The sequence below is a fragment of the Nycticebus coucang genome, chromosome 18 (assembly GCF_027406575.1).
Source record: "Nycticebus coucang isolate mNycCou1 chromosome 18, mNycCou1.pri, whole genome shotgun sequence".
NCBI lineage: Eukaryota > Metazoa > Chordata > Mammalia > Primates > Lorisidae > Nycticebus > Nycticebus coucang.
This window is the reverse complement of record NC_069797.1, coordinates 49,620,385-50,716,475: the sequence shown is the minus strand read 5'-3', so window position 1 is coordinate 50,716,475 and position 1,096,091 is coordinate 49,620,385. Positions and strand designations below refer to the sequence as shown.

Here is a 1,096,091-nt window from a genome sequence, read left to right as displayed (position 1 = left end):
GGGGAATCCGCCACTTCCCAGGCTCATAAATACCCTCAATTTGGTGTTTACAAGTTCAAGTTCTTCCCACCAAGCATGAACTAGTCCCCCAAAGTCTCCCACGAATGACCCACCTGGAGATCTACAAAAACAGCATAGAGGTTGAGAGAGCAAATGTATAAACTCAGAAGGACAAAGATGAAAGTTCTAAGTGTCACACAGGGTTGAATTTGCTGGTTGTGCTGTCTCCTTTTCTCAACTACACTTACTTAACATCTATTCAAATTGTTTGTGTAATGTGGGGGTTATAGGAATGCTGACCAGCTGGTTAAGTACGAGCCCCAAGTGCCCTCTCTCTTCTTAACCTCACATTTGAAAAGCAGAAAAAAATCTTTATCTAAACTTCTGTTCTCTTTTCTCTTCCTGAGGGCTGTCACTCAGGTAATCTATATATGTGCCTCTATTTTCCTGGGAGTTAGAACAGCAGGAAAACATAGGGCAAGGCTTTGCTTTGTCTTTTGTCAATGTTATCACACACATCAGAGAATTAAGAGGGAAAAAAATTGATTCTCATCATCAAAAATGTTGATTCTTAAGTATGCTGCTTTTTTCATAGTAAACATGCTGCTTTTTTTTTCCTTTTGAGACAGAGTCTCACTCTGTTGCCCAAGTTAGAGCAAAACCTCAAACTCCTGGGTTCAAGTGTGCCTTAATCTCTTGAGTAGCTGGGACTATAGGCACCTACCACAACACCTATCTAATTTTTTTTTTTCAGTAGAGATGGGAAGTCTCATTCTTGCTCAGGCTGGTCTCAAACTCCTGAGTTCAAATGATCCTCCTGTCTCAGCCTTCCAGAGTACTAGGATTATAGGCGTGAGCCACCATGCCCAGCCAGGTATGTTTCTTTAGGTATAAATTTAACATCAAAAGCTATGAGACATAATTATTCTTGAATTTAAGCTTCTGGTAGATATCAGAGATCACATTTACTTGTTTAAAATAAAATACAGGGTCAGGCGTGGTGGCTCATGCTGTAATCCTAGCACTCTGGGAGGCAGAGGTGGGTAGACTGCTTGAACTCACAAGTTTCAGACCTGCCTGAGCAAGAGTGAGACCTTGTCTCTAAAAGATAGCCAGGTGTTGTTGCAGGCTTCTATAGTCCCAGCTACTCGGGAGGCTGAGGCAAGAAGATCGCTTGAAACCAAGAGTTGGAGGTTGCTGTGAGCCCTTATGACATAGTAGTCTACCCAGGGTGACAGAGTGAGATCCTGTCTCAAAAAAAAGAAAAAAAAAGTCAGGATGGCGCTTGTGGCTCAGTGAGTAGGGCACCGGCCCCATGTACCAAGGGTGGAGGGTTTGAACCCGGTGGAGGGTTCGAACCTGGCTTCGGCCAAACTGCAACCAAAAAATAGCTGGGCATTGTGGCGAGGACCTGTAGTCCCAGCTACTCAGGAAACTGAGGCAAGAGAATCGCCTAAGCCCAAGAGCTGGAGGTTGCTTTGAGCTGTGACACCACAGCACTGTACCAAGGCTGACAAAGTGAGATTCTGTCTCTAAAAAAAAAAAAAATTCAGTTAAATATCCAAAAACTGATGAATTACTAAATAAAGTGTGTCATATGCATGGAATGTACTATATTTTGACAATAGAAAGTACATACTACAACATAGGTGACCCTCAAAAACATTACGCTAAGTGAAAGAAGTCAGTTGCAAAGGACAACATATTGTACGATTCTATTCATAGGAAATGTGGAGAACCAAATCTGTAGCGATAGAAAGTAAATTAATGGTGAATCCAACCTCCCATTTGATCCTGCAATCCCATTACTAGACATCTACCCAGAAGAAAAAGAAAACATTTTATCATAAGGACATTCATCACAGCTCAACTTACAATCGCCAAAATGTGAAAACAACCTAAATGGTCACTAACCCAGGAATGGATTAACAAGTTGTGGTATATGTATATATCATGAACTACTATTCAGCCATTAAAAAAGATGGAGACTTTATGGAGACTTTTGTATAAACCTGGATAGAGTTGGAACACATTCTTCTTAGTAAAGCATCAAAAGAAGGGAGAAGCAAGAATCTAATGTACTCAATTATAATATGAAGGCAGCAGATGATCTAATACAAGGTGGGGGTTAGGGGAATGAAGGAGAAGGGAGGAGGATGGGGGTCATGGTGTATGGCACACCTCTTGGGGGCAGGACACAATTACAAGAGAGATTTCACTTAATAAATGCAATCAGTGTAACCTAAGTCTTTGTACCCTCTATGAATCCCAAACAATAAAAAAAAGAAAGTAGGCACCAGTAGTAAAATCCCATGGGGTTTTACTATGTTGCTTAAGCTTATCTTGAACTTTCGGCCTCAAGGGATGCTCTGGCCTCTGCCTCCTGAGTGCTAGGATTGCGCATGTAAGTCACTGCACCTGGCCTTCTTTTAGTATATTTAGTGTATATTACACATTACAATCAATTTTAGAAAATTTTCATTACTCTGAAGAGAAACCCCTAACCCTCTGGCAGTCCCATTTCTTCTCATCCCATCCTCTCATGCCCCCCAGCTATAGGCAACAACTAATTTACTTTTACTTTCTTTCTTTTTGTTTGTTTAGCAGGCCCAGGCCAAGTTGAACCCACAAGCCCCGGTGCATGGGGCCAGTGCTCTATTGAGTTATGGGTGCCCAGCCTACTTTCTTTCTCTTTTTTTGTATCGAGACAGTCTCACTTTGTCACCCTTCATAGGGTGCCGTGGTGTCATAGCTCATAGCAACCTCAAATTCTTGGGCTCAAGTGATTCACTTGCCTCAGCCTCCCTAAGTAGCTGGGACTACAGGTGCCCACCACAACACCCGCCTATTTTTGTTTTAGCAGACCTGGGCCAGGTTTGAATCCACCAGCCCCAGTGCATGTGGCCAGCATCCTAACCACTGAGCAATAAGCATCAAGCCTCCATAAAGCTTTTTAAAAATAAATGAAATAATATTTATGTCTACAATGACTTTATAATGGACCCAATGGAAGCACATAATGAAGTATGATAATGTGGGAAGAAAATGGTGTTGAAATTGGGAATTTTGTATTCTAATATGGCCTGGTCATTTTTAACAAGTTAAGCAAGAAAAAAAGAGCAAATAGTGCCTGCTGGCTGCCAGTCACTGCAATAGGGACTATGAGCCTCAGCTTCTTTGTACAATGAAGAAATTTATCAGAGAATCTGTAAAGTTTTCCTACAATTCTAAAGTCCTATGATTTCCTTGTAAGTAGGAATGACAGGCAGAAGACAGGGCCCTGAAATTTTAGTCCAGTTAGTGAATTCCTAATTATATAGGTGGTAATACCACCTCTTATACTCAACTGGCTGGAAAGATTTCCAACACCCACCTCTAACCTCGAAGGACTGAGATTATCATTAAAGACTAAAAGGTTTTTTTTGTTGTCTTTTTTTTTCTTTAGACAGTGTTTTGCTCTGCTACCCTGTTACCTGGGCTAGAGTGCAGTGGTATCATCACTGCTCATTGTACGTCAAACTCCTGGGCTCTGCCTCTTGAGTAGCTGGGACTACAGTCACATGCTGCCACGCTCAGCTAATTTTTCTACTTTTCAATTTTGTGTAGAGACAGTCTTTCACTGTGTTGATCGGATTGGTCTTGAATTCCTAGCTTCTAGGGACTCTTCCTCCTTGGCCTCCCAAAGTTCTGGGAGTATAGGTATGCAGTGAGCCACTGTACCAGGCCACCAGGCTAAGAGTTGGTAAGAGAAATCTAGGCACCTTGTGGACATTAAAGTAAGTGTTTACTTTGATCCCTAAAGGGAAGGAAATTCCATTTCAAGAGATTCTTTGACTTTGCAAAAATAGTTAGGACAGTCATTGGGGCAGCAGGGTGAGAAATTAATGCGGGCAGGAAGGGAGGAGTCTCTTCCTATGCACAATAACTATAATCATTGGAAGGCTGAAATTACTAGTCTTATTGTTAGTCCAGCCTTCTGGAACTTTTACAGTTGTTTCTATGTAAATCAATTTCTCTGGTTTCACACACTACATTTTCCCACCTGCAGACAGAGAGCCAATGAAAAAGGAGAAGGGTTCTCAGGGCACAGGGCCCTCTGGTCATGGCAATGTGAAATCATAAGTGATTCATTACTTCAACAAATAGAACACACTTAGTGAGGCAGTCTAGTGATGGAATTCCAGGCTCTTGAAAAGTGCCTGAATATTTTTCTGAGTCCTCAGTTTTTCCTTTGAAAGCTTTTTTTTTTTTTTTTGCAGTTTTTGGCCACAGCTGGGTTTGAACCCACTACCTCCAGCATATGGGGCCAGTGCCCTACTCCTTTGAGTCACAAGCACCACCCTAGCTTTTTTTTTTTAAGACAGAGTCTCATTCTGTCACCCTGAGTACTGTGGCATCATAGCTCACAGCAACCTCGAAGTATTGGTCTCAAGAGTTCCTCTTGCCTCAGACTCCCAAGTACCTGAGACTACAGGTGCCTGCCACAATGCCTGGCTATTTTTTTTTTCTTCCTAGTCTTAGTAGAGACTGGATCTCCCTCTTGCTCAGGCTGGTTTCAAACTCCTGAGCTCAAGCACTCCATCTGCGTTGGCCTCCCAGAGTGCTAGATATGAGCTACCCTGCCCTGCTGCTTTGAAAGTTTTATTTATATATCTATTTATTTATTTACTTATTTATTTTTGAGACAAAGTTTCAATGTGTTGAAACTTTGAGCTATGATGCCAAGGCCTCACTGAGGCCCTCAGTAGAGTGCCTTGGCATCATAGCTCACAGCAACTTCAAACTCTTGGGCTCAAGCAACCTTCTTGTCTCAGTCACCCAAGTAGCTGGAACTACAGGCGTCCACCACAATGCCCGGCTATTTTTAGAGATGGGGGTCTCACTCTAGCTCAGGATAGTCTTGAACTTGTGAGCTCAAGCGATCTGCCTGCCTTGGCCTTCCAGAGTGCTAGGATTACAGGTGAGAACCACAACACCAGGCCTGCTTTGAAAGTTTTTTAATGTGCCAAGACAGGAGGGATAAAGGTATCTAAGTTGAAAGAAGGCCTCTAGACAAGAACTATTCTAGTTTACTCCGAACCACCCCTCAACTCTCTGGATTAGCAGAAATTGCATTTAAAAAGAGGAGGCTGAACATATGGGCTGCAGTAGGAATCCTGCTGAGGCTATTTTGTTTTTTGTTTGTTTTTTTTTTTTTTGTAGAGACAGAGTCTCACTTTATGGCCCTCGGTAGAGTGCCGTGGCCTCACACAGCTCACAGCAACCTCCAACTCCTGGGCTTAAGCGATTCTCTTGCCTCAGCCTCCCGAGTAGCTGGGACTACAGGCGCCCACCACAACACCCGGCTATTTTTTGGTTGCAGTTCAGCCGGGGCCGGGTTTGAACCCGTCACCCTCGGTATATGGGGCCGGCGTCTTACCGACTGAGCCATAGGCGCCGCCCTTGTTTTTGTTTTTTAGAGATAGGGTCTCACTCTGTTGCCCAGGCTGGAGTGCAGGGGCCTAATCATAGCTCACAGGAACCTCAAACTCCTGGGCTTAAGCGATCCTCCCATCTCAGCCTCCTGAGTAGCTGAGTCTATAGGTGTACCACCATACCTGATAATTTAAAAAATGTTTTTTAGGCACAGGTGTAACTATGTTGCCCAGGCTGGTCTTGAACCTCTTAGCCTCCCAAAGTGCTGGGGTTACAGAACTAAGCCACTGTACCTGCCTAAGGCTATTTTTGATAGGGCCAAATTTGGTGGTGGGGTTGTGTTCAGGTCTATTTTCTCTCCACATTTCCTTCTGACTTGGGTTGAGTGGATAAAGAGGTGGCCCATTGCCACCTCTCAGCAACTTTTTACACATAAAGCTGAAGTTCACACCAAGAATAAAAGCCATGTTTTCAGGCCAGGCACAGTAGCTCACGCCTGGGAATCCTATCACTCTGGAAGGCTAATGTGGGAGGATTACTTGAGGCCAAGAGTTTCAGACCAGTCTGAGCAAGGGTGAGACCCCCATCTCTACTAAAAATAGAAAAATTGACTCGCCCATGACACAGTGGTTAGAGAGCCATCCACATACACTGAGAGTGGCGGGTTTGAACCAGCTAAACAAGTGCAACAACAACAAAAAGTAGCTGGGCATTGTGGCAGGCACCTGTAGTCCCAGCTACTTGGGAGGCTGAAGCAAGAGAACTGCTTAAGCCCAAGAGTTTGAGGTTGCTGTGAGCTGTGACGCCAGAGCACTCTACCGAGGGTGACATAGTGAAACTCTGTCTCAAAAAAAATATATATATAAAAAAATTAACTAGATGTGTGTGGTATGCAACTCAGGAGGCTGAGGCAGGAGAATTGCATAAGCCCAAGAGTTTGAGATTGCAGTGAGCTATGATGACACCACTGTACTCTAGCCAGGGGACAGAGTGAGGCTCTGTCAAAAAAAAAAAAAAAAGGCCGATGAGGTGGCTCACACCTGTAATCCTAACACTCTGGGAGGGCATCGTGGTTGGATGGCTTGAGCTCAGGTATTTGAGACCAGCCTGAGTAACAGTGAGACTCAGTCTCTACTAAAAATAGAAAAACTAGCCAGGCATTCTGGTGGGTGCCTGTAGTCCTAGCTACTTGGGAGGCTGAGGCAAGAGGATATGTGTAGCCCAACAGTTTGAGGCTGCTGTGAGCTATGGTGCCATGGCATTCTACCCAGGGCAAGAGAGTGAGACTCTGTCTCCAAAAAAAAGACATGTTTACATAGAAATAACAAATATTAACTCTAGGGAAAATGCCAATAAGTGTAAAAATAGCAGCCAACATATGCATATTAGTATCTGCATATGCTAATTAATACACATACATGGAGGCTGCTACCCAAGACTGGCAAACAAATCCAAAGTGGTTCCCTTTTGGGATGTGCGTTATGAGTTTAGGGAGCTATGGAATGCTCTTTCTATAGCAAGCCTTGTGCTATGTTGGACTGTTAAACTGTGTTCTTATATATATAACTTCAGTGAACACTACAAATTAAAAACTATTTAAAATGCGACAAGATAGTCTTTAAAGTTTTATTTGCTATAAAATTCCTTTGGTGGAGAGTAGTGAAGGGATACAAAGGGGAGGCCAATGACCTGTTTTCTTGATTGCTGTGCTTATGACTTGAGTGTGTTCCTTTTGTGAAAATTCATCAAGCTGTACACACATGATTTTAAAGCTTTTATGTATGGATTTTTTTTTTTTTGCTTCAATTAAAAGTTTAAAGGGGCGGCAGCTGTGGCTCAAAGGAGTAGGGCGCCAGCCCCACATACCGGAGGTGGCAGGTTCAAACCCAGCCCCAGCCAAAAACTGCAAAAAAAAAAAAACATGTTTTTAAAATGTTGGTTGGGCCGGGCGTAGTGGCTCACACATGTAATCCTAGCACTCTGGGAGGCCAAAGCAGGTGGATTGGTTGAGCTCAGGAGTTTGAGACCAGCCTGAGCAAGAGTGAGACCCTGTCTCTACTAAAAATAGAAAAATTAGCCAGGTGTTGTGGCAGATGCCTGTAGTCCCAGCTACTTGGGAGGCTGAGGCAATAGGATCTTTTGAGCACAAGAGTTTGAGGTTTCTGTGAGCTATGATGCCACAGCACTCTAGCCTGGGCGACAAAGTAAGACTCTGTCTCAGAAGCCAAACAAACAAAAAAAGTGCAATGATGGTAAAGGGGGAAAAACAGTTAACTCTGGGGTGAGGCACACTGAAATGATGACCTTGGATTTTGCCAAGGAGAAGGTAATGTAGGCAGGGACTTGGCTTGGAGGGTTAACTCATATGGAGAAAATACAATTTATTGGTTTTGTATAAGCCTAATCTGGTCTACTTTCCGAGTTCTCACTCACTGAACAGACCTAGTTGAAAGGAAAACTTAGTCTAAACCAATTAAACACTCCCCTTAGGTTTTTTTTTTTTTTTTTGAGACAGAGTCTCACTTTGTCTAGAGTGCCATCACACCTCACAGCAACCTCAAACTCTTGGGCTCAAGTGATTCTCTTGCCTCAGCCTCCCTACTAGCTGGGACTACAGGCACCCACCATAATGCCCAGCTTTTTTTTTTTTTTTTTTTTAAGCAGGCCCAGGCTGGGTTCGAACCTACCAGTCCTGGAGCATGTGGCTGGCGCCCTAACCACTGAGCTATGGGCACCCTTAACCTCTCTCTCTCTCTCCTCTTTTTCCTCTTAAGAGTATTTAGAATATGAACCCAGATGACCGAACTTTGTTGGGAGAAGTACATGGACGAGCCTGGGCCAAAGTTGGGCAGTCAGGCTGAGGCCTGTTTTGTGAACTGCGTTGAGTGCTTCATTGTACAAGCAATTCATCCTGAACCAACTGGAACAGACCCAGAAATCCAAGCCAGTCTTATCAGAAAGCCTTTCTGACTGATCTCAGCTTTACCTCTTTGGAAGAGGAAGGTAGTTCAAGAAATGAAGAGCTGTGGGCGGTGCCTGTGGCTCAAGGAGTAGGGCGCCGGTCCCATATGCCAGAGGTGGCGGGTTCAAACCTAGCCCCAGCCAAAAACCACACAGACACACACAAAAAAAGAAATGAAGAGCTGTGTATGAGGTGATTTAAGAAATGGCTATGGGGAGATTGGCTCCCACCTTCTGTCACTCTTGGGACATCACATCAGCTGAGAATGAACAAAGACCAATTTTTGTGTGTGGGGGGGGCTTGCGGATTATACATGTATTTGGTTGTGTTTTTTAATGCCGATCTTGTGAAAATAATTGACAGACAAATGGAGAACTATTAGATGTGTATTACTGTGTGTGGGACCATGCTTTTCTTAAAGTCCAATCAGTAATTTTGGTAGTAGAACTGCTTTCTGTAATTCGAGAGTGGGACTACATAGGTAAAATCTCTCACTTATGTTGATTCATTTCAAATTTCTGGGGAGAGCATTGTGTCTTTCAGGCAGTGGGGGAAGGATAATTTGGCACTTAACTATAGGCCTCCTTATCTAGTGTTCGATTATCATTGTTGGAAAAAAGATCCATAGAGTGTTCATACAGTGCACTTCAGCTTTCTAGATTATTTCCCTCCCTATACTGTGATTTATATTAAATTATGGTCTCAAGGTGTTATAGGAAGTCAGAATCTAGAGGCCTTTAACTGCAAAGGAATCTATCTTGTGAACATAATTCTCATTACTGACAGCCACAAGGAAGGAGTTAACTTTACCCTGTATATCAGGGCACAGATAATTTAAAGATGTGCCTAAATAAGTTGTAAAGATTTAGGCCAGTCAAAAATTAATAGGAGTTTCAGATAGAGGTGCATGTCTAATGTTAAATCAGTATAGATTCTAATTTACTGCATTATTTTGATCACTGAAATAAAGCCTACTATGAGATTCAAAAAAAAAACAAAAGAGTATTTAGAATATGGGGGGAAAAGTCTGGCTTTTGCCACTCGAGATGGATAAGGATGTATGGAGAGTTCGGACCTATGCGGTAACCGTGACCTTTGCTCTCTGCTCTGTCTTCTTGTCCCTAAGCCATGTGCCTTGTTCTCTTGGTCTCTGGATATCCAGCTGGCCTCCAGAGCTGAAATTTTGAGCTACTGAAACTCAGAATCTCTTCTTTTGGCATTTCTCCCTGTCTAACTGGTCTCTTTTGACTCTAATGCTACATGAGACAGCTCTGAAGTCTGGCTGTGACAGTAGCCATCCCTGCAGCCACCACCTGCTGCCTGCCACCCATTCCCATCCCAGATTCCCAGGTAAGGCCTGGGAAAACTAAACCTATGAGCCTTCCAAGGCCTGATCCCACAGCACAATTTGGTGTGCTTGTTCCCTAGGTTGGTATGGAGTAGCCTTCAAGGCAGCATCTTTCAGAGCCCCGGATGAGAAGAGGGTAGTGCTTTCAGCATTACTTTCATTTATCCAACGCACCTCCTATTCTCTGGAACAAAGCCTGGACTTCCAAAAATGTGGACACTTTTCCAGAAGTTTTATTCTCTTCGTTCTTGTTCTTGCTTCCATCTTACCAGTCTTTCGGGCTGAAAAGTAAGGCCCTTTTCCCATGTGTTCTTCCTCCATCCCAACTTCTATATCTTCATTAGATCTTATAGTGAAATATTTTTCTATCTTGGGAACTCTGCAGGCCAAGCTACTGGTATGCTAAAAGTGGTGGTTAAGATGGAATGTTGTGAATAGAGATCAAAAACTTTGGCCAGGTTAACTGTCTTGGTGCACACTTTTAAACTGATCTACTTAGATCTTTGTCTCTGCATTCCATCTGTATCTGTGTATCTCCCTAGATAACTTCCCATTGCTAAGGTAATGGCAATGGTATGGGTGTGAGAAACATTTGAGAGATCTATGCAGAATTCAGTATTTTTAAAGGGTGACAGAGAAAGGGCGGCGCCTGTGGCGCAAGGAGTAGGGTGCTGGCCCCATATGCCAAGGTTGGTGGGTTTGAGCCCAGCTCCGGCCAAAAACTGCAACAACAACAACAAAAAGGTAAAGAAAATGGTGAACAAATACCTTTGGGCAGTGCCTGTGGCTCAGTGGGTAGGGCGCCGGCCCCATATACCGAGGGTGACAGGTTCGAACCCAGCCCTAGCCAAATTGCAACAACAAAAAAAATAACCTGGCGTTGTGGTGGGCACCTGTAGTCCCAGCTACTCGGGAGTCTGAGGGAAGAGAATCGCTTAAGCCCAGGATTTGGAGGTTGCTGTGAGCTGTGTGATGCCACGGCACCCTACCGAGGGCCATAAAGTGAGACTCTGTCTCTACAAAATAAATAAATAAATAAATAAAAAGGGTGACAGAACTCATAGACTTCTGATTGGGTAATAAATGGCAGTACTACCAATAGAGATAGCTAAATCACGAGGAAAGCAGCTTTTTAAAATAAAATAAAGTTTATTTTGAACACTTTTGGTTTAAAATGCTCTGAACTGGATCTCAAAGAAAGATGGTAACTGAAGCCGGGCCTAGTGGCTCATGTCTGTAATCCTAGCACTCTAGGAGGCTGAGGTGGGTGGATTGCCTGAGCTTACAGGTTCGAACCCAGCCTGAGCCAGAGCGAGACCTCATCTCTAAAAACAGCTGGCTTCGTGGCAGGCACCTGTAGTCCCAGCTACTTGGGAGGCTGAGACAAGAGAGTCACTTAAGTCCAGGAGTTTGAGGTTGCTGTGAGCTGTGATACTACAGCACTCTACCAAGGGTGACAACGTGAGACTCTGTCTCCAAAATAAAGGAGAGAAAGAAAGATGGTAACTGGACAAACCTTTGATGTCATTAATTTATGAATGTATTTAAGTCTTGTTTTGTCTAATACTCAGGAAGAATTATTTTATGAAAGACATGATCTGATATTTGCCCTTTATGTTTTTAGTCAACTCTTTTCTACCAAATAGCTAGTTGAAATCAGTTGCCCTAAGGGAATGAGAATTTTACTGGGTAAGGGAAAGAAGCCTGAGCTAATTTTAGAGTTTATGAAGAAGATAATTTGGGGAAAAATGTTGAATTAAGAAAGAACTTTAGTGTTTCCTGCCTCAACTTTCCTCTCATGTTATAGCTAAGGAGACTGAGGCCCAAAGAGTGACAGCCTTTGAGGATAGTCGCAGAGCCTCATGCCTGTAATCCCAGCACTTTGGGAGGCTGAGGCAGGAGATTCACTTGAGCACAGGATTTTGAGATTAGCATGGACAACATAGCAAAAACCTGTTTCTACAAAAAGTTTTAACATTTGCCCATGCATGGTACCACACTCCTGAAGTCCCAGCTACTCAGGAGGCTGAGGCAAAAGGATCCCTTGAGTCCAGGAGTTTGAGGCTCCAGTCAGTCATAATCATACCATTGTACTCCAGCCTCAGTGACAGAGTAAGTCCCTCCCAAAGAACGAGAGGCTTTGGGCAGAAAACAAAATGAGGGCAGTGGCCCTGGAGATGGGGGAGTGTAAAATGGAGATTCCAGAATGTGGGAAAGAATCTGCAGAAAATGAATAGAAAGACTAACTTAAAACAAGGCAAAATCACTTTACAATATTGCTGGGTTGGGTCCTGTCCAATAAGACTTTACTACTGCAAGAGAATGCAGGAACATATCCTCAGGTAACTGGGTCACCAGGGGGAAGACTTAACGTTCAAAAGAAACCGTGTACGTGGAATCAGTTTGCAAAGTGTAAAGTCTAGTTACAAAGATTGTTAACATCAACTTCTTACTTTTCCTGAGAAAAGTAAAAAGCCAGATCTAAGAACAAGTCCAATTCACAAGCAGAGAACAGGATATGAACAAATTAAAACACAATAACATGCTGTTGAGTATGTTTTCTATTTAAGGTGTATCGCTTATCTGAAATAAAACAGAAAAAGAGGGGCTGGTTGGGAACAAGGGGTGGTGTCTGGTCAGAAGGGAAATAATCCACAGAGCCTGTATGACCTTTGTCACTTTTTTCCTCCACATATTCATGTATGAAAATGACTCAGCCCTGACACTGGTGGCTTATTTTTAGTAGGGGCAACAGAGCCAGTTGAAAACCTAAGCACAGTAACCATTGCCAATCAACAGTCTCACCCATCAAAAGCAAAGAACAAATACTCATTTATTCATTTCAGTGCAATATGTTACTCAAAGGGCACCAGAGAATCTGCTTCTTTCAAGATATATATTTGCTCTTTCCTTCTGCCACCGTGCTGGAACCTCCCAGGGACAGAGTTGCTCCTCCCCGTTGGACATGAGATTTCAGTATTAGAAGGTCCCTTAGCCAGCTCCTAGTGGAGTCCTTTTCTCTCATTTCACAAGTGAGCAATCATCCAGAGTCAGGTGTAAGCTTAAGACTGTGCTGGACTCTCAGTTCAGAGCTGCTTTGCCCCTCCATTGTTCCAAATTCCTAAGTCAAAAGCCTAATAATACATGTATCAGATGTTTGACATGAGACCCTAGATCTGGAAGAAGAAAGGATGTATCCTGGGCTTATGTCCCATTCTAATGTAATATAAATGGTGCATATAAGGGGATCACATTGTTGTTCACTATCACATTAGTATAAATCACAATCTTCTTTGCTGCTTTGTAAAAATGTTAAAATTCGAAATGTTAGCTAAGCATGAAGCAACAAACGAGAGCAAATAAGAGAGTTAAAGTGGTCCGGCATCAGTGCTGCTGCCACCTACTAGCTGGAAGTCTTAGGCAGGTCACTCTCTGTGCCTGTTTTCTCATCTATAGGATGAGGTTGAGGTCAAGAGTACCTATTTCATAGGGTTTCTGTGAAGGTTAAATGAGATAATACACACGGAGCATTTAGAATAGTGCCCGGTGTTTATGTTCAATACATGTAAGTTGAGATTCTTTCTTTTTTTTTTTCTGAGATGGAGTCTGGCCCTGTTGCCCAGGCTGGAGTACAGGGGCACAATCATAGCTTACTGCAGCCTTGAACTCCTTGGCTTACAGGATCCTCCTGCCTCAGCCTTTTGAGTAGCTAGGACTATAGGTATGAGCCACTCTCAACTTTTTTTCCCCCTTTTTTCAACTTTTTTTTTAATGTGGACACGATTTTTAAAAATTGATGCTTATTTTCCTTCAACCTTATTTCCATCTTGTTTAAGAGCTTATGGAGAACAGCTAAAGACCACTCAGTGGTTGTTCCTACCCATTCAGCAGTCTGAGCAGTGGGAGCTGCAGACCAGGCTTCTGTGGCAGGCTGGGCACGCCAGTCTTCCGTGGGAACCTGCTCTCTAGGCACAGAGGGCATCCACAGCCTTCTGACCAGTCTGCAACCTCGGGTTGAATAGCAGCAAACTCAGGAGCTTGACCTGTCCATTTGGCCTGAAATTCCTCCTCAGTCACGGCTTTCTCAGCGGCAGTCTGCTCTTCCTTTTTAGTCTCTTGAGGATCTCTGTAGCAGCAGAGATCAGGCATGATCATGGGAGTTGGTGCCACACATGCAGAGAATTTCCTGGGCCAGCATCTACCATGTCACACTCAATGAGGGAGCTCTCTTGATATTGTATGGGACAGTGATGACCACATAATGCAGGGAAGAATCTGAGTTACACAGAACAGTGGTAAGTAGGTTGGCATGAGACGCCTCAGTAAGTGACTGGTGGTCAGCTCTGGGATCAGTAACCACCAGAAGATGCAACTCTGAGAAGGCTGTCTGGATCTGGTTAGTGAAGATTCTGAGAATGAAGTGGTGAGTGATAGGAGTGGCTACAGTGGCAGCAGCAAACTTCAGCATAGCTTGATAGGCCAGTATTCCCTGACAACAGCAGGGGTTTCAAGGGCAAAAACAGCACAAGTTGCCAGTAGAAGTTTTCCCAGGTCCTCTTCAGATTTAGGATGTAGACACCATCACTTTTCTTTCTTTCTTTTTTTTTTTTGAGAGAGTCTCACCATGTTGCCCTGGTAGAGAGCTGTGGTGTCACAGCTCACAGCAACCTCAAACTCTTGGGCTTAAGCCATTCTCTTGCCTCAGCCTCCCCAGCAGCTGGGACTACAGGCGCCCCCCACAACGCCCGGCTATTTTTTTTGTTGCAGTTTGGCCGGGGCTGGGTTTGAACCCGCCACCCTTGGTACATGGGGCTGGAGCCCTACTCCCTGAGCCACAGGTACCACCCCACTTTTCCTTTTGTAAATGTACTGCTTCATTTGAAAGTCAAGGATTCCTGGCTCGGCACCCGTAGCACAGTGGTTACAGCGCCAGCCACATGCACCAAGGGTGGCAGGTTCGAACCTGGTCTGGGCCTGCTAAACAACAATGATAACTGCAACCAAAAAAAAAAAAAAAATAGCCAGACGTTGTGGCAGGCACCTGTAATTCTAGCTACTTGGGAGGCTGAGGCAAGAGAACTGCTTAAGCCCAGGAGTTTGAGGTTGCTGTGAGCTGTGATGCCATTGTACTCTACCAAGGGTGACAAAGTGAGACTCTGTCTCAAAAAAAAAAAAAAAAATGTGGCTCAGTGAGTAGGGCGCCGGCCCCATATGCCAAGGGTGGCAGGTTCAAACCCAGCCCCGGCCAAACTGCAACTAAAAAATAGCCGGGCATTGTGGTGGGCACCTGTAGTCCCAGCTGCTCGGTAGGCTGAGGCAAGAGAATCGCGTAAGCCCAGAAGTTGGAGGTTGCTGTGAGCCGTGTGACCTCATGGTACTCTACCCGAGGGCGGTACAGTGAGACTCTGCCTCTACAAAAAAAGAAAGAAAGAAACTTAGGTGGCACCTGTAGCTCGGTGGGTAGGGCGCTGGCCCCATATACTGAGCATGGTGGGTTCAAACCCGGCCCCGGCCAAACTGCAACAAAAAAATAGCCAGGCATTGTGGTGGGCACCTGTAGTCCCAGCTACTCGGGAGGCTGAGGCAAGAGAATCGCTTAAGCCCAGGAGTTGGAGGTTGCTGTGAGCTGTGTGACGCCACATCACTCTACCGAGGGCGATAAAGTGAGACTCTGTCTCTAAAAAAAAAAAAGAAAAGAAAAGAAGAGAAAGTCAAGGGTTCCTTCTGCAAGGACTTTGAGGACGTAACTCCTCCTTTGTTTGCAGGACGTCTAGAGCTCTAGGCATTGTGGAAGTTTCCTTTTAAGTTACTGTGGGAATCCAGAACAACGCCATGCAGACCCCTCTCTTGGTAGCACAGGAAGGCAACATCCAAGTTTTTATTAATGTGAGTTTTTATTCTTTTTTTATTTTTTGAGACAGAATCTCACTATGTTGCCCTCAGTAGAGTGCTGTAGCATTACCGCTCACAGCAACCTCAAATTGCTTAAGCAATTCTCTTGCCTCAGTCTCCCAAGTACCTGAGACTATAGGCACCTGCCACAATGCCTGGCTATTTTTTTATTGCAGTTGTCATTGTTTAGCTGGCCTGGCTTGGGTTCAAACCTGCGAGCCTCGATGTATGTGGCTGGCACCATAACCACTGTGCTAAGGGCACCGAGCCTAATGTGAGTTTTTAAAAACAAGCATCCATACCAGGTGGGAGGTGAGGAATGGAGAAGAGGGTAAGAAAGGGGGAAAGAATTCTGCCCTATTGCTAATAAACCTTCAAGTTCATCCCAGGTTTATCCCATCATGGATTTTATAGCCCCCAAGAGACACATGGTCCTTAAAAACCATGTACTGACTTGGTGCCTGTGGCTCAAGTAGCTAAAGCGCCAGCCACATACACCTGAGCTGGTGGGTTCAAATCCAGCCCAGGCCCGTCAAACAACAATGACTGTAACCAAAAAAATAGCTGGGAGTTGTGGCAGCTATTAATAGTTGGGAGGCAGAGGTAGGAGAATTGTTGGAGTTGGAGGTTGCTGTAAGCTGTGACCAAACAGCACTCTACCCAGGGTGACAGCTTGAGGCTCTGTCTCAAAAAAAAAAAAAACAAAACAAAACCATGTATCACTTCTTCAGGACAGTCTTGTTTCAAAGGGTGCCAGTTTGGGCTTCAAACAGTTTCTTAAGGTCCCCAGTGGTGTCACTGGTGTTATATTTAACATGGACCTCTGCCCCAGTCATTGCAAATAACCTTGATAATCCTGGCTGGAGGTCAAATCACCTTGAACTTGTAGAAGCAACAACCTCTTCTCTCAAGCACTGAACGCTGGCCTTAAATTTTCAATTTTTTGTAGAAACAAGGTCTTGCTATGGTTTTGAACTCCTAGGCTCCAGCAATCCTTGTACCTTGGCCTCCCAGAGTACTGGGATTTCATTCTCAAGCCTCTGCTGCTGGCCAAGAACCTCTTTCTCTAAATCAATGGGAGTTGTACAAAAATGGTTAGGGGAATCTTGGTAAATAGTGGAAGTAGAGTCTCTACCACTGGAGTTTTTAAGCTCAGCTTGGGGAGCACATGGCAAGGATGTACTCAAGGGAAACTCAAGGTAGGAACTGGAATAGGTGAGTTCCTGTTCACCAACTCTGTGATGTAAAACTTTAGGCTGGTGGCCAGTGCCGTGGCTCATGCCTATAATCCTAGCACTCTGGAAGGCCAAGGAGGATGGGTTGCTTGAGCTCACAAATTTGAGGCCAGCTTGAGTATGAGCAAAAACCTAGTCTCTACTAAAAATAGAAAAACTAGCTGGATTTTGTGGTGGGCACCTGTAGTCCCAACTACTTGGGAGGCTGAAGCAAGAGAATCACTTGAGCCTAAGAGTTTGAGGTTGCTGTGAGCTATGACACCATATCACTCTAGCCAGGGCAACAGAGTGAGACTGTGTCTCAAAAAAAAAAAAATACTATAGGCTGGCAAAATTTTCTTTTGAAGCCAACCATTTCTCTTTTTTGCTACTTTTCCTAATTCTGATATTCCACTCCCCACTGGCCCTCCATTTCCCATGACCTAATGGCTGCTCAGTGCCACGAGCTAACCACCCACAGTCTCATATGCAGTATTTCCCCCTGGCTTACCATCTCCCTGTCCCCTGCTGCAACTTCTATACCCAACCTTTAGCTCACTGATCTCAACCAGTTGTTAAAGAAGGAAAATAGCTCCATAAGCTATTTCTTACTAAGATGTAAATGACTAAGCCACTAACTTTATCTATTTTCTTCTTAGGGATACATACCTTTAAAAGGAATTATTTATTTGCTAGTTGTATGTTTGGTATAATAATAAATATATAAAAATAAATACTGGAAAGAAGTATGTAAACAATGATAGCTTTTAGGTTGGGAGGATACATTTTCCTTTTTTTTTGAGACAGAGCATCCAGCTGTCACCCTGGGTAGAGTGCTGTTTGGTCACAGCTCACAGCAACCTCCAACTCCAACAATTCTCCTACCTCTGCCTCCCAAGTAGCTGGGACTACAGGCGCCCACCACAACACCCGGCTATTTTTTGGTTGCCGCCATCATTGTTGTTTGGCGGGCCTGGGCTGGATTCGAACCTGCCAGCTCAGGTGTATGTGGCTGGCACCTTAGCCGTTTGAGCTACAGTCGCCGAGCCAATTTTCCTTTCTTTTAAGTTTCCTCAAATACTGATCTTATAGTGTATTTAATTAAAAACAAAATCATGGAAGTAAGTATAGGGAAAACACTTGAAGATATCACCCTGGGGAAAGACTTTATGAAGAAGACTTCTCTGGCAATTGCAACAACAACAAAAATAAACAAATGGGACTTAATTAAAATGAAAAGTTTCTGTACAGCTAAGGAAGCAACAACCAAAGCAAACAGACAATTTTCAGAATGGGAGAAGATATTTGCATATTATGAATCGGACAAAAGCTTGATAGCTAGGATCTACAGAAACTCAAGTTAATCAACAAAAAAAGACCCAACAATCCCATATATCGCTGGGCAAGAGATATGAATAGAACCTTCTCTAAAGAAGATAGACAAATGGCTAACAAATATGAAAAAATTCTTATTGTACCTAATCATCAGAGAAATCACTTAACCCCAGTGAGACTGGCCGACATCACAAAGTCTCAAAGCTGCAGATGCTGGTGTGGATGTGGAGAGAAGAGAACACTTTTATGCTCCTGGGACTGAAAACTAATACCTTTTTGGAGGCAGTATGAAGAATCCTCAAAGAACTCAAATTAGACCTCCCATTTGATCCTGCAATCCATTATTAAGCATCAACCCAGAAGAAAAGAAAACCCTCTTATCATAAGGACATTTGCACTAGACTGTTTATCACAGCTCAATTTACAATCGCCAAAACATAGAAACAACATAAATGCCCACTAACCCAGGAATGGATTAATAAGCTGTGGTATATGTATATCATGGGATACTATTCAGCCATTTAAAAATATGAAGACTTTACAGCTTTAGTATTAACCTGGATGGAAGTGGAACACATTCTTCTTAGCATCACAAGAATGGAGAAGCAAGAATCTAATGTACTAAATTCTAATATGAAGACAGTAGATGAGCTAAAGCAAGGGGTAGGGTAGGGAAATGAGGGAGTGGCCTGGTATATGGCACACCTCTGGGGGTCCCCACAATTACAAGAGGGACTTAATCTAACAAATGAAATCAGTGTATCCTAATTCTTTGTACCCTCAATGAATCTAAATAAAGTAAAATAGCAAAGCAGGCCAGGTGCAGTGGCTCATGCCTGTAATCCTAGCATGTGGGAGGCTGAGGTAGATGGATTGCCTGAGCTCCCAAGTCTGAGCAAGAGTGAGACCCCATCTCTAAAAAAAAAAAAATAGCCAGGCATGGCTCAGCACCCATAGCTCAGTGAGTAGGGAACCAACCACATACACTGAGGCTAGCAGGTTCAAGCCTGGCCCGGGTCTACTAAACAACAATGACAACTGCAACCAAAAAAAAACAAACAAAAACAAAAAAAAAGCTGGGCATTGTGATGGGTGCCTGTAGTCTCAGCTACTTGGGAGGCTAAGGCAAGAGAATCACTTGAGCCCAAGAGTTTGAGGTTTCTGTGAGCTATGATGCCACAGCACTCAAGAGTCTAAAGTTAGACTCTTTCTCAAAAACAAAACAAAACAAAAAAGCATAGTAAAGTAAAACAAAACAAAAGCATGACATTAATGCTTATTCTGACTAGGATGTGCATAACTAAAGAAGAGGAAGATGATTTCTGCTGGACATTTGGGGGCCCTTTCTGAGAGGTCTTTGCATCTGATCTGTATTAACTGTCCTTGGAAGATAGTGGACCAGGAATGGTTCCTGGACTTGGTTTCCAGAGGATTTGTTCAACTTGCTTTTATTGTTTTAGTGTTTCCCTTGTCTTCCTTTCTTCACTGAATTCTAAAAAAAGTGTTTTTTTTTTCTCTTAATAATGTCAATTACAGAAAGTATAAGGGATATTTACAGACCATTTTCAGCTGGGCAGCTCCTGGAAAATGGCTGGATTCAAAACTAGGCCTGGGGAAGAGAGAAAAAACATTATAACTGTAAGGCATACAAGTAAGAGAAAAGAGGCAGGGTCATCCGGCTGGAGGTTAAAACACTCCAAAGAACAAGAATTGGATTAAACAATAATAGGTGATTTAGAGATAGCAGATTAAAGTCCAAAGTACCAGTGGATCGGCTTCACCTAGACTGGGAAAGAAAGAGTCAGGACTACAGTATGTGACAGATACATTAATGAAAATGAAGCAAAGATATCTCCAGCTCACAGAATGTGTTTCCCCATATTTCCTAACTCCCTTAGAGTTAGGTAGAGCCATTTGAGTAGTTCTGGGCAATGGGCTGGAAGAAGTGATAGGTGTCACTTCTAGGCCAAACCAACCATTCAAGAGCTATTGTATGACCTTCCAGCTCTCTCTGCTGGGCTGTGGTGCACTCAAGCCTCATACTGAGATAACAGACCCACAGTTGGAAAGAGCCAGGCTTGCCAGGCGTGAAGGCTCACATCTGTAATCCTTGCACTCTGGGAGGCCAAGGTGGGTGGACTGCTTGAACTCAGAAGTTTGAGACCAGTTGAGCAAGAGCAAGACCCTCATCTCTACTAAAAATAGAAAAACTAGCCAGGTGTTGTGGCAGGTGCCTGGAGTTACTCAGAAAGCTTAGGTAAGAGGATTGCTTAAGTCCAAGAGTTTGAGGTTGCTGTGAGCTATGATGACACCAGGGCACTCTACCCAGGGTGACAAAGAGAGACTCTGTCAAAAAAAAAAAAGATAGGAAAGAACTAGGCTCTTAGAAGTCATTGTAAGGGACAGACAGCTACCTGAAGAGGTACTGGTCCTGCAGATCTTAGCTGAAGGAGAAAGTTTGGTTCTGTTAAACCATTGAAACTTGGGATTTCTTTTTTGCTGCATCATAACCTAACTGAGGACCAATACAAAGGTCACTACAACAATAGTATTCTAGAAATTATAGATTACATGACATTCAGCTCCAAGCTGGAGAGGTTGAAGGAAGAAGGAAGTGCTGAACATGTGGAGAATTGCCTTTGGTAAAGACAGAAGGTAACAGGCCTATGTCAAAGACACTCAGTAGGGGCCCTGGAGAATCAAACCACATCAAAACACAAAGCATATTGAGATCAGTGCTGAAGCCTACTCTGAATGCTAAGCCTCTTCATCTACCTAATCCTTTCCCCCAGAGAAGTTTATTTTAAAAGACTATACCAGGTTCAATGTAAGAGGCTTTCTTGTACTTAAGTTCAGAAAGTGGAAACAAGAAGGTTGTAAGAGAATGTAAAAGTAAATAAGGGAGATGGTTGAGAAACATAAAAAAGATCAATAGGGAGTGGTGCCTGTGGCTCAGTGGATAGGGTGCAACCTGATATACCGAGGGTGGTGGGTTCGAACCTGGCCCCAGCCAAACCACAACAAAAAAATCGCCAGGTGTTCTGGCAGGTGCCTGTAGTCCCAGCTACTCGGGAGGCTGAAGCAAGAGAATCACCTAAGCCCAGGAGCTGGAGGCTGCTGTGAGCTGTGACGGGGCACTCTACCGAGGGTGATAAAGTGAGACTGTCTAAAAAAAAAAAAAAAAAGATCAATGGTATTAAAATCAGTGTTCATAGGTAAGAGCAGAAAATGCAAGGGTGTCAAAAGAAGGCAATATAGTTAAAGAGCAAGAAAAAAAGATGAGTGATGTAATTTGGGTTGGATTTTGAACATTAAAGTCTTATTCTGTCTTTGATTCTGAGAATATTATAGCTTATCATGCACAGTATGGTGGTTACAAATGTGAGCTCTAGAGCAAGAATAAGATGGCTTCAAAGCCAGGCTGTGTCACTTATTAGTTTTGTGGCCTTGGCAAGTTGTTTAACCTTCTTGTGCCTCAGTTTTCTCATCTGTAAAATAGGAACAAGAGCAGTACTCACCTTGTGTGGTTGTTGGCCAGACTATGTGAGCACTCCCTCAGGACTTCTTTCCCCAATCGGCAAGTAATGCACATTTCCCAGAAAGCACTCTTCCTCCCCTCCTCAGGAATCAGAGCCTCAAAAGAACTGAGGAGGTAGTCCTCTCTGTGTGTTGTACAGCCAGAAGCAGACTGATGACCCGTGTGTGGGTTTTGTGAAGCACAGGCAATTACCTTCATGAAATGATCCAGCTGTTTGATTTATTGTTTGACTCTGGAGTCAAAGGTGGGAGAGTTCATATTTCATTCTCGATTATGGGCAGTGAAGATTCCCGGAGGGCTCATTCTCAATTAGTGTTAGAATGTTCTCTTTGCCCTGCATCCCAAGATGCCTTTCTGTTTTTCACACAGAGGTATAATGCATTAGTTGCTCTGATTCCTTAAATCATTAGTAACAGGACAGTCATGTCCTGAATCAATTCCATTCTTTCCACAGTATTAGAGCTAGCTGTCTTGCTGGTCTCAAGTTGCATTTAAAAGCAATTATGTCATTTCCTTGTTTCTCACTATGATTTCTTTGCACCCTGCAGTGATCCCCTCCTGGAAATGAGACCCAGGACTAAATCTCCCATATTATAATGAGGCATACTCATGGTTAAGGGCCCAGCATTAGAGCTGCAGACTGGGTTTAAATTCAGTTTCTACATCTTCTAGCTCAGTGGTCCTCAACCTTCCTAATGCCTCCTAATACTGAGACCCTTTAATACAGTTCCTCATGTTGTGGTGACCCCCAACCATAAAATTATTTTCGTTGCTACTTCATACCTGTAATTTTGCTACTGTTATGAATCATAATAAATATCTGATATGCAGGATGTATTTTCATTGTTACAAAGGGGTCCCGACCCACAGGTTGAGAACTGCTGTTCTAGATGAACTTGGGCAGGTTATTCTCTCTCCATGCATCTGCTTCCTCACCTGAAAATGAAGATGATAGTAGTATTTACTCATAAAGTAGTCATGCAGATTAAAAAGTTACTGTAAATAGGATACTTTGTTCCAGGCACAGAGCAATCTTTCAATAAATGTTGGCTATTATTAATTTTTGAGTAACAAATGAATGGTACTCATACTTTTCAGACCTACAGATCACCTTAATGCATGTATTTCCTCAGGCCTAGCATCTCTTCTGAACCCCAGAGAAATGTCTTTAGTTGATTACTATATACTTTCTGTCTGTATCAGCCTCTGTCATTCACATGACACCAAATGCATAGTCCTCTGGCTGACTCACCCTGGTCTTATTTCTGTTATTATTACTATTATTTTTGGTGACAGACTCATTTTGTTTCCCTCTGTACAGTGTCATGGTATCATAGCTCACATCAACCTCAAATTCTTTGGCTCAAAAGAGGCCTCTTGTCTCAGCCTCCCAAGTAGCTGGAACTATAGGTGCCTGATGCAACACCCTACTGGTTGTTCTATTTTTAGTTAGAGACAGGGTCTTGCTCTTGCTCAGGCTGGTCTCAAACTCCTGAGCTCAAGCAATCTACCCTCCTCAGCCTCCCAGAGTGCTAGGATTACAAGTATGAGCAACCATGCTGGCCCTGTTAATATTAACAGTTTCTTAGGTGTAAAATTTTGTCACCCAAAGCTATTATAAAAAATCACTAAATACCTGACATTTATTATTTACTGTGTGCCAGACACTGTGTTAACATTTTATTGGATTACCTAACATATAATCTTCATAGTTTTATGATGGAGGGACTATCATTACCCCTGTTTAGCAACTTTAGAAACTGACGCTTAAAGATGGTTGAATAACATGTCCAAGGTCATACAACCAAGAAGTGGGTGAGCCAAGAATCACACCCACGTTTTGAAAACAGATCCATGCTCTTAAGCACTATCATTCCTTTGAGTAGTGCCTCCCTATTACTTGTTATTCATAGCGAATGCATTCTCAAATCTTCTCAGTTTATCTAGGAATTCTGTCATAAACATTATTTCTTTGGCCACTTTAATCCAGAGGACCGTGATACCCGCATAGCTTAATTATTGATGATCTCAGCAGTTCCCTATTGGGTCCTTTTGCTTCTGGCCTCCCCTTGTCTGATCTACTGTAGCAATTATAGATCCTTCATGGTCTGAAACACAGATCTCTCCATGTACCAAGGGAGAGCTTTAATCTTGAATAAATTGGGTCATCTTTTTTGGTCTGTTTCTCTGTAAACTGAGTGAAAAAAGAATTTTTTTTTTTTGAGCTCTAGAATGTTAAGGTGTTTCTCATGTCACTATCCTAGTCCAATACTTCCATGCCTTTCCTATTAACTACAGCTCAAGTTTTAAACTTCTTAGATTAATATCCAAGGATTGTCATGCATCTGGTAGTGTTATGACCCACTCTTCCAAGGACTCTAGTGTGGTGTCTAATCAGTTTTTCAGACGTTTCCTACTTTTTCCTGCATGCAACCTTTGCTCTTGGGTATTTTCCTGATCCTTCAATACCTGCACACTTATTTGCCATTTTCTTTTTTTGTGTCCAAATCCTACTTCCTTTATAAAATATTCTCTTTGGGCCGAGTGCAATGGCTCATGCCAGTAATCCTGGCACTCTGGGAGGCAGAGGCTGGTAGATCCCCTGAGCTCAGGAGTTTTGAGACCAGCCTGAACAAGAGTGAGACCTTCGTCTCTACAAAAAATAGAAAAACTAGCCGGGCATTTCGGCAGGTGCCTATAGTCCCAGCTACTCAGGAGGCTGAGGCAAGGGATCACTTGAGCCCAAGAGTTTGAGGTGTGAGCTGTGACACCATGGCACTCTACCAAGGGTGACATAGTGAGACTGCCTCAAAAAAAAAAAAAAAAAAAAGAAAGAAAAGAAAATTACAAAAAAAAAAAAGAAAAACAAAAAAGAAAAGAAAATTACTTTTAGCTTTAAATTCTTAAGCTTTCTGCTTTGATCTGCAGAAACCTTCACCGGTGGAACCTTGGAGGGTTGTATGTAGGGTTAGGGTGGAATGATATAATTAGGATGGCTTCCAGGAAGAGATGAGACCTTCCTAGTGCTCATCCCCTAATAAATGCTTAAATAATCAATTTAAAAGAAGCTGTCTCTAGACTTAGTCTTACAGAGTTTACCAATTAACAGCAATGGAATCAACAAACTCAGACTCCATTACGGACATACTGAATCAAAACCTGCATTTTAACAAATCCCCAGGTGATTCATTTATACATAGAGTTTTCAGAAGCACTAGTACAGTGGACCCCATGCTGTATAAAAAGGTGTTTTTTTGAATAACTCTACTGAATTGACATTTAATGGATTCCCTCAGGAAAAAAAAAAAAGAGAGAGAAGAAAACTGGGAGTCTTGTCTAGTCTTCTTTTTCTCATGTTCCACACCCATCAGCAAACATGTGGGCTGTATGTATGTCCTGTAAGTCACCGCTTCTTTCTCTACATCTCTTTTATTGCCACCTATTCAAAAACCACCATCTCTCACTTGGATTTCACTGTAGTTTCAACCAGTTTTTCTAATTCTGCTTACATTTTTTAAATTTAATCTCCGTAGACACTGTCAAAAATTACCAATGCCAGGGAGGAGCATGGTGGCTTATGTCTGTAATCCTCACACTTTGGGAGGCTGAGATAGGAGGATCCCTTGAGCTCAGGAGTTTGAGACCAGTGTGAAAAAGAGCTAGATCCCATGTCTAAATATTAGAAAAGAAAAATGGTCATTGTGATGGGTGCCTGTAGTCTCAGCTACTCGAGAGACTGAGGCAGGAGGATTGCTTAAACCTAGGAGTTTGAGGTTGCTATCAGGTAGGCTGATGCCAGGGCATTCTAGCCCAGGGCAACACAATGGGACTCCATGTCAAAAAAAAAAAAAAATGTGCCAATGCTGACTATATTGCAAGTCATCACAGTGTGGTATTGGAAAAGTTTTCAATTAATAACAATCACACCTTGTAGTTGTAGACTTTGTGGTTTATTTTTAAAAAAGAAAAAATAATTACACCTTGGATAAACCTTGTTTATCAAATACTACAATGTTGCCATACATTGCCTACAATACTGTCACTGTATAAAGTTCTGTTTAAATTAAAAAAAAAAAATGTTGCTGGGTGGGACAGCGCCTGTGGCTCAGTGGGTAGGGTGCTAGCCCCATATACCGAGGGTGGCAGGTTCGAACCAGCCTTGGCCAGTTAAAACACAACGAGAATTCCAACAAAATATAGCCAGGTGTTGTGGCGAATTGCAACAAAATATAGCCAGGTGTTGTGGCGGGTGCCTGTAGTCCCAGCTACTTGGGAGACTGAGGCAAGAGAATTGCTTAAGCCCAAGTGTTGGAGGTTCCTATGAGCAGTGACGTCACAGCTCTCTACTGAGGGTGACAAAATGAGGCTCTGTCTCAAAAAAAAAAAAAAAAAAAGTTGCTGGAGACAGAGGCTCACACCTGTAATCCTAGCACTTTGGGAGACTGCGGTGGATGGATCACCTGAGGTCAGAAGTTCGAGACCAGCCTGAGCAAGATCAAGATCCCATCAAGATCAGCTAAAAAAAAATAGCTGAGCAGGGGCAGCACCTGTGGCTCAGTGAGCAGGGCGCTGGCCCCATATACCGAAGGTGGCGGGTTCAAACCCAGCCCCTGCCAAACTGCAACAACAACAACAAAAAAAAGGCTGAGCATTGTGCTGGGTGCCTATAGTCTCAGCTACTTGGGAGGCTGAGGCAATCCTCTTGCTATGAGTTTGAGTCTGCTGTGACTCAGTTTCTTTACATTATGGCACTCTACCGAGGGTGACAAACTAAGACTGTCTCAAAAAAAAAAAAAAAGTTGAATAATTGTACATTCATAGGAAGTTGCAAAAGATAAATGTGTATGTATGAATAAGGACATCTGGTGTATCTTTCACCTAATGTCCCTATTAAAATCAGGAAATTAGCCTTTCTTGCTCCCCAGCCATCTTGGTGGCTGGTCTTGGTTGGGGGCTGTCCCGCATCTAGGGCAGGAAGATGGTGGCCGCAAAGAAGATGAAAAAGTAGCTGGAGTCGATCAACTAGAGGCTCCAGCTCCTTATGAAAAGTGGAAAGTATGTGCTGGGGTACAAGCAGACTTTGAAGATGATCAGACAAGCCAAAGCGAAATTGGTCATCCTCGCCAACAACTGCCCAGCTTTGAGGAAATCTGAAATAGAGTATTATGCCATGTTAGCCAAAACTAGTGTTCATCACTACAGTGGCAATAATATTGAATTGGGCACAGCATGTGGAAAATACTACAGAGTGTGCACACTGGCCATCATTTATCCAGGTGACTCTGATATTATTAGAAGCATGCCAGAACAGACTGGTGAAAAGTAAATCATGTACATTTTTTCTTTAATAAAACTTGCTAGAGCTTGTTTAAAAAAAAAATCAGGAAATTACTAGGTGCAGTGGCTCGAGTATAATCCTAGCGCTTTGGGAGGCTGAGGTAGGTGGATTGCTTGAGCTCAGAAGTTTGAGACCAGCCTGAGCAAGAGCAAATACCTGTGTCTCTAAAATAGCCAGATGCTGTGGCAGGTGCCTGTAGGGCTAGCTACTTGGAAGGCTGAGGCAAGAGGGCTGTTTGAGCCCAAGAGTTTGAGGTTTTTGTGAGCTATGACACCACAGCACTCTGTCCAGGGCAACAAAGTGAGACTCTATCTCAAAAAAAAAAAAAAAGAAAAGAAAAGAAAAGAAACAAAACAACCTCCCCCCCCCCCCGCAACAAACAAAACAAAACAACCCACAAACAAACCCAAGATACAGAACTGAACTGTTGGACTAACACGAGATTCCTTTGAGCTACACCTTTATGAACATACCATGTCTCTCCCCATCTCCTAGAAACCATTAGTGTAATCTCTGTCTCTATAACTTTGTTTTTTCAAGAATATTACATAAATGCAATAATACGGTATGTAACTTTTCGCATTTTTTTTCTTTTTTAGAGACAGAGTCTCACTTTGTTGCCCTCAGTAGAGTGCTGTGCTGTCATAGCTCACAGCAACCTCCAGCTCTTGGGCGTAGGTGATTCTCTTGCCTCAGCCTGCGGAGTAGCTGGGACTACAGGCACCAGCCACAACATTTGGGTATTTTTTTTTGTTGCAGTTTGGCCAGGGCTGGGTTCAAACCCCCCACCCTCAGTATATGGGGCTGGCGCCCTACTCACTGAGCCACAGGTAGGCCAAGTTGTGCAGTATTAATAGTTTGTTCTTTTTTCTTATGTTGAGTAGTGTTCCATGATATGGATGTAGCATAGTCTGTTTAACCATTCACTTGATGAAAGACATTGGGTTGTTTCCAGTTTTTAGTCATTACAAATAAAGCTGCTATGAATATTTGTGCAAAAGTTCCTGTGTGAACAGAACATCAGTTTTCCTATCTGTTGGATAAATGCCCAAGAGTACAACTGCTGGGTCATATGAGAAGCACATGCTTAGTTTTACAAGAAACTGTCAAACTTGTCTAGAATGGCTGTACAATTTTGCATTCCCTCCAGTAATGTAGATCCAGTTTCTTTACCTCCTGGACAGCATTTGGTATATCACTGTTTTTCTTCTTTTTATTTAATGGCTCAACATTTTTTTCATGTTAAAATGTACAGAGTTCTTTTGAAAGTACTCACTAGAAAGGGGGGAAAAGGTATTACATACAAGTAGAGGAAGGGATTTTAACATTTGGGTAGATGTGATAGATTTGTAAACTCATTAATAATTAATATCTCATTGTTGTGTATTTGTTTTTAAAGACAGAGTCTCATTCTATTGTCCAGGCTAGAGTGTAATGGTGTCATCATAGCTCCCAGCAATCTCAAACTCCTGGGCTCAAGTGACGCTCCTGCTTCAGCCCCCAAGTAGCTGGGACTACAGGGACAGCCACTGTGCCCAGCTAATTTTTCTATTTTTAGTAGAGATGGGGTTTTGGGTCTTGCTCAGACTAGTCTCCAACTCCTGAGCTCAAGCAATCCTACCTCGGCCTTCCAGAGTACTAGGATTACAGGCATGAGCCATTGTGGTTTTAATTTCCCTAATGACTAACAGTGTTGAACATCCTTTCATATGCTTTCTTGTCAACTGTATATCCTCATCAGGGAAATGTCTGTTTTCTTGTCTTTTGCCCATTTTTTTAAACTGGGTTTTTTTAACTGTTGAGTTTTGCAAGTTCTTCATATGTTCTAATATTTATTTACTTCTTTATTTTATTATTTAAGACAGAGTCTCACTATATTGCCCTGGGGAGAGTGCCCTGGCATCACAGCTCATGGCAATGTCAAACTCTTGGGCTCTTGCCTCTGTTTTCAGAGCAGCTGGGACTATAGGTGTCCACCACAAGGCTGGGCTAATTTTTCTAATTTTAGTAGAGAGGGAGTCTTGCTCTTGCTCTGGTCTCAAACTCCCGACCTCAAGCAATCCACCCTCCTAAAGCCACCACACCCCAGCTATTTATTTATTAAAAAAATTTTTTTTTTGTAGAGACAGAGTCTCACTTTATGGCCCTTGGTAGAGGGCCGTGGCCTCACACAGCTCACAGCAACCTCCAGCTCCTGGGCTTAAGCGATTCTCCTGCCTCAGCCTCCCGAGTAGCTGGGACTACAGGCACCTGCCACAACGCCCGGCTATTTTTTGGTTGCAGTCTGGCCGGGCTGGGTTTGAACCCACCACCCTCGGTATATGGGGCCGGCGCCTTACCGACTGAGCCACAGGCGCTGCCCCACTATTAAAAAAAAAATTTTTTTTTTCTCAACTATTCAAGCATGGTAGTGGGGGGGAGGAGTATGCATATTTTTGGTTGGATATGTGGTTTGCAAACATTCTCTTCCATTCTAGCTTATTATTATTATTATTTGCACTGTTTGGCTGGGGCTGGGCTTGAACCCGCCACCTCTGGCATATGGGGCCGGCGCCCTACTCCTTTGAGCCACATGAGCCGCCCTTTAGCTTATTTTTTCATACCCTTCAAGGGTCTTTTACATAGTAAAAGTTGATAATTTCAGTAAGTTCAATTTATCAACTTTTTTCTTTTATAGATTGTACTTTTGGTGTTTAGTCTAAGTACTACGTCCCGAGCATATTTTTACTGTTTCCCCCCCTGAAGCTTTTGATCGTTTTGCATTTTACATTTAAATCAATGATTCATTTTGAGTGAATTTTGCACATATAAGGTGTGAGGGCTGGGCGCAGCGGCTCACACCTGTAATCCTAGCCCTCTGGGAGGCACAGGTGGGTGGATTGCTTGAGCTCAAGAGTTCAAAACCAGTCTGAGGAAGAGCAAGACCCCGTCTCTACTAAAAATAGCTGGGCGTTGTGGCAGGCGCCGGTAGTCCCAGCTACTCAGGAGGTGAGGCAAGAGGATGGCTTGAGCCTGAGCGTTTGAGGTTGCTGTGAGCTGTGACTCTACAGCGCTCTACCCAGGGAGACAGAGTAAGACTCTGTCTCAAAAAAAAGGATGTGAGGTTCATTTTTTGGTCCGTATTTGTCCAACTGCTCCAGCATCGCTTGTAGAACAGGCTCCTGATTCCACTTTCATACTTCCCCATCTATTCCCCATCCAACAGTTAGAATAATAAACCCCCCCACATATCAGATGATCTTATGCCTTGTTCAAAATCTCTTACTGACGTCCCACCACAATATAATCTGGTCCCATTCCAACCGTATTTTCTACCCCTTTGTGCCCAAGGTAACACTTGGCTCTCGGATAATCACCCGTTTGCTTCCTCACTCCATAAAGGGCTATTTTCACTTGCTCAGAAAGATTCCCCTGACCAATCTTATTTCCCCTCCCCTGCTTTTTCTTCACAACACGTAACATAAAGTGACATATTGCAGAATAACATAATGTGATATAGTACAGATTAGTTATGTTTATTGTTTGCTTCTACTCCCAACCCTATCAGAAGCTCCCGGAGAGCGTATTATCATTTTCCCGGGACCTAGAATAGCACCTGACACATAGTAGGTACTCATTAAATAACGGATCACTTGAGAAGCTAGGACTGAATAAACAAAACCGGGGCGACAAACCCACCTCTAGGCCAGACGCTAGCTTGGAGTTCCTGCAACACGTCAGCGCCACCTGTCGGGAAGCCAATTCGCTCGCGGACGAAGAAAAGTGAGCCACATTATCTCAGGGGGCGGGAAGAAAGGGAGCAGCGAGCCGGAAGAGCCTGAAAAAAGAAAACGAACGCCGGAAGCTAAACCTTAACAGGTTGCTCCCTAGAATGATTCCCTACCCACAAGGAGGAAGCGGGGGCGAGCGGTGTTGCACAAAATGGGCTCTCCCGCAGCAGATCTGCGCAGAAGTGTTCCGTGCGTGCGGGTGCCGCGAACCACGTGGGGCTGGGGACCTTTTCTGGTTTGAGCGGCGGCGGATGTTGAAAGGTAAGGGGGTGAAAGGGGTTCAGGACCCTGAGAAGAAAGGGAAAGGAGTACAGGTAAGGGGAGGGGGAGAGGCGGGGAGGCTTAATGAAGAGGTGAGTTCCGCTCTGAGAGATGGCGAGGGGGATCGAATGAGAAGGGCTGGGGTGTGCCTGTTGGCAGGTGCAGACCTGTCAGCACACGTCCCGCGCCACGCGGACTCGCCTTGATCAGTGCCTGCCTTTCCCTTAAGGCCGCGACGATGTTGAGGCAGTTCAAGGCAGCGTAGCCTCAGCATGTGCTTGCCGAATGAATGACGAGTGTATGAGGGATCGGTGTGGAGGGTCATTTCCAAGGACTATTACTGGCGCTTTAGTCCCGTTTTGTCCTGCAGAATTCTTGCTTTCCCTGCGTTCCGTCGGAGAGCCAGTCTTTTGACTTTGTCACTTTTTTCTCGGACGAGCAAAGTGATTATCATTTAAACTATTTTCTTTGCTCTTATTGACTGGTAGACTTTGCGACTAGGTACCACAGACAGAAACAGTAGTAAACCAGGCTTGCACGCAGACCACAGACCAGAGGGGAGGTGGACACGCAAAAGGATAATTGGACTACACAATATTAAGTGGCTGTAATCAGAGGTTAACTAAAGTACGGGAAGGCAGAGCCAGGAGGTGGTGCGGCTGTTCGCACTAGGGATTGTCTTTCAACGGGAACGGCCCCTCCTTTCTCAGACTGTGAGACAGGGCAGGTGATGGGCCCAGTCTTCTCTGAAATCAGGGATGATGCTCTCTGGGCTTCCTTTCACCCTGATGTAGTAATGACTCTAGTTCTCCCCCTATCCACTGTTTTTTTGCTAGTCAGAATATTCGTTACATATTGAGATGTAGCATACATTGGGTTGGGAAATCTGGATTTTGGTCCTCTTCCTGCTGCTTGGGTCCTATTTCCTTGTTTGTAAAATGAAGGGGGTCATAATGATGTATTCTCCAAACCCCCTTCCAGTTTTAATACCATGGCTATGGCAAGAGGCCAAACTATTTCATACTGCCTTATACCAGATGTCTCTTAGATATTAGTAAAACTACACATCAGGTTGTTTCCCCCAACCTGTACCAATGAGAAAGACAGTGTCTCGTTTTTATATACCTGTCTTGGTTCCAGCACAGTATTTAGGTATGCAGTTGATGCTTAATAGAAGTCTGTTAAATCAAACGGGATAGAAATTACAGCTCCGCCTTTTGGACCATTCTCCTTTTTAGGATATTAGTTAATAGATGAGAGAGCTGGGGAGGAATGCTTTTTACCAGAGGGAGACATGAAGTTGACATGACAGATTTAAGCAGCTTTGTCAGGTAATCTGCTTGAGAAGGATAATGATGTAGCAAGAGATTCATTGCTGTTTTATTCCCCTACCTGCCTATCCCCAGGACCATGGCCACCCGTGAGCGCACCTTCATTGCCATCAAGCCCGATGGGGTCCAGCGGGGTCTTGTAGGAGAGATCATCAAACGTTTTGAGCAGAAGGGATTCCACCTTGTTGGTCTGAAATTTATGCAGGTAAGGGGACTTCATTCTTTTTTTTTTTTTTTTGGTTTTTGGCTGGGGTTGGGTTTGAACCCACCACCTCCGGCATATGGGACCGGCGGCCTACTCCTTGAGCCACAGGCGCCGCCCCGGGACTTCATTCTTACTATTTTGATTCCTCTGTATGAGGGAACAGTATAAGGGAATGCTGTAGATCAACCTGTTTCTCTCCTCCATCCTTTTTTAAAGAAATGGGGTGTCTAGCTGGGTGTGATGGCTCATGCCTATAATCCTAGCACTTTGGGAGGCTGAGGAGGGTAGATTGCTTGAGCTCAGGAGTTCAAGACCAGCCTGAGCAAGAGTGAGACCCCCATTTCTACTAAAAATAGAAAAACTAGCTAGGCATTGTGGAGGGTGCCTGTAGTTCCAGCTATTCAAGAGGATTGCTTGAACCCAAGAGTTTGAGTTTGCTGTGAACTATGACTGTGACACCATGGCAATCTACCCAAGGCGGTGAGTAAGACTCTGTCTCACAAAAAAAAAAAAAAAAGAAAAATGAGGCCTTAATATGTTGGCCAGCCTGTAGTACAGTGGCTATTCACAGGTGCCACCAGGGCACACTATAGCCTCAAACTCCTGGCCTCAGCCTCTTCAGTAGCAGGAACCACTGGCATGTACCATGGCCCCTGTCCTCCCCTCTTCCTAGACTTCTTCATAGTAGGTAAATGAACACAGATGTCTTGAAACCTGGACACTTTTTTTTTTTTTTTTTTTTTAGAGACAGAGTCTCACTTTATCTTCCTCAGTAGAGTTCTATGTCATCACAGCTCACAGCAACCTCCAGCTCTTGGGCTTAGGTGATTCTCTTGCCTCAGCCTCCCAAGCAGCTGGAACTATAAGTGCCTGCCAAAATGCCCAGCGATTTTTTGTTGCAGTTTGACCAAGGACAGGTTTGAACTCGCCACCCTCAGGATATGGGGCTGGTGCCCTACTCACTGAGTCACAGGTACCACCCGAAACCTGGAAACTCTTTAGTGGCTTAGCATCTTGGCTAAATCATGGAACAAAGCAAGTTATTTGGGACTTTCGAAAACTGTCTTATCCTTTTGCAATACAAAGCCACATATTACATACCACTGTAATTTCTGACTCAGAGATCTAGGCTTTTTTGAGCTCCTCATCTTGAGCTTTCAGAGCAAGTAATTCTAGAGAGTTTTTTTCCTCCTCTGAGTCAGGTTGTTTTCAGCAAGAAAATCTTCCATCGGCAATTACTGCCCACTTAGTGTCTAGCATACATTAGATACCATAGGAGCTTGTGGGAGAGTTTTATCTTTGGGGAGGCTCTCATGAAATAGCAGAAAGAGGCCATACTTATAAAACAATCTTTCTTTCTTCCTTTGTTTTTTTTTGAGACAGAGTCTCACACAGTTGTCCAAGCTAGAGTACTATGGCCTCAGCCTAGCTCACAGCAACCTCAAATTCCTAGGTTCAAGGGATCCTCCTGCGTCAGCCTCCCATGTAGCTGAGACTACAAGCACCCACCAAAACCTCAGGCTAATTTTTCTACTTTTAGTAGAGAGAGGATCTCACTCCTGCTCAGGCTGGTCTCAAACTCCTGAGCTCGAGGGATCCTCCTACCTTGGCCTCCCAGAGTGCTTGGATTACAGGCGTGAGGCACCATGATGAGCCTTGAATTTTCATCTCTTGAATTTGTTTGAAGAAGGATTCTTGGTCAATCAGTCCTTTGCTTTTTTTTTTTTTTTTGGTTTTTTGGCCAGGGCTAGGTTTGAACCCACCACCTCCGGCATAGTCCTTTGCATTTTTTTTTTTTGCTTTGTGCTAGGTACAGTAGCTCATACCTGTAATCCTTGTAGTCTAGGAGGCTGAGGTGGGAGGATAGCTTGAGCTCCAGAGTTTAAGACCATCCTGAGCAAGAGTGAGCCCCCATCTCTACTCAAAACAGAAAAACTAGTCAGGGCGGTACCTGTGGCTCAGAAAGTAGGGCGCCAGCTCCATATACTGAGGTGGTGGGTTCGAACTTGGCCCTGGCCAAACTGCAACAAAAAAATAGCTGGGCGTTATGGCGGGCACCTGTAGTCTCAGCTACACAGGAGGCCGAGGCAAGAGAATCACCTAAGCCCAAGAGCTGGAGGTTGCTGTGAGCTGTGATACCATGGCACCCTACTGAGAGCGACAAAGTGAGACTCTGTCTCTAAAAAAAAAAAAAAACTAGTCAGGTGTTGTGGTGGGCACCTATAGTCCCAGCTACTTGAGCTCAGGAGTTTGAAGTTGCTTTGAGGTAGACTGAGGCCACAGCACTCCAGTCTAGGTGACAGAGCAAGTCTCTGTCTTAAGAAAAAAAGATATTAATCCATTCACGAGGATAGAGCTCTTAAGACCTGAACACCTGCAAGTGGGCCCTACCTCCCAACATAGTTGCACTGGGGATTAAGATTTCCATTTCCAGCAGGTAGACTTTGGGGAGCACATTCAAACATAGCAGAAGGTAAAATAAAATGAACACATTTACCATGTACGTGCTAGGTAGTTGGATTAGGCATTTACCACGTGCTGGGCACATTATGTTTTCTCATCTAGCCTTCATACCAACTTTGAGAAGTACTTATTCCTGTTTTCATGGTTGTTAGTGATAAGGGACCTAGGCTTGGAATGGTTAATAATCCTGATAGCATATAGTCAGTGATGCAGCTGGATTTTAATTTGGATCTCTCTGACCTCTGAGTACAGACATTTTCTCCTTTATACCGAATTTTCTTTTCTTTTTCTTTCTTTCTTTTTTTTTTTTTTTTTGAGACAGAGTTTTACCCTATTACCCTGGATAGAGTACTGTGACGTCATCGTAGCTCACATCAACCTCAAACTCTTGGGCACAAGTGATTCTCTTCTGTCAGCCTCCCAAGTAGCTGGGGCTACAGGCAGCCACCACAGTGCCCAGCTATTTTCTTTTTCTTTAATTGTCCCCATATTAGAATTGAAGCCCAGCTATTTTTAAACTTTTTTTTTTTTTGAGACAGAGTCTCACTTTGTCACCCTCGGTAGAGTACCATGGCGTCATAGCTCACAGCAACATCCAACTCTTGGGCCAAATCTTGGGATCAAGTGATTCTTTTGCCTTAGCCTCCTAGGTAGCTGGAACTATAGGCACCCGCCACAGCACTCCCGGCTATTTTTATTTATTTATTTATTTATGATTTATTTTTTTTTGAGACAGTCTCACTTTGTCGCCTCGATAGAGTGCCGTGGCATTGTAGCAACCTCAAACTCTAGGGCTCAAGCAATTCTTTTGCCTCAGCCTCCCTAGTAGCTAGGACGACAGACATCACCACAATGCCCAGCTATTTTTAGAGGTGGGGTCTCACTCTGGCTCAGCCTGGTCTGGAACCGTGAACTCAGGCAATCCACCGCCTTGGCCTCTCAGAATGCTGGGATTATAGGCGTGAGCCACCGTGCCCGGCCCCAGCTATTTTTTTTGGAGACAGGGTCTTGCTCTTGCTCAGGCTGGTCTCGAACTCTGTAGCTCAGCAGATCCACCTGAGCAGATCCATCTCTGCTTCCCAGAGTGCTGGGATTATAGGTGTGAGCATATAAACCATACCCCACCAAATCATCTTTTTCTTCTTGTTGTTATTGTTAAGCAGGCCTGGATGAGGTTTGAACCTCCTGCCCATAGTGTGCAGGGCCAGCACTCTAATACTGAACTATTATGCCCAGCCATTATACCGAATTTTCAAGGATATGGGTTTGAGGAGGAATAGAAGAAGGGTTAGCTACTGTGGTTTTATAGGGTTATTTAAATCTGGCATGGAGGTGGGAAGCAAAGGAAAACTTGTGGTTCTCTATACCCCCATAGGCCCAGAAAGCCTGTAATTGATCTGTTTTATAGACTAAAGATAATCAGAACCAATTAATAGGATTAACCAATAGGAGTTCCAATTAATGGGAGTATCTGGATAAGGGAGAGTAAAGTCAGTGTGTGTTAGGATACCACCCACTACCAAAATCTTCCATCTGGAGAGGAAGGGACAGGGTCAGGGGTGGATCCCTATCATGGAGCAAACACATGGCCATGTAATTTTACTTTGGCAAATGGAGATCAACCAGTGGTTGAATGATAGGATGCTCTGGATGTGCTTTTCAGCAACAAATCTCTACATTTGTGTTTATCATTAAAGTATGTAACATGGGTGGCACCTGTAGCGCAGTGAGTAGGACACCGGCCCTATATACTGAGGGTGGTGGGTTTGAACCCAGCCCCGGCCAAACTGCTACAAAAAAATAGCCGAGTGTTGTGGTGGGCGCCTATAGTCCCAGCTACTCGGGAGGCTGAGGCAAGAGAATCACCTAAGCCCAAGAGCTGGAGGTTGCTTGAGCTGTGACACCATGGCATTCTACCGAGGGTGACAGAGTGAGACTCTGTCTCTACAAAAAGCAAAAAAAAACCAAAAAAAGGTATGCAATAGGGCAGTGCCTGTGGCTCAAAGGAGTAGGGCACCAGCCCCATATGCCAGAGGTGGTGGGTTCAAACCCAGCCCCGGCCAAAAACTGCAAAAAAAAAAAAAAAAACAAAAAAAAGGTATGCAATATGCTTCATATGATCCAGTCCCATGGAAAAACTAAGAGACCCTGTTAGACCCTTCAGAAGTACATATGCTGTGGCAAAGAGAGAACACAGCCAAGTTGAGTTGAAAGTGCTAAGTAGATGGTTTGTTCTCTAGCTAGCTTGATTTGTTCCCACATAACTGCCTTGCAGTGTAAGAGATTCTAATTCATTTTTCAGCAAAATTATTTATTGCTAGATGTCATGTATTTGGGGTGGTTTGTAAATACCTGTAGGAAGTGCAGAGTCACCATGGTGGGCCTTTATCCTCTGAATAAATGTGCAATATCTCTGGGAAATGGCCTGGTTCAGTTTGCTGGTCATTGAATGGTCAGACTGTCTTCCTCACATCTGTTTAACATTTTAGGTGGGATTTCCTCTGGGAATGGAAATTCACTGCATTTTATTATCCTGTCTAAACTGAGTTGGCTGGATTTGATTCTAATAATTTATGGTTTTATTCTTACCTGTCAAGGCCAATAGGGGGACAGTTGGTACAAAAACTGTAGAAGCTCTTCTGTTCCCTGTAACTGCTCCCCTCTGGTACCATGGAGAATGAATTGGGTTATAATAAAATCAGTGAGCTTTGAAATAGGTGGGTGAGCAAGAATTCATTAGATTGCTGGTTTTTAGATAGTTTTGAGTCCAGTCTCATTCTTTGTCCTGCTTTGTCCTGTGGAATAGGCTTCTGAAGAGCTTCTCAGGGAACACTACACTGACTTGAAGGACCGTCCGTTCTTTGCTGGCCTGGTGAAATACATGCGCTCAGGGCCCGTGGTTGCCATGGTGAGTGTGCCTGTGTGGGATGTTGATATGTATGACTCAGTGGGCAGTGGGGACAGTGAGTGTTTTGGCTCCTGCTTTTGGTGGCAGGTCCTTGCAGGGAGAAGGACAGTTGGCTTTTTGAGCCACCAAATACAAGATACTTGTGCTTGCTGAGCTGAAGACCCATGGCTAGGAGAGATCAGCAGAGGCCTACAGGGAGGTTGGCTCTTGTTTATCATGGTACTGCTTCTCCAAGTGGGTATTACTTGTCATCTGTGTGCCAGGCTCTCTTCTAGACACTAGGGATGCAGTCATGAATGACCCAAAATAGGTATCTATTTTCATAGTTTTCTTTGCCTACACTTCTTGAAGGGAGAGGGGGTGGAGGTAGGCAGACAATAAATTGAAAAATACATATATCAGCTAACAGTTAATGATATACACAGAAAGGACATAGGATATAATGTGATAGCAAGTGACCACTTTAGATTGGATGGTCAAGGGATGTATTTCTCAAGCTGAGATATCAATGACATGGAGTCAGCCATGTACAAAATCAGTGAAGAGCATTGCCAGGCAAAAACAAAACAAACAAACAAAAAAAACCCCAGCATGTGCAAAGGACCTGGGGCGGTGACAAGATTGGCTTTTTGAAATACAGAAAGGAAGTCCCAAATGCCTGAAGCTTGATAGGTGAGAGAGAAGTTAGGATGAGAAGAGTTTGGGAAAAGGAAGGGTAGGGGCCACATCATGTAGGGCTGTGTTGGCCATATACTTCCTGAGTGCTGGGAAGCGATGGGAGGTTTTACTCTTGGCATTTTAAGAAGGCCACTCTGGCTGCCGTATCAAGAATGGATTATAGGGCCAAGAACTCACACCTGTAATCCCAGCAATCTAGGAGGCCGAGGCAGGTGGATTGCTCGAGCTCAGGAGTTTGAGAGTAGCCTGAGCAAGAGTGAGAACCCATCTTTACTAAAAATAGAAAAACTAGCCAGGCATTGTGGCAGGCTCCTGTAGTCCCAGCTACTCAGGAGGCTGAGGCAAGAAGATCACTTGAGCCCAAGAGACTGAGGTTGCTGTGAGCTATGCTGCCACAGCACTTTACCCAGGGTGACAGAGTGCAACTGTGTCTCAAAAAAAAAAGAAAAAAAGAATGGATTGTAGGCAGGCAAGTGTGAAGGCAGGGAATCTATTATCCCTAGTCCTGGGACAAGTAGATACTCTAAAAAATAGTTGTTCAGTGAATAAATGTTATCTTAAGGGGACTTTTTATTTTTCTTTTTCTGAGTCAATAGTTGCTAGATTTTCTGCTGAGATTCATTTTCCTGGACCATATCTTCTTCTGTCTTTGGAGGTCTGGGAGGGGCTGAATGTGGTGAAGACAGGCAGGGTCATGCTCGGAGAGACCAACCCTGCAGACTCCAAGCCTGGAACCATCCGTGGGGACTTTTGCATCCAAGTTGGCAGGTGGGATTTTGATATTTTTTACCCTTTTCCAAACTCTGAGTTAGTTGCCACAAGAATTTGGGTTTCTACACCTATAGTCCCAGCACTTGAGAGGCTGAGGCATATGTATTGCTTGAGCTCACAAGTTTGAGACCAACCTGAGCAAGAGCAAGATCTTGTCTCTAAAAAAATAGCTAGGTGCTGTGGCGGGTGCCTGTAGTCTCAACTATCTTGGAGGCTGAGGCAAGAGAATCGCTTGAACCCGAGAGTTTGAGGTTGCTGTGAGCTGTGATGTCACAGCACTCTACTAAGGGTGACCAAGCGAGACTATATCTCAAAAAAAAAAAAAAAGAAACCACAAAGAATTTGGGTTTCTGATGCTAAAGATGGACATGATGCCACATGTGGGTTGATTTGATCAGAGTTTATTATTTTTATCCATTGTAAGTTGGTGTTTGGCTTTGAGGTCTCTTTGCCTTTGATCACTGTGGTTGTGCCTTTGCTACAGAGGGTAGAACCCGGTACAACACCCACTGGTGGCCAGTCTTCCCAAACCCTGCTTTCAATCTGACATTGACATTGCTGGGAGAGCTGAATGTAGGGAGTGCAGTTTTCATGTTTACATTAATGGCAGCCATGGGTTCTTTTTCTTTTGGTGTGGTCTAATGTACGTGGAGCTTTGGCCTTTTTCTGTAGGGGGTGTAGGATTTCTGGTAGCAGTGCAGTACAGTGGGTGTCTGTCCATTTTAAGCCTTCTCATCTTGGTAATGTGGCTGTCTCTTTACCCATCCAGGAATGTTATTCATGGCAGCGATTCTGTGGAGAGTGCAGAGAAGGAGATCCGCTTATGGTTTCGCCCCGAGGAACTGGTGGATTACAAGAGCTGCGCTAAGGACTGGATCTATGAATGACAGGAGGGCGTACCACAATGCTTCTTTCATCCACGTCCCCTCATTCCCATGGACACAGGACTAGGCTGTAGCAAACCCAGTATTTACCCAGTTATTTATGGACACTTCCTTATAATTTGGAAGGAAATTATTGGAGCTGTGAGTGCTCCAGGTACAGTGTTATGTGGTACTGTCAGATTAAAATGTTTCATCATCCCAATGTACGATTGTGCAGTTGCTTAGTATGTATTGCTGTATTGCTTTGTGTTCTTTTTCTTCTTCATGTACTCAGGATAACGTGAGTTAATGGAGACTATGAATACCATATAAATTACAGGTGGTTTCTGGGTTACAGATGAAATAATGGAAAGTCTTTAGTTTACATTTATATGTAACTTGGATTCCTGATGAACAGCGCATATATGGTAATAATGAGCAATACTATAATGGCTTAAAATAATACATTCTAATGCTGTGATAGTAATAATAATAATATCCCGGTACTGTAATAAGTTACGGAAAGTATTGTGCTCTTTCTTTTAATTCAGTCAAACAACATAAATTCATAAAAAATTTAGATAGGAGTTAGAAGAAATTTTAAAAAAGAATATTAAAGGTTGATACTCATCTAATGTTGCATCAATGTCTTGCTTACCAGAAGGGGCATTTTTGAGGCAAGAAGGTATGCTGGTGGTGCCTTTGGCTCGGTGAGTAGGGTGCCGGCCCCATATACCGAGGGTGGTGGGTTCAAACCCGGCCCCGGTCAAACTGCAACAACAAAAAAAAATAGCCAGGCGTTGTGGCGGGCGCTTGTACTGCCTGCTACTCCGGAGCCTGAGGCGAGAGAATCGCCTAAGCCCAAGAGCTGGAGGTTGCTGTGAGCTGTGTGAGGCCACGGCACTGTACGGAGGGCCATAAAGTGAGACTCTGTCTCTACAAGAAAAAAAAAAGGTGTGCTGACATTAATGAGGAGATGATGATGGAGATGGTGCTGGAGAGGACAGAGTGGGTGGTGGAGAATCAGGTGGTGGAGAACCAGAGGAGAGCTTACTACTGAAGTTAGTTTTTTGAAAAAGGTATCTAGGGTTGTTTGCACAGACTTGTCATAGCTGATGTTCTAGCCACACAGTAAACCTTTGTAAACCGCTCAATGTTAGGATCTTAGCAAATACTGCTTCAATGCAATGAAAGGCTTCAGGTAATTCTTTGTCTTAAACTTTATTGGCTCTGATCTACCGATCCTTCCTGTCTTGTGTTTCCATCAGCTGCTTCTTTATCTATGAAAGGAAACTCTAGAGTAAAAGTGCTGCATCAATGAACTGCTTAGGCTATGCAGGTTTGTTTGCATGTGTGAAAGAAACTAGTTCCCAAATTATTAAATTAATTAATTATAAATTATCTTTATGTGGAGCCTTGGGAGCCCATTCCTAGTATGGAATGCTGTGAGTTGGGAGACCCATACGCTAGGGCCTGCATTTCTGTTGGCCCGAGGGATCTTGCGTATGCACATTCTCTGCCTACTGCTCGCCTTGCCCCCTGCAGCCTATCCACTCTTGGTCCTGAGCCAGTCAATAAGCATCTCTGGGGCATCTGCTAGGGGCCAACCCTACTGGAAACAGAGGATTTATCAGGAATAAAAGATACCTATCCTGTTCTTGAGAAATTCTTAGGGAATCAGTGAATAGGGAGTGTGAGAAGTTCTAACTCCTTCAAAAATCAGAAGAGCTATGTGGACAGTAGGCCTGGGTCCCTGGGGTGGCCTCAAAGTGGGAGAAATGTTGTAAGTAGCTTTGTTGTTAGGATATTGATTTGGTTGCTTTAATAGAGACAAGATAGAAGATTACTTGTCTTTCATGTAAAAGTTCAGGCTTGCTGGATGTGGTGGCATGCACCTATAGTACAAGCTATTCCTACATAGGAGGCTGAAGCAGAATTACTTGAGCCCAGGAATTCAAGTCTAGCCTGGGCAACACAGACCCTGTCTCTAAAAAAATAAAAATAGAAGTCCAAGCAGGTCAGCAGGAGTGGTGATGGTGGTAAGGCTTTGATCCTTGAAATTGTCTTTGGATCCAGTTCCTTCTAATCCAGAGGTTCTCAACCTTCCTAATGCCTTTAATACAGTTCCTCATGTTGTGGGAACGAAAATAATTTTATGGTTGTGGGTCACCACAACATGATGAACTGTATTAAAGGGTCACAGCATTAGGAAGGTTGAAAACCACTGTCTAATCAATCTAAGATGGATTGCAACCCTTATGCCTGCCTTTTACCAAGTTGGGAGGGAGATATCCCTTACTTTTAAAAGGGCAACTCTGACTTACAGCTTTCACTTGCTCTCACATCCTGCTGGCCAGAACTTAGCCACATGTCTGTATTTAGCTACAAGAAAAACTGGAAAATGTTATCTTTAGTTGGACAACCTTGAGCTCAGGTGAAACTCATGAATTATACTATAAGAAAGGAGGATGTGAGATTGGCTGTTGGGAGACAACTATGATTTTTTGCCACAAATTGTAGTGGTTTTTTTCTTGGTATCTTCTCTGTTCACTTGGCATTGATTGGGGCAACAGAGAGGAAAGGATTTGTCAGGAGGAGGGGAGGAAGACAGTTGGGTTGGGCTTCTTTAGGGGCAGTTGAGGGCTAGATGCATTTTTGTTTCACTCAAAGCATAGCCTGTTTGTTTTGGGGGGTGAGATGACAGTACCAGGACTTTAGGAGGATGAATATATGTGTAGTGAGTCTGGGGGCTTAGTCTTTCCAGGAAGGAAAGGAGAGGTGAAAGCAGATGGCTGATATTCACTGTACCCTAAGTAGGTATTAGTGATACTACCAAGAGCTAGACAGCTCTCAACTGAACAGAGAAATACCCATGACATCTTCAGACTCTTTCTCATATTTGACATTTGGTCAACCCAAATAAGAGTGTACTTTAGATTGAGGACAAAGGACACACTGCCCCAGAATGAAAACAAGTGACAGCCAATGCCAATCTATTGTGGGCTAATGCTCTGTAACCAGAAGTTTGGAAAGCAGATGCAGTGTAATAGAGACCTGGGTTGTCATCTGTCTACAGCACCAGGACAGCACTGGGGTAATGGTGTGATGGAGGTGGTCAGCTCACAGCACACCGGCTCCCATCAAACCAGGGCAGCACTGTGGAGTCAGTAAGTGCTGCTAACACCCAGGGAAGCTGCCCATCACCAATGGGGACTTGCTTGCCAGGCACATGGGTAGTAGAAATTGTCTACAAGTCTAGGACAGGCCAGATATCTATGAGAGAATCTAGGTTGAGCTGGATGACCTGATCGCATGGTAGTGCTGGGTGGGCAGGGAAATCTCTGTTTCAGGGTGGGAACAGGCTGCTGATTTGGGCTGGAAATGTGGGTGGGGAGACAGGCATCAGGCATACTCCAAAAAGGGTATCTTGTCATGATGTAGGTGGTGTAGGGGTGAGAGTTATCGCAGCAGGGAACAGACAGAGCAGACTGCCCTTTGAGGGTCCTGAGTCAGGCTCCGTGCGTGATGGGAGAAGGGAAGTTGAGGCCCCCTGGGAGGCTGCCAGTAAGTTTGCACTAGGAAAGCCGAGGGCTTAACCAGGGATCCAGTTAAGAGGAGGAAAAGGGAAGGCTGGATTCAGACGTAGGAAGCATGAGGACTGGGTGGAGGAAGGGGGAAGGTGCTCGGGCGGGGTCGGTGGGAGCAGACGGTATTCACCCGGCTGAAGCACTTAAGACAGGGGCAGGTTCACGCATGTGTGTGTGAGAGAGTGCCTACGTGGGGGTCGCGGGCAGTACTGAGAGGTGCGGACCTGGATTTGGGACATGTGTAGTTTTACTCGTGGGACAACCAGATGTAGCACAAATCACTTCCTGCCTCTGGATCCCTCTGGCTTCTTTCCCCGGTGAGGGCGGCACCCGGCAAGCCACTGGGCGTAGACAGAGTCCTGCGGCTCTGTCCGGCCGGCGCGCGGAACGTCCCCGCGGGTTGGACAGCAAGGCCCTCCGGGGTGTGGCCGCCCCGCGCCCCGCCCCGGGTCCCTCCTTCGCCGGCGCTCCCGGGGCGGGTGGTCGCTCCAGATCTCGGCTTCCGCCGCCCAGTCGACACCGCCGCCGCCCGGCCCCGCCAGCCTCCCGGTAAGGCGGGAGTGGGGTGTTCTTTTTTGGCAGCCACCTCTCTGGCGTGTGCCGCGTGGGCTGACCCGGGTTTCAGGCGTCCTCCGGCCTCTACCCCGTGTCCCGGCGCCGGGTCTGAGCTGGGCCTCTGCAGCATCGGCTCCGCAGACCTCGGGGCGCTGCGCAGGGGGCGCCGGCCCTGGGCCAGGCGGAAGGTCCGGGAAGCCACGTGTCCCCACAGCCGCGCGTGGTGGGGGAGGCGGGCGGGGAGCCCACGTGGCCTCGCTGGCGGGGGACCCGGGTCCTGATCGCTTCTGTCGCCCCGCAGGACCATGGCCAACCTCGAGCGCACCTTCATCGCCATCAAGCCGGACGGCGTGCAACGCGGCCTGGTGGGCGAGATCATCAAGCGCTTCGAGCAGAAGGGATTCCGTCTTGTGGCCATGAAGTTCCTTCGGGTAACGCGACCCCCGGCTCCCGCAACAGCCGGGTCGTGCGGTTTCCCCAACCCGGCAGCGGTTTATCCGCGGCTACTTGCCGAGTCAGAGCCCTCCTTGGTCACTTCCACACCCGCAGAAACCCCCTCGCCTTCTGCCCCACCGACCCCTACCTGAGCCTCGGGAGGACTCTGCCCTTGGGAAGGTTAAAGGGAGGTAACGTGACTCCTGTCCGGGGCTGGCTTCCTTCCCGCGGGCGCGCCCGGTCGTGGGCCGCCACCCTGCCCACCCGCCGCCTGGGGGCAGCAGACCCCCTCCCCTGCCCACGCAGGTCTACATATACACAGAATGAGGCTTGGAATCTTTTGTACCTGTAGCCTGAAACTTCGAGTTGTTTGGGGTTTTAGGTGACGTGTCCCTTCCTTTGGGCAGACGGTAATAACTACTAGGGTAAATTGGGGCGCAGATCTGATCCCTATACTTACTCAAGGGATAAGTGTCTGAAATTAAACCCAGCTCATCAGTGAAGAGAATCTTCTCAATTATCATCTGAAATATTTAAAAGGGGATGTGAGTAGGCCAGAGGAGTTTAATATGACTTCAACCTGCCATATTAACTGGCGTGTTTCATTCATTTGTGGGCGTTATTTAATTCCCTAAATCTAGATTCTCAAACTTCTTAGAATAACATCTGCAACATTGACATTATGAGGGCTTATTTCTGATTTAAACGGGGCTTATTTCTGATTTCTGCCAAAATGGTATCAATTTTATAGTTTAGATGGGATTTTTTTTTTTTTTTTTTTAGACTCTCACTTTGTCACCCCTTGTAGAGTGCCATGGCATCATAGCTCACAATCACCTCAGACTCTTGGGCTCAAGCAATTTTCTTTTCTCAGCCTCCCTAGTAGCTGGGACTACAGGTGCCGACCACAACGCCTGGCTATTTTTAGGGATGAGGTCTTGTTCTTGCTCAGGCCGGTCTCAAACCTGTGAGCTTAGGCAGTCCATCCACCTGGGCCTCCCAGAGTGCTAGGATTACAGGTGTGAGCTACTACGCCTGGCCCTAGATGGGATTTTTAAAAATTATATATACACACCTTATAAATGTGGGCTGAAATATCAAACTTGACTTTTATTTATTTTTGAGTCTTGCTCGTTGTCCAGGCTATAGTGCAGTGGCATCATCATAGCTCACTGTAATCTCAAACTACTGAGCTCAAGCAATCCTCCTGCCTCAGCCTATCAGGTAGCTAAGTAATCCTCCTGCCTCAGCCTATCAGGTAGCTGGAATTACAGGTGTGTGATACCATGCCAGCTAATTTTTATGTTTTTTGTAGAGATAGGGTCTGCCTGTGTTGCCCAAGCTGATCTCGTACTCTTGGCCTCCAGCTATGGCCTCCCAAAGTGCTAGAATTATAGGCATGAGCCACTAAACTTAGCCCAACATTAGAGATCCTACCGTGTTCATGGGGGATTCAGAGGATGGGGTGGAGCTGTATTTGATGCTTTCCAGCTTACTTCCTGACTGGTACCTCTTGAATGCCAGGCCTCTGAAGAACACCTGAAGCAGCACTATGCTGACCTGAAAGACCGCCCATTCTTCCCTGGACTGGTGAAGTACATGAACTCAGGCCCTGTTGTGGCCATGGTGAGTGCTTGTGGGGCTGATGGGAAACCAGAGAAAATGGCTTAATGTTCTTTTTTAGACATCTTTCCCAGGTACTCTCAATTCTTTGTTTTACACATGAAGCCTGCTGCAGTTTCTTAGTGAACTGAACTACTAGGAGCTTGGGAAGAGAAAGGAAAGGGGGAATGAGTCCTTAGAAAAAAGAACACCTGGGCGGCACCTGTGGCTCAAAGGAGTAGGGCTCCGGCCCCATATGCCGGAGGTGGGTGGCGGGTTCAAACCCAGCCCCGGCCAAAAACTGTAAAAAAAAAGAAAGAAAGAAAAGAAAAGGACACCTATGGGAAGAGGGGAATAACAAGAAAAAAGGATGCTTTCACATGAGTCTCACTGTGTACAAAAAAAATTCTCCATTTCTTCTGTTTGATAGATGTTTGTCCTTAAATGGTTTTTTAGATTTAAAAGAACACTTTAAAAAACTTTTCATGAAAAATTCAAACACAATTATTTATTAAATGAAGCAAAAGCTGTCTAATCCTAGGCTAGAAATGAAGCATTTTCTTCTGGATGGTGTTTACGTCTAGCAGGAATGAAGAGTATAAGGAGAAAAGGTGTAACCAGGTGCTGAAAATGTTGGGGGAGTAGACCTACCTCCTGTTCCCTGAATGTGGCTTTTTCTTCCTTCTGCTTTTTTTCCTGGAATACTTTCCCCATTTGTGTCAGTCTTCCCACTGACTTTTCCCTACCTTTTCTTCACTGTTCCTTAGTGTTTGTGGCTTTATAAGGACTTTTCCCTTTCTTGTTTTATCTCTGTTTCAGTTAGACTGAGAAGTCCCCACACTGTAGGCTTTTCTCTGTATCTTCACATTGTATTTGGAACAGTTTTTTAGCGTAGGTTCCAACTATCTTCTGGGATTAACTGATAAAAGTCACATCACTGATTGCTGTTAGGTAGGAGTAGATGTTTGTCCCTGCTGGTCCTGACTGGCACATGTGCTGCAATTCCTTTTCCTTACTGTCAAGGTCTGGGAGGGGCTGAATGTGGTGAAGACAGGCCGAGTGATGCTTGGGGAGACCAATCCAGCGGATTCTAAACCAGGCACCATTCGTGGGGACTTCTGCATTCAAGTTGGCAGGTAAGTCTGTGGGGCTTGATGATTTTTACTCAACAGCATTTTTAAAATTTTTTTATTTTTTGGCACTAGGATGTCTTTATTACAGCAGGACAGGATTTTTTTGGGAGGAGCAACACCATTTATTGTATGGAGTATAAAGCAAACATTTGGGGCAAATCCTAATTTAGGAAAATTTGAACTTATAAATTAGGTGGCGATTATCATTGTATAAAACCTTTCACAAATAGCTACTTCCCTAGTTTACTTTTGACCAAGACACTCCAGGAGGGAGTTGCATGGAGCAATTCTGTGTGGCACAGCAGAAAGTGCTAAAGGTGGAAGGAGGAAGGGTTCTATCCTTGCCTCTGCTTTTTGGATACTATATCCTTGGGTGTGGCACTTAACTTTTTGGTTCCTTCACCTAATCTGTACAAACACTTCACAGAATAAACTTAAAGTGGAATAATGGGATTATTATTAATAAGCACGTTAATGTAAGGGTCATGCTTTGCAAATCCATCTTATAAGAAAATGCAGCCAAAATGGCCCTTGGCAATGAATACATCACATCTAGTTATTAGACTTTTGGTTTACAGTGAGTTTGACTATTCATGGATTTTTCAAAAATATGAAGCACTTTTATAGTTTATTTGTAATTAGTCTGCTGTGTCAATTTGGCCAGAAAGGTCAGCAGTGGCTTTCCTTTGCTATACCTAACCTATTAAGCAGTGTTTTGCACTTTAAAACATGGCAACTAATAACGATTGTCTTTTTTTAGGAACATCATTCATGGCAGCGACTCAGTAAAAAGTGCTGAAAAAGAAATCAGCTTGTGGTTTAAGCCTGAAGAATTGGTTGACTACAAGTCCTGTACTTATGACTGGGTCTATGAATAAGAGGTGGACAAAGCAGCAGTCCCCTTCAACACTGCTTGGTGTGTCCCTGGACACAGATCTTCATTCCACTGACTTGGAAGCAATAGGGTTGATTTTTCTTTTCTAAAGCATATTTACCAATAAAGCCGTTGGGAACTGGGGAATTTCCTTGTGCTTATTTGATATTAAACTGAAAGAAGTGGCTTGGTTCCCTGGCTTATTGTAGCATTAACTCAATCCTGTTTATGATAGAAGAATGATTTGATCCTTCTCAGAACCTGGGTATGCCTCAAGACACTGAAAAGAAGCACGACACTGATTGCCTAACAAGGAAATAACGTTAAGTATCCCAGCTGCTTTAGCTAACTTAGAAATGTTTTTGTATTACAAGGATTTGTTGAAACTTGATGGAGTGAAACAGACTAGTCAGAGGTTCCAGATTTACATCTTTGTTGAATATAGACTGGCAACTTATAAGCCATCTGTAAAATGGGGATAGTACCTACCAGTGTCATGCAAAATTAACTGAAATTATGTATATGAAGCAGTTAATAACAACTCAGTTCTTGGCCCATAGCTGGTACATAAATACTAGCCCTCAGTAAGGACTAGTGACAACCTGCTCAAAGAAACTAACACCTTTCTTAGCTTCTTCCCTAGGATGATTTACTTATGCTTCTTTCCTGGGCTAGATAACAATGGTTACCAGAGTCGTAACCTCTTCTTTTAAGGCTAATTTTGCCAGATGATGCTCAATAGCACCTATCAATACAAATCTGTAGCAGTTACCTAGAATCTAGCTTAACAATAATGAACTTATATGGATTTATGAAGTGGTTTCCTGTTAAGACTGGTGAAAGCTAAGTGCTGCTATATGTGACTTGGTACTGTTTTATGCATAGTTATACTAAATATATAATGACTGATAAGATATAAATGTTATTTGGTCCCTACCACTGGTTCCTGGCACACAGCTCCTAAAACCCTTGGAATCTCTGAAGTGATAATTTCTTTGCATACTAATGAGATATGCCTAGAAGCTTCTGGGTAGTCACCCCCAACCTCCAGGCAGGAGAGGCTCACAAATGGCCATTTACACAATCATGCCTATGTAAGTGAGAGTATCTGTAAAACCCCAAAAGGATAGGGCTTGGGGACCCCTGGCTGAAATGCTTGGAGGATGCTGTGCCTGGAGGCATAGGAGCTCCATGTCCCCGTAGACATACCTCACCTTATGCATTTCTTTCCTCTCCTCTGGATCCTTTTTCATTTAAATTTTTGTTTATTTTGAGATAAGAGTCTCACTTTGTTGACCTCAGTAGAGTGCTATGGCATCAGAGCTCCCAGCAACCTCAAACTCCTGGGCTTAGGCGATCCTCTTGCCTCAGCCTCTGGAGTAGTGGGGACTATGCGTGCTGGCCACAATGCCCAGCTATTTTTTTTTTTTTGTGAGCTGGGGTCTCGCCCTTGTTCAGGCTGGTCTCAAGGCAATTCACCCACTCGGCCTTCCAGAATGCTGGGATTACAGGCGTGAGCCACTGCGCCCTGCCTGTTTTTCATTTTTTAGAGACAGTATCTCACTGGGTTGCCCAGGTTGGACTCAAACTTATCTATGCACCTCAGCCTCCTGGGTAGCTGGGACTACAAATATGTGCCACCGTATTTGTATCCTTTATAAATAAACCAGTAAGTGTAAGTAAAGTGTTCTCTTGAGTTTTGGAGCCTCTCTGGCAAATTAATTGAATTCAAGGAGGGGTCACGGGGACCCTGATTTTTTAAGTTTTAAATTTTTACTTTTTTTGAGACAGATTCTCATTTTGTCGCTCTTGGTAAGAGTGCCAGAGCATCATAGCTCATAGCAACCTCAAACTCTTGGGCTCGTTATTCTCTTGCCTCAGCCTCTCAAGTAGCTGGGACTAAGCTCAGGCTGGTCTCAAAGTCGTGAGCTCAGGCAATCCACTGGGAACCACTGTGCCTAGCAGGGGACCCTGGTTTGTAGCTCCTCTGTAAGGACTCGTGACAACCTGGGGCTTGTGGAGCCTGCAGTGGGGCGCAGTCTTGAAGGACTTTTTTTTTTTTCCAGACAGTGTCTTTCTCCATCACCCTGGGTATACAGCTGTGGTGCTATAGCTCATAGCAACCGTAAACTCTTGGGCTCAAACGATTCTCTTGCCTCAGCCTCTTGAGTAGCCCACAAAGCCAGCTAATTTGTCTTTTTTTTGAGACAGAGCCTCAAGTTGTCACACTGGGTGGAGCGCTATGGCATCACAGCTCACAGCAACCTCCAACTCTTGGGCTTAAGCAATTTTCTTGCCTCAGCCTCCCAAGTAACTAGGATTACAGGCGCCCACCATGATGCTTGGCTTTTTTGGTTGTAGCTGTTGTTACTGTTTGGCAGGCCCAGATGGATTCGAACCCGTCCAGCTCTGGTATATATGTGGCTGGCGCCTTAGCTGCTTGAGCTACAAGCACCGAGCCTAATTTTTCTATTTTTAGTAGAAATGATCTCTTTCTCAGTCTGGTCTCGAACTCTTGAGTTCAAGAGATCCTCTCGCCTGGGCCTCTCAGAGAACTAGGATCATAGGCTTGAGCCACCACACCCAGCCAAAGGACTGAGCTCTTAACCTGTGGGATCTGATGCTGTCTCCAGTGTCAGAATTGAATTAGGTGATGTTAACTTCTTGGTCCATGGCAAATGATCCCCGCACATTCGGAGTCAGAAGTGTTGATGTTAGTTACTGGAAGAGAAGAAACAGTTCCTTTTTACTTTCAGGATGAAGTAACAGCTTGGTATTAAAAAAAAGTGTCAGCATTCTTATTTTAAGTGAATAATGGATGCCAGGTGAGGTGGCTCATGCCTGTAATCCCAACACTTGGGAGGTGGAGGCAGATGGATTGCCTGAGCTCACAGGTTCGAGACCAGTCTGAGCCAGAGTGAGACCCTGCCTCTAAAAATAGCCAGGGAGCCTACTTGGCAGACACCTGTAGTCCCACCTACTTGGGATGCTGAGGCAAGAGGATCACTTGGACCCAAGAGTTTGAGGTTGCTGTGAGCTATGACTTAACGGCACTCTACGAAGGGTGACAAAGTGAGACTGTCTCAAAAAACAAAAACAAAAAACACCACCAAAAATGTACAAGTGAACAATGGACAAGAAATTTAACATCTTAAAACATTTTATTTTTCGGGGCGGCGCCTGTGGCTCAGTGAGTAGGGCACTGGCCCCATATACCAAGGGTGGTGGGTTCAAACCCAGCCCCTGCCAAACTGCAACATACAATAGCTGGGCGTTGTGGCAGGCGCCTGTAGTCCCAGCTACTTGGGAGGCTGAGGCAAGAGAATTGGCTAAGCCCAGAAGCTGGAGGTTGCTGTGAGCTGAGTGACGCCATAGCACTCATACTGAGGGCGATAAAGTGAGACTCTGTCTCTAAAAAAAAACAAAAAACAAAACATTTTATTTTTCAATTTCAAATTTAATTCATGCGTGCTTCTATATACTACATACTCATTAGAGTTACACGGAAGTCTGATTATTAAAAGGATAGATCCTGGGACAGAGCCTGAAAACCTGCTTTTCAAGGTGATACTTACACATGTTGGTTCAGGTGCCTGGTTTAGGAAGAGCAGTTAGGTACAGGCTTAACTGTTAGGGCTGAAGAATTATACATGAAATGAGTTCATTGCATCTTTACAATTTTTGGGAAGCTGGCACGAGTGTCCCCATTTTACAACCAAGAAAACTGAGCCAAGTTACATAATTAACCAGTGAAGGTAGAACCAGCTTCCAACCCAAGTGGCTGGCTTCACACTCCAGACTCACGGCCATTATGCTTTACTACCTTTGTATAATTTTCTATGTGACATGAGAAATGGAGTTGATTTGGAGAGCTCAGAGAAGACTTTAGACTTAATCTGATAGAACTGAAAGAGTAAGCAGAAGATTAATGTGCTGCAGCTCAGAAGGCTGGGTTTAGGACAGTTCATTCAGGACCTTTTATGATTTCAATAAGCCTTTAAAAAAAACACATAGTAAATGCATTACCTTTATGTCATCTGTCCCTTGTCGATAGGCAAACCCTATTTCGGCCTGTGGGACTTGGAATCCCTAACGGGTCAAAAACCATTACCCTAGCCTTACTAGCAGTTGGTAAAAAGGAAGTATCAATAGTTCTTCCCTCCTTGAGTTCAATTAATTTGCCAGAGAAGCTCACAGAACTCAAGGAAATACTTCTTCTACACTTACTGGTTTATTAATAAAGGATATAGCCAGGCTCAGTGGCATGCATCTGTAGTCCCAGCTACCCGGGAGGCTAAGGTAGGAAGATCGCTTGAGATCAGGAGTTTGAGTTTAGCCTGGGTAACCCAGTGAGACAGTCTTTAAAAAATCAAATATAGGGCTTGATGCCTGTGGCTCAAGCGGCTAAGGAGCCAGCCACATACACCTGAGCTGGCGGGTTCGAATCCAGCCCGGGACTGCCAAACAACGACGGCTGCAACCAAAAAATAGCTAAGCATTGTGGTGGGTGCCTGTGGTCCCAGCTACTTGGGAGGCAGAGGCAGGGGAATCGCTTGAGCCCTGGAGTTGGCAGTTGCTGTGAGCTGTGATGTCACAGCACTCTACCCAGGGCAACAGCTTGAGGCTCTGTCTTCAAAAAAAAAAAAAAAAAAAAATCAAATATAGGACACAGAAGAAGAAATGAATAGGGCAAGGTACATGTAATGCTTACCACAAGACCAGCTAAACAACACAATGCTAAAGTTACTTGTTTTGGAGAAATACTTGCTACTCTTTAATTCTGGGCATAATGTATCCCAGGGAACTAGTTTTCCAAGAGGCATATAATGGTTTAAAAAAATAACTATATATATATCTCTCTCTCTCTCTCAAAGCTCATGGGCTATGAAATAAGTGCCAACTTCGGAATTGCAGCTTCCCAGGGTAACTGTTCAAGCCATTTAAAGTAAAAAACACAGTACAATTTAGGTTCTTTTGTTTTTCTTGGAATTTTGTTGTTGTTGTTGTTGAGACAGGGTCCCACCCTATGCCCCTGAGCAGAGTGCAGTGGGCATGATAGCTCACTGCAACCTCAGACTTGGGCTGAGGGCACCCCACAGCCTCAGCCCTGCTGGGATTACAGGCGCTCACCTTGGCGCCCAGCTGAGTTTTTCCATTTTTTTCATGAGTTGGGTCTCACTGTAGCTCAGGTGAGTCTTGAGTGTCAACTCCCGAGCTCAAGCAATTCTCCCTCCTCAGCCTCCCAGTGCTGGGATTACAGGTGTGAGCTACCTCGCCCGGCTGTTTTTTTTTGGAATTTGTTATATTTCTTAGAAGTGTGAAATTAACCCTTGTAGGGACCCAAGCCATCTCATTACTATCTTACCTGTCCTACCTGTCCCTTTCTAATTCATAAAATTTGCTACAAACTGCTTTTGCAGTATAGGTTGAATAATCTTACTAAGAACCAGCTGTTGGTAAAAGGAGGGCTCTGCATTCCCATTTAATGTAAAGGGCAACAGTTAGCTGGGACATTTTATTTACATTCTATTGACTTTGATGCCGAGATTAATGGAATTAAAATACAAACAAAAAAAGGTCTCCTACTAACTAAACCATGCTAACCCCAAAACATGATGTTTTAGCTATAGTGACTTAATCTCTCCATAAGCTGTCTCCACTCACCCCTGCTCCTGCTGTGGTTTTCACCCTTTCCCTCCCTGCCTGTGAAATCCCACCTCCAACACAACTCTGTCTACCCAGATTCTCATTTCCCCTCACCAGTTCATAGTAAATTCTTCCTTATAGCACTCACGTGCTTGTTCTGCCTTAACAGATTACAGGTTCCTTGAGGAAGGGACTGATCTTTCACAGGGGCCTCTGACTGCTTATAGAAGGCAAGCGATAGGATGGTGCTTGTGGCTCAGTGAGTAGGGCACCAGCCCTATATATCGAGAGTGACGGGTTCAAACCGAGACTTGGCCAAACTGCAATAAAAAAATAGCCAGGCATTGTGGTGGGTGCCTGTAGTCCCAGCTACTTGGGAGGCTGAGGCAAGAATCATGTAAGCCCAAGAGCTGGAGGTTGATGTGAGCTGTGACACCACCGCACTATACCGAGGGTGACAAAGTGAGACTCTGTCTCTAAAAAAAAAAAAAAGGCAAGGAATAAACTTCCCCTCCATCCAAACAGAAGCATATTAAAGAGTCACTCAAATATAGCTTAACTTTAACATTTTATTTTGTGTAAAAAAGGGCAAATTTAGTGAATTATTTTCATCTTGTACACAAAGTTATAATTTTAATGCTTTTCACATCCATGCTGAAAATTTGCGATTTGGTAAAAATGAAAGGAACATAAATTTCTCTGAAGGAATTTTTCACGCCATTATATATACACTTCATGAGAAAGTTTCAAACACTTTCTCAATGCTCACGAGTTACCAAGAAAATAAAAGATTAAATTTATACAGATATTGATCTATATATCAAATACATACAGAAATGATGTAAAAACCTTATGCAGTTTACTTTGACCTCTGTCCTCAAAAGATTTGCCCAGGGACAGATACTTTTCTTTTGTATAAATGACTGTGGCTTTATTTAAAATATGAAAATCAAAGGAAGAAACCCAGTTTAATCACAGTATTTTTAAAATCCCTTCCCAATATTAAAGGATCATTACTAATATATAGCACCATAATACAAATATTGATGGGAGAGGGTATTCACATCACGCAAAATTAATAATAATAAAAACAAACAAACACTGAAAACCCGTGTTAGTATCCGTAGAATAAGAAGTTGATAACAGCTTTAGCTTTCCTCATACACAGCAAGGAAAGGGTTAAAGAGTTTAAACTACCAAAAGTCCCTAAATAATCCTAACAGGAAAAAAACAAAAACAAACCCAAGGTCAGCAGTACATTTGGAACCATAAAAGAGAATGGGGCTATTGAGTTGTACAACTTGAGTTATGGCTAAGACATATATCTCCTCTGCATTAATGTATTCTCTGTTCATCAGCAGTAGGAGTTAGAGTTTGAACAACAAAGAGGGCTTCAGATTGTGTTCAGACTGCAGGCAGTCCTTACCAACTTTTAAGTGTTGGTCACCAGATCAAGAAACACTTCATGACTAGGCAGGACACTCAGAGCCTGGTTTTGTTGTAGAATTGGAAGCTTATAAAACCTGGCTACAAATGAGCATTTCACAGAACTAATTACCAGGACTGACTGGCTCCAAATCATATCTCACCTGGTTTATTCAGTTCCCCATAGAGCCCCTAAACCCAGGGGACTGGTAGAGTAAGTACACCACGCAACAGGTTTTTTGTGCCCATACTGTAGAATCAGAGTCCTGGGTTTAATTCACTGAGCCTGAGAATAAAAACTGCTGGAACCTTTGCTTTGGAACGCTTCTAGGCTTTTAAGTTTGGGGGAAGATATTTTCAAAGTGAAAGATTCGGAAAGTGTGAGGATGTCAGATTTACAGTAGGTCCCTCTCAGTAATTTTAAGATAAATATCCAGTAATTTAACAGTTGAATTCACATATTTGACACATGAGAATCAACTTGCGTTGATGTGATCTGCATTTATGTCCCCGAAGAGTCAGTACTAAGAAATGGTGACATGCGATTCCATACATTCTTATACTATAAAGTAATAAATTTTACTTCCAGTAGCTACTATAAAACCTTATGTTAGTAACCCTTCTTGCATAGAATGAGGTAAACCTGTGCGTATTACCAATGCTATTATTCCCCAAAGTAGAACAATATTTTAGAAAATAAATTGCTGGTTTTTAACGTTCTATGCATTTAAAAATTCAAACAAAAATCTTACCTAAATGGTCTCCTGGGGCTTTCCATTAACATGTTTTAAAGCATTCCATAGGCTGAAGGACTGTAGAGGTTAATCATTTTGATTAATTTCTAATTAGCCCTACCTATATTCCAGAGGAGATGGTCAATATTACTACTCTGAAAAGGCCAGGCTAAGACCCAGAAGCACTTCTATAACAGATGCAATTAATTCCTGAGAGTTTAGTTTATGAACCTCACTGGTAAACGCTAGAGCTCTCTCATTCAGTCACAACTCAGTAGAAAGTTAGAAAATGCAGAGAGCAAACTTTTCACCAATTTACCCTTCTATCCATTTTTTAAAAGAAGCTATGCGAATTTTAAAACAGGGAATGTTCAAAATGGTCCAAATTGGTTACTGTTAAAATAAATTCTGAGTACAAAGACAAGTCATAATATATATGGAATTTTAAGAAAATTAAATTTTGTTTGAAATTAGTTTTCTTACAAATCAAGGATAGATAAAAGCAATGCTGGAATGATTTTGAAATATGAACTTATTTTGGCTTTGGATAACTCTCAATTTGATTTGCCTGGTAATACAGAACATCTGTCTTGGGGTGTGGTTATACCAAGTTATCTCACAGATGGAGGGAAATGGCAAAGAACTGATCAGAATCCCTTCGGTGGGGTATTTTTTTAGTAAGGAAAATAAAATAAAGTTAAGACAATATTGCATTTTCTCCAAACCCTCAACATGTAGACCGAGATCCTACATACCTTGTCAACCATTCCAGTTTAACACTTTAGTGTTAGGATAATTTTAATCGTTTTTTTTAATTAAAAGAACATGTAAAAGTATCTAGAGTTCTTCCAGTTTCATATAGAACTCCAAATAGCTTTTCACAAAATGAAAAATATTTCTGTACACACATTTAAAATGGGGTGCAATAAAATGCCAACAAGCAGAATTAATATCCCCTTCCATGATCTATGTGGTGATGAACCCTCCATGAGGGGTTCAGTTGCATATTTCTGCAGCAAAGGAAGCTGGAGATGTGACTGGCCTAACTTTTAAAATCCCCAAATCTCCCAATAGGTACCAAAAAGGTTCATTTGTAATGACAGTTCATTTGCATTTACAACTATATCCTTCTTAAATCATTTCCTTCAATCCTGCTACCTAAACTTTAATCTTACCAAAAGTTAGAATTTCAGTTCTTGTTAACAATGCACATAAATCCAAACTTGGAAAATATTACAAAATTCTTTCAAAAGCTTCAAATACAACACAAAAATTGTCCATCTTTATAAATTGAAAAATTTCCCCCCGCCCCGACTAAAATAGTTTCCCCACCCACCTGAAAAATCTGGAACTGAAATTTTCTATGTTTAGCAAAATGTCCCAGTAGAATAGCCCCACATCCAGCTGGATTGATTATAAATCAGTCCTGTGTAAAATCCTTCCCCTCCCACCCTCAGTTTCTGAGCCAATTCATGGCTCTTGTTTGATGTAGAAGTTGGCAGAGCCATTGCTTTCCTGATCAGATGCTCCTTGGAGGAAATTATAATCCTCTCCATCAAGCAACTCCTCCTTTAGCTGCAATGTAGTCACTGCAGGAAAAAGAAATATACATGAAATGTTACTAAGCCTTCCTGAGATATTCAGATTGCCTTTAATCTTCATGTTCCATCATCTTTACAGTTAATAAAGCCTCCTCACTTCTTCGTTAACTCTCCAAATTAAATTCCAGAAGTACAAGCATTCAATTAATTTTAATTTTCAAAGTATATTAGCAGTTAAGGAATTTCTGGAAAAAATACTGCGTATTGGACACTAAATAACTGATAGTTTCAATGAAATGTTCAAGGTAATAGTACTCAACAATCAGACAAGAATAATCAGCTTACGATAAAGTATTCACTTTTATGTCAATGTTTATACAAATGATGCTATTTCTTGTGTGGTTCTCAAGTATAATATATATTTACTAAGTACCAACACAACAAATACTTCAATATAGTGTTATTATTCCCAAGAAGTATCTTTAATTTTTAATTAATTAATTTCTTTTTTGAGGGTGAGTCTCAAGCTGTCGCCCTGGGTAGAGTGCCATATCATCATAGCTCACAGCAACCTCAACTCTTGGGCTCAAGTGATCCTCTTGCCTCTGTTTTTCTATTTTTAGTAGAGATGGGATCTCATTCTTGCTCAGGCTGGCCTCGAACTTGTGAGCTCAAGCAATCCACCTGCCTTGGCCTTCCAGAGTGCTAGGATTACAGGTGTGAGCCACTGTACCTGGCAGGAGTATCTTTATTAAAAAGACTCCCTTAAAGGAAAAACATATAAATCAAATATTAAATATTGTAACAAAATAAAATAGTATCTATAATATAAATTATAGGCCCATGGTTTTTTTTTTTTTTTGTAGAGACAGAGTCTCACTTTTCTGCCCTTGGTAGAGTGCCGTGGCGTCACACGGCTCACAGCAACCTCCAGCTCTTGGGCTTACGTGATTCTCTTGCCTCAGCCTCCTGAGCAGCTGGGACCACAGGCGCCCGCCACAACGCTCCGCCACTTTTTTGTTGCAGTTTGGCCGGGGCTGGGTTTGAATCCGCCACCCTTGGTATATGGGGCCGGCGCCCCACTCACTGAGCCACAGGCGCCGCCTAGGCCCATGGTTCTTTATCAATTTTACTGTATGTATATATATATGTGTGTGTGTGTGTGTTTTACTGTATATATATTTGCAGTTTTTGGCCATGGCTGGGCTGGAATCTGCCACCTCCGGCTTATGGGGCTGGTGCCCTACTCCTTTGAGCCATAGCCGCCACCAATTTTACTGTGTATTTTGAAACATGAGATGTCACATAAGTACCTTGAAACATGAGCCTCATATCCTTATAGGATCAGTAAACTTACTGGCTGCTATTCCTGTATCTGGGCATCTTGAGTCTCACTCAGGTCTACCATAGAGCTGACCATACTCAGGGCTGGCCATGACATTCACTGTGGTAACTACCTGCCGGCGCAGATATCTGGCACTAAATCAAAGGGAACAATCTTTTGTTTTTCTCTATTATATCTTTTTATTAGTAACTGGAGTGAAAAGATGAACATATGTGGAACGTAAGTTATGAACTGCTCAGACTAGGGGAAAAAAGTCAATTTACAAAGAGAATTAGGACTTTTTTTTTTTTTTTTTTGTAGAGACACAGTCTCACTTTATCACCCTCGGTAGAGTGCCATGGCATCACACAGCTCACAGCAACCTCCAGCTCCTGGGCTTAAGCGATTCTCTTGCCTCAGCCTCCCGAGTAGCTGGGACTACAGGCGCCCGCCACAACGCCCAGCTATTTTTTGGTTTGCAGTTCAGCAGGGGCCGGGTTTGAACCCGCCACCCTCGGTATATGGGGCCGGCGCCCTACCAACTGAGCCACAGGCGCCGCACGAGAATTAGGACTTAAGTATTGAAAAGGTAGTAAGCTATTGAAGTCTTCTCATGAAGCAATAACAGTGTCACTAGGTGGAATAGTATTAAAATGGCTACAATCTTTTTTTTTTTGAAACAGAGTCTTATTATGTTGCCCTCGGTAGAGTGCTGTAGCATTACAGCTCACAGCAACCTCAAGCTCTTGGGCTTAAGCAATTCTCTTCCCTCAGCCTCCCAAGTAGCTTAGCTGGGACTACAAGCGCCCTCCACAATGCCCAGCTATTTTTTTGTTGCAGTTATTTAGCTGGCCTGGGCTGGGTTCAAATCCACTACCCTCGTCGTTTGTGGTTGGCGACATAACCACTGTGATAATACGTGCTGAGCCAGAAAAATGGCTATGACTTTTAAAGTCAAATAGTGCAGCCACAAAATAAATGCTTCCCATTCTGATTTTCATTACAAATGATTAGGTTAAAAAATAATGGCCTTTAATATCTTACTTACTAATTTAAAGAATCGTTTTTTGAGAGATGGCAATTTATTTTATTTCACTTGTTTTGGTATTGGTGGTCAAATATTTAATAGCCCAAAGACAGAAAAGTGAATACACTGTCTAATAATAAAAGCAAAATAAAACCACTAATCAGACTGTTGAAAGATAAAGCAAACAGACTATGCATTTGTTCCTTTCTTTAAAAAAATTGTTTAGTATGATAAAAATGTTTTTAGAAAGAACACTATCAAGTATATAATTGTTACCCTTCTAATCTAACCAACATGCATTAAGTGTGAGGGACATTTAAATAAGACCATAAAAATAAACCATGGAAAATAAAATAAAACCTATGTTTCATTAAAGGTGCAGTACCCACAATAAAAGGTTGATTAAAACAGTGTCTTGTTATATGATGATTAGATGGCTAAATGAATGAAAAAGCATTATCGTGCTACAAGATCAAACATGTTCCATTCAAACAGATGTTTTTTTAAAACGTAAGAAAGATAAGTTGAGATTCAAAGCATATCCTGAAGCTATTTGCATTTACTGCTAACACAAATTTCTAGATTATCCTTCTAGTCATGTTAAATATGGAAATGATGTGCTTAAAAATGTCATTCAAAATAAAGGTGAAACATTCACTCAGATGTGGAATGCTTTAATGTAAAGCTTCACTGTTTTCATGGAATAAAACCTGTCTAGTATCTTCACACTAATCATGTTTTCTTTCCAGCCCTAATTCTTAATGGATGATGGATGAAAGAAGACACTTCCTGTAACCAAATGGGTTACTTTCTATACAAATTCATTTTCTTAGCCCTGTTTAAAAGTCAGTCACTTTTCTGACACTAAAATTTTAGGAGATAAACTACCCTAAATCACATTTTCCCAGCTATGAAGCCCATACGTAATAAACTCAACAGCTAATCAAACTCTAGCTTTCAGATAGTTAAGGTTGTAATGCAGTCCCTACATGTTCCACCAGAGTGAATCACACTAAACCCCACAAGATGTGTCCCCAGTTCAGATGCTGATGGAAGGAGGAAGTCATCAAGGAGAACAAGTTATTTCCATCTAGTACTCTTAAGTTCTTGGGTTTTGCCAATCCCAGAGGCCAAGTTCTCTTTCACATTAACCTGAAACTGCTCATAAAATGTGACGCATACCTCCAAAATCAGCTTAGTGTTTAATGAAATATATCCTAAAATACAATAAAAATTCTAAGGTAGTCAGAACTCACAACATCCATACTTACAGAGGCAAAAAAAGACTTTCATAAATAACAAGTACAAAAAGAAAAAAGCTAAGCAAACAGGAAAAGAAATTGGAATGGTCTTTAGATAGACTCTGAAGGTTTTTCCATTAAAGAGCAGGTGCCTTCCTATCTGTAATCCTAATCTGTCTTTCACACACAAAAAGTATGTATTGTAATTTCTTCTGGATGTAAAAATATCGGGGTGATCTTCAGAGAAACAGACTGGGAACGTGCAAGATGACAATATATTTTGAGGGAAGCAAAAGCTAAAGAGTGTATCTTAAAATGTCAAAAAAAAAAAAGGCTAAAAACTGCAGAGGCAAAAAAAATTTCAAAGGGAAGAATGAGAAGAAAACAGCTAGTTACTAAGTCACATCTAGGCTTTCAACATACAAAAGACATTTTAAAGAATGCTGATTAGATGAAACAGTTTTGTTTAAAAGTAATAGTTAAGATATGGCAGAATATATGCCATGGTAGACACAACTCTGGCTTTATAGCTTTGTGATCTATACCATGTATATAAAGTTCATCATACACAAGTAAAGCCTTTCTGATACCCTGTGATAATATCATGTTTGTTCTTAGCAATTGGAAAGGACAAAACCTTTTGCTGTCTTCCATATAAGCCCACCACTTTGGCCTAACCAATTAAACTGAAATCAAATGTCACTTCCCTAGTTAATCACTATACATACGTAAAACCCACGAAATTATGAAAATCAATTTCACTCCAGTTCAACACCAAAAATCATATAGGTATCATATTTCTAAATTTGTTATTCAACTAAGATGGCTACTACCTAAGATGGTTACTACCAAAACTTAAATTAGAGTGGAACTCAAAATACATCCTTTCCATGAATGAGACACTATGGTATGCTATGAACAAAGCCTCATTTTTGGATCTGATTAATCAGATCTAACTCTAACTCTAACACACTTCTCCTCGAGGTTAAGTCACAGAATTCTCTAATGGAAAATGTTCAATCATTTTAATGAAACCATAAAGACTATAAGTTGCCTCTCAATTCCATACACTGAAATTACAACCACCCCTAATCTGAAGTTCAGAAGTATTTCATAACAAAATAAAAATCCTTCCCTGATGATCTGTCTTAGTGAAGTATCTACCAAGGACTGGTGAAAATGAATTTTTTAGTTGAAAGAAAAAGAAAAATTCAATGAGTCAGCATCTGTCATGCCAGACCATGCTTAGTCTCCCACCACCCTACCCAATACTTTACCCTCTGAGTACCTGAGGTGCTGAGGTGACTAGTTACCTGGTTTGAGGCTGGGACTGAACTCTCGGCTAGTGCTGGGAGGTGGGAAGGCCTCCAGGGCTGTCTGTGCTGGAAGGGTTCGATATGGAGGAGGAGTCAACTCTTCGTCACCAGAGAAGCTCCTCCGCACCCCACCTGTCATGGGCAGGCTCGACAAACTGACAGGCTTCTTCCCAACTGGCATCTTCCTCTCTAAATATCAAGTCAGACTAAAGTAAGCTTTTACTTACATGCGTGGTAAGAAAAGTGCATTATATAACTAGGAAAGCGTGTTGCATAGGACACTTGGAAAAGAGAACCAACTATGCAAGGTCTGTATTTTTTAAAACAAGGGAGAGAGAGAGGGGGAGGAACGGAGAGAAAGAGAGAGAAAGTGAGTACGTTGGGGGAGTTTACTCTCTGAGAGTTTGACAATCCTGGTTCTGACTCTCAAATTTAGAACAAAACAAAGCAAAATGAACTACAGAGAGATTTATTTATTTTTTTGAGACAGAGTCTCAAGCTATCACCCTGGGTAGAGTGCCATGACATCATAGCTCACAGCAACCTCAAACTCTTGGGCTCAAGCGATCCTTTTACCTCAGTTTTTCTATTTTTTAGTAGAGACGGGGTCTCGCTTTTTGCTCAGACTGGTCTTGAACTCATGAGCTCAAGCTATCCACCCGCCTCGGCCTCCCAGAGTGCTAGGATTACAGGCATGAGCCACTGCGCCCGGCCAGAGAGCTTTAAGTGTGGAGAAGAGCTGGCTAATTTAATTCAAGCAAATCTCTGCTTGAGGTGGGGTGAAAACTCAATGGAAGAGAGAAAGGGTCTTACAACACTATTTTTAGGGTAGCACTTCATTGCCCATATATGCCCAAACACCAGCCTTCAAAGAGAAGTCAAGGTAGTAACAGTTTAAGTGTGTTATCTGGGTGGCAGTATTTTATGAGTATAAAATCTGTTCACCTAACTTTTAGTTTACAATCCACTCTTTTAGAAAACTCTTGTAATTCTTATTCTTAAAAGTATTTCTAAAATTCAACGGTTACTGCTTACAAGTTCATAAACAATCTAATTTCTTTTGAAATAAATTTATCACACCCTTTGGCTAGAGTTTCATAAGCAAACATAAGTCTTCTAAGACTTGTACAAGACTTTCACCAACCAAAATCATACCCTAAACTTTGCAAATACTGAATAACCAAGCACAAGGCATTCATCAGGTTGGAAGCAGAAAGATACTTTCTCTGTGACTGTAAGTTATGTCTATTTTCCTAGAGAATACAATGACCCAGGTAAGAGCAGTAAGAGAATTACCCTTTACAAAATCAAAGCTAAAATATAAACCTAAGGCAGAAAGTATTCCTATGTAAAATGATCTGGAACTAAGTTACTAGAAAGTACAGAATCACCAACTGCCAAACCAAAATCATCGGCAGCAACTATTTAAAACTTTTCCAACATACTACCCACTTAAGCGGTAAAAATGCAAAAAGACATCTCCAACTCTTATTATTTACACTAGTTCCTGAAAGTGGTGAAATCTACAACAGAAGTTAGTACTAGCTTTTCCTGCTCCAGAATTATACCTTACAAAAAAGAGGCTTTTGAGATCAGACAATCTCTACCATCCTCTCAGCAGGATTTATTTATTTTCGAAAGTGCTCGTTAATGACTATCCCTTTATAGCATGGACATAGCTCATTACAAAAACAAGCTAGAACAAAAAGAAACCAATCAACCATCTATTTCTGTAAAAACCAAGCACTACCAAAGAACATACTGATGGATGACTTTAACTGCAAAAACCCCAAAAAGCAGGAAGATGAACAATAGAGCCAGAGTATGACAATCTACAGACAAACTTAAACCAAAGGTTTTAAAGCCCACTTGCTAATGGTATAAGTCTGCATGCTATGGATGATAAGTTTCTAAGCTTCAAATTCTTATTTCATTAACTAAAGTCTTATGAGAAAAATTTATAGCCAACCATTTGCTGAAACTGATGAAAACTACTTCTTAATATAGCACTACAATTCCTTATCCTCAATTCCAACAATCAAAAAGTTTCTCAGTAGTAACTTTGATAATAAAACCATACCTCACTTGGTCATACTATTTATAATCTTTATTTGGCTCATTTAATGTAAACACTGATATATATTTTGCTTCAGAAAATGCCCCAGAGTCTGCAAGGGATGATATATAAATTACACAGACTGTGTCTTTTCTAAATTCCAAAAAATTATGAATTCCAAAACACACTTGGCCTCAAGAGTTTCTGATGAGGAACTGTGTGGGTCTGTAATCTTTTCCTTTCTATATCCAAGGGACAATTTTAGGGCATTAGAGATAATGTCATACTATTAAGTGCTGTTAAAACGTAATGAATATGCTATATGCAGAGCTAAATTCATTTTTCTAGCTAATCTGGATATCCAGTGATGATAAATACCACTAAAAACTGGGGTACTGATTTTATATTTCATCAATCACATATTTCTACCCGTGTCCGTAGCCCATTAATTCAAAATAATTTAAACCCCATAAGCCAGAAACAAACCCTGAAGAGGCATGTGAATTGTGCAGGTAACACTCACAAATGTTAGTTCCAAAAAGCTATGTCATACAGCCAGTAAATAATAAAAAGTTTTTAATTTGATAGCTGAGAAAGAAAATCCTCAATGTCTTGTCCAATGGAAAGTGAAAACACAGGTTAAAGTCAGCTGTGCTACTCACTTTACAAAAGTTTAGCAATCTCTCCTGATAAGTAGTCCACTAACTTAAATACCCACACTAATTCTTCCTAATTCTTTCCAGACAAATAGGAATTAATTTTGATCTGGCAATACTTTCTTTTATAATTTTGGGCCTATGGGAGGTTTACACCTATGAAAGAGAAGACAAGAGAAAGGCCTGTTGGGGGTTGTTTTTAGTATGAAGCTAATGTGGGTTTCAGGATGGGAGGCAGCTTATTTTTCTTTTTGGAGATAGAGTCTTACTGTTGCCTCAGGCTAGATAGCCATGGTGTCAGCCTAGCTCATGGCAACCTCAGACTCCAGGGCTCAAGAAATCCTCCTGCCTCAGCCTCCCAAGGAGCTGGGACTACAGGTGCATTCTATAATGTTGAGCTAATTTTCTTTCTTTTTTAAGTAGAGACAGTGTCTTGCTCTTGCTCAGGCTGGTTTCGAACTCCTGAGCTCAAGCAACCCTCCCACCTCAACCTCCCAAGAATGCTAGGATTATAGGTGTGAGCTACTGTGCCTGGTCTGGAAACTTATTTTTCAAAGCACCACTATGGTGGCTAGTTCCCTACTTATAAAATTATAAATAAACAACTATAATTACAAAGTTAAGAACAGGGTATATTTGATTCTTCATGCTGCTTTAGTCTCTTAATTGTTAATGAGACACATCACAGCACTATATGAACACTGTATTTGCACATACGTGGAAAGTCAGCTGGAAAAATCTGTTTTTGTTTTAATCTTCAAGTGTACCTTTTAATTTTAAAGATATCTTTAACAATTGACAGGCAAGGTGATAGCTCGTGCCTGTAATTTCAGCAGTTTGGAAGCCTGAGGCAGGAGGACTGCTCGAGGCCAGGGACTTTAAAACAAGTCTGGACAACAGAGAGAGACCCTGTCTCTATAAAAACTAAAAAAATTAACCAGATGTAGTGGTGCCTGCTTGTATTCTTAGCTACTTAGGAGGCTGAGGTGGAAGGACTGCATGAGCCTAGGAATTCAAGGTTGCAGTAAATATGATCATACCACTGTACTCCAGCCAGTGTGACAGAGAAAGAGAATGGAGACCCTATCTCAAAAAACAACCCCTCCCCGCCCCCCAAAAAACAAATCATCTTATCTCAGAATGAATATTGGGTAAACTTTATATATACTTTGGCTATTAATGCCAACATTCATTGTAAAGTGAAATATAACATAGAAAGTATATTTAGGAAAATTTGCTTAAGTCTGACTTTGTTAACTCTCAACTTAGATTTCTTTTTTCTTTGTGAGACAGTCTCACTCTGTTGCCCTGGGTGGAGTGCCATGGAGCTCACAGCAACTTCAAACTCTTGGCTCAGGAGATCCTCTTGCCTCAGCCTCCCAAGTAGCTGGGACTACAGGTGCCTGCCACAATGCCCATCTAGTTTTTAGAGATGGCATCTTGCTTTTGCTCAGGTTAGTCTTGAACTTCTGAGCTCAAACAATCCACCTGCCTTGGACTCCAAAAGTGATATGATTATAGGCGTGAGCCACTGCACCTGGCCTGGATTTCTTTTAAGTATTATTCTGGAGAATTTTGCTTTGTAAGAAGGACGTGTTTATTAGGCTACAAATCTACTGTAAGTATCAAACATCTGCTTTTTAAATTAATTAAAATAAAAATTTTATAAAAGGATTAATTTTTAGTAGGTTTACATTATTATTTTAAGAACCATTCTTTGCCATGTATTAAATACAATGGCAATAATTTCTCCTGTCAATTAAAATCTACGTGTTTCTCATTATTGAAAAGGTTTGCCTTTTATGGCATACTGCACCTTTAAGCATGTACATAATGCATAATCATCAGTTCTCACGAGAGGTCTCATTTTCTGTGTAAGAATACTGTAACCCCAATTGGTTAACAATTAGAAAATGTGTGTGAACACCATGTGGTGACCCACTTTTCTTATGTCCTTTGTATTGCTGGGACTTAGCCTTTTTCTTCTGTTTTGATGTTGCTGATTGGCTTTCTCTTGATGCTGAAAAATAAAAAGGGAAAATTGGTACCAGATAATTGCTAATATATCTTTTACCAAGACCATTATGCTTATAAAAAGTACATGATTTGAAAATAAGGGTACTTGTTTCCACAAAACCATGGGCCTCGATACCAGATTCCACTATTTACTCAATAGCACTTATATACTGATAAATTTTTAGTTTGTAATTTTAAGCTCACTGAAAATGGTAAATCTAGTTCAATTTGTTGACTGTTGTTTCTACAGTTATTATGTAACTGACTATTGAGTTCACAATGCCATAATACACATGATCTGAGTCTGTGATATTGTTGCTGAGTCTTAGTATCTTACCTGGCAACCAATCAGACTTAGGTATATTCTTGTCCTGTGAGCTCACAAGATGATTTATGTAAGATAGTCCTCTGGAGAACTGCTGATTTTTATAAAAGGACACCTTTTCTGTATACCAACTTACACTGTGATGCTGGAGGCTGTAGCTGATATCCAGTTAATTGACACCACCCTACAGGATAAAGGTCAGGGGACTCACAGTCTACCCACTGATCATACTCTTCTTCCCATCCATCAAAATGTATCCTTAAGAGACGATGAATAATTCGAGTTACTGTGGCTACACATATTAAACGTGGCTCCATGAGATCTACTGCTTCTAATTTCATTCCTACACGAAATCCGTGATTCGGAACATCCTAATATAGAGAAGCAAAACATGAACATTGGTATAAAGAAGAAAGAAAACATAATTCCACCATCACTAAGAAATTACACAACAGAAGCAGCATAGTCAAGCAATATAATTAAACCATGAATCCCAAGTAATTTTTTTTTTTTTTGGAGACAGAGCCTTAAGCTGTTGTCCTGGGTAGAGTGCTGTGAGTGCCATGCCATCACAGCTCACAGCAACCTCCAACTCCTGGGCTCAAGAGATTCTCCTGCAGCTGCCTCCCAAGTAGCTGGGACTATAGGCACCCACTACAACGCTCAGCTATTTTTTGGTTGTAGTTGTCACTGTTGTTTGGCAGGCCCAGGCTGGATTTGAACCTGCCAGCTCTGGTGTATGTGGCCGGCACCTTAGCCGCTTGAGCCACAGGCGCCGAGCCCCCAAATAATTCTTTAACTATTTAAACATAGTATGAAGGTGAAGCATTTAAGAACTAGTTAGGAAATATATTTATTTCTATTTTACTCAGATTAAAAATGAGAATAATCTGGAAACAAGCTTTGATTCATAAGAAAATATACTGCCTGACTAATTTTTCTGCTAGTCAAATGAAGAAGTTGAGAGTGGAGAAGAAACAAATATAAAAAATCTATAACTGGTTGTGATCAATTAGCTGTAAACACTAGACCACAGTCAGGATAGCCATATTGTTTTATACTTTATATTTGTTTGTATTAATCTCCACTAAGAAATTCCTTTGTTTGTTTGTTTTTTTGGAGAGACAGAGTCTCATCTTATCACCCTTGGTAGAGTGCTGTGGTGTCACACAGCTCACAGCAACCTCCAGCTCTTGGGCTTAGGAGATTCCCTTGCCTCAGCCTCCTGAGTAGCTGGGACTACAGGTGCCTGCCATAACGCCCGGCTATTTTTTGTTGCAGTTTGGCCGGGGCCGGGTTTGAACCTGCCACCCTCGGTATATGGGGCTGGCGCTCTAAACGCTGAACCAGAGGCGCCGCCCTCCACTAAGAAATTCTAACAATGATTTGCATTTGTGGGGTATCAAACCCTACCCCCCCATAATTATTATGCTGTCATTTAAATTTACCTTATTAAATAGTTTTACTGGTGCTGCAATGGAGCCAGTTTCCCTGAGGTAGTCAAACCATTTAAAAGGAAGTTTTGTGTAACCTAAAAAAAACACAACTGGTTTAAGTAGCAGTTCATTTAAAATGAGAATTTTAAAATGGAGACAAAAAGTAACTTAGTACACAAAATCTTGTATTTTAGGGTGTATGATTAACTTTTAACTCACTAACACTGTTAAGTGCTATAATTCCTCCATGTTATAAGAAAATTGTCCCCCTTTCTAAACACACAGGTGTGCCTACTTACCCTAATGCCAAAGTGACTCTTCTCTATCTACTGCAAGGACAGACTTATTTTTTCAATCCCAGGCTTTAGAACAGCCTACCATTTAATACTCTGGAGTGATATTTTTCTTTCTTTGCAAGAAAGAAAACTAGCTAAGAGAAAATATTATTTTTACATAATACCTTACAGACCCTAGTTTTAGCTTTTGCCCGCTTCTTTTCTTAGAGAAAACCTTAATCTTCAAATATTAAACTAGGAAAATCCCGGGTTAAGCCACTGAAGTAAGATAGGACTCCTTTTAAAAGGCCACATGGTAATTCAACATGGCAACTTCTTTGCCTCAAAGGCTGAAGTAACTGCTTAGGGAAAAAAAGTCTATCTATGCAATAGCTAGCCTGTTGCTATCTATATTACTGTCTTAGTAGGACTTGAGAATATAATAAAATGATATCATAAAACCATATCATAAAATGTATAGATGCTCAGGAAAAATTCTATACTAATATAATTTTTAAACCTAGCTTTATGTTTTTAGAGCATGTGTATATTTATTTATATACACACACACACCTATATGTATTCATATAGCAAGAAAATTTAGGATTGTGTTATATGTTGCTAACAGATACCATGTAAGAAGCAAGCAAGGATTAAAGCCTAATGTTTATACTGGGATGAAATACCTCTGGGTGGAGTAAGTTCAATCATGTTAATTTCACAGAAACCAACAGGGAAAATAGAAGGAGAGGTTGCATGGTAACAGAACCAGTCAGATCCATCTGCTGCTTCTGAGCCATCGATCCCAATCATCAGGAATCCTTCAGCCAGCACCTTTTAAATTAAAAGAATCCCAAGTATTTGAAATTAGATACCACTATTATAAAAATACTTTAAGGAACATTCTACAAGAAAGAAAAATCAATTACATAAAAGTATTTAAAAGGGAAAAATGCTTCTTTATTGAATTATGTTAAATAACAAAAATTAAAAACCTATGCAAATTCTAATGTGTACCAGAAACCAAAGCAGGATTACACAAAAGTGATTTCAGAGGTCAGGAAAAACAATGCTTTTGCCAATGGCTAAAGCTGCCTGCAGTTGTGATGTTATGAAATTGGGCTGAGTGCTCTTCTACAATTTAACTGTCTAGTTTTAGCTAGGCTCTATATCTTTTTTTCATTGAGGAGGGCCGTTTTGCTATGTTGCCCAGGCTGCAGTACGGTGGCTATTCACAGGTGTGATCACAGCCCACTACAACCTTGAACTCCAGGCTCCAGTGATTCTCCTGCCTTTAGTAGCTGGGACTGCAGACAGGCACATAATACCACATGCAACACTGGCTAGGTTCTAAATCCTACTTGGTAATACCTTTACTTTCCTTATTTATTACAGAGAGGAGTTTTTCCAATCTTTCCATCTCCTTCAAGCTCTATCTTGACCTCTCTCCTGCTATAAATAACCATGCTACTCTGTGACAGATACTAAGGATGGCCCACCTAAAGGGCCTCTTGCTACTTTATGCCTCAGATATATGCCTCTTAAAAACTAAGACAAACTTCTCGATCCTATCCTACTACCACTGGGACCTTGCTCTAAATATACTATCTTTTACACTCTATATCTTATTTGAAATAGGTTCAAAGTTATAGAAAAGGTTCAAGAATAGTGCAATGAACTCTATTCACCAGAGACTCAATTCTAGTTACATACTATGTAACTCTTACAGTATGATTTCTGTCCTTACCTAATTGCATAAACCTCGCACTATGGTCTACTGATCAATCTTCTCAGCTCTCTGATCATACCTTCTGCATTTATTTTGGTGTGGTGCCCTTTCCCCTCTGACCCTTCCTTACATTTTTGATTTCAGTTTTCTTTCTGTTTTGATGACAACATCCACACCGTGCTATAATGATTAGCTTCTATGACAATGACTCCTAACTCTTCATCAGTCTGCTTGCCTTCCAGTATCTCTGGCCTGCATTTTACCTGCATGCTGAACATATTCTCAGAGAGGGAGAGTACACGGCATTAAATCAACAACTCCTTCTCTTACTCCTTTCAAGGTAATCAATCTCCAAGTTCCACAACTCTACCTCAAACACCCGGTTCCTTCTTTCTTTTTTTTTTTTTTGTAGAGACAGAGTCTCACTTTATGGCCCTCGGTAGAGTGCTGTGGCCTCACACAGCTCACAGCAACCTCCAACTCCTGGGCTTAAGCGATTCTCTTGCCTCAGCCTCCCGAGTAGCTGGGACTACAGGCGCCCGCCACAACGCCCTGCTATTTTTTGGTTGCAGTTTGGCCGGGGCAGGCTTTGAACCCGCCACCCTCGGTATATGGGGCCGGCGCCTTACCGACTGAGCCACAGGCGCCGCCCAAGTTCCTTCTTTCTTTATCCTTGCCATTTAATCTCTCAACTTTTTCTTCTTTTTTAACTCCAAATGTCTGAGGCAGGAAAACAAGGCTGCCCGCTCATGGCAGTCCTGACAATGGTCCTCAGGGGGCTGATGTTGGCTTCCACCCTTGGCTGAGGAGAAACCGGACCCTCCACAGCCCCGAGAGAGAGAGGCCTTTGACTTTCTCTTTTGCTATTATTGCTTTTAGTAATCCTCTACCAACAATTCCCCTCTTAAACACAGTTAAACCTCACTTCACTATTACTTCTGTTCTCGCCAGAAAGCTTTATCAACTAATCTTGTCTACTAAAGAACTCTCAAACAGCTTGATCAAACTTGTAAAGCCTGTACTACTTGGTTCTACATTATCTTGCAGTCTCTGCCCCCAAGTTCTTTTCTCTAAGTTACCTCTATGTATTAACTTTTTTCATTTTTCGTAAGCACAGCTGATTGTGCCAGAAAGGATCCAGGTACCTTAAAAAAAAAATAGAGCTGGGCGGCACCTGTGGCTCAGTGGGCTGGGCACTGGCCCCATATACCGAGGGTGGAGGGTTCAAACCCCGCCTGGCCAAACTGCAACCAAAAAAATAGCTGGGCGTTGTGGAAGCCGCCTGTAGTCCCAGCTACTCGGGAGGCTGAGGCAAGGGAATCGCCTAAGCCCCAGGAGTTGGGAGGTTGCTGTGAACTGTATATCACAGCACTCTACTGTGGGCGATAAAGTGAAACTGTCTCTACAAAAAAATTAAAAAAAAAAAAAAATATATATATATATAGAGAGAGAGAGAGAGAAAGAGAGAGAGCGCGCGCGCGCGCTGACTGGACCAAGGGCTTCTATATATCATCACGCAGAGAACCAAGCCAAAGGCTTGAGCTTAGCTACTGAGATTCTCTCCCAGTAATTAGAATTAATAGACACAGAGGGTGTTACCAAGTCACAGGTGGGGGCTGGAACTAAAGGCTAGGATAAAAAACGGGGCTAGAGCCCCCATGTGTAGAGTAAGTGAGCAGGAAACCAATCAAGACAGTGAGAGAGACAAGTGACACAGACTCAGGATGGAGCAAAAATGCGACAAAGAGGTGAGGAGAATGATCTTGGGGCTGTGCCTTTCCACTTCTCACCACTCTGTCCTTGATATCTGAGAGATGGCACACCACCTCCTTAGAATAACTTTTCTGGAGCTGACTTTAATGGGTTTATTTCTTATAATAAAAAAATCTTGCCCGAATATCCAATGCAACTTATTGCATGTGGATTATTTGCCATTTCCTCAATGTATTCTGTACTTCGCTACCTTTAGGCTTTTGTGAACATTCTTTTTCCATTAGCTTAGTTTCTTCCTGCATCTCTGCTGGGCCCAATTTTTCTATCCTTCAAGACACAGTTTCCAAATATCCTCTCTCCTATGAAGTTTTCCATAATTCCTCTAAGATGCAATCTGACCTTTCTTTGCATTCCAACTTTATATCTCTTACAGTCTATTTTCTATTAAACTTATTTTGCTACATCTTTGTTCTACAAGACTAAACGTTTTAAGAGTCCAAAAAAAATCTACTGCAGCAATTATTATTTTCTTTTTTTTGAGACACAGTTTCACTTTGTTGACCTTGGTAGAGTGCCATAGCGTCATAGGTCACAACAACTTCAAATTCTTGGACTCAAATGATCCTCTTGAGTAGCTGGGACTATGGGGACCGGCCACAATGCCCACCTATTTGTAGAGACGGGGTCTCACTCAGGCTGGTTTTAAACTACTGAGCTCAAGCAATCCACCTGCCCCGGCCTCCCAGAGTGCTAGGATTACAAGCATGAGATACCTCGCCTGGCCTTTATTAATTATTTTTGTTCTTCATAATGAGATAAGCTTTTTTTTGGTTTTGATTTTTTTTTTTTTTTTGTAGAGACAGAGTCTCACTTTATGGCCCTTGGTAGAGTGCCATGGCATCACACAGCTCACAGCAACCTCCAACTCCTGGGCTTAAGGGATTCTCTTGCCTCAGCCTCCCGAGTAGCTGGGACTACAGGGCACCCACCACAATGCCCAGCTATTTTTTGGTTGCAGTTCAGCTGGGGCCGGGTTTGAACCCGCCACCCTCGGTATATGGGGCTGGCGCCTTACCGACTGAGCCACAGGCGCCGCCCTAATTTTATTTTTTATTGTTGTGGATTCATTGAGGGCAAAAAGAATTAGGTTACACTGATTGCATTTATTTGATAAAGTCCCTCTTTATTATTTTCTAATGATGCTTGATATTCTTCCCCCAGGACACTTTGTTTTAATTTCACAGAATAGAGATGGTATGATGGTGCTATGTCCCCAAACTGATGATTCGAGTTAGAATCACCTAGAGAACTTTTCACAGCAACCTCCAACTCTTGGGCTTAAGTGATTATCTTGCCTCAGCCTCTCAAGTAGCTGGGACTACAGTCACCCACCACAATGCCACTTATTTTTTTGTTGCAGTTGTCATTGTTGTTTAGCTGGCCTGGGTTGGGTTTGAATCCGCCAGCCTTGGTGTATGTAGCTGGTGCCACTAACCCACTGAGCTACGGACACCACCCTTTTTTTTTCCTTTATTGAGACAGAATCTCACTCTGTCACCCTGGGTAAAATGCCATGGAGTCAGAGCTCATAGCAACCTCAAAATCTTGGGTTCAAGCAATCCTTTTGCCTTAGCCTCCCTAGGAGCTGGGACTATAGGTACCTGCCAGAATGTCTGGCTAGTTCTTTTTTTCATTTTTAGTAGAGATGGGGTCCCATTCTTGCTCAGGCAGGCTGGTCTCAAACTTCTGAGCTCAAGCAATACACCTGTCGTGGACTCCCAGAGTGCTAGGATTATAGGTGTAATCCTCCTGACTCAATCTCCTAAGTAGTTGGGACTATAGGCACCCACCACAACACCTGGTTAGTTTTTCTATTTTTAGTAGAGATAGGGTCTTGTTCTTGCTCAGGCTGGTCTTGAACTCCTGAGCTCAAGTAATCCACCCTCCTGGGCCTCCCAGAGTGCTAAGATTATAGGTGTGAACCACCATGCATGGTCAATACACATTATTTAAAAAAAAAAAAAATATATATATATATATATTTTAAAGGCAATGTCTGTAACATAATAAAAAAAATTAGATAGTATCAATGCAGTCCCACTGGGGTGCCTAATGCCTATATTCTTGGGAAGCTGAAGAGGAAACTTAGTACTTGAGCCCAGGAGTTTGAGTCCAGCCTGGGCAACACAGAGAGACCTTGTCATGAAAAAGAAAATTAAGGGTCCTAATCCAGTCTGATTGTATCAGAATGCAGCAGAAGGGATCTGCTCGCCTGTATTTTTAAAAGTTCCCCAGGGAAATCTGATGCTTACTGAAACTGAGAACCACTCTTCTAGATCTTTTTGTAAGAGTAGTTTCAGAGAAGAGAGAAAAGAGAAAAGACAAAATTAAGTACTACCAAGAAGAAAAAGGAAACTAAAGATAAACTTGGTTTTGCTACAATTCTGTGTTGGATTGGCCTTGACCAGGAAGTAACTTAAATAAATACTGTTCTTTCTTCCTTTTCTCTTTTCTCTAGAGATGGGGTCTTGCTGTGCTGCCTGGGCTGGAGTGAAGTGGTGTCATCATAGCTTGCTGCAACCTCAAACTCCTGGGCTGAAGTGATCCTCCTGTCTCAGCCTCCAAAAGTGTATGATTATAGGCATAAGCCACCTTGCCTGGCCTTAAATACTTTTCCTCTAACTTAGGATACACTCTCCCAAGTATAGGCAGCAGATTCAAAATAATAATCTTTTTGTTTGTTTGTTTGTTTTGAGACAGATTCTTAAGCTGTTACCATGGGTAGAGTGCTGTACTGTCATAGCTCACAGCAACCTCAAATTCTTAGGCATCCTTAAGTGATTCTCTTACCTGAGCCTCCCAAGTAGCTGGGACAAGGCACCTGCCACAACTCATGGCAAATTTTCTTTTGTTTTGCAGTTTCTGGCTGGGCTTGAACCCGCCACCTCCCGCGTATGGGGTCAGTGCCCCACCCCTTTTGAGCCACAGGCGCCACCCTATTTTTTTTTTTTTTTAATTAAATCATAGCTGTGTACATTAATGCAATCATGGGGTACAATGTGCTGGTTTTATATACAATTTGAAATATTTTCATCGAACTGGTTAATAGAGCCTTCATGGCATTTTCTTTTTTTTTCTTTTTTTTTTAGCATTTTCTTAGTTATTGTGTTCAGACATTTATATTCTGCATTTAGTAAGTTTCACCTGTACCCTTCTAAGATGCACTGTAGGTGTGGTCCCATCAATTGCCCTCCCTCTACCCACCAGCTATTTTTTTGTTGCAGTTGTCCGTTGTTTGGCAGGCCCAGGCTGGATTCGAACCCGCCAGCTCCGGTGTATGTTCCTGGCACCCTAACTGCTGAGCTACAGGCGCCAAGCCCAAAATAATAATCTTTTTTTTTTTTTTCACTCTCAGGGAGGCATATTTTAATGCAATGGAAATGTAGCTCACTGGGAAAAGGAGGTAACTTCCTCCAGGTGTAGGAAAATCCAAGGCTGTAATATAGTTACAGGAAAGGCCCTTCTTTTCCAAAATAATAACCTTGATAATAAGCTCTATTAAAAAAGATCTCATAAGAGAACTCAAACTTATTTGAAATTCCTAATAACTTTCTACACAGTGAAAATCCAAAGACACATATGTTTTGTATCAACATGAATATGCTAGGGGCCCCCTTTTCCTACTAGCCTATATCCAGTTCCTTATGATAACATTTATATATTTTAAAATTTATTTTCTTACCTTTCTAATGGTCGCGACGCATATTGTAGAAAGATTTAATGGGTCTATAGCTTCCAATTTCATTCCTTCCTTGAACCATTCCCCACTCTGGTCTACTTCTTTTACCTAAAGAATTATACGAAAGCACATCTACTGTATAAATGTTGTCATTTTAATAATTAAAACATTACCAATGTGAAAAGATTTACCAGGTGCCTTCTCCTACCTACCTAATATTATAACTCAAACTTCCCTTAAGGTTTAGAGAGAAATCAGACAAATAGAATTTAAGAATAATTATAATAAAGAGTTGTGACACCTATGGATTACACGGTCTTAATTCTTTTAAGTGAACATATATGTAATTGTGATGTCCATAATTTTAGGAAAAAACCCACAACCCTCTTTCAAATCTAATTTACAAATGAGGGTTCTTATAAAAACTTCTTACCTTAGCAAATAAATGTGGTGGTGTATCAAAATGTCCATCCTGTTTCTTTGTAATATCTACAAGGAAAAGTTACATACTAATCTGTCAGCATTTGTGAGAAGACCAAAAACCACGTTTCTTTGAAGGCTTCAAACTCATAAGGTATGTAATACTATAAAACATGGCAAAAAGACATGCCTTCTACATTTATGGTGAATAATATCCTTTACTAGTCTTTTCTCTTTTTGGAGTACATGTGCATATGCTATCAAATACCTTAAGCCAATTAGAATGCTCATAATTCCCTAGTTAGAGATTTACAACTTTAGAAGCATGTTTTCAGGTGTTTACTATCAATTCTAACCAAATTTAATTTTGCTATCTTGATTGAAATTGAATGGAAAGGGAAAGGTTATCTTTAGATCTTGCAAACGGGCTGAATAAAAAAAGAGTAGAAAATAATTAGTTGTGCCCAAAAGTGCATTATTTCTTAATTGAGAGAAACAGAAGAAATAAAGACACTAATATGTTGTGAACTTTTATTAATTAAGGCAGAATAAGCAGCCCATACAATTAGAACGCTATATTTGATCTCTGCAATTCTGTAATGGTACAACCAAGTAGTGTAATATTAGCACAGTGTCAATGACACTTTCCAAAGGAGTGCTGGTCATAAGTGCTTACCAGATCTTTTGAATCGATGGCCTATGCTTCGAGACCAACCAATATGATGGATTAATGGGCTATGCATATGGCACCAGAAGTCATCTGTTCTATCTTCACTCTCTTCATACACTAGTCTTAATCTTCCTCCAATTACACTTTCCACGACTGCCACTCGTGTTCGACACAAGTGCCTCTTGTCAACCACTTCTACTCTCATGCAGGGTTTGAAAGGGTACTGCATACTTTCTGAAACCTTAAAGCAAAAGCAGACAGAACCTGTTCGAAATTTATGACAAAGATCTGCAAATCATTTTAATATCGTACTGTTAAAAATACTAAATGTCCTTGAAATTTAACATAGATCATCTAGCTCATCAAATTAAAATAATTTTTCCTTAAAAATCTTCTAAGTTACTCCTTTTGTTAGAGCTCTTCAGTCTTCATAAGAACCTGCTTTTACCTTTTGTGAGAAATCAGGAGGAAGTGTTTTGGCACCAGTAAGTCGTTTCACTAGAAAAGCTTTCCAGTTTGTATACTTATGTTGAATAGCTAAAACAAAAGAAATAACCAGTCACACATTTAACGAAAGAAGTGCTTAATAAATTGTTAAAAAATAGTAACAAATTTCCCTGCAAGTCAGATTATTTATTAAGGTTCTAAAAAGTGACCACACAGAGAAAACAAGTATATGTATCGCTGGCAAAAAAGCTGCCTAACAGCAAAAAATACTATTTTAATTTTTCTTTTCTTTTTTTTTTTTTTGGAGACAGAGTTCCATTATGTCGCCCTCGGTATTGTGCCGTGGCCCCACAGCTCACAGCAACCTCAAACTCTTGGGCCCAAGAGATTCTCTTGCCTTAGCCTCCCAGGTAGCTGGGACCACAGGCGCCCGCCACAACTCCTGGCTATTTTGCTGCTGTTGTTGCAGTTATAATTGTTGCTTAGCTGACCTGGGCCAGGTTCGAACCTGCCACCCTCGGTGTATGTGGCTGGCGCCGAGCCACTATTTTAATTTCTATATTACTTTATTGCTACCAAGCATAAAATTGGATTAAAACAAACATATATAAAATGACACTATGGGTAAATAAGCTACTTACTTCTAGGAGGAACAAGAGGTTTTCCACTGGCTGCACACCAACCAACTGGATGGATATCAGAACCACATATATTGCACCAGAAGTCCAGACCAGAGTCATTTTCAAATCCTTCATATCTTAAAAGGGCATTATAACCTGAAACCAACCAATTATTCACTACGTTTTAAGAAAACAAAAGCAAATCAAACAACATGACATTTGATAGCAATTGTCAAACTTTAGTGTATATCTGCAATAGAATCACTCATGGGGTTTGTTAAGACTGATGGCTGGTTTGCCACTCTAGAAATTCTGATTTAATAGATTTTTTGAGTGGGTCTGAAAATTTAAATGTTTAAGTAAGTCTCCAGGTGATGCTACTGCTGCTGGTCTAGGGACTAAACTTTGAGAACCATTTATTCAATGTAATTAACTTATCTGTTTTCACAGCACAGTTTCCTCTTTCGAATATATTTTAATTTTACCTGTAATATCTCTAGAAAGTGTTTTTTTTTTTTTTTTAGAGGCAGTCTCACTTTGTCACCCTTGGTAAGAATGCCGTGGCATTACAGCTCATGGCAACCTCCAGCTCTTCGGCTTAGGCGATTCCCCTGCTTCAGCCTCCTGAGCAGCTGGGACTACAGGCGCCAACCACAACACCCAGCTATTTTTTGGTTGCAGTTTGGCTGGGGCTGGGTTCGAACCTGCCACCCTCAGTATATGAGGCAGATGTCCTACTTACTCACTGAGCAACAGGCGCCGCTTAAAAGTTTTAGTCTCAAAAATTTATATATATATATACACACATATACATATATACACATACATACATATATACCTATATATAAAATCTTTTATTGAGACAGAATCTCTCTATGTCACCCTTGGTAGAGCGCCCTCAAAGTCTTGGGGATTAAGTGATTCTCTTGCCTCAGCCTCCCAAGCAGCTGGGACTATAGGTGCCCACCACAACGCCCAGCTATTTTCTTGTTGCAGTTGTCATTATTATTTAGCAGACCTGGGCCAAGTTTGAACCTGCCAACCCTGGTGTATGTGGCCAGCTCCCTAACCACTGAGCTACGGGCACTGAGCCTCAAGTATGTTTAAAAGAAATTGCTTTATCCAGCTGATTAGGTGGTTGACTACTCTCGGATAATCTGAATATGGCTTAATCAAGAATCTAAATTTTTCTGTCCTATTTATTTGAAAATAAGGTTTGAACATGCTAGGTAAAAAGTTCAATAAAAACGGGGTGGTGCTTGTGGATCAATGAGTAGGATGCCGGCCCCATATACCTAGGGTGGCGGGTTCAAACCCAGCCCCGGCCAAACTGCAACAAAAAAATAGTCGTGCTTTGTGGCAGGCGCCTGTAGTCCTAGCTACTTGGGAGGTTGCAGCAAGAGAATCACTTAAACCCAAGATCTGGAGGTTGCTGTGAGCTGTGATGTCATAGCACTCTACCGAGGGTGACAAAGCAAGACTTTGTCTCTCAAAAAAAAAAAAGAAAAATTCAATAAAAACAAATAAAAGTATGTGCAATCATTTAAAACTATATATCGTATGCAAATAGAAAGACATTTCTTTCTTTTTTTTTGTAGAGACAGAGTCTCACTGTATTGCCCTCGGGTAGAGTGCCGTGGCGTCACACGGCTCACAGCAACCTCTAACTCTTGGGCTTATGCGATTCTCTTGCCTCAGCCTCCCGAGCAGCTGGGACTCTAGGCGCCCGCCACAACGCCCGGCTATTTTTTTGTTGCAATGTGGCCAGGGCTGGGTTTGAACCCGCCACCCTCGGCATATGGGGCCGGCGGCCTACTCACTGAGCCACAGGCGCCGCCCCCAGAAAGACATTGCTTAGAAAGTATATCATATATCCTGTTTATTAATTTAGTAAAATGTATGCTGATAACAGATTAAGGTTTAATTTAAAGCCTTTAATGGAATTAAAAAGGGCCAATAAACTCATACTTCAAGCTAGGAGCAAAGTACAGTCAGCATTTTCACATTTTAACATCTATGATGAAAATTTGTAGCACAAAACCTTTAGTTTTACAATTAACAATTTACAGAAAAATTTAAGAGTTTGCTAATTATGGTGGAATTTTGTGATTAACATCAAGGCTTACTTGTACAAAGGCATTAAAGTGACTTAAAAAAAGTTAAATTATGTAATTAGATAAAACAAATGTAAAATCAGAGATAGAAGACAGAAACAATCCTTCAATATTAAATACATCCATCTTCAGAGCTATTTAAATGTAACTGACTTAAACACCTAGAACAGAAACAGCGTGCTGTTGTCTAGCGCAGAGAGTAACACAAGCATTTGGAGGATGCGTCTGTTAACTCAGGAAATGTTTCAGTGAAAAGATGAGAGATTAGACTGGGTTACACAGGTTAAGTACAGAGTTGAGAAACTCTCACAAGAGTGATTAAAGGCACAGTGGTGACCAGGAACATGTTGTGTGAGAGAGAGGAGACTAGCCTCAGTAGAACAGTTACATTGGGGAACGACAAAAAAGTTGTCCAGTCGTATACAGTAAAACTCATGAATAGCTATAAGTGCTGACCATCTTGATCTTTTAAGTACCAAGAAGCCATTTAAAGATTACTTTTAGGTAAATTAAATCTATCAGCAGTACACAATAAGAAGAGAAGTATGCAATGTTTTGGGAAGATTGGCCAAATATAACACTAGATGAAATAGGATGAATGTAGCCGGGCGTGTGGTGGGCACCTGTAGTCCCAGCTGCTCGGGAGGCTGAGGCAAGAGAATCACATAAGCCCAAGAGTTAGAGGTTGCTGTGAGCCGTGTGATGCCACGGCACTCTACCCGAGGGTGGTACAGTGAGACTCTGTCTCTACAAAAAAAAAAAAAAAAAGAAATAGGATGAATGTAGATATCCCTCTGACATAGTAGGCTAAGGATAACTCATATTTATTTCCTGAGTGAAACAGAGCTGGGGTAGGATAGAAGAAATGGGAATGAAGAGAAAAGAAGAATCCAAGGTATATGAAATTATCAACACTTGTTTATTTTTGGTGTTATAGATCTTAACACCTTTTTGTTAGTTATTTCACTTTTTGTTACTTTTCAAAGTATTTCTTTACATCAGGGGTTGGCAAATTATATTAGGGCCCCTAGGTCTGGTCTACTACCTGAATGATTGATAGATTGACTGATTTTGCAATATGTGATCTAAGAATGATTTCACATTCTCAGATGGTTAAAAAGAAAAACCAAAGGAAGACTATTTCATGATATATAACATATGAAATTTAAATTTCCCATGAAGTTCTATTGGAACACAGTCATGTCCATTGATTTAATGTATCACTATGGCCACTTTCACGTTATAGCACCAGACACAAATAGTTGCGATAGAGATAATATGGCCTCACAAAACGGAAAATATTGTCTGGCTTTTCATAGAAAATAATTTGCTAACCCCTGCTCTTTATATTATTTATTTGGCAATAACTTCAAAATTTATAAACATACTTTTGTTATAAAAGGGTACAAGTGTCATTGGCATTTCTAGTAAATTTTTATCCATGCTTTTCACCTGCTAATTTTACAATTCCAGCAATCCAGAAGACTTTGGTAGGTAGGCTGCAGTCTGTATTGGGAACTTCCACTCTCACATTTTCTGAGATATCACCCCAGCAGGTCCCCATAGGTGCCTGTCATATAAAAATTATTAAATTATTGTCTGAAGATAAAGCTTAAAACAAATCAATCAAAATTAAGCATTACCATCAATAATAGGATTATTAAACTCATTCATTTTTCTCTAAAAATGTAACTGATTGCCCCTTTCACAGAGCTCTGTTTGGAAAAAGCCAATGTCAGGGTCAAACTCAAGATGAAAAAGAGAATTCACATTTTTAGGACAAATCCACACAGACTTCAAAATTCCATACTGCCCTAACACAAGCAATTTTTCTAAAAGCTGAATTACAAACTTGATAGATTTTACAGGATAAAACTAATTTAAGAAACTTAATTCCTTTCACTATGTACTAAATAAATCCACTTCACCCTAATCTCTAATTTTAAAAGTTAATTCCTTTCACTATGTACTAAATAAATCCACTTCACCCTAATCTCTAATTTTAAAAGATCTGGCCAAAGAACAGAAAGAAAAATAATTCCAATCAGTCATGTGGTTTCTGACAACAGGAATAAGAGAAATAAAATTTATCTGTATTTTCAATTTAAGTTACATTCATAGAGTATAAATACAGTCTATTAAGATATCTGGACATGAAGGAAAGGCACTGGATAAAGTTAAGAAGGTAGAGTTGAAGAAGTTTTGGAGACGAGTACCATGGTAAACTTGTTAGTAACTTATTGTAAAATTTCTCATCTGGAAATTATTACAAAGAGAAAATTTTCAATCTTAGAACTGGAAATCACTAGCCTCTACATTAAGATAGGGACTCAAAACCAACTGAGTATCATGAAGGGATTTTCCAAAATCTAGAAGATGTTCCCAAATTACAATTTCCATTACATATCAGTCCTTAAAACTCAAGGCAATTCACAGTTATTTGGTATTTATGCAATGGTAAATTAAATCAAGTAAGTGAATTCAGGAATATAAATGCTGATAATACTGAACAGTCTCTGTTGCCCTGGAGGATCAGCTCCTCATTACATATACTAGTAATTCAGAACCTTGATCATAAAGAAAAGGATTACATGAGGCTATAAAAGACCTGATAATATGAACAAATCAGGAACAAAACAGCTTTAAAGCTCAAAGATGAGCAAAGACATCTACAAATCACATTAACTAACCAATTTGCACATCAGGCAAATATCTTCCATGCGAGGGGCTCACATTTTGGTGGATTAGCCTAAAACAATATCCTATCTTCTCAATAATTTGTGGAATTTGTGAAGGAAAGAAAGAGAATTTCATATACTGAACTAAAACATGTCTAGAAACCAAAGACAGAATCAATTAATGGCTATTTCTTTAAGTAGTAAGAAATGAATATACCTCATTAACTTGGAAATGTAGTCTATCTCAATTATTTGTGATTCTGGAAGGGTACACATAACTATATCCCCGAGTTGTATAAAAAAAGAAAAAAATATATATATATTCATTATGACTACTTCCTTCTTTTTGTTTAAAGTGAAAGACTGGACTCTTCAGGTTCTGCTATCTCCCCCTATATCATTCTAGACTGCGGGGCCATCCCTATTGCCAGCAGATACAATCAGAAAAGGAGAAGCTGGAAGAAAGACAGGTAACACAGATTAAGCTAATATATATTAACACACAGAACATATATTCATTTCTGTGAAGATAAATCAATTAGAGCAGACAGATACAATTAAATGCATGCATTAAAATGCATCAAGTTAAGGCATGATATCCATCCCTCTTTGGTTGGTTGCCAAACCTGTGAATTGGGTTTATTTTTCTTTGAGAAGAAAGAGGCATGGCAACATTGAAAGCTGGGGGTTAGGTTGGCACAGTGCTCAGTGAGTTTGGCGTATGGGACTCCTTTTAGAGGTAGATGTGACAACCTGTTGTACTGCCATTTTTTTTAAACCTTAACATTTGTTTGGAGAAAATAACTTTCAATTATATTTTATTAAAGAAAACAAAGTGTCAATACTAAAAAACAATGTTTACTTTGGTGGGAGATATTATGTTTTGGTCCCTGTAGTCTGGATTGGTATAGGAGAAAGTAGCAGAAAGTGACATTTGTTCTTGCCTGTAAGGTTGTGGTTCTGCTAGGCCCTCTTAAACCAATCCATATGGTTCACTCTAAGAAAAAAAAAATGAAGAAACGAAGACATCAACAAGATAGAGCACCACAGTCAAAGCATAGTATGTGCTCAATGTATTGAAATAATAAGGTAATTCCATAGATATATCTGCCCTTTTGTTTAAAATCAACATTCTTAAGTGTAGAAGACTAAATGACCCAGGGCTTGACAGCCATCTTCATCCAAGTCATCTGTCTTCTCTTGCTGGCAGGAGGGATACCTCTGAAAGTCTGGATTGGCATAGCATGAACTAGCAGAACCATAATTTACAGGTAACAACAAATTTACCTTCCAGACTCAGGACGAGAGGTCCACCTCAGGCTCCTCCCAAACAAGGAAGATCTGCTCCACCACTTCCTGCTCCAGGGCCACTCGTGAGGGCTATCTGGGAGCGACTGTCCTTCCCTGCAAGGTAAGCTGTCATCAGGTCCTGCAGGACATGGCCAAATGCAAATGCTGAGGGGTCCCCAATACAAATGTATGATAACCTCCACCTGACTATAAGAAAATAATTGGGTGGGAAGTCTTATTTTCTGCACTTCAAGATTATTCCCAGATAGTCCAACAGCTCAGATGGATAGCATCAGACTCTCAGAAGGCTGACACACTGAACACAGGATGCTTTACAGCAGAAATACAGCTTTCCCTCTGCAGAGTTGCCAACCTGTAACTTTTGATAACAATGAATCTTTATTACTAACAAGAATGTATCAGTGGGTAGAGGCAAGACCTGGTCACACCCAGGTAACCAAGAAGGAATCTATCTAAATGAGATGGCAAATGTACAAAATGCCACCATTAAAATAACTTCAGATTAAACAGGCAAAAGATCACTTATAGCAGAGAAAGATGAAATATTATGTGGCCCAAAAGAGAGAAAATATTACATGAAATTCAGTAGGAAGAAATCGTAATTCCTAAATACTACTTGCTGGAATTGGTAGGAAGTAGAAATAGGAAAAAAAACAAAAAACAAACAAAAAAACTGTTCCCACCTTCTCCACAAAGTCCACTCACCTTTTGATTTGATACTAGAGAATCTGCTTTCTGGTGGTAGCAGGGAGATGGGAGCACAAAGAGAGTACAAAAGGAACATGGGATGCAGGAGAAGACCCGAGAGTGGGAGAATGCTATGGTATGCAGAAAGGCAGGAAGCAGTGGCTACTAATTTGGAAAGGCATAAAACTGTAAATAATTTTGGAAAAAAAACATATTGAACCAATATTGGTTAAGAATTGAGAGATTCCAATAGGAAAACAAAAGTCTTTAGAAACAGAATTAAGAAAATAGTCAAGATTTGTTGATGTATTATTTTTTGCTAACTGAATTTTTTTTTAAATTAGGCTTTCTTTAAAACATGAGAAAGATGATTTTTATTAGAATCCACTGCTCTCCTAAAGGGCATTTATTTCATGGCCACACCCATAATAGCACTAATAAGTGCCACTAAGTTTTATTTCTATTGGAAGAAAATTCTGCCATTTAACGTATATAAAAATACATGTGTAATACACATTACAAAGAAATATGGATAACTTCAGAAAAGCTGGCATGCACACAGGCCCAACGCAAATAGGAGGATTAGTGTATATCATGTAAGTAATAGATTTATTTATATTTATTTATTATCTATGGTGGCAGAATGAAAAAGTATGATAAACTCAGCTTTAAAGTTCTAACACACATGTGTACAGAAAACATTTTTCTTGGGGGGGGGGATACAAAACCGCATCTATTTTCAAGAGAGAAAAAGGGACCATTATAATATTTCTGGTCTCAGTAAGGATGTTCTCAATAAGACACAAAAATACGTACAAAGAAGTCATTTTACCAAAAAGACACTTGCACTTGAATGTTCACTGCAGCACAATTCACAATTGCAAAGATGTAGAATCACACAAGTGCCTATCAATTCATGAGTGGATTTGGATTAATGAAATGTGGTATACATACTTGTATGCTATGGAATACTACTCAACCACAAAGAAGGATGAACTGAGGCCTTCTGCAACAATTTGGATGGAAGTGGGAATGATATGTCCTAAGTGTCTAAAAAATGGAAAATCAAACACTACATATACTCACTATTAAACAGGAACTGATGAGCACACATGTACTCTGCCCTTACAGAAAGAAGTAAAACTCACTGGAAATCAAGTGGAGAGGGAGAGGGGATGGGTAAATATCTACCTAATGGGTACAATGAACGCTAGAAAACTATCTGGGTGATGGGCACGCTCACAACCCTGACTCTGGCATAAAAAAACTGAGGCATGTAATAACCAAAAACATTTGTATTGCTGTAATATTTTGGGAAAAAAGTATTCAGGTACCAAACAAAAGAAATCTGAGGCCTGTAATTACGTAACTAAAGGAATATACGATTTTAGCCTTTTCATGGTTTTACGTACAGTTGATATTAGCATCTTTTGGCCCATGCTATGATACTCTGGAAATAAATGTTTTACTTGATTTCAAAAGGCAAAAGGTATATGCTTCAGTTTAGAAGACTACAGTCTTCAAAAAATTAAAAAAAAAAAAAAAACTGAGTGCTTTAAATCTTCTAAATACACATAAAACTGGAGGCTCCCTTGGGTTAAAAAATAAACTATTAATATAAGAAAATAATCTGTGAATTTCATAAATGTATGCAGTACACTTAACTGGTATTTGGTACTACATTAATATTTTGGGAGATTTTCCTAGTTATGATAGATACGGATACTGCTTTTGTGGTCTTAATTAAAAATACATTAATTAAGAACAAGACTCTGCATTATGAAAAGTAGGTTAAAGCCCAAAGTTGAAAATTCTATCCAGCTACTCAAAAAAGTAGGAACAGTTTCTTCATTTATAAGAGATGAACTGGGTCAAGCCACAGTGGCTCACACATGTAATAGTACTTTGGGAGGCAGAGGGGAGAGGATTGCTTTAAGCTGGGAGTTTGGGAGCAGCCTTGGCAACAAAGTGAGAGTCCCCACCTCTACAAAAAAATAAAAACAATAGCTGGGGTATGCTAGTGTGTGCTCACAGTCCTAGCTACTTAGGAGGCTGAAGCATGAGGATCACTTGAACCCTGAAGTTCAAAGCTGCAGTGAGCTATGATTAATTAGGTCACAGCCTAAGTAACAAAGGGTGATTCGGCCTCTCTAAAGAGAAATGGACTAGAAGAATCAGAGGATTTTAAGGATGCCTTCCAGCTTTGTGATTATATGATTTATGATTAAATAAAAGAAATATTACCCAATTCAGTTGCCAACCTCAGAGACTGCCAAAGAAGGGGTAGCCAAGTGTCAAGAGCCAACACTATGTCAGTACCAATCTAACCTTGTCAAAACAATCAATGCAGCTTCCTCCATATCCTGCTGTGCTGAGGTCTGAGTAAGATTTTACCAGGGAAAAGGGGAATTCTGATACTTAAATAAAAGGTGTGAATAAAATTAAATATATATCAGATATATGGCAATCATAATATACAGATTGTTAGGAAGTAGACATATTAAATGCCAATTGCAGCTTGATTTCCATCGCTGATTCTAAAATTATAGCAATTATCAAAAAGGATATAGTCCTATGATCTATTGTGCAGAAAGTTCATTCTTACAAGTTTGAAGATAAAACATGGAAAGAATTCTCCTCTTGAAATTGCGTAATTTCAGAACGAGTACTAGTAATATTTAGGTGATGGAAGATAGAAAGTGTTTATTTGGGATCTTTACTCCAGGAGAAGAGGTTGGGTAATTTAAAAAAAGCCAGGCAGTCAGAACTCTGACAATGCTCCCATCCCAATTTAATCACAACAGTTCTGCTTTCATGGCACACACTGTTTTTTTTTTTTTTTTAATTATATCTGGAAAAGAATTCCTTAGGGGCAGGGAAAAGCTTGCAACAAGTGCTCAAGAGGAAGAGAAGGAAGAGTCTGAAGGAAGGGAGCTTTACTGATGAACCAGTGCCAGAGCAGGCATCTGATGATACAAGGCAGGATCTTGTGCTCTCAGTAGCTCCTGACAATAGGTTTTCTAAAACCAAAGCCACTACTTCTCCTTAGAAAGCCAGAAAACTAGCTCATGGGGGAATCGTGAAGAGTCAGCGCTAAGGACAAAATCAAATTTAGTATGAGGTTCGACCTCCTAATCCAGATGTGTTCAAATGAAGATGCTGGCCAAGGTAACAAAGCAAACTCTTTGTATAAAAACAAAGGAATTACTAATATAGATTTTTTTCCTATTTGATAATGAGAAGGCAGAAGAAAGGTACATGGAACAGGAAGACACTGGGTCCATACAACTGAGAGACAGATGCCCTACTTCTGGGTAAGGAATTCTATATTATCATTGTTTATATTTAATAAGGCTGAGGTTAGCTGATCTATTTTAATGATAAAAAAGCAAAGTTGAGGCTCAGCGCCCATAGTTCAGTGAGTAGGGTGCCAGACACATACACCGAGGCTGGCGGGTTTGAGTCCAGCCAGACCAGCTAACCAACAGTGACAACCACAACAAAAAAATAGCCGGGCATTGTAGCAGGCGCCTGTAGTCCCAGCTACTCAGGAGGCTGAGGGCAAGAGAATCGCTTAAGCCCAAGAGTTTGAGGTTGCTGTGAGCTCTGACACCAAGGCGACAGCTTGAGGGCATCAGCTCGACACTTTGTCTTCAAAAAAAGCAAACTTGAAAACAAAATGAATTTCATTATTAAAGTAGAAATTTTCTTACAAAACTTTAATGATTCAAAAATTTGGACAGGGCTAGGCATAGTATCTCACGCCTGTAATCCTAGCACTTTGGGAGGTCAAGGCTGAGGAGATCACTTAAGGCCAGGAGTTAGAGACTAGTCTGAGCTGGTGAGACCCTGTTTCTCTTAAAAAAAAAAAAAAAAAAAAAAAAAGAGAGAGAGAGAGAGAAAAAAGATTAGAAAAGAATATTAGCCAGGCTTGATAGTATGCCTGAGCCTAGGAGTATTTTTTTTGAGACAAGAGTCTCACTTTGTCATTCCTGGTAGAGTACTATGGCGTTACAGCAACCTCAAACTCTTGGGACTTTAGCGATTCTCTTGCCTTGGCCTCCGGAATAGCTGGGACTACAGGCGTCTGTTACAACACCAGGCTATTTTTTAGAGACCGCATCTTGCTCTTGCTCAGAGCTGGTCTTGAACCCGTGAGCTCAGGCAATCACACCCACCTCAGCCTCCCAGTATGCTACGATTTACAGGTGTAAGCCACCATGCCCGGCCCTGAGCCTGGGAGATTAAGTGACCTAAGATGATGATACTACTGCACTTCAGCCTGGGCAACAGAGCGACAGCCTGCCTCAAAACAAATACTAAGAAAACAAAGACTTGGACATGAATTTATATATATATATATATATATATGACTTAGAAATGCTACTCTCTTTAGTATTTTCACTATTTATATAAAATGACTTGATATGGGATGGGTTTATGACATAAAAACAGATACAAAGAGAGATCAAGGATATTCAGAAGGAGATAACAGACAAATGTTCCAAGAATGAGAGATGAAAGTTACTATAACTGAGAACTTAATCTATTCTGAGCTTAGCACCAGGAAAGCACTATTCCACAAAAGGAGAGTTAAAGACTTGCTTTGTAGTTCTCTTCAAAGCTGTTGTTGTGTATGGACTGTATCTCACAAATGTGATGCTACTATCAACATTACAGCAAAACATACCATCTATTTTACATCAATATAAGTAAGATTCTACTTACTTTCAAGAAACAAAACTAGTAAATTAATGAATTGAGCTTCAACTTGCATTTCTACCATTAGATTAATATGCTTGACTTTGATCAAAAATCCTTTACTGGCCATAAAAGAATTAAAATTCATTTGGATTTCCAGAGCAAAAACGCAGGCTCAGTTTTGTCCAGCTGATATTTAAGAACAAAGCCCTAAGTCAAAAAAATGTTTAGTGTAAACAAAATTTCATTAATTTTCTAAATTCTCTTATACATAAACAATAGCAGGTTAAGAATTTTTACATATTAACTTGTAGTCATGTTAATAAAGTAGTGAAGAGAATTAATCACAGATAATCAAAAGGAACTTGTTATTAGATATACTTTAAACATAATTCTGAATTACTTCAGACATTCTGTAATAACCTACATGCTAAAAAGAACACGTTTTCCCCTATTTTTTTGAGTTTTTGAAAACATGCAATTAATAGAACCCTTCTTTTCCTAAGTTCCTTCTATCTATATTAGGTCCTAAATTTTTTTTAAGATACTTTTTAAGAAAGACTGAGAAAAATCTTAGCCAATTAGTCTATTAAAACATTTACTGAACTTTGCTCTTTTGACCTCACACATAAGAGACTTAAGTATCCACTATATTTAATCAGCAATTAAAATGATGCACAGTGTTAAAAAAAATCTGATAGATCAAACCATTTGTATCTAACGTGTACAGTGTAAAATTGACTTTAAAAATATTGCAGTGCTGGGTGGCACCTGTGGCTCAAGGAGTAGGGCGCCGGTCCCATATGCCGGAGGTGGCGGGTTCAAACCCAGCCCCGGCCAAAAACCACAAAAAAAAAAAAAAAAAAAAAAAAAAAAATATTGCAGTGCTATTTTTTCTTAATTAGAAAGGAAAATTCTCAAGGCCCTTTGAAGAGCATAAGATGATGAAGACTGTAAACTTGTATAAAATTATCTTGGTGAGAAGACAAATTGTAAAGTAGATATTTGTAATCTTTTACCACTTTGGGGTTGCTTTTTTCCTGGAATTCATCAGAACTTTGAATTTTTTTTTAAATGAGCTGTTTTTAATGCAGGGGCTTTTCTTCCCTAGACACCCAATTATAAGCAGAAAAAGAAAAAAAAACACAAAAAACAAACAAACAAAAAAACCCTACAAAAATTAAAAAAAAAAAAAGGCAGCAAAGGGTAGTTTTCATCTGGTGTCTTTTATTTAAGTTTTTTAAGTTAAGAAAAGCTGGTGACATATTTATACGTTTTTGTGCAAAAATAAATGAATGGCAATAGATTTAAAAAAATCTTACCATGTACTTCTGTGTGAAAAAGTCTGTATAATATTTCCCTTAAATATGCATTATTTTACTTGTGAGTTTTTTACTGAATTAATCTGAAGTGTACAAGCCCTGGATTTGCTACAGGGTGAGAAGTTATTTTATTTATTTATTTTTAATTTTGGAAATTCTGCAGAAATCAGAACTCTTACCACGGTTTGAACTAAACAGGGGAAGTGGGGATGGGAACAGGGTGGGATGGTCCAGCATGCTTGTATGTGTATTTCAGAACCTTTTTTAAATGTAAAAGCTGTACATTTCTGGGATGTTCTGAATTTGTTTTGTTTCCTTTTTTCCTTAAAGCATTTTGCAGTAAGCTTCTTTTATATATAGCAAACAATTTGAAAGAATACAAAAATATGTGAAGCTCATTAAAAAAAATAACTACAGTATAGCACTGGTACAGTACACTAAAAGACTTTGATAAAAAGAAACAATAATAAAAGGCCTCCATTTTAAATGTCATTCATATATACCTTGTGGATGAGAGCTATATACTTTTACACACTTTTTTAGAAGAATAAATTATTGGATTACTGAAAAAAAAAATGCACAGAAGGAAAGAGAAGGAAGAAAAAAAGTGATGTGAGAAGGAGACAGACTCCATTTGGAGAGCTAGGCCACCACTGGGAAACTCAAGGTCGGAGCAGGAGACTGTCTGTAATAAGAGCAAATGGCAGGAGGAAGGGAGGAAGGCTCACACCCTAATGCCATCTCAAAGGATTATCAGTACTGTTAATTCAGACAAAACAACTGTTGTAAACAAAAATAGTAAAGGGCATGCAGTTATTGGTGAGGAGCAAAGACATATGATCAAAAGGAAATAAAGATGGTTGGGCCAGTTAACTGACAAAACTATTAGATGAAACCAAATTAGAACTTTTGAGTCTACACAGATTAAAATAGATATATTTTAATTAACAGCAAGACTAGCAGTTCAGAATGTCTTTGTAATTCATGTTCTAATTTTTAAAGTTTTGTGTGAAAAGCCCCAAACTAAGAATTTGTAGGGATATCATCCTTTATTTTATGTAATAAAATATTTTATTTGTGATGACTTCCTGCTTGGCCCCCTTAGTTAGATATTTATATGATGAATATACGTGCAGGATTCACAGAAGACGTGATAACTCAGTGGCGTAATTCTGAGACTAACGGTCTATACAGTATTCTGGGGAATGCCACTATATAAATTAATGATACCCTCCAAAAAATATTTTACCCTAATTAAAGAATCCTTGAAGGGGAAGCTAGTGGCTTCAGATTTCTATGTCTGCAGTATTACACTAATCATATAGAACAGTTGTTGAGGATGAAGTAATCCATTTAAGCAACCTGATAGCACCTTAAGATATCCCTTAAGGTCCCATAACTCGTGCCTCTCAGTCCTATGCCCTGAGTATGCCACATCAAAATGACTGAGGAAGAGAACAAGAGAAATTCTAGCATGCACAGGGAGAAACTTTCAATATTTAACACAAATACTGGAACTTGTTCTAATAGTCGGGAGAGAATGCTCTGTCTAGATGCCACTTTGTCAACCCTACTTTCGAGACAGCATAAAGGACCCTGTATCCACTTGGGAGAAGGCACCTACAGCCCCCACTCAATACTGCACTGTCACATCCAGAGCTTGCTTCTGATAGACATCAAACACTTGAGAAGTTATTCTGAAGAGTTGTAAATGCTGTGTTCTACATTAATACCTATCCATTATTATATTTAAATAAAATTAAACAAGATGATGTGTTGTGTAGAAAAAGATAACATTGCTGCAGAACAAGATTATCAGGAATATTCTGAGAATGAATAAAATGAGACTTCAGGCAGCACAGTGATGGGCATACGTGGAGAGTCCTGATGGCATTTATGTCTGAATGCATCAGCTCTAATTTTGACATTTAACCCCTTGGAGGGAGGCTGTTTCTCTTAAATGATTTTAAGTGAGTCAATCATAACCTGAAATTGGGTGAATAATTCATATTCACGTATTAGATATCTATCACCATCTTCTAGTCTACAGCAAGTATCTTGACTTGTCAAAAACAAGGAGAAAATACAAAGTTTTTTAAATGACTCAGTGCTCTCCAGAACAGCAAAATCTCCCCTTGAATTAATAAAGGCTTAATCCAAGGTGTTAAAACCCACCAACACTTTGACTTCCTGCTTGGCCCCCTTAGTTAGGCATTTATATAATGAATGCCCTTTTCAAGGTGTTAAAACCCACCAAAGTAGTTTTTTTTTTTTAGAAACAGAGTCTCACTTTGTTGTCCTCAGTAGAGTGCTGTCACGTCACAGCTCACAGCAACCACCAGCTCTTGGGCTTAGGCAATTCTCTTGCTTCAGCCTCCCGAGTAGCTGGGACTACAGGTGCTCGCCACAATGCCCAGCTATTTTTTTGTTGCAGGTTGGCTGGGGCCAGGTTGGAACTCGCCACCCTCAGTATATGGGGCTGGTGCCCTACTCACTGAGCCATAGGTGCTGCCCCCACCAAAGTATTGAGCTTATAGCTCATCTTATATTCAGTCAACTCACCTACTAGGGAGCAAAAGGGTCAGCTTAAGTGAGGGACAGAGCACTTATCATTACAGTGACTGGAAGGCAGTGGGAGTTTAGAAAGTGGGCAAGTAGGCTGGAAAGGTAATGGAGTTGCCTGAACCTTCTGGAGCCCCACTCTGGCATGAGGCTTGGAGCCCCAGCCTGTCAGAGGTGAGGAAGAGGACTGGGAGTTAAAAAGACTGTTGTTGCTCACAGCAACCTCAGAGGAGATGGACCCCTAGCAAGAAAGAAAGCCTGGAAGAAAAAACATACCGTATGTGTGTGCGTGTGTGTGGTGGTGGTGGTGGTGAAAGGACTCGGGACTAGAAGGGAGTCTAAGCTATTTCTTCTAGAAGCATTTTAATAAGGTCAAAGGCTACATGGGGAGAAGAGTAAAGAAAATGGAAGAGAAATTGTGTGGACTTCTGACATTTTATGCTTTTCTGATTTTAGAGGGGGAGTGGTTTTGGGGGATCATCACGTCTGCAAAATGGCTCAGACGTTGCCCTGGAGTCAGTAGAGCTTCTCCTTGGAGAAGGGTTCTAAGAGTCCATTGCCTCCACTCTGTTCACACGGTTTCCTTATCCTTGAAGAGCTTCCCATCTAGGCTCTACCTGGTTGGTTTCTATTTATTTTTATTTTATTTATTTATTTTTTTTTTGAGACAGAGTTTCACTATGTCACCCTTGGTAGAGTGCTGTGGCATCACAGCTCACAGCAACCTCAAACTCTTGGGCTCAAGAGATTCTCTTGCCTCAGCCTCCCAAGTAACTGGGACTATAGGTGCCCACCGCACCTATAGTGCTATTTTTTTGTTGCAGTTATTTAGCTGGCCCAGGTCAGGTTCGAACCCGCCACCCTCGGTGTATATGGCTGGTGTTGTAACCACTGTGATATGGGCACCAAGCCAGGTTTCTATTTATTCTTTAAGGTTCAGTTCACATCCTTTCTTATGACAAAACTGGTTTCTCCCTGTCATCCTATCTACTCAGCTATTCACTGTACACTAATACCTGGGGAAGAACACCTTTTAAAAGGGCTTCTCACGATGTGTATCACATATTTTGGCTCATGATACTACATTATTAATAGTTTCTTTGTGATTTTACATTTGGAGACAAAACAAAATTGGAAGAAAGATCTTTTATTTTTTGAATTATCAGGTCAAGTTACAGATTTAGGTAACGTGTTTCTGTCAGGTTGAATCATCTGACAATGTCAACTATTTTTGATATGCAAAATTAGCAATTTTGTATGATGCAACTAACATAAAAATTGTATGAAACTAATACTTTTCCCTTGTTTTAAATAATTTCAAATTGCAATTTCACTTTCACTTATAAAACTTACAGAAGTTATTTTTAGCTATTAGTATAATAATGTAACAGAAGCTTTTCAATGACAAGGTATGAAACAAACATCTTCTAAATATAAGATGCTTAGGTGTTTTTTTGTTTTTAAACAATGACTAAGTATTTTAAAATAAGGAGGTGAGAAATTCCATACTTACATGTTTAAAACAGGTGACTGGAGCTGCTATAAAGCTATTGCTATTTATGTAGTTACCCCAGCTGAAACCTTCCATGGAGACTGCTGAAATAAAACAAATTTAGATACATTACAATTCTCAAATATCTGATTTATAAGAAGGCTATTATTGTTAAAATGTGAAAGGACATAAAATTAATTTAGCCCTTTGAAGGAAAATTTTCTATTTTTCTGTAAGAATTAAAGAACTTCTCTAAATAATATGACCTTTAGCTTATATCATACTGGCAGACAAATAGCAGTTTCATTGACTGTTCTATATATCACACATGCTCCTTGGAAAGTGAAATACAAGCTCTCAGTTAGGGGGAGCAAAGAACAGGTGAAAGAAGTGTCCGGGATAACACTGCTGTGCTTGCGTCGGTGTTTTTATTCCCACTCAGCTTCAGTGAGTTATCCACCTAACATCTACCATTTCCATTTAATACCTTCCCCAGCATTTTTAATTGCCTTACTTCCCATTTACCTTGTTACCCCTGTACTCCTATTAACAATCTTCCACTAGAAATGATCTTTTCCTCAGTCTCTATTACTTTCCTCTTCTCAATCCCTTTAAAGCCTGCTATATGTCCCATTTCTTTGCCAATTATCTCCACAATGCTGTCTACCAGCCACAGAATAGAGTATCAGTACATAAAAGATAAATAAACCAAATAAAAAAAATAAGGTAACTGTCATAAGCAGTAGAACTCATGCATGCAACTATTCTTTTTAGAGTATCATTTACTGAAATCAAAACCATCATCAGGAAGTCTGAGTCCTAATTGCTAACAAGGTATAGAAACAGCTTTAGTTAAACAGACTAGAAACTTGAAATGTTATTAATTAAAACTAAATGAATTGATAAGTACTTCACCTGTTACATTCACCAATATTACCTGCTTTTGTCTTTGCTTGATTTTGCAAGGTAGCTTGATACTGAGCATATGCAGCAAGTTTAGCAACTAAAGGTTGTTTCTGAAGAACTTTTGCTTTCTTTGTTGGAGGCTTACCCTAAAACAAGAAGAGTTAAGTAAATAGGATTCTTTTCTACCCCCCCCACCATTGAAATTTAACTTGACTGCACACTACTCATTCTGCTTAAGTAAACATTGAGGGTTTAGAAAATTATTAAAGCAGAGGAAACATACAAGAAATTTTAACATGAAAAATTTTTTCTGGAGTTCTGCTACAATGTACATATCTAGTATGAGTAGCAGAGCTGGCACAGACTAAAATAGCAATATGCAAATTAATATGTTAATAAACATTATATCCCATAAGGTGTTAAAATATAGGCTGTGGTGGGTACTTGATTCCTTCTTATAGTAGACAGAACCAGTGGTTATTCACTCATGCAGGCTGCCAAGCATTGCTATTTATATGGTAAGAAAAGATAATTTAATGTTCAAAGAGCAAGTGACTGAGGTTTATACCTTTAGTGCTAACGCAAAAGATCAATGACAAAATGACCATGGGCCAAATTCACAGTGTGACAAACTGCCATCCATGTGGGCACAGACCACTGCTCGGGATCTTTAGGCACTGTCTCTCTGAAATATAGAAATACATCTGAGTGATGTATTTCCTTAATTTGGAGGATTTAAATAACCCTTCAGTGCTATATAATGATCACAATAATAAATTAAACAAGAATAAGAAGAATGTGATCATTCAATAACAGATATTGCAAAATCAGTCATGTAGTGCCTTTTAAAAGTTGTTTATCCGCAATGAGAGTAATGACTTAGTTAAGTTTCCAGTTGTTTTGTAGGCATAGACTAAAACAGGCCATGATGAACATTTAAAGCAACATGATTTTCTTTCCATACCATGAATGTTTTCAAAAAGATTAGTTGGAATAACCAAATACATTTGGTCAAGGTATCAAATAGGTTGTACTCAAAAGTACAAAGCAAGGATGTGGTAACATACAACCAGACATTAAATCATTTCCCCCAAAATGTTAAAGATACTATCTTCATGTTAAAAGGAAACAAGGGGATAAGGAAAATGGGTTCAGTTTCTGTATATAAAAATGTGTTTACTGTATTTATACTTATGTGGAAAAACTATAGGTATTTTTAATTCACTTACATAAACAACTCAGTTTATGTCCATTTAAAATAGTTTCAATTTTAGACATAGAACAATCTTTGGAGCTTACACATTTCCTAAAATTGGAGGGTGTTAAGATAATAACTGGCCAATTGGGCAGAGGTGGAGTGCAGTGAATTAAAATCAAATGACAGAAAAAAACAACGAAAGCCATAGAACACATATAAAGAATAAGAAGGTTTCTGTACCGTTACCTGAAGTCTGGCCAAAATGCTTGCCTTCTTGGAATTTGACGAATAACTTCTGGAACACGAAACACTGCAGAAACGCTTTGTTTTAGAGTAGAAAGCATCCCGAACGCCAACCATCCCACACATCTCACAGGTAGCTAATTAACAAGACAAAAAAACACTGATATTATGATCATATAATAAAATCAATATTTTTATCTAAATAAGTTTTAATAAGTTTTTCCAACTATCCAAAGACTTTAATTTAAAAATGTTCCTTAAAAATGTCTTCTATCTCTGTATGAATGATAAAGAAACCTGTGTAATAAAAGCTAGAGAGAAGACTGGTATGATGCGACGGTGAGAGGCTCTATAAGGTCTGATAGTCTTAGCTCTGAAAGGCTTTATAAAAAGGGTCACAAGATACATTGCAGTATCAGATTCAACTAACACTTCATTAGCAATTCATGTGCCAAGCATTTCTATATATGTTATGAATTCCAGCTTTTTAAAGGATTATAAATAAACAATGAAATGAAGTGCAACACAATGGAGGATTCAGAGCCAAGTGTAGCACAAGACTTTAAAACACTGCAAAGAGGCCAGATGTGGTGGCTCACACCTACAATCCAAGCATTTTGGGAGGACAAGGTAGGACTGCTTGAGCTCAGAAGTAAAGACCAGCCTGAGAGACACACTACCTCTACAAAAAAATAGAAAAATTAGCTGCACATGGTGGTACACACCTATAGTCCCAGCTACTTGGGAGGTTGAGAAAAGAGGATTGCTTGAACCCAGAAACCTGAGGTGGCTGTGAGCTAGGCTGATGCCGTACCCCTCTAGCCTGGGAAAAGACTGAGACTCTCGCTCAAAACAAAAAAATACCAGGGAATTTGAAACCTAAAAAGAGCTAACACTTGAAAAAATGCTAAGTGCAGTACCAGGATTTCTTCAAGTTATGTTTAAGGGACAAGAACGAAGGAAAAGGTTCAAAGCTTGATGTAGGCACCATATTTCTGACCAGTGATAGTGGGAAATAGCTTGACTTCTAAGGTAAAACGGACAATAATCAGAAAGGCAGAATCAGAACAAGGCTCACAAAGACTGAAATTCTTTTTGAAGAACAAATAAACAGGAAGTTATATAGCAAATAACTAACTGCCTTTGTGAGTCAAAGTCTATATGAACAGGTAAACTAGAGGGACTTGTAACCAGTGCAGCCAGCCCTCTGTATCTATGGATCAACCAACTGTGGATTAAAAAGATTTGGGAAAAAACACTGAATCTGTACTGAACATGCACAGACTTTTTGTTCTTATCATTATCCTCTAAACAATGCAGTATAACAAGTATAACATAGCATTTACATTATATTAGGTATTGTAAGTAATCTAGAAATAATTTAAAGCAGCGGTTCTCAACCTTCCTAATGCCGCAACCCTTTAATTTAATACAGTTCCTGTGGCGACTCACAGGTTGAGAACCGCTGATTTAAAGTATACGGTAAGAAATGTACAGGCTATATGCAAGTATTATACCATTTTACATAAAGGACTTGAGAATCTCAGAATTTCTGCGACTATAGGAGGTCTTGGAACCAATCCCCCATGGATGACCATACTTACAAACCTATGAAAATCATAGAAAAAAGATAAAAGTGACAGAAGATTGGAGATGAACAAAGGGTGCCTCATAGAAAAATTGGAATGGTTTCTTATCGTAAAAAAATCTACAGCAGGGCAGGCGTGGTAGCTCACACCTGTATTCCTAGCACTGTGGGAAGCTGAAGCGGGAGGATCATTTGAGCTCAAAGTTCCAGACCAGCCTGAGCAAGAGCAAGACCCCATCTCTACTAAAAATAGAAAAAATAGCTGGGTGTCTATAGTCCCCAGCTAGCTGGGATGCTAAAAGAGGAAGGTTAACTCGAATCCAGGAGTTTGAGGCTGCTGTGAGCTATGCTGACACCAGGGCACTTTGGCCTGGGGTAACAGAATGAAACTCTGTCTCAAAAAAAAAAAAAGAAGTACATACAGCAGAAGCAAATTTCCATGACTAGGATGCAAGGTCCATCAAGACAGGGACCTTATTTCGTGTTGTTCATTTCTGGATCTCTAGTATTTAAAACAGATGCTAGCATTAATAAAGCTTCAATAAGCCTTATTTCATTTTATGGTAAGATTACCAGACTGATATAACTAAACCATGCATGAGAAGAATATAAAATAAGAGGAGTTAACATATTTGATCAATTCCATTATGGAGCTTTGTCAATCAGGATTGAGGAATTTCAGCTAGAGTAGAAGATACTCAGGTTTTAACCGGTAGGATGACCACACTAGTGGGTCCTGGTAAATGAAAGTTTTTGATACAGTCTATAAGAATGTGTATCAAACCTTGTGATTTTCAACTTTTTAATCAAAAGAGTAGAATAAGAACCAATAAGGCAGAATTATCAAAACTGAAAATGATATAAAACTGGAAGATTATTTTTTTTTTTTTTTTTTTTTTTTTTTAATTTGGCCGGGGCTGGGTTTGAACCCACCACCTCCGGCATATGGGACCGGCGCCCTACCCGCTGAGCCACAGGCGCCGCCCAAAACTGGAAGATTATTGATGACAAAGCATTCATCATTAGGTGACAGAATTAGCAATCAGAAATTTCTAAGACCAAAAGTAAATTAAGGAAAAGGTTAGGCTGGGCACGGTGGCTCACACCTGTAATCCTAGCACTCTGGGAGGCCGAGGCAGGTGGATTGCTTGAGCTCTCGAGTTCGAGACTAGACTGAGCAAAAGCGAGACTCCATCTCTACTAAAAAAAAAAAAGAAAAATGCAGGCAAGAGGATCACTGTAGCCCAAGAGTTGGAGATTGCTGTGAACTATGACACCACAGCACTCTACCAAGGGTGACAAAATGAGACTCTGTCTCAGAAAAAAAAAAAAAAAAAGAAGAAAAATCAACTGCCAAAACACAAGACTGCTTTAAACTGCTTTAGTTTATTTGATTAAGATCAAAGGATTATCAGTTATTTGCAAATTCAGCATTTTTTTCAAAAAAGCAAAAGTGGCACAAATGGAAATATGGCGTCCTGAAAAAGGGAGATAAAGATTGCATTTTCCTCTGTGCTCACACAGGGTGACTGACCATTTGCTTCAGGTGTTTTCTACAATGTGGCGCTTTCAATAGCAAAACAAGGATGCTCCCAGGCAAATCAATCAGGACAAGCGGTCACCCTACCACTACATAATCTGAGTATCCGCAGAAGACCAGAATATTGATGAATTAAATCACCGTGATACCATCAGGACTGGGCGAAGCAATTACGGCTCCTTGGTATGTTCTGAAAACACACTAGAGCCAAGTGTCCTCTCTCCCTACTGTCTAGCTACTTCTGACCACATGGGTATTCTCAGAACTAAGTGTTCTAGTATCGAGAAAAGAGAAATCATAGAACAAGGATTAGAATTACTCAATTTGGCTTTAAACAACAAAAGTTAAGACCAAAAGATAAAAGAGCAAGCATAATTTTGGTTCAATATAAAGAATATTCTAATAATGAGAGATACTAAAAAATGACACTACTTTCTGAGTGAGAGAATACTCTTTCACCAGGCATTTTGAAACAGGAAACTTCTTTTGAGACAGTCTTACCCTATTCCCCAGGCTAGACTGCATGCAGTGGCTAGATCATTGCTCACAGCAACCTCAACCTTCAACTAGGTGGAAGTGATACTCTTCCCTCAGACTCCGAGTAGCTGAGATTACAGATGCCCGCCACCACACCTAACTAATTTTTCTATTTTTAATAGAGACAGGGCCTCACTCTTGCTCAGGCTGGTCTCAGGACTCCTGAGCTCAAGCGATCCTCCTGCCTTGGCCTCCAGAGAGCTAGCATTACAGGCTTGAGCCACTGTGCCTGGCCCATAACAACTTCTTACAAGAAGTTTTCTGGGCCATGTGTGGTGGCCTGTAGTCCCAGCTACTTGGGAGACTGAGGCAGGAGAATTGCCCAAATGCAGGAGTTTGAGGTTACAATGAGGTATGACGATGCCACTGCACTCTAGCCCATGAGACAGAGACCTGTCTTAAGAGAAAAAGAAATTGTTACAGAAGAGGTAGTCCTACCTTGACATCTCTTTCGACTCTATGTCTATTGATCCTATGCACTTTCAGTTACATAGGGATTTCTTTTTAATTTGAGACAGAGTCTCACTTTGTCACCCTTGGTAGAGTGCCATGGCATCATAGCTCATAGCAACCTCAAACTCTTGGGCTCAAAAGATCCTCCTGTGTCAGTTTTTCTGAGGCTAGTCTTGCTCAGGCTAGTCTCAAACTCCTGAGCTCAAGTGATCCTCCCAGAGTGCTAGGATTATAGGCCTGAGCCACTGCACCCAGCCCAAAAAAACAAAGGGATTTCTTAGCCAGTTACTCAATTTACATTCACATTAAGCTCCTCAACAATCTTAAAGGATTAATAGTCTTTTGTTGTTGTTGTTCTACTTGCTTTCCACCACAAGGCAGTAGGCAAAGAGATCACACACAAACTCAGTGATCTTATCTGGAACGGTTAAGTTTCAGACTCTAGCTCTTCCCCTTGTCCTTTCAAAGTCCTAAGGACAGGAAATGACAGAAGAAATCAAATGAAAATACACCCTTAACATGAAGTCGGATAATAGGTGAAGGCTAAAACACTCACCCATTCCTGATTTACCATCTGGGTACGTGTAGACTTGTCCATTGTTTTTGATAATTGGGAGATTAGAAGGTAAAGGAGCCACTTCCTCCTCACTCTCCTCAGAGCTGGAGCTGCTACTTGTGTCCTCACTGCAGCTATCATAACCGTCGAACATCCCGAACCAGTCTCTGCTCTTCCTTTAGGTTGTGAAAAACGTTCAGCCTTTGAAGTAGAAGAAACCAGTAACATAAAAGTAATGACACAGTGCTCATGGACGCCACCTAAAAGACCTTAGCACAAATTCTAAATGAGATCTGACAAATGTTAAACCTAGCCCTGAGAAATGATGACTTTATAATGAAAAGTTAAACGTCTTTGTCAAAATGAAGCCCTCTGCTTCCATGAGGCACACATCTATTATCTATCATGTTAGCTAATTAAGATTAATGATAATAATCATGAAGATGAAAAAAGAACACTGAATCAAAAGACCATCAAATAATGCAAGTTTTGCTTTAAACTAGATGTTATTTCTCTATAAAGAATTTGCATCAGGCTCATAAATGTACCCTAGCTGTAGCACAGTGGTTATAGCACCAGCCAACAATGACAACTGCAACAAAAAAATAGCCAGGTGCGTGGCGGGCACCTGGGGCACCTGTAGTCCCAGCTACTTGGGAGGCTGAAGCAAGAGAACTGCTAAGAGTTTGAGGTTGCTGTGAGCTGTGACGCCATGACACTCTACCAAGGGCAACATAGTGAGACTCTGTCTCAAAAAAAAAAAAAACAAAGGATTTACACCAGATTTATTTTCTTAAAAAACTGTGGTAAAATACACATAACAAGATGATTTATGAATTTGCCTTTCATCTCTTAAACTAAATTTCTGTATCATTTTAGAGTATCCAGAAAATACAAATGCATTTAAAAATCACCATTAAAAAGTTCAGGAAGGATTAATGGAGAATTTAAAATTTTAAAATGTGTAAGATTTATACCATCTGAAGAGAAACTAGAGTGTAAGAATTTAAATTTTAGACACAATTTTTTAGATGTTAACTATAGTAGAAGAACCGCCACAGTTGGCCACCTCCCTACACTGACCATCTTCTAAAGTTGATCTAATTTTCATACAATGGACATGCCCCACACCTATATATGTAACAGTACAGTAGGCCTAATTAATTCCTTATGTTGGCAATCTCTGTATGCTGACCTGTTTGTTAACAGTCCCTTGGGTGGTCAACTTACAGAGTTCTATTGTATTTCAATAATTGTAGGAGATAACATTTATACATATATATCCCTATTTCCTTTTTAAAAGAAAGCCAACTCAATTGTCTCTAGCTAAACATTATTTCCTTTCCAAAGGAAAGCAAAGAAGTTAATGCTACTCTCTACTCTATGTATCTTCTCCAAAAGAGTTCCCTCATTTAAGCACAAAAAAAATCAAAGAAAAAACTAGTAATTCTACTCCAATCCTTCCTAGAACATATCCCCAAATTTCAGGTTTGGTAAGAAGAAAGTCAAAAGAAAACCAATTGAATGGTATCTGAAATGGAAAAACAAACAAACAAAAAACCCCCAAACCATTACTAAACATGCAGTAAGTTGTAACTACAGAGATGCAAACTTATCAATCAAAGTATCTTTAGGGTTTGGCACCTATCCTAATCATTTGCTTCAGGTAATACACTTAAAAAAAATCTTACATTTTATACTCAATTTCTTTCCTGGCTAGTCCACCTTCTTTATAGTATTCTATGACCAATAACAAAGCTGAAAGCTATAGCCCAAAGTTTTGCAAGATAAAATTATCCAAAGGCATCTCTTAGTTTTATGCAATAAACTGAGAATTTCATTTTCAGGCATTAAACATCTGCATTCAAATGAGAAACTGATTTTTAGCTCTATCAGGTATAACTATGAAAGCAACAAAAACTCATTTCTTAGTCCACATAATGGAAATATAGTCCCAAAGAAATCCACTTGGGAGGTTCTACGTATGATGTGTATGTTCTTGTAATGTTGCCACAATCCCCAAACTGTTTTTGGTATCTTCTTTTAGAACTTTTTTTTTTTTTTTGAGATAGGGATCTGGCTCTGCTACCCAGGATAGAGTGTCATCATAGCTCTCAGCAACCTCAAACTCCTGGGTTAAAGCAATCATCTTCCCCCAGTCTCTGAAGTAGCAGGAACTATAGGCACCTGCCACCACACCCGGAGCCCAGCTAATTTTTATAGATTTTCTTCTTCGTTTTTGTTTTCTTGAGACACGGGTCTTGTTCTGGTTCAGGTTGGTCTCAAACAGTCCTCCTGCTGTGCTGACTTCTCAAAGTGTTAGAATTATAGGCGCTAGCCACAGTGCCCACCCTAAAACTCTTTATTAGACCCAGTTTTATTTTATTTTACTTTTTTGAGACAGAGTCTCACTTTGTCATCCTCGGTAGAGTGCTGTGGCACCATAGCTCATAGCTACCTCATACTCTTGGGCTCAAGCGATTCTCTTGCCTCAGCTTCCCAAGTAGCTGGGACTACAAGTGACCACAACGTCCGGATATTTTTTTAGAGAATGGGGGGGTCTCGATTGTGCTCAGGCAATCCACCTGCCTCAGCCTCCCAGAGTGCTGGGATTACAGATGTGAGCCATCATGCTCAACCTCAGATCCAAGTTTAAATGAAAAGCTCATCATTCGTGGTCACTTCAGAATTACTCTTTCTGTTCCCAGCAACAGTTTTCCCTACCTTGATCATCCATCTCATTAGGTAGATCTGGTTCTGAATAACTTTTAGGTATTTCCAAAAATCAAAGACATCTTCAAAGAATCAAGATTTGCTACCACTAGGAAATTTAAAAGGAATAAATCGGATCCTTAAGGCAATTCCAAAAGAAAGTTCTAACAACATTCTGAATTATCAGGTAGTAGGGGAATGGGACAACACTCATTTAGACACAGTGTGGTCCTATGAACATAGAATTCTCAGGAACTTAGGTCTGAAACTCAGCTTTGCCATTTATTAGCTGTGAACATGAGCAAGTTATAAGTCTCTTCTTTTATTCATTCAACAACTATCTATCAAGCATTTCGTATCTCAATAGCTGAGGCTAAAGATAGTGTAGTACACAGAGAAGATGAAATTCATTGTTCTCACAAAGGTTGTAGACTACTGGCAGGAGAAACTAAGCAAGGTCATACAATGACAGAGGAACTCACAGGGAGAGTCGGTTGAGATTCGGTGGGGAAAAAAGGCCTCAGTGAAGTAAGACCACGAAGACAAAAGGGCAGCCATTTGACAACCTAGTGCTAGAATATTCTAGGCAAAGGAAAGGATAAGACAGAGGATTTTAGGCTAGAATAAATTTGGTGCACTGAAGATTCAGTGTGGCTGGTGCCGAGCGTGAGAGTTGTGGGAGATGAGATCTGAGGAGGATGAAGTAGCCAGATCATGCGGGCCCTAGGCCAGGGTAAAAAAAAAATTTTTTTTTGGGGGGTAGAGACAATGGGAAGATATTATGAATTATTTATCACATTGCCTGGCCTATACTTAATAAATACTGGACTCACACAGCTCACCTCCATGAAAAGGTGTACTTTTATATCCATAACTTTCCTACACACTTATCTACTATATAGCCAGCTCAGTTAGCAGCTCATGCAGGTTTACAGACTCTTAATGTCAACCCAGAGAATATAACCTCACAGAGGATCAATGATTACAGAAACCTTGGATTCAATAGGCTGTTAACGCTTTGTTAAAAAGTACCACGATGAAATATGTTTGGGAAACTTTCCCTAATTCAAGGTCTTTTGGAACCTTTAATATGCTTGGGAACACTATGATGATTAGAGAGGAATATATAGTATGCTGTCTTTTCCAAAACATCTTGAAGGATTGGCCAGTTTGGTGGCTCATGCCTGTAATTCTAGCACTCTGGGAAGCAAAGGTGGGAGAACTGTCTGAGTTCAGAAGTTCAAGAACAGCCTAAGCAAGATCAAGTCCCTGTCTCTACAAAAACTAGAAAATTAAGCCAAGCATTGTGGCAGGCACCTGCAGTCCCAGCTACTTGGGAGGCTTAGGCAGGAGGATCACTTGAACCCAGAATTTTGAGGTTGCTGTGAGCTAGGCTATCACCATGGCACTCTAGCCTGGGGCACTTGTGTCTCAAAACAAACAAAAAGACAAACCTTGAAGGATGTTTTGGTTTTTTTTTGAGACAGAGTCTCACTTTGTTGCTTTCGGTAGAATGCCATGGTGTCACAGCAACCTCAAATTCTTGGGCTTACGAGATTCTCTTGCCTCAGCCTCCTGAGCTCAGACTACAGGTGCCAGCCACAACTAGTTAGCTGTTTTTTTGTTTTTAGCAGACCGGGGCTGGGTTCGAACCCACCAGCCCTGGCGCATGTGACTGGCACCCTACCCCCTGAGCTATGGGCACCGCCTGAAGGACTAACATTTTTTTTTTTTGTTTGGTTTTTGGCCGGGCTAGGTTTGAACACGCCACCTCCAGCATATGGGACCGGCGCCCTACTCCTTGAGCCACAGGTGCCGCCCAGGACTAACATTTTAAGAAAAATATTCTGTGATTTTTTTCATGGTTCTAGCAGAAAGAAAATGATCATCTGCGCAACACAAGCGGAATAATCCCCTGGATGTACCCAGCCCTAGGCCTCTGTTTGTCCCAAGTATTACAGGGAAGAATACCTTGACATACTCACAATCCAGGGTACACTAGTTGATAAGCTAAGATTCCACCTAGGGAGTGCTGTTCTCTAAGTTTTTTTTTTTTTTCTTACATTTATACAGAATATTAGTCAACCACATATATAAACTAAATTGATTCGTCTTATGTAAAAGTTACCATTTAATTACAAGGGAGAGCCTAACTGGAAAGTCCTCTATTAGACCAAAACCCCTGAGAGAGGCTGCAACTTTAATGACAGGCTGGGTGGGGAAAAAACCTGAGTATGTGCAAAGAAGACCTACATGGAAGCCTTTTCTATCAAGGCTTTGGGTGGAGAGGCTTCTCTAGGATTTTGTAATCACAGGCCTGCCCCCATGAGTAAGTGTGAAGTTGTAATTTCCCCTCCCCTTTATGGTCAGGAAATCCCCAGGACAAGATAGTACAGTGGTTGCAGACTACTCGTCTAGTGTCCCCCGAACCTAGCAGAACAATCCTAAATTATATCATGAAACAGTTATCTTCAACTCAGGTCTTTCAGCATTCCCACAGATTTTATCAAGTCTAAGTGCACAAGTATCAAACATAATAAGCAATCTACCATAAGCAAGTATCAGCAGAAATTAATAACTTCAAATATTTGGGGCACTGGAATTGTCAAAGACAGACTATAAAATAACCATATATAAACTGGTAAAGAAAAAATAAAAATACTATTGAAAAATGAACAAAGGTATAGAACAAATAACTGATTAGACATGGCTAAAAAGAATTAGAAAAATGGAAGATAAATGTTAAGAAGAACACCTAAAACACAGTTAAAAAAAAAAAAACCTCAGAAAATGGAAAATAAGTGGTTAAAATAAGATAAAATGCAAAGATCTAATAAATGTCTCATAAGAATTCTTCTTCTTCTTCTTTTTTTTTTTTTTTTGTGAGACAGGGTCTCACTTTGTCGCCCCTGATAGAAAGCCATGGCATCATATCTCACAGCAACCTCAAGCTCGTGGGCTTAAGTGATTCTCTTGCCTCAGCCTCCTGAGTAGCTGGGACTACAGGCACCCGCCACAATGCCCGACTATTTTTAGAGATGGGGTTTCTCACTTGCCCAGGCTGGTCTTGAACTCCAGAGCTCAAGCAATCCGCCCGCCTCCACCTCCCTCGAGTGCTGGGATTATAGGAATGAGACACTGTGCCGGCCTCATAAGAATTCTTAAAGGAGAGAATATAGAGAACAGAGAAAGATAATGTTGAATGAGATACTGGATGAAGCTTGGTGCCTATAGCTCAGTGGTTAGGGTGCCAGCCACCTACACCTGGGCTGGCGGGTTTGAACCCAGCCCGGGCCTGCTAAACAACAATTACATCATCAACAACAACAACAATGACAATATAGCCAGGCGATGTGGTGGGCGCCTGCAGTCCTCTACGGGAAATGGATCACAGATATAGATCTTTAAAGAGTTCCAAAGTGCTAGGATTAGAGGCGTGAATCACTATGCTCTGCCCAAAATACAGTTTCCATATTTAAAGAGACCATGTGAGAGGGCGGTGCCTGTGGCTCAGTCGGTAAGGCGCCGGCCCCATATATGGAGGGTGGCGGGTTCAAACCCGGCCCCAGCTGAACTGCAAACCAAAAAATAGCTGGGTGTTGTGGCGGGCACCTGTAGTCCCAGCTACTCGGGAAGCTGAGGCAAGAGAATCGCTTCAGCCCAGGAGTTGGAGGTTGCTGTGAGCTGTGTGATGCCATAGCACTCTACCGAGGGCGATAGAGTGAGACTCTGTCTCTACAAAAAAAAAAAAAAAAACAAAAGAGAGACCATGTGAGGCCAGCTTAATAACTAAAAAAACAAACAAACAAACAAACAAAAAAAACTATACCAAGGTACATCATTAAACAATTTTAGAACTCTTGCAATAAAGATACTAAAAGCTTCAATATATGTCCACATAAAAAAAGAAAGGTATTAGGGTATCAGTGAGCTTCTGAACAACAAGAAGGATAAAAATAATACCTTTAAACTTCTACAGGAAAAAAAGTTCTTATCAGAAGATTTATACTCAAATCTCCACGTGATAATTAATAAAATTTAAAAAGGAAAAAAGAAAAAAACAACAAAAGCAAAAGCTGCTTCAAACAGACTAGGTACAAGGTAAGTATGTCTACTTTGGCCACTTGTGTTCAATATTGTACTAGAAGTTCTAACTATCGTAATAAAGCAAAAAAATAAATAAATAAAGGACTCCAAATTGGAAAGGAAGGAGCAAATATATCTTTATTCCCAGAAAACATAGTTGTCTATGTAAAAAATCTGATTGCTTCTATAAAAAGGTCATTTGGGCTAGTAAGTGCGTTTAGCAAGATTAGAATACACAGTATCAATATAAAAAAATCAGTTGTGTTTCTATATACTAGTGACAACCAGAAATTGACATTTAAAAACACTATTTACAATGCCTTAAGAAATGACAAAGTAATTGGGAATAAATCTGGCAAAAGATGTGAAGGACTGATATCTGGAAAATGACAAAATGTTCACTCTGGGAGGCTGAGGTGAGTGGATTGCCTAAGCTCAGGAGTTTGAGACCAGCCTGACCAAGAGTGAGACCCTGTCCCTAAAAATAGCCAGGTGGTGTGGCCAGCGCCTATAGTCCCAGATACTCGGGAGGCTGAGGTAAGAGGATCACTTGAGCCCAAGAATTTAAGGTTGCCGTGATGCCAGCCTGGGAGCAATAAAGTTAGACTCTGTCTCAAAAGAAAAAGAAAAAAAAAAGAAAGAAAGAAAAATGACAAAAGGTTCCTTAAAGAAAGAACTAAACAAATGGGCAGATGTATCATCTTCATGAATAAGAAAAATTAATTGTTAAAATGTCAATCCCTTTCAAATTGATTTATAGATTAAATATAATTGAATGAAAATCACAGCAGATTTTTTGGTAAAAATTCCTAAGCTGATTCTAAATTCACATGTTGACTGAAAAGGATATAGAATAAGCAGAACAGATTTCAAAAGAACACAGTTCAAAGACTTAGTCTTCCTGACTCCAAGATATATATTACACAGCTATATTAATCAACACGGGATTTTGAAATGAATATAGATAAACACACCAACAAACAGAAATAGGTCTGTATATACGGTCAACTGACTTTTGATAAGGGTGAAAAAGCAATTTAGTGGAGAAAAAAAGTCTCTGAACAAATAGTACTGAAACAATGAGCTTTTCATATGCCAAAAAAAAACCCTAAAAATCCTTTGGTTCATACCTCACATCCTATGCAAAAATTAACTGGATATGGATCACAGACATCTCAAAAGATTTACAACTATACAACTTGTCAAAATAATGTGTGATCTTGAGTTAAGCGAAAGTTTTTAGCTATGATATTGAAAAGCTATAAAAGAAAAACATTGATAAATTAGATTTCATCACAATAAGAATTTCTGCTCCTTGAAAAGACAATGTTAAGGGAGGCGGAGCAAGATGGCAGCCGAGTAACAGCTTCCTTGCATCTGGGCACCGTGAGTCTGGGGAGATAGGACTCCAGGCATCTCTGGCTGGTGGGAACTGCCTATCATCACTCCTATGAAGATACAGGGAGTCAGCGAGAGACTTCTGGACCCCAAGAGGAGGACTAAAACAGTGGAAAACCGGCAAGTGGTCGTGTGTGTTCAATCCGTCTAAACCCGCCCACAACTGTAAGTTCAGTAGCAGCGAGACTGCAAACCAGAAAGGCCTTACCTGTGAACTGTTTTGATGTCCTTGGACTTGGCACTGAGTTGAACTGCCTTGGGGAAGGCCTGAGCGGGAGTGCGGAGAACTTTGGCCGTTGTCTAGGGCCCCAGTCTGAGCCGCTGAGCCAGACGGAGCTAATAGTGTTTGGCGGTGGGTCACACGGATCCATTGTCAGTGATCTGCCCAGGCAAGCTCCACCCTCAGGGTCGCAGAGCTAGAAACGGGTGGGAGCTGGTAACCCAGCAACCAAGTAGCCTAAGGGTGGGGTCTGAGCCGCCTTGCACCCCTGACCCTCGGGGGCAGACTGAGACCGGTTTTGGCACACTGAGTAAGTGGATAGCCATTTCAGCAGCGATTCCAGCGAGAAAGCTGGGAAAGCTTCTGCTCAGCAAGTTTACAAGTTCAAAGTGCCTTTTAAGTAGGCTGAAGAGAGATTTAGGGTGTCTACCTGCTGGGGTTTGAGAAATCAGCAGCCACCAGTCGTATCAGAACTATGACTAACATCTCATACCCCAGAAGACCACGTGTTGCCCAGACAATATTCAATAACATATACAAACTGCTTTGTCTTTGGTGGTGTATTTTTTTCTTCTTTTTTTTTTTTGGTTTGGTTGTTTTTTTTTTGTTTGTTTATTTTGACGTTGCTGATGTTCTTTTCTTTTTTTAATTTCAATCTTTTCCACACAGATCCCTTTTTCTTTCTCAATTTTCCTAGTTTAATTATAATTTCCCATTGCTGCCTTTCTAAATAACTTCAACTTCATTTTTGCTAGTGTTTCTACCGATATAATTTGGTTTTTCATCCAATTTTATCCCCGTAAAGTTTTCTGTTTGCTTCTTTTGGTTTGATTTATAGCATTTTTGTCTTTCCTCTCTACTTGGTGGAGGTGGGGTACTGTGTCTGATCAGGCTAGCAAAGAGCTGCTGACCTCAAGGGAACCACGCAACTGGGCACCCCCATAAGGTGGGGTTTTTTAAGGTTGTGTCGAAGTACTCTACTGTACACCTATATTGCCCTGTCTCCCTCTTTCTGTGCCTCTCTTCTTTTTGTCAATATTCCTTATACCCACCCCCCTCCTTTCTCTATCTTTCTTTTTTTCTTATCACTCGGTCCTCCTTTCTTTCATCCCCTTTTTTTGCTCTTCAACCTTCTCACCCTTCTGGTCCTGTAACCCTTACTCCACAGGCACAAGAATGTAAAGAGCAAGAGGAAGTGAAAGGAAAATTAGGGCAAGGAAACAGATAAAAGAAATCACTCATGAGGAAGAATCAGCAGAAAACTCCAGGCAACATGAAGAACCAGTCTAGAACAACCCCACCAAGGGACCATGAGGTAGCTACTGCAGATGATTCCACCAGTATAGAAATGTTAGGAATGACAGAAAGGGAATTTAGAACACACATGTTGAAAACAATGAAAGAAATGATGGAAACAATGAAGGAAATTGCTAATAAAGTGGAAAATAACCAAAAGGAAATCCAAAAACAGAATCAAATAAGAGATGAACGATATGAAGAATATAAAAAGGATATAGCAGACCTGAAGGAACTGAAACAGTCAATTAGGGAACTTAAAGATGCAATGGAAAGTATGAGCAACAGGTTAGACCATGCAGAAGAAAGAATTTCAGAGGTAGAAGACAAAGTTCTTGAGATTACTCAGACAGTAAAAGAGGCAGAAAAGAAGAGAGAGAAAGCAGAACGTTCACTGTCAGAATTATGGGACTTTATGAAGCGTTCCAACATACGAGTTATAGGAATTCCAGAAGGGGAAGAAGAATGCCCCAGAGGAATGGAAGCCATACTAGAGAATATTATAAAAGAAAATTTCCCAAACATCACCAAAGAGACTGACACACTGCTTTCAGAGGGATATCGGACCCCAGGTCGCCTCAACTCTAACCGAGCTTCTCCAAGACACATTGTGATGAACCTGTCCAAAGTCAAGACAAAAGAAAAGATTCTGCAAGCTGCCAGGAGTAAGCGCCAGTTGACCTACAGGGGCAAATCCATCAGAGTTACCGCAGACTTCTCTAATGAAACTTTCCAAGCAAGAAGACAATGGTCATCTACCTTTAATCTACTTAAACAGAACAATTTTCAGCCCAGAATTCTGTACCCTGCTAAGCTAAGCTTCAAAATTGACGGAGAAATCAAATCATTTACGGATATACAAACATTGAGGAAATTCGCCACAACAAGACCAGCTCTACAGGAAATACTTCAACCTGTTCTGCACACTGACCACCACAATGGATCAGCAGCAAAGTAAGAACTCAGAAATCAAAGGACAAAACCTAACCTCCACACTGATGCAAAAGATAAAACTAAGCAATGGACTCTCACCAAATAAGACGAATAGAATACTACCACACTTATCAATTATCTCAATAAATGTTAATGGCTTGAATTCCCCACTGAAGAGACATAGATTGGCTGACTGGATTAAAAAACACAAGCCATCCATTTGCTGTCTGCAAGAAACACACCTGGCCTCAAAAGACAAATTAAAGCTCCGAGTCAAGGGTTGGAAGACAATTTTTCAGGCAAACGGAATTCAGAAGAAAAGAGGAGTTGCAATCTTATTCTCAGATACATGTGGATTTAAAGGAACTAAAGTAAAAAAAGACAAAGATGGTCACTTTATATTGGTCAAGGGAAAACTACAACAAGAAGACATTTCCATTCTAAATATTTATGCACCCAATTTAAATGCTCCCAGATTCTTGAAGCAGACCTTACTCAGTCTGAGCAATATGATATCTGATAATACCATCATAACAGGGGATTTTAACACACCTCTTACAGAGCTGGACAGATCCTCTAAACAGAAATTAAACAAAGATGTAAGAGATTTAAATGAGACCCTAGAACAACTATGCTTGATAGATGCATATAGAACACTCCACCCCAAAGATAAAGAATATACATTCTTCTCATCACCCCATGGAACATTCTCCAAAATTGATCATATCCTGGGACACAAAACAAATATCAACAGAATCAAAAGAATTGAAATTTTACCTTGTATCTTTTCAGACCATAAGGCACTAAAGGTGGAACTCAACTCTAACAAAAATGCTCAAGCCCACCCAAAGGCATGGAAATTAAACAATCTTCTGTTGAATAACAGATGGGTGAAGGAAGAAATAAAACAGGAAATCATTAACTTCCTTGAGCATAACAGCAATGAAGACACAAGCTACCAAAACCTGTGGGATACTGCAAAAGCAGTTTTGAGAGGAAAATTCATCGCTTTAGATGCCTACGTTCAAAAAACAGAAAGAGAGCACATCAACAATCTCACAAGAGATCTTATGGAATTGGAAAAAGAAGAACAATCTAAGCCTAAACTCAGTAGAAGAAAAGAAATATCCAAAATCAAATCAGAGATCAATGAAATTGAAAACAAAAGAATCATTCAGAAAATTAATGAAACAAGGAGTTGGTTTTTTGAAAAAATTAATAAAATAGATAAACCATTAGCCAGACTAACTAGAAATAGAAAAGTAAAATCTCTAATAACCTCAATCAGAAACGATAAAGGGGAAATAACAACTGATCCCACAGAGATACAAGAGATCATCTCTGAATACTACCAGAAACTCTATGCCCAGAAATTTGACAATGTGAAGGAAATGGATCAATATTTGGAATCACACCCTCTCCCTAGACTTAGCCAGGATGAAATAGACCTCCTGAACAGACCAATTTCAAGCACGGAGATCAAAGAAACAATAAAAAAGCTTCCAACTAAAAAATGCCCTGGTCCAGATGGCTTCACTCCAGAATTCTATCAAACCTTCAAGGAAGAGCTTATTCCTGTACTGCAGAAATTATTCCAAAAAACTGAGGAAGAAGGAATCTTCCCCAACACATTCTATGAAGCAAACATCACCCTGATACCAAAACCAGGAAAAGACCCAAACAAAAAGGAGAATTTCAGACCAATCTCACTCATGAACATAGACGCAAAAATTCTCAACAAAATCCTAGCCAATAGATTACAGCTTATCATCAAAAAAGTCATTCATCATGATCAAGTAGGCTTCATCCCAGGGATGCAAGGCTGGTTTAACATACGCAAGTCTATAAACGTTATCCACCATATTAACAGAGGCAAAAATGAAGATCACATGATCCTCTCAATAGATGCAGAAAAAGCATTTGATAAAATCCAGCATCCTTTTCTAATTAGAACTCTGAAGAGTATAGGCATAGGTGGCACATTTCTAAAACTGATTGAAGCTATCTATGACAAACCCACAGCCAATATTTTACCGAATGGAGTAAAACTCAAAGCTTTTCCTCTTAGAACTGGAACCAGACAAGGTTGTCCTCTGTCACCTTTACTATTCAACGTAGTGCTGGAAGTTCTAGCCAATACAATTAGGCAAGACAAGGAAATAAAGGGAATCCAAATGGGAGCAGAGGAGGTCAAACTCTCCCTCTTTGCTGACGACATGATCTTATACTTAGAGAACCCCAAAGACTCAACCACAAGACTCCTAGAAGTCATCAAAAAATACAGTAATGTTTCAGGATATAAAATCAATGTCCACAAGTCAGTAGCCTTTGTATACACCAATAACAGTCAAGATGAGAAGCTAATTAAGGACACAACTCCCTTCACCATAGTTTCAAAGAAAATGAAATACCTAGGAATATACCTAACGAAGGAGGTGAAGGACCTCTATAAAGAAAACTATGAAATCCTCAGAAAGGAAATAGCAGAGGATATTAACAAATGGAAGAACATACCATGCTCATGGATGGGAAGAATCAACATTGTTAAAATGTCTATACTTCCCAAAGCTATCTACCTATTCAATGCCATTCCTATCAAAGTACCTACATCGTACTTTCAAGATTTGGAAAAAATGATTCTGCGTTTTGTATGGAACCGGAAAAAACCCCGTATAGCTAAGGCAGTTCTTAGTAACAAAAATAAAGCTGGGGGCATCAGCATACCAGATTTTAGTCTGTACTACAAAGCCATAGTGGTCAAGACAGCATGGTACTGGCACAAAAACAGAGACATAGACACTTGGAATCGAATTGAACACCAAGAAATGAAACTAACATCTTACAACCACCTAATCTTTGATAAACCAAACAAGAACTTACCTTGGGGGAAAGACTCCCTATTCAATAAATGGTGTTGGGAGAACTGGATGTCTACATGTAAAAGACTGAAACTGGACCCACACCTTTCCCCACTCACAAAAATTGATTCAAGATGGATAAAGGACTTAAATTTAAGGCATGAAACAATAAAAATCCTCCAAGAAAGCATAGGAAAAACACTGGAAGATATTGGCCTGGGGGAAGACTTCATGAAGAAGACTGCCATGACAATTGCAACAACAACAAAAATAAACAAATGGGACTTCATTAAACTGAAAAGCTTCTGTACAGCTAAGGACACAATAACCAAAGGAAAGAGACAACCTACACAATGGGAAAGGATATTTGCATATTTTCAATCAGACAAAAGCTTGATAACCAGGATCTATAGAGAACTCAAATTAATCAACATGAAAAAAGCCAACAATCCCTTATATCAATGGGCAAGAGACATGAATAGAACTTTCTCTAAAGATGACAGACGAAGGGCTAACAAACATGAAAAAATGTTCATCATCTCTATATATTAGAGAAATGCAAATCAAAACAACCCTGAGATATCATCTAACCCCAGTGAGAATGGCCCACATCACAAAATCTCAAAACTGCAGATGCTGGCGTGGATGTGGAGAGAAGGGAACACTTTTACACTGCTGGTGGGACTGCAAACTAGTACAACCTTTCTGGAAGGAAGTATGGAGAAACCTCAAAGCACTCAACCTAGACCTCCCATTCGATCCGGCAATCCCATTACTGGGCATCTACCCAGAAGGAAAAAAATCCTTTTATCATAAGGACAATTGTACTAGACTGTTTATGGCAGCTCAATTTACCATTGCCAAAATGTGGAAACAGCCGAAATGCCCACCAACCCAGGAATGGATTAACAAGCTGTGGTATATGTATACCATGGAATACTATTCAGCTATTAAAAAAAATGGAGACTTTACATCCTTCGTATTAACCTGGATGGAAGTGGAAGACATTATTCTTAGTAAAGCATCACAAAAATGGAGAAGCATGAATCCTATGTACTCAATCTTGATATGAGGACAATTAATGACAATTAAGTTTATGGGGGGGGGAAGCAGAAAGAGGGATGGAGGGAGGAGGGTGGGGCCTTGGTGTGTGTCACACTTTATGGGGGCAAGACATGATTGCAAGAGGGACTTTACCTAACAATTGCAATCAGTGTAACTGGCTTATTGTACCCCCAATGAATCCCCAACAATTAAAAAAAAAAAAAAAAAAAAAAACCGAAAAGACAATGTTAAGGTAATAAGACAAGTATAGACTGGGAGTAAATATTTGCAAATCACCTGTCTAATAAAGGATTTGTATTTAGAACACAAAAAGAAGTATCAAAACTCAACGATACCACCGCATACTAGCCAGACTGAGTATCTCAAAACAACAAAAAATTCAATTCAATGACTGAAACAACTTAATGAAAAAACTACAAAAGATCTAAGTTAGATCTTTGAACTGTCAATTCAAAGAAGATACACAGATGGCAAATAAAGACAAGAAAAGATGCTCAACTACATTGGCCAAATGAAAATTAAAATCATGAGATACTGTTGTTACCTATTAGACTGGTCAAAATGACAAAAAAATCTACAGTCCGTATGGCAAATGGAACTCTTACACTGTAGACAGGAACATAAAATGGCATAAGCACTTTGGAAAACTAGCAGTTTCTTAAAAAAACTAAACATATACCATCTAGCACTGACTCTACTCCTAAGTATGTAACTAAGAGAAATGAAAGCGTATGTCTGGCCCAACGCCTGTAGCTCAATGGTTAGGGTGCCAGCCACATACACCGGAATTGGCAGGTTCAAACCCGGCCCGGGTAAACAATAAAGACAAATACAACAAAAAAAACAGCCGGGCATTGTGGTGAGTGCCTGTAGTCCCAGCTACTTGGGAGGCTGAGGCAAGAGAACTGCTTGAGCCCAAGAGTTTGAAGTTGCTGTGAGCTATGCTACCATAGAGACAAAGTGAGACTCTGTCTCAAAAAACAAACAAAAAAAAAACTTACCACATTGTATACTTTAAAATATGTGTAGGTTAATTTTGTCAAATTTTATTTTAATAAAGCTATTAAAAAACTATATTCAGCCAAATTATCAACCAATTCTAATGGTAGAATAAAGTTATTTTCAGATATCACCCCTGATGTTCCCTCAAAAAATTTGGTGCTCGTGTTCACTTTTTTGTAGGAAATTACTAGAAGATATCTATCCTTCACTATGACATCAAAATAACCAAGAAAAAGGATGACAACTGATTTAGAACTAAATGATCCAACACAGGGAAGAAGTAAAGGGACTTTCTAAGGCAACAATCACAGGGTATTCTGGCGGGTGCTGGAAGGAGCTCACAGGCAACTTACTCCCAACCTCCATCACCGACTCAACCCCCATCAATGCTGTTGATTTGAGACCAAAGAGTTTAGTGGTGATCAGTGTGCTGCAGACGAGAATGTCCATTATTGCCACTCAAGGTCTTTAGCCAACGGAATAAGGCAAGAAAAATAAAAACTGGGCACAGTGGGTCTCTTCTGTTATCCAAGCACTCTGGAAGGCTGAGGTGAGTGGATCACCTGAACTCAGGAGTTCAAGACCAGCCTGAGCAAGAGTGAGACCTTCATCTATAAGGCCAGCACCTGTAGTCCCAGCTTCTCAGGAAGATGAGACAAGAGAATCACTTGAGCCTGAGAGTTTAAGGTTGTTTTGAGCAAGACTGATGCCACAGCACTCTACGGTGAGACTCTATCTCAAAAAAAAAAAAAAAAAAAAAAGTTGAGCTTCTTTGCTTTAATTTCCACATATTTTATTTGAAAGTCATCTTGTTAAATATTTCGTTTTAAAAGAATTATTTTCTCTAATATTAAAAACATGCTTTCGAAAAAGAAATTTTGGGTGTGTGTGTGTGTGAAGCTTTCCTAACATTAGTAATAGTAAAGAACAATTTCTACTGCCAACGGCACCCATAGCTCAGTGGGTGGGGTGCCAGCCACAGACACCAATGCTGGCAGGTTCAACCCAGCCTGGGCCAGCTAAACCAACAATGACAACTGCAACAACAAAAAAAATAGCCAGGTGTTGTGGCGGGCACCTGTAGTCCCAGCTACTTGTTAGGTTGAGGCAAGAGAATTGCTTAAGCTCAAGAGTTTGAGGTTGCTGTGAGCTGTAACACCATAGCACTCTACCCAGGGTGACAGCTTAAGACTCTGTCTCAAAAAAATAAATAAATAAATAAAAGAGCAGTTTATACAAAAAACTGTGACTACTGAAATTTCAAAGTAAATTTAATTTTCCCACAAAGGCCACAAATTGCTCTTTGCTTTAGGCTATTCTTTAGTTTTGACTAACTTTTCCAACACATGGTGTATCTTGTCTAAGTTAAATTCACTTACTTTGACAATGTTTAGTAAGCATTTTCCTCATTTGGTTTATGCTTCATCAGGATGTTGTACATAATCTTTGATCTGTTCCAATGAACACCACTGCTATTGGCACAATTAAAACCAGATGTAAGTGGCTTAAATAATTTCAATATTCCTGGATTTTTTGCTAAAATTATGGCATGCATGCTTTATTTTAGCAAGGGGTTTATCCTAGGGATTTATTGTGCTTGGAGGTGGAGAGGGGCACCACAGAGTCATAGAGATAAACCACTAGCACCACTTGGTATATCTATAACTCAGGATTTACTGATGGAGTGCACAGAGTACCCCGAACGCTCAGTATGTCATAACATAGACCTGGCAAAGGAGGTTTTGAACATACCTTGGCCAAAGTCCCTGGGACCAGCCTGAGGCAAAGGACTAGACAGGCCACAAAAAACGTAAGGGAAAAGGACTTTGCCTGCTCACTGTGTTATGTATCTACCAATTGAACTAAGAAAGAGTAGGGAAGACCTAGTTTCTCTGACAAGCAAAAAATACATCAAAACATACTAAGGCGGTGCCTGTGGCTCAGAAGAACAGGGCACCGGCCCCATATGCCAGAGGTGGCGGGTTCAAAGCTAGCCCTGGCCAAAAAAAAAAAGCTGCAAAAAACCCCAAAAAACAAAAAAAAAATAACATCCAGGAAAAACACAAAGGCTAGTACAGTTGTCTTATACCAAGGGCCTTGGGAACAGTCTTAAGGCTCTACCCACTAGGAACATTGGCATCAGCCAGTGGCCTAGCTATCCTTCTGCAGACAGCCTCAGTCCTACTGAACCAGCTCCCTGCTAAGCTACCAGAGGAGGGAAAGAAATGTGCCTTCAGAGCCATCCAGACTTATCTATTAGCAGACTTGCTTTCCGCAATCTTTTCAATCAATGCTTAAATGAAAAATCTTTTCTCAGTTCCTGACTTAAGCCAAAACCTGTCTTTTTTTTTTTTTTTTTATATCAGGTGTAAAACCAGTAAAGCATTCCTTAATTTTCCGGTTTAAAAAAAAAAAAAAAAAAGAAACAGGGTATTTCAGGATTATAGCTATATAGCAGACCTAGAAAGCAACGAGACTACACCAGAGGAGGATTATGATGGCTCTGGAAGGGCTGTTGGAAAAAAATGAATCTTTGTGTTTGACAGTTTGTTGGAACATGTGAAAAAAGGCAATAGACACTTCTAACACCAACCAAATGAAAACAAGAGACAATTATTAACTTTAGGAAAAAAGTTGTATCAGAGAGGAAAAAGTACAGTGAGTGGCTGAGCAACACTTAATACTATTTACATATTGTATGAACACTGATGTATAACCAAAATTGGAGAGATAAGGCAAGGAAGTAAGTAAAGATGAAAACAAGCTGATTTCTCACTTCCCAGTAAGATTTTTAGAAAAAGAAGGGAATTTTTTGATCAACTTGCTAAAAAGTTTGGGGATGAAGATAAAAAGAGCAAATGTCTACTTATATAAACTAAGTTTATTAAATATAAATTACTGTCCTCTATTATAAGATCGTTTTGTACTTTAAGGTTTTTAATGTAAAATATTTTACTTTTTACTTACAAATTGTATTTTATGTAAGTTCTAATAACACAAAGAACATCTGGATACCCTTTACATTGATTGGCCAATTATTAGCATTTTGCCTCATTTATTCCTCTATTTTTCTCCACTTCAAACATTTGTGAATACTTTATATACGTCAAGCCTTTTACCTATAAATCAGAGCTTTAAGACTCAACCACAAGACTCCTAGAAGTCATCAAAAAATACAGTAATGTTTCAGGATATAAAATCAATGTCCACAAGTCAGTAACTTTTGTATACACGAGTAACTGTCAAGATGAGAAGCTAATTAAGGACACAACTTCCTTCACCATAGTTTCAAAGAAAATGAAATACCTAACGAAGGAGGTAAAGGACCTCTATAAAGAAAATTATGAAATCCTAAGAAAGAAATAGCAGAGGATATTAACAAAAGGAAGAACATACCATGCTCATGGGTGGAAAGAATCAACATTGTTGAAATGTCTACACTTTCCAAAGCAATCTACCTATTCAATGCCATTCCTATCAAAATACCAACATCGTACTTTCAAGATTTGGAAAAAATGATTCTGCGTTTTGTATGGAACCAGAAAAAAACCCGTATAGCTAAGGCAGTTCTTAGTAATAAAAATAAAGCTGGGGGCATCACCATACCAGATTTTAGGCTGTACTACAAAGCCATGGTGGTCAAGACAGCATGGTACTGGCACAAAAATAGAGACATAGACACTTGGACTTGAACAGAAAACCAGGAAATGAAACTAACATCTTACAATCACCTAATCTTTGATAAACCAAACAAGAACATACCTTGGGGGAAAGACTCCCTATTCAATAAATGGTGTTGGGAGAACTGGAGATCCACATGTAAAAGACTGAAACTGGACCCACACCTTTCCCCACTCACAAAAACTGATTCAAGATGGATAAAGGACTTAAATTTAAGGCATGAAACAATAAAAATCCTCCAAGAAAGCATAGGAAAAACACTGGAAGATACTGGCCTGGGGAAAGACTTCATGAAGAAGACTGCCATGGCAATTGCAACAACAACAAAAATAAACAAATGGGACTTCATTAAACTGAAAAGCTTCTGTACAGCTAAGGAGACAAAAACCGAAGCAAAGAGTCAACCTACACAATGGGAAAGGATATTTGCACATTCTGAATCAGACCAAAAGCTCGATAACTAGGATCTATAGAGAACTCAAATTAATCCACACGGAAAAAGCCAAGAATCCCATATATCAATGGGCAAGAGACATGAATAGAACCTTCTCTAAAGATAGACGAATGGCTAACAAACATATGAAAAAATGTTCATCATCCCTATCTATTAGAGAAATGGAAATCAAAACCACCCTGAGAGATCATCTAACCCCAGTGAGAATGGGCTACATCACAAAATCTCAAAACTGCAGATGCTGGCGTGGATGTGGAGAGAAGGGAACACTTTTACACTGCTGGTAGGACTGCAAACTAGTACAACCCTTTTGGAAGGAAGTATGGAGAAACCTCAAAGCACTCAAGCTAGACCTCCCATTTGATCCTACAATCCCATTTCTGGGCATCTACCCAGAAGGAAAAAAATCCTTTTATCATAAGGACACTTGTACTAGACTGTTTACTGCAGCTCAATTTACAATCGCCAAAATGTGGAAACAGCCTAAATGCCCACCAACCCAGGAATGGATTAACAAGCTGTGGTATATGTATACCATGGAATACTATTCAGCCATTAAAAAAACGGAGACTTTACATCCTTCATGTTAACCTGGATGGAAGTGGAAGACATTATTCTTAGTAAAGCATCACAACCATGGAGAAGCATGAATCCTATGTACTCAATTTTGATATGAGGACAATTAATGACAATTAAGGTCACGGTGAGAGTGGGGGAAGGGGAGAGCAGAAAGAGAAAGGAGGAGGGAGGGGGTGGGGAAAGGAAGAGCAGAGAGAGGAAAGGAGGGAGGGGGTTGGGGCCTTGGTGTGTGTCACATCTTTTGGGGGCAAGACACGATTGCAAGAGGGACTTTACCTAACAAATGTAATCAGTATAACCTGGCTTATTGTACCCTCAATGAATCCCCAACAATAAAATAAATGAATAATTAAAAAAAAGAAAGAAAAAAAGAAGGACCAAGGACTTATACTTCCCTCCTTGAGAACAGAGTATTTATAAAAATTATTTGCAATGCTTCTGCACAGATTTCTTCCCTTTTTTTAAAATACAAGAATTTCCTCATTTTGGGTTTGGGGTTTTCTCATGATTAGTTTCAAGCTGTACTTCCTAACTGACGCTGTCTTTCTCAGGGTATCAAATCCAGAGGCATGATGTCCATCTGTCCCTTCTTGGTCATCCTATCTGATCTAGGTATGGTTTGGTTTCTCCACTGTACTTTTACTATTTTCCTTCTTTTAATAAGGAAATCTATGGAGAGACAAAAACCATGCAAATATTCTGCTCATCAGAATTTGACTCCAGATTTAACATCCAATGATACTTGCCCAGTTTTAACTATGATGATTTTCCAACCCCAGCATTCTCTCCATCTGTTTTTTTCTTTTTTTGAGACAGAGTCTCACTTTGTTGCCCCTGGTAGAGTGATGTAGTGTCATCGCTCATAGCAACCTTAAACTCTTGGGCCCAAGCAATTCCTCTGGTTGAGGGACTATAGGACTCACTCACAACACTCAGCTGTTTTTAGAGACAGGCTCTCACTCTAGCTCAGAGGTGGTCTTGAACTCGTAAGCTCAAGTGATCGTCAGCCTTGGCCTCCCAGAGTTCTAGAATTACAGGTGTGAGCCACCACGCCTGGCCTCATTCCCTCCATATTCATTACTCAGTACTTTTATCTATTCTGGGTATCAACTCCCACTCATGGATTTATACTCTTCATTACTGTCCTTAATTACTTCAGTACAGTCCCAGACTGGGCCCATGGGAGGCCCTTCAAGCTGACTCCTGTGTCATTCTGTCATGCCTTATCGTTTTTTTTTTTTTTTAAAGCAATTCCTTAATTTCTGGCATAACAAGATATTCCACACTTATAATCATTTCTCTGTCTCAGCCCTGGAATCAAAAATTTCTCCAAAGAACTCTGGTTTCTTTAAGTGGGGATTGATTTTAGAATAAAGACCTAGGTGCTCCATGTGCTTATTGCTGTTGGATATCTCTTTGCTTTTGGGCCTCTTCACTGGACAGAGTAAGGATATACACCCATGTATGTGACATACGCACATGTATTTTAGAAAATTATGAGTTCAACTGAAACCTCCAATTACAGTCATTCCCACATACCTTTTTACTACCTTTCCCACATCACAATGTCTTTTCTTTCACAGTGAAAATACCGACTCACGACAAAAATCAACATATCTACTTGATATGTCCTTGATACATTTGAATCAAAGCACCACATCTGTAGTGCTATAAATCAGTGTTTCTCTGCAGCGACCTCTCCCCAGACTGAATATTGAGTTTAAGAGTTAACCTGGATTATTTTTTTCCCCTCCTTCAATGTGGCTATATTACTGATTTCAAGTAAGTTTGGTTTGATTTGCTTTGGGTTTTTAGTCTCCCCCACCATCCTTATTCGTTATTAGTATGAATTCACTAACTCCTATTTTTCCCCAGTGAATAATTCATCACTATTCTTAATTACCCTGGGGCTCAAAATCATCCCAGAGTCTGCCATTAGATCTCCCTGAACTTGCTCCTATGCCTTTTGACAGGCTACATCAACATGTGAATACTGACTTTCCGCCAAATCAAGATATTCCAGGCTCCTTTTGTATCTGTGCTACTCTAGGCCTGAAACCAACAATTTATCCAAGGAATTCTAGTCTTTATTAGTGTGAAGCTGTATTAAAACTCAAGATCTGTGTGTTCAGTGTTCTTTTATACTGAGTCTTTTGCCCTTTTTGGTTAGGGTTTTTAGTTTTAAGTTTTTTAAAAAGTTAATTGTAATTAGAAATTTACATTTACCCTTTACCTGTATATAACGTATATATTACCAGTATATACAGCAAATTACTCATCGTTTCTTTGCCATGCAATTATATATATATATTTTTTGAGACAGAGTCTCACTTTTTCACCTTGGCTAGAATGCAGAGATGTAGTTCACATCTTGGGCTCAAGCAATCCTCTTGCCTCAGCCTCCCAAGTAGCTGGGAATACATGCCTAGCTAATTTTTGGGTTTTTAGTCTCCCCCATCATCCTAGCTAATTTTTTTTTTTTTTTAAATAGAGACAGGGTCTTGCTTTGTTGTTCCCCAAGTAGCTGGGAATACATGCCTAGCTAATTTTTTTTTTTTTTTTTAATAGAGACAGGGTCTTGCTTTGTTGCCCAGGCTAGTCTCAAACTCCTGGCCTCAAATGATTCCATCTTGTCCTCCCAAAGTGCTAGGATTACAGCTGTCGAGCTGCTGCATCTATTCAAAAAAATTATTTTTACAACAAAACTTATTAGCACTTTTTTTTTTTTTGAGACAGAGTCTCGAGTTGTTGCCCAGTTAAGAGTGCAATGGCATCATAGCTCACAGCAACCTCCAACTCTTGGGTTCAAGCAATCCTCTTGCCTCAGTTTTTCTATTTTAGTAGAGACAAGGTCTCGTTTTTGCTTGGACTGGTCTCGAACTGGTGAGCTCAAGTAATCTACCCTCCTCAGCCTCCTGGAGTGCTAGGATTACAGGCCTAAACCACTGCTCCCAGCATTTAATAGCACTTCCTTTCATTGTACCTCGATGAGTTGGTGTTAAAATTTTTCCCTAAGCCACATACAGATAAGTTCACTTGCATTTCCTTTTTATTTGTACATTTTTATATTTAGATTGCTGATCTGTCTGTAGCTTATTCTTATTTATGGTGTGAAGAATGGCTTCAATATTATCTTTTTTCCAAGTGGCTAGTTTGACTGCTCAGAGAACAGTGGTGTTTACGACTAACTGACCACAACGAGTTACAGATTCTTTTGTTCCTTCTCCACTCCCACTGCCTCACTCTATTAGTCTTAAGAAAAAAAAAAAAAAAAAGCAAATGGCTATCTAGTTAGACAAACATTATTTATAAAAATAAAATGTCCACATATGTCTCAGTGACTTGAAATATCATATCACTTTAAATACGATGTTTCCATATGTAGTATTGCTATTTCTGAATATCATATCATATCACTGGCCTGTCTATTCACATGCCAATGTCTTGCTTTTTGAATTACAAAGAATTTCAAGTATATTTTGGTGTGTGGTAGGGCTAGACCCCCCCCTCAAAGTTTTTCACATTTAATGTGTTTTAATACTCTTGCATGTTTATTTTTCCAAATGAACTTCAATATTAACTAATTTGGTGCTACACCAAAAAATTTTCACTAGGATCTCATTAAATTTTTTAATTAACTTAGAAAGAAGTGACATCTTGACGATGAGATACTTTTATCAAGGACACATGGGGGCAGTGCCTGTGCCTCAGTGGGTAGGGCACTGGCCCCATATACCGAAGGTGGAGGGTTCAAACCTGGACTCGGCCAAACTGCAACAAAAAATAGCCGGGCCACTATAGTCCCAGCTAGTTGGGAGGCTGAGACAAGAGAGTCGCCTAAGCCCACCAGCTAGAGGTTGCTGTGGCATCATAGCACTCTACTGAGGGTAACAAAGTGAGACTCTTGTCTCTAAAAACAAAAACAAAAAACAGAGCAATAAAAACAAAGCTGGGGGCCGAGTAATAGCTTCCTCTCATCTGGGCACCGTGAGTCTGGGGAGATAAGACTCCAGGCATCTCTGGCTGGTGGGATCTGCCTATAATCATCCCTTTGAGGATACAGGGAGTCAGGGAGAGACGTCTGGACCCCAAGAGGAGGACAAAAACAGTGGAAAACTGGCACAGGAACTTAAAGAGCAAGAGGAAGTGAAAGGAAAATTAGGGCAAGGAAACAGATACAAGAAATCACTCATGAGGAAGAATCAGCAGAAAACTCCAGGCAACATGAAGAACCAGTCCAGAACAACCCCTCCAAGGGACCATGAGATAGCTACTGCAGAGGATTCCACCTATAAAGAAATGTTAGGAATGACAGAAAGGGAATTTAGAATACACATGATGAAAACAATGAAGGAAACTGCTAATAAAGTGGAAAATAACCAAAAGGAAATCAAAAACAGAATCAAATAAGAGATGAACGATATGAAGAATATAGAAAGAATATAGCAGAGCTGAAGGAACTGAAGCAGTCAATTAGGGAACATAAAGATGCAATGGAAAGTATCAGCAACAGGTTAGACCATGCAGAAGAAAGAATTTCAGAGGTAGAAGACAAAGTTCTTGAGATAACTCAGATAGTAAAAGAGGCAGAAAAGAAGAGAGAGAAAGCAGAACGTTCCCAGAATTATGGGACCTTCTGAAGCGTTCCAACTTACAAGTTATAGGAATCGCAGAAGGGGAAGAAGAATGCCCCAGAGGAATGAAAGCCATACTAGAGAATATTATAAAAGAAAATTTCCCAAATATCACCAAAGATTCTGACACACTGCTTTCAGAGGGATATCGGACCCCAGGTCGCCTCAACTCTAACCGAGCTTCTCCAAGACACATTGTGATGAACCGGTCCAAAGTCAAGACAAAAGAAAAGATTCTGCAAGCTGCCAAAAGGAAGCGCCAGTTGACCTACAGGGGCAAATCCATCAGAGTGACTGCAGACTTCTCTAATGAAACTTTCCAAGCAAGAAGACAATGGTCATCTACTTTTAATCTACTTAAACAGAACAATTTCCAGCCCACAATTTTGTACCCTGCTAAGCTAAGCTTTAAAATTGGCAGAGAAATCAAATCATTTAGAGATATACAAACATTGAGGAAATTCGCCACAACAAGACCAGCTCTACAGGAAATACTTTAACCTCTTCTACACACTGACCACCACAATGGATCAGCAGCAAAGCAAAAACTCAGAAATTAAAGGACAGAACCTAACCTCCACACTTATGCAAAAGATAAAACTAAGCAATGGACTCTCACAAAATGAGATGAATAGAATACTACCACACTTATCAATTATCTCAATAAATGTTAATGGCTTGAATTCCCCACTGAAGAGACACAGATTGGCTGACCGGATTAAAAAACACAAGCCATCCATTTGCTGTCTGCAAGAAACACACCTGGCTTCAAAAGACAAATTAAAGCTCGAGTCAAGGGTTGGAAAACAATTTTTCAGGCAAATGGAACTCAGAAGAAAAGAAGAGTTGCAATCTTATTTTCAGATACATGCGGATTTAAAGCAACTAAAGTCAAAAAAGACAAAGACGGTCACTTTATATTGGTCAAGGGAAAAATACAACAAGAAGATGTTTCAATTCTAAATATTCAAGGCACCCAATTTAAATGCTCCCAGATTCTTGAAACAGACCTTACTAAGTCGGAGCAATATGATATCTGATAATACCATAATAACAGGAGACTTTAACACTCCTCTTACAGAGCGGGACAGATCGTCTAAAGAGAAATTAAACAAAGATATGAGAGATTTAAATGAGACCCTAGAACAACTGTGCTTGATAGACGCATATAGAACACTCCATCCCAAAGATAAAGAATACACATTCTTCTCATCACCCCATGGAACATTCTCCAAAATTGATCACATCCTGGTACACAAAACAAATATCAACAGAATCAAAAGAACTGAAATTTTACCTTGTATCTTCTCAAGACCATAAGGGACTAAGGGTGGAACTCAACTCTAACAAAAACGTTCGACCCCACACAAAGACATGGAAATTAAACACCCATTTAATAACAGACGGGTGCTGGAAGAAATTAAACAGGAAATTATTAACTTCCTTGAGCATAACAACAATGAAGACACAAGCTACCAAAACCTGTGGGATACTGCAAAAGCAGTTTTGAGAGGAAAATTTATGGCTTTAGATGCCTACATTCGAAAAACAGAAAGAGAGCGCATCAACAAACTCACAAGCCATCTTATGGAGTTGGAAAAAGAAGAACAATCTAAGCCTAATGTTAGTAGAAGAAAACTCCAAAATCAAATCAGAGATCAATGAAATTGAAAACAAAAGAATCATTCAGAAAATTAATGAAACAAGGAGTTGGTTTTTTGAAAAAATTAATAAAATAGATAAACCATTGGCCAGACTAATGAGAAATAGAAAAGTAAATTCTCTAGTAACCTCAATCAGAAATGATAAAAGGGAAATAACAACTGATCCCACAGAGATACAAGAGATCATCTCTGAATACTACCAGAAACTCTATGCCCAGAAATTTGACAACGTGAAGGAAATGGATCAGTATTTGGAATCACAAACTCTCCCTAGACTTAGCCAGGAAGAAATAGAGCTCCTGAACAGACCAATTTCAAGCACTGAGATTAAAGAAACAATAAAAAATCTTCCAACCAAAAATGCCCTGGTCCAGATGGCTTCACACCAGAATCTTTCAAACCTTCAAGGAAGAGCTTATTCCTGTACTGCAGAAATTATTCCAAAAAATTGAGGAAGAAGGAATCTTCCCCAACACATTCTATATGAAGCAAACATTACCCTGATACCAAAACCAGGAAAAGACCCAACCAAAAAGGAGAATTTCAGACCAATCTCATTCATGAATATAGATGCAAAAAATTCTCAACAAAATCCTAGCCAACAGATTACAGCTTATCATCAAAAAAGTCATACATCATAATCAAGTAGGTTTCATCCCAGGGATGCAAGGCTGGTTTAACATACGCAAGTCCATAAACATTATCCACCATATTAACAGAGGCAAAAATAAAAATCATATGATCCTCTCAATAGATGCAGAAAAAGCATTTGATACATCCTTTTCTTTTTTTTTGTAGAGACAGAGTTTCACTTTATCGCCCTCAGTAGAGTGGCGTCACACAGCTCACAGCAACCTCCAACTCTTGGGCTTCTGCGATTCTCCTGCCTCAGCCTCCCGAGTAGCTGGGACCACAGGCGCCTGCCACAACGCCTGGCTATTTTTTTGTTGCAGTTTGGCAGGGGCCGGGTTTGAACCCGCCACCCTCGGTATATGGGGCCGGCGCCCTGCTCACTGAGCCACAAGCGCCGCCCGATATATCCTTTTCCTTTTTTATTTTTTTTTGATACATCCTTTTCTAATTAGAACACTGAAGAGTATAGGCATAGGTGGCACTTCTTAAACTGATTGAAGGTATCTATGACAAACCCCCAGCTAATATTTTACTGAATGGAGTAAAACTGAAAGCTTTTCCTCTGAAAACTGGAACCAGACAAGGTTGTCCTCTGTCACCTTTACTATTCAACGTAGTGCTGGAAGTTCTAGCCAATACAATTAGGCAAGACAAGGAAATAAAGGGAATCCAAATGGGATCAGAGGAGGTCAAACTGTCCCTCTTTGCTGATGACATGATCTTATACTTAGAGAATCCCAAAGATTCAACCACAAGACTCCTAGAAGTCATCAAAAAATACAGTAATGTTTCAGGATATAAAATCAATGTCCACAAGTCAGTAGCCTTTGTATATGCCAATAACAGTCAAGATGAGAAACTAATTAAGGACACAACTCCATTCACCATAGTTTCAAAGAAAATGAAATACCTAGGAGTATACCTAACGAAGGAGGTGAAGGACCTCTATAAAGAAAATTATGAAATCCTCAGAAAGGAAACAGCAGAGGATTTTAACAAATGGAAGAACACACCATGCTCATGGATGGGCAGAATCAACATTGTTAAAATGTCTATACTTCCCAAAGCAATCTACCTATTCAATGCCATTCCTATCAAAATACCAACATCATACTTTCAAGAATTGGGAAAAATGATTCCGCGTTTTGTATGGAACCAGAAAAAAACCCGTATAGCTAAGGCAGTTCTTAGTAATAAAAATAAAGCTGGGGGCATCAGCATACCTGATTTTAGTCTATACTACAAAGCCATAGGGGTCAAGACAACATGGTACTGGCACAAAAACAGAGACACAGACACTTGGAATCGAATAGAAAACCAAGAAATGAAACTAACATCTTACAATCACCTAATCTTCGATAAACCAAACAAGAACATACCTTGGGGGAAAGACTCCCTATTCAATAAATGGTGCTGGGAGAACTGGATGTCTACATGTAAAAGACTGAAACTGGACCCACACCTTTCTCCACCCACAAAAATTGATTCAAGATGGATAAAGCACTTAAATTTAAGGAATGAAAGAATAAAAATCCTTAAAGAAAGCATAGGAAAAACACTGGAAGATACTGGCCTGGGGAAAGACTTCATGAAGAAGACTGCCATGGCAATTGCAACAACAACAAAAATAAACAAATGGGACTTCATTAAACTGAAAAGCTTTTGTACAGCTAAGGAGACAACAACCAAAGCAAAGAGACAACCTACACAATGGGAAAGGATATTTGCACATTTTGAATAAGACAAAAGCTTTATAACTAGGATCTATAGAGAACTCACAAACATATAAAAAAATGTTCATCATCCCTATCTATTAGAGAAATGGAAATCGAAACCACCCTGAGATACCATCTAACCCCAGTGAGAATGGGCCACATCACAAAATCTCAAAACTGCAGATGCTGGCGTGGATGTAGAGAGAAGGGAACACTTTTACACTGCTGTTGGGACTGCAAACTAGTACAACCTTTCTGGAAGGAAGTATGGAGAAACCTCAAAGCACTCAAGCTAGACCTCCCATTTGATCCTGCAATCCCATTACTGGGCATCTACCCAGAAGGAAAAAAATCCTTTTATCATAAGGACACTTGTACTAGACTGTTTATTGGCAGCTCAGTTTACAATCGCCAAAATGTGGAAACAGCCTAAATGCCCACCAACCCAGAAATGGATTAACAAACTGTGGTGTATGTATACCAAGGAATACTATTCAGCTATTAAAAAAAATGGAGACTTTACATCCTTTGTATTAACCTGGATGGTAGTGGAAGACATTATTCTTAGTAAAGCATCACAAGAATGGAGAAGCATGAATCCTATGTACTCAATTTTGATATGAGGACAATTAATGACAATTAAGGTCATGGGGGGGGGGAGGAAAAGCAGAGAGAGGGAAGGAGGGAAGGGGTGGGGTCTTGGTGTGTGCCACACCTTCTGGGGGCAAGACATGATTGCAAGAGGGACTTTACCTAACAAATGCAATCAGTGTAACCTGGCTTATTGTACCCTCAATGAATCCCTAACAATAAAAAATAAATAAATAAAAAAACAAAGCTGGGGGCATCACCATACCAGATTTTAGGCTGTATTACAAGGCCGCAGTGGTCAAGACAGCATGGTACTGGCACAAAAATAGAGACACAGACACTTGGAATGGAAAAGAAAACCAGGAAATGAAACTAACATCTTACAACCACCTAATCTTGGATAAACCAAACAAGAATATACCTTGGGGGAAAGACTCCCTATTCAATAAATGGTGCTGGGACAACTGGATATCCACGTGTAAAGACTGAAACTGGGCCTGTATCTTTCTCCACTCACAAAAATTGATTCAAGATGGATAAAGAACTTAAATTTAAGGCATGAAACAATAAAAATCCTCAAAGAAAGCTTAGGGAAAACAGTGAAAGGTATCAACCCGGGGAAAGACTTCATGAAGAAGACTGCTATGGCAATTGCAACAACAACAAAAATAAACAAATGGGACTTCATTAAACTGAAAAGCTTCTGTACAGCTAAGGAGACAACAACCAAAGCAAAGAGACAACCTACACAATGGGAAAGGATATTTGCATATTTTGAATCAGACAAAAACTTGATAACTAGGATCTATAGAGAACTCAAATTAATCCACATGAAAAAAGCCAAGAATCCCATATATCCAAGAGACATGAATAGAACCTTCTCTAAAGACAGACGAATGGCTAACAAACATATGAAAAAATGTTCATCATCCCTATCTATTAGAGAAATGCAAATCAAAACCACCCTGAGATACCATGTAACCCCAGCGAGAATGGCCCACATGACAAAATCTCAAAACTGCAGATGCTAGCGTGGATGTGGAGAGAAGGGAACACTTTTACACTGCTGGTGGGACTGCAAACTAATACAATCTTTTAAAATGGAAGGAAGTATGGAGAACCCTCAAAGAACTCAAGCTAGATCTCCCATTTGATCCTGCAATCCTATTACTGGGCATCTATCCAGAAGGAAAAAAAATCCTTTTATCATAAGGACACTTGTACTAGACTGTTTATTGCAGCTCAATTTACAATCGCCAAAATGTGGAAACAGCCTAAATGCCCACTTTTATCATAAGGACACTTGTACTAGACTGTTTATTGCAGCTCAATTTACAATTGCCAAAATGTGGAAACAGCCTAAATGCCCACCAACCCAGAAATGGATTAACAAGCTGTGGTATATGTATACCATGTAATCCTATCTAGCCATTGAAAAAAAAATGGAGACTTTATAGCTTTTGTATTAACCTGGATGGAAGTGGAACACATTATTCTTAGTAAAACATCACAAGAATCTAGACACATGGATCCTATGTACTCAGTTTTGATATGAGGACAATTAAGACAATTAAATTAAGGTCACGGTGGGAGTGGGGGAAGGGGAGAGCAGAGAGAGAAAGAAGGAGGGAGGGGTGGGGCCTTGGTGTGTGCCACACTTTTTAGGGGCAAGACATGATTGTAAGAGCGACTTTACCTAACAAATGCAATCAGTGTTAACCTGGTTTCTTGTACTCTCAATGAATCCCCAACAATAAAGAATACTGCTTCCCCGAAAATAAGACAGTGTCTTATATTAAGTTTTGCTCCCAAAGATGCGCTAGGTCTTATTTTCAGGGGACGTCTTATCTTTCCTGTACGTAGATCTTATTTTCGGAGGATGTCTTATTTTCGGGGAAACAGGGTAATAATAATAATAATAATGAAAAAAAAACCCCAAAACACATGGATGTCTTTCCATTTGTTTAATCTACCTCTGTCTTTCAGGAATGTTTTTTATCGTTTGCTCCACATAAGTTGTTTTATTTTTTGTTGAAAGCAATTCCTTGGAAATTTAAGTATAAGCCAAATATCCCCCTATTCGAAAAGCTTAGGACCAGAAGTGTTTCATATTTTGGAATATTTGCTTCTTTGGGATGGGACCCAAGTCTAAATACAAAATTCATTTAGGTGTTGGGCATGGTGACTCACACCTATAATTACAGCATTTTGGGCAGCCAAGGCAGGAAGATCACTTGAGCCTGGGCAACATAGTAAGACCCTATCCTAAAAAATAGTAAAATTAGCCAGGCATGGTAGAGCATGCTTATAGTCACAACTACTCAGTAGGCAGAGCCAGGAAGGTCACTGGAGCCAAGGAGTTGGAGGCTGCAGGCGGATGAGATCATAACATTGTATTCCAGTGAATAATAGAGACCCTATCTCAAAAACCAAAAATTCATGTATACTTCATACAAACTACACACATAGCCTGAAGGTAATTTTATGCAATTATCTTTTATAATTTTGTGCTTGAAACAAAGTTTGTCAACATTTGAGCCATCCAACAGCAAAGGTATCACTATCTCAGCCACCCACACAGTCTGTTTCAAATTTTAGAGCATTATGGACTTCAGGTGTTTGAATTAGGGATGCTCAACCTGTTATCGTGTTATTGTTGCTATTATAAATGTAACTGTTCTCTTTTGTTCTATTGTCTTAACTGGCTTTTTTTTGGCACATAAAGATTTATTCATTTATTTCCTATCTTGATGAATTATTTTGAGGTAGTTCTGTTACTGATTTTCTGGGGCTTTTCAGAAAAACAATCATCACTAACTTTTATTTCTTCTTTCCTCATTGTTATGCCTCTATGGCTCATATTTCTCTATGATCTTAAACCCTGAGAAATGGGCATCCTTATTTTGTTCCTGTGCATGATATCTTTTATTAAGAATCTAACTTTAGGATTAAGGACTATGTATATGTATTAATGAGAAGAAAATTATGTTGAAGTATCTATTCCTACTTTCTCACAAGTTTTTATTAGGAAGAAGTATTGAATTTTGCCACAGGGGTTTTTTTGTTCTCTAAAGAGAACATGATTTTTCTCTTTACACCTATTAACATGGTGAATTATATAGATTCCCAAATAATGAATGACCGTATATTTCTTTTTTTTTTTTTTTTGGTTTTTGGCAGGGGCTAGGTTTGAACCCACCACCTCCAGCATATGGGACTGACACCTTACTCCTTGAGCCACAGGTGCCGCCCATGACCGTATATTTCTAACATAAACCTTACATCAAGATGTATTTTTTTATTATGCTATAAGACATTATACATAAATATTAGGGTCTTGCATTATATTCATGTAAAACATATAAAATTTACTTGTAATTACTATTTTAAAACTTAATCAGTTTTTGAAATGAGCATTATTTTTATTTTATTTTATTATTTTTTTTAAGAGACAGTTTCACTTTCTTGCCCTTAGAGCACCAGCTCATAGCAACCTCCAGCTCTTGGGCTTAGGCAATTCTCTTGCCTCAGCCTCCCAAGTAGCTGGGGCTACAGGCGCCCGCCACAATGCCTGGATATTTTTGTTGCAGTTTGGCCAGGGCCAGGTTCGAACCTGCCACCCAGTATATGGGGGCTGGCACCCTATTCACTGAGCCACAGGCGCTGCCCTTCCCCCCTTTTTCTTGAGACAAGAGTCTTTGTCACTCTCAGTAGAGTGCTGTCGTGTCACAGCTCACAGCAACCTCTAACTCTTGGGCTTAAGCTACTCTCTTGCCTCAGCCTCCCAAGTAGCTGGGACTACATGTGTCTGCTACAATGCCCAGCTATTTGTTGCAGTTGTCATTTAGCTGGCCTGGGCCAGGTTCAAACCCACCAGCCTCGATGCATATGGCCGGCGCCATAACCACTGTGCTACAGTCGCTGACCCAGGCCAAGGTCTTCTAATTTTAGTGTTTCTTTTTATTTCTTCTTGCATTTCCTAGAATTTATACACAGATTGTTGCTGTAATTTTGGGTGTATATACATTACATCTTTGTTGTGAATCTTGATTTTTAGCACTATAAATTCTTCCTTTGTCTTATTTAATGCATTTTTGGTTTGACATCTTGTACTGCTAATCTTGCTTTCTTGTGGTTTCCATTCGCCTGGTTTATCTTTGCCTGTCCCCTTTTTTTTTTTTCCTGTCTGGGCTGGGTTTGAACCCACTACCTCCAACATATAGGGCCAGTGCCCTACTCCTCTGAGCCACAGGCACTGCCCTGTCCCTTTAATTTTAGCCTTTGTGAGGTCTGTTGTTATAAAGTTGGGTTTTGCTTTTTGAGCCAATTTAAAAAATCTTTCTCTTTTGACTAGGTAGAGAAATTTCATTCATATGACTGATATATTTCATCTCCATTCTGTCTTATTATTTTATAACAGTATCCTACCATGTTTTCCCCATGCCAGGATGGTTTTCTCTGTCCCTTTAAACATTTTTCTAAGTGTTTAAAAGGTTTGATTCCTCCCCCCCACCCCGAGTGCTTATCTTTGTATTAACATCTTTTACAGTACCTACTTATCTTTTTTCTTACCTAATCTTTTCTAATTGGTCTTTTTTTTTTTTTTTGAGACAGAGTCTTACTATGTCACCCTGGGTAGCGCCGTGGAGTCACAGCTCACGGCAACCTCAAACTCTTTGGCTTAAGTAATTCTCTTGCTTCAGCTTCCCAAGTAGATGGGACTATCGTGCCCGCCACAATGCCTGGCTATTTTTTGGTTGTAGTTCTTGTTGTTTGGCAGGCCCGGGTTGGGTTTGAACCCGCAAGCTCTGGTGTATGTGGCTGGTGCCCTAGTCGCTGAGCTACTGCTGCCAAGCCTGGTCTTTCTTTTTTAAATGGTATTCTCTAACCTCCTTATAATAAACTAAAATCATTAATCTTACCAGTTTTCATTTCTCTCTCCCCTCCGTTATTTTTAGTTGCAATCTTTCTACTTTGTCTGAACACATAAGTATGTTTATGTACTATTCTATTATACGTGTTCCTACTAGTGGTTTTACTCTTAGCTCAAAATGAAATACAAAATACTGTCAATCTTTCTGCAGGAAATTTCCCAAACATCTTTTTTGTTGTTGTTGTTGCAGTTTGGCCGTGGCCGGGTTCGAACCCACCACCCTCGGTATATGGGGGCAGGGAGTCACAGGCGCCGGCCCTCCCAAACACCTTTTAGATAAAGCTAATTTCTTGCGAGTTTCCTTAGGAAAGGTGAGGACAGTATTCCGAGTTCTTGCATGTTCAAAACTGTTTTTTCTATAGTCTTGATACTTGAAGGACAGTTGGCTGCAGACAAAATCCTTGGTTAGCAGTTACTTTTCTTATGCTACTCTACCGTCATGCTTTGCATGTTGCTTTTGAGAAATCTGATAACAGTAATTCATTCTTTTTTTTGAGACAGGAATCTCACTTTATCACCCTCGGTAGTCACGGCTCACAGCAACCTCCAATTCCTGGGCTTAAGCGATTCTCTTGCCTCAGCCTCCCAAGTAGCTGGGACTACAAGCGCCTGCCACAATGCCCAGCTATTTTTTTTGTTGCAGTTTGGCTGAGGCTGGGTTCAAATCTGCCACCCTCAGTATATGGGGCCAGCGCACCCTACTCACTGAGCCACAGACGCTGCCCTCTAATTATCTTATCTCTGTAAGTCATTGTCTTTTTGCCTGACAACTCTCAGAATTTTACTGTTATCTTTACAGTCATACAGTTTTTTGTTGTTTATTTTTTGAGTCAAAGCCTCAAGCTGTCACCCTGGGTAGAGTGTTATGGCATCACAGCTCACAGTAACCTCCAACTCCTGGGCTCAAGTGATTCTCCTGCCTCTGCCTCCAAAGTAGCTGGGACTACAGGCACCCGACACAAGGCCTGGCTATTTTCCGGTTGCAGCCATCGTTGTTTGGTGGGCCTGGGCTGGATTTGAACCCACCAGCTCAGGTGTATGTGGCTGGTATCTTAGCTGCTTGAGCCACAGGTGCCAAGCCTACAGTCATACGGTTTTACTATGATTTATCCTGGAATGCATCTTCTCATATGAACTTCTGCTGTATAAATTCAGGTCTCCTTTCACTTTCAGAAATTTTTCTTGGGTTCACTTTTAATATTATTTTTCTTCTTAAAGAACATGAATTACACACATTTTCTTTGTGATCAGTCTTCCATTTCAACTTTCTGTCAATTAAAAAAAATCTCATTCTCTTGTTTTCCTGCTTTTCCATACCTTTTATTAAATTTGCATTTGAATGTGTCCCGTGGGAAACTTTAGTTTTCATTAGTGGTATAATTTTGTTTTTTCTTCTGGAGTTTAATCTATTTTTAGTTCCTTCTTCATGTTTTTTGTTCCTTTCTGTTCTGAATTTTTTAATTTCAAAATGTTTCTTAATGTTGCTTTTCATATCTCCAAACACTGGCTATAAGATGTTTATTTTCACTTTTAGACTTATGTTGACTTTCTCCTGCTTTGTGCTGTGTGTGTGTTTTTTTCTTTTTGGATGGGTAGATTTTCATTAGCTAAAATGTTTGATTCACAATTTTCTGCTTATTCTTACAGTAGTTCTGTATGAATGTGATCCATTTTTTCCCTTTCTATATATTCATGGAGAGAATTCCTAGTTCCAAGACACTCTCTGAGTTTAGTTTTTTCTTTCTTTTCCTCTTCCTTCTTTTTCTTCATTGTCTTACCTCCAAGGCTCTGTGTCTTTACCCTCTCCCAATGAAGCAATGCTTATAATTTAAGAATATCAATTCTGGTACTGCTTATTTGAAGTCCTTCTCTATAGCTGGAACTATGAAATATTATACTCTGGACCTGTGTTCAGTGTGTTGGAACTTCGTATGGATTTTTCTCTTTCTTGGGGGTGATTTTTAATACTTCACGTATTTAGTTTATTTCTCTACTTGTAAGTACGTATTACCTTTTTACTTATAGGTAGAGAAATGAAGCAAATTGACGAATTTAATTCTTATTATTTCCCTACTTTTAAGTAACGTGAACATTGTGGTGATCTGTTGCCTGGTAACGCTGAAGGGATGTGTGGCATGTGATTTATATGTGCCTCTTGTTAGGTTTATAGGAGGATGGGTAGGAAAGCTAGGGCTGCCGCTATTATTCTCCCGACATGAAAATCTACAAATACACATTAAGTAGTATATTAAAAATCACTTTAAATATACAGTAGAAACCCAGCGAGGTGACCATTGAAGGGGCTGTAACACACAGGCCAACATATGAAGGCAGCCAACATAAGGAACTGGGCCAGCTGTATGTGGTACATATTCAGTCTGTGAAAATTAGATCAACTTAAGAAACTGGACAATGTAGGAAGGTGGTCAACTATGGAGGGTCTACTGTACTGCTTTTGTCATTTTTTGAAACACTTATTATCAGATTCAGGTTTTATATCACCTAACACAGTTTTCCACAATAAGTTGTCTTTCCATCTAATTTGCTTCAGAAACACATTTTTGTCCTATAGGAGTTTATTTGTAAATACCTTGGACCATTTTTGTTAGTGATCTGTGAAACAACTGTTATGATTACTATCACAACTCATATTTATAGCATGCTTAGCTTGTGTTAGGTACATTCTAAGGACTTAATCTGTAGCAACACATTTAACTCCTGCAATGCGTATTACCCCTATTTTACAGAAGCAGCAGCAGTAGCTCAAATAGGCTAAGCAACTCTCGCAAGATTACAAAGCTACAATGAGCACTAATGGGTCACTGGAATAATCTTAAATTTTAACTTCCCTTCTGTTTTTTTCTTAATATTGTGTCAGTCAGCTAACCTCCGTAAGCACAGAAAACTATATCAGGTAATGTGCCCGCTTCAACATTTTTACTGTTCAAAATAAACCTGAAAATTGTTATCTGATGACTACTGAAGACTTTGAACGTAAGGTAATGGAATGGAAACCTTGCCTTATATTTGGGTGTAAATAGCAACTCCTTATTCATCACAAAGGAAGCCAATAGATAATGTCTAAAATTCACACAATAAATAAGCCTAATATTTAGAATTACAGAGATAGACAAAAAGAGCTAAAAGAATGAAAGTAGTTGTCTCACCAGAGCTGAAGTGGAATGAGAAAAGGACTGTTGCAACGCACCCTTTTGGGGAGTAGTTACAGCTTTGTTTAATATTGTACCATACAGTGCGTATATTACTCTTATAAGAATGAAAGTTCTTATAAACTATACAGTAACTTTTAAAAATTAAATGGGGGCAGTGCCTGTGGCTCAAAGGAGTAAGGCACCGGCCCCATATGCTGGAGGTGGTGGGTTCAAACCCAGCCCTAGCCAAAAAAAAAAAAAAAAGACAAGCCAAGAAAAAGATAGGATTTAAAAAAAAAATAGAAATAAATTAAAAAAATTAAACTGGTAAAATTTGAGAGATTGATGACATCTGCTATTGGCAAACACTTATGTGGGAGAAATAGTGCTCATTTATACTTGGTAGAAAGGTAAGCCTGTACCATCTTTTTGAAAAGTGATTTGGCATTGCTTATGAAAACTAAAATGAGTATGGCCTTTTGACCAAGTTATTCCACTTTTAGGAATCTATCCTTCAGAAATACTTGTACAAGCACATAAGAGTCTACGTAGAAAGATCTTTCCTAACGTAATTATATAAAGGAGAAAAACTGGAGATACAAACACCAGTAGATGAAAGATTAGCAACAGGTAAATATGGAGTGGAAAAGCAAATCATAAAATACAATATAAATATAGTATAGTCACAAAATAATAGCATGATAAAATGTAATATGATCATCTACTTTTTATTAAAAGAAACTGCACTGGCGTAGGCAACATAGGTAGATATATCTTTTTACTTATATGTGCATTCAGAAACATCCTAGAAAGAACATATAACAAAGCTTTTAACAGAGTGGGTGGGATGGGAAGATGAATCTACCTTTTCTGTATTTATTTTCTTTTTCTAAACAGCACATTATGTTTATAATGAAAAATAAAACAACAAGTTTTTATAGTGACAAAACATAAGAAGGGATCACAAATCACAGAATTTCACTTTCCAGCGGTAATCACCTAGAAAATCTTCCTCACTATGAAGTCTACAAAGAAATTAAAGGGTATACCCATTATCTTACGATATAATCAACCACGAGTTCCAATAAAATTGTAAATTTCTCTAGGAAAAATCACAGAAAATATTTGAGATTTTAAATACAGGTGTAAGTATACAAACAGCTAATAATATCATGTATGATTTTGGTATACATGTATAATTTCAGTAACTCAGCAATAATCAACTCTTCCCTATCCAAACCAATTAGGAGCAGTGGCTCACATAATTTTCAAAGTTTTATATTTAGCCATGGAATATATGTTTTCTAAAACCTTAAATTTGATGCTCACATGAGATCACAAAATTCAAAATAGAAATACAGAAATTAATAGACACTCTGTGATGACTAAATTTAGTAGGAGCTAAAGAGCTGTTTAGTACCTACAGGACTTTTTCTCATTCCACCATCACGATGGAAAGCAGAGTCTGGTACAGTGATAAAACTCATTAACATAATCAGAAATGCCTTCATTCTTTCTAACTTTACTATTATGAGGAAAAGATATGGTAAAGATATGTGCTTACTGGGTTTTTGTTTTCTACAATTTCAGTATGAATGACTAAATTCATGTCAATGTTACCACCAAGAAGAAACTGAAAGCAATAATATTCTCAATAACTCACTTAAACAAACTGAAAAATACCCAGGAGAAGACAACAGTCTATGTAATAATATTCTAAGGTTTAAAGCAACAGTGAACAGAAGGAAGATATTCTTTGGTCCATAAAAAAATATAAATTTCTACCACTTTGGGTTCAACTTCTGGTTCTATCACTGTTAAGACTTTGAGTGTGACAGGTAACATGGGTCTCAGTTTCCCTCTCTTCTTTTTTTTTTGTAGAGACAGAGTCTCACTCCATGGCTCTCGGTAGCTCACAGCAACCTCCAACTCCTGGGGTTAAGCGATTCTCTTGCCTCAGCCTCCCGAGTAGCTGGGACTACAGGCGCCTGCCACAACATCCGGCCATTTTTTGGTTGCAGTTCGGCTGGGGCCGGGTTTGAACCCGCCACCCTCGGTATATGGGGCCGGCACCCTACCGACTGAGCCACAGGTGCAATCCCCCCCCCCTCTAAATAAGCAAAACATTACTTACCACACAGGAAGGATGTATGATAAAATAATTCACATGAATGGACTTTCAACTCTTCAGAATAAAGCTATGAATCCTTAAGCATGTACCTGAAAAGCTAATTAAAAATAAGATGACAATATCAAAATGAAGCCTGGATCACACATGGCCTAGAGGGTCTATGAGATCATCATCAGCTATCAATTTTACCCCAAATAACAGCATTCATACTAAATCTGGGTCTGTAGTAAAACTGTTTAGGCAATCAAATAAGATCATTAACATGGTAATGTAGAAAAAGCAAGTTTACATGGGTTATTCAGTTTCATGTTGATTTGATACAACCTAAAAACACTTGATATAAAAAAATACTTGAGGGGAGAGCAGAGAGAGAGAAAGGAGGAGGGAGGGGTGGGGAAAGGAAGAGCAGAGAGAGGGAAGGAGGGAGGGGAGTGGGGCCTCGGTGTGTGCCACACCTTTTGGGGCAAGACACGATTGCAAGAGGGACTTTACCTAACAAATGCAATCAGTGTAACCTGGCTTATTGTACCCTCAACGAATCCCCAACAATAAAAAAAAAAAAATACTTGATATAAAATGATGACATTCTCTTGATGTTTAGCTTTAAAAAACATATTTGGAGTTGGTTGCTCAAAAGATATGTAATCACTGAACAATAATAACTACGCGGTATTAATGAAACAACTAAAATTGGGTAAGACACAGTAAGTACATCAGGGATACTTCTCTGGTGTACAAAATAATCTAACTAGCAAATTAAAGTTCAGTGTAAAAGTAAACAGATCATATCAACCAATATTTATTCCGCAATATATACAAATCATTATACTAAGGATTAGAAATACAAAAAGTATTAGACTCTATATGCCTGCTGTACAACTGGACTGTAAACCGTAGCCAAATAATTGGACCCCAATGATTTAAATAAACTAATCAGTACCGTATACAACCAGTTTCATAAGAATTAAGAGTGAAAGAGAAAAAGAAGGGAATTCTGGAAAGACATCTTAACATTTTAATAATCATTTATGGCAGCCTGTATTTTCTTATAGTGGTCATATTTGAGTGGAGGTTTATGGAAACTTTGGGAAAAAGGCAGGGCTGATGCTCACCCCGTATTTCAGATGAGGAAAATGAAGCTCTAAGAGATTGGGCAACTTGCCTAAGATTACAAGTCAGGACTGGCTGAGTCTGAACTAGGAACCAGCCAGTTTGCTGACTTTGTCCAGAGCTGACGTCTACTATACTAAATTCTAAATTATCAACAGTAAAGTAGAAACAAGAAGGGAGCTTAAAAAATCTCCTAATGGAATGTTTCCCTAACCAACCTGATAAAAAAATTTTCTGGGGCACACACTAAAAATAGATTTCCTGTCCCCACCGCAGACACTACTGAATGACCTCCATTAAGTGATTCTAGTGATTAGGTAACCTTGGAAAACACTGTTCTATATCTGCATGTCCAGTATGGCAGATATTTGGCTACTTAAATTTATACTGATTAAAATAATAAAATAAAAAACAGTTGAGTCCTTCAGTCCCATTAGCTACATCTTAAGTACTCAATAGCCACATGCAGCTAGTGGCGACCATACTAGACAGCACACATATAGAACATTCCATCATGGCAGAAGGCTCTATGGGACAATGCTGACTTCCAGACTAACCCTTCAACTATGATGAGAAAACTGAAGCACAGGTCTTGTTCAACAAGGGCCATGGAACTATTTAGTGTCAGAACTCCAACTCTAGTCTTACCTGCCAGTGCCCTTCCTATTATACCACTTTATCCTACCTCATATTCAGGGTTTGGTCAAATGGTAATTATTTCCTTTTCACTTTTTCTGTGGGTTCCAACAAAGCAAGAAAATAAATTCTAAACTTGTGGGGTATATAAAAAAAAAAATCCTTAAGGCAAAGGTTCATTAAAAAATAATAAATCTAAATCAATTTTTGTGTTACCTTGGATAGTTAAGAATATCCTGATGTCAGGAAACACAGCTTATTTTAACTATTTTAAGTCCTTCCTCTTTTATTGTCTTGATGCTTTTATCTTTTTTAGATTTCAAACTTTGAGACTGATACTTATTAACTGGGCTGTGAAATTGTAAATGGGAAAGGTTAAACTAGTTATCGAGCATTTTGAAGATGAAAAATTGAGAATCAAGCATTTTGAAGATGAAAAATTGAGAAGTAGGCGGCACCTGTGGCTCAGTGAGTAGGGCGCCAGCCCCATATGCCGAGGGTGGCGGGTTCAAACCCAGCCCCGGCCAAACTGCAACAAAAAAATAGCCGGGCGTTGTGGCAGGCACCTGTAGTCCCAGCTGCTCGGGAGGCTGAGGCAAGAGAATCGCGTAAGCCCATGAGTTAGAGGTTACTGTGAGCCGTGTGACACCACGGCACTCTACCCGAGGGCGGTACAGTGAGACTCTGTCTCTACAAAAAAAAAAAAAAAAGAAAAAGAAAAATTGAGAAGTAAGGAGCAACCCGAAGAATGTAACTTGTCTAATTTTAGAATGTGGTCACTCAGACCACTGAGCACCCTTGGCTTTTAGTAATTGTGTGTTTTAGTTATTTATGATTTTAATATATTGTTTTCACTTCTAAAGTACAGTTTTACCTTTCAACCATTATGTTCTATTTTAAAACAATTTATAATAAATGGCTTCATTTTAATTTTTAACATAGTTGAGGGATGAGCATCTGAATATCCAAAAAGATTCAGATAATATCAACATAGAACCAGCCATAAAAAAATACAGTGATGTCTTCTTCAAAAATAAAACCAGTTGTTCCTGTCTAGTATGTTTAGAATGCAAATGTCTTCAAAGGCAGTCAACTAAAGTCATGACAGTTCATGTTGGAAGTAAGCATGAAAACAACTTGGAACTCCCTCTTAATTAAAACTTTAAAGATACAATTACTCAACTGAATTTTTTCACCATGTAATATTCAATCTCATGTTAATTTCTAGTGACTAGATTGAGAGGACATAATGTACGTCAAAGTTCACATAAAGTTAAAAATCAGATGGTTAAGGGTGGCGCCTGTGACTCAAAGGAGTAGGGCACCAGCCCCATATGCCGGAGATGGTGCGTTCAAACCCATCCCCGGCCAAAAACTGGGGAAAAAAAAAAAAAAAAAAAATCAGATGGTTAAAAAATATGGCCTAACATAAGATACCATGAACTGATACTTATTCAAGACAGATGTTGCTATAATTTGCAAGGTACCCACAAGCCTTGAGTATGGGGTGCTATATAAATAGAAGCTACGTGTTATGCAGAGGAGTTGGTGCAAAAAAGGGCAGCTATTTTCTTTTCTTTTTTTTTTTTTTTTTTTAAGAGACAGAGTCTCACTTTACTGCCCTCGGTAGAGTACCCTGGCATCACAGCTCACAGCACCTCCAACTCCTGGGCTTAGGTGATTCTCTTGCCTCAGCCTCCCGAGTAGTTGGGGCGTCAGTCACAATACCCAGCTATTTTTTGTTGCAGTTTGGTGGGGACCGTGTTCGAACCTGCTACCCTCGGTGGGGCTGGTGCCCTACCCACTGAGCCACAGGTACCACCCAAGGCAGCTATTTCCTTTCTAAACACTCTTTGGTGTTGAGGTAAACAAAAAATAAAGTAACAGTTTAAGCACACAAGAGGAAAGCAACAGTCTCTAAGTCATATAAGGGAGAGAGAAAAAAATGTTCTCTTAACCTTTCAAATGGGGGGTGGGTTTTGGTAAAATTTATTTGCTTTTAGATTAGATGCATTACTTCTACATTGTATTTGTTGTGTCTGGACTCCTACTCTGCTATATTAGGAAGAGGAAAACATGTACTCCCAAGATGCTTATACCAACAAAACTACTTTTGGAGGGGCAGTATAGCTCACTAAATGAAAGAGAACTTAGAAAAACACTGAGTCACAATAGTTTCAATTCAACTATCTCAACTACCAAGCGATAAATACCGATGCACATTAATGTAAGCAACACTAAAAATATTGTAAAGTCTAGGCAAATGTAAATTTCAAATATAAAATATAGAGCTGTTAAAAAAAAAAAAAGAGAAAGAATAGCATTTGGAAGAGGGGCTTTAAGATGAGGTAGCAAGAAACACAGGTCAAATGGGTGGAAGGGAAGCAGTTCTTTTGATCATCCCTCCAGCAGGTGATGCTTCTAACGCTTCAGTACTATTTCCCAGGAGGCAATTTTAGACATTCTTAAAAAAAGTGATTTAGGTAACAAGCAAGTTATGTCATGTGACAGAAGGAACTACAGAGAAAGAAGCAAAATTTTTAACTTGAATAAGACCCACTAGTGGGAGAAAAATAACCTTGACATCTCTATATTGTAATTCTCTAGTTTCCTATAGAAAAATATCAATCATCTTCAGACGTGTAAGCCAGCACACTTGAAACTGACCCAGCGAAGTTTGCAGTTAGCCCTCGCTATTTCTCAAACCCTCCTTCCTGCACTTTCCCGCTGTTCTTTCCTAGCACACAAAACATAGGCCAATGAGCAGTGGGTGGGTGAGGAGGATGTGAGAGAAAATTTGAGAAGTAAAAAAAAAGAGTAACTTAACCAGGACGTGAATGAGACTGAAGGGTCTAATAAGGGCAGGCAAACAATTAGAACTACTAAAAACCAGAATGAGCTTTCTCAGGCAGTAGAGAGAGTTCAGTTTAAGCACAGGCCAGATTACCTACCACTTGTCAGGGAAGCTGCAGAGAGGATGGCTGCTTTGGGTGACCTCTAATGTCTTTTCCAACTCTGAAACGTTAGGATTCTTATTTTACAAAAGAGAACGCAACGGTCATAGAAGCCCACCGACCTAGAACCCTTTTAAATAAGCAGCTTTGGCGGTTGCTCCCAAAACAACACTCCCACCTCTCCCTCCGCACGTGCCCACCCCGCCCCCTTTCAGTATTTCCACCTCCTCGTGCAAAATGCCTCGCGGGATTGGCCCCAAGGAAGATAGGCACCTTTCCCAGCAAAGCACCAAAACTACGCCGTCCCCACGCCCCGAGGAGTGAGGACTCCACTTTCCCACCCTGGGGAAACTAAAAAAAGGAAAAGTCTCAGATGCAGCCTTTCTCCGCCAGTCAGAGCAAGGGGCAGGGGTGAACTTTCTTCTCAAATTTTTCTTTCAGAGAGTGGAGGAGATAACGAGAACCCTAACGAGTCCAGGGCTGAGGGGGTGGGGGGAGGGGAACCTCTGAATCGTTTAACGGCTGGAAAGGGGAGGGGGCTCTGGAGGTTGAGGGGGCGTGGGATGGAGAAGCGGGCGTGGGAGCGGGGTCAGGGAGCTGCAGGGTTCCTGGGGTCGCAGAGCTGCAGGCATCCCCCCCACCTGGCACACAAAGCGGCTGCCGCGCTCGGCTCTCACCAGATCCTTTGTGTTTTCCATCAGGGCCTCATGGGTAGGGGTTGTCCGTGCTCCCCGAGCCCGCGGCGCCCCCTCCCGAGCTGGGGGCAGGTGCCTCTCTCAGGGACTGAGGCGACTATAGGGGGCTCCCGGCTGGGCCCAGACCGGTGGCGGCTGTGGCAGCCCCCGGATTTCCCCCCTTTAACTCGGGTGGCCCCAGGATATCAACAACATTAGCATAGCCCTCCCTCCCCAGCGCGCCTGCGCCGTGACCCGCGCCCCGATTGGCCCACTTCCCTACTTACCCTCCTCTCTCTCTTCCAGCGTGGGACCCTCCGCAGGCTCCGTACTCTAAGGGCCGTACCAAGGCGAAGGGTGAGAAACGTACTGCGGCTCGTGTTAAGTCGAGTGGTTAAAGTTAGAAGGAAGAGTAGAAATTTCATTTAGTCATTTCAGTTTATACCTGGCTTTCTTGCGCTTCTTTCAATATGTTGCAGCTGCAAAGTTGTGCTGGTAAAATTTTCCACTCCAGTCACGCCGCCGCCCCTACACCCGGAAGATTGGCCCTCCCGGAGGAACTCCCCCACCGGGAGGGGCTGGCGACCGAGGGGGAGTTACGTAGGGAGGGAGTGTTGGTCACGTGGCAAGAGGCTGCGCAGGCTCCTTCCGCTCCCCCGGGCCTCGGCGGCGGCGGAAAGCCAGACGCCCAGGCGCATGCACAGTGAGGTTCCACGTGAGCGCCTGCGTTTCTTCTCAAACCTAACGATGCCGCCGGAACGGAGGAGCCGAATGAAACCCGAACGGAGGGCCGCAGCGAGGCAAACCCGGAAGACCAAAATGAAGCCAGACCGCAGAGCCGGATCGAGGCCGAGCGGGCCGCCCCGAAAGGCTGCCCCTTCATCCCAGCGGAAACCGCCGGCCCGGCCGAACGCGGTGGCCACTGCGATCGCAGTCGCGGCGGCGGAGGAGGAGAGGCGGCTTCGGCAGCGGAACCGCCTGACGCTGGAGGAGGACAAACCCGCCGTGGAGCGGTGCCTGGAGGAGCTGGTCTTCGGCGACATAGTGGACGACGAGGACTCGCTGCTGCGGCGTCTGCGAGGCCCGCGGGTGAGGGAGGCCGCGGCGCGCGAGCTGGGCGCGCTCGGGCGGGGCGCGCGGTGGGCGGCGAGGCTCCGGAGGCGGAGCCTGGGCGAACTGAGGCGGCGGGGAACGCTCAGGTGGGAGGGAGGCCGAGAACGCGGGCGCCGAGGGGTGCGGCTGCTGGTCCCTTGCCTCTCGGCGCCGGACTGAAAAGTCTCTGGAGGGCGGAGACCGCGCCTTTCTCCGCCCACGGAGAAGCCGCTGCGTTTGGTATCCTTTTGTTTTGCGCACCGTAGTCGTGAGCATCTTGTGAGCATCTTCCGAAGCTAGGCTCCACTGTCCTCTCACCAAACTCTGTGTAGCATTTTTATCACCTGCCTCAATTCCTTGCGGTGATTCAGGGGTTCTGTTTCGTTGATGGAATCAATTCGTGGGCAGGGGTCTGGGAATCTGCGTTTTGTCGGTCTCCCCATTGTGATCATGGGACACGCTCACTTCTGAGAATGATCATGAATTCGTTTATCCAAGCAAGTATTTCAAGCCTTTTGGGTGCCGCATACTCTTGACAATGGCACATACTGGGTGATTGATTATACATTTTGCGCACTTTTTAATCACTCCTTTTATTCTATACCTGGTTTTTCTTCCAAGATGGGGAGTGCTAGGCGTTGGAGGAGACACAGCCATGGCCAAAACTGATTTAAAAAAATATCTACCTTCTTGGAGCTTGTGTACTGGTGGCAGAGACAAGACAAAGGATATAAATACAATTCAAGTATGTTCAGTGCTGAACAGAAAAAAAGTTAGGGAAAGAGAGATAGCATGTGTAGCACTGAAATTCTAGAAGCCAAAGAAAGCATCACCGAGAAGTACTCAATATTTGTTAAATGAATGCAGAGGTAGCGTGTAAGCTGAGTTCCAGAACCTCCTTGGCTTGTGGAAGAAGCTGTAGAAATCTAGTCGAGAGATAAAAAACTGCTGTTGGAAAAATGATGAACTGTGAGACAGTTTTGTAGTCAGGAGAAGGAATAGTCTATCAGGAGGGATTTTTTGGGGTTGGAAACAATTTGTTGATCTTAGATTGGCAGTAGGACAAGTAGAAATCACTTGGACATTTCTGTCTTGTGGTTTTGGGAAAGCTCAACCTGTGGTCAAGGGGTATTCTGTGGTCTAGACTTGGATTTCAGAGTATGGTGTAAAGTTTCTTATGGAGGTAGGTGGTCAAGAACAACGAAGAAAGATGGAGATGCCTTTGACACTCTTGTTTCTGTAGTTGCTCTAGTTCTTGGATTTCTCCTGGTCCATTCCTTTTGTTCTTATCTTACTTGGTCTTCACCTTTAGGCATGTTGTTTTCTTTCCTTGAGGGTTCCATCTTGTTTTGCCTGTCCAACCAGTGGTACCTACCATTCTCTGGTCTTTTCATTTTGTGCTTCTGTCTCCAGCATTGGCTATGGTAGCATTCCATCAGAGGCCATAAAAAAGCATTCTAGAAACAATTTTTTTGCAAAGCATGTGTGTCTGTCATCACAGGATGGGAACAACTCAGTGCTTGAGGGCATTTTGTTTTCTGTAGGTTCAAGAGCATGAAGACTCTGGTGACGCAGAAGTGGAGAATGAAGCAAAAGATAATTTTCCAACTCAGAAGAAGCCAGTTTGGGTGGATGAAGAAGATGAAGATGAGGAAATGTAAGTTGCCTCTGAACACTTAATCACAAATCTATAAAGAAAATGATTTTTTTTATGTGAAGATTGGAGAAATATATATATATATATTTTTTTGTGGTTTTTGGCTGGGGCTAGGTTTGAACCCGCCACCTCCGGCATATGGGACTGGCCCCCTACTCCTTGAGCCACAGGTGCCGCCCCTGGAGAAATATTTGAAAGCATAGAAAAGGTCATTCATAATCCCACCACCAGGGAGAAATGACAACATGTTGGCATACTTCTGTCTGGTCTCTTCTGTGCTGTGTAGATTTGCTAAGGGAACACAGTGTTTGGAGTCAGACCTTCTAATTTGACCAGTTCCTGTTTGACCTTGGGCAAGTTTGGGATCTACCTTTTTTAGTTTGTAAAATGGGTCCAATGATAGTAACTGTTATTAGGAAGCTGTTGGAATTAAATGAAATAGTGCATAGTACAGTGCCTGAAAATGAATAAAGGCTAAGAACAAAGCTAACTCGCACTGTGTGCACTTTCGTGGATGAGAAGATATTGTATAGTTAGAGTTAGTATTTTGAGTTTCTATGTAAAATTTCTCTCCATTTAAAAACCTTTATAAACATTTTTAAATGGCTATGTTGTAGCCCATTTATGAATTAACCATGCTTTACATAGCTATTGTTTGATTGATTTTATTTGTCCCTTTAATAAATTAGTGCTAAGAGAAACATCTTTATAAACCTTTTTTTGCTTTCCTTACCATTTCTGAAGAAAGGTATTATACTTGATGAAAGAGCAGTTATTGAAATTTTAATATTGCCAAGACTGAATGAGGTTCTACTGATATACCTTTTTATTGAAAGTGATCCATTTCAATCCATTCTTACAGCAGTGACTTACTTTTTCAGACTTTGTCACTTTGATGCTGGTAAATATCTCTACCCAGTTTATTTTGAGAAAATGTTTTTAGTCCCTGTTTCTTATAAGCATACTTGTTATTTGTCTATTGGAGACTAGTTGTTTTTTTTTTTTTTGGAGACTAGTTTTTAATGATCACAGTATGTTGGTTCCTTTCATATTGAGAATTTTCAACCTTTGTATGTTATTATTGTTACTAGTTTTTGCTACACTTGAGCTTAGCCAAAAGACCACGAAATAATTTTACTGTTTTAATAGTATTAAAAAAAAGTTCTCTGTCAGAGAAAGACAAATGTTTCCCCTGTATTTTCCCTTACGGTATTGTAAGATTGGCTTTTTCTTTGTTTAATTCTTTGACTTACCTGGGATTTATTTTGGGGAATGGCATAAACTGTGTATGGATAAGTCATGTTAAATTTTCTACAATTTTAGCCTTCCAAAGGGTTAACTAGAACATAGGTACTAGATGATCTGAAGTATGGGCGACTCTTTTTTTTGTTTTAGGAAGTACAGAGAGTGTACATATTAGCCGTTCACATCTAAAGGCAACAATTATTTATGTTGGCTTTTTAAGTCATTTAAAAGAATGCTGTTTTTTTCTTTTTTTAAAGGGTTGACATGATAAACAATCGGTTTCGGAAAGATATGATGAAAAATGCCAGTGAAAGTAAACTTTCAAAAGACAACCTTCAGAAGAGACTTAAAGAAGAGTAAGTGTCCTTGTTCATGTGATTTTACTAAGAGGTGTATACAACCAGTGGTTTCCTTCAATTACCTCAGTCTTCGGCTGTAACAACTTGTGTAGTTAGATTTCCATTTTGGAACATAGGAGTATTGGTTTTGGAGTCAATGACTACATTTCAATACTTCGTGGGGAGCAGATAAAAAATTTGGAAAAACAGAAAGAAAATGTGGAAAAAATATAAACAACCATACTGCTTATTTGCTTGTTCGTTTATATATGGTAAACCATCTCTTTTTTTATATTAACTTTTTCAAAAATTTAAATATCTGCTACCTATGTTCAGTTTCTTTTTTAAAAAACATCATGTCTGCTTTATGTATTTGGGATGTGTGTTTGTTTTTCAGCCTATTGGATGTAAGGTGCAGATAATATAACACTTTACCCCTAAATTCTTCAAGGTGAATTTCTTAAGATAAAGGACATTTGCCTTCATATTCACGATAGCATTGTCACACCTAAGAAATTAGTAGTTTAAAGACTGGTTATGGTGCCTCATGTCTGTAATCTCAACACTTAGGATGGCTGAAATGGGAGGATTGTTGGTGGCCAGGAGGTCAAGAACAGCCTGGGTAATATGGATAGACTCTGTCTCTATAAAAAATAAAAAGCATTAGCTGGGTTTGGAGGCATATGCTACTTGGGAGGACGAGGCAGGAGGATTGCTTGAGCCCAGGAGTTTGAGGTTACAGTAAGCTATGATTAGGCCACAAAGCAGGGACAGAACAGTAAGATCCTAACTTTAAAAAGTAAAAAAGAGGGCGGCGCCTGTGGCTCAGTGAGTAGGGCGCCAGCCCCATATGCCAAGGGTGGCGGGTTCAAACCCAGCCCCGGCCAAACTGCAACCAAAAAATAGCCAGGCGTTGTGGCGGGCGCCTGTAGTCCCAGCTGCTCGGGATGCTGAGGCAAGAGAATCGCGTAAGCCCAAGAGTTAAGAGGTTGCTGTGAGCCGTGTGACGCCACGGCACTCTACGCAAGGGCGGTACAGTGAGACTCTGTCTCTACAAAAAAAAAAGTAAAAAAGAAAATTAATAGCTTATGGCCAGTCTGTGTACGTTTCTCTAGTTGTTGTAAGGTTCATACCTTATGTTTGGATTTTTTGTCTCTTAAATCTCTTAGTCTAAACCAGTACACTCATTTGTAATTGTTTTGCCATGACGCTGGTTTTTTGGTGTATTCAGGCTTGTTTGTTTACAGGATGTCTGCTAATTTTTTTTTAAATTTTTTGTAGAGAGGAGGTCTTGGTTTGCTGTCCCAAGCTGCTCTTGACCTTCAGGCCTCAAGCAATTCTCTTATCTTGGCCTTCCAAAGTGCTGGGATGACAGGTGTGAGCCACTGTGCCCAGCCACTTTATGAGAATCTTATTGCTTCTATACTTTTAATTGAACAGAGCTAGCAAAATATGTATATTTTAAAATAAGTGGCTTCATATAGATAACCTCCAATTCAAGCTTACAAATCTTTTAAAATATTAAAAAATATATTTATCTTTATAGTGACTTTAAAATAATCCTAGAGGTTCATTGCATTATCTTTTTTTTAAAAGTAGATTTATTGACATGTAATTTACACACAGTGGTATTCCCTCTTTTTAAAAGTCATTCTGTGAATTTTGTTAAATATGTAACAGTTGTATAAGCACCACCACAATCAACGTAGGGAATCAAAACATAGAACGTTGCCATCACCTTCTGAAGTAGTATACTGCTTTGTAGTCAGTTCATTCTCTTCAATTTCTTTCTTTTTTTTTTTTTTCCAAAGACCTTTTTATTGCCTCCAATAAATGTCAACCTCAAACATTCACAGCAGTCTGGTCAAATCTGAAAATATTACAGTTAAACCCTTGGTAAAATATCCAGTGTTTCCAACAGTGTTCTTTTACAAAAGAGAATGAATTCTTATTGAACTTGTAAAATTAACAATATTGCCCTAAAATTAGAAGACTCCTAGAGTGTTTTCATATTCTAAAGCATTCTCTTCAATTTCTAAACCTTCTAGCCTCTGACAACTACTGATCTGTTTTCTGTCCTTAAAGATTTGCCTTTTATAGAATATCATATAAATAACATAATAAAATGTGTAGTTTTTTTTTTTTTTTTTTTTAATCTTTCTTTTTTCTTTCTAAAGAGATAGAGTCTTGATCTGTTCTCCAGCCTGGAGTGCAATGGTGCAATCATAGCTCGCTGCAGCCTCCAACTCCTAGGCTCAAGGGGATCCTCCTTTCTCAGCCTCCTAAAGTGTTGGGATGCCTGGCCAATTGTATCTGTTGAATCTATTGCACCAATTTACTGAATTTATTATTTCAGACATTGTATCTTTTTTCAGCTTTAGAAAATCTTTTTAGCTGAAAAAACCTTTTTTTCTTATTCCTATTTGCCTTTTTATTATGTTTATTGTTGTCATGTTTACTGTGTTTCCTTTGAAATACTTGAATGTATTTTTAGCTATCTTAAAGTCTTGTGTGTTGAGTCTGTTATACCTGTCATTTCTGTCTGTTTCTATGGAGTGATTTTTCTTCTGCTTATAGTTTATGTTTTTCTACTTCTTTATATGTCTTGTAATATTCATTGGATTCTGGGCAATGTGAATGTTGAATATCCAAATGTTACTTTTTGCTTTTTATTTCGGCGGGCAGTTAATTGTCCTGCATATCAGTTTGATCCTTTCAGGACTTGTTTTTGAACTTTGTTAGAGCAGGCCTAAAGTAGTATTTACTTTAGGCTGGTATAAGCCCACTTCTAAGGTATGACCTTTTTGGATCTCTGTTGAATGCCACCAGTATTCAGTAAGGTCCTTCCCTCTTACTGGTTGGAACTCATTCAAATGTCTTGAATTTTGGTATTGTGCAACTTACAGCTCCCTAGTAGTTCTTTGCCTGAACTCATGGAGTATCATTCTTGAGGTGCAGCTTTGTTTTCAGCAGAATTGTCAGGAAATTTCTAAGCAGATTCCTGGAGCTTTTTCTCCCTCCTTTATAGTACACTGCTCCTCAAATTTCAGTTGTACACATGTAATAGCCTCTTTCAAGTCTGATCTTTTGTTGGCCGTGTGCCAGAGTTTTATAACTACTGTTAGGGAAGATTCCTGGTGATAGGGCTTGTCTTTATTTCCTCTCTCTCAAGAATTATAGTTCTGTGCTGTTGTCCAATTTCTGAAAACAGTTGTCCAGATATTTTGTCCATTTTCTAGTTGTTTATGGCTAGTGGGCTTAGTTTGGTGAGCTAGTTTGTACATCAAAAAATTAGGACAACTCTTTGCCTACTTCTTTAGGACACAACTATCATGCTTCTCTTAAAGCTTACTATTTCCAGAGTAAAATGCTCTCATTTTATTCAGGTGATACATGATAAAGCTTTGTAAGTTACCAATCTGGTCATTTCTTTTATACGTGTTCTATTGGTTTATAACCTCAAAGAGACTTTTCTAGTCCTGATACCTGGAATGTCTTGATATGAGCTAATAAGACAACCATGTAACTAGACTTAAATAATTAACAAATGTGTATTTAGGTGTCCAGTGTCCAGGACAAGTTTAGGTGGGTAGAAGTTCATGAAAGTTTTCAGTATAGATTGGTGGGATTTATTCTGTGTGAGTAAAGATACTAACTTCTATTTGTAAAGATATTAACTTCTTTGGAAGAGATTATATACATACTCTCAAGGGCTATGTAATCTATACCTTTGTATAGATGTATCAAGCTTTATGAACATGTAGTAGTTACTACCAAATTTTTTAAAAAAATATTTTTGCTTAGATTTCAGCATGCTATGGGGGGAGTACCTGCCTGGGCAGATACTAATAAGCGAAAAACATCCTCAGATGGTGAGTGTTGATATCTCTGTTTAAGTTAGTCAACAAATGTCTTTCTGTTCTGTTGTTATTTGAGCTTTTTTATGAGGCTTCGTAAAACCTGATGTTTCAAATGTCTTTGTATTTTTTTTTTTTTGAGATGGGGTCTCATAATGTTCCCTAGACTGATTTCAAATTATTTGGCTCAGGATTCCTCCTATCTCAGCTTCCTGAGTAGCTAGGACTACAAGTACATTATTGTGCCTGCCTCTTTTTTATTTTTATTATTACAATTTTTTTTTTTTTTTTTTTTGAGACAGTCTCTACCCTGCGTAGAGTGCTGTGGGGTCATAGCTCACAGAAACTTCAAATTCCTGGGCTCAGGCAATCCTGTTGCCTCAGCCTTCAGAGTAACTACCTGCCACCAGGCCCAGCTATTTTGGGGTAGAGATGGGGTCTCTTAACTCTTGAGCTTAAGGGATCCACTTGCTTCAGCCTCTCAGAGTGTTGGAATTACAGGTGTGAGCCACTGCACTCGGTCTTCTTTTTTTTTCCTTTAATGTCTGAAATTAAAGTCTACTATTTCTTTGTAGGAAGTCTTTTTTTTTTTTTTTAACTGTAATATGTAAAAATAACATACTGTCTACTGTCAAGAAAATAAAAGTAGCTGAATTTTGTGTTTCTTTTTCAACAAATCTGTATTGGACTAAAGGGAAATGAGTATTGGAATGTCTTCCCAGTGAGCACATGCCATTGCCCAAATTATTAGTCACATTATAAAAAGCTGTTTTTCAACTTGAGTTTTTAAGTTTGAAACCTTGGCTTAGTCAAGATCTGATCTTGTCTGCTTTAGAATGATAACTTTTAAATTTAGAATTAATCTTGGGAATCTTGAGTTTGGAGTATATCCTGTCACATAATATAGATGCGTCCTTCCATAGCATTTCTGATATTTTATTATCTTCTATTTGATTACCCACTGCTACTACCTCTCCTTTTTTTCTTAAAAAATAATATAGATTAATTAGATCTAGGATGATGGTTGGTTAGTTTGTTTCTATGTAGGTAATTTGGCAGGAAGCTCTAGCAATCCCAGAACATTTTTATTCCACTGTGGAATTGTGAAGGTTCAAAGCTAGGTTTCAGTTTTTGGAAGATTTTCTTATAATTCTTTGATTTCACCCTTAGTCCTAGGTGTAGCCTTTTGCGGCCCCAGTCCAAAGCCTGGTGGTTTACTGGACCACTTCAAGATGCTGAGGGGGGCTTTTTAGTGCTAGTTTTTGCTTCATTGATTGATGGATTGATTTTTTTGAGACAGAGTTATCACTTTGTCGCCATTTGTAGAGTGCCATGGCATCATAGCTTGCAGCAACCTCAAACTCCTGGGCTTAAGTGATACTCTGGCCTCAGCCTCCGGAGTAGTTGGGACTATAGGTACCCACCACAATACCCAGCTATTTTTAGAGATTTGGGTCTCACTCTTGCTCTGGCTGGTCTCAAACTCCTGAGCTCAGGCAATCCACCTGCCTCAGCCTCCCAATGTGCTGGGATTACAGATGTGAGCCACTGTGCCCAGCCTCATAAATGTTTTTAAAAAGTCTCCTCAGCTTCTCAGCTGTCTCCACCTGAATCATCAATCATCTCCAATGGAAAAGCAGCCCATTATATCTCCCTGAGATTTTGATTACATAATTTGATGTTGATCTTTTCGATCAGCTAAAGGTTGTAGTTCTTTTTTATGTGAGTTAAGTTAGATCTGTTGTCCAGCCTGTGTTTTGCCATAATTTAAAAGAGTTGCTCTTTTGAATGAAATGCTGGCTTTAAACTTTTATTTCACTTCATCTTATTTTAGTAGCCATCTATGTTTGTGTTAGTCTTTTACTTCAGAGTCAAAATTTGATTTTAACTAAGGATATTAAGTTATGGTCACCTTTTCCCTCTTCTTTTTGTTGTGCTTTGTTTTTGCTTTTACCAGTTACAGCTTTAAAAAGTGACTGAGGTTGGGAGGCTGGGAGGGAAGTTGAGGTTGAAATACAGAAGTTTGGGGGAAGTAAAGGCCCTGTCATTGATTCTAAATATCGGCCTTGTGGGTTTGTTTAACTTAGATGAAAGTGAAGAGGATGAGGATGAAGATGATTTGTTGCAAAGGACTGGGAATTTCATATCCACATCAGCTTCTCTTCCAAGAGGAATCTTGAAGGTGAGAGTCACTGATGTTGGAGCCTATCCAGCTACTTAATTCAATCCGCTTCCCAGTTACAGATGTATGGATTCCTGTCGCCTGTAAGATTAAATATATTTGCTGTTATTTTGCCTGGATAAATATTTACATTAGAGTTTTTAATTTCCTTTTGCAAAAATGATTGAGATACTAAATTACATTCCCAATAATTCTAGAAATCCTATTTGATTTCTTTTGCATTTCATTTTTGTTGGTATCAGTCTGATCCTACTGTTGTCATCTCTTAATCCAGCATATTGCTTTGTGACTGGTTTCTACTTTCACTTTACCTCTTCCTAAGCCATTCTTCATGTACCAGCTATGTATCAGATAGAAGGATTTTTTTAAAAAGAAAACATCCAGAGCAGCACCTGTGGTTCAGTATGTAGGGTGCCAGCCCCAGTCCCGGACAAACTGCAACAAAAAATAGCCGGGCGTTGTGGCGGGCGCCTGTAGTCCCAGCTACTCGGGAGGCTGAGGCAAGAGAATCACCTAAGCCCAAGAGTTGGAGGTTGCTGTGAGCTGTGACCCCACAGCAGTCTACCAAGGGCAACAAAGTGAGACTCTGTCTTGGGGAGTGGGGGGGAACAAAACATCCAGTCGTGTGATTTTTTTCATTGCTTTTTCAAAACTTGTGATTCTTATCATAGTCTACACTACTCTTCATGATCTGGCTTCTGTCTACATCCGGCTTCTGTCTATATCCTTGGCCTTGTTTCAGACCTCTTTCTCTTATCCACTATTTCCTTTTTCTGTTTCTTGAATGTGCTGAGTCCTTTCTTTCCTCTGAACCCTTACTCTTGCTTTTCCCTTCTGCCTGTCTGTTCTTCAAGCACTGCTAATGTCTAGCTCATTCTTACCTTTCTATTCCAGTGGCACTTTAGATGGGACTTCTCTAAAACAGACTATGCTAGTTAATTTCTGTCTCATCACTGTCCAGCTTGTTCATTGTACTTACCTAGTGCCTACCCAGCATGGCGCTTTAGTTAAATATCTGCCAAATTAATGGATCTCTCTGCGGCATAGATATTTTTCCAGTTATATGATGGCATGTGTATTTTGATGGGCCGGGGAATCTGTTAAAGTAAATTACTAGGACACAGAGTGATTCTGTCTCCTCTCCACCTTATGAGGGCAATTTGTTCAGCTCCTTACAGGGTGAATTCACTTCCATTGAAAATGTAAAAATTTAACTTTGGTGGTTAAAAGTAAAACCCACATATAATACTTTGTTTTAAATTGAATTTTAAAAATTTGGGAAGAAAACCTGTAAAATCAGAAGAAATAACTGAATAGTTTGTGATGCATGAGAAAATTAGTACTTTAAAATAACAACTACATGCCCTGAGGGAAAAAAGTAAACAATCTGTGCTAAACACAGAACTATGGGGACAACTGCAATGCCTGTTGTATTTGTGCCATGAACGCAAAGATGCCATAGTAGAATTTTAAGTAAAATTTCCCCGGAAGTGAAAAATTTCTTAACCCAAATGGATGTATCTTGGGGGAAATAATTGGATACTACTGCTTCAAGAATACTTAATACATTTAAGCTTTTAGACATGAAAAGGACCTTCATGATTTATGTAATATTTTCTTTTGAAAGAAGTTAAAGTAGATTCTCATAAAGTGACTTGCTAGTTGGTACCAGAGCTGTGCTCTTTGGTTACCAAAAATGTATTTTCCTCTGCATTATAAGCTATATCTTTCTTCATGCTCTAAATAAAGAAATGATGTTAACTCATTGAATTGATAAAATTGATAAAATGCCAGCTTTATTTTTCTATAGATGAAGAATTGCCAACATGCTAATGCTGAACGTCCTACTACAGCTCGGATCTCATCTGTGCAGTTTCATCCTTGTGCACAGGTTGTGATGGTTGCTGGATTAGATAATGCTGTATCATTATTTCAGGTATGCATTTTGAAATGAAGACTTAAAGTGAAAAGTGTGTACTACCAATATACAGAGTCCAGGGAAATAACCAAAAGAATTGTTTTGTACTTCCTTATAGGTTGATGGGAAAACAAATCCTAAAATCCAAAGCATTTATTTGGAAAGGTTTCCAATCTTCAAGGCTTGTTTTAGTGCTAATGGAGAAGAGATTTTAGCCACGAGTACCCACAGCAAGGTTCTTTATGTCTATGACATGCTAGTAGGAAAGTTAATTCCTGTGCATCAAGTGAGAGGTAAGATTTCTTTTGAATATAGAATTAATTATATTCCCTAAGCTGAGTTTATTTAATAATGATCATATCCACTTTTTTCACCCCATTAGATTCTTAAAAATAAGAATTTCTTTATAGTATTAGAAATTGTTGCTGTGTTATTGAGGTACTATGTTTGAAACCTGTGAACTGACCTTTTTTTTTTTTTGGCCAGGTAACCAAAAATTTTTATTCCTGTAATATTTTGAAATCATATTTATTGCATACTAAAAAAATATTTTAGATATACCGAGATAAATAAAAATTATTAAAATAAAAAAATAATAAAAGACATATTCATTAAAAATAGAAGTCACCAGGAAATGAATTCCATCTCAATATAAATTTTTAAGCAAGTAAGACTCAAAAGGAATGGACTGTCCTATGAAGTATATACTTCTAATTTTCAGAAGTACTTGACTAAAGGTAGAAACTATCAGTAATTTAACATAAAAATATGGCAGCATCAAGAAGAGGTAAGGCCAGAGAAATTTCATGATTTTTAAAATTTTAATTGCTGTAAATACCCCAGGACCATTACTGTATGTCATAGCCTGTGTGATATCAAACCATCATCAAAAGATGTTTTGAGAATTGTACAAAAGTTTAAAATTAAACTTCCTCTTTAAAACATTTTTTTGTGTTTAATACTTTTACAAAAATGCTGTTTGTCAATAAGAATGGACTATTAGTAGCAAAATAATCACTCACAATTTTATACTGAAATTATGGCTGCTACGTAAAGAAATTATCATGACATTTAAGATATTTTCTTTCTTTCTTTTTTCTTTTCTTTTCTTTTCTTTTTTGCAATTCATTTTTGGCCGGGGCCAGGGTTTGAACCCACCACCTCCAGTGTTAACTGACTTTTTAATTTTTGATTGATTGATTGATTGAGACAGAGTTTCAAGCTGGGGTAGAACTGGGTAGAGTGCCATGGCTTCATAGCTCATGGCAACCTCCAACTCTTGGGCTCAAGTGATCCTCTTGCCTCAGTTTTTCTATTTTTAGTAGAGACAGGGTCTTGCTTTTTGCTCAGACTGGTCTGGAACTCATGAGCTCAAGCTATCCACCCACCTCAGCCTCCTAGAGTGCTAGGATTTACAGGTGTGAGGCACCACGCTGGGCCCAAAGTGACTTTTTTAGGGAAATACATATCTCCAAGACCAGAAGAGCAGTTGCAAATACTTGGCTTTAAAGTCAGCAGTTGATGCAAGAGAAAGAGCATTAGCCAGGGAACTATATGACCTGGGGTCCATTTCCTTGGATAACCTGTCTGATTTTCAGGAAATTTGGATATTTTCTAGTTTTAGTGTTTGTTGTAATAGAATTTTTATTTATACTTAAAGAGAATAAAGCACTGCTTTGGGGAGTCCTTATGTATTTTAAAGATTGAACTACTTAAAAAAAAAAAAAACAACCTTTTTTTAGCAAATGGAAATTTATCCTCTTCCTTACTCATTCTCCCTCGTTATTTCCCTACACTGATACATTCATGAATCCTTTGGGAGCCAAAGTCCTTCTAATGGGGTTGGCCAGGTTAACATCATAAATCTTGGGAGGGTATTGTTTGGCATATGCTACAATTCATTGATGGTCTTCTTATTAAACTACATGTATGTGCCCCTGGAAAGGATAAGAGGAGCTCTGTGCAAGATGTTTCTACTAGTGGTTAAAAGTGAGTAAGGCCAACTTGAGAAACATTTATGATGTTTGTCTTCAGCATTTCCAGTGTTATCTTTCCTGTATTCCCTGACATCTTTAACGATCCTTCCCTAATAGGTTCTTTGTTAATCTAGTCATGCTTTAATTCAGAGCAACTCAGAAGTTAAAATGTGCAGAAATCACCTGGAGATCTTGTTAAGCTACAGATTCTGACTCTATGGGTCTTAGGTGGGCTTGGTTTTGTATTTGTGACAAGCGCTCAGCTGATGCCAATGGTGTGTGGACCTCACTTTGTTGAAAAGCCTAAACTGACTTCTCATACCGAAATACAAAGCAATATGAAATAATCATTTTTACATACCATTTTACTATCAAACGGAGTGGATGTTAGTTTTTCCTTGTCTTGCATCCTCTTGAGAAAAAGCACCAAGGGTTGGTCAAGATAGGGTTAGTGGTCTTTACTCTGAGTCTGCTAGGTGTGCAGGAGTGTGTATCCAGTCACCAGCTGCTTTTGAGGCATGACATTAATTTTTCCTTTTCCTCTTTGCTCTGTAAGCATAGGTTGGTAATAATGATAGTAATAGTTGCGATCAATGCAGTCCTTTCGTGGTGGTGTGTTCTTGAGCACTATTCTCAGTCTTTTGTCATTAATAGAACTGTAAATAACTCAAGAAACTAGGGACAGTAGACTCGGAAAATTGCTGACTGGTTAGGACATGTAAACCTTATGTGTGTGCAAAACCTAGGTGGTAAATGCTAGTTTGAAAAACAGAGAATACAGAGTTGGTGCAAGTGGTGTGTTCATTAACCTGTCAGGGATCGTATCCTGGGGCTCATGATGTGGGAACTATGGACTCTCACAATTCTCTGGATAGAATTCAGGGGTCTATGAGGTAATATGAGAAAAACATTACATCTTTATTTTTGCTCACCTCTAACTGAAGTTCAGCATTTCCTTCAGTTATGAATTTTTTGAACAACATCATTTTGAGAAGGGGACTGTGTGCTTTATCAGACTGCCTAAGGGTCCAGGGCTCAGAAGGAGTAGGAACCATAGAGCAGTTTCTGTTTATCTTTGAGAAGGACTTTTTTTTTTCGAGACAGAGTCTCACTATGTTGCCCTGGGTAGAGTGCTGTGGCGTCACAGGTCACAGCAACCTCAAATTCTTGGGCTTAAGTGATTCTCTTGCCTCAGTCTCCCAAGTAGCTGGCACTACAGGTGACTGCCACAACACCCGGCTATTTTGTTGTTGTTGTCATTATTGTTTAGCAGGCCCGGGCCAGGCTTGAACCCACCAGCCTCAAAGTATGTGGCTGGCACCCTAACCACTGAGCTATGGGTGCTGAGCCTGAGAAGAACAGTTTTCAAGGTATGTCTTGTTCTCAATATACAAAGGAATTTAACCACTTGGAGATCAGAGGTTGGTCAGATAGCCATTTTGATTTTGGGCATTATGGTATGGTAGCGTCTGAGCTTCAGTTTTTCTTTTTTTTTTTTTGTAGAGACAGAGTCTCACGGTACCGCCCTCAGTAGAGGGCCGTGGCATCACACAGCTCACAGCAACCTCCAACTCCTGGGCTTAAGCAATTCTCTTGCCTCAGCTTCCCGAGTAGCTGGGACTACAGGCGCCCGCCACAACGCCCGGCTGTTTTTTAGTTGCAGTTTGGCTGGGGCTGGGTTTGAACCCGCCACCCTCGGCATATGGGGCCGGCGCCCTACTCACTGAGCCACAGGCGCTGCCCTAGTTTTTCTTTCTATAAACTCAGAGGGTCACCTAAAAAGATGATTGTTTTTAAAGCTCTTCACTCAGCACCTGCCATGTAGTAAGTGTGCAATGAATGGTAGGTAACCCTTGTCAGTGTTAGGAACAACATATAATCTGATCCACTTGCCATCAGTTGGAGTTTGGCTATTGGTCATTCCTTTTTTTATCAATTGCTTAATGTTTTTTTTTGTTATTATTAAATCATAGCTGAGTACATTAATGTGATCGTGGGGCACCATACACTGGTTTTATAGACCGTTTGACACATTTTCATCACACTGGTTAATATAGCCTTCCTGGCATTTTCTTAGTTATTGTGCTAAGACATTTATATTGTGCATTTAAGGGTGGTGCCTGTGGCTCAAGGAGTAGGGCACCTGTCCCATATGCCAGAGGTGGCAGGTTCAAACCCATCCCTGGCCAAAAAAAAAAAAAAAAAAATCCAGCTATATTGTGCATTTACTAAGTTTCACATATACCCTTGTAAGATGCACCGCAGGTGTAATCCCACCAGTCACCCTCCCTCCGCCCCCCTCCCCCCTCCTTCCCCTCCCTTTCCCCCTTCCCCCTATTCTTAGGTTATAACTGGGTTATAGCTTTCATGTGAAAGCCATAAATTAGTTTCATAGTAGGGCTGAGTACATTGGATACTTTTTCTTCCATTCTTGAGATACTTTACTAAGAAGACTATGTTCCAGCTCCATCCATGTAAACATGAAAGAGGTAAAGTCGGGTGGCGCCTGTGGCTCAAGGAGTAGGGCGTCTGTCCCACATGCCGAAGGTGGCAGGTTCAAACCTAGCCCCGGCCAAAAACCAAAAAAAAAAAAAAAAAAAAGAAAGAGGTAAAGTCTCCATCTTTCTTTAAGGCTGCATAATATTCCATGGTATACATATACTACAATTTATTAATCCATTCGTGGATCAATGGGCACTTGGGCTTTTTCCATGAATTAGCAATTATGAATTGGGCTGCAATAAACATTTTGGTACAAATATCTTTGTTATAATGTGATTTTTGGTCTTCTGGGTATATACCTAGTAGAGGAATTATAGGATTGAATGGCAGATCTATTTTTAGATCTCTAAGTGTTCTCCAAACATCTTTCCAAAAGGAGTGTATTAATTTGCATTCCCACCAGCAGTGTAGAAGTGTTCAATTGCTTAATGGTTAACCTGAAAGTCTCATTTACCAGTCTGTAAAATGATTTATGTCTGACATCTTTAAAGCATTGCAATTTATTTTTCTAGGCAGTATTATAAATTTTATCTGGCTCCTATTTTGAAAGGTCAAACATTTGTAAAGGACAACTATAATACTGATAGTAGAATTTATTGTCACTTTTTTATGTGGCTAAAAGAAAATGCTGCATATATATAAAAATATATATGTGCATAAATATATAAATATATAAATAGTATAATGTGTTGTAAACTTAGGGTAAAAATAAGTTATCTTTTATTTTTCCAGTTAATTGCTAAAGCAGCCACCTGTCCTTATTTGTTGGAAGTCTATTTCCTGCTTGAGAACAACCTTCTGTTTAATTGCTCCAAAATAGCAGGCTGATGTAGGCCAAAAGTGTAAGGTCTTCTAGCCACCTCCTGGCAGAGAGCAGTGGTCCGTGTAGTGAGTCCCCTGGCATGTTGCCTTTTGCTGCCACATTGAGTCTGTGTTCTACAGGTCCTGCACTATATGCTGGGACTCTGTTCACTGTTACTCTGATGATACCCATTCAGTCTGTATCCCCGCAGAACTGAACTGCATTGGTACCCAGCTGTAGCTCCAAGACAAACGTTTTTTCGTTCACTTTTGTATTTCCACTGCCTGACACTACGCCACATTTGGATTAGGTCTGGCGGGGTTTCTAGCTGTAGCTTCATGTTGAACTAGCTGCCCATCCTTTCCTCATTATGCAATGACATACTCCTTGTGGTTTGGAACAACTTCTGTATACTGTAGTCAACACATAAGGTTTATCCAGCATTTGGGATTAAATCACTTAATAGGAGTAATGAAGTACCCTTCATAGAAGGAGACTGGTCATCAGCAGAAGTAACTCCAGTGATTGGAAATACATGTCTGAATTGATACTGGGAAACACAAGTCTAACCAAGGAAACTAGGATTTAGCCTCTGGAAGGCAAGAATAGAGTGGGCTGTCTAGTTTATAGTCGTGTGAAATAGGAGCATCAGCTAGCGTTTTCCTTTAAGGGAAAAAGGGTACTTCACCAGCTTTTCCTAAATCCTTTTTCTCTAATATTTTAATTTAGTAACTTAAAATTTTTGAAATGTGTATGTATTTTTTGACTAGGCAATACATTCACATAGTTCAGAAATCTAATATGTACAAATGGGTGTAGAGTGAAAAATCACTTATGCGCCATCTCCCTGACCATCTATTCCCTTCCCTGGAGATAACCAGTTGTACCCATTCTTCTATTCTTTCTATTAGGCAACTCCTTAACAAGTAACTTGGCTCTCTAAGCATTTTTTTTTTTGCAGCTTTTGACCAGGGCTGGGTTTGAACCCGTTACCTCAGGCATAAGGGGCTGGCGCCCTACCCTTTGAGCCACAGGCACCATCCGGCCTGCTAAACATTTTGATATCAAGTTCATAGTATAAAGATTTTAGACATGAACCTTTTGTAAATAAGTCAACTATGGTTTATTTACCTATCTCTGAGAAGCCAATTAACTCTTAAATACACTGACAAGTTGTGAATTACTATTATTTTTCTTGACCCACAAAATTAGACTCCTGTTCATCATGAGATGCTTTGTGGGTGGCCAGCAACTAGTTTATATATATAATCATTATACTTTTAGCTGTCTCTAATGGTCATTATACTTTTAGCTGTCTCTAATGGTAGCGTAGGTCCTTTTTAGTAATGAACTTTGTGACAAAGAAGTAAAATTTATTCTTCCAGTTATTTAGCGGTATTAATGCATACATTTGGAAAATTAGTTGATAAATTTATTGTATGGAGAGCTGAATCTCTGCCTGCAATTAAAATGATGCATGCTAAGTAAGACCAAGAGAGTTTTGCTAAGCACTTTATAGTTACCTTATGTTTGGGTCAAACTCACTGATGTGTGAAGTCGACTTATTCAGGGTCTGAGCCAAGGTTCTGTTTAATTTAAGGCACTTACGTATTTTAAAGGTAAGAAATTCAGTTGTCAGTAGAAGGTAGCTTTATTGAAAACCATATTAAGCCTTATTTAAATGATTCATCTCCTTTCTTAGGTTTGAAAGAGAAGATGGTGAGGAGCTTTGAAATATCCCCAGATGGGTCCTTCTTACTCATAAATGGCATCGCTGGGTATCTTCATTTGCTGTCAGTGAAGGTGAAGCATCTTTAGTTGTTGTTTGTTCTTCTCTAGGAGGATTTTAGTAGGAACAGTCTTGAACCTTAACTCAGTGAGTCCTTAAATCTATATCTCAAGTAGGGGAGCATAGGTGGGACTTTGGGAGAAGTTGTAGGCAGTTGTAGGAGAAAACTTTTGAATGTAGGGAAAACCAGCATTCGGTGTGTGGTAGAAAAAGGAGAACTAAATTGTTTTTATTTTACACAGTGTGATTATACCTTCTAACAATTTGTTATGTAATATTTATTCTTTTAGACCAAAGAACTGATTGGCAGCATGAAAATTAATGGAAGGGTTGCAGCATCCACGTTCTCTTCAGATAGCAAGAAAATATACGCCTCTTCTGGTAAGTTGGTGACAGGAGAGAAGCTGTGGATGTTTTTACATTTCAAATTTAACCAAAACCTGTGATTTCAGACTTTCTTTTTAAAATTAGAAAATCAGCTTTATTTTTAGAATTCATTTTTGTTGCCATTTCCCTTCTCCTTTACTAACTAGTAATAGTGAAGGACTGAACATTTAGTGTTAACATATTTGGGGAAAGAGGGCGGCGCCTGTGGCTCAGTAGGTAGGGCGCCAGCCCCAGTTATTGAGTGGCGGGTTCAAACCCGGCCCCAGCGAAACTGCAACAAAACACAGCTGGGTGTTGTGGCAGGTGCCTGTAGTCCCAGATACTCCGGTGGCTGAGGCAAGAGAATTGCCTAAGCCCAGGAGTTGGAGGTTGCTGTGAGCTGTGATGCCACGGTAGTCTGCAGGGGGGTGGGAGGGGTCGGGGATAAAACGAGACTGTATCTCTGGGGAAAAAAAAAGTATTTGGGGAAAGAAAGGGAAGGAAATGTTTATATAAAAGATGATATAGGGGCATTCATCCTCTTGTGATTCCCCCATGCTAAGCATGCTAATGTTTTGTACATGTTTTCTTCTATTAGTCTGCCTTTTGTTTGTTGATTTTTCAGAGGGCAAAGGGAAAATGTCCACTAGTTTCATTTATATTAACGATCTTGAAATAGAGATAACGATAGTAAAGAATAGATAAGCATTTGTTAGGATTGGGGGCAAGAGAAAGATAGAAGTGGCTGTATTAGAGCAGCATCAGGGACCCTTTGGGTGATGGAAAGTTTTACGTTTTAACTGTGCCCATGTCAGTATCCTGGGGAACTGAGTAAAGAGTGTACAGTGTCTTCTGTATTATTTCCTTTTTTTTTTTTTTTTTTTTTTAACTATGTCACCCTTGGTAGAGTGCTGTGGTGTCCACAGCTCACAGCAACCTCCAACTCTTGGGCTTAAGTGATTCTGTTGCCTCAGCCTCCCAAGTAGCTGGGACTACAGGTGCCTGCCACAACACCTGGCTAATTTTTTGTTGTAGTTGTCACTGTTGTTTGGCAGGTCCGGCTGGATTTGAACCCCCCAGCTCCTGTGTATGTGGCTGGCACCCTAGCCGCTGAGTTACAGGCGCTGAGCCTTCTGTATTATTTCTTTACAGTATATGTGAATCTGTAATTATCTCAGAAGGCATGATTTAAAATAAGTTGTCATACCTCTCTTAAAAATAAGGCAAACACGAAAAAAGATGATTTCAGACTTTTTGAAAGTTACCTAGAATTGCCACTTTGTTTTTAGCAGTCCCCTTTTGACTTGGATGGTATGTTGAATTTTCATTGTTGGCTCATTTTCTGTTAACATTTGTATAATTCTGACCAATTCTTTATCATCCCACACAGGCTTGTGCTTTTCTGACTATCTTTTGTCATCTTTGACTCTTACTCTTTATCTCTGAAGATCCTGGGGGCTATCCCTCAGGACAGCTGCATAATCTCAGTATAGATCCTGCTCTGTTTGGTAGTGGGAGGCATTAGAGTGGTTCTGTTGTATGTTCTGCTGTCTATGCAAGTCAAGGCTTTTTAACATAATTTTTACGTTTGGTAACATAGCATTAATTTTTTAACTTTTAAAAGAAATTAATTTTTTTTTATTTTTTAAAGAGATATAGTCTTGCTCCGTTGCCCAGGCTGGAGTGCAGTGGCACCAATCATAGCTCACTGTAACTTAGAACTGATTTCAAGTGATTCTCCCATCTCATCCTCTTGCCTAGTTGGGATTACAGGTATGAGCCACTGGTCTGGGCTTAAGAATGTTTTTTCTTTTTTTAAAGGATTAACTTCAGCTTTGACTTTCATTAATTTCTGTGATGTAAAAAGTTTTTTTGGTAGAGATGAGGTCTTGCTATATTACCCAGGCTGGTATTTAACTCCAGCCTCAAGCAATTCTCTCAAAGTGCTAGGATTACAGGTGTGAATCACCATACTTGCCCTGCGTTTATCCTAGAATCAGACTTTCACAGAGTTGCTTATGTTTGTATGTTTTTAATGAACTAATATAAAGTTAGCAGAATTTATATAATGTTAGGTTTTATGGGAAGTAGGAATAAATAAATACTGGTTCACAGTAATATGCCTGATGAAATGGCCCTTGACCCTGGGAGAGGCAGAGTAGGGGACGATTGGTCAGCACAGGTACTAAAATTTGGTATATTAATTGCATGCAGATATAAAATACTGGGATTATAGATGTGAGCCACTGTGCCTGCCTGGATTGCCTAAATTTTTATTGTTCTCCCCAGTCTCCTTTATTCTTCCTTTTCTTATTCTGTATAGAGCAGTTCATGTGATTGCCATTATACTGTTCATATTACATTGTTACATATATAGAATATTTTGAGACTAAAAAGGGAAGCTGAAGAAAGAATTTACTTTTTTTATCTTTGCACCTTGACCGGCTTTTTCTTTGGTTTCTTTATGCAGTCATTCTTGCTACTTTTGCCTTCAATCTTCATCAACTCAGTACCAATTTAATGTACTTGAAATTCTAAATAATCTTACTCTTGATCTCTTCTCTCTCCATTTTAGTCTGTTGCTAAACTAATCTTTAAGTGCTTTATAACATTACAAAGATATGAGGCAAAGGTTGTTTAATTTGACTCTATTAAATTTTTCCAAATATATTTTACTATTATTTAACGTGTAGCCCTACTCCAGCCTGAAACATTTTGTTAAGGAATGGTTGAAAGAGTGAGATTGACAGCCTTCTCATTTGGGGAATAAGAGCATGGGTAGAGGGTGAATTTGGGAGCAACATCCCCAATAAAGGAACAGCTGGAATAGGGAGTGAGGAGCCATCTTTGAGATGGATGTAGGGTCATTAGAGAGAGATGAATACTGCATGTGCGGAAGAGGGTGGTCATCAGTGCCAAGTTCTGTAGGAGAGAGAAGGGAAAATAAGGACTGATTTGGGCCATTAGAGGGCCTTTTCCATCACGGAGATAGTGGTGGTCTCTTCAGACTTAATATTTTCTTTTATTATCTTGTGTACATAATTCTTCTTCTCTGAACTATTCGTGCTTATTATTAATAAGCTTATACCTAGCATTTCTTATTTTGAATAACTCAGTAATCAATAAATTGTGCTCATCTTCTTAATTAGATTATAAATTATTTGTGGTGTGGATCATTCTTCCTCTTCTCCATCATACCATTAACAGTTTTGTGCCTAGATCATCTAGCTTTACATAGTAGGTACTCTAATGCCTTTTATAGGTGCTAGAAGAGCTATGCTGGTGGGTGGTGGTGTGTTTTGTTTTATATTTTGCTTCAGTAATTTGAGTTGAATATAGCTCTTCTAAAAGCTCAACTTAACATTTTGTGATTTTTTTTTTTTTTACTGTAAAGCAAAGATACTGTTTATTAATGACTAGCTGATGGAGTTTTCTTTGTATGTGTATGTGTACAAGAAATATTTTTAGTCCAGTTTTCTAGAAGTAGGAGGGTTACTGTAAATCTGTATTTATAGGCCGTTATACTATTGAAGAGGGTCTAAGCATGGTCTGATTACTTGCCTTTCAAGTATAAAGTGAAATTAACCAATTCTCTCTCTCTTTTTTATTTTTTGGCTGTTTCATTCAGGGGATGGGGAAGTTTACATCTGGGATGTGAACTCTAGGCGGTGCCTTAACAGATTTGTTGATGAAGGCAGTTTATATGGATTAAGCATTGCCACTTCTAGGAATGGACAGTATGTGGCTTGTGGGTAAGTAGAGAGAAAGGTTCTTATAACTTCAATCACATTGTGCTAATGACAGAATATTAAGGAGTTGAATATACTAGGTGATACATGATGAGTAGTTCTGTTTAAAAACTAGGCAGTAACATGAAATTGATTAACCTAGATGTACCTTTTGCATTTTATTGTCTTAGCGCAGTGTGTAGTAGTAATACTATAGTAGTCCCCCTTAACCGCAGTTTGACTTTCTGTGGTTTCAGTTACCTATGGTCAATTGCAATCTGAAAATATTACACACAAAAAGATATTTTGAGAAAGAGGCTGAATTTACATAACCTTTCTTTCAGTTTATTTTTATGGTTCTATTGTATTCTCAGTTGCTATTAATCTCTTACTGTGCCTAATTTACAAGTTAAATTTTATAGGTATGTATATATAGGAAAAAACATAGTATATTTTGGGTTTGGATTCAGGCATCCACTGGGAGTCTTGGAGTGTGTTGTCTGTGGATAAAGGACAACTATTATATTAGCAGCTTATCAGCTTTTTAGCAAAGAAAATGCTAGAGTCATTTATTATTGACTTATCATTGTATTTTTTCCTGTATTTGAAGTATCTATTTGATCATATTAAGTTTTCCCAGAATTATTTTCAGCATCTGGTCATTGATGAGGAGGTAGAATAAGTAAACTTTGGGTTTAAGTTTTAAATATACTTTAAACAGCATTTTTCCTTCAGCTAGGTGTACAGAGCAAAAATGTGGTCTTGAGATACCATATGTTAGTATTGTAGAAACTTCAAAAATATCTAGAATTAATTTTATTGTGCTATTACTGGAAAAACAATGGTTATTACACTGGGGAAAAGATGGCTTTGTTTTCCTACTTGGTTCTAAAGGTGCAGAATAGGAGGCGCTGCCATTATACACTTCCCAGTAATTCTGAAGTGTCTTACCAAACCACTGATTAGCCCCTTGAGTGCAGTGGCATCAGCCTAGCTCACAGCAACCTCAGATAATCCTCCTGCCTCAGCTTCCTAAATAGCTGGGAATATAGGTACCTGCCACAGCGCCCAATTAAATTTTTTATTTTTGTAGAAGCTGAGAGCTGGCTCTTGCTCAGGCTGGCCTCCAATTCCTGATCTCAAGTGATCCTTCCATCTTGGCCTTCCAAAGTATTAGGATTATAGGCAATAGCCACCACATCTGGCCTACCACCCATAATTTTATAGCATCAGGAAGTAGGTTTTTATGATTTTCATAGATGACAAACATTTGAGTCAAAATCTCAGTCACATCCACTCGCAGGTGGGAAGTCCAGGGGGTCTTTCTGTCAAAAACAATATGCTCTCTACTCATTGTTGATTGTCTTCTTTCAAGGTTAATGTTGGGAAAACTGCTAGTAAATATTCCTACCATCATTTGGAAATTGGGGCCTGAGAGGAAAGGCACTTGGAGAACAGGCCCACGTGCCTTAGGTAATGGGACAGTGACAGATAATTTGGTGTGGGAGTGACCTGATGATGGTCCCTTCCTTTCCTTTGTTACCTGGAGTCATTATACCTGTGCCAAACCTGTAGGGAGGGGTGTTTTAGCACAAGCCAAACATTTGCCAGGGTAGTGTACATGGTATAATCATGATTAGCAGATCTGCTAGGAATAAGGCTCTTTTAAAATGAAGACTAACATTTAAACTGATAGTAATTTTCAGCAGAGTTGCTTTTGCTTCTATGTGGGGAAAGAATAATTGCACAAAAATGACCTTTTGCATATTTGTGAAGTCAGTAAAGTTAGTCTTTTTTCTGGTCCTTGCCCTCTCTTCTTTGTATCACTTTTTTTTTTTTTTTTTTTTTTTTTTTTGGCCGGGGCTGGGTTTGAACCCGCCACCTCCGGCATATGGGACCAACGCCCTACTCCTTGAGCCACAGGCGCCGCCCCTTTGTATCACTTTTTATTAGTCCCCTTTGAAGGGCCTAAACAGGAAAGAATCTGATCACTTAATTTTAATTGCCCTTTAGTGTAATTGAATTCTGATGTGCTTGGCCAAAGACCATTTAGGCTGTTAGAATCTTCAAGTTATTCTTAAAGAATCTTAAAGTTTTAAGCCTGTAGAAGAAAGAAAGGGGCAGAGAGATGAGCCTTCAGGTCACTGCAGCCAAAGGCCAGAGTCAGGTTTTGCTTTAGTGAGTGACAAGGGCCGTGGGAATGGGAATAGGGCAGATGGGGTGGAGGATGTTTATAACTTGATAACAGCTTAGAAAAGGGGAGGGGGCAGCAGTCACATTCTTAGGCTCCAGGGCTGAGCTACCACAAGAGTAGACTTTTCTTTGAATGAAGCAGAAGGAGAAACAGTGGTGTTAGGAAAGATAAAGTGCACATATGTGGCTGCACCCAGGAGTGATTAGGAACAAACACAGTGTGGAATCAAGACTAAGAAAGCTGATTTGGACATGGTGGATGTCAGGCAGTCTGTGGGAGTACACGAGAGGAGGGAGACACTAGAGGTAGGTAGGGAAGAGAACTCTGGGGACAAGGGTCAGTGGAGAGAGGTAACTATTAGGGAGGCTGAGGATTTCTGAAAGTTGGGAGAGTTTAGCCCTTGATGTGAACAAAGGAGAGAATTTGAATTGTTGGAGGTACTGTGGGACATCTGTGGCTGTGGTTGAGTCTTCAACTCTTAATCCAAGGATTATGCTTCCTCATGCTACCTTTACATGCCAGTGAAGGAAAAGAAACAACCACACGTAAGGCCATGTGGGACTGCAGTGGTGCTCAGGTTCCGGAGTATTCCCCCAGCTCCACGGAGTGGACTGCTCTCGAGTCCTGCAGCGGCAGGTGTCCGCTTTCTGCTGTGGGGGTGCTACAGCTGCTCTGTTCTCTCCTTCCACCCACGGGGTTTCCTCCCTGTGGGGTGTGGTATGCTGGCCCCTCCAGCAGCAGAATACCTAAGGTAGTGGTTACAACCCAAGATTCCTCGGCTGCCGTCAGCTCTGTGATCAGCACAGGAAGCCCAGGGATCTGCTTTTTATGACACTAGGTGTTCTTATGCATTATGAAGTGTGAGAACCTGTTACTTATTTGCATTTTTTTTTTTTTTTATAGAGACAGAGTCTCACTTTATGGCCCTCGGTAGAGTGCCGTGGCATCACACAGCTCACAGCAACCTCCAGCTCCTGGGCTTAAGCGATTCTCTTGCCTCAGCCTCCCGAGTAGCTGGGACTACAGGCACCCGCCACAACACCTGGCTATTTTTTGGTTGCAGTTTGGCCGGGGCTGGGTTTGAACCCGCCACCCTCGGCACATGGGGCTGGCGCCCTACTCACTGAGCCACAGGTGCCGCCCAGGCTGGATAATTCTTTGTGGTAGGGGATGTTCTGTGTATTGGGGGGGGGCGGTTAGCAGCATCCCTGGCCTGTCCCCACTGATGGCAGTATTGCACTTGCATCTCCTCACTCTCCAGTTCTGACAGTCTGAATGTCTCCATTGCCAAGTGTCCCCTGGGGGCAAAATTACTCTGGTTGATAACCATTGTTATTGTACAGTTTCTTCTTGTTTACAATATTAATTTATCCGTGGCTTCTGTGTGCTTTTCTGAATGTCTTTTCAGCTTCAACTTCCACCACCACCACTACCACTATGTGATGGTTTCTAGTCCAGATTCATAAATGAGACATTGATCCTGTGAATGGCTATAATTCCTATTTGGGAAGAACTTTGTGTGCCAGGACACTTGGTTGCTGATCTGCTAATAGGTTGCTGACTGCCCTTGATTTAGGAGCCCACTTTAGTCCACTTAGCTGTAGGTGGGGTGGGAGGATAATAGCATTATCGTTCCTTCAGTTAGGGGTTGAGAGGAGAATTGGGAGGCATGTTTATTCCTTTCTTTGTTCTGTGCTTCCCTTTACATGTGATACCCTGTTTTTCCCACCTAATGTCTGCCATCCCCAACTCAAATTCTCTCTCCGCCTTCTTCAAAGCTCATCTGGAGGTACTTTATCTCATTCTGTTTCCCTTCTTTGAGGTTCTAGATCACAGATAATGCTTAATATCATATTCTCTTGTATCTCTGGCTGCTTTATACAGGTATATTTTTTTCTGGAATAAATTCCTTGTGATACTCTTTATTCCTGTGACACTTTGAATACTATTGGACATGGATATCACTCAACAAATAATTATTAATCACTCTTAGTGGCATAGTAGAATAAATTATATTCTTTTACCACAAATACCAAGAATAAATTTCTATATATCAAAATAATTAACTTCTGCCATTTTTGCTCCACAAATTTAAGCAACAATCAAATATAATTAATAGGCATTATTTAAGGATCCATTGATGTTCATGATGGTAAGATTTGATCTAAAATGGCTACTTACAAAAGCCACGGGGTTATACTTTTTGTCCTTAATTAACATGAATTTAGGCGTAAATCAATTTTCAGCAAGAAAAGAGATTTAGTTTAGCCCTGGCATGGTGGCTCTTGCCTGTAATCCTAGCACTCTGGGAGGCTGATGTTGGTGAATTGCCTGAGTTGAGGAGTTCAAGACCAGCCTGAGCTAGAGCAAGATCCCATCTCTAACAATAGCCAGGCATTGTGACAGGTGCCTGTAGTCCTAGCAACTTGGGAGGCTGAGGCAAGAGAATCACTTGAGCCCAAGAGTTCGAGGTTGCTGTGAGCTATGACGCCATGGCACTCTACTGAGGGTGACAAAGTGAGACACTGTCTCCAAAAAAAAAAGAAAAAAAATTTAGTACAGAATAAGTACAATGAATAAGTATTTTGATCCTAGTCAAAAATAGAAGGGAAAGATGAGATTTATCAGGCTGCTTACTGTAACAAAGTATCATAGACTGGGTGACTTTACAGAAAATGGAAATTTCTGATAGTTCCAAGGGATGACAGTCTGAGATCAGGGTTCCAGCATGGTTGCTTTCTGGTGGGGCCCCCTTTTCAGCATTGGATAGCTGATTTTTTACTGTATTATATTTCAGAAAGAGGATGAGTGAATTCCCTGGATCTCTTACAGGGGTGCTAATTGCATTCAGGAACACTTTACTCACCTTCCAAAGGCCCTACCTTTTAATACCATCACATTGGGGGTTAAGATTTCAACATATGAATTTGGGGGTGACACATTTAATTCATGACAGAATTCTGTAAACCAAAGATACCTACTATTTCTTCTGAGTAGTTAGTATGGATTACTTAGAGCTAGCTCTGCTTAAATTAAGGGGTTATTTAGAATCAAATGAGAAAATGTGCATGTTGAAGACTTTTAAAGCACTGAATAATTCTAATAATACCATTTCTGTGTTAGCTATCATTTTTTTTAAATATTTGTTTTTTATTTTTACATTCTTTTTCTCTTTTTTGAGACAGAGTCTCACTCTGTTGCCCTGGATAGAGTGCTGTAGCATCATAGCTCACAGCAACCTCAGATTCCTAGGCTCTAGCCATCCTCTTGCCTCAGTCTCTCAAGTTGTTGGGACTACAGGCCCCCACCATAACACCTGGCTAGTTTTTCTGTTGTTAGTAGAGATGAGGCCTTGCTGTTGCTCAGGTTCGTCTCAAACTCATGAGCTCAAGCAGTCTACCCACCTCAGCTTCCTAGAGTGCTATGATTATAGGCAGGAGCCACTGCGCCTGGCATGTTAGGTATCATTTAAGCTATAGAATCTCCCATGTGAACTGAAGTTGTCTCCTGTATACATTATAGCAGAGTGATTGTTTGCAGCCAGTAAGTGTTGAGTGAAAAAATGGGGATGATTGAGTGGTAGGAGTGAGAGTACACTTGTGGAATATGTGCTTGTCACTCTTGTAAAATGAGGCTTAATTTTGTGCATCTTTTCATGTTTATGTTACAGTTACTGATTAAGTGTATGTGAATTACAGGTACCCTAGTCCTGTACCTTATACTGTGTATAATTAGGGAATCTGAATATTGGTATCAAAATATTTCCTTAAGCTAAATTTGAGAATGAATAAAGAAAAGCCCCTGGTTCAAAAATAAAATGTTTACTTAAGGTTCCTGTTTACATATAATTCTATTAGTGAACATAAGGTCATTAGGATTTACTTTTTAAGAGTATATGGTATAATTCATTGCTGGTGAATATTTAGATACATTTAGGATGAATGATCACTTCTATAACCTTGAGTATAAATATTCCTAGTAAAACTAAACTAAGATGCCCCTACTATTATTGCTGCATTTCAGCACTATTTTGAAAGTTCTCACAAATGTAATAGAATTTAAAAAAAAAAAAAAAGATCTAAATGGGGAAAGGACAGTTACCATTCACACATTAGGACCTGGGGCTGCAAGCACCATGACAGCGTAAGTCTTGGTCTCTTTGGTTTTCTTTGTATCCTAAGCACTTAAATAGTTAGTGCCTGGCATGGAGTTGACATGCAATAAATATTTACTGAAGGAATGGATAATGGAAATTCTGTTCCTTGCATTTTTTAGCTAGACCCTCAAGTGAATACCTGCCAGAGTTAAGGAGAGTTTGGCAAGGCTGAAGTAGAACTGATAGGATGTATGTAGCTTTTGCCTTGGGATGAACTCTCCAGCTGCTAGTCTCTTTATAACATATGATTCCTTCAAATACCAGTCTGTGGGGTTAAATCTATATTAACTTAGGTTATGAAAGACTTTTTACTTGTTTTTAAATCCATTTTATTGCCTTTTCTCTTTGCAGTTCTAATTGTGGAGTGGTAAACATATACAGTCAAGATTCTTGTCTCCAAGGAACAAATCCAAAGCCAATAAAAGCAATAATGAACTTGGTTACAGGTGTTACTTCCCTGACCTTCAACCCTACTTCAGAAATCTTGGCAATTGCTTCAGAAAAAATGAAAGAAGCAGTCAGATTGGTAATATTTTTTTGCCCTTTTATCAATGATACATTTAAAATTTAAGTTGTAAACATGAAAAGGTAACAGGAGAATGTTAGATTATTTTTAAGAGTGGTTTTTGATGTAGAAATTATTAGTATTGTAGTTTTTGGATATAGTTGTTGAAGTGATCCACAGAAGTCACCTAGTTTTTTTTTTTTTTTAACAGTCTCACTTTGTCACCCTGGGTAGAGTGCTATGGCGTCATAGCTCACAGCAACCTCCCGCTCTTGGGCTTAGGTGATTCTCTTGCTTCAGCTTCCCAAGTAGCTGGGACTACAGGCACCCGCCACAACGCCTGGCTATTTTTTTGTTGCAGTTTGGCAGGGGCTGGGTTCAAACCCGCCACAGGTGCAGCCCGAGCCACCAAGTTTGTATTACGTAGTATGTTAATTCTTTTAGTAGAGCTGTACTGTTGATAGTTAGCATTTCTTAAATGGTGGTCTTCATTTTCAGAGGTTTCTTTCACCGTGTATATTAAGGTATATATGTGAGGCGCAAGTACATTATTCCTCTACAGTTTTATTTCCTCGTTTACTTTTTTTTTTTGAGACAAAGTCTTACTCAGTTGCCCTGGATAGAGCGCAGTGTCATCAGCACAGCTCTCTGCAACTTCAGTCTCCTGAGCTCAAGTGATCCTCTTGTCTCACACTCCCAAGTAGCTGGGATGACAGGTGTACATCACCATGCCTGGCTGATTTTTCTGTTTTTAACAGAGTCTCGCTCTTGCTCAGGCTGCTCTTTCAACTCCTGACCTTGAGCGATCCTCCTACCTCCTGCCTTGGCCTCCCAGAGTGCCAGGATTATAGGAGTAAGCCACTGCCTCCAGCCTCACCAACCTTTTTAAGGCCTGTTGTTTGATAGAACAGAAGCAGTTCTTAGGTCTTGAAAATAAACTGTAAAAATACTGCAAATTAAATAGCTGGAATGCATGCGAATATACCTCTGTGTTAGGAGTCTCTAGGACTGCCTCCAGGTTTAGGAATTTACTACAAAGATGTACAGGACTCCATGATCATACTAACGGCTGAGATTTATTACAGTAAAGGATATAAAGCAAAATTAGCAGAGGGGCAAAGGTGCGTAGGGTGAAACCTGAAGGAAATCAAGCCTAAGCTGTAAGAGTCCTCTCCCAGTGGAGTCAACAAAGGACATGTTTAATTTCTCCAGCAGTGAGTAGTGGTATACTGGAGAACTTTGCAGATAGATACCATTGACTCTCTTAAAAGGATATACCAAGTCCCGAGAAGAGATAAAGTTTTTTAAAAATAAGTTGGCCTCTATCTTCCACCAGAAGGAGCACACTGGCTTATTGTATGAATGCATGGCCATGGTATATGGTTTTGTAAGTTATTTGTTGCTTGAGGGCATCTAGGGGACACTATTCATGTCAAAGACTTTGTATTTACCATGGTATTTCTGGTGCTGTGTGCTTTTTAGCTACAGAAATAAGCGGCTACCTTTTGGTAAATATGGGCTTTAAAAAAATGCTGTGTGTCTTGTGCTCCAGGTTTGCCCTTGTAAGCAATTGCAGTAAGCACTTGATTTAATTATGAAGTTACACAACTCCAATTAGGAGACCTTTTCCCCCCCAGCTTTGGTTGGAGACAGGTGGTTTAATATAATTATTGTTAAGTCTTTCAGATAGACAGGTTGGTTTTGGTGTATTTTGATATGGAAGAGTTAGAAAACCAGGTTCCCAAACTTAAAAGTCACGCAAAGAAAGTTGATAAGTTAGTATCTGAGGAGTAGGTTCAGAGGGTCAGGGTGGGAACAAAAGTCAAGCATAGGGTAGTACATGTTTTTTCCTGATGTTCTATTCCCCTGATTTTTTTTTTTTCCTTTGAGACAGAGTCTCATTATGTCACCGTCTGTAGAGTGCTGTGGTATCACAGTTCACAGCAACCTCAAATTCTTGGGCTTAAGCAATTCTCTTGCCTCAGCCTCCTGAGTAGCTGAGACTACAAGCGCCTGCCACAACGCCCAAGTATTTTTTGGTTGCAGTTGTCATTATTGTTTAGCTGGCCCCCGGCGGGGCTTGAACCCGCTAGCCTGGATACATGTGACTGGTGCCATAACCACTATGCTATGAGTGCTGAGTCACCCTGATGTTTTGGATCACCTGTTCATAGTTGATGCATCCTTGAAAGATGGAAACTTACAATAACTTAAGCAAAACCAAGTTAAGAAGCCAAGGAAAATATCAAAGTTCATCTAATTTTTGTATTCCCAAACAGATTGTAAACATATTTTACAATATATGTATTGTAGCTTCCCTCCTTAAAAAGGAGTCTGCTTTATTAAGGCTTTAAACGATGTATTTTATATATATGAGTGTGTGCGTATGCACATGCACTTAACTTCTTGAGGAACTTATATAGAGAGCAATGTTTAAGAACTTTAAAGTTAAGGTCAAACCAAGATACTGCCAGTGTCTTAGCTTTAATGGGTAAAGACCACTTCTTATCAGTACCAGTGGATTTTACTCATGCATTTGGTCCTATTTTTCCCAGAAGTAGAGTCTGGAGAGATTGCTCTTCTCATGCTTTGGCCTGATTTTGAGGCTTTTGGCTCTCTAAAATCAGAAGATCAGTTTTAATTGGAGTCAGGTTTTCATGATTCAGCCTCCTTTGAGGAGGAATCGCAAAAAGCAAAGAATGTATCGCATAGTTGAAAAATAAAAGTGTAAAAAAAATATGATATTGGAAGATGTGGTATGACTTTGCCTAGGCTTCAGTTACATTAAATTGGATTCTTTATAATGCTTAAAATATCTGTTCCTGGTGATCAGATTTTAGTTTTCTTCTCGGTAGTCATTAAGCTAGAGCCTTAATGAATACTGCCATTGACTTTTGCTTTATTTATTTATTTATTCGCTCAGCAAACATTTGAATCTCCCAGGCATCATGCTAGATGCTGCATTAACACTTGTTCTCTTCCCTCCCTTTCTGCTCAGGTAACAGCCCAGTAAAGATCAAAATTTTTTTTTCTTTTTTTGTTTTTTTGAGACAAAGTCTCACTTTGTCGCCCTCAGTACAGTTCCGTGTCATCCTAGCTCACAGCAACCTCAAATTCTTGAGCTCAGGCGATTCTCTTGCCTCAGCCTCCCTTCTTGGTGTGCTGTAAACACAATGAACTTTTTGTTGCAGCAAAAAGATGGAATGAAGATTAAAATTTAAGAAAGATGAGTTCCCAGTTGTTGTACTTGACAGCTTGTTATTATCTTCTGCAGGTTCACCTTCCTTCTTGTACAGTATTTTCAAATTTCCCAGTCATTAAAAAGAAGAATATTTCTCATGTTCATACCATGGATTTTTCTCCCAGAAGTGGATATTTTGCCTTGGGGAATGAGAAGGGCAAGGCCCTGATGTATAGGTAGGTATTATAGATATTTAAAAGTCAGAGATAACCTATAAACCTTTTTTGGTGAGAGATGCTATATATTCCCAATTCTAGCAGAAGAATTCACCTGGAAAACGTGTTGTTTTTGCTTGTTTTTTCCAGTACACTGCATTTTGAGAACGTCAAAATGAGGAACAGCAGCCATTTTAATAATATTGTCACTTTCTTGGTTCCTTATATTTAAGTTAATTAATTTGTTTGTTTGCCACTTGTGCAGCCCCTTTGAACCTGAGTAGGTTCAGAGCAACTCTCTAGATTAACTTTTCCTGATTTGACAATTCACATTTACTCCACTAGATTCAAGTGATTTTTTTTTTTAAAGGTCTTTCTTTCCCTGCAGCTATAAGCTTTAGTAAATAAGGATGTTAACCACAAAGATAACCAAAAGTTACATACTCTGTCCAGATTCTTTTCTGTATCCAGCATACTTGGCTATAAAACAGAAACAAACAGGGCGGTGCCTGTGGCTCAGTGGGTAGGGCACCGGCCCCATATACCGAAAGTAGTGGGTTCGAACCCAGCCCCAGCCAAACTCCAACAACAACAAAAAAAATAGCTGGGCATTGTGGCGGGCACCTGTAGTCCCAGCTACTCAGGAGGCTGAGGCAGGAGAATCGCCTATGCCCAGGAGTTTTAGGTTGCTGTGAGCTGTGATGCAATGGCACTCTACCGAGGGCGATAAAGTGAGACTCTGTCTCTAAAAAAAAAAAAACAGGAACAAACAAAATCTAATTGCATCATTGTTAGAAGATGTAGGTGACAAGGTGGATCTTCAGGGAGAACTAAAGAGCTTTCAGTAGAAAACCTGTGACTTAAATCACAGTCCTTTTTCCTTGCTCCTTGTGTTAGTAGTGAATGCTACGTAGAACCCTTTGTTTATGTTTGTATACTTTAGGGAATGCCAGCTTTCAAAATATGCTGCAATTGAGAGTGAAGGAAAGGAAGAATGTAAATTGATTTTGAGGACAGAGTTGAGCAAAGAGAATATAGTAAAGAATAATGTTGTTTTACAGTTCTACTTACTTTGAAAGGAAAATGGGTTATATCAGGATAATTCCATCAGTCTCATTTCAGATCAGATTTGGGGTGGTTCTATTTCAGTTCATATTTTATAAAAGGATGCAGATTCTTATTGCACTTAGAAATTCTCTTCCAAAGCTTTGGTTTATGACTGAAATTTTCTTTTTTCTAAGTAAGTCCCAAGGGACATTAAATTTTTCATTAGAGCGTTGCTCTCTAGAGTGAGACCATTTCTAGCTATACCAGTAAATAGGTTAGATGGACAGCATTTCTATTGGAAATAGTCGATCTGATATTTCGAAGATTCCAATTTAATGCTTTGTTTAGATTACTTATTTTTCACTTTTTTCAGGTTGCACCATTACTCAGACTTCTAAAGAGATTGAGGTAAGAAAAATCCTTTTTTATGAATCTTCCAGGTTTTAAGATTACACCCACTGCTGTCAGTTGGCAGAGGTACCACATTAGCTGGGTTTTGTTTCTCTTCCCCTAAGTTACTACATCTTTAGTTGGGAAGGCTGGGATGATAGTAGGTCAGGAACTGTCTAGCTAGAGGAACCTTTCTTAGGAATTTCTTATCCCAGATCATAACAATGTGGCTCTGCTCTTCTAAAGTTAGAGCTCTAATATTGTGTTCATTAACTGTCAACAAAATTGTAATTACTGAACATGGTTAATCTACAAAAGAGAATAGACTTAACAGAACAGAGAAATGGGTATCTTCAGATATAGCTATAGCTCATATGAACCTAAACCTTCTTACTGTTTATGTGTGTCTTGAAAGATTGTAAGTGGCTTGCCCTGTTTCACAGAACTAGATAGTGGCAGACTGTTAATTTTGCTGCCCAATGCTTCAAATTTGGGATATGCTTCCCCTCATGGCTTTTCATCTTTGTTTTTCTTTTTTCTTTTTCTTTTCTTTTCTTTTTTTTTTTTTTTTTTGAGACAGAGTCTCAACTTTGTTGCCCTCAGTAAAGTACTGTGGCATCACAGCTCACAGCAACCTCAAAGTCTCAGGCTTAAGTGATTTTCTTGCCTCAGTCTTCCAAGAGTCTGGGACTACAGGCATGAGCCAATGGCTTGATCTTTGATCTGAGATAGGATGATGATTCTGTGGTTGAGGTTTGCAATTGGCCCATTCATCACAATTGACTTTTTGGTCTTTTCTGAGATTCATGAATGTTGAAGAGACTTTTTTTGGTGGGGACGGTAAAGTCTTACTTTGTTGCCTCAGACAAAAGTGCTGTGGCATCATCCTGGCTCACAGCAACCTCAAGTTCCTGGGGTCAAGTGATCCTCCTACTTCAGCCTCCCAAGTAGCTGGGACTACAAGTGTGCAGCACAACACTTGGCTGATTTTTCTGTTTTTAGTAGAGACGGGGTCCTACTCTTGCTCAGACTGGTCTTGAACTCCTAAGCTCAAGAGATCCTCCCACCTGGGCCTCCCAGAGTGCTAGAATTATAGATGTGAACCACCATGCCCAGCCAAGGAGAGACTTAAAGGTAGAAGAATTTTAAGCTAACGTTTAGCCAGGAGGAGAAAGCAGTTTGACTATCTTGTTTCTCCAGGTTATGTTGCCACTACATGTTGTTTGTTAATGACCAGCAGTTGTAAATCAGGTTTGTAAATTTCTTCTGTTCTTTTCCCAGATACAGTTGAGCCACCAGAGAAACCTGTCCTGATATATCTTCTCAGAAATTTTCCTGAATGTGTGATAATATATGGATAATGATTTATAGAGCAATGTCTTAATAAACATATGGCAGCTTTTGTTTGAAAATGTGTATGTGGTGTTTTCCCCCACCTTTGTGCACACACAGTAACTTGGATGTGTTTGTTTCAAGACTAAACATGAGAAATTAGAAACACCTATCTGTAGCCTAAAATAATACACACAGATTTTCTTTTTTTAAAATTTTAGATTAATATGGGGGTATGATTAGGTTACATTGTGTTTATTAGGTAAAGTCCAAGTTGTAGTTGAGCCCTTCACCCAGGAGGTGTGCCACCTACTCCTCCCTTGTTCCTCTTAGGTCTGAGCACACCAATCTCCCTCTCCCCTCTTCCTTCTCCCTTCTTGAACGTTGTGTTTTTCTCTCCTGTGGTCTGAAGTTGTTCATTGGCAGATTTTCTTAGACTTCAGAGTTAACCCTGAGGCATATTCCCTTCTTTCTTCATAGATCTCTCCTTTTAGAGTATCAGCTAGCAGATACTCTGATGAGCTGTGGAGGTCAGTTGGCTTGATATGAGCACTGATGTCTCATGGAGTGAATTTTGGACTTAGGAGTCTTCTTGGAAAGGTGATTATGGAAATGAAAAGGCTTTTCTGGGCTTATTATTTCAGATCATTGTCACTGGTATTTGAGGGTTTTTTTGTTTGTTTTTGAGACAGAGTCTCACTTGGTCACTCTGGGTAGACTGCTGTAGCTCACAGCAACCTCAACTCTTGGGCTCAAGCAATCCTCTTGTCTCAGCCTCCCAAGTAGCTGGGACTACAGGTGCCTGCTGCAATGCCTGGCTGTTGTTAGAGACGGAGTCTCCCTCTTGCTCAGGCTGGTCTTGAACTCGTGAGTTTAGGCAATCCACCTGCTTTGGCCTTCCCAAATGCTGGGATTATAGGCATGAGCCACTGCGCCTGGCCTGTTGCTGGTACTTGAGGAAGCATATGAAAACCTGTTGGTCTTGTCTTACTAATTATTAGCCACTCTCTTTCCTGGAAATGTTCATCATGCCAACTTAAGTGCTTCCTTTAATGTGGGTTCCAAGGTTGCCAGTTGATTCCATAATTTCCAGTCATAATATAACCTTGCTGTAGACTGGTCTCTAGATTTCTTAGGAAAGACTGAAGTATTAAAGGGGTTGAGGGGGTAGGCTATGAGAAGTATCAAGGAGGTCTAATATCTTTCGACCCACCTCCCTGTTTAAACACAGAACAGGGAAGTCAGTGGAGGACAGAATTTTTCCAGTGACAAAACATGGCTCTGCCCAGTGAAGTAAGAGTGTTCAGACAAAACGGGTCAGTGGAGTGTATCTTCAGTGTCATCAAGGCCCTTTAATCTTTAATTAAAGATTAATTACCTAGAGTAGTCTAATGGGTGTGGGTTGTGTTAACTTTTTTTGTGTGTGTGTGTGGTTTTTGGCCGGGGCTGGGTTTGAACCCGCCACCTCCGGCATATGGGACTGGCGCCCTACTCCTTGAGCCACAGGCACCACCCTGTGTTAACTTCTAACATCTTTCTAAAAGCATGTTTTTTACTAAGGCAGACTATTGCTATCTAATTTCAGGGATGCATCCCCTGTCCCATCTTTTTTCAGCCACATCTTCCACAGTAAAATATTAATGCTAGAACTTACATCCCTGAAACCTCTTGACTTATTAATGCTATTTCTTTCTTCGGCTGCTGGAGGGCGGCATTGGATCGTGTGAATAATTGGAGGCAAGGCTCTCTTTAGCTTTTACCATTGCCTTGTCTTTAGCTTCAGCTAAATCATTGTTTGTTTCAGCAGTGCACACCAAGCCTTATATGTACTCATTCTGCATAATGGTTTTCAGTCCCCAGGAATTTATCATTCTAGGGAAAATGATGAAAGCAGAGTTTAAATTTTAACTATACTTTGTTAAAATCTGTAAATCATTTTTATACTTTCCTAGAAACAGAGTAAAGCATTCCTGGTTGCAGTCTCTTAAGGTAGACAGATGTGCTATTTGTTCTATAGACAGAGATGCTACCAATTCTGTGTCTTGTTTTTAATGTTTTTTTCCGCCCTCAATGGGAACTGGGGATTTGAGTCAGGCTGTCATTGCTTTTCCTTGTATCCAGTGCCAAACTGATTCTTCATGGAGACGAACCATGCAATGAAGTCCTTCATACAATTCTCATACAGTTCCTGCCATAGCAGGAGTATTGCTCATGTTCCTGTTGGAGGGAATCATCCTGAGCTGTGTTGTGATATTTTGCCATCCAGACTCATAGGATGTAGCTGGGAACACTTGAAGTGATGAATCGACAAGTTGAAATCTTTGATATACCTCATTTACCTCTCCCACTAATATTCAGTGAATGGAGGAATTATTTTTCAAAAAAAAATTTTTGTGTTTTAACAAATTACAGGTGAAAGGTTATTTGCCCGACCAGGTGTTAAGTGTTGGGATGTTCAGTAGGTGGGTATGTTTCTGGTTAGTTTATGTAATTCTTTCTAAGCTGCGCAGAATGAAGGGGCTAAGCTGCAGGGTTTGTGACCAGCACATCTGTGTTTCAGCGTGGGGGTGATGGCGGCAAGCAAATGCCCATGAAGTCAAGCGCTTGCTCATACCTTCCAGGAGTTCTAAACCTACTTGAGATCATACTTAAATGCATCTAAGAATTTGTTACACAAGAAACAAAAGTATTGTTTCCTTTATTCTAAACTGGAGGAAATGGGTGGGGTGAGGATGGCATGTCTGACACCTTGGAGTTCTACTTGTGCTAAAATGAGTTATGTACATAGATGCTCGTGTAATTCTCATTGTTCCTATTGTTCCTCATGTACTAGTGTCATTTTATAGGGAAGTAAATTGAACTTTCAAGAGATCGAGCATCCCAATCCTAAAGCCATAATCTTTATGTAGATCAGTGATCTTCAAAATAGGGTGTGCCTACCCTATGTGACATACAGCCCATTAGAATATAGGAAGAATACTGTAACTTCTATCCTATGCAAAAAGTAATTTTGTTTGATAATTTATTCATACTGGAGATTGTATAATTTCTAAACAAATGTATTTGCATTGGGAGTACAGTCAATATATCTTCCTTACCAAAGGACCATTGAACACGTGCCTAATCTACTGCCGTGCCAGACTTGATGCGTTTCCATATCCTTCCCTCTACTTTTCCCCAAACCCTCTTTGTGTTTCCTATAAAGCAGTGCTTCTCAACCTTCCTGATGCTGCGACCCTTTAATACAGTTCCTCATGTTGTGGTGAACCCCAACCATAAAATTATTTTCGTTGCTCTAGCAACGGTTGTGGTTGGGGTCACCACAACATGAGGAACCGTATTAAAGGGTCGCGGCATTAGGAAGATGAGAACCACTGCATAAGGCTAACAGCTCCTCCATTAACCGTCACATAAACCAAGTACATAGGCTGATTTTAACTGAGGTTTTTCTCTATTCCCTACCTGCCAATGGGTAGTTACCAACCAATTTTTTTTTCTCTTAAAATGTGCTCTCCATCCTATTGCCACTTCCCCAGCTCTCCTCACTCTTACTTGTTAAATAATCCCGTAATGTTTTTTTTCTTTTATTATGTACTTCCTGCTTTTCAATCTCTGCATTGAAGCCAGAGATTCTTTTTTTAATGTTTATGTCCGGGTATGGTAACTCACACCTGTAATCCTAGCACTCTGGGAGGCCAAGGAAGGTGGAGTAAGACCCCGTCTCTACTAAAAATAGAAAAACCAGCCCGGCATTGTGGCAGGGGCCTGTTGTCCCAGCTACTTAGGAGGCTGAGGCAAGAGGATCTGTGGAGCCCAAGAATTTGAAGTTGCTGTGAGTTAAAATGATTGCAATCACTATGCAGGGCGACAGAGTGAGACTCTGTCTCAAAAAAAAAAAGTTTACTATGGATAACTTTACATATATAAAAGATGTGAGAGTAGTGTAATAGTATGTGTCACCTGGCTCTAATTATCAGCTTGTGGAAAACCATATCCTCACCTGTAAACTCTGATTATTTTAAAGCAAAGATAAGATGTATCATTTCATCTATAAATACTGACTTTGTACAGAGATTTTTTTTTTTTTTTTTGAGACGGAGTCTTAACTTTGTCAGCCTTGGTAGAATGTCATGGCCTCACAACTCACAGCAATCTCCAACTCCTGGGCTCAGGCGATTCTTTTGCCTCAGCCTCCCGAGTAGCTGGGACTACAGGAACCTGCCACAATGCCCGGCTATTTTTTTGTTGCAGTTCGGCCGGGGCTGGGTTTGAACCTGCTACCCTCCGTATATGGGGCCAGTGCCCTACCCACTGAACCACAGGTGCCACCCCAGTGATGTGTTTTAAAAATACAAATACTGTGTAAAATCCTTCAATAGCTCATCCCTCCCAAGCTCTCTTTAATTTCTCCATCTATAGAAAGGGAATAAAAATAGACCTGCCTTGAAGGGTTAGTTAAGACAACTGTCCTAGCTCTTCAGTGAATGTTAGCTGCCATCATCATCATCAGTCAGGTGCAAGGTGATATTCAAGCTCAGCTTTGTAGAAAGGCCCGTTATTTCAGCCTCTTCCATCTCTCCAGCATCCTCACTCACCATATGCTCCACAAATCTTGAGCTACCTGTGATTTCTCCAGATAAGACAAGCTGTTTTCTCCCCCATGCCTTTGTTCTGATGCTCTGCTAGCAGTTGGAATTCCTGGTCCTTGTTTCATTTCATTTGGTCTTAAATGGTAAACTAGACGGACCTCTGCCACCATTTATTGGTGACTACTAAACTTGTTATAATCTAATGAGTGAGAACTGATAAACTGTTATTTTAGTTTTCTCTAGCTGTGGCTTTGATTCCTTCTACTGAAAAAAGAATGGCATAAGTTATTATGTCCATAAGAAAAGTTTATACTAGTGCCTCAGGGAAAGCACCCCCCCCCATTCTTGGTGTGTATTTATTTCCTGCTAATATTTTATTCATCTTTATATCTTCAGCATCTAGTTTAGTGCTTGCTCCCTATATTAGGTGTGTAATTGTATATGCTTCAAAAAATCTGACTTTATGACAGATAGAACAAAGAGTAAATGTGGGATAATGGCTACAGGCACATTTTCTGAATCCTGAATCAAGATAACACGGGCTAACTAGGGGTTTTTATGCCGCTTTCACATATGAGAAATTGTTTTAGAGGCATAGTATGAAGGCAGATGAAAATCTGAGGTATTTTGATGGTTTATATGGACAGTAAGTCAGAATATTTTGAATTGGGAATATTTTGATGAGGGTTGGGTTGCAATGAAGAGTTTAAGAGGGAAAGTCGAGGCATAAGGAGAGATAAACTATAGGTAGCTGGAGGCAAAACTCAAGTCAGTTTTTAAAATAGATGATGAGTTGAAAATAAACCGTGAAACTCTGAATTAGCCAGCAGCTGGCAAATGCATTTTCTCGTTGACAGCTGAGCAGTGATAAATTCCCTCATCGTAGGTCCTGCCTCCCCTTCAGAGAGTGTATATGGGCTTGGTGTAGTCAGATGAAATCAAATCCCCAAAAGTTCCAGCAAGGTTATATGCTGTTATTTTTATGTGCCTCCCATTCTCCCCCAAACCCTTGCTTCCTCCCACACGTCTTCCTCCTGTTGCCCTCACCTGGATTTTCGGATCATCTCTCTATCCAGCCAGCATCACCTGGGCGCTTGTGAGTGTCAGGTGCTATGGGGCTCACACCAGATTCCAGGTAATTACACTCTGGACCAGTGTGACCACAGGGGAAGGGCAGGGTGCTTGGAGAACATGGGGCAGGGAAATGGGTTCTGGAAGTCTTCCCGAGGAAGTCCTATTTAAGCTAAGTTCTGTGTAGTGTGAGTTGGCCGGGAAGAGTATCTCTATCTGTGTCTCCTCCCCAATTTCTTCCAGATCTGCCCTGCAGTGTGCTCCGTGGAATTCCCCATTCTATTGTGAACGCTCCCTGCCCATTTTTCCTGCTTCTCTTTATTTGGAGCCCCAGGGCTTCCCTGAAGCTCCTAGGTCTCTAGTGGCTTGCTCTCTCCTCTTTGATGACTCTGCCCATCTACCTCACCCCGTCTCAGTTTGGTGACAGAGTGTGCTACTGTGACTCTTTTCTTACACAATACTCTACTATGACTTTTAAGAGGCATAGGTGTTAATTTTGTTTTATTTCCAAGTTTTTGGTAACTTCTAACATTGCCTAGATTTATGAGGCATTTAGCAATGGGTTCAGGACAGAGTAAGCACTTCATATATATTATTACTATTATTATTTTAAAAAGACTGCCAATGCATTGCACATAACAGGGTTTTCATAAATGCTGAATTCTGTCCCTCCATCCTGGTGCCCATGGGCCAGGCAGGGCAGAGAAGATAGGGCTGTAGGAATCATATGTTTGGTAAGGACCTTAGAGGTCATCTGATCCTGACACTGGGAGTGCTTTATCCAAAGTTTCACAACTTGTTAATCTCAGAGCCAGAGTTGGGACCCAGATCTTGATACTGGAACCCCGTATCTGGTCCTGACTTGCACTTGAATATTCTCCAGTCTCTTTGTGGGGGTCCTTGTCTTTTATCACTGGAAGTTGGCAAAAGCCTTGAATGTGTGCTCTAAGAAAGTTCCTTTTGTCTCCTCTGCAAAATGTGGATTGTCTCAGGTAATCCCAGAAACTCCCAGGAACTCTATCTTCTGCAGATCTCATCTCTGGCTGTCTCTTGGGGATGGGGTGGAGGATAAGTGAGGCTGCAGAGCCTTCTCTTGCTATTTCGCAGTCTGTCTTATCTAGAGGGTTTGGAGGGCCTATATCCTGAAATCTCCCTAAATCCCTTAATCTTTGTTTAAAGGTGTCCTTGAAGCATCCCTCTCTTTTGCTTATGGAGCTATTGCCTTACAGGTGCCAGCTGGTACCTACCACGCATCTTTTGTTGTGTAGCTTTAAGCACACAGGGCCCTAGCGACGTGCTCCAGGAGAATACAGAACCTGGAGTCAGTCTACTCTGGCTAATGTCAGCCTTCACTTGGCCATATTATTTAACTTCTTCGCCTATAAATGAGGGACAACACCGAGGCTACTTTGGAGGGTTGGTGGAGCACTGGGAGGTGCTGCAGCACGCAGCGCACAGCCCACCGCCTGGCATACAGCGGGCATTCAGAAATGCCGGTGGTGGTTATTTTCCGATACGATCCTTGCTGCAGCCTTGGAAGGTGGGCAGGGCAGGTGTTATTAACCCTTTTATGCCCCTGGGAAGGCTGAGTTTCAGAAATGTTAAATGACTTGAACTGAGGTCGCAAAGCCAGTAAATGGCAGTCAGGACCCCAAGTGGCCTGACTCTGAGTTCAGTGCTCCTCCTTCCTCTGAAATGAATGGTATTTCCCTTGGGGACCTGTGTATAGACTTTCATCTCCTCTTCCACCTTCTCTTTCACATGTCAGAATTCTGCCTGATGTTAGTCACCAGAAATCCAAGGACCAAACTTCTACCTGTTACCATGAGGCCAGGACACAGGCCTCCCAGGAGAGTTCAGGAGGGCTGCTGGGCTCTTGCCTGTGCAGTGAGCACCTTCAGTTGGGAAGCAGCTTCATTGTCTATTGGGTGGAATTACATTGAATTCCTTCAACTTGAAATAAAACCTATCATATGGTTGTGCATTTGAAAATTGCAAAGTGATTTAGTTTATACCAAACATTGTAATATAAATGATAATACTGAGAAGATACTAATGAGTTTTTACATTTGCATTTTATACAAAGGATAACTTCTCAAGCAAGGTGTCTGGGCTTATTGCTTTTACATACTGGGCATGCCAATAACATATATACACATTTTAAGAGCTCTTATTGGAAATAAAATCAATCATCCCCCAAAGTATATGAATTACAGGTAAATGGATGTATGTAGCATGTCTAGGTACACTTAACCAGTAATGGAACCATCAATTCAACTTTGAAAAGTAATACAAGCATAATATTGCTTAAAAGTGTATACATATTTTGATCACCCTCTGTATTACCAAAAACATTCCATTTTGTTCACTAAAAGCATTGAGTTTCATCCTTCTTTCCTGAATGATGCGTCGGTGAGGTAGTTGCTAATGTTCCCTTACTCTCTTACCCCTAGAGTGTTAATTTCTGAAATGAAGGGCTCTTTCACTGGTTGACTGGGAGACTTTGGGTGAACGGTTGAGCCTCCCTGAGCTCACTTGCCACATCCGAAATCATGGTAATTATCTCACAGACTTTGTAAAGGGTGCGAGATGATGTATATAAGGAGGCTTGCACAGCATCGTCCCTGACATTTATCTGACATGTCTGTAGTCCTTCACACTTATTCATACATAGTCACATTCATTACTTCATTTGCTCACAAACCTGTGAGGGACATGGCACTAGGATTAATTCAAATATAGGTAGATATGGTTAAATTGCCTTCTAAAAACCTTTATCAGTTTATACTTCCATTGATTCTGTGTTAAAGTTCCCAATTTATTGTATTTTTATGTAAGCATGACTTTTTTATTGAAAAATAAAACAGAAAAATCCCACACCTAATCCTAGCACTCTGGGAGGCCAAGGTGGGAGAACTGCTTGAGCTCAGGAGTTTGAGACCAGCCTGAGCAAGAGCAAGAACTCGTCTCTACAAAAAATAGAAAAATTAGTTGGGCATGGTGGCATGTGGCTGTGGTCCCAGCTACTTGGGAGACTGAGGCATGAGGATAGCTGGGGTCAGGAGTTTGAGGTTGTTGTGAGCTATGATATGCCACTGTCCTCTGCCTGAAGAGAGAAATCCTGTCTCAAAAGAAAAAGTAGAATTTTGCCCACTAACCCAGAACCCATTCCAACTGCATATCCTTTTTTTCTCGTATGAGTAACCACTATCCTGACTTTCATAGTAGACACTTCTGTGATTGTTTCAGGATTAAAAAAAGATCTAAATGCGCATTCCTAGACATGATAGTTTACTCTTGTTCACTTAAAAAATGTGATATTTTAAAAAAGTCTTTCTTATTCTGTAAATCCCTTCTCTATCCCTTTTATCATTACAATTTATCTGTTGAAGAATTCAAGCCATTTGACTTGTAGAGTTTCCCCAGCCTTGGTTTTGCTGACAGACAGTGCAGCTAAGCCTATTCCTGAGTCCTCTGTATTTCCTACAGGTCGGCAGGTAGTTCTGAGACTGGATCGGGACTCAGGTTCAATGTCTTTGGCAAGATTATTGGTGGTGGTAGGCATGACTACAGGAAGTGCATAATATCTGATGATCTTCTCTGATGTTAGTAACCACTGGTATTTAGTTTATTGAGGGTTACAGAATGGTGATACTCCAATTCGATTTGTTTTTCATTTATTAGTTGAAATGCTTTTATAAAGGGATACTTACCCTCATTTATTGTGTACCTAGGGGTATAATTCATTTAGGAAAGGCAGGATAAATGTTAGAGTGTTTCCCTTTACAGGCAATAAATTAATTCCCTGTCAACCTCTGAGGGTGACCATTTAGAAAGTGTCATTTATGAATACATAGATTTAAATATATTTGATGGATTTTAGTCTATTGCAAATATCATCATCATTGATGCTCAGTTGTCCCATCTTTTGTCAGTGGAAGCTTTTCTCGGTTGGATTCTGAGTCCTTTTGATGTGACTTGAGTGTTTTTTTTTTTAGCTTCCTTATTATTTGGCATGACAGAATGTATATTTCCTGTTCTAGAGCTGGAATGAATTATTTCTCTGAGATTCACTGGTTTCTTTGAATGAGAAATTATATGTCAAGACCATACTCTGGCTACTATTGATGATCATTGCTGCTGAGGTTGGCCCTTATTTCTAGACCTTTTCAACAAATAGGAGAGGTGATGGGGTAAGGAACTTACTGCATGTTGATAGGGATCTGTGCCTTTTACAATTGAAGGTCAGTTTTACTGGATACCATGTATAAAACCCTTGGCTGTGGGTGGCGCCTGTAGCTCAAAGGGGTAGGGTGCCGGCCCCATGTGCTGGAGGTGGTGGGTTCAAACCCAGCCCCAGCCAAAAACTGCAAAAAAAAACCCTTAGCTCTTATTTTCTTTCCCAGAGCGTCTAAAGTATGTTAATTCCATTTTCATGTATCATAAATATGGCTGTTGAAAAGTCTGATGATGAGCTGAATTTCTTTCTCTTATTAAATCATACTCTCTCATTTTCTAGATAGCTAAAGGTTTTTTGTTTTGTTTTGCTTTTTCCTTTTTTTTCTTTTTTTATATTGTTGGGGACTCATTGAGAGAGATACAATAAGCCAGGTTACACTGATTGCATTTGTTAGGTAAAGTCCCTCTTGCAATCATGTCTTGCCCCCGGAAGGTGTGGCACACACAAAGGCCACCCCCCTCCCTCCTTCCCTCTCTCTGCTTTAACTCCCCCCCCACCTTTTTTTTTTTTTTTTTTAAAGTAATTTTATGAGACTGTCCTAGTATTGGTCATTCTGTGTAAATGTCCTCAAGTATGAGGTCTGCTCTTTTCATACGAAGTTTCAAATCTTTTTTTATTTCAGGAAAGTTTTCTTGAGCTTTGTTGTCAGTATCTGCTCTGTTCCTTGGTTTTGATTTTCTTTAGGGACTTTGTTATTTCTATGTCAGATCTTCTTTGCTTGCCTCCAATATTTATCAGTTTCTCTTGAATCCTTTTTATCTCTTTTTTCATGTTTTTGTTGAATTTTTTTCCCTCTGGCTTTCACCTTCTGTTTCTCTTAAAAAGCATGTTGTGCTTATTTGATTTTGCCTTCCTTCTGGTTTGGTCTTCATTTCTGAAATGCTTTCTTTCTCTTATTTCCAATTCTTTCTGGAGGTCTGTCTCCTCACTTCTGAATTTTCCTAATTCTGATTTATAATATTCTTTTTATGTCTTGTTTTAAACATGTGGTTGAGCTTGATTAGAAACAGTAACCATTTTATTCTGTTTTATGGACATGTCTTTCTGGTATGCAATTTCTCCTAGGTGTGGCGTCCAGTCCTAGAATTAAGCCCGCAGTCCTACTGCTTAGAGACATTTGGAATCCCTGTAGCCCTTCCTTCTGATAGTTGTTTCCATAGCTCTAAATCATATGCTCATACTTTTATTTCATAGTCTGTCATCTTTAGACATTTTCTGTTTACTTCCTTCTGTAACATTTAAATAAGGATTTATGTCTACTGCCCCAGTCTCCCCTCCCCAATTCAATCCTTCCAAAAAAGTATTTATATTTATTTCTGTTATTACGACTAAGTGAATATTATTAGATTAGCATATTTAATTTCTTGTATTGCTGTCTTCATCCTATCTTCCTTTTGTTTTCGTGTTTTTCTCCAGTTGTGCCATTAGGTCAGGTGTCTGTTTTCTGGAACCTTCCTCCTGCTCACATCTGGACTCTAGCATTCTCCTTGACTGCCCTTTTGGTTGTTAGCCTCTGTTTCCTGGCTCCCACATCCTTCATTTTCTTGGCTAAGTTCCTCTAGCACGTTCTCAAATAACATACTAAAATGGCGTATGTTGGAACCAAATTTTCTTAGAACTTAAGTATGTAAAAATATGTACTTGAGGGCAGCGCCTTTGGCTCAGTGAGTGGGGTGCTGTCCCCATATAGTGAGGGGTGGTGGGTTCAAAGCCAGTCCTGGCCAAACTGCAACAAAAAAATAGCCAGGCATTGTGGCGGGCGCCTGTGGTCCCAGCTACTCAAGAGGCTGAGGCAGGAGAATCGCCTAGGCCCGGGAGCTGGAGGTTGCTGTGAGCTGTGTGATGACACGGCGCTCTACCGATAAAGTGAGACCCAGTCTCTAAAAAAAGAAAAGAAAAAAAATATGTACGTAAGTTTGGAAATGAAATCTTTTAGAACTTTAGTATATTATTCTTTGGCATTTAGTGTTACTGTTGAAAAATCAGATAATATTCTGTTTCTATTTACTTTCAAGGTAATTAAAAAATATATTTTTTTTTTTTTGCCTTTTTCTTTGTAAGTTTTTGGAATCCATTCTTTATTCTTGGTGCTGTAGGATTTTATGATCATGTGCCTGGGTGTGTCTCTTTCTGCAGCCCTTCCTCTAGGCTCTCAGTGGAACTCTCTGGAAACACCTACTCTGAAAATGATCACACACTGTTTTATTGATAAATTTCATCCTCTCTGGTTTCTCTGTTCTCTCTTTCCAGAACTCCTAAGTGAATAGTTAGATTCTGGACCTCTTGAATTGAAATCTCTCTCATGTTTTTACTCCTACATCTTCAGTCCCTCTGTGTTTTTGTTCTGCTTTCTGACTTTATCTTCTGACCCATCTGTTAATTTTCCATATTTTATCAGGTATTTTTAATTTCCTTGAAGCTTTCTTTTTCTAGCTTTGTTTGCTTCATTTTCATAAAGTCTTGTTCTTATTTTATGGGTGCAATATTTACTCTAAGATAATAATTATACATTTTTAGGTTAGAATATCACCTTTTCTTACCTTTTTCTTCATGTTCCTCAAATAACCTGGTAATTCTTAGCTGATTACGAGAATGAGGCATGGTAAAGTTAACTGGAGCTATGCGGGTGAGTGGGAAGGAAGCTTTGTGATTGGCAGGCTTCGTTTTGGGCAAATGGGGAAGATACTATTACTATGTTTAAGGAGAATGGCAGAGGAGATGGCCTTTTTTTCTGGGGTGGCTTGCGATTTTCTCAGAGGAGAGACTTTCAATCTTTGCCATGGTGGGCAAGGGGGAACCCCTCCCTACTCCTCAGTGCTCTGTAAGGCTGGGGCATGGGGTTGGCTGGTGGCAAAGGAACAGGTGCCGGGAGGGGTATACTCTTCCTAAAAAAGACCTTTCGATTTAATCTTTGCATTTCACTTCCTACATTTTACTTCCATCTTTCTCTACACCTGCAGACTCTGGGCCTCTTTGAGTTCTTTGGGGGCAAATTGGCTCCCTTCCTGTCACCCCCACCAGGAGCACACTCTGCCTGGGCTTGCACTGCTGCATCAGTTATCACTCTTCCCCTGGCTGCCTGACAGCTAGAATTTTGCTGAAATCCCTTATTTTCTTTACTTGTGTTTTCCTTTTTGTGGACATGTGTTGTGATCTACTCATTCACTATAAATGTAGTGAAATCTGGCCAGGCACGGTGGATCACGCCTATAAGCCCAGCACTTTGGGAGAACTGCTTGAGGCCAGGATTTTGAGACAAGCAGCCAACATAGTGAGACGCTGTCTCAAAAAAAAAAAAAAAAAATTAGTGAAATTTAAAAAGAGAGAGGTAATAAATACATGTGTTCAGTTTGCCATCTTGAGCTAGACACACCCGGTATTCCAGTTTAATAACTTTATACCACAAATTATTTGCTGGAGGACCAGATAGGGCTATTTCTAAATTGTCTCCTTTGGGCATGTATAAAAACATATTTGATGTATGTCGAGGTGGACATATTTACCAAAAAAGAGTTTGCACTTATTTACTTGAGTTCTGTTTAATGGAATAGGTGCCAGGGAGTTGCATTAAGCAGAAATCTGATTTACATTCTGCTAGACACTGAAATGAACCCAGTAAAACAGCTTTACTGCATTTGATTGTACTTTGGGTTTGCCTTATTACATCGATATTTCTAGGTTAGTGACAAAGCAAAGACTTAAGGTGTCTGGGATTCTTTGGAACATCAGGACTGGTTTGCTTTTCATGCCTGGAGTCAGGCTCTGTCTCAGAATCCAGTTTCCAGGTTTCCCTTCTTTGATTCCTTAATGCCCCTGTTGTACCCCATTATCTACTATCTTTAAGTGTCTTGTGATCAGGAACATTATCTAGTTTACCTTTGTGTCTGCCACGCTGAGCACAGTGCCAAGTACATAAGCGTAATCAATGGACAAATGCTTACTTATATGGTAAGATTTATAATTTGTAATATTTATGTACATGTCTGTTTCTTCCTGTAAGAATGTCAGTGTCTCAAGGGCAGGGATCTGGTCCTATTCATTCTTGCAGTCTTCTTGCCTAGTATTCACTCATAAGATTAAGTGAGAAGAGGACATCAGAAGGCCTTTAACAAGGAACTATCCTTTCTGTGTTACCAATGCTTTAAGAGATAAAAGTAATTTTGCAACTATGGCTTATAAGGTTAAGAGAAGAATTTGAACAAAGCCAAATTTACTCAAAATATAACCATTTCCCTGCATGTGTTCAGTTCTGTCCCCACCTGATCTGAACACTAATCTCTGAGTGGGTTCCCTTCCCTAGTCTGAGACGGATTTCAGAGCTGCATATTCCCAGAGCAACATCACTCGCACCATTAGAAAAATGGATTCTTGCTTTCTCTAGTAGCAGATTAAATTCTAGTTCCCGATGGTGCCTGGAACTTGCTTGAGGGCTAGAGGAATACCTAGACCCTAGACCTCCTCCTCAACTATCACCAACTCCCAAACGACCCACCACACGGCCCCTGAAGCACACACACTTCATGTACCTCTGCTATGTGACTACGAGCCTAGCCACAACCTGTGTGGTGCACCCCCTTGAAAGCCATAGTGGACCTGCCTCTCTTGGGGCCAGCCTTGTAGTCCATCCAATTGGCTTCAGAGGCCTTGGCCTGCTCCTTAGCCTTGCTCTGTCCTTTGGACCATGCAATGTTGATGATGATACAAATAACCCTTTGGTGAGCATTTATCCTGTGTCAAGTACTGTGGTCAGTGTGCTTCAAGTAAAATTTCATTTAATTCCCACAAACCAGTGAGTTCGGTTTTATTGCAGATAAAGTCTCTGAGAAGTTCAGCAGTGTTTCTCAAGGCCACAGAAGGAGTAAGCAGAAGAGCCCGGATTCAAACTCAGGCGTGTTAGGAGTGTTCAAAATCCATGTTCCTAATATCTTGTAGCTTTAAGGCTCCTGGAAGGAGGCTCTGAGCTGGAGATGTGCAGGAGATTTAGGAGGGAGTATTCTTGGGATCATCGCTATGAAGGAGTGAGTCAGGAGCAGGATGGAGCAGAGGAAGAAGCTGAGTGTTGAGAAAATCCCAATAAAAGCCCTCAGGGAACTCTGGAGCTGGAATGGCCCTTTAGAATAACCCTAACTTGAGATGTAGTTGGAGAAAGGAGAAAAACATACCAAAAAAAAAAAAAAAATTAAGGAACAATTCTATGTCCCTACTCCAGGGAGACTCGTTAGTTTATTTATTTACTTGCCCATTCGTTCGTTAATTCAGTGGCGCAGATTTGGTGCTGGATAGTGTGGGGAGTACAAAGTGAAGCCTGAGGGGACATGGAGGTGATGACTGCATGAGCTGGTGAACCCAGTTCACAGGTGTACACAGGGTTCCAGGAGGGAGTGGACATGGGCACTGAAACCAGGTAGGAGAAGCCAAGATGTGGCTGCCTCCCTGGAGATGACTGGGCTTCTCTGGGCAGGGGACGGAAGGGCATTCCAGGCCCTGGTGGGGCTGTCTCTTAACATCTTAGTCAGTTTGTGCTGCTAGAGCAAAAATACCACAGACTAGGGGGCTTGTAAACAGCAGATGTTTATATCTCACAGTTCTGGAGGCTGGGAGACTGGGATCAGGGTGTCACAACAGCATTCTGGAGAGGGTCCTCATCTGGATTACAGACCACAGATTTCTTGCACCCTCATGCGGTGGAGAGAGAGCTCTCTGGGGTCTCTCACAGGGCACAGATCCCACTCATGACAGCTCCATCTCATGGCCTAATTACTCCCAAAGACCCCAGCTCCTAATATCATCACCTTGGAGGTTAGGGTTTCAGCCGATGAACAAAGACTTAGTCCATGCCAGGGCCAGGACAGTGCCAGGGAAGTGAGGTGGGGTCAGAAACTAAGACCCTTGGATGTGCGAGTGGCAGGGTGGTGAGGTGAGGAACTAACATGTGTGGTTTCCTCACACTCCCTGTTTATCACCTTGGATCCTCTGTTCCCCCTGCAATTCTCCCCAAGAGGGAGGAGACCAGTATTGGACAGAATAGAGAAGAGAGGTAGTGAATTATTACCCATTGAGTTCCAGGGTCATAGGAGCAGGTGCAAAACAGAAAGATTTGGGATACAAGTATGATCAGCTGAAAGCAGTTTTTCTCTTCCTCTCCCTCTGGGGTAGATGAAGAAGATGTGGCAAGCTGGGAGCTGGACATGAGAGAAGAGGCTGTGGCAGTGAGAGATGGCCAAGGAAAGGGGAATGGTCAGAAGACATACATACCAGTTAACCCTTCAAAACATCATCCCAGCATGGAGGCATGTGGATTGGTGGGCAGGAGGTACAAAAAGTAGACGTGTCTCAGAGGCCAAGGACAACCAGTGATCAGGATGGTGGGGACCTGACACCACAAGGCTGTGTCTCTGCTGGGGCCCAGAGAGTCCTCAAGCTGGTGTTTAGGACTCAGGAGATCCCGGCCCTGAGAGCACAGGCCTCACTGAGCCCTTGCCATGTCCACGTACATGCTGGCTGCTGTGGAAAGTGAAAGACATGAGGCGCCCCCTACCCTCAGGAAGTTCATCAATGGGATAAACCTTTGTAGAGGAATTGTGATCAGAAGGACTGTCCTGGAAGAGACATGCACAGGGAAACCTAGCAGCTCAGCAGGTGCGGTCTCATTGGTTATCTCGTTTGATCCCTGCAACAATCGTGGGGGTTATCTCCATCTTCTGTAGCTTTAGAGATTCAGACACTGAGGAGCAGAGAGATAGGTTTGGGGTCAGAAATCCAGACCCTAACTCCTAATTCTAAAGCTGCAGCAACTCTAGTTCATCTCATTAACTCTTGCTGATGGCACCAATCAACTTTGGTATATTGGCCAGTGGCAATATCCTATCAGGCATTCTTAAGATATGATTTTGTGATGGTTGATTTTAGGTGTTCACTTAACTAGACTGAGGGATATCCAGGTGCTTAGATGGCTGGTGAAGCATCTTTTTCTGGGTGTGTCTATGAGGGCATTTCCAGAGGAGATTGATGGGTGAGCCAGGGACTGAGCAAGGAAGACCTGTCCTCAATGGTGGACATTATCTAATCAGCTGGGGGCCTGGCTAGGACAAACAGGCAGAAGAATGCTGGGGGCGGTGTCTAAAAAACGCCTGTAATCCTAGCACTTTGGGAGGCTAAGGCGGGTGGATTGATCGAGCTCTGGAGTTGGAGACCAGCCTGAGCAAGAGTAAGACCCTATCTCTATTAAAAATAGAAAAACTAACTGAGCCTAGTGGTGGGCGCCTGTAGTCCCAGCTACTGGAGAGGCTGAGGCAAGAGGATCACTTGAGCCCAAGAGTTTGAGGTTGCTCTGAGCTATAATGCCGTGGTACTCTACCCAGGGTAACAGAATCTCAAAAAGGAAACAAAACAAAACAAAACAAAACAGGGAGATTCCCTCTTTCTGATCTCTCTCTCTCTCTTCTGGAGTAGGATACCTTTTCTTCGTGAACATCAGACTCCAGGTTCTTTGGCTTTTGGACTCTGTGACTTGCACCAGCGGCCTCCTGGGGCATCTCAGGCCTTCAGCCTCAGACTGGGAGCTGCACTGCTGGCCTCTCTTGTTCTGAGACTTGGAGTGAACCATGCTTCCTGCTTCTGTGGGTCTCCAGCCTGCAGACTGCCTCGCATGAGACTTCTCTGCCCGCTAATATATTTCCTTTCATATATCCCATTGGTTCTATCTTTCTGAAGAACCCTGACCAATACAAACATAAAGCAATTTACATGAGAATATTTCTGATCTCATTCCTCAAGAAGCACCAGGTCAGAGCATTCCTCTTTAAAATAACTTCTGGATATTTCCACAGTGGAAAGAATTAGTTTTAGTTGATTCTGAAGACCTCACTTGGATTCTAGTCTCCAGGTCTCAGGAAGCTCAGGCCTCCTTATTTCTGGGCCTCATCACTGACTTTTTCCCTGATGGGAGGGGGAGGGGACCCTGTGGGACACACACGCCTGGTGGAGCATGCTCTGACTGGTGGTGCTTGTGACTGGTAAACCTTGGGGCTCTTAGGGAAGGGGAGAAGTAGGCCCTGCTGAGAAAGATGAGATGCTTATAATTACTGCTGACATTTGCCGCTGCTGGAGATCTTCTCAAAGAGACCCCACATCTCTAATGGGACACCTTCACAGGGAGATGGCATCCAGCTCGATGAATCAACTGTGGCTTCATTAGTCTCTCCCTGATATTTCATAGCAGCTAAACCCCAGCTCTCTGGAGGCCCAGTGTAGGCCACCCACACAGGGAGGAACAGGGTCGGGCTGGGAGGGCTGCAGTCAGTGCGGGGGTGTTTTCTGCCTGTCAGGAGCAAATCCGAGAGCAAATCCATTCTCCTGCTTGTGACTTCATCAGTTGCTACAAGGGTAGACTAAATACAAAGAAAGAGAAATAAACAAAAGACGCTGATAGTAAGACAATTAGCTAAAGAAAGAGAACTGGCATTTATGGAGCACTCAGATCCCTCCTGACGCAACTGTTCAAGGATGCTAACAGAACTTTTGTCTGCTCTACATACATCACGTCTTTTAATCCTCACCAAGGGCCTCTGCTTGTTCATTTTAGAGAGAAGCAACAGAGACCTGGGAGCTTAAGGATCCTGTGTGGCTGCCCAGGTGTACGGACTGCAAAGGCAAAGTTTGTGTTCTTTGTACTCTGAGAATCAGGGGTTGGCTACTGCCCATGGGGTAAATCCACCCCACTGCCTGAGCCAGTGTGGTCTGGATCTAAGAACAGCTTTTGTGTAGTGGTTAAAAAAATCAAAATAAGAATAACATTTCTACAGTTGCTAAGATGTGGAAACAACCCAAATGCCCATCAACCCAAGAATGGATTAATAAACTGTGGTGTATGTCTACTATGGAATTCTATTCAGCCATATAAAAAGATGATGACTGGGCGGTGCCTGTGGCTCAGCGAGTAGGGCGCCGGCCCCATATACCGAGGGTGGTGGGTTCAAACCCAGCCCCGGCCAAACTGCAACCAAAAAATAGCCGGGCGTTGTGGCGAGCGCCTGTAGTCCCAGCTGCTCGGGAGGCTGAGGCAGGAGAATCACCTAAGCCCAAGAGCTGGAGGTTGCTGTGAGCTGTGTGATGCCACGGCACTCTACTGAGGGCAGTAAAGTGAGACTCTGTCTCTACAAAAAAAAAAAAAAAAAAAAAAAAAGATGATGACTTCATATCTTTTGCAAATGGAGTTGCAAACCCAAATGGAGTTGAAACACATTCTTCTTAGTAAAGTATCACAAGACTGGAAAAGCAATATCCAATGTACTCAATAGCAATAGGAGACAAACTAATACATGCCCACATAAGAGAAAAACTTCAATTTAAGTTGGGGGATGAGGCCGGGGAGGGGAGGGGGGAACGGTGTGTTCCCACTTAATGGGCACAATGGAAGGGTATATGGCACACATCCTGGGTGTGGGACCAACTGCAACAGGAACCTTACCTAACAAATGCAAACATTGTAAACTAATTGTGCCCTCATATTAATCTGAAATAAAACAAAAATAATAGCATTTCATGGCACAGGAAAATTATATAAAATCCCAATTTTGATGCCCTTAAATGAAGTTTTCTTGGAACACAGACCTGCTCATTTGCTTACAGATTAATCTGTGGCTGCTTTTGCCCTGCAATGACAATGCTGAATGGATGGATAGTCGTGACAGAGGCACTGTGGCCAGCAAGATGAAAAATATTTATTAACTGGAATTTTACAGAAAAAGCTTACCAACCTCATTTGAACTGATTCCCAGTCATCCTGAATGACAGAAAAAGACGGATTAAATTCAGACACAGGCGCGCACTTTATTGATAACTGACTTTGTTAGATATAATTAAGCACTCACAATTTCAGAAACATCAAACACTGTTCTGTCACCAGCCAGGAATGGCCCCATAAGGGTTTTAGGATTTACAAGCATCATAAATATTGCAGTAGAGATTTCTCAGCCACTTCAATGATTTGCCTTGAAGGTACTTAATATTTTCAAGTGGATGCCAGGAATGGGGTTTTGAATGGAACTGGAAGAGTTTGTTAAGATTTTTGGTCTCTTGATTATCATGTGCATGTGATTACTGCAAAAAAAAAAAAATGTTTACTCTCCCCCAAGTTCCAAAGTTGCTTAGTTCAGGGTTTGTGGCTGTGCAGTTTATCAGTGGTGATAGTATAGATCATGTTTGTCCATTTCAAGTGAAAGGGAAGTAAAGGAAGAAAGAAGACAACTCACGTGGGCGGTTAACCAGGTCACTGGTTCTATTGCAACACGCTTTTAAAAGAACGTGCAAGAATGCTTGATTCCTCTGTGATGCAAAATTCTCTGAGCTAACAAGAAACACCCCAAGAGGGTGCAGATGTAGAAGACTCTTTCTATTTTGTCACATGGCTCCCTTAGATTCAGGAGAGCCTTCCTGTCCTCAAGGCTTCTGTCCTGCTTGTGGCCCCAGGAGGACTGCTTTTGTCCCATTCCCCCTGGAGGCTCCCCCCTTCTGTGAACCTTGTGGACTCCTGCCTGGCTAAATCTTCTTCACTGGTGCCATTATGTCTTATGCCAGCATCTGCCTTATTTTAAGGTACATGTCCAATCATAGGATGCTTGTTTGTTACCTGCCTATTTCCCTGTGACCTTGAGCTTCTTAAGGGGCACTGTTTGTTTTTGCATCTCTATACTCTTAGCATCCAAAACAGTGCCCAACATATAGTTGCCCCTCACTAGATACTTATTGAATACATAAATGGATAGGTTTTTTGGGGGGGGTGCTTGCCAATGAGGGGGCCTACTAGGATAAAGTTCTGGGATCTGACTGCATTACTTCCTTCTTTTCCCAATGAGAGAGAAAAGGGGCAGCGCCCACAAGCTCCTGGGGAGGTCTTCCGCTGGCCAAAGCACTCCTTTGGACAGAGGGCAGAGGAAGCAGGTCTAGAGAAGGTGAATGTGAGGATGGAGGCTTTAAAGTGAGCCTGCAGACCTGCTGACAGTGACAAGAAGTGCGGTGTGCAGCACCTTGCAGTTGCCACAACCCCGTTCAGACCTCATCACGACCCTGTCAGGTGGATGTTATTTTTTGTTTTACAGGGGAAAGGAGCCAAACTCCGATGATCTAACCTTTCTGACATCACCTACTTAAGTAAACAGTTAAGTGGTATCTCAAGCTTGGGCTTTTTTTTTTTTTAAACCTGGTGAATGTTCCTTTGGGGGAAAATCTCTCTTTTGATGAGTGACTTCAAAGAAAAATCCAAACACTTTTCATTCCTGCTTTCTAGTAATCTCGAGCCATTTAGGTAATTATTACATTCTCACACATTTATTTTCTCCCAATAAACAAAAGAAAAGAACCCTGAACTGATGCTCTCATGTTCTCTGTTCCAGAGCTTTTTAGTTGCTCTCTTTTTTTTTTTTTTGTAGAGACAGAGTCTCACTGTACCGCCCTCGGGTAGAGTGCCGTGGCGTCACACGGCTCACAGCAACCTCTAACTCTTGGGCTTACGCGATTCTCTTGCCTCAGCCTCCCAAGCAGCTGGGACTACAGGCGCCCGCCACAACGCCCGGCCTGAACCCGCCACCCTCGGCATATGGGGCCGGCGCTTTACTCACTGAGCCACAGGCGCCGCCCTTTAGTTGATCTCTTAGGCGTGTTTTTGTCTTAGAAGCCTGCCCTGCAGGGTGGTGGGAGGAGTGAGAAAGTGGACAGAACTCTGACCTTACAGCACACAGGATTTAAAGTAGAAGAGCCAAATTCAGTCCCAGGGGCTCGCCTGAGGTGGGGGATGTGGGCAACATGTGCGAAATTGCTAGAAGCTGGGGCTGAGCGAACACTAAGAACAAGGTCATAAGCCCGGCCGGAGGCCTGAGACAGCACTGCACACAGGGCTGTGCGGTGCAGGAGCCAGGCCCGATTTGGTATTTTTTTTTTTTCATAGAGACATGATATCATTCTTTTCCTAGCTTGGTCTCTTTTTCTTTCTTTCTTTTTTTTTTTGAGACAGAGTCTCACTATGTCACCCCTGGGTAAACTGCTGTGTCATCACAGCTCACAGCAACCCCAAGCTCTTGGGCTTAAGAGATTCTCTTGCCTCAGTCTCCCAAGTAGCTGGGACTACAGGCACCGGCCACAATGCCCAGCTATTTTTTGGTTGTAGTTGTCATTGTTGTTTAGCAGGCCTGGGCTGGATTTGAACCCACCAGCTCCGGTATATGTGGCTGGTGTCCTAGCCACTGAGCTACAGGCGCCGAGCCTGATTTGGTATTTTTAAAACCATCAAAACTGCTGCTCGGGAGGCTAAGGCAAGAGAATCGCGTAAGCCCAAGAGTTAGAGGTTGCTGTGAGCCGTGTGACACCACGGCACTCTACCGGAGGGCGGTACAGTGAGACTCTGTCTCTACAAAAAAAAAAAAAAAAAAATCAAAACTAGAATGGGGCCTGAAATTTTGGGGGATGGAGAAGATGTGGGATTCGTGGTGCCCGGGGCTCAGGGTGCAGCCAGGGGAACAGTTCTGGTCTCACTTTGAACCTAATGGCTTGAGTGTGTTTGTATGAGAGACCATGGAACACAGCCTGTGTCCACTAAGGATGCAGCGGGAGGTCTGAGATCAGCACTCCTTCTGTGTAGCTCATGGCTTGGCAGCATGCTGGGTGGGAAGTTCAGGGAATGGTCCCACCAGCCACCAACTTCCCCAGCCCCAAAGCCAATTGTCAGTCTTTTTTTTCAGTCTCCACAGAGATTGTTAAAGATTGCCAATGCCGAGTAGTACATTTCAAGTTGTCATGGCGAAGTATCAGGGAAAGATTTCAATTAGCAATGATTGCACCTTGGATAAACTTCACTGGCTATAACACTGCCACTGTGCAAAGCGAGACTAAGAGTCAGTCTTGGCCCCTCATGCTTCTACCCCTGTCACTGAGTCTGTCAGTGACATTGATGGAATGGCTCAGAACTCTGTCCACAGTTCTCCACTATGCAGCCACCACCCTAGTCCAAGGTAGCCCCACCTTTCTCCTGGAGCTCTGCAACAGCCTCCCACCTGCTCTGCGCCTGGGCCTGGAGCCTGCGTCTTCTCCCATGACCACACCCAGCCTGTTCCCTACCCTGCATCCCGGGATCTTTCCAAAATGCACCTCTGTCCTTGCATCTTACTCCCACCCCATTTCTTAGATCTTACCTCAAGCCCCCTTTTCTTCAGGTCCTTCTGTTTTTTGCCCTCAAGGTCTCATGCACTGTTCCATCCAAGCCCTTATCATGGTTTTTCATTATACCTGTATTTTTTAGTATGTGACTAATAGATGAATTTCTTTCTTCTCTACTATACACTAAATTCCACGAGAAGGACAGTGTCTATTTTTTGCTCATCTACGACTGTGTTTCCCAAGCAACCAGCACAGTCTGTAACTTGATAGGTGTTAAATGAATAAGGAAATAAATAAATTCCAGTGAGGAAGGAATAGATAGAGAAATGGATAGACAGTGTAATGACTCCCTGCAGCCTGCTGGAGCGGGTCTCAGAGGGAAGAGAAGGAGGCAGAGTCCTGGGCTGAGACCCCTTACTTTCTACAAGGGCTTAGAGACTCCTTTCTGAAACACTCACTGAAAAGGTTTCCTTATTCCAAGATGCTTTCTCTAAATGGGTGTTGCTGTAAGGAACTAAAACTAGGAATTGCATAATATAATCTGACACACACACACAAAACCCAAAACCATAAAGCAAATTTGGCTTTTATCTAGGCAAACATAAACAAACCAGAAATTATAATGTAACATTCGCAGATATTTTAGAATGCAGAGGGAAAGGCGAGTGTATGAGAAGAATTTGTACGGTCTAATGTGGACTTCTTTTGGCCACTTGGTGCTTGAATGATTTTGGCTTTGGACCAGAGGCGTTGGCCTGAGTGTGCTGCTCTCCCCAGAAGCCCCCTCTGCCTCCATGTGTGCACCTGCAGGGTGGAGTGCCTGCAGAACCCGTTGAGTTGACTCCACTTACAGATGGGATCTCTGAAGCTAACTGAGCCGGGTAACTGGGCTGGAGGCAACAAAAATGTGTTTTCTCCTTCCTCTAAACCCCTCCTTCATGCAATGCATACACACCACTCCATAAATGGAAACTCTTTGATAGCTGCTCAGATCCATCCATACTCACCACAGCAGGCTGATTCAAACTCTTATCCCCCAGTCCACTCTATGTGTTGGTGCCCAAACAGGTGGTCTAGCTCCCTGTCCCTTTTTCACCTCCCTGAGTCAGTGCTTTGGGATGGGAGTAGGTTCGGGAGGGGAGGGGCCGTGGAGGTGGAGAGATGGGGGAGAGGGCTGGAGTGGTGCTAATGAGTGTTGATGGTGTGGTGGAAGGATTCCAGGCTTGGAAGTCAGACATACCTGGGTTCAGATCATGGCTGGTCTTGTAACAATTAACTAAACCTTTCTGAGTGCTTGGTTTCTCATCTGTGAAATGTGGATGGCAGGATCCACTTCGTGGGATGGCTGTAAGGATCGAATGTTTCAGGAGGCCAGCACAGACACTGTGCTTACAGTTGGGGCCCCTTGGTGTTTGTTCATTTTCCTTTTCTTTGCCTCTCCTAGCAGGGTGCAGAGGATGGGGCGGGGGTGCATTTTGCAGCCAGACTAACTTAGCGGAGGTGCTGCTGGCTGAGCCCTGGGCTGTCTGTGTGGTCTCGTATAAGTAGCCAGACCTCTTAGATCCCTCCCACCCTTTCCCCATCTGTAAATCAGGGATAGCCGTGGGGAGGGGCCACCTTGCAAACTGAAGATCACACAAGAGAAAGTAAGCTCAGTGCCTGGCGCAGAGTTGAAGGTCAACTCGTTATATGCAAATTTCCTTTTCTGTGCTCCTTTGTGAGTTGATGGAGTGATTCATAAGTGTACTTATTTGCCCATTTAGGGTGATTGAGCTTTGTTAAAAAACAAAAAGAAAGAAAGAAACACACACACACAGAGAAGGAAATGTGAGCCCAGGAGTAGCCCTGCAGAATATTAACTAAGACATCTGCTTTCACAGCCTGTCTTCAGGGCAGGGCTGTTTTTCACAGGGCTGTTTGTGGATCCGCTTGCGTTGGTATGCCAGTGGTGTCCCCAAACCATGGCTTTGTACGAGGCAGAGCCTCTGCCACTGACAGACTCTGGCTCTGTCTGAGCCACACGGCTTCAAGACATCCTGGATGACAAAACTCCCCCTCTGTTATTTCTGGATGTATGGTCTCTTTCATTATATTTATAAAATGGCCATCTAAAGGAAACCAAAACCTCATGTCCCAAGCTTCTCCCGAGAGTGTTTTTCTACTTTTGTCCACAGATGGGGTAAAAATATTCCTTTCTACAGTTCTTAGCATCAAGGCTTCTTCTTTTTTTTTTTTTTTAAACAAGGAAAGGGCTGTTTTGTGTTCTGAAGAGATGGGTTCCTTCCTCTAACATTGCTAGATTTCTAGACTCTCCCAAATGCACTCATTTTTCATCACCTTTACGTGAAAGGTGGAGAGAGGGGAAAGGGCTTCTACATCTGCCTGTTTAAAGCTGAATTTAAATGAATCCTGGGCTTTGGAGTCAGACCCACCTGTGTTTAGATCCTGGCTCTGCCATTTACTTAACTTGAACGGATGCCTTAATCTTTTTTTTTTTTTTTTTTTGAGACAGAGTCTTAAGCTGTTACACTGAGTAGAGTGCTGTAGCTTCATAGCTCACAGTAACCTCCAACTCTTGAGCTCAAGCGATCCTCTTGCCTCAGTTTTTCCATTTTTAGTAAAGATGGAATCTCTCTTTTGTGCAGGCTGGTCTTGAACTCATGAACTCCAGCAATCCACTTGCCTCAGCCTCCCAGAATGGTAGGATTACAGGTATGAGCCACTTCACCCGGCCAGATGCCTTAACCTTTTTGAACCTCAGTTTTCTCACCTGTAAAATGGGATTAGGATTAAATGCTATGGTGTTTGTCCAGTATCTATTTTTTTTTTGTTTGTTTTTAGAGACAGAGTCTCACTTTATCGCCCTCAGTAGAGTGCTGTGGTGTCACAACTCACAGCAACCTCCAACTCCTGGGCTTAGGTGATTCTCTTGCCTTAGCCTCTTGAGTTGCTGGGACAACAGGTGCCTGCACAACACTGGCTATTTTTTGTTGCAATTTGGCTGGGGCAGGGTTTGAACCCACCACTCTTGATATATGGGGCCAGCGCCCTACCCACTGAGCCACAGGTGCCATCCGTTTGTCTAGTATCTAAATGGAATAGTGTAGGCCACTTGGCAATGTTCCTTTCTCTTTCTCATCATTTTTTCAGAGTTCTGTTCAAAAGGTGAGCTAATTAGGTGTGATAATGCTATGTTCCCTCCAACAGGGAATGATTTCACATGGCCACCTAGCCTAAGAAGACTGCAGGTCTCTAGGTTACTTAAGTGCAGAACTTTGCGGCCCTTGAAACCTGTTTGTCAAGCAAAACCAGGCGTTAGGAAAGTTAGCCTTGCATGTGCCCTTGACACAGGTCCCAGGATGTGCTTTCACTTGTTCACAGGTGTACTTCTACATCTGTCCTTTCTCAACACAGTTTGCAGGTGTGGCCCCAGCAGATGAGACCTCTTTCTTTCTCAGTGTGCAGGTGATGTCACCTGGGCACTGAGGGTTCGCCAGTGGGGAGGCTGGCTGAGGTTGGAACAGTGCCCGGTGTTGCATCTCCTCTCCCCCCAACACATCCCTGTCCCACCACCCTTCCCTTTTCTGGATGGATTAGTGGGAAAAGCATATGCCTTCTAATTAGATCACAAATTTGGGCTCACCATCCTCATGTGTGGTTCTGACGATTACTTAACCTCTCCGAGTCTCCATTTCCTCGTCTGTAAAATAAGGGGATTATGCTTGTCTCAGCATTTCTAAAATCCCTTCTATGTAGTCCTAGTTTGGTGGGATGCCACAGGTGTCACATGAACAGAGAGATGGAATCAGGAAAGTTATAGGCAATGCAAGACTGGGCCAGGCAAAGACACTTCACTGAAGGACTTCTCCCCTTGCAATCCAAATCTTCAAGATGGAGGTGTAAGATTCAACATTTCTAAACTTATATTGCCACTTAAAAAAAAAATAAATGGAATTTCCACTTAGACATGAGAGGTGATGTAGTGTAGTGGTTAAAGACACAGACTTGGGAGCCAGATCATCTGCATATAAGCCCTACCTTTGTCCATTACTAGTTGTATTAGCTACTTACTGCTGTGTAACAAATGAGCACAAACCTAGTGGCTATACACAATGCATATTTATTATTTCATAGTTGCTGTGGGTCTGGAACCTGGGGAGAGCTAAGCTGAGTCATTGCTTCTCATGAGGCTTCAATTAAGCAGTTGATTAGGGTTAAGGTCTCATCTGAAGTCTGTGCTGGGGAAGGATCTGGGCTTCCAAGCCCATGGGATTGTTGGCAGGACTCAGTTGCCTGTGGACTGTTGGCTGGAGACAGCTCTTAGTTCCTTGCTGCATGGGCCTTCCCAATTCCATGGCCTGTTCATCAAAGCCAGCAAGAAAGTGAATCTGCTAGCAACGTGGAAGTCACAATCTTATGAGTCCTAACTGCAGTAGTGACAGTTTGCTACCATTGCCATGTCAGTATATATTGGTCAGAATCAGTCACTAGGCCAGCCCACACTCAAAGAGAGAGGCCCCTCAGGGCATGGACACTAGGAAGAGGGTGTTATTAGGGACTTTGGGCATTAACTGAGCCCTTCTCATCTGTAACACGGGGATGATAATACAGGATAATATTTCTTTATAAAGTTATTGTGATTAAATGAACATGTTTAAAACAGTGTCTGGCAAATAATAAGTCCTATATAAATATTTGCTTTTATTGTTAGCTGGACCCATGCCTGGTACATAGAAAAAGCACAGTAAATGTGGGTTGAATGAATGAGTCAAGGAACGGGCTCTTGCTACATAGAGCATGCAGTGGGAAAGGCTGACCTACTTAGGGATGCTGCAAGGATTAGATGCACTAAACTACACGAGGGACTCTGCGCCTAGCACAGTCCCCAGCATATGCCAGGTCCTCAGTCCCCCTCCGGCTTCCCGGTTTGGATGTCCAGGCTAGGACTCACAACCTCAGAGAGGTCAGGTCAGCTTCCCCCTCTGTTCACTTCCCCTTTATTGCCTTCTCTTTCTCTGTCTTTTCTCCCCCACCTCCTTCTTCCCTCCTACACCAATGGTAATTTTCTCGGTACACTGCCTGGTATGGTGCCATCAGCAGTTAAATGCTTCATAGTGGCTCTGGATGAGGCTGGTGATGACAATTAAGTGTACTTCAGGGGCTTGGGCGGCAATGAAAATGAGGTGAATGGGGGAAAAGAGAATAAAGGTCTAAAGAAATGGAAAAAAAACAGACACAGAAAAGACCACTTTGAAGAGCAATGTTATTTTTCTCCATGTACTCTCCAATAGAGTTTTGAAATGTTTTAATAATCATTCTGGGAATCTTAGAAACATTGTCCCATATTTTTTCTTCTTTCTTAGCTCCTCTTAATTATTGTGTTCAACTCAGATATTCCTTTCCAGCCTTCTCCTCTGCAAATTGTTGTCTGGTGTATACTTTTAAGTGAATTAAAATTGCTTTTCTTTTTCTTTCTTTCTTTCTTTCTTTCTTTTTTTTTGAGATAGAGTCTCACTCGGTCACCCTGGCTAGAGTGCCATTGTGCCATCATAGCTCACAGCAACCTCAAATGCTTGGGTTCAAATGCTCCTTCTGCTTCAGCCTCTCAAGTAACTGGGGCTACAGGCCCTCACCACAGCACCTGACTAGTTTTTCTATTTTTAGTAGAGACAGGGTCTTGCTCTTGCTCAGGCAAAATTGCTTTGCTTATTTTATTTTATTTTTTTGAGACAGAGCCTCAAGCTTTCACCCTGGGTAGAGTGCTGTGGCATCACAGCTCACAGCAACCTCCAACTCCTGGACTCAAGGGATTCTCCTGCCCCCACCTCCCAAGTAGCTGGGACTACAGGCGCCCGCCACAACGCCTGGCTATTTTTTGGTTGCAGCCGTCATTGTTGTTTGGCGGGCCCAGGCTGGATTCGAACCCACCAGCTCAGGTGTATGTGGCTGGCGCCTTAGCTGCTTGAGCCACAGGCGCTGAGCCTGCTTTGCTTTTTGACTTTCAGGATACCTTGTAAGTTGATAAAAACAATTGACATCTGCCAAATGCTCTGTTTGCCAAGGGCTTTCTCATACATTGCATTTGAAACTTGCAGCAAACCAGTGAGATAATGGCTACTGGCACTTTTTCGTTTTATGGTGGAGAAAAAACCAGGAGATGCTGAAGTGAAGTGATCTTGAATAGATGTCAGTGTCAGGACCTGTTTCTCAGCAGCTAACTGTGGGTCAAGGCATTCCTCCTTACCCTTCATAGGTGGTTGATACTAGTGGGAGCTCATTCATAAATTAAGGAAAAGGGACTCTGCCAATATATAGCAATGCCATCTGTCAGTGAGGGAACAGTGAACATCTTTAGTTTTGAGGAAGAGTTCTCTAAGACTTCCTACTGAGCCTCCCCGAGTCTTCCAAGACACCTTCATATTTTCACTTGCCTTCCCTCCAACAGCAAAGGAGTGATTGGAATCCAGGCCAGGGAAGGGGAGTCGTTGTCTGTAAGTCCGCTGAGGCTGGCCATAAAGGCTCTGACCGCATCTGTTGGTCTTTGTCCCTTATGCTGGCTGTCCTGTACAGAGCAGGCAGGACGCATGGCTATGATGCCAACCCCTGGGTCTCATGTCCAGGGACTCAGACCACTCCTGTTCCTCCCAGAAAAGGGCCAACAGCCACAACCTCTGGGCAGACCCATCTCGAGCACAGTTTTCTTTTGGAGATGTGCTGAACGCAGCCACCTGGCGGGATCCTGCCCCCATGTCTGTGTTGCTTTTGTCCCATGGTTCTCAAGGGGAGATTTTGCCACCACTTACTACCCCCAGGATCATTTGACAATGTCTAGAGACGGTATGGGTTGTCACAACTTGGTAGGGAGGAGGGACTGTTATTGGCATTTAGTGGGTAGAGGCCAGGGCTGCTGCCAAACTTCCCACAATGCACAGAACCACCACTTGCAACAAAGAATAACACAACCAAAACGTTACCAGTGCTGAGATGGAGAACTCCTGCTTAGCCCTGTTCCCTACAGGGGTCCTCAAACGCAGGCCACATGAGACGGTGTGATTGTATTTGTTCCCATTTTGTTTTTTTACTTCAAAATAAGATCTGTGCAGTGTGCATAGGAATTTGTTCATAGTTTTTTCTTTTAAACTATAGTCCAGCCCTCCAATAGTCTGAGGGACAGTGAATTGGCCCCCTGTTTAAAAAGTTTGAGGACGCCTGCTTGAGAAGGTTCAGTGTGTGTGGGGCTCCAGGTGGAAGAAGGCAGCTGGGTGTTCATGTTTTCCACACCCTCAGGACACTTCTTAGGGAGGGGTTCAGATTGCTAAGAAGGCACTTGTCTCCAGGGCACACTGTCACTCTCCCCTGCCCGCCAGCGTATCTCGTCTGCTTTCATCTGTGTTAATTCTGTTTCAAAGTGGTACTGTGTGATGGGCAGAAGCATCTTCCCCACAGTTCCTATGCCTGGCCTGCTTTTGGCTGTGGCCCTGATGGCCCTGGTTGGGAATCCATGTGTTACTGTTTGGAGAGAGTCATATTTTTTACAGCAACATAACCCATTTTACCTTTCCAGTAATTGTTTTGGAATAAGAAGTAATCATCCAGGACTGACCAACTTGCTTTTCTAAGTGCTCCTTTCTCACTCCCGGCAAATTGCTTTGAGAATTGAACAAAGCCCGGCTCAATCATGCAGGATATCCATTCCAAAGGGCGCCAGGGAAGTAAATCTCTGTTAAGCCAGCTCGAGTCACACCTCCTCCTCCTTCTCTCCAGGGATCAGATTGTGACTGTGTGCTTCACTCCTGTGTCCCTTGTCTTGGGGATGGGATCCTAAAGCCTGTGGTTTGATCAGGGCACCTGCGATACCCTTGGGAGTGTGCAGGAAACTTGGTGCAATAGACTCTTCTATTAAAGAGCTTTGGGTCCTCAGGGTTGATGTCAAAGCAGGCTCTTTCCACGTGCCTGTTGAAATTAATTTATGGAAGTCTTTCCCCATGTGTATTCCATGGAATGTTAAATAGATATTGATTGAAAGAGTAGTCAAATCAGTTGGAGAACTCTTGTTCTTTGCTGCAGACTTCTTGAGGTCTTTAAATGGTTAACAAGGTGTGTGATTTGTCCAGAGGAGGATATAGCATGTGCTTATTTCCCAAATTTATTTGATCTCGGCAGTCTACTTTTTATAGAGCACCTCCAGGATTAGTGGCAGTCTACTTTTTATAGAGCACCTCCAGGATTAGTGATCTGCTGTAAAGGATTTTGTAATACCAGAAAGGGGAAGGTCTCCACTCCCTTCCCTTCCCTTGATATGATTCCAGGTCATTATCCTGGGTAAGTCCTCTTTTCTTTCATAAATGTGAGGCAGCGGGGTCTGGTGGGATAAACACAGGCTTCCTGACTTCAAAGACTTTGGAAGTACTGTCCCACTCCCTGCAAGGGTTCCACCCTATCTCCTTCCCCAGCTAACTCCTGAGTACTCATCTTCCAGGGATCAGCTTAAACATCACATCCTTGGAAAAGCTTCTCCTGAACTGTGGCCCAGGGGCTATCTGGGACCACATCTCAGCCCTACTAGGTGCACAAACTCATTGGTTCAGTTGTCAACAGAAGATGGAGAGCTCACACGTGTATTTCTGTGTGTACCTGGGTATTTGTACTTGAAGTCCAAGGAGAGGTTGGACTTCAGGTTATTCTTTGGTGCTTATAGGATGACAGCAAGGCGAGGATTGGTGACAAACCTGGTTCATAAGAGGAGATCTGACCCGGGCTGTGAACAGGGTCTTCGCGGAGTCCTGTGCTGTGCATAGCTCCCCCTTCTCTGCAGCCTCTGCCCCTGCCCTTCAGTAGGGAAAGAGCACGAGAATACCAGCCAGGAGCCCAGGGGGCCAGGCTAAATTTCATATACACTCCTGAGGCTTGAGGTCTGTGGCTGCACAAGTGATTAAGCTGTAATGTGCTGATTTCTTGAATAAATTATTTGTTTCTATCATCTCCCCACAAACTCTGCCATAGAAGAAGCTGTTAATTATGTGAGTGGGAGTCAAAATGAACAGCTGTCACAGGGGCCAACATCCCTGCAGCATGGACGTCTTACGGAGCAAGTCTTAGAGCAGCCCTGCGTGTCCACCATCTCAGTATGCTACGCCACAGCCCTTCTATTCATTCTCTCATTAGTTCAACCCTGAGCTGGGCGCCATCTTGGTAGGGAGCAAAGGATACAGACCTGAACAAGACAGGATCCTTAACTCCAGAAATCAGCCTCAATTTCTCCCAGCCAGGAACACCAACCTGTCCCCCACTGAACATCCAGTCTGCAGCCAGGCACAAGCAAACTTCTTGAGTCCATTCATTCTTCATTGCTGCTGCTGTTCCTCTCATTCATCTATGCCACTTCTTGTGATAGTGGTCCAGCCTCTTGCTTTTCAGGTCAAGAATTTTAGGGAGCTCTTTCTTCTCCCCTCCCCAGGCCCTCACTTTGGCCCACAGAGGAGAGAGCTTTTGCTGTCACGTCTCTCTGCTCAGGGAAGGGCTGACGTGTGAGCTCTGTCCCTTTCTCCACCCTCTTCACTAGGAACAAGGTGAATCATGTTTTACTGGTGGGCAGCGTTCCTGGTGCCTCAGCAGTGGGAAAGAGGCTCCTTCTATCTTTCTGACCTGTTTTCGTAAGACTCAAGGAGCTCTGTCCTTACTCCATGCCCTTCCGGGTGGGCCAGCCTCATGGTGGTGTGGGTCCCAAGGACTAGATTTGGGGAGGGAGGAAGAAGAGGAGGAGGCCTTCATTTTGGCTTCCATCCAATCTGTGTTCACCATTCCAGCTTTGTGAGAGGGCTCTACCTTTGGAGGTTATCAGGCATAAAACCAGCCATTAATAAATCCCCCTTGTTAACTTTGTTGGCTGGTCAGCAGGAGGAGAAGAAGGGTCAGTGCTAATATCCTGGCTCCAACCCAACCCCAGATTCTAAGCTTTGAGGCAGAGAGGTTAAGGGGTTTTCTCAAGGTCGTGAGGACTCTTGACCAATAAGGGATTTGAATTCTCCTGATTCTTGGCTCAGTGCTCTTTCCCCACCTTTCTCCTCTTTCCCCACATTTCTCTCTCCGTGGGCACTCTGCCGGTTGAAAGGAGGATATGGCTATGCAGATAAAATGATACAAATATCAGAAAGAACCCAGAAAGAATTGATTCTCCAAATTTTTAATCTCTCCTTACATCTCAGTTCTCTCATCTGGAATCAGGGTTAACAATGGTAGTTTCCTTGTTGTGTATCATGACAGGCGTGAAATGACATAACCCATGCGGGGTGCACAGTGCAGTGCCTGAGGCAGTGTCATTGCTCAATAAATGTTATCTATTTTCATGTCATAGCAAATGAAACAATAAGAAGAACTTTAAGTCAGAAAGATCTGTCCCGGGAAGAGGAAAACAGAAGTCAACTGATGTAAAGTACCAGGTGAGTGAGATGTTTTCCTAACGAACAGTGTATTGGCTGAGCTATTGGAGAGTGGTAACTCCTATCTGGAATTCACCTGGGTATTGTAATGGTTCCCTGCCGGCCGTGTAGCCCAGGCTGAATGCTCTCGGTATATACATCTAGAACACCACAGGCGCTAATATCTATAAATAGGGAGGAAGCCATAAATGAGAGCTCATTAAGTTCTTACTGACTGCTGAAAAGTAAATTAGAAAAAATAAACAGAGCTGAACGTTTGTGTAAACCTCAATCTTTTTGATGTTTTTCAATTAGCAGAGCCATTTTTCATGTGAAAAATTAATGGCTGTCATGTGCCACCTGGTTATAGAAGCAAGTGACAAATTCGTTTTAATGACCATTGTCATATCTCTGGATTCAGCTGGGCATGACTAGTTATAGGCCATCTAGTCTCCTACAGGGTAGGGGGAGGCAGAAGGGAGGGAGCACTGCCCAATGTGGCTGGCACTGTGTTAGGCTCATGATGCCTGGAATTTCCTCCATGGCCCGGTGAAGCTGTTATTATCCTTGTTTTAGAGAAGAGATTCAGAAAGGTGAAGAAACTTGCCCAAGGTCATACAGTAGATGTGCAGGGCAGTCTGATGGTATATAAGCTGTGTCTATTCCACTGAACCATATGCTGCAGAGGGAGAAAGATTTGTCAGGAAGGCAGGAGGTGTTTGGTAACCTTGGATAGGGGGCCTGCAGTAGGGTTGGGGCAGGAATGACGTGGTGGGGTTTGATGTGGGCGGAGTTCAGCAGGAGGGGCCTTGGGGTAGAAGATGCTAAAGATTTTTTTTAGCATGGAGGTGTCTCTTTGAATAACACAACATTTGTCACCAAACCTGGGCTCTCTTTTCAGCAGCTGGGGGAGAGAGAGAGCAAAAGCAAGGCAGGAGCCAGGCAGGATATGTGTTCCGGGAGGGACCTGAATTTGCAGGTGCTCAGTAAACACTCAGTAAGAACATTCCGCAGTTTATGAGGACAAGAAATTGGAGGCGGACACCGAATCACAGACCACCTCTAATGCTGAGACAACCGCATCAGGTTGAGTGCAGCAGCCAGGAAGGGTGATGTTGAGTTGATGTTTCAGTCTGCAGGTGCCTTTGCTTGGGCAGGGTTGGAGAATGGGGCAGAGCTGGGAGCCAGGCAGGGACGACAACCATGATGACAGCTTTCACTGATGGCAGGATGGGCCTTTTTATGCATAATATTTAATCCTGAAATAACATCAAGAAGATAGGCACTACTATCTCTTTTTGCAGGGGAGAAAGACAGTTCAGACAGGCGAGGTGACTTGCTTAAGGACTCCCCATTGCCATCTGGCAGACTGCAACACAAACCCAAAGTTCTGCGCACGTCCCACCCCCGTCCATGCTCCTCCTTGCTGTCCTACTCAAAATACTAATTACTTTCTCCCTGCACTCCTTCCTCCCGGTTCTGTCTGCATCGGACCAGCGTCAATGTGCAGAAACAGCAGCGGCCTTGGATCTCAAGTTTCTGAATTGTAACCTGGACTGCAGAGAACATCTTGGCTCTTGGGACAAATCTGTCCAGTGATGGTGGATATAGGAGCTCCTTCCTAGACGACCTGATGGTTGCAGCTTTTCCTCCATTTTGATAGCACATAACTGGGTGAGAGAAGAAAAAGGAGAATGTGCCAAAGTGATACTTTAAAGAACCTTTCTCCAAGGTGCAGGGTCGGCCCTTGGGATCCTAGTCATGGTGAGCTTCTATTCCCGTGAAAGGCGATTTCATAACAGGCAGGCAGGGACTTGGAGACCTCAGCATGATTTCCTGGAGCCACGGGCTCTTGGGAGTTTTGCTGACTGGTCGCACCTGGCAGTAGATAGCGGTGTTAAGGCTTTTCATAGGTCTCTCTTTCCATTTTCTTTCCTATTCCAATTGCTGAGGTTCCCAATTATTCTGTTCACCCTTTCATAGTTGGGTGACTATGATTTTTCTTTTTTTTTGCTTTTGTTGTTGTTTCTTTTGGCAGTTTGAATGTTCTTTGATGTCTGCTCCCAGAAGCCACATTCTTCTTCCAGTTCTAGAGAGACAGTATTTGTTCTAGCTCTGGCTTTGCTGGCTGATTGTTTAAAGTTTATGTCTCTGTCCCTCTCCTGACAGCATTGTTTATCCATCAGTTCATCCACCCACCAATTAATTCAGTTTTCTACCTCACTATCATAATTGCTAAGTCATGGAAAAAGCCCAGGTGCTCATTGATCCACGAATGGATTAATAAATTGTGGTATATGTATACCATGGAATATTATGCAGCCTTAAAAAAGATGGAGACTTTACCTCTTTCATGTTTACATGGATGGAGCTGGAACATATTCTTCTTAGCAAAGTATCTCAAGAATGGAAGAAAAAGTACCCAATGTACTCAGCCCTACTATGAAACCAATTTATAAACACCCACACTTCCATATGAAGTATAGCTATAACCCAACTACAGCCCAAGATGAAAGAGAAAGAGGAGGGGGAGGGTGGATGAGGGTAATTGGTGGGACCATACCTATGGTGCATTTTACAAGGGTACATGTTAAATCTACTAAGTGTACAGTATAAATGTCTTAACGCAATAACTAAGAAAATGCAGTGAAGGCTATGTTAACCAGTTTCATGAAAGTATTTCAAATTGTATATAAAACCAGCACATTGTACCCCATAATTGCATTAATGTACACAGCCATGATTTAATAAAAAAAAAAAAGACAAAAAAATTAGGTAGGTTTTATCCCTTTACAAAGTTCTTACAGTCCAAACGATTTAAAAAACAAGATTCAGGCAGTGCCCATAGCTCAGTGGGTAGGGCGCTGGCCACATACATTGAGGCTGGTGGGTTTGAACCCAGGCCGGGCCAGCTAAATAACAATGACAACTGCAACAACAACAATAATAAAAATAGCCAGGCGTTGGAGTGGGTGCCTGTAGTCCCAGCTACTTGGGAGGCTGTGGCAAGAGAAATGCTTAAGGCCAAGAGTTTGAGGTTGCTGTGAGCTGTGATGCCACCGCACTCTACTGAGGATGACATAGTAAGACTCTGTCTCAAAAAAGAAAAAAAAAACAAACAAAAAGCTATTCATTTTGTGAATTGTTTTAATGATCAATGGTAGTTCTTTAAAAAAAAAAAATGCCCTTTTCAAAAATTTTAATAAAAAGCTGGCCAACCAACACCATCACTTTCCTTGTTAAAAACATTTATTTTTCTACATCTGTGAGTTCCCAAAGCATGGGAACCCCTGCCGTAGATGGCATCTCTGGCCCCCCAATACCACACCCTTGTTCTCAGAGGCCGGGACAACATGGCTCTGGGAGTAGACCAGGAGCTTCGTGAGCCCAGGGAGCCCAGGGAGGGAAACTCCTTCTGTTATTACCAGTACTTAGCCCAGTGACTTGGCAGGAGTGGGTCTCAGGGAAGTAGCACCAGCGAACAAACACCTGGGTCCCCTGTTTGATGCTGTCTTCCCAGTTCTGCATCTAGGCCAGTGTTTCCCAACTGTATCTGGGCACCAGAATCATCTGGGAGCTTTAAAAAATTCTGATGCCTGGGCTTCACCTCCAGAGGTCATGATTTAATGGCATGGGGTGTAATTGGGCCCTGTGTATTTTCTTTTCTTTTTTTGTTTTTATTGTTGGGGATTCATTGAGGGTACAACAAGCCAGGTTATACTGATTGCATTTGTTAGGTAAAGTCCCTCTTGCAATCGTGTCTTGCCCCCAAAAGGTGTGGCACACACCAAGGCCCCAACCCCCTCCCTCCTTCCCTCTCTCTGCTCTTCCTTTCCCCAACCCTCCCTCCTTCTCTCTCTCTCTGCTCTTCCCTTCCCCTACCCCACTGTGACCTTAATTGTCATTAATTGTCCTCATATCAAAATTGAGTACGTAGGATTCATGCTTCTCCATGGTTGTGATGCTTTACTAAGAATAATGTCTTCCACTTCCATCCAGGTTAATATGAAGGATGTAAAGTCTCCATTTTTTAAAATGGCTGAATAGTATTCCATGGTGTACATATACCACAGCTTGTTAATCCATTCCTGGGTTAGTGAGCATTTAGGCTGTTTCCACATTTTGGCGATTGTAAATTCAGCTGCCATAAACAGTCTAGTACAGGTGTCCTTATGATAAAAGGATTTTTTTCCTTCTGGATAGATGCCCAGTAATGGGATTGCAGGATCAAATGGGAGGTCTAGCTTGAGTGCTTTGAGGTTTCTCCATACTTCCTTCCACAAGGGTTGTACTAGTTTGCAGTCCCACCACCAGTGTAAAAGTGTTCCCTTCTCTCCACATCCACGCCAGCATCTGCAGCTTTGAGATTTTGTGATGTGGGCCATTCTAGCTGGGGTTAGATGGTATCTCAGGGTGGTTTTGATTTGCATTTCTCTAATAGATAGGGATGATGAACATTTTTTCATATGTTTGTTAGCCATTCATCTGTCTTCATTAGAGAAGGTTCTATTCATGTCTCTTGCCCATTGATATATGGGATTGTTGGCTATTTTCATGTGAATTAATTTGAGTTATATAGATCCTAGTTATTAAGCTTTTGTCTGATTCAAAATATGCAAATACCCTTTCCCATTGTGTAGGTTGTCTCTTTGGTTTGGTTGTTGTCTCCTTAGCTGTACAGAAGCTTTTCAGTTTAATGAAGTCCCATTTGTTTATTTTTGTTGTTGCAATTGCCATGGCAGTCTCCTTCATGAAGTCTTCCCCCAGGCCAATATCTTCCAGCATTTTTCCTATGCTTTCTTTCAGGATTTTTATTGTTTCATGCCTTAAATTTAAGTCCTTTATCCATCTTGAATCAATTTTTGTGAGTGGGGAAAGGTGTGGGTCCAGTTTCAGTCTTTTACATGTAGACATCCAGTTCTCCCAACACCATTTATTGAATAGGGAGTCTTTCCCCCAAGGTATGTTCTTGTTTGGTTTATCAAAGATTAGGTGGTTGTAAGATGTTAGTTTCATTTCCTGGTTTTCTGTTCGATTCCAAGTGTCTATGTCTTTATTTTTGTGCCAGTACCATGCTGTCTTGACCACTATGGCTTTGTAGTACAGCCTAAAATCTGGTATGGTGGTGCCCCCAGCTTTATTTTTATTACTAAGAACTGCCTTAGCTATATGGGTTTTTTTCTGGTTCCATACAAAACACAGAATAATTTTTTCCAAATCTTGAAAGTACAATATTGGTATTTTGATAGGAATGGCATTGAATAGGTAGATTGCTTTGGGAAGTATAGACATTTTAACAATGTTGATTCTTCCCATCCATGAGCATGGTATGTTCTTCCATTTGTTAATATCCTCTGCTATTTCCTTTCTGAGGATTTCATAATTTTCATTATAGAGGTCCTTCACCTCCTTCGTTAGGTATATTCCTAGGTATTTCATTTTCTTTGAAACTATGTTGAAGGGAGTTGTGTCCTTAATTAGCTTCTCATCTTGACTGTTATTGGCGTATACAAAGGCTACTGACTTGTGGACATTGATTTTATATCCTGAAACATTACTGTATTTTTTGATGACTTCTTGGAGTCTTGTGGTTGAATCTTTGGGATTCTCTATGTATAAGATCATGTCGCCAGCAAAGAGGGAGAGTTTGACCTCCTCTGCTCCCATTTGGATTCCCTTTATTTCCTTGTCTTGCCTAATTGTATTGGCTAGAACTTCCAGCACTACGCTGAATAGTAAAGGTGACAGAAGACAACCTTGTCTGGTTCCAGTTCTAAGAGAAAAAGCTTTCAGTTTTACTCCATTCAGTAAAATATTGGCTGTGGGTTTGTCATAGATAGCTTCAATCAGTTTTAGAAATGTGCCACCTATGCCTATACTCTTCAGTGTTCTAATTAGAAAAGGATGCTGGATTTTATCAAATGCTTTTTCTGCATCTATTGAGAGGATAATATGATCTTTATTTTTGCCTCTGTAATATGGTGGGTAATGTTTATGGACTTGCATATGTTAAACCAGCCTTGCATCCCTGGGATGGAACTTACTTGATCATGATGAATGACTTTTTTGATGATAAGCTGTAATCTATTGGCTAGGATTTTGTTGAGAATTTTTGCATCTATATTCATGAGTGAGATTGGTCTGAAATTCTCCTTTTTGTTTGGGTCTTTTCCTGGTTTTGGTATCAGGGTGATGTTTGCTTTGTAGAACGTGTTGAGGAAGATTCCTTCCTCCTCAATTTTTTGGAATAATGTTTGCAATACAGGAATGTGCTCTTCCTTGAAGGTTTGATAGAATTCTGGTGTGAATCCATCTGGACCAGGGCATTTTTTGGTTGGAAGATTTTTTATTGTTTCTTTAATCTCAGTGCTTGAAATTGGTCTGTTCAGGAGCTCTATTTCTTCCTGGATAAATCTGGGGAGAGGATGTGATTCCAGATATTGATCCATTTTCTTCACATTGTCAAATTTCTCGACATAGAGTTTCTGGTAGTATTCAGAGATGATCTCTTGTATCTCTGTGGGATCAGTTGCTATTTCCCCTTTATCATTTCTGATTGAGGTTACTAGAGATTTTACTTTTCTATTCCTAGTTAGTCTGGCCAATGGTTTGTCTATTTTATTTATTTTTTAAAAAAACAACTCCTTGTTTCATTAATTTTCTGAATGATTCTTTTGTTTTCAATTTCATTGATCTCTGATTTGATTTTGGATATTTCTTTTCTTCTACTGAGTTTAGGATTAGATTGTTCTTCTTTTTCCAATTCCATAAGATGGCTTGTGAGTTTGTTGATGTGCTCTCTTTGTTTTTCGAATGTAGGCATCTAAAGTGATAAATTTTCCTCTCAAAACTGCTTTTGCAGTATCCTATAGGTTTTAGTAGCTTGTGTCTTCATTGTTGTTATGCTCAAGGAAGTTAATGATTCCCTGTTTTATTTCTTTCTGCACCCATCTTTTATTCAACAGAAGGTTGTTTAATTTCCATGCCTTTATGTGGGGTTGAAAGTTTTTGTTAGAGTTGAGTTCCACCTTTAGTACCTTATGGTCTGAGAAGATATAAGGTAAAATTTCAATTCTTTTGATTCTGTTGATATTTGTTTTGTGTCCCAGGATGTGATCAATTTTGGAGAATGTTGATCAATTTTGGAGAATGTTCCATGGGGTGATGAGAAGAATGTATATTCTTTATCTTTGGGATGGAGTGTTCTATATGCGTCTATCAAGCACAGTTGTTCTAGGGTCTCATTTAAATCTCTTATATCTTTGTTTAATTTCTGTTTAGAGGATCTGTCCAGCTCTGTAAGAGGAGTGTTAAAGTCCCCTGTTATTATGCTATTATCGGATATCATATTGCTCAGACTGAGTAGGGTCTGTTTTAAGAATCTGGGAGCATTTAAATTGGGTGCTTAAATATTTAGAATTGAAACATCTTCTTGTTGTATTTTTCCCTTGACCGATATAAAGTGACCATCTTTGTCTTTTTTGACTTTAGTTGCTTTAAATCCACGTGTATCTGAAAATAAGATTGCAGCTCCTCTTTTCTTTTGAATTCCATTTGCCTGAAAAAATTGTCTCCCAACAATTTTGACTCGGAGTTTTAATTTGTCTTTTGAAGCCAGGTGTGTTTCTTGCAGACAGCAATGGATGGCTTGTGTTTTTTAATCCAGTCAGCCAATCTATGTCTCTTCAGTGGGGAATTCAAGCCATTAACATTTATTGAGATAATTGATAAGTGTGGTAGTATTCTATTCATCTTACTTTGTGAGAGCCCATTGCTTAGTTTTATCTTTTGCATGAGTGTGGAAGTTAGGTTCTGTCCTTTAATTTCTGAGTTCTTACTTTGCTGCTGATCCATTGTGATGGTCAGTGTGTAGGAGAGGTTGAAGATATTTCCTGAGAGCTGGTCTTGTTTTGGCGAATTTCTTCAATGTTTGTATATCCATAAATGATTTTATTTCTCCATCAATTTTAAAGCTTAGCTTATCAGGGTATAGAATTCTGGGCTGGAAATTGTTCTGTTTAAGTAGATTAAAGGTAGATGCCACTGTCTTCTTATTTGGAAAGTTTCATTAGAGAAATCTGCAGTCACTCTGATGGATTTGCCCCTGTAGGTTAACTGGCATTTACTCCTGGCAGCTTGTAAAATCTTTTCTTTGGTCTTGACTTTGGACAGGTTCATCACAATGTGTTTTGGAGAAGCTCAGTTAGAGTTGAGGCGACCTGGGGTCCGATATCCCTCTGAAAGCAGTGTGTCAGAATCTTTGGTGATATTTTGGAAATTTTCCTTTATACTATTCTCTAGTATAGCTTCCATTCCTCTGGGGCATTCTTCTTCCCCTTTTGGGATTCCTATAACTCATATGTTGGAACACTTAATAAAGTCCCATGATTCTGACAGTGAACGTTCTGCTTTCTCTTTCTTCTTTTCTGCTTCTTTAACTATCTGAGTTATCTCAAGAACTTTGTCTTCTACCTCTGAAATTCTTTCTTCTTCATGGTATAACCTGTTGCTGATACTTTCCATTGCATCTTTATGTTCCCTAATTGACTGCTTCAGTTCCTTCAGCTCCACTATATCCTTTCTATAGTCTTCATATCGTTCATCTCTTATTTGATTCTGTTTTTGGATTTCCTTTTGGTTGTTTTCTGCTTTATTAGCAGTTTCCTTCATTGTTTTCATCATGTGTATTCTAAATTCCCTTTCTGTCATTCCTAACATTTCTTTATAGGTGGAATCCTCTGCAGTAGCTACCTCATGGTCCCTTGGAGGGGTTGCTCTGGACTGGTTCTTCATGTTGCCAGGAGTTTTCTGCTGATTCTTCCTCATGAGTGATTTCTTTTATCTGTTTCCTTTCACTTCCTCTTGCTCTTTAAGTTCCCGTGCCTGTGGACTAAGTTTTTGATGAGTCCTTTTGGTACAGGACCAGAAGGATGAGAAGGTTGAAGAGCAAGAAGGGATAAAAGAAAGAAAGGAAGAAAAGAAAATAGAGAAAGGAGAGGGGGGTGGGTAAAAGGGAATATTGACAAAAAGAAGAGAGGCACAGAAAGAGGGAGACAGAGCAATATAGGTGTATAGTAGGGTACTTTGACACCACCTTAAAAAAACCCCAACCTCTGGGGGTGCCCGGTTGGGTGGTTCCCTTGAGGTCAGCATCTTTTTGCTAACCTGATTGGTCCCAGTACTCCACCTCCTCCAAGTAGAGAGGAAAGACAAAAATGCTATAAATCAAACCAAAACAGGCAAACAGAAAACTTTACTGGATAAAATTGGGTGAAAAACCAAATAATAGGGGTAGAAACACTAGCAAAAATGAAGTTCTAATTATTAAAAAAGGCAGCAATGGGAAATTGTATTTAAACTAGAAAAATGGATAAAGGAAAGAAAAAAAAGAAAAGAAAAAATCTGTACGGAAAAGGTTGAAATTAAAAAACAACAACAACAACAAAAAAAAAACAACGGCAAAATAAACAAAAAACAAATTAACAACAACAAAGAAACAACCAAAAATAAAGTAGTGTATATATCTTGTTGAATATTGTCTGGCAACAGGTGGTCTTCTGGGGTATGAAATGTTAATCACAATGCTGATACGACTGGAGGCCTATGCTGATTTCTCAAACCCCACAGGGTGGAGACCCTAAATCTCTCTTTGGCCCTCTTAAAAGGCACTTTAAACTTCTAAACTTGCTAAGCAGAAGCTTTCCCAGGAAAATGCTGGTCACTGAGATCACTGCTGAAGTGGCTATCTACTTACCCAGTGTGCCAAAACTGGTCTCATTCTGCCCCTCAGGGTTAAGGCTGTAAGGCAGCTCAGTTCCCACCTTTAGGCTGCTCAGTGAATAGGTTACTAGCTCCCTCCAGATCCTTGGTCTGCAACCCTGAGGGCAGAGCTTACAGGGGCAGTTCTTTCACAATGGCTCCCTGCGGCCCAGAGCAGAACACTATTAGCTTTGTCCAGCTCAGCAGCTCAGTCTGGGACCCTAGACAACACCCAAAGTTCTCCGCACTGCTGCTCAAGCTCTCCCCAGGGCAATTCAACTGAGTGCCAAGTCCAAAAACACCAAAACAGTTCACAGGTAAGGCCTTTCCGGTTTGTAGTCTCACTGCTGCTGTACTTAAAGCTGTCGGCAGGATTAGACCGATCGAACACATGGAACCACTTGCCAGTTTTCCACTGTTTTTGTCCTCCTCTTGGGGTCCAAAAGTCTCTTGCTGACTCCCTGTATCCTCAAAGGGATGATTATAGGCAGATCCCACCAGCCAGAGATGCCTGGAGTCTTATCTCCCCAGACTCATGGTGCCCAGTTGCAGGGAAGCTGTTACTCGGCCACCATCTTACTGTCACTCCTGGGCCCTGTGTATTTCCTTTTTCTTTTTACCAATTTCATCAGATTTATTTATTTAGCAATTGAAGCATTAAACGGTGACAATTTTTACTCTCACTCCTTGATAATAATATATTTGTTACATTTCAGATGTTGAGCTTTCTCACGGAAAAAAAAAAAAACCCAGGCATAAACCTTTAAACTGTCCACCTGCTAGTCCTGCAACACAATTTTAATAGCGATACTGACATTTGGACAATTTCTATGATGTTGGCAAAAAGATATCAACACTCAGAGTGATTCTAAAGTGGCTACTCTTATAAGTCAAGAATTATGAACTTTGACCCACTGCTCAATCCATTTTAAGATGTAATCTATATTACTTTCTAGCTCTCCTGGGTTGTTGCTGGGCAGCTGATGCACAATTTCTTCCTTGTAGTATGCTGTGGCTTCTTCATAAAGAACTTGAAAAATCTCACACTCAATATTGTCTTTTAATTTCTTCTCATTATAACCCCTTGTTTCAAGCCTTTTGTACAATTCACTGGTATTTGTTCGCAGGACAAAAACTACATGAAACCAGCGTTCAGGGAAGAAATCACAACCATGGTAATCAACAATAACTCCACCTTCTATCATTTGGTTATCTAACTCATCAACCACTCTATCTTCATCTAACATGGGACATTCATATTCTTCATCATAGCCATCATACAACTGCCCTTCTTTAGCTAAATCACCCACATTAATGTATTTCAGTCCTGATCTTGATGCAAGTTCTTTGCCTAGTGTGGTTTTTCCAACCCCAAGTGTACCCGTGAGCAGGATGTTCAGAAGTAACATGGTCCTCGCTGCAATGGCCGTATTTTCTTTTCTTTCTTTTTTTTTTTTATTAAATCATAGCTGTGTACATTAATGTGATCATGGGGCACCATACACTAGTTTCATAGACCATTTGACACATTTTCATCACTCTTGTTAACATAGCCTTCCTGGCATTTTCTTAGTTATTGTGCTCAGACATTTACATTCCATATTAACTAAGTTTCACATATACCCTTGTAAGATGCCCTATGTATTTTCAAAATGCCCTTTGATCCCCTGACTCTCCTCACCACTTTTTTTTTTTTTAATTAAATCATCGCTGTGTACATTAATGTGATCATGGGGCACCATACACTGGTTTTATAGACTGTTTGACACATTTTCATCACACTGGTTAACATAGCCTTCCTGGCATTTTCTTAGTTATTGTGTTAAGACATTTATATTCTACATTTACTAAGTTTCACATATACCCTTGTAAGATGCACAGCAGGTGTAATCCCACCAATAACCCTCCCTCTACCCACCTCCTCCCTCCCTCCCCTCCCTTTCCCCCTTCCCCCTATTCTTGGTTTATAACTGGGTTATAGCTTTCATGTGAAAGCCATAAATTAGTTTCATAGTAGGGCTGAGTACATTGGATACTTTTTCTTCCATTCTTGAGATACTTTACTAAGAAGAATATGTTCCAGCTCCATCCATGTAAACATGAAAGAGGTAAAGTCTCCATCTTTTTTTAAGGCTGCATAATATTCCATGGTGTACATATACCACAATTTATTAATCCATTCGTGGATTGATGGGCACTTGGGCTTTTTCCATGACTTAGCAATTATGAATTGGGCTGCAATAAACATTCTGGTACAAATATCTTTGTTATGATGTGATTTTTGGTCTTCTGGGTATATGCCTAGTAGAGGAATTATAGGATTGAATGGCAGATCTATTTTTAGATCTCTAAGTGTTCTCCAAACATCTTTCCAAAAGGAATGTATTAATTTGCATTCCCACCAACAGTGCAAAAGTGTTCCCTTTTCTCCACATCCACGCCAACACCTCTGGTCCTGGGTGTTTTGTGATATAGGCTAATCTTACTGGAGTTAGATGATATCTCAAAGTAGTTTTGATTTGATTATTGGTTCATAAGGCCCACCCTTATGACCTCATTTAACCTCTATTACCTTTTCCAAGGCCCCATCTCCAGACATAGCCATACTGGGGAGGATGGCTTCAACCTATGAATTTGGTGGGGAGGGGAGACATAATTCAGTCTGCAATACTTATAACCAAAACTTTCTAGCTTTGTGGGGACATGGAATTAAAGCCAGAAGACCTGAGTTCAAGGTGACGCTCTCTCTGACCCAGCACTGCCCTGGGGCAGCTCCTCCCCTGGAAGCTTTGACCAGAACCCTCCCAAGGCCTCCTCCAGCTGAGCCATTCTAGAATCTTAAGAGTTTCTTACTCTGCTCAAGCTGCAATAACAAAACACTGTGGACTGTGCTGCTTAAACAATAGACATTTATTTCTCATGGTTCTGGAGGCTACAATTCCAGGATCAGGGTGCCTGCATGTCAGGTTCTGGTGAGGACAATTCTTCCTGGCTTGCATATTCTCACTGTGTCCTCACTTGACAGACAGAGGGCCTCTTCTTATAAAGATACTAATCCCATCATGGGGGCTCCACCTTCATTGACCTCACCTAAACCTAACTACCTTTCCAAAGCCCCACCTCCTAAAGCCATCACCTTAGGGGGTGGGGCTTTACCATAAGAACTTTTGGGGAATGGGAGACACATTTATAACAAAAAGTCAAGACACAACCTAGGGTATGCAGTCCTTAACAAAGGGTCAGGATACAATCTAGGGTATGTGGTCCATGACCAAGGTCAGGACAAGGTCTAGGGTCATGGGAGCCTAGGGGGATCTCTCTGCAGCAGAGATGCTATGGTGAAGTCTACAGGTATGCTTCAGTGAGCACTGTCTAGAGTTGCTGCCTGGCAGAGTTTCTGCTTGTCTGATTTTTATGGCAACACAAAATTTTTCTCTTTGGAATGACTTCAATGCAGGATCCCTGCTGCCCCACTCTTGTGGAGTTTCTCTCACATGCTCATGGCCTTATGGCTTGAGAGAAGCACTCACCACTCAGCTTGGACTTGCTATCCTTACACAGACGTAAATGAAACATTTTCCCAGGAATTCTAGTGTGGAAAGAGAACCAGGCTGGGAGTCAGAAGTCTCAGGTCCTAGCTCTGCTGCTTATTTGCCTGTGTGACCTCAGACAATCCTTCCTGTCTTTGGGCTAAGTTTCCTGTCTGTAAAATGCTTGGGAATGGGGAAGATGGTTTCTAAGTCCTCTATGGGGCAGGAATGTCTTCATTCATTCTAAGAGCAACTCTTAGCTAATATTCAAATCACCTTGCCATCTCTTTTCTCTTTTATTCCATCCAAATGGCATCACTCAAAGTTTCTTTTGAGATTTATAGCTTTTCTGAAATTATTTTCCAAGTCTGACTAGTTCTTTGATCCAGCCTTTGTGTTTTCTTTGGAGGTGTGGTTAGGAGCAGAAGTGGGTCATCCATGGTGAGCTGGTAGGCTGGTGGCAGTTGCTGGGTCCACGCCAGGGTTACTGCTACTGCAGTTTGAGAACAGTTGTGGTGCAAGGACTAAGTTTCTTCATGCATCAGCCTGTAAAGAATTTTCCCTGACATTTCACCCTGGACCCACGGGCCCTCGAAGGAGTGGGCAGCTGCAGTGTGGCCTGAGTGCTGACAAAGGACTGGGACACAGGAGACGGGAACCCTCCTGCACGGATCCCTCCTATTTGTAGGAATTCCTGTATGTTCACTCCCTGATCTCAGAACCTCACTTGTATTTGTTTCTCAGAGTTGCCATAACAAATCCCCACAAACTGGGTAGCTTAAAATAATAAAAATTTACAGTCTCTCACAGTTCTGGAGGTTAGATGTCTGAAATTAAGGGGTTGGCAGGGCCATACGCCCTCTAAAACGTGTGGGGGAGAATCCTTTGCCTCTTCCTAGCTTCTGATGGTTTGGGGCAGTACTTGGTGATCCTTGACTTGCAGCCATGACCTTTCTTTCTTTTTTTTTTTTTATTGTTTGGGATTCATTGAGGCTACAAAGAATAAGGTTACACTGATTGCATTTGTTAGATAAAGTCCCTCTTACAATTGTGTCCTCCCCCCAAGAGGTGAGCCACTGTGCCCCTCCGAACCTCTTCCCTCTTTCCCTCTCCCTGCTCCTCATTCCCCTACCCCACCCCTGTATTAGCTCATCTACTGCCTTCATATTAGAATTGAGTACATTGGATTCTTGCTTCTCCATTATTATGATGCTTTACTAAGAATATATTCCACCTTCACTTAGGTTAATACAATAGATGTAAAGTCTCCATCTTTAAATTTTTAAAAAATTTTTCCTTTTTGTTGAGATAGAGTCTGACTTTGTAGCCCTTGGTAGAGTGCCGTGGCATCTACAGCAACCTCCAACTCTTGGGCTTAAGTGATTCTCTTGCCTCAGTCTCCCAAGTAGCTGGGACTACAGGCACCTGCCATAATGCCTGGCTTTTTTTTTGTAGAGACAGGGTCTCACTCTGGCTCAAGCTGGTCTCCAACCTCTGAGCTCAGGGCAATCCACCCACCTTCACCTCCCAGAGTGCTAGGATTACAGGTGTGAGCCACCATGCCTGGCCAGTGTCCATCTTTTTTAATACTGTGGCATTTCAATCTCCACCTCCATCATCACAGAGCTCTCTCTCTCTCTCTGTGTGTGTGTGTGTCTGTGTGTGTGTCTTTATGAGACCAGTTATATCCGATTAAGGGCCCGCCCCACTCCGATGTGACCTAATTTTAACTAATTATATCCACAGTGATCCCGCTTCCTAGCAAGGTCACGTTTTCTGGCACTGGGGCTTAGGACTTCAACAGATATCTTTTTGGAGAACCCATAACATCACTGTACATGAAATGTCTTTATCCTGATTTTTGTGGATGAGAAAACAGGCTCCGAGAAGTTTGTGATTCTCATAGTTCACATAGATGGCAAATGGCAGAGTCAGAATTTAGGATGTGGTTCCCCTGATTCCAGCACCTGTGTGCTCTCTCTCTCTTTTATTTTTTTTAGAGTTTTTGGCCAGAGCTGGGTTTGAACCTGCCACCTCCGGTATATGTGGCTGGCGCCCTACTTCTTGAGCCACAGGCACCGCCTACACCTGTGTACTCTCTACCATAGCAGCTGTTGCACTCACAGCCTCTGGACCGGCTTGATTTAAAGCGCCTGAGGTGAGGGGTGCTTGTTAGGCCCACCTGGGCCGGGGTATCTGTATTTTAAGAGAAGTGCCCAGATGCCTTGAGGCATGTTAAGACTGGGCAGTCCTGCACTGCATGCATCTTGGTTCCTGGCTCTGGCTGAACGGCCGCTGACTGTCCAGATGGGAAGGGCTGGTGAGTGGGCAGTAAGACCCAAAGTATAAACTGGTGTCTCTCAACATTTAGTGTGCATGAATCATCTGGGATCTTGTTAAAATGCAGATCCAGATTCAGGAGCACTGGGGTGGGAATCGTGATTCTGCGATTCTAACAAGCTCCCAGGCCGTGCTGGTGCCTGCGCTCTGGGGACCACACTTTGAGTAGGAGGGGTCTAAGAGGCTGTCCTGGATAAGGTACAGAGGGGGATGAATCAAGGATGGGTTCTCAATTCTGGCTGCGTGTAAGGACCCCCTGGTGGGTGAGTTTTTGACATATCAATGCCCAGGTCTCATCCCTAGAAGAATGTTGGTGTTTCTAAAAAGCTCCTCAGGTCCTCCACTGTGTGGCTGAGATGAGGAACTGCTATCCAAGGTGACAGAGTGAGACTGTCTCAAAACAAAAACAAAAACATAAAAGGAACCACACTATTAAAGCAAGGTGAGGGACAGCAGGACGCATACGCAGAAGGGGGTGTTTTTCGTTGCCCTGTACCTCTTTCTGCTGCTTATCTTGAGGCCAAATTTGGAGCCAAGGAAGGATGTCTGGTCTCAATGGGACAAAGTGTCATTTTTGTGCCCTGCTGTCATTCACACCAGAGCAATGAATGCTGAGCTGCAGGCTGACGGGTGGTGAGTTTTCCCAGAGGCTCTTGAAGTCAGAACGGGTTGCTACTTTCTAGCTGGAGTTTGGGTTCCCAGTTTCCTCTTTTAAAGTGCCACCTGCCTCACCCACCAACTCTCTGACTCACATCTTCCAGCTCCCTTCCTCTACTTCTCCACTCCAGCCCCGGGATGCTTCTCTGACGAGCCCTGACACATCCAAGCAGTTCCCACTGGGTAGAAACACTCCAAGGTGCAGTGTGTGGATTGTGCTTATTTAGCCTCCCTCCCTAACATGGCCCCATTTTTACTGGATTAGACCCCAAAGCTTATGATCTTAACATACAAAAACTGTTCATGGGATCCCACGGTGGACAGTAGTTTACAGCAGCAGTGGTCTTGGGGGACGTTTTAAATCTGCGTTTTAGTTTCCTTATCTAAATGGGGCCAGCACAACAGTGAGCATTGACTGGGGTGATTTCTGTAAAGCCTCTTCGGGCAGTGCCTGCACACGACACATGTGTCTTAGCACGAGCCTGCTGGAAACTGTCCAGGGCTCAGGACAGTGCTTTTCTGACTCTGTTCCTAGAAAAGGATAAAATAGATTTACAAAGGGGCCTGTGGGTCAACTCAGTTCCTCACTGAGATCCATCTGTTTTTTTCTCGTCTTGTTCCTTTTCGGAGTTTAATTTTTTTTTTTTTAAAAACCATACTTCTAGAGTAAATGAAATTGTTGTTCAATGAAACAATATGGTGTAGAAGTTAGAAACGTTAGAAGTTAGAAACGTTAGAAGTTAGAAACACAGATGTTGGGGTCCACCCTCTTGCTATGCCATTGAGAAGCTGTGCCATCTTGAGCAAACCCTAATTTGTCCGTCTCAGCCTCCTCATTCACAAAACAAGGGTAACAACAGTACCTGCCTCTTAGGGTTGTTGAGCTGGTGCAGCTAAAGTACAGAGGACAGAGCCTGGCACTTAGAAAGTATTCCATATCTATTAATTATTATCACTGTCTGCAAGCCTTGGGGCACCCCTGTATTACAGGGCTTTATAACTCCTCTAATCCCATGACTACCCTGCAAGGGAGGAGGCATTATTTCCATTTCACAGATGAGGAAGTGGAGGCTCAGAGGTTTGGAAACTGGATTAAGATTATTTAACTAGAAGGTTATAGAGGCAAGATTTGAACCTTGGACTTTTAGCTATTAATAAAAAGTCTGAGGTCTGGCTCGGTGTCTGTAGCTCAAGTGGCTAAGGCGCCAGCCACATACACCAGAGCTGGTGGATTCGAATCTAGCCTGGGCCTGCCAAACAACAATGACAACTACAACCAAAAAATAGCTGGGCATTGTGGCAGGCGCCTATAGTCTCAGCTACTTGGGAGGCTGAGGCAAGAGAATCGCTTAAGCCCAGGAGTTGGAGGTTGCTGTGAGCTGTGATGTCATGGCACTCTACCCAGGGTGACAGCTTGAGGCTCTGTCTCAAAAAAAAAAAAAAGTCTGAGGTCTTCTCTTAATCTGGGATCTAAGAACACCTAATAGATTACTCATGGGTTTCATTGGGTTCGAGGCCCCTTTGAAATTGTTTCAAAATCAGAAGTTTGTGTTTTGGGGACAGGGTCCATTGCTTTCTTTAAATACACTGCATGAATCATTGCATGATCTCGAATTTCTTATAAGATAGAAAAATTATTTAATTAACTGCAAATGAATGAAGCTGCCATTGCTGAGATCATCCAAGTAATTGGGCTGTAATGCATCTGAATTCCTAGAATTAATAATTCCTACATTCATACTCTGTGTACATCACACTAGTTCCTCTAGAGCCAATTTTGGTCCCAGTGGTTCTGGGCAGTCTCGGTCACAAGGATAGAATGATTCAGAAAGCCTGCAGTCACTCTGTGGAGGTTCACACAACATCCTGGGCTTTACTCCCAGCATTGCCTCTAACTCCCAGGGCTTTATCTTCCTTGCTTGTAAAATGTGGGGATTGCCCAGCTGGTCTCCAAGAATCTCCTGATTGTCTCTGGGTCCTTCTGCTTGTCTTTCTTACGTGAAGTCAAGATGGAGACCTTCCTTAAACAAGGGGCAGGCATGTTTCGGGTGGACAGGATGAGAGTGGAAACCTAGTCATTCATCTGCTACATCTGGGGATTGAGCTAAGGTGAGCAGGAGCCTCACGCATCACTCCGCCCCTTCTTCCCCCAGGCTATAGCCAACATTAAGGACTGTAAAGACAGGGTGGGAGGAGGCCATGGAGACAGCTCTTAGTTCACCCTGTCATGCTTCTGAGCAAACTGAGGCCCAGAGAAGGGAAGTGCCTTACACAGGTCACATGGCTAGTAAGTGGCCGGATAGGGATTTGAAACCAGGTTTCCTGAATCTGAATCCCATTTCTGTTTACAAAGCTAACTAGGGCACATACATGAAGACACCTAGGAGCTTTCTCAGGGTTAGCCATCTGTGACAAATCTGTGGACCTGTGGAGTGCTGGAACACACTCCTGAGATTACTGTGCTGTGCATCCCAGGGCCAAGCCATGGACCTGCCCTTCTGTGGGTCATCTGTTCCTGTCCGTGCCTCTACTCACTGAGGAATAAAGGGGAATATCAGCCCCAGGGGATGTGCACTATCCTGGGCAAGAGGGAATACCCATGCCCTTGTCCCTTGTCATTCTGACCAAAGATTGGCTGTTATTGTGAGCATATTTCTAGCCTGCCAGCCTCTTTTTGTCCTACAGGGCTTTGGGATTACCAAGGGGAGTCGGACATTTTAAGCCCTATTACCACATGGCATATCCCCACAATAAGGGAGAAAAGAGCCCACTAGAAGCTTTCCTTCTCTTCCTGTGACTGTTCTCAGGGCTCCTTTTCCTACTTTAACTGACTCTGGGTCAATTCTTCAAATTCTGAATGAGGAAGCTAGGGGGCTGAAAGCAGGCTGGCCCTGGTGGTCAGCTCTGCATCACTGGGCATCTGAACTACACTTTGGAGTGATAATGGGTTCAACCACCTGCCTCTGGGTTCTGGGTAGAGCCAGGGCAGGCCCATGTTCCATGAGGGGCTTGGAGGAGGCCTGCATCACACACAGTTACTAAGCAGGAGATGAGGGCACTCAGGAGGTGGGTTCTCAGTGATGCCTTTCACAGCTGCAGAAATGGCTCTTGACTTCTTTCATCCTACTTAGTGGCTTTGAAGCCCACAGACAGAGCAATGTATAGGCTCTGATAAATCTTCTATTAGAGGTTTATTTCCTCGAAGGTTTGTCTTATCATCAAGCTATTCCGCATTTGTTCTGCACAATCAACGAAGTTGTTGAGCAACTACTAGGTGCCCATGAAAGAGACACATGTAGTGTCAGTTGTTTTATCTGAACACAAAAAAGGGAGGGATTAATTTTTTTCTGAGGGATATCAGAGAAAGAGAGCTTTCCAGGAGCGACTCTTTTGTTTCCCTTTTTGCTGGGCTTCAGTGTTTCTCAAGGAATTTTTGACATAAAAGGTAGTAAAGGATTTCCAGGTAAAGTGAACAGATTGAATAGTGGCATGGGCTTATTCAGAGGCAGCAGTGCAGACTGACTACAGCCAGGTAGAATAAGTTCTTACATGTCTTGTAAGGGGTCTTAGGCTTCATTTTTTGGTGTTAGGGAGCTGGGGGGAAGGTATTGACTGAGAGAGCAACAGAGCGACTCTGTTTGGGGGAAAGGTCAATCATCTTTGTTAAAAGAAAAACTGTAGACAAAGTAAATTTAACTGAGCAAAGAATAATTCATGAATCAGGCAGGACTCAGAACCAGGGGAGGTTCAGAGTGTCCCATCCAACAACATGAGCAGCAGGCTTTTATGCTTCCTTGAACAAGGAAGCAAAATAGAGAAATCATTGGAACTGACTACAAATAAGCATTTGCCTTATTTGGGTGTGGTCTGATCAGTTGACTGCCTGTGATTGGCTGTGATTTGTGATAGGTTGAAACCTGACTATTTGTTACACAATATATACTCCTTAGATTTCAGTTTGTTTAGTACTAAGTTAGGTTTCAGTTTGTTGCTTAACAACTCAAAGTACCAGATAGCTTCAGGCTAACGGCCTCCTGCTTATTTAATTTGACACTTTGGTGGCTGTGTTGGCAATAGGTTGCAGAGAAGAAATAAGAGGGAGGGACTCATCCTTGCATCCATCACATTTCCCAGGTGACCTGTGACGATTAGTTTTTAATATGACTCTTTGGAATGAACCAACAAGCTAACGAACAAAACAACCCTCCCACCCACCCATCCACCACAATATTATGAGGATTCTAGATGGTCAAGATTTTATTCTATGGGGTGCTTATTAAAAGATTTAAAAATTAAAAAGCAAACCTCTGGAACTCCTTAACTAGACTGAATACAGATTGAGGCCAGATGTGGAAGCTACCTGAAGTTATTTGGAAGGAATAGGCAAATGGGTTGATTATTGCTTTCCCTTTGTTATAAGAACTTTGGGGTCAGACAGCTTGGATCCTGACCCAGCTCTGCTATTACCAGCTCTGCATCCTTAGGTAAGTTTCTTGGTCTTTCTGAGCCTCAGTTTACCCAAATGCAAAATGGAGATAAAAATATAACTCAGAAGACAAAGTGACAGGTACTTTTCTAAGGTATTTTTGGGGGACATAGGGTGGAAGTGCTTCATCGTGGCCCATGTCTGTTGATAGTAAGCAGGAATTTTTCCAGAGTGGCTTCTCAGTGTGGGCATCTCCTGGGAGTGGCTCTCTAGGCCTAGCCTTCCAGGCCCACCGACCATTCACTTACTCCTTCAGCATATGTGATTAAGCATCCATCACATGCCAGGTGGGGAAAGAAGAGCGCTGGGATGACACAGTATGAGAGGTATCACCTGCTCCTGGAGCTCATAAATTTGCACCAGCAGCAGGATGTGTTTTCTTTCCTAATTCTGTTTTTCCCTAGTTGGTTATTAGCAATCCTTGTTCCTCCTGAGTGGGAACTGCTTAAGTGGGAACTGTGATGGCCAGGGGCAGCATCCTTGGGGATGACAGCGGGAAACCAGATGGGGATTCAGAGGCAGCCAGGAGACAGGTGGCTAATCACCTGCGGACCTGGGAGGATTTAACTACTCAGTTCCTAGTCTCTCCACTTATGAATTCTCTATCCCTGTTCTCTTCTTAGTCCACACTTATTTTTAAAAGTAAAAAATAACATGCATCATTAAATACCCTTCTTGTAAAAGCAAATCTCAGGATCTGCATGCTCCTCCATCCATTATAGCAATGGCTGACATGTGAAAGTTTACCACGTGCTGGGCTACTGTGCCAAGTCTTTACAGAGGAAGTCCTCATAGGAATACTATAAGAAAACACCACTATTATTCCTATTTCTAAGGTAAGAAGAGACAATACACAGAGGTTAAGTAAGTCGTTCGGGGTCTTAGTAAGTAAGTGGCAGAGCCAACCATGAACGCTGGGAGCTTGGCACCAGAGCCCAAGCTCTGAACCACTGTGGACAATGCTGTTTCTCTGCTTGTGGGTAGCACAGAGAGAGATGTCTACAGTGACTTGCCCCAAGTGCTAATGCTGGATAGTTCAGTGTCTGGCTTTGGGGTGACTTGTGACTTTCTTCCTTTATGTTTCCTTCACTTATGTTTTAATTTTTAAATGATGTGCATATATAATTTTTATAATACTGAAAAAAAGCTAGTTGCAGATAATCCTTAAAGCACATATGATTTGAAAAATTGCTACACAGCAGGGATTATTTTGGTAGAGGAGGGGCTAAGGCAAAAGAAAGGGCTTTGAAAGGCAGTAGGAAGAAGAGCCTTTGACTTTGACCATCATCTTGTGGTGCTCTTGGCAGCAGGATGGTTGGTTGGGTTCTCTTGATGTCTACAGGGGATGCCCTACTGCGGTGTGCAGGCACTGCCACAAGATGGCAGTCACAGCACAACAATGCACCAGCCTGCAGCTTCTCCCAAGGAACACTGTCTCCTAATTACAGAGCCTGCTTCCCATTGCAGAGGAGGAGGAAGGGGCTTTTAGAGAGGGACTGAAAAGCTGACATGCCCTGCTGACCCAAACTTCGGGTAGTCATATTCAGATGCTTCCATTTGCAGTAACCCATAGCTCTTCCCAAAACAGGGCTACCTTTGTCCATTTTGCTTTCTGATAAAAAAGACATAGAGAGAAAATGACATAGAGGTTTCCGGGTACAGAATGAATGCCAGAGAGCCTGGAGAATCGGTTATTTATAATCTGTGGGGTTATTTATCCTGTGACTTGTGTAGATTCTTTTTGCACCCTAGAAAGACATTGATCCTAGCCTTTCAGGTGCAGAGGCTGCCAGGGAAGTCCCAGGACAGGCAGCTGGCAGATGTTTCTGGGGCCTTTTCAGGTGCATGTTTGGGTATGGCAGGTTCAATTGGGGCCCAGGTTTTGGGCCAATCCCCAGGAAGGAAGACTATCAAGAACAAGACTGGCCCCTGGTCCCTGTGGTGAAACTGGGACCTGGGAGGGGAACTTGAGTGGGGCCACTGCATTTCTGCTACCGGAGATGTCCTATAGAGACAGAACTCAGGTATGGGAAGGGAGGGCAGGAGTCCTGGATCAGTTAACGCTAGTTGCTAAAACAGATGAAATTCGAATCTCAGTGGGTTAACACAGCAGCAATTCATTCCCTGCTTATGCAATGTTCAAAATAGCTGTTCCTGACCAGCAAGTGGGCAGCTCTTTTTCAAATGGTGATTCAAGAACTCTGCCTCCTTCTATCTTGTGATTCTTTCATTTTCAACATGTGTCTTCTAAGGACTCTTAGAAGAAGTGGAAAGGACACAGAAGGGCATGCAGCGGAGGTGTTATGGGCTGGTCCAGTAGGGGAAGGAAGCATCACTCTACCTCCATTCCATTGGCTAGAAATGAGTCACATGGCCATGCCTAACCACAAAGCAGGTGAGGAAATGTACTCTGTGCGTGCCCGGGGCGGGGATGGTGGGGTGAGGACACAGGTTTTGTGTATAACTAGCCAATTGCTACTCCAACACTAAGTAATTAAATAGGCTATACAGTTTATCCCAAATAAATAATCGGATCCACATACAAATATTCATACATAAAGATGTTCATTGCTTGGTTATTATCAAAGTAAATGTTTAGAATCAACTTAAATGTTTAGCAACAAGGGATTAAAGAATTTATTGTCAGTTCACACAAAGGTGTACTATGTGGTCCCCAAAATCGTGTTGTAGAAGAATGTGTTGGCCCCACAGACATCACAGTGCTTTGTTACATAGTAATCCTGGGAAGCCTGGGGGTTCAGGTGGGTGCAGAATAAATGCAATAGGCATCACCTATTGCCATGTACATATTCTGCCACTTGGAGTCATATATAAAATATTTATTTTAAATATAACCCTTTAAAGTAATCTGTCTATATTTCTAGGAACATATTTCCTCAAAAGCAAAATATACGATTGAATTATACGGCAACCTTTGTAGGAGGCTATTTAATTCACTTTTTATCTCCCAAGTTCAATGTCTGACTCTTACCCTGAACCACAGCATCATAGGGCAGAGACTGTGTCAGGCTTGTTTACTGCTCAACACACAGTGAGGGGCCTAGAGTAGGCATTTGGTAAATATTTATTGACTAAAGTTGAATTGAATGGGATGATGCCAAATGAAAAAAACCACTGGAGTGAAAAAAGCAAGAAAAAAATGTGATGCCAGCTACGTAAAAAGAAGTTCATATATGCATGTGCAAAGCCTGCCCGAGCACGTATCAGCACAATATGATGATGTCACGTTCTTTTACTTAGGGTTGCCTCTATTTTCCATTTCTTTTATGATGAACCATTTGCATAATCATTTACAGCTATCACTTGCATAATCAAGATTAAAAGGAAAAGTTATTCTTAAAAAACACTGCCACGGGGACCAGAAATGTGCCTTGGGAAGGTGAGGAATCCAATACCTCCTGGAGGTGAGGGGCAGGTATGGGGAAGTACTTAGTCTGGGAGCTGGGCCAGAGCCAGGCTGGATGTCAGGAGCTAGGGAGCATTTCTGTCCTGAGTCTTCATCTTGAGCTCCACCTGACTTTCTCTCGGAGGTATGAGCCCGAGAGAGAGAAAGTCTCGGCCCTCACCTGTGCCAACAGTCACTTGGGTATGGCCTCTGGGAACAGGTGTGGGGAGGCTATCATCACAAGCTGGGGAGTTGGTTCTGTACTTCCCCACTTTCCTAGGGTTGTCAGTAAAACACAGGGCTCAAGTTACATTTGAAATTCAGATAAACACTGAACGATGCTTTATTATAAATAAGTCCCAAATATTGTACTCTTTATATAATACCTGGCTAAAGGGCCTTGTTTTGGTGGAATGGCCTGCTGTGTAAGAAGTAGGGGAGTCACAGAAGCCCCTAAGTAGTTGGTGCCCTGGCATCCAGCAACACCGGCCTCTTGACTCCTCCTGCCCACTCTGTTTCCCTCTTCTCCATCTCTGCCCCCCTCCCATAGCGTGGCCAGCAGCCACGTCTCACCCAAAGGCTACATTTCCCAGTCCCAGTGTGTGTTACCTCAGGATGTTTTTTCCTGGAGAAGCCTTCCTGGGGGCAAATCAGACCCTTCCATAGGTGGCTTTTTAGGGCTAATACCCTCCTGGGCAGCTCCTTCTTTTATTTTTATTTATTTTTTGTGTGTGTTGGGTTGCTATCTTCCAGAACTCTCTTTCCCTAGGTCTTCAACAAGGTTGCAAGGTTCCCAACTTCTCTCCAAGCCTGTTCTTTTTGTAGTTTCCTGGAGACTGCCCGTGTTTTTTAGGGGAGCAGACCTGGATAAAAAGGCCAAGCATTTCCATTGTCATACATTTCCCAGACACTTGAAAGCATTTGCTCAAGCGGTCTTGTAGTGTGCTGCCACTGAATGGGGCATAGCCAGGGAGCTAGAGAGGAAAGAGAGTCTGTAGAGGAGGGAGGGGTGCGGTAAGAGAAAGACGCTTCTAGTCTGACAGTCAGGCTGGAGTTGCAGGCGGTCCTCAAGGTACTGGAAGCCTTCAAGCTCACTGGGAAGCAGAGATAGCACTAGAATCCATGAAAAGGAAACAAGAACAGAAAACAGGATAATCTTGTCTGCAGATCAGGCAAACAGGGGTTCAGAGCAGAGCATGGAGGGTCGGACCTGATTCCAGCAGATGATGCCTTTGATAGGCAGGCTGAACCCTCCACTGGAGCTGCCAGGTACTAGATGCGACTGGGAGTGAAGTGTGCTCTGTCTTAGGCCCCTATCTCTTAAACTGGTCCACTGAAAACCAAATAGTTGCTTTGTGTTGGTTGTTGGTTTTGAAGAGTGAATTTTTAGAGGAAGGCTGTGAACAAATCACCCCCAGATGTGGATGTTTCCATTTTTCAAAACATCAGTTTGAACCAAATTGCAATTTTATATGCCATGGTCACAGCACTACACACGCAGACACACATGTGCATGTAGACACATGCTGGCATGCACAGACAGACCTTTCCTAACAGGGGTTGGCAACTTGGCTCAGAATGTCCAGCCTTGTCATAGACAACTGCTGTGCCGACATGGTGATGCAAGTTCTCTGGGAGTTTTCCCCCAGAACTTTAAATTGAATAAGTTTGCACAATCCTCTCTGCTTACTCAGTGCCTTCTTCTGGAAAACCTGATTTGTTTCTAATTTCTCCAGAAAAGTCCCTCCAACCTTGGTGGAATGAGCCTCTTGGCCACCCTAGCGAGCCAGGGAAGAGTCCCGTGAGGGTCAAGTTCTCTTTGCTGTAAAGGTCAAATTCATTTGGAAACATCAGCCACACCCTGAATTATTTTGTGTATTGCTAGTGTCAACTTATTTATAACTGTCCAAGGGGCACCTAAACCTTCTGGTTGTCAAAAGCCCTCCTGGGCTTGGCGCCTGTGGCTCAAGTGGAAGGCGCCAGCCACATACACCTGAGCTGGCGAATTTGAATCCAGCCCGGGCCCGCCAAACAACAATGATGGCTGCAACCAAAAAATAGACGGGTGTTGTGACAGGCGCCTGTCATCCCTGTTACTTGGGAGGCTGAGGCAAGAGAATCGCTTAAACCCAAGAGTTTGAGGTTGCTGTGAGCTGTGATGCCACGGCAATCTACCAAGGGTGACAAAGTGAGATTCTGTCTCAAAAAAAAAAAAAAAAAAAAGCCCTCCTGGGCTTAGAGCTTTTGAACAATTGTCCTGTGCCTGTGACCTTATGACCTCCTGAGATGTCCATGAGAGGTGAGCAGTAAAACAGTGAGAGACTAAATGTTCTCAAAAAAGTGGGCAGGATGTGGAAACTGCCTTCTGGAAGGTAGAGGAGGGTTGGGGCCCTTGACATTTAAAACAGCAGGAGGCACATTTCCATGAGCCTGATGATAGAAGGAAGCCCAGAAACCAGAATAGGACAGTGTTCAGCCTATGAGCATTCATGGGGACAGCAGTTTGTTGGAATGGGGTGATATCTTCTTTCACTGGCTCCTGAATTTGCTAGCTGTGTGGCCTTGGGCAAGTTACTCAGCCTCTGTGAACTTCAATTTCCTCATCTACAAAATGGAGAGAATAATTCCTACCTCATAGGGTGGGAGTGAATATGTGATGAAGAAAGGGAGGTGGAATGTGTTATAAATGGTAAAGCTGTCTGGGGGTGTCACGTGTGATGAATGGTGAGAACTCCCTTCCCGAGGGCAGTTAAGGGAGGAGGGAGGCAGCAGACTGAGAATCCAGCCAGTAGGGAGTGATCCCAGTAGCCTAGGGAGGAAGAACTGACTACAATTCTGGGTGGGTGGACAGGAAGGGAGCAGGGTTGCTAGGAAACCAACCTCAGTCCTGCTGAGAGGAAGGGTGTGATGAAGGATGCTAAATGTACATGATCAATTCAGGCTCTTCTGAGCTGCCAGAGACTGAGGGTTGCCCCTGCATTGTCACTACCATTGTGTGGCTTCAGGCTGCTATTCCCTCAGGGGTCTGGAAACACAGACACCCTGGGGATAGCTCCCGACAGACTGTTTTCCAAGGGCACAGAGACAGTATGTTGTGGTGTTTCCCAAACATCAATGACCCTAAAACATGGTAGAAATCACTCAGGAGTTTGAATATAAGTGTTCAGTAGTCAATCAACATTGACATTTACAATCAACGTGTAAATTATAGGACAAAGTGCATCAGTCATCCGCGATCTTCTAATAGATATGCCTGCTAGGAGGCTCCATGGTACCTGCAATGCAAGAATCTTAAATACAAGTGGTAGAACATCACTCACACTAGCTTAAAACAAAAAGAAGATAATTCATGGCTCAATCACTGGAAATATCACTGAGCAGCTAATTTTTGGGCTCTAGGTCTCTCTCCTTTCAAATTCTTGGGTCAGTTATCTCCATATGATGGGCAAGATGGCCATCAGCATCCCATATTGGCATCTTGTTGCTTAGCAATACTAGAGGAAAGACAGGGTCTTTCAGACTAGTAATGGCAGAAAAGTTCCTGAGAGATTCTGATTGGCTCAGCCTTGGTCATGTGCCTATTTCTGAGCCAATGAATACTGGCCAGAGGGATGGCAGTATTCTGAGTCACCTCTTGGAAAGAGTGGGTAGAATCAGCCTCCTGTATCACAGAGAATACATTTCTTATTGGAAAGAAGAGTTTTGTTGCTTGAGGAAAGGGAGAGGGTGCTGGAGGACAAAAATAAGTACCTTAGCGTTACAGCTTGTTAACGGTCCATTCAGTTCTCTGAGGCAAGGACTTCCATCTATTTTGCTCACCATAGTGCCCTCGGCATAATACTTGGCACATGGTCAATGCTATACATACTAATGTATGTTCTTGTTAATGAATAAATGGAGAAATAAATTATAATAGATATTTCAGCAAGTTAGGTGGCAAATTATGCAAGTTTTTAAAAAATTCTGTATCTTTAATGTGACTTCCTGGCATTCATAGTAGGTATTATAGACTATTTATTTATTTATTTATTTATTTATGGGATCTATGAGTTAGTGTCTTTTTTCTTTTTTTTTTTTAAATTGAGGTGAAATTCGCACAGCCTAAAATCAACTATCAACTGTATATAAAATAACTGTATAAAATCAACTATCAACTGTATATAAAAATCAACTATCAACTGTATATAATTCGTGGTATTTAGTACATTCACAATGTTGTGTGACCAGCACCTCGCATATCAAGTTCTTTTTTTTTTTTTTTTTTGCAGTTTTGGCCAGGGCTGGGTTTGAACTCACCACCGCCGGCATATGGGTCTGGTGTCCTACTCCTTTGAGCCACAGGTGCCGCCCCACACATCAAGTTCTAAAACATTTTTATCACCTCAAAAGAAAACCCCATTCCTATTAAGCTCTTTCTCCCCATTTCTTCCTCCCCCAGCCTTGGCAGCCAACAATCTATTTTCTGTCTCTATGGACTTAACCTCTTCTGGATATTTTGTGTAGCGTACTGTTTCTTTTTTTTTTTTTTTTTATTGTTGGGGATTCATTGAGGGTACAATAAGCCAGTTACACTGATTACAAAGCGTACTGTTTCTTAATGAAAACAATTAAACATATTTTTTTTGGTATTTTTCTTACATTTACCAAACAAATTGAAGAAAAAAAATACTTCTAGTATTTGGTTGCATATAACATACCAGCTTGAGCCAGCTTTATCAAAAGGAAGGGGATTATGGACCCACCTGAGTTCCTTTCAGAAGCCGCACCCATCAGAGGATCTGGGCCCAGGGTCTGAAGACTTGCCCAAACTCTACTTTCTTTCTTTGCCCCATCTTTTTATCTCTTAGTTGCTTCTTTCTCTGCTCAGATGGATTTTCTCTGCTTTTCAGAACATGTGGCAGAAAATAGTTACCAGGTTCATGTTCCTTCCATTCTTCTTAGCCCATGTCTTAAATTGCTGGTTATCTCTGGGCAAGGGCCTTCCATTCTTATGGCCTTAGTTTTCTTACCTGTAAAATGAAGTTGTAAGAAAATATCATCCCTGAGGTCCCACCTGGAGGAAAAGCCCAGGCTCCTGGAACCCTCTGGCATAGGAGCATGGGTCCGCCAAAGCCTAGTTGTGCTGGCCACTTTCAAATCTGCTATAAACTGAGTGTGCCTGCCCCTGACTCTTGCTGTTTGGAAAGACCTCTGCAGAGAGAAGGAGTGGGCCTGAAGACCCTTTCCCAATGTGAAGGAGAGGTGCTGCCTTGCAGTTCAACTTTCCAGATTTTGTGCTTTGCTAACTTAGGTTGAAGTTGCCAGCCCCAGAAGACTTGGGAATTACAAATAGCTTTCAACACCAAATGCCACTTGAATATGCTATCAAAGACAACGTGTTCATATTGGCAATTTACAGTGAGCACGGAGAATTATCCTCCTATAATGACTTTTTCATGCCATTTCAGAACAGAAAAACCCAGTATAGCGGTAGATAGCTGACCAGAGGAGCCCAGAGCATCAGTATCACCACAATATGGCCATTTCTATGGATGTCCATGAACTCTTGCTTGCAATTCTCAAGGAAAGATTTGGGTGTTACACAAGAGCCAATTTATTTGCTCCAAAGGGAGGCTAGGCTTTATTTCATTGTAGATGACATCCTTCATAAAGCCTAGCCCAGGGTAGTTATAAGACATAGTTAATCATTTCTCCTCGGACCACAGGCTCACTCTGGTAGGCTTCTTGGAATACACTTTGGGGCATAATTATATACCCACCTGTGTGCTGGGTGACTGGAGGATACTGGGTGAGGAGGCAGTACATTTTAGGGGAGGGAACATTCAGGTTGGAGATGGAAGCTCCCAGTATTAGGCCTGGCATGTCTCTTTCTTGCTGTGTGGTTATGGACCAATTATTTCATGTCTCTGAGCTTCAGCTTCTCAGCCTATAACATAGAGAAGTAGCTCTGTGCTCCCTCCCTCCCACGTAAGGTTGTCAGGAGGAGGATGTGAGATAATGGATACTGAAAAGCCTTTGTAAACTGTACATCAGTATATGGATGACAGGTTTTTGCTTATTACAACTGCTGGTGCTAGTTGATTATTATAGTTACTTGTCAATGAGGAGATCATCAGGCACTGGGGTGAAGGCAGGGATTTTGGGAGGAGGTGGAGGACACGAAGGGAAGGCTGTTTAGTTTGCTACACTTTTTTTTTTTGTAGAGACAGAGTCTCACTTTACCGCCCTCTGTAGAGTGCCATGATGTCACAGGACTCACAGCAACCTCCAGCTCTTGGGCTTCCGCGATTCTCCTGCCTCAGCCTCCCGAGCAGCTGGGACTACAGGCGCCCGCCACAACGCCCTGCTATTTTTTGGTTGCAGTTCGGCCGAGGCTGGGTTTGAACCCGCCACCCTTGGTATATGGGGCCAGCGCCCTACTCACTGAGCCACAAGCACCACCCTGCTACACGTTTTATACATGGCTACCCAGCTAGGAAGTGATAGTGAAAGGCTTTGAGCTTGTCTACCCCCATGTAATCTTAAATTCCCTAGTGGTTTTTGAACTCTGTTCTATGGAACCCTAGATTGTTCATAGCACTTTCAGGGATGCTGCAAATATCTGATTATCACTGTTGTCCATAGGATACAGCAGTGGTGTTGTGACTTAATGGCCCTGTGACAGGTCTTGTACCAACTTCTAGAATTTGAATTTGCCTTTGGCCAGTGCTACCTTTGGTTACTTTAGTTTACTCCAAATATAAACATCCAGGAAGGTCCATAAACATCATGCATAAGAAAAATCTCTAGACCCCTTTTGTTGTGTAAGGTTCCTCTTCCTTCTCCCCTTTCGGGGGCTTGGTGGTTTCCTGGAGAGCACACATTCATGGTGCCAGCTCTACCTTAGGCACCGTAAGAGACAACCGATGGAGCACAGAATGCTTGCCCTCGCCAAGTCTGCGAGTAATTAACATGGGGAGAGGGGGAGGAGGGCAATTTGGATTTCAACACTTGGCAGCTTTGCCCCTTGAAAATACCTTGTGGTTAGAGAAATGACCCTTTAGGCTCAGTGTAGCATTTTTCTTTGAATAAGTGACAAACATCCATCATGTAATACATCTCTCGCAACATTTCAGCCTGTCACTAATGACCTTATCGGAAAGAACATTTGATTTAAGATTTAAACCTTTCAAGACAACCTCTCGTAGCTTGGATATATACATTTGAAATAAAATTAATATGGCTTTAGCCTGCAGTCAAGTAGTAAATCCATGACTTTTCTGGGTTTAAGAACAGCAATCTCCCCCACCCCCACCCTTTTTTTTTACCCCTCTTTCCCAAATCCTTTAAAACAAATGTGCTTAAATCAAGCCCTGCTGAGTCCTGGAAATATATTTAGATGACTTCATCCATTTTTGACCAACTGATGGAATATTCTCAGAGGTGTCAAAAGAATTATTATCTTATTTTAGGAGTCAAGGTTGGAGCAGCAAGTGTCTGTTATTTTCTCTGATAGCTGTACATCAGATTCTAAACTAATGGTCTTGTGGCAGAGGAAATGATTTAAGTCAGGAGAAGGGACAATGAGTATTGTCACGGCATCTGACAGCGTCTGTAAAGCTGAAGAATGTTGTTGCTTCTGTTAGAACCTTTACTTTCATATGCATACCTCTGTAACAACTGAGTCCACGCACTTTTACCCTTTGATAGGAGAGATGTGGCCCTGACCTTGGTACCCTTTGCATAGGATGTTCAACTGCGTGTAGTCTTTGTTTCCTATCTAGGTTAATTTGAGGGCGGCAGGCACGTGCGTGCACCATTCTTCTGTTTTTATTTCTGCTTGCAGAACTATGGTTGTTGCAGGGCCTTCTGAGTTCCTACCAGCTCCTTGAGGAGATCTCTGGCATGGGAGGGCAGTAGGAAGTGCAGGTGTCTCTCCTGAGGAAGAAGCTTGGTTCTTTACTGGAATGGCAAAAGTGCCTCCACTTGCACCATGCCCTCCTAGGCCCCATGCCAGGCACCACTGCCGGCATTCTACAGTGAGCAAGACAGATGTGGCCTTTAGGCTCATAGAGGTTACACCAGTGGGGGAGGTGGGTAAGTCAACAGGCACTCGCTATAAAGTTGATAAATGCTGAGAGAGGGAAGCATAGGACCCTGTGGGAACCTCTGGTGGAGGACTATACCTGGCTTGGGTACTGGTAGGCACCTTGCAGAGGTTATTATAGAGCTCTTATTCCAGCCAAGTCCTCTTCCTAGGGCTGTGGTCAGAATCACTCCCACCCTCACCAATCTTTCCAAAAAATTCTCTTTCTAAAAATCTGTATATTATGTTTTCTCTTTCCTTAGGCTGAAGTACCTTTGTCTCAGGAGATCCCTGTTTTCTCCTTAGAAATGGATCCTTGGTTGTGGGGGGTGTCTCACTGACGTTTCAGAGTTCTCAGATACGCTTCAATTCTAGGGGCCCTGCCATTGAGCCACCCAGACGGAGAAAGGTACACAGCTGAGAGCTTAGACGGAAAGAGGAAAGTCCAACCCAAGCTCATCAGGCTTACCTCAAGCAGAGTTTGAGGAGTTTTGGGGAGTCATAACTGCATTATGGACTAGCCAGACCTGAGACATATGACCAGTATATACATGTATGTAAAAAAAATCACATGTGCCCTGTAAGTATGTAAAATGTTAATAAAACAAAATAATAAATAATGATAAAAAAGAAATGACTCACTCCCTAGTGCCTTCCACGATAGGTTGGGGAACAGATCCCTAGATCTAAGACATGGTGGCACCGACTGAGAAGTGTGCTGGGGGGATCCACTGGGGATCAAGCATTTCCCTCCTAGCCCCACCGTCCCCTCCCACATCCTGTCTGTCACAACATCTACTCTTCTCCCCCAACAGCCACAACGCTTTACACTCTCCCTCCCAGCTGCCTCCAGCTTGGCCTGAGTTCTGTCACCGTTCCCTTGACCCTAGACCTGGTGACAGCTCCTACGGGCCTCCACCCCTTCCTTCTGGCCTCTGTGCCATTCTCCAGGCAGCTTCTGGATTGGTCTTCTAGCAGTGGAAATCTACTCACACCACTCGGGATAAAATAAAATTCCCCAACCTGGCCTGTGGGGCCATGACAGGGTGGCTCTTTCTCACCCCATTCTCAACTCCTGCTCTTTTCTTCTCTCAAGCCTGTGGCTGCAGATACCCCCAACTTCAGTCGGACTCTTATCTGTTGGCTTTTATCCTGCCCCTTTCCCGAGAGGACTGCCTGTCCTTCACTGCATGGACCACAGTTTGCAATAACATATTAACTGGAGTGTCTGCCTCTGCCTCTTGCCTGTGTGCTCCATGAGGAAAGGGAGGTGGAAGGCTTTGTTAAATACCCTTGAACGTGGCCTGGCACCCAGTAGACACTGACATTTGTTGAGTGACAGACTGATGTACCGAGAGACACTCTACCGTATGTCCATTACAGTGGCTGCAAGCCATGTGTGACTTTTCAAATTTAAAATTAATTAAAATTAAATGAAGTTAAGAACTCAGTTTCTCAGACACACTGGCCACATTTCAAGTTCTCTTTAGCCCCATGAAGCTGGTGGCTATTCCACTGGACAATACAGAACATTTCCACCATTCTGGAGAGTTCTATTGGGCTGTGCTGCCAGCGCGGGTGAGTATCAGTCCATTCACTCTGTGGTTAAGAAATGTAATTTCTTTTCTTTTTTTTTTTTTAACAAATCCAAATCTTCCAAGTTTTTTCCTTGTCTCTTTTCTTCTCTCTCTCTTTTTTTCTCTCTTTTTTTTTCATTTTAGATTAATATGAGGGTACAAATGTTTAGGTTACCTTGTTTTCATTTCTAAGGTAAATTTTGAATTGTAGTTGAACCCTTCACCCAGGAGTTGTTCTGAAGACCCTTACATGAAATTTCATTTTTCTATGACTGAATTTAATATTTATTTCCAGCCCATACTATGCTGGGTGAGGGACATTTAATGGTCTTTTCTGGGTCCTTCTCCCTTTTCCTGTGGCAGGAGAAATTCTGGGAGCCTTATGGAATGCTGAGGTCTCAGGTACCTTGAGGTGGGGACGTGGTACCATTACATTGTCATTCCCCAGGCATCCTCCTCCTTGTCTGGGTATCAGTCCATGAAGGACAAATACTGTTAAAAGTCTTATAATCAAAAAGAGCAAACCCGCCCCCCCCTTCATTACCCAGAGGCAACCCTTTCCATTTTTAAGCTATTTTTCGATCTAGAAGCAGCTTTTTGCTCCTTCTCGAATCTCTGTTTGGTCCGCCTGCCTCCACTCCAGTCTTAACCATGTCCATCAGGGTTACCCAGAAGTCCTACAAGGTGTCCACCTCTGCCCCACGGGCCTACAGCAGCTGCTCATACAGCAGTGGGCCTGGTGCCTGCATCATGGTTACCCAGAAGTCCTACAAGGTGTCCACCTCTGCCCCAGGGGCCTTCAGCAGCCCCTGCAGCTGCTCCTACAGCAGTGGGCCTGGTGACCACATCAGGGTTACCTAGAAGTCCTACAAGGTTTCCACCTTTGGCCCATGGTCCTGCAGCAGCTGCTCATACAGCAATGGGCCCGGTGCCTGCATCAGCTCCTCGAGCTTCTCTCGGGTGGGTGGCAGCAGCTTCCCTGGCCTGGGCAACAGCCTGGGTCTGAGTGGAGGCTACAATGGGGCTGGAAGTATGGGGGGCATCAGAGCCGTCACAATGAACCAGAGCCTGCTGAGCCCACTCAACCTGGAGGTGGCCCCCAACAGTCAGGCCATGTGCACCCAGGAGAAGGAGGAGATCAAGACCCTCAACAAGTTTGCCTCCTTCATCGGTGTGCTTCCTGGAGAGCAGAACAAGATGCTGGAGACCAAGTGGAACCTCCTGCAGCAGCAGCAGAAGGCTTGCAGCAACATGGACAGCTTGTGTGAAAGCTACATCAACAGCCTTCAGGGACAGCTGGACACACTGGGCCAGGAGAAGCTGAAGCTGGAGGCAGAGCTTGGCAACATGCAGGGGCTGGTGGAGGGCTTCAAGACTAAGAATGAAGAGGAGATCAATAAGTGTACAGAGATGGAGAATGAATTTGTCCTCATCAAGAAGGACGTGGATGAAGCGTCCATGAAAAAGGTGGAGCTGGAGTACCACCTGGAAGGGCTGACTGAAGAAATCAACTTCCTCAGGCAGCTGTATGAAGAGGAGCCCTGTGAGCTGCAGTCCTAGATCTTGGACATGTCTGTGGTCCTGTCCATGGACAACAGCTGCTCCCTGGACATGGACAGCATCATCGCTGAGATCCGCGCCCGGTACGAGGAGATAGCCAACTGCAGCCGAGCTGAGGCTGAGAGCGTGTACCAGACCAGGTAGGAGGAGCTGCAGGCGCAGGCTGGGAAGAGCCAGGATGACCTGCGGCGCACGAAGACCGAGATCTCCGACATGAACCGGAACATCAGCCGGCTCCAGAACGAAGCTCTCAAAGGCCAGAGGGCTTCCCTGCAGGCCTCCATCGCGGATGCCGAGCAGCGTGGGGAGCTGGCTGTTAAGGATGCCAACGCCAAGCTGGCCCAGCAGGAGGCTGCCCTGCGTCAGGCCGAGAAGGACATGGCTCAACAGCTGCGTGAATACCAGGATCTGATGAACGTCAAGCTGGCCCTGGACGTGGAGATCGCCACCTACCGCAAGCTGCTGGAGGGCGAGGAGAGCCGGCTGGAGTTGGGGATGCAGAACATGAGTATCCACATGAAGACCACCAGTGGCTACTCAGGTGGCCTGAGCTCGGCCTACGGGGGCCTCGCAAGCCCCGGCCTGAGCTCCTTCCAGCCCAGTTTTGGCGCTGGTGGGGGCTCCAGTTCCTTTAGCCGCACCAGCTCCAGGGCTGTAGTTGTGAAGAAGATTGAGACCCGAGACGGGAAGCTGATGTCTGAGTCCTCTGATGTCCTGCCCAAGTGAACTGCCACTGGGGCCCCTCCAGTCTGCCCTCTCACAAGGCTGCCACAGAGCCTGTGAGGGGGTGCAGCTGTGCCAGGAGCACATGGAACAGGAGACCCCCGAGGCTCAGCTGCATCAGCCCACCCTCGTGGGGATTTTACTGCCTGGGTTACCCTCTCTTACCCATGCCCCCAACTAAAAGCCAATTTGATTGCTTTTTCTAAAATAAAGCCTCAGCTGCAATGGCAACCAAAAATAAATAAATAAAAGCTATTTTTCCAGGTTCATAAATAGTGTGTGTATATGGCTCTCTGTAGATTTGGCTCCTTTAGTTATCCACTTAATTCCTATTATGGTAGGTGAAAATATTTTGTTTTTGTTCACCCCTTCAGTTCTCTCATCTAATCTAGTACATGGCGGGTTTTGCCAATACGGAGCATTTCACCATTATAACTATACTGTTATTGCTCACCATCAAATGCACCGTGATCTTATGTCCTTTCTTGTACAACTCTTTTCAAAATGTTAATAATTGTGACATTTTATTTGCTTTCTTATTATCTTTGCATTTGCTAAGCCTCCTCACATTTTCCAGTAATTCTGTGAAATAGTTTTTGAAGTAAATTTCCATGTGGTCAAGCTTTTCTCCCCTCTGCCCTGGAGACATGTGCCTTGCAGCGCTCTGTCCTCCTGCTCTGGCCTGTCCCAGGTGCCTTAGCAGGGTCATCATACTGGCTGGCACTCCATTTACTTTTCTCCTGTGTTAGAACTCTGCTTCCTCAATTCCATAGCGCCATTTCTAATGATTTAGTTTTCCATGTTGGTAGAGTTCAACTTCTGGCAGTTGCCTGAGATAGGTGCATGGAGGTAACTTTTTTGAGTTCATGAGCGTCTGAAAATACCTTTTTATTCCTAGCTTCATACTTGATTGATAGTTTGGCCAGGGCAAGAATTTTAGGCTGAAAATAACTTTCACTCAGGATTTTAAGGTGTTCTTCATTATTTTCTAGCACCCAGTGTTGCTATTAAGAAGTGCATAGAGCCAATAATGAGAGAGAGAGAGAGAGAGAGAGAGAGAGAGAGAGACTGCCTAAGACTTAGGTGGAAACTGCAATATGTCTTTATAACCAAAACTTGGAAGTGACTTATCTTTGTCTCTGTGTGTTCTATTAGTCACACAGACCAACCTTGGCACAATGTGGAAGATACAAAGCAAATGTGTGAATAACAGAAGATAGGATATTTGATAGGTAGTTGTCTTAGAGGTTGGCCATCATGGAGTCATTTGTTATACAGACTTTCCACAAGTCCCCCATTTTCAGCACCCCACCTGTTAAAAGTTTTATTGATTGATTGGAATTCATTAAGGGTACATAGAATTAGGGTTACAGTGATTGCATTTGTTAGATAAAAATCCCTCTTCTAATTGTGTCCCACCCCCAAGAGGTGTGCCATACACTGTGACCCCACATCCCTCTACATTCTCCCCTCATTTTCCTACCCTGCCTTGTATTTGCTCATCTACTGCCTTCATATTAGAATCGAGTACATTGGATTCTTGCTTCTCCATTCTTGTGATGCTTTACTAAGAAGAATGTGTTCCGCCTCCATCCAGGTTAATACAAAAGATGTAAAGTCTCCATCTTTTTTTGTGGCTGAATACTATTCCATGGTAGACATATACCACAGCTTGTTAATCCATTCCTGGGTTGATGGGAATTTAGACTGTTTCAGTGCCCCACTTTTTAAGGAACCTCTTGCCTCCAATCCTTTCTACCTCTCTGAGGGTTTGAGGGGTGACCTGGTTTGCTTCTCACTGGTGGTTGCTTCCTCTGGGCTCTCAGCTCTGTGTCATGCCATTTTGGTCCCTCTATCCTTCTGTTTCTCCATGTCCTGGTTGGATTCTACAGATAGCTTGTAGCCTTGTTAATTTGGAGGTTTGGTGTCCTGCTCTCCTTGTTATTTTGAGATGAGTTTTGAGAAAGGAATAGGGGTAGAAAGAGTTTTATGTTACCAGTTTTATGTTACCCAGAAGTCTTTCTAGAAAGTCTCTAGCTTTTCTGTCTTTTATGTATCTTCCGTGCCCTAAACCTACTCAGAATTTGGGATTTTCAGTCCAAAAGCCAAGAACTGACCCATTTGTTGTCTGTATTTTGCAATGTGATTTCCCTCCTACAGAATGAATGCTTAGGTTCATAGATAAGGAACGACAAAGAATAAAGGAAACGTGTGGACTGGGCCAGCCTGGTAACTTACCAAAATATTATTTTACTACGAAAGTTGAAGATTAAAACAATGAAAGACCAGGAACACTGGAAGCATCAGAGAGGAGTTGTGAAGCGAGCTGTGCAGTATGCTTTCAAATTTAAAATGGCGACAGGAAGAAAACTTCACCCTGAATGCTAGAAACCAGGCAGAGTCCCTGGTAGGCCACTGGGGAGTGGACGATGTCACTGAGAAATCTTGGCACACCAACAAATCAGATGACTCAGGGAAAACACATTTATTTTAATTTAAATTTTTTTTAAATTAATAAGAGGGTACACATTTTTAGGTTACATTGTTCTCACTTCCAAGGTAAAGTTCAAGTTGGAGTTGAGCCCTTCACCCAGGGGGTGTGCCGAACACCCTCACATTGTGTACATTAGGTGAGATCCTGCCAATGGTCCCCCCTCCTCCCTCTAATTGCCCTCCCTATCCTCTCATCCCTTTCTCCCCCTCCCTTCCCCTTGCTAGACTATGTTTGTCTATGTTTTATTGTTCATACAGATGCGCATTTGTTTATATATTGATTTCATATTAGTTTTGAGTACCTTGGAGAGATATATATATATATATTTTTTTTTTTTTTTTTCAGCGAAAACAAATTTAAAGAGATCATCAGCCAGATCACTTACTTGACAAATCGGGAAACTGAGGGCAGGGAAGAGAAGGGACTTGACCAAGGTCACCCAGCCAGTTAACAGCAGAGATGGAATCTAAACTTCACTTTTAACTTTGGTACTTTTTTCATTACACCATGAAGCTGTCTACATTTTTATGATATCGCTCTTTTTTTTAATATATTTTGTAAATGTTTTTGACAATTATCTATCCTGTTCTTTACTTCTGAAGGGCAAGAACATAATTTTTACTGATCTCCAGATGGCCTGCCCTCTGCAATCTGTCTTGACAGTGCCAGTTCTGTGCAGGGAAGAGACAAAGGCGTTTGGGAAACTGTGTAAAGTAAGCAGTCGCCTTTACGGCAAGACTGCACAGAGCCTTTACCTTGGTAGTGTGGAATGTGACTCTTCATGGAGATGTTCTGGTCAGTATACTAGTGTGATTGGTTACATAACATGGTGCCACAGACTGAGTGATTTGAACAACAGGAGTTTATTTTCTCACAGTTCTGGAGGTCGGAAGTCTGAGATCAAGGTGTTGGCAGGTTTGTTTTCTCTCAAGGCCTCTCTCCTTGGCTCACAGAGGGCTGCTTCTTGCCCTGTCCGCACATGTCTTTCCTCTGCACCTGTGCTTCCCTGGTGTCTCTCATTGTGTCCAAATTTCTTTTTTCTTTTTTTGAGACAGAGTCTCACTATGTTGCCCTTGGTAGAGTTGCCCTGGCATCACAGCTCCCAGCAACCTCAAACTCTTGGGCTTAAGCGATTCTCTTGCCTCAGCCTCCCAAGTAGCTAAGTACAGGTGCCCACCACAATGTCGGCTATTTTTTGTTATAGTCGTCATTGTTGTTTTTAGCTGGCCTGGGCCAGGTTTGAATCCGCCCCCTTGGTGTTATGTGACTGGCATCGTAACCACTGTGCAATGGGTGCCAAGCCTGTGTTCAAATTTCTTCTTCCCTTTCCCCTTCCTCTTCTGCTCCTCCTCCTCCTCTTTCCCCCCCACCCCTTCCTCCTTCCTTGTCCCCTCATTCTGTCACCCAGACTAAAGTGCAGTGGTGGGATCTTAGTCCACTGTGGCCTCAAATTCCTGGACTCAAGTGATCTTCCCATCTCAGTCTCTCAAGTAGCTGGGACTATAGGGGAGCACCACCACGCCTGGCTAATTTTTTAATTTTTTTTTAGAGTCAGGGTCTTGCTGTGTTATCTGGGCTGGTTTTGAACTCCTTGTTCTCCACCCTCCTGCCTTGGCCTCCCAAAGTGCTGGGATTACGGATGTGAGCCCTGCAGCTGGCCACATTTTCATCTTATTATAAGGACACAGTCAGATTCCTAAAGGATTTGTTTTAACTTCGTCACCTCTTAAAGGACTTGTTTCCAAACACAGTCATGCTCTGAGGTATTGGGGGTTCATATGAGTTTTGGAGGGGTGCAACTCAGCCCTTCCATAGCATTTTTTCTCCATCCTAGTAAATGGTGGAATCCTTTGCAGTATTGAGGGGCTTGTGTTTTAGGGAAGAGTCTTTGAGAAATGGTGCTATAAGGAAAGAAAACAAAAGGCCAGAGTTGTGAAGCTACATGGACCTACCCCAACGTCCATGGAGGGGAGGGGTGTAAGTGAAGTCATGATGGAAATCAGGAGTAGATGGTGGAACTCGTCTCTGCCTCCTCGTTTCTCTGTCACCTCTGCCTCTCTCTTCCAGGCTTCATTTAGTTTCATTCCCCTTTTTCTGCAGAGGGGCTTTCCCCATGACCCTGAGTAGGGGAGCATTCCTTGTTAGCTCCAGTATAAGAAAACTCTAGTGACCCTAGTGTGGGTCACATGTTGGGGCTATTTGTTTCTTTTATGAACCCCAGGGGGGGTGTAATCCAGTTGTGGGAATGAAGAATATGGAGAGAATAAAGCTAACTCCCACCAGAAGAAGACAGAAAGTGCCTGTGACAATAGCGAGACTGGAGGAAGGACATGGCAGTCCAGTCCCAGGGGCTGCAGAGCTGTGGGGGAAGAGAAGTGTCTTATGACATCTGTCGTACCAATCAGGATTTGTCCTGTGTTCTTTTATGTAATTGTCAGCCAAATGTGGCCATGACAAGGAGACACCGGGGAGGCTCAAGAAAACAGAGAGTATTACACTCACAGGTCCTAGAAACAGGGGCCCACACTGGGCTACCAGGGCAAGCACCAGGATGTTTGGGAGGCAGGAGGGAAGGGAAGGGGGAGCCTAGGCCACACCATTATTGGAGTCCACGAGGAAGGCAGGCCAGAGGAAGATGAACAGTTGAGGAGTGGTTGGTTGGAATAATTTTAGCAGGCTCTGTCTGAGCTTTAGACATGGTCCTTGGGTCTTCTGGCCGTGGATGCTCAGGCAGAGGAATATTGCCTGCTGGGGGTATGGGCCTGGATGGTTAGTTTACATATGCAAGGCTTGCTCTGGCCAGGCCCTTTGCTCTCTCTCTAAGAATTTGCTAGTCCAGAAAGAGCAGCCTTTCTCTGGCTAGAAAGAATTTTATGATGTCAAAACACCATAATATACAGAACATTAAAAAAAAACGAAACACAAAAACAATACGAGGTGCAATCAGGAAGCCAGAACCCCAAATCGGGAGATTGTATGCACATTTACAAGGCTAGGCCTTTCTCAGTTGTATGAGTTATTAAACAGGCTGTTGTCTTGAGGTTGATGTCGTCTGCTGGAACCAGAAGTTCCCAGGGCAGGCACTCAGGAAGAGTGTAGCAGGGGAGAGTAAAGACGGATAGGCCCAGGAGCATGAGTGGGAACCCATGGGGACAGCACAGAGCCCCTGTCAGCTCTCATTGCCTCCTCCCTGGCTCATGCCGGCACCCTGCAGGAGGACTGAGAGCCCTTCTTTGGGTCACTCCACACACGTCCAGCGTGGGAGTGGTAGGATGTGAAACAGGATCCAGGGGAAGGTGGGACAGTTGCAGACCGGACAGCTGCTCCACAGTGCCAGTGAGGTGAGTCATCAGGTAAGTGACAACCTGGGGGTCTCAAAAGCAGCTGGTGACTCTGCTCCAACTTATGGTCCACATAACCAGAAGCACGCAGGGCAGGGAATTTTGGGAGGGAACTTGAGTTTAGCCTAGATAAGCTGGCAGATCCCTGGGCTGCCACCTGAGTCCAGCTGGGGCACTGAATGAAAAGAGTGGCTAAGAAGGAACTGTGAGATTGTGTGCAAGTGAGCGTGTGTGTCTGTGTGTGTGTGTGTGTGAGCATTTGGAGCAGGGCAGGGACTGTGCAATGGATGGATAGACAGAGCAGGTGAAAGAGCTGGCAACAACGATTGCAAGGTGGGGGGAACTGTTCTGAGCTGAGCAGTGAGAGACTCATCGTTCTCTCAATCCCTTCCCTAAGAGCCTTTGACATTTTTCTTGTGGGGAGTGAGAGTGAGAGGACCTTGGAAATCAGGAATCTCTTTCTCTCTCTTCCTTTCTTTCCTTTCTTCCTTCTCCTTCCCTTCTCATTTTCTCTCTTCTTTTTCTTTCTTTCCTCTTTCTCTCCTTTTCACTTTAGAAGTGTAAATTCTCCCAAGAGACTGTGGGCTGAAAGTCCAGAATCCTGGGCTGGGGCTGGAGACACTCAAAGACTTTGATGTATACTATCTGGGGAAAGGAAGATTATACACGGCTACTCGCCAACACCCAGTTATTTTTTGATGGTTAAGCCAGTCAAGGGTCAGCATTTTCAAATAGATTTGAATGGTGTCATCTTCAACTGTAATTGTTGTTCTGTGGCTGGTGAATTTGGCTGTGGTCACTTTGGGTGCACGACATTGAGTTTACCGGTGAGGGTGGGGCAGTGAGAGGGCAAATAAAGATGACAAATTTCTGGGTTTCAGATCAAACACAATTGAGATGCAAAAAGGTGGCTCATGATGGAATGTTTGTGGCTGAGCTGTGGAGTCCATCAGCATTTTCCTCCTTAGTGGCTCTTACCTTCCCGATCCCCCGGGTCCTGTTATACTCTGTAGCCCCTAATTTAGAGAACACCAATGTCTATCTTTCTCTGTGCCTAAGCAAAGATGACCTCTGTCATCCCTCTGCTCACAGTTTCCTGACAGCTGATTATGTCCCAGGGTCTGTTGTGTGAGCGAGCCTAGGAATATAGTCCTGGGGCTTGGGGAGCAGATGGTTACCGGGAGGATGAGTGGGAAGAGGTGAATCAGCTGGGAAGACAACATAGTAAGTCAGGATGTGATAAAAGGTACATAGGGTAGGGTGTGGCATAGTCTAGAGGTTTTGTTTAGTGGGACGCAGAGCAGTCATTAGCTTTTCCCTCTTGTTCCCATTGCCATTTTTAGGCCATTACTTACCTGTCTCACGAAAAAACCTTCCTCCTCTGAGGCTGTCATCATCCAGTTGCCTTTAGACAGGAGGGGTCAATATGCCTTGGCCTCAAAGGATGGGCAGTTCTCCCAGCTGAAAGGGAGACTGGAAAGAGCAGGGCAAATACATCTTTCACATTTTAGGCTGCTGGGCAGGGCTTGGTCTCCCTTTTTCCATCGAGATGCCCTTCCTGGAACCAGAACAATGACCTATTGCCCAGGCCCTGGGAGAGTTCGTTCTTCTTAGCTTTCCCAATCCACTTTGTAGAACTAATTCTCCTAGTAACCCTGTTTCTAGGAAATCTTGTCCTTGAAGGCAACAGAGAAAGAAATCAATGAACTGCAGGGGACCATTTAGCATTGAGACTGATTTAAAGGAGGAAAGGTACAAAGATAAATGTCTGTGTGCACATCGGGTGTTTCCCCCCACAGTTGTGTTTGCGTAAATGGCTGATGGCCAAAGACTTCCCTTCGGAGAGGTTGATTCTTTCTTTTTTCCTTTGAACCAATCCCAGAGGAAGTATAATTGACATGAAGTTTGTAGGCTCACTTAATAATTTAACCCATTTACCACACTAGATCTTAAATGAAAAATAAAACAAAACACGATTTCATATTTTTTCAGCTTTATGGTGGTTGATTGCCCATATGTGCAATTTTCAGAAACACTGATGTGAATATGTATGTCAGGGAAGAAGCCTTTGATTAGATTTAAATGGACGTCTTGAATGAGCCTGAAATGGGAGAAGAAGACGGCACTGCCCTTTGAGTCTGCAAAAATAAAACCAATTTGCCTTAAAAAAACTTATCTCAGTTTCTTTCTTTATTCATATTCACAAGTTCAAAAGGATTAAATCCCAATCAGCCCTTCATTACACACTTGCTAAGTAAGTAGAGTTGGATTTGGCTGGGAGCTCCAACTTGAATGTCAGGTGCTTTGATTTATGGAAAACTTCTGGAGCTGCTCGCGGGTATCACCTTTTCTTTCTCCTAAAATGTTTCTTTTTTTCCCCCTCTCATAATTTAGAACTCAGGCCCTGAGATCTATAGACAACGTATAACTTGTGACAATGCAGAGTGTGGCCATAGACATCGCCATGCATAGCATTAGGCAACATGAAAGGAATCCATAAATTCAAAACACCTAAAAAAATCAAGGGCTACTCGCAAAGTTCTAATGTTTTATTTTTTTGATGTTCATTTTAACTTCCATTTCAACTTTGAGACCTCATAGAATGAATATTTGGTTTATTTTTGCCACCACGGAGAAGACTTTTTTGAAAATGTAGAATCCATTTTCGTGGAGGCCAAACATCAGTGATTAACAAAGTCGTTTCCTAACACGGTCACCTGGGGACTGAGATGTCAGAATGGATAACTGTTCGAGACAGGAAATGAGATTTCATCAGCTACCCTGTTGCCTCCAGAGCATGGTCAGATGGTCTTTATTGGACGGAAATAAAAACGTCCTTTTGTTTTTTCTTTTGGCACAAGAATTTTGGCTAAAATAAGACCTGCAGGACCTCTGTGCCAGGGCTGGTGAAGGGAAGCACGGGGGTGAACGTGTGCACATAGCTAGCTCTCCTTGTTGGGAGCTCGTTCTCTGTATTCATAACCTGTGGCTGCCCTAAAGGGATGGATTAAAATTCAAAGCATGCAGATCCTTGGTTATTTGATTTCAGGCACAAAATTGGAAACGGGCTGATAAACATACGCAGCACGAATCTCACTCCCATTCCCTCCGTGTTGTGTGACACTGGGCTCTGCTGTGAGGCCGAACCCTGCCAACCCTGGCCTAGGAGGAGTCCCCCCTCCCCTCTGGTGGGCACAAGTACCACTATTCAATGAAGAGTCCCCTGAGTGACTTTACTCTCCTGTGTGTTTGAAACAGATGAAGTCTAGAGGGGTCCGGACAGGAGCAAGCTCATGTTCATTTGGTCACCTTCCCGTGGGCTGGGGGGCTGCGGGGAGGCTTATCTACACAAGCATGTCCCCACGTCTTTTTTGGCAGAATAACCATGAGGTCATGAGGCCCACAAGATCTTATTTACAAGGGACACTGTTGATACTTCCAGGACACAGTGACTCTGGAGTGTGGTCAAAGAATGGTCTTATCAATGGGTCAGATTCTCTTTGCCTACCTGCCTTCTCATTCTTGGCATTTTGGAAACAAGACTCAACTCTATATTTTCTTAAATGGCAAATTTTGCACGAATAATTGAAAATTCAGACAACAGGGCTTAGGGTACTTGTTTTGCTGAACACTTGTCTTAGGTCTAACAATACATACAGAAAGACATTTCTTAATTCCCCAAACAAAGCGCTCTGATGTGTGCTTTGAGCTTCTTGAATTCTTCCTTGGAGGAAATGGACATCTCTCCTTCTAGGGCCAAAGCAGCTGGCCCCTGTGGATTCTGGGCCCATTTGGTGTCTTTTTATGCCAGGCTGCTAGTGCTGGGGAATTTTTGATTAGCAATTTATGGAGTTCTCATTCTTAATGATTGGGCAGTTTGTTATTATTGATTCGTGGGTGTTCCAAGCAACAATGAAAACTAGTCATTACTTTTGTGTATTAGCAGATTTCTGTGTCCCTTTTAGAGACGAGTGTTGCCAAACCCATATGTTTTAGGGTGAATGTCTAGCCAAGAGTGTCTTTTTGGAGATTTTTCTCTCTCTATAGAGAGAGAAGAAAGAGCCTAAGTCTGTATCTCAGTCCCTTAATAACCCAGTTGAGTGAGCCATGGGTAGACACCAAACTCAGGGAGATCTATGATGCATTGGGTCAATCCATGATCTCTATTGATATACTGAAGGAAAGGATATAGCAACTGGCTAGATGCAACGGGGTTGCAGAAAGGCCAGTCATGCAATGTTGGCACCAGAGTCTAGTGCCAAGGCCCACCAGTCCCATGGGCAAGCTGAAGGTATGATGGGAGACCCTAGAGCTGGTCTTTGAAGAGGATAAATAGAGAGAGGCAGACATGAGGGAGTATTTGGTCCAAAGGAGGGTTGTGAGGGGCATCCGAAGTCCACAGTGACCAAGTTTCCCACCCCTGGATGCTCAGTTACTTATTGTAGTCCTATGATGACTCATATAGCCAAGAGGTTTCTTTTCCTTGAAAGTGATCACTCCTTGACCAGAAGAATGGCCTCTGATGACTAGAGGTGACTCAGCTCAGAGCCAGAAAGAGTCAGAGCCTCTTGGAAGATACGCAGCTCCTGGGTGGGGTTGAATGAGTCTGCCTTGGAGTCAGAGGATGCCCTGTATGCTAGGCATGGGTGTCCTGGGAGGGCAGGGAGAAGAGGAAAGGATGGAAAGCTACTGGCCTGTTGGGTCCCAGGCACTGTTTGCAGCAGTACATATAGATCTCAGTTTGTTCTTTGGTAGTTGCCGTAGGTTGAATAATGGCCTCACACATATGTCCACATCCTAATCCCCAGAATCTATAAATGTTAACTTACTTGGCAACAGGGATTTTGCAGGTATGATTAAGTTAATGCTTTTAAGCAGAGAATATTCCTGGATTAGTTAGGTAGTCCTGATGTAATTACAAAGGCTCTCAGAAGGAGTCAGGAGGGTGAGAGTCCAAGGAGAAGGCAACATGATGAAGCAGAAGTTGGAGTGAGGTGCTTTAAAGATGGAGGAAGGGGGCGCAAACCAAGGAATCTAGGCAGCCCCTAGAAGCTGAAAAAGCAGGAAGTGATTCTCCCCCTCAGAACCTCCAGAAGGGACCAGCCTTGTAGATACCTTGGCTTTACCCCCGTGAATCTGATTTCAGACATCTGAGCTCCAGAACTGGAAGAGAATAAATTTGTGTATTTGTTACAGCAGCAATGAGAAACTAGTACATTTCCTTACAAATGAGGAAACAGTGAGGTTGAGCAACTTGCCCAAGGTCACACAGCTAGTGAGAGATGGAACAAAGGTTTGATCCCAAGCAAGACTGTCAGACCCAGAGCCTCTGCTTCTCTCACTATCTGACTTTGCTTCCTGAGGAATTTGCTTTCATGAGCACATTTTTGAACACATTCTGAGCTCTGTCTGTGTCCAGCAGGTGAATGCAAGGCTGTCTGGAACCAGAAGGATAGGCAATAGGACCTATCAGCAGCTTTCTTTTCAGTGGCTGTGCAGAAATGCCTATGATCTCCTTTGGCCCCAGCAGCTGGGTCCTCCCAGCTAGATTTGGCATCAGGGCCTCTTAGGTGCTTGCTTCTTTCAGGATACAGCAGTGGGTCTGATTTATTATGGTGCATTCCCCAATTTCATGCCAAATGATTCAATTACAGTCACCCTCAGCTCTCAGGAGAGGCTCCCTGCTGGCTCACAAAGATGAGACCAGGGGTGGCCTGGAGCCTGTAGAAAAATTTCATTTTTCTTATTATTTATTGGAGGGGAAAGTGGCATTTCTCCCACTTTGGAGGAGGTTAGTTAATCACAGTGTAAGGGAGAAGAGGGAGGAAAAATCTTTCCCTTTCCAAAGTGAAGTCAGGTTTTAATAAGGAAACATGGCAATGTGTTTACTTTATTTTCCCTGGCCGCCTGGGTCTGTCAGCTCAGGGATTCTCCTGCTCCTTTGAAAGGAATATTTATTGACTTCCTACTAGCATGCAAACAAGTGTTCCTATTTATTAAGCATGTACTGTGTGCCAGGCGCTGTGCTAGGGGGTTTACCAGTAACCTTTAAACTGAGCCAAGTCCAGGTCAATGTTACTATGCTCATCTCACAAATTGGCAAACAGAGGCTCAGATAAATGAAGGAATTAGCCCAGCAACACCTAACTGGTAAGCTAGGATTCAAATGTAGGATTTTCTGGATACAGCACTTTTTTCCTCTCCAGGAGGATGGCAGGTCGTTTTTATTTGGGGCTCAGATGCTGCTTCCTTCACACAGCCTCCTCTTACTCCTCAAGTCTAGGTCCTCCTTAGTACTGGGTACTTCTCTGGATTAGTCTGTTTTGCACCACAATAAAGGAAATACCTGGGGTGGATAATTTATAAAGAAAAGGGGCTTATTTGGCTGAGGGTTCTGCAGCCTGTACAAGAAGCATGGCGCCAGGGAGGGCTTCAGGGAGCTTCCAGTCAAGGCAGAAAGCAAAGCAGGACCAGGCCTATGGCGAGAGAAGGAACAGGAGCGGGAAGAAGGGGTATCAGTCTCCTTTAAACAACCAGTTCTTATGAGAACCAATGAAAATCAGAACTCACCATTGACTCCGGGAAGGCACCACCCCATTCGTGAAGGACCTGCTGCCATGACCCAAATACCCTACCGAGCCCCAGCTCCAACACTGGGGATCACACTTCAACATTAGATTTGGCAAACATCCTAACTCCATCATTATCCCAGTTCTAAGTGCCGTGTTTCAGCCTGTTTTGTAATAGTTTTCTCTTCTCTGTGCCCCACTATGCTATAGATCCTTGAGGCCAGCACTGCATGCTGAGTCCCCAGCACACAGCAGGCATTCAACGATTGCTTGTCAGATGTGTAAAGGAACGAACGGCATATGCACTCACACAAACACTGTCACCGAAAATTATCATGAACTTTGGATACCACGTGGGAAATGCACCATAATTTGTAAAGGGTGTTCGAATACCAGTTTCAAAATATGGAACTCATGAAGGACGATATAAGTGACGGACTATGAGGAGTTTATTGGAACGCTTTATTGATGTTTAGCTAAGCCTTAAAAGACTTATTGTACCACATGCAAGAAAATTCCTTAAAATGATCAAATTGGTTTGCTTAACACTCACATTCTCTGCAGATTGTCACAGAAGGGCTGTAAAAACATTGCTTTGTTTCCAGATTGTATTTGGACTTTTATTTTCAAAGCATTCCTCTGGAAGGGTTCATCCCATCACTCACTCTTTTTCTGGCTCAAAATTTATTCCTCCGGGACCATTTGAATGCAAGTACCTTAAAAGCAGGACCATGTCTTGTTCACTGCCCTGTGCCCCTGGCACCCGGGGTAGTTTCTAGCTCATGGGAGCCTTGCATTAATATTTGTTGATTCTTTGATAGACTCCTTCTATTTAATATAGTGAAAATGGTCAGAGGGGGGAGAGAGGTCATGTGCAGGATCAATAGGTGATGTGGAACCTGTCAGCACCTCACTCCCCAAGGTGACGGGTGCTGCTTACCTGCTTTGCCTACTGCTCCTGGCCCAGCAAGCCAGGAGGGACCATTGGTACACCACGTCTCCACTTCTCTGCACCCGCAAAAAAGTCCTGAATGCTAGAGGATGTTCTAGGCTCTCACTCAAGTCCACCCTTATCACCCACGTTTGTCCCTCACTTCTTCTCTCTTTTATCTTGTCTCCTTGACATGGCCATGAAGTCTATTATTTAGCTTTAAGCCTTGGAGCTAGAATGTCTGGGTTTGAATCCCACCTTCACTCACTGCCTAGCTGTGAGGTCACGGGCAAATTCCTTAAACTCTCTGCTCCTCAGTTTCCTTACCTATAAAATGTGGGTTGTAGCTTTGCTTATAAGAGGGCTGTTGAGAAAATTATGCATGTTAATATGTATAAAGTCCTTGGACTAGCCCTGACGTGCGATAAGCTCTAAATCAATGGTTCTCAACCTTTCTAATGCCGTGGCCCTTTAATACAGTTCCTGTGGGTCGCGACCCACAGGTTGAGAACCGCTCCTCTAAATCCTTATTTGCTCTTATTATGATGATGTGATCTTTTTAGGACCATCCCAGAAAGGCAGACAGAGACTTAGCATAGGACAGACCCCTTGGCAATGTCCGTGATGTCTGTGGTACTGTGTGGTTAGGTGGGCTGTTGTCAGAAAGAAAGTCCTAGCCGCAGTCCACTGGCAAAAACAGAATCCCAGAGAGTGTAAGCCATTTCTTCCCAGCTCCATCTGGTTATATTGAACTCTCCTTGCCAGATGCTTGGGAGGCTCTTCTCTTTTCCGACTTCTACTGCGATCCTCTCAGTCTTTTCAGGTTCTTGCTTCTCCCTCCCTGGCTCCATCCTGGTGGGCCCCATCACAGGCCCAACTCTGGGAAGTCCAGGTCTTATCTAGCCTTTCGAATAAAGCAGCTGTAAGAGCAAAAAACGTTTGCTTTCCTATTAGCCACAGCCTCTTACAAGAAGCCTAGGGGTGTTGTAATCCTACCAAAGTGACTCTTTTTTTCTGCTTTACCAAAGATCTCGACTCAGGAAGGAGTGAGCGTGGGAAGAGGAGAATGAGGAAGTGGGGAAGGAAATCTCTCTGTCTCCAGAGACCTTGGGAAGAAGCCCCTTCTCCCAGGGGTGAATGGGGGGGGGCGGGAGAGGGAATCAGCCTGGAATGAGTGAATTGCTTGGGATCCAGCTGCATCCTGGAGTTTGATTTCAACCATGAGCCAGAGCCTGCCTCTGCTACAGAAAGCCACCTGCTCTCATCAGCATTCACACCTTGATGGAAACAGGCACTAATTTACAAGAAGGCCGCTAAGTAGCAGACATGTGTCAATATAGGACTTACAGCTGAGGCGTAGAAATGAATCTCAGGTTGGAATTAATGTCATGATTGGCTTTGGAGCATATAAACTTGTTTTGCAATTTATCTCCGAGTGCAGTGAGCATGGGATCCACAGGCGCAGGCTGCACACCTCACATTTTGTTCACTGCCCCCTCGTGCCCGTCTCACCTTCCTCTTCTTCCTCTCCCAGAGAATTGTCCTGAGCCAGGGAGATCCAGCCTGTAACTTAGTTTACTGTTTTAACTGTTTTTTACCCCCTAAGTTCACTGTTTTAACTGTCGTTCTAGCTATAAAGTTCTGCCCTAGGTCTGACTTGCATCCCTCATGCTTCAGTATGGGCTTGTTTCATGTTCAGATCATGGTGGAGAGAAGCAGCAACAGGTCTGAATCTTTTAAAGTCTGTGGTCGTGGTTGTCTCATGGTCTGTCCATCCCCAGATACCTCCGCCTCCAGTAACATCATCCCTCACCTCTCCACCTCGTGCTTTCCTCTGCTTCCATCATGATATGTGCCACCTCCCTTCTTGATTAGACCAGCGAGTCTAAGAAGGTTTCCGTGGGTCTGGAAGACCTAGGCCCTGGGCCCCTGCTGATGGGAAGAGGCTGTAAGCTTCAATGACAAGCACACTGCCAAGTTTTAGGAGTGTGAGTGCCCTGGCTTTGAAACTCGGTCTGATTTATTTATGGGCTGGCCTCTGTCATCCAGAGTACGGCATTATATCAGCCAGTGTGCTGAAGGTGCCCCCAGTGGTTTATGGCTGTGATAGTGCAGTTGTTACGGGCCCTGGTACACTGGAATTTATCAAGGCTCAGGTTCTTCTTTGTAGCTGGCTCTGAGATATCACTTAACCTCCATTAGCAACAGCAATAATAATAATAATATTAATAATAGTACAATAGCTCACATATGCTACACCTTTACTATGTGCCTGGCACATATGTTAACACTTAATGGACATCATTTCATGCTTCTCAATTAGTCCTGTAGGGACATTATTTTATCACCAGCTTACAGGTGAGGAAACAGCCGTGTTGAAGTTAAGCAGCGTCCCCAAGCCACATACTTGGTGGGGTTCGAGGTGGCAATTCAAACCCAGACCACTTGAATCCAGAGCTTGAATTCTCACTGCTCTCCCAGCAGCCACAGGAAGAAGGGGATACTCCACTTTGACATCGGCCTTGATGGGCTTCTTGTTCTTGGCAGACTGACGTGTGTGCACGTGTGAGTGTGTGTTTGTGGGGGCAGCTGCAGTCTGTACAGGAGTAGTGTGGGCTGTCCTGGTTGACAGTGTTGGGCTCTGAGGTACCTTGACATTTGTCTGATGCACTTCCTTGTTCTCTTGTGTGGTTTCTGGAGTTCCTTGGAGGGGGAAGGTGAGGGATAGAATACTCAAGGTCATTCCCCAGCCCATTCCACGGCATGTTTTCCCCTGGTGCTAATTCTAGCCTCCTGTCAAGTTCAGTACATGGTCCTTGGGGACCATTCTCGATAGCACACAGAGGGTTTTAAGGCGCACACCTCATTTAGACCTCAGAGCGTGCTGTGAGGGAAGAATGGATTCAGATAGGGGAGGCAGGGAGCATGACTAATAAAAATAAGACAAGGGATTAAGAGACCTGATGGTTCCCAGGCCAAGCTATTGTCAATTTGGTATTAATGCAGCTAAAGGAAGAATCAGTCCAATAGCAGGGGGACTAGGTAAATGAATTTTATGGCACATACTTACAATGGGTTATCACGCAACCATTAAATTAGTCATCAACTTGAGAAGTTGGTTGCTTCTCACTAGATTAGATAGTAGATTATTCAGTGAAGAAAAAAGGAACAAGAAAGTATATACAGCATGATCCCAGTCTTATAAAAGCACATATGTGTATACGTATACGTATACATATATATTTATGTGTATATATATTTCCATGTATTAAAAAAAACTGAGTGTTTGTATTCTAAAATACTGACTGTGGATATCCTTGGGTGGTGGGATTGTGGATAATTTAGAATTTTTTTCTTTGCTGTATTTTTCTCTCCTCTATCCCTCAAGCTGGAGTGCAGTGGTGTGATCAGAGCTCACTGCAGCTTCAAACTTCTGGGCTCAAGCATCCTCCTGGCTCAGCCTCCCTAGTAGCTGTAACTATAGGTGTGCACTGCCCTCCCAGGCTAATTTTTTATTTTTTGTAGAGATGAGGTCTCACTATGTTGCTCAGGTTGGTCTTGAACTCCTGGCCTCAAGTTATCCTCCTGCTTTGGCCTCCCAAAGTGCTGGGATTATAAGAGTGAGCCAACTGCACCTAGCCTCTTTACTATATATAGAAGGTACCAAAAGGAAATGTCTACACATTTTAAGCAAAGAATAAACCTTTTAAAATTGTATTTAAATCACATCTGACTTATGTAATTACAAGAGTTATGAGATACAATATACCAGATAACAAACACGGTCAGTATGTATTGACTCGAATACTACAATTTTAATACAGTTTTTTCTGTCCTAAAATGTATACACGTTTTTGGACACCCTCTGTATTTGAAGTTTCCTGTGATGAACTTGTATTTGGAATAAGATAAACATTTATTAAAGAAAGAAAGAGCAAATCATTGAAAGGGAGATATTAGCATCACACTTAAAAAATGAGCCAGAAAGAGAACAGAAAAGTGCAAGGGTAGTGGTGTCCTTGTGACATCAAGACCTGAAGATTTCCAGGCCCTGTTATGTCTAGAGATGGATCATGGGCTGGGCTTCACATTGGATTCCCACTTCCCCTGGCTCTGATTCCATACTCATTGGATTTGAACTTGACCTCTGTGTGCCCTGATATTGGGAAGGGGTATGCGCTAGTTTAGGCACTAAAACATTCTACTTACAAAAAAGGGGAATAGTATCCCCCGTGAGAAACAAATACTTCGGCATTCTGATTTATAATGAGTGCTTTAAGAACTTGGTTAATGGGAGTCTGTCCAAAAGTGACTGGTTGATTAACTCTCAGGTCTGCAAGCTGAGGACCAGACTCTGGGATTTGGTGGTGACAGTGAGGGCCTCTCTGGACAGAGCTGGTCAGCTGATTTTTCCTGGCAACAGCTCTCATATCACACTTAGAAGAGAGTGTGATATGCTGCAAAGGCCTAAAACTTAGAACTGGGTAGCCCCACAGTCAAATCCCAGCTGTCATTTCTTAGCAATGTGACACTGAGCTGCCTACTTAACCTCTCTGAAACTCACCTTTCTCATCTGAAATGGGGACACAAAAATATATTCTGGGGTTCCTGGGGGAATAGATAAAATATGGAGCATAATGTTCCTGGGACCTGGTTGGTGCATAACAGTATTTACTTCCCTTCTCCTTGTTTGTCTGCAATATCAGAGGACACAGGAGTGACAGATAACAGTATCTCTATTATCTGGGGAGATGATGTTCTTTGCTTGTGGTGACACAGTAAAGCCACCAGGGCCAGGTTTTCTCCTTGTTTGCTGTGGCTTCTACTCTAATATCAGTGAACTATGGCCCACAGGCTAAATCTGGCCTACTGCTTGTTTTCGTAAGTAAAGTTTTATTGGAAAATAGCTAATAAATTCATTTACACGTTGTCTGTGGCTCAACAACAGAGTTGAGTAGTTGTGACATTCTGCATGGCCCCCAAAGCCTAAAATATCTACTATCTGGCTGTTTCCGGAAAAAGTTTACTGATTTCTGGTATACAAGTGAATCAGAAAATCACACAATCAGAAAAGTGAGAAACTTCTCAAAAGGTTCAAGAAGAAACCCTACTTTCCAGCAAAAGGAAGGAGGGGAATAAAGGGTGAATATAGATCTTCCAGAGACTGGCAATAGCCCCAAAATGCTAGCCAGGAAATATTAGGAAACTGATAAATCTGCTTTTTTTAATTCCTCTGTCTCTGTGGGGGATGCTAAGCTGTTTGCAGAGATTATGAGAAAATATGTGTTGAATGTCTGGCAAAAGGCCGGGTCTCAAGATAGTCCTTCTGGAAGCTTGGCTGGTGACAGAGCTCTTATCTACTATTTGTCTTTTCTGTGTCTGGACTCTGATTTCAAGACCCAGAATTCGATGTTTCTTGGAAAACCATCATCCTCCATAGCAAACTCATCCCCAAGCCTTGTCTACTCTGACTTTTTAAATATATCTCCAATCTGTCCCTTCTTCTCCATTCTCACCGGCATAATTTAGTTCATGCTTCATTGTTTAGATTTACTGTAATAATACCTACTCATCTACCCCATCTATCCATCCATCCATCCATCTATCCAATTGTACCAAGTGCCTGCCATGTGCCATGTATTGGGCTAAGCCCTGGGCCACAGTGCTGAGTAGCATTGAGGCTTCTCTAGCTAATGGTCTTTGATGACTAAATTTCCACTTTCGTCTTCACCTCTACTCAAGTTCTCCTTCCTCCCTGTTGTCTGTGTGATCTTTTGAAAGCACACATTTAATTCTGTTATTCCCCTAGCAGAATTGTGTTGAGTAGTTATGACATTCTTCATGGCACTAAAGTTATTAGAGCCAATAATTAATAACTTCCCATTACCTAGAGGACAGGGTCTAAAGTTCTTACTGAGGCATTCAGGATCTTTTGCAAATTGATCCTAACTTACCTTTACTGCTTTTTCTCCCACAAATCTAATTTTTAAAATTTCATTTTAATATGAGAGTATGGATGATTAGGTTACATTGTTTTCATTTGTTAGGTAAGCTCCCTGTTGTACTTGTTTTCTGCACACAGGAGGTGTGCCATATACCCTTACATTGTGCCCATTAGGTCATCCCCTGATCCCCCTCCATCCTCCCTTCTCCTCCTCCTCCCCCCGTCCCCCAACTTGAACTGAATTAAGTTTTTCCCTTATGTGGGCATGTATTAGATCATCTACTGGCTTAATATTAATATCGAGTACATTGGATACTTGTTTTTCCATTATTGTGATACTTCACTAAGAAGAATGTGCTTCAACTCCATCCAGGCTAATACAAAAGATGTAAAATCTCCATCTTCTTATGACTGAATAGTAGTCCATGGTATACATATACCACAGTTCGTTAATCCATTCCTGGGTTGATGGGCACTTAGGCTGCTTCCATATCTTGGTGATTGTAAATTGAGCTGCAGTAAAAAATCTGGTGCAAATGTCCTTATGATAAAATGATTTTTTTTCTTCTGGGTAGATGCCTAGTAATGGGATTATGGGATCAAATAGAAGGTCTATTTTGAGTTCTTTGAGGATTCTCCATACTCACAAATCTAAGTTTTAATGAACAGCTAGTTATTGTTTGAGTTAAGCATGAGGTTTCATACTGTATTAGGGCAAGTAACACGTAACAAATAAACTCTGAGATCTCAGTACCTTTACACAATAATATTTTATATATTGCTTTTACTCATTGTAATGTGGTGTTCCTGGTTGGATAGGAACCAGGAACATCTCCAAGCAATGACTCAGGGATCCAGGCTTCTTGCATCTCTAAAAGTGATTTTAAGTTCATCCTGGAGTCATCTAACCTGCAGATGAGAGGACAAAAGTGCATGGAGGGATACTCAGGAGGTTTTAGGAGTCAAACTTCAATATCACTCTGGCCCCAGAACTCAACCATGTGGCCCTATTAACTGCAGGGGAGGTTGGAGAATGCAGTTGATCTGTGTGTTTAAGAGGACAAAGAAATGGATTTGATGGTCAAATAGCATTATCTCTGTAATTCAGTTCCTTATGCTTTTGTCTTCACTGTTTCCTGTGCATAGACTCTCCTTCCCATGCTTCTCTGGGCATGTGAACATTCCCTTATCCTTCTAGGCCCGGCCTAGACATCACCAGTCATGGAAGACTTTCCTAGCTCCACATGAGCATCGGTACCGCTCTTTGCTTCCACAGCACTTTGCCCATTGTTAATCAGATTCTTCCTAAGTGCCAGACCCCATTCTGAGCTCATTATATGCATTAACTCTTACGATTTTTACACAAACCCTGTGAGGTAGGTACTATCATTATTCCCAATTCAGTGATGAGGAACCTGAGGCTTATGTGATAAAGCAAGCATCCAGGAGCTTTATTATCACATCACAAACAGGTGTACTGATCTGTTTCCCAGTCTGTCACACCTGTGGAACTGTGAGTTCATCACAGGCAGGGCCCCGGTTTTATTCATCTTTGGTGCTGGAAATATGACATATCTTCAGGATTTATTTATTATACCAAAAAATGTTGACATTCAATGTGTTAATATATTTATTGATCAGGGAATTAATTTTATTAGTTCACAATGGAGTATAGTCAACAAATATTTATTCATGGTTGGTTTAAGAGCTGAGTCCTCAGCTAGTGATGGATGGCTTATTCTTTTAGAAGGAAAATATGACCAACTGAACACTCCAGAGATATCTGCAGGTGCTGCAGCAGAAAACTGCATACAACACAGCACTCACTTTGCCAGCTGTTCTTGCTTGGTCATTGTGGGCTTGGTGTGAGGGTCTTCAAGCAACTGGCTGCATTGTAATCTGTCATGTGCCAAGTTTGGACGTGTTTGCTACTGACCCCAGGACTTGAGACAGATCAGAGTCACATGCCTTTAGTTTGACCTTTAGGAAAGCTTTGACTCCATTATTTAATTGGGTAGCCAATAACACTTTTTTTGGGGGTGGGGGCGGCACTCAGAGAACCAGAAATGGCAGTTAAATTGGTTTGAATGAGCTAAGTCTCAATTATGTGCTAAGCCTTGAGAGAGGTGTTGATGATGTGGAGATGAATAAGACACACAAGGTCCATGCATTGTAAGTGCCCATAACCTGGGGCTGGAGGAGAAGATGAGCTGTCAGTCATGTCCACATGATGTGCTTGGTATGAGGAGTAAATGAGATTGTGCAAGTGAAGCACACCGCTCGGTGGTGGGCACATTACCACGTGCTCAGTAAGTGTTAGCTTTTATATTATTATAAACACAATACCATGTGATGTGTGGCGTCATAGTGACATGAACAAAAGTATTATAGGATCTCAGAGTGTCCAGTTGTGACTGGGAAATTTAGAGAGATATTCACAGAGGAAGTAAGATTTGAACAGGACTCTGATGAATGAGTAGGAATTCTCTGAATAGGTAAGACAATGGTGAGGGTGAGAATGGATATTAGAGGTAGAAGAAACTAGGGGTATGGAAATAAATTTTATTCTCCGAGAATAACAGATAGCTTTGGTGAGAAGTGTAGATAGTACTATGAGAGAAATAACGGGGAATGGAAAAGATGGTAGGGTAGGCAGTATGTGCTTCCCATCTCCTAAATGTCCACATTCTAATCCCTGCTACCTCTGAATACCTCATTGCACATGCAAAGGGGAATTAAAGTTGTAGATGGAATTACAGTTGCTAATCAGCTGATCTTAAAATAGGGAGATTACCGTGGATTGTCCTGGTGGCCTCAATGTGTTGTAAACACAAATGTCCTTTAAAATGGAAGCAAAAGAGGGAGTCAAAGCAATGCAAGGTGAGAAGGACTCAGCTCATTTTGAACTCAACTGGCTTTGAAAAGAGCCGTGAGCCATGGAATGTGGGTGACCTCTAGAAACAATAAGAGACAAGGAAATCAATTCACCCCTAGAGCCTTCAGAAAGGAACCCTACCCTGCTGACACTTTGACTTTAGTTCAGGGAGACTCTGGTTGGATTTCTAACCTCTGAAGACATGTGTGATAAATAATATATGTTACTTAAGCTTCCAAGGTTGTGGCAATTTGTTACAGCAGTGATAGAAAACTAACACAGACTGGGAAGAGGAGATGAGAGAGAGGAGCCTGAAAAGTGGGCATAGCCAGGCTATGAAAAGCCTCACAGAGACCCCCAAAGTGTGTTCTGTCCCTTGATATGTTCTGCAGAAACAAGGTTTAGAAATAAAACGACTTTGGGTACCACTGAATACTCTCCTTGCCAGTCTAAGATTCATAATGAATAGTAATAATTCAAAGGCCACAAGAAGTCTTGCAGCAGAGCGACCTGTTTAACTTTGTTTAATTTAGTATATCCTAAATTTATTTGATCATCAAGTCCCCCTTTTTTTCATATAAGACCTGTTAACATCTCAACACACTTCAGAAAATTCTGCTGTAGGTGATGGGAGCTTACCAGAGTTAAGTTTAACAAATAAGTTTATTTTTTAGCTGAAAAATAGGAAGAAGGAAAAAATCTGCAGTTAATTTCATCACCTCAATTCAACTACTAGTTGGTGTATTCTTATGTCTTTTTTATCTGTTCTTTTGCCTATTTTTAGTATGTCTATATCTATATATCTTCTATGCCTTTTACTTTTTATATCATAGAACTTTCAAAACTTAAAGTAGTATTTATAGTCATCATAAATGTAATTCTTTAGCCAGAGAAGGAAAATAATGTGATTAGATTGTAGTAATATCACCATGAAGATGGAGTGAGGAAGGTGGGGAAGATGAGGTAGGCAGCTGTCGATATAGTTCCGGAAAGATAAAATGAAGATCTGAATAAAAGGAATAGCAGTTATGAAGAAAGAATTGAAAAGGACCCCTCAATGGGGATGAAGGGAAGGAGAATTTAAGGGTAATGGGAATTCTAGTTTCAGTGACTTTGGAAATTAAGATGCTATTATCACAGATGGAGAATAATGGAGAGAGAAAATTTTTAAAAATTGTGGGTAGGCAAAATAAGTTTCATTTTAGATGCAATTAGCTTTGAGTGCCAGTGAGACTCAGGGGGGGGTCTATGAATGGCATTTGGGTGAGATCTGGGCTGCAGATATGGGTTTAGGCATCATGGATATTTGGATGTATAAGTTTGAATGAGTATTGATACCAAGAAGCAGTTTTGAGAAGCCAGGGAGAGAACATTGTAGGAAGTAAAGGACTAGATTCTGGAGAATGCCTTTAGTTAAGGCTTGAGTAGAGGAAATGAAATTGGTAAAAAGACTGAGAAGAAATAGCCAGAGAAATAGCAGGAGAATCCAAAGATAGAGGAGGTAGAGAGGACTATTCCAAAGGAGCAAAGAATTTTAACAAGGAGTTGGTGGCTAATATGAACAAATACTACAGAGAGGTCAAATAGGATAAAAGCTGAAATGAAAAAATCATTGGCTGTGATATATGGTTGGCAGAAACTTTTGTGGAAATAGTTCTAGAGGAGTGCTGAGGTCACGTTCAGACTACACTAGCTGATGACACAGCAAACAAAATACCCTGAAAGTCCCTCATGCTAAATACAGCCAGATGTTAGGTAAATTATCATACACACACCAACTCTAATTTTAACAATTAATTGACTTCTTACTTCAGGAAATAAAAGCAATCACCAAGAGCAAGAACAAAACCAAACAAAATCCCCCATAAATCAGGGAGTTAAAAAATATATCAAGGAGTTGTGAGCAATAAGCAAATTCATAAAAGGGGTCTTCCTTGGGGGGCAAATGTGATATGAGATCTACAAATGAGAAGTTAGGTCTTGGAGTGTAGGCAAAGAAGAGGAGCAGAAAGTGTCAAAAGTGTTTCCCAGTCAGTAGAGCTTCTTAGATATGGCGGGAGTAAAGAACTCTGGCGTAAAATAAACTGTTTCCAGTTTAGGCAGTCAGAATTCTCAGGATTAAGTTCTATAAGATATAAGTGTACAATAAAAAAATAGCAAACATACTAAGAAATAAGCTACTATGAAGGAAAGTTAGTAGAACAGAAACAAGAGATTTATATCTCTAAGAAGTTCAAACGTCAAAATTCTCAGGTATAGAATGTAAGTTAATTATGAATGAAAGGTTTAAAGATATAAAAGATGAATGAAGTAAGCTGTAAGCAAGAAACAAGAAATCATAAAAAATGACCACACAGATTTTAAAAAGTAGCAGATATTTTAGAAATGAAAAATGTAATTGTTGAAATTTAAAACTCAGCAGATGTGTCAAATAGCAGACAAAAGGGATATGAAGAGAGAATTAGTGAACTGGAAGATTAGGTCTAAAGAAACTATACAGAAGGAAGCAGGAAGAGATAAAGAATTAAGAAATGTTAAAGAGTGATAAGATATATTGAGGATTGAATGAGAATGTGTAATATATGTCTTATCATGATCATAGAAAAAATAGAGAAAATGAAGGAAAAGAGATATTTGAAGAGATAGTTTATGGGACTGATGGAAGTTATCCATATTTGGGAAGCAAAACAAAACTTATTCAAGATAAATGAAGATAAATCCATTTCTAGACTCATTATTGTGAAATTGCAGAAGCCCCAAATTCAGATAAGATCTTAAAAGCAGCTAGAGAGAAAAGATCATGAATAAAGAAGCTACTATTAGACTAATAAGCTTCCCAACAGCAGTGAAAGAAAACAATGGAATAACTTCTTTAAAGTACTAAAAGAAAACTACCAATAATCTACACAGTAAGAATGGGAATAAAAAAGAAAACTTCAGATTAACAATGCCAAGAATTTATCACCAGTAGACTTTCATCAAGGAAACTTAGAAAGGATGTACTTAAGAAGGAAAATGATCCAGAAAAAAGGTCTGAGATGTAAGAAGAAATGGTAAATAAATAAATCAGTTAACATGGAGATAAATGTAAACACACATATGATGAATAATGAGGAAGATGATGAAAATGTAAAATTTGAGGAATAATGGAAAGATAGAATTAAAATGCTGAACATTAAGAACAGAAGTTAAGAGGGAGTGATTAAAAATAAAGGCTCTTGTTTTTTTTCAAGGGTAGATGAATTTAAGACACTAAATAACTTTAGACTTCATTATGCTAACTATTCATGGTAAAATCTTAAGGGTAGCCACTAAAATAATAAAAAAGGAGTGTGTAACTTTGACACAAATGAAAATAAATGGAATATACTGTGAAAGGTTAGTAAGAAAATTAGGGGTCTGTATCTTTGTATAATGAACATATAAGAAATATTTGCAACTAAGGTAATGTTTGTGAGTAAATGGTGCTTCTGGAAATTAGCTTAAAATTATCTGAATAGTGTGCAGTAAATAAAATTCCCATTTCCTCCTACCCCCATGCAGTATTCGTTCTATTTTTTTCTTGTAACAAAAACACAATCTCCTCCAGCTCTTGACAATGTAATACAGGAGAAAAAGGAAACAAAGTAAAAGTAAACTGAGATAAGTAGAAAGCACAAAGATGGTAGAAACCCAGTCCATATATACCAACAATCACAATAAATGTGAATGGGTTAAATTAACCAGCTAACTGATGGCTTTCCAGATTGGATTAAAAAAGAGTGAATGGTATGCGAGGAAGTGGTGACAGATAATACATTATTTTTCAGAAAAATTTGACTCTGAATGTAAAGACTGAGATAGGGTAGCTTCATGAGTCAGAAAGAGCTTTGTGGGCAATATTTTTAGAACTAGTTAGATTTGAATATCGAGTACTTCCAAAGTTATGTCATGGGTAAGGAGTGAGAGGGAAGGCTATAGTCTTTGGCTTTTCCCCAAAGGGTAGGCATTGCCTTCCAAAAGAGCGGTATCTTAGTGTATAATTTCTGGAATTTAAAAATCACTTGGTAATGGGTTCAAGTGGCAGGAAGGTATGTTATGAATGGATCTTTAAAACAAGACAGACCTAGGAAAATCTCACAGAAATGTATCATCACTTACTCTGAAGCCACCCAATGGCATCACTGCAGGCTATTCTTCCCTTGTAGTAGTAAAAGTATACCTTACAGGTATAATAAATGATTCAAAGGCAGCATGGTGTAATAGGAAGATTTCTAGATTTGAATTAGAACTTTTCCATGACTGAGTAGCTATAGACTTAGATTCCTTCAGCTTCCTGGCACTCATCATCTTTTGCTGAAAAACAAGAGCACTGGGTATAGTCCCTAGAATACTGCCTGCTTTTTGCCTTTTCTCAGGGGCTACATTCCCTTGTAAGTCTCAGAGAGATGAGATAAACTCATTTAAACAAGGTCAACTCTTTTCTCTATCTCACCTCCATAGTGTGCACTAGAAATGGAATAAAGCATTGGATTCTGAGACAATGTGTTTGAGTAACTGTGACATTTTTTGTACACATCTCAAGATTGAGTAGTTTCTGAAAAAGCATTTATCAAAACGTATTTCAGGGAACCTAGTCTTACGAGACAGCATGTCAAGTAAGTTTGGGAAATGTCTCCTTTTAGTGATGCCCAGTGTACCAGAGCACATCAGAAGCTTGTGAGCTGGATCCAAATGGGGTTCTGATTAGTTAGCAGAAGTCCTCTAGGAATGAGATGAACATGTGTGCGTTCACTTATAAAGGATCTCCAGACCCATATTATGGGCAAGGAGAGAGGGAAGGGTTTGTTCTTTACTTTTGCCCTTAAAGGTGGGCATTGCTCTTTAGACAGTAAGGTCTTTGTGAGTATTTGCCAAGAGATAGAAATTATTTGGTAGGGAGGATGGGGTCAGGGATGAAATGGTGGCAAACTATAGGATGAACAAGGACCTCACCCACCAAAAGGCTGTCTGCCTTGTGAGATGGCTGGGCAAAATCTTCTTTTTCAGTAGCAATGGTTATTGAATATTTTGGAGCCAAACAGCTGTTAAAAACATCAAGTCATTGCCATTTATTTTTTGGTGGGGCTGGAAAAATACCAAAGTTTAGGTACAGCAGCCACATCCTTTGGTTGAGGAGGGGTGGGGGAACATGTGTATTATCATTTGGCCAATGTGTTGTTGTGAACTCAAAGAGATCTCATCTGAAAATTCTTTCCCTGCTGTAGCCTCCTCCAATCATCAGCAAACTGTCTGAAGGGGACCAGTGTAAATGCATACAGTGTACTGGGCTCTGTGCCAACTCCTGGGGAAGCTGAGCGATGTGTGAGAAATGGTCTTGCTGCAAAGACTTCAGAATCCAGGAAATCTAGAAAATCCAAGAAATGGAATAAGAGTTTTGCCTGACATGTACCTTGTCTGTTAGAACTATGGATGTGGGAGCATGGAATGTAACCAGGGAGTATTGGGGAAGGTTTCTTGGGGGGAGGCGATGGCTGAGCTGAGTTTTAAAGGATGCACAGGCATCAGCCAGATGAAGATGGTGGTGGATGGGCAAGGAGTTCCTGCCAGGACAGCTGACAACAGCATTCGGCGGCAAAACAGTGAGTGAGCTGGTCTGTGTTTCTGGAAGGAAATGTGTGAGGTGGGGAGAGGTGCAAGGTGAGGCTGAAGAGGTAAGTAAGCACCAGGTTATGAGGGATCTGAGAACTAGCGTTATCTTTTGCCTAATGTTAGTGTTTTGTGAAGTTTGATCCCCATATCTTTGCATTAGGATCATGAGAGGTTCTTGTTAAAAATTCAGGGTTTGCAGAACCAGAGCCTTTGGAAGAGGGACCCAGAAATCTGTGTGTGAAGAAAGCTCCCAGGTGATTCTGTTGGAGCCTGAAGTTGAGAACTATTGTAGAAAGAGACAAGAGTCACTGAAGAGCCTCAAGTGGTGGGGTTGCTGAATCTGTGGTCTAGATGACTCACCCTGGAGTGTAGTAGAGGGTAGATTAGATAAAGGCAGGGGGACCACTTAGGAGTTTCTTGAAATAAGCCTGGTGGGAGTGGAATAGCATTCTATTGTAGTAGGTACGAGGATGCAGAGACCAGCCAGGATGCAGAGACACGCCGATGTGGCCACAGAAGCAAGAGTGCGTGAGTGAATGCCGAGATGATAATGTCTGAGAACCCTCAGCTAGTGGGACACACCTGCACACAGGTGCACTGGAAGCAAAGGATGTTATCTCCAGTTGTAAAGGCAAGGATGTTCATTGTTGATGAAAAAGGCCAGAGACTTCTCTCTGGGTCTCTGGGTAATTTTTTTGAGATCTCAAATTTCCCACAAGTAGAATGGAGAAAGTCAGAATGAGACTTGTGCCAAAGTCCCAACTGCTGGGATCTGGGTTCTCTTCCCCACCAAACCCAGTTTCCTCCCAGGACTCTTCTGGTAATAGGTTAGTGTTTAACCTTCCAGCTCTTTTTCTACACATTACATATAGTACATATATTTCCATGGAAATATGTAGTTTTATTTTGTGTGTGCCCGAGTGTTTTTTTGACATGCCTAAAATACTGTACATAAGTAGCAACTAGCATTTTTCTTTAAACGATTTGTTTTGGAGATTCTCCCATGTTGGTTTGGGTAGATATGATTCATTCTTTTAAACTGCCGCATTGTTTTCCTTGGTATAGAGGTACCATTTTTCCATTTTATACTCAAGGTTTCTAAATCCAAATCCAGAACCATTTTCCTTGCAGCAGGGGAACATCTCCACTGCTGCACCTTATCCTTCCTCCCCACATCTCCCACTGGCACCAAAGTCAAGGTTTCTCCTCTTTTCTGCAGCAAATTCTCTCACTGCAGTTGGACCTTCCTCTGGCAGCTAGCCAGGCTGTATCTCTGAGATGCCACCTGACTACCTCCGGTGGGAACAAGAGAGTTGGCTCTTGCTGTCTGCACCCCTGTTCTTAGAGTAAGTCTTCATGGGGAAAGATTTGGGAGTCCTATATAGGGCATGCTGACTGTGGTTGCCCTGACAGTCATGGGATTCTCAATATGCGGATTATATTTGGCACATTCTCATCTGAGCTGAGCCCTCATTTCTTTCTTTCTTTCTTTCTCTTCTCCTCTCCTCTCCTCTCCTCTCCTCTCCTCTCCTCTCCTCTCCTCTCCTCTCCTCCTCTTCTCTTCTCTTCTCTTCTCTTCTCTTCTCTTCTCTTCTCTTCTCTTCTCTTCTCTTCTCTTCCCTTCCCTTCCCTTCCCTTCCCTTCCCTTCCCTTCCCTTCTCTTCTCTCCTCTCCTCTCCTCTCCTCTCCTCTCCTCTCCTCTCCTCTCCTCTCCTCTCCTCTTCTCTCTCTCTCTCTCCCTCCCTCTCTGTCTTTCTTTTTGAGACAGAGTCTCACTCTGTTGCCATGGATAGAGTGCTATGGCATCATAGCTTACAATAATTTCAAACTTTTGGGCTTGGGCTATCCTGTTGCCTCAGGCTCCCAAGTACCTGGGACTACAGATGGCCACCACAATGCTCGGCTAGCTTTTCCATTTTTAGTAGAGACAGGATCTCAGTCTGGTCTCGAACTCCTGAGCTCCAATCAATTCCCCTGCATATGCCTCCCAGAGTGCTAGGATTCCATGGCATGAGCCACTGCACCTAGCCCTGTTTTCATTTCTTTATCATTCATATAAGTCTAAGAGTCTGCTAACAGAGGACATATTGGAGAGAGAGCTCACTGGAAGAAAAAGAAAAATACTTAGTAAAATATTTCACAATTTGGAAGAACATATTTATAATTTCAGCACTTGAAAGAGATGTGAAGGTTACAGCAGATGTGTCCCAACCACCTCTCTTGCCGATTACTTGTAACAACACTAACCAAAGAGAAGATACTGGCTAAAAATAATGGGAAGATCTAAGTGAACCATAGAATGGGAGTCACCGAGACATTGCTAGCTTCTCCACCCACATGCTAATGGAAGAGTTATGTGGGGTTTATTTAATTGAAACAGTCAGAATGGAAACTGCTGAAAACCTACTGCTTCTATTTATTCTCTGGGTTTCTATGGAGAGATGTGTTCTGAGTAGTGATTCTTTTAAAGTGGGGTATATGAGGAAAACAGTCACTTGGTGGTCAGGAAAGAACTTAGGCTTGGGTGGAGTAGGTGACTGTATTTGAGGGGCAATTTAGGGATGCTGTAGTGGTTATGGGAAGAGAAAGAAAACAGAATTCATGTCCCCTTGAGTTTTATTAATAGTAATGCTGTGGTAAAATCATAATAGCTCATACTCACATTTTTTTTTTAGCACCTATGGTGTTCTACTCACTGTCACGCTTAATCCTTAGGCATCTGTGAGGCGAGTAAAGCAGAATGGTTATCTCTGTTTTACTATTGAGGCTCAGAGAGTTTCAGCAAATTGCCTGAAGTCACACAGTGGCTAAATTTGAAAATAGGTCATGTGACCTTGTAACTTTTGCTTTTAGTAGGTAAGCTGTATGGCTACCAATAATGATATCCAAATTGAGGGAGGAGAAATTGTAGAAGGGCAACAGATTAGCCAGAAAGGAATCATATTTATTGATTGCAAGATTATCAGCCATATTATGGGACACTGCAAGTGCACTGATGGACAGGTGTGCCCAAATCTCACCATCAAGGAGTTCTTCCGAGGGGTTCGCTGGATCTCACTCTCTTCTACCACTTGACATCATGAACACCCTGGAAAATTACCTATGTATTTTTCTCAGAGGCCACGGCTTAGGATTCTTCAGAGTTGTCACTTTCTTTCTTAAGGACCAGGAAGACACTAGAACTAACAGCATTTTGAAAGAGAGTATTTGGCCATCCTTGATCAGAGGGTCCTCTATCATGTGGTCTGAGACAGTGCAGCATGGGGGAATGGAAGCCTTTACCATGCAGGAGTGGAGACAAGGTCATTTGGGAAGGCTCAAGTAGGAAAAAGGAAGGAAGAGTCCTGAGGTCATGGGCTGTGGGATTTAGAGCAGGCAGTTTCGAGGTTGTGAGTAGATGGTGGATATAAAGGATTTGGCTTCGGTGGGACCAGCTGCATGGCATGGGGGATGAGACGGTGCCTCTTAAAGCAGCTGGGATTGGGCCCAGAACATGTCTTAAATATGGTATTAATTACACCTGCTATTTGTAGGGTGCTTTTCAATTTACAAAATGCTTCCACCTTGGCCACAATGCATTTGCTGCATTAAACTACATCAAGGGGGATCTCTGTTGCAAATTATTACTTGGAAATTCAAGTATGTCCATGAATACTGTGATAATTTTGGAAGAAGTCACTGATTCTGGCAAGGTTGGGAATTCACTTCAATGTCAACTTTTGGGTTAGCTTATTAATTTGAAACAAAATGGTGGTCAGGTCCCTGTGACTTTACTGGGAGAAGCCTACAGCTCAGAGGATCATAGAGGAACATGCAAAGGCTGGGCCTCCCCGTGGTGAGAGGCAGTGAGTATGATAGAGCTATGAATCACTTTTGAAGTAAAAGGGGAGATAACAACCTCCCAGCGGAAGGGAGTCAATAGGGAATAAGGAGTCAATAGGGAATAAGCTCTGTTGCTGGTGGCCTGTCTCATCTCTCTTGAAAATGGAGGATGGGAGGCTCTGGACAGTAGTGCACCTGATTCTGTCTCTTGGTACATATCGAAGTGGAAATATCTTGCTTTGGGGCCACCCAGGTCCATTCTTCCTTCTTTTGGAAGCGGAGCCCAGAATCTCCCTTGGGCTACCATTCCTTCCTCATGCAGCCATGAGCTTCAGGTGAAGACAACTCCATCACTGGCTTTAGGGGTGGACCAACCACGTAGTTACACATAGCACATCGGATCACTGAATTCTCCAGTCAGAGTAACCTGGTTCAGGGTAGGAACATGACTAGGTATAAGGGTTGCTACTGGAAAGAGAGGCCTCTCTGTCTACTGCCCTGAATCTTGACAACAGAGGATGGGAGTCTCTATCCACCATAGCCCCCTTGTCACTGTGAGGGAGACTTTTTCTGAGCATAAAGCTGACAGATATATTTTAGAATGTAGAGGAGGAAACCAGTTCTTGATGTTATTAGCGAGTCTCTGCATCAAGCATATTTCAAGGTCTCAGCAGGTAACAGAATACTCAAAGGGGCATGATTGTAGAAAGGTTTATGACAGGGTTGTGTACAGAGGCATGGGAGAGGATTGGAGAAACGCAAAAGCATATTGGAGCACCTGGGGTCTAGCTACAGTGGGGAGCAACCTTAGTCCTGGAGGGGAGCATGTGTAGGGGATATAATGTTATCAGAGGTGACAAGAGCTGAGCCATGGAAGAGGACTGGTGGCCACATAGGGGCAAAGCCACTGTCAGACTTTGATGAGGCAGGGAGGGAGTGGGGGTGGGATGAAGGAGTAAATCCTCTGGCTTTACCCTTCTCAAACCTTCCCATTTTCTGCTGGTACCTGCATCAGTTGGACTCCATTAAAGGCAGAGATCAAGGTCAGCCTCCTGGATGCAGAGAAGGGTAGAGCAAGGCAGAGAATGGATCTGGGTGGGGAAGGTAAATGGAAAAAGTCAGCACAAAGCTGCTTATGATGTCTATGAGATTTGCCAGTTAGGAGAACCAACAACCCTTCTATTTGTGTTAAGTCAGTTTGAAATGGCTGTTTTATCATCTGTACTGCAAGAGTCCCACGTGATGTGTAAATCTTACTACCTAGTTATTACTATAGTTATTGGTAACGTCTCATCTTCCCTAGTAGGTGTGAGCTTTTTGAGGCCTGGGACTGTCTTTTATCTTTCTGTATTCTTAGTACAGTGTTGGGCATGTAGTAAGTACTCAATATATGCTTGTGGAAGTGCATTGAACCAGCTTCCAGGCTGAAGGGATGGTTCACCTGAAGACAAAAGGCACACTTCACCATGACACTTAGTTGCAAGGTGGTGGGACATCTTGACTTCCTTCATCCCTGCTGTGAAAGCAGAGAAGGCTTGAGCCCCTGGAAAAGGAATTTGGGCAAGTGTATGGGAGGGTGGAAGGGAGCAGAGAAAAGCCCATCAGCGTTTCTACAACCAAGGTGGGATTTCTCAGGGGCAATGAGGCATGTGCTCAGCAAGAAAACCTGGGGCCAAACCTCAACATTAAAAGCACCACTAGAAATCAGTGAAATCATAAGTGTGGGGTTGGAGTGGGAGGGTGAAGTGATGACTCTAAAGCAACTACATAATGTTGATAATACAGTATGACAAACTAATACCTCAGGGGGAAAAATTGAAAGTAAGGGTGAAAAAATTCCGGGAAGAGTTCTGATTGGCCTGGCTGAGTCCAAGGCCTCTCCCTTTTACCAATCACAGGAAGCCAGAAGGTCGCATGCATTTTTTTTCTCCACCAGATCCCAGGAGAGGTGGTGGAAAGGCTGCTGGGAAGGCAAAAACTATGCATTCTGATATTTCTAACTATTCCAGTCTGAAGCCAAAATCTGTATCTTGTTTTTCACAAAGATTGCATACCAGAGGGATAGTTGGGGGTTCTAAGAGATTGTAAAATGCTACAGGCAAGAAAGATGTGCGATATTCAAAAAAATTGGCTGGAAAAACAGAAAGAATACAGTCAAACTCTGAATGCATTCTGGGCATTCAAAGTATTCTACCTTAAGGCAGTAGTTCTCAAAGTGTGGTTTAGGAACTGTTGGGGGATTCTGAGATTCTTTCAGAGGGTCCTCAAAGTCAAAACTATTTTCATAATAATATAAGACATTATTTGTTTAAGTCACTCTCATTCCCTCACGAAAGTGCAGTGGAGGAGAGTAGAATGTTCCAGGGGATGCCCGGCAGGTGATGATGATCCAGTTTGCATGCAGAAGCAGGCGTGAGAACCCAGCGCATCTATGAAGCCAGCCTTCAAAGAAGTCTGCAAAAATGGAAAACAGTGCCCGTCTTCTCACCATGTTTTTTGTTTTTGAAAATAGTTGTTTTACATAAAAATTGATTATTTATGTTAACATGCACTGGGCTTATTATTGTTACATTAAAGACTAATTAATATATGCATATTTTTAGAGATTTCTCAGTTTTATTTCTAGTATGGCAAGTTTAATAGACATAACCTACATAAACAAAAGCTCTTAGAGCCCCTCATTAATTTTTAAGTGTACAAAGGGGTCCTGGGACCAGTTTGAAGCTTGCTGCCTTATGGCAATGTTAAATACCTAGCAATGAACTGGGGAAGGAAATTCACATTTTTATGCTTGCATTTTGTTTCCAGTAGTCTGTTTTAATACTGAAGTTATACTGAATGAATGATAATACTTTTCATCCTGTGGATATAGGCCCATGGAGACAGGAGAATCTATAGGGTGTAGTAGAGTGATCAAGCACGGAATTTACTTAGAAGGTCCTGTCTTTAACTTCCCGTTCCTCTGGGCAAGTGATTATGATCAGATTACTTACTATTTCTAGACTGCAATTTCCCTGTTGGTAAAATAAAGATGGTATCAGCTACCTATCTCACCAAAATTTGGAAAGATTAAATGAGATATTTGTTAAACTATCAAACCCATTACCAGGTACATGACAGGTGCTTCATAAATATTGTTCCTTTTCCCCCTTCTCAGGGTGCTCAAAGACCAGTCCTTTCCAAGTCTCCAAGAGTTCTTGTTTGTAGCAGTTTTCAAGCATAGTTCAGCCTGGTCACTGGCCTTTCTCATCCCAGAAGTCTCTTGCTCTTAAAGAATCAATTCTCTGGCTCATAGAACCCCATCTTCCCAAGGCTAGTAGCCCTGAATTATATTGCCTGGATTTTCTTACTCTTGGTGGATATAATGAATGATATCACAAGGGGAATTTTACAGATAGATATGTCTTCATTGGATTTTTTACAATCACCCTTTCCTTTTTCTTTGGGATCAGAAAAGGCTTGGAGGGGTGGGAGAAAGGCCCTAGTTGGAGAGTTACCTAGCAACTGTTGGAACTCAGGTGAAATCTGCTAATTAGATTGATGTGGAGTGTGGTCAGAGAGGAGTTGCCTAGCAACGAGCAATCTCCTGGACTTCACTGCAGATTTTGGTGGATGGCATCCATACTGCCTCAAGAAGGATTTCCCCAAAGTTGCTTGCTCATGGAAATTTCCACTCAAACTTATCTATGCTAATGGTCTCTTTCTTTCTCTCTGTGAGTCTCTTTGTCTTTTTTGGGCCTCTACCCACCTTTTCCTGCTTTCTTTGCATCAATCAATAAGCCAGGCGGCTAAAAGAAAGTTGAACTTTTTAGGGAAGCCACAGCTGTAGTGGGAAGGGCATGAGTTCTGAAGCCAAATGCATCTGGATTTCATATCCATTCTGCCACTTATGAGCTCTGTGAGTTAGATAGGTTACCGTATCTAAGAGTCAGTTTCCTCATCTGCAAATTTGGACAAACTCAGTAGGTTTTTTTTGAAGTCTTAAAACAAAGTTTATTTATTTTTTTAAAACTTAATTTTCAGAAGGCTATTGTGAGGTTTGAATTAAAAAAAAAAACCCAGCGTGCCTAGTATATGGTGATAATCACTAAACATTACTTTGATCCCCTCCCTCTCTTTGCAAATTAGATATTACTGACTCTGTATGGAATTCATCAGAAGGATTAATATATTAGAAATTCATGTCTAAAACATAAACATTATAGAAGACTATACTATACTTATTAATACATAATACTATATTTTATATAACTGTATTGGGAAACACTTCTCCTTCCAGTTTTTCAAAACTAGACATTTATGTTTGAATATTGGTGGAGATTTATTCTCTCCCACCCTGACCAAGGAAGAGGCGTCAGATCTGAGTCTGTTTCTACATCAGAAACATCACAATGCTGTGGTAGACAGATTAGTGGCTCATCAAAGATGGTCGCGTCTTAATCTCCAGAACTTGGGAATATGTTATTTTTTTTTTTTTACATGGCAAAGGGATTTTGCAGCTTTGATACAATTAAGGGTCAAGAAACGGAGGAGATTGTCCTGTGTAGTTGTAGGGTCCTCATAAGGGAAAGAGAGAGGTGTCAGCAGCAGATGAGGAGATGACAGAAGTGCAGATCACAGAAGGGAGAGATTTGAATGGTCAGTGCTGCTGGTTTTGAGGAAGGAAGGGGTCACAGGTCAAGGAGTGAAGGTGACCTCTAAAGCTGGAAAAGTCAAGGCAACCAATGTCCCTTTGGAGCTTCCAGGGAGCCTGCCAACACCTTGACTGTAGCTCAGTGAGATCCATTTTGGACTTGTAAGCTAATAAATCTGTGTTGTTTCGAAGTTACTAAGTTTGTGATAACCTGTGACAGCAGCAACAGGAAACTAACACAGATGACTTTGAGAACTTTGTGGGGTCTCAAGCTCCTGGGAACTTGACCCCATTCTGTTCCCATGGTGACCTTGAGCAGCTGAGGCAACTTTCCCCACCTGTTTACTGAAGGTATCAGGCCAGACCTGTAGCTCTGTTGGGCCTCTTCCCGTCTGATGTTAGAATGGCTCTATGCTCCAAAGCTGTCTAGGGTAGAGGTTCTCAACCTTCCTAATGCCGTGACCCTTTAATACAGTTCCTTATGTTGTGGTGACCCCCAACCATAAAATTATTTTTGTTGCTATGGTTGGGGGTCACCACAACATGAGGAACTGTATTAGAGGGTCACAGCATTAGGAAGGTTGAGAACCACTGGTCTAGGGGAAAGTTGGAGTAAGTAACTAAACAATGTTGCTAAGTTCTTTGGAGGGCTTGTGTTCATTCAACAAACTGGTACTTAATAGGCACCAGGTGGTGTGCTAATGCTACCCTTGTAGAAATCATAGTCCAGTGAGTGAGGGAGGGACTGAAGGCCACACACTAGTGCTGGTTCATGGGCTTTGGGGTGGCAGGGGGCAGGGCCAAGGTGCCTGGCTGGTGCAAAGGTGGAAGGTGAAGGTGAAGGTGAAGGTGAAGGTGAAGGTGAAACTTCCCAGGAGAGGTGGAGGATGGGGGGTGGTTAGCAGGAGATGAGATGAGTGAAGGTGATTTCTCAGGCAGAGTGTGTTCAAGGTCAGGGGGACACAGGAAATTTGGCAGTTTGGGTAGAGGAGGGAGCGGTGGAGTTGGGAGCTCCACCTGGGAATTGGAAGCAGGAGTCAATTGGGGGTCCTGATAAGCCACCCTGGGGGCAGTAGGAGCCCCTAAAAGGTTTTCCCTGGGGTCTGGAAAGATGTCCTTCAGATGCCTGGATTATTTTTCAGTTTGGTATTTTAAAACTAGAGAGGCTTATGGGGTATAGAAGCTTGCCAACCAGTTGCTATTATATTATGGATATTAAAGAATGTGAAGACCTACAGTAACATTTGTCAAAGGTTTAACTCTGGAGCTGAACTACCAGGCGTTAGATCTTGCCCCACCACGTGCTGGCTGTGTGACTTTGGACAAATTGTTCAATGCCTTTATGTGCCTCAGTTTCCCCAGTCTATGAAACAGAGATAATAGTAGAATTAGCTCAGAGAGTTAAATGAATATAATAAAATGCTTAAAGCACTGCCTAGAATACAGCCTATATAAGCTTTGCTGTGATAATTTCTGATAAGATCCCAAGCACTAGAGTTTTCTCTAACACGACTCTTAGTAGCACACTCTCTGGCTATGTCCAAGGGGCCTCATTACTGCACGCGGTAAGGTCACCGTGGTGGGCCTTGCTAAAATGCCAATTCTTGTTTAACTTTGTTTGCCAGCAAAGACTCCAAGGAGACCATTAAGGTGACACTCTAGGGTATTTCAAGAATGTTCTCTGTATCCTGGTGCCCCCAGTTGAACAGGCCTGGCAGGGTAGCCCAAGGCGAACCTTGTGTGGAGGCCAAGCTTCATCTTTAATCTCCTCTACTCTCCCTTGGGAGGGGCCTGCCATGCCTTTTGAACTTAGGTAAGTCATTCAGCTTCTTGGAGGATTAGCTTCCTCACCCATAAACAGGGCATAATGATGATATTGACTTTATCTAACTCAAAGAACTGTTTGTCCATTGTATTAGTTGCCTATGGCTATGTAAATTCAGTGGCTTAAAAACAACACACATTTTCATAATCTCCTAGTTTCTGTTGGCTGGGAATCTGGGCACGGCTTAGCAGGTACCTCTGGCTTTGGGTGTCTCATGAAGAAGTAGTCAAGCTGTGGGCCAGTCATCTCAAGGCCCAGCTTCAAGCTCACTCCCATGCCCTTGGTTCCTGTGGTAGTCTGCTAGGGTCGCCATAACAAATACCAGGGATTGGATGGCTATAACAACAGGAATTTATTTCTCACAGTTCTGGAGCATGGAAGTCCAAGATCAAAGTGCCTGCAGGGTCTATATCTCTTTCTCTTCTTATGAGGAAGAGACCCTCTATTGGATTAAGGACCTGGCTTCATGTCCTCATTTAATTTCAAATTGCCTCTTGCAAGGCCCTATCTCCAAATATAGTCACATTGGGGCTCAGGGTTTTGACATATACATTTTGGGGGAACACAATTCAGTCTATATCTATTCTTTACTGCACAGGCCTCTCCACAAACTGCCTGAGTGAGTGTCTTCATGACATGGTAGGTAGTAATCAGAGAAGGCCAGAAAGCACTTTCCAAATGCAGTCTGTCTGCAACTTAATCTTGGAAGTGACCTTCCATCATTTGTACTGTATCCTAGTTGTTCAGTCCAGCCCACACTTGAGGAGGGGAAGTTACAGAGGACATGAGTTCCAGGAGGGACCTTTGGGCCCATTCCATAGCTTCCATTCATGGCCATTCATTCAGACAACAAAAATGTACTGAGTGTCTACTGGGTGCCCCTGGTGATATAACAGAAAACGAGACAGATAAAATTCTGTGCCTCCTAGAGCTTACTTTCTCGTAGGGGAGATAGGCTGTCTATCCATAGCTAGATGTATGTAAAGAAATATTTGTGTCTATATCTGCATATATATCTATGTATAGAGAAATTGACAATATATAGATATAGACTCTTTATATATTGAGGGACAGGTAGTGATCAGCATTTTGAAGGCCCATGGAGTAGGATAGTGGATGGCATAATGGAGAGAAAAGTTTGTCTATTGATGCAGCCACTGACAGCATTTCTGATGGGGCCACAAAGACCTTCCTTAAGAAAGGAGTATCTGGAAGAGCCTGTGCTGTTTTGTTGTAAGACTGAATCAAAATGGTGTGTGTGAAAGTGCCTTGTAAATGAAGAAGGGTCGTGCAGCAGTAAGGTGTTATTATTATTGTTGGCAGTTTTTGTTGCCTGCCCACTCCTGTACCCCCTTAAAGTCTTAAAGGATTAACTGACCAGTGGTTATAAGGTTATTGGTCTAGAGCTATTGTTTTTTTACCCCCACCCTGTAGAGGGAATATCTTTGTTGTTTCTTGATTATACGGTCATGTATGCTTGGTGTAAATAAAATTCAAACAATACAGGCAATTAACATTTCAAAGGAAGTGCTCCCTATGAAGAAAGACCTTGATTAAGCAAGAGAATTAAAATGTTCCACACTCTGCATACCTTTGTCCTGGAGGCTGCTTTAGGGGGAATATCTCAGGTGAGCTTCCCTGCAGGCTGGAAGCTTCCTGTCACCCTCTCAACTTTACCAATGTGGAAAGTGGGGCTGGGATGTGCAGGGACTGCCTCAGTATTCACAGGGCTGGGATTCAGATTCAGGAAGACCCCACCCAAGTCTCTGCCACTTCCTCTACATCATGCTGCTCTCCATCCATGATTTTTTGCAGGCAGGGACATGGGTGAGATGTTATTCTGAGTGCAGGTGAGCAGGGGACTGTCCAGTGCTGCTCAACATTGATCTACTCTCCTGCAGCTCCCTGCTTTTTGGGAAAGGGGATTGGAGGAGGAGGAGGCAATAGGGTGTTTAAGTTGTATACTTGTTTTCTAGCTCAACTGAACTAGTAGGTATTATCCCCGTTGAGATATTTTCTGTTACTGTTCATAGAAAAAGACAGAAGTGAAATCTCCTCATGTGGATGGAATGATCATGGTGTTAACATTAAACTATTGGACCTTGTAATAGGGCATGACTTTACCAAATCATCTGGCCTGTAAACCACCAACTTCTGAAATAATAATAGCTAACATGTATTGAGAATACATCATGCACCAGGCACCACCCTAAACATTAAAAAAAAATCAATTAAATTACAGACAAATACTTAGTAGATGTTTCTGGATTATAGGGTTAATATATATTTAACTTTAAAAAAACCTGCCAAATAGTTTTCCAGAGTTGTGGAAATTTATGTTACGCCATTTTAAGTTTGCTTATTTTATTAACTTATGCCATTTTACATTCTTTCCAACAAAGAATAACAATTCTGGTTACTCAGCATTTACTCCAACATTAGGTGGTGTCTATCTTTTTCGTTGTATCAGTTTTAGCAGGTGTGTAGTGGTATTTCATCATGGTTTTAATTTCCCTGAAGATTGATGATGTTGAATATTTTTTTCATGTGCTTGTTGATTATTTGTTGTGTAATTAGTTTAAAAACCTTTCCTTTTTTTGTTATTTATTTATTTTATTAAATCATAGCTGTGCACATTAATGCGATCATGGGGCACCATACACTGGCTTTATAGACCATTTGACATATTTTTATCACACTGATTAACATAGCCTTCCTGGCATTTTCTTAGTTATTGTGTTAAGACATTTATATCCTACATTTAATAAGTTTCACATGTACCCTACGGATGCACCGTAGGTGTAATCCTACCAATCACCCTCCCCCTCCCACCCTTCCCTCTCCCCCTCCCACCCCTCCTTCTCCCCCTTCCCCTATTCTTAGGTTGTAACTGGGTTATAGCTTTCATATGAAAGCCATAAATTAGTTTCATAGTAGGGCTGAGTACATTGGATACTTTTTCTTCCATTCTTGAGATACTTTATTAAGAAGAATATGTTCCAGCTCCATCCATGTAAACATGAAAAAGGTAAAGTCTCCATCTTTCTTTAAGGCTGCATAATATTCCATGGTGTACATATACCAAAATTTATTAATCCATTCGTGGATCGATGGGCACTTGGGCTTTTTCCATGACTTAGCAATTATGAATAGGGCTGCAATAAACATTCTGGTACAAATATCTTTGTTATAATGTGATTTTTGGTCTTCTGGGTATATACCTAGTGAGGAATTATAGGATTGAATGGCAGATCTATTTTTAGATCTCTAAGTGTTCTCCAAACATCTTTCCCAAAGGAATGTATTTATTTGCATTCCCACCAGCAGTGGGAAGTGTTCCCTTTTCTCCACATCCATGCCAACATCTCTGGTCTTGGGATTTTGTGATATGGGCTCATCTTACTGGAGTTAGATGATATCTCAAAGACTACAAATTTTCCTCTGAGTATGGGTTTAGCCATATCCCAAAAAATTTGAAAAGAAGTGCTGTTAAATTTTGTTAGCCCTAAATAATTTTGTTATTTTATTTCTAACAATTTCTTTGGATCCGTAAGTGATTTACAGGATTATTTTCAGGTTTCTCCAAAATGGTTAAAATGTTTTGTTTGCTTACCTCTTAATTATTAGCTTCTAAATTTATGTGATTATAGTGAATAAACATAATTTATAAAATATTAACTTTTTAGGAAAAGTATACAGTTGCAGCTAGGTACATGATCCCTAGTTTTAAATTTTCTGTGGGTATAAGGAATATATTTTATAGGGCAGTGCCTGTGGCTCAAAGGATTAGGACACCGGCCCCATATACCAGAGGTGGTGGGTTCAAACCTAGCCCCAGCCAAAAACCGCAAAAAAAAAAAAAAAAAAAAAAGAATGTATTTTCTTTTTTAGTGTACATGGTTCTCTTTCTACATAGCTGTTTAATCAAGCTTGATAATTATGTTGCTCAAATAATTCCTATTAATTATTATACTTACTTCTTTTTTCTGTCTGTTTAATCTACAAATTGAAAGAGTGATATTTTAGGCTTTCACAATGCTTTTATTAAAATTGAATTTGCCTTATATTTCTAAGAGCCTTTGCCTTGTGTCTTGTTTGGTACATAATTTATGACTATTATAACTTCTTTGTGGAGTTTTCTTTTATATTTTATAACATTTTTGGCCTAACAGTTCATTCTTAGCCACTAATATCTCTAGGCCTGCTTCTTTTTATTTGCTTTTGTCTGATACATGTTTGTTCCTTCAATTGTTTTCACCTTCCCTGTGTCATTTTGTTTTAGGTTCATCTGTTACAAATTACATGTCATTGGATTTTTGTTTTTCAAATCCATTCTGAGGACCTTTGTCATTTCATAGTGGAATTAACCCTCTCAACGTTTTTAGAATCCAGGTTTGTTTTTATTCCTCCCACTTAATGTTGTGCTTTTTGTTGATTATACTTTCTATTGTTTTTCTCACTTCTCCTTTCCTTATACTTGTAAAATTGATAAAGTTTATTTATTCTTCTTTTCCTTTCTGGCAAATTGGAATTTCTAATATGAATTCATATTCAGTTAGTGTCTACATTAAATATACATATTTAAACATATCTCTCCAACAATTACAAAAATGAAATAATGATTATTTCCCTCCAGTTTTGCCAAAATAATCTGGCATTTTAGTTTTATGTCATGAACACTTTTTCTTAGAGTGTGGCTCTTATATTTTAAGAATCCATTAATACTTGCATTGCAATTTCAAGTCACATTTTTATCGTTTACTTAGATTTGATTCTTAATAAATGTTTATTCAGTTGAGTTGTATAAGGGCAGTTTGTTCTCTTTGTTCGTCTCCATAGGGCCAGAGACCATTAAAAAAGAACATTCTGTATTCCCCCAGAGCCTTATACATAGTGTGAAATCCCTTACACAGTGGATGTATCATTGCCCTGAATTTTTTTTTCCCCAGGGTAATAAAGAGATTTTATTTAGGAAGAACAAGGAGAAAGTTTAGAGAACCTCCAAAGAGAGCTAGATGTGGGTCTCCATCATGAAGGAGAGAAGGTGAGAGAGACTGGCCCTGAAATTTGACCTGTGTTTATCCCAGCTTTGCCACTTGTCAGTGACATGAGCTTATCTAACGATGCTGACCATTGACTTCCTCAACCCTGGGATGGGAGTAACTTGGCAGGATAGTTAACAAGGTTGAAAGGATCAAATCTGCAAGAGTTCTGAGAACAAAAGTAGACAGCTGCTGGGTGAACAAATGAGTGGGAAGGGAAGAAAAACAGAGAGTTAAGGTCTGCAGACTCTGTGATGTGTCTCAGCTCTGAGGACCACTCCCTGGAGTTTTCTCTCCCTTTGCTTCTCAGCTGAAGGTATTTGGGGTGAGTTTGGCCAGGAGGTGGCTGCACATTGGAAGTGGAAGTGTGAGGCTTTGTGGTCTCCCAAGGTCTGGAAGTACATCCAGGAGGGCACTGTGGGAGACTCAGCCTGCCCACCACATAGGGCACCAGCCTATGGTGCCGGTGATCAGCCCTGCAGGGAGGCAGAGAATACAGGGAGGGAGACTGTGGTGCCAGTAGTCAGCCCTGCTGGGGCAGAGAGCCCAGGAAAGGAGACTGTGGTGCCAGTGATCAGTCCTGCAGGGGGGCAGAGAGCACAGGGAGGGAGACTGTGGTGCCAGTGATCAGTCCTGCAGGGGGGCAGAGAGCACAGGGAGGGAGACTGTGGTGCCAGTGATCAGTCCTGCAGGGGGGCAGAGAGCACAGGGAGGGAGACTGTGGTGCCAGTGGTCAGTCCTGCAGGGGGGCAGAGAGCACAGGGAGGGAGACTGTGGTGCCAGTGGTCAGTCCTGCAGGGGGGCAGAGAGCACAGGGAGGGAGACTGTGGTGCCAGTGGTCAGCCCTGCAGGGGGGCAGAGAACACAGGGAGGGAGACTTGGGACTTGGCAAGGGTAGGCTTCCCTTCCAGGGAGTTTGTTTGCACAGTCAGGTTGATAACTGCTCCCCAGGACTGTGACCAAAAGAGACTTTGTGCACATCTTTCCCTTTGACCCCCCCTTTTAATGCTACTTTAAAATTTTAAGGTTTTCTTTTATTAAAAAGCACAGAATTTTCTTTTCTTTTTTTTTTTTTTTGTAGAGACAGAGTCTCACCTTTTGGCCCTCGGTAGAGTGCTGTGGCCTCACACAGCTCACAGCAACCTCCAACTCCTGGGCTTAGGCGATTCTCTTGCCTCAGCCTCCCGAGCAGCTGGGACTACAGGCGCCCGCCACAACGCCCGGCTATTTTTTGGTTGCAGTTTGGCCGGGGCTGGGTTTGAACCCGCCACCCTCGGTACATGGGGCCAGCGCCCTACCAACTGAGCCACAGGCGCTGCCCAAAAAGCACGGAATTTTCTATCTTCTTCTTTTAAAAAAATCTGAGAGCTTAGCAGCCCAGCTGGCCCAGCTTGATGTTTACTTGCTTTCTGTTTTTCACGAGGATGAGCGATGTCCCGGTGACCTCTCCTGGCTTTTCTGCTGGTTCTGCTTGTTAGCCCGACTCTCTCTCAGCATTCTCTTTGCTTCCCTCCTCTGGCATTTCTGCTAAAGAGTTTCAGAACATTCGGGGCCTGAGTGAGGTTTGCTCTTCACTGTGCCTCATTCAAGGCTCCCTTGTCCTTGCTGGGCATGACACTGAGAGGTGGTCCAGCCTTTGCTCTACCTGAGATCCCTCCCCAACTTGAATTAACATTTTATTTTGGATTTTCAGAAGAATTGCAAAGATAACACAGAATTCCCAAGTATTTGTTGTCCAGCTTTCTTTGCTATTAAGATCTTTTGGTACAATGCCAATAGTACTGAATTCAATACTAACTAAACTACAGACTTCAGAATTCACTTTATACTAGTGTCTTTCTGTATTTTCCACAATTGATTCTGAGATCCTGTATTGTGTTGGGTCATCATAGACCCTCATCCTTCTCCCTTCTATGACAGTTCTCAGTCTTTTGTTGCTTTTCATAATCTTGAAAAGCAACGAAAGGTTTGAAGAGTACCCTATATCAATTTAGAGGAATGCAAACTTTTTTGCATTTGGAAAAAAACAATGTATTATTTTCTGCCTTCTCAGTGAGATCTGCCCTCGTATCTGCCACATTTCTCTGGTAGCGGCATCGACAGTTTCAGAAATTTATTTAATAAGCATGTGAGGCAGTGAACTTTCTTCCCCAGGTGGAAGTTTGATTGAGTGGCGTTTAATTTTTCATCTGCATGTCTCTGACAGCGTATGGGAGTGCATGGAGAGGACAGATTTTAATGACACCTCTGGGTAAAGTCACATATGGCTGTGTCCACTCTTTCTATAAGCTACACAGCTGGGCTAGAATTTGCAGAAACTAGCATTTTCTTTCTTTGTAGGGGCAACCCTTCTGGTATCTGGAGACACATACCCCTCTCTATTTCCCCTTACTTTTCCCTCTTGGGGCATGCAAAATCTAAATTAGAGCAGCAAGCAATGGCAGCTCAGATGTCATACCCCCAAAGACCGAGAACCAACAGGGCCATCTTTATCTGATTGTGGTACCAGAGGACATCTCACTGTGGGAACCCCCAGATTTCTCCACATCAGAAAACTGTGAAATCTGAGTAGAGTGAATGTTAAGGAACCCCTGAAGGGAAAGGGATGGGAGGACACAGCTGAGAAGGACCACAGGAGCCTGGGGAAGGTGTTGAGAGGGGAAGGAAGAAGCAGCTACAGTGTGTGTGGAAGGGTGTTTTGCAGCTGTCTGGACTTCCCCTTTCTCTGTGTTTCTCTGCCTCCCTGTAGACATTGCTGGGTGGGGAGGGAGCCCCTAAGGAATCTAGAGCAGAGGATTGTTTCTAGACCCCAGGAAGATCTCTGGACTGCATGCAGGCCTGATTTGAGGTTTGGAGTGGGTAGAAATACTTCTGGGCAGTGAAAGATCTTTAGTTTGCAGTGGCAGATGAAAAGGCTTGATGGTCTTGAGGGTCCTTTGTTTTAGCTCTGGCTCTGCCATTAACCAGTGGTGAGATTTCATTTCCTTGTCTGTAAAAAAAGGGGGTAGGGTGGGGAGGAGGGGAATAGGTTTGATAATGTTAAGCTTCTTTCAAATTCTAGCAAATTCAAATTCTTACTGAGCTCTGCCATGCCCAGATAGCTTCCTCTTGTAAGAGGACAACTTTTCCTTGTGTTCTGCGGTGTGAACACTTTGGGAAGCCTTGTGGTTGTAGTCAGTGTGAATTTTGGACTGTCCAGTATCCACTTCTCATTCTTAATAGCACCCCAATATCCTCTGGGGCAATTACCTCTTGCCCAATGGCTTTAGTTTGGTAGAGCCTTGATGTGAAATAAACATGTGACCCAAACCCAGGAACAGATGCTTCTTTCCTAGAATTTGAATCTTAAGCAAATCAGAAAAGGCTACAAATGTCCAGTGTTGTTTAATCTACTGGTGGGCCTAGACGTGGCTATGTCTCCACTGCCTGCTTCGAGGAGCTGTCTGTGCCCCTAGCTGTGTCCAGGCCTGGGTTCCAGCCTTCCAGTGGACTCTGAGAGTTCCTGATCTCCTTCCATGATGCACAGTATCCCCTTTTGCTTAAGTTAGGCAAAATCAGTTTCTGTTGCTTGTAACTACAGACTTACTGAAGAATTTTCTGCTAAACTTCTTCTTTTTTATTTTTTATTTTTGAGTTTCTTTTTTCAAATTAATATGAGGGTACAACTTTTGGGTTACATTGTTCTCACTTCCAGGGTAGTTCCCTTAGTAGAAGAGCCCCTCACCCAGGGGGCTTGTTATACACCCTCACAATGTGCACATTAGGTGTGATCCCTCCTTCTGCCAAACGTCCTCTCCCCGCTCCTGTTTCTCTCTACCCCTGAACTGGACTATATTAGTGTTTATTGTTCTTATGAGCATGTAATTGTTTATATATTGATTTCATGTTAGTAGGGAGTACATTGGGAATTTATTTTTCCATTCTACTGCTGAACTTCTTAAGCATGAACTTGTGGTGAGAATATTTAACTCTGCATTTCAGATATTTCCAGAAGTGCTAGGAAGTGATGCACCCAGAGACAGTCGTGGACAGACCTAAGTCAAATCGGATGTGACAACTGGTGGCTCCTGTGCCAGTCCTTGGATAAATCTCCTACACTCCCCAAGCCTCAGTTTTCTTGCCTATAAAATGTGGATAATAATAATAATACCAGCCATACACAGTGGTTGCAAAAACTAAGGAAACACACACAGTAAATTCTCAACGCACACTGGCTTTGATTGCGATTTTAGTCAGGAAAGCCTGGACAACTTTCCTGAGGATAACCACAGCAGCAGCAGCAGCAGCAGCAACAATGGGGCACACTTATATATCACTCATCATATCCCTGGGACTGTCGTATACCCTGTGTTAACTCAATCCTCACAGCCACCTTCTACAGAAGGCTACTCTTATTACTGCTCCTTTGCAAATAAGGAATTGAGCTGGGTCATTTGCTCAAGGCTTTCTGAACCACTCAGTCTGCTCTGATGTTTTCTGTCCGACGGAGAGAAGGCTGGCACACAAGTCACTGTCGCTCAGGCCCTGCAGAACCCGTGTGCTTTCTGTGCACGCCTCTCTTGGTCTCAGGGAAGGCCTGGGCACCGCAGGCAGGGACAGAGGGGCTTCATCAGCAGGCACAGCTCATAGCCGGGCTTGTGTGCCTGCATTTGTTCTTGAAGGGAGATTTCACTGTGTTTATTGCAAACAAACCTGCAGCTCCGTTCCCTGTTGGTTTGGCTTCCTTCCCATTAAATTATTGAGCTGTGAGGACTGGGGGAGGGTGGGCAGGAAGGGGATTGAAGGGGCCAGGGGGTTAAGAGCCGACTCTGTCTGCATTAAGTAATGAATTCCCCAGCAGATTTTCCCACTCAGTCTGGATGCAGTAATACAACAAGAAGACCAGCTTGATTGCTCCGGTGTGGTGTGGTGGCAGCTCTGAAGGTGAGGCTTGGTTCTCCTTTTGGGGTGCTGCCCATGGACCAGGCATCTATTGCTGTGTCAGATGGAAAACCGCCCAGTGCCTCTGACCACACACTGCCATGGCCAAGGGAGGTGGAGCAAGGCCACGGAGTAAAAACTTAGGTTCGAACAAAGGGTCAGATCTAAGAGCTGGGGGGGGCCTCCCCACCAATACACCTCGAGAGTGGGGATGGAACAACACATGCCCAGAGCCTACCCTGGAGGAGACACGGCGATGGGCCCTTTCAACATGTGTCTCACTTAATCTTTGTGGCAACCCCATAGAGTTCGGTTATTATACTACTTGACTCACAGGCAATGGAAACTTGGAGAGATTATGTGAGTTGTGGAGGACACCTAGGAAAGCTGGGATTCAGCTGTAGATCTGCTGGGCTCCAAGGCCAACCCAGAAACCCCCCTTTCCTATGAGGCCTGTGACAGGACAGCCGAGCCACTTCTGCTAAGATTTCCACCTCTGACAATCATTTGAATAAAACACAAGAATGCAGATAACTGATGAAACCCATGTGTAGAGGTGGATGCCTTTGTTCTGGCTGAGGCTGTTGAAGAGGAGGGGACAGTGGGGATGTTTGTCTCAGGCAAGGGAAGCCTGTGTTGCAAGTGTGGTTCCTGGGCTGGAGAAGCCTTTAAGCAACACCAGGTCATTTATTCTCAGCTTGGATAATGTCTGGAAATGTTTCTGGTTGTTATGATGGAGGTGTGGGAGGTTATGCATTATAGAATGTTGAGAGAATGTTTAGAGTCTGGCCTCCACCCACTAGAGGCCAATGATGCGTGGTTGGCCTCTAGTGGGTGGAGGCCAGACTCTAAACATTCTATAACGCACACAGTATAGCTCACCACAATACAGTATCATCTAACCTAAAATGTCAATAGCGCTGATGTTGAGAAAGTCTCATCTCAGAAACCCTTTACTTCCTGGCATGGAAACAGGGCTCCCTGGAGATGGGCTCCCATTTCCAGGTAACAGAGCTCATGCCAGGCAGAGAGGAGACCTGAGCACAGGTTTGCTGTACCCCGGGGATCTTAGTTTGTTTTTGCTGCTTATACCAGAATACCCCAAACTAGGTCATTTATAAAGAAAAGGAATTTGTTTATTGGAGTTCTGGAGGCTGAGAAGTCCAAGGACAAATCTGGCCACATTTTTTTTTGAGACAGAATCTCACTCTGTCTCCTTAGGTAGAATACTGTGGCATCATAGCTCACAGCAACCTCAAACTCTTGGGCTCAAGTGATTCTCTTGACTCAGCCTTCTGAGTACTGAGTAGCTGGGACTATAGGTGCCCACAACAATGCCCAGCTATTTTTAGAGATGGGTCTTGCTCTTGCTCAGGCTGGTCTCAAACTTATGAGCTCAGGAGATGCACTCACCTTGGCCTCCCAGAGGGCTGGGATTACAGGCGTGAGCCACTGTGCCTGGCCTTTTGATGAGGGCCTTCTTGGTGGTGGGGACTCTCTGCAGAGCCCTGAGGCTGCGCAGGGCATCACATGGTGACAGGGCTGAGTGTGCTGGGTCAGGTCTTTCTTCTTCTTCTTACCAGTCTCACTCCCATGATAACCTACTAATCCATTAACACATTAATGGATTAATATATTAATCCAAGAATGGATTAATTATTCCTGAGACCAGAGCCCTCATGATCCAGTTACTTCTTAAAGGCCCCACCTCTCAACACTGCTACATTGGGAATTAAATTCCAACATGAGCTGGACATGGTGGGGAGCTCTGTAGTTCTAGCTACTTGGGAGGCTGAAGCTGGAGGATCCCTTGAGTCCAGGAGTTTGAGGCTCTGATCATGCCATGGTACTCCAGCCTGGGCAACAGAGTGAGACCCTAGCTCTAAAAAGAAAAGTAAATAAAGGAATGCATAAATAAATTTCAGCATAAGTTTTGGAGGGGGCAAATATTCAAACCAAAGCACCAGGTAAGTGATATTTCAACCACACGAAGTAATGCAGAAATGGATTTTCTGATAGAAAGGCTTGGCCAGTTTTAGCTGGAACTGTCTAGGCTGGGTAAGGGCCTGTCCAGGTCTCTCCAGGGAAGAGGTGCTTCTAGTCTGCCGATGAGCTGGTTGCTGCTGAAAGAGGCTGGCAGGAGGACTTGGTCAACTCCTCTCTCCTGACCCTGGGCTGCCACTTCCCCTGCTGGGCCTACATGAACTTCATGCCCATCCAATGGGAAACATGAGAACCACCATGGCCCCTGATTTCTGAAGAGCGCATGATATGTAGAATCCAAGACACTTTTTAATATTCCTTTTACTGACTGTAAGCCTCACACAACTTAACGAGGTGAGCAGTGCAGTTGTGATTATTCCCATTTTGCAGATCTCAGAAGTGCGGCTCAGGAGGTTCACCAGCTGCCCACGCCTCTTGCCAGAGGCCCTGCCTTCTACTCGCAACTGGCATTTTTTCAATTGCTATTTTCCAGCTTCCTGGAGACAGGAGAGTCTTCTTGGTTTGGGCATGGCACTAGGTCCGGCCCCTCCTGCCCTGCTTCTCTGTGTCCCTGCCGTGTACTCTGTTTCTTGAGGGTGTGAGTATTTCAGTTTTTACATTTCGATGAACATATGTGTCCAGCCTGTAGTTTTCATTTCGGTAAATAAGCCTTCCAGTCAAAGTGGCATTTGCACTGGGAAGCATGATGCCACCTCACAGGGACATGATTTTTTTTTCTTTCTTTTTTTATTATTAAATCATAGCTGTGTACATTAATGGGATCATGGGGCACCATACACTGGTTTTATAGAACACTGGACACATCTTCATCACACTGGTTAACATAGCCTTCCTGACATTTTCTTAGTTACTGTGCTAATTCATTTATATTCTACATTTAATAAGTTTCACATGTACCCTTGTAAGATGCACCGCTGGTGTAATCCCACCAATCACCCTCCCTCTACCCACCTCTCCCCTCCCTGCCCTCCCTCTCCCCCTTCTCCCTATTCTTAGGTTATAACTGGGTTATAGCTTTCATATGAAAGCCATAAATTAGTTTCATAGTAGGGCTGAGTACTTTTTCTTCCATTCTTGAGATATTTTACTAAGAAGAATATGTTCCAGCTCCATCCATGTAAACATGAAAGAGGTAAAGTCTCCATCTTTCTTTAAGGCTGCATAATATTCCATGGTGTACATATACCACAATTTATTAATCCATTCGTGGATCGATGGGCACTTGGGCTTTTTCTATGACTTAGCAATTATGAATTGGGCTGCAATAAACATTCTGGTACAAATATCTTTGTTGTGATGTGATTTTTGGTCTTCTGGGTATATGCCTAGTAGAGGAATTATAGGATTGAATGGCAGATCTATTTTTAGATCTCTAAGTGTTCTCCATACATCTTTCCAAAAGGAATGTATTAGTTTGCATTCCCACCAGCAGTGTAGACGTGTTCCCTTTTCTCCACATCCACGCCAACATCTTTGGTCTTGGGATTTTGTGATACAGGCTAGTCTTACTGGAGTTAGATGATGTCTCAAAGTAGTTTTGATTTGCATTTCTCTGATGATTAAAGATGATGAGCATTTTTTCATATGTCTGTAGGCTGTGCGTCTGTCTTCTTTAGAGAAGTTTCTCTTCAAATCCCTCGCCCAGCCTGCGATGGGATCACTTGTTCTTTTCTTGCTTATACGTTTGAGTTTTCTGTGGATTCTGGTTATTAAACCTTTGTCGGAGACGTAACCTACAAATATCTTCTCCCATTCTGAGGGCTGTTTGCTTGCTTTACTTACTGTGTTCTTGGCTGTGCAGAAGCTTTTTAGTTTGATCAGGTCCCAGTAGTGTATTTTGAAGGTGCTTCAATTGCCCTGGGGGTCCTCCTCATAAAATACTTGCCCAGACCGATTTTTTTCAAGGGTTTTCCCTGCACTCTCTTCTAGTATTTGTATAATGTTTTTTTTTTTTTGTAGAGACAGAGTTTCACTTTATTGCCCTCGGTAGAGTGCCGTGGCATCACACAGCTCATGCAACCTCCAATTCCTGGGCTTAGGAGAATCTCGGGCCTCAGCCTCCCGAGTAGCTGGGACTACAGGCGCCTGCCACAACGCCCGGCTATTTTTTTTGTTGTTGCAGTTTGGCCGGGGCTGGGTTTGAACCCGCCACCCTCGGCATATGGGGCTGGTGCCCTGCTCACTGAGCCACAGGCGCCGCCCGTATTTTTATAGTTTTATGTCTTAAGTTTAAATCTTTAATCCAGTGAGAGTCTATCTTAGTTAATGGTGAAAGGTGTGGGTCCAGTTTCAGTCTTCTGCAGGTTGCCAGCCAGTTCACCCAGCACCATTTGTTAAATAGGGAATCATTTCCCACTGAATGTTTTTAATTGGCTTGTCAAAGATTAAATAATGGTAAGTAGCTGGATTCATCTCTTGGTTCTCTATTCTGTCCCAGACATCTACTTCTCTGTTTTTGTGCCAGTACCATGCTGTTTTGATCACTATCGATTTGTAGTATAGTCTGAGGTCTGGTAGCATGATTCCTCCTGCTTTGTTTTTATTTCTGAGTAATGTCTTGGCTATTCGAGGTTTTTTCTGATTCCATATAAAACAAAGTATTGTTTTTTCAAGATCTTTAAATTATGACAGTGGAGCTTTAATAGGGATTGCATTAAAATTGTATATTGCTTTGGGTAGTATGGACATTTTAACAATGTTGATTCTTCCCAGCCATGAGCATCGTATGTTTTTCCATTTGTTAACATTTTCAGCTATTTCTTTTCTTAGAATTTCATAGTTCTCTTTATAGAGATCTTTCACGTTCTTTTTTAGATAAACTCCCAAATATTTCATCTTCTTTGGCACTACTGTGAATGGGATAGAGTCCTTAACTGCTTTTTCAACTTGACTATTGTTGGTATATATAAAGGCTACCGATTTATGAATGTTGATTTTGTAACCTGAGACACTGCTGTATTCCTTGATCACTTCTAAGAGTTTCGTAGTAGAATCCCTAGTGTTTTCCAGATATGCAACATATCGTCTGTGAAGAGTGAAAGTTTGATCTCTTGTGACCCTATATGGATACCCTTGATTGCCTTTTCTTCCCTAATTGTGGTGGCTAAAACTTCCATTACAATGTTAAAGAGCAATGGAGACAATGGGCAGCCTTGTCTGGTTCCTGATCTGAGTGGAAATGATTTCAATGTAACTCCATTCAATATTTTATTGGCTGTGGGTTTGCTGTAGATGGCCTCTATCAGTTTAAGAAAAGTCCCTTCTAAACCAATTTTCTTAAGTGTTGTGATCATGAAGGGATGCTGGATATTATCAAAAGCTTTTTCTGCATCAATTGAGAGAATCATATGGTCTTTGTTTTTTAATTTGTTTATGTGCTGAATTATACTTATAGATTTACATATATTGAACCAGTCTTGAGACCCTGGGATAAAACCGACTTGGTCATGATGTATAATTTGTTTGATGTGTTGCTGGATTCTGTTTGTTAGGATCTTGTTGAATATTTTTGCATCTATATTAATTAGTGATATTGGTCTGTAATTTTCTTTGCTTGTTGAGTCTTTTCCTGGTTTGGGGATCAGGGTGATGTTTGCTTCATAGAACGTGTTGTGTAGTCTTCCTTCTTTTTCTACCTTTTGGAACAAGTTGAGTAATATAGGTACTAATTCCTCTTTAAAGGTTTGGTAGAATTTTGACGTGAAACCATCTGGTCCTGGGCTTTTCTTTTTAGGGTGGTTTTGTATGGTTGATGCTATTTCAGAACTTGATATGGGCCTGTTCAACATTTCCACTTGATTCTGGCTAAGTCTTGGAAGGTGACGTGCTTCCAAGTATTGGTCAATTTCCTTCAGATTTTCATATTTCTGAGAATAAAGTTTCTTATAATATTCATTAAGGATTTTTTTTAATTTCTGAGGAGTCTGTTGTTATTTTGTCTTTGTCGTTTCTGATTGATGAGATTAGAGATTTTACTCTTTTTTTTCCTGATTAGGTTGGCCAAAGGTTTATCTATTTTATTGACCTTTTCGAAAAACCAGCTTTTTGATTTATTGATCTGTTGTATAATTCTTTTGTTTTCAATTTCATTTAATTCTGCTCTACTTTTGGTTATTTCTTTTCTTCTACTGGGTTTGGGATTGGAATGTTCTTCTTTTTCCAGTTGCTTGAGATGTCACATTAAGTTGTTAACTTCCTCTCTTTCTGTTCTCTTGAGGAAGGCTTGCAGTGCTATAAATGTCCCTCTTAGGACTGCCTTTGCGGTATCCCAGAGGTTCTAACAATTCGTGTCTTCATTGTCGTTTTGTTCCAAAAATTTGGCAATTTCCTTCTTAATCTCATCTATGACCCAGGTATCATTCAGCATAAGGTTATTTAACTTCCATGTTTTTGTATGAGTGTGCAGATTCCTGTTATTACTGAGTTCAACTTTTATTCCATGGTGGTCTGAGAAGATGCAAAAGAATAATTTCTATTCCTTTAAATTTACTAAGGTTAGACTTGTGACCTAAGATGTGATCGATTTTGGAGTATGTTCCGTGGGGTGATGAGAAGTATGTGTATTCAGTTTTGTTGGGATGAAATGTTCTGTAGATGTCTGCTAAATCCAAATGTTGGATGGTTAGATTTAAATCTAAAATTTCTTTGCTCAGCTTCTTCTTGGAGGATCTATCCAACACTGCCAAAGGAGTGTTAAAATCTCTGACTATTATGGAGCTGGAGGAAATCAAGTTGCTCATGTCTGTTAGAATTTCTCTTATAAATTGAGGTGCATTCTGGTTGGGTGCATAAATATTAATAATTGAAATCTCATCATATTGAGTATTACCCTTAACAAATATGAAGTTACCATTCTCATCCTTCCTTCCTTTTGTTGGTTTAAAGCCTATCGTGTCTGCAAATAGAATCGCAACACCTGCTTTTATCTGATTACCATTTGCCTGTAATATGGGCAAATATCCTTTCACCCTGAGTCTATATTTATCTTTTAAGGTAAGATGTGACTCTTGTACGCAGCAAATATCTGGCCTGAGTTTTTGTATCCAGTCAGCTAACCTGTGCCTCTTTAGAGGATAGTTTAAGCCATTTGCATTAATGGAGAATATTGATAAGTCTGGTAAAATTTTGGGTATCGAGTTTTTCGAAATTCCAATGGACATTTTTAATCTTTTCGCCAAGCGGAAGTTGGAGTTTGATCAAAAGTTTCTGAGTGAGTTTACTTTTGTGGTAGAGGATTGAGCTGGTCATTATGGAGGATAGGTCTGAGAATATCGTGAAGAGCTGGTTTGGTTATGGCAAATTTGTTCAACGTATGAATGTCATTAAAGTATTTAATTTCTCCATCATAAATGAAACTGAATTTAGCTGGATACATGATCTGGGTTTGAAAGTTATTTTGTTTCAGGAGATTAAAAGTCGATGACCACCCTCTTCTGGCTTGAAAAGTTTCAGCAGAGAGATCTGCAGTCATTCTAATGTTCTTCTCTTTGTAGGTAACGGCTTTCTTACGTTTGGCTGCTTTGAGAATTTTCTCCTTCATATTAACTTTAGTGAAGTTAATTATGATATGCCCGGGGATTTGGATTGAGTCGTGCTGGGGTTCTGAATCTGTCTGCTATCTGAATTTCAGAATCTCTTGCCATGTCTGGAAAATTCTCTTTCATAATTTCATGGAGAAGGGCCTCTGTGCCTTGCGAGGCCACTTCATCACTTTCAGGGATTCCAATGATGTGGATATTAGCCTTCTTCAAATTATCCCAGAGCTCTCTGAGAGAATGATCTCTTTTTGCTCTCCATTTCTCTTCCTCTTTGAGAGTTTGGGAGCATTCAAAAACTTGTCTTTGATGTCAGAAATGCTTTCTTCTACTTGCTCCACTCTGTTGCTGAGGGATTCTACTGTATTTTTCAGATGTTTGAGGGCTGCAAATTGTTGCTTCAGTGTGTCAAAATCTTTGGTGGTTTTGTCTTTAAATTTGTTAAATACTTGACACAACTTTTGAATTTCTCCTTGAATTTTTAATTCCGACTTTTGAATTGCTCCTCAAATTTCTAATTCCAAATTTTCCTCCATTCTATTAATCTTGTTTGCAATGCAAATTCTTTATTCAATTTCTGACATCTTGGCCAGCTGTTTATGAATGGGATCTTCAGTTACATCTGCCACATCTTTCCTTGGAGGTATTGATCTATTCATGTTACCAGAGTTTTTCCACTGATTCTGCCCTATGATTATTTTACACTGTTTGATTTTTCCCCAGGGGCTTTGTCAAGGACCTGTACAGTGCTATGGCCTGAGAAACTGGGGACCTGTTTGTTGTGGAGAGGCTAAGTGGTTCTGTCTTGTTTTTAGTTGGTCTCTGTTTGACCCTAGTGAAATAGTTACTCTGGGTTGAAGTCTCAGCTGTGGAGAAATACCAGCAATTAAGTCACCCCATCCCCTACAGGCAACAATTGGAAAAGGAAAATCAAACCTTCCTACAACCACACACCCAGGGCACCATTTGAATAGTCCTCGGGCGATTAGCTCAGTTCAAAAGGACCAAATCAATTGTCTCAGTCAGCACCTGTCTCAGGTGGGAGAGTTTAAAAGGTCTCTGGCAACTGGATCGCAGGGGTCTGGTGACAACTCAGATATGACTTGCTCTGGTGCTCTGTGAAGTCAGGAGGACCCACCCAGCAAATAGATCAGTGTGGGAAGGTTCATGCCTCCTTCCTCACCTTGCACCTCTGTCACACCCAGTCACGGATAGCCCCGCAGGGCTGTGACCCACTTGCCTGTAGTGAACAGATACTCCAGGGGTTTGCACCTGCTTGAATCACAAAGAAATCTATATCTGCGCAGCCAGACCGCTGTGCTCTGCCTCTATTCAGCAGGGGGAGGTGAGGCCTGACAACCTCGGGCACTTGATGGAGGCTGGGGGGTGTTCACTCAGTTCAAGCCCTGCCCCTGATTGATGTTACTGACAGAACAGAACAGAACAACTTTGCGGAAATTTGTTTCTGTCCCTGCTAAATTCTCTTGCAGAAGAGAAGCTGTTTTGAGTTCCCAGAGCCTGCGCCTCAGGCCCTGTCTTTTCTCCTGCAGGTTGTATTCAGTTACCTGTCAGTTCTAGAGCCTCCTGTCTTCCTTTGTGTATAGGCTGACGATCCCCTGAGGGCTGGGTGTGTCTTAGGCTCAGTAATGCGGTCCTCTGGGTCAGCCCTGCCCTGGGAATTTCCTGGCTCTGCTCATGCATTTTCTAGTCCCTGCACTCCACCCAGGTCGGTACCACCTCAGGTAAGCCCTTTACTCATGGGGCCTGCGTTTCCGTCCCAGATCTGTTCTGTGGTGGTTGCCACCTGAGAAGATGCCTGGCCTCCTCTGGTTGCCTAGGGAGACAGGGGGTTTGGATTCGGAATATCCAGGAGTGAGCCCTATTGTTGCCAAAAACGGCTGCTGCTCTGTGGCTCAGGGCACTGCCACTCTGGTGTAGTTCTCTCTCAGCCGACTGTCCTCTCCTCACTCCTGTGCCACAGAATCAGCACTGACTAGCTGCAGTCTAGCTGTCCACACCCCTTGAGAAATCACCCAAGAATATGGACTTCTGGGGGACAGGCCTCCAGACCTCAGAATGAGAGTGGAGGGGAGTGCTGGGAGCTTAGAATTGCAGGTAGAGAATATATACAGTTTTATGCTTGGTAGAATGCCGTGGCACCCTAGTAGGGGAGGTAGGTCCAGTTTTTACAGGTCTCTCCCATGGAGTGTAGTGGGAGGACCTTTGAACTCTGTTTGTTTGTTTGTGGGGCACTCCGAGCCCTTCTCATGGGGGAGGGGACTCCCATTGCTTGGTGATGGATTTTGTACCTTTTGTTTATATCCTTGGGGTCACAGCTCACCTCAGCGGGGTTGATGTGCGTTCTTCAACCTTCTCTCTTGTTGCAGCTATAATCCATCAGGTTACTTGCTAATTTTCTTTAACTCTCCTCTGGATGGGAGCCTCTTTTCACCTTGTATCTCTTGTTGTTTTTTTCTTGCAAGTTTTTGCCTTTTCTCATTCTTCTCTTTTTCTTCTTTCAGATAAACTTTGGAAGATTTAAATGAATTAAGCCATGAAATAGTCACAGAAATAATTAAAACAAGAAGAGCAAGTAGTAAGAAAATTCGGCCACACAGCAAAATGAAATCTTCAGTTCCACCGGATGAAAGTACTATGATTGTCCCTGAGCTTTTTGCCTCTCTGCCCCAATACGCACAACTTCTCCCCAGGGACATGATATTGACCAGGTCACAGTCCCTCTCTCTATATGCTCAGAGTCTGTCAGGGACACAGAGACAGAAGAGGCTTTGCTTGAAGAGCAAGCACAGTGTGCCGTGTTGCACCCTGCTCAGGGCTGGAAAGGCCCCTTCAGTCTCAGGGAAACCACTGGCCTCACGTTATTGCTTTATAATTTGCATGTGTGACTCTCTCTCTAGGAGAACATCTGCTTCTTCAGACTGGAGAGCATTTCTTTTCACTTTTGTCCCTTCACCCTTTAGAAGAATGCTTGGCAGAAAGTAGTTGCCCAATAAATACCTGTTTCTTTCTGTTCCCTCTCAGGGTCTATGTAGAACAGTGGTTCTCAACCTTCCTAATACTGCAACCCTTTAATACAGTTCCTCATATTGTGGTGACCCCAACCATAAAATTATTTTCATTGCTACTTCATAACTGTAATTTTGCTACTGTTATGAATAGTGATGTAAATATATGATATGCAGGATGGTCTTAGGTGACCCCTGTGAAAGGGTCGTTCGATCCCCAAAGGGATCGTGACCCACAAGTTGAGAACCACTGATGTAGAGGAATGGTTAAGAGCTGTGGGCCTCAATACCCAAGGTACCAGTCTGTGGCCTCCTAGGACCAGGCTGCACAACAGGAGGTGAGCAGCAGGTGAGCAAGCAAAGCTTCATCTATATTTACAGCCACTCCCCGTCACTCACTGATTCTGCATTATGGTGAGTTGTGTAATTATTTCATTATATATTACAATGTAATAATAATAGAAACAAAGTGTACAATAAGGCAATGCATTTGAATCATCCTGAAACCACACTGCCTGCCCCCATCTGTGGAAAAACTGTCTTTCGTGAAACTGGTCCATGGTGCCAAAATGAGGTTTAAAAGCATGACATTCAGAGTCTTGGTTCCTTAACGTATTTGCTGTGTGACATTGGGAAGATTAATTACTCTCTCTGAGCTTCAGGTTCATCACTTGGAAAATGGAGGTTAAAGCAAAGGTTACCTTGTGGGGCTGCTGTGAAGATTAAATGAACATTGTCTGTGCAAAGCATTCAGTGTGACACAGAGGAAGGTGTCAGTGAACTTAGCTGCTGTATTAATGATGATACGCTGGAGGTGGTGATGCCCCGAACTGTCCTCCTGGTTTGATTGGAACAGTTTAGGTGTCAGTGTTGTAAGAGGATGTGTGTCACTGATTATCCAACAGAATGCTTTACAGTTGGAACTGCTGTCACTCATGGACCTGCCTTTTCATGATCCAAAAAGCAGAGTAAAAATTGGCACTGAAACAAGATAGAGGTGGGTCTGCTGTGGTCCAAAGGGCAAGGGGCCATGTCTTGGATTCATTTTTCAAGCTTGTTGCTTCCTGGCCTTTTACTTGAGCCCCTTGAAAATTACTTATCATCATGTTCCAACATGTTTACTGTGTCCTTTCAGTGTTTTAAGGAATTATTAAAATACTGTTTGGTGACTTGAGGACATTTTGTTACTTATAAGTGATGGGAAAAAGCTAAGAAACGGGCTTTTATCCAGAAGAAGTGGTGATAACATCAAGCTACTAGCTGGCTCTGCTTATCCAGGGTTTCAGGTTTCTGCTCAGTTCTAGGCTCCAGCGTGCCTGACGTCCATGTCTGGGGGTCCTTGTAGCCAGCGTGGGGACCCCGAGTCCCAAAGGTCTGGATTGCTCACATTCTTTGCTCGTTCATGGATCTGCCATGTTCTCTAGGATTGCTTTTCCTGGGTAGGTCTGCGTTGGAAACCAGCGCTCTAACAGAGGCTGGTTAGGTCCTACTCCTCTGAACCTGGGATGGCAGGAGTAGAACCCCAGTGCGGGAACTGTGGTCATACTACCGTGGGACAGTCTGGGCAGGGCCTCTGCCTGGAGCTGGCTAACAGTTCCCACACTGTCTCTAGCAACTGTTCTTTGCACATGTGTGCTGAAGTCGCTCCTCCTTTCTGGTGATACATACTCAGAATGTTAGCATCTGAGTCCTGCTTCCCTCTGTTTTTCCTGCTACCTGTTTGAGTGTCATTAGGCAGTCAGCCATGGGGACTGAGGCATTTGAAGCTTCCAGGCAGCTGCTGGTTTCTGAGGCAGGGACTTGGAGTCCCAGCTCCTCTGCCCCAGGGCTCTGCCAGTATCAGAGTGTCTGCAGAGTGTGTTTATCCACACGTCACAATTTGCTCTCTAGGCCTGGTGATGCATTTCCCTAGAATCTGAGAGCAGGCAGCTTCTACCCAGAGCCTCCAGGCCCCTGATTTCTTCCTGAGCCGCATCGGCCAGCTCCTCCAGTTCTGCCTTGGCAAGTGAGCTGGGTAGGGATTTTCAATTAATCCAAGTGTGTTTTCAACAAAGACTTTGACTTTTGAAGAAATTCTGTAGCTATAGTTGTTGATGTTTGTGACTCATTTTCCAGGGCCCTCTGCTGCTTTCACCTGAGAGAAATTTCTGAACCTCGCCCTACCTGTACTTGGCCCTCTGATAGTTTACCTGCAGCCCCCTCACCCCCCTGCCATGGGAAGGCTAATGTCAAAGGAGTTTTATAACTTCCTTCTGATGTTCAGAAAATACTCCTAAGGGGATTCTGCCAACTGTTAGAAAGAAAGGGAGATGATGTGGACAGTGAGTCTGAGGATGAGTGTGGGACAGATGAAGCCTTTGAAGATAGACTCACATGTCTCAGTCCTTTCATGATTGTGTAAGTCAAACGTGGGGCCCCCGAAATCAGCTGATAAAGCTGAGGCCTCTTGGCAGTTGGAGTAGCATGATGACATTAGCGATGGACAGAAACCCTCTAAAGGCCGCATGCAAAACGGGAGGCTTGTCTTGATAAGGAGAGTTAGAAATCCAGCTTTTATCTAGAATTATTTATAGCACTTTGAGTGGGAGATGAAGACCTCAGCTGCACAGACCAGTGCTCTGTGGGATGCTGTGAGCCCTCACTTCAGCCTCGTGGGCACCAGCTGCAGAAGCATCTAGAGGCTTCAGCTGTACAATAAGTTCTGGGGTCTCTGATATGTCAAGTCACCTGAAGGATGAGACCCAGAGAACGTGACCTTTCTGTTGAATGGTTTACAAGTTCTCAAATGTGAGGAAGGCATTGGGAAATATAGAAAGTTCAAGAAAACTTGCTGGAGTCTTGAGCCTGTTGAAAAAGGTCATGAGAAAAAACTCCCCTAGCTAAGGATGGAGTGGTATATGTGTGGGTGTGGGTGGTCCAGGAAAATTTTCAAGTACGGGACTAGATTTTTGCTAACACCTTACAAATTGTTTTTCTGAGGAAAGTCCCCATCCACTGTGCCAACCCCCACCCCCATAAATGCTTCTAGATATATGGGAGTTAATTTGAGTAAAAGTAGACAAAAAGGAATTCTGTTGCACATTAGGACCAGTGAGGAGAGAGGCAGAAGAGGTGGGGGAGGGAAGTGATAATCAAAATAGATAATTTGGTAAGAGCAGGGATTGATTCAAAGCCAGCAGATTTCATGAGATGGTACCTCTCTGGGGATTTGGAGAAATCTTGGCAAGGGCTTCAGACATTTAGAAATCTGCGGAAGGAACTGGTGCTGATTTTATTTCAATTTTAAAGTTTAGAAAATCTTCATCTAATATTTAAGTATGTTCGGATGCACAACAACAACAACAAGAAAAAGAGAAAGAATAAAGAAAAAGAAAAGGCAAAAAAAAAAAATAAAAAATAAATAAAGGCCAGGAAGCTCACACCCCAAACTGTTTAGCTGCATCTGGGGAACACTACTTGCTGTGAGCAACTGGGAAGGTGAAAGGACTTTTCTTTTTTTTTTGGTACATATGTGCTTCAGGATTATTTCAATTAAAGACAATTAAAATGTACCATTTTGTAATTAAAAAACTAAAAAAACTTACAAATACCCACAACCTCTCTGTCCAGATGTAAGGACTTTTCAACATTTGATACATATCATTCCTTATTTTTTCTCTAATTTATTTTTAATTGGCTACTAACAAGTTCTTTCTGAGGTTTTTATATCCATGGGTAAATACATACACATAGAAGGGTAAAAAAAATTGAGATCATACTATATTTGTTGTGTAGCCTGATTTTAAAACCTCATGATAATATCTTAGACATCTTTTCATGCCCTCAAAATATGCATATAGACCACCATCCTTTAAGAGCAGCGTGATGTCCCTTTGTATACATTTCTCATGGTTTATATAACTGAGTCTCCATTAAAAGACATTAAGGCTGTTTCCATTTTTTTTGTTACTATATAGAGCACTTCAGCGAATATCCTTATAGATGCATCTTTTTACATTTTTAAATTATGTCCACAGAAAACATTCTGAAAGTTGGAATTACTGGATCAAGGAATAGTCCTGTTAAAAACTTTGATACATATTATCTAACCGTCCTCCAGAAATGTACCAATTTCTACTTCTACCAGCCATCATCACTCACATATTTTTTGAGAACTTACTGTGTTCTAAACAAATAAGATATTATTTTTGCCCTGAGGGGGTTTACATGCTGTTAGGTGGCTTGTTAACACGTACTAAGATTCCCTGTTTATTTAACAAGCCCTTACATAATGCTTAGTGCCATGTGCCAGATACTATTCTAAGGAGCTTAAATATTAAGTCATTCAATCCTCATGACAGCCCTATAAGTTGGTACTATTATGACTCCCATTTTACAAATGAAGAACCTGAAGCAAAGAAGTTAAGAAACTTGCTCCAGTTCAGGCAGGTGATAAGTGGTAGGTGTTCTGCGTTCTTAAATCCTGTGCTGGTTCCTCTTGGCACAACAGGTAACCTCTCAGCACTGAGATAATAAACGCAGTGGCCTGGAAAACCTACGTTCAAGCTGACAGGAGATAGATGGGCTTCCAGTTGTCCAAGTCCATCCTCTCAGGGCCTCAAGGGGCTCAACTGCCCTGGTCTGGGCAGGTTGAGGATGGAGTAGAAGGATGAGGAGCCTGGCATTTGCCCTGGAATTTTCCATGACAAAACTGTCCTTGGAGAGACCAGGGATGGATGAACTGGCTGAGGCTTCATGGCCAACACAGCAGGGTACAGTTCTTTTTGGAGGTTTGAGTGAGTGGCACATTGATTCTGAAGAAGGAGGGCAGCTTGTGTTTGAAGAAAGAGAGAGAAATGAGTGAAGGAGAGAGTTGGGAGGAGCGAGGGTGAGGAATAAAAACTCCTGCTTGAACAAAGGCTGAACAAAGGAGAGAGGCTGAGAAGAAAACTCCAGGCTGGTCAAAGGCAGGGTGTGTGTGTGTCCTGGCAAGGACTGTGCCACTGTATGGCCGGAGAGTAAGCTGCAGATGGGGTGGGTGGGGGACAGGAAAAGGTAGGCGATTTCCTCCATGTCCAGGCAGAGTCGGGCCGAGGATCTGGGAATCCATTACATTTTCAAGCAGGGAAGTGACTTGGCCAGGGCTGTGTTGTGAGAACATCTTGTGGGAAGTGAGGAAGGATTTATGAGCGAACAGGCAGACTAGGATGGGAGACCACTGCCACAGCCTGAGCTGGAGGCATGTGGGTTTGCGTTAGGGCAGAGGCAATTTGAGCATAAAGATGGGGATGGTACAAGGACAACGTGCAGAGGAGACCGATGGGTTTGGATGCTGGTTTTTATGGGGCTGGAGGGAGAGTCGGGAAGGAGTAAAACTTGGTTTTGTGATTCTCAGCTTGAGCATTTGGGACTCTGCTCCTTCCCTCCACTGAGATGGGAACTCCAGGGGCAGGGGGTGTTGAGGGCAGGGACGAATGGCAGAGACTTCTGTTTTGGATTTATTGATCCAAAGTTTTGTCCATTATCTAGAAGAGAGGGCCAAGCTGGAGAAGGCAATGCCAGGAGCCAAGGGGAAGCCAGAAAGGCCCAGGAGCGAGGATCTTACAAGGATGCACAGACCTGGAAAAGAAGAGGACCGAGGGTGGGGCCCTCGAGGGAGTGGTGCTCAACTCTGGCTGTACATTGGGATCAACTGGAGACCATGGAAGCTCTTCATGACTGGTGCCACCTCTAAATACTCTGAGTTCATTGGCATAGAAGGCAGCCTGGGTATCCGCATTTTCTGTTTTTTGTAAATGTGTAAAACATTATATATGTATGTATTTATTCTTGGTATCTGACTTTTTAAAGTTCCCCAGGTAATAATACAGAGCAGCTAAGGTGAAGCGCAATTAATTAAAGGGGATGACAGAAGAGAAGTCCAAGAAGAGGCCATTTCAGCAGGGCAGAGGTTAGAAGTGTTTCCATTTGTTCTGTCACATTTGCTGAGTGCCTAATGAATACCAGCTACCCCTGATGCAAGGCTTTTCTGCCTCAGGCCCTGTCATTGCCTTCTCTAATGCTCAGTCAATGCTAAGAGATAGTTTTATCCCCTTTTTCCGACGGGAAAGCTAAAAATCAGAGAAGCCAAATAACTTGCCGGAAGTCACACATCTGAAACTAAACGGAGGAGTCAGGGTTTGAATCTGGTCCTGAATGCCTTCAAAACCATTGGAGTTATCCACTGAACTACACTGCCCACTACCAGCCGCACCTTTTACGTGGAACTCTCAAGGGGCTTGCAATCTGATGGGCATAGAAAAATTACAAATAGTAAGGTAAGCGCTGTGATGGAAGAAGGTACGACGTCCTGGAAGAGAATGCTCATTAGGGTCTGTAGAACTGGAGGAAAGCTTTGCCTGTGAACTAATGCCCAGGAAAACATTTTATATTATTTCTTGCACTGAGAAGATGGGCTCTACCTCTTGATAGAAGAATAACATGTTTCTGAAGGGAGGAAATAATTGATGGTGGCCATCCTGAAGTTAAGCAATTGCAATCTTGATCATGGGCACTTTTGAGAGAGGCCTGGGAGATGTTAATTTCCCTTTCACCCTCTTTGGCTTTCTGAAAATGACACGATCTCTCTAATGAATGGCAGCTAGATTGGTTTCTGTCTACTTTAAAACTCCTCTAAGAACAAAAGCCACACTACTAAGGAGGGGATCCTGGCCTCAGTCACATTCTGAAGAATTCTGCAAGGACAGAGCAGCCTGCGGGGGCAATGATAGCAGCCACTGCCCTAAAAAGAAATGCCCTTGCATAAAGTTTGATGTCTTGTTTGCAAAGGTGTCTCCTAAGTCAATGTGAATTTACTGTATCTGGAGGGAGAGAGGGCATGTTTCGGCTTTTAGAAAATGGGAAGCTAAAAGTGGCATCAGTCAGGATTGTCATCACCTTATATATCACAGCTGACACTGTGCTGATGTCATGGTGGGCTACCCAAGTCAGAACTTAATAAATTCTAAAATTGCCAGAAGAAAGGCCACTGCTCACGCTTGTGATTTATGCCCCAACCCCCAAGCTCCTACCTTTACTTCTCCACTTTCCATTTGTATTTGCATGAAGTTCAAAGAGGGAGAGAGAAGGTTAACTCTGTCCGCTTAGTCAACAAGACTGTGGTCTTGGAACAAGGTTTGCTTTGGACTATTTAAAACCTGGTCCCCGGTGTCTGTTCTTGGCTGAGACATCTGTGCATTAACTACACTGCCTGCACTCTCTGCTCCAGAGGCTGCTCAGGGGAACCAGCTCATGCACAGGTGTAATTGAGGTTCCTTAAAAGTCAGGGGGTTGAGAACGCTTTAATTGAATGTAGGAGCTATATCAATTTAAGACACATTTAGTGACCAGATATACAATCTCATACCAGTGACCCTCACTAATTTGCAGACTGCTTTTTCAACAATTAAATTTACTATTTGTAAAATTGTGCAGGAATAAAATCAGAGATATTCAACATTAAGATGGTAAAAATGTTAATATTGGGTGGCATCTGTGGCTCAAGGAGTAGGGCGCCGGCCCCATATATAGCGGGTGTCAGCTTTGAATCCGACCCTGGCCAAAACTGCAAAAAAAAAAAAAAAAAAAAAAGTTAATATTTTGTCTTAGTTTGGGGGTGCTTTAACTAAATACCTTAGATGGGTGGCTTCTAAACAATATTTATTTCTCACAGTTCTGGGGGCTGGGAAGTCCAAGGTCAAGGTACCAGCAGCTTTGGTGTCTGGTGAGGCCCCATTCTTCAGAAATGGCGCCTTCTTGCTGTGTCCTCAGAAGAAAGGGAGGAAGAACTCCCTAGTCCCATTCATGAGGGCACTTTGCCTATATGACTTAGTTACCTCCTCAGTGGCCTCAACTCCTCAGACTCTCTACTTTGGCCATTAGGATTTCAACATTTGAATTTTAGGGAGATCAAAAACATTCAGAACATAGTAGATAATAACATTGATCAGCTATCCACAATGGCAAAAATATAAATGGGAAATAAAACTTCAAGGAATGACTTACATACTAATGACTTTTCATCAAGTAACGACATATATGATTTTAAAAATCTCGAAACATTTTTTTCATCAATAAATCCTTGTATATCATCTACATTCCTAGTTTGTAAAAAGTTTTAATTTTGAATGTAATAAATTCCATGAGAACATAGATTTTTTTTAATCTCTTTTGATCCTAGTGGCTACAATACTGCCTGTAGGCCATGAGTAAATTGTTTTTTGAATGAACAAATGAATTGATTAGTTGACGTTTATAAAATATTTCACTTTTTGACATATCTACGGACATAATCATATAGGTTTTTAAAAAATCATCAATGTGTCTTTTTGCTGTTTGATCAACTGTAAATCACCACTTGCCCATGGGGTTCACACTGGATTTCCCTTCCCTTGTAGATATTTAAAAAAAATTACAAAAATTATATGGCAAACTTTCTGGGTGAAAGACTCAACTACAACTTGGACATGACCTACCTAATATAAACTCAGGTGTAACCCAATTATATGTACCCTTATGTTAATCTGAAAAAAAAAAACCTACAAAATTACTATTATGATTCTTTTATTCACTTATGCATTCAATGTACATTTATTGAGCATCTCCTATGTCTCAAGTGTTATGGTAGTTGTTAGTAAACCAAAGCTGAAGACAAACCATCAGTTTCATAATTCACATTAATATTCATGGCATCATACTTCTGGAAGACATCTTGGCATTGAATTAGATACAACTCCTTATTTTCCTGAGGAGGAAATGGCAGCTCGGCAGCAGAAATAACAGCTTATGATCTGCCTAATCTGTCTAATTCAGAGGACTCAGACGACTCTGAGATGCAATGTGTCAGGAAGGTCCACCCCAGGACAGCTATTGGGAAGAAATGAAGAAGAATCTCACACACACACACACACACACACACAAAATGACATCAGTTGCTTCTGTATATTAGAAAAGTAGTATAATTTTCCTTAAGGGATTTTTTTTTTTTTAATATAGGAAGGTCTGATAATGGGTGTTTGCTAATGAAAATGAGACTTGAGTCCAATTCTGATTTGATTGAATTCGCTGTGGGTAACAAATGAGCAGGTCTTTACAGTTTCCCTTCATAGATTTGGGGCCAGGAACTCAAGGAAGTGAGAAAATGGGCATCTAGGCCATGGGGACATAATAGGGAGTCAGGCCCAAAGGACAGAGTTCTTCTGCACTTGTTCTTAGCCAAAAGGCCAAGAAGCAATGGCAGAGTTTTCCTGAAAAGAGAATATGTGACAAACTTTAGCAACGGTAATATCTAAGGTTTACTTTTAAGTTGTTTCCTGGCCTGTATGATAATCTCTAAACCTTCCATAAAATTGTATTGGAGGTCCTGTAAGAAATCAGAGGGTGAGGCGTGGGCATCACTTGGGAGAGACTTAGCCTCACACTACCCTCTTGAAGTCGTCTGGTGGCAGCAGCAGCATCATACCACAAGAGTTCAAGAATTCTAGGTGGTGACCGATGGTATGTAAGAGGCATCATGGGTTAGAAACTCTGTGATCAAGAAGAGGCAGGGTGCAGAAAGAAGCAAATTTCCTTTCCTCCTAATATGCCAGGGGGAGGCTGTGTTTACAGCTCTTTGTATCACCCAGCGTGGTCCCTCCTACAGACCATGAGCTGTAGCTGTGCCAGCTACTGCCGGATTAGCTGTGTTCTTCTTGTGTGATTATTGTGTTACAGCTATTGCTAAGCAATTGCCTCTTGTTTCCAAACCTCTCATCTATACTCCACACTTGTGCTCTTGCAGCTGGGACTGAACAATCTCCTTGTTCTCTGGCTGGCTCTCTGGGAGGCTCTGCCCTGTCAGATGCTAGAGGGAGACTGGGAGGCTGGGCAGGCAGAAGGGGTGTCTCCCTTCCTGGCTGCTTCCCGGGCTTCCTGTCTGTCTCTGAGCATCACTCTCATGATGGTCTTTCTTCACCCCGGCAGTAACAGAGCTTCCCTGCAGCAGCGACTGCATTCACTTAGCAGCCTTTCCAACCTCGCCCAGAGACACCAGCACCAACTGGCTGGCACTCGTCCTCATGGGGCCGAGTTTCACGGTGGAAAACCTCCTTATTCAGCCTTCTAAATAGTACAATCTCCTCCTGATTCAGCCTTCTTAATAAGTACAATCTCTTTCTTCGTTTCCTCATCCTTAGGGGGTTGGGGACTCTTCCCTTAGTTGCTACTTCCATGACACCTTAGAATTTTCTTTTGACATTTCTGGTTACCTAGTTAGCAGTTCCTGATGGTAAGTTCTCTCTTGTTTAAATAACCAGTGTGTTTCCTGTCTTCTCACTGGACTCTGCTTGATGGCAGTCTCTTTAGGGGAACTTCAGGCTTGGATCTGGCTGGAATTGGGGATGCCCTGGGGGCTGGGGCACACTTCAAGGCTTCCTACTCCAGGGTCGCATTGGCCCTTGCCATGGAAGTCCCAAGTCAACTATGCCAATCAGGACTCTCACCTCTCTGTGTCTCCCTCTCCACTGGGCGCAGGAGACCTTCTGGGTCTTCTCAGAGTTAGGTAAAAGCTGCAGGAAACTCGTGGGGGTGGGGAAGGGAATGCTCTATTGTTTTTTTCTGTCGGAAATACTTACTATCTATCTGATATCCTGCCCATATCTTGTGCTATGCATGGCATGGGGAGGGTGGGGGAACCTCACTGTCTAATATTAGTCAGAGAGGAGCACATTCATCTGCCCGTTTACAGACACACCCAGACTTCTCTCATATTTTCCTTTCCTTTCCCCTGTTTTCCCCATTGTAAGTGAGGGATCCTCAGCTGCTACAGTCTCCCTGACTTGCTTTATCTTCCATCAACTCTTTTCTCCCACTTCTAGACCTTTTCATTTTGCCTCTGGGTGGAGGCAAGAAAAATCAATTCTCATCGTTCACATAGGCCCTCTGACGATCTGTCTCTCATGGCCCACTGTCCACTCTTTCCAATAGTTTGGAACTCACCCCTTGTGTCCCCCACCTAAGGTTTATTATACAGATTTCTAGAAACATGCAATTTGATGTTTCAAATTACCAACTGGCTACAAATAAACACATTTCTCAATCTGCTTTTTTTTTTTTATTTTTTTAAAATGTACACCTTTTTATTTATTTATTTATTTTTTGCAGTTTTGGCTGGGGCTGGGTTTGAACCCACCACCTCCGGCATTTAGGACCAGCACCCTACTCTCCTGAGCCACAGATGCCGCCCCTCAATCTGCTTTTGTTATATTATGTTCCTAACTGTGGCGAGCGAGACGGGGAGCAGGAAGAGAGACTGCCTAAGCTCAAGAACCCAGTAAACGTGTCCTGTGGCCTGGTAATTGGGATTCAGCCAGCCTGCTTTGTGAATTTCATCTCACCGTGACATTGCCCTCATGGTGATTGCAGAGTCAGCTCCCTTAAGCATGATAGTCAAAACCTAACTCTTCCATTCCACCCCAAATGTACCTGGCTCAGCCTCTTTCCCAGAGAACCCTTTCTGCCCCAGATGCTAATTGCGTTTAACTAATCCACAAGTGAAATGTCCACATAGAATTCCATTTTAATTAGCATACCGCACTCTTTGTGCAAATTTGCTTTCAGAGGAGTCCCATTGCAGCTGCATGGAAACGCTAATGGCAGGGCCCCTTGATGTTTTCCCAATAGCTTTCAGCTGCGGGAGCACTCAGGCAGCCTGCCATAAGCATCCTGCCCAAACGCATTATCAGGGAACACCTGATTGGCCAGAAGTTGATCCTCCTGGAACTTTTCTGAGTTTCTTCCCATTTACTCCTGAACCCTAAATGTGCCACCTCCTATCAGGAAGCCATGAAAGGCAGCAGGGTTAGGATGGACAGAAGAATTAGGCTAGGGGTGATTTTCCTCCCTCTGCTCCATGATACTGCAATGCTGAGAAGGACTTTAAAATTGTTTGTCCAGCTGGTTCGTTTTATACCTATGGTCCTCATTATTTTAGATTGAACTGGGACTAGAATCTTCCTCGAGGGTCTACCTAGTACTTTGTAATGCTGGACAGACATTAGAATCACTTGGGAGCTTTGAAAAAGTACCAAAGCCGGGCCCTATCCAGATTATTCTGGAACCCTAGACTTGCTATTTTTACCCCCAAAGCTCTCTGTTATGGGCTGAATTTTGTCCTCCCCCCACATTCATATACTAAAGTTCTAAGACCCAGTACTTACTCCCTGCTTTCTGCTTTATTTCTCATCTCTTCCCCCAGCTCTCTTTCCTCTCTATAATATAAAATAAACTTAGACTTTTAGATCCTAAAAAAAAAAATAATAAACCCCAGGACTTTAGCATGTGACCATCTTTAAAGATGAGTCTTTTAAAGGGGCAATCAAGGTAAAATGAAGTCATATGGGTGGTCTCTAATTGAATAGGACTGATGCCCTAATAAGAAGTGAAGAGTAGGCCCCGGCCAGGTGGAGGGATGATTGTGTGAAGTCCTGGAAGAAGACGGCTGTTCTGCATGGCAAGGAGAAAGGCCTCAAAAAACACCAACCCTTCCCACACCTTGATCTCAGACTTTCAGTCTCCAGAACGATGAGAAAGTAAGTTTCTGTTGTCTAAGCCACTCCGTCTGCGGTACTTTGATATGCAGCCTGAGCTGATGAATATACCCCACCCCACAGTCTAGTGTGTGAATTCACAGATCGCCAGGGGCTAGTACAGAGCCTAGGACTTAGCAGGAGCTGCAGAAGCAGCTTTTTAAATAAAGGATTGAGTTTTCTAACTCCTTCCGGTGTGGTTACCACACAACCAGATCCACAAACATCTTACTTTACCAGTGTAATTTATGAGCAGTCATTACTCAGGATTGTGTCCACCGTCTGCCTGAATCCTCTGCTCACCACATTGGTTTCTTCGCTGTTCTTGAACACAGTGTGCTCGTTTTTCTGCCTCTGGGCATCTTCCCTTCTTCCCTCTGGGTATATGCCGTTTCTCCCCTGCCTCAGATGGTGGCTGTCCCTTAAGCATCTACTGTTACTCTAGTCATAAGCTGTGCCTTTTGGCTATTGGCTCTCTAGCTATTATCAACAGTGACATTAATGCAGCATTTATATATGCACTGCCCCAATACTCAATCCACTGTCCTCTGGAAAGACCACCAGCCTCAGTGAGGTCTGGAGTCAGATAGGTCAGGTTTTTGCCTTGGCTTTGCCTCTGACCAGGTTCCTGGCTTATGGTTACTTACCCTTTGTTGGGAACTCATTTTTCCCTCACCTGGTAAAAGACAGGGCTGGGCTGCATGAGCTCTCATCCACTTCAAACGTCCCCTGGCCTGAAGGTCAGTGTCACAGCTTCCCGCTCAGCTTTCTGGCCAGTGCCTGACACAGAGCTTGGCGTTCAGGAGATGCTCTGTGGATATGCAGCGAATGCACGGCTGAATGAATTTGTGCGTGGATCGTCAGACTTGGCAAATAGTGAAAGCTCAAAAACTACCTGACCAGCTGAGGGAAGGAAGGAAATTGACAGACTGGCCCAATCAATTCATTTTATAGATGAGGAAACTAAGATATAGAGCACTTTTTGTTTTTGGGGGAGGGTTGATAGCTCATTTCATCAGAGTGAATAAAGGGAGCTTTATTAACCTCCCACACTGAGCATAGAATGCAAACCCTACAAGGCAAAGCAACAGTGAACACACATATCCTTTGATTGAAAGCGTAGGGTGGGTCAGGTGTGATGGCTCAAGCTTGTAATCCTAGCACTCTGGGAGCTCAGGGGAGGAGGATTGCCTAAGCTCAGGAATCCGAGACCAGCCTGAGCAAGAGTGAGACCCCAGTGTCTACTACAAATGGAAAAAATTGCTGGATGTTGTAGCGGGCACCTGTAGCCCCAGCTAATGGGGAGGCTGAGGCAGGAGCATTAGTCGAGCCCAGGAGTCTGAGGTTGCTGTAAGCTAGGCTGACACCACAGCATTCAAGCCTGGACAACTGAGACTCTGTCTCAAAAAAAAAAAAAAAAATGCTTCTCAATGCATATGTTTCAGTTTGGGGGAGTAGAAAGAGCGAAGACTTGCTGAACCTGGTGACAGAAGCTGTGGCCTCTGCTGACTGCTTTGTGACTTGGGACTATCTCTCACATTTGACTTTGGTTTTTTTTTTTTGGAGACAGAGTCCCACTACGTCACCCTCGGTAGAGTGCTGTGTTATCACAGCTCACAGCAATGTCAAACTTTTGGGCTTAAGTGATTCTCTTGTCTCAGCCTCCCAAGTAGCTGGGACCACAGGTGCCCGCCACAACACCCAGCTATTTTTTATTTTGTTGCAGTTGTCGTCGTTGTTTAGTTGGCCCCGGCTGGGTTTGAACCCGCCAGCCTTGGTGCCTGTGGCCGTAACCACTGTGTTCCGGGCACTGAGCCTGACTTCTCCTTCCTAAGACGAAACCTAATAAAACCAGAATGGAAGTGAGGGTAATTTTAACAAATATTCACAGTCTATAACAGTTGGAATTAAAAATGGTTTTGTCCTATTTGCTTTCCATTAAAGGTAGAAAATATTATAGGTAGAGGTGAGACTTTCTCCCTCTCCCCACACTGTCCCTACCCCCTCTCCCTACCCCTACAGGCAATGACAATCTTGAATTTGGCAACTTTTGTGTCCTTTTTCTCTCCTCTTGTTTTTGAGCACAGCTTCCTATTTTGTTTCTTTGCTTTTTGCTCTTAATAGTGCCTTACTGAGAAACAATTTACATACAGAAAAGGTGAAATTTAAAGTGTGCTTAAGCTGTATCTCCGACTTTAAGAGAACATTTCTCTTACCCCAGAAATTTCCCTTGGGCCCCTTTCCAGGAAGTACTATCTCCCCCAAGAGTTAGCCTCATTTTTATTACAGCACATTAGTTTTGCCTGTTCTTGAATTTGATATAAATGCAACTATACAACATGTACTCTTTTATGTCTGGCTTCTTTAGATCAACATTGCGATTTTAAGATTCATCCATATTGGGCAGCACCTGTGGCTCAAAGGAGTAGGGCGCTGACTCCATATGCTGGAGGTGGTGGGTTCAAGCCCAGCCCCAGCCAAAAACTGCAAAAAAAAAAAAAAATTCATCCAAATTGATACTTGTCTAGGTAATTTATTCTTTTTTTTTATTTCTGGATGCTATTCCATTATATAAACATAGGATGATTTGTCTTTACCATAATATGTTTTTATGTATTTTAAAGTATTGTTGTTGAATAGTTTTCTGGGTGGCCTTGGACTAGCTCAATTTCCCTATCTCTTTTTGCTTATAGTTCTGAAGAATAACTGTAGAATGGGCTGGAATACAATGCCTGAAATAAAGAGGTACTGGCAGGAATAGCCTGGGCTCTGTTCCAGTCCCTCCTGGAAATAGAATGTTCTTTAACACTTTAGCCCAGTGATCCTGTAGTCTCCAGGGTATAAAACCCAGGGTGGGCTGCTGTCCAGAGTCCCTCAGTGGGGGTGTACGTGGGGCAGGAAGAGGTAAGACTTCTACCCTCAACCATTCTCCTGAGCCTGGTGGGGACCAGCTTGTCATGAGTCCTAGGCTTCTGCTGTCCCTTGCTGCTGATCTACAAATAATAACCTTGCTATGTGGGTGAGTGCTCTCTGTCACTGAATTTAAGCAAGTACTAACAGTGCAGCCCAAGATGTAGTGGCCTGAAGTGGTAACCAGTGCACAGTGAACTTGGCTCATCATCATGCCAAACATTTCAATGTTTTTATAGCAGCAGATGGCTGTTATATCTGTGCATTACATGTGTACATGGTACTCTGATTTTCTTAAGGCTTAAAGGCATTCATTTATTTCTCTGTGAAATGACTGAGCTGAACAAGTGTGCCTCGTGAAAGGGCCATTGCCAGCCTGGTTCTATAACAACCTGGAGCCCTGGTTTCTGACCTTCAGAATCTCCTATGGGGCTTAACTATACAGCTGCTGGGCCTCATCCTTAAGACTCAGAGTCAGTAGGTTTGGGGAGTAGCTCAGGTAATTTTTTTTTCCTTTCAAGTTACACGTGGTTAAAAACCACTGCCTGAGATTCTCCAGTAGTCTTAAGAACTCTCCGAAATTTCAAAAGAAGTCCTCATGTCAAGATTGCCCTTTATTTTGCTCTAAAAAGTCCCAACAATACGAAATTTACAACAAGCAGACACATAGTAGCTCGTCCTGCATCACAGACCACGAGGAGGAGAAGGCGTGGGTGTTTTAGAACCAAACCAGGCCATTTGGGTGTGTTGGAGTGGTCTCTGGCCTGGCTCCAGGAGCTCTGGGTCTCAGCTTCCCCCTTTAGTACAAGAAGAGTTGGTGCTGAAAAGTTCCTGAGATTCTCTGCGTCTCTTCTCAGTGTTTCATGGATCTAAGAGGAAACCCGCATGAATGCATCCGACCCAGCACTCACTCCTTAATGTAAGAATTGCCCAGGGGAAAGATGTCTCCTTCTTGCTAGATTAACTTTATTTGTGAAAGGCCCATAAAGCAAGGTAAAGCCTTTGATTCACATGGATTCTTTGCTAGTTTGGAGCTGGAGGAAAGGCACTTCCAGGCACACTAAGCCTGGAAGACAGGGACCTGCACTGTGCTGCAACACGGGTTTGTGCCTCTGTCTGTGCGAGGGGACAGTTAATGATTTTCCCACAGGAAGCAGAATTGCCCGTCCACAGCAGATAAGTCTGCATAGAAATGGGTGCTGTGTCCTAGAATTATGGTCTGAGAAACTAGCACAGTGTTGGGCACACAGTGGATGCTCCAGGGCTGTCTGCTGACAAAAGGATCCATTTGAGTTATTTTGAGGACCTTCTGTCTTCAGCCCAGGGAGAGAAAGTAGCTGTTTCTTCTGCTGTCACCGTGCAACTTTTATTCGAGTAATAGACTTCACTGCTTGCTGCTGCGGGGAGGGTTGGAGGAAATAGGTATGTTTGGAGTAGGTGGAGAGAGTTGGGTGCAGCATTTATACTCAAGTTATCTTGGAATCCAAATGGCCATCAGTCTAAGAAGGGAGATGGGTATCATGAGAATCCCTTTGAGAAAGCAGTCTCCTCCGCAAAGGTACTGAGAACATGCAATTCCATTTAAAATGGCTTTCTTGGCTTCTGAAAGTGAATTTCAAGATGTTACCAATAAAGTTTGCTTTCTCCACTTACCCCAATGCATTTGGCAGAAAGTTCAAATGAATAGATTGGCCTTGTAATACGGTCACAGTAAAAGCTTCTGTTTAAAAAGGCTTCATCTGCCTGCATTGACCCTTTTTCCAGCTGATGACATTCCAGGAGCTCTTAATAAATTAAAGTTGCATTTGCCTAAAGAGGACAGAGGAGTTACTGAATGGTTTGAAAATAATTATGCACCTGATAGAAGAAAGGAGACACTTGTGGCACTGTTGGATCCCAGGATTGTTTATGCCACGTTTGTTGTCTGTGTGACTGCATTTGGAACGGATTTCCCCGTACCCAAACAACATAGAAATATGGCATAGGAGATAAGAAAATGGACTAGAGAATGCTTATAACAGTGTATGTTGAATCTTAGAAGAATTTCAAGAAAGAGCAGAGCTATATGAATATGCACAAAATGAATGTGAACATATTCTGAGGACAGCCATGTCCTAAAAGAAAAAAAAAGCAGTTATTTGTTGTGATGCAAAGCTTCAAAATATACATCATGATTGTGAAAGCTGTAATCGCTCGCAAGATATCCTTGTAATATACTTTTGCATATGTCAAATTTTCTTATTAGTTTTTATTCTTTTTCTTTTAGTCCCCCTACAGTATTTATTTATTTATTATATAGAGTTTTGCTTTGACTGCCTCGGTAGAGTGCTGTGGTGTCATAGCTCACAGCAACCTCAAACTCTTGGACTCAAGCAATCCTCTTGCCTCAGACTCCCGAATAGCTGGGACTACAGGCACCCACCACAATGCCTGCCTATTTTTAGGAACAGGGTCTTGCTCTTGCTCAGGCTGGTCTTGAACTCCTGAGCTCAAGCAATCCACCCTCCTCAGCTTCCCAGAGTACAAGGATTACAGGTGTGAGCCACCACACTCAGCCTCCCCCTATTGTTTAAAATTGTTGGCATTACTTTTTACAATTCACTATGTTATATATTTCATGTTTACCTAATTATCAATACTGGAGGTATAAATTGTGTAGAGACTTTTAGGGAATTCTTATTCATTTTATGCATTATTCTTGCAAATTTGGCTCCATGAAAGAGCATTACTGCAATGTTGACTTTGTGTGCAAGCATCGTGTGTGTATGTAAAGATGTTGAAACTTCCGCAATAAATGAAGATAGATTCTTTTTGTACATTTTCACTTGTGAAAATTGCTTGATATCTTGGCTCATTGGATGATCGCATATGTGGTGGGGACTCATGAAAAAAAAAATAAAATGGCTTTCTTTTTTTTTTTTTTTTTTTCTTCCCCACCTCCCCAGTTTTTTGCAGTTACCATGTACATACTAATAAAGCCTGAAATGTCTAGATGTGGCCAACATTAAGAGCGTTGGCAGTGCCGCCTCACCAAACCACCTGGCGATAATGATTATGTGGAGAAAAACCCTCAATTAAAAAAATATTTGTTTTATTTATTTTTTATTTTTTTTGTAGAGACAGAGTCTCACTGTACCACCCTCGGGTAGAGTGCCGTGGCGTCACACGGCTCACAGCAACCTCCAACTCTTGGGCTTAGGTGATTCTCCTGCCTCAGCCTCCTGAGCAGCTGGGACTACAGGCGCCCGCCACAACGCCCGGCTATTTTTCTGTTGCAGTTTGGCCGGGGCTGGGTCCGAACCTGCCACCCTCGGCATATGGGGCCGGCGCCCTACTCACTGAGCCACAGGCACCGCCCAATTAAAAAAATATTTGAATCAGTGACACTTGAGGAATAACCGTAACTGATTAGGAAGCTTCCAGATCTCCCTTTACCTTTTTAAAAATTGTGTGTGTTTTTTAAAAGCCTGTAACAAAGTTTATCATCTTAACCATATTTAAATATAGTGTTGAATATTGCTCAGTATTTTCACATTGTTGTGTAATAGATCTCCAGAACTTTTCCATCTTGCTAAGCAACTCTGCACCACTCTTCATCTTTTAAACTCTAAAAAAGGCAAGATAAATACATTTTGTAAAGGGTGAGTTAAGTCTGCATGCTACGGGCCTGACTTTACTCAAGGGGTGGAAAGGAGACAATTAACTATATAGTAGTGGACAATTAATTAATATAGTAAAACCTCCATTGTTGACCACTTCCCTGCGTTGACCACCTCCTTAAGTTGACATAATTTTCATAGATTGGACATACACTACATGCATATCAGTACAGTAGGCCTAGTTTCTTATGTTGACCATCTCTGTATGTTGGCCAGTTTGCTATAATCCCTCGAGTGGTCAACTTACAGAGGTTCTACTGTATTTATGAAACTGAACACTTGCTAGGTGCCAGTCTCTGTCACACAATATACCTTGGTTCTCTGCAGTTCCGAGAGCTCACACTTCTTGTTTTTGCGTATCTTATTCACAAGAAGATGCTATAGGAGGGTGTCAAAGTTGTAGGATGCTTAGACCCTGAAAATGTTTCAAAGTAAAGAGAAGTGCCTCTTTTAAGGAGAACTAGACCATGACAGATTGGCAGCATGAATTAGCCTTCAACTTAACAGATACTTAAAGTATTTATGCAATACTTTAGAAGTAAAATATATTATTCAATCACTTTGGCTAAATCAAGTGATAGTACTGAATTGGCACAGGTTTTATACTTCATTTGGGTCATGACAAGATTTTTCTTTGCTATGAGGAGTTACTTACTTGGGGCACTCTTGTGAATAGAACATGGGGGATAGATATCTTCAACAACTTTCAAGATAAATGTCATGAAGCTGGACTAAATTTTGTAAATTTAGTGTATGTGGAGATGGTGCACCTTCTATGACAGGAAAACATGAAGGATTAATTGCATAGGTTAAAAAAAAGTATTAACAGATCCAGACTTTTTATTTTCACTATATCTTGCATCAGCAAAATCTGAGCTAAAGTTACTATTTTAGTGACACTTGCAACAAGTCGTAAATATTGTTAAATATATTCATACAAATGCAACATGGCATCATCAGTTTCATAACCTGTTAAAGTTGAATGATGAGGTATTCAATGTGGATTTTCCATATCATTCTAAAGTGTGTCGCCTAAAATGTTATGAAGAATAGAATCAATAATGTAACTTATTGAAAGAAGTCATCTATAGAAATTGTCTGTGTGCCATCATGTCAAATCAAAATGCCCTTTTTTTTTTTTTTTTGCAAGATAAAAGTAAATCTGTATAATATATGGCAAAAAATCAAGCATTTCAAAAACTATCTTTTTTTTTTTTAAAAACACATCTTCAAAAGGAAATTTCAGATGAACATTTTCTCATTAGCAATGGTCATTGATGAGCAGGATGATATATGGGAATCATTTAAAGAATATGCAACTATTATAGACCTATTACAGTGGAACCCCCATGGGTGACCACCTTCCCACATTGACCACCTCCTTAAGTTGACTTAGTTTTCATAGACTGGACATGTATCAGTATAGTAGGCCTAGTTCCTTATGTTGACCACCTCCACATGTTGACCAGTTTGTTACAGTTCCTGGGGTGTTCAACTTACAGAGGTTCTGCTGTAATTGGAGTAATACATGAACAACACAAAGTTCACTGATTTTGAGAATCATGACATCACACTTCAGTTAGCACTTCAGCCTCACATGGTTGATATCACCAAGGCACCTAACAATTCCAGATAAAACTGATTGAGCTCTCAGTAGATGACATTTTCAAGTCTTTGTTGCTAAGAAAGATCTTATTGAAATATGAAAAAATTCAGTGGACTATCCACACCTTTAGCAACATGCCCACAAAATGCTTTCTTGCTTTTTAATCACTTGTTGCTGTGAATCTACATTCTCTTACCTAACCCAAATCAAGATGCCCTTGAGTTCACAAGGGACTGATACCCACCCACAGGATCAACTGGAACTGTGGACCTCCATGCTGCAACCAAATAATCAAATGCTTTCCAAGAAAAAGCAGGTATAACAAAGTCACTAAGCGGTCAGTTAACTTTAAAATTAACAAATAATTTTCTCTTATTTGAAATTATTAAATACACAGTAGTTAGATTTTTTACAATAATGGGAAGTTTTAAGTACATATAATTGAAGTTGCTGGAATGTGGCCTTCTGACATGGAAAGGTTCCCCACCCCTGGTACAAATTTTAACAGAACCAAACTACTTACGTTCATGGGTCATGAGAATTACCTTAGGAACTACTTTATAAGTGAATTATTGTTATCATAACAGGGGTTCTTTTTTTCAACCCAGCCCAGTCACCTTCCATTAAACATGAGTTATACAAATTTTTAGAAAAGGGGTAAATGTGCAGCAGGGGGGAACTTGCTTAACTTTTTGAGTTATGAATGCTTCTTTCCATAAGGCTTTTAGAGAATGGTCAGTAGAACAGAATTTATCCTGTTTTGACAAATTATCAGAGAAACTGGGGGGTCAGTTCTAAATATTCAGGTTTCCAGATGTCACTCTCCCAGTATTTTCTAGAATTGTTTCATGCAAGTTCTCTGTATGGCTATGTAGGGAAAAAAATGTGTGCTTTGTGGAAAAAGTATGCCCTGGTTAGAGCAGTGATTTTCAACTGGTGGGTTGTGAGAGGATCTTAGGTGTGCCACAAAATTTTTAATGATCAAAGTTATTTTCTAAAAGAAATTCAAAGCACAGTAAGTACATTCCTTTTTTCCACTCTTTTTTTGATCAACATAATTTTTTTTTTTTTTTTTAGAGAGAGTCCTACTTCATCGCCCTTGGTAGGGTGCCGTGGCATCATAGCTCATGGCAACCTCCAGTTCCTGGGCTTAGGTGATTCTCCTGCCTCAGCCTCCCGAGTAGCTGGTACCACAGGTGCCCCACCCCAATGCCCGGCTATTCTCTGATGCTGTTTGGCCGGGGCCGGGTTCGAACCCACTGCCCTTGGTAAATGGGGCCAGTGCCCTACCCATTGAACCACAGGCGCTGCCCTGATCAACATAATTTAAATGTGCCATATTCAAAGCACAGTAAGGATATTTTTTTCCACTTTTTTTGATCAACGTAATTTAAATGTGCCATGGAAGTGAACTATAGGTTCAAGTGTGCCACGAGATAAAAGTTGAAAAACTCTGGTTTAGAGCATTCTCTTCAAGATTATTTTATTCTGATTAGATGGGAGTTTTGTACCTATTATGAATTGAATTGTCCCTGCAAAAATCACATGCTGAAGTCCTAACTCCTAGAACCTCAGAATGTGACCTCGTTTGGAAAGAGGGTCATTGCAGGTATTAAGATGAAGTTACACTGGAATAACTGGAATAGGATATTCCCTGAATCCATATACCTGGTATCCCTATAAAAAGAGGAAATTTGGACACAGACACAAGGAGAATGCTGTCATGTGAAAAGAAAGGCACAAATCAGGGTGATGCCTCTATCACTCTTTGCTGCTGAAGATTACCAGCAAACCACCAGAAGCTGGGGGAGTGGGATGGAACAGAGAAGGAAGCTGCCCTGCTGATACTTTGGTACCTACTCTCAATCTTCACACCTGTAAGACAGTACATTAATACGCTTCTGCTTTTTCAGCCATCCAATTTGTGGTACTTGGTTAAGTATCCAGAAAATGAATATGTTGCCTTTGAGCTATTTTAAACTTTGTAAATTACAGATTACGGACAGCAATACAAAATAATTCATGCAAATTTTGTTCTGCCCACATAGAGGTTTAATTGGCTTCCTTTCCCACTGTGAAAGGAGCCAGTTTTGTTTTTATTTGTACATGGATTTCAATATTCTTCATCTATAAATGCATCTGGTCTTGGGTTTGTCCTTTGAACTGGTTGTAACATCTTACTGTTCCCTCGTTCGGTAATGGATTAAATCTTTAACAGATGTTTAGTTTATATCTCTATGAGAGTCATGATTATACTTTTTTAGGGGGAGAATGATCCTTTCCCAGTACCTCAGTATCAATTAGTTCTTCCAGGTGTTTGTTTTAGACACTTATTTATTAACAGTTCCCTTTTCTATTCTTGAGAATAATGTCCTAATGGGTCCAAGTCAGACAGATCTGTACCATATTGAGGGAGGGCAGCCCATGGGACACAGCAGCTTTTGTCTAATACTTGAAGGAGGGGGCAGTCATTCCACATTTCCTGTAAGAGCTGTCAGTAACCAGGAGACAGATTTTGGCTCAATGGGAAGATGAACTTGCTAATCATCAGAGCTAAGACGAAATGAACTGCCTGCGGCCTGGGAAGTTTTGGTGGTTGGGGTTGGATGCCCATTTGGTGGGATGTATCAGGGTCTAAAGATCAAGGTGTTGGCAGGAGTTTTTAGGTCCCTTCTAATGACAAGAATAACTCAGATACATAAAGGCAGACCTACCATCCTCTCCCCTGCCTCTTGTCTTGTATCTGTCTTAGCCCTTGAACCTGAGTTCTTTCTCCCTGAGTCTTTCTCCCTTCTTCTGTAATCTTGTTTTTAGCCTCTCAGTCATTCTTTCCTTTTCTCTTCAATCTTGAGATGTCCTTTTGGGGGAGAGTGCTGCTTTCTCATTATTAGCTTGGCTTCACCGGTTGCCCACCAGACTGAGGCAGGATGGAACATGTGGAGTGTTTGTCCTCGGGGCCTGGGTCTAAGGGATTCTAGGAAGCAGCTTGCCTGTGACAAAGATGTCATTGGTAAGTGGCTAAGAGACACGGGATGGGGTGTTACTGCCTGACACACTGTCTGAGGCTGTGATCTAGCAAAGCTCGGAGGGTATAATTAATGTCACACGTGTATTGTCTAATGTCACAATAAATCTGCCTGCATTGGCTTCTCATGGGCATTTTCTAGCTCTTGGTGCTAAGCTTCACGAGTCCCAGTCGCTGCTTCTCAGGCATGTCATCATTTTACAGGTTATAATTCTCAAAACGAGAGAGACACTTATTAGCATGGAGCCAGTTAAGGTTATACCAGTGACTTCATCATATACCAGGCCTATTGCAGGTTTGTAATTAGGTAGTTAAAAAATGAAAAAAATTGCCTAAGGCAGTCACTTGACATAGATGTATAGTTTCAGTCCACAAGAATTATTGATATAATTTTGTTTTGCCTTTTATTAAAAGTAAAAAAAAAAATCAGTGAGCTTCTTCATCTGTGTGCAAAGGAATTCCAACACAGTTTCAGTGCCTGAAATTGATGGGTGTAACACAGGATGGATCTTGGATCTTTAAAAAAAAGTTAATATGACAGACAGTTAATTCTATTACTATTACTCTTGCTGTAATGGAAGGTGAACCCCTTTTTCATTTATTTTTTTGGGATCATTATTCCTCTGTGTTGCTGCAGTTGAGGATAATATTGTGGATTCAAAAGGTGATTGTGAGACACAGACTTGAATGGGGGCAGGCAGCTGGTTCTGAGTCCTCACCAGGGCCAAGTGTAGGATTCTGTTACCTGAGCCTGGCCTGAAAGTTTGAGCCAACTAGCACAGTGCTGCAGGTCCCAGATCACTAGCATGACATTGAATTAACCAGAAAGATAGTTAATCTGCAAGCTCACAGGCAGCTGGCCATCTTTCATTATCAATGGAGGATGAGCTCCTTTCAACTTAGTCCCACCAAAGAACCCTCACCTCAGCAGCCAGGGGTCCACAGATAGTGCCAATAGTGCCAACCTGGCCGACGTCAGGAAGACCAATGAGGAGTTGGCTTCATTGGGTGCTCAGGCCCAAAGTGACCGCCTTCCTCCTCTCCTGCCTCCTCTCCTTCCTGGAAACCTCATGTTTAGCAGCTCCTGGTCCTTGGAGATCCTCCCTCAGTTGACTAGGTCACGGTGTCTCACTAACACTTCAGTTACAATGGGAGCAGTCACTTAGAGGTTTTCTTCTCCTAGGAGAGGAGTATTAAGTCCTCAATACTTGGCTAATACTTTCTTGGCTAATTCATGAACGCAAGCAAAATTGTTGGCTCCAAGGGTATTCACATTTTAAAACTCCTCTTTTCCGCCCCCCAAATGAGTATTTAACTTCTTAAATCATGTATACTAAAGAGAATCATTTTCACACCTTATAGAGACCACCAAAGATATTGTTTCTGTTTTTCCTTTGCAACTGGAGTATATATTTATCCCCTCAGGAGTCACGATTCTGAAAAGTTCAGGGTAAAGGGAGTTCTTATAAACTATGTCTTATTTCATTACTGGTTTACCCGCTCATCTCTGAGCTTAGATTTTTAGCTTTAGTTTCCCTTTGGTCATTTTAGTGAGAGCTTCCAATGATCTCCCCAGGTTTCACTGTCAAGTTGTTAAGGGTCTGCAAACCAGCCCTTTAATTTATTATCAAAGACATGATATTTTCCATTTAAAACATTTCAGGGCAAAAACAAGTTCTGTAATGCAATGGATCATACCTAGCTTCTATTTTGTCAGCTCTTACGGATGTGTCTTGGGTGTTCTTTAATGGCATGTGGGAACAACCAGGTGTCGGGAAACCTGGATTTTTGGCCTGCCTTTGCAGCTAATGGGGAATAGGAAGTGTCTGCTGGTATTTGACATAATCCTGATACTCCTGAACCTTGTCCGTGGCAGACATTGCTAATCGATTAACATGAGATTTCTAGCCAAGCCCAGGGACTTCGCGAAGTAGCTCTCCAGGCAGTCCCTGCTAACTGATTAGGGTGATTAGAGATGAAAACTTCTTGCTGCTCTAGGGAAAAGCAATTCTTTCCTGTCCAAAATCCTCTTGTATGTGTGTACAATCAATGCCCCTTTTTGGGAAAAAGACGCAGTAATAGAATCATATCTATCTGAAGAACTCTGGATATCCAAAAGCCCAAAACTTTGATGGAGACTTCTTGAGCTGTGCTGGAGCCTTGAGAACTTGGAGTTTCAGGAAGTCAGGAGGCAGAGGAGGTACAGGAAGTCAGGGCTCTGTAAGACAGAGGATGGGGATGCTAATCCAGCTGCCACGAATAGATTTGATAAAAGTGGCTTAGTGATCTATTACCCAATGTTGAAATGTCTGCAAAATATCTGAGCTTGTTTCAGCAGGTTTTGGAATTCAGGGCATCCATTTTGGGGCAAGAAATGTACACATAAGCAGAGGATGATGGATATTCTTGAGATGGAAGTGCCCATTTTCATAGCTATGGCCGGCAAGTTCTCAGCTCCTGCCCAAGGATGTAGAGCAGTGTTCAGTGTCTGAGGAGGGAAGGGCTTGCCGATGCAAGGGAGGCCCCAGCCAAGAGGGTCGCTGTGAGTGAGGGCTAGAGTTGAGATGGGCAGGTGGGTAAATACAGGAATCCAGGACCAATATCCTCCTCAATATCAGGTCCAGGGCAGAAATGTTATTTCTACCTGCTATTAGGCTTCAGAAGGAGGGGTCTGGAGAAAGCTGGGGCTGTCACCAACCTTGGCAAGTGTTCTGATTCTATAGCACGTATGTGCTGGTGGTGTGTGTGCACATATAACCAAGGGTCTGCCTGGCTTGCAAATACATCTGGCCCTGTAGCTAGCTCTCTCTGAGTCGGACTTAATAAAAGTGCCCAGAGATTGGGGCACGGGTGTCTTCTACAAGCTATTTCAGAGTTGGAGCCTGAGGACCCGTAACCCTTATAAAGCCTGTGGGTAAAGTTTTTGTATTGAATTGGATTTGGAGATTGAGTACAGTAAGAAGTCTTGATCATTGTTTTCTTTTCCCAGCTGTCTCTGGGTGGGCTCTCTCTCTCTTTTTTTTTTATTGAGACAGATCTCACTTTGTCACCCCTGACCATGGTGTCATAGGTCACAGCAACCTCAAACTCTTGGGCTCAAGCGATTCTCTTTGCCTTGGCCTCCTTAGTAGCTGGGACTTATATAGGCACCTGCCATGATCCCAGCTTTTTTTTTTTTTTTTTGTAGTTTTTCTCCGGGGCTGGGTTTGAACCCACCACCTCCAGCATATGGGGCCAGCGCCCTACTCCTTTGAGCCACAGACACTGCCCCCAGCTATTTTTATTTTGCTGTTGTTTAGCAGGCCTGGGTTGGGTTTGAACCTGCCAGCCCCAAGCATGTGGCTGGTGTCCTAACCCCTGAGCTATGGTGCCCCCCTTGGTGCTGGAGGTGGGGCTGTCTAGAACACTTACGTAGCCTGACATGCTCTTTCATGGTCATTGCTACTTAATACCACCCCCACGCGTGGGCTGGGAACAGGATTTTTCCTTTCTTTGCATCCAATGTTGTGCTGCCTGCTTTGTTTCTGTTTTGTAATCCAAATTGTGTCAGATCAGGTATTAGTGCCACTGTGCACATTTCCTTAGTGCAGAGAATCTCAATCCTTGCTGCACATTAAAAAACAAAACAAAACCCTATACCTGGGCCTATACCAAGTATTTTGATTTAATGAGTGAGTGATGGGGCCTAGGCATTGGTATTTAAGTGTCCCCTATTAGTCTAATACGTATCATGGTTGAAAGTCTCCTTGAGAATCTCTGGTTAGTTACTAGGTTCTGAAAACAGTGCTTAGTTCTAACAATGGCTAAAATTAATTAAATGTCAAAAAGATAGTAAAAGGAGGTTTTGACCCTTACAGTCAGATTATCCTAATATGCTAAGGGATCTATTTTTTTTTTTTTTTTTTTCAATTTTTTATTGTTTGGGATTCATGGAGGGTACAAAGAATTAGGTTATATTGATTGCATTTGTTAGATAAAACCCTCTTATAATTGGGTTTTATAAGAGGGTTAGGTGTATGGCCCAAGAGGTGTGCCATACACTGTAACCCCCACCCCCTCCCTCCTCCTCTCTCCCTGCTCCCTCATTCCCCTACTCCCCACCATGTATTAGATCATCTACCGCCTTCATATTAGAATTAAGTACATTGGATTTTTGCCTCTCCATTCTTGTGATGCTTTACTAAGAAGAATGCGTTCCACCTCAGTCCAAGTTAGTACAAAAGATGTAAAGTCTCCATCTCTTTTAATGGCTGAATAGTATTCTGTGATATACATTCCTGGTTTGGTGGGCATTTAGGCTGTTTCCACATTTTGGAAACCAGCCAGACTTTCTGGAAAGGACAGCTTATTTGTTCTCCCTCCAGGAGGCAGTGGGGTGGGAAAGGAGGTTGGGTGTAGTAAAGCCTTCCTAGGCCACACTGCAGAGGAGTTCTCTGTCATACGGCAAATTTATTTCTATGTGTCTCCTTTTGGTTCCAAACCAACATTTAATCATGGTACTGTATTTTTTCCAGTATTTATTGAGGAAAAAATTTACCTACCCCAAATGCACACATCTTGAGTGTACAGATAAGATGAGCTTTTTATCATGTGACTGCCACCTAGATGAAGATTGACTTGTGGAAGTCCCTCCCTTATGCTCCTGTCTGGTTGATAATGCTGTCAGAGTAGCCACTCTTCTGATGAGAAAGAGGCTGTCATTTGAATTATTTTTCATAGACAACATGTTTTCTTCTGGCTGCTTCATGTTTTTTTGTTTTTCATTTCTCTTTTGTTTTCGTAAGTTAATTATGTTGTGTCTTAGTGCAAATATCTTTGGATTTATCCTGTTCAGAATTTGCGCAGCTTTCTGTATCTGTAGTTCACATCTCCTGCAAAATCTGAGAAGTTTTCAGCCATTATTTATTAAAGTACTTTTTCAGCCTTGCCTTCTTTTTCCTCTCCTTTCAGGATTTCCATTACACAAAGGTGAGATCTTTTGTTACTGTCCCACAGGTCCTACAGGCTCTGTTCAATTTCTTTTCCCCAGTTACTTTCTCTGTGTTGTTTGGATTGTGTAATTTCTATCTTCCTGTTCACTGATTCTTTTCTGTGTCCTCCATTCTGCCACTGAACCTATGGACTGAGCTCTTTATTTTTGTTGTGTTTTTCAGTTTTAGATTAAAATTAAAGACCCAGATTTCCATTTGGGTCTTTTAAATATCTTTTTCTTTGCTGAGACTTTCTATTTGACTGCTAGATCTTTCCACTTTCTTCATTTGTTTCAAGAGTGGGTGTGATTGCCTGTTGAAGCATTTTTATCAAGGTTGCATTAAGATCATTGTTAACTTATTTTGTCTTCTCTGTCATTTTGCCATTGGAATCTATTGTAATTTTTTCCCCCATTCAGTTTGAGGTATCCCTGGTGCTTGGTGTGGCAAGTAATTTTCTTTCTTTTTCTTTTCTTTTCTTTCTTTCTTTCTTTCTTTTTTTTTTTTTTTTGAGGAAAAATCTTTTATTCAGCTGCTGGAGTGAATGGCATAGAAGAATTCAAAATGGCCATGCTCTGAGACTGGCTTGGTCTTTCCCTTTTTATCTTCAGTCAAAAAGTTCCAATCCATGGGTGTCTATCTCATTGATCAGTTTAAATCAAGTGGGAGAAGCTGTTCCAGCTCCCACAGAACTACAGGATTTCATAGAAGTGGAAATTTCCAGGTCCTAGGAAGTTAAGTTTCCACAAATTCTTAAGAACTGAGTCACCCCGAGGGGTGGGGTGGGTGCAGTGCATCCCTGGGGTCTCTTTGAGAAGACTCTGTTCTCCTAGACCTCACCCTTCCCAGGTATCCTCTCTCAGTGAAGGGTCCATCTCTATTCCTACAGAGGTTTATAATATGCTACATTTTACAATAGTGCCGTGTTCACTTCTTTTTATTTTTTTCCATGTTCACTTCTTAGTCAATGGCAAACTTCCTTAATGCATCCCAGTTGGCCATTTATAACATGTAATCTTTGTGAAACTAGTAGTAGTTTCTCTAATTGTTTATTTTTATCACGATTTATTTTGCATGACAACGTATTTTGAAATTTAGGGGCTTAAATCTATTTATATCTAATTATCTTGTGGGTCAGAAATTCAGGCAGGGGTCAGCTAGGTGATTCTTTTGCTTTACAGGGTGGAAGACCAGTTGATGTGGAGGATCCAGCCTGACTTTCCTTATATATTTGTCACTTTCCAGTGGGGATGGCTGGAAACCTGGGTTCAGCTGATATGAGACATTTCCCAGAATTGTCTACATGTGGAGTCTTTAGCTTAGTAGTCTCAGATAGTTCTTCTTACATAGTGGGATCCTAGAGGAGTGTCATTTTTGCTGTACTCTGTTGGTTCAAAACAACAACAAGGCTACCCGTATTCAAGTTAGAGGAGACACAGACCTCACCTCCCAATATAAGGTGTGTCAGATAATGTGTGGCCACGTTTTAAGATTTCAAGCAGTAAAGAAGCAGAATCACTCTTTCTTCTGTCTGTGTCTCTGACAATGATTTAATTTTTGTCCAGCTGAGTACACAAGTTGATGGTACATAAGCCATATTTCAAGGAAGTGTAGAGTGTGTTGGGCAGGAGATATGTGCTGGTACTTTCAGTTGAAGAATTTTTGCATGCGTGTCTTTATTTTTGGTACCATAGTTGCCCATGGAGCTTTGATTGGATGACTCATCAAAGTGAATCTTTCCGAGAGTCATACCTCTGTAGAGAACCCTCTACTGGGGTATCTTACAGGTATAAATTTATAAAATTTCCTGCCTTTGGCTAATTAGCATACTCAGGGATAAAGAGGGATGTTAGGTATCACAGTAGGAGTTGGGTTATAATATGAGCAAGTAATTTTCTATTGACACCTGGACATTTTCATACTACCTTCTAAAAATCTGGATCTTATTTAAACCTTGTATTTTAGTGGGCTTTCTTTGAAATTGTTCTGGCAGAGAAATGGGAACTTCTTCCTTACACTGAGAGGTGGAGGTATAATTCTAGGTTTCCTACCTCTGGATTCTAGTGTGGGGAGGAAGGACTTCTAAGTAAAGGGGAAAGTTCAGACTCCTAATGTGGCCATCTCTGACCCAACCTATACCAGCAGGGGTATTGGAATGTTTCATTGTCATCTCATGAGAGTGGAAGTTTAGGCTCTCCACTTGGGCTTTACTGATGTGGGCGAGGTGGGCCCACAATTTTCTTTTGTGGTGCTTTGTTGAACGAGAGTGGTTATTTTATTTTTTTTTGGTAGAGACAGAGTCTCACTTTACTGCCTTGGTAGAGTGCCGTGGCGTCACACGGCTCACAGCAACCTCCAACTCCTGGGCTTAAGCGATTCTCTTGCCTCAGCCTCCCGAGTAGCTGGGACTACAGGCGCCCGCCACAACGCCCGGCTATTTTTTGGTTGCAGTTTGGCCGAGGCCGGGTTTGAACCTGCTACCCATGGTATATGGGGCCAGCGCCCTACTCACTGAGCCACAGGTGCGGCCTGAAGGAGAGTGGTTATTGTCTACAAGTTTTCTGTCTGCTAGGATGTCCTTTTCCTGCTCCTTTGGCTAGAGAGGTCAGGCTTTGCTAGCGCTTTCATTGTTTCTGTCTGTAGCATTTCCAGGTTGCCAGCTTTTGGGGGAGGTTCCAATTTGGGATAAACAAGGCAAAAAGACAACCCAGGGAGTTCACTGCCACATCTCCCCTTGGGTCCTGTGGTCCTTACCCAGCCTACCTTTTCCCCATGTTTCAGAATCTTATTATATTTCTTTTATATACAGTAGAACCTCTGTAAGTTGACCACTCAAGGAACTGTAACAAATTGTTCAACACATGGATGTGGTCAACATAAAGGCCTGCTGTACTAACATGGACATGCATGTACATGTGGCGCCTGTCTAGTCTATGAAAATTAGGTCAACTTAAAGAGGTGATTAATGTAGGGAGGTGGCCAACTATGGAGGTTATACTGTATATAATACATAATACTTTTAGTTGCACTTATGAGTAGAAATAGGGAAATGCATGTCTACTTTATCTTCCTGGAGGCAGAAATTTTATTTTTTCTTTATGAAACTGCTGCTTTTTTTTTTTCTTTTGCTATGTACAGAATTCAATGTTGACAGATTTTGCTCTTGTTTATAATGAGAAGTCATTCATTATTATTATTCCCCTGAGTGCAATATATATTTTTTACCCCTTTTTGGCTACTTTAAAAATTTTTTCTTTATCTTTGCTTTTCAGCATAGATAGGTGTGGTTTCTTTGCCCTTATCCAGCATAGACTTTGTAATCTTGGATCTGCAGGTTGATAATTTTAATCAAGGCTATTATATCTTCAAACCTTTCAAATATTAAGACACTCTCTCTTTTCTTTCTTTCTGGGACTCCAATTACACACAAAATATTGTACCAGAGATCTCTTATGCTACAGTTTTCTCTTTATGCTTGAGTCTGGAAATTTTCTACTAACCTGTCTTCAAGTTCATTAATCATGTCTGCTGATATGTCTAGTTTGTTAAAGTTATCCAATGAGTTCTTCAATTTAGATACTTTATTTTTCAGTTTGGCAATTTTTTTGCTTTGCTTTATCTATGGAAATTCCCCATCTTTTCACCCAATTTGTTGATATTCTAGTTTATTTATTGTATGTATACTAGTTATTTTAAAGATAGTATCTCTGTATTATTTCAGTCATCCATTGGTCTACTTAATTGTGTTAACTCCCCTTTCTCCTGGTTTTGAGCCACATTACATATAACAATAGAGTCTGGAAGAGATAATATTTCCCCTCAGTGGGATTGTTTTTCCCTCCATTGGGAAACCAAGGAAAGTATTGGTCTCTTTTTTCTATTTAAGAAATGGAACTGGCTTAGGGCTTACTGGTTGCTTAATTTGCTTTAGATCATCTCTGGTTTCAAATATCTTGATAATGGGATCAAGTGATCAAGTTCCTCCCTGTAGCAGAGGTTTGGAATCATAATAAAGGCACATTTCATAGATGTGTGTATTGTGGGTTTGGATCAGGACTACTATGATACGGCAGATGGTGCAATATAGTGAGTCACACAAAATTTTCAGTTTTCCAGTATGTATAAAAGTATGTTTATCTTATGCTATGGTCTATTCAGCATGCAATAGTGTTTTATCTAAAAAACTAACGAATACACCTTATTTAAAACATACTGTGTCACTAAACAACTCTAATATAGAGATAAGATGTGAGAACCTGCTGTTGGAAGAATGGCACCAGTAGGCCTGATGGATACAGGCTTGCCACAGACCCTCAATTTTTTTTAAAGAAACAGGATGTCTGTGAAGCACAGTAAAGCCAAGGACAGTACAATGAAATGCACCTGTACCGTGAATTTGTGAACGGTCTTTCTTGGCTTCCCAGCCCAGCCCTAGCACCACCACTTCCTAAGCAAAATTCCCGTGGAGAACTGGTGGAGAATTGGCTGGCACAGTGAAGTGGCTCAGCCTTTGGCATTACCCCAGATTCTAGTAGGCTCTGCCAGCTCACAATGGTCATTTGATTGCTTTTCCCTTTTCCCCCCAAAGTGTCCCCATCTCTGGCAAACTGTTCCCTTCTTCCTCTGCCTTGACTTGGTAGATGCTTCCAGAGACAAAAACAATTGGCAGGCTTTACTCAACAAGTAAGGACTGTCTTCTGGAATTTAATTTCATTCAGTTTTCCTTTCATCCCCAGCTTTTTGACAGCTCTAGGCCCTAAAGGGCATTTTCTCCTTGTTAGGATAAAACCACTGGCCTCTTGCAACTTTCTACATCCTATCAAATCTGGGAAAAATTTTTGGCCCAATGTGAGTGGACACCCTCTTTTCCTTTACAGGCCTTAAATTAATGAATAGATTCTTGACATAGATCAGTAAGTAAGATGGCTTAGAACTCACTCTAGGACATAGGTCTTCTATCATAAGAGTTTTGAAACATTTTCTATTTAAGGTAACATTAAGTAAGAAGAATCAGAATTTGATGACAGTGCCTTCTCAACTCTCTGTGGGTGAGGTCCCTTCTCCCTGCACTGTTTCTAAGATCCTAATAGAGCTGGAGAGCAGACTAGCCCTAGTCCTTTTTCCAGGGGGAACATGGGGAGGACAGTCCACCATCAAGCTCTGCGGACACACCCAAGTCACTGTGGCTGCTTCCTTGTGTAACCTGTCTGTTTTATACCATGGAGATTGGCAATGATGTCATCCAATTAAATATTTTCTGTTCTCCTTTTGGGTACTGGGAGTTGGTATTTTTAAATCCTCTCAGAGATTTTTACAAATTAGTAAATTCACAATGGAAAGACTATCAAACTCCCAAGCATCCGTTCACTTCTGTTGCAATTTGTATAAATTAACCAGTTTTTTTGGCTTCTGGAGAATCTTTGCCAAGTCCACAGAGAGAAGTACTGTCATATGACAAGGAGCCAAGGCTTCATCAAGGGCTCCTATATTGTAATTAACTATATGTTGTCTGGGTCCTTACTAGACTTTCAGTTCCTTGAGGGCAAAGACTGTGTTTGACTCATTCTTTTACATACTTGGGCTTGACAGGGAGCAGCGACTCAGTAAATGTTTGTTGAATAAGTGAATTGGCAAGAAGCTTATTTTATTGTCCAGGAATAGCAATGCATAAGAAATATTTATCAACATTTTTGTAAAACATATAAAGGGAGAGGCCCAGAGGGCATGTAAAAGAATGAACCAAGAGGCTTATGTGCCTTACAAGAATTATTATGCATGGATTTTCTGACTTGAGGACCTAATTCTATGCATAGACATATGTCTTAACAGATACAACAGTCAAGATAATGACTAGCACATTATAGGGACGTTTTATAAGCCATTAGATGTTTCTCAGAAATTATGTGTGGTACTTAGAGAACCAGACATGAATCTGCACTAATTTGGCCAAAAAGCAGGCAAGATCCAGGACACTGTGTTATGCCAGGAGAAATTTTGGGCACACGTTTACTAAAACAATTTCAAACATGTTAGATACTTGGGATGAATCCAAAAACCTACATGGGATAAATCTGTGATGGACTAAATTCCCTCCTAAAACGAAACCAACAATGATATGGGCGGAGAGAGTTAGGTTAAGATCTCAACAAGGCAGCTTCTTGCTTCACTGCCCCCTGGTGGATGTTCTCAGTCGTGGGGGCATGTAAACCGAGAGGGGAGTGCACATGTTTAAAAAGCTTTAAGCTATTCCTTTTTTCCCTTTTTGTGCCGAAATATTTTATTATTTTAATTTTACCCATGTGATTTCATATCTATGAAGTTCAATAGAAGAAACTTAGTACATTTTGCTTTTCTATGGCCATTGTTATTTGTTTTGTTTTATGGTTACTACCAAAAATAATTTCATTGTATGGAGGAGGGGATGTTATAAAATAACCTGCCTGAGTGTTAAGTATACTAAGCATGTGTTGCATCAGAGGCCAGGGAACTTCTCTGTCCCACTTGTGAGAAAATGGGGAAAATCGGGAACATTTTCTTCTGAGGAGAGAAGAATCTAGCAGTTTGGTGTGTCTCAGAGAGTGGCAGGTTAAGCCCATCAAATATGAAGGTTAAGCCCATCAAATATGAAGATCTCTTGGTAATAATGCATGTATGTGTATGCAGATGGCTGCTGTTACAAAGAGGTGTAGTTTTCAAGATGATAAAGAATCACGCTATTTTTAAGAACTTATTGCACAAAAAGAAAATTAATATGTGAAAGAATGTACTAAAAGGAACATTCTATCTATCATCTGAGTACACAGAGGGTAATCTTGGGCAAGAACGATGTCAGCGCAGGGTCCTTGAGTTAGAGAGACCTTGCTGCAACGTCACAGACGCAGCTGGCAGAGCCGGTTGGGGCAAGCAAAACCTTCTGCAGCTGCTAGTTAATAAAGACCTAATAAATTAATGGTTGAAATATGTTTTGCTAGTCAAGGTGTGTCTCAAACTCAATAGGAATCCCCACCATTACATCACACACTTTTCCCCATAAGTATAACTGAAAAATTTAAGTGACTTGTGCAAAAATGACTTACTGCCCACTCAATGAGCAATTTTTATTTTATGCTGGTTATAATATGTCCTGCAGCAGTTTTACAAATGGCCCTTATTGTTATTGTATAGACTGCATGGTGGATCCTTCAGATTATAGACACTGCCAAATGTGCCATTCTACCCTGGTGTATCCTGCATTTCTATTGTCTGATAAGGGCCTTCACTTTCTCAGACATCTTCACTTTTGCTTCATATTTATCCTCAGCACCAGCAGCTGACTTTCTTGTGGGAGCCACTTAGCACACAAACAAAACTTTAGTCACCCCATAAAAGTTACTGTGTACCATGTGTGACAACAAGCAGAAAGAGATTGAATTGTGTTGAGATGCAGATTTGGGTATGTTTATTCAGTAGGCGAGTTTATGACTTAGTTCGGACCATTGATCCTCCAGAATAGAGAGTAGAAATTTGTGTCTCAGAGAAACTGCAAAATAGTTCAAGCCATGGACCTTCGGTGCCATTGAAGCATGGTCAAAACTGTGAACACTAAATCCAAAAGGCATTGCAAATGACAAAAATCTTCTGTACTTAAAAAATTATATATCAAATGCCTGCAAACCAGAGGATAAGTAAGAAGCAGCATTTGGCCAGAGCAATCTGAAATACAAACAGGATTTGAGACTGATAAGAGCACTCTTGAGGTTGCTAGCTGAGAGTCACCAAGAGCTTTGTACTGTGCAGAAAATGGGGGCCTTGCGGGGAGAATTCCTCATATATTCTCTGTTTATTGTTGTGTATCTACAGGCAGAATAATCTAGATGGTGCCTGCACTGCAGAGAAGGAATTGGGGCACTTTCAATAAATTATTTTGTGGGATTCACAAAGTTTCATGTTAAAGAATGTTGGTCGAAGGGTACAAAGATTCAGTTAGGCAGGAAGAATAAGTTCTGGAGATCAATTGTACAGCATGGGGACTACAGTCAACAATAATGTATATTTCAAAATCGCTAAAAGAGATTTGAATGTTTCTGACACACATGCAAAAAAAAACCAAGCAGATGAGGTGATGCATGTGTTAATTAGCTTGATTTATTCATTCTACAATGTGTGCATATATCAAAACATCGCACTGTACCTTGTAAATATATGCAATGATTATTTGTAAATTAAAACCAAAACATATTACAAAGAGACTCTCTTGAGGTATTTTATGCAGATAACCAATTGGGGTGAATCCAAAATACGTGTTAGGGTCTCAAGATTGCGATTCACCTCAGGACCACAGGAGAGAGATTTCTCCTGCCCTCTGGTTCCGGGAGGTGTTGTTTTCTCCTTGTTCTGTCTGGGCGGCCTATCTGTACCTACACCCTCTTCCAGCAGGGAGGGTGCCCGAAGTGTCAGAAGTGCCAGAAGTGGTTCTTTCTATTTGTGTACTTGTTTGACTTGCTTCAAGAAATTAAAATATCTGGAGATCTAGTGTTATACCGCAGCTCAGAGATGATTTACATCATGAGAAGTTCTTTTAAAAGGGACCACCCCGCCCGCCACTGACGCTGCTGCCAGCCGCCCTGAGAGCCGGTACCGGTGCGTCCCTTCTGCGCTGCTGCCGGCTCTGGAACTGCCTTCTTCCTGCTCCTCCTCGGCTTCAGCCTCGGCTGCCCCCTCCGCCCTCAGCGACGCCGCGGGCCGCGGAGCCCATGAAGGCGTCCAGGTCGTCCCGGAGCTCCCCGAGCTGGCGCGGGCATGGCCCTGGCACCAGCGTGAAGCTGCCGCGGGAGCTGGAGGAGAAGGTGGCCTTGGAGTCCCAGGTGCGAGCCGCGCCGGAGAAGCGCGCGGGCGCGCTGGGCAGCAGTTGGCTACAAGGCTTTGGCCGACCAAGTGTATACCAGGCTGTTATTGTCATCTTCCTTGAATTCTTTGCATGGGGCCCGTTGACCACTCCATTGTTGACTGTTCTACACGAAACATTTCCTTAACACATAGTCCCTATGAATGGTCTCGTTCAAGGTGTGAAGAGCCTGCTCTTTTCTGAGTGCCCCGCTCTAGGTGCTCTGTCTGACGTGTGGGGGAGGAAGCCCTTTATCCTTGGCACTGTCATCTTTACCTGCTTCCCAATCCCACTGATGAGGATCAGCCCATGGTGGTATTCTGCCATGATTTCTGTGTCTGGAGTCTTCTCAGTCATGTTCTCTGTGATATTTGCCTATGTAGCTGATGTCACTCAAGAGCACCAGCGAAGTGCTGCTTATGGATGGGTCTCAGCCACCTTGGCAGCTAGTCTGGACAGCAGCCCAGCCATCGGAGCATACCTTTCTGCAAGTTACGGAGACAGCCTGGTTGTTAGTGGCCACAGTGGTGGCTCTTTTAGACATTTGCTTCATCTTAATGGCTGTTCCAGAATCTCTGCCTGAGAAAATGAGACCAGTTTCCTGGGGAGCTCAGATTTCTTGGAAACAAGCAGACCTTTTTGCGTCACTGAAAAAAGTTGGAAAAGATTCTACTGTCTTACTAATCTGCATCACTGTCTTTCTTTCATACCTTCCTGAAGCTGGACAGAATTCAAGTTTTTTTCTCTATCTCAGGTAGGTCTTAGGTTTTGGCTCAGTTAAAATTGCAGCATTCATAGCTATGGTAGGAATTCTGTCTATTGTGGCTCAAATGATCTTTCTTAGCATCTTGATGAGATCATTAGGTAATAAGAATACTGTCCTCCTTGGCTTGGGCTTTCAGATGCTCCGATTAGCCTGGTACGGTTTTGGATCTCAGGCCTGGATGATGTGGGCAGCAGGGACTGTGGCCGCCATGTCCATTATCGCTTTTCCAGCAATCAGTGCTCTTGTCTCTCGGAATGCAGAGTCAGATCAGCAAGGAGTTGCACAGGGGATCATAACTGGAATAAGAGGACTATGCAGTGGCCTGGGGCCAGCACTTTATGGCTTCATATTCTACATGTTCCACGTGGAACTCACTGAATCGGGCCCCACATCGAATGCTAACAATGCTCCCCTACAGGGAGCTGTCATCCCAGGCCCACCATTTTTACTTGGGGCATGTATAGCTCTTATGTCTTTTCTGGTTGCCTTATTCATCCCTGAATACAGTAAAGCCAGTGGAGTTCAAAAACATAGCAACAGTGGCAGTGGAAGCCTGACCAACACCCCAGAACAGGGCAGTGATGAGGACATTGAGCCATTGCTTCAGGACAGCAGTATCTGAGAGCTCTCTTCTTTCGAGGAGCCTGGGAATCAGTGCACTGAGCTGTAAATTGAGCAGAAAAGGGGATTCTGCAGATGCCATCTCTGACCACCCTGGAGGGAGCCACACCACATGGAGACATCCTGGTGCTGGAGGGGAGAAGCTAGCAGCATCCTTCAGGGCCAAGTTTGATAAATGATTCCCCCCCATCCTTCCACCCTTGCTCTTCCTCCTCTTATTGGTTTGTTTGTTTTCTTGCATTCTTTTTCTTTGTGTGCACAGATAAGATTTGAAATACATCCTTGAAAATAACGTGAAACTTAAATGTAAAAAACAATGGCTTTCCTGTAATAACTCCAGAGTGAGAGTGACAGCAGTCTTTCCATGGCCTTCTCAGCAGAAGGTGCAGGATTGTTCTAGGACTGCTGTCTGTGGCAAGATTGCACGTAAAGAATTCCTTATGTTTTTTTCTTTCTCTTTGTCTGAATTTATTTTTTCTCAGCCCTGAGTGGTCACTCTTGAGTCACTCAGTATCAGGGATCTATTTGTCTTTGTTCAAAGGTCAACTGAAAACCTAGTTTTACTCTCCTTTTCTCTACTTCCAATTCTTGGCTAAAACGAGATTCAACATACATACATCTCTCTGGACATTAATAATGCTGATCAATGATCACCTTTACTACATAAAGTATACTTTTCTTATGAATTTAAATTGTATAGAAATCACACTTCAGATTCCTGGACCTAGTGTCCTCGTCAGTTCGAAGATGATTTTACAGAAGAAAACACATTAAGCATTCTGGTAGCAACATAGAAATTGGAGGGTGTTTTTTAATAATTTGAAAATTCCTAAATAAGGGTGAGAGTTAGTACCTAAATGCCAGTGGAGTTTATATATCCAAGTTCTGACTCACACTGTTTGCTCTTTCCCACGTCTCCTATGTCCTGCTTCACATCCATCACACTCCTGTCTTAGCTGCTCTGTAGTATGCATTTGTTTTTAATTTTTATTTCAGACTGTTTGTTCGACTTTTGAATCTCATGGGAATATGCACATGAAATTCCTTTCTAAAATATTATGGCTTAGTGAAGCTCAGTTTCACAAAAAGTGTCTTGCTAATTTTCGGAGGCGTTTTATGGACAAAGAAAACTTTACAGATTTATATGTATTTTGCTGCATCAGTAAATGGATCAGTAACTAAGGCCTACCTTTAACAGAGCACTCCTTTGAAAGTTTTATAGGTATGACATATATGTAGATATTTGTAAGGGGTTTTAATTTTTTTTTTTTGATGGGGTGCTGTGTAAATCTTGTATTTATAAATGTAATGAAGGTGTTGACAGAAAAAAATATATACAACTTTTATAAAGGATTGTGTACTGACTGAATACATTCAAAAGAAAATATATTTTGAAACCTGTTCTGCTATGAACAGAGATAACATATCTTTTTACTATGCTGTTGGTTTTTAGGTTAAGCTTCCTAATAGATAATAAATTTGCAATGGATACTTTAAAAAAAAATCATCACTCAGTGTACTTAGAATTTTGGATTATCAAATTCAATTTTGCACACCTGTCCAGTGGCAAGCCTTGCGTGTCGGGTCCAGCACATGCTCACTCAACATCCTCATCTCGCCCTGGATCATGGGCTGGGCTCTCCCTTCACCTCTGGTGGCCCACATGGACTTACTAGGCCCTGCCTCCTCCGTGACTTTTTCTGAGAGTCTGGTGTGGTTTCGGATCCTCAGTGGTCCCCTTCCTGCTCTAGAACGAGGGTTCAGGGTTCCAGGAACATTGTCCTCCTCTGTGTGCTCGTGACCAGGGGCCTCAGCTGCTGCATCTTCCATGGGTTTGGGTAGAATTTCTAGCCTTGGTTTTGTTCTGTCTTCTCTGACGGCTTCCTTAGACCTAATGATTCCAAAGCTTCCTTGTTTACATGTGCTGTTTGTTCTGCCACGTGCTGGGGTCTGAATGTTCCTGTCCTTAAATTCATACGTTGATGGGATGGAGTTTGGAGACGGGGATCTTTGGGAGCTGAGAAGGTAATGAAGGTGAGCCTTCCCAAATGGGACTAGTGCCCAAAGAGGCCCCAGAGAGCTCCCTCACCTCTTCTGCATGTGAAGACACAGCAAGAAGATGGCTTCTATGAAGATGACCATGCCAGACACTGAATTTGTCTTGATCTTAGACTTCTCAGCCTTCAGATCTGTGAGAAATAAACTTCTGAAGTTGATAACCCACTTAGTCTATGGTATTTTGTTTTAGCAGCCCGAATGGACTAAGACAGCATAGTGTCTCATTTCCTTTTGCTTTACATCCCACCATGTGGAGCCACCTTGCCTTTGTATGCACTGAGAATGCTCCTGCAACCCAGCCTGGGTGGAGGCTTCACTCACTGGGAGGAAGCTTACAGATCCCAAGTGGCCCTCATACGGGCCAGGCATGAGCATGCTGTTGAGGGGGGTGATGCAGGTGCTAGTTCTCTTTTCTTGGCAGCACTGACCAGCCTCCTGGAAGCACACACTTCCCTCTCATTTCCAAATGTGGACACTGTTGGGGATGTTAATGTGAGTGGAATTCTGTATTGGGAGTAATGTCCATTCACATTTTTGGATATCAGTTATAATTAAGGCCTGGTATGGAGTCAGCTTGTAAAATTTGGAAGAAAAGGGACTTCTTACCTGTTATGTATAGAGCTGTGTGTGTATGGATGTTTGTGTGTATTCCGGAGTTTTCTTTCCTATATCGGCAATTTCAGATGTGAAGAACATAATGGAATCTGATCTTTTTGGCTCTTAAGTGGGTTTAGATGGCTCCTGAGAGCAGAGATTGGTGGTGTTTAAGTTGTTTGCTAATGGCCACAGAAGATCATTAATCAGGGATGGAGTCAGCCTGCCATGCTCATTACCCTGCAGACTTCAATCCAAGTGAAAGGCAAGGCCTGTTGTCCTCAGGCCAGTGGGCCTTCCACTATTTTAAATTCAGCTATGTTGAGCTGCAAAAAATACTTTGCTTTCTTGTAAGATCAGTTGATAAAGGAACTAGAAAGGAACAAATCACTTCGTTGAAGATTCAACATACTCCATCTCATTGATGGAGAAGGTCAATAAGCTGAATAAGTAAATCATATGGTGAATTTGATATCGAGTGCTATCACAAAAAAATAAAGCAAGGGTTTGGGGAGCATTTGGGAAAGGTAGAATTTAAAATAGGGTGGTCAGGGCAAGCTGCATTTAAGCTCTTGGAGAAAGGAAGAAGTACTGACCTATGTGAATATCTGGGGAAAGATGCTCCAGAGAGAGGGCCCTGAGATCAGGCCATGGCTAGTATATTTGGAGAAAAGCTGGGACAGCAGCTGGGACATAAGGAGTGAAGGAGGGAGGACATAAGGTCAGGGAGTTAATGGTGAGGGCAGCATCATGTGAGATGGGAGCCATTGCAGGCTTTGAGCAGAAGACTATCTGAATGTGACATGTAGATTGGCTTCCAGGTTTTTGACTAATATACACTATGCATCTTGGACACACCAGTGTGGGGATGAAACTAGCCCCATAGTAACAATAATAAGACTATTTATTTTCTGGCACTACCTTTATCTGCTTTGTTGGAATTCCAGTTTGTCCTAAAATTTATTGCAATGAGTTCAGGAAGCCTCCACATGGCATCTTGGAGTGTTCTTTAATTCAGCCCTCAAGCCACCATGCTCATCTGCTGTTTTCCTTTCCTCCTGCTTTAGTTGCTGCCAGGAAGTTTCCTCTGGATCTTGTCATTTCAATATTTTCTGATGTTCTCTTGTTCCCCCATAAATCTCCCAGGCTGTGCTAGTCTAGCTCCCTACAAGGTTGTTAGTAGCAAATAAAGAACTCTACCCTAGCTAATTTAAACAGAAGAGGAATTTAGCAAAAGATAGCAGGTAGCTTACAAAATCATGAAAGAGGTTGGAAAATCAAGCTTTTAGCAACATAGCCACAAACAAAGCCCAGCAACATGGGCTGACCAGTCGCTTTCCCCAGTTTGTATGGACAGCGTGGCCCATGCTGCTGATGCTGGGCCTACCATGATAACTACTAAGACTTTTGCTGTTGCAGCTTTGGGGACTGGCTGGAACCAGCATGCCTTTCCATTCTGCTAGAATATCTCTCAGGTGATGCTTCCTTGTTTCTTTCTTTGTTTTTTCTTTGAGACAGAGTCTTACTTTGTGGCCCTGGGTAGAGTGCCCTGGCATCATCAGAGCTCACAGCAACCTCAAACTTTTGGTCTTAAGTGATCCTCTTGCCTCAGTTTTTCTAATTGTAGTAGAAATGGGGTCTCGCTTTTGCTCAGGCTGGGCTCAAACTCCTAAACTCAAGCAATCCCCCTGCCTCAGCCTCCCAGAGTGCTGGGATTACAGGCCACCATGATCAGCCTGGAGCTTCCTTTTTCACATCACTTTTCTCTATACTGGATCCTCATGCCTGTACCCTGGCTGCAGTGAAGACTTGGGAAGGCAAGGTTCTGACCTAACAAGCCAGTAGACCTCTGGTGGAAATGTTTCTAAACTTGAGAAGGCTATTCAAAGAGTTCTGGATGTCAGAAATTATGAAAAACATCTTTGGTGCTCATTGTTTAGGCTGTTGGGTCTGTTCTGTGCCTCAGCAATCACTTTGGAATGGAGATATCTTTCACTCACCATTAATGCCTTAGTCTCCCATCATTGTACACAGATTTAATGTTACAATTATGAAAAAATACTAGATGGAAGAAAAAGAGTTTACCAAGAAGTCCTACATTTTAGAAAAATATTTTTACTATGTTAGAGTTCATGCCCATAATTCCAAAAAGTGAAGTAGTGCTAAAGGACTTATTTTTAAAAACACTTAACTTTCTCCTGCTTAATAGCATTTTCCATCTCCCCAGAAGCAGACACTTTTAGCTTTTAATCTTTTATCTTCTTATATTTACCTCCATATTTCTAAATAATATAGACACACTGCTCTCTTGATTAGTCACTTTTAGATGTGTTTATTATGGGGAGATGAGAGTTTTAAATTTATCACCTCTTGCTGTCTCTTCACACTCTCAATATAATGAGAACATTTCATAACTATAGTAAAGCTCATTTTCCTATGGTTTTATAAGCAAAGAGTAAAAGTCATATTTTATAAGGTCTGCTCCTTTTTTTCTACTTTCATAATTGATAGTTTAAATGGGTATAGAATTTTATACTAAAAATCATTTTTCTCAGAGTTTGTAAGGTATTACTCTACTTTTTTCTAGCTTCCAGTATTGTTGTTTAAAAATCTGATGCAATCCTCATTTCCTCGTTTTTTTTTTTTTTTTTTGAGTGACCTTTTTTTATGGAAGTTTTTAAGATAGTTTGTGATTTTTTTTTTTTTTTATCCATAATGTTCTAAAATTTTACAAATGAGATACTTTTATTCAGTGTGTTGCATACTTGGTGGGCTTTTTCAATTCTGACAATTGTGTCCTTTGGTCTTGGAAAATTTTCTTGAAGTATTTCTTTGATAGTTTCTTCCTCATAATTTTTTCTTTAGAGATGGGGTCTTGCTATGTTGTTCAGGAAGCACTCGATCTCCTGGGCTCATCGGTCCTTCCATCTCAGCCTCCTTTGAAGCTGGGACTAGGGGCACACGTCATTGTGCCTGATATTTATCACTTTTTTGTTCTGTTTTTGGGATTAGGTGGATACTGGCCATTGGATTAATCTTCTGCTTTTCTGATCTTTCCTAGTGTCCGTCTCTTTATCTTTTTATTTAATAATTAAAAAATCTGTAATATTTAAATCTTTAAGAGTTTATTATTCTCTGTCCCTTTTGGGAAAGTAGCAGTCTCTTTTTTTTTCATCTAAAGTCATTGATTATCAGTATTATAATTTTCTTAAAGTTTTCTCTTACCCCTTGCTTTGTATCTTTTTTTTCCCTGATTCCTTTCTTCTTGTTTGTCTTAGCCTCTCTCAAGTTGTCAGCTCCCCCAAAGCCTGGTGCCCATTTATATTTGAGAGCAAGGCACTTACAGGTTGATTAGACTTGGACTGGTCTTGTTGACTAGTAGGGCTTCCATGTAGAAAAATTTGATGACCAGTTTGTCCCAAATGTCATTATGTGTAAGTGTCCCCTCCAATCTCCTACCTCTGAGGTGTATTATGTTTTCTATAGAAATAACATAGTTAAGTGTATAGAATATGCCTATAAGGAAAATTTAAGAATATTCAATTGAAGAAATATTGAGCTAGTACTCACAGCCAGAATATATGTGTGGGGAGGAGGAGCCAGGTGGTAGAGCCAGAAGTTGCTTTCTGAGATGTTTCTCACACCTAAGTTTGAATATTTCATGCCTCCAACTAAAGAATCCAATTACAGACACAAAAATTACCTCATACTCAGTTTCACTTTACAATACATAGGTTATTTCTCAATTGTTATTAAGTTGCTTATACAAACTTAAAGTCATAAGCATGACTTCAGGATCTGCACTTTTTATGTCAAGTGCTTTAACTAAGCAGTTTAGGGCCTCCTGTAATTTTCCACACTCTTTCAGTTCTTTTCCACGCATTATAAGAGTCTCATAGTCGTTCACAGACTCCACTGTTTCATTCTGGGAAGAATCACTAGATAATGGCTCAGGCTCAGCAAGAGAGGTTTCCTGAGCTAAAGTACTGGGCTTAGACATAGTTAATAAGCTAGACTTGTCTTCTGAAGACAGTGTTTCTCCAGAAGCATCCTCTTCTGTATACTCAGAGGCTTCCCCACTGCTTTCTTCTGCCTCTTCTTCTGGATAATCTTTTTTTTTTTTTTTTTCAATTCAGATGTCTTTTTTTTTTTTTTTTTTTTTTTAATTTGGCCGGGGCTGGGTTTGAACCCACCACCTCCGGCATATGGGACCGGCGCCCTACCCGCTGAGCCACAGGCGCCGCCCTCTTCTGGATAATCTTTAACACTCTTTGCTTCACCGCTGTTGTCAAGTCTTTCCTCCATATCCTCCACATGTTCTAAAACCATATTAACAAGAGATCTCCTAGAAGCCAGAGATCTTATAGAGTTTATAGGCTTGTTTACACTATTGGACATTATAGGGGAAAAGAATCTTCCAGGTGGACTAATGTTATTTCGGGGAGTTGAAGCATCAAATTGTTTCAGAGATGAGAATGGAAAGGGAGATGTGAAGAATGAATTTGTGCTTGAGATACCTTTAAAAGACTTATCTTCATCTTCACCATCTGAAACAATACTTCTAACTTTACTTCTGATTTTCACATTAACTGTTACTTCTTCTGCTTCATCATCTTTCTTGGTAAAATCCCAACTGAGACATGTTTTACTAGGTACAAACTCAGCTCTGGAATTAGCTGCAGAGTCACATAAGCTATCCGTTTTCTCCATATGTTCTAAAGACTGGGAGGATTTTGTCCATTGCCTGAGGAATCTTCCAAGAAAAGATTGAAATCACATGCATATTGTGGAGAAGATGTGGAAAGTTTCTCTTCCAATTTGGCCTCATGTGCTTGCGCATCCTGCAGTGCACTATGGGATGCTGACAAGTCATCAGCTGTTTCAATAGCAGATACATTTGATTCTGTGTTTTGATTTTCATTTGTTATGGGACTAATGGGCCAAGGATTGTGCTGATGTAAAATCTCATCATCCTTTAGCTGACCTACATTTGGCTTGAGATCAGCTTTAATTGATTTGCTAAGTGAATAATTAAAACTTCCTGAAGTTTGCTGTGCCTCTTGTGTAGACTCCTCTTGTAAGGCTTCTTTTGGTAGAGGCTCCTTTTCAGTTGCAAAGCTTCTTGAAAATCTCAATAATGAGGCATTCCAAGTTTCTTCTAAACTTCCAAACCCCTTGGGTAAAGTAGCTATAGAATCGGTATCAAATGTATTTTCAGGTGGGTGCCAACAATCTTGCAGGATGGTAATGTTTGTCTTAATACTGGAGAAATCATCTTTCTCACCCTCTTCTGGCAGATCATCAATGATTACGTTTGCCATTTGGGAACTGATATCTTCCTGAATATGATGGGTGGTTAAAAGAGGTGAAAGCTGAGGCCGTGGATTATTCAATTTGGGGCATTTTTTCTTTGTTTGAGGAGGAAACATAGGTTCTCTTAGCCAGGTCCCCTCATTTCTAGTTCTTTGTTCCATCAGGAGCTTTGCATTTTGAGACTCTAATTCAACAAGGAATTGAACTTTCTGAACCCTTTGTTGAATATACTGAGGTTCTTCTATCACATCAAACTCTTCTTTAGCAGAGAGATCACACATGTACATCAAATCATGGTCTGAGATTCCAGCTATCCCTAAAGAGTGCAGGTAGGCAATATGTTCGTCTAGTTTCTTATCAGATCTCCTTTGCACAGCATGCAAAGACTGAAGCTGCAGCTGAGTTACAGACTTCTGAAAATCTTCAATTGTAAAGAGCTCTCTTAATTCTTGTTTACTAAAATATCGGAAAGGGTTCTTCTTTTCACCAGTAGTTTGTCTAATTAATGAGTCCTTGAACACCTGTCTTCTATATATTTTTTCCTCTACAGTCCCACACGTGATTAGCCTATAAACCACAACATTTTCTTTTTGTCCAATTCGGTAAACTCTATCCACAGCTTGGGCATCAGTGGCAGGATTCCAGCTAGGGTCGAAAATGACCACCCTAGTTGCTGCAGTTAACGTTAAACCAACACCACCTATTTGAGTGGTAAGCAGAAAAACAGAGTAATCTTTATTTTGCTGGAATAAGTTAATTCTTTTTTCTCTTTCCAAAAGATGAGTAATTGTTCCATCGATTCGCAATGTCTTAAAGTGTCTGTTCTTTAAAAGACGTTCGATGATGATTAGAATTTGCCTCGATTGGGAAAACACCAGAGTTTGATGCCCTTCATCTTGCAATCTCTTAAGCAGATCCATTAGAAATACCATTTTTCCAGATTCTTCCATCAGCGTCTCATCTGTTATTTGATCAATACAATCCATGTCATCATATTGGGAGAATATTGGAGACTCTTCTCCCTCATTTCCATCTTCAGCAGAGAATTTGCCAATCCCTAGATTCAGTAAATGACAAGCCCGTGCAGACAGCAGTCTAGGTGATCACACAGCTTCTTTAAGACACCTAGCTCAGCTAATGGTGAGTGTGTCTCCATTAACAACTCCTTGATATGGTCTAAAGACACAAATTTCCTATAGATTTCTTCTTGTAAAGGTACAAGACATATCCAAATTATTAAATCATTTTTCCTAGAAAGTGAAGGCATTTCACAAGTGGCACCAATATCTGAATTCTTTTCACTAAGTCTGACTTCTGGGTTGCTTAACTTTTTCTTTTGTAATTCTTCCTTAGTCCTCCTGAGAAAATAGGATTTTATGATGGCCATTAAATTTTCAGATATTTTAAATCCCAAGGCTTTTTCCGTGGGAGTAGCATCCTTCTCTCTTGCTCTAGTAATAGGATTTTCATACTCCATTTTAAAAGTTTTTAACGTTCCTAGCAGGGACCCATGACAAGCAAATTCTAATAGGGACCATAGTTCTTGTAAATTATTCTGGATTGGGGTTCCTGTGAGGAGGAGACGATGAATTGCAGGAATTGCATGAGCACATATTGCTGACTTAGTAGAGGAGGTTTTTATTTTATGTGCTTCATCAAGGATGACATAGTCCCACACAAACTCTTGGCCATTAAAGCTTGAAAGTCGTTGCCAATTATTGATTAACATTTGGTATGTTGTCATAATGACGCCATTCCTTTGCTGAATCCGATTGAGGTTTCTGGTACGTTCATCCTTGCTAGGACCATGAAAGGTTTTGACTGTCATTCCTGGAGTCCACTTGACAAATTCTTTTACCCATGTGTTAATAAGATTGGTTGGCATGATCAGTAGCACATGATTCACAAGGGAAGCATCAAACATACCAGAAAGGAAAGCAATGATTTGAACAGTCTTGCCCAATCCCATATCATCTGCCAAGATACCACCTTTTCTTCCATCCCTATATAGTCTACAGAAGAAAGCTACACCTTCCTTCTGATGCTCAAAGAGTTGGTCGTGTAGTTCTTGTAAAGCAGCAGGTCAGAATTGCACACATCTGTAAATTCCTCATCTCCTTGGAGTTCTGCCAACTCCTCCAAGGCTTCCTGTATTTTTTGGATTCTGCTCATCACCTTTTCATTGGGAAAAATGTCCTTTGCCAAACTGAAAAGTTTAAATACTTCTTCCAGATATCCATTCTTAGTGGCTTCTTTGGCCTCTTTCACATATCTCTGGTATTGAGCAGTCTGCTCTGGGCTTAAGGCCTCCATGACCCCTGGGTTGGATCCCAGGTAGCTAGGGCCGAACTTGGAGCTTGAAGTTTGTTACCTCCTGCCCTGCGCGAGCTCTGTGCACAACGGAGTGGGCAGGGCCAACGGATGGCCTCGCTACCCGCCAATCGGTGGCCCTGAGCTTGGCGCCATGGCCTGAGCACCGCCCATGAGGCTAGTGTGCTTGCGCTTACGTGTGCTGATGAGAGGGGTTCGCAGCTGCATAGCCTCACATGTGCTGTGTGATTCTGTGTTCCCTTGCCTTTTCAATCCTATCCAAATTTTGCTGCGGCGAATTCGAGTGTGTGCGTGGGCTGATCAGATGTTGGTGATATGAGCTCAGTCGTTCTCGTGGTCCCTGGAGCCCTGTAATTCCCCACCTTCGGAGGAGGTATTCTGCCCTCCGAGCTCGCCTGTACCTGACACTGAGCAGGGGTTAAATCCAAATACCGTGGGAGGCACAGTCCACATGAGTTAGACTCACATAAAGGAAGGTCTTCAAGAGCCAAGCCGAAGATCTCATTTGAGAAATAGGTCACCTTTTCCTCAGAGATGCAGTCCTATTTTCAAAGTCAGAGCTCAGGGCTTAGGGAAATGTGGTGACTGAGGTTATGTGACTTGCTTGGGTGATGCACCTAAGGTGTTTTGTTTTCTTAAATCTTTTTTCAGCTAAGGCTGAATGATATTGTGCTAAAAATGGAATTGATTCTTCCCAGCCATGAGCATGGTGTGTTTTTCCATTTGTTAACATCTTCAGCTATTTCTTTTCTCAGAATTTCACAGTTCTCTTTACATAGATCTTTCACGTCCTTTGTTAGGTAAATTCCCAAATATTTCATCTTCTTTGGCACTACTGTAAAAGGAATAAAGAATCAACATTGTTAAAATGTCCATACTACCCAAAGCAATATATAAATTTAATGTAATCCATATTAAAGTACCACTGTCATACTTTAAAGATCTGGAAAAAATAGTACTTTGTTTTATATGGAATCAGAAAAAAACTTCGAATAGCCAAGACATTACTCTGAAATAAAAATCAATCAGAAGGAATCATGCTACCAGACCTCAGACTATACTATAAATCTGTAGTGATCAAAACAGCATGGTACTGGCATGAACATAGAGAGGTAGATGTATGGAGCGGAATAGAGAACCAAGAGATGAACCCAGACACTTATTGTCATTTGATCTTTGATAAGCCTATCAAAAACATAAATTGAGGAAAAGATTCCCTGTTTAAAAAATGGTGCTGGGTGAATTGGCTGGTGACTTGTAGAAGACTGAAATTGGACCCACATCTTTCACCATTAACAAAAATTGACTCCCACTGGATAAAAGATTTAAACTTAAGACATGAAACTATAAAGATACTTGGAGAGAGTTCAGGGGAAACACTTGAAGAAATTGGCTTGGGAGAATATTTTATGAGAAGGACCCCCTGGGCAATTGAAGCAACACCAAAAATACATTACTAGGATCTGATTAAATTAAAATCTTCTGCACAGCCAAGAACACAGTAAGTAAAGCAAGCAGACAGCCCTCAGAATGGGAGAGGGTATTTGCGGCTATGTTTCTGACAAAGGGTTGATAACCAGAATCCACAGAGAATTCAAAGAAAAGAACAAGTGATCCCATTTCATTGCAGGCAAAAGACTTGAACAGAAGCTTCTCTGAAGAAGATAGATGTATGGCCTACAGATAAATGAAAAAATGGTCATCATCTTTAATCATCAGAGAAATGCAAGTCAAACAATTTTGAGATATTGTCTAACTCCAGTCAGACTGGCCAACATAACAAAATCCCCAAACTACAGATGTTGGCATGGATGTGGAGAAAAGGGAACACTTCTACATTGCTGGTGGGAATGCAAACTAATACTTTTCTTTTGGAAGAAGTTTGGAGAACACTTAGGGATCTAAAAGTAGATCTGCCATTTGATTCTGCAATTCCTCTACTAGGTATCTATCCAGAAGACCAAAAATCATTTTACAACAAAGATATTGATACGAGAATGTTTATTGCAGCCCAATTCATAATTGCTAAGTCCTTGAAGAAGCCCAAGTGCCCATCAACCCACAAATGGATTAATAAATTGTGGTATATGTATACCATGGAATATTATGTAGTCTTAAAAAAGATGGGCACTTTATCCCTTATGTTTACATGGATGGAGGTGGAACATATTCTCTTAGTAAAGTACCTCAGGAATGGAATAAAAAGTATCCAGTGTACTCAGTACTGTTATGAAACCAATTTATAATCACCCACACTTTCATATGAAAGATAAAACACAACTATAGCCCAGGATAAAGGAGGGAAAAGGAGGGGATAGGGAGGGGACGGGGAAGGTTGGATGGAGTGATGGTAAATGGTGGGACCACACCTATGGTGCATATTGCAAGGGTACGTGTCAAATCTTTTAAGTGTAGAGTATAAATGTCTTAATACAATAATTAAGTGAGGTGAAGGCTATGTTAAACAGTTTTATGTAAGCATTTCCAAACTGCATATAAAATCAGCACGTTGTATCCCATAAATGCATTAATCTTTACAGTTATGATTTATTAAAAAGAAAAATATTAAAATATTTTACAACTACAATTAAAGATCTACTTTTTTAAAATATTGAGAACAATAAAATTCCATTTTGGTTCAATGAAAGTCTTTGACAGTTAAAAAAATGGAATTGAGAAAAAGAGCTGAGATCTCACCTTCAGAGTATAGTGTTTAGTTCATTCCCCTTGGTTTGAATTTGATTTTTCATGCTTATCTCCCTGTGCCTACTGTCCCTGAGATGGAGCCAGTTTGGTTTAACTGATGCAGATGATCTATATTCCATCTCATGATGGGCTGGGGGACATGGCGATGGTTCTATTCTTGCCTTCTAGGTACCTGATAACTCCATTTCCTTAGTCTTTCTTGAATTCTTCAGGGTAAGTTAGCTCGCTTCTCACTTTTGTGTCCCTCTAAAGTAGTTGTTCTCAACCTTCCTAATGCTGTGACCCTTTAATACAGTTCCTCATGTTGTGGTGACCCTCAAACCATAAAAGTATTTTCGTTGCTACTTCATGAAATAGAGTCTAAAGCAATGGTTCTCAACCTTCCTAATGCCGCGATGTATTTTCATTGTTACAAAAGGGTCTCGACCCACAGGTTGAGAATCATAATAGTTCCTTTACACCAATAAGTTATTTACTACTCTGTTTGCTTTCTAGATTCATCTATTGTGGTTCTGGGTTTCAGAAGTCTTCTAGTGTCACATGAAATGGAGTTTGTCTTCTTTTGTCTTTCTTGGTTTTACAATAGGAGGCTCTTTTTATGAACATAAGGACGTTGTATGTTAGGAAAGGAATGAGTTACCAAGATTTATCCCAACAAGGTCTCTCAGAACTAGGTGACCATATAATTTGTTATCTGAATGAGGACACTTCAAAAGTAAGCAGGAAGAGGGAACAGGGTTACTTGCTAAGGCAACAGGTGCAAAGTGGGACTGTTCTGGGAAAACTGGGACATATGATCACCCTACACAGAATTCAAACTTTCAGTCTCTATGGTACCAACCGAGTAATACATAATCTTTTTTAAAAAAGAAAAAACTAGGTCTTTAAAAATTATACTTTAATGTGGTATGCAGTGTCCTTCATCTTGGATTCTGGCACAAATCCACAGGGATTATACTAGATGATAAGCTGAAAGACAGATCATATACTGTATTCAAAACTGCCCCTCCCTTCTTGACCCATTATTTTGTTCAACTTTCCCCCTTTAACCCTTTCTTCCCCAGGGCATTTCTCAGGGCATTCCTTAGTACCTCATGCATACTGACCTTTGGAAGGCTTGCCCCACTGGCCTTATGCTCATGCCAGATGTGTTTGAATCATAATGAATATAGCTTAGAGTTTCAAGCCTGGACCTCTGTGAGTGAATGCAGGCATGTCTTGGTGTTTGCAGAGGAAAAAAAAGGGGGATTTCAATAAGTTGAACAGAGAGGTCCTCTGGGAAGGAGGTTTAAACTAGGTAGGAGATATAAAATGCAACTCCACTGCCTACCTCCCTGGATCTTTATCTTGAGACCTTGAAGATTTTCTTTCATTTTTTGCGCCCAAGCCCTTTCTTTGATATCTTTCTCTCTCTCTCCCTCTCTCTCTCCCTCTCTCTCCCTCCCTCCCTCTGCATATATATATATATATAAATATATATATAAATACATATAAATATATATATAAATATATATAAATATATAAATAACATATGTTCTATAGTTCAGTTTATTTCACCAAACATACTTTGGTATCTATTGAATGTCAGACACTTGGAAGGTTCTGAAGACAAGACATCATTTCTATCTTAGAGTCTGGATGGGCCTAGATGTTAAGAGGGTCAGTATTTTTGAGATACCTTCCTTGGAGGAGATTCCTTTCAGGTAAGAAGAGGAAGAAATCCTTTCTGGTATGGGGTGAAAGAGTTGAGAGTAGAGGGAAGAAACAAAGTGTGGTAGAAGAACTCTGAGTGGTTTAGGGGAAAATCCAATGGCAGGGAACCACTTCTTTACTTCACATTTCTTAAGCCAGAGTCTAAGAAAATTTCAAGACATATAGAGATACACCACTTTCACCATGGTGTCTGGTGACACAGGGCTGGCTGAGTGGGGGTTGTATATCAGACATGGGTGAGAGAGATGTCCATGTATCGAGATAGTTCTCCAGCTTCCCAGGGTCAACACATAATGTTCAGGCAGTCAGAGGCTGCCAAGTGCTTCAGTGGGGTGTGCGCAGGTATTAGAGAAGTGAAGTACAGAAAGGCCACAGAGGGCAGGCTGTTACAACTGGAGACCCTGGCTGGGGCCACACTCTGAAAGCTATGGAACATTTTCCTTTAATTTTTCCTCAGTCTTGTCTATGACTGTTTTGGGCCTTGAAATAGTAGGCTTGGCCCATCCTTAGAGGCTCCTAAATCAATCTTTGTTTTTCTTGTTCCCTCCCTCTTTTCCCCAACCACTTGTCTAGATGAAAAGGCTCAGTTGGTGCATAATCTGACTTCCAAGTTATGGTAGGTAATAGTTTTAATATTTTGCCATGGTTTTAATATTTTACTATGGAATGTCATGGTTCTTTCCACACTCTGATAACAGCTGCCTTTCTGCCTGCTACCTGATTGCTAAGCAAATACTGCATTTAGGTTTTTATTATTTCAGTATTCCTCTTCACCAATTTTTGTATTAAGTAGAGTGATGCTAGCTGCTGTAACAAATAATCCCCCAAATCCTAGTGACTTATCACCATAGGAATTTTTTTCTCATGTGAAGTACAAGTAAGTATTCCTGGTTATCAGGAATGGTGATTCTACCACAAGCAGAGATTCAGGGACTATGAGTCTTTCTGTGTATGGGCCTCAGAGGTCTCTGCATTTAGCCAGAAATTGGTCTTGCCTGGGAGGTGTTTACAGGCCAGCCCTGGGAGTGGCACCAGTACTTCCATTCATTTGTTGTTAGCTAGAACCCAGTCTTTCCTATTTGCAAGGGAGGTCATACTTAATTGCAAAGGAAGCTGAGAAATATCATCTAGCTTATGTCCAGGTAGAGGAAGAAATATCCTTTGGTGAAGAATGAGTCAGTCTTTGCAAAGCTATGTGCATGTGCTTTATTATTATTACTTACTCTAGATCCTTTTGAAAAAAAAAATTAACGTAAAAGACACGTAATTTGCTTCTCTTCTTCCAGAACTTGTTTTCTATGACTTATAAACAGGAAATCATTATTTCATATGACTGTTCTCAGTTGAGAAGCTCAGGAATATGTGTGGACACTCTTGGTTCTTTCCTGGCCATCAGACCACAAAAGCCTCCTCAGCACCTGATTCCAGTGAAGGATTTTCCCCAGAGTAGACTTTCTTCTTTCTTTTCAAATGGCCTCATTGTTTGCATCTTCTTAATCACTGACCAACCCATTATCTAGCTTGGTTTGGACTCAGAGGTGAGACTTTGATCTGTGTGCTTTCATTTTGATTCAGCACTTTTTCTTTCTTTTCTTTCTTTCTTTTTCAATTTCTCTTTAGACTCACGACTTACATTTTGTTGGCACTCTTCCTACCTCTGCCCCTACTTGTCCAGGGAGATTTTAAAGGCTCATGAGTTCCAAGATGACCTCCCTTGGGCATTGCCCTTGGCAGGCTCTGGAAGCACTGAACACTGCCAGATCTTTGTCCTCAGCTTGTTCTCACATTCCCACCCCCTGCTTCCCTCCCCTCTTTGTCCTGTCCTTTGGCCTGGCTGCCCTTGAAGCTCGCAGTGACTACCCAACTGCCTCCTGATGGGCCATCTGTAGGTAGATTTGTTTTCTGGCAAACTTCTTTATATAAGCAGCTTTTAAGCATTCATGATTTGCATGACTTGTTTAGGTTTTGAATTTTCAAATCACCTCCTGAATATTTACTGTCCCTCTTTGATTCACTATTTTCTACAAAATTGGAACCCCACCCCACCCCATACACTCTTTTGAGCCTTTTACATAATAAAAAGCGTAGATTTCAGCCTTAATCATACTGATTGATGTGATTCCACTAATAACCTTTTTCTGCTTGGGATGGCTCCAATTATGGCTATATTTTGTGTTTGGCCTTTGGCCAGTTTCTAATTCAATGATCCAGATTTTCACTGGTTTCATGATTCCTCACTATGGACATTAACCTCTTCTGTATCCACTTTCTCCTCCAGATTTCAGGCAGAGTGGATCCTTTAGAACTTCTGCTGACCCAGGCCTGGATAAAATGAGGCTAGCTGCCTGGGGAGGGAGGGAAGGCCTGCCCCTCTCACCCTCTGTGTTCTCAGACATAAGCCTACTCAAGGGCTCTTGACAGTTTCCCCAAAGGTAATGTCAAGCCACATCTAGTCGTCATAATTCTTTGGCTTACCATTCACCCTTATAATTAATAATGAAACTTTGCCAGGATTTTCTTTTTCTTTCTTTTTTTTTTTTTTTTTTTTAGAATGTTCTTCAAGGAGAACATTCAAAGGAGTATTTAGAGCAAACTCTTCACACATCTGGCCTTTCTTCTTTCAGACACAGTGGAGGAAATAGGCCAGTTCTTCAGAGAGGTCATATGAAATAAGGGAAAGTACGTGGTTTTGGAGGTCAGACAGCATTAGTCGTGTGACCTTGAGGAAAGTTATTTAACTGCTATGAGTCTCAATTTCCTCAGTTGTGAAATGGGAACATGATCATCTGTATTACAGGGCTGGGATGAGGATTAAATGGAATAATGTATCTGATATGACTGGTGGTTGCATTTCCATTAGTGGGGTTGTCTAAATAGTCAAAAACTTTTCCATTAGAAAATGTCTGGAAGTGCTAACGAGAATATTACAAACATCCTTTTAGATTACTTTTTTCCATTAATAGATTTTATTCTTGATTTTTGTATCTATTTCATCAGTATGGGAAAGAAAAAGGCTGTTTGGCTACACATTAAAGGTAAATGTAAAGGTAATGTAGCAGATTGAGCAACCACAACAAAGATGCTGAGTCATTCCGCCCCACCCAGGGGCACATGATGGTGATGTTTTTCTTTTCTTTTTTTTTTTTTGTTTTTAATTTCAGAAGGTTAGGGGGTACAAATGTTTTGTTTACATACTTTGTTTTTGTACAGACTGAGTCAAAGTTATACATATAAGTGTGCCCTTCACCCAGCTGGTGTGCACTGTACTAATAGGTGTGAATTTTCCCATCCCCTTCTGCTCCCTATCCCAGCTTGATTTTCATTGAGATTTACTTCCATATGTACACTTACGTGTTGATCAATTAGTTCCAATTTGATATTGAGTATATGTGTGTGTTTCTCCCTTCTTGTGATGTTTCCCTTATAAGAATGCTTTTCATTTCCCTCCAGGTTGTCCAAAGATATTCTAGCTCACCATTTTTTATACCTGAGTAATACTCTACAGTATGCATAGACCACATTTTATTAATCTACTCACGTGTTAATCTACTTGGGTTGTTTCCATGTCTTTGCAATTATGAATTATGCTACTATAAACATTCAAGTGCGGGTGTCCTTTTTATAAAATAACCTTTTTTCCTTTTGGGTACCCAGAAGTGGGATTGCTGAATCAGATGGTAGGTCTACTTTCAGTTCTTCGGGTATCCATGCTGAGTTGTTGTATACAAATATAGGTTCTTTAGTAACTTTTAGAAAGGATTATCCCCCTAATTTTTATCCACCAACATTATACATCATCATAAGAAATAACAAAATTTAACCCAAGCTTGGCTCAGCACCTGCAGCATGGTGGTTATGATGCCAGCCACATACACTGAAGGTGGCAGGTTTGAACCTGGCCTGGGCCAACTAAAACAACTGCAATAACAACAACAACAAAAATAGCCAGGCATCGTGGCAGGTGCCTGAAGTCCCAGGTACTTGGGAGGCTGAGGCAAGAGAATCACTTAAGCCCAAGAGTTTGAGGTTGCTGTGAGCTGCGACAACACAGCACTCTCCTGAGGGCAACATAATGAGATTCTGTCTCCAAAAAAAAAAAAAAAAAAAAAAAATTTAACCCAAGCATTCTTTCACATGCCTAGAAGTGAAAAGGAATCCCCGGGAGGCCAAACCATTGGGAACTGAGCAGGAGAGCTGATGGTGCAGAAATCTGGGGAAGCCAGAGTTTGTTGTTGCTGATAAATAAGAGGTTTGGATTTTAAAGCTCATCTGAAGAGGGAAGATGAGGTCTTGGGCCCTTGTGTGCCATGCAGTTGAAACTAAGACAATTAAAAAAATCTGGGGCACCCCAAAGGCTAGACATTTGGAGAAATGGTGAGATAGAAAGAAGCCCACCCACTTACTATAAGTGAAACCTACCTGTCTCCTCTTGAGTTCTGGGTGGGGGTAAATTTCCCCTTGAGAATCCATAACAGTATTCATTCATAATATACTCTTTGAGCAAGTTTGAAGCTCTAATTTATATTACTTGCATGGTCTCAGGAGTCTCTAAACTGAAAACAAACATAGCACTGGTTTCAGGAAAGTGATAGCCTAGAATGATGACAGAAACAAAAAATACAAAACTACCTTGGAAAACTGAATAGAGCCTTAACTCAGCTTAATTGATATTTGTACAGATAGAGCCCCATTAGAGTTGAACTCAAAAGCTGAAATCACAAGGAAACCATTTACCATATCTATCTAAGAATCATTAGGCAAAAGGGACAACAGGATTGGGGCTCCGGGAGCTTTAGATGGAGACCCTGAAATAAGAACACTAAAAAAAAAAAAAAAATCATCCAAGTTAAAATAGAAGAAAGTGAGAATATGGAAAAAAATGAAGGAGAGCAAAAGAGAACTTGCAGAAAAGAAAAATGCAAGTCACTGAAATTAAAGCTCAATGGGCAGAGGAAAGAGCACATTGACCGCACGGTGAGAAGAGGACTGAACTGAAATGCTTGCAATCAGTAGACGCTCAGAAATTCTACCCGTCCCTCTTCAGAAAACATGGAAGTGTTAGTTTCTTGGGAGGTGAAAGGGATTAGAAACATCTATATTCATTTTTAGATCACTAAATACAACTCAAAAAATATCAAACTTTATTTTTTAGAGCAGTTTTAGGTTCACAGGAAAAAGTACAGGGGAGTTACAGTCTCTCTTCCTACAACGTGTACAAGCTCCTCCACTTTTGGTATCTGGCACAAGCACCAGAGTGGTGCACTTGCTGCAATGGATGAACCCACCCTCAAGCGTCATTATCACTTGAAGTCCATAGTTTGTCTTAGGGTTCACTCTTGGTGTTGTACATTCTATGGATTTTGGTAACTATATGAGGTCTGACAGTGAAGTTCATGGACTTGCCACTGTGTGCTTTCATTGGCAGCACTGTACCAACAACTCAGTAAGGTTTCATAGCCTTGGTATATCAGTGTCTCACAGTTGTTTGTGTCCATGTGTGGCCGTGTCTTGCTGAGTGGCGTTTATTATTGTATGTTTTTGTGTGCCATCGTGAGAGTGTCAGGGCTTGAAATCAGAGCAACAAACATTAGTAAATTTCTTGTTAAACTTGGCAAGCATGGAAGTGAAATCAGAGATGTGTTAGTCCAAGTTCAAGGGGATGATGCCATGAAGAAAATGGCAGTGTATAAATGGATTAAATGTTTTTCTGAAGGGTGAGAAAGTGTCACTGGTGAAGAGAGGTCAGGGTGGCCAGTATCGAGCAGAACTGATGAAAACATGGCAAAAAATTGTCAAATCGTGTGTCAAAATTTGGTGGCTGACTGTGAGAAGCCCAGCAGACCAAATAAACATTGATAGAGAAGCAGGAACATCTTGGCCAAGAACTCATGGCTCTTGCATCGTAACGATGCACTAGCTCACATGGCACTCTCAGTGAAGGAGTTTTTAGATAGTAAACAAATAACTGTTTGGGAACTCGCTCCTCACTCACCTAATCTGGCCCCCAATGATTTTTTTTTATGACCCAAAGATAAAGGAAATATTGAAAGGAGACATTATGAAGATATTCAGGACATCAAGGGTAATACAATGACAGCTTCAATGGCCATTGCAGAAAGAGTTCCAAAATTGCTTTGAAGGTTGGACTAGGTGCTGGCATCAGTGCGTAGTTTCCCAAGGGGAGGACTTCAAAAGGACCACAGTGATATTCAGCAATGAGGTACATAGCACTTTTTCTAGGAAGAATTCACAAACTTAATTGTCAGACCTCTTGTATAAGACATGTATCCACTATTATAGCATTGTACAGAATAGTTGTATTGCCTTAAAAATCCTGTGTTCTGTCTATTCATCTTTCCTTTACCCCTGACTCCCGGAAACCACTGACCTTTTACACTGTCTCCGTAGTTTTGCCTTTTTCAAAATGATATATAGTTGGAATCATAAAGTGCAGGAGCCTTTTCATATTGGCTTCCTTAGAAATATGTGTTTAAATTTTCTTCATGTCTTCCATGGCTTGATAGCCCATTTCTTTTTAGTGGTGACTAATTTTCCATTGTTTGGATATACCACAGCTAGTTTATCTGTTTACCTACTAAAGGGCACCTTGGTTGCTTCCATGTTTGGGATAATATAATATATTTTGGCAAATATAATATGATATAACTGGTAAGAACATCTGGGTGTAGGTTTTTGTGTGGATATACATTTTTAATTCATTTGGGTAAATACCAAGCAGCACATTTGCTTGATAGCATGGTATGAGTTTGCTTAGTTTTATAAGAAACCACCACACTATCTTCCAAAGTGGCTGTGCCATTTGCATTCCCACTGGCAAGGAATGGGAGTTCCTGTTGTTCTGCATCAGGACTTGGTGTTGTCGGTATTTGGGATTTTGGCTGGCCATTCGGATAGGTGTGAAGCATGATTTCACTGTGGTTTAATTTTGTTGAGTCAAGTTTAACACGTCATCAGTAGGCCTGAGTGCTCCAGCAGTATCGTTTGTCTATGGTGATCCTTTCTCTTTCACCTCCCTTCTCTCCTGGCACCATCAGGGGCTTGTGGCCTCATGCTTTCACTCTACTCCCTGGAGACACTAATATCAGGAAAGGACTTTACCGACCCACCACCCTCATATAGCATGGGATTCTGGAAAATGTTCAGCGTTTGGAGTCAGAAAGCCTGGTCAGGCGTTATATCTTGGAAAGTCTTTATAAAGTTCTATCTTGGAAAGTCTGTATAAAGTTGGAATCATATTCCTTTTTCTTCCTCTACAGAGTTATCGGCAAAATCAAATAGATCCAGTTGTTAACAGTTTATTGCAAATGGAAAAACACAATACGAGGTTATGAAGTTGCCATTATTACTCATACCAAGTCATAAATAATTAGGAGGCTATTTCTCCTCCACCTATTCACTTTTAATGGGGAAGTCTGCACGCTGAATGAACAGACCTCAAAAGAGGAGGAGTTTGAGCATTAGTACCCAACCTGGGAAGCATTTTACTGAGCTTTCCTAATAAATCTGAAATTACTCCAGTTACTGCCCCTTTTCAAATTTTAGCTTATATTTTCACAAGTGATTTGGGGCAGGGTAGTATGATACGGGAAACTTTTATAAATTGACTCTGCATATTGAAATTTATTCTCCAAAGTCAATGTGGGTCCAGGGAAGGAAAGTATCTGGGTCTCTGTTTCTCCCCAGTACAACTGAGATGCTCATATTTGAGCATTTTCATTTGCTTTCCTCCATTTGTATCACCTCTTTAGTGAATAGTCCATAAATTAGTCATTTAGTCAATAGTTACCCTTTGCTGTTTTTTTTTGTTGGATACTTAGTCTTTTTCTTATTGATTTTTCAGATTCTTTTTACATATTGAAGGAATTATGTCTTTTTTTTCTTTTTTTATTAAATCATAGCTGTGGAAGGAATTATGTCTTTATACCTGTGATATGTTATCATTTTTTCCTCCATTTTGTAATTTATCTTTTAATTTGGTTAACATTTCAAAGATATACTTTTAAAAATGTGGTTAATAATAGAAGTAAAACTCCTAGGCTTCGTGCCATTATTATTTTCTGAAACTTTCATGGGTTTACTTTGGTGTGAGATGTAGAATAAGGGTCCAAAAGGAGTGAAGCTTTTTGGATCCAGATAAGGTTTTCTTTTATTTCTCTTTCCCTACAGGTGTCTGAGATCTTTCTCCTTTCAGAAACCTCAGAGATCTCTCAAACTCTTTGTTAGATCTGGTTTTAGCCTGTGCCATTTACATGGGAAAGGGGCACTTTCTATTCTTGTATCTGCTGTCCTCCTATGCGAATTATTTCCAGCAGAAACCAGGTTTTTCTATTATTAAATATCTAAAGAATTTAGAGGGTGATATAAAGTCATAGATGTATTTCAAACCCCAATTTATCAGCTAACCAAAGGCAGCTACTGAAAGTCTCTATTCACCAGTAAATTTGATGCAGTGAGAGGGTGGGTAGCCAGAGCTGAGCGAGGGAGAGATACATAGAGGGCGAGATGTCTTGGATTAAGCAGTGCTCACCGACAATGCCGTAACTAGTAAAAGAGGTCCCTGATGCCAAGTAGAATTGGTCCCCCTTGCATATAACAAATAGAATACTTCTTCTTTTCCCAGCTTGCTCGAAAGTGGGTTTAACTAAGTAAGGATGAGGTTTCTGGATGGAGAAAGGAGGATGAAAGTGAATTTTTCCTCCTTTGTGGTGTAAATTTACCAAGGAAACGTGGACCTTGCAGTGTTGTAGATCTGAGCAAGACGGCCCGTGCTACCCTAAGCTTTTCTTGCCCTTCCTTTGTCCTCACTTCCTCCCTTTTCCACCTCACTTCTGGCAGTTTTCCTGGCAGTTTGCGTGCAGTGGTGGTGAGAGATGTTGCTCTCTGGAGACATCTCCCGGATGTCTCACCTTTGACTTCCGGGGTGACCTCTCACCTTGGACACAGGTATGCTGGTTGTGCCCAGCCAGGGCCCTTGATGAAGTGGATTATATACATCACCTGGGAACCACCACCGCTCTTGAACTTTCTCTTATTAGGGGCTAGAAGGATTTTTTTTTTTTTGTTTCCCTAAGTCAACAGAATTCCTGAAGCAATGCTGGTTTTAGGTCCTGGGTGGACTATTATAGCCAAACTCCCTTGTCTGTGAGGAACAAAGGGGAGGGAAACAGGGTCCAAGAGAGGAGTGGAATGTAACTTGGTTCTCTACCAGGTAAGCCTTTAACTTGGAAGTATAGGATTTCAGGAGCTTTACAATAATTGCCTTAGCGCTTTCATTTTGCAGATTAGAGATGGAAGTAAATGACTCAGGTTTCCAAGGTCATAGATCTAGAGGCAGAAGCAGAACCTGATCCCAGGTCTTTTGACTTGAATTCCTTTGTTCTAATGATAGATCACACAAGACTTGCCTCTTGAAACCTTGGTTTCAAGGCTCCTCATGGTTGTCACACAAATGCCAGAACTTGTGTGACAAGTTGGTGGGTTGGACAGAGAGGGAGGCGGAGCTAGCTACTTACCCCATATCCATTTTCCCTTCCTCATTATTAACAGAACTCCAGCTGCAAGTTGGAGACGTGTCTACTAAGCAACTACATTTCCCTGGTTGTTTGTGCAGACGGATGATCAGGGGTCCTGGTTCTGGCTAATTAGACACACGTGGAGTCCCTGAGCAGCATTCCTGAGAAGGTTCCCTTAGAGCAGGGAAGACCCAGATAATAGGCCGTTTTCCCTTTCACCCTCTTCTTTTGCCTAGAATTTGGGTGTCCTGCTAGAAGCAGAGTAGTCTTCCAGTCACCACTAAGCCAAGAGAATTGCATGGGCTTTGGCTTTGACATATTTGAGCTGCTGAAACTAATATCGGTAACCACCTACTTTCTGACTTGATTGAGCCACTGTAAGTTGAATTTGCTATCATTTGCAGTCAAACTTATTCCTCTGATATAGTCAAAAAAGAAACCTGTATATCTGTACCTCAATTTCCTAAAAAATAGCCTTTTATGTTATTTAATAGTCCTACTTACCTTAGCAAATATCATTAGAGATTATTTACATGCCTAGAGGACTTTTCCGATTGTTTTTTTTTTTTTTTAAGGACTTATCACAAAAGGATCACAAGATCCCTTTCCATTGTGTCTTTTTAAGTGTTTGTTTATAGATCATTTCACACTTAATAGAGGAAAAACTAAAAGCAGAGTTGTTCTGTGCTCTTGCGGATTCAGAATCAATTAGAAATAATAACAATACAAAAATGTGAAAGTATAATGATCAAAGGAAGGCATTTATATTACTAGTTATTTTTTTCTTTGTTTTGTTTTCTTTTTTTTGGTTGTTGTTAACCAGGCAGAAAACTCAAGTTATGTCCCCTGGTTTCATGCTAGACACCAGGCTATCCTAGGAGAGTAGACTTGACTGTGTTTACTTCTCACTTTGAAAATTACTCCCTGTATTTTCTTCCCATTTCTGTTAAAAACCTCTCCATCCCCCTGGACACCAAACTCGACATTTCCATCCTCCTTTCTCCCCCACCCTTCGACATTCAATCAGTTTTCAAACCTCAAGTGGGGCAGAACACAGAGACCAGGACCCAAGAGAGGGTTTCTCCGGCTGTTCTCTATAACCTCTATCCCACATGCTCTTTGGTCTGACCACTCATTAGCTGCTTGCATGGGAAATATCAGTTTGTATCATGGTGACATTTGAGGCTGATGCGATTGCTTTGATCTATTAGTTTTGGAGACCAAACATCCCAATTACAGCCAACAGAACACTTTTAATTGGGACGCAGAGGTAAAAGGACTTTCTGTTGCCATAGTTTCAGAGGCACATATGTGGTCAGCTGCCTAATGCTGGATTTATTTTCAGACCTAAAATATTACTAATAGTGAGCTCTGGTGACTCAGGGACATCTGCTGTTCTTGTAGGAGTAGAGTGTGGTCCTGGAGCTTGGCTAAACCCAGGCTCTTAGGTAGAGCACCTTTTGCAATGGTGGTGTTTTTCATGTGTTTAGTTTTATATCCTTAGAGTATGAGTATGTGTCTGAGGAGGAAATATTAATCCTCTAATGAGTTCTTTGCCAATAGACTATTGTTCTGAGTAGAGGGAAAAAAGGCAAAGTGTGTGTGTGTGTGTGTGTGTGTGTGTAGGGGGTGTACTACTAAGCACCTGGATCTAGTTCTTTTTTTCTTTTTTTTTTTTTTAAAGGCAGAGTTCTTTTTTTTTTTTTGCTATTTATTTATTTTTATTTATTTTGCAGTTGAAGCCTGGGGCCGGGCTTGAACCCACCACCTCCAGTATGTGGGGCCGGCGCCCTACTCCTTGAGCTACAGGCACCACCCTCTAGTTCTTGCCATTAAAGGATCTCATGGAAATGGCCAAGAGTATAAAAGGAATGAGATCCTTAAAGTCATATATGTGGATGCCAGAAACTGTAGCCTTTCTGTTAAATACGGATCCAAAGTAGGACTGATTGGATTTAGGATTTCTTTTATGCTTAAAACCTGCTTGCCTGGGAGTGAGTAGGAGAGACATCACCAGAGTTCAGTGACACTCTTTCATTCTGAGGGCTGCTGACGGAAGCAAGGGTAGGCTGCAGGCAGCCAGAGAGAATGGATGGCTCCTGCAAGGAGGAGCTCATCAAGGGTCCTGTGCTGGCGTGGGGCCTGCTCACAGAGTGCACTTGGTACAGATGTCTCTGCCAAGTGATGCATGGGGGCACTGCGCAGCCAGCTCTGGGCTGCCACTGCAGCATGGCAAAAAAATATGTGAACAGAGATTAAACTTCTGCTGTGGTGCCAGAGATCTTCAGCTTCCTCCCTCAGGCTTCTGGGGAGAGAAATCTCAACTTCTCTCTTTTCCCTTCATCAAAATTGCACAGGTCATGTCCTCTAACTACAATGCTGTTAATAAACAAAAGCTGAAATAAAACCCCAAGAACTTGAAAATGAAAAACAGGTCAAATGCAAAATGTTAAACTTAATTCTTAGGTCAAGGAGAAATTAAGAAGTAGGATTAGAGTCTAATTAGGCAATAATGACATGGAGGATGCTCGATATCAAAAGTTGTAAGATGTGACCAAAATTAGACACAGAGAAAATGTATAAATCCATTCTTTTTTGTAAATACTTCTATTCTTAAATAAACTGTATGCAAAACTTAATTCAATAATTAGAAAAATGAATATGCTTAACATAAAGCAAATAAAGATTATAGCAGAGCTTAAAAAATAGCAAAAGAAAATAGACAAGCTGTTAGCAGCTCAAGAGAAGAATTAAGAGAAAGCCTAAGTGCACAAAATGAGGAATTAAAAAAGATATAATATTAAAGGGAGTACAAAATTCTACATGGTAACAAAGATCAATAGAATGGATGATTTTTGGAGAGAATATAAATGATTATAATTGAAGTAGAAAGTATGAATAGCCCTTAATCAGGGAAAGAAATTTTAAAAATCTGTGCCATTTACATCTTTAGTAAATCTCTGGCTCCGTATATTTTTTAATATGTTAAAATATATATAAAATTTATCATTTTAACTAGGCATACGACTCAGTGGCATTTAGTATATTCACAAAGTTGTGCAACCTCAGCACTAACAATTTCCAGAACTATTCATCATCCTAGACAAACTCTGAACCCATTAAACAATAACTCCTCATTTCCCCATCCTGCCCTTGGTAACTTCATCTGCTTTCTGTCTGGATGAATCTGCCTATTTTAGGTATGTTATGTATGTGGAATCATATAATACTTGTCCTTTTGTGTCTGACTTATTTCTGATTAGGCTAAATGTTTTGACGGTTCATCTACGTTGTAGTACATATCAGCCTTTAAACCTTTGTTAGGGCTGAATGATATTTCATTGTATATACATACCGCATTTTATTCATCTGTTGATGGACCCTTAGATTGTTTCCACCTGATGGCTATTGTGGACAATCCTCTGAACATTGGTATATACGTATGCCTAGCAGTAGAATTGCTGGGTAAGGATTGGAATTGCCAAATATGATGATTCTATGTTGAACTTTTTGAGGAGCTGTATCCGGTTTTCCACAACAATGCACCATTTTACAATCTTACCATCAAGGTGTCCAATTTCCCCACATGTTCACCAATACTAGTTATTTTCTCTCTGTATATTTATTAATTTAAAAAATAGCCATCCTAGGGGCGTGAGATGGTATCTCATCGTGATTTTGTATATAATTTCCTGATAACTAATGATATTCACCATCTTTTCCGTTGCTTATTGGCCATCTCTATCTCTTCTTTGGAGAAATGTCTATTCAAGTTCTGTGGCTCATTTTTGAAAAAAATTTTTTGTTACTAAGGTTACTATTGAATTGTAAGAATTCTTTATATAATCTGGGTATTATTACTGTCTTATCAGATACACATTTTGTAAATGTTGTCTCTTGATCTCTGTGCTGTATTTTTATTCTTGTAATGGTATTTTTTGTGTGTATGAAAGTTTTAAATTTTGATTCGAATTTACCTGTTCTTTTGTTTCCTGTACTTTTGTTGTCACATCTAAGAAGTCATCGCCAAACCCAATGTCTTGAAGGTTTCTGATTGTGGGTCACTATGAAAGTTCTGAGACAGACTGTGTTATGGTCTATTATTTCACTTCCCAGAAACACAATTGACAGCATCCTTTGATTCACCCATGCGAGTTTCAACTTGCTCAGCTTATTGGTGTTCCCAGGAGTGCTTCATTTGTTTCTGTCTCTGTGGATTTTACATTTCTTGATTTTTGTGTATCTTCAAACCTTTTCATTTTTATGTTATCCTTAATTTCTTTCAGGAGTGTTTTGTAGTTTTCAGTGTTCATGTCTTTGGCTTTTTGATTAATTTTATTCCTGAGCATTTCATTCTTTTCAAGGCTGTTGTTTTCTTACTTTTCAGAGTGTTCATTGTTAGAATATAGAAACGCAACTGATTTTTGTGTGTTGAATTTGTATTTCACACCTTTGTCAAAGGGTGTTTGGCATGTTGAGGATTCAATGAGGAAATACGTGTGTGTACCCATTTCTGTGCTGGGTACATTGAGAAAGGATATCCAATCAGATCTATGCAATGTTGGGATTGCTTGTGTATGGGAGCCTGACTTCCATGAAGGGAGAGGTTCTTATCTGACCACTGTCTTCCAGGGGAGTGAGAATAAAGCCTGTCCACAGGTTCTGCCGAGTAGTGGTTTCACATGGAAGGTCGTAGTTGCAAAGTAATGGATAGCATAGTGCTGATGAACTGTTTAGCTAGTCCTTAGCATCAAATATCACCTTCATTTTTCCACTGCACCTTGAGTCTACTTCTGCCTGTCAGGCATTGCTCATGGAATTGAGTCCTGTGATGATTCACACACCAACCTGGGAGCCCCACCTCACAGTGGAAGTGAAACTGGATAAACTATTGGGAGCCTGGGTCTCGGGAGATTTAAAGTTGAAAGTAGAGTTGTCTATATTGGGGGTCCCCAAACTTTTTGGCACCTGGGACCAGTTTCATGGAAGACAGTTTTTCTACAGATGGTGAGGTGGGGTGGGGGGGCATTAGATTCTCATAAGGAGAATAACTAGATCCCTCAAGTGCTCAGTTTACAATGGGGCTTGCACTCTTACAAGAATTTAATGCCTTCCCTGATCTGACGAGGTGGAGCTGAGATGCCAGTGTGAGTGACAGGGAGTGGCTGTAAATACAGATGATGCTTTCTTCCCTCTCTTCCCTTGAAGCTGCTCGCCTTCTGCCGTGAGCCCAGTTTCTGATCAGCCAGTTGCAGGCTGAAGCTCTAACAAACTAAAGAGGAAGAGAAGGGGGGAAACTTACGAGTAGTGAGATCATTTAGCCTGAGAAAGAAAAGAGCCCCTATGCACGGGGGTATAACATGACAGACACTGGATTCTAGTCCCTTCCTCATGCGTGGCTTCATGATGTGGAGCAAGTTTCTTGGTCTAAGTTTTAATTTTATTTCCAAAACAAGAATTTCTGGACCCTTCTAGAGCTGACATTTTCTAATTTTTTTCTATAAGTCCTGGGGACGAGAACTTGCCCACTATGGACTGGAAAGCATTCATGCTTTGTTGTTACATGGGGCATTTATTTTCCTCCACAGTTGTTTCTTAGGGATCGTCATCTTTCCTCACAGACCAATTTCTTGTCTCTCTGCTGCAATTGCCTTCCACTCATTCCCCCGTCACTTATTTTTTCTTTATCTTCTGATTGACAAATGATGGAAAAACAAGCCCACAGCAGGAATCAGAGAGCTGGTTGTGGCTAAAGGAGGTTCTGTTCAAATCACCACAAAGTTCTTAACTGTGCACCTGTGCAAGTATCTATTCTGATTTTATTTTCTCCTTTTGGTTACGATGCTTAATGGAACTGCTGGTAGCTGCGATTACCAGGGACTCCCTCCTATTCAGTCCCAAACGCACTCTCCTGAAATTTCTACTCTGTCAATACTACCTAGTTTCAACGTGAAGAGAAAGGTTACAAATTTTATATATAAGAGTGGGTATTGAAAAATTCCCCTGGTCAACTCCAGGTCATCATCCAATTCACAGCACTTTATGAGAGTCATTCTTTCAGAAAGAGAGTTTTCATCCCATGAAGTGACTTTCATAAGAAACAGGGGGGCCAGCTTGGATGTCAGCATGAAAACTCGTCTTTGTATAAAAAGCGGATGGGAGTGGGAAGAGGCAGCCAGACCCGTTCTGTATCTGGCTGGGTTTGGAGGGAGGAGGAGACCGGGTGTGGTGTGATCCTGCAGACACCCATGTGGGGCCTGCCAGGTGCCTGCAGGGAACCCATGTGCTGTTCCCTCCTCTGCTCTTTGGAACTGCCAGAGGAGAAAAAGCCTTGATTAAGCACCTCCTAGCTAACGGTTGTAAAAACTTTATTTCATTTCATTCATCCAATGACTTTTGAGTATATGCCACAAGCCAAGTGAGGGGCATCCAGCAGTAAAGTAGATGCCATATGAGTGAGACGTGCCTCAGGACACCTGCCACGCTCCTCCCCAGAGCAGCCACGGGAGATCAGTTAAGTGACCCTGGGCAAGTTAAATAATCACTCTCAGTCTTATTTGCATCATCTTTCAAATAGGAGAATTGACATCTCATGGGATTATATGTAGGAATGAATGAGACGAGGCATAGAGGAATATTTCATACAGTGCTTGGCACACAGCAAGCTCTTGATGAATGCTAATTAACACCAGGTTTTGTTACATTAATATCAGTGGCTCAAACTTTTTCAAATGAAATATTCTTTAAGTCTAAATATACAAAACAGATGAGAGTGGAGCTTTCTAGTGGAAGGGGAGTGGGAAGCCCTGAATTATTTTAAAAACATGAATATAAAGTTAAGATCGACCTTGTCAGGGTGTACAGTTCTGTGAGTTTTAATGTACGTATAGATTTGTGCAACCACAACTACTGTGGAAATACAGAACAGTTTCATCAGTTTCCCTTTTATCCTTACACCCTCTTCCTACTGCTAATCTCTGGAAACCACCCATCTGTTCTCCCTCACCGTGATTTTGTCTCTCTGAGAATGTCAAACCCATGGAATCATTTGGGACGGGGGTTCTTTTTTTGCAGCATAATGCCTTTGTGATTTTTCTAAGTTTTGTGTATCAACAATTGATCCTTCTCTTGCTGAGGACTATTCCAATGTGTGAGGGTCCCATGTGTTTGTCCACTCTCCTGTTCAATGTACTCGGGGTAGTTTCCAGCTTAGAACGATACCTGGCAACAGGGTATTATTCTACCTCCTCTCCCAGATGTTTCTACTTTATATTCTTAAGTCACTCACCAACAGTGTGCCCTTCTATCCATCCTGCTGACATTTTTCAAGCATTGTAGCAACTCTGACATCCTTTATCCAGCAACTTCATTATTTCAGTCCTAAGCTGTTAAACATTCGTCGTCACTAATATCAACATTATTAGGATTTGTCTGAGTAATGAAGACACAGATGCTGTTTAAAACTGCAACTGGAGTTTGAGGACGTGGAGCTGGTTAAATCGAAGGTTTTCCATTCTGTTGAGCCTTCAGGGGGTTTGTTCTGTCTATTCAAAGGCAGTTTGGAGCAGAGTTTGGCATGAAGAGCTTGGGAGAGCTGAAAACTATGATGAAGAGAGAAGAATTTGGAGTTCCCAAGGGGCAACCGTAGAGGGGTAAGAATCAAGAGGAAGAAAGAAGGCAAGAGAGACAAACCTATGACAAGATGCTAGGCTTGGAAGCACATGGGGTAAGGTCGTCAGTGAAAGGTTCCTAGGGGTGGATTTTCACTACTTTCCCTGTGACACAGTAGTACTACTTTATTATGCTGTTGGAGATATAAACTATTAGTCATTGCTTCTACCCTCTGGGCTCTCACTGGTTGAGAATAGACACTAGGAGTCTAGTGTGGCGAGGTGTTCTCCAAAGAAAAAGGCTATCTGGTCTTTAATTCAAAACTGTCCATATTGAATCCTTTTCTACCCCTTCTTCCCTTGGATTTCTTAGTAACATTTAATACATACCCAAATGACTTCTGAGGATGATTTCACACTGGAAAAGAAAAGAGCTGGTCCTCATTTCTATGTCAAAAGGAAGCGAGTGGGAAAAGAGGCTGTAGATATGGCCAGCATCTACAATGAATGAATTTGGTGGAAGTAGGAGTTTGGATCCAGAGGGAGACTGTCCCCCTCTTCACTCCCATCATTTCTTCATTACCAAGAACCTACTTCATGTGGAGAAGAGCTTTATGCAACCATAGGACATGGGATGAGGGGTGTTAGGGATTGAATGTGTCTCTTCAAAATTCATATGTTGACGTTCTAACCCCCATGATGTTAGATGGGCCTTTAGAGAGATAATTAAGGTTAAATAACATCATGGCTATGGCTATTCCAGTGGGTCTGGTGTCTTTATAAGAAAAAGAAGAGACACCAAGGAAGGCCAGGCACAGAGATGAGGCCATGGGGGACATGGTAAGGTGGATGTCTGCTAGTCTACAAGAGAGGCCTCAGGAGAAACCAGCCCTGCTGGCACTGTGATCTTGGACTTCAGTCTCCAGAATGGTGAGAAATAAATTTATGTTGGTGAAGCCACCCAGTCTGTGGTATTTTGCTATGGCAGCTCTAGCAAATTAATGCAAAGGATGAGATAGTCTCATCTAGATCTCAAGAGGCAGGCAGATCTCAGCTGACAACTGGGTATTTTTAATAAGTAATGATGTCTCCATCCCTTCTCACACAGAGCATGACCAAAGGCATCTGAGGCGTGAGGACAAAACACTGAGGTATACAGCCAGAAAACTGGCTACTGTCTTTAATTGAACACTTGTCAGTTTGTGACCTTGGTCAGCAATGTCTCTGAGTCTCACTTTTCTCCAGCAGCAAAAGGGAGGTAAACCTTGTCATGACTGCTTTATAGACTATTCTGTGGGTCCAGAGAGAGTACATGAAAGCTCTTTATTACTTGTATCCATGATTGGTAAACTGATTAGCTTTTCTTGCCTCATTTACCTTTTACCCAGGAGCTAGTGGAATCACTTGGTGAGTCAGGAATAGTGAATAGTGAGTAAGTGACTATTGCTACAAAGATGGCCAACTTTAGAAGTACCTCTGTCATTTCTTACAAAACAACAAAAGGAATCCCTTAAAGAATGAACCACAGAAATTGCTTTGACTTATCAAATGTTCTGAAACACTGAGTTGTTACTAGTAAAGAAAATTCCAGTGTTTTGGCTGCTTTTGTAAATAATTATGAATTCTCTTAGCAAAAACTTTTTTGAAAAGCATTTTGGAAAAATGTATCAAGATCCTTAAAAAATATTCATATTCTTTGATGCAGTGGTTCGATTTATAATTATTCTGAGGAAATAATTTGACATGCAGAAAGTGGTAACCTTATTTCTTGCAGCTTTATTCATGGTGGTATGAATTTGTAAATACTCTAAACACCTAAGGTTAGGAGAATGGGTAAATAAATTGTGGTATGGCCATATAATGGAAGATTATGTTGTCATTAAAAATATTTATATGGGGCTGGGTGTGGTGGCTCACGCCTGTAATCCTAGCACTCTGGGAGGCCGAGGCTAGTGAATTGCTTGATCTCAGGAGTTCTTTTTTTTTTTTTTGGTTTTTGGCCAGGGCTGGGTTTGAACCCGCCACCTCCAGCATATGGGACTGGCACCCTACTCCTTGAGCCACAGGCGCCACCCATCTCAGGAGTTCAAGACCAGCCTGAGCCAGAGTGAGACCACCATCTCTAAAAATAGCCAGGCATTGTGGTGGGCACCTGTAGTGTGGTGGCCTACTCAGGAGACTGAGGCAAGAGGATCACTTGGTCCCAAGAGTTTGAGGTTGCTGTGAGCTATGAAGCCACAGCCCTGTACTGAGGGTGACAAAGTGAGACTCTATCTCAAAAAAGAAAAAAAAATATATATGAAAGAATATGTTGGTAAGTGAGAAAGGCAGAATCTAAACAAAATTGGAAGGAAATGCAACAAAATGGAGCAATGCTTGGTACTAGGATTATTTTTATTTTCTGCTTTCTATCTCTGTTTTTGATACATTTACATAGTGAAAAATGTATCAAAAACAGCAAGCAGAAAATAGTTTCATAATCTGGAAAAATAATGAAGGAAAGTTCAAGTAGGAAGATATGGATGAGGGTGTACAAACAATTTCCTCTCCTAGGACCTGGATACTATTCTGCATAGTATATACCACATAGGAAGTGTGAAGGTCAAATGAAATACTTTTCCAGTATTCCTTTGTGACCCCACAAGAGAACAGGCAGCTGTGCTTGCCAAGCCAGCAGGGAAGAGCCTTCTCCTCCTTCCACCCATTCCCTCTGCTCCTTTCCAGAGGAGGAGGTGCAGAGAGCTAGCCTGCCTAGTGGAGCCAGGGAAGCCACTGATACTCATTAGCCTGGTTTATCTGTCAGTGTTCATGTGTCTTTCTGGCCTTTTGGACTAACTTGGAGGTTCCTGGTCCTAGCTGCACATTAAAATCTCCTGGGGAACTTAACTGTTGATGCCTAGGCCCCACCTCCAGTGATTCAGAGTTCAGTGGTCCTGGGTAAGGCCTGGGCAACACTGCTTTCAAAAGCCGTCAAGTAATTTTCATGTGTGGTCACAGCTGAGCAACCCTGGAGTGATGGCATCACTCTTTGGCTGTCCAGTGTTTGGTGGAGGTGGGGGCATGTGCAGGCAGGACCTGCCTCCCCTATCCAGGTCCTAGCTATTTCTTTTTCAGCTTCATGGCTTGTGAATGGGGCAGGGGGACCAGGCCAGCCTTTCTAAGGGGCTGGCTATCTTCAGCTGTAAGGCAGAGAGCAGAAAGCACTTTTGGGATTTCATTCAAACTGCATTCTCTTACCTCCTTTTATCATCAGTGGGGCTGATTAGACTCTGACTCACATCTTTTCTCAACCAGTTAGAGCCCCATGGCAGAAGGAGGAGTTAATTGACAGTTTATATCACCAATGCCACAATTAAAGTATGACTACTGTATGGCAGAAGACACAGGGAATGTCGTGAAAATGAAAAGCTCTATAAGAAGAATCTCTACAAGGCTCTGTCTGCCTTTCAGACTGAGGGCAATAGAGATAAGAACTGAAGACCACCAATCCCCTTCCCTCTACCCACCTCCCTCCTCTCCCTTTCCCCCTTCCCCCTATTCTTAGGTTGTAACTGGGTTATAGCTTTCAGGGGTGCATCTTACAAGGGTATATGTGAAACTTGGTAAATGGTCTGTAAAGCTAGTGAATGATGCCCCATGATCATATCAATGTACACAGCTATGATTTAATTAAAAAAAAAAAAAAAAGAACTGAAGACCAAAGTGTTTTCTCCTCTTTTGCATATTACTCAGCACAACACTTGGGACATGAGCTTCATGGGGAGATTTCCCTCACAAACCAAGCAAGTCATTCTTCAGTAGACAGAACCTGGGTATCCTCTTGAGTCAATTCAATTCTGACATTATCTACCTGGGGACAGTGTCAGATCCCCCAGGTTGAGGTCTCAGTCCCACATGACTGCCCCCTCCATCCCCACCTCCCCATTTTCAGTTGCCAGTCACAAGCACAGGCTATAAATTGTGGTTACTGTGAACCCTCATTGGGTTCAATTAATTTGCTAGAGCAGCTCAGAAAACTAGGGAAATGCTTTACTTATGCTTACTCATCTATTACAAAGGCTATTACAAAGGATACAGCTGGACAGCCAGGTGGAAAGGACATACAGGACAAGGTATGTGGGAAGGGTGGGGGAGCTTTCGTGCCCTCTCTGGGGGTGCTCCCCTCCAGGAACTTCTAGATGCTTCCTGAACCTAGTCCTTTGGGGTTTTTATGGAAGCTTTATTACATAGGCAAAATTGATTAAATCTTTGGCCATTGGTGATCAAGTCAACCTTCTGCCACTTTCTCCTCCCTGAAGGTCAGGTGTGGGCTGAAAGTGCCAACCCTTTAATCACATGGTTGGTTCCCTTGGCAACCAGCCCCCACCTTGAGCCTCCCTGAGTCAATTCATTAGAACAGAAGAGGTTTCTATCACCCAGGAAATTTCAAGAGATTTAGGAGCTGTGTTGTACACTCGTATCACTCAGGAAATTACAAGGGGGTTTGGGCATTCTGTATCAGGAATTAGAGTCAAAGATCAAATATTAGAAAACAAGATTTTTCTAGCATTCCCAACTACAAGCGTTTTAGGCCCTCTGTGCTGGAAAACAGGGATGAAAACCAAATACGGAGGATACCCCAAAATGCATACACATTTTAAGAGAAAAAGCTGTCCTATTCATGCCTGTCTCGGGTGCCCAAGCACCTTAGAAGTCACAGTCAATATTAGTAGGAGTGAGCATCTCAGCAACAGTCCGTCTGTCCTAGTTCTCTTCCCCTAGCAGCATCTCCTGAGGCTGTTTATAGAAGTAATACACCACAGGTGTGGAGACTGCTATGCAATACCATCAGTGTTCTGGTCACATGCTCTTACATGCTCTCGTGCTCTTTAATACGAGACCAATGATGTTAAATCCCTTCCCCAATCCCTTCTGATGCCAAGATACTTCTCAAAGGTGTCTCCTACATCACACAGAAACCCACCTAGAATTAGGCATCCATGTCTCCCATGGCCATTGGTCACACACATGACCCATGCATATGTTTTTCTATTAAACTTTCTTCAGTACAGAATTCATACTCATTAGTGTGGCACTCTAGACCCCAACATACATTTCTAGTCTCATGTGACATTTCCCAAATGTTCACTGTATCCCTCAATCACAAGACTTCCTGTTCGGTATGGCACACCTCTTGGGGGCGGGACACAATTATAAGAGGGATTTTATCCAACAAATGCAATCAGCGTAACCTAATCCTTTGTACCGTCAATGAATCCCAAATGATAAAAAAATAAAATTAAATTAAAAAAGACTTCTTGTTGAACCCAGAGCCCTGTAAGGATTTTTATGTTTCCGTGCTCTCTCCCTACGATATTGTGACTTCAAGACACACGCCAGGAGCACCAAGAAATGTATACACATTTCATGAGATGTCATCTATTACTTTCAAAGTTAGGTTGAATTATGTACAGTAGCCCGAGAAAGCTGGCACAGTGGTCCGCGTCCAGACCATTTCGTGGGCTGGGGCTGGAGACATGGCGTCCCCAGGGCCCTGATGAGTGGCACCCCAGATGCGACACAACAGTGTGACCTCAGGCAAGACTAAAACTTGTATTTTTCATGCAGAGTGTTCACTTCTCCCTACTTAAAAATTCTCTTTCGTCTCTCAGCCTCTATCTTCCTCATTTTTTTTCTTTTCTTTTGCAGGAACTCAAGTTGTAAATGAGTCATCACAGGTGGAGCTTCTTGCAAGGCTGACTCTGGGCAACCTTGTCGAGTGGACATTTCTAGTGGAACGGCACTATTAGCTTCCTCCAGCCTCATCATGCCAGGTGGGCTCCTCCCTTTCCTGAAACTTTCCTGCTCTAGCAACACCTTCTTTTGGGGAAGGAGCTAGACTTCATCTTCACTGGGACAAAGGCTAGGTCACTGCTGACAACCTTGTTGCTTTCTGCTGAATATTTTCTTTTTTCAAAAGAAAAGGGGGTGGTTGAAAACCTTAGGCTAGGTGAGTGAACCATTGCCTGAAGGTCAGGCATTAGCCAGTAGATAAGGGAAGCATTCAGGCAGCAGGACACCCCCAGTGTCCCTGAGATCACAAGGCCGGGGTTGTTTACCTTGGCAGCCCTGGCTTAACGATCTGGTGGGATGTACATGTGCCTATGAGTGTGCACCTGTCTATCAGCAGTGAATTAGAGAACACAGGATTTACCTGCCCAGAGTGGGCTTGTAAGTTTGTTGTGATGTTTCTGACCTGATGGAGTATCATGAGTGATAGGACCAAGAGAATTAGCTTCCATTATTTTCTTGGATGATGTAAAATTTCTTTAAACTGTCACGCGTGAAAAAACACCCTTTAGAAGTGAAACTTCAACCCAAATGTGCCTTTTTTCCATCTTGTTTTGGATACACGTTCTTATGGCTGTTCCTCACCCAGAATTCCATTTTGCTGTCAACCCTACCAATTTCAACAAAAAAACAAGAACTTACTGAGCACCTACTAAGTTCTGGGAACTATTTCAAGTGCTGAGGATACACAGATGAATAAACAAGACACAATCCCTGCCTTTAATTTCAATCTGGTGGAAAAAACAGACACATAAAGGGATAATTTTATGATCAAGAGACAGTGCAGGACTCAGCAATGCAGATAAGGGGGAACATTTGAAAAGTCCATTGATGTCTAGAGGTCATTGGTGATGCAGCGGGGAGCAATTTCAAGAGTGGTGATAGGAAGTAGAAGTTCAATTTTAGTGGCTTGAAAAGAGAATGGGAATTGGGAAACTATAGAGAGAAATTGCAAATTACTCTTTTTTTTTTTCTGCAGTTTATGGCCAGGGCTGGGTTTGAACCCACCACCTCTGGCATATGGGGCCAGGGCCCTACTCCTTTGAGCCACAGGTGCCACCCCTCTTTTTTTTTTTTTTTTTTTTTGCAATTATTTTGGCTGGGGCTGGGTTTGAACCCGCCACCTCCGGTATATGGGGCTGGTGCCTTACTCCTTTGAGACACAGGTGCCACCCCATGCAGATTACTCTTTTGAGAGGTCTGGATGAGGGAGGGAGGAGAGACTGGATACTAGCTAGAAGGACAAAAATGAAAGACTTTTAGAACTCATTTGTATTTGCTAAACATTTGTTGAGCCCCTGCTGTGGGCCAGGTATCACTGTGGTAAGTGCTGATGCAACAGTGAACAAGGCAGACACTGGATGACCTAGCGAGGAGATTAGGAGGCAATTTTGAGGCAAAGAAGGTAATGAGAGAAATGCTCCCAAGGAATGGATGACCTAGCGAGGAGATTAGGAGGCAATTTTGAGGCAAAGAAGGTAATGAGAGAAATGCTTGTAGGGCAAAAAAGCATGTAGCCAGTATGTAGGTATTCATTTTTAAAAATTAACTAAAGTACATATTTTATTCAGATTTTCTTAGTTTTTACTTATTCTCCTTTTTTTGTTCCAGGATCTCATCCAGGGTACCATGTTACCTTTCATTGTCATAACTCTTTAGGCTCCTCTTGGCTGTAGTTTTTCAGGTTTCCTTATTTATTTTTTCTATTTTTTAGAGACAGGGTCTCAACTCTGCTGTCCTGGCTAAAGTGCAGTGGTGTCATCATAGCTCACTCACTGCAACCTCAAATTCCTGGGCTCAAGCCATTCTCATACCTCCGCCTTCCTAGTAGTTGGGACTAGAGGTGCACGCCGCCATACCTGGATGATTTTTCTGTTTTTTGTAGAGATGAAGTCTTGCTGTGATGCTTAGGTGAGTCTTCAACTTCTGGCCTAAAGTGATCCTCCTACCTCAACCTCCCTGATTGCTAATGTTACAGGTGTGAGGTCAGATTCTTTTGTAGGATTTATCTGATATTTTTCTCATCATTAGACTGTGGTTATAAATTTTAAGAAGAAACCACAAAGGTCAAGTGCCATTCTCATCTTGTCTTATCAAGGAGATACACTATCAATAAGACTTAACACTGTTGTTGTTGACCTTGATCACCTGCGTAGTGTTTATCAGGTTTTTACACTGTGAAGTCACTTCCCCTTCCCATTTCCATGTGTACTTTTTGCAAGGACATCACTATCGTAGCCTGTACTTAAGGAGGGCAGAATTATGCTTCAGTTTTTTTTTAGGTTGGAATACTTGGTACATAAATTATTTGGAATTCTTCTGTACAGGATATTTGTCTATTCTTCCTAATTCATTTATTCGATCTCTTGTTTATCGCCACATGGACTCATGGATCATTATTTTACACTAGGGTTATATAATCTAATACTACTTTCTTGTACAAATTGTTCCACTTTTGGCCATTGGGAACGTCTTCATCTGGCTCCTGTATCCTAGTGGCATATCCTTATCATTGTGGTTTTAAAAAATTTTTTTAGCAATGCCTTGCTTTCTGTACTGTAAGATACTGTTGGCTCATCCTATGAATTCTCTGCTCCACTCCTAGAGTCTTGGTTCTTTTTATTAAGGAATGTATTAAAAAAAAAACCCCACAAGATTTGGGTGCTAGATATGGTCATTAATCCCCGAATATTGTTGCTTACAGAGCCTCTTATCTGACTAAGGAAATACACATGAGAGCTTCACCCTCCTAAACTAATATTAATGCCATTATCATGGGAATGGGTTGGTTATCACAGCAGTGCAGCCCCCTTTTCTCTCTGTAACCTGTGTACATACATGTATCTATAAATATTGTTGAATCCATCTGTATGTATATTAAACCAAGTATCAGTTCATGAGAGTCTCAGTGTTTTGCTCAAGGCTGCATAGCTGGTAAGTGGTGGAATATAGGCACAGCTAACTAGGGCTATACACCCTCCACTCCCCAAGAACAAGATTCCTTATTTTTTTTTTTATTCTGGTAAAATATACACAGCATAAAATTTACTATTTAAATTTACTATTTCAACCATTTTCAACCGTCTAATCTAGCAGCGTTTAGTGTACTCATAACGTTCTGTGATCACCCCTACTATCTAGTTTCTGAACAATTCATCCCCTGAAGATAAAACCTGAACCCGTCAGCCCTCACTCACTCCTCATTCCCTTCTCCCCCCAGCCCCTGGCAACCACTCATCTGTTTTCTCTAAGAATTTGCCTATTCTGTATATTCCAGGTAAAGGGAATTATGCAAAAAAGAAACATGAGTTCATGCTGATTTCTGACATTCACGTAGTGTCACACAATCATTCCAGCATCCTCCCTTGCTCATCTGGAACCTCCCATCATACCACGGAGAACACAGCTTCCACCATATGCCATGTGTTCCAGTATTTACCTAGAGTGGTTTCAGAATTGTTAACTTGTGCCTCTGTCAGATACAACTTTTATTAGAGAATTCTTTTGTCTTCAGTCTTGCACTCCTTTCCAAATGTTATAGTCCATTTTTTGCTACTGTAACAGAATGCCATAGACTGGGCAATTTACAAAGAAAAGTTTATTTGGTTCACAATTCTGGAGGCTGGGAAGTCCAAGATCAAGGAGCTGCATCATAACCTCATGGAAGGTATAATACGGTGAGCAGGGCAAGAAAGGGTGAAACCCAGACACAGAGAGAAAAGGTGGCTACATTGCCATGATAACCAACCCCATTCTCATTATAATGGCATTAATAGTGCATGAGGGTGAAGCTCTCATGACCTAGTTACCTCTTAAAGTTCCTACCTCTTAGTACCATCACAATGGCAATTAAATTTCAATGTATATTTTGGAGGGGACGTTCAAACCATAGCACCCAAGTTGTCTAAATCAGCACATTTCCCCCCACCCTGATCCCCTTCAGAAAGATTATTTTATATATTTATGATTTAGTCAGATTCTTTGTCACAATCTGCAGCCCATTCTGGGATATCTTGACCACTAAAATGAGTTTTTTTAAAAAGTGCATAATAAGATGTACTTTGTGTTGTAAAGCTCTAGGAATTTTGACAAATGCATAGTACATCTTTCCCGTAGTATATTGTCATATAAAATAGTTTCACCATCCAAAAACCAAAACCAAAAAACATCTCTCCTAACCCTTGATTTGTTTACCAACATTATAGTTCTACTTTTTGAGAGCGTCGAATGAAATCTTTTCAGACTGGTTTGTTGCACTTAGCAACATGCCTTAAATATTCATTCATGACTGAATAACTTGATGAATCATTTCTTTTTATCACTGAATACTATGCCATTGGATGGATGTGCCATATTTTGTTAGTCATCACCTGTTGCAAGACAACAATCTTGGTTGCTTCCAATTATTGATTAGGAATAAAGCTGCTATAATTATTTATAGGTTTTTTCAAGGAATAATTGCACTGGGCAAGCTGAATAGGCAAGAAGGACTTAATTCAAGACTATTGAAATAGGGGACAGGGATTGAAATCAGCTCTACTGAAACAAAGGGGGGGAGAGTTTGTAAGTGCTGGGGCAAGCTAATAAAAAGTGCTGGAGGACATTGTGGGGGAAGGTTACCATTAGCATTTGCTAATTAGCACTGTAGAAGTCAGACTCCTATTCTTCCATAGCTACTGTGAGACAGGGGCACTATTTGGGATGACTTGGAGATATTTGAAGGTTATAAAATTGGCAAGGGGCTGGGTTAAGGTTTACATCTCCACAGGGTAGATAAAGAATTTACAGTAGCAAGTTTTCTAAAGTAAATGAGCCAAGAAAAGAAAGGTTAGAGGCTTAGAGTCAATGGGACATCTCAAGCAACTGGAAAAGGAAGAAAATTCCAACCCCAAACCCAGTAGAAGAAAAGAAATAACCAAAATTAGAGCAGAATTAAATGAAATTGAAAACAAAAGAATAATACAACAGATCAATAAATCAAAAAGCTGGTTTTTTGAAAAGGTCAATAAAATAGATAAACCTTTGGCCAACCTAATCGGGGAAAAAAAGAGTAAAATCTCTAATCTCATCAATCAGAAACGACAAAGATGAAATAACAACAGACTCCTCAGAAATCCAAAAAATCCTTAATGAATATTACAAGAAACTTTATTCTCAGAAATATGAAAATCTGAAGGAAATTGACTGATACTTGGAAGCACGTCACCTTCCAAGACTTAGCCAGAATCAAGTGGAAATGTTGAACAGGCCCATATCAAGTTCTGAAATAGCATCAACCATACAAAACCTCCCTAAAAAGAAAAGCCTGGGACCAGATGGTTTCATGTCAGAATTCTACCAAACCTTTAAAGAAGAATTAGTACCTATATTACTCAACCTGTTCCAAAAGGTAGAAAAAGAAGGAAGACTACCCAACACGATCTATGAAGCAAACATCACCCTGGTCCCCAAACCAGAAAAAGACCCAACAAGAAAAGAAAATTATAGACCGATATCACTAATGAATATTGATGCTAAAATATTCAACAAGATCCTAACAAACAGAATCCAGCAACACATCAAACAAATTATACATCATGATCAAGTTGGTTTTATCCCAGGGCCTCAAGGCTGGTTTAATATACGTAAATCTATAAATGTAATCCAGCACATAAACAAATTAAAAAACAAAGACCATATGATTCTCTCAATCGAGAATCAAAAAGCTTTTGATAATATCCAGCATCCCTTCCTGATCAGAACACTTAAGAAAATTGGTATAGAAGGGACATTTCTTAAACTGATAGAGACCATCTACAGCAAACCCACAGCCAATATCATATTGAATGGAGTTAAATTGGAATCATTTCCACTCAGATCAGGAACCAGACAAGGCCGCCCATTGTCTCCATTGCTTTTTAACATTGTAATGGAAGTTTTAGCCACCGCAATTAGGGAAGAAAGGCAATCCAGGGTATCCATATAGGGTCAGAAGAGATCAAACTTTCACTCTTCACAGATGATAAGATTGTATATCTGGAAAACACTAGGGACTCTACTACAAAACTCTTAGAAGTGATCAAGGAATACAGCAGCGACTCAGGTTACAAAATCAACATTCATAAATCAGTAGCCTTTATATATACCAACAATAGTCAAGTTGAAAAAACAGTTAAGGACTCTATCCCATTCACAGTAATGCCAAAGAAGATGAAATATTTGGGAATTTACCTAACAAAAGATGTGAAAGATCTCTGTAAAGAGACCTATGAAACTCTAAGAAAAGAAATAGCTGAAAATGTTAACAAATGGAAAAACATACCATGCTCATGGCTGGGAAGAATCAACATTGTTAAAATGCCCATACTACCCAAAGCAATATATAATTTCAATGCAATCCCTACTAAAGCTCCACTGTCATAATTTAAAGATCTTGAAAAAACAATACTTCGTTTTATATGGAATCAGAAAAAACCTCAAATAGCCAAGACATTACTCAGAAATAAAAACAAAGCAGGAGGAATTACGCTACCAAACCTCAGACTATACTACAAATCGATAGTGATCAAAACAGCATGGTATTGGCACAAAAACAGAGAAGTAGATGTCTGGAATAGAATAGAGAACCAAGAGATGAATCCAGCTACTTACCGTTATTTAATCATTGACAAGCCTTAAAAACATTCAGTGGGGAAAAGATTCCCTATTTAACAAATGGTGCTGGGTGAACTGGCTGGCAACCTGCAGAAGACTGAAACTGGACCCACACCTTTCACCATTAACTAAGATAGACTCTCACTGGTTATCTTAGTTAAAGATTTAGATTATCTTTCAGTTATCTTAGATAAAGATTATCTAAGTTAAAGATTTAAATTTAAGACATGAAACTACAAAAATACTAGAGGAGAGTGCAGGGAAAACCCTTGAAGAAATTGGTCTGGGTGAGTATTTTATGAGGAGGACCCCCGGGCAATTGAAGCAGCTTCAAAAATACACTACTGGGACTTGATCAAACTAAAAAGCTTCTGCACAGCCAAGAACACAGTAAGTAAAGCAAGAAAACAGCCCTCAGAATGGGAGAAGATATTTGCAGGTTACATCTCCGACAAAGGTTTAATAACCAGAATCCACAGAGAACTCATAACGCATTAGCAAGAGAAGAACAAGGGATCCCATCGCAGGCTGGGCAAGGGATTTGAAGAGAAACTTCTCTGAAGAAGACAGGTGCGCGGCCTTCAGACATATGAAAAAATGCTCATCATCTTTAATCATCAGAGAAATGCAAATCAAAACTACTTTGAGATACCATCTAACTCCGGTGAGACTAGCCTATATCACAAAATCCCAAGACCAGAGATGTTGGCGTGGATGTGGAGAAAAGGGAACACTTTTGCACTGCTGGTACAAATGCAAATTAATACATTCCTTTTGGAAAGAGATATGGAGAACTCTTAGAGATCTAAAAATAGATCTGCCATTCAATCCTGTAATCCCTCTACTGGGCATATACCCAGAAGACCAAAAATCACATCATGACAAAGGTATTTGTACCAGAATGTTTATTGCAGCCCTATTCATAATTGCTAAGTCATGGAAAAAGCCCAAGTGCCCATGGATCCATGAATGGATTAATAAATTGTGGTATACACCATGGAATATTATGCAGCTTTAAAGAAAGATGGAGACTTTACCTCTTTCATGTTTACATGAATGGAGCTGGAACATATTCTTCTTAGTAAAGTATCTCAAGAATGGAAGAAAAAGTACCCAATGTACTCAGCCCTACTATGAAACTAATTTAGGGTTTTCACATGAAAGTTATAACCCAGTTACAACCTAAGAATAGGGGGAAGGGGGAAAGGGAAGGGAGGGAGGGGGAAGGTGGGTAGAGGGAAGCGGATTGGTGGGATTACACCAGCGGTGCATCTTACAAGGGTGTATGTGGAACTTGGTAAATGTGGAATGTAAGTGTCTTGGCACAGTAACTGAGAGAATGCCAGGAAAGCTATGTTAACCAGTGTGATGAAAGTGTGTCAAACGGTCTGTGAAGCTAGTGAATGATGCCCCATGATCATATCAATGTACACAGCTATGATTTAATAATAATAAAAAAATAAACCTGTCTAAAGTTTGGTCAAGTTGAGGAGAATGTTAAGGCCATTTTTGGTCAGGTTTTTTTTTTTTTTTTTTTTTTTGGTATAGACTTAAGTTTTCAGATCCGTTGAGTAAATACCAAGTAGTGTGATTGGTGGATTGTGTAGAAAGACTATGTTTAACTTTGTAAGAAACTGCCAAGCTGTCTTCTAAAGTGACGGCACCATTGTCCATTACCACCAACCATGAAAGGTCCTGTCTGTCCACATATACCATCAGCATTGCCTGTTTTATGGTCTTTAGCTCTTTGAATAGGTGTGCACTAGGTGTTCTCCCAGGTAGACACATTCCTTCAGGTCCCCAGCTTGACAGGCCTTATTGCCTTTCCTGTTCAGCCCTCCTGCTCTAGGTGGCTGATCTTCCCAAACTCCACTTCATGGATTTTTCATAGCACTCTCTACTCCTGACACTGAATCCCGTGACCCGCCCACACTCAAGCCCAAGACTAGGTTGTTGAATGGATATGGATGCTGAAATCAATGGTGGTTAATATTTTGGCATATAACCTTCCAGATATGTTCTATATGTTTCACATTTTTTTGCACTTTTCTTCAATGTTTTATGGGCATCTTTCTAAATCAGTAAATATTCCAAACGATGATCTTCTAAAAATGAACACTTCAATGGTGTTCCAGTATATAAGTGCACCATAATTTTTAAAACCAGTCCACGCTTCCTAGGTATTGCCAATATTTTGCTCTTATAAACAATGCTATGTTGAACATCCTTGTTGATGCATTTTTGAGCATTTGTCCAACACACTCTATAGCATACATTGCTAGAAGTGGAACTGGGAGTTAACGTGCCTGGAAACACTTTAAATAAGACAACATGTTTATGGACAAACTACCTTGCAAAGAGGATATATGGATTCACATTCCCACTAGCAGGACTGTTTCAGAGAAAGGTTTGAGAAGCACTATTTAGAATAGTCCCTTCTTTCATTTTCCTTTGACTCATGGGACTCACTTTGATGTCTGTCCCTCATAATTTTTGGATTTGCAAACTGCTTTTGGTTCCTATGGTTCTGAGGCCCTCTGGATGTCTTCCTAATGTTTTGTTTTAATTCTTTAAAAATTACTTTATCAGGGTATATTTTGCGTATCACATAATTCACTCTTTTGAAATGTCCAATTCAATGATTATTTAAAAAAAATAAATGTACCAAGCTGTGCGTCCATCACCACAAACCAGATCAGAATATCGTCCTCATCTCAGTAAGATCCCTTATGCATATTTACTGTGAATATTCCTTTCCCTCTCATCCATTCTTGCCTCAGGTAAGCAGTAATCTACCTTCTGTCTCTATAGCTTTGCCTTTTCTGACTACTTCATATACATGGAATCATACAATACGTGGTCTCTTTACCCTGGCTTCTTTAAGGAGCATGTTTCTGAGGTCCATCCATGTTGTGGCATATATAGGTGGTGTGTTCCTTTTTATTCCCGAATTATTTGCATTGTATGTATGCACTACAGTTTACCTATCCATTCTTCAGTTGCTGGACATTGGGTTGTTTCCAATTCTTTTTTTTTTTTTTTTTTTTTTTTGAGACAGAGCCTGAAGCTGTCGCCCTGGGTGGAGTGTTGTGGCATCACAGCTCACAGCAACCTCCAACTCCTGGGCTCAAGTGATTCTCCTGACTCTGCCCCCACAAGTAGCTGGGACTACAGGCCCCTACCACAACACCCAGCTATTTTTTAGTTGCAGACGTCATTGTTGTTTGGCAGCCAGGGCTGGATTCGAACCCGCCAGCTCAGGTGTATGTTGGCTGCGCCTTAGCAGCTTGAGCCACGGGCGCCGAGCCGGCTTGTTTCCAATTCTTTGACAATTATAAATGATGCTGCTAAGAACATTCATATGCAAGTCTGTGTATACATGTTTTTATTTTTCTTAGGTAGATACCTAAAAGTGGAATTTTTGGAAATTCATAGTTTTTTTTTAATCTTGCTCTGCAGTCCTGGATATAATTCATTGGTGTCTTTAACTTCTGGGCTCAGTGATCCTTTTGCCTCAGCCTCCCAAGTAGCTGAGACTACAGGCAGATAGCACATGCTAGGCTAATTTTTTCTGTTTTTGGTAGAGACAGGGTCTTGTTATGTTGCACAGGATGGCCTTGAACTTTTGGCCTCAACTGATCCTCCTGTCTCAGCCTCCTAGGGTGCTAAGATTACAGGTGTGAGTCAACACCCTGACCCCGTGTTTGCTTTTTAAGAAATTGTCCAACTCTTTTCCAAAGTAGATGTGTCTTTTTATATTCCTACCAGCAGTGAATGAGGCTTTCTGGTTTTCCACAGCCTCACCAACATCTATTATTGCCTGTCTTTTTTTATAATAGTCATTAGTGGGTATGAAATGGTATCTCATTGTGGTTTTAATTTGCATTTCCCTAATGACTAATAATGTTGAGCATTTTTATGTACTTTACATTTTTTAAAATTAAAGATATTCATTGCAGAAAATTAAAAATATGCAGAAAAGGCAGAGAAAAAAAATTCCTTGTATGAGTTGTTTCTACAATCTAGATATAACCATTGTTATTGTTTGAAGTGTTTTCTCAGCCTCATATATGTGTGTATCTTTTTTTGCAAATTCGGGTCCTGCTATACATACCATTTGGAAAATTGTTCTTTCCTTCCACATTTCCTTATGTCATTAGATATTCTTCTGTAACTCTGGTTTTAACTTCTTCCTCCTCAATATGATCATTCTAAAGTCTTTTGTGGAATTGCAATATACAAAATGGAAAGCAGAGCTTTCCTGAATAGAGGTTGGGTAGAGTGAGTCATGCCAGATCACGTGGCCTCCTTGTTGCTTCTGAAGGGCAGTTTACAAACCACTCTTATATATTATTTTTAATGGCTTCAACTAATTCTATGCTGCTGGGCATTAAGATTATGAAGTGGCTGAGAAGACTAGGAGCCAGCCTGCTGGGCTTTCTCAGCTCTGCCACGTATTAGCAAAGTGTTCAACAGTACCTGTGGCCTTGGTTTCCTTGTTTGTAGAATGGGAGTAATAATAGTACCCACTGCCATGGGAGAGCTACCTGGGCACATGTGCACGATTACAATGATTTTGCCTACCTCAGTTTTGAGTTATTTAATTTCATATTTGTAGAACATAAACTTTAAAATGACCAGTTTTTCAAAAAGACTTTTAGGGAATATGCTAAGAATCATTGCTTCTCAGAGCAGGCCACATGACCTGATCAATGGGGTGGTTCAGAGCGAGAAAGTCAGATTACTCTAATTCTCAATACACCGATAGAACATGAGGTCTCAGAAAATTTACCTTTAGGATCGTGCCAATTTTTACAAAGGCATTTTTTAATGATTTTGTGAAATGAGAGATTTTAAGAAAGGGTATTACATTTAAATTTAGAAAATAAAAACATTTAAAATGTTAGCTATTGTGTCCGTAATACAGCATTTTGAGAAACATCTGCCTCAGAATATCGCGATGCCATAACAGTGCTTTATCAGAGAATTTTTTCAAGAAAAGAATTTCCTCCCAAAGAAGACCTCTAATACTAACATGTGTGACTTGTTTTGGAAGGAGACGGCTTCTACAATGTTTGATTTTTATGTTTTAAAATACATATTCATATTTAAACCATAAGTGCGCTTTAAATTGCTTCCTTTTTATTTTTCCTGAGACCTAGCTTTTTCAGCCAAAAGTTTGTTGATTAAATAACAGACTGTCTTAGATCTGCTTGTGCCTCCTTTACCATGGTAACAATTTATTGCTTATGTCATATAAATCCTGCATGTTTGCTGTATTGCTAGGCATTTTATAATTTTGGGCTAATTTTATAAATGAAATGTTTTACTCCCATTTCATTACATTGCCAACCGGTTATTATTGATATGGTTGATATGCAAATAAAACTGAATTGCTACAGGGCAGATTTCAGTAGGGTAACATATAGCAAATAACAAGGCTGATATTCAAAAGAACTGAATCTTTCCTTTCCACTAGAATCTTTCCTGAGGGTTCACACAGTGGTGTAAGGGGAGCATTCCATGGCACGGCTCACAGCAAAGCCTGGTAGATGCCTCTTCCTTGATCACCCACCCTGCCAGCTGTGCAGATCTATTCTGCCCTTCCTTGGGTAGCTTCAGGCCCTCTTGAATGTTACCATTCCTTCCCTGAAGGAAGTTGGGTGATTTTTGCCAACCCTGGACGTCCCCACTGGATGACCTGTGGACCTCAGGGCTAACATAATATTCAGGGGGCAGACTGTGCCAGGTGGCTTTCTCTGCAAATTATTGCTCCAGGAGAATGAAGGGTGGGAAACCTATCTCCTATAACCTGAGGCCTCCCTTATAGAAACCGTCAATATCCTGCCCACGCTGTGGACCACATGAAGAGGTTCAACCCTGGTATTACAGTGATCTCTTCTTTGCTGACTCAGGGGAAAACTGATTTGCTGTAACCCTTATCCCTGGCCTAATTAAAAGATGACCTTTAGTCTACCCTGAGACCTTATAGGGAATACAGATCTTATAGGGAATACCCTCGGGATCCACCCAGACCTACAGAATCAGAATCTGCATCATAACAAAATCTAAAGGTGATTTTCACACATGGTAAGGTTTGAGAAGTGCTAGTCTGAAGCACCTTGGCTGGATATTAAATCATCTGGAGAGATTTATAAAAACCACAGGGCTCAGGCTACACCCTAGACCAGTGGCTTTCAGCTATGTTGGCCTACACACATTTCCTCAGCATTTGCCAATGTCTGGAGACAGTTTTGGTTATCACGACCAGGTGGCAGGTGCTACTGGCATGTAGTGGATTGAGGCCAGGCATGCTGGTAAGCTTCCTCCAGTGCTTAGGACACCCCTTCAAAAAAAAAAAAAAAAAAAAAAAAAACGATCCAATCTAAAATGTTGATAATATCAGCTTTGAGAAACTCTGCCCCAGAATTTCTGAGGGCAAGGTCCAAGCATCATCTTTCTCAGTTTTCCCAAAGTTAGGACCCTGCCCCCCACATCATAGTTATTGATTGTATAGCTCCCCAGGCCCTTCCATGGATGATTCTGAACTAGAGTCTGAAATGGGGCTGTAGTCAGAGTTATAACAAGCACTTAGGCAATGCTTATCATCAAGGAAGTTTGGAAACACTAACCCAGGGGAGGGAGGGCACAGATGCCAGCTTATGTAGTTAATTGTGAAAAATCTATTTTTTAAAATTTCAGATTAATACGAGGGTACAAATAATTAAGTTACAATGTTTGCATTTGTTATGTAAAGTCTCCTGTTGTAATTGTGTCCTGAACCCAAAAGGTGTCCAATAAACGCTTACATTGTGCCCATTAGGTGGGGGCACATCATTCCCCATTTTTCCTCCCCACATTCCTGCCCCAACTACCAAATTGAATTGAGTTTTTCTTTTGTCTGGGCATGTATTAGTTCATCTACTGGCTTCATATTAGTATTGAGTACATTGGATACTTCCTTTTCCATTCTTGTGATTCTTTACTAAGAAGAATGTGTTTCAACTCCATTTCAGTTAATACAAAAGATAGAAAATCTTCATCTTTTAATGGCTGAATAGTATTCCACGGTATACATACACCACAGTTTATTAATCCATTTCTTGTTGATGGGCACTTAGGTTGTTTCCACATCTTAGAGATTGTAAATTGAACTGTGATAAACAATCTAGTACAAATATCCTTATGATAAAATGATTTTTTAAAAATCTATTCTTAAAGATGTGCTGAGATTGAGTAAGGATGGAGATAGAACTTGGCACTGAGTCATACAGTCTCAAGAGCCAAGATAGAGGGGAAATCCCTGCACACACTGCTTCCCACTGGGCAGCTGGACCTCATCCTGTGTGTGTGTCTCAGGGAGGAACCAAGGGGCTATTATTTTTTTCACTTGAGCTAAGATACCAACTACAGATTCATCTTGAAATGGATTCAGAAGCATCAAGTACATGATATAGATGAAAAGAAGACCGTGTCTATGTGTTCATGGTCTTGACTTCCCCTTGCCTTTGGAAAGGATCCTCCCCCATCACCTGTTGAGTTTCTGGGCTTCGTGGCACTGATTAGCATAAAGGATGGGGGAGGATCAGAGGAGCCAAAGAGAAGTTATTATTTTTTTTTTTTTTCAGGAGAAACATCATACCGAAAAATTCAAGTCAGCAATGGGCATTTCCAAAAGGTGACAAGTTTTTAAATAAAAATCTTGTAAAAAATAAAATTCAAAATCTATGAAGCACAAAACAGAAAAAAATGAGATGTTGCTCTGGACAGGACCCTGGATAGGGGCCTTCACTGTTTCTGGGATAGATGAGACATACGGATTGTACGAGAAGTTTGGGAGACGCTGAAACCGATGTGGCTTCGCATGTCCCTGTCAACCCACTGAGTGAGACTGTATCTTTGCAGAGGTTTCTGTCAGTGAGCGTAGTTTCTCATGGTGAGGTCTGAAGGATGCTGCCATTTTGGGTTCTGCATATGATGAACTTCCATCAAGGTATACAGCTCCTTCCAGGGACCTTGGTTAGAGTCCCCTGGGTCTTCTATATGAGCAATGACACTCCCGAGATAAATTTGCTTCTGCTGTTCTAGATTTGATTGTGAAAATGTTGGAACATTAGTGCTGTTTATGGTCTTTTGAACAGGATTGACTTTGCCTAGTCTTCTCTGATTGCCTTTCATCTTCCCAGAATCTTTGTCAAGAACATCTTTGTTAGCTGAACTGGAAACTGGAAACTTCATTTCACCACTTGATTCATGTGATCTACCATTTCTCCAACATTAGGAGTTTCTGAATGGTCTGAGATCTGGGAGAATGCAGGTGCAGGTTTCTTGCTGTTAGGCATAGCTTTAGCAGAGACAGTTTGTTGAAAAGTATTGTTTGAAGTAGAGGAGAGTGAGGGTCTTTCCCAAGCAGAGTTACTGGGGCTGATCCCTTAAGAGTCAGTGCAAAGTTTGTTCTCATTTGAGCTAAGGTCGTCTTCTCTCAACTTTTCCCCAAGGGAGCAGGATTTTTCAGTATCTTTGGATGAATCAGATTGATTCTTCTCAAGCACAGCATCACAAACTGTTGGACTAAATGGTGCAACAGTTACTTTTATAAGATTTTTTTCTATAGCACAGTGTCTATTTAATGCTTTAGTGGGAGTTGGTCCATGGCCAACTGATGTACTTAGTTGAGTTAGTGTAAAGCCAGAGGTCTCAGCTACTGGTCCAAAGTGGTACAATAAATGTTTCTCTTGGGGAGTATCAAGTAGAATTTGACTACCTCTTTCTCCCTTTTCACTATGTCTGCTCTCATCTTTACACAAACCTCCTTCCCAAGAAGAATGATCTTCTGACGGCTCATCAATCTTCAAGAGCACCTCAATCTCTTCCTTTGTGTAACTGTAATGGCCATCATCTTCTTCTCCATCAGACAGCTCCAGCAAGGAGTCATCCAATACAACTTCATCCAAAGAACCCCAAGAAAATGGGACATTGTCTTTAGGTAAGAAAGAGGCACCAGAAGACTGACCAAAGGGTACTAGTGAGCACATCATATTGTGTGGAGCTGCTGGAGTGATCTCTGCCTTTGCCATTAAACCAAGTAGAAAAAGGTTTCAGCTCCTGCTAGCTGTTCCTTTCAGGAGACTTGTCTAAATGATTGATTCCCACCTTCCTCTAGAAGCCGGGCCAATGCCTGGATGAAAGACTGCCTTTTTTTTTTTTTTTCTTGGCCTGGGCTGGGTTTGAACCTGTCACCTCTGCCTTTTTTTTTTGGCCAGGACTGAGTTTGAACCTGCCACCTCTGGCATATGGGCCAGCACCTTACTCCTTTGAGCCATAGGCACTGCCCTAGAGAAGTTATTAATTTTTTAAAATCATAGCTGTGTACATTAATGCAATCATGGGGCACCATGCACTGGTTTTATATACAATTTGAAATATTTTCATCAGACTGGTTAACATAGCCTTCCTGGCATTTTCTTAGTTACTGTGTTAAGACATTTATATTCTACATTTAGTAAGTTTCACATGTACCCTTGTAAGATGCACCATAGGTGTGGTCCTACCGATTACCCTCCCTCTAACCATCCTCCCCACTCCCCTCCCCTCCCTTCCCTTTTCCCTTTCCCCATATTCTTAGGTTATAACTGGGTTATAGCTTTCATCTGAAAGCTATAAATTAGTTTCATAGTAGGGCTGAGTACATTGGATACTTTTTCTTCCATTGTTGAGATACTTCGCTAAGAAGAATATGTTCCAGCTCCATTTATGTAAATGTGAAAGAGGTAAAGTCTCCATCTTTCTTTAAGGCTGCATAATATTCCATGGTGTACATATACCACATTTATTAATCCATTCATGGGTTGATGGGCACTTGGGCTCCTTCCATGATTTAGCAGTTATGAATTGGGCTGCAATAAATATTCTGGTACAAATATCTTTGTTATAATGTGATTTTTGGTCTTCTGGATATATACCTAGTAGAAGAATTGTAGGATCAAATGGCAGGTCTAGTTCTCCAAGTGTTCTCCAAACATCTTTCCAAAAGGAATGTATTAATTTGCATTCCCACCAGCAGTGTAGAAGTGTTTCCTTTTCTCCACATCCACGCAACATCTCTGGTCTTGGGATTTTGTGATATGGGCTAATCTTACTGGGGTTAGATGATATCTCAAAGTAGTTTTGATTTGCATTTCTCTGATGAAGGATGATGAGCATTTTTACATATGTCTATAGGCCGTGTGCCTGTCTTCTTCAGAGAAGTTTCTCTTCAAGTCCCTTGCCCAGCCTGAGTATGGGATCACTTGTTCTTTTCTTGCTAATACATTTGAGTTCTCTGTGGATTCTGGTTATTAAACCTTTGTCGGAGACATAACCTGCAAATATCTTCTCCCACTCCGAGTGCTGTCTACTTGCTTTACTTACTGTGTTCTTGGCTGTGCAGAAGCTTTTTAGTTTGATCAGGTCCCAGTAGTGTATTTTTGATGCTGCTTCAATTGCCCGGGGTGGGAGGGGAGGGGTGTCCTCCTCATAAAATATTTGCCCAGGCTGATTTCTTCAAGAGTTTTCCCTGTACTTTCTTCTAGTATTTTTATAGTTTAATGACTTAAGTTTAAATCTTTAATCTAGTGAGAGTCTATCTTAGTTAATGGTGAAAGGTGTGGGTTGAGTTTCAGTCACCTACAGGTTGCCAGCCAGTTTACCCAGCACCATTTGTTAAATAGGGAATCTTTTCCCCACTGAATGTTTTTAATTGGCTTGTCAAAGATCAAATAACGGTAAGTAGCTGGATTCATCTCTTGGTTCTCTATTCTGTTCCAGATATCTACCTCTCTGTTTTTTGTGCCAGTACCATGCTATTTTGATCACTGTCGATTTATAGTATAGTCTGAGGTCCAGTAGTGTGATTCCTCCTGCTTTGTTTTTATTTCTGAGTAATGTCTTGGCTATTTGAGGCTTTTTCTGATTCCATATAAAACAAAGTATTATTTTTTCGAGATCTTTAAAGTATGACAGTAAAACTTTAATAGGGATTGCATTAAAATTGTGAATTACTTAGGGTAATATGGACATTTTAACAATGTTGATTCTTCCCAGCCATCAGCATGGTATGTTTTTCCATTTATGAACATCTTCAGCTATTTTTTTCTTAGAGTTTCATAGTTTTTATAGAGATCTTTCACGTCCTTTTTAAGATAAACTCCCAAATATTTCATCTTCTTTGGCACTACTGTGAATGGAATAGAGTCCTGGACTGTTTTTTCAGGTTGACTATTGTTGGTATATATAAAGGCTACCGATTTATGAATGTTGATTTTGTAACCTGAGACGCTGCTGTATTCCTTGATCACTTCTAAGAGTTTTGTAGTAGAATCCCTGGTGTTTTTCAGATATACAATCATATCATCTGTGAAGAGTGAAAGTTTGATCTCTTCTGACCCTATATGGATACCCTTGATCACCTTTTCTTCCCTAATTGCGATGGCTAAAACTTCCATTACAATGTTAAAGAGCAGTGGAGACAATGGGCAGCCTTGCCTGGTTCCTGATCTGAATGGAAATGATTTCAGTTTAACTCCATTCAATACAATATTGGCTGTGGGTTTGCTGTAGATGGCCTCTATCAGTTTAAGAAATGTCCCTTCTATACCAATTTTCTTAAGTGTTCTGATCATGAAGAGATGCTGGATATTATCAAAAGCTTTTTCTGCATCAATTGAGAGAATCATACGGTCTTTGTTTTTTAATTTGTTTATGTGCTGAATTATATTTATAGATTTACGTATATTGAACCAGCCTTGAGACCCTGGGATAAAACCCACTTGGTCATGGTGTATAATTTGTTTGATATGTTGCTGGATTCTGTTTGTTAGGATCTTATTGAATATTTTTGCATCAATATTCATTAGTGATATTAATCTATAATTTTCTTTTCTTGTTGGGTCTTTTCCTGGTTTGGGGATCAAGGTGATGTTTGCTTCATAGAATGTGTTGGGTGGTAGTCCTTTTTCTATATTTTGGAATAGGTTGAGTAATATTGGTACTAGTTCCACTTTAAAAGCTTGGTAGAATTCTGATGTGAAGCCATCTAGTCCTGGGCTTTTCTTTTTAGAGAGGTTTTGTATGGTTGATGCTATCTCAGAACTTGATATGGGTCTGTTCAACATTTCCACTTGATTCTGGCTAAGTCTTTGAAGGTGACGTGCTTCCAAGTACTGGTCAATTTCCTTCAGATTTTCATATTTCTGAGAATAAAGTTTCTTGTAATATTTATTAAGGATTTTATGAATTTCTGAGGAGTCTATTGTTATTTCATCTTTGCCATTTCTGATCTAATGAAATTAGAGATTTTACTCTTTCTTTTTCTGGTTAGGTTAGCCAAAGGTTTATCTATTTTATTGACTTTTTCAAAAAACCAACTTTTTGATTTATTGATCTGTTGTATAATTCTTTTGTTTTCAATTTCATTTAATTCTGCTCTAATTTTGGTTATTTTTTCTACTAGGTTTGGGGTTGGAATGTTCTTCCTTTTCCAGTTGCTTGAGATGTCCCATTAAGTTGTTAACTTCCTCTCTTTCTGTTCTCTTGAGGAAGGCTTGCAGTGCTATAAATGTCCCTTTTAGGACTGCCTTTGCTGTATCCCAGAGGTTCTGATAATTCATGTCTTCACTGTTGTTTTGTTCCAAAAATTTGGCAATTTCCTTCTTAATCTCATCTATGACCCAGCCATCATTCAGCATAAGGTTATTTAGCTTCCATGTTTTTTTATGAGTATGCAGATTCCTGTTGTTACTGAGATCAAGTTTTATTCCATGGTGGTCTGAAAAGATGCAAGGAATAATTTCTGTTCCTTTAAATTTACTGAGGTAAATTTAGGACTTGTGACCTAAGATGTGATTGGTTTTGGAGTATGTTCTGTGGGGTGATGAGAAGAATGTGTATTCAGTTTTGTTGGGATGAAATGTTCTGTAGATGTCTGTTAAATCCAAATGTTGGATGTTTAGGTTTAAATCTAAAATTTCTTTGCTCATCTTCTTATCGGAAGATCTATCTAACACTGCCAAAGGAGTGTTATCTCCAACTATTATGGAGCTAGAGGAAATCATGTTGCTCATGTCTGTTAGAGTTTCTCTTATAAATTGAGGTGTATTTTGACTGGGTGCATAAATATTAATAATTGAAATCTCATCATATTGAGTATTACCCTTAAGAAATCTGAAGTGACCATTGTTATCCTTCCTCTCTTTTGTTGGTTTAAAGCCTATTGTGTCTGCAAAAAGAATTGCAACACCTGCTTTTTTCTGATTTCCCATTTGCCTGAAATATAGATGACTATCCCTTCACCCTGAGTCTATATTTATATTCTAAGGTAAGATGAGATTCTTGTATGCAACAGATATCTAACCTGAGTATTTGTATCCAGTCAGCCAACCTGTGCCTCTTTGGAGGACAATTTAAGCCATTCACATTAACTGAGAATATTGATAAGCCCGGTAGAATTTTGGGTATTGAGTTTTTCGATTATCCAGTGGACATTTTTAATCCTTTCGCCACTGTGGAAGTTGGAGTTTGATCAAAAGTTTCTGAGTGAGTTTACATTTGTGGTGGAGGATTGTGCTGGTCACTATGGAGGATAGGGTGAGACTATCCTAGAGAGCTGGTTTAGTTATGGCAAATTTATTCAACATGTGAATGTCATTAAAGTATTTAATTTTGCCATCATAAATGAAACTCAGCTGGATACAGGATCCTGGGTTGAAATTTATTTTGTTTTAGGAGATTAGTAGTCGATGACCATCCTCTTCTAGCATGAAGGATTTCAGCAGAGAGATCTGCAGTCATTCTAATATTCTTTCTTCCCTTTATAGGTTATAGTTTTCTTACATCTGGCTGCTTTCAGAATTTTCTCCTTCATATTAACTTTAGTGAAGTTAATTATGATGTGCCTGGGGTGTGTCTTATTTGGGTTGAGTCGTGCTGGGGTTCTGAAATTTCAGAATCTCTTGGCATGTCTGGAAAGTTCTCTTTCATAATTTCATGAAGAAGATCCTCTATTTTGCGAAGTCACATCATTGCTTTCAGGGATTCCTATGAGGCAAATATTAGTTTTCTTTGAATTATCCCAGAGCTCTCTGAGAGAATGATCCATTTTTGCTCTCCATTTCTCTTCCTCTTTGAGAGTTTGGGAACATTCAAAAGCTTTGTCTTCAGTGCCAGAAATCCTCTCCTCTGTTTGCTCTATTCTGTGATTGAGGGATTCTACTGTATTTTTCAGATCTTTGAGGGCTGCAAATTGTCTCAATGTGTCAAAATCTTTGGTGATTTTGTCTTTGAATTCGTTGAATTCTTGAGACAACTTTTGAAATGCTCCTTGAACTTTTTTTTTTTTTTGTTGGGGATTCATTGAGTGTACAATAAGCCAGGTTACATTGATTGCAATTGTTAGGCAATGTCCCTCTTGCAATCATGTCTTGCCCCCATAAAGTGTGACACACACCAAAGCCCCATCCCCCTCCCTCCGTCGCTCTTTCTGCTTTTCCTGCCCCCCCCATAACCTTGTCATTAATTGTCCTCATATCAAAATGTGAGTACGTAGGATTCATGCTTCTCCATTCTTGTGATGCTTTCCTAAGAATAATATTTTCCACTTCCATCCAGGTTAATACAAAGGATGTACAGTCTCCATTATTTTTAATAGCTGAATAGTATTCCATGGTATACATATACCACAGTTTGTTAATCTATTCCTGGGTCGGTGGGCGTTTAAGCTGTTTCCACATTTTGGCGATTGTAAATTGAGCTGCAATAAACAGTCTAGTACAAGTGCCCTTATGATAAAAGGATTTTTTTCCTTCTGGGTAGATGCCCAGAAGTGGGATTGCAGGATCAAATGGGAGGTCTAGCTTGAGTGCTTTGAGGTTTCTCCATACTTCCTTCCAGAAAGGTTGTACTAGTTTGCAGTCCCAACAGCAGTGCAAAAGTGTTCCCTTCTCTCCACATCCATGCCAGCATCTGCAGTTTTGAGATTTTGTGATGTGGGCCATTCTCACTGGGGTTAGATGATATCTCAGGGTTGTTTTGATTTGCATTTCTCTAATGTATAGAGATGATGAACATTTTTTCATGTGTTTGTTAGCCTTTTGTCTGTCATCTTTAGAGAAGGTTCTATTCATGTCTCTTGCCCATTGATATATGGGATTGTTGGCTTTTTTCATGTGGATTAATTTGAGTTCTCTATAGATCCTAGTTATCAAGCTTTTGTCTGATTGAAAATATGCAAATATCCTTTCCCAATGTGTAGGTTGTCTCTTTGCTTTGGTTATTGTCTCCTTAGCTGTACAGAAGCTTTTCAGTTTAATGAAGTCCCATTTGTTTATTTTTGTTGTTGTTGCAATTGCCATGGCAGTCTTCTTCATGAAGTCTTTCCCCAGGCCAGTATCTTCCAGTGTTTTTCCTATGCTTTCTTGGAGGATTTTTATTGTTTCATGCCTTAAATTTAAGTCCTTTACCCATCTTGAATCAATTTTTATGGGTGGGGAAAGGTATGGGTCCAGTTTCAGTCTTTTACATGTAGACATCCAGTTCTCCCAACACCATTTATTGAATAGGGAGTCTTTCCCCCAAGGTATGTTCTTGTTTGGTTTATCGAAGATTAGGTGGTTGTAAGATGTTAGTTTCATTTCATGGTTTTCAATTCGATTCCAAGTGTCTATGTCTCTGTTTTTGTGCCAGTACCATGCTGTCTTGACCACTATGGCTTTGTAGTACAGACTAAAATCTGGTTTGCTGATGCCCCCAGCTTTATTTTTATTACTAAGAACTGCCTTAGCTATACAGAGTTTTTTGTGGTTCCATACAAAACGCAGAATCATTTTCTCCAAATCTTGAAAGTACGATGTTGGCATTTTAATAGGAATGGCATTGAATAGGTAGATTGCTTTGGGAAGTATAGACATTTTAACAATGTTGATTCTTCCCATCCATGAGCATGGAATGTTCTTCCATTTGTTAATATCCTCTGCTATTTCCTTTCTGAGGATTTCATAATTTTCTTTATAGAGGTCCTTTACCTCCTTCGTTAGGTATATTCCTAGGTATTTCATTTTCTTTGAAACTATGGTGAAGGGAGTTGTGTCCTTACTTAGCTTCTCATCTTGACTGTTATTGGTGTATACAAAGGCTACTGACTTGTGGACATTGATTTTATATCCTGAAACATTACTATATTTTTTGATGACTTCTAGGAGTCTTGTGGTTGAGTCTTTGGGGTTCTCATGTTGTCAGCAAAGAGGGAGAGTTTGACCTCCTCTACTCCCGTTTGGATTCCCTTTATTTCCTTGTCTTGCCTAATTGTATTGGCTAGAACTTCCAGCACTACGTTGAATAGTAAAGGTGACAGAGGACAACCTGTGTAGTTCCAGTTCTAAGAGGAAAAGCTTACAGTTTTACTCCATTCAGTAAAATACTAGCTGTGGGTTTGTCATAGATAGCTTCAATCAGTTTTAGAAATGTGCCACCTATGCCTATACTCTTCAGTGTTCTAATTAGAAAAGGATGCTGGATTTTATCAAATGCTTTTTCTGCATCTATTGAGAGGATCATGTGATCTTTATTTTTGCCTCTGTTAATATGGTGGATAACGTTTATAGACTTGCGTATGTTAAACCAGCCTTGCATCCCTGGGATGAAGCCTACTTGATCATGATGAATGACTTTTTTGATGATAAGCTGTAATCTATTGGCTAGGATTTTGTTGAGAATTTTTGCGTCTATGTTCATGAGTGAGATTGGTCTGAAATTCTCCTTTTTGTTTGGGTCTTTTCCTGGTTTTGGTATCAGGGTGATGTTTGCTTCATAGAATGTGTTGGGGAAGATTCCTTCTTCCTCAATTTTTTGGAATAATTTCTGCAGTACAGGAATAAGCTCTTCCTTGAAGGTTTGATAGAATTCTGGAGTAAAGCCATCTGGACCAGGGCATTTTTTGGTTGGAAGCTTTTTTATTGTTTCTTTGATCTCAGTGCTTGAAATTGGTCTGTTCAGGAGCTCTATTTCTTCCTGGCTGAGTCTAGGGAGAGGGTGTGATTCCAAATATTGATCCATTTCTTTCACATTGTCAAATTTCTGGGCATAGAGTTTCTGGTAGTATTCAGAGATGATCTCTTGTATCTCTGTGGGATCAGTTGTTATTTCCCCTTTATCATTTCTGATTGAGGTTACTAGAGATTTTACTTTTCTATTCCTCGTTAGTCTGGCCAATGGTTTATCTATTTTATTTATTTTTTCAAAAAACGAACTCCTTGTTTCATTAATTTTCTGAATGATTCTTTTGTTTTCAATTTCATTGATCTCTGATTGGATTTTGGATATTTCTTTTCTTCTACTGAGTTTAGGCTTAGATTGTTCGTGTTTTTCCAAATCCATAAGATGGCTGTGAGATTGTTGATGCACTCTCTTTCTGTTTTTTGAATGTAGGCATCTAAAGCGATGAATTTTCCTCTCAAAACTGCTTTTGCAGTATCCCACAGGTTTTGGTAGCTTGTGTCTTCATTGTTGTTATGCTCAAGGAAGTTAATGATTTCCTGTTTTATTTCTTCCTGCACCCATCTGTTATTCAACAGAAGATTGTTTAATTTCCATGCCTTTGGGTGGGGTCGAGTGTTTTTGTTAGAGTTGAGTTCCACCTTTAGTACCTTATGGTCTGAGAAGATACAAGGTAAAATTTCAATTCTTTTGATTCTGTTGATATTTGTTTTGTGTTCCAGGATATGATCAATTTTGGAGAATGTTCCATGGGGTGATGAGAAGAATGTATATTCTTTATCTTTGGGATGGAGTGTTCTATATGCGTCTGTCAAGCACAGTTGTTCTAGGGTCTCATTTAAATCTCTTATATCTTTGTTTAATTTCTGTTTAGAGGATCTGTCCAGCTCTGTAAGAGGAGTGTTAAAGTCCCCTGTTGTTATGGTATTATCAGATATCATATTGCTCAGACTGAGTAAGGTCTGTTTCAAGAACCTGGGAGCATTTAAATTGGGTGCATAAATATTTAGAATTGAAACGTCTTCTTGTTGTATTTTTCCCTTGACCAATATAAAGTAACCATCTTTGTCTTTTTTGACTTTAGTTGCTTTAAATCCACATGAATCTGAAAATAAGATTGCAACTCCTCTTTTCTTCTGGATGCCATTTGCCTGAAAAATTGTCTTCCAACCCTTGACTCGGAGCTTTAATTTGTCTTTTGAAGCCAGGTGTGTTTCTTGCAGATAGCAAATGGATGGCTTGTGTTTTTTAATCCAGTCAGCCAATCTATGTCTCTTCAGTGGGGAATTGAAGCCATTAACATTTATTGAGATAATTGATAAGTGTGGTAGTATTCTATTCATCTTATTTTGTGAGAATCTGTTGCTTAGTTTTATCTTTTGTATCAGTGTGGAGGTTAGGTTCTGTCCTTTAATTTCTGAGTTCTTACTTTGCTGCTGATCCATTGTGGTGGGCAGCGTGCAGAACAGGTTGAAGTATTTCCTGTAGTGCTGGTCTTGTTGTGGCGAATTTTCTCAATGTTTGTATATCCGTAAATGATTTGATTTCTTCGTCAAATTTTTTTTTTTTATTGTTGGGGATTCATTGAGGGTACAATAAGCCAGTTACACTGATTCTTCGTCAAATTTTAAGCTTAGCTTAGCAGGGTACAGAATTCTGGGGTGGAAACTGTTCTGTTTAAGTAGATTAAAGTTAGATGACCATTGTCTTCTTGCTTTGAAAGTTTCATTAGAGAAGTCTGTAGTCACTCTGATTGATTTGCCACTGTAGGTCAACTGGCGCTTACTCCTGGCAGCTTGCAGAATCTTTTCTTTTGTCTTGACTTTGGACAGCTTCCATTCCTCTGGGGCATTCTTCTTCCCCTTCTGGAATTCCTATAACTCGTATGTTGGAATGCTTCATAAAGTCCCATAATTCTGACAGTGAATGTTCTGCTTTCTCTCTCTTCTTTTCTGCCTCTTTTACTATCTGAGTTATCTGAAGAACTTTGTCTTCTACCTTTGAAGTTCTTTCTTCTGCATGGTCTAACCTGTTGCTGATACTTTCCATTGCATCTTTAAGTCCCCTAATTGACTGTTTCAATTCCTTGTGCTCTGCTATATCCTGTTTATATTCTTCATATCGTTCATCTCTTATTTGATTCTGTTTTTGGATTTCCTTTTGGTTATTTTCCACTTTATTAGCAGTTTCCTTCATTGTTTCCATCATTTCTTTCATTGTTTTCAACATGTGTATTCTAAATTCCCTTTCTTTCATTCCTAACATTTCTTTATAGGTGGAATCCTCTGCAGTAGCTACCTCATAGGCCCTTGGCCGGGTTGTTCTGGACTGGTTCTTCATGTTGCCTGGAGTTTTCTGCTGATTCTTCCTCATGAGTGATTTCTTTTATCTGTTTCCTTCCCTAATTTTCCTTTCACACCCTCTTGCTCTTTAAGTTCTTGTTCCTGTGGACTAACGTTTAGATGAGTCCTTTTGGTACAGGACCAGAAGGGTGAGAAGGTTGAAGAGCAAGAAAGGGATGAAAGAATGGAGACCTGAGTGAAAAGATACAAAATAGAGAAAGGAGAGGGGATGGGTAAAAGGAATATTGACAAAAAGAAGAGAGGCACAGATATAGGGAGACAGAGCAATATAGGTATACAGTAGGGTACTTTGACACAACCTTAAAAAAAAAAAAACACCTTCTGGAGGTGCTCAGTTGGGTGGTTCCCTTGAGGTCAGCAGTCTTTGCTAACCTGATCAGACACAGTACCCCACCTCCACCAAGTAGAGAGGAAAGACAAAAATGCTATAAATCAAACCAAAAGAAGCAAACAGAAAACTTTACGGGATATAATTGGGTGAAAAACCAAATAATAGCGGTAGAAACAGTAGCAAAAATGACGTTCTAGTTATTAAAAAAGGCAGCAATGGGAAATTCTAATTAAACTAGAAAAATTGAGAAAGAAAAAAGATCTGTATGGAAAAGGTTGAATTTAAAAAACAAAACGTCAACCGCATCAAAATAAAAAACCAAACCAAAAAACAAACAAACAAAGAAACAAAAGCAAAACACAACCAAAAACAAAGCAGTATGTATATGTCGTTGAATATTGTCTGGGCAACACGTGGTCTTCTGGTGTATGAGATGTTAATCACAGTTCTGATACGACTGGAGGCTGCTGATTTCTCAAACCCTAGCAGGTAGACCCTAAATCTCTCTTCAGCCCACTTAAAAGGCACTTTGAACTGGTAAACTTGCTGAGCAGAAGCCTTCCCAGGAAAGTGCTTGTCTCTGGAATCACTGCTGAAGTGGCTATCCACTTACCCAGTGTGCCAAAACTGGTCTCACTCTGCCCCTGAGTGTTAGGGCTGCAAGTTGGCTCAGACCCCACCCTTAGGCTACTCGGTAGCTGGGTTACCAGCTCCCACCCGATTCTAGCTCTGCGACCTTGAGGGCGGAGCTTGTGGGGCAGATCTCTCACAATGGCTCCCTGTGACCCACAGCCAAACACTATTAGCTCTGTCTGGCTCAGCGGCTCAGACTGGGGCCCTAGACAATGGCCAAAGTTCTCCGCACTCCTGCTCAGGCTCTCCCCAAGGCAGCTCAACTGAATGCCAAGTCCAAAGACACCAAAACAGTTCACAGGTAAGACTTTTCCGGTTTGCAGTCTTGCTGCTACTGAACTTACAGTTGCTGGCAGGTTTAGACTGATTGAACACACGCGACCACTTGCCGGTTTTCCAACATTTTAGTCCTCCTCTTGGGGTCCAGAAGTCTCTCGCTGACTCTCTGTATCATCGCAAGGGTGATGATAGGCAGATCCCACCAGCCAGAGATGCCTGGAGTCCTATCTCCCCGGACTCATGGTGCCCAGATGCAAGGAAGCTGTTACTTGGCTGCCATCTTGCTCTCCTCCCGCTCCTTGAATTTTTAATTTCAACTTTTCTTCCATTCTATTAATCTTGTTTGCAATCCAAATTCTGAATTTGATTTCTGATATCTCAGCCATCTGTTTATGAATGGGATCTTCAGTTGTGTCCGCTATATCTTTCCTTGGTTGGGGGGTGGGTGTGTGTGTGGTTGATATACTTTGGTTATTCATATTACTGGAGTTTTCCCACTGATTCCACCTCATGATTATTTTATACCGTTTGACTAGTTGAGTAGATAAAGAGAAGTTGGGTTGGGGGCTCCCGGAGTAGTGATTAACCAGCCCTTTTCCCAAAAGCTGGGATTGGTATCTGTACCTTTTCCACTAGAGCTTTGCCAAGGACTGGTACAGTGTTACAGCCTCAGAAACTGGGGACCTGCTTGGTTTGGTGGGGCTAGGTAGCTCTGTCTTGTTTTCAGCTGGTTTCTGTCCTACCCTAGTGAATCAGTTACTCTGTGTTGACATCTCAGCTGTGGAGAAATACCAGCAATTATATCACCCCGCCCCCCACAGGCAACAATTGGAAAAGGAAAATCAAACCTTCCCACAACCACACACCTGGGGTACCACTTGGATAGTCCTCAGGTGATTGGCCCAGTTCAAGAGGTCCCAATGAATTGTCCCAGTCAGCATCTGTCTCAGGTGGGAGATTTCAAAAGGTCTCAGGCAGCTAGATCACGGGGGTCTGCTGGCAGCTCAAGTATGACTCACTCCAGTGGTCCGTGAGGTCAGAAGGACCCACTCAGCAAATAAATTAGTCTGGGAAGTTTGATGCCTCCTTCCCCACCTTATACCTTTGTCACACTCAGTCTCTAATAACCCTGCAGGGCTGTGACCCAGTTCCCTCCAATGAGCAGATGCTCCAGGTGTTTGCGCCTGCCTGAGTCATAGGGAGATCTATGTATCCTTATCCAGACCACTGCTCTCTGCCACTATCCAGCAGGGGGAGGTGAGGCCTGACAACCTTGGGTGCTTAATGGAGGCAGGGGCGTTTCACTCAGTTTCAGCCCTGCCCCTTATTGATGTTGCTGACAGAATAGAACAACTTTGCAGAGTTTGTTTCTGTCCTGGCTATATTCACTTGTGGATCAGATGCTGTGAGTTCACAGAAACTGCGACTCAATCCCCATCTGTGTCTCTGCCCAGTCTCAGCTGCAGTTTATGTTGGGGTGGGCAGGGTTAGAGCTCAGACTCAGCTGTCAGTTCCAGCCTCTGCCTGCCCACCTTTGTCTCAGCTATGATCCCCTGAGGGCTGGGTGCATCTTAGGCTCAGTAAAGTGGTCCTCTGGGTCAGCCCTGCCCTGGGCATCTGCTGTCTCTGTGCGTGCATATTCTAGTCCCCAGGCCAGTACCACCTCAGGCATACCCTTTACTCATGGGGCCTGTGTTTCTATAGCAGATCTGTTTTGCCAGTGGCTGCCACCAGAGAAGATGCCCAGCCTCCTCTGGTTGCCCAGAGAGACAGGGAGTGTGAGCCCTATTGTTCCCACTGTGGCTGCTGTTCTGTGTCTCGGGGCACCGCTGCTCCTGTGTGGTTCCCTCTCAGCTGACCATCCTCTCCCTACTTCAGTGCTGCAGAATCCCAGGACTGATCAGCAGCAGTCCATGCCCTGTCCACACCTCTTGAGAAAGTACCCATGAATCTGGACTCCATGCGGGGCTTCCATACCTTGGGGTGAGAGTGGAGGGGAGTGCTGGGAGTTCAAAATTGCAGATAGAGAATATATACAATTTTATACAGTTTTATGCCTGGCAAGAGAGTGGTATGGCACCCTAAAAGGGAAGGTAGGTTTGGTTTTTAGAGGGTCTCTCCTGTGGGATAAAATGGGAGGATATTTGAACTGTCATTTGTAGAAAGTGTGCTGCAAGCCATTCTCATGGGGGAGGGGACTCCTGTCTGCTTGGCAATGGATTTTCTACCTTTGATTTGTATCCTTGGGGTCGCAGCTTGCCTCAGCAGGATTGATATGCATTCTTCAACCTTCTCTCTTGGCTCAGCTCCAATTTACCAGGTTACTGCTAAACTTCTGTCCTTTAACTCTCCTTATGGCCGGGAGCCTCTGTGGAAAGCTGGCTCCAGTCAGCCATCTTGCCTTGAGTCCCCTGAGAAGTTATTAATTTACCGAGTAAGGGTAGGAGTGGATAGAACAGTGATGAGCAAAGTGAAAGTTTATTTTTCAGTGTGTGTATTTTTTGAGTTACGGTTTGGAAGTTTCTTGGAATGTAACATTGCAAAATGGCCATCAGGTGGTCCTGTTAGACTCACAAGTTAGATGGTTTTGTGAACTCAGTCATGGTCCAACAAGCCCAGTGTCCTCTCCACTCAGACTTGCTCCCATGCAGCTGGATGGCAGACTGGACTTCTAGACTCAGGAGACTTGGCGACTCACTATATGGTGTTTTTGAGGGTGTTAGTTATGTTGTTTGGGGAAGGGGAGTTATTACAAAGGAAGTGACTCATTATATGGCATTTTTGAGGGTGATAGTTGTGTTGGTTGGGGAAGGGGAATGTTATAAAGGGGTTTCAGAGTGGGTAGCTGAAACACCTCTGCACATTGTACATGCTTACTTCCCCTGGTTGTGAGCAGTTCCTAGTTTAAGACCCATGTGTTCTCCATCCCTGAGAAACCCTTTATACATTTAAAGATTGACCCTCCAATGGGACGACTTGCTCCACCCCTGCACTACCCAATTCTGCTTCTTCTTCCCTCCCTGTCACTCCCAAATAGTATCCCAGCACCTGCTCCTGGTGAGCCCTGCCCATGATATGCTGTGTGGACCGTATTGCTACAGGAGGATGTGTGGCTCCGTGCTTACCTTTGGAGAAAGCTGATCTTGGCTGATGTTTACTTCCCAAGACAGTGGTGGTAGTTTCTGGTGAAGGCTATTTTTGTAAAGGAAGGTGTTTTTATGTCATGACAGTGTTCAATGGGGGTGTTATCTGATTATTATCACCTTGGCTGGCCGAGGAAAACCCAGAGACCTCCTTAGTTATTAGGGGGCAAAAATAGGCTCTTTGGAACATTTATCTTATGTAAGAATATTCCAGAATTGAGGTTGGGGCCCTCTCTGACCCTCTTTCTTTTGGCTCTGTTTCTGCCCTTTGTAATTTTTCTGACCTATATCCCATTTCCTCTTCCTTCTGCAAGGTTGTGTGTCATTCCCATTTGCAATTTCAACATGGGACGAGGAATTTTCAAGTAGATCTGGGTTTAGTGAGACAAATTAAAATCCAATTAAGGAAGTAAAGTAGTGAATGGTGAAGTGTCTATGAGAGATTGTTGGGCGGGGTTTGAGCTCACAAAACAGCTGAAAATTACCTGCAGGGGATCAACTCCACAGTGAAGGCTTAGGAGGCAAAGCTGAAAATAGGGGGTAATTACAGGCAAGAGTCTGTGACCTACTCAATAGAGAAGATGCAAGGAACAGGTTGCAAGGGAAATGCATTTGATTAAAAAGAAGTTTAACCTCTTCTACAAGGGGGGAAGGAAAGAAAAAAGAAAATTATAAATCCGCAATGAAATATGAGGCAAATGAGAGAATCTGGAAGTATTTGTACATTTTCACAGGGAGATGGCTCAAGACCCTGCCCTGTTCTAGATGCTATGCTTGGGTGGGTTTGGTGTTACAGATAGGAAGTGAACTAAGACATGCCGTTCCCCTCAAAAACTCAGTTTAGAGTGGGGGCAAAGGGGCCCGGAAAGTCTGAGAGCAGGTGCATCAGCAAGTGATTCTATTTGGATGCAATTTGGGTCAGAGAAGCAATTGCTTCTGTTTATTATTTTGGCCCTTGAGCAAGTAGGGAAAACCTGTAACAGGAGACAATTTTGCTCAAGTGGCTATTATAAAAAATGTGGACTTGAAGGAGATTTTGGAGTCTTGATCAATATTCCCTTTTGAATTTATAGACCATTCACTTTAGGTGATACTTCCAGGACTGTGACTAGATAATTCAAACATTGTGGCCACTAAGCTTGGCGTTCTCTGTCTACGGGGTTCCTGAGTTGGGGAGATGGGGGATGCTGAGGAGGGAGCTCCATGCCTTATGCCCCCATTTTCACTCATATACACTCACCTGGATCCTGAAAAGAGATGAACTTCAGAATGTCCTTGAAACTGAGAGTCTGTTGGCTGATTTCAGGGGAATGCTTCATGGCTGAGAGAAAACCATTCAGCCTATTAAAAGTCATATACCCTCTTTAATGTGGATGATAAAACTTTAATTAAAGCAGTGATTAGAAACAGAATAATAATGACCACTAATAAAGTAGTTTATAGAAATCGATATCTTTATAAAGAGCAGTCCATGCTGTTGCTGGCCCGGGCAGCCCTGGAGTGTGGGCTCTGGGCAGGGTAAAAGGATTAGGAGAAGGGTTTACTGAAATAGAGAGATAACATAAAAGGTAATTTATAATGTGTGACTTCGAGCAATGAGCTAGGAAAATGGAGAGCTGTGAGGTGCATGGAATCCGTTGTACCTTTGCATTATGAATGAGCTTTACAAGATTGCAGGCTACAGCAAGGATTTGGTTCCTTGTGTACAAATGAGCATTATCCGCATTGTTTTTCTTTTTTGTTGTGGTCCATGTATCTTAGTACGAAGAGAGGCAGCATGAACAAGACTGGGTCTGAGAAAGCCGTTAGCAATTGATGCTATGTTAATAACTGTCATAATAATGAAGGCCAGACTAGTGAGGATGATGATGATAATATGCACCTACTAAGTTCCAATCACTTTCATATTTCATCTTTAATTTCAGCAACACTTCTGCCAGGTAAACAGTATCCCTCTCTCTTCGCTAGAGGTTGAAGACCTACATTGAGAATCAGGATTGGCAAGGGAATCAGGGGAAGATTTCCTCAGCGGTAAATTTAAAATTTAGAATTAGAAAGGCAGTGAGAGACTTGTTCAGTAGAGGCAACATGGAGAGGGAATTTGGTAGTGGGAAGGATTTCAGGAGCCATCTGTTACCTTCTCGCATGCCTCCCCACCCAATTCTTCCCAATGCAATGTGGGATGTTGGAAAGCACCTGATACCTGGAATCAGGCCGATGTGAGGTCAGGTGCCAGCTCTGATACTCACTGGCTGCGTGGCCCTGGGGAAGGCATTTAGACTCTTTGAGCCTCAGTATTGTCACAAATAAAATGGGGTTACATCACAGGGCTCTTATGAGCGTTAGCTAGAATTTAATTAGAGAATACTTACAAAGCATCTGGCAGGTAAAAGGCACTTGAGGAAGGAATATTTGTTTCTAAATTATTTCCCAATTGACTGGAGCAGAGAGTTTAGGTGAAAGAGTATGATGAACAGGGCAGGGGCCACTGAGGATTGGTGACAGAAGCCTCTGGGCTTGAAGTAGCCCATATACTGCCCTGTCACTCTTTGTCATGTCACACTGTTTTCTGTTTTCATCACATTGATTACTCCTAGAGATTTTCTTGTTTATACACTTGTATCTTCATTTACTGACTGTAACGTCCCTCTGCAAGCTAACCTTCAGGCACGACCTGGTCAGTTTTGTTGGGGCAGTGATCTCAACTTTATTTAGGGCTGACACATCTCCCTGCCTGTGGTCCTCTCATGCTTCCTTGGGGACTCTGCTCTGGCGGTTACCGCCTTTTCCCTATGTAACTGGTTTCTCTCCGTGGGCTTATATCACCAACACACATGCAGACAAGGCACCCTGCCTTGGCCCTGCATCTCTGGGCCAGCTCTTTCCTCTTCTCCTGCTTCCTTTCATAAGAAAACAGAATGCTCCATGCTCCCTGTCTCTCATTTCTCTCCTCCTACTATTTTCTCATTGCTCCCCAGTGGAGTGGTTCTCCCACCTCTTCGTGGAAACTCCTCTGGCGGAAACCAACAGTCAATCCCAAAGACAGCTTTACTGGACTCCTCCGCAGCAGTTGGCAAGGCTGACACCTTGCTCTGGGCCCCTGTGTGACCCCTCCCCAACAAGACTCTCATTGCCCTGGACTCTGACCCCAGTGACCCCTTCATCCATACACTGTCACCAGCAGATCTCCTCTCTGCTCACCCTCCACGTGCCGAGGCATTATCACAATCCCCTTTCCCGAGCACCAGCCTTGTCTAAGCACTTCCTCTTCCACATCCACGCTTGGACATTTGACTGTTATGTCAACAAAATATGGCCCAGATGCAGCATTGGTTGGTTTCCTTCTGGCCCCATCCTTCAGCATTTTAGGAATGATCATCCCCATCCAGTCCATCCCTTAGGCCCAAAGCTGAGCTTTTTAATTTCCCCTTCTTTTGAAAACTCCTATGGACTTTGTTTCCAAATTTTTCCATCTTCACTACTCCTATCCAGCACAAGTCGCCATCATTTCTTGCTTGACTCTTGCAACAGCTTCCTAACTGGTCTCTCGGCCTCTATTTCTGCCTCCACTCTCCCCCTCTCCCAACCCATCTCCCATATAGCAGTTAGAATGTGGAATGGCCTCCCTTTCTCTCTCTTTTTCTCTGTCACTTTCTTTATAGACAAAATCTCACTCTGTTGCCTAGGCTAGAGTGCCATGGCATCAGCCTAACTCATAGCAACTTCAAGCTACTGGTTCAAGTGATCCTCCTGCCTCAGCCTCCTGAGTTGCTGTGATTACAGGTGCCCAACACTGCTGAGCTCAGGCGATCCACCTGCCAAAGTGCTGGGATTATAGGAATGAGCCACTGCACCCATCCTACAATGATCTTTCTCAAGAAGGAATCAGATCAGGACACAGTACTGCTTAAGGAGTGGTTTCTGTTTCATTCAGGAACAGACGCACACACACCTCGATTCTGCTCCACGACCTAGAAGGCCTCAGAAACACTGGCTTACCTCTTAAGTCTTGTCTCTATTTTTTCCCCTTATTTAGTCCCACTGGCTTCTTTCTAACCCTCAAACATGCCACTGTCTTCCTTACCTTTATTTATCCTGGCTGTGTCCCCTCCGAAATACTCAGATCTTCACATGACTCTTTTATACATTGTTCATCTCTTAACTCAAATGTCATCTCCTTAGAGAGGCCTTTGCCATCAACTCAGTCTAACTCCATCTTTCTTCAATCTACTTATTACTTTATCCCCCACCCCCATTTGTTTACCTGATTGTATTTAGCACCTGAAAGTATCTCATCTATTCCTTTGTACGGGTTTGTCCTCCCTCCACTATAACATGTACTTTTAAGAGGCTGTATCCCCAGATTCTGGAAGAGTTAATATCTTGTGCATAGTAGGGGCTCAACAAATGTTTGCAGAATGAATGAGCAAAAAGGCTGTTTGAAGAGCTTGTTAATGCCATGGTGCAGTATAAAATTCCTATTCACCTCCACCCACCTTCTCCCTCCCTGTGTCCTCCTGTCCCCTCTTTATTCATTGAATACAAATTTCATAAGGATTTGGACCATAACACAAAAAGGCTTGGGAGGAAACACTGCATAATCCAGTGATTTTTTAAGAGTCCCAAAGTTCTCATTAGCATGGTGCATGGCAATGATGCTAAATGAACTGTAATAGTCTTACCAGGTCAAAACCCAGCTTTGTAGGGCAGCCCAGAATAGAGGCTGTGCTCTTTTTGTCTTTAGCAGGGCAGTCGGTGGAGTCTCCAAAGGTGTATTAAGGTTTAATAGACAAATAATGTACTTGGAAGAATTGTGCAATGAGAGATTCTCGCATACTCCCTGGGGTGTGGCTTCCGGATATTGAAGTTTCCTTCAGGTGCACTTGGGGCCTGGATGGATGGTTTCAATTAGAATTCAATTAGCATCAATCAAGGCAAACTCCAGGGGCAGCCAATTCATCCCAAGTGCCCCTGCTCCAACTCCCTCCCAACTTTTTCCTCTTCCAGGACAGTTCTGAACAGTTCTGCATAAGTACGGACTTGGGAAGGAAATGCTTTCATTCATTTGTGCGTAGCTGGGAATCTTTACCCCTCACATTCATGGCCATTTGTGGACCAGCTCTCTCTCTGGCCACTTTATCTGACCCTAATTGGCCCTTTAGGTCGTTCAGCCTGTCCCTGGTTATACAGTCAGCAGCACATAACAGTTCACCTCCAGCACCTTCTCACCCTTCACAGCCCTCCCTAATTTGGAACCACTCATGGAAACACATCGTGTAACAATTTGCTGCAGTCCTCCTGGCCTTTGACTTGAGTATTGCCATGTTCTTAGACTATACTCACAAGTTGCTTCTCACCACGTTGGATACCTAATGCTTCTAGGTTTTTCTCTTACAAAATCGTTCTTAAAGTTCTATAAACATATTTATATATCTCTGTGTAACTATGCAAGTGCTGTGTGGTTTTCAGGGAGAAGTCAAACCTATTTGCTCCAGTGAGAAGTTTGGCTCAGTGGAGCTTGTTGGCAGGAGGACTATTTACCTGGGGATTTCATGGACCTCTTGGGGTATTAGAGAAGAGGATTTTGAACCTGATGATTGAATATTGGAAAACCAAAATTAAGTCTCTCCAGCTAAGAGAGGAAGATAAATTACATCACCTACCCCTGGGGGGGGGGGGAGTTTTTAGCATAGGTTACAATGTCTCCTTGGAGTCTCCTTCTGCCTTGAGACACAAATTGATTATTAATAAGGAGGGGACTCTGGGTGTGTCAGATGGTGACAGTCAAGTATCCTCCAGATCAGCTTCAAGGGGAATATATCTTTGGATCCTCAGTGAAGAGCAGACACAATGAGGCCCCCTTCTTGGGAATATAACAACATTGTCTTAATCCTGGTGAAGAGAAGACTTTCTCTCCCTCTTTATGGCAACACAGGGGTAAAACTTGGGGAGTCAAGGAATGTTCATCAATGGCAACTGATTAAAATGCTTTCAGTAGAACAGAGTGGAGGGAGTCCCCCACGGCACACAGCAGAAAATTTCACTGGCCAGGGAGGAATGCTGTCTTCTCAGAATCTTCTGGATGACAGGATACCAGAGACTGTACAAGGTGAGGGCTCAAGGCACCCCTGAATTGCTCCGTTTTTCTTCTTTTTGTTTGTTTTCTTTTTTATTTTTAGAGACAGGGTCTCACTCTGTTACCCGCATGGGGGTGCAGAGTGTTTTGTTTCTTAACCATAGTGTCTATAGATTTCTTAAGTGAGATTTGCACTGTAGTCAGTGATGTATGTTTTTTACTTCCCTTTGATGGAGATTGGGTCTACCATAACGCCTGCAAAGTTGCTCGTGTACAGAAAAACACCAAACAGTAAATGCATTTTAAACACAATTGATTTTAGGCCTGAGCTTTCCCCCATTAAACACTGCTCGAGAAAGTTCTCAGCATTCGAGAATTCAGGGGACGCCAAAATGCCAGCTATATGGCTTGAAAAGATGAGTCAGCTCCTGAAAGAGGTAAAAAGCTAGGCTTGGCAATTAAAGAGGAAATGCCAAGCCAGGCAGGGCAGGCCTGAGGCATCCCGTGCTCTTAGCAGGTGTAATTGTCCAGATCGGATCCTGGGCGGCCAGCCTGGCCCAGCCATCGGGTGGTGAGGAATAGCACTCCTGACCTTTCAGCCCCACAGCAGAGGCCTTTGCCCCAGGAGCTGGCAGACATAATATGCTCTGCGAACTGAAGCTGTGGCAAGCACCTGTGGGGATGGGGACTCCAGCATGTGAACACAGCTCTCCAAGATATGTTTCCCTCCTGAGACCACCCATAGCTGCAGCCCCAGGCAGGGGAGCACCGACCCGGCTGGGGAGACCTAGCATCGCGGTGCTGAGCGGGGTGTTTGGTGAGCTGCAATGGTTTCATTTCCTTTATGTCACCTCTTGCTGGATGATAGCCCAGGCTGTGTGGTAAGAGTACCAGGGACTTGGATTTGAATTTTGCCTCGTGATAGCTGGATGACTTTGAGATTCCATTGTCACATGGAAGGTGGGGGCGGCGACATCTACTGTAAAGTTTAGTAAAGCAAAGTGCATCCATCCTAGTGGGCAGGAGGAAATGCTTCTGCTTTTCCCATCTCCCCCATTTTCCTTATTTGCCAGCTGCTGAGGCTGCCCTTGCGGCAGACGTCTGCTTTCTTGCTGCCGATGTTCTGTGTTCCATGTGGTTTTCTGCCTCTATAAATAGCTTCTCTGCCCCTTGGCCAAGGGCCTCTTCTCTGGAGTTTTCCTGTCCACTAACCTCTATCAAAGCTGACCTATCATATCTCAGGCTCTTGGTCAAAACTGGAAATTGTCATCTCATGCCTCCTCCTATTAACTGATCCTATAGAGAGGGAAGCCTTCAATCTTTAGGCTAACAGATAAGTGACATCTAGTTAAGACTCTGTTGACCTGTGGGTAGCTCTGAGCCCTGCTGACCATTAGACAGCATTTGTCAAGGGACTGAGAGCCCGCTGCCCTGAGAGGTGCAGCCTTCCCCTGATTTCAGTACTGTGTCTTGTTCTTCACAGCTGTTTCTGCTTAAGTTCTCCATTCATCTTTGTTCTCATAGTCTAGGGCTGGCTGGAGTCTGGTTCTGAATTCCTTTAACAGGGAAGCTGATCCACTTCCAGATCTTGCCAACCTTCCCCCTGGAAGTTGGAGTCTAACTGTCAGATGGGTCCTGGTCCTAAAGGACTCATTGCTGTCTGATTCCTCCTGTAGTACTCTGAGATGGGTTCCCTTGCTTTGTAGCACCAGCCTAAACAAGCCTGAGACCACTACAACCTGCTGGATGATGGGTTTTGAACTGAAGGTTTTCCCTTTGGGACTAGCTCTAAGGCTGATTCCCTTCTCTTAGTTCCAGCTCTTTTCTTTTCCTTTTTTTTGGGACAGAGTCTTGCTCCATCGCCCTGGCTAAAGTGGTATCATTGTAGCTCACAGAAACCTTAAACTCCTGGGTTCAAGCAAACCTCCTGCCTCAGCTCCCAAGTAGCTGGGACTACAGTCGCCTGCCAGAATTCCTGGCTAATTTTTCTGTTTTAGGTAGAGACAGGGTCTTGCTCTTGCTCAGTCTGGTCTCCAGCTCCTGGCCTCAAATGATCCTCCTGCCTTGGCCTCTCAGTGTGCTTGGGTTACAGGTGTAGACGGCTGTGCCCACCAGTTCCAGTTCTTTTCATCCTGGCTGCTCCCTTTGCTCACACATTCATGGAGCTGAAAGTGTCCTGACTAAGCTCATAAACAATCCTACCCACAGTAGTGATTTATGACTTGTGTTCATTCCCTTTCACACTTACTTTCCAAAGTCTTTCAGGCAGCTTTCAAGCCACAATACTTAAAGTTGTTCTATACAAACGCGCAAACAGAAAGACTGGATCTCTAAATAGAGGAGGGGGTTGGAGAGACACCAGAAGCCTCAGTTAAGGATGTTCTTGTCCTTAAACACAAATTTTCAATTGTTTGCTAACAGTTGAAGCACAAACAAAAACATAGGTACTGTGGTTCTCTTTTCTGAATAATAGTGGCATACTGAGATCCTTCTGAATATTACTTCATTTTATCCCTTTAGGGTAAAAATGTACATTGTTTCAGCTAAAATTTCTTGAACATTCTTAAGGAATAAATTGGATGGAAAATATTTTTAAGCATCAGGAAAAATCAATTCAATTCAACCAACATTGATTTATGTTTTAACTAAACAAGCTTACCAAGGACCTAATCTGTCCATGTGAAGCATGGCTCATACTATGAGACAGAAAGATACAGAATGTTTCCTTGAGGAGCTCATAGCATGGAAGGGTGGGTGAGAGATGCACCCGTATATTTACAAAGCAAAGTAGAAAGCAGTAAGAGCTGTGTAAAAGTGGCATAGAGGAATGTGTGGTTCACAGAGGGATGTGATTGAGACAATTAGGGTCTGTATAAGTAGAGATGGTAGGAGGGATAAATAGAAGGAAAGGTCATTTGAAGGTCAAGGAACAGGGTGACCTAAGGTGCATATATAAAAGTAGTAGGTTGTGTTTGGGAAAAAGTCAGGGCCAGGGAGTCCATGGCTAGTTAACTGGATTCTAGAATATCTTCTTGGAGTATAGGAGGAGAAGTCAAAGACTATGACGATATCATGATGGATGCGTCAAGGAGGGTCTAGAATGCCAACTTAGGAGGCAGGGCCTAATTAGAGGAAGGCAGGTAGCCCAGGATTTATGTGTATTTTATTCTGTAAGCAAGAGAAGCCAGTGGCGGTTGGGGTGGTTTGGGGTATGTCCAGAACTGAGCTTTAAGCAAATTATTTTGTCAGTTGTGTGTTGGAAAAAATGGAGGCAGGGAGACTGGAGACCAGTGTTGATGCTGCTGCATCAGTTCAAAGAAGAGGTGAAGACAGAATGAACTGGAGCTGGAGCAGGGAAGGAGGAGAGGAGCAGATGGATGCAGGAGACAGCATGGTCAGTGCCTTTCCATAGGTTCTGAGCTTTTATGCGCCCTCCTTGCCTTGGCTCTGCATGAGCACAGGGCAATGAAGTGAGGAGGTTGAGTGGGCGTTGGAGCTGCATAGACAAATGTTCAAATCCTACCCTACCACTCACAAGCTTTATGATTGTCGAACAACTTCATTTTCTTTGGGTCTCACTCCTAACATGAGGGTAGGAACATTTGAACTTGGAAGGTCTCTCCTGACTAGATGGTCTCCTGAATCCTGGGCCACAGTCTACTTTGTGCTTTCCCAGTTGCTAAAAACTTACCTGCTTCCTTGACCTTGAACTTGGCTTTTTCTGTGTAATATTGTCTACCTCTTCCTGGATCTGTTCTACTGCTTGACTTTGACCTTTGCTACACGGATTATCTCTGCTGTGCCATCCTATATGGTAGCCACTAGCTGCAGGGGGCTACTGAGCACTTGTAATGTGACACACAGGTGTAACATATACACTAGATTTCAAAGATTCAGGATAAACATGTAAAATATCTCATTAACAATTTTTTTATGTTGGCGACACATTGAAATAATGGTTATATTAGATTAAATAAAATATATTACTAAAATTAATTTTACCTGCTTTGTTTTTCTAAAAAGGATGACAATGAAGTAAGTTTGCCGAGGACTTACTAGGTGCCAGGTACTGTCCTAGGCACTTTTGAATCATTTAATTGTCGCAACAATCCTATGAGTTATTATTAGTTTTGATTTAAAGGAAATGAGACCCAAAGGGTTTAGGATAATTCCTCAATCAATCACCCATTTCTTTTTACTCTTTAAAGTGTGGCTACTGGAGAATTTAAAACTGCATGTGTGGCTTGCATCTGTGGCTCACATTATGTTCCCACTGGATGATTCTGTTCTAGGTCAGAGGTTGGCAGATAAGCTCATGGGCCAGAGCTGGTCCTCTTTTTCTTTTAAATGGCCCAGAAGCTAAGATTGGGTTTCATATTTTTATAGTTGAAAAAGATAATCTAAAGAAGAAAAGTATTTCATGAGAAGTACATGACATTTGAATGTCAATATCTCTAAATGGAGCTTTATGGGGACATTCATATATGGCTGTTTGCATGTCATAGCATCAGAGATGGGTCGTCATGATGAAGACCTCATGGCCCACAAAGCCTAACAATTTACCGTTTGGCCTTTTACAAAACATGTTACAGACACCTCCTGTGGACCATATTTTCTTGATTTTGGATCCTTTCTTCTGATTGCTGGCCCCTGCATTGCTATCCATTCTTCTGAATCACCCTCACTCATCTGTACCCTAGGGCCTGTCACGCTGCTTCTTGGTTCTGTACCCTCCACCTGCTTACACATGTAACTCGCCTTGGACAGGCTGTCATTCTCTCTCAGCCGCCTGTGGCAGCTGCAGGAGGCTCCCGTGGAGGTGACTTGTACATGATCATGGAGGGAGCCACTCCACTTGGGTTTGGGCCATTGCTGTTGCCATCTTGGCATTTTGCTTTGTGTGGGTCATAATTTGCCATAAACCAAGCAGAAATGTGCTGAAAACACCAGCTTCTGAGACTCACCAATTGCCGCAGGAAACAGACAGATGGCGGTGCTGCCATCGTGATGGGAATGGCCATCTGCTGTTACCAGTGTGGAGGCTGTCACTGGAGGGAGAACTCAGTGGAATGAAAACGTCTGTTTCCAGGCTCAAATGTGGTGTCTCCAAAGAATGCAAGACAGTGACCACTGTGGCGAGATCCTAGGTTCCATGGACAACTTTAGAAGGAGTCCCTCCCTCACTTTTGTAGCCCCTATCACTCAAAACCCTCCTTTATTTTTTTCTATTTATTTATTTATTTATTTATTTATTTTTGAGACAGAGTCTCACTTTATCACCTTGGGTAGAATGCTGTGGCATCACAGCTCACAGCAACCTCCAACTCCTGGGCTTAGGTGATTCTCTTGCCTCAGTCTCCCAAGTAGCTGGGACTACAGGCACCCACCACAACGCTGGCTTTTTTTTGTTGCAGTTTTGTTGCAGTAGCTGGGGCCAGGTTCAAATCTGTCACCTTCAGTATATGGGGCCGGTGCTCTACTCACTGAGCCACAGGCGCTGCCCCAAACCCTCTTTCTTTAAGAAAATTTTATTACTTTTTTTTTTTTTTACTATAAAAAAAATACATGGTCATTTTTGAAGAAACATAATTTGAGCAAGGAGGGTGTTGGAACTTGAGTCTGATTTGCAAACAGATCATGCTGACTTCTGAATTTTCTCTTTTGCAGTAACATAAGGGTCTGTTACCAGTGTTGGCTTTTCTTCCTGGCTCTATTTCTGTAGGATGAATTCTTTCTCAGGAGATTTTCCAGGTCCTAATTTAAAAACCCTTCAGGTGGGTCTTTCTTGCCAGTTCATTTAACTTTCCTGGGCTTATCTGAATCCCAGTGGTATTCTGACAAGCTTGGCAGTGGGAAATTTGAGGTCGGATACTGCAGCTTTCTAGTTGGTCTCTGGCTGCCTGGTATAGTACCTGTCCAGATAGAAGCACTCGAATATATACGTGGGGATTGGAATTGTCCACATCAGCTCTGCCCTGCCTTCCCCAAACTCCTTTCTCTCTATATACTCTTTCAGGGCGCCCCATTCAAGCCCTTCTCTGTCCCTCTGGACTGGTTTTTAACTCTCATGAAAATAAACTTGTCTCTCCCATGTCTCATTTGTTAAGGGCCAAGGTCTTAATGAAGGAAATGGAAAAACTACCAGGAGCCGAGATGCTGGGAGCCAAGAGAAGTTAAGATAGACCCTTATAACTCCTGATCATGGAAAAGAGTCATGATTCCTGTCTCAATGAATCCTCAGATTTCCATTGGACTATTGTTAGCACACTTAGATTATACTTCTTTTTACTGGAGCTATTTAAAATGGGCTTATTCTTTCACACTCAATATGCCTCGAGCAGAACAATCAATATTCTTTCAAATAAAACTCAGGGAATTACGGAGGTTCTGCATTTTTAGGAGGTTTCACTGGGGCGCATTCCTTTTGCTTCTCAGAGCAAATGGTCTTGTTGCTCCTATTATCCAGGTCAAAAGAAGTCATCGAGTGTGCTTTGTGATGTATCCTCTGTATAACTCAAAGCAAGCACAGGGCACTCCTCTTTTCTTCCTTTGAGAGGATGGAGGTCTCAGCATTTTTATCTGTATAGCTTTCTGAGAATCTCCATTATTTATTCTTTCAATTTTGTATCCAGTGAATATCTGCTGATAACATCTGAGAGTAGAATCAGGGATCTCCTGTCACATTTTGGCGAATGATGACATATAATAAACCACAAGGGACATATTGGGTAGAAATGAGGCACTGCAGAGAATTAAGGCAGAATGATGTAGCTAGAAGGCCACTATGTGGGACTGGGTAGTAGGTGGAGGCTTTTCTGGGGTGTTGGCATTTAAGCCAATATCTGAATTTCAAACAGGAATGAGTCACGTGAAGGTCAGGGGCGTCAAAGGTCCTGACCTGAGATCAAGCATGAGTGCTCTAGGGACAGAATAAAGGACACTTATTCTGGATGGAGAAGTGGAAAATGATGAGGACAGAAAGGTGGGTAAGGGACATAAAAGGTAGGATCTTGGAGGTTGGGGGACTAGATTATTTTAAGTGTTACAGATACCCACGGTATCATTTTAAGTTTACCAGTACATGGTACTTAGTCAATTTGCACAGGTATGCAACCATCACCACACTACCGTTTTAGATCATTTTCATTATCTGTCCCTTCCCAAATTATTCCTGTTCCTCTGCCATCATTCTTCACCCCTACCCCCAGCTCTTGTCAAGTCTCTGGTGATAATTTCATATAAAGGAATCATTTAATATGTAGTACTATGCATTCAACTTCTTTCTCTGGCCTTCTTCATGAGTTTTTGAGATCCATTCTTGTTACAGCTGCTACTTTGTTTCTTTTCTCCTTTCCTTTCTTTTTTTATAAATGCTGCATGGAAGTTCATTGTATGGATAGCTCACGTTTTATTCATTCATCTGCCAAAGGATGGCCATCCTTTTCCCCCTAGTTTTTAGTGATTATAAAAGTAAAGAACAAAGAGCCCTGGAGGGTTTTAAGTAAATGAGTGACATGGTAAGACTGTCATGCAGGAAGCTATCTGTGGCTATGGTTGTTGTGGGTGCAGTAAGAGGCACAGGACGGAGACAGGAAGATCAGTGAAGAGTCTGTTGCAGCTGCCTAACTAGACAAGCACGATAGTACTTAGAATGGGGAGATATGGTAGCAGATACGCTGAGAAGTTCATCAGTGTGAACTTGGGGCAGGTTGTAGAAGAGAGTGAGAAGGATGTTGTGATAGGTTGTATGTAATGGGAGAAAGGCGTGGTGAGCAGGGAATAAGCGATTTGTTTCAATGTGCTTTTTTTCTGTTCATTGTTCCTTAACTCACACATACACACAAAGAGTGAAATTTATGATTAGAGATGATGAGATCAAATCATTTTACCCAATTGCTTTCTTGGTATTAGGGAAACTGAGAAAAAAACAAGAAATCATCAAACTCCATTTTTGATGAAACAAAGAAATATCCACAACCCCAAACTATGAACTATCAAGTGTGCCTGTCTCAAACTGTGCGGTCTGGGCCAACAGGAGAGGAGGTGCTGAAATCCAACACTATGAATGTTTGAATGCGCCCCCCAGAAATCCATGTGTTGAAAACTTAATCCCCAGTGCCACAGTGTTTGGAGGCGGCACCTGACGGGAGGTGTTCAGGTCAGCAGAATTCCACCCACAGGAAGAAATCAATGCTGTCATCACGCGCTTGACAGAGGGAGTTTGTCTGCTCTACCCTTTTTTGCCCTACCACTTTCTGATACGTGATGATGCAACAAAAATGCCCTCACTTGACAGTGTCACTTTGATCTTGGACTTCCCAGCCTCCATTTCTGCCCAGTATAAATTACCCAGTTTGTTGTATTAAGTAGCACAAAACACACTAAAACAAGCACTTTTTTCCTTAAAAGTAAGAATTGCAATTTTGAAAGAAATGTCTCTACTCCCCATGCTGTGGAATCATCGATTGAGCGAAGCCCAGAGGTTTAGATTTCTCCACAACCTCACCTACTGCCAGGGGCAGTGGAAGACGTTCTGCAAAGCCTGTGGGAAAGGATGGGTGATCCCTGAATGTTTTAGTCAGCCAAGATGTTTTTCCAGGTCATAGACAAAAGGCAAAATGTAAATATTTTAAAGCCTGCAAAAACTCAGCGATATAGCATTCCCTTTTTTCCCTTTTGGAAGTTTAATTATTTTAACTAAAAATAACGTGTAGGATAGCCTTGTTTTTGTTATCTATTTACCCATTTATCTCATCTGTCTCTCTGCCTATCCATCCTTTCACTTCTCTCTCTATGGAAATTATCAGAAATGATAGTCACCAAATAATTTTTTTTTTGGCTGATTGAATTTGTAGTCATTTTTTTAAACATCGTTTCTTTTTATATTTCTGTCTATTGTTTATTTCTTAAAAGGAACAACATGTGCTAGTCACTAAAGGAAAAGTACAAAATAAGTATAGCTAAGTTGTGAGCACAAGAAGGAAAGGCACATATCAAGGGCATTGGAGCCACAAGCTAGGAGGAGCCGTGGCCTTCCTGGATTTCTTTAATAGCTGTACCAATACTAGGCCATACCTCTGTGGACTTCTTGGTTTTTAACCCAATAAAAATCTCTTGGGTTTCACTACTAATGTCAGGTTTCTATTAAATGCAGCTGAAAGTAATATCAACAATATGCTAGGATATGTATTTTTTTTTTAATTTTGGAGAGATAGAATCTTTCTTTGTTGCCCAGGCTAGAGTGCAGTGGCATAATCTTAGCTCACTGCAGTCTTGAACTCTTGGTCTCCAGCAATCCTCCTGCCTCAGCCTCCTGAGTAGCTGGGACTATAGGCATGCACCATTGCACACGGCTCAATGTTAAATTTTTTTGTAGAGATGGGATCTTGCCACGTTATCTGGGTTGGTCTTAAACTCCTGGCCTTGAGTGATTGTCCTGCCTTGGCCTCCCCAAGTGCTGGGATAATAGGCATGAGCCACTCTGCCCAGCCCATGATATGTATTTTTTATTGGGCATATCAGTGAAGAGTTTTGTGTTCTTTTCTTGTATTGGTTTTTTAATCCAATTGGATGACTGGTTTTATAGTTTCTTCAAAGTGATCAGAAGATAGACTTTGAACTACCTGGAACTGGGGGACATGGTTGCTGACATTCTGTTGAGGTTACAGCCTTTGGGATGTTCAAATTTGTTTTCTTATTGTCTTTATTATATTTTTCTGGTCAAATTATAAGTGATGATGCATATCCAGCGCTAATAGATATCCAAGAGAGTTTGGAACCAGGCCTATTAGAGTCTTGTGCATTGATAAAAGGTCACAAGTGTGTAATTTAGTATATTAATAGGAATCTAGTGATTAGAGGTGGCCTTACAGCTCTACTACTAAGCCCTAGTTATTCTTCTAATTTTAATTAGTGATAAGACTTAGAATCCAAACTCATCAGGTTATTATGAGTCATGAGAACAGAATGAGAAAAAAATGACTTTGGGGGATTTAGATAGAAAAAAATATTTTTTAATCAAGGATGTTTGAAAGATCTTGTAAAATCTCTCCTGGCATATTTAAAAGGACAAAAGTCTGCTTTTTGCAATGACTAATTGTTCTTTTGGACAGGAGGGGACACTGAACACTGAGTTGACCTCTCCCTATCCCTCTGGTCCTGTGAACCCTGTGTTATATGAAGTGTTGGCTCTGGTATGTTAGGAAATAGAATTTTTCAATGCGGCAAATCAGATTCTTTGCAGAATTCTTGCTTAGGAGCAGATATTTTCTCAGTGAGGTTCTTTGGACCCAAAGCTTTGAATGCAAGTGGGACCATGTTTTCTCTCTAGCCATGGGCATAGGCCAATCAGGAATACAGGGCTGAAAGCCAGAACTGGGGTCAGGAGATAGCAGATGTTCAGAAAAGGTGATTAGAGTCAAGTCAAGATAAGTATCCAGAACCGGGGAGAATCTAGAAATGAGTGATCAAATGGCACAGGGGTAGCCAAACAAGTAATTGGGCTTGTGAATATGTGGAAGGAAATGTTCAAAGGTAGGGTGGAAAGAATAGGTCAGAAGTCACTAAATTAAATCCAATGTGGTATCCAGGATTGAATCCTGGAGTAGAAAAAGGACATAAGTGGATAACCAGTGGCACCTGAATAAAGTCTGTCATTTCATTCATTGTATTGTCCCAATGTTGATTGCTTAGTCTTGGTTAATGTACCATGGATCTGTAAAATGTTAACACTAGGGGAAACTGGGTGACGGCTACACATGAACTCTTTGTACTTTCTTGCATATCTTCCATGAATCTAAAATTATTTCAAAATAAAGAGTGTAAAAATGTCTCCTGGTAAAGGGAGGCAGAAACTGGAAGTGGGGGGCCATGAAGCGAGCTTCTGGGGAGCAGGTGTTCTCTTCCTTGACCCATGTGCTGATTACACAGTGTGTTCATGTGAAAATTTATCTGGCTGTACACTTTTGCTTAGTGCACTTTTCCATACATGAATTATACATTCATAAAAAGTTTACTTAAAAAAAGGTTGCATCAGCCAAAGCAGACAGGATATGCCTCAAAGTCTTTGAAATTGAGGCAAAATCTGCTTATGGTTATTTTTTTGAATTGTTGAACTGAGTTCTTTGAAGGAGTTTTTTTTTTTTTTTTTTTTTGTAGAGACAGAGTCTCACTTTATGGCCCTCGGTAGAGTGCCCTGGCGTCACACGGCTCACAGCAACCTCCAACTCCTGGGCTTAAGCGATTCTCTTGCCTCAGCCTCCCGAGTAGCTGGGACTACAGGTGCCCGCCACAACACCCAGCTATTTTTTTGATTGCAGTTCAGCCGGGGCCGGGTTTGAACCCACCACCCTCGGTATATGGGGCTGGCGCCCTACTGACTGAGCCACAGGCGCCGCCCTCTTTGAAGGAGTTTTGGTGTGAGGAATGAAGATTCTGTGTCAGGGGACTAAGGAACTCTGGGGGAAGCCCTCCTGAGCAAACCTTGGGTCTGTATTTATTGTCATAAAGCAGGAAAAAGTAGTTAAAAGTTACTTATCAGACATCAGCACTGGAAAGGGGGAACATAGAAAGTCAGACAGAATGTCTCCAATTTGTTTTTGCAAAAACACAGACCTTAAGCAAGACCTCTGTCTCCAGTGCCAAGAGAACTTTGGAATCTAGAGAATCTTTGCCATAACCATTAGGCCTGGTATTGCCACACCTCACATACACATTCTCTGTTGGAAGCCAGTTTTCTGCCCTCCTGCACGTACACAACTCACATGCCGTTCTCATGATCTTTAGGTCTCTCGAGCAGAAAACGAGTCCTATGTTAAAGATCAGGGCTCAATTTTCCCTACACTTATTCATTGTTGTATTGACTCAGAGCCCAAGCCCGACCTTGTTCCCATCAGGTAGGGCGAGAACAGGATGTGTATTACTGAATGTAGCACTGTCACTCGGTAGAACATGGAGTTGCGTTTTCTGTGTAAAGATCCAGAGAAGAGTCTGAGCTGCTTCTGAGTCCCAGCATTTCCTATACTCTTTGTTAACCCCAGACTGAACTCTGGCTTGTTTCTCTGCCTCGTTCTCCAAGAGAGCACTTACCCTTGGCTGGCATTGGTCTCTTCTGACCCTTAGGCCAGTTTTGCATGTGTGCACTGGGTATCTACCAGATGAAAAAGGTGAGCCATGGTTGTCCAGGGCTGTTTGTTGCAATTCACTTGCATTCTCTCTGCTCAGTCCTGTTTAGATGCTCTCCCTGCAGGGAACCCTTGCTCTGCCCCTCCAATGTTAATCGTCTGGGCCTTTTAATTTTGCATTTGCTTTGGTCTCTTTGGCTTTGGATTCATGGTTCTCCCTAATAGGCTTTGGCTTGTAACCTGACTTGCCTCGAGTCACCTGTTTGGGCCCTGGGTTGAACTGCCTTTCTGGCTTTGTCATTGATACCTTTCTAGCAGAGGATCTTGGTGCTCATCCTCCTGTCCCACATATGGAGACTGCAGACAAGAGGCAGGCTGTCTGTTTGATCTACCTTTGCATCAATCAGACTGAACTGCCAGCAATATCTTTTGCTTGACTTCTGGCTTCCTTATTAGGGTAAGACAGCTTATTAAAATATCCACTTTGAATATTTTATATTTCATCTTTAGTTCAGGCTTAGTAGACCAGTAGATTTACCATTCCACTAAGACCTGTCTCTAAGTTAGAGAATAGTAAGGTGGCAATTTGGGAAAATTCACACATGGAGGCTATATAACACATCATTGTTTGGCTAATCCAGTATACTATCCTTGGCTCAACTGCTCTATGGAGGCTGAAAAACCTAAATACATATTACTAAGCCTTCTTTGCTCCTAGAAATGAATCTCTTCATAAAAGGATAAGCACAGTTGACACCAACTCTACCTTTCTTTTTCTCCTTCCTGAAACATATGGATCAAATGCCTGGAGTCACTACAGGCTGAGAAGATTACCAAGAAATTGACCTTGCAGTCATGGAGCCACTCTTGAGTTGTTCACCTTCAGACTTATTATTACATAAAAAAAACCTTACTTGTTTAAATAAAAATCTTTCTTCTTTGTTCCTCATTTATCTCACCTATGACTTTGTCGCTCCTTCTCATGATTACCTCTTGGGTCCACAGTTCTCAGTGGGAGAGGCGATGTTTCCTCTCCCACCTGGAAGAAATTTAGCAATGTTTGAAGACATTTTTGGTTGTCACAACTTGGAAAGGGCACTACTGACATCTAGGGAGTAGAGGGCAGATGTCTACTGACCATCCTCCAGGACACATGACAGTCTGCGTAACAATAATTACCCAACATAGCCCTAGTAGAGCTTGGTTGAGAAGCTCTGCTTTAGACCTATCAATCAATTGCATCCCTCTGGTTTAAAGCCTTAGCCTATACTCAACTTCTGGGCACAAATACTTTTGGTTCTGAGGAATCCTACTGAATATAGCTCTGTCCTCAGAACTCTATCCTGCTTGGTCATTACTTCCTCACTGGCCCTGGCCTCAATTTCTGAAAAGGAGATTCAGAGAGGAGTGGGATGTGGCAGGGCAATACTGTGTTGTTTTCCAAGCAAGCCCAAAGAAAAGGGGAATAAGATAGGAAGCTATTAAGGTAAAGTGTATGGTAGTCTTGTCTGAGCAGTAGAGGTGAGGTGGGATCTTGTCTGTGTCAGGTAAAACTAGGAGGCTCATGACATGAAAGAGTTGGAGGCAGGTGAGTGGCTGCTAAAGCTGAAGGGGAAGGGAAAATGATGCAAAGCAGCATGCCAAGAAATAAGGTGGGAGGCTCAATTAAACTGACGTTGTTCAAGACATAAAATTGCACAAAAATTGGAAGCTGGTACAGATGGGAGCACCAAGGAGACTGAGATAGTAGAGGTGTCAGATGGGCCCACAGAGGCTCAAGAGAGCTTTGAAATGGAGACAATACCTACCCCAGACAGCCTCCCACTCTCTTCCAGGCTAGCAGAGGACAATCACTGGCTGTCCAGGACCTAATTAGCCTCTGATTTGTACTTAAGAGCTTCTGCTGGGTAGCACCTAGCTGTGCCTTTAAGGATAGAAGGAATTTCTTCTCACCCACCCATGTCTGCTCTATCATCTTCTTAAGGACATTTTCTGGTATACTGCATGGCTTAGGAATCAACATTTTGGTTAATTGGACATTTACTTGACAGAGAATTAACATGAGGTGGCCAGAGTCCTGTGCTTAGAGTCAAAGACATACATCTCTGTTTGCTTTCTGGTGAATGACATGAGTTATCCAACCTTCAGGTTTTGAATCTGTTCACTGGGTATATACACCTGTCCTGTCTGCCTGTCAGCGATTATGCAGGAATCAAATGAGGTGACATATGTGGGAGTGTTCTTAACTTTATATATATGTATATTGAAATACACATATACATAGAAATATATATATCTGTACACACCTACAGAAGATATTATATTATCACATACACCAGCCACAAATAGCTATTTTCAAAGAATTAGAATAAAGGCACATAATGTATAAACTGTACAGAATAAATTTTATTCTCTTTCATGATACAGAACCATTTTTCAATATAGAAGGAAATGGAAGAGAAAAAGTAAGCACAGGACTTTCGAAATCACCGTCTAGGGTTCACGACACAGGAGGCCACATAGAGTTGGCCTCCTGTGTCGTGAAACATATTAAGATGTTTTAGATTTTGCAAGAGGAGACTCAGGAGCACAGGTTCCAGAGAGCAATTGCTTGTGTAATAATAAAGTGAGAGGAGTTGAGTTTCAGAAGGAGCCAGAGAGGGAAGGGAGCTCAGAAACCAAGGGAGAGGAAGGACTGAGCAATGTCGTATTGTAAAACTCCCTGCTGGCCAGATCTTCAGACATGTCTGTTGCTCCCCCAGATAACTTGAGAGAATGGTTTCCACATTGGGGCACATGGTGTCACTACAGAAGGGCGAGGGGCTGAATTCCAAATCTATGTCCGTGAAGGGCAGAAAAAAAAGTAGATGCTGTAGGTGATGGGAGTGAAACCAGATTTTCATCTACAGCCAAGAACACACAACCATAACATCGTGTGACTATTAAGAACTCTCCTCGTGTTAGCACTTAAAGTTCATGTCCCAGCAAACTCTTGGTCCCAGGCAAGGGATGGTTGGTCACCATCTAAGTGATGCTGGAGTGGGGAAGGTCAGGATTTTCAGATATCTTGAGAAAACCATTGAACTCTCTTACTGGACCAGGCATTGATAGAGGAATGAGACGATTAAGAAATCCTCTAAGGACAGGAAAACATCTTATTTAATATACGAGCTTGAATATTTATGTCAACAAAGTCATTTGGTTGACAAAAGAGGCAGAAGAGAACACAGGTCTTCCTATTTTCTTGGGTGTGTATTAATTTTCCTAAATGCTAGAATTTCCTGGGCTATTGTTGCTTTCATCTGTCTTAAAAGAAGAACATCTCCAAGGCACATGCATGTGGAATTCAGGGTGAAGGAAGCAACAAGACTTTATAAACACTCATGAATAAAAACCAAAACCCAACACCCCACTTTACAGGAAAGAGACTTTCAGATAAGCTGCAATAAACAGAACAGTTCAAAGACCACCAATTTACTTATCCAGCTTATCAGTTATTACATTTTATACCTTTTTCCTTATGATTTATGCATGAACATTCTCTCTTGCTCTTTTTATTTCTCGCCCTTCCTCTTTCCCTCCCACAAACACACTTTTTTTTTTTTTTTAGCCTTTTCATACTCGGTTGCATACATCATGCCCCTTTACCCGTAAATACTTCAATGTGTATTCCATTCCCTAAGAACAGACATATTCTCTTATACGCTGACTTTAATAATTTAACATCAGCATGATATTTTTATCTAGTCTACCAGGCAAATTCCAATTTTGTCAATTGACTCAATAATGCCCTTTATTTTTATTGTTTTTACATAGCATTGAGCAAAAAGTAATGTCTTTTAAACATTTATTTTTTCCCCTTTCGGTATAGAAACAAATGTGGGGTCAAGTATTTCAATTAGTTGTCACATCTCTTTGGTTTTCTTTAATCTGGAACAACTTGTGGCCTTTCTTTGTCATTTTTTATGACACTGACATTTTAGAAGGTACCATCTTGTTTTTGTGTTTAAGTTCCTTGTTTTGGGATTTTTTTTTTCTAATTTTTCTCCATGGCTAGGTTCAAGTCATGCATCCTTGCTTGAATATATAAATGATTCTGTGTCCCTTTCAAGGTCTCAGACCTGAGGCACCCTCACCCACCTGCCCCCCCGCCCCCCATTGATGATGTTAATTTTGACCATCCAGTCAAGAGGTTTGTCTGATTTCTGCATTGTTGAGTTCCAATTTTTCCCCATATGTATCCTTAATCAGTTCTAAATACAGATATTAGCATTTCACATGATTTCAGACCTGTACCTCCTTACAATCACAGGCTAAAGGGTATAACAAATTTTGATTTCTATTTGCACTATTAAAAGTTTTATCTTTTCATTTTTATTTCATATATCACTTCTGGAACCAAACCAAACTTGGAAGATTGCTTTGTACTTCAGTAAAGAGTAGTAAAACCCCAGACCAAAAAAGCTAAAGAAAAATCTCAGAATAAAGCAACCTCGCCCTTGATTGCTTTGTTTCTTCCACTTGAGGAGACAATTGTCCATGGGATCAACTGTTCTAAGAGCAGAATTTCAGCTTTTCCCTCTTTATAAGCATTTGACTGGGAGATCTTTGGAAAAATGGGAGAAAACTGGGCTAACATCTCAGTAGTTAAACTTCAGTAGAGAAATTAAATTTATCCTAGTAATTAGTTCACATCACCTGTATCTTGCTGGCTCTGATCAGCAAAGTGCCTTTAGAAATGGTGAATGCAGAGAGTTCATTGTTAGGATGGGTTTGATTCCAAGCAAGAACAATGTTGGCCAATGTTCTTTCAAGGACTAATCTGGACCTAGAACTCGCCTGCAGATATTCGGCATCACAGACTAGGAATAGAACTGCTCCCCTTCTCTCCAACTTGTGGCTTTCCTGGTACCTGCCTTTTCTATTGTCAAGTCTCTCTTCTACTTAACACCTTCACCTTGTAGTGCCCTGTGGCCACATTTGGTTTGCCCCTGATGTCCTTTCAAGATTTCTTTCCCTTCCTGTGCAGTTTGCATGTGAACTGATCCCTGGTAATAAGCCCCTTGTTTAGCATATGCCTAAGACATTTGCTGCTTGTGTATCACCTTATATGGGCAGCTCAGCCTGATCCCACACACACCAGATGGGGAAGGGTATGAGCTGATCATGCCAAGAGAACTGAATTAGGCCCTGACCTCTGACACAGTTGACGACGTGTAATTCTTCTCTCTCATTGTGGATGTGGGCAGGAAGTAGGCCCACTACTTGGCCCCCACATGTGATATGGTAGCAATAAAGAAAATTTGTGCCCGTGGTGAATGCAATGATCCAGCCGCTTTTACATGAGGTGGTTCAAGGACAATAATCTCAGGACAAAGCTTTGGAATTAAATGGGGGTCAGGACATGACAAGAGATGAAAATGGGTAGAAGCAAGGTAGGATTACTAAGCAGAATTTTGCTTGCACTAATTCTGGGAGTGGAAGTTTTAGGTAAAATTTCATTCTTAGCAAGTGAAAGTACATGATGGCACTATCGAGGTGGGTCCGCTTAAATGGGCCAGCAGGCAATAGACAACCTACTTAATGCTGTACCAATGATCTAGGGAACAGAAGTTCAACATCAAAGTAAAGTGAAAGTCAGTGGTGAGGTTTAAGGGTAATGTGACTAACTCTTCTCTCTTTGTCCTCTCTCTCTCTCTCCCTCCTTTTATATCCTAAAATAAGAGTAAAGTGACTGTTAAGTATCTTTGTGATTTTAAGATTTTGGACTTAGAAATCTTGGAAAGGTGGAAAGTGGAGAAAAACAGATGCCAGGGAGGCAACATTATTTAGGCCTTCTCTATATACTGTTGGAGAAGGGATGGTTTGAAATAGCAGGGAGATAATCTATAGATAAAAATCCACAGGATTTTCCACAATATTCCTTGATCAGAACTGGGAATTCTGAATGTTCTAGGCCTGCCTAGGAGCTCAGGTTACTATCAGCCACATTTGTGTTATCCTGGCACTAGTTGGTGCTATAGTTCTTAGCTTAGTTCTCACAAAAATCCTATCAAGTTGGTACTATTGTTTTCCTTTTTATTTTATTTTTCATTTTATTTTTTATTGTTGGGGATTCATTGAGGGTACAAGAAACCAGGTTACACTGATTGCATTTGTTAGATAAAGTCCCTCTTACAATTGTGTCTTTCCCCCCAGAAGGTGTGTCACACCCCAAGACCCCCATCCCCTACCTCTTTCCCTTTCTCTGCTCTTCCTTTCCCCCACCTCTCCCTCCTTCTTTCTCTTTCTGTTCTCCCCTTCTCCTACCCCCACTATGTCATTAATTGTTGTTTCTCTCTTTTTAACGATAAGGACTTAAGAGACAAAGAAGGGAAGAAATCTGTTCAAGGTTAATTTAGCATGTGGGCAAGCTGAGACTTAGGTTTAGGGCACTTACTCCTGTGTTCTGTTGCAGCATTTCTTAATCTATTAAGACCATGAATCCTTTGAGAATCTTATGTAAGATGTGGGTTCTCTTCCCAGAAAATTGCACACACAACATTTTATCTAAAGCTTCAGGGGGATCCTAGATATGAGATTCCATGGAGTGACCTAAGGTTAAGAGCTGAATATATGTGTGGGTGTATGAGTATATATATATATATATATATACACACAAATAAAGAATAATATGTAAATAAAACTTTTTGTTTTAAAGAAAAAAATGTATTCTGAGTTCAAAAGATCCCACTGTGCATATGAACTTTTAGTTTACAATGAATTTCTGAGTTGAGGTTGCTGGTGTAGAGTTCTGAAGCAAATAATGTTTATGTCTCATGCACTTTTTTTTTTTTTTTTACTCATTGCTCTAAGGACTCTGATTCATCTTACTATAAGTTCTTCAACTCTACACCTGAGGGTTTCTCAACCTGGCAGTTAGGGCAGGTGAGAAGTGTTAGGGGTTAAATAGCCCTGGGAATAGCCATCAGCCAATGAAATAGGAGAATTGGAGGATAAATTCCTCTGCTTCCTTACCCTTAAGGAGGAAAAATTTGTGGTGGGTTTTATATTGCCTCTCATGGTTCCTCAGCTGGATTCAGGCACTCTTTTTTTGAATCTCTAAGAGACAGAGTCTCACCCTGTTGCCCAGGCTGAAGTGAAGTGGCCTGATTATAGTCCACTGCAACCTTGAACTCCTGGCCTCAAAAAATCCTTCAACCTCAGCCTCATAAGTAGTTGGGACTATAGGAGTGTGTCACTGTGCCTGGCTAATCTTTTTTTTTTTTTTTTTTTTGTAGAGCTGTAGAGACAGCTTTCTTCCCTTATCTATCTCACTTTTTCACTTGTCTAACTAGTTTTTCTTAGGACCTCATTTCAAACAAATTACTTGTACTCAAGTCTTTGTCTTAGGGTTTTTTTGTGGGGGAACTTGTTCTCAGGCAAGACTGTACAAGTATGCTGCTATGACAAGGTTTAAATAATGTTCTATACAATAGTAATGATACTTTAAGATACTCATCAAATAAAAAAAAATCTAACTTTGAGTGTTTTTGTTACGTGAAGAAGCTTGGTCTAAGCTTTTGGAGGACAAGAAGCCACATGGAAGAGAATGTAGGTATCTTAGTCAATAGTCTCGCTCAACTAGCAGAGGCCAGACACATGAGGAGCCATTTGGAGCCATTTGGCCTCCAGCAACCTATCACTAGACCACAAAGGTATGAATGAACTCAGCTGATACTACGTGGGGGTAGAGAAGAGCCATTCCAGCTGAGCCTTGCCCAAATTACCCACCCACAAAATAATGGATCAAGGGAGACTGTACCCAAAAGCCTCAAATACTTTGGAACCTGATATAGATGATGATATTGTGGTCAATAAAGAGCCTCAAATTCTTTGGAAACTGATAATAGATGATAATATTGTGGTTAAATGAGAACTTGGGAATCTTGAGGGAAGGTGGGTGTATTTTATGTGTTTCACATGAATCACCATAGCTGGAGGGAGGAGAGTGGAAATTTGTTAGAATAATGGCCACCGATGAATCCTGATTCCCTGTTGTCTCCCTTTGCAACATGACTTTGTTGCTTCTTTCAGCCAGAGACCTGGAGAGTCTATTTACTGGCCTCCTAAATCTGTTCTGGCTTTGTAACTTACTCTCACTAATAGAATGATACAGAAATGGAGACTTCTGAGGCTCAGCCTTAAGGGACTTTTAACCGCCATTGTCATCTTCATGGAATGTATCTGTCATCATGGGAAAAGCCTGGTCTCTAACTACTGGAGAAGAGGGAGTTGTGGCACCTCAGGTGACTGCCAAACATGTGACTGGGGCCATCTAGACAAGCCAGCCACCAGCTGACCTGAAGCCTGACCACAAATGCATGAATAAGCCCAGATGACAGTATGTGGAACAGAGATGAGGCATTCTAGCTGAGACCTACTGAATTGCCAACCTACAGAATTGGTGGAGGGCAAAAAGATAATGTCTACATATAATTCTAAATCTTGCTGAGTTTTTCTCTCCATGGCTTATTGACACCAATCCAGGGAAGCAAAGTCCATGATGTCATCTGTGTCAGGTACCAAGGTGGTTGAAGCTGTTTGGGTATAGTGCCTCTTGATCCAGAAATAGTCTGTGGGTGGGTAATTTGGGCAGGGCTCAATTGAAGTTTAAGACCATGCCTTGGCCACTGCCAAGATTACTTTCTGAGTTAGTTCCAAACTCAGTCCTTTTTTGTCCCATAGACTCATGACACTGTTACAATGAAGGACTACTGTGCCTGTCCAATTTCACCCTGGAATTAAAACAACTGCTGAACTGAAAGACAGATTACATAAAGCAACTGACATTGATGGAGGAAAACCCTGAATAAAGCTTAGAATTTTGCATGGATTTGTAAATCTTGACATCTCCTTGTAAAACTCAGAGTGTGGAGAAGTCAGCCATAGCCCTACTGCTGTCCTTTTGCCCTCTGCTTCTCACATTAAAAGTCATGGAAACGATTTAATCTTAATTAGGAAGGAAATACAAATCAGAGAAAAAGAAGTGTCCATCAGAAACAGGGAAAAAATGCACCAGTCCCTAAGGAGAGGTGGTAATTTCAATTTGAAATAGTTTTGTTTTGAGGAAGTTTAAAGAAAGGTTGTTTTGACACATTTCTCTCTGTCCTTTTCTTTCCTCCATGTTCATCGCTAGATATTTACATTTGAGCTTTGGGTAGAAGAGCATGTTTTGGGGCAGCTTTCCTTACTTTTTAAAACATTTACTCTCCTTTTGTGGAGGGGTATTGTAACACTCTACACATGCTTAATTTCAGAATTCACACCCTTTCCACTCTGTTTTCTCCACTTTCTTCCTCTGAGGGTAGGAAATGCCAGAAAAAAATGTTGATTTCTGATGAAAATAATGGAATTATTATTTTCCAAGCTGCTTTAGAAGCTGTTCGACTATCAATTAACTTACGTACAGGGTCCCGCAGAAGTAACGCCCTTTAGTTCTTGAATGCAAATTGTTATGTTACAGAATTATATGCTTATGATTTTGTAATAAACAATTGGTATAGATTACCAGCTCACAAAAAGGAGTGTTATTCATGCCTTATTTATAATTTGCATTATTTGCATGTAATTCTGTAACGTAACTATATTGCACTTGAGCACGAAAGTCTGTTACTACTGTTGGACCCCCTCTGTATATTGTGTAACTCTTCTAAAGTGGCACAGTTCTCTAGACCTCAAAAATACAAGTTCATGGAGTCATCATGTTACATGAAATAGGAACAGAAAGACACATATTGTATAGTTTCATATATGGCAGCTAAAAATGTTGATCTCATGGAGTTAGACAAGAACCATAGATACCAGAGGATGGGAAGTGTGTAGGTGGGGGTGGAGGATGAAAAGATATTGGTTAATGGGAACAGACGTACAGTTAGATAGAAGGAGTAAGTTCTTTTTCTTTTATTTTTTATTTATTATTTTGTAGAGACAGAGTCTCACTTTACTGCCCTCGGTAGAGTGCCGTGGCGACACGCGGCTCACAGCAACCTCCAGCTCTTGGGCTTACGTGATTCTCTTGCCTCAGCCTCCCGAGTAGACTACAGGCGCCCGCCACAATGCCTGGCTATTTTTTGTTGCAGTTTGTCTGGGGCTGGGTTTGAACCCGCCACCCTTGGTATATGGGGCCGGCGCCCTACTCACTGAGCCACAGGCGCTGCCCAGGAGTAAGTTCTTAATACCAGAGTAAGGTGACTATAGCTAACAATATATCATATATTTCAAAATAGCTGGAAGAGGGGACTTGAAATATTCTTAACACATACTAATGATAAATACTTGGATCTTGGATACCCCAAATACTCTGACTTGATCATTATGCATTCTATGCATATAAAGAAATTTCACATGGACCCCATAAATATGTACTAATATCACGTATCAGTAAAAAAAAGCCCAGTTCATCATCTGCTATTACTACACAAATTAGAGGGAACTCTGCGCTGCCAAAAGTCTACTTGCAGTGTGTGTGCACTTGAATACTCCCAGATGGCTCTTCTGTTTGAGTCCAGTCCTTCTGGCAACGTGGTCCCAGGCAACCCTGTGGTGAAAGGGGCAGGTTTCTCCCCAGGGACTATGATGTACCCATCAGGTCACAGGAAATAGGGTGTAGATACCAAGTCCTTCATTCATCTTTCCATACTCTACGGTGGTTAATTAGGAATTTCTTTTGTTTATTCATACCCTTAAACTCTGTTTCTTTCTGTTACATACATACAAGGCAGAAAAAAATCACAACCCTATTAGTATCTATAGAATCTTTTCCACCCTACTCTTCCGCTAGGTAAACGTTTGTGTTTTCCGTTTGACTTTTTCCCCTTCTTTCATCAGCCGTTTCCCCCCCATCCGGCCAAGATTACTTAGAAGAAAAAATAACAATGGCGGAAGGGGAGGAGAAAGGAGAGAAAGAAAGAGTACAAATGGCCTTGAGGCAGGCGGGGATGCTTGTCAGAACTCCTTCAGAATGTTTTGAAAATGCCAAGGCTGGGATAGTGTTTCCAGTTGTCTTCTGAACAGGAGTTTCTTACAGTCATTAAATAAAGGTCAATTCTCTTGAGATTTGTGCTAATCATAAAATAGATGAATGCAAAAACACCTTGTAATTCCATGTGAAATTATTAAAATTAGGTTTTTGGGGGTATTGGCCTAATAGGAATGCTAGTATGTGTTGGTTAGAATATATTTCTATGTCACATTAAAAAAAATAATCAGTACACTTAAAAAAAGAAAAGAAAATTCCAATGCACGGCCCCTGGCTTCAGTGGCCTGGGCATTGGCATTTTTATAAAAGTTCCTTGGTGATTTCACTAGAACTTGAGGGCCATTGAGGTTGAGTTTTTTTGTGTGCCAGTTTTTGGCCAGGGCCAGGTTTGAATCCTCCACCTCCAGTATATGGGGCCAGCGCCCTACTCCTTGAGCCACAGGTGCCATCATTGAGGTTGAATTTTGATGAGTGAGGGGTTTGGTGAGGAGGAAGGTTCCAGGATGGCTGTGGCTTATGAGAAGATGGGAAGTGAAGATAATTAGGAGAATGTGGATTTGAAGAAGTGTTAAGAGGTAGTACTGGATCTTTAATTTTTTTCCCCCAAATGACATGTAGAGATCAAATGGGCTTTCGGTTGCTGACTTGTGTTTCCTTGAAGACAACATCATGACATCATGGCAAGGCCTTTTCTCTTCTGGATTCATTAGTCCTCTTTACAGGATTTAAGTGTGTGTGTGTGTGTGTGTGAGGGGGCGGGGGGGGGGGGGGCGGGAGCAGCCACAGAGATCTCCATGAACCTGATAAAACCATGTTTTACCTCACTCTCCAACACCCCCATATCTGGACTCTCTTCCTCATCTCACAAAAGTGTCTAAGAGAACATTTCCAAGAAGGACATAACCAGACGGAATTACCCATCTCCTTATGGGCCAGTGTTTTCCAAATTATAGAATAATAAAATTGATTTAATATCTTTTTGATCAACATTGTATTTTTAATGAAAACAAAGTAAACAAGGAAATATACAGATAAAAATATAGACAATGTGGCAGATAGTAAGGATGGGTATCATTCATTAAAGTCTTTGATTCACTATATGTATATGTATGTAGTATTTCTTATGCTCTTATATTTTCTATTAGTATTTCTTTTATACATGTATTTAAACAGACAAAAATTATATACACTTACGCTATGCTATGATCTGAATATTTGTCTTTATAAAATTCATATGTTGAAATCTAATTTCTGATGTATTAGTGTTAAGAAGTGAGGCTTTTGGGGGAGGTCTTGAAGGCTCTGCTCCTGTGAAAGGGGTTAGTGCCTTATAAAGTGCCTTTATAAAAGAGGCTTGAGAAAGCAACAAAGTGCCATCTATGAAGCAGAGAGCCTTCACCAGACACTAGATGTGCTTGTACCTTGATCTTGGACTTCCCAGCCTCCAGACCTATGAGCAATAAATTTATATTATTTAAAATTACCCAGTCCAAAGTATTTTGTGTGGTAGACTGAATAGACTAAGATAGTCTACAACCTGATGCTTTGATATATGCATACATTGTAAAATGGCTAACCTAAGTTAATTAACATATTAATTACCTCACACGCCTATCTTATTTGTGTGTGTGTGGTGAGAATATTTAGCAACTCCTCTTTTCAAGTATACAATATGTTATTAACTATAATCACTACACTGTACATAAATTTCCTGAACTTATTCTTCCTGTCTAACTGAAATTTTGTATGCTTTGGGCAACATCTCCCCAACCCCCTCTGCCCCTAGACCCTGGAAACCACCATTCTACCCTCTCATTCAATGATTTTCAACTGGTGTGCCCCAGCACAATTGTGTGCCATGAGAGTATCTTAGGTGTGCCACAAAATTTTTTTAAGATCATGAATTAAGTTATTTTCAAAAGAAGTTCAATTTGACTGTTGTTGGTGTATATAAAGGCTACCGATTTATGAATGTTGATTTTGTAACCTGAGACGCTGCTGTATTCCTTGATCACTTCTAGGAGTTTTGTAGTAGAGTCCCTAGTGTTTTCCAGATACACAATCATATCATCTGCGAAGAGCGAGAGTTTGATCTCTTCTGACCCTATATGGATACCCTTGATCGCCTTTTCTTCCCTAATTGCGGTGGCTAAAACTTCCATTACAATGTTGAAAAGCAATGGAGACAATGGGCAGCCTTGTCTGGTTCCTGATCTGAGTGGAAATGATTCCAATTTAACTCCATTCAATATGATACTGGCTGTGGGTTTGCTGTAGATGGCCTCTATCAGTTTAAGAAAAGTCCCTTCTAGACCAATTTTCTTGAGTGTTCTGATCATGAAGGGATGCTGGATATTATCAAAAGCTTTTTCTGCATCAATTGAGAGAATCATATGGTCTTTGTTTTTTAATTTGTTTATGTGCTGAATTACATTTATAGGGTAGAGGGAGGGGGATCGGTGGGATCACACCTGTGGTGCATATTACAGGGGTATTTGCGAAACTTGGTAAATGTGGAATGTAAATGTTTTGGCACAGTAACTGAGATAATGCCGGAAAGGCTATGTTAACCACTGTGATAAAAATGTGTCAAATGGTTTATGAAACGAGTGTATGATGCCCCATGATCATATCAATGTATACAGTTATGATTTAATTAAAAAAAAAAAACAAAAACATACAAGAAACTGAATAACAAAAAAAAAAAAGAAGTTCAAAGCACAGTGTATATATTCTTTCCTTTTTTTAAACTTTTTTTTTTGATAAACATAATTTAAGTGTGCTGAGGAAGTTTAACTATAGGTTCAAGTGTGCCATGAGATAAAAAAGGTTGAAAAACATTGCTCTAATTCTCTGAGTTGGACTTTTTTAGATTCTACATTTAAGTGGGTTTATGCAGTATTTATTTTTCTGTGGTTGGCTTATTTCATTTAGCTCATCCATATTGTTGCAAATGAAAGAATTTCCTTCTTTTTAAAGGCTGAAGGGTGTTCCATGATGTATATATGCTGCTTTTAAGGCAGGACCACACCTGTGGAGCATATGACAAGAGTACGAATCAATTCTGTCAAGTGTAGAACATAGATATTTTGGCACAATAATCAAGTAAATGAGGTGAAAGCTGTGTCGATTTGATCTAACCTCGTCAGATTGTATTAAAAAAATCAGCACATTGTACCCCACATATTCACGAATGTATTCATGATCTATGTGTATTTAACTTAGTTAAAAAAATAAAAAATCTATTCATTCACTGATGCACACTTAGGTCTATTCTGTACCTTGCCCATTGTGGATGCTGCTGCAGTGAACATGGGAATGCAGACACCTTGTTGGCATACTGGTTTCATTTCCTTGCACATGTAACTGGAAGAGGGATTGCTTGGTCATGTGGTAGCTCTATTTTGAATTTTTCGAGAAAACTCCACATTGTTTTTCATAATGTCTGTATGGTATTGGTATTTCTGTGAGGTATTTCTTATTGTGTTTTTCAGTCAAAACTGATGGAAAGCCACTGCCACAAGGGCCCCAATGATTGCATGACTCCCTTATCTGCCTTTAACCCCGTTATCACAGACTTTCAGGTTTCTTAGGCAGCTCATTGTCACCTAGACCCCTGTCCCCACATAGATCTGTAAATCCCCCAATCTGACCCAATAGCCCACCTGTCCTTCCTTCATCAGACCCTTCCTTTCTGCCCTTTGGAACTCATGGGTCTGTATTAGCAACATTCCTCAGTTCTTAAAATCATCTTTTGTCTGAAAACTGACTTTCCTTGAGGCCACTGAAACAGCCTCTCATGCAGTGCCATTTCCTGGCCCCATTCCCTGCTTGCTGCTGGGCCTGAGTATCTGTAGGTCTCCTTTTTGTTCCTCATTACCACTTTTAGATCATTGTTTCTTCCTCATCCCTAAAGAACCCAGCTCCTTCAGGACATACCACCTTTCCTTGTTGCAGTCATCTTCTGTTCTTATGGTCAAACTCATTCATTGAAAATCAAAGCAACTGGTTTTGCTTCCTTCTTTCCATCCCTAGTCCTGCCATTGTTCTTCCTATTTTCAGAATCCACAGGGGTGATCCATCCAATGTCCTGGCTTCTTGGTTCTCAGCTACTCACCTTTAATGATTTTATCCTTCACTACTCTCAGCCAGACATCACCAGGGTCACACACTGCGCTGTCCAACAGGATACCCACTAGCCACACAGGGTTATTTTATTAAACAGAGTAAGTTTGAATTTTATTAAATAAAACAAAATGAAAATTAGTCCCTCAGTAGCATTAGTCACATTTCAAATGCCCAATGGCCGAATGTGGCCAGTGGCTACTATACTGGTCAGCATTGATACAGAGCATTTCCATCATTGCAGAGAGCCCTGTGGGACAGCACTGTGCAAAGACCTTGTCATTGCTGTTTCAAGCATTGTATTTCCAGATTACCATCTTACAGCTCACTCCCTTACTCCCTCAAGTACCTAACTCTAATAACCGACTCTATCAGGATTTCTAATTTACTGACCTCAATGCTTTTTGCTGCCCCTTATCCTCTGCACACCCTCACTTTCCCTGTTACCTAACTTAAGTATCATGGCCCATCATTACAACCCCTTGCATAAATTTTCTCTTACAGAGCAGCTGTCCTGCTCCTATTTCCCTATTGTCAATCAGACAAACCCCATTCCAGGTTAAATCTCTGCTTCTGCGTTCTGTCTGCTCCCAAGGAGCTGAATGTAACTGAAGAAAAAATTGTAACTGTACTGACTTCTTTACTTGAAATGCAAGACCATAAATCAAAAATACCAAGCACTTAGAAATAAATCTAAAAAAAAAAACTTTGAGAAAATCTCTATTTCTAGGTGTTTTTTCCCCTAAGATAAAAAAAATTAAGAAAAATTTAAAAAAAAATCTTAGGCATGAGATGGAAAATGAAAGATTATGAAGAGTCAATACTGTCCAAACTGATTATAGTATATGCAATACAATCCTAATAAAAGCTACCCTTTTCTTTTTAATTTGACAGGATGATTCTAAAATTTGTTTGGAAACGTAAAAGGGTCAGGCATAGCCAAGACACTTTTGAACAATAAAAATTTGGAGGACTTCTTCAAAACTTATTTTAAAGCATTTCAAAAACCCAGTATAGGGAAAAATAATTAATATAATGTAATGGAGCCAGTTGTTGATGTTTTGACTTTTAGCTTCAAATGCACCCTTCTTTGCTCTGCTTTGTGATGCTGGAGCTGAGCCCTGCAGGCATTTCTCTATTGTCACGTGGTGGAATGTTGGGTTTTGTCAGTAGAGGGCACTGGAGGGACACCAAGGCATAATAGAAGCAGGGAGGGCCTGTCCTCCTGGTTCTGGGGTGCTTTTCTTCTTCCTGTGATCTTATGGCTTCCAGCAGCTTGTGGGAAACTCATGGGTGCTCACCCTCTAGCTTGTTCTGCTGGCACCCCATTGGGTACCTTCCAGCTCATCTGCCCTGGACATGGCACCAGAGGAAGCAGCTGATATAGTTCAATTGTCTTGGCCTGTTGGCTGCAGACCAGTTCAGATCCCTGGGACCTGAGTCAACCTCACCACTACCTAGTTGGCTGCAGTGACATGTTCTCAGGTGGGGTTTTGATCTTGGACTTGGTGGAAGGGTCTTTTCCCAAGTCCATTCCAAGTTTGCTGTGCTTTGCCAGCCCTATGACTAGTAGCTATTCTTGCATTTGCTATTTTTGTCTTCCTTAGAGCTTTCTTTAAATCCTTTTTAGCAGTTAACTGCTTTTTACTAGTTAATAATTCTTTAAATTAAAATTTTCCTATTCAAATTACTGGTGTGGTTTCTGTCCCTTGAATATATCCTGACTGACACAGTGGTATTGGCACCAGGTCAGATAAATGACACAACAGAGTAGAGGACCCCAGAGGGACCTGTGCCACTGTGGACTCTGAAGTATGAAAAGTTGACCCTGCGGGGAAGTAGCGGGGAAAATGGTCTTTTCAATACTCGAGGCCGTTCTCTGACTACATCTTTCTCCTCCCCAGTGCCACTCTGTTTCTGTTCTCTGCTGCTTTTTGGGTGCACCTGCCTCAGAGCTTCTGTGGTTGCTATTTCCTTGCTTGGAATGTTCCCTCCCTGGATATCTGCATGGCTTCCTTTAGCTCTATGCTCAAAAAGTGAGAAATAAAAAAATAATTATTTCCAGGCATTCTTTAGTCCCTGCATCATTTTGTATTTCTTGCTGGTACTAACTTTAAATATTTATGTGCTTGTTTATTGTCTGTGTGTCTCCCTCTTAAAATTTAAGATCCATTAGGAGATACATTTTATTTACTGCTGTATGCCTGGAACTTAGCATTTTTAATACATATTTGTTGAATGAACAAGTGAATGAATGAATGAATGACTCACCCTGATACTGGGGCCATGTGGGCCTAGGATTTATTTGGGTTATTATACACACATTCTCTAAACTGCTGTTTTAGCCTCACCCTGGGGCAGGTTCTGCTACTTAATAGCATTGGGCTCTTTCTGTAAGAACATGTATCTCAGAGATTGACTCTCGATATGCTGAAGATTTAAAAACTGCATATTGAAAATGTAAATCAGATCATTTCACTTCCATGCCTAAATCCTCAAATGATTTCCAATTATGGAATACAATTCGAACTCCTTTCTCCAGCATGCTGAGCCTGATGCTGTCTGCCCTCTTCTCACTCTTCCGACTTTCCCCTTGTCGTGGTCCCTTTGTCCCTTTTGCCATATCTGATTTCCTTCTGTACCTTGAACGACACCTTAGCCCATTCCTTATTGCCTTTAAACTTGGGTTTTCTTCTGTTTAGAACATGAGCCCAGATTTTCACTTGCTTAATGCTTTTCTCATTTTGTACAAACATCACCTTGCCAGAGAGATCTTTATCACTAAAGCGGCTCTCTCCTCCTCAGAACCCTGCTTTATTTTTTCATGAAGCACATGTTATTCCCTAAAAATCATCTTGCTTATTTAATTGTTTATGCTGCCTCTCCCCGCCAGCAGGATCATGTTTGGTTTTATTTGCTAGTATATTCCTCATGCCTAGATGAACAGTGCTTGATATTTAATAGGTGCTCAATAAATATTCACTGAATAAATACAGATACTTCTCAACTTACAGAGAGGTTCCATCCTGCTAAATTCATAGCAAGTTAATATTATAAGTTGAGGGGTGGCGCCTGTGGTTCAGTGAGTAGGGCATCAGCCCCATATACCGAGGGTGGTGGGTTCAAACCCCAGACCCGGCCAAGGCCAAACTGCAACAAAAAAATATCCTGGTGTTGTGGTGGGCACCTGTGGTCCCAGTTGCTCAGGAGGCTGAGGCAGGAGAATCGCCTAAGCCCAGGAGTTGGATGTTGCTGTGAGCTGTGATGCTATGGCACTCTACCAAGGGTGATAAAGTGAGACTCTGTCTCTAAAAAAAAAAAAAAAAAAAAAAAAAAAAAAAAATATTATAAGTTGAAAGCATACTTAATACACTTCACCTATTGACCATCATAGCTTAGCTTAGCCTACCTTAAACATGGGTGAAACGCACCAGCCTAGAGTTGGGCAAAATCGTCCAGCACAAGCTTATTTTACAATAAAGTATTAAATATCTCATGTAGTTTATTGAACACTCTATCGAAAGTGACAAAGCAGAAATGATTGCACTTGAAGTACATTTTTTACTGAATTCATACAGCTTTCATATCACTGTAATGTCCAAAAATCTAAGTCAAACTATTGTAAGTCAGGAACTGTCTGTAAGTGTTTCACCAGTAACATCCTATAAGGGGTGAAATTGTAGACTTAGATGGAACGTGGATCTTCTTAGATAAAACGTGAGCACTTTGGGGAACTCTCCATTTGCAACAACTTATAATAAATTGGCTGTCTTCACACTCATACTTTTCTACAAAAGCCTTTCTTTATTAAGAAAAAAGACACAGGACTTTCTAGTTGCTGCTGATAAATAAGGTGCATCTTGTCACTCACATTCTTCCTTTGAAGACTGTTTTATTGGGATCTGTCCTTCCTATCTGAGTATTGCCCTTCTTCTAGGATTGAATGTAGGCTAAGGGCTGCCGCTCATCTGCAGCGTCTTTTCACTTGGCTTCTGGTTTATCAGATTTAGGTGGTCTCTGCTACTGGGAAAAAGAAAAGTATTAATCTTTTCTCTTTATTTTATGTATTATTTATGTCCCACCTGCTTCAAAAACCAATTTGAGGCAGCTAACTTCTCTTAATTACTTTTTACTCTTGTCCTTTGAAGCTTTGAGACCCTGGAAGGTCTCTCAGCAGTGCCACTGGGCCTTTGACTGCTTCTTGAAAATGACAGTGTTCAATGGTTGGACTGGATGAACTCTGGGCGCTTTTGTGTTTGCAACATTTCGAACCACCCATCACAAAGTAGAGGCAGCTGATGACCAGTCATCTGGGGATGCATCATAACACACCCACCTACTTTTTCTTCTTCCTGGGTATGTCTTTAACCACTTTCAGCTGCGCTTCTTAGGGATGCTAAATTTGACACTTGATATCCATATATATTGTCTTTTTCATTAAAAGGTGAATTTTACAGTTGACATATATACAGCATATGATACCATTGATTGAGTACCTACTATGTGCCAGGCACTGACCACTGGATTCCTTAAGTTATATCAATAAAATTTCTGAAATGTAGATATTAGCACCCTCATTCTATAGAAGAGATTAACCAGGAATAGTTAAGTAGTGTAGATACTTAAGTTAATAGTTAAGATAAAACAATAATAATCATGACAGGACCAGGATTCGAACCCTGGTCTAACTGATCCCTAAAGGGAACTGTCTGCAGGTTTGAGAAAGGCTTGGGAATGAGGCTGGAAAGGTTAGTGGAGGCCAGGTTATGAAGAGCCTTTTGTACTTGGCTATGTAGTTTGGAATGAGTCCCGGAGGTGATAGGGGATCACTCAAGAACTGATGAGGAGTGATATGATCTGGCTTTATTTCATAAAGCTTACTCTCCATGCATATGGCCTCTAACTTTTTTTTTTTTTCAGAGTACATTAGTTTATTTTTGTTATATGTTTTTAAAAACCACATTAACATAATGAAGGCCCCAAACAACTCAATGATATGTATTGCCTTTCTTTTTTTAAGTCCCTCTTACAATTGTGTCTTGCCCCTAAAAGGTGGGTCACACACCAAGACCCCACCTCCCTCCCTCCTTGCCTCTCCCTGCTCTCCCCTTCCCCAACCCCCACCATGTCATTGTCATTAATTGTCCCCACATGAAAATTGAGTACATAGGATTCATGCTTCTCCATTCTTGTGATGCTTTACTAAGAATAATGTCTTCCACTTCCATCCAGGTTAATACGAAGGATGCAAAGTCTCCATTTTTTTAAATGGCTTAATAGTATTCCATGGTGTACATATACCACAGCTTGTTAATCCATTCCTGGGTTGGTGAGCATTTAGGCTGTTTCCACATTTTGGCGATTGTAAATTGTGCTGCAATAAACAGTCTAGTGCAAGTGTCCTTTTGATAAAATGATTTTTTTCCTTGTGGGTAGATGCCCAATAATGAGATTGCAGGATCAAATAGGAGGTCTAGTTTGAGTTCTTTGAGAGTTCTCCATACTTCCTTCTAAAAAGGTTGTACTAGCTTGCAGTCCCACCAGCAGTGTAAAAGTGTTCCCTTCTCTCCACATCCTTGCAAGCATCTGAAGTTTTGAGATTTTGTGATGTTGGCTGTTCTGGCTGGGGTTAGATGGCATCTCAGAGTAGTTTTGATTTGCATTTCTCTAATATTAGGGATGATGAGCATTTTTTTCATATGTTAGCCATTCGTCTGTCTTCTTTAGAGAAGGTTCTATTCATGTTTCTGGCCCATTGATATATGGGATTGTTGGCTTTTTTCACGAGGATTAATTTGAGTTCTCTACAGATCCTAGTTATCAAGCTTTTGTCTGATTCAAAATATGCAAATATCCTTTCCCATTGTGTAGGTTGTTGATTTGCTTTGGTTGTTGTCTCCTTAGCTGTACAGAAGCTTTTCAGTTTAATTTTGTTGTTGCAATTGCCATGGCAGTCTTCTTGAATTCTTTCGCTAATATCTTCCAGTGTTTTACCTATGCTTTCTTTGAGGATTTTTATTGTTTCATGCCTTAAATTTAAGTCCTTTATCCATCTTGAATCAATTTTTGTGAGTGGATAAAGGTGTGGGTCCAGTTTCAGTTTTATACATGTGGATATCCAGTTCCCCCAACACCAGTTATTGAATAGGGAGTCTTTAGGTATGTTATTGTTTGGTTTATCGAAGATTAGGTGGCTGTAAGATGTTAGTTTCACTTCCTGGTTTTCTATTCAATTCCAAGTGTCTATGTCTCTATTTTTGTGCCAATACTATGCTGTCTTGACCACTATGGCTTTGTAGTACAGCCTAAAATCTGGTATGCTGATGCCCCCAGCTTTGTTTTTATTACTAAGAACTGCTTTAGCTATATGGAACTTTTTCTGCTTCCATACAAAATGCAGAATCATTTTTTCCAAATCTTGAAAGTACTATGTTGGTATCTTAATGGGATGGCACTGAATCAGTAGATTGCTTTGGGAAGTATAGACATTTTAACAATGTTGATTCTTCCCATCCATGAGCATGGTATGTTCTTCCATATGTTAATATCCTCTGCTATTTCCTTTCTTAGGATTTCATAATTTTCTTTATAGAGGTCCTTCACCTCCTTTGTTAGGTATATTCCTAGGTATTTCATTTTCTTTGAAGCTATTGTGAAGGGAGTTGTGTCCTTAATTAGCCTCTCATCTTGACTGTTATTAATGTATACAAAGGCAACTGATTTGTGGAAACTGATTTTATATCCTGAGACACTACTGTATTTTTTGATGACTTCTATGAGTCTTGTGGTTGAGTCTTTGGGGTTCTCTAAGTATAAGATCATGTCGTCAGCAAAGAGGGAGAGTTTGACCTCCTCTGCTCCCATGGATGCCCTTTATTGCCTAGTCTTGCCTAATTGTATTGGCTAGAACTTTACAGCACTATGTTGAATAGTAATGGTGACAGAGGACAACCTTCTCTGGTTCCAGTTCTAAGTAGAAAGCTTTCAGTTTTACCCCACACAGCAAAATATTAGCTGTGGGCTCGTCATAGATAGCTTCAATCAGTTTAAGAAATGTGCCACCTATGCCTATACTCTTCAGTGTTCTAATTAGAAAAGGATGCTGGATTTTATTGAATGCTTTTTCTGCATCAATTGAGAGGATCATATAGTTTTGTTTTTGCTTGTGTTAATACAGTGAATAACATTTATGGACTTGCATATGTTAAACCAGCCTTGCATCCCTGGGATGAAACCTACTTGATCATGATGTATGATTTTTATGATGATAAGCTGTAATCTATTGGCTAAGATTTTGTTGAGAATTTTTGCATCTATATTCATTAGTGAAATTGGTCTGAAATTATCCTTTTTAGTTGAGTCTTTTCCTGATTTTGGTATTAGGGTGATGTTTGCTTCGTAGAACGTGTTCAGGAAGATTCCTTCCTCCTCAATTTTTTGGAATAATTTCTGCAGTATGGGAATAAGCTCTTCTTTGAAGGTTTGATAGAATTCTGGTAAGAAGCCATCTAGACTGGGCATTTTTTTTGTTGGAAGCTTTTTTATTGTTTTTTTTTTTAATCTCAGTGCTTGAAATTGGTCTGTTCAGGAGCTCTATTTCTTTCTGGCTAAGTCTAGGGAGAGGGTGTGATTCCAAATATTGATTCATTGTCTTCACAATGGATTCAAATTGTCAAATTTCTGGGCATAGAGTTTCTGATAGTATTCAGAAATGATCTCTTGTATCTCTGTGGCATCGGTTGTTATTTCCCCTTTATCATTTCTGATTGAGGTTACTAGAGATTTTACTTTTCTATTTCTAGTTTGGCCAAAGGTTTATCTATTTTATTTATTTTTTCAAAAAACCAACTCTTGTGTTTTATTAATTTTCTGAATGTTTCTTTTGTTATCAATTTCATTGATCTCAATTTTGGATGTTTATTTTCTTCTGGGTGGGTTTAGGCTTAAATTGTTCTTCTTTTTCCAATTCCATAAGATGGCTTGTGAGTTTGTGGATGTGCTCTCTTTCTGTTTCTTGAATGTAGGCATCTAAAGCGATAAATTTTCCTCTCAGAACTGCTTTTGCAGTATCCCACAGGTTTTGGTACCTTGTGTCTTCATTGTTGTGCTCAAGGAAGTTAATGATTTTCTCTTCTATTTCTTCCTTCAGCTGTCATTCAACAGAAGGTTGTTTAATTTCCATGCCTTTGTGTGGGGTTGAATGTTTTTGTTAGAGTTGAGTTCCACCTTTAGTGCCTGGTGGTCTGAGAAGATACAAGGTAAAATTTCAATTCTTTTGATTCTGTTGAGGTTTGTTTTGTGTCCTAGGATATCATTTTGGAGAATGTTCCACGGGGTGATGAGAAGAATGTATATTCCTTATCTTTGGGATAAAGCGTTCTGTATGCGTCTGTCAAGCACAGTTGTTCTAGGGTCTGATTTAAGTCCCTTATATCTTTGTTTAATTTCTGTTTAGAGGATCTGTCCAGCTCTATAAGAGGAGTATTAAAGTCCCCTGTTATGATGGTGTTACAGGATATCATATTGCTCAGACTGAGTAAGGTCCATTTCAAGAATCTGGGAGCATTTAAATTGTGTGCATAAATATTTAGAATTGAAACGTCTTCTTGTTGTATTTGTCCCTTGACCAATATAAGTGACCATCTTTGTCTTTTTTGACTTTAGTTGCTTTAAGTCCACATGAATCTGAAAATAAGATTGCAACTCCTCTTTTCTTCTGAATTTCATCTGCCTGAAAAATTGTCTTCCAACCCTTAACTCGGAGTTTTAATTTGTCTTTTTAAACTAGGTGTGTTTCCCGCAGACAGCAAATGGATGGCTTGTGTTTTTAATCCAGTCAGCTAATCTATGCCTCTTCAGTGGGGAATTTAAGCCATTGACATTTATTGAGACAATTGATAAGTATGGTAGTGTTCTATTCATCTTATTTTGTGAGAGTCCATTGCTTAGTTTTATCTTTTGCATCATTGTGGAAGTTAGGTTCTGTCCTTTAATATCTGAGATCTTACTTTGCTGTTGATCCATTGTGATGGTCAGTGTGTAGTACAGGTTGAAGTATTTCCTGTAGAGCTGGTCTTGTTGTGGCAAATTTCCTCAATGTTTGTATATTGGTAAATGATTTGATTTCTCCATCAGTTTTAAAGCTTAGCTTAGCAGGATATAGAATTATGGGCTGGAAATTGTTCTGTTTAAGTAGATTAAAGGTAGATGGCCATTGTCTCCTTGCTTGGAAAGTTTCATTAGAGAAGTCTGCAGTCACCCTAATGGATTTACCCCTGTAGGTCAACTGGCACTTACTCCTGGCAGCTTGCAGAATCTTTTCTTTTGTCTTGACTTTGGACAGGTTCATCACAATGTGTCTTGGAGAAGTTTGGTTAGAGTTGAGGTGACCTGGGATCCGATATCCCTCTGAAAGAAGTGTGTCAGATTTTCCTTTTGGTTATTTTCCACTTTATTAGCAGTTTCCTTCATTGTTTCCATCATTTCCTTCATTGTTTTCATCATGTGTATTCTAAATTTCCTTTCTGTCATTCCTAACATTTCTTTATAGGTGGAATCCTCTGCAGTAGCTACCTCATGGTCCCTTGGAGGGGTTGCTCTGGACTGGTTTTTCATGTTGCCAGGATTTTTCTGCTGATTCTTCCTCATGAGTGCTTTATTTTATCTGTTTCCTTGCCCTAATTTTCCTTTCACTTCCTCTTACTCTTTAAGTTACCATGCCTCTGGCCTAGGGTTTTGATGGGTCCATGCCCAGTTGCAAGGAAGCTATTACTCGGCTGCCATCTTCCTCCCCCCTCTGCCTCTAACTCTTAAGACCTGACTAGTGATTGTTGGTCAGTTATCTGTGGAGAACTCCTTTTTGGGGGAACACCTCATCTCCTTTTTGTAGGCAGAGATTCTCACCGCATTATCCAGTGTTGTGTATGGAAAGTGATACATCAAGGACACAGAATGCCAGAGCCTGAATCAGGCTTGGTGGATGGAGGGGCTCCATAATTCAGTCTCAAAAGACATTTTTCTATTGTTCTGAGATTAGGAGGAAGGCTGCCTTTGCCTCAAATACCAGGGCATTCTGTGGGAAAATTTTCTTCTGGAGATGAATCAATGCCAATTTGAATTTATCTGATAAATGCTGGAAAACAAAATTAAATTATTGGTCCTCTTTCTTCTAGCAGCTAAAGGGTGCTGACTACTTCATCTCATGTGTTCAGATGCCTGGGAGGAATAGTGGAGTGCTGGGGTGAAGGAGAAGTGAGCCAGGAGAAGGGACGGAGACCTCATGGTGGAGGTTTTTTCTGCAGTTTCTCAATGCCCTGACAGCCTTCTAACACTAAGCAGAACACTTCCAGGTGATGCTTTTTAAAAGGGAGTGTAACCAACATTTATAAACTACTTGTCAAGTGGGAAAATATTTTCCAAACACGTAGCCTAAGGTGGCTCGCACAGTGCTCGTTACTTAGCATTAAAGAGTGTGGTTACAAATCCTTAAAATAAAAAAGTTACAAGTTGAGAATTAAGAAAAAAAATTCAAATTAAGATTTTGATTCCACAAGCTCATTTCAGATGAAAAAACACGAAGTTACTGAGTAGTAACATTTTTGTAGGACCCTTTATCCAGTCTGGCAAAGGAAGATAATTCTGTTGTAAGGTCCTACACCTAGGGGTTTAGGGAGCTTTGAAGTCAGATGAACCTGTCTTAGAATTCCAGTTTCAAAACTTGAGTGTCCTTGGGTAAGTCATTTTATCTCTGCAAGCTTAAGTTACCCTTCCTTAAAATGGGCTCAAAGCTACCAGTCTCATGGAGTTACTATGAAGATTGAATCACAGATACTTTAAGTACTCAGTATTATATTTGGCAGGTGGCAAGCATTCAGTAAAGGGTGTCATCATCGTCATTGTTGGTTATTTTGAAGCCCAGGTGTTCTAGAAGCAGCCTGCCTCATGGTGCCCATACTTTTTTGACTCTGGACAACTTCCTAAGTCAATCCTGGTCCCCCTCTCATAAATACTTCCAACTGTGACTCATACTTACCTAACCAGGGCTCTCAGTATTTATTTTGGACTTCTGACACTTTCCTTTCAGTTTATCCTTCTACCCTGACATTAGTGCTTGCAGATGCCCTGGTAATAACCCTTTCTCCTTCCATCATTTCCCACCCACATCCTGCTCTGGCAGATCCTGAGACATCCTTCCTTGTAAACTGTCTATGGTGGGCAGAATAATGCCCTGCCTTCTACTTTACCCTCCCACAAAAAGTGTTCATGTTCCAATTTTCAGAAACGGTGAGTCTGTCATGTTACATGGCAAGGAGGAATTAAGATTGGCAATTAGCTGACCTTGGATGGGAGATTATCCTGGATTATCTAAGTGGGTGCAATGTAATCACAAGTGTCCATGTAAGGGAAAGAGGGGATCAGAAGAGACAGAGATAGAGTGATGTATGTGAGAGAGACTTGAATGACCACTGCTGGCATTGAAGACAGAAGGGCTGTGAGCCAAGGAGTGTGGGCAGCCTCGAGAAGCTATAAAAGGCAAGGTTCTCCCCTATAGCCTCCAGGAAAACAAACAAACAAACACTCTGCCAATGGCATGGGTAGTCTCAACTATTTCAGACTGTTGTTTCTAACCCCTAAATGTATCTTAATTTATTAGAGCAGCAATAAGAAAGTGATGCTCTGTCCTTTCAGACAGTGTGCCTTCTGGTGGATCAACCCAGACTTACAGACAAGGTAATGTGGATTTCAGGGCATTTCCCAAAAATCTCAGAACACAGACAACTTATGACAAATAATATCAATCCAATCCTTACCCCAGCTAGTCATTCCCATTTTGAAATGAAGTCAATTTTTTATTACTTTTCATTATTCTTCACTAAACACCTTGGTTAATCCTCCCTTTTAATTTCAACATTTTAATGTAAGTACTGCATATTTTATCTTACAAAAATATTTAAAAATGATTTTTAAAAGATCACGTGATAGATGCATAGAATATTGATGGAGGTATTCAAACTTTTTAATCTCTTTAAATAATGGTCTCCTTTTATCATGACGAGGTAGTATGTAAAACAGGTGATGGAAAATTGGCCAGGTAGAAGTGGATTGCTTGTGGGGAGAGAGGATGTTCAGCCTTGTTCTCTGGAGCCTCAGAGAAACTGTCCTTCTAGAACTGAGCTTTCACTTGGCAGGTGGGGATACTGTGGCTTAAATGGGAACATAGGCCAAGGACACATGGCCAGTTAATACATTGGCCTAAAACCAAATTCTTTCTTTCTTTGATTTTTTTTCCCCTCACATTGGTGTATCAACATGGGTATTCTGTGGTGGGTTAGTGGATGGCAGAATTTTTTTCATGTAGGTAGTTTAGGTTCAAACATGTATCAGCTGCTCAAATAATTTCTTTATTCTACTACAACCATTCTATAGATGAGGAAACAGAGGTTAAGAAAGGTTAAAGGGACATAACTTTCATCCATTTTCATCTTAGTTCTGAATCACCAAGTATCTCTTCTCATTAGAGGCCATGAAAAAAATCTTTTCCTTTGTTACCATGTGGGGGGTACTGCCACCAGCCTGAGCACTCTGGTGCAACAGAGTCAGAGAAATATGAGGTTTTCTTACCAATAGGAATAGTTAGCCAAACTTTTGTGCTTATAATGAGAGGAAATCAATGAAAAATGTTTAAATCCTTAAAGATTCTGATTGAGCAGATAGTCATTAGGGCCTGTAGTAAGAAGCCAACTTGGGAACATAGGTGATACTCAAAGTCTAAAGGAAGAAGGGTTCATCCCAGGCCAGCAATGACTGTTACCATCAGACCTTCCTCAGAAGGAAGTGTAAATTAGTGTGAGGACTCATATCTTTCTCTTCACTTACACACATGCACATAGGTCTTATGTTAGACTGAGGTGCTGGCCATTTTTCACAGATCCATCCTAGGTATTGCTATGTCTCATAACAGGGCTGATGCTTGGCTAGTGTATACCTGTATGGCTTACAGCAGGTGTTTCTTCTCACTGGCCAGGGCTGATGTCATAGCTTTCATTACTTAATTATGATATATGGGTAATATACCATCCCTAGTTAAGATTTTGGTGCTTATGCTCCAAATGCCCATCAACCCAGGAATGGGTTAACAAACCATGGTATATGTATACCATGGACTACTATTCAGCCATTAAAAGAGATGGAGACTTTACGTCTTTTGCATTAACCTGGATGGAGATGGAACACATTCTTCTTTTTTTTTTTTTTTTATTGTTGGGGATTCATTGAGGGTACAATAAGCCAGGTTACACTGATTGCAATTGTTAGGTAAAGTCCCTCTTGCAATCATGTCTTGCCCCCCATAAAGTGTGACACACACCAAGGCCCCACCCCCTCTTTCTGCTTCCCCCCCCATAACCTTCATTGTCATGAATTGTCCTCATATCAAAATTGAGTACATAGGATTCATGCTTCTCCATTCTTGTGATGCTTTACTAAGAATAATGTCTTCCACGTCCATCCAGGTTAATACGAAGGATGTAAAGTCTCCATTTTTTTTAATGGCTGAATAGTATTCCATGGTATACATATACCACAGCTTGTTAATCCATTCCTGGGTTGGTGGGCATTTAGGCTGTTTCCACATTTTGGCGATTGTAAATTGAGCTGCAATAAACAGTCTAGTACAAGTGTCCTTATGATAAAAGGATTTCTTTCCTTCTGGGTAGATGCCCAGTAATGGGATTGCAGGATCAAATGGGAGGTCTAGCTTGAGTGCTTTGAGGTTTCTCCATACTTCCTTCCAAAAGGGTTGTACTAGTTTGCAGTCCCACCAGCAGTGTAAAAGTGTTCCTTTCTCTCCACATCCACGCCAGCATCTGCAGTTTTGAGATTTTGAGATGTGGGCCATTCTCACTGGGGTTAGATGGTATCTCAGGATAGTTTTGATTTGCATTTCTCTAATATATAGAGATGATGAACATTTTTTCATGTGTTTGTTAGCCATTCGTCTGTCATCTTTAGAGAAAGTTCTATTCATGTCTCTTGCCCATTGATATATGGGATTGTTGGCTTTTTTCATGTGGATTAATTTGAGTTCTCTATAGATCCTAGTTATCAAGCTTTTGTCTGATTGAAAATATGCAAATATCCTTTCCCATTGTGTAGGTTGTCTCTTTGCTTTGGTTATTGTCTCCTTAGCTGTACAGAAGCTTTTCAGTTTAATGAAGTCCCATTTGTTTATTTTTGTTGTTGTTGCAATTGCCATGGCAGTTTTCTTCATGAAGTCTTTCCCCAGACCAATATCTTCCAGTGTTTTTCCTATGCTTTCTTGGAGGATTTTTATTGTTTCATGCCTTAAGTTTAAGTCCTTTATCCATCTTGAATCCATTTTTGTGAGTGGGGAAAGGTGTGGGTCCAGTTTCAGTCTTTTACATGTAGACATCCAGTTCTCCCAAGACCATTTATTGAATAGGGAGTCTTTCCCCCAAGGTATGTTCTTGTTTGGTTTATCGAAGATTAGGTGGTTGTAAGATGTTAGTTTCATTTCATGGTTTTCAATTCGATTCCAAGTGTCTATGTCTCTGTTTTTGTGCCAGTACCATGCTGTCTTGAGCACTATGGCTTTGTAGTACAGACTAAAATCTGGTATGCTGATGCCCCCAGCTTTATTTCTATTACTAAGAATTGCCTTAGCTATACGGGTTTTTTTCCGGTTCCATACAAAACGCAGAATCATTTTTTCCAAATCTTGAAAGTACGATGTTGGTATTTTGATAGGAATGGCATTGAATAGGTAGATTGCTTTGGGAAGTATAGACATTTTAACAATGTTGATTCTTCCCATCCATGAGCATGGTATGTTCTTCCATTTGTTAATATCCTCTGCTATTTCCTTTCTGAGGATTTCATAGTTTACTTTATAGAGGTCCTTCACCTCCTTTGTTAGGTATATTCCTAGGTATTTCATTTTCTTTGTGACTATGGTGAAGGCAGTTGTGTCCTTAATTAGCTTCTCATCTTGAGTGTTATTGGTGTACACAAAGGCTACTGACTTGTGGACATTGATTTTATATCCTGAAACATTACTGTATTTTTTTGATGACTTCTAGGAGTCTTGTGGTTGAGTCTTTGGGGTTCTCTAAGTATAAGATCATGTCGTCAGCAAAGAGGGAGAGTTTGACCTCTTCTGCTCCCATTTGGATTCCCTTTATTTCCTTGTCTTGCCTAATTGTATTGGCTAGAACTTCCAGCACTACGTTGAATAGTAAAGGTGACAGAGGACAAACTTGTCTGGTTCCAGTTCTAAGAGGAAAAGCTTTCAGTTTTACTCCATTCAGTAAAATATTGGCTGTGGGTTTGTCATAGATAGCTTCAATCAGTTTTAGAAATGTGCCACCTATGTCTATACTCTTCAGTGTTCTAATTAGAAAAGGATGCTGGATTTTATCAAATGCTTTTTCTGCATCTATTGAGAGGATCATGTGATCTTTATTTTTGCCTCTGTCAATATGGTGGATAACGTTTATAGACTTGCATATGTTAAACCAGCCTTGCATCCCTGGGATGAAGCCTACTTGATCATGATGAATGACTTTTTTGATGATAAGCTGTAATCTATTGGCTAGGATTTTGTTGAGGATTTTTGCGTCTATATTCATGAGTGAGATTGGTCTGAAATTCTCCTTTTTGTTTGGGTCTTTTCCTGGTTTTGGTATCAGGGTGATGTTTGCTTCATAGAATGTGTTGGGGGAAGATTCCTTCTTCCTCAATTTTTTGGAATAATTTCTGCAGTACAGGAATAAGCTCTTCCTTGAAGGTTTGATAGAATTCTGGTGTGAAGCCATCTGGACCAGGGCATTTTTTGGTTGGAAGATTTTTTATTGTTTCTTTGATCTCAGTGCTTGAAATTGGTCTGTTCAGGAGCTCTATTTCTTGCTGGCTAAGTCTAGGGAGAGGGTGTGATTCCAAATATTGATCCATTTCCTTCACATTGTCAAATTTCTGGGCATAGAGTTTCTGGTAGTATTCAGAGATGATCTCTTGTACCTCTGTGGGATCAGTTGTTATTTCCCCTTTATCATTTCTGATTGAGGTTACTAGAGATTTTACTTTTCTATTCCTCGTTAGTCTGGCCAATGGTTTATCTATTTTATTTATTTTTTCAAAAAACCAACTCCTTGTTTCGTTAATTTTCTGAATGATTCTTTTGTTTTCAGTTTCATTGTTCCCTGATTTGATTTTGGATATTTCTTTTCTTCTACTGAGTTTAGGCTTAGATTGTTCTTCTTTTTCCAATTCCATAAGATCTCTTGTGAGATTGTTGATGTGCTCTCTTTCTGTTTTTCGAATGTAGGCATCTAAAGTGATGAATTTTCCTCTCAAAACTGCTTTTGCAGTATCCTACAGGTTTTGGTAGCTTGTGTCTTCATTGTTGTTATGCTCAAGGAAGTTAATGATTTCCTGTTTTATTTCTTCCTTCACCCATCTGTTATTCAACAGAAGATTGTTTAATTTCCATGTCTTTGGGTGGGGTCGAGCATTTTTGTTAGAGTTGAGTTCCACCTTTAGTGCCTTATGGTCTGAGAAGATACAAGGTAAAATTTCAATTCTTTTGATTCTGTTGATACTTGTTTTGTGTCCCAGGATATGATCAATTTTGGAGAATGTTCCATGGAGTGATGAGAATAATGTATATTCTTTATCTTTGGGGTGGAGTGTTCTATATGCGTCTGTCAAGCACAGTTGTTCTAGGGTCTCATTTAAATCTCTTATATCTTTGTTTAATTTCTGTTTAGAGGATCTGTCGAGCTCTGTAAGAGGAGTGTTAAAGTCCCCTGTTATGATGGTATTATGAGATATCATACTGCTCAGACTGAGTAAGGTCTGTTTCAAGAATCTGGGAGCATTTATATTGGGTGCATTGATATTTAGAATTGAAATGTCTTCTTGTATTTTTCCCTTGACCAATATAAAGTAACCATCTTTGTCTTTTTTGACTTTAGTTGCTTTAAATCCACATGTATCTGAAAATAAGATTGCAACTCCTCTTTTCTTCTGAATTCCATTTGCCTGAAAAATTGTCTTCCAACCCTTGACTCGGAGCTTTAATTTGTCTTTTGAAGCCAGGTGTGTTTCTTGCAGACAGCAAATAGATGGCTTGTGTTTTTTAATCCAGTCAACCAATCTATGTCTCTTCAGTGGGGAATTCAAGCCATTAACATTTATTGAGATAATTGATAAGTGTGGTAGTATTCTATTTGTCTTATTTGGTGAGAGTCCATTGCTTAGTTTTATCTTTTCAATCAGTGTGGAGATTAGGTTCTGTCCTTTAATTTCTGAGTTCTTACTTTGATGCCGATCCATTGTGGTGGTCAGTGTGCAGAACAGGTTGAAGTATTTCCTGTGGAGCTGGTCTTGTTGTTGTGAATTTCCTCAATGTTTGTATATCCGTAAATGATTTGATTTCTCCGTCAATTTTGAAGCTTAGCTTAGCAGGGTACAGAATTCTGGGCTGGAAATTGTTCTGTTTAAGTAGATTAAAGGTAGATGACCATTGTCTTCTTGCTTGGAAAGTTTCATTAGAGAAGTCTGCGGTCACTCTGATGGATTTGCCCCTGTAGGTCAACTGGCGCTTACTCCTAGCAGCTTGCAGAATCTTTTCTTTTGTCTTGACTTTAGACAGGTTCATCACAATGTGTCTTGGAGAAGCTTGGTTAGAGTTGAAGCGACCTGGGGTCCGATAGCCCTCTGAAAGCAGTGTGTCAGAATCTTTGGTGATATTTGGGAAATTTTCTTGTATAATATTCTCTAGTATGGCTTCCATTCCTCTGGGGCATTCTTCTTCCCCTTCTGGAATTCCTATAACTCGTATGTTGGAATGCTTCATAAAGTCCCATAATTCTGACAGTGAATGTTCTGCTTTCTCTCCCTTCTTTTCTGCCTCTTTTACTATCTGAGTTATCTCAAGAACTTTGTCTTCTACCTCTGAAATTCTTTCTTCTGCATGGTCTAACCTCTTGCTGATACTTTCCATTGCATCTTTAAGTTCCCTAATTGACTGTTTCAGTTCCTTCAGCTCTGCTATATCCTTTTTATATTCTTCATATCGTTCATCTCTGATTTGATTCTGTTTTTGGATTTCCTTTTGGTTATTTTCCACTTTATTAGCAGTTTCCTTCATTGTTTCCATCATTTCTTTCATTGTTTTCAACATGTGTATTCTAAATTCCCTTTCTGTCATTCCTAACATTTCTTTATAGGTGGAATCATCTGCAGTAGCTACCTCATGATCCCTTGGTGGGGTTGTTCTGGACTGGTTCTTCATGTTGCCTGGAGTTTTGTGCTGATTCTTCCTCATGAGTCGTTTCTTTTATCTGTTTCCTTGCCCTAATTTTCCTTTCACTTCCTCTTTCTCTTTAAGTTCTCGTGCCTGTGGACTAACGGTTACAGGACCAGAGGGGTAAGAAGGTTGAAGAGCAAAAAAGGGATGAAAGAAAGGAGGACCAAGTGATAAGAAAAAAAAGAAAAATAGAGAAAGGAGAGGGGGTGGGTAAAAGGAATATTGACAAAAAGAAGAGAGGCACAGAAAGAGTGAGACCAGAGCAATATAGATGTACAGTAGGGTACTTTGATACAACCTTAAAAAAACCCACCTTCTGGGGTTGCCCAGTTGGGTGGTTCCCTTGAGGTCAGCAGCTCTTTGCTAACCTGATCAGACACAGTACCCCACGTCCACCCAGTAGAGAGGAAAGACAAAAATGCTATAAATCAAACCAAAACAAGCAAACAGAAAACTTTACGGGATAAAATTGGGTGAGAAACCAAATAATAGCAGTAGAAACACTAGCAAAAATGAAGTTCTAATTATTCAAAAGGGCAGCAATGGGAAATTATAATTAAACTAGAAAAATTGAGAAAGAAAAAGGATCTGTATGGAAAAGGTTGAACTTATAAAACAAAACAACATCAACAACATCAAAATAAACAAAAAAACAACCAAACCAAAACAAACAAACAAACAAAAAAGACAACAAAAAACAAAGCAGTATGTATATGTTATTGAATATTGTCTGGGCAACACGTGGTCTTCTGGGGTATAAGATGTTAATCATAGTTCTGATACGACTGGAGGGTGCTGATTTCTCAAACCCCAGCAGGTAGACACCCTAAATCTCTCTTCAGCCCACTTAAAAGGCACTTTGAACTTGTTCACTTGCTGAGCAGAAGCTTTCCCAGGAGAGTGCTTGTCGCTGGAATCACTGCTGAAGTGGCTATCCACTTACCCAGTGTGCCAAAACTGGTCTCACTCTGCCCCTGAGGGTTGGGGCTGCAAGGCGGCTCAGACCCCGCCCTTAGGCAACTTGGTCACTGGGTTACCAGCTCCCACCCAATTATAGGTCTGCGACCCTGAGGGCGGAGCTTGCCGGGGCAGATCGCTCACAATGGCTCCCTGCGACCCACCGCCAAACACCATTAGCTCTGTCTGGCTCAGTGGCTCAGACTGGGGCCCTAGACAATGGCCAAAGATCTCCGCACTCCCATTCAGGCTCTCCCCAAGGCAGTTCAACTGAGTGCCAAGTCCAAAGACACCAAAACAGTTCACAGGTAAGGCCTTTCTGCTTTGCAGTCTCACTGCTACTGAACTTACAGTTGCGGGCGGATTTAGACCGATTGAACACAGGCGACCACTTGCCGGTTTTCCACTGTTTTAGTCCTCCTCTTGGGGTCCAGAAGTCTCTCGCTGACTCCCTGTATCCACGCAGGGGTGATGATAGGCAGATCTCACCAGCCAGAGATGCCTGGAGTTCTATCTCCCCAGACTCTCGGTGCCCAGATGTAAGAAAGCTGTTACCCAGCTGCTATCTTGCTCTGCCTCCGGAACACATTCTTCTTAGTAAAGCATCACAAGAATGGAGAAGCAGGAATCCAATGTACTCAATTCTAATATGAAGGCAGTAGATGAGCTAATACAAGGGGGTAGGGTAGGAGAATGAGGAGCAGGGAAAGGGAAAGAAGGAGGGGGTTGGGGGTTATGGTGCATGGCACACCTTTTGGGGTAAAACACAATTATAAGAGGGACTTTACCTAACAAATGCAATCAGTATAATCTAATTCTTTGTACCTCAGTGAACCCCAGACAAAGATTCTGGTGCTTATAGTAAGCCAAGCTGGGTTAGAAGGGCCACTTATGAAATTTCTTCTCAGTGAAATTAATTCTGGTATAGGTGTACTATTAGGCAATGGAAGCAGATTTCAAACTCCTTTCTAACTGGCGTCCACAGCCATACTGTTCTGCCGAGTTTCAGGTGATGAAAAGCATTTTTCAATTTGATGGGTTTCATCTGCATTTTATTAGTCTATTTTCAAAAAAAATACCATTTGTACATCATCTTGCAGACTTGTCTTTATTATTCCTTTCCCCAGCGTGTGTGGTGGGTCCAGGATCTGATTTCCTCTCAGTTCTTGGCAGATTTCTCATCTCCTCTTGGAGCAATTTACCCTCCCTGACAGTCCATCTGTCTTTCCTGCCCCTATTTATGAATACTCTGACTTTTCCAATTTTTCTTATTTCCTTCTAATATCATCCACCCCATCTTCCCTGACCTTTTTCAGCTCTTCGGATGGCTCATTATTCCTTACCGATGCTGTTCGACTGGCTGGAATCTTGCAGATTGCGTTGACAGCATTTCTCTCATACCTTGCCCTGTCATCATTCTCTCTTAACTGTCTCATTGACCTTTAGTTGTATGTTAGTGGTGTGTGTTTCTCTCTTATTAAAAAAGAAAAAAAAAAAAGAAAGAAAAAGGAAAACCACAAACATCAAATGTACGACCGTTATTTGAGCGCTGCCATTTGCGAGCACATTTGTCTGCGTTATCTGTCCCGGCGCTGCGTGCCTGCTGGAGCTGGCAGCAGGGACTGTGTGGACATATGGCCTTCAGGGGCTGTCTCTGAAGCTTGGGGAAATTCTTTGGTGGTCCTGGTTGATGGGTGTCACCAAAGGGGTAAATACACTTAGTCTTTTACATCGGGAATTAGCAAATGTTTCCTGTAAAGGCTCAGAGAGTAAATATTTTCAGCTTCTCAGGCCACACAGTTTCTACTCAGCTCTGCTGCTGTAGCACAAGCACAGCCAAAGACAACACATAGAGGAATGGAAATGACTGCGTCCCAATAAAACTTTATTCACAAACACAGACAGTGGCCCAGATTTGGCCTACTGACCTCTGCTTATTGATCTTTGTTCTAGAGTAAACTCACCTTCTAGCTTTTGACCTCTTGTATCATATTTGTGCAATTCTTGTTTATATAAAAGTGCTTCTTCAGAAATAAGTTGCCATTCCAGCAACTCTTGGATATTCTTAGAGGTCACCTTCGAGGAGGGTGAGAGTGGCAGGGAGAGGGAGTTTAGTGCAAGGAGATATCATGTGCTATTTTTGGTGCTGACAGAGGAGCCCTCCCTCAGGCTGGCTGGAAGAAGTTGGCTGTGTTGTAAGTTGGAGATATCCTGACTTGGGAGGGGGAAATTTGTCTTTGACCCTCAGATATTTTTCTCACGAGCTAGGAGGACCTGGGAAAGTCACTTCATGTTTTTGAATTTTACTGCTCTTATCTGTATAATGAGATTATCATTATCATTTTATTATTAAATTTAATATATAATTTATAGAATATTTAAATAGAATACTAAATTTAATATTATACACTATTCTATTTCACATCTATGATTATCAGTTGCCAGCTGGTACAAGAATTTGTAACTTGATAGCATGTTGTCTTCTAGTATCTCAAGGAAATGTAGTGTATGTATTATAATGAAGTTGGTATGTAACAGGGAATCTGAATATCAATAAATTATGATACTATGATATGGGTGTTTATTTTTCTCTCAGTCAGTTGTCCAGGGCTGATGTGTAGCTTCATGATGTCAATAGGGACTTTCCATCTATTTTTCTATCCCCCTTATCTCATTGTGTGGCTCTCATGCTCAAAGTCTCTTCACAGTCTCAAGTTGGCTGCTGTAGCTCCAGCCATCACATTTACATCCCAAGTACCAAATCAGAGGAAGGGACAAAGGCAAAAAGGAAGAATTTTAAATAACATTCCTAGAAATGCTACCCAATGATTTTCATTTATGTGCCATTACCCACCCCTATATTCCAGGAAATGTAGTATTTTAGCTTGGCACATTGTGTTCTCAGTAACATATATGATAAAAGGGTAGAATGACTATTAGAAAAGGCAAATAGAAGTTTCTGCCACTCATAGATTTATGTAATGGTCCCAGGTGAGAAGTGGATAGGTGTCCTAAATCACACCTATGGACTTTCTACACACCTTGGACACTTTTTTCCAAAAATTAAACAAGTGAGTTTATATAATGTGCAGTGCAACCATATCAGAATGCATTTCATTAAGAAGCTGTTCTATAAGTGATATTGTTTCCTTTAGCTTTTCTTGCCATAGGTACCAGATTCTTGTCTGAACCCAGTATCCATAACAGGGGTAATATAAAAAACAAAACAAAACACAACCTAATAATGGGGTGGTCATCAGCCCTGACCAATTCGAGCAGATGTCAGCTAGTAAGGCATGTCGTGTTAGGTGTTGCCCTCTGGTAAGACACATTAATACATGGGAAGGATTTGTAAAGAACAATTGGAATCACACTCTGAAATAGAATCATTTGCCATACATGTTAGAAATGAACTGGAAAGATGTACAGATGCTGATGGTTGTCTAATTCCTCTCACCTGGAGGAGACTGGTGCTAACCCTCAGGGCTGGCTTGGGATGGATCCTTCTTCCGGTTTTGAGAATCATTAGTGTATCCCAAATTGTCTTTTTAGTATAGGTCCTAATAAATAATCCCACCTGCTCAGAGAAAAGTCTTTAAGGGTTTAGTCGTTTTTCACAGATTTCGTGGGTGGCCACATTTTCCTTGAATGTAATTCAGCAAGCACAAAATGTTGGCTGTCAGTGATACTGTGACTGGGAAATCCTCATATTTCTCTGACTCTGTTTCACCAGAGTGCTCAGGTTGGTGGCAACAGTCCCCACACTGCATAAAGGGAGGAGGGTTTTCACGGCTTTAAATGGGAATAGATACTTGCTAATTGAGGTCTGAGCTGAAGGTGGATTCCCCTATTGTGTGATTCCATTAAACAACCCCACTCTCCCAGCAGTGGCAGTTCTAGTATTAGGATCTTATGATAGGATTATTATATCCTCTTGCTTAATTGATACCTTTATCACTATATAGTGACACTATTTGTGTATTTTTTTCTTTTTTTACTATTTTTGACTTAGTCTGCTTTATATGGTATATGACTATCATCGAAAGGATAACCCTGTAAGGCATATCATCCTGCTCCCTCCGCATACTCCACTTCCTTCAGAACTAACTCTATAACCTGTTTCCAGTTACCCATGCACTGCCAGATCCTTGTCCCTAATTGGAGGGGTTTGTAAGCATACAGCTGTCTCTGAGGACAGGGCCAAAATCAAAACTACAAAAAAACTGAAAGGAGCAAGGAGGGAAAAATAAATGCATCATCAGCAAAGTTCTTTAAAATAAAATCCACTAGCAAGAATAAGTAGGATGACATTTATGAGGTTGGACGATTAAGTTTGCAGTCTCATCCTAGAAAATGTGCTACATACCTCATTGTTGACTATCACCGTGGTTACCTCTGAGGTACTTCCCCTGGTCATCTGTTGACCATAGTGATATTCAGCAATGAGGTATGTAGCCCTTTTTTCACAAACTTAATCGTCAAAACTCATATGACGATAGCTGTGATGGCTTTCCAGGAAAAAGAGTTTCAAAATTGATCTGAAGGGTAGTCTAGGGCCTGCCATTAGGGCATCACTTCCCAAGGGGGAATTACCTTGAAGGTTACTGTAGTGATATTCAGCAATGAGGTAGGTAGCACTTTTTCTGGGATGAGTTTGTGAACTTAATTGTCTGACCTAAGTATAGCTGCTCTTGCTCACTTTTGGTTTTATTTACTTTCAGTCTATATGTGTCTTCACATATAGTTTAAGGTAAGTTTCTTATAAGCAACATGCATATATATCATGTTTTTTAAAAAGTTGTTCTGCCAATCTATATTGTTTAAGTGGAGCATTTAATCCATTTGTGTTCAGGGTTAATATTGATCTGTGAGGCTTTGTTCTTGTCATATTGTTAGTTGATTTTTAATTGTTTTGTAAATTTTTTTCTTTTTGTCTTTGTGGTTTGCTGAACTTTTGACACATTGCCATTTAATTCCTCTATCTGACTCCTTTGTGAGATTGTTTTATAAGACCTGTGAGCTTTATGCTTTTGTGTATTTTCATGATGGTGAATATTGACCTTTTGTTTCAATAGTTGAGGTTCCTTTGAGCATGTCCTGTAGGCCCAATGGAGTAGTGATGAATTCTCTCAGCATTTCTTTGGAAAAGACTTTATTTCTCCTTCATTTATGAGGCTTATTCTGGCAAGATAACAAATTCCTGGCTGCCAGTTTTTGTTTTTTCTTTTAATTTCTCACTTTGAAAATACCATCCCATTGTCTTCTTGGCTGTGTGGTTTCTCCTTAGAGGTTAGCTGTTAGTCTGATGGCGTTTTCTTTATAGGTGACTAGGTGCTTTTCTCTTTCTAATTTTAAAATTCTCTCTTACTTTTGGTATGATATGCAATGGTGAAGTCCTTTTTGCAAGTATTTTTCTGGGGATCATTAGACCTCTTGTATTTCTGTCTTGTTACCCCTGGAAAGCTGTCATTGATTATTTCCTTAAATAGGTTTTCTAAATGTTTTGGTCTCCCTCTCCAAAATCAAAAACAAAAACAAAAACCAGAAACCAAAAAACCCCAAATGCCCTAATTTGCAGCATTTGCCAATTGCCATGGTGTAAATGCTCCCATCACAGTTGGCTCCAAGCCACCAATGGGTTAACAATCAGCTTGCAAAACTGTAAATACTTTATGATCATCTCTCTGTCAGTCCCACCGCAGGTCCCTGACCTGGCACTTCACTGCAAGTGAAAAAAAAAAAAAACCACGAATTTGGGTCTAACCTAGGGGAAAGCCTGCCTGTAGTTATGGAGTATTATTAGTCTACATCTCTCCTGTTGTTCTCCTCTCCTTTACCAGGAATTTTTTTCTTGATAGCACAATAATCTAAGTGGTAATAAACCTGTTTTATGGATGAGAAAATTGGAATTCAGAAAGAAGTAATTTTCCCAAAATCTTATGTAAGGCAGTACATCTGGTTGAATTATCCTTCCCCCGAAGACCAAATGCACCAACACTTGGGCAACAGACTCTTAGTATCAAACCGGGTAGCTCCTAGGAGGAGAGTTTTGCACAGTCCTCTGTAGTTATAAGGAAAAGAGTATGACCTAAGTGTTTTCACAAAGATTTAATTCTTACAAATAACACTTTTACCATTTTTTAAAATGCTAAGTGTAAAGTGATTTGTTAATTGTAAAGTGTAAAGCAAATGTTAGTTAGAACTAAATCTTAATATTGATAATAGTTTTATTAAACCTCATGGCAGCCCTATGTCATTATCTTTAGGCTGGAAATGAGGATGCTGAGGGTCTAAGAAGTTAATTCGATTACTTGAGGCCTCATAGCCTAAGAGAGGTTGATCTGAAGGAAGGGATCTATGAGGCATGTCTTCAAAAGCTCAGTGTGTTCTATCACATTGCTTCTTTGTACCCATCCTTTCTTCTCTCCTGGATTGTAATCCTCTCTGAGGGCCAACAGGGCCCTTCTTTGGCTGTGATAGCTTTGAAGTTCACCATGCCAAAATGAATTTTGAGTTAAAGGAGATAGTTTTTGGCCTGGCCCAGGGGACAGGGTTAGGTAGTGCAGTCATCCAACTGATCTTCATACAAATTCCTTAGCTCTCTTTAGGGAGAAACCCATACAGATATTTTGCATCTGGTAAGGCACTTGGAAATTGCCACCAAATAAGACAATGTTGCAGACTGAGTTCTTTCTACCTGCATTGCTGAAAAAGTAGCCTAAGTTTCCTACAGTAGGTAAAGCTGATTTTCATTCTCCTGGGTAGATACCTAGTACTGGAATTGCAGGATCAAACAGAAGGTCTATTTTTAGTTCTTTATGAATTCTCCATACTTTTTCCCCCCTAAAGGTTGTATTAGTCCTATCAGCAGTGTAGAAGTGTTCCCTTCTCTCCACATCCACATCAGCATCAGCAGACTTGGGACTTTGTGATGTGGGCTAATGTTACTGGAGTTAAGAGTTATTTCAGAGCAGTTTTGATTTGCTTTTCTCTGATGATTAGAGACGATGAGCATTTTTCCTATGTTTGTTGGCCATTCATGTGAAAATCATTTTACCACAAACACATTTGCACCAGAATGTTTACTGCAGCTCAATTCATAATTGCCAAGTCATGGAAGCAACCCAAATGCCCATCAACCCATGAATGGATTAACAAACTGGTATATGTATACCATGGATTACTATTCAGCCATAAGAAAAGATGGAGACTTTACATCTTTTATGTTTACCTAGATGTGAAGTGTGAAACACATTCTGAGGAAAGTATCTCAGGAATGGAAAAAATGATATCCAATGTACTCAATACTAATACAAAGTCAATATGTAAACAATTACATGCCCACATGAACAACAAAACAAAAATATAACATAGCAAGGGGAAAAAAAGAGGAGGGAGAGAGGAGGAGGGAGGCCAATCGGCAGGATCTCACCTAATGTGCACAATGTCAGAGTGCTCAGCTCACCCCCTGGGTGAAGAGCTCAACTACAACTTTAACTTTACCTTAGAAGTGAAAACAATGTAAACAAAAAATCTGTACCCTCCTATTAATTTAAAAAATTAAAAAAGAAAGTAAAGCAGAGGCATCAGCTTTATAGAGAGCCACAGATCTGGCAAATTCCTGATGTGAGATGTTTGCTTCTGTCCTGTGCTTCTAAGATCTCAGTCCACCCTCACACAGCTCACAGCCCACAGCCTCCATCCGAACCACTCAGCTTGACCTGTGCACACTTTGCTTTCTTATCTATGCCTGGTGTGTTGATTTCCTGGCTGCTGACGTGCCAGGTCTTATTTTCTGTCTCTTGGTCAAGTCTTTTAACAACCTGCTGGGGAACGAAAGGAGAGTCAGGGTACAATCGGAAGTGGGGAGGGCAGCAGAGGTGAGCGTAAAAGTGAGGTGTAGTGTGTGCTGAAATGTTTTCTAGCATGTGTGGCTGTCTTCGCAACTATAGGAAGGTCTGACAAGTTTATGACTCATGCTAGAAAAAAGTGTTATATACCTCATTGCTGAATATCACTATGGTCATCTTCAAAGTGTTCCCCTTGGGAGGTACACACTGACACCAGGGCCTAGTCAACCCTGTAAAGCAATTTTGGAACTCTTTTTCTGAAATGACCATCAGAGCTGCTATGGTATGCTGTGTGACAAGTTCACAAACTTGCCACTGGGTGCTATGTTGGCAGCACTGTGGAAACAACTCGGTAAGGTTCCATAACTTTGGTATATCCGTGTCTCATAGCTGTGTTCATGTGGACACGTAGCAGTGTCTTGCTGGGCAGAGTTCATTATTGTTGCATGTTTTTGTGTGCTGTATGATGACAGCTCTCATGGTCACCCCCAGACTTCTCTGAAGCGTGGACTAGGCCCTGGCATTGGTGTGAAGCTTCCCAAGGGGGAATATTTCAAAGGTGACTATCATGACATTCAACAGTGAGGTTCGTAGCGCTTTTTGTTCTAGGACGAGTTCCAGAACATAACTGTCAGACCTCATATTTTACATTCCTCAGGGGCAAGAGCCAATTCCTGTTCTTCTGAACAGGCACACTGTTCAGTGGCACACTGAGAAAGTGTGTAAGTGGCACACTGAGAAAGTAAATATTTACTAAGTGAAAACCATGTGATAAAAGACAAGAGGTAGGATGGCCCCAGACAGGATACCTCACATATCTGGAGATCACTTTGATAATCTTAAAATAAAGGTGAGAATAAAAATTCTCTAAAGCAGGAAGACATAAGTCAAGGACTGGCAAACTTTTCCTGTAAAGGTCTAGAGAGCAAATATTTCAGGCATTTCAGGCCATGTGGTCTCTATGGGACTACTCAACTCTACTGGTGTTTCTCAGTAGCAGGCACTGAGCCGTGATCATGGCTGTGTTCCAGTAAAACTTCATGCCACGAAGCTATGTTAACCAGTTTGAAAATATTTCAAATTGTATATAAAACCAGCATATTGTACCCCATGACTGCATTAATATATACAGCTATGATTTGATAAAAAAAGAAAAACTTTATAAAAATAAATAGCAGGCTGACAGTGGTATAGAGGAAAGGGTTTGGTATAAGGGAAAGGGCTTGAGAAATGAGAGTAGATTCACATAGGTTGGACGCCTACCTTGGATACTGACTGTGCGCTTAGGCAAGTTAATTAATCTTTCTGATCCTGAGGCGGTTCAGCCATAAAAACCACTTTGCAGGGAGGGTTGGGAGAAGTGAATGGATACACATCAGGTACTTAGCCCAGGGCCTGGCACGTGTCGGCATTGAAGCTTTCACTATTTTCATTATTCTAGTTCTATTTTTCGAGGAGTCTATGAGTCTAAGAATATTGCTGGTATTCTTAGTTCGGCTTCTCTGAGACACAGGCTGACAGCTCCTAGGTGACATTTCCTTTAAGAAACAATAAACAATTTGAGCAGATTCGTTATCTGGACTCATGCCATGGGAATAGATAAAGAGAAGCTTTGGGGACAGCATTCCAAGTGAGTTGGTGGAAGTTTACTTTTTAAAAGGCCAGCCTTGGTCTTCCCCTCTGACAATCTTTTCCCAGGAAGTCTGTGCCTCTTTTTCCTGCCCTGAGCATGAGGGAGGCCCCCTCAGGTCCTCTGCATATAGCACTATGGTCTTTGGTCCTATTCCTTCCTGAAATGTTCATCAAAGAACCTCTGATCTGGCCTTTGGGGTTGCAGGAAACACAGAACTTGCAGGTCGGGTGCCAGGCATTGGCTATAAGGGTTCAGGTGACATCATGTAATTCAAGGCAAGGATAGGAAATGAAACCAGGTCTTTTCCTAGGGAGAGATGAGGAGCTGACTGCAGTATCACCAAGGCGAGAAACTATTTGTGTAGGGGTTGATCGTGTGGCACTGATATCATGTTATACAGGCTCTGGACTCCTTAGCTGTGGGACGCTGGGCAAGTGTTGGTTGTCTAATGTGTAAAATGGAGACTATCATTGTACCCCTGACACAACAGTGCAGTCGGGATTAACTATAGCTATTTCCTCTGTCTAGGAAGCAGTGTGATGTCCAGTGATGGCTGAGTGGCTGCTCTGTTCCCTATTCTTTCAGAGTGCATGCCAGTTGGCTTGCACTTGGCCCCAAATGCCTACTTCTTCCAAGGATTTCACAGGACTGTTGCACTGAATGAATGGGAGGTTTGATTTCTGAGTAGCTCCTGTTAATAATCACTCAGCTGTTTCTTCCATTCATTCATTCCACATTAATTGGGCATCTACTATAAACCAGGCATTAAGCTAGGTGCTCAGATGAAAACTAATCGTTGGTGCTTGCCCCGAGGGAGTTGCTCATCTTCAGGTGTTAGATAAGTAAAGGATGAAATAGAGGGCAAAAGTGGCTGTGACACAGACATAGAGGAGGAGCAAGTGGCTCAGATGATGAAGTCAAGGGGAGGGTCTGGCAGGAAGTGGAAGGTAAAATTTGCTTTTAATACGTAGATGAGAAGTGGTTGAGTTGAGGAGGGATGTTTCATACCTAGTCTTGAAATACTATAATTTGTTCTCTGCCTTATAAGTTACTTGTGTGACTAGAACATAGGGTATGGGGGGAGAGTTGGGATCCTGGAGGGGGAATATAGGTGATAGGTGGGGTTAGATAACGAAAGGCCCCGTGGGTCAGACCAAGTGGCTTGAATTTAATCTTTATTCTGAGGGCACTGGGGGACCTTGAAAGATGTTGTAGGGAGTGACAGGTCAGAGGTGTATAAGCGCCATGAAGGGCTGTTGTAAATTGCCTGGGGGCTGTAGGAGAGCCTTCTAGAGACCTCCTCAACAAATCACCTCTGTTGCCACTGCAGTCATGAACCCAGAGTGGGAAGCACTGTTGTTTTTTTCCTTTTTGCATTATTTCTTATATTTTTGGACAAAACCAAAAGAAAATGTCATTTGCACCCTGAAGAGTATTTTGCCTAGGGCAGAATTGGACATCAGGCCCTACCTACCTTAAGGTGACAGGTTGCTGTATGAAATGAGTTACTTGGTGTGAATAGGCAATTAACAGTCTCGGCTTTCACAGAAAACTCAGAACTGAACTCCCTCAGATGTGCGCCTGCATTTCCTGGTCTGGTTAATTGCTCCCTGCCCTGTGCTCCCTCCCTTCCCCCTGGTGTTTTGTTCAGGCCTTGGGTTCCCATCCACCCCCATCCCTGATGCAGGTGCTGAGGCTTTGTCTCCCCTGTCAGAGTCCTAAGCTCTGGGGAAGCAGGCGTGATGTCTCATGTACCCTTGTGTCCCCTAAGCAGGGTGTGGGTTTACTTACCTGTGGTAGAATGGCAAGGATAGTATCAACTCATGTTTATAAACAAGGGGAAAAAGGCTCAGAGAGGCCAAAGAACTTGCCCACATTGTGGAACAGATTGTCTCTGTTGGGTCTAGAACCCAGCACTCTTTCTAGCACATCCCGCAACCTTCCTGTGGCTGAGGCTGCAGTGGAGGGTCCATGCTGCACTGGGCCTTTCAGCCTTGGGATCCAGATCCTCATTTGGCCTCTGAAGCTTTGATGTGGGATGTAGCTGCTCTCTTGGGGAAACCATTGGGTACCTAGACATTCAACATCATGAATGCCTTAGCCAAGAGGGCATGGCAGAGACTTTCCTCTTTTACTGTGGGCCAGGGAGGGAGCAGATGCCTGCTGAGGCCCGGAGAGCTAGATCCTTGGAATTGTGGCTTTCAACAGACAATCTAGCCACTCACTGTTAGCCTGCTTCCCAGGGGGAGAGAGCTGCAGGAATAAATACCTCCCTACAGCTCTGTCCTCCCATCCTCTAATCTCTTATTTATCTTAGGACTGGTCACTGGACCCAAAAGGGAGAGAATCAGGCAGCCTACTAATGGGTACACACAGAGCAGGGTGAAGAAGGGTGGAGAATGGGTCTGGGAGGGCAGAAGTGAGGAACCCTGGGGAAGTGAGGAACCTCTGCTCTTGGACTCGCGGATGGAGACGTTTATGACTTGGGTATCTGCCAAGTGTCTGTGTCCTGCAGACATTTGCTTTCACGATCTACCTCTCCTAGGGCCTGCACAAGTAGAAGGTGACGTCAGCCTGGTGCAGAGTGAGATTCTCACCCCGGCCTGGGAGGCCCAGCCTTCTCCCAGGACAGGCCTCTCAGGCCAAGAGCCACAGGGCTTCTCAGGAGCAGGGCAGGCCCTGGCTGGCAGATGTCCCTAGAGATGGAGGGGCAGTGGGCAGAGTGGGCTAGCACTTCCCTGTGTCTCCTGCCAGATGGTATTGGAGGCAACGCCACATGCTCTTAAAACTATTTTCATCTTCCTTCTGGGCACACGGGGGCACTACATTTCCTAGTTTCTTTTGCAGTGAGACTGGGGCCATGTTACTGGATTCTGGCCAGTAGGATGTGGCTGGAAATGAACAAATGGCATTTCCAGGTCTGGCCGTGAAACCTCTTGAGTAATTGTCCACAAATTCCCTGGTTTCCCCATCTACGTGGCTAGAAGCAAAGGACTCTCTTCTCCTTTGAAATTGATGGTGGTTGGCTGTGATGGTTTATTTTAGGGATCAGCTTGACTGAATGAAGGAACACCTGAGAACTGGGAAAGCATTTCCCCCAGGGGTGTCTGAGGATGATTCCAGAGGAGGCTGGTACTGGGGTGCAGGCTGGTGAGTGGAATGGGAGAATATCTGCCCTCAATAGGGGGTGGGCACCATCCAATGGGCTGGGGGCCTGGATAGTACAAAAAAGGAGAGAAAAAAAATTTTTTTTTTTTTTTTCTCTCCTGGAGCTGGGACTTTCTTGTCCTCCTGCCCTTGGAACTCCGGCCTTCCTGCCTTGGGACTCTAGGACTTAGAACAGCAACCCCCTGGGTTCTTAGGCCTTTGGCCTCAAACCAAGAATTACACCATTAGCTTCCCTGGTTCTGAGGCTTTTGGACTTGAACTGAGACACGCTACTGGCTTCCCTGTGTCTGCAGCTTGCAGATGGCCTGTTGTGGAACTTCTCAGCCTCCAAAATAATGTGAGCCAATCCCCTTGATAAATCCTCTCTCTCTCTCTCTGAATGATCTCTGTCCCTATTTCTCTCTGTACCTCTATTTCTATCTCTACCATCTCTGCCTATTGATGCTGTATCTCTGGAGAACCCTGAGTAATACAGTGGTGCTACGTGTTTATGACACGTATATGAGATTATTCTAAGTAAAAGAAACCTGGATTCCCTGAATCACCCACTGCCTACAAGAGAGCTATCAAGAAGAGTTCACGTTACTATTGGATTGTAATGCAAGAGAGACATAAAGTCTTTATTATGCTAAGCCACTGAGATTTGGGGGTTGATTGTTACAGCAGCAAGCTTTAATTAACCTCACTAATTAATATATCCTCTTTTTCCTAGTCTCTAACTGTAACTATTGATGACACCCCAAATTTGTGCTTTATGTGCTGAGAGATTAAATGGAAATCCTCAAGGGAAAAATTTCTATTCATGTGTGGGAGCAGATACCACTTCTATTTTGGCATTTCAGTCTTAGAAAAAGATAAAAATGACACTCATTTCATGCCGACTCTGTGGCCAGTGCTATGCTAGGCATTAAAAAAATATGCTAGGCATTTTCACACATGTTAACTCACTTAAGGCTCTCAACAGTCATGAACGTAAGATATTATTATTCATTATCCCTGTTTTGCATAAGAGGATACTGTGGCTTAAAGAAATTAAGCAACTCTCTCTCATCGCACAGCTGGGGAGACTTCAAGTTACTAGTAATCTGGAAGGAAGTGGGGTCCCTCCGATGAAGCAATGTAAGAAAGATTTTCACAATGGCATATGAAGAAAGGCAAGGTGGGCATTATCTGTTAGGCAGTAGGGACCTAGAGTAAATAAGCTGTCAGCGTTCAGCAAGCTTCACCAACTAGCATATAGATTTAGAACATGTGTGTTCTCTGCAATAAAAAAAGGAGACTAGAAGATGCACCCTACCTGTTTACATGAGAAAACTAAGGCTCACTGAGGTGAAGTGCCACATCGGGGTCACCTGGTGGGAGAGATGAACGCTGGGTTCGGATCCCATGTTCAAAGCCCATTCTGTTTTCTTCTGTCGATGACTGATCAGCCTCTAAACAGAACCCCTAGAATTGCTCTTGTTCAGTTTTCTGAACAAGCCACCATGCTGCCACATTCCAACACTATGGGAACCAACCTGGGGGGTAGGCTCTGGGAGTGGGAGAGCAGCTGGCACCTGGAAAGTTCCCAGTTTTGACAAATGTCTTCACTTGAATCAAGGTCTGACCTTCACTTTGCTTCTGTTAATTTTTTGCTGTTATTGTTAAAAGATTTAAGAACTGTTAATATCAACCTGTTACTTTAATCCTTTTTTTTTTAAGTCATCAATTTTATAGAATGTGTTCAAGGAGATCCGAATAGCCAAGTCTTTGATTTCGAGCGTGGGCTCAAGGGTTGGAGTTTCAGAGTTTCATGTGAGGGGGTGATAGTAGTTACTTCTTCAGGTTCCTGGTACCTAAGGTCACCAGATTTCCCCTTTACCGTCCTGTTAAACTTTTCTTGGTGTCATCAGTTCTCCCCAAGCCCGGCTTTTCTGGGAAGCTCGGGCTGGTTGCCACATGAATGGGGGCTGAATTGTCTGAATTCTTGGAACTGGGCCAGTTTCCTCTTGAAAAGATTTGTAATCCATTTTTCATTCTCGGCTTCACTTGGGTATTTGACAGATCCTTAGTTATTTCCACACTTTGGACACTGCAGGAAGAAGTCTGGGCTCTCTCTGATGTGAGGCTTCTAACTCTAATTGGATTGGGTCTTTATCAAGCACACTTCTCTTCTGAATAATTCTGTAGCAGGAATCCAGAAGCTGGCCTCAATGGTTTGATGGTTATTTTAATTCACTAGAAACAAAAAAATTGCTCTGAGCTCTGATGACTATTTTCTGTCTCTGCTTGGGAAAGAAAATGAGAAGCCACATGGACAAGCTGCCCACTCTCAGTTCAAACTGCTCTCAGGCAGGGAGTGCTCGTGTGGGAAGACGAGCTCCCTTCTCTTTGCCCAAAGGATGCTAAAAAGCTGGGGTGAAAGTGTTGCTGGATGTTGGCAGGGGTGATCTCCCAGTCACAGAGTGACCCCCGTGTACTGAGGGGTTCTGACATTTCAGGGACAGAGGGGTGAGTATTGTGTAGTGTCAAACAGTCTGAGAGACCTGGGCCTGGACCCTGGTGCTGACACTAAGCTAGTAGGCTTTGGGGAAAGTTACTTTAACACTTGGAACCTCTGTTTGGCTCACTATCCTTGGGGACAGGTACTAACATTTTTTAGTAACAGAAGACTTTGGGAGGATTGATGAAATGATGCTGGCAACGTGCTTAGCATAGTGCTTTGTTGGCCCCTGGGAGGTTTTCAATGACTGGCAGACATTGCTAGCCTGAGCTTTGGATATTTACTATCATTATTATTTTTAAGTTAAGGCAAAATTCACGTAGCATAAAATTAACCACCTTAAAGCAAACAATTCAGTAGTATTTCATACATTCTTAATGTTGTACAACCACTACCTCTGTCTAGTTCCAAAACACCTTCATTACCCCCAGAGAAAACCCCGTTATCTGTTAAGGATACAGTATGTGGCCTTTGGCGTCTAAGTTCTTTCACTTGGCATAATGCATAGGTTCCTTCACATCCTCGCATGTTCTTCACCTCTCTTTATGGATGATAGCCTGGATATAGCACGCGTGCTTTATCCATTCCTCCATCAGTGGACATTTGGGCTGTTTCCACTTTTTGGCTATTGTGAGTGGTGCTGCTACAAACACGCTGTATGTGTACTTGTGTGAGTACCTGTTTTCAATTCTTCGGAGTATACATGTATACCGGTTACTTATTTTCATTCATCTCTGCTATGTTTTTTCCTGAGTGGTGAGGCTCTTCTCTAGCTCTCTCTCTTCTTTGCACCTTACCGGTTGAGCCACATTGGTCAAGTGGCTTGAACTTCTCTCTGTCCCTCTGTTTTCCCCTCTGTAAAATGGAGTCCATAACAGCAGTTCCTGCCTTCTCAGGATTGTCAAGCACACAGTTTGCATGTGAAGAGCATTAGCAATCACTGTTATCCTTTCCTTTTAGTACTTCCTTCCTGGAATCTCCCTTTTAACCCCCGTTTGTTTTGAGATCTCTCACATATTGCCTGAAGCATCTGGTGGCTGAAATTTCTTGCTGGGCAGAGTGGCTGAGCTAGGGGCTGCCCTTTAAGACAGAGAGTCTTAGGACCCTGGAGCATCATGTTCCCTGAAATGGGAAGAAGATACCAACCAGCTTTAGAGGCCTGGGATTGGAGCTTATTCTTCCTTGGCCTTATTCCTCTCTTCGCCAGAATGCCCAGATCTGTGTCCCAGAGATTCGGCCAAATCCCATATAGCTGTGCCATCATGTTCCTGCTCAAGACTTTCAATGACTTCTTACTGTCTGTTGTAACAACTCCTCTAAAAACTCATGAAATACGTAGCTTTCTCCCCACTTCGTTTCTGTGTATTTGCTTGCAGAGGGATGAGGGAGTTTCCACTGTTCTTCATGGACAAGGAATCTTAGACTCAGAGGCACAAGGTAATTGTCAAGTGTCATCAGCATATGAATTGGACAGCTAAGATTTGAAAATAGTAGCAGACCCAGGAGCATCTCTTCTTTCTGATTTGCACACTGCTACCCCTTTCTGGCCTCCTGGTGCCAACTTCCTGATTTTTCCTTAGTCAACTTTCATCTTGTCTGGACTAAGCCAGTAAACTCTCATCAGGCCCAGAGCACCTGCCAGGCTTGCTCTAGCCTCAGATCTTGCCCCCAGCTGCTCTGCTTGTCTGGAATACCATCCTGCCCACTATTCCACCCCTGCCACTTGGCAGGCCTAATTCAAATCCCTCTTTCTTCACTAAAGCCTCCCACTGAGCTTTTCAATCAAGACTTTGTTCTTCATTTCTGAATTTCCTCTCATCCTTGAGGTTGCTGTTCTCTGGTCCTCATCTACCTCAAGAAGAATCTTGTGGGAATTATAAGAAGGCATTCACTGATGAATTGCTAAAAGATATCTCTGGACTTCCTCTCAGCTGGGCATTTTTGTACAGTGTGCAGATTGTACAAACACACTTAGCCAACTTGCCTATCTGGCAGTTTCAAAAGTAATTGTTTTCTACGTGTTAAAGATTCCTAGGTCACATAGGTGGCAAGAATTCCACATTCATTTGTTGTCTCCTGAACTAGATTTTCAGCTTTTGAGGGCAGGAACCATGACTTATCCTTCAGTTTTCCTCTCTGTTCCTGGTTCACAGCCAGATGCTTAGTCTCTAATGTCCAGCAAATGAAGTGACTTGAAGGACTTGTCCTGTCAGCCCTTGGCTCTCAAGGGACCCAGCAAAACTCTTGCAGATAAGAGCTGTCTGACATCCACAGGTGGCCCAACCACACTGATCATAACTGTTCCTGCAGGCTGCTTTCTCTCTGGAATGCTGTCTCCTCTATTTACCTAACCACACCTTGAGCTTTATCAGCTTAAATGCTATTCCTTAGGGAAGAAGCTTCATTCCAAGAAAACTTTATTAGAACCAGTTTCTCCCTCCTACAATTACCTAGGTGGTCTTTCCCTTTCAACCCACAATTTTCAGCTTTTACAAGTGTTTCTTAAGATGTAGCTCAAATTTTTATCTCTAAAATCTGTATTGGGAGGTGTATCCTGAAACACATTGGGGCCACACTGCCCCTTCTACTGAGTTCTTTGAAGACAGGTCTTGTGCCTGGTGCATAGCAGGCCCTCACTCAATGTCTGCTGAGTCAGGGTCCACCAAGGTCCCTAGTGGTGCACGTTTTCCAGCTACACATCTTCAGTCATGGCAGCAGAGGCATCTCTGTCCCTTCTAATAGCACTTCTTGACATTTGTTTAACACCTTCCCTAAGCTTTTTCTCACTTCTTCCCTGATTTTGTTTTCACAGCCTGTTAGGATATGAGAAAAGAAATGATTATCTCCAATTTGCTTCAGGCACCTTACGTCCAGGAGGAAGATCTCATTGTCTGGTGACAGGATTGAGGCTGCTACTCACTTGAGTGACTGCTTGGAGACAGTAACAGTTTGGCTTGTTAACTTTGGAATTCCCAAACAGTTTGGCTTGTTAACTTTGGAATTCCCACTGAGTCTTAGCCAGGCCAAGACCCCAATGTGGGTCAGAGGGTCGAATATCCACATGGACTCTAGGAATCCTACCACAGGTTGAGGACCCCAAATTTGAAAAGTCCAAAATCCAAAATGCTCCAGAATCTGAAACTTTTTTGAGTGATGCCAGGATGCTCAAGGGAAGGCTCATCAGAGCCTGGATTTCTGGATTTGGGATGCTCAGCTGATAAGCATTCTGCAAATATTTCAAAATCTGAAAAAAATCTGAAATCTGAAACACTTCATCATTTCAGATAAGAAATTATCAGCCTGGGGCGCCGCCTGTGGCTCAAGGAATAGGGCGCCGGCCCCATATGCCGGAGGTGGCAGGTTCAAACCTAGCCCCAGCCAAAAAACAAAACAAAACAAAACAAAACAAAAAAAAGAAATTATCAGCCTGTAATACATCTTGCTGAGTTTCTATGTCAGAACCTGATGTCTTGGACCCCCTAAAGGAATTGTTCTTTTCTCTCATCGTCTCTCCATTCTGCTCTTCTCCTTGAGTTTCCCTTCCAGTGTCAGGCAACTTGTAAGTATTTGGAACTGTTTAGCAAATATCTTAGTGTCTTCATAGTTGGCAGAGTAAAATCACCTGTGGCTTTAAAAAAATACATTGAAACATCTATCAGTAGCATGGACTTTGATCTACTTCATCTGGGTTGGGAGCCATCCGCAGAGTTCTTGTACCTTGGGACTATCTTAGTATACTTGGGCTGTTATAACAAGATGCTATAAACTAGGTGCTTCATAAACCACAGGAATTTATTGATCACAATTTTAAAGGTCGGAAAGTCCAAGGTCAAGGCAGAGTTAATGTCTAGTGAGAGCCTCTTCTAACTTATAAGATGCTGTGTCCTCACATGATAGAAGGAGCAAGGCATCTCTCTTGAGTCTCTTTTTAAGGACACTAATCTCATTCATGAGGGCCCCATCCACATGACCAAATCACCTCCTAAAGGCCCCATTTCCTAATAATATTACCTTGGGGGTTAGGATTTTAATATATGAATGTGGGGGGATCATAAACATTCAGACCATATGAGATCCAGTATAAAGAATAGGACTAGGCTGGGTACAGTGGCTCACACCTGTAATCCTAGCACTCTGGGAGGCTGAGGCAGGTAGATTGCCTGATCTCAGGAGTTTGAGACCCCTGAACAAGAGCAAGACCCCATCTGTACTAAAAAAAATAGAAAAACTAGCCAGGCATTGTGGCAGACACCTGTAGTCCCAGCTACTCCGGAGGCTGAGGCAAGAGAATCACTTGAGCCCAAGAATTTGAGGTTGCTGTGAGCTGTGATGCCACGACACTATACCCAGGGTGACAGAGTGAGACTCTGTCTAAAAACAGAAAGAATAGGACTAAATAATGACAGTCCCAAAGGGAAGCCCTTTCTGAGGCTTTTGTAGCACCAGCCTTTGCTGTAACTCCGCAGTGCTAATACTCACCAGTTATATAATCTTGGGTATGTGTCTTAGACCTATATGGTACCTGATTATTAACTTGCTTATATGTAAAATAAGGCCAAGAATTACTTGGCATAACTACTAGGAGCACCAAATATGTAAAAAACCCAGCACCATGTCTGGTATATCCCTGATACACAGAAGGAACTCAAAAAGTAGTATTTGAAAAGAATCAAATACTACTGCCCTATTAGAAAAATTCTATGTGTCAACAATTCTGTTTTTGAGTACCTGCTACAAAAGGACTTCTGTAAGTTGACCACCCAGGGGACTGTAAAAAAACTAGACAACTGATATGTACATGTAGTGTATGTCTGATCTGTGAAAATTAGGTTAGCTTAAAGAGGTAGTCAGTGTAGGGACTTGGTCCACTATGGAGGTTCTATCATATTTGCAAAGCATTATGATATGATTTCTTCCTCTTATGCATAAGAGGGAGAGATACAAAGATGAATAACGAGATCATCTCTACCTTTAATGAATTCTGCATTGGCATGTACAGTCAGGAGAATATAGAGCCACATTGTTCTTCATATTTCTAATACAGAACTGAATGTTAATTAGAGATACAGTTGATATGCTGTGTGAGCTCAGAGGATGGGAGAAAACATTTTCCTTTGGGAGATCAAGGAAACCTTTGAGCTGGATTTATTTAAAAATGCAGATTGTTTCCGCAGATGAAGAAGATCTGGAAAGAACATTCCAGGCTGAGCGATGACATGGAGTGAGGCCAGTAGGCTGAAATATGTGAGCGAGTGTCTGAAAGTTGGCAAAGGGTCTGTGGTGGCTGGCTTCTGACTTTGTGTCAGGAGGGCTGAGATGTGAGTTTGCAGGCCTCTGCTGAGAATCCATTAAGGAAGACTTTGCCTGCTTTGCTAAGGATTTGAACATTTAACCTGAAATTTGCTAGGGGCTTGGGAAATTGGAATGTTGAGAGATGAGCTCCAGTTGGAGGTTTTGGATCATGGATCCTGGTGCTGGAATGGGAGTGTGCTGGCGATGTCTGGGTAGGAGATGATTCTCCTTCATCCCACTCTGGGTCATGGTGGAGGCCTTGGACACATAATGAAGAGAGCTCAGAAAATTCTCTTGAGCCTTGATTCCTTCCTTCAATCCGGGTTTGGTGTCCAGCTTCTGTCCTCTTGCATTGCACCTGGAATCTGTTTCTCTATCAGGTCAGTCTAGAGTGCTGGCTTTTTGGATTTTCTACTTAGTTTTGCATTTTGGTTTCCTCTCTGGAAAGTGTTTCAGATTGCCCTTCACCCCCTCCCAGCCCAGCCTAAGTTTCCTATAACCTTTCTTGTGGGAGAACTCAGATTCTCTTTCTCTGATAGCAGAGTTTGGGTATGTTTATGCTCTTGGTCCAGGGTCTTTCACCCATTTGGAGCCTGGAGGCAGGAGGACCTATTGAGTGGATACTGCTATAGTCCTGGTTTCAGATGATGATGGCTGGGACCAGGTCCTTTCTCAGGGCTGAGGGTTGAAGGGAGGGAGAGCTTCTTAAAAGAGACACCATGATGTTAGAACTGGCAGGGCCATAAATTGCTTATGACTTTTGATTTTGGACCCAGCTTATCTTCCTGAATTTCTAGTATCCTGACTCACATGATGGTCTGAAGTCTTGAGAACTTTGCAATCTGAGTTATTAGGAGTGATGACCTGGGGTGGGTTTTGGTAGGCTGATACCAAGCCATTATCTCAAATACTAATGCTTTTATTTAAAAAAGAGAAAGATGTATTATTCCAACTCTGGACCTGTTAATAGAAGATTTAGAGAAGGAGAAAGGGTGCTGGGGAACATTCTGAGACTGTCCAAAATAGTTAATATGCATGGGGATTAGGATAGGATTCTGGAAGGGAATACCCTCTAGATAACACTGGCTTCTGGGTTCTTAGGGGGGCACCTCTGAGGTGAGTCCTCCTATGAGAAGGTCCTTTAGATAAAAACTTGGGTTCATGTTGAAATTATTTGCAGATCTTTACAAAGCTATGAAGCCTGGCTGCTGCCCCCAAGTAGCCCAATTCAAGTGGCATACAGTACAACTTGGGACTTGGGAATTCTAAAATTTCTCAGGAGATTTATTATTATTATTATTATTATTGAGGTATGATTGAATTGTTCATATTTAATGTATACATAGTATCTTGATGAGTTTGAAGATGAGTATACCTCCCTGAAACCATCATCATAAACAATGCCATAAACTTAACACCACCTCTACAAGTTTCTCCTTCCCCCTTTTTTGTGATAAGAACATTTAGCATAAGATCTACCCTCTTATTTTTTTTTGCATTTTTTTTGGCCGGGGCTGGGTTTGAACCCACCACCTCTGGCATATGGGGCCGGCGCCCTACTCCTTTGAGCCACAGGTGCTGCCCTACCTTCTTATTTTTAAGTATATAATTTTTCAGTATACTTAAAATATACTTAAATAAAACCTAGTATTGTTAACTGCAGGTATTATACTGTACAGCAGATCCCTAGAATGTATTCACCTTGCATAACTGAAACTCTGTACTTTTTGACCAACTCCTTCTGATTCCCCCAAGAAGGGACACTAAGAAAGAGACTTCATGAGGGATGGGACCAGGGCCTGGCCTGCTGAGCAAGATAGTCTGGAGGGCCCATAACAATGTGGGTATGAGGTAACCTAGGTAACCAATGACCAATAGAAAGAGTCAATAATCTATGACCCATAGAAAAGGGAAATAATTCCCAGAGGTGAAGAGAGATGAAAGAAAAGAGTTGCAACCACTTTCAAACTGAGAGGAAGGGGTATTTATACCTCTGCACGGCCTGTGTGTCTCTCTCACCGTCTCTCCATCATGGGAGGTACCCACTTCCAACTCTATTTGGAAGTGTTCTAAACTTTCCCTTTGTTCTGAAATAAAATTTCTCTTTGTTACACTGAAACTTGTGCAGGTTACTTTTTTTAAAAACATCATCATCACCTCACTTATTTTTGGTGGTAAGACATTTAAAATTTACTCTTAGTTATTTTGAAATACACGCTTGCATTATGCACATTAGGTGAGATCCCACCAAACGCCCTCCCTCCTCCCACCAATCACCCTCCCCCTTTCCCCTCCCCTTCCCTATTCCTTCTCTTTTCTCACCTTGCTGGACTGTATCTATGTTTTATCATTCATATAAGTGTGTGTTTATATGTTGGTTTCATAATACTATTGTGAATACATTGGATACTTCCCCCTCCCCCAGTATATTGGATACTTTTTTTCCATTCTGGAGATACTTCACTTAGAAGAATGTGTTCCAACTTGACCAGGTAAACATGAAAGATGTAAAATCTCCATCTTTTTTATGGATGAATATTCCCTGGTATACATATACCACAATTTGTTAATCCATTCATGGTTGATGGGGGTTTGGGTTGCTTCCATGACTTGGCAATTATGAGTTGGGCTGCAATGAACATCCTGGTGCAAATGTCTTTGTAGTAAAATGATTTTTGTTCTTTTGGGTAGATACCTAGTAATGGAATTGTGGGATCAAATGGAATGTAAACTTTTGCTTTCTATTACACTGCCTATGCTGCTCCAGTTTTATTTTCTGTTTCCATTGAATTACCATCATGCCTCAGTTGAACTTTCTAGCACAGCTGAGTAACCAGGTCAGCTGGGTTCAGGATACTGAGCCTCCTGACCCCCAAATCCTTTTCCCCCACAAACTCATGGTAACTACCATTTTACGGTCTCCTTCTAAGCGTTTGACTTTTTCAGATTCCTAACATGAGTGAGATTGTGTCATATTTGTTCTTCTGTGTCTGGCTTATTTCATTAGCATTCCTACAGCTCATAGCTAAACCCCCCAAGTAATCCAATTAAAAAATGGAGAAAAGACCTGACAAGTAATTTCTCCAAAGGAAACGTCCAAGTGGCTAACAGGTCTATGAAAAGATGCTCAACATTACTAATCATCTGGGAGACAAAAATCAAACCCACAGTGATGTGTGATGAGATGGCTATGAACAAAAAAACAATCAGACCAGCATGGTGGCTCCACTTTGGGAGGCCAAGGCAGGAGGGTTGCTTGAGGTTAATTTTTTCATTTTTTTTAAATACAAAAAAATTGGCCAGGCATGATGGTGCACGCCTGTAGCCCCTCCCAGCTACCCAGGAGGCTGAGGTAGGGGGATCACGTGAGCCTGAGCGTCGGAGGGTGCAGCAAGCTATGCTGGCACCACTGTACTCTAACCAAGACAATAGAGTGAGACCCTGTCTCAGAAACAAAATAACAAACATTGGCAAAGATGTGGGGAAAAGGAAAACCTTGTACACTGTTGATGGGAATATAATTTAGTATGATTAGCAATCTCACTTCTGGGTATGTACACCCAAAAGAGTCAAAACCAAGGTTGCAAAGAGATATCTGCATTCCCGTGTTTGCTGCAACATTATTTATAATAGCATAGACATGGAAAAAATCTCAGTGTCCATTGATAGGTGAATGGATAAAGAAAATATAGTATATATATACCAGGGGATATTATTCAGCCTTAAAAGAGAAGGAAATTCTGTATTTGATACAGTGTGAATGAACTTGGAGGACATTATGCTAAGTAGGTTCTAATGTGCAGCAAAGTTTAGGGACCTCTCAAGTAGAAAGTAGCAGGAATGAACATTGGATTTGTAGTGGCTCTCACTCTTGAATGTGTATCAGAATCATGGGGGGGCGTTGTTAAAAAAACAGGTGGCTGCGACTTACCTTTAGAGTGTCAGTGAGTCGACAGTGGGGTCCAAGAATTTTCAATCTAACCAGTTCCCAAGTGATGCTGATGGGCAGGACCACAGGCTTAAAAGAGTGGGATCTGGGTTACCACTTAGGAGGTATGTGACCCTGAGCTTGCTACCTGCTCTTTAAGAAGCCCAATTTCTGCATTGATAACATGGGGGCAGCAGTGATGATTAACTCCTGGGTCACTGTGCAGGTGAAATGCGTAGCACAGGGCCTGGGCTACAGGAAATGTGCAACTCAAGGTGGATTTTATGAGTATGTTTCTTCCGCTGGGGTCATGGCAGAATTTCCCTTGTATTCCATTGTGCTAGTTGGTGAATAATATTAAAGTGAATTTGTGTTCCTGGAGTTCCCACTTTTAGGCTTTCTGCAACAGGAAAGCTGAGATGTCTTATGAACTGCAGGTGCCCTGTGGGCCAGCGGGAAGTGTCCACTTGGAAGTATCAACGCCTGTAGAATGGCCATTGTCAGTCCTGCCCTTTGGCCTGACAGGGGTGGTAGGGGCTGTGATTGAGGACTCCTCTCCTGCCCAGATCCTGAGTTATTCTCATACTGTCCCATGCTACATCCCGGACACAGTTTGGGGCAGTGAGTTGTGAATGTTCCTATATCACCATGGAAACCAAAGTGCTTCAGGGATTTTAGGGAATAAGACCCTAAAAAATGGTCCTGGAAACCTCAAAACAGGTTACCCCAAGAGGGGGCTGTAAATTTCCATACTGTATTCTCTTTTTCTCATTCAATTTGCTCAGAGGTCTCCAATTTGCTCAGAGGTGTGTGATTTGCCTTCCTGTTTCATTCTGCTGGAGAGGGAAGTGTCTGTGCGTGTCCCTGCAGGGCATAGATTCCCTCTCCAGGACAGAAGGGATGCCCATTGACAGCTTGAGGGGCTCCCACTGCAGAGCGGACAGCACTGCTGCCCGCCTCTTTCTGGGCACACACGGACTGAAAAATATATCAATGTAGTTTGTTTCTTGATGTCTTCTCCAGACCACATCCCAGGGGTTTGGGGGACATTTAAAACTTCTTCTTCTTCTTTTTTTTTTTTTTTTTTAAAGAACAGTTCTGATTTAGTTAATCTTTATGACTTCCATGTGGTTTGAGGGCAAAGTACTTGTGTTTCTACTTTATAGTTTGGGGAACCCAGCATGTGTGGAGAAGGGACATTTAGGACTGAAACAAAAGGGGGACATGGTCCAGTTTGCTCCATTTCAAGATCTGTTTGGCTGAGGAGCAGTTCTGCCTATGTCCAGGGACTCCTGGGGTGAGAGCCTGGGTTTGGTTTTGTTCTCACTGGGCTAAAGAATCGAGTGAGAGAGTGGTAAGGCCATGGGAGGTTGTTTTAGCCAAACTATTCGTAGATAAGCACTCAGGCCCAGGGAAGGGAGTAACTTGCCCCAAATCACAGAAACACAGTCCCCGCCGCATTCCTCACCTGTGCTCCTCCCTCTCTGTCTCAGCACACCTTTGGCATTTACCTATATGCTGCTATCTGGTGGGTATCTCTTGTTCTTTTAGAAATTGACCTGATATCTCTGTTGTGATTGATGCTAACCCGGTTCCGTAAAGGAAGGGGTGCAGTATGATTCAGATCAACTTATAACAGGGAGTCCACACAAACAAATCTATAGGTGCCATACACAGAACTGTCAGTGCAGATATTGTGCTGGCCGCTTTAAGCAGCTGTAGAGCATTTACACCTCATAACTCATGGAGGAAGTTATTAGCAGGCCCAACGCACAGATCAGAGAAGTAAAGCAACCCGCGTAGGGTCACACACCAGGTGCATGGCAGAGTGAAGTTGATTTACCGTCCACATTCTTCAACTGTTATGGCTGTATTACTGTCTGCCCTTGTAGGCCATGGGAGATTCTAAGGCAGAAGAAGCATCAAGCCACACAAAGAAAGATTGCCACCCGGTTTTCTGGAAAAATATAGCTATTCAGAAATAAGCCTAGATGCCATCATAGCCAAGGCTGTCACATAACTAATACTGAGGCAAAAAAGTAAAAAAAAATCCAGTGGAGTGTAGTATTTCAAATTTGAAATAAGTGGGTGTTTGAATTTTTCATTGTTGATACACCTAGTCAGTGGGCTGACGTTGTGGGTAACTTGTCAATGCCCCCATTTGCACAATGCCACCTGTGCTTTCTTCGTTTCTAGAGAGTGTGACAGAAAGGAGAGATGAAAGTTATTTTTAATTTGGCCACTGAACAAACATCCAAGTTTCCCTTCCAGCAGCTAAGCCTATATGTTTTCTCGACAGGGTATTAATTACCTGGCTCAGGGAATGGCCAGGCAGGCTGTTCTGGCAGCTCTGACTGCTCTGACGGCCCCATACGCAATTGCTCCTGGACCCAGCAGGATGCAGAGGCTTCAGCAGGGAGCATCCTCCCTCTCAATAAACTCAGACATGAGTACCCGGGTAACTTGTTAAACACATTTATTGATTTCTTGACAGTAACCAAACACAGTGAGTGACCATTATAAACAAGAAAAGAAAGGCATTCGTTTGTACTTTGTGAAATCTGGCTGCACCTGGAGAGAAAAGACACCCCTTTTCCCAGGAATTTACAAGGCAAAGTGCATTCCTTCACGGGAGCATCACAGGGGGGATGGCAGTTTTGAAACACAAGAGATCTGTTGTCTCTTGTCTCAGGCTGAAGCTTACTTCTTGTGAATGATCGAGCCATGGAGTGGAATTTATACTTGCTTAGCAAATGCATTCCTGATTGCCAAAAACTCAGTAAAACAAAACAAAACAAAAACCTGGCGGCAGATGAACAAAACATGTAGGTGAAGGAACAAGTGAAATCAAAGAATGCAGTTGCATGGAGCCAGGGCTTAGGCTGTAAGAAAGGAGAAGAGACCAAAGCCAGAAAAATGAAATTAAGTCATTAAACACATTTATTGAGCTGTTAACAATAACCAAACACAATGTATGACCTTTGGAAAACAAGAAACAGCAAATGCATCAATTCTGATCTTGGCAAATCCTACTACAGATATGTGACAAAGAGGGAAATAATTCCATTTCTTTATAGTTTGCGGTGATATATACAATGTGTAGCTCTTCAATGTCGGTCCTTTTTTTTTTCTTTTTAAATTGTTGAGTAAACAGAAGAATCATAATCTAGAAATAAGCATCCTAGGTCAACTTTGTCCTGGCTCCCCTGTTGCCAGCACCCTCAAAGGGTCTTAGGACACTATCTGAGATTACTTGATGCAAAGTCCGTTTAATGCTGTCAGAGCTGTGTTTTTCTCTTCTCTTTCTTTTGGAAGAATTGTGTATGTACAAAGGCTGAAAAGTCTCATTGAGTAGATTTATTAGTTCAGGAACATGGTAACAAAATTGTAATCAGGTTAACTGGTTATTTTCTTCTAAGATCTTTTATGAATGAACTTTTTGTTTCTGAAACTTGACTTCCCATCACAGAGGTTGTATGAGTGTCTGTGTGTAGGTTATGTTTGCATGTGCGTGCGTGTGTGTGTATAAGTATTTGTGAGTGTGTGTAGATGTATTACTCTGCCATGGTTTAGTGGACACTTTTAATGAAGAAAGGGCCAATCCAAAGAGTGAATGAGGCTTGGGGGGAAAGGAAGGAGAGAGAAGCAAGAAGGGGGACATTCTAGGTTACGTCAATTCACAGTTGTCGCATTTCACTGAGGTGGGATTCTTCTTGGCTTTGTTCCCTACTTGAGGAGCCATTCATTTACTGGAGAGAGAGAAAGAAAAAAACAAAACAAAACAAAAAACCAGACAAACACAACACAAAACAAACCCCACTCAATTATTTTACCCAAAGTTTTTTGGGGAATTTCTCCAAAGGGGAAGGGGTGGTTTTGCAAATGCCTGTTTATTAATGTGTCCCAACTACCCCCTTCAAAGTTTTCATGACCCTCTAGGCCTGTGCTGTCCCACACGGTGCCCACTAGCCACCAAAAACTTAAAAGAATTAGGATGAAAAATGTAGGATGAAAAGTACTAGTCATACTTCCAGTGTTTAATAGTCATAGGGTGAGTAGCTCTTTGACTGGACAATGAAGATACGGAACATTCTCATCACAGAAAGTTCTATGTATGACACTGCTTTAGACCAGGGATGGGCAAACAAAGCCCACAGACCAAATACAACAGGGCACTTGTTTCCGTAAATTAAGTCTTATTGGATCACAGCCATACCCATTCATTTACATATTGTCTATGGCCGATTTCCTACTACAGTCTCACAGTGAAACAAACTGTATAGCCTTAAAGCCTAAAATGTTTACTCTTAGGCCCTCTGCAGAAGGTGTGCTGCCTCCTGCTCTGGGCCGTAAGCTCTGTATGGCTAGGGGGTCACTTCGGTCTTTATCACCACTGCCTTTCCATTACCCAGCTCAGCACCTAATAGACTCACTGTGTGTGGGTGCTGAATACAGAGTAGAATCAATGAGTTGGGCATTTGTTGTTCTGGTGGTTCTGGCTGGATGTGAGCAGAAAATGTACAGTTTGGGAAGTTTGGGAAGTCTGTGAGTGTGTCTGAGAGAGGAAAAGGAAGGGCAGGAACATGCAGGAAGCAAGAGAGAAGAAGTGGAGGACTCAGAGGCAGCAGGGGAAGCTGCTTCTAAGAGCTGTCTGGTCCCATACTTGGGGAACATGCCATTGCTACAAAGGGCTCCTCCATTCAGGTGGTCATCTGTCCCCTGGCAAGAAGTGGTTGGGATAGGGATTGCCATGAAGAAGCCAGATCTAGAGGGTGAAGTGGTCTGGCTGAGTTTCCATGTCTTGTTAGAACCAGGATGTGAACTTGGGTGTCCTGACTCCCAGTCTAGGGCATCTCCAAACACAGTCCTACCTCAGTCCTTCCACAGAGAGAGTTTATTACTACGACCAACAGATATTTATTCAGTGGGGGGAGGGGAGGAGAGAGGGCTGAGTGTGGGCCAGAGTTACAGGAGGCAGAAGTCCTCTTAAATAATCATTTCCAGGGAACATAGCACTGGACCAAAGATAGGTTCACACACATTACCTCACTGGATTCTAATGGTCTGGCCATTAGAGTATTTTTATTACCTTCTGGGGGAGAAGGAGTGTCTACATTGCACATAACTAAAAGCCCTCATGCTTCTTGCTGTCCTGTTCTAATAGATAATCTTGGAAAATCAACCTTTGTGGATATTTTGGAAAATGACAAAATAGCCTATCTTTTCTGAAGCAGAGTGGGTTTAAAGGTTTGATGTAAGTGACATATGTACTTATGTCACATATTTTAAAACCTCATCCCTGTAGATATCTATGTATACATATAGATGGCTTCACGTAGACACCTATATCAAATCTGTAAACTTTCATATGAAGTTTTAAACCTTTATATATAGCATTAATAGAACCTCTGTAAGTTCACCACCAAAGGGACTGTAATAAGCTGGTCAACACAAGGAGGTGGTCAATGTAAGGAACTAGGCCTGCTGTATTGCTACATATATGTGGTACATGTCTGATCTCTAAAAATTAGGTCAACTCAAGGAAGTGGTCAGTGTAGGGAGGTGGTCAACCATGGAGGTCTGACCATACATAGATTATCCATATATATGTATATATAGTAGATACCATCTAGATACTATATCACTTATACAAAATCTTTAAACTTCTAATTTCTATGTATGATGCATGAGCTTTATCAAAAGAAAAGCACCACGCAAATGGAGGGCGGTGGTCTTATCGTCATTTATAATCTCAATTCTTACAATGGGACATAACATCAGGCCTTTCAGAACAGGTATAAGCAAAAGACTGAGCTCTGGCCTGGGTCCCCTGCTCTCAGAGACTCTGCACCCACCTCTATACTGGAGCTTCTGGGCTCGGTTGTTTGGACAGTCCTTCCCTTGTAAACTGAAGTTGATGTTGGTGCGGATGCAACGGTTGTTGAGTGGCTGGACAGGCCTGAAGTTGTCGCTCATGCTCAGAAAGATCTGAGATGGCTGATTCTGGCTGAGCAGGCGTAAGGAATGCATCTGAGAAGAGAGAAATAGCTGTGAGATCCAGCCATCCTTTTAAGTGAGCACAAGGGAGAAAGTAAGACCAAGTAAACTATGGTCAGTCCAGATGGTACCATCTGTCTGGAAAGGGCACGAGCCCCACAGAGCCCCTTTCCCCATGGGTTCTGTTGAGCTGAAGGCCCACAAATGCCTCCATGCAAGGAGTGAACTTTGCTTCTAGCTCACTAGCTCACATGTGTCTTTAAACACATCATTCACTTTCTCACCCCAAATGCATCCGTTATTAAAGGAAGAAACTTGGCTAGGTATGCTCTAGGGTTCTTCTTTTCTCTGACACTCTGTGTTTCAGTAATTCCCTGACTTCCACATGGTATCACCTACACCAGTGGTTCTCAACCTTCCTAATGTCATGGCCCTTTAATACAGTTCCTGTGGGTTGCGACCATAGTGAGTGGCCCAGGGGCACAGCTAAAGTAAGCTGGACCAATTTGGCTCCCTTTCTGTGAGTTTCAGGGCCATGTTGCTGGACTGTAACATTTGCAGTCTTGTCCTGCCACAGACTGAGAGAAGAAAGAAGACAGTCTCCAGCAGGAGAAAAGAATGAGGCAAATGTTTGGGTAGGAGGAGAGGATAGCAGAAAGGGCAGTGAGTTCCTGACATCAATTTCTGATTTTGAATTCCATAAGACACCTTCATGACTCTTGAATAAATTCTTTTTCTAAGCTTAAGCAATCTGCAGGGGGTCACTGTTGCTTGTCACTCAATGAGTCCCAATCAATACAGAGAGGACTGCAAATTGTTCAAATTGTTGTTGTCGGGCCATGAACACATCCCCTGCTGCGGGGGTAGGCTTCTGTTCCTCTTTCCTCTACGTGTTTATAGACATGCACAATCACAGAGCATCAGAGCTGAGACAAACTCATGTCATTTCCCCCTCATTCTAACGAGGAGGGGTGTTCATTTTGCCTAAGTGGGTGACAGCCCTAAAGCACACAGTGAGCCACTGAGGACAGATCTGATTCCCATCCGCTTTTGAGGAGTACTAACCTCAAAAATTTCATGTTCAAATCTGTTTGTGAAATACTACATATCACATCGCCTCCATTTGAATATGGATACATGCATTCTCATTTTAAAAGACCCTGAGAAATCCCTCACCAGTGAAATCTATTTTTTTCTAAAGCCAACTTTTTCAAATGCATTTGGCCACACCCTTCACTGTGCCTGTTTGCTTTTTGAGTGCTACAGCGATGGAACACATTCGGAGAGCTCACCATGCTGTCTTTTCTCAGACAGATGGGCTGTTTCTATTAGTTCATGCTAAGCCTTTCAGATGCCTGCTCTTTACATATAGGTGTATGGGTTGAATTGTGTACCCACAAAATTTATAAGCTGAAGTTACTGGTAACCCCAAGTACCTCATTGCAGAATGTGACTTAATTTGGAAACAAGGTCATTGCAGATGTAATTAGGGAAGTTAAGATTATTGGGGTGAGCGGTGATCTAATATAGCTGGTACCCTAAAAAAAGGGACATTTGGGCACAAAGACTTGGACACAGGGAGAATGACAGGTAAAGGTAGAGATTGGAGCGGTGCTTCTATAAGCCAAGGAACACCAAAGATAGTGACCAGACACCAGGGGAGACACATGGAATGGATCCTTCTTTACATCCCTCAGAAGGAATCAGCCCTAACAACACCTTGATCTTGGACTTTCAGCCTCCGGAACTGTAGGCAGTAAGTTTCTGTCGTTGAAGCCAGTTTGTAGTACTTTGGTATAGTGGTCCTAGTAAACTAATACAATATATATTCCACAAACCCTGTGATTTTTTTCACATTGTTCTTCCCCCTTAGCTAAAAGACCACAGAGAAACTCACCTGCATCCTGGTTATATAGACCGGTTTGTTCATTATTATCCAACTTGCTGTCTCATAGCAGGGTGGGATAGTCATCGACCCATCGTAAGTAATGAAACTAGAGGTCTCTGGATATAGCTCCTCTATATTAAGTCCCTGTAGTAAATATGCATCATCTGGAGGAGAAAATGAGAAAGATTTAAGCACTAGGTTTCTTAAGAACATGCTGGTATTGCTGATATGTATATATTTTCTTTTGGAATTCCAGAAGATTGTCCCTAGAAGACTATATTGTCACGATAGGCTGCAGTGGACAAAAAGCTCCTCATCCTCCCCAGGTATCAGTCATTCTGTTTATTTTTAGTTGAAAAACAATTGCACATATTCAGGGGGTACACAGTGATGTTTTGACACATATAATATATAGTGATCAGATCAGGGTAATTAGCACATCCATCACCCCTTCAGTCATGTTAAAGGACAAACGTTTATTTCTTGCAGGGTGGCTGAGGGCTTCCCTTCATGTCTTGGCTGTCTACACTTTGGGAGCCAGGCTCTTAGAGCAGCTGCTTTCTGGGCATTTGTGAATCTCAGTGACAGAAAGGAAAAGCAAGCATGGGGAAGTGTATGCTGGCCCTTAAAGTGTTCATCCAGGAGTGGCACATGTCACTTCTGCTTACATGTTGGTGGCCAAAGAAGTCACATGGTTAGGGCTGATATCAGGGACGTGAGAGACCACTGTCCTCCCACAGGATGGGGCACTGACTACTGGTGAACTGTGAATGATGGGTCTCCAACCAGGATTGTCTGAAGAGTCCTTGGTATGATCCCTGAGACCTGGACCCTTAAGCATTACAGGTATAATGAAATGGCCAATTAAAGGCTTTAGGACTTGTTGAAATGTTAGTTACTGCTCTTATTTATCAACATTGCTTTATCAAAAGAACAGTATAAAAATACTCCTAAAAAGAAGTATCAATGGGGCCGAAACCTACCATGAGAGCTAATGGTTAAGTTTAACAATCAATTTCACCGCCTGTGCCTCTTCTTTCTCTCAGGCCCATCCATGTAGGTGGCCTTTTCTCTTATATCTATTTGAGGTATTCACACTCACATAGCTTTTATTATTAAATATAAATATAATTTCTGTCAATTGTGAAAATGACATATTTCTAATTCTCTAAAATGACTATTAGCATTTTAGTGTATTTCCTTTTAATTTTTTAAATGTAACACATTGGTTATGTTTTCACAAAATAGTAATGTATTGACGTTTTCAAATCTCAAGAAATTAAAACATTAAAAAACAACCCCAATAAATTGCAACAGATAGTTCATTCTCCTCCTCACTTCAGGACCTCTCTTCCTTTCTTCTAGCACACTGTTGCTCTCTTCTCCTGGCTTCCAAAACACCATAATTATTATTTCTATTTTTCTGGATGTTCCTTCTCAGGCTTCATTGCTAACTTCTGATCTTCTACCTGCTTCACTAAATGATGCAGTTCCCTAAGGGTGGATCCATTTTTCTCTCTGTTTCTCAGCCTGTGCTCCTATCCCTGGGTAGCCCATCTGCCTCCGTACCTTCAATTGCTCTCTGTACCCCAGTGATGTCTCCCGAAGCATTTTACCCTCTGGTGTGCCACCATGGCTAATCCAGGACACCTAGAGGACACATGGCAGGGAACCAGTCCTTAGCTGGCAGAGGGATAAGTCTGGCTTCCCTGTGCCCCTGGGTTCACATATGTTCTCTCATTCATGGGTCTGACTCCCAGTGCGGAAGAACTCACTCTTCAGTGGTGGATGTGATCTCTCAAGGTGAGTATTGTGCACACATGGTAAATAAGAACTTTTTCATATAGCTGAAATCTCACTGTGACCCAGTGAATGGGTCAGGCAGATAATAATATCCCAGTGATAAGGAACTGAAAATCAGAGAGGCAAAGTAACCTGCCCAAGGTCACAGAGCTAGCTGGTGACTACAGAGTGAGAACTGGTACACAGCTCTCCTGACCTCGAGACCAAGGTTAGTCATTCATTCAACAAATACACACAAAGTACCTTTATGCTGGGCCCAGGGTTAGGCTCTGGGGATGGGTCAATGAACGAGACAGACGTGGTTCCTTCCTTCATTGTAGTTGGAGAGACTGACAACAATGGCAAAATAAATAGAGGATGCCAAAAAAATGTAGACACATTTTAGGAAAGGAAAAAACTATATTAAAATTGTAATGACATCTTATATTGTTTGTTATCTTGTATCTCTGGTAATTGCAGAAGTCAAACATAACTTGAGTATTACAAATTTAACACAGTTTTTTCCTTGCTTAAATTATGTATATATTTTTTGGCACCATCTGTGTACATATGTAGCGCACCTTGACCCAGCCCTACTGATTAATGCTGCTAATCTATTTTCCTGGGCAAAGATTATCTTCCCTCCCATTTCTTCTTCCAGAAATTTGGCACTTAGCTTTATCTTATAAGAAACTTTCCTTTCCCAAGGGAAGTTTAATTTCAGTGTTGCTTTGCTTATCAATTAAATTACGAACAAATCAACTGAACCAGTGGTTTGCAATGATGTAAGTAAAACTACCATTTTGCCTGTTCCGTTCTATACTGACCCTTCTGGCCTCCTTCTCTGATGGGGTTATGGAAGCCCCCTAGGGCTCTGCCCAAGCACAGGATGAGAGGAAGAGAGCTTGGTCGAACTGGATTTGGAGACCAACACTAAGAGGAAGGACTTTCTCCCACTTCCCATTGAAATGTTTCTGCTTTTCCATCAAAACACCAAGGAACATCATTCGTCTCTGACTGTTTCCTGAACCCTTACTGTTTCTCAAGTACTAGCCAAGATGTAATTAAGTGAAGGCAGGAGGAGTCACAGAGGCAGGGACATAAATCTGTACTGGGCCCAGAGAGAGGCTGGCAGTTCTGCCCGGGTGGGGAGGACTCAGGCAAGGAGGAATCAAGGAGCCCACCTGACCTGCATCTTAAACAATGGGAGACAATCGATGTGTGGCTGGCAGGGGGTAGGGTGTCAAGGGCACTGCAGACAGAGCCATGCTTGAGGAAGAGGTGAGGAAACAGCGTGGCAGCGTGTACTTGCCGGTGGCTGGAGTGTGAGGTGCAGGGGGAGGAATACAGGGAGAGACGTGGTGGGTGGGGTCAGCAGAGGCCACACCTGGAAGGTCCCCTCCTCTGCACGGTTGGGAGTTTGGGCTTCATCCTGGGGGCAATGTGGAACGGTGGGAGCATTTGAAGCCGGGGAGGAGCATGATCAGATTTGCACTTAATGAGGCTTGCCCTGAGGGCAGTTTGGCCTGAAGATTAACATACTGAATGAGAGAAGGAAGCATTCGGCACATTTTTATTAAAGGTCAATGTGATTTGTTTAACCAAGCTTGCACGAAGAGCACAGTGGGTACTCTAGTGTGCTGTTATTATTGTACTTTATTTTATTCACGGCCGTGGGGAGGAGAGAATGAAGGAAGCTGTAGAAGGAGAGGCATTCCAGGCATGACTGAGTAAAGGAAAGGAATCTTTGAAACTATAACCAGCCTCTAGGTTGCAGCCACATTTGAGAAAGGATTGGGGGCAGGGGGAGGTGCGGGCTGAAACATGAGGGAAAAGGTTATGTTCATGGATTCGTCCCTGAGTGTGATAATGAGGTTTCTCCAAACACCATGGCTCTGACACCCCAGGCTCTGCCTACTGCCATCCTGCTGGGAGAGTCCCCTTCAGCCCCTTCCTCTGGGAGATGCAATAGTCATCCGAGGACACGGGCAGCTTCCCCACTCTTGAGATCCTCATTTGCCACTGTGTTCTTCCCACAAGTCTTGTTAATTCTCATACCTTATTTTTTTGCTCTTTTTATATCATCTTCACACCACAGAACTTGGAAAGGCCCAGTGTGAGGAGTGAGAGCTTTGGACTGCATCCTGCGTTTGAGTGCTGACTTTGCTGCTCACTGTCCCTGTGATCTTAGGCCCACCTGTACCTGTCTGAGCCTCAGTTTCCACATTGGTGCCATGCAGGTGGCTGAAATACGTGGCTCACGGTGCTGCCCAAGTATTTAGCACGAAGTGCAGACCAGGTAAGTACTCAGTGATGCGAGGCAGTACGGCGGTCACCTCCTCCCTACCTGGAGTGTCCTTGCCCAGCTTCTGGGATATCCACAGCTGTTCTCCTTCCTGGAGGTGTTCCAGCTGGGTTAGTGCCCACCTCTTTCACTGTATTTACTGAGTTACTTTGCCAATAATAATTTGCCTATTTGGGGCAGTGCCTGTGGCTCAAAGGGATAGGGCGCCAGTCCCATATGCTGGAGGTGGTGGGTTCAAACCCAGCCTTGGCCAAAAACCACCATAATAATAATAATAATAATTTGCCTATTTGGCGGTTGCCACTAATTTGTGAGCCTGAAGGAGAAGGATTTGCATCCCCAAGCCACAGTGTGGGGTCCACCCCAGGGTGGGTACTCAATAAACACTGGTTGAATGAATGAATGAAATGGTTTCTGCCCAAAAGCTTTACCTGCTGGCAGTGGTGGGCAGGAACCTATGGAGGAAGAGGCGTGTCTCAGGGGGTGGGGAAATATCTCTGAGGCTCTAGGCAGTTCCACCAGCTCAAATACACACTGCCCACCACCTGCCCCGTATATATCCACCCCAACCTGGCAGATGAGACTGCTTGGCCTATTCCCATCTCCATAAGGCATCACCGTATTTCTAAACATACCAGTGCCTTCCTATTTACCTGCTGAAGTCGGTGTGCCCTTAACACTCACCCTTTGTCCTCATGCTTCCTGCTGCCTTAGAGGCCGGTGTTCTGAGTTTTAGGTATTAGGGTTTGAGAACCACCTGCTTTTTTGTTTACATCTTGCTTTCTCCCCAGTGAAGCTTGCTCCTTCTGGGTAAATCTAGAAGTTTTCAGCCTTAGAGTCAAGGCACACTGGGGTGTTTCCATGGATAACTAGGCCAGGAACTAAATATTACCCCCAAACTATCTTGTCCTTGTGCCATCCAGCAGAAGACCATCATTTGTCCATATCAGTGTTACTGTCTGGGTGCTTTTGTTTGTATTTAGAGTTTATATCGAGAGGAAATGATGGCCGAAGTTCAAATACAGTTTTATGGATAAAGAGGTTCTCTTTCTCTCTCTTACCTATCCCCCTATCTACCTTTCAGATGAAAAAATAGCTTATAGAGGGCAAATCTCTAGTCGTCAAGTCACGAGTCTTAATTCAAGTTTAAGTTCTACTTGTGTCTTTGCCAGTAACTTGTCCCCCGTAGATAGGTCATGTAACCTCTCACTTGGTGGCACTAGACAGTTCTGGATAATTACACCTTCAGGTAATAAAAAAATTCTATAGATCCAAAAGAAAACATCTTTCAACATAAAATAAGCTTATATAATTAAACGTATCTTAGGTCAAATTTCTGTATGGCAGTGTTGTAATTTTTTATGCGTTAGCTGTATCTTTGTAGTACAAGAAGACCCCTTGGATAATCAATAAGTGTAGAATATTCATGTATCACTTACAGCCCAATTTAGTCTCTCAAATGACTGTAGAGATTGATAGCTATGATACCTTTGATTTTATGACATATTCTTGTTGAAAGTATGATTTTCCCAAATTGGTTCCTTCCTTCCACATTAGAATGAAATGCCTAGGACCACATGGTGAAGAGTCTTTCCTTAGTCTGAGCTTCAGTAGCGGGTCCTGTTAAATGCACTGCCCTTACTCATGCAGACCTCGGAGGCTGAACATTGCCCCACTTCCTGCCTGTGACGTTCCCATTGGAAAAGAACTATTCCAACGAGAGAAAGCCGCAGCAGTCTCAGATCAATACTGGACTTGTTCCTGATCAATACGGAACTATTTGGCAATTTTCTCATATAGAATGGCATTTCCTCTTGTCATCTGAGGCAAATTCAACTGGAATGAAAAAAGGCAATTACTAAAGAACGGAATAATATGATTTTCTTTTGTTTTACACAGACGATAAATGAATAAACTAGGGCCCTGAGCACTGGACGCAGGGCGGCACTGCTCCCGTTCTGCTCCTTCCTGACGTTGAGTAACTACGTAGATTATGATGTGGGAAGTGGGGGTGGGCTGCAGTGTGCATTTTGTGAAAACATTTCCAAAGCCCTGTGTCTTTGAAGTCAGAGTACAAGTTCAATTAAGCAGAGAGAAAGGCACCGGGAGCAATATGCTTAAACTCCTCAGCGATATTTCATCACATTTAACACTGTGTCCCTCCAAGGAACGGCGCAGAAAACACTTCCCGAAGGACTGAGAAGTATAAGGCGGTTACAAGTAGGTCTATTCTTGCCTGCACATTCATCTTTCAGCTGAAAGGTCTGGGGACTTCAAGCACAGTTTTAAACAGGTGAGATGGAAAAGACTCTGTAAGAGGCTTGCGCCATGTATCAAAACACCATGTTTAAAAGTCTATACTTTCTCCAAAGAAATAAAGGCATTTAGAGAACAGCCATGCCTTTTTAAATTTGGAATTCGTGATCCTTTGGATTCTTACTGCACTGAAGCTCACCATCGTATTGACTGTCTATGAAATGAATGGGGCACTTGGAAGAGCAGGAAAAGGAAGCCACCAAAATACTACAGTGCCCCAGGATACTGGACGAAAATGTTCATTTATATGCCATGTTCTAATAATTGCTCCCTTTTACCACTGAAGTGCTCTTTGCACTCCATTAGTCACTAGTTTTGCAACTTGAAAGTAGCGTAAAATCTCTTTTTAAAAAATAATGCTGGCTCAATGAAATCAAGTGGATACGAAAGTGACAAGAATGTTACCTTTTCTGTAATAGGGGTTCTGTTAATTAATTAATGCTAATTGATGAACACAAGGAAAACAGAAGGAAATTAGCATTATTCCAATACCCTGCGTTAAAAAAATTAAACCACTGCAAGTAAACTACCAATATCTCCTCCACAAAATCCATTCAGAAAATCCATTCTTCAATGTCATGACTGCGGTCTTGACCCTCCGTCTGTTGAAGGGGAATTTAATAAAATGGATTTTCTTTAGAAGACTTTCTAAATTCAGCCTGAAATGAATTCAGGCTGGTCTTTCCCATTTCTGGCCTCAGTTAGTGCGAGCGTTCTGTGAGTTTGATACAGATGTGTGACATCTAAGCTCGCAAGGAAAGCAGCAGACTCTCGTGAAGTCATTATCATCCACTGTACAGATGCAAAAGCACCCCTGGGCTTCATTTTAAAGTAAGCAATTCAGTTGCCTGTGTGCTTGAGATTATGTTCACCATCATTTTTGTTTGGTGTCATAGGGACGCACTTCCTGCCCTTCAGAAGGCTAGATTTGACAGCCAGGCACCCGAGGACAACTCAGGTGCTTCTAAATTTTACCAGTTATTGTCCATGCAACTGAGTAATTACCTTGTTCAATTCATTCTACAAGGCTTTCCATATCAATATCAATCTCATCTTTCTGATGAGGGCCCCACCTCTCGGCCGTGTTAAGAAGCATGCCTGAAGTCACACAGTGGAGCTGGAGGAGGAGCTCTTTGCTACGTTCTGTCTCTCTTCACCAGAACACACTGCCTCTCATGAGCGTGGTGGTCTTCACCAGCATGGCATTTGGCTTCCAAAATTCCCATTCCTCTTGGGAAGGTTCTCCTTCTTTCCTCCTTTTGTGGATTCTCTGGCATTGATTTTCTTCATTGGCTCAAACAAATGATCTTGCACGATTCCCTTTTTTCCTGGTCATCCATTCTGTGCCCAATCTTACAGGCCAGGCAAACAGACAATGTCTCTCCCAGCTGCCATTTTGTGGTGATTCCACCCCCCAACACTTCCGGGCCCCTTCCTGCCTCCCTCGCCTCCTCAGCCAGCTGATGAGACAGCCACACAGGAGCTTCTTCCAAGGTGGGCTTTTCAAGATATCTTTAGAAGTGGTTTTCAATCCTAAGTCATGGAGATTTCAGTTGCTCTTTCCAAAGTGAGGATGTGTCCTGCCTGCCTTTTCTATTTATTCTCACTCCCATGAGTGTACCCAAGTTTAAATGCCATCTGGATGCCAGTGTCTTCCCCATTTATATCTTCAGTTCTCTCTCCTGAAATCCAGGCTCATCTATCTGCCTAGTAGACACCTCAAGCACTACATGCTCAAAACTTCTCATCCCCTTTCCACCCACGAGTACGCTTCATCCATAGACTTCCCTGAATTGGTTGACGGAAATGTCTTACAGTCATTCTTAACTCCTCTCTTTCTCTCACATCACACATCAGATCTACCAAGAAATCTCTTGAATTTTCCTTCAAAATATACCCAATAGTTTTCACCTCCTCCTCCCACGAGGCTGGTCATGATCAATGCTGTTGTCTCGCCATTTGGATTTCTGCAACCGTGTCCCACTGTCAGCTCTGCCCCTCTGCAATAGCTCAACCAAGGGCTAGTACCTGACGATTCTTTCATCAGCAGGTCATGTCCCTCTGCTTAAAGACCGAGACTGGCTTCTCATTACCATGCCCTCCAAGGAGAAGACTTGGAGAACACCGCATCCATCTAGAACCAGTTTCGGTACCTTCCCTGGTCACTATGTATGCCAATAAGGTAACATCACTGTGTACTTTTAGATGGCACTGATGTGTACTGGAGGTCCATGGCTGAAGCCAGGCCATAGTCACACACAGCTTAGGCCAGGATAAATCTGCACTGTCAAAGTCCCTATGACTTCTGTGGAGAGTGTATTTCCCTTTCAATTGGAAGGAAATGCAAACAGCCAAGAGATGGCTCTTTGGATGGAACCAAAGTTGGAATTAAAAGAAAATCATGCTGATAATTTCATGGAATGTGAAAGTATCAGTATTCCAATTAATTTTAAGGTCTCAGGGCTAAGCTTTCTTTGCTCCTGGGGGAGAAAGCATGACAGAGAGGAAAAGACATAGGAAAGAGCACTCCGGAGGATCTATGCAGGAATCCCTCCTCTTCCACAGTGGAAGAACAGACTGTTCAGGAAATGTCCACTCCCTCTCCACCCCACACTTCCTTGGGAGGATTTTGATGCTGGGATTGGCTATGTGACTTGCTTTGGCTCGTGGAAAGTGGACAGGAGTGAGTGTGTAAGTTTCATGCGGAGGCCTTACATGTTCTGACCCCCACCACGAGAAGTGGTAGCCCTGGATTTCCTCTTGCCATTGTCAACCTGTAGACCTAGGAAGCAGAGCTACCTCAGACAACCCACAGCTACAGCAGTGAGAAACCAATGCTCCTTGCTCATTCATTCTGCAGAAGTTGCTGACTTATACAGCTGCTTCCTAGGTATGCGTCTTGGGTCAAATGACTTCACTTCTTGGAAACTTGGTTTTCTTATCTGTGCCCAGGAGATAGCAACTGTGCCTGCTCTGAAAGACTGCTTTGTACAGATGAGGTGAGGTGGTGCCAGGAGAGCACAGAGTGCAGAGTGTTGCGCACGCTCAGTTAGCATCGCCTCCCTGCTCAGGTTACAGGTGGGAGCCGCATCTGAGCAAGCAGGGCAGACTGAAGCTCTGGGCGGTGTGATTCTGGGTGGCAGAGGCAGGATGGGCTGGCTGGGAGGTGGAGAGCGGTGAAGGTCAGCTGTCTCTGAGTAGTGTGGCTGAAGTGGCAGTGGGTGCTGGAGTGTTGATCTCTAGTTTTCAACTAGAGCTATGGAAGCAGCATACCCCAACAGGTGCCCCTGAGCAGGTGGCCTTGTTTTCATCTGGACTTGAGTTCAGGGACTAATGACAACATCGCCTGCTTCCGCTTGCACAGCTTGGGAGGTACTCCCACCCACTGGCTGTGTCCTAGTGAATGGCTCCCCTTCTTGCTACTGGCCAACCTTCACTGCCTCAGGGAGCTTAGCTGCTGCTCCCACTGAGCAAATCAACCCCTCTCTGACACAGCGCCCGGGCACAACAGTGCCGAGGCCACTGCCAGGGATCGGGCGTCATTATCTGTGCAGTGCTGCTCCCTTCAGGTATGTGACAAAGGTCACCTCAGGGGACACCTCCATTATTCCCTGCCAAATTGTAAGAGCACAGAGTTTCTGTTAGTACGGGGCCTAAAGCAGTTACCTCTCCCCAGGCAGGCCAGGGGCTCCTTATCTTTCATTAGCTCCCTTTTCTTTTCCAGACAGGCACCGAGGAAGAGGGGGTCAGGAGAAGAGAGGAGGTGCCGCCTCTCTCTGGCTGCATTTCCAGGGATGTGTCCGCAGAGGTGGGGAGAGGGGTTGCACGTGTGCCTGCCTGACTTCCGCATCAACTCCTTGGCACAGCTCAGGCTTGAGATCGGGCTCCAGCACATCTTTCCAGCTACTCTCTGTCATTGCTCCTACAGGTGGCCATGCTCCCCTCCATTCACTCAGCCATTGACAGGGCTTGTTGGGTGTGCTCCATCCATCCCAGGCACTGAGAGGAACAGCTCGTAAAGATAGCAGGTGCTTCCTGCTGCCTCTTCAGAGTCCTTCAGTGCTCCGAGTTTCGTGTATGCACCTCCCTCTGTCTACAAAGCTTCGTTTGCCTGCCATCTTCCCTCCTATCCCTTTCTCCTCTCTGGGTAGCTGCCACATCACTTAATATTAACCAGACGGGGATTGGGGGAAGGCCCACCGAGGGTTGGCTCTACACATGGCAATCTGTTAGATTGTGTGTTGGGGCTGTATGTGTGATTTCATGGCTTTTTGTGGTCTCTAAACTGCAAATCCAAGATGACGTGAACACATCTTATTTAATTTTCATGCTTTTTTAATCAAAAAATTTAAAAGAATAATAATCTTTTATGGGCGGTTATAAATGTTCTATTTACACACAAGACAGCCCTAACTCCCTTCACTGAGCACTCCGAGTTTGTGCTTGGAGAGGGCTCCACCGCATACTGATGAGGAAGGGCGGGCACAAGGTATTAGGACGACTTCATTCTTTTGGAAGATGTCTGTCTAGGTCAGTGGTTCTCAACCTTCCTAATGCCGTGACCCTTTAATACAGTTCCTCATGTTGTGGTGACCCCCAAGCATAAAATTATTTCCATACACCTGTATTTGTGTGGGGTCTATGTCATAGTTTTAGGTGATCCTTCTGAAAGAGTTGTTCCACTCCCCAAGGGATTGTGACCCACAGGCTGAGAACCGCTGATCTAGGTGGAGTGTGCTTCTCCTGGTTCATTCTTCACTGCAGATGGGAGAGACTTGGTGGTGAGCACCTTGGGGGTAGGGCTGGTCTCTGGGCCATCTTTAGATCTCTGGAGCCTCGCCTGGTGTTCACTATGGGGCAGGTGTGAAGGAAATGTTTGTTGAATGAATGAGTAAAGGAAAGAGGGGAGGGCTCTGCCTGCTCTCCCTCCCACAGTTCAAGGTGAGAGCTGTACCAAGTCTTTTTCACATCAGTGGTAAACATCATCCCTTCTCCCAGCTCGGGAAGGGCACACAAGAGTCTGTGAGGTCTGGGAAAGTTTGCAGGCTGTCTGAGGTTGGGAACATCGGTATTCACCCATTGCTTCGTTCAGAATCCTGGATTTAGAGAGACTTTAGAAACCTGAAGCTCAACTTTTTTTGCTTTTCAGAGGAGGAAACAGAGTTAACATGAGGAAGCTCCTGGAGGAAGAACAAAGGCAACACTTCAATCCCAGTTTCCTGCCCAGTGCTGATTCGGTAAAAAGAAACCTCCTTGTACTGATTCCTTTCCCCTCTTGATGTATGAGGTAGCACACACTTTCCCCCAATTTTACAACTCCTGGGATTGCTGTGGATGGTAGAGCAGCCTCTTTTCTCTTCTCTGCTATAGGAGTCAGGGGCTAAAACAGTCTGTCAACCCAAGGAAGCCAGACAGAGTCTGGGCCACATGTGTGGATGAAAAAAGATGCCATCTTGTCTCTGCCTGGGAGACCCAGCTATGGAGAGGGAGAGACCTGGTCTAGTTGAAGCCTCTGTAAGGTTTGAGGTTGTATCCACAGTACTTGGTGATATCTTTTCAATCATATCACTGGGAAAGCCCCAACATGGTGAAATCTGCCAGCCACAAGAGTCCCCCAGCTCATTATCAATCCATGGGATAAAGATGACCATCACCATCACAATCATTTTATCACCTTAGACAGGCGTAGATGACAACAGCACCCCTGGGACTTTTGTTTGAAATGCACTGCTGCTTAGGTAACCCTGACTCTCCACAGAATTTCAGGATCATGAAGCTGAAAGGGCCCCCAAGAGATCACTAGTTCTGGCTTCCTGCCTTTATAGAATAGATGCTGTAGAAGAAATTGAACCAAACTTACTTTTATAGGTTATTCTTGTGATAGTATCTCTGTTGAGCATTCGATTAAGAAATGGATTTGATGAATCAGAAACCTAGAGGAGAAAAGGAAATATTAATGACAGGGCATCACTCTCACCCCACATCGTCCGTCATTCATTCATATTTACAGAGTGCCTACCATGTACCAAACACTGCGATGGCTGGAACTTCAGAGATCTAAGACACAGACCTAAAACCCTCGAAGAACTCCCAGACTAGAGAAGAAAGGCAAGTAAAGAAATGATTCTGACCTCGTGTGAAGAGTGCGATGATAGTCAGAGGGGCAAGGCTGTTAGAGGCGGAGCCCCTATCACCTGGGGGACCTGGGCAGCTGAGGCCCGGAGCTGAGTAGATGGGTAGACCTTAACCACGTGTTTTGGTGGTAGAGTATAGAGAAGGAAGAAAGTCAAGGTCATGTTAGGACCTTTAAATGTTATTCTTTAGTAATGAGGAACTATTCAAGGGTTTCAAGTGAGGGGAAAGGAACCAGTGGCATGTTAGGAAGGGGTCGTTTATCTAGGCAGGGTGAGTACTTAGGATAGAGACATCAGGAGATGGGGGAAAAGCTCTAAAATGTCATATAGTAACTTATTACAATAGAATCTACATTGACCACCTCCTTAAGTCGATCTAATTTTCAGAGACCGGACATCTACCATGTACTCAATGGAAGTTCCTTATATTGACCAGTTTGTTCCAGTCCCTTGGGTGGTCAGCTTACAGAGAGTCTACTGTACATCACTGCTCATTATTACATGAATTGATTCGATGCCATTCAATCGACCATCTATCCAATAAATGTTGTCAGAGTGCCTGTTATAGGCCAAACATTGTACCAGATGTTCAAGGATCAGTTGCTATTTTATGCCTAAGTTCTTATATCTCCAAATTCTTTCTCTGGGAGAAGCCAAGCTTCAGGGGGCTTAAGTCAGGGAACCACCACTTAGGAGATTGTGAGGTGGCCCCCTGTAAGAGGACTTTCTTAACAACCCCCTTTTTTCAAAACCCTGCCTTTTCTGAGGTACCATTTTTATCCTAGTCGTTTCTTTCCTATCTTGCTTAGCTCTGTAATTTATGCCTCAGCTGCTAATCGGATGTTGTGACACATCAACATTTTAAATCTGATGTATTCTGAGGGTTGGAACAATTGCGCAGGTGATTATTATTATTAGATAAGCAACAGGTGATTTTAGCTCAGAGAAAGCACAGACTGTTTATTTTCTCTCCATCTGTCTCTCTTTTTGCAGAGTTTCCTGGGCGTGTGTGGTGAGAAGCACACCAAGGGGAGCTTGGGGAGTGACAATGCCTGATGGAGATAAGAGAGTCCATCCCGAGAGGGAGAAAAGTCCCAAATCGAACGCTGTTGCTTCCTGGAAACCGGAGTGCTAAATTCAGCTGTTACATTGACACCCTCTGCAGCCATTTAAAAGACAGCCTGAAGCTTCCTGTTTGTGCTGATGCACCTCAAAAGAAGGTTGGCCAAAAATATACTGTCCTGGCAGATAAGGAATCTGCCTCACGCCTTGACCACTGGCCTTGGGATCCCGGTACCTGGTGAGTCTGGGCAGCACTAATGATGGGACCAGCCTCTTTGGAGCTGATTAAAAATAATTGAAAAATTTCCAGTGTGCACACAGATGATTTGTGGGCTCCAGTGTGTTGGGTGTGTGGGTGAAATGTGGACTTGGTGTAAGTGAGCTTAAGTGGTAAGTTAATGGTGTATGAGTGAGCAGCAATTATAACCAAATCCCAGTTCCCTGTGGTCATGAGAAGGAGGGAAATTAGGGGAGGACAGAGATAAATAAAACCAACAGATAAACAGGTGTGTCTTTTCAAACAATAACTGCAAACTTTCTGTGGGTCAGCTTTTGGCCAGGGTAATATCTCTGGGGCTGAGGTCCCTGGATGTGGGGCTTCTCATCTCCTGTTCCTGCCTTCTCTGCAGGGAGGTGGGAAGGGGCAGAGGAGGGGAGGACAATCAAAGAGGCTCCACATGCTGAGAGACTCGGGGCTCTGCTCACCTCACTTTGGGTACCAGTGCCTGGATCCTGTGCTCAATCACTGTTTTGAGATGGGGGAAAAGGTAAATCATAGCTTGGACAACTTGCTGGGAAGTTGATGATGTGGGAGTAGATTATGTGGAATAAAGATAGAAACACTGTGGCTTATTTTGAAATCTAGCCAGGAAGCTTCAGGTTAGCTCAGGGAAAGAATAGAGGGGCCCAAGAAGATGGAGGAGCTAGCTGCTGTCACTCCACTGACTTTAGGGTCTCCAGGGCACATCAGTCTCTCCCAACAGCCAGCAGGGAAGTAGCCAGGACCCACAAACCCAGGCTGTTAGCTGTGATCTCAGTGGGAGCGAACATTTCTGTAGACCTTGTGAAAGATGCCAGTAGCTTGCTGTCGAGGGAGCTGGCTTCTAGCATGTACCCATCACTCTTTCAGCTGTACGTAACCTGCCTGCACTTCCAAGATGGCACTCATTGACTCAGGAGAAGTCAGGGGCCGGGATGGAGACACCCTCCAGAGGACAGCAACCTTTGGGTTGGTCTGTAGGAGTTACTCATGGAAGTGTTTGCTTCAGGGAGGTTGAGATCTTGGACTCTAGTGACAATATTGTGACATATCTGCAAGCTTCACCACAAGGAGCATGGCCCAGGTTGACACACCAATTCGTGACTGGGGTGGACTAGGGATACAGGCATCCGCCTTCTGTTTGTGAGTAGCCTGGGGGTGGGAGGAAGTTTTGAAATGGTGTTTTCTCTCCTCTTGCCCTCAGTGACTTTCCCCTAGCTATCCTGGGCGGGTGGCTAGCAGGGAATAAGATCAAGAGTATTAAAATTAAGTGAGACTGGTTCCCTCTCCTACTGGGCTCTTATGAACCACCTGAACTTGGGAACGTCCAGGGTTCTCTGGGCCATGCTTCTTAGCTATAGGATGTGGACACTTATGCCCAGCCCATAAGTTAAAAGACAAAACAGATGTCAAGTACATATTACAGTGCATAGCATTCAGAAATCTGTTATTCCAGAGTCTGTGGTGATGCCAAGAGATACAGAGAAGGGACCAGATAGATCTGTGTGAGGACAAATTTCCTTTGAGATGTCAAGTGCCAAGAAAGCACGAAAGCCTAAAAATCTGCTTCTTTGGACAAATATCCCTTCATGTCTTTGCTAATGACAAACTAGAAGAGTTTGGGATTTTCATGGATATGCCTGCCCAGAGATAGCTCTGCCCTAAGCTGACCTGGTGAAGGTGGGGGTCTGGAGAGCATGTCCAGGAAGGGCCACGCACCTGTTGGACAGGGGATGCTTTTGGGGAGGGGGAGAGAGTAGAACCCAGGTACATTCTCCTGAGTAACGATGATGCCATCATGAGGGCTCTGTTAGGATTCCCTGTGAGGCCAATGCCGGGTCCTATTGATCATTTTTATCAAATTCCAAGTTCTGGCTGCAACTTCTCCTGGGTCTAGCCTAGTGACTGCTACCTTTTGGAACTGCCACCTATTGCCAATTTAGACAATTTTTTTCCAATTGGAAAGGCAATTTATTTTTTGGTTTTCATTTTTTCAAAATAGTTGCACATCTGCGTTACTCTACATTTGTCAAAATGTCAAAGGTAATTGTTATTTTTTAAACAAATTGCAATTTGCTTGGTTGGAGATTTTATGCTATTGCTGTTGACCCTTAAGAGATTCAGAGCCTCCTTAAAATCTCCTAAAGTCAGCGTGGGTGACCTCTGCGTTGTTTTCTCTGGGATGTTTATGAGTGAGCGAGGAAGCTGAAGCTGGGAGCCATTGTGGAGAAGCCAGGAGGGGAAGTTTAGTGCTTGGAGGGGAGGGACATCTCGCCTTTCCTTTGCCTGTCTGAGGGGTAGCTGAGTAATAAACAAGCATTTAATCCTGGGGGGCGGGATTACATGCCTCTGGTCCTCCTGCACCAGGCAGGTGCTGAATCCTACGCACGGATCTAGCATGCGTAGGATTCAGCACCTGCCTAGTGCCCTTTTTCTTTCTAGAACAGAAGGTACCTGAGTTCTTAGCCCTGATGCTCCAAGAGGGAGCTCATCGTTTTTGCTTCTTTGCACAGGGCACCTCATTTCTCGTAAATCACATATATGTAAAAGCTTTTCTTAGGCATGACATGGATGGACATTGCCTCTTTGAATTAGAGACTGTGAAGTCATATTCTGATTGGGGTGAGGATGGTGGAAAGAGAAGAAGGAAGGAATGCAAGAGACTTACTTTGATAAATATAGAAACTACCACCAATCCGTTTGGACTCTTTGCAGCTTCCGTCACATTTGTGTATAGCTCATGGTTATAGTGGATGAGCTGCACCTGGAAAGGGGGAAAAACAAAAATAAGAGCAACAATCCAGGATTGAAAGGCAGGACGTGTAGCATCTGCCCCCACAGAGGGTGAGCAGCAACATATAAAACAAGTGGGAGGATAAATTTTGAGTTGAATGGATTTCAGAGGGATAAGTGTGTGTCAAATGCACCTGCACGCACGCACAGATACACACACATACTAAAATCCCCACACATGTGTGCAAATGTTTTCTGGTAACAAGCATACTTTTTTTTCCTCTGATTTCACATCGTATTACAAACCTATAGTAATCAAAACTGGTATTAAAACAACTCATAGACCAATGAAACAGAATTGAGCGCCTAGAAATAGATGCACACATATCTGGCCAACTACTCTTGGACAGGGCCCCCCAAAATACACAATATGGAAAAACTGCATTTCCACATGCAAAAGAATGACATTGTATTCCTATCTTACCACCACTCAGAAAGATTAACTTGAAATGAATTAAAGACTTAAATACAAGATCTGAAAGCGTACAACTCTTAGAATGAAACATAGGTGGAGAATCTCTATGACATTGATCTTGGCACTGATTTATTTTATTTTATTATAAACTAACACAAGAGTTACATTGTTAACAAGCATACTTTTAATGAGTTCAGTGCCCATCTGGCTCTGTGTTCTGTCCCAGGACATTTCCCCTGAAATGTGTGTTTCTTGAGTTTTCCTTACTAGGAAAGGAACTGCCCTGCAGGGGAGGAGGTATTTTTCCTGATGTACTAAGGAAGGCCACTGGCAGCAAGTAAATCTTCCTCGCAGCCTTGGGGCAAACAGGTCCTGAGTCAGCCCAGGGGCTGTGTGTGCAGACTGGCCGGCCTGCAAGAAGCGGTGGCTCTGATGGCCCCGCTCCTTGGGTTGTACAGGTCTTCACTTCCTCCTCATTCAACAAATAATGGTGCTCTAGGAAACTGAGGCAGGACGACTGCTTGAGCTCAGGAGTTTGAGACCAGCCTGAGCAAGAGCAAGACCCCATCTCTACTAAAACTAGAAAGACTTAGCCAGGCATGGTGGTGCACACCTATAGTCCCAGCTACTCCAGAGACTGAGGCAAGCAGACAGCTTGAGCCCAAGAGTTTGAGGTTGCTGAAAGAAAGAAAAAAGAAAAAGGGAGAAAAAGGAAAAAACACCAAGGATCGGTGATATATATATATCTGTTCAACCATCATCCCGGACTAGGGCTCCAGTGAACTAGAACTAGATTTTCCCTCCGTTACTTAATTTTTAGATCTTCAGTCTAATGCTTTCCCAGCTGAGATATTTCGGTGGGCGTTACTTAATTTTTAAAACTCCTTTTTACATATTGTGACTCAATAGCACACACATTCAAAGCAATGCTTCATCTGTTTTTAGCCACATGATCAAGTTACCCACATCACTGAGACTCAGTTGCTTTCTCGAAAAATGGGTATGATTATCTCTCCTTGGAATTCATTTTGGGCCTGTGGTTTAAAATAGATTTTTTTAAACAGTATCGAAGTGTAACTTTTGAAAACAAATTAAAAATATATGAGTAAAAAAGAAAAGCAGTAGCCTTCCGCACCTTTTTCTAATTCTAACCCAAGCCATAGGACCATTAAAAGTTCAGTGTATATACGTCCAGATACTTTTTTGTGCTTATAAATCACACATGCATACACACATAGGGTTTAACAAATAATAGAAAAAGAATCATGACTAGTTATTATTCTGAAATTGATTTTTTTAAATTTAAGAATAGTTTGTGACTATCTTTTTACGTTGATTCATATAGAGCTCCCTATGTTCTTAACAGCTATAGCATTCTCTGTGGCAAGAACGACCCGTAACATATTTAGCTGTCCTCTCACTGGCTTTCAAGTTTCCATTTTTTGGGGTCTCTGATAATGTCACAGCAAGTACATCATCATGTCTTTCCATGTGGGGCTGGTGTTGTCCACGGGCTGATTCGAGAACTGATTAAGGTGGTACGTTTAAAAGTGATTTGTGAGTCTGCAAGCATGAGAATTCATGATTGCCAATAGCCTGTATTGTATTAAAAAAAGAGAGACGGTTCGAGTTCTAGAAGTTGAGAAAGGCAATGATCAAAAAAGGTGTTTTTCTTTGAACTTGGAACAAACTATCTCTAATGCAGTGGTTTGCAACTTTCACTCTGTGTCCAGATCACCTGGCACTTTTAAAGCCTGCCTATGCCCCCTTCAATTCTGATTTAATCCGTGTGGGGTGGGAACCAGACACTGGTATTTGTTAAAAGCGCTCCCGCTGGAGGGAACCAGGGCACATAACCAATGAGTATCAGTATCTCATCACTGCCCTCTCAGATGGGACACTGATGCTCCCTTGAGCCTGAGAATGCCCTGAACATCCCAAGTCAGTGTGGCTTCTAAAGGAGAAAGTGACTGTTACTGTTGCTTATGGCTCCTTCGCTTGTGAGTTTTGCTAATGGAGACAGATGGTCATACAGCAGCCCGGCCACTATGCCATCAGAAGGGCAACCAAAGGCTGAGGATTCTGCAGGAACTTTGCATGTCAAAGGCCTTGTTCTTTCATACAACCAGGACTTTTTGCAGTGGAGAAGTGTTGCCATGTGAAGAGGCCAGGAGCTGGGGGGGTCCTTACACATTCAACCTTCCTCCCCTCCAGTTGAGTAAGCTTCTCAAACAAAACAAAACACTTCTGCCATCTGCTAAGATCTTCCCACTGATCTGGGTAACCTACAAAACCAGCTGGGGACATGCCAGGGCTTCTAGAGATGCCTTGAAGTTGCAGAGTGTTCTGAACACTAGGCAGGAGGTGAGGGGGAGTGAAAGGCACTCTAGTGAAGGGATTCTTCTTCCAACTTATAAGCAAGAAGAAGGCTCCTGGGCCAGGGGCTGAACCCAAGGGTGAGATTCTGTCAGGGGGCTGAGCCTGTGGGAAGGGGCCGGTGAATTCTGGAGTGAGGCTTCGCTCTACTTTTTGGTTTAGCTAACATGTTTAGAATTTTGATCTGGAGTCTTGCCTCCTCTTTGTCCCAAGGTGAACTGGCTGTGATTCTGATGTCATGAACTTAACTTTCCATCAGTGGTTGCTTGACGGACTGTCTGTCCTGTCACGGTGAACCATAGGAAATTGACCTTGTGACCTACAGAAATGATTATTTTGTAATGTTAATGTATTCTTGAATAAAGCTATTCTGAAGACACCTTCCCAGCCCAGCCCCCAGTGAGATAACAGTGCCTTGCGACTCAATGTGTGGTCTAAAGACCAGCCACAGCATCTGGGAGCTCAAATCTTGGGCGGTGCCTGTGGCTCCACATGCTGGAGGTGGCGGGTTCAAACCCAGCCCCGGCCAAAAACTGCAAAAAAAAGAATCTAGACTCCCCCTCCCAGACATCCTGGATGAGCTGTGCATTCTAACAGATTCCTGGTGATTCGGAGACTCATTAAGGCTGGAGGAGCGCTGTTTTAGCAGATGCTGTTGGCTGGTGAGCAGAGCCCTCTTTTGTCTGCCTGTTTCCCTTCTCTGTTTCAGTTGGGCTGGGTTCAGGGGTACATGCATCACGTTTGTTGGAAGACAGGCCGACCTCATAGGAGGTCTGGGATCACAGTGACAAGAAGGGCTTTGAGCAGGGGAATGAGACAATCAGCATGATGAGGGCAGATGAAGCGGCGGGGGTGGGGTGGGTGGGTCCTAGAGCTGAGGGAGGGAGGGCCATAATTACTGGGGGATGGCTATTAAGGCAGAGAGGTGCTCCATTGCACTTGCTGGGGTGTGGTGAGGAGGCAGCAGGAGATACCTCAGGCCACAAAACATCAAGGAGAATCACAGGAGAGAGCTTGGCAGTGGTACAATTTGACTTCCAAGAGAAGAGGGAAAGATAACCTGGGGCCTGCACCCGTTCACACACCAACAGCAGGACCTACCCATGAAAAAGTGCCACTTCCCAGCCATGGTCTCTCAGGTCCCTGACACAGCAGTCACAGTTTCTGCAGCTGTTACGTTTGTTCTTCCTCAGACAGGCCCAGTGGCACCAACAAGGACCTGCTAACCACTCACACGTGCACAGGTCGGGTTATGGGGGGGGGGGTCTGGGCTCCAGGAGCAGCACTGTGCAAATCACATCCTGCTAGGGAGACGGTATCAGATTGGCAGGTGGGTTCCAATGGGATGCCATGGATTATTTCTTGCCATTTATTGGTAACACTTTAAAACCCAAACCCCTACAAAATCAGAATTTTGAATAACTTGGATGAACTTTAAGTTGCAGATTAACTGAGCCCCAACTTTGGGGCTTACGCAGGGTAATCGGAGTGTCTGACATGAAATAGGTGATCGATAATGAATTGTTCGGCCGCCTGAGCCAGGTGAGCCCATTGGACTAAAACTAAAGAGACAGTGTTGAAACTGCTTATGAGACCAAACTCTCTGGGGTTAATCATGAGTTGATAATAAAACACCGAGTTCAATATGCATTAAGGAGATGCACCCGGGCTTCTGCTAGTTGAGTTAGAATTCCCATGTGGAAGACCCAAGCCTGGATGCCTAGAAGTTATTTTATAACTTAATTTTTTTCTTAATTTTTGATGACTATCTCCTAGAGAAGCTTTCCGGAAATGCAAGACTGACAAGTGGCAGAAAGAAATAAACGTGCTGTTGGTCTTTCCATGATGCTCAGATGCAGCAGGTGCCACACTCAGCGCACCATCTGTGTCTGAGTCCCCCGTGACTGGAGGTGACTCGTCCTTGTGTGTCATTAGCTTGAACCTTGTGTTCCTATTCCAGAAATAGTGCCTCACCTCAATCCTTTCTATAGTCCTGTAGGCCTGGGATTCATTTGTGTAACAAATATTTAAGGTCCAGCTATGTACTCAGGCCAGTTGGAATGACCGATAAAGTCTGTGCCCTCCTGGAGATAGTTTTAGATAATGTCAAGGATGGCTTTGAAGGAAACAAAGCAAGATTTTGGCTCACAAAGGGAAAGGTACTAGTGGAAAGAATGGGGGCGGGGTGTAGAAGTGGGGCCAAGATCTGGTGGTATAGGGTGAAGGCCTCACTGGGGAGGTAGCATTTGAGCTGAGTTCTTATAGCAAAGAGGGCATGGGGACATCCTACACAAAGCTCGCAGAGACCCCAGGCAGGGCAGAGAGCCTAAGGTGGGGACAAGTGGCTGAGAATGGTTGGCAAATGGATGAAGGGGCCTCTAGATGGGACGAGCTCATGTAGGGTTTTGTAGACCATGATGAGGAACTTTAATTTTATTCTAAATGCTACCAGGAAGTCATTGGTGCTAAGGGAGAAATTGATCCAATCTGCATTTTTAAAAGATCTTTCTGGCTGCTGAGGAGGGCAAAGTGGAGGCAGACAAGGCCTTGCTGACCCTTTCTGACCTTGCAGCTCAGTTGTGTCCTCACCTTCTCCAGGATACTCTGGAGTGCTCATGAATCGCTGACTCTGAGTGCCAAGTGCAACTCCTCTGTTCCCATGGCGCTCTCATCCAGGAGACAATAATGTAACATGAGCTTGTCAATTTTTCCTATGTATGGTGCCCTTTGAGGGGACCGCACATTCTCTTTATTTTAAACTCGGCCTTTACTTTTAGGTAAGCGTCTCAAAGGTGTGGATATCCATCATCATGTCCCTAGTCCTGTCATGGAATTAGCTCAGAGGTGTTGGCAATTGTTTGTTGAATGAATGCCGGATCTCACAGAGTCTTAGTCTCAGAAGGGGCCTTAGAGAAAACAGGTCGACCCTCTTCTTTTAAAAACGAAGAAACTGAGGATCAGACAGGATCTATGTCTTGCCCACCATTACATGGTTTTTCATCCACCCATTAATTCAACAAGTGTTTACTGAGCAACTACAAAGTGAGGGAAAGTGGTGCGATTGGAAGGGCGCAACAGCATGGAGAGCCTGGCAGGCAAAGCAGGGGGTCTGAATTCTATTCTAAGAGCAGTGGAGAATTTTGTTTATGTCCTAAAATTCTTTTAGGATCAAAGGCAAAACTTAACCAACGTCCCGTAATTGAAGTGAGGATTCTGACCACGATTGGCCTATGGTGACAAATAACTCGGCTTTCATGCAAATTAATACACAAGAAGTGACGTTTGCTACACAAGCAACCTAATCCAAGCAAGCTCCAAGTCCATAGCCCGTGTCCTTGTCATTAGTTAAGCTGGGAACAGTCTTGGTTGCACAGGCCTCAGAGTTCTCCCTTTGCAGTAGCGAGGTGACTCACTAGTGCGTGCCCAGGGCTGCTCGCTCACCCCATCCTGCCCCGGGAGAGCGACTGCTGTTTTCAGACCTGACATATATATCTTAGTTCGCCTTTCCCAGCATGATGCTCCATTAGCAGAAGCCCCTTAGAGCAGCTTTGTAATGGAAGACCACACACAGCATTCAGAGTGATAACCCACCACCTTATCTCAACTTAAATGCCTCGGTGGCTTCCTACTGCCTGTAAGATAAAGACCCACCTCTGAGCACCCTCCTTGTGTGGCCCAGACTTTTCCAACTGTGTCTCCTTGTTTTATGTGTTCTGGCCACAGTTACTCTCTGTCAGCTCCCTTGGACACCATGCTGCCTCCTTTTCTGGAGCCTGCACACATTCTGTTTCTTCTTAGAATCCCTTTCTCCCTTCCTTACTGCCTGATTTTTTTTTTTTTTTTTTTTTGAGATGGAGTCTCACTTTGTTGTCCTTGGTAGAGTGCTGTGGCACATAGCTCACAGCAACCTCAAATTTTGGGGCTCAAATGATCCTCTTGCCTCAGTCTCCTGAGTATCTGGGACTACAGGCACCTGCCACACTGCCCAGCTATTTTTAGAGATGAAGTCTCGCTTGTGTTCAGGTTGATCTCGAACTTCTGAGCTCAGGCAATCCACCTCCTTGGCCTCCTGGAGTGCTAGGATTACAGTTATAAGCCACTGTGCCTGGCTTCTGATTCTTATTTATAAATTCCTTTGGATCTTAGCTCACGGGTCCCCTATTGACAGACATCCCCATAACTCACTCTTATGGCACTCTGCTTTATTCTCCTTTGAAACACATGCCACATGGTTTTATTTCAACATTCATCATGTGATTGATTAATGCCCACTTCTTATGCTAGACTTTAAGCTTCACCTGGGCACAGTCTGTATCTCACTGGTCCCAATGACATCCCCAGTACCCAGCTTTGTACCTGGGTACATACGATGCATTAACAGTAGCAAGGTAGAAATAATCATTAAATGAATGAATGAAACAAAGCAGGCTGGTGATTATACTGTGAAATTTGATGGCTCATAGGGAAAAGCAAGACACTTGGCTGACCTGGTTAAGGGATGGTCTGGAATCTGAAGGGTATCTCTAATGGGCCAAGACACATTACAGACACATCCAGTATCACACTGGGCTGCATGAACTGCAAAGCCTGGCTTCACCCCTGGGTATCCTTGGGCAAGCTCCCTCGTAGCTATCAACAGGGATAGTAATACTAACAACCTCATAGAACTGTGGGGATGATTTTATGAGACAGAATACATAAATCAGTTAGCCCGGGGCCTGGCATGTAGTAAGAACTCCATCCTCAGCTATTATTATTGTAGTTGTTGTTGTGCTGTGTTTATTAAACAATCAGTAGGTAAAAGAGTCTTTGACTCCTGCAGAAATAGGTGTTAGGTATATACAGCAGCCTTTTCTAGATCCTGACTTTGAGTCTGTTTTCTCAAGGAAATTAAGGGAAAGTATTATCATCTATTGGACAGTACCCACTGTGTTCCAGACACTGGATGAGGTGAGAGCATTTAAAGAGAAATGCATTCCCAGTGGCGCATACCATAATTCAAAGGTCAGTAGACTTTTCTGTAAATAGCCAGGTAGTAAATATTTTTACCTGTGGTAGGCTATGTAGTTTTGGTCACAGCTATTCAACTTTGCTTTTATAGTATGAAAGCAGTCATTGCCAGCATATAAAAGAAAGGGGTGTGGCTGGGTTCAAATAAAACTTTATTTACAAAAACATGCTGTGATCTGGATTTAGTTGTGGCTGTAGTTTGCTGACCCCTATTTTAAGTTTGTGAGATGAATAATAACTTCCAGGGTGTATGTTTTCTAGTAAGTATTCTGGAAGATAGATACATGTTTAGAGAACCTAAGCATTAATCTCTTCCTTCCCTTTAAATGACAAGGATTACCATTGTTCCCTTTCTGTAGTCCTTTTAACTTTTCAAGATATATTCAACTTGAACCAGTTTAATTCCAGTCAATTTCTAGGTCCCAAGTGCCCACCCTATACCAGATCCCAGATGAATGCTATATATCCCATATCCTTGAGGAGCTCACCTCTATGACCCCAAAATAAGCAAAGGAAAAAACAAAGGCACAGAGAAGTTAAGCAACTCTCTTGAGGTCACACAGCCTAACAGTGACTGTGACCACTCTGGTCCACTTCACTTCTGAGTGTACAAACATTTTCTTTCCACAAAAAGGTAAAGAGGAAAGAAAAAGTGTTTTATATTTGAGAGGAGATCACATGTCAGCAGCTGTTGCCAGAGCAACAATTAAGAAGCTAGAATTTATTTACAGAAAGTCATTAACGAGTTAGTCTTTATGTGCAAGAGCACACATAGTCTGCAGAGAAGAACACGGTTTGCATTTACCAATCGCCCCCTTCTCACCCTCAGGTTGGGTATTATCACTGGGTACCTTGGGAACCTGTGCTGATTTTCAGAGTGAATGCTCCCACTCAGTGGTGTCCTGTAACCCAGGCTTCATCACTGATGCTCTCTTTTTCTCTGCAGGCACCTGTTTCCTCCCTATACTCCAGGGCCTCAAACTCATCCCATAGAAGAACAGAGTTCATTGGCTCTGAAGTCAAGTGTCCTGGGTTCAAGTCCTGGGTTACTGAATATTTTAGTCTCTTTGAGCTTCAGTATCTTCACATGCAAGGTTGTGATAACAATATAACCAGTGAAAGAATTGTGCTAATTATATGTGCTGAAATATATAAATGGGCTCAGGTGTGTCTGAGGTGGAAGCAGGCTTTGAATGCAGTGTCTGGCACAAAATATGCACTTATTAAGTAGGAGTGCATTGAGGGCAATGATTATAGAAAAGTCTGGCTGCTGGGGCTCAGCTAGAGGAAGTGAGAATCCGGTGATGAAGTCGCTTGTTAAGTTCCATAGGTAACCACAGAGTGAGGCCATTAGCTGTATTTGGACTGTATTTCTTGGGGACAGTGACCATATGTTACTCATTTTTGTACTGTCATACAATGCCAAGATTTTGGCAGTCTTTTCTTAGGATCATCATCATTGCTGAGAAAGACCTTGCCCCATGAAAACCACTGTACTGGTATGTCCAGGTCCTTTTTGTCAAGTTTTTGTTGACTACGCAATTCCAGAGCCCACATAAATAGTATTAATGAAGGCTCATTTTGTTTTAATTATTGTAGAGGTATAATATTAGGTCATTCCTTTGAATTAAGGCAAGAATTATTTTCCTGCTTCTCCTATCCACAAAAACTTCTACCCACAAAAAAGCCTTGGTTCAGGAAAGATGTTTGGAGAACACTTAGAGATCTAAAAATAGACCTGCCATTCGATCCTACAATTCCTCTACTAGGTATATATCCAGAAGACCAAAAATCACAACAAAGATATTTGTACCAGAATGTTTATTGCCACCCAATTCATAATTGCTAAGTCATGGAAGAAGCCCAAGTGCCCATCGACCCATGAATGGATCAGTAAATTGTGGTATATGTACACCATGGAATATTATGCAGCCTTAAAGAAAGATGGAGACTTTACCTCTTACATGTTTACATGGATGGAGCTGGAACATATTCTTCTTAGCAAAGTATCTTAAGAATGGAAGAAAAAGTATTCAATGTACTGAGCCCTCCTATGAAACTAATTTATAGTTTTCACATGAAAGCTATAACCCAGTTATAACCTAAGAATATGGGGAAAGGGGAAAGGGAGGGGAAGGGGGAGGATAGGTGGAGGAGGGGTAATTGATGGGACCACACCTATTGTGCATCTTACAAGGGTACATGTGAAACTTAGTAAATGTAGAATATAAATGTCTTAGCACAATAACTAAAAAAATGTCAGGAAGGCTATGTTAACCAGTGTGATGAAAATATGTCAAATGGCATATAAAACCAGTGTATGGTGCCCCATGATTACATTAATGTACACAGCTATGATTTAATAAAAAAAAAAAAAAGCCTTGGTTCAGGTGGGTTTACAGGTATGTTCCAGCAGATTTTTGAGGGGAAGATGGGCCAATATGTCTTATAATCATATGCAAAAATTAATTGAATTATAAAGTAATAAATTAATACTAGCTAATGGAAAATGTTGTGTTAAAAATAATTTTACAATAACCAAGAAGGGTTCGTGAGTTAAGAGTGGTGAACCAATAAAGAAATCTTCCAGTGGGATCTAGCACATCAGTGGAATGAAGTAGAAAAGAAATAACAGCATTTCCACAGGGAATACCTACATCTCGTCACATCTAACCAAATTACTTCTCATGTCAGTACAAGGACCTGGCTTTAACAGTTGGCTTTGCTGACTTAAATGATATTATGGGTAGTTCTTATGTCTTGTAGGCATAGAAGAAACTATTAACAAGTTACTTCTGTTTGTTTTTCAGGCTAAAATGACTTCGGTGTTGAACTGTAATAAAAGAAAAAAATATGATGTTTCAACCTGATGCCTGAGCTTTCGTCTTTCACCCAAGCACTGAGCTCTGGAAGGAACAAGGCAGGCATCCTCCAGGGGCCTACCAGGCAGTGTGGGCCAAAGCGAGTCTCTGGGAGGCCAAGAAAGGCTCTGAGAGTCTCAGCAACGCGGTAGCCAGAGTGCAACGTGATTGACTTTTCTGGGGACCACAATGGAAGGCTGTATCCTCTTACAGTTATTCATAAAGGCTTATGGCTCCATTAATTTAGATGTAACTGAGTTGAAGAAGAATGTGATTTGTCACACATGCAGAGGCAATGACCATCAAGACCTGCAGTGGACACACACTGAAGGCTTGACTGAGAAGACTTTCTAGCTTGCACTTCATAGTCCCCACCATGGAGGAAGGGAAGATTAAATCCTCCCACATCGCTTGCCAACGCTCCCTTATTCAGTTGGTGTTAATTTAGAAGAGTCATTTCAGGTGGCTACTCTCCTAACTGCCATATGAATGGAGAATAGAAACATAACATTTATTAGACAAGAAAGGAGGGTTTTCATTTTTGATTTCTCTGGTAAGTCAAGCCGCACAGCCATTTGGATAAAACATGGAAAAAACTAGGCTTGATTTTGTTCAGATCAGTTGCAGAAAGTGGATCCTTAATAAGGTCCCATCAGTTTGTGTGTTTCAAAACCATTCAATACCCATCCATGTCACCCCCAGGAGAACAACTGGGGAACAAGGGTAGAGAGAAAGGTGAGCCCTTGAACCGGGAGTCTGAGTGAGGAGTCAGAGGGCCTGGGCATTGTATCACAGTTCTACCAGTCACTAGTTGGATGTTCCTGCTGATTCACTGCCCCTTTTTTACCTTGGCGTCTTTATCTAAAAACATGGAGATTTTGAGACAGAGCCTCAAGCTGTTGCCCTGGGTAGAGTGTTGTGGCATCACAGCTCACAGCAACCTTCAACTCTTGGGCTCAAGAAATTCTCCTGCTTCTGCCTCCCAAGTAGCTGGGACTACAGGCGCCTGCCACAATGCCCGGCTATTTTTTGGTTGCAGCCGTCATTGTTTGGCGGGTCCAGGCTGGATTCTAACCCGCCAGCTCAGGTGGATGTGGCTGGTGCCTTAGCTGCTTGAGCCACAGGCACCAAGCCAGAGTAGGATTTTTTTATTCTTTAAAAAAAATAATAAAATATTGGTGGGGAGTATAGAAGGTTGTCTCCTGAGTTCCCATCCAAGTCAATTAAGTTATTGTCACGTGTCACTTGACAATGAGGATACAGTCTGAGAAATGCATCCTTAGGTGACTGGGTCACGGTGTGATCACCTATGAGTGCACGTACACGGACCTAGATGGCACAGGCAGCTGCACACCGAGGGACCTGGTTCAGCCCATCCCTCCTAGGCTGAAAACTTGCACAGTGCGTGACTGTTGAACACTGCAGGCATTTGTAACACCATGGGAAACATTTGTGCACCTAGGCATATCTAAACATAGAAAAGGTCCAGTAAAAATATGGGACCACTGTCCCATCCACGAGGTATGTTATTGGCTAACATGTCATTATGCAATGCACGATTGTTTATTGAATCAGAAACAAATATTTAAGCTAAAGGTGCAGTAGGTAGCATGTTTATGCCTGTGGCTGCAAATGGATGACTGGGGTTGTATCAGAGGAGAAGGAGGCCGGGCAGGGAGCCAAAGAATTACGAGTGTGCAGGTCAGAAATATCCTGGGGCCTCCTGGTTGCCACTTTGTGACCTCCATTTGATCCAGGGGTGGGAAACCTGTGGTCTTCTGATTTCAAGATCAGAAGCACCAAAGGAGGCAAGGAAAGCTCTATCTCTCTCTGATGCACTTCTTTTAATAAAAGGATTCGTTCTATGAAATTTGGATTTAGTCGCTGCACTTAAGGACCTAGAAGACCAAAGTGGCCTTCAGGCTGCAGATGCCCCACCAAATTCCCACCCAAGGCTTCATTCATTTATTCTTAACAAACACTTGTGTTTCCCCTATGCTAGGCACTGTACTGGGCAAGAGGAGATAAAAGCGAGCAGACCTTAGAGGCAGGAGGAAGCACGTGTGCAGGTGCCCGTAGCATCTGGAAGCCCATGTATTAGAGGAAAAGGCTGGACCCAGAAGGGAAGGGGATGAGGGCAGGGTGACCTTGGAGAAATAGGTAGGGACAGACCCCATCCAGTCTTGAAGACCCTGGTAAGAATGTTGCCTTATATTAAAAACAATGGAAAGTCTTCCAAAGTTTGAAGATAGAGAAGAAGGTATATGTGGAGGGGTGGGGGATGATGATGACATCACATCCGCCTTTGGTACAGATCACCCAACCAAAATCTATAGACAGAAGTGACCCTTTCCTGTAGCACATCTCCTTGGCGTGGTGTCCAACTCTTCCAGGAGCATCATTGCCAACTGCCCGCCAGCTGCCCCCTTCCTTTGCCTTTCCACAGCCTTCCAAAGTTCTTGGCGAGCTAGGCTTCCTAATCCTGGAGTCAAACCACCCAAATTTAATAACGTAACTGCTGTTGACAAGTTACAAGTTGAATATCTGCCTAAGTATTTAAATCATAAAAGGCATCACAAATTATTTAGTGATTTTTTTTCTGAATAAAAAGGTGAACAAGAGAGTGATGTATCAATTCAGGTGTAAAGGGAATGGGAGACTCCACTGGGGGGAAAAAAAAAACAACAAAAAACAAGCCTCTGAAAAATTGGGGGAAGTATTTACGAAGATTAGGAAAGATGAGTGATGAGTACAAAACAGCTTTTGGCAAACGCAGAAGAGCATTAGCTTACTTCAAGAAATGAGATCTATTTCATCCAATTATTGGAAAATAAATGGCAGAAAATACCAAGAAAAGGCCTCATGCTCATGTGGACAAGTACAAAAGTAATAATTGAGGAACTAATTTGAATGATCCAGGGAGAACATGCTGATTCCAGCCCGTGACTGCAATTTAACGGGGAGCCAAATGCCACAGGGGCATCTGTCTTTAGGGTTCGTATGTGCCACATGAGGGTGGGGGGGTCCAGAGATACACCACATTGGAGGAGGAGGAAGGGATGGTGAGGATAACGGATGTGCTTTCCGGCCACATTGGCACAGTCTCAGAATCTAGCCCTCCCTCTGCACCCCAGCTGGTGTTTTTATTGACCGTGGAGCTGTAGACAGTTGAGTCTGGACCAGCCTTCACTGTGTGTGACTCTCCCATGCCTATAGGGCCTTTAGCACCTTCGCACCACTCCCATCAATTACTTGAAGTACCCTGTATCTTGATGACAATCTTAAATGCCTGTTACACATTTTAAAACAGTCCCCATAAGGGGTGCATGGGTGTGAGTGAGAACTGCAGGTACTGTCCAGACTGAGGGCTGAGAAGTCAGTTTCCTTGTCTGTAAATCGGAGGAATGATAGGGTTCTCATGCTGCCCATCTGTGCAATGCATCTTCCCAAAGCCTGCAGTTTCTGGGGTCAAGCAAAAATGACCTTGGGTTGTAACATCCTCCCTGTTGCACCTCTGTGTGGCCATTCCATACCAATTTCATGCAGGGTGCAGCTGGTTCCTTCCTCTCCTAGATTTTGCTTTACAGAGGGATCCTTTGAACTCGAGGTCACCTGGGGGTGACAGTGGGGAAAGGAGACGGAAGGAAAGAAACCCAAATTACCTGCACTGTACTGCAGGGGAGCCCAGATGGTGCCCTTGTCCCAGGCTTCCAAAATATACTCTGGGAGGAGGATGGAGACAGCGTTTTGCTGACAGCACTTGGGAACAGGCGTGGGGGCAGTCTATATTAAGACTTCAACATCCATTCTAAGCATATCCATGTGCGTGTAAGAGCACCATGGCTTTACTTGGAAACCACTGGGCCTAATCTCTCTGGGGTGGATTCCAGTTTTCATTTTTCCCTTCCTTCTCCTGTAACCCAAACCATTCAGCAAAGAGTTTATCCCGAATATCATGGCTCCATCTGGGGCCTCTGCCATTTGCCAGCACAAAGGTTGTTTCCAATAGAACTAGGTCAGCTAGAGGGAAAGGTTTCCAACCCTTGTATAGCTGGAACCTGAGGTGTTCCCGAGGGTGGTAGGGGACAGTGTGGTTCACAGCCACAGAGTGGCGGCACCTGGGCTGGGCCAGGCTCTGAGGCAGAGTAGGTGGGGTGGGGGTGTGTGTTCAGATGGAGAACCCAGCCTTGGCCTTAAGCAGTTCACATCACCCCTCCTAACTTGTCATCTCCTCCATGTTGGTTTTCCAGATTTCCTCCTCTGAATTTGCTCTCCTCCTCCACTGGAATTCTTATAACCCTGACACATGAATTTTACTCTGCTTTAAGTAACTTTTATGTGTTTGCAGCAATCCCCCTGTAGCTCATAATTATCAAAAAGAGTTACAAATCTGACCCTAGCCCTGCCACTTAATAACTCTGTGGCTTAGAGCATTGAATGAACTTCTCTGAGCCTAAGTTGCTTCATCTTTAAAATGGGGATAATATTATTTATTTTTCCAGTTGTAAGAATTATATAAGTTTAATGCATGCAAAACACCCAGCAGACATGTAATAAGGCACTCAAGAATCTTAATTTACCCTTCTGCCCCATTCTTCTTATTACCTCTTCCTCCAAATACACATAGACTCACACCCTCCCCACACTACTGATGAGAAGCCTCAAGGCCCAGTGCACAGAGGGTCCCAGCCTACAAAAACCATAGGTTCATTAGCAGCCCATTGTCTATGTTACTATTTCACAAATGAGTAACTAGCACCTGCATAGGGCTCTGTTGCCCTAAGTTAGAACAGCTAACATTTATTGCACTCCCACTCTGTGTCAGGAACTGTGGTTGGTGTTTTATAAACGTTATCTTATTCCACGTTCCCAATAAATCCCTGTGAGTTTAGGTAAGTTAGGAAATAATATCTTCATCATCCCTATTTTACAGAGGGGCCAACTAAGGCTTAAAGAGGCTAAGTAGTTTGCCTAATATCTCATTTTCTAATACTTCGAAGAGCTAATTTCAGAGCCTGGATCTTAACCAGAAGCCCAAATTAAAACAAAGCCCAGACATCCCGCCATATTTTTAGAGTCCCCTCCAGTGTCCCAAGAAAGGCTGCAGAAATTCAGAAAAAGCTCATTTCTTGATTCTTATGCCAGGACTATTTGCCCAGCTCTGCCCAGTGGAGCTAACTTGAACAGAAATGTATTCCCTAGGCTAGATCCTCCTAGTCTTCTCCCTGGATATCCAAAATGAGTTCCCAAGGTCTGGCTGCTTTCCAGGGGGAGTTCCAGCGAGCTTTGCAGAGAGAAGGCCTGGGAGTGGCACCAACTTAGGTACGCTAAAAGCATGCCTTGGAATGATGGAGACTATTAACTCAGTCTTGGGCTAAGATAAAACACATGCCTCTACCATTGGTTGTTCTGAGCTAGCTGAATAGTCTTGTGGCCTTAAGGCCTATCAAATTGGATGGACACAAGAAAAGACCATTTTTTGGGTGGGCTGTGGCTCACCCCTGCAGTTACAGCACTCTGGGAGGCTGAGGCAAGTGGATTACTTGATAGGAGCTCAAGACCGGTCTACGAGTGAGACTCCATCTTTACAAAAAAAAAAAAAAAAATTAGCCAGGCATGGTGGCAGGTGCCTTGTAGTCCCAGCTACTTGGGGAGGCTGAGGCAGGAGGATCCCGCTTGAGCCCAAGAGTTTGAGGTTGCTGTGAGCTACGATGGTGCCACAGCACTGTACCAGGATAACAGGGTGAGACTCTATTTAAAAAAAAAAAAAATTCTTTGCTTTCTTGGTCCTTGAATTCAGAGCTGGGTTGAGCAGCATGCGAAAACAAACCTTCCAGTCCCAGTCCTGGGGCCTTGCTCGTGTTCACTCTCCTTTGGCATTTGGTGAGCGGATCTGTGATGCCCCACATGGCTGAGACCCAGGGCCAGCCCAAGGCGATCCTCATGGCTGCCTCAGCTGGTTGTGTTGAATCATCATGTCTAGGCAAGGGAGGCTTAATGAGTACTCAGAGGGAATTTCATACTCCAGATCTCAGCCTGTCCCAACTCAAGCTTATCATTCTGCCACCCTGAACTCCACTCCAGATTTGCTCCTCGTCCTGCGGCCCTCCAACACGGCCATCCTCCTCCCAGGACTGCATGTTTGGACCTGGGAGCCTACAGACACTCTTCTGCTTCTTTATTCATGAAAGCCCATTATTCACAAAGTCCTGCAGATTTTGGTAATGTTTTTAATGGTTCTGGTAACTATCCCTGTCCTCTTCATTCCCTGTGCTGCTGCTTCAGATCAGGGCCCCACCTGATCTTACCTGTGTTACTGGACCACTTCCTTACTGCCTGGCCACTTCAGTCTCCCCGCGGCTACTGCAGAGGCTCTAATTCTAAGCATTTCACTTCCTTGCTAAGGGATCCCTTCTGTGGCACTTCACACTCGTATGGGGAAAATTTCTAGGCTCTTTTTCCCGGCCCTAAAAGCCCTCCAACTCCTCCAGCCTCATTTCCCCACCTAATCACACACACCGGCGATTGCAGCTTTCTGAACCCATACAGCTGTTTGCACTTTTCTGTCTTTATGCATGGCTTCCCCTCTATCTGGAATGTCCTTCCCCTCTGTGTTCACCTGGCAAACTCTTACTCATCCTTCAAAACTCTGCTTAAGTTTCACCTTCCAGGTAGAGTGGCTCATGGTGTTTCTGTGCCACCATTACGCCAACAATGTAACTGCATGAAGGCCTCTACCCCTGCATACTACCATGAGTTGTGAATAGGGACATCTCCCTAGGAGAATGAGAGCTGCCGAAGGCTAGATCACGGCTCATAAAAATCATTTTCCCAGGACCTAACACAGCCCCTGACACATACTCACTAAATGTGCTTTGCTGATATGGATGGTTTTCCCAAATTGATCAAGCCAATTCCTTCTGCAAAGCACAACCACCATAAGGAAGGAAAACAGTTGCTCTTACTTAAGGAAAAAAATGGCTTGACATGTCTTAAAACTGTAAAACCCTTGAACAAGCACTTTATTCTTCGTGTGTGGTTACTTTTTCTTTTTTATTGTGTGGCTGTGGTCTGGATAGAGTTGTCTGAGTTTTATTCATTTCCTAACTCTGATCGTTATCTTGGGGGGGCGGGGCAGGGGACGCAACAGCAGACAATACAGTCCAGCTTTTTGTTCTTTACCAGAGACAGGTACAGAGTGGCCCCTGAAGAAGTATTAATACTGGAAAAGATGCTATTATCTGCATTTTATTAATTAATCCATCCATCTCCTTGTCATTCTTTCTTTTCTACGGCCTTGCTTGCAGTAGCAGTGAGCAATTCTGCTGTTAGTAAATTGGCACAATAAATCTGGCAGGACCACCTCTATTTCCAGACGTTCACTCACATTTTATCACATGGCTGTGGACTTGCGATTGAAGTCAGTTAAAAAGATTAATACCATTTAATACCACCCAGAAGGAGGATGCCAGAAGTCTGTTTAAAGTCCTGTTATTCATGCCTTCATTTCCTTTGTGCGTGTCTGGTGATAAGCGTAGCTATCCTTTCTAGGCTGCTGCTAATAACTACTTAAAATGATTGAGGTAACTAGTTATTTCCTGTAAGAAAATTGCTCTGCTGTCATTAACATGGAATTAACATGGCTCCCGTTTCATCTTTGGTGCACAGGCTGTGGCCCCCATTTGCCTTAAATAAACAGAGAACCAGGTCACGGAGGCTCTGTGCTCCTTTATAAAAGATGTTCTGAAGACGTGAGGAGGTAAGAAAGGGTAGCTTTGCAGAGGGGACAGGGAGGAGAGACTACCTGGCTTTCTTCTGTCTTATAAGCACATTCCCCAGAGCTGCCATGAGGTTTGCAGGAGCAATTAGTATAATTGTCATTTTTCTATGTGTCCTAATAACTGCAAGTGGGATCTGTGACTCTTTAAAAAAAAAATCTCTCAATTCTCTGGATCAGTCATTCTAAAATTTTCTCTTCCCTGGACACATGGATGACATTCACATGAAGATCACACTCCCGTGGGAATGTTCTGCTTTTGAGAAGGACCTACAAATATCCTGTAGGGACATATAGCACGGGGGTCCTTGGTAGCGTCCTAGGTATTTATGATAACTCAGTGATGCCATTGGGGGGTTTAGCACAGATAAGGCCGGCCAGTGCTACTCAAAGTGGAGCTTGTGAACCAACATGCACGTACAAGTTTTTGTTTAAATACCTATTTTTAGTTCTTTTGGATAGATGCCTTGGTGGTTACATGATAAATTCTATGTTTAACTTTTCGAGGAACCATCAAACTGTTTTCCTGTGTTTTTAAATTGAGCATTTCCCTGTTACAGGTGCTGGGTTGGAGAGTTCACAAGATTAGGCACGCAGATGGCGAACAGGTAAGCCAGGGAGAGCCTAGAGGGCTGAAGTGCCAGGGGTTCAAGAAGTCCTTGGGAATACGTCACAGTGACCAGATGTCATTCGCTCTTGCTTTCTCTACCTCACCTTAACTGTCCACATAAGCAGGTGCATCACCTGAGAGCTTATTCGAGGTGGACATCTAGGGCCCCGCCTACCGCCATCAGGAGCTTCCTGGTAAGGCCCAGGAAACCTGTTTTTAAGAAGCCCTTCAAGTGCCCACAGAGGCTCACACCTGTAATCCTAGCACTTGGGGAGGCCAAGGCAGGTAGATCACTTGAGCTCAGGAGTTTGAGACCAACCTGAACAAGAGTGAGAACCCATCTCTACTAAAACTAGAAAAATTAGCCAGGCATCATAGCGGGTGACTGTGGTCTCAGCTACTTGGGAGGCTGCAGCAGAAGGATCGCCTGAGCCCACGAGTTTGAAGTTGCTGTGAGCTATGATAAGACCAGGCCACTCTACCCAGGGTGATAGAGTGAGATTCTGTCTCAAGGAAAAAAAAAAAAAAAGTATCTTTCCAAGGTACTGTGATGATTACTCAAGTTTGACATGCTCTGAGATAGAGTTATAGCCACCCTCTTTCCTTTCACATCAGAAAAACCTATCTGGCTGCAAAATGAGCAGGGATAGCTTTGCATCTGCTTTAATTTAAATACAATGAGTTATAGGTAACCACCCTCTTCACTTTTAGCAGGTGGTATGCACCCCATTTAACATATAATGACAATACCCCACCATCCCAGGCAGTTCTGTGTGGAAAGTCACCTTGGTTCCTGGTCATGTCAGGGACTCTGAGTCTGTCACTGTAGAAGTAATCCATGATTGCTTCTGTAATTCCTAAGATTTTGCTGTCCCTGAGCACCCTGTCAATTGGCAAGTGAGATGACTGATCTACTATAGAGCTCACTGGTCTAACTGGCAAGTGAGATGACTGGTCTACCACAGAGTGCACTGGTCTAACTGGCAAGTGAGATGACTGGTCTACCACAGAGTCCACTAGTCTAACTGGCAAGTGAGATGACTGGTCTACCACAGAGTCCACGGCTCTAACCCACAAGTGAGATGTTTGGTCTACCACAGAGTCTACTGCTCTAACCCGCAAGTAAGATAAGTGGTTTACCACAGAGTCCACTGCTCTAACCCACTAGTGAGATGATTGGTCTACCACAGAGTCCCCTGCTCTAACCCACAAGTGAGATGACTGATCTACCACAGAGTCCACTGCTCTAACCCACAAGTGAGATGACTGGTCTACCACAGAGTCCACTGCTCTAACTGGCAAGTGAGATGACTGGTCTACCACAGAGTCCACTGCTCTAACCCACAAGTGAGATGACTGGTCTACCACAGAGTCCACTGCTCTAACCCACAAGTGAGATGACTGGTCTACCACAGAGTCCACTGGTCTAACTGGCAAGTGAGATGACTGGTCTACCACAGAGTCCACTGCTCTAACTGGCAAGTGAGATGACTGGTCTACCACAGAGTCCACTGCTCTAACCCACAAGTGAGATGACTGGTCTACCACAGAGTCCACTGGTCTAACTGGCAAGTGAGATGACTGGTCTACCACAGAGTCCACTGCTCTAACTGGCAAGTGAGATGACTGGTCTACCACAGAGTCCACTGGTCTAACCCACAAGTGAGATGACTGGTCTACCACAGAGTCCACTGCTCTAACCCACAAGTGAGATGACTGGTCTACCACAGAGTCCACTGCTCTAACCCACAAGTGAGATGACTGGTCTACCACAGAGTCCACTGCTCTAACCCACAAGTGAGATGACTGGTCTACCACAGAGTCCACTGCTCCAAGACTTCCTGAGAGCCAAGAGCAGCCTTTACGTGTGATATTTGGTGTTTCCTTTAAGCCTTTTATGTTTCTATTAGTTAAGAAGTGGCAAGGTAGTGGTATGTTGAAAGATCATGCATTTTGTTGTCAAATAAGCCTGAGTTCAAATACTGGTTCTGCCCCTTACCCTGCCTCAAAATGGGTTAATAATATCTACTGCATGGAATAATATTTGTACAATAAAGAGTGGTTATTATTGTCATTAATCATTGCTGATGAGGTGTGGGGAACTCTTCATCATACTTATCTCCCCTCTTCTCCTTACCCCACTTTAATAATTAAAAAATGAGAAATATGTATAGGAAAAGAGGCAGACAGTTAAGGTGAAGAAGACAGAGGGAGGAAGAACAGAGAGAGAGCGAGAACTGTCACAAATTCCCTAAGACTTTTTGAAGTACTTCAGCCCTTTGTCATTTGCCAGCTGAGTCCACAATCTTATGAACTCCCAAACTCAGTGGGTTAGCACTCAATTTAAAAATAAAGGAAATCAACTTGGTGGTTCCACAAGAACTTTAACGTAGAATTGCCAAATCACCTAGCAATTCTACTCTTAAGTATATACTCAAAAGAATTGAAAATAGATACTCAAGCAAAAACTTGTACACCCACATTCAGAGCCGCATTATTCACAACAGCTCACAGGTAGAAATGGCTCAAGTGCCCATGAATGGATGTGGGAATAGGCCAGTTGTGGTGTACTCCTACAACAGAATATCATTCAGCCAAAAAGAGGAATAAATTACTCACCCGTGCTATAATGTAAATATTATGCTAAACGTAAGAAGCCAGACAAAAACTCACATAGCATCTGATCCTGGTTATATGAAATCTGTGAACGGCTAAATCCACCAAGATGAAAAGCAGATTGGTTGCCAGGGGCTTAGGGGAAGGAGAAAGGGGGAAGACTGTTTAACAGATATGGGGTTTCCTTTAGGAGTGAAGAAAATGTTTCAGAGCTAGGCGAAGGCGATGGTGGCACAACATTATGAATGCACTATGTGCCATGAAATGATTCACTTTCAAATGGTTACTTTTATGTTATTAGAATTTGAAAAGTAATTAAAAATGTATACATATGTATATTTAGAGAACACTAAAGGATGAAAGAGTGAACCTGAATGACTGATTCAGATATTCTTGAAAAGCATAACCATTTAAAAAGATCTTTTATTTCCATTGCTTCTTGCTAACACTAAAAATCCCTCAGTCCATTTGGGGAACTCAGGTGAAGGATGAGTTTCTCCAGCAAACTTGACCTTGCGGGTCCAGGGATTTCCAGTAAATATCAGAAACTATGAAAGTTATTAATAACTCTACCGCTTTTATGACAGGTGAACAGCTAAGACAGGGCCATAGGAATGGTTTAATGCAGTCAAGAGAAAAATGTGAAGGCCAAGGATGCCAGCAAGTCCTCCTGAGAGACAGATTCAGGGGGCGTAAAATTGGCAGTTCCTCTTTATTAAACAATTTGGGAATCATCCTCCAAGTTCCTGTCTCTCTCTTTATCTTAATTAGCAAAGCAAGTCTGAGGTACGGTAAGCCTTTTCCTTCCCTAATGGATTAGCTGGAAAATAGGAAATTAACCTTTTGGGAGAGACCAATAATAGGGTGAAGGGAAAGAGGAAAAGGTCCACCTGTAGACTAAGCACTGTGTGTTGGCTTGTGAATTAAATTTTCTTAATTCACGAGTTCCTTCGCTAATTCCTTCTCTCCCAAATGCAGTTGCATTTCTTACTTGTCTATGGTAAAGCTGCTGACTGGCGTCAGTCTGTGGCCCGTCCGGAACTGGGCTGCACAGCAGGAGGAGCTGTGGGGGACGAGGGAAGCGTCATCTGTATTTACAGCCACTCCTCGTGGCTCACATCACTGCCTGAGCCCTGCCTCCTGTCAGATCTCCACCTCCCCTGAACCCCAACCTGTGTCCATGAAGAGACTGCTTTCCTGGTGTCAAAAAGGTTGGAGATCGCTGCTATAAGGAATCAAAGAGCTATGTGTGTGTGTATGTATATACATATATATGCAGATGTATGTACAAAAATGTGTGTATATATATGAGGATATATATGAGGATACACACACAAACACACATATATATAATACACACAGACATATATGCACACTTACGTATGGAGGGTGCCAAAAAATGTATTCACATTTTAAGAAAAGAAAAAAGGCCAGGTGTGGTGGCTCACCCCTATAATCCTAGCACTCTGGGAGGCCGACATGGGTGGATTACCTGAGCTCAGGAGTTTGAGACCAGCCTGAGATACAGTGAGACCTTGTCTTAAAAAAAAAAAAAATAGCCAGGCTTTGTGGCGGTGCCTGTAGTCCCAGCTACTTGGGAAACTGAGGCAACAGAATCGCTTAAGCCTAAGAGTTTGAGGTTGCTGTGAGCTGTGATACCAGGCACTCTACTGAGGTTGACAAAGTGACACTCTGTCTCAAAACAAAACAAAACAAAACAAGTTATAGTAAAATTGTAATACTCGGTATATCCCAATAACAAAAGATGAATACAAGTCACAATGAGCACCTCCTCTAAATGCATTAGTCAAATGTGACTTGAGTATAACAATTTTAATATATATTTTTTTCCTTTCTTAAAATGTGTATACATTTATGAGGCACCCTCTGTACACACACACAGAGTCTGGAAAATATTCATCCATGTAATATGAAAAACAGATGTAGGATACGTGGCTGGATACTTTTGGACAGCCCCTGTACATGTATGGATGTATATAAGGGGTGTGTGTGTGTGTGTGTGTGAGACCCAGTCATTCTCTGCCCTCAAAGAATTTAGTTGACTTGGGTGAGGGGACACATGGACGCAAATAATTACAAAAAAATTCAGCGTAGTGTGTGTCAGACTATACTGTGTACAGGGATCCTTTGGCAATCTTGTTAAAATGCAGACTCTGATTCCTCACATCCAGGGCAGGGCCTGAGATTCCATATTTCTATGAGTACGGAGATGAAGCCCATGCGGCTGGCCTGTGGCCCCGGAATGTGATAACTATGATAAACAGTGACGCTGTAAATCAGGTTCAGCAGTGACAGCCTGTGGGCCACGTCCTGATTCTGTACAGCCCAGGAACTAAGCACAGTTATACATTTTTAAATAGTGGGGAAAATTAAAAAAAATCCCCAAACAAAACAAAACAATACGATTTCATGACAAATGGAAATTATATAAAATTCAAATGTCAGTGTCTGCAATCAGTGTTCCCTTGCAACCGTCCTGCCTAGTGCCCATTTGTCTGCCTGTCATCTGTGACTCTTTCTCTTAGCAAAGGCACAGCTGAGTAGCTGCAACTGAAATCGCCCCGCCCACCAACTCTAAAACATTTACTGTCTGGCCCTTTATAGGAAACAAAGTTTACCTATCCCTGGTAAATAGTGATAAGGCATTTCAGAGGAGGGAGAGGCTCCTTCTTTCTGGTTTAATCCAGGGCACCTTCAAGGAGGAAAGGCATCTAAGTGTCTTGACCCGAGGGCAGAATGTGAGTGGCAGCCTTTGGGGAGGAAGGAAATCCAGCAGGTAGCGTGATTACAGCTCTCAGGGTCAAACCAGTTAACAAGCCAGGCCACTGTCCAGACTGCCAACATGACAGCAACCTTAGAGCTTCCCTCTAAATGGGAAAAAGGCCTGTTCTGACACAAAGAAACTGTGTTCCCAGCTCTGGAAGATATAATCAACGGGGCAAGGGTATGCTGGACTACACGCATATCTATGAGCAGTAATGAAGCCCAGGCATTCCTTTGGCTTTCAGAGTGAGAGTGTGGAGCCTAGTACTTCTCAGAGTTGTGGAGTGACACTGCCCTCGTATTCCACCCCAACAGGAGGTGTTGGGAATGTGTCAGGGTGTTCTGGGTTGTCTCCATAATTATAGAATACCTGCTAACATTTATTGCTCAGGGGTCAGGGAGGTTAAAGAATTTGCAGTGAGATGCCAAAGACTATAGTTCTAGGCAAAGTCCAATGGTCTCTTCTAAATGCCAACAGCACCCTCACTAACAAACTCAGGCCGGGGACTCTTCTGTGGTGTGGAATGACCGTGCATTGAGAAATAGAAAGACTCAGATGAAAGGAATAAAGCTCCCTGGATACTGATGCGTGGAGGCCAAGCAAGAGGGTACATTGGTGCTAAAGCCTGGTAGTAAGACTGAAAGACGTATGTTTCTTTCCCCTCAAATTCCAGTAAAGCCAGAATGCCAGGGTAATGCACAAATCCAAAAAGCACCTATGTACTAGGGGCTGTGCATGGTGCCTACGAAAGATAAGATTTCCATGGTGGGTGAAGGCCAGTCGCTACCATTTAGTCATGAACACTCACCCTCATCAGCAGAGGCTAGATGGCTGGGTTTGGAATCAGACATTGTTGAGGATGATTTTAGCTTTGTTTCTCTTCCTAGCCAGGAGAACCGGAGCAAGTTATTGAAATTTTCTTAAAGTTAGTTTTCTGAGTTGAAAAATAGGTGCAGGAATGGATTGTTGTAGAGATTGATTGAAGTAATCTGTGGGGCAGGCTTAGCACAATATTGGGGCACCTGGTGGTGCCTAGTAAATGCCTTTTTCTTTTTCGATGATCACACTTTGGTTTCTGATGTCAACAGTGCTGCTATTATAGGCCAGCTGGGAAGATTAGAGGGGACCTAATTTTAGCCAAGTCTGGCTTTGGTTGGAGTTATCCAGGGCATCTTAACTAACACCACTATTAAGATAATTCTGTATGGTGGGGGCTGTCCTGTACATTGCAAGATGTTTAATATGTCTACCCATTGGAGATGCCAGTAGCGATCTCCTCTCCCCAGGTCACGACAATTAAAACTGTCTCTAGATATTATCAAATGTTCCCCATAGGGCAATATGGTCCTCAGCTGAGAACCACTGATCTAATGGGAGATGAAGGGAGAAATGTGGGATTGCTTTGATTTTTGTCTAAGTAAAAATTCTGACCATAAATCTCTAAACATTATGGGTTGTAACTACTACAACCTCCCATTTAATGCAATGTACCACATTAGGTCCTGGGAACAGACAGAAATAAAACAGGGCTCCTGTACTCCAGGAATAGACAATCTTCTTTTGCAGAGTCCCATCAAGCAGCTATTCATTTTCCAGACAGGGTCTGTTATCTGGTCTCTGGAAAACATGTGTTTAAGCAGCTAAACTGATAAGACAGGAGGCTGGTGGATTTATGCTGGTGTTTATTCTAAAAGTTGGGCCAAGGCACAAGGTGAACCCACTAGCAAAATCAAAGTTCCTCTTGGTACCATGGGGTGGCTGGATTTATCTCAAGGGATGTAGTTTGGTTGACAAGACTGATTCCATGGGGTGTATTGTTTATATGACTGTAATATACTCAGAGCTCAAGGCAGAAGGTGGGTTTTATAAATCAGCAGATAAGTAAAATAAGTGCGGTGGGCTAGATACTTCTGTTCCCTGGATAAAGGTGAAAGGGGATGGTAACATGTAGTTACTCAACACAGAACATGAAGGGAATTCAATAAATACATTAGAATTTTTTCTCAAACGATCATTTGCTGCCACCTCTGAAAAGTTTTATCCTCACTACCCCATCAACCTCAAACCACATTCTCTATGAGAGAGTTTTAGAACTTTGTGAAAGCAGTTTTTGGTAATACTCATTTATTTATTCATATGCACATTCAAGAATTATTTTTAAATGCCTATGATGTTCCAGGCAAGAGCTTATTTTTTTAATGCTAAAAGTCAAATGGGATGCACCCTGATAAAGTGGGGAGTAGAACAGAAGGGCTGGTCTGTGTCAGGCACAGTGTCAGGTGCTGGAAACAGTCACCTCATTTAACACACAAAAATCCTGTGCATGGTCATTTTTTCAATTTTTTTTGCTTATCAGAACCACCAAGCATGCTTATTACAAACCCAGAAGTCTTTGACCTTCCCCTGGACCGACTAAATCTTATTCTCTGGGGAATAAGAAAGTAAAGATAATTTTCACCATCACATCAGGGGTTTCTAATGATCAGGCTAGTTTGGAAAACACTTCACTAAACTGTAATTCATCCTCCTCAACTTATATATGTGGAAACTGGGCTTTGTTTGACCCCTAATTCTACACCCTTTTCATGGCTTCCTGCTGCCTCCTTAGAAATGACAGGTCCAATTAAGACTCAGACAAGATGGTCTTAAAATTTGTCTCTGCTTTGCATATCAGCTCCTTAGAGCTTTCAGAGCCAGTGTGGCAAAGAGGACAAAATTGCTATGACCACAGCCCAAGGACTTGAGTTACAGCTGTGCAGTTTCTCAGCTCCGTGACCTTGGGTGAGTTATTAAAGGCTCTTCTAGTCACAGTTTTTTCATCTGCAAAATGGTGATAAAAAATAATACTTGCTCTGACTGCCTCCAGATTCACTGTGTGGATCCAGTGAGATAATGGTGTGAAAACGTTTTTGCAAATGGTAAGGCTGTCTTTGAGGTCTTGATGAAGCTGATGCCAAATTATCTGTGTAACCAGTTCCTTTTTTGTGCAATACATAAAGCTTTCAACTTTTCTTCTCATCTTTGGATCATTTCCCATTGCATGGACAACCTGAGAACAAGAAATTCACACTTATTGACAGAGTATGAAATGTGCTCACCATCGAAGTTGCCACTCATTGTAAGAAACCTTGGGACAAGTCACTCTCCAACGGCATCTGTGCATGTGTTCTGAACCTCTTGATCTGTGATAGCAAATGATCCATTGGATTAATTTGGAGAACTCCTTATGAGCCAGGGCACCACTTCAGCAAGGGTGAGGGCGTCCTCTAGTGTCTGGGGCTGCCAGCGCGCCTTCAGGCTGAATAACCACTCCTCTAAGATGTCTGTGTTCTAATCCCTGGAACCTGTGATGATATTGAGATGGGGAGATGATTCTGGATCATCTGAGTGAACTCAGTGTAATCACAGATCCTTCTACGTGAAAGGAGGTGGGAGGGCAACCGAGAAGATGGGATGTCACAGCAGAGGTTGGAGCGTTGAGCATGAGACGGTCTCCACTGGCCACTGCTGGCTCTGCAGCTGGATTCTTCCCTGCAGCCTCCAGAAAGAACGAAGTCCTATCATCACCTGGATTTTAGCCCACTGACGCCTTTTTGGACTTCTGACCTCCAGGGCTGTAAGATAATGTGTGTTATTTAAAGCCACTGAGTTTGTGGTAACCGTAGCCGTGGGAAACCATTGCACATCCTTTTTCAGTGTTTATCAGCTGCTGGCATGTTAGCAAAGGCCATGTGCCTAGCACTGCAGGGCCCCTGGGGTCCCGAAAGCACTAAATGACAACCTCCCTCTAAGTAACCGTGACCACCCAAAACATGCCCACACATTCCCAAATGCCCCATGGGGACTGACATTGCCCTGGCTGAAAAGAACAGCTGTATGGCTGGGACATCTTGGGAATCAAAGAGCATTTGGGAATCAAAGAGCATGTGGGAATGGACTTCAGAAAAGTAGAATTTAAAAAATACATTTAAATTCCAGTAGTCTAGTGTTGACTTCCTTACTACAAGACTGGAAACTCTGACGCCCATGTGACCTCTGCTCATGGGGGGATCCTCCTGGAGTAGGTGCTCTCTAAGTGTTTGTGAAGAAAATAGAGTCTTTGATTAATTATTTCCCAGGCCTCCATGAAGAAGCTATGATGCCTTAAATATTAAAAAGTATAAGCTGAAAATAATAAAATAAAATCTCATTAAAAGGAGCGGAGAAAGAGAGGTCCAGGTACCTGGGATGGGGATGAAGGGTTTTCTTGTTTCTGAGCTCCATCTTTGGCCTTGAATTCCTGACTGCAAAAGGTAGACAGGCAACAACCACTTAGGCCTCATATGTGTGTCAAAGGCGAATCACAGGGTGTTAAGAATGATGAACAGTTTACCAGATATGGCCTTGTAGGCACTCTCATGTTAAAAATGCAAATGTATATTTGGTCTCCAGAAACGTCCCTTACAGTTAGGGCAGAGTTGACTGGAAAATGCACCCAGCTTGATTAGAGATAGCCAGAGGCACACTGGTGTGAGCAGTTTATGAAATTACTGAGATTTCTGAAGGCTATGGATGCTGGGGAGATGGCAAGAAAGCTCAGATTTGGAGTGGAAAATCATTTGAGACACTCTCATGGTGTCATTGTCAAGATAGGAGGGGAATCCCTGAGTGGGGGGATGGGGAGAAGGGAGGGCTAGGGTGACACTGTGTCTCCTGGTAAGAAACAAACCAACGCACGCCCAATCCCTGGCTTCTCTTCCTGCCTCTGCAAAGCTGCCAGGTACAGCAGCTCTGTGTTATTGATGCTAATGACCCAGGTAATGGCCCTGTGAGAAAGATTTCAAACCTGCCAATGATGGCTGTTGCAGGCACCACAAATCACTGAGCCTTGCAATCAAATGCAGAAGGGGCCCAGATCATTGGAGGACTTGGGATAATGGATGATAAAATGCAGTTTAATGCGGACAAATGTGGAATAATATGTCTTGGAACAAACAATCAGAAGGAGGAACAGCTGCTGAATGAATTGGTTTGCATTCCACTGACAGGGGAACAGAAATGGCCCTGAGCAGAAGCCAAACAGTTGGCAGAGGCGAAGGCTGTGGTCTCCACTGTGGGAAAAGAAACCAAGAGAAGTCAGAGGGAGGAGAGTGACCAGGTGAACTCCTGCCTTAGAGGCACCTGCTGGTCCACACAGAGGAAGAAAAATGGCTTGTTATCTAGTCTGTGAGCTTAGTGCTAGCTGCTGGTGCTCAGACTCCCTTACCAGCTCCTCTGCTCAACTTCCCAAATTTGGGGTGCCCCAGGGTTAAAGGTGCTCTAGGGTTTGGACCTTGACCTTCTCTTCTCTAGCCTGTTTCTCCAGAGATTCTTAATCAGTCTCTTGACTTTAAGTACGATCTATACCATGATGATACCCAAAGCTACATCTTCAGGTGACCTCTCCCTAGATCTTTAAGTCAGGGGGCCTCAGAGTTTTCTACATATTTGAATATTTAAAAATATCTCAGCATCTATGTCTTAGACCAATTAAGTGAGAATCTCTGTGGGGTGAGATCCAGGCATCAGTGTAAACGCTGCAGGTGATTCCAAAATGGGCAGCCACGTTTGAGAACCACTGATCTAGACATCTATACCCAATTGTCTACTTCATCTCCTCACGAGGATGTATAATTAGTGTCTCAAACTAAACGTGGTGAAACACACTTCATTATTATCCTTACTCCACACCTGGTCATCTCCAGTCTCCCCCATCCCCTGATCACTCAAGGCCCAAATCTAAGCTTGATTCTAGGTTTTCTCTTCCTTTCACTGCCTACATCCAATCCCCAGGCAAACTTGAAAATATCTGACATCATCCTGTCATCAATTCTAACCCAGACCACTGCAAGTCTTAATTGGTATTTGCATATATTTAGCTTGTCTCTAATCCCTTCTCCCTCTGGTATTCAAAGTGATTTTAAAATTAAAACCGAGTCACATCACATCCCTGCTTAAAAACCTCCAAAGGCTTTAGTCCCAGTACAAAATTTAGTATAAAATTTAAGCTCTTTATCCCGATTTCTGAGGTCCTCTATGACCTTCTCCTTTCTGAGCTCATTTTATTTTTAATTTATTTTTCTTTTACTTCCAATTTTTTTTTTTTTAAATTTTGGGTTAATGGGTACAAATAACTAGGTGACAATGTTTGCATTTGTTAGGTAGAGTTCTGCACTTCAGAGGTGTAACACACACCCTTACATTGTGGGAGCACACCAACCCCTCCCTTCCATTCTTCTGAGCTCATTTTGTATTATTCTCTCTCTATCCCTCAGGCCCAGCTCCTCAGGCCTCAAAGCATCAAGCTCATTCTCATCTTTGGCATTCTGCATCATTTCAGCTGTGTGAAATGTAGCTTCCTTGATCTCAGGGCTCACTGGATCTTGACATTTAGATCACACCATAAATGACATTTTCTTAAACAGAATGTCCTCAGTTATCAATATCAATTAGTCATTTATCACTATGTCGTATTTTCTTGCTGATTTATTTGTCACCTATCATCCTCTACTAGAATTTCACGAAGCAGGGACCTTGTCTATCTTGTTCACGGCTGAATTCTCAGTGCCTGATATAAAGCTTGGCTCATAGTAGGTGCTCAAAAAATATGTGTGGATTGAGGACCCATATTCTACCAGTGAAGAAAGTAGGGCTCAGAGAAATAGGCATAAGGTTTTATAGTTTGTAGCAGCTGAGCTGTATCGTTTAAACCAGTAGTTTCTAGACCCTTGTCCAGAGCAGTGTTTTTGTCAATCAAAGGTGAAATGAGAACAAAAAAATCATTATAGTTCTATCAAATATAATCAACTTGCTGCAACTCAATATTTTGAGATCATTTCCTTCTTGCTTTTTGAGTGTTCAAATGTCTTTGCTTTTAAACATGTTGTTGATAATATATGACAAGTTATTTGGGGATTTATTTTAACTTCCTTGATGAAACAAAACTGTAACAACCCCATAATGTTTCAAATTTCTTTAAAAAAATTATGATTATAGTATCTAGCCTCTAAGACACCCTCAATGATTACCTCCTTCTGATATTTGTGCTCCTGTGTAGGTCCCTCTCAGAGTGAATAGCGCTGAACTGTGAAACCAACATGATGGTGAGTAAATGACAGTGTGAGGCTTCCAAGGCTCCATCCTAAAACACTGCTGCTTCCTACTCATGCTCTTTTGTATCACTCGCTCTGGGGAGAGACAGCTGCAATGCCGTGCGGACCCTCCAGCTGCCCTCTGGAAAAGTCTGACGAGGAACTGAGGCTTCCAGCCACCAGCCAGCACCAACTCACCATCCATATGAGTGAGCCGCCTTGAAAAGTGGGTCCTTCAGATGACCACAGCCCAGGTCACATCTGACTGCCACCTGTTGGAGGACCCCTACTCGGAACTACCCAGCTAGGCCACTCCCAGATTCCTCAAACTGTATGTGATAAGAAATGCTTATTGTTTTAAGACACTAAGTTTGGGATAACATTATGCATGATGGATAACTAATACATTGATTCATTAAAGTCCATGAGTCCAAAGACCTCTGTATTACTCTAAGCTTTTCTAAATCTTTGTTTTCATCAGAGAACAATACCTTGCTATTAACTATACAATCTGTACAACAGATCAACTGAATGTTCTCTTCCTATCTATCTGAAATTTTGTATACTTTGACCAATGTCTCTCCAATAGTCCATTTGCTCCATAGCCTCTGTTAACCACTATTTTATTCTCTACTTCCGTGAGTTCAACTTTTTTAGGTTCCACATATAAGTAAGATCAGGCAGTACTTGTCTTTCTGTGTCTAGCTTATTTTACTTAACATAAACACCCTCCAGGCTCATTGATGTTGTCACAAGTGACAGGATTTCCTTCTTCCCAATGGCTGAATAATATTCCCCTGTGTATATATACCACATTTCCTCTCCCATTCATCCTCTGGTGGACATTTAGTTTGATTACGTATCTTGGCTATTGTGCACAATGCTGCCATGAACACTGGAGTGCAGACATCTCCTCTAGATAATGATTTAATTTCCTTTCAGTTTACACCCAGTAGTGGGATTTCCAAATGATTTGGTAGTTCTTTTTTTAAATTCTTGAGGAACCTTCATACTGTTTCAATAATAGCTTTACTGATTTGCATCCTCACCAATGGTGTGCTGCTGGGGTTATCTTTGTTCCACATTTCTTTCCAATACTTGCTACTTTTCGTCTTTTTGATACTAGCCATTCTACCAGTTACGAGGTGATATCTCATTGTGGATTTAATTTGTATTTCTCTGTTACTGATGTTGTGAATTTTTTCCATATACCTGTTGGTCATTTATGTCTTGTGAGAAATGTCTATTTGGATCCTTTTCCCATTTTAAAATCGTGTCATTTGTTTTATTACTATTGAGTTGAGTTCCTTATATATTTTGGATATAAACCCTTTATCAGATGTCTGGTTTACAAATACTTTCTCCCATTCTATAGGTTGTCTTTTCACTCTGTTGACTGTTTGCCTGGCTGTGAAAACGGTTTTTAGTTTGAGGTAATTCCATTTGCCCATTTTCGCTTTTGTTGCCTGTGCTTTTGGGCTCATATATAAAAAAATCATTGCCTACACCAATGTCACAGAGCATTTTCTTTATCTTTCCTTCCAGTAGTTTTATAGTTTCGGGTCTTCCATTTACATCTTGAACCCATTTTGAGTTGATTTTCTGTATTCAGTGTGAGACATGAGTCCATTTCATTCTTCTGCATATGGACCACAAGTTTTTCCCGCACATTTATTGAAGAGACTGTCCTTTCTCAGCACCTTTGTTTTCTTTGCCTTCATATTGGCCTAAGTCACTTTCAGATGCTGCTAAAAAAAAATCCCAACCAACAGGAATGCTTAAAAATGAAATGTGACTCTCAAAATATGATCTAATGGTGTGCATATATACCCCTATCCATGTGTTTTGGCTATTAGAAAAAGTTCAGTGAACCACATGATCTTGATTTTAATCTATGCACAGGGGTAGGTGCCTTAAGACGTAATAATGAAATACAATGATAATAGCATCGTATCAGAGGTGGATTGTCCCATCACCTAAGTGATGAATCCATGCAGGCAAAATACTTACACTCTCTGCACCTTTTGTCATCTTATCAGTAAACTTAACAGAGTAACATCTACGTTAGTTTCATCATGAGCACTGAATATACATAAAAATCCTACCTGACCCACACCTCTCATTCATCTCTGAGCTTATATGCTATGACACATTCCCCACTACATCCACCCCTGTAGCTGTGTGGGTTCGCTACCCATGCTGCAAATCCATCATGCAAGTGCCCACCACAGGGCCTTTGCACCAGCTCTTCCCTTTGCTTTGGACGTCTTCCTCACAGATAACCAATGGCTCACCCCTTTACCTCTTGGCCCATATGACCCCTCCTCTGTGAGTCTGTCCTGACTCCTCTAATTAATTCCGTACCTACTCCTGCCATGCCTAAGACCCTTTGCTTTGTTTTTACTCCCTTCTAGAGCCATTACCATCTCCTTGCATGTGAGACATTGTGTTTATTTATTATTCATAGTCTGTCTCCTACTGCTAGAAAGCAAGCCACATGAAGGCCAGGATCTTTATGCTTTACACACCGATGCATCCCCAGCAACCAGAACAGAGTGTAGCTTGTAGAAGTCACCCTGAACATGTCTATTGAATGAACAAATGAGTGAGAGAACCACGAATGCAATCACTCGGTACAGTGCCTGGCACATAGTAGGTGTCCAATGAATGTAGCCGTTACTGTAACCTGGATACCCCCAGGCTACTTCCTCTGGGGTTGTAAATAATTTCAGTGCTCCAGTTTCACTACTTGTCCCACCTGCACCCTTGCAGGACGTCCCTTCTTCCCCATCACTACCATGTCTTCCTCCTCATTTACAAGACCCCACAGGGGCCCAGGTGACCATCTGCTTCTGTTCTTTAGCCCTGGACTTGTGGTGGTGTCAGGTTCTTGAAGTCACGTGGAGCCCTCCCATCCCCCCCACCGTAGCAGCTGCTGTCCCCTGTGGGATGCTGCTCTCCTGTCCACCTGCTGACCTGCGGGCCCTGCTGCTGCTTCCCCAGCACCGCCAAGCACTACAGATGCTGCTCAGCTCCAGCTGCTGCTCCCGTCCTTTCTGACGGCCGTGGCCGAGTTCCCCGCAGAACAGAAAATGCTTCTCTCCCCTGCCTCCATCTGTCTGGGTCATCTGACCACGGAGTGCAGTAGCCATTGCTCCAAGTCCCTCAAGGTCGTTGGACGAGACAGTCAAGTTTCACTTCGGACCAGTCCCTGATAAAGAGACACCACCCTGCCCTCTCTTTTCTTGTCTCCTTGTTTTTTCCCCATTCAGCTTTATCAAAGTATAATTGACAGATAGCCATGTGTATGTTTAAGCCATAAAATGTGATGTTTTGATATGTATACGCCTGGTGAGACAGTCGCAATTTAGCTAATTATCATATCTATCTCCTCACTTGGTCATCATTTTCTTTTTTCCTTTTGTTTTTGTTTTGTGGGGAGAACACTTAAGAGCCACCCCCATAACGAATTTCACATACGCAACACAGGGTTGTCAAGTGCAGTCACATTGCTGTACGTTCAATTTCCAGAATTCATTCATCTTGTGTAATGGATCTTTGTACCCTCGGCCAACATCTTCTTAACTTCCTCCTGCTCCCAACCCCTGGTCCACCATCTACTTACTCCCTGCTTCTATGCGTTGACTGGTTTAGAATCCACGTACAAGTGAGATCATGTCTTTATGTACCTAACTTACTTCACTTTGCAAGACGTTTTCCAGGTTCCTCTTTTTGGTGCAAATGACAGCATTCCCTTATTTTTAAAACTGATAATATTCTCTCTCTCTCTCTCTCTCTCTCACACACACACACACACACACACCATATTTTCTTTGTCTATTTATCTTTCCACAGACATTTAGGTTGTTTCCATATCTTAGCTATTATCAATAATGCTACAGTGAACATGGGGATGCGATCATCTTTGTAAGATATAAGATACAAATTTCATTTCCTTTGGGTCTTTGCTTAGCTTCAGCCAAGATATCCCTCCGGAGCATGGAGAAACAAAACCAGACATCATTAAAAAAAAAATTTAAAGAATTCAAATGCATTAATTTATTGCATATTGGAAGAATGCTGTTTCCTTTGAAGGTCCAACTTTGTATGACAAGGCTACTTGTATGTCCCAACAGATGGCCCGTGGTCACAAGGCATTGTTGATCTTGTTCTGATGAAATATTAAATGAAAAATTCTCTCCAGCAGATGTATACACCAGTCTCATCCCCACATGGGGATCAATCTCTTCATGAGACATTGTTTTGGAGGTATTTATAAGCACATAGTTGGAGAGTAAAGAGAGGAGGCATTGTTATTAGTATTAATTATGATCACTTGCATTTATCTGATGCCTTATGCCTTTTTAAAAACACTCCCACAGCTGTTCCTTCATTTTATTCTTGCACCATCTCTCTGGGTAGACATCGGAGTTAAGAGAGAGGAAAGCCAGGAAGGCATGTGAAGTGCTTTCCTTCCTTCTTTTCAAGGTCTCTAAATAAGTTTGCATTATGGCTGTGGCTAGAAGCCTGGCCTTTGGGTGGTGGGCCTGCAGGCTGTGTGATGCTACAGGAAAAACCAAACTGGGAGCCCTAGCTCTGCCCCTAAATAGCAGGGTGACCTTGGAAAACTGGTGGGTGTCCCTGTCAACAAAGCACTTGTAGCTGGGCTGCTGCAGTGACCTCTTGACCAGTCTCCCTGATCCGTCCTGTCCTGCTGTCCCATCTGTTCTCAACACAGCAGCCAGAGAGAACATTTTAACTCACATTTTAGATCGTGTCACTGCATTACTCAGAACCCTTTTGTCACTCCTGCCCTGCACGGAGTGAGAGTGGGGTCTGGCAACGGCTGAAGTGGCCCCCGAGGTCTGGTGCCCTCTCCCACCCTCATATTCCCGTATCAGCCTCCTTGGTGCTCCTTGAACACGGCACCTTCTGGCTCAGGGCCTCCATGGCGCCTGCTTCCTCTGTCTGCCACGTTCTTTCCTACCTGTGCTCGGCCTACCCTGCCTCCCACCTGTTCCCAGCGACTCGATGCTCCCTGGCCTGCCCAGCGCCCTCCTTCCTTATCCTCTCTCCTGCTCTCTGGATTGCTTTCCAGTACAGCACTGACCAGCCCCGAACATTCTACATGGGTTACGTTCCTGAAACTGCCAGGACAGATTGCCACAGACTGGGTGTCTTAAAACAATAGAAATTTATTCTTTCACAGCTCTGGGGGCCAAAAGTCTAGAATCAAGGTGTGGGCAGGGATGGTTCCTTCTGGAGGCTCTAAGGGGAAACTGTTCCACACCCCTCGCTCCCACTTCTCATGGTTGCCGGCAGCGCTTGCTGGTGGCTGCCCTCTGATCTCCACCTCCATCTTCTCACGGCTGTCTCCCATCTGTCTGTGTCCAAATTTTCCTCTTCTTATAAGGGCACCAATAACTGAATTAGGGGCCGCCCTGACTCAGTATGACTGCATCTGAACTTGACTGGGTACATCTGCAAAGGCCCTGATTCCCAACAAGGTCACCTTCATGGGTACTGGGGGTTAGGACATGATTATGTCTTTTTAGAAGACACAATTCAACCCACAACACTAGATAATTTATTTATCACCTTTCTTGCTTCTTGTTTGTGTCCCTCTGATAAAGAAGCTCTGTGAAGTCTGGGACCTTTCTTACAAGGGCCAGTTGAATCCTAAGACACTCAACAAATACCAGCTTCCTTCTCTCAAGTTCTTAATCCTTTAAATATTATTTACATTTCAAAATGAAAAAGTCTCATAATGGTTAATTCTCAATTATTCACCCATATTTGGTTACTGGCCAAGAAAGTAATTTCACAGTCATTTCTAGTGCATTGCCAAAAACATTCCATTTTGACAAATTAGACATTCTATCAAGGTTGCTGGTTTGTATTCACATTCCATTTACAAAGACACGAGATGATATAACCTGAGATAGAGTTCCTAGATGCGTCAGGTCCACTCAGACCCTCATGTTCCTGTGGGCTCTTGACCGCAGTTCCCCACCCTTCAGCTTGAAGGCAAGGAAAGCAGATCCCCCTTAGCCTCTGTTTTTGTGGTCACTCTCATCCCCTCCCTAGTGGCACCTTGGATAGCCAATAGAGGCCTGAGGACAGGTCATTCTCATGCCCAGGTTAGTAGATGAATTTGTACACTAGCTTGACATGCCCCCAACTCCGTGAACTCAACCTGTCTTTACCAGGTCACCTGCATACAGGCAGAGCAGGAGCCACGTGATGGTGGCTTCCACCTGCTCCCCAGGCTCCCTCTCCTCCCTCTCTGCTCTGCCTGGGCCCTAGGGAGACTAGCGTGCATACCTCACTGACTGGCTCCTATGCCTCTGGCCAGGGGCCATGATGGAAGGAAATCAGAGGAGGTGGGATGTAGGGCCCGTATGCCCCGGTTCCTGCCTGTGACACTGTTTCAGTTGGCTTGGTCCCAAAGGTCACTGCCTCCCAGAGATGCCAACTCTGTAAGAATCTTCCTGCTTCTAGCTTCTGTAACCTCTCCCTCCCTTTGTCCCTTTGGACCCTGGGTAGGACCATCCAGCCCACCTCTGGGTTGGTGTGTCATTTCCAGTGGCTCTTTCCAACCTGCCTTTGGAGTGGTCCCTTTTTAGTACATTCTCTTTGGATAATCCCATATTGAGATATTGAGTGTGTTGTATGTATCCTGTTGGGAATTTATCATATATAAATTACTGTGGCCATTTGGCAGAGGAGGAGACCATGGCTCAGAGGGGTTAAGTTTTTCTCCAGGTCATAGGGTGGAGAAAATGGCTGGGTGTGGATTGAATGAGGTCCCTAGTTGAGGGCTCTAAGGGCAAAGAGGAACGTGTACTGGCTGGAGATAAGTGTCTGGCAAGATAGACCCCGTACACAGTTGGCAATCAATACATGTTGGTATGACAAACACATTTTCCTTGTCCATTAGCTGCAATGACTACATTCTAAATAACTACAAGTAGGAAGTCAACCCATTTGGAATATCATGCAAAAAACCTTGGAATGTCCTTAGTAGAGCAGAGTCTGAATTTTTGGCTCTGGGGTAGCCAAGCCCTTAGACTCTGGTTTACAAGACCAAGACAAGCCTCATTCTCTCCTATTGCCCACCTCACATTGTCAAGAAGATTAACGGAGAGGATATCTGTCCAGGTGTATACTGGCAATAGCCTCTGAGCCACTTTCCGAGCACCCTCCGACTGCTGTCACTCAAGATAATATTTCATCAGGGCCTCCCTTAATGGGGTGTGGGGCGTACTGGAGTAGTGGGGTGGCAAGGAAGGAGCTCCTGTGGAAACACTTAGGAAACTGGGCTTTCTGCCATTAAAAGAGACAGATCTTTATGGTGACCTAATTAAAGTTTTAAAAATTCAATTTGGACAGTTAGCAAGCCAGGCTCCTTTCCAGGAGGAGTAAGAAGCCAGTGCGTGGCCTAACTGATCCCGGGCTGCCTGCCATCCCAAACAACTGCAGAAGGTTTATCAACTTCTTTCAGGGCCCAAGGCTGCTGAGGCACTGACTTGGGTCATGCTGGTGTTGTGGCCCAAGAGTGGTTGCCATGACTACAGGACGGGCTATTTATGAAGCAAGGTTATAAACTATGATTCTCACTAAGGGAAAAATGATTTCTCTTTCAGCTGTTGCTATGGAAGTTGTAGAATATAAAAGAAAAAGCATTTTTCCAAATCTATTCATTCACCTTCATCTATCCATCCGTCACCCATCTATCCATCACCCATGCCCCCCCTTCATCCAATTCTCCATCCACCCAGCAGGTACTGAGTACCTACTCTCGCTGAACACTGGAGATACAATACTAAATATGACATAACTGATCTTTTGGAAGAGCTCAGTCTTGGTGCAAACGCAGCTGAGATAATGGTTACAAGCCCAAGGCTCTAAGTCAAAAGGCCTGAGTTTGAATGTTGACTTTGTCAACATTTAAGTGGCCCTGTGGGCGAGTGCTTCTCTCTAGCCCACGTTTTTCATCCATAATATAACGCAGTTGAACTAGAGGACTGTCTTCTTCTGGGTCAGACACGCTAAGGTTCTAGGGCCAGGCAAATTCACTATGAAGTAGGGTCATTGGGTGAGCCCAGACAGTGATCTAGTCAGTGGTATCTGTCTACCATGTCCCTCATTCCACTCTGTCTTCTACAGAGTCAGCAGAGTCATCCTTTCAAGAGAAACTCTATCACATCTCTTTTCATTTATCCCTCTAATGGGGATTATTATCCCCTTAGACTAAATAAAAGTCAACATTCTTAAGGAGGTCTTGGTGACCCTTCCCAGCTCTCCACCTCATTTTACAACCAGGCTTGACTTGCTTTCTTTGCTCTTAAACTTGCTGAAGTCTCTCTTACCACAAGGCCTCTGTCTGCACTCCTTGTACCTTTCCCAGCCCTCTCCCCAGGGAGTACACATGCTCCAGACAGCAGCCTGCTCACCCTCTCCTTTCTTCAAGGACACTTTCTCTCACCTCCCAGGCCAGGCCTGGCTCCTTTGTTATACACACACAAAGATGGACATTTCTTCCCCCTAGAGCATAAACTCCAACCCTGAACCCTAACTGGGGGGTCCTCTGGTTTCACATCCAGCTGCTCCCCCAGCTTAGAGCCTCCTGAGAGCAGGACCTATGTCTGCTTTGCTCACTGCAGCATTCTCTGAGACAGTGCCTGGCACATCGGAGGCACAAGGCAAGCATTTTTTCTGAACAAATATGGAGAATATGGCTAGGGCCATAGGCTGACAAATGTGCATCCCCCCATACACGGAGGTGAGGCCAGGAAATAGCATCCTTACTGGGTTAATTCACCTGAAATATAATTGCTTCCAAAGAAAGACACCCCTATGTTATAGACGCAGCATGTAAGAACAAGGTGCTGTCTAAATCCCACCAAGTGTCCAGGTTGTCTCTCCAGTCTTAAGTGGGAAGACTCTTTTGAACCAAAAAGGATGTAAAAGCAGTAGCATTTGGGGAGGCTGAGGTGGGAAGATCGCTTGAACACAGGTGTTCGTGGTTACAGTGAGCTATGATTGGCCACTGGACTCTTACTGGGTGACAGAGCGAAATTCTGTCTCAAAAATAAGCAACAACTAAACAAATCCCTAACAGCCTGAAACCTACAACATGTTGCCAGCTGTGAAGCTGCTGCTGAGCTGCCGGGGGAGGGTTCAGGTGACTGGCAGAAAAGAATGCAGATAGAAAGACATCCAGAGACTCAAGATTCAAGTAGGAGTTCACTGCTGTGCAAGGCGGGGGCTGCATCTTAGGCTAGAAAACTGGCTAAAGGTGGGGGTTGTAAAGAGCCTCAGAGGAAGAAGGACCATTCATGACTTCTTCTGTGCTTGGTTAAGGAACGTCTTGAATGGGTGTCTGGGCAGCGCACTGGTGGAGGGATGTGTCCAGCAGCCAGAGAGGCCTGAGCTGAGTAGTGGCTCCAGCCCCGAGGAGCTGTATGGTGCCGGGTGAGTTGCTTTGCTGCAAGCCTCCCTGTTTACCCCTGGGCTGTCAGAAGAGGAAATGTGCTCAACACAAGGCCAGGCACAGACCTGGGTGCTGTTACCTGTGGATAAATTACTTTGTGTCCTAATTCTGTACTCACTTAACACAGGCTTTAAGGCTTTAGTCTGCATTTTATTCCTAAGTCCAATGGCTAGAAATGAGCTCTACTTCATGGAAACTGATGCTCTTCATGGCCCCAAACCTTGGTTCCTCTCTTTCCCTCTGTAGGACACCAGGTCCATCAGAAGGCTCTGCCTTGGAAATGTACCCAGAATCCCCTAGCTTCTCTCCCCTTCCACTGCCACTGCTCTGGTTCAAGCCGCCAGCTTTCTTCCCCAGATGACTGCAGTGGCCTCCTCATGGGCTTCCTGCCTGTGCCTTTGCCCCGATGGAGTGTTCTTGGCACAACAGCCAGAAGGAGCCGGCTAAAAGCTAAACCGGATCACACCACTCTCCTGCCTGAAGACCCTGATGGCCCCCAACATGCTTAGAATGAAACCACATCCAGCTCTGGTCCCCTAAATCCTTCAGGGCCTGCCTGGCCAATCATCCTGCTCCTCTCCACTCCCTCCTAGCACACTCCTGCCTGAGGCCTGGGGGCCTCTCTGCCTAGAAGCCTGCAAGCCGGCCTTCCTGTCTCCTTTAGGGCTTTGTTGACATGTCACATCCCACCCGAGGCCTTCCCTGCCTGCCTTGTGTAACACTGCAATCCCCACTTTACACTGGACAATTTTTTCTGTAACCTCTCTATTTTCCCCACAGAACTCATTTGATCTCACATATATTTTCTTATCTGTCTATCATCTGTCTCCCCACTAAGTTCTCTAAGTACAACAGTGTTGTACTTCAATGCCTAGGTTCTCATAGAAACAACACGCTAAGTACTTAATATGCATTTATTATATGAATGAACAAGTGGTCAGCCCACTTCTTAGGGGATAGATGCCTTCTGGGTAGACTCAGAACCTGTGTTTTAAGGTTGATGTGGTCTGAGCTTTCTGAGCCTCTCTTCATAGAGGGATTCTGCTACAATCACATTTCTGAATCATCTGGGCTGCAGAGTCAATGTCAGACCTTAGACATCACTGATACCCAGCTCAGCCTTAGGTGCTATGACACAGTTGCGTGATGGTAGAGAATGAATCAGACTCTGATGTGGTATAAATACTCAGCTACTCACATTCTATAAGTGAATTAGCTCTCACAGGTCATGAGATATAGGCTTCTGTTCCCTGAAGCAGAAACATACTCGCTGATAAATAAATAGCCAAGACAGGTAGGAAGCAGCAAAGTCTGCCACTTGCCACCTTAAGCACCAGGCATGCTGCCTACTGATCAGAGAAGAAAAGTGGATAAATATATATATGTTTCTCATATTTCTCCAATCCTCAAGCAGAAAAATGAAATCCTTCTGGAAGACCTGGATGGCCAAATTTATCTTTTTTTTTTCTTTTCTTGTTTGGAGAATAGTGATTTAGTTTTTATAGAAAAACCAAAAACCTCCTCTGAGGAGGAGGGATTGGTGCAGGTGGTGGTGCCCAGGAGAACTCATCTGGCTTCTTCATGTCAGGATACATGCCAGTCAAAGGATGAGCTTCTGGGGCTTCATGGTGAAGCTAGTTGTTGGATAAAATACTGATGGAAACATTTAAAGCAGGACACCAGCCCAGGAGAGATCTGGAAGTAGAGGGGAGTGGAAGGTGGTGCTAACAGTGGTGGAGGATCCTGAAGGACAGGCTCTCTCCTAGATGTGTCAGTGATCACTGGAGGGCTCGAGTAGTTCTCCCAGTGAAATTCTATCCTATTCTACTGTCTAAATGCTTCTCTGAGGAACCTAGAAGGGAGGGAGAGCAAACGGAGGGAAATAGGAGAGCTCTGATGCTCCATTATGGAGTAGCAGGGAGTGGGGAGGGCACAGGTGCAGGATGGTAACACACCAGATCCTTGCTTTGTCGACCATGATGACGAGACATTTGGAAGGAGGGGGCATCAGACACTGTGATAGTCACACAATCGCCAGTATCAACGTGCAAATTGAGATATGCTGTGGTTACATAAACTTGTTATTTATAAAAAAGTATTCACATCCTCATGTTGAGGAACTCAAAGTAGAGACGATGGCTGTAGAGTAGGCATGTTTTCCCGGTATGCTGAGTGGTAGCTCTCATTAAGTGAAGTCTGCTATCAAAAATAGTAACTTGGACTCCAAGGACAGAAGCTCCATTCAATCCCGCACTCATTTGCTTATCCATAGGTTCATTCATATACCCATCCATTCATTTATTTGCAAAAATATTTTGAGCACTTCCTAGGTAAGAGGAATATATTTTGAGACTTCCAATGATATAGAAGCCAATAATACGAACAAGATCTCTGTTGTCTTAAAAACTGACTTATAGTGGGGAACGTAGGCAAAAAACAAATAAATGAAAAATAGAAAAGATATAGAAAAATAAAAACTTTAGGCAGTGATGAATATGATAGAGATAAAAAAAAAAATCAGTGAATGATGCAGAGTCCTGGGGGTTAGAATTCAGGCTACTTCAGATAGGATGGTCAGGAAATGCATCTCTGGGAAGGGATGTTGGAGATGAAATCTGAACAATGAGAAGACCCAACCACATAGAGATTTAAAATCATAGATCACAACCCTTGAAGTACATTACAATCATCTGGGAGCTTATAAAAAATACTGATGAGGGACCTCACCTCCAGAGGTTGTAATTTAATTGACCTCCAGATGAGGTTTAAGGTTATTCTAATACATATCCTGGATTTCAAACCGGTGTAGACAGAACTTACTAGATAGCATAGCATGTGCAAAGGCCCTGAGGTAGGGAAAGGCTCTTCTCTAGGCAGAAAGAAGGTGGGTGTGGCTGGAAGTGACTGAAGTAGAGGGAGATAGCAGATGAATTTGGAGAGACATATTTGGCAACATGAGCTGGTAAGCTTGCCATGGATCTAGAACTTGAATACAAAGGGAACAAGGGCTCCTGGCTGTATGCAGTGGCCTTGTTTTCTGGGCAGCCAGGGAGACCAGGAGGGAGGCGGGGAAAAAACCCCCACACATTTCATTTCTTCAGTGTTATCATACAGTAAACTAATCTCAACTGAAGAATTTCTCTGGTGATCAGCTGCCCATTTTTTTCCTGTGGTGATCAATCTATGAAAAGTTTCCAAATTGTGTTAAAACTGCCAGTTTCTCGACAAACAGCACAGAGCGTACTTTCCAGGGAGAAAAGTTCAATAATTAAAATGAGTCAGCACTGATGAACTGGAGGGCGGTTTGATCTAGTTTAGCAGCCGACATTTTCTTCCAGAAAAATGCAATATCTATAATACATTATTTTGTGCTGAACAGAAGTCAGCTAGAACAGAATTGTCTCAGGAGAGACCAACGGCAGCTCGTCAGGAAATCTTTCTGAAGGCAACAGAAAACTTGATCTTCAAAAGCTGAAGTTGGGGAGCAGTCCTGGGGCCATGTCACAGGTGCCTGCAGGTTAGAGGTGCTCCCCAGGCTATTTTGACATGGGCTCCACTCTCACTCTCTCCAGTAGAATTCTAAAGGACAGATAAACACCACATCTGGGCTGTCTGAACACCTGTAGTTTAGAAGCCTGACTTGTATCCTCATAACCAGCAGAAGCACCTAGTCAATGTTGGGCAGCTCTTATTCCAGGGTTTACGTATGCACTGGCCTGGGGTGTTACCACAGGAAGTGGATATTAGAATAATTTGTTTTTTTTCCAGAGAAAATAAGAACTGTTAAAAGAGAAAAAAGAAAATTGCTTTCTCTGAGTCGTAAGTGTCCTTGCAAACCCCTCTCACCAACATGGAGTTTCCACAAAAACCACCAAATCTGAAAGTGAAAGCTTGTAGTCTAAGCCCCCCTGCAAGAGGTTGCAAGAGCCTCTTCCTTGTTCCCACAGCATGATCTCTTTTCCTGGGGCTGACTCTGCTACTTCAAGGAAAAGAAACTGGCTCCTTTCTGGCCTCCTGAAGGTCATGCAATTATGGGCCCAACTAAATTTGTGTCAGATTGTGCCAAAGACTAAACAAGATTTTGCTTTAAAAAATAAAAAAAAATTTTTTTTTTTTTGGTTCACTGACAATAGTCCAAGAGAGGAAGCCTTCAATTAGAGTAGCAGAAAATACTGATTAGAATCAATCAACACCTCTAGAAGTTTAAACACTTAAGTTAATTAAATGGTTCAGTAAACTTGGAGCTAAACTTGCAAACAGAAATGGCAATGTATAAAAAGATGCTTAGATTTTTCGAAAACAGATAATTATCCACCAAGCTTCACATCAACCTCACCAAAGGCTCTGTGAAAATGATCATGCAGGCAGTGCATTCATTTTCACTGCAACTCACACTTACATTAACACCATTACTCAAAAGGAAAGACTGTCAGGGGACATGATGTTCTTACAAAAAAACTGGTTAAGAGCGATACTATAGGGAAATTGGTAACGGCTGTGTGGTGTTTCAATAGTCTTGAGTATTTTAAGAGATCACTGTTTCTTTACCCTATCCTCAATGCAAACACAACATAATAGATTCGTATTTGCAAATACAAATACATCTTGCTGATTTTATTTTAGGAGAATGCTCAATCTGAATGAATGAAAACATGACATACAGATTCTTTTCAAAGACTTATATTTTGTAGCGCGTCTGCTACAAAATTAAGTCAAACTAGATGTCTTCAGTTGTGTTCTCTTAGACAAAGCCTGAGATGTGGTGTCTGGTTCAAGTGATTTATTGAGGATATGTTCCCCAGTCCTGAGGACAGATGTGCAGTGGCAACCAGATAGGGTCCGGGCAGGAGGTCTACATTTCTAGACCGAGGAACTTCTTTTTTTTTTTTTTATTAAATCATAGCTATACATTGATATGATCATGGGGCATCATTCACTAGCTTTACAGACCGTTTACCAAGTTTCACATATACCCTTAGGAACTTCTGTCTCATAGAGACGGTTAGGTCATCTCAGTTGATGAAAAAGCCTCTTCTAAATGCGAGGCTCCAGACACTCCCTTTTCCACCTCTGAACATCTAACAAGTCAGTCAACAAACGTGTATTAAATGAATGAACAGATCACTTACAGTGCCCACCAGACATGGAACAGTTTCCATACCCTTTCTAAACATTTCACAGACACACACTGACGCTAAAACAATAACATGCTACGACAGATCCAACCTCATCAGAAGACCTGGGTTAGAGCCCTACGGCTGCTTCTCATTAGGAATGAAACTTTGTTGTCCAGTCTTTGAAATAGGGGAAAGATAAGTTCACAGGCTTTGGTGAGGATGACAAAAGGTAGCACATGACAATGCAGAGTAATTTAGCTTTGTCTGCGAAAATGGCCGAAGTGTAGGATAGAGACACGGAAAATTAAAGGATTAGAAGCTTCTAATAAGAAAAAATCTGCTCTCTAAAGCTAAGATTTAGCTTAGCTAAACACTACTAACTATAGTAGTGTTACTACAACACTATAACTATAAAACCAATGTGCCCTATGGATTGATATCAGTCCACAGAATACACTTTTAGGAATGAAGCTACCATGTGAAGCAAGGCACACCTGAGTGACCAGCTTGTTGTGTTACCTTTCAACACAGTTGGCAGGTCACACTCTGAACTCTTCTTAACTAGAGAAACTGTTAGTTGAAATAAAACGTGTGTTGGCCATTAAGGAGGTCTCTATGTACAACACTTACTATACTCGTTTCAGGAGAGGTGGGATGACTTCACACTTTGGGGGGGTTTGCCAAAAACAAAGGAACATCCCCTGCCATTTGCCACAAAAGCAAAAGAGGGGTGAGTGGGTTTGTCACTGGGAGCTCTGTGCCCGGGGGTTCTAGTTGTCTGGTCGTCTTTCCTGGTTCACAGAGACTCTCCTTTCCTGCCCCTGCTGAGTAGTTGTTTGCAGGTTCAGAACAGAAGGGCATTGCAGAGACAATAAATCGAAGGTTAGGTTTTTTTAGTGTTTGGGAACACAAACATTTTACTTGTCCAACTGCGTAACTTCTCTAGAAAGTGCTTTCCTATTTTAAAGTTCTGAAGAACTAGGAGCCGCTCCTCAAGATGACCCTCTCTTGCATTCACTGCATGGCGCCCACATTGTTCTTCTCATGGTGGCCCTGGACTAATGGATGGACTTCAGACATGGTAAGGAGGAGTAAGGAGCCCATGGTTGGCCATTTCTTGACTTAGTTATGACCATTGTGCAGGAATAAAAGTCTAACAGGCAGTTAGAAGGTTATAATTAGAAACGTGTATTAACTGTACCCATAAAGAAATGTCCAGTAATGCCAAGGACAGCATCTGAGGATACTGGTGATAATAATTCATTAAAAAAGAATAGGGTCTAAAAAAACCATAAATTCAGATCTCTGTCTTTTGCTAACTATGACTCCCTAGCTATCACTTAAATCTAGGGCCAAAGGCTAGCTGTTCTGATCAGTAGGCTTGCTTACTAGAGCAAAGGGCCGAGTAGGTAGTGGGCATCTGTTGCCATTTATTTGACCTAGTATCTACCTCTTTGTCTTCATAACAACATCGTCCCTTTTCCTTTAAAGAACTGTTCCTACTATATTCCATACGGCCCTGGGGGAATGGTCACTTCCAGTTGCTGCTTTAGGGTGAGACCCATGACCTTACAATTTAGGCCAGATTCAATTTCACAGGAATCTGAATTATAAGTGGAGTGAAATATAGGTGGAAGATGGCTTAAGGCAAAGTTAGTCTAATAGTCTGAGATGGTTGGTGCTGACCTGATGTTCCTGGTCTTCTTGTGAGTTACCTAGTACTGTCTCAAAAAATTAATATAATCCTTAAATGAGCTAGAGTGGCTTTCTGCTGCTTATAATCAAAGGAGGCTGAGTGCTCCGGTGTAGGGGTCATAGTGTCCCTGCAGAAAGAAAGGCCAGTCTCTCTCTCTCCATATGTGCACTTGTGCTAGTGTAAACACTGACACCAGCCCCTGAGAACTCCATGAAGTTTTCTTCAGGCATCTTAGTAGTTTGAGAAGCAGGCATAATACTATATCTCACCATTCATCTTTGTCTTAAAAAGGCAGAGTCCCACAGTGGAAGAAACACAAATTTTGCAATCAAGAGTTTGTCACCTCCATCATTTGCAATTTATGGCACCTTGGGCAAGTTATCTATCCTTTTACTTCCTTCTCCTGTGAAATGGGGGCAATACTACCATCCTCTCATAGGGGCATTTGAGATTTAAGTAAGGCATATATAAAGGGTCAAGTATGGTGACTTGCTCTAGAAAAATAATTTCCTTCCATCCCTTGGAGCTCTCTGAGAGGTGGGTTGGAATCCTCATCATCATGGGTAGTTTACAATGTTGGACCTTCTCTAGATATTTGATGAGGACATATAAAGGTGGATGAGTAGAGATACTTTGTGCTCTCAAACATAGGAGATACGATTGAGAAGGTGATGCGTGCCCTCAAAGAGAAAATTATGATGGGAAAAGCTCAGTTTGGTTGTAAGCAAAAATGGGCTCAGATGGAGATAGAAGGAGGAGTCTCCAGACAAAATAAATTTGCAGAAAGCATATTTTTACCTGTACTTATGTGGGACTAACTCAGTTAGTAGCCTTAAAAGAGAGTGGGCAGGGAGGAATTAAAAAATCATTGCTTTGTCTCCAAATGTTTGATTCTGGCTAAAGAGATGGTCATTATTCAGAGAATAAAAAGAAAAATAGAAGGGCCCAACAACACATAGCTCTTTTATCAAATTATCCCTACTTCATACGAGCTCAAGCTTTCCAATAATCATAGTTCTTACAGTTTCAAGTTCTCATATTCTACCTTTGTTGTAATGGAAAAAAAAGAGGCAAAGTAAAGGGGGTGGGGCTAAAACTTTTTTTTTTGAAAGGGCAGTTTCCAAGTAATTTTATGCAGAATTTTTCTCCTTTCTTATCTCCCCAGCCACCTCCCACCCCTGGCTTGAACTCTGGCTGGAGTGGGTGGCAGGGCTGCGCCTCGGGTGACATCAGCAGCACGGCTCATATGCTATCTTACCACTTACTACATTTGACCTTGGGACCCTTGCTGAGCCACGGTTCTCTCTATATTATCTTGTAGGGGAGTTATTTAAGCTATGTGTAGTCTGCCCCACTGAATCACATGCCTTAATAAATCTTGCATTAAGTATAAAATCCTTTCCCTTATATATCCTTCAACTTTAAGCTCTGTAATGATGGGAATTGGTTTTATTTTCAACATGAAAGTGTGACATGCTAGATCTACCATGACCTTGGCACATCTGTTCATCATGTTTATGGTCTAACTTTAAAAATGCAGGCAAGGAAATCTTAACTAGGATAAGACACGGAGAAATGAATTATAGGATTGCTTGAGAAATCTATGCAATAGGTTGCCACCATCTTTGGAAATCCAGTTGTGAAATAATAAGAAATATGGGTCTTGTTCTCTGCCCCCAGTCCCTGAAACAGAGCTCCTAATACTCTTGAAGATGTGGATGATCTCTAAATTTCTCAGTGATAGGGCTACTAGAGGAATCTTTTGTTCTAATATTTAGTGTCTGCATCAGTTTCTGAGACAGACCTCCTAATACTCCTGTATGGATAGGGGTGTTAGAATTTTTCTGCTCTAAAATTTGGTTTTTGACCCAGTTTCTGAATTGATCTCGTCAATGTCTTAGAATTTCCTAGGTGATAGGACTCTCTTTTGATCTAATGATATACCTCTTGGTGGACTCCTGGATAGCCCGGGATTGGAGGGGGGGTTGCCAAGGGAGCCAACAATGCGATTTGAAGGATGGAACTTTCAGCTCCACCTTCCAGCCCCTGGGGAGGGGAGAGGAGTTGAAGGTTGAATCTATCTCCACTGGCTAATGATTTAATTGATCATACCTATGTATGCAGCTCCCATAAAATCACAAAGGATTGAGTTCAGGGAGCTTCTGGGAGGTTCTGGGAAGGTGATGCAAGCTCCTCACCACTTCCCTATACCTTGCCCTCCTCATCTCTTCCATCTGACTGTTCATTTGTATCTTTTATACTGTCCTTAATAATAAACAGATGTTTCTCTGATTTCTGCAAGCTGCTCTAGCAAATCAGTTGAACCCAAGGAAGGATTTGTGGAAACCCTGATATCGAGTCAGTTAGTCAAAAGAACAGGTCACAATCCATGCTTGCAATTGGTATCTGAAAGGGATGTTACTCACGTGGGACTGAGTCCTCAACTGTGGGATCTGAAGCTAACGCTGGGTAGACAGTGTCAGAATTGAATTAAATAAGAGGATACCCAGCTGGTATCTGCTACAGAACTGATTGCTTGATCAATGGTGGGAAGAAATTCCCAATGGTGGGAAGAAATCACCAAACTGATTTTGGTGATCAGAGACATTGTTGAATGAGGAAAAAACACATTTTCTTTTCTATAGCTCATATGCCTGCAGGGAGGATGTCTTCTGTACCTCTTTTTACAGCATTGTAGACTGAAGGCCGTGGGCACTTCCAAAACGGCCATACCTTTTCCTCTGACCTCACGCCAGTCCCACAGTCCCTTCTGAGAGCTCATCTGAGCATACCACACATCACCATGTGTGCAGAATTACATTATGGAGAAGAGAAATTTGATGAATCATAAAATCTCACACCACAGTGGAAACAGTCTAGGATAAATAGGCTTTGAATAAAATAAATTCCACCAAAACCCCCACATAAATGCTGCATGACATTGCCTGCAAATCAAGGCATGAAGCCACGAAATTTTAAACTCCCAGATGGCTCCTCCTCTGTTCTTTTCAACTTGTCCTTACAAAACTTGTGCGATAGCCACACCACTCACCACTGAACTTAGGTGACCTTTGAACTCAGCCTGTTGCTGAAAAGTAGACTAGAAAGTTGAGTCACTAGGGAATTGGAGGCAAGGTCCATGGTGTATTTATGTCTGCAACCCCAGTACCTAATACAGGTTTAGGACAGTAAGGTCTCAGGAAATGCTTCTGGTATGTTTCCATTTAGGGAGGAGAGCTGCCTCTGTCCAAGAGAAGTTAAGACTCATCAGATGTCTTCCATTAATGATGTCCTAGTCCTATGTTTGGGTGATTTATGGGGTTAGGTGTGTGCAATGGAGGGTGACCTGGTTTTCTAGCCTTTAAAGAAGGCTGTGAGGTGGGCTTTGAGACCAGATAGGCTGGGGTTTGGTTCTCAGCCCCAGAACATAATAGGTGAGCTATCTCTGAACCCTGGTTTTCCAGTATTGAGATCATAATGAGAGTAATGATAATTGTGAAAGAATAAGAAATATATTTGGTTATCTCCAGTTCCTGGCACAGAGCTCCTAAAAGCCTAGGCATTTCTAGCTTTGAATACTAAAAAGGGGATCTTAAGTATGATGAGAAATGAAGGATAGTGTTACTTGAGTAATCTCTGCAGTAGATTGCTGCCATCTTTGGAAACCTACTGCAGAATGGACGTCTTCTGCACTTCCTTTTATGGCACAGTATTATAGACTGGAAGCAATGAACTCTCCAAGTGGCAGGACAGACCCTTTCAATCTTATCTGAGTTTCTACTACTGAGACAACTTAGAGTGGGGGATGCCAGATAGTCACAGGACAGGGCTGGTCACCAGAAAGACAAACTTATTAGAAGGCTGAAACTTTCAGTCTCACAAACCAACCTGAGAACTGGAGGCATAAACTCTGTAAAAAGTCTTGAAAAATAAGATGTAACTAGTTGGGTGTGGTGGCTCACGCCTGTAATCCTAGCACTCCGGGAGGCTGAGGCAGGTAGATTTCTTGAGCTCAAGAGTTTGAGATCAGCCTGAATAAAAGCCAGTCTCCATCTCTAAAAAAAACTAGCAGGTCATTTTAGTGGGTGCCTGTAGTCCAGCTACTTGGGAAGCTGAGGCAAAAGGTTAGCTTGAGTCCAGGATTTTAAGGTTGTTATAGGTATGAAACCATGGCATTCTATCCAGGGAGACAAATTGAGACTACCTTAAGAAAAAAAAAAGAAGCAATGTAAGTGTCCCTCAACAGATGAATGGATAAAGAAAATATTGTTTATAGACACAATGGAATGCTATATAGCCTTAAAAAAGAAGGAAATTCTGTCATTTCCAACAATATGGATTGAACTAGAAGACATTATATTAAGTGAAATAAGCCAGACACAGAATGACAAATGACAAATGCATGACTTCACTTATCCATGGAATCTAAAAATCCAATCTCGTGGGACAAGAGAATAGAAAAGTGACTACCAGAGGCTGGGACTTGGGGGGTGGTGGTGGAAAGAGAAGATGTCATTCAAAGGGTACAAAGTTTCAGTTAAACTGCAGGAAGAAGGGCTAGTGGTCTATTGCATCGCAGGGTAACCACAGTTAATAATAATGTATTGTAAATGAGGTCTGACAATTATGTTTGTGAACTTGTTCTAGAAAAAGTGCTACATACCACATTGCTGAATATTACTACAGCCGCCTTTGAAGTACTCCCTTTGGGACGCTATGCACCAATACCAGCACTGATGCCAGTCCACCCTTCGAAGCAATTTTGGAATTCTTTTTCTGGAATGGCCATGAAAGATGTCCTTGTATCACCCTTGGTGTCCTGAATGTCATCAAAATGTCTTCCTTTCAAATATTTCCTTTATCTTTGAGTAAAGAAAAAAGTCACTGGGGGTCAGATCAGGTAGAGTAGGGAGCGTTTTCCAATATGGTTATTTGTTGACTTTCTAAAAACTCCTTCACTGGTGGTGCCATGTAACCTGGCACATCATGGTGATACAACAGCTGTGAGTTGTTGGTCGAGATTTCCAGTTCAGACTGTCCCGACCATGTCTCTTACAATGTTCACTTGGTCTATTATGCTTCTCACAGTCCGCTGATGGTTTTGATGCACAATTTGATGAATTTTTGTGATACTTTTGTCAATTCTGCTCATTACTTGCCTGAGTGCTCTTCATCAATGACGCTTTCTCTCCCCTCAGAAAAACGTTTAATCTGTTTGTACAGTCATTTTCTTCATGAAATTATTCCCATAAACTTGGATTAACATGCCCTGATTCACTTTCACTCTTGCCAAATTTAACAAGAAATTTGTGAAGGTTTGTTCATTGCTCTAATTCATGCTCTGACATTCTCGCTACTGCACAAAAACACCTAAGAACAATAGTGAAAGCCACTCAGCAAGACATTGCCACATGTCAACAAGAACATACCTGTTGGACACTGCTATGCCAAGGTTATGAGACCTTGACAAGTTGTACAATCCTGCCAACATAAGCACATGGTGACAAGTTTGCGAACTTAAGTGTCATTCCTCATATTTCAAAATGGCTAAAGGAATAGATTTTAAATAGTCTCACCACAAAAAAAAAAATCAGTGAGGTGGCAGATATGTTAACTAGCTTGATTTAATAGTTCTACAACGTATACATAGGTCAAAACATCACGTTGTACCCCCAAAATACACACTCTTTATCAATTAAAAATAAATTTAAAAATGTATGAATAAAAAATAAGATCCCATTCACCAGGTGAGGAGTCATAATAAAAAAAGAAAAGTGTTAATGAAATTTGATGAGCTTCTGGGCTGGTGAACTCGCTGAGGTGTGGGGAGGGTGGTGAGCCCAGAGAAACATGGAAGCTGCCTATATTTTCCCCTCAACCTCCCCTGCTGCAACCTTGCCCTATGTATCTGTTCCATCTGGCTGTTGGTAACTTCTATTCTTTATAATAAGCCAGTAAATGTAAATAAAACATCTCCCTAAGTTCTGTGAGGCATTTTAGAAAATTAGCGAATGTGAGGAGGGATTGAGCAATGATTTAATGTAGCTTGATTTATGGGATGCCCAGACTTGCAATTGGCAATCTGAAGCAGGGGTGGTCTTACAGTACTGAACCTTTTGACTTGTGGGATCTGATGCTCACTTTCTTTTTTTTTTTTTTTTAATTAAATCATAGCTGTGTACATTGATATGATCATGGGGCATCATTCACTAGCTTCACAGACCGTTTACCAAGTTTCACATATACCCTTGTAAGATGAACTGCTGGTGTAATCCCAACAATCTCCTTCCCTCTACCCACCTCCCTCCTCCCTCCCCTCCCTTTCCCCCTTCCCCCTATTCTTAGGTTGTAACTGGGTTATAGCTTTCATGTGAAAACCCTAAATTAGTCTCATAGTAGGGCTGAGTACATTGGGTACTTTCTCTTCCATTCTTGAGATACTTTACTAAGCCCGGAATTGCATTATAGAACATTCAGCTGGTATCTGGAGAACTGAAGAATTTGTCGGAGTTGGAAAACACTCAATAGTATTAATAACAACGATAAATTGCACCTTGATAGCATTGCTTTAAAGATAGTTAAATTGTAGGATGTTCCCCGAGTAAATAGAATGCAACAGACTCTGTGTGAATGCTTGCCCTTGCTCCCGCCTCCCTAACCCCTTCAATGATCCACTCTGATTCCAAGGTTCAATTTTTGCTTCACTATCAAGGTCCATTCCAATCTTGCGGGTGTAGGAAATTTTTATCCCAATAAACGTCTTTTAAACAGTATGGACATGGACATCCTGTTAGTCCAGGTATGCTTTGTGTGCTTTGAAAGTTTTGTTTTTTTCTTTTTAATTGAGGAAATAGGAAGGGGCATGGATTTTCAGCATCATACACAGTAGGTAGTATGATAACCCGAGGGACCCCTGCCTCCTGTCCCTGACCAAAATTAACCTTGTGCCATGGACTTTCATACATTTGACACTCACCATAGCCCTAGGAGGAAATTTGGATCTTGGTTATATTATCACTATTTTCCAAATGAGAATGTGGAATCTCAGAAAGACAGGCTTACTAAAATTGGAGAATCAAAGCATAGTATTACATTTGGAGGGCATTTTGGAAATCATGTGGCTCAATCTCTTCATTTCATGATGAAGAAAATGAAGCCTGGATCAGAAAGTGATTTGCCCAAAGCCACATGGCTATTGGCAGTACGGGGATTGAAACTTATTTGTCTTCATTCCTTTTTTGGTAAAATTCTTGGGAATTTTTTTTTTCCTTTGTATTTTAGTTCTCAAATGCAGATTTTCTTTATAACAAATCTAGGGATTCCTTCTTTCCTCCTTCTCTACCGCTATGTATGACATATAAAGCTCTCATGAAGTTAGCTTCTCTCTTGTTGGGACAAAGAGTGGCCGGCTGATGGGAAAAATGTAATTAGACCAACTACTCAGCTTTATTAATGAGCCTTTCAAGATGGTGGCTGGTTCCCACTCATAGGGCTCGGACAAATGGGAGAGCTGCCCAACCCCGGGCATGTCCTTACTCAGGTTAGTCTAGCACATGTGGTTGGTGGGAGAACCTGAACTGTGACAGGGGCGACCAATGTTGCAGCCAAAAAATTAGTGCTGAATACCAAGTCCAAATGGCAAGGCTAAGGATGAAATTGGAGGATGAATCATGAAGTTGAAGCCTAAAAGCTCAAGACGGGGATGAATTCAGTGTGGGTAAATGCTCCTGGTGCCTGGGATGTAGAGATTGGTGCTCTGCAGGCCTGGACTGCTCTCACTGATGGAAAAGGCATACATTTTAGAAAAGTAACATAATTTCAAAGTATTACGTACATATATATTTTAGCTGTCTGGGGAAATTGTTTGAAACCCAGTCAGTTCATCTTCCCTTTGATGTGAGAAAGGCCGAATCAGACTGAAATCTTTTTTAACTCACTTGCCATTCCTACAGGGTGTTTGCAGACCCTTTTATCTTTGCCGAAATCAGAATCCTTTATGTCTGATGCGTGCACTGGTGCAATGCTATCTTGGCTTCAGTGCGAGGCTGTTTTCCCCTCTGCCCTCTTCCCCATCTGTTCTCCCATTTCTGAGTACAGATGAAAAGCCTGGCACTCGTTAACTAGCCCTACTGCAGCTAGCCAGCCCGTCTTTCCTGGGTGCCCATGGGGTCCATGGCATTGCCCTGGGCACTTGCAGGAGAAGGTAATGGCTCTGGCATCCCTTGCCCTGAGTCCCAGCTCCTGACAGTGCTGCAGGGCAGATGGACAGGCCTGGAAAACTGTAATCATGAGCAGGAGGTGGCTTGAGACTTTATTACAGAATTTTTGGGGTTGGTGGACAGGAATGAGGTTTTGGATAGAATTTAAAAGTATAAGAGATTTGGTAAACAGTCACTCTAAATGACAGAAAAAACTTCCAATATATGTAGTTTATATTGTTGGCCTTGTAGAGCAGCAGGCCCACCCATTCTTGTGAATTCTCTAATAGATATGAGGTCTGACAATTAAATTCATGAACTCATCCTAGAAAAAAAATGCTGCATCCCTCACTGCTGAGTATCACCACAGTCACCTCTGAAGTACTCCCCTGGGGAAGCTATGCCTGGATGCTAGCACCTAGTCTACTCTTCAAAGCAATTTTGAAACTCTTCTTTTACAATGGCCATCAGAGCTGTCCTCATATGAGGGTCTGACGATTAAGTTTAGAAACTTGCCACCATGCACTTGCATTGGCAGCACTGCAAGAACAGCTCAGCTAGGTTTTACACCCTTGGTCTGTGTTTGTGTTGACATGGGGTGGTTTCTTGCTGAGTGTCATTCATTCTTCTTGTTGCATGTTTTTGTGTGCCATATGGTGACAGCTCTGATGGCCTTTCCAGAGAAAGCGTTCCGAAATGGCTTTGAAGGGTGGACTAGGCACTGGCATCAGTGCACAGCTTCACAAAGGGAGCATTTAAAGGTGACTGTAGTAATATTCGGCAATGAGGTATGCAGCACTTTTTCTAGGATGGGTTTGTGAACTTGAATGTCATACTTCATGTGAAAGAATGTAATCATAATCAATTACATTCCTGATAGGGGGATATGTTGAGATTATTTGGGCCTGCTTCTTTATTTTTACTTAAGGAAACCATTTTCCATATATATGCTTGAGAGGGTCAAGTTAGGATATGCATTTTTAAATATTGTGGATATTTGGAATGGGATTTTCTCTGCAAACCCTGTCCGTTGCCAATGAAAGTACAGGATCAGCTAGCATTCCCATTTTTTAGATGTAAAAAAGGTAAAATAGGCCCAGTTGCCTCTGAATAAAACACCATTCTTCATTTCTGTCTTTGCCTAATGAAATTGCATTCACCTTGAACTTGGGAAATCAAAAAGAGTTTGACTTGTTGGGGTGGAAGACTATAAGTACATTTTTTTCCTTGGCTGATTTTGTTTTCTCAGAATATTATTATGACGCCTGTGCAGTGCAGAAAAACAATTACCTGCTCTCTAAAGAAATGAAGGTTTGCAATTGAAAATACAATGTGAGAGAGAATATTTCCCTTTCTGACTTGAGAATGAAAGTAAACCAGGCCTGTCCCTCAAGACCCAGGGAAAATTCCATCTCCTTCTTGAAATTTCTCTTTACATCTTTGTGCCTTCCCAGGGCCCAGCACATTGGTGTGATCCTGCTGGGTCGCTCAGTAAACAACTTGTTGAAGATAAAGGGCTAATAATAGCGATGACAGTTTTCACTGTAGAGTGTCTACCGGGAGCCAACTCTAGTGGGAGAAGCTTTGGAGTCCTTCTGGTCCTCATGAAGAACCAGCAAGGAAGGAATTATACATCCCAACTTACAAATGGTAAGGCTGAGACTCCAAAGAGGAAGTTCAAGGGTACACACTGACTGAGTGGTAGGATTAGACATAGATTGCAGGGGTCCTAGATTGTAAAGTCCCTGTTTTGGAGCTCTTTTGCGTGGCACAGGACACACATTCCTGTGACCTGTGCTTCACTTTATTCCCACCTGGACAGGCCAAATAGTCATGAATGTGCCAGAGATCCTTTGAAGAGAGCTTTGGAATAATCTCTACAAGAAAGGACCAGTTAGTCAGCCTGCTATCTTTCCCATTGCTGTAGCTCCAAGTTTAAGACTATGCCCACCTCTCTGTTTTGTAGTTTCACTAAATGTCAAGGTTTTGTCAGTACCTGCCATGTTTCTCAGGAGGGGAAGTGTGTGTGTACCGCTGCCCAGTGGACCACCAAAGTTGGGGAGACCTTTCCTAGTCGCCCCTCCATGCCAGGGCCAGTTGTACAGCCTTTCTGGGTGTCCACACACATTCTGTAGGATATGGGAGTTCGCACACAGGAGGTACCCAGTAGCCACTTGCTGGAGATGAGGTGAAGAATCACTTTTGGTCTCATTCTCACAGAACCAGGGAGGGTGCCTTTGCTCAGTGAGAAGCCCTTTTTCTCCTAAGGCCTCTCTCCCTCCATCCTATATGCCTGCCCCTCAAGGCTTGAATAGAAGGCAGATGTTCAGCTGTATCTAGTTTGGGACTTGTCCCCATAGACCTTATTCATGTTGTTTGTTAATATGTGTATTTATTATTTATAGAGTGCCTGCTTTCTACCCGACATTGTGTTCTTTACTGGGGACAGAGAGATAAGAAAGACAGGGACTCTAAACAATCTTGGGGATGTGAAGGCCCTTTAGGCATAAAAAAAAATGTGATGGGTAGTGTGAGCACATTTACACATTTTGTGAGAGCCCCCCAAAGCCCTTAACCCTGCCCAGGAGTGGAAGTGCTCTGGTGGAGCAGGGGGCACAGAAAGGTCTTTGTAGAGGAGGTGGACATTTGGACTGAGTCTGAGTAGAGGAGAGGAGTGAAAAGGGTTGGATAGGCGGACAGGCAGGGTGGGAGGGTGGAGACACCTGGACGGAGGAACCGCCTATGCAAAGGCCTGGAGGAGCAAAGAAATGTGGTTTTTAGGGAGGAGGATGGGAGTAACTCTTTAGTTCTCGGTTTCTATAAATCTGGTGGAATCTTTTTTTTTTTTTTTTTGAGACAGAGTCTCATTATGTCACCGTCGGTAGAGTGCCGTGGGGTCACAACTCACAGCAACCTCAAACTCTTGGGCTTAAGCGATTCTCTTGCCTCAGCCTCCCAAGTAGCTGGGACTACAGGTGCCTACCATAACGCCTACTTTTTTGTTGCAATTGTTGTTGTTTTTAGCTGGCCTGGGCCGGGTTTGAACCTGCCAGCCTCGGTGCATGTGGCTGGTGCTATAACCACTGTGCTACAGATTCTGATGGAATCTTTAAGTCTAGAACAAGTCCCACTTTCTCTAAGAGGTTGACCTAAGCTACTCTAGGAAACACCCTGGTCTCTTTTTAAAGAATTTTTGTAGCATCATTTGTCTCCACCTTAGCATCTAGCACTTTGTGTGGTTAACTACCTCTCCCAGATGGTGACATATCTGTTTCTTTCCCCCAACTCAACTGGTAGCCCTTGGAAAGCATAGAGCATATCCCATATGTATTCTGTTCCCCTACTATGACAGAGCCCTTAAAAATATTCAACATGTATCTAAAATGAGCCAGAAAAAGACAGAGATTTTCCAAAGAACCGCCCTCATTTGATAGACGAGAAGCTTAGAAAGGGGAAAGGAACTTAGATGAAACATTTGATGGCACAGGAAGGACCAAAATTCACGTCTTCTGGTTCTCAGGTTAGCGGTCTGCCTGTGTTACCAGTGGCTTCCCTGTTGAATAGGTGAGCGGGTGGATGGACAGATGGATGGGTATCATGAGTGTATGACCAACGTCAATTGCAGCCTGGTCTCAGTGTCACAGCTTGGCGCCTTCACACTTCTTGGAAGAGGGGAGTTTGCATTTCTAGAAGCTGTGACTCCTCAGTGATGGACAATCTTCTACCTTAGGGCTCTAAGGACACCTTTCATAGAGTGGTTGGCATTTAGGAGGAAGGTGGGAAGGGGAGAGGAGTGGATATTACCTCTCACTTTCATTTATAGTTCTTCAGGAAGAAAGGTCTTCCTGGTCTTTGGCAAATGTTTTCAGAGCACTCATCAGCTGTGGAGTAGGAGCTATATCCCACACATTTTTAATGAACCCAGATTAATAAGATGATTTTATTTTTACATGTAACTGAAATTTTTCTTGTCTCAGAGCTTTTGATTCAGAAGACCTTTATGAACAGAGATGGCTGCACGTCAGTGCTACCCAGAAGTGGCAAGCCACTTACAACAGCGTACACTGGTCCTGGGCTAAGCTGCCACTTTTTGTAGCTGTGCCTCAGGAAGTAGGCTGTTGTTTCCCATTTTAATAAATGAAATGAGAAAATAATATTTCCTTATATTTGTAAACAGGTACTTGCAACCTACTTTGAACTTGGCAAAGCACTTTACTTGTTTTATTAATGTTTGTAAAATGTCATGATTGAGTTTACTGGCTGTTCTTCCCTTTATTTATAAGTTCAAAATATTAAGGTGGTACAAATGTTTTTGTTACACAGATAGCTTTTATTATTATTATTATTTTTTTTGTAGAGACAGAATCTCACTTTATCACCCTCAGTAGAGTGCCATGGCGACACACAGCTCACAGCAACCTCTAACTCCTGAGCTTAGGCGATTCTCTTGCCTTAGCCTCCTGAGTAGCTGGGACTACAGGCACCTGCCACAATGCCTTTTTTTTTTTTTTTTTTGCAATTTGGCTGGGGCCAGGTTTGAACCTGCCATCCTGGGTATATGGGGCTGGCGCCCTATCCACTGAGCCACAAGCACCACCCCACAGATAGCTTTTATAATGCTTTGGTCAGAGTTACAGCTGCGCCTGTCACCTGACTAGTGTTCATGGTACCTGTTAGGTTAGTTTTAACCCCTCTGCTCCTCCTCCTCTCTGATGCTTGATTGCCAGCAATTTTTACTTCTCTGTGGCTCCCGTGTGCCCATCGATTAGTTCCAAATTATTAGAAAGTATATGTGGTGTTTGTTTTTCCATTCTTGGGAACACTTCATCCCATTTATTTGTCAAATATTCAGAGTGCCTATTACCATCGTAAACAGTGAAAAAGAAAACAGAAAATGTCCCCAGTGTGGCAGAACTTGTTTTGTTTTTTTAACAAGACTTTTCTTGGGAAGCAATTCTGGGTTCACGGAGAGCTGTTGAGACAACGTGGGAAGTCTGTGTGTACCTTTCATGCATCTTCCCTTGAGGCAAACATCTTACGTAACCCTGCGTTGCTTTTATCGAAACTAAGAAATTAACATTACACAACACCATGAGCTCAACTACAGACTATGTAGATTCCACTATTCTGTACACCTCCCCCCCGCCCCATCCAATCTGGGATCTCACAAACATCAAGTTCTCATCTCTCCCGAGTCTCCTCCAATCTGTGAGAGTCGCTCAGTCTTCCCTTGTTTTTGATGATTTTCACACTTTTGAAGCATGCTGGTCAGATATTTTCTAGACTGTCTCGTAGTTGGTATTTGTCTGATGCTCTCTCACCATTACCCTGGCCTTGTGGATTCTGGGGACGCATCACAGTGCCTTTCTCACCCCCTAGTATCAGGGACACGTGATATCCACATGCTGGACCGGTGAAGGTAACGCTGATCACCTGGGCCAGGTGGTGTCTGCCAGGCTCCTCCCTTGTAGAGTTACTTCCCCCTTTCTATTTGCCATTCTTTGGAAGGGAGTCACTAAGTCCCTTCCACACTCAAAAGGACTGGAATTGGTAGAGCTTGCTTTTAGTGAAAGGAGATAGAAAAAAATACATAAGTAAATGGATAAATAAACAAGAAAAATGATCAGTTGGGTGTTGAGCTGAGAACTAAACTGAGGTGATGTGATTGTGAGTAACTGGGTGGTTAGGGATGGTTTTGACTGAGATCATACTAGTGAGGAGTCTGCCATGAAAAGACCAGGGGGAAGAGTGTTCTAGGGACAGAAAACAGCTTTAGTATAGAAATGAACTTGGTATTATCAGACTGTGCCTTCCCCTGCCCAGAATCCTCTGATGACTCCAGCCGGTCAGAGGGAAAGTCAAAGTCCTGACCCTGACCCACGCAGCCCGGACAGTCTCCCCTCCATCTGGCCTCTGGCCCCACTAACCTCCTTCTGTCCCTCAAACACTCTAGGTACACGAGGCAGTCAGGCTTTGGCAACGGCTGCTCTCTGTTGGGAAAGTGCTCAGAGTTACAGCTGTGCCTATCACCTGACTAGTGTTTGACTAGTCAAATAAATGATTTTTCCTTTAAAAATCAAATACATGCCAGCATGAAAAAAAATGCACCTTTAATATTAAAGGTCTGCTATCACTTTCACCTACCTTCACGGTCATGTCTCCCACTTACTTTACGCTTTACTCAAATACCATCTTTCCAGTGATGCCTACTTTGAAATTCTCACAAAAAACAGCAGCATGCCTTCTCCTCTGGCACCCAAGCAGCTGCTTAATCTACCTTTTTTCTATATCACCTTAAACCTATAATACACACACAAATCCTCTAGATCCAGGGAGCAAGAGGGTGCCCCAGTACCTAGGAAACATCAGCAGTAACTCAAATATGAGTCTAGGAGTAATCATTTAATTCATTACACAGAGTTTAGGGGATTATTTATCATTCTGGATTAGTCATTCTTCTGTTTCCTTGATGAGGAAGGTATTAGATGCAGTGGTCAAACTTTGTCAAACACTTGTGATACAGGAATCTATTTTCTTGAGTTGGATTCTTTCATTAAACCTTTTGGCCATGATTTCCTGTTAGAAAAGTCTTATAAATATGGCTAGAAAAAACAAAACAAAACAGGGACTTAAGGGAGGTTAAAAGGATTAGTGTGTATTTGCAATAACTAAAGTCATACCACAGCTAAAGAAGTAGCTGTTTTGCAAATTTAACCCTGACCCCCAGCTCTTAAGTCAAACAATTTTTTTTCTTTAAAAATCAAATACATGCCAGTATGAAAAAAAATGCATCTTCGATATTAAAGGTCTGCTGTAACTGAACTTTTCTTTTAATTAAAACGAGCATGAAAATTAAATACTATAACCTGCAATGTTGAGTAAGCTCAGCCTCTGCCCAAGAAAGCTGTATGTTTCTAACCTGTTGACATTTTTCAAAACATGAATAATGGGAAAACTATCCCAGTGGGGATATCTTGGACTTAGATATTAAAAAGGTTTTCGGAAAGTGTCTTATATTTGGGTCTCTTATGAAGGTAAGTCAACACAAGGGACAAAATAAGACCTTGGGTTGTTTTAGTGCTAAGGAAGGGACAGATTACCAGACACAGTTGTTATAGACTGATCACCTGTCCCAGATAAGAGGGTCCCTACTGAGGTGGATAACAGAGACCTAGGAATATTGGCTGCATAGGATGGCTCACACCTAACAGACTTAATACCAAGGAAGTGAAGATGGATCCCACTCAATGAGTAATTGAGAATAAAATTCCTTTTCTTTTCTTTGTTTCCCCCTGAGTTCTGGAAACTTACAATGAGATAAGAGGTGAGAGCATTGATAATGTCAGTAATTTTTTTTAATTGGTGGAAATATTCTGTTCCTACATTAGACCACCTATTTTAATATGTGCATTTTAAAAATCTATGACATCTCATCAGTTTACCACAGGAGAAGAAAGTAGAAAGGGAAGAAGCTAGAAGAAAACATTCTCAAAACCAACTCTGTGCTGGACTCAGAGCCCAGGTTCTTTACCTCACACTATCTCATCTTATCCATACAGCAGCCCTCTTAGGTTGATATTATTATTGCTACCATTTTTCTCACTTGAGAAATCCTAAATAACTTGTGGAAGGGCACACAGTAGGTGGGAAGAGCTGGTGTTCAAATGTATGTTTGCTTAATGCTAAACCCTAGGCATCTCAAGCCTGCCAATGAGATGCATGGGTTGGCAGAATGGAAGGAGAGAGAGACAACAATACTAGTAGCCAGGAAGACAAGTGACAAGGCTGTGACAGGCCACTGATGTCCCAATGTTGAGTAAGATTGTTGTAACACTCAATTTCGAGATGCTAAATTCTTTGAGTGCACATTATGGGTCGCCTGCAGTGAGTCTTTCCATTAAGGTGTGATATTCCTATTTGTCTGGGATGCAATCATCCTATTTCAGCTATTCATATGTAGTACTTCTCTTTTGAGATGTCAGAAAGCCTTCTCCAACCCCCAGATCTGAGTCAGAAGTGTTGATAGCACTTGAGCTTGTGGATTTTGTCTGCCTGATCAGATTGGGACTGTGTGTCTTCCTCAACACAGTAGGCATCTTTTGGGCTGTTTGCATAGCTTGTGGCACCTGCCTTCTCCAGATAACTGTGCTCCCTACTCTACAGGTAGGTAACTGAGACCCATTTACCTCCATGATCTCCTCTCACATGGATAGCTGAATGGGTCACAGGGAATGTCTGATCTAAGCTGGGAAAATCAAATCTCTTCTTGGAAGAAGGTGGAATGGGGGAAGACCCAGTCAATCCAGGAAGATCTTAATCCAAACAGACATAACTTGGGAGCTGAAAGGGGGGCTATTTCTGCCTTCCTCGAGCACAGAGAATTCAAGAATCCATAGCTGGTGGAGAAAATGAGGGAAGGCAGCATGTGGAGATGGGGAAGGGGAGAGCAGTGGTTCAGTTCTGCACTGTGATCTTGCTTTAGTTCCAGCTCCCAGTTCCTCCATGGGCCTAGCTGCCCTTGAGTCCTATGACATATCCCAAAGTCCTGTCAGAAAATTCGCCTCACAGCGTAACCCCATTTGAGTGAGTTTCTGTTATTTGCACCCCAAAGCACTTTCTCTAAGATGCCCTAAGGAACTTGAGCTCCCAGAGGACAGTGGCAGGCTTCATTCATCCAGACAGTCGTAGGCTAGTGTAGTTCTTAGCTCAGTTCCATGAATTCTTTTTAATTTAATTTTTTATTAAATCATAACTATATACATTTATGGGGTACCATGTGATGATTTGTTTTACCACGTGGAACGCTTAAATCAACCTGGTCAAATAACTGGATAACTATCACCTCACTTACTTATTGCACTAACTGGATACTGCTTCCCTAACCATGAGCTAGAGACAACACTCCCTGGTCCTCCCCAAATTGCCGTGTGCTCCAGGAAATTGAATAAATTGGAACCCAGAGCTGGCTGGTTCCACTGGAAGACACGTCTTGCCAGAATCCTGTCTCATTTCCGGTTTGAGAAGGCAGGAGCAGTGATAAGGTAAAATGCACTCAGAAGAAAGAGGAACAGGACCGGACAAGAGGCATCAGGGATGGAAGGGGCTGGCTTTGTTCTGAGTGCTTTGGAATCAACGTGTTCTTTAATTAAGAGGGAAAAAAGAAATCACCCTCCAGCTAGTAAAGACACCCCTAAGAAAATTCAAGTAATGTAAATCAAGCTAAATGAATACTCCAGAAGCTGCACCAGAGCTTTGTGGGACTGAGTGTTTGGATGCCCCGGAGGTTTCTAAAGCAAAGCCTGCAACTGCTTTTTGGAGCAGAAACACTTTGCCTTTTGTTTGATGGCAAAGGAGGCTAAATGCCGACATCAATAGGGATTAGCTGGAGGAGTTGAAGGTGACAGAATCTTCTTGCTGTTGTGGTTCTCTAAAGACCAGAATTGAAACAAAGCCTGAGTGGATGATGATAATTCCTGGGGTTTCTTCCTAGGGGTGCTCTGTGCAGAGAGATCGTTTAACTTGTAATTAAAATATACAAAACAAAAATGGTTTAAGGGGAACACACAGTCTCTAGTAGAATGCCTTATTAACCGTGGGGCGTTTTACCCAGGAGGTGGCTGAATGATTGAAGTGTGTGCATGTGCAGGCGTGTGTGTGCACATGCATGTGTCTGTATATGCGCACATGTGTGTGTCTGTGCTATTGGTATGGTGATGCCAGCAGGGACAGGAGAAGGAGGTTCAATAGTATAAGCATCATAACAAGAAAAGGTCACATACCCCAGTGAGCAGAACAATCTGAGCTTTAATTTTTGGTGTCATATGAAACGATTTAATTCCCCAAGATTTTACCTTGAAGGAGGTATGAGTGAGGGTGGCTACTTACGAAGTGTATACTTGATCTTTGGGGGAGCCTCTCCAGTATAAAGATTTTATTACATGTCAGTGCTCCTGACTCTCCAGATAGCACCATGCTCCCTCAGTCAGTGTTTATATATGATGATACATTTGCACAAGAAGATTTATGTCCACAGGCCTCTTGGCACTGGAAGGGCCTGATTGAGCTACTCCAGTCCTTTCATTTTCTGGATGAGAGAACAAGATCCAGACAGATTAAGTGGCTTGCCTAAGGTCATCCAGACCTAGGGTGATAATACAATCTACCGTGCAAACCAGGGTGCTTTTGACAGTGTGAAGAAGTGCTTTTATAATTACTCCAGGACTAACTGGTGTCACCCTCAACTATGTCACCCAAACCATGGTAGGGGATTATCCTAGCTACACAGCTATAGGCTTTACCTCAGATTCAAGGGAATGGGGAAATACTCAATTTGCTGGAACCTTTTGCAAGACTGAGGTGCCATCCAGGGATAGGGAAGGGTGCCACCTGGAGGCCAGGGTGAGGAGGGTACTTCCTTGCAGGACCTCAACCTAATGAGTTTCCCCCCAAATCCTAAACTGGTGTTAGTAGGGGCTGGACTGTCCTGTGCAGGCCCAAATGTCTTAGTTCTCTTGTGCTGCTACACCAGAATGCCCGACACTGGGTCATTTAGAAAGAATGGAAGATTATTTTTCATAGTTCTGGAAGCTAGCAAGTTCAAGATCAAGGAACCAGCATATTCAGTTGTCTGATGAAGGCTGTATTTTCCAGAGGGGAGAAATGCAGCATCCTCACATGGTAAAGGGCAGAAGGGCAAGCTGGCCAAAGGCTGCAAAAAGCCTCTTCTATAAGAGCCTTAATCCAAACAACTAAAAATAGTCCTACTATCTGATCCAGTGATCCCACTATTGGGTATTTACCAAAAGGAAAAAAAAGCCATTTTATCACAAAGTCACATGCCCTTGACTAGTTATTTGCAGCACAATTTACATTTGCAAAGATGTGGAATCAACCCAAGTGCCTGTCCGTACACGATGGGTACATGTGTGCCACGGAGTACTACACAGCACATAAAAAACGGTGAATTAATACCTTTTGTAACAATCTGCATGGAACTTAGACACCATTCTTCTAAGTGAAGTATTGCAACAATGAAAAAACAAACGCCACATGTACCCACTATCATAACTGAAACTAATCAATCAAGACCCACGTGTACATTTGGTAGTAAAACTCAACAGAAAGCAAGCAGCTGGGAGGGGGAGGAGAGGAGGGGGAAACTCACACCTAGCAGGTACAATGCACACTATCTGGGAGGTAGGCACACTTATAACTTCAGCTCAAACTGTACAAAAGCAATTGATGTAACCAAAACATGGACCTGCATAATATTTAGAAATTAAATAAAATAGAAGAAGTTTAATCCTATTCAGGAGAGAAGAGCCCTGGCAGCTATTACTCTTAAAGACGCCACCTTTCCTTACTATCAAATTGATTTTTGGAGGCGACATAGTCAAACCATAGCAGTGAATAAATATCAAGACAAGGTCCTTGAAAACAGATAGCCTAGCCAGTGGATGGCACCTTCTTTAAAGAAGAAGGCTCTGGCTCTAGGAAGCCCTACTGCAGGAAGCACTGACATTGACAAGGAAACCGCAATCCGCAAAAGGCCCCAGACCCATCTTAGAGCAAAGGGATTTGGAACCAACTCACAAGTGTAGATGTCAATTTTAAGAATTTCACTTCCTGCACAGACACCACTGTGGATGCTTTTTAGATGTGGATGGAGGCTAGATGTGCTGACCCTGGGGGATGGAGCTCAAAGAAGCATGTCGATGCTAATAAAAATGACCACTTTGGAGCTCTCACGTGCAAGGTACTGTTTTGAGCACTTTTCAGATATTGATCCTCTTAATCCTTCAAGGAACTGTCTAGGGTGGAATTGTTCTGTGTGCTGATTGTGATGATGGTTATCCAAATCTACACGTGTTATAGAGAACTGCACACCAAAAGAAAAAAAAACAAGTTAATTTTTACTGTAGGACAACTACAAAAGTAAAACAAAAGAGGCTGTGTACTATATGAGTCCACTGATGGAAAATTCAAGAAATGCAAATACAGTCAGAGCAGATCAGTGGTTTCTAGGGCCCAGGGTGGGAGGGGATTGATGACAGAAGGACGTGGGAATGTTTGGGGGGTGATGAAAGTATTCCAGATCATTGTGCTGGGGTCATACAACTATATTTTTGTGACAATGCATCAAACTGTACAGTTTAATTTGCTGAGTTGTTTTTGTATGTAAACTATACCTTAGTAAATCTTGGGGAACCACCCTGTCGTATGAGCATCACTTGTTCTTATCTCATTAATGAGGAAACCGAGGCAGAAGAGAGGTGAGCAACTCGCCCAGGGTCACAGCTGATACAGCCAGGATTCAAACACAGGCATGCATAATTTCACCGATTTTTAGCTCTGTAGCTGCTCATGAGAGTAGGCCATGGCTTCTCACCCGGGGAAGGGGAAAACATCAGCCCTAAAGAACCAGGTGCAATATGCAGGAAAAACTTGACCCCTCACAGAGAACCTTACAAAAACAGCAGCTGTTCTGAGGTGGCCATTTAGGTCCACACACAATTAGTCTTTCCTGAAGCAGACACAAGTTTTGCTTTGAAAAACTGGTGCAGGGACATTAGGTCCTGATGCGGATATCCCGTGGCCCCTAGGTCTTCCCCCTTTTTTTCTGGCTGGGAGCATAATTGAAAGCCTCCTGGCTAAGCTCATTTTGCCAAATAGCTCCTGCAGGATTCATTTCCAAGGCTGAATCCAGAAATTTCTGGCTCAGCAAATTGATCCAAAACAAGATAATGAATTTACCCAAGCTACCTCCAAGACTAAGGAATATAGTTTCTCATGCTTTGCGGAGGCAAATAGATGTGTTTATACACAAATCTACAGATACAGAATCCCTGGCTTATCATAGTTGAAAAAAGAGAGAGAAAAAAATGGAACTACATCTGTGTGTAACTTCCCAGTTGCTGTCTGTCTGGGAGGGGAAGGGGAATGAAGCTGTGGTTCTTAGCAGACATACAGAATGATGCTGTGCTGCATTTTACATTACCACTGTGCCTCTTGGAGAAATGGACTCCTATCTTACTTTACCCCCTGAAAAAGTGCAGACTGTTCTTACAGCCAATGTAGAACCAGGAAGAGCTGAAAGATCATCTCATATAACATAAGAGGGCACTTAGGATTATAGAGAAAAGACCTAACCTGTGATCGAGCAGCCATCTGTCTAGACCAGTGCTTTTCAATCTTTTTTTAATCTCACGGCACACTTGAACCTATAGTTAAATTCCATGGCACACTTAAATTATGTTGATAAAAAAAAAAAAAAGAGTTAAAAAAAGAATATAATTACTGTGCTTGGAATGTCTTTTGAAAATAATGATCTTTAAACATTTGAAATGACACATCTAAGATCCTCCCACAGCACACTAGTGTGCCATGGACGGCACACCACCGTGAAAATCACTGACCGAGAGGCAAAGCCAAAGAGTTGAAGTGACTGGTCTACAGTCACCCAGTGCATAGCTGGAGCCAGAGACCTGAGTTCTCTTCCTTGTACTCTCCATGTGATTGAAGGCAGGTTCTTTAACCTCTCCAAGTTTCTTTTCCTCATATATAAAATTGTGCCAATAAGTGCTAGGTCACAAGTTTGTCATGAGGATTGGGTGTGATAAGGCTCTAAGCCAGGCGTCCTCAAACTTTTTTAAATAGGGGGCCAATTCACTGTCCCTCAGACCGTTGGAGGGCCGAACTATAGTTTAAAAAAAAAAACTATGAACAAATTCCTATGCACACTGCACGTATCTTATTTTGAAGTAAAAAAACAAAACAAGAACAAATACAATCAATCACACCGCCTCATGTGGCCCGCAAGCTGCAGTTTGAGGATCCCTGCTCTAAGCACAATGCCTGGGACATGCTACATGCTCAGTAAATTATAGCTGCTGGCAATAGTCTTCCTATTCCTTCATTATCATTATCCTAACATGTCTTATCTGCAAGGTGGTTGAGATGGCCAATAACTGACTTGTATAGCCCTTAATGGCTTAAAAAGCCCTATTGCGGGAAAGTCGTTTTGCACTGAGCAATTCCCCTATAACATACATAGAACAAGCATTATTAGCCCATTTCACAGTTAAAAAGGCTCAAAAAAGCTAAGTGATTTGCCACACTTCTGCTTTTAGCAAGATGGCATAGCTAGTAAGTGGCAGAGAGGCAGAGATCTCGTAGGTCAAAAATGTTGCCCTCTGATGGCCCAAGCACCTGACTCTTAGTCAAATGGCCTTTCCCTTGGAGGATGGCCTGTCCCTGCTTCCCGATAGCCTCCTTCCAGGACCACTTCTGGAGATTGCCTCTAACAAGCAGATCCAATGAATAATCATGAGAGTAGCCCTACTATTGCCCTTTTACTGCTGAGTTGGGGATAGATTTATAGAGGCTGATTCTGGCTGGTATTTGGGAGTGGATAATTACCTCCACTTACTATATCCTAGGCTGCTTCGGCTACATATTTACAGCCCAGAATTCTGCCCTTTCCAACCATTTCTGAAGATGAGCATGCCACAGGCAACTAAGTGGCATAATTCACTTGGGGCAATCATAAATCCAAGGCTTCTACCCGAAATGATGCAAAAAAGAAAATTAATGGAACATGAAATCAAGTAAATGGAATTGAGTACAGTAATTAGTTCATATTTTAATCCTCAGGTCTGTTTATTATCTGTCAACTGGTGAGCAATTAAGTCAGCACCATTGAGATGATTAGCTTTGTTTCAGCAAAAGTTTATCGATACGTCAGAGCAAATGAATCCGGGGGTTTTAAACGGCTTTATTTTGAATTGTAGAGCAGCACATCCATGGAGTGGCTAGACATCTAATGATTTAATTTTGCAATATTATTATCTAGATTACTCAGATTTAATATTACTGAGCGGTTCTGGAGGATGATTGGGGAGTGTGGGCGAGGGGATTCGAATTGCACAAAAGCATTGCTTGTATTCTTGGCTTCTTAATGCAATAGTATGGTTGCCTTTTCATATTGAGACCAAGGAAGCATCTTTAAGGCACTTCATTTTTCATTTTCCCAATTTTTAATGTCTACATTTCTCTCAATCAAGCACTATTACGGCTTGCTGTCACGGTGATGGTCTGTTAGGAAAGGGGGTTATTTTTGTGACTTCTAGACCCTTTTCCTCAAGGACACACATCATTGCTCATGTTTGTAAAATTATCTGCCAATGTGTTTGCTGTCTTCAGGCTGACCCTACAAAGGTCCTTGTGATGGAGCTTTGCTCACAAATGTAGGAAATCTGATTCTTGGGGTATCTACTTGCTTTTCTGGACAACTAAACTAGATGACTTAAAACTTTTGAATCCTGGAATTTGATAGAATTTTAAATTGTTATTTAAAATATTTAAAATTCCAAATTAAGAGGCAGGATATGTGGATTCTAATCCTAATTCTGCCACTAAATCTTGGTGACCTCAGGCAGGTCTCTGGCCCTTTTTGGCATTTACTTTTTCCTTTGTATATCCAGTCGGTGCACTGGAAGAGATGACCTCAAGGGACCTCTAACACTGTCACTTTGGATGGAGGCTTTCAGTAGACTTGCTCTTTCCAAGTCTAGGATTACACCCTGAAGTAGGAGATGTCATCTTTCATGGAATCCCTACCGATTTTCATGAACTGCTGAGAGTCATCAGAGTAGCCATGAATAGGTCCTTCTCATTTAAAACCTTTTTATACAGTGGATTATATTCTTGTGACTTTGAAAGTGAGTTAAAAAATGCAGCTCGTTTATGGGAATGTTGTGAGCAGCACTCTAACTGTGGAGTCCTTACTTATTAACTACCCAAAGGCCTCATTTAATACTCATGAAGTGATTAACAGCCATGGTCTCCATGGTGACAGTTGGGTCGGATCGAGTTCCAGTTAATGCATGCCTTTAGTATTGTTTTGTCATATAATCTGCCTGTCATTAATACCTTTATAACATGACACCTCCCTTCCTGCTTTAGATGAAACTTCAGAGGGGAGATGAGAGTCAAGTGGAGGAGGCTGGTGGCTGTCATAATGCCATCTGGCAGGCACAGGCCTGTATCTTTTAATTTTTTTGTGACAGTCTCACTCTGTTGCACTGGTAGAGCATCTTGGCATCAAAGTTTACAGCAACCTCAAACTTTTGGGCTCAAGTGATCCTGTTGCCTCAGCCTCCCAAGTAACGGGGATTACTGGCTCCCACTAAAACACAACACCCGGATAGTCTTTTTATCTTTAGTAGAGATGGGGTCTTGCTCTCACTCAGGCTGGTCTCCAACTCCTGAGCTCAAGCAATCCACGGACCTCAGCTTCACAGAGTGCTAGGATTACAGGTCTGAGCCACTGCACCTGGCCTACATAATGCATTTTTAAAAAATTAAATCATAGCTGTGCACATTAATGCATTTATGGGGTACAATGTACTGGTTTTATATACAATTTGAAATACTTACATCAAACTGGTTAACATAGCCTTCACTGCACTTTCTTAATTATTGTGTTAAGAAATAACATAATGCATCTTAACTATGGAGTCAACAGGATGATGACCACACTGGTTGTTTCAGATCCAAAGTCTTTTCTCTTCTCCAGTAGGCTGCTCTGCTATGTTTACCAAATCCTCAAATTTCAGAAAGACTTGACTGGGCTGTCCTTTCTAAGAAGTATAAAAATGTGCAAATGGAAAACTTCCTATCCTTAGACCAGAGTTAACATCTGCTGGCTGGCATTGTCATAATGTGCCCTCCCACCACCTGACTTCTGTGTGCTTTGCTTCTGGAAGGCCAGTCTGCTCCTCTGGGGTAGGACTGGCTCCTGGAATCCAGAACTTTGGATTCTAGCATTGGCAAAGACAAGCTCTCTAGTCTGATCCTGGGAGTATTTCCAGGGCTGAAGAGAAGACTCTAAGTGAATTTTTCCAGCCCAGGCTCTAAATTGTTCTATTATTTCTCCCAGGTATCCTGAAGAATTTCACTTACCTTGTATTTGTGGATACTTTAACATAAACATTCTAAACCTTCTGTTAATATTGACATCAACTTTATTAGGTTTGCTATTATGACTACAGAATTTTATTCATGATTTACTAGGTATAATTTAGATGCTTTTAAAGCTACACTCTTTTATCTTCAATTACTCATTTAATCTCTTCATTCAGCGATATCAACCCGGTGCCCACTATGCATATAGGGGGATATTAAAAAGTACAACGTACTCTGTGATTGCAGATTGCAGGGGATTAACAGTCTGACTGGGAAGACAGGATCCTCTGCTAGATTACAGACTCCTTAAAGGCAGGCCCTGGGGCCTATTAGACTTGGAATTTTCCTACTGGCCCAGGGCCCAGTGCAATCTTTAGCATTGGGTTCATGGATAAACCTTGGCCTGTAACAGTGTTTTTCAACTTTTTTTCTTTTTTTTAATCTAACAACACACTTGAACCTATAGCTAAAGTTCCATGGCACACTTATGTTGATCCAAAAAAAAAAAAAAAGTAAAAAAAAATAATTTAATCAATTATCTTTTAAAAATTTTGCATGGCACACCACTGTGTCATGGCATACCAGTTGAAAATCACTGGCCTACCCTATGCAGTGCTGTGAATCAGAAGACCAAGCTTGGTCATTCACCGTCTGGATGGTCTTGGGCCTTATTTCCCCAGGTAAGGAGGTAACGTTAAGAGCAACTTCACTGAGCTAGTGTTTGGTGATCAAATGGGAGAATGTATGTCATTGGTCTTTGGAATTTACTCAGAGTAAAATCTGAAGTCTTAGGAGGTCCACGTAGAGAGCATGGTCTGTGGGAGCCTTGGGCCCTACTCTCACCTCTCTGACCTCACACTCTACCACTTGCATAAGTGCTCAGGCCACTTCTGCTATTCCTTGAAGGCTTGCACTCCCTCTCTCCTCAAAAACATGCTGCTGGCTATTGCCTCTGGCTGGAATATTCTTCCCCAGACTGTCTCCACTGACAACCTGACAAATGTCATCTTCTCATTGAGGCCTGCAATGGCCACCCTATTTATACTTGTAATTCCCTCCCTCTGCTCCTCATCCTCATACCTAACCGCGCTGTTTCTGTCCCCAAAGTATTGATCATATTCTGACTTGATGTATATTTGTTTACTCATTTATTGTGCTTATTATTATTACCCGTCTACTCCCACTAGGATGTGAGCACCTTACCAATCTGTTTTATTCACTGTAGCACGTGAGGGGCACACGATCAATATTTGTGAACTGGATGCATGGATGCGGGAAATGATGAAGCATGTGAACAGTGGCCGGGGGTTGGCAGTAAGATTCTGCAGCCACCCATGGGTGTGACTGCATAGGAACTGACTCCAGCCTGTGCCTTCTCCCTCTGGTGGATCTGAAGTCCCTCCAGGGGAACACCTGGTGGCTCAATCCTTTTGTGCCCTCTGCCACCTTCAGGATAAGGCAAGGCTGATGCCTCATAAAAAATGTATTTGAATTTCTCAAAGCATAATTCCCTTCCCAGAGAAATCCCAGAACATGTCTTAGTGATAACTGTAAAAAAACCCACTTTTTCTCTTTTTTGTTAATTTCAGGTTAATCTGAGGGTACAAACAACCAAGTCCCGATGTTTGAATTTGTTAGGTAGAGTCCCCATTGTAGGTGTGTACTGCACCGCAAAGGTGTGCCATTCACCCCTACATTGTGCCCAGTAAGTGGGAGCACCATGACCATCCTTTTCCTTCCCCTCTTGGTTCTCCTCTCCACAACTTGAATTGAAATCAGTTTTTCCTCTATGTGTGCATGAGTTAGATCATCTGCTGGCTTCATATCAGTATTGAGTACATTGGATATTCTCTTTTCCATTCATGTGATACTTTACTAAGAAGAAAGTATTTCAACTCCATCCAGGTTGTAAAGTCTCCATCTTTTTTATGGCTGAATAGTATTCCCTGGTGTACATATACCACAGTTTGTTTTAGTTGCTAAAGGCATTCGATGCTTTGAATAGCCTCTATCAAAACATTCCATCTTCAATTTAAAAGGGGCTCTGTATTTCCTATATAATCATTGAGTACAGTGCTCTTTAGAATTCCAGGAAGAAAAAAGCCTATAAGGTTTTATTCCTTGGGACACTAATGGTTGACTGAGTTGTTGATTCAGTGATTGAATGACTCATTTCACAAATATCACTTGAGCACTTGCTATATGTCTGGTACTCTGCTAGGTATGTGGCATGCAATGATGACTAAGTTCTTGTCCTTAGGGGTTTGCCACTATCAATTATTCCTTCATTCATTAAATATTTATTGACCCCCCCTCATGTGCCAAATGATGTACAAGGTGCTGTGAATGCAGCAATGATCAAGATAGAAATTCCCAGTAACAAAGAACATGGTTATGATAAAAGTGAGAGTACACAGTTATGAAATGCATGGTGATGGGTATTATGATAGATCGAGGTTAATAAAAAGGCAGGGCCAGGTAGTAAATAGTTTGGCTTTTGCAGGTCACATAAGATCTTTCTCTCTCTTATCAATAATCCTTTGAACATATAAGCCATGCTTAGCTGGTTTTGGTCCACAGGGTATGGTTTGTGGACCCTTATAATAAATGAATCTATAGGATTCCCTGGATGGAAGGAGTGGAGGGGCTTTGGGAAGCTCTAATGGGGGGCTGAGGTGGATGGGGGGAGGGAGATGGAATTGCCAATCATAGAGCAGGGAGCAGTTTTACCACAGCACTACAGCAGCTTTGCGTATGTGATGCCTGACTACCTGCACTTCCCAAACACCTTGTCCTCACTCCCTCGCGATCTCCAGTCCAGCTGTTGGAGCATCTCCACCAGGAGGTACCAGCCAAGCCCAAAGCACTAATTACACAGCCTGAGCATCCCCCCACCAGCCATTCAGTGTATCATGGTCCTGGCGCTCAGGATGGGCTCCTCAGCACTTTCCTACCCCAGCACGCTTCAGGACAATTTGGTGTTAGTTGCTCATTCCTACAAATGTTGTGTTCCTTTAATGAAACCAGTCTCTCAAGGATGCAAATAATTGATTCCTGGTAGAGGACAAAACCTGCATTTTCTGTTGTTTAGTTGCAGTTGTTGGTTTTGAGGTAATTGTTTTCTCTTTTTTGATTCAGAGCTGAGACAGAGAAGCCCCATATTTCCATATTTTACATATGAGTTTTATTACTCTTCCCTTTTAATTAAACAGATCTGCTTTAGATTACCATAGCAACAGCCATGGACTTTTCACTCCCCCAGATGTGTTCTGAGCAGATCAGAGACTCCCAAGTCTGGAATTGAGAAAGGTCAAGGTGCTTCTATTCCACCTTCAGAGGGAGCTGCACAGCTGTTCACCCGTTCTCTCCTTAATATGACCCAGAGAGAGCCATTTCATAATCCCCTTCTGGAATAAGCTGCACATCTAATCCACATTATATTGTATTATTAAAATGATACTCCTTTAGTAGACTTTATGCTTCTCTGGGCCGAAGCTGGGGGTTGGCTCCCATCTAGCTCCGAGCCTAGTACTCAGCAGAAGTGCTCAGCACCCTGTTCCCTGGGTAGAGTGCAGTGGTATCAGCTCACAGCCTCAAACTCCTGAGCTCAAGCCATCCTCCTGCCTTAGCCTCCTAAGTAGCTGGGACTGGCATGTACCACCATGCCCAGCTAATTTTCTATTTTTTTTATAGAGACAGGGCCTTGCTCAGCTTCCTTTATAATTCTTTCAAAGCAAAACATGATTGCTAACGCGTAACTGTGTTTCAAAATGCTGCCTTTTCTGTGGGTATGGAATTCATCCACATTTTCATGAGTTAAGATTTTTAAGTGATCTGTTTCACAATCTTTAATTTCCTTAGAAATTGGTAGGGAAAAAAAGAAAGTCACAGGAACATAACTTAGTGGACCCAAAGGATGAGTTAAACTAATTCCAATGATAACAGAAGTCTTTAACAAGCAAATTTTCCACCATGATGGATGCCTGAATGAATTTAACCATATAGAAAGCAAAACAACAACAACAACAACAAAAAGCTTTGTGTGTATTCAAATACATCTTCCATTACATATGTTGTCCAACAAACGTCTGACATTACTTTACAGCAGTAATGAAATAGCCATGTGAACACTGGGTGCATTTAACAAGATCTGGCCACAGATATCTCATGGCTTGGCTGCTGCAATTCTCCATGCGCCCCTTTACCCCTTTGAAAAGAAGAACTTAAGGAAGGATTTTAAAAGGAATTTGTCTGATTTCTCTAAAATATGGAAAGATTCTTCTTATCTAGCCCCACCACTGCAACTTAATCCACAGGCACGATTCTTTTCCCATATTATCTTTTGCCTGGCTAATGTATTTGCTTCTTTTCATAAATACCCTACTTTTTACTGGACATTAATCTAACCACTTAGGCATGATTAGCAAGCGAAGGGCCTTACTTATTAAAAACAGTTAATTTTCCATCCTCAAAAAAAGAAAATTGAGACATTTGAATTCCCAAATATGCTCATTTATCACCACCCCCCCAACAAGGCACCCAGGAGTTCTCCACGTAGGACATGAATAATTTTTATAAAAATGCAGTTGCTGTGTCATACAGCCACACTGTTTTATAAAACAAAGCAAATGATTACCATCAATTACAATAACCTCACCAGACAAGACTGCAATTAATCTACAGCTCTTCAGATAACGACTGTTGTACTGTGCCAAGGAAAATGCTTGGCATTAATTGACTTATCACGATCAGCAATGATAGATGGGGCAGATGGCAATGTGATTATTCACTGTCAACAAAATAAACACATGCTTTGTCGCTAAAAATGTCTACTTGGGTCCTCTCAAAGGATAGCCAAAGATGGCTTTGAAGGGAGCACAACATAAAAATAATCTATGGTGCGAGATATATTTGCTTTTACCGAGGCTAACCCTCTGTGGAAATGGATTGGAGGAAATTTCTATAAGGAAATCATAGATTGTGTAGAATTTCTGCATCAGAAGGCACACTGAAGCTAACAGTCCCCCTGACCTCTCACTCACTGGGATGTGAGTTGCTTTTATCAAGTCACCAAATTCTGCTCAATGTTTAATAATTCCAACAATGGTAACTCACTATTTTAAGAGGCAAACTCATTTTATCCATGGATAGCTCTCATCATTAGAACATATATTTAACATATATTTCTTTCTTATTTTTATTGTTGGGGATTCATGGAGGGTACAAAGAACCAGGTTACATTGATTACACTTAACTGAATTATTTGTGTTGCTTCCACCCATTGGCCCTGTATCCCTTCCCTCATGCCACACAGAAGATACCAAACTCTCTTGCCCTCTAGAACCCTTTAAATAATTATCTCAGGGGCCAACTACCCGTCCAATTACTTTCCACATAATACTGGTCTGGAGCCTCCAAACTTCCAGTCTCTTGCACCTAAACCCATACCAGTTTGTCTACAGGTCACTCATATTGAGAGGCTTGGATAGATCTGAGATATAACTGATGTACTCAACCCAGGGCAGGGTATAATTGTATTTGTGCTGAAGCTAATGCTCAAAGCTGCCTTGGAATGGGTGTGTGTGTGTGTGTGTGTGTGTGTGTGTGTGTGTGTCCTGCTTGGAAAGCTGTTCTCCAAGACCCACCAGTCTAGATAGCATGCCAGCTTGGCCATTTCCAGAGGACAATTACAAACAGGTGCTCCCTCCCCATTTCTTGGTGCAGTATGGTTTTGTTGATTAAGTCCTCTTTGTTTAGAAAATTGGGATACTTTAGGAAGACTTTGGCTTGAAGAAGGAAAGTTTTATAATTGCTCATACCTAGACCTCCACACCCTGAGACTCTGATTCAGTTGGTTTGAGCAAGGACTTAGGTGTAAATGTGTTGATGATGCTCCCTAGCTATTTATGACTTGCTGTGCTGTTCAAATGCTCTCTTCACTGAGTGCTTTTTACATTAAGAACACTTAATAATATATTATTGGGGAATGTTTCACATACCTAATCATCAGATCTCCTAGTAACTTTTAAAATGATGATTCTTTGAAGCACCTGATATCTGTGGGCTGGGGTAGGTCTGGGAAGATTAATACACTAGGAGATCAAATTATTATGTTTCCCATAAGGATTCTAGAAATTCATTTACTCCAAAGTTATAGAGTTCATGTTCACATTACAAAGGATCCTTATCATAAGGTGAAGAAGCAAGTAACACAAAAGAATTCTACAATGTAAAGATTTTAGCCTGGTAAGTATATTTTTTCACTCATTCATTTAACAAGTATTTCTACTCTGAAGCTGCATTGTGATAGGTAATGGAATATGACAGTCCAGTGGGGGAGGAGGAAATAACAGCAAACAAAATAAATGAGCAAGTAAGTCAACAGATGAAATAATTACAAATCTTAAAATAAGTACATTTTTAAAAGAAAGAGTTCATCTAATTTTGAATATTCTCTAATTCAGAAGGGCAGTGCCCAGTTACTTTTGAATTGTGAGTTTTTGCCCTGCATTCATCGTATTTCTTGCTAATCTCTGCTTCAGAATATGCAACTCTTGGAAGCATTCCTTACAGGGCCTTTGTCAGACATCCCTAATCAATCCTAGAGTTCCCCCCCCTCCCCCCACAGATCCAGGAGGGAGACTCACAGGACCCCTAAACCTCACTGTCTGTGAGCCATTACTAGTAGATCACAGATTAAATGCTGAAATCTACATGCAACTTCCCTAATACTGCCCTGATATGCATCCTGGGACCTTTGCTCAGGCTATTTCTCATTTCCTCCTTTATCTTCATTGTCTGTCAATCATTGAGTACTTCCAGTGTTGCTTACATCGGAATCCAACTTAATTTTTAAAATAACCTTGAGAGGTATCTAAACTGTATCTTACGAAGATCAAGTAATATCCCAAGATCACATAGTATTATCAAAGCAGAAGCTACAAACTCAGATTCTTTGACTCCAAAGCTAATGGTCTTAAAATTATTCTTCATTGCTTCTCTTCCCAGCCCAGTTCAAAGGCCACCTCCTCTGTGAAGCTTCTCTTGACCCCTTCAAGCAAAATTTACCACATCTTCCTTTGAGTTTGCCAGGGCCTTTGTACATCTCCATTATAGCGTGACATTATATTTTAATGATTTGAATATAGCACTCTTTGAACTTCTCTGTGGTAAAAGCTTTTTTTTTTTTTTTTTTTTCTTCTTTTTTAGAAAAAAATCTCTGTGTCTCTAGTAACTAGCTAAGTGCCTAGGCAGGCTCTTAATGATGCATTTTTGAAAACACATTAAAACCTGGCCACTGGATTTGTTAAAGTCGTGGGTCTATTTCCCACTGTATGGCCTTAACATATTAAAAATAAGGTCAGATTTAAACATGATCTTGATTTTAAAAAATAAAAAGACCATATGCACTAAGTACATACTTCTGTAATTTCAAAGCCTACAGGCATCAATTATTGAGGACTCTTAAGCAGAAACGTGGTTATGGGGTATTTAGTATATAAGGATCTCGTTCCCTAGTTGATAAATACCCTCAAGTGAAATGAAGGTAAAATGGGTCAAACGAACCACACCCTGCTTGCCAGTGTCACACCACAGATGACAGCTGTTTAAACTGTAGCTCTCATCCTATAATTGAAACTGTAGTTGGGCTGACTACGGTGGCCTGAGTTCTGTCTGGGTTGATGGTGGCACACGGTGACATTTCCATTCTGCAGAAACTCAGGCAAACTATTTAGCTGCTTGACATTTCACAGTACGTTACATGTTTTTGTGCCAATAAGACCCATTCTGCTAGAAGGAAAATTATAAAATCTCTGCTATTATATTTGATCTATGAGAGGCTGATCACCCCCATAGGTATAAGTAAAGATGTACACGGAAGGCGAGGATCTGGGGTTGAAATAATGCTCTGGAGATATCACAGGGCACCAATCTCAAGATGGCTGCACTAAAGTCTTAAGAAGAAATAGCCAGTTTCATTTTAGCCTTCCCTGCTGAATACTGAAGCTTATTACCAACTTCCATGCCAACTTGCAAGAGACAGATGGAGAAAGTGGGCTCGGACCTTCCCATTTCACAGATTCAAGAGAATCTTTCCATCTGTTATCCCATCTTGGATATAAACAAGCACCGAATCTTATAAGCTCTGGCATTTCACCTTAGTACTTCAACAAAGCCACATACCTCCCCAGAGAAGGCCTGTCCGTTGAGGAGGTGCTCTGACCCTTGGCTGTCCTCACTCCCGAAGTGTAGCCGTATCTCCTCCAGCCGGTGGCTGTATGTCATGGGCCCTCCCGATATGTTGACCAAGTGCTCCTTGTCCAGGCGCAGGGATACATGTCTTCCAGTGTTGTACATGGTCCCACTGACCTGCAAGGCAACAGTAGCCATTGAAGTGACGCTTTCCCCTTCCATTTTACCCCCGACCCAGCATGGTGCATACAACGAGTTCTGCTTCCCCTTCATGGGAAGATACTAGGCTAAGTCCACACATGGAGTCAGTACTGGCAGCCTCCCTAGAGGGCATTCCTGGTACTGGCTTCCATGGTATTTTCTCCAAGATATAAAACCACATTATCATTTAGGAATTTGAGGTAGGAACTCAGAGGCTTTTCACCAACTGGGACCAGTATTTTGCATGTTGCAACTTACACAAAGATAACTCATCCCTCTTACCATAAGTATTTGGAATATAGAGAGACAGTAAAATTTCCACATCTCAGGTGTGAGAATTAGAGAAAGCAGTAGGGGTAAGATGCTAAGAAGGACAAATGAGACAAGGTGGCCAAACTGCGTGACCAGGAGCAGACCCTAGAGGGAAATGGATGGCCTGTGCTGGGCAGCCCAAGCATCTAGTTGGGTGTGTTTTGGTTAGGTCCTTCTCAGGCTCTAATTAGACATCTGAGCCTTCCTCACAGCTCACGGCTTCAGGACTAAGCTAAAGAGATTCACGCAAGCCTCCAATGTTATAGACTCCCAGACTTACTGCTCATTCCTAATCTCCTCCTGCCTCAGCTCCTCTGAACTGCTAATCTTTTTTTTTTTTTGTATAGCAGGCCCTAGCCAGATTTGAACTCACCATCCCCGGTGCATGGGGCTGGTGCTCTAACCATTGACCAACGGGTACCCAGCCGAACTGCTAATCTTATTACTTGATGTTATTTTTCCTGCCTTCTTTTCTTGTTAGACTTGATATTCACCTTCATCTTCCTGACTATGACCTTGCACCTCTCAATGACTGTCCTAGAACACTTGTTCCCACCTGGGACTCTACTTCCTTCTTCTCCTGGACTTAGTTCTGGGAGCAGGATCTGGAGCTTAAGGGAATCTTTGAATGAGTCTGCATAGAATGCTTTTGCATTCCTGGCTGCTGAACTTGGATTTTCTTCCTCCTTATTCTGACTCCCCTTGCCCCAGTCTTCTGCCCCAGGGATTCCTTCTGAGCCTCATGGAACTTTTGATACCTTTATCAGACCTGGTTTTCATTCATTTTATCCATAGCACTAGGTTTTACCAGACCCTCCACCTTTCTGACACCAATGTCAAGAATGATCAGTTAGTTTAGTTCTGGGAGTTCTCACCAGGGCATAGATAGTAATAGTAAAGCACACCAACTATTCCAGTGACTCATGTTTTTCTGCCACCTTGATATAGGGTAGAGACCACGTGACTGACTGGTGGTGGCATGGGCTGTGAGAAGTCATGGAAAATTTCACTTTCTGGCTAAAATAATAAGTTCTGCAGACTGTCTCTTCCTCTGCTATATCAACCAAAGGCACTGTGTGGAAATGTAGATATGGTACAGCTGCTAGATGAAGCCCCTGTCATCTTTGGTCCCTAGGGCTTATGTGTAGTTGACAAAAATGGCCAGAATTCTTCCCCTCCTTTTAAATGCAACTTTGAAGTTCTTCTCATCCACATGGGGGTCTATTCCTCCACCCCTCGAGTCTGGGATGGCTTTGTCACTTACTTTGGCCAATAGCACGGATGGATACAACACTCCAGTCCTCAGAGTAGACCATGGTGCTTTGCACGCTTCCTCCTTGTCCTTGGAACATTGAGATTACCAGGCGGATAAGCCTGTGCTGGCTGCTGGAGGATGAGACCACAGTGAAGACAGCCATCCCAGGAGGGGCCACCTTACACTGGCCACTTTATGGCTGATCCAGCAGAGGACTGGCCCAGCCAGGTTCACCTTAGCCTGGACCAGACCAGACCAGAAGAACTGCCTGCTGATCCATTAACCTGTTATCTGTTCTTTCTTATGAATCTAGAACTATCAACCGAAACTCTGGACAGAAGCTCTGAATAGTCTCTGTTGAGTGCCTGAACTGCAAGGTCATATATGGCCCAGATCATCATCCTGTTAAGCATTGGAGAGTCAGATCAGAGAGAGAGAAGAATAAGGGAGATGTGTCAATAGCAACAGAGGACAGCAAACCTGGGTGGGGGGGGCAGGAAGGAGAGAGAAAAAGAGAGAGAGAGGGAGGGAGGAAGGGAGAGAGAGAGGGAGGATGGAAGGGAGAGAGAGAGGATAACTATTGGAGCTTCAGATATCTTTGCATCTCCTAGTTTTAGTTCCTTCCAGAGTCCTGAGCTGTATTTATTTCTCAAATGCTTTACACCTTATCAAAAATTTTTTTATCCTTCAAGTTATGTATTTCTTATAATGGAATGGTTCCTGTCAAAGAATCCACTCCTGTTCTCCAGCCTCAAATAAATATATATTTAGTCAGTACTAGATTATCAGAACTTATCATTTTCTTCTTGTCTAAATTCATAAATTTCTTTGCATTGCAATGGTTCAAGATATATTTGTGTTTGACATTACTTTCACCTTTAAATAAAATCTATTCTCTTAATGAAGATGATACACTGTATTATATATTGTTCAAAAGACACAGAGAAGCTCAATTCCTTAATTAACTGGTAATTGCCACTACTATTTTGGCATATATAGTTTTCATGCTCATAACTATAGAAACGGTCATATTTCTATGAGGTCTTAATATAGGTGTGTAAATACATAACAAATGTTTTTCATACACATATACGTGTCTATGACTTTATGTAAGTTATTTTCACTAAAGAAGTGGTAAAGAAAAAGCTGGATAGATGGGTTCCCCACAAAATAAATGAATGTCAGAAAAGAAATCGTCTCAAAGCTTGCCTTTCTTGGCTGTCATGACATGAAAGGGAACAATTTCTACATCATATGGTTATGCATGATGAAAAATGGATTCTTTTGGACGACTGCAAATGCATGGCACAATGGTTGGATGAAGACAAAGTGCTAAAGCACACTCCGAAACTGAATGTTCATCAAGAAAAGCTAATGATGTCCGTTAGGTGGTCCAGCACTAGTATTATCTACTACAGCTTTATAAAACCTGGTCAGTTGGTTACAGGGGATGTCTGCTGCCACCAGCTGAACTACATGATGAGGATGCTGGTCACTGGTCAATAGGGATAGGCCAATCCTCTTGAAATGCAATGCCGTTGCACAAACAATGCTGCTCAAACACAGAAGCTGGACTTGCAAACTCTCTGTCATCCACTGTGTTCATCAGACCTTGCACCAACTGACTCCCACTTCTTCCAGCTTTTGGAACCCTCTTGCAAGAAAAAATATTCGGTTCTTAACAACCTATGAGATCTGCCTTTCCCCATTTCATCTCCATTTGCTCTTTGGACTTCTTTGCTGCTGGCATAAACAAGTTACTGTTAAGATTGCAAAACTGAGTCAGTAGTTGGGCTCCTACTTTAATTAATTGTACTGATTCTTGAGATGTAATAAACTAAATGTTTGATTTGAAATAGGACATTTCCTATTTAATGACCTAATCTTTTCAAATGACAGAAGGACAGAACTGTGGGATTCAATCCAGTAACATTGATGGCCATCTATGACATGCAAGGCAGTGCAAAAGGACTTGCTCTGAATCTCAGAGTGCTTGTGTCCTGTATTATTGGGTCTGTATCTTGGGCTTCTCTCCACCTTTAGAAATCCTTTCATCTATGTTTGTCTGAGATCACCAAGAAAATTGCTGCTGAGGGAAGCAAGGCAGGGACTATGTCCTTTGCTTGCCTGCATTTCCTGATCCTTGAAAAACCCAGTGGCCCACAGCGGGAGGAAGAATATAGGGTACTGGATTCAAAAGATTCCTGGTCTGCCTCTTGTTAGCCCTGTGACCTTGGGTAGTTTCATTAATTTCTTAAAGCATCATTTTGCTTCACTATAAAATAGAGATGATAAAATTTCCCCTATGCAAATGAGAAACAAAAAAACCTATAAGGCATAGAGAAAACAAATAGCAACATGACAGAGGTAAATCTCTTATCAGTCATTAGTTTATATGTAAATGAACTCCACTGTACATGTGGGAGCTAAAAGAGTAGAATGGTGATTACCAGGGATGGCAGGGAGGGAGGAACGGAATGTTAGAATTTACTGAGTATCAAGTTTCAGTTTTGTAAGATGAAAAGCCTTCTAGAGATGGATGATAGTGATGGTTGTATAACAGTCTGAATGGACTGAATACCACAGAACTGTAGACTTAAAAATGATTACGATGGTAAATTTCATGTTCTATGTATTTGACTACAATACAAAGAATTAGAAAAAAACTTCCCTCATGAGGTTGTTGTGAGAATCAGCTCCATAAGACACGTGATGGCCTCACATTTCCATTGACTGCCTTCCCTTACTTTTGGCTGTCACTGCACTGCACAGGGAGCTGAGACAGTGTTGAAAGATTCTCATTGATCTTCCTTCCTCACTTCCCAGAGCCCAGTGGAATGTAACGCTGTTTGCTAGGCATCCCAGTGAGCTGACTTCTACACGGTGATGACTCCCACTTTGGACGTTAAAGCGCTAGATGTGAGGTGCATCCAAGATTATTCTAAAGCCTGAAAAGCAAACCCCAGACTAGGAGAAGCAGGACAGACACACTGCACCTTCCAGTCCTTCCCCATCCACTTCTAGCCCCCCTCTGCACACGTGGCTCCACCTTCACTCATGGATTCATTTAACCAATTACTCAGAAAATACTCAATGCACCTGACTGTATGCTAGGAGGTAGGGATGGAATGGGGAGCAAAACCAGGCCCCCTCCCTGCCCTCGTGGAGTTCATGTTTCATTAGGGGAGACACAAGTGGGGGCCCACAGTTACGGGGAATCCATAGCTTCCATCCTTTCCCCCGGTGTCCTTATGATCAGATTCAACATGCCCTTATCCTCACCCTTCTCCTAGACACTGAAATAACATTAATTTGTATTAATCAAAAGAAAGCTGTGTAGCCTGGGTATGGTTTGTTGCACTTTAATTTAAAAATAAAGACTTGACAACGTTATGTATGATATCTAATGGTACATCTGCACTATAGTAATTAACACTGCAGCAATGTCATTCTATCTGTAATGCTAATTACTGTGTTTCCAGTGAACTACTTCAGTGCACAGGATGTTGGAAAAAGTTGGGTTATGCAGACCAAGAAACAGGGCTGAATGGAGAAGCTGAAGCTGCAGGCGACACCCAGATTATCCCTGGCTTCCCCACTGTTCTCCTTTTTTGTTTTATATTAATTCACTACAAAATGAGGGCATGGATGTGTGTGATGCCCAGTTCACCAGGGAGGGAAGTAAGGGCTGGCGGGGAGTTGGTGATGGTTCAGGAACTTATCCAGAATCACACGGCAGCAGGTGGCAAACCCAGGTTTTCTGATTCCAAGACTAATGATCTCGATGTGAGCAAATGCAAGTTTCTTAGCTCATTTCAGCTGAGAAATATGCTGGGGATTTTCATTGCTTCTCCAGTGTGTAGTTGTAATTTTTAGACAGCTCCAGAGGCAGTGGGGTTCTTTTGCAGGAAAAAAGAAGATGGGAATTGAACATAAGGCTGCTGGAGTTCATACCAAGAGGGGGGCGTAGAGAAATCTGAAGTTCAGGGACATGCCTCAGTTTCCTCATCTGCAGACATTTATACTGGTTTGAGAATGGTTGGAGCTACATGAATACAGGGGAGGTCATAGATGATTCACATGCCCCATGCACATTACATGGGGATATGTCTGTTAAGATTGTATGTCCATCAACATTATCTTGATAATTCGAGACTGTCTAAAAGCATTATGTTCTTTTATAATGCAAAACAATTACCCCCAGTGTATTCATTTTGGTAAAAATAAATGTCCTTATATAGCAAACATAGAGCTTTGCAGTGCTCTAAGATTTGCCAGGGCCTCTTATTTATGGGCTCGACTTCCCTTTCATTCTGGCGATGCTACTGCAGCAGAGGGAAATAAATGTGGTCAGTGCGTTTTAAGGTAAGGAGAAATTTCATTCTTTAAAGGTTGGCGATGATCCTGTTCATGACAGTGGTTTGAATCTCTACTCCGTGCCCGTGGGGGTGCTGAATTCTGAACTTGAACTTCCTCTGTTAATCCTCATAATTTTTCTCTTTCCAAACTCAGCACCAAACAGGGTATGGTTCTTAGAGCCCTCTCATTTGCTTCTTCTTGGCTGGGAAGGTATTAGGTGAAACCCACATGTGGAGTGAAGGCTTTCCACGGGGCACACCTATCTTCCTGGCTTCTGTGGCATTTTCCTGCCTAGAGGCAAACAGCCCCCAGTGGCGGAGCCAGGACCTAACCTCAGCCATCTCTGACCTGTGCTTTTAATCGCAGGAACTTATGAGATCACACAGCTGATTACTTACAATGTTTTCTTCAAAAGGCAAGTTGATAGCATAGGGGTCTCACAAGAGTTTGGGGTTGAGGTTGTTTGGAATTTCTCTAGTCAGGGTTCCCTAGAGAAATAGAACCCATAGGATGCGTGTATTTATATATATGTATATATGTATGGACACTGAGAAATCGGCTCATGTGATTTTGGAGGCTGGCAAGTTCAAATTTGCAGGGTGGGCTGGAGACCCTGAGAGAAGCGGATACTGCAGCTGGCACCTGAAGGTGGCCGGCCCCAGAGTTCTTTCTTGTTCAGGGGACATCAGCCTTTTTGTTCTTTCCAAGTCCTCAAATGAGGGGAGGTGCCCCATGCACATTACAGGGGGTGATCTGCTTTACTCAGACCCACTGCTTTAAAAGTTTACCTCATCCAAAAACACTGTCACAGAAACATCCAGAATAATGGTTGACCAAATATTTGGGCACCATGGCCCAGCCAAATGAACACATAAAATTAACCTCCACACTTCTTTTCAAGTCCCACTTGTTTATTTACAACATCTGTTCCACTAGCTCTTAACCCGAGAGTTGTGCTGAGATCACATATAATACGATAAGTAATATAAATATAAAAGTACATGTAGTCTATGTAAGTACATGTGTAGACAATGCACACACACGTTTACATATAATTACACATATACATATATGATATATATCATATATATTTTATATTTTCCATATCACATAATTTAAAAAGTCAACTATGTAAAAACTGTTCTCCAAACCCCAAATCTATGGAAGGGGAGCCAGTTTGAAATCAGGTACATCTGAACGCTATAACAGTTAATTGTAAAGAAACACCTTAACTTGTCAAAAGCCATCTGCATAACAATGCAAGTTATATTTGAGTGCAGATGGGTCTTCAGAGACCATTTTGATATAAAATTCCTTTTTGTGTTGGGTCTTAGGTGTTGCATAACTTCATAATTCCAGATGTTAAAACAAAGAGGCATGACTTTTTCAAAAAGATGTGGTTCAGAAAATATACATGCCAAAGATCTTTTGGCTTAATGGAGCTAGCGCTGGTAGGGTTGATGTTTGTTGCAGGAAGCTAAGCTAGGGTAAACCTTACCTTTAGAAATTCCAAAAGATTCAATACGTAGTTACTTGCTTGATGTAACACAAAGATTACGTGATGTTTCTGTTATATTGTCTCTCAAGGCAGTCTGATCCAAACCTCCTCTCATAGAGTGAAAAATAATTCCATACAGCTTGAATGGAAGCGTAACCCTGCAAACGGAGGGGCTGAGGGGAAATGGGACTGTCATTGTGTAGAAGGAAGACCTGGCCGTCTGATCCACATGGGGCTGCCCACAATCTCAGTGTGGTCAGCTAGGAAAGGGGAAAGGAGGACATCGACACATGTGGAGGACCGACTATGTGTCAGACGTTGTGCCACTTTTTAGATTAGGAAATCAGGGAAAGACAGGCTAAGGAATCTACCCGAAGATTGCCAGAGGAATGATCAAGAACACTTTCTGATCAAAAGCTCATGGTCTTCGTGGGGTTTCAGGGAGCGACTTCAAAGCCTTCATTTCCCAGAAACCTTTCAGATTTACAGGAGTGGTGGCATCCTTGCCTTCAGGATACAGTCTTATTCAGCAGAGTTTTACCACGACTGTGAAAACACATTACTATAAACGCATGGGGTGGATCCTGTCCCACGACATCCACAAGGACCACCCGGCTACGGTGTATTCTGTGCCACGTACTTAGCACCTTTCCATACAGCACCTCGTTTAGTCCTTACACTGTCCAGGTGAGAAAGGCATTATTATCTATATTCTACAGATGAGGAAATGGCTCCTCGAAGGGGTTAAATGATTTCACCTAAAACTCCAGAGTCAGAATCCCAGCCCAGGCCTGTCTGATTGCAAATTCTATAGCTCTTGAAAGTGAAGATGTCAGAAATTGGCAGGAAGAGTGTTTGTTGGGGAAACCATGTTTATAAAAAGCTTATGGGTTTAGCAATCAACTCTTTTTTTTTTTTGGCCGGGCCAGGTTTGAACCTGCCACCTCTGGTATATGGGGCCTATGCCCCACTCCTTTGAGTCACAGGTGCTGCCCCGTGATCAACTCTTAATTAATTTATGGAGTCTGCATGGATGTGCCAGATTGGGTTTAATTTGGCCAAATCTAGTCTGGACACTCTTGGGGAGTTTCTAGACCCACAGATGCTGGGGCAATTGTAGTCCCTGCTTACTGAGAGTAGAGAGACGGAATTGTCTCTCCTAGTGTTTGCAGAGCAGCTGAGTGCCTGAGCCCATACTGTTGAAAGCCTGTTCAGTGCCAGGAAGTTTTAGTGGAGAAAGTTCCCCAGTCACATGATAAATGAGATGCCCATTCTTCGCAAGTGAGGTGTCCTATTCCACTTCTCTGCCCACTCTGCTGAGGTGTGTAACAGTTCTTCTTTGCAATGTAATTAGTGAGCCTAAGAGATTTGAACACAGCTTAGTCTGATTTCCTGCACAGTAGCTTGAGCTATCGAAGGGCTGATCTGTAAAGACCAAACACAAAAAGCCACTGTGTGCTACTTGCTCACATGTGTATTCTGGAGACATAATTGCAAGAAAAAAACCATGTGGCACAAAAAAAAATGGAGTTGAATCACCGGCTCCACTGAAGCGTAGGGTACACATGGATGGGCAAAGCCGGGGGTGTGTGGATTCTAGAGCTTCAGAGATAACTAAGCCCAACTTCTCATTCAATAAATCAGGAGAGTGAGACAGGTTGAGTGAGTTGTCCAAGATCATACAAGTGACAGACCCAAGACTAGAAATCCTGCCTCTGTTCCTTGCTCTGTACTGCACACTTCTCTTCCTTCTATCTACTGTTTTTCCTTTAAATTTATGCAGAGAATACATAAGGATCCTGACCCAGAGTTAGAAATATACATCCTGAGCATGTGTATACATGAATATTATAAACTATAGAAAAATACAAAACAACTCAACATGGCGTCTGCACCAGCCGCTTCCGGGATGCCCTGCGTCTGGACAGCAAGCTCTTCTCAGTGTTTCTCCAGATGTTTTACACTATGTAGGCTTCATAGTAATGATTAGAAGTGGAAAAGATTAGATGTTTAGATGAGAGAATGGAAGGTAAAGGGTGTGAAGCTTTACAAATAAGCTTTTATTCCTTTTTTTTTTTTTTCCTGGCAACACAGCTTTGAAAGAAAGCAGAAGAGAAATATTTGGAACCTGTGGGTTGGGACTGTCAGGAAGGAAGTGACTGAGCTGTGGATACAGAAGAAAGTGGGACCAGACTGGAGTGATTTGAGTTACCACTGATGGAGTTGGGCGGGAGAGAGCTGATGAGCTTCCAGGATCTCATCCATCACTCTTTTTTTTTTTTTTTTTTTTTTTGTAGAGACAGAGTCTCACTGTACCGCCCTCCGGTAGAGTGCCGTGGCGTCACACGGCTCACAGCAACCTCTAACTCTTGGGCTTCCGCGATTCTCTTGCCTCAGCCTCCCGAGCAGCTGGGACTACAGGCGCCCGCCACAACGCCCGGCGATTTTTTGGTTGCAGTTTGGCCGGGGCTGGGTTTGAACCCGCCACCCTCGGCATATGGGGCCGGCGCCCTACTCACTGAGCCACAGGCGCCGCCCCTGGAGGGAGGGTAGAGGATTTTTCCTTCCCAATGCTGAGTTTATGCCACCCTTTCTCTTTCCCATCCGAGTCAGTCTGCTTTTTCTCTGTGAAAAGACAAGGATTTGGGAATCAACACTGAAAACCCAGATGAAATGATCCCTGACCAGATGAAACTGCTCATCATTATAGTCATCCTATTATTAAAACACTGAACATGTTTATGACAATATTGACTCTAGCAAATAATTTGCTAACCCCACAGGGGTTCTTGGTGGCACCATTACAGCAAAGCATCTCTTGAACTCCATTGGTGCTTGTGGTAATGACAGGAAAAATGGAAATAGGTGTGAAAGATGTTGCCTGGTTCACCACGGTGTGGGCTAAGTGAAGAGAAAGTTTTCCATCTTCTCCACTTTCCTCATGGAGACCTCGGTGGCTGGCATCAGATTGAATGTACTCTTGCCACACGTGGTTGTTGGCACTAAAGTCCTTCCCTGTGCCTTCCCCTGCCCAGTCCCTGACAGGAAGGCAGACCTCCGACAGTAGTGTCTGCTATGAGCTTTCCCAGGTCGTCCTACTAGACAGGTTCTGTGTGAGTCCCATGCACTTCTTTGCTACTGAGCCACCAGGGCAAACCAATGATTTTATTACTTTAATACTGTGTTTTAATAACATTCGAGTAAAATTTAAATTTGATAGTTTGTCTTCTGTGTTTGCTTAGATGCATTATGAACTTTTAAAATCTCGACACAAAACCTTTAAGGTAGCCGTGGTCTTTTCACTTGCCAGATGAGATAACTGGTATTCAGGGGGTGATTGGACTTGCCCAGGGCCACATGGCCAGTGGGGTCAAGAACCAGAGTTTGGACATGAGAGAGACCATCGGATCATAAAGTCAGTCTCCTGCAGCTCCACGGTGCTGCTTCTCCTAACAAACAGGCCTGGTCTGCGCGAATACAGTTCAGTCTGGGTTCCTGGCTCCGTTCTCCAATTTCCTTATCTGGACTAAAACTCTGCTTTAAACCTCAGCTCACTGAGTGTGTTGAAAGCACACAGAGTTCTTGTCAGCTCCTTATTGTTGGCTGCCTGTATTCAGTTGTTTTGACACCTTAGGAAGTGGCTGGAGTCCTGTGTCAACTGGACAGAGCAACTGGAACCAGGATGGGACCAGCGGACTGGCCGGCAGTTGCTTCCAATGGGAATGTCTGTTCCTCTCCTTCTTTCAGGGGCTGGGAGCCCACCTCCCTCAGCCTACCTATTCTGTCCAAATCAAGATTGTGCTGAGAATGCTCCTTTGCAATGTGTGTGTATTTTTAAAATATATTTTAATATGTCAAACATTTATTTAGCATTAATTTTATGTATTTCATATAATATATATTTCATAGATATTTAATACATTTATATAATACACATTTCATATATTAAAAAAATTCTGGGGCGGCGCCTGTGGCTCAGTCAGTAAGGCGCCGGCCCCATATACCGAGGGTGACGGGTTCAAACCCGGCCCCGGCCAAACTGCAACCAAAAAATAGCTGGGCGTTGTGGCGGGCGCCTGTAATCCCAGCTACTCGGGAGGCTGAGGCAAGAGAATCGCTTAAGCCCAGGAGTTGGAGGTTGCTGTGAGCTGTGTGAGGCCACGGCACTCTATCGAGGGCCGTAAAGTGAGACCCTGTCTCTACAAAAAAAAAAAAAAAAAAAAAAAAAAAAAAAAAAATTCTGAGAGGATAAAATAGGTATGATTGGATTTACTTTTTTGATTCCTGCCATATCTGAATAGCAGAACAATGCTTGTTTTTATTCATTTTATGAAAATGGACAAGATTGTGCTTTGAGCATCATGTGAGTGCTTGGCCTAAGCCCCACTCTGCCCTGCACTCCCACCAGGCTGACTCAGTAAGTCTGAGCTGGGACTCAGAAATCTGCTGTCTTCCTCTTTCAAGCTTCCCTTGATGTTCATTTGAACTGACTCTGACAAATCTTTGATCTGGGGGGCAGGAGAATGGTGATCTCGAGTAATTTTTTTTTTTTTTTTGGTTTTTGGCCGGGGCTGGGTTTGAACCCACCACCTTCCGGCATATGGGACCGGCGCCCTACTCCTTGAGCCACAGGCGCCACCCTCGAGTAATTTTCTTTATCCTTTTTTCATCCTCCCTTCACATCTTCAGGAATTGCTTTGATAATTATGAAGATATACTAAAGCTCTTTCCAAATATATATAGTGGGCTATATACATTTATTCATCTATGGGCCACCATTTTTTCCTTAAGCTATGAAAATTCAAGGTTAGGCTGCTTTAATTAACATACTAAAACTCGACTTAGAAAGGTTATTTCTAGTTTAATGTCATTTAATTCAATCCCTGATTCTCAGGGCTTTAGGCAAATAACTCCCGATATGCAGGTATTTCATCTCCAAAGCGGGAAATGCCTTTCAAGTGGAGCCTGTGGGACACGTGGGCGCACGGGCACTGGCAGGGTGCAGAGATCGCCTTCCTAACATTCCCTGTGTGGGTGGTGCTGCCCCACTGGTCGGATGGTAGAATCCTTGATGACAGTTTTTCAAAGAAATTAGAAATAGTAAACGTTTGGGGGATGTGTATACAGTAAGTCCCTCTGCTCATTCATCATTTCATCGTATACAAGTTAATTATTTAACGTTTCTCTCCCACAGTGACCCTGTCCCTGTGGACTCTGGCTCACCGCGAGTGGCCACGCTGTAGGACACAGTCAGATGCCCCAGTAGTCAGCAGGTGATGTAAAGGAGCGAGACAGGCCAGGTGTGTGACAGCAGGGAGTGGAGGGCACTGTGGGGGTGTTGGGGAGCACCATCCCTCACCTACTGATGGCTCTAGAATGGTGTACAGAGCACAGGGGTGCCACTGGGGAGGGAAAGGAGGGACAAAGATGCAACACTCGTTTTCCACTTTGTGTCCTTTTGCATTGATCAATATTAAAGTAAATAGAGTGGGGAGGGATGGGATTGGTGTGCTTTCACCTGATGGGCACAATGGAGGGGGGTATAGCACAGTGCCTGGGTGAAGAAGGGATCAACTACAACTTAAACTTTCCCTAACAAATGCAAACAATGTAACCTAATCACTCTTCCCTTTATATTACTCTGAAATAAAAAAAAAGTAAACACAATGGTTTTTAAAATGAAATCAGAAATTCCGTAGACCAGTGGTTCTCAACCTTCCTAACGCCACGGCTCTTTAATACAGTTCCTATGGGTCGCGACCCACAGGTTGAGGACCGCGGCTGTAGACGATCACATCTGACTGTGTAACCTGGGCGGCTCTGTGACAGCCCCACAGCCACTGCCCATCAGAAACGGAAGGCAAGTTGCACCTGCAATTTAAAATCTTCTCGTCATCATATTAATAGCAAAATAAAACAGTAGAATGAACTTTGAGAACATATTTCATTTAACCCGATCTATCCCAAATATTATTTTAACATGTAATCGACATAAAAATTATGAGTGAGATGTTTTACAGTATTTCATAATAAGTCCTGGAAACTCAGTTTACGTTTTATACTCAAAGCACATCCCAATTTGAATTCAGCACCTTTCAAGGACTCAACAGCCACCTGTGATTAGTGGCTGTCACCTTGGATGGTGCAGCCCAGTCCGTCTTCCTTTCCAGCCTCTCCTTCTGCAGGCATGCAGAGCTATGGTAAGGAGTGGCTGGGTGAGCAGCTGCTCAGGATAGCAGACTCCAAGGAGCTTTCCACACTCTAGGAAAAAAACCGGGATAGAATGCCAATAATTTGTATCTCTTTCCTGCCCAATTAGACAGACAGCCCTCTGTCAGTTGAGGTTTTGTTTTGTGGGTGTTCACGTGTGTGATTCATACTGCGAGTCTTATTGGGCAACTATGCATGGCAACAGCCAAGTGACAGTCGCCTGGGTTGGCTGTTAGAATCCACTGATGGTGAAACTCTGTAATGCATGGCCTGTGCTATTTACTAGGAATACATAATGCGTCTCATTAACTAAATTATGGACTTCTTAATATTCCTCCTAAGAAGCTGGTTGAACCTGCAAATCACTAAATGAACTGAAAAGATAAATGACGTAAATGCGAGAAACATTTTGCTTGCAGCAGTATTTATTGGGGGATCATGGAGAAATTCCCAAGTGTTCCAATCCCGTTGCTGCTTCCTCTTGCTAAGATTATACAGCCCGTGTCCCGGCCTTGGAAATCAGTCATTTCTTCCGTATTCATCAATGCTCTTAGTCTAGTTTGTTAATGATCGTGCATTTGATATTTCACATACTGTCCAGTTCCCAGTACTTTGCATTTCTCAGTTCCTCTGCAAGTGGAATGAACGTTTCCTGTGCCCTGGAAGGAGGCTTAGGGTCTTAAGCTAATAAATAAATATCATTGAAAACCAAAATCCAAACAAGACTCCACCCCGATGCACTTGTTATCTGATTGGCCACTGCTGCCATTTACTACTGCAGCCCTTAACAAGTGAGGTGTGACCGTGCAAAAAGGCACCAATTTCTAGAAGCAGCAGGCATCCTTTCTAGAAACAAGCCACCAAGGAAATTGCATTTTCTAACTGGAGATCACATCTAGATATACTACCAGTGCTACTGCGTCAGTATCGCTACCGTCTATAGAGCTTTATGGGTCTGCCGCTGTGTGTGTATTAGCAACGGGATCCTTGCCACTACCCCAGGAAGCAGATATTTTTATTATCACCATTTGATGAAGAAACTGAGGCTCAGCGAGGGCAAATAGGTCACAGAGCTGTAAGTGTCAGAGACGATGTACATGAAAAAGCCCTCATGGACTGCCTGCTGACCTGTGATATTGGTGCCAAGAAAGAGAGATGACTTCTGTCCAGGGGCATCAGGGGCATTTCCCACAAGGTGGGCATTTGAAATGGGCCTTGGAGAATGGGTAGGATGTGGACGCCCAGCGATACTTAGAATAGGGAGTGACCTCAGCGAAGACCTGGGCATAGGAAAAATACAAGGAATTCAAAGGGAATGACAGTATCAAGGAGTTCCTGGAGTGACTGGAACATGGGCAGCCTGAGAGGGAGTCACGTACAATTATCTGGGACCGTGGGACCAGACACCTGCTCAGGGCATGACAGATTCTTTGCTAGTGCTTCACACAGCTCATCTTGTCCACTTTCCCCCAAAACCAGCGAGGTAGGAAACATTACTCTCTCTTTGTGTTACAAATAAGGAAAACCAGGCTTGGAGAGGTGAAATAACTTGCTTAGGTCAACAAGCTAGCAAGAAAGGGAGGGAGGATTTGAATGCATGTCTTTGAAGGCACTCTTTCCACTACAAAATGAGATAAATCATGTATAAAACTGACTCCTTGTCTAAGGAATACTGTCCTGCTTGTTTGCTCTGTTCTATGCTGATTTTCTAGATTTGCTACATTTCTGTATCAAGTGTGTCCCATCCATAAGGCTCGCCCCAACCCCCACCCCACTCCTGTCAACCTGCTTCTCTCTCATCTCCTGTCTGCGCTAATGGGAAGAAAATCTAAAAATCAACCATCAGGAAAGCTCAGTGACACAATAAAGCAGATAAGAGCGCCGACTAGAGTTTTACTTTAAGGGAGAGGTGATACCTACTGGCAATCACCAACATCTTGGAAATACGTGGCTCAGTTTTACGCAGCGGATACTCTATTTTATGGCTCAAATTACTCGTTACATCAGCCAATTTGCGTCTTTAATACAGTGAAATGCCTGCCGAGGGAAGATACAGTCTGTGTGCTGCAGGTGTGGGGAGTCTTTGCTGTTATCTAGCAATTCTAAAATCAGCTCTGTTGGGTATTCAGTAGGGGAGAGCAAATGGTATCCTTCAATCTTATCCATGACCAAAAGTATTGAGTGGCTCTGAAGTTCTTTGCACAATTGATCCAGCTGATAGTAGGAAAGCATGTTCACCAGATGAATTAGAGCCAATTAAATGCAATGCTGTGCTCCCATTCCCTAGACGCAGAAGACAATCATAAGCCCAGAGGATCAAAAAGAAATTACCCAATCCATTTTCAACACCCCTTCTGACCTACGTCCATCATTCTAGTTCATTGAAAAATCTCGCAGATTTCTACTCGATGAGGCGAGTTCATTATGCCTTTCTATTATATTATGCAATCCCCCTACCTCTTTTATTGTCAGTGAATTTAAAATGCTCGCAGCAAAATCTGTTTTTACCAGTTTACGCCAGTGTTTCTACCCAGGTACACATACTCTGCGGAAGAACCCTCCTTCCTCCTCCTTCACCTCTGACATAAACATTCAGCAATTTTTGAAAATCCTAAAACTCTTTATATTCCATCCTGTTCTGTCTCCACAGTCACTAACTTATCTTCTTCCATCCCCTCATCTTACACTGGTCCCTCCTCTCTGTCTTCCAGCCATAGCCCAATGTAAGCCGCTACTGTTACCATATTTCCTCAAATTTCAGCTGCCACAGATTGTAAAATGCACCCTGGTTTTATGTCCTACAGTGAAAAGAAAATAGCACCATAGACCAAATGATGACACACCATTGTTTGTAGGAGGAAAGAATGTTTAAACATAAAGAGAAAACGTGCATCTTAAAAATGAACAGTACATACTATCTCAATGAAACCCTCATCGTTGCCTCCCGAGTGCTCATGCCCACAATCTTGTGGTGGCACAACAGGCCTTTCACAATCGGCCTCAAGCTGCACTTTCTTTTACTCTGCCCAGAAAACCCCTTCTTATCCTTCAAGACCACCTCCTTGAATTACTCGAAAACCCCACAGTCTTGGTGACAATGCTTTCCTGAGCGTCACAGCATTCTGAGCTTTCTCAAGAGTAACAGTGCATAAACGTGGCTTTGTAATTATCTGACTTCATGTTGCTCCCCCCCTCCATGGACTGCAAAGAAAGCTCAGAGAACAGGCTGTATGTCTTGCTCACCTCAATATCCCTGGTCCCTGACCTTCTGCAGGTCCCCAGTTTGAATTGCTGAATGCAGTTAAGGGCCGCACGATGCGTGTAGAGTCTGGGCACAGTCGCTAGAGGGCAGTGTGGAACCATCCCTTTGCCAGTGGCTGAAGGACGTGGCCTTCTGTGGGCGAACTGGCCGGGAGCCTAGGCGGCTCTGTGGCTCCAAGAGCTCAGTACCATTCTGCAGAATCTACTTTCAGAAAGCTCCTTGAATCTCCGCATTACTTGCCAGCCTGCCCGCGAGGTGCTTTCGAGTGGCTGCCTCAGCACATTTCTTTATTAAGAGCCAAAAGCTCTTTCCAGCTTTCCACTCTCGGCGGAAGGGGACGGAGGCCACAGACAGGGAACCAAGTGTCTCCTTCACGTCCCCATTCTCATTACTAAGTAAGCCAGGCTCCCTGGGAAGAGCCTGCTGTATAATTGCTCCACTTTGAAGAACAACAGGTAGCAGCATCAATATTTGATTTTTAAAAGGTTGTGCGAACAGTTTTAAATACTAAAGATAAAGGCAAAGGCTCTGAGCATCTTTCATCTCAGCAGTTGAAGCATTTTAAAAGAAAAAGAGTGCTAATGAGCAGAATAAGACTGTTTGCCGATCAAATGGTATCTGGTTGCAATAAAGCAAAATCATTTGGGGGGGTCGGTGGGGGAGGGGTGGAAAGCAGTAACTGCGCCAGGGGAGGTTTTCTGTTCATTATCTCTGTAATGAGAGAAAAATAAAACGACTTTGCCAGAGTAACTTTCTTCCGTCTCATTGTGGGCTGTTTAGTCCCTCAACGAGTGGTCTGGGACAGGCTCTGAGAAACCTTATAAATTAACTATCCAACTTCCTGGCTAATGAGCCCAATATGTCAATTTCCAGTGATCAAAATGATGCAATTCAATAAAGCACCGTTCATTTTGTAAGGAAATATACTTTTAATAGGGAGAACTGCAGGGTCGCAGTCCTCCCGAGGTAATTATGGGCCAGAGGAATTAGAGGCGTGGAGCTATACTTACTGTCTGGAGATACCCTGTGGGATTTGTGTGGCAGATACTGTCTTTCAGGGACAATAAATCCTTTCATTATATTTCCATTACTGCATTAATGCAGCAGCGATCTCCGATTTACTTGTAATCAAGAAGGCTGGTTATTCCCTGAAACTTGGCATTTAATGCTAATGAGAGCTTGCAAGACAGCCAGCTGCGTGCTTGTGCGTGTGAGCTTGGGTGTAGAGACGATCTAGCAGGAACTGGAAGGACCCTGGGGTAGGGTGCAGAGGGCTGAGATGGCTCATGGCACACAGACAGCGGACGTCTGGAAAAGTCAGGAGTAGGTAATTGGAGAGTCAAAAGTGAATTACTGCTGCAAAGAGAAGCTGAGCTCTAGCTTCCCTAGAAGCATTTTAAAAGAAAATGCTAGCTAAGCAGTGCCAAGTGTGAAATCCAGCCTGAAATGGCAGGTGGTCCTTAAGGTGAGGCAAACAGGATGCGATTGAAAAAATGGGGGTGTCAGGCAGTAAAGGCTTCAGGACCCAGGGTCAGAAGCAAGACATAGTGCTGGGAACTCAGCAAGATTCAGGGTTGCCATGTGGTAGAGGAAGAATGGGGCACCGATGACAGGACCTTGGGCAGCCCAGTCCAATAGTCTCTTTTTACAAGGCTCCACCTCAAGATACTTCTTTTCACAGCAAGGATTCTCTTGTCAGGCTTGCTGGAAGTTCACGATTCTATAATCTGAACTCAGGAGTGATGAGGTACCTATTTAGTTTTAAAGATACAAACTGATGGAAATGAATTTCATGTCTTCACATGAGAGCTGATGAATCTCCTGTGTGCCACCTAACCACACTGGGAAGCTCTGGTCTGCAGGGAAAGATGGTTCCACTAGCATCTTTCAACTTTACTCCAGCGGAATGGCCAGGCAGCCGCAGCAGGAGAAGGGGCGACTCTGAGAGTCAGGTTCAAGTTCTGTCTCCCTGGTTTGGGGCTTACCTTCTCTGAGCTATGCTTTCCTTAACTGACATTTAATTTGCTGGGAAATCTGTTTTCAGAAATGTCGGGAGATAAATGAATATGATGAATGAATATGCTTATTTTTCATGTATTTCTCCAACACCAAAGGTAAGAAAGAATGTTTTAAACAGAATCAGGATTCTTTCCCTTGAAACAATTCTCGAATAGCCAAGACAGTACTCAGAAATAAAAACAAAACAGGAGGAATCACACTACCAGACCTCAGACTTTACTACAAATCGATAGTGATCAAAACAGCATGGTATTGGCACAAAAACAGAGAAGTAGATATCTGGAACAGAATAGAGAACCAAGAGATGAATCCAGCTACTTACCGCTATTTGATTTTTGACAAGCCAATTAAAAACATTCAGTGGGGAAAAGATTCCCTATTTAACAAATGGTGCTGGGTGAACTGGCTGGCAACCTGCAGAAGACTGAAATTGGACCCACACCTTTCACCATTAACTAAGATAGACTCTCATTGGATTAAAGATTTAAACTTAAGACATGAAACTATAAAAATACTAGAGGAGAATGCAGGGAAAACCCTTGAAGAAATTGGTCTGGGTGAGTATTTCATGAGGAGAACCCCCCGGGCAATTGAAGCAGCTTCAAAAATACACTACTGGGACTTGATCAAACTAAAAAGCTTCTGCACAGCTAAGAACACAGTAAGCAGAGCAAGCAGACAGCCCTCAGAATGGGAGAAGATATTTGCAGGGTATATCTCTGACAAAGGTTTAATAACCAGAATCCACAGAGAACTCAAACGCATCAGCAAGAAAAAAACAAGGGATCCCATCGCAGGCTGGGCAAGGGATTTGAAGAGAAACTTCTCTGAAGAAGACAGGCGCACGGCCTTCAGACATATGAAAAAATGCTCATCATCTTTAATCATCAGAGAAATGCAAATCAAAACTACTTTGAGATATCATCTAACTCCAATGAGACTAGCCTATATCACAAAATCTCAAGACCAGAGATGTTGGCGTGGATGCGGAGAAAAGGGAACACTTCTGCACTGCTGGTGGGAATGCAAATTAATTCATTCCTTTTGGAAAGATATATGGAGAACACTCAGAGATCTAAAAATAGATCTGCCATTCAATCCTGTAATTCCTCTGCTGGGCATATACCCAGAAGACCAAAAATCACAACATAACAAAGATATTTGTACCAGAATGTTTATTGCAGCCCAATTCATAATAGCTAAGTCATGGAAAAAGCCCAAGTGCCCATCGATCCACGAATGGATTAATAAATTGTGGTATATGTATACCATGGAATACTATGCAGCCTTAAAGAAAGATGGAGACTTTACCTCTTTCATGTTTACATGGATGGAGCTGGAACATATTCTTCTTAGTAAAGTATCCCAAGAATGGAAGAAAAAATACCCAATGTACACAGCCCTACTATGAAACTAATTTGGGACTCTCACATGAAAGCTATAACCCAGCTACAACTTAACAATAGGGGGAAGTGGGAAAGGGGGGGGTGGGTAGAGGGAGGGGAATCGGTGGGATCACACCTGTGGTGCATATTACAGGGGTATTTGCGAAACTTGGTAAATGTAGAATGTAAATGTTTTGGCACAGTAACTGAGATAACGCCGGAAAGGCTATGTTAACCACTGTGATAAAAATGTGTCAAATGGTTTATGAAGTGAGTGTATGATGCCCCATAATCATATCATTGTATACAGTTATGATTTAATAAAAAAAAAAAAAAAAACCAAAAAAAAGAAACAATTCTTATCTATAATAGACTTTACTTAGGAAAGTAAGATTGCTATTAATTCACGCAATTAGCAGTAAATTGGTGAAAAAAAGATTTTTTTTCCCCCCACGAATCCTATGGTTCAAAATGATAATGTATTGATTAGGAAATGTTTACTTAAGATGAGAAACGGATCGTGTGCTAAGTTCAACCCCCTGCCAGAGGTCCCCGATGGGCAATGACCAGCAATGCTCACCAGCTTGCCCCATCCTTGAAATGAAACTCCTGGTTGTTAGAAATGGCAGGAGGTACCTCGGCAAAGATTTTCCAGCATTTCTTTTAAAAATCTTGACTTTTAACTTTCACCTTGTCTTGATCTTTGACTAAATCCAACTATTGTGCACTGAACATTTACAAACGGCAAGTTCATTTTACATGTTACCTCATTTAATCTTTCTAATAATTGCATGAGGAGGGTTTAACGATGCCTGTTTGATTGAGAGATGAGAAATTGGGGGCTTTGGGAGGTTAAGAAGTTCACGATAGTGACAGCTAACCACAGAAGAGGGAGCCCTGGCTACTCGGGCCTCTGAGTGAATTCCACACCTCATATATTTTTTTAAGTCCTTCATGTCTTATCCTTAGCGACATCTGGATTTGATCCTTTTAACTTTTTAAAATAAACTTTATAGTTCTAAATATTTTTAGGTTTATAGAGAAGTTGCAAAGATAGTATAGAGAATTCTGCATATCTCAGCTTCCCCTAATGTTGACAGCTTATATAACCATCATACATTTGTCACAGCTAAGAAATTAATGTCGTTTCATCACTAGCAACTAAACTACAGACTTTATCTTTCCACTCTTGTCCTCTTCCTATTCCAGAATCCAGGCTGGAACACCACATCGCATTTAATGACTCTCAGTTTTAACCTGATTTTTTTTTTTGCTGCAACTTTATTTATTTGGGAAAAGGTTGGGGTAAAGGTATAAAGGCTAATATTGTTATAGCTTAGACCTACATAAAGGTGTGCTAATATTTTGCACATTTGTCCATCTTTGATCTTGCTTCTGGTAGAAGTGCTTTTTAAAACTCATTGCACATGACAGTTTTCATTTGGGCTCGGCATCTGGGCTTGCTCCTCCCACAATGGCTGCAAAGGTTTGGGATTGAGATTCTGCTTCCCAAAGCAGCTCTCCATCATTGTCTTCATTCAAGGACAGGAAATTTCAAATCAAGTTTAGGCTTTAGCATTCGCTGCGTCAAACATTTCTGAAGTTTCCGCGATTGCCAATGAATAAGATATTCTATCATCTTTAAGACGTCAAATCTTCTGATAAATTGAATTTCAGAAAATATTGCTCTATTGATCTTAGTGCTCAACTTTCAATAAGGCAAGTCAGCCAGAATTGCTGGCTGGGACTTTTCTGCTAGGAGGATGTCGTGTGCTTACATGGGGAGGGACATTGAGGAGGCCAGCGTCCCTGACTCTAAATTTCAGTTCCTGGCACTACGTCAAATCCAAACTGAGGACGATTCCCTTCTCTCCTTCACCGCTGCCTTAGTTTCATAGTACAATTTTGTGTATGCTTATGAAGGAACCTGAATCGAACCCTGTGAATCTACACCGTAAGTCACTTAAGCTTGGACTTGGCACACCGTGGTTGTGCAGTCTGAGTTAATGCTTCCTTTCCTGCTAAGACAAGAGAAAATCATATTGGTCTCAGAACTCAATTTTGAGAGTTCATCCCATTTGCAGAAAGGAAAAGGCCAATGGTAAAAACTGATGACACGGCGAGACTGAAAAGGAAAGAGTCAAAGTACAGAATTACCTCCCCGCACCAGTTTTGTTCAGGGCTGCTCTTGAAATAGTCTGCAGAGCTAGGCTGGTTCTTTTTAAAAAATGTTAAAAACAAATAACATTTTCATACTTTTATAATGACAACATGTCTTGAACGCCATCTGTTCTTGCTATTTGTTAAGGCAACTCAATGAGAAAACAGTGTTTGGATGACTAATATTTAGCCTGTTCATGGTTTTTTTTTTTTTTTAAATGGGTGGACAGCTTCCCTTGAGATGATACTTCACGATCCATGCCCAGCTCGAGGGCTGAGAGAGCTAAAGGAAGGGTTTTGCCACCTCTAGGCACACTGGGTCATTCACCTAACATTTCTTAAGCAACCATGATGTGCCGGGTAATGTGCTAGGACTAGAAACAAAAAGATGGAAGAGTCTGCATAGGCTGGTAGAGACTGAGCAGGAAACCTGTACTTCTAGACAGAGGGTGAAGTGCTATGACAGGTTTGAAAAGGGTGCCATGTACAGAGGAGGTCTGTGACCCTTGCTAGGTGTATGTATTTGAGGGTGATGGGGGTGGGTAAAGGGGTCCTCAGGAAAATTTCTGGGAAGAAATAAAACCTGATCTCGGTCTAGAAAAATCTGTAGATATCAGTGATGTACAAAAGGGGGCGGGTGTGCCACCACTTGCCAGCTGTTCAATTGGGCATCCTGAAACAGTTTACCAACAAGAACCGATCACTCAGCCCCAAACCAGGTAAAGTGGGAGAATAAGAGAAGCCAAGAAGGTCCACTGTGGGAAGGCAGCCACAATACACCCATAGGCAATGATCAAACAGCAGCAGAAGGCAGTTAGTAAAATATGAGGGTCCTCTGTAATTAAGAAGCAGATGTATCCTCTGCTAGTCTGAGGCCTTGAAGTTACTACCCTGGGTCTTTTTTAGGCCAATTGCTAGAGGATCTGGGGCAGGAAGGCTAGACAGGAGACCTAGGAGGCTTCTTCCTAAATCTAAGAGTCTGTATTTCCTTCGTTCTCTTACAAGACTCAAGTTAAACCTTTTAAAATAGCCCTTGTAGTATTTTTTTTCTCCCCTAGAGCTATTTGGGAGTACCTGGCTGTTTTTAATGCACAAGAATGCACAGCAGCTACGTGTTGTAAAACGCACGTTCCCCTTAGAACTAAAATGCTTCCAAGGCACGACTTTCACATTATGCTCTAAATCATAGTTATCTGTGGTGAGTAGCAAGTAACTAGTGCAGTTATAACACCCTGGATTCTCTTCGTATGCTATGGGGGAACAACAACTCTAAAACAATAAAAGCAAAGATACACAGAGCTCCCCATCCCCTCAAGCCTGGAGGGGTACAAAGTAATACCAGCATTAATACTAATATATCCTAAACTGTATGGAACAATTCCTATGTGTCAGACCCTGCACCGAGCACAATCTCTCATTGAGTCATTACAACAGTCCTGTGAGCAGGCACTAATATTGCATGCACTTTATAGATGTGAGGTCTGAGGCTCGGAGAGTGTCACTGACCTGTCCAAGATCACAGAGCCGGAGGTGATGAAGCTAGGTCACCAACGTAGGGTGCTCCCTAGCCCATCACCTTTCCCCATGCCATTCCGGGCCGGGCCTACTCCCTGTAATGTCTGCAGTGGATCTAGGGACCCTTGAACTTCCCTGAAACTCAGTGGTTCTACATGTGGCCGTCCCTGAAGTTCCATCCTTCCTCCTTTTGTCCTGGGCAGCTTCTCCCCCGACACCCCCCATGTTCCAGCCTTGGTGCTTATTTTTCCTAGATCCGAGAAGGTGAATGTTGGCCAGCCCTGCTGTGTGCCGGTCTACTTAGTGAGCACTGGTATAACATACTGTATATACCAACCCTTTCCTGGATCCTGGGCGGTAGAATGTGGCAAGGAGGAGAGGAGACAGCCAGGTGAGTCTTGACCATTACTGATGAGCTCACACCAGCGCAGCTCCTTACCGTTCACAGAGCATGTTCACCCCACCTTTCTCCTAAGATTCCCAGACAGAACCTCAGAGGTAGGAGCAGGCGTCCCATTTCACAGATGAAGCTCTGCACAGAGTTTAAGCACCTTGTCTGTGGCCTCATGCTGACAGAATTGGGGCTTGACTGCCACCCTCGGGACGCCTTGGGAGATCCTCTGTGCTACTACTCCAGTCCTGGCCTTCCTTCTCCTTTCCATCTCCTTCTCAAATGCAACTCAACCTCTCTGCGCCTCACTTTCCTCATCTGTAAGATGGGAAGGACAACAGTGGCTACTGTTTTGTTCTGACAGTTAACTAAAGTAATGCATATGAAGTTACTTAGCAGAGCACTTCCAAGTAACTGCTCACCCAACATTAGGTACCAGAAGTTAGTTACCACCAATAGTTAATGGCTAGTATCACTTTTACTGCTGATACTGTGATGCTTACACAACAAAAACAACTATAAAGAAATATGCAAATATATGCAAAAGAGTATAAGCATTTGCTTATTATTTTATAACGAAAGTGTTGAATGATATGGGGCAAAAGTGACAAAAAACAACTTAACCTAAACTTGGCTATGTTTGATGCACGTCCCTGACATTTCATGTTTCTGTTATTAAGGGCACCAGGGGAATTAGAACATGGACTAACTCCCCAAGGAATTCCCGAATGGGGAAGATGGACAGACAGACATGGAGGTGGTCAGGTTAAGATGAGGCAGGAGCTACAGGTGCCCTGGGGACAGGGAGGAGGAAGAGTCAGCTAACACAGTCATGTCAGTGAATTCTCATAACTGTCACAGGCAGTAAGTGCTGCTGGCCCCATTTGAGACTCAAGTTTAAGCCACTTGTTGAAGGCACAGAATGGAAGGGGATTTTAATACAGACCTTTTACTCCAATCATTTCTATCCCAATAGAATAATCCGGGAGAGATTACCCCTTTGGAGAGAAGCTTTTGACTTCTTGCCTATCTGAAGCTTTGGAGCACTCAGCATCTCTGTAATCTAACCCCCCCCCCCCCACAGCAGGCACTGACTTATTTGCACATCTGAGTGATCCCCATTGCCAGGTTATTAGTTCCTTGAAGCCAGGGTCAGTGCCTTAGTCGCTTTTATATTTCCCACCTGCCTAACATCGCTTCGTACTTGGTAAATGGCTGCTGAATGCCCCGATGGACAGGAGGGATTCTGCGGTGTACAAGACTGGAGAGACGGCAAGGAGTTTTAGAGGCAAAGGCTGCTCAGGGTGGAGAACCCTCTAGGAGCCAGAGAAGCTGCATGTTCCCACCCCTGGTCACAGGCGATTCACTCAAGGCTGTGTCCCTAACTGAAGCTGGGCTGCTCAGTAATCTTCTTACTAATTTGATACTCAGAGTAGCTCTGGGGGATTCAGGCTGGGCTGATCTCTTAGACGAAGGGATATAAAGCCCAGAGCTGTGGGCTGGTCATCTTCCTTCTGAAAAGCAGAGAGAAGGATGCAGCAGACATTCAGAAATAAAACATCCTCACAGCCTAGGGGAGAAGTCACTAGATTTCTGCAGGGTGGTGGATCATAGAAGGGGACTTCTGGGTCTCTGGAGCCACATTGCTTAGGTCCAAATCTTGTTTCTCTGTTATAATCAATGAGACCACAGGGAAATGGCTTACTCACCCATGCCTCAGTTTCCCCTTCTGTAAATAAAGACGACAGTACCTCCCTCAGGAGCCCGTGTCATGGTTTCAGCATGTGCTGGATGCGATGTGCAACACGTCCTCCGTGAATTGTAGCTATCACTTGAAGATTGTGCTCCCACTTGGTTCTGCAGTGTTTTCTTGGTTCTGCACGTTCCTGGCATCTTGAATACTTTTTCCTTCCTCATTTCAAAACTCTCAGAGGTCCAATTGCTACTTACATGACAAAGCAAATCAAAGCCGGCTCTGTTGCTGATAGAGAGACCTGTCTCTTCAGCAGCTTCTGCCTGGACATATGCATCAGCCACTAGCCCGAGACACACACCTTTAATAAGGGACAGCCGGGTCCCAGCACATTCTAAAGCATGGACTCTTCTCTCCTCCCGTGGAGAAAGGGGCTCTGCACGTTTGCTCTCTTTCATTCTCAGGGCTTCTCATTAATTTGGTACAGGTTGGGGATATTAATGTCCCCCTGTTGTCAAGAACATTCTCCAAAGTCATGAATAATCCTGTTGTCACGCCTGTGTGGCTTAAAATACAAAAGGTGCAATTTATGCAAGTTTCAAAGTTACTGTTTCAAAAGAGTTCAACCAATGAAGCTGTCAGGCTGTCAGAATGTAAGCACCAAACTAGAACCTTAGCTGTTACTTATGAATTTTCAAAGGACTTTAGCACATTTTTAATTGGAATCTTCTCCCCTCCCCCAACCTGCAAACCAATCTGTTTGGCTTTACCTTGGTGAGTGGGATGGCAACATAACACTGGGTTGGAGGGAGGGGTGGGAGGAAACTTCGTTTCATTCAAAGCCACCTTCTAGGCTCAATCAAGGCCATTGGCGGGAGCCCAGTGTTTTCAGGCAATGAATACTTTCTTTAAAGGGAAAGATGAGGAAAGAAAGCGGGATGCCAGCCCAGGTGTGTGTAGAGGGTCTTAATATACTCAATGTTTTTGCAGTACTTCTTCAAGCACTCACATCACCCAAACCACTTCCTCCCCACTCCTCCCCAGTGGTGTTTATTCTCCCTTTCTTCCAGATGAGTAAGCAGGTTCCCAGGCCTCCAGGGGGAACCCTGGTTCTCCATCTCTCCAGACTCCCAAGGAGGGGTTCCTCCCAGAGAAATACACCTGTCCTTGTCTCACTGTTCCCCAAGAAAGGTGGGGCTCACTTCTCTGATTGGCGACTTTGAAAGAAAGAACTGTATCTGTGAAGCTCAGTGCTCCCTGCTGTATCCTCTTGGCCATGCTGGGACTTCAGTGGGGAGGGAAACTTGTCCCCTCGGAGGCTGAGCTCACGGTTTAAGAGGATAAGTCCCATTTGGGGTGATGGGATGGGCCATGCTCTCAAATTCACTTTGCAGTATGCCGTAGCCACATCTTGTAACACAGCTTTCATCATTTATAAAGCTGATATGTCGATTTCCACCTGACTCCTGGGTCTACCTCTTACTTAATTTAAATCATGCAGGGTGCAAGAGGGCAGGTAGGGAATGTTATTTATTAGCCCCCTCCAACATGGATAAGAAGAATCAAATCCAGGATTACATAGTAAATAGCAAACCTGTTTTATTTATTCCACACATATTTGGTGTCTACTATATGTCAGGGCACAGGTTTTAAATAAAAGGTCCTCACCAAGCATGTGTTTTAGTGATGGAGAAAGGCATTCTACAACTAAATGCACACACAATAATAAGGGGTAAGCAAAGAAATATTGAATGCTAGGAGAGTGTATCACAGAGGACCAGACACAGTCTCGTCTGGAAGTTGACAGCTGTTTGCTCCGAGCACGTGACATTTAAACTGGACCCTGAGGGGAGGCTGAGCAAAGTCTGAGAGGGGTGAAGGATGATCCCAGTACTTGGAAACCTGAAAGGACAGAGGTACGGCTGAAACAGAGAAGTGGAAGGGGAAAGGAGCGTATGGCAAGATGGGGCCAGAGAGGTGGGCCGACTGGGCAAGACCTTCTGGGTGCGATGTTTGAAATGCTCAAAGTAAGAGGGAGATATGTTGAGACTTGGGTTTCAGAAAGGTCACTTTAGCTGTTGCATAGAGAACGAATCAGAGCAGAGCAAAACAGAGGCCGGAAACCCGGTTAAGAGGCCTCTTCCCCTAATCCAAACAGGACATTAGTGACAGGATTGCCCCTCGTTGCAGTGGGGAGAGGCTTTAGGTGGCTGGGTTTGGGTTGCCCTCAAAGCAAACTCTGAGATTCCAGCATAGTAATTTATTTGGGAGGTGACTGTAAGAAACCAGTAGGGGCAGGGCATAGTGAGATAGGAAAGAGAACGAAGCCAGTTAAAACATGAGCAATCAAGCTATGGTGAAGCTCCATCTCACAGGCACACCGGCCCCACAGTGGCACTCACCAGTAGAAACAGAATGCAGACTACCTACGCAATTTAAAATTTTATAGTAGCCACGATAAAGAGAGCAGAAGAAAACAGGTGAGATGAGTTCTAAGAATATATATTATTTAGGGCGGTGCCTGTGGCTCAATGGGTAGGGCGCCGGCCCCATATACCGAGGATGGCAGGTTCAAACCCGGCCCCGGCCAAACTGCAACCAAAAAAAAAATAGCTGGGAGTTGTGACGGGCGCCTGTAGTCCCAGCTTCTCGGGAGGCTGAGGCAAGAGAATCGCCTAAGCCCAGGAGTTGGAGGCTGCTGTGAACTATGACACCACAGCACTCTACTGAGGGTGATAAAGTGAGACTGTCTCAAAAAAAAAAAAAAAAAAAAAAAAAAAGAATATGTATTATTTAGCCCAATGTATCCCAAAGATGATCATTTCAACAGATAGTCAAACTAAAAATTATTTAGATATTTCACCTGCACTTTTAAAATATTAAGTTTCTCAAACCCAGTGTGTATTTAACACAGTGCATCTCAATTTGAGCACCAATTTTTAAAATAAATTCTTGATCTTTATTTAGATTTCATAAAATTTATAATTAAAAAAGTATTCATCTGCCTAAGTTGTACTCACAAACTTCAAAGCTTTACAATAACCGAATCTAATATCAGATTTTAAATTGATATTAGTTAACATTGAGTAAGATTAGGATTTTAATTATTTGCACTAGCCCCATTTCAAGTGTTCCCTAGTCACCTGTGCCTGATGGCTACTGCAGTGGACAGTTCAGCCTTCGAGTGTCCCCTCTATGGGCTGGGGCAGGGAGTCGTGTTGTTCATGCAGTCATAGGATGAGGGGGACACTACTGGTGTTCCAGGCCTGCTGAGCTTGGGCAGAGTGGACGCTGGCAGCCAGAGGAAGCCCTGGGCAGCTATAGTTGGATTGTCATGGACTCCAGTATAAATAAAATCCCAGGGGGAAAAGTCCTGGGCTGAATCTGTTGTAGGAGAGTTCATGATTTAGAGGTTTCTAGCTTAAAAATTTAAAGAATAAAAATACGATTTGTAGGTTTCTAGTATTTATTGAAATAGGGAAGATGGAAGGAGGCCTTGGTTTTGGAATAAAGCCATTAATACAGTTTTACACATGTGAGTTTGAAATTCCCAGAAAATAGCCAACCGGGGATGGTGAATTGGCTTTGGGATAGTCAGGATGGATTTCAGGACAGTTTAGAACTTGAGTAATAAAAATAACATGCACAGTTGACCTTGAATGACTCTACTTTGAACTTCACAAGTCCACTGATGTGGATTTTTTTTCAACCAAACGCTGATCAAAAATACAGTATTTGTGGGATGGGAAATGTGGACCAATGTTTCCTATATGCAGTTTCTTCAGGGCTCAGGGGCTTGAATGTGTGCGGACTGAGATGTATGCGCAGAGATCAGGTCCTGGAACCAATCCCCCAGGGGTATGGAGGGACGGCTGTAATGGGAATGACTGATGAAATATGTGCAGGTCATTTTGAATATTACAGAATGGCCTCCAGGCCACCCACAACATAAAACAGTGGCCAAATCGCAGATCTTAACATTTGCAAAGAAAGAATGTGCTTCCTGGTGGGGCCTCATCTGTTAGGCAGGATTGGCTCACAGCACTCTCCCCCTTTCCCTGGCTGGGACAGAAAAGATCCTTCCTGATTCATGCTCCCTTTGGATCTGAGTCTAGGCTCCTTATGCACCTCCGGTTGGCAAATGATAGTCCACAGACCTGTCTTAGATAAAGGACATAGTCTTTGTAAAGAGATCCCATTTGAAATGACAGCAGCAGCCTTCAGACTTAAGCTGCCTCCTTCTGGTGTTTGTTCTCTTTGGGTTGGTCTTTTTGGGACCCATCAACTCTGAGTGTTCTGCTGTGGGGCGAGGCCAGTATGAGGCAAACCGGGGGCTCCTCCAGACTCAGCTGATGGAGCAGAGAAGCACCAGAGGCATAGCCTGCAGCCCTCCGGAGTTTGTGGACATCAAGCTTGGCTTGCTGCCCCGGCTTTTAGGCAGTTTCAGGGACACGGATCTTCGCATGGGTACTTTGAGGATAGCTTTCTAAGGATAAGGCCACCAGACAAGTGATCCGGATAATGAGGTCTTATAGGATTTCACAAGTGGTTAGGAGGTTTTGTTCCATCAGTTTAGATGGGATTGTAGAAAATGCACCTTGACCACACAGTAATAGTCCTGATAGCTGTAAAATCACATCTAACACCCTTCCACGGAGGAAATAATCCAGTGCTCAATCATTTGCTCAGCTCCAAGTTGCAAGGCAGCTACATTTCCTTAGGCCTTGTGGGAGGCATGGGGATGCACAGGTGAGCAGGGCACTGTTTCTGCTCCAGAGACAATCCCGGTAGAGCGTGCTTGAGGGGGCAATGGACGGAGAGGATCACAGAATTGAGGCTCTGGCTTGGGCTGTGCAGGTGAAGGACAGGGGGACGTTTTCTTGGAGAAATCAACCTCTGAGATGAAACTGAAGGAATAAGAACACTGAAGCCTCATGATCTCAGGTCAAAGAATCAAGGGGGGTTTCTGGGAGTCCTAGGCCCCCAGCTCCTTCCTCCTGAAAGGTGTTGCCTTCCATCAGCTGGATGGCTGACTTGGGCACCTTTTTTTTTTATCTACAGTAAGATCAAGAGAGAGTTCCTGGCTAGAAATACAGGGCCTGGAAATTAAGGGGAAACAGAAAACTAAGGTGGTTAGAGCCAGGGAGGGACTCGGGGGTTGGGGGGCTCAATGGCATGGGTATTTGGGGGCTCTTAGGTTACGGCATTGTTTGCCCTTTTCCAAAGCTGAGAGAGAGATAAGCACCCAGACTAAGAGTCCCATGGAGGGGCCTGGCGTCTCCTGGCTCCTTGCCTTGACCTCCTCTCACACTCTATACCTTCCCAGACAGGATTCTGGCCACAAGTCATCAGGCTGCAGAAGAACAGTGAATCCTTTACTTTTCTTTTTTTCTGTCTTTATTTTTTAATTTAATCATTTTTCCCCTAGAATGACTCATTACAAATTCTGCACCCATGTGACACATTAATATTGATTAAAAAACAGGTGCTCTCAGATTCAATTAGCAAAACTGCAATTATTCACAGAGGATTATGCTGGAAAATTGGGGGAAAATATGCAGGTGTGAAAATGAGCCCTCTCTGAAGGTGCTATAGCAGGGTTTGAAAAATGCCTCCCCTCTGGCAAAGGCTTTCCTGGAATTATCCTTTGTTTAGGTGACAAATGGACTTGCCATTTCTACCAAACAGCGATGATGGAGCTCTGTGGCATAGAGCCAGCCAATCTTCCCATTTAGAGTCAGACTTCTAAGTCAGGACTCCCAAACTTGCCTGTTGAAATGCTTACAGCAGTTGTAAAACATACAGATTATTTGGCCCCACTCCGGGTGATTGAGGATCCAGAAATCTGTGCCTTAGAAAGTAACTCACTTGACTCTTGTCTTAGACAGGCTTGGGGAATGGGATTCAAACAAAGGCTCGAGCTGATGGGGAGCTGTGAAATGCCACTCATGGGGAAGGATGATTGTGCTGGGACACTACAGTGACCTTTCTGGTTTGCCTTTACCATATCTACTATCCCAAAGGTTACATCTTTCACTGAGGATAGTGAGTAAGTAGCTTCTTTCATTCAATAAGCAAAATAACTAAGAAAATGCCAGGAAAGCTATGTTAACTAGTGTGATGAAAATGTGTCAAACAGTCCATGAACCAAGTGTATGGTGCCCCATGATCATACTAATGTATACAGCTATGATTTAATAAAAAAAATAAATAAATAAAAATAAGCATGAAAACAAGGGAGCATCGTGATTTGCCAATTAATAATGAAAAAGAGAGAGAAGTCAGGTACAATGGCTCATGTCTATAATCCCAGCACTTTGGGAGGCTGAGGTGGGAAGATCGCTTGAGGTCAGGTGTTCAAGACCAGCCTGGGCAACATAACCAGACCCCACTTTTATGAAATAATAAAAGAATTGGCTGGGTGTGGTGGTGTGGGCCTATAGTCCCAGCTACTCTGGAGAGCTAGGCAGGAGGATCACTTGAGTCCAGGAGTTTGAGGCTTCAAGGAACTATGATCACATCACTGCACTCTAGCAAGACCTTGTTTCACAAGACAGAGAGAGAGAGAGGAGAGAGAGAGAAACTTTGATTTAAATAGCTTGGAACCCGGACTTCTGAAATATTCTTGGGATTCGTTTCTAGCAAGACCTCCCTTGATAAGAGAAGCAGAGAGTCTGTGACTTAGATGTCTCCCTGGCTAACTGTATTTTCAACTGCTGGACTTCAGTCACAGACATCAGAGTCTCATAGAACTTTCAGGGCAGGAAGGGGTATTTGAGATAATCTAGTCCGACCCTTGCATGGTACAGATGAAGGCATGCAGGCTCAGAGAGGTGAAAGGACTTACCCGACCCCACTCAGGGGATGAAATGAGAGACACCCTGTTCCCTGAATCTTGGCTTCCAGGCCCCAGTCCCTCTTTCTGGCACACCATACTGTTTCTGAGGTTCTCTCACTACAGGGCTACAATATGCTCAGAAGCAGGCAAGGCCATAAGGACTTCAATTTGTTTTAATATGTATTAAGTGAGAGCCCAACCTATTCAAGGAGTTGAGTGACAAGATGTGGTATAAAAATGCATAAGATAAGGTCTCTGTCCTTCAGATCACATAGGCTTGGGAATGAACAACTGTTATAGGATACGATACATGCAAAAGTAGAAATATACATGAAATAATGGCAACTCAAAAGAGAAAGCGACTAACTCCTTAAAAAATTAGGGAAGTTTTGCTCAGAGGATTTTGAGTCAAAAGTCAAAGCTCATCACATCCTGGTGAAAGAAATGGCCTACTGGCAGAAAGAACAGCGTGAGCCAAGAGCCTGGAACTTTGAAACTTTAAAGCAAGTGTCAGCAATTATTTTCTGTGACGAGAAAGGCAGTAGAGATTTTAGGTTGCACGGGCCATACGGTTTTGACTCTGTTGTTGTAGCATAAAAATAGAGGATATCTAAGCAAATGGGCCTGGCAGTGTGTTAATAAAACTTTATTTACAAAGATCTGGCAGTAAGCCAGATCTGGCTAGCAAGCTGCAGTCTGTTGACCCTCGCCCTGAAGTATATTGTCGTAAGTGGCTCAGAATGGTTGGAGCATAGAGCTCGGGGAGGGAAGGTGTGGCAAAAGATGAATTTGGTCATGTTGGTAGAGACCAGACTGAAAAGGGACTTATATGCTAAAGACGTGTTGGGCAAGTTACTTCTCTGTGCCTCACTTTCCTGATCTGTGAAAAGGGAATAGAAGTAACTTCCTAAAAGGACTGTTGTAGACATTATCTACGATAAATGCAGCTTAAGCCCTGACACTAGGTAAGTGCTATAAAACAGTGGTTGCTATTGATACCACTCTGTCCACAAACCATATCTGTTTAGAGATGAGGAGACAGAGTTGTGGTGAGTTCAGAGGTAGAACCTCCAGCAGGTTAAACAGGTGCATGGAGAGATGCTATTTGGCCATAAGTCCAGAGCAGAGGGGGAGTATTCAATGAGACGCCTTTTTGGAGGCTCTAAGAGCCTCCTTACCCGACCTTCCTTATATTAATCCTAATTGAAATCTGCTTGTTCTTCTACTCTACTGGACCATGAGGCCCTTGAAAGGGGACCATTCATCTCTGCATCTACAGAACTAGAAACGCAGTAAGACTCAATGAACGTGTGATGAAGATGCCTTTGTGTCGGTCACTCTGTGTGTGTCTGTGGGGACACTTTCTATTTTCCCCTGGAAGTCCCATTTTTATCACTGCACCATGTATCCCTTTGCCTTTATAACAATCATGCTAGATAACGGTTTTTGAATTCTTATGATGTACTGGCATTATCCTTAACAATTTTTTTTTTTAATTGTTGGGGATTCATCGAGGGTACAATAAGCCAGGTTACACTGATTGCGATTGTTAGGCAAAGTCCCTCTTGCAATTATGTCTTGCCCCCATAAAATGTGACGCACACCAAGGCCCCACCCCCCTCCCTCTGTCCCTCTTTCTGCTTTTCCTCCCCCCCATAACCTTAATTGTCATTAATTGTCCTCATATCAAAATTGAGTACATAGGATTCATGCTTCTCCATTCTTGTGATGCTTTACTAAGGATAATGTCTTCCACGTCCATCCAGGTTAATATGAAGGATGTAAAGTCTCCATTTTTTTTAATAGCTGAATAGTATCCCATGGTATACATATACCACAGCTTATCCTTAACAATTTATATACAGCAGTTCATATCTTATATAAAAAGATAGGTATAATACAATTCATGTATTACAATGACATAGATATTATTCTGACTCCTATTTTATAGATGTACCAGACTCAGAGATTTGCTGCAAACCTTATAGCTAGTCAGTGGCAGGATTTGGATTTGAACTCAGGTTGCCCGATTCTAAAGTCTGAATTTGTGCACCGTATTCTAATGTCCTGTGTTAGTCCTTGTAAGTTAGACTCTTCCCCCAAGCAGACTGTGTTTTTGAATATATATTCACATATATCTCTCCATACCCAATCTAATGTGAAAAGCTGACATTTATTAAACATTTGGAGATTTAACTTGAAAATACCTTTGTCTCATGGTCACCCAGATTGTTCCAGAGAATATACTACTCGCTTGTTCTGGCCTTTAGGAATTACCACTCTTTTAACATATGGCAAGAATGAAAGTATTTTTCTTTGTTTATATGCTAAGCAGCATTGAAATAGCTTCCTGAAAATATAGCCCTGCCATCCATCACACAAACACCTGGATGCTGTAATCACAGAGGACAAACCAGGTCAGGGATCCTGTCTCTGTGCCGAGCAGGCCCGATCCTGTGGATCTTCTTGGAGAAAACACTTTCTCAGTCAGATTAAAATCAAGGTCCATTGGTGGTAGACCTTTTTGACAATGACAGGCGGTGTCCAGCACTGGTTCATTACTTACTGATAAGAAAAGGCCAAGCTCACTCACTCCCTTCATCTCTCCATTCTCCATGGAAACAGGAAAATAGAAACAAAAGTTTGAAGGACAAAGTGGGAATCCCTCTGTTCTCCAGTGAGTAGGGTCTTGGCAGGAAAGCAATTCCCAACGCCCGTCTCCCATTCTGGAAGCCTGGTGCTCAAATTCTTCCAATATTTTCCTGCTACAGCCAGGAGGCTGGGCATTGCATCTCGAGTACATGACAGCAAGTGGCAGGTTGGTAGAGGTCAGCTTGTCCCGCCCGCAGGAAAGCGGTGATGGCAGCACTGACGTGTCAGTATCATCGATGGCCTCCTACCAGCATGTGACTGTCCCCGATGCTTGGCACCCCTCTGTCCAAGTCAGCCCTCTACTCTCCCACCAACCTCCTTCCAATAAATCTCCTTTTTGCTTAGGAAAGCTAAGTTGGTTTCTGTTGCATTCAATCATGAATCTTTTTTTTTTTTATTGTTAAATCATAGCTGTGTAAATTTGTGCAATCAAGGGGTACAATGTGCTGGTTTCATATACAATTTGAAATATTCTCATCAAACTGTTCAACGTAGCCTTCATGGCATTTTCTTACTTATTGTATGTAGATGATTGTATTCTGCATTTAGTAGGTTTCGCCTGTACCCATTCTAAGATGCACCGCAGGTGTGGCCCCACCCATTACCCTCCCTCCACCCTGACTTCCCACCTCCCTTCCCCTTCCTTGGCCCTTTCCCCATAGTCTTGTGCTATACTTGGGTTATAGCCTTCATATGAAAGCTATAAATTAGCTTCATAGTAGGGCTGAGTACATTGGATACTTTTTCTTCCATTCTTGAGATACTTTGCTAAGAAGAATATGTTCCAGCTCCATCCATGTAAACATGAAAGAGGTAAAGTCTCCATCTTTCTTTAAGGCTGCATAATATTCCATGTTCTACATGTACTACAGTTTGCTAGTCCATTCGTGGGTCGATGGGCACTTGGGCTTCTTCCATGACTTAGCAATTATGAATTGGGCTGCAATAAACATTCTGGTACAGATGTCTTTGTTATATTGTGATTTTTGGTCTTCTGGGTATATACCTAGTAAAGGAATTATAGGATTGAATGGCAGGTCTATTTTTAGATCTCTAAGTATTCTCCAAACATCCTTCCAGAAGGAACATATTAGTGTACATTCCCACCAGCAGTGTAGAAGTGTGCCCTTTTCTCCGCATACATGCCAACATCTCTGGTTTTGGGATTTTGTTGTGTGGGCTACTCTTACTGGGGTTAGATGATATCTCAAAGTAGTTTTGATTTGCATTTCTCTGATGATTAAGGATGATGAGCTTTTTTTCATGTGTTTGTAGATCATGCATCTGTCTTCTTTAGAGAAATCTCTCTTCAAGTCCTTTGCCCACCCTGAGATGGGATCACTTGTTCTTTTCTTGCTAATACGTTTGAGTTCTCTGTGGATTCTGGTTATTAGAACTTTATCGGAGGTATATAACCTGCAAATATTTTCTCCCATTCTGAGGGCTGTCTGCTTGCTTTACTTACTATGTTCTTGGCTGTGCAGAAGGTTTTTAGTTTGATCAGGTCCCAGTAATGTATTTTTGATACTGCTTCAATTGCCTGGGGAGTCCTCCTCATAAAATATTCACCCAGGCCGATTCCTTCAAGAGTTTTCCCTGCACTTTCTTCAAGTATTTTTATAGTTTCATGTCTTAAGTTTAAATCTTTGATCCAGTGAGAGTCTATCTTAGTTAATGGTGAAAGGTGTGGGTCCAGTTTCAGTCTTTTACAGATTGCCAGCCAGTTCACCCAGCACCATTTGTTAAATAGGGAATCTTTTCCCCACTGAATGTTTTTAATTGGCTTGTCAAAGATCAAATAACAGTAAGTAGCTGGATTCTCAGTCATGAATCTTGAGTGATGTAGTATGGAATACAGAAGTTTACCAATAATGTCCCAACAAATTGTTGCCTAATATTAACCTCTTTTTTTCCAAGAGTTGTATCATTGGCTGAAGAGAAACTAGTATTTCCTTCCTTTCCATGTTTTGGGGACACTGATAAGCAGGAAGATGCTCTCGAAGCAGGAACTAATGTGGAAATAAATACTTATTGAATGTCCCCCTAGAGAAGCATGAAAGCTGTGTTGATTTTGCTTGTTGCTTTATCCCTGAAATGTAGGACAGAGCCTGACACACACTGGGTACACTGATTGGTGATTTATTAAATGGCTCCTATTAATGGCTAGATAAAAACTTAGGTATTTTCATACTTAGTCTTCACAATAAATACACAAACTAGCTACCATTATCTTCATTATACAGATAAAGAAACTAAACTCAGCAAGGTTACGTCGCTTTCCTAAGGTCTCATAACTAATATCAGAGTTGAAATTCTCCGTAAGGACCACCTAACTCCAACTCATGCTTTTTGCATTCCCTTTACTGAGATGGGCAAGGGGAGGAAGGCAGAAGAAGGGAGAAGAGAACTGAAAAAAAGAAGGAAACAGGGAAAAGAAAAGACAAGAGAGGGCAGCAAGGTAAAGTCAAGACTTGGTTGATATAAAAATGAGTCCCCTTCCTTGGATAACCGAGGGTTCCCTATGGCTGTCCTTTCCTGGTTAGGAACAGAGGAGAGAATGGCTCTGCTGGTGCTGAGGTTCTGCAGTGTAGATCAGGAGACTGGGATTCATATCTCCTCTCCTCTGAGCTGACAGTGCAGTGGTCCTCGGAGCAGAGTCAGAGCAAGGCTGGAAGGTGGGCCCATTCCCTGTGTTCAGAGGCCACCCCATGAGCTCCTTGAGGGAGGCTGGGTCAGGGGTTAGGTGGACAGCACAGGGAGGGACTTGCTGCACCCAGCCGGCAGCACTGTGTAAATAGTACCTGGAACTCCTGCTTTCCCTCGCCTTGCTAGGAGTTAAGTGGTAGTAGTATGCAAGCCAAACAGCCTTGGCTGTCCAAGGCCAGGAGCTAAGTGTAGACTAATATAGAACTTGTTAGAGGAGTTGGAAAGACCCTGGGGAGCTGACAAACCCAGCTGTGTGACTATGGGGTGGGAGCTGATGTCCTCTGCTCAGCCAAGAAGAGGAGTGCCCATCCAGCCAATGCCTGGAGTCCTAGAGGAGCCCTCAGTGCTGACATTCTTATCAGCATTCGGAGGGTGTGGGGGTGGGGCAGGGGCATGGTAAAGAGTTGTGCCTGGTTCTGGAAATTAGGGATGGTTTCATTTAAAACGTCTTGGTTTAAAATGGCTCTTATCAAAACCTACTGTGGAACACTAGAACTTAATTCTGTCTACCTGTATTTTTGTACCCATTGACCAACCTCTGGTTCATCCCCTCTGCCACCCTTCTTGGGTGCTGGTAGCCACCGTTCTATTCTCCACCTCCATGAATTCACTTCTGCATGTGAGCGAGAACACGCAATATAGTCTTTATGTGCCTGGCTTATTTTATATTACACATTGTATACATGTAGCAGAACATCACATGCGCCCCATAAATGCACAATTATTCCATATCATAAAAAGAATAACTAAAAACACAAGCCAAACAGAACAACCTATCAGGGAGCATTTTCACAGAGCTCCAATTCTCCATCTGCAGCAAGATTCCCACCAGCCACTTCTGTGGGGCTTGGAAGGCAAGAGCAACTGCTTTGGAAGTGAACTGACTCAGGGTCAAGTTCAATGGCTCTGTTGTTAACTATCTGTTTGGCTCTGGGCACTAAGTCTCCCTGAGACTTAGTTTCCTCCTCTGAAAAATTCAGATTAAAAACCTACCTAACACACCATCCCCCTCTGTCGTATATTGTTAGAATATACAACTGCAGAATAAACAAATCTTCCCTCCATTTCTCCCTTTCCTCTGAAATTCAATGGCACTTACAGTGTTTGTCATACAATTTATTTCTGAATTATAGTTTCTAACAAAAGACATTTACATTATGGTAATACTGCAATGCCATATTTATTTGTAATTCATTTTATGCTAAGAGATTATAGCCTACAGCTTAAAGAAACAAGTTTAGTACATTGATCATTAGTTTCTTCTATGAGCCATTGACAAAGCCTGGCATGTGACTTTCTCTCCAAGGCCATTTCTGTGATTCTGCCCCAGTTGCAACACTCCAGCACATGTGTCATGGTTTACAGCTCCCTGGCCTTGCCACCCTCTGCCTCTGAGTGTGTGATCATGGCAACCAGATGCCTTCCCCTGCCCACATTCCACCTGGCTAACATCCTTCCCCTCCTTCCTTAGGGAAGGCTTCCCTGGACGCCCATCCTTGAATGGCTCCCTGAAGCCTGTTACACATGCTAGGGCCACAGCCAGGCATTCATTACACTCACACACAGAGACTTATTTGCCATTTTCCATTTTAGATGCCAAGGATGGTAGGTGCACCTCCCCTTTTACCCTTGTCATGGGCCTGTGAAAGTCAGCCAACGGCTAAGGTTCTCAGCCTTAAGAGAAATGGGGAGATGACTCACTGAAAGCTAGACAAAACTCTTCTCTGAATGAGCCAGGTGCCTCACAGCCCTGTGACCTCAGTGGTGCTCCTGTAAGTCCACGGATTGTGCCAGCAACAGCCAGTCTCAGCCTTGCAGGTGAAGCTGGGCTAGTGGCTCACTTTTCTTCAGTGGCTTTCTTGGCTGCTGGAAAGGAGAGAAGCCATCATTCATCTATGCTGGGACTGACCAAGGGCTGGGGAGTCGGGACTCTTTTAGGGTGTCAGCTTTCTAGATCTGTAAAAGCTAGAGTTGCCAGAACCAGGGACCCTGGTTTAATGTGTGGCTCTGCTGGAGCCCCAGCCTCTGATTTCCCTGCTTGGCTGGCCCAGGACAATGGGGCCTCAGAGACAAGAAGAGAGGGGAACTCAGCAAGAACGTGACAGTCTAATGTGCCTGCAGCTGGAACCTGAATCCCTCCTGGAGCAGGATGGCATGCCCGTTGTTAACTACTATCTTCTGAGTTTCAAGAAATAAATCTCTGGCTTAAGTGACAGGAGGTTTGGATTATACCTCTTGCACTTGCAAACTCATAATGATTTGCCCTCCTGACCTGCCACTTACCTAGTTCTGGTGAACATTCTTTCTTCTTTGCTATTTTCTCTACTTTGAACAAATTTCTCTTTCTGAATTCATCAAACATAAAATGCAGTTGATTTGCTTGTAAGTGTCTCTCTATTAAGCTGGAAGTATCTTGAGGGCAGATCTCTCTATTAATTGAAAGTACCTTGAGGGCAGAGACTCTATCTTTACTCTGGAAACATAGTGAAATTAAAAGATGTGTGCTGCTTTAAATATGTGTCCAGATAAAATTGGTCTCAAAATCTTTCTGTTAGCACATAAGGGTGAGATGAGTAGGTGGATCAATGTTAAAGCTTCCACCATCTGTGTGTCTCAGTCATATTAATGTTTGTTAAGAATGCACTAAATGTCACTTTAAAGTAATAACAACCCACATCTGTAAAGTGTTCTACAACACATCACCTCTTTCATATACAGTATCTCCAATTTGGGGGCAGGGGAGCCAACTTGCAGAGAAGCAGCATAGCATCTTGGTCAATAGGACACATTTTGAAGCACTGACTCGGGGTCAAGTTCAATGGCTCTGTTGTTGAACTGGGCTTTACCACCTACACGATGTGTGACTTTGGACAAGTTATTTAACTGCTTTTAGCCTTAGTTTCTGCATCTATATAATGGGAACCAAGGTATATACCTCAAAGAGCTTCTGAAAAGACCCGTGAGGTTCTGTTAAGTACTCAGAATATAGTTCGCTCCCTGTGCATGGTAATGGTAGTAAGATTCTTGTCACATCTGTAGTCAATAGTGGAGCTGGACTAAGACCTAGTCATTCCAAATTCCATGGCTTAGTTTAATGTTACCCAACAGTCTTGCATTTAAACTTCTATTCAAAACTAATTCCTGTGGTCAAATGACAATATGACAGTGAATTCTCATATTTCTATTTTCAATGAGAAAGATGTAATTAGTATTCTACCTATATATTTGATTGAAATGAACAGTGCCTGACACACAGTAGGAGGTCAGCTAATGTTTTCTAGACGCGGTGTCTCCTGTGCATTCTTCACTCCTCTCCTAGCAGGTGCTAGAGTTTCTGGCTGGTTGTAACATGAGGACATCGCCTTATTTTGGACTGACAGAATGCCATCCCATTCTTTCTGGTCCGCATTAGAGAAACTGTCTGGGATCTGGGAAATCATCCACCCTGTCTTACCACCAACTTGGATTGGATGACCAGAAATAAACGATTTCCTTGTGGTACTGAGGTGGAATCAGGTATTTTGGGTTAACTAAAAATGTGAAAATTCTCCTTTTTCCACTTGTTAGAACTCCACTAGCCTTGGAAGATCCTAGAAAGCCAGGTGAATTTGAGGGATTAATCCACTTCCTCTGTGATGTCATTAAACTGTGTTCGAAGTTTTATTTTGTAATACATTTAATCGATTTTCTATGCAAATTACTCACGTGTATTCCTCTCTTTTCTGTGAGATGCTAAGCTCTTAAAAATATACACTTCATCTCTACACAGGTAAACATCATACTTGATGGGTGGGGGTGGAAAGGAAAGAGAGAGTCATTGTGAGAGAAATGGATGATGGTTGGTACCTATTCTGATTTCAGGAATTGTGGCTGGTGCTCAGGCAATTCTCACCTGAGAGACAGGTATTACTTTCCCACTTTTGCCAAAGAGGTAACAGGTACAGAGAGGTTAAGCAATTCGCTCTGCTTCAAGGATTAAGACAGTGAATGGTGGAGGTAGAAACAGAACCCAGTTCTGTTTGGTTTCAAAATCTGTTCTTCCTCCTAACGTTTTGCACAAAATAGAGGCTTAGTAAGTTTTGAAACAAGATCTGGTAAATCCGATCAGAAAGAGAAAGTATAGTGATCACAGCTGAATCATTTAACAGCTATAAAGTGCTTGAGCAATAGATTAGAGGTAGCATATGTTTGCAAGACTAACTACATTATAAGAAGGCAATTCTATTAGATAGGTAGGAAGCAGAGATTGAATTAATGAATGAAGCTTAGTGTAGAAGCCCAGCCTCTAGATTTGTCCAAAACTATTACCATACCATGCTGTTAATTATTATCAAAGCAAAAGTGAATTGATGAATAGCTATTAATTATATTTTCATACATCTGACCAGGAAAATAAGCACCAAGCCCAACAGATCCAGTGGACAGGCTGGTCTGCTTTATGCAGCTAGAGTCATAAATCACGTGTGAGTGAATTTTATAGATGATCAATGTCCTATCCGACCTCCATTATTACAATGGTAACAATATTGTGTGTTTAAACTACAGCTCTTTGTAGTTTATAAACACAATCTCAAACCCTCACGAATTTTAATCCTTAAAGCAGGCATCCTCAAACTTTTTAAACAGGGCACCAATTCACTGTCCCTCAGAGAGTTGGAGGGCCGGACTATAGTTTAAAAAAAAATATATGAACAAATTCCTATGCACACTGCACATATTTTATTTTGAAGTAAAAAACAAAACGGGAACAAATACAATTCACACTGCTTCATGCGGCCTGCGGGCCGCAGTTTGAGGACGCCTGCCTTAAAGTATGATGTTTTGAGTGTGAGTTATGAGTATGGCTATGAGTTATGGTATATTATTATGGCCCCCATTTCAACTGGCAAGGAAGCAGAGATTCAGGGGTTCAAGTTGTTCATGGGACAAGTATGCCCAAGACCGTTTATAGTGAATGGACAAGCCAAGAGGAGAATGCAGATCTTCAAGATCTTTTCTTCCTTTTTTTTTATTTCAAAATGTTAAGGGTATGCACATGCTTTTGTTACATGGCTAACTTTTACGATGCTGAGGTCAGGGCCATTAGTGTGCCCATCTCCTGGATAATGTTCACTGGACTTGCTGGGTAGGTTTTTCTCCCTCCCCTGCTCTCCTTCCCAATTCCTTGGTTTTGTCTCAAGGATTATTTTTATTTTTGATGGTTGTAATGAGGAATTGGTCATTCTAGTCACCTCACTCCTGTGCTCCACTGTTCCACATCTTGCCTTTCTCCGTGGCCAATGCATGGCTTGCCTCTGACTTGAATCAGTATGAATTGTTGCTTCATGGCTGAAGCTAAACACAGGGTGGAGGGGAGGAGAGACAACACACGACCTTAAACGTCTTGCAGTGCCTGAATTTCCCGACACCTTCCTTTGGACTGTGAACTAAAATAAAATCTTAGGGGTCTCTCCACCCCTTGCTGACTGACTGGAATCCTTCTTGGCCAAGAGAATACCCTAAAACTAAATTGCTAGGAGGTCAGACATGTCTCCTTATGCCTCTTCCCTTCTAGGAGATATCCTTTGTAGCTCATTAACAGGCCTAAGGCAATGCCAGCGACACCTTCAGGCCCTTAATTTATAGGACAAATATATGACTGGTAGCTTGTTTCTGATTAACAGACCCTTATTTTAACTCAAGCATTCCTTTCTTCTGACTACAGGTCTATTAAACAAAGGCTAACTCTTCTGGAAAATTGTCAACTAAAGATTTTTTAAGCCCACCAATAACCTGTGAGCCCCCACTTTGAGATGCTCCGCCTTTGGGGGCCAAACCAATGTATGCCTTGCACATACTGATTTATGACTTGACCTGTAATTCCTATATCCCTGAAATATATAAAACCAAACTGTAATCCCACCATCATGAGTCCACCTGCTCAAGGCTTTCTGGGCATGGCTCTGGGTCATGGTCATCAGATTTGGCTCAGAATAAACCTCTTTAAATTATTTCACAGGGTATGGCTTCTTTTCTGTTGACAGAATCAGTGGCCATTTGGGGAAAAATTATCAAGGAAACTGAAAACAAGAGGCATGTGATGGAAACTGTGTGACTGTGGTTCCATGTGATGGGAGCAGGTCTAGGGTTATTCGCTCAGCCCTCTAGGTTGGGCACACAATATACATGTATTAAAATCTAGACGTCACTGTTGGTGGAAAAGAAGAAAAGCCTACAGGATACAACAAAACTGAATAGCACACCCGGGCTAGAACTATGGTCCTCAATTAGATTTAACTTGCTGAAAACATATTACAGTATCACCTGAGAAGCTGGGTATCCCCTCTCCACCCCCAGAATCCAGGGTTTGCCTTATGTTGGAACAACTGGCTAAAAGGAAAGGATAAAACAAATGGTTTGTTTGGCTACAGGTTGAGCAGAGAGAAATTCGCTCTAGTGTGGTAATAAACTTGTCTCCTATACAATGTACAGTGGAAATAGTGAACAGCTGCTGATCGGTAAATTAGTATACAGACCCTCATGGTATCTGTGGAGGAAAGACAATTTCTTTTTCCCTTGTGTCTTTTAGACAGATGTTTGGTGTTCCTTGAGCTTTCTTTCCTCCCCGTCTCCTTTCTGACCTTTCTTTGTCAACGGTTTATTCCATGTAGGGTTATCATTTATCTACCTGCTATGCCTCCATCTGCCTGCAAGTGCCCAGCACTCTCCTTTCTGGACATCCCATGCAATCCGAGGGGGATTTACTTTTCAGAGTCCTTTTCTCTTTGTACACAATACACCCAACAGCAAAGGGCAGCCGTGGGAGCCACCTCTGCAAAGTCAACAGATGCCTGGTAGTTGTTTGGAAGACGGCTGAATTGAACTAGGCAGGGCAGACGTTTGCAAATTAAAACAACTGCTTTTCCTCCAGGGTTTTTGTTGGGTCTTGAAAGGCCCATGGAGAGAAGTTAATTACACCAGTCACCTTGAGTTTCTTAAATATCACAGAGGAAAGGTGTGTTTTTAGTTGGTTTCCAGTTCCATTGCTAATAATGAAAATGAGTCTATAACAGGGCATTGTGCTGGCTGGGTTCCACTTGTATAGACAGGGGTGTGACAGCTGGAAGGGAAACTGCTAGATGTGCCCCTTCCTCATCCCACCAGTAGAAAACAGAGGTCAGAGAGGTTCCATGCTTGGCTCAAGGTCATGTAGCTAATTGGTGGCAGAGGTGGAAGTGGAGACTGGGTCATTTCACCCCTGGGTTGGCAGGTGTCATCCTCCTATATTGTATTCATTTTAATTTCTGTGTATTGGGCCTTAAAATGCTCCCTTCTACTCTTTATCTTAAATACAATTATATGATACTTACTTATAAAGAAATAAAACCAAATAAGTATCATGCATTTTATATATTTTGTATATGTTGTTCGTATATGTATATACACACACACATGCAGGAAATATAACAGGCAGTGTTATTAATTCCCTCACTCTTTCAACAACTATATATTTAGGATCTTTGTGCAAAGCACTAGAATAGAGATTGTCAAAGTTTCAAAGATAAATACCAGAAATTTACAATAAAGAGGAAAAGTAGAGAAAAACATAGGGAAATACAAAAGTAGAAAGTGCAACCCAGGAAAAAAATGTATTCATGGCAGCTTAGTTAAGGGTATTGCCATGTTTGTAAGGCAAGATATTCGAGGCTTCTAAAAACATCTAAAAATCCTAATTTTGATGGTAGGCATGGTGGCTCATGCCTGTAATCCTAGCTGGAGGCCAAGGAAGGTGGATTGCTTGAGCTCAGGAGTTTGAGACCAGTCTGAGCAAGAGCGAGACTCCATTTCTAAAAACAGCTGGATGCTGTGGCCGGCACCTGTCATCCCAGCTACTTGGGAGGCTGAGGCAAGAGAATCACTTGAGCCTAAGAGTTTGAGGTTGTTGTGAATTATGACGCCATGGCACGAGGGTGACAGAGTAAGCCTCTGTTTAAAAGTAGATAAACAAATAAATAAAAATCGTCTTTCTAAATAGTTTCTAGTGAAATCTCAGTGAACTAGAAAGGAATTATCTGGGACTCTCACTTAATCAGAAGTGGTTTTGCTAGTTCTGGTTTGGGAGAAAGAGGCCACAAAGAGAACCACAAAGAGTGTGGGGCACACAGGCAGGACTGCACCTGCTTAGATATAGATGTTCCTGGAATCTGAACTTCTCCATGGCTCAGTTTCCTTTCCTGAAAAAGGCCAGCGTGAGAAAACATTGGTGGGCGCTTAGAAAACGTGCAGCGCCCCAGCCCAGAGTCTGACATGTGTCACCTGCTTGGGAAACGCTCATTTTCTTATTTCTAAAAATGCACTTAGCGAGGGCTTGAGCCATACTCAGAGCTTTTTCTGGCACCATTTACACCCCAAAATGAATTAGTGAGGACCAACATTCCAAACGATGGCAGGAAGGCCCCAGGAGAGCTGTAGTCGTCTAAAAATGACTCTACCCTCAACCATGTCTTCCAAAAGCAGAGCAATGGAGTTAAACATTTTGCAAAGACTTTTTAGCCAGCAAAAAGAAACAGAAAGCGTTTCCCACGTAGTCAACCAGAAGATTTAATGAACCCGAGCATGGTGACTCTGAGCGCTGTGGGGGATTGGAGTTTTGTTTTATATTAACAGAATTGAGTGCCTTTGGAGCAGGTCTGCGTTTCTCAGCATCAGTTTTCTCCAGGAGTTAAGGACCCAAGTGCCCTTACTGAAAATCATCTTTCCTGGATCTGTCCAGTGCCAAAGGAGCTAGGGGCTGACCCCGGGATACATTAGCGACCCCTGCTGGCTTGTGGGGATCCCTGAGCAGCCACGCCCTTGGCAGGAACAGGAAGTGTCCATGTGCTAATGTCTCCAAATGTGCCCAACCACCACTACTTTCTGGAAACAGATTTGGGGGATAAGATGGGAGTTTGGAGGGGGGGGATTCATAGCATAAGAAAATCATGGCATAAAAAATTCCTAGAAGCTGGAGCTATTCATCTAGATTACTGCTTTTCAACTTTTGTTTTATCTCACAACACACTCGAACCCATAGTTAAACTGTGGCACACTTAAACTATGTTGATCCAAAAAAAAAAAAAAAAAAGAGTAAAAAATATATACTTACTATGTTTTGAACTTCTTTCAAAAAATTATTTAATTAATGATTATTAAAAATTTTCATGGTACACCTAAGATCCTCTCACAGCACACTGGTTGAAAATCACTGATGTAGATGCTTTATTTCATGGAGTGGGACCTGCTGGCAGTTGTGAAAAGGAGACAGGTTTCTGGCAAATAGCAGTAGTGGGACCAGACCTAGGAGCACGGATTTTTCATCTGCTATTCTTGCTGACATCTCCCCGATGACCTTTTTTTTTCTATTTTGGTTCCTAAAGTCAGCCATAGACCACGACTATAGATCGGATGACACAGGTGAAAGGCGTCAAACAGACTCCTTGTTCCAATTCTGGTTTTCAGATGAGGCTGCTGAGGGCAAGAAATGGGAAAGTGTCTTGCCCCGCGTCTGCCAGAAGTTAGTGTTGGAGCCTGACCAGAGGTCGCTCCCCATTACAGGCCTGGTGCCATTTCCACTGCAGTGCTTGGGGACTTCACAGAGGACTAGCGCGTTCCCCTGACTCCCAGGAACTGCAAGTCCAAGTGCCCTGCTTGCACTGCCCTGAGGTCATTCCAGGGTCTCATGCAGAGAAGGGGATTGAGTCAACAGAATAGACAAGAAGGCTTACCATTCCCTAGTCTTAGTCACTTTTTAGGTAATTTGAGTAAAACGCACAAATCCTGGACCAATCTAGCTTGGGGTTAAAGCTAAGTTTACATCATCATAAATCTATGTCTCTCTAGGCTTATTCCTGACTTATAGTTCGGGTACCTGGAACTCAAGGAAGCCGTTCTCCTGATTACAATGCAGCATCTGCCATTTCATCCCTTTCCTCTCCAGCTCCCTGAAGTTTTACCCAGCCATTGCCAAGAGTATTGCCTGGGGACATCACTGCCAGCTCCCATAAGCTGTTAGAGACATTGGCGTTTTTTTCTGTAAACCGTAGAATGATTGCCTTTAAAGATGAGGATGGTGATCTCACTAATGATTATTTAGTCATTATTCTCATCTTTAAAGATTTCTTTCCCCAACCCCCAAAGCACGTCAGGCATACTAAGGTTCCTAGCCGTGGCCCTCTGCCAGCTGTTTCTGCCCAAACAGCTGCCCACGAGAAGGAAGATGAACCCAGAGAGCCTCGCCCAGCTCTGGAGTGTAGCTGGCATCAGAGAGCAGGCAGCACCAGCTGTTGGCGGCTCGCGCAGCCAACTTGGACGCGGAATAGCACTTGAGAGCATTCCAGCGGCATGGAAATGGACATGCAGTTGTCACACTGTACAAAGCGCTGTTGTTTCTGTGGACTTCTCAGGCACAAGCTGCAGATCCCTTCTCTCCTAAACTACAGCATGTGTGACGGTATGCACACCTGCACACACACAAGACCACCAACTCAGGAAGTGACCCCACCGAATGATCATTAATCCAGTGCTTCCTAAACTTGCCCATGTCAACTGACCACCTGGGAGCTTTTAGAAATCACGGACAACTGGACCTCACCCCTGACCTACTGCATCAGAATATCTACACATAAAATTTCTTGGTGCCTAAAAAGAAGAGAAAGAAAGACATCTATGTTTGACAAGCTTTCCACATAACTGGGATGCAGCTACTTCACCACACATCCAGGTACTAGCATTTAGGGGCCATAGATCACAGTTTAAATACCCAATTCTACCTGCAATGTTTTTTCTTTTTTCTTTTTTTTTTTTGAGACAGAGTCTCACTCTCTTGCCCTGGGTAGAGTGCTGTGTTGTCACAGCTCACAGCAACCTCAAACTCTTGGGCTTGAGCCATCTTCTTGCCACAGTCTCCCATGTAGCTGACACTACAGGTGCCCACCCCAATACTCAGCTAGTTTTTCTTTTTTCTTTTTTTTCTTTTTTAGTAGAGATTGGGTCTTGCTTTTGCTCAGGCTGGTCTTGATCTCCTGAGCTCAAATGATCCACCTACCCTGGCCTCCTAAATTGCTAGGATTACAGGTGTGAGCCACTACACCTAGCTCCACTGCCCACAATTTTTATTGAAGAGGATACAATGGCCCTGGGAGAGGAAGGGACTTGCTTTGAGCCCATGCGAAAGCCTGGACACAGACAGGACTATAGGAAGTAAATCCCTTTACTTATGGTTTTCTTCTTCCCACAATGCACATCCACTGTCCCATAGTCCTGGCCAAGTCTTCCTTCCTATCTCTCTATGCTCATAACACCACCCATGTACATTTATTGATCAAAAGTATCTAATTGAGCACTGTTTCCCTTAGGAAGCTCAAATTACTTCTACAGCATAAGTTCTTTAGGCCAGGGACCCCTAAGTCTTTACAGATCAGCCTCTGAAAATGTACGAGCACTGTTGTGTATACGCCTCTGTGCTTGTTATTGACAAGAAGTTTCATAGCTTTCACCAGATGCTCAAAGGCATCTGCCTATATTCCCCAAATGGCTAAAACCTCTGATTCACAATGTCCATGATAAGAGTTTACTCATCTACTATTTTAAAGGAGATAGTTTAGAACTTGAAAAAGAAAAGAGGAAAATATGTGTACTTGAGAGACCCAGCTTAAGTTACAAATTTTTAGGGGCACATCTCGCTGTGCCAAGCATGGTGAAAATGTTTGGCACATCAGAACGTTTGATAAAATGTTGACATAGAAGACATAATTGCATGAGCAATGCAGGCTGAGCATTTTTTTTTTTTTTTTTTTTGGAGTGGCTTAGAGCTACATCATCACAAAAGTGAAGCAAAAGTATGGGCTAGAGAAGCCAGGGATGGCTTAAGATACAAACTTGGAAGGATAATAAATTCGTTTATCACGGCAAAACTTGGGAGGAATATAAAACAGTAACTTTTAATTAAAGTTATGCTAGGACACTAATTTGGGCAACCAAGATTCCTAATTAAAATTTTATGCCAACTCCGCGCATCACCAAACATTTTTAATGGCTCCAGGATGAACATGATGTGGGCACAGGATACCCTGCAGTCAACATCAAGGGAGCAAGTCAAATGCACCAGGTGGAGAAAATGGGGGGAAGCAGCTAGGAGGCTTTGTCAGTCAAACGCTTAAAGCCTCGATCTTCTGGAAAATGGTCAATCAAAGCTGTCTTGTCAAAAGAATGTCCAAATGTCTGCCCCAGCATAGCCCAGTACCACTTTCTGACACTACTCTCCCCAATCCAATATGGTCCTTTGAAGGCGGGAATTGTGTCTTTCATTTTTCTATCCTCAGCAGTTAAGATATTGTCTTATAGCACTTATTAGGTCTTATAACAATGTAATAAAATGAACCACCATAAACTCTCAGTGGCAGATAACAGTATTCAGCTTGAGAGGCCTTAAGGTCCAGGTGATCTTAGCTGAATTTGCTCATGTGTCTGTGGTTAGCTGCAAGTCATCTAGACAGTGCTGACAAACTTGCTGGAGTTGCTCACCTGTCTGGGGACTTGATGGCTGTTGGCTGATCTAGGACAGTCTTGACTGGGATAAGGGGGCAATTCAGCTCTGTGCCATGAATCTTGTCCTCTCACAAGTTCCTTGGGCATGATTTCCTAACATCTCATTGGCCAAAGGAAATCATCATGTGGCTAAGTTCAGAGTCAGAATGAGAGGGCACAACTGAATTACTTAGCAAAGAGTATGAATGGAGAGAAGAGTGAAGAATTGGGGTCTTTAATGCAATTTATCTCTCATGTGATTAGCATATAGTGAAGGTGCAATACAAGTTTGTTCCAAGAAAAAACAAAACAAACAAACAAAAAAAACAAATGAATTAACTATTCTCCACTCCTGGGTGAAGGGCACAACTACAACATGGACCTTACCTAACAAATGCAAACATTGTAACCTGTTTGTACCCTCATATTAATTTGAAATAAAAAAAATGTTCTCCAAAGAAGACATACAAATGTCCCACAAGCACATGAAAAGATAGTCAACACTGATACTCATCAGAGAAAAGTAAATGAAAACCACAATGAGACGCCATTTCATTCCCTTTAGGTTGGCTAACAATAAAACGTCAGATAATTACAAGGGCTGGCGAGGATGTGCAGAAAGTGGAACCCTCATCTACTGCTTGTAGGAATCTATGTTGGTGCAGCCACTTTGGAAAACAGTTTGGGCGTTCCTAAAAACTTAAATGTATAGTTACCATTTGACACAACATTGCCACTCCTAGGCATATACCCCAGAGAAATAAAAACACGTGTCTACTCAAAACACTTGTACATAAATGTTCATAGCATAATTATTCATAACAAAGAGTGACGACAACTCCTATGGCCATCAAGTGATGAACAGATAAGTGCAATGTGGTATATGTTTACAGTGGAATATTTTTCAACCATAAAAAGAAATGAAGTATTGCTACATGCTGCCATATGGGTGGCCCTTGGAAACATTATGCTAAAGGAGAGAAACCAGACACACAGGGCCATACACGCTATGATTCCATTCACATAAAATGTCCAGAATAGACAAATCCACAGAGCTAGAAAATGGCTAAGGTGGTTGCTTATGCTTATGTGAGTTGTTGTCCAACGGGGTAACTTCTAATGGCTATGGGATTTCTTTACAGGTGATAAGAATGCTCTAAATTGAAAGCGGTGATGGTTATACAACCCTATGTATATACAAAAAAAAATTATACACTTTAAATGGGTGAATTTTAGGGTATCTTAATAAACCTTATACCCAGAAGAAAAATAATTTAAATGAGATAACTCCTGTGAAGGGCACAGTACCCTATAGCCTTGGTTATGTTGACCTATATAAATAAAATCCATGATGCTATAGATGGTGAGAAACACCATTATAGCAAGTACCACCAAGAAAGAAAAAAAATTGCCAAGTAAACTATAAAAGATCATCAATTATAAGGTGTATCTTAATTTCCAAGTTGTTAAAATGTGGAAAAATGTGTTTTAGAACCAGTGAAATGGTACATGTTGAAGAAATGTTAGTAGCATTTAAATCTTCAGATTCAATTTTTAAGTTTACATACCTTTCTTAGATTAACAGGTTTTAGAGTATGCACTCTTGACGTCCAAACACCATCCAATTTGGCACATGTGCCCAAGTGAAGTGCCTGCCCTCCCTAGTTCAACCTGCCCCATCACTGCCTTACCGTGATGTCCTAAGAGTCCCTGGTCTGCCTGAAAATCTCTTGCCTCTTTGTAGGGACAGAGCCCCAAGCATGGAATGAGCCTGCCTTTCCCTCAGGGATTGGAGGTCATTTCTGCCTCCTAAACCCTTCGAGCATCTTTTCTCGTTCCCATGATGGGATGTGATTGGGATAAGCAAGGAGAGCGCTTTGTTGTGGCCAGACACATCTGGTCCCCAGTGGCAGTTTCCATGGAGAAAGGAGTAAAAAAAACCACACACATGTTCGGGTGATGAGCAGACAGAGCTGTTGACTGACGGACAGTGGAATGAATAAAAGCACTACCCATCCATCTTCTGGTTGTCAGTAAATATGCAGTTCCCCTTAGGGACTGGGGAGAATTCGTTTCTCCTTATTGCAATTTACCTGTCTCATCTAGGTAAGGGCAGGAGAATAGCTTCATTGTTGGCAAGCTGTCATGTGCTTTCTTAATAGCATGAAAGTACTTTCTAATTTTCATACTAGAGGGAAAAAAAAACAACAACAGGCTCTTCAGTCCTATCTTCTCTATTTGTGAACCTGATTGAGCTGTGGCAATGTTCTTATGGGGAAAGACAATGAGAAAAGGCCGAGTTCGGTGGCTCAGGCCTGCAATCCTAGCATTCTGGGAAGCCGAGGTGGGTGGATTGCTTGAGCTCACAGGTTCAAGACCAGCCTGAGCAAAAAGTGAGACTCCATCTCTACTGAAAATAGAAGAACTGAGGCAAGAGGATCCCTTAGAACCCAAGAATTGGAGGTTGATGTGAGCTATGACACCATGGCACTCTACCCAGGGCGACAGCTTGAGACTCTGTCTCAAAAAAAAAAAAAAAAAAAAAGACAAGAAAAAAAAAGAGTGATCAGAAGCAATCTTTCTTGGAAACCAAATTTAGGAAGATGGCAGTTTTAAGAGCACTTTTAAGAAGCACAGCACATGTCACATCTATGTCACCACAGCTCTATTGGGCTGGCATTTTATTCTGGACGATTCCAGGATTAGTGTAGAACTTTGTGAAAATTACAATGAGGTAAGAAGAAGGCATTCTAGCACAAGACAACTCATGTTTTAGGAAAGGTATCTAACCCAGTGACACCAGGAAGCCTTGGACGTGCTGAGGTCTGGTATGTAATTCTCAAAGCAATGCCTGTATTTGCAATGTGTGAGATTTTCTTTCTGAAGCCTCAGTGGCAGCCCTCTTGGAGACGCTGCTCAGCGAACAATTCCTAGCACACCACAACGGAGGAAGCTTCATGAGGAGGAGGATTGCAAGGTGTGGGCCTCAGGGACTCCAGGTCTTACAGTTGGGTATCCCAATTCAGAGATGGCAAATAGCTTCATTTTTCATCTGGATTCCAAATGGAAAGTAGCTGCTTGGCCTATCCTGATGAGAAGTGTTATGACGCTGCTTCAGAACTTCAGTTGGAAAGGGCCCCATTACCTGTCTATGCTTTTAGCTGGAGCTGGGGTAGGGTTGGGTCCTGCCTGTATAATATTTCTCAATAATTTCCTCTTAGGGAGATAATATTCTACAGGGGAAAGATCTGGAAACAGGCACTCCTGGTTTCAATCTTGGTTCTGTTTCTCATCACACAATAGAGGATTTAATCTCCCTGAACTTCCATCTTCTCATTTGCAAGATGGGAATAATGACAATGAGTGGTCTCCCACATAGAGCTCACTCTGTGCCATGTACTGCTCAAAAGAGCTGGACATATTCTAACTTGGGTGATCCTCACAAATGGCTAGCAGGAACAACCCCTGGAATTTGTAGAAATTTTCCGAATGGGACCACTCTTCCACCTCAGGTGAGTGCCTTCAGAACAAGTCTACTTTACTCTGTAGACTCAGCTTGGGTGATTTGTGCCTGAAACTTGAAACAAACAAACAAAAAAAACCCACTTTCTACATTTGAACCAAAGGTCATCTGGGGATCGATGCTGGAGTGAGAGGGGGATGCTGAGTCTGGATTCAGCCTGAGGGTCTGATGGCTCCAGATAGCCCCAAAGTGTCCACACCTCCAGACAGCTGAGGTAGGGAAGGACCTTGCCACATCCAATTCCCTGATCATTAGGTATGACACTGGACAGTCAACACTTGCCACTACAGCCTGTGCCTGCTTGCAACGAGACAAGCTCTGTCTGCTTCCAGGTAAGTGCCCCATCTCACCAGTAGGAATCAGGCAGCCGTCTTCTTGACATTAAGTGCAGATGCAGACAGCAGGATGCATATTCTACAATCTGAGGACACTGCCAGCTGTGGCACGACGCCCTTCCTGCTGCAGGATTAACATGCTACTCTTGGTTTAAATGGACAATTAGCCCAACACAGTATAAACCAGTTTTTCTGTAACTTTCCTTGACATCACTTAAAACCCTCCCAAGAAGTGGAAAGTGTTCAACTCTCTGATTCATATGCAACTAGTAGAGACCAGCTGAACATCTGTTCAGAAAGATGCGCTTAGGGTGTGGGTCCTGGGAAGAGGATGAGGACGGATTCTCTGCTCAAGGGCTCCTACGGCAGAAGTGGCCCTGCCTTCCACCCCCGTGGGATTGCACCTCCCTTCCCTGAGCCGGCACTGGACAGGCCTCCCCGCAGGCAGCGTCTGCCTTTCCCGCATTCCTGTGTTCCAGGCCTCAACCCGACACCCACTTCCTCCTCACCGCCTCTTCTCCCCACATCCTGACATCTGTCCCTTTCCACCAGCTTTACAATCTAACACAGCCTCAGTAAACTTCTGGAAATTTTGGTTTTATAAAAAATTATTGGTTTATTTCTATTTTTTTTCTGGTTAGGGAAAAGGATGGTGTGAAGGAATAAGTGAAGAAATACTACATTTTAGCAAAAGTAGAAAGCTACAGAACGTTTATTTTTAGTGTCAGTTTTAGTCACTTCAGGAGCATAAGGCTAGCCTCTATCACTCGTTTGCAAATTAAGTAGTGATTGGTATATTAGATTTTAAAGTGTAATTGAGTCAGATAATAATTACCAGTGAAATAATTAAATTTACTTTTCAGTGTTTTTAACTTTTCCCACAAATGGATCTGTGAGTTAAGTTGCAAGGAATCTAGCATCGTTCCTTTTGTCTAAGAATGAAAAGCAGGCAAACAATGATAATAAAAGAGACTTTCTTCCCATATTGTATTTTACGTGTATTGTACAGTAGCAAAGTATAGAGGCCCAGGAGCTGAGCTGTGCAGTTCACAGTTTGACTTGGAGACTCACTAGCTGTGTGACCCTGACCAAATTACTAAACCTCTCTGTGTCCTGGTTTCTTCATATTAATTACTGTCTCACAGTGTTGTTGTGAGGAATAAATGTGTTAGTTCTTATACAATTTTTAGAATGGTGCCTAGCACATATCAAATGCTAAATTAGTCTTATCTATAATGATTTTAAACAATCCTTCTGCTAGATAAATGTATCTCCTCCAATGTCAAGCATATTCAAAAATACAAATTTCTAGAAATGGATCTGGAGTAAAAAGAGAATGAGAAACTTAAGTCAGTGATGATCATATCTGCCACACAAACTTAGCCAATCATATTTAAACTTTAATCTACTGATGTTAACATGTCTGCTTATAATGCTTCTCTCTTGTCCCTTTCACAAATTCTGACAACCGGGTGGCTCAAAGGGGTAGGGCACTGGCCCCATATGCTGGAGGTGGCGGGTTCAAACCCAGCCCCGGCCAGAAACTGCACACACACAAAAAAAATTCTGATAACCGACGTTGCAAGTGCTCAGAGAGTTGGTGCATTTCTTGATTTGGGTCAGCCCAGAAGCTTCTTGGGAATAGCTGTGGAAGTCAGGAGAAGACTAAAATCTAAAATGCTTGAGACATTTCCCAAGCAGATCAGTTTCTTTTATATGCTTCAAAATATGGAGAGATGTGAAGTTGGTGGGAGGCAGGAGGAAAGGAAGTCGGTCAAAGGCCTTGGCCCCCGTGCTCTGGGAGGAAGAGGCGGCTTCAGCAGAGGCACAGACAATTCCTGGCCGTGTTCTGTAGTCTTGACACCAGTGAGGATCCTTCCAGCACCTGATGTCTGGTTGCTTGCTTGATAATCCACTGATCACAATCTAGTTAAAAAGACTCCTTGTCTAGCCGGGCGTTGTGGCGGGCGCCTGTAGTCCCAGCTACTCGGGAGGCTGAGGCAAGAGAATCGCTTAAGCCCAGGAGTTGGAGGTTGCTGTGAGCTGTGTGAGGCCACGGCACTCTACCGAGGGCCATAAAGTGAGACTCTGTCTCTACAAAAAAAAAAAAAAAAAAAAAAAAGACTCCTTGTCCCTCAAACCAGTTCCAGTTCTTTCCAACTGTCTGACTTGACCCTTACCAAACTGTTCACCCTCATAAATACCATATTACAATCATCTCTGGGTTTTTATTTTATTGTAGGTTTTTTGTGTGTGAACTCTGACTTGGTTTGAATGTCAGCTGGGAAAAAACGATGCTGAAAATACATGAGTTTAAAATGAAGTCTGAAAGTGCCTGAAGAAGGCTTACATTTACCGAGGTCAAGTAGTAAGACTGAGAAAATGTAGGGCTTTTTTGGCCTTTGTAGAAGGCTTTTATTGATTTTCAACGATGGTGTATATGTAAAAGATAGGGTTGAAACAATTTCAAGTTCGTAGGAAGCCTGGATAGAGAGACTGGGTAAGCGGGTTGGTCAACAGCCCATGGTGTATTTAAATAGAGGGGGAGGGAGAAGTTAGCTTTATTCACATAGGGGAAGTCAACAAGGCTCTTAATGTAATTACATATTTAAAGAGTTAAATTTTTTTCCATTTGTTGATTTTTGAACACATAGGTTTAATTTGTCCAGATGCTTCTGGTTTCTTTTCATCTTCCGTGGGTTGAAGACCCTTCAGGGACTGTTCCTTTGCGAACGTTCCCTTGGATACTCCAGGATAGAGGCGGGTGCCCCATTGAGAAGTCACCCTCTCTACCTCCCACACAAGTACTCTTGAGTGGATTCAATATGTGATTTATCCATCTTCAAAGAGGACACGTTCTTACTCCTACAACAAATTGGTTGGATACCACATACCCATAAAACTCAGACATTTAAATTGTGAGAACTTGGTCCATTTCTTCTTAACAAATGACAGATTGGTGTTTCTCATGCTAATATTTTTCTTGAGGAGCAAATGGGCTCCTCAAGGTTTATAACTGACAGCTGTTATACTTGTTATCATTCTGTAAAAAACTTTTCAAAAATAATACAAAATCTTTGCAGCTCTCATTGACCTCTTCTTGGTCTTTATCTTGGCCCGGAATAGATTTAAGGGGAAGATTCTTAGATTACGGACACACTACAAAATCTACACTATAATTCCATCAGAACAGTTGTCCTTAACTATTTTGGCACCAGGGACAAGTTTCATGGAAGACAATTTTTCTGTGGATGGAGGTTGGGGGATGGTATTAGATTCTCATAAGGAGTGCAGAACCTAGATCCCTTGCATGTATAGTTTACAGTAGGGTTTGCGCTCCTGTGAGAATCTACCACCACCCTAGATCTGACAGGAGGCAGGGCTCAGGGTGTGTTGCAGGTGATGGGGAGTGGCTGTAAATACAGATGAAGCTTCCCTTGGTTGCCTCCTGCTACTCACCTGCTGTGAAGCCAGATTCCTAACAGGCCACAGACTGGTACTGGTCCATGACCCAAGGGCTGGGGACTGCAGCATTAGAATACTGGAGGTTGGTAAGAAGAACCAAAGGGCTATATCAGACACTTCTTAACTGATATATTTATGATCTTTAAATAGATTTGTGACGATGTGTATGCAAACTCCTCATGCACAGAAAGTACTTGTCTTCCGTGATACCACACCCTAGGTGTTGCTCAAACTGACCAATAGTTCTGCTGTATAACTTAGCACAGATGATTTTTGACTATCAACTGTGCTAAAAGTTATAATTTCTAGTTGTTGCAGACATCCTCCAAAACATAATTGAATTGAATTCATGAACTTCGTTCAAAAGACCAGTAGCTGTCCATTGTGCATTCCTGCTTCTGAATTCTCAGGCCACGTGGTCTGCAGTGACATGAACTAGCACAGGTAACTTCTTTAAGGGAGGGAACGGGGCGAGGCATGTCCAGTAGGAATCACATGCAGAAAAGAAAGGTGGCTGCTATCTTGCTGAGCCCTGGGAAAGTTCCACCTCTTCTTGTCCCCCCCCCAAGATTTTCCCAGCCCTAAACTCGTATTTCTATCCACTGGGTCCTCTCCTTTGGAACTTCCCCTACATTCCATTCATGATCAATAGGATGGACATTGTGGTTTCTCCTTATTGAAATAAGCCTCTGTTTCTATTTGCACCCCCAGTTCTCAGCAAGACTGGGTTCTACTCTTCCAGCTTGGATGGAGCAACACAGAGGAAAAAAAGAATACATTTGCTTTTGCAGGAGAAATAAAGTTACACATTTCTCATTAAATATAGGGAAGGTAGAGCCTGCAAACTTCCCAGCCCATTTTTCCCACTTTGAGGGTGGACATGCAGGGAAGGGAGAGACAGTATTTTCCCTGAACTCTGCATTCCATACAGCTGGGCTCCTTCACTGAACACCTGCTGTTCTGGTGTCTGGGGCCTTTCCACACTGCTTTCCAGGGTTACGTGACCATCTCGCTGGACCTATAGTCTCAGTGGTTGCTTTCAGCACTGCCTGAATGATTCTTACAGAGACATCTCAGTTTCAGCTATGATTACCCTTCTAGGCAGTTTTTTGGCACACGTGGTATGTTAACATGACATGTTCTTTTGTTTCTGTGCCTCACTGGGGACTTCTCCCCATCCTCCACTGTTCTGCTCATTTACTTAATAGTCACAAACCAATGGTGGGAGGGGGTCAGGTTTTAATAAACACGTTAAAAGCAGCTAATATGTGCTAAATACTGGAGAGTCAAAGGCAAACCAGTAAAAGTCTCTCCCTAAAGGCAGGTTTTATTATAATCCCTGAGAAGGCCAATAACCAAGTAAACAGTTGAGTAAGTAAGATAATTACACTTCTATGAGGGCAATAAACCGGGTGATAACACAGAGCCTTGGTTCTTAGTTGTGGTGTACACCAGAGTTGCCTGGAGAACCTTAAAAACTTACAGGTGCCTGGGTCCCATCCTCAGATAATTAAATCATTATTTCTAGGAGTGAGGTCCGAGTTTCAGTATTTCTTTTTTTTAAGTTCCCCAGGAAAATTTTGAAAACATTTATTGATGTATAATTCACATACCATAAAGTTCATTCATTGTATGATTGGATGATTTTTAGTAAATTACAGAGTTCAGATTTAGAGCATTGCCATCACCCCCAAAGATTCCTCCTGTCCATTTATAGTAGCTCCCCATTCCCATCCCAGCCCACCACTGAGCTGCTTTCTGTAGATTTGGGTTTTCTAGATATTTCCTTCCTCAGGGAGCTTTATGGTGCAGCCTGGATTGAGAACCTCTAAGACTGAGTAAATGGGGAAGGGAGTGGTGAATCTGAAGGCTGAGAATAAACCAGCGAGGCACAGAGGATGGAGAAGAGTCCCCCTGGCAGAGGGACGAGCAAAGGCCAGAGCTTGGAAGAGGGAAAGTGCTTGGCATGGCCCAGAGGCCACCGTCTGTGATGAGCAAAGGTGAAAGTTGAGCATCGTGTAGGATCCCTTGTGTAGGCACCTGTAAGTTTTTAAGGTTCTCCAGGCAACTCTGATGAGGAGCTTGGGTTTTCTTCTGGGAGTAATGGAAAGTCACTGAGAGCCTGTATGGAGCAGTGTGACGTGCTTTGATTCACATGTTAAAAAGATTCCCGACAGCTTTACAGAGAGTAGGTTAGAGGACTGGACAGGCGAGGGGCAGGAAGATCACTTTGGAAGCTACTTCTAGGTGGCTGATTCTACTCATTCTGTAAGACCCCATTAAATGTGACCTACTTTGGGGAGGCTTCTCAGCATCCACACTTTGCTCCCGTAGAGCCTCATTCCCATTTCCATTAAAACAACCCATCCTATGTGATTATCAATGATCTATTTTTGTGTCTGTCTTTCCTGTAGGCTATCCACTCTTCTGGTGGATTGCCTGGAGGGAAAAAGTCTCACCCAAACAAGTAAGCTAATGGAAAATACAACAAACAAATACAAATGAGAAAGAAAAGAGAATTATATGTTATTTGTCCTTCTACTCCTAGCACCTGGCACTAAGCCTGGCTCTGTAACAGGGGTTCAGGAAATAAATGTTTGTTGAATTGAATGATGCACCTCTTCCAGGACTGAGACCATGCCTTATGTTTTGAATTCCCTCAGCCAATAGCATAACTCAATACACAAGAGACCAATGTGTAATTTCATGTTGTGTCCACAGATCTACCTTGAGATTGGATGCCATTAGCACATGGAATATAATGTGTGATAAGAATAAGCTCATATTCCTATAACAATGTACAGTTATCATTTGCTGAGGCAATAGTTAACAAGCACCTGTCACATACCAAGCATGAGGTTGGTTATTGCTGGTGGGTACAGGGTGTGAGGAGAGACAGTGAAAGTCTCATTGAGAAGGGCTGTGGTCTTGTTGGAGGTGTCCAAGGAGAAGGAGGTCATACAACAGGCTTGTGTGTAGGGAAGAGTCAAATCCTATTATCCCCATTTTAAAGAGGAGGAAATAAAGGCATATTAAGGTGCATGTTTAAGTTATTAGCTGAAGTTCAAACCTGTGTATTTTGCCTCCAAATTCTTTTGTAGCTCTTGGGAAGAATTGTCCTTTTGGGACACTCGACCTTGTTTCTATGGAAAGCAGTATCTGTCTGTAGGCTGGATACCAGGCTGAACTGGAAGAGACCAGGGGAAACATTTGCTTCAGCTGCTTTATTTTACAGGGAAATAGGCCCACAGATGTGAAAGGACTTTCTTTCAGGTAATCTGGGTATTTAGTCAGAAAGCCACATTCTCTCAGAATGAAAAATCCTCATTCACCTTATTGTTGAAGGGATTTAGAACCAGAAACATGAAATGATTTGCCTGAAATCATGCAACCAGAAAACAGCAGAGCTCCAGAAAGAACTCAGGTCCTTCAGCTCCTGCGTCATTGTCTCACCACGAATTTGTAGAACACTTAAAAGCGTACACCTGTTATCCACAAAAAGGCACAGAAAAATGTTTATACCACTTTGTTTCATCATCACCCCAAAGTAGAAATCACAAACATGCCCATCAGAGGTAGAAGGGGTACATACCGTGTGGCATAGTCACAACATGGAATATTACACAGCAGTGAAAAAGAATGAACCAATGCTTCACAAAACAAGGGGAAATCTAACAGATATGACGATGAGCCAAAAAAAAAAGATGGATAAAAAAAGAGCCCATACTGACGAAACAGCGATTGAGGTCTTCATAAATGCAGCAGCTGCTGTCTGTGAGAGCCTGCCAGGGTGTCAGGAATGTTCTGTGTCTGGATCCAGGTGGAGGTGACGTAGAGGTGTAAACGTGTATTAAAAATTTCCCAAACTATCCTCTTAAGATTTATGCGTATTTTTGAGCGCAAGTTTATGTCTCAATAGATTTCATAAATAAAAAAAAGAGTTTCTGTCATATCCTGTGCCTCTTACAACAGGTAAGAAGTAAAACAAGGTTTACGAGTGTTAAGCTCAGGGAATTTGCTGACCAGCCCCACAGCCCAGGGAACATGCCAGCCCAGCCGTAAGTTCTGCTTGAAAAAGCTGCTGGTTTTCAGTCAGTAGAGGGAAGGTTTTACATTTCTTAGAGGGTTTATAAATGTGTTAATTACAGTCATCAAGATTTTGTATTGCAATAAACGTTTTATCTAATGGGTTTAGATTAAGCAATTTACTCAACTTGCTTGTTATTTCCTAATTAACTTCTGAAATCCTCTTCCTCTGATTTTTCCACTCATACCAATGGCGTTGGATCTAAGGGATTTTTTTCTCCTTTAGCATCACGTACAGCTTTCTTTACCAGCGGAGAGTTCCAGAGGCAATTTCAGATTTGCGTCTGCATCTCTGCTTCTTGGACTTTCACTTTTTTGTGTTGTTTTGGGGGAGGTAGCTTTAACGATAAAAATGCTTACTCCAGCATTATTTAGAATAGAAACTAATAGGAAGCAAATAAATGTCCAGTGATAGGGATGCCTAAGTGAACTATGGTGCATCTGCTAAATGGAATATAACGCAGTCATTAAAATCAAACAATAGCTTCGAAAGTACTTATGATACATTAAGTGGAAAAGTGAACAGAATTGCACATACAGCGTGTCTTAACTAAGCAAAATTACACATGTATAAAAAGAAAATACACTCAAAGTCAACAGTGATCGCGTTTAGGTCAGAGAACTAGAGTATATCGTTCTTCTTTCTACTTTTCTATATTGTCCACATTTTCTTTAATGAGTATGCTCTAAATTGATAATTCCAAAAATGACTTCTTTGAAGATTGAACAAAATTCATTTTCAGTATTTGTAAGGCACCCTTTCTAAATGTCTTGCATTTTTCAAAGCTACCGAGTCCCTCCTATTACCAATATATTTTCAAACAACTAACTGAGGTTATTAAGCCCTAACTTGGTGTCAAGAATCTCTCATGGAACTATGTGGAATAAAATGAAAATATAATGGTACAAATGAAAGGGCCAAAAGCAATATGGAAAAAAACAGAACTAATGTAAAAATAAAAACTAACATTTTGTTCTGAACCATTACTTATCAGTTACTGGAAATCAGTTTTCTGATAAATTCTTCCCAGTGAAGGTGGATATGACCATTCCCATTTGCTTACTTCACAAGCTTTTCTAAACACCTATTGTATGCCAGGTACTGTGTTCAATGTTGAGGTTACAGAAAAGTAAGATACAGCCCTTATAGCTGTATGTAAATTATACCTAAAAAAACCCCCATAAAAGTTATAGCCCTTTATCACAAGGACACTTGCTTGCCTACCAGATGTGAGAAAAACAGACTTAAAAAGATTAAATGATTTGTCCAATGTCTCAAAGACAGACAGAGCTGGGACTGGGATTTACATTCCTATCTTTCAGGTCTTACTAACCATATCCAATTGCTTCTGTGCACCAACCCTGTACCAAAGACCACCACGGGATATAGGCTGCGGATGCCGCCAGAAAGCCTTCATGGACCAGTGAGCCTTCCAGTGGACAAGATTCAGATATTAGAAATGAGGGGAAGATATTCCAATGATTCAGAAAGGCAGGGAGGTGAGAATGATTCCGTGATCACAGTGCTGGGGTGCAGCAGAGGAGGGTGGTTCCCTCAGGTGATCCCAATTTAGTCCAGTGAGTCATTTCAGGTAGAACGCAGTAGCTACAAGTGGGAACGGCAAAGAGCTAGCCGGGGATTTCTCTAATATTTAAGCTTCTGCATCTAGTTAGGTGCTAGGAACGAAGAGACGGATAAGGCGCCATCTGGCCACCCTGAATCTTATGAGGGAAATGGGTCTATACTCAGACAATGGGGCCGTAACATGGGACAGGTTGTACTGTCATTCAGATTTCAGCCTCAAATTATCACCTCTGCGGAGGGGCTGGTCTGAAGGAGTCAACTGGTCATTGTCCTTAGACCCTGTCTTTAATTTATACGGAGTATTTAGCAACATTTATCATAGTTATTGTAAATATTTTGTTGTATTTTACTGATCAGAAAAAAAGCAATTCCCTTGATATCAAATTGTTTTTTAGAAAAAGCCTGTCTTTACCCATCTGGTACATAAATCTTTAACCCCCAGGCTTGTGCTCTAATCCAACCTTTATAAATATGTTTTAGAGAAAAAAATACAGTGGTTATTTTGTAGCTTTTAAACAAACAAAAAACATTATTGCTTATTTCCCTGCCTTAGTATATAACATTGAAGAGAGCAGAGACTCTGTTGAGTTTATTTCTAGCTGAATTCTTAAACCCTACAACAGAAACAGGAGAAAAAAGTGTTCACTAGATATTTGTTGAATCAACTTATTGATTTATGGGAGCATCTGGAAGGGTTCACAGTGTGGACAATAAAGGGATGGATGTCGAGGAGGGCTTCCTGTAGGAGGTGGCAGTTTGGATGAGCCTTGAAGGATGAGCAGGTTCCTCGACAGCACACGCAGAGGGGCAGTGGTGAACAGCAGTTTGCAGAGGAGCTGAGACGTGTCAGGCAGGACATGCCTAAAGATGAGGCAGGGACCAGACTCCAGCAGGCCTGGGAACTTCCATTTTATTCGAAGGGTAAAAGAGATTGATTTGAGAGTGTTAAGTGGAGATAGGACATGATGAGATCTGTATTTTAGAAGTTTGGCAGGACAGAAAGACACATTTGGGGGACGTGAGACTGGGGCTGAGGATTCTTGCTGAGAGAGAGAAAAGTGGCCCATGGACCCTGAGAAGCTGGGCTGGGACTACCAGCCAGGACTTGGGGCTCTCTTGACCAACATAAACACTTTCTCCAACCACATCACACAAGGCCACTGCTATTCTGACGGGTCAAGTCAAAACAAGACTGCTTCATAATCATCTCTGAACACAAACAGAAGGCATAAAAGTTGCCCAAAGCACAAAAATGACCAAATGTCCCCCTTTCTTGGCTAGTGTGAGTGGCTGTTGTTTCTTCACCATTCATTGTTTTAACCCTGGCTCCTCCAGCTGTGTAGAAAGATGTATTAAGATAAGCAGTTTTAGAACTGGCCCCATTTCCTGACAGCTCGCAGTCTTGAGAAAAGCCCTCCTTCCTTGAACTGTCTTCCAAAATTGAACAGGTCTCAGTCCTAGAAGTCCTTCCCAGTAACTCTTGCTGGGATGCCTCACAGTACCTCACGGTACATATTCTCCCTCATTGGCAGGATCGATACACTCAAGCATCTTTGTGTCTGTCTGGAAGGCAATGGCCCTGCTGAAAGGCTGCTACAATCACCAATACCCCAGAGCCCACTTGTACTGGCTCATGAGAGCTAATTGTTAAATCTTTAGGAATTTTGCAATCTGATCGTTCAACATACTCCTAAAAATGAAATTGTATAAACACAGAATTAAATAAATGATCTTAAAAACAACAATAGTATGCTCTCAAAATTCATTACTTTCTAATTCCTTTACTACTTTACTATTATCTCTGCTCTAAAGATTATTAGCAGCTGTCGTATCTGTAAGATGGAAATAGTATGAAACAGTGCATTGTTGTTTATCTCTTCCCAGCTCCAGGCTTAATGTGATCATGTTGTTAGCTCGACATTTGCCACGGTGGGGATGTTTACACCACTGCAATTGGCAGACACCATGGGTCAGGACCTCTGCTTCTCTTCCTCCAGTTGATTGGTAAAGGTTTGCCAGCACATCACTGGTTACATTGGCCCACAGATGTTGAGGTCTTACACAAGGCATTGAGACCAAGGGAAGAGAGGTGGCTGGATTTGAGAATTATTTAGGTGATAAGGGAGTTGACTGAGAAGAGAATTAATCATCTGACATTTTTATCTGCCCTCTGATATAAGAAGTATGAAGCCTCTGGTTCCCTTGACTAAGGAGGCCTGTCTTTGGGCATGGATATCCCTTCTTGATGCTGTCCTGAGCCCCACTTGCTCCCAGGTTGCCTGTCTATGGGTGGAGCACAAGAAGAGGCAAGAAATAGCTGAGGGGAGTTCTCCTGACAGTCCTGTCAGAGTACTCAGGAGAGCCATCAGGATGAGGCTTAGCCATCTCCCAAATAGCTCCCCATTCTCACCTAAGCAAACAATCACCACAGGTGTTCCTAAAATTTAGGGTCTGTTTAGAAATAAGCATGCATAGTCCACTTATTTACTTTGAAATGTTTGATCACCATTACTATTTCACTTAGACTAAATCAGATGATAGAAAAAGCACAGGGTGAATAGAAAAAGGAGTCGTAGATGATGCATTAAAAATTACAGAACTGGAAGAGGAACAAGCCCACCAAGCTCTGAGGGCAGCAACCTCTTCCAGCAATGGTGTCTGGCCCTTCCACAATCCAGGTAATTAGTGGTTGTAAAATACTTCAAATCCATAAAGCATTGTCTCAATGCTGAGACCTCATCGTGCCATTATATCAGAACTGGAGCTTCATTATTGTGTGCTTGTGGTGGGATTCTGAAATGGGAGATGTTAGTGCTGCCATCCTGGCATAAATCCATTGGCTTCTCTGAGGCCCTGGCCTGGCCCCTCCAGACACTCACCATGGCTACCCTAGTGAGGACCAGAGGCAAGTGCGGGGCCATGCCTAGGCTTACATGTGAAATGAGAGGCAGTCAGTTCATGCTCCACTTTCTCCAGATTACCAGGTTCTACTCAGAACTCTGGAAACGTGCCAGGTCTAGTTATTTTGCACAGTCATTTGCATGTTTTCCCTGGAGGTCTGGGATCATTCCACCTGCTTCTCTTGCCTTCTACAAGGGGACCTGCCCATTATGGAGTTGCAGCCAGATTCTTCAGAACGCTATGTGCAATTAATGACGGGACACAATGCCTCCTCCTCCCAATGGCCTCCACTCCTGTATTATCATCCTGATCTCTCATGGAATATACCGATGTGGCCACCAACTCTGGAAAGCAGGTATTACATAAAGTCTCCATTTTGTAGACAGGAGAACAAAGGGTCAAAATGTCACGATGCTTGCAGAAGGCTCCAAGCCTATCCCTGATCCCAAGTGTAGGTTTCTTTTCTCATTCTTTCTGAATTCTTGGCTGGCTTGTGCCACTCTTTGACTTTCTGCTTTGCTTCCCAGTGCAGTTAAAATCAGAACTACTCCAACAATCAGAGCGGCTGTTGTTGCAGGGAGCACGTTCTCGGAGCTCAGCCTGCTTCCATATTTGTCATCTTAATTAATCTGTGCTGTGACTCCACTTCTAGCTGTGCGACTTTGGGCAAAACCTTAACCTCTCGGGACCTAGGTTACTTCAATTATCACATTCATCAATGCAACATCTAAGTAAGTCAGGGAAGATTTTATTAGTAGTAAATTATTAATAAGTATGCATTAATAATGACCTCTTAAACTTTTATAACTCTTCAGAGTTTACAAAGCACTTTCGCAAGTATCTTCTAATTTTTTCTCCCAAGAGCTCTGGAAGGTCTGCAAGGCAGATATAACTACTGCCCCAATGTAAGTGCAAAGAAACTCAGGCCTAGAGAGACTCTAGTAGCATTTTATATAAAGTGTGTTTCAGGGGCACATTAGTCCCTGGAGATATTCTGTGAAGAAAGGGATGATGGAAAATGCCATGTCCCCCACTTAGAAAAAAGTGCATGGTACCTTAAAGGCTCTGATAAGTCCTGCAACAAGCAAACCTCCATTTTGTTTAAACTATGTTTGCTAAACATGTAACTATGGAAGGGAAATGCTTCTTTCTGAACACTTTTTAGTATTTTGTGAAACTAGGTTTCTCTGGCTTTCGGTTCTTTGGAACTGATCTTTAGTATAATTTGAACTAAGCTATTTCATTAAAGTCATATGGCAAGGAAGAGCCAGGTCTTCTGAGTTAACATGCAGTTGACTTACAGCAGAAACATCTTACAGCCTTCTGTCCATAATAAATTTAATGACCTTTATTGTTCAGTTTCCTGTGTTTTGGCACAATGGGGCTGGAAAACCACTCCAGTCCTCACTGACTTGTACTTGCTGCTAAAGAAACACTGAGTTGCTTGCATCAAGTGAATTTCACACTACTGAGTGGCCAGCCCACACCCTCTTAAACCTCCAGTCAAAGGTCCATGGGTAGGGAAGTTTAGGGAAAGATGTATCGAAGCATCCCAGTCTTTCACTTTTAAAAAAGGGTCTCGTATTGTAAATATAACTTCTGGGGTCTTGTTGACTCTTTGAGTTGTTCTGATGATTCCAGTGACAATACTCTACATACCAAACACCAACAAGCCTTAAAAGAGACCAAAACAGCAGTTCTCAACCAGGGGCAGTCTCACCCCTTACTTGTCTGGGGACGTTTGGCAGTACCCAGAGACATTTTCTGGCTGTCATAACTGGTGAGTGCTGCTGGTGTGTCATGAACAGTGACTGGGGATGTTGCTGAACATTCTATGATACAAAGAACCTCCTCCCCTATAGCAAACGATTATCCTGATGGAATGTCAAAAGTGCTGATATGGAGACATCCTGGACTACAGGAAGTGACACATTTTGGGTTGTGTATCAAATTATTCAGAGAGCATGGATTAGTGCAAAGAGCATCGACTGGTTGTCTGAAAGTCAAGGTTCAAATCTTGCCTCCACCAGCATGAGACAGACTTTTGGGGCCTTCTGTCATGCAGTTTTCCTCTCCTTTCTGGTACACAAAGTTCATACAGCAGTCTCCTCCTTGCCCCTCAACATGGATTGGTACAGTTCTATGACTGAGCAGAGGAAGTGGGGAATTCACTGAGGCCTGACCTAGACGATAGATCAGGGTTCTGTTTCAGGTCTTAGGATCCTTGGATCCTTAAGCGGTCTGTGGATGCCGGCCCTTGAGAAGGGTAGAAACGACTTCTTTGTCACGAGCCTCTAATTTGAAAGCTACCATTTTGTGCTTATAAATGCAAAGCACCAACCACTATAGTCTGAGTGGTACCTGTGAATTCTAAGAGAAATTGGAGATATTTTTGCATCACTTACAGTTGTTACATAACTATCTCAAAATATTATTTTTCTTATTGCTAACTTTGTCATTATGATAGTTAACCAGGGTAGTTCCAAGATCTTGTTTCATAATGTACCAATAAAGCAGCACACATTTTCTTGTATTATAAATTTGTTTTGATGATGAATTCAAATTTGGATTCCTTTGTAATACATGCACTATGTACTTTATTCATTTACAAACATTATTTAGAGGAGAGTCCACAAGCCATCCAGATTGTCAAGGGGGATCATGGCACAAAAAGACTGCATCACTGTTCTTGATGGAAGGAACTTGGTCTCTGAATGACGGCCTAGGTCAGAGCCTCCCCACCCCCCACCAAGGTCCTGCCAAACCACATTGAACTATAGTATGAGCAGAGAATAAACCTGTCTTGTGTTAAACCACTGTGCTACTCGAGATGTTTGTTGCAGCCGTTAGCCTGTCCTGATACACTGATTGCCAACTCCTGTAATTGTTCTGGCTTCCAAACTTCTTGTTGGAAAGAATCGCATCTGCTCCCAGGATGGTGGGAGGAATGTGCGGAAATGCAGCACAGATGAAGGGGTTATTACAGAACTCCCAACAGGGCTGCTTGCCCCTAGACTCCAGGTCCGCAAACTACGGTTACCCACTAGCTTTTGAAATCAAGTTTCGACTGAACTCAGCCACACCCATTGGTTTACATATTATCTGTGGCTGCTTTCATAGCAGGGTTGAGTGGTTGAGACAGAGATCTTATGTTTAAAATATTTATCCCACACCCAGTTTACAGATGAGGAAACTGAGTCACAGCAAGGTTAAGGGAGTGTGGGAAGGAAATTCCTGTATAAAGACAAGATAGTTGGATAGCTGGATTAGTAAAAGGCAAATCTGAGATGTTAACTCAGTTGGTCCTATACCTAGTATAGTCTGTATGGCCCAGCACAGTCCATACAGCCCAACACAGTCTATATGGCCCAGTACAGACTATACGGCTCAAGACTACTTTCACCATCATTTTCACTGCTTCTAGTATCCTCACCCAAGAGCCTCTATGTGGTATATATGTTTATCAAGTAAACTTGTGACAAGACCTCTGCTATAACTTAATCCATAATGGTCTTGCAAATGATACAACAGTCAACTCTCATTTATCCTCTGCTGTTGAACTGCTGTGTGACCCTAAGTGAGTCACTTAACCTCTCTGAGCTTCAGTTCATTCAACTCTCAAAACAGAATGGTAATCCTTATCCTACCTCATGAAGTAATTAAGAACTCATTCAAAGAAGAAAGGAAGTGAATTAGATTCAATTTTTAAGTCTCAGCCTTAAAATAACAATCGTTTTTCTTTGAGAGACCTATAAAACTGACAGCTGCCAAAATTAGCATCTGGCCCTTTTTGTTTTAGTTAAATATGTTTTATATGCTTCCATTTATCTCAGTACATCATAGAATGAGATAATGAGAGAGAAAAAAGTTTAAGGAATCTTTCTAAACCAATCCTTCTCTGTCAGTTGAAGAAAGGAGGGCTCAGGGAGGCACAGGGTTTGGTCTCAGCTCACACCTAGGGAGTGTGAGCTGAGACCAGAACTCTTTGGTGCCCTGATTCCCACTCAGCTGTGCAACATTAAAGCCACCGGCTTGGGCTTCAGAAGGACCTGGATTTCAATGGCGCTTCTGCTGCTGACAAATTGTAAGACCTTAGGCTCATTTCTTACCCTCCTACAGGGGCTTGATTTCCTCACCTATCAACCAGGGGTAATAACACTGCGTGTTGAGAGGCCAGATAATACAGTGTAGAGAAAGCATGTAATAAAGTCCTTGGCAACAAACATTGGCTGTTTCTACAGTTATTGTTCTAGCCACTCGAGATAAGGATCCTACTTCAAGGACCTCCTAGTACAACCTACTCACAGGGCAGGAAAGAGGCTGTGATGTGTCATTCTGAGGGTGAAACTTACTAAAAGCAGAATATAAATGTCTGAACACAGTAACTAAGAAAATGCCATGAAGGCTATGTTAACCAGTTTGATGAAAATATTTCAAATTGTATATAAAACAGCACATTGTACCCATGATTGCCTTAATGTACACAGCTATGATTTAATAAATCCTTCTACAACGATCCAAGGAGGAGATATAGCTGTGCTCAGCCATCATCCCCTTATATTCTTCACTCCTTAATAATAACAAAGTTTTATAAATAGAGAGATTTTCAAACCCTTTCCTAGCCCGCTCTTTCTAACCTAGACAGCATTCTATTTTCTTTAGTTTTGTTTTCCTTATTTTTTTTAACAGGCATTAAAAGTCCCAAGAAAAGAAGTCCCATTAAAAGAAGAAGAAGCTTTTCTTTCTTTCTTTACATGCTGCTTTGCTGGCATCTAAACACCATGAAATGAGTTGGTGAAATGCCCAGTCACATCAGAGCCTTGGCAAAGGGCCACGTGGGCCGGGCCAGGCTGGATCAGCCAGCCCGCAGGAAGCCGCAGGTGGATGCTCTCTGAGGTCCAGAGCAGGGGGCAGCCCTTCCAGTTCCAGCCAAGGCCAATGGCTTCATTGATGTTTTTTGCCCCTGGCTGGATGCTACTCTAGAAACAAAATCATGTTCACTTTGGGATACCAATTACCTAGGGGCTGCTTTCCAGTTCAACTTATCCTTTCTTTGTTCCTTTTTAAATTTCAAAGGATTATGGTTGTAAGAATACTTTTGGTTACACGGATTGCTTTTATAATGCCTGAGTTATGGTTGTCAGTGTGCCTATCACTCAGATGATGTCCCCTGTACCTGTGAGATTTGCTCATTCCCTCTTCTCCCCTCCCCGCTGCTTGATTTCCATTGACGTTTATTTCTCTCTATGCACCAATGAACATAGATGCAAAAATCCTCAACAAAATACTAGCAAACTGAATTCAATAGTACATCAAATTAAAAAAAAAATCCACCATGACTGAGTGGGCTTCATCCCAGGGACGCAAAGATTATTCAACATACACAAATCAAGAAATGGGATTCAACACACACACACACAAAAGCAAAAACACAGCTCATGACCATCTCAATAGACGCGGAAAAAGCATCGAACAAAACCCTGTTCTCTGCTTATCTTTTTACTCTCCTCTGCGTAGCTGGCCTTTCTCCCCTGTTCTCTCCGTGAGCAGTAGAAAGGAGCCCAAGTGTGCTCCCTGTGGAGGGAGAAACAGGGTGAAACTTTGCAGATTACTCCATTTTACAGACCTCCATGCTCCAGAGCTGAACCAGGAGGTGAGGATGGCTGTTAAGACTTTAACCCTGTGTCCATGCTCTTAGTGGTAGAACTGCCCACAATTCCAGAGTTTGTGCTTCATAGCTGGCAGAATAACCCTGCCCATAAGTCCCAGTTTGCCTTTCCAAACTTACCTTCCCTACTTAGCACAACACAGCCAGTAACCATTAAGGCTTTATGACGCCAGGCATTGCGCTGTACACCGTGCAGATAATTATCTCACTGCTTCTCCACGCCCTTTCTCTAAGCTAGTCCCACTTCTTTTCCTTCTCTGCTACCATCACTGTCACTCCACCCTGGTTTATTATCCATCTAAGCATTTGCTGTAACTATCCTGTATTAACTATTCTATATTATTTTTACTGGTCCTTGCTCTCTTAAACTCAAATGAAAGTGGTATAAGAGTAGAGAGATTTGCTTTGTTAATGCTTATATCCCCTATGCTTTCAGCACATAATAAGCGTTCAATAAATATTTGTTGGGCAGATGAGTGAACAAATAAGTTTTATTATTCTTTTATGGAGAAAGAAACCAAGTATTTAAACGGAAGTAGATTGAGATGTGGCTGGAAGTAGATCTGACCAGGATTTGAGCTTATGTTAGATGATTTCAAAGACCTAAAATCTTTTTAAATATGTCTTTCTAGGGACCTTACAGGCGAGCGGGGCCAGCTAGAGGGTGAAGAAAATGAGGCATTCATCTCCACGCAAAATGAAAGGGCGCACTAAAAATTCAATCATCTAAATAGTATTGTAGTGTATTTTGTAAAAAAAAAATCATAATTTTTTTTTTCATACCAAAGAGAAAAATATATTTACTATTCATTAAGTGGAAGTAGATTATCACAAAGGTCTTCATCCTGGTCATCAGAACGTTGAGGAGTCTGAGGAGGAAGATTGGTCTTGTTGCTGCCTCCGGGGTGTCAGAAGCAGAGGAAAATCTTCAGATAAGCAGACTGACACAGCCCAAACCTATGTTGTTCAAAGGTCAATGGTACTTAGGATACTATTTTATTTATTTTTATTATTTTATTTTATTAGTATTAGATCATAGCTGTGTACATTAATGTGATCATGTCAAAAAACTCGATACCCAAAATTTCACCAGACTTACCAGTATTAATGTGAATGGCTTAAACTGTCCTCTAAAGAGGCATAGGTTAGCTGATTGGATACAAAAACTTAGGCCAGATATTTGCTGCATACAAGAGTCACATCTCACCTTAAAAGATAAATATAGACTCAGGGGGAAAGGATGGTCGTTCATATTTCAGGCAAATGGTAGCCAGAAAAAAGCAGGCATTGCAATTCTATTTGCAGACACAATAGGATACTATTTTAAATAAATAAATTGAATCTGGTAAACACCCATGAGGATATTTTAGAATGTTAAGCAGTTATTTAGATTTTACACTGACTGAAGATCACACACTCACATCAAAGAATTTATTAATCTGAACCGTAAAGTTGAAAGGACCCTATGGAAGACAACTTCCAGCCTAATTCACCAGATATGTCTGAAGGTAACTCCAAGGCTTGAACCGGGATCCTTCACTCTTTTCTTTTTTTATTAAATCATAGCTGTGTACATTAATGCAATCATGGGGCACCATACACTGGTTTTACAGACCATCTGACATCTTTTCATCACACTGGTTAACATAGCCTTCCTGGCATTTTCTTAGTTATTGTGTTAAGACATTTACATTCTACATTTACTAAGTTTCACATATACCCTTGTAAGATGCACCGTAGGTGTAATCCCACCAATAACCCTCCCTCCACCCATCCTCCTCCTCCCTCTCCCCCTTCCCCCTATTCTTAGGTTATAACTGGGTTACAGCTTTCATATAAAAGCCATAAATTAGTTTCACAGTAGGGCTGAGTACATTGGATACTTTTTCTTCCATTCTTCCATAGTTTACTAAGAAGAATGTGTTCCAGCTCCATCCATGTAAACAAAAAATCATAAAATTTAATGCCAAAAACTTAGGATGAACCAAACTTCAATTTTAAGACAAGACAAAATCAGCACTACCGATTTTTCCCTTTGTCTCGGGTTCCACTATGGCTCACGTCAGCGCCGATCCCATCTTTATTTAAAGCATTGCTATTACCATACCCCTGTCACACACCCCAGTCACACTTAGTTATGTGTTGAATCTGTTTCTTCCCTTTAGGGGTCCTCAAACTACGGCCCACGGGCCACATGAGGCAGTGTGATTGCATTTGTTCCCGTTTTGTTTATTCCAAAATAAGATATGTGCAGTGTGCATAGGAATTTGTTCATAGTTTTTTATTTTTATTTTTTAAAGTATAGTCTGGCCCTCCAACGGTCTGAGGGACAGTGAACTGGCCTCCTGTTTAAAAAGTTTGAGGACCCCTGCATCTAGTACTCTGCAAAAATGCTCCCGGACTTTGGGATATGGATCCCTGAAATATTTGCACTTTTGCATGCTTTACCTACATTCTATGGTGGAATAGGATCCTATATCACATGGTGGTATAGGATCGGCCTATGCTGTTCTCCCAGCACTGCTCAGTCTCGACTCTACCAATTCTGGCTTCCTTCCCAAGGGCCATCCGCCCTGTCCGGTGGCTACTGGCTCCGTTTGTCATCACCACGGTCTGTGCTTCCTATTGTTCAACTTGCAGACTGTTTCATTGCGTTTCCTTTGTGATTTTGTGAACATGAGTGGAAAAAAGAAAAATGAAGGAGCTGAATCTAGCGAGAGGAAGCGTACGTCTTCTAATCTAATCTAATCGAAACAGAAATTGAGATCATTAGGCATGCCGACACAATGCTTCGTCAGTTCAGAGAGGCCGGCTATGCTCGCTGGTTGACTGTGTGTCCACAAGTGGAAGAAAAAAACTTCACAAGTGGGATTAAGGAACACATAAAAAATGAAGACATATTGTCAAAGGTTGTATCAAAAGCGATGGTTTAGGGCAGAGACTGTGGCTCAAAGGAGTATGCCGGAGGTGGCGGGTTCAAACCCAGCCCTGGCCAAAAACTGCAAAAAAAAAAGCGAAGGTTTAAATAGGTTTTGGTGCTTTCTTTTTTTTTTTTAAAGCTCTTCTTGGACCATCCTTACATTATTATGATTATTAACTCCTAATATCCTCTGTGCCAGACTCTGTATTCACATCTATTAACTCATGTAAGCCTCATAACATCCCTAGGAGATATATGCAAACACTGTCTATTTTATCTCCATTATCTATTACAGATAATGAAGCAGAGGCACAGAGAGGTTAAGCAATTTGCTCAAGGCCACACAGCTAGTAAGGCTCTGACTGCTGAATCTCAACTTTTAGCCAGGGCACCAAACCTCTTATACAGCATGTATATCTCCTGGACTCCCCATATTTTACTTTTGCACATATTTATTTTGTTTGCAAACGCGTAAGTATTACATAGAGACATAGTGCCTTTTCTTTTTTTTTTTTTGAGATAGAGTCGTACTTTATTGCTCTCAGTAGAGTGCTAGGGCATCATAGCTCACAATCTCAAACTCTTGGGCTCAAGTGATCCCCTTGCCTCAGCCTCCCGAGTAGCTGGGACTCTAGGCACCTACCACAGCACCTGGCTATTTTTTTTTAGAAACAGGTCCCTCTCTTTCCTTAGGCTGGTTGTGAACTCCGGAGTTCAAGCAATCCACCCGCCTGGCCTTCCAGAGAGCTAGGATTACAGGCATGAGCCACCGTACCTGCCCGAGACATAATGTCTTGCCCATGTCCCTCTCCCATTTTTGCTTACCCTTTTCTAAGGCTCAGATAAAAGCAGCCTCTTCTACCTTGCTTCCTTGATACTTCAAAACAAAGCAACTACCACTCCTAGACGTCCTATATCACCTTGTTTCTCCATTTCTCAAAGAACCTTATTGTTCTTTTACATTCTTGTGATCTCTCTTAATTGACTGTGTGGTTTTCATCTTTGCACTGTGCCAAATCGCACAGAAGTAAGTACTTGCTGAAGAGGGATCCGAGGAATGGGGCCCACCCAGCAGAAAGGACCTTTCAGCACCCAGGAGGCCTGAGGCTTCTGTGAGTTTTCCACAACCTTTCTCTACAGCGGATGGAACGTATGAAGTGCTACATATCTGAGGAAGTGAAGGGTACCACCTACTGGAAAGTGAGGCAGTAAATGACTAATGATGACATCCTTTCATGGAGATGGCCCTCCTGGGACTCCGTCAGCAAGGTGTGTCTGACATGGTAGAAATCGAGCTAGTTCCAGGAAATTCTGCCTGCAGGTTCCAGCTCGGACACGGGGACGGCGGCTTCTCCATGTGTGAAATATGGGTGAGTAATCCGGCCCTGTGCACCTCGCGGGCTGTTGTGACAGCACATGAATGAAGATAACGGAGGGGCTTCGTGAGCCGCGAAGCACTGGGGTGGTCAGGAGGCGATCAGGTTTTCCCTGGGTGGACTGATCATGTCAGTCCATTTTTGCATGCCCTCCAGAGCCCAGATTGTGCAGAGACTCTGTTTGCCCTAGATCCTGCCTCTGCCTTTCCTTGCCTTTATGGTCAGTTTTATTTCATCATCCCTCAGTCTCTGGCTTCCGGTTGGGTTTGGCCCGTGAGAGGCTGGGAGATGGGAGCAAGAGACCAGGGAATTTATTCCACTGCTTTCTCTCCAGCTGGGGTCTCGTTGGACTGGCGGTGTCTTTCAGTGGTCGCTGCTCCCTTCTCTACATGACCCACTCCTTCATGAGCTCCTTCAGGTCCAAGGACAGTGGCCACCAGGCAGAGGCAAGAGGATCGCATACATCTTTGCAAACAGTCTCTCCGAACACGATGCAAGCTCTCCCGATTTGTGTTATCATTTCTACGAGACCCTCTCTGACTGATCAGAAGCCTTACCTTCTTCCTGAAGCCTCCCTAGCAACCCCCAGCCCAACAGACAGCTAATCCACCTGGCTCTGAACTCAAAGCTCTCACTGTTTTTACCAGTAAATCATGCCTGCTTTAATACCTTTGGGAGACCCCATCATCACCACCCCCTTTTATTTTCAATCTGCAGGACTTTTTGGAACATTTAATTTGCTCTTATTTACAGTCTATGCCAGCACGAGAGAAACTCATACACATATGTACAAGCTATGTGACTGTAAAAGGCCATTTGCAGTTATACCACTATTTCAAAAATGTTAAAATGTGACAAAAAGTTGGTCTTAGAGTTGATGGAATATGATAGTATGTATAACTTCCAAATTTTCTTGTTTGTGGAATCCCTTTTGGGCAGAAAACTTTTGGTTAACTGTGGACTGTACCTTTTATCAGCCTCCAGCATACATAATTTCTATGCATTTCTTCCATTATGGCATAGGTATTTAGCTGTGAATAGGATTGTTCTCTTGCTGGCAGGTAATCGCTGTTGGTTCCATCTCTAAACATAAAGCTAACACACCCTATGGGCTGCACAGACGCTCTGTGGTTGAGTAGGTTCTGCAGCAGAGATTGGCTTGCTGGTTGCCACGCCTGGCCCCGTTTCCTCCCGTGCACACAATTAACTGCATTTCTTAGCCTTCCTTATGGTTAGGCAAGGCCATGTGAGCTATAGCTAAAGGACTATGCTCAGAAATATCATGTACCATCTCTCAAGCCTGGCCCTTAAAACTCTCCCTTTTATGTTCTCTTCTCCCGTATGCTGGAAGGATGTCAACACCCAGGGCGCACTTGAAGCCAAGCATTGAAAATGACAGAGACACCATCAGCCTGTATCTCTGGAACACGTGAACATGCGAACTCCACCTACATCCATATTCTTTTGTCACTATTGTTTGGGTTTTGAGTAAGCAAGAGATATATTTCTATCGTGCAAAGTCACTGAGATTGTACCATATCTGTTAACTGTGTCTGGGTAAGAGAACGTAGCTCCTTGTGACTAGCAAGTTAAAAGACTTGGGAGGGTGGCTTATGGCTGGACACAGCACCTACAGCCCCTGGTGGTTTCCCGGGGTATTACACACACAGCCTTGGCCTCTTTTTTCGTCAGGTCTTTGTTACCTGGGCTACAGTGTGGAGGCATCAGCATCACAGCTCACTGCAACCTCAAACTCCTCCACTCAAGTATTCCTCCAGCCTCAGCCTCCCAAGTAACTGGGACTGCAGGTATGTGCCACCATGCCTGGGCCTTTTTTAAATTTTTTGTAGAGATGAGGTCTCCTCCTAACTTGGCCTCCCAACTGCTGGAATGACAGGAGTGAGCCACCATGCCCAGCCAGCTTTGTTCTCTTTAAACTCAGAAACTCCTCTACACCCAGCCTTCTCCTCTTTGGAGTCTTCCTCATGTCCCAACTATTTCAGCCGTCTCCTTGTCTAGTCTTCCTGTTCTTTTGAACATGACTTTACAAAAGCACTTTGCTTTGCTTTTGCAAAGTGCATGTCATTTCTCTGTGCACACATTAATCTTCTTTATTTGAAGAAAAAGTTCCATGTCCCTCTTCCTAATGTTTCACATAGAGCTTGGCATGGGGTAGACCCTAAAAAATACATTTTATGGAGTTAATGAGTTCCTAGAATTTCTTATAGTCAAAGTAAGGCATCATGAACCTCTACTTCCCTGCATATTTAGACTACTTTCAAGTAAATCTCACCAGTGAAAGAAATATAAACAAAAAAACTAACTCAAGCCACTCTAAGAGCAATCAGATTTTCCTGAAAAACAAACATCAAAAGTTAAATATCTATGAATGGATTAACAAATTGTGGTATATGTACACCATGGAGTACTATGCAGCCATAAAAAGTTGGAGACTTCACATCTTTTATGTTTACCTGGATGGAGCTGGAACATATTCTTCTTAGCAAAATATCTCAAGAATGGAGAAAAAAGTATCTAATATACTCAATACTACTATGAAATCAATATATAGCCACCTACACGTTCATATGAATGGTAAAACATAATTATAGTCCAGAAAGTAGAAGGGAAGAGGAGAGAGGGGGGAGGGGAGGAGAGGGGGGAGGGGAGGGGAGAGGTGGGAGAAGGACGGGTATTTGGGGGGACCTCACCTAATGTACATGATACAATGGTACATTTCAAAACTGTTAAGAGTATAATTGTTTGGATGTGTTACTTAGTTCAATGTAAGCATTTCACATTGTATTTCAAATCAGTACACTGAATTCCATAAATGCATCAATGTACACAGTTATGATTTAATAAAAAAAGAAAGCTAAATATCTTTTAACTCTCCACAAAAGAGCAGTTATATAACTAAATGCATTTTGTTCACAAAATAAATGTTTCAAAGATTTAGTGGTTCACACAAATACGAGTTGCTTAATCTTTTTGTTTCCTTTTTATCATTTGTAATATGTAAATAATAACAACAGGCGTTAAAAAAGAGCTAATGTTAAAACCGTGCCTGGCACATAGTAAGCCCTTCCTAAATGTTAGCTGTTTTTATTATTTCATAGGTGTAGAGTTTTATTTCCTGATTTCACTACAATGTTATTACCTGAGTCAGCAAACTATGTTCCCTAAGTCAGGTCCAACCCACAGCCCCCTGCAAGCTAAGAACCACTTTTAGATTTTTAAGGGGTAAAACAAAAACAAAGAAGAACAAAAAAAGAATATGTCACAGGCTGTGTGTGTCCTGCAGAGCCTAAAATATTTACTGTGTGGTCATTAACAACAACAACAACAAAAAAAACATTTGCCAGGTTTTGCTTTAGGGTAACAGATCCTGAGATTGCACCCCAACCCCACGATGTGTTTGGAATCATCTGAACAGCCCATTGAAACTTCCCTGCAGTTTTCTCCTTTAATTTTTAAAGAATTTGAAATCTTTAGCAAGTTTATGGCTTTGGTAACTATAAAGACTCACTATACATATGGACGGTCCAAGCTGTTACAGAAACACAGCAGTGAGGTGCCGAGGCTGTGTTCCACAGGGGTTCCAAAGACTCCTCCTGTGACATCTTGCAAAGATGGTTCCATGCAAATAAATGCAGCAGTGAGGAGCTACAGTGGAAAGCTTCCCACTGATACCCCAGAAAAGGGGTCATAAAGGAGGCACACGACTGACAATCAGTGCATCCTCTCTGAGCACAGGGGCTATAGAGGGGAAAGAAGAGGAGGGAAAACTGGCATTTATTTAAGTACCTACTATGTGCCAGGCATTCATCAGCATGCCAGGCATTTTATCAGCCCAGTGAGGCCCTTTGAATTATCCTCCCAATTTTACAAACCAGGAAACTCTGGTTCAGAAGGAGGCTTTCTCAAGGTCTCACTCACACAGGACTAGAGGCTGGGTGAGGCTGATTTCTAAGCTTTTGCTCTTTCCTAGAATGGGTGATGACTGGGAGACCATTATGACATTCAGAAGTGGAGCCACAGAGGAAAGCAGATGTAGACAGAAGTCAAGAGACCATTTACACAGCTGTAACGGAACATGAGGACAGGGCTGGGGTTCCCAGAACAGTCCCTAAACTTAAGAATCAGGAGAGTCATACATGATAGAACTGGGGCATCTTGACTTTCCTCTCTCTCTCCCCCTCTCTGATGCACCTGATTTAGAATAAGTGTGCTTTTTAAGAAACCATTTCTGAGATCTATCCCAGTCTTAACATTCTGTGCTTCCCTGTTTCGTAGTTTCTATTTAAAAAATTTTGGGGGGGAGGGCAATCACTTTCTTTATTTTAAATTATTAATTGGTTCAGCTTCTCTGGGGGTACAAAGAATTAGATTACACCGTTTGCTTTTGTTAGGTAAAGTCCCTCTTATAGTTGTGTCACACCCCCAAGCAGTGTGCCATGCACTGGGACCCCCCCCCCATTCCCCTCTCTCCTCCCTTCCTCGTCCCCCCCACCCCGCCACCTTGAATTGATTTGAGTTTTTCTCTTCTGTGGGTATGTATCAGATCATCTACTGGCTTCTCAGGAAGGGTTTATGACCGGTTGATACCATACGTTGCAACTTGTGAACAACTTCAGGGATTCACCTCATTCAATGGTCTTTTTTTGGACCCAAAGCTTGCAGAGTTGAGCCCTGGGTGTCTCAGGGATGGAAAACTAATGCTTCTGTGTCAGTGAAGAGTCCAGCATGCAGCCTCTGCTTACTTCCAACCTGACGGAGAGGAGAGGGCCAGCAACGCTCGCCTGACACTGGCTTATGAAATGATAGCACGTGCTTCTCTCACTCCAGAGGATATTTGCCTCTGTGGTTGCCCCACATGCTCCTTATATTTTGGTGATGTCTTATTACAAGTCCTCCCTGCTCAGAGAGAAAGACTAGAAGATGGGCATTCCAGACTGAGGCCTGAAGCACCCACATAAGACTTGGATTCAAGAGTGAGTGCTGTGGTGGGGAGGCCAGGCATGGCGCACTCACTGTGATGGACGGCCTGCTTCTTCCAGGGAGCTGAGCTGCGGGGTGATGGCTGTGACAGTGATGCTTTCGCTCGAGCAGTGCTCACAGCAAGGGTGGACAGTGTTCTTGTCACTGCAGTTTCAAAGCTCAGCTCTTTGACCTCCCTGGAGAGTCTGTGAATCTCGTAACATCCTTTTAAAACTACTGTATTTTTTTTTTTTACTTGAATCAGCTCCAGTGGATGCTGCTGTTTGTAACTCAGATTCCTGACCAGAGCTGTCAACGGACAGAAGTAGGAGCAGGAAGAAGTGATTTCAGGGTTAGTGAGATGGCTCCAAGTACCCTTAGGGATTCTGCATCTGTTCTCCCATGTTTTCTGCACTTGCTTTATTTCTTAACATTGCTTGTCTAATGGTCACTGTCAGTGGCCAAGATAACCGTCAGTGGCTGCAAGTACCGGCCCTTCCCAATTTGTTGTTCTAAGTAGAAAAGAAATGAATGGGCAGAAAAAGAGCTCCTTCTCCTTACCCTTCCTTGTTTTTCTCTTCTCTTCCTTCCCTCCCTCCCTTTTTCCTTCCTTCCTTTCCCTCCCTCCTGTCCTAAGTTAAAGGTGAAATATTTTCTCGACATACCCCATGTGCCCCCTTATTTTTCATTGTCCAGAACTGGGTCACAAGGCCACCCTAGTTGCACAGGGAGTGTCTAACAAAGAAGAAAGTGACAGCCATAGTGAACTCAGACCAACCACGCTTTATTATCAGGGTTGGGAAATTCAGATTCTATCCCTCAAGGAGGGAAGCGAGCGGCCGTAGGGTTGGCAAGTGACGGCCGCCATGACTCCACCACAAGCTAGTTCTCCCTTTGATCAGACCTAGAATGGGATCTGCTCCTGCGAGAGGAGCTTTCCAGCACATTCTATTTCCATTTCCTCCCTCCCAAGTTCAACTGGACCCATTGTCAGAGAGACCTGGGTTTGAATCCATCCCCACAGCATGTCCTGGTATAACGCAGGCCAGGGATTTGTCTTTTCTTTTTCTTTAGCTGTATAATGGGGGCAACCCCTCATGGGTTGCCGTGAAGACCAAATGGTACAGTGACACAGCTCCTGGGACGTGATCAACAGTAGCTCTTTTAGGAGCAGGAAGAGTACTAGCGTAGAGGCTTCTGACCCGGAGTCCTCTTAGGAAGGGTAACTTGATATTCCATGTCTATGTTCTGGTGATTTCTGAAGAGAGGTAGTTTGAAACCACTTATCCAAGGTGAGGTATCCATCAAAAGCATGTTTGCAAGGGTGTTGTACAAAAACGTAGTGTGCATCACCTCATTTAATCTCCCCTAACACCTTTTCACAGGTGAGGGGACAGAAGCTTAGAGATGCTCACGGTGGATGGGAGGGAACATACCTGGTAAGTTTTGGCAGAATCACCCAGCCAGGTCTACCTGGGCTCTTGCATTTTGCCTCAGCACCTGGGAACTGAACAGAAAGGGCAACAGTAGACTGCCCAATGACCATTGCGGGCATACCTGGAAAAAACCCAGGAGTGTTATGCTGGCTGTCTTCCAATGTCAGCAGGACTGGCTTTTGAAAGAGCAATTTCACATGTGCACTTGGTCTCTTGAAACTGAAGGTAAGCATAATATTTCTGAAGAGAAATTCAGAACAGTGGAAGAAGGATATGCAGTGTGAGTTAGGCATTAGTGGAGTAATTAGCCCTGGTGAGTAGTGAGTTTCCTGTCATTGGGGGTAATCAAACAGCACTGATATCCTATAAAGGTGACTTGTGCTTTAGATGGAGGCAGGAAATTAAGGCTGGATAATACTGAGAACCTTTTCAGTTCTGAGATCCCAAGATTCTGTGGCCAACAGGAGCAGGGCGACACCAGCCCCACAGGAGGTTCCGGAATGGAGTCTATAGACTCTTCTAGCAGGGAGAGGTGCAGAATTAACATGTAGATTCTTCTGCCCTTACCTTGGCGCTGTGCTGGGAGATGACTCTGAAGCCCTTCAGGTATCCAGGCTTCTCCCCCAAGCATTAGCAGGAGTAGCTTATTCTAGAAGGAAAGCCGCTGACCATCCTCACTGGCGGATCTCCGTAAGTAACGCCTCCGCCCTGGGGGTGGGAGAAGCCAGACATCCCTCCTCCTGTCAGCATCCTTTCCCTCCAACATCATGCAGATTAAGAGCTGGTGTTCCAACAGCCTTGGATGCATTTTTAAGCATTTACCCTCAGGATAATTTCTCTTTCTTTCTCTTTCTCTTGTTCTCCCAACTTCTAGCCAGCTGATTAAAATTCTAGTTAAGTCAAAATACTCTTTCAAAGTGGGCCATTCAGAATAAAGCAAAAAAAAAAAAAAAAAAAAAAAAAAAGCACCGATTGATTAATCTTTAATTAATACTTCACTTTAATTTTCAATGCCACCTTTAAAACACAGAGCTGTGTTCAAACCACAAACTCATTATCTTATCTTGTCGGCCAGAGAATAAAACAAGAGTTCTGCGTCGTAGACTCTTCCTGGAAATTGGCTTTGTAAAATTTGCTTTGCTAGACAGTAGTCTTAACTGTGTGTGTGTGAGTGTGTGTGTGTGAGAAGACTACCATCTTCTAACAGATCTAACAAGAATCAGCTGGGAGAAAGTTATTATAACACGGGGTTAAAATAATATTGTGCTGTGTTGACATTAATTCATCTTTGTTGTTTATCCTGATGATTTCATGTTTTTATTGGTGTGTTACATTGCTGAAAATGTGGTTTATAATTTAATTTCTACTGCCGAGTACAGAGAAGCCACTGGAGGCACGGTAATGAGGAAGAACAGCCATGGTAAGACCACGGACAAGGATGCGAAGATGATTTATGTAACTTTCTTTTCCTATTTGCAGCTCATTAAGTCACTGTCTTCTCGCAATGACCGAGTGCAAATTAAAGCACTTCAGAGAAGAACTGGGGGTTCAGCACCATTAGGGGAAGAGAAATGGGTGCCTTGATGAACTTGACTACAGAAATCTATAGAGCACAACTTAATCAGCCTCCAAATTGATCTTGGACGCTCGGAGGCAGGTTTAAGATTGAACAAATCTTTTTAATGCACATTCTTTCTCTTTGAAAAGCAAAATATGATGCATGAGGATGATTTAGGGATTATCCCAGACTTCAATTCATAACGTGAAACTGCGTGTAGCAATTTCTGGGTTTTCACAGAAAAATAGGAAGAGGATATTGTTCAGAGAGCTGCCCCCTTCCTGGGGTTCTCTGTGTGCACTCCTGGAAAGCCTCATCTACACAATGGCGGTTATTTAGAAGAAAGGAAATTGCTTGCTGTCCAAATGGTCATGATATAGCTGAGCCACTGATGGTTCACTTTCCTCTTTAACTGCAGGTTCAGAGAGACCAGCCCAGTCTTTGCATCTGGGCTGGCAACAGGCTGTGGGAAGGATCTCTCCCCTCTCCAGCAGCAAAAGATCTCCCCTCTCCATAGGGGGTGGCAGGTGGCACAGGAAATAAGGCTTTGGTGTCAGACAAGCTTGGATTTGGGTCCTTGCTTCTTCACTTACTGAGAGTCCTTGATTAAGTTGCTTAAATTAGCTGAGCTCCAGATCCCTCAACTGCTGAACGGGGTTGATGAAACATTCCATATGATTATCAAGGGAATTAAAGGTGGTCATTAATGGGGACTTGAGGTATGTGTCATGCTAAAGGAGATTTTATTGGGCACATTTATAAGTATGTGATCAGTATGACAAGTCCCCCCTTCCCTCCTCTGTCTTAAAGAGGTTTCCAGTGGCTGAGTTGGTCACATGCACGGTATGTGGTTGTGGTCTGGGAATGGCATCCCATCAACCCCAGCTGCTCTAGTTTTTTACAGGAAGAACATGAGAGAATTACCAGAAGAGTGGAAAAAACAATCTGATCTCGTGCCCTAACTGCTCAAGAAAGTTGTAGATAAACATCTTGCAGCTGGACACCAGCTTCTCAAAGGAGTATTTATTACTGGGCTGATCACAGCCCTAACTCTAAGACCCTCCTACTGGCGGAGTTAATGGTCAACCACCCTGGGCTGAGGATGTGGGTGGGGTGGAGGGGAAGCTTTCAGGAGAAGGCAGCAAGATTTGCAGCTCGACTGAAGCTGTGCCTCAGAGCTCATGGTTGAGAAGCATGGTCACTATCCCTTGATTCATATATTGTATGACTTAAGGTTTACTTTGAGGTACTTCATAAGTGGAGCCTTGGCCTGATGACCATGAACTTCTTAAATATCCCAGCTACCTGTGGCTTCCTACTAGCATTGAACCACCGGTCTTTCCTCCCCTGCTGCACCTTGAGTCCAGCACAGTCACTGAAAGCGGAACTAGCATAAGACAAGATGAGATTAGGTTGCTAACAGAGGTGTTTTTGTTGTTGTTATCTTTCAATTCAATAAAATAAACACTCGCATTGTACCCCCTAGGCGGGAGCCAGGGAATATAACCACGGGAGGGGATTCACGTCCTTGAAAATAACTCTTAACACTGTTTTACTGCCTGCAGCAGTGCTCAAGGTACAGTTATGTGTTTTGTGAGAAATGATTTGTGTTTGTGAGAAATAACAAACATATAACACCTGCCTTTCAAGGAGGTGGGGAGTTGGCCACTTCACCAGCTGACTGGGCAGTGTGAATGCTAAGGTCATAGGTGTCACACACAGAATGCCAGGGGCATAGAGAAGGGCTGAGAGGAAGGTCAGGGAAGGTGACTTAGGCGCTAACAGAGAGAGTAAGGATTAGCCACATGGAAGAGGAACAGAGGAAGAGCATGAAACCAGGCGTGGTGATGGTGTTGATGACGATGGTGATGGGAAGGAGGGGAGAGAGGGGGAAGAGGAGAAAGCAAGACAACTAAATGAGAAAGAAGAGATTTATATTTCCATCAACACACCTCTCATTGCAGCCCTATGTTTCTTTTTTTTTTTTTTAATTTTTTTATTAAATCATAACTGTATACAATGATATGATTATGGGGCATCATACACTCACTTCATAAACCATTTGACACATTTTTATCACAGTGGTTAACATAGCCTTTCCGGCGTTATCTCAGTTACTGTGCCAAAACATTTACATTCTACCTTTACCAAGTTGCAGCCCTATGTTTCAACACACATTTTTCACTCATCAACATGGAAGGGACCTGAGAAGCGAACAGGACCACAGTGGCCTTTGTTGACATGGCCAAAAAGCAAGGCATCCTTTCTGTAAGCTGGAGGTTGGTTCTCCATTTCCCACCTGCCATTCTAAGTCAACACACTGCCATGGAAAACTTACATTACTCATCTCGGGATCTGTCTACCCCAAGATCCCATGACTCCTTTGTAAATGTAGTGAGATGCACTAGCTAAGGAAAATCACTTTGAGAAAGGTGGTAGGAGTCAATGTCCCAACAAAGTTGGTTCGATAAGGCAGTCAGGCTCCTGCTTTGCAGCCAGAGCTCACAGGACAAAGACCAACGTGAGCAGGCAGGCACAGGATCTACACAGTAGCCTACAGGGAGCCCCTTGAAGTATCCTGCCAGCACCCACTCCACCAGGGAGTAAGACACTCAGCGTGGAGAAGACTGACTTGCTGCTTCACATTTGTGCAGCGCCCATCCCAAGTGGTTCAGGTACCTTGGTTCAGGATCTCTCAGTGAAAAAAAGAAAATTGGCATGAAATAAATAATTGTACACAGCATATGCTGAACTATATGAAACTTTATCGTAGCACAAAGAATTGAGACAATTGGTGCGGTTTGACAGAGTACGGGTACAGAAAATGCTCCTCAAAGCTGAATATACTTGAGAGAGACAAAGAAAAGAGCTTGTCTTAGTCTTTCATTTTTATTCTACATGCTTAGTTTTTCCCATTGGAAAGTTTTACCCAGGAAGTAAAGTACTTGGCCAGTATAGGGGGAAATGAAGGTGAGTAGGGGGCTGTGAGGGTGAGGAGAAGGAGTGGGGAGTGGAATATTGTGCAGATATTTATGATGCCATAGACTTCAGACCACACACACACACAACTTGGAGGGAGAGTCAATGAAAGATTCATGTTAGTGCTACTGTTCAGCTTTCAAGTCTTCAGAAAAATTCTCTAAGGAACAGACGCTGAAAGCAGAATAGTATAAGCGGGCCTCTGCCTGGCTTTCCTTGCAAGTTGAGTTTCCAGAAAATGGGAACCTCGTCTTTTAGCATTATCATACCACCTGATGTATAAGTAGTTAACAGTCAACCACCAGAGCTGGGGATGTGGTGTGGGGGTGGAGGGGAAGTTTTCAGGTGGAGGCAGCAAGATTTGCAGCTCAACTGAGCCTGTGCCTTGGAGCGTATGGCTGAGAGAAGAGGCTGCTGTGCCTTGACCCATATATTTGATGAGATGAGATTTACTTGGGGTGGGAGGGGCTTCAGAGGCAGAGCCCAGGGCCTGACCTACAAGTAGTTAACAGTCTTTACCTACCAATCACAGTGGGGATGAGGTGAGGACTAACATTTCTCAGGGACTATCTATCATCTATCTAGTATATAGATATTGATCTGCAATTTCATTTAATTCTTCTGACCACCTTATAATGTTGGATATGAAATATTACGTCCATTTCACTGGACATGGTGACATTGAATTGTGAAATAATCGTCTAAGGTCACATGCGGACATAAGTCATGATTTGAACCCAGACCTCTCTTATTCCAAAGCAGATGTCTTTCCCAGTAGACATCTCTGCCCTGAAAGCATCACATGACCCCGTGACTTTATCAAATAGTGTCTTTGATGTGTATGCAATCAAATGTCAAACTGTCTGATATTTTGTATATGTCAAGTATTATACCTATATGAGGGATTATGATTTGTTATTCTTGTTATTATTTCGGTGCTATTGAAAACTTTATTTTTTGTAACTTCTAAATTTTACTTTTGAGTCTGGTCCATGGGAGGCTAGATTTTTAGAGTTTCTAACCAGCTAATTATCTAACAAAAATTCAATATAACACCTGCTCTTCAAGTTAAAATTTTTTTCTTCCCTGGTCAAGGGCGCATTTGGGTGATGAAAGAATCAGTAGGTTCTCAGACTCTGAAATCCTTAAAGTGATACTTATCACCACGGATTTAAATTTTGGAGGGCAAGTGTCTTCAAGCATTTTATCTTTCCAATGTATAATTAATTACCCTGTTTGAAACTCTTATGAAGTAGGTGGTGCAGGTATTATCATCTTCATCTTACATTCATCCATTAATTCATTCATCTTATACTATATATACTTATACTATGTATGTGTATTTTACAGATAGTAAACGATTTTTAAAGTCTCAGCCCTGGATAGATAGTTGATTTACCTCTAATTTAACAAAGGCAGCAAATGACAGAGTGGAAATGAAGCTTCTGGCCCTGGGTTCTAAATTTAGAGTAGCTCTTACCAAACTATGTTGCCTGAATCTTGGTACTCATTGATGTCTTTTGTATCTGTTTTCTTGATACCTTAGCTGATTTACTGCTATTGTAGGAAAGATCCTGATGGCACCAGTACCTTCTAGATAATTTTCCTCCAAACCCTCATGGAAACACGGCCCCAGGAACTGCTGTAACTTTAGAAGTCCTGAGAAAGAAATGGGCTGCGGCAGCTCAGCTTGTTCACTAACTCAATTATAAGGGTGGGGGTGCTTAATCGGTGTGAGTTGCTGAATATGGTTATTACTCAGAAGGAAGGAGTCTTGTTTCTTTGAACACAAACAATTATTGTGTGAAATGACTTGCTGCCTTATCAAAACTTCCACAGAAATTTTATGAGACATTCCCCAGTACAACAAGCACCCTTCCCCTTTACATAGCAAATATCTCTAATTCTTGAACACAGAGAAGATGGTTGGAAAATACACAAGGGAGCTCCCCAGCGCCTTCCCGGACCCTGTTTCTGCCTTCTCTTTTCTACTTCTCCCATCAAAGATTGGATCACTCCGGCCCCTCTACCACCATGGTGCCCTTCATAGACCCCTATGCATAATAAAGTGATTTTGTTTCCATTTCTTTTTTTTCTTTTCACTACAAAATAGTGTGCTTACCAAAGTCAGAAATGGGTCTTGTTTGATTTGCATTTGTAGTCCAATGTCTAATAGAGCACCTAGCGCAAAGTTAGCTCTCAAAAATGTTTGCTGGAAGAGACAAGGGCACAAAATCAGGGTTGTGGTCCCTGAGTTAGTTACGTGTTCATTGTTGAACAAAAGCAGCAACAGCCTTTGAATATATACAGTGCTTTCTACTATGCACAGAATGTTATAGTTAACAAGGCACTACCTTGTTGAAGAGGTAACTAAAAATGTCAATGATGTAAAAATGCATTGGTCTATTCATCAGTTATTAAGTATCACCCATTCTGGTCCAGGCATTAGCTGCTAACTAGATACATGAATGGGACCTTGGGGAGGCTTATAGCTTGATGGGAAGAGGTTGGCCTGTAATCAAGTAACCAAAATAAAGTAAACCAAAGGCTTAAACGGAAAGAAGACTGAAATAAAAAATAGGAAACTTTGGGATTTATATAAATACAGTCCTGGCAGAGGAATCCACATGAAAACTAGTTCCAGAAATTAGCCACATACTGCCCTCAAGAGCGACAGGTCCCAAATGTTGAGATGGAGTGTCCCTGAGGGTCAGGAGGTACAGTAGGTATGTCACTTTAACTGTCCTATTTATTCCTTACGCTTACCTTAGAAAGTAAATTCCTGACTCCTTTTAGAGATTAAAAACTTAGAATCAAGGACATAAAGTAAAGTGAATAGAGTATAGGGTTAAGTACACCAGTTTTGGAGTCTAGCAGAACTGAGTTTGAATCTTGGGTCTGTAACTTAACTGTGAGTCTTGGAAAAAATCAAGTTAAGCTACAGGATGTTTACCTGGAATAGTGGCTAATTATGGTACCCACTTCACCTGGAGGCAGGTAAAGTGCTATTAGCACAGTGCCCAACTCAGAGCTTTAAGTGTTGACTATTTCTTTAATTTAGGACCACATGGCTATCTAGAGTTAAGACAGGGTTTCACGTCATGCTTTCTTTATTACACATCTCATGCTGTCTCCACCAATCTTGTTGCCTTCCTGGGTAAACTGATAACTTGACATACATTCATTACATGTCTAATGTGGGCTGAAAGGAAGATTATAGTTCTTCTGATTGCATTATTAGGGTATTTCTGTCCCAACAATAGATTTTGCAAAGTACCTGAAGTCGTATATGTGTGTATGTGCGGAGGTACGTGTATGTATACACACACACGTATGTAAAATAGTTTCTTGTGGCTATAATAATACAGAGATGGTCGGTAGTAGATAAAAAGGAGAAAATTAGGGCTGTTCCCTATGTTTTTGAAAGTGAGTCTTCACTTGAGGACGGGAAGGCTGATGATTTTAGCTTTGAACATATTGATCTCAGAGTCCCCTGATCTCTCACAGAGGAAAAGCATACACAGGGAAGCCGTTATTAGTGGGCGACTGACGCCAGGACCGAGAAGACCAGCAAGTTTGGGGCATGGAAATAAAGAGCCAAAATCATAGTCAAAAAAGTGTAGCTATTACTCCAGACACCTTCAGCAAAACAGATGCCCACCACAGCCAAAGTAGCAGCAGAGGCCAACCTCGGGGAGAACCACCTCCCAGTTCATCAGTTAAGAAACAGAAAACAGAATGGAGCTGAGTATATTTCATGAGACCCATGTGGCTTCTGGGAAGGCGAGCTGAATTAACCTCCTGGAGGGCTAAGTGACTGGAGCAGGGTCAGGACAGCGATGGCCGTCATTTTCATCATCCAGGCAGTCAGGATCCTGCTTTCCCAAGAGGGCTGGTTTCTAGTATGCCATAGAGTCCGTTTTGGCTCCTGGTTCTTTCCCCTCCTTTTTCTGCGGGAGGCAGGATTTCTCCCTTCCAGTTTTGTCCCCAGGCCATTCACAGCCACCATCTTTTATCTGTGTGTATGTGATAGTTTGCAGGGGCCCCTTTTCTGGTTTCACCAGCTCCATAGGTATCCACAGCACGGATACACACATTGTCTCTAACTTGGGCAGCATCCTCTCCAGTAAACCAGTGTGCCCAACAACACACGTTCTCTGCTGGTAGACGTTTTACTTACTGGAACTCCTGGCATTTTTTCCAGGGGAATTTCCAGTGTGGATGTGGGGCGACAAACCTAGAAATAAGCTCCACTAATCTGGACAAATAGCAGGATGTATGCACAAGGGTTCATGGAAATTAGACTAGAAAGCGGTTCACTGCACTCTGGAGAAACCTTGGCTGGCCTTCAAAGTCACCAAGTGCACAGGAGGAGAAGCTCCCTCTGAGCTGAGCCACAGCATGGCTGGAGTCATTATTTTGGCTACTATGTCAAATGGCTTTGGCACAAGTAGCAGAAAACCTGGACTCAACCAGCTTCGATTTCCAGACATTTATTCTCTCCCAGAGCGAGCTATCTATAGAGTCTGCCGGCACCCTAACCCCACTGCACTGTGACCCTGTCTTCCTTTCTAGGTTCGGCTTTATCAGCAGTTCTAGGCATCACACCCAGGTTTGTCAATGACCCACAAGAAGAGAAGGGACTAGTTCTGTCTTGCATTTCTTTTTTAGACCAAGAACATGGTACTCTTAGCTGTATAGAAGCTTTTTAACTTGATCATACCCCACTTATTTATTTTTGGTGTTGCTGCAATTGCCAGGGCATGGGTGTGGGTAAGGGGAGGAACTGGGGTGGGGAAGGGGGAAGGAGATTAGAGGGAGGGCATTTGACGGGATCTCCCCTAATGTACACCATGTGAGGGTGCTCACCATGCCCTCTGGGTGAAGGGCTCTACTACAAGTTGAACTTTACCTTGGAAGTGCGAACATTGTAACCTAAAAGTTTGTACCCTCATATTAATTAAAAAAAAAAAAAGACCAAGAAAATATTTCCCATAAGCACCGTGACAATTTCTCATCTCACTGGACTGAACAAGGTCCTGGACTTGCCTCTAACCCAGTCACTTGTAAATAGTATTGGATTGTCATGAGGGTCATCAACTATCTAGAATGTGTCCCCCAAGTGGCACAGGGCCCTGTTATCTGAGAGGGACCCCCTGAACAAAATCGGTAGCCCATCAGTGAGGAAGAAGGGCAGGCCAGACTTTAAGTGTGATAGGTTCTGCTACATCTATTCTAAATTTTTAAAAGAGAAAAAAAACAAACACAAAGGGTGTTATTAGAATAGAGCCAAGCTCAAGAAAACAGACTGATTCTGGGACAAAGGACTCTGGCAATACAATGCTAAAGAAAACCTGGAGATCTAAAGAACTCACTCTTCACAAGCAGCAGCTACAGAAATATAAATGTATCTCCTGTGTGTCCATTAAACACCACCGAGACAGAGCGCTGCCCTGTCAGGGAGCTGTGGGCTCACTGCTGGGACCTGTGCAGGTTCACAGTTGACACTCACTGTCCTTTGTGCTATGTGCAGTTTGAGTCACAGTCACCAGGCTAACTAGTTGGAAACATGTCTCTATCAAAGATAAGACACCATTGGAATGAAACTCTCTTCCACGTAAGCATTGCCACAGAAAAGAACACATCAAATCATTTATTTTTAACGTGTATTAAACAAGTTTTGCTTCTAGTGAAAGTCGTGTCAATAACTCAATAAGTAATTAGAACAGAAATATTTAGTCTGAGAAAAGTAAAAGTATATGGAACCATAAAACTCGAGCCTTTATCTTCAGCTGGCTTTCAGTTTATTGTATAGGTGAATGTAGGAAAGACGAGCAAAAACCCACTTCTGTTGCAAAAAAATGAGCAGAGCAAGGGCTGCAAATGAGTTGTTTGCAGAAGTGCAGCAAGGAGAATGTTTATATGCGGCCTTGTGGAGTTACCTGCAAATGATAAATACAGTCACCGCATCCCTTGCCAAAAATCTATTGTTCGTGCGCCAAAGTTGGGATTGATGGGGATACTGACGTGAGCAGTCCCAATCCGCCCACGAGCAAGCTACAGTGAAGGTGGGGAAACAGTGGCAGAAGAAATGAATCATGGAGACATCTGTAGCACCCAGGCAGTCTGTTCTTTGAAGACAGCAAGTAACTTGAAGCATCTAGCTTGTTGCAAGTAGGTAGATTGGGACTGAAGTGGGTTGCTGTGGGGAGGAACTATTCTCTCAAGAGAGGCAGACAGCTTCTGAAATCTAGGCCTCTAACAGCTGGGCTCAGAAAACGCCTTTAATTCATAACTCTGTGACGGCACAGCCTTTGAATTAACCATTGCATTTGTAAAACAAGACATCCTGTCATTTATTTTTGTTAAACTACTTTTTGCCTTGCATACTGGTTTAAGACTTCATGGGACTTTTGAAGAACAAATTTCAGACCTCTACGCAGGGCTAACCTGGAATCACCTGGTTTCAGTCGCTTTTCTTGCTACATGAAGGCTCTCTTGAAATCAAGGTACTAGACCCTCGCTTGGTTATCTGAAATAATGTTGGCTCATCTTCAGTAAAGAAGTTCATGGTGCAACTAGACCCTGGTAGTACTGTCTAATTATATACACTATCCTTTACCCTATAGCATTACCCTTTCCCTCAAAGTAACTTTGTCTAATCTTAGGATTTTTCATGGTATTCCTTTAAAGAAGATGGAAAGATGTCAGTGATTTCTTTAGCAGGATGAAGGTGGTACTGTAGAAAGAAGAGGAAAAAACCCAGGGAGTCCTTGTCACCTGGGTTTTCAGGATTGGAGTTTCCACAGTTGTAAGGTTTTAAAGAGAAGTAAATTCAAAATAGCATGAAAACAGTCATCACTAAACTGAGCATTTATGAAATCAATCCTATCCAAAATCAGTCCCCATTTAACATCAGAATCTTAGTCCACATCATTACTGGTCTCTCATCAACTTTTGTAAAATACAGTTTTCTAAAAGTGCTTTGTAAATTGATTATAAAGTAACCCCCCCCCCCCAATTGTAAGCTTCTATGAAGTTAGGAAAAAAGTGATGTTGAAGAATGGCAGGAATTCCATGATAAACTATTGATAAACCATGAACTACGATGGGACAGAGACATTACTAGACTTTATGTGAAGAAGAAAAAATTTTCAAGCACAATGACCATCTAGGATTATAGAAGAGAATATCTTGAATCCTAAAGGAATTAGGGGATATTGATAAAACCTTTAAATTCTGCAAAATAACTCTGTTTATGGCTACATTGCAAAAATCAAACTTAAGGTAAAGGTTATGCTGTAAAATCATGTAACTTTCGCTGGAGAAATTGTATCCAAAGAGGAAACAAAATATGGCAATCCATTTGTTAAGAATTAGTGGACAGTTATATTTACAACCTGGAATATTTTTCAAATTTAAGTAAAATATATTTTTATAATTTTTTATTGTAAAACTCTACCCGAAATGTTTTTCATTCAACTTCAAAGACATTTTGGTTTCTGTTTTAAGAGAATTCACTGTGGATGCCCTTTCTTAGGTATGCATAATTGTTAAACAGTGGGATGTCAGCAAATGTTCTTCTCTTTTCACTGAGCCACACGATGTCACCTGAGACTAGAAAATTCCATCATAAAGCTATCTGGAAGGAAAGTGTACTATTGTCCTTGGGGTAGTTTTAAAATGAGTCTACAAAGTTTTTGATCCTTCTCTTTTCAAGAAGCAGAGGCTAATTTCTGTCCCCTTGAGTGTGGAATGGATGTGGTGACTTACTGCTAATGAATAAAGTAAAACAAAAGGGATGGTGGCCATACTGAGCTGCATAATGCCCGCCACAAAAAATAAAAAATTAGATATCCACCCAGAAGCTCAGAATGTGATCTTATCTGTAAATCTGGTATTTGGAGATGTAACCCTAGGTAAGAGGTGATCACATGACTGGTCCTTGTATAAAAACAGATGTGGGAAGAGGGAAGAGGGAGGCAGATGTTGGAATGATGTGTCCACAAGCCAAGAAATGCCAAGGGATGCTGGTCACCACAGGAAGCCGGGAAGAAGCAGGGAATGAGTCGGATGCCTCCGGATGCGTGAGATGATAAATTTCTGTGCCTTTAAGCCACCCAGCTTGTGGTGCTCTGTCATGGCTGTCTAGAACACCAACACAGGAGATGCCTTCCAAGACGAGGTTATGAAGACCCAGGGGCTCCCTCTTTGCTCTCCCTCTCCTGGCTGTCTCGCGCCAACAGAAGTTTGCTGTCAAGTCACGAAAACCCTTAGGCAGCCACGGAAAGGCCCCATGGTGGGAACAGGGAAGCGTCCCACCTGCGGCCACCTGAGTGAGTCATCCTGAAAGTGGCGCCTTCCAGCCCCGGTCACGACGTCGCCTGACTGCAGACCTTCCGACCTCCTTGCTGCACCCACCTGAGAACCCCACTGAAGCTGCCTTCCAAATCCCTGACTCGCACAATCTGTGTGAAGATAAAATTCACTGTTTTGAGCCCCCGAGGATCGCGTGATATTTTATGCACCCCAGATGGCTAATACAGGCTCCTTTGCTCCCTCAGATCTGATTTCCTCAACTCCAAAGTTTCTGAAGATCCAACTACACTCAAAATACACTTAAAATTGAACAGAGATTTCTTTCCCCAAGGCTCTGATGACTTTTCATAACTTTATTTCCTCTCCTTATTTGCCGCTTTTTCTGACAGAATAAAAAGGCGGCTTCTTTTTTTTCCCATGGAACACCCTGTCACACAGGCACATCGTCTCTGAGATGTGAAGATTCTAAATAAAGGGCGATTGCCTTTCAAGCATGAGATTTATTAAGTTTTATTCCCTAAGATATTTTGAAAATGATCTGAAGGCTCTCGCGTCCCCTTGGAAAATGCTCACGGAGGCAGAAGCTGATAATTGGCCTTCTACCCAGTAAGCTGGAGAGGGCATTCAAGGGGTGTAGCTAAGTGAACAGCTGGCCTCTGGTCTCCCTGATCCCTCTGATTGCTCATGAGGGCAGTTTGCTGCTCCAGCAGTTTTTCTAGTAAGTATGCCAGGGAGGGAGAGGGTTCCTGAAGCAGAGGAGAACAAAGAGTCACGTGGACATGCCACAGGTCCACAGAGGCAGGCGTTGATCATGGCCTGATTTAAGACAAATTTATCAAGTACCTGCTATGCACTGGGCACACGATGTTAGGTCCTCAGTGGATAAGGAAGTCAAAGTTAAGGTCCCTTCATTCCATCAGGGCATCCAAATCCACCAACAGATCATGACGTGCCATACGGTAAAGACAATAATGGGATGGGTACCAAGTTCAACGGGAACCCAGAGGAGACGTGATGAGCTTGCCAAATATTTTTTAATTCTAGATTCTTTTTGCCCTGCAGGTATATTCATCATCAGAACTCACATGGATGGAACCATCAAGGTGGTAACTGCATTGATCTGATGTTGGTGGAGGAGGAAGAGAAGCAAATTTGCTTAGATGGAGGGTTTAGAACAATGTTCCAAGTGCTTTACAAATACAGCTCCTTAAATCCTCACGAGAGGTGGGGACACCACTCCCTGTGTTCCATAGTAAGAGTCAAGGCTGAGTTTAAGCCTAGGCAGTCTGGCTTCAGGCCATTCCTCCTCTGTGTTAATCTTCCCATAGTCTTAGATGTCAGTGCGGAAGATGTTTCACTCTTTACTATGGATGATGTGCAGTTTTGATAAAAAAATGGCATGAGGCAGACTTTCAAGATTTTTGAGCAAATCACGCAGATCTGATGCTAGTGAGCTTGCTCTCCTACTGCGGGCTGATTCATGTCTGTGCTTGGTAGATAGGTTTAAAAAATAGAAGATAGGGAGGCAGAGTCGGCTGTTTTGTGATCATGCTCCCAAAATGGTTCGAAGCCAGTGGCTGACTTGGGTCACCGCAATAGTCACCGCATCACAGTGTTCATTACAAGTCTAAATAAATTTTAGTGTAATATTCTGAAATGAAATTAATCAGATGTGCTGGTTGCTGCCTGGTAGGGTAGGCAGAGCAGCTGAATATGGAATAACACAGACAGTTTAGTGTTATGCAACAAACCTGGGACCATTCTGGATGCCGACTGGGGACTTTCTGGAGCTCAACACAGATTTACTTTAAATAGAGGCTGGTAAGGAAAAGAGATTCTGAGTCTTACGTCAGCTGTAGTGCACCAGCCCTCTCTCCTTAATCTGCAGCTCCAGATAATTTTGTAAGTAGATAAAATCCTGAAACTATCCAAGAATAATATAATCAGACAACTAATACTGCCATCTTTCCTCTCTCGGGGAAAGCTCTCCAGAAGGCAAAGGAAGCAGCCTCTTTTTTAAGCATCCTCTGCCTTTCTGTTAAAGTTTGTCTTATTGCAGGAATCACATCAGCTTTTGACAGGTGGGGGTGGTGAATGGACTTCTGAATAGTTAGACATACGTTCATATAATGCCAAAACCCTTTTATGATGGTCATTGCAGTATACCCATGGGTAAAGTCTCTCCAGTTTTCTTATCCAATATTATAGCCACTTGGGATATGATAATAATGCATTTCATCCTATTCCACAATGCACATTTTTTCATTATAAAATCTCTTAAGTTGGGATGTATCTTAAAATTTTTAGCATCTTACACTGCTGTCATCTTGGTGGTCACAGGGACATGGTTTATAAAATTATGGTGCTCTTAGGACGGCTGGAATTTTTTGATTTGATGAACTGTGGTATTGTGCAGCATGTTGGGGTAAGTACACCAGGCTGGAGGTAGTCAACCAGGGTTTCTATGACCAAAGGTTCCGGGCAGCACCCCGTGGCAGATGAGAAACTCGATCTCTTTGGCACATCTGTGATTTATTTGCAACACCCCAGGAGGCAGCTTTGCCTTCTCAAATCTCAGCCACCCTGTCTATAAAGCAGAGATTATAACTACACCTTCCAGAGCTTCTGTGGACCTTTGGAGAGTTTATGTACACAAAGCATCTTTTATACCATCTGATTTCAAAGAATTTTAGTTACTGCTATTGGTTTTACAGAAACAGAGATAGGGTAAGGTGATACAAAATTTAAGGGGTGTCAAAGTCTCAAGGCTTGAGATATTTTCACGTGATACTTTAAAAAGTCAAAATCAATGCAAAAACAACAGCAACAACAACAACAAAAAAAGATGGAAAACCCCCAAATTTTAGACAAAGCCAGGATCCAGTTCTTTACCTGGATAATGCACTTTATTGCCTTACGCTGATTTCAACTCTGTCAGATCCTATCTTCATTATTTAAAATATTGCAATAAAGTACTATTTAACTTGACTACTCAGTTTTTTGGTGTACCCTTAACTTTCATATCTGAGGCTTATGCCTACCTACTCTTGTCTGGTTATATTCTGATTCTAAAATGATAATTTCTATCTGTGCCTAAAGGGGTCTGATATTAACTACCTTTTCACTCATATGCTTATTCAACAAGTCTCCAATCTGTGCCAGGTGCTACGCCAGGCTCAGGGGACACACAGATGACCAGACACAGCCCTGGTCTGTGGATTAGTCACATACACAAACATGTACCATCTATTCTTCAGGGGTGTCGTGAATGCATCTACTCATTGATTCATTCCAGGATGTTCAGAGAGCACCTTCTCTGTGTGTGCCCTGCAAGTCGTATATCCAACAGAAGAAACTAGAGTCACAGGAAAAGAATCATCACTTCTCTGTCAGTCACTGTTTCTTTAGCAAGCACTCATTTACAGCAGCCTCACCAGAGGCAGTGGTGAGAAATCCTTCCGGAACGCAAAAATTGCAGTGGCTTGTTCAAACGCATCACCCAGCACATCACCAGCCTAACCCTTGAGGCACACTTAAGAAATACATGTTTGTTCAGTGATGTTCAAATGAATGAGTGCTTAAAAGTAAGCTGGAGATGACAAAATTACACTGCACCCACCTGGAGCCCCTATGTGTGCCTTAGATGCTGGAGGGTGGGGTCTGGTGCAATAAGGATCAGACTTTGTGGTCAGCAGATCTGAACTTGAAACTTGGCAACCTTGGTCAATTTACTTAATCTTTCAGCAACTATTTCCCTTAATAAGGTCAATAACACCAAAGGTGCAGATCTTTAGTGAAATTATTGATCTGCAAACTGCTTCATAAAGAGGGTGGTTCCTAGAAGGAGCTCAGTAGGTGTGCTTTAGTTTCCATTTTGTTTCAGAACTTGGTGGGAGTACAGGTTAGAAAGTCTGAGTCAACCCCAGGCAAAGAAACCCATTTGGGAAAAGGGATTTCGTGGCTACTGCCATGCCAAGGGCTCTGACCACACAGAGGACGGGACCACTGTGTTTCTTTACATCAATACCCCATCTACGAGCAAGTCAGATACGAGATTTGAATAAGTCAAGTCCATTTCCACAGGACAGTCACAGATGGATGGATTTCTCCAGGAAAGGTGCCAAACTGGGGTCTTAAGAAAGAGTTTCCTGAAGAAATGCTTCCAGGGGAGATGGGACACACGTGCTGTGAGCAGGGAAGTTCTGAATGCTCGGCAGAGACGCAAATTGGGGCTGTGTCGTGAGAAGAAAAGTTAAACCAGAAAGTGTCACTTCACATGCAGTTTAGGAGAGATATATGAGAAATAAACTTTATAAAACTGCACACATATATCACCGCATTACAGGTGCCTGGCAAAACATTTCTATGAAACTATGCAGCACAGCTTCTGTGTAAATCTGTCCTCAGCTTTATAGTTTCATCTACAGAGTCATAATGTATATCAAGTAGAGGAACATGGAGGACCAGTTCATTGCTGCAACCCACCTGGGTCGAGTGGACTTGGAGTAATCCATCGAACTTGTACGGCACAAGCAGGTACAATCACCATCTAGGAGGCGAGTGGCCGGGCAGGTCTGGATGCACTCGTTTTATAGCGTGGGGAGCAGAATAAGGTGTCTTGACCACCTGTAATGGGCCAGGTCTCTGCTAATCATGTGACATTTATTATCTGACTTCAGGCTTTCCACAAGTCTAGGAGGGCAGGTACGACTGTCCCCTTTCAGGGATAGAAGAATGGACGCTCAGAGAGGTTGAGTTACACGTGGGAGGACATGCAGGCAGCAGATAGCTGAACTGGATTGGAGGCCATGTGAAAGCAGGGGCCTTGTACACCACTGCATCCCCATAGGAAGTGCACAGTAAATATTTACTGAAAAAGTGAGTGAAGATGGCAACCTCAGAGTGGGTTCACCTGATGCTTTGGTGTTTTTACCCTGGGATTTTCTCAGCGATTGGGAGGAATGAGGCAGTTCATTTGTGCAGAAGAGAGGATTCACTGGTGTTCAGGGATAGCTGTAGGCTCTGAGAGGGCTGGTTATGGACAGCCTTTGGGAAATCCCAAAGTTGGGGGCAAGACATGATTGCAAGAGGGACTTTACCTAACAATTGCAATCAGTGTAACCTGGCTTATTGTACCCTCAATGAATCCCCAACAATAAAAAAATAAAGTAAAAAAATAAAAAGAAGCAAGCTGTCTCTTCCCAGAGCCTGCTCTGACCAGGCTCTGCCAATCTCCAGATGAGGCTGCACTGACATACTCCTGCACCCCTTACTCACATGGTAGCCTCTGGGAGCAAAGCAGAGGCAGCATGGAGCCTAGAAAAGCAAAAAATGTAGAGGCAGCAGGCCCAGTTCCAAGTCTCAGCAGTGCCACTTATTAGCTATATGACCTTGGAAGTGTCACCTAACTTCCATGAACGAGCTCATTCATGCCCATCTTACCATCTTGGACATGGCTTCACAGGTTGTGTAGTGCACAACTCCACAGCCTGTAACCTGTGTGCATAGCGCCCCCTGGAGTTGTGCAGCACAGCGGCCCTGCTCCTGGATGGAAGAGAAAGTGGTGCACAGGAGAAAGATGCCACCAACAGAGCCAGCCAAACCTGAGTTCAAATCTCAGCTCCGACACTCTCAGGCTGTGCCATCTTGTCTCAATTTCCTCATCCGTAAATGGGGATAAAAGAAATTTGTACCTCATGGGTTGTTTTGAAGATGAAATGGAATGAATTTACATGCACGTGGTAAGTGCTTGAGAAATATTTTGTTATTATTTTACCATAATATTATTATTTTATAATATTACTTTACCATTTTATAATATATTACCATAATATTATTATTTTATAATATTACTTTACCATTTTAAATTCTATGTTAAAGCAATCTATTTTAGGATTTTAGGGTCAGTTTTCTAGACTACAGTGGAAGCTTCTAGAAGTCAAGGATTATGTTCACTTATCCATGTTCACCCTTCATCCAGGGCTGGGCATATACTGAGTTGGCAGTAAATATTTTTCTAGAGCTATTCTGAACTAGCTATTGACAAATAAAACCCCGAGTCTGTTTGACCATGTCTCACTGTGAATTGTCCTCTTCTATTTCAAATATTAGGACATTTAAGCCAAATACTGCTTAACTTATTTAGATAAAAGGTTTAAATTTCACTAAACTTGAATGATGCCCCATGATTATATCAATGTACACAGCTATGATTTAAAAAAATAAAAATAAATAAAAAATTTCACTAAACTTTGTTACTTCACTCAACTTTCTGTCCCCACTCTTAGTCCCATCGCGAATCTTATTTTAAGAGAAATTAAAGAAAAGCTTCCTATCTGGATGTCAGCCAGAAATCCACCCATAATAACGGCTCCTATTTGAAAGTTTTTTTTTTGTTGTTGTTTGTTTCGTTTTTAATCTGCTGCTTTTCTTTGGGTCCTACAATTAAGTAGAGGAAATGTAAAGACAACAGCATCATGCAGCCTTTAAACCCTCCAGGGACAGAGTTAGAATCAGGCTCACACAACACTGTTTTGTCACCTGCAATATTATTTTGTCCATGTCTACAAGACAGCATTGTGGCAAATGGCTGCACCAGCTCCACTCAGATAGACTGCAGCCTCACCGAGTAAGCGGGGGGAGATGGGGTGTCTGTGTGTTCTCCAGGTTGTCAGGGTGAGTGGAGGTGATCAATTTTCAGGAAAATGGCAGGCAAAAAAAAAAAAAAAAAAAGTAACAAGTAATCCTTTCCAGACCCCTTCCTTTGTATTGGAAGCTTTCCTATCTATACTTTATTTCCTATTTATCCTCTATAAACTATAGCTTTTGCTTTTAACAAAATCCTGTTGATTTTCTGTGTTACTTAGAAATATGGGTAACAACGTTTAGGTGGTAAATATGTGTCCATTACAGGACCAGCACCATTCTAGTACGAGACGCTTGCTTAGATAGTATTTAATGCAGTCATCGTAGTAATTAAGGTAAGGATAATGAACCTTCAGGTTAGAGACTCAGAGAGATTAAGTCATTTTCCCAAAGTCATAGAGCTGAAACTCAAATCCAGGTCTGAATCTCAATGCCATGTGTTGAGTGAAGTACTGAGGCGCTGGAGTCAGAAGATCTAGATTTAAATTCTAGGTCTGCCTCTCCAGAGCTGTGTCGTATTAGTGAAGCTATTTCAACTTCATAAATCTCAATTCTGCCGCATGTAAAAGGAGAATAATAACGCCACTCGATTTTACAGAGTTGTGAAGGTTAAATGAGATTTGGCATCTGATTCACTTAGCACCATGTCTGACACAAAGTAAATGTTCAATCAAGCTTAGTTATTACTGCATTTAAACGCACTATTCCTACAACATACTTCTTACTTCAGATGGTTCCTATTCTCTTAATGCTTAAGAGAACAATAGCGTTATAGATTTGTAATTTAGAAACTCTAGTCTGCCTAACCTGTTTAAATGAGAAAGGGTTCTGTTAGAAATTAGGGGACTTTATCCTATGTCTTTGGAAAAATTGAAAGGGGGTAAGCAGATGGCTTGATAGAGTTGAGTCTACTGTTAGACATTAACCTCAATACTAATATATTAGTGTTTAATAAAAGAGAGTTTATTAAAAGGGCCTGATGATATTTAACTATAATAAAACTCACAGAAACTTAATTGTGATGGGGAGATGAAATACAGTAGCAATCGAATGATGCCAGAAGCCATGGTGCTTCCTAGAACAGGTGGCTCTGCAGACTGTTCTGCGTGAGGCTGGACGAGGGCTGGTCGGGGGCATGACTTCGAGTTTGGCTGCTGTTCTTTCACTGGGCAGGGAATTTTGACAACCATTTGGCATGGGCTGGGAGCTCCCCCAAAACCTAATAGGGGACCCAAAGAAGAGCAGTGGATTAAAAAAATGAACTTCCAAATAGGAGCCTTTATTATATTGAAATGTCTTGTGCCTGGTGCTGGACTCAGCTCAGGTATCCTCCTTCAGTGTTTACTCCAACCGTGTTCCTCTCCTCCCCTCCCTTGGTCCTGAGGCTCTCCACACTTTCTAGCTCTTTGTCCCCACGGTAGGTGTCCCTTGCTCGGTGATCCATTATAGGGACATGTTTTCTGACTCAGTCTCTGCCCCTGCCCTCAGACATACTTCAGATATTCACCATCTGGTCCAGTGCACTTGACCATAGATGAGAAGTGTCTTCTCCGTACCAAGATTTTGAGGGAATATTTGGCCTCTTGGCTTACTCAGCAGGCGTTTTCTTTTATCATCTCTCCCAAGGATGTTACTCTGGCCAATCTGTGGTCCAGAATAAGAAACTGGGGCCAGGCAAATCAGCTCACAGGGCAGGGTTGCCAGCAGCTTCACCCCTGCTGGGCATTGTTAATTTTCAGTGAGATCAGGCTGCCTCTGGTTACTCAGGAGAACCAGCATTGGGTACAGGCAGTGTGCAGAAAAGGCAGTGTAATGAACAGGAAGTGTTCCTCCGGGAAGACAGTTTGAAAACAGGCAGCAGGCAATCCATCTCATGAGTTTATTACTACTGGCACATGTAGTTGTCAGGGTTAGTCTCATGGGTAGCTCCCCTTTTGCCCGGGGGATGTGGATGAACACGGGGGTTGGGGGGCGGGGGCTGAGCAGTCATTTCCCAAAGGCACCAGCATCTGAGGAAAGCAAGCTCTGCTCAGTCTGTCTTCCCAGGCTGGAGGAGGGGTCTGTGGTTCCCTTCCTACTCTGCTACTGAGAGGGTTTAAGGTTCAAGGCATCCCAGAGGTTTCTGGGCAGGTGTTTATGACCTGATAAAAGGAACTCTAGGCCATTCAAAGTTACTATGGGTTTGGAATTTACTATAGTAACTTTGAATGGGTTTGGAATAATGTGGTCATTCACATACACTTGGTGCATGTTGGGTCAGCCCTGTGAGCGCTTTGTATAGCTCAGTGCACAGAACTGTCACAACTGCCTTAGGCCTTTTTATCCCCATTTATGGATGAGAAAACAGATGGCACAGAGAGGGTGAGCGACTGGCCCCAGGTGACTGCAGACTCTGTGTTCTCATGCTGTCCCTCTTGCCACCCCATTCAGGTCGTGGGGAGACAGACAGCAAAACCTGACAGGGGGAGAGGCAGAAACAGCATCAGTTTTAGATAAAAATTGTCCTGGGCAGGGGGATAGCTCTGTGTCCTGCAGCTTTGTGACTTGGGCAGAATTACTCCATGTTGGTTTTCAACATTCATAAATCAGTAGTCTTTATATATACCAACAATAGTCAAGCTGAAAAAACAGTCAAGGACTCTATTCCATTCACAGTAGTGCCAAAGAAGAGGAAATATTTGGGAGTATACCTAACAAAGGATGTGAAAGATCTCTATAAAGAGAACTATGAAACACTAAGAAAATAAATAGCTGAAGATGTTAACAAATGGAAAAACATACCATGCTGGGAAGAATCAACATTGTTAAAATGTTCATACTACCCAAAGTAATATACAGTTTTAATGTAATCCCTATTAAAGCTCCACTGTCATACTTTAAAGATCTTGAAAAAATAATACTTCATTTTAAATGGAATCAGAAAAAACCTTGAATAGCCAAGACATTACTCAGAAATAAAAACAAAGCAGGAGGAATCATGCTACCAGACCTCAGACTATACTGTAAGTTGATAGTGATCAAAACAGCATGGTACTGGCACAAAAACTGAGAGGTAGATGTGTGGAACAGAATAGAGAACCAAGAGATGAATCCAGCTATCTATCGTTATTTGATCTTTGACAAGCCAATTAAAAACATTCAGTGGGGAAAAGATGCCCTATTTAACAAATGGTGCTGGGTGAACTGGCTGGCAACCTGTAGAAGACTGAAACTGGACCCACACCTTTCACCATTAACTAAGATAGACTCTCACTGGATTAAAGATTTAAACTTAAGACATGAAACTATAAAAATACTAGAAGAAAGTGCAGGGAAAACTCTTGAGGAAATTGGCCTGGGTGAATATTTTATGAGGACCCCACCCCGCCCCCCGGGCAATTGAAGCAGCATAAAAAATACACTACTGGGACCTGATCAAACTAAAAAGCTAATGCCAGCTTGAAGAATTATGAGTGTTTCAAGTAATTAACGTGACCTGCCAAACCCACAGCACCTGACCCGTGAGGGCTTCCTAGACTTGTCAACTCTTACAATTGCACAGAAAAGCACTTCGTAAAATTTGAACTATCACAGACCTTTGAAATTCACAATGGGAAGACTGTAATATGCACCATCCTTAAAAAAAATAAAATTCAGAAGTAAACTATCCCAAATCATTGGCCATAAGACACATCTCAATCTCAGTGACACTAAATGCACACTAAAGTGCAGCATACCTACGTTCAAATCGCCTGGGAAGCTTTGGGGATCCCCTTCCTTTCCACTCTGACCCACGGAAGGAAAGAAAAGCAAAGGAATAAATACAGAGCCAGTTTTACAAGGAACGCAGAGCCTGGACCATTAAGAAACTGAAAACCTACACACGGGTGTTCATCCAGACCGGCTTTCTGCTGGCAGGTCGTGCACGGGGGCAAGGAGGTGCTGGTTGGTGTCTTTTTTATTCATGGAGCTGTGGAGTTTAATAATGTTGAAATCTTGCACTACCCTCAAAGTAAAAAGCAGTAATGACAAATATTGTGATAAATTCCTTACATGCATCCTTAAAATTTCAAAATTTGAATTACACAAGTAATCAGTGAACAGGAAGAGAACGCAGGACAGAGGGGAGGAGAGAGCAGTGAACTGAGAGCCTGAAGACTTTTGTCCTGGCCCCGATTTCCTCCCTAATTACCTATATGATCCGGGCTGTTGGGTCACCTTTGGACCCAATTACCTTATCTACGGATGAGGGTTGAGAGAGGAAATAGCAAGGTTCTTCCAGCTCTGAGTAAGCCAGCACCAACGCTCAGGGCAAATGTTCAAGGGTTAGGCTGAAACTGGGCTTTCCCGTGCTGCATGCACTTGTGACCTATCCCCTGGACAATCCTGCCTTTTTGCTGCCAGAGCTATCTGCAGAAGGACTAACTGGATTAAAACATCTTCCTAAAGCATATCCTATTCTGATGTATTAGATTTTTCCTTCATTCCATGCTGCAGCAGGGGCAGAAAATCTGCACTCCAAATTCGTAGTTTATTTTGTGATGTTAATTCTGGTTACTTAAGGGGTCACCCCTACAGAAACAGGTGAATAACACTGCGGTAAAACTATTCCCCAAATCCCTGAATGCTTTACATGGGAGCACAAAGGAATCTAGAAACACTTCATATAAAAGGACAGATAGTTGTAAAGTAAGTGGCCACCAAGGAGCATGGAAATAATGACAAGATACACAAATCACAGATAAGCAAGTGGAAAATTCACAACAGCGATGGGAGCAGCATAAATTCTCACTTCTGTTCAAATTGTCCTGGTCGGCATCAGGGAGGAATACAATGCTGAATATGCCACAGCAACCATGGTGGCTGAATGTGACGTGGCTGCCAATGTGTGTGGGTTCTCACATTCTCATGGGGTGGAGAGATAGCTTGGATAAGCTGCTTGTGCAGGGTGTCAGGGTATAGTTACCATGTACGGTGGCCTGGAGATCTGAGGAACCTCCACCTGAATTACAGAGCTATGAAAGGTTCTGCAAAGGGTTGTTGAACAGGTTGATAAAATCATTCAGCACAGAGAGAAAGAAGGAATCGACACTCGAGGGGACTGAGACAGTCTACGCAACCTTGGTGGTTCAGGACAACCCTCCAGACTGAGTTATGGACTTGGTGTGTGTCTGCGGGCATGTCTGCTGCGGGAGATGGGGCAGAGAGACTGATTTTATTTGTACGCAGTGCAGAGCCATTCATTTGTTCTGAGAAGAGAAATGACACAAGTACTTAATCAAGGATTTTAAGAAATCTCCTCCAAGCAAATCAAAACCATTGTGTTCTCTGCACAAAATTCTGGACTCCATGATCATATTAGTGAGAAGGGCCATTTACAGATGTCTGCCATTACCAGGCATTTTACCATTATGATCTTTTTACCATAAGCCTCTCTAATATGTCTTTATCCCCATTTTGCAGATGAGGACAGTGAAGTTCTGGGGAGGGACGTGCAAAACCTGCCCTTCACGGCAAAGCAAGGACTAAAGGAGAGGCGATGAGACTCAAAGGCATCCTTCCTGCTATCACAGTTCACATCTACCCACGTGCTGTGATTTTATCAGCCAAGAATGTGCCTCCGTGTTTCAGCTGGAAGAGCTCGGATAGGAAAGACTGTCATTAGCATAGCTCTCCGGAGTTCGTTCTTAGGAATTCCAAGCACCATACCCTGAGACGCTGTACAATGAGCTGGTTCAGACAACGATGCTGGCCGACTGACACGCCATGCTGTGGCCGGGCCACTCGCGGCTTCCTGGGACAAATGACTGTTAGGTTTAGGGAAGAGCAATATCCCCACGTTCTGTTCCCATAGCCATTTTCATAGGGAAAGTTGGAAATAGAACAAGATCTTTTTTTTTTTTTTAACAAGATCTGTCTTTATGATTTGGGTAACACAAGACAGTGGTTGACACAGTACAGTATGCTGTTCTTGTAATTCTATGATTTCTCCCCAGTCTGCAGGAAGAAGCATAACAGCAACCTTTCCGATTCCATGATAGCGTCTCCCCTTAGGAAATACTCATTTTCAGCACCGTCAGGGCTGAGATTGGAAGAGAAACCCTGGGTTTCTTTCCTTAGTCCCCATCACTCAGTCTTTCACAGCTCACCTTCTGTAATTTGGAAGAAAGAGGGCTCAGTAACTTCAAATCGTTTTGCCTCTTTCTGAATATTCACAACTGTGACCTGCAACTGTATCATGTAAATCTGAAAAGAGGGGAGGAAAGAAAGAATTCCTCTCTCTGGGAGCCTCCATCAGAAACTAACCAGGTTAGTTTCTGCGTTCTCGCTGGGTACCTGGAATCCTCAACCTGTAGTTTTCTTTGGAAAAGATTAAAAATAAAAGAAACCATAGGTTCCACTTCAGTGATCAAGAGTGAAGGAACCTTGGTATTGAAAGTGGAAGCAAAACAGGCAGATAAGAGATTGTGGGTGCGATTTACCTGGTGCTCTTATTTTATTTTCTTTGTGCAGGCTAGTCCCGTGGGGAGGAGGAGGAAAATGTGCCCATGCGGTGACAAGAAGCCCCTATGGCTTACCCCTTCCACTGATTTTCAGTGTTTTCCTGAACAGATTTCAAGCTACAAAACTCTCAGCTGCAGTGTAATAGCTCTGGCTACAGCTGAAAATGTTAGTCATTTCATTATACGCACTCCGAAAAGGGTGTATAAAAGTTGTTTACAAGGGCAAAGCTGTGGGTCTGAAAGCTGGCTTTAAGAGTTCCTTCTACCTTGCCATATTTTAATTCTTTGAACCTGTAGCAACAATTACATTTTTATAACTGCCACCACAGGAAGTTATTAAAACAATTAGTTTCTAAGTGTCTTGGTTCTTGCCTAGACGGGAATGTAGTATATTGTTATGTCTAGCACATTGTGCAAACCCTCTGAGATAAATGTCATATGGAAATAATTTCAGTGGCTGGAAGTCAAGGACAGCCTTCCCATCTAGGCTATGTGATAAAGGAGATGAGAAGACAGGTGCTGGAGTCTGAAGAGTTAAACTTGAATCCTGGAGCTGCCTCTTAATCTGTAGGTCGGCAGATTCTTTACCCTTTCAAAGTCTCAGTGTTTCCATCTTCAACATGGGAACAATAATATACCTCCCTATTATATAGGATGTTGTGGGAATTAAACAAGTTATACAAAGCACATAGTAAATGCCCAATAAAAGTACGTTAATTATTATGGTTGTTGGACTAATACGAGGGTTCTTGAATTTGTGGCAGAATGAAATTTCATGACCATACCCATACAAGAAAGTATTGTCATCACTTTCTCAAGAGTGCTAAAGATGAGTAGTGACAAAATCTATCTTGGCCTTTATTTACAAAGGGGTTTTAGCCTGTAGCAAGATTTATGCACCTGCCTGTCCTTGTCTGTGAATGAGAAAAGACAGGTATACAATTGCTGGCATCCCATACTAGGATGTCAGTACCTTCCCTGTTGCCATGTTTGTTGCCCTCTTCCCTATGCCAGAATTATTCAGCCTAGACATGTGGTCTAGGAATATACTCCTGGCTGGTTTGGAAATGATCTTGAGAGACCCAGCCACCCAGGGAGGCAAATGGTTTCTTAGGCCGCGTTTCACATAGGCCTCTGAGGGGCAGTAAATATTGGCCTCCAAAGATCTGAGTTCAAGCCTGAATCCCTCTGTTACTGATGCTGTGATTTAGAGCACATTATACCAAACTTCTAAGCCTCAGTTTTCTCATCTAAAAAATAGAAATATGATTTATTTCACACAAGGTTTTTGTTCAGACTAAAGGATGTAACACAAAAGAGCATCGTAAACCACCAAGAGCTACATTAATGTCCTTATTACTTCTGATAAGGAAAAAAAAAGTCATTGTCTGGCCAATTGCTTGTGTTAAGAATTCTGAGGGTTTTGACATCGTTGCCATAATACACATACGAATAACTGTTGTATTTATCATTCAAAGGTCAGAGTGGTGAGACTGGATGAAGATAGAGTACAAGAGTGAGAGGTTAGAGGCTACTGTATTCAGGGCTGTACCAAGTGACAGGAATATAGAAAAGTAAGTGTGCCAGGGAGACAGCAACATGTGCTTACTCCTGATTTATTAGCATTGAACTTCTTTACATTTTTCTTCCTTCCTTCCTTCCAGAAGTGTCTCATTTCATCCTTATGTTCTTTCTAAATCCTGTTCCTGGAAACCATTTTTCCTCTGGCCTCTTGAGACACTTTGGACTTAGCACTCATCAAACATTAATTTTTAAATGGTGGATGCTTTTATGGGACCCAGTACCTGACCCCATGAAGTTAGCCTTTCCTGTTAGATTCACCCAATTATGGAGAGGCTTGAGCACAGCCAGATCTGCACTTCTCTCCGCCTCCCCAGTCCAAACGCCTCATTTACAGCACTTTCTTGTTTCCTTTCTCTAAAACACCAGCCAACATGAGTGGCTAGAATGGTAAATACTGGTTAGAAGGGGCCAAATATGGGATTATGTGTTTGGGCTAGAGGGGAGGAGGTGGGCCTCCCACTCCAGGCTGCAGATCTGCAAGAATAACCGATGGGAAGAAATGACTGGGGGCGGGGGAGCAGGGGGACGGTGGTTGGACACTGTCCTCATTCACTTCTCTCAGGGATGGTCTGGAGGTTGCTCCTTAACTCAGGTGGTTCCCAGGGAGCCTGAATTTGGAGGATCGGCCACAAGTAGACTTCTCTCCATGCCAGAGACAGGCTGTAGATTTTTAATGATGTATTTATATAGGCCAGTAATACAGTAATATATCTATAAATACATCATATTATATATATATGCCAGTGATATATTTATATAAATACAACACAACAGCCATTGATTTCTCTATCCCATTAAAATGCCTTTGGGGGTGTTCAGAATAGAAACCCCAACAGCAGCCACTTTGATGGACTGAGATTTGTGGGGGGCGGGGGGGAAGAGACTGAGAATGGGATGAAGGTATTGCACTAAGTGCTTGATTTATTCCTCCTCTTTATAACTTGTGGGTTGTATTAAGCTGACAGGACAAACCAAGGATAGAAACTGTACTCTTTTTTTCTTTCTTTCTTTTTGAGGCAGAGTCTCACTCTGTCATGCTGGGTAGAGTGCCGTGGTGTCAGCTCACAGCAACCTCAAACTCTTGGGTTTGGGCAGTCCTATTGCTTTGGTCTCCTGAGTGGGACTACGGGCACCTGCCACAATGTCTGGCTAGTTTTTCCATTTTTAGTAGAGACGGGGTCTCGCTCTTGCTCAGGCTGGCTGCAAACCCAGAGCTCGAGCAATCCACCTGCCTTGGCCTCTCCAAGTGCTAGGATTATAGGCATGAGCCACTGCACCTGGCCTTACTCTTCAAAATTTTAGCATAAAATATCTCCATGCCACAAGGAAGCTATTGTTTCTCAACTTTAAATCCAGCTTTCCCTACACCTAAGTTTTGTGAGGCTGGGACAAGAGCCACCCCAACTACATTTCTGCTTTGCCAGTAGGAGGTGCTAGAAGAGACTGCACACAGGAGAGACTCTGTGCCCTTAGTATCTGCTTGGTGTTCCTGGCAGCGTGCCGCTGGCCTCGCTTTGTCATTCTGGCAGCAGCAGTGATTTTTCCTTATCACAGCGATTTAACCCAGTTTGCAGTTTCTACAATGTTGCAGAACCAGCTTCACTGCAGAAGTTCTCCAGATGCATGGGTTAAAATTGCAAAGGTAGAAAAATGAGGATATGTGTGTAAGAGAGAAAAAAAGACAGTACACACTCCAAGTATAAGATTAGAAAGGCATCACAAAAGTTACACCTGTGGAAAAACTCCCTCTTTCCCTCCCCCTACGTTATACCCCAAACCTGCTGAGTTGGAAAACTGAGAAATAGGTCACGATTGCATATATGTGGCTTTTCTTTCTTTAAATGAGATGATTTGGGTCAACTTTCTATATACCAGCTTTACATACTATTGTTTCAAAGGGGACTCAGCATAGCGAAGAGAGAGCATAATAAAAAATTCATGGAAAAAAAAGCTGCAATCAATGTAGAATGGGTCTTTGAAAATTAGCCAATTAATCTGGCTTTGCTTTGTTTCTCTCCTATCGGGCGACTTGATTTACATAAAAGAAGTCTAATGCGAACAATGAATACGTACAAGGAAAATAAGAATTGAATAAAAGATTACTTATGTATATGACTAGACACTTCAAAGGCTCGTCGTGGAAGATGAATCACCAAAGGCTACATCTGAAAAGAACTCCAAACCCATGGCTTTCTTAAAATGAACTGTCATGGATTTTGCGAGGCTAGAAATGGTTCACAACAGAGCTGCGAGACTTCCCGTATGGTCTGACATATACAATGGCTACCCTTTTGGTATCGCTATTCATTTCCGCTTTAATTATCTCACAGACAGAGCCAGGATCAATGAGTAGAAAGACAGAGGAGTAAATTTCACCTCCTAGAAGAAATTTTCTAAAAATCTGATCTGTATGACCAAGGGATCAGCTACCCAAAAAGGTAGTTAATTCTTTACAACTGGTATTAGTCATGTGTAAGTTGGAGAATTGCTTGAATCTAGAATCATATGGGGGAATCCCTTCTTGGTCTGAGATATTGGGATTCTTTAGATTCTTTGGCAACCCCTTCAGTGATGGAGAACATGTTATAATAGATATTTACGGCTTTATTCATTTAGATAAGAGAGATTTTGGACAGAAACAACGCTTAACAGCACCGTATTTTCTTTGGTCTCAGCCCAGAAGCCCTAAATCCTGGGCTGCCATTAGACCCTAGAGAGGACAGGAGGCCCTAATAGCCACATTTGTCACAGGCTAAGGTGCTTTTTCCCAAGGAAAGGAAATCTTCATGGTTGAGTTCTGGTGAGGGCTCTTCTTATACTCACTAGGTCTTTCTAGTGTGTATGTGTGTGTGGAAAGGGGGAGGAAGGAGGGAAGGAGGAAGGGGGAGGAAGGAGGAGAGAAAGGGAACAAACGAGCACTTGGTCACTCTTCTTATAAAGATATTAGTCCTATCACGAGGGCACCGGTCTATAAACTCACCTACCAAATCTTGAGCATTAAGGCTTCCATATATGAATTTTGGGGAGACACAAACATTCATTCCATAACATAAGCCAAAGTGCGAAGCAAAGGTGTTGCAATCCACTACTCGGTTGACTTGGAGAAACCATATACCCCTTCTAAATTTCAGATACTTCGTTGAGAAAATAGAAGCCACAATAGTACCTTCCTGATAAGGTTTTTGGGGGATTATATGAGTCAATGCACAGTAAGCACCTTTCACATAAAAATAGTCCTGGGGATTTTAGCTGCTTCTGCTGTTGCTATTATCATCACCAATTCAGATGAACATTATTCCATACACTGCTATCTCTGTCCCCATAACCTAGTCATTGCTTTGCTTTCTGGATTACTATTTATGCTTAAATGCAGCTCATTTCACTTTGTCTAGAAGGCCACCTCTGGTTATCCCCAGTGAGTTACATAGCACCAACCTTGCTCTTCCACAACACACTAAGATACATTTGTGCGCCAACAGCCTCCTCACTGTACTGTGAATGTGATTTTTTTCTTTCATCTCTCTGGTTGGACTCTGAGCTACTGGAAGCACTACCTGGAGATAAGCCAAGCTTCACAGTTAAGGGCAGAGTGCTCCACAGGACTGCCCTCACTTCAGATAGCAACTGCAAGTTTGGGCATCTTCCGGGCCAACCTCTGATCAGCTGGATACAAATTCACTCCCTGATGTTTGATAATTTATTGGAATGGCTGTCAGAACTCAGAAGAGAGCTCTACTTATGATGGGAATGCAAATCAGAACCAACTAAAGGGAAAGATGCATTGGGTAAAGTGTGGAATTCCAAATTCAAATCTTCCATTATCCTCAGGAATGCATTATCCTTTTGGCACAACAATATGGAACAATAAGCAGGGGACTGCCCACATGAAAATCCCACCTGGGCTTTGGTATCCAGAGTTTTTAGTGAGGTCTCATTATGCTCAGATGATCAGATGGATCCTTGGCCATGTGGTTGAATTCAATCTCCAGTCCTTTTTCCCTTCCCAAGGGATCTTTCGTGGCTTGAATCCTCAACCTCAGAATCACACAGTTGGTCTTTCTGGTGTGGCCAGCTCCTCTTCTGAGTCATCTTATTAGCATAAACTACCTAGGGGCCCACCAGGAGTCGTCATCTCATTCACCGAAACTAGCAGGTGTATGTTTCAAGGAGTCCACCATGACCCCTTGACCCCAAAGACACTCCTATCACTTGGGAGATTTCAAATATTTAGTGGTTACCATCCAGGAACCCAGAACAAAGGGCAGACACATTTTTAATTACACACTACTAAAGGTGATGTACCCTGAATGCTTAGTAGACGACTTGACCTATGGTGAATGGTCAGTAAATGTTTGCTGAAAATAGAATGAATAATAAAGGTCAAGATAAAACTATCATTTTAATCTCATGGAAGAGAGAGTTGGGCAATCATATTTTTTTTTTGATAGATTTATTTCTGGCATTTGAAGTTCTCACATCCCTTGTTCTATTTCCTTTTCTGCTTTCTCCTATTTTCATTGAGTTCTTCCCACTATCACCATTCCTCACTACTGCAAAACAGACTCTGAATTCCTATTTCAAACTCTGCTTATGCCGTTCACACCTTTTCAATGGGAGTTTACAGTTCTGAGAGCTGAGGAAGTAAAATAGAAAACACGGTGCAGGAAAATTAGATTTCTCTTTCAGTAGCAAAGGTGCCTTGATGCATGAGAGCATTTCAATTCTGGTGCTCGTTTCCACGGTATATTAATGTCACTTGAGTTGTCGCTCCATTACTTATTATTAGTCAAATCAATAAGCAACCCGCAAGCTCAGAACTCATTGCCTGTCAGATGGAGGCGTGTTAACGCAAACTGATATGTTAGGTGTCAAAGGACACACTGGCTCCAGAGAGGGGTTTGAAGAGTGCACTGTGGTTCAGCAAACAATTATTGAGTGCCTAGTGTGTGCTGGGGGCTGAGGATACCAGCACTAAGACGACGAATTTCTTCCTGAGGAATCCAGTGTCTTGGGCACAGTGGAGATGGGGGCAGACAGAATAGACTTGTTCTTTGAGGTTCCTTCTATTAGAAACCCTCCAGGGTCTCTCTTGTCACCTTCTCAGTCACCTAGTATATAAAAATCTGCAATTATTCTACTGCACCTCACCATGCTTTATCTTACTTCCCTGTTTTCTTTTTCTCCATGGTACTCATCAACATGTGACCTGCTATACAATTTGCCTATTTGTCTGTTTTCTTGTCTCCTTCCACTAGAATGTAAATGCCAGGAAGGCAAGGCTTTCTGTCTGGTTTTACTCATGCTTATTGATTTGACTAATAGTTTCTGAGTCTGTTTTGGAACATAGTAGGTGTTTAATAAAACTTTGCTGAATGAATGACTATATCTGTTCAATAGGAGTCTTTTTCCCTTAATGGTCTAAGATTCCTCTCTGCTAATAAATATTTTTAAAATGTGTTTATAGTGAGATGACCCACATAGAGTGGGCAGGACATGTTCCCCAAGGCCAAGGGAGGGAAGGAAAGTGCATTCAAAGCCAGACAATTTAGTGTGCTTTTTGTATGTGGTGTCTCATTTAATCCTCCCTGTATCCTGCAAGAGAGGATTCATTACCCTCATTTCAGAAATGAGGGAATCGTGAAATAGCTTGCCTGTAGTTCCAGGGCTCATCAGTGCTAGAGGGGAGCTTTAAACCCATGCTGGAGAGACTCTGTGGTCCGTGCTGTTCTTATCTATGATGTTAGTTGTGGAGAAAACAGACATTGGGCAAGTTACATTTGCTCCCTCGGAAGCGCTCACATCATAAGGTGCATTAATCTGCACAGAGTAAACCATGTTGGTGTGTAAAGGACTAGTAGAAATGTAGCTCTGCCCAATGGTTTATAAATCCCACAAAGAAATACTGAAACTATTTTTAATGCAAGTTAGATAATTAGTAATAGAAAAAATATAAAGGGGAAATTTGAAAATAATGGTAGAAAGCATAGTTCCTCAGAAACAGTCTCCTTAGTTGAGATGTTAAAACTCAGAAGGTACCTGGATTACACTGAGCTGTTAGATCCCCAGTCTGAGGAATGACCACTGTGGTTTATTTCTGTTTGGTTGGTAATGAGATGGACATATTTCCTCAGCTTCCCTGTGCTATTAGAAAAAGACCCTCTAAATTGAGACTACTGCCCATTTCAGTAAGAAATGAGGCCACCTGTCAATAGAATATAGGTAACTAGACATTTATAGCACTGAGCAGTGATACAGAATTGATTAGCAAGTGTAATTGCAGTAAGTAAGATGCTCTGTGCTCCTGGTAATGATGGCTGGTGACATATTGAGAGGAAAAGACATGATTTTCAAGGAAATGAGATTCTCAATATTAAGATGGGGCCTAAAAGTACCCAGATAGAATTAGAAATAACTTAACTATTGAATGAGACTATGGAGTGTAATGGTCAAGATCACGGGCATTAGTGGGAGACAGATCTGAATTCAGAGATCAATGTTAACATGTATCAGCTTCTCGCATGCAGCACGTTCTTTACATTTTTCAGTCTCAGTCTCCTAAGAAGTGAAATGGGAATGCTAACTGTGTTTACTTTTCTAGAATGTAGTGATAATCAAAAAGACAATGTAAAAAGATGATGCTTATCTCACCACAAAGGGTAAAACAAGTCAGAACAAAAATCGACCTGTATTATTTTATTAGTTCTTCAGCAACTCCAGTGACTATGTGGGGATCTACTGAAAGCGAACTCAGTCTGTGGATGAGAGGCACGTCAGTAACGGATTAGATTCAGACCTACAGGCAATTGGCCATCTGCGGTCTCCCAGGACAGGATGTAGGGTTCTGCCTTGTGAACCCAAGCTGCAAGTATCAGGGAAAATCTCCCCACATGGGAAATGTAAAAGGGAAATACCAAAAGTGCCTAATTATTTCTAACAGATTTAAAAAAACCTCTTGAAACACATTTTGCATAAAATGTAAATTTCAATAGTTTGACGATGACCAGTGGCTTGTAAATTATTCAGTGTTTAAAAATAAGCAAGCCTGCGTTTTCTTTAGACAATTCTATCATGAGATTCAAATATAAAAGGGAAAAATATCACACACACACACACACAATCACGCACATTGCACGCAAAGCCATGGAAAGCTATTCTCCTTTGCTTTCTTGTATCTGGAAACCATTCATCCTATCTTCTGCTCCCTCACCCTCACTCTCTCTCTTTTTTAGTAAACATTAATCTGCACAGATGGTGAACCATGGTAATCTCTGCTACCAGCTGCAGAGAAGAATTTTTAATGAAATGGGAATTTAAGGGTTTTTACACAAAGCACCAGAATCTCTTCTACTCTCTCTCATAACGCTCAAATTATTTTTACTGCCACGGGTTATAAAGACATGATCGTGGGGCTGCTTCTGGGAGAAACTGACTTGCTATTTAGAAGTTCACTGCTTTCAACATGTTGCCTCCTGCCCTACCCAGCAGAAGGGTGTCCCACTTCCCAGTAAAAGGCACTCATGTAGCTAAGATCACGGGATTTATCCCTGCGCTGACCTTATTCTGCACTCTGAGTGCTGCCCAATCTCCACCTGACTTTTGTGGATGTGTCTCCTGAACTTCCGGCCCCTCTGGTAATATAAATCCCACAGAGTTGTGGCCTTGAGTGGCTACTTCTGCCACTGGAAAATTTGATTCCTCCTTTTTTCCCTATAGTCCAGCACCGTTCAGACTGACCACCTGGTATTTTGACATCTCCAGTGTGGCCTTATGACTTTCCCTTACAAAGGACATTCATGGGTGACTATGCTGGACGTCACTGGTGTTTACGCAGTCACTCGCCCTCCCCAGTTCTTGCCCAAGAGGGTTGATGTTGAACATTCAACATCATTTTTAAATAAATCTGATAGGAAGGAATGCCAAGCTAGCCACGAAGCCCAAGGTATTTTACAAAACATGTTATATGAAGTTATGTACATATACATGTATCAAAACTCCCCTGAAAATCAAGATAGTATGTAAGTTTTGCTACTCACTTTTTATAGGAACATAGCAGGTTTGTTTGGAAAAGTATCCAGCAAACCCCCTTCCGCCTAACCCCCCCCCCCCCAAAAAAAAAAATCAAGGGATGAGTAAAAGCTGAATGTTTAAGTCTTCATGAAGACTGGTCTTAATTATCCCAAATGGAGTTTGCCACTGCTTTCTGTTTTACTCCTATAACATTTTATAGAGATGTCTTAAAGAATTCGTGTTAATACCCATGGCAAGATTATGAGCTTCTTCCACCAGGACTTCCTGAGTTTTAGTGCTCCTCCGAACTCCCTATCTACAGATCCCCACACCTATGGGGATTTTCACAGCTACACTGATGATACTGACATATTCTGACGTTGGAGAGGTTTAAGGGCAAGGCTCAGGTTTTATTAAGCTCCTGACGACTATGAGACTGCCAAGAAAACATGCTGAAATACTACACGTGCTAAATGAATTAACGTGTCAAATCCTGCAGTCTAGTGGGAACGTTGACCTTTCTTGGACAGGTTACTCTGGGTATTAGGAAAAATTCCATGAATTTTCAATATACCAATGATGTGCTTAAATGAAGGCCCACTTAGGGTGACAACATAATGAGAAGGATAACTTACAAATAAATACCTTTGCCCTAGGGTGGGAGATAATCTCCCCTATCCGGATAAAAACTAGAGCACCAAAAAGAGAAGGATGTATGCCTTAGAGTTTAGATCTGTGTTCTCCCAGACTGAGAGGGAGGGAGAGGTCAGGAGTCATTACAGCCAAGCCTTAGCCTTCCCTGCCCACACCATTCTTTAATTAGTACTCATGGAGACCAATCTACTGTTGCATGATCTTTTATAACTCAAGAATATGACTTACAATCAGGATGCTCTGTCTTACCCTTTCCTTAAAAGGAAGATGAAAATGGCTGGGTGCAGTGGCTTATGCCTGTAATCTTAGCATTCTGGGAGGCCAAGGCAGGTGGATTGCTTGAGTTCATGAGTTAGAGACCAGCTTGAGCAAGAGTGAGACCCCATCCCCCAAAATAGCCAATTGTTGTGGTGGGCACCTGTAATCCCAGCTACTCCAGAGGCTCAGGCGAGAGGATTGCTTGAGCCCAAGAGTCTGAGATTGCTGTCAGCTGTGATGCCATGGCATTCAACCCCAGGGCAACTGAGTGAGAAGTGGTCTTAAAAAAAAAAAAAAAACGAAGATGAAAGCCAGAAGAAAAGAATCCCATGGAATCCAATGACATAATTCTGGCAGTGACTGACTACAGTCACAGTTAGCAGCTTCTCCTAGGAGATTGCCCTGCTGATCCAAGAATCACCAATAGCTTCTAGTGAGCCATGGCTTCACGGGCCATGCTACGCTATTTTGCCCATCAGGAAAGAACGGGCAGCCCACAAATCACCTGAGGGCAAGATCACACTCTGCAGTGATTTGAGCAAATGATTTGTGTAAGTTAATGTGCACCTCCTATGGCTGTGCTGTCATCAAAACACTGGGTCAAATCAAATAAGTCCATCAAGGTGCTATAAAATATACATGCAAAGAGAATGGATGCGATGTTGTTAAGAATAATAAAACAGTCCATAAAAGCTCTGAAATAAATCAGCTGTTCTTTCAGGCATGGAATACAAAACACCACACACATCCACATATATATTATATGCTCTGAGCACACACATTCATTATATATGAGCACTTATTGACATACTTGGGGAAAAACAAAGTGATTGAGGTGTTTGTATCATAGAAGGATTTTCTATCAAGGAAGCACTGGCACATGAACCAAAGTGATGCTCTAGCCTCTGATCAGTGGCTTTTCTAGGGACTTTCTCTCTGGAGAATACTTGTGGGGAACATATGTATCCCTAGAAAGAATGAATCATAAGTAAGGAATATAGGGGGATTACTCTTATGCCATGATGTAGGCAGGTAGCTCTAAAATGCTCTAAAGGGATTCTTTGCTTTCATCTTGTTTCTAATCTCAGATCATGGAGGAAAATGTGCCCCCAGCCTGAAAACCAAATAATGAATGTGTTAGGAGATAGAGACTTATTTCCTTCTGATTTTCCCCATTCTTCCTTTCACCTTTCCTTCTTTCTTATCTTCCCTTTAACTCTCCCTCTCATTTTTTCTTGTTTTTGTAAAATGTACTCTAATACCAGTTGCTTCTCTGCACACGGTATCAGCAATGACAGCATTACTTATTGAGCATTAGCATTTGCATTTGCTTGTGATGGTCCCTTGGTTACATGCCAGAGGAGCAGAGTCACAGACACAGATGAGCTGCCACCCCACACTCAAAGAGCTCATCATCTACTGTCAGAGAATCACATGGAGGCAATTAATCAGAACACCCATAGGAATGAAATATGTGTCTTAAAAGGTAATATAATAAAGGAAAGAATGCCTAGTTCCAGCTGTTGACGTTTGGGGAAAGTATCCCATACATGATAGTATTTGAACTTGGGCAGGGGAATAGGATTTTCATCAGTAGAAAAATAGGAAAAGCAAAAGATTTAGAGAAAAGAAAGGCAGTGATTACATTCTGTCTGTTCCATGGAGCCCCACTGCAATGCTGGTGCTTGGCTAGACTAGAAATATCTTTCCTTCCTTTTGATAGCAAAAAGGATAGAGGTTATCCCACAGAGTGACTTGCAACTATAGTCATAGAGTTTTTTTTTTTTTTGTCAGTAATTATTATGCACCTGCCCTGAGCGGGGATCCTTTAGCCAAGTGTCGTGAATCGCTAAGAATTTAATTGTTTTTCCTTCCTAGTGCTCATGGGACCTGAGACCAGGCAAGTTCAAGAACAGCACTCCTGCTGGGAGAATGGGGACCGAAGACCCCATTCTTGGCAAGGGAAAGCATCCCCAGAAAAAGAGGAAAATTAAAAAGTTGAGTGAGTCAGAACAAAGAAAAGTCAGCTAGTTTACATTTAAGCTAACCATTGCTAGCAAGCTTCTTATCTTTTCTAAAAGTCTAGCCTGTTGGGGATCTAGCTTACAAACACCCTGCTGTATTTGTGAACACTGAGGAAAATAATGCTCATAGAAGAGACTATGACTATGTCCTTGTAAAAGATACATCTTCTAGGGTGTTTCCTGCCCATTAAGCAGGCAAAGCAGATACCCATTGTGGAGATTTTCATTTGTCTATGGCAGAGATCAAGGGAGTAGCTTGATTCTTGAGATATTGGCAGAGAGCTTATAATCCCTTATCACAGAGGAAGATCCTCTGTGGTGGTGATGGGAGGAAAATGCCTCCCTCCCACCAATTCCTCAGAGGAGATTAACGTGGGTGGTGTTTTACTCAACAGAGAACTAGTGGAGTTTAACCCCTCCCTAGAAACTTGTGTGTGTGATCTCAAGCAGGAGGTTCTCCCAATACAGGGCTCATATTTCAGATTTCTGAAGGCTACCCTTAAGGTTAATAATAATAACAATAGGAGCTGGTATGCTCAATCAGAGAAACTGCTGGCAGTTTGTTCCCTCCCTCATCTTACCCTCTGGGTGAATAGACTTCAATAAAATTGGAGTAGAGCAAACACTCTGGGCCATTACCAGAAGCCCACAAATGGGCAATGGACCCCTAGGCTCCCACTTTTAATTCTGCTCTATGTCTCATGTCTTTACCATCGTTTCTAACTCTGTATTTCTTTAGTCCAGTGGTCCTCAACATTTCTAATGCCATGGTCCTTTAATACAGTTCCTGTGGGTTGTGACCCACAGGTGGAGAACCACTGCATTAGTTGGTCAGTGCCAGTTTCCACAGGTCTTACTGGACCCTACTCTTGAGGCAGGACTCCAACAACTCCAAACCATGGTTTCCTCAGACATTAATAAGCCCCATCCTGCCACACTGATGACATACTTATGGGTGCTTTGCTTCCCCCTTCAGAGACCCCTTGTCTCTCTCTGTCGTCCGCCTTCTATCAGGAGATCTGCAGGGTTCAGACATCTCCATACATGTCAGAACTCCAAATGTAAAAAGGATTTAAGTTTTCATGTAAGGCTATCCTGGGTCCTAAACAAATAAGAAATATTTGCAAAATTTGCAAGCTGGTTGATATCATATTGGTTGCTTGAAATTGGCCATAGTGGAAACTAGCAAAGGCTATGTATCAGGGAACTTATTTTCAGGGAGTTTGCTGCTGGATTTTTACCAGGACCACTGCACATCAGTTAGCTAAGAGCACATAAGTGGTTTTCTGAGGATTATCACCTTACTCCATAAACATGGAAGGTTGGTGTGCTGGGAAGTGTTGAGAGAAGTATATCAACCATAGTGCTGATCAAACACCCACTGTCAAGACTTCAGTATGCTGGAGGGAAGGGAGAAGTATTGGTGTTTAGTTTCTGCACACACAGGCTTTAATCCTTATTGACCATGGAACTTCAAGCAAGTTATTTAAGCCTCTGTAGTTTGTTTTGCTTACCTGCAAAGGAGGGATCATAGTACTTATGTAACAGAGTTACACTTAAATAAAGTAATATTTGAAGGCACTTGGAATAACATGTAGAGAAGAGTAAGTACCCAATAAATAATGACCTTGGAGATAGACAACCTAGGTTCAAGTGCTGGTACTGCTACCATCTTATTAAAGTTCTCTAACTTCCCTAGGCCTGAGTTTCTTTCTGTAAAGAATTAGAAAAACATGAAATCTTTTACAGGGTGCAATGCATTAGGTAGCTGGCACTCAGCATCCATTCTTCCTCCTCATTTTCTCTGTATTGCAGAACCTGGGAGGCTAAAAACTATATTTCCCATACTTGCTTGCAGCTAGCAACCATAGCTCATTAGGTCCCACCAATAAGATGCATTTGTTTGGAATACAGATGCAGGGCTGAGCCCAACATTTATTTTCTGGCTTTCTTTTTTGGCAAGTCTGGTGTGATGTTAGGTTTTTGTGCACCAGATTATCAGTGCCCATAACAAGCTGTGGGTGTGTTGAGAGGCCATTGTGCTGGGTGGGGTGGGTCTTGTGACTATGGGAAGAGCCCCCCTACCCCCCACCGTTCCATTCCTACAGTGTTGTTCTGGGAGTTGCTCCTGGGTATTCAGCCTAGAGTTTCTCTTTAGACCTCTTTCTGCTGTTGTAAATACTCAGTTCGCTGCCAAAAATGACTAAAGAGGTATCTATACTCTGCAACTGACCCTGATTGATACCTAGGGTTTGGGAAGGTCATAAAGGCACATGAGATTATGCACCCAAGACTTCTACTACTATGCCTTGCATGTGATGAATTCTTAATAAACGGGAGTTTCCTTTTCTTGCCATACTGATCAGCTCTTCTTTCTTTTCTTTTTAATTTCAGAATATTACAGAGGTATACACATTTCGGTTACATAATTTGTTTTTGTACATTTGAAGTCAAAGTTATAAATGTGCCCTTCACCCAGAATATGTACATGGTACCAGTTAGGTGCGAATTAACCCAATCCCTCCTCTCTCCTCTTACCCACTTGATTTCTGCTGAGTTTTGCTTCCATATTTGCACATAAGTGTTGATCAACTAGTACCAGTTTAGGACTGAGTATATGTGGTTTTTTTTCCCATTCTTGTGATACTTCACTTAGAAGAATGGTCTACAGTTCCATTCAGGTCGTTACAAAAGATACTAGATCACCATTCATTTTTATGGCTGAGTAGTACTTCATGGTGTATATATATCATGTTTTATCAACCCATATGGAAGAAAAAGACCTAGTTCACCATGGCTCATAATCAACATGATTTGCCTTGTGATTTTTCTGGGTAGAGAGTGGAGGGGGGAAATGTAGATTCATTTCCAAGTGCATTTTTATATATGGAAATACTCTTAAGTACTCAAAGTATGCTGACAAATATTATAATACTATGGAATCATGGACAACTATATACAGTCATTGCTGAACTTGAGAAGTAAGATTATTCCTTTTGGAATGATAGATGGCATTGCTTAGAGAATTTTTTATGAGATTCAAGAATCAGGAGGCTTCTGTCCATATGTGCTCATTCTCAGCAAAGGCAGTGTCCAACCCCCAATATCATCTTATTAATTTCGTTTAAAAAGATTTGCCATCTGAGCCTCTGTTCATGGAGTAATTATTAAAAGAATAAAAACAAAACCCCCCAAACTCAACTCTCCTTTCTTTGCTCTTTTATGCAGATCCTTTTCAAGTTGTTTCCTAAGCAATAGTAATTGTTTCAGTGATTAAAATGTCAGGAGGTGGGCAGAGCTGATTAGAACAGCCTCTGACCACATGCACCAAGACAGACATAAGCGAGAGCGCTAGGTGACCTCATTATTAACATGGTGCATTATATGAACATTGTTCCAAATGTAAAATGTGCTGAAACATGAATGCTAAGCTCTTCCTGGATTTGCTTCTGGCACCTCGGGCAATAGCTCATTATTAGAGTTAAACATTGCAGGATTAATACAAAACGAAGGTCTGGAAAAATGAAATGTAGAATTGAAATAACACCACCACCAAATCCAATGGCTGCTTCTATTTCTCCTATAGACCCTCTGCTTTACCTAAGGATGGGGCATCTTGAACTGGGTCTCTCCCCTTGGTGGCAGGTCTCCATGCCTACCCTGGGCGTCCTGTATAGGGTGGAAGAAGGGGAGGCCAGAGCAGAGAGGGTAGTATAATCTGGATCTGAATCTGTGTTCACAGAGAGAGGGAGAGCCATGGTATTTTTGTAGAGTACCAAGTTGCCATGGGTAAACACTTCAAGAGTCAACATGATTGTACAACAAATACTTTGAAACTTAAGTCATGTATGCTCGGCTCACAGCTCACTGTCCTTCCCTGCACAGGGGTGGTTTTCTGTACCAGGGAAGAGCACTGTCTCTGCAGCCCTCTATGCTGCAGCCCTCTACCTGGGCCCTCTATGCTGTATTCTGCACTGCAAGCTCTTTGCCATTGACAAGTGTTTCAACCCTGTTCCTTTGTGTTTTTACAAACTTTTAATTTTTTCAACTTAAAAAAATAATTTGCTAGGCCAGGCACTGTGGCTGATGCCTATAATCCTAGCACTCTGGGAGGCTGAGGCAGGTGGATTGCTTGAGCTCTGGAGCTCCAGACTAGTAAAAGTAGAAAAACTAGCTGGGCATTGTGGTAGATATCTGTAGTCCCAGCTACTTGGGAGGCTGAGGCAAGAGGATCACTTGAGCCCACAAGTTTGAGGTTGCTGTGACCTATGATGCCATGGCACTCTACCGAGGGTAACATAGTGAGATTGTCTATAAATAAATAATCTGCATGGACTAAAATTCACTTTTTTGGAGGGGAGGCATATAGTTCAACTATGAGTTTTCACTCATGTGTGGTGGATTCATTTTGCCATCACCAAAATCAGGATACACAATAGTCCATCATTCCCAACATTTCCCCTACGCTGCTCTTTTGAATAAAATTCCCTTCATCTCCTGCTGCTGCTTTTTAACCTTGATCTGTTCTCTATTCCTATTGTATTTTCCAGAATGTTGTACAAATGGAATCATATAGTATGCAGCTTTTTGAGACTGGTTTTCTTGACTTAGCATAATGCCTTTAAGATTCATCCATGTGTTTGCATTTATCAGTAGTTCATTTCATTGGTGAGTAGTATTCCATGTTACGGGGTCCTGGAGTTTGTTCCCTTACTAAAATGTGGAAAGACATGGGAGATGCTTCCAGTTTTCTGTGGTTATGGAAAATGCGGTTATAAAAATTCAAATACAGATTTTTTTGTGTGTGAACTTCAGTTTTCATTTCTTCAGTGCAGAATTTCTCAACTTTGAATTTTTTTTTTTTTATTGTTGGGGATTCATTGAGGGTACAATAAGCCAGGTTACACTGATTGCTCAACTTTGAATTTTAAGTGGGCCAGTTCTTCATGGTGGAGACCTTCCCTGTGCAATGTGGGGTACTCCACAGCATCCTTGGATCTACGCATCAGATACCTACAGCAGCTTTTGGCCCAGTTGTGACCACCAAAAATGTCTCCTCTTACCATTGCCATTGCCCTCTGGGTGGCAAAATGGCCTTCAGTGGAGGAGAATCAATGCTCTAAAGTAGCGGTTCTCAACCTGTGGGTGGTGACCCCTTTGGGAAGGAGAGAGAGGGTGGGATGAAAATACACCCTGCATATCAGATATTTACATTATGATGCATAACAGTAGCAAAATTCCAGCTATGAAGTAGCAACAAAAATAATTTTATGGTTGGGGTCACCACAACTTGAGGAACTGTATTAAAGGGTCATGGCATTAGGAAGGTTGAGAATCACTGCTTTAAAGTAAAACACTAAGAGCAGGATCCTGGTCTGTACTTAAGTATATGTTTCACTTTAGAGGAAATTGCCAAGCTATTTCTCAGGGTGTGTGCAGTATTTTGCATGCCTGCCAGCAAGACCTGAGAGCTCCAATCACTTGCGTTTCACACTTGGTTTTAGCGGGCTTTAATAATTAGGTAATTCTTTCATTTTAAAATCAGGGCAACAATACCGTGGCAGATATTAGTACAGCTTACTCATATTTCTAGTCCTATGACTCTTCTCCCTTGAGAACATTTCATTTCTTGCCCTCTTTAAAGTTGCATGTGAATGTGTGAATTGCCTTTGCCAGAGTAAAAATGAGGAGGGTCATTTCTCCATGGACGCGTGTAAGAGCTGGTGCTCGCCGCTCCAGCTTCCCTTCCTGCAGCTTTGGCAACTAGCTACATTCCAGATGTTGGGGACTTCATCAGCCACTGTCACTGAGTGGAAGTGACATGGGAGGGTCTCCAGCAAACCTTAAGTGGACATGAAGAATGAGTGAGAAATAAACCTTTGTGGTGATAAGCCACCTATGTTTTGGGATTATTTGCTACCTCGTCATATCTAGCCTATCTTGACTAAATCAAATTCCTATGTGATAGGCCCATTGTTAGCTTTTGCAAGATAAATGTGGGTAACGCATTTAGCATAGTTCCCAGCTTAAAATAAATTCTCAGTGAATGGTTGTTACTATTATAACTATTTATTCCCCCTAAAACATCACACCCTATGTTGATTCTCCTTTTTACAAACTCGGAGCTTTTATTCTCTGTAGTGTATTAACAGAACTACTTCAGCTTCTTTAATGTACCTGAGAATAGGTCAGTCTTGGAGAGACGAAGTGACACAGGTACACAGTTCACTGACCCTGACTCTCAGGTGCACTACTACAGTGTCCAGGCTTCAAGGAGGCCGTCTCACCACAGAGGAGGTCTGACAGTTAAGTTAGAGAACTCATCTTTAAAAAAGTGCTACATACCTCAGTGGTGACTGTCACTACGGTCACCTTCAAAGTACTTCCCTTGTGAAGCTGTGCATCAATGCCTGCACCTAGTCCACCCTTCAAAGCAATTTTGGAACTCTTTACTCTGGAATGGCCATCAGAGCTGTCACTGGATTACTCTTAATGTCCTGAATGTCATCGAAATGTCTCCCTTTCAATAGTTCCTTTATATTTGGATCAGGTGAGTAGGGAGGGTTTTCCAATGCAGTTATTTGTTTACTGGCTAAAAAATTCCTCACAGACAGAGTCGAGTGAGCTGGTGTGGTGTTGTGGTGCAAGAATCCATTTTTGCACACACTTTTCTCATGCAAGATTGTCAGTTATGATTTTCCTGTTTACTTGGTCTGCTACATTTCTCATAGTCAGCCAATGATTTCGATGCATAATTTGATGAATTTTCACAATGTTTTCATCACTTCCGTGCATGGTGGCAAGTTCGTGTCAGACCTTAGTAGGTACAAATATACTCTTTTGAATGACAATTAACAATATTAAGTCATTTAGAAACCTGTCCTCTGTACGTCATTCATTGGTCAGCCACCTCTTCTCAGATTTGGTCTAGTTATCTGCTTCCTAAGAACATAAGGAGAGGCAAAGAAGAATAAGAACAAGATGATTCTCAGAGTTGATGGCATGTCAGAAGTTTGGAAAGTCTAAGATCTAGAAAGGAAGAGCAGAGGGAGGGAGGGGGGGGGCATGGTGTGTGCCGCACCTTTGGGAGGCAAGACACGATTGCAAGAGGGACTTTGCCTAACTGATGCAATAAGTGTAATCTGGTTTATTGTACCCTCAATGAATCCCCAACAATAAAAAAAAAAAGGCAAGAAAAGTCTAAGATCTAAGCCCACTGAACTTTTGAAATAGTAGATCTGCAATGAGGCGTAGCACTTAATGTATTTTTAAAAGCCTCCACGTAAGATAAGTAGATAAGTTCAGAAGCATCTGTATTTGTTACAGGAGGGTAGAAAGTAATACCCTGAGAGTCCTGATGAGACTCAGAAAAACTCTTGAAATTGTCCCAGCTATTTAGGAAGACCAACAGTCTATACTAATCACTTATCCAAATTACAACCTGCCAGAGAATATTTTCCGTATTATTATCTAAGATTGAAATGTATCCCTGGCTCTGCTCTACTGGCAGAGAAAGAGAGAGACCTTAGGCAGAGAACTTAGCTTGGTGGGCGCCAGCGTCCATATCTGTAAAATATGTGATTTGAGCTTCTACCTACTAAAGTCTTTGATCCATTATTTTCAATGATCCAAACATTTTTTTTTAATTATTCAACTAGGTTATTGCATGAGTTAGGGAATCCTCTACTTTTGCCAGGATTTGAATGTGTATGGGCCAAATAAATGTTTTTCAAATTTATAACTATTCACTGACAAATAGGGTGTTCTGACGAAAAGTCTCATCAGTTCAGCCTTTCTTTGTTTTAAGCATTTTTTAATCACTCCAAATATAATATTCATTATATAAAAGATAAAAACAAATGTAAATATAACAAAATAATTTCATAATACCAACATCCCAACAAAATACCTGCTATCAATATTTTGGATTATTTTTTCAGGGTTTTAAAATAAAATGATATATATATATATATCTTCCTTTTCATTTTCCAAGATCACAAAAAATTTGTACATGATTCTATTTATTCAAATGGAAATTAAGTAATTGCAACGTATTTTATTAGTGATCATATTCACATAGTCATTTCTCTACAGTTGATATTTTAGGCAGTTTCCAATTATTTTCCACTGAACGTTGTTATGGTGGGTATTGTAATATACATTTTTATGTATAACTCTGATTATTTCCTTAGGATAGACTACTAGAATTGAAGTTCCTAGGGTTCCGATACTGTGAACAGTTGCACGAGTCTTGAAAACGTTTTATCTCCATTCTCTCCTTCTTCCTCTCTTCATCTTCCTTACTCCTGGCAAGGTTATCTTTCTAACCCAGAGGTTCTACCTTCCTCCTTCCCACTTTATTAAATCCATGATGGGATCCCTGTTCAACAGGGTGGAATTGGCATACTTATTTAACTTCCCAACATTATTTAAATGAGAAAAAAGGTATATAATAAGGAACTAAATCAATTAAAGCTCTAGGGAAAAAACCCCAAAAACTTTAAGGAATTTCTGAGTAATAGGAGCAAATACATTAGGCTTGTCTGGAAGTGAAAACTAGAGAACACAGCACCCAAAGCTGACCAAAGTGAGGCTCACCACAGAGAGGAGAGCCCCTGCTCCCAACAGAATCCTGCAAAAATTAGGGGTGAGGAAGGAGAAGAGAATGAAAAATCTTCCTGTTAAACTCTCCTAATTCATATTCAAAACGGTTTTTGTTTTCCTTTACTAAAAGGAAAGGTAGTGAAACGTGTCCAGGAATGAGCCTCACTGACCAGTGGCTCTCCTTGACTGCAGGTGTACTGACCACGTCTTCTATTTTCTATATTTTGGGGCTTTGGATCCAAGGCCTTGTTGACCCCAGAGGAACTGCCCCTCCTGGAATTAGCTAATTCCTAGACATAATAACTTGCCTCCAAGCACAGCTTTCCTGGACAATTGAGCCAATTCAGAGTCCGCAGTTCAGAGCCATCTCCTTTAGGAGGCTCTCACACTTCAGGCCACTATCCACCTGCCTAATCAGCCCAGTACAAGGTACCAGATAACTAGAGAGAGACTCTATGCTCCCAAACAGCTGAAATTATCCAAACTAGCCAATTCCAAGTCTGTTAACCCTGATCGGCCCTTTCTTTGCTGAGGGGGCAGATAGAGTCTCACTCTGTTTCCCAGGCTAAAGTGCCATGGTGTCAGCCTAGCTCACAGCAACCACAAACTGCTGAGATCAAGTGAGCCTCCTGCCTCAGCATCCTGAGTAGCTGGCACTATAGGCACCCATCATGATGCCCAGACAACTTTTTTAGCTTTAGCAGAGATGGAGTCTTGTTCTTTTTCAGGCTGGTCTTGAACTCCTGAGCTTGAGGGCTTCTCCTACCTCGGCCTCCCAGAGTGCTAGGTATGAGCCACCATGCCTGGCCTGCTTTGCCTCTTTCTGCAGAAACCACAATAACTGTTCCTGCCCAGAGTTACTGCCTTCCTCTCTGCCTCCCCACCAAACATGGCACGGGGCCCTGTGTGGTGTGCCTTTTCCTCTGGGAACTGTGAGTAACAAATTGTCTTTCAACAACAATCATCTCTTGATATGTTGGCTTTATTTGACTTCATTTTTTAATTAATATGCTTTATTTTAGCATATTAAGAAGTCTTACTGGGTATTCCCCATGTTTCTAACATAACTGTTGAGTCTTTGCCTAATGTCTAGTAGGAAGCCCTACTTACAGGCATACCAACAGGTTTCAGTAATAAAAGATAAGCAGTTAAAAGACCTATGTACAAGCATGGCAAAAGAATAATGTTCATGGTACATGAATAAATGAAGAGAGAAACTAAATGGAACTAGCTATACTTCAAATTAGTGATGATTAGGTGGATTATTCAATAAATTGCACAACTGGAAAAAAGTTCAATATATATTTCTACCATAGACTAAAATAATTTTAGGTAGATAATAGACATAAATAACCACCCAGTGATTATATTGATAGAATAATTTTTAAAAATAATCTTATTTTTAAAGGACTAAAATCCAGAAACCACAAAGGAAAAGACTTAGATTTTATTTCCTACAAATAGAAGTTCTTGTACACCAGCAAAGTCACTATAAACACATTCAAAAGACACATGATAAGAGGGAAATAAAATTTGTACTACCTAAAACATAAAAATGGTTAACACTCATCATCTATAACAAACTCATAAAAATCAATATGAAACAAACAGCCTACATAATAGTAAAAAAGAGCAAGGGATATGAATAGGTAATTCACACAAAGAAATACAAAGGACGAAGAAATACAAAGGACCAAAAAAAAAAAAAAAAAAAAAAAAAACCCCAACCATGCAAAGGTGGTGAGTCTCAATAATGATCAGAGAAGCACTAATTCAAACAACAGTGAGGTAGCATTTCCCCCATATTGGATTGGCAAACAATTTTAAACGCTGATAATAAGCGTTTAGAAGAGCTTATCTTCTACTACCTATTTAACATCTCCACTTGGATGTTTGGTAAGTATGTCAAACTCAGCATGCTCAAAACTGGACTCACGATATTCTCTCTCAAATTTTCCCACAAAATGATAAATCCTTCATGAGGCTCTTATACTCCAGGCCACTGGTCCTAATCACCTCAGAGCACAGGGACAGTTTCTCTGCCCCAGAGACTGCTGAAATTATCCAAAGTAGCCAATCCCAAGCCTATTTACCCTGCTTTTTGCCTCCTTTCGAGAAATCACAATGAAGGTTCTTGTCCATAGCTCCCTCCTTCTTCTCTGTTTTTAACTGACCAAAAGAAAAACTTGAAGTGATCTTTGGCCACTCTGTTTCTGACAATGTGTCAAACTGTTTCTAAAACCAATGTATGGTGTCCCATGATTGCATTAATGTACACAGCTATAATTTAAAATTAATTAAAAAAATAAAATAAAATTCTATATTTACTCCTCCCTCCAGCCAATTTTTTTTTGACTCTGCCTTTTCATTATCCAAGGAATAGTAACAAACTGGTAAACATACAGAGGTGGTCAACATAAGGAACCAGGTCAACTGTACTGACATGTACATGACGTGCATGTCCAGTTTATGAAAATTAGGTCAACTTGAGGAGTTGGTCAATGTAGGGAGGTCATCAGCTATGGAGGTTCCACTTTATATCCAGAATCTGAATGCTTCTCACCAGCTCTTGGGCCACCTCCCTAGATAAAGACACAATCATCCTCCACTGGATTGTAATAGCCTCTGCCACTGGCCACCCGACTTGGCCTTTAAGCCCTTATAGTAATTTTCAATACAGATGGATTCTGTTAAACTCTAAAGATGGTCACTCTGTTCAGATGCATACAGAAGTTCCTCATCTCACTCAGAGTGAAAGCCAAGTTCTTGCAATCCCTGTCCCCTCATTGCCTCTTGTACTCCATTCTCCTAGCTTTCTCTAGAATAGGTGCCTCCAGACCTTTGCATTTGCTGTTCTCCCCGTTTGCACCACACTCTTCCCCCAACACCCAGTGGCTTGCAAATATAACCCATTCAGGCCTTTGTGGGTCCTGCTCTCAGCGAGGCTTACCCTCATCACACGATTAGTACATCACTTCTCCCACCCTCCTCTTTAGCAGTTCCTTCTTCAGAGCACCTACCAACATCTCTCTTAGTTTCCCAAAGCGACTGGGAAAATAAGCACAAACTGGGAGGTTTAAAACGACAGAAGTTTGTCTCATAAGTCTGGTTCCTCCTGGTGGCTCTGAAGGAGAATCAGTTCTACACCTCTCTCTTGGCTTACAGTGGTCACTAGCAATCCGTGGTATTCCTTGGCTTGTGGGTGTATCACTGCAACCCCTTTCTCCATTTCTCCATCATCACATGGCCATCTTCATTATTTGTCTGGATTCCTGTATCCTCATAGGATATATCTGCAAATTATATATGCAACCCACTGGGTACTGGGGGAAGATATCCTTCTTTATAAGCACACCAGTCATTGAATTTAGAGTCTACACTAATGTAACATGACCTCATGTTAGATTGACTACATCTGAAAAAACTATTTCAAATAAAGTCACTTTCATAGGGATTAGGACCTCAACATATCTTTTTGGGAGTCACAATTCAACCCATAGCACTATATGATTTACAAAATATTTTTACTTTGTTGTCTTTTTATTCATACAAGAATGCAAGTTCTCAGAAAGCAGAGAGTTTTATATGATTTTTTTTCACTGCTATATTCTCAGGGATTAAAATAATATCTGAGTGGGATGCACCAGGATTTGCTGAATGACTGAGCACTCTGCTAGCTCCTCATGACTAGGAGAATAAAGGTACAGAACCTGGATACAGCATTCATGTTCATGGATAAATTGGTCCTCACTGAAGTTTTCATTCTTAGCTCTCAACACTTTCCTCAGAGTCTCCCATTTCTATCAAAAGGGAACTCCTGGCTCTTCCTTCAATAAACACTTTCACAAATCCCTATAGTTGTTCTTTTCTCTCTCTGCCCCCAAAATCATCCTCCTTTTCTTCACAACACACATTTCTCTGTTAAAATCTTATGCATTATTCTAAGATCAGAGCAGTTCTCACTTCATGAAATCTTCCCTGAGCCTGTATGAACAGTTAAGGAAGGCTGTTCTACTTTGACCACTGGAAATTTTATCATCTTATCAAATAGGTATATTGGTTTGTTATCACGATGACCTTGACCTTTCTCCATTAAACTGTGCTAGCCTTAACAGAGAGGCCCACACTTTCCTTAACTCTCCATCTCTCCTTCATTTGACCTTCAGGATCTACCCAGTGCTTGTACTGTGATAGCCACATGCTAACTACCTGGCAACAGAATAAAAAAAAAGCAAGTCAGATTTACCCTCTTAAGTTTTGAAGTAACAAATAAAATTTTGGCCACTGGACCCCCAGAATATTTGTGTTACAGAGGCAGCCAATGAGTAGAGTGGAAAAGATGAAGGTTTTAAGGCTTTTGTAAAGTTATTATAAATAAGTACCTTCTGGGAAAGTCCTTAGTCATGGGCAGAGTGTGCAGAGATTAGCACAGGAATGCTCAAAATAGTCAGGACGACAAAAAAAGAGACTGTCTCTCCAAGCTGTCTAACAACTAATACCAGCCCAATAAATGGAGGATCTTCCCACGGCCAGCTGCGTCGTCCCGAAAGGTCCATTCCTAAGTGCCTTTTTTAGAGGTATTTTGAGCATGTGCCTTTTTTAGAGGTATTTTAAGCATGAGGGTGAATTTGAGATTGAGTGGTTATGAAAACTGCAGCTGCCTTCTATAAAAACTTTCTGGAGTAATGATTCCCTCCCCCAAAGTAATTGAAAAGTGTAATTGATCTTATGTCATCTTTAAGCTGTGTTCTGCAAAGTCTAAGGGCCATGTTGTTAGAATCAAGTGAGTGTTTTTAAAAATGTATTTCCTGGGCCTCATCTAGATCCTTGCAATAGGGCCCTAGAATCTGTCTATAAGTTCATAGGAAAATATGACACTTATTAATAGTTGAGGATTTCTGCATTAAAGAAACCCAGCCTTAAATCTATCTAATTGGTTTACCATGATCAGTCATTGTGATGGTTTACCTTATATGTCAGCTTGACTGGGCTAAGAGACACCTAGATAGCTAATAAAACATTATGTCCATGTGTGTCTGTAAAGATGTTTCTGGAAGAGATTAGTGTTCGAATCAGTAGACCAAAGAAAATCATCCTCACCAATAGCCAACATCACCCAATCTGCTGAGGGCCTAAACAAAACAGAGAGGCAATGAGAGGGCTGGAATATTCACCTTCTCCTGCCCTTGGACTTTGGTGCTCCTGGTTCCTTGGCCTTCAGATGAGGACCTGGACTTATACTGTCAGCTTCCTGAGGTCTCTCCCCCATTTACAAGCCTTTGGACTTGAACTGAATTTCACCAGTGGCTTCTTGGATTCTCCAGCTTGCAGAAGGCAGATCATGAGAATCTTCACCTCTATTATCATGTAAACCAATGCCCATAATAAATATCCTCATTATATATTCTATTGGTTCTGTTTCTATGGAGAAGTCTGACTAATACAACCCTCTTCTTAAAAGAGCTGGAGGAAAAGTATTGGGAGAAAAATAATAAAGTTTGGATATATTTATTTGCCTTCAAATAAATTAGGGTCTTTCTAAATAGTCACATACTCCCCTACAAATAGAACTGTCCTTAGCAGATGAGTAACCAGAAAGAAACTTGCAGGCTGAGGCAAGCAGGCCCATGGGTTGAAACATAGAACAGAGGAGAGCATCAGATCTTGAGAGCTTGATAGTAATCAAACCCAAAGGCAGGCAGGGACTCGAGATGAGCAGAAATCTTTACACTTTACACTTTTATGGCAACACTGAACTAAACATGGATTTTGGGTACAGGCTTGTATAACAGAAACAACATTTTCTTTTAAATAAGGAAGAACAAGTTTGGTTTTCTTGCTCTACTAGTTACATCTGGTTCAGAAAATCTGAGTAAGTTATTTAATTTATCCCAACTTCAGTTTCCTCATCCTCATAAAGGGAGCATCACCTCTTGGCTTGCCTGTTGTGGGGATTAACTAAAGTATGTGAGATTATCTTCCATGACACTTGACCTTTGGGAGGTCCCTCAAGTTGGGTATCTTCCAGATTCTTTTCCCTTGTCTCCAGAGAGGGATAAGCATAAATTGGCACTGATTGAATAAAAAGTAAGAAGGAAAGAAAGGAAAGGAAAGGAAAGGAAAGGAGAAGAGAGGAAAAGACAGGAGAAAGGAAAGCAGGGAGGGAAGGAAGTAATAAAAGAAGGAAGGGGACAGAGGAGGAAAAAAGAAAAAGATATAGAAAGAAAAGTTAGTTCAGTGCAATTTGACAGATATAAGCAGCTACCTGCCACAAAATGTTTTATTGCACATTGAAATTAAGATCTTTAAAGGGTACATCATGGCACTGTAGACTGCTCAAATAACTAAACAGGAGAATAAGGCCTACCTTCTGTAGACCAGAGTGAAGTAATACAAAAGTAAATGTTGGAAAGCTCTTAAAGCACCCTAAATTATTTTTTTCCTCCTTCAAATGTCAAAATACCTGTCTCAGTAGATATTGTTAAATTGAGTTCCTCTTTCAAGATCCCTCTATCACTTGTGTCTTGCTTAGGAATGAAAGAAATAACTTAATTGGAAATGGCACACTCTTTGGTGGGATGGGAGAGGAGTTTAAATAAATTTCAATTTGACCATTTTCTAGATCTTGGTAGTTATTATGTTTTGCCTCTGACTTTTGTAGAAATAACTTATCTTGAAATGGTACAATCAGAGAAAAATAATCTATTAGTATGTCTTGCTGTTCCCTTTATCCCTGGCTACATAACTCATCACCTCAAAATGTAGGGGATTAAAATAGTGACTATTCCCATTCATGACTCTGTGAATTGATGGGGATCATCAGCTGAGTGGCTCTCACCAGGAGTCTCTCAAGAGGATATAGTTATCTGAAGGCTCTCTGGGCTGCCTGTCTCAGATAGCTCACCCCCAAGACTGGCAGCTATTTTGCGCTTATCCTGGCTGGGAGCTGAACCAGAATACCCAGGTATTCTGCACAGTTAACCAGAATACCCATATGTGGCCTCTCCAGTGGGCTTCAACTTCTTGGGCATGGTGGCTGGATTCTGAAAGGGAAAGCTCCAAGAGTGAGCATTTCAAGAGACCCAAGAGGAGACTGCAAGGCTTGGAAGTCATGCAATGTCACTACTGTCACATTCTGTTGATTTACATAGGACCAGTCAAGAATTAAATGCACAAGTAGTTGGGTCCACAAGGGGATGACTACCAGGAAGCATGGTTTACTGAGGGGCCATCTTTGGAGACAAGTTGCCGTACTTTGCTGCACTTACTTACCTTCTAATTAAACTTCCCTGCTCATAGGAGCTTTTCTACCTTTATAAGATCAATGGTGGGGACACTTAACCATTTAAGTACAAATTTTAAATGGAAGTTGCCTGCCTGTATGAAAAAAAGGTCACAACAAAGATTACAGAACACAAGATCAATTGTCCTTTGCTACAGAGTCTGGGCAAACTCTTTAACCACATGGCAACCCACTGGAGACATCATGCTTTGAGAGTCTCTGATAATAGTTCCTAGACAGAAAGTTGGAGTCTCCTAGCTTCTAAGCAGTCCTGGGGAAGTAGGCTGGCGTAGATAAACCATTTACATTGATTATCTTGGGAAAGTCAATTGTCCTAGTTTCTTCATTTGAAAAGAGGAGGGAGCAAATTGAATGATTTTAGGGGTGCTTCTCCTCCCACATCCCACTAATGTGCTTGTGGCTTAGGGTTTCACAGAGAACTTCACAGAATAGAAGATTTCAGTTAATTGATGGTTATTGTAAAACATTTTTACTTAATAATCTCTTTCTTCTGTGTTTTGGGTCTAAGGAAAGGGGAGGGAGGACAAGTAGAATTCTGCTGTTACAGTGTGAAGCAGAGTGAAGACAGGTGACCACAGCATCAGTGGGTGCTGGGTTTGAATTCTGGGCTCCAAAATTCTTAAGTCTGAGACCTATTCCCATTTGTGCATTTTTTCTGATCCTTAGTTTTCTCATTTGTAAAGCAATACCAAACTCATAGTTTTTCTCGGAGGAATAAAGGTGCTAAACTGTAGGACCCCACCCTACTAGGTTATCCTACCACTGGGCTATTTTTGTTGTTTGGTTTTTGCTTTTTAACAACACTCGAATGACTTAATGGCTATGCTGTACCTGTAGCTTTTAGTTACCACAAATCTCTTTGAGAAGTAGTCAGGGTATGAATAATACACATAAATAAAAAATGAGTGAACAGTATTTCACAGCAAAGCAAGCCTGTTTGAAAGGTTGGACTCAAACCCTCATTTCGAAGCAATCAAAAATATTTATTGAGTCGCTAGCATATGTAAGGCACTGGGCTAGACTTTCCAGAGAGGCTCAGATTCGTATTTGGCCCCTGTATTCAAAGTCGCTTTCCCTCTGTATATTCAGAGGTAGTTGAATTTGGAGCTGGCTGTCAGGAGAACAGGCCAATTTGCCCACCTGTCAAGGAGAGAATTAAAAACTTGCTTCTGCTCAATGCACAGATGACTCAGAGTCCTACATACCAAGCACTGCAAACAAGGCTATTTCTTCTCCTTTCCAGGTTTTCATAAGTAGGTCAACAATAGTTCAGAAATGTTGTCTAGGGCAGTGCCTGTGGCTCAGTGAGTAGGGCGCCGGCCCCATATGCCGAGGGTGGTGGGTTCAAACCCAGCGGCGGGTTCAAACCCAGCCCCGGCCAAACTGCAACAAAAAAATAGCCGGGCGTTGTGGCAGGCGCCTGTAGTCCCAGCTGCTCGGGAGGCTGAGGCAAGAGAATCACGTAAGCCCAAGAGTTAGAGGTTGTTGTGAGCCGTGTGATGCCACGGCACTCTACCCGAGGGCGGTACAGTGAGACTCTGTCTCTACAAAAAAAAAAAAAAAAACAAAAAACAAAAAAACAAGAAATGTTGTCTAAGAAACCTATTTTGATTGACACAGCTGCAAATAGCAGTAGGAAGAAGAGATAACAATGATTATCTTTGACAATTAATAGCCAAGGAAAGACCCCCCCCCCAAATGATCACGTATAATGATCACGTATACTCCCATCCATTCATTACCACAGAGGTACCTAGGACCCTCCTGGGCAGGTACAGTGTGGAGGATGAGGTGGTGTGTGTTTGCGTTTGTGTGAGTGGGATTGTTGGTGGTGAATAAAAAACTTTGAGGAACTCACAAAAAGGACATGATCCAGGTACCTAAATAACTATAATTCAAGAGAGGAATTGCCAAGTATTTTAAAAGACCAAAGTTCTAAGGAATGAGAAATGACACCAGCCTGGCAAAAGTACAACTTTTTGAAGGTGGAGGTTGTACTTTAGCCTGGACTAAAAATAGAGGTGGCAACAGTAAGTGATTTGGTTTAGATGAAGTAGTGAATGGAGGAAATGGAATTCAAGTCTGGAAAGAAGGTTGAGAACAGACTCTGGACTGAGCAACTTCAACATTGAACTAAGGGTTTACATTTTATTGGTAGGAACGTGTTATTAGGTTAGAGTGGGTTCAGCTCCCAATGATGGAAAACATAACTGACAGTGGTCTAAGTGAGAAGGGAATTGGTTTGCTCTTTCCATTTGTTGCTCCCTGTTCATATCCAGTGGTGGCTTTTGTCCTCATCCTACAACTTCACTCCAAGTCCCACATCTGTACTATAGGGAGGAAGAAGACTTAATGGAAAAGGGACATGCTGGGCAATCCTTTCCCAAGACATTCATTTACATCACACCAGCTAAGAATGTGTCAGCCATCCCTGGCCACAAGGGAGGCTAAGGAATTGAGTATTTTGCAATTTCTGACTGTGGTAAAGAAAGCTAAGAGACAAGGCAATTGAGAGTCCCTTTTGAGGAGGCAATTCACGGAGTTCACCTAGGAAATATTATGACCACCATATGGTCGTCCTTTGACTGCCATAGAACCATTCCCCTGGTTTCTGACAGGGGAATGACAAAAGTAAGGCTTGGGCTTCTGACAATTAATTTGGCTGCAATGCATAACTAGACTTGGAGCAAATCATTACAAAGAGAAGGATGAGAACTCTTAAGGTGCAGAGAGCTAAAATGATAGATCGATAGTCACATGTAAGTGGTAGAATTAGGATTTTAACCCGCTGGTGGCTCCCAACGTCTTTCAACTCATCTCTCAAACCTGGCTTTATAGAACTGTTAATAGAACTTTTCTTATATAGAGCCATGTGCATAAATACCAATGCTAGGAAGCTAATAATTAATCTATTTCTTTCATCCTGCTTTAATTGTATCTACTGATGTGTTGTAAACAATCTTGGTAGAGTGTGTGATAAGGGTAAAGAATGAAAGGTCAGAGAAAGAGAAACATGTTCAAATCCCAGCCATTCTTCTCACCAGTGGTGTGATTTGGGGTTAGTCACACAAATTCTCTGACCTTCAATATCACTAGGGGAATAACAATAGCAGAGATGTGTAAAGTAAGAAGATACGGCATGGCAAACCTGGCCAAGAAAGGTTAGTTGGCCCAATCTCCACTCTGAAATTTCTTCTCCTTAGCCTATTCTAGCCAGGGTGACTGTATATTACAATTCTGGCCAATCACCTACAAGTAGGGTCCTTTACAGTCTCCAGAATGCTTTTATTTCTCTTATATAGAATCCTTCCTTTTCAACTTCTTCCTTCCTGCTGTGGGGATGATGGCTGGACTTGACACAATCATATTAGCATAATGGGGAAAAGGCCATGTGAATACTAGAGGCTTTATAATATTGAACAACTAGACCAACATATAACCCCCAACACACAAATAAGACTTGTCTAAGACACTCTGGTTTCATTTTCCATGATTTCCAGTTAAAAGTACTTAAAATTGAGACAGTTAATAAAAACACATGGCACCTCCTTTACACTCAATACATGATGCTTATCATTATTGTCGTCATAAATATTATTGCTATTTTAATAATTTATACCGCATCAATCTGACTTGCAGAGCAAAAGATGATAAAAATGCATGAACAAATATGGGCTATTCTCATGGAAAGATGAAAACAAAGTCACCACAAAAGATCGAGAGTAACATAAAACCATTTGGATGCTGCATGGGTAGAAAAACTATCTGTACAGATTTTGGGAAAATCCAGGCTATAAGCCTAAAGCTGGGATTATAGTAAAAAAAAAAAAAAAAAGTCCAGATACATAAGAAGAGCACATGTGGCAGAGCATACTGAGTGATGACTGTAAAATTAGTGCTTAACTCTGGAAGAGGGGTTCTGACACTAACTTAGGTTCAGCATTCAGTGTTCATGGGGATGGAGAGAAATTAGACTAGCAAAGAGAAATGGGTTTCTGGTAAAGAATTTAGAACTCAGGGAATCCAAGGTCCACGGAAATTAATTTTCTAACTTTCAAAATTCTTAAAATAAGATTGAAACCCCTCATTTCTTCTGATTTTCATTTGCTTGAAATACTGTTTTCCATCCCTTAACCCTGAGTCTTGACTTGTCCTTCAAGGCTAGGTGTGTTTCTTGGAGACAGCATATGAATGGCTTGTGTTTTTTTTTTTTATCCAATAAGCCAGCCTGTGCCTCTTCAGTAGAGAATTCAGTCCATTGACATTTATTGAGAGAATTGATAAGTGCGGTGGAGTTCTAGTCACCTTATTTTGGGAAAGTGTGTTGTGTAGTTTTATACTTTGCACCATTGTGGAAGTAAGTCTTGACTTTTAGCTTCTGGGTATTTATTTTGCTGGTGGTCCATTGTGGTGTTCAGTGTTGAGAATAGGTCTAAGTATTTCCTGTACTTAGACCATTTCCTTGTTGTAGTGAATTTCTTCAGTGTTTGTATATCCATGAAAGATTTGATTTCTCCATCAATTTTGAAGTTTAGTTTAGCAGGATACAGAATTCTGGGCTGAAATTGTTTTGTTTAGGAATGTCAAAGATGGATGACCATACCCTTCTGGCTTGGAAAGTTTCAGTTGAAAAGTCTGCTGTCATCCTAATGGCTCTGCCTCAGTAGGTCGGTTGGTGCTTACTACTGGCTGCTTGGAGAATTTTTTCTTTCATCTTGCCTTTGCACAGGTTGATTACACTGTGTCATTGAGTAGCTCTGTTTCAGTTGGGGTGACCTCGGGTTTGATCCATCTGAAAGTAATTGGGATCTTTAGTAAAACTAGGGAAGTTTTCATTTATGATAGTCTCTAGTAGGTCTTCTATACCTTTGGGAAAATCTTCTCCTTCAGGGATTCCTATTATTTGTATGTTTGAATACTCCATGGAGTCTCATAGTCCTCTAAGTGACTGTACTGCATTCTCTCTCTTATTTTCTGCATCTTTGACTATCTGGATTAACTCAGATAGATAGATTAACCTCCATGGTCTACCCTATTTTTTATATTTCCCACAGCATCTTTACATTACTTGATTGTCTCCTTCATTTTCTTAAGCTCCACCGTATCTTTTCTGTTCTACATATCTCTTGTCTAACTTTTGGTTCTGTCTTTCCATTTTCTCATTCATTTCTTTATTGTCTTCATCATCCATATTTTAAATTCTTTTTCTGTCAAATCCATTCATTCTTTATAGGTGGAATCTTCTGCAGTAGCTGCCTCATTGTCCCTTGGGGGAGTTGCTCTGTTTTGGTTTTTCATGTTGCCTGAATTTTTCTGTTGGTTCCTTCTCATGTGTCCTTTCTTCTTGTTCACCTCTTTGTCCTCCCTTTTCCTGCTTACTTCTTCCTTGCCTTCAAATTCCCTTGTCTCTGAGCAGCCTGAACAAAGAGAAACTCTTTCTTGTAATAGAAATATGTGTTGCAATATGTCACCAGGACACCAGGTGGCAGTATGGTTTTGTTAGGAGACAGAGAACACAGCTGGTAAACTCTGTGGTTCTTATTCCTAACTTAGTTGTCCACAGGTGATCCCCTGATTGTTTCCTTAGCATTCAGACCCCTCTGTATTGGGATCCCAAAGCTCTCCAGAATCCTTCAGGGGCAGGTCTCAGAGTGCCCCCTGACTCTAGTTCCTGTGGGGTGTGGGAGTCCCTTAGCCTGTCCTGAGAGTGGAGTTCTGATCCCGGCAGGTGGAATTAAGAAAGCCGTGCTTTAGGCCCCTGCTCAGACCTTCTCACAACCTTCCCACAATGGCAGCCCCCTGTCCACGAGACATTCCCAGTATGGCTGCCTCACCAGCCCCCAAACTGATGGCAAATCCACTCCGACTGGTATTCAGATCTGGTTGCTATATACTGTTCAAGTCTGCCCACTTCTCCAAGCTTTTCACTCAATTCACCATTTCCCCCCAAAACTTCAGAAAGGCTTCCTCCTGTCCCAGATCTCCATGGGGGGCCAGCCAATTGTTGGAGGCTTACATTTATTCACCTAATGAGTCAGATTTCCACTGCTCTGGATCACACACTGTATCCAGCTCACCACCTCCTTGCTGTACTACCTGAGTTATGACTCCAGGGAAGGTCCTGGCACCAGGTATGGCTGGTTTCTTTCTTTTTCCCTAGTTGCACTAGGAGAGCTCAGCTGAATGACCCTTCTGGTCCCCCATCTTGCTCCAGCCCCCTTTCTCATTTTTTAATAAAATAACTTTAACACCCCAAGCTAGATATGTTTGCTAAGTAAGTGAATGATCAAATAAATAACAGAGTTATTTAAATAAAATCAGATTGTGTATTTATGGCATCAATACCAAAATTTTTATCTACCTACATATTGTCTGTGTAATTTCATTTATTTACCCATTCTGAAGAATATTTGTTACAGTTTTCAGAAACACATATACATCTGTAGAACAACAGATAGAATAAACAACAAACAATTTGGAGTTCAAATAATTGACTATTTATTCACATCCCACATCCCACAAAATGACACAGAATATATGCAAATAAGAAGAAAACTGTGACATCACTGGAAAAGTATAGGCAGCTTGTATTTGGCAGATCAGAATATTGAGGAATTTCTGAAAGGTGTAAGACATATGGTAACATATTGACTAAGAATCTTAAAAAGCTAAATAAACCATAACACAAGATGGAGGAAAAAAGGGTCCAAGGACATACATTTTCCCAGTGAAACTGTGTAGGGCTTCTAAGATCAGGGTGGAGGCAAAAGGGGAGGGGAAATTGAAACTGCTGTCTCCTTCAAGGGACTGAGGCAGCATCTGATCCCTGAACAAAGCTGAAAGGATGGATTTCTGAACACCTATGAGAGGTTCATGGATCAGGCATTAAGGTCAAAAAAAAAAAAAAAAGCAGTGCTGTGCTCCCAAGTGAATTTGGTTACCATGATGGTCCACTAAAGGGTAAATTCCCATATTTATTAATGAAAAGACTTTCCAGTCACTAGTATTCCATCTCTTGAAAGGCTTTTGTCATCAGAATCCATAGTCATTGTTGGAGAAACAATGATTTCTGCATGTAATAAAAATTACACTAGAAACTTCAGAAACTAACTCCATTCATTTACATCATGATTTATAGGTGTGGACAAGTAACCTAATCACTAACATTTAATGAAAATTAATAGTCTGGAAGTGATTCATGAGATGAACAAATTCACACATCCCCTAGGAGAAAGAGTTAATGCAGAAAACAGAAAAAAATTAACGCAAGTAAAATTAGTATCTTCAGGAGTAATTGTGAGGTCCTTTCTAGTTAAAAAATAATTCAGTCACAGAAAATAAAAAATATGACTGTGGAAATAAAAATATACACATATCTCTGAGATCTGGAAAGGTAAGGCAAAGAACTCTTAGAAAACAGAAAAATCCCAAAGAGACAAACTCTGTGAAGAAAGTAAAGGGACCAGTGTGGTAGGCAGAACAATGGCCCTTTCTAAGATGGTTGTACCCTGATCTCTGAAAACAGTGAATATATTTCCTTACACAGCAAAACAGACTTTGCAGATGTGTCTAAGTTAAAGATCTTGAGAGGGAGAAATTATCCTGGATTATCCTGGTAGGTTTAGTGTAATCAAAATGGTCCTTAAAAATAAAAAAAGAGGCAGAAGTACCAGAGGCTGAGAGAAATTTAAAGATGTTGTGCTCCTAGCTTTATGCTAAAAGACAAGTTCATGGGTCCAGGAAGGCAGGCAGTCCCCAGAAGCTGAAGAAGGTACAGAAATGGCCTCTCCCCTAGAGTCTCCAAAGGAATACCACCTGTTCACACATTGATTCTAGCCCGGTCTAGAATCCTTCTAGGATTTCAGATTTTGACCTTCAGAACTATAACATAATTACTTGGTGTTTTAAGTCAATAAGTTTGTGGTCACTTGTTATAGCAGCAGTAAGACACTAATACAGATTGAACAGACCCGAAAGGTATGGAGTGAGAATTCAGAAAGAAAGAGATGCAGATGGAGGGTACTATGTAATCACATAAATCCCTGAAGGAATGTTTCTGGACTGAAAAAAGACTTAAGTTTTCAGATCAGAAAAAGCCAAGTGAGTTCTTCATGGAAAAAATATAAAGAAATGGAATCCCCAAGGATAAAGGAAAGTCCTACAAGTTTCTAGAAAGAAAAATGTAAGGTTGGTATAAAGGAACTATTATAGTCATCACTAAGTTCAGTGATTTATTTGTGCAAGTATTTTACTCTCATCCTGACCACTCCAGCACCCTATAACACACATACCCACACACACCCCTATATATGAAGAAGAGGCTCACTGAAGTTAGGCACTTACACAGTTAAGAGGTAGAGATGGATTAAAACTCACATTTCTGAAATGCGCAACCTTAATCACTCTCATCAAATTTCTCATCTGTAATACAGAAAATAGGAAAACAATGGACCAATTCCTATAAAGAGCTAAGGAAGTATGTTTTAAAGCTCCCAAGTCTTGTTAAAGTATAGGAAAGGAGAAAATAAGATTTCTAAACATACAAAAATGTAGAAAGTTTCTCACCCACATAATCTTTTCTGAAAACAAAACATCCCCCCAACCCAGAAAAGATAAAACTTTAGGTTCTACTTCAGCAAGATAAAGCAGAGAAACAGAAAAACATAGGCAACCAATAAAATGAGCAATGATATCAATAAAACTCAGAGCTAATGCTAAGTAATTGCTAAAAATATGGCAGTGATATTTAATAGAATTGTTATGTAGATATTCATGAAACAGAAGAGGCCCCAAATAAAAAATTAACAATCTGGAACCAAAATTCAAGATAGTTTTTAATAGCCCTGAGGAGGTAGTAAGGAAGAAATAAAGGGAAGTTACAAAATACCTAGTGGTTCCATTCTTATTTTGTTTAAATGTGGTGGTTGTAGATGCTGCTTCATTTTTATGAGGATGGGAAAATAATTTCTGATGGTGAAGAGTTTAAGGATGTCCACTAGGAGAACAAAAATAGAAACTTGAAAACTAAAATGTAAAGAAGAAGTCAACAAAAATATACGATAAAGTATGAAAAACGCAAGATAAGAATAAACATATAAAACGTTATCATGCGTGACCACCACTTGACTGTTTTAAAAGACTCTCAGTGTGGAATGAGGAAAACAAACAACAAAACAATACCAATACCTTAACAATACCTTAAGTGTTTAAGGTGAAATGCCTGAGACAAAAATCACATAAAGATGTCAAAACTAAAAGAATGGACTAACATTAATCAGGCCAGTGCCAGTACAATGACCACCTATGAGTTATGGACAAAGTAGAATTCAAGACAAAAAAATAGTGGAAACAAAACAGAGCCTATTAATACTATTAAAGAATGTATGGTCTAATATGATAGCAGTGAATCTTAACACTCAGGACAATTCATAAAAAAGGATAATAAAAGAAAATTTTATTTAAACTATACTGTGAGATTTTTAAATATTATAGACACTATAGTAAGCAGAGAGAGGGTTTGAATAATACAATTAGCAATATAGAAAGAAAGAGAAGGAGAAAAGGAGAAGATGTGGAAGAAAGAAGGAAGAGATGAAATGAAGGTGGGAAGAAAGAAAGGAAGGGAAAAATTGAGTTTTGTTTTATATACCTATAAAGTATTTATAAAACTTGATCATATGCTAGGTCATAAAGATAATCTCAGTCAATGTACAAAAGCTCAAATCCTACAAGTCATATCCTTTGACTATATACAGCACAATAAAGTTGGATATTAAAAGCAAAAGCATAACAAAAAAGTAAAAGCAAAAGAACAATCAAAATTCTTGAACATTTTTAATACACTCAGGTCGATAACATTTTGGGTAAAGAGAAAATCAAAACTTACTTTCCAAACTCCGTAGAAGTGAGAGAAAATAAGAAAGGAATATGAACCCAAGAAATAAAAGTCATAAAGAATATCAGGTTTGGTAATAAAAAACTGAATGTTCTATGTAGAAAAATCATTGATGGGCTCAGCACCTGTAGCTCAAGTGGCTAAGGCGCCAGCCACATACACCTGAGCTGGCGGGTTCCAATCCAGCCTGGGCCTGCCAAATAATAATGACGGCTGCAACCAAAAAAAATAGCTGGGTGTTGTGGCAGGCACCTGTAGTCCCAGCTACTTGGGAGGCAGAGGCAGGAGAATCTCTTGAGCCCAGGAGCTGGAGGTTGCTGTGAGCTGTGATGCCACAGCACTCTAGCTAGGGTGACAGCTTGAGGTTCTCAAAAAAAAAAAAAAAAAAAAAGAAAATCACTGATGGGTTATAAGATGATGGAGAAAATATGTTTAGTACCAATATCATACAAACAGATGCTACAAACACAAAGGGAATCTGAAAATTAAGGGGAAAACATGAAGAGATCAAGAGAAAAGTGGGTGAATAGTGTAAACTGGCAACTGACCCAGGAAGATTTTGAAATGGCTAATAGTAATAGATGTTCACACTGGAGATGAGAGAAACGCAAGCTGAAACAAGATACAGTTTTTGTCCATTAGACTGAAAAACATTTTTAAAGTCTGCTAATAACTAATTTGCTTAGGATGTGGAGAAACGAGATTCTTTTCCCTTTTTTTTTTGGAGACAGAGTCTCTGTTGCTGTGCATAGAATGCCATGGCATCATGGTAGCTCATAGCAACTTTATAAACTCTTGTCTTCAAGTGATCTTCCTGCCTCAGCCTCCTAAGTAGCTAGGACAACAGGCACCTGCTACAATGCCAGGCTAGTTGTTTTATTTTCAGTAGAACGGGGGTCTCCCTCTTGCTCAGCCTGGTCTTGAACTCATGAGCAATCCACTTGCCTTGGCTTCCCAGAGTGCTAAGATTACAGGTGTGAGCCACCGTGCCCAACGTAGAAACAAGATTCTTCATAGCTTTTTCGCTGGTATTTGAGTCCGTTCAATCATTGAAGGGCAATCCTAGCAGTACTTATTAAAAAATGTTAAAATACAGATCTTTCGAAAGACTATTTTTATAAAATATATTGCAGTTACACTCAATGAATGATTATTTGAAGAGGGGTAACCTGAAGATAACTTCAATTCTAACAATGGAATGGCTAGACAAAATATAGACCTACTATGCTGTAGAATACTACACATTTCTTAAAAATAATGTAGTAAATCTTCATGTTCTCCCACAGAGAAATGTATGTACGTTGCAAGTAAGTACATGCTAAGTAATACACATACCCCTATATAGGTCCATCCGTGTGTGTGAGTACATATACGCATAACATATGTCACATAGACGATGTTTAGAGAAAAGCCTAAAAGGATACACAGTGCTGAACTGTCGATAATGACATTCTCCAGATAGTGATCCTTGGGACTTAACTTTATATTACTGTATTTAAACCTGAGCACATAATATTATTTCTGTAATGTAAATAACAAAAACAAATAAATTAATCAAAGTGGAAGCAAGTTAGGGTTTAGATAGAAAGCAGACACTAGGGGTTGGGGTGAGTTCACATAAATCTAGGGCATAAATCTATTTGCCAGGACTAAGTGAGTTAGAAATCTGGTAATCAGCATCCCTGTAGTCAAAGCAAGAAGGAAACCATGACCAGTCTAATGGTTATGGGAAACATAGTAACCTTGCAAAACTGTTGCCCTGTTCTCTAGAGGTACCATTTTTCTGGGTACCGGAACAGGACATTCTCCTGAGCTTCATGTAAAGCATGGAGCAAGTGACCTCAACAATCCTACCCAGTTTGCTAATTTGTAAACTGCTTCTTAAACTGACCACAGGATTATTTATTAGGTTTGTCCTAAGGAGGAACGAAGTCCTTCTTCTCTGAGAAAATGTTAGTGAGCTAGATTTAAGTTCTTCTGACAGAACTATCCACAACAGCAGCATCCTTTTTAAAAATTGCTACTCGTTTAAAGTGAAGAAGGAAAGTGTGACTAGCTGAGGAGGTTTGAGATGAAGCCTGGGCTCCCATAAACTCCTTCCTCAAGGACTGAAGCTCTTTCTAAATCAAAGCCATGATGGGAACTCGATAAAGACTATGATGACGATTAGGGAATACAGACGCTGTTTCCAGCTTACTCGTATGTACTATGAGTAATTCATTTGTCTTATGTTAGAACACGACAAATCTGTTCTGAGTACAACAAACAAAATGCAACAAGTGAATACTTAGAAAGAGATCAGACCGATAGATTCCCACGGAAGGACTTCTGTTATCTCTGGATGTCCTGTCCTTTGTCAAACGTAAGGTGGTAAAGGAAAGGATCCCACGTGCGAAAGTTGTGTGAAATGTTTACCTGACCTTGTTTTAGGGTGGGATATAATTATTAATGTCAGTGTCACACTTGTTTTTCTGCCTTCCTAGTGTATGAATCAAATTTGCCAGTTCATGAAGCACGAAATTGTCTTTTCAATACTGAAGCAGGAAATTGCCCTTTCAATACTAATTCAATAATAATATTGAATAAACTGTGAGCAATTATCTCCTGAATATGGAAATACTACCCCCTTACCCTACTCCTGTTTCTTTTACCGTCTGGTTGCTCAGAATAGCCTTTCTCGCTTACGCCACAGAAGGGGAGGAAATTGACTTGAATATTTCCGTGTCTAGGTAAATAAGTATATTCCAAAACTTTGGAATCCCAACTCCTGCCTCCCAGATAGTTCCTGCCTCCTTCAATCTACTGAAACAGTGTATGGTGCTGTTATCTTTATTATTTTTAAAAACCTTAAAAAGAAACTTGGAAAAAAGTCATCTATAAGTAGTAGACGCTGTAAAAACATGACAGAAAGAGATTTAGGGCTTTGTCTAGGAAGAACCTAGATGTTTAATAGTTATAAGCCCCTTACAATTAGATCACAGAATTCTAAACAGAATAGAAATAATGATGCTTATCATGGAAATATTAATAACAAATATAATAGCTCTGCTACCCTTTAATACGTGCTTATTATTTGCCAGGAATTTGGTGAAGAACTTTATTAGTATTATTTTACTTAATCCTCATAGCCACCCTATTGGTACAGATGACAAAACTGAGGCAATGGGAGGAGGCGGAGCAAGATGGCAGCCGAGTAACAGCTTCCTTGCATCTGGGCACCGTGAGTCTCGGGAGACAGGACTCCAGTCATCTCTGGCTGGTGGGATCTGCCTATCATCACCCCTGAGAGGATACAGGGAGTCAGCGAGAGACTTCTGGACCCCAAGAGGAGGACTAAAACAGTGGAAAACCGGCAAGTGGTCGCGTGTGTTCAATCCATCTAAACCCGCCCGCAACTGTAAGTTCAGTAGCAGCGAGACTGCAAACCAGAAAGGCCTTACCTGTGAACTGTTTTGGTGTCTTTGGACTTGGCACTCAGCTGAACTGCCTTGGGGAGAGCCTGAGCGGGAGTGCGGAGAACTCTGGCCTTTGTCTAGGGCCCCAGTCTGAGCCGCTGAGCCAGACGGAGCTAATAGCGTTTGGCTCTGGGTCACAGGCAGGCATTGTGAGCGATCTGCCCCGGCAAGCTCCGCCCTCAGGGTCGCAGAGCTAGAATCGGGTGGGAGCTGGTAACCCAGCGACCAAGTAGCCTAAGGGTGGGGTCTGAGCCGCCTTGTAGCCCTAACCCTCGGGGGTAGAGGGAGACCAGTTTTGGCACACAGGGTAAGTGGATAGCCACTTCAGCAGTGATTCCAGCGACAAGCACTTCCCTGGGAAAGCTTCTGCTCAGCAAGTGAACAAGTTCAAAGTGCCTTTTAAGTGGGCTGAAGAGAGATTTAGGGTGTCTACCTGCTGGGGTTTGAGAAACTAGCAGCCTCCAGTCGTATCAGAACTGTGATTAACATCTCATACCCCAGAAGACCATGTGTTGCCCAGACAATATTCAATAACATATACATACAGCTTTGTTTTTGGTTGTGTTTTTTTTTTTTTTTTTTGGTTTCGTTGGGTTTTTTTTTGTTTAGTTTGATGTTGTTGATTGTTGTTTTGTTTTTTAAGTTCAACCTTTTCCATACAGATCCTTTTTCTTTCTCAATTTTTCTAGTTTAATTATAATTTCCCACTGCTGCCTATTTCAATAATTAGAACTTCATATTTGTTAGTGTTTCTACTGCTATTATTTGGTTTTCCAACCAATTTTATCCCGTAAAGTTTTCTGTTTGCTTGTTTTGGTTTGATTTATAGCATTTTTGTCTTTCCTCTCTACTTGGTGGAGGTGGGGTACTGCAAAGAGCTGCTGACCTCAAGGGAACTACCCAACTGGGCACCCGCAGAAGGTGGTTTTTTTTAAGGTTGTATCAAAGTACCCTACTGTACACTTATATTGCTCTCTCTCCCTCTTTCTGTGCCTCTCTTCTTTTTGTCAATATTCCTTTTACCCACCCCCTCCCCTTTCTCTATTTTTCTTTTTTTTCTTATCACACGGTCCTCCTTTCTTTCATCCCCTTTTTTGCTCTTCAACCTTCTCACCCTTCTGGTCCTGTAACCCTTAGTCCACAGGCACGAGAACTTAAAGAGCAAGAGGAAGTGAAAGGAAAATTAGGGCAAGGAAACAGATAAAAGAAATCACTCATGAGGAAGAATCAGAAGAAAACTCCAGGCAACATGAAGAACCAGTCCAGAACAACCCCGCCAAGGGACCATGAGGTAGCTACTGCAGAGGATTCCACCTATAAAGAAATGTTAGGAATGACAGAAAGGGAATTTAGAATACACATGTTGAAAACAATGAAAGAAATGATGGAAACAATGAAGGAAACTGCTAATAAAGTGGAAAATAACCAAAAGGAAATTCAAAAACAGAATCAAATAAGAGATGAACAATATGAAGAATATAAAAAGGATATAGCAGAGCTGAAGGAAATGAAACAGTCAATCAGGGAACTTAAAGATGCAATGGAAAGTATCAGCAACAGGTTAGACCATGCAGAACAAAGAATTTCAGAGGTAGAAGACAAAGTTCTTGAGATAACTCAGATAGTAAAAGAGGCAGAAAAGAAGAGAGAGAAAGCAGAACGTTTACTGTCAGAATTATGGGACTTTATGAAGTGTTCCAACATACGAGTTATAGGAATTCCAGAAGGGGAAGAAGAATGCCCCAGAGGAATGGAAGCCATACTAGAGAATATTATAAAAGAAAATTTCCCAAATATCACCAAAGATTCTGACACACTGCTTTCAGAGGGATATCGGACCCCAGGTCGCCTCAACTCTCACTGAGCTTCTCCGAGACACATTGTGATGAACCTGTCCAAAGTCAAGACAAAAGAAAAGATTCTGCAAGCTGCCAGGAGTAAGCGCCAGTTGACCTACAGGGGCAAATCCATCAGAGTGACCGCAGACTTCTCTAATGAAACTTTCCAAGCAAGAAGACAATGGTCATCTACCTTTAATCTACTTAAACAGAACAATTTCCAGCCCAGAATTCTGTACCCTAAGCTAAGCTAAGCTTCAAAATTGACGGAGAAATCAAATCATTTACAGATATACAAACATTGAGGAAATTCGCCAGAACAAGACCAGCTCTACAGGAAATACTTCAACCTGTTCTGCACACTGACCACCACAATGGATCAGCAGCAAAGTAAGAACTCAGAAATTAAAGGACAGAACCTAACCTCCACACTGATGCAAAAGATAAAACTAAGCAATGGACTCTCACAAAATAAGACGAATAGAATACTACCACACCTATCAATTATCTCCATAAATGTTAATGGCTTGAATTCCCCAATGAAGAGACATAGATTGGTTGACTGGATTAAAAAACACAAGCCATCCATTTGCTGTCTACAAGAAACACACCTGGCTTCAAAAGACAAATTAAAGCTCCGAGTCAAGGGTTGGAAGACAATTTTTCAGGCAAATGGAATTCAGAAGAAAAGAGGAGTTGCAATCTTATTTTCAGATACATGTGGATTTAAAGCAACTAAAGTCAAAAAAGACAAAGATGGTCACTTTATATTGGTCAAGGGAAAAATACAATAAGAAGACATTTCAATTCTAAATATTTATGCACCGAATTTAAATGCTCCCAGATTCTTGAAACAGACCTTACTCAGTCTGAGCAATATGATATCTGATAATACCATAATAACAGGGGACCTTAACACTCCTCTTACAGAGCTGGACAGATCCTCTAAACAGAAATTAAACAAGGATATAAGAGATTTAAATGAGACCCTAGAACAACTGTGCTTGATAGACGCATATAGAACACTCCATCCCAAAGATAAAGAATATATATTCTTCTCATCACCCCATGGAGCATTCTCCAAAATTGATCATATCCTGGGACACAAAACAAATATCAACAGAATCAAAAGAATTGAAATTTTACCTTGTATCTTTTCAGACCATAAGGCACTAAAGGTGGAACTCAACTCTAACAAAAATGCTCAACCCCACCCAAAGGCATGGAAATTAAACAATCTTCTGTTGAATAACAGATGGGTGCAGGAAGAAATAAAACAGGAAATCATTAACTTCCTTGAGCATAACAACAATGAAGACACAAGCTACCAAAACCTGTGGGATACTGCAAAAGCAGTTTTGAGAGGAAAATTCATCACTTTAGATGCCTACATTCGAAAATCAGAAAGAGAGCACATCAACAATCTCACAAGAGATCTTATGGAATTGGAAAAAGAAGAACAATCTAAGCCTAAACTCAGTAGAAGAAAAGAAATATCCAAAATCAAATCAGAGATCAATGAAATTGAAAACAAAAGAATCATTCAGAAAATTAATGAAACAAGGAGTTGGTTTTTTGAAAAAATAAATAAAATAGATAAACCATTGGCCAGACTAACGAGGAATAGAAAAGTAAAATCTCTAGTAACCTCAATCAGAAATGATAAAGGGGAAATAACAACTGATCCCGCAGAGATACAAGAGATCATCTCTGAATACTACCAGAAACTCTATGCCCAGAAATTTGACAATGTGAAGGAAATGGATCAATATTTGGAATCACACCCTCTCCCTAGACTTAGCCAGGAAGAAATAGAGCTCCTGAACAGACCAATTTCAGGCACTGAGATCAAAGAAACAATAAAAAATCTTCCAACCAAAAAATGCCCTGGTCCAGATGGCTTCACTCCAGAATTCTATCAAACCTTCAAGGAAGAGCTTATTCCTGTACTGCAGAAATTATTCTAAAAAATTGAGGAAGAAGGAATCTTCCCCAACACATTCTATGAAGCAAACATCAATCTGATACCAAAACCAGGAAAAGACCCAAACAAAAAGGAGAATTTCAGACCAATCTCACTCATGAATATAGATGGAAAAATTCTCAACAAAATCCTAGCCAATAGATTACAGCTTATCATCAAAAAAGTCATTCATCATGATCAAGTAGGTTTCATCCCAGGGATGGAAGTCTGGTTTAACATATGCAAGTCCATAAACGTTATCCACCATATTAACAGAGGCAAAAATAAAGATCACATGATCCTCTCAATAGATGCAGAAAAAGCATTTGATAAAATCCAGCATCCTTTTCTAATTACAACACTGAAGAGTATAGGCATAGGTGGCACATTTCTAAAACTGATTGAAGCTATCTATGACAAACCCACAGCCAATATTTTACTGAATGGAGTAAAACTGAAAGCTTTTCCTCTTAGAACTGGAACCAGACAAGGTTGTCCTCTGTCACCTTTACTATTCAACATAGTGCTGGAAGTTCTAGCCAATACAATTAGGCAAGACAAGGAAATAAAGGGAATCGAAATGGGAGCAGAGGAGGTCAAACTCTCCCTCTTTGCTGACGACATGATCTTATACTTAGAGAACCCCAAAGACTCAACCACAAGACTCCTAGAAGTCATCAAAAAATACAGTAATGTTTCAGGATATAAAATCAATGTCCAGAAGTCAGTAGCCTTTGTATACACCAATAACACTCAAGATGAGAAGCTAATTAAGGACACAACTCCCTTCACCATAGTTTCAAAGAAAATGAAATACCTAGGAATATACCTAACGAAGGAGGTGAAGGACCTCTATAAAGAAAACTATGAAATCCTCAGAAAGGAAATAGCAGAGGATATTAACAAATGGAAGAACATACCATGCTCATGGATGGGAAGAATCAACATTGTTAAAATGTCTATACTTCCCAAAGCAATCTACCTATTCAATGCCATTCCTATCAAAATACCCACATCGTACTTTCAAGATTTGGAAAAAATGATTCTGCGTTTTGTATGGAACCGGAAAAAACCCCGTATAGCTAAGGCAGTTCTTAGTAACAAAAATAAAGCTGGGGGCATCAGCATACCGGATTTTAGTCTGTACTACAAAGCCATAGTGCTCAAGACAGCATGGTACTGGCACAAAAACAGAGACATAGACACTTGGAATCGAATTGAAAACCAAGAAATGAAACTAACATTTTATAACCACCTAGTCTTTGATAAACCAAACAAGAACATACCTTGGGGGAAAGACTCCCTGTTCAATAAATGGTGTTGGGAGAACTGGATGTCTACATTTAAAAGACTGAAACTGGACCCACACCTTTCCCCACTCACAAAAATTGATTCAAGATGGATAAAGGACTTAAATTTAAGGCATGAAACAATAAAAATCCTCCAAGAAAGCATAGGAAAAACACTGGAAGATATTGGCCTGGGGAAAGACTTCATGAAGAAGACTGCCATGGCAATTGCAACAACAACAAAAATAAACAAATGGGACTTCATTAAACTGAAAAGCTTCTGTACAGCTAAGGAGACCATAACCAAAGCAAAGAGACAACCTACACAATGGGAAAGGATATTTGCATATTTTCAATCAGACAAAAGCTGGATAACTAGGATCTATAGAGAACTCAAATTAATCCACATGAAAAAAGCCAACAATCCCGTATATCAATAGGCAAGAGACATGAATAGAACTTTCCCTAAAGACGACAGACGAATGGCTAACAAACACATGAAAAAATGTTCATCATCTCTATATATTAGAGAAATGCAAATTAAAACAACCCTGAGATATCATCTAACCCCAGTGAGAATGGCCCACATCACAAAATCTCAAAACTGCAGATGCTGGCGTGGATGTGGAGAGAAGGGAACACTTTTACACTGCTGGTGGGACTGCAAACTAGTACAACCTTTCTGGAAGGAAGTATGGAGAAACCTCAAAGCACTCAAGCTAGACCTCCCGTTTGATCCTGCAATCCCATTACTGGGCATCTACCCAGAAGGAAAAAAATCCTTTAATCATAAGGACACTTGTACTAGACTGTTTATTGCAGCTCAATTTACAATCACCAAAATGTGGAAACAGCCTAAATGCCCACCAACCCAGCAATGGATTAACAAGCTGTGGTATATGTGTACCATGGAATACGATTCAGCCATTAAAAAAATGGAGACTTTACATCCTTTGTATTAACCTGGATGGACGTGGAAGACATTATTCTTAGTAAAGCATCACAAGAATGGAGAAGCATGAATCCTATGTACTCAATTTTGATATGAGGACAATTAATGACAATTATGGTTATGGGGGGGAAAAAGAGAGGGAAGGAGGGAGGGGGGTGGGGCCTGGGTGTGTGTCACACTTTATGGGGGCAAGACATGATTGCAAGAGGGACTTTACCTAACAATTGCGATCAGTGTAACCTGGCTTATCGTACCCTCAATGAATCCCCAACAATAAAAAAAAAAAAAACAAAAAACTGAGGCAATGTCCTCAATGTTTGTGCTCCCCACACCCCCTATGATTCCGTCCCCAATGTGACGGAATTAGAAGGCGGAGGCTTTGGAAGATAATTATGTCATGAACATAGGGCCCTTATAAAAGGGGTTAGGCTCCGGAAGGCTCTCTGGCCCTCTTTCTGCGCCATGTGAGGCCTCAGTGAGAAGGTATTTTAAAAAGTCTGTACTTAATGAAATGCAGAGTGACTTTTTATGTGATTTTTCTTCTAAGTGACTCTGGTTAAAATCAAGCTTCAAATTGGCTTTCTTTAGGGTTGAGAGAACCAAACCACAGTTTCTGTTTCTCATCCAGAAAAGCTGAGACCTATTAGTGGGTTTTCTTTCAGTGTTTCATGTTGTTCTCTTTCTCAGCCAGTGTAGATCACCGTCTTTCAGGTCAGCTGTCTCCCGTGGGCAGCTCCCATAGTTCCTATAGTGTGCCATGATGTGCTGTGTGTGCTGCACTTGGCCACAGCCACACAGTGAGCTGGGAAAATGGAACCCCATTTTAACTCTCTTGTAATCCATGCATGGAAGAAAATAATTAGCAGTTACCAAGTTAAGGCAAAATTAGTCCTAACCTACATGTACATTTAATGGTATCATTGACTAATTATGGTTAGTTTGTGTTTTGCCAATTATGAGATCTACCTATTTTATATCGATTTTAAAGTAAAAAATGGACACAAACCAGTAAATAGTGGACCCTTTGGGCAGATGATCCTACCCTCTGGCTGGGACTAAACAGAAGCCAGATACAAACACATCTTTGATGTAATGTTCTTACCCTTTGTAGAAACTTGGTTTTAAACTTATTTCTACAATCTGATCTAGTCTTTATCCATTGATGACAGATGGTTTACTCATGTTTTTATTTATTCACCTTATCTCATCCTTAAGATTTCACTTGGTATTGCTCTGTAGGTTACAATCTCAGCTCTTCTTCTTGATCATAACTGATGTTTATGTCTCAGAAATTATACTACAGATCACTTAGGTAAGGAGGAGGTGGTGGAAGAGAAAGGAGAGAGATGAGAAGGGGATTGGTGGGATTACACCAGCGGTGCATCTTACAAGGGTATATGTGAAACTTGGTAAACGATCTGTGAAGCTAGTGAATGATGCCCCATGATTATATCAATGTACACAGCTATGATTTAATAAAAAAAATAAATAAATTAAAACCCTATAAAAAAAAAGAAAGAAATGATACTGATGATGGTAACAAAAATAGGGCCTAATACTTGTTGACCACATCTTCTTACCAGTCATTGCACCAACCACATCAACAAGTCCTCACAATCCCATGCGGGAAGTACTGTTATTATTCTCAAGAAAGACCAATAGAGCTAAGAAAGGTTAAGTGGCTTACTCAAGGCTCCACAGGTAAAGCATAACAGAATAGGATTTGAACCCAGACCTCATGTGTTGATCCACAGGTATGTAATCTCTATAAATACCCCTTCTGTTTTAGTCTGAGCCCTGAAATCCCCTTCTGTGGGCCCACTCTAGTCCTGCAGTACCCAGGAGATAGAAACCACTTAGATGCAGTTCTGTATGCACAACGAGGGGCCAGCCTAGGGTCAGCTTCTGTTTAGTGTTGTTTCTATTTACTACTAATGACAAGAAGGCAAAGGTCTGCTAAAAGCAGAAATGCACTAAGCCAGTGTCAACAAACATAGCTGTGAATATGAGCACTGAGAACTTGACAAAGTCTCATGAACTTTCTGATATCCCAGCTATACCACCAATGTCCATTCCATGTCAGTTTGGTGTGTGAGTTAGAGACTAAAGAGAAAAAGAGTGAAGAGGATCATGTCCTTTGAAAACTTCGTTTCTCAACAGTGAAATGACAATTCCTTAAGCATTCTGAAGAAGTTTATTAAGGAAGAGTTAGCAGTGCAGAATGTATTACCAATATCCAAAATTCAGAAACACTCTACATATCTAAGTTAAGAAAACATTAAATAAACTGTGGTAATTTTAATGATGATGTTGTTGTTGTTGATAGCAGCAGCTAACATTTATCGAGTCCTCATTAGAAATCATTAGGAATAGATTCAATCTCTCATTTCACCCTTACAACAATCACATGAAGCTGAATTACAAAGGTAGATAAGATAATGTTACCAAGACTTTCTAATAAAGTGAAGAAATGCAAAGAGCAAGACATAAAATTTTATCTTTTGCAAGGGAAAACCTACTTACTAGAAAAAAAAAACCTGGAAATAAATGCAATATAATATCAATAGCTGATGATTTTCAAAGGTAGAAAGAACTACTCTGTTTCCGAAAAGAAGACTTATTTTTGGGGAAACAGAGTAGTTCTTTCTACCTTTGAAAATCCTTTGAAAATACCTTGACAGTGTCTTATTTTAAGGTGTGCTCCCAAAGATGCACTAGGTCTTATTTTCAGGGGACGTCTTATCTTTCCTGTAAGTAGGTCTTATTTTTGGAGGATGTCTTATTTTCGGGGAAACAGAGTATGTACAATTTTCCCTTTTCCTTTTATTTCTTATTTTTTTCCCCATATACCCTTGTTACTTTTACAATGCAAAAATACAAGACAATTTATTTAAAATAAACTAACAATGTGGAATTTCTTCTCTAGAAATGACTAGGCAATATTTACTCTCAAAGAATCTGTGGGAGCCTCTAGGAAACCTAGGTTAGAGATTGCTCTTCACCAGGCATAAAAAGCATTCCCTACTGTTCTCTCTTGGAGGCACTACTTCAGAATTCACCCAAAGAGGAACACGGTTACAGACTTCTCAGAAATAGAACGATGCCTCTGATGAATCATAAAGTAAGGAAATAAGTCACCTCAGGTGTCTGTGGTGATTTGTACTTTTCTCAGTAATTTTATTTTCATTTTTCATTCATTCCCTGCAAGAGCCCCCATGAGACCAGGACACCAGGCATTATCAATACCCAAGTTACAGAGGGACAGTGAGAAGAGTTACCTGCCAAGGCCACACAATGAGCTTGTAAAATTCCAAGAATAGAACCCAATAACTGTCCTCTAAGTTCTCTTTAATGATGATGGCTATCTATGGAGAGTCCTGATTACTCCTGGTAGAAAAGATATGTGTCTAAAGAGGTCAGCTGTGGAAGACATTTATGGAGGGAGGTTCTGTGTAATGCCTACTATAAATTCAGTCCATTACAACTCTCAGCAAAATCGAGGAAATGTAAGTTGTACCTTACCCTTTGTTCTGCCATTCATGCAATATTCATTGATCATTTGCCAGGAACTAGGGAAGTGTCAGGGATTCATTGATGGTTGCCTTCAGGTAGCTTACAGCAGGAGGAGCAGTCAATTAAATCTAGAAATATGACATGATGGGATGAGCAAGAGAAAGAGACATAATGAGGAATAGGCTCTCAGAATAGGGACATGCCGTTCCTCATTCACTGACTCCTTCATTCAGTGAATAACCAAGGGCCTTCTCCTCATCATGCTTTACAGTGTATTCTGGGGGCATCCACAGGGAATGAAAACAAAAAATCTTTAAAGGACTGCCATGAAGTGTGGAATACAGACTTACCCAAATGATTGCATAGATCTCTATTAAATCGGAAGTGATTAATGTGGCAAAGGACAGTTGACTAGTTGTGTAAAATCCTATGAATCCTCTTTTTGATTGAAGGTGGACTTTCTTTGTAATCTTGTTAGAAATTGAGAAATACTTCATTTTCTCCAAGGCTAAGCCATTTGTAGGACAGTTTTCAGGTGCTGTTTGGAAGTGGCCCACTCAGTTGTGCTTATCACCTTTATTATAACGATCTGATAGACTGTTTCTTACCACACTGCTGCTTCCTTTTCCCCTCTACATCCATGCATATAGTATATGCTAATCTTCTTGCTTTTGGTTTATATATGAAGTATAATGTTGGACTGTTCCTCTTTTCCCAATGAGCCAGGCATACATTACTGGAGAGAAAACTGCTATCGTACCGACATTATTCATAGTAAAGCATTAGCTCGCAACCTGGAGATTCCTCTGCTGAGGGTAACAGATGGCATCAGGATGCCTGTGTTAGAAGAAACGCAAATCTGATTATGCTCTTCCTCCTACATGATGCATGCCGTAGTCACCTCATAGAATATGGTGATGTGTCAAGATGTAATTAGCCAGTGCTTGTACCCAATCCACACTGTGTTGAAAACCACACTTTCAAGAGCAAGAAAAAAGGGCTCAAAATATTCTGGCAGGCAAAGAATTCTTAGAACACAAAGGAAAGAGAATAATGTAATAAGCTATTTTATATTACCAAGGCCATTATTTTTTCTTGGGTAAGCAGAAATGTGAGAAAATGCCATGGTTCCCTGCATGTTTAGAGTTGCCACAAGGTCAATAAAGAGTACAAAAATGGGAAATCTATGACCTGATATGTAGATGGGAAATCTATGGCTGGGGATGTATGTAGGGTGGGAGCAGGGGGATGAGACACCAGCATATTTGGAATTGGTACAGTTTTTGTTTATATGGTATGAATCACAGGATGACAACCAACCCCGTTTGCTTTGAAGGGAGGGGATATCTGGGATGCAAGAATTTCAGTGCTAAAACTGGGAAAGCCCCAAGCAAGCCAAGATGAGTTTGTCATGCTTCATGCATGAAAAGTATGTTTACTACAAAACTTATCACACACTTAGAAGGTCAGATTGACAAAGACGGTGCTGTCTCCTTACATCTCTTCTTTAACCAATGTGAAGGAATGAGACTTTCTGTTTATAAGATCATCAGAGATTTCTCTATTCCTAAACTGGTTCATCTATCCAAATCCTCCACTGCTTTCTCAATATCTTTTTTTCCTCCCAGCTCAGACACTTGAGCCTTAACAATCATCCTCACTGCTTTGGGGCTGAATATGGCTAATCAGCCATTGCACGTGAGAAGAGTCCCCTGGGTTCATCCATCCTCTGTCCAGGAAATAGGCCAAGACCTCCTTTTATATGTTCTACAAAATTTTTATCAGAGTGAAAAAGAAAAACCATAACAAGATAAAATTCAAAGATACAAAAAGGCCTAAAAAAAAAAATCTCCCAATAAAAATATCCATTTGGAAGTCTCTTAGAGACATAAGAAGCAAGTTCTAGTTCAGTTTCCTTATTCATTAAGTTTATGTCCAAGAGCATTGGTGCATCCTCTCAACCCTTTTTGCCTCTATTATTTGCAGACTTGATGAGGAAGTCACTTCTGCTTCTGATGGCCACAGGAGGCAGCCATTGTCATACAAACCGCATGGAGTTTGGAACTCTGGTCGTGCATGTGTCCAAGCTCGTTTAAGACCCTTGTCGTGTCATGCTTTAGTTAAATAAACTCGGATGAATTATTTAATTCCTGTAAATCTTAGTTTACTTATTAAATTTTCACAGAGATTTAGAAACATTAAAAAATACTCTTTACATGTTTCCAATGTCCCAAGGAGGTTGTTTTGTTTGCTCTTACGTTCAGTGTGATAGATCACTGTAAGATAAACAAGAATCTCAGCCATCAAAGATGCAGATAAATGCTATGTATTCTCTTCATGATGGCAAATCAGTGGTTGAAGATTTGCCCTAAGATTGGAAATCAAAAAGGTTATTCATTATTGCCCCCTGAAATTACAGGTGACCCTCCCATGGCACCAAGACAGCTGTGGGGTTGGAAAGTGGAGCTTAGACTTGGAGGTAGGAATGTTTAGGCAAATAGTTTTTGTTGAGTTTCAGGTAGGGATAATTCCTCCTGACCTCAGGGGCTTGTTATAAAGATTAGCTGAGAAGTGATCTAAAAGTGTCTATGCCTTAGACTAAGCTCACAATGACTGTTGGTTAAGTTGGGCACACTTCTTTTTTTTCTCTTGGCATAAGCCATTGAAAGATCACATAGTGAGTAAGTAGTATTTCTATCACTTTTAGGATCCCCTCCTTACCTGCTTAGAGTTCATGGCCCATTGCACATGGACAAGTCCATTCTCTACTACTCAACTCCTTTGCTGCTCTCTCCTTTCATCAAACTCACCTGTCATATCCTATAGCTGGCTGGACCCAGCCCTCTGCCTTTTCTGTTTCTGTCCCCACGCTACTGAGTGAGTCTAGATGAAGAGCAAATTCTCATTTTATCTGTAGCCATAACCTCCAGAGCACCTGCAGCACTCTCCGGCAGTTCTACCACATGGGTCTCGTCAATTCACACTCCTGTATTCAGAGGTAACTATTTGATTAACTTCCCCCACGAAAAGTCTCACTGCCACTCCTCACTCAGTTGCTGACCTTGATTTTGTGTTTGAGAACCTTAAGCAGTCAGACACAGAGCTACTTCATCTTCCCACCACCAAACCTACCTCCCCAGACACAGCCATACTTCCCTTTTGGAGGTAAGCTGTCCTTCCATCTGCCGACGTCTAGGGCCTCCTTTTGTGCAGTGAATCCCACCTCTTCCTGCCAGAATGAGGACTTGACACCTACAGGAAACCTGTCCTTCCTTAGCATCACCAGTTAATTGGATTATTCCCATCAGCACATGAATACTCACACGTCCTCATGCCATCCGGATGGGGAGAAACCATTTTGATCTCCGTTTATCTCTAGCGACTATCTTCATTTTCTGCTCTGTGTTAAAATTCTTTTTTTCCACTCTGCTTTCACTTTTTATTTTTATTTTTTAAATTAAATCATAGCAATGAACGTTAATGCAATCATGGGGTACTATGTGCTGGTTTTATATAAAATTCTTTTAAGTAGCTTTCTGTTCTCACTCTCTTCAGTATCTCACTTTACATTTATTTCTCACCCTACGCTAAGCTGGTTTTGATCCCTACTCTTCTACTGAATTTGCTCTTATCAATGACTTCAGTTTTGATAAATCCAGTAATCACTTAATTGCTCCCTCATAGCAGACTTTGCTCTTCATTTGGTTTTCATGAAACCGGACTCTCTGGATTTCCCTCCATTCTCCCTGGAGATGCCATCTTAATCCCCATTGCTGGTGCCCCCCAGCTTGTCGATCCCTAATGCTAGGACAGCACAGGGCTCAGTCCCTCACCTTCCTAACTATGCTCACTCCCCAGATAGTCTAAACTAGGCTCATGGCTTTTTTCTTTTTTAATTTTAAGATAGTACAGTGGTTCAAATGTTTTTGGTTACGTGTATCAGTTTTATAATGCTCGAGTCAGGGGTATAAGTGCCTCCATCACCCAGACAGTGTTTATTGTACTTGTTAGATGGGTTTTTAGCCACCCACTCCTCCGCTCTGCCCTGCTTGGTTTCCACTGAGTTTTACTTCCCTCTGTGCACATGTGGATTCACTGGATCACTCTTATTTAATAGTGAGTACACATGGGGTTTGTTTTTCTATTCTTTAGTTACTTAGGAAAATAGTCTCCAGTTCCATCCAAGTGTCTGCAAAATGCATTAATTTATCCTTTTTATGGCCAAGCAGTATTCCATGGTATATGTATATGTATGTATGTATGTGATGTATGTATGTACATATATATGTGTATATTATATATATATATATCATATTTTGTTAATCCATTCCTGAAGTGATGGGTATTTGGGTTGATTCCACGTTTTTCTAGTTGTGAACTCTGCTGCATGTGAGTGCAGGTGTCATTTTGGTAAAATGAATTCTTTTACTTTGGGTAAATAACTAGTAGTAAGATTGTTAGATCCAATGGTAGGTCTACTTTTAGTTCCTTGAAGAATCCCCATACAATTTTCCATAGAGGTTGTACTATTATAATTTACAGTCCCACCAATAGTGCATAGCATACCTTTTGGACTTTTTAATAAAAGCCATTCTAACTGGTGTAAGGTGGTATTTCATTTGTGTTTTAATTGCATTTCCCTGATGATTAGTCAAGTTGAACATTTTTTCCTGTCTTTAGTGGCCATTTTTCTTTCTTCTCCTGAAAAGCTTCTGTTCATGTCTTTTGCCACATTTTGAGTCTCACTATGTTGCCCCTGGTAGAGTGTCGTGGCATCACAGCTCACAGAAACCTCAAACTCTTGCCTCAGCCTCCCAAGTAGCTGGGACTACAGGCGTTTGCTGCAATGCCTGGCTATTTTTTTGTTATAGTTGTCATTGTTGTTTAGCGGGCCTTGGCCAGGTTCAAAGCCACCAGCTCCGGGATATGTGGCTGGCACCATAACCTCTGTGCCATGGGTGCTGAGCCCCAATGTGCATGTTTAAAATGCACTTGAAACTCAGAAGTCCTTCTCCTCTCACCCCCAACAAGACCCACTTCCCCAGTCTCAGTTTATCAAGGGATCATTCACTTAACTGACTGCGTTCTTACCATCTATGTCTGATGTAGCCATGTGAAGCCCTGACAATTAAGTTCACAAACTCATTCTAGAAGAAGTTCTGCATACCTCCTTAATGGATATCACTATGGTCACCTTCAATGTACTCCCCTTGGGAAGCTGTGCACTGATGCCAGTGCCTAGTACACTCTTAAAGCAATTTTGGAACTGTTTTTCTGGAATGGCCATTATATCCTGAATGGCATCTAGATATCTTCCTTTCAATATCTCCTTTACTTTGGGGTAAAGAGAAAAGTCATTGTGGGCTAGATCAGGAAAGTAGGGAGGGTGTTACAATATAGTTATTTGTTTACTGGCTAAAATCTCCCTCACAGACAGTGTTGTATGAGCTGGTGCATTGTTGTGATGCGAGAGCCATGAGTTGTTGGCCAAGGGTTTCTATTAAGACTTTCATAACTGTTTCTCTATTGATGTTTATTTGTTCTGCTATGCTTCTCAAAGTCAGCCAACAATTTTGATGCAAAATTTGACAATTTTTGCAATGTATTCATCAGTTCTGCTTGTTACTGACCACCATGACCACTCTTCATCAGTGACACTATATCTTCTCTCAGAAAAACATTTAATCCATTTGTACTCTGCCATTTCCTTCATGGCATTATCCCCATAAACTTGGACTAACATGTCCTTTACTTTACTTTCACTCTTGCCAATTTTAACAAGAAATTTATAAACATTTGCTCATCGCTCTAATTCAAGTTTTGACATTCTCAAGACAGCACACAAATCTTGCAACAATGAGTGCCACTCAGCAAGACACTGCTCCACATTGACATGAACACAACTGTGAGACAGATATGCCTCAGTTATAAAACCTTACTGAGTTGTCTGTACAGTGCTCCATCAACAGAAGGCAACAGTGGCAAGCTTGTGAACTTGTCACACCTCATAAGTCCTACCTGCCCCACCTTTGAAACAGATCCCACCCTAAACCGCTTCTCCACACCTTGCACCTGCCAACTTTCATTACATGTCTTCCAGAAAACATGGCAGCTTCCTGTTGTTCTCTGTTTCTGTCCTTACCTTGTACACAAGGTACCTTGTACCTTGTCATGTGTGAATAATTTCTTGCATACAGTCAACTTCATGCAGAGCACCTGGAGTGATCTTTTAAAAACGTAAGCCAGGGCTTTCCACTTCTACTGAAAGCTCTCCAGTGACTTTCAATAACATTAGCACTAAACCCAAACTTCTTTCCATGGCCTGTACAGTCCTAGAGCATCAGAGCTTTGGTCACTCTTTTGTCACTTGAAGTCACCTCTGCTCAGTCCTGTGTGTTGTGACCATCTTCCTATTTCTCAAATATGCCAGGTATGTGCCACCTCCTGGTCATCCTGCAGCTGTTCCCTGTGCCTGAACAATCTACTTCCTGGTCTTCATATGGCTCACTTCTCTACTCTGCTTGAGTTGGCTCAAATGTCCCTTCATCCTTCAGGGGCCTTCTGGGCTACCCCATCTAAAATAGCAACATTGACGCTTGATTTTCACTCTGCATTCTTTATTTATTTCAAATGCCAAATTTAAAAATATTTTACAGATACACGTGTGTGTATGTGCATATAAAGTATATTTTTTTCCTGTTCTATATCTACTGCTAACTAAATCCCCCTTCAAGGCTGAGAACTTATCCCCCAGCTGCTGGGAGTGTTGCCACTGGGAATCCTCAGATGCCAGCCCTTTCCCAGAGTCATCTTTAGCTGGTAAGAGCCCCTGCCTAGCTCACATCCCATTCCCAGTTAGCCCTCAGTCCATGACTGGCCTATTCACCTGTATAAAGGAGCTCCCCCTTTTCGGTGCAGGACCATTCGGAAGGGCCATTCCAGCTTCAGAGCTCCTCATGGGGCCAGCTGCAGCCATTATAGAGATTGAATATTCACTCTTTCTCCCTCCCTTTCCCCAACAGGAGTTAAACCCAAGAGTCTCTTCCAGTCAACTTCTTGCATACAAATGTCCATCTCAAAGATTGTTTCCTAAGAAGCTCACCCAGTGAAACTTCCATTCAAATGTAAGCTCCACCAGGGCTAGGCCCTATCTGTCTGGTTTTAAGCTATCTATCAAGAGCCTAAAGGGTGCAAGGCACATAGTGGATTTTCATTAAATAGCTGGCAATGAATAAGATGGCAAAAGTTCAAAGCCACTGTGCTCTCTGCCCCACAGATACTACCATCTAGGCAATTCTAACTTATAACTTGAGATCCAATTCTATTTAAATTCTGCCTTTGCTTCTGCATGCAGCTGGTACCAGATGAAACTTGAAGTTAGCTGAAGCACAGAGCTTAATTGAAAGAACTCATTCCCACAAATGGTGAACCTGGGCAAGCTCCAGTAATTATTCTGACCACACTGACACATCCGAAGGCCCCTGGAGAGCCCAGAGCTGGGCTCAGCCCAACGTTTTCATCTTAACTTTGAATTTCCTTGGGCCTCTGTCATTTCAAGTCAAACAACATAATTTTAACAAATTTTGAATGTGTGAATAATTTCCTCTTTTCTTCTGCCCTGGTATGTAAACCAATATTAAAGACTAGAATATTTATCATGTTGACAGCTCCTGCCTGCTAGATTAGATTTTGTTAGGAAGCTGAGTTTTCCTCTGAGAGTGTTCGACTCCGTATCTTCTTATTCTTGAATTTCACTTTTGACACCTTTGGCATTAGCTAGTTCTATACCAAAATAAAATGGGAGGTAGCCAGTAGGAACAGTTAAGCATATTGACCACCTTCCTTCCTAACTATTGATAAAACATAATCCAGTTACTAAATAAAAAGCCAGTTCAGTTAAGGAATGATGCTGTATCTTCCAAATGACTCCTGGCGCAGCCACTGGATTAACCCACAGCATCACAGCTTATGTTCCAGTGATGTATTTAGAACCCTACTTTACCAAATCACTAGGAAAGCTATGTACTGTAACATCTGTCAAAATTCAGAGAGACTCAAACTGTGGTTATGCTAATCTGATATCAATGCAAAGACATTAGTAAAATAGGCCACTCTCAGTGAATAAAATGTCCCTGGCTTTCATAAGTAATTTCTTGTCTTTATGTCATCTGGTTTTCTGTGAAAGCTGGGATACAGCTACCTTTATATTTCAGGAAAGACTGTTGCTCAGGTGAACAGGTGCACCTGTATATACGATGCTTCAAAGTAGCCCTGCTGTCTTTACCATAGTTAGCATAAACGCGTAGGCAATTCCTCATCACAGGGGAGACAGAAGGTCAGAAGTAAACTGCAATACCTTTTTCCTAGCCTCTGTTAAAGATAAAAAAACTCATTTTCCCAGCTAAAGCAATATCAAATAAGACTGGATGCCATCTCTGTTTCTGCAGAATTATGCCAAAGGGGAGCTCAGGCTTCTTCAGAACTGAAGGTCAGTCTCGCAAAATTAGCCACTATTTATCTGAAGACCAAGCATCCAAGATTTCTACCCAGAATTTCAAGGACATGAAAGCCACACAAGTCAGGTGAAATTCAGAGGTAAATGCTGCAGGTTTGAAAGAAGCCAACTTGGCATCCTCTGTTCTTTCTATTGAGAGTTATTTTGAGACAGGATAAGGCACTAAAGGAACATGGCAAATATTAGAAATGAAAAGCAACCCCTTTTATAAGAGCAAAATTACAGCATGGAGATGAAACTGAACCTGTCAACTTCCAATCATCCATTCAGAGGACACAGACCCCATTTCAGAGAATCTCCTACAGATGTTCTTTTGATAGCTTTTTATTTAATCATCAACCAGAGGCTCTGCTTTTTATAATTTGGTTTCCCAGAAAAAGCATCCTATCCTCTTAGCTCATTCAGTCCCTCCGAGATTTGCAGAATTCACTGTTGCGATGTTCTCATCTCAATGTTAACCACAGGAGGTGAGAAGCGTGTCAAGGAAGAGCCCTGTCCTCCATAGCCCACCGGCCACCTTGCAGCCCCCTCCTGCACTTCCTCTGCACAGACTCTTCCAAACCACCCTGACTTCTTCCACTCTGTCTGCAATTGAAAATATTTTTCCTCATCGAGGCCTATTCGCTAAACACATGTGAACACTGACGAAGGAGGGAGGTCTTAGGATGACTCTATCAACTGACTTGAGAAATTAGGTGAATCATAATGCCCTAACCTGTAATAAATAATTATAAAAGGGAGCAGATTTGGAGAAAAACTAATTCTACTTTAAGTCTGTAGAATGTTCTGAATAGAATAGACAAACAGTTGATTTCATTGTTCGGATAAAATAACAACTAAATACATGTACAAATTTCATTTTGAAATAGATATTTGTTGAATAAATGAATAAATAAAAAAAAGAAAATATTTTTCCCCTTTTAATGTTTAAAATTGTACATGTAATAAGACGTTGCACTTTACCGCTTGCTTAATCTATCGGCTTCTGTTGCTATCTGTTGTCTTTTCTTTTAAAATCCTAGTGACTGAAGCTCTTCCAACCAGACCCACCATGAGCAGCAGGGTAACAGTGATTAATGCAGAAGGGGACGTGCTCGTGTCCTTTTGTGGTTTCATCCCACAGGGTGGGGGCGGAGAGGCTTAGAGACCGAGATGGTGAGAGGGGAGTATTAGAGACCATGTGCTAAATCCCCTTAGATCCTTCCCTTAAGCTCTCTCGGAAAACTTAATCTCCAAAGATTTAGTTTAATTTTGATTATAAACAGAATATCCTTCTACCGATTGTAATTGGTGAAACTAAAGAGCAGAAAAACAGTCCAGCTGATTTCCCTCTCCATAATCAAGAGCTCCTGACAATACATACCTTAATTGTTTATTCTTCCTTCTTTCTTGCCTCAGTCTGCCAAAGACTTGTTATGGTTTACATAACAGAAACATTGTCTCTAACATTGTGTATGACAACAACAACAACAACAACAAATCAAGTGAAAGACAATAGAATGGCGGGGTCCAAAGAGTAATTCAGCGAGTAAAAAAGTCCCTCTAATTTTATTGCAAGGGAAAATTTGGCTCTGAAGTTCTTGACACATAAAGGGAAATGGCAGTTCTTATGGAGGGAAAAAGCGTGTCCATGGTTTGAAGGAAGCAAGGTTTTTCCTGCACTTTGGGTTTAAAGAAAAGTACTTCTGTCAGGAAGACCCAATGACACGATGTCCTTTATAAAATGCTAACAGCTCAAAAACTGCTCATAAATTTGAGTTCTGCAAAGCAAAATGAATCTAAAAGGTGTTCATCATGGGAAGAGGAGACAAATTTTGGTCTGTAAGTTCTTACCATTTTGATATATCACTTTAGTTAACTTTGAATTGTTTGATGTTAATTTTCTCACACCAAGGCCAAACTGGGGGGTGGAAGATGTGGGTAGAAGTCACAGGTGGCCATACGCCTTGGCCAACAGAATGTGAGTGGTAATGACAGTGGGCCAATTTTGAACCTAAGGCTTGTGCGGCATGGTATGCTTCCACTTGCCTCCCTGAAAGCTTTTGACTGCAGCCAAGAGGACGTGCTCCAGGTAGCTGCTGCCCCTTCTTCCTGGGCCACAGAATATATCTGGCCTTGACTTGAAGCTTGAATCAGACCTGCTCTAGCTGATCTGAAGATACATGACCAAGAAACGCATGCTTATTTTTAATACCAATAATATTTTTGTGGTTATTGGTTACATAGCATTATTGTGGCTATAACTCATAAATACGCTGCCTTGACTACCTCACAAAGTTCTTGCACAGATTAAGTGAGAGAAAGATCATGGATGTTATGTGAATATCTGAATTTAGTGTGTGATTTATAACTGTTCATTTTTCTGATGTTTAGTCTAGTAAATGGCTTATAGAGTTGACAGGAGATTTGCCTGCTGCTTGCCGGCAAATGAACTTATCCTGGGGCAGTAAGAGGGACCCAGGGAAGTGCTGTAAAACACTGGGAGCAAGAGCAGAGTTAGAGGGAAGGGTTCATTCTGCAGAGCATTACGCAGTATCAGAGCCATTCATCAACACTGCTAACAGGACCCCTCCATATTACATTAAGCACTGTGTGTATTTGGCCCATCGTGCAGGGATAAGGGGCTGAGTGGAGACTAATGGTGGGAACAATACCAAAGAACAATCCAGAAAAAGATCAAAAGACCAAGACAGAATAGTAATGGGCCACCAACAGGAGTTTGGAAGCCACAGTGCAAGTTTGGGTGGTCCACAGTTAGGCACTCATTATCCAATACGGTGGAGATTGCTTCGTTCCATCTATAAAATGTTCAATTACTTAGTTCTCATTTTCTGGGGAACGCCAATAGGAGTTATAATCAAAACACCCAGCTTGGTTTGGTCAGCCTAGTCCAAATACATACAATAAGCATTTATCAAGCACTGACCAACGATTTCAGTGCATGTTAATTGGGTGCCAACTATATGCTCGATAATTTCTGACCTGAGGGATAAGCAAGATAGACCATTAGATGTGGTTACATGTATTCCAGATTATAAATCACACGAGTAACTTACATAATTTAGTGTAGTTCATAAAGACTAAAAAGTACAGACGTCACCAAGCACGCATCTCGCAGAGGCTTGAAGGCCAGCATACATTTCACCACGTTATCTGCGGCACCGTTACCTCTTTTTCGACTGAGACACACAGTAACACTGACGGTGTCAATACACTGACTTCAAATCACAGGTATGTTATTACACGGGTAACCTCTGTTGATATAATCTCCAGGGTCAGCTTTTCCCGGTTAAACTCAAATTGTGCAAACACAATGTGCTAGGCACAGTAGTGGGAGCATTCAAGTCAGCTGTGGCCTTCATTCCAGTTTTTTGATACTAACTTCTCTTTAGCAATCAGGAAGCAGGCTGGAGGAGGTGAAGCAACTTGCTTTAAGGACCACTGGGGTCCAAGGGCATTTCTGTTTTGCAAGCATCCTGTCACCGTCATGGTTTATTTACTCTGCTCCGTAGGGTGAAATCACTACAAAGCAAATGGCAACCGTTTAAAACAAAACGAAACAAAATAAAACAAAAACAACTTGCCTGCCATTTCTCTTCTTCATAGCTGGAGAGTTTACTCACATCAGTGTCAATGATCATAAAGTAAAAATGTCCTAAGCCTTAAATTTGCTTTTCAAGACCAGTATTTCAGAGGTAGATTACCTGACGCCGATGATATGCCTCAAACCTTGCACTGTGTGTGCAATGAAAGAGAATATTTTCATCCATTAGAAGAGGCTGTCAGAGGAAAACATTTTCCTGATATCATACCCAAGAGAACAGCGTGTGAAGCAACATTATCATATTTTACTGAACTTTCATATAACCCGTGCAGTATAATGTATATTTTTATCTTTTGAAAAGCCTTGGTAACAAAAGGATAAAACATCCATCTAAAACTCAAAGTCCATTCTAATAATACTGCATTCACATGAGACATTTAAAAAAAAAAAAAAAACCTCTCATACAGCTCATCCCACTGTGCTAAGAATCTATCCCTTAGTTACAGGAGGAAAAGCCCAACCTGGCCTCTTGGCCCACTCTTTAAGGCTGAGGAGAAAGGGAAGCTAAGGCAGAGTGCGGGACTTCCATTTACAAAGGCTTCCTCCCAAATGGCAGGATGGTGGGGGGAGGAATTTCTTCCCTGTGCACTGGGAGTTAGGTCTGAGCTTAATTTGCATATTCCTCTGGAATCACAAGGGTGTTGATTCTAGCCTCCGAGATGCATTTACACACAGATTTCAGGGTGCTCTCAGAAAGCAGCCAAGGAGACTTGGGAGCTGACAGTGAGACTCTTAAGAAGAGCAGGAAGAGGAAACACGTCAGTGGAGGAACTGGGGGCAAAGTGAAGTACCCTGCTGTGGAAGAGTCTGAAGACATGAGCCCGGGGTGAGGCATCCTTTTTTGGTTGGTAAATAAGAACTTCTGAGTCTTGCTTGTCTTAAACTTTTTGTCAGAGGTTCCCATGACATTGGGAGAGGTGGGCTATCTTCTGCAAAACTCAAAAGAAGGACCCTCAAGTTCATACCCTTCAGGCTTGGTAAAAAGGCTCTTACGTGCTTTACTTGGAGATACCTACTGCCAGGATGGGAATGATAGCATCATGTTCAGCAGTGTTTGCCAGAGCTGAGGGGAGAGAAGCCAGAGGGACCCCACCTCCCCATGTACCAGCCTCCAAGGAAACGCGTGTCACCCAAGACCACGAGGCAGCTGGGCTAAGCTGGCAGCAGTGGTCTTTGGTGGGAATGCTGAGCCAAATACGTTGTGGACGTAGGCCTTTGATTTGATTGTCCTATTCCTGTTGTGACTTGAGAACTGAGGGTCGCCCTTCAATTCCTTTCGATCTTAACACTAGACTAGGAGAAGAACAAATCTAAAATGTCCATCCATTATCATCCCCAGACAACGGAGGGCAGACTGAGAAATGAAGGGCAGGGGTGTGGCAGCTTCGTCCCTGTTAAATTATGCACATCACATGAAGTGACTTCAAGGATGACTGCCTAGGAGAAACAGGGACAGGCCATTTACACTGGCCAGTCCTTCGAGGCTCAGTACTTTAAAGTTATTCCTGATCTTCTCCATGTCCTGTGGAACTTGGAAATGTGCCTACTGGAGTTTCCAAAGTGTAATTCACATTCTGGGGGTGGGAAGTGGGGCTGAATATCCCTGATGCAAAAACACCAAGGTCTGTCCTCATCACAAAGTAAGAGAAACAAAGCGGGAGACAAAGCACCATCATCCTCCACCCAGAGAGAAACCATTCACATTGTGTCCTGGGGATAAAGACCGAGTGTGCCCCCCAGACTCTACAGCTGCGAGAACAGTGCAGTGAGGCAATGACTATCTTGGGCATTTTATGCAACAGTTTTTTGATGAAGGGTATAAAAAAATTACCCATTTCAAAATGACACGCTTCACCACCTTGCCAGAGATCAACAGCCTCCCCCCCAAAGATAAAATATGCATGATGCCAGAGCCACAACAAACAGGCTGCAGAGATGCAATTCACAGGCTGAATCCTGGCCAGATCAGGGGACCCACCTTCCCTCATTCTCTCAAAACATGGCAGAGAGAAGGAAATTGGTGGACGATCAAGACTCCTCTAACCCCATGCTTTCTTCTGCCTAAGCCCTTCATGTACAGAAAATATTTCTCCCCTGTCTGCAGCTTTTAGGGCAACATTCTGGGAAAGGAAAGTAATTTTGGATCCAGACAACTTAAGATTGAATTCCGGCTCCTTTCCTTGCCATCTCTACAACTCTGGGTAAATCATTTAATGACTGTACATTGCTGTTTCCTGTAAAACTAGCACCTTAGGTTGTTTTGGGAGTTCAATGAGATGAAATACGTATGTATAAATGGATATAGTAAGTACTCAGTACATTTAGCTCCTTTCTCTTTTCTCCTCTATTTGTAAATCTAGGGTATGGAACATTTTTCCAATTATGTATTTGTTATTTCCTTCCGTAAATATTTACTGATGGAATATATCATGCACCCGCGGCTGACCAATGCTGTCTGACGCAGATGTAAATATTAGTGCACCAAAAGGAACCCAGACTGAAGATGAAAAGGGGACATCTGTAGGCAAGATCCCATGCCTTGTATCCACTGGTGTTCTAAGTACACAATTCACGTAGAAAACACCAGACCACACACAGCAATTGGCATGGGCAATATGTCCAGGTGTTGTTCCTACTTCAACGTCTCCATCAGAGGACTCTGTTATTAATTCACCTCCAAAAGCTGCTGAACACATGTGTATACTCCCCCTGGTGGTCACACTGGTCCCAATCTATTAAAAGGCAGATTAAAGAACATCACCAAACGGGTAATAGTCATAGGTGTGTTTGTAACCTTTACATTTCTCATGTCTTCACCACCATGAAGGGGGAAGGGGGCAAGCAGAGGGGGCAATGGCAGAGAATGCACAGAACAGTTGGACTATACTGATAAAGTCACTTATTTCTACATTATCTGTGACCACTTACTTTTCCCCATTCTTCCAAGTGGATAACTTATAGTTATTAACTTTCAGGAAGCCCCTATATATCACAGCATCCTACATTAAGCCTTTTGGACATTCATCACAAATCAGTTTACAGATGACATTGATGTCTTATTGCTATTCATTCCTCCTGGGCTGAATAGCAGTTTTAGCAGTTCATTTTTTACGTTCCTGCAGTGCAGAAATATAGCTCGCTCCAGTATCTGTCCTTTTTGTAATCGCAAAAGGAAAGCTTGGCAGTTGTCATATATTACACTCTTGAGGAATATGCTAGTAATACGGCGAACTGATTAAACAGCATGGACTCAAAACTGCCTGGCGTAGGGCTATTTCCTCACTCCTATTCAGATTTAAAGAAAACAGTCTTACTTTTTTTATTAATAGTTTCAGAAACTATGAAACAATAAAAAAGCTGATTCCCAAACTGTTTTCCTTTCCAGGTTTATTTTTTAAAAAGCAACATGTAAAGTAAGGATAGTTTCCTTGGAAAAGGCTGAAAACTCCTTTCACCGCCTTCTCTTTGGACTTTTGAACATGTTTGTAGGATGAAGTTACAGCAGCATGCTGTGCTGCTAGAGAGGTGGTATTACCTACAGAAAGCTTGGTGTGAGGTGCGGGGGAGCTTGTGAAATGACTCCAGGACCACCCAGTTTCTAGAGTAGCAGAAACTTAAACTGGTGAAAAAGTTGAGGCATTGCTTTGTCCTAAACATTGGGTAAAAGCCATACCTATATGCCAGCCTAATGCTCGCAATGGTCTCCTTAGAAGGTACATGGTCTGGTAGGAGGCAGACAAGGAAAGAAGATGTATTAAAGGAGGAATCAGGATGAAGGGAAGAAAAGTCAGAGCCCCATGTAGTCTCATGTCTATTGCCCCAACTTTGGGGACAGGCAGCCATAGCTGGGTTTGGGGAAGGTAAATAAATACAGGACACAGGCAGTTTAGCTTGAATCGTTCTTCAGGAGGCTGAACATGGTTCCTGGAGTCATTTCCAAAGTGCATACAGTAGGATCTCTGTTGACTACCCAAGGTACTGTAACAAACTGGCCAACATGTTGAAGTGGTCAACATGAGGATCTAGGTCTGCTGCTCTGATACATACAGGTTGTGCAGGTCAATGAAGGGAGGTCATCAACCATGAAGGTTCTACTGTATTTGTATCAAATAGAGAAGGTTCTTTTCAGTACCAGCTATAATAGATACACCTGGATCCCCGTTTCTGGGCCAGTAGACAGGTCCCCTTCTAAGATGGGTGAGCCGATCGCAGCCAACCCACCTCTGTTGGCTGCGATCAGCTCACCCATCTTCTGGAAATTGCCCTTGACTTAAAAAAGCAGTGGTGTGCTGGTAAATCTGTATCATCTAGCTCTCTGGGGCAGGAAGGAAAACGGCCTGATATGTAGCATTTGCAGATTTCAAGTCACCAATGTGCAGATGGGCAGAGATACACACAATAGACTCTTGAAGGCCAATAGAAGTGAACTCCTTCAAGACCCACTGTACAAGAGACACCTTGCCTGGGAACGCTGAGGTGGTGATACCTTCTCTGCCTCTGTTGGATATATATGGGCTATACAGGGGCTGGCTGCTGGGGCTGAGTGAAAGGGTGACACACTATGGGGCTATTCGTGTTCAAGCCATCTCCGTGAGCCAGACTCCTGGTGAACTCACCTTTACCAAACTTCTACCCTTGTTTTACTTCCAGATTTTCTTGCTGCTTCCCGCTGAGAATAAATCTTTAGAAAATCATTTGCACAAGAATCCCCATCTCAGGCTGTCTGAGAGCATCAGACTACAGAAGGGGATGTAACACTTATTGTGGACTGGTATTTTTCCAATATCTCGTTCTATCTAAATTTCACAGACTCAGAATACTTGGAGAGCCAATAAACCCTGAGGTGAGTTTCCTAGGTAAAGCTCCCTAGTAACCAAGCATTAAATACCAACAGACCACCCGTAGTGTGATTTCATTTTCTTCATCATAGCCCAAGTAACACATTTTTCTTATACTGAGAAATTTGTGAAAATACAAAAAGAAAGAGGCTTTTCCTCAACTACAGAAGAAAAACAATATGGCCCGAATATTTCAGAGGGAAATGCAAATCAACAAAAATCTCTGCTTCTTAGATGTGATCCGGAGACTCTTTTTGATGTAAAGATGGCAGAAAATATTTTCTGGCAAGTGAGATGGTGCTAGTTTGGCAGATTTCTATAGGATATTTTCACCTATTGGTAAAAGTGAGATCATGGTTCATCACATAATATCGTATGCAAATGGTTTGCATATGGGTTAGAGAATGTGCATTGCAGGGCTAAGGGCCAGCAGGCACTCATATCACATTAAGTGTCTCTAATAGAGATCTAAGTAAAAATGGGAAAGTAATCTGTTCAGAACATTAGGTGGTCAATGATAACATTAACAACATAAACTACTGTCTTACTGAATAGACATTGGGTTTACTGTATAAGAAAAACAGGTTATTAGGCTAGATGGCTCATCTTAACACTATTTGCAGTTTGGATTTTGGCCCTAGCATAGAGCAAGGGATTTGAACAACGATGGTTTAAGATGTTGAAAATATGAGATACTAGAAGGAGAGGGATTATTTTAGTTATGCTTAATTTTTCATGTCACATTAATAGAGTTGTATCTGGATGGCATCAGATTTTCATGGGAAAAATTGTCTGATAGCTGCTCAGATGTTCACTTGTTTATGCTGGATACACTCTCCCCAAATTGTGTTTTTTTTTCTTTTTTTTTTTTTATTTCAATGCTTCAGTTTTAAACTAATTCTTTTGTTTCAGAAAGAGCACTGCAAAGAAGATGAACATTTTCCTAAGTCTTTCAATCAGAATCTAGCTCATTTTTTTTCCTAAGGTGGGAGGGGAATTATTTACTTTTAATTTTCAGATCAAAGATACATGGTTTCTGGTTAATAAAGGTCTCTTAGGGGATTCAAAGTCTCTGAAGTTCATGTAGGGCAGCGTGGCTGGTTCAGCCAGACCATAACACATAACAGGCTTATGGGGAGTCACTGCCAATGTCAGAGCTTCCTTGGCAAGAAGGTACGACTGACATCAGCTTTTTCATATCACCGTCAAAAACTTCTCCTGGGTAGGTGAGCATTTGTTCCCATTTGTTCCACTGCCCAGGTGCTTCACCCATTTATCTTTTTGACTGTGATGGAACCACTTGTCCTACCCTGCTTAAGAAGTGATGTTTGCTGGAAAGAAGTCTGTAGAGATCAGGTCGTGGGTTTTCCTTTCACCTGCTCCTCTGCTCCCCTATGTTTGGGTGGATGGTAAAGGAACTGAGCTGCAAGCAGCGTATGTGTGAATAACGTATTTTGCTTTTGAGTTTTAAGAGGATAGCTAATTTGTAAAGTGCCTGTTAGTTTTATCTGTGGCATCCCATAACCAGGATACTAAAGTGTTCGGATGTGACAGATATGGGACTATGGGAGATTCCTGGAGGACATTCTTGCTTTGAGAAGCTCATGGGCCTGTAAAGTTATTAGGCATCTTGAGTTAACCCTTCTACATTCTCTTATAGAAATTACGCTCAGTTCTGGGATACCTTGAATTTTCTTTAAGTCGTGTCACTAAAATCTTACAATGGTCCATCTTTCTGTGTTCAGTGACAGTGTTCTGCTCTGACACAGAGTTCCTCGATCAGTGTGCACAGGACTCAGAGAAAGGAGGGAGGAAGAGAAGAGGGGTAACAGACGGCCAGGGGAATAACGAAAAGGAGGAAGGAGACTGGACAGGAAGGTTGGAGAGGGGAGAAAAGGCTGAGAAAGTAGGTAAGAGAGATGGAAAGATCAAGGAAAAAAATGAGAAGGACAGAGAAATAAAACAATAAAAAGCAGGACAGGGAAGCAGGGTGTTCTCTGATACTCACCACAAGCATGCGGAACGAATGAATGAATTGGATATGCTTATGAAATACGAAAGCCAACACAGGTGTTTCCCTGGGAGATTTTCCTAATGATGCTGCATTGATCTTCTGGATGATGCCCAGAGGTAAACTTGATGGGAACTGCCAAGAATGTGAGTGGCAAACCTCAGAGCAGATCTAAGCTGGGCGAGGGGGCCCGAGAACCTGAGACCGGCAACGGAACAAATGCCTTTGCACCGGATCTGTTTCCCAACTTAGAATTCAGCACCTCAGCCTCTCGCATTTAATCTTTCATCACTTTTCACTGCAACTCACTGAACCTTCCAGTCCCGGCAAAAAGATCTGCTCTGAGTACAAATACCATCACCTTGGCCTCATTTCTTTATCTTTAATCAAAGTCCTTTTTTATAACATTCATTTCCCCTGAATCCTCCACTGTAGTGGCTCAGAACAAAACATCCTGAAGGAGAAGGAATACCGTATCCGAAGCTTTGAGGGCTCATTTTGACAGAGGTTGGCAAAGGGGGCAATGGAAGTTTCTTCCAAGCTCATGCTAAGTGTTTTAAAAGGCGTTTTCCTTCAGAAGTGTTTACATCCTCCTTAAACCCTCATTCCAAAGTCAGCTGCAAGCAAATAGACCCCCGTGTCCTCTCTGACCACTGCTGAAACAGAATCAAAGGATTTCCAGGTTGGAAGGGAGTTCACAGGTTAACTTCCTCTGCTTCTTCACCCGTCGTGTTCTTATAGCATATCTCACCCAGCCTGCGTCTGGGAAGTTTTGTACCAATATATGTGTGGGAGGAAAATTGTACCTTTATACCTACTGCGTTTCAGTAGGTTGGGTTGGGAATACCGCAAGGTGGCTTTGAATTCTTTTTCTGTCATCCAAAGAATTGAAATGACTTCTCCTGTAGTCACATAATGCTGTGACTTCTAATGTGAATATTAGTTCCTTTGACGGAGAAATTCAAGTGGGAGTTAAGTTGTGTTTTCTCGCTAACAGCAAAAACACCACCTGCGATGGTAGCTAGTAATTGTCAAACGTGTTTTTCTTGGCCAGTCACTGGCCCGGTAACTTGTATTAACCTGCCCAAGAAGTGCCTGTGCTCATGTAATTCCTCCCATCACAGCCCTGCCAGGTAGGTCGTATTACGACATCCCTTTTACAGAGGGGAAACTGAAGCTTAAAAGGTTAAAACCCTCTCATATGTGGCTGGTAGGTAGCAAATCCAAAATGCAAACCTGGTTCTTACATCAAGTCCTTCAGGGTCATCTGTCCTCCCTAAAGAGGGGCCTGGATGATCTTGCTCATCCTACTTCCTCTAACCATAACTTTTAAAAGCCCATCGCAGCTCACACCCATAGCACAGTAGTTACAGAACCAGCCACATATACCGACGGTAGCAAGTTTGAACCCAACCTGGGCCAGCTAAACAAATGCAACAAAAAAATAGCTAGGCATTGTGGTGGGTGCCTGTAGTCCCAGCTACTCCGGAGGCTGAAGCAAGAGAATCGCATAAGCCCAAGAGTTTGAGGTTGCTGTGAGCTGTGATGCCACAGCACTTTACTGAGGGTGACATAGTGAGACTGTCTCCAAGGGGGAAAAAAAAAGCCCATCTCATTTTCTGGAAGTCTCATCTCATTCTGGGTCTTATCTCTCTGATAACCATTTACAAATCCTTTCTCCTTTAGTTCTCATTGGCTATCAGCCCTTTCTCTCACATCTCTTACATGGCAGTTAACAACATTATTTTTCACTAAATTCCCAGTGTAGCCACATCTATCTCTTTAGCTCCCACCAGTTCCTTTTTTTGGCATCATCATTTGTAAGTGTACTACCATAATTTCATTTTTAAGAGCTTCCCCATCCACTAAAGTCATCCTCCAGGAAGCAATGAGATCCTATTTATTTTAATGAGGCTGTTTTAAAGACCCCCTTTTGAAGTTTTCATATCCCTGTCTGACAATGCAGGCATTTTATTTTTGACCTTGGCTGCCATACGTTAAGATAACATACCCACTTCTTCCCAGAGTTACTGTCTATTTCACATCACCAACTTGTTCCTTGTTGGTTCGCATTAGATCCAAATAAACAGACCCCTTATTGCTTTCTTCTGAGAAATGACATTATCACTATGACAAGTCAAGATATGTATCAAATGACAAGATACAGATGTACCCACTCCTTCAGCAGCTCTTAAAGATCTACCCTACACATGTAAATACAATTATACATATCATTTCCTCATCAGAGTTTCAGTATAAAAAAGACCCATGGTGCTTAAAGATAGCTGCGTTTTTCACTGTCTGCAGCATCCTCTTGGGAAGGTAACTGAGATCAGCAGTGTGAGTGCAAGCTGTGAAGGCCTACTTTTATTTTTATTTTTTCTTATTTATTTTTATTAAATCATAGCTGTGTATAGAAGGGACATTTCTTAAACTGATAGAGACCATCTACAGCAAACCCACAGCCAATATCATATTGAATGGAGTTAAATTGGAATCATTTCCACTCAGATCAGGAATCAGACAAGGCTGCCCCTTGTCTTCATTGCTCTTTAACGTTGTAAAGGCCTACTTTTAGAAAAGTCTGTCTCCCCTGGGGGAGGAGGTGGGATCTAGGAGATAGTGAGACTCATGGGGCATTCCCTGTCTGTCCTTCCCTGGCTAAGGGCTTCTGTGATGGAGTCTCATCAGAGTCCTCAGCTACTCTCAGAGCCAGCATGAAGGGTCCTGGACTTGAAGCCAGCTCCTGTCTCCTCAGCTTTCATTTCCAAACCTCAGGCCTCCCTGGCCTGTTCCTGTTGCTCCATCACAGTGACACAGTGCAGCAGATGGGGCAGTACAAACTGAGCCTGAGCCAAAATTTTGCCCACAGCCTATACTTTCTAAAGGATTGAAGGGCTGTAGGTCCTGCTTCCAGTTTCAGAAAAGTAATGTCAGTAATTGAACAGTGTGCTATTTCCCAAACTTCAGTAATTAGTCTATCTACCTCAAGATCTTTGCTATTTCTGCAGTCCTCTATTATTTACATAAATTTTATACTAATTTTATCACTTTTTCACTCAATAAAACTTGAAGAAAATGTTATGTCATCTGCACAGTTGTGAAATGTGTCATCTGTGTCACTTGCTCTAAGATGTTTTCAAAAGAAATAAATAAAATGAAAACAACGAAAAAAAGATAGCTGAGTTGTAAATGGGCAAGAATTATCTATGAAAATGTAACATTAGTTATCCAATAAAAATCAGCACAACAACATACTGAGATGAAAAAATAGATCTACCTTCAGCTTTCCTTTCAACCTTCCACACGTCCAGTCACCTGATATTAAAAACTCTGCAAACTATTTTATTCCACCTCCCTTTTCATGCTAGCTCGCCTCCTAGCACCTCCATAAAGTCTGCTATGACCAACCCAATTTCTTACCCCTATTAGCAATTAGTGCCCAAACGATCAATTTGCTAATTCATCCTTTCAGCACCTCCGTAATATCTATCCCACTATTATTTCAAATAATTATTTAAATCAGTCACCACCATCTCACGTCTGTATCTCGGTATTTTCTTCCCAAATATATCATAAATTTTGTGAAGAAATATAAATGCCTCAAACATGAAGGGTTTCAGAACACAGCAATGTAGATATACCGTGAATGGCAATGATTAATTCTGGTCACCTAGATTTCACAATCAGGTTTATGGGAAAATGTAAAAATAGAGAAGTGATAAGATTTTAAATACCAAACCAATTCCTGCTCCTCATTTTCCCTGACTATTGTAACATTTCATAAAAAGTATAATACCCGAAGATTAGTTTTCATGGCAGACTATTGACAGCCAAGTTATTCTTCACCATGGGGCTTCTTATATTTTTCCCACCTTGCCATAGCAACTTTTGATGAATTCCTCATAGTTTTCTTGATAATCAAGGATAATCTTGGTTCAATTTAAATCAGCCAGTAGTATCATAGGTAACTCCAGTAATATAAATTAAATGAAAAAAAAACAACCTTTTTTTGAGACAGAATGTCTGTTGCCCCAGACTAGAGTGCCATGGAGTCAGCCTAGCTCACAGCAAGCTCCAACTCCTGGGTTCAAGTGATCCTCCTGCCTCAGCCTCCCAAGTAGGCGGGACTACCAGGCCTGTCACCATGCCTGGCTAATTTTTCTATTTTTAGTAGAGACAGAGTCTTGCTTTTGCTTAGGGTAGTCTTGAACTCGTGACCTTAAGGGATCCTCCTACCTCAGCCTCCCAGAGTACTAGGATTACAGTGAGACACCGTGTCCAGCCTACAAAAGCAAATTTAGCAGAAGTAATACTTAATTTCAGGCCTGGTGTCTATGGTATATCAGTGTTACTCTTCCTAACAAAGTAAGTTATACCAATACTGCTGGCCAATATTCACATCCTAAAAGCAATATAAGTAATGTACTCAAGAAGCAAAACAGAGATTTCACAGTTAGCTAAAGAGATTAGGAAGAGTTTCACGGAAGAAACAGCGCTGGAGTTCCAGAGGCTGAATAATGAAAAGGTTCAGATTGGGAGTCTTGTGGTGGGTGCAGTAAAGGGTTTATTGTGGCCAAAGCACAGATCACAGAGAAAGGTGAGATGTATTTGGATAAAAAAAAGTTTTATAATCTCACTGGGAGCAAAAGGTATACACAAAGTCTAAGAGGTCTAACTCTCTGGAAAGGCAACTCAGGGCTGTGAATGCAAGGCTGGAGCAGTCATGCCTGATTTTATAGGTAAGGATGAGTTTGATAATTCACCTTTACTGCATGGGAAATGTGGAAATGGTTGTGTAGCAACACCTGCAACTTTGCACTGAATGTCTTCTGTTTCTCCCTGCACCTCCCTGAGCAGTGGCTGGGTGGTTGGCTTACACGACTGAATCTACAGTCTCCCTTGCTTTCTGACTTCTATCCAAAGGAGCCTGGCAGATGAGAACAGGGTGGGGAGGGAGGGCGGTCAGGTCTTTGTTCCCTTGCTCCATCAGGGAGGGCTGCACTGAGCGGGCTGCTTCCCTCAGCTAAAAGTCAGGTGTTCCTCTGCATCACTGTCTCCAGCCTCCCTCTTCTGACCCCTGAGGACTGGGTGGTTATAAATGATCTCTCTATGAAAGTCCAGCTCACAAGTATTCCATGTCCCCTGCAGAGACTCTCCCTGATATAAACTCCAGGTATTTGGAAATGAGAAGGAAATTGAGGACCACAGTCGGTAGGGACAGCAGGGCTTCTCCCTGAGAACCTGTATTCTTGGCCTCTACCGAGCAAAATTCCACAAAAGAAACCTGAAGAGACAGGGGAAGGGCTGCTTCTTTGAGATCAGTGAGTTGAGTCCCTGGTCTACCAAAGGTCAGTCTCCTCTTTTTTTCAAGTCTTCCATCTCCGACTGTGTCCCTAGGCTGCTGTCAAGTATTTCTGGCACCTGTCCCTTCTAGGTGGTTTTAGATCCTAAAGGTTCCACCTTCTCCCCGGGACTGGCTTTATCCCCAAAACTTGTATTGGATGTTCTTAAACATTTGTCACTAGAGAAATGCAAATCAAAACCACCACGAGATACCACTTTGCAATAATTAGATGGCTATTATAAAAATAAAAACAAAAACATGCCCCCCCCCCCAAAAAAAAACCCAAATATTGGTGAGGATGTGAGAAATTAGAATCTCTCTGTATTGCTAGTGAGGATATAAAATGGTGCAGCCACCATGGACAAAACAGTATGGCAGTTCCTAAAAAAATTATCATGGAAGTACCATATGACCCAGCAATTCCATTCCTGTACCCTCAGAGGAAGTGAAAACAGGGACTCGTAAATAATTGTACACCAGTGTTCATAGCCAAAAGGTGGAAACGACCCCTAAGGTGGCCTGTACATTCAGCTTTAAAAGGAACGAAATTCTAACACGTGCTGCAATATGAATGGATCTTGGAAACAGTACGCTAAGCAAAATGAGCCACTCACAAAACGGAGGGATAGTATATGTTTCCATTTCTATGAATGAGGTGGGGCCAGAAAATTCATAAGATACAGAGGTCAGCAGGGGTGGGGAGGAGAGGAAGTGGGGAGTTAGTGTTTAATGGGCACAGAGTTTCAATGTGGGACAGATGAGGAAGTTACAAAAAGGTGATGGTTGTGCAACATTGTAAATGTCACTGAACTGTTGGGGCGGGCGCCTGTAGTCCCAGCTACTCGGGAGGCTGAGGCAAGAGAATCGCTTAAGCCCAGGAGTTGGAGGTTGCTGTGAGCTGTGTGAGGCCACAGCACTCTACCGAGGGCCATAAAGTGAGACTCTGTCTCTACAAAAAAAAAAAAAAAAAAAAAGAAAAAAGTCTGTCAAATATTCTGTAGTCTCAGGACCCATCTGAAGAAACATCAGTAGTTTAGAATTTCTAGAAACAAGGACACAAGAGCAAGGGAAGGGGGTGGGGGGCACTTAGACTCAAGCACTTGGATGGGAAGTGCCCGGAGCCGCCGTCTGGGGGTGCTGCCATGGACAGAAGCTGCTGTGAATCCGTGGTTAGATTCATTTTTATATTATTCCTCGTTTTTCAAGAACAAAGACATTTCATGCTATAACTTTATGAAAACATCAAAAAATTTTAAGGATGATTTGTTGATCTGTGGTGTTTAGTGCACTACTGAAATATTTAAGTTTGTACCTATTCTGTTAGTTCCCTTTTGCTAATGTAACACATTACCACAAAGTAAGTGGCTTAAATAAATTCAAATTTATTATCTTATATCTTTCGGAAGTCAGAAACCCAGAATCAGTTTTTCTTGTTTTTTTTTTTTCCCTACACATTTTTTTTTTATTGTTAAATCATAGCTGTGTACATATGTGCAATCGAGGGGTACAAGGTGCTGGTTTCATATACAATCTGAAATATTCTCATCGAACTGTTCAACGTAGCCTTCATGGCATTTTCTTAGTTATTGTATGTAGACATTTCTATTCTGCCTTCAGTAGGTTTCGCCTGTACCCATTCTAAGATGCACGGTAGGTGTGGCCGCACCCTGGGCCAAGGGAGGGGAAAGGATGGGGGAAGTCAGAATCAGTTTTTCTTGACCAAGTCAGGATGTTAGCAGGGCTGCATTCTTTCTGGATGTGGTAGAGCAGAGTCCAGGTCTCCACCACAGTGGTGTAGCACCCAGCATCCCTTTGACCTCTGCTCCCATCCTCTCCTTTCTCTGACTCTCCCACCTACCCTGTGATTACAGTGGGTCTATCTCAGTAATCCAAGATAACCTTTAAGATCCTATATTTATTCCCATCTTCAAGTTACCTTTTGACAAGTAAGATGCAATACACATCTACAGGTGCTGGGGGTTAGAACGTAGGCATCTTTGCAAGCTGGGGGTAATATTTTACCTCCCACATTGATCAGTCCCTACTATGTTTTTGCCTGAAATCAAGAGATAGGTTGAAAAATAATAGCTGTTTTTCAGCTTATTAAATTAAACCTGCTGTAGAAAATCCAGGAAGTTCAGAAAAGAAAAAAATCAATATTACCCTTAATCCCAGTCTCTTTTCTATGCATATCATGGAAACTTTTAAAATAAAATTAGGATCCTTAAGTAAATCACTTTAGATGCTATCTTTTACACGTATCCTGGACAACTGCCATGTCATCAGCTACTGAGACACTTGTTTATTCAAAGAGTGAAGAGATAAGGAAGGTGCCAGAACTGATTTTTAGTTAACATGGTAGAATCAACTGAGTTAAAACTCAGTTTTAAAGTATTTTTTCTCCTCTTAGATATTTTAGGTCGTCAGAGAGCCAGATCTCCTCTGTGAAAGCAAAACTCCCTCTCAACTCTTTATCTTCTAGCACCTGCCTGTATCAAATGCTCCAGGAAAATAGCTATACCCCAGAATGACCAAGTGAGTTTATCCATATTTCATTTTAGGGCAACTCTCTCACTCTATATTTTTTATTTTCAAATTACCAGGAAGCCCAACTTATATAAACAGCAAATTAAAATTAAGACCTAAACATATAATGCATATACTCACTTTAGCCTGAGTAAGAAAATAAAATCAAAATGTTTGTAAATTTGTACAAATTCAGTGGCTAATGAGAATCTCAATCTTAAAAACAGTGAGACTAAACTTAGTATCAAACCGTATTTATGTCATACTCCAATTTCCCATATGTTCAAATAATCTGAAATTATGAAGAAAGAGTAATCTCCCTACCCCATTTTTATTCTTGAATTTAGTTTCTTTATCCAGAATGGATTAATTAGCTCTAAATTATTTAGCAGTTGGAAGTTTAATGGAGATTGGTTCCAAGGTAGTATTATTCTATCCACATGCTACCCAACCTTAAGCAATTGTTAATTTGTAAGCATACAATAACGGGTTGACTACCACGGGTTCAGTATCCCTTAACCAAAATGCCTGGGGTTTGCCTTATTCGAACATGGTGGGAACAGTTGGTGGCCTTTGATTGGTATAAGAGTAGGTTATGGTCTGTTTACACATCCAGTTTGGTCAGAGTTCGCTATGAATGGAGAAACCTTTAGGCCAAACTTAAAATACCTAAGGAGGCAGCTTTAGGCTAAACTTAAGGTAACAATTCATACCTTGAGGTTGACCAGAACTTTAGGTATTGATGTCACTCCTTCACCATTGTACATGTAGTTAATGTAGTCTCAAATCTTACTGGGAAATAGCAAGTCAGGCGGGAACACGGGATTCAGGTTACTTTGTTATAAAGGTTAGAGCCACGATTCAAGCCACCCTAATGGATAAGAGGATTTGCCTTGTAGGGACAGAAATGTTTTGGAACCAGACAGAGGTGGTAGTTGCACGAAGTTGTAAATGTACTAACTGCCATTGGATCTTTCATTTTCCTTCGCTTGAACTTAGCCAACAAGGCCAAGGAGCGATAGGATTGTTCACATCAAAGTGGTTAATTTTATAGGGTAGGAATGTCATCTCAGTAGATTATCTGAAATAAGAGCTACATGAAATGGAGCGTGAGTGATCAGTAGTATTGCCGAGACAGTGCTGCAGGCGGAAATCACTGCATAAGCAAACAGAGGAAGGGGACTTCAAGTGGCAGCCACAGAGAGGAACAGCCGGAGAGCAGGTGTGCCACTGCTCAGCCTCCATAGGTAACATCTCAAATAAACCCATTAGCTGAGCCAGTGAAGGGACATGATCCTCATCTGAGAACTGGCCAGACACATTCTGCCATGGGGTGGACTGCTTTCTCTTATTCCCCAGGAAAACGATAACTACAGATACGGGCCCATTGGTATTTCTAGGTCTGGTCTGTCTCTCCTCTCAGCACAATGGAAAGAACTTAGCTTGTTTTCACTTTGAACTTGTTTAAAGCCCCAAAGGAAAAAGCAAATTCATGTAATATTTTTTTAAAGATGGGGGATTGTTGTTTTGGACTGAGCTGGGTCCACTAGGCCCCCAAAGGCCATATTGCATAAAAATGGAGTCGCTCCTGCTAAATGCACGGTAGTCAAACCGAAACTCAGAGGAAGCAGACAGATTCCCCAAACAGATGTTTGTTTATTTCTCTCTGATGAAAATAAGAGATTCCAGCATGAACAGGTCCCGTTGACTCAAATTTTTGATATTTATACATATGGAATAAAGCATTTTGCAGATAAGATCCAAGTTTAAACACAAAATTCTCTTGTGTTCCATGTACACCTTACACATACACACATATCCTGAAGGTAATTTTATACTTTTTTTTTTTTTTTAATAATTTAGCGCATGTAACAAAGTTTTGACTGTGTTTTACCTTTGACATGTCACTTGAGGTCAGGTGTGAAATTTTCCAGTTGTGGCCTTCTGTTAGTTCTCAAAAAGTTTTGGATTTTGAAACATTTTGGATTTCAGATTTTCGAATTAGAGATGATCAACATGTATTTTGGATTTTGTCTTTAGGAATTCTATATTTCATAATCAGACAGGTAAATATTTGTTTTTTGTCTAGCCAACTGACCAAATTACATTGGTTAAAAACTACCATGAAAATAAGCAATTTAAAAGGTGAAGGAAAGGCCATTTTAAAATAAAGAATGAATTTTTTCTATTATATCTAAGACACAGGACATTTGACCCTCATCTAACTATTTGTATTCCTTATTCTTGTGTTGAGGTTGAATTTTAACCCTAGTCTATGCTAAGGAAAGTCCTTGTTTCATCATCAGAGCACAATGTCAGGTCAAATATGTTCAAACAAAAGCAATAACACAGTCAGGAGCTGCAGTAGAGTGTCACCGTTTTGTGCATAAGATACATTTAAATGCCAGAAGGAATAATGGTCAAGGATGAAAGTGTGACATAAAACATATAATTACTGGAGTGCATTTAACCTACTGATGTGCAGCTGAACTCGTGTTTCAAAACGTGGCACCTTGCCCAAATTCCTCAAATCCTCCCCCGCTTACAGGGTTGTTATTAAACCTTTAGAGTGGGATATTTCTTTCAGGTAAAACTAAATTCAGAGTAGTGGTTTGAATCTTCGCTTCTAAAATAAGTTTCCGATTCACGAAACATCACCTTTAAAGAGCTCGTAAACGTGCTCTCAATGTTGTCCATCAAGTTCAGGCATTTCATCCCAGGCTAGTTTCTCCTACGGCCATTCATCACTTACTTTCCAGTTTCCACAAACACAAAGAACCACCATACAGTTCTCAGCACCGCAAACTGCTGACAGCACCCTTCATGCCAGACATAAATATTTACACCACCAAAAGTCAATGTTTCCAAAATTCCAAACTCCAGTGCTTTTGAAAATTGATTTGGATAAGGGATACTTTACTGAACTGAATTGGAAAGTTCAAATATCACTTGTCCAAAAAACAAAACAAAACACACACAATAACCCAAATCAGAAAACAGGTAAGTGACTTTTGACACCAGCCTATCTCCTAGCCTCTTCTTTTTCAATAAATTTTAGGGAAAAGCTGTTACAACCATTTTTCTTTCATATCTACACGTTCAGTTACGGTGTTAAGGCATGAAAAGTGAAATGTAGATAGACATTGTTTGTCTTGCTTTGCCAACTTTACCATACCACTTCCAATGTGTGCTTTACCCAAGACCCTTCAAATGGTGGGCACAATTCTTAGAAGACGACCCAGCTTCTTTAACAATATCAGGATCTGTCCTCTCCTGACCTTGCTACCCCATCTTCTGTCTGGGCACTTAGACTGCTGGTCACTTTTCAGGTGATTTCTGGAACTCAAAACCTCATTCCATCTTGGTTTTTTTTGTTTGTTGGTTGACTTGTTTTTCTCTTCTTTTTTTTTTTTTTCAGCACTTGCCTCTTTCCTTAGAAAGCAATGATCCCCTCCAGCACTCTCTCCAAGAAAGAGAGGATGATTGACTATTAAGTCAAAACTGCAACTTTCCCTTCTTAAATACTGGCCAGAGAACTCACAGGTGTTCATGACTTCAATAAATGATTTACCTTTTTAGAGAGAGGGGTACATAGAAACCATGCCAAGTACCTCTTAGGGTTTATAAAAGTAAAACTGCAAACGGCATAGCTTAGTTTTCTACAGGATAAGAGCAATAAAACAGATGACCTACATTGAGCCTTTCCACAATCATGCTTCTTAAATCATATTTAAAACACACAGATAGCAAATAATTAAATGACTTGTCACAGGCAATGCTTCTTAAAACCTGCCTGCTGACCCGAGTCAAAGTCACTAACAATTTTTTTGTTGAGTCATTAGTCTTTTTTTTTTTTTTTTTTTTAACATTTCTCACTGTTAACCTAGTAGAATAAAATATATTCTAATATATTACAAGGGGAAATAATTAACTTATAAACGTCATGGTAAGTTTAGTGAGTAGATTGCGTAAGAGGAAGAGAGAACAGAGCCCAGCGAGTCCCACCCTGGAGAGTCGGCTGCCAGCAGTAACAAAAGTGATCTATAATTTTTTAACCTCGATTTTTTGCACAAATGATTTTCCATTCCTCTTGAGTTCACAACAGCTAAATCACCTTCAAACACAATTTTCTGCACGTGTGTTTTTTTCCCTACCTTTAACGACCCACTCAACAGTAAAATGTAGCCAAAGAGACTTAAACCAGCAAAAGAAATGCTGGATTCCAGCCTTGAGAAGATGCTATGGGAGGAGGAGCTCATCCTGGGAGTGGGGTGGGAAGAAGGGATTTAGGTGGGAGAATCTCAAAGCACAGCTTAGCTTTCCTGTGCACCCGCTAGGATTCTTAGCTGGCAAGACACCCCTAGGAAAATTATTGATTTTCTTATAAATCATTGAAGGCGATCTTTGTTTTTCCTCCTAGGATGTTAATTCCCTGCTCCCCCACCCCCAACACACACTTTGCTGAGGTTTAAGGAAGACTAGGTAGGCAGTTTCAGAGAGGAAGGATTTTCCCAGCATGATGTGTAGGGTGGAAATATATCTGTTTGTAGCTTTCATGGCTACTGGGGGTTAGGACTTCAGGAAGCCTCCAGGGGCATAGAGTAATTAGCAGGATGAGAGTTTGACTAGGGAGAAAAATCACAATTTAGACTGGTATTTGTTGGCTGTAGGTCAGTGGTACTCCTATGCAGAAGGACAAACTCATCACAGAGCTTCAGCCTTGAGGCTGGAGATTTCGAGGCAGCACTGCCCGGTCCTCAGCTCAGGACGGACACTGGACTGTGGCTTACCTTCCTGCCCCCAGTGTTGATGCGCAGGGGTGTCAGAAAGGGGTCGAAGATCATGTGGCTGGTCTCTATGTTGACTGGCGACTGCCGTTTCCCTACGGAGCAAAGGTTCCAGGCTGAGTTCACCAATCCCCAGAAAGAAGGAACTGGAAACAAAAAGAAATGAAATTATAGAATCAGGCTGGGTAGCAGGCTGGGGAAACAGAGTAAAGGAGACATGTATTATATACCAAAGTGGTAAAATCAAAGAGAACTGCCACGTTTCCACCCACAGAGATCCTTGAGTGTTTCTCCAGCCCCAACCATGGTCCATTTCTCTCAGTGCTACATTCATAGTCTCCTACGGTGGGATTTTTCTTGTTTCAGGTGCCTTCATCCCGTGGCCTCTCTGATGAGTACAGTCAGCATTAAATCTTTAATGCTAACATCATCTTTCAAGCCACATCCTCTTTGTATGTCCTCCAGCATGTCTTAAGTACACCAAATCCTCGTATTTAGTAATTCCTGACTGATGCTCTTCTCTCCTGCCTGGCAAGAATGATGTGAAAATCAACCTTGTCCTACTTAGAAGGGATTTGAATCTTTTCAAAGAAGGTATCATGTGAGATGTTTTTCTGTCAGTTGTCAAGACCAAACTGAGGGAATGAATTATTTTTACGACCCCCAGTTGATGCCAGACAGGAGCATGGCAACGTGGCTCTGTGTCGTTAACCTAATGTACCAGCAGCCGAGCAATGTGCTCACTTGATAGGCAGAAAAAATGACACTCAGTGCTGAGTGCAAACACCCAAAGGAAACTGTCTACTGCTGTTCAGTGTCACATTAAAACACTCATCAGAGGAAACTTCTATGGCAATTTCCTGTCCTATTTTCTTCTGTTCAAGAAAGTTAGCAGGGCAAGTTGGGGGAGAGCCAATCTCCTGGTTTTATGACAATGAAGAACTGGAATTATACTTTCTGTCTTCTTTGCCCTTTGCAATAATTCCTCCATGTGTCCTCCATATGATCTTAAAACTCTATGAAGCTGGAACATATTCTTCTAAGTAGCTCAAGAATGGAAGAAAAGGTATCCAATGTACTCAGTTCTACTATGAAACCAATATATAATCACCCACACTTCCATATGAAAGATACAACTACAGCCCAAGATAAAGGGGGGAGGAGAAAGGGGAGGGGAGGAGGGAGGGAGGAGGGAGGAGGGGAAGGAGGAGGGGAGGGGGGAAGGAGCAGGGGAGGGGAGGGGAGGGGAGAGGATGTGTAGAGGGAGAGTAATGGGTGGGACCACACCTATGGTGCATTTTGCAAGGGTACATGTTAAATCTATTAAGTGTACAGTATTAAATGTCTTAACACAATAATTAAGAAAGTGAGATGAAGGCTACGTTAACCAGTTTGATGTAAACATTTCAAATTGTATATAAAACCAGCACATTGTACCCCATAAATGCGTTAATGTATACAGCTATGATTTAATAAACAACAACAAAAAATACTCTAAGGCCATTTATTTATTCATCCACCCACAGTACATGCAGGAAACTCCTATCTTGTGTCCTGGCCTGTCTTGGGCTGAATTTCAAGGAAGGCAGATAATCACAAGAACAACCAACACACCAGAGAGGTGAGGTTAGGTGGTGCATGCTATGAGAGGTGCTCAACCCTGGTGCAGTGGTGTGGAGTCAGGGAGTGATTCCTGGAGAAGATAAGCCTAATACTGAGTCACAGCTCTCTTAAATGTCCTCTCTGGAATTCAAATTTAGTTAAACTCAAATTTAATACAGTTTTAAGTTACTGCAGCCATCACCCCTGCACCTATAACATTGATGGAGAAAACTGAGGCCAGAGAGGAGTTGGGCAGACACATTTGAAAGCTACCCCATAAGAAGCCCATAATTCAGGAAAAATTGGGCTAGATGGTACATCTAGTCCCATCCAAATACAAAATTCATTTTGGAGAGAAGTATGGAGAATCCTCAAAGAACTAAAAGTTGACCTTCTATTTGACCCTGCAATTCCATTACTAGGTATCTACCCAGAAGATCAAAAAACATTTTACCACAAAGACATTTGCACCAGAATATTTATTGCAGCTCAATTCATAATGGCTAAGTTGTGGAAGCAACCCAAATGCCCATCAGCCCATGAATGGATCAACAAACTGTGGTATATGTATACCATGGAGTACTATTTAGCCATAAAAAAGATGGAGATTTTTACATCTTTTACATTTACATGGATGGAGCTGAAACACAATCTTGTTAGTAAAGCATCACAAGAACAGAAAACTATTCAATGTAGTCTATACTAATATGAAACAAATATATAAACAATTCCATGCTCATATGAATAGAACACAAATATAGTCTAATAAGTCGGGGAGTAGGGAGGGGGAGGGTGATTGGTAGGAGGAGGGAGCCATGTGGTGGGATCTCACCTAACGTGCACAGTACGAGGATGGATAACATACCCCTTCAGTGAGGGGCTCTTTTACAAATGGAACTTTATCCTGGAAGTGAGAACAATGTGATTGAAAAATTTATACCCTTATATTAATTTGAAATAAAAAAAAAAATGAAGCTTAAAGAAAAAAAAGAATTCTACAACCTTCGTATTTGTCACGGGCAACTGTAGTAGGAGTGGGAGGAGAACTACACACAAGTTTCTGGAATTCCAAGGCAAATACTTTCACATCAAAAAGACATAGGAGTCTCATTGTGAAATATGACCAACACCTAATGTGGTTTAATTTGTGCCAATAAGCTGCTGGTGGCTCCACTCCCTTTAAGACATCTGAATTTAAGAATCATCTATTGATGATTTTCCAAATGGCAGTAATGGCCAGACTTACAGAGGGAGAAAAGAGGAGGAGGAGGAATGTGAAAATGTGTAGAAGCAACATTGACAGATACACCTGCTTCCTTGGCACTGTCATTTCTTTCTTTCTTTCTTTTCTTTTTTTTGGAGACAGAGTCTCACTATGTCTCCCTTGGTAGAGTGCTGTGGCATCACAGCTCACAGCACCCTCAAACTCTTGGGTTTAAGTGATTCTCCTGCCTCAGCCTCCCAAGTAACTGGGACTACAGGCACCCACCACAACACCCGGCTATTTTTATTTATTTATTTTTTTGTAGTTGTCACTGTTGTTTTGCTGGCTCCGGCCAGGTTTAGAGCCACCAGGCCCAGTCTAGGTGGCTAGTGCCCTAATCACTGGGCTAAAGATGCCAACCCAGGCACTGCCCTTTCTTATCATTGCTTGAAATATGTTGTCATGACATCTTTAGAAGGTACTCTGTCCTAGCAAAGTTACAATATTTAGGAAAGTTCTTGCATTGTGAATGTACCCTAAAAAATAAAAACTTCTGTCTTCTCTATGTAGCTTTAAAAAAAAACAAACAAAACACTGACTTAGTCAAGTTCTTATTCTTTCATCATTTCAAATTTATTATGAAAGTAAAGCTTTCATCAGGTTGTGCTTTCTTTCTTCGTCAGTGACACCTATGAAAGAGGCAAAGGTCATGGTCACGGCACTGCCACAAGTGTGCTGTGGGACCTTAGATAAGTCACATACCTCTCAGACCCTGGTCGGCCTCAATGGTCCCTGTGGCAGGTTGAAGAACAGCTCTGTTCTAAAGATGTTCACATCCTAATCCTTAAAACCTGTAAGTATGCTATCTTCCATGGCAAAAATATCTACATATTTTGCAGATATAATTGAGTTAAATCTTGAGATGGAAAGATTACCCAGGATTATCTGAGGGAGGCCAATGTACCAGCAGTCCCCAAGTTACAAACATTTGCCTTACATGTAACTCACACTTAGAAAGAGGCTGTTACTCTAAGTGCCCAAGTTACCAACATCTGACTGACATGAGACTAGCACTTATATTGGAGGCTATTACAGATAATAGGTAAATGTACCTGCCCCAACTTATATACAAGTTCAACTTAAGAACAAACTTATAGAACCTATCTTGTTTCTAACCTGGGGACTATAATCACAAGAGCCTTCCTAAGATGAAAGTAAGAGGGTCAGAGACACAAGGACGGAAACAGGTCAGAGAGCAGAGAACACACTTCTAGGTTGGAAGACGGAGGAAGACGGTCTGAGCCAAGGAATCCAGGCAGCTCCTGCAAGCTCAAAGAGGCAAAGGCAATGGATTCCCACCTGGAGCCTCCAGGAGGAATGCAGGCCTGCTGATAATGTCATTTTAACCCCATGAGAGTCATTTTGGACTTTTGACCTCTGGAAATGTCAAATTAGAAATACATGTTGCTTCAAGCCTTTTACCTTTAAAACTCTGCAAGATAACAATCTCTTTGACCATCAAGACATGCGTGACGTCTGGAGGGGCCTTCACTAGAAGGCAGCTGCATGATAAACGTAGTTACAGCTGGTGAACATTGCCATTTCATCTACTCCCATGAAAATCATTAACAAAAATAATTCCAAGCCCATAAACGAATGGTAAGACTTATATGGCATCGTGGGTGGGCAGCTGTTGCTGCACCTTACGTCATACCCCCACAGTTCCCCCCAACAAAAAAACAAACCACAAAAACTTTATGTGAACATCTGCCTTCCCTTTTATTGGGCGTGGAATTCTTTATGACAAACAGTTTTGGGGTTTTATATTCCCACTTCACTCTTAAGGCCTGTGTCTCTGATTCTAACCACCTGCTCAGCCAACTTAGAAATTGCCGAGAAACAGGCAATTTCTTGGCTGTGTCCCCCCTTGGCCCCATCTCTGGATTGCTGACTTTAAATCAGTCATAAATTAATAGCCTTTCAGAAATGAAAGCTGCCATAGACATCACCTGATCTAAATACATATGTGAAAGACTGCAGAGCCAGAAAGTAAAGTTCTCAACCCGAGGACACACAGCCAGGGAGGGGCAAGGAGGACGAACAAGGATCCAAATCCAGGTCTTGAGATTTCTCGTGCTACTGAGCCTCCTCTGCTCTGAGCCCCACCTCCCCAGTAGGATCCATATATAAGCAAGTTAGTGTAACCAAGAAATTTCACGGTTAACTGTTGCCATGACCCTGCAAGACTTTTCCTACCATTTCTCTTTTGGTAAATCAAGTGTAACATTAGTGCCTATTTCCCAGTTAAAATACATAGCAAGTGCAAAGGTTTACATCAAACTGCTTCGTAAGATAACTATTCCAAATACAGTTAGGATTTAAAAAAGAGCCGTGCCAACATGGAGTAATGTAGACAGAAGATGTGGGTGGTGAAAAGCCTTCAGTCCAGGTGAAGGAGGATACATTTATGTCCCCTGTGTGGGGTCCCAAACAGACCTGCTGGGGATGGCTGTTCAGGAAGAGCTGCTCCAGGGAGAATGTCCTGGGGCCAGCTGGACTGGGCAGAGTTTTAGTCTAAGGAGGCATCACTGCTGTTAGAAGTGTTAAGTGTTGGGGCAACTTGCAGCATTGAAACTAGTCAGAGACCTCAAATGTCAAAAGGACCAGAACATGGATGGAGCTGGAACATATTCTTCTTAGTAAAGTATCTCAAGAATGGAAGAAAAAGTATCCAATGTACTCAGCTCTACTATGAAACTAATTTATGACTTTCATATGAAAGTTATAACCCAGTTATAACCTAAGAATATGGGGAAGGGGGAGAAGAAGGGGAGAGGGAGGGGGAGAGGGAGGGGGAGAGGGAGGGGAGAGGGAGGGGGAGAGGGAGGGGAGAGGGAGGGGAGAGGGAGGGGGAGAGGGAGGGGAGAGGGAGGGGGAGAGGGAGGGGGAGGAGGAGGGGGAAGAGAAGGGGGAGGAGGAGGGGGAAGAGAAGGGGGAGGAGGAGGGGAGAGGGACGGGGAGGAGGAGGAGGGGAGGGGGCAGGGGGGAGGGGAGAGGGAGAGAGGGAGAGGAGGGGGAGGGGGAGGGGGAGAGGAGGGGGGAGGGGAGAGGGAGGGGAGGGGGAGGGGGAGAGGAGGGGGGAGGGGAGAGGGAGGGGAGGGGGAGGGGGAGGGGGAGGGGAGAGGGAGGGGAGGGGGAGGGGGAGGGGGAGGGGGAGGGGAGAGGGAGGGGAGGGGGAGGGGGAGGGGGAGGGGAGAGAGGGGGGAGGGGGAGGGGGAGGGGAGAGAGAGGGGAGGGGGAGGGGAAGGGGAGAGGGAGGGGGAGAGGGAGAGGGACGGGAAGGGAGGGGGAGAGGGAGAGGGACGGGAAGGGAGGGGAGGGGAGGGGGATGGGGAAGGCAGGGGAGAGGGGGGAGGGGGAAAGCAGGGGAGGGGGAAGGCAGGAGAGGGGGGAGGGGGAAAGCAGGGGAGGGGGAAGGCAGGAGAGGGGGAGGGGGAAGGCAGGAGAGGGGGAGGGGGAAAGCAGGGGAGGGGGAAAGGCAGGGGAGGGGGGAGGGGGAAGGCGGGGGAGGGGGGAGGGGGAAGGTGGGGGAGAGGGAGGGGAGGGAGGGTGATTGGTGCGATTACACCTGTGGTGCATCTTACAAGGGTACATGTGAAACTCAGTAAAGGTAGAATATAAATGTCTTAACACAATAACTATGAAAATTCCAGGAAGGCTATGTTAACCAGTGTGATGAAAATATGTCAAATGGTCTATAAAACCAGTGTTTGATACTCCGTGATCACATTAATGTACACAGCTATGATTTAATAATAAAATTAAAAAAAAAAAGAAACAGGTCTGAACATGTGATGTCATCGGGAAAAGCTTTAGGTTTCAGGTTGTAAAAACAGAAGCACATGAAATGCCCATGCATATCCAGGCCTGGGAGTGAGCTGGCTGACTATGTGCAGTGCAAGGATAGACATGCAAACTAAGACTTCACAATTCAGAGTGAGAAACTCTCCCTCTGGGCTTCTGCAGAACTCTCGGTTACCCCAAAGATCCTGGTACTTCACCATCCTCCACCGGGTTATCCTTCAGGTTTATGGACACCCTATGTCACCTCTCGGAGCAGAAGGGGCGTCAGTTATAAAATGCTATGGCACTCGGGTGGCGCCTGTGGCTCAAGGAGTAGGGCGCTGGTCCCATATGCCAGAGGTGGCGGGTTCAAACCCAGCCCCGGTCAAAAACCACAAAATTAAAAAAAAAAAAAAAAAATGCTATGGCACTGCTTCTGTCTCCAGAGAACCATTGTTGAATTCTTTTTCTTTTAGTGTTCACAGCTATAGCAGATTTTTAAGCTTTTATTTTCTAAAGCATTGGTTATTGCAGATTATAAACTAATGCTATTGTCATTTTCTAGCTTGGTAGATACACAACTTATTTTTGAGGGAAACGTAAAGAAAACAAAATCGAGTCGGAGTTCCTCTAATTAACGGACAAGTGTGAAAATGTTTGAATTTCACCATCCCTGGCTTCCTTTTCACACACTCTTCTAATTTACATATAAACTAGAACACACAACACACTTGAATATTTTTGCAAGTTAATTTTCACAGAGCCCAAACCCTGGAACGTAACTGTTACATCACAGGTGTGTGTTATCTTGCCAAAATATTTCCCCATAGCTGTACCGCCATTCTCACCATCAACTACAAACTCAAACATCTCTTGACTCTGAGTTCAGTGAGTTATGAACGATGTGCAGTGACTGTGACTTCAACTGCTTAAATCATGAGCTCTGGCAAACCCAAGGCAAAACCTATCAGCTGATTATTCTGACTAGTGAAATAAAAACGTTCCAGTTCAGCTTATGAACACAACTTGGCAACTCCTGTGCAAAAAAGTTACCACAAAGGAAGAAACAGGTGAGAGGAGCAAGGACCCAGAGGAAGCAAGTCTGATACTGAGAGTTAAAACTTACCTGGATGACATTTTGGTCCTAGAGAAGGTCCTGCAAAGTCAGATGATGCTTTTAGGCAACCTCCTATTTTTTTTTTTCCTGAGCCTGCAGAATTTGCTGTTGCGGGCAGGATACGAGGCATTTGGAATTAATTTATACACCTTGTGTGAATTTATGGGAACTAGATAAATTCAATTCAAAAGCATTTACTGACAGCCTGTGAAGTGTCAGGCATTAGCTTTGGTACTGAGGATTCATATAGCAAATGTTTGCTGAGGACCCTCCGCATGCCGGGCAGGGCCACCTGTGCTGGGTAGTCCGTGATGAATGAAACAGATATGGCCCCTGTTCTCATGAATCTTGCAGTCTAGTGGGAAACATGGGAGATGAAAAGTTTACCTATTTTTCTCCAGGGAATTAAAACTCCTGGTAAAACGCTGTGCAGATAATTATAGCATCAAGTACAGGTGGAGAGAGCGCCTAGGTAGAATGGTCAGGGATGACCCCTCTGGAAGTAACATCTAGAAGATCCTAGAAGCAATCGGGGCAGCTGCTTCTGAATGGCTGCAGGGAAAAAGAGCTTGATGTGTTCAAGGAACTGAGGACAAGCCAGTTGACTTGAGCCTGATGGACCAGATAAGAAAAATTTGAAGAGTTGCAGCTGGCCAAGCAGTTCAGGGCGCTGCACACCACGGTAGGAAGCTACAGAGTTTTAGGTAGGGAAATACCACAGTCTGATTTATGAATTTTAAAGAAGTATCTCTCTTGCCTGGAAAACAGCCAAGAGGAAACTTGATTATCCTTGGAGTATTCTGAGGGGGGAAAGAATTGGTTCCTGAGCAACAGTTGGGCACATAGGTTTCTACATGAATTTAATCCTATTGCTTTGGGTGTGTTCAAATTTTATCTCAAAGGCAGCACTAATTGAATGTTTTAAAAACTATTCTCTCCAACACATGTGCCAATAAAATAGCATTTTTCCTAGGAGCCAACTGATGCTTTTGTGAGTCATAATTTGAAGCACGGGATATTTTCATGAAGAGATTCAGCTAAGGCAATCTTTTCTCGTCTTCAAGCAATAAATGAAGACCCAAACTTTTCGGTCGAAGGAAAGCAAATCAAAGTTGGGAAATGAATATTGGCCTAAGACCTACCTATAGTGAATTCAATCCCACAGATAAAGCCTTCCACTTCAATATAGCAATCTCTACTTGGGGGTTATGAAATATATGAATACACTTTAAATAAGAACTTACATCTTTCTGATGCTCTTTCCCTCACCCACGCTGATGTACTGTCCCTTCCTCTATTCTCAACTGTAATAAATCTCCACTTTGAGCCATTATTAATGAGCATGTTTAAAATACCCACTGCTGCAGGCTTCTGGTCCCTTTCTGATTTCAGATTTATTTCATAAAGGGAATTGCCCTTGAAACTAACCCCTGTGGTGCTGGATTTGTCCTGTTTGCTGCTGGGAACTCTGATTCATAGTACAGAGAGGGGCTCCCAGTCTCTCATTCGGGGACCTTGAAGGCCTTGTGTATATCCTCCTTAGCACATAATCATTAATTTGTGCATTCATGTAAAAAAACTAATGGACTGTCTCTAATGAACCAGGAATAGAAAGATAAATCAAATGCCCCACTCTTAAGGACACTTAGTATGGGAAGAAGATGAGTAAGCTAACAGTTACACCAAAACACGGTATGTATTCTATCGAAGGTATGTGTCTGCCAAAGCTTAAACGCCAGGAGAGGGGCAGCTGACCAGGGCCTACATGCAACCGTCAGCTTTCCTAGCAGAGGAGGAATGAGAGGAGGAACTCAGTCTTGTGACTAAGTCAAAACACTGAAGCATTTCCTCACACAGAGACAGGCTAGCTCTAACCACTGAGATGAATTATCCTTGGAACTTGAATTACTATCGCACGGGAAGAATTTAAGCCACTCCATCCCTGACTTCTCCAACTTAGAGAGTTGTTATTCTATGGGAGGAAGATTGTGAGCTATCATGTCCTTATTGTAGAATCAGGAGCAGGTGGCTAAATTTCTATAGCCTTAGTTTCTTCATCTGTAAAATGAGGATGGTAGCTACTTTAGAGTCAGTGGGAAGATTGAGAACATCTTTATAAAAGGTCTAGCATAATATTGGCTTTATAATTAATATTTAATGATATTGAAGAAGAGGCTGAGTGAAGTGACACTGAGATTTCACCACTGCAGTGTTCCCAGAGATAAGAGAGGGTGAAGGAGCCAGGCAGCAGGGTGAAAAGAGCCAGCTCACAAATTGCCTAGTGTCAGAACAGGAAGCTCTAAAGAAAGCTCAGGTCATAGGGTTAGCCACTTAATTCCTACTTATACCAAGCCACATGCATTTATTTCTTAGCTCCGTCGTTCTCAGTGACTGGATGAAAGGGGACTGTGAGTAGTGATGGGAGCCATTTATGCAGGTTTTAACTCCAAGGAAAGAGGATTTTAACTTAGCTTCTGAAGGGTGTCAGGCTATTCGTTGATGTAGAAGCAGCTTTGTCCCTCCCTCCTTCCTATTTGTGCTGGGCTCCTGTGTGCTGACTGGCTTGTATCCCTGAAAACACATCACGTGAGGGTGAACAGAAAGGAAGAAGGTGGTGGGGTTCCTTTCTGTGATTGCTCATTGTTTAATAAGCTCTATGCCAGGAACTTGAGATTAATCCTTCTCTCAACTCTGTGACATAACATTATCATTATTCTATAGATGAGAAAAATAAGATTCAAAAACGTCAAATGACTTTCCAAGGTCACTTAGCCAGTAAGCCAAGGACTAGAAAGAAATCAGTTTCTTTCTTTAGAACAAACAAAGCAGTGGCTGAGTCGCAATATGTCACACAATACACAGGTGTGTAGAGCAAGAGATAATCCTCTCTCCTTTCTTCCAGCGATACCTTGGACGTAACCAGTGTGAACCCTGCATTAGGCATTAATCAGCATCTTTCCCTATGCTCAGACCAACACACCCAGATACAGACATGTGTATTTTGAAAAGTTCTTTTTATAAAGCCAGTCTTTGTTTCTTTTGATAGTGATACGGTGCCATCGGTGTCCCTCCATATCAATACTGACAGACCCACTCATTCCTGTGTGAGGATTCAGAGCTTCTACCCTGTGAATATAGCTTACTTTTCTCAACCATTCCCTAAACGAAAGACGCACAGTTTATGTCTACCTTATTTTACCATTAAAATCAATGCTGTAGTTGGGTTATAGCTTTCATATGGAAGTGTGGGTGATTACATATTGGTTTCACAGTAGAGCTGAGTACATTGGATACTTTTTCTTCCATTCTTGAGATACTTTACTAAGAAGAATATGTTCCAGCTCCATCCATGCGAACATAAAAGAGGGAGGGGAGAGGGGAGTATGGGTGAAGGGAGGGTAATTGGTCAGACCACACCTATGGTGCATTTTACAAGGCTACATGTCAAATCTAAGTGTAGTGTATGAATGTCTTAACACAATAATAAAGTGCAGTGAAGGCTATGTTAACCAGTTTGTTGTAAATATTTCAAATTGTATATAAATCCAGGACATTGTACCCCATAAATGCATTAATATACATAGTTATGATTTAATAATAAAAAATGCTAAAAAATAAAATCAGTGGTGTAATAAATAATCCCAAAGATATGTATTTGGGATATATTACATATTTTGTATCAGTGCTTTCATTTCAGTAGGAAAAGGTTCCTAAAAGTAACATTGTTCTGTCAAGGTTCTCACGTGTTTTATTTTCAAAGCTGCTGTGAGCTTCATTTAAAAGACACTGGCAGACCCTATGACTATCCACCCTCCTATCAGCTGTGTGTGATGTGTCCATTTCCCCACCAGTTCCATAGCATTAGACGGCATTGATTATTTATTTTTGGCAAACTAACGGAAAGAAAAGGGTATCTTGTTGATGTGATTTGCATTTCCTGACTACTGCCGAGATGGAGTGTACGCTCATGCTCATTGGTCATTTGCATTTCTCCTCTGATCATATTCCTCAGGTATTTTTCTCAGGATTAGTGATGGTTTTTTTTTTTTTTTGTATCAATTTTAGCTGCCATTTGAATTCTGAGAGATAGTAACTCTTTGTTACTCAGCTGAGAGTAACTCAGCACATGTTACTGAGTTACTATCTTTCTTAGTAACTCAGTAACATGTGCTGTAAATATTTTCTCTCAGCCTATTATTTAGCTTTTACCCTCCTTTTTGGTATTTTGCTATATAGAGATTTTAACATTTTATATGACTGGATTTGTCGATCTTTATAGGGTTTCTGGGCCTTTTCTCTCATTTAAGATGGTCTTTCCAACTACAGGTTATATATATTTGTTTCCTTAAAGGTTCATAAAATTTATTTTTGTTACTTTTTTTATAATTTATTTTTAAAGTATACCAGTGATTAATATTTATATATACTAGGAGACAGTGCTCTAAGCTTTTTCCCAGATAAAAAGTGGGTCATGCCAGCATTGTGCATTTAAAAAAAACACATTTTCCCATTCAATTGCATGTCGCTTTCATCACATATTGAATTTCTGTCTAGATTGCTCCACCTAGCAATTTCTATATTCTTATATCAGTGCTATGCTTTTTTGGTGCATTTTTTAATTTTAATTTTTTTCATTTTTTATTGTTTGGGATTCATTGAAGATACAAAGAATTAGGTTACACTGATTGCATTTGTTAAAGTCCCTATTTGTAATTGTGTCCCACTCTCAAGTGCTGCGCCATGCACCATGACCCCCACCCCGTCTCCTCCCCACTTGCTCATTTCCCCCCACCCCCCATATTAGCTCATCCATTGCCTTTGTATTAGAATTGAGTACATTGGATTCCTGCTTCTCCATTCTTGTGATGCTTTACTGAAAAAATGTTTCACCTCCATCCAGGTTAATACAAAAGATGTAATATCTCCATCTTTTTGGTAATTTGTCAGATTAAGCTTCCTGATCAAAAGGCCCATGTTTTTCTCCTGTTACCACTATGGGACCATAAACACCTAAGCTGCAGGGAAGTCTGTGAGGATTCGTGATTCTGGAAACCCAAGACAGCTGTCACCTTCTTGGGGACATGAGGCTATCAGAGGTTATCTGGCCCTTCTCATGCCTTCAGGTAGTTATATATTGAACTCAATTAGACAGAACAGTGTCTGTATCCCCAGCCTCAAAAATAACTCAAAGGGATAGTCCACTTTTGGAGACTTTGTCTACGGTATAAAAAGCACACCCAGAACAACTCTGAGTATGATGGAACAGACCGCAGGACTGGATTCAGACTCTGATCCACCTGTTAACAGTCACATTTATCGAGTATGACCATGTCTTGGGCATTACTCTAAGTACTTTCCATGCATTTCCTCATTTCATCATCTAAGAGGTCAACGTTGTTTCTTTCCTATTTCTTACAGGTCTTACAGGAGTCTAAGGCATAGAGAGAGGTTAAGTAACTTCCCCAAGATATAAAACACGTTAGCCTGTGATGAAGTCGGGATTCAAAACTCAAGCTTGTCTGGCTCAAGCACTACTGTGTTATCCTTCCTTCTTACTATGGTGTTCTGACTTGAGTCAAAAGTGTTGTTTTTGAGCCTCAGTCTCCTTGTTTGTAAAATAAGGATTGTCAGAAGACACCTGGTTGAATGCTTGTGTCTGCCAAAGTGACAGTGAAAATCAAAACAGCAAAACTAGCAATGGCCATCTCACAGCCAATTCCACGTACTGATCGGGTCCTGGTGTGCTCCATACCACATACTGGATAGAGGGTAGCTCAAGTTATCCATAACTGTAATCCCCCCCAGGTGGGTACTAGTTGTCCCATATTATAGACGAGGAACTGGACCTTGAGTAACTTACCCAGGACATTCAGCGAGTGCACAGCTCAGCTGGTGATTTAAACCCAGGTCTAACTCCTGTCTCATTCTGTTTTCCTTCATTCCTCAGACCCAGGACAGAACCAACCCAGACTAAGCTGCCATTATTATTCTCTCCTCAATATTTTGTTTTCTGAGAATTAAGGCCAATGAGTCAGAGGACTTGTTCTTGAGAACCCACAGGAAGGCATAAACACAGTTTGGTTTATGTAGGCATTCGGCTCTTGTGTGCCTGTCTCAGATTTAAGATTTAGCCTAACAGTGGTATTAAGCATTATCAGATTACATTTGGGTGGCAATTTTTCTTGTCCTATGTAATTACTGGTGCTTCAGATAAAATCTGAAATTAGTTTATTGAAACTGGGAATTGAAACCACAAAGAGAAGAATGTCTCAGTGCATGTCAATAAACCAGCCCATTAATTATTTCTACCTACTCATCTCTGAAAAAAATGACCAGGCCGATGCCTCTGGATAACCACATGACCTACGCAAAATTTACAAAAGCTGAATCTTCTAGGCTTCAAGAAGCATTTACAAGTAATGCTGAAACCAGCTGGGGTACAATAATTCAACACCAGGTGAAAATAAGATAGTCCTCAAAGTAAGTGACCTTCAGCCTTTGGAAATTCTGAAAGTTCACCAAGATAGTATTAAGCAATGATTATTTACAGATGCAAACATCTGGTGAAACACTTTTAAAATCCTGCAAAACATCTGGATATCCTGGAATATACTGTCCTTTATTTTAATAGGTAAGCATTTCTCTCTCCCTCTCTCTGTCCCTCTGTATATACACAGAAAATCATATCCTTAAATAAATGTCAAAAATGGGCAAATGATGAAGTGTAAAACACCTACTTGGGGATGATAGAGATGTACAATAAATGCCCATAAGTTTTCCCTGCCACCTAGTTGTGTGTGGAGGTCAGCTGAACCTACTCTTACAGTCCATTACAGCAATAGATGGTTTAGTTTTGTTGTTTCTTTCTTTGAAATTTCCCACTGTGTACACATTTGTGTAATCCTATAGAAATCTCCCGCTGTTCCAGGCTATCTTGACAATGACATGTATTTAGGGCATTTTCTTTATCATTTGCAAAAATAACAGGCCTTAATATTTTCATGAGACATCAGGGAAAATAATCTTCATGCCACCACTGAGTCTTGGCGCCCAAGCCTAACCCAGTTGGTCACTAAACAGGGAACAAAAACACACCAATGATCTGGTGGTCTTTTCCCAATTTTGCACTAGCGCGGATTGTCTAATAAGGCTTCATTGTGATTTTTGTTGAGATGCCAGATGTAGATTCTATGAGACAGTGCCTTCACCAACACATTGAACTTGTCCTCTTACCTTCCCTTTCCAACTTTTGTATAATCGTGCTTCCTGTTACCCAGGTGGGAAAACTTGTGGGTATTGATGGTATGCCTCAATAATCCCCCAAATCTCATCAGTGATGAAATCTGAGTGCTTGTGTTGCTTGGACACACTCCTCCAACCTAGTTACCACTAGGCTAATCCAGGTTCTCACTGTTATATCCCTTAGTTTTTCCAACAAGTAGATGCATTTCCCAGCTTCAGGGTTATTTCCACATCACAAATGACAGGATAGGTAGGCAGATAAGAAAGAGCCAGGTCTGAAAATTGGGCTAGATCAGGGTCCAAAGCAGATTTCAGTGCACAGAACATGTCAGGATGAAGTTACTGTAGACTTAATCCAGCCCTGGAGTTTTGATTTGACATCACCATTATGTTGCTGGCTCCCACCCCAATGCTTGACACATAGCAGGTGCTCAACAACTATTTACTGAAGGGATGATGAATGAATGGGATGGAGAAGAGAAAGCCAGACTGGGCTGTCTGCTCAGCATGCCATTTTCTCCCAGTGCTCCTCATCGGACGGTCCTTTATACTTGCAGAACAACGGAGGATCATCATTCTACTTTATTTCAATACTCTCAACGGTACAATGTGCTCATGCCTCTGTTTCTGCTTTTGCTTTGATTCTTCTTTCTACAGTTCAACATCCCCTAGTCAAGTTCTACATAATTTACAACCCCTAATTTAAATCCCAGTCCCTCCCTTAAGTCATCCTTTATTATTCAAGCCGCCATCCCTCTAAGTTTCTAGAGAAGCTGGCTGGGTGCTAGATAATTTGCGCTTAGTTACATATGGCTACACTGTTCATTATTTTGCAAGTGCATCTATTATCATTTCCTAAGTACAAGCAGGGTCCTTAAGGCCAGGAACTCCAGGATGGAGTTAGGCAAGTTGGACATTAAAAGATGGCTTTTGAATTGGTTGACAAAAATTAAATCTCTTTAAGGTGGTTTAAAGAAAAGCTTTTGTATCTAAAAGAACATTAGGAGGGAAATGGATATAGTGATTTTCTGACACTTCTCACTAGCCAGTACTCAAATGCATGCCCAGCTCTACCGGCCCCTTCCAGTTCACCACATGTCTTTGTCTGTGATAGTTCCACTGCCTGGAGGGCCCTTCCCCACCTGCCTGTGCAGAGTGTATTTTCATCCTTCAAGATGCAGGTCAAGCAACCTGTCTAGGAAGCTTTTCCCATCTGCTATTACCTCTATTCCTCACTCTCTCCAATGGAGTCACATACCCCATCTGTGTGATCTTGGGAGGTTTTAAAAACACCCTTCATAAAATTAATAAAAGGCCACAAGGTGGGAACTGTAGTAGGGGAAATACGCATATTAAATAGCCATTGCTCCCTAGCTTGCTTTCCTGTAATTGCTTACTACTCAGGAGTCATATAGCTGACTACATCATTAAGCTAAGTTATAAAGATTCTTAGTTTTCTTCATTGCTCCCATGGCGATAACATCACCCTTGTGAAACCTAAGCTAGTTTTGAGGTATATTCCAGAGCTTGCTTTCCAGTGGAATAGCTGACCCATCCGGGCCAGTGGGTCATACCAAGGAACTGACCCAGCACAAGAGTCAATATGACAATTTCTATACACCTGAGATTCCACCTGAACCCAGTCAACCAGCAGACCCATTTGCACAACCATTGCCTTTCCCCCCCCAAATTCTAGGAGAGATGGATTTGAGAACTTTCTCCCATCTCCTTGCACGGTGCTTGCAATATTAAACTCTTCCTCTGCTGTAACCTCTGCTGTCTCGTGTGTTGGCTTCCTCTTGAGCAATGGGCAATGAACTTGGTAAGGCTTAACAATTCCTTTACTCTAATACTCACCTTGTGCTGTTATTTTAAATATGGCCATCTCAGCTAGAATGAACCTTTCTTGAAAACAGCAACTCCCATCTCTAAGTTACCATTTCAATCTACCATTAGTAGATCAATATGTAACACTATTTAAATTTATACAGGAACATTCTTCGAAACCCCATATACACTAGTGGAAGAGGAGAGAAAGGGTGGAGAATGAGGAGGGCTATTGTTTTACCAACCATGAGCTTTGTGTAGGCCCAGTGTTAGGCATTTCCCCAGGGCATCTATTTAATGTCTGATCAGCTTCCCAGAGGAAGAGGCAGTTGAACCTGCTCCCAGGAACTTGGTGTTTATTGTGGTGTAAAGTAGGAATACCAGGCACAGCGGGGATCTGATGGCATTCTTAGCAAGACAGAAATCCAAAGTTGAGACATCAAGTGGAACAGAGAAAACAGAGCGATTCACAATGCAAAACCAAAGGAAAGAAATGAACCAGTGAGATCTGTGATGAGCAGTAGGAGAGGGAAGGGAAGAATTTTATGAGTTGGATTGTAAGCAGACACAGAATCACTATTAATTTGTACATCCACAAGCCTGGTGTGCTCAGAGCTTTCAAAAGGATAGCCCTGTGGCAGACATTTGATCCATCCTTATACCCATCATGAGACACAGACTTAAGAGCGCATCAGAAAATCAGATTGAAGAAAGAAGTAAAGTGGAGACGGCTTCAGGAGGCCTTGACATTGGTCAACCTGACTTTAGGGCATACAAGCTACTTGTTCTGGTTCTTACGTTTCCCGTGTTAAGGGCACTTCTCATTTCTACACAGCACCGTACAAAGATTCAATGATAAATGAATGTGACAGAGGTGCTTTGTGAACTATTATACACTCTTAGTTTCTTAATTATTCATATTTTCATTGCAATATGCTTACAAATGACCAGTTCTCTCTTGGTCAGTAGGGTCTTTGCATTTCAGCACAATTTTGCTCTCAGGAAGGATAACAACTCAAGTTCACATAGTGAATATGAGGAACACATCTTTGATGTAAGGCTTGCTCAGATAGAGAGCGTGGAGGCTGGCCTTTTTCCTTTATTGTTGCTTTTTAATGAAAATAACTGAGATGCTTAATAGACCATAATACTCTAACATATACCCTCCCTAGGAGAGTCCTCAACAAGCCAGCAAAAGAAATTCATGCTGATCTAAGCTAAGCTTTCTTTTAGACACTGATCAAGCTTAGAAGACTCTCAAATCAATGGCTTGGGACCGTAAAGTTCAACATCTTTTTGAAATAGGGAGAATCTGAAGTTTTCTCATTACAGTGGGATGGTGGCCTGGTCTTTATTGAGAAGAACTCAAACTGCCCCGAGGCAGTGGTTTATGATGACAACAGATTAAAAAGAATGTTTGAGTTTTAAAGGACAGGATGCCTACAAGAGTCAGCAAGGGATGCTCAGAAATTTAATCAGCAGTGCACGCATCCTGAAAGTGGCCTGAGTCTCAGCTCCCAGTTCCTCCTAAGGCTGCCCTTTTCTGTCCTTTGCCTCTGTCTCATTTTATTGCCTGGGGAAATCTGGCTAAATCAGCAGAGTCCTAATTTTAGTGATACTTTATAAAGTATGTTCTTGAAACATTCAGTTTTCACTATTACTCGACACAATGGTGCATGATTTCATCTGGCAGTTCAACGAAAACGGCTTGTATAAAGTCTAAGGCACCAAACGTGAGAGCAAATGGTCTCTTCTCTCAGAAGGAAGCAATTTTTAAAATTTCTCCTTTGTTGTTTTCTGTTTTTGTGTTTTTGAGACAGAGTCTCACCCTGTTGCCCAGTTTACAGTGTCAATGGCATCAGCCCAGCTCACAGCAACCTCAAACTCCTGGGTTCAAGGGATCCTCCTGCTTCAGCCTTCCAAGTAGCTGGGACTATCCGTGCCCACCACAACACCTGGCTAGTTTTTCTATTTTTAGTAGGAATTCTTGCTTAGGCTGGTCTTGAACTCCTGAGCTTAAGGGATCCTCTTGCCTGGGTCTCTAAGACTGTTAGGATTACAGGAGTGAGCCACTGTGCCTGCTCAAAATTTCTCTTCATTCTAGACAACAGGAAGCAAAATCCAAACCCAGAAACAATCAGAGGTGATGGATGCCTGATAGCTCTAAACATCCGTACACCAGTGGAGACTTAGTGTAGTAATAAAGCGTTCATTTCAGTACATAGCACAAAGCTCTGGCCATAGGAGCCATTCACCAACATTGAGCCAGTGAGGAAATAAGGGAGTTGATTAATGCTTGAAAAGAAAAGAAAACAAAGAAAGATGGCTAAACAGTCAAAGTCTTTGTAGGATGTTTATACAAACTTTGTTTAATGCATAAGATTATTGAAAATGTATAAAATTTTTTAAAAAGTCTTCTTAGGATGCCATAAATAGGGTTGGTCTAATGCCATGGCTGAATGGTTAACATGGATTAAACGCTAAGCCCATTCTACGCCCTGTTCTAAGTGCTTCAGACATGCATCAACCCAGTTTATCCTAACAATAATCCTGAGAGGTGGGTATAGTTATCTCCATTTCACCGTTGAGGAAACTGAGACGCAGGGAGATCTGAAGCACATTGCTCAAAGTATTGCAGCTGGTGAGTAGCTGAGGCAGGATTCAGAGCCAGGCAGTCTCTCTCCAGAACCTACATACCTCAACACCTATGATAGCCTGTATGTCATCGCCTTAATTCATGATTTTTGAGGATACATCCAATGGGGTGTTTGTCACAAGGACTATCTGGGACTCACACTAGACATCCTGATTAAATTATTCTGAGTGAATCTGTCTCTGGTAGGCTCCAGGGATTTGCATTATTTAACAAGCAGCCCTAGTGCTCCCAATGTAGGTTGTTCATAGGCCATCATCATAGGGAAAACCAGCTAATGAAATTAACATCTAATGGAAGAAAGCAAGTCTTCCAGCTTCACAAGGTCAGTAATGCAACCTTAATTAAAAATGACAGATATGAAGAGGAAAGATATGAAGATATGAAGAGGAAAACATTATTGACAGAAGGAGGGACAAGAGTGTATGGAACAGAAAAAAACTTCCACATTGGGAGATGCTCAGGAGAGGCTCGGAAAGGCATTGCTTGGTGAGGGTGGAAATACTTCACTGGTAAGTAGCTGAGGCAGGACTCAAAGCCACGCAGGAAGCAAAATCCAAATCCAGAAGCGATCAGAGGTGATGCACTGGGACCCACCTTAGCCGGTAATTTTGCCCACCTTCTTTTGTTCCTATTCCTTGTCCATTAAGCAACCTTTAGATAAAGGTTTCTGAGTATTCCAGTCCCAAGAAAGAAAATAATTGTCTTAGGTAGTGGACATGAATAGTTCTGCTAAAGGGAAGGGATTTCCTGATGTCCATGTTACCAACTGAGTCGTCATAGAGGCTTATGCAACACCCTGTGCTATTTTAATGAGCACCAATCAGTCCCCAGGACCAAATCATCAGTGGCTGTACCAACATTATCCTGTCTCTGGGTTTAATAATCTGTTTGTCAGACACAGGGAGGGCCATGAGGTTTTAACCAATATGTGGCTCCCAGTACATACTGCCAGGAACTGGACCCCACCTCTCAATGACCTACCCCGCCTCCCTGGAAGGGAGGCACTACTCATCTTTGCATTAGAAATTATATATGGCATTTAAAAGCCAAAAATGATTTGTGCCCAAAGACATTAACCAGAACATAATTTATAATAATGAAGCACTGAAAACAACCTAAATAATAGGGGAATGGTTTAGTAAATTAGGTACACCCACATAAAGAATATTGGTGCAGTCATTAACAAATGTTAACTATACAGCACATTTTTTATATAGAATATTGCCTCAAATATGTAAAACAGTGTGCACTGGAGAAAAAATAAATTGAAGTGTAGAGAGAAGTTATGTCTGGATAGTGAAATTGTAGGTAAATACAAGGTAGGCCACTTAAGTTCATGAACTCACCATAGCTCTTTGCTAAATATCACCATGGTCACCTTCAAAGTACTTCCCTTGGCTATCTGGTGACATAGTGATAATCAGCAATGAGGTGTACAGCACTTTTTCTAGGCCAAGTTCACAAACTTAACTGACTTCGTATTAATGTATATGCAAGTGTGTTCATATGTTTCAAGCTTCTTATAATGAGCAGTACTTATAATGAGTAGTACTTATAATGAGTAGTACTTCCACGATTAAAAAAAAAAAAAAAAACTTGGAAAGACTGCTTATTTGGGCCAAATGTTAACCCTCTAGATGCTTAGAGAATTATATTCTGTTAAACTGAGATGATTTTTCTTACCATATCTCTTTTCATTAGCAGGAAAAGGATCTGATCAAGACTGTGTACATGCCTATGACCACTTTCCAAATTTCTGGGCCAGTGGCGATGGTCTGGGCAGACCAAGGAATAAAATGAGGGTGATAAGCCCTCCCCTTGTCAGAAAGGAGAGAAATGGTAGTCACAGCAATTGCCAAAGAGAAGACATGGGAAATTTCAACATATTGAGCAGGAATCCTTCCCTTTCATCCCTGCCCTTGGACATGAGAAGTTAATAGGGATTTAGTTAACTGGCCGATTTTCATCCTAATTGCCTGACAAATCTATTTCAATCTCAAGGAAAACCGAAGAGGAGAAAACAAATAACAGGAGGGCTCATGTGCTGATTGATGTGTTCAAAGACTCCTGGAGCTCGCAGTAGTAAGAGGTTTCCTGGAGCGTGGGGCGAGTGTCCCTGCTGGGACACCACAGGCCTCTCTGTCTCTTTGAAGAAAAACTGAAACGGAAGGCACACATTGGATTTTGTCATCCAAGACTGAATTCAGATGAAGCAAACAGGGAATTGTTCTGGGCTAGGGACAGATGACTCGGCCCAGGCTCTTGTACCACGTGGGCACTGGGTCTTTCAGGAGCTGCCAGTTAAGCCCATTTCAGCTGAGTTTGCAACTTCTTGTCCCACACCAATGCGTTTTGCCTTTTCACATGGGGATCAGTTATCTCATTTCCTGGGACTATCATCTAAGAAGCCACTTAGTGGAGCTAGGCTTCTGCGAAATGTTGTTGAGGTAGGCTAACCTGGTTTCCTGCCCCTTTTTACTTCGCTTGTTAAGCCATTTTCCTATCGGTTCCCTTACCAGCTGATCTGTGTTTGCTTTTCATGTCCTTTCGTGCCCCACCCCCGTGTTGGTGCTGTCCCACCTAAACCCTGTCCCTAGTGACTGCCATACCTGGGAAGGAGGGACTGCCCTACTAATCTACCAATCTCAATTTAGCAGGCCAACAGCAAAAGAACAGAGAGGACTCTCCAGCCTACTGGCCAAGCAGCGTAGGTAAAATAGTCTGGAAGGTGACCTAGAGCAACCTTAGATATAATTATAATGTTATTATCTTAAATCTATCTTAAAGTGTGGTTCACCCCACAAGGGGCTTTCAGAGAGGCTCATGGGAGGTCCATGTGCACAGTAAGACTCAGTGGTTCCAAGGTGACCTCTGAATCACCAGGTAGGTCCAATTCAGACAGTATAAAACCAGACCCCAGACCACATCAAGGCTGCAACAAGGGGGCCCATTTGTTATCTATGGGGAACGTATTCTGGCCTGTAAACCTACATCTTGCTCTTTCTCAATAAACTGTGTTGTACGCTTGCCTTGCTTTTCATGGGTCTGGTCATGTTTTGGCCAAGGGCACACGGAGAACCCAGCCGACCAGTGCCTATACCCTGACACAACCTCTGGTTTCTGCCTGCTTCTCTTTCCCGGGTTGGACCTAACTACTTCAACCTGCTGAGCAGACACTTGCAGCATCTCTGTGGACTGATGACATTCAGTGGCTCCCATTGCCCCTGGTCCACCAGGGTCTCCTCAGACCCTCCGCAGCCTGGCAGCCATCTACCCTCGCGGCCCATCTCCCTCGGCTCTTCTCAACACCCCTGGGCCTCCTGCTGACGAAGACCTCTGCCATTCCCATGTGTGCTGGGTTTTCCTTCCCTCTTCCTACCATGCCCTCCCCTTGCCATGCCTGCTCATTGAAACAGGATTCATTCTCCAAGACCAGACTCAGGCATCACTTCCTTTGAGAACTTTCCTTGATGTCCCTTTCATTAAGTGGTACCTACTTCTCCTTGTAAAATTCTGTCGTATCCAATGCCTCTTTCATGCCACTTTTTAAAACATCTCTCATGATAATAGCAGAAGCTGTGTTTTCATGTCTTCATTTTCTTTCTAGCTTACAGTGTGATAACAGAACATCAACTGTTTGATGAAGGAATAAGCAATAAACTTGTGAGGTGTTCTAAGCACAAACTCTGGGTGAGTGACCACCACCACCACGCCATGTGAAAAGTCTTAAATTGTCTGCCCCCTCTTGCTCTGTACATTTGCTCACCTCAGCTATCTACATGTAGGAAAAAAAAGGTTGATAAGAGGGGAGAAAAACAGAAGTAAAACAAAAATAAGGATGAATGCTTCCATTGTCTCCATAATGGCACATCTTGTTTGACTTGGCCTTTAGAATGTAATTATTGAAGTATTTCTGTTTGTAGGATCCACCTTGTTCTGCAGAGGCCTTTGGGCACTTTTAACAATGCAAAATCTCTATTTTAGGATGCTCGTGGAAGGAAAAAAAAGCAAAGGCTTCCTCTAGACTTTCTGAGCCACCTCTATCTGCGTGGTGTGAAAGGCTGCAAGAAGCAGCCCAAACCACTGTGCAGTGGTGAGTGGGTGAGCCTTGTAAAACCCAACTGAGGTTCCCCTACTTGAGGCTTGTAAACAGAGCAGGTGTTCCTGGTCGGGCTTAGCCATAACCTTGCCAGTCTCTTTGCAGACTATATTAGTGCTGTGCAAATATTTCTGCTCAATTGTAAAGACACATTATACTCAGGGAAATTATTGTCCCAGCAAACAGACAGATGTTTAACTTCAGTTAATATGACACTATAATCTGAATTCTTAATGTGAGACAGGGGTCCTTTGGGAGCTAGAGTAAAATTACGCATGCCAAGTTTTAAGGACTTTGCACTTTGTAGCATAGATTAAGTCATTACCGCTTTCTGAGTGAAAGCTTTCCACACCTTCTTTCAAGCCCCTTTCAACAATGTCACCTGCAGGGGCCACAGTGCGCTTAGCACACCTTGGCAATCCTGAGATAGTGCAGAACCTGGCGGTGATGACATTTATCAGCCTGAGAACTTCAAATACTTCAATTTGCAAATCCCAATAGAATAGCATAGAGCAACTGATGTCCTATTGTAAGGCTCTGCTCCTAGGAGAACATGAGATATGTCTATTATTAGATATTGGGAAGGCTTTAGATATTCAAGGAAAAAGAAAAAGGGGGTGAGGTCAGACCAAACCCACTCATCTAGGGGGCTGTGGCATACCACAAACAGACCCATCTTCAACATGCTCATTGTCATCAGGAATAACGACCTTTAGAACATTAACTAAGGAAGCTCAGAAAGCGGACCTTGACCTGAATTTAGACACAGTGGAATTTCTTTTACTAGCTGGAATGTAGCAACCAGATTGCCACCCCACCCCCCACCCCCACGGGGTTCTCTCAGCTTTCCATCTGCCCTTGTGCATGCTGCCTTGTGGTGCTGGGCCTTGACAAGCTACAGCTCTTCTCTGCCAGCTCCTTCCTGCAGGCTCTGCCCACAGGGAGATCTACAGGGACACCAGCCAGCCAGAGGGAAAGGACTAGCTCCTTTCTGTTTGCTACTGCTATTGATGTGACCCAGTGGGCTGTCACCCGGGGGCAGCACCTGGCTCCTCTTTGCAGATGTCCCCACCATACAATCAGACCACCCTCATCACACCCTCTCAGAGGCACCAACAACTGGCTGGCAACACTTCCTGGAGGCCTGGATCCCAGTTCTGCAGGGATGTCCTCTGAGCTCCAGGGTCCTCAAGAGCAATGGGAAAAGCTCTGTGCTGTGGTCTCCGGTGCTCAGCTTCCAAAATCTCATCCCGGTCTCCTCTCTCTGTTCTGCTATCCTTGGGGTGGTAGCTCTTTCCTTTTATTAAAATTTTTATGGTATACAAGGTTTTTTTTTTTTTTTTTTTTTTCATTTCTAGCCCTCTAATGCCAATTAAACAATTATTTTTTTTTACTATTTTTAAAAATATATATTTTTACTAAATCATAGCTGTGTACATTAATACGATCATGGGGCACCATACACTGGTTTTATAGACCGTTTGACACATTTTCATCACACTGGTTAACATAGCCTTCCTGGCATTTTCTTAGTTATCGTGTTAAGACATTTACATTCTACATTTACTAAGTTTCACGTATACCCTTGTAAGATGCACCGCAGGTGTAATCCCACCAATCACCTTCCCTCCGCCCACCTCCCCCCTCCCTTCCCTACCTCTTCCCCTTCCCCCTATTCTTAGGTTATAGCTGGGTTATAGCTTTCATGTGAAAGCCATAAATCAGTTTCATAGTAGGGCTGAGTACACTGGATACTTTTTCTTCCATTCTTGAGATACTTTGCTAAAAACAATTATATTAAATTATCTCAGTTGAAATAATTATATGGTTTCTATTTTCTTAATTGGGTCCTAAATGATATAACTTATTACTTGTAATAGAGTTACACAGACCTTTGATATTGTTGATATTATGTTTACATTTTGGAAAGTGCAAACACTAAAAATGTATAGTTAATCTACATTTATTAAACAGAACATGACAGATCAATATTACTATCCTGAAAGATGTCCATGATATATTGAATGATAAAGCAGTGTTTTTGATAAACTGCAAACGTTTTATAATTAGAGAGAAATCAAGGAAATTGTTAAGAAATATAAAAATAACAGGTTACTATGATCTCTAGGAGAGTACCTTATCATCCCTGTTAAAACAACTCTTAAAATAATCTTTAATAGACAGATTTTTTTCTTTTGTCCAATATATAGCTGGGATTGTGATAACTATCAGACAATTAAGATATAATTTTTTGATGCTTTTGTCACAATTTGAAAACCAAAACATTTATATAATATATGTAATTCAAGGCACTGCATCTAAAATTTAGCTAAATTCTAAAATTCAGCTAAATATGGCTAAAACTAACGCCCATTAAAGGCCACAGCTGGGAAGAAGAATTAGCAAAAGCTTTAATTACGGTCTCATTTGCACTTCTCTTTTTGAGCCCATTCATGAATTAATTTTAGCTCTGTGCCTCTGCCTTCAATCAAACCGCAAGTACCTGTCAGAAAATGACAGCGTTTGAATATCTGCACATATGTTCGAAATTTCTACTCTTTGATTCCTTCGTCAACGTTTCCACTTAGCGCTGTGTGGGGGAGGCTGGACTCTGACTGTGACCAAGATTCCACAGCCAGCACACTTTATTTAGCGTGTCAGCCGAAACCCAAGTCCTTACTTACCAAAACAGTTGACCTGTAGCATCTCGTAAAGCAGGAGGGGAGTATGAGGCTGGGAAGCGAGTGCTGACCAGGCACCACAGAAGGTCTGAGTACAGGGCCACATTCTACGGTGTGGCTGTGGGCTAATCTTAATCTGTGAAGGTGGATCGTTGGACTACACAGTCTGCCATTATGGGAGATTACTTAACTGCAGTGTCTTAGAGCAATTTAGTCTAAGGCAGTGGTTGCAAAAATTTTGGACAGTATAGCCCTATCAGGGAAAAAAGTAAGTTTAGCATGCAACTCTCCCCTAAGAATATTTTTTCACAGGTTACATTCAGATGCTATTGTACTATCACAATCAGTAGGGTTCACCCTCTAAGACACTGAGTATCAGCCAGCAGATGTTCTCCTTCAGTTGCATCTACAAGGAACGTCTTACTGCTCCTAGACCTGGCCAAGCATGCCCTACCCCTGTGTTTTCTGCACCTGATGCTTCTCTGCCAGCTAACCACGTTACTCAAATGTCACTCTCAGAAGGCCTTTCCTGACCTCCTCTGCTACAATGGAGGCCCTTTTGTCACTTCCTTTCTCCAGAAGACACCTCTCCTCCCTTCTCCACCCTTTTCTGTGCCCTAAGAGGATGACTTGCATGGATGACATAAACTGGACTCCCTGGCACGCTGGCTTCTAGTTGAGTTTGGGACACTGCTCCTTGGAGAGACAGCTCCCCATTACTGAGAGCCCCTAGGGTGCTTCACCATCCTCGTTGCTTTCTCTTAAGCTCTGCCTAGCTTTCTAGAAACAGCACTTCATAAGCCGTCCTCAGATACTTACGCTGAGCATGCCATCTGTTCTTTCCAGGATACAACACTGATGGATACAACACTTTCCTGATGGATACAACACTTAGTAACAGCAAACATCCCATATATTTATATAGATGGTCTTTCCCCTCCCATTGGAATGTAAAATCCCTGCAGGCAGAGATTTTTCACCTGTTTTGTTCGTGTTCACTGCTGTGTGCTCACTTCCTGGCACAGTACACAGCACAGTGTAGGCACCCTCGTAGCTGCCAAATAAAGGGATGAATCGTATTTTCCTTTTAGACCCTTATGGATTCTCCTATGCATTCCGTTTTGGAAATCACCAGTGTAAGGAACTCATATATATTATCCTTCACCGGTTTCACTAAATACTGGACTAAGTTAGCCAAATTCCCTTCTAGTACAGAGCTCTAATTATTTTTAAATCAAAAGAAATGTAATTTAGTATCAAACCCTTCTGAAAGATTATACCTGCTTCCTGCAAGATTCCTATCACAGGCAGGACTGTTTTAGATCACCTCTCCAAGCTATCTCTGAGTTAACAGATTTGTGCTTCTCCCTCCTGATTTCTAAAGCTTTTCTTCTTTTCTTCCAATAAGGAATATAAAAAACTGCTCAAGGAAGTAAGGACTTGGTGCAGTCACTTTGTCCCTACTTACAACAGGAGAAAAATCAATCAAAATCCTGTTTCCCAGCCCAGCTACTTAATTTGCATATGAGGCCCCCTACTTATAACTTCTAGTGCTTAGTTGCCCAGAATCAGATTTAACAATGGTCTTTAGAAACAACATCTCTTGCAACAGAAGAGCTGATTCAAAAACAATTTTTTTTTCTTTAAAAAAAAGTCAGAAACACATACAAATACTTTGCTGTTCTTCCTGTGAAAATTTGGATTGCTTTTTTTGATGAATTACTTTGTGCCCATTAAACATGCCCAGTCCTTCACTTTTAGATGAACCAGATCATTTTTCATATGCCTGAGTTTCTTTTCTCTGCATCAATCAATAACTACAGCTGGATCCTAAGAGTTGCCACTGTACTGAACAAAATCTGATCTTCGAGACAACCTGGTAGAACCTGCTGAGGTTGCCTTGGGAGGGAGGACATTAAGTGGTGAGAAACTGCTGAATCCTGCATCCAGGAGGAAACACTCTGTAAACACAATAACTCCTATGTGCATGTGACTACATTTTTAAATGCTGTGCTCATCTCTGGCTAAATATAGTGGCATGAGTAAGAGTTATCTCATGTGGTTTTAAGTTTCTTGAGCTGTAAGTCAAAACATTTTGATGTTCAGCCTTTGGGAAGAAGAGCAAATTAACTGCCAACGTTGTTAAAATGGAACTCTGCTTTCTATTACAGCCAGAATGGATTCTCTTGTGCAAATAGATACATTCAAAATAAGATACAATTTTCTTTCATCTGAATAGCATTTACAGTTTCCCACCAATAGCAGAGGTGTGACTCTCCAATGAGGTATTAGTTTGCCAGAGCTGCTATAACAAGTACTCTGCATTTGGTGGCTTACATAACAGAAATTCACTGTCTCACAGTTCTGGAGGTTAGAAGTCTAAGGTCAAACTGTTGACAGAGTTGGTTTCTTCTGAGGACCACAAAGAAAAATCTGTTACATGTCTTTTTCCTAGCTTAAGCTGCGTTGCTTGCAACCTTTGGTGTTCTGTGATTTCTCTGCATCACCCAAGTCTCTGTCTTCAAGTACACATGACATTTTCCCTGTGTGCATGTCTATGTTCAAATTTCCTCCTTCTATAAGGACACCAATCATATTGGGTTAAGGGCCCATAATACTCCTGGATTACCTCATTTAACTTAATTATACCTGTGACAACCCTATTTCCAAATAAGGTAACAATCAAGATACCAGGGGTTAGGATTTCAATGCAGAAATTTGGAGAACAAGAACATAATTTAAACCATAACAAATGGTAAAAGTTAAAAACTTAGGTCTTAAGAAGATACTGAGACCACCTGCTCCAACTCTTTTGTTTTTTAGTGAGAAATAGAAAGGTAAAGTGATTGGTCCAGCGCTACTTGTCACTTAGAGACCTAGAAGACAGGGGTTATGGCTCTCTTCTGGTACTTTCCTACATATGCCTTTATTTCATTCTTCCCGAAGCTGAGACTCACACGTCTTTGTGGAGGGTTAAGGAGCAGTAGAAATCTGTCCTAAATGTGTATTGGAAAAGCCACTCAAAAATTGGCATATATACCAAAAGGGAAGAATCAGAAAGAGAAAACCAGGTTTGAACACTGAGAAACAAATCAGAGTGCCAGACACAGTAGCCGGCCAATCTGAATTAATAAATTGAACTGATGTTAACAGTGATAGGAATTATTCACATATACTGAGTTCCCATTGTACAAAATATTTCCAAATCTATTACCTCATTTGTTCTGCGAACTCTGAAAGACGAACTTTATTTTGGTTTGATAGAAAGAGAAACTGAGGTTTAAAAAGGGATTTTTTTTTTTTTTTTGAGACAGTTTCACTTTGATGCCCTCAGTAGAGAACTGTGGCATCATAGCTCACAGCAACCTCAAACTGTTGGGCTCAAGGAATCCTCTTGCCTCAGCCTACTGAGTAGCTGGGACTACAGTGGCCCGCTACAGTGCCCAACTATTTTTAGAGACGGGGTCTCACTCTTGCTTGAGATGGTCACAAATTCCTGAGCTCAAGCGATTTACTCACCTTGGCCTCCCAGAACTCTAGGATTACAGTCGTGAGCTACCACTCCCAGCTTAAAAATAAGGGAATTTTTTTTTTTTAACTGAAGTGTTACGGCCTTGTTCAACATAGCTTGGATGCCATCTCAAGTTTAGATTCAAATTCTAGTGTTCTCTTTTCTTGCATTTTTACTGTTCTGAGCAAAATAAAATATTTAAAAACTTCATTTACCTTCCATTTTTTTTTTTTTTTCGTAGAGACAGAGTTTCACTTTATCGCCCTCGGTAGAGTGCCGTGGCATCACACAGCTCACAGCAACCTCCAGCTCCTGGGCTTAAGCGATTCTCTTGCCTCAGCCTCCCAAGTAGCTGGGACTACAGGCGCACACCGCAATGCCCGCCTAATTTTTTGTTGCAGTTCGGCCGAGGCTGGGTTTGAACCTGCCACCCTTGGTAAATAGGACTGGCGCCCTAACCACTGAACCACAGGTGCTGCCCTACCTTCCATTTTTTTTTTTTCTATGCCTCCCTTGAAATGTAAGTTTGGGAAAATGTCTCCGTCCAACCATCTCTTTCTAAGCTTCTCCAAATACTTGAGGCATCCCTTGCTCTGCACTTAGCAGATGGTCATAAAATATGAACAAGTGATGATAGTTCATCTTCAGACCCCAGGGAGTCACAAAGTCACATAAGCTTAGGATTTGAATGGGCTTAGAGGATTTCTAGATAATGCCTTCATGTACATGGAAGTTATTGTGTTTGCAGAATGTTTCCTCCTGGATGCAGGATTCAGCGATTTCCCACCCCTTACATTCTCCTTTTCATACATAAGAAAGTTTTTCCCTAGTCCTGGAAAGTTAAAAACCCAGCTATCCTGACTCCTAACCAGTGTTCATCATGACGCTCGTAGGATCTGGCACTGTTTCAATTACAGAATGACCAGCTGGAATAAATTCCTAGTCAGATTGCTTTTATCCCACTTTTTCTGAAGGCAAGAAAGGTCATTAAAGATGCAGGGAAGAGACTGCAACAGAGTACAATGCCGTGCAAGAGCCATATTCAGAATTATTAAATTGGGAGCCCTGGTGCCCTTTGCAGGCACAAAGCAGGTCCTCTGTAAGGGAATGAAAAGAGGTCACATGTCGCGGGACAAGCCTTCTTTCTATAGAGACTCCATTACAGTTCCCGAGGAAAGAACATCAATTCCTTCCAGGGAGCCTGTGTAAAAGATAATGTATGCTTCTTTGCAGGCTGTCAAGATTCACAAAAGAGATAGGGAGTTTGAGGCTCTATTACTGGTGACCTTCCTACAGAATACACTGCATTTCATTTTTAAAAATAGCCTAGCTTCTGGGTGGAGCATTTGATGGCCTTCATAAAGGAACAGAAAGCTTTGGGAGAAGTCCTGAAAGGAAAAAAGAGTGAAAAAGAGAGAGATAGGAAAGCAAGAGGCGAGACAGGCAGAGAGAGAAATTGGTTTCACTGCTGCTCCCCCATCTCTCTGGATCTCAAGGGGGTCCTCTTTGACCTCAAAGTCTCATCACCACTGAGTGGCTTTTGGGGGGTGTCAACTCCCTTTGGCCATTCTCCCCACTGTTAAACGTTGCTTGTGGAAACTTTTCTTATCTGTGCATTTTGAAGTCTGTATTCCTCAGCTTTTTATTTTGGACTAATTCTAGATTTATAAAAAAAAAAAAGTTGCAGACATGAAGTTCCCGTCTAATAAGTTTAAGAATCAAGATTTTATAGAAAAGTATGTAGAAGGATATTTCAAAAACCTATATACTCACTTCCCATCTTTACCAAATCTCAACATTTTGCCATTTTGCTTCAGATTCACTTAAAGACACAAAACATTACTGTTATCTTTAAAGTCCTCTATTTACAAGTATGTCTCCTTGAACTTAATCTCTGTTACTCCTCAGCATTAATTACTCTCCTGATCTGGCATTTATGATTAATTGGCATACTTCTATATGTTCACCACACAAGTATGTATCCCAGAAGTTACACATGATTATTTTGTATGTCAAACTTTCTACATGTGCCATCATTCTGCACGTGTCAATCTGGTGTACATATTTTGATTTTCAATGAACATCGTCTTTCTGATTTTGTAATTCCCCTTCATTCACTGAATGTTCTGTATATTATTTCATCATATCAACACCTAAAATTATATTCTCTTAGATTCCGAGGCATACTAGTTTCTCACATTTTGTTTAAATGTAGACAAGGAGAAACATACATCAATGCACATTTCAGCACTGTTTATATTAGCAAAAAACAGGAATTGAATCTGGATTGCTAATCAGTTAGCAATTACTACTGGAAACCTTTGCTTGCCCTGCTCCCACTCTGAGGAATGTACTTCCCATCCTATTTTGCAGTGCTCCTGTCTCCAAGAACACCTGCAATGGTGTATCTCCTTGGAATCCAAGCCTTGGTGTCCGTAGTTCAATCCAACACTGTTAAGTTTTCCCACCCTTGAACCTCACTGAAGCCTTTAGGGGAGGAAAAAAATTATAGGAACATCAAAATAATGAATTTGGCAGTGGTGAGAGGTTTCCTATTCCTTTTGATTTGGCAAAAACCTTTTTATTCTTTAGGCCTATAAAAAAGCAGAGGCTTTTTTTTTTTTTTTTTTAACACCTACACTAAAAGCACAGGGGAATCAACAGCAATTTTTAGGGAATTAAACATGTTATAGGAGCCCCTTCAGCTGCAGCCAAACTTCCGAATCTCAAGGATAGAGACAGGAAATGTTCATGTTATTATACAAAAGGGTAGAATTAAGTCCAAAGAGTACCTGACATCTTATCTTTCTAAATCCTAGTTTTCTGCATTCAGCACTGTCCCAGATTGCTTTAATCTTCCCTTGAAATAATAAGCTATTTTTAAAAGCAAACTCAAGGTATACACGATTTGATTGTTTTTCCCCAGTTTTAAAATATGCCTATAAATAATTCTACAGAACAGAAGGGAATAGACCAGCCCAACTATTTTGTGAGCTAATTAAAGTAGAACCTGTATTTTATTTCTTAATGATTTCATAAAAATTGGAAGGAAGGCAAGAAATTATTACAAAGTGTTCAAGGTGGGCCTTGTACCAACTCAATTTCCCTTGGTTGTATGGGGACATTTGCATTCACCACCTTTTTCTATTTATTATAAGAGTTTCTAATATCGCAGGCACAGTGGTAGAACACTGCCGTAAATAGGATGGTGTCTGCTTTTAAGAATCTACTTGATACTCGTGTATATGTGAAAATAAAATTTTTTTATAAAAAAAGAGAAAGAGATAGCATGGTTGAGTGCAGGAGGGAGGAGATGGATCAGGAGCACTGCAAAACAGGACAGGAAGTACATTCCTCAGAGAGGGAGCAGGGCAAGCAAAGGCTTCCAGTAGTAACAGACTATTATTGTCTCCAAGAACACCTGCAATAGTGCTTCTCCTTGGAATCCAAGTCTTGGTTTCTATAGTTCAATTTCACTACTGCTTAAGCTGTGATGTAAAAGAAATAACATCAATTGGTTCAAGAGAATAAAAATAAAATGGTGATACCACATGCCCAGCTATGCTGAGCTATTCTGTATTTCCCAAGCGTGCCACGCATTTGCAAGCCTCCAAGCCTTTGCTTAGCCCCTTTTTTTTGAGTAACATTCCCTGTGTTCTCCATTTCCTTGCAGTATAATACATCCTTAAAGCTTATTTTAAGCATCATCTTCTTTTTGGGAAATGTGCCTTACACCCCTCCAGATGGATGAATCATCCCTGTGTGCAGTCCCAGAGAAGGTTGTTTCTGCCTCTGTGAAATAAAGCCCTCAGCAGAGTCTAACAAATAGCTTAATAAATTGTGCATGCCTCGGTGTCCTCTACTTTTAGAAGATAGGGGTTCAAGTAATTCATCTTTGTAGCTACCTCAGTACCTGGCAGGGTGCCAACATATATAGCAAGTGTTCAATGTGAAGTTCATTAAATAATGCTCATAGTTGGCAGCGCCCATAGTTCAGTGGGTAGGGCATCAGCCACATACACACAGGCTGGTGGGTTCGAACTCGGCCTGGGTCAGCTAAACAATGACAACTGCAAAAAAAAAATAGCCTGGCATTGTGGTGGGCACCTGTAGTCCCAGCTACTTGGGGGGCTGAGGCAAGAGAATTGCTTAAGCCCAAGAGTTTGAGGCTGTGAGCTGTGATGCCACAGCACTCTACCAAGGGTGACATAGTGAGACTTTGGCTCAAAATAAATAAATAAAATAATGTTCATAGCTAGAAGAGAAAAAAAATCTTAGTAATAGTTAACAGATCCTGTAGTATAATTGCCTCAAAGTCATGTAAGGATGATTCCATTAAAAATTTAAAATAATTGTGAAGTATTTTTTTCTTTTCTTTTTTTAGCGATTGTCATTAATTCCCTTCGCTCTACCAAGAGGCTTTAGAATCAATTCCTTGTGCAAGAAACCAACTTTCTTGCATTTGAGTGGACATGGAAAGATATTTTTCTTTTTTTTTTTTTTTTTTGTAGAAACAGAGTCTCACTGTACCGCCCTTGGGCAGAGTGCCGTGGTGTCACACAGCTCACAGCAACCTGTAACTCTTGGGCCTACGCAATTCTCCTGCCTCAGCCTCCCGAGCAGCTGGGACTACAGGTGCCCGCCACAACGCCCGGCTATTTTTTTGTTGCAGTTTGGCCGGGGCTGGGTTTGAACCTGCCACCCTCGGCATATGGGGCCGGCGCCCCACTCGCTGAGCCACAGGCGCGGCCTGGAAAGATATTTTTCATTAATCTATTTTACAAATTATGTTCAATGTAGGCCATTTTATGATAGATTTCTTACCTTTCCTAAATAGCATATGATGAAATGTTTAAGTAAATAAATAGCTCAAATTTGTGCCCAGGAAAGAAAACTTAGAATGTAAGAAGAAAAACATTAGACACAGAACTTAATTTTCCATCAGATTTAGGATTCATAGTATTTCTGGACACAATTGTGAATGGCATTTCCCTAGGTAATGGGTGTGTTCCTCATTTTTTTCTAGATAGTTTGTAGGGAAAGAGAAACATACCTTAGCAAGGCAGATTAGGAGGAATTATTTTAAAATTCAAATCACGCCAATATGTTCATGATGCAGAAATAGAGCAAAGTAAAACAAAGAAACAACAGATAAGCAAAAACAAATCAAGAAAAAGAAATGAGAGTATCAACAGAAGAAAAAGAAATATGTAATTTAGTCCAATCCCAGTTTCGTTATGATAGAGTAAGTGTATACCACCCTCCATCTCCTACAGACTACAAGGAAATAAATGTAAAAAATCTATCTGAAAATGCAGAAAAGTAACCGGTGAATTGAGGAAAGAAATCAAAATTGAAAGTCTGACCAACATTGTAGTGAGTTTATTGGTATTTTCATTTCTTTCTAATCTTCTAGGATAGCCCAAATTCCAGAAATGCACATCTGGCACAGACAGAAAATGCTTCAAGAGTTCCTTACTCTCTCCTTTTTCTGTCCAGGGGACAAGGAAGAAAGAGTCTGTAGGATAGAGATTGTAGAAGGAAATTGTTTGTGGTTTGTTTTGCTCACTTGGCTCCATGTAGACAAACCCCATTCACAAAGCCTTGTACCAGTGGAAGCAGCAGCTACGAATACATCTAAAACTCTGAAAAACATTCTTTTTTTGTTGAGCAGAGGAACCGGAACACTGGGTCCTTGTGGTTCGTTGTGTTTGTGTGTGTATCCTCATTAATTTTCTCTTTCCTTTCTCTCATTGCTTTGCCCTCAAAATGAATGAGGTCATCATGGGAAGTATGAAATAGCATCAGAAATCTAAAACCCTCAGAAATCTAAAACCTTCACTTTTATGATAGAAGACCAGGGAAAGGAGAACTTGGTGACTGGAGAGTGAAGAGAAGTCATGGAGGGGAAGGTGATAGAGGAAAAGAGCCCCTAAATTTGTGCATGAAGTCCCAGGCTCACCCCTGAGTGGCACATGCATTGAAACCACCCAAGCAGTATAGCAGGTGCTTCCAGGATTAAACTACAGTACAGAACAAAGCTCAGGTTAACCACTGGTGTCTATGTGGAGCAGATAAAACAACACTATACGAGGTGTGGAAACTAAACTGATGTAGGAACCAAAGCCTTCTGAAGTCAGGTTGGGACTTGTGGCCAGAACCACAGCAGGTTGATTACCTGTTACAGCAAATAAAAAAACAGAAACAAACAAAAAGATTTAGAAGATTTTTACAGGGTCAGGCTCTCAAACAGAATACTCAAGTGTCCATGATGCAATCCAAAATTACTAGACACAAAAACAACAAGAAAAAGCATAACAGTTCTCAAGTCACAAGACAGCCAACTGACATCAATCCCTAAGGTAAGCTATATGTTGAAATAATTATTGAAGAAAGCCTTTAATGTAGTTATCATAACTAGGATTCATGAAGAAACAAATATCTTTTGAAATATATGGATAAATATTCTAAGAAAAAACAGAATATAGAGAACTAAATAAAAAATTTAGAAATAAAAAATACAATTGAAAAAAAGAACTTACTGGATGAGTACAATAGCAGAATGGAGGTGACAAAAGCTAGAGTCACTGAACTTGAAAACAGGTCAACAGAAAGGATTCTTCCTAAGTAACGAGACAAAAATAAATTAAAAAAAAAACAAAAAACAAAAAACATAAAAGCCAAGCCTCAGGGACCTGTGGGAACAGGTCTGGTACTTGTGTTACTAGAATCCCAGAAGGAGAGAAAGTAGAGATTGGTGCAGAAAAAATATAGTGGAAAAATATCTCAAATTTAAGGAAAGCCATACATTTACAGATTTAAGAGGATGAGAAAAAACTCCAACAGGAAAACCTCATGTAGATCCTCATAATCAAACAGTTGAATCTTAAAAATAAGAAAAATCTTGGAAGCAGAAAATAAAACCAGCACTTCACATATAGGAGAACAATGATTCAAATGACAGTGTATATTTCAGTAGGAATCACAGAAGTCAGAAGACAAAATAATAATCTATTTAGAGTGATGAAAGTGAAGAATTTCTAATTTAGAACTCCATATCCACACAATATATCCTTCAGAAAAAAGGTGAAATAAATTCATAGTGGCAGATCTGCTATACAGGAGATGATAGATGAGGTTCTTCAGCAAAAGAGAAATAATAAAGGGAAACCTGGAACTTCAGAAATGGAGGAGGAGAAACAAAAATGGTAATTACTCAAGTAAATAAAGTAGCTTTTTCCCCCTTTAAGCTATTTAGAATAAGTAAGACCAATGAAGGCTAAAAGTATAACATTGTCTACATTGTCTGATGGAGTTTTCAATTTTTTATAGGTATAATACATTTCATATTTACAGCCTAAAGGAGGAAGCATAAAGGGACCTATATGATTATTATGTTTCTACATTTTCATTTAAGTAGTAAAATATGCATTCTATGTTGATGCATATTTTAATGATTGGAGCAACCACTATAAAAAGCTATAGAGAGAAAAATAGTGTAGCAGCAAATAAATTAAAATTGCATACTAAAAAGGGGAAACAGAATTAAAAATATAGTGAACAAAAACAATGAATAGACCTAAATCCAACCATATCAATTTATTAATTATTACATTAAATGTAATTGGTCTCGGTAAAATTGAAAGACAGAGAACCAGGTTAAAAAAAAATTAAGATCCAACTATATTTTGCTTATAAGAAAACCACTTTAAACATAATAAGTAGGTTGAAAGTAAAAAGAATGAAAAATATGCCACATAAATGGTAATCAAAAGAAAACTGGAGTAGCTAAAATAATATCAAAGTAGACTTCATAATAAGAAAAATTACCAGAGATAAAGGAAGACATAACATGATCCTGAGAGAGCAATTTCAACAAGAAAGCATAACAATTTTACATGTGTATGCATCAAAAAACAGAGCTTTGCAATGCATGGAATACAAACAGATAAGGTTGGAAGAAATATTTATTTATTTATTTTTGAGCAGGGTCTCAAGCTGTAGCTCTTGGTAGAGTGCCATGGTGTCACAGCTCACAGTAACCTCAGACTCTTGGGCTTAAGCGATTCTCCTGTCTCAGCCTCCCAAGTAGCTGGGACCAAGTAGGCACCTGCCAATGCCAGGATATTTTTTGGTTGTAGTTGTCATTGTTGTTTGGCAGGCCCGGGCTAGATTCAAACCCGCCAGCCCTGGTGTATGTGGCTGGCACCCTAGCCGGTTGAGCTACAGGCACCGAGCCTGGAAGAAATATTTAAATAAAAATAATACTTAACCATAAATACTTCTCTTAGTGTTAATTAAAAAGACATAAAATCAGCAAGGATACACAAATTTTAAACAATACTCAGCCAACTTGACTTTTATAGAACATTCAGTAGAATGGTATAATATACACTATTTTCATATGTACATGAAAAATTCAAAATAGATCATATCTTGGGTTGTAAAACTAACAAATTTTAAGTGATTGGATTAATACTAACTATATTCTCTGACCATAATGGAAGTAAACTAAAATCATTAACAGAAAGATATTGGGGAAAATAACTCTCTAAATATCTGAAAATCAAATAACACTCTTTCAAATAATCCATAGGTCAAAAAGGAAATCTGAAAAAATCATAAAAATATTTTGAATTGAGTAAAAATGAAACTCAACCATAAGTTGTGGGCAGTTTTATGTTGTCCATCTGGTTAAGTGAGTCCTTTTTATTTAATTAAACATGAGTCTATGTGCTGCTGTGAGGTACTTCTCAGAATTAACACCTATAATCACTTAACTTAGTTTATAAGCAGAATGAAGGCTTCCATGAAGAGGAAGACATTCTCTTGTGGACTGCAGATTCAGCTCTAGCTTGTTCTCAAGAGTTCCAGCCTGCCCATGGATTTGGAATTGCCTAGCCAGATCCCACAATTGCATATACCAACTTCTTTCTCTCTCTCTCTCCACACACACAGAGTTCTACTTTTCTTATGAAACATTGACTGATATACCTTGAATAAAAATTTCTACAATGCAGTTTAAAAATTTAGAGAATTCAATACTCAAGGAGAAACAAAGAAAGTTCAAATTACTCACATGGCTTTCATATTAAGATACTAGAAAATAAAACCCAAATTAAGCCAACATCAAATAGAAAGAAGAAAATAACAAAGATTAGAAAATCAATGAAATTTAAAAAGATAAAAATGATAGGGAAATCAAAAGGTGGTTCTTTGAAAAGATAAATAAAATTAATAAGCTTCCAACTAGACTAACTAAAGAGAGAAGTTATCAATCACTAACATTAGGAATGAAAGAAGGTCTAGCTTTTCAGACTACATAGACATCAAAATGATAATAAGGGAAAATTACAGACAACTCTATTCCCCAAATCTGACAGCTCAGTTGAAATGAATCAATTTCTCGAAAGACAAAATCTACCCAAACTCACTTAAGAAATGTGGAGGTATTAAAGCTTCACTGTCATACTTTAAAGATTTTGAAAAAGTAATACTTCATTTTATATGGAATCAGAAAAAAACTCAAATAGCCAAGACATTACTCAGAAATAAAAACAAAGCAGGAGGAATCACTCTACCAGACCTCAGACTACACTATAAATTGACAGTGATCAAAACAGCATGGTACTGGCATAAAAACAGAGAGGTAGATGTATGGAACAGAATAGAGAACCAAGAGATGAACCCAGCTACTTACTGTTATTTGATCTTTGACAAGCCAATTAAAAACATTCAGTGGGGGAAAAGATGCCCTATTTAACAAATGGTGCTGGGTAAACTGGCCGGCGACCTGTAAAAGATTGAAACTGGACCCACACCTTTCACCATTAACTAAGATTGACTCTCACTGGATTAAAGATTTAAACTTAAGACATGAAACTATAAAAATACTGTAAGAAAGTTCAGGGAAAACTCTTGAAGGAATCGGTCTGGGTGAATATTTTATGAGGAGGACCCCCTGGGCAATTGAAGCAGCATCAAAAATACACTACTGGGGCCTGATCAAACTAAAAAGCTTCTGCACAGCCAAGAACACAGTAAGTAAAGCAAGCAGACAGCTCTCAGAATGGGAGAAGATATTTGTAGGTTATGTCTCCGACAAAGGTTTAATAAACAGAATCCATAGAGAACTCAAACGTATAAGCAAGAAAAGAACAAGTGATCCCATCTCAGGGTGGGCAAGGGACTTGAAGACAAACTTCTCTGAAGAAGACAGATGCACATATGAAAAATGCTCATCATCCTTAATCATCAGAGCAATGCAAATCAAAACTACTTTGAGATATCATCTAACTCCAATAAGATTAGCCCATATCACAAAATCCCAAGACCAGAGATGTTGCCATGGATGTGGAAAAAAAGGAACACTTCTACACTGCTGGTGGGAATGCAAATTAATACATTCCTTTTGGAAAGATGTTTGGAGAACACTTAGAGATCTAAAAATACACTTGCCATTCGATCCTACAATTCCTCTACTAGGTATATATCCAGAAGACCAAAAATCACATTATAACAAAGGTATTTGTACCAGAATGTTTATTACAGCCCAGTTCATAATTGCTAAATCATGGAAGAAGCCCTAGTGTCCATCGATCCACGAATGGATTAATAAATTATGGTATATGTACACCATGGAATATTATGCAGCCTTAAAGAAAGATGGAGACTTTACCTCTTTCATGTTTACATGGATGGAGCTGGAACATATTCTTCTTAGCAAAATATCTCAGGAATGGAAGAAAAAGTATCCAATGTGCTCAGCCCTACTATGAAACTAATTTATAGCTTTCATATGAAAGCTAGAACACAATTATAGCCTAAGAATATGGGGAAAGGGAGGGGTGGGGAGGGAGCAGGATGAGTGGAGGGAGGATAATTGGTGGGATAACACCTACAGTGCATTTTACAAGGGTACATGTGAAACTTACTAAATGTAGAATATAAATGTTTTAACACAACAACTAAAAAAGCCAGAAAGACTATGTTAACCAGTGTGATGAAAATATTTTCAATTATATATAAAACCAGCACATGGTACCCCATGATTGCATTAATGTACACAGCTATGATTTAATAAAAGAAAGAAATGTGGAGGTAGAATTCTAAAAATGGCCTTCAACACTTTTCATCCTTAGCACCTGCGACTGTGAATATGAGGAGATATTTTGCCCTTGTTACTCTGTCATCTAGGTGAAGGTGATAGAGACATTCTAAGCAAAGTAGGGGTATGGAACAACAGAAACTCTAACATATTGCTTGTGTCAGCATTAAATGGTGTAGCTACTCTAGAATCTAAAAAACAGTTTAATATTTTGCTATGAAGTTGAAGGAAACCTTTTATAACCCCTTAGGTCACTCCACAGCACTCACCCTAGAGAAATGAACTTGTATGTAAATATTTACAGCAGCAGTCTTCATTATCCCCAACTGTCTTTGAACTTGTAAATGGATAACCAAACTGCAGTACATCTATACAATAAAATACTACCCAGCAATAAGAAAAAAATAACTGATGCACGTAACACCATGGATAAGTCTCAAATACACTGCACTGAATGAAAAAAGCCAGATTCAATACTTGCATAGTTCCAAGTATATGACCTTCTGGAAAATTCAGCGCTATCTAGACAAACAGGTAGTTGCTAGAGGTCAAGAGGTGGGGATTAACATGGACCACAAAAGAACAACACTGGAGGATTTTGGTAGGGAGGGTGAGGGAACTGTTCTGTATCTTGATTGTGGTGGTGGTTACATAACTGCGTTTATCAAAACTCACAGAATTATACACTACAAAAAAATGAATTTTGTTGTATATAATTAAAAAATTAAAATGGTGAGCTTCCCTGATACATTAGCATCTACATTGTAATCTGAGAATTCAAACTCAGGTTTGTATATATGTGTGGAAATGAAGGGCATGGTTATACTCACCAGGCAGTTTTGAAAAAGAAATGATTTATTCCAGTGAAATACTTAACATGAAAATAAATCCCTAAGGTGAATACAAACTCATTTTAAACTCTGGTCAATATTAGTTTTCTTTTGTTGTTAACTTGGACTAAATTTAATATCTTTTTTTCCAAGCTGAGGTCTTAAAAGATCATCTAAGCATATTTTTTTTTCTTTCCTCCAGGTAGCTTTGCTAAGAAAGAAAACAAAAACCCATGTATATTTTCTTGAAAAAAATTCAACACTTATTAGGGCATATTTTTTTCCTTCCTTATTTCTAAAAAAACACTTTTAATTATTATGGATACACAATGGTTGTTTATCTTTATAGGGTTCATGTGATGTTTTAATAAAGGCATATGGTGTGAATTAATCAGATCAGAGTAATTGGGATATCAGACAAGGAACTTTCATGTAGATCTTGTAAATAAGAAATAAGCAGAACAATCTACTCCAGGCAGAGGGAAGCAGTATTCAACAAGAAATGGAAATAGAATAAGAAAAATTATACTTAAAAAACCATTTCTGGCCCTTAAAGGCTGTTAGCATCTTTTCACAGGTCCCTCACAGTGGGGACTGAATGCACTAAATGAAGTGAAGCAACCAAAACATAGGGAGTTTCTGGAGTAACAGAACTTTGTGGAAGAGCCGGCCCCGAGGAGTAGAAAGGGGAGAGACAGTACACACACCTCAGGCCAAGGCAGATTTTGTACACCAAATAGAATTTGTACAGCCTCTTTAATTAAAAAGATATTACTCAAGGCTGGGTGAAGGCTTGTCCCATTCCAAGCTACCCAGGCTAAATCTTTACTTCATTTAAATCCTATTAAAGCATCCTCTTCTCAAATATCCTTTTATGGTATCTAGAAAGTCTTATTCCTCAGTTTAATTTTATGGGAGTATGGATTAAAAATACATATGAAAAACAGAGGGAATTACCCCAAAGTAATTTCCTTCAGGAGAGAAAAACAAAAGCCCTCTTCACAAAGTAAAAGGAATCATTTAGTTTTTATTATTTTTTCCTCTTATACATGAGGAATAAATAGGGAGTGGGAAGTCTAAACTCTGAATTAAAAGTGACTACTATAGCTTAAATTTTTTTCTGTATGGCCTGCACAGAGGAAAAGGAATTCTATTGCCACACTGCATAATTTTCTTTCTTTCTTCTTTTACTAATATTAAATCATAGCTGTGTACATTAATGCGATCATGGGGCACCATACATTGGTTTTATAAACAGTTTGACACATTTTCATCACACTGGTTAATATAGCCTTCCTGGCATTTTCTTAGTTATTGTGTTAAGACAACTATATTCTACATTTACTAAGTTTCACATGTACCCTTGTAAAATGCACTGCAGGTGTAATCCTACCAATCCCCCTCCCTCTGCCCATCCTCTCCCCTCCCTCTCCCCATTCCCCATATTCTTAGGTTATAACTGGGTTATAGCTTTCATATGAAAGCCAAAAATTAGTTTCATAGTAGGGCTGAGTACATTGGATACTTTTGAAGTTTCTTCTGAAACTAAGAAGAATATGTTTCAGCTCCATTCATGTAAACATGAAAGCAGTAAAGCCTCCATCTTTCTTTAAGGCTGCATAATATTCCATGGTGTACATATACCACAATTTATTAATCCATTCGTGGATCGATGGGCACTTGGGCACACACTGCATAATTTTCATAAAGCATAGACGTGTTGCTAATCTAATGCTAAAATGACTATTTGGCTTATTCAGAATTACTGGAACTATTAGCTCACATAGAATAAATGTGATAAGCACCAATCCTTCTGATCTAATTTATCATCGTTTCCAAAGTTGCAAAGGCAAATTCTTTTCAAATTTTATTCAGAACAGATTTTGTTTTGTTTATTTTACTTCAAGTTTCATTTGTTCCCCTGCTATTTCCTTTTTAAAAATAAAGTAACATTTATATTGGAAAGTAAATACCTACTTTTTAGGAATGAGACAGAGGCAGGGAAGTAGCCAGCAATAAGTAACAGGTAGACATGAGACTGGGGAGAGAAGTAAGAGAGAAAGTGGGCAAGAAGGGATGAAAATTCACTTGATTACACCATGGAGCTGCATAGGAAATATTACCTAGATGATTCCATATTTAGGTAGGTATCATATGGTAATCAGAGTTCACCTGCTAATGGGTTTGATCTAAATACGGATTTCAAAATACATCATAAAAGGTGTGTTAGAGCAGACTTTTGACTTGATTAATAAAATTTCCATAAATGATTTGGCAACTAAATGTCTAGTGCTCTTTAGCCTCACACCCATGATTTTAGAGAGTCTAAAACCAGTAATGAGGACAGTCTAGAAATGAACCTAGAATATGACATGTGCAGCTGTGAGCTTTCCACCCACAAAAGGGGCAACATTATACTTACTATCTGCTTAGGCTTAGAAGTCAAAAAACTATATCAAGCTTCTACTGAACACTTTTTCCCCTAGGAAGCACAAAATACTTAGTGAGATTATGATTAAATCTGTCCTTGGGAATGATGAATTAAAAACATAACTGTAAGATATGGATCCCTTATTGTAACTGCAATCCTTAGAAAGGCTATTCTTTTCTTGTTGTAAGAGAATCTCAGTCAACGTTTTGGGGATGATCTAGCTGGACAACCACTACGGAAAATTATTTGCTTACAGGAACTTGTGCTATTTCATATAACATTGAAAATAAAGGATATGGACTTTACTCTCATTTAATGAAGCTAGCATATCTTTGATACCAAGTCCGGAAAAGGGAATATAAGAAAGAATATATATGGACCAATACCTCTTATGAACTAAAATAGAAAAATCCTTAAAATATTAGCAAACAAAATGAGTAACATGTTATAAAAAAGGTTACATATAATGACTAAGCGAGGTTTGTTATAGTTAAATATACAAAATTAATGTAATTTATGCAAGAAAGATGAAGGAAAACATAATCATTTTGATTGCCACACACAAAGAAAAGACATTTTTACAAAATTCAACACTCAATCATGGAAACTTTCCTAGAAAATTAGAAATAAAGGGCAAATATTCAACCTAATACCACATAAAATGTATCTGCTAAAAATGTATAGCTAATATCATATTTAATTATGAAATATTCAACATTTTCCTCTAAGATTTAGAAAAAGGCACATATTTACATTGACAGCACTTCTACATGTATTTACTATTTTACTAGAAGTCTTGGACATTGCAATAAAGTAAGAAAAATAAATGGCATGCAGATTATAAAAGAATTGAAGGCATATCATTATTTGTAGATGCCATGATTGTGTATACAGAAAATCCTAAGGAATTGCATAAGAGCAATTCGTCCCAGTCTAAAAAGTAAACTCATCAATACTATAAGATACAAGACAACATAGAAAAAAAAATTGGATTTCTATATGCTGTCAATAAACATTTGAAAAATAAAAACAGCATTTAAAACATCCAATCATAAAATATTTAGGGTTGGGCAGTGAATAAGGCGCTGGCCCAATATACCAAGGGTGGTAGGTTCGAACTCTCACCAAACAGCAACAAAAAATAGCCAGGCGTTATGGTGGGTGCCTGTAGTCCCAGCTACTTGGGAGGCTACGGCAAGAGAATTGCCTACCCAAGAGCTGGAGGTTGCTGTGAACTGTGATGCCACGGCACTCTACCGAGGGTGACAAAATGAGACTCTGTCTGTAAAAAAACTCAACAAATAAAAAATTAGTGTTAAATTTAACGGAAACTGTGTAAGAGCTCTCTACTGACATTATTAAAATATTATTGACAGAAACTGAAGAAGGCTTAAATAAATAGGAAGATATACATGTACAATGCTCTAAGACAGGAAGGCTCAGTATCAGTAAGTCTTTTTTCTTCAAATAGATCTAAAAATGCAACACAATTATAATCAAAGTCACAAAAGCCTTATATTTTTAATAGAAACAAATTGATTCTAAAGCTTACATTAAAATTCTAAGACTCTACATTAGCCAGAACAATCTTAAGAAAGAACAAAGTTGTAAAAGTACAATAATCAAAATAGTGAGGTACTGACATAAATATAAACAAATACATCAATGGAGCAGAATTGAGATTCCACAAGTAAACCCACATTTACATATTTAATTGATTTTTAATGTTTTGTAAAGGTACCAAAGCAATTCAAGGGAGAAAGGAAGCTCTTTTCAAGAAATGGTGCTAGCCCAAGTGAATATTAGTATGGGAAAAAATAAGCAAACTTCTACCTCTACTTTATATCATACATACAAATTTTTGATGAATCACACTAGCTAAAACCATATAAATTTAAAAAGAAAATGTAGTCTATCTTTCTGATCTTAAGGTAGGTAAAGATTTCTTAGAACACAATAGACATTAATCAAAGGAAACGAATACATTTTATTTCATCCAAATGAAAACTCTCATTCATCAATAGGACTTTGCAATTTATACCTATTTGTTAGCTCAATAGCTTCCTGAGTTATTGATCCTTATCCTGCTTGTTGTGAACTTTTATCTACGATGTCCATCCCTGGGTGCTCATCTCCAACGTGAGTGTTCAAGGGATGTCTCATTATGACTTACCATGTTGCTCCTTTCCACGTTAACTCAGTGACATTCAAATTATCCTCAAGAATGTTTTCCACACACCAGAGCTACTGTTCCCAGGACTCTCAGGAAAGCTCCTTGACCACAAGTCCTTGCTGTTTCCTCCCTGCCAGCCAAGAGTGAACTTCTAGCTTTTGAGTATCTTTGGATGGCCCTCTGAGGGGCGTCCCACCCTCTCTAGGACTTGTGCATATAATAAATCCTTTGATTTAATATGCCTCTCCAACTGCAATGTCCATGTTCATGTTAGAGTAAATAATCCTTGAAGACCCCACAGGGGGACTTGCTTCCTGACAGCTTTGTCAGGAATATGACTAGGCTAATAACAGACTGAAAAAATTATTTACAAAGGACTTATACCTACAATAAATATATATTTTTTTAAAGAGTCTCACCTTGTCACACTTGGTAAGAGTCTGTGGCATCATAGCTCACAGCAACCTCAAACTCTCAGGCTTAAATGATTCTCTTGTCTCAGCCTCCTGAGTAGCTGGGATTCTCAGTGCCCACCACAACACTCAGCTATTTTTAGAGATGGGGGTCTTGCTCTTGCTTAAGCTTGTCTTGAACCTGTGTGCTCAGGCAATCCGCCCCCTGCCTCGGCCTCCCAAGTGCTGGGATTACAGGCATGAGCCGCTGACACCTGGCCCCCACAATAAATATCTTAATAAAAAGCAAAATCTCAATTTTATTCTCTTTTTATTTTTTTGAAACGGAGTCTCACTCTGCCACCCTGGATAGAGTGCCATGGCCTCCATCATAGCTCACAGCAACCTTAGTCTCTTGGGTTCAAGTGATCCTCTTGCTTCAGCCCCCCGAGTAGCTGGAATGACAAGGACCTGCCACAACACCTGGACAGTTTTTCTATTTTGACTAGAGACAGGGTCTTGGTCTTGCTCTTGCTCAGGCTGGTCTTAAACTCACAAGCTCAAGCAATCCACCTGCCTCGGCCTCCCAGAGTGCTAGGATTACTGGTGTGAGCCACCAATTTCCACCAATTTTAAAACATGAGCAAAAATACTTGAGCAGTTATTTCACAAAAACTGACATACAAATGGACAATAAGCATATGAAAAAGTGTTCAGCAGGGAAGGGAAGTTTTTCTCAGCTATTCCTCAACTAGGTTTTCTAATCCTTTTGTGTTTTCTTCACTGTCAGGAATGTCTATGATTCTTCTGTTTGGCCTCTTCATGTGATCTCGTATTTCTTGTAGGCTTTGTTCATTCCTCTTCTCTGTTCTTTATCTTTGATCGTCTTGTTTAACTCGAAGGTATTGTCTTGAAGCTTTGAGATTCTTCTGTCTGATCTAGACTATTCTTAAGACTTTCCATTGTGTGGAAGATGTATATGTATTCCATGGAGTACTGCTCAGCCATAAAAATAAACTAATACCTTTTACAACAGTCTGGATGAAAGTGGAGACCATCCTCCTAAACCAAGTATTGAAGGAATGGGAAAAACAAACACCACATGTACTCACCCTTAAACTGGAACTTATCAGCACTCATGTGCACAGATGAGACCAAAACTCAATAGAAAAGCAGGTGGGAAGAGAGAAGGGGGAAATCCTACCTGATGGGTACAACGTCCACTGTCTGGGTGACAGGCATACTTACAATGTTGACTCAAACAGTACAAAGGCAATCTGTGTAACCAAAACATTCGTACCCCTGTCGTATTCTGAAATACTCATATACACACTCACACTCATCACAGCATCCAGTCTTTTCCTTCTTAGTTATTAAGAAAAATGGAAGTATATGTCTAAATAAGGATTTGTACACAAATTTTCATAGCAGCTTTATTCGCTGTGACCCTAAACTGAAGCCCCACCCCTTCAAATAACCATCCACAGGAGAATAGACTATGATAGTAACATAATAGAAGACTGCCCAAGAGCAAACAGCAAAGTACTACGGACACCTGCAACAACACGGATGAATCTCAAGAACATTATGCTGAGCAAAAATGTCAAACAGAAAAAGAATACATGTAACATGACTTCATTCCATGAGTTCTAGAGTAGACAAGACTGATCTATGATGAAAGGAATCAGGGCATTGCTTTTCTCTCTAGGGGACCCAAGTAAACTCTTTGGGGTGATAAAAATACTCTATCTCTCAATGAGGTGTGTTAAATCAGCAATCGTACTTGTCAAAATTCACTGAATTTTACAGTTAAGTTATATACATTTCGATGTACGTAAGTTATATATTCATTTTTATAAGACTACCCAAGTGGTTAGTAAAAATGCTGATCTTTGCTTCTCCAAGCCCTAGGACAGCAATTTAGCTCTTTTCCACTGTTTCGGATATATACATCAAAGAATAAGCAAAATAGCAGATTTTGAAAGTACTAAAATTGGTCTGACGACCGGGGAGATACCTTTTAAGACAAAATAACTCATTTAAATGTTAAGAAGGAATGGCCTGAAATAAAAAAATCAGCTGAATTTATCTATTGCCTTTCCCCCTAACATATTCCACAGGTAAACAGAACGTAAGATGTGAATGTATTAAGAACTTAAGACACACTTGCAAAATTGCCATTCAGGCTTACAGGAGATTAAACAAATACCAGACGTGGAACTAGATTTGTAGTCATGAATTTTAACGTATAATTTTCTGTCAGACTATAAAGACTCTGTAGAACCCTTTTTCCCTCTTTCCTCAAACATTTAGAACTGAGGTGGCTAGGTAAACATCAAGGGAAAAATCATGCATACATATCCAGGAACGGTGTCTTTCACGGAGTGCTTTTCCTGGTATGTAATATTTGCCAGGATGTCCACTGTGTACAAACCTCCCCTTGGGGATTTAGCATGGGTGGCAGTAAAGGCAGTTAAGTAGGGAAGATTCCAGTCACTACTATCCACAACCACAATGTATTCAGTTTCTTGGTTGACTTCAATTGTGCAATCAGAATCTTTCCAGATACTCAGCTACATTTTCTGTCTATAAGTTAAAGGTGTCCAGGGAAGAAAATTTAATTTCCTGTTTGATTCCAACCTTCAAAGACAAAACATTAAGGAGAGAAAATAATCAAGAATATCCTAGTTTCTCAGTTTCCTAAGTTTAAACTTTGCTGAAACTGATTCATAACTGCAAAGGCCATTCCCAACTCTGCCTAGTGCTCAAGACTCGTCATCATGTCTGTCTCTCTCTTTGGAATGTTCTCTCTCCTTTTCCTCTGCTGATTAAAGATCTGCTCTTCACTCAAGACAGTGCAAGCAACACAACCTCTGCCCAATAAATTACTTAACTAACTTTAGATATTTTAAAGATATTTGTTCACATCTCTGCCTTTTCTAGAAGACTGGGAGCTCAATGAAGGCAGGTGCTTTGCAATGTTAACCTTCCTATCCCTGTGGTCTATAGTCAGTGCTAAATAAATATTTGCTGAAGGACCAGCGACCTCTATGAAGGAGATATTTGGAGCACAATAATCCCTATAGTTTTATTAGGTGTCAACTTCATGAAGATAATTTGAGCTCAAGATACTCAGTCACGATTTGTACTTTGTTTTCCACATGTGTCCTAGTCTCCAGTAATATTTATTGCTTTTTACCTCCAGCCTAATCTGGTTTCCCATCTTTGAGTCTGCTTTCAATTTTGCTATAGGAAATGATATATTTTTTCTATTTTCTTCATTCCAAACTCTTCTGAGTTTTATATTTGGTCACTCTTAATAGAGCATGCCATTTTATCCACCATGAAACTGACTCTGTCCAGATTAGTCATCACCGAATATTCCTGTCAGTGTTCTGGGCATCAGCAAACCTAAGCATTTATCAAGTTATATTCCTCTTGAGGGCATTCATAAAAGAGTGCTTTCTGCCATCGTGAATAATTTTTCTTTCTCTCCTAAGAACAAATTGGGGATGAATGTACACAATCTCTTCACATCAGGCTTTTTGATTTGTTGGATTGATTTCTTCCAGTAGACTGTGCAATATAAGAAGTGCCATGGAAATCTCAATAAATTATCTATACCTAGAGTGCCTCTTTTCTGCATCTTGAGCGCAATAATATACTCTACTTAAATAACTGAGAATGGATACCAGGCCTATTGTTTTCATGGATCTCAGTTAGTCTAGTTGTATTGTTTTTTTTTTGCCAGATGACTGCACATGCATCTCACCTTTTCTTTTTGCTTACTTTTTATTGATTCAAAACCTCATGCAAAAGCAAAACAAAATAAAACACTGCTTGTGGCTGTACATCAAGAAAACAATATAATTAGAAAAAAAATTCAGCAAACAATGGTCCCACAGAAAGATAGTCTAGTTACCAAACAATGATCATAAAAGAAGTCAACGATTTTGTTGCTCACACTTTTGTGATTGAAGATACAGTTTAAAAAATGTTATGGCAACACATCTAGCATGGTGGTGTCACTGCCTGGGTGGCCGGGGAAATGTGCCACATAAAACGGTGGAAGAATTTCCCTGATTGCTTTGATAAGAGTGCCTGGACTTCTGTTCTTTTGGGCAAATATTCCCAACATGAAGTATGGATGTGACAACTTGATCTTGAAGAATATGACAATCCCAACTGTTGCCTTTCAATTAGTTTCCCCAAGGAATTCCTATTCTGGTAATTTTGATGTTTAATACATTCTGGCTTTGTTAGACTACTAATAAGAGTACACTGCACTCTTTCACCGAGAAATGCAAACCTACTCATCTGTAATTCTATATACAATTTCATGGAATAAGATGACAGGCCAACACATACAGAGCAAATGCAAAAGAAAAGAATGTCACTGTCACAATATGAAAAGCAAATTCAGTTAAATTTAAGCCAAAAAGCATTAAATGAAATGAGAGGGTAATTGCACGGGTAAAATTCACATTGGAAGTATTCTGAACTTTTATGTACTGAGTAATATAGCATCTAAAAACCTACAGCAAAAGGATAGACAATAGAGAATATGGAACACTTAAGGGAGAAAGTGAAGGAAACACTGTGGTAGAGGATAAGTTCATAATCTTTCATGGGTTTTAAGTGATAAAAAGGCAAATCAAGGGAAGAAAATGGAGCACCTAAACAAAATAATTAATAAAGTTGATCTAATAAGTACAGTTCTGTATCCTATGAATACCTTCTATATGAGTACTCATGGAACATTTGCAAAATCAAAAGATGTATAATTGATACAATAAGAACAAAGATAACAAGCTCGGGCTCAGTGCCTGTAGCTCAGCAGCTAGGGCGCCAACCACGTACACCAGAGCTGGCGGGTTCGAATCCAGCCCGGGCCTGCCAAACAACCATGACAACTACAACCAAAAAAATAGTCAGGCGTTGTGGCAGGCACCTGTAGTCCCAGCTACTTGGGAGGCTGAGGCGAGAGTATTGCTCAAGCCCAAGAGTTTGAGGTTGCTGTGAGCTGTGATGGCACAGCACTCTACCCAAGGGTGACATAGTGAGACTCTCTCAAAAAAAAAAAAAAAAAAAAAGATAACAAGCTCTTCAGATTTAAACATTCTCTTCTAGTTCTCACATTAAACTCATTAAAAACTATTTGTAAAATAATAAAATATTACTTTTTTGATTATGAAATACAGTTTAAGTTCTTCTTGGAGAAAAGTTTAGAAAATTAAATTAATAAATTATAACCTAAGACGATGTAAGAACGGATAGAAAAAGAGCAAAAATTAGATAGCATGAGGAAAGATTTACTTAAAAATCCTTCAACAAATGTTTATAGAATCTTCTATTTGCCAGATAAAAGTAGAACAAAAGGCTGGGCGGAGCAAGATGGCAGCCGAGTAACAGCTTCCTTGCATCTGGGCACCGTGAGTCTGGGGAGATAGGACTCCAGGCATCTCTGGCTGGTGGGAACTGCCTATCATCACTCCTATGAAGATACAGGGAGTCAGCGAGAGACTTCTGGACCCCAAGAGGAGGACTAAAACAGTGGAAAACCGGCAAGTGGTCACGTGTGTTCAATCCGTCTAAACCCGCCTACAACTTCCACAGGCACAAGAACTTAAAGAGCAAGAGGAAGTGAAAGGAAAATTAGGGCAAGGAAACAGATAAAAGAAATCACTCATGAGGAAGAATCAGCAGAAAACTCCAGGCAACATGAAGAACCAATCTAGAACAACCCCACCAAGGGACCATGAGGTAGCTACTGCAGATGATTCCACCAGTATAGAAATGTTAGGAATGACAGAAAGGGAATTTAGAATACACATGTTGAAAACAATGAAAGACATGATGGAAACAATGAAGGAAATTGCTAATAAAGTGGAAAATAACCAAAAGGAAATCCAAAAACAGAATCAAATAAGAGATGAACGATATGAAGAATATAAAAAGGATATAGCAGACCTGAAGGAACTGAAACAGTCAATTAGGGAACTTAAAGATACAATGGAAAGTATCAGCAACAGGTTAGACCATGCAGAAGAAAGAATTTCAGAGGTAGAAGACAAAGTTCTTGAGATAACTCAGATAGTAAAAGAGGCAGAAAAGAAGAGAGAAAAAGCAGAACGTTCACTGTCAGAATTATGGGACTTTATGAAGCGTTCCAACATATGAGTTATAGGAATTCCAGAAGGGGAAGAAGAATGCCCCAGAGGAATGGAAGCCATACTAGAGAATATTATAAAAGAAAATTTCCCAAACATCACCAAAGAGTCTGACACACTGCTTTCAGAGGGATATCGGATCCCGGGTCGCCTCAACTCTAACCGAGCTTCTCCAAGACACATTGTGATGAACCTGTCCAAAGTCAAGACAAAAGAAAAGATTCTGCGAGCTGCCAGGAGTAAGCGCCAGTTGACCTACAGGGGCAAATCCATTAGAGTGACCGCAGACTTCTCTAATGAAACTTTCCAAGCAAGAAGACAATGGTCATCTACCTTTAATCTACTTAAACAGAACAATTTTCAGCCCAGAATTCTGAACCCTGCTAAGCTAAGCTTCAAAATTGACGGAGAAATCAAATCATTTACGGATATACAAACATTGAGGAAATTCGCCACAACAAGACCAGCTCTACAGGAAATACTTCAACCTGTTCTGCACACTGACCACCACAATGGATCAGCAGCAAAGTAAGAACTCAGAAATCAAAGGACAGAACCTAACCTCCACACTGATGCAAAAGATAAAACTAAGCAATGGACTCTCACCAAATAAGACGAATAGAATACTACCACACTTATCAATTATCTCAATAAATGTTAATGGCTTGAATTCCCCACTGAAGAGACATAGATTGGCTGACTGGATTAAAAAACACAAGCCATCCATTTGCTGTCTGCAAGAAACACACCTGGCTTCAAAAGACAAATTAAAGCTCCAAGTCAAGGGTTGGAAGACAATTTTTCAGGCAAAGGGAATTCAGAAGAAAAGAGGAGTTGCAATCTTATTTTCAGATACATGTGGATTTAAAGCAACTAAAGTCAAAAAAGACAAAGATGGTCACTTTATATTGGTCAAGGGAAAACTACAACAAGAAGACATTTCAATTCTAAATATTTATGCACCCAATTTAAATGCTCCCAGATTCTTGAAGCAGACCTTACTCAGTCTGAGCAATATGATATCTGATAATACCATCATAACAGGGGACTTTAACACACCTCTTACAGAGCTGGACAGATCCTCTAAACAGAAATTAAACAAAGATGTAAGAGATTTAAATGAGACCCTAGAACAACTATGCTTGATAGACGCATATAGAACACTCCACCCCAAAGATAAAGAATATACATTATTCTCATCACCCCATGGAACATTCTCCAAAATTGATCATATCCTGGGACACAAAACAAATATCAACAGAATCAAAAGAATTGAAATTTTACCTTGTATCTTTTCAGACCATACGGCACTAAAGGTGGAACTCAACTCTAACAAAAATGCTCAAGCCCACCCAAAGGCATGGAAATTAAACAATCTTCTGTTGAATAACAGATGGGTGAAGGAAGAAATAAAACAGGAAATCATTAACTTCCTTGAGCATAACAACAATGAAGACACAAGCTACCAAAACCTGTGGGATACTGCAAAAGCAGTTTTGAGAGGAAAATTCATCGCTTTAGATGCCTACATTCGAAAAACAGAAAGAGAGCACATCAACAATCTCACAAGAGATCTTATGGAATTGGAAAAAGAAGAACAATCTAAGCCTAAACTCAGTAGAAGAAAAGAAATATCCAAAATCAAATCAGAGATCAATGAAATTGAAAACAAAAGAATCATTCAGAAAATTAATGAAACAAGGAGTTGGTTTTTTGAAAAAATAAATAAAATAGATAAACCATTGGCCAGAGTAACTAGAAATAGAAAAGTAAAATCTCTAATAACCTCAATCAGAAAGGATAAAGGGGAAATAACAACTGATCCCACAGAGATACAAGAGATCATCTCTGAATACTACCAGAAACTCTATGCCCAGAAATTTGACAATGTGAAGGAAATGGATCAATATTTGGAATCACACCCTCTCCCTAGACTCAGCCAGGAAGAAATAGACCTCCTGAACAGACCAATTTCAAGCACTGAGATCAAAGAAACAATAAAAAAGCTTCCAACTAAAAAATGCCCTGGTCCAGATGGCTTCACTCCAGAATTCTATCAAACCTTCAAGGAAGAGCTTATTCCTGTACTGCAGAAATTATTCCAAAAAACTGAGGAAGAAGGAATCTTCCCCAACACATTCTATGAAGCAAACATCACCCTGATACCAAAACCAGGAAAAGACCCAAACAAAAAGGAGAATTTCAGACCAATCTCACTCATGAATATAGATGGAAAAATTCTCAACAAAATCCTAGCCAATAGATTACAGCTTATCATCAAAAAAGTCATTCATCATGATCAAGTAGGCTTCATCCCAGGGATGGAAGTCTGGTTTAACATACGCAAGTCCATAAACGTTATCCACCATATTAACAGAGGCAAAAATAAAGATCACATGATCCTCTCAATAGATGCAGAAAAAGCATTTGATAAAATCCAGCATCCTTTTCTAATTACAACACTGAAGAGTATAGGCATAGGTGGCACATTTCTAAAACTGATTGAAACTGTCTATGACAAACCCACAGCCAATATTTTACTGAATGGAGTAAAACTGAAAGCTTTTCCTCTTAGAACTGAAACCAGACAAGGTTGTCCTCTGTCACCTTTACTATTCAACATAGTGCTGGAAGTTCTAGCCAATACAATTAGGCAAGACAAGGAAATAAAGGGAATCCAAATGGGAGCAGAGGAGGTCAAACTCTCCCTCTTTGCTCATGACATGATCTTATACTTAGAGAACCCCAAGACTCAACCACAAGACTCCTAAAAGTCATCAAAAAATACAGTAATGTTTCAGGATATAAAATCAATGTCCACAAGTCAGTAGCCTTTGTATACACCAATAACAGTCAAGATGAGAAGCTAATTAAGGACACAACTCCCTTCACCATAGTTTCAAAGAAAATGAAATACCTAGGAATATACCTAACGAAGGAGGTGAAGGACCTCTATAAAGAAAACTATGAAATCCTCAGAAAGGAAATAGCAGAGGATATTAACAAATGGAAGAACATACCATGCTCATGGATGGGAAGAATCAACATTGTTAAAATGTCTATACTTCCCAAAGCTATCTACCTATTCAATGCCATTCCTATCAAAGTACCTACATCGTACTTTCAAGATTTGGAAAAAATGATTCTGCGTTTTGTATGGAACCGGAAAAAAACCCGTATAGCTAAGGCAGTTCTTAGTAACAAAAATAAAGATGGGGGCATCAGCATACCAGATTTTAGTCTGTACTACAAAGCCATAGTGGTCAAGACAGCATGGTACTGGCACAAAAACAGAGACATAGACACTTGGAATCGAATTGAAAACCAAGAAATGAAAACTAACATCTTACAACCACCTAATCTTTGATAAACCAAACAAGAACTTACCTTGGGGGAAAGACTCCCTATTCAATAAATGGTGTTGGGAGAACTGGATGTCTACATGTAAAAGACTGAAACTGGACCCACACCTTTCCCCACTCACAAAAATTGATTCAAGATGGATAAAGGACTTAAATTTAAGGCATGAAACAATAAAAATCCTCCAAGAAAGCATAGGAAAAACACTGGAAGATATTGGCCTGGGGGAAGACTTCACGAAGAAGACTGCCATGGCAATTGCAACAACAACAAAAATAAACAAATGGGACTTCATTAAACTGAAAAGCTTCTGTACAGCTAAGGAGACAATAACCAAAGCAAAGAGACAACCTACACAATGGGAAAGGATATTTGCATATTTTCAATCAGACAAAAGCTTGATAACCAGGATCTATAGAGAACTCAAATTAATCCACATGAAAAAAGCCAACAATCCCTTATATCAATGGGCAAGAGACATGAATAGAACTTTCTCTAAAGATGACAGAAGAATGGCTAACAGACACATGAAAAAATGTTCAGCATCTCTATATATTAGAGAAATGCAAATCAAAACAACCCTGAGATATCATCTAACCCCAGTGAGAATGGCCCACATCACAAAATCTCAAAACTACAGATGCTGGCGTGGATGTGGAGAGAAGGGAACACTTTTACACTGCTGGTGGGACTGCAAACTGGTACAACCTTCCTGGAAGGAAGTATGGAGAAACCTCAAAGCACTCAACTTAGACCTCCCATTCGATCCTGCAATCCCATTACTGGGCATCTACCCAGAAGGAAAAAAATCCTTTTATCATAAGGACACTTGTACTAGACTGTTTATGGCAGCTCAATTTACCATTGCCAAAATGTGGAAACAGCCTAAATGCCCACCAACCCAGGAATGGATTAACAAGCTTTGGTATATGTATACCATGGAATACTATTCAGCTATTAAAAAAAATGGAGACTTTACATCCTTCGTATTAACCTGGATGGAAGTGGAAGACATTATTCTTAGTAAAGCATCACAAGAATGGAGAAGCATGAATCCTATGTACTCAATCTGGATATAAGGACAATTAATGACAATTAAGTTTATGGGGGGGGGAGCAGAAAGAGGGATGGAGGGAGGAGGGTGGGGCCTTAGTGTGTGTCACACTTTATGGGGGCAAGACATGATTGCAAGAGGGACTTTACCTAACAATTGCAATCAGCGTAACTGGCTTATTGTACCCTCAATGAATCCCCAACAATAAAAAAAAAAAAAAAGTAGAACAAAAAAGATAAGAAAAATTGCAGATTTGAATATTAAAACTGACGCTTATTCCATGAAAAAAAGTAAAGGAATAATTAAACAAAAATAAGTGAACTATTCAACAAGCCAATCCAGGAAGAAATAATGCACAAATATATAAAAATTTAAATTCAAAATGAAACAAAAATAAGGGAATTTGTCATCAATAGACCTGCCTTGCAAGAAATATCAAAATAAATTCTTTACGAGAAGGAAAATAAGAAGTCAGAAACTCAGATTCACATAAAGAACGAAACAAAGAGCGTTAGAGAAGGAATAAATGAAAGTAAAATCTTTTCCTTACTCTGAAGTACTCTAATGAATAACAGTTTGTTCATAATTACAATGTATTCAATCATTATAATTTATGTATACACAAATAGTAATGTAATAAGGAGTGGAAGGGAGGAAGTGGGAATACTTAAGGTATTTGCACTTCCTATGAAGAGGCATAGTTTTATTTGAAAATGGACTTGGAATTACGTGCATGTGTATTTTGCAAATTTTATGGCAACCCCACCAAGAAAAGTAAAAAAAGAAAAAAAAAAAAAAAAACCAAACAACCATAGTTGACGTTACTATGAGTTGTGTCTTAAACACTAACTTGGAAAAACTCTTTAAAAACATAAAAGTCCAGTTGGTTGGGATGCAGAGAAATCAGGGAAGGAAATGAGATATAGCAATAAGTGGGATGGGAAAAAATAAGAGAGGATAGTTTCCAGAATGCCCGTGAGGAAACATTCTTATAAAAGAAGATTAGAAAGTATATTTAGTGTATAAAAGTGTATTAAAATGTTGAATACACGTAAAACGAAATTTAAACATTGAAACAACCAATGTAGTGGTTTTGTGTGTGACATTTTTCTTTCTGTTTCTACCTTCCAAAACTGCATTGCAATAAATATGCAACATTGTTGTATTAAGACATGAAATAAAAATTATTTTAAAATATTGAGTCTTTCACTGTTATTCAGAAATATATTTCTACTTTTCTAGTAGTTTCAGCTCCTAAGTAAATTACTCCAGGAGATGCAATATTGTAGGGAAATCTGCTGGTAAAAGTGTCCTAAGGCAATGCTGTTTCCTTAGGAAATACAATAGAAGTTGCGTATATAATTTAAAGTCTCCTAGTAGGCACCTTTAGAGAGGTTAAAAGGAGCAGGGGAAATTAGTTTTAATAACACATTGTATTTAACTTAATATATTCAGAGTATTATAATTTCAACACATAAACAGCACAAAAAATAGCTCTTTAGTATTTTTTTATATTGGTTATATGAAATCTTTGCAGTCCGGTGTGTATCTCACACTTACAGAGCATCTTGTTTAACATCCACTGCGTGTGCTCTGGATAGTGTAGTTGTAGAGATTTGCTGTTCATAACCTGTTCCACACATTAGCCGTATCGGTTTCATTCAGGAACTTGTAAGAAATGCAGACTCTCAGGCTCCACCCTGAACCTACCGAATTAGAAACTCTGTTTCCAAGCAGTGGCCAGAGGATGTGGATGCTGCAGGTTCACAGACCACACTTTTTTGAGTAGTGACACTGTGTATGTCCAAATCCATCTTCTAGAGATTCTACAGCAGCTCCCTAACTTGTTTTCTGGCGTTATGCTCACTCTTCATCTCCATCATTCCTCCAAATAGTGCTGGTTATATACTGGTTACTGTGTGATATTGCTTTACAAATCTTATCATATTATGACAAAGAAACAGAGGCACTGACAGATTATGCACTTGACGATGATAACCCAGATGTCCACTGATGGAGCTGGAATTTGATACCAACTCATCTGCTTCCAGAGTCCTATGTCTTAACCAACCTCTATTCATTTACAAACCTGTCTGTCTACTTGAGATATATCCAGCCCTTCAAGGACATATATTTCACACATCTTTCCCCCATAACACCTGTATGCAATAATATAGTAAATGTTTTTGAAAAGAGTGGAGTCCTCCCTTGCAGGACCAACTGCCTATAGTATAATGAGTGCTGCTACTGTGCACAACTCCTGTTTTACAGATGGTGGTAGACACATTATTATTGTGTGGCAGGCCATGGTCAACACCATGCCAGTTGACCATGATGCCAATTCTAAGTCTATTATTTTGCATTAATACTAAGCGAATGTTTGTAAAATTTTATGATAGCTAAATCTAATGTTTGTCAAAAATATGTTTTGGAAGAAACATATTTGGAAAGAAAAAAATTTAGGAAGAATTGTCTAACTGATAATCTAATAGTGATCAAAACAGCATGGTACTGGCACAAAAACAAAGAAGTAGATGTCTGGAACAGAATAGAGAACCAAGAGATGAATCCAGCTACTTACTGTTATTTGATCTTTGACAAGCCAATTAAAAACATTCAGTGGGGAAAAGATTCCCTATTTAACAAATGGTGCTGGGTGAACTGGCTGGCAACCTGTAGAAGACTGAAACTGGACCCACAGCTTTCACCATTAACTAAGACTCTCACTGGATAAAAGATTTAAACTTAAGACATGAAACTATAAAAATACTTGAAGAAAGTGCAGGGAAAACTCTTGAAGGAATCGGCCTGGGTGAATATTTTATGAGGAGGACTCCCCAGGCAATTGAAGCAGTATCAAAAATACACTACTGGGACCTGACCAAACTAAAAAGCTTCTGCACAGCCAAGAACATAGTAAGTAAAGCAAGTAGACAGCCCTCAGAATGGGAGAAAATGTTTGCAGGTTATACCTCAGATAAAGGTCTAATAACCAGAATCCACAGAGAACTCAAACTTATTAGCAAGAAAAGAACACGTGATCCCATCTCAGGTGGGCAAGGGACTTGAAGAGAAACTTCTCTAAAGAAGACCGACGCAAGATCTACAAACACATGAAAAAAAGCTCATCATTCTTAATCATCAGAGAAATGCAAATCAAAACTACTTTGAGATATCACCTAACCCCAGTAAGAGTAGCCCACATAACAAAATCCCAAAACCAGAGATGTTGGCGTGGATGTGGAGAAAAGGGCACACTTCTACACTGCTGGTGGGAATGTACACGAATATGTTCCTTCTGGAAGGATGTTTGGAGAATACTTAGAGACCTAAAAATAGACCTGCCATTCGATCCTGTAATTCCTTTACTAGGTTTATACCCAGAAGACCAAAAATCACAATATAACAAAGACATCTGTACCAGAATGTTTATTGCAGTCCAATTCATAATTGCTAAGTCATGGAAGAAGCCCAAGTGCCCATCGACCCACGAATGGACTAGCAAACTGTAGTACATGTAGAACATGGAATATTATGCAGCCTTAAAGAAAGATGGAGACTTTACCTCTTTCATGTTTACATGGATGGAGCTGGAACATATTCTTCTTAGCAAAGTATCTCAGGAATGGAAGAAAAAGTACCCAATGTACTCAGCCCTACTATGAAGCTAATTTATAGCTTTCACATGAAGACTATAACCAACTATAGCACAAGACTATGGGGAAAGGGCCAAGGGAGGGGAAGGAAGTAGGGAAGGAAGGGGAGAAGTCAGGGTGGAGGGAGGGAAATGGGTGGGGCCACACCTATGGTGCATCTTAGAATGGGTACAGGTGAAAGTTACTAAATGCAGAATACAAATGTCTACTTACAATAACTAAGAAAATGCCATGAAGGCTACGTTGAACAGGTTGATGAGAGTATTTCAGATTGTATATGAAACCAGCACATTGTACCCCTTGATTGCACTAATGTACACAGCTATGATTTAACAATAAAAATAAATTAAAAAAAAGAATTACCATATTAAAAAAATGTAGATGAATTCTACAAGTGGAAGGTTTATCAAACTCGTAAGATGGCCACAAAAGAAGTAGGATGGAAGAAAGCAAGAAGCTTGGCTAATGCTCATTCTAAACAACCACCATACTAATATCTAGGTGACAGTAACTTACTTGTATATCCATTAGTGATGCTCATTTTGAATTTTCTTGCCTTATAGTCTAGTCAGTCCAATGGCATTTATATTTTCTTAGTTAACATGCTTACCCTTTGGAAAGGGGCCAATTCTTCCTTTGGAATTCTTTACTGTGTTTTGCACTTGACTGCCCCCAAGTAACTAATATATTCTTAGGAGTCGTGGGAAGGAAAGCCTTTTGTGTGGTTGGGTAGATGCTCAGGGCAGCTGTCAATACAGAGCTGCTGTTCCTAGGATGATCTGTCAAATTGAACCTACCTCATCCATAGTCCCAGACTCTGCTTGAGCAAAGCAGATCCTTCAAACAGGGAGAACAACTTGTTCCTTTATGAGAGGGTATAGAGACGACTACGGTGTGTAGATACCATTACTTAAAACTTGGGTCTTACTCAGACTCTCTGAACTTTGCTTTTTTTAAATTGTGTAAACTTTAATCAGATAACTGCTATGAACCTCAAATGCCATCTATAATATGGCATTATTTCCTTGCTTCCTGTAGTTTCTGCTGGCATTGAGAAAAAAAATATGAAAAAATACAGGGTGGCCATAAAGTTTGTGTGCAATTTAAAATAGCGTCCAATTTTAAACTGCACACGAAATTTTGGACACCCTGTATAGAGCAGAACCTGGCACCTGAAAAATAAAATCTTGTCAGTGTTTTCCGTAGTCCTTTTTTCTCCAAGTACAGGAGTTTTAAGGAATCAATTTGGTGTGTTCACTATTCTAGAACTTCTAATGGCCAATCACATACATGTCCAAACATCCCTCTTCCAAAATGCATTTACATTTCAGATGTATTTCCTGCTGAATAATAATTGTTTGCATACTGTACTATATTTACCCCCTTACAACTGTATTGTCAACATCCCCAGGACAGGGTCTGGGCCAGTTTATTTTCCTCCTTGGGCAGCTAATACAATGTCAGAAGCAAACAGGTGCATAGTAAACACCTTTTGTTGATGAAGGCACCAAAGTCTTTGGAAAACGTTGCATCAGCCCCTCTCTTATATTATTCAGGGCTCTGGTATAGGTATGAGGTCTATACTTTACCTCGCCTCCTGCTGTTCTTCTGTTTTTATTATAAAACATTTCCCAAAATACAGAGAAGTAAAAATCTCGTGTATCCACTGCTCATGCAGGGTGGCCGTAAAGTTCATGTGCGATTTCATAGTTCATGTACATTGACGTTTTGTCATATTGTTTACATTCTAGTTTCTAAAGAACTATAAACATTGCAGATACAGTTGTGAACCTCTCAGTCCTGTTCTCCTCCTCCCTCCTCAAAGGAAACTACTGTCTTTCTATGTCCTTAAGTTTCCTATTTGCTTTCTGTAAAAAAAAAAAAAAAAAAAAAAAAAAAAAAAAATGGAGTTATATTCTCTCTCTTATAGGCATAGCAGCCATAAGTAAAATAAAATTTACACTGTGGCTGACAAAGTTAAAACAAACATAGGCTTTATCCTCCTCCTCCTCATCGCTGTCACCATCATTACTGGCATTATGATTTTTCTTGGCATATTTGCTTTCTTTAAAAGATCTGGAATTATATGCATTTTCTATACACCTTTAGCTTAGTCCAGTCCCTGATGCATAATTAGTACACAAAACATGTACATAAATGCTATAATGGCTGGACTGTCTTCCATTCACTGATTTCAAGCATAAGCTTAAAATACATTAGGCACAATTTTTTACCAGTTTTTCATAATGAAAAATTCAGAGTAATGAGAATCTTTATACCTCTGAAAGTGGCCCCCTGATCCCCAGTACCCGACTCTATGGGAGAACAGGTCAAAATTGAGGTTCCTGAAGTCCAGAGAGACTGAATGAAAGGATAAGGGGCAGATGAGCACCTCATTTTCAGCATCCTCAGTAGCCTCTCAAGATAAAAGCAGCCTTTTAGACCGTTACAACCCACCTTGCCGTCTCCTATTCAATTATTGAGATTTACAGAATAAAACAGCTGAACTTGCCTTTTAAAATTATTTGCAATACAATTTTGATTTTGTTTACTCGATGCTAAATACTGATAGTCAAGTAAGTGGCAAGCAATCTTACTTGGTTTTCCCCCATACACTAATTAAACATTTTAGTGCAGACATCAGCATAATTAAGGAATTAGGAAACAATGAGAAGTGCTCGGGATAATTTGTAATATCAGTGCACTGATGCATTGGGTCCAGATACCAGAATTTGATTGGCAGGACTTTATTAAGTTTTGGCAGCACTTAGGTAGGCTGGGAGCTCCTTTATGAGGCTCTTGCCCATTAATCCAGACTCCTGTTCTCGTTAATACTGATGAGTGAAGGCAGTTAATTGAATTATGCATGAAGCACTGCTGATTAAATAATATTTCACTTCCCGCTATAGAATTAGCTCTGCTGGATTAAAACCCACTGTTGTCTCTGACACTGAATGTCATAAAGACCTCTTTTCAAGCATACACTTTGATTCTTTCCCATCTGTTCAACCAGTGCAACAACTCAGTTACTAAGGAAAACCACTATCCTTCAGCTGTGACACAAGGTCACTTTGGAGAACTGATAGGGTTATTTATTAGCATCTGCGTAACTGAGCAAAAATCCTCCCCAGTGCCGCCAGTATTCTGAGGGTATGATTATTTAAATTCACTGTGGAGTTCAAATAAAAATTCCAATAATATGTAATTACATTCTGCTTAAGGTAATAGGAAGAGAAAATAATTCGGAGTCTTCCAAAATAGCCTTAAAAATCAAAAGTATTCTTTTGAGCCACATAACTGGTTCTGCCTACATTTTTGGCATCTTCTACTTATACAATCCTAATATCCACCAATGAGAAAATACATCTCTCTCCCAGGGGAAGATGCATTCTCTCCTCCTCTCCTTTCTTCTCTCTTTTCTTTTATTGAGAATTTGCTAAGTGTCAGATGCTGTGATGGGTGCTGGCATGCAGAGATGAGCAACCTGTAGTCAGTTAATCTTTCAGAGGAGCTCCCATCTTCATAAGCAATAACACAGATATTTAGATAAGTAATATCATGTGTTAAATTCATTAAGAGAATAGAAGTAGGTAGAGGAGGGGTGACTAACCCTACTTGGAGAAATTAGGAATGCTCTGAAATTGGAAGTTACAAATGGTAAATCTTGAGAAGTGAGTAAAAATTTTCTTGATCCCGCTTTACCAAAAGGAGGAAAAGGGATGTATTGAATTGCATTTTTAACTCATCACCCACTGAGGTACAACTGTTTATGCTATTGACAAGGCTTGTAGTCAACAGTAGGAGAGCCATAGTTAAGTGTCATGGCAGTCTAACGTTAGACAAAAATTTTTGATTGTGTGTCTGGGTCAGTGCCCCAAACTCTTATGTTCTTCAAGAGTCAACTGACATCATTTTTGTTACATGAGAGCTGGAAAGAGACATCAAGATGATTGTGTCATGGATGTAAATATTTTTTAAATGTTTCAGTTTTACAATTTCATACATTCTTTTGAAGAAATCTATTTTAGTCATTACATCATCTGTAGTGAGGATAAATATAACTGCCAGTCAAAACATACAGGAAAACAACTAAAACCAACCTATTTTATACAGGATCTTTCTGAGGGCTCCTCACTTTGACATTGAAAAGATTTTAGCAAAAGGTTTGTACCTAACAAAATTAAAGTATTCGGCTCCCCCCCTCCCAAAAAAAGAAGTAGGGATTAGACTGGTAAATGATCCAGCAGGTTTGTCTCCCCTGTGACTTGAATAAGATTTGTTGAATTGTCTCCTTAGGTCACCAGAGATAAGGGTGTAGTAAAAGACCACAGGGTGCAGTGTTAGAAACTTACACCTGGCAGGAAGCCACATTTGCACATGACCTTAGTCAAGTCACATTCCTTTTCTAGGTTTCAATTTCTTCAACAATAAAGTCAGGAGTATGGACAGGACACAACCTCCTGAAGGTTCACAGAGTTTCTTTTGGACAGCAGAGAATGAAGCAGGTCTGTCTTTAGGGGAAGTAGGCTGGAAGACTACTTTGGTAAATTTTCTATACAGAGTTCAGGATCTGGCTGCTAACTTTGCAAGTCCAGAAACTTCCTCTTATCAGTGCTACAGAAATCTGAACTTGAGCACCTGCTTCACATAGACCGAATTTTTCGAGATTAAACTATATAAATCAGCTTCTTGATTTATCATAAATATTCTTGTTGGCCTGCCCTGAAATTTTCTTCTTATAGAAAAACCATAGGGAAAGTTATATGTTGGTCCAAGTTTACTTATACATGGACTCAAAGCAAAGGGAATTGAATGATTTAACGGTTTTATGACATCAGGTCCTGAAAGCACCTACCTCCATGCATCTATCTCCATGGTAGAGTTTGGTCTACTAAGGGGAATGAGCCTTTAATGAGATGAGATGGACTAGGAACTCTTTCCTAAGGATAGTGTTAAATAGTCACCTCCCAGACTTTTTCTTCTAAACATTTATTATTCATCAATTTTCTTTTTCTACATATAGTAACATATAGAAAAGAAAAATGGTAAGTGTGTGTATGTATGTATATTGTTTACAGCCATTGATACCTCAAGAAAGTCTCTACTACTTTACAGGACATTCCTTCTCCCTAAGATGAATGCTTATTACTAAGAGTTCAAGGTTCGTTTAAAAATTTGACTCGGAGCCAGGCATGGTAATCACGCCTCACACCTGTAATTCTAGCACTCTGGGAGGTTGAGGCGGGTGGATTGTCTGAGCTCATGGCTTTGAGACCAGCCTGAGCAAGAGTGAGACCCCATTGCTAAAAATAGCTGGGAGTTTTGGCTGGCGCCTGTAGTCCCAACTAATTGGGAGGCTGAGGCAAGAGGATCACTTGAGCCCAAGTGTTTGAGGTTGCTGTGAGCTATGATGCTGCAGCATTCTACCAAGGGCGACAAAGTGAGGCTCTGTCTAAAAAAAAAAAAAATTGACCTGGAGAGAGCAATCTTATTTCTCTTGAAGCTGAGTTCTTAGAGGTTTCTTGTCATTGCTGACTCAATAACATCTTCCAATTTTAGAATTCTAAGACATCCAATGAATTATTGTCTCAGGGCTTGCAAACTAGTAGAATTATAGAAGATGCTTGAATAGACTTGAACATGATGGCAACCCAGAAAACAACAAATAGCCTCCTCAGATAAGAAGAAAGGAAATGAAACTGATGTCAGGGTCATGATACACAAAGTTATCACAGGGGAGTAAAACTATGCAATATGTTTTACTTGTCAAATCTCAAGTTTGATTAATACAAACAAAATAAACAAGAGAAAAATATAAAGTGCCATACTCAGTCTTTGGATTATTAGGAAAATGTCATTCTTTAATGAAAATTGTTAATTGCTTTTATGTTGTGCTTCATTTGTGATAAATAAGTAAAAAAAATTCAGGTAATAAGATACAACACAAGTGCTGAATTTTCAACTAATAATTTTGTTTATGTATTTATTAGCTCTGTTTTTATAAAAAAAAAACTTAAGCAAATAATCTAACAAAATAATTGAAAGTTGGTCATTAGGAAAAAAACATCTTTCAATCATTGAAAAAAATTTCTAAAAGGCAGATCAAAATAACATTTTCATTAAAGTTATATTAAATTCTTTAAATTCAGTGATATTCCTTAAATACGGGGATTGGGGTCTAACCAAAAAAAGGACATAAATGGAAGAAAGTATAGCTGAGGTTAATTCTGAAAAGTCTGTAATGTCTGAGAAAGTTACGTGTCCTTTGTGCAAAGGCTCACTTTCTATTCAGGCCCAAGGATGACTCAACCGAGATGGTTGGATTTTCAGAACTCATTTCCTGTGTTATTCTTGCTTTCAAACCTTTCCCGTGGCTGCCTTTGAGCAGTGGAACCAAACTGGGTCAGCTATTGTATCCCCTCACATATTACATTTCTTCTTCCCTTAGGAGCTGTCACTTTCTTGCTCCTTAAAATAAATTCTCCTAAACAGAATTCCTCTCAATCAGTGTCCCATCACTCTCCCTGGAGCTTTCAGAACTCATGGTTAACACCGTCAATGGGGTGGCATCTATGCACTAACTAAACACGACTACTGTGGCTCAGCAGGTAGGGCGCCGGTCCCATATGCCAGAGGTGGCGGGTTCGAACCCAGCCCTGGCCAAAAAAAAAAAAAAAAAAAGAAAACCTAATAAGAATAGCAGTCACTATTTACCAAACTCCTTAAATGTGCCTTGCTAGCCAGAATGGAGATTCAGTCACAAATAAGACATTTTTGCTCTTGAGGAGCTGCCAGTCAACCAAGAGAAGCAACTATATGTAAGCAGGTGCACACATCACAGGAAGTTCACAAATAAAGAATCAGCTCATTCAAATGGCAGCAAGGTGACTCTCCCTCCTCTATCCACAGTGTTGTCATCCACCCTGACCCCAACGCTGAACTCATACCCCTTCCTCTTTCATTCTTTCACATCAAATAGTCATTTCTCCTTTGGAAATATCTCTGATATCTCTTCTCACTGTCAGTGAACAGTCAGGGTCCTCAACAACTCTGTGGAGAACTACCACAACCTCTTTTTCACTGAGTCTTCCCTCCTCAAATGAATATTCTTATTTTGTAATGGATATTGATTCAGAAATTGCTATTGGGTTTGACTTGTCCATGAGAACAAGTTAAACTTGTCATGAGAACAAGTTCAATCTCTTTGACATGGCCTGCAAAATTCTTCTGAGTCTGTTTTTCACTTCTTCAGCTTCATTTCCCATCCCATTCTCCAAGCTATTCTAAACTTTCTTAATTCCCAACATTACATGTTCTAAACACTATCTGTTAGCTTAGAGTGTGCCCTTTTCTCTGCTGGGTATAACTTTCTTCCTGATCCCATATTCCTCATAAAAATTCTTATCTAGTAGATTGAAAATCCTGCCTATTTGGCTTTTTTTAGCACCCAACTTGCAAAGGGATGATAGTCACTCACTTGACAACTGAAGGCTGCTCCACACGACAGCAAAAACTTGACTTTTAAATAACAGCCGAGGACCCGCACTCTAGGTTAGCACAAAACAATCCCATGTAGTAAAAATGCACAAAGAACACTTCTGTAATATGTTCAACCATTTTCCATAGATTTAAAGATGACGGTGCATTTTTTGGAATACCTAATTTTCTTACATCCAACAGGTATAGCCTAGGGGTTCAGATCTTCTAGATGACAAAGAATGGCTTATACCTGAGAATCCCTGACTTTCCCTTCTTCTGTATGGCTGGTCCCTTCTTCTAAGTTTTGGCTTATATTCAACTTCCTTAAGAGATCTTTCTAGATGTTCAGCTCAGATTAGTCCCTGCTATTGTCTTTCCCATAGAATCTGGTTCTTTTCTTTTATAGTACTTACCTTAATACACCATTATAAATTTACTGTCTATTTACTGTTCTTTTATGAACTATTTCATATGCTTCATGTATACAAAGCCTAGCACAGAATGAGTCTCAGCAAATGTATTGAATAAATATAATTCCATTTTGCATCATGCTAGATGACATAAAAGTATAAAACAGTAGTAGATGGCATGCCCTCAAGAGTTACAGCTTGCTGGATAAATCAATTATTAATGAAGATCTCCTATCACAACAGCTAAATGGTTTCTAAGAGTATCATGTACGTGAAAAACTCACAGATGCCCTCAGACAAACAGGGGTAAACATTTGCAATAATGCTTAGCAAAGTTCTTCCCAAACTATCTGGGGGATGGAAAATTCATCCTGAGGCAGGGAAGAGTCAAGCTGTCTATGTTTCTTCCATGAAACATGCTGATTTTTCTTGTGAGAGAAAAAAATAATTTTAGGTGTAACACAATGTGGGGACAATTAAATATTATCTGAATCAACCTGGAAAAATTATCATATTAGAGCATGCTCTGGGAAAGTAAAAGAGCCAGGGTGATACTTCACCACTGAGGAAAGATCTCACCACATACACAGTGAGAGAAGTGCTCAGAGTAACAGAAAGAAGTCAACAAAAACTGTCGTAACTGTGTCAGCCTCTAGTGACAACACTAAGGTCATTTTCCTAGTGGGAACCACAGGAAGCATCTGGGGATCATGGCCACCAAGTGGCATATCCTAACTGTAATATTCACCAAGGTAAAAGGATAGGTTGCCCTGGACCCAACCCAGTGAAGAAAGACACAGTAGGTGTTGGGGGCTCAGTGTTTCCACTGGCTGGATGCCCAGGTCAAAGACTATGCTCTTTACAAAAGCCATGGCTGCCCAGAGCCTTTGTTCATCCACCCTAGACTGCTACATCCTGGGGGACAAGCATTAAAAAGACACCATGTGAGAAAGTGAAGAAATAATAAAAGCAGTGTCATAATTTTGTGCTCTATTACACTTTGAGAGTGTGGGTGCCATAGATATTTAGAGATGAGAGAAAGAACATCCAGAAAAGGATGGGATACAAGAATTTGCTCTCCTACAATTCTTCATTGAATGTAGTCAGCTGAGAATAAATTCAACTTTACTTTCTTTTAATGTCTGTCCCTGGGCATTCTTTATCCCATAAAACACCAACCTTATAAAATTACAGCACCATCCCATCTTCTTCTGATGGATTTCTCTTCCTTCCCATTTCCCTTTTATTAATTAAAAGATACTGCTCTCAATGCTGACAGTACCTCTTTTCACTGTAGGATCCCCTGGGACTATTTTTCTGCACAGCACATCAATTTATTTATATTTATTTGTCCTAATATATACATTTTCAATTGGTCTCTATTATGCAACACACCATGGAAAAAGAGCCTGGTATTAAAAGCCCCCTATGTAGTTTAATTGCACTCCAGCGGTAGAACTCTGGTTTTAATCAACTTATTTTGGTCACAGAATAATTCTCAGTGATCATCCAGTGGTGTCAGATAGACCATAAACTGAGGGTAGTCAAATGAGTCTGCTCTCTCCTTCCATATGGAATAGCACATTTCTTCCATTTCACATAAACTGGAGCTAAAGCCAGGTTCCAAATTGGCTTGGTGAAATTTTAACTGCCTCTTCGCTTTCTCTACTGGCAACAGGAATCAATGGAGTGAATAATTTAAACTAATGGCCGGTTCTGAATCTTAAGGAATACAATATATGTTTTCTTCCTCCTTGGATGAAAGACTTACCTTTCTTATTTATTATGTTTTCTTGGTCCCCACAGTAGACATCAAGAAAAAGAAGATAATATTTTTATAATGTCCAACACTGTTTGGAGTACTTTCTTTTCTTTTTTTTTTTTTTTTTTTGTAGAGACAGTTTCACTTTATTGCCCTCGGTAGAGTGTCGTGGCGTCACACAGCTCACAGCAATCTCCAACTCCTGGGCTTAGGCGATTCTCCTGCCTCAGCCTCCCGAGTAGCTGGGACTACAGGCGCCCGCCACAACACCTGGCTATTTTTTTGTTGCAGTTTGGCCGGGGCTGGGTTTGAACCCGCCACCCTCGGTATATGTGGCCGGCGCCCTGCTCACTGAGCCACAGGCGTCACCCTGTTTGGAGTACTTTCTAAGCATTATCTGTACAATTACCATATGAGGAAGTTATCGTTTACAGTGGAGGAAATTCCAAGGCAGCTGAGCATCGTAGGAGAATCTCTGGGCTAAGAGTTAGGGAGAATGTGTTGAAGTTTTGGATTCTCATATGTGTACTGAAAATGGAAGACATGTAAATTCTGGATATTAGCCCTTTATCAGATGTGTAGCTTGTAAAAATAGTCTCCCGTTCCATAGGTTATCTAATTGTCTGTTGATTGTTTCCTTAGCTATGCAGAAACCTTTTAATTTAATCAAAGCCCATTTATTAACATTTGTTGTTGCCATGATTGCTACTGGGCCTTAGTCATAAAATCTTTGCCTAGGCCCATATCTAGAAGAGTTTTTTCTATATTTTTTTCTAGAATTATTATGGCTTCATGCCTTAAATATACATTTTGAATTACTTTTTGTGAATAGTGAGAGGTAGGGATCCTGCTTCATTCTTCTGCATATGGCCATCCAATTTTCCTACCACCATTTATTTTACATTGTTGTCTGCTTTGTCAAAGATCAGTTGGTTGTAGGTAACTGCTTTTATATCTTGGTTCTCTGTTCTGTTCCATTGGTCTATATCTCTATTTTTGTACCAATACTATGCTGTTTTGGTTACTATAGCCTGAATTCAGATTTGTTCTTTTGGTTTCAGATCGCTGTGGCTATTCAGACTCTTATGTGATTCCAAAAAAAGCACAGAATTATTTTTTCTAGATCCATGAAGTATTATACTGGTAATTGGGTGTGAATTGCATTGAATTTGTAAATCGCTTTGGGTAGTATGAACATTTTAACAATGTTGATTCTACCTAATTGTGAGCATGATACTTTTTTCCATTTCTTTGTATCTTTTGAGATTTCTTTCTTCAGAGTTTTGTCCTTCTTATAGTGATTTTTCACCTTTTTAAGTATATTCTTGGTATTTTATTTGTAGCTATTGTTAATGGTATTGACTCTTTGATTTGACTCTCAGCTTGAATGTTATTGGCACATAGAAATGCTCCTGATTTAAGTGCATTGATTTTGTATCCTGAGACTTTGATGAATTTATTTACCAATTCCAGGAGACTCTTGGTGGAATCTTTGGGGTTTCATAGATACAAGACCAAATCATCAGCAAAAAGTGATAGTTTGACCTCCTCTCAGTTTGAATACCCTTTGTTTCTTTCCCCAAACTCAAGTAAATCAGTAAGAAAATGACAAACAATCCTATCAAAAAGTGGGTAAGGGATGTGTACAGAAGCTTCTCAAAATGGCCAAAAGACATATAAAAAATGTTCAACCTCATTAATCATCAGGTAAATGCAAATTAAAACCACAGAGATTCTACCCAAGTTAGAATGGCTTTTATTAAAAAGTCCAAAAACAATAGATGCTGGCATGGATGCAGAGAGAAAGAAATGCTTATACACTGTTGGTAGGACTGCAAATTAGTATAGCCCTTATGGAAAAAAATGTGGAGATTTCTCAAAGAAATTGGGTATCTACTTGAAGGAAAAGAAGACTTTATCATAAGGACAACTGCATTCATGTGTTTATTGTAGCCTAATTCAGAATTGCAAAAATGTGGAATCAATCCAAGGGCCCATCAATTCATGAGTGGGTTAATAGAATGTGGTATATGTATACCATGGAGTACCACTCCGCCATATAAAGGATGAATTGATACTTTGCAACAATCAGGAGGCCATTCTCTTAAGTGAAGTATGTCAAGAATGAGGAAACAAACACCATCTGCACTATCAAACTGGAACTAACAGATGAGCACACACACTCACAGAGGGAAGTAAACTTGATGGAAATCCAGCAGCAGGATGAGGTAGAGGAAAGGGGCAAAACCCTAATGGGTGCATTGAATGGTATTTGGGTGATAGGCACACCTACAGCTAAAACTAAAGCATGACAAAAGTCATCCATGTGTGGGTGGCACCTGTGGCTCAAAGGAGTAGAGCGCTGGCCCCATATACCGGAGGTGGTGGGTTCAAACCCGGTCAAAAACTGCAAAAAAAAAAAAAAAAAAAAAAAAAAAAAAAAAGTCATCCATGTAACCTAAAACATTTGTACTCCCTTAATATTTTAAATTCAAAAAATATTAAAAAACAGAAGATTCATATTGTGCCAAGGTAGCTAAGTTGGAATTTTGGTTTGCAAAGTTCCCTCTGTTGCAATGTTCTGAGTGGGCCACAGGAAACATTTTTCAGGGGATTAGAAGGAAGAAGTGAAGTGGCAGCTGTGGCAGCAGGGCGCCAGGCACTGTCCTACCACACATTTCCTGGCCTGTGTTAATGTGGGGCAGTGGCTGTGTCTTCAGCACCTGCAGTTCCTGCTGGACGTCCTCTGCATGTCCAGCTCTGTGAGGAAGGGGGCCAGCTTTTCCTACAGATCATTCCTCATAAAAGTTAAAGGCTTGAGGATGGTGGAAGACCGAGGTGTGTTTGGGCTGTCCTCATGAGTTCCGGCCTACCCATTTTATCTTTATTTCCCTGACTTCATATCTGTCTTTTTTCCTCTACTATCTTACAGGTGGATTCAGGCTCCAGCACTAAGACCCAGAAGCAGTAGCATCACATGTTTATTCAGTGCCCATAATTGCATAAGATCCAGTCCATAAAATAATCCTTTCTTCTTTCAGCTCTATTAGATCTGTTTCTCCAATCAAACTCTGACAATGAGAAGTCCTCAGAAGTCATGCTTCTCTGAAGATAACTCTTTCTTAATCAGTAATTAGCCTCTCTTCTTTTTTAGTGAAAATGATGCTGGAAAGGTCTTTTTGTTCACAGATAGTTCACAAAATATTAATTTGCACAAGAATAATTATGAGCTGAATTAACTTCAAAGGCTGCCGTGAAGATATGAGTCACCATTGGTCTCAGTCTTTGTAATGTCAGCACCACTTCAAGGACGTCTCCAAGAACTGAGCCACTGACATAAAGATGTTTGTGATGAGGACGAAGGTTGAGAGTAAGATCTGTGGTTGCTGAGTGTCCTGCTTTCACACAGGTTTAGTGAAAATAGTAAATATGCACGTATGTTTATTTTTTTAGATTTATAATTCTTAATAATCAAGACAACCAAGAATAGTTTTTTGTTTTTACAGATTTCTTCATATTCTTGTCTGGTTATCTTTATCTTTCTGGATGCTTCCCACCCCCCTATCCTCCAGCTGCATTGAGTTAAATACACATACAAATTATGTATATTTGAAGTTTACAAACATGATGCCTATACACACACACACCACACACACACACACATATTTCTTGTAAAAGGATCACCATAATTTTTATTTTATTTTACTTTTTATGCTCTACCACCAAAGTAAACTCACTCGGAAACTTTTGATCAAACCCCAACTTCCACAGTGGCAAAAGGATCAAAAATGTCCACTGGATTTTTGAAAAACTTGATACCCAAAATACTACCAGGCTTATCAATACTCTCAATTAATGTGAAGGGCTTAAATTGTCCTCTAAAGAGACACAGATTGGCTGACTGGATACAAAACTCAGGCCAGATATCTGCTGCATATAAGAATCTCATCTTATCTTAAAAGATAAATATAGACTCAGGTTGAAGGGATGGTCATCTATAATTCAGGCAAATGGAAATCAGAAAAAAGCAGGTATTGCAATTTTATTTGCAGATAAAATAGACTTTAAACCAACAAAAGTAAGAAAGGATAAGGATGGTCACCTCATAGTTGTTAAGGGCAGCACTCAATATGATGAGATTTCAATTATTAACATTTATGCACCTGACCGGAATGTGCCTCAATTTACAAGAGAGACTCTAACAGACATGAGCAACTTGATCTCCTCAGCACCATAATAGTTGGAGATTTTAACACCACAGTGTTGGATAGATCCTCCAAAAAGAAACTAAGCAAAGAAATTATAGAATTAAACTTAACCATTCAATAATTGGATTTAACAGACATCTATGGAACATTTCATCCTAACAAAATTGAATACACATTTTTCTCATCAGCCCATGGAACATCCTGCAAAACTGATCACATCTTAGGTTACAAGTCTAACTTCCTTGTATTTTGTTGGACCATCATGGAATAAAAGTTGAACTCAGTAACAATAGGAATCTGCACACTCATACAAAATCATGGAAACAAAATAACCTCATGCCGAATGATAACTAGGTCATAGATGAGATTAAGAAGGAAATTACTAAATTTTTGGAACCAAAATGAAGACACGAATTACCAGAACCTCTGGGATACTGCAAAGGTAGTCCTAAGAGGGGAATTTAGGAAGTGTTGCAAGCCTTCCTCAAAAGAACAGAAAGCGAGGAAGTCAACAACTTAATGGGACATCTTAAGCAACTGGAAAAGGAAGAACATTCCAACCTCATACCCAGCAGAAGAAATAACTAAAATTAGAGCAGAATTACATGAAATTGAAAACAAAAGGATTATACAACAGATCAATAAATCAAAAAGTTGGTTTTCTGAAAAGGTCAATAAAATAGACAAACCTTTGGTCAATCTAACCAGAAATAAGAGTAAAATCCCTAATTGCATCAATCAGAAATGATAAAGGCCAAATAACAGACTCCTCAGAAATTCAAAAAATCCTTAATGAATATTACAAAAAACTATTCTCAGAAGTATGAAAATCTGAAGGAAATAGACTAATACTTGGAAATATGCCACTTTCCTAGACTTAGCCAGAAATAAGTGGAAATGTTGAACAAGCCTATAGCAAGTTCTGACATAGCATCAACTGTAAGAAATCTTCCCAAAAATAAAAACCCAGGACCAGATGGCTTCATGTCAGAATTCTACCAAACCTTTAAAGAGGAACTAGTACCTATATTTCTTAACCTTTCCCAAAACATAGGAAAAGAAGGAAAACTTCCCAACACATTCTATGAAGCAAATAATTTTTAATTAAAATCACAACTGTAAACATTTAGGGGGTGCAATGTGATGATTTGATACACAATGTGTAATCAAATGCTTAACAAATACAATGCTTAAATCAAAGTGATTAATGTACGCCTCACCTCACCTTAGTTTTTGTTGTAAGACATTTAAAATTTACTTATTTTGAAATATACTGTTTTATGTGTATTAGGTGAAATCCCAACAAATGCCCTCCCTCCCTCTCCTCTCCCTTTCCCCTTGCTAGACTATATTTATGTTTTATCATTCCTGTGAGAACCCGTCACCCCTTTCAAGGGTTTGCACAGCTAGTGTCCACACTTGGAAAAATCCCTGCTTTATAAAATCACTGTGAGAAAAATGTTGATAATAGATAGGATGAAGCTAGGCACCTAGTAGCGAATGAATGGTAATTATTATTTCATATGTTAGTGTGTTTCTTTGACTTTTACTGGTGCTCTTCAAATGAATCCTCACAGTAATCTCAAAACTCTGTTAACACCCACTTTACTTAAGATGAAATGAGCAGTTAGTATATGAACGACTTGCCGATGTGGCTGGCGAGTGGTAGGGCAAGGACCAATAACTGGATCCACTGAAACAAGGATGACAAAGCTATGTGTGGAGTGTGTCATATGCATCAGACACTTCTGGCACATGTCAACCATTTGATCCCCACCAGCCGGCCAGCCAGCAAGCCTGCAAAAGTAATGATAGTATTGTCCCTTTACATATTAGGAAAATGAGGATCAAAGATTAAGAGAGGTTAAATTACCTCTATGTTACATAGCAGGTAAAAGGTCTGAGCCTTGTCTCACTGCTAGGGGACCAGTATGGTGCTTGTCTCACACTGTTGCTATGAGGACCCACCAAGCTAATGAAAGGAAGTTGCTGATTCCACACCTGACATGTATTGAGCGCTCTCACTCCCCTTTCCCCCCTTTTTTGTCAACTGTCTTATCTGCCAGGGCTTAGTCAGTCTACAAAGAGCTGGTGCTTTTATTGCTTATGCCAGGGGTTGGGAGACTATGGCCTATGGCCCAAATCCAGCCTAATGCTGTTTCTATATGGCCTATAAGATAATAATGATTCTTATGCTTTCAAAGAATCGTGAAAAACAAAGAATGTGAAACAGAAGCCTATGTTGCCAGAAAACCTTGAAATATTTAGTATCTGGCTCTTTACCAAAAAAAGTTTATGAACCCCTGGTCTATTCATGCTGCTTCTTTGACCTTTAGGCACAGAACTGAGAGAGCCAGAAAGGCTATGTGGAGTTACTCTAAAAAGGCAAAGCTCTGCCTAGAGTGAACAGGTCTCAGAAGACAGGAGGAACGAGTGAAACAGGCAGAAGAAAGCTATGTTTGGTGTTTTTCAGTGAAGTGGATAAAAATGAATGAAATACCAGATGCTCCCTCTGCCATTGCTGCGTCCCTGTGCTACACAGGGTTAAAGGATAAATAACTGTATGGGAGTAGTTTATTTTTGGAGGATATTGCTACCTGTAACGCCATAGCGGCTCTTATTGTTTTTTAATACACTGTAGTAAAGATTCATAACTTTTTGAAGGTGGATTTTCATCTTTTGTAGAATGTCACACTGTATGGAAACAGGCCATGAGGCAGCCCAACTGTATTAGTGCTACACACATCTTCTCAAAACTATCCAGTCGGCATAGATTTTCAGGTTCTGTTATTAACATCATTCTATGATAAAAGTGTGTGTTTAGGAGATACCACGTATCCTCATGAAAAACGCACAAAAAAGAGAAGCCAGGTCAGTGTGCTGGAAGACTCTGGGCCTCTGCCAGTTGGGTGGCCCTGAAGGCAACAGCCACCCTGAGGTCCAAGGCTACTGGCCAGGTTTTCAGACAAAAGAGAAGCAGAAGGAAGAAGCAGCATTTAAGACAGATAACCTGATAGCCAATCTAGAATTTATCCTGTTTTACCAGGGACCTGCTAGAAGGAGAGTAAATAGGTCACATATTAAAACAAGTACGTGCTTCCAGGGTTGCCGTACAACTAATTAAAAACATGAATCTCCTGGAAATGTTTCTAGGTTGGTCTCTGGCAGAGGTAAGGTGCATGAGAGAAAAAAGCCATGATCAATAATACCAGAGAGAAAGGGGAGGCCAGAGGGCACTTGAAGCAAGCCTATAAATCCACGCAGAGTCATAAAAAGACTGGGGTTCCTGGGACTACATACAGCAGGTGCAATTGCAAAGAAATGACCAGTTTGAGGCTGTAGAAGGGATAATGTGGAGGCCAGGAGACAGACATGTATGGACTCAAACATACAGACCTCATATCTAAACAAATGATGAGGCTTCAGAGATTGTCTACTTTATCCTCCTATAAGAAATAAGGAATATCTGATATTTCTCAGGACAGTTATTGGTTATTTTCCATGCATAATTTTATTTGCACATTAAAATGCACCCACAGAGGAAGAATGAAGCCCTTCATTTCCAAAATTAGAAAAAAAAAAAAAAGGAAATGAAACAAATGAAACATACGCCTTGATCCCTTTGATATGTCACATACTTCACAGACATTCCCCCATGCCAAGCATCACAAGAACCTAGAGTGCTTATTATTATGTGTCTGGTTATTGTCACTATTGTCTTTGAACCTAAAAGAAGGTTAGAGATGTTTATTGGTATTTGAACTCTATGACTGGCTGTAACTCTGGCCATGTTCCATTATACCACTCTTCCTTCTCTATATAGGATTATCCTTTCTTCAGAAATACAGAAAGGAAAGTTTGTGCAGGAACTAGGTTTGCTGTCTCCAAGTCTCTTGTTCTTTCCAGACACTGCTCTGCGTCTACTTTGCTCTTCAGGTTGTACTCCTGTCAAGAAACTGACCTCCTTGTTGGTTCCTGGGAGACTCCCTTGAACCCACAGACCCTGGTACCTGCCATTCTCCTGGCCAGGGATATCCCTATCTGATCCTCAAATCTTTCAAGTCAAGCTTGAGTATCAACTCCTTCTAGGAGAGTCTCCTCACTGTGGCAACCATCCTGACCCCCTAAGGATGCCTTCCAGTTTAGACACCTGTCCTGTGGGTTCTAACGGTGTCTCATCCTCTCCCTCTCAAGCATGCACCACAGTACAGTATAAGACCCAGTTTGCACATTTCTTTCTTTTAGTTTAAGGTAAACTCCTGGAAAGTAGGGGCTGTATTGTGTTTGTATTTTATTTCCCAGGACTTACAAGAGGTCAATTAGCATCTGTTAAAACAGGGGTGTCTAGTCATCCTGATTTTGTGAAGACTTGTTCTTTGTCTGTGGTGTTGGATACCAGGGAAAGCATACAACACACAGACCTTTCTTTGCTAATCAGCTATTGTTAGTGTTTGCAAATTTACTATGTGGCCCAAGACAACTCTCATTCCTCCAATGTGCAGCACGGAAGAAAAAAGGTTGACCACCCTTGGAAAGAATGACTAGACAAACCTCTTGCATTTCTATTTAATAATTTTTAGACTACAGTTTTGGATAGTAGCTGACGAAGGAAATACATGCAAGAATCCTCATTATTCGCTTAGTTTCTACTGAGACTGAAGTAGGAAATGCTTATGACAGGAATTTGATACAGAACTTATAACTCGGGTAGAAAACAAAACACCCAGAGTTTGATCATAAGGGAAGTGGGTACACTTGGTTGCAGCGTCTGTTTTTTAAAAAAAGTCAGAGAAAGAGACCGCCCAACTGTTTGAGTTTTATCAGCTTCTACTATGTTTTGGTACTGAGCTCATCAAATTAGCATCCATTCCCACTTACATGTGCAAGAAAGCTTATTTCTAAGGGAATAAACCATTTCCTAAAAATATTCAGAGTAGTTACTTATAGTTAAAAAAAAAATAACACAACACATAAATAAGTTAGGGCAACCACCGAAAATAACAGGCATATCCCAAGGCAGCTGCTTCCTAGTTATATTAATAAATCAAAATATCTACTTGTGATGATTTATTTATAGGTCTTGATGCTGCAAACTCATTTATCATTTGCAATGCAATTTGCCCATCTCTACAGATCATAAAAATTTATTGAATTATGCTTCCTCTTATGGTATAATTTAATATCTTGTTTTTCAGCACCAGAATAAATCCCCAAGGTAAGCATATAATTTCCCTGTGTTACCCTTCAGCAGTCAATCACAAACAATGACTTATATACAGACAGGTTTTTTAAGAGTTAATGAAACAAATTTCTCACCCTGTAATTTCTTAACTGGAATGCAAACCAAAAGATGCAGAGAGAAGTACTTAACCTGTTTAGAATCAGAACAACAAAACTGCCCAATAACAAGAAAGCTAGCTATACATTTCTGGAATAGATGCAGTATCTTGCTGATTCCATCAAAACTGAAATTCATGAGCAACACTTTGGAAAAGACACACGTATACGTTTTCTGAGAACTTGACAGTAGAAATTCTTAGCATCGCCATTCCACAGCTTAATGAGAGTCAGTGAAATGATGTAACATCTAATATCTGTGATACATTCATGAATTTTGTGATAACATACATGCTACCCACTTCCAATTATTTTTACACCATTTCCACAAAAAGGATTTAAGTGTTTCAATCATTATTTTTAGAGAAACTGAGCATAGCAAAGTTCAGTGAATGTCTCAAAAAATAAGAATCAGAGAGTGATAAACAGTATTGATTCTCAATAATTCTAGTTCTTGATTCATAACAGATAAATCACATCCTGCAATGAAAAACTTTTTATTTTTAGTATAAAATTGTTAAAACTCCAATTTATTTTCAGGCTTGCAATAAATTTGCTAATTGTTCTCAGCTATCTCAAAGCCATGTCAAACACAAGACTCTCATTTTTCTTACTCAAATATTAACCATGTGTAAAAAAAGAAAAAAACAAAAACTTAAGAACTACAACTCTGAAATACCTAAATGCTTTTGAACTTCTATGGCAGGGGTTCTCAACCCGTGGGTCGCGACCCACAGAAACTGTATTAAAGGGCCATGGCATTGGAAGGTTGAGAACCACTGTTTTATGGTGTATTAGCAAGTTATTCTGAAGTGTGGCTGAGAAACATTGGAATCTAGATGTGTTCACAGATCCCCAAAGTTGTGAATATCTCTGTATTCACAACATAACCCTAACTCTACCCCTAACCCTAAACCTTAACCCCTCCCCTTAACCCCATTTATCAGGCATCATACTAAGCAATTTATTACAATTTTTCTTATGATCTTTATGATGATTCTGGGTTGAGAAACCTCATGAACAAAAGAAGAAGAAACTAAAGAAGAAAGAGGTAGAGTAACATCTTCATATCATTTTTCCCATAGGATGTAGTAAAGTACAAAGTAATTCAGTGAATACTTCCTAACCTTAATGATTCTATAAATAAACTAATAAAATCATTTAAAGCCAATAAAAATAAATTCTGCTTCTAAAATGAACAACGTACTTCCACATTAATGTTGAAACAGTAATTGTGAACTTATTGGAATCTTAAAAGAAACTTATTGTCTGCGTTAGGTCTTGATCACTTACTAGGAATTCTCTGAGCAATCACTAACAGACAATCTCTGAAGTTTACTGACATAAACGGGCTACCAAGGGCTACTTTGAAGCCAAAGTCTTGCTCTACCACAGACTCACATTGTATAGTTTCTGTCTGTAGCTCAGTGGCACTGTGATCATCTAACCCCAGGACTCTCCAGGGCACTTTGTCAATAGTAAACACCATGATCGTTCCACTTCATTGTTCTGGAAAGCAATTGTCCAAGCCACTTCATGGATAGATGATTTTTTACCAGATTTTCATGGGGCAAGGTAGCTATAGTGGGCGGCTGTTGGGATTTTGGTCTGCCATTTTAATGTAAAAATAAACTCCCCCCCCCCTCAAAAAAAAAGATCCTTTTATATGCTCAAAAAGTCTTGGTTTTAGAGAACATTTAAAAAATATATTAATCTCTTGCCTCTATTGATTCATACTAATTAACCCTGGTTTGTGGCCCACCATTCCAAAGCCAGGAGCTATGGAATGGTGGGCCACAAACCAGGTTTAATTTCAACATCTGGACATATAGAAAGAGTAGAGCCACAAATAAAGAGGTAGGAAAGGTGAGGGGGAAAGGATTTATAGGTTGGAGGAGAAATAAGAATGAAAAAAAACATTGCCTTTATCTGTAAACATTTTCTTCCCCACCCAGAGCTTCCTTGGGTTGTAGAGATGGTGCCACATCTCTACCTTGCAAATTTCATCAATACAGCCTGTGAAGGAATGAGAGGGCCAGAGAGAGAAGGCACATCCTGATCAACTGCAGAATGATAGGAGATGCTGGTCTCTGTCTCTGTAGGAGGAAGTGGCACCTGCCATGCGGTCAGTGAATGGTCCAGAGGTAGACCAGCAATCCCTACAGAAGAAAGGATGAAGTCATGACCGGCAACGTACCCTCTTCTCTGTCCCTGAGTTTCTAACCAGCTATATCAAAAACAAATAGGGCAGACATGGGCCTAAAATTATGAAATATTGCAATAAAAATATTTCATAAAATACAGAAAATGATATGAAAATGTCATATGCCCCCATCCACATTTAGCAAATGTTAACTCTGATCATTCTTTCAACGGTCATTTAGCAAGATGATGACGAAGACGACGATGATGATGAAGATGAAAAGTTCCACAAAGTCAGCCATGTCTCCCGGGTGCAAAGGCCATAGGATTAGCCCTTTAAACTGGAACTTGAGTTTCTGCATTGAGGTAGAAGTATTAGAGTTTTTCCTCAGGGTCATGAGCATGACAGTATGCTCTGGTGCAAATACAATTTTAAAAATCACATTCTAAATGGCTTAAGCATTAATCTTTGATAGGCGATCATAATAAAGTAGAATAGTCTAGTGTAAAATGAAGATAATGCTACATAATTCTATTCATTTACATTAGCCAACATATAAAACACAAGATGCTTTATTAATGCAAATGAGACAATATGTCTAAAGTGCCAAAGTATATTTGGATTTTTCCTTCTTCAATACACATCAATAGCCTATAATATGGGATAACTTTACATTATGATGGAAATGTATGTGAAATACACATGCACTACAACCAGGATGACACGTACCGTAAGAGTGACATGACTCGGGAAGAACTATGAGAGATCACAACATTGTCTGTGGATGTGTGGGGGAGAGAGATTAAGGAGGAAGGGACAAGAAGCACAGCTGATGAAGAAACAACTTCAGCATCCCGGAAGAAAAAAGCGAAAACTCAAAAAGAAATGTGCATTGTTTTCCCAGGGGTAAGGCTGTGAACACAGTATGTTGGAATGCTATCCACGGATGAGGCGGCAGAACTACCTGTGAGACCAGCCGGGAGTGAGGATGTGCCCAGATCCAGGATGAGAGAGGGGGACCCCACGCGTAAGAAGCCTGGCCAGGGAACCTTTCACCTGTCAGCCTCAACATGCCATGAACTGAGCTAGTTAGGGTAGCTTGTCATTTATGAAGCATAATACTAAGTAACATATTACATTCTTATAATCTTTATCATGATTCTGTCATGAGGAAACTTCTGAACAAAAGATGAGGAAACTGAGGAAGAAAGATGTAAATTAACTTTCACCGATTCTTTCAAGATCCCTGATTCTCACAATGATGTTAGTGCAGCATTATTAATCTTATTTTCATACAAGCTAACTAAAATTTAAGCAACTTAATAGTCACATAGCTGACAGGTAGAAGAACCAAATTTTGAATATAAGTATGTGAGAAAATGCAGGACCATATGGGTGTATATACGAGGTCTTGGGACACCATATCGTTTCCTACTATCCTAGATGGTAGAGGCTGCGTCTAGCTCAAATAGTTGAGAATCCACCATGTGCAAAGGCCAAAGTTGTACAGAATTTGAGAGATGGAAAGGCCCTTAGATATCTTTTATTCTAATGTGCTTAATTTATACTTGAAGAAATAGTCCAAGGGAAGCAAATGGTTCAAAGTGAAACAGTGATCGATACGTTTGATAATTGTTAAAAGGAAAGGTGAAAATCACACACACACACACAGAAGACTAATCTACCTACATGTGTTGTTTTAGAATACAAAATTTAATGTTTTCTGATTAGTGATTAATAGCCTATGTTTGTTCAATATCACATTAATGTTGTTTGTAAAACTGGAGGTTTGGAGAATAGCAAGTTTGAACATAAAAGAGGGAATGAAAAATGAGTTAATCATTCAAAATGTCTTGTTCTAATGTTAAGTACTTAATAGTTTCTGTGATTTTTTGGCTCAAAATGATCCTGGTAGGGCTTTCTCTGTCACAGACAGGGAATTAGGGAAACTATATCTGTTTACTAAGTAATAATCCATGCCATCCGAAAAATTTTAACTTCAATTTGGTACTGAACATAAGGTCCTAAATTGATAAAGTAGCAAACCTCTAGGAACTGGGAAAAGGAAAAACAAAATAATTCTACAGAAATACTTTCACAATCATCCACCAAGGAATTACCACAGGGAAAAAAAATACCCATTGAACAAAAAATTGATAAACAAAATTAGAAACAACAGGAGGAAATGATTCAACACGGGAAAGAGTCAAAAGCTAAAATGAAAGTGAGAATGTGTGCTTTAAGAATAAAAAATAATTCTGATAAAGATAATAATGTATTTATAATGAAAAGACTAAATAGAAATTGTAAGGAAAGCATAAGACCCCATGTGGGGAAAAGAAAAACGAGGCTTTGGTGGCACCTGTGGCTCAGTGAGTAGGGCACTGGCCCCATATACCGAGGGTGGCGGGTTCGAACCCGGCCCCAACCAAACTGCAACAACAAAAAAATAGCTGGGTGTTGTGGCAGGTGCCTGTAGTCCCAGCTACTCAGGAGGCTGAGGCAAGAGAATTGCCTAAGCCTAAGAGCTGGAGGTGCTGTGAGCTGTGATGCCACAGCACCTCTGAGGGTGACAAAGTTAGACTTTGTCTCTTAAAAAAAAAAAGAACGAAAGAAAAACCGGGCTTAAAAATTAATCAAAATAGGAAAAAGAAAAAGGAAAAACTACCTACGAACATAGATGCAAAAACCCTCAACAAAATATTAGTGAGCCAAATCCAAAAGCCCATCAAAATATAATACACCACAGTTAAGTGGTTTTTATTCCAGGGAAGTCAGGATAGTTCAACATATATGAATCAATAAATGTGAGTCCCCACATAAACAGAATTAAATAGAAAACCGTATGATCATCTCAACAGATGCAGAGAAAGCATTTGATAAAATCATAAAAACTCTCATCAAATTAGGTATCAAGGAAATGTACTTTTCAACATAGTATCCCATAATATCCTTGAGGGACTGGTTTCAGGACCTCACTCTGATAGTAAAATTCCTGGAAGCACAAGTCCCTTATATAAAATATGTAATATAGTTAACCCTCCATACCAATGGGCTCCTCATCCACTGAGGTCCAACTGTACTATACTGATCAAATTTAATTCATGTACAGCATAGCATAAATTTGAGTTTGACTATAAGTGACTATACATGGAACTCTAAGAAACTCAAAGATGCAAAGATAAATCACAACAAACAAAAATATGATAGATCATGGTAGAGGTTTGATCAAAGGCAGAGTAGAGATCTCAAAGTAATGGAATTACCATTCTATCCAGCAATTCTACTACTGGGTGTCTATCCAAAGGAAAATAAATCATTATATAAAAGACATTTATACTTGTGTGTTCATCACAGTATTATTCACAATAGCTAAGTCATGGAATCAACTTAAACATCTATCAGTGAATGATTGAATAAAGAAAACATGGTAAATATGTATACCATAGGCTAATTCTCAGAAATAAAGAGTGAAATCATGTCTTTGCAGCAACATGGGTAGAACTGAAGTCCATTATCTTAAGTGAAATAACTCAGTAATCATAGTAAAAGATGATGGAATTAAACTTAGATGTTAAAAAAAAACAGTGTCAGATTTCATTTTCTAAAAACTTATACATTATATGTTAATAAAAAATTATAAATTTATATGAAAGAGGAAAGCACCAATACAAGTCTAGGAGCATAGGGAATGATGACTCATTATTCCAGATATTAGGATCCATATGAATATAAATAGTAGACAGCTAAATTGGTGACAGAAGAGAAATTCAGGAATCACATTTCTATACATGTACAGGAAGTTGAAATATTGAAAGTTGAAAAGTTGAAATACCAAGGAAGTGGTATTAAAATCAGCATAGACTAAAGGATATATTATTTAACAAATAGTAATGGGTCCATTGATTGTTGGGAATAATTGGATTTATATCTCACACTATTCAAGAATTCCATATACATAAAGATAAAATACCAAATAGTGAAATGTCAAATCATAAAACTTAGAAATATGAAAGAATGTTTTTATAACCTTGGCATAGGGGAAGGTTAATGAAATAAGATACAAAAGCTACAAACTATCAAGGAAAAGTTTGATGAACAGATAAATGTGACACATAAAAATGTTCAATCATCACAAAGTGAAAAGTCTTGGACTGAGTGAAAATATTTTCTGGGCACATAACTGATATACTACTACTTCCTGTCCAGAACTCATATAAATCAATCAGAAAAATAGGCAAATGATAGGAACTAAAAATTCATGGAAGAGGCTACTCAATTAAGTGACCAGATGCTCACTTCCAGCAGTAATTCAGAGAAATGCATATTTGAAAAATAAATAAGGAGCCGGGTATGGTGGTTCACACTTGTAATCCTAGCACTCTGGGAAGCTGAGGCAGGAGGATCGCTTGAGCGCAGGAGTTCAAGACTAGCCTGAGCAAGAGGGAGACCCCATCTCTAAACGTATAGCTGGGCACTGTGGCCTGTGCTTATAGTTCCAGCCACTCAGGAGGCTGAGGCAAGAGGATTGCTTGAGCCCAAGAGTTTGAAGTTGCTGTGAGCTACAATGCTACAGCACTCTACTCAGGGCAACAAAGTGAGATTCTGTCTCAAAAAATAAACAACTCCTCCCCCGCCCCCCGCAGAGATTATCTAGTCACATCCATCACCCAAATTTTGCAATTAACTGGGCCAACAATTCATAGAAGAATAAACCTATGAGTAATTGTGGTACATTCATACAATGGAATCGTGAAGATCAGCTACAATTAAAATACCAATGCCTACATGCATAAGCATGGATATATTTCAAAAACATAAGAGGCAAATTGCAAAAGGATATAATATTAGGCAATAAAAGATGGGAGGACACGGGTGCCGTGATTAAAGGTGATGTACTAACTTCAGTGTGAAGTGTGAGACTGCAGTGGGAAGGCATATAACTCTAGATGTCATTTTCCCTAAAAAATAAAATCTTTGAGACAAGAAAAACACTTGATTACTTTTTTTTGCTGCCATTTCTTACTGACATCACACTGAAGGTGGGTTATGAAGCTGATGACTGTTAGTTTTGAAGTTATGAAGCTGATGTTGTTTTCTCGTCACTTGCCTCTTAGCCCCTTGAAAGCAAACATGACGTTTGTCCCACATTGGACGTTTTTCAGTAACTGATACAGAATATAAAATGTGGACTGATGAAGAGGACGCTGAATCAATGAACAACTCCTAAGAGAGTCCTCACGTAGACGTTCAGAGAACTTGTAAGGAGGTGATCCAAAGTGGAAGCTGAGGCTCAGCGAGGAAGGTTCATTGCCAGAGGCCGAGGGACTAGTCAGAGGAAAAGGTTAGGTTTTATAAGTTGCAGGTCACCAGCTGTTTCTTCTAAACTGGTGTTAAAAATCCCTGTGTCAGAGACACCTTTGAGAGTGAAGGAAGCTTAAAGCCTTTCTCCCAGAAATAGGCACATATATGTAAAATATGCACACAATTTCTAAAGCCTAAGGTCTGAAACCTAATCTAAGGACATCCGTTATTAAGAACTTCTGCGGAGGACCAATAATGAACCACACCAATCCTCGGCTATCCCTCATTGGTGTATGATCTAATCTTGAATGCTGCCCTTCATTGAAATGAAGAGATCTTTGGAGGACAACCAACTTGGACGTGGAGAGGAGAGTTTTTAGAATGGGAACTCCTTGGAGAAGGTGCATTCCCGGGGAGTGGGGATGGCCTTGGACATCCAAGAGTTGAGGTGGATGGAGGAGGAGGATCCTTTGTGAGAGGCATAGCAGTGTCGTGACACAGCCTGAGCTGAGAGCTACAGCCAGCTGGGGCTTTCAGACACCAGCAACCAAGGCAGCTCAGAGCATCTCCAAGCAAAGCCCACAGAACGCCCCATGGCCAGCCCTCCCCTAAATTCAGGTATTCTTTCTCCTCTGAGTTGTACAATTTGTTCTAAGAAATTAAGGGAAAGGAAGACAAGCCTTATAACTACAGAGAAGGGATACCCATTTTCGGAAGGACCACTTTCACTATTTTACTGACTCCCTATTCCCAGTGCATAGCAGAGTGACTGGAATTTCAATTAGCCCTCAGTAAACGTCGCATTGATTGGAAAAAAGCAAATTCTAGCTTCTTTTTACAAATACCAACATTTGGAAATTTTGATGGTTTAAAGTTAGCTTCAACTTCCTCTTTGCCATCATTCTCGTCAATAAAGAATATAATCTTAGTTGTGAAAGTATTAGTTTTTTAAATGGAATTCAGTATTGCCACTTGTTTTAAGGCTGTAACTAATAAATGTTTTAATGTTTTCTGAATTGACTCTCATGCCAAAAAGGTTACCTTTCATTGTTTTAGCCACTTTTAATAGTGGGGGACAGGGTTACTTTTGTTTAGTTTTATTTCCACGAACAGCTTTCAGCAGCTAAAAGCAATCTAGGGATATTTTTTTAAGACAGAGTCCCACTCTGTTGGTCAGGCGCTAGAGTGCCCTGGCTTAAGCTTAACTCACAGCAACCTCAGACTCCTAGGATCAAGGGATCCTCTTGCCTTAGCCTCCTAAATTCACTGGGACTACAGGTGCCCAGCACAATGCCTGGCTAATTTTCTATTTTTAGTGGAGACAGGATCTTGCTCTTTCTCAGGGTACTCTCGAACGAACTCCTGACCTCAAGCAATCCTCCTGTCTTTGCCTCCCAGTGTACTAGGATAATAGGTGTGAGCCACCACACTGGGCAATCTGGTGATTTTTTTTTTTTTTTTTTTTTTTTACAAGTAACAATATGAGCACACACTTTATAATTTTTTAACTTAAGTTGGCGTGTAGCATCCATGCAGAAAAGTGCATGGCTGATAAATGTATAGTCTGACGAGTTTTCACAAAATGAATACCTCTGTGTGTTTGCCCCCTCAAATCTGGGTCTTACATGAAGAAATAGAACACTGTCCTACCAGTATCCCAGAAGCCCTTGACAGAAGCAAGAAAGTGAAAGAAATATTTTATAATTTCCATTGCGATTTCTTCTTTGATCCATGGCTAATTTATTTCGAAACATGCGGCTTAATTTTCCAACATGTGGGAATCTTCTAGTTATATCTCTGTAATATCACTGTGGAGAGAATACATATTAGATCTATACATTCCCTGTTTTTCTGACGTTTGTTATACAGATCACTGAAAATAGTTGAAGTTCCCCACTACAATTGCAGATTCTTCTTCATTTAGTTCTCTCAAGTTCTCCTTTATCAAGTTTAAGGTCTTGTGTTTCAGTGAGTAAAAATTTAGAACTATTCTATCTTTGTAGTGGAGGACTCTTTTATCATTACAAAATATACTCTTTATCTCTAGTAATATTGCTTGACTTGAAGTCCGCATTCATCTGACAGCCAACTATTTGAAAGGTATTTTTTTACATTCTTCTATGTATAATCTTTGCCATCTTCACTTCGAGTGTGAAGTGTTTCACTTGTTGGATATGTACTCTTACTGTTCTGCTGGCTGTTCAAACTATAACATCAATACTTGACTTATTAAAGTCTAATATAGATTAATATTTTTGCCATTTCTTAAACAATGCAAGGTTCTTAGAAGTTTCCTTTTCAACAATGCCCTTCCCTTATTTTATGTGACTGTTTTGGGCATTTTAATTCTGTGTGCATTTTAAACTCAAGGCAATATCAACCATGTTTTTATTGTTGCTTTATAGGATAAATATCAATGAATAGTTTTTTTCATTTGTTTCTGAATTTTCTTGCTGTCATCTGGTATCTTTTTTTTTTTTTTCTGGCTGAAGAATTCCCTTGTATTTTCATTTGTTAAATTTTGTTGTTGTTGTTCTAAATGTGTCTTTATTTTGCCTTCATATTGAAGAAAGAATTTTCCTTGCTATAGAATTTCAAGATTTTGGTGATTGTCTTTATTTAAAATGTCATTCCATTTATTCCTCCTCTTATAACTTACGTTGAGATGGAAAAGTCTTTTATTTCTTCTTTGAAAGTTATCTATTTTTTCTTCTGTCTACATTTAAAGTTTTTACTTTGTTAACAGTTTTACTATGCTATTTCTTGGTGTGGTTTCCTTGTATTTTATTCTGCTTGGGGTTTGTCAAGTTTCTCGAATCTGTGAGTTCGTATGTTTATCAGTTTTAGAAAATTCTCAGCTGTTATGTCAAACATGATTCCTGTCTCATTCTGTACTTCCTTACTGTCTGAGCTCTTGGCTGTTTAGGGCTTGGTGATCTTAGTTACTCTATGATCCCTTCTGGGATATTTAAAAAATATTTTATGCATATTATCTAGTTCTTAGCAAAAAGGATCAATTTGATGTAAGCTAATCTTCCATGGTCAGGAGGAGAATATCCCCTTTGGAGGTAATACTTCTTATACTGTAATAATCCCAGTCATAGAATGAACACACAATGTACTCATTTTTCTTTAGACATAGTCCAAAATGTGAAATGTGAGCCAACTTTAAAGTAGATAAGAAAGCAATGATTTGCATCTATTAAGTAAGATTAATATCTTCTGCTGTCCTAGTCACCAGTTGCCCTAAGCGAGGGTACCAAGGCACTATAACTATATAGTTATTCTCACTATAACCCCATGGGTCTTGGAGGAGCTGCCAAATCACAGGCTGGAGTCAGGTGAGGCAAAGCCACTGACAGAAATCCAAGCCTAAAAGAAGCTGGAAGCAGCGAGCCAGGTGCAGAGAGAAGCAGGGTAGTATATTAGAAGATACCCCCAAACAGTATGGGGCTCTCACAAGCTACTTCCTTACCACAGATGATGCTTAAGCCTCCTTCTAAAAACAGACCACTCCCTGTCTCTAAGTCTCAAGGTTTCTTAAAATGACAACATCAGGAAAAATTACCTTACAGGCTTGCAGTGATTGAAAATAATAAATACGCAAATGACTTAGAATAGTGTCTCATTCATAGTAATTGCTTAATAAGTCAGATATGATAATGGTGATGGTGATGATGATTGTGCTGAAGATACTGATGACTATGATAATCATGAAATGAAAGTAATTGTCATTATCATAGGAGGGAGGCAGAGGATAGCGGAGTGCATGGTCCTGACACATCGTAGCTGACTTTCTGGGGGTATACACACATATACGGGACAGTAAGACAAAGGAGGAAATCCAGCATTTACTACTTTTAAAATCCTTCTCCCTTAAAGCGGTCATGCTCCCAAGCTTCCACTCGATTGAACTTGCCATGTTCCTGAGCTTCTATCTGAATGAAGTTCCCAAGGTGGGGGCTCCCTGTGACACAAGCTATCCTGTAACTGTGTCCCTCATACCAATGGTGTCATTGTCATAGAGCTTAGAGAAGGACTTCATGCTAACTTATATGGCTTGAAATTTCAGGATGATCAATAAAGTCTCCAAGGAGAAACAGCACATATTTTAGAAGGGGCTGGTTCCTCACTGTGGTTTTTGCTGGAAGATATTGACAGTAGAAAGCAATTTTCCTCAGGCTCATTCACTTTGGACTAGGTGGGTTCTTCCCCTTTTAAAACACTGCATTTTTAAAAGGGGATAATTTTTGCAACAAAACCTCTGCCACTTTAAGCAAATGGGTAAGAAGCATAGAGAGAAAGTGATGAAGTCAGGACACTGCTTTTTCTATTCATGAACACCTTTCCTACTCTGAGTGTAAGATATTTTCAATTGCACAGAAGTAAAACAAGCATAAAATGCCAGCCTTTTCAGCACAGGGTAGGCAACTCTGTTGATACAAATGAATTTGAGGACTGATTTTCAAGCTGTGGGTATGAAGGAAAATAATCATAATAGGAAGAGTTGGGACCAGCACAGGAATGGCTGAGGAAACCAACTGACAAAAGGAGAAACCATAAACTTGACCAGGACTGAATTTTATGCTCTCTCTTTCATGTAGAAGAAAAGATATATATACACATAAGGTATATTATAAACATAAGTATTTATATATGTGTGTATACATATATATATACACACACACACACACACACACCCCAACTGAACAATATCTTTTAAACTGAGGAAAGAATATCAGTTTTCCTCTGACCTGGCTGAGGTTCATATGCTGGCAAATACAGGCTCCCATTAATGAGTGAAGAGAGAGAAAATAGACTTGGAAATCCCAAGGTCTTCTACTGAGGTAGTGCAGGATGACATAGGTTAGGGGCCCATTGTTGGAGAGCAGCCTGCTTCGCAAAGTGAGGTGCATAATAAATGTGCATTTAAATAGGATTAAATCAGTTTCTGAGCAGCCAACTGTCTTTCAGATGGAGAGCCCCTCTCTCCATTCCAACACAAAACTCCCATAACTATTCAAAGGCACCCACCCCTGTCCATTTTTTTTCCAGCTTACTCCTTCCAGTGACATCAGGTTTTCAAAACGGAAGTCAGGTGACAGGAGAACACCTCCGAAAGGAAAGAAAATGCAACTGACTGGCTCTCTTCCCGAATCCCTTCACTGGAGCTCCATTTCTCATCTATCACAGGAGGGGTTGAGCGACCCTTCTCTGCAGCCTACCCTGCTGGGGGCGCTGGGGATCTAGGATCCTGTGTTTTCTTCATGTCTTCCCATTGAGAAGAGGGACTGAAAATCATCCCAACCAGCCACACATTTTTAGGGTTCTATTGTTTGATTCTAGGCACCAGGATGGGATGATGAGAAAGTTGAAATGTACAATAAAATTGGTGAGAGAAGACGTGCAGAGAAAAGTCACTTCTGAGACAATCTGTGCAGCCAGGAAGGAGCCCTGGGTGTGTGACGCAGGGACTTCATCGTCCTTCTCGAAGGAGACACGTTCAACAGGAAAAGCAAAACACAGATTGTCTCTTCTGTTCTTTCCCTACTGGGAATCAGTGCTAATCTTTCTCAGGAAAGAGTCTCGTCCCAGAAGTGAGGCAGATTATATTCTCTGTACTTGTCAGATGAGAAAGCTGTGAGTCCAAGAAGTTGAATAATTTGTCCAAGGTCATACGGTGTCTCTCGTAAGTGGCAGAGAGGGACAAGTAGGAGACAAGTGTACACCCCAGATACTATCTCACTTTCCTTGGGCCCCTGGGCTAAAAGTTTCTGGGATCCTACTTACAACAAACACTTGTGGGCTGGATTTGGCCCATGGGAGTTCCCCTTTGGAGACTTCTAGCTGTTTCAATATTGGCTGACCTCTCAGTTTCCCCTCCATAAATACAAGTAACAATATCTGAGCCCAGGCCTGCCAGGGACAGCAAGATAAATGAGATGACAAAGGTGAGAACCAGATGAGTGCCTCTTAATGACGCTGTTGAAAGCCCATGGAGTACTATGATGTTATCAACAAGAAGCAGGGCTGCTGAGTTACATTCAGCTGAACTCTGATACCCCCCTTTTTTTGTTTTAGGAAGGAAACAGATATGAAATCTGTATTTCCTAATAATAAAACTAATATGTGTTCTTACTTGCAAATAAACCTATTACGTGCAAACCCAATTAATAAAAAAAGCATACCAATCAGAGACCTTTATTTAGATGTACGTACTTTTTACAGAGTTAGTCTAGATTTTTTTAAAAAGACTTCTTCAATATATTTTATGCTTTGTGGCATTTCAACTAAATTGGAATTATAAATTCCAATGATTTATAAGGATTTACTCAAAGCCTTTTAAGGGTGCAGGAGTGGTACCATTTAAGGAAAGTGCAACTGAAGTTTCTAGAACACTGAGGTTTAGGCAGTAGAGTCCACTCAGGATAAGATTCTACCAACCAATTGCATCATGTGCAAACGCTGGAGGCCATTGTCCTGGAAAAGCAGCTAAGAATAATACGTGGGCGTGAACAAAATGAGAAGGGGACCATTCTGGGCTGTGAGCCACTGCTTTGTAAAGGGACAGTGCTAGTCAAGACAAGTTGGAGCATAACCTTGACGGTTAACCTCTCTCCTGGGAACTCTCAGAATGGCCTGGGGTTTGGATGGCTACAAAGCTTCTGCTTTGATGACAGGACTTTTAAGGCTAACTTTTACATTTCGATTTTTACCTTTCCCCCATAGAGCTGATCATGAGAACTTTTCCCATTTTCCGCAGATGCTGTTTACTCCTGTCCCTCAACCTGCTCAGCAGTCATATTTAGGACTGCTGTCTTCAGTTTTAGGTTGTAAATTAATCCTATAACTTAATTGGTCCATTTTATGTTATTGGTTGCTGGTTTCCTCCCAGGTCTCACCTTCTCTTATGTCTCTATAACATTCCACAAAACAGAGGGCCCTTGGTTAGGCCCTGGACCCTCCCCCTTGCCTAAACAATACAGGAGATGAACCATTATCTCATCTCAAATTTAAGATCTCAAGATTGCGAAACATCTTTTGGTCCACGGATCTAACCACATCTCAAGGTGAGTGCTCTTTCTTAACCAAAATGAACAGCATTGCCTGGGAGCATCCCGTTGCCCAACCTTGACAATAATCCTATTGAGATTGGAACAGAAGAACAGTAACGGAGCACAGAGTTACTGAATTACAAAGCTGATCACACAGCCTTTGGTAAGCTGCTCAACCTTTCAAGGCCCCCGCTGTTTCTCATCTTTAAAATGCCATAGATTCCTACCCCTCACTGGAAGACCAGCAAGTGCTTGTCATGGTGTCTGGCCAGCAGTGGCACTTCACTGTCACCTTCAACCTAAATCTCTGAATTGAGAAGTATGAGCCATTGAATTGTGACCCTAATAGTCAAAGATACCTGTAATTCCTAAGCATATGTTCCATTTCAAATCCAAGTATCAAAAAAGTCATATAACTGAACTAAAAAGTGAATTTATTCTATACTTTTTTGTATTATAATATATGTGTTTACATCTTACTATGTATTTGTACTTCTAGGGAGAAAGACTTTTAAACAAGGGCTTTTTTTTTTTAAGTTAAACATTTTTATGCCAAATGAAGGCATCTGCTCATTTGTATGGTGTGCATGCGACTTTGCTGCAGAGAGCAGAGGAATGACCTGTTCTTCACACACTAAAATTGAGTCTACCAGGGATGAAACACTGGCTCTTGGTAGCAAAGGCTTCTGTCCAGCTGGGCAATAAATCCTGGCTGCCCCTGATAATCACAGGGACTGACTCCTGGTCATAATTTTTATGTCATTATCCGTTCCTGGAAATGCATGAGTGATTTTGGCCTTTAAAAACAGATTTAAGAGGATGCATTTATCTTGACATTATCAGCCTTTTAAAGATCATGCAGTAGGGCCTGTTGACCTTTCTGTATTAATGACAAGTTGCAAAACAGTGGGCCAATGTTAATGGATGGAAATGAGAAAGAATGTATACACAGAAGCAGCCCCCATGCAGGGGAGGAGATTGGGAAAGGGATATTCAGAATGAAAAGGAAACTTGCCCTCGTCTTGTGGGAACTGAGGAATCCCATGTAAATGGAACAGAGGCAATACACACTGGATTCTATTTCTGTCTCTACTCCAAATAGGTGGTCCTTGTGTGATGGTTAATTTTAGATGTCAATTTGACTGGATTAAGTAATACTTAGAAACCTGGTAAAGTATGATTTTGGGGTGTGTCTGTGAGGATATTTCTAGAGATTAGCGTGTAAGTCTCAGTGGACCAGGTAGGGAAGATCTGCCCTCTATGGGTGGGCACTGTCCAATCTGCTGGAGGCTTAGACAGAACAAAACACAGAGAAAAGGCAAATGTATTGATCTAGCTACTGGAAGTGGGATACACTCTTCCCCGCCTGTCCTTAGATGGCAACTTCAGGCTCCCCAGCTTTAGGACTCTAGGACTTATACCAGGACCCTCTCTCTCCTTCTAGGGTTTCAGGCCTTTGACATCAGACCAAGAGTTACACCATCAGCCTTTTTGGTTTTGAGGCCTTTAGACTTGGGCTGAGCCATTCTATAGGCATCTCAGCATCTTCAGCCTGCACATGGCCAGTTGGAATTCTCAGCCTCCATAACTACATGAGCCAATGGACTAATAAAGCCTCTTTCATGTATCTATTAATACCTATATCTCATCTACATCTATATATATCTATTCTATTGATTCTGAATTTCTCTGGAGAACCCTGACCAATATGTATGCATCAAGGCATGAGTCAAGAGAAATAATAAAATATTTCAAGAGGTTGGAAATGACTCCAACTCTTGAACAAGCAAAGCACAGACAGACATGTTCACTTATCTGCACCCAATAACGTGAATTTCTACACTTTTGAAAAACACATATGTTGATTAATTCTCCATTGTCTATTGGGAATGGCATGGAATTCTGTCACTAATCGAATGAAGGATTGATACAAACCTCCATTTTTTAATATTTTCCCCGAAATATTAAAAAAGAAAAATCAAGGGTTTTTAACATCTTAATCATTAGAAACAATAACTCGAAAGTTCTTCACACACCGTTCCTTTGTTGTATCATGTGTTCAATAAATGCTAGTATTTTCTCTACCCTCACCACCCCCAGCCTTCCCCTTCTCACTAACCTGCTTAATCCACAAATGTGGAAAAAACTAATAAAGAGAAGATGGTGGACTGAACCCAGCTTTCAACAGAGGCTCCCGCCCAGAAGGAGAGTTAAGGGACAGGAATTTAGTAAGTATCTTGGTGGTGGACTTGAGCCTCACCAAGAGAGAAGGTTGAAGAATGCACATCAACACCGCTGAGGCAAGCTGTGATCACAAGGATGCAAACAAAAGGTACAAAATCCACCACCAAGCGGACAGGAGTCCCCCTCCCCCATGAGACCGGCTCAAGAGCCCCACAATTAAACAATCAGGCAGAAATTAAAGGCCCTCCCACTACACTCCACGGGAGAGACCTTCTAAAAACTGGACCTACCTCCCCTCCTGGGGTGCCGTGGCGTTCTCCTGCTGGGCATAAAACTGAATAAAACTTTAAAAATCCTTTGCCGGCAACCCTGAATCCCCAACACTCCCCTCCCGCCCACTGAGGTCTGGAGGCCTGTCCCCCAGGAGTTCGGATCCTTGAGTGATTTCTCAAGGGGAGTGGACAGTCCCCGAGTTGCGACTGGTCAGCATTGACTCTGAGGCACGCGAGTGAGGAGAGGGCACCGGGCTGAGGGGTAGTCACGCCTCGGCGGCACTACCCTGTGGTGCGGTGCAGCAGCCCTCCCCGTGCATCAATACAGCCAGACATAAAACTGAATGAAACTCTAGCTTCCCCCCGACTCTCACTTGGGGTCTGGGGACCTGTCCCCCAGGAGTTCGGATCCGTGGGTGATTTCTCGAGGGGTGCGCACAGTGCCAGAGCCGCGACTGGTCAGGGCTGACTCTGAGACACACGGGCGAGGAGAAAGCACTCTACTGAGGGGGAGTCACGCCTTGGCGGCACTTCCCTGCGGATTAGGTGCAGCAGCCCTCCCCGGGCAACATTACGGGGCCAGGCACAAAACTGAATAAAACTCTAGCTTCCCCACTGAGAGCTGAGAGCCCCTACTCTCACTCGGGGTCTGGAGGCCTATCCCCCAGGAGTTCGGATCCTTGGGTGATTTCTCGAGGGGAGTGCACAGTGCCCAAGCTGCGTCAGGTCAGCGCTGACTCTGAGACACGTGAGCAAGGAGAGGGCACTCTGCTGAGGGGAAATCAAGCCTTGGCGGCACTTCCCTGTGGTGCGGTGCAACAGCCCTCCCCGGGCAGGCGTAAAACTGAATGAAACTCTAGCTTCCCCCCCACTCCCAATCGGGGTCTGGGGGCCTATCCCTCAAGAGTTCGGATTCTTGGGGGATCTCTTGAGGGGTGTGGACCCAGCATAAACTGCGGCCACTCAGTGCTGACTCTGGGGCGCAAGACAGAGGAGAAAAGGGTCGGCTGAGTGCCCACACCAGAGCAGCAGTTCCCTAGAGGTAGATCAACAGCCATTTTTTCTTTAACGGAAGAACGCTCCCTTCTGGATATTCTGAGGCCACACCTCCTGTCTCCCTGGGCAACCAGAGGAGGCCACTGGTGAGCGGGGGATTTCCTGACACTGCTCACAAACCCTGGAAGCTTCCAGGGCGGGGCCGACCCAGAGAGGTGATCGGACGCAAACCTCCAGTAGCAAAGAGGACACAAACCTCGAGCAGCAAAGACGTTTGAACTTAGAACAGCCCGTCTTCTGTAGGCGATTTCGGCAGGAACAGAGACAGAACCCCGCAAAGTTGTCTGTTCTGTTCTGTTAGTAGCATCCATCAGGGACGGGGCTAAGCCTGAGTGAACACCTCCTTCCCATCACCTGCATCAAACACTCAAAGATGTCAGGCCCCATCTCCTCCTGCTAGATAGCGGCAGTCTGCGGGGGCCTGGCAGACTTCCTTGCGATTCAGGCAGGTGCAAACCCCTGGAGTGTCTGTTCACTGCAGGCAACTGGGTTAGCCATCTGCAGAGATACCAGTGACTGGGTCCGACGGAGGGGCAAAGTGGGGAAGGAGACATCAACCTTCCCAGACTGCTCTGTTTGCTGGGGGGCTCCTCCTGACTCCACGCTGCACTGGGGTGAGCCGTGTCAGAGGAGTCACCAGGCTCCTGTGATCCAGTTCCCAGAGACCTCTTGAACTCTCCCACCCGAGACAGGTGCCGATTGAGACAGTTGATTCGGACCTTTTGAACTGGGCTAATAGACTGAGGACTTTTCAGGCGGTGCCCTGGGTGTGCAGTTGTAGGAAGGTTTGATTCTCCTTTTCCAACTGGGGCCAGAGGTGGGCGGGCGGGGTGACTTAATTGCTGATTTTTCCACACAGCTGAGACTTCAAGCCAGAGTAGAAGTTGCAATTGGATCGAACAGAAACCAGCTGAAAATAAGACAGAACCACTTTGCTCCACCACACCAGACAGGGCCCCAGTTTCTCAGGCCACAACACTGTACGGCCCCTCAATAAAGCCCCAGGGGAAAAACCAAAGGGAGTAAAATAACCATGGGGCGGAATCAGCGGAAAAACTCTGGTAACATGAATAACCAGAATAGATCAACCCCCCCAAGAAAAGATACGGCAGATGTGATTGAAGATCCCATTCATAAACAACTGGCTGAGATGTCAGAAATCGAATTCAGAATTTGGATTGCAGACAAGATTAATAAAATGGAATTAGGAATTTGAGGAGAAATTCAAAAGTTGTCTCAAGAATTTAACAAATTTAAAGACAAAACCACCAAAGACTTAGACACACTGAAGCAAGAATTTACAGCCCTCAAAGATATGAAAAATACAGTAGAATCCCTCAGCAACAGAATGGAGCAAGCAGAAGAAAGGATTTCTGACATTGAAGATAAAGTCTTCGAACGCTCCCAATCTCTCAAAGAGGAAGAGAAATGGAGAGCAAAAACGGATCACTCACTCAGAGAGCTCTCAGATAATTCGAAAAAAAGCAATATAAGAATTATAGGGATTTCTGAGAACGATAAAGTGGCCTCCAAGGGCACAGAGGCCCTTCTGCATGAAATTATGAAAGAAAATTTTCCAGACATGCCTAGAGAATCTGAAATTCAGATAGCAGACAGCTTCAGAACCCCAGCACGATTCAACCCCAATGAGTCATCCCTCAGACATATCATAATTAGCTTCACTAAAGTTAACATGAAAGAGAAGATTCTCAAAGCAGTCCGGTGAAAGAAAACTATTACGCACAAAGGTAAGAATATTAGAATAACTGCAGATCTCTCTGCTGAAACTCTTCAAGCCAGAAGAGGGTGGTCATCAACTTTTAATCTCCTAAAGCAAAATAACTTTCAACCCAGGATCTTGTATCCAGCTAAACTGAGTTTCATCTATGATGGAGAAATTAAATACTTCAATGACATTCACATGTTGAAAAAATTTGCCATAAGTAAACCAGCTCTTCAGGATATTCTCAGACCTATCCTCCACAATGACCAACCCAATCCTATACCACAAAAGTAAACTCACTCAGAAACTTCGGATCAAACTCCAACTTCCACACTGGCGAAAGGATTAAAAATGTCCACTGGACCTTTGAAAAACTCGATACCCAAAATTCCACCAGACTTATCAATACTCTCCATCAATGTGAATGGCTTAAACTGTCCTCTAAAGAGGCATAGGTTAGCTGACTGGATACAAAAACTCAAGCCAGATATTTGTTGCATACAAGAGTCATATCTCAACTTAAAAGACAAATACAGACTCAGGGTGAAAGGATGGTCATCCATATTTCAGGCAAATGGTAATCAGAAAAAAGCAGGTGTTGCAATTTTATTTGCAGATACAGTAGGCTTTAAACCATCAAAAGTAAGGAAGGACAAGAATGGTCACTTCATATTTGTTAAAGGTAATACTCAATATGATGAGATCTCAATTATTAATATCTATGCACCCAACCAGAATGCACCTCAATTTATAAGAGAAACTCTAACAGACATGAGCAACTTGATTTCCTCCAGCTCCATAATCATCGGAGATTTCAACACTCCTTTGGCAGTGTTGGATCGATCCTCCAGCAAGAAGCTGAGCAAAGAAATCTTAGATTTAAACCTAACCATCCAATATTTAGATTTAGCAGACATCTACAGAACATTTCATCCCAACAAAACTGAATACACATACTTCTCACCAGCCCACGGAACTTACTCCAAAATTGACCACATTTTAGGTCACAAGTCTAACCTTAGTAAATTTAAAGGAATAGAAATTATTCCATGCATCTTCTCGGACCATCATGGAATAAAACTTGAATTGAGTAACAACAGGAATCTGCATACTCATACAAAAACATGGAAGTTAAATAACCTTATGCTGAATGATAGCTGGGTCAGAGATGAGATTAAGAAAGAAATCGCCAATTTTTTGGAACAAAACGACAATGAAGACACAAACTATCAGAACCTCTGGGACACCGCAAAGGCAGTTCTAAGAGGGAAATTTATAGCACTGCAAGCCTTCCTCAAGAGAACGGAAAGAGAGGAAGTTAACAACTTAATGGGACATCTCAAGCAACTGGAAAAGGAAGAACATTCCAACCCCAAACCCAGTAGAAGAAAAGAAATAACCAAAATTAGAGCAGAATTAAATGAAATTGAAAACAAAAGAATAATACAACAGATCAATAAATCAAAAAGTTGGTTTTTTGAAAAGGTCAATAAAATAGATAAACCTCTGGCCAACCTAATCAGGAAAAAAAGAGTAAAATCTCTAATCTCAATCAGAAACAACAAAGATGAAATAACAACAGACTCATCAGAAATCCAAAAAATCCTTAATGAATATTACAAGAAACTTTATTCTCAGAAATATGAAAATCTGAAGGAAATTGACCGATACTTGGAAGCACGCCACCTTCCAAGACTTAACCAGAATCAAGTGGAAATGTTGAGCAGACCCACATCAAGTTCAGAAATAGCATCAACTATACAAAACCTCCCTAAAAAGAAAAGCCCAGGACCAGATGGTTTCACGTCAGAATTCTACCAAACCTTTAAAGAGGAATTAGTACCTATATTACTCAACCTGTTCCAAAATGTAGAAAAAGAAGGAAGACTACCCAACACGTTCTATGAAGCAAACATCACTCTGATCCCCAAACCAGGAAAAGACCCAACAAGAAAAGAAAATTATAGACCAATATCACTAATGAATATAGATGCAAAAATATTCAACAAGATCCTAACAAACAGAATCCAGAAACACATCAAACAAATTATACATCATGACCAAGTTGGTTTTATCCCAGGGTGTCAAGGGTGGTTCAATATATGTAAATCTATAAACGTAATTCAGCACATAACCAAATTAAAAAACAAAGACCATATGATTCTCTCAATCGAGAGAGAATCAAAAAGCTTTTGATAATATCCAGCATCCCTTCATGATCAGAACACTCAAGAAAATTGGTCTAGAAGGGACTTTTCTTAAACTGATAGAGGCCATCTACAGCAAACCCACAGCCAATATGATATTGAATGGAGTTAAATTGGAATCATTTCCACTCAGATCAGGAACCAGACAAGACTGCCCATTGTCTCCATTGCTTTTCAACATTGTAATGGAAGTTTTAGCCACCGCAATTAGGGAAGAAAAGGCGATCAAGGGTATCCACATAGGGTCAGAAGAGATCAAACTTTTGCTCTTCGCAGAATGATATGATTGTGTATCTGGAAAACACTAGGGACTCTACTACAAAACTCTTAGAAGTGATCAAGGAATACAGCAGCGTCTCAGGTTACAAAATCAACATCCATAAATCGGTAGCCTTTATATACACCAACAATAGTCAAGTTGAAAAAGCAGTTAAGGACTCTATCCCATTCACAGTAGTGCCAAAGAAGATGAAATATTTGGGAATTTACCTAACAAAAGACGTCAAAGATCTCTATAAAGAGAACTATGAAACTCTAAGAAAAGAAATAGCTGAAAATGTTAACAAATGGAAAAACATACCATGCTCATGGCTAGGAAGAATCAACGTTATCAAAATGTCCATACTACCCAAAGCAATATATAATTTCAACGCACTCCCTATTAAAGCTCCACTGTCATATTTTAAAGATCTTGAAAAAACATTACTTCATTTTATATGGAATCAGAAAAAACCTCGAATAGCCAAGACATTACTCAGAAATAAAAACAAAACATGAGGAATCACACTACCAGACCTCAGACTTTACTACAAATCGAGAGTGATCAAAAGAGCATGGTATTGGCACAAAAACAGAGAAGTAGATATCTGGAACAGAATAGAGAACCAAGAGATGAATCCAGCTACTTACCGCTATTTGATTTTTGACAAGCCAATTAAAAACATCCAGTGGGGAAAAGATTCCCTATTTAACAAATGGTGCTGGGTGAACTGGCTGGCAACCTGCAGAAGACTGAAATTGGACCCACACCTTTCACCATTAACTAAGACTCTCACTGGATTAAGATTTAAACTTAAAACATAAAACTATAAAAATACTAGAGGAGAATGCAGGGAAAACCCTTGAAGAAATTGGTCTGGGTGAGTATTTCATGAGGAGAACCCCCCCAGGCAATTGAAGCAGCTTCAAAAATACACTACTGGGACTTGATCAAACTAAAAAGCTTCTGCACAGCTAAGAACACAGTAAGCAGAGCAAGCAGACAGCCCTCAGAATGGGAGAAGATATTTGCAGGGTATATCTCTGACAAAGGTTTAATAACCAGAATCCACAGAGAACTCAAACGCATCAGCAAGAAAAAAACAAGGGATCCCATGGCAGGCTGGGCAAGGGATTTGAAGAGAAACTTCTCTGAAGAAGACAGGCGCACGGCCTTCAGACATATGAAAAAATGCTCATCATCTTTAATCATCAGAGAAATGCAAATCAAAACTACTTTGAGATATCATCTAACTCCAATGAGACTAGCCTATATCACAAAATCTCAAGACCAGAGATGTTGGCGTGGATGCGGAGAAAAGGGAACACTTCTGCACTGCTGGTGGGAATGCAAATTAATACATTCCTTTTGGAAAGGTATATGGAGAACACTAAGAGATCTAAAAATAGATCTGCCATTCAATCCTGTAATTCCTCTGCTGGGCATATACCCAGAAGACCAAAAATCACAACATAACAAAGATATTTGTACCAGAATGTTTATTGCAGCCCAATTCATAATAGCTAAGTCATGGAAAAAGCCCAAGTGCCCATCGATCCACGAATGGATTAATAAATTGTGGTATATGTATACCATGGAATACTATGCAGCCTTAAAGAAAGATGGAGACTTTACCTCTTTCATGTTTACATGGATGGAGCTGGAACATATTCTTCTTAGTAAAGTATCTCAAGAATGCAAGAAAAAGTACCCAATGTACTCAGCCCTACTATGAAACTAATTTGGGACTCTCACATGAAAGCTATAACCCAGTTACAACTTAACAAAAGGGGGAAGTGGGAAAGGGGAGGTGGGTAGAGGGAGGGGGATCGGTGGGATCACACCTGTGGTGCATCTTACAGGGGTATTTGTGAAACTTGGTAGATGTAGAATGTAAAGGTTTTGGCACAGTAACTGAGATAACGCCGCAAAGGCTATGTTAACCACTGTGATAAAAATGTGTCAAATGGTCTATGAAGCGAGTGTATGATGCCCCATGATCATATCAATGTATACAGTTATGATTTAATAATAAAAAAAAAGAACGAAGATAAAAATAACACAAAAAAATAAAAAAAAATAAAAACTAATAAAGATTATAAATTGAGAATGCCTGGCTCTCTCGCCATCTTTGAGATATACATAGTTTTGCCATGATCACATTTTCAGTGCAACACAGAGTTTTGACAGAGAGACAAGAATTTGAAATTGAAAGCAATCTAAAAAGTAGAGGCACTGCCATGGGCCTGGTAAACATCTCTAATTTCATATGCACAAATAACCATGGAGTAAGTTAAAAGAACTGACCGTTCTGCCTTCTAAACCCAACAGGTTTATTCCTATCAAGGAATAAATATAAATGCACAATTCTATGTTTACCACTTACCCTATGGTCAGTAAACATTTTAAATCCCAGACATGGTTATAACATATAGCCAGGTATGTGATTTTTTTAAATTAAACCTAATATAGTGAAATGAGCCACAGTCTAATAGGAGCAGATGAACTGGTATTTCCATGGCAATCAAAGGCTGTCAATATCATTATTTGTATTATTTTCATTTTGCAAGGAACCTGCATTGAAGAGCAATTCCTTTTATGCATGGAGCTAATTGATAGCTCTCTGAATGATTCTAATCTGTAAGGCTTGGTAACCTTTTTTGCAAGCTGGAAACACTGACTTATTCTAGTTATCTCAAGAAACTCAACTATTAAATAAAACTTGAAGTACAAACATAAAGAAGACTCTTCAGTTCTGGTGTCCTCCTCTTGGCAGAGTACTGCTAAGGAAATGGGATATGCTGTTGAAGAGAAAGGGTTCTTCACACTTTCACCTGGCAGGGAGTTTGGACCAAGCCTCACAAGAAGGCTGAAAATCTTCATTCTGGATGACAATGAAGTGGCTGGCTTGAAACAAACATTTATTGAGCAGTTGCTGGAAGTCCAGTCATGCAGGATGAAGAGATTCCTGGTCTAGGAGAGCTCAGATTTACAAGCAGGGGGAAAATGGGTAAATAGGGATGCCAATAAACTCCCCCCAAAAGGCCATAATGGAGTTAGCATCAAGGTCAATATTGATTCATTATCCAAATAAAGTCACTTTTGAAAATGAAAGGGGAGTTAATAATTATGCATGTATAGTGTGCACTGTATCTAGATAGGTGGCAATTGACCCACTGCCTCCTCCTTCCCCCCAGCTTGATTTTCATTGAGATTTATTTCCATATGGGCACTTAAATGTTGATTACTTCCAATTCAGTTTTGAGGACATGTGTTTATTTCTCCATTCCTGAGATGTTTAACTTAGAAGAATGGTTTCCAGTACAAAGACAAAGTATGTAAACAAAGTATCTGTACACCCTAACATTCTGAAATTAAAAAAAGTATATATGTTATATATGTTTTTATTTTAAAAAAGAATGTCTATGAAACATGTCTACCATTTTATGTCTGGTTTTTAATGATCTCCAGCAACCTTCAGGGCTTGAGTTCTTTTCTGAAAGTTGTCTTAAGAAAAAATTTAGGATTTGGCTCATGTCTGTTTTTGCTGCTTCTATTAGTTCTATTGAAGAGATTGTTGCCTAATATCAATCACCTGACTTCTTTCATTTTGTTGTTATTATTAACCTATGAAATAAGCATTACAATCCTTACTATACAGATGAAGAAACTGAGGCTCTGAAGGTTTGGACAATTTTTCCAAGGTTACTCTTCTCGTACGTTAATGAAATCAAAATTGAGAGCCCATGCCTGTGATCCTAGCACTTTGGGAGGCTGAAGTGGGTAGATTGCTTGAGATCAGGAGTTCAAGACCAGCCTGAGCAAGAGCAAGACCCTGTTTCTATTAAAAACAGAAAAAATTAGCCAGGTGTGGCGGTAAGAGCTTGTAGTCCCAGCTACTTGGGAGGCTGAGGCAGGAGGATCTCTTGAGCCCAAGCATTTGAGATTGCTGTGAACTATGATGCCATGGCACTCTACCCAGGGTGAGAGTGAGATTCTGTCTCAAGAAAATAAAAATTAAAATCTAACCCTTCCCTGACTCTAACACCATTAGCAGATATCAGCAAAATAGAAATAGAATAAAATGCATATGGCTGGAAAAGAAATAATTATACAAGGACAACAGACATATAAATTCTACCCTAGTTAGGTTCAAAGGGCTTTGGAGCACAAACTGGAAAGCAGCAACATGCACTTGGAGGAAAGCAGCAACATGCACTTGGAGGAAAGCAGGCCTCCAGGGCTTTCAGAGAAATTTTTGAGTTTGATTACTTAACATCTATTTTTTTTTTTTCATAGAGAAACAGAAGAACATAGCATGCAAAATGAAACAGCAAGCACAAAGATGTGAATTTATCGTGTTACACAGTGCAGCTTACTCTGCTATGAACGAGTTTATTCCAGAACTCAGAGAGAGAAAACAACGTAAAGATCTTACTGAAAAAATAGGAAAGCCTGATAAGAGGTGCTGATCAGGATATCAGGATGTGGATTAATACTCTGCATATGGTTACAACTAGCTTGGAGAACATGATAGAAATAGCTAATAAAATTGAGTATCTGTGTACCTTATAATCCAGAAATAAAACTCCTGCTGTAAACTGACATGTGCATCTAAGAGTAAATATAGAAGAATGCTCATTGCATACTGTTTATCATAGCGAAAAATTAGAAATAACTTAAGCGCTCACGAACCGCACAATGAAAAAATAAATTGTAGTAAATCTATTTAATGGACTCCCATTCAGCAGTTAAATGAACTGAAACCCAACGTATCAATCAAAATAAGAATCTCACAAACATGTCAAGTGGAAAAAAACTACACAAAAATATGTACTACAGGACACCAGAGCAATAAATATTAAGAGCATGAGGATAGTGTATAAGTTTACCAATTGTTTGATGTATACATATACATGTATACGATGTAGATACAAATGTAGTCAAAATATGTGATAAAAAGCTTGTATGGCTATTATAAATAGCTTTGCAATGATATCTCCTCTAAATCCTGTACATGCAATCAAATATTATTCAGCTTTACAAAGGAAGGAGATTCTGCATTTGCACAGCACAGATGAGCCTCAAGGACATTACACTCGGTGAAATAATATGCACCGAGAAACACAAATACTGCATGACACAGAAAGAGAAAGACCGTATGATCTTACTTATGTATAAAACCCCAAATAGCCAGATTCATAGAAACAGATAGGGAAGGTGGCTGCCACGGGCTGGGGGAGGGGAACATGGGGAGGTATTAACCCAAGGGCACAAACCTTCACACATATAAGATGAGTAAGTCCTAGAGATCTGCCCTCCAGCAGGGAGTCCATCACTTATAACACTGTGTTGAATACTTAAATATTTGCTAAGAGGGTAGATATGTTCAGTGCTCTTATCACACAAAATAACACATAATAGTAATAACAGAAAGAAGTTTTGAAGACAGGTTTATGGCATAGACTGTGGTGATGGTTTCACGGATGCATTCTTTTTTATTTATTTATTTATTTTAGACAGAGTCTCAGTCCATTGAGTCCAATCCAACCACCTGGGATTGAATGCCCTGGCATCATAGCTCACAGTAACCTCAAAATCTTGGGCTCAAGTGATCCTCTTGCCTCAGCCTCCCAAGCAGCTGGGACTACAGACGCTGGCCACAATGCCTGGCTATTTTTAGAGACAGGGTCTTGCTCTTGCTCAGTCTGATCTTGAGCTCCTGAGCTCAAGCAATCTGCCCGTCTCAGCCTCCCAGAGTGCTGGAATTATAGGTGTGAGCTACCATCCCTGGCATCATGGGTGCATTCTTACCTCCAAACTCATCAAGGTGTGTATATTAAATATGTATAGTTTTTCTATATCATTTGTACCTTAATAAAATGTTTTTCTTTTAAAGCTTGTAATGTAAATCAAAATGTTTGCATAGTACCTTTTTCTAGGTAGAAAACGAAAGGAAGAATATTAACAAATACACAGATAAATACAAAAGATGTGGGGCATATGACCCACTGGTACCTGGGCAAAGGACTGAACTGTAACTCGGACTTAACTTTACAAACAAGGTAACCCAATCATGTGTATCGTCATATTGATTCAAAGTTTAAAAGGAAAAATAGGAAAAAAGGAAAAGAACATAGATACGTGTAACTATGCTTGCATCTTTATTTCTTTAAAAGAGAAGAGAGAAATGGGAAACAAGGAAGGCAGCATTTTGGGATCTGAGATGGGTGATGATGACAGGGGAGTCGCTGGTATTTTAGTGTGGTGGTTAGTGGGGGTCTGAAGCCAGACTGCCTGAGTCCTATCCAGTATGGTTCCACCACTTCACCAGTGCATGAACCAGGGAGAATAACCTTACCTCTCTCATTCTCAACTTCTTATTTGTAAAATGCAACTAATAACCGTGCTATGAGGACTGAACAAGTTAGTATTCAAAAGCTCCTACTAGACAAAGCAGGAAATACCTGTCTCTTGACTGGCAATCCGCTATCAATCAGAGATACTACCCCTGGCTCTTGACAAAGGAATCGTACAAAGGAATCATAGACCGCTAAGCCTCCTCTGTGATCCTATTACTTAGTGAGGAAGCTGGCAAAACTTTTCCACACAAAAACAGGCCTTGGATAGAATTTGTCTCATGGGCGTTTTAGGTTATAGTTTGCCAACTTCTGGTCTAGTGGTTCCCAGTTATTGCCGTGAAACGGAATTACCTGGAGAGCTTGTTAAACACAGGTTTCTGGGCCCCACTCCCAGTTTCTAACTGAGGAAGTCTGGAGAGGATGCCGAGAATTTGTATTTCTAACAAGTTTTCAGGTGACGCTGATGTGATGCTGGCCCAGGGACCATGTTGGGGCAACCACCACAATAATCTAATTTTCTTGTTTTAGACACAAAGAGAATGAGACCAGAAATATTGATTCAATTTCTTACGTGAGCAAATGAGAGAATTGAGAATTCATTCAAAATCCTTATGTATTATAAAAATATGTGTAAAAGTTCCAACTGTATCCTGGGTGCTTTGTTTGGTTCTGGGGATAAAAAGATAACTAGGACAGGGCCCTTTTCTGCCTTCTAGAGGAAGAAATGAGATAATAGATGGCACAGAATTCAAGATCCCTGGGAGCACAAAAACAGCAGGACCACAGAGAATTACCTGGCTTCTTGAAGAAGGTGACACCTGGGGTATCTTGATAAATAGCAGTCAACCAGTCAAAACAAGCAGGTGACAGGAGGAAATTCCACGCAGGGGGAACAGATTGTACAAAGCATGAGGGAAGTAACATAGCATCATGCTTAACAGTAGGAATCCTGGCTTTGCCACTTACTGCAACCCTGGATAAATTATTTAACCTCAAAACCTCTGTGTCTTCATCCAAAAATAGGGACACTAAAGGATGTATGGGCTGCTGTATGCATTATGCAAAATAATGAATGTGCTGTGTTTTAGCATGGTGCCTGAGACACAATGAGCCTTTAGTAAATATGGGCAATTGTCACAGCCAACGATGTATCAGGGCATGATATAGTCGCAGTCATCAATTAGCTGGAGTATGAAGTTTAAGCAGAGCAACTGAGTCAGGGAAGGCCAGACGATGAAGGACCCTGCCTAGTGCAATGTCTTCTTATGTGAAAGCAACGGGCAGTCAGTCAATGTAGGCGAAGAGTGGCGTGCCAACCATCTGTGTTATAACTGAAGAAAAGGGAGAATGATGAAGATGAGTGACGTGTAATCCAGAAAGGAGGGGCATATTTTGAAGAAAAGAGGAGGACGTCGATTTTGAAAAAAAGTGGAATATCTCATTGGAAATGTCTAAAACTCAAAAGAAAGATCTTGGTTGAACAAACATGGCATCCCTCAGTTGGTAGGTGGATGGATGGAAGTGAAATAAATCCCCAGTGACACCACATAGTGAGAAGAGCATTCACATCGATGCTGACAAAGGCAGTATTCGGGCTGGGTGTGGTGGCTCCTGCCTGTAATCCCAGCACTCTGGGAGGCTGAGGCGGGTGGATTGCCTGAGCTTAGGGGTTCAAGACCAGCCTGAGCAAGAGCAAGACCCATTTCTAACAATACCTGGGCATGGTGGCAAGCACCTGTACTCCCAGCTACTTGGGAGGCTGAGGCAAGAGGATCACTTGAACCCAAGAGTTTGAGGTTGCTGTGAGCTATGATGCCACAGCACTCTACCAAGGGTGACAAAGTGACACTGTCTAAAAAAAAAAAAACACGTAAGTCAGCATTTGAGAGTGGAAGAGAAGGCTCACCAGGCTATCCTAGCAGCTAAGAAAAGAATTTCGAGAAGGAGAGGCAGTTGATAATACAGAATGCCCTTAAGATTGAGCAAGATAAAAGTTTGGACCAGGAGATGCAATTTAAAACTAACTCTGCTTTATACTAGATGGAAGGCATATACATGTCACAGAGAAATATAGATTTCCATATAAGAAGGGAAAGAAAATAGGCATAAATTTGTTTATAGCAAAAAATTTGCTTTTCAACCTGACAAAAAATTCTTTCTGAAAACCTCTAGAAGAAATAAAGACTTAAATGCTTTACTCCTTTCTTCTGCTCAAGCACCTGTGTGGCGTTCCAGGCCCTCTGACCTACTCCACATGACACCAGCCTCGCTTCCCCAAACTTTCCTTTGTGAAGACTGTCTTAGCCGAGTGGAGAGTCTATTTTTTCCCATGCACACCAGGACTTTTCAAGCCTCCAAGTCTCTGGTCATTATGTTCCCTCAGTAGGAATTACCTTATTTGCTCGTATAATAAGGACAAATTCCTCATTGGTTTCCTACCAGTTGCAAGGGGTTCTGCTAGAAACTAGGAATAAAATGTTATTGATTTGGAGTGGTGTAGATTTTAAAGATACCATTACTAAATGCAGAATGCAAATGTCTTCATACAATAACTAAGAAAATGCCATGCTATTAAACAGTTGATGAAAATATTTCAGATTGTATATGAAACCGGCTCATTGTACCCCTTGACTGCACTAATGTACACAGCTATGATTTGATAAAAAAAAAAAAAAAAAAAAAAAAAGCTTGATTTCTGTGCTGTTTCAGGCCCCCTTACCCTGCCCACCTTTCATTACCCTCTGTCCCAGCCCTCTTTATGGCATTTTTGAATGACCTATATTTCATCTGGGAAAGTGAAAATACACACCTGTCTTGGCTGATCTGTATCATACTCAATTCTATTATTGTACTCACATGGCTGGCATATTAAAGTCGCTCAGTGAATAGTTATTGAAAGGATGGAGGAAACAGCATCATGCTTAAAATGCATTTTCAAATAATTCAGGACAAGTATAAACGCAGTCATTAAGAAGGCGGTGCCTGTGGCTCAGGGAGTAGGGCGCCGGCCCCATATTCCGAGGGTGGCAGGTTCAAACCTGGCCCTGGCCAAACTGCAACAAACAATAGCCAGGCGTTGTGGCGGGTGCCTGAGGCAAGGGAATGGCCTAAACCCAGGAGTTGGATGTTGCTGTGAGCTGTGATGCCAGAGCACTCTACTGAGGGTGACAAAGTGAGACTCTGTCTCAAAAAAAAAAAAAAGAAAAAAGCAGCACATGTACTAGAGAGTTGAGTGAGATAAGAGACCTGCAGTGTGGGGAGAGGCGGCAGGAGTGGGTGAGGCATCCACACTGCTGATGCAAGAACACGCGAGCATAGAATCCAAACGATAAACCCAAATTAATTATCGTGTGAACAGTATCGTGTGTTGAAACAACCTCAAACAAGCTTCAGTAATCTAGACTTTGATCATGACTCTGCCATTCATAGCTGAGTTTCTTTGTTCAAGTCATTCACCTACTGTGAGCCTTGAGATTCTCATTCATAGAGAAATCAGACCCATTCTGTCTACTTGCTTTACGGAGATGTGATGAGAAGCAGACAACACGTTTTTGCAAATACCTTGCCAAACTGACACAAGCCACATGTACTTAGGAGACGAGTACTTGCAGCCTCCCGACTTCTTCCCACTCCCATACTCTGAAATATTTCTTCCCACAAACTTTTTGCTTATCCTTTTCTTTTGGCCATAATCATAACAATGTGATTGCCATTAAGCGGTGGTATTTCTCCAAGTTCTGTTTAGAATAAATTAAATAGAGATGGTCTTGTCCAAGAAACTTTCCAAATAACACCATAGAAATTTTGACTCAGGGCAGGGAATGGATGGGGGTCAGAAGGCCTATTCTGCCTTCTGTGTGATGTATGAAAATAAATTTATCTACATCTCACTTTCTTTACCTATAGAAAGAGAGTGGAATTAAACAATGGCTACAATTTTTCCCAACTCATGCATTTTATGCTGATTTGCTCTTCTAACATCCCTATGATAAGGGAAACACAGTTTGATTACCCCCTTCCTTTCCGGTTTGGTTCTTAGGAATCTGGGGATGTCTTTATTCTTGTGGCTGAGATGATTCTGGGAAAGAAAAGACATACTAGACAATGACTCTGTCCATGAGCATTCTTTATGATAGCACTGAAATCTAGGATGGATAACTTTTTCCGTCTAAATGTTAGATTGAGTTCACATTCTCATTCTCGACCGTGATTAAAAAAAAAATACTTCCATTCTACACAGCCTCTTTTTTCAGCTGATAGCTGGTAGAACATTTCAGAAGGGAAGTGAGCATCTTAAACAGCAGGAGCTAGCTTTAATTCAGGGAATGAAAGTTACATTGGTTTTTCAAAAAGTGATCAGAGACCAGCATGAATCTCTACCCAAAGCTCAGACAGATGGATGAACCAATGGTTCCTTGTGACCATCTCTGCTCCCCGTACATCAACAGGGTAGAAATAAATGTGTTTTAAATTACCTGAAGTTCCAGATATGCCTAGAAATTAAATCTCCACATACTTGAAAAAAAAGAGTTAATACCACCTTACACTGCATTAATAGAAGTCTAGTTTCCTTACCATGGAAAATTAATTGACTCATTCACTCTGTATTTAGAGTATTCATTTCTGGGAATCACATGCTAAGTGTAAAAGTAACATATTTAAGTTTGTCCGAACAAACATGGGGAGTGGAGTAAGAAAAGTCTGATGCTGTTCTTTCTATAAGAAGCCAGAGGATTATAATTCAGATAAAAAAAGGACTTCAGCAATATCTAATAACAGTCTTCAGTTACTTAACACAATGTATTGTATGTGATTCAGAAGGACAGAACAGATAAACAGGGATAAGAGAAATTTGGTTGAATGGTACAGAGAAGTTTCTAAATGATCAAACCCTCCTACATTAGAACAGTGTCTTCCCAAAGGTGACATTTACTGGACACAGAACGTGTGTAGTAAGGGGAGGGCAGATGGCCATCTGGCAGAGATAACGTAGCTGGGAAATAACAAAGGTTCTTTATAGCATTAAGAATCTTTCCCTCGAGTGTATGATGCCCCATGATCATATCAATGTATACAGTTATGATTCAATAAAAAAAAAAAAAGAATCTTTCCCTCTTTATGGAGCAATTCTCAAGTGATCTTCAAAATCAATAACTTAAAAAAATCATCACTGTTCCCTAAGGAAAGATATGGCTTTTCCCATACACCTTTTTGATAAAAAGGAACTCTCTCTCAAAAAAAAAAAAAAAGTCTAATTCTGTCACCTTGGATCGAGTGCCGTGGCATCATGATAGCTCACAGCAACCTCAGACTCTGGGGCTGAAGTGGTCTTCTTGCCTCAGTCTTTCTTTCTTTTTTTTTTTTTTGTAGAGACAGAGTCTCACTTTATGGCCCTTGGTAGAGTGCCGTGGCCTCACACAGCTCGCAGCAACCTCCAACTCCTGGGCTTAAGCGATTCTCTTGCCTCAGCCTCCCGAGCAGCTGGGACTACAGGTGCCCGCCACAACGCCCTTGCCTCAGTCATTCTATTTTTAGTAGAGATGGGGGTCTCACTCAGGCTGGCCTCTAACTTCCTGAGCTCAAGCAATCTGCCTGCCTCGGCCTCCCAGAGTGCGAGGATTACAGGTGTGAGCACCAGGTCCAGCCAAACAAGGACCTCTGACAGTGAACCAATGTCAGGGACCAGCTGTATTCTTGAGTATTAGTGTTTGTTTGCCACTAATGATACTTTTTCTACTACAGGTACTCGGAACCTCAGAGCATCTTCTCTGATAGTAATTTGCTTCCAGTTTTCCCTTGAAAGCCTCACCTGCATTCTACAGATGCTGGCTGTACATCTCTGAAGAGGGAACGGATGAAGAAACACTCATTTCAGACCACCCTGGAGTGACAGGGAGAAGATCACCCTTACGCCTTAAATAATTAGATAGCTAGAATAGAATTGGTGTCAGGCATTGTATAGCAGGTAATGCAGGACAAAGAAGGGACACAAACAAGATGACGACTCCTTAGAACGGCCAGAGTACCACCTAAAATATATTTCCAGCATTTCAAAGCAGAGAAAGGGGACATCCAACAGCCTTACTGAGTTGAGGAGACAGAGTTTAGAGTTTGGAGAGGCTAAGGCAGCTAGAAATTGTGGTGCACATTATTGAAAAGAAGGGAACTACACCAAGGTGGAATTCCAGAGATGTGTAGATGTATCATTTTAAGTCTTTGGCTGAGTACAAATGCCAGCGTGCTTGAGAGAAGAATACCAAATCCAGGGGAGAAACACTGAAAAAGATAATCACGACCAAGCACAAAGGCCTGGTAATAGTTTGTGTTCCCACTAGACAAAGTGTACAATACACATGGCATCAGGTAGGATCCAGAGAAGAGGGTGGTTTTAGTAGAGGAGCTCATAAATTAGCCTACAACGACCTCTGGATCTGCCCTAATGAAGCAAGGTTTTAAAGGATCCAAAAGATTCTGAGTAACTTAAGTACTGGAACGAGACACAGCTCCAGAAAGGGGATACAACAGACCCTAACAACAAAAAAGTAATATTCACATTCTTCACCGTCGTTTCAAAATAGCAAGTCAGACAAAGAAATCGAAAAAGACAACCTGCACCCAGGAGAAAAATCAACTGATGGAAACAAATTTAGAAAGAACATAAATGATGCAATTAACAGACACATTAAAACAGCTATTATCATCACTTTCCATATGCTCAAGCAGTAGAGAAAAGCATGATAAAAAGTAATGGAAGTTCCCCACCCCCAGTTTTATTGAAGTATAATTGACGAGCCTGTATGTATTTAAGGTACACAATCTGATAGTTTGATGTTTGTGTACATTATGAAATGATTATCACACTCAAGCTAATCAACACATCATTGCCTCAGTTACGTTCTGTGTGTAGTGAGGACACTTAAGACCTTCTACTCTGTCAGTGAATTTTAAGTATGCAATACAATATTATTATAGTTGCTATGCTGTATATTAGATATTCAAAATTTATTCATCTTTTGATGAAAGTTTGTACTCTTTGACCAACATCTCTCCATTTCCTCATGACCCACCATTTCCCACTGACCTCAGTTCCTGGCAACCACCATTCTGCTTCTGTGAATTCAACGTTTTTAGATTTCACATATAAATGTGAAGATTTCCCATACAAGTGAGAAGATTTCCCATACAAGTGAGGTCATACAGTACCTATGCATTTGTCTTTCTCTGTCTGGCTTATTTCACTTAGCAAAAGTGAAACAAAAAGTGGAAACTCCACGTTGAAACAGCGTGGAGTTTCCTTGAAACTGGCTATACCAATTTACATTCTCATCAACAGCATACAGGGTTTCCTTTCCTCCACGTTCTCACCAACATTCACTATTTCTTGTCTTTCGATAATAGCCATCCTAAAAGGTGTAGGGTAATATCTCATTATGGTTTTAATTTGCATTCTTAGATGACTAAGGATGTTTAGCACTTTTCCATATGCCTGCTGGCCGACTGTATGTCTTCTATTGGAAAAAATACCAAAGGTCATCTGTACATTTTAAAATCAGGTTATTTGATTTCTTGTTTGTGTTGTTTGCAGTTGAATTTTATGAATTTCTTGTATCTTTTTACATGAACTATTTTACATGAACATGCAAATACACAGTTTGCAAATATTTTCCCTTATTTTATAGATTCCCTTATGTGTTGAAAATTTTATTTGCTGTTCAAAAACTTGTCAGTTTCATGAGGTCCAACTTGTTTTTTTGTTGCCTGTATTTTGGGGGAATATCCATAAGAATCATTGACAAGACTATATTGTTGAGATCTCCTGTGTTTTTGTCTAGGAGTGTTACAGTTTCAGGTCTCATATGTAAGCCTTAAACCATTTTGTGTTAATTTTTGCATGTGAAATAACAGTGTAATTTCATTCTTTTGCATGTGAATATCCCATTTTCTCCAACCCATTTATTGAAGAGACTATCCTTTTCCCATTGTGTATTCTTGATACCTTTGTCAAAGACTAGTTGACTTAATTGGATGTTTGACTAGTCTTTGTCAAAGACTAGTTGACTTTATTGGAGTTTATTTCTGGACTCGCTAGTTTATTCCATTGGTCTATGTGTCTGTTTTTATACCATGGTGTTTTGATTACTATATCTTTGTAAGCAGGAAGGGTGTATTCTTTCTACTCAAGATTACATTGGTTATTCAGGGTCTTTTGTGGTCCCATGTGATTTTTAAGATTGTTTTTTTCTATTTCTGTGTAAAATGACATTGGAATTTTGGTAGGGATTACATTAAAACTGTAGATCACTTTTTGCAGGGAGAATATTTTAACATTATTAATGCCTTCAATTCATGTACATAGGATAGCCATTTGTGTCTTATTCTTTTGTCAATGTTTTATAGTTTTCAGTGTACAGATCTTTCATCTGCTTGCTTCAGATCTTAAGCATTTTATTCTTTGTGATACTTTTGTAAATTAGATTGCTTTCTTAATTTCTTTTGTGGGTCTTGTGTTGTCTAAGTACAGAATCAAAAGTATTTTTTATGTTAATTTCATATCCTGCAACATTACTGAATTCATTTATTAGTTCTAATGGCTTTTTGGTGGAGTTCTTCAGAGTTTTCTAGATAAAAGATCATGTCATTTGCAGACAGACATAATTTGACATCCTGATTTGGGTTTCTTTTATTTCTTCCACTTGTCTAATTATTCTCACTTAAAACTTCCAGTATTATGTTGAATAGAAGTTGTAAGAGTGGGCACTGATCTTCCCTTCCAATCTTAGGGGAAATATTTTAGCTTTTCATTGTAGAGTATGATGTTAGCTATGGGCTTGTCATGTGTGGTCTGTTATGTTTGGGTACATTTGTTCTATAATTTTTTGAGAGGTTTTATCATAAAAGTTGAATTCTGTCAAATGTTTTTTCTATATTGAGATGAGCATGTATTTTTTATTACACATTTTCTTAATGTGGTGTACCATGTTTATTGATATGTATATGTTGAATCATCCTTGCCTTTCATAAATACATCATTTTTAAGCATAGTATATGACACTTTTAATGTATTGTTGAATTTGATTTGCTAGTACAGTATTCTGTTGAGGATTCTTCCACCTATGTTCATTAGGAATACTGACCTGTAATATTCTCTTCTTATAGTAGCCTTTTCTGGCTTTGGTATGAGGATAATACTGGCTTTGGAAAATGAGCTTGAAAGAATTATTTTCTCATTAATTTTTAGAATAATTTGAAAAGAATTGGTATTAACTCTTCTTTAAATGTTTTGTAGAATTCACTCATGATCCATCTGCTCCTGAGTTTTCTTTGTTGGGAGGTTTTTGATTATTGGTCCATCTCATTATTGGTCTCTTCAGATTTCCTAGTTTTCTTTATTAAACTTTTTGGCTTATACACAACAGAAATTTATTTATCACATTTCTGAAGACTAAAACTCTCTGGGTCAAGGTGCCAGCAGATTCGGTGAATGGTAAAAGCCTATTTCTGAGTTCATAGTTGGTGCCTTATAGCTGTGGCTTCACATGGTAGAAGGTACAAGTTAGCTTCTCAGGCTTCTTCTATGAGGGCGCTAATCCCTTCATGAGGACTTCCCCTCTCCCCTAACCCAATCATCTCCCAAAGGTTCCACTTTCTAAAACTATCACATTAGCAGTTAGTTTCAACCTATGAATTTGGAGCAAGGGTGGGGAGACAAAACATTCAGACTATGGCAGTGAGTACCATGTTTATCTTGCCCACAGTTTTAATCTCACATAGCAGGTTCTGAATGCTGCTTTGTTGAATGAATGGACAAATCCATAATAAGGTAGAGATTGATTTCTACTAGGGAGATTGGGAAATGCTTCTTAGAGAAGGTAGAATTTTATTTTCTTAATTGATTTTATTTCTTGTCAGAAGGTCCTAATATAATATTTTATTTCCAGTTTCAGATGAACTCACTTTAAGTGGATATTTTTTACTAGCAACTATCTTTCATTATTTTATTTATGTTTAGGGTTATAATGGCATTACAAGAACTGAAGTGGAATCCACCAACCACCTACAACATTGCTTTAATGGAGAAACATCATTTGGATGTCCAAATGAATTGTGAATTATTTTTTATTTTAAATTAATACGAGGCTACAAATTTTTAGGTTATATTGTTCTCATTTCCAAGGTAAAGTTCAATTTGTCATTGCGCTCTTCCGCCCCCCACCAGGGGTTATGTTCAACACCCTTACATTGTATATATTAGGTGAGATCTGGACAACTGCCTTCCTCCTCCCTCAGCCTTCTCCCTCCCCCTCACTAGACTATATTTGTGTTTTATCATTTGTGTGGACTTGCAATTGTTTATATATTGGTTTCATATTAGTATTGAGTACATTAGATTTTTTTTTTTCCATTCTTGAGATACTTTACTAAGAAGAATGTGTTCAACTCCATCCAGGTAACCATAATAGTCTTAAACTTTTCTAATTAACTTTTGCAGTCAATCTATTTCTTTTTTAAGCTAACAGCATGTTAAAGAGTTATGACTATGACATACTGCCAAATATTTTCAAAAGAAACACACTAGAATTTGAATATCCAAGTGAATGTAGATTTTTTTCAAAATTATTTCCCTGGGAGGTTATATGGACATTTTAGGAAAAGGTCACTTGATACTGTAATGGTTGATGAGTCTCCTCTGGAACTGCTCTGAAATTGTTTAAATAATCTTTTTTACTGTTTTTCAAGGTGGCAAATATTCTTCCACTGAAGATGGGGCTTGTTTTAACAAGCAAATAAGTAAATAAGGAGGGAAGTATCTATGAGGACACAGAAGAAATGAGGTTTGTGTTCTTGTCTGGACATATTTTACTTGTGTCTGCATCATCACTGCCATTCCTCTCTGTTATAAGGCCTTTCTAAAAAAAATTTTTTTTTCAGAATGTTTCAGTTACATAATTAAACTATATAGGCGTGAAAGGCACACACCTATAGCTTTGACTTTAAATATAAGAAAAATTTACCCATGCGATATACCCACAAAATAAGCAAAGTTACCCATGCAATGTACCCACAAAAAAAGCAAAAATACCCATGCCATGTACCCATTGGATGGGAATTACTCATCTTCTGTGCCCCCTCCCACCTACTTGAATTCCCTTGACTTTTATTTCCATAATGAGCACACAGATATTGATGGACTACTGGTATCCCATTGTTCTTTTTTTGTAGTTTTTGGCTAGGGCTGGGTTTGAACCCGGCACCTCTGGTATGTGGGGCTGGCGCCCTACTCCTTTGAGCCACAGGTGCTGCCCACACATTTTCTTTTTCTTTCTTGCTTTTTTTTTTTTTTTTTTTTGAGACAGAGTCTATGTTGTCCTTGGTAGAGTGCTGTGGTGTCACAGCTCATAGCAACTTCAAACTCTTGGGCTCAAGTGACTCTCTTACCTCAGCCTCCCAAGTAGCTGACACTACAGGTTCCTGCCACAATGCCTGGTCATTTTTTTGTCATTGTTTGGCAGGCCCAGGCCAGGTTCAAACCCACCAGCCTCGATATATATGGCTGGCTCCCTATTGCCTGAGCTATGGGCACTGAGCCTGGTATCACATTTTCTAATTCTTCATGGTTCAGTCTTGATAGGTTGTATGTTTATGGGAATTTATTTAGAGGAATAGAAGTTTTAAAAACGATCTATCTATGGTTTATTTATCCATTTATGGGTTGGGCACTTGTGTTGTTTCCACATATTTGTGATTATGAATTGAGCTGCTCCTAAATATTTGAGTTCAAATGTTCTTGTGGTAAAATGATTTCTTTTTCTTATGGATAGATACCTAGTAACAGGATTGAAGGATCAACCGTGGTGTATGTATGCCCTGGAATATTATTCAGCCATAAAGAAAGATGGAAAGTTCATATTTTTTGTATTTACTTGGAAGGATTTAGCGATCATCCTCCTAAGTATCTCAGGAATGGAAAAGCAAGCATCCAATGTACTCAATATTACTATGAAACTAGTAGATAAGCAACTATGTCCCCACATGAGAGAAAAACATTTAAATTGAAGGAAGGTGGAGAGGGAAGGAGGGAGCGGGTGTGAGAAGCTCTCAGCTATCAGCTACAAGGTATACGAACACACCTCCTAGGTGAAGGGCTCAACTGCCACTTGGACTTTACCTAAAAAATGCAAACAATGTAGCCTGATTCTTATCTACCCTTATGTTAATCTGGAAAAAAAGTTAAAAAAAAAATTATAAAAAGGAGCTCTTTCAGACATAAAAAAGAAAATATACAAAATAAAAAATACACTTCATGAGATTAATAGCAGATTAAACAGCACAGAAGATATCTATGAACTTGAAGAAAAAGTAGTAGAAACTATCAAATTTTAGAAAAAGGAATTTACAAACAGAAGAGAACCCTAATTACTTGTAAAGCAATATCAAGCAGTCTCAGATACATATAATGGCATTCCAGAAAGGGTTGAGGTGAGAGAGGGGTGGTCGTGAAAAACTGTGAGGAAGTCATGGACAAGAACTCTTCACATTTGATAAAGACCTACAAGTCTAAGAAGCTCAATAAACCACAAACCTTTGGACATAAAGAAAACCATGATAAGATGCCTTAAAACCAAATGGATAAAAATCAGAAACAAAAAAACAAACTTGGAAGAGGTCAAAGAGAAAGTTATCCTACATACAGAGATACAAAGAATGATAGCAAATGTATTTAAAACCATGTGAGCCAGAGTCATCGACACAATTATCAAATATTGGGAGAAAAACATACTTGCCAACCTAGATTTTGTTACCCAGTGAAAATATATTTTATAAATAGAGAATTAAATTATTTTTTCAGGAATTAAAATTTGAAAAGATTCACTGCCATGAGATCTAAACTAAAAGAAATATGAAAAGAGCTACTTCAGTCAGATGGAAAACGATAGTTATGTAGGTGGAAATTTGGATCTATGCGGGGGAATAGAGAACACCAGAGAAGTTAAATATGTAAGATGCGTTTACTCATTTTTAATGAGTAAAAGATAATTCATGGTTTAAAGTGAAAATAACAAAATGTGATAGTTCCTACTGCTTTTTCTTCAAGTTCATGGATCTTTGCTTAAATTCAGTATGTTAAAGGATAATATATGTGGCCAAGTGACTGTTTATATCAGAATTAGAAGGTTGATTCAACATCCAAAAAATCAATCAGTATAATTCTCCATATTAACAAACTGAAATGAAAAGACCACATAATCATCTCAGTCGATACAGCAATTCCTCTCCTAGGTATTTAATCAAGAGAAATGAAAACATACATTCAAACATGGACTTTGCAGATGAATATTTATAGAAGCTTTATTCTATAGACAGGCAAAATCTGCAAACAATGCAAATGTCCATCAATAAGAGATTGTGATGTATATATAGAATAAATCATTATTCACGGACATAAAAGAATTAACTACTAATACTCTCAAGAAGATAACATTGATGACAGTTAAAAGTGCCATGGTGGGGGAAGAAATGCCACAAAATGTTATATATGTAGGATTCTGTTGATAGGACCCTCTCTAGAAAATAGAAAATTATATTGATAGAAACATGCCACTGATTGCAGCGGCCAAGGGGTAGGAAGAGTTTATCAATGGAGCCCAAGGAAATTTGAGATAATAAAAACGTTACATATCAGCTCGGTGCCTGTAGCTCAGTGGCTAGGGCGCCAGCTACATACACCAGAGGTACAGATTCAAATCCAACCTGGGCCTGCCAAGCAACAATGACAACTACAACCAAAAAAATAGCCAGGCATTGTGGCGGGCGCCTGTAGTCCCAGCTACTTGAGAGGCTGAGGCAAGAGAATCACTAAAGCCCAGGAGTTTGAGGTTGCTATGAGCTGTGATGCCATGGCACTCTACCAAGGGTGACACAGTGAGACTCTGTCTCAAAAAAATAAAAAATGTTACATATCATAATTGTGGTGTTACAGTACTGTTTGTATACTTGTAAAAACTCAATTATCAACTTGAAATTAAAGAATTTTACTATAAGTAAATTATATTTCAATAAAATAGATTTTTTGAAAAGACTGAAACTATCCAGGCGCAGTGGCTCATGCCTGTAATCCTAGCACTCTAACAGTTTGAGGCAGAAGAATTGCTTGAGCTCCGGAGTTCAAGCTACTAGGGAGGCTGAGGCAGGAGCATCACTTGAGCCCAGGAGTTTGAGGTTGCTGTGAGCTCAGCTGACTCCATGGCACTGCAGCCTGAGGCAACAGAGTGAGACTGTCGCAAAAGATCAAATCAAATAATAAGGCTGAGATTCTCATAATTCCTAGATTTTAGACTCTGCAAAAACTCTCAACAATACCTCTCTTTTTCACAATTCTTTTTAAATACAAGATGGATATTAATAAAATTTTCACATAAAGATAATGCCTGCTAATTACTAAAACAATTAGAAAATGCAGAAATATACACAAAAGAAAATAACCCTACTGCCTATAGATAAACACTTCATATTTTGTGATTTTCCTTTCAGGGTTTTTCTTATATAGTCAAGAGAAAATATAAATCAAAATTGAATTATACTGGTATATTTGATGTAATATCTTGCTTTTATTACTAAAGCTATTAAGTTAAAAGATAATATGTGGGTTAAGTTTACTAGTTGAAATACTCTAAATATCTAGAAAATAGGTTTTAATGTTGAAATACATATTAGTGAAATGAAAGCCTGAAAAAATTCCATTTATTCTTTTTTTTTGAGAGAGAGTCTCACTATGTCATCCTTGGTAGAGTGCTGTGGCATCACAGCTCACAGCAACCTTAAACTCTTGGATGTAAGTGATTCTCTTACCTCAGCTTTCCAAGTAGCTGGGAGTACAGGTGTCCACCACAACACCCGGCTATTTTTTTGTTGTAGTTGTCATTGTTTTAGCAGGCTCAGGCCAGGTTCGAATCTGCCAGCCCCTGTGTATGTGGCCGGTGCCCTAACCTCTGAGCTATGGGCACCAAGCCCATTTATTCTTATTTGGAGGAAAACAAGTGAGTTTTCAGGACTTGCTTCCATCTATAAGCTAATACCTCTTCCTATTTTTACCCCCTAAAAGGGGCTTTTTTGTTTGTTTCCTTTCTTTCCCTGAAACATCTGAAAGGCAGTTTGCTGAGAACCAACCTGGAGGGGAAAAAAAGTCTTGTTTGTAGTTTATCCTATCTGAAAAAGTCTTCACTTTAGAGTCAGTCACTTAGTGTTCTCGGTTTTAGTGTGTGTTTCTGGAACAGAAGTAATAAATCATTCCATGATGTGAATGCATTCGGGAAGCAGAATCATTCCACTGAAAAGCAAGACAAAGTGGACAGAGCTCTGCAGGTACCAAGCAGTCAGGACGCACCTGAGAGAACTCCTGCATCGCTGACGGGGCACCTAATACTTTGAGCATCTGTTAGCCAGGGATGGTGCAGGCACAGTAATGGGGTGGGAAGATACAGATGACTCACCCTCTAGGACTTGACAATCTGTACACACAAATTCCTGTAAAGTGATGACTATCATGGAGAGTACAAAGAGGTTTAAGATTACAGGATGGAATTTGATCACTTCCGTCTGAAAACGCAGGAATCATGAAAGGTAGGACTCTTAAGTCTGAGCTGCATGGAATGAGTCTGATTCCCACAGGCAGGGATAGGAGCCCTTGGGGTGAGGTCCAGGAGAAAAAGAGCCTAAATATGCTGAGAGTGATAACAAAGCTGCTGAGCTGAGCCTGCTGAGAATATACCCTGAGAATGACTAATTAGTCCAATTGACAGCAGTAGCTACATGCTGGGGAATTGTGATGGATGAGCTTGAAGTTGAGGCCCAATTACAGATGGCATTTGGATACCAGGAGAGGAATGTAGACATTACCCTGTAAGAAATGTGAGGTCACTGAAGGTTTTTGATCAAGGATATAATAACATGCTGTTATGCTTTGATTAATCTTCTTACAGTGTTAAAAAAAACGATCGTAATATGGAGAAAATAAACATTAAGTGTTCCAAACAATATTTTGAAAGTGTAGAAACAGGATGGCGGCAGCAGGAATAGAATGAGATGGTATGAGAATGAGTTTGTGGTGAAAAGTTACGAGTTTTGGCAATATTGATTTTCTGTGCTGGGAATTAGAAAGAATCAATGTCTAGAAGGCCAAACAAGAGCAGATATACTGAACCCAGGTGAGAACACAGGATGTTGGGAAAGGTACCGGGGCAGAGAACTTAAGAGTGTGAATTCTGAGGCTGGATGCCTGTGTTGGAGTCCTAAGTCCGTCACTTATCAGCTGTGTGACCTTGAATAAGGTACTAAAACTCCACATGCCTCTGTGAAATAGGGCCAATAGTCATCCCAGGCTTTATAGGATAGTCATGAGGAATAAAGAAGGTAGCATTTGCAAAGTACTTGGAATCATGCCTGGCACAACGTTGAGAGTTGTATAAATGTTTGTTAAAACAAAACCTCATTGAGTTCATGTGAGTTATCACAGTGGATGAAACTTTTCCTTTCTCTGCCCATCTCCTAAAATGTTGGCTTAGCTCCTTATCTTCTCTGTGAGAGCTGTATTTTCTCTTAAGGCAATCTCATTTATTCAGAGGATTTAAATACCACTTGTATGTTGTTAGGAGCCAAATATGTACGTCCCCTCAGACTTCTCTCGCCAACAGGATGCCTCCTTTTGAAAGTTTTGCAAATGTGTCAAAATTAACATGACTGAAATAGAATACAGCTTATGACACACAATGGCATTTCGTCCCAGAGATAAACTGCATAGATGACAGTGGTCCTATAAGATTATATTAATAATCTAGGCTTTTACTGGCCTTTTCTGCATTTAGATGTGTTTAGATAGATTAAAACTTAACCATTGTGTCATAATTGCCTACAGTATTCAGTACGGTAATATGTGCAGAGTTATAACCTGGGAACAACTAGTGATCTGTAGGCTATGCCATCCAGGTGTGTTTGAGTACACTTGGTGATCACACAGAAATGAAATTGCCTACGGACATGTTTCTCCATGTTTCTCAGCACATAGCCCTGATGGTAAGCAGTGCATGACTAGATTGGACTCTTCCCACTCCAAGCCTGTATCTCCTGTGGTTCTCCAACTCAGGGTGGTGGCATCATCCTTCCACCAAGGTGCCGAAACTCCAAATTCATCCTGTATTCTCTTTCCCTTTTAATACATCAGTATCTCCTGCAGACAATCCCTCTAAACCATTTCCAGAATCAGTCCGTGTAACTCCATCTTTATTCCTCCCCAGTCTAGCTACCATTATTTCTCACATCACTTCTGAAATAGTTTTCTAACTAATTTCCCCAAGTCCACTCTGGTTCTCTTCTTGTCAATTCTCCCCCTGATGGCTGACCTGATTAAGCACGTACAGCATGCATGCCACAATGCTGGTTTAATACTCTTTAATTGCTCACTCTTCACTGGGCAATACCACACATGGCCTCCAAGGCCCCTTGTTCCCAGCTTCTCATTCTCTTTTTTTCATGTCTCTCAATCCCGTCTCTGGGACATCCAATGTTTGTGCTCCACTTTGTTGCAACCTTCTCACACTGCTGGTCTGCTGGGCAAATTTTACTTACTCTTCAAGGGCTCAGTGCAAATGACATTTTCCTAGGATGCCCTTCCCACTCTTATTATCATCTTAGAATACATCATACTTGGTAAAACTGTGGGTTATTTTGGTTGGCATTTGCCTCCATTAAATTATAAGCTCTGAAAGGGCAGGACCACGTTTGTTTTGTTCACCAATATATAACTAGACCCCCACCACAGTGCCTGGATTGAAATGTATATTTGACATGGAAGGAAGGAGGGAAGGGCGGAAAAAGGGAAAGAAGGAGGGAGGAAAGAGGGAAAGAAGGAGGGAGGGAAGGAAAGAAAGGAGGGAAGGAAGGAGAAAAGGAAAGAGGGAAGGGAAGCAGGAAGGAAAGAGAGAAGGAAATAGAAAAGGGAAGAAGGAAGAATGGAGGGAAAGAGGGAGGAAGGAAGGAGAGAAGGTAAGGAAATGAGAGAAGGAAAGGAAATGGGGGAGGGAGAAAATGGGGGGAGGGGAGAAATGAAGGAAAGACAGACTTCATTTGGAAAGTGTGGGTGGGAGGGAGAATAAATGTGTGTGTCCTCAGTGATGATCAGCCAAAACCTGAGGGAATCCTCTTATCCCACCACACTAGTTACTTCTTCCCAACGCCCTGCTATTTTACTGTATTGTCAGGTCTTCTGATGGACAAAACTTGATATGGATTAGGGTTGACGAAGTCTGTCTTTCCTTCATTTCTTCCCTCCCTCTCTCCCTCCCCCCATTTTCTCCCTCCCTCATTTCCTTTCCTTCTCTCCTTCCTTCCTCCCACTTTCCCTCCAAATAGAATAGATCATAGAAAAGAATATGTACATAACAACTCAGATAAACATGAACAAGGCAAGGAAAAGGGCAAGGAATCTTGAAAAGCTTCCAGGAGAAAGTGGACAGAGTAGCTAATAAATAAGTAACTGAGATAGAGAATAAGTTCCTGGCAGTGGTAATAGCTTTTCTTCTTAACTTCTCACTGGCTCCCTAGATAAAGGCCAAACCTGCAGGCAAAGATTCATGGGGCAGTGATTAGCATAAAACCTGGGAGAGCCCTGGCGGACTTTCCTTCTCCTCCTTGGCACGTTAATGCTAAGGCTGGATATGGCGTCTGCTCCCATGCTGAAGCCCTGAAAAGCTCCTTTCAATAAAGCAGAGATCAACTCTGTGTGTGTGTATTCTGCGTAGCTGCCTAGCATGTGCCTGGGGCCACAGAGATGCAGAACCAACCAGAGTAATTTTGGGACCATGCAGTTTCCACAGAGATGAAAAAGAAGGGCAGTTCTTTAGAGGACTGAAATGGAGCCACACTGACCTCTCCCTGAAGTTTCCCCAATGCAGGGGTGTCCAACCTGTGTCCTGCGGTCCCACATGCTAATTTTGTGAGGATGATTCTTTTGTTACCTTAGTTATCTTAGTTACTTTGATGGTATCATAAATCAAGAAAAGTAGGCACGGACTTTTGTTTTGTTTTTTGCTATTTGACTTTTGTTTGTGTTTGTGTATTTAATGTGTGGCCCAAGACAACTCTTCTTCCAATGTGAGACAGAGAAGAAAAAGTGATTGGATACCTCGGTGACAGACCTTGATTCCTCAGCTTGCCTCTTTATCTTCTGCTCAAGTACCTCGAAGGGAGACGGTCTATTCAGCATCCTCTCTGTTTTTAACCTTCCCATTCAAGCTTATCATGGAAACAGACATAACTGCTGAGGAAACCAGACCAGCTTCCAATATAAAGCAACTGAGTTCTTTGTTTAAAACATGAATAAACGCAGGACTGGAAGATCTAGCTAGAAAACCGTGACTCAACACAGTCCCCAAAGTTCTAGCTAGAGCAGTTGGACAAGAACTAAAGGACATCCAAATTGGAAAGGAACAAGTTGAATTATCCTTGTTTGCAGATGATACAATCTTATATCTACAGAAACCTAAAGACTTCCCCAAAATCTATTAGGACAGATAAATTCAGTAAAATTGTGCAATGTAAAATCAACTTAAAAAAAAAAATCCCTTTTTAAGGCCAACAGCAAACAATCTGAAAAAGAAACCAAGAAATGAATCCCGTTTACAAAAGGACCATAACACAGTCTGTCTCAAAGCTTTTGTAGTGACCCACATATGACAGCTACAAATAAAACAGCCGGGAATAAACTAAAGAGGTGAAATATCTCCACAATGAAAATAATAAAACATTGATGGAAAAAATTGAAGAGGACAAGTACAAAAATATGGAAAGATATTCCATGTTCATGGATTAGAAAAAAAAAAATCAGTATTTTTTCTAATAAAAGGTAAAATGGTAAAATGTCTCTACTACCTAAAGCAATCTACTGATTCAAGGCAATCCCCATGAAAATATCAATGACGTTCTTCACAGAAATATAAAAAATAACCCTAAAATGGATATGGAACCACGAAAGGTTCAGATAAGCTAAAGCCATTCTGAGCAAAATGAACACAACTGGAGGAATGACATTACCTGACTTCAAATGATGGCAGCACCACGCTACAGCAACCAAATCACATGGTACTGGCATAAAAACAGACATTCTTGTACACCAGTGGGACAGAGCAGAGAACCCAGAAATAAATCCACACAACTATAATGAACTTATATTCAGTAAAGGTGCAAAAATGTACAGTGGGAAAAGGAGAGTGTCTTCAATAAATAGTACTAGGAAAACTGGATGTCCATATGCTGAATAAACTACCACCTTACCTCTTGCCATATACAAAACAAACAAACAAACAAAAAAAAAACAAAAACAAAAAATGGAGTAAAGATTTAAATCTAAGACCTGAAACTACTGAAAACAAACACTGAGGAAAGGCTTTAGGACATTTATCTGGGCAAGGATTTCTTGAGTAATATTCCCAAAGCATAGGCAACCAAAGCAAAATTAGTTAAATGAGATCAAATCAAGCTAAAAACTTGTGCCTAGCAAAGGAAACAACCAACAAGGTAGAGACACAGCCCACTGAATGGGAGAAAATATTTGCAAACTATACATCTAATAATGGATTAATAACTAGAATATATTAAAAATTCCAACAACTCAACAGGGAAAAAAAAACATCAAATAATCCAATTTTAAAATGGGCAAAGGATCTGGGTAGCAATGTCTCAAAAGACGACACAAAAATTGCCAACAAGTGTATGAAAAAACTGTTCTACATCATTAGTCATCAGAGAAATACAAATAAAAATTACAATGAGATACCACTTCTCTCTAGTTAAGGCTTTTATCAAAAAGGCAGGTGATAGGGCGGCACCCGTGGCTCAGTCGGTAAGGCGCCCGCCCCACATACCGAGGGTGGCGGGTTCAAACCTGGCCCCGGCTGAACTGCAACAACAAAAAAAAATAGCCGGGCGTTGTGGTGGGCACCTGTAATCCCAGCTACTTGGGAGGCTGAGGCAAGAGAATCGCTTAAGCCCAGGAGTTGGAGGTTGCTGTGAACCGTGTGATGCCATGGTACTCTACCTAGGGCCATAAAAAGTGAAACTGTCTCTACAAAAAAAAAATAAATAATAAAAAAGGCGGGTGATAATAAATGCTGGTGAAGATGTAGGAAAGGGGAACCCCTGTAGGGATATAGGAAAATAATATGTTCTGTAAAACAAAAAAATGCTCATAAAAGATATATATGAAACAAAGATAGTTTTGAAAAATTAAAATATAATTGTCAAATTTAAAATGTTATAGAAGTCCTGTACTTCTATAAAAGAGCAGAGGGAACAGATAGGAGAAAATGATTCAATGAATACTAGATAACAATTTCTCTAAGAAGTGATTTAGGCCAGACGTGGTGGTTCACACCTGTAATCCCAGCACTGTGGGAGGCTGAGATGGGAAAATCACTTGAGTTTGAGATCAACCTGAAAAATTTAGCAACATCATGAGAGCCTGTCTTCACAAAAAAAGAAAAAAAGAAAAGAGAAAAGTGACTTGAATGTTAGTCCCTTTAGTCAATAAGATTTCGTGATTTCTTATTTTTTTTGCTGGGCATTATTTTTAGCATTTATAGATAAGGGGAAAAAAAGGAAAAAATATCTCTGCCCTTTTGGAACTTGCAGTTTAGCATGCTAAGCAGAAATAATGAAAAGAAAAAAAAAAAGATGTACACATTGAGGAACATCTCAACGACATTTTTGAGCTTCATAGATAAAGATAATATCTTAAAAGTCAGTAAAGGCTTGGGCTAGTGGGGAACATTTATCTACCAAAAAGCATCAGACTTCTCCTCTGGGACACAGTGTTTGCAAGCTGGCAGCAGAGGAATGCCTAGAAAAATCTGAAGGAAGGTGATTTTAAAACTAGAATTCTATTACCAGACGAACTATCATTCAAGTGTGAGGGCAAAAGAAAGACCTTTTATCAGATACTTGAGAACTAACAGAAAATTGATCTCCCATATGTTCTTCTGTAAAAAGACAAAAAGGAATACTTAAATATAGAGTTTAGAAAACTATAAAGAGAATCCAAAAGTATATCACAATATATGAAAAGGAATAGAAATAACTCAGGTAGCAAAGTGAAAACAAAAAAGGCAGTGTGATAGCTGAGCAACAAGCTTAAAAAGCAATCAGTCTACATTAGAACAGAATGTTAAATGTCTTCAAGAAAAGTGGCTGCCATAGTACAAAATGCATGGTTAAAAATCAGGGAAATAAATCTATTGTGATTCTGACACATTATAGTGTAACATATATCAAAAAGTATTATAATAATACAATATATTACTGATACAGTTTCATACTTGTGAGAATAAATCATATTTTCTCCTGATTAACCATACAAAAAAGCAATATTTTCTCAGGAAAAATAAATTAAGAAAGGCATGGTCTAAATACAAAACACTTTAAAATGAGGCATAATTCTGGGTAATTGATGCAGTGTTAGAAAGATCATTCTGTGGGAAAAGAGAAAAAAGTCATTATCTCAAAGAATAAGGGAGAGAATTATAAATGATGTATAATGGAGGGTATGCAACTGATATCAGCTGCACCCTGTGAAGTTCAAGTGCTCTGGTGGAGAGAGGAAGCTGACCGAATACTTCAAGGTAAAGCTATAGCTGGGAACAGGCTAGAACTAGCACTGGAGATTCTGCAGCTGTTCACATAAAGCAGATGATCCCTGACCGAGGCTGTGAGAAGAGCTGAGACAGCAAAGGATGAGGCTCTGGATGTCCATCTTTTAGGAAGTGGCATGAAAAAGATCTTGCAAGCACAGAAGGCTGCAAAAGAGTCCTCAGATCTAGAAATGTGTGCTCTGCAGAAAGGAAGAGGAAGTGTTCACAAGGAGAATTATTGGTGATTGGAGTTGGGGTTGAAAAGGAGTCAGTTGGCACTCGGCAGGAACTGGTGACCCTATTCTGGTCAAGGAGGGGAGAAGACAGCCTGCAGGACAGTTTGGAGTTAGAGTGCAAAAGTCATCACAATCGTGATGGGATCTATTCATTAAAAGGCAGGGAGTAGTTGGGGGGGGGGGAAGGAGCTCCCTAACTCTAGCCCTTATCACCTTGGGATCAGGCAACTCAGGCTGGGTTGGGGAAGGGGAGTTAGTTTGCTGGACTTGCCAGATTTTCAGAGTAAGAGCATCCCATGCTGGCTACTTGCTGCATAAAAGCTTTGCCATACAGAGTGTCTTTTTGAGACTGTTACGGAATGCGATATTCTGTAACAATCCACAGGTACTTACCCGTCATGCTTTTGCAGGTAACAGTAGTCAGATCCCTGGTTAGGGGTTACAGTCTTCCTGCCTTTGATTATTTCCACCTGACAAAAGGCATAACCTGAATGTGAAGCATCCTGCTGTGTATTCAGTAAACAACCATTATCACACAACAACAGAATGAGCGCTTTTTACCCTCCAAAGTGTCACCCAACAGCTAACCTTAATAAACTGCTCCTTAATAAAGCTGTACCTGAGGCTTGGAAAGGCAACCAAGGGTTGTCTTTCATATAGGCTTTGTCAGGAGAAAGAAAGAGTGACTTTTCACCCAGTTGGGAACTTAGGGGTTTACAAGGCCAACGTCATGGATGTTAACCCAGTTGCCAGAAGACTGTCATGGGCTCTGCTTTTGGGTTGCCTGGTACTGGGTTTGCAGTGAATAGAAAGTGACTGAGATGGAGGTTGCTTGTGATGGCATATCCAAAGTATCTGACCTCAGAGGAGATAAAAATAACTCCACTAAATACTATTATTTTCTGTAATAATCACCGGATAATCAATTACAATGAAATAGTCATATGTTCTTGATCTTTTTTTAGTTTTAAAACAAATTAAAAAGAAAGTTAAATGTTAAAAGTCATCCAACGAAAATTGAAATCTCAGGCCCCGCCACCTCCTTATGCACAAGAGAAGTACAAGACTCAGGTACCTGTGAATTTTTGGCCCCACAGATCATTCATAAAGGAAATTTGTTGCTGACCTCCTATAAGCAAGGACATGAAAACTATAATTTAGGTTCTGCAGATGATGTTTAATTCCTAAAACTAAACTTTGTTCAACTCCATACTAATAAGGAATTGCAAGTTTATCTTTACAGGTGCAGAACAGGAGACACGAGAGGATCAGATATTCTTTCATCTTCCCAGGGAGATCTGCATAATTGACGCTTCCTTTACTCTCTTTTTCTTCTAACATTCCACCTTATCTTAAATAAAATGTAGATTTCCTGAGCTTCACAAGGATGTAACCATTCTGCCTCACTCCTGGTCCCCAGCTCTGTCCTTCCCTCTGTAAGCCTTTACACGCTAAAGCTTTCAAATTCCCCTTCAGAAAAACCACCCCAGGCCCATTTCTAGTTTGTGTTTTCCCAGGCGTGTCCTCCACTTTGGCTTAATAAACCTCCATTGGTTGAGATTTTTGCTTCAGTTACTTATTTAGGTCAACAAGGTATTATTCAAATTCAATGGAATGTTTCATGCATGAGGTGAAAGTTGCACTTAGCAAACAAAAATATTACACCTTACAGGTCACATTCTGCTTCTGTGTTTTAAAGTACAAATACAAATTCTAAATAGTCACACAGAAGGACGTAATTGAACTAATTCAAGTTCTGTTCTTTGCATTTATAATCACAGTGCTATTGTTGCTTGTTTTGAATAAAGCATTTACATTCTGGAATGGGTCGTATTGCAGGAATTGGAGACAGAAACTGCTGTACCGTGATCTCCACCAATCTGGAACACTTAGAAATGTCCTCTTGACAGCAGAGTTGTGTTGGAGGCTCACTGAATAACAGAGTCCCTCCAATTAGCTTCTGTGTAAAATACAGTACTTATTAAAGAGTCAGTAACAAAAATTTGTGCTAATTTGAAGATTATACACATGCAGTTGACCCTTGAGCAACACAGCTTTGACCTGCATGGGTCCACTTACAAACAGATTTATTTTTAATAAAAGTTACACCAAGTGTACCTGCCTCTCCCACCTCCCTCCTCCCCCACTGCCATCCCTGATAGCAAAACCAACACTTCCTCTTCCTCTCCCTTCTCAGGCTACTCAATGAAAAGACTAAGGATAAAGACCTTGATGCTGACCTACTTCCACTTAATATATTTTCTCTTCCTTATAACTTTAATAGCATTTTCTTCCTTTAGCTTATTTTATTGTAAGAACACAGTATATAATAAACATAACGTACAAAACATGTGTTAATGAACTTTGTCAGTCAGGATTTTGGTCAACAGTGGGCTATTAGCAGTTACAATTTACGGGAGTTGAGTCAAATTTACGTGCAAATTTTTGACTGCATGACCAATCAGCACTCCTAATTCCCACGTTGTCCAAGGATCAACTGTATGATTCAAACTCAAAAGTATAGAAATTATTTAAAGCTGAGACCCATGAAACATTTGGGGCTGGGGAAGAATATTTTGTCAGAGGAGTTTTTAGCATTTCCAGCATCTGGGTATAATAAAAAACAGGTGAAACTTTTGGTAGATTTCCTTATTCTTTTCAAACCCTCTGTTGACAATGTACCCCCTTGTCTGCACCCGGCATGTACCACTCCCATCATGCCTCCCTTGGCACACTTCTGACTAGATAGGTTTTGAAGCTTCAGAAGTACTTCCCACATGGTCGATTAGCTACAGCCACCTGTGTTGACCGGCCAGGAGTTAGCATGGGACACCAGGAAAACCACGCATCTCTGAGGATTGGTACAAAAGCCCATCCAATAGGAGTGCTCTGTATGACTGCACCTGAGCCAAAGAGACTGTCTGTGCTGAAACAGGCATGCAGGTTTGGGTGCCTCTATACTGAAGTTGGGTCTTCATGTGCAATACACTGTAGTGAACATACGTTTAAAAAGCTATCAGTACATCCTTGGATGAAAAGGATGTATTAGGAGCTCATTGTAGTGGTACCACTGAGCAAATCCTTTAAAGGTCAAATCATAACACTAATGCCTTTGTACACTGTCATAGTTTAAGGCATGCCTAGATCTAATAACATAATTTTATTTTGATAAAAAATGTTTGATACTTGGGTCCTTTTGTTATTCTACAAGTGCGTAAACTGAGTCTCTGAGATAAGGTAATTTTCCAAACACCACTAGCCATCAAATAGTTGCCCCATGATGGCATGGGACTTCTGAGCCCAGTGTACTTTCCACTACACATCTCTGAAGAGTGAAAATAATAGGGACTGTCACAGATGAAATGATAAACAGGAGGGATGACTGCTTTCAAGAAGCTTATAGTCTGTTATTTAGCAGTAGTTCAGATGCCATTAGGGTTAATTCATCAGGACGTACTTTTGCATCTCAACTACCTGGTGGAGGCCTAGACATCGTTTCAGTCTTCACTGATGAAGACTTCTCTGATTACGAAGGTAAAATTGGTTGCTTTCTCTTGGTATGCTATCTCACCATTTAGGTCTCACCTCCTTCATTAGGCTGACCTATAACCCCTGACCTGCATGTCTGTTTCTACAATCCACTGTGAGCTCCTGAGATCAGGAGCTGTCGTCTGTTCCTATCTGTATTTCCCATGTCTACTAGTGTGTCTGGCACATTAGACTCACAGTAAATTTTAACAGTACAAATCACAATTTGTGGGAAAACATAATAACTGAAAGTCTTTGTAACAGAGAATGAGTCTGTGTAACATCCCCCTCCCATATTAAGAAAGAATGTAGCCATTAAAAATTCTACTTGTTTCCTCTTAGAGAGGAGAGATCAGAAATCTAAAGACAGAACTCATGGCATCAAATCTACTTTCAAACATTAATATTGAGAATAAAATTATCCTGTGAATAAAAATCAATATTCTGTACCTTAATGCTGCTAAATAGATCTCACACACAAACCAATCTTCCAAGACATTAGCACACTTCCCGAGGATTTTGGAGATGGGATGGGTTGCAGTTCAGCACCTGATTTTATATGTGAGGAAATAAAGGCCCTGAGATACTAAGTGACTTGCTTAAGATTTCATGTTTGGTTAGCGGAAGAGCCAGTGAACAATTTCCAACCCCCACTGTTGCATTTGTGATCCAAGGGAGAGAGACAATTGATGACAACAAAAACAGGCCAGAGGGCTGAGTACTGTGGTGTGCTTCCCCACACACCTCCTGATGGAGAAAAAATGTTTAAGACAAGAACATGCAGAATTGACTACCTCCAACAGAGAGGGTTATTCCTTTGACCAAACTGCATATTCCACAGAGCTCTTCAGGATGCAAGTTTTATCCTTGAGAGAAACTGAAACAGAATTCAACTCTCAAACAGAAAGGTTTGGATCCACTATTGTGGAAAAGAAATTGATGACCTAACGTGTCATCAGGAGGGGCCGTGGGTAGAGTCTAGTCTGAGAAATACAACCTCTACGTGCAAATGATCTGGGTTCTAGACCCAGCACCACCACGCATCAGTTCTACATCATGGATAAATCCCTGGCCTCGGCGAATCTTTCACATTTACTGACAGGTGACAAGAATACCTGTTCATCTTCTTTCACAAATTGCCACAAACGAGACATAACGCATTTAGATACCCTGGACCCCTCGAGAGGATGTAATGAAATGGCACCATCTGTGGCCAAACCTCACAATCTCAGTTCAACCGTGAGGAAAGCATTAAACACACACAAAATTGAAGGCTATTATACAAAATAGCTGACAAGTATTTCCAAAACTGTTAAAGTCATAAAAAATGGGAAAAGAGGAAGAAACTGTCACAGCCCAGAGGAGATGAGAGATGTGATGATTAAATGTGAGGTGATAACTTGGGTCATGGGACAGAGAAAGGACCTGCAGGAAAAACTGGGATGCCCAGAAAAAAAAAAAAAAAAAAAAAAAAAAACCTATCATTAGGTTTACAATTAATGTTTCCAGGTTGGTTTCTTAATGTTGATAAAAGTACATGCTAATGTAAGATGTTGATGTTGATGTTAGCGGAAGTTGGGCAAAGAGGGTATGGGGACTCCTCTATTATTTTTGTACCTTTTCTGTCCATCAAAAAGCATTCAAAAAAAAAAAAGTTTATTTTAAATCTGACAACTGGGGAGGCTTTCTAAAATGTAACAAATTATATTCAAATGCACTATGTCTAGAGAGAAGATAAATTTGTGTTGAAGAGCTTTGAGTGAATTAATCTGGCACAGCATTTCACTTTACTTTCGTTTCTTATTTAGTTTGCTTTTGACTAGAAGATGAACAAAACTATATTCTATCCAAAAAGTGGTATCTTTGGTTAATCAACTTGAACACGGTTGTAATGGAAAGAGCACTGGATCAGAAGCAAAATGTACTGATTTTGAGACTTGTTTCTACATTGACCTTCCTGGACTAGAAATTTAGTAATGTCACCTCACTTGCTTTGCTTTCTTATCTCAAAAAGGGGAATAATTGGGCATAGTAAGGGTGGAATGAAGGTGTTTTGACAAGTTCAAAATACTATGTGCCTGGGATGTATGATTATGCTTCCATGAGATTTGGAGATAATGGAACCATAGAAAACAGAATAATGGTCTTCCCAAAATGTCCACATCCTAATCCCCAAAACCTGTGAGCGTGTTACTTTGTAGGGCAAAATGACTCTGCAGATGTGATTAAGAATCTTGAGAGTTGGGGAGATCATCTTAGATTATCCAGATGTACAAAATGCAATCACCCGGGTTGTTGTAAGTGGGAGGAAGGAGGGTTGGCATCAGAGAAGGAGAGGGGATGACAGGAGCAGAGGCTGGAGTCACAGCAGCAGCCATGAGCCAAGCAAAGCAGGGGGCCTCTGGGAGGTGGGAAGCCATGGAACGGATGCTCCTCAGAGCCTACAGGAGTGGTGCGCCAGTGGCAGAATTTCATAGTTTGAATATTTGTCTCCTCCATATTGAAGTTTGATTCCCAATGTTGGAAGTGGGGTCTAATGGGGAGTGTTTGGATCATGGGGGCAGATCCCTCATGAACGGCTTGGTGTCATCCCTGCAGTAATATGTGAGTTCTCGTTCTGTTAGTCTCTGGGACAGCTGATTGTTAAAGTGAGCCTAGAACCTCCTCCTTTTCTCGCCATGTGATCTGCTCACCCCAGCTCCCCTTCTTCCACCACGAGCAGAAACAGCCTGAAGCCCCAGCAGATGCAGAGGCTGGTGCCACACTTACCACGCAGCCTGCAGGACCGTGAGCCAAGTCAACCCCTTTTCTTTATAATTACCCACCTTGGGTATTCCTTGATAGCAACACAAATGGATGAAGACAGCCCCCAACATTCCCACCTCCTGGTGTACACACCTTCTAATACAAATGGAATATGGGAGTGTGATGGGATTTCAGTCCCCTCCTTGTTAGGTTACTTTTCTGGCAAAGATAAAGGTATTTTGCAGATATAAATAATGCTCTTAATCAGTTGACTCTGAGTTAATTTAAAAGGGGTAGTATCCTGGGTACATGACATTTAAGAGTCTAGGCCCTCCCAGAAGGGAGAGATTCAAAGCAAGTGATACAGTCTCTTGTTAGCCTTAAAGAAGCAAATAGCAGTGTTATGAATTGTACATGGTGAAGGAAAGCTTGTAGAAGCCAAGCCTTCAGTCCTACAATCTCAGGGAACTGAATTCTGCTGAGGCCTGCCTGAGCCCAGACCCAGGTGAGAATGTGGCCAGACTGACACCTTTTGTATCCTTGTTACACTTCAGCAGAGGACCCAGGTAAGCCATGCTCAGACTCTGACCCTGAGAAGAAACTCTGAGACAGTAAGGTTAACGTCATTTTAAGCTGCCAAATAGGGTGATTCATAAGCAGTGATAGAAAACAGGTACCATTTACTGCACAGAGGAATGAGGGACACGCAAAACCCGAGGCAGAGCATTTAAGGTGAGAGCGCAGCCGGCCTGCTGCCTTCCTAGAAGGATCGCTGGGCAGAGGGGGGACTCACACTCCTTACCCTTGTCCATCATGAGACTTTAAGCAAAGAAAATCGGCTATTTTGAAAACTATAGTTAATTAGACAGTGTTAAACCATAGGTGGCTTTGCATAATTACTTTCACTGTTTAAATGTCTTGAGATTTTAAAACCACCCAACAAGTAAGGTATGGAAAAAAGTATGCTGGGAGAATTTATTGGCCCAGGCGAAACATTTCTACCTGATTTTAGGGTAAGCACCAGAGCATGGTTTGGGGAGCCTTCGGGTTCCCATCCTGATGAGAAATGGCAGCTGTGAGTTTCCCCATTAATCTTTCAGAGGAACTCAGTTTCATGGTCCCGTGGTGCTTCCCAGATCTACACCACTGGTTTAGATCTCCAAGGAAAGTTCAATTAGGTTGTTGATTGCCCTTTATTCCCTGGATCTCTACCCAAACATTCAACCCTCCATGAGCTGGCTGCTGACCACTGCCACTCTCCAATCACTCTGCACCTGTCACTTTGCACTCTTGCCACCGTGACCTTTGTCCTATGTCTTGCGTCACTCCCATGCTTGCCTTTGAGCCTCTACTTAGGCTCATTCTTCTGCCTGAACAGTTCTGTAAGCTCATTATTCACTGCTAATATCTTCCCAAATCTCCAGACTTACTATTCCATGGCCCTTGCAAGGGAGCCTGCCCTCCCTGGTCTCCAGATCATTTCTGCTGGACTTCTCAAAACCCTGAGTGCCTTCCCTTGACAACATGTACCACCCTTTATATTGATATATTTATTATTGTTTTATGCCCTGCTTTAAGGGCTACATAACAGCTATGCCCAGAGTCAAGCCTTTGTTTTTTGTCTTTTTCTTTTGTAAGGGGCAAATATTCCTGCCTGGTCTAACCAAATTGATTTAGCAAACATTAAGCATCTCCTGGGTTTAAAGCTGGAACTACACCCTGGAGGGTTGGTGGTGGAAGACAAGGTCCCTGGCCCTGAAGCTGGACTTTCCCCTGGCTTACGCTGCAACAGACAGAAATCCTGATTCAAACTGGCTCTACAATAAGAACTTCATTATCTCACTTAATGTGGTTGATGGTGAGGCAATGCCTTGGTGCAGTTAACCTTCAAGTGGGCAATAAAAGATACGGGCTCTTCCCACTCACCACTTTGCCATCCGTGGCTTGGGTACCTGAGTTTGTTCAGCAGCCTTCCCTCACATGCCATGGATAGAACTGCTCGCCTCACGCTCAGGTTTGTGTTCGTGTACTCTTCTGAGAAACAGAACCAACAGAAATGGGAGCTGGGGTAGGGTTGAGGGGTTGGAGATCAATGTATTTTAAGAAATGGGCTCACATGATGGTAAAGGCTGGCAAGTATGACGTCTCCAGGGTAGGGCAGACAGACGGGAGGCCCAGGGAAACATTGATACTGCAGCTCAAGGACAAAGGCTTCTGGAGGTAGAATTCCCTCTTCCTCAGAGGACTTTCGTCTTTTGCTCTTCAGGCCTTCCACTAATGGAATGACACCTACCCACAACGCAGAGGGCAATCTGCTTTCCTTAACATCTACTTAGCCAAATGTTAATCTAATCTAAAGCAGTACCTTCACCACAGATGTGTCCAAACAAATAGCAGGCCCAGCCAAAATGACCCAAACCTTAACTATCACAGTGTCTGAGCCTGTCACTGATAAGAGAAAAAAATCTCTATGATTGGTGTAGATCAGTGATTTTCAACTGCTATTATTGTGGCACCATGAAAATGTTTAAACATCATTAAACTATTTTTGAAAGAATATACAAAGCAAAGTATATTCTCCCTTTTAAATCTTAGTTTTATTCAACATAATTGATGTGTGCTGCAGAAGTTTAACTATAGGTTCAAGAGTGCTGTGAAATAAAAAAGGTTGAAAAACACTGGTGTTGGTATTAGCACAGAGGAACCCTGTTGGGTAGGGAAGTGGCTCCTACCCTGAACTTTGCCCGCGAAGTATACTCTGGCTGTGGGTGGGTAAACAACAAGGTGAATAGCAAAGTCTCTAAACACGAGGCAGGAAGAAGTGCAATACTGTACAGCCTCCTTTCCATGTTATATAAACCCTATTAGAGCACCTGTTATCCTGAGTCATGGATTTATGGCTTTTTGACTATGAGCTCACTCTTGAGAAAGAATCACATCCCACTTATCTCTTTATCAACAGCCACAAACATGGTAGGGAGCCCATAAATGCTCCTGAACTGACCAGAGAGGGTTATTTTAGTGTCAATCTTGTAGTCACCACTGCTACAGAGCATGCATATTTTTCTCTTTCAGAGCTTTGTTGCAGTGACAGATTCACAACTATTATGCCAACTGCCAATTATTTCTAGACACTTTAGTAAGAAACTCACGGAACAATAAAACAAGTTCAAATTGTCATATCAAGTTGTCTCCTCTTTTACGCATCCAGATCCTGAAAAAAAACCTCAGGAGTAAATTGAAGAACACTTCTAACCTGGTATTCAAGTCATGGTAAGAGAGAAAGGGTCCACCATCTGCCCTGCATACCAACTCAGATAAAGTAGGTCATCTGGAGCCTGTGAGGTTTTAGAGCCTCAGGTTCAACCGCTTAATTCATAAATTCTCATGACTCATGCTTTTTAAACAGAGTTAGACTTCCCAAAAGTTTAGAAAATGAAATCATCTGTTTCCAGTCTTCTTTGCCAGGAAGCCAGAAGCCTTTGGGATGGTTAAATTCAAAGGATGACAAAGTCATCTCTCACTTGGCCCCTGTGTAGAGACCTTGACCTTATGAATTCGAGGGACATTTATTCAGCATGGTAGGTGCGATGGAGTGTAGGAGACTCTCCCTTACATTATTACACTTTCCAGGGTAGGTCCTGCCTCTTCGCAGATACCAACAACTGCCATGTACCGAGTCCCGCCATGCACCCACATTACCTCCACTGTGTAATTTAATCCTCACAAAAGCTCGTGAGGCCCATTTGATTTTTATCTCCATTTTTACAGAGGAAGAACCCAGAGGGCTGAGAGTGGGCAGGTAACTTGCTGACGATCCTACCAGCAGGAAACCAGACTCCAGACTCAAGCCTAGGAATGTCTGGCTTCAGAGTCCACGATCAGACATCTACACTTTACTACTTCCCAGGTAGTCAGGTAGTTATATATTGCCTTAAAGTTGGGAATGAAGAAAAGTTAACACACAAGCCGAAGATAAAATTTCTTTCCTGTGGTTATCTTTGAAGCAACAACCAACCCCAAACAGAGCCTTGCACACAGATAAAAAGAGAATGTGACAACAGAGGAAAAAACATTTTAAAAAACTGGGGGGCAGAAAAGCAACATGTTGCAGTGACCATCTACTGCCACCCACGCGAGTTTCACTACAGGGGCTCTTGTTCTTTGTAGAAGTTGTACTGATTTAACTAAATTTACTATAACCTTGGGGGAAGACCCTTTGTTACTCTAATTCCACACTTACAAGGTATAGGGACATAATCAGTGTAATTTGTGGGATATCTGGAATATGAGAATCAGATTCCCTGCCAAAATATATATAAACATTCTATTTGTTATGAAGGGATGTTGCTAATTTTAAGCATCAAATTTATGTAATATCTGTTATCATTTCATACAAACATATTTGTGTCAATCAAACTGTTACATTATCAGTAGAAACCTGACCATTTCTAGATGCATTAAACAGTTTCAGCTTTCATGTTCACTGGGCCACAGAATAGATATGCTAGAGTAAATCTATCAAGTTGATGTTCATTTCTGAGGCTGTTTGGCATGAGGTTTGCTTTCCCCCGCGTCACCCTCTCTCCCTTACGATACCTGCTTTCCTCCCATCGGAAAGCTCCAAGAATAAAAATGACACGCTCACTTAGCTTTGCACAGCTGATGTGGTAAGTGCAGAAAAACAGGAAAAGAAGACACAGCCACCAAGAATGAACCAGGTGACTTGGGACATTGCCCTTTCTACCTGCCACCAGCTACAGAGACCTCAGGCGGCCCTTGCGTCATCAATGCTTGAGCAGAAACTGTGCACTGGCCCCTGTCAAGGGCTTTCTTTCTTACTCTCTCACATCTAATCAGTTAAAAATACTTTGAAACATCTCACCTGCCTTCCCTTCCATCCTACCTTCTAATATTCTTACTCTTTTTCTTCCTCCTGCTCCCCCCAGCCCTGACTTACAGTCTTGAAGCAGCAGCAGGACCAGGACCATCGTGAGGGTAGGCCGCGGAGGAGAGGACAAGAACCTTCCAACCCTGCTTCCGAACTCAAGTCATGGAAATTCCTGGCTCTAACCTGCCTCGATTCTCTGCCCCCATACTGGTAGTATTACTTTCCCTGTCATTTTTAGCCAGTATGTGGCCCAATCTGCTTAGTCTTGGCCATGCATGCTACTGAAGTGACTCCAAGGACAGGCATCCCAGTAAGCTTCGTTTCCCTGGTCGGCCTTTTCTGTGTCACTAATGTTAAGAAACAGCTCTTCCTCAGTCCAATGTCAGCAGACAGAACCTCGGTGCTCGGCCATGCATCCTTTCATCCCCCACAGAGCATCATACAAATGGAAAGACCTTGGGATTCTAGGCTCAGATGGGAAAAACATGTTCTGGCTAACCTGCCCCTCACTTACCAAACTTCCCCTTGACGGAGGAGTCACCTGACTCAGGCTAGACAACATTGCCTTTTGCAGCACATTTCATGCCAGGTAGTAAATGTAAAATCCTGGAAATAACATTAGTTGTAATTCAAATCCTTTTTTTTAAAAGATAAAACAGACAGCAAAAAATAGAAGTGTGCTTACCTGGAACAAAGCTTCCCTGGACCACCTCCTTGTACGCCCACCAGCCTTCATGGATTTTTGGTGAATTTTGTTGAGCTAAAGGAAAAGCAAAGGAGAAGAGAGATGAAGAGGATGGCAGAGAAGAACCGTGTCCTGGCTCTCCAGCAAGAAGGGCACATACACATAAAATAACTCTTGTTATGTCCAATTATACGACAATAGCAGCCCTCCTCTCCCCTCTTATTTTTAAATCATTAACGTGTAAATATACTATCAGATTTTTATAAAAATTAGTCAGACATATCTATATGTATGTGTGTGTGTGTGTGTGTGTATATATATATATATTTGGGGGGGTCTGGGAGGAGACCAAGTCTCCACTCTGTCACCCTGGGCAGAGTCCCATGGGGTCATAGCTCACAGCAACCTCAAACTCCTCGAGTTCAAGTGATCCTCTTGCCTCAGCCTCTCACGTAGCTCAAACTATACAGGCATGTGTCCTTATGCCCACTTGTTTCTTCTAGTTTAAATAGAGATGGGGACTCTTGCTCCAACTCCCAAGCTTACGCAATCCACCTGCCTTAGCCTCCCAGAGTGCTAGGATCACAGGTGTGAGCCATTGTACCTGGCCAGACCAGACATTTTGATTAAAGTGAAAGAGGCCGTAATTGTGCATTCAAGTCCTCATCTGCCTCCTACACACACACACACACACACACACACACACACACAGAGTTGGAACTGAGAAGAGGAGGCAGATCCCATGCATGGAACCAGGCAAGAACTTTGTATGTGCACGAAACCATTGTGTTTGAAGAGGTTCAGAGTTTGTTGAAGAAGCCAGGCTGGAAGGCTGAAGGGCAACCAGCCAGTCTTCCTCAGGTCCCACGAAACTGTAAACAAATAACTGTGTTGGAGACTTTTGACATCACAAAGAAAAATGGGGGAGGACTTAAGATACTGGTAAATATCATAGGAATCAATGAGCTCATACTGACATGACCTTAGAATAATCTTTGTATTAATGACCGTAAGTAGGTGAATTGGGGGCAATTCCCCAACACACACGTACACGTCAAAGTACAGGTGACACACGGACTTCTGTTGATCCCTTTATTAATGAAACTTCATATTTCAGTTCTCAGTCACATTAGAGGAAAATACGGTAAATTCAACATGTTTATAATTTGGCTAGTATATAGCAGATGAGAATTCTTCACATTAATTTTCTTCTAGAAATCTTGGATTTCTGTTTTGTTTTTCAGGCTCTGCCTTCAAAGTCCTAGCTGTGGACTTTGAGATGTACCATTCCAGGTTGGAAAGAATGGGTACAAGGCAATGAATTTAGAAGCAAGGTTTTGTGTAGAGCAAGGACTTGATCCTTCCTTAGCTTCCAGATAAAACAGGTACTCTTAGCTCTGAGGGTCAGAGTGTAGAAGAGGTACTTTTTCTGCCTATGACATAAGTACTCTGGGGCTTGGAGTTCTGTGGTTGAATAAGAATTTTTGAAACAGGCTAAGTAAAAGTGAAGCCTGCTCCCTTTAAAACTGACAGTAGGGTTTAGGGGCTTTAGAAACAAATAGAAGAGGGACAAGGAGCCTATGGAAAGATAACACCTTTCACATTGCCCAGCACAAATCTAGGTTACATTAAAGTACATAGATTTCCCAGTATTGACTTCACACATGATATGGATCAAGTCCAAGTGTTTGCAGTGCCCTTGAGGAAGATCCTGAAGATGGCAAGGTTGAAAGCCAGTGATCCTTTGGGGAAGCAGGCAAAGGATGGAGTGGCCTCAAAGCAGAGGCAGGAAAGGTTCTGTCCAGCCAGGGGGCCATTAAGAAGATCCAATCAAGACTCCTGGAATTTGTGGCACCAGGGAAAGACAAGGAGATTGAAAATCAGCCAGGAGGCCTCTGGGCCTGATCAAGCTGAGAAACCTAATCAAAAGTTATATTGCTGCAAAGTCCACCAAGTGAGTTGACAAAAATCATTTTTCTAGAGTTCATAAGAGGTCTATTTCTTCCAGTGGGCCTTGGCACTGCATGATACATTCTCCTGCCCTTCCCTAACTCATTGGAGGGTCATCACAGGAGTGAGAGGGGAATCTGGAGGGCTTAGAAGTCCATGAGATCAGGTATTACCTCATGCATTCAGAATTAAGAGCCCTTTTATAAATGGGCTTTGAAATGCTCACCTTGACTATAATTTCATCAAATTCTACTACAGACAACAACAATATAATCCCAATCCTGATATTTCACTAAACATCAGCCTATCTCTGCAAGACATGGACCATGTCTTAAACGCGGAAAAGAGACACATTCCTAAAAGCTAGAAAGCAAAGAGCTGCATAGAGCACCTAACGGCTTTGCATCAGAGATAAGCCAGGACTGGTTTTCCATTTCACAGACATAAACTTTTGAGTTTTATCAGAATTCACCGAGTTTTATCCAGGCAGGATTGCTGCCTGTCATTGAACGATTTAAAACATATATGCAGCTTTCTCTCTATACTCTCAGGGTTACTCACTGGGGAAGCTGCATTCTTTTTGCATATACTTAGACTTTGTTATTCCAAGGAAGGATCCATTCAGGTGAGAGAAGCTTCATTTGTATTGACAGCCACTCCCCATTGCTCACACCGCCACCTGTCAGATCAGTGGCAGCATTAGATTCTCTCGGGAGCGTGGATCCTACTGTAAGCTGTGCATGGGAGGGATCTAGGTTGTGCGCTCCTCCTGAGAACTTAATGCCTGATGGCCTGAGGTGGCAGTGAGCCGGTGATGCTAGCCCTGGGGAGCAGCTATAGAGACAGATTATCATCAGCAGAGAGGTTCAACTGTGCAGAGATCATAATAAATCAATGCCCGCAGACTCCTCAAAACCATTAACCCTACCCTACCCCAGTCCATGGAAAAATTTTCATGAAACTGGTCTGTGGTATCAAAACGGTTGGGGACTTGCTGCTCTAGGAACAGTGATATCCCTGTTGACAGTTGCTGACCTAACAGGACTGATTTATAGGACTACATGTATGTGCTAAAGGAGATAGAGTGAAACATTACTTTGAACACCAATCAGAGGGTAGATAGTGTTTTATCTAAATAGAGAGAAGACACATCTTCCCCTATATATCTGAATTGTGATGGCAGGTTGAGTGCATTTGCCACCCCATTGCACAAATATTTTTTTCTACTCTTCCCTGCCAGTCAACCATACACTTAAACTGTTATTTCTAAGGACAAAACAGTGAGGAAAAGAGAGAATGCAAAGATGCTTGCCGTCAAGATGACACAAAAGGGAAAGCTAACACTAACAAAATCTTGAGTAAAATGACTAGGAGTTCAGATTTTGAGATGGTTTACAGTCTCTCTCTTTCTCACAATTGCAAGCATCCCTCTTACCTCCCCCTTACCCCACAAGGAAGACCTACCAGTCAGACCAAAACATAAATTTAAGAAACATTATTTGAAAAGGAAGCCCCTGGAGAAATAAGAATGTTATGAATGACAAAATGATCACAAAACCCTGTTCCAGCCAGGAAGTTGCAAAATGTTCTCTTCAGCTATCCTATCCTCTTAGAAGCAGAATTATGTACAATTTCAGCAACAGGTAGGTGACTGTCAGAGCATCTGCCCATCTGAATAAAGCCTCTCTCTGCCCATCTGAATAAAGCCTGTTGAAACAGCAGAGTGGCAGAGTTTCTGATTTCTAGCTTTCTTTGACATGCGTTGTGAAGAACCAAATTCACACTGCAAAAATCAATCAACCTGAGTATAGCCCATTGGATGTCTATCAATTACAAAATCTGATAGCGACAGGCTAGACTTGAAGAAAATGAAGGTGTTTTATGCAATGCATGTTCCCTGTTCTTAGATGCTCATCCTGGCCTTGTAGTATCTGGCAATTCAGAAAGACAATGGCACATTTGAATGGTACCTCATTCCCCATTTAAAGGTCAGCTACAGTACTACAAGTGGGTTATTTTAGACGGAGAACCTAGGGAAATATAGGATTCCAATTTTAAGCCCCCTCTCCCAGACCCCCAGCAGTCCCTGCTCGTTGTTTACATCTGGTCTGAAGTGAGTGTAGTGATGATTAAGGATTTCTCAGAGCAAGCAGTCTGCGAAGAGCAGACTTAGTCTTGGCACGTTCTCGGCTTCGCTTTGCCTATGGATTGGAATGTCTTTATTTAACATGCGAACGGCCCCTGGGAAAAATCCAGGTGTCTAATAAAAAAAATCACGTTGACAATAAAAGCTGCCATCACTGTCAGATGAGGAGATACACACAGCAAGGAAAAATCTCTTTCCATTTTATAGCCTGTTTCTCATTGTGGCAGTTGGATGACTTATGAGTTTCAAAAGAGACCTCTGAATCTCAAGACTTGGGAAGAGACAAAGCTCATTGCTCCAATTGCTTCTTGCACAGATGAGGACATTTCGGCACAGACAAGGGAAGCCACTTACAAAAACAGAGGGTATTCAAACACGAGTCAGCAATTTTTGTTTTCTATAAATGGTCACAGCATAAATATTTTAGGTTCGAAGGCCACACTGTCTCTTTGCCAACCACTCAACTTTGCCACGGTAGATCAAAAACAGCCACCCACAATATGAAGGAATGTGGCTTGTGTGCTGATAAAATCTCACAAAAACAGAACTGGATTCAATTTTCAGGCCATCATGAAGACTTTTGTCTTAGAGTTAGGGAGGATTTTTTTCACCTAGTTCTGCTTCTTAAATGATTTAAAAGTGAGCTACTTTAAAGAGAAAAGTAGAAAAGAATTTTGAAACACATGGGTTTCTAATTACATGTGCATGGAATTTCAGGCACTGCAGGAAGTATTACAGTAGTTAATGGTTTTCGGGTTGTCTGAAAGTAGCCACCCAAATCTATGTAAAATTGAATATGTCCCCTTCCTCAATTTCCACTGAGATAAACCACTGAAGTCGGAGGGCCTCATATAAACAACCGCATGCTGAGTTCTCTAACCAGTCAAAAGGAATCTGAACTTCTCCCAAACCTTTTATTCTTCCCACAAATTCATAAAATCTGATGTTTTTGCATTCATCAAGTGAGTATGGATCTGTTAACCAACTTGAAAACACTGATGTCCACATCCCTATCAACCACAAATGTAGGCATTACACCCACAGTCTTTGGATGTAGACTAAAACCTCCCGAGGATTCTGTGAGCGGGGATGCAAGTCCATTAGTTGCAAGATGAGAGTTTACTGATTCAGTCTAAGTAACTGAACTAACTGAGGTTCAGAGGAAACACAACTGCAAAACACCTTCATGTAGAAATTCTAGCAATCTCTGGATCTGGTGGAAATAAGTCTCAAGATCAATTCCTGAAAGCGCACAGTGGAGGTGGAGAAGTGAGTGGTGCAGTGAGAACAGAAGAGCCCTCACACAGGGATCCGGCAAAACCCCATCAGCTCCCACAAGGATTCACAAGCACACAGGTTGTGAAATTGAGCTTCCAAGCACACACAAGTATACATGTGCTGGGTAGTCTATGACTAGCAAAGATGGAGCCAAATATATGGAGAGACAGAGTGCTTATGCTGCTATGATTACTTGGTTTAATGTACCGGTGGGAGCCCTGAAAAGTTGTTTCCCTAAGAAACTACTTTGCTCTGCTGGAGGAAGTAACTCAAGGAAGGAGGCCCTGAATGCACGGACTCAGAGAACACAAGACATTGGAAGGCAAAAGAATTTCACACTGGATGCATGATGCCGAGCAGGTGCCATATCCTCAGGCATCACTGTCCTCCTCCTCCGGGCCAATTCCATCTCCTAAGTGGGCAGCAGAAATGTTGAGAACAGGGATCACCAGATGAAAAGTATTATAAGTGACCACCAGCATGCACTGAATGGCGCCCACTCGTCCGGGGATAATACCTACTCAAATCAAGCACTTGAGGAAGGGTATTTCCCTCCTCTGTACATTCTCAGTATTACGTGTGATCCTACATTTTAACCTGAAGGGAGGGCCCTATATGGTCTGTTTCCATGTCATTCTTTCCCTCTGAACTGTAACTTTCCTAAGGTCAGAGAACATATCTCACTTTAAAACCTGCAAAGCTTAGTACACAATAGGTACCCAATAAAAACTGGGTGAGTGCGTGATAGATGTTGCCGTGAAGGCATACAGCATACAAACTTACAGTCCAGCTCACACTAATCTTTGGGAGGTTTTAATCTATATCAGAAGACTTGTGGGTGTAGCACCTGTGTTTGTAGTTAGTGGGAATGTAGACAAAAGTGTTTTCAAGTTGGTTGACAGGCCCATCCTCATTTGACAGATGGAAGAACACCAGGAGGTGACATCCTGCCTGGGGAAATCAAAGCCATAGAAAACACACTTTTATTTAGCACAATATGTTTCATTTAAAAGCAAAGGGGAAAAAAAAAGCCATACCTGAGACTGTTTACATCTTTGCCATTCTTTACTTGCCCAGAATTTGAGAGACAGAATGAAACTCATTTCTAGCTCTCCACCCTATGTGACACCTCCACTTACCACAGAAAATAGACACAATGCTTGGATCACCAAGCACAGCGTTGAATAACTGAGTGACATGGTGACTGCTCCAAGCAGAGCAGATGGACGTGACCTAGAATCACTTTGTACATTGCACCAGATCTAAACAAGCTGGCATTAAAATTATATTTTTGCTGCGAGACAAGAAAACAAAACAAAACACAAAGGTAAGGGAGCCTGCACTGCTTTCTCCTAAAAAGCTTAGTTAGCATGGATAATGGTTAAGAAGCTCAAAGGTAACAAAATTGAAAATCAACAAGAGGGAAGTCCCCCAACATTGCTTATTTTCAGCCCGGTATTCTAAAATTTCTGCAATTTGTTTTCACCACACTTTCTGATCTCATTTCTCAAAATCTTTACAAAATTTGTTCTACCTGCTATCTCCAAGTACACCAAGATTATTAATTACTCCACACCTTTCCTCCACCCCTTCCCCCAGAATTCCCTCTTTATCCACTTGATTTGTCTTAATTCTCAAAGCCTCACTACCACTCCTTTCAAACCTCTACTGATCATTCCAATTCTCTAATCCCTGAATTTCAGAATATTAGTGTTTACTTTTCACTCATCACTCTCATTAACTCAAAGTATATTTACTGAGTACCTATGATTGTCAGGCAGTATGCTAAGCATTGAGGATTTAAAGTTCCTCTTTTCTAAGATGTTACATTCTACTGGTGGGAGACAGAAAAAAGGAAACAATTGAATTAAAAGACAAGAACATATTAGAAAGAGAAAAGTAGTATAGGGTGTATAAAGAGGGTGAAGTAACAGAGTAAGTGGGAGGTCATATTAGATTATGTGACCTTCAGAGATTTAAATAATAAAAAAAATCTGGCCTCATAAATATCAACAGCGATAGCACTTCAGGTGGCTTCAAAAACTCAGGAGGTAAGAAGTTTGTTTTTTTTCAAGAAATACAAAAGTGGCCTTTCATGTGACCTTAGTAGATACGGGGGAGGGAGATTCGGGGCAAGGCCTGATGATGCAGGTGGAGGTCCAGGAGAAAGATGGCAGCTTCAACTAGGGTAGTGTTGGCAAAGATGGAACATTGTATGTTTCAGATGAAGAGTGAATAGGACGTGTTGTTGGGCTGGATGAGGGAAGTTGAAGACCATAAGTCCAAGATAACTCAAATTTTTTGACCTGAGTGACTAGATGTTGACAGTTACTGAGATGACTAGGGGGGCAGAGGAAGGAGCAGCTCTGGAGCTTAAAGTGAAGTCAGAGTTTCATTTGAGACTTCTGAGCATGTATGGGGAGATGGTCACCATCTTCATGCATATAAAATGACGTGTGAGCAGAGGGCAAGAAGAGACGTACGCTCATGGCTCTTTGACAGATGATATTTGAAGCCATGAGTGTAGAAAAGGTCACCAAGAAGAATGTGAAAATGTATAGAAAGAAACCTAAACCAAAATGTATAGAAAGAAAACACAAGAAACCAGTAGAAGAGACTTTAGGACGTTCAATATTTAGAGACTGAATAGAGAGTGAATATCCAAAATGAGACTAGATTCAAGACCAAGCAAGAGTAAGATCCCATCTCTTCTAAAAAAAGATTAAACAAAACTAGAGTGGCATGGTGGTGCATGCCCGTAGTTCCAGCTACTATGAAGGGTGAGTTAAGAGGATTGCTTGAACCCAGGAATTTGAGATTGCTGTGAGTGATGATGATGCCATGGCACTCTACCCAGGGCAACAGAGTGAGACTCTGTCTCAAAAAGAAAAGAAAAAAACTCAACAAAATTAGAGTAGAGGAAGAGCTCCTCAAGGTCAGGAAAAGAAAAAAAAAATAGTAATCCAGGAACATTTCTTATATCTTTATTTCTCTCTCCCTTCCCTCTCTCTCATCTTTATAGATATATAAGTGTATAAATGTATATATGAATATATAGTATAAATGTAAATGTATATAGTTTTATTTTATAATAGTTTCATATTTATAGAAAAATTATGATAGTACAGGGAGTTCCCATATACAGTCCATACTCAGGCTTCCTATTATCTTATATAAGCATAGTACATTTGTCACAACTAATGAGCCCATTTTGCCATGGAATTATTAACTACAATCCATACTTTATGCAGATTTCCTACAGTTTTCACCGAATGTGCTTTTTTAGGTTTAGGATCCCACACAGGATTTCGTAGTACATTGAATTGCCATGTCTCAAGAATTTCCTCACCAATGCAGTAATTTTTCATGTACTTCTATCTCATTTTCCTGTTATTATCCCAGGTGTTTAATAAATATTTGTTTAATAAATCTAGGGGAAAGGTGTGGAAAACTTCATTTGCAAATGTTATGTACAAGTTGTATAGGAAGATCCAGCCTTCATACCATTCTCTGCTTTTCCTTGAAATAAGGTTAATGGTAACCAACTGGTCCTTAGAATTTAAGAACCGTATAAACAATAGTAATAGTGGAACACAAAATAAAAGACAAAAAGATGATCTTTAATACTAACCATAAAAGTATAGCTATACTTTGTTTTCTGTGCCTTCCAAAGATTATTTGAATTTTCTCATTATTTTTAATGTGCAGATCTGTGTCTATATGCCATGCCATAAGTTACCAATTACTTCCTTCCTATTCAACCTTCAGTGGTGTGAATGCTGCAATTAACTTTTCAAGCACGGAGCTTCCCTTTCTTTTCTTTTAGAACTTTAGCACAGCATGTCAGAGTCAGGATCAAGGGAAGTGAAAATGTATGTTAACTCATTTTGTAAAAAATGCTATAACAATATGCAACACCACAGCAAATCAAGTGGTTATTTCTGCAGAGAAAATATTGGGGTATCCTCAACACAAATAATGATAGAATAATGCTATCTTTTTAAATTTTGATCTTCTGACAAATAGGCAACTAATCAAAAAATGTTACTCTTCTTTCAAACAAATGATTCTCATTTATCACAAATGCATGAGATAAACATTTCATCAGAGTTAGGACGCATTTCATAGTTCATCGTTTTTACTTTATTATTTGGCATCTTGGAATGAGATATTGGTGTGTTATCCATAAAGACTACAGCTCAATTTGGAAATAGGGTCTATTCATGGTTTTATGAAGAATGAAACGAGACCCCAAGAGTTCAAGTCCATGCCTGGGTTCACCCAGCCCCCCCACAAATCATAGCAATAGGAGAATATGTATGTGCAAATTCAGAATACTAGAAGGGAACTGATATAATGGATCCATTTTCAAAATACAATTGCAAATAATTAGTAATTCCTAAAATCCATAGGTTTGTCAGTCATAGGACTAAAACTGTTGCACAAAACTTTCCATCACAGCTACTATCTCTGAATGAGATGAAAGTCTGGTGTCTCTATTAAGGTTGTCGGTTTGTTTTGAGAGGCAGTATAAATTAATGGAAAATATACAGAAGCCTGCAGTTGAATCCCAAATTTAATGGTGTCACTTTCAACAAGTTATTTTATCTTTTAAATGCTCAGTTAAAACAAACAAGAAAAATGACAATAACTAACCTCCCCTCCCCCATACCCTCCAGTGTCCTTATCTGAAAATCGGGAGTAAATACTTAGAGGACTGTCAAAAGGATTAAGTATGTTAATGTACATAAGACAATAATTGGAATTCAATGAATGGTACCCACCACCTTTACTATTTGATGTTGGTGGTGGTATTGAGGGGGGTAGTCAGTAAACAGTATCTCAGGAAAAGAAGTTAGAAGCTGTGGCACATTTTACTTGAATCTCTTTAAAATGTAATATAAATAATATATTCATACATCAATATGCACATTCCATCCTCTCTAATCAGGAGTGTCCAACCTGTGGCCCGTGGGTCATATGCAGATTATTTGGGGCCTCTTTTGCTTACATGTGGTGTCAGATATTGTGAAAAGTTATGCGGCAACTTTTTTTGATTTTTTGCTCATCAGCTTTTGTTAATGTTTACGTATTTAATGTGTGGCTCAAGACAACTCTTATTCTTCCAATGTGTGACAGAATAGAAAAATGGTTGACCACCCCTGCTCTATATTCTGAGCTAATTTGTGGAAGGAAAAATATAACTCTTCCTTACTATGAGTTCAGGAGCCTCTGAGGATACTCATGACATATGTGAATCAAAAGTCAGGAGCTGAGGAAACTTTGGGAACATAATGTGCCTTTAAGCAGGAAAATATCTGATTCAGGGAACTCATGCTGGGAAAAAGCCCAGGAAAACTCCAGTGCCCATCAGGAAAGTGGGGAAAATAACCTAATAGAACCAATTAGCCATGGTGGGACATAAAGCCACATGCAAACCTTAGCAAAAGGCCAGGAAAGTTTCACTCATTTATTTTTCCATATACCATAGCTCAATATCTTTCTGTCCTTCATTCAGATTCCGATTCGCTCAGTATTTGCTGAGCAAGAACCACAGGGCGGGTGCTGTTACACACATACAGGCGGGGGAGCCCGTGAATTATGAGCATATCTGGGCTGTCCGGATAGGACAGACTATGTTCTATTGCATAAATAAACAAGAGCAAAGTAAAATTTGGAACTTGAATTATTTGGAGAGTTGTAACTGAGAAGACTTAATCATTCTACCTATGTTAGCTACGACTTCAGTGAGGATAACACAAACTTATATTCCTCATCTTTTTTTTTTCCCCCCAGCAGCTTGCTAAATAGAGTATCACTGTTTTCTAGGTCAATATGGTCACAGTTGTCTTCTGCCCCTGTGGTGAAGACAGTGTTGCTAATCCTTCAATATCTATTTCCCCTTTTCTCCTTAATAAGAGAAGCCCCAGTTTTTAGTCATGCACCCAGTTTCTCAGGATGAAGACACATTTCCCTGCCTCCCTTGCAGCTAGGTGTGGACATGTGACTAAGTTCTGGTGAATGAGATGCTAGGGAAGTATGTAAGCATTAAAGGAAAATGGTATGCTTCTTTTATCCCTTCCATCAAGCAGGAATATGGACATGACAGCTAAACCTCAAATCCATGATTCAAGTCTTGAACTATGAAACAAAAGCCTTATTTGCAGTAATAAGGTAGACAGAGCTAAGATTCCTGTAGTGCCTACATTTACGAGAGAGAAATAAACCGCTACCTTATTTAGAATTACCTGCCAGTCACAGGTAAAACTAATCCTTACTGATCATATATATACTCATCTCCAACAACACAAGACATTGATTCTGTTATAGTGCTAACTCCTTCCTTCCAATTCATTTATGCTGCCTAGACAGACTCTAGACTCAAGCTATCAATAATTACTGACATGAGCAATTGCAACCACCTAATAACTGGACTCCTCATCTCCATGTGCTCTGCTGCTGTCTTCACCCTGGCGTCTGACTTCACACCTGCCCTATTATTAAGACTCCTCTGTCTAAAGCATCACTCTACCTCCGTCCATTTTTTGAAGGCACAGTGAACATGAGCAGAGTCTCTTCACAAAGCTCATTTACCAAGTGTTCACAAAGCAATGACCACACTCATTGACCATTTTTCAGGGCTCTGCACTATAATCCTTCAATGGTTTCCTGTTTATTACATGATGTATAATTGCTTTGATGAAGCTTTCCATGATCTATATGGTAAGGCTAATTTACCTACTTTTTAAAACTCACTCTAGTGTCCTTTGAAAATCTTTCCTCTGTGCTCTCCATAGCATTTATTAAATACCTTTACATTATCGCACATGCTGTTTTCTTAAATTACCTATTCCCAGGTTTGTCCTCCTGCTAGAATAGGTGTCTAATACATGTTTAAACTGAAGTAAATCTAGACTTTTTCTCACTGACTGATCCTATGTCCTAGTCATACTGAACTATCTGATTTTATTTATGTTTATCATATACTTATATAATTTTTCTGGATCATCGTTTTCTTCACTGCAAATCCAAAGGTAACTAATTCTTCAAGTATCATCTCAAAGACCACCTTCTTGAAAGCTTCCAAGTTCTCTTCAGTGGAAAGAAAGCTTTATTATCTCTAAAGTTATTTTTACTATTTTATATAAAATTTGTTTCATTTTAATCTAATTTTATATGATTCAATTCAATCCTATCCAGAAAATATTTGAAATCATCATCAAACACTCATTGCATTTGAATACCTATTTTGTGTCTCTCTTTTGGAGAGGTTTACTATTCAATGAGAAAGAAAGGAGCCTTTAATATAATCAAGGCTAATATTTATATAATATATAAATTAAAATAATGCTAGTAGTGATAATGCTAGTTTCCCTGCTGAAACAAACTCTAAAATCCCAGTGGCATAGTACAAGTTCATTTCTCACACACATAAAATCCCCAGTGGTTTACCTGATTAGTGTACAGCTCTCCAAGTTAGGGCCCAGGTCCCTTCCTTCTTGTGGCTCTGCTACCAACAACATGACTTCAAAGGTCACTGTGATACGTAGATTAAGCCAGAAGGGAACAGAGCATGAAAAATCTCATAAGTTTTCTTCCTGGCAGAAACCTACAGATGATATTCACTATTTCTTCCCACATTTCATTGACTAAAACTTAGTCTCCTGAACACTAAAAGTAAAAGATGTGGAAATACAGTCTAGCTGTGTACTACACAGTGGTATTTGACTGGATAGAACTGAGGTAAGTCATATAGAATTCTTCACCTCCCACAGTGATATCAAAGAGAACTTGAAAGTTTCCCATTCCCTTGAGATGAACCAAGAGGAGGAAATACGCTTTAGAAAACATACAGCCAGAGTGACTATAACTTCCAATTTGCTTAGGAGATTCTGAGTTTTTATTCTGATACAATTATAAATAGGTCTTTTGTTCTCAGAGATGTCCTAATCCAGATGACACATTATAGGATCATCTCTACACACTGCAGTCTTTGCCACATCTAGTTTTAGCCATGTTGAAGGCTCTGCCTTTAAATTTATATCAGATTTTCTGCATACTGACCCATATTTTGTTTTGTGTGTATGCTGGCTAACTTATATTAAGAATGCGTAAACAAAATGTGGTATATATGTGCACAAAGGAGTACTATTCAACCATAAAAAGGAATAAAATCACGTCATTTGCAGTGACATGGATGAAACTGGAGGTCATTATGTTAAGTAAAATAAGCCAAGCACAGAAAGGCAAGTATCAGAGATTATCACTCACATGCAGGAGCTAAGAAAGTTGATATCATTAAGGTAAAGAGTAGAATGAAAGCTAGCAAGGGCTGGAAAGGGAGTGTGGGTGGATGGGTTGGCAAGATGAAGAGAGTTGGTTAATGGGTACAGACACCGGTGTATATAGTTAGATAGCAGGACTATGTTCTAATGTTGGATAGCACAATAGGGTGACTATAGCTAAAAACAATGTGTTGTATATTTCAAAATGTATTAGAAAAGAGGACTTAAAATGCTCCATATATTATAGAAATGATGGATACTTGGGGTAATGGACAACCCAAACACCCTGAGTAATGATTACATATTCTATGTAATGTATAATTACAAAGTATTGCATGTACCCCATAAATATTTATGAATACTTGTATCAGATTTTTTTTAAAAGAATGTGCTCTTCTTCCCACTCCTATGCCCTCTTCATTCTGTTTTCCTTGTCACTTCTTGTAGCCAATATATCAATAAAGCAAATTCAATTGACTACAGGAAAAAAAACACAATTACAATTAGAAAACGGATGACCCAGACACTTCCTTGTATCTGTAAATTAGAAGAAAAGAGGCAAATAAGGGGGAGAGACAAGATGGCGGACTGAAGCCAGCTTTCAACAAAGGCTCCCGTCCAGAAGGAGAGTTAAGGGACAGGAATTTAGTAAGTATCCTGGTGGACTTGAGCCTCACCAAGAGAGAAGGCTGAAGAACGCACATCAACACCGCTGAGGCAAGTTGTGATCACAAGGACGCAAACAAAAGGTACAAAATCCACCACCAAGCGGACGGGAGTCCCCCTCCCCCATGAGACCGGCTCTGTAGCCCCACAATTGAACAAGTGGGCAGAAATTAAAGCCCCTCCCACTACACTCCACGGGAGAGACCTTCTAAAAACTGGACCTACCTCCCCTACTGGGGTGCTGTGGCGTTCTCCTGCCGGACATAGGGCTGAATAAAACTTTGGGAATCCTTTGCCGGCAACCCTGAATCCCCGGCGCTCCCCTCCCGCCCACTGAGGTCTGGAGGCCTGTCCCCCAGGACTTCAGATCCTTGGGTGATTTCTCAAGGGGAGTGGACAGTCCCCGAGTTGCGTCTGGTCAGCAATGACTCTGAGGCGCGCCGAGTGAGGAGAGGGCACCGGGCTGAGGGGGAGTCACGCCTCGCGGCACTTCCCTGCGGTGCAGTGCACCAACCCTCCCCGGGCATACGGGGCCCAAGACTGAATCAGACTCTGGCCTCCCCGCTGAGAGCTGAGAACCCCTACTCTCACTCGGGGTCTGAGGGCCTATCCCCCAGGAGTTCGGCTCCTTGGGTGATTTCTCGAGGGGAGTGCACAGTGCCTGAGCTGCGTCAGGTCAGCGCTGACTCTGGGACACGTGAGCGAGGAGAGGGCACTCCGCTGAGGGGAAATCAAGCCTTGGCGGCACTTCCCTGCGGTGCAGTGCAGGAGCCCTCCCCGGGCACAAGACTGAATAAGACTCTGGCCTCCCCGCTGAGAGCTGAGAGCCCCTACTCTCACTCGGGGTCTGAGGGCCTATCCCTCCGGAGTTCGGCTCCTTGGGTGATTTCTCGAGGGGAGTGCACAGTGCCGGAGCTGCGTCAGGTCAGCGCTGACTCTGGGATACGTGAGCGAGGAGAGGGCACTCCGCTGAGGGGAAATCAAGCCTTGGCGGCACTTCCCTGCGGTGCAGTGCAGGAGCCCTCCCCGGACCGTAGTATTGCGTGAAACTGAATGAAACTCTAGCTTCCCCCCGCCCCACTCCCAATCCGGGTCTGGGCGCCCATCCCCCAAGAGTTCTGATTCTTGGGGGATCTCTTAAGGGGTGTGGACCCAGCACAAACTGCGGCCGCTCAGTGCTGACTCTGGGGCGCGGGACAGAGGAGAAAAGGGTCGCCTGAGTGCCCACACCAGAGCAGCAGTTCCCTGGAGGTAGATCAACAGCCGTTTTTTCTTTAACGGCAGAACGCTCACTTCTGGATATTCTGAGGCCACACCCCCTGTCTCCCTGGGCAACCAGAGGAGGCCACCTGTGTCACGACTCACAAACCCAGAAGCCTCCAGGGCGGGGCCGACCCAGAGAGGTGTTCAGACGCAATTCTCCAGCAGCAAAGACGTTTGAACTCAAAACAGCCCGTCTCCTGTAGGCGACGACAGGAACAGAGACAGAACCTCACAAAGTTGTCTGTTCTGTTCTGTTCTGTTAGCAGCATCCATCAGGGACGGGGCTAAGCCTGAGTGAACACCTCCTTCCCATCACCTGCATCAAACACTCAAAGATGTCAGGCCCCATCTCCTCCTGCTAGATAGCGGCAGTCTGCGGGGGCCTGGCAGACTTCCTCGCGATTCAGGCAGGTGCAAACCCCTGGAGTGTCTGTTCACTGCAGGCAACTGGGTTAGCCATCTGCAGAGATACCAGTGACTGGGTCCGACGGAGGGGCAAAGTGGGGAAGGAGACGTTAACCTTCCCAGACTGCTCTGTTTGCGGGGTGGCTCCTCCTGACTCCACGCTGCACTGGAGTGAGCTGTCTCAGAGGAGTCACCAGGCCCCTGTGATCCAGTTCCCAGAGACCTCTTGAACCCTTCCACCTGAGACAAGTGCCGATTGAGACAGTTGATTCGGACCTTTTGAACTGGGCTAATAGACTGAGGACTTTTCAGGTGGTGCCCTGGGTGTGCGATTGTAGGAAGGTTTGATTCTCCTTTTCCAACTGGGGCCAGAGGTGGGCAGGCGGGGTGACTTAATTGCTGATTTTTTCACACAGCTGAGACTTCAAGCCAGAGTAGAAGTTGCAATAGGATAGAACAGAAACCAGCTGAAAACAAGACAGAACCACTTTGCTCCACCACACCAGACAGGGCCCCAGTTTCTCAGGCCACAACACTGTACGGGCCCTCGATAAAACCCCAGGGGAAAAACCAAAGGGAGTAAACCATGGGGCGGAATCAGCGGAAAAACTCTGGTAACATGAATAACCAGAATAGATCAACCCCCCCAAGAAAAGATACGGCAGATGTGATTGAAGATCCCATTCATAAACAACTGGCTGAGATGTCAGAAGTCGAATTCAGAATTTGGTTTGCAGACAAGATTAATAAAATGGAATTAGGAATTCGTGGAGAAATTCAAAAACTGTCTCAAGAATTTAACGAATTTAAAGACAAAACCACCAAAGACTTAGACACACTGAAACAAGAACTTACAGCCCTCAAAGATATGAAAAATACAGTAGAATCCCTCAGTAACAGAATGGAGCAAGCAGAAGAAAGGATTTCTGACATTGAAGATAAAGTCTTCGAACGCTCCCAATCTCTCAAAGAGGAAGAGAAATGGAGAGCAAAAACGGATCACTCACTCAGAGAGCTCTCAGATAATTCGAAAAAACATAACATAAGGGTTATAGGAATTTCGGAGGCTGATGACGTGGCAGCCAAGGGCACAGAGGCCCTTCTACATGAAATTATGAAAGAAAATTTTCCAGACATGCCTAGAGAATCTGAAATTCAGATAGCAGACAGCTTCAGAACCCCAGCACGATTCAACCCCAAAAAGCCATCTCCCAGACATATCATAATTAGCTTCACTAAAGTTAACATGAAAGAGAAGATTCTCAAAGCAGCCCGGCGAAAGAAAACTATAACGTACAAAGGTAAGAATATTAGAATAACTGCAGATCTCTCTGCTGAAACTTTTCAAGCAAGAAGAGGCTGGTCATCAACTTTTAATCTCCTAAAGCAAAAAAACTTTCAACCCAGGATCTTGTATCCAGCTAAACTGAGTTTCATCTATGATGGAGAAATTAAATACTTCAATGACATTCATATGTTGAAAAAATTTGCCATAAGTAAACCAGCTCTTCAGGATGTTCTCAGACCTATCCTCCACAATGACCAACCCAATCCTATACCACAAAAGTAAACTCACTCAGAAACTTCGGATCAAACTCCAACTTCCACACTGGCGAAAGGATTAAAAATGTCCACTGGACCTTTGAAAAACTCGATACCCAAAATTCCACCAGACTTATCCTTACTCTCCATCAATGTGAATGGCTTAAACTGTCCTCTAAAGAGGCATAGGTTAGCTGACTGGATACAAAAACTTAAGCCAGATATTTGTTGCATACAAGAGTCACATCTCAACTTAAAAGACAAATACAGACTCAGGGTGAAAGGATGGTCATCCATATTTCAGGCAAATGGTAATCAGAAAAAAGCAGGTGTTGCAATTTTATTTGCAGATACAGTAGGCTTTAAACCATCAAAAGTAAGGAAGGACAAGAATGGTCACTTCATATTTGTTAAGGGTAATACTCAATATGACGAGATCTCAATTATTAATATCTATGCACCCAACCAGAATGCACCTCAATTTATAAGAGAAACTCTAACAGACATGAGTAACTTGATTTCCTCCAGCTCCATAATCGTTGGAGATTTCAACACTCCCTTGGCAGTGTTGGATCGATCCTCCAGAAAGAAGCTGAGCAAAGAAATCTTAGATTTAAACCTAACCATCCAATATTTAGATTTAGCAGACATCTACAGAACATTTCATCCCAACAAAACTGAATACACATACTTCTCATCAGCCCACGGAACTTACTCCAAAATTGATCACATTTTAGGTCACAAGTCTAACCTCAGTAAATTTAAAGGAATAGAAATTATTCCGTGCATCTTCTCGGACCATCATGGAATAAAACTTGAATTGAGTAACAACAGGAATCTGCATACCCATACAAAAACATGGAAGTTAAATAACCTTATGCTGAATGATAGCTGGGTCAGAGATGAGATTAAGAAAGAAATCACCAATTTTTTGGAACAAAATGACAATGAAGACACAAGCTATCAGAACCTCTGGGACACCGCACAGGCAGTTCTAAGAGGGAAATTTATAGCACTGCAAGCCTTCCTCAAGAGAACGGAAAGAGAGGAAGTTAACAACTTAATGGGACATCTCACGCAACTGGAAAAGGAAGAACATTCCAACCCCAAACCCAGTAGAAGAAAAGAAATAACCAAAATTAGAGCAGAATTAAATGAAATTGAAAACAAAAGAATAATACAACAGATCAATAAATCAAAAAGCTGGTTTTTTGAAAAGGTCAATAAAATAGATAAACCTCTGGCCAACCTAATCAGGAAAAAAAGAGTAAAATCTCTAATATCATCAATCAGAAACAACAAAGACAAAATAACCACAGACTCATCAGAAATCCAAAAAATCCTTAATGAATATTACAAGAAACTTTATTCTCAGAAATATGAAAATCTGAAGGAAATAGACCGATACTTGGAAGCACGCCACCTTCCAAGACTTAACCAGAATCAAGTGGAAATGTTGAACAGACCCATATCAAGTTCAGAAATAGCATCAACTATACAAAACCTCCCTAAAAAGAAAAGCCCGGGACCAGATGGTTTCACGTCAGAATTCTACCAAACCTTTAAAGAGGAATTAGTACCTATATTACTCAACCTGTTCCAAAATGTAGAAAAAGAAGGAAGACTACCCAACACGTTCTATGAAGCAAATATCACCCTGATCCCCAAACCAGGAAAAGACCCAACAAGAAAAGAAAATTATAGACCAATATCACTAATGAATATAGATGCAAAAATATTCAACAAGATCCTAACAAACAGAATCCAGCAACACATCAAACAAATTATACATCATGACCAAGTTGGTTTTATCCCAGGGTCTCAAGGCTGGTTCAATATACGTAAATCTATAAATGTAATTCAGCACATAAACAAATTAAAAAACAAAGACCATATGATTCTCTCAATTGATGCAGAAAAAGCTTTTGATAATATCCAGCATCCCTTCATGATCAGAACACTCAAGAAAATTGGTCTAGAAGGGACTTTTCTTAAACTGATAGAGGCTATCTACAGCAAACCCACAGCCAATATCATATTGAATGGAGTTAAATTGGAATCATTTCCACTCAGATCAGGAACCAGACAAGGCTGCCCATTGTCTCCATTGCTTTTCAACATTGTAATGGAAGTTTTAGCCACCGCAATTAGGGAAGAAAAGGCGATCAAGGGCATCCATATAGGGTCAGAAGAGATCAAACTCTCGCTCTTCGCAGATGATATGATTGTGTATCTGGAAAACACTAGGGACTCTACTACAAAACTCCTAGAAGTGATCAAGGAATACAGCAGCGTCTCAGGTTACAAAATCAACATTCATAAATCGGTAGCCTTTATATACACCAACAACAGTCAAATTGAAAAAGCAGTTAAGGACTCTATCCCATTCACAGTAGTGCCAAAGAAGATGAAATATTTGGGAATTTACCTAACAAAAGACGTGAAAGATCTCTATAAAGAGAACTATGAAACTCTAAGAAAAGAAATAGCTGAAAATGTTAACAAATGGAAAAACATACCATGCTCATGGCTAGGAAGAATCAACATTATCAAAATGTCCATACTACCCAAAGCAATATATACTTTCAACGCACTCCCTATTAAAGCTCCACTGTCATATTTTAAAGATCTTGAAAAAACATTACTTCGTTTTATATGGAATCAGAAAAAACCTCGAATAGCCAAGACATTACTCAGAAATAAAAACAAAACAGGAGGAATCACACTACCAGACCTCAGACTTTACTACAAATCGATAGTGATCAAAACAGCATGGTATTGGCACAAAAACAGAGAAGTAGATATCTGGAATAGAATAGAGAACCAAGAGATGAATCCAGCTACTTACCGCTATTTGATTTTTGACAAGCCAATTAAAAACATTCAGTGGGGAAAAGATTCCCTATTTAACAAATGGTGCTGGGTGAACTGGCTGGCAACCTGCAGAAGACTGAAATTAGACCCACACCTTTCACCATTAACTAAGATAGACTCTCATTGGATTAAAGATTTAAACTTAAGACATGAAACTATAAAAATACTAGAGGAGAATGCAGGGAAAACCCTTGAAGAAATTGGTCTGGGTGAGTATTTCATGAGGAGAACCCCCCGGGCAATTGAAGCAGCTTCAAAAATACACTACTGGGACTTGATCAAACTAAAAAGCTTCTGCACAGCTAAGAACACAGTAAGCAGAGCAAGCAGACAGCCCTCAGAATGGGAGAAGATATTTGCAGGGTATAACTCTGACAAAGGTTTAATAACCAGAATCCACAGAGAACTCAAACGCATCAGCAAGAAAAAAACAAGGGATCCCATCGCAGGCTGGGCAAGGGATTTGAAGAGAAACTTCTCTGAAGAAGACAGGCGCACGGCCTTCAGACATATGAAAAAATGCTCATCATCTTTAATCATCAGAGAAATGCAAATCAAAACTACTTTGAGATATCATCTAACTCCAATGAGACTAGCCTATATCACAAAATCTCAAGACCAGAGATGTTGGCGTGGATGCGGAGAAAAGGGAACACTTCTGCACTGCTGGTGGGAATGCAAATTAATACATTCCTTTTGGAGGGATATATGGAGAACACTCAGAGATCTAAAAATAGATCTGCCATTCAATCCTGTAATTCCTCTGCTGGGCATATACCCAGAAGACCAAAAATCACAACATAACAAAGATATTTGTACCAGAATGTTTATTGCAGCCCAATTCATAATTGCTAAGTCATGGAAAAAGCCGAAGTGCCCATCGATCCACGAATGGATTAATAAATTGTGGTATATGTATACCATGGAATACTATGCAGCCTTAAAGAAAGATGGAGACTTTACCTCTTTCATGTTTACATGGATGGAGCTGGAACATATTCTTCTTAGTAAAGTATCCCAAGAATGGAAGAAAAAATATCCAATGTACACAGCCCTACTATGAAACTAATTTGGGACTCTCACATGAAAGCTATAACCCAGCTACAACTTAACAATAGGGGGAAGTGGGAAAGGGGGGGGTGGGTAGAGGGAGGGGAATCGGTGGGATCACACCTGTGGTGCATATTACAGGGGTATTTGCGAAACTTGGTAAATGTAGAATATAAATGTTTTGGCACAGTAACTGAGATAACGCCGGAAAGGCTATGTTAACCACTGGGATAAAAATGTGTCAAATGGTTTATGAAGTGAGTGTATGATGCCCCATAATCATATCATTGTATACACTTATGATTTAATAAAAAAATTAAAAAAAAAAAAAAAAAAAAAAAAAAAAAAAAAAGAGGCAAATAAGAGAATACGCTTATTGAAGGCATTAAAGTCTGGGTGGTGAGGGGTGGATGAGCTCCCCTTTCTCTGAGTAACTTCAGTAAATATTCAACATGACCCCCTCTGCTTGATTCAACTCCTATAATGGGAGAGTAGCTGCTGGAACAAGTTGAACTACAAGATATTGAATATAATGACTTATAATCACCTTATAAGGAAATTAGTTATATTTAATTTTTTTCCTAAATATAGGCCAGGATGTTCAGAAAAATGAAAATATGACAGAATTACAGATGTGGCAGGAAGCTTTGAAATACTGTGTTCTGCCTGCTTGTTTATCCGATGGGGAAACTGAGACCTGGAGGAAGGAGCCTCTTCAGAAGAGTTACAGCAGGAGACAACGCTGTATAACTCAGGGCTTCTGGGGACCAAATGGCTGCTCTTCCAATTGCATATAAGAGGATTTGAAATAAGAGCTATAAAAGGAAAAATGAGTTGTCAGGTTAAACAGAACCTATGAATTCTGTCATTCCAGATAACTAGTTCTATAGTCAGCAAAGCCTGAAGTTTTCAAATCACACATGCACTAATCCCAGAGAAAACTTACTATCATGAATAGATTCTGATAGGCAGGGGAAAAGGGATTCTAGTAAAGGCACACACGGAGGGAACAGGATGTACATTCTCTGTCCGGGAAATGGAGTGGAAGAACAGTTTGGCAAGTTTCAGAATTGTAAGTTACAATAAGCACCTTTTGTTCTTCTGTCATCCACCCACCGAGCTCTGCCATGTACCCTCCACTTGTAAATCAATTATTATTATGAATGAAAGGAGAGAAATTGTAGGAGCCTGCTTTCTCTGGGACCCCCTCCAAAAGTTAATTTCTCATGGAACAAAGGCAAATACATTTTTAAATGACCATTTTCCCCTGTCAAACAATAGATCTTTTCCTCAAATTTATGGGAACGCCAACAACATAATATTTCTGTCATAAATGTCTGCACACAGACATATGATTTCAAGAATGAGAAATAAAATGGAAAACCTCTTACAAATACTACCTAATCACACCAGTGAGGCAGATGCCATTCCCGAGAGCCACAGCACCCTCAATTTTCAGAAGAAAAATCACTAAGAACAGATGTGGAAAATACACGATGGATCATATAGAGAGCTCAGCCAATAGAATGCTTTTATCATCCTGGCCAGGTTTCCTGGACCGTATTTTGATTAGAAAGTAAGTAAATGCTCTTTCATCGTTAGGTTAATGCTGTGCAGTTCTACAAATCCATGTCCTTCAGAACATCCATGGTCACACAATTATGAATTTCAAAAACTAGGCAAAATCAGACACAGAAAATGTGCACTGTTGATGCAAATACTGTATTCTAATTTTCAAGGTCAAAAGGATAGGATAGAAAGATTGAAGATGTTCGCATGAAATATACCAACATTGATCTTAACTGAATTTTTGTATCACTGGTTTACTATGGTGTTAAACAAAATCATGCTGGTCCTGGTAAGCATGTGAAGGGGCTGCCATTAGGTTTTGAACTTGAGCTGGGATCTGAGATGTTCTTAGTAGCCAACAGTCAGGCAAGAAAAGAAATAATAATAGCTAACTTTAGATAGCTTTGATAGGCAATGCTTGTTCTAAGCAAGCACTTTACATATGCTGACTCCTTAAATTCACATCCACCCTCTTTAGAGTTCTAGTAACCTGCCCTTCATTTGCAGGCTTTCAGTTCTAAGACCCCAATGGATGCCTGATAGTACAAGTATATATTACGTTTTCTTCCTATCCATACATACCTATGACAAAATTTAATTCATAAATTAGGGCCAGTAACAGATGAATAACTTATGAGAAAACAGAACAATTAAGTAAAATTATGAATTGAACACTAATAATATGAAATGTATATGTAGCATAATTTATAATATGCATATTTTTAAACTCACAACTTTCTATCCATACATCTGTAGTAAAGTTATACAAATGTGGATAAATACTAACTTCAAGAAATTATTTCTGGGCGGCACCTGTGGCTCAGTCGGTAGGGCGCCGGCCCCATATGCCGAGGGTGACGGGTTCAAACCCAGCCCCGGCCAAACTGCAACCAAAAAATAGCCGGGCGTTGTGGCGGGCGCCTGTAGTCCCAGCTACTCGGGAGGCTGAGGCAAGAGAATCGCTTAAGCCCAGGAGTTGGAGGTTGCTGTGAGCTGTGTGAGGCCACGGCACTCTACCGAGGGCCATAAAGTGAGACTCTGTCTCTACAAAAAAAAAAAAAAAAAAAGAAATTATTTCTGTCTTGAGAAGAGTGGAGAGACTGCAGAATTGAATTGGAAAGTGGCATACTGATGATTACGATTTTAAAAAAATATCTGAAGCAATTTTGATGAAATGTTGTTGGTAATTTAAGAATGACGGGTACATTGATATATTTTCAATAGTTTTTTCAGGATGCTTAAGCAAACCCATGATTTTACAATAGGCAAAGAGAAAGAGGTATGACTGTAAATAAATGTGTTATTAGCTAAACATGTGTTTTTAAAAGCAAACCAGGAAAACATCCTTAGAAGAGATCAACAAGTCAGTGAAATAGAGATCAGTAAGATCCTTCATGTTTTAGAAATCATAGACTAAATAGATGTCAATTCTTAAATGTGTAGATTTAATATCAATATCATCTGAGATTTTCTTTTTTTTTTTTTTTTTTTTTTTTGAGATAGTCTCACTGGGTCACCTTTGGCAGAGTGCCATTGCATCACAGCTCACAGCAACCTCAAAATCTTGGGCTTAAGAGATTCTCTTGCCTTAGCCTCCCAAGTAGCTGGGACTACAGGTGCCTGCTACAACGCCAGGCTATTTTTTGGTTGTGGTTGTCGTTGCTTGGTGGGCCTGGGCTGGATTCAAACCCGCCAGCTCCCGTGTATGTGGCTGGCGCCCTAGCTGCTGCGCCACAGGCACCGAGTCTCATCTGAGATTCTTCAGTAATTTAAACTGCAAAATTTATATGGAAGAATAAGCCAATAAGACCTTCAAAAAGAACACTGCTAGGTACTTTACATGTGCAGATATTAGAACTTTATAAAGTCATAATAACGAATATGAGTTATTGGCAAGTAATTGGCAGACAAATCAACGAAATACCACTGATGCTGAAACACTCCCTAGAATTTTTTTAAACATGATATAATATTGAAAATGTGAAAATCTATGGCAAAGACATTGGTTATTTAACAATCACTAAGAAAATCGGCTAGTTGCAACAAAAATTAAATGTATTTGTCACAATATAAATGCTAGATGGATTAATAAATTAAATGTGAAATATACATTTAAAATATAATATAGAATAATGTTTATGCTGGGTCGGAAACAAAGCAACTTTGAGTTAATGTAGGTCTTCTCTTCTCCTAAACCTGGGGATTATTGATATTCTAGGTAGACCAGCCGCCTACCTTTCACAGTGTGCTCAGAGAAATTGAAATAAATCCTGGCCACACCTCTGAGGGGGGAGATCTGGAATCTGATGCAAACCTGGATTACAAATTTGGGTAGATTATTGTGCTGATCTCAGATACCATAAAGAAAATATTACATAAGTTGGCCCCTCAGGGGGAATTACCATGAACCTGGGAAGAGGAAGACTTATGTAAATAGTTGCTAACTATACTCTCATGAATAAATTTATAGGTAACAAAACATTGGAAAACAGAGCATCAGCTAACTTTATCATGAGACAGCCACACAAGAAACATTAAATCACATTTGTTTAAAGATTAAAGACAGAGAAAGTCCTCACCCAAAAATATGACATGAAGTATATAAAATATGATCTTAATTTTCAGGAAGGAAAAAACATTATGAAAAGAAATATAACCAAATGTTAAGCAAAGTTATGTTCAGGTAGTAAGATTGTGGTGCAAAGTTAATTTTCTCACCTTTATTTTTCTGTATTTTCCAACTTTTTTTGCAATGTGTATTTTTTATGATTAGCATAAAAATGTTATAAAAATTTTAGAGGCAAAATCTCCCACTGTGTGCTTAAGCTCCCTGGAACCAGCAACCCCGATTTCAATAAAGACCCTAACAACTTCCCTTCTCAGTGGTAAAAATAATGAGTTTCCCCAATATTAATATTTAATTTTCAGTCCTGGAGATGGGAGCCCAAAAACACAAAGGACACTGACCATTTCAGAGCATAATTTCTCACTCACATGCACTGGCCACTGCGCTCCTGGCCAAACAATTTCCTCTCATTCTCAGTTATTCATTTTGACTCATGCATAAAAGATACTTGTTAAATCAGAGAAATCTCCTTAAGGGCGATTATTAACGAAGGGAGCCTGGAGTGTTATTCTGAGTTCAGGAAGCTGGATAATACTATAGACTCAATTTTGATTTTCTGTAGAAAATGACAATAGACATCACCCTGGGAGGCCACTTTGTATAATATATGCCAGCTTGCAATTTATCAGGAAATCTCAGATACTGTTAGGGAACCTCAAGGCCAATTCCAGGACATATAGTGTCTCCCTAATAGGATGTCAGCTGCACAATGAAAGGGGCCCTGGAAGGACTTGCTGTCTGCACAGCTAATGGGATTTCCTAAGTCAGGTGTGGAATGGCATCAATGTTCCCTGTGGAAGGTGAGTGCCGCCTATGTGACAACTGTGCTTCTGAATCTCTTCAGGAACTTCTGCACGCTGACATCTCTCTGCCCTTCTCTGTCTCTCTCTGAATCTATCTCTGTCTCTCTGGTGTGCATTTCTGCAAATGTCTTTTTGTGTTTTTTTTTTTTTTTTTTTTCTCCCCCCTAACATCTATCTCTGTCTCATTCTCTGGACAACATTCCTTTTTCTTCCTTATCCGAGGAATAGCTTTTTTAAAGGGAGGGAGACTTGTGTAGCATTTACTTTTCCTGGTGCCATGTGTGTTACTTTATATATGCTGTTTAATTCAAGTCAGTTATCAACCCTAAGAGAAAGGAAGTTTATAATGAAAAAAACAAAACAAACAAACAAAAAAACACTTCCTATAAACTCAGGAAGCTGATGGTTACAGAAGGATTTTGTCCAAAGGCTATCTACTCACAGAAGATGAGAAGATGGCCATTTGATAGTGAGGTTTTCTGTACACCCCCTGGAGTCACACCTTTCTTCTATGTGGACACACTTGCTGAGGGGATGGTGAATGTTACAAAAGGTATTTTCTTCCTAATCTACAGGCTGAGGATTTCACGGTCTAAGATGTGAGCTGATTTGACCCACAGCTATGAAGAAGGCAGAGCATGGAGTAACAAGCCCTCTGTCCTTCCCACATCCATTCCCTTCCCCACGTTTGCTTTTCAACTTCCTGAAACCTGATTTTCATTCTTGAGATAATATAAACTAATCTTTCAAGGGGCCTCTAATGTCCTGGACCCAGTGCCCATCCTTCATCCTTGCTGTATCTGCTCTGAGGATTGAGCCTCATAGCACCCTTCTCCTAAACATGCTTTCCACTTAGTTCTGTAACATATTACATTCCATTTCTATTTATTCTCTTTAAAAGATAAAAGGTAAAATAATTATGGGCATACTCATACACACACAGTCATCACTAAACGTCATGGATAGGTTCCTGGAAACTAAAATGTATAGTAGGCCCTCAACTAATGTCATCTCCCTCAATGCTGTGTGGTTACAATGTTGATGAAGAAAAAAAGGTCTGTTACTATCATTTCATTGATAGTCAGTTTCCAAAAGAACTTACCGATAATGTTAAGTGAGGACATTCTACTGTTCATATGTGTTGTATATACATACGTATATACATATGCACATACGTGTGTGCTCTTACATACATGTGTATGTGCATATGCGTGTAAGTATCAGGGAATTAAGGGAGAAAAATAAGCATCAAGGAAATAGGCACACAGTGGCTGCTTAATGTATTAATTTGTTGAGTTAATGACTTCACTCATTCCTAGTATTATCTCCCAATACTATAAACAAGTCCTTCACTCGAGCCAACTAGGGAAGTGCTCCTGTTACTGCAATTTGTTTTCTTGGTCCATCAGCAGATGCCATCTGAGATAGTTCCCTCTCCCCCCCATACAAATGCAGGCTGAAAGTGTCCCTAACCCATGGCAAGTCTTCTTGGTATTCTACCAGCGCCTCTCTAAATATGGATGACAATTTTCATCTATTTGGCAATTTATCCTGTACTCTTCTGTGAACATTCTGTATTATTGTTTCTAGTCATTACTTTTCTGTTGCTATTTCACTCTTGTTACTATTTTTTTTTTTTTTGAGACAGAGTCTCACTCAGTCACCCTCAATAGAGTGCTGTGGTGTCATAGCTTACAGTAACCTCAAACTCTTGGGCTCCAGCAATCCCCTTGCTTCAGCCTCCTGAGTAGATGGGATTACAGGTGTGAGCCACTGCGCCTGGCCTTACCGTCCCTTCAATTGAGAGAACCTTGGCTTTGTGTCTTCACTGTGCTCCTCTAAGAGAAGATGCTCATTAAAAAGTTAGATGCTCACTAAACTTACTAATATTTTAAATGAAAGAGACAAATATCCCTAAGTATTGCTAACTTTTATGTGATAGAATGGAGAAACTGATAATTCTCTGAGTCTACTGTCTGTACTATAGCCGCTTTACACATGTAGACTGCTTAATTTTCACAATAAATTAGGTAGATTTTATCTGATTTCCACAGGAGGAAACGGAAGCTCAGAATTACTGGATCAGAGTCATTCTTTTGACAGGTAGGAAAGTAGGGGCCTAAAACCAAGGTCCAACTCTAAAGTTTATGTCACATTAAAGAATGAAGCTTATAAAAGAATACGTAGGAAGCCAGTTACCCCAAGAAAGCTGGGATAGGGAAAGGCTCCTTTAACAGGACACAAATGGCACTAGCCACTAAGGAAAAAGACGGACAAATTCAACTGTATTAAAATTAAGAACTTCTGTTTACCTGAAGATATTATTAAAAGAGTGAAAAGGTAATTCATGAGTTGGGAGAAGGCACCAGTCAAAAGACTTGAATTTAGAATATACTGTATCTAGAACGCACTCCTACAGTATCCAGAATTAACTTCTACGAATTAACAGAGAAAGAGCAAATAACACAATTTTCTAAAATGGGCGAGAGACTTGAGTATACCCTTCACAAAAGAGCCTATCCAAATGGCCAATAAACATATGAAAACCTGCTCGACATCATTACTCATCAAACAAATTAAAACCACAGTGAAATACCACACCACCACCACCAGAACAGCTAGAATTCACACAAATGACAATGCCAACTACCGATGTGGTACAACCGGAATTCTCATTCACCAATTTATACTGAAGGTATAACCACTTTGGAAACTTGTTTGGCATTATCTTCTAAAGTTAATAAAAACTACAAATTCCACCTACCCTATGATAACAATTGTACCCTTGGGTATATATGCAAAAGAAATTAGTGTGCATGTCTACTAACACAGCAGTTGCCAACCTTTTTGGCAGTAGTGAAAGGTTTTGTAAAAGATAATTTCTTCTATGGATCAGGAGTGGGGAAATGGTTTCCAGATGAGTCTGGAAACTATTTAGTATGGTCTCTGTGGCAGTCAGATCTCTACTGATGATCTCTGTTTACAGTCACTCCCCAGCACTAGCATTACCACCCTAGATCATCAGGCATTAGATTCTCATAAGGAGCACACACCCTATGCCCTTCCATGCACAGTTTACAGCTGGGTTCTACCCTTATGAGAGTCTAATGCTCCCACCTTCTAAGAGGAGGTGGAGCTCAGGCACAGATGTGGGTGATGGGGAGCAGCTGTAAATGCAGACGAAGCATCCCTCAACTGTCACTCACCTCCTGCAATTCAACCTGGTTTCAAATAGACCCTGGACCAGTACTGGTCTGTACCCCAGGGGGTAAGGATGGCAGTACCATGCAAGACATGTCAAGAATGTTCCCGTCAGCTTTACTCATGATAGCCAAAGACTGCAAACAACCCACATGCCTACTAACAGCAGAATGAATAAATACATTTTTGTATATTGATACGACAGCATACCACGTATCAATGAAAGAGAATAAACAATTGCTACCTGCAACATGTAGGTGAGTCTCACGGGCAGCCTGTTGAGTAACCCAGACACAAAGAGCAAGCCCTGCATGATGTTATTAACATGAAGTTAAAGGACAGACAAAATAAGCTGGTTATAAAGTCAGAACAGTTTTTATTTCTGTTGGGTTGGAGTGGTAGGTTGGTAACTGACTAGGGAAGGGAAAACTTACTTGAGTGCTAAAAATGTTCTATATTTTGACTTGGCTGATTGTTGCATAGGTATACACATAGGTGAAATTAATCAATTTGTACAACTATTAATTGTACAGTTTATATATTAATCACAATAAAAAAGCAATCCGTCAAATAGCATTTTGCCTCCCAATGAAGAGAGCATGGCGAGTGGAAATATAACTGTAATGACGCTGGCTTCCTCTGTAAGAATTTATGTGATCTCTCCATCTTAAATTAAGGTCCAAGGAAAACATTTATCTCTCCTGACACCCTGACAAGCTTCCCTTTATCAGACAATAAAACCATATATCCTGCCGTGTCTTCCTGCATACTAATTCAGTACTAAATTAATCACTCTGGCCTGGCTTTCAGTATATTTACTTCCACTCCTTCTCTTTAATCCCAGCTCCTAAAATTCTAGCCCCATTTCTATGCTGGTGAAAATCTTTCTTGTATGGTTTTCAGGGTCTCAAAACCATCCTGGGTGCAGGGAAGGTCATAACACAACGTACTAATGAACAGACATTGAAAGGTAATAATAGTGCCTATAATGTATGCATATAATGATCAACATCAGAAAATTTAGATTCAAGTCTAGATAGCCTTCAGTTACCTGTGTGATGTTGGGTAAACCTGTCAATTTACTGCATCTTTGCCCCCTCACTTCTAAACCCTGGGGTACACCTATTTATCTCATCCATGCTGTGACTAGGATATAAAGCACGTGAAAAAACACACTGTGAGCTAGAAATCAAGGTAGTAGGTTTACCCTGGCTGCAAGACGGGGTGGATGGGCTGACGTCAGTGAGGAAGCAGATCTGAGTGCCCCCCGCCCCACACAGCTTGAGGATCTCATTACTCTCCATCTGTCACATTCTCTCTGACCTACATTTCCTTTCTGGAACTTGATGGGGGTTCCCACTAATCAACACAGACCTTCTGCTATCAGAAAGGGGGACTCAACGCGAAGCTCATGAGAGTATCTCAAAAGGCTTGGCTGGATAATGAACAGGGAACTCAGCACCTCTGGTCCGTCATTGTCTCTCCATCCTTAGAGAAAAAAATTCCTGACCACACTGGCATGCCTGATTATAAAAATGTGGGAACTGCCTTTAAGGTCAGAGTGAGCAATCTTGTATCTCCTATCCCATCAACTTTCCTGACAATTGGTTCCCTTTAATTTTTAAGAATTATTACATCTTACCAGAAAGCTCAGGCACTAACCTAATAGATTTCAATGTCTTTAACATCCTTTTAGAAGAGTAGTTGACATTGTGCTAAATGTGCTAAGATCCCTTTCATGAAAAAAGAAAAAAAACCATGGGCTGATGTTCCAATCCCCATTCTTTTCCTCTCCCTAGAGGTAACACACTTCTGAAGTTGGTATAAACAATCTGCATACACGCTTTTGGTTTTCTGTCCGCAGTCCTCATATACTATTTTGGGGGTGTCATTAAAGTTACATAAAACATATCTAACTCTGTTCATCCTCTTATAACTTGCTTTTCTCATTTATGATAATGTAGAATCAGTGTGTTCGCTTTAAGTGTTCTGTGGTAGGACATCATTGTATAAGTGACCATTGATTGGCCCATTCTACTAGTAAACAGTTGGATCCCTCTCCCCCATTTGTAGCCACCTTAAGCTGGGCCGTAATAAATATCCATGTATAAATCTCATTTATGCAGTAGGATATCCATTTTTAAAAATCCAGAATGGATGCTGCAAAGTACAAACAGTTGTAGATTGTGCCCATCCTGAAATAAATTAAATCTTTCTAAAGTGGTTATAACAATTTAAAGCACCATATCTGTTGTCCATAGCTGGTATAATCAGGTTTTTAAATGACGAGTTGAAATGGTATGCTATTGCAATTTTAATTTCCCCTGTATCCCAGTGAGGCTGAGTACATTTTTCACATATTTATGGCTGCTGGAATTTCTTCAACTATAAACAGTCTCATTTTATATGGTTTGTACATCAAATGGTTTATTACATTGTTTGAATAATTCTGGCTCTAGGAAATTTTGCTCCTCCTACTAAATCTCAATCCATTTTCTCACATCTTTGACTTTCACAAGTTTCGCTTTAAGATTGACCCCCGCAAATATGCAGTATTTCTGTCTAGTATACTGGTTTTACATTGTGCAATGACAAGAGAGTAAGTCTGAACTTTTTTTCAGATGGCTGCCTCACACGTTCATTTGTCCATTCATTCCATCATCTACTCATTTATCAATTTCATAAACAACCAGTAAGTCCTCACTAAATTCAGGGATAAGACATGGGTCAAGTTATTGGTGAGTTACAGTTTAGAAGGGATATTGAATCTACTACCACCACCACAACACGGTAAGCCAAATAATAGGGATATTCACAGGACACAAAGGAAGGATGTAACAGACCTTTCAAAGATGACGATTTCAACAGGTATGTACCATTTGCCACACTGTTTATTAAAATGGTGAAACAATTCTTTAAAAGTTATCTATGATAAGTCAACAGAAGAGCCCATCGACCCATGAATAGATTAATATATTGTGGTATATCTATGTACCATGGAACACTAGGCAGCCTTAAAAATATGGAGATTTTTACCTTTTTTATGTTTATATGGATGGAGCTGGAACATAGTCTTCTTAATAAAGTATCTCAAGAATGGAGAAAGTATCCAATGTACTCAGCACTTTTATGAAACCAATTTATAATCACTCACACTTTCATATGAAAGATAAATCACAACTACAGCCCAGAATGCAGGAAGGAAGAGGAGGGGGATGCGAGGGGAGGGAGAGGTTTGATGGAGGGAGGGTAAATGGTGGAACCACACCTATGGAGCATATTGCAAGGGTACATGTCAAATCTACTAAGTATAGAATATAAATGTCTTAACACAGTAAATGAGGTGAAACCCTATATTAACTGATTTGATCTAAGCATTCCAAATTGTATATAAAATCAGCACATTGTACCCCGTAAATGCATTAATGTATACATGATTTATGTGTATATGACTTAATAAAAAAAATAAAAGGCCATACAGTTAAAAAAAAAAAAAAAAGTCTTACATATGTTCCCATCACCTGGACAGTCTTGTAGGACAAATCTCAGCATTTCCACATTAATCAGAGGGGTGGTACAGTGTGGGAGGTATGCCCAGGACCCCTCTCTGTGCTGCAGCCAGGCCCTGTTCAGACTGGTGGGAGCCTACAACTCCCACTCCATATCTTGACCGTTTCCTGAAGGAGGGGCTGCCATCACTTGTGATCTGTTTTAGGTATTTTCACCAGCCCAGTTTTTTTCTTTGAGGTCTGTCTTTGTCCCTCAAATTATAGTGCTCAAAATAATGCTTAGGTCTGTGAGGAAACAGTCTAAGCACAGTGCTTATCAAATTTTAATGTGTGCATGAGCCATTTAAAGATCTTATTAAATTGCAAATTATGATTCAGAAGGTCTGGGATGGGGCCTGAAATTCTGGATTCTGACAATGTGCCCGATGCTGCTGATGCAACTAGTCTGGGGACCATATCTTGAGTAGGAAGGGGCTCGCCAGCCTGGGACACAGTTGGAGTAACACCATCCTAATTCTGACCCAGCAGGGTTAATGACCCAGCCCAATGCTGTGTCAGTTCATTGACGACAGTGTCACACTAGGGGCACACACTGAACTAAGTCCTCTTTGTCTTTTAGGAAGAGCTAAGGTTAAATTCAACCCTTCTCCATCTCTCTTTTGTGAAAATAGGTCTTTGTATAAACATATATATTTTTAGTCACACTCCTTTGGAGGCTAGTGATGTGGCCATAATAGCTACCTCGTACTCACCAGGGCAGTTCACAGAGAAGGTATCCCTCATACTCATCTCATAATGCACCTGTGCTTCTGTGGGCCTGTCTGAAGGTACATGGCTAAATTAAAGCAATCCTCCGGTGAGCTAAGGCTCTGAAACACAATCTTCGTGTTCTTTCATTCATTCCTTCAACAAGTAGAGCTTGAGCACTCAGACCTTGGCAGCTGTTGTTTAAGATACTGAGACAAAGTGCCTTTTTTCATGGTATTGACATTCTAGTGGGGTCAGATACACTGCAGAAAATACATGAATAAATAAGGAAAAATTTCATATGGCATTAAGTATTAGGCTGAGAATAATAGCAAGAAGTGAGTGACAGTGTCAGGATAGCTACTGGGAACTGAGTGGTCATGGACGGCCTGAGATCGTGCCAATAAGACTAGCAGAAAGAAACCATAAGAAAAAAAACATTGCAAGCAGGAAAATAGATCATAGTACTAGAATTTGAAGTGGAAAGAGCTTAATACGTGCCCAGAAAGGAAAGCCAGGAGGCTGAGGAGTTGGAGCGAAACACTGACAATGGAAAGGCAGGAATGGGGTCCATCCTGCTTTTCTGCATTTGTCAAGGGCAGGAGTTTGGATTTCATTCTCAATGTGATGTGGAACCTTAGAGATTGTTGAGCTTTTTGGATTTGTCTCAGAGGTATCGTCCATATGGCTTCAGATAGAATTACTGGGTACATACTTTTTTTGTTTGTTTCTGGCTTTAGCCATTAGTTGGCTATTTGGGCCATTTACTAGGTTGGGGAAAGTTGTAATGTGGGTGATGTCCGAGGGGAAGGACCCAAGAGTTTTATTGTCACATGGCAAGTTTGAGATGGCTGTACAGACATCCCCGTGTTGATGTGAAGGCGGCTGTTGGAAATGTAAGTCCTAGAGAATCCACTAGCTGTCAGGGCTAGAGCAGAGGACTGGGCATATTCAGCAGGTGGTTCCTGAGGCACATTCAGGGGTAGTGCCATGTGTACCGGTGCATCAGGGGAGAACGGGCCAGCTCTTAGCCTTTCAGAAATGGTCCGTTAAGAAAGGGAAAGAATAAAGACTTGGAGCCTTGCAAGCACTAGGAGGTGGTTCAAGGAGGTGTTGTCTACATCTGATGTTACTGTTAGGTCACTATAGATAAGCACAGGGCATTGGCCATTGGTCACCTTGGTAATGGCAGCCCTAATTGGAGTGGTGGGGAGGAAAATCCAATCAGATGGGTTGAGAACAGGATGCCAGTGAGGAAACGGGAATAGTGACTGTACATGATAGGCTCAAGACTTTATATGAAGGGATTGAAAAGCATGGTGACTGGAGGGAACCAGGAGATCTAAGAGGGCATTTGCATGATAATAGAAATGAACCAGTAAAGAGGGATAATCTGATGATTGAGGAATAAAGGAAGATAAAATTGTAGGAGTAAAGACCTTGAGAAGGTGAAAGAGACTGGGGTCCAGACGAAAAGCCGTAGGACACGTTTTTCTAGGTGCAGAGACACTATTGCCTTAGAAACAGGAGTGAAAGATGAGAGAGTACAGATACAGATTATTTTGGCACTGAAATGTTGTAGGGGTTTCTGACTGAATCTATTTTTCTCTATGTTTGAGAATAAAAAGGCATAGCCAATTCTCAAGCGCAATAGCACTACCAAGAAAAAGAGAGAAGCCAATACCTGGTGGAACCCCACCAGAGCTACAAACAAAAAAATCCCTGAAACATGTCAATTCGTTACAATTCTTGAAATAGATACCCTCTTGCCCTACTTTTTTACCACTATTCCTAACACTTAAAATAATGCCTTTCTGACAGTCTCTCCCCATACTCTGCTTCTTATCCTAATATGTTGAGAATCCCCATCATGCTCCAGGCCTCACTTCAAGAATATCACCCAGATCAAGCCTTTCCTGATTTCCACCAATATCTCCTAACATTGGTACCTGCCTTGCCCTTTGATTTCTCACAGTTTTATTACACCACCTAGCAAAATCTTTTACTGTACTTTAGTTTTGATAAGCTCTTTGAAGGAAATATTGATGGCCTATGATACCTTCTAAGTATTTCCTTTTGCTATTCTGACTTATGGTCCAGATATTGGCTTGATCCCTTGCCCAGTCTTATTCTCTTCTGATTCTAAGTCAATACACTTCCAGAACTCAGACTCTTAACATATTCTCACAAGATGTTTAGTCTCAACAAGCCTGAGAATGATAAAAGCTGATGATGTTGCTCTTCACAGTTGGCAAGCTATTTTGGCTGGATATTGAAGGCCTCTGATAGTAAGATCCAGGTGACAGCTGGCTTCCTCCCCCACCCCCACCTACTCACTAGGTGAATGTTGCAATGAAAACGTGTTTCGGACTGATTTCTAAAACACATAGACACTCTTCTTCATGAGCATGTCTAAAATTTTATTGAGTTGAAGCAGAATCTCTGTGTACACTTCCATAAGGAATCTTGTTTGAAAAGGTTACTTAAGGCAAATGTGACATCATAGCAGCAGCTGGACTCAGCTAATCCTCTAGTGGAATCACGCCACCAAATTGGCCGTTAAGTGACAGGACATAGGAGTTAAATGGAGCCCTAAGCTGGGGAGCATCACTAGAAAGAAGTATACATCTTTCAGACATCACACATCCCCATACCCTGTTTATTCAAGGGCAAGGGTGCCTGTGTGACACTTCCAGTGAATCCGTATGTCTCGAACACCCTTCATTTCACCAATAAAGAATTGTTTCTAATATCTCTTACGCTCACCAACAAAGTGTCTAGCTACCGTAAAGATTAAAATTTGGAGAATTGTCTACTTGCCTTGGCTGTCTTTGAACTGTTAACCACTAATTAGTATCTTTCAAATGCTCCCTTCTGGAGAGTGTGTGTTTTCTTCAAGGGTATTTCAAACGTTAGCTGTTCCTAGGGCATGGGTAAAAGTAACTTAAATATACATAGTGTAGAGTTTAAAAAGGAGCATTCTAAGGAAAATAATAAACACACAAATTAATGGATTCCTTCCTCTCTCCCTCGCCCTCTTTTTGGCTTTTTTTTTTTTTTCCATTCTTAGTAGCCTAGAGAGTGATGGAGTCATGGGAAAGGATATTTTGGAGTGCACAGTTTTTCCACTAAAAATTAAAATGCACAGACAGGGCAACACCTGTGGCTTAGGGAGTAGGGCACCGGCCCCATATCCTGGGGGTGGCGGGTTAAAATGCCCAGATAGTTCTGTTCTCCAAAACCCCTCCTTAGCCACCCTGACACGTGCAGCTCTCTTTTCCTAGGTTCTGTTCCCTTCCTTGTGAAATTTCAAATTATTTTCTTATGAATTCTGCCTCCCAACGTAGTAACTCTCTCAGCTCTTATACCCAAACACCTATCAGAGGTGCTCAAACTTTTTAAATAGGGGGCCAGTTCACTGTCCCTCAGACCGTTGGAGGGCCAGACTATAGTTAAAACAAACAAACAAAAAAAAAAACTATGAACAAATTCCTATGTACACTGCTCATATCTTATTTTGAAGTTAAAAAAACAAAATGGGAACAAATACAATCACACCAACTCATGTGGCCTGCGGGCCGTAGTTTGAGGACCCCTGAATTCTCAGGAAAACAAAGGCTCCTCCAGAGAATAGAGCCTTGCCTTTTTGGAAAGCTCTTTATGAACATCACGGATGACTTACACCTGTCCTTGAGGTCTTTACCTTTTGCCTCCTCCTTACTAAGCAGCTTTGCTGAATGTTTCTCCCAAATTCAATGTTGTTAAAATAAATGGAGCCCAGGCATGAAAAATGCCTGAGCACACAAAGCCAGGTAGGCCTTGAAAGTGACCTTAACCTTGCAAACATAAGTGAAACTTAACTTGAGCTATTTCTTGCAAATACCCGTATTAAGGAAAGATGAAATTTAAGCTTAACGAATCCAAAGCTGCCAACTAACTTAGAGTTATATAACTGGGGACTTTCCAGAAGGGTAGACCACATAAGGCAATTACATAACCATCACCAATCAAATATTTCCCTGGCCTTCTTTCTGCCTTCACCCTGTGAAAGCCTCCCCCTCGGGCTTCTTCAGTGGACTCCAAACCACCTGCTGCTTGATTCATGAATCACCGTTCACTTAAACTCTTCAATATTTTATTGTGCTCAGTTTATCTTTCAACAGTATTCTCCTCAAGAATGTTGGTACATAAAATTTTCTCAATCTCAAGATAGAACACAACTATAGCCCAGGATGGAGAGAAAGGCAGTGGGAAGGGAGGGGAGAGGTTTGATAGAGGGTAAAAGGCGGGGCCACACCTAAGGGGCATATTGCAAGGGTACAAGTCAAATCTGTTAAGTGTAGAACATAAATGTCTTAACACAACAGTCAAGTAAATGAGGCACAAGCTTTGTTGGTTGGTTTGATGTAACCATATCAGATTGTATAAAAAAAAAAATCAACACATTGTACCCCACATATGCATAAATGTATTCATGATCTATGTGTATTTGACTTAATAAAATTTTTTCTCAATCTCATTATAGATTGAAGAATGAGAAATTATTCTTAATGATTAAAACTCACACAAGGCCCAAAATGCATACTTCCAAATATATATTCATTTATCCTCCACCTTCTAGAGAAAGTCACTTATGCTTCCCATGAATAGAAATACTCAAGGACTTTCACATATCCGAATGTTTTCCTGCTATCTACATGTACTTTTTCCTTCTATTGGTTGTCCTTGATTTTAAGCTTTTAGATTTGCAGGGCTCAACCTAAGGCGATTATCAGAAGGACTTGGAAAGATTTTGAAACTACTAAGAACCTCCCCAGACCTTCTAAATAAGAATCCAAGGGGTGATACCTAGAACTGGTATTTTGTAAAACACACTCTCCTGATAATTTTTTTACCCAGCCCTGAGTGAGAGTCCCTTGCTGGTCAGCACAGGAGGATGCTTTATAATTTTCTTTCTTCGGGTACTTGTACACCAACTGCTGTGGTCAGGTCCAGACTTGAGGCATAATCCACAGAGATTTTAAATCTTGTGCTTGCCAGTACATTCAGTTTTTATCATGTTGGGTGTCACCCTAATCTCACTAATCTCACTCTTTCTCTTCCTTGGGGAGCTGGTTGGTCAACTTTGCCCCAGAGTAGGACTAGGCAAGGCTCTTCATACTCAGAGAGACCCAGGAGACTGTACCTGCAGATGCTCACGGTAGGGAAACTTCACCTTTGCCAGCTCCCTGCTAACTAAGGGGAGCAATGCACTGCCCACGTGAACCATGGTGATTTCAGCATTCACTTTTTTTTTTTTCAGCCATAGACCTGGGAACTGCTGTTTGGTGAGTGATTCACACACAGAAAATGCACATTCATTTCATCTTTGAAAGCTGTTTTTCTCCAGGTACAGGGCCCAAGTTCTTCCTTACAGGTCAAGGCAGCATCCTCAGCACTGGGGTGGTTAGTCTAACAGCACAACTTCACACTGCTGTGGGTGCTGCTTCACACCTTGGCTGTTTCCACACATGGTGGGAGCCAGCCTGTGGTGGTGAAGGAAGACTGATCTAGGTTCAAGTCCAAGCTCTGCCACTTGAAGTTCTGTGGTCTTGAGCCAGTGACTACACTAGACTACAATTCAATTTGCTGTCCATAAAACACAGATAATCATAAAACAACAACATCTGCCTCAAGAATCAAATGGAATTTAACAAGATATTAGGCACATATGTTAAGCAATCAGTACAAGCTCATTTTTTCTTTGACTCCCCTTATAGCGAAGGGTGGAGTCCCGCACCACACTCCCTGCCTTCTGTATATATATATTTTTTCTTTAACCAAGAGTACAAGTAACAATGACTATCAGAAGAGCTTTGCCAAAATGCCCATTTCCTCACCTTTAGACAGAACCCTTTACCTCCTTCTCCGTGCCCTCCCTGAACGTCACTAAGGTGGGTGGACTCAGCTGAAGGCTCTAGGGCAGTGGTTCTCAACCTGTTGGTCGCGACCCACAGGAACTGAATTAAAGGGTCGCAGCATTAGGAAGGTTGAGAACCACTGCTCTAGGGTACGCAAGTTAAGGAGGTGCTCTTTTCCCCAGTCCTGAGAGTACTAACCTCTTAAATTGCATGCCCCAGGCACATAATCCTAGAGTTGGCTGGGGATTTTATTATGCCAATTCACATTTTCTGCACCGATTACCAGTCCCTTTCTCCCAGTGGTTTAGATATAGTTTAATTAGCTGAAGATCTTAAGCAACTATTCTCAGCGGGACACTTGTAAAACATACAGGTTCCGGACCTGCACCCCAGACCATGGAACATTTACCACCCTGGCGGGACGTTAGACGTACCTGAAGCCTAGGCTCCAAGCTCCAGGGATTCTGGTTCAATTGATTTGGGGTGAGGCTACATGGGTAATTTATAAAGCTTCTTCCCAGGTGAATTTTATTGATGATTAGGGTTAAATCACTAGCGTGGGATTAAGGAATCCCAGGTGATTCTTACTCACTCTAAAGCTTAAAAACCCACTGGCTTCATATTTAACTCTCCAGCTCAGGAGCCAAACCCAGGTTCTTATCCTTATTCTTGCACTCACTACCTTATTACTTTGAGCAAAGTACTTAACCAGTTCCCCACCACTAAAATAACAATAATAACATTATCTACAGCAGAAGGGTTTCTAGGTATTAAAGAAGATGTAAGCCAACTTGGCATGATGTATGATGCACAGCAAGTCACATTAGGCTAATAATAATAATGTTATTATTATTAGCATGTTATTAACATTATTATTATTAGCATGTTAACGCATTTATTGAGCCCTTATTGTTGTAGGTGAGCCTTGCGTGTGTGTATGAGGCATAGTGTCTGATCTCCAGTTCTGTGACCTTAGGCTATTTACTCAATCCACTTTTGCATTAGGGGATTAAAAATAACATTTTTAAAGCTACCATGAGGGTTCAATAAAATAGTACATGTAAAGTGCAAATATTGCATAGAAAGGGTTTAGAACAGGCCTGGTATATAGTAAGTGCTCAATAAATGCCAGCTATTAAAGTTACACATAGCTTTTCTACAAAGGTTAATAATCCTTGAGTATTTCTAATACACTTCTTGTCCAAGAATATGGCCCAAATTGGCCCTTTAAGTGAAGCCAAATGTCTTACTTACGGCCGTTTCTCAGCCTCTGGCACAGATCAGAAGATCAAGGAATGTTCCCCGACCACACGAAGGAAAGGATTACCAGGGAATTGATATTTGTTTTTATTCTCCATACTGATCTTGCCCATGGCTTAAGATGGTGAAAATCTCCCTAACCACGGAGCCGTTCATTTAGTTTCCAAATGCTGCAAACCTGCTCCTGGCTCTAATCAAGAGCAGAACTGATTTATGCTGCTTGTGGAGTGAGCCAGGGAGTTGGGATCCTCCACCGCTGATTTGTTTATTGCTGAGTCCTTGAAAATTGAATAGGGAGGAAGAGGGAGGTGTGAGAAATGAGTTAAAGCAACTCCCCCATCGCATTTGATGTGAAGTCCGTTCACTCTGGCAGAGAACAGCTTTTCTTGATGTTAATATGAAAATTCTACAAATGTTAGAAAAACACACGGCAGGTCTCATACCCATCTTCTTCCTGAGGCCACCAGAAGCCCTGACAATGATGGAGTAGCAAGCTGCCTCGATTTCTAGGGCTTAATTAAAGAACTGTTACAGACTCTGCTATAACTCTGTAATACTCCTTGGTGAATGACTCCAGTAGATAAAGCAAGATGTGTTTCCCCAGTTTCGTGGATATTGATGAAAGGGTTTGTTTTAAAACATTAAGGCTAACTTGGCTCTTTGTTTTATTTATTCACATCCTTGCTTTAATTGAGAGCCCAACATCTCAAAAAGATTGTATTAACTTGATCGCCCTCTACTGGCCACGAGCTGGATGACGTGTATGTTTTTGACCATGTCCTACAAAAACTACAGCTATTTTTAGAAAGTACTAGGCTTTTCCACCCTGTAGTTTCTCATGATCAGTTATAAGTATGGTAGAGAAACGCATCTATACTAAGCCCCAATTTTTCTGATTTTTTTGAATATTATGCTTCCCGAAAGATAGTTTCATTTCATGTGTTTGGGGATTTATGAAGAAACATAGCCAGGAGGCAGGAGGCTAGAGTTCAGATGGGCCTATCTTCTCCTCCGTGGACGAAGAAGGTTGAGGAGGGACAGACACAAAGCCCTTTTCAGTCTCTCAAGCTGGTGCAGGACAGGTACTGCACCCAGGTTAGAAGCAGGTGCCCTGAGTTCTAGTCCCAATTTCCTTTTACTCTCGCTATAAAGTGAACAGAGGAGGGAATGGAAATTTCTGAGTTCCTCTGAATTTTGACATGTTATAACCTAAGTCATAGTAAGCACATATTACATAACACAAGACATTTTTCAGAAATATAATTCTCATTAAAACCCGTTCAGTATTTGTTTCTATGACAATTTCCTAGAAAACGTAAGATTTATTCCTTGCATAGCCCTTTATATTTGTTACCTTAAACTACTGTCAGCCACATAAACAGCTTGAATGAATGCTAACTTTCTTTTTTGTTGTTGTTGTTGTTGTTGCAGTTTGCCCGGGGCCAGGTTTGAACCTGATACCCTCCGTACATGGGGCTGGTTCCCTACTCACTGAGCCACAGGTGCCGCCCTGTGAATGCTAACTTTTGAATGAATGCTAACTTTTTTACTGTCTAGAACAGGCGTCCTCAAACTTTTTAAACAGAAGGCCAAATCACTGTCCCTCAGACTGTTGGAGGGCCAGATGATAGTTTTAAAAAAAAAAAAAATGAAACTATCAACAAATTCCTATGCATACTGCACATATCTTATTTTGAAGTAAAAAAACAAAACGGGAACAAATACAATCATACTGCCTAATGTGGCCCGGGGGCCTCAGTTTGAGGACCCCTGCTCTAGAAAGTAGGGAAGAAAAAAAAAAAAACCAAAACACCAGATGCAAGACTTAGCACAGGGTCTTACAATTTGAGAAAATGAAACAATGAAGACCTTCAAGTCTAAGGGACAGCAGCTGCCTCTGAGAACTTGAACAGAAATATTTTTAAAAAACTGGACTACTTCCGTCTACAAAGTAGACCTGCAGTGTGTTCAGCAACCTTTTGTTTCCATCAGTTTGTGCTCGACTTCCTGGGCCTCAGTCACAGTTCAAAGGAGACATTCGTTGGGCTATGTGAGCACCGTGTAATCCTCCATCCTTGAAGCAAACGCTACGAGCATTTATGAAAGTCAGAGCGAGGCACTGCAGGAAGAATGTCTATTTCTACCATGAAGGTAGAAAGCAGAAAATGCCACATACATCAACATAAAATGGACTTGACCTAGCCAGGATCTGGCCTAGAGAAAAATCACCAAGTTTCTAGAATAAAAGAATATAACAACTTTCTTAGATTTAATTAGTCATTGATTCTACCAGGCACTTTCAAATGAATAATTTTATTTGCTTCTGTGAAACCACGAAGGGAAGGGAATGATAGGAGCAATTGTTAGCAATTATTAGGTGGATGAAACTGAGGAAATTGCATACCTTGCCTGCAAAGATCAAATCATGCAGGTGTTAAGTATTGTTGTTGGATGTTTAAAATCTTGCTTTCAAGGATCCTTCTAAGCAAACATGTGAGCCATTGTAATGATGTTAGAGTTATATGTTGGTATGTGAATCTTTTATTCCATGGAGAGAAAAAATGAAATAAACCATGGATTCCCAAGGAAAAAGCAAAGCAACTGAGCAGGGAGAACAAACATGTGAATTTGATTCTACATTAACTCTTCCACTGATTTCTATTCAGCGTGAAGATCCTCTGGAACAAGGCCCTGTGTGGGAAGCATCAGAAGAGGCCCCAGTGCCTCTCTGGTTCTTTTTCTAGCTGGGGAACAAGCTACTGTAGATGAATGCAGATTACCCTGTGGTTCTCTATAAGGCCTGATGAACAAAATAGTGGGTATTAGTTTCTAGGGGTTGGAAAGTAACAGTGAAGTAGTTTAATTCAGGTCATAGCCAATCCCATGAGCAATTCTTTAAATATCTATCACATGTCCCCAGTCCCATCATTCTCTCCATCTCTACTCTTCCTATCCTACATGAATGGTTCAAAAGGTCAGAATAGGATGACGGATGGTGTGTTACTTGGCCTCCACATAGCCAGTCTCAGAGAAGGCATCATCCAAAAAAGGTCCTCTTCCTTTCTGACCATTAAAGAAGTTGAGGACCTATTCCTTTTGTATCTGGAATCAAGAGGCCAACACACCCGACCCCTTCCTTTGGTACCATGTTCACCAAAGTATTATCTGCATCAGGTACATGAAGAGCCTTATGCTGTGACTGTGTGCTCAGACCCCTCCGTCTCACTCACATACCTACTCTGAAGTTACAAGGCATAAGATTCCCCACACTCAACACCAGCATGAGTCCAGCTGAAAAAAACTGCGAGATCAGTATGGTCTCTGTGTATATATGTGATAAAATTTCTACAGACAGTCATGTTTTTCAACTGGATGTGAGTTCTCCCTCCTCTGAATCCCCAGAACCTTTCTTGCATCTCTCTGAGAATAGTTTTTCATTTGATTTTTCTGCTGGTTAAACCGTAAGCTCCTGTGGGTAGGGAGAAGGTGTTCTTATGTCTCTTACTCAACTCAGGTAGCAGGTTAGAATGAAACGTCTGGAGTCAGATAGACCTTATCCCAGAAAGCCACTTCCACTATCTGTAGGACTGTGAGCACCTAGCATCTCTGAGCCTCAATTCCAACAGCAAAAGGTACGGGCATTGTCCATTGAGATGATGTAGTTACACTGTTCTGCCAACGCCTTCTTAGCTCCTAGCAATTGATGCAATAAGTCTTAGCCCTGTCTTAGGCTGGGCTCCCTAGAGAAAATATCTAAGATGAAGACTTGGATGTTTGTGATTTAATTTAAGGAGAGATCTCAGGAATGAGGAGTGAAGAAAGCAAGGCAGATCCAGCTTCTCCAGAGGAGAAGCCAGATCCAGCTTCAAACCTTCCATGTCAATTGGTCACTGGCTTTGAGCTGTCTCCCTTGGGTGGGCAAGGAAGGACATATCCTCCATGGTCAAGCAGCTCCAGTTTAACTGAGGGCAATTCCCTGAAGACTAGGACAGCTGTGAGCTGATAACAGCCAGTACTCATAGCAGTCATTTCGGGGAGATCTGGGCAGGGAACCAACAGCACCCACCACGCTGTTATTATTACACTTATATCATCCTATGTCCAGATAGAATGGGCACTTAATAAATAGCTGCTACTTTGAAAGATTAAAGAATCCAAATTATGGAGAGTATGCAAAACCTGAATGAGTACCTCACGTCTCATTCACAGGTCAAAAGCTTTGGAGGTAGCTCTCACATTTCTCTCCTTCGCTGGCCCTCAGAATTACCAAGATTACAGGAGGTTGTAGCAGGTGCCTAAATTCCTTGGCACACTGATTATGTCTAAGATGAGTTAACTATAAATTTCCTTGCTTCTCTTGTTTCAGAGATTTTCTGGCACTAATTACACCTACGCTTACATCCAAATATTTCATTGTGATGCAGATTATACTTGTAAGTGCATGAATTATTCTTTGAAGGCGAAAGGAATTAATAATGTTTCACTACTCGCTGTGACATGTTTCCAAGCACGTAAGTGACAGATGCACTTTTAAATGATGTACTTTTTCTGCTCCTTGACAAGCAAGGCCCCAGACTTAAAGAGATAGAAGATGTGAAGAATCGCCTTGTGGATCTACAGATGCCATGCTTGGGCTTCCATCTCCATTAGCAAATGCATGAATATGTAATGTACTCAGGTCCTAGCACCTGCTCAGATGAGATTGTATCAGCAGCCTCATACTCCAAAACACCATGAGAACAAATCCCTTGGCACCCAGGGAGAGGAAGGGAGAGCCAGATCTGTCATTGCTAGGAATAGGGTAAAGCATTATGTAAAATATAAGGTGCTTTATAAAGGTCAATTATTAGTATTAATGTTAATTCTTCTACTATCAACTTTATGTTCAATGCACCCAGTTTCACATTGCCTTCTGAATTAATCAGCCCCTTCCAGAGATTTTACATCTGTTCTAACGGCTGGAGACAAATAAAAAAGGAACTTATACTGATTGAGAGACCAGCTCTTCTCTTGTCGTTTTATCTGATCCGCTCTCTCCTGGTAGGGACTCAGTTGAATCCAGTAAACAGGTTAGAGTAGGTAGTAGGAAAGCTTTAATAGTAAGAAGCCAACAGACATATCCAATAAAAAGGGAATGGGAATTTCAGCCAGCATCATCACTATCATGAATTCAAGGCAATGGCTGTTGTTGAATTTGGGAAGATTCGTGGATGTGAAACAAGTGGATCTACTGTCCCGATTCACCAGATTCTATCGGCATTATGAGGTATTTGAGAAACGTAAAAACAAAAATGAAACTTATTACTTTGTATGGATAATACACAACATAAATTCTCACATGTAAATCCAGAGTGTCCAAAGAGTCACTATACATAGGTAAAATGGGAGATGGTAACAAAATGTACCTTTATTCACAAAATACTCATTACAAAATTTTACAAAATATTTACAGATACCTCTATGTGTGGGCCACCTCTTTCTACACACACACACACACACACGCACACACACAAAGTCTTCTCTTCCACTCATGGTAAACACATTCCAAAATATCTGTTTTTATGCAAGTAATTACATTTTGAATTCATTCTTGTTAATGATCCATGTTTCTCCATCTTTTCCTTATACACCAAGGCTTTTAAGTGACTCCACAAGTATGTAAATATATATAAATATAAAAAATAATATGACTTAAGTTTATCTTTCCTGTGTATGGAGACTTCTGGCACCGTGTAGTAATGGCAAAAAATTTACCTAATTTTGGAAAGGAAAATAGTTGATCTCTAGAGTAGAGGCCAGCAAACAATGGGCCATATATCTTTCTCTGTCTGCTTTCTTTATAAATAAAGTTTTATTGGAACACAGCCATGCCCATTCACTTACATATTATCTATGGCTTCTTTTTTAATGCACCAGTAGAGCAAGTGAAACAAAGATCATACTGATACACACAGCCAAAAATATTTACTATTTGCTCTTTTACAGAAAATGTTTGCTGACTCCTACTCCACCGTCAAACTCCTTGGAATTAAATATTGGCTGTATTACTTATTGGTTAAGTTACCTTGAAAAAGTTTTTGAGTATCATCATCATGAGGAAACTAATACTACCTACCACTTAGGGTTGATGTAAAGATCAAATGAGTTTAAATATTCAAAGTGTCTAGAACAGTGCCCAGCATATATTTATGATTCGTTAACTATTAGTTGTTACCATTATAAATGGTGAGAACAAATCTCCTCCCTCTCCCCATAGATGTTATTGGCTTTTGTGCCAACAGAACCACCTGGATACCCTTCTGCCCTTTCCCATGGATACCTTTGGAATGTCTTCCCAACTCAACTTACTGTGAATGTGGGCAAATCATTTTCTACTTATTCTGCAGTAGTCATGCAGAAAAGAATCATTCTTTTTTTTTGAGACAGAGTCTTCCTCTGTCACCCTGAGTAGAGTGCCATGGCATCATAGCTCACAGCAGTTTTTCCTTGTTTTTTTCTCCCCCCTCACATTATTCCTAGAAGAGGGCTTCAATAAAAAGCTCATCCAAAGATTTCAACCTCCTTCTTCTATCACTTACTAAAACAATCATTGGTCAGCCTAACAGCACTGATAAAATAATGGGTTTATTTTCCCAACTGATAGTATTTTCTTGACTTTAAACTCAGTTAGGGGACCTGAAGTGATAATGTGAGCCAGAAGCTGTGATTTAGAACATTTTAGAACATTAACCTTGAATTCCTAAGAGAATTTTAGTTCGCTAAAAATGTAGATTATCTGCTCAAAATGTATAGATGGTGGAAATATAAAGTAGGAGGAGAAATTAGTAGAAGTTGAGAATAACCCTTGTCTGAGAAATGGGGATGAAGGAATAGATTGTGACTTTTTCTCCTTTTTTTCTTTCTCTCTTTTCTCTCTCCCCACACTTTCCCCTTTTCTACACAGCTAGTGTTCAATAACAGAAGGTCAGTATTCCTAGTAATAAAAAAATCAAACAAAATCATACTGATGCCCATATGTACAAGGAACTGCCTTGGGCACCATAGAGAAAATCAATGAGGTAAAATTCCCATCCTAGGGAGTTAACAATCCACTTGGAAAAACAAGACAGGCCCATGAAAAGTTAAATAGCAATTAATGAGTTCAATGACAGTACAAGACAACAATGGAAAAGATACTGCCAAGTAGAAAGTAATTAGTTGCTAAATACTTTCTCCTGATAGCATGATAGAAATTCCAAGGGGAGAATAAGATTCACATGGCGTGTAAATTTGTTAACTGAAACACAAGAAAATAGCACTCCTACTTTTCTTCTACTGAAGGAAGATAAAAGTGAAAAAGTTAAATATGTATTTACATTTCAAGTGCAAAATTTAAGGTGTTTTAGTTTAAAATGAACATTAATTAGCTACATTCCCGGGCTATCAATGCATGGTAATTGGCCAATGGACCTCGTTTCCTAACAACTTCAGTTGTTATTGGAGGGAATGTGTAGGTTAGTCAGACGGGAATCAGGACACTTGGTATGGTGAAGTCTTGAGAATAAGACATGCTTTCATAGCCAAAACAAAAGGATGACACAGGGTCCTAAATGGCATCTAAAACCTCAGAGTTAGCAAAACACAGCTGAACTCAAAGAATAGCCACTCCATGTCAGATGAATGAGCAGGAGTGGCTGAACTGTGTGATATTCTAAGAAGACCAGGCTGAAATACCTGCAAGCGAGTCTCCTGAATGATGCTTCTTTATCATATTTGCCAATCTATCCTTACTTTGGAGATGTCCAGGGGAGGAACTTATTCACAGATATGCCACCAAATTCAAGTTTAAGTGCATATCCAGATCTCTGTTCCTTTTGGACCACTGGAGCTCTTATTGGAGTAACTCAGTGATCTGCTTGTATAAACTCCATAGCATGGTGGTAAAGGATGTGGTTCCAAAAACAAACTACCTAAATTCAAATCCCATCCAAAAACTGCGATGTTGAACACACTGCTCACTTGTCCAGTGAGCCAACATCTGCCCCGTTGTAAATAGGGTGAATACCAGTACTGAATTCACAGTGTTGTCACTAAGGCCCAGTGAGTTAATACATGTGAGGTTTTTAGAACCATCCCGGTACACAGTAAACACCCGATAAATACAAATTAACATTCTTCTAACTACTTCATATGTCAGCTATGGGGGCAGCCTGCATCCTTCCCTGGGACCATCTCTGTCCTTACAAAGGAAGATACTGCAAATCAGAGTTCATCTATTTGGTAGTTTTGTTTGTGGCCTTTTCTGTATCTGACTCTGCCCCTGGTTCCATTGATAGGACCTAATTTTAAATTTCTCCCTTCTACCTATCATGTCCTGGTTTGAAAATGGCCAGTGTTTTCTCTGGGGGGAGCCCTCAGCATTGACCCACGTCCATTGTTCTAAGAACTGCCATTGCATCTCAGACCACCTCCATCTGCCAGGACCCTCTACTGCTGTGCTTGGCCATCTCCTGGGGTCCTGTCTCTTGCAGTCCTGCCCAAATGATACCTCCCTTTGTCCTGTTGTAACTTTGTCTCATCACCTCTTGTGTCTCTAAGAATCTGACTGGTTTCCACATGTTTGTAATTTGCGCAGTCAGGATTTTCCTATGGTAGGTAGGCAGGAAAGGCTGAATCACCTGCTTTCCTGCGATGACATGGCAAAGGCACTAAGAGTTCCTTCTAGGCATTCTCAGAGGATGCACCTTTCTGCATCATCTCTCGGTCAGATGGTTTGACAAAACGAGAAGACAAGGCTGACATTCAGAACTCCCTGATTCCACTATTATTGCCAAACTGTCTCATTAGCTTTAAAATAAGAAGAAGATCTACATGAAAGGGGATATTCCTTTTTTAAAAAAGACTGCTTAGCACACAAACTAAAACCTAATGCTTAGTATGAACTGCAGAACAGGGTTGTGACTAGCTCTTCCATAAATCACTCCACAAAGCCTAGGTATAAGGAGCCTTGAATTCATCCTATAATTTTCACTAGAAAAGAGACCTTCACTGAAAAGTAAAGAGAATTGCAGTCTCCCAGTAGAAATCCTCCACCAATTGCATAAAAGGGAAAGAAATGGAGGAAATCCTTGACTATTTCTGAATACACAGACACAAAACACATCAAGGCAAAATGTATTACTTCCAATTGCTCTTAAGAAGGCACCAGATCAGTCAAATGCACATGAAGCTCAGAACACACAGTGCAGGCTATGTTAGAAAAGAAACCCTGTCTCCCAGTTAACAACCCTGCCCTGCTGCACGCCTGGGCTGCCCTCCCTCCAGTGGCTTCCAGAAACCTGTAGGCAAGAAGCAGGCTGACCATTGGGAACCTGTACAATCCTTGTATCACAACATAGAACAAGGGAATTGCCTTCCGATATAGCCTTCCAGAATACTGCTACCTATCTTGTTAAAAAAAAAATATCAAAGGGCCCAAAATTGGCTTAAATGGAGTGGAGGTCAGTTCTTACTTGAAGCATTCAACAGGTTAAATATTCCTCTCAGGTTCAAATACTATGGTTTTTATTCAGAGAGACGGTAATTGGAAACTCCCAAATTTAACATTAACTTCTCCATTTCTGCTACGTGTTGAGACTTGTTTTGCAAACAAACTCCTTTTAAATGAATAAATCACAGCCTTTGTACCACCAAGGATTCATCCCTCATTCTCACTATGCCCTGAGTTTCGAAAAAAAAAAATTTTTTTTGGCCAAGCATTCATTTATTCATACATTTATTAGGTCAAGATATCTATATTTGCTAATCACATCTTCTGATGGATGGGACATCACCTTTGATTGCCAGACTGAGCAGGCACAATTATGAGCAAAGGCAGAAATAGTTGGGTGTCACATTTTTGTTAGGTATTTTGACACTTTAAGAAGTTGTCAAAAATAATTATAATGAGCTATTAATTTAAAAGAGTGACATAGAAGAAATGGTAGGCACCTAAAAAGTATGTATATAAAAGTATGAATATATGTAAGAAGAAAAATAGTTTGGTGTAGCAGTAACAGGATTACATATATGTATGTATGTGAATGTGTGTGTGTGTGCCTGTGTGTGTGTGTAATGTCTTTGTATGAAAGTTAAAGAAAAAGAATCCAGATCTCTACTGGTAACCTTCTACTTCTGTTGAGTCCTAAGGACCTCCAAGGTAGGAATCACTATTTTGTTGAGAACAAATCAGCTAGGAGTAAAGACTGAAAGAGAACTTGTGGAACAACGAGATTTTAAGCAACTATTCATGAATAGAAGACTTATATAATTCATTAATGAAATGACATTTGCAGGTATCTTTCAAGATTATCTCCTAGAATGTAAGCCCCCTGGGTTGCAGGAGCCAGCTATACATCCAATATCCTCCAGCATTCTCTCCCAAGACAGCCTCAATATGCACATGTTTATTGAATAAATAATGAATGAACAAGTTCTTTATTTCATCACTATTGTTTTAACGTGAATACATCTTGAAAGGCATCAAGTGTGTCTTTGTGACAGCTGTAGGCATGTAATGGGGCAGAGGATTGGGCCCTTTCTTTTTTTAAATTTTTACATATACATGTGTTTATTAGGTTTCCATTTTTTTGCCTTCATAAAATTAAAAAGGCTTCAAATTTAATAACAATGTGTAAGATAAGGACTAGAAACAAAAACCTCGCAAAAAATGAACGAACATAAATACATTCAGAAAAGGAATCAGACAATTGCTACATCAAAATATTAAGCAACAATAATGATAATAATAATGCAAAGGGGCCCTTTCTTTAAAAAGGCATCGTATGGAGAACACTCATTAAGAGTGTTCTATACCTATTATTCTTCTACATATGGAAGAATCATGAACAGAGAATCATGTTATGTTCCATGGATTCTTCCTCCTGCGTTTGTGCCACCTGGACTCTCTGATTTCTTGTCTGAGATGGCATCCCATTCTGACAACACTCCCATTTCTCCTTCATTTTCCCTGGGGTGCTACTTCCTGGATCTCCTGCCTCTCCAACATTCTAGTTTACCCTCTCTAGTTCTGCATTTATCCCCTTCGTCCTCCACTTTCACCTCCTAATTTGGTCCAGCATGAATAATTCCTCACCCTCTTTTATAGATGGTTCTCATGACAATCTTATGAAGTAGGCAAAGCAAAAGTTAACATTGGTCCCATTCTAGGGATGGAAAAACTGAGGGTCCGAGAAGGTACAGGTGTTGACCTCAGATCTCAGTAAGTTATAGATCTAGGATTCAGAACAGGTGTGCTTTCCCCAGGGCGAGTACTTTCTCACACCTTTATCTGTGTACAGAATTCTGTGTTATGACCCAGGAGCTCACCTGCTTTATCGCATGCAGTTGCTTAAAGCCTGACCTAAGAAGTGATGTTAAGTCTTATGAGAAGGTTCGGATAATACTGGAGAGCCACATCTTTCTGTGCCTATGGAATAAAATTATAATTCTTTAGCATGACCTACTATGTATAGGATAGTCATAATTAGCTTGCCTGACTTTCCAGCTTCTTCCCTACAGCTCCCATTATTCATGACCGGCAGGACCCCTTACCCTCCAACTTCATGCCTGTAAGCCTTGGCATACGCTGTTCCCTTGCCGGTGTCCCTACCACCTGGTTCACCAGAAAACCCCTACATCTACCCAGAGCCTGCAAGCACGGCTTATAGAATTGAGTGAGGTGTGCTCCCCTCTGTGGCCACAACGCTGTCACTTCAGAGCGTCCCATAGCTCTCAGGATAAAGTCCAGATCTTCCTACATCAGCCAGAGCCCTTGCTGAGCTGGCTGTGTTTTGCATTTTCAGTGTCGCCTTTCCCATACCCACCATGCTCTGTCCCACTGTTCTCTACCCATACCGAGGACTGTCACATGCACACATCGCAGCCTCTCCCCCCGCCCTCAGCTTTTGCTCACACACTTCCCTCTGCCTCCCTCATTCTCTGTGATAGGTAAGTTCCAACTCAGTCTTCTGTGAGGTCTCGGCTGAGATGCCCCTTTCTCGGGAAGCCCCCCCACCCCCCCAGATCAGGGCTGGCGTCCGTCTTCCTGGCCGCCTGGCTGCTTCTGCCATCATGCATCTCCACCGGCTGCCTCACTGATCAGTACTTAGTGACTGACTCTTCCACTGTGACCCTGGCTTCTTCTTCTTTGATACACTCCCTGCCTGTCCCAGAAGAGAGTCTGTGATCGGATTCCCCTTGATTTTCCCTATTGGAGATTTCTGTCCATCTTTTCAATCACCACTCTATAAAAGGTTCTGCGGTGACAGATGTGGTGGAAAGAACGCTGCACTACATACCAGCCTGGGCTCAGGTCCTGGCCATTCGTTAACTCACTCATTCATTCAGCAGCTACTCATGAAGCTGTGCCCCCTGTGTGCCCCGGACCATTCTCAGCAATGAGGGGACCTGGTGAAGCCTTTGCCTTCATAAAGATTTTATTCTAGTGAGGGAGTCACACCAGAATAAAAAAGCTGTACATCCAGTGTAATGGACATCAGTGAAAAGTGCTGTGAGGGTAAACGTAGGTATGATGTTGCCCATACTATCCTGGACAAACCTATTAAATGTCTCTAAAACTTACTGTCGTAAACTGACATTGTAAAACGGCACTAATAATATCTGTTCTAAATAGCTAGCAGGGTTGCCAAGAAGCTCAGGTATGAAGGAATATGAATGTATTTTTGGAAACATCCCAAGTGTGTGTCTTTATAGTTATTATTTTAATTTCAATGTAATGCAATCTCTGTTTACCCTCGCCAGGAGCCAAGACCCGAATTTTTAAAAACCATCAGTCCTTTGGATATTTGAAAATGAGCATATGTCTGGCTGACGACTTCAGTATTTATCTGAGTGTTTGGTTAACTTATCTGTGTGGTTGGAAAAGTCATGAGTTTACTGCTGTGCCCTTGAAAGCATCGATCTCCATGATTATTATTTTTTTCTTGTACTATTGAGATAATGGCAATTTTCCTGTCTAAATGTAAATTTTAAATGGGCATGTTCATGCCCACTTTGGAAAACAAGCTAAGCAGGACTGTCCATCTCACATAAATGTTATTTATATTTCTATGTGGCTCATTTTTATTTGGGGCATATGGGAATGCCAGCAATGTGTGGGAGAACATTAAATCATTTCCCACGAAACTCAGGAACCAAATTTAATTTTGCAACTGTTTGCAAAATTTTTTAAAAATTGGCAGCATATCTGTTTTTTTTTTATAACTAGCATTATAAAAGATCAGTACGTGAAAATAAGCAATACCTTTTCTATGCTGCACTTGCTGAAGAAGAGTGACATCAACCTTTTGGAAAAGTGTCCAGGAGTAAGGTGAAAACGTGGCAAATGGGAATGAGCACAGGCTTTTTAAAATTTTGTGTATTTGCAATTGTACAACAAGATGTGAACACAAGCCCGTGGCAACTCAGACAGTATTAAAAAGGCTCAGATTCCTTTTACCTATTCCTTAGCACCATCGTAACCTCATTCCAACCATGAAGTACTTACTGACATCAATTTGGTGTACAACCTCCTAGACGTTTTACCATGTAATCGCAGAGATATGCACGCATTTTTATATCGATAGCACTCTATGCATCTTGTCCAACAGCTTGTTTCTTAATCTGTGTCCTGGAGACCTCACCATGCAGGGACATAGAGCCATACTGTTATGCACTGTTGTATGGCATTGTATCATACTATCTGGATCCACCATAGTTCACTGTCTCCATTCCTGGTGAATGGACATTTGGGCTGTTTGTGACATTGTTATGTTGTATATGCCTCCTAGAACACCTGTGTACATATGTCTCCATGGTATACACTGACAGATATAATTGTGGTTTCAAGGGCATTCACATCTTCCCCCTCCCCCATTTAAATTTAATAGACACTGCAGACTTTCCCTCCGAGGAGGACCAACTTACACTTTCACCAAGAGGATCCTTCTGGTTAAAGACCATCTTGCTACTCTAGGGGGAAAGTGGGCAGGGGAGGAGAAGCTGATGTGCTCTGGCTTTCTGGAGGTTATGAACATACATTCAGTATGTAAAGCCCAGGGAGTGGAAAGGGCTCAGCAAGCAACAGTTCTCCCCTTTTCTTTTCTTTAGAGCTGATTTTTTAAATCTGCTTTTGCCTTTCCTTATTTCGGTTTTTAACTGCTGTAGTCCTCTGATAACAGATATCCTCTGGACCTACGTTTTCTTTAACCCTAAGAACATAGTCCACTGGAATGAATAGCCACTGCTATTTACTGAATGACAAACACTTCGAATGAACTATCCGAGTTAATCCTTAAAATAACTCCGTAAGGTTGGTACCTCTGCTTGGGTGGTTATAATGAAATAGCCATATATAAAGAGAACCTCAATATTAAAAAAAAAAAAAACATACAGATGAGGAAATATTCAAACAGATACACGAATGTAGCCAGGGTCACAGTACCTATCAAGAGTTAGAGCAGAATCTGAACCTGCCTGGCTGAATCCAATGTTCCAATGTCAGCTCTGGAGTGGTGAGCCACCATGCTTCACCGCAAGCTATCACTCCCTCCTCTGCCCAGGCTTTTTATCTCTGGCTCTCCTGTGTCTGGCACTGCTTTCTACCTTTTATTAGTTATTTATAAATAGGATTTATCTTATCTTTTGTCCTGTTGGCTTCTCAATTGAAAGATACATGGCTCAGTAAGTACCCTCTGTCTCCACCACCGTTTCAAAAGATACAGTACCCGGCCTGGGCCTGCTAAACAACAATGACAACTACAAAAAAAAAAAAAAAAAAATAGCCGGGCATTGTGGCAGGCACCTGTAGTCCTAGCTACTTGGGAGGCTGAGGCAAGAGAATCGCCTAAGCCCAAGAGTTTGAAGTTGCTGTGAGCTGTGATGCCACAGCAGTCTACCAAGGGCAACACAGTGATACTCTGTCTCAAAAAAAAAAAAAGATACAGTACCTGAAACTCAATAGGAGCTTGATAACTACATTTTCAAAGAAAAGCATACTCATCAATCAACCTCATAAATATCTCTCATACAATCCAAGAGCACTTTTTGCTGCTTGATCTGAGAATGGCCTTTTAGGGTCACCCACCGTGGTATCTTTCCTAGAGCTAATTCTTACATTAGAACCTCCAGACATGGATGGTTTCTAATCCTCTCTCTACCACTAAGAATCATTTGCCTCTGGTCTATTCCTATAGGACACCACTGATGCAATATCTGATGTCTTAATGTGAGTTAATTTATCTGACACCTTAATTAGGATTAATTTGCCTTAATTTATCAATTGAAGCCCTTTAAAGCCTGCTCCTCTTGTTCCAAGAGGACATTTCAAGTCCTCTTGCTCTAACATTTAACCCCAGTGTCTAGTCTTTTGGGTATGCCTTTAGTCTGTCTTCCAACTCAGCTGCTGAATAGAAACCTGATTTGTCTGGCTTCCACTCAGCAGCTCCATCTCTCGACAATATCTCTTGAATCACCTTTCAATCCATTCTCGGCTTCCCAAGGGTGAATCTCACTCTACCCATAATTACTGCAAGCTCCCAACTTGTCAGCTTAGACCCAGAATCCAGGGCTCTGATTATCTGGATGATAATTTAGATAACATATAACAAGCACTGTTACAAAGATCATCAGTGTTCTTTTGAAAAAAGTAGCCCTTATGTCACAAAGACTAAGCCACCAGTTTCCGGCCTTCTTCCTGAAAGCCATATTCTACATTGCCTTTACCAATTGTCCCCAGCAGTGATTAGCAACCTTATTAAACTTCTAACATGCGTTACCCAAACCAGTATTTAATTATACATGGGTTCGATTTTGTTTTAGGTGTTATTCTCCCTGATTAGGCTAAAACCTTCTTAAAGTGGGGACCACATTGCCATATATCCCTTTATCATCATCATCATCATCACCTCTGTAAATATTTGTTTAGCCTACTGAGTGAATAATGTGTTATCTGAATTAATTTATTTAATCTTCACAGTAACTCTATGAGAGATGCTATTATTATCCCCCATTTTGCAGATGAGGAAACTGAGGCACAGAGAAAATAAGTAACTTGCATAAGTTCACACGAACACTATGTGGTGAAATAGGTATTCAAAGCTGGGCAGTCTGGTTCTAGAAACTATGAACTTAACCATGGGGACCTCTTTGTCTATGATTCCTTTATACCACTGAGCACATAAATAAAATAGGGTTCACTGGCTGCTTGATATACAATTTGGCACTAGTTTTTTCAGTATCCTTAAGTCCACTCTGCAATCATCTCCAGGCTCAACTGCACATGGTCCAACTTCTTAGCATAGGTGTTGGCATGGGGAGGGGGCCAGACTGGAGAAAGATTTGCCCATGATTCTGCACAGCAAAGCAAACAATCAACAACATGAAGAGGCAAGGTATGGAGTGGGAGAATTTTTTTTTTTTTTTGAGACAGAATCTCACTATGTCACCCTCAGTTGAGTGCTGTGATGTCACAGCTCACAGCAACCTCAAACTCCTTGGCTTAAGTGATTCTCTTGCCTAAGCCTCCCAAGTAGCTGGGACTACAAGCATCAGCCACAACACCTGGCTATTTTTTTTGTTCCAATTGTCATTGTTGTCTAGCAGGCCCAGGCCAGGCTCGAACCCACCAGCCTCGGTGTATGTGGCTGGTGCACCGAGCTGGGAGAAATATTTTTAAACCGTACATTTGATAAGCAGTGAATATTCAAAATGTAAAAGGACTCAACTCAATGCTAAGAAAACAAATAACTCAATTTAAAAATGGCCAAAGGACCTGTTAAACATATTTTTTAAAGAAAGCATACAAATGGCCAACAAGTATATGAAAAAAATGCTGACTGTCACTTAGGATCTCTACCAGAAAATTAAAATCACAAAGAGGTCAGGAGTGGTGGTTCACACCTGTAATCCTAGCACTCTGGGAGGCCGATGTGAGTGGATTGCTTGACCTTATGAGTTTGAGACCAGCCTGAGCAAAAGCAAGTCCCCATCTCTACTAAAAATAGAAAAACTGAGGCAAGAGAATCGTTTGAATCAAAGAGCTAAAGGTTGTTGTGAGCTATGATAACACCATGGCACTGTACTCAGGGCAACAACTTGAGACTCTGTCTCAAAAAAAAAAATCACAATGAGATATCACTTTATACTTGATAGAATGTCTACTGTCAAAAAGACAAAAGATAATAATCATTGCAAGGGTTTGGAGAAACGAGAACCCCCGTGGACTGTTGGTGAGATTGTAAATTAGTAAATTAGTACAGCCATTGAAGAATAAGGAGGGGGGCTCCACAAAAATTAAAAACAGAACTAATAATCCTGTATGATCCAGCAATCCTACTTCTGAGTATATGTCCAAAGTACATGGAATCAGTATGTTGAAGAAATATCTACACTCCCATGTTCATAGCTAAAACATGAAATCAACCTAAGTTCCCCTCAATGGATGAAAGAATAAAGAAAAAGTGGTACAGAAGAAAATTCAGTCATTTGTGATAATATCAATGAACCTGAAGGGTATTATGTTAAATGGAATAAGTCAGGCATAGAAAGACAAGTATCATGTGATCTCACTTATAGGTAGAACCTAAAACACTTGAGTCCATGGAAACAGAGAGTCGAGTGGTAGTTACCAGACAGGGTATGGGATCGGAAACATGCTGGTGAAAGGACGTAACATTTCAGGCGGACCAGAGAAATGAGTTCAGGAGTTCCACGGCACATCATGGTGACAACAGTTAACAACATATACTGCATATTGTAAATTTTCTAAGAGTAGATTTTAAGTGTTCTTACGACCAAAAAATGATAAGTATGTGTGTAATGAATATGTTAATTAGCTAGATTTGGCTATTCCACAATGTGTATATATATATATATATCAAAACATCCTGTTGTAGGCAGGAATATACCCAAGAGCTGTGGAAGCATTGGAAAGGCAGGCTCAGAGGAAGACGTGGTAAGGCTGGAAAGGCTCTGAGCATCACAAGAGGACGCAGTCCAGATGACGCAGACAGTAAATCTCACGGTTGCTAAGTGGACTTTGAAGGGCGGCCGCCTGAACTGGAGTCCCAGGGCCAGCGAGTGCCTTTCTCAGGGAACTCTTAGGAGGCTGTGAGCCAGTTCTCCTAAAGTGCTGAGCACAGTGACCAGTAGAGTGAGTGCACTACATGTCTTAACTGCTATATTGTTCACATTCATTAGGGTAAAGAACAGCATCTGATATGTGGATTCAGGACTTATATGTGGGCTTAACAGTAGGGAATGAAGGCACAGCAGATATTCAGAATCCAGCATCTTTTTCTACGGCTCCGGCTGAGTCCACTTACTTTTAGTGAGCTTAGCCCATGGTTCAGGGAACTGAATTTAGTAACAACATTGAACCCTAATCCAGAGATTCCAAGGTCCCTGTATGTGTTACTACAATAGAAATGTACCCGTTAAGTACAGGGAGAGAGGGGCCTCAATAGTACTGGGACACCAGAGGGGAACTTGGTTCCGGACACAGGCACAATCCCATGACTCAAGTGAGACACAGGATTATGGTGAGAGAGTAGTGAAAGTACCCTGGAGCAGAGCCCAGTCCATGGAGTAGGATGGTTAAAATCAGCTCAGGTATAGCCTGGAGCCCCGGGAGAAAGCTGAGCATGCAAGTAAGGACCTCGTGACTCTGAAGGAAAGGAAAAGCAGGGAAGCAGGTGGACCTGGTCTGTGTCAGGCAGGGCTGCCTCACTGCCCTGCAGGGGCCTGGCCCTGTAGGTGAGCAAGCAATCTGGTGCCCTGCCCTTTGCTGAAGGCAGGAGCATGGCAGGTGACAAACCCCAGGGAACTGAAGCCAAGCTGTCATTCAGCTCTGGCCGGTGGTGCAAAACTCTAAGGCAAGCCTGGGAGCCTCCGGGGCCCAGGCGTGGGGCACCCGATCTCAGGGCAGGGACCTGTGGAGTTGCACGACAGGAGAGCCATAACTTAGCGGGAGGCCCATGGAAGGCTTTGAAATGTCTGTTTTTTAAAGTGGTTAGCAAAGCAGGAGAGAAACCCGTCAGAGAACCATGATGAAGTGTTCAATCCAAAGTCAGCAAAGAGGTGGAAGGAAGCAGAAAATAGGAGACAATACGGGAAGAGGCTTTGGGATTTGGAAACAGAAAAGGAAAAGGTTATAACAAGAAAAAAGAAAAAAAAAATTGCCACAGGTCAGAAACTGCTCCAGTTTCCCCATACAGGGAACTTGGAATCTCTGCGTTCGCAGTACAGTATTTTCCATTCTTTGACCTCCTCTAGCTCCAAGTTCGCCTCCTTTAGGCAAAGCCACACCCTATTCTAGTCTCAGTTTTTGTTAAGTCACAAAATTTATAATAGTGTATTTCAAAATATAATGCAGTGAATGGTGGACTCTGTGGATCATAGCCACCGCATGTCCTTGAGGGTGCTGGCCCTTATACTTTCAGATCTCATAGCACAGTGCCCGGCACAAGGTAGATGCTCAATTTGTGGTCAATGAATGAAATAGCAGATAAGAGAATGAATAAGGGAAGGAAGAATAGAGGGAAGAAAAGCACGGAATGAGGAAGACAAAACCCACCAGCTTTGTTGCACTGGCAAAGTAGAATAATCCAAAAGTCATAAACAGAATAATGTTTCAAAGATTATGCAATGCCAGTCTCCTTTTTCCTTCTCCAGGCTACATGTTATTAATGTGCCCCCTACTTCAAACTAATGTGCTTACACTCAAAGATTTGGCATATGTAGCCTCATTCAAAACCAACAGACCTCAACTTCTCCAAAAAGGTTCCTGAAATAACCTCCCATCAGCTTCTTTGTTACTTAGTCCTTTATTCTTCACTTACATCATTCTGACCTTACACACGCTTCCTTGTGCCTTGGGGGTTAAGAGTTTTCCATAGAAGACATGAATATATTCTCTAGAGCTGGACAAACTTGAGTTTCCATCCTAGCTTGTCCACTCACAAGATTTCTAACTTTAGCCAATTATTTAACATTGCTAAGACACAGTCCGTTCAGCTCTACAGACATGATAAATGACATCTATCTACATGGTTCTTGTAAGAATTCAAGGCTGTTGTAAGGTTTAGACATATACGCCCACACTAAGCATGGAACAGCAGCATTGGCAGCACTGGGTATTAGTTGAAATGGTATTAATAGTAGATTTATATGTTCTTATGCCCTGGTATGCTCTCCGAGAGCAAGGGCTGTCTTCTCTGTTTTTTGTTATTATTCTTTTTTCTCTCCCAGTGCCACATCTGCCTTTCCCCTTCAAGGTGTCGCACAGTTCTCTGTGTGAATCTGTGCAGAGAGCATGCTATGCACAACAGCTCCCTTTCCACTGTGCCCTCGACCCGTGAAAGCCACTGCCATCCACCAGTTCCTGAGCCGGATCTGTGGGCCTCCAGCCCTTCATCCCCACCATATACAATTCATCAGGCTCTGTTAACCCACATCCTGACCTGCTCCTGATTCCGGCTCTTGCTTTCCATGGGCACCATCACCCTCATCAGGTTGCCTCCATTTCTAACCCAGACGTCCACCAACACCCTTGGATAGGTCCTCTCAAGGTCACCTGTCTGCCTCTCTGCTCCTCACTCCCAGTCAATTCTCCACTCTGCAGTCATAAGGGTCTTCTTCAAATGCAAACATGATCACGTGAAACTCCCAGCCTGAAACCCTTCTCATCGCCCTTAGTGTAAATATGCAATTGTTGAACACGGTTATTCCATAATCATGCTTATTATTGTGCCGAAGTCAGACTGGCTTTTGTCAGGCTCCCTTTTTGCTTAGGCTATTGCTTTTTCCTCCAAGAAGCTCTCCAAAGAAATATACTCATCTTAATCTGAAATTTAAAAAGGAAAGGAAGGAAGGGAGGGAGGGAGAAAGAGAGGGAGGGAGGGAGGGAGGAAGGAAGAAAGGAAAGAAGGAAGGAAGGAAGGAAGGAAGGAAGGAAGGAAGGAAGGAAGGAAGGAAGGAAGGAAGGAAGGAAGGAAGGAAAGAAGGAAGGAAGGAAGGCAGGCAGACTGCCACAAAACCAAAGTTAAGCCCTGAGCTCTGGAACACAAAGGTCTCTCTTTGCTTCATGATATTGCAAGATAGAGAAAGCACTGTGTGAAGTCAAGTCTCAGAGAAAAGGGCCAGGCTGGCAGCCTAGGAAAGAGGGTGACGGATGGAGGAGCTAGGTACCTAAAAGCACTTCATTTCACTTTTCTAAATGTGTCCTGTCAACACGAAGGGAACAGACCCAGTAAGACTTAAGTTAGTGGATGCACCATGAAGTAGAATATTTATTCTTCACGCTCCTGAGCTGCAGACCGTTAGCATTAGAAAACACCAAGTCTGTCTCCCAACAAGCCTGGGGCCCTCAGAGTGGGGAGGATCCAGATTTAATGAGCAAGTTACACCATCTATCAACAGGACTGCTGAGAGGTAATTCAGCAAACAGCAGCTTCCAGAACCTGAGGAGCAGAATGCTCGGGCGCCTTTTGTGTAAGACACGGCCCCTGGCTCTGTGGTCCGGAAATTGTACAAACCCTAACTACTCCAGCTACGAGTGATGAGTGATATTGGTGTGTCTTGCTCATAGTTCAGCCCGTTAAGGCTTTTTCTATGTGTGTGTTTGATTGCTGAGGGGAGGCACCGAGCTAGGAACAGAATCCCAGAGGGCCGTCTCTTTTCCTCTTTCTGATATTTCTGGCAAGAGGCTGTGAAGGGAATGACCACTGGCCTAAGCATTCACCCTGTGAGGGATGGAGGGAAGGAGTACAATTCACGCAAATTCTTTATGTAATATGGTTTTAAAATACAGAAATCATCTAGGAGAATAAATTGTGTAACTAGATTAATAGAAGCAACATAAGGGTTGCTGCAACCTTGGTTGTAAAACAGTATTATTTTCTCCTAAATAAACTAGAAATTAATATCCAAATGAAGGTTTTTCCCTTTAAAAAAATGGGTTAAGGGCAGCACAGGGGCTCACACCTGTAATCCTAGCACTCCGGGAGGCTGAGGCAGGTGGACTGCTTGAGCTCAGGAGTTTGAGACCAGCCTGAGCAAGAGCGAGACCCTGTCTCTAAAAAAAAAGCCAGGTATCATCTAACCCCAGTGAGAGTGGCCCACATCACAAAATCTCAAAACTGCAGAAGCTGGCGTGGATGTGGAGAGAAGGGAACACTTTTACACTGCTGGTGGGACTGCAAACTAGTACAACCTTTCTGGAAGGAAGTATGGAGAAACCTCAAAGCACTCAAGCTAGACCTCCCATTCGATCCTGCAATCCCATTACTGGGCATCTACCCAGAAGGAAAGAAATCCTTTTATCATAAGGACACTTGTACTAGACTGTTTATTGCAGCTCAATTTACAATCGCCAAAATGTGGAAACAGACTAAATACCCACCAACCCAGGAATGGATTAACAAGCTGTGGTATATGTATACCATGGAATACTATTCAGCCATTAAAAAAATGGAGACTTTACATCCTTCGTATTAACCCGGATGGATGTGGAAGACATTATTCTTAGTAAAGCATCACAAGAATGGAGAAGCATGAATCCTATGTACTCAATTTTGATATGAGGACAATTAATGACAATAAAGGTTATGGGGGGGGAAGCAGAAAGAGGGAAGGAGGGAGGGGGGTGGGGCCTTGGTGTGTGTCACACTTTATGGGGGCAAGACATGATTGCAAGAGGGACTTTACCTAACAATTGCAATCAGTGTAACCTGGCTTATTGTACCCTCAATGAATCCCCAACAATAAAAAAGAAAAAAAAATAGCCAGGCGTTGTGGCAGGCACCTGTTGTCCCAGCTACTCAGGAGGCTGAGGCAAGAGACTCATTTGAACCCAGGAGTTTGAGGTTGCTGTGAACTATGACACCGCCCTCTACCCAGGGAGACAAAGTGAGAGTCTATCTCAAAAAACAAAAACAAACAACCAAAAAAAACCCACCAGTCAACCTGGACAGTTATGTAATTCTTCATTTATATTTCCATAGCTCATGTCATTTACTAAAGTTTGAAATATATTTCTGTGGGCTTTTTTTCTCACAGACACAGAATCCTTGGCCCTCTGAGATTGTGGGGCAACACAGGCAGGCGGGATGGCAAAGTGTATGAACCTGAGGTTCAAATCTCAGCTGTATGCCCAGCAGTGTGAATTGGGTCATATCTCCAAGACCTCAGTTTCCACCTCCTTAAAATGAGAGAATAATTGTGTATTCTTCCTAGGGTTGACAGCTAAATGAAATAAATCATATAAAATACTTGTCATTATCTTTAATATGTGGGAAGCATGCAATACCTATTGATTATTGTTACAATAGACACATATGTAATAGATATTCAATTTTTTTTCTTTTTTTTATTAAATCATAGCTGTGTCAATATTTTTTTTAAATGGACATGCACACCAGAATGTTTATTACAGCTCCATTCACAACTGCCAAGATGTGGAATCAAGCCAAGTGCCCATCTGCACATAAATGGACTGGTAAACTGTGGTGTACGTACAAAATGGAGTATTATTCTGCCATTAAAAAGACGCAGATTTTACATCTTTTGCATCAACTTAGATGGAGATGGAGAACATTCTACTTAGTAAAGTATCACAAGAAAGGGAAGGCAGGAATCCAATGTACTCAATTCTAACGTGAAACCAACAGATAGACAAATATATGCCCACACAAGAGAAAAGCACAATTAAACACAAGTGAAGGGAAATGGGATGGGAGAGAGGGGAAGAGATGGGAGGATTGGTGTGCTCTCACCTGGCAGGCACAATGCACAGGTACAGGGCACACCTCCTGGGTGAAGGGCACATCTGCACCTTGCACCCCACAGTGCAAACAAGGTAACCTCATTGTCTCCCTGTATTAATCCGAAATAAAAAAAAATATATATATATTTAAAAAATATTCCTTCCAGTATAATCCCTTTATGCATCAATTGTTGTGGTCCCTCTTCTTTAATCACCTGGAAGTCCTAATTTCCATTCTTCAATACAAACTTCACATGAATTTTGGGTAGGAGTCGAGACGTAGAGACAACCAGAAATCAGTTAAATCTAAAGTGGGTATCTGTGAACGTCCTAACTGTTAGCTTTAAGTCTTATTCTCCTTTGCAACTGTAATATCTTTCACAGTGCTTGCCACTCAACTCCAGTAAATATGTATTTAATGAATAGAACATTTATTGAATAAAACACGGAATAAAGTGGGTGAACAAACTGAATAATCCATGAGCAATTTTACTCAGCTTGTTCACACAACGAGCTCCAGGACTCTGTGAAAATGCTCTCCAAGGGTGGAGAGAGGTAGCCGTATAAACGGGAAGTGGGAAACCATTTTTCCAGCTTTCCTTTCCTGCTGCTACGCTGGATATTTGTCACGCTGTCTGGATTCCCATCACATTTTGAATACCTGTCCTATGAATATTGGTTTCCTATGGCTGCCGTAACAAATTTCTACAAACGTAGGGGCGTAAAATAACACCATGTATTATTTTATAAATCCAGAGCTCAGAAGTCGGAAATAAGTCTCACGGGGGCTAACGTCAAGGTGTCAGCAGGCCTGCATTCTTCCCTGAGGCTCTGGGAAAGAATCTATTTTCTTGCCTGTTTCCCACCTATTAGTGACCTTTTTTCTTAAACATTGTTTAGTTTACAACCCTCCTTTTCATATTCGAAGTGCGTCCATGCAACCTCAGCCTCTGTCCTCACCTCCCCTTTTTCTGACTCATTACCCTGCCTTCTCATCTGAGGACCCTGTGATTATATCCGGCCCACCCAGATAATCTAGGATAATCTCCCCATTTCAAGATCCTTAACTCAATCAGGTCTGCAGAATCCCTTTTACCAAGTAAGATTCACATATGCACAGGTTCCTGGGATTAGGTTGTGGACATCTTTGGGGAGCCGCTGTTCAGCCAAACCATTGTGTTTGAAGCATTCACTGCCTTTAATGTTCAATCCCATACGAGTAGAATCTTGAACTTTACTTTGGATGGGGCACAAGCACAAGATTGAACTTGGCCATTCAGATGCTTGAGCCTTTAGTTCTGAATTAAACATAAGGAAGCAGGTCTGAGATGGAATCCATTTCCTGACGAAGTTGGCAGCAGAACTGTCCAGCTTTCTGGATACTATGGGTGTATAGCGCCCATCCACATCAGGGACGGGATCAGCCTGTTTCTGCCCAGCCGTGGCAGGGCAAGAATCTTTTCTAGAGCAGCACCATAGCATATTCTATCAGTAGAGTTTCCAATTCCTATTCTTAGGCCCACCCTTAGATTCCCTGATCAGCTCAAATGTGTTAATTTCTTTTTTGCTGCTCCTGGCCTTGAAGAGGTCTTGTTGTTTCCAACTAAAGGCTGCAATGGACATAGCCTCCTGTGCTGAGTTGTAAGAGGGGCCTGCAGGGAGGCTCCCAGAAATTCAGAACAACAAACAATAATTTGTGGCACTATGTGGGTGCCGAGTACTTACGTAAAAGTCTCTGAAGAAATGCAACACCATCATTCAAACTAGGGGTTGGTAAACTGCTCTGCCCTTTGCAATAGCAGGTATTGGGGAAGGGAGGAAAGCGAATACTCTATGGAGCATTCTTCAGCGACATTAATTTTCATCCTTTCCTCAATCTAAACAAACCAATGCAAACATAATGCTGTTTCTGAAAGGACAGAAAGAGAGGCTTTGATTACTGATGCTGGTCAGCCTGGGTGTTCCCCTCAGCGATTTTCAAGGCACTTTACAGCCATTAGGTTTTTTTTTAATGTCAAATTAAACAGTCTTGGAATATCCATTAGTTTAGAAGGCAAAAGTACATATGGGTTAAGATTGCTTTGCCCTTCTGACACATTCACCTCTGCACTATCTAGAATTTGCTCACTCACGGCTCTTAGTTCAACCATTTGTAAGACAGGGTGATTTTTTTTTCTAAAATAATATATTTCAATCCCTCTCTATTCTGTGTCTTCTGCTTGTAGTTTGGAGCACTTGGCTCAAATCCTAACTCTGGCAGTTAGCAGCCAGGTGACTCGGACCAGTTTCTCCACCTCTCTGAGCTTCCTTCTTCTATAAAATGTTGCTATTACACCCTCAAGTTGATTTGTAATAAAGGTTGAACGAGTACGTGGTGGGTGACCAAGCTCAGAGTCTAGATTCAGACAGACCAGATTTCAAATCTTAGCTTGCATCTTAACAGCTGCCTGCTCTTGAGTAAGTTACCTGGGTGCCTTGGTCTCCTCCCCATAAAATGAGAGTTAGATGACAACAACTTCATAGAGTTAAAAGATAAAATGAGATAACAAATGCAGAGCGCTTCGCACAGTGCCTGTTAGTTTCTAATATCATGAACAGTTAAGTGGCTGTGTGAGTGGGTGTTTTGAACAAATTAAGGAATTATTAAATGAATGAATAAAATCAACTCCATGCTTTCCCACACTCCCTACCTCCCCTTCCCTCCACATGGTCTTTAGCGATCTGAAATGCTTTCTAAATAAACACTTAATAGCTCTTACTAGTGCCAGAGATCAGATCCCTGGTTGCCTGAATTCAAGGATGAGACAGGGCTTGAATACAAAAGAACACAGGGAAATTTGGAGAGTGACGGAAATGTTCTCATCTTGATGATGGTGGCAACGGGACTGTATTTTTCTTCCCAAACTCATCAAAGAGTAGACTAAAAACAAGTGTAATTTTATTTTTTTTGTATATTATACTTCAACAAAATTGATTTTAATAGTTATATTATGCATACTCTAGAGCAGGGGTTAGCAAACTTTTCTTTGTTGGAAGGGCCAGAGAGTAAATAATTCATGCTTTGCAGGCTAGAGGCTCTGCGACAATTCCCACCTCTGCCACGGCAGTGTGGGGGAGGCACAGATAATAGAAAACACACAAATGAAGGGGTGGGGCTGTGTTTTACTCAAACAATATTTATGGGCCAAAATTAGGTTTCGCATAATTTTTGTGGGCCATGAAATGTATTTCTTCTTCCGATCTTTTTTTCTAACCATTTTAAAAATGTAAAAAGCATTCTTATCTCCTGGGCCTTATAACAACAGGCTGGATTTGGCCTGTGGACCCTTGCTTGTTGTCAGGCCCTGCTCCAGGGCTAGAAAGAGGCTTTGGTGAGCAGTGCTATGAAATCTGCTCTCGGGACTTAGTGCAAATGCCGTGTCTGAGGGGAAGAGGATCTAGCTCCCGTAAGTCCTACGGGGTCCTTGCCAGAACCCACTCCGTCTGTGGTCAGCCTGAGCCACCGTTTCTTGACTTCAATTTCCCCATCTGTGCAGGGAGGACAACAATCATTTCTCAGAGCCCTGCAAAGCTCATTCAGTTTGTTATTTAGGAGAAAATGTTCTATCCACGTGTGGAAGCTGATCGTGGCCTGGGTTATGAGTTTGGCCTGTCTCACTCATCGGGGGAAAGGTTTGATTTCTCAGGTTGTCATTCCTCTAATTGCTTGTTCTCCAGGTGATGTTCTTATTTCTGAATACAGTCTGACCTTCCTTCCCTAAAGAGGAGGGTTATTTTCTCAAAGAGCTAGTGGCAGAGCCACTACTCTCAGAGAGCCTGCTCCTTCCCTGCCAATCTGCCCTTCCCAGCACAAGCCGCCCCCAGGGGCCGTGGCTTTCCCCCTGGAATATTTGCTTGGATAGGGCCAGAGCTACTTCAAGCTCCTCTATCAGCAAAGAGAGCCTTATAAATCCAAACCAGCACAAACTGAGATTTCCTCTTTTTGGCTTTGACAGTGGAAGGCGCTTAAGGAGTCACTCTGGGGTGGTAAAAACTGCCAAGAAGGTATCCACAAAATCGAGATAGTTCTGAGGATTCTACAGCATCAAGCATTTTTAAAATTTGAACATCTCTTCTAAAATTCAACCAACCTTTTGCTATGAAAAAGAATTATCCAGACATCCAGTTTATTCTTATACCTGTTGGAAGCATTTGGATCAATTGTTAGTTATAACATTTTTCTGTAGAGAACTGGAAAGTAAATACAGAGTGTCCCAAAAGTCACCATCCGCAGAGAAAATGGGAAATTGCAGCTAAATGTACCTTTATGTACAAAACATTCATTGCAAAATTTTACAGAATATAAAGTGTACTCTTCGTGTTGGCTGCCTCTTTATAAAAGTTTGTAATGAATATTTTGTAAATAAAGGCATAGTTAGCTACAATTTCCCATTGCATGTCAACTTTTTTGGTGGCACGTAGAACACCCTGCACTTCAGGCTTTGCACGCAGCATGGTCTCTGTTGTTAACTACCCCAGACTGCTGCTGTGGTATTGAAGCAGCCCTGGATGATACATCGGTGAATGAGTGTGACTGTGTTCCAATGCAACTTCATTCACAAAATCAGGCAGTTGGCTGGATTTGTCCCTCCGGCTGTAGCCCTGGTCTGAGCTAGCTCCATCTAGGAGCTAGGTGGATCCGGAAGAGGAAATAAAACTTACATCAGTGGATACTACTCGTGAGGATGTGGTAAAACTTGCCATTATGAATTGGGGAGTACAACCCTGTGCGTGGGCAAGTTGTAGCAGGAATGGGGAGGGATACAGTAGATAACTAGACGAACCCTGGCCGTGGTGGATTCCCACTGACCAAGGTAGAGAGCCAGGCCTGCAAGTCAGCAGCGCAGACACAGAAGAGCCAGTGGGGTGTAGCCAGGAGAGACCCACTGGCTGGACTGATCACAGCGGCATTCACACAGAAGGAGCCTCTGCCGAGTGTGTGAGTGTCAGCTACTTAGGATGCAGGGGGTCGAAATAAGGTAGAAAAACCCAGCATGAGCAAAGGAACAGGGACTTGTGTGAAGGTAAATTGGAAAACTAGAGCAAGGTTGGAAGCTCAGTTTATGGCATATCATGGAAGAGTTTTAAACATCTCCATTCAATAGTGTGACCTTTTCTTTTTTCTTTTCTTTTCTTTTCTTTTCTTTTCTTTTCTTTTCTTTTCTTCTCTTCTCTCTCTTCCCTTCCTTCCTTTTCTCTCTCTCTCCCTCCCTCCCTCCTTTCTTCCTTTCATTCTCTTTTACAGTAAGTGGGAGGTACTGAAGGCTTCTGAGCTTCTAGCACAGTATTTTCTACAAAGCAGACTACTCAGAGAGTACTCCTCTTTACAAACCAGCTGTGGCTGACTGCGTCTCACACATGATAAAGGCGAGGCTATAAAGCTATCCTTATCTGCCTGGGAACAACATACTGTGTGCTGCTTTCATATGTAATTTAACACATAAAAAAAATCTCTGAAGGGGTTCCAGCTACTTGGGAGGCTGAGGCAAGAGAGTCACCTAAGCCCGGGAGTGGGAGGTTGCTGTGAGCTGTGAACTCTACCGAGGGCAATAAAGTGAGACTCTGTCTCTAAAAAAAAAAAAAAAAAAAAAAAAAAAATCTCCCATTTTACAGATTAGAAGACTGAGATGCAGTAGGAGTTAACTTACCCTTAGCCAACCAGCATGTAAGAGGCAATATGTGGCTTTAAACCTGGCTCTTAATCATTCTCGGGGCAAGCTATATGGCTTATGAGTGCATTGCCACATACTTCTGCATTTTAATAGTTAAAGAAAACATTTTTGGAACTTTGTTTCTAAATTTTTCTTTCCCAGTGTTTCTTCTACTCAAAAAAAAAAAAAAAAAAAAATGTCATGATTACATTTCTCAACTTTTTATCTTCATGCTAATTATTTCTAAGAGCACTGGATGAAAAATGAAAGGTTTATAATTTAAAAGATAAAAAGCCTAAGTTTTATCCAATCTGAACTCCCATATTTAGCATAAAATTGTGATTTTCATCAGTGTCAAATCTATCCATCTATGTCTATAATTATTTTCACATTATTTGCCTGCGTTTTAGGTGAACCTTGCTTGACTGCACCCAACCATGCATTTTTTCATATGAACTTTTTTTTGGTTAAACAGAATAATGAGGTGCAATTTCAAATAAATGAGAATGCTTATATAAATAAAATCCTAAAAGTAAACAAGCCAGAATACTAACAGTTGCTGTATCTCAGTTACATAATTAGAGGTGATTTGTTTCCTTTCCTCTTTTTTCTAAATTATTTAAAATTTGCTGATATTGGTGTCATATTTTTAAAACATAGTCATACAAAACACATTCCTGTTAGAAAAGAGAGCTTATGAAACAACATGTTGTGATCTAATAATCAACTAAAAAAATAAAAATCTCCAAATGCAAAAAGTGATTATGTTCCATGAAAGTTTCATGATTCTCCATCACATGGACTTAAAGATATGTGGTCTCATTAAATCACTGGGGTATAATATCAGGCTGTCTGGTGGGGGTCTATTTGCAGCTTCTCTTAAGTTTAATCAATGTAAAAGAAACAGGGGTAGGGGTTTAGTGGATTAATCACAACAGACCATTAATCTCTGCATTCTCAGTTATAATCCAGCCTCTTCCAACGTGATTGGGGGGGAAAATCCCCCACAAAACCCAGACACTCAGAAAAGCTCTAAAACAGGCTCCCTAGAGACTGACATACTCAGGTCACAATTTGCTTGTCTTAACCTCAATACAGCATTTATCATCTCTCCTATTTCTTGCTGGTTTTTCTCTTGTGCCTTTTGCTGAAATACTCAGATCAGATATATTTGAAAAGGAACCCTGCTGCAATCCCGGGAATAGCTCAGCATTTAATTATCATTTTAAAAAATCCTTCTCTCAAGTGAGTGTGAAACGTAAACCAAAGCCATGTTTTCATGTTGCAAATGGGTTGAACAAACATGATGAAGGTTACCATGTGCACAAATTAGTGCTTGGGAAGCTGGCAGGACTGAACGATGAAAAGAAACTATGAGGAGCCAAATTCTAATAAAAATGAATGACCAGTTCAGGAACATGCAGGGTCCATATTGTGTCTTTTTATATAGATGGATTGAGCCAAGATACCTCTCTTCTTTATTGCTCAGCCAATGACCCAACATTTACTAGTGTATTAAGCAAGAAAAATAATAAGCAAATTCCTGACTCAGAGTTCTATCTATGCCACAATTGTCAAGGCCTGATATTTACTGGATTATTAGAGACTTTACACCTACTTTAGAGGCCTTCATAAATTTAAACTACAGTTACAAAATAAAAACATGGAGGGTTAAAATTTTTAAAAATTCTTTTTAAAAAATGTGAGCCAGACCCAATAAATTGTCTCTGAAAATTCATTCTCTGAAAAGGCTTGTCTTCCTTCTTATTACCCTTAAAATAGTCCCAAACATCCTGTTTTTCCCCAGTGAATCAAATTCAACCAACCTTAGCTGATTATGTGCTACGTGCAGACATTGTGCTAAACACTTTCACATGCCTTGGCTAATTTAATTCCATGTTTTACACAATATTGCCAAATTCCTTCCTAATTTTGCTCAACATGTCTTTTGTTCTTTTAGCTCAGCCATAATGAAAGCAAAAACCACAATTTATCAAGAATATTTTATGTGCTAAGCATCGTGCTATGGGTTTTTAAAATTTCAATCTCCCTTCACTCTAAAGATAGGTGTTATGTAGTATTACCTCCAGTTTACAAATGAGGATTCTTAGTGTTGTTAAGTGACTTACTGAGGTCATCAATGAGTAACAGCAGAGAGTTGAGATGAAATAATAAGACTTAATGTACAATGTTTTCAATAAATTTATATAGCAGTCAATAATGACCTCTACCTGCTCTCCTAGGGTCTTACTAGAGGGCCACAAGATCATCATTCTACAAATATAATTTGGATTACTTTCTCATAATGCCTTATCTTATGTTTGCCCACCTTACAAAGTCATCGGTCACTTTTTCTGCTCACTTTCAACTTGATAGTTCTTCTTATACTTTAATCTTATTATCTCGACATTTCAAAAACTAAAGAAGTTTAGCACCAAAATTTGGAGCATTTTCTGTGGAAGTATCTTAATACTGTAAAGTTCCCAACTTGGAATGGGGTCTAGAAATTACTTTGTCCACTCTCCTTGTTTAAAAGGATAAAACTGGAGCTCAGACCAGTAAAATTAATTCCTCCATGCAACAGAGATAACACTAAATTCAACATGTCCTAACTTCCATTGTAATAGTCTTTTCATTCCAGTAATCACAATATTGGAATTATCGTAAACAATTCAACAAAAGTAAGATTCTACAATCATGAAAACAAATGCCAAAAAAAAAAAAAAAAAAAAGCCAATAAACTAGAAACAACATAGATGCTCAAAAACAGAGGAGAAGGTAAAGATAAATAATACTATTTTAGGTGAATAAACTATTGTGGAAATAGAACATGAAAATCATGAATATTAAAGTGGCAGATATTAGCTAATGATTCACCAAGCCATTTTTTCTTTGCTCAGAGGCATAAGGCTAGCCTACAACTCCCAAGGTCCTTTGCAAGAACACATAGCCATGTGACTGACCAGAATGATGCAGGCAGCTTTCCTTCTTGGCCCATAAAAGCCTCCCCCATCATCTTCCTCCACACTTTTCCTCCATCTGTTGATGTTGTTGCCCAGGACAACTTTGTAAATCATGTCTTGGAGACAGCAGAGCCCCCATTAGCCTAGAGATTCCTAAATCACTACAGATGACAAGATTTTCTCTCTTATATTCCTTTCCCCTCACCAAGTACATAAGCACACCACACACACACACACACACACACAATTGGACAATTAATGTGAATAAGCAGTAGACTTCTACGAGTTATGTCACTGAGATTGTGGGGTTTATGTGTCACACAGCCCAGAATATCCTAACTGACCCAACTAGGAAGCCATGTGGGGAAATATTTAATATACGATGTAAAGTTTACACTAAAATATACTACAAATCCCTGTCTGGCAAAGGACTGCTGATCAAGAAAGAGCATCTGACTTGAAGGCGAGATTAGCCTGAACAGCCAATGCATAAGCAAAACTCTCATTCATTAATTTGTTCAAAACACCTTACCTTTTGATGTGGCACATTGCAAGGCTTTACCTGGCTTAGTCAAGCTCTAATATCAGCAGTTCTAAAAGCAGGAGGGGGGAAGAAAAAGGCTGCACCAACTCATAAACTTAAAATTATATGCAGCTCTCAGCCCCTAGAACACAGCACCGAAACAAACTAAAAGGCGATAGAGAACTTCCCCACGGTACAAAAAACAGGGGTGGAACCTGTTACAGATATAAAAAATAATGACCTCACTAGTTCATATTCCATTCTACAGAGGTCTGAGTCACTGCACCTTAGAGCTGGTATCATTATGGTACATTATAAGACTCAGACAGCAAGTGACATACTTCTGTTCACACCCAGGCCAAACAACAGAAATCTGATAGCTACAGATGCCTCACTGCCTCACTTTCTGTAATCTCTAAACATCTATTGAGAAGTTAGCAGAAGGACTGTCTTTTCTATAACATCCCTTTATGTTTTATCATAATTAAATAACAAGTAAGCAGATTATTCAACTGACCATTTCCTTACAGGTGTAAAGATGAACTTTATGGGTGGAATTCACAGCCTAGGTCAGCAAATCTGCTCTCTTCTTTCGATTCCTAGTCTCGTCTCCTTGGGAACTAATCAGCTACACAATTCTGTTACAAAAGGCCATCGGGGAAGAAGTGTTTCCTGGCTCAAGATTGAAAACATGAAAGAGGCCAGAGTCACTTCCTGTATCTCTCTGCATCAAGACTAAAAAATGGGTGCAGGCTATTCTAGGTGTCCTAGTCCAATACTGACTCACCAACAGTGAGCTTTTTTTTTGCAGTTTTTGGCTGGGGCTGGGTTTGAACCCACCACCTCTGGCATATGGGGCCAGTGCCCTATCCTCTGAGCCACAGGCGTTGCCCAACAGTGAGCTTTCTAAAGTGCTGGTTTATCCTGAGCTGGAACCCCATCAGAAAGCACCATATTGCTGTTCCTTTCCATATGTCCCTCCCATCAGAGGGACATATGGAAAGGAACAGTAATATCTGCTGGTCCATAATCACCCACCTTCAAATCTTACAGTGCCATAAGACACACTGCAGCTAAAACACATTCTAAACAACTGTAATTGCCCCCAAATCAGGATGGCTCCTCAAAAGAAGATACGTCTCAGGTCACAAAAGAAAATAGAAAGCTCTCTGGGAAGGATCCCTATGTCTGTGATTCTTTCCACATTCAAAACCCTACATGCCCCCACCATTCATACAAGGGTACATGTTAATTCTATTAAGTATAGAGTATAAATGTCTTAGCATTATAAGTAAATGAGGTGAAGGCTATATTAACTAGTTAGATGTAAGCATTCCAAATTGTATACAAAATCAGCACATTGTACCCCCATAAAGGCATTAATATGTACATGATCTATGTGTTTATGACTCAATAAAAAAAATCTGCATGCTGTAGAGGCAAAGAGCAGCTGACAGAGACATCTTTGTCTCTCCTCTCTCCTAGCCTAGGCTCCTGCGAAGGATAAAAAGCCATTCTTGATCATCCTTGTTGTCCATTTATGTATTCAGTTAGTCTTTCATTATTGAGTATCTTCTAAATGTCAGGTGCTGTATTGGGCATGGGAAATAAAACCCTGACAAAATTTGTGTATTAACTACATATATGTTTTGGATGGGCTAAAGGTCACAGTTGTTTTGTTTACTACATTTTATGACTGGCCCAGTATCTACCTCATAAGAGGCATTCATTAGGATTTGTGAAATAAAGGAGCAAGCACACTGAACACTGATGGGCGGGGGGCGGGGGGAGGGACATAAAAGCCCTTTCATAGATACGTCACCTTATTTGTTCATTTCAGGAATCCTACCAGGTATTTGTTATGATTCCAGCCTCTGGGAGGAGAAAAGGCCTATCTGTGCTCCCTCAATAAGCACTGCCATCAGAATTGTTTTCCTTGAGGGTAAAAGGTAGCTGTGTGTGTCGTGGAGAGAGGAGGGGAGCGGAAAGGGAATATGTTGACTCATATCCTTCAGTAAATGTGTTTATTTCAACTCTGGCTTTGTTGCCAAATGTGCTGCAAAGCCAGTAAGACTTGGCTCTGGAAAAGCCACCTCAACGTCAGAGGCCTTATTTCCTACTGCCTGCCCCTTCAGCCACTGGGCACGAAGTGTTGCGCAAAGTTAAAGAGTAATCCTTCATTTGCTGTGACAAACCTACCGTGTCTCCCAGATCGGGAAGCCAAGGCATTTGTAGGCTGTCTCCTTCATAACTACTGATAATCTTTCCACTGCCAGTCCTGATGGCACTTTAATGCAGTGTAAATGTCATCAAACCCAAACACTGGTAATCCCATTACCAGCCCAATCTTGCTAATAAAAAGCAATGATGGCTTTGCTATAAAGGCCTTCCTGAACTATTCCTCACCACCCAAACACCCTTGGACCAACCTCTGAGTGCTCAAACTTCTTTTAAGTTCTGTTTAAGGTTACATAGAATGAAAACTGCAAAAAGAAAACAAGTAAAAAAAAAAAAAACGAGAAAAGATTCAGTAATCAAAGAGAATATGATGATAATTGACAGATGGCAAAATCGTTTTCCTAAACCATAAATGCACGTACATAGCAATAAACTATTCAAAGAGATAAACTCTGGAAACTATGTTTGAATTACCCCAAAAGCTTTGGAAAGCACCTGGAACCAGAGACGACCCTGGAAAATGACTAGTGCTTTGGACCACATGGAGCACAGCTGGACCAAAGCCAAAGCTTTAATCCTGGTTTGTCTTTAATGAAGAGAAGGTTGCAAACTGCATACCCTCTCAGGCCTTAAAGGTATGGCTTTCCTGCATTGGGATGGGGAGCCACAGAGTGATTTTTATTGACATAATTACCTGCAAAGCATCACTGGTATTGAAACCATATATCCTAAACATTCCGTCCATCTCCACCGCATCAGTCCCACTCCACACTTCTGTTGCTGCCATATGGACCTCTGGATCATTTCCTGCAGTTATCATCTGCTCTCTGACCTTTCTGCATTTGTAAATGCTGTTTCCCTCCCCATCGCACTTCTCTTGGTTGATCAGCCCTAATATGCCAAGCCAACTCTTTAGCATCCTTCAAGACGCAGCCCAAGCATCCTCTAACTAACACTACTTACTCTCTTTCCGTTACCCCTCCTACCTCCAGGATGAATCAGACGTCCCTTCTCTGTATCTCTTTTATTACAAACACTTTCTGTGTCTCTTTTTATTGCAGCATTTATCACATCCTGCTGTAATTACTAATTTTTGTTAATCTCTGCTTAGAGGATGAGTTCTTTGAGGGAAAGGGCAGTCAGGGTCTTACGGATTCCTATTGGATCCTCAGTTTCTGATATATCGTGCAACCTCAATAAATGTTAAGTGATTAAATGGACAAAAGAAACCATTTAATTTTAGGTCTCTGCCCTCACTCCATAGTAACTAGACCATCAAGGGGATAAATTGGGAGTATAGTTGACCATGTGTCTATTCTCCCAAGTAAACATGCAGTCTACTGGAAATAAGAGTTGTGCTGCGGAATGCTTCTTGGTGTTTCAGCATCTGATGTAACGTACTGCATCTATTCCTTGGCTCAGAATTAATCTTCAGGACATGAAAGCATGTATGGATGATTCATTTTTTTTTTCTTGGCCTTCATTTCATGCAAAAGACCTTATTATTATTATTCAAGCACAAAATTGAAGACCTCTGCATTTACTTAACATGAAAATATCAAATCTCAAAGATCAGCGTAAATCAGGGCCACCAAAGATAGGAAAATGGTCTGTTAGGCTTTTTAACTGTGTCATTCAGAATGTCCCATCATGGCCTAATTGATCTATTAGGCCAGGATTTTTTTTAGAGGATTTTGGGTTCAAAAATAAAGACTGACAAGGAAAGAAGCCAAAGAGTTGGGTTTCTAAGTTATTGCTTATTATAATCAAAGTAGAAAGGTATATTGAGTATGAACCTGTTAATGTCATTTTCTCCCCTTAGCTAGCTTAGCTATTCATAACTAAAGATAAGATCTAAACTACTTATCTTAGCTTCTAAGCCCTTTCTCTCATCACTTCTTCTAACACATCTACTTCATATGCCCATTTCACCATAGTTTTCATATTTTAGGGTTTTTTTCATCCCTTCTTTTCTACACACACTCTATTCTTACCTCGTGGTATGTCTTATTTTCTCTCCTATTCTTTCAAAATCTCATGCATTCCTCCAGGCCTAGATCAAATATTTTCTACTGTAGAGGTCATTGCCCTTTCCCCACTTGCATCCACCAGGAACGAAGTTAATTACATTTTGTATATGCCCCTTTTATATAACATGTACTACCTTGCAAATACTAAGGGCCAAGTATTGTTCATTGTGATTCCAGTGCCTACTGTACAGTACACAGTCAATACCTGCTCATTGAACATTGCAGAAATGACCATATAATGAGCTGGTGCTTACAACACATCCAAAGTATTAACAATAATTATTATTTACAACCATAATGTCGACTTTATGGGAGCAGCTTCAATTTACTGAGTGACTATTCCATGCCAGGTATTACAGCAGGTCTTGTACGTTGTTTTCACTCCTCATTTTACAGATGAGGATGCTGAAGCTTGGAGGACTTACATTACTTCTTTAAGACCACAGGGAGAGTGGATGCTGAAGTTAGAATTCATATGTAGGCCTGTCATGGTTCCAAAGCCCATGCTTGCTTTCATGTGATCTATGCAATTTGGCTAGAGGTTACGGTACTCCAGATACCACATTAGGCATTTTAAAAACAGTGTTTTGTTATTTTTATAATTATACTGTAGCATCAACAACCTTGAGAAGTTCCCATCTCCATTTTACAGGTAAGAAACCTGTACTTCCCCTTGGCTCTCTCCACCCCCCAACAACAACAACAACAAAAATCTCAACTTTTCACAATCTCAAAGAAGCTAAAAAGTATACAAAGTACAGTCGTAGTGGTAGACATGCACCACAAATTTAAAATCCAAAGAAATGGTAGAATATCAAACAAGTTTTAACCAAGGTCAATCTATTGTATCAATGAAAAGCTTCATAACAAAAAAGAAAAATCTCAAAGAGAATAACTACATGGGGGCACTCCATATTCTCTCAATTCAGTATCCCTCTAAGTGGATTCATGCCAACTTTCTTGTATTTCCCAAAGAAAACCGTTTATTTCAACTGGGCCAATCCTCTCTGCATAGCCACTCATTCCTATTCCTCTCCTTTTGATGATGTGGTCCCTTCTGCCTCTTTTAGCCCAGCCTCCAACATTAATTTAATAACCTCCTTTTATTTCATGTCTGTTCTGCTCCCTTCTATGGAATTTATGTCCCTTATTAAACAATTAGGCGTTATTCTTATCATTTTATACCATAATACATTTTGGCATTACAACTTTGTTTTTATAATTATGTCTTTAAAATGAAGCATTATTCACATTATTTTACATCACTCTGGACTATATGCATCTCAATTTTGCATTTATAATAGGGGGAAGTGGGAAAGGGGGGGGTGGGTAGAGGGAGGGGAATCGGTGGGATCACACCTGTGGTGCATATTACAGGGGTATTTGCGAAACTTGGTAAATGTAGAATATAAATGTTTTGGCACAGTAACTGAGATAACGCCGGAAAGGCTATGTTAACCACTGTGATAAAAATGTGTCAAATGGTTTATGAAGTGAGTGTATGATGCCCCATAATCATATCATTGTATACAGTTATGATTTAATAAAAAAATTAAAAAAAAAAAGTGATAAATTTTCCTCTGGAAAAAAAAAAAAATTTTGCATTTATAACTATATCTCAAGCATAGATCGTTCCATAAAGTATAATTAGAATTGCTCTCTCGGTTCAGCACCCATAGCTCAGTGGCCAGGGCGCCAGCCACATACACCGGTGCTGGCAAGTTCCAAATAGTCCCGGGCCTGCTAAAAACAACAGTGACAACTACAACCAAAAAGTAGCCGGGTGTTGTGGTGAGCACCTATAGTCCCAGCTACTTGGGAGGCTGAGGCAGGAGAATCGCTTAAGCCCAAGAGTATGAGGTTGCTGTGAGCTGTGATGTCACGGCACTCTACCCAGGGCAACACAGTGAGACTCTGTCAAAAAAAAAAAAAAAAATGCTTTCTCGCTCTCTTGTGTCCTTCAACAATTATTTGAATCAGGCAAAGCAAATATAATTTTCATTTTATAGATGAGGAAATTGAGACACTGAGGGGTCCAGAGAATTGCCCAAAGTCATAAAGGTGATGAAGGTAGAGTAGTGTTGCAAGGTGAGTCTTCTGATTTCCATACTCTTTCTATAATGGCTCACTACCACATACATTTATGGTACCTGGCTCTTTTTCTGTCTAAACCCCAGATCCAAATACATATAACACTGAATGAAAATGTTAAGTTGAGATGTTAGCTATTGACTTAGCATGGCAATAACTCATGTCCTCAACCAGGAATGTTTCTCCACGTTGACATTCCTTTTTCCCCTTGGGATTTTATAGAACTCAGAAATACTTCCTTGACTATCTGGAGAGTTTCATCTATGGTGATAGTTATCTGGCTGTGATTGGGCTGTATAACATCATGTGGGATTTAAAGAATCCGTATTGCTAATAAGATAATCATATGAGTAGTCTCTGTTGGGGTGGGTCTCTTTTTTATTTATTAAAATGTCCTAAATCAAGCTATATTGAAAGTATATGCAGTTTGCCATTTTGAAAGCACCCTTAAGTTGGGTCTACACTGCATTAGAAACATACCATCAGAAAGAGAAAAATTTAGTTTATACTCTGAGTAATAAGCACTAAATAATTTCCAAGTAATGTATTAAACTTTCCAAGTTGTACCTCAACATTCTAAAATCATAGGGATAAAGTGAGTTATACTTATGGCTATACACCAAAGCTAAATATCAGTGTCATACCACTAGAAGAAGGAAAATTAAGAGACATTTCAAAATTGTTCAGCCAAGACCTTCTTCAAAAAGGAAATCATGCTCAATATTATAAAATACCCTTGCTAAAGATTGTTTTATTTTTCCTTGGAAATAAGTTGACTGGCAAGGAGGCAAAAGCTCTACTTGACCAGGAACCAAACGCATACAATGTCAGATTTGTCGGAAGTAAGTAACGATGCTATTGTATGCTTACTATGTGTCAGACACTGCTAAGCGAACATCACTGAACACACAATCTCATGTAATTCGTATAACAAATATGTGCGCTATTATACTCCTTGTACACATAAGGAAACTGAAGTTAATCCATTTTCATTTTCAGATTAAGGAAAAAATGCACTAAATATCCCTTACTTGTAGTGACTGTTGTTCATTAGATGCTGGGAACACTTGGGTAATTGTCTCATCTGTTTGATTGACACATACAACCCAAATGCTACCTTAATTCTATGTCTAAACTATAATCACCTTCAACTTTCACTTCCAAGCTCTCCAAGGTATACATCCATTTAACCCAATTTATTATCCCAATTGAAGTTAGTAAAAAATTATTGAGTAAAAATATTTGAAATAAATCTTGCACCAAAACATAAATGGTGTACTGAATTTTGATTCAGTTAGACCTGGATATGAATCCTCCAGGCTGAACCTGTGTGGACTTTTGTTGCCTCATCTATAAAATTATCCCACAATTTCTGTGAATAGATAAGTTAAAATATATGCAATAGATATAAAATATGTGAAAGCACCACATAACTGAAATTGTTGTTATTATTATGAATAAACCAACAAAGAAGTAAAGTTACATAAGAGGGAAGTGGGATGCACTGTATAAATTAAATCAGGCAGCTCTCTTTGACCAGGGAATTTTCCCCTCATGCTGCTAAGGATACATTCTCGCTGATCTGAGCTGCTTTTGTAGGAAGGGAATGATGTTCTTGCAGCATAGAGAAAAATCATCTTGTCTCTCTCTCTCTCTCTCTTTCTCTGGCCCTGTTATCTTACATTTTTTAGCGAAGTGAGATCTGAGTTTTATGTGAAGCCAAAAGTACTTCCAGATCACCGTGTTTCCTCTTCAGCCTCACTGCATTGCATTAAGTAGCCAAAACAAATATGATCTCCCAAATAAAAGATATGCACGTTACTTACCCAGCATCTAGCTAAGCCTAGCCAAATAGATCTCCCATCCCATTTTAACAGCTTCATCACAACCAAATTATTAATGCAGAACCATCAAATATAGCAAGTGCAGGTGCCTGTCCTTTAAACAGTATATTTAAACAGGCCAAGGAAGAAAACTCCGTGGGTATGCTTTTAGTTTTGGAGGAGGGGTGGATGGGGATTGGACCCGTTGGTTGACAAAATACTAAGCTACAAAGTACCAGTGTGTTCCTGAAAGTGAATGACATCAAATGTCTTTCAGCCAATAGACCTTCCATAGGCCAAAGCTACTACCAATGTTTTTCTCTGCAAAATGTTTCTACTGCAGACTTTTGCTGGCCTTTTCCAGTTTGGTATTCCTCAGTAATGAAGCCAACCCCACCAGTGCATCAATCATTGAAGCCTGGTGACTCTGTAGGAATTAGCACCCATTCACTGGTGAGGAAAATTCATCCCATGATGGTGAAGAGGTAGTTTGTTTATTCCTTTCTTTTTAAATTTAAGATTTAGTAGATTCTATGATCACAGGGTTATGTTCCTTTTGGTAGAGCTCAGTCGTGAGTAAATTAAAACTGCAAATCATGGAAACAGAAATGAAAGACCCACTAAACTCTCCCTGAGCCACAATTATTCAACCTCGGTGAACTGCGTTCCTGTATATCTGAAATCTGTCAGAGAGGGAAAGAAAGGAATCTGAGTCCTCCAAACTACAGCCATTGTGAGCCATAATTATATTACTAATCATAATTCTGACATACATGGGCATCATTGAATGAGTAGTTCTGCTTATAGGAGGAGGAGGAGGCTGCCTTGGCCATGGAAAAGAATAGGCTTTTAAAATTAAGTTTATGGGTGTGGGAAATATAGAGTATATCATGGTGTATCTCTGACTAAATGTTTCCATAAAGTGCAAATTAATGCAGAGACTAACTAGGCATTTGAAATGCTAACCTAGTTTTCTGTATGTAGCTAATGGATAGCAATTTTGCTTACACTTTTATCCTCTCATTAAATAGCAATAATGATTATTTAGTAAATACATGTGAAAGACCATGTGCTCTACAGCACTCCTCCTGGGTTGGAAATAACCTCTCCCTAATGCTTCTATTTGAATAATTCAGTTGCTGATACACTAAATCAAATACAGCTGTGACAGGTATCCCACTAATGCCTCTTTGGGAGGCTGAGAAGAGACCCTTTCTCAGCTTGTTCTCCTGTGTTGGCCTGGCCAAATTCAGAGTAAGGGCTGGGGAGAAAGACCACTGGAGGACATCCAGAGTCTCAATTAGAGTTAACCCTTTGATAGTAGGTCCGATTTGAAAATTATTATCATGCTGTAGACAAGTGGGAAAAGCCCATGCTGAAATGCCCTGGAGTAAGGGAGAGTCTGAAACGGACATGCAAAAGAGAAAGATGGAAAATGTGGCCTGTGAGTTACCACCCAGTCCATCCCCGAGCACAGGACTGATAGGAACTGTTACAGGTCAACTAAGAATTTTTACTCTTAGATGCAGGATGGAGTAAAAGAGGAATTGGTGTGACCCCAGGTCACTTTTTCTAGTCTGCCAGGCACCCAACATATCTCACCAAAATAGTAGAGAAGCAAAATTTCTTAGTAGGGTGGTGGAGCCCCAAACGGAATGATTTCCAATAACAGATTCCCATTCCTGCCCTGTGAGGAGAAAATTGAAACTGGATTGTGGTATTTGGAACTGGGTCCAGGCTGAGGGCAGAACAAGGGTTTTCAAATGTCCAGAAACAGGTCTGGTTTAGAGGGGAGGGGCTGACAGGCTGAAGGAAGAGGTAAGAAACATGTTCCTCCACCCACGGCTGCTCACAGGGGCAAGGTTCCTGCTTTCCTGTTGTGGTGACTTTCTGGGAAGTTGGCCGAGTCCCCAGTTCTGCAGAGGGAATGCAGGCAGAAAGGAACGCTCAAAATGGGCTTTGCCTTGGGTGTTTAAATGGCAGGTGTGAAGGGAAACAGGGGTGGGCGCTGTGGAGGGGAGGAGCCACCAAGCTGGGGAATACTGCTAGTCCCCGGGCTTTCCCTCGCTGCGCCCTCGAGTTCCCAACTCCCTGCACCAACAAAGACGCTGCTGACAATTCAGGATCCCTGCCTGCACACACTCTGGTGCAAGTATGCACGAGCTGCACCTCACTCACCTCCACCCCTGCATTCTTAGTGCCTCCTAGAACCACAGATCAGCACAAGTATCCTGAAATCAGTGAGTCTGAGCCAGCACATCCTTGCCGCTGGGAATTAAGAAACACCACGATCTAAAGTGGTATTTATTTGCGGCATCGTGTTGTTTCAGATACGTCCCCCCACCCCTTTTTATAAGGGAGTGGGGTGGGGTGTGCCAGCAGGTTTCAAGCCATCACAACCAGTCCTTATGTGTTTGGGGAAGGCATGGAGGACATCTCTCTGGTCTCTGCTGGCACTCTCCAGTCCCGCATCCTCCCGCAGTCTCCTGAAAGTGCCTAGATACCAGAGCACAGCCCTGCATCCATTTTGCCAGCAAGGAATCACCGAGTTTGGGAACTTTGAAAGCCAGGGCATGGGGGTGGGGGTTGCCAAGGCTCAGATTTCGGCGCCAGAGTTCTCAGCCAGGAAAGCCGTTGAAAATCAACACCCATCTGCTTCTGTTCATTGCGCTCCACACCCCCACCCCCACCCCTTCCTTCAGGACGCTACACAGATCCTAACCCCACCACAATCTCTCTCTCTCACTCACACACACACACACCCTCGGGCTTAGAAGGTTTGTGACTCGGAAGGCGGAAAACCCTAAGAGCTGAAAGGGTCTCCACCATCCCTCCCCTCCCGCCCCCATGTCTACACACAATAAAACCCTGTACAATCCAAACACCGCAACAGAACCCAAATCCTCCCGTGACTCCAGCGCGTCCCATACCTGATATGCAGACGATGAAATTGGCTTGAAGAAGAAAAAGCACCTCCCAGACTATTTCCATCCTCTGATTCTCATTCCAAGTGCATCACTCGACGGGAAAACAGGGGGGGAAAGGGGGAGCCCGACACGGCACACACACATACACACACGCACACACTCCCGAGCGAGCGCACACTCGCACTCCCACCCGACAGCCGGCCAGGGACGGTCACCCCCAAGATCAATATCGCAGTTTGAATTGTTCCTGCAAATCTCCTCTCGGGCTCGACGGATGTGCGCCCCAGATGTGCTGACACATGTCCGATGCCTCGCCGCCTCGGAGGTCTCCCGGCTCGCGCGTCTCTGCTCCTCGCACCAGCGGCGGAAACAGCACTAGCAGCCGCGGCTGCAGCCACCTGAAGCCACCAGCGCTGGGCTCTTCTTGCAGAAACGAGACCCCGATCCGCCTGGCGCCCCAAGAAGACATAGACGATAGCCCCCCGCCGGGCCGCGCCGTGCAGTTCCGGGCTCCCGACAGCTCGGAGCTCGCTGGCTAAGCCCAGACAGTCCGCGACAAGTTGCCTTCGAAGTCCGCCCCCCTCATCGAGACATGGTCAGAGGGTGACTGCTCCGCTCCGGGTCTGTTCTTCTCCTGCTTCCGGAGGGTGGGGGGAGGAGCGGACAGAGCAGACAGACAGAGAGAGAGAGAGAGGCAGGGATTATTGCCCGAAACCGCCAGCCGCCAGCAGCCTCCGCCGACCCTCCCTGCTCCCCAAGTCCGCGCGCAGCCTGCAGCCTCCGAGCCGGGTTTGGGCCGCGCGTCCAGGGCGCAGAGTGGAACGTCTGGGGCCGGGACTGGAGCGCGCTGGGGGCCCGGGGCGCGTTGGGGGCCCGCGGACTCTCCGAGTCGCGAGCGCGCCTTCTGCTCCTCGCCTATTTTCCTGGACTCCCCGGAACCCCCAGTTGCCTCGCTTGCATCGCCCGCGACCAGCGCCGCCGCTGAGATTTTCCGCAATGCAACTGCAGGGGTCGTTATTTCCTCGCCTACAGATCCCGACTCTGCTGGATTCCGAGAGGAGGGCAGGTGGGGGCGGGAGGAGGAGGAGGAGGGGGAGCAGAAGGAGGCTCCACCAGGTGAGCGTCCTCGCTGCCGCCGAGGGTCCCAGCGTCAGCCCCGGAGCCCGGAGCCCAGGGGCGGAGGCAGGAGGCCGGGGCGGGGAGCGGAGGCTTAAGGCGGCCATAGGAAGGAGGAGGAGGCTGGGCCAAAGAGCTTCAGCCACCCCTGCCGCTGCGCTGCCGGGGCCCCAGTTCCCAGAAGCCTCCTTCCCGCTCCGCCTGCCTCTGATACCCTCCAGGATTTTCGAGTTTCTCTTCTCCTTAAAAAGAACTTCCTGCCAGCCGGTTCGGCGCGGGAGACCAGAGCGGGACTCATCCTAGGAGTGCTGTGCTGTGCTTCCCTCCGCTGCCAAATATTGGGGATTTTTTTTTTTTTTTTGCATGATTCATTCCCTGCCCTCTTCCTTTCGTCCCTCTCATGCCCCCTCCTCCTTCCCCCTTTCCGCTCCAGCGCCAGAACACTACTTACCCCAGAGTTCTCTTCTCGGCAGCTTCCTAGAGCAGGTGCAACTCTTGCCGGCAAATCCCTACCTCCCTCCTCCCGAAAAGGGGGCGGTGTTGGCGGGAACCGGCTTCCCCATTCAGGGTTAGAGCAGCAGCTAGAACCAACTGCGCCTTTGCTCAGCTCCGGCGGCAGGATCCAGGACTATTGGAAACCTGGGTATTAGGAGAACAGGCTTCCCTTCTTGTCTATATTTTGTTCTGTTTTTCTTTATGGAGGCTAGTGCTTTGGAGGTTTTTGTTGGGCTCCGGGGTATTCTGTGTTATCGACACGCAGCAGCTTCCACTGAAGGAGGTTTCCCCACCGAACTTTCTCCCGCGCGCGCGCGCGCGCGCACACTGCCCAGCGCGCGGCTCTCCAAAGCCCCTGGGGAAGGTAGGGGCGGTGCGAGCACCACCCACCGCTCAGGCGGAGTCCGCAGAAGGTCTCGGGGAGAGGTAGGCTGTGTGGAACCTGGGAAGGACCTGCACTCGGTTGCAATGTGGATGCTGAGGGAATTGGAAGGAGACCCCGCGCTCGGAACTGTTCACCTAAGAGGGCTAGGGACTAAAGGGGAAAGAAAAAAAAAATCGCAGCAGATTTGTGTGAGTCTATTGCTGCAATAGTGGTTTGTGAACGTCCAAACCTACCTTTTTCGGGAGGTGCTGAAGACAAGAAAGGGCCGGGTATAGGGAATTCCAGGAAAGATCTCAGATCTCCTGACGCGCTTGTCCTGATGGCGAACTGTGACGTTGGGAGATTTTGCACAAGCGCGGATGGACACACACACCAAGCACAAACACACACATAACACGCTGGGATTTTATTTTTTGTACTTATAACTTGTTTATGTTTAGAAGCCATTTCAGCTTAAGTCTCTAATAACTGCAGAAAGAATGGAGAAGTGGCGAAGAAGGAAAGGGCGCTGTTCGTCAGCGCGGACTCAATCTAGCGAGTCTTCCCGTCGTGATTCTAGCCCTCCGGTTGTGCAACATCTGGGGGCGGCGGGGAGCCAAAGGAGTTGTAGGACACCACTGCTCCTGGGATTCTCGAACCGACTCTAACTGCCCGGGGGTCTGGCGGGTCTTTTTGCTGAGTGGCTGAAAGAAAGGGGAAGGATAAGAGAGCAGATTGGGCTGGGCTGACTTTGAGAGCCAGAGCTGCGTAGTCCCACTGCCTCCGGGGATTCCAGAAAGGAACCGCTGGTGGATCTGCCTACTGTTTGAGGAGAGAGGTTGGCAGAGAGATCTGTTTTCTGAGCATTCTCTGAGATAAAGGCCAAGTACTCCAGGTGGTCAACACATTAAAAAAAAACAGTGGCCCACATAAAATAAATCCCGTATTCTTGTGCAGAAACCTTTGAGGTTCAGCAGAAAAGGGACTGAAACTTCAGAACATTAAAAGAATCCGAGACAGTGACAATTAGAATTAGCCCATGTGAGAAAAATGTGGGCATGTGTTGTGTGTGTGTTGGGGGGCGGCGCCATAAAAGTAAACCGTATGAAGGTGTTGTTGGTTTTTTGGTTCTTTGTTTTTTGAGGGCAGGAAAAAGAGAGCATTTGGATAAAACTGAGCATAGTTCAGCATGTTGAAAGTTCAGTACCACGGACAGTAGCTAGTCCTTACTGACTGCAAGAGGCTACCAGCAGAAGACGGAAGAGCTTGTTTCTCTGGAAGCAGAAGCAGCGTGCCTGGGTTTTCATACCAGGACTAATTCTTTTATTAATGAATTCAGCACATTTTAAGTGAATGTCTTATATTTTCCAAGCACTGTGGCAAGATGCTGGGGTTTGTAATTGAAAATGCATAACCCTCGCTTTCAAAAAGCTTACAGACCATATATCCCCTTCCATTTTACTTTGAATCAATGTCAGTACAATAATACTCCATTTCTATTTTTTCAGCCTGCACACTCAATGAATATTTAATCTATTATCTGACACTAAGTTCGTTTAATTAAAAAAAAATCATTTCACATAGGAATATTTGTTAGTAAGGCACCACCAAATTCCTTACATAAATTGTCCCATTTAACCATCATAACATGCTATGAGATAAATATTATTATTATTTCCACTTTCTGGATGACAAAACAAGCCCAGGATAGTTATTTTCCCAAGGTCCCATAGCTACAAGTCTGTGGTGTAGAAACCATAGCTGGCAGTCTGAACTCAGAAGCCATGACAAAACCCCTCCTTGCATGCCTTGTAATATGAAAAATATCATGTTGGGGATCTCATTTTCTCCTTAGAAAGAGCATATATATATGTATGACACAGCTAGACGTTTATCGGAGGCAGGATGAAATTGTAATGACAAATTAGGCATTTTAGAATCTAAGGACCTTAGAATTAGAAGGAAAAGATCACCAGGACTTAGGAGTACTCAAACACAATTCTAATGAAAAAATCTGAGTGCCAGCTAGATACCCATTCTGTTCTTGGCACTGGAAATATAATAATCAATACAAACATCCCCAAATATTTGATTCCATAGAAGCATTTTCTAGAACAAAGAATAATTCTTTCTCAATTTGTGTGCTTGGGCTTACCCTGTATGATTTTCTAAGAAATTCTCCATCTTAATACAGAAAGTAAGTCAGTAAAAAATGTATTAAGTTGAAACCTTCAGGTTGAAGTAAATTCTACCTTTCCTTTTTTATTTCAGTGTTTTCTTTAACCCCTAAAATACACAAAAGAAATGAAAAAAAAAATCTCCATGCAGCTAGAGAATATTTATTCTTAGTCCTTTTCATATTTTAATTACTTTTTATCTCAATAATTACAAAAAGTCTATTTCCACCATACCTGCCTTCATCTTTTGCCTCTTTTCTACTTCTCTACATTTCTCTACTACAAATTCAGGTCAAGGGTTTTACACATTTAATGTCACATATTGGCCAAATCCAAGTGTGAAAGACAACTCGACTGCCCATAGGAGATACGGGAGGGAAGATAATATTGAATTATTTTGAGTTCTTTCTGTAACTTCTCTTTCACTCAGCCAGTGACTCACTTGATAGAAATATTTTTTTTTAAGATCTTGACATTCATTCAGACACGTTTCTCAGCACCAAGGGAAACTGTATTAAAAGTAGGAGATCCTTCTCTCTTCCCTCTTCCTCTACTGTCTTGCTAAACCTTCTTTCAGGATTAATGAACTCAGCACACATATCTATTTGTACCTATTCTTTGTGCCAGTCTCAAAGATTGGGATCTGTAAGGTCTCTGCTTTCTTGCACTAATTGCCAGAAATCACATCATCCACATGACTGGGAAATCATACACTGGGTGCCAAAAATGTATATACATTTTAAGAAAGGAAAAAAAACTGTATTATAATTGTAATACCCAATAAATACTGATAATGTTTTATTATCTTGTACGTTTTACCTTGTGTCTCTTGTAATTGAAAAAGTTAAATGTGACTTGAGTATCATAATTTTAACCCAGTTTTTTCCTTTCTTAAAATGCGTATGAATATTTAGAACCCTCTATGTTTAAAACCTTCTTTGTAGACACAAATACCATTGCATGTGATTTTATAGTTCTGGATTTGGGGACAATAAATGGAAAATGTCATTGGAATCTTATGTCCAAACCATTTTATCCACTATAACTATATTGGGACATATCAACACAATTTAAGAAATTTAAGGAATATTTCTATTTTAATTGTTTAGAGGATAGAAGGAAAGAGAAACTAGTGATTTAGTTGTCTATAACTTCTACCAAAATGTTGAAATTACCCAAACAAATGGAAGGATATACTATCTATCTATTAGAGAATACTAATATATTAGTATGGAGATATACTATGTTCATGGATGAAAAAGCTCAATATTATTAAAATATCATTTTTTCCCAAACTGGTCTAGAGAGTCAATATAATCCCAATCAAAATTCCAGAAAATTTTTTCATAGAGATTGACAATCTGTTTATAAAATTTGTATAAAGATACAAAGGACCTAAATTAGGTGAAACATTTTTGAAACAGAAAAACAAAGTTGAAAATTTAAACTATCTGATTTCAAGAATTGTAAAGTTATGCTGGATGCAGTGGCTCAAACCTGTAATCCTAGCACCCTGGGAGGCTGAAACAGGTGGATTGCTATAGGTCAGGAGTTTGAGACCAGCCTGAGCAAGAACAAGACCCCATCTCTAAAAACTAACAGGGCTTAGTGGCAGGTGCCTGTAGTCCCTGCTACTCAGGAGGCTGAGACAAGAGGATCACTTGAGCCTAGGATTTGGAGGTTGCTGTGAGCTATGCGGCCACATAGTGAGGATAACATAGTGAGACTCAGTCTCAAAAAAAAAAATTGTAAAACTATAGTAATCAAGACAATGTAGAGGTATATGCATACCATGGAATACTATTCAGCCATAAGAAAGATGGTGACTTCATATCTTTCATATTATCCTGGATGGAGTTGAAATACATTCTTCTTAGTGAAGTATCACAAGAATGGAAAAACAACTACCCAATGTACTCAATACTAATATGAAGCCAGTAGAAGATCTAATGTATGCCCACATAGTAGAAAAACTCATTTCAAATCAAGCTGGGGGGAGGGAAAATAAGGGATGGGGAGAGGGGATGGGTGTGGGGTGCTGCCATGGAATGGACACACTATGGGGGTGTTGGACACCCCTTTTGAGTGTGGGTCATAATCACAAGAAGGACTCTGCCTAACAAAATCAAATATTTTGACCTGGTTGTTGGTACTCTCATATTAACCTGAAATTTAAAAGAAAAAAAAAGATAGAGAAATAAATCAGTGGAACAGAATAGAGCGTATAGAGGTAGACTGATAGGTATCTGATTCAGCTGATTTTCAACAAACGAGCAAGGGCATTTCCTTGCAGGAAAAATGGCCTTTTAAAGAAATTACTTTATAATATTGGATATCCATCTTCAAGAAAAAGAAAAGATGAACCAAAATTCATGTTTTGCACTAAAAGTAACTCAAAATAGATTATAGACTTAAATGTAAATATAAGCTTTTAAAACTTCTCAAAAAATTAGGAGAAAATTTATAATAATTTGAGTTATTCAATGATTTCTCAGATATGATATGAGCATCATGATTCATTTAAGGAAAAGTATATTGGCCAGTAGAGCTGGTTCACACCCATAATTCCAGGGCTTTGGGAAGCCAAGATGTGAGGATTGCCTGAGGCCAAAAGTTTGAAAAACATCATAAAAATTAAGAACTTATGCTCTTCAAATACTATGTTAAGAAAATAAAAAAGCCACAGTCTGGGAGAAAATATTGTAAAATTATATATGTCACAAATGACTTGTAAGCAAATCAAGTAAATAATTCTCAAAACTCAATTTACAACAGAAAAACATATTTACATGAGCAAATAATGTGAACAGACTATTGACAAAAAAAATATATTGGTGGCATGGTGGTGCCGGTAGCTCAGGGAGTAGGGTGCCGGCCACATACATCAAGGCTGGCGGGTTTGAACCCGGCCCAGGACAGCTGAACAACACTGACAACTGCAACAAAAAAATAGCTGGGCATTGTGGTGAGCACCTGTAGTCCCAGATACTAGGGAGGCTGAGACAAGAGAATTGTGTAAGCCCAAGAGTTTGAGGTTGCTGTGAGCTGTGATGCTATGGCATGCTACTGAGGGTGACATAGTGAGACTCTGTATCAAAAAAAAAAAAAAAGAGAGAGAGATACATTGGTGGTAAATAAGAATATAGAAAAATGATCAATATCATCAGTCATCAGGAAAATGAAAATGAAATTTACCATGAGATACCAGAATACATACAGTATTTTGGACAAATTTTTTTTTTTTTTTTAGAGACAGAGTCTCACTAGGTCACCCTCGGTAGAGTGTTTTGGCATCACAGCTCACAGCAACCTCAAACTCTTGGGCTTAAGTGATTCTCTTGCCTCAGCCTCCCAAGTAGCTGGGACTACAGGTGCCCACATGATGCCTGGCTATTTTTTGGTTGTCATTGTTGTTTGGCAGGCCTGAGCTGGATTTGAACCCACCAGCTCTGTTGTATGTGGCTGGTCCCCTGCCACTGAGCTACAGGCGCGGAGCCTGGATAAAAAATTTTTAAAAGAATAAGAACATACCTTGGGGGAAAGACTCCCTATTCAACAAATGGTGTTGGGAGAACTGGTTGTCTACATGTAAAAGACTGAAACTGGACCCACACCTTTCCCCACTCACAAAAATTGATTCAAGATGGATAAAGGACTTAAATTTAAGGCATGAAACAATAAAAATCCTCAAAGAAAGCATAGGAAAAACACTGGAAGGTATTGGCCTGGGGGAAGACTTCATGAAGAAGACTGCCATGGCAATTGCAACAACAACAAAAATAAACAAATGGGACTTCATTAAACTGAAAAGCTTCTGTACAGCTAAGGAGACAATAACCAAAGCAAAGAGACAACCTACACAATGGGAAAGGATATTTGCATATTTTCAATCAGACAAAATCTTGATAACTAGGATCTATAGAGAACTCAAATTAATCCACATGAAAAAAGCCAACAATCCCATATATCAATGGGCAAGAGACATGAATAGAACTTTCTCTAAAGACGACAGACGAATGGCTAACAAACACATGAAAAAATGTTCATCATCTCTCTATATTAGAGAAACTCAAATCAAAACAACCCTGAGATATCATCTAAACCCAGTGAGAATGGCCCACATCACAAAATCTCAAAACTGCAGATGCTGGCGTGGATGTGGAGAGAAGCGAACACTTTTACACTGCTGGTGGGACTGCAAACTAGTACAACCTTTCTGGAAGGAAGTATGGAGAAACCTCAAAGCACTCAAGCTAGACCTCCCATTTGATCCTGCAATCCCATTACTGGGCATCTACCCAGAAGGAAAAAAATCCTTTTATCATAAGGACACTTGTACTAGACTGTTTATTGCAGCTCAATTTACAATCGCCAAAATGTGGAAACAGCCTAAATGCCCACCAACCCAGGAATGGATTAACAAGCTGTGGTATATGTATACCATGGAATACTATTCAGCCATTAAAAAAAATGGAGACTTTACATCCTTTGTATTAACCTGGATGGACGTGGAAGACATTATTCTTAGTAAAGCATCACAAGAATGGAGAAGCATGAATCCTATGTACTCAATTTCGATATAAGGACAATTAATGACAATTATGGTTATGGGGGGGAAACAAAGAGGGAAGGAGAGAGGTGGGTGGGGCCTTGGTGTGCGTCACATTTTATGGGGGCAAGACATGATTGCAAGAGGGACTTTACCTAACAATTGCAATCAGTGTAACCTGGCTTATTGTACCCTCAATGAATCCCCAACAATAAAAAAAATAATAATAAAAAATAAAAAAAAAAGAATGACACTATAGAGTGATGGCAAGAATGTGAAAAAATTAGAACTCACATATTGCTGGTGGAAATGTAGACTAGTACAAATACTTCAGAAAAAAGTTTGGTGGCTTATTAAATGTTAAACATATATAAATAGTAAGACATAGTTGTTCCAACCCTATGTTTTTAACCTAGAGAAATAAAAGCTTATTTTCAGGCCGAGCATGGTGGTTCACGTCTGCAATCCCAACACTCTGGGAAGCCAAGTCCAGTGGATTGCCTGAGCTCAGGGTTTTGAGATCAGCCTGAGCAAGAAAGAGACCCCCATCTCTAAAAATAGCCAGGCATTGTGGCAGGCACCTGTAGTTTCAGCTACTTGGGAGTCTGAGGCAAGAGAATCACTTGAGTACAAGAGTTTGAGGTTGCTGTGAGCTGTGATGCCACAACACTCTACCGAGGGCAACAAAATAAGACTCTGTCTCAAAAAGAAAGCTTATTTTCAAATAAATGCTTCTACAAATGTTCATAGTATTTTACTTGTAATATTTGTAACTAAAAACAATCTAGGTGCCCATCAACTGATTAATGGATGAATGAATTGTGGGAGAATTATGTTGCAATAAAAATGTGATGAACTATTGGGCAGTGCCTGTGGCTCAAGGAGTAGGGCCCCAGCTCCATATACCAGGGGTGGCTGGTTCAAGCCCAGTCCTGGCCAAAACTGCGAAGAAAAAAAAAGTGATGAACTATTGTAATGTGGAACAACATGGATTGATCTCAAAATCATTACACTGAGTAAAAGAGGGGAGGCAAAATGAAGGACTTATAGTATGATTCCATTTATGTAAGATTGTAGAAAATATATGCTAATCGACAGTGACAGAAGACAGACTAGTGGCTGCCTAGGGAGGGAGACAGGGAAGTGGGGAAGAATAAGAGGAAGAATTTGTAAAGAAACATGAGGAAACGTTTTGGCTATGTTCATTACCTTGATTGTGTTAATGGCTTCTTGGTGTATACATATACCCACAAATTATCAAAAAATTATCAATTTATGCACTTTGAACATGTGCTGTTTGTTTTAGGTCGATTACACTTCAAGATAATGCATCCAAATGAAAGAGTGCATTTTTAGAAATGTAAGGCAGAGATTATAATTAAAAATAAATATATTAACAGACTGTGTGGCTGGACTAGACTTAGAGAAACTGACCTCACGGCACTGTCATTGTTCCGTGGCAAATATTGCTAACTGCTAAATTATCCAGACTTTGAGAAATATTAAAAATTAAGTGAGTTATTCTTTCTGTAATTTCTGGAGTCTGGTATAAAGAAGTAGCTCTGTGGCTGTATTTGTATCTTCATCTGTTTTACAGGTACAGGATTATTATGTTATAATGTAATTATCCTGTTGGAAGAAGATCCCCTGTTACTAACTGCGGATATGTCCCTGGAAGGTACTGAAAATGACCCAAGTCAGTCCATCTTGGATAAAGGCAGAACTTGGGACAGAAATGAAGACATGAGGGAGCTTTAGACTGGGGAAGAGCGAGGAACATTTCATTTTCACTGAGCGAGGATGGCAGGGGAAGGAATCTGTGTGTATTTGGAGTCGTGTTTAATGATGAAGAGGAAGTCGAATTATGTCACCGAGCTGTGGACTGTGACCTAGGCAGGGAGGACATCTGTAGTAAGACACACAGGGACCTTGAGGTGACCTAATAAATAAAATTGGCAAGTGACCTGAGAGTAATTATACCTACTAAATAGTTAAAAGCTGATCTCTAAATGTTATTGCTTTCTGCTGCTTCTTTGGGTGACTATTGATAAAAGTAAAGTAAGTTGTAACTTACTTTGGGAAAATTTCCACACCAATCCTTCAGCTGAAAGAATGAAGAGGATTGCCACAGTTCCGAAAACTGATGCAGAGATGGTAGCAAAGTCGAAGTGAACTCTCGGGGGCACCTCCAACCCAAACCCCAGTGTGTGATGGACAGCGTGACACAGAGGGTAAACCTACAGCACAACAGCGGTGGGGAATGGTGAAGACGCTGAAAATAACTTGGATTATGAACAGGTAAGCCTCCTGGCAAGAGCTAGTGGGTGGGGGGGATAACCTCAAGAGGGGTTCTTAGAGGGGGACTAAGAATCTGCTATCCAGTTTGCAGATTGAGGCTGTGAAGCTGTATATTAGTTTCCTATTTCAAACTTAGTGACTTAAAACAACACAAATTTATTCTCTTAGACTTTGGGAGGTCGGAAATCTTAAACGAATCTGAAAGGCAGCTTTCTTTGTTGCGGCTCTAGAGAGAATCTGTTTATTGCCCTCTCTAGCTTCTGGAGGCTTTTTCTATCTCTTGGTCCAGCGTTTAGAAATCATTTTACTCCAACTTCTGCTTCTATCCTTACATCGCCTTCTCTAAGTCTCTGACTCCCTCTTTCCTTTATAAGCATCTCGTGATTACATTTGAACACAATTGGATCATTCAGGATAGTCTCCCCATCTCAAGATCCTTAATTGAGTTACTTCTGTAAAATCTCTTTTGCCCTGTAAATGCATCCTATCCCCATGTTCTAGGAAACAGGATATGAACTTCTTTAGTGGGGGCATTTTCTGCTTGCCACAAGCAGGTAGATTCAGGTCGTATTAAAAATGCCCACCATTGATCAATGGAGCTTCTCGTGAAGTCACTGAAAAGAGAAAGGCTTGTCACTTTTCAATCTATACAGTAATGGGTCTTAGATTTTTCAATAGTGACTTCTTGTGGGTTATTTGAAACATCAGTATGAGACCTTGCTCTCTATAAATGAGTCTATCAAGAAGAGATGGTAAGGTACTTGAGTGGGTGCAGTTCATTTCTTTGGACAAAGAATGGCAGGGTGCTGAAATGTCATATACCACTAGGAGAAGAGATTATTTTCTTCGACATCAAAACAGATAATAGGTTAGTTACCACCAGTGTTCAGTTATTGAAAATAGGTTTTCTTCTCACCTATACCATAATCTGTGGCCAACACGGAGGAAATGAAATTGTATGGCTTATTTGCCATTTAAATTTTGGCAGATAAATACTAACTAGGAAATAAATAGTACCCACTGAGGTTAAGGCATTTGGAGCAATATTTTGGGCTCCATTTGGGACATGAAGGAAACCCATGCTGTACCTTTCTTCCTTTTATGATAATTAATCTCTCTCTCTCAAATGTCTAGCCTCCTGAACTCAAGATCATACAGATGAAGACTCATTTTTTAATAAAATAAAATCAGGTATTCTGTAAATGATTGCTGAAAAATAAAATTTGGTTTATTCCAATAAATTCATTTTTTCTGCATTTTTTGTCATGGATTGGATGGCAAATGTTTCCCAGTGCATTACACATGCGCAGTAATACACTTTCAGTTCTGATCTGGGTCCAACTCCTTTCATTTTTAGGAGAAAAGATGGGAGTTTAAGGTGAAGTCAAGTAATGTGTCTGATTTTAAACAGACACAGAAGAAGAGGTGGAACTTTCATTCAGCCTTCTTAATTATGAATTCATCTTTTCAAGCCTTCCATCCCTACCATCCTTTCTTTTTGACCAAGTAACACGGTGCAATAGTCGAAACATAGACCCTAAATACTTTATCTAAAACCGTGTATCTTAGTGAAAAACGCTTTCCCCAGGTTTTCTCTTTCTGCCCAGTGCACTGTCAGCTCTACCCTACTGTTGTGTGTGTGTGTTTGGTATGCGTTTCTTTTACATCAAACACTTTCCTGTGAAGTTTTACACCAAGGGGAACACTTCCTTCTCCATGAGCCAGCGGCAGGAACATCAGGTAGCTGTTATAGATCAGTATAGAGGATGCTAGTTTCAAAATGGGTCTCAGGTTTAAAGAAAGACTTTAATTAGGACATCAGTCTGCTTCAGTCTCAGCTTGCATAATTTTGGAGTTAGCAACTAGTGCATTAGATTTTTAAATTATTTGCTAAGATTTATTTTTATATCACCTCCCCAATGATTAGCATGAAATTTACAAGTATTAAGTTTCACTTTTCATTTTGCTCTTGAAAGATACCTTCCAGTTTTCTACTCCACAAATTTTACAAGCCAGATTACAGAGTCATGTGTCCCCTTTATTTGTTAGGAAAATGTACAAATAGTGAGTGTAGTAGACTGACATACCATAAATATTTGGGAGGCCTGGGGCAACAGTCTGTCCTTCCCCAGACCCAGAGTACTTCCCCCATGGATTTCCATTCCTGGTTACTTTCCCCCCTGCCAAGGGCCTAATCTGGGGTCTTTCATGCTTGTATGAGATACCTGGAGCTCCAGTGCCTGAAGACCATTCTTCTACACACATCTACAAAGAGAGCTATTCTTTGGCCGTGCTTTCAGCCTAGATGTGCAGTCACCAGCATGCCAGTCTACTTTTGGAGAAAGCGATCTCCCCTATCACGGTACACACACACACACACACACACACCCTAAACAGTATGAAACATCTAGCGCTTGTGTGAAATAGCATTCCTTTTATTCAAAGCATTGAAGATGTTCAGTAAGTGAGTAATGCTGCAACTGGAAGGTTCCAAAAGGAATTCGTTTGTAAATCAACACAGAGGATGGGACCTGCTGTAGAGATCTGGCTTATTTTCTTCTCCTGAAACTGCCATTTCCAGGTCTGTATCCAGCTTCAGCAACAGCTTTTTGTGTTGTCTTTTTGATTCTACTGTGTGAACCTAATAAAACAAGATGTGAGTAGTAGGAAGCCCTCAAAGCTCTGAGTGTGTTCTCTGATTGCTGCTAGACTGAGGAGAAAACGCATTAAAACAAAAACTACATGGCAGGAGAGATGAAGAACCACCGCCCTGTGCTACAGTTAATAACTGGTGAGACCTAAGGAGATGGTGAGAGTAGTTTTTCTTACAAAAATATGAACATGCCATTTTCAAGTATTGCAAAATATCAAGGTTTCTGTAACTATCACGTAACCTTATAACTAAAGATGGTCCTTATCTAACGAGATCAAATATTTTCTCTTAACAATTCTTTTAAGGATTTTATGAGTTGAAAACATGTTGAATTTCCTCTTGGGATGAGGAAAGATGTAAATGTTACATATGAAATTATATTTCGTTTTAATTTCTCTTAAATTATTACTGCTATCTTTAGGAACATAGATTTTAAAGATATGTGAATAAAATCTTCAATATATTTTAAATGATCAACTATTAAAATAAAAATTGTGTTCTTTTTATTTGAGTTCACGCAACTTTTCTCATTAGAAAAAAAAATGGCTTTTTCTCCTAATGTCTGTTTCTCAGTTTCCCCCTTGTGAACTGGGAACCAGACTGGGATCCTGCCCTTTTCAATTTTATTTTTCTCTTGGAAAGAACCCTTGTATAAAAACATTTCAGAAGAATGTGGTAATTCTGGAGGTGTTGTCATAATAATTTCTGAATTCTTGGGTTTCATAAAATCAATAACTACCTGAAGTAGCTTGTTGAATAGTTCTCAGCAATTAAAAAAATAAAGGAACGGGCCTTCTTATCAAGCAGAAAGTGGGGTGCTACTCATAAAGACTTCTTATTTGCCTTCAGGTGTTTCATAAAATTTTCAAAGGAAAATTGATTTGATTTTAATATACTCTAATTACAATGACTCTTAAAGAGGTATAGGGTGAAAGTGTCATAAAAATCAAATGACAAAATGTTTGGATAACACTCCCTGGTATATAAGGAAGTGGAGTCTATAATGATTCAGAGATCATCTCTTGTCCAAAACTTTTGGGAACTGAATTCTGTTGGAACAGCCTCTTCTCACCACCTGTCTACAGCTATCTGCTTTAAACCAGCAGAGAGCAACCTTGAGTCAGCCTGGATATACCTTATTGGCATGGAGAAGCAATGGTCAAACTTAAAATGAAGGTGCCTACAGGTAAGGAAACGTAAGAAGCTCCACCTAACCACTCAGAGCGAGAGGAAGACATTTCTGGACACTCTGGTGGAAAACCAAACTAGTTAATGCAGAACCAAGAGACCAAGCAGGGCCTTGTCAGGAATATGAAAGCGCATAGCTATTTTTCAGAAAGAATTGAATGTAGAGAATTGGTTGAACAATCATTGGAGGGCTAAGCACTACCAGAAAACCCCACATTAACACAGAGAGAGTAACTCTAGGAAACAGCTCCCACCATTACTGCTGGGAGAAAGGATTTGCTTACAGCTGCCATACCTCTCAGCAGAGATGCCGTAACGCAGATGTCTGAAGACAGCATGCTGGTGCTGGTGCTGATGCACGGTGGAGGCTGGTGGGGAGACTGCTGGAAGAGCCTGGGAAGTGGAAACCACTGCAGCTTGCTGAGTGAAGAGCTGTCACTCAGGAGACACTTGCAAAACACATGAAGAAATGCTCAGCATCTCTAATCATCAGAGGCACACTAATCAAAACCTCAATGAGATGTCACCTAATTCCAGTGAGAATGGCTTTTATCAAAAAATCTCAAAGCAACAGGTGCTGGCATGGATGCAGAAAGAAAGGAAGTCTTAGACGCTGTTGGTGAGACTGCAAACTAGTACAGCCTCTAGGGAAAATCATATGGCGATACCTCAAAGAACTGAAAATAGACCTATAATTCAATCCAGCAATCTCACTATTGGGTATTTACCCAAAGGAAACAAGTTATTTTATCAGAAAACTACTGCACTTGAATGTTTACTGCAGTGCGATTCACAATTGCAAAAATGTGAAATTAACCCAAGTGCCCATCAATACACAAGGGGATTGATAAAATGTGGTATATATATATATATATATACCATGGAGAACTACTCAGCCATAATATAGTTTGTAACAACCTGGATGGAACTGCAGGCTATGCTTCTAAGTGAAGTTTCTCAAGAATGGGAAAACAAACACCACATGTACTCACTATTAAATTAGAATTAATTCATCAACAGCCATGTGCACATTCGGTAATAAAACTCAATGGAAAGCAAACAAGTAGAAGGGTTGGAGAAAATTCACACCTAACAGATACAATGCACACTATCCAGGTGATGGGTACGCTTACACACGCAACATTGAGTCAAACTGCACAAAAGCATTTCGTTTACAATGCACACTATCCAGGTGATGGGCACCCTCACACACTCAACATTGATTCAAACCGTACAAAAGCATTTCATTTACATTGCACACTATCCAGGTGATGGGTACGCTTACACACGCAACATTGAGTCAAACTGCACAAAAGCATTTCGTTTACAATGCACACTATCCAGGTGATGGGCACCCTTACACACTCAACATTGATTCAAACCGTACAAAAGCATTTCATTTACATTGCACACTATCCAGGTGATGGGTACGCTTACACACTCAACATTGAGTCAAACTGCACAAAAGCATTTCATTTACAATGCACACTATCCAGGTGATGGGCACCCTTACACATGCAACATGACTCAAACCGTACAAAAGCAATTCCTTTAACCAAAACACTTGTGCTCCATCATAATTTGAAATTCAAAAAATAAAAATAAAAAACTGCATGCAAAACTGAATGAATCAAATCCTTTCTTTCCCCTCCAGTGTTCTAATCTTTCTTTAGCATCCACTGTTGATAAGAAATGGGTAGAGAGGCCTGGAGGGGTGGCACATGCCTGTAATTCTGACACTCTGGGAGGTGGAAATAAGAGGATCCCTTGAGTTCAGGAGTTTAAGAGCAACCTGAGCCAGAACTAAAAATAGAAAAGATGGAGAAGTAAGAATCCAGTGTACTCAATCCTAATATGAAGGCAGTAGATGATCAACACAAGGTGGACAGTAGAGGTCGGGGGGGACCATGGTGTATGACACACCCCTTGGGGGCTTGGCGCAATTATAAGAGGGACTTTAAACAAATGCAATCAGTGTAAACTAATTCTTTGTACCCTCGACGAATCCCAAACAATTAAAAAAAAAAAGAAAACAGAAAAAAAAAATAGCAGAGGCTGAGGCAGAATTGCTTAAACCCAGGAGTTTGAGGTTGCTGTATGATAGGATGACACCTCTGCGCTCGAGCCTGGACAACAGAGTAAGACTTTATCTAGAAAAAAAAATGGATAGACAGCAAGCTGACAAATAAAAAATGTACTTGGTGGACACTCAGCAATAGCATCACAGAGCAGCATATGGAAGAATTGGGAATTAAGAGATGTTATGTTTGTAAGTGTCATGCCCATTAATTCCGACAGTGATGGGACTTGGATGGAGGAAAATAAGCCTCTAATTTTGTGGAGTTACAGCAGCTGTGATGGTGTAAGGTTTTCAGGAGGACGTGCCGCTCCTCAGATGCTTTTCACGGCACTTTACGAGACTGAAGCAATGTTTTTCTCATTTGCCAGCGGTTCTGATCTCCAATCCATAATTTCATATGCATTTGGCATTCCAAAATCTGCTTCTGTGTTAAGCTCTCGCTATCCTATAAAGCCAAGCAGCCAAGCCCAGAGTCTCTTTCCTACATTCAGATTGGCACCTCACAACTTTGACTTGCTCCCGTCACAGTCAAGGGCTGAGTTCCCCCTTTAATCACAGCAGGGATTCTAAACAGCCGAGGGCACCACAGATATTGCCACACTACCATGTCCCTATAACCTGCCAGGTAACAATGTTAATGCTAAAAGAAAAGACACATCTTTCTGGTTCACAGAATTGACCTTGAGGTCATACAGAAGCAATACTGCCGTTGACCTATAATGTTAGAGATGATTATAGGAACTGGGACAAGGAATGCCCAGTATCAACCGTATAACAGTTGGGCAGAGATTGACGACAGAGGTGAGTCACCTAGAACTTAAAAGATGCATGAACTTCAGGCCCTGTGGACAATGCAGTGGATAAAAGGCCCCTGCACGCTGAATCAGAAGGCCAGCGTTTGAATTTGAAGTTTACCATTTACCAGCTATGGGATTTCAAAGGCCCTTCTGTGTTTGAGCTACAACTTCTTTTGCAAAAGCAGAATAAAAACATCATTTGTAAAACATCATTGTTGAGACAATGATATGGAATAGTGTGCATAAAAACCATTCAACACGTCATAGATACTCAATAATTATTAATTAATCTAAGTCTATATGGAACTGTAAATGGAGAACGCACGACGTGGGTTATGGAACATGACAACCAGGAATTTAAAAAACACACAATTTGCCAGATACTTATGTACAGCAGGTTCTCCTGCATCCTGTTCTATATCCCTTCCCTTCTAGCTGATGTAACACAATGATCTTTGACTTTCTGGATGAGGGTGGGGAATATTGAAGGTGACGCGAAGTGGCGTAAACAATTATTCAAGCAGATATTTCTAGTTTAAGTAAACATTTATTTGTCATTCACTCGAAGCCTTTTTTCCTTATTATTATCAGACAGGAACACTATCAGGAAAATGAGATTCAAAGGAGAAATGAAATGGGAATTAGAAGGCATGGGTTGAAATAACTGCCCTGGCATTGAGAAGTTACGGGAGCGAGTCATTTAACCTTTCCCAGCTGAGAGTCTTTGCTCTTGGCATTTTGTGTTTTGACTGTATAATAGGCAGATTAGTATCTACCTCACTGGCCTGTGTTGAAGAACAAGTGAAATAATCAGACACAAAGTGCCTGGCACAGAGTAAACCCCCAAAATCATGGGGGTCGTCATCGTCCACGGCGGACCAATTAGTGTTTATTGCCTTTGGAACTGGTGAGGTTCTGAAGGTTCAGGGTTTGAATCTTGACTTTGCCACTTACCAGACGTGTGAAATTGATTGGGTAAGTCACTTAAAATTTTGAGATCTTCTAATAGTTTGTTTTTTTTTCATCTTTAGAACACAGACATACTGAGTTGCCCTGCTTACAGGTTTACTGGGTAGTGGATTTGATAAAAAAAAAAAAAAAAAAAATCAGTGCAAAATGCTTCATGTGTGTTTGCATATACGTAGACAGAGGGTGCCAAAGGGTAGACACATTTTTAAGAAAGGAAAAAAAAACGTATTAAAATGGTAATACTCAAGTCACGATTGACTTCTGCAATTGTAAGTGATATAAGATATAATGTACAAGATAACAAATGTTATTGGCACGTATTGAGTATTGCAATTTAATGGAGTTTTCTCCATTCTTAAAATGTGTATACATTTTTGAACCCTCTGTAGATACATATATATACACATATATGTGCACGTGGACTTATACATATGTGTATGTGTTTGCACCTGTCTATATGTGCATGCTTCTATGTTTACATATACGCACATGAACACAGACCTTCTTTTAGATGGTATCTTAATAGTAGATAATCCAGCTATTGTAATCATGGGATTGGAATTTACTGATCAAGGCAAAGCAAGAGCCTCAAAACCCGGGTTCTGCTGTGACAATTGAGGGAAGCAAAAGTAGCCTCTCCTTTGTGACAAATAAACATTCATATCTTTATTCCATTCTTTAATAATTAATTGATCCAGGCCTTGATGCTCATATAGTAGTACCTCGTGAAAGTCCACCGCAGAGAAATACTGTGCAAAATGCAAAATACAAGTTTTATCATCAGTAATAAAAATTCAATTAAGTTTGGAATAAATGTGTGAGTTAGTAACCCAAGCTTAACATAAAGCCCTGGAATGTAAATAGATTTTGGAAAACAAAATAACAAGGGTGCAACAATTTATAAAGTGTATTGAAAATCCATCATTGCCTTCTACACGCTGGCAAGAAAAGGCCTACATTACAGGAGAGAATAATTTTTGACATTTTTATTGTGCTTTATCGCTGGAACATTCCAACAAAAAGGGTGAATAGAAAACTTCCTGTACAGCGTGGCTTGAGAAAAAATAGCAAAGTAAACCTCTTAGAATTATTGTTACTTGGGGCAGCACCTATGGCTCAAAGGAGTAGGGCTCTGACCCCATATGCCACAGGTGGTGGGTTCAAACCCAGCCCCAGCCAAAAACTGCAAAAAAAAATTATTGTTTCTTTGACGCCTTGGTAGAGCTTGGAATTCTACAGCATCAATTGAGTCTTCACTCTAGACCAAGGTGAATGGAGTGAGGTGAGTAATGCGACCACACACCTGGGGTCAGGATTTGAAATTTTGTTCACACTCATTTTTTAATTTGCTGTTAAATTATACACCAAGTCACTTAACCCCTCCGGTCTTCAATTACATATCAGGCCATTTATTGTTATGAAATATGTTGCGGGAGTTAAAACGAGATGTTTATTTAAATCACTTTGCACATATTAGAGGAGATAGTGAATGTTATACAAGAAGTGAGATTATACACATCATATAATTTGTTGATTTTAGTATGTTTCTGTCTGAGTCACACAAATCAGAATTCAAATAATTTTGTTCTGCGAAAAAAGAGCCTTGGAAAGGATTTTTTACAACAATTCTATCATTTCTCAAAAGAATATGGGAATTCTTACTTGAAAAAAATTGTTTTGAGAATATTACTTTAAAATAGAACTGCTATATCACAATCATAAACATTTTTCAAAAAATAGAAAATGGATGTACAAGCTTTACCATTCACTTTCTTCAGTGAACTTGAATTTGTAAGTGATAACTAAGGAATGAACCTCAGACTTCGAAAGCAACTTCTAAGTAAGTATATCATAAATGTTCTGCTTAATATCATAATAACATGGGTAAAATTTCTGTACTAGCACAGAGTGGGGCTGGAACAGACCAGTCAGACCACTTCCTCTGGCCATTTACTTAGTGTTAAAATACTCCACAGCTGTATCTACAAATGTACTTGTATGTCTTGAGCGTCCAGGGATCTGCTATTCTATATCGTAGCTCATTATTTATGACTGTTGAAATCCTTTCTTACAATGGACCCATGATCTTTTTTTCTGTAACTTTTATTCCAAAATTTCCATCTATTCTGGCTCTATCCATGCTTTACATATGCCTTTCTCAAGTAGCATGTTTTCATAGGTTTTCAAAGAATTGTTCATCCTAGTCTTCCTGGAATCACTCATTTTTTAAAAGATAAATAGCCTGGTTTATTCCATCTATTGATGTGTACCCAGAAATACAATGTTGCCCGAACAGTTCAGGCTGGGTGTGGGTGGCTGTGAGTGTGAGCCCACGTGCCTTTGCTATGTACAGACAGGAAAGGAAAAAAATGATGTTTATTTATGTATTCAATAAATATTAATTAAGGTCTTGCTACATGACAGCTACTACTCCAGAGCTCAATAGACTTTTTGTTTGTTTGTTTTTATAAAGCTTATGTTCCATTTGGGGAATGAGAAATGTATCATTATATAATTATATATAAGGTAGATAAATGAGACGATTAAAACAGAACAGGATAACAAAGTATGATGGAGTGGTGAGGAGGGGGTGGTTCTTTGAAACCAAGTGATCTCAAAGGCATTGCTAAGGAGGTGCCATTTGAGTAGGGACTGGACCACAGGAAGGGATGAATCAAGGGAACCTGAAGGAAGAGCCTTTCTGGTAGGGCTGATGACAGGTACAAAGATCCAGAAATGAATAAGTTTGCCATATCAGAGAAACCTCAAGAGATCTGTGTGGCTGTACTTAAATATACAAGATAAAGGGTAGGAGGACAGGAGCCAGAAAGGTAGGTTCAGAGCAGAGGTATCAAACCGTGTAGGTTTGTGTTTGGATTCTATCCTAATAAGGGTGTGGAATTCAATTGTGTGTGTTGATCGAAAGCTTTGGCTCCAACGTAGAGAACTGACCCAGGAGACAGCAGAGGGAAGGTCATGGAGGGTTGAAGCAGAGAGATACCTGAGAAAAGCAAAAGCTTCATACTAGGAAGAAATGTTGGGTTCTTGTACTAGAGAAGTGGTTGGATTTAGGATTCATTTCAAGGGTAGAGTCTAAAGGACTCGTGGATAGATATAAGGAGGTGGAGAAAGAGAAAAGCTAAGGATTTTATTGTGGAGCACATACACACATACACACACACACACAATGGTTCTGAAAACAGACAGAGAATCAGCAGTCTAAGGAAACCTTTTATTGCAATGTGAAAAATAATATCCTGACACATTCTCTTGACAGCCTAGGACAGCCAATGTAGCACTGGGCTAGAACTCAGATACTTTTCTGAACTTTGCCATTTATACATTTGACCTTGAGGAACACATTTTCCATCTCTGGACACCTCCGCTTTCTTGTATGTAAAAATGAAAGAGTTAAATTAGACTCTTTCTTTTTTTTTTTTTATTTTGCAGCTTTTGGCCGGGGCTGGGTTTGAACCCACCACCTCTGGCATATGGGGCTGGTGCCCTACTCCTTTGAGCCACAGGCACCGTCCAAATTAGACTCTTTCTAAAGGTCTGTTCATTTCATTGTTCATCTATGTCTCTACAAATTAAACAAAACCCTTATTTGCTAATAGGTATTTTGAACTCATTAGTGACATTGCAGCAGACTTTGGTTCATAGGGGCCTACAAGATAAATACTTCCCAGGGAAAAAAATATAAAGAATTCCATTAGGAATGTACTCTGTGAATTGAAACGTCACTTACAGCTTACAAAGAGTCCCATGTTGATGACCTGACCTAATAAAACAAGAGTGAGTAAATAAAAAATTTGCCTCACTAATGCCTGGGCAGAGGGAAGAGGCTCCATCTAGTTATTATACACTACTGTGTTTGACAACGTTTCGAGTTCCTTCAGCCAAAAGATTAATCTAGAAAGTCAGTAAATGTTTGTTCAGTGGGGAAAGAAATGCATGATGATTGAATTACATATTATAGCTTCATTGATTGACAGCAAAAGTACTGAGGTATTTGCCCTGGTAAATTGAAACTCTGTTCATAAGAATAAAAAGAAAATGAAAAGGAAACCTTGATTGTGTAATCGGAGCATGTTAACACACTGTTACTATTTCAAATGTGTGTTTTTTCCCTTTTGAGAAAAAAAAATTCTGAAAAAGAACCTTGGTTTGTTTATCCAAAAGACCTGATGGGTGAGGATTATGAAACATAAATAGGAAAGTAGCAATTTGCACAAAATAGAAGAAACTCTAGAGCAGGAGAGAGGCCAAATTTAAATGCAATACTACCTCTCTCTATCTCTCTCTCTTTTTTTCTTTTCAGAGACAGAGTCTCACTTTGTCACCCTCGGTAGAGTGCTGTGCTGTCACGGCTCACAGCAACCCCCAGCTCTTGGGCTTAGGCAATTCTCTTTCCTCAGCCTCCCAAGTAGCTGTAACTACAGGTGCCCGTCACAACGCCTGGCTATTTTTTTTGTTTTTGCAGTTTGGCGGGGGCTGGATTCGAACCCCCTACCCTCCCCATATGGGGCTGGCGCCCTACTCACTGAGCCACAGGCACCGCCCACTACGCCATCTCTTATTCTTGCTCTATTAGGAGATAGAGAGAGGGAAGAGTGAAAAAATCCTTCCATGTCTATTGTCAAATTCCTTTTATTAACTCTTTAACTCTTCCTGCACAGAGAAAATGTTGCCTTGGAAGCTTTCCATTTAAAATCATTCAAATACATAAAAAATGAATTTATTTTAGTGATCATTTTTTATTATTCTTTTGGTCAGTGTTTCTTAAGCTGTAATGACTGTAGGACTCACCGCAGAGCTTGCAAAAACTGCAGGTTCCAGGACTCATCTTCTGAAGATTCACCAATGTCCTGGATGGGGTCCTCCAGCATGCACTGAGTTTTTATAAGCACCAAAGGTGATTCTGATACAAGTGGTCCACAGGCCACACTAATTATCCATATTTTAAGAGTCAGCAGAGTATGTAATCAGGCTCTTTCCCTTTTAATGTATTATATTGTACCTGAGCTGAAAAGGATACTTTTTATGGTTTAGGGACATTTATCCTTGCAAAAACTCTATAGGCAGAGGGGAACTATTTCTGAAACTATATCATCAAACTTGCCAACTTGGAAGAATGCAAAGTTCAATCCTATGCCACTTTAGAGAAAGGCGTGAAGAAAATGAGGGCAGAGAGGAAACTTTTTATTCTAGCTCAGTAGAATTCAGGGCAAAAATCCTTAAATGATAAAAGGGTGAGTATTTTATACTACTAAAAGCATAGTCTCCAACAAAGAGAAAACAATTGCAAACATTTATGCACCAATTAGTTAATCATCAAATCCATTTTGAAAGTGTGACTTTTAAAATCAGGGAAAATAAGCAAACTGTGGGATGTTTTAATACATCTTATAAACTGTATGACTGAAATACTCTAGCAGCTAATTTCATCCATTTTCCTCTGTATGTATTCTATTTAAGGCAAAATAAACCTTTTATTGATTTTAGTAAAAAACATAAAAATCACTCTGTGCTTAGTTAATTTAGCATTGAAAGGCAAACCGTAGAATGCCAGCCAAGAAAAGAGGACCTGAAAATAGCATTTATCTGAAACAAAAGCAAAAATGAAAAGTCGATGAACAGCGGAGACTTCAAGTTAATTAATGGAATGTACCAGTGATTTTGAGTGCGAGTCGTTTTCAGTAGATTGTGTACTAGGTGTAAAGAGGAGTTTTTAATTGTCTACATAATCTTTTGGTGGTTTTGCCTTTTCCCCTTCTCTCAATGTCACTATGTCTATGTTTATCCACTATAAATGTATGAAGCCTGTGTGTGTGCGCACACAATACAGGAAATGGAGGAAGAACCTAGTATGAGCACAAAACTGTGATTAATAAAAATTCATTTTTATTTATCTCCAGACTCTATGAATAAGTGAAAACGCAACAGAGTCTGTGATCACTTCCCTGCTTTCTGGTCTGGTGAGATGTCACAAGCTTATCTTACACAATTTCTGCCCAAGATCTAGAATCAACAATTTCCCACAAAGCCCTAACTTTTGAGACCATAATGTCTGGGGTAGGGGTGTGCATTGCTCCTGGGTTGGCCGTGGTTTCTAGGCTGTATCAGCAGGAAAATCAGAGGAGGATGGCTCGGCGTCAGTAGCTAAGTGGTTAGGGCGCCGGCCACATACACCGAGCGGATGGGTTCCAACCCGGCCCGGGCAAACAACAATGACAACTACAACAACAACAAAATAGCCGGGCACTGTTGTGGTGGGCGCCTGTAGTCCCAACTACTTGGGAGGCTGAGGCAAGAGAATCGCTTAAGACCAAGAATTTGAGGTTGTTGTGAGCTGTGACTCCACGGCACTATACTGAGGGCAACATGGCAAGACTCTGTCTAAAAAAAAAAAAAGAAAAGAAAATCAGAGGAGGAAATTTGTAGGTACATGTATGCATCTGTGTGTATTTATCTATGAATACACACGTGTCAATATGGACATGTAAGTGCATGTTTATTTAAATATATTTATATTTACAAATAAAACACATAATACATTCCTGATACTTCAAATGAAAGCTTAGGTCTACCGTATTTTCACTTCATCTCTTTTTAGATGTGTATTTCATTCTCTCATCAAAAATCTTGGTTTCCTATATCATCGTTCCCCTCTGGTTGCTGTTCCCCTCTGTGGCACTGGCAATGGATGGTAAGGGGCCATGGGTGCAAGTTGGAAGGCTCCAAGTGTCAGGTTGGGCCATAAAGGTCAATAAGTGTGTATCAGCAGCAGCCTTAAAGGCACAGGGGAGGGTAGACATTTGATAAATATTAATGTTTTTCTCCCCCTCCGCAGACAATTTCCTTCCTGTACCACCAAGTGTCATTTCACCCTCTGACTCACACCTCTGTTGTAACAGTCACACGTTCCGCAGTAAGTATAACCATCTCAGACGGACACCCCCTTTCTATTAGTTTATCACTCTCAACGTCTCCTTTAAATGCCTCCTCCCTCCCATTCCCTTTCTCTTTCTCTAAAGCTTCTGTTTTATAGCTTCCCAGTCATCCCTGCTGTTTACTCTTTTACTCCGATGTAACCAATCCGACTCATACAAACCCAATTCATTCCAAAAGGAGACTTAATGTGCCATAAAACTAACGGGGAGATTGCTCTCAAGGTGGGCAATAAGCTGACACAGCACACAGGTAATATTTATACGGCAAAACTGCTTGGAGAAGTACCCGCCACCCCGTGCTGCTTGCAAATCACAGGGTAATTATCCGCTTTAGGTCCTTAATCACTGGAGCAAAGCCCTTTGTAAGTAAACACAAATAGTGAATGTGAGCCTGGATGCTACAGAAAAGTGAAGGAGAGACATCCTCTGGGCATGAGGTGAGGAGGGCTGCAGGGGAGCCTCCCTGTAGTCTTGATGGAGGCAGTACAGAACAGTGGCCAAGGCCACGGTCCCTGCATTCAGACAGACACTGCTTTATTTATTTATTTATTTTTATTTTTATTTTTTTATTAAATCATAGCTGTGTGTACATTAGTATGATCATGGGGCACCATACACTTGGTTCATAGACCATTTGACGCATTTTCATCGAGACACTGCTTTAAATAACGTTGTGACCTTGGGCCAATTGCTTATCCTCAAAGGGCTTTGCCTTTACCCCGCAGAACCATATACCAGCCAAAAACTCCCATCTCAAGGGTTCATTAACTCATTGAATCCATTTCCTTTTCTTGTGAGACACCTGTTATCATTCTTCTTATTTTATAGATGAGGAAACTGAAGCACAAGAAGGTTAAGGAAGCTTTTCTCAATTACGAGTCAGGGAATTGAGCCCAGATAGTTTGCTGTAGGTAGATTCTGTGTATCTGACGACTGTACAATTCTAACTAATAGTTAATTATATAGACCAGTTCTTTATATATCGACCGTTCTTTCTCACAGCATACTTGAACCTATAAACTTCCGTGGCACATTTGAATTATGTTGACCAAAACAAAGAAAAAAAAAGAGTAAAAAAGAAAAGAAGAAGAAGAAATATACTTAATGTGCTTTGAACGTCTTTCAAAAATAGTGAGACCCTCTCATGATGCACCTGTTGAAAATTACTGATATAGACTTAAAAAGCTGGAATGGCCTGAGGAAATATTTCTCCCACGGCTCTGCTTGCAAATAAGAAAACCCATGGAGGGCATGTGGTGGGATCTCACCTAATGTGCGCAATTCAAGGGTGCATTTCAAAATAACTAAGAGTAAATTTTAAATGTCTTACCACAAAAAAATAAGCAAGTGAGGTGATGGTTATGTTCATCAGTTTGATGTAGGCATTCCACATTGTATATCAAGTTAGTACATTGTACCCCATAAATGGATACAGTTATAATTTCAAGTAAAAATTAAAAACAAAAAGGAACCCCCTTGGAGTAAAGTGGCACGTGTAAGGACACAGGCTTTTCGTAGGTGTGCAGAAGCTAGAGGCCTGCTCCCTGCTCTCCTGGCCCCTCTTGCTTTTCTCTTTCTTTTCTTATTCACAGTAAGGTGACATTCAGGTGTGGATTTTAATAAATCAAACAATAATGCATCTTGCTTTGATGCAGATGAAATGCACAAAATTAAGACAAACCTTAACATGAAGATGATGGTTTTCATTTTTATTTTAAGAAACCACGGGTGGCGCCTGTGGCTCAGTGAGTAGGGCACTGGCCCCATGTACTGAGGGTGGTGGGTTCAAACCCAGCCCCGGCTGAACTGCAACCAAAAAATAGCCGGGCGTTGTGGCGGGCGCCTGTAGTCCCAGCTGCTCGGGAGGCTGAGGCAGGAGAATCGTGGAAGCCCAAGAGCTGGAGGTTGCTGTGAGCCGTGTGATGCCATGGCACTCTACCGAAGGCGGTAAAGTGAGACTCTGTCTCTACAAATAATAATAATAATAATAATAATAAAGAAACCACGTTAGTCCTGTCGCATCCAGCTAAGTAGAATTTGGAGATGGGGAAATGATGACCTGTTAGGTAGAGGAGGTTGATGCATGATTATAGGGCAGGAACCTGATGTGAAAGTGCTTCATTGTTACCAAACGGTTGCTCTTGTTTACAGGAAAGCCCTGTCTCCTACATGAAGAACGTTGTACACTGCAGATGGCGCTCAGAGATAAAAGGGCACGTTTCACACAGCAGCAGATCTGGGTAATGGGCACTGTGTTCACTTTGGGCAAATGTTTCAAACAACATGCTAAGTTGACTTTAGCATAGTGAACTGGATCGCTTCTTATAAACATTCCTCATGGTGATTTGTGTTTCTGAAGCACAGTCCATTAAAGTCTTGTTAAAAATTAGAGCTATGGTAGACAGAATAATGGCTCCCCCAAAGATGCCCACACCCTACTCTCTGGAATCTGTACCTGAGAAATGAACGTAAAACCACAAGGAAATGAATCCTGCCATTAACTTGAATGAGGAAGGAATTGGAATCTCCCCTCGTGCTTGGAGAAGGAACACAGCCCTTCCAGCACTTACATCCAACTTCTATCCTATAGAATTGAAAGATGAAATTTGTGTTGTCGTAAGCCATTAAATTTGTGATTATTTATTACGGTAGCATAGAAAACTTATACAAACACTTATTTAAAAAACTTCATTCCCACATTGTCAGTGATTTTAAAAACTAGAAGAGAACTTACACAGACCAATATGTCATACTAATTAAATCCTTGTTTCCTGCAGCATAATTGCTCCTATGCATTTTACAGGTAAGTATCCTTGCATGATTTGTTGCAGATAGAATCATACATCGAGTTTAATGTCAGTATTTACTCATTTTTGAATAGAAATCGATCAAAATGATTTCTTTAAATAAACAAAATGACAACTTACACGTAGTTTTCATATATGTACTCTGTTGGTTACCTAGAGTTAGGGAGAAAAAGAATTCGCTATTCTCTCCTTCCTTCCATGATAAGAGTTTATTTCATTTTCTCTAGAGGGATAGCATTCATTGATTATTTTTGGCTATTCAAGGTCCATTGAGCAGATACGTGATTCATCCAACTCAATCCACATGACTGAGAAAGGATGTGGGTTAGTTTTTCAAAGGCAATTCAAGATTTTTGTCCCCAGAAAGAGGATAAATAGATGCTAGGCTGAAAATAACAGATATTCAGGAATCCATTGCTGTTCAAAATACACCCGTATACCTACTTTTTCATACAGAAAACTTACTCAAAGGGAAAAAGCTCAATCCTGGATCCCTTTTTAAGCTGCGATATAACTGACTTGGTCATTTTAAGATGTAATACCTGTGTGTCTTTCAGTAAATGCCTAAATTACAAATTTACCAACGCCTAGTTTAGCCAATGCACTGTAGCATGTGTGTGATGTAAAACTCCTCTTTGGAGAAGAAAACATTGGTGAATAATACACAGTGGTCATATATCTGTGGCAGTCATCATATCCTGCAGGAAAGTAGGAATTTTGATCTCTTGCAGAGGAGAGGATTTCTTGGTCAGTCATTCTGGTAGTCCCAGGTGTTCTTTTCCCCCTTTCCTTCTGGGCCATATTTAAGAGGGTTGCTGGCCAAAGTTCTCTTTCTATGTGTGGGTTGGACCTCCTTAGCCCACTAAATGACATCGTGTGAGCTCAAGGACTTGGGTCCCCTTAGGGGTTAAAGGAACAAACAACAGACAAGCTTACGATTTGTTTTGTTTCATTTTTTTTCAATACAATTAAATGCTTAGTAGGCTATTTATCTATTTTCTTCTTTCCAATCAGAGAGATTGGTGAGCTATAGTCTTTGAGTCCAGACCCTAATACGGGAATTGCAGTTGGTTTGTAACAAGTCACCACTGACAGTTTTCTATCCAGTCCTCTCGTCCTCACTTGGACAGCTTTCTTTCTTTTTATTTTCTTTCTTTTTTTTTTGAGACAGAGTCTCACTATGTCTCCCTCCGTAGAGTGCTGTGGCATTACAGCTCACAACAACCTCAAACTCTTGGGCTTAAACAGCTCTCTTGCCTCTGCCTCCCAAGTAGCTGGGACTACAGGTGCCGGCCACCATGCCTGGCCACTTTTTTATTCTTATTGTCATTGCTGTTTAGGAGGCCCAACTGGGTTTGAGCCCACCACCTCCGCTGCATGTGGCCAGCACCCTAACTACTGAGCTGGAGGCGCTGAGCCAGCAGCTTTCATATTGGACTTTTCAACAATTCAAAACAAAAGGTTAGAGATGGAAAGACCCCTGATCTGCTCGTTGTCACAGACTATCTCCCGGCTTTACCATCACGTGGAGGTTCAGTATGTTTTATGTTCCAGCTTCTCCCAACACAAACTTGGGAGATCGCTTGCACATTCCTGTGGGCTTACTCCTTGTTCCTGCTTGATCAAGTTGGCCCTTACTATTTGCCACCCACGGTATGGGGTATATATGAAGATGAGTGTAAAACAATTCTACAGAGAGCTTAAAGGTCCTTAATTTGAAATATTCATATACGTTTTGAAATACTCATTTCATATGTTATTATTAGAATCAGACTTTAAGGAGGGAAAATGGATATTTGTATTCTGTTAGGAATAAGGTCACAAAAATCCTTCTTTTCATTTGTGTATAGCATATAAATGCATTTATTATTTTAAAATGCTAATCTCAGAATTTCTGTCTTTTACCTGATTACTCTGGAGAATTTTACATTTAGTGTAGCTATTCACACATTGGGAATTATTGCTACCATTTTACTTCGTCCTTTCTATTCACTAGGATTCTCTTCAACTTTTTCTTCCCTCCTTTTGTATCATCTTGGATCAATTAAATAGTCTTTATTCACTTTTTTTTTTTAGGAGGTATATATACGCACCCACATATTTACATATATATGTATAATGTCTGTGTAAAAAATTTCTAATTTTAGTGTTCTTCTTTTTTTTTTGAGATGGAGTCTCACTATGTCACTCAGGGTCGAGTACTGTGGCGTCACAGCTCACAGCAACCTCAAACTCTTGGGCTTAAGCAATTCTCTTGCCTCAGCCTCCCAAGTAGCCGGAACTACAGGTGCCTGCCATCATGCCTGGCTATTTTTTTGTTATAATTGTCATTGTTTTTAGCAGCCCAGGCTGGGTTCGAACCTGCCAGCCCTGGTGTATGTGGCCGATGCCTTAACCACTGAGCTACGGGCGCTGAGCCATTTGGTGTTATTCCTAAATGTGAAATATCCTCTTGACTAAGTAATGAGTACTTTTATCTGCCATTTATCAGTGCAATAACCTTAAAATATTTTGTTATTTGCCTTATATTTGATTTTGTGCAGTAATTTTATTCCTTCATAATTTTGTATACTCAAAGTTATAAATTATTATGATTTACAATACACCAAATTATTGCTTAGTAAATGTTCAGTCACCTCTATGTCCATGGGTGAAGAAGTGTGCTTTCCTGTCTCTTGAGTCCAGACTAGACCATGTGGACTTGCCTTGGCTGACAACATATTCATAAATGTGATGGGAGCAGAGATCTCACGTATTTGTACAGTGGGGTTTGCCCACGTGGGCTCCTCCATTTTATTTTCTCTTTGTTATTGAAATATAATTCATCTGCAATAAAAGTCACTCTTTTGTGCAACCTAGTGGTTTTTAGTATAGTCACAAACATATACAATTATTACCACTATTTAATTCCAGAACATTTTTTATTATCCCTCAAAGAAACTCCGTACTCACTAACAGTCCCTCCTCAGTACCCGCTTCCGCCGTCACCCGGAAAGTAGTAATTCATTTCCTAGCTCTGTGGATTTTCCTATTGTGGGCATTTCATAGAAATGATACAATATGTGACCTTTTCTTTCTGGCTTCTTTTATCTAGTATGATATTTTCAGGTTTCATCCGTATTGTGGTGTGAACTAGTACTTCATTCTTTTTTATGGATTGATAATATCCCGTTATATGAATATGTCATTTTTTTATCCATCCATTTATTAATTGATGGGCATTTGGATTGTTTCCACTTTTTGGCTAGACTTCTAGAAGAATGCTGCTCTGAACATCTGTGTACATTCTTGGAGGCTATTTACCTAGAAATAGAATTGCTGCGTAATGGGCTGTTTTCCAAAGTGGCTGCCCAATTTTATATTCCCACTAGCAGTATATAGGAGTTCAAATGTCTCCTTATCCTCACCAACACTTGTTATTTGCCATTTTTATGGTAACTATCATGGAGGGCATGAAGCAGTATTTCAGTGTGGTTTTGATATATGTTTCTGCAATGAGTAATACTGCATTTTAATATGAATTTTAGGATCTGCTGGTCCATTTCAGCAGCAAAATGAGCTATGATTTTGGTAGAAAATGCATTAGATCTGTAGATTAGGTTTGGTATCTGTAGCACAGTGGTTATAACGCCAGCCACATCCAGCGAGGCCAGTGAGTTTGAACCCAGCCTGGGCCAGCTAAACAATAATGACAACCACAACGACGACAACAAAAAAGATAGCCAGGCGTTGTGACAGGTGCCTGTAGTACTAGCTAACACAGGAGGCTGGAGCAAGGTAATCACTTGAGCCCAGGAGTTGGAGGTTGCTGTGAGCTGTGACACCATGGCACTCTACTGAGGGTGACATAAAAAAAGCAAAAAAAAGAGCATTGCCATTTTAGCAATATAAAGCATTCCATTCCATAAAAACATATGTGTTTTCATTTATTTAGCTCTTCTTTAATTTATTTTAAGAGTGTTCTATAGTAGTTTTCAATGTGCAAATATCACACTTCTTTTAATTTTTTTTAAATTTCATTCATAGTATTTTAGTACTATTTTAAATGGAATTGTTTTCTTAATTTCCTTCTGGGGTTTTCCATTGTTAGTGTGCAGAAATAACATTGTTTTCTGGCAACTCTTGTTGAACCTCCCTCCCACCAGTTGCTTTCTGGATCTTTAAGAGGCTTTGGCATGCCTCAGTCTTACTACAGTGTGTCTGGATGCGATTATTCTCATTAACTTATAAAATCGTTAGTGGGACTTTCTGAGTTTTACAAATCTGAGGATTCTTGGTTTGCATCAGCCATTATCTTTTCACACACATCGTTCTTTTCTCTCGCCTCTTCTCATTCTCTGGGAATCTCGCCGGGTGAGTAGTGACTCTTCCCTTCTCCTCTTAATCTTCCTTTCATAGGTTTTGTCTTTCAATTTCCCCTTGACTCATAATGGATAATTTTCTCTTCTGTATTTTAAACTCTCTTGCCTTGTGTACAAGCTGCCCCTTAAATCTTTAATTGGGTTTTAGTTTAAATAATAAAATTTTCTTTATTTCTAGAAGTATTAAATAGCTAGTTCTCAAATAGATCTTGGTTTTTTCCCTAGATGACTTGTACATCCTAATTTCTTCTTTTTATTGGTATATATTGTAAATACAACTGTGTATAATTTTAAGTCAGATTATTCTACAACTTGATTTTCTCGGTAGCCTAATTTGTGTGTGTGCTTATTATTACTCATGGCGGGTCGTTTCCTTATGTTGTTTTTAGTTTGGGATGTGAGAGTTTTCTTAGACTGGCTTTCCCTGGGAAATTCTGCATGACTCACCTTAAAAGCAAGCTGCTCCCAGGTAGAAACATGTCTCCTGCCTAGAGTGTTCTAGTATCACAAATTGGGATCAATTTTAATATTCTCTGTTTAGAAGTCCACACACCATGCAGCTTGTATAAATTTTACTCCTAATCCATACCTGACACAGTTTCATAGTTACGAATTTTTACTCTGTTTTCCCCTTCAATTCCAAGCAGAGACAAAGTGTCTTTGACATATTTTGCTAATCCAGCTGTCAAGGGTTTCAGTTTTACAGAGGAGTCAGTTCCATCTTTCTTTGTCCTCTTGGTCTGAGGATTCATCTCCTATGATAATAACATATGATGATGTAAAATAAAGATTATAGAAGCTGATAGTATCCCCTGCTTACCTACTTAAAATTGTACTTTTCATTATTCTTTTTATATCTGTTTTCTAAGAACTTCCTGTACTTTCTCAGAATTTTAGCTGTAAGTTTAAAGCACATTCAGTATGGTTTTCTAGAGTTTCTACATATTTTAGGACATTTTACGGTCATTTGGTCTATTAGTTTGACAGAACTAAAAGTCTGAGATGGGTGTTGAAGGCTGAATGTTGGCCACAGGAACATACTGGGATCAGTTTAGCTGTCTACAAAGGCATTCTAATGGTTTTTATATAAAAAAGGATGCCAGTGTCTTACTCAACACTGATACTTGCTCTTTTTCTTGTATATATCTTGAAACCATGTGATAATTGCAGGCTGATTTGTTTAGTCCTTTGATAAAAGTGGATTAAAGTAGTGAGTCTGTGTATCTTGCTAGTATCAAGGCTGGAGTTCCTGTTCTCTGCGACCACTACCAGTACCTTGGATTTAAGTGTCTCCTAGGAAAGTTTCTGTTCTCATTCATTCCCTCTGTTTCTCTCCCCCACCCCCTTCTTTCATATCAATGAACTGGTGGTGATTCTGGTTTGTAGCATTGCAATCACAAGAAGTCCATTGAGACTTTTACCCCTAGTAGTCTCAACAGTTTGATTTCTGTCTTTTCACTACAGCATTTGACCTTTATCCTTTTAAATTATAGTATTTTTTTTTTTTTTTAGACAGAGTCTAAATATGTCACCCTCGGTAGAGTGCCACGGCATTACAGTTCACAGCAACCTCAAACTCTTGGGCTTACACGATTCTCTTGCCTCAGCCTCCAAAGTAGCTGTGACTACAGGTGCCCACCACAACACCTGGCTATTTTTTGGGTTGCAGTTGTCATTGTCGTTTAGCAGGCCCCAGGCTGGGTTCAAACCCTCTAGTCTTGCTGCATGTGTTCGGCACTGTAACCACTGTGCTACGGGCACAGAGCCTAAATGATAGCATTTTAGATAATGCTGTGATTGTACATTTTATGATGTCTTGAACATAAGAAAGAATTATATTGAATCTAGGATTATAATTAAGAAAGTGGAAATACCACCTATGAAATAGTAAAGAGCGCTCTTCCCATCAAGATGGACAAAGGGATTACATGTCTCTTCCTTGGTGTTTCACATACACAAATGCTTGATGAAAATAAAGAGAGTGTAATGATTATTGCTGTAACATAAACATAGCACATAAGAAACATAAAAAAGTAAACATAAAGAAGTAAATATTTTTAAAGGTATTCAGAAACTTTCCCACCAGAATGGAAAAGGTAACTCCTACAATTATCTTGAAATTGCTTGGCTCGTGGGGCAATTTCACAGGATATATACCTTAAAGGCTAGTGAGTAGACACCGTCACAGTGACTGGCATCAAAGCCTCAATCCCCTCCCAGAGCTGGAACAGGAACTATGCACCCCTTTTCACTCTGAGGGACAGGAAGGGAGGTCCTCTAGGAAGAATTCAATCAGCTTAAGTTTTGCTTCACAGGACTAAGTCACCTCTTGGCACATAGTTTGGATATAGGTGGGATGAGACTTGGGACCCCACCAAGTCTCATGTTGAAGTTTGATCCTCAGTATTGGAGATGGGACCTGGTGGGTAGGAGGTGTTTGGGTCAGGAAGGCAAACCCTTCTTGAGTGGTTTGGTGCCATTGTCGGGGGCATGAGTGAATTTGTGCTTTATTAGCTCCTAGGAAAGTGCTTGTTTAAAAGAGCTGGGAACCTCCCTCCTGTCTCCTACTTTCTTCCTCTCACTATGTAATACCTGCTTCCCTTTGCCTTCAGCTGTGAGTGAAAGCTTCCTGAGGGCCTCACCAGAAGCAGACGTTGGCAACACAATCCTTTTACAGCCTACAAAATGTTGGGCCAAATAACCCTCTTTCCTTAGCCTCAGGTATTCCTTTATAGCAATGCAAACAGACTAAGACACTTCCCCAAAGACATGGATACAGAGAGACAACTGTCAGAAACAGAATCCAGGATATGGAAACACATGTCTGAGAATGGAATTGGTGCACTATCTTTATGTACAAAAGCCTTTAGGTAGAAGATAGTATAAAAACTGGTCTGGCACTGAGCCCTCATAGGCTTTCTCAAGGTTGATCATAAAACTTCCCACTAGGGGTTTTTCCACAACATAGGAATATTTGCAACTCCTTCAGAATTATTTTCTGATGAGCACTAAAGATCAGTTCACAGACAAAAATTACAGAGCACGCAAACAATAGAATCACATATGAAATAACCAACTGATTGAGCAGATTACAGAAATCGTGAGAAATGCATTGCCAAACACAGGGTACTATGATGGGGTGCTAAATTACCTACATGTGAATGTTCTAGGAGATAAAATATAGAAACTTTGAAGAATAAAAAATTATAAAACCAAGAATATTTGAAAAAGAACAAAACACAAATTTATAAAAAAAATATATGTATCAATAACTCAACAATTGCACAGACACATTGGTGAATTGACCGAAGAGCAGACTAATCAGAGATTTAGCATCCTGCAAGAGGAAGATTGATGAGTGAATCTCCCAGACTGTAACAGAGAAATGAAGAGAGAGAATGTGATAAATACAAAGGAAATAATAAAACACCTCAACATAATTTTAATAGGATTTCGTTAAGCTAACCTGAGTTTAAATACTCGGAAAGGGGTAGAGGCATAATTAAAATCTCAGTATTATTTTTTCTTTTTTTTTTAATTAAATCATAGCTGTGTACCTTAATGCAATCATGGGGCACCATACATTGGTTTTATATAAAATTTGGCATATTTTCATCACACTGGTTAACATAGCCTTCCTGGCATTTTCTTAGTTATTGTGTTAAGACATTTATATTCTACATTTTCTACACCATTAAGCATCATATGATGCTCTTTCTTGGGTGCTTGTAGGGCACATTACATTTGGACCATTCCAATGTAATGCATTGCCGAACATTAATGCAATGTAATTGTTCAATGCAATGTAATTGTTCAGTGCCTCTACTCAGTGGTGAGGGTGCTGGTCACATACAGTGGGGCTGGTGGGTTTGAACCTCGCCTGGGCTTGTTAAACAGCAACAACAACAACAACAACAGCAACAACAAAATAGCCGGGCATTGTGGTAGGTGCCTATAGTCTCAGCTACTTGGGAGGCCGAGGCAAGAGAATCGCTCAAGTCCAAGAGTTTGAGGTTGCTGTAGCTGTGACACTGTGGCAGTCTACCAAGGGTGACATAGTGAAACTCTGTCTCAAAATGTTAAATAAATAAAATAAAATAAAAATTAGAATGGAATATCTCACAGGACTTATCTCTGCCCCATAGGGCAAAATTTTTTTTGACAGTTCTCAGAATGATGAGACAACTCACACTCCTATAAATCTTTATAATATCCAAAATTTGTATCATGTTATGCTCACAAGAATTGAGAAAAACCACATTTTAATCCATTTATCTTTTTAATTTTCTTATATAAAACAGATACATGTAAGAGAAAAATCTCTCAAAGGTAACCAAAGTTAACAGTACATTTTTACTGCTTTATTTAATGCTACTTACATGATATTAATGGTGCCTAATGGTCATCATTCTCACTTTACAGATGACGTTTGTAAGGATGGTAAAGATTATTTAGTTACCCAAGTTACACTCTCTCAAGTATTTAATCTGGCTTGAATCAAGATCTTCTCATTCCAAATTCTGTGCTATTTATATTATACAGCATGATACTTTACTCATACAACAATTCCACACTGTTTCATTCTTACCTTGCTGCCAACTGAAGACCTTTTTGGAAAGAAAACTGAGATTTTAAAAATAAATTTCTGGAAGCTATGTCCTTAATAGCAGCTTCCCTGACGGTAGCATCCTGACGGTGGGATGGTAAACAAGATGGTAAACCTCGACTCCTCCCTGTGCTGTGTATTCTGCTTCCTGCTCTGGGAGACTCAGTCATTGATACCAATTCACAATCAGACCCTGTGAAAACCGAAAAGTCTGCACTGCATTTAGGATGTCCCTGAATTAGCAGGTCACACCTGAATTGCAGGTTGAAATGAAAACTGTATTGGCAAAGAGAGATTCATCAGTCCACACATCTGGCCTGAGGAGGTCACAGGTGGACATGGATATAAAACTACTCCTGGTATGTGACGGTGGTGACGGCTGGATGGTAAAAGATGAATGCAATTTTTTTTTTATTATTAAATCATAGCTGTGTACATTAATGTGATCATGGGGCACCATACACTAGTTTCATAGACCATTTGACAGATTTTCATCACTCTGGTTAACATAGCCTTCCTGGCATTTTCTTAGTTATTGTGCTAAGACATTTACATTCCACATTCACCAAGTTCACATGTACCCTTGAAAGATGCACCGCAGGTGTAATCCCACCAATCCCCCTCCCTCTGCCCACCTCCCCCCTCCCTCCCCTCCCTTTCCCCATATTCTTCTTAGTAAAGTATCCCAAGAATGGAAGAAAAAGTATCCAATGTACTCAGCCCTACTATGAAACTAATTTATGGCTTTCACATGAAAGCTATAACCAAGTTACAACCTAAGAATAGGGGGAAGGGGGAAAGATGAATGCAAAATTTTGCCTTTGCCACTTTTTAGTTCTGGGGCCTTAGATCAGTAAATCACCGAAGTCCTGTTTCCTCTCGCCTTCTTGCTTTAAAGCGCTAATGTGAGGATCCCATAAGTAAGAGACATGAGGTTTGTAAGCTGGATGATGCTCTCATGCTGTCTAATGTAGTTTCTTGTGTACTGGGAATTTGTCTTATCTTGCTAGGGAGACTGTAAGACACTGAGTTTATGTTTCAAATATGTTTTTGTTCCCCCTCCAAGACTACTGAGTCAAGCAAGGCTCTCACTAAGGACTAACTAAAATGATAGAATTAAATATTTATATTCCCTTATTAGTTCTTTACATACATCTTCGCTATCTCTTCTCCAACAGGATCTAAACTCCATGAGAGAGACATTTATGTTTTGTTCTTTGCTGAATTATAAGCACCTAAAACATTACCTGGTGTAGAAAGTCACTAAATATTTAATGATGAATGATGTTCGATGTTCACAAATGAGGAGATTTTAAAGCAAGACATCCAAAATTATTCTTCTTTATATTTTCAGTGCCAAAAATCTTTTTCTGTCTTGTTAGGAACTTATGAATTGTTTCTGGATGATTTTTAAAACCCTTGTAAACTATAAGTATTTGGTGCCTAGCAGTTTGTTCTTCCTGCCGTCACCATCTTGGTTCAGGCACCAGTTACATGATACTTGAACCATTTTCTTATCTCCTGTTTCTAGTCATTCTTCTGCAAACCATACTGCATTGCCAGAAAAATCTACCTAACAGCAATTTCAAGTTCTCGTTACCCAGCCTGAGAAACTTCAGCGGATTTATATCAGTAGAAGCCTCTTTCTGGCACTCAGAACTCTTTGTAGTAAATCCACCATTTAACTGTTCGTTTCTTTTTCTTTTGACTTTTTCCTGTATTTTGAAACCATTATTCTAGCTAGCTTGACTACACTTTCACGAATCTTCTATTTTGCTCTTTTGATCTTATTAGTTATTCAAATTATATCCTTTCATCATATGTAATTTCTCTATTAAATCCTGTAACTTTTAACATCTAGACCCTCTGTCTAAATTGTATGAAATTTATCCCATGGTCCCTTTTGGCTGAACTCAGTAATTTTTAACAACATGGAACACAAATCTTGTCATTTATTTATTTTTTTCTTATTTATTTATAATGATGTACTTTCAAAAGAAGAATTGAGTTTCATTGAGTCTTGTGGAAAGCCATTGAATGGTTTAAGCAGAAGAGTGACATAACCTAACTAAAGTTTTAAACCAGGGTTTCTCAGCTTCATGGCTATTGACATTTGGAGCAGTCCTTCCTGTGGAGGGACTTCTGTGCATCGTAGTAAGTTCAGCGGCATCCGCCATTTCTACACATAAGATGCAGTAGCAACCCCACCCCTCATTGTGACACTTCGAAATGCCTGCAGGCTTTGCCATATGTCCCTTGGAGGGCACACTTGCTCCCAGTTAAGAATGATGGCTTTAAAGCATAATGCTGGTTGTGTGGAAAGGAGAATAGAAAAGGATCAAAAGAGAGAAGCAATTATGGAAACGTACCAACCATCTCTGTCTTCTGCGATCTTGGATGTGAGACCGGGAGGAGAAAGAAGAAGTGTTCACTAGCTTTACAGATGACACTTACTGTGATCCGAGCATAGATAAATAATGCATCAATGACTAATTCTTCTCTGATAGATAAAGAGAAAAATATATAGCAAGTCTAGACAATAAAATTAGGCAGTTTGTGCTATTGCGTTGGATATAATTATACATAGATGTGATGCTATAATTTGAAATTGGAGAATATATACGTGTATGTATGTGTGTGTGTGTGTGTGTGTGTATTTACAGATACTTCTTTTGTATTTAAAAAATTCACATTTGTGGCTCGGTGCCCATTGCTCAGTGGTTAGGGCACTGGCAACATACCCTGGGGCTGGAGGGTTTGAACCCAGATCACACCTGCTAAACAACAGTGACAACTGCAACAAAAATAAAAATAGCTAGCCACCGTGGTGGGTGCCTGTAGTCCCAGCTACTTGGGAGGCTGAGGCAAGAGTTTGAGGTTGCTGTGAGCTGTGACGCACGGCATTCTTCTGAGGGTGACATAGTGAGACTCTGTCTCAAAAAAAAAAAAAAATCCGCATATGTTTCTCTCTGGGGACAAACTCTGGGGCTTGGGAAAGAGGTTTAATTGAAAATAAAATAACAACTTATATCCAAACATGTTTAAAAAGTACTGCCACAATCACAGCATTCAGAATTTAAAATGTTTAATCCTTAATTGCTCTTGAGAGATAAAGGTTCTGCTATCTTCTCGAAATCAAATGTAATAGCACATTCTTGTTTACAGCTGATAGGAGTATCAGCTCTTACTTCCGTAGCTTCTGACTGGGGCAGTTATTTCTTCCTAATCACAGCCTGTGGCCCAGGCTGACTCCAAAACCAATCCTGGCTCTGGACAGAGGTGATAGCAAGAGCTCCATATCATTGATTTTTTGGCACAGGTTCGAGTACATATTGCTTCCAGTTCTAACCCAACTTTGGAATCGATTTTCCAATGATCTGGTCCCCAATTTGCTTTTTCATCTCCCCTGATGCCTGGATTTAATGTTTTATAAACAAATTCTCCTCACCTTGCTGAAATTGTTGCCACTATTTTTCTGATATTAACTTCTAAACTAAGGAACACTTTTTATCATTTTCTTTTTCTTTTCCAATTACAAAAAAAAATGGCTTGAATTATTCACTAGAAAACAAATGAAAGATTTGAACACTTAAATGAAGATTTGAACACTTAAAATGCAGGCATTTTTCAGTTATTGGAATTTGGGTCTGAATGGAGAGCTCCTGTCTCCAGGTCTAATGATGATGAGGCAATAATATCAACAACATTAGCTGCACAGGCAACAATATTGTGGCAGGACATATGTTTCTCTTCCACTCATCTTTTCTGTCTGCTCTCATTTCTTCTAGGATTAGAGATATTCAGTGAGAAAATAAAATGATGACACAGAGACAGACAGTATTTGGACAATAATATCCTGAAGTTGTGTGATGAGGGGAAGTCAAAACAGTTTGTCGTGAGTAGGGTTGCATCTTAGGCAGAAGAATGATCTATAGTCACCGCCCAGAGTGTTAGGTCTGAAATAAAGTCTGTTAGGATGGAACTCTGACCCTTGGGAAAGAGTAGAGTAAAAAAAGAGTAGAATCAAAAATACGAGATGGGCAGTGCCTGTGGCTCAGTGAGTAGGGTGCCAGGCCCATATACTGGAGGTGGCGGGTTCAAACCCGGCCCCAGCCAACAACTGCAAAAAAAAAAAATGATAAATAAATAAATATGAGAAGGAGGAATAACAAGACAGATCAGAGAATAAAAAGATTCCATTGTGTGAACTGATTGGTTTATTTGATGAGAAACATAAATGTTTTGGTCGACTTTTAGTCTACAGGATTTTATGATTGCCTTGCAGTGATTCTTATTTTCATGGTAATGGACTGAATTTAACCCCCCTGCTGCTAAGAAGCTGAGAGAAATCACCATCACCACAGCCATAAGAAAAATGAACATTTTTCTTCCTTAATTGCTCTGGGTAGAACTTCTAGCACTATGTTGAGTAGAAGTGGCAAGAATGGGCATTCTTGTCTTATTCCTGATCTTAGTGGAGGAGCTTTCAATTTTTCACTGTTGAGTATAATGTTAACTTTGGGCTTGCCATTTGTTACGTTGAGGCCCGCTCCTTTTATATCTGCTACATTGGGCATTTTATCATGAAAAGGTATTGAATTTTGTTCAATTCTTTTTTGCCATCTATTGTGATGATAATGTGGTTTTTATTCTTCATTCTGTTAGTGTGATATGTCATAATTATTGATTTGCATGATGTAAACCATCAGTATATGGGGCTGGCACCCTACCCACTGAGCCACAGGTGCCTTGCAGAAAAGAACTTCTTGATATTTGTCTTTTGGATATGACATCAAAAGCCCGAGCAACAAGAGTAAAAATACACAAATAGTACTATCTAAAATATAAGAAGTTTCTGAAGAGCAAATCAGTGGAATGAAAAGCCAACAAGGGCTTAATTTCCAAAATGTGCAAGGAACTCCTATAACTCAACAGCAAACACAATGAAAATAAAAATAACTCAATTTTAAAAAGGGCAAAGGAATTGAACAGATGTTCCTCTGATCTCTGGCCTCTGGCCATTACACAAATGGCCAACATGTGTGTAAAGGCTCTCAATATCACTAACCATCAGTGAAATTTAAATAAAAACTATGAGTGTATATTACCCATACCTGTTAGAATGACTATTGTCAAAAAAGAAAAAAAAAAAAAACAGATACGAAAACCCAAGATAAGAAGTGTTGGTTAAATACGTAGAAAAATCAGAACCCTTCTACCAAGTGGGAAGGTAAAGAGGTGTAGCTGCTATAGGAAATAGTCCGGAAATAATCTCAGAAAACTAAAAACAGAGGTACTGTACAGTTGACCCATCTTACTTTTGAGTATATATATCTAAAATAATTGAAATCAGTATCACAAAGAGATATTTATACTCCCGAGTTAGTCACACCAGTCAATACCTCCCTACATTGACCACCTCCTTAAGCGGACCTAATTTTCATAGACTGGACATGCACCACCTGTACGTATCAGTACAGCTGGCCTAGCTCCTTATGCTGACCACCTCCGGATATTATCTGTTTGTTCGGTCCCTTCAGTGGTCAACTTAAAGAGGCTCTATTGCATATTGAAACAACGAAAATGTACATTAACAGATGAATGGGTAAAGAAAATGTGTGTGTGTATATGTGTGTGCATTTGTGGGGATATATATACACACACACACACACACACAATAAAATATTATTCAGTCTTAAGAAGGAAGTCATGCCATTTTCAGCAGCCTGGAGGACATCACATTAACTAAATAAGCCAGTCACAGAAGGACAAATATTACCTGATTCCACTGATATGAGATGTCTATACAGTTGTCCCTCAGTAGCTAGGGTGTTTGGTTTCAGAAACCCCTATGGATATCCAGATCCACAGATGCTCACATTCCTTACATAAAAGGACAGTATTTGCATATAACCTATATACTGTCCCCACATATTAATATTTTAAATCATTTCTAGATTAGGTACAATTCTTCATACAATGAAAATGCTATGTAAATAGCTGTTATACTATATTGTTTCTATTTGCATTACTATTTATTGTTGTATTCTTACAAAAATATTTTTCTAATATTTTTGATCTGTGGATTGCGGTTGGTTGAATCTGTGGATGTAAAACCTGAGGATGTGGAGGGCCAATTGTAATAGCCAAACTCACAGTAGCAAAGACTACAACAGTGGTTACCAGAGGGTAGGGGCTGGGGAAAATGGGGAGCTGTTGTTCAGGGGGTGGACAGTATCCCTTATGGTAAATAGGGATCCGTTGTACAATATACTGCCTATAGTTAACAATGGGGTGCTACTGTAGTTAAAGATTTAAATGAGTAGATCTTGAGTGGTGCCTGTGGCTCAAGGAGTAGGGCACCGGCCCCATATACCGTGGATGGTGGGTTCAAACCCAGCCCCAGCCAAAAAAACAAAACAAATAAACAAAAAAAAAACTGCAAAAATAAAATAAATAAATGAGTAGATCTCATGTTAAGTGCTCTTACCACAACAAATAAACAAAAAATAAAATTAAACAACAGCAACCATGGGACACTACAGAAGGTGTTGGATATGTCTGTAATTTTGATTGTGGAGAGGGCACCCTGACTATTTGTGTATGTTCAAGTTCACCTAATTGCACACATTAAATATGTGGAGTTCTTTGCATATCAATTAAAATTCAATGAAGCTGTTAAAAATCCTTAGGGTGTGGCAGAACAGAAGGTAAATTGTAATGCCAGCATTTCATCAAGTCGGTGAGATTAAAAAAAGTAATTGCAGTTAAAAAAAAAAAAACACCTGAGAAAACGGTAACATTTATTGAAGGTTTACACATGCCACCACCTTGCTAAGAGCTGGCTAAGCCTGCCCTTTCTCTGTGCCCTCACAACACCTGATTTTGTGCAGCCTTCCTTCTCAATGATTTGGAAAAGCCAGTGCCAGCTGCAAGTACAGAAATACCTTGGAGGCAGCGCTACCAGGGGAGTTCATGAGCAGGGACCAAAATAGGGCAGACTATTTTTTCTTAGGAGCCTGCCTACCCAGAAGGCTGCCTGCTCTGTGTTGAAGCTGCTTTGTTCATTTCTTAGTGACAAGCGCCTAGTGGCTGTCAGGACAAGATCTTTGGAAGCCCAGATCCGAATTAGAAGGCAGCTTCTCCTTTCCAGGTTCTAACTGAATCATTGCTCTCTGAGGATTGCTCTTGAACAAGCTCCGAGAGACGACCACTGAGCTGTGTGATTACCCAGTCTTGTCACAAGTGCGGAATTTCACTTTGTGGCATACCAGAGTGCTGATTAGCTGGAGGGCTAATGATACCTTGAAAACCCGGGCTGCAGATGTTTTCAGCTGGCCCCTGGGGGATGTTTTCTCTTTCTGAAATAGCCCTCACTGCACAGAGTCCTCTCTCCACCCGGCCCCCCACTGCCCTCCCACCCTTTACCCAATACCACTAATCACCCCTGTGAAGTGTTATGACTTTACGGCTACTATTTGGTGAGCTACATCGGGAGGGAAATAACTCCTCAAAGTGAAGGCAATTTGTCAGCACAATATTAAAACAAAGTGTGGAGAAAGAACATTTCAGCAAAAGCCAAGCTCACTAACCTTTGTGTTTAATCTGAGCTGAATCAGGAAGACCATTTAGATGGCGTATGTATTTATGTGTGCAGGCTTCATTTCAGCCCAAGGGCTGCTTGTAATCTTGTCCCCAGCACACATGTCTTCTGGAGCTGGAAGCTGATTTCTGGATCCTCATAAGAGCTTGGAGATCACGCCGTGGTCTCTGATGGAGGGATGTGCTCGCATACTTGCTGTCCCACCTTAGGGCTGTGTCCTCGATATCATTTTCTTCCTCAGTTTTCCTACCTTTCTTCAACTCCCACTCCTTCACCCCAATGGAAACTGCTGGATAGATTTCAGAGGGAGATTTTAAATATTATGTATATATGAAGCAGGATCTCACTCTATTACCCTGGCATAGCTCACTGTAACCTTGAACTCCTGGGCTAGCCATCCTTCTGACTCAGCCTCCTGAGTAGGGGAGAATACAGGTGTGTGGGCATATGCCATACATCCACCTAAATGTCTTCTTTTCTTTTTCCTCTCTCTTCCCTTCCCTTCCCTTTCCTTCCTTTCCTTTCCTTTTCTTTCTTTCTTTTCTTTCAAGACAAGGTTTTGCTATGTTGCCCAGGCTGGTCTTCAGTTGCTGACCTAAAGCACCCTCCTCCTGCCTTAGGCTCCCAAATAACTAGGAGTATAGGTGTGAGCCATCATGCCCAGCCAATACAATATCTGAATAAGTCTTCCCATTTCCAGTTTTTACCTCTCTTGGTGAAAAACAACATAAACACTTCTCCAAATAGCTGTCAGAGTGATTTTTAAAAAATATATGCCCACAATACTGCTCTCCTGCTTGAAACTTCTATGGCTCCCCATTGCCTATAGAATCAAGTCCAAACTGCTCATGATGAAATTGATGGCTTCTACTCACTGTCATCCTGTTTTCTAGTTTCCATACCTCCCATGGCTCTAACTGGAATATGGCTTCCCATTAAACTCATGGTTGGGAAGGTTCTATGTTCATAATGTTGTTAGATTTTCACAATCACCTGATTTGATGGAGGAAGAAATATAATCCTTGTTTACAGATGAGGAAATTGAAGCATCAAGAGGCCAAGCGACTTGCCCAAGTTTACACAGTATGTGTTAGCACCAGGGTTTGAACTTACGTTTTAACTACAAGTCTGTAGTTAGACCCACATATTTTTGATGGGTCTATTATAATTTCAAACCTGCTTACTTTTAATTTGTCATGAAAATTCAGTAACTAAAGAATAGGAACTCTTTCTGGTTTTACTCTGCTCATAATTTAGGACTAAAAGTTAGAGGGGACTGGTGGCTACCTTTCCCCAAACCCTCCACCCACATCCTAAGAAACTCAATTCATGAGGTGAGGTTTGTAGTAGACAGTGTTGGTATCTGGTCCATATTACCTAAGCTTCTTCACTGCTAAAACCTTAGATTGAAGATTTCTCTGACCGTGGGAACATGCTTCGCCCACAAACAGGGCAAGCCAGAAATGGACAGGGCAGCTCTTATCAATGATTAATAGTTATTGGTAGATAAGTATCCCAGGTTCCTTATTCCTCCACTGAAGGAGGCTCAATTCTGGGGTCTGTTCAGCCCCAGCTCTTGGAGTTCCTTGGGGAGTTAGAACCTCAACTGCCCACAGCAGGAACCTTCTTAGCAGAGGTCCCTAAACTCTTCTGGGTCCCCATCCCTCACTTCCCTGCTGTACTTGCTAAAATCACCTCCCTCCCAATGAATTATTTGCACTAAAATTCTAATCTCAAGTCTTGCTTCTATAGGAAACTAACTTCAGACATTCCTTAAAATCGGAGCTCTGAGCACTTGTCGGTAGAGAATGCTAGAGTTCTCTGAAGCTAAGAAATCAGCTTGAAATACGAAAGTAACTAATCCACCCACAAACTGATTTCCCTTAGATTGGGCACAGGAGAAGATGAGCGTCTACAGAGACCAATGACCAGAGAAGAAACATCAGGACTTTGGTTAACCACTCCTGGAGTAATTGCAATAACTCCGTAGTTATATGTAGACCAATCCTGTTTTGCTATTTATATGTTGTGTTTGTCATCAAAGTCTGCCTTCCCAGTGTTTTCAGAGAAAAATTTGCTTCTTCCTCTTTGGGGCTAATTCTTCCCCCACCTGTGCCATAGCCTCATCCTGTTTTCTCAGGAACCCTGCTACGTCACTGCTGATCTCTCTTTCGTTCTTGTGTTTCCTCTCTCCACTCTTTTTTTCACAGCTGAAATCTTCATTGTTACAAAAATGACCCTGGGGACTTGGGATAGTCTCTTCCTATTTTCAGTAAAGCTTCTCAAAAAGAATAGACTCTCACTTTCTTCTATTTCTCACCTCCTACTCACTTCTCTGCCCACTGCAATCTGGCTTCCCCTCCAACCACGTGTGACAAACTCCTTTTTGGAGGGTCAAAAACGATGGGCTGGTAGCAAAATCCAGCTGTCAATGTTCAGCCCTTAACTTAACCTACCCTTTCCGTGACCACTGACAGTTCAGAGATGAAAATCAAAATTGCGTGTCATGTACAGTCTCAATGATGTCATTGATGAGAACTGAGATTATTATAGATTATTGTTCTCTACTCCCCGACTTCTTGAGACCTCTCCCAAGGCTTTCTGGAGAGAACTTTTCATTCGTTTGCTTCTCTCCTACTCGTCTTCTGCTTTCTCTTACTTCATTTCCTTTACTGGATCATACGCTTTTGCTCACTATTTAAATGTTGGCGTTCCCCCAGAGTTCCGTTCCTTTTCTTCTGTCTATGAATGGGCTCCCAGTGAGGTTCCATTTGCTTTCATAAGAACAGAAATTGACTTCTCCAGTGCGGAATGATTTATTGAAGTATAGCTTTCATTTCTTTCTTTTTACTTTTGAGACAGTCTCATTATGTCACCCTCGGTAGAGTGCTGTGACATCACAGCTCACAGCAACCTCAGACTCTTGGGCTTGAGTGATTCTTTTGCCTCAGCCTCCCAAGTAGGGACTACGGGTGCCCGCCACAATGCCCGGCTACTTTTTTGTTGTAGTCGTCATTGTTCTTTAGCAGGCCGGGGATGGGTTTGAACCTGCCAGCCTGGGTGTATGTGACTGGCGCCCTGCCCACTGTGCTATGGCACCGCCTATAGCTTTCATTTCTAATTCTTTTGGGAAGATCTCTATCTGCATGTCCTAAAGGACTACCAAACACAACATGTGCAGTGTGGAATTCCTTTTCATTTCTCTGCCTCTCTATCCTTCTCCACTTTTCCTCTATCTTTTTCTATCTTGAATGGCATCACTGCCTCTTTAGAAGTCCAAGCCAGAAACTTAGGTAAAATTCTATTTTCTTCCTTCTCACACACCAACCACCCCTCCAGCCATGTTCTTTGTGTACTATACTGCATAGGTTGTAATACCCGAATATCTCTCCAACCCGTTTCCTTCTATCCAACCTACAGACATTAATTGAATTTGTGGTCTCGTTGTATCTTGCTGAGAAGATTGCCCCCTGTCTCCAGTCTTGTCCACCTCCAGTTGACTGCTTGATACCAGAGAAGTATTCAAAAATATCGTTCTCTATATATTGTGACTATGATATGTTTTTATTTATCTTATCCATATGGATACAAAAGCCCAGGACTTATAAGAATGTTGATGATCTAGACACATCAGCTTTGGAGCCCCATAAATCACCACCTTCCCTCCAAATGTACCAGGCAGCCATTCAGAAGTGCTGAGTCGAGTGCCCTGCTTTTGTTTCCTTGGCTCTCTCTCGAACCCACGTTCACCCCTTTTCCCTCAAAGTAAGAATTAGTGTTCTTATACTACAGTGAACATCCACCTCGTATAACCTACTGTGAATCATATTTGGAATAATTTATTTACATGTCTGTCTTTTTTAGTAGGCTGAAGTCCTCAGAATTAGATATTTAGTACAATTCATCTTTAAACCCCCATGGCTTATCATTTAGTTCACCCCAGACTATCACTTTGGTAATGTTTATCAATTCCTGTGTGTTCGCTTTTAAAGATTGATTCACAGAAGTGCTTCAAAGATTATTAACAACACGACAAATATGCAAAGATAAGGGTTTGGCTTCCAGCATGGGCAAACTACAGTAAGTGTGTAATTAGAGTCCGGGGTAAAGAGTTTAGGTCCTAAATTCTGCTATGGTCTCTTTCTGTGAGTTTAGGAAAGTTCCTTAAACTCTCTAAGCTTATACTGGCTCATCTTGAAAGTTATAGTAATCACTCCTGCTTGACCATCTGATTGTGCAGATTAAATGAGATAATATAGGGTGAACCCCCTCCAACTTTATAAATGGAGGAATGCTAAAAAATGCATGATATTATGATCTTCACACATAAATGGCTTATCCATTCTTAAAAACACCCTTGTTCTCTCTTTTGGAATGATTTTAATTGCAAGAAATGAAATTAGAAAAATAGTGACTTAAATAAATAGATGTTTATTTTTCTCATCAACTAGAAAGATGAAGGCAGATAGTTGGTCCAGCTGGCTCAGTAATGCCACCAGGGCCTCAGGAACTATCTCTGTTTTTACTCCATCATCTTTAGCATGCTTGCTTTTGTCTTTATGTTTATTTCCTCAAAGACAGTTACAGCAGTTATGATTGTCGCATATATATTCAAGGCAGAAAGAAGGGAGATAAGGTTTTGTTCTTTTTGTTAGGAAAGCACCTGCTTTTCCAGAAGCCCCCATTAGCCTTCTGCTCCCACCTCATTGCCTGGAACTGACATGCCACTGTGAGCTGCACGAGAGTTTGTGGAAATGTTTTTAGACTTTTCAGCCTTTATATGGAGGTGGGCAAAGATGAAGGGGCTCGAGGATGGATGTTAAGTTTGCAAGCTCACAGTATCTGCAACAAATATCTTCATGAAAATCTCAGTTTTCAATCAATTGTTGAACAGAAAAGCATAGCACTGTGTTCTCAATGATACCTTCACTGGGATGGATTAATCATTAACAGTAATTAAGAATCGGCATGCCTTTTCAAACGTCTGGCTTCCTTCAGATATCAGTGCATTTAAAATAAAGACCATGGAGTTCTGTCTTTGGCGGAGGAGAAGGTCACCCTGGCTCTTATGCATTATGCTCAGAAAACGCACCCCTTAGACAATGGAGTGAAATGTAGGAGACAGAGGGACGCTCGGAGAAGTGGCTCTCAAGTATGGTTTCCAGCACAAGGCGGTGCAGAAGGATAAAGAAAAGGGATCTGAAACTAGGTGAGTATTCAGCAGTAAGAAAGAGGTGCTGGAAGGGGCAAACCCCCCAAATGAATAAGCAAAATGGAAACAGCTTCATCTCTCTCTACTCAAGTCTCAACATAGCATTTCCTTTATAAAGAGCGAGGCAATTTCCCTCTCTAGTCCCACCTGCCAGCTGGAATAACTGGGGGATACCTCGGACACCTTCAGGATTGCTAGTGAGTTTCCTGAGGTTATTGTCTTCTTCCAGGTCTGATATAATTATAAGTAGCTTCTTTTTTTCACCGTTTCTGTCAAATAGAAACAGAGGGCACCTTAAAGGAGTGTCCTGAAATATATTGATTAAAAGCACATGGGGTCAGGGAGGCTGTCAAAGGATCAGGGTGGTTCAGGAGTGGACTTTGGGCTACGTTTGTTGTGCTGAGCTTTGCAGCACGTTGGAGTAGAATCATTCTGCCGCCCCAGCAGATGGCTACTTTCTGTTTTTAGAAGAGCCCGACTTGGGATGCCTTATGCTTTTAATCTTGTTGAAAGGCGAACTAAAAACTCAGAACCTGCTCTTCACCTTTTCCATTCAAGCTAGAGCAAAAGTGCATTACAATTAATTTATTATTTAAAAAGGTACGAGTGGAATGTATAATGCCCTTCACAGGAATGTAGGAATTAATTCCAGCGATAAATCTGAAGCCAGACTGCAAAATCACGGTGAACTATTCTAACTGTCTGCACCTACCATTATGTGAAAAATTACCTAGTCAAAGCAGTTCATTACGTGTTTCTATCCAAGTCTTCCAATCCCCTCCCTTTCTCTCTCTCTCTAGTCCTTAATGTAGGCCACAAAGGCAGTGAGATAGGTGATTTTGTAGCAGCTGTCTACCTGAAGCATTCCCTAGCCTTTGTATTTTAAGATCTAAATGTGCTTTTATCTACTGTTCCTCTACTAACGTTGCAGTTGCCAAGTGTTTTGTGAAGGACATGATTAAATCCAGCCTCCATTTTTTAATTCAAATCATCAGAAGATATTTTCATGGTTGAAACTAAGATACCAGTGCAGTAAATTGAATTAGTTGAAAATGCATTTCTCGTTGAAGACAAGAATTTGATTTATTTGCTATCTATATCCATGCATTTTCATTGGTTTACAAGGCTTTCAACAGCTTTCAGCCGTCAACTTCAAATATCATAATTGCTACTTTCTTAAAATGTATACAAGTGAAAGAAGTTGATTAACTTGTTGGGATATGCAGATAGTTGAAGAATTTTTTTAAAGTAAATTTGAAATGGTCTTCCTTTTTGGGGCTTCTTTGTAAAAGGGAGTGTTGAAAATATACAAAGAGAATGAACTCTAAAGGATTGATTAAACCCTAAGCACTGGGAGAGCTAGAAGAGACTCAACTCCAGCCTTTTCTTTTAAAAAGTTTTGTTATATATAAGGACATTTCCCCAGAGAAGCCAAGGACTTCCCAAGGTCACATGACTCATTGGCATGAGATGGCAAATCTCACGTCTAATCAGTGCTCATTCTGCTGAAACTGATTTTCAATGGGAAAAATATCTTTAAATATATAGAATGTGCATTCAGATCAAACTCAAGTTGAAGGAAAGAGCTAATGTTTAACTGAGTGTCTTAAAAACTTCACAAAACAAAATTACATCGAAATGAATCATCCCTTTTAACATGTCTCAGTGGGATGTAGTGCAATATATACACACTTGGGTGTCAGACAGATCTGGGTTTCCATCTCAGCCCTGCATTATACCTTGAGAGAGTTACTCATCTCTTCTCAGGATAAAAATACCTATTTTTCACTATTTTGAAAATTAGTACTCTATGTGAAATATATACTACTGTACTTGGAATGTAATAGGAACTCAAACACAGCTTCAGCTTGGCACCTGTAGCTCAATGTCTAGGGCGTCAGCCACATACACCAGAGCTGGCAGGTTCAAATCCAGCCCAGGCCCACCAAACAACAATGACAACTACAACCGGAAGGTAACCAGGCATTGTGGCGGGAGCCTGTAGTCCCAGCTACTTGCTACTTGGGAGGCTGAGGCAAAAGAATTGCTTAAGCCTAAGAGTTGGAGGTTGCTGTGAGCTGTGACGCTATGGCACTCTACCCAGGGTGACAGCTTGAGACTCTGTCTCAAAGTAAAAAAAAAAACAAAACAGTAGTTTTATCATGTAACATCAAACCTGACTTTTATATAAATGGTAGTGAGGCTTACATAATCTCAGAAACACAGGGAAAATGTGTATTGTGCAGCTATCTGTGTAAAGTAAATAGACTGATAAAACAAATCTAGGTAAATACTGGATGCTCAAAACGATAGTTCCTGCCTCCCTTGACATGAGTCAGCTCAGATGTTGAAAGGTATTTCAATGACAGGTGCACCTAGCTTCTTTGCCAAACGTGAGCGTGTCAGTAGGTGGAGTATCAAAGTCAGCCACTCCAGCTGACGAGGCTGGGAACTGTTCTTTGTGTCTTGCAGGGTAGTAGTCAATATTCGTGGGAACCCCACCTACGTGGTTTAACCATTTTCTGAAAATCATGATTATGTCCAGCTTTGAGGCCCAAACTTCTGCCTTGGTATCTTGATTTGCATTCAGTTTCCGGAACCCAGGACACTTGCTGAGACTCCGACACCCTACCTACTCCTTAACACCCATCTGTTTTAAAGATGGACCCTGTCACATGTGGCCTTTGAAGCTGAGTGGGCTCCTATTCCTTGTGTGCATTTCATTTGTAAACCAGAATGCTTCCACTGCCTGGGAATGTTACTGTTTCTTACAGAAGAAAGCACAGAATCAGAATAAGCTCAAGCTCACCACATCCTTGTGAATATTATGATTGCCCTGCAGGTTACTCTCATCAAGGGCTCATCCTCTATTTTAATTAATTCATCTAGCTGGATTCTATTCCATCGAGCTTCTTTTCTTTCTTCTACTGATGATTTTCCATAGTTCTTTATACCAAAACTTCCTGTCCTGAGCTAAGAATTCCCTGAAAGATCTGCATGTAAAAGAAGAGGTTGATGTAGTTATTGTGGGTGAAGACAATCTGAGCTGAGCATTAATATTCTCACATGGGTTACATATGAATTATTCATAGAACTCTGTTACTCTCTGATGTAAAGCTGTAGTAAGTTCTTAGAGACTTTTCATAGACTTTCAGTGATAGAACGCTTTTCTTCCTAGGAGTTTTGATGGAAAAGGGGATCATTTGAGTAATACAGAGTCAGGGCTGAGAATCCGCCCTTCTTTTTGTATTGACCGATGTTACTTGCACGGTTATGCATCCTTGGCTTGCTCCTTATTATTCATTTTGCCACCCAAAGAGCCTTGCAGATGTGCTTGCAAATATCTTTAATAGCAACATATTGACTTATTAGGAGCCCCATTAGGGAAACGTAACATAATAATAAATAATAAAATGACTTCTAATTTTGACCTTTATTTATACAAATGATAACAGAATCCTAAAGGGGTCTCAGGTACGATGTTTGGGCATTGAGGGGCACAGGGGATCAGGTTGCTGTGGGCCAGTGCCCACATTTCATATGTTCTCTTGCCTCTGGGGATGGTAGGAACAGAGAGGCTAATGGAGCGCTCTGAATGGCAACCATGGATTGTAAAATCAACTTCTAGGGATCTACGTTTGCAATTTTTCTTCAATAGGGGCTCTTTATTCAGACTTGTTTCAGGATATTTTCCATTACTTTAAAATTAGAAAATGAACTTGGTAGTCCAGGCCAGATGCAGTGGGATTATATGCCTGTAATTCTAGCACTCTGGGAGGCTGAGGTGGATGGATTGCTTGAGCTCAGGGGTTCAAAACAAGCCTGGGCAAGAGCAAGACATGGTCTCTACTAAGAATAGAAAAACTGAGATAGCTTGAGCCCAAGAGTTGGAGGTTGCTGTGAGTTATGATGACACCATGGCACTGTACACAGGGAAACAGCTTGAGACTCTGTCTCATAAAAAAAAAAAAAAACAACAAAAAACAAAAAACAATAATTTGGCAGTCCAACGTGTTTTTTACAGTTGTATATACAAAGATCATATTATAGACATGGCATGGAAGAAATGTATGCTTTTATTGTTTTTCCAGGAGTAAGGATGGATTATTTCTGCCTAAAATGCTAATCTTTCCCTGGGTTCTCACTATGACTAATGACATGAATTGACAGGAACCAGGAGTGTCATTTGTAATCATGAACCAGAAGAAATTAGATGGGTTAAAGAAGCAGAGCACGGAAATGGGATCTAGATTACAGCAGAGCTGCTTGTATTTGTTAAGATCCGCTTGGTCGCATGCAACAGAAAGTCACCTTGGGAAGTGTAGGCATATTAAAAATATTGTATTGTGAACATAACGCGATATCTTACAGAAATGAAGGTAGAAATGAATGACTGAGGCTCCTGAGGAAAAGGAACGAGGGCAGCGTGGAAACCTCGTTGGCGGGAGTTGTGGGCCTTTTTCTCGGGGCAAGAACAAATGAGCTTTAATTGTCCTAGTTTCCAAATATTGATATTCCAAATGTCAAAATGTCACTGGATATTTTTGAGTCAGATATGCATCCTTGCCTTCAACTCTCATGATCAGTGGGAAGATGGGGTTACAGAGAAAAGATGAAGCTTCTGGAGCATACTTCTGTGGCCTGGGGACAAGCCTTACAGAAGGGATATTTGTTTCGAGTTGGGCAGCCACCACCAAAATTGTCTGCCATGCAACTCGTCTTCCAACGTGAATGTCCAGGAGTAAAACATTCTCAAATGTCCAGGTACAGAATGCCTAGAAATAAGGATGAACCACACACACCCCCCTACACACATAAACACACACACACAACTGGGATATTAAAAACTTAAGCAATTTGATGCTTATAGCAAAAATGCTGAAGTTTTGTTGCTGAGAGAAAGTTTATTTTGCTGTTCAGGAATGCTGATTACAGTTGAATTTGGGTCTCCCTAAAATTCATATGTTGAAGTCTCAACCCTCAGCACCACAGAATGTGACAGTATTTGGAGGCAAGATCTTTAGGGATAGTCAATTTAAAAGGAGGTAGTTAGAATTGCCCTCATAGAATGTGACTGGTATCGTTACAAAAATGGGAAATTTGGACGTATAACAGACATAGTACGCAGAGGAAACGCCATGTGACAATGAACCTGCTGTTCAGACTCCATCTTACCTACCTATCATCCAGAACTGGGAGGCTATAAATTTTTATTTAAGACACCCAATTCATGATACTTTGTTACAACAGCCTCATCAAAGCAGTGCACTGTTTTTATCAAAATGTGAAAGGGCACTGGTTATATATTTTAAAATGACTCAATAATAATTTAAGTTTTCAGAGAAAAGGAGTTACTTTTCCACTTATGCTAACTTTCACTTTCATTCCTAGAGATGCCATTTGAGTAATTAAATTTTTGGATATATTGCAGATCAAATAAGATTGGTTAAGTTTGCTATTCAGCAAATGGGCTAACAGTCATATGTAGCTATGCAGCCTAATATAACTTCTTAGGGATATTTTCTGATGTGAAGATATTCTTTCTCCATTTTGTAATAAGTAGGACTTAAGACAAATAGTCACCAGAAAGTTAGAAAGTAATAGTTTTCATTGCATTTTTTAGGTCAACAGTGGGCTTTTTTCTTGGCAATTACTAACATTAGCTCAGCCATCTGTCCTTTTTACCAGTGAACCCATACATTTTAAAGACACCAGCTGAGAAAAGCTTGACTTTTTCTCTTCTCTTGCAAAATATGATTCTCAGTAATTTATAAATGTTTGGAATAACAAAAAAAAACCATGCATATGTCACAACGGTTTGTGTTGAGGTCACCACCCTCAAATTCACCAGCAAATGTCATGCTCAAAAGAAATGGATTTCTGCTATTAAAAAATGTAACTTCCACAGATGTTTGATGAGGATGACAATGATTAACTAAATCTGAACTATTGATAAGTCAGTACCCAAGAGCTCCTGTGGCTATTCAACATGATGTTGTAAGAAGATGTGTAATTATCTGTTTTACATATTTAATGTTTATCTCTTCAGTAGATTGTAAACTCCACGAAGACCAGAAATTTAATTTATCTTGGTCTCTGTCTCTATCTCTATATATGTATAGATATATATTTTTGATACAGTCTCACTATGTCACCCTTAGTAGAGTACTGTGGTATCACAGCTCACAGCAACCTCAAACTCTTGGGCTTAATTAATTCTCTTGCCTCACCCTCCCAAGTATCTGGGACTATGCCTGCTGCAATGCATGGCTATTTTTTGTTGCAATTATCATTGTTGTTAGCTGGCCCAGGCCAGCTCAGTGTTTGTGGCTGGCGCTGTAACCACTGTGTTTCGGGCGCTGAGCCTATCTTGTTCTATATTATGTCCTATAACTCTAGCACAGTGGAAACTAATTAATTATTGAATTAAGATATAAGTGAGTATATTAAAAAAAATCAGTGATTATTTCAAGGTGTAGGCAAACCACCAGTTTGATACAGAATGCAGATAACACAGGACTTCCAGAAATGTGCTTCTTTCTTTATAAATATTTAACCTACTACATAATTTGTAATTTTTTTTTAGATTTCCCAACCTGTACATGTCTTATCTTGTCTTTAAAATATTTAAGAGTCTTTGTTTTCTATAGTACAAAGTTCAACATCTACAGCAGAGCAACTCTCTTTACGATCTAGCTTCCATTGATTTCTCCAGCCTTATTTCTTCACATTTTCCCAGTCTTTACTTTCTCTTACCTTTCTCTCCCAATTATGTTCCTTATGATCTAGCCACACAGAGCTATTCTTAACGCCATATGTTCCAGGCATTTTCAGAGCTATCCGATAGTGTTCATGCCTAGAATAACTGTCCCTTTCACCTCTCTCTGTTGAAATACTGTTAATCTCACAAGACTCACGCCTTGGTGAAAACTTTCATAAAATCGCCTTTTTTTTGTTTGTTTGTTTTTTATTGTTGGGGATTCATTGAGGGTACAATAAGCCAGGTTACACTGATTGCAATTGTTAGGTAAAGTCCCTCTTGCAATCATGTCTTGCCCCCATAAAGTGTGACACACACCAAGGCCCCACCCCCCTCAATCCATCCCTCTTTCTGCTTTTCCTCCCCTGCCCATAACCTTAATTGTCATTAATTGTCCTCATATCGAAATTGAGAACATAGGATTCATGCTTCTCCATTCTTGAGATGCTTTAGTAAGAATAATGTCTTCCACTTCCATCTAGGTTAATACGAAGGATGTAAAGTCTTCATTTTTTTTAGTAGCTGAATAGTAGTCCATGGTATACATGTACCACAGCTTGTTAATCCATTCCTGGGTTGGTGGGCATTTAGGCTGTTTCCACATTTTGGCGATTGTAAATTGAGCTGCAATAAACAGTCTAGTACAAGTGTCCTTATGATAAAAGGATTTTTTTTCCTTCTGGGTAGATGCCCAGTAATGGGATTGCAGGATCGAATGGGAGGTCTAGCTTGAGTGCTTTGAGGTTTCTCCATACTTCCTTCCAGAAAGGTTGTACTAGTTTGCAGTCCCACCAGCAGTGTAAAAGTGTTCCCTTCTCTCCACAACCACGCCAGCATCTGCAGTTTTGAGATTTTGTGATGTGGGACATTCTCACTGGGGTTAGATGATATCTCAGGGTTGTTTTGATTTGCATTTCTCTAATATATAGAGATGATGAACATTTTTTCATGTGTTTGTTAGCCATTCGTCTGTCGTCTTTAGAGAAAGTTCTATTCATGTCTCTTCCCATTGATATATGGGATTGTTGGCTTTTTTCATGTGGATTAATTTGAGTTCTCTATAGATCCTAGTTATCCAGCTTTTGTCTGATTGAAAATATGCAAATATCCTTTCCCATTGTGTAGGTTATCTCTTTGCTTTGGTTATTGTCTCCTTAGCTGTACAGAAGCTTTTCAGTTTAATGAAGTCCCATTTGTTTATTTTTGTTGTTGTTGCAATTGCCATGGCAGTCTTCTTCATGAAGTCTTTCCCCAGGCCAATATCTTCCAGTGTTTTTCCTATGCTTTCTTGGAGGATTTTTATTGTTTCATGCCTTAAATTTAAGTCCTTTATCCATCTTGAATCAATTTTTGTGAGTGGGGAAAGGTGTGGGTCCAGTTTCAGTCTTTTACATGTAGACATCCAGTTCTCCCAACACCATTTGTTGAATAGGGAATCTTTCCCCCAAGGTATGTTCTTGTTTGGTTTATCGAAGATTAGGTGGTTGTAAGATGTTAGTTTCATTTCTTGGTTTTCAATTCTGTTCCCAGTGTCTATGTCTCTGTTTTTGTGCCAGTACCATGCTGTCTTGACCACTATGGCTTTGTAGTACAGACTAAAGTCTGGTATGCTGATGCCCCCAGCTTTATTTTTATTACTAAGAACTGCCTTAGCTATATGGGGTTTTTTCCGGTTCCATACAAAATGCAGAATCATTTTCTCCAAATCTTGAAAGTATGATGTTGGTATTTTGATAGGAATGGCATTGAATAGGTAAATTGCTTTGGGAAGTATAGACATTTTAACAATGTTGATTCTTCCCATCCATGAGCATGGTATGTTCTTCCATTTGTCAATATCCTCTGCTATTTCCTTTCTGAGGATTTCATAGTTTTCTTTATAGAGGTCCTTCACCTCCTTCGTTAGGTATATTCCTAGGTATTTCATTTTCTTGGAAACTATGGTGAAGGGAGTTGTGTCCTTAATTAGCTCCTCATCTTGATTGTTATTGGTGTATTCAAAGGCTACTGACTTGTGGACATTGATTTTATATCCTGAAACATTACTGTATTTTTTGATGACTTCTAGGAGTCTTGTGGTTGAGTCTTTGGGGTTCTCTAAGTATAAGATCATGTTGTCAGCAAAGAGGGAGAGTTTGACCTCCTCTGCTCCCATTTGGATTCCCTTTATTTCCTTGTCTTGCCTAATTGTATTGGCTAGAACTTCCAGCACTATGTTGAATAGTAAAGGTGACAGAGGACAACCTTGTCTGGTTCCAGTTCTAAGAGGAAAAGCTTTGAGTTTTACTCCATTCAGTAAAATATTGGCTGTGCGTTTGTCATAGATAGCTTCAATCAGTTTTAGAAATGTGCCACCTATGCCTATACTCTTCAGTGTTCTAATTAGAAAAGGATGCTGGATTTTATCAAATGCTTTTTCTGCATCTATTGAGAGGATCATGTGATCTTTTTTTTACCTCTGTTAATATGGTGGATAACGTTTACGGACTTGCGTACGTAAAACCAGCCTTGTATCCCTGGGATGAAGCCTACTTGATCATGATGAATGACTTTTTTGATGATAAGCTGTAATCTATTGGCTAGGATTTTGTTGAGAATTTTTGCATCTATATTCATGAGTGAGATTGGTCTGAAATTCTCCTTTTTGTTTGGGTCTTTTCCTGGTTTTGGTATCAGGGTGATGTTTGCTTCAGAGAATGTGTTGGGGAAGATTCCTTCTTCCTCAATTTTTTGGAATAATTTCTGCAGTACAGGAATAAGCTCTTCCTTGAAGTTTTGGTAGAATTCTGGTGTGAAGTCATCTGGATCAGGGCATTTTTTGGTTGGAAGATTTTTTATTGTTTCTTTGATCTCAGTGCTTGAAATTGGTCTGTTCAGGAGCTCTATTTCTTCCTGGGTAAGTCTAGGGAGAGGGTGTGATTCCAAATATTGATCCATTTCCTTTGCATTTTCAAATTTCTGGGCATAGAGTTTCTGGTAGTATTCAGAGATGATCTCTTGTATCTCTGTGGGATCAGTTGTTATTTCCCCTTTATCATTTCTGATTGAGGTTACTAGAGATTTTACTTTTCTATTTCTCATTAGTCTGGCCAATGGTTTATCTATTTTATTTATTTTTTCAAAAAACCAACTCCGTGTTTCATTAATTTTCTGAATGATTCTTTTGTTTTCAATTTCATTGATCTCTGATTTGATTTTGGAGATTTCTTTTCTTCTGCTGACATTATGCTTAGATTGTTCTTCTTTTTCCAATTCCATAAGATGGCTTGTGAGATTGTTGATGTGCTCTCTTTCTGTTTTTCAAATGTAGGCATCTAAAACGATGAATTTTCCTCTCAAAACTGCTTTTGCAGTATCCCACAGGTTTTGGTAGCTTGTGTCTTCATTGTTGTTATGCTCAAGGAAGTTAATGATTTCCTGTTTTATTTCTTCCTGCACCCATCTGTTATTCAACAGAAGATTGTTTAATTTCTATGCCTTTGTGTGGGATCGAGCGTTTTTGTTAGAGTTGAGTTCCACCTTTAGTGCCTTATGGTCTGAGAAGATAAAAGGTAAAATTTCAATTCTTTTGATTCTCTTGATATTTGTTTTGTGTCCCAGGATATGATCAATTTTGGAGAATGTTCCATGGGGTGATGAGAAGAATGTATATTCTTTATCTTTGGGATGGAGTGTTCTATACGCGTCTATCAATCACAGTTATTCTAGGGTCTCATTTAAATCTCTTACATCTTTGTTTAACTTCTGTTTAGAGGGTCTGTCCAGCTCTGTAAGAGAAGTGTTAAAGTCCCCTGTTATTATGGTATTATCAGATATCATATTGCTCAGACTGAGTAAGGTCTGTTTCAAGAATCTGGGAGCATTTAAATTCGGCGCATAAGTATTTAGAATTGAAACATCTTCTTGTTGTATTTTTCCCTTCACCAATATAAAGTGACCTTCTTTGTCTTTTTTGACTTTAGTTGCTTTAAATCCACATTTATCTGAAAATAAGATTGAAACTCCTCTTTTCTTCTGAATTCCATTTGCCTGAAAAATAGTCTTCCAACCCTTGACTCGGAGCTTTAATTTGTCTTTTGAAGCCAGGTGTGTTTCTTGCAGACGGCAAATGGATGGCTTGTGTATTTTAATCCAGTCAGCCAATCTATGTCTCTTCAGTGGGGAATTCAAGCCATTAACATTTATTGAGATAATTGATAAGTGTGGTAGTATTCTATTCATCTTATTTTGTGAGAGTCCATTGCTTAGTTTTATCTTTTGCATCAGTGTGGAGGTTAGGTTCTGTCCTTTAATTTCTGAGTTCTTACTTTGCTGCTGATCCATTGTGGTGGTCAGTGTGTAGAACAGGTTGAAGTATTTCCTGTAGAGCTGGTCTTGTTGTGGCGAATTTCCTCCGTAAATGATTTGATTTCTCCGTCAATTTTGAAGCTTAGCTTAGCAGGGTACAGAATTCTGGGCTGGAAATTGTTCTGTTTCAGTAGATTAAAGGTAGATGACCATTGTCTTCTTGCTTGGAAAGTTTCATTAGAGAAATCTGCGGTCACTCTGATGGATTTGCCCCGTAGGTCAACTGGCGCTTACTCCTGGCAGCTTGCAGAATCTTTTCTTTTGTCTTGACTTTGGACAGTTTCATCACAATGTGTCTTGGAGAGAGTTGGTTAGAGTTTAGGTGACCTGGGGTCCGATATCCTTCTGAAAGCAGTGTGTCAGAATCTTTGGTGATATTTGGGAAATTTTCTTTTATAATATTCTCTAGTATGGCTTCCATTCCTCTGGGGCATTCTTCTTCCCCTTCTGGGATTCCTATAACTCGTATGTTGGAACGCTTCATAAAGTCCCATAATTCTGACAGTGAACGTTCCGCTTTCTGTCTCTTCTTTTCTGCCTCTTTTACTATCTGAGTTATCTCAAGAACTTTGTCTTCTACCTCTGAAATTCTTTGTTCTGCATGGTCTAACCTGTTGCTGATATTTTCCATTGCATCTTTAAGTTCCCTAATTGACTGTTTCAGTTCCTTCAGCTCTGCTGTATCCTTTTTATATTCTTCATATCATTCATCTCTTATTTGATTCTGTTTTTGGATTTCCTTTTGGTTATTTTCCACTTTATTAGCAGTTTCCTTCATTGTTTCCATCATTTCTTTCATTGTTTTCATCATGTGTATTCTAAATTCCCTTTCTGTCATTCCTAACATTTCTTTATAGGTGGAATCCTCTGCAGTAGCTACCTCATGGTCCCTTGGCGGGGTTGTTCTGGACTGGTTCTTCATGTTGCCTGGAGTTTTCTGCTGATTCTTCCTCATAAGTGATTTCTTTTATCTGTTTCCTTGCCCTAATTTTCCTTTCACTTCCTCTTGCTCTTTAAGTTCTCGTGCCTGTGGACTGAGGGTTAGATGAGTCCTTTTGGTACAGGATCAGAAGGGTGAGAAGGTTAAAGAGTAAGAAAGGGATGAAAGAAAGGAGGACCGAGTGAAAAGAAAAAAAAAATAGAGAAAGGAGAGGGGGTGGGTAAAAGGGAATATTGACAAAAAGAAGAGAGGCACAGAAGGAGGGAGACAGAGCAATATAGGTGTACAATAGGGTACTTTGACACAACCTTAAAAAAAAACACCTTCTGGGGATGCCCAGTTGGGTGGTTCCCGGTCAGCAGCTCTTTGCTAACCTGATCAGACACAGTACCCCACCTCCACCAAGTAGAGAGGAAAGACAAAAATGCTATAAATCAAACCAAAACAAGCAAACAGAAAACTTTATGGGATAAAATTTTTCTAGTTTAATTATAATTATAATTATAATTTGGGTGAAAAATCAAATAATATTGGTAGAAACACTAGCAAAAATGAAGTTCTAGTTATTAAAAAAGGCAGCAATGGGAAATTATAATTAAACTAGAAAAATTGAGAAAGAAAAAAGATCTGTATGGAAAAGGTTGAAATTAAAAAACAAACCAACATCAAGAACATCAAAATAAACAAAAAAACAACCAAAAAAAAAAAAACCCAGAAAAAACAAAACAGAACCAAAAACAAAGCAGTATGTATATGTTATTGAATATTGTCTGGGCAACACGTGGTCTTCTGGGGTATGAGATGTTAATCACAGTTCTGATACGACTAGAGGCTGCTGATTTCGCAAACCCCAGCAGGTAGACACCCTAAATCTCTCTTCAGCCCACTTAAAAGGCACTTTGAGCTTGTAAACTTGCTGAGCAGAAGCTTTTCCGGGAAAGTGCTTGTTGCTGGAATCACTGCTGAAGTGGCTATCCACTTACCCAGTGTGCCAAAACTGGTCTCACTCTGCCCCTGAGGGTTAGGGTTGTAAGGCGGCTCAGACCCCACCCTTAGGCTACTCGGTAGCTGGTTATCCGCTCCCACCCGATTCTAGCTCTGTGACCCTGAGGGCAGAGCTTGCCGGGGTAGATTGCTCACAATGGCTCTCTGTGGCCCACAGCCAAACACTATTAGCTCTGTCTGGCTCAGCGGCTCAAACTGGGGCCCTAGACAATGGCCAAAGTTCTCCGCATTCCTGCTCAGGCTCTCCCCAAGGCAGTTCAACTGAGTGCCAAGTCCAAAGACACCAAAACAGTTCACAGGTAAGGCCTTTCCAGTTTGCAGTCTGACTGCTACTGAACTTACAGTTGCGGGCGGGTTTAGACCGATTGAACACACGCGACCACTTGCCAGTTTTCCACTGTTTTAGTCCTCCTCTTGGGGTCCAGAAGTCTCTCGCCAACTCTCTGTATCCTCATAGGGGTGATGATAGGCAGATCCCACCAGCCAGAGATGCCTGGAGTCCTATCTCCCTGGACTAACGGTGCCCAGATGCAAGGAAGCTGTTACTCGGCCACCATCTTGCTTCAAGCCCAATCACCTTTTACTTTTTAAAAATTAGTCACTTACTCATTCGTGTCTCCCTCTCTGACAATAATCTTTACATAGCAAACAAATTGTTTTGCTCTGATTTTCCGTATCTTTCTACGGTTTGAGAACACCTTTAGAAAATTTATTTATCCCTCAATCCCAACAACATGGTATGGATCATAATAAATGCCTAATTAATGTCAAACAAATCCTTTCTGTGTCTTTTCCCTCAGAATTCTTGATTTTAATTTCACTCTTTCAAAAAATATGTTGACATCTGTCTCCATTTCTGTAAGTATACTTAATCCAGACCCCACAAGTGGTTGGCTCACTTGGCCAGGGCTGACCAGACATTTCACAGGACAAAGAGAGTATCAGATTACTGAACCCAAATCCTCTGTTCAGCCAGTTTTAAAACACTGTAAAGAGATCTACCCCTAATGGTTCAAAGCTGCATGGAATGGATGGTGCATCTCAATGCTGTGGGACTATTTAAATCTTACATTTATTTCTTTCTATTTTTACAAAATAATCAAGCTTGTGAAATAATACAGCTTCTCATTTCTATTATACCCTTAGTCTAATTGACTTGGATTCTCCAGAGCCAATTAAAACAGAATATGTTATCCCACCCAGTCGTGGGAAATTGATGTCGTTTTCTATTTTCTTTGTAGGTTTATACAATCTTCTGTGGAGAAATGCTTAAGGCGTGAATATCTACAATCACAGTCAGTTTTGGTGAGAATTGGGTTGCAATTGCGAGGTGGGACTCCTGTGGATCAGCTGGTTCTTGCTAATGCCACTGGGAGGCTCCCAGTTGGTGGCTCCCAAAATGCCAACTGGGAATGCACTTGGCAAATTTCTTTGAGATCTCAGGGCCTCCACCCCTGGCTCACACAGTAACACAGAGAAGTGCACAGTTAATCCAGGGGATGCAGATGGAGAGTGGAGTGCATCTGTCACCTTGTAACTGAGTGTTTGTGATCCATGGTTTGAAGGGGTGTTATTGTTCAGACAGAATACCTTCCATTTCTTTCATGGCCTCTTAATCAGAAAAAAAAAAGGTATTTTAAGAATATTCTAACATAACAAAAGTTGTTACAGAAGAGTGGAAAAAGTACATCAGTACAGCTTTTAAAGGTAAAGGCAAAACTTTTAAAGCCTAAAGGTAAGCTTTTACAACAACAGAACTATCGGGCTGGGTGTGGTGGCTCATGCCTGTAATCCTAGCATTCTGGGAGGCTGAGGCGGGTGGATTACCTGAGTTCATTAGTTCAAGACCAGCTGAGCCAGACAGAGACCCCATTTCTAAAAATAGCTGGACATTGTGGCAGGCGCCTGTAGTCCCAGCTACTGGGAAGGCTGAGGCAAGAGAATCACTTGAGCCCAAGCGTTTGAGATTGTTGTGAGCTAGGATGCCATGGCACTCTACCCTCTACCTCTCTCTACTGAAGGCAACAAAGTGAGACTCTGTTTCAAAAACAAAACAAAACAAAACAAAACTATTTAGCTTTTTGGTTGAATGGGTCTTCTCACTGTGGATCCAAATAAACACAACATAATTTCTGGTCCTTCTGCCTGATAGTATATTTATCATTTTTAGAGAAAATTTTATATTTTATATTAAATATTAGCTAGTGCCTAAGTTATAATAACAATCCTTTGCATTTATAGGTTGCAATGCAATTTACCAAAACACTTTCCTCTGCATTAGATCTTTAGATTCTTATTTGATCCCATGATTTGGATGGCATTTAGAGTGACAGAAAAGGCTTTGAGAAATGATGTAATTTATTTAAGGTCCTATAACCAGTGAGTGGAAATTTCTAGTAGGCAAACTGAGGTCTTCTGAGTTTCAAGCCCATGCCTTGCACTCTTCCATCTATGGCTGTGACTCGAGAGAAGTAGAAGGCATATTAGAAAATTTTCTTTCCTAATCACTGTCAGAAGCCATGTACATCTTAACCAGGCAAAAGCATTATGTCATCTAAAAAATTCCCAGGATAAGCAGCTAAGATAGTATCATTGATTTAGGAGATGTTCACTGAGCATGGCCCATGTCGCAGGCACCGTGTGTGGCATGAACGCTGTAAAGGTGAACATGCCATGGTTCTGCCCTTGTGTAGTTAGCATAAAAGTCAACACCTACAGGATGCACAAGAAAAAAAGAAAAAGTCTAAAAAACGACTGTCACACCAGGCTCCAAAGGAAAATTAAGTAAACTGAACATGTCCCTCAAAGTAATGGTTCAAGTCCTTATAATGGCCCCAGGCCTACATATTTGATCTCTCCAGCCTCTGACTCTCAGCTCCCATCACTCTCGTTCTCCACCCCTCAGCTGCAACAGCTCTGTCCTCTTTATCGTTCCCTGAACTTCATGTTGGCAGGGGCTGTCTCTTCGACCCAGAACATTCTTCTTCTAGATATCGCTCGGCTAACTCTCTAACCCTCTCTCACTTGTCGCCTTCTCTAATGCTGACTCACACCCTCTTCTGCACTCTGGGTCCTCTTCTTTATATTTTACTTTCTGTCTTTTTAAAAACACAAAGCTCTCGTCACCTATCCCACAGTGTAAACCTCACTGATTTGTCTGTTTAGTATCTGATGCAGCTTTGTTCTGTTGAATGATGTATTCTAAGTACCTAGGGAGAGCACCCAGCACGTCCAATATTTGGTGACTGAATCAGACTCACAGGCCACTTGCTTTGTCAAAAACCTTCTCGTATATATATTGTTTCCATTCATATTACACTGGTAGCCTTTTACTCTCCCTGTGTCATAGATGAAAAATAAGACCCAAAATGTTTACGTATCCTGACACTCATAAAAAGGTCAGTTGCAGATTCTTTCCAGTGCACTCCAATATCTCTGGTTGGCAAGAAGGATGTAGAACATTGTTGCACAGCGGCTATGATTGGTGGGAGAATAGTATACATGAGGGTAAAGAATGCTCAGGTGGGGCACAGCCAGCTGCTAGAGGAAGGTCAGTGGGGGAAGGAGGTATACACGCTAACATTTGAGTCTGGAGAAACAAATGGAATACCAGGAATTGGAGTTGTATCATGGGACCATGATAAAGGCCATTCCCTGTAGGAATCAGGTGGAGCAGGATCAGAGGTAGATGGATCTCACTGGAAGCCAGAGTAGGGCAGAAACACAGAATAGGGTCTCCCGCTGAAAAGTGAGGTCTTAATGAGAGAGGATAGCCGAGAAGGGTGAGGTCTAGGAGAACAGGTCTTCTCAAGGAGACAAGGATACACCTGCAGGGTCTTCTCCATGGTGACTCAGCTCTTGGGAATTGGTAGACTTAATTTCCTGGAACTTGGAAATTTTCACTTCTGTGAAATCCTGTAGTTCTGTGGGGGCGGGAATAGCACCTCCCGCTTGATTCAAACTGGCCAAAGAGAAAGGTACCTGTGAGTTGGAACTTTTTGACTGCAGATAAAAAGGGAAGGCCAAGCCAGTCGGCGAGCGCAGCCATTTGGAATTCTTCTATGCTGTAAGCTCTCGGCCGGTGAATGAAGCGCTTCCTCTTATAAACATGGTGTTGGGTGTTCTTTCTCTCTGTTTGGCCTCGTCTTCCTGCAACATTAAGGCCTTCCATTAGAGAAGCGTGTGATACGTCTCCTCCTCCCTTCAGCTTGGCAAACAAGCCGACCCATTTTCTTAAAACCTGTGTTAGTGACAAACATTACATACTCGGTGTATTATCCTCCTTTTCTCTTTTTTTTTTTGAGACAGAGTCTCACTATGTCGCCCTAGAGTGGGTTGCGTCACAGCTCACAGCAACCTCAAATTCTTGGGTTTAAGGGATTCTCTTGCCTCAGCCTCCAAGTAGCTGGAACTACAGGTGCCTGCCAAAGCCCTGCTATTTTTTTTTTTTTTATTGTTGTTGTTATAATTGTCATTGTTGTTTTTAGCAGACCCGGGCCAGGTTAGAACCCACCAACCCCGGTGTATGTAGCCAGAGCGCTACCCACTGAGCTACGGGTACTGCCCTATCTTCTTTTTCCATTAAAGTACATTTCTCTGTCTGTGTTTGCCCGTTGAATTAACCTTCTTTTGACAATCTCAATTCTTTGGAAAACTCCCAACAGTTTGTCCTGGTAGAAACAGACATTTAGAAATTAGTGGTGTGGGGCGGCGCCTGTGGCTCAGTGAGTAGGGCGCCGGCCCCATATGCCGAGGGTGGGGGTTCAAACCTGGCCCCGGCCAAACTGCAACAAAAAAATAGCTGGGCATTGTGGCGGGCGCTTGTAGTCCCAGCTGCTTGGGAGGCTAAGGCAGGAGAATCGTGTAAGCCCAAGAGTTAGAGGTTGCTGTGAGCCGTGTGACGCCACGGCACTCTACCCGAGGGCGGTACAGTGAGACTCTGTCTCCACAAAAAAAAAAAAAAAAAAAGAAAAGAAATTAGTGGTGTGGTAAAGATACCAGACAGACTTAGATCCATCTAGTCTCAATCCCAGCCTTACCACTTGCTAGCCTTCTAACCTAGGGCAGGCTACTTTTGCACTTTAGCCTTTGTTTTCTGAACTGACAAATGGGTTTAATAATAGTAAAGTGTTGGTTTTTTTGTGAGAATTGGTGATATGTATATACCCATTTGCTCAAGGGCCCAGTGTGCTAAACAAATCTTAATTGATTTTACTCTCTCTCTCTCTTAAAAACATGTTGCCAGGATTTAGTCTTCCAATTCTATTCCAAAAATGAACTTCTAGGGTCATCCAGAAAACGTAGCCATCCTGCTGGGGGCTTACAGAGTAACCATAATTGGGAGCAGTGGGAGGTAGTGAAGGAAAAAAAAAAACATCTTAAAAAAAAACTCTGCCCTTTAATTTCACCATTTACATAACCAAGATGTTTGGAATTTTAATGTTTAGAATTTAAATGAGAAAGACATTTAAACTTGGGCTACAGGTGTTTAAACTGCAATTAAAAAGATTTAGAATTCTGACCAAAGAACAAGGATGCATGCACTATTAAAATGGAGACCCTTCATAACTTAAAAATGAATCAGGTACCACTCAGACTTTTATGGAGCCAAAGCAACATGCACTTTTCCTAGTTTCTCCCTTTATCCTAAACTACACACATTAAATGAGCCCCGAATGGTATCTGAACAGATGGATATTTGCATAATTAAAAATATATTTTAGTACATGTCACAGTTGACCTAATGTTTCCCTAAGGTCTTGTGGTCCTTAGGATAAAATGAGCAAAGTGACTGAGAGATCCTTTGTCTGAGTAGGGTGCAAATACAGGGCAGAATCAGTGGAGAAAAATTAATAAGGGTATAAACTGATTATAGTTTAAGTTTAGTGAAGGTGCTCTTAGGTAGACCTTAGACTAGACCTGCTTTGTTTCTATTTAATGTTTGCTGGCATCTATTATACAGTCACGTACTAGAACTTGGAGAGTCAGTAGAAAACAGGCAGACACATCCTTGCCTTAAAGAAATATACTGTCTTGCTTAGGAAAGGCAACTTCCTGTTTAAAGTCCAAGAAGTTTTGTTCACATACTAATATGTCTATGTAAAATAAATTTATGAGTTAAGAGTTTTTGATTTTCCTTAAAGCCAATGGTCAGAAACAGGTGTCACAGTATGTGAATAAATCTTGGAACCTAAAGAGGTATTCTGAGTGTGAATGAAGTCCAGAAGGGCATTTTCAGCAGAGGGGAATGCTGAAGCAGAATTCACTTAGTGACCTGCAGTTTGTTGACTGTGACCAGAGTGGTATCACCAGATGAAGAGGGGCAGGCTACCTGACCCTGTCAGCCAGTATGCAGAGACAGGGTTAAGTCCACCAAACTTTATTTGTCAGAGGCCGGGATTCTGGAGAACAGCGAGAGTAGCCTCTCCAACACTGTTCTGATCTTCCATTTCCAACATTACAGTTTTATAGATTTAAGTTCAAAATGAAGACTGATAGGGTCGACTCACCCAGGTAGAACTGACCCACCCAGGAAGAATCAAGTATATGTTCCTCCCAAGAAGTAGTGGACAGACTGAGGCAAGAGAGTAAAAAAGCAGAGCTAAAGATCTGTCGTGGCCACTCTGTATAAGCATTAGCTGGTCTGTAATGCTCTTACTGTAGCAGCTGTGTCTGTTATCTGTATATCTTTCCCTTGGTATGTGCTGAGCCTAGATAGTAACCTTGTAACTTCCTCAACCTTCCCTCACCTCTGAAGACAGGTAGCCCGCCCAGTGTCAAGGGCGCAGCCAACCTGACCTTCCCTTGAATCCCGAGACTTTCACATTTGTCACGTCCCTCACATCTTTTATGACTCTCACGTGCACCCTGGCCCTAAAAAATGTATAAAAGAAAGGCAATAGATCAAGTCAGCGGGCTTGGTTTTTGAGACACAAGTCTGCCGAGACGCCCGGCTGGAATAAACTCGCTGCTTCCTGTATCAACTGGTGCCTGAAGTCTTCTGTCTGCATCAGTTTTCCTGCTACAAGACCAATCCTGGCCTCTCTAACCCTCTAAATCTCTGACTGCCATAACACACATGTGGATTTCTTCCGGGTCAGGAATCTCACTCTACCTGCACTCAGGTGGAATCAAAGCCATTTTAATTTCACAAACCAGGACTCCACCACCTTCCTTTCATCTTGCCCTCAGAATAATCTTTTATCTTTGGGTCACCAACCTTTCAAAGACTATGTTAACTCTTATCTTAAACAATAAACAGCAGAACCCATGACCCATATAACTCATGACTCCAAACATTTCAATTCAAAAGTTAATCGCCTGAATCAATCCACCTCAAGGACTCAGGATAGTCATCTTCAGGGTGTGAGCTAAATTCACCAAACAGTAAGAATAGGAGACATGGGTGAAGGTCAGGCAGGACCTAAACTGACCAGACCAGCTATGTCGTGTCTGCCCCAGCCTGACAGACTCCGTCTTATTCTCACTACATGTGCTTTTATGAGTATAGGATTTAGATCGGGTTGGGAGAAGGAGCGGAGGGGAAAGAGATGGAGCTTGAGGAACAGGAAGGGTGAGGCCCTGGAGGGCTTGGCCTGCCCTGCCACAGACCAAGGCCTTATCCTGGAGGCCTGTGGTTCTATGTGAGACTTAAATAGCCATGTGACACATCAGATTTGACATCTGAAGAGAGGACTCTGGTAGGATTGTGATGAAGTTTTGGAGAGAGGTTAAGTCCAGTGGCAGGGAAACTTTTTAGAACATTCTTATTAACACTGATAGGGAATCTTGATGACAGTTTTGTTACCTTTTGTCTTCTTTATTCTTGGATTATTTTTATCTGATGAGTTTGGGTATATAAGAAAGTGAATAAAGACAAGTGATTGCTGATGTGCCTGAGAAAGCACCAGTCATCCCTTTTAAAATCATTCATTTTATCTGTGGTGCTGCCTCTGCGTCATTGACCAGTTGCCCAGTGGACAGCAATAATGAAGACCCAAAGATATGGGATAAATTGTCCATTTTTATGCTTTGATTCAAAAAGGTATGGATAGCTTTGTAGAAATATGACTGGACAAAACAATGTATTAGGTAATGCTACTAGACAGAGTGGGAAACCCAGCAAGGCCAGTCTGTTCATATTCTTTCTGGACTCTTTGGGCTGCATTCCCTACTTTGGGATGTGGAGCAGGGACCTCTATTGGGGGCAAAGGTCTTATGACCCACAGTCAAGCTAAGTAGTCAGAGTCTTTCTTTCTTTTTTTCTTTCTTTCTTTCTTTCTTTCTTTCTTTCTTTCTTTCTTTCTTTCTTTCTTTCTTTCTTTCTTTCTTTCTTTCTTTCTTTCTTTCTTTCTTTTCTTTTCTTTTCTTTCTCCTTCCTTCCTTCCTTCCTTCCTTCCTTCCTCCCTTCCTTCCTTCCTTCTTTCTTACTTTTTTTTTTTTTTTGGATATAGTCTCACTTTGTTGCCTTGATACAGTGCCGTGGCATCAAAGCTCACAGCAACCTCAAACTCTTGGGTTCAAGCAATTCTCTTGCCTCAGCCTCCCAGGTAGCTGTGACTATAGGCTCCCTCCACAATGCCTGGCTATTTTTAGAGGCAAGGTCTTGCTCTGGCTCAGGCTGGTCTCTAACCTGTGCACTCAGGTAATCTACCTGCCTCAGCCTCCCAGAGTGCTAGGATTACAGGCATGAGCCACTGTGCCTGGCCCAGATACTTTCCTTCTAGGAAGTTTTTATATAGAATATTTTTAAGTTTTAATGCTGGCTTTTGGGAAATTTCATTCTGGTTTCTATGACCTGGTGTGTTTGGGAAGAGGGATTCTAGTCTCTGTGGCCTAAATCAGGGAAGAGTGGGACTTAGAGATAAGATAAAGGCAGACAAAAAGTTGCTTCTGAGACTGCCAAGGAGGCCTTCATTTTTGGGGTGAACCGCAACAGGAGGTACCCAGGGAATGCATAAATCTCAGAGAGGTGACTTAGAACTTCACCATCTTCAACAAGCAGCCATACAATTTTTGGAGAAGTGATGAGACAAAGCAAAAGGACTTGGGGGTTCTAGGTATGGAAAACTGTGGAGGGAAAATAAATAGCAGACAAAGGGTAGGTAGCAATGTTGGCCATGCAGAGTCCTCTGGTGCTGCCTCGGGTCTGACATGTGTCCTTCCTGGGAGACAGGGAGGAAGGCACTTTGTAAATTTAAGTCTTGCTTTGGGGTACATAGGGGGAGGGCAGAGAGCTATTCTTGTGTCTACTCCTCAATCACTTTCAGCTTCAAATAGTCCTTATGCCACCGTGGCATATTTTAGGGTGGCCTATTGTCCTGTCCTAAGGTAGGTGATATTGAGGTTCTGAGTGAAAAGTACTTATTTTTTTAATTGTTTCCAAACATCCTACCAGTTTTCCCTCTTTTAGGGTATACATGGCACATTGCTCACTGCCTGATTGTGTCTTATTTCTCTCTTTTTTTTTTTTTGTAGAGACAGAGTCTCACTTTATGGCCCTCAGTAGAGTGCCGTGGCATCACACAGCTCACAGCAACCTCCAACTCCTGGGCTTAAGCGATTCTCTTGCCTCAGCCTCCCGAGTAGCTGGGACTACAGGCGCCCGCCACAACACCCAGCTATTTTTTGGTTGCAGTTCAGCCGGGGCCGGGTTTGAACCCGCCACCCTCGGTATATGGGGCCGGCACCTTACCGACTGAGCCACAGGCGCCACCGTGTCTTATTTCTCTTG

The 1,096,091-nt window shown here is 41.3% G+C and overlaps 8 protein-coding genes, 2 non-coding genes and 3 pseudogenes across 21 annotated transcripts; 6 read left to right on the top strand and 7 right to left on the bottom strand.

Moving 5' to 3' along the window:
• The first annotated feature begins 25,609 nt into the window (after positions 1 to 25,609).
• Positions 25,610 to 27,034, top strand: LOC128570401 (60S ribosomal protein L30-like; annotated as a pseudogene). Its single transcript, XR_008375564.1, has 2 exons — positions 25,610 to 25,908; positions 25,942 to 27,034. The product of XR_008375564.1 is annotated as a 60S ribosomal protein L30-like (transcript).
• Positions 27,035 to 30,945: 3,911 nt separating this feature from the next.
• LOC128570893 (nucleoside diphosphate kinase A) lies at positions 30,946 to 40,508 on the top strand. Its single transcript, XM_053570476.1, has 5 exons — positions 30,946 to 31,073; positions 32,480 to 32,609; positions 37,879 to 37,980; positions 39,314 to 39,426; positions 40,199 to 40,508. The coding sequence occupies exons 2-5, from the start codon at positions 32,484 to 32,486 to the stop codon at positions 40,314 to 40,316; spliced, it is 459 nt and encodes a 152-aa protein (XP_053426451.1). The 5' UTR covers positions 30,946 to 31,073; positions 32,480 to 32,483; the 3' UTR covers positions 40,317 to 40,508.
• A 2,825-nt stretch (positions 40,509 to 43,333) lies between these two features.
• Positions 43,334 to 48,621, top strand: LOC128570892 (nucleoside diphosphate kinase B). Of its 2 annotated transcripts, none has more exons than XM_053570474.1 (5): positions 43,334 to 43,459; positions 44,736 to 44,865; positions 46,394 to 46,495; positions 47,495 to 47,607; positions 48,365 to 48,621. In XM_053570474.1, the coding sequence occupies exons 1-5, from the start codon at positions 43,398 to 43,400 to the stop codon at positions 48,480 to 48,482; spliced, it is 525 nt and encodes a 174-aa protein (XP_053426449.1). In that variant the 5' UTR covers positions 43,334 to 43,397; the 3' UTR covers positions 48,483 to 48,621. The 2 variants fall into 2 exon arrangements, with proteins under 2 accessions (XP_053426449.1, XP_053426450.1); XM_053570475.1 differs by lacking the exon at positions 43,334 to 43,459 and adding an exon at positions 44,273 to 44,428.
• Positions 48,622 to 54,679: 6,058 nt separating this feature from the next.
• On the bottom strand, positions 54,680 to 148,392 carry MBTD1 (mbt domain containing 1). Of its 10 annotated transcripts, none has more exons than XM_053570464.1 (19): positions 148,121 to 148,392; positions 147,157 to 147,220; positions 142,463 to 142,556; positions 102,723 to 102,923; positions 98,046 to 98,185; positions 96,639 to 96,753; positions 95,723 to 95,805; positions 82,401 to 82,518; positions 78,856 to 78,990; positions 78,216 to 78,304; positions 77,774 to 78,008; positions 77,111 to 77,166; positions 76,681 to 76,785; positions 70,183 to 70,330; positions 69,234 to 69,316; positions 67,922 to 68,156; positions 67,387 to 67,464; positions 62,730 to 62,921; positions 54,680 to 57,872 (listed from the first exon to the last, which is right to left on the bottom strand). In XM_053570464.1, the coding sequence occupies exons 4-19, from the start codon at positions 102,874 to 102,876 to the stop codon at positions 57,754 to 57,756; spliced, it is 2,085 nt and encodes a 694-aa protein (XP_053426439.1). In that variant the 5' UTR covers positions 102,877 to 102,923; positions 142,463 to 142,556; positions 147,157 to 147,220; positions 148,121 to 148,392; the 3' UTR covers positions 54,680 to 57,753. The 10 variants fall into 10 exon arrangements, with proteins under 10 accessions (XP_053426439.1, XP_053426440.1, XP_053426438.1 ...); XM_053570465.1 differs by lacking the exon at positions 148,121 to 148,392 and adding an exon at positions 147,801 to 148,048; XM_053570463.1 differs by lacking the exon at positions 148,121 to 148,392 and adding an exon at positions 147,837 to 148,048.
• LOC128571472 (small Cajal body-specific RNA 20) lies at positions 71,940 to 72,071 on the bottom strand. The gene has a single exon (XR_008375879.1). It is a non-coding gene; the product is annotated as a small Cajal body-specific RNA 20 (non-coding RNA).
• Positions 148,393 to 148,447: 55 nt separating the features above from the next.
• On the top strand, positions 148,448 to 184,385 carry UTP18 (UTP18 small subunit processome component). The gene is made up of 14 exons (XM_053570473.1): positions 148,448 to 148,922; positions 150,470 to 150,582; positions 152,085 to 152,183; positions 155,970 to 156,037; positions 158,110 to 158,204; positions 160,015 to 160,140; positions 160,241 to 160,415; positions 167,105 to 167,205; positions 167,482 to 167,572; positions 171,186 to 171,309; positions 177,987 to 178,161; positions 181,415 to 181,557; positions 182,957 to 182,991; positions 184,255 to 184,385. The coding sequence occupies exons 1-13, from the start codon at positions 148,530 to 148,532 to the stop codon at positions 182,979 to 182,981; spliced, it is 1,728 nt and encodes a 575-aa protein (XP_053426448.1). The 5' UTR covers positions 148,448 to 148,529; the 3' UTR covers positions 182,982 to 182,991; positions 184,255 to 184,385.
• Positions 184,386 to 206,939: 22,554 nt separating this feature from the next.
• Positions 206,940 to 207,083, bottom strand: LOC128571306 (U4 spliceosomal RNA). The gene has a single exon (XR_008375739.1). It is a non-coding gene; the product is annotated as a U4 spliceosomal RNA (small nuclear RNA).
• A 21,233-nt stretch (positions 207,084 to 228,316) lies between these two features.
• LOC128570390 (adenylate kinase isoenzyme 6-like) lies at positions 228,317 to 228,952 on the bottom strand. The gene has a single exon (XM_053569466.1). The coding sequence runs from the start codon at positions 228,938 to 228,940 to the stop codon at positions 228,422 to 228,424; it is 519 nt and encodes a 172-aa protein (XP_053425441.1). The 5' UTR covers positions 228,941 to 228,952; the 3' UTR covers positions 228,317 to 228,421.
• A 23,264-nt stretch (positions 228,953 to 252,216) lies between these two features.
• On the top strand, positions 252,217 to 253,878 carry LOC128570645 (keratin, type II cytoskeletal 8-like; annotated as a pseudogene).
• Positions 253,879 to 350,411: 96,533 nt separating this feature from the next.
• On the top strand, positions 350,412 to 351,468 carry LOC128570320 (hippocampus abundant transcript-like protein 1). The gene is made up of 2 exons (XM_053569303.1): positions 350,412 to 350,507; positions 350,839 to 351,468. Exons 1-2 carry the CDS (start codon positions 350,436 to 350,438, stop codon positions 351,466 to 351,468), a joined length of 702 nt encoding a protein of 233 aa, XP_053425278.1. The 5' UTR covers positions 350,412 to 350,435.
• Positions 351,469 to 357,861: 6,393 nt separating this feature from the next.
• On the bottom strand, positions 357,862 to 361,736 carry LOC128571177 (DNA excision repair protein ERCC-6-like). The gene is given in 5 exon segments (XM_053570829.1): positions 357,862 to 358,214; positions 358,355 to 358,849; positions 358,852 to 360,531; positions 360,534 to 361,502; positions 361,505 to 361,736. Coding segments are annotated over 5 exon segments (3,597 nt in total). The 5' UTR covers positions 361,605 to 361,736.
• Positions 361,737 to 381,836: 20,100 nt separating this feature from the next.
• Positions 381,837 to 404,825, bottom strand: LOC128571103 (S100P-binding protein-like; annotated as a pseudogene).
• Positions 404,826 to 498,998: 94,173 nt separating this feature from the next.
• Positions 498,999 to 1,023,475, bottom strand: CA10 (carbonic anhydrase 10). The gene is made up of 9 exons (XM_053570344.1): positions 1,023,082 to 1,023,475; positions 938,001 to 938,075; positions 794,530 to 794,672; positions 602,294 to 602,479; positions 520,954 to 521,049; positions 516,691 to 516,763; positions 504,437 to 504,591; positions 502,398 to 502,572; positions 498,999 to 500,291 (listed from the first exon to the last, which is right to left on the bottom strand). Exons 1-9 carry the CDS (start codon positions 1,023,140 to 1,023,142, stop codon positions 500,269 to 500,271), a joined length of 987 nt encoding a protein of 328 aa, XP_053426319.1. The 5' UTR covers positions 1,023,143 to 1,023,475; the 3' UTR covers positions 498,999 to 500,268.
• Positions 1,023,476 to 1,096,091: the final 72,616 nt, after the last annotated feature.

What these genes read in the sequence shown, in the direction of transcription:
- CA10 (XM_053570344.1), bottom strand. Translation starts at nt 1,023,142, where the DNA reads ATGGAAATAGTCTGGGAGGTGCTTTTTCTTCTTCAAGCCAATTTCATC. An exon ending in CCAGGGAAGCTTTGTTCCAG is followed by an intron (nt 794,673 to 938,000) that starts GTAAGCACACTT and finishes TTTTGTTTCCAG; the next exon opens with TTCCTTCTTTCTGGGGATTG. An exon ending in TCTATATAACCAGGATGCAG is followed by an intron (nt 502,573 to 504,436) that starts GTGAGTTTCTCT and finishes CTCTCTTCTCAG; the next exon opens with ATGCATTCCTTACGCCTGCT.
- UTP18 (XM_053570473.1), top strand. Translation starts at nt 148,530, where the DNA reads ATGCACAGTGAGGTTCCACGTGAGCGCCTGCGTTTCTTCTCAAACCTA. An exon ending in GAAGATGAAGATGAGGAAAT is followed by an intron (nt 150,583 to 152,084) that starts GTAAGTTGCCTC and finishes CTTTTTTTAAAG; the next exon opens with GGTTGACATGATAAACAATC. An exon ending in GGCAAGGCCCTGATGTATAG is followed by an intron (nt 181,558 to 182,956) that starts GTAGGTATTATA and finishes CACTTTTTTCAG; the next exon opens with GTTGCACCATTACTCAGACT.
- LOC128570390 (XM_053569466.1), bottom strand. Translation starts at nt 228,940, where the DNA reads ATGTTACTTCTGAACATCCTGCTCACGGGTACACTTGGGGTTGGAAAA.
- LOC128570892 (XM_053570474.1), top strand. Translation starts at nt 43,398, where the DNA reads ATGGAGGTGGTCAGCTCACAGCACACCGGCTCCCATCAAACCAGGGCA. An exon ending in TGGCCATGAAGTTCCTTCGG is followed by an intron (nt 44,866 to 46,393) that starts GTAACGCGACCC and finishes CTTGAATGCCAG; the next exon opens with GCCTCTGAAGAACACCTGAA. An exon ending in CAGGCCCTGTTGTGGCCATG is followed by an intron (nt 46,496 to 47,494) that starts GTGAGTGCTTGT and finishes CTTACTGTCAAG; the next exon opens with GTCTGGGAGGGGCTGAATGT.
- MBTD1 (XM_053570464.1), bottom strand. Translation starts at nt 102,876, where the DNA reads ATGTTCGACGGTTATGATAGCTGCAGTGAGGACACAAGTAGCAGCTCC. An exon ending in TGGCCAGACTTCAGGTAACG is followed by an intron (nt 96,754 to 98,045) that starts GTACAGAAACCT and finishes TTCTTGTTTTAG; the next exon opens with GGTAAGCCTCCAACAAAGAA. An exon ending in CAGTCCCAGCCTCAAACCAG is followed by an intron (nt 57,873 to 62,729) that starts GTAACTAGTCAC and finishes TTTTTCCTGCAG; the next exon opens with TGACTACATTGCAGCTAAAG.
- LOC128570893 (XM_053570476.1), top strand. Translation starts at nt 32,484, where the DNA reads ATGGCCACCCGTGAGCGCACCTTCATTGCCATCAAGCCCGATGGGGTC. An exon ending in TTGGTCTGAAATTTATGCAG is followed by an intron (nt 32,610 to 37,878) that starts GTAAGGGGACTT and finishes CCTGTGGAATAG; the next exon opens with GCTTCTGAAGAGCTTCTCAG. An exon ending in TTTTGCATCCAAGTTGGCAG is followed by an intron (nt 39,427 to 40,198) that starts GTGGGATTTTGA and finishes TTACCCATCCAG; the next exon opens with GAATGTTATTCATGGCAGCG.
- LOC128570320 (XM_053569303.1), top strand. Translation starts at nt 350,436, where the DNA reads ATGTTCTCTGTGATATTTGCCTATGTAGCTGATGTCACTCAAGAGCAC. An exon ending in GAAGTGCTGCTTATGGATGG is followed by an intron (nt 350,508 to 350,838) that starts GTCTCAGCCACC and finishes TATCTCAGGTAG; the next exon opens with GTCTTAGGTTTTGGCTCAGT.